Source organism: Antechinus flavipes, chromosome 6, assembly GCF_016432865.1.
Source record: "Antechinus flavipes isolate AdamAnt ecotype Samford, QLD, Australia chromosome 6, AdamAnt_v2, whole genome shotgun sequence".
NCBI lineage: Eukaryota > Metazoa > Chordata > Mammalia > Dasyuromorphia > Dasyuridae > Antechinus > Antechinus flavipes.
In genome coordinates, this window is record NC_067403.1 from 118,446,157 (window position 1) to 119,553,755 (window position 1,107,599).

Here is a 1,107,599-nt window from a genome sequence, read left to right on the forward strand (position 1 = left end):
TTCACTGTGTACCAATTTCCTCCCTCTTTATGTACTCTTAGTTCTTAATCTCCTCCTGGCCTACTTTTTCTCCAATAGTTATCTTATCCAAGGATAAAGAGGAAGTTCCATCCTGGTTTTTCATAGATTTTGTGGATTAAAAGTACTGGATTTCTCCTCTGCAACTTAATGGTCACGAAAACGTTTCTTCTATGGAGACTAGGAATAGGGTACTAAGAATGGGCAGGAACTGAGATGAGAATAGAAAAAGAACTTGGACCAATGCTCTATCTGATAAGAATCTATCAACAACTTTCTTCAGAACACTTGCAACATTCCTGGTTTCCCTTTATGGCGGAAATTAAACTCAATACCATGTATTCACGGGAAAGACAAAAACATAAGAGCTAATACTAAGAGACTTTAATCCTTCAATCACAGTTCAACTAGCAACTTTTGAATTTTTCTGTCTGGGGCAACTGATACAATATGCAACCAGGACAAACAAACAGCATGGAGTCAACTCTGAGGCAGCATCTGTGGTTGGAAGCTCTCTACCCACTGAACAACTATAAGCTGCTGCTATAAAAGCCTCTGCTTTGGGGGAGGGAGAAATGAGAGACAGGCCAAACAGAATAGTCTGACCCAGAAAGGAGTCCTGACTGTCCCACCCTTGTTATAGGGCACCAAGTACCCTTTAGATGTTGGTAGCCTGGGGACAAAGCTCTGATCAGCCCATCCTAGTTACTGCTCTTTCTTCAGCTCTCTGTGCCTTTGACCTCTAAATTAGTTATGATTCCACATTCCCAAATTCATATCTCTATGAAATCCTAACATCTATGAAATCTTTACTATAAAACAAATCTGAGAGTTCTTTCTCAACATAGGTAACTCAAAATTTCATTGTAGAGAGAGTGTCTTTGCTAGAGTTCTTAAAAGTTTTCAGGGACCTCTTGTCACATTTTGAGTGGGATGCAAAAACTTTGTAGAAGGTTGAGAAAATTATGTCACTACTGTTTCTGAAACTTTTGTTCGCTAAATTATAAAATGATGTCTTTTGCCTCCAAAGAACAGTCAGAAAAACGATACGGTTTGCCATCACCTGCAACTGGAATCGAGTCTGGGAGTGATGTAGTTTTCTTCCAATGGAAAAATCTTTCATCATCCAGAGGCCTTGGGGAAGAATTAACATTTCAAATCTAAGGACTCAAATCCCAAATTGTATTTGTAACTTCTAAAGTTGTGAGTTATCCATCTTTAAAATGGGTACACATATTAATATAAGAAAAAAATATGTGAAATAATTTTATTCGTAAAAGTAGATTAAATTCATTTCATAGTGACAGTATCACAGTTACGCTAGTAAAAAGATTTTTTTAAAAAGTTCCCAACCCTAGCTCTTTCAGAAATAAATGTGACTTCTGTAAAACCCACTGACACGTGTTAGAAGAATGCAAACTCCACCTTTCTGTTTAAATAACTTCAGTGTAAATTTGATAGGAAAAAAAAAAAACTCAGATACCATGAGACTGAACCATAAATGATCTGTTAATGATTTGGGATTTTAAACAGTTCCATTTGAAAGCTAGTTTTTATAATATAGTTTGACATGAAAATAATCCTCTCATCAAATTCAAGGAAATACCACAATTTGATGCTTAATCACATTAAATTTAAGATAATTTTTATGTCATGAAGCAAAATTTTGGAAAAATAAAATCACATTTTACTTTTATTCAGCTAACACATCATCATAGGATGTCACTATTCAGCACTTCACATATGTGTTTCTTATTGCTAGAAAGATAGGATGAAAAATGTTAATTAATTACATTAAAAGATTTTGTGAAATACATACATTGAATAAAAATGTCAAAAAATGACAACAGTGTTAACAATGATATTACAATAAAACTGGCATCTTTTGAGGGAAAAACAATATGCCTTCACCTGCCTTTTTAATACATAGGGGCATTCCTATGCCCATATTAGAAACATTTCTACATTTTAGTTTTGGTTTTGATCATTCTTGTGATTGGTCCTACACGTTTTGTGCCCCTATCAAAGAGTGGAAAGCTGAGATTAAGTTGGATCCTTTGCAAGTTAAGCCTATGTAGTCAAATTCAAAAGGATCTAACAAAAGCCTTCCAATTCCAAACTCTATCATTAAAATTATGAATACCACACATTATAAGGATAATAACATGCACATAATAGGTCACCCACAGCCTCATGGGAGTTTTAATACTTCTTAGTACTTCATATAAAGAGCTTGGTCTGATTGCTCTAACCAACTAGTAAAACTTGAGCAAAACAAGGGGTGTCATTCAAAAAGGTAGTATGGCCCATTATAAAAGAAGCCTGTTATAAAGTATTAAAAAGCAATGCAAATGTTAATATTTTCAAAATAAAATGAAAAAAAAAACTGAAGGGATTTCTATGTCTAATACATTTGCCTTACATATTCCTAGATGCTGATGTTCTAAACATACGCTTAGAATTTGCATGTCTTTGTCTTCCTCTATGAAAACATTAATGATGTGAATTCTTTGAAATGTGCTGAAATGTCTTCCAACAAGAACAATGACCCATGTAACATTAAAGTAAACTTTAGTTAATTTTTATGCTCCTCAAATTTTACCAGATATGATGTTATTATTGGGATTCATGGAAGCATAGCTAATTGCATCAGCAAGCTTTGGGATTTCTCACTGCCAGTTTTCTGCACAGCTTACACTTTTGTCACTCAAATTGTGCCGAGATGTTCTAACAATTAATCTTAATGCCTAGGAGTTGGGGGACTTTTAAATGGACCCCTTCTTGAGATCTTCTGTTAAAAGCAGAAAAGTTCCCATGAGCAACGTATAAGTTAGCTTTTCTAGTCCCCTCATGTCCCCCCCCCAAAAAAAGGAATGAATTACATTTCTCTTCTTGTCCTTTAAATGAATAGCATAGTTTGGGTGAAATTATCAGGCAATTGCATGCCTTTTATGCAGATAATGCTATTTGATGAAAGCGGTGTTTTGATCTGTGGAGGATAATACAGACCCAGGGTTGGATTCATTGGTGAGAGTAAAGCTGTCTTCTGTGATAACTTCATCTCAGCATGAGGTCAGACGGGGAAAACTGGGATGGGGGATTAAAAAATGACACAGTCGGAGCAGTATTCAGTTCCCTGCTGAGCTCCTGGCTGCACACTATAGCTTATGTTTCTGATCTGTTATGGTATTGTCTGCTTTTCTCTCCCAGAGCAGAAAGAGATTGCTTAAAACTTTTTCTTTTTTTCAGCTAGAGGGATTAGTTCAGTGCAGCTTTTTTAATTAAAGAAACTGTATCTTTTTCAAGGCAATTTAAGGCTGCACAGGAAGGACCATCAGCATCCATAACTTAGCACTATTAAACTGTAACGAAGTGTAGCTATAAAATTGATATTCAGAAACGAGGAAAAAAATCTCTAGAACTCTGTCATGGGCTTAAAAAAAATCCTTCAGCAACAGCTCATATCCCTAAATGAATAAGAATAAATAAATTATTTTCTATAAGTCCTGAATACTTTTCTATAAGTAGCAGCTTCAAACAGCTTTGCTTTTAGCCTGGCTGAGCTTGCTTAATTAAATCTTCATGATGATAGCAAAGTGCACTTGAAAATAGTATAAGAGGAAATAGGTTTGACAATATAGTCTTTTCTTTACCTAGGTCATTTTTAAGCATTTTCATTTTATTGAAAGTGATAACAAATGAAAATTCCTGTGTAATTCGAAGAATTTGCTTTTAAACAGTACAAAGTGGTAGATTCCAGTCTTTGGTCAAGTCATTCCATATGCCATATGCAGCCATCATCTTTATATTAATATGAGAGAAGAAGTATGGATGCAACTTATTCAAATCAATGACAAATTTGTCGGGACATATACATTGGAGTTGAATTTATGGCTCAATTTAACCCAGGTTAAATGGCTAAAATCCTCAAATGTTTCAAATAAGGCCCATATGGTTATCACTTTACAAAGCATACAGAGACTGTGCTTAGGTTGCAACATACACATCTCCAACTAAATTCCATGCCAGATCAATTAGAAACAGTCCTCCTGAGCAGAGAGGAACAAACAGAGATTGTTTCCCCACTACCAGATGAACTCTTATGTTTGAGAAGTAAAAACACACACACATACACACACACACACACACACACACACACACACACAGAGACTACTTGAGTCTTCAAATTTTTATCAACAAAATTAAAAAAAAAAAACTTGTACAAGAGGAATTCCTTTAATAAAACATTTTAGGCATTTGACATAAGAAGCAATTAGTATCCAAATGTGTTAATTTAAAGCAACTTTCTCCAAATTTTGAATTACTGGTACATTTTCCAGGCTTTATTAGTTTATTTCGTTGACTTTTTGTTTCCTAAACTTTTTTTTAATCTTTTCCCACTAACTTTACATATTTTGTTTCTGGGGTTTTTTAAAATAATATTTATAGGGAAATTAAAGTAAGTTGAAATAGTTAATAATAGTTAATAGAATAAAATCCTAGTCTTGTAGTAATATATTAATTTTTTTCAAACATTTAATAAAAGAGTGTAGGAATAAGTATATGGGAAGAAGGAGAGAGGCAAAATAAAAAAAAGTTTAATAAGTGTATTAATATAAGCCTTAGGATTTTTTCCCCTTGAAGCAACAGGAGTGAGCGTAGTTAAAATCTTAATTCTGTGAAAAAATTTTATCCTATGTCTGGAGAGTTACTATTGTGCCCATGAGATAGAATGTAGACTGTGCCTTGAAAAATTGAAGTTCCTTTATGTGGAGGACTTTTTGGTTAACTCTCTAAAACTATATTGCTGAAAAATTTTTGTCCAGATTCAAGTTTGTAAATCTTTGCCATCAACAGAGTTTAAACCTTTAGCAAACTCCTTACTAAATCTTGTTAATAGAGCAGATGCTACACTTTAAAGGCACTCCATATAAACGACTAATTATGAGTGTCGTCACATGATTTAGGAGAAGATCAATGTGGTGGTCGCTAAAACCAGAAATGCATCTCAATCAAAAGCAGCTAGTATAAACTGTAGAAAAATGTAAAAAGATTCTTTTGTATTCAAAATCCTGTGTGGACTTTAAAGGTGTTTTCTAAAATTCTAGCAAATCAAGTAAGCACTTATCCTGAGCTTGAGTACATAATTTTCACCAAAGGTCAAGCTCACGTGTAGTCGGGATTTATGCAGTGGAACACAAACTAATGTCGTGAAAAGACATGACCCCATTTAAAGGTTGATTTGCAAGATAGGCAATGCATTTGGTGGTTCCAAGATGGATGGATGTAACGTCCAATCTTGCTTTAATTAAAATAATAAGGATATATTTCCCACTACAAACAACCATTTAATTTTATGACTTTGTAAGTGATCAAATTAGAATATTTGCTTTACAATTTTGCAACAATTCAACGGCCAAAGAAAATAATTTGATTTATTTTTGGCATTGGGGGAAAAAACACTAATAATAAACTGAAGCAATGTGTGAGGGCTTTATAGGAAAGATTTCCGTTCCAATATATTCTGGTTGGGCACATGTTTACTATCTATGACTTGCTCCTTGAGGAAGAACTTTTTAACTGCAACATTGATTAGTACCTCGAACTTGGGGACTTCCTCAGCGACCACAGATCTCTAATCTTTTTTTTTTTTTTTTTTTTTTTGGCAAGTTGCCCTATCTCTCAGTGGTTCCCATCAACGTGGGTGTTACACAGAGGTAAGTATTGCTGGCTTGACTGAGTCTTTTCTTTTGGAGGCAGGCGGGAAAGGACTGGGTCCCAAGGCTCTGGCTTTGTCCCAATATTGTCCCGGGGCCACACTTGCCAGCACTCTCTGGAGTTTAACTGCCAGGTTGATCAGAGTCTTCAAGACAAGGCAATAGAAATGGTGAGCTAGCTGCAGTGTCGGACACTTCCCCAGCTACGCCAGAGAGGCACTCCAGCTTACTATAGCAGATGCCACCATGGGAAAGGATGCTTAGGAAGTCGGGATGTTGTCTACTGGACTCCGCTGAGAATCTGCTACCTGGGTGACCCGCAGGAGTGCTCTGACATGCAAACCATGCACAGAAAGTCAGGCGGCGAGGTGACAGACCGTGCAGCCCCAGTGTTTTCTGAGGGGAGCAGGAAGCAAGCTGTTAACTCAGTCCCAGGCCGATCCTGCTCAGGGATTTGGAAGAGGAAAGAAAAAGAAAAGGAAAACGTGACTCTAATTGGAATGGGAACTTTCTCGTTTAGGCTGATGCAGACACTTACACAAGATTTATTATCCATTATAATTTATTACTAGCAGAGTAGATCTGATGGTTGACACAGCAGTAACAGGAACCCCACTCTTTTCCCTTCTCCCTTTATCCTCCCCCCCTTTCCAACACAGATACTTCTTTATCTTATAAGAAGAAAGTACATTTTAGTTTATCTCTCAAAATGAAATTGGAAGTTGGCAAGGATAGGACTTGGAAGGCCCTGAAAAGCTAGGAAGCAACAGGGCCATATTTTCCTTTTTAAAATATTGAACATTATGTAACAAGGTCTCCTAGGAAAATAGGGATGAGAGAGACAGAGACAGTAAAGGAAGGAAAGGAAGAACTGGGGAGGGGATAATAAGGAGGGTCATACAGAGAGAGACAGAGACAGAGAGAGACAGAGACAGAGAGAGAGAGACAGAGAGAGAGACAGAGAGAGAGAGCGAGAGAGAGAGAGCGAGAGAGAGCGAGAGAAAGAGAGAGCAAGAGAAAGAGAGAGAGAGAGAGAGAGAGAGAGAGAGAGAGAGAGAGAGAATAAGAAAGAAATCCCCCCAACTTTGTACATTACAGATTATAAAACCAGTTGTGTAAAGCTGCTAACTCAAAAGTACACATGGGGTATAGTTTGTTGTGAATCACCAGAGGTTGGAGACGCACATAGACATGGCTTACATTTTACCTCCTTCCTGCTTTGGGTTTTATTGTGGTGAAAATTGCTGTATAAGGAGGATTTATCCCCTTTCTTCCATAGCACCACAGAGAGGCAAAAAGCCATGATGGTCACAGATCGAGATGCCTTCTGGCTTTCTGAGGATTAATTTGGAAAGAGGAAACATGTCATACAATTTGGCTGTGCACAACTTAAACTTTTCTCAATGGTCTAAGATGGTAAAGAAAACTTCTTTATAAAGATCATACTTCAAACTTAAACTACTGTGTATGGCAAGGGGGGGGGGTTATATTGGAGTAGCTTGCCAAAATTTACCTTTCTCAGGATGTTCTACAATGAACATACAAATGTTCAACAAAATTGAAATAAAAAGCTAAGGGCAATATTAGTTTGAGGGTTTCCCTTAATTTTTATATGCTCAACATTAATGTTATCTTTTACAAACTGAAAACTTTGAAGATGTAACATGAAGAATTTGGAACTAGATTATCTCTGAAGTTACTTAAATCTATTATTAGTATCTATCCTATGAGTAATTATGGAAAGTAGAGACCACATTGGTTGTAATCAATATTTACTCTATATTCTACATGTGTACTTATTATAGATCTTTATGTGTACATGTTATCATCTTAGAATGTAAGCTGCTTGAGAGCAGAAACTATTTCTCTTTTGTCTTTATATCAGTAGCACCTATTATTTCTGTTCTGTCCATTTGTCATTTCCTCCTTGCTTGCTTAATACTCATATTCCTTCAGAATCTATACCTGCCTTATTTCCTTATCATTTTAAGAACCTTAGGTAGAAATATAATTTTGTTGACAACATATTACTAAGTAAAAGTTATATCCTTCTTCCTCTTATCCTCCCCCCCCCCCCCAAAAAAAAACCCAAAAGGTCATTAAGAGAAAGATCTCATGCTTAAAAGGGGGAAAATATTTTTGGAGTAGATCTTAGAGCTGAAAAAAGACTTTCACCATTTTTGCTTACATTTAGACTGAGCTGCATAAAGTTACACGTTATTAATATCGTTTGAGATCAGATGTCTCAACAAGTTAAGTCAGAGTTGAGTCTGTCAATCGAAAGTTATGTATACTTAAGCTTTTAGCTAGTATTTTTAAAGATCAAGAAAGTGATATCATTTTAGTTAGGATTTAATTGATCTCTTCCCTTAAAAACAAAACCAAAAACAAAACAACTAATCTTTGCATTTCACCGTGCTGGGGATTGTAAGGAAGGGGTAGGGAGAGAGGGGGAAGAGGTAGAGAGTGACAGAAAAGCAGCGAGATTGAGAAGTAAAGCGAGAGAAAAAACAGACAGAAATAGAGAAAGACAAATATAAATGAAACAGTGACAGAAAAATTGATATTATAACTACTATTTTGCCTCCCCACCAAAAAAAATTTCTTTGCTTCTTTGCGTCAGCAACATGACATGAACTCCCCACCACATTCGGTAATTCAAGTTCAACCATTACCAATATTTTAGTCCCTATATCATGTTGTAAATAACTTAGTAAGTTCTGGAGCACAGAGTATTTTGGTTCCTGGATTGATAAAAAGGAGATCTGGGGATTCTGCTAATTTCTCCAGAATTTTCCGTGGGGTCGGAGTGGAAGTGGGGTAATCATTCTCAAGTCCCTAGCCCCTTGCACAGTCTTCAAGACTTTTCCCCTAAGACACTCCTGCTTCCATTTTACCAGCCAAGTTTTCCTTCTCTTCTGAGTCAGACCTAGGTCAATCTTTCATATCACCAAAATGCAGGCAAGCCTGTAAGCAAGAGGTGGGAGAGAGAAAGAGCGATGCCCAGGAAATCCTTGCACTCCCCTAGCAGGCTCCCGACTGACTCCAGAGCAGCCTGGGAACACACGCGCTGGTTCTCTCGGGGAGCGACGCGACTCCCACTGGGCAGAGAGCTTCCCCTGGACCTCCATGCTAAAGAGTCGCTGCGCGCTGTCTTCCCTGGGGCTCACCCCTAAGAGACACTTGGCATTTGTACACGCGGGTACGCACACACACTCACACTCACCCTAGCCTGAAGAGGCGGCCAAGCCCATAGCTACTGAACCGAAAAGGTGACAGATGTTGGAGTCGGGGGAAAGCAGCGAACCGTTCCACATAGCAACAGTGACTCGGTGTTGAAAACTACCAGACTGCGTGAACTTGAGACAGTTTGGACACTTCCTCAAGTGAACAGTCTGCAGAAAAGGGAGAGGAGGGAAGAAAAGGGAAAGAAAAGTGTTTGTCCAATCCCACACCCACCCCACTAAAGGGACTCTAATGTGAGTTGGTCATCAATGTAGCAACAGAGAACAGGAAACAAAATATGCCTCTACCTAACTTTCAGGGTCAGCATTTGGTGGTTTTATTCGAAATCAGATAAACTATAAAATTGGCCTTAAATAGTCTCTTTTGATGAAATGTTCAAGCTTTGGGTTTACAAAACGAAGCAGTGTTGGAGGTGGCAGTGACCACTTGTTCTGTAGACCTGCCGATCTCAAGCTTTTTAAGTATTCACTTATTAGTTCTCAGAAAACACCCCACCACCTCCATCCTCGTACACACACAGATACAATCCACCCCCGACTGGCCAAAAGGTGTATTTCTGCTCATTGAGTTTCGGACAGCAGGCTTTAGCAATCGCTGATCTTTTTTTTTTTTTTTTTTTTCCCTTTCTCTCCCCCGAGCTACTGTAAGGCTGGATCTGCCCAGCAGGGGTGTGAAGCCTTAATTATACCCTTCAGACTTAGAAGCAATTCTCCAGGCAGCGTTTTAAGACTCCTACTTTCTCCGGTGACTCAGCTGACCTAATGTGCTTACCCTAAGAAACATCAAGAAAAGTATTTTTTTCCCCTCAGAAAGAGTAAAGGTTTAATTTTACGGGCGAAGTATTTCCCCTTGCCAAATGCAATTACTACCAGAACCACTACCCCGAACTTCCCTCCCCAGTCCCCAACAAAACATACAAACGCCCCCCACACATTGTTAGTAAGAGAATATCTAATGGAGCTGTAAGTTCATTAGTGTTTGCAATCAGTAGCGTGCAGACACCCTCATCAGGGCAGAAAGCTGCAGAGAGCCATTCATCACTGTGGAGTGTTATTCATGGATGACCCCTAAATCATTGCAATAGTAGTAGATGCACTGATTGGTCACAGCATGGGAGCCTCGGTGCTTTACATTAACCAACACAGACGCGAGGGAGGGAGCTGACGCAAACGTGGTTCAGTCCAGCAAATCTCATTTGACAGAAAAAGGCAGTAAAAAAAGGATTTTTAAAAAATAATAATAATAATAATAGAAGAAGAAGAAATAAAGTACCTGTCATCTTGACAAGTGGTGGAGAGGTTGAGTCAAGGATTATAAATGATCACAGCTCGGTCCGGATCGCCCTGTGATTGGGTTCTCCCTCGGTTTGCCAGGGGGAAGCGCATGGTAGGCTCCTCTCGGCTTCTCTCTCTCTCTCTCTCTCTCTCTCTCTCTCTCTCTCTCTCTCTCTCTCTCTCTCTCTCTCCCTCTCTCATTCTCTCATTTTCTCTCTCTCTCTCTCATTCTCTCTCTCTTCCTCTCCCTCTCTCTCTCTCTCTCTCTCTCTCTCTCTCTCTCTCTCTCTCTCTCTCTCTCTCTCTCTCTCTCACCCGCCCTCCCTCTCCATCACACACATGTGCGCGTGTGTGCGCGTGTGTATCTGGCCCAGCGGCTTGTACCGCTGTGCTGCTTCTCCCTTCGGGGTTTCCCATGTCACACAATTAAGGTCCTCGATGTTTCTCTCAGTCCCACCAGCTTGGTTTCCCTTACCTCTCCCTCTCCCTCCTCCTCTTCCTCTCTCTTCTCCTTCCTCCCTTTTTCAAGGAGAGAAGAGTAAACTCCCTACCCGCCCCATCAGAAGAGGTGGAGGTTAGAGTGGGCTAGGGAGTAGGGGTGGGGAGGAGAGGGAAGAGAGGGGAGAGTGCGGAGGAGAAAAAGAAAGTGAACTCATTGGCTCAGTGTTTCCTTCCCTCCCCTCTCTCCGTCCCTCGCAGGCTTCAAGCAGGGGTGTTGGGAAGGAAAGGAAGTTGTAACACTTGCTGTATTTTTCCCGCCCCCCCCCCATCTTTCTTTCCCAATCTCCTGCATTTCCCTCCATTCCTGTCTCCCCACCGGTTCCTCTCCCCCTTCTCGTCCTCCTCCTTTTCCTCACCCCCTCCCCCTTTTCTCCTTTGAATTTGGCAAAGTGCTGCGTGTGTGATGCTAGTCTTGACGGTGCTGCCGGGATACTGAGAGGAGAGGAAGCGCCCGAGCTGAAAGCTTTGGGTAAGTGCTGTGCTTTGCTCTTTTCTGGGGTCCTAGTGCCCGGTTAGAAAGGCAGTGGGGGAGGGATGCCGTCTCCGAAGCCGCTGCCACCGCTTTTGCTCAGCTACTGCCAAGTAAGACCTTCGAAGAAAGAACCTCCTATCATCTCCCCTTTCCCAGAGTAGGGATGGAGAGAGCAAGTTGTTAAAGCCCCTAGATAAAGAGGGAGGTCTTTCCGTGCCTGTCTCTTCCTAGGCTTTCTTTCCCCAGCTAGATCCTCCACTCACGTCCTTGCGCTCTGCTGTTCCGCTACTATTCGCTACTGTTAGCTCTGTTCTCAGGTGGGAACTTTACCTGCTGACTCTGGCTTGGATATCGTGCTTGGCTTTGAGCTCCTACCTAAGAGGCAACAGACCCGGCGGCTGTAAGGGGAGGATGTCTGTCCCAACAAGCTAGATATTTAATGAGAGTTATTAGTTCTCTCTTTTTCTGATCGTGATCATCACAGATCACCTCAGACAACACACACACACACACACGCACATATACACACATACATTCCTGTCTTTTATTACGGAGCTGCTGTTGATTCATCCTAGTTTAGTAGTATTGCACTGGGCTTCTTGGGTACCTGAAACATAAGGTTGTCCACTATTTCCGGGGAAAGTGCAGAACATGTTTCCTAAACTGCCGAGAAAGCCAAGTTGGAAAAGGGTGGGGGGTATTCGAAGTGGCGATTCATGGTTGAAACTTGATCTGGGACTCCGTGAATCACCACAGCAGCACCAAATAAACTGAGTTGACTATGGCTGTGTGTTTACACATTCCTGTGTCAAAAGGCTGGTGTCTTGTCTATATCATATTTCCCTCCAGTAAATTAAAATGGGTTTTATTAGAAGATTCTTTCCTCCTGATCATTCTTCAACTCCTTAAGTTGTGTAGGTTGAGCACCTATTACTTTCTGCCACACTTACAAGGTAACTGTGTTTGGTGACTTGCAGACTATTTTATTCTCCTGTGGATAGAGGACCAAAAGAAAAAAAAAGGCTTTTTTCTGATATAGCAAACTCATTTGTTTTATAAAGTCATTAGAGGATGTTTTAAAGATAAATAAAAGTACTAAGGCACTTTTATTGTGCAGTGGACTGAGAGTGTAAACTGTTGTCCTAGCTTGACTTGTGACACATCTTTATACAACTCCAGCTCTCTCTGATCTTTGTGGCTCATTGTCTCTTCATAACACTATATTTCTTGACTTCTGACAATGTATTTGTCAAACATTTGTCGACACTGGCAGAATCCACTGGGTGGTCTTTTCTAGACTAAAATATATATTCAGGTACTACTTTTCCCTTCTATCACTAAAAAAGAAGAAGAAGAAGAAAACATGATTAGGATTGGCATCAGTTATTGGTTTTTTAGTCAAATATTGTAACATTGTTAGAGATCTAAATTTAAATATGTTTAGTTTAGTTGTTTTAGTAACTTTGTCTAGAAGCATTGTATCTTTCCTTGCCCACCTGGGGAAATTAAGTATTTATGGTCTGTCTAGTGAACAAGGACTTTGAGTTTTTATAACTCTAATTTAAAAACTAGTTTAAATGGTTTAAATGGTCTTTCAGATATACTAAGACTTGTTCACTCTTCATTAAAATTTTAATTATTTAATCTTCTTGCCCTATATTTCTTAATGTAATCTTTTCTATGAGCTTTCCAAATTTCAAATTAGTGATTTGAGATGCAAAAAAAAAAAAAAATACTTAATTCGTGGTCTTAAAATGAAAATAGTCCAGTAACAATACTTGTCTCACTAAATGTTGTGAAATGTAAGTTTGATAGTTAAAAGTCATTTACAAATTTTACACAGTATCTTTAAATTTAAATAACTGAACATACATTTTATTAATTTATGGCAGAATATTATATCCAAGATTATATTCTTTCTTTTCCTATTGAATATATATTAAAATCTTTGTTTCAATACTATGTAAAATTTAAATATTAGTGTTATCAGTGCAAAATTATAAATGAAATATTTTAAGTATTTTAAGTATCCAAAATAGTTCCTTGGAAGGAAACATACTCCCTGAGAGTATGAAATTTAAATGTTTGTATTATTCAGGTTTTGAAACATAAATTAATTTCTCTACTGATAGCTATGGAACATATTGCAATTGGAGAGCAGTATATACATATATATATATATATATATATATATATATATATATATATATATATATATATATATACTATGTCAGTAATCAATATTTAGAAGACACTGAATATTTTGAGACCCTTTTGGGTACTGCAGATTTATTTTTTAAAAGAAAGCCACCCATAGCAGAATAGTAATTACTCTTAAATTTCTATTAATGCACATGATTGTTTACTTTTTTTTTTTTTGAAGATGTGTTATGTTAAGTACACTAGTAGTCTGAGTAAATTATATAGGTTTTTTTCTGTTTTGATTTTAAGGGTGTGGCAATAGGGTAGCTATTGAAGAAAGTGAACTTTTTTTTCCTGTGTGAAAACTAAAATAAGGTTTTAGGAAAAGCAGCAGAATCTCCCTAAATAGAGTGAGTAGTTTAACATTTCTTTGAAAAGGAAACTCAGATTAGCATTCATAATCCAGTTAGCAAGTTCAAACTAGTCTTTCAGCTAAGCTCTTTGAGCCAGTAGTAATTATCTTCTCTGCACACAGTCAAGCGAATAACATATAAGAGAGGTGAATGTAGTTATAATTAGGAGCTAAATTAAATATCTGAAATATTAGAACATCTTAGAATTGGATGTTAAGAGAATGTTATTATTGCAGTTGACATAAAAGTATAGTTAGAAATGCTGAAGTGTGTTTCTGGCACATTGTATCCCAAATCTTTATCAGCCCTTTACTTATGATAAAAGTTTGAGACCAGCAGCATCATAAAGTGCAAATATGTTAGTTGATTGGCATTTATTCTGGTTCTATCATGCATATATATTTCCTTTTTTCCCCCAAATTATCTTTATCCTTTGAAAAAATTATATGATTTTTAAAAATACAACTTTTTAGCTCAGTATCCCTATGAATCATGGCATAGAATAGTAACAATAAATTGGCTTTCCTCTTTATCTGAGGCAGATGTGGAAGTCAATTGTACATGAAGATATGCAGTGAAACCTATTAGCATGGAAAATCATACTCTGCTTATCATCTTTATGTGCTTTTATTAGATAATTTTAAAAAGCATTAAGTTAATTTTAACTCAGAACTCACTTTAACTTGCTTTAAAGTTGATAACATGATGAATGAGCAGTCTGATAATCTCTCCTGTCTTTGGAAAAACACATGTACCTTCCAGAAATCATTCTTTAAATTCAATGTTCTTAGATGCTTGTTAAATCTGAATATTATCTCTTGGAGAAAAGTTTTTCACAGGAGCATTCAGAATTTTTAAAAATTCTTTTTAAAGGATACTTCAACAACATAATACAGTTGAAAAAAGTTTTTATGAACCATGTCAAAAATTTGAGAAAATGCTCCATAATTACAAGCAAGCAAACAATCAAATACTTTGGAAGTTTGGGAAATGTCTGAGCTTTAAACATTCCTTATTTTTCAAAAATTTGCCTTTAAAAAAGCTTTCTTAGTTCTAAAACTGATTAATTGGTGTGTCTTATAAAACCTGATTTATTCTATACTTTTTTCATACCAAGCATTACCATTATGAAGCTCTCCTTCTAATTGAGATTAATGTTTCTGAGCAAAGAAGTGGTTTGGAGGGCTGCATTCATTTTGAGTGCTGTTGTAATCAATTTTAGATACAGTATTCCACAATGGATCAGTCTGCATCCAAACCTGCCTTATTATGTAGAATTAACTTGTTGGTGATTGATAGTTATACCTCACCATCTTGAGAAGTCATTTGTTTCAAAACAATTGTTATACCATGTTAGAATTTTAGAATGCTGGGTCTTTTACTTAATATATACTTTGTGAGATCCAATTAGAACTTTACACGAGTTGTATAAAATAAGGCTCTTATGTGAAAAGATAATTCATTAATACATTTTAAATGAAAACACATTTATTTCTATATATAAAATGCTTTTTAGGTTATCTCTTTTTAGCTACCAAAGGATTATGTAAATCATGACTATTGTTTTTTAATCTGAGTTATTTTTATATGATTACATTAATACTCAAGTTGAAAATTCTAGAAACTCTTGGAATTGTAGATATAAATCTTGTGCTTTTGTTATAAGTTTACTTATAAGGTGCTGGGTATAATCCTGACAACAACAAAAAAGCAAGTCCACGTGGAGGTAATTCTGCATCCTCTTCTGAAACTGAAAAGATAGTGGATATTATCATTCCTACTGTGATATTTGCATTTGTTTCTTATTTATACATTATCTGACATGGATTTATCAGCTTTTATGTTATTCTGGAAGACTATGTTAAGATTTTCTTGATCTTTTGTTAATATCGCACAGCTTAGTGTGGTATATGCTTGCAGTTCAAATAATTTGAGGTATTAAGAACACAGAAGGCAAGATTAAAACAGGTAAATACTGTCATATAGCCTGAGTTATGTGAGACTTTTATTTTAAAGAGGTAGCTTTCTGGTTTTTTTTTTTTAGTACATGTTAAGTTCCTACTGTGACATTATTCTTTATACTAAAGTCTAAAACCTCAGTTTTTATTTATATTTTAATCTACTTCTCTGTAAGATAGAATATTTACATGAAATATTTTGGTAGGCTTTCTGCTTGAAATAATTAAAATCATTTTAAACAACTAGAATGACCTATTAGATATATTCAAAGATTATACCTAGATAATCTTTGGAATATAAAATATCAACACATTAAAACATGGTCCCAATAATGGGAGCCCACTTTAGTAGTTAAATATTCCTTAATCCTATTACAAAGTTGGTTATTTTAGAATATTTTTTCACATATTAATCTATAAGATTGGTTTAAATGATCCAGGTGATTGGGTAATTTTGAAATTTATATCTTAAATGTAGACAGTATTATTTCACTTAGCTCTTTCAGTACAATGGATTTCCTGTCCAACTCAAAATATATTTAGTTGATCCTAAAATACAATCATATGAGACAATTATTTTAAAAATATTATAGGTAACTAAAAAGTAATCATTTTTGAACTGAAGCTAGAAGACTTTCCTTCTAATATTACAAGAAGACTTTAGAAAAGGCCAAGCTATGTAACACTGACTTTTCAGACAAGTAAGTGATAGGTGGCAGTCTTAACTCTGAATTATATGGCTTTACTGAGATAACTCATTCTTTTAAGGGATTTAATGCAGTTATATTTTCTATGGAAATGTAACTGTAATCCAGCCTGTTACATAATATTATGATCACAAAACTATCTTATTATATACTTTAACATATATATTATACCATACAGTTTATATATTATATATTCTATTCCTTATTATATACCTATGCAAGGTGTTTGATGGGGGCTTTTCCAGAGTCATTACTTTCTGCTGTCTTTATTTTTTCTATATTTCATCTTTTACACTATAAGGAAAATTGTTTATCTTATAATGAACTGCTTTGAGAATTCTAGTTCACAGATTTCATTCTGTTTAGAAATACTCTCATTCGTCTGTTCATATTAAATTATATTAAATACATTGTATTATAAAACTGTTGATACAGAACTAATACCTATATTACAGAACTACCTTAGACATTTTGCTGTTGTTTCGCTTTATTTAGGGGACATGACTTGATTGACCTGTCAATGATCCACATTTATTTAATAACAATGACATAGGTCTAGTGTGTCTCTGGATAAAAATGTTAAATGGTAGAGTTAGATCTTTTACATTGAGTGGAAGTCCTTTGAGCTTATTTTGTATTTCACAAGTAGTTTGTTTTTACTAACAGATGCACTGCAAATTTTTATCATGAATACTTACTGCATAAGCCTGAAGCAAAGTTTGGTTTACTTTTAAATATGACATCAGAAGATGGGCTATTAATTGGTACTATTAATATTGTTTTCCATATTAACCAATAATGTTTAAAATAACCAATTTGCTTCTTTCCTATAGATAGAAAAGTAAATATTCAAAGACGACTTTACCTAAAAATGCTAAGTGCGCACATGACCTTTATGAATATTGGTCTAAAGCTAAGGAATTTGATTTTTTGCAAGGATTTTGTGTGTGTGTGTGTGTGTGTGTGTGTGTGTGTGTGTGTGTCCACATATCAGATTTATTTTCTAGGACCATTTGCTTTGCAATTTTAAAGAGATCATTGATCTGTAAAGATGTAACTTACTTGGTGAAATTTAGTAATTTTACCATTTCTTAAATACCATAATTTCATTTGCTGAAGTTTATTTTACAGTCTCTTTTCATATTGTTTTAACTTGAAATAGTCAAATTTAAAATACTGTTCTTTGGGCAGCATCTTAAGTGTCTCCAATTGAGAGGTTAATCATAATTTGCCATAAAAAGGAATACTTTACCCTTTATTAGAACTTGTTACTATAATTTCAGTGAAGCGAAACTCCCCTAAGTTCTTATAATTGAAATTGTTGACCCAGTGTCAGCATAAAGAGATGTCTCTTGGATAATAGGGGCGTTTCCAAAGGAGAGGTAGTTTCTCAGGAACCACTACAGCAATCTCCATTGTGTTTCAGAATGTTACTCCTATACTGAAATGATATCTAATGAGAACTAAAGTTCCTGGAATATATGCTTAAAGGTAGGTTATGGAGTTACTTGAAAAATTATTAATTTACCTTAATTTCAATCACCAAAATAGAATGTATGCTATTCTTTGTAATAGACTGTTTATAAGATATTTATGAATATTGTACATGTTTAATGTAAATTAGATTACTTTGGTAAAATGACTAGAGTATCTTTTGTAAAACAAACATTCTGATTGGACGTAATCTTTATAATTATGTATTATTAGCTAATAGATAACCTAATTCTTTGAATAATTAAAATTAGCAGCTAAATTTCTTTTCTATATGCTGATTGAAGAAATTAGCGAAGGGATTATTGTTTTAAATAGCTATGGAATAAGTGGAATAAGGTTTTTTTTTATTTTAAACAGTTGTAGAAAGAAAGAAAAAATGTATTTTATTATTTTACTTATGATCTAAAAGTTCTTACAAGTTCAGAAGTAGTCTGTTAGTACTTAAATTCTTGAAGAATATGTTTTAATGTTTTTTTCTTGCTGAGAGTAAAAAAAGCAAATGTCAAAATTTTAAAAGAAATTAGTGTGATATAATGTTTTTCAACATAAACTAGATTAATAAATGTGGAAAATGCTAGAAATCATTAGACTTTACAATTCATTTTCCTTCACCTTTAAATTTGGTTTCAAGATTAGGTAAGAATAAAAAGGTAGGGAATTTTAAAATGCTAAGAATAATTAAATTAGTGATATGGGCAAAAGAATAATTAAACTAGAGATGTGCGTCTCTTGCTTAGCAGTAGATGTCCATATTAAACAAGTTTATGCTCAGTTTTAGCATGAAAAAAATCTGTTCTTTCTTTTACTGTTACAAAATTATGATAATCCTCTTCTAATTTAAAGTACTATACAACCATATAAGGTAGTGTTTATGCTAGATGTTTAGTAGTTGCCATAAAAATAACTGAAAATCAATTATTGTCATATTCAATAATATTATCACATAATACACAAAAAATTTTTAAAATTTGAAAATGGTGAACCTCTTTTGTAAGAGGAAACGTATGTATGTTCTACTTCAAATTGTAGTGAAAACATCAGACTTGCTAAATACTTACTAGTGATGCTCTCAGATATTGCAAGAAGCAAGATTTTCCCCCATATAATACATTCATTATCAGTCATATTGCTCACTTTCTAAATGAAGTATGCTTCTTTCCACTAAGAAAACATGTATGGGGCGGACTTTAATTTAAGTTAACTAAAGTTAACTATTTATTTAGTATGTGAACTTTGAAATCCAAATTATTCAAACTTGATATTCTCTCAGATTCAACTTTTAATATTTAGTTTCAAAATATTCAGATCATATTACGGTGTCAACCAAGAAAAAAAGATGAATGGTTGTAAAGTGACTTCCCAGTTTTCCAGTATAGCCTGCCATGCCAAACATCAACACTGGTTTATATTTTATTATAATTTTATTTTTTTACAAGAAACACTTTGCTGATGGTCACTTATATTGAACGTTCTCTGAAAGAGATATAGCATCCCTAAATGTTGACAAATCACACTAGTAAGTTACTTTTATCTATAAGTAAGATTTTTTTTTTAGTAATTATGAGTTAGTAAAACAAAATAAAAGGGAAACAACTATAAATATAATTTAAGTAAAATGCACAGTAACAGTTCATGTCTTATATGCATCAAGTCATTTAGTAAAGAAAAATATCTAAAGTTATTACAGCTTATTTTCCAATGCAAATGCATTGGTACATAATTGCATTATCATCAAAATTTGAGTTATTTGTTATATCCTGAAAAAATGATTTATAAATAGAATTTACACAGTAGAATTTATTTGAATTTATAGTTCTTCTAATATTATGAAACACCCTTTCACAGTTTTTGCAAGTTTAGTAGTCTTTGGTTAAAGATGTAAATAGATAAATGTTATTTATTTCAAAACATTTAATTGTCACTGGTCTCTCTTATTTCAGCAAGTCAATTAACTAAGTACCTTATGGTTTTTTTATATGGTTAAAAATTATGTTCTGAGTATTTTTAATTGTTAGGTAAAAATGAAGGAAAAGTTGAATATGATTTATACATTTAAAAGAGAAAAAATGAAAATAAAAGAGCAGGTTTTCCAAATGAGAAAAGAATTGTGTAACTTATTGACTATCATATACATAGCACCTTAAAATGTGTATGTAACATCTTCACAGATGAACAAATAGTTAATTCTGTTTCCTAAAGTAAAGGATAGTGTTTTAAAATATTTGGGTAAAATCATTAATCAAGCATGGTGAATGAATTGATTTTTAAAATAAATATAAAATTAAAAAATATGCCCTCCCTTTATTAGTATTTAATTAAGACAATTCCAATCAAGCTGTAGGCATTATACTAGCATTTATTTCCCCTTGTACTCTATGACATCAATTGAAAAGGCAAACCCTTATTAAATATAGAAGTGGCTGAAACTTAATCTCACTCTGCTCTATTATATAAACTTCTGCTTATTCAAATAAAAGTTTGTTGGTTATTTAATGCTGAAGTTTAATAACATGTAAAAAATTATGAATCTGAAAGAAATAGCAGAACAATTTTCCTGCGTTGCTATCAGCTAATTCTTCACACATTACTTGATAAAAATTAATTTACCTACATTATATTGCAAGTGAGAATTTTGGCACAATGAAATGACTATTTCATTTAAATAACCATCAGCAAAAACAATTGTGTGACCTACTTAAATACAGATTACTAGTAAATGACAAATTTAATTTTAACCATGTATATGAGATAGATTTATATTGATGTCATTTGATCTTCTAAAGGTGAATATTTCATTTACAAAGTCTTTAACTTAGAGATGAAAACAAACTTTTTAAAAAGTCCACAGGGTTAAGAAAATCTTGATATTTTAATTAAATGCTGAGGTTCCTTTTGTGAGTTGTTGCTTTTTAAAAATGGTACTGTATTGTTCTTCAGTTACTCCCCAAGTTCAATTTTGATTCTGGATATAACTGTTTAAATTTGGGATAATGAATGATAAACTCACAGCCTGCTTTCTTCCCTTTCTTAGGGTCTTGAAACTATCTTGGTGTAGTTCTAGTTCTTTCATGGTTAGGAAGCACTGGCATAAGTGGCTAATTTAGATGAGAAAGTGTTACATAGTTTTACAATCCTCCTTATTACTTTTAAAGGATATCCCATAGGGAATAGGAAGCCTTGTGGATAAGCTTCTGCTCTTTGATGAAGGATTATTCATTCCTCCCTAAATCTGTGATCCCAGGATCCATTGCACAATAGTTTTGTTTTGTCTTTTTATTAATCAAGTAGCACTAGACGAACACTCCCATGGTTTCATTATTTTTCAAGTTAATAGGTTCATTTTTACAAATCTAATGGTTTTTGAAGAGCTAGACTCTAAATTTACTTTTTAGCTATTAATAGGTTCAGCTTCTAAAATTCAAGGCTTAAAATGTTGATAGTCGATAAGGAAGCCAGAAAACTTCTTCAAACACTTTTACATTTCTGCCAGATGACTAGTGAATTGATTGTTGGAGGAGCACTCAGTCCTTTAAGTGGTTTGCCTACTCAGTAAAAATTTGCAGTGTATGTGTACTGATGAACGTTCTTTGCCATCTTTTCCTACGTTAGTATTATTGAAGGCTTCCTGAGACAGAAACATAACATGACATTAAAAAAAAATGAAGATATCACATGTCCATGGGTGAGTTAATTTTCTTTGAACATGTGTTAAAGATAGCAAGAACATTAAAACACATTAAAATCTATTGATTTTTTTATCAAAGAATACTTTGATACTTATTTTCAAATTTTATTAATGAACAATTGCCTGCAGATTTATAGAGCAGATAAAAGTCCATCATATGGCTATAAAATAGCATTATTTGGATGTTGAAAAAGTATGAGGAATTGCATAAAGGAGCATGTGATCAGCTCTCTAGATTTAGTTAGAGTACAACCAAAGTCTTTGATTTTATTAAGACTAACAAAGTAGGGAGGGAAATTTAGCATTTAAAAAAGTAACAATTTTACTCCTAAATAAATCAATTTTATGACAAAACATGGTCAACAAAACAAAATGAAGCTTTTATTCAAAATAGTTGTGAAAATTATTCAAATTAAATGAAATAATGCTCTTTTCATATTAGCCTGATCATTTAATTGTTAATTGTCCAATATTTGTCAAATCTTTCTCCTGATTAGGAAAGCAAAATTATGTTTTTGGTATTAAATAAATATTGAATCCTCAACAAATATCAAATATTCTAATCATTTTGAAGAAACATTATTAAAATGATTGGAATGGATATCAGTGAAGTTTTCACAAACATAAAAAAAATCCACATAAAGCATTAACTTACTATTATTATACATGTCAAAATAAGTGACCTCACAAAACTGTCACTTGCAAAAAACTTTTATTTTTCAAAGTTACTAGGCTGGATCACTTCATGCATGTTCATATATAGTATTGAGTGCATATGTTACTTAATATGGTCAACGTAAAAATGCAGACTTGAGAAAACTATTACTATTCTTAAATAATAAATTCAAACTATTCTTAGAAAATTTTATAAAGATTAGTATGTTAAGCACTGGAATTTTCATAATTGTTTTACTGTGAAAATTAATTTTGTTCCACTTAGAAGATTTTAGAGTTTTTTTAATAACACATAAATATGATCCTTAAAAGTTATCAAATTAGCTAGAAACTAGCTTAGAACCCACAAATTTTGATGCATTTTACAAGATTCTTAAAGAAAAATAAACCCAGTCTTTTTGGATATGAGTGCAAATATTATTGTCAAAATAGTTAATATGTTACTAGAAAATCTTAGAGAATAAAATACAGATTGAAACACTCCTTATAAAAACTTTCCTATGGATCATACGAGTGGACAAAAATACATATACTAAATTTTTTTTTGAACCTAGTTTATGTGATATTTGTATTTTAATTTGGGTTATGGTAATACAGATTAAGGATTTGGAAGTAGAGTTTTCTTTCCCTTCATCTTTCATCAGCTTTACAATCTCTCCCTTCATTATTCTAAGCCACTATCATATTCTAATCTTTCCCTTCTCCACAGCTGGTTGAGGATTTCCCTTCAATTGTAATTACAAGTTCATGTATTTTGAACAGACTTCCTATATGTCCTATTTAATGAGGTTAAAGAAGAACATGGCTGTATTAGGGAGACAACAATGGGAGGTACTATTAGTTTGTTAAATAATTATTTATCTGTGGCCTTCAGGAAACATTGTTTTAAAGTTTAAAACCACCTGCAAGTGCTCCATGTCTTAGATTTAATTCACAGTAAGAAAGAAAACTGGTTAAAAATCATTTTCCCCACTGGCAAAGTAAAATATGCTTTCTAATAAAATAGTATCAAATATGTTGAATCCAATATATCTGTAAAAAGCTTTCTAAAAATCATGAACAGAAAAGATTTTTTAAAACAGAGACATAAACTGTTATTACTTTATACTAGATGGAGACCATAAGTGATTCACCATTTTTGTGAAAGCCCCACCCTTCTAAAGGAAAAAAAGAAAAAAGAAAAGACACTGAAATAAACATCCTCTTCCTGATTAATTCCTTTTCTTTAGACTGATGGGCAATGGGCAAGCATAGTCATTTAATATCTAGTGATGCCTTGATGATGGTTGGAATATAAGAAACAAATACTTCATCCTGGAGAAAAATCCAATTCAATTATATTACCACTGAAATATAAGTGAGACAAAATTTGAAACTTTATCCAGCTTTAGTGATTTAAAATTTGTACCAATAAAATAGAAATACTTGGATTTTTTTTTAACTTTTCTAGTTTTTCTTCCCTTATTTGGGTTCCTGGTTCACTTCCATTATATTTGATGTTTTATACTATTGTCATATTTGGACTGTGACTTTTAGAAATAGGTTACCATTTTCTCATACGTTAGTAAATATAAGACAAACACTGACCTAATCGTGTATTTGCTATATAGATGCCAAAGGAGAAAGAACAACTAGACTCTTTTGTTTTGTTTCTCTTATGAAAAAGCCTAATATAATTTTGATGAATACTTGTTTGAAAGACTCTCTTTCCAGAACTTAAATGAAGAATTTCTAAAGGAAAGAAGTATAAATCAAGGCTGTAACCGATATTGAAAATCTTTTTGCTCCATTATGTAGATGGGTAGGATTTAGGAGGGAAATGTAGATGGAAAAGACCCATTGGATAGTGGGTATATTGTGCATACATGTCAAATATGAAGGGAAAAAATGTAAGTAGACCAGTGTAATTACATCTGAGAGAGTCTGTTGCCGGTGATTAGTTTGGAAAGCCAGCTTGGAATGAGATCGTATGGAATGGCTTAAACTAGGAAAGGAGTTGTAGAAATAGATGTGAGAGATAATGCAGCAGTTTGAATGACAGGACCTACTGATTTTTAAAACAGACATTCTGGTGTTTCAAGACTGAGTGATTGATAGGAGAGCAGTGTCATTGACAGAAACACAGAAGTATGAGGGAGAAATAATGAGCTTAGTTTTGGATATAGATCAGAGGATTATAGATTCAGAGCTGGAACAGAGCTTAGAAGTTCTCTAGTCCATCCCCCTCATTCTTCAAATGAAGAAACAGCCCAAGAGAGATTCAGTGATTTGTCTGGAATAATACAAGTAGTAAGGGTTGAAAATGGGATTTGAACATAGGTCTTTGTTATTGTAAATCTAGTTTTTTATATACTGTACCACATATTATGCTTAAAATAATGTTAGGATATCTAAATAAAGATCACAATTGAAGCTACGGGTGGCAGCCAAGTGGTGCAATAGATTAGTAGTTAGTAGTAGAGTGCCACGCCTGAAATCAGGAAGACTCATTATTCAAATCTGCCCCAAGACATTTATCTAGCTGTGTGACCTTAGGCAAGTCACTTAACCTGTAAAATCAATTGGAAAAAGAAATGGCAAGCCATTCCAGTATCTTTGCCAAGAAAACTCATAAATAGGATCATGAAAGGTCAGAAATGACTGAGAACAACTGTGCAACAGTCATAAAGGTATAGATCTGAAGTTCCATGGAGAGTGTAAGCTAGAAATATGGATGTAAAAGTCATCTGCTTTTAAGGGAGCTTGGGAAAACATCAAAAGGCCAAGAAGGGAACCCTAAGGAATAATATTAATAGGATATAATGGAGAAAATGCATCAGTAAATAAGACAGAGAAGAAAGTATCAAAAAGCCTGATGAGAAGCATAAAGATTCTTTGTCACAGAAACTAAAGGATGAGAGAATTTCCAAAAGAAATGATCATGGTCACTAGTGTCATATTTCAGCAAGAGGATGAGAAATGAAAAAAAAAAAAAAAAACAGGAGAGGGCTTTAGATTTCGTTCTTAAGAAGGCCAGTATCGACTTGGATGAGAATAGTTTCATTAAATTGGTAGTAGTAGTCAGTTTGGTAGTATGGGTGAATAGGAAATAAAAGTATTCATCATTTAAAAAAAAAAGTATTCATCGTGGAATTTTTTTTTCCAAAAAGTTTGGTTGTGAAGTGAAGAAAAGATAAAAGATCCAATTTGGAATGGGTAGCAAGGTCTGGAGAAAGTTTTCTTAGGTAAGGAAAACTATAATATGTTTGAAAGTAAAGAATAAAATATTAGGAGGGAAAGACAAAAAATGAAGGCGAAAGATGGACTAATTGAGAAGATGAAAATAGAAAAAAAGTAGAAGGGAATGGGCTCAAGAATAAAGGCAAAACAAGTAATCTTGGAAAGGAGAAAGGAATCTTAGAAAAGGAATGAAGAAAGAAAGAGCAAATGATTAAGAGAAATTTTATGCCAAAGAATAAAAAGGTTAAAAGAGCTTCCATCTCAATTATATAAGTGGTAAATTCCTATTCAAAGAGTACGAGATGATGCGATCTGGGATTCATAGTTTCATGGGAGTGGGATTTTTTTGGAGTAGTTACTGTGAGAAACGAAATGAAGAATTTCTGGAAGACACACACAAAAAAGGATTGATGAGCTACATTAAGGGGTCATTCTCCCAAAGTTATCCATAATCTTTTGAAAACTTTCTGCTCCTTTTTTATATGTTAAATTTATTTGAATCTCAACCCTAAATGTGAAAAGAAAGAAAATCTAAATGTTAGCAAATGTTCTACTTCAGAATTCTATCCCTATTTTAAATTGAAAGTATAATTTCCTGTTGTTGGGAAAGATTGAAGGCAAAGGACACAATAGAGAGATAGTATTATGAAAGCATAAAATAAGGAGAGACTGCAGGGAGATAGGGGAAGATAGAAAGGTTTGACATTTTATATTTAGTCCATGGGGTCATGAAAAATTGGACACAACTGAAACAATGAACAACAACAACAGCAAAGATTGGGGAATATAGAATATATCATGTAAGTAAACAGCTATATTTTGTCGTTGCAGTTTCATTAGACTAATTGAATGTGTGTCAAGCTTCTTCTCCAATTAGATTTTTTTTCAGATCACAAATAAGATCACAAATAGTAACATTTTTGGATTTTTGAGATTAGACTTTTTATTTTATAAGTGAAGGGAAATCCCAGTAAGGCAACTTATTTTAACAATGGAGATTGGCACCTACTGTGCAAATTATAACCCTGGAACAATGAAAGGTTAAGAGATTGTCTAGGGTCACACAGACATAGTGTCTACGTCAAAGGTAACACTTGAATTCAGTTCTCTTGACACTGAAACTAGTTCTCTTTCCACTATCCCAGGTTACCTCCTAAATATTGTTGCAGATTTTGAGTGCTGATATATTTTACTTATTCTGAAGGTCAGACTTTTGGCAACCTCAAACCTCAAAAACAAAGTCCCAGACTTAAAAAAGTAAAAAGAACGTCCCTGAGCTCTGGCTTAACTTTCACTAAATCCTTGCTAAACCCATTTGTTAATGACCTGTGCTTGTCTTTAAATCTTCAGTCAGAGTTTTACTGATTTTTAATTAATATCTTTTAGATTAAGACTTTGGGAGAGTGGGGGAGAGGTTAGGGGAATATTATTAGAGGCTAATAATAATAGTATTTGTATAGAAACAGTTTCCTTATAAAGCCTTATGAGGTCAAGAGTCTGTTTGTTGAAAATGGGGAGCCTTCAGGGAAGCTGACTAGATGACTTGTTTGCTGAAGCTGAGAAACTAATAAGGTTAAGTCCTGGGATTTGAAGGTAGAACTTCTAACTCTCTGTTTAGTTGGGAATTTTTGTCCCTCTGCCATAACAATGATTTTACTAGTAGATGCTAAGATAAAAAGAAATGACAGCTGATAGCTTGAGAGAGGAGCAATAGTATAACTCAGGGAATATCTGAGAGTTGAATCTTGAGCTGAACCTTGAAAAAAGTCTCAAATCCCAGAATCTGAATTAATGAAAAGAACTGCAAATTGTATTAAATATTTAGAGTTGGAAAACACTTTAGAAACCATTTTGTCCAACTGTCTAATTTTGAAATAGGTATAATATAGGCCATATTTAATAGTACTTTAAACATCAAGAGGTATCTAACCTCTTCACCAGAATAAATAATTCTTGTTTATATAGCCCAAACTTTCCCATGTTCTGTCCTAAAACTGACAACTGGCTCTTTGGAAAGGGGGAAGGAATGGCTGAATGGAGTGGGCCAATATGGAAAGAAAAAAAAATTTACTTTAAATGACCTAAATGGAAAGATCAGTGTGTCTTCAAAAGACTGAGTAGAAAGTATGAATTAGGGTAATGGCTCTGTAATATGGGGAAGGGCTGTAGGTGGAAAAATGTAAGATCTGGAGATAGAAATAAGACTTAGCAAATGATGGGATATAGGGGAATAAGGGAGGGGGCAAGTCAATGATGTCTCTAAGCTTGCAAACTGGGCTGAATGGGAAGCTAATATCCATCTATTAGAATGAAAATTGTACAAGGGATAGGTTTAGGGGTGATATAATAAATTGTATTTTAGATGTATTGCTCTTGAAGCATCTCCAGGAAATCCAGAGTTGTCCCGTAGTCAAGTATCCATTTAGGAATGAGGTTCAGATAGTTACATAGATTTGTGAGTTGTCTTTATAAGGACAATCACTGAAACTCTTAGGATCTCATGAGATTACCACAGAAAGAAAAGAGGGAAAGAGAAGAGATCTGTAATAGAACTTTACAGAAGGTGTACACAAAGTGAGTGAGAGATAGATAAGGATCACAAAAGAAACTGTCCAATAGATAGGAGATAGAAGCAACATGAAAAAATGTCACAGATGTAAAGAGAGAAGAGGGTACAGGCAGAGGGGAAATCCATATTTATGTTAAAAGTTTCAGAAAGGTCAAATAGAATAAAGACTTTTAAAAGCCAATGAATTTAAAAGACACCACACGCCATCTTGGAAAGTACAGTTTGAGTAGTACAGTAAAATTCCAAGGGAAATTACAAAGAATTGCTGGGTGGAAGATAGGGAAATGGAGACAGTGGATATTTATAATCCTTTCTAGAAGAGATGGAGGATGGCACCTTGAGGGGATAATAGGATTAAAGAAAGGTTTTATAGAGATGTGAGACTAGGCACTTTAGAGATGGAAAACCAGGTAGGAGGGACTAATGATGATGACATTAAATTCATAAAGGCTTTATTGCCTCCTTTATGTGCCATGGTTTTGCTACATTCCTCCTTTTCCCTTTGTTCACAATTCTTCTTTTCCTTCTATACATCAACATTATATTCCCACTTTAAAACCCTATTATCCTGCAGATTATTTGCTACTTCCCTTCCCTGAACTTGTAAGATATATTGCCTGTTTTAGAAACTAATTGGATCATGACTACTGAACCAGAGAGGACCTCAGATGTCATTTAGGCCAACATTATTTTATAGATGAGGAAATTGAGGTTCAGGTTCGGGGATTTCCTGAGGTCACATAGTTGTAAGGGGCAGGGCTTCCAACTCTAAGTTTACCATTCCTCAGGTTTTATTTAATTTTATCTCAATTCCATTTGTTGACTCACTTAGGGTAGGGACCATTTGTTATTTATTTTTTATAAACCTTATAATTTCTTTTCTGATTTGGGAGACACAGTGTTCAGTAAGGATTCATTGATTGATTTGAATTTTCTAAACATACTCATTGATATTACAGTTGGAAGGTAACCTTAATATCCCCCTAATCCAACCTCTATATTTTATAGATGAGGAAACTGAGGCTTGAGTTGTTATAGAGAGCATTATTATTTAGTCAAAGTTCTGAAAGATTCCAATGTAGGCTTATCATCTTAACAAAGTCCTCTTCCATCTACTGAGTTGTGCACCTAAGCAGTTAGAGGATACTTTGGGGAATTCATTGGCTGAATAGTACATTCTATCATTTCTAAATTGGAAGACCTTATTTCACCAGTGAGTTTTGGCATTCAGAGACATCTTCTACTGAAGCTACCACATTGGAGATTTGACTCTCCTGTTTTGGAATATAATTCTCAAGTAGGAGGCTTTTAGGCAATTGATATGGTCGGCTGCCTCTGAATCCCTTAGAGGTTTGGACTTATCAAGTCTTTGGATTCATTTTCTTGGTTCTATTTTCCTGGAGCAAATTGAATGTAAACAGCTTAAAATGCAGTCTGACCATTCCTTTGTAACTTCCTTTTATTACACTGATACAGAAATGTAGTTGCTTCTTAAATGCAGGCACATATAGCATTCAAGTGATGTCCACGATGCCATAACTAACAAAAAGGCCAAATGTGGTGTGTACCATATATAGTCTTTCTAGGAACGGATAACAAAGTGGCAGCATCTTGCTCTTGATTTCTTTCTCACAACAATATTCCACATAAAGGAAAAAGTTGAAGGTTTATTTCCCAGATAATTCTTTCTTCTGGAGTCACCACTGCTGTAGTCCACACTAATGATCAAGATTGAAAGACAAGGATGCTGCAATCTTGTATTATAAACTGAGTAGATCTTCTGTATATTCTTATCCATCAGGGTGCTGAGATGCTAAGCATTTCACTGCCAAATATCACACAGGGCTAGTTCTGGCTCAGGTGGAAGTGCTGAGCACAGTTTCCTTGCAATCCCTGCATTTATCAGGTTTTGTGTTACATTTTCAGGTACTAGGGGATCTCTCTTTGGTGGAAATCTGCTTTTTAAGTCCCTGCTTTTTGGAAACACTAAATGGCTCAGCATTATATATCCTTTTTTCTAATGTTTTTGAGTTGTAGAATCATTGAACCTTAAAGTTGGGAGAGATTTTAGAGGTCTCTAAGTTCAAGCGTTGCCTCTTGCATGAATTTCCTTGGCAATATCCCTTACAGTAGTTGCCGATGGACACTTTCAGCAAAGGGATACTTATTATCTCTTAGTGGCCCATTCTATTTTTTAGGGCAGCCTCTGTTGAGCTGAAAATTGAGCAAATAGCTCTGGACCATAGCTCCTGGTTTTGTCCTTGGGAAACAAGCAGAATAAAGTTAATCTCTTTTTTGAATGACTCATTAAGACTTCTTAGAACAGACTTGTTTTGTTTGTTGCTAAAGAATAGAACAAGGAGCAATCGTTAGAAATTATCAGAAGGAAAATTTAGGCTTGATGTCATAAGAAAAAAAAAAAACATCAAACAACAAATGGTATACAGTATCTTAGAAGGTGGTGAGTTTCTCCCCTCAGTAGAGGTCTTGTAGCAGAAACTGGATATTCAAATACTAGATTATTTTGATGAGATATTTCTTTCAGGGAAGAGTTAGATTTAATGGCCACTTAGGTTTCTTTCGATCTTGAAAATTTGTAATTTTCTGACAAATTTCATTAGATCTTTTAATTGATTCTGTGAAAAGCTGGATTTGTAATTAGAAGATATGCTTGCAAATTTAATCTCTGGCCTTTACTTACTCTAGGTCTCTGAATTTCAGTTTGCTTATCTGAAAAATGGGGATGATAATCTTTGCCTCACACATCCTTTGGTTCTTGTGAATAGAATGCCTTTTAAATTCTAAAGTATCATGTAGATTTTGGCATGAAGTGTGAACACATGATTTTTAAGACAGATATAGTGCAGCTTAGCAAAACTTCCCCTTCCCTCCCCAAAAATTCCCAAATTAGGTACACAGGCAGAACTAAACACAGTGTTCCTATGAGATCTGACTGGAGTAGAATAGGCTGGAACTAGAACCTCCTTTATCCTGGATGTATTTTAAAATTTGAATCAAAATTCATGATTCCTTATTTTATTACATTATGTTTGTTCAGTGTAAGGTTTCATAATGCTTATAAAAATCTATAAAGTTGAAAATGAAAAAAAAAAAAGATCTAAACCACTCTTGTATTCTCAGGAGGTTCCCAAGTAGAAACACTTTATCTGGGTATCTTTCAAGTTCTGCACTGATAGCAAACAACAGATATATTTTCACCATAATAGGTTTGATCACATCAGCAAGTTGCCTTTTTTCTGTTCCTTTAAATAAAAATGAGATTAGAAAACTGCTCAAGTAGTTCAAATGAAGACATCTATGAGGAGAAAGAATTTGTCAATTTTAGATTGCCTCAAATGATAGATTTTATTTATTTAAAAGCTACTTGAATTTATTAAGATGCCAAGTATTATTTCACATACTTTAATGATCATTACGAGAAATGTTAAATTATTTTTGCTTAACATGGCTTATGCATCTTCTCTTTTAATTTTTAAATTTAAATTTTAACATTATTCTTAATTTTTACAATGCTTACTAAATTGTAGTTGCATGGTAATGTTAAGGTACGAAAGGTGTAAATTTATGCGTATCTTCTTTGGGCAAGTTGTTTGCCAATATTTTTTAATGGGAAAGCTGACACTGTTACCTTCGAGCCTATTTCATCAAAGCACATGGGATCTTACGTTTTATATCACATTATATTTCTCTTTACATGGTTTATTGAACTCTGGGAGTTATACACACATGCAATTTTTCCATAAAGTCTTTATGTTGTTTTGTTTTCTGAAGTGATAACTTTAAATTTCAATAACTTAGTCTATAGGTGCAAAAGAAACAGTCTATTTGTGGTGATGAGGAGATACTGACTTCAGTTCTGCTTTTTTTCTTATAATATGATTGTATAGTTGTCCTAAATTTAGCCCATGATTTTGCTTTAAAAGATTGTCTATTGGTATTGTAATTTTTTTTTTACATTGAAGGATTTTTTATTTTTTATTTGGGACTTGTGTTTTTGTTGTTATCAAGGCACCCAATGACAAAAGTCCTTCCACTAATAATATTAGAATTTGCACTAAAATTTACAGTCTTAGTTGCCTGGGACAAGTGATTTGCCCAGAGTCAGAATCCCTGTATATTCTGTGGCAACATTTGAACTCGTCTTCCTTAGTAGACTAGCTCTCAATCTACTATGTTCTGCCTGTAATCTGAGAGATTCTTGAAATATAAAAACAGAACACATTTATGATACATCTCAATTGATTCTATACCAATCCTGAATAGGTTCTATTATAATCCATAAGTTACAAATGAGGAAACTGAGGCTCAGATAAGTTACATGACTTTCTACAGAGTAACAATTTGAGCAAGAATTTGAATTCTGGCCTTTCTGCTTCCAAATTCTATGTCCTAATCATTATGTCATGCTACATGTCAAAATGAAGAAGAGCTCTGAAATTTAAAAACAAAAGCCAAAAGAAATGTAGTCAGTACAGGCCATTATGGTGGCAGAAATGGCAGAGATTTTGTTTTTCTCTACCTTTTGATATTGTTTCTAGAATAAAAGTACACAAGGACTTTAAGAAGAATTCTTATATTGGAAATTACTCTTAATATCATTATGTTTTTAAATTTCCATCTTGATCATTGATAGTCAAAAAGTCATAATTGTTGAAAGTATATGTGCTGAATTCAGAACCTCTGAGCAGAAAAAATATTGCCATGGTCTTTAAGTCAGTAATATTGTTCTTTGAGATGGATTAACTGAGTACACTTTTTGGGGCATGACATTTCAGAAGATCCTGATGCTTAACCATTAGGGTTGAAGACTCAGTCTGAAGATTTACTTAAATCCTAATAGCATAGACAGCAGGATTCTCTGGAAAGTCAAACTAAAAGTTGAGCAAGAAAGAAATTAGTGATATTTTTAATTATTCTGAGGATACAAAATAATATAAGCTCTAACCATTTAAAAGATTAGTAAAGACATTTTATAGATGGTTTTTAGAATGGAATTAAATTTAAACAAAGACATTCAGATGAGATTTTTTTTTTTACCCACAATCCTCATAAGATATTCACAACCAAAAGTTCAAGGAATTTAAGAATTTTTAAAACTGCACCTAGGCCAAACCTCCAGAGATGCTGCTAAATACAGTATTTTTAACCTTTTTGTTTACCAATGATTTAATGAGACAATTCTATTGTAGTAATAACTGCCGGCATATTTTACACTAGCTCTTGCTAACAGCACAAGCCCTCTCCATTGGGGGTTAAGAATATTTAATCCTTTAACGCTGACATATAGAACATGTAGCCATGTCAGCTACAGCTGTTTCCAAACATCAGTAACAAAATTATAGACAGGTTTTGAAGCTTCTGTGGTGGGAATGAATACATCAGAGGATTCAACTTGCTGACAGTGTTTATGTAATTTAATCTTACCATCTGGAAGAAAGTAAACATTTTTTTGAAAATTAAAGTTTAGAAAATAAATCTCATATTTTACAGCTGATATGAATGACAAATTTAAATACTGCTTCATTAAAAGGTAAAATGGGGATTTTGTATCAGCTATTTTTTTTTTCCTATGGAATAATCCATTTATAAATTGATGCCACTTCTTAATCTGCATGGCTTTCATATTCAATTAAAAAAGGGCATTTCCCTCATAAGCCTTTTGTTGCTCTCTACACTTTTTGGCTGAATCTCAGTTATTATTTCCATCAGAAAACTGACGCTCATCAAGGTTATGTGATGAATTAGACATGATATTCAGAAGGAGGATTCAGAATTCAGATTCTGAATTACATCTTGGAAATGATCCTTGATTGGTCAGTTATTACAAATAAAATTCAGGCCTTCATTTGAATGTCATGCTTTGTTTCTTAAACAACACAATCTCTTTCTAACTTAGAGATTTCCTTTATTTAATATACATTTAACTTTTGTGTAAATCACATGGGTCTCCATTGAGTTAGCTTTATGAGAAATGTAAGTAGCCCTTTCATCTTAGAGAGTAACAAACTAGTAGATTTAAAAAAAAAAAAAAACTGACAGGTTGGTCTACAAAGTCTGCCAAGTTCATACTTTATAAATGTGACCTAGACATTTTACTTGAAATAAATACACAGACTGATAGGTTCTTACATTTATGGTTGTGCCCTGTGTTAAATTAAAAGACTATGCTTTATGTTGGGGTAATAAAATTTAATTAGTTGTAAGTCAGGTTTTGGTTTAGTGGTAATTAGTTTAGCGTATAATTATTATGTCTAATAGCAATCTAAAATCTGCAAGCATTTTGATCTTTTTCCAAGTTAAAAAAAAAACCCTCTGTTAGATTTATACTATCAATAGCAATAATGAAATCTTATTAGCCAATTGCATTAAAGAAACCAAGTAAAACTTTAAATGGCAAAGTCAGATTTCATTTATGGTGTGCATGTGCCAAATTGTCCTGGTATGTAAAACATTTTATAGCTAGGTTTTTCTTATTTAATTAGAAAAAAATATATGTATTTTTAAAATATGCTTTTGGTTCCAAATGTGCCCTCTCGCTGTTTTTTTTTTTCCCATCACAGGAGTTAAATTGCAATATTCCTTAATCATACATATGTGATCATTAGGGTTACCTTAGTGAGCTGAGAAAAATCCAAAATTAAAACCATGGAATAATCTTTAATTGATTCACTTGTGGATGGATGACTTGCAATCACCATGCAAAGAAGTTTTGTGTGACTATATGTTAAAAAATTTCAAAAAATAAATTATTTGTAAGCTTACATAATTAAAAAAGTAAAGCAGCCTACATATTTTATGTAGACAATATTTACTAATTCAAATCTAGGCCAATCTAGAAGAAAAAAAAAAAAAAGTGATTTTGACTTCTAGTGCTGTTTTACTTTTGCATTCCATTCTTTCAGATGAAGTTGCTTTCTCTACTTCTTCCTCTTCATGATTTCCTGGCAACTTCTTCCATTAATCTCTTATCAGGCCCCATTTAGGCCATTCTTCTTCAAATAGCATCCACTGCCTTACCTGTCATTCTTTATTTATTTATTTATTGTTGTTGTTGTTGTTGTTTTGGAAGCTGGGTCTTCCTATCTCACTCAGGCTATATGCACAATAGTCCCTCTAGCACGCAGTCCCTGTACCAATCTCAGGAAAACTTTAATGTTCTCCTTACGTGGATCAGTTTTTCCCTCTGCTTCTGGGATATGTCATGTTGATACCAAGCTTAGTCTATGGGCTTTATCCCTTTGGTGGTTAGAACTCCTGAACCTCAAACTCTTCACCAATCTCTGTCCCCTCAGTAGTCAAGACTTCAAATGTGTGCCCCCTCCCACACCTGATTTACCTGCAATTCCTTGTAATACATTGTGAAGTTACCGAAATCTCTGACAAATAATTGTGTTATTAGGTTATCGTATTATTCTCTAAGAGGTAATTGTATTTTCAAAGAGGATTTCTAATATAACAGAGATATTTGGGGAGAGGGTATTCAAGGGAGATAGGAGGAGAATCCTCCAAAGCCTACTTCATAAATTGTCACATTGTATATTAAATTGGCTCTGTATCTCAATCAAAATGCACTCTCATAGTTGAGGAGACTCATTTTTCCATAACAAATTTCACTTGTCTTCTGTAATTTCCTCTTGTTTTTGTAGGTCTAAGCTCTCCAAGTGCTAATTTTAAGTATAGTATGAGAAATATACAGAACCCTTTCAAAGATTAAGGTGTTTTTCGAAGTGCAGGAAAAAGTTTAGGATATTCAAATGTCTCCGTACAGTTTAAGCCATTAAAGCTTAAGTTTAAATTGTACTGAGACTTTTAGGACACTGCGTATATTTGTCCTTAAAATAGCATGACATGCTTTCATGTTTAATGTGCTTATTTTTATTTTTCAGAAAATATAAATAAATATTCATAAGATTTATAGATTAGACATATCCTATAAAATAAAATCCAACAAAATTTGAGTTTGCTTTTAAATAGAAAAAAAAACTTATGTTTCATAAACTGTCCATGAAATCCTAAAATTGTCATATAAAAGTGAAAAATCCATCATTAACATTTACTTAAAAATAGATAGACCTTATCAGTACAAACTAGTTAGTTTGGATCAAAAATAGTAATAAATACTTTTATTAAAGAATATATACATGTGCATATTTGTTATTGTTATTCAGTCAAGTCTGATTCTTCATGACCCCAGTTGGGGTTTTCTTGTCAAAGCTATTAGAATAGTTTGCCATTTCCTTCTTCAGCTCGCTTTATATATGAGGAAGCTGTGGGCAAACACAGATAGAGGCTTGTTCAGGATCACATAGCTAATAAGTGGCCAGATTTCAATTCAGAAAGGTGAGTATTCTTGACTCTAGATGTAGTGCTCTATCCACTGCGCCATCTAGCTACTCACATATGTATATATTTATTTTAGGAGTGGTGTATAATTTATAATCTTAGAGAATCACTTTCCTATGGCCTGTGGCTTGTATTATAGTACTAGTTCCAGTATGTGTCAGGGGTGGGATTAGAATCCAAGTCTTTGTGATTAGGAAGATGGCTCCTAATACTTCTGACAAATAATATAGTTTAATTGAATCATGAATAAAATACTTTACCTGATCTGTTGTTTAGGGAGCTTAAAGATTAATTGTTCTGAATAAATATAATTTAGCTTTTCTTCAATTTACATACAAAACATATTAGAATTATTTTGGTTTACAAATTAATACAAATTATCATTTGTAATTAATAAAGAAGGTCTATTTGGACTTTGCAGAGTACTCTGTATGTTGTGGTCATTTCCATTTGACATAAAGAAAGATGAGAAGTGATTCCACATAAAATATTCATGAATTAGACAAATGAAAAAAATAAGACATCAAAATTGACTTATATAAATGGCAGTTATGCATATTTATTTAAGTGTATGTTATAGAGGTCCATAATTTTGAAACCTAGATATTCACAGTTTTGAAAGGGAACTCTACTCATTGCCACTTTTATATTTTCTCACAAATCATAGTTTACCTTGACATTAAAATTCAGTATTCATTCATTGAGCATTATGTCAGGTACTCTGAGGAAAACAAAGGTGAGTGTCCCTAGTCTACAAGAGAGAAAAAAGGCACTGAGAGATAAAGTGGCTTGTCCACATTCACATAGTTCATTATAAATTCTAATACGCTATCTCAAAATTAAATCAGTATATGGAACCTTAATTTATAGTGAGGAATACTAGAACATGTCTGTGGGGGGAAAACCACATAAAAATAACTAAAAATACAAAGTAGCACATGATTATGTTTAATGGAGGATAAACTCAAAAGATGCTTTCACATTACTTCTCATAAGTTGACTGTGGTTGGTTAGGGTTTCAGAGATCCAGATTCTGGTCCCTGACCTTTAGCTGTCCAGGTTCAGAAATCTTGTTTGATTAATTACTTGCTTGAAGTTGATACATCTCTAACAGGTTCAGAAATCTTGTTTGATTAATTACTTTCTTGAAGTTGATACATTTCTAAGAATCGAAATCAGAAGATTACACACACACACACACACACACACACACACACACACACACACACGTCCCTCTCCTAGAATGCAATTTTTTAAAATTTGTAATGGACATGTGGGGCAGCTAGGTGGCGCGTAGTGGAAGGAGTGCTAGACCTAAAGTAAGAAAGACTCATTTTTAGGAGTTCAAATTGGTTGCAGACACTTATTAGCCATGTGAACCTAGACAAGTCACTTAACCCTATTTGTCTCAGTTTTCTCATATATAAAATGAGCTGGAAATGGAAATGGCAAATACTCCAACAGCCTTACCAAGAAAACTCCAAATGAGGTCATAAAGTCATATATAACTGGAAACAGCTGTATAATAAGATTTTCTAGTGATTGTCATATTCAAGCATTTTCTTACTGGCAACAAGCTTTCTGGGAATCTAAAAGTAATAAAAATATTGCTTAGTAATCTGCAAGTGAGTTCCTCGAAAACTCTGGCTTTCTATTTGCCTTTAATAGGAACCCAAGATTATATACAGTAATAGTAAGCACTCAATAAATATTTGTCAACTAATTGACAGACTCACAAATCAAAAAATGGACAGGCTTGTCTTGCTAGGGTATGTCAGAGGCGGAAATTATCTGATGCATTTGTTTTTTAAGTAGTTACTGGACTAGTGTATTCGAAGAATATTTTAGATATAATATTATTGGATTTCAGTGAGGCATTTGAGAGGGGCAACTTTCCTATGATATCCTTGTGAATAAGCTGTAAAATATGGTATTTGTGATAATTCCCTTAGGTGACTTTAGAATTGATTGAATCAATGGATCCAGAGAATGATGATTAATGAAATGAAGGTCTTTAATACAGTGCCACAGGTCTCTATATCATTCTTTGCTTACTGAATCTGTTCAGGCTCATAGAAAAGTTACTTAGTATGCCCAGGGTCACTTGGCAGCAAAAGTTTTAGGAAGGAAATGAACATAACTAATACTCTTTCCCTTAAGAGTTCATTGGCCTATCATAAAGTATTTCTTTTTGCTTTATGTCACTCAGAACTTACCCATCTCCAGGTTCTGCCACTGTTCTCCTTTTCCAGGGTTTGCTTTTTCTGTTTTGTTTTGTTTTGTTGAGCAATTGGGGTTAAGTGACTTGCCCAGGGCCACCCAGGCAGAAAGTGTTAAGTATCTGAGGACACATTTGAACTCACAGGTCCTTCTGACTTCAGGGCTGGTGCTCTAGCTACTACACCAACTAGCTGCCCCTCATTTTTCAGTTTTTAAAAGATGACCTTGAATATTTTAGCAAACCTGGCTGTCAATTCTTTTTGTATCCTGGGATGTAGTTCATCTTGTTTATGTGATTTGAATTCATTTGGATTCATGAAAAATATAACTATGAGAGAAAGAAGAAATTAACATCAGGAAAGGTCTGCATCATAAAAATTAGGAGAAATCTGGGTTTGAAACTGATAGGTTGAGATCTTGAGCAAGTCACTTTACTGAACTTCTGCTTCAACTGAACAGCTGCAAACTTGGGATAATGCTTCATAAAGCTATTTTGAAAAAGTAAACCACAAATGTGACTTACTATTAAGGGCAGCTAGATATTCTTTGAGTTTTTGGAATTTTGGGTTCCCTATCAATCAACTGTTTAGCACTCTTCCAGTTTTAGAGATCATTCTTCTTGGTGGAAAAAACAGAAGCAAGAAACAAGGAAAATCAAATCTATTTTCGATAGTTTACAAAGGTGAGGATTGATTTGGTTCAGAACTTAGCTAAAAAACACAGTATATATAAAAAGAGTAATATACTTTAAAGTAGAGAGCATTATAATACAATTTATATTCCCAGAGTAATTTATGATAATTTTATTGACTGCTTACAACTAAATTTTTTTTCCTAAAATGATGAACAATCTGATATATTTAAGATCTGACAGAACTAGCTACACAAGGTAGAATCTGTTATTCAAAGTAGAACTCCATGCTCCCACAGTGATATTACTGCAAGAATATTAGCAAATTCTTATTTTTCAATCAATTTATCAAAGCAAACATTTGTTAATGTTTTAAACTAATATTAAGGCACTGCGCTAAGCACTGAGGCACTTTGAAAAAAACTTAATTACAAGTTTCTCTTTTTATTTTTCTTCATGTGATGCAGTTTGTAACCAATGGTTTGTTTTGTTTTATTTTGTTTGTTGCTTTAAGTGAACTTTAAAAAGTATTATATGCTAGTGAATTTATTGATAACGTTGGTAATATAAAAGCTGAGGTAACTTTCTTTATTTCTAAGGATTTAGAGATGATCTAATTCAAACCATTCACTTTATTGATCTATGAGTCCTAGAAACACCTCATAAATAATAATATTAAAGTGAGGCCTAGAAGGATGAAGTAATTTGTCTAAGCCAGGGTTTGAACCCTTGGCTCATGGATTTTTGATGAGGTTTTAGTTATTGTTGGTTTTTGTTTTTGTTTTTTAATGGGCCATGTTGTATCCCAGTGCAGCTTGGATTCAGATTATTTGAATGACACATTAGGGGCAGGGATAGTCCTGGGACTGTATTTGATTTCATTAATAGAGTGAATTTCTGGATGAAGAAGCTCTCTCTAAACAATGCAAGTTAACATTGTCTCTGCATCTTATACTCTTAGAGAACTACTTAGAAAACTGAGAAGTTAGGTGGCATAATGAATAGAATGCCTGACCTCAAAGTAAGGAATACTCATTTTCCTTAGTTAAAATCTTTCCTCAGACACTTACTATCTGTGTAATGCTGAACAATTCATTTTAGCCTGTTTACCTTAGTTTCCTCATCTATAAAATGAGGTGCAGGAAGAAATGAGAAACTATTCCATTATCTTCCCCCCCCAAAAAAAAAAAAACCAAATAGGATCACAAAAAGTCAAACATGACAGTTGAATGATAGCAGTAGCAGCAAGTAACTTGTATATATATATATGTATATATATATATATACATACATACATATATATATATGTATATATGTATATATATAGCTAATATATGTAAGAAGTGAAATTTGAACTTAGATCTTCCTAAATTCAAGTCCAACTACGTGATATTGCTTCTATTTTTTCAATAGTATTTTATTTTTCCAAATACATGTAAAGATAGTTTTCAATATTTATTTTTGTAAGACTCTGTGTTCTTTCTATACTTCTCTCTCTTCCTTTCTTACTTCTCCACACACTGAGACAGCAAACAATTGGATATGGGTTATCAAGTATCAAAGTACAATCTTTTAAAATATATTTCCATATTTGTCACATTGTGAAAGAAAAATAAGACCCAAAGAGAAAAAAATACAAGAAAGAAAAACAAACAAAAATGAAAATCCTGTGCTTCAATCCACACTTAGTCTTCTTTAGTTCTCTGTCAGCATGTGATTGGCAGTTTCCATTCCAAGTCCATTGGAATTGCCTTGAATCACCACATTGTTGAGAAAAGGCAAGTCCATCACAGATTCTGCTTCTCTTAATGGTATATTAACTGATTTTTAAAATCATGCTTCTAAAATTCCTGGAAATATTGAGGTAGTCTCATATGATAAAATAAAAATTCTGAAAATTTGGTTCATTCAGAAACCAAAAAGTAATCTCTAACTTCTATCATCTGCCGCAGTCCTTGTGGCAGTCCTTGTTGTATTTGTTTTACCCATCTCTTTTTTTGGTAATTTCTTTGAGAATAGAATGTGCCCAAGAAGAGCAAATAATAATTCACATTGAAGATGATTAATCCTTGATGACATAGCCAATGTCTTTTTATGAAGTAGATACAGAAATAGCCATACGATTTGGTTCAAATCTTGCCACAACTATTAAATTTGACTGGGAAAATCAATTTATCTTTACATTGAGCTAATAAAACCTCTGCCTTTTTTCTTGGATTTGAATGTCTTACAAATTTGCTGGTTAATGGCTTTGGAAGCTATGAGACTCTGACTGAACCCAGTATAGCTTAAATCACTATCCTGCACTGAAACATTATGGACAGAGTTACTTTGACCACTCAAACAGCCAATCAGATCTCTACACAGGAAATCAGTCCTTTAGTGATGAACAATGGATTTGGTAATAAAATAGCAAATAGCTTATACTTTGGAGAGACATAATCTATTAAGCATTATTTAGAGAACATCTCAGAACTGTTTTATTCTCATGTAGTCTTAACTAGCATCTTCATCGAACATAAACCACAAGGATGCTCATGGAATTTCCTGAATCTTAAAACAATTCTTTTTCTATCAAAGACTTTTAAAAGTACTTAGGATTACTTGAAAATAACAGACACTATTTTCCTGGGATATCTTACTGTTTTGTTTTGTTTTTTTAAACAGTATTCTTCCTTTATAGATTAAAAGTAACTGGGTTAGTTTAAGGCCATACAAACATCCTGTTTTAATTTAGTTTGTTGATAAAAAATATTTTTGATAGGAGCAGCTAGGTGGTACAGAGGATAGAGCACTAGCCCTGAAGTCAGGAGGACCTAAGTTCAAATCTGACCTCAAACACTTAACACTTCTAGCTATGTGACTCTGGGCAAGTCAACTCACCCCAATTGCCATAGATAGATAGATAGATAGATAGATAGATATAAATTAGATATAAGAGTCTAGTTCTTCTATGCCCAAAAGGTTATCAAACTATGCAGACCTTTTGATCCAGCAGTGTCTCTACTGGGCCTGCATCCCAAAGAAATCATAAAAAAGGGAAAAGGACCCACATGTGTAAAAATGTTTGCAGCAGCCCTTCTTGTAGTAGCAAGGAACTGAAAACTAACTGGATACCCATCATTGGAGAATAGCTGAATAAGTTTTGGCACATGTATATTATGAAATATTATTTTATAAGAAATGATCAGCAGGATGATTTCAGAAAGGCCTGGAGAGACTTACATGAATCGATGATAAGTGAAGTGAGTAGAATCAAGAGAACATTATACATAGCAACAACAAGATTATATGATGATCAATTCTGATGGATGTGGCTCTTTTCAACAGCAAGATGATTCATGCTCCAACAGACTGGTGATGGAGAGAACCATCTGCATTCAGAGAGAGGACTGTGGGGACTAAATGTGGATTACAGAATAGTATTTTCATTTTTATTGTTATTTGCTTGCTTTTTGTTTTTCTCATTTTTTTTCCTTTTTGATCTGATTTTTCTTGTACGGCATGATAATTGTGAAAATATGTATAAAAGAACTGCACATGTTTAACATGATTGTATTACTTGCCATCTAAGGGAGGGATAGGGTTAGGGAAGGAGAAAAAATTTGGAACACAAGGTTTTGCAAGGATGAATGCTGAAAATTATATATTTTGAAAATAAAAAGCTTTTTTAAAAAGTCTAGTTCTTTAAGATGATAGTTACAATTACATAGATTTATATATAATTGATTCTGAATAGTTTACTTACCTTCCCTGGTTTTCTGTTTCTTTATGAGTAAAATAAGGGAATTAGACAAGACAATCTCTCAATCATTTCAGTTCTTATATATCTATGTGCCCATGATTCTATTAGTGATCTTGAGAATGTAATAATTTTGATTAAAGTATTTGCATACATCTGTTTTTATAGACTGATTTATTTGGGCTATTCTCAATAATCCAAGTAAAATTATAGACCTTTTGCATTAGCATTAGAGGTGAAATAAGATAGCTAAACTCTAGAGACAAGGTTAAAAAATTTTGCTCTTTACAGTGAGACATAAAGCCTCCTTTAGGTTAGGTTTAGGTATCCACACAGATCATCTCATTATATAGACATCTCATGAGATGGCATGGATAAATATTTCTAGAATCTGGGACCAGGCTGATCACTTCCAAGGAAAACTGCAACTTCTGTTCTGGAATTTCCAAGGCCGGATACTTTCTCCTTGCCTTTCCTATCAACAAATTAGAAGGTTAGAATTCCAATTATCTGTACCCTTTCCCCAATATTGGTGGTAAAGATTCAGAACAGAAATTGCTTCTGGGGCTGGTCTTAAGGAAAAAGGTTATCCTTAGCTTATACTTGAAGTTTAGCTCCTTCCCACCAAATGCCTTTTTACTACCATTTACAAATAATGGTAGCAAGTATATTCTTTTTTCCAATCAAAATAGCAAACAGAAATCAGAGTTCTATAGACTTGAACCTGCCAGAATTGGAATACACATGAAATTGTTAAGTTTTTAGCTGGGGACAAGATGAAATCATCGACCATAAGAGAAAGCCTAATCTTCCCTAGTGAGGTCCATTTAAGGAGGCAGATTGAAGCAGGGACATTTGGGGAGCCACTATATAATGCAGATTTTCTTTACTTATTTCTTCTGAAGAGTCTCAAATCAGAAGCCTAGGGACTATATGCATCCTTTGCTCACTTATACAGTAACACAGTCAGCTTTCTCCCTGCCATCCACAGTCACATTTCCTTCTTCAAGCAGTACCCAAAACACTCCTAAATACAGTGACAAAATAGACAGAGGATGGTTTGACATGCACAATAGGCTTGATGAGTCAAGTCCATCAAATACTGATTCTAGACCTGATAATCTTGGTCAACATTTCTGGAATATTCTTATCGAACTCTATTTTTGACCGAACTAAGTTTTATGTACATATAGAACAGCCTAATAAAATTATTATGCATTAACATTTATTGTCTTTGTAATTTCCTAATAACTTCTTTGGTCTTGTCTTTTGTGTAAATTAAATATATTTATCTGGTAAAATAAATAAAACTGCTTATTTTAGAACTTCAGTAGCATTAGCAGTTTTTGAAGCAAATATAAAAGGCAAGTTCAATAAGCAATGTATATTTGTTTATTGAATTTTTCATTTAAAAATTGATTCAAGGAAATATAAAATATATATTATGAATAGTTTTTAATAGATTTTCCCCTCATTTTTCTTGAACTTTCATCATTTTGCATTTTTGATCTCTTGTTTTAGACCACATTAAATGTACCTCACAACAAATAGTATAAGGATATTGACTCAGAATCTTTTTATTAAAAACAAATATCAATCACCTAAGAACCTGAGAAAACTTCAGATTTTTAAAAGCCCGAGTTCTATAGCTTTGAAAAAAACAAAACAAAAGTTTATTTGAGGACCATTTCCTTAATCTCTACTACCTACTCCCATCTCTTTTAGAATTGATGGGCCTTCATAATGATCTGTTGTTACTGTTGTTTTTATGCAGACATTTTGTTTCATTGTTGGGAACTCATAGTGTGAAAGCTCCCTACACCAGTGAAGATGAGCAATGTCTATAATTTCTTAATTTTGTTGTGCAACCAGTATGTGTCAGAAGCTAGGACATTAGACTGTGTCTGGATAAATAGAATACATGAAAAGTTGAAACAATTTTCTGAATCATTTGTCTATTTGACCTTTTTTAGGCTATATTATGATCCTCATTTTACAGTTGAGGAAATTGAGGTAAGTAGTAGTGGTGAAGTGATTTGTCCAGCTATGTATGTATATGTGTATGGATAGCTTGTCCATATAGCTAAGAGGTATTAAGATTAGATTTGAATTCAGGTTTTCTTGACTTCAAACCCAGGGCTCAATCCACTGTGCCATGAATGCTCATGCCAGGTCTAAATATCCCATGGAACTAAGCTTCCTCCAAAATCTTGCGACCTGAGATTCCACTCTCTGAATACAATATTGTATCTTTTTCTACTTCTTCTGTTCTTACCTCTGCAATAACTCTTTGTTTTCTTTTCACCCCTGTCCAATCTAGTTTTTATCCTTTGGTATCCCAAGGTGATTTTAGTCTCTCCTTTGCTTTTAATATGAATTGTCCCCTTTATTCTTCTCTTCCTTTATTGTTGATCCCCAAACCTAAATAACCTCTACTATCTTCCCCTCTTCCTTATACTCTACTAGGAAAGGAAACCTTGAAACTTTGACAGAGAACACCATAAATTCATGGTCCCACACAATAACTGGGCTTCATTTAATTATTTTAGATTTACTCTCTATCTTATTCATCATATTAGCCATCAGTTTGTGTTCCAACTCTTCTTCACGCCTCATAATTTTCATGGATTCTCCCTGGTTTTCTCTATCTCTTTACTATAACTTTTGACATCACCACTCAACTGAAAACTTCTCTCCAAAGTTGTCAATGAACTCCTAATACTAAACTTGTCCTTTTCTGTTGGAATACACGGGAGCTGTTGGAATACACGGGAGTCACCTGACAGTGGATGCTGGAAATCCAACCTAAATCTACAAAATTGATCTCCTCTTTGTGAGAAGATGATACAAGAAGACTGAGAGGCAGTTGTTGTTCTCTGATCTCTTTGACTGAGATGCCATTGCATTGTCTGACCTCTCTCCTCTTCCCTCTACCTCCAATTTATTTCATTCCCAGTCTGTATCACCTGTGTCAGCAAAGGCTGCTTTGCAACTCCTTCAGATGTTATGATCCACAGCTGTGGAAGCTCTCAGAGAATTGATCTGTCCTTTAACAATTCCCCAGTTTTTGTTTTTTGCTGTTATTTTCCCCCCACAACATGGTCCACACACTGAGGAATGCAAATAGCACTATCAACTCTGGTTGCTTGTAGTAGGTGTTATCTTATAATAATATCATGGAGGCAAACTTTCAAAGAGAGAAGAGGACTGTAGTCAGAATAGGCATTTAAGTCTTTCTTCAGTATCCTGGCTTGTTCCTTTGATGTGCTGGCCCATTTAACTATCCTGACTAAAAAAGTTTTACTGAGGCTCTTCTTCCTTTCCTTCCCTACTGGTTACCGAAGGAACTCTGGAAGGATCCTACTCACAAACAGCTCTCGGATGCTGCTTCTTCTTGTATGTCTCACATTCAGGCGCCACTTCTTAATGCATCTGCTACATTTGATCTGCAGACCACTCTCTTCTATATATTTCCCAGGTTTTAAATACACACTTCTTTCCTGGTTTACTTCTCACCCAACTGATCATTCTTTCTCAGTCTCTTTGGTCCATCATCCATCATGCCCTTTAGTTGTAGGTGTTCCCCAAAATTCAGTCCTATACACTATTTTCTCCTTTTTCTCTTTCTTTCTGACTTTCCCTTCTCTGCCCTTTCCTCTCCCCTCTTCTTTCCTCTTCCTCCCTTTCTCTTTCCTTCTTTCTTCTCCCTTCTTTCTCTTTTCCTTCAATTGCTATGAGTTTAATTATTTTTATGCAGATGACTTTTCATATATATAGTCAGTCTCAGTTTCTCCCCTGAGCTTCAGTCTTGTATCATGGAATAGATATTTCAAATGGATTATCTCAAAGACGTCTTAAACAGGATGTCTAAAATTTTTCCCAAACTCTTCCATCTCCCAAACTTGTATGTTTTGGTTGAAGGTACCCACAATCTCCTGAGTCCACAATTTCACTCCCAGCTCACATATCCAATGAGTTACCTAATCTTTCCTTTTCTAATTACATAGCATTTCTCACATTTGATTCCTCTCCATATACAGTTTCACTTAAGTATAGATCCTTATACTCTTTCACCTAAATTGTTGCAGCAGCCTCTTAATTTGTCTCAAATTTTTCAGTCTATCCTGCACATTCTTGTCAAGGCAATTTTCTTTGTGACTTTACATCCTCTTGATTTTCTTTTTGGATTACTCTTACCTCTCTGATCATTCCTTTTTCCTGTCCTTTGTCAGGTCCTTGACTACCTCCTATCCAATATGCCCACTCTCAGGCTCTTCTTCATTAGGTGGTACCACATCCTGTCCCATAGCTTCAGTAAACCTTTCAATGCATATAACCCCAAGTTATCTTTTTCCAACTCTTCAGTAAGCTTAAACCCACCAGCTCTGGATCTGCTTGTTGGATATCTTCAATGAATGAGCATCCAAAGGTTTGAAAATTAACAAAGACCTATAAAAGGACAACAAAAGAAATGATCAGAGATGTAGATGTAATCTCCAGTAGCAATCTGTCCAGAACTGAAGTTATCAACTTCTTCATAATGTTTTGTTCTTTTTACCTTAGCCTTCTTTATGCTCCATGGCTCAAGTGATTTCTTTCTATATATTTACCTGCTAAGGCAGCTGGGGCCACAGTAGTTAGAGCTCCAGGCCAGTAGTCAGAAAGATCTGAGTTCAAACCAAGTCTTAGATTATTTTTTTAATTTTTTAAATTTATTTAACATTTTTCTTCAATTACATTCAAAACATTTTTTAACACTTGTTTTTAAATTTTTTGAGTTCTAGGTTCTCTCCCTTATCCCCATCACAATTAAGAAACCACATGTATAATTATGCAAAACATTTCCATAAAAGTCAAGTTATGAAAGAAAACATAGATCTCCCACCCTAATGAAAATAAAAACCCTCAAGAAAAAATTAAATTAAAAAAGAGAGACATAGAGAAAGAGATATTGCTTCAACCTATATTCAGACACAATCAGTTCCTTCTCTGGGTATGGTAAGAATTTTTTATCATAAGTCCTTCAGAGTGGTAGTGGATAGTTGTACTATTGAGAATAGCAAAGTCATTTACAGCTGGTCACTCCAGAACATTGTAATTACTTTTTATACAGCACATCTCATTTTGCTTGAGTTCATGGAAGACTTTCCAGGTTTGTTTGTTTGTTTTTTTTTTCTGAGAGCATTCTGCTCATCATTTCCCATAGAATAATAATATTCCATCACAAACACATACCACAGTTTATTGAACCATTCCCCAATTGATGGGCATCCCCTGATTTTCCATTTTTGTGTGTGTGCTGAGAAGAGAGTTTCTATGAATATATTTTTGTACATATAGGTCTTTTTTACTTTTTAAAATCTCTTTGTTATTCATGCCTCATAGTGGTGTTGTTAGGTAAAAGATTATGCATGAATTTATAGCCCTTTGAGCATAGATCATTTGATCATTTATCAATTTGAGGCAAGCAAGCTTTAGATTCTTATTAAACTATATGTTTCTGAGCAAGTCACTTACATTCTCCTTCATTTTCCTCAATTGTAAAGTGGTTATAAAACCATAAAAACATCTACTTCATAAAGTTCTTGCACATAGTAGGTGGTTGCTACATCTTTATTCCCTTCCTTTCTTCCAGTGAAATTGGTTCATTTCTTCAAGGTGAAATTGAAGTGCTAGCACTACCTGAAACATTTTCCCAGTGTTTCCTCCTTTCTAAAAGCTCTCATTACTTTAATTACATCTTCCCTATTCAGTTATCACAATATGGCAATATTCTGATACATATAGTTTAAGTATCTGACCTTTTCCCATTTTTGTTAGGCAGTTTGGCAGTGTAGTACAGAGATATCAAGCTCAAATAGAAATAGCTGCCATAATGACTTAGAAAACCACAAATAAACATTATCTATGCCATTTTGTATTTTGATTTTTAAATAGTTCCCAATTATATATTAATATGTTTTGCTGGTATAAAGTTTTATGGCTTACTTGGGCCCGTTGCCTGATTTTGGTGCCTATGGGTAGTCAGTAGGATATTAGATATTGATCTGAGTTTGAATGTTGACCTTACCAGCTTTGAGGCTCTGAGCCAGCTGCATAATCACTTTGTGTTGTAGTTTCCTCACCTATAAAATGGGTTTAGTAATAGTACAAAGCCTCAAAATGAGATCAAAGGGTCAAGTCCTTTGCAGACCACAAAGTGCTATGTAATTGTTACTATTTTCATCATTATTATTGTTACTGGAAATAATATTAATAGCTGTAAACACATTGAGAACAGTGATTATATATTGTTTCATATTTATATCTTTAGGAGCTATTTTATTGCCTTGTACACAGTGAATCCTTGGGAACTGAATTGAATTGATAACCAAATAATAATCAAGTGACTTTTCCCCTTTTAGTTTGATTGTATCGATTTCTACTGCTTCACCTAAATTATGGAAAGTAAAGATGGAATCTTCCTAGTAAATTTTATAACCATTTCTTCAGAGGGCAATACAGCATCATTACAACATCATGGTATTGAAATACCACGTTCACAAATTAGGACTTTTTATTTGAATACTATCATTTTTATGATGGCATTCCATTTCTAAAATTAGTAGCAGAATTTTTAGGAGACAAAGTTATTTTAAGTTTTATAATTTGAAGTCAAATACTAATATAGATTAAAATAAACAGTAAATGCTTAAATATTTTTATCATTACCTTAATAATAAACATAAACAAGTAAAAGAAAAATCCAAGCAATAAATTTATTTACATTTTAAAAAATAAGAATATGAATTTTAAAGAAAATAACATTTATACAATGTACTCTTAAAAATGTATTTTTGCTTTATACATAAAAAGTTGCAATGCTTTAAAGCTTATATTCTGTAAAGCTATGAATTATTTTATGAATATTGCCATACTTCTTGTATTCATAATGTTTTCATGAAACAATAATAGATCTTTCCCAATTTTTAAAGCTATTCCACAGTCACTGGACATTAAAACAAACTATCACCATCCCTCACATACATACTTGACTGTTCTTTAGAATGATACTCCATTGTCAAGCCCTCAAAACTCAAGCTTAGACAGTTTCCTCCAAGCTCCAATTGATTCATTTTTGACCAGTATCAGTTGATCCTAAAAAGAATTCTTGGCCCCAGATAATTTCTATTTGGTTGTAGCAGCTTATAAAAAACATAGCTGTTGGGTATCACAGTGTTTTAGTGGCAGTATAGTACCCATCCTGTAAAAAACCATTGGATCTTCTAAATTATTAAAGGAAGGACCCTTAAAAAAAAGATACACATAACTTGTCTATAGTTTCTGAATAGTTTAACACTCAGCTACCTGCAAGTAGATATTACTATTTTATTTTAATTCAATTAATATACTTAAAATTTAAAACATTATATTTAATTTCTGCCAACTATTTTCTTCAACAGATAAAAAAATTAGATTTTTGCTGTGTTTTACAATATTGTTGTGCATTTTAAATTCTCCAAATCTAAGAACACAAGATAGTGTTCATAGATTAATATTCACCTTTTTTCTCTCTCATGTGAGATATATTAAGTAAGTCATGTTTTAATTTTTGTTTTCAATTAGTGATTCTTAAAAATTTGGAATAATGTGTTTTTTCTCAATATAGCGTCATCAAGGTGAAAGACTATATTTTAGTATCAGATAACTAAAACTTTTTTTTTTAGAAAATTGTTGATCTCAGAATGTAGATAGATCTTAAGTTTAGTTTGGTTTAATTTCAAACTGCTTTTCAGGACCTCCTTTACTTAGTCCCTTGGTGGTCTTTCAAAAGCCAGGTGTCTGGGATTGTCTCCAGCCTGCTTTAAAAGCACCCCAGGCCTTGGATTAATACATGAGAGCTGCCTTTTATTTAGCAATGCCTATTTACATAATGCCTGTTCATTTTAAACTCACTTGGAATGTATAGCCAAGATGAACCAAACCTTAGTGGGTCAGTAGTGCATGGTCTTATTTTTCATCGAATTAAATTTAAAAATAAACCCCTTTCACAGCTGGATTGAAGTAGATGTGTCTATATACATATGTATACATTCATATGTGTATTTACTTATGCATGTATAATTCTATACATATGCAAGACACATATACACACATAGAAAAAGAATTTTTATTAACAATGCCATTAATATGTGAGGACCATAATGTCTATTAGATATATGTATATTTATATATAAACCTTTGTAGGGATTTAAAGGCTCTTTCCATCTATTGAGCATTTCAGGGTCACAGAACACAGTCTGATAATTTATATCCGCAGTACAACAAAGCCCAGTGCAATGCAAACCTCAAAGTGGTCTCTGCCGGGCAGACAGCGATCAGTTCTCTCCCACTGAATACATTGACTTAATCCTTTGATACTATATTCAAGTTCAAAAAGCAGCATTTTCGAGAAATTTGAAGCCTTCCAATGTGAGAGTTTTGTTTTCTGAGTGCAGTCGAGTGCTTTAGATTTCTATGTCAATAAGTCGGATTTGATGTTATGGGATAAAGACGGTGGGTGGGTAAAAATGCTTTGGGTCTGCCTTGGGTGTTCAGTGATCTTGTTAATATCATCGAAACAAACCCTAGCCTTCCCTTTTTCAAATCTCCCATTTAAATCTTGCCTTTGTATTCCCTTTCCAGAAGATTGGATAGTAGTTACGTTTAGCTTTATGAGCAGAAATCCACTTCACCAAATATGACAAATTGGCATTCTTTATTTCCCAAAGCACTTGGGTGGTGGATTGGCACGGAGATAAGATTATCAATATTCTATAAGGAAAAAAATGCTTTTTTAAAAGATTTTGTTGAAAACATGTTAGAACTAAAAACGAATAAGTAAAATCTGTTTTGGGAATAAACAACTACGACAAAATAGCTGTCTATTCAAAAAAAAGTGTAAAGTTTGAAATAGTATAGTTTTGGAAAGTCAAGTTATTGTTGAATTTGTTTTGTGTTTTGTTTTTTGTTTATGTTTTTTGGGGGGTTAGCCTTTTAAATGCTTCGTTTCCATAGGTTTATTCTAAGTGGCTTAAGTCTGATGATGTTGATTTATCCCCTTATTTTTTAGGGAGGATAAAAACCTTACAGGTGTGTTTTCCCTATTTGCCTTGCTTTGCCTCCCCACGAGTAGAGTTAATGTAATGTTTATCTATCGGTATAGTTTTGCCATATTCTTGAAATCTATTTTTAAATCTTTCCTTAACATGATTACATCTCTCTCCCTTTTCCTATGGATCTTCTAATACAGAATACTGAATAAAACATTTTTGAAATGTCATTGAGTTGGATGGATTTCACAAGTTAGCTTTCCTCTTTTTAAATGAATGGACAGTCCATATCTCAAAATTGTTTTTGAATTTGCAGGCAAAATGCAAATGAGAAATGTCCTACTCTACTTCTTGAAACACACATCAATTATTTTTATTAAGTATAATATGTAAAGTTTAAAAATAATTTGTTTTTTAAATTTTTTGAAAGTGGCTTTTCTTCCTCTTTCACTATTCACTTCAATTTTATTGTTTTACTCTTTTGCCATAATCCGGCTTTAAGCTAAGATTTTGTATATCTGGGAAACCTTTAGTAGAAATAACCTAGTATTTTTACCCAGATATTACTGACATCGATAAATGAGACTTCAGATACTTAGATTTTACTTTATTCTGCAAAAGAAACTCAAATCTCAACAGAATGAAATAACATAATCAGAAATTGCAGTCAGGTTTCCTATGTAAGTAAATTGATCAAGACTACTTATTCCTTCCTCTTTCATTCCCCTTGAACTTTAAACCTGAGGATAAAGAATAATAGAAAACCAAAGTCCTGCCTTGGCTCTCTAGACTAAGACCCTTAAGAGGATCCCGAATTTGAGTGTGATTGGATATGAATGAAAACTTTACCCAAATCTTCTGCTGAGAGATGGGGCCCTCCTGTGGGAGCCTTTAATTGTTTCCCCTCTTTGTAATCGACAGGAGGCTAGAATCCCAGCTTCTTCACAAAACCAGTTTAAGCAGGGAGATCCACACCAAATCTCAAATGTGATCTGAATTTGACCACTATTTTGTAAGGATAATTGATCTAGTTAAGGGAAAGATGGAAAAAGTAGCACAATGCAGCTTTATAAAGAAAATAAACTAGGGCTTAACAAAAAATTAGTATCAAATTCCACTTGTTTCCCTTACCTACCTTAGTTTCTAAGGGTTAGTTTTTCTCTGGCTTGATTGATTCAGAAAAAGTCAAACCAATTATCTTACTGGACATATACTCTACAAAATGCAATACCATTGATGTTGCAATTAGCATTTTTACCATTAATATGTGGCTAATACATGCATAGTACTAGTGGAGTGAACAGTGCCAGTTTTTTCCAAATGAAAATAACTTGAGTTCCACAAATTAAATGACCTGCCTCACATACAAATAATAAAGGGCAGAGCCAGAATATAGTTCACATCCTTCAAATGCAATCGCTTTGCCAGTACCTTTGTAAGCCATGGTCATGTATTTTCAATGTTTTATTTTGTACATTTGTAAAACAATGATGATACTACCAAAAATTTTGGAGGAAAAACTATTTTGTTTAATGCCTATTGCAAGTGTTTCATTCTTATTTGGTACTTGAATGAAACAAGTACTACAATGGAAAAGAAAATGGGCACTAATTTAATTCAATTCAGGTTCATTCAAAAATATTTGTGAAGTGCCTATATATGTTGGGTACTATGCCTGGTCCTAGGATTCCAAAAATAAGAAATGTAAGTATAAATAATGGCTAACTATGAAATTTTTAAAAATAGTTTTATTTATACATTGTGATTAGATGAAATGAGCAGTTACACATAAATTCATGTACTCAAACATGCAGGAAAAACATCCCAGAGCATAGAGAAGCAAGTATGCAACATAAAGAATCAGAGAAACTCTCACTTGGCACTTCTTCAATGGAGCTAGGAGAAATACAAACATGAAATAGACACCCCATACTTTCCTCCCCTTGTCAGTGATAAAAACATAAGCAGATATTCAGTTACAAAGATTACATATACATATATATATATATAAACTGTTATTAAGGGTATACACCAAAAATAAACTACAATTAGCTTCTGACAAAATAAAATAGGCAAGACTTGGAACAAACACCTATTTTCTAACATCTATTTCATGACTATGTTAACTATAACAAACCTAAGAAAGCTGTACTGGAAAGAGCAATGACAATGAAGGATGCTGTTGAAGAATTTTGTATTGCATGACTTGTAACACATTGCCATACTAATTTTGATAAGCAAATGGATGATATGGATTCTTGATGAAATAATAAAGGACTTAGTAATTAGTTGGTACTAGAAAACTGAAGCTAATTTAGTGCTAGAATTTCATCTTTATCATTGTAAGCTATGTACCTTTCAACAATAATTAGGCTAAAATGCCATGTAGTGGAGGATTTTTCAACTTGCTGAAGCTTATCTATGCAGAAGTCCAATGGTTAGGCTAGAGAAAGAATGGAGATGATATCTGAAGATGTAAATTCTAGTCTTTCTTCTTAAATCTATGATTCTGGAAGAGATTTAGGCCTCACTAAACCTCCAATTCCTATGTGTAAAAAATGGAGTGATACTAGTTGTTGACACTATCCCAGTGTTTAGTAAAGAAAGCACTTTATAAAATGCCATGAGTCATTTGAAAATACCATTATCAATACTGTTTCTATTCTTGAGAGTTTCAAGGACTTGTGTAAAATAAAGTAAAGATTTTTTGGCATAATCAGATTTTCATACTGCAATTGTTTCCCTTTGGTCCAATTATATAAGCTTTTTCTTGATGTTATTTAGAGTTTTTTCTTCCATATATTTTTATTTTGAGAGTAAAAAAGAAATAGAAATAATCACAAAAGGAAATGCATTATATTAATGCTAATTTGTATTTTATATAATAAATTATGGTTTTCAGAAAATTTTCATACATATAATTTTATTTCATTTCTAAAATGATCTTGTGATACATGTATATATTCTTATTCCTATTTTATAGATATTTCATTGTACAGCCAGATTTCAAACTCAAGTCTCCTGGTAAAGAGCTTAGCATTCTTTCTACTTTATCTCTCTACCATACAGATGCTCAGAGATCATCTAATTCAAAGCTTTTATTTGAGAGATTAGGGAACTCAGACTCAGAGAAGCTAAGGGACTTGTATAATCTTATTGCACATTTAGGAATAAAAAAAAAAAAGAATCTCAGAAAAATAAAAGAAAATCATCTTGAAGTGAACAAAATGAACTATGTCTACAATACTAGAAATAAAATCAGTCCTAAAAGATAACAAAATTCTGGCCTAACATATTGGTCAATATTGGTCAGGGAAACCGATTTCTTAGAAGCAGGGACTCATTCAGTGATTTTTGTTTTGCTGGCTTCCCAACTCCTTTTTCCACTGTTGAGGGCACTAACATTAATCACCAAGGTTCAAAACCTCAATGCCATTCTTGGCTCTTTGATTATTCTTACCATACTCCCTCCCTGCCCCATGCATTGAATCTACTGCCAAGTTCTGTTATCTCTATCTCCCTATATCATAACATCTCTTTGATATACCCTCTGCTCTCCTTTGCCTCTACCACTGTGCCACTATCCTGGTATAGACCTTCATCATCTGATTTCTGAACTACTGTAAGAGCTTTCTGGTTGGTTTTTCCCCAATCTAATCCATCCTCCACTCAGCTAATGAAAGCGATCCTTTTAAGACTTAGATTTGACCATGTCACTGCCCTTTTTTTTGTAAGATCAAATAAAAAATCTCATTTGGCTTGTAAAGGCTTTTATAACTTAGATCCTTTTGGTCATTCCAGTCTTTACTCTCAAAACTTAATCCCTCGCATGTACTCTATGATCTAACAACACAGTCTTTTTGCTATTCCTTGCACAAGACCTTTATTTCCCAGATCTATGTATTTTCATTGGCTGTTCCCCATTTCTAGAACAAATCTTCGTCCTTGTACTCGCCTGTAGCTTTTTATTTTTAACTTTTCTTTCTTCTTGCCTCTACCTCCTGGTCTCCCCAACTTTAAGTATTAACTATCAGAGGTCCTCAAACTTTTTAAATGGGGGGTCAGTTCACTGTCCCTCAGACTGTTGGAAGGCCGGACTTTGTAAAAACAAACACTTTGTTTTGTGGGCCTTTAAATAAAGAAACTTCATAGCCCTGGATGAGGGGGATAATCATCCTCAGCTGCCACATCTGGTCCGCGGCCATAGTTTGAGGATCCCTGATAGATCCTTAATTAGACACTTCTGCAAGAAGACTTCATCAATTTATCTTAAAGCTAACATCTTCCAGCTGAAACTACCCTCAATTATCTTGTACACATTTTATTTGTATATCATTATTTGCATATTGCCTCCTTTATCTCTTAGACTTCAGCTCCTTGAGGACAGGGACTGTTTTTGCATTTCCTTGTATTCTCTTTACCTAATTTGTTTTAGATGTGAAATAAATATGGTGTTCAATGCAATTAAATATCAAAGTTAAAGGAAATATCTGTCCTTTCTGCTAGCAATAAACTTTCTTTGGAAATACTTTGGAAAGTAGATTATTTAGGTATTTCTTTAAGAAATATCTTGTTTCAGGGGCGGCTAGATGGTGCAGTGGATAGAGCACCAGCCCTGAAGTCAGAAGACCTGAGTTCAAATCTGAACTCAGATACTTAACACTTCCTAGCTGTGTGACCCTGGGCAAGTCACTTAAACCTAATTGCCTCAGTTTAAAAAAAAAAAAAAAAAGGAAGAAAGAAAAGAAATGTCTTGATTCAGTTCAATTCAACAAAAAGGAGTTAACTGTATTGCATATCAATATAAGAGAGAAAATAGTCTTATCTCAAAAAACTTATATCATTATATTGGACTACTTGCCATTTAGGGAAGGGAGTAGGGGAAGGAGAGGAAATTGGAACACACGGTTTTGCAAGGCTTAATGTTGAAGAATTGTCCATGCATATTTTTTGAAAAATAAAAAGCATTAATAAAAAAAGAAAAAACTTATACTTGGAGAGGGGTAAAGAAGGATTTATAATATAGTATGCAAATAAATAAATACAAATTAATTTCAAAAGGAGAGAGTACTAAGAATTTGGGTTGGAAATCTTTCACACTGAGAGTGGCACCTAAACTGATCCTTGATATAAGTCAAGTATTTTAGAAGATGGATTTGGGAAAAAGGGGGGAAATGCATTTTAAGAATGAAGAAAAGACTTGGAAAGATACCAAGACAATGTGAGCTTATTGAATTCACAGAAAAGTAAGCAGGTCAGTTTGAAATAATGTACAGAAATTGAAAGAAGGAAATATATAATAATTTGGAATCAGTAAAATAATAGATAAATGGGAAACATTGTGAAAAACTATATGCAGAATTGACTTATCTCTGGTGAAGATTTGGGAATGATAGTGATGTGATCATATCTGTTTATTAGAGATATTAATTTGACATCTGTAGTGAGGTATAAGGGGGTAAAACTCTAAGCAGGGAAGCCAATTTACTATAAAAGTGACAAAATCTAAACCATGTATCTTCACACTTGAAAAAAAATTACAGCACAATATCCCTTGCCATGAAGAATAAAAACAATGTTGAAGTTGAAACCACTATAGAAAAATCAGGATACTTATGTATGTGCAGTTTCCTTTCAATAAGAACAGGTTTTAAAATAATGCTTTACCATTTCAAGGACTAATTTTGAGGTTATTGCTTAAATATAAGAGGTACTATTTAATCTGTCAGCATTTATTAAGCACTTATATGTAGCAGACAAGTGTTTGAGATACAAATAAAGACAAAAAGACAGTTGCTGCTCTCAAGGAGCTCACAGTTTAAGTTAAAACCAATTGTACAGAAACAAAATAATTACTTGAAATATTGGAGGCAATCAACAGAGGGAAATCACTAGCACTAAGGAAGTTTGGAAAAGGCGTCTGGCAAAAGGTGAGATTTTAACTGAAACTCAAAAGAAGGCAGAGAATAGCAAAAGTAACAGAATTACAAGTATGGGGGACAGCCAATGAAAATGGTCAGAATCAAGGTGTGGAGTCTCATATTCAAGGAGCAAAAAGGAGACCTTTGTCACTGGATTGTAGAAGGGAAAGTGTAATGTGTGACTAAATAAGTTAGAAGGAATTGGCTTGTGAAGGATTTCATATGCCACAGAATTTAGTTTTCCACATACCAGGGTTATAATTACATATGTTGGGAAAATAATAATGAATAGATGAATTTTCTTTTATCTGCAATTATATAACATCCAAAATTTCATAATTCATTAGATGAAATTCTTACCACATTCTTTGAGAATTATTGATCTACATCTCAATAATGAGTAAGAAGGAACCATAGTGTTTGGTAGGTAGAATTGTACTTGGCAATTTGAGTAAAGAAATTGAAAGATAGGTAAGAATCTATTCTCTTTTAAAATATTATGAGCTTGGGTAGACAACAGTGATATCAGAAGAAATAAAGATTTTGGGAGGAATAGTTTGGATGTCTTAAGATATTTAGTACATGATGAGACATGTGGATATAGACATATAGCAAATAACTGGAAGTATAACATGGTTCAGAAGTGACATTAGTTTTGAATATTAGTCTTAAAGTTCATTAACACTCCTTTTCAATATCCTTTGTAGGATATCATCACCTCCATTAAATTTCCCAAGGAACTGTCCTAACCCTTGAAGAATGAAAAGAGGAATATACCTGTGAATATCTAATGATAGCAGCCTCGGGAACATGTTTTATTGTCTTAAAAGCATGTTGAAGTTTACTAGGATATTAAATTGTAAGAGAATTATGAGAAAGTTCTTGGTACATAGTACCAAGATGATTAAATAATTATTCCTATTTTACAGATGAGCAAACTGAGGCTTCTGAAGGTGAAATGTTTTAAAAGTTATACACACACAAAAGTATCATGTCTTCTAGTTCCATGTCAAAGTCTCCTAATATTATACCATGATTCTTCAGTGAAAGGCCAGAAGGATTTATGTATTATGTAGTTGTATTTATTAGTAAGTCAGTCTTAATTTTCTGTAGCTCTTGAATCTCCCACAGAAGGCAGCAAGCTTATTTATATTGATTATTCAGAATGTCATCTTTTTTTAAATATACAAATAATGAAAGTCACTGATTACCCGTTTGACTTTCTACCTACTTAGTGAGGAATATTATAAGAAATGTGTTCAAATTAAAACCATAGAGCCAGATTAAAACATTGGAAAAAATTATTCCCAATGCAAATTGTTAAACAACGTTACTCTTGAAGATTGTACCAGTTCTGTTATTTATAGCTTTATGATTCTACACGGATGTTTCTGGATTAGAAGTCCATTGACAATTTTTTATTAAGTATTCAAAGCATACTTAATACTAGGGCCTGTGAGGAGTTACAAAAGAGGTTTCTGCCTTTGAGGAGTTTACAATTTTATGGGAGGGCAGAATAAAGTCAAATGAAAGCATAAAAGAACTAAAAGTTGATAGGAGGCAATATTGAAGAAATCTTTTTTGATGATGAAATGTTTAGAATCTTACTGTAGAAATAGACACATAAAGTGATGTCGAGTTCCTAAAATGAGAATGTAAATTTTTTTTTCCCCAATAGCAACTTGGGATCATAGAATTTGCAGCATAAAATCATAGATTTAGAATTGGGAGGGACTTTAGAAGCCATTTTAAGCCAATCCTCATTTTTACAGATGAGGAAATTAAGGCCTAAGGAAGTATAAATGACAGAAGCAGGATTTAAATCCAAGTATTCCAGTTTTGTAGTCAGTACTTGTTCATTTGCAGCATATTATATCTCCTTATATTCATTGTCTTGCACAGAAGTTAAGATAGCTTTTTAAGGGATTTATATGTGTTATAGGACAGGTAAGACAATTTCATTTAAGTACTCTAATGTTTACATAAGACCATCCTGGGGAGATTGACCATTCAACTTTTGTGAGATCTGGGGACAATAAGATAGAAACCAGACATGTGAATTAATTAATGTAAGAAGCTCCCAGAGGAGGGAATTCCCTTTACCAATGCAGGTCAATATTTTCTCTGAAACTTCGTAGTCTATATCCTCAGAAGAAAAACTTGAATCAAGACCTTCCTGGTTTCTATCAGTTACCCTAATCCACATTGTCTTTCTCCTGGAGATAGTATTAGATTTTTAATTACCTGATATAATCACTATAGTGCTTTAAACACAGTAAGCATTTGATAAAAAATATTTCCCAATTGAATTGTTGAATTGTTGCATAGCTCTTGGTCAGTTTCTTTCTTTGGTTTTAAATATGTAGAAAATTTATTATATTTAGGGTAGATTGGGGGGAGGGGAGAACTTTAAAAAAAAGAAAACCAAATATGATTGGGATATCCTCCATTTGTTTTAAAAGAATTTAACTTACTCCTTTTCTTTTATCTATCTAATCATCCAAGCTATATAACCTATTCTCTCAGTTCCATTAACTTTAGTGCCATCTTTGGCTTCTGATCAGTTGCTGAACAAAGTGTTAAGTTGATGGCATTGTAGAATAAACAGAGCATTCTTTTCAAACACTTACCACTGTTTGAACAGAAACTGTTTTACATATTCTTTACAGTGATCTGTTATTTAGACTATATTGGAAATCTGATCAAAGGCAATGTGAGTTGAAATGAATCCTTGGGTTTTCTGAATATAAGGTCAGCATTCGAGTGTAGAACTTAGGTGGGGGAGGCAGGAAGGAAAAAAATACTTTCATTCTTACCTAAACAACAAAGGCTTTTTAGCGATTGCTATCTTGTTAGTCTTCTCTGAGTGGTCTCACAAGACGAAGTGCTCGTCAGTTATAATTCCATCATTATTCTTCATAACAGCCCTTAAAGCCGCATGCTGTTCAAAGGAACACAGAGCTCTGCTGAGCCCTGGATGTTTTGGGTCCAACTACTCAGAGCAAGAAGCTGATGTAAAATGATGCCAATTGACTTGAAGGCAATTTTCTTTCCTCTATAAAAATTTGTTTCTCATATTGAACTGATTCACTGAATGAAATTTGACCTCTTGTTATGTGTATATTTCACAAAGCACTCCAGTAATTTAAAATGAAATACTTGGGAGTATGTAGGAAATAGTCCCCCCAAAAAATCCCACTCCAACTCAAAACAAACAAACAAAACCCTTATCCTTTAATACATACAAATCTGTGAAAAAAGTAAAGTGCTACATGATAATAATTTTAAGATAATGAAAAAGGTGGATCTCTAGTCTAAAATGTAGCTTTATACATATACTATTATATATATATATATATATATATTTACTGAAAAAGGAAGTAGAGATTATAACTGTTAAGGAAAAAACTTTTCTTTTTTTTATTTCAGTTTTGGAGAATCAGGTGGATTTTATGACCTTGAATTTCAAGGCTAAAAGCGTTATGTCTCTAATTATGTGTGTTTGTGTGTGTGTGTGTGTGTGTGTGTGTGTGTGTGTGTGTGTATGTAATATACAGATGTGTGTGTATATATATATATATATAATATATATATGCACACACCTACATATATATATATATATACACACACACATATGGTTTAAAACATAAGATGTTAACCTGGGATCTGCAAATTTTTTAACATTTTGATAAATGTATTTCAGCATAAATTCCTTTGTATTCTTATATATAATTTTATATTTATTTATTATTAATTAATTTATATTTTTAAAATATTTTTCTGAGAAAAAACCTAGGCTTTACTAGACTGTCATAAGGGTCCATGAAACAACAAAAAAAGATCAAGAACCCTCGGTATAAGAGGATACAACACATTCATCTTTGTATCTTAGTAGATGTCTTATTTTATACATAAGTAAAATTAGAAGAGTAGCTAGGTGTCAGACTGGATAGAGAACCAGACCTGGAGTCAAGAAGATTCATCTTTCGGGGTTCATATCTGGCCTCAAATACTAGCTGTATGATCTGGGACAAGTCCTCCATTTAACCCTGTTTCCTTCAGTTTCCATGTCTGTCATAGGTAATGGAGAAGGAAATAAATTACTCCAGTATTTTTGCCAAGAAATTCCCAAATGGGGTCACAAAGATTTGGACATGACTAAAAAAGACTCAACAACAAAAAATAAAAACAATATATAATGTAGAGAAATATTCATCCAAATTACCAAGCGCAAATCAGAAGGGAAAGAAAAGAAGAATTTGGATAAAATGCATGACAGGCCTTTTTAAAATTTTCATTTTTTTATGACCTAGTGATAAGGACAGAAATTATGACTTTATTGGCATAGTGAACACTCAATCAAGACTCCTCTCTGCCAATACTGATGGGCATATTCTCTGTGAAATAGTCTTATCTAGAGACTACATTGCTATGGAACACCCAGATGAGGAAACCTTTTAGCAATTCAGGTTACTATCATCTGTGTAAGTTATAGTCTTATGGAGAGTTTCGGACCTACAGAGCTGCTGTCCAGCAACACATAACCAATATGGGTCAGAAGTAGAACCAGTCCCAGGTCTTCTTATTTCCATTGTTTGTTTGGCATCTATTAGAGCTTTTTGCTTTCCTTTCTCTATTTTATAACAAATCATTTTACTTCATTTAAAAAATAATCATTTATACTGTTTATTGATCAAAAAATTGAATCCATATTGGTAAGAAAATGGTTTTGGATTTTCTTACAATAGTAAATTATTTCAAAGAGCTATTTCTCAAATATATCTCATTAAACTTGTTGCGTTGTTAGCACAATAGTGCTAAAGATCATGTCTCTACACACAAAACAAAAATAGATCATAAAACAGTCAATTTGTCTGTTTCAGCTGTCTTCAGTGATCAATATTGATCACTCTAGCTGAATTAATTCTGTTCATCTATTTTGATGATATAGCTAAAGTGAATGAAATGAAGTCTTCTTTGTGCATAGGCTACTTGGTTAAGGAGTTCGACAAAGGCAAAGAAATACCTTGCTTGTCACATCTGTATTGATCTATATTGTCACATATAGTTTTGCTGTGTTGAATAATTTGTTAAATTTACTTTCCCTTGAATTCATAATTTTCACATAGTGGTGAGTGGGAGGAATGAGCTCTAAAGAGATAACAATAGAGACAGCAATGTTTCTTGCCATTACCTTTAATAAATGGAACTGGTAGACATATGTCTTAACTTTTCTATCCAATTTGTTAGAAGCTACATCATTAAATGAAATACATTTTTCCTTTTATTGAGATTAGAGAATACACATTTAAAGCTAAAAGGAAAGAAAACAAAGGTCTGCAAGCTTTATAAAACATAAGCAAATCTCACTAACCTTAGAACTTACAAGTATTAACAAAATTTAAAGAACTATAAGAAAACAGTTTTAAAATCTGTTTGAAGGAAAAGAATGTTTTTAATTGGATAGAGCATTAAGAGTTAGTGGATGATATTTGCAGCCTAAGTCAAATTCACAGTGGTCCTAACCATGACATTGATTATGCTAAACAGTCAACGTGGCTTTCTCCCCCTCACTCCACTCAGTGACCAAATTTATTGCCCTGGTAGAGAACAAGAAATATAAAAAAGTGAAAGCTCCCACCTAGCTTCTGAAGATGATTCTGTCTGAATGGCAAAGGATTTAAATATATGAATGGCGTAATATCAGTCACTTGATTGCTTTCCCCAATTGTGAAATAATGTAAGATAATAACAAAACCACATGGGAAAGTATCCTCATTAGAAACCTGCTTTTTGGAAGGGGAGGGCTCCAAAATGGACTAGTTCATTTTCTGGAGGCGCTACTATGATAGCAGAAGCCATAAAAGGAAAGAATTCTTTGGTTGAACAGAAATTAATTAGGAAAAAATGAGGAAGGAAAGGAAAGCTCTTAAGTCAGTTGTTTAAAAAAAGGTTCTAACAGCTGTAATATGAGAGAACATGCTAACACATTTTTTAATATAATTATATGAAAAAGACATTTTTATATTTCCCTATTCTGGCATAAAAAGAGTTTTTTGTCAAGCAGTAACAATTTATTCCTTATGGAAACTGCAGTATTATTGTCGGATGGCCATTTTAGATCCATAAAACGAAATGGATTAAAGAAAATTAAACAGTATTTTTAAGTGTCTACTGTTTGTGGCATGTTCACAACAACCTCTTTGAAGCAGTCCCAAGAATTGAGCTGACTTTCGAACCTTTATTTTTCATGCTGAAAGGTCATTTTGGAGTTGTTTAAAGAATCTTAGATGTAGAGCTGGAAAAGAACTTAAAGGCCATCTGGTTCAACTTCCTAATTTTACAAATGAAGAAATTGAGGCCTAAAGAGATTAGGTCATTTGCACAACTGCTTAAAAATATTAAGTGGTAGAGCTAAAATTCAAACTAACCTTCAATCCAGCATTCTTCCACTTTACCACGTTGTATATTATCCTAAAGAAAGAGGTGAAAGGGCAAAAGAGAGAGGAAGAAAGAGATGGAGAAGGAGGAAGGAAAGAAAGGGAGAGGGGCACAGAGGGAGTGATAGAGGGGGAGAAATAAAGATAGGAAAAAGGAAGGGAAGAATGGAAAGAGAAAGGGAGGAGGGAGAGAGAAGAGGGGTAGAGGGAGAAGGAGAATGAGGAAAAAGAAAGAAAGAAAAAGAGAGAGAAAAAAGAGAGAGAGAGAAAGAAAGAAAGAAGAAAGAAAGAAGAAAGAAAGAAAGAAAGAAAGAAAGAAAGAAAGAAAAAGAAAGAAAAAAGAAAGAAAAAAGAAAGAAGGAAGGAAAGAAAGAAAGAAAAAAAAAGAAAGAAAGAAAGAAAGAAAGAAAGAAAGAAAAAAGAAAAAAGAAAGAAAGGAAGGAAGGAAGGAAGAAACAAAGAAAAGAAAGAAAAAAGAAAGGAAGGAAGGAAGGAAGAAAGAAAGAAAAAAGAAAGAAAAAAGAAAGAAAGAAAGAAAAAAGAAAGAAAGAAAGAAAGAAAGAAAAAAGAAAAGAAAGAAAGAAAGAAGGAAGGAAGGAAGGAAGGAAGGAAGGAAGAAGAAGGAAGGAAAGAAAGAAAGAAAGGAAGGAAGAAAGAAAAAAGAAAGAAAGAAGGAAGGAAGAAGGAAGAAGAAACAAAGAAAAGAAAGAAAAAAGAAAGGAAGGAAGGAAGGAAGAAAGAAAAAAGAAAGAAAGAAAGGAAAAAGAAAGAAAGAAAGAAAGAAAGAAAAAGAAGAAAGAAGAAAGAAAAAAGAAAGAAAAAAGAAAGAAAGAAAGAAAGAAAGAAGAAAGGAAGGAAGGAAGGAAGGAAGGAAGGAAGGAAGGAAGGAAGGAAGGAAAGAAAGAAAGGAAGGAGGAAGAAAGAAAGAAAGAAAGAAAGAAGGAAGGAAAGAAAGAAAAAGAGAGAGAAAAAAGAGAGAGAAAGAGAGGAAGATATGGGAAAAAGAAGAGAGAAAGACATGGGAAGTGAGGAGAAGAAGGGAGCAGGAAAGGGGGGGAGGAGAAGAGAAGAGGAAAGAAGAAATAGCTATAGAGTCAGAGACAGGAGAGATACTTGGGGAGAGGGGATCAACACATAATGATGTAAAACACCAGAGATATTCCAAATATATTATATCTGTTAATGAGTGAGATGTAGTGCAGAATTGTGTTATAGGCAAACACCAATTGAGGCATCCACCTAGTGGTATGACTGTGAGAAGTCAGATAACCTCTCTCTGGCTCCTTTTATTTAAATGGTGAAAAGACTCTTGCTAGGTTATCTTTAAGAACCCTTCTTGCTCCCTTATCATTCTAGCATTTTTCTTAATGTACATATTAGTAAGTTAGGCACTGAGAGGAAGACTTAATAAGCCTTGATCAAAAGTTCCCATTTCCAGTCCTACCATTTTTATTTAAAAGATTCCATTTCTTCTGCTTAATTGAGAGGACTGAAATCAACAAACGCTCACATCAGCTTCTCAATATCTCTCAATATCCTCTTCAGTTTTCTCTTCTTTTCATTCCAATCTAACTCCTGAAAAAGTACTAATTAAGTGCTTGCTATGTTCTTGATATTGAGGATAGAAACAAAAAATTAGAAAATAATAATAAATGTCTGCCTTCAGGGAGCATCCTGCTGTGAGAAGGCAGACTATAAAAAGATCATGTTAGATTAGATTGGAAGCAGCCCCTAAATACTGCAGCTTTTCCCTCTGATTTACTGATACCTTTAGGAACCTCCAATTTAAGGAAGATGGGGCCAATGAAGTTTTAATTTTTCTCCACATTGTACTCCAGACTCATCTTCCTAAGATTTTGTTAACCATGTCTCTACACAAGATGCCTTCAGTCTCTACATCCCATTTTCAGATCATTATCTGTTGTCTCCCCCTCTAAGAATGGGGGCTTTTTGAGGCAAGAAATATTTTTATTTCCGCTATTGTATTCTTTGTACTTAGTACAGTGTCTGGAATGTAATAAATGGTTACCAAATACTTTTTTAACTTTGATTTTAGATAAAGAAAGATAATAAATGAAATTATTTTTAAAAAGCAAAAGCACTAACAGCTTAAAAATCAATAAAAAGCTTTACATATTGGTCCATGAATTGAACCTTAAAGAAGCTTAGGGATTCTGAGAAGAAAGGAGTGAGAAAGCAGTACATTTCAGTTTTAGGACACTGTCTAAAAGTACCTGAATAGGAAATGGAATGAGAACAGAGAATAGCCCAGTTTGATTCAAATTTAGAGTTCATGAAGGGAATTAATGTACAGTAAACCTAGAATGCCAGCTGGAAGCCACCCTATGAAAGATCTTTATGCCAAGCTGAGGCAGTTTTATTTTATACTTGGAGGCAATAGATAGCCATTGAAGGTTCTTAAGTAGGAAAGTTTCACAATCAAGTTGTAAACTTTAGGAAAATAAAGCTGGGTGAATTCAAGAGGGAAGAAATTTTCCTCTACTCTCAGAGGATTAGGTGTCTTATTCATTGCCAAAGCTTTACTCCCCATCTTTAACTGCAAAACCATCCATTTTTCTCTCGTCTGTACTCTCACATCATCATTATTTTCTCTCTCTTCCAGGAACATTCATTTTTATCCTATCTGTGGATCCTTTTTTTCACATACAAATACTGTCTACTTCATCACAGAATTGTTGTATAAGCCTTAAAACTATATAAATACGAATAGCAATTAGTATTGTTCTTTAAATTGCCTTGTAAAAAAATCAGAAACACAGGAACTCATACAAAGGGAGAGAGGGAGAAGGAGAGAGAAAAACACAGATACAGTAAACTTACAGGTTTAGGTAGGTAGCATAATGAATAGAATACCCATAACAATGTCAGGAAGACCTGAGTTCTAATACTACCTGCCAGATACTTAGTAATGATGTCACCTTGGGCAAATCACTTAAGCTTTCTAACATTCAGTTTCCTCATCTATAAAATGGGGATAATAATAGCACCTAACTTTCAGGGTGGTTTTGAGCATAAAATGAGAGATTTCCACAGTGCTTTGCAAACCTTGAAGTACTATGTAAATCCTAGCTTTTATTTTTTATTAAAAAGAGTGTTGTGTTAATGCTAGTTAATCTTTTTTTTCCTCCAGCACTTAGTATTTAGTAGATACATTTATATCAAGTCAATCAGCTAGCATTTATTAAACACTTATTATGTGGCAGGCATTGTGCTAAGTGCTGAGGGTAGAAGATAGTTCCGCTTTTAAGAAACTCACAGTCTAATGGAAATAACATGAAAACAACTCTGCTCAAAAATAAGTACAGCATAAATCTAGGGGATAGTCTCAGAGAGAAGGTATTAAATTAAGAAAGTCAGGGAAATTTTCCTTGTAGAAGGTCAAATTTTTGCTAAGATTCGAAGGAAACAAAAGGAAGTGAGTAATCAGAGAATACCAATCATAGCCAGTGAAAATTCAGACTTATGAGATGGATTTTGCTGTGGAAGGACCATACATTGCAGAGCATGTGGATAGGTAAGGAGGTAATTATGAGAGAAAAGAAGAAAAATTCAAGGTTATGGACTTCAACTATGGGTGATTTTATATTTGATTCTGAAGGTGATAGGAAGCACCTGGAGTATATTGAATAGAACATACCTTTTTTATGCTGAATAGAGAATTGGGCCAGAAGGGAGAGAGACTTGAGTCAGTGAGACCAACTGAAAAGCTAATGCAGTAATCTAGATTTATGGTGATGAGAGTCAATATCAGAATGGTGATAGTGTCAGAGGAGAGAATATGGGGGATATATGAGAGATGGTCTGAAGGTTAAAAACAAGAAGACAACACCTGATTGGACCAGGGAGTTAGAGATTGAGGGCTTAAGTATGACATACAGGTTTTAAGCCTGGGTGGCCAGGAGGATGATGGTAGCCTATAAAAGGTAGGAAGAAGGGAGAGAGTGAGTTCAGTGCTGGATTTTAAGATGTCTTCAAGACATCCAGTGGGAGCTATCCAAATAGGCATTGGAAATGTGAGTCCTGAGATGAGGAGAGAAATTAAAATTGTAATCATGGGGATCATTAACATAGTGAACATAATTGAATTCATGGAAGTTGATGACATCACCAAGTGAGTTGATATAAAGGGAGAAGAAGAGTGATGTAAGCATTAAAAAGCATTTGCTGTCCCATGCTATCCCATTTTTTTAAAAGCTTTTTTTATTTTAAAAATATATGTAGAAATAGTATTCAACATCCAGCCTTGCAAAACTTTGTGTTCCAATTTTTTTCTCCTCCCTTCCCCCATCCCCTCTCCCAGACAGCAAGCAATCCAATGTATGTTAAACATGTGCAATTCTTCTATACATATTTCTACAAATATGCTGCACAGGAAAAATCATATCAAAAAGGAAAAAAAAATGAGAGAGAACCAAATGCAAGTGAACAATAATAAAAAAGTAAAAATGTTATGTTGTGATCCACCTTCAGTCTCCATATCCTTTCTCTGGGTGCAGATGGTTCTCTTTATCACCAGACCATTGGAACTGTCCTGAATCACCTCTCTATTGAAAAGAGCCACATCCATCAGAATTGATCATTGCATAATCTTACTATTGCTATATATAACGCTCAGTTCACTCAGCATCAATTCATATAAGTTTTTCCAGAATTTTTTGAAATCAGTCTGTTCATCATTTCTTATAGAACAATAATATTCCATAACATTCATATACCATAATTTATTTATCTATTCTCCAATTGATGGGCATCCATTCAGTTTCCAATTCCTTGACACTACAAAAAGGGCTGCTACAAACATTTTCGTGCATGTGGGTTCTTTTCCCTTTTTTATGATCTCTTTGGGATACAGGCCCAGCAGAGACACTGCTGGATCAAAGGGTATGCACAGTTTGATAGCCCTTTGGGCATAGTGCCAATTTGCTCTCCAGAATGGTTGGATCAATTTCCACATATCTCATTTGATACTGGTGTTTTGATGGAGTTAATTTAGGATTTTAAAATTTATATATATATATATATATATATATATATATATATATATATATTATATATATATATATATACATATATATACATATATATATACATATATGTATATATATATATAGTCATCAAATCCTAAACTTAATTTTTTAATAAAAAATTATTTTTCATTCTGTAGTATAAAAATAGAATGAGGATGGGCTTTTGCAATTCCTTATTAAGTAAAGCTTTTGGCATTCTGTATAGATTGAAAGGTAAATAAAAAGCAAGTAATACTTAGTCCATGATAGATTAAATTGAATATTGAATTTCAGCATTGTACACATGTTCATTAGAAGCTGACATACATGACCTTAGTGGTGGTGTTTAACCAAATAGTCCGTATTTGTTATCATGTTCTCTGTAGCAAATGCTCAAATAAATATAATTTCAAACAATATTCCTCAGTCCTTAAAGTTAGTATCTTTTGTTTGGAATATTTTGAGATGTGATTCGACAACAGTTTCAGAAATTTTATGTGAAACATACCCATTATTCCCCTTCACATACTCTTAGGTCCAAATAAATTGTCCTGCTTCTTATTTCTCATGTGTGATACTACATCTCCCTCCTTCAATTCCCATACCCTGAATTCACACCCTCCTTACCTCAACATTGTGAAATCTCTAATTTCTTTCACATCTTAGTTAAAACACCTTCTCCACTTGACACTCCACTTGACAACTTAGTCAAGATCTCCTTAATTGTAGTTATGCTTTTTGGCCCTTTCCCACCTTATTTTGTCTGTGTCTCTGAATGTGTGTCTGTGTGTCTGTGTCCATGCCCACTGGTGTCTCTCTGCGTGTCTCTCTGCATGTCTCTCCTAAGCTCTCGCTGTCTGTGTCCCTCCCTTCCTCTCACTGTTTCTCCTTTCTCTCTTTTGCTTAGGACTGGCCTTGTCTTTGTGCATGTGTTATATTCCCTCATTAGAAAATAGGTTTCTAGTAGCCTGGAAGTTTGTTTTGCCTTTATATCTCTAGGATTCTTAATAGTATTTTTTTGCATATGAGAGATGGATGATTTTATTAGATTGAATTGAATATTCCTATATTCCCAACTGTATCTAGTACAATGATTTTTTTTTGGAGGTAGGGTATTGCCGTAGTTTCACTTATGTTTGACCTATGATTTGATTTCTCACTCCACTGGGGAAAATACCAATATAAATGGACATCTGCCCTACAGCTTATCTTAACAAATAAGCTAGGAGTGCTAAAAGACTTGGTGACTTGTCTATCTCCCATAACCCATATATACCACAGACAGGGCTCAAACCCACATTTTCTGTCCATTGGCTTCCTGTATACTTGCCATGTTTCACATGAATCAGAGATGATTGATTGCCTGAGTGAAATGTTATGACAATAGTCACCATTATCTATGTTTCTCAGCATTTCAGATTGCCTGAAAAATGTTTAACTAGATTTCAACTTCCTTAAGGGTTTTATATTCTCCCCAAAACTCTAGCACTTAATAAGTGCTTAGTAAATATTCATGGAATAATGGTCTGCTACATTTACTGGCAGTTTAGGTCTACTGAAGCAATGGAACACAGAGACATCTGGTTGGGTTCTATCTCCAGTGTTCTAATGATGTAAGTTTCCATGGCTGACTTGTATATAGTGACAATGCCCAATCAAGTAACATCTATCCCTTCAGTTTGAGGGCTACTTTGTGGGGGTTGTATATCTGTCTATAATGATTTAACACGTAATTCTTTCACGTGGAAAGGAGAGCACTAATTCTCACTTCACAATGTGGCTTCTATTTATTCCCAAGTGTGTTTATGCATTACTTTTTGATTAATGGAATGTTTTCTCCTTTCCAAAGATAAGTGTGGGGGGATGCATCCTATCTAAATTGCATCGGGTATGTCTATAAGAGTTGTACAACTGCTTTGTGAGTTAAGTGCAGTTAAGATTAGAGCTTTAGGTAAGAATAAGTAAATAAATAAAAAGGTATTGAATGTCTCCTTCTGTGATGCCAAACAGAGTATTTCCTAGGCTCTTTCTAATCAGAATGGCTCTGGAATTCTGATGCAATATATATTATAAATATTTACTATTTCAGTAATATCTATTATATATAGTATATAATATACCTATTATATAAATAAGTATTTATATATAATATAAATATTATATAAATAAATATTTATATAATAATATAAATATTATATATGTATATACACAATCTATGTATATATGAATTTATAATACATACTTATACATAACACTCTGGGCCTGGAGTTATAAAAACCTGAATTCAAATCCAGCCTCAGGCACATTCGATTGTATGAGTCCCCTGGGCAATACTTAACCCTGCTAGCCTTTGTTTCTTCAACTGTAAAATTTACTGGAGAAGGAAATGGCCAACTACACTAATAGATTTGCCAAGAAAACCCCAAAAGGGGCAGGAAGAGTCAGACAAGACTGAAATGACTAAACAACAGCAAAAGTATACATGGATACATGTACTCACATAGTGACTGACAGTAATGTCTATAAAGATGTTAGCTATTATTAATATTGTTAATTTATGCTTATATGGGGTATGGGTGTATATGTGGGTGTACATGCAAGAAAGGGGGAGAGGAAAGGAGGGAGAACTGGGCCTTATTTAATTAATTCTGTTATTATCCGGTTTCATCTGTTTAGAAAGTTTGGACAATATGTTTTTCTGTCTAAGTACATCTTAGATTATCCCATTCAGGGAAGTTTTCTGTGTTCCCATGAATGTGCTGTATTCAACTCTAAGTATATTATCATTGTTCAGGAATTTAAGGAACTTTAACAGGAGATTATTTTGGAGAGGTATATTTCATTGATAAACAACGTTCAGCAATAAAAATGAATGGGCACAGAATATGTCAGGAGTATAAAAATGTGTGTAGCATTCATTAAAGTGTTTGTTAAATAATGTATTCAGACTGACTAGTGTTTCCCAGACTCTCCATTGCCCATTATATGTTCTAGTAAATTAAAGTTCGGAAACCTTTGTCAGAGTTATAATACTCAAACTGACATCTAATTCCCCCAGACAATAGGTACAAGTCTGCAAGCCTCTCTAATTCTTTCCAGTCTTTACATTTATTGATTCTTTTGTAGACCTGTTTCATTCAATCTATTACAAACAGTCCCAGTTAAAAGTGTGAAGTTTACCACATTTGACCTAAGGCACATTAAAAACAATGGCTTCTTGGCCTACATTCCATGCATCCCAGGGTTGTTGCTTTTTTAATCTGACCAACATTTTTATCTGTAATTACTAAACTAAGTTTGAAGTGGCAGTTTGATTAGAAAGATTGACATATTTATTTGTTGGCTGACCTATACAAACATATAAGGAAAATAATTAGGATAGGCATGGATTAGTTCTATATCATTTGCTAACATATTTCAAAAATATTATTAATTGAACTGGCATCCATAATCTAATTTAAAGTCACTCTTCTTTGATATAAATATAAAATATTTTTGTCAAGGATATAGGAACACGTGTGCAGCCAATCTTACATAAATATTTCTTTTCAAAACACTGTGCTTTTTTGGTGTGTAGTGTTATTGGGACTTTTATTGAAAAGGTTATAAATACTATTTTGGGAATCTCAATGGAGATGTAACTAAGCTTTTCTGGAATTAACATAATACCCCTTTTTATCATACACTATTGCTCTGGATTCTGCCGTTTCTACACATTTTCAGTTGTAAAACATACGGCATAAATAATTGATAGTAAACAAACAAATTCTACTTTTGCCCCAGTGTACTTCACCAGTTTCAAGACTTTGAAGTTCAGTAAATAATTTATGGCCCTTATTAGTGAAGGCAAATCAAACGGTCTCCTTGATCCTAGTTGCTTTTTGCCCTTGTTGTTTCTGAGCAGAATTTCTAAGTGACTCTCCTGATTGGTAACTAAATTGAATGCTGTTGAAAATAATCATAACATTCATTCTGATGTATACTGAAGATTTAACTGGAATAAATTACAAACCTATGGGCATTTGCAGTAAAGGAAGTTGTAAGGTTGCTGAGATTTTTTTTTTTTTTTTTTTTTATAAAATGTACTATGTGTTTTGAGAAAAATAAAGGTGTTTTTCCACTATGTTTTCAAGTTTACCTATACATCTTCTATTCTGTCTCGTTAAGATGAGTATTTTGACCTAAATAGACAATTGTTGGCAGAAATACAAGCATACTAAAAATGTGAATCAATGTATCAAAAGACAGATTATATGATCTGTGGGTTGGTTTTTTTAATATCAATAAAATATTCTTGGATGGTACAATAATCTTTCTAGGGTGAGAAAAAAGTCACCATATATGGATGAGAAGTAAAATTTCAGAATTTACGAAAGATTCATGACTTAAAAACTATTCCCAGTGGTCTATTGAGTTATTCAGAATGACATGCAAATGAACCAAAGGTTCCACTCCATTTAGTAATAAGTTCAAATAAGGACTTTAAAAAATAACTGGTTACTTCGACAACGATATTGTATGAGGACATATTTTGATGGAAGTGGATTTCTTTGACAAAGAGACCTGAGTTTCAATTGATAAATGACGGACAAAAGCAGCTACACCCAAAGAAAGAACACTGGGAAACGAATGTAAACTATCTGCATTTTTGTTTTTCTTCCCGGATTATTTATACCTTCTGAATCCAATTCTCCCTACGCAACAAGAGAACTGTTCGGTTCTGCAAACATATATTGTATCTAGGATATACTGCAACATATCCAACATATAAAGGACTGCTTGCCATCTAGGGGAGGGGGTGGAGGGAGGGAGGGGGAAAAAAATCGGAACAGAAACGAGTGTCAATATAATGTAATTATTAAATAAAAAATTTAAAAAAAAAAATAACTGGTTGTTCAGGATATGCATATACTCAATATTTCTATTTGTTTCTGTAATTTATATTTTATTTTTGAAGTATTCAGAAATAATAGATCTCATCATTGGCAAGTTTTCTTTAGGAAATGGTGATTTACACAATGGGAAGGAGGGGATAAAAATTTATGTTATAAAGTCATATGCTTGGAAAAGAAAATCCTTTTCCTGAATCACCTTGGCTTCATTAATTTACCTTTTTCTAAAAAAAGGAAAAATTTCCCATAGTATTTAGATTTTCAAAAGTTCCTTATATAATAATTCCACTAGAATGAGGAGGGGAAAACAGTGTGATTATTTTTTGCAGCTCTATTCACCAATCCCTTATCCCAGTCAATGTTCTGAAGTAACTCTCTCTAACCTGAAGTAACTAACTAACCCGAAGCTAAGAGCCTCTTTATATATGATCTCCCAAAGGTTGACTCCTCTTTCTGGAGGCACACCTAAGGGAGGTGTGAATTCACAAAGTTACAAAATTTACTTTGTGAATCTCCCATACTTGTGAACTCCAATGAGTACTGGTGTGAACACAAGCATTGTATCAATTAGTTCTACTTAGTACCTTGTTTCAGTTTCTGGCCCAAAACATCTCTTTGTAAAATCAGATCAGTGATACTGAACCATGCTAATTTAGATAATTATTGTCTCTATCAACTCTAATGACTTAACAATTTGTAAAGATTCCAACATCTCCTGCTTTCTTTTGTTTTAGAACATAATGTGGTCATGACCTCCCTGACTTCTCAAGGAGGTAAGAACCCCAAAAAGGTGATCACGCCTTCCCTGACTGCTCAAAAAAACTATACAACTATATGGGGTTAGTTAAAAACAATCCAAAATCAGAATTTACAGTGAATTTTTCTTTTTTTTGACCTTATATTTACCATCCTTTAAGAGAACTAGATATATCTGTGGTCTGAATCTTACACGTACTTCTTTTCTAGGTGATAGGAATCTCAGGAAGAGTATCATTATTTGACATTGGCTTAGTTTGTAAACAGGCAAATCAGTTTTCTTAACTTCTTTTTAAAAAAGAAGGAAGAAGAAGAAGAGGAGGAGGAGGAGGAGGAGGAGGAGGAGAAGGAGGAGGAGGAGATAATGGATGTATGAACCAGACAATTCTCATTTTCTAAGATTTATAGGGTCAGCATTATATAGATTGTTTATTTATTTCTTCCTCGGCACTATGTTTGTAGTTCCAGTATCTACCACCAGTTGAAGGATTATGATGTATAGACTAACCACAGTGTTGGGCTTTCTCTCAACATAGCTATAAAGCATAGTGCTTTTTTATTCAAATTCACCTTATAAGAACTAATTTCCCAGAAACCCCATGTGTTGGGTTTACCCAGACCCAAGACTTCTCCTGAATCACTCTTTGCTTCATGATCTTACCCAGGGAATCACCTGTGAATATCAAAATAGAGCTGATATTTAGTTTTCTGTAGATGTGATTAAAAGACTCTTCCATATGAATTCAATTTAATAATATATAAAGGTTACCAGACAATTTCATTTCACCCCATTGAAGAAATGCAAAATAAAACAAAATAGCCTATAAATATTCATAAGTAACCATGCTTATCTATCTAGAGAGTTCTACTCCCCCTCTCTATTCACCAATTCCTTACCTCTGACCTGGTCACTTATTTATTCCCTCCAGACTCATATCTTCAGTTTGTGGTAGAGATTTCCTCAATAAGGAAATGCATTTCAGTCTGATGGAAAGATAGCCCATCCTATCTAAGTGAGTCTTTCATCCTTCTCTTAAGGTCCTTATTAATATAATCGTCCAAATTTAAAGGAAAATCCAAGTAATGATAATAATAATTGAGAACTTTTAAAAAATAAAATACTTTCATGCTTCAAAGATGTAGGATTTCATCTGTGTAAGTATTCCTGCCATTTATGTTTATGGCAGCATAGTAGACCATTGTCTTAAGTTGGTGTGGTCAAGAACAACTCAATGAATGGTTTGACATTTTTGTGATAAGCCTGCTCCAATTTAGCTTAGTTCATTCTGACAAGAAACCTCTGGCACATTACCAAGCCCAAACTTGAAGTCTTTATATCTAGGTAAAATATGTCAATTTCTACCTCAGTATCTTATGATAAATAAGAATCATCTCTTTACTATGATGAGGAATTTAGAGTAGGACATTTAAAGAGGTTGATTGGAAAAAAATTAGATTTGCATGAGCAATAAACATGAAATTAAGCTGAAAAATCAATTGATACAGAAGTTCTTGTTATAAAAATAATAGAAGTATCCATGAGAAATTATAATAACAATAATTATTATTATTTTTACCACACCATAGCTGTAATAGTGTTGGAAATTTGAGATGAGGAAATATTCCATATATATGTATATGGGCATCAGTTCTGTAATTTCAAGGAGTTGTCTTGGGCTAAGAGAGGGTTAGTGTCTTGTATTGATTTACACAGTTAATTGAAGCCTTGAGCCCATATCTGCCTGACTTCTCTGGCCACTAAACTGTATTGCCTCTCATTTTTGTTCAATCTAAATCTAAAATTCAAAAATCCAAATCTAAAAATCTAAAATCTAAAAATCCAAAATAAAAACTCAGTAAATTGAAATATGACTATTTGCTTTTAAAAAACCATTTCTGCAAATAAAATATTTCCTTAATTTAAACTAACATAATTTATTTTTAAAATCTATTTATATCCATATTTTAAGGACTACACATTGCATACAATAAAGTACAACCTGATTAGGGCTTTTTTTCTCATTATGCAATTAGTCATCAAGTTGACTAAAATGTAATTTTCATGTGAAAGTCAAAGGCTTCAGGGGAGAAGAGGAAAATTTATAAGGGAATTTTCATAGAGCTAGAAAAGAAAGCTGACAATTCATGAAGTGGTAAAAGAGTATAGGGAAATGCCAACAGTTCTTGCATAATTACTGAGAACGGATCAGCTCCATCCAAGACTATCCTTATGTGGTATTAATGGTACTTAAATAGAGCTTTTAAGTAATAAAAGCAATATTATTGAGTCCAATTCATCTTTAAAACTCATTTGACTATGAAGAATCAGATACCAAGAATAAAGGGCTTAGCGTGAATGAAAATATATGCAGTTCACAATATAGTAAAAAGAAAAATAATACAAAACTGAAAAATGTTTTCACTAGACTTTTTTTAGTGCCATGGATTTAACCAGCTGGAATTACTGTTGAAGCACCATCCAAATCAACCTTTTAAAGGAACAGATTTGCCTTTTAATAGGAAATACACATTTCATCATAAAAATGAAGTAAGGTGGCTTTGGCTAAGTTATTCTCCACAGAAGGATGCTCCCTTTTTTGTCCTAGATGCTTAGCATATAGTGAAGAACACAGATTATAGAAAATTTGCTTCAGGCATGGAAGATTAGAGGCATGCAGATGGACAGATAGAGGAAAATTAAAAATGCAAGCTCTCTTTCTAGTGTCCTGAATACCATATAATGATGTCATCTGCTTAACAACAAGGAATCCCTAAGAATAGAATAAGATAAGAGAAAAACAGTTTTAGGAAATTGGAGTTATAGTCTAGGAAAAGTCAACAGCAACTTGAAAAAAAAAAATCATGTATTATACAGTATGTATGTCTCAAACTTTTCCTTATTTGGGTGAGGAAAATGTGTTTTAAATAATACCTTGAATTTAGCTGAAAATAATTTTTTTAAAAAGGAAAGACTAAGATATCTGTGTCTCTGCTTTCTGGAAAAAAGTTATAATAGCACATTGTTATAGCATTGGCAATTCAATTAAGAAGTCTGTTCATCTTGGCATATTTTCAATAAAAGTCAACAATACTATGAGTTGACATTTATGTAGTATTTTTAAGTCCTTCAAAGAAGAATTTTTAAAATACATGATCTCATTTGTGTCTCACAACAACTCTGTGAGGCAGGTAGTATAGGAATTATTATCCTTGTTTACCTGATGGGAAAACTGAAGTTCAGGGCAGTCATATGACTTCACCATGATTAAGCAGCTAATAAGTGTCAAAGGTAGTACATAGATCCTTCCAACCCTGAAGCCAGTGCTCAAACCAGGAGATCACCCTGCCTCTCATTTTTAAAGTTGTAGGAATAATTTAGGCTGTTTGAGCATGTATTGAAATATATATGAATATAAAGCATCCAAAAACTGGAAAAAGGTCCAAATGACACAATGATAAAAGTATATTTTCTCTCTATTAATAATGCTATAATATTTACCATTGCCATAAAAATTTTGTGAGAAATAATGTTTTCATAATTTAATATATTCAACTGATAGAGTACAAACAGTAGGGGTAATTTAAAGAATATGTGTATATATATGTATATATATGTGCATGTATATACATGTACACACACGTGTGTAATATAGAGAAGTATTAGAAAGAGGACTGATTTTTGTGTTAGACTGAGATATGGATTCTGTTTCTGACACTTACTAGTTTTATAACCATGAATAAATCTTATCTCTAAGAACCTCTGGGAAACTCCCTGCAACTTGAAATTTGAAGGTAGTGGTAGATAGATCAACATTGACTGAAGGAATTCCCCTCACTGGGATGAAGTCACCTGAAAGAGCTATGTCTTACTTCTTGTAGTCCCTGACTGTGCAAACCTAGATACTTATTTAACTAGTGGTGTGAAATATGACCTGAGATCCACTTATATCCCACAATTCTCAAATGCTGCTTTAATCAGACTAAAATGTAATTGGGAATTATTGAACAAAATAAATAAAACGCAGATAATTTGTAACTTTCTGAATCACTGTGTTGATCACAGGGATATTTAATAGCCACTTTGAGCTGGAGAACACTGTTTTAGACAATTCTCTAAGATTATAAATTGCATAAGAGATACCAATTCAAATCAGTAGTGGGAGTTTCTTCATTTAGAGAGTTCTGTATTTCAGCGAAATCTTAAATACAGTTCCAGGTCCAATTCCTATCCCTATTCCTAATATAATTATATGATAAAAATGAACATTTATATAGTATTTTTAAAAATAAATTAATATGATTAACCAGAGAGGAATGACTTTTCCCCTTCTTGATTTTACTTGTATACATCTATAATGTAGGTTTGAAAAATTTATCAAATTTTAAAATTTTTTAAAAATACTATTGAATTTTTAAAGAGAGTAACAGGACGTCTGAATTCTCCTTGTAGAGCAATCTTTTACTATCAATTTAAGGGTAACATGCAGAGGTATGCTGGAGTTAATTCTTGTTTATTGTTTAATGTTCATTGGAGCATTCTCCTCTTAGAGATCTGAAAATGTACAAATCAGACTTTAATTTATTGTTTTGTTAATTGACTAGATTTGGGAAAGTGATGAGGATTAAGATTACAGATTAAATTTTAAAGAGAGTCATGTATATTTCCACCTCTTTCTACTCCCAATGCTGGTTGTTAAATATTTACTAGCACACCACAGATATATGACTTTTGGTCAGGTAATCATAGTGTCTGTCACTAGGAAAGTGAAAGAGATGAGGGGAAGGGGAAAGGAGGAGGAGAAGGAAAGAGAGATGTAAAAGAAGAAAGGAAGGGAGGTAGAAGAGTAGGGAAGGGAGTAAAGGGAATTAGAAAGGCAGAAAGGGACAGAAACAGAAGACAGAGACACAGGAAGAGACAGAGAGACATGGAAACAGAGGGTCAAAGATGCAGAGGCAGAGGAACACAGGAGCAAAGGCAGAGAGACAACGGCAAACGGAGAGAAAGGCAGAGGGACACCGTGGTAGAATCAGAGGCAGAGAGATACAGCATTCCTTTAAAAAATGATTTAAAGAAGATGTACGCATATGTGTAAAAAGAAATTTTCCTATGGTGAAATTAGCTGAGTTGGAAACTAAAAAACGAGAAAAAGAAAACACAGACTGCTTAGATGAGTGAAGGAAGTGAGTGAAGGCAGGAAGCAAAGAGGAAGATTCTTTGACAAAAAATCCCTCTCCAGCCTTTGACCTAAAGCTATTTAGGTGCTGAGAGCAAAGTAGTCTTGGGACTGTGATGGGGGAAACAGAGAGTGTATAAGTAATAACTGTGTGTATGCTGACTGAGGAGTTTGGGGAATGCTTCTGTTTGACTTTGGAAGGGAAAAAAGCTCAAGGAAATCCAGCTAAGATCAGACTAAGTCACTGGCTCTCCTTAAATATTTTATTTTATAGTTACCAGGAAAGGACAAGAGGGAGACTAAGGACTAACCTATATCCATTCGAATGTGACAATCTAAAACCTGAGCATCCAGAAGAAGGAATATTGCTTTTAACTTTCTTCTCTCCCTCATCTCTGGCACTGCCCTCCAGCCAATAGTTTTTATAATCTCCTTTTTTGGAAGCTAGAATCTGTCAGTGAATATTATGTAGTCTGGACTAAGAAGCTCTGAAAGTGATAGAGCTATAGTAGAAGAACCAAGTCTGATTAATATATGTAGATATATAGTCATTGTGTCATTAGTATATGAATTGCCATATAACAGATACATTCATGAAGACAACCGAGGGGGAGAAAGTGTTCTAAAGGCTCATAAGCACATACTGCAATTGTGTGTAACATTAATTAGTTAGCATTCACTAAGTTTATATGCTTAAAAATTGAATATTTTAAAACCAACTACAATTAAGCAGTTTGGTAGAAAGCCTATGCCAAAATTGCTGTGCCTATACACCCTAGCATTTTCAAAGCTATGTACCATATTTTACAGATACGAGGGTGGGGGGGGGAATAAAAGATGTATAAACCCTTTCAGAGCAAAAAAAAAAAAATCAGCAATAAAAACATGTTTTAAGGGAAAAAAAAACCTTTATGTTTCTAGTAAATGGTTTGAGATAAGAAACAATTACTGAAATTGTGAACAAAGTAAATTATTATCAAGAATTTTAAGCTAGCAGGGATATTGAAGATGATTTAATCCTCTGCAGAAGCAGAGGAAAGAGACTTTTTCAAGATCACACATAGTAGGCAGCAGATCCCAGTGTTCAATCCTAAATCCTTGATTGTTATATCTACTGCTCTTTTTACCTGAGTGCATGATTCTTAATTTGATTTGATATTCAAATGAGTCAGAAATTTTCAAATTGTTTCATCCCATGACTTTCAGAGCCCCCTTAAAAAAGGTGAATATTTCTCTGAATGAACTTCTAAATATTTTCTCATGAGTGTGTCAACAGAACACAGAATGGAAGGAATGCCTATCCCAAAAATAAGCTCATAGAAATATTGGTTTCTTGTGCCAAATAAGAGAATCTACCTTATAGGCCATCTCTGATACTATCTGTAAATCAAAAGTAATAAATTTACAAAAAACTCTGTAATGCTGACTGGAACAGATGAAAATTTAGTTGAGAAATGTTTAAGAAAATAAATAAAAATACAGTACAACAAAGATCATGTTCATTTATAATTTTCTAAGGCAAAATGTGATTTACAGTAATCCATTTCTGTTTCAGTGGGGCACCAATGCCATAAACACATTGTTTCTACCTCATTGTTTCTTCCATCTATTCTCCCTTAGAATGTAAGTTCCTTGAGGGAAAGGACTGTTTAATGTTCTGTTACTTATCAAAGAGCTCATAAAAAATGCTGAAGAAATTAATCAATGATATTCAGCAATTGCTTCAGTTCTAAAATGTACAATATGCCCAGCTCTTTAATAAAGACTTCTCAAGTGCCCTCAACTGCATATTTTATATTTTCTCTGTGTCCCTGTAATACCTGGGACTTCTCTTCAATCTTTCAATTCTGAAACCTAGAATTCTTATCTTTCTATTTTGTTTTTAGCTTAATCTTTATTTCAGCCCCAAACTATCTCCTTCCCTTCATCTTCTCCTCTCCCTTACTCACTGAGAAGGGAAGAAATACGAAACCCATTTTACAAATGGAATTACACCAAAGAAAAAATTTTTTCACATTAGCCATGTTGCCAAAAAAAGTGGAAAAGCTATGCTTCCTTTTGTACAGAGATTATTAATTACTTCTCTTTCTGAAGGGGAAAGCATCTTATATCATGAGTTTAACATTTGGGTTATAGAGACGTCACCAGTAGTCTGATGAAGTTTGTGGGCAGACCTTTTCTCAGAATCTTGTTTTTAAATGGATAAAATAAAATACAGAAGATTACTTTTTAAAAGCCAATTATATAAAAATACAATTATCAAAATATTTTTTAAAAATAGTTCACATCTTGATCTAAGACCTGGATCTAAAATTTAATATAAGATTCTAGAAAGTCACTGTTGAAAAACTATAACTTGCTTTTGTATTTTGACTAATTTTGTTTAAGTTTTACAACACTTCTTCTTTCCTCATAATAATCTTGGGTGCTAGATTCATCTCCTTAATGACACAATCTGCAAGTCTGCAGCTTTGAAGTTCACCTACTTTTAAAGAAAGTGATTTTTTTTTCTATTATGGTTTAGAAGAGTTGGTTTCAGTAAAGGCGCTTCCAAACATGCAGGTTCTCCTCAGAGTTATTTGAAGTTCTAGCTTTCACAAGCCCTGCTGACATGCCCCTCTCTCAGCATGGACTCCTGTACCTTTGGTTTGGTGAATTTCCCTTGATCTGCCATAGATGTGTTTCCTTGGGGTCCCTCCAGATGCAGTGATGCATTTCTTGAGCTGATTTACACAGAGAACGTTTCCCTCATTTGGCACTCCCTGGGGCCCTTCCGAATAATCATGCTACATCTGGCAACTTAACTGATTTTAACACTACAGCTTTGGTTCATTGTACCCTTGGCACATTGGTTTCCAGTAGGCACTGCCGTGGATGTTTTTATTTATTTATTTACAAATATATCTTCACGCTCTCGACTGCTATCTTTCCCCTGTGGAGGGTTTTCTCCTAAAACTTGGCACATTCTCAGTGGAGATCTATGTGCCTTCCCTATGATGCTTCAAACCTTATTTTAGTAGAACCCTGCAGATACACTCTTATTGTCTTAAAGTAGCTTCAGCTATAATATGAAGTAGATAAACATATGGCTGCTTTCCTGAGAAATAACTGATGCATATTTAAAGGGTAAAATACTGTATACCACATATAGAATGCTTCATTCTTCTCTTTACAGAATCTAAAACAGAGGTGTCAAATACAATGTGGCAGCACTACTTTGGAGTACAGTTGGAACCAGATTAAAATATAATTGAGAAATATTTTTTAAAATAAATGGAAACAAAAAAGAGATAATTATCTATTATTATTAAGACTATATTAACATGTGGTTTTCTAAGTCATTATTCAGCCCATTATTTCTGTTTTGATTTTTGAGGCTACTGGTCCAAAAGACACATAGACAGGCTAATTTAGTAGTGTTAGGGCCATACCTATTTATATAATGGTCTCAGAAAAACTATTTCATTGGATCTATATCTACTCAAAACCACAGAACACAAGTCCTCTCTGTTATATATTACTAACACTAGTCAGAGTGAGGACACAATTCAAAGCAAAGTAATTTAACAAAATAGTAGCAATAGAATTAATTTCCAAAAATTCAAATATCAATCTTCTAATAAGTACATATATAGAATGTGCCTTCATTCATTGTATTATCTTGCTTCAGACCTTTCTAGGAGACAATCAGACTCTTTGCACAGTAAATAGTCAAACTAGAAAATATTTTTAGTTCGCTTTTCAACAAAAAGTGAAGAAACTGTGAAATCCCCTAATGTTTGTCTTCTTGAACCAAGTTGAAAGATCTTTGCTTCCTTGAAACAAACTCATAGGACTAAGTATTGTAGTGGATAGAGTGCTGAGCTTGGAGTGAGGAAGACATGAGTTCAAATTCAGCCTCAAACACTGGCTGTGTGATTCTGGGCAAGTCATTTAATTCCCTTTGCCTTAGTTTCCTCATCTCTAAAATGAGCTAGAAAAGGAAATGGAAGACCACTTCATTATTTTTGCCAAAGAACCCAAAATAAGCCAGATGGAGGTCATGAAGATTTGACACAACTGAAAATGATTAAATAGCAACGTCAAGAAAAACAAGTGAGTAAATAGAGTCCCAAAACATTTGGGACATAGATCTTTGAATATGCTTCCTTTTGATCAACATCTTTGTTTCAAACTTCTGTTCAATTTAGAGTTAGAAAATCCTTTCATCTCCTAATGAATTATTATCAATGTTTATCCCCACCTAAATCATTTGAGGGAAAGCCTTCCAAAAAAAAAAAAAAAAAAAAAACAACCCCAAAAAAGGATTATCTGATTTGAAAGACTTGTACTTTTTGTCTGTCCTACCATAATCTTTTGGAACTGATATGCAAATGAAGGAGGAAGGACAACAATAAAAACCACCCCACTCAAATTGTGGGAAATTTCAGAAATAGTCCATTAATGGATGATAATACATCAATATTTCATTCCATAACTCTGTCTATGTTATGTATGTAATTTTCTAAAGTTTCCCTAACTTTGAGTCACATTGTATAGTTAAGAAGTAAAAGACAGTTTCAGCTTAGGGGTAGAACAGTCATAGTAATCATTGCAGATAGAGTTACCAAAATTAAACAACAACAAAAACTATCCACATCAGGACTTATCAGTCAGAGCACCCCCAGTTTCTGGGATGAAATGCCAGCCAAACTGATCAAATACCAACCAGTTAGCAACTCTGTTTTTAGTGAGGAAAAATTCCATACAATTTGAATCTTTTAATTTTCAATTTATTTTCTCTGTTGTTGCCATATACAATTTTCTTGAGTATATGAAGTAAATATTTCATGTGAGTGCAATCTTGTGCCCCTTTTCATGCCACAACTAATTCTTATGCCCAGAATTCCTTTAATGATAGCCAAGAGGAGCCATTGTCTTTGTTCTACAAAATAGATTCTTTTGATTCTCAAATATCAGTCACGTAAAATCTTGGGTTGAATATTTTCCTAATATTTCTAGATTTCCCTTTCTTATACAAATTTATTTTTTCCCACATATTAAAGTTTTCTCTCAGGCTTTTTTTAGGGGAATAGATCTATTCTGTTTGTCCTAAGGACACAAATAAAGGCTGGGCATTACAAGAAGTTTCAGGGAGAAAAGAATGAAGCTCACGATAAAAGGAGGAACTTTTTAACAACTTAAATCTCTAAAATGACTTAAAATCAGTTTTCCATTACCAGCTGTTTTCTAAGCAGTGGCTTTATGATTATTTCTTAGGCATGCTATAAAAGTAATTTTCATTTCAGGTAAGGGTTCCTTAAAATCTGGATTCAAGTATTGTCTCTGAAGGCTTGTTACTTTTGTGGTTGTGTACAAGTCCCTTAACACTCATGCATTTTAGTTTTCTCATCTTAAAATTAGATGACCTATCAGTCCTTTTCAGAGGATCAAATGAGTTAAGTGCTATATAAATGATAGTTATTATTTATCATTATTATTTTAGCCTTAAATCTCTGATTTTCTTAATAAGTCATTATTAGATATTATTAGCAGTCATTACTGTTGTATCTTACTGAGGAAAAAGGGGGAAAAGTGACCATATGCCACAGAGTGATATGTATAAAGGCAGAAGGAAGGAAAATATTCCTTAAGGAAGAAAAGATAAATATTGCCCCTTTGACAGTTTTGCTGATAGCGATATGGTCTTCCTCTTATGGAAAAAAGATAATCTGTGCATTATGTACATAGAACCTTTTTGTGGTGAATAAAGGGTTTTTCTGTGATTGTATTACCATTCTTTTAGTGGAGAGCAGAAGATGGATATATTTTTTCCTTAGATCCATCACTCAGTCATTTGCTGAGCACTTATGATGGTTCTAGTATTGTGCTAGGAACTGATGATAGCTTCTAAAGATTATTTATTCAAATTGACCTGCTTTTCTTTAGGAATGCACTTTTTTTCAGGCTCCCAGAAAAACTGATATTTAATCTGCACAGTGTAAATGGCTCTGTTTCTTTTGTTGTCTGATAGCTTTAGCTGTCTATCATCCTTCAAGAATATGCTAGATGAATAACTTTGGTCAGTAGATGTGCAGATCTTCTTTCATTCTAGAAAAACAAGAAATGGCCTTGTAATTCCCAGCTCATTTTGCCTCAAATATTTCCAAGAGTTTTAATAGTTCACTAATCTGTACAAGTGAGCACTGAGTCTGTTTTTTTTTATTGCTGATGTGCCTCAATTCTTTAGATGTGCATTTCTAAAAACTGTAAGGCTTAATGAAGTTGAAGTCAAGCAAAGCACATACGGTGCCCTCACACCAGCACTAGTGAAGTACAGAATTATTAAGGAGTATCATCCTCTATCCCTCTGTGCCCTGCTTCTCCGCACAAAGGTCTACTGGTGTCTGAAGTCTGCTATATGGATAAAACTGAATTACATCCATTAGCTAGCCACCGCCATCATAAGAGTTGTCGTTTATAATTTTAATTCATTCAAAATCACAGATGTAGCGGTATCTTATATTATACATTTTTCTAAATTCTCTAAGCTTAAAAATTCTTTCTTGCACATTTTAGTCCACTATTATTTTTATACTCAAATTCATATGCATTTCCCATCATAAAACTAAGAATAAATGAGAAACTTAGAAATTTATTTACTCAGTCCACCTGTCATTCTATTGATGTAATTGCTACACCTTTATCATAGAAGTCCAGCAGGAAGAACTTAAGGATGAGGTATAATAGCCTATATAGTAGGAGCAATAGCTTTCATCAAAATTAAGATAATTTTTCCATAAAAGGAATCAAGAGGCTAATTTAACTCAGGAAACTAAGACTCATATTGTTGACATTGCTTCATGGTGGCCTAAACTGATCTCTCTCATGTTTGACTAATGTACCATGATGACCAGCAGAGAAAATGCACTTGGTGGAATCAATGTTGTATCCTTGCTGCCTATGCTTTACGTGCTATGGCTAAATCAGCTTACTTTTGTTAACTGTTTTGTGCTCCCAGAATAATTCTTTTTATTCCAACTTCAGACTTGAGGGACTAGAAAGATTGGATATCTATTTCTTTATCTGACAGAATTACTAGACATACATCAAAGATGCCATAGGCAGACTATACTGGGATTTCAGCAAAGCATTTGAAAAAGTCTTTCATGATACCTTTGTGGATCAAATGGAGAGATGTGGGTTAGATCAGAAATGTCAAATGTATTGTCCACCCTGAATTGTCAATGTGCAACACTTCTGATTGTTATGACAGAAAAAAATATAATTGTAAAATATTTAATTTAATAAGTAAAAATACAACAAAACCTAGATAATGCTAATATGTGATGGGGGGGTATTGTTTTTTTTTTCCTGAGGCAGTTGGGGTTAAGTGACTTGCCCAGGGTCACACAGCTAGGAAGTCTTAAGTGTCTGAGGCCAAATTTGAACTCAGGTCCTCTATCCACTGTGCCACCTCACTGCCCCTAATATGTAGTTTTCTAAGTTAAATGAAACACACAGGAGTTTTTAATGTTGTTTTTTGAGCTTGTCATCAAATGTTAAAATGTAGCACAGATAGAGGGGTTCAAAATAGGTTTAATGAATAGATCCAAAAGGGAGTTATTATTGGTCATTGGGTTTTTTGGTGACAGATTACTAATGGTGTTTTTAGACACTTTAAAACATTTTTTATTCTTAACTTGGATAAAAGTGAGTTTGTTGCAGATTACACAAATATGAGAGACATAAAATAGCAGTGATGATTTTTAAAGATCTTGACAATCTAGAATATTTAACTGAATTTAATAAGATGAAATGTCACAAGAAGAAATATAAAGTCTTAGAATTTGTCTCTCCCTAATCAACTATTTATGTACAAGATGAGAAAGAAATAATTGGATGACAATGATTATAGTGTTATCTAAGCTTCATATGATTAACTGTGTTACAAGACAGCCAAAAAATAATGAAATTCCAGATTTTGTCAATAAAAACAGTAGATTTTGTTTACCCTTATGGAGGTGCTAATTCATAACTTTCTGCCTTATACTAGGAAGATCATTGATAAACTGGAATGTGTCTAGAAAAGGATAGCCAAAACGGCAAGTGATTTCACTGAATACTCTGCCACATGAAGACTAATTGAAAGAACTGGGGTGTTTAGCTTGGGGGAAAAAGAGACAGTAGGAAAATGATAGAGGTCTCCATTTTTTTCTTGTAAAAGTTTGCCATGTGAAAGAGCAATTAATTAGTGTTATTTGGTTTTAAGACAGAATTTATAAAGAGGAGGGAAGTTGTAGAGGCAGATTTGGTTCAATTCACTATCTTGTGAATTTCTTTTCTTTTTTTTTTAATTTAATTTTTTTTGGTGTGTGAATTTCTTATTGAAAGCTTCAAGAGGAACCTGGATGACCACTTAGAAATGTTATAGAGAAAGTTCCTGGTGAATTATATGTAGGACTGAACTTTATCTTTAAGTCCTCTTCCAATTTTGTGGTCCTTGATTCTATATGTCTGTGTTAGTTTACCTAATTGATAATCTGTAATCACAACTTTGATCAAATTCCCTTACAGCATTATAAATGCTATATATATGTTTTATTAGTGTTTATGAATTCTTAGAGAAAATAATATCAAATTTTTATTCACCAAGAGATAAAACAATTTTAGTCTGTCTTTTCATTTTCACTATATTTATTACATTAATGGATTAAACTCATTAATGGAATGTCAGGCATGCCTTTGTTAGCACTCAGTTCAAAATACTAAGGCACTTTATGCATGGTCCTTTGTGATAATGTATTTATGAAAGGTGAAATAATTTATCTTATGGGAATAAGAACAATTTTTTTTAGAAAATTGAATGCCAATCTCACTTTTTATATTGTCTGTGGAAGCAATATCCATCAGCATATCACATCCCCTGCCAAACATCTAGCCTCTTTTCTACTAAGAAGTTTGAGAGGAAATAAGTTCTCCCCCTCCCCAAAACTAGTCTGTTTACCTATCTATTCTCTCTCATCCCATCCCAGTCACTTCAGAAGTTTTCTTTCTTTTCTCTGGAATCTGTAGGCTTTTGTTTTCCATAGTTTCTTTCCTTCCAGCTTCGTGCATTTTTTAACCACTGGCCTCCTAGCTGTTCCACATGTAAGACACTTTGCCTTTCAACTCCAGACATTTTCGCTAGCTGTCCCCCATGCCTGTAACAATCTCTTTCTCAAATCTCATTTAATTATTTTATTAATTTTTATTATATTTTATTGTCTTTATTTTATTTAATTTTTAACTTTTATTAATCATTAAATCTCATCTTTTACTTCTCCAACCCTTCTTAATTCTACTGTTGTCTCCTTAATTATTTCTATATATATGTGTGTGTGTGCGTGTGCACACATATGTATGTATATAAATATATACACACGGGGGAATTGCCTTATATATACCTACTTACTTGCATGTTGTTTGCCTGTTACATTGTAAGCTCTTCCCTCCTTTCTTTTCTCCCTTCCTCCCTTCCATCCCCTCCTCTCTTTCATTCTCTTTCTTTTTTCTTCTCCCTTTTTTCTTTTCCTCCCTTTTTTCTTCTCCCTTTTTCTTCTCTCTTTCTTTTCTTTCCTTCTCCTCCTCTTCTCCTAGAGAGAAGAATAATGCATATGGCAATTTTTTCCTTTTTTCCTATTTTGTATTTAAGTTTAAAATATTTATGGAAAAAAAAAACCTCTTCTAGAGTAAATACAGGAGACTGATCAGGAAGAAGATGAAAACTGAAATGAAAGAATATCTCATTTTATTCAGTAGATGTGAGAAATGAAAGTTATGTATAAAGGGAGATAAATATTAAATTGCAATAAATAGTAAATAGCTGCAAAAAAAAAAGAAGAGTAGGAGAACTGAAAAATAAGTAAAGAGAAAAAAGAAGTAAAAAGTAAGAGGGAAAGGAGAGATGAAAGGGATTTAGGGCAAAGTAATATAAATTAGGGTCTTTCTTTTTCAAATATGTGATCTATATTATTTGTATTTCTTTTTCATACATTCCCCTTTTAAGCATCTTTTATCTGGTTTAGCTCCTCACATCTACAGCCATACCCCAAAGCTAGGGAAAATAAGGTTAAAACCCAAGATGGAGAATGCAGATGATGCCGGCAGAGTCATTCAGGGAGTAGTTTTATCCCCTGTTTGCCTTACTTCAATTGGTAGCAGCCTGCTTCCTCTGTTATCTATTCTAATGTTGCCCTCCAAGGACACTTTTTTCCTGTTCAGTTGCGCCCCAAGAAGGAAAACTTGGGACTTATGAAGTGTGTGTTCTTGAACCAGCAACTTCATACATGTTTGAAGTAGGTCTAGTGTTGAAGTCAAGCTTTTAAGATCACGCAGAGGTTACCGTTTCTAGTGGAATGTTAACTTCTGCAGGAGATCCTCAACAAGCTAAGATATCTTGAGGCTATCTTTGGTCATACCCCCTTAAAGCCTCCCTTGTATTTTGACTGCTTATTAATGAAGGTCAGTTTTCCCCTGGAAATATTTATTTCCACTATTTAAATAACAACCAAAAAAATCTTCCCAAAAATCCAACCTTATACCAAATGAACATTTTACATATTGTTCATCCACTTAGCTATGGCATTCTCTGATGATGAAATAGAGTGGTCACCTAAGATTCTTAAAATAGCCTATTCATTGCTTGTTTCTCTTCAGGTGGTTGCTTTCTGATCCTTTCATTGGCATCCATTGCGTATTCCAGATGTCTAAGAAAGGACAGGCTCTAGATCTTAATGTGACAAGAGGGCAAAAGTCTATTTTGACTTCCTAAAATTATTGCCTCTGATACAAAAAAATCATTGGCCACAAACACAAGTTCTATGTAGTGACTAAATCTGTTAGAGAGAGGCAATCAATGGCAGGTCAATTTTTCTTTACCTTGGGGGTGATTTTTATTGCTAAAGAACAAAAGCCCAAGGGTATAAAAGCTATTAAGTTTAGTAGATGGAATAGTCATGAACATTAAATTATCATCAAAATCCTGATTCCTTCTTCATGTCTGCTTGGTGTTAAAGCTTCCATAGGGGACTCTGTGGAACACAAAAGAACTCACATGTTGATCTGCTGTTAAAAGCATTTATCTGTAAGGATTGCTGGATGACTGTTTCCTAACTCAAGAAAACCAGATTTCCCCTATAATTGGCAGCTCTATTATAAGTGGATGTTGTGTTAAGCTTCTAAAGAGCTTCTTAGAACTTATTAGGTAATTGAATAAAGAAGAGAGCTTTTAGTCTTCTTAGAGTCACACCATATTTCAGAATATCATATAACCTATGAGTCAGTGCAGTGTTATGTAAAAGGGTGGGGGGAGGCTAAAAAGAGATACTCACATGCCAAAAAGAAATTATATGAATTACAATACTACTCACTAAAATATCGCATGAAACTCTGATCTGGATTTTATATCTCGATTCTCAGCCCCATCATGTCATGCACAATTATACCATTAGGGACTTAGTTGCCAATATTTTTATCTTAAAAATTAAATTATTAGGTCAAATATGTGTAATGATAGTTTTAAATTGCCCCCTCTAATTGGAACCTTTTATATATGCCTATTATTATATAGATGTAGTATAGAACAGTATGTTATGTGACAAGGAATATTTGGAAGTCTTCAGATTTGTGTTAAATGAGAAAAAAAAGTTTAGCTATGTATCATCATATATTTCACTTGCACATATTGCAGATCATCGATGCAGATATATGCTATCTAACATATAGACATAACATATAAGATGCTAGTCTTTTAACAATAAACCTTTTCAGATTTATCAGTCTGGCCCTTGCCTGTCACTTGTTCATTGTTGGATCTGGCCTTAAGAAGTATCATGAATAGTGGGATTTAAAGCATTGATTCTTGGGCTCCAATGTTAATGCCACCTGCTACTTGAAGGACTTTGGTCATTACACAACCTCTCTAAACATTAATTTTCTCTTCTGTAAAATGGAGTGATTAGATCAGATGACCCTTGATATCCCTTTTAGATCTAGATCTATTCTATGATCTTTTCCAACTGAATAGAACTTGCCAGAAAGGGATTTCCTCTAGTATAGTCTTTGATTCTATAGGGCAGTTAGATGGCATAATAGATCAAGCATCAGCCCTGGTCCTGACTAGCTATGTGACTGTAGGCTAGTCACTTAACTCTCTGCCTTAGTTTCCTCATCTGTAAAAAAAAAACTGCCGAAAGAAATGGCAAAACACTCCAATATCTTTGCAAGAAAACCCCAAATGAGATCTCAGAGTTAGATGCAACTGAAATAAATTCCAAGTCACATCCTTATCAAAATGAAGCATTACAGTCAAACTTCAATAATAAAGAAGCTATATGATACAATGAGAAGTATGCTGGAACAAGAGAGCTAAGTTTAAATCCTGTCTCTGACACTAACTCTGACTAATTAAGACAAGTCATTTAAACTCTCTGAACTCAGCCTTCTTATCAGTAAAATGAGGCTAATAATTTTTGTATTGCCTACCACAATGGGGTAACTGTGAGGTTCACATCATATGTGTATAAAGTGTTTAGCAAATCTTAATAACCTACATATATTGGGTGATCTATGTAAGCACATATTTAATGTCCCCACAGTAATTTAAAACATGTTTACATGTCAGAATATCCCAACTATTAACCTTTTCTTTTGTAATTTAATTTTAGTCTTTTAAAGGAAGATCCCTTTTTAGCATCAAGAAATTTAATGAACTGCCCCTACCTACCATGATAGTTGTCATAGGATCAGTATCTGTGAGAAAACATGTGACAAAAGCATTGAATAACTCTAACAATGCTTTTAATTTGTATTATTAATTTTTAATTAATCATAAAATCCTAATCATTTGAGAAGTAGTAATTCCTATAAGTTTAAAATATATTACTTTTAGAGTCTACAGTTTATTTGTTTACTTACTGACTTCCACACAGAGTCATAAGTTCCTTAAAAATACTATCACTGGCATATCCATTGGTCACAAACAACTGTTTCAGACATTTAAGTTAATTTTGTTGGGTTGTGTTTTTTTTTCCTGCTCAACAGGAAGAAGCCTCAATTGGTAAATTTACTGGGCCATGTTATTTTTCTTGTTTTTTAGGAGTTAAATGAAGGAAAATGATAATATAGCAACACAAATAAACATTTTGATAGCACTAAAAAAAAAAAAAAACTCTTCACATTGGAAGCCTTTCATAATTCACTTCTAGTCTGTTTTTCTAGCCCCATTATAGTTTCTTCTTCCTCATCTCCTCTACACTCTGGCCAAACTATCCTGTTTGCTGTTCCTCATACATAGAATTCCATCTCCCATCTTAATGATGTTATATGGGTGATTCTCTTATCATCAGTGCTCTTGATCATATCCTCTGACTTTTGGTACCCCAACCTCTTTTAAAAGCTCATCTTTAGCACCTTTTCTTTTAGTCCCTTTATGATTTCTCTATTCATTAATCTCTCCTCTTCTGAAGTTTTGTTTTTTCTTTTTAAATTTGTGTTTATCTGTGTATTTTCTCCCAGGCAAGTATACCTTATTTGATTGTTTAATTTTGAGTTGATATCCCCAGTACCCAGTCCAATGCCTGGTACCTAACTGGCACTGAATAAACATTTGTTGAATTGAGTTCATCAAAAAAACACATCTGATAAAAAAAAATATACACTTTTCTATGGTCTCTGAAAATAGAAAGAGACACAGCAATGTTAGATATGACATGGCCACTATTTCTCTAGTGACACCATATCTAATATAATTTAGACTAAAAGTAATAAGCTATCATCAAAAAAATAAAACAAAACACAGAGAATATTACATGGAATTTTACATTTGTAGATACTGCATTCCAACTCCCCTTAACCAAAATCACAAATTTAGTAGGTTATTTGGATGTCAGCAAAGTATTTTTAGAAAAATAAGTCAACTCTATCATTTCAGGAATTTAAATCTATAAATAATGTTAATTCCTCACAAGACCCCTCATCTAAGGCCTACTTAAGTAATATGCTAGCAATTGCAATTTGAAACTATTTGGTTTGATAATGTTTATGGATAGTATTTTCCAAAAAGATTCACTGAATGAAAGTGACAGTACTCCCTAGAATTTACACATGAGACCTAGGAGAGTGTGAGAGTGCAAGAGGTTCTAAGAATTAACAGAACATGAAAACACCTTGTTGATTGTCCTAGCTTATCTGCCTTCTTTGAGTAAAAACAAACATATTAATTTTCTATTATGCCATTCCTCAAATAAGAACATACAAAGGAAATTCTAGCTGAAGATAAGGAAGGCAGTTACCAAACAATCATCATTTGTCATGCTTACAAGGGCAGGCTTCAACTGCTAAAAGGAGCACCCAGAATCTTTTGAAGAAATGGATCTGAACTAGAGTGGAAATGAAATTCAAAGACCCAGAGTCGGGTCTGCAGCTGCAGAGTTTTTAATGATGTTTCAAGAACCTTAACAGCAGACAGGAGCAAGCAGTTAGCAGAGCTACTCCTTAGAACAAATGTCATTAACAGACAAGTGTTGGGAAAGACTGACTCAAAATATGTTGAAGGGAAAAAAAATGTGAAACTTTAAAAAAAGAAGCAGTAATAACTAGATTGTACTCAGCCAGATTTTCACTGTCCATATTGCCTCCTTATTCTCATTTTTTAAAAAAGCTATAACAGATTATGTAGAAACACAGCAGTTATTTAGTGCTTACATTTTTTGTTTGTTTTGCTTTTAAAAAACAAAAACAATTTCCAGTTGAAAATCTAGACCTGGGGCAATTGAGTGACATAGTGGATAGAGCACTATATCTGGATTCAGGAAGACTCAAGTTCAAATCTGGCCTCAGACATTTACTGGCTTTGTGACCCTGAGCAAGTCACTTAACCATATTTGCCTCAGTTTCCTCATCTGTAAAGTGAACTGAAGAAGGATGTGTCAAATCACCCCAGTATCTTTGCCAAGAAAACCCTAACTGATGACATAGCTGAAAACAACGAGACAACAAAAATCTAGACTCAGAGATCTGGCAGAAAGTTAAAAGGTCATCTTATCCAATCATCACATTTCATAGATGAGGAAACTTAGTCCTGGAGGGAATTTGCTGTCAAAAATGAGACACTGAACAGGTTTCTATCTCAATTTACAAATCTATTTCTGGGAGTTCATTCAAAATATCAGCAGACGAGGTAATTGGCATGCCTTATCAAGATATAAAGGCTTTGCAGCATAAATCCAAACTGCTTACAATACTCCAGTCCAATCTAATACAGTCCAACTCAACAATATATTTAAAAAAAAACATTTCTATATATGGATATGTAACTATGTGTATATATATTTTGTATGTAATTTTGTTAGAAACTTTATGAAAAGCAATATAGTGAGCTTTAGAGGTCATCTTGAATTTATATATGAAATTATTCCTGCCTTCATGAAACTTGCAATCTAGAAGGAGAATATAATAATAATAACAATAATAATCAGCATTTACAAAGCATTTTTGAGATTTAGAAAGCGTTTTATACATTTTATGCCATTTTGTTCTGACAACTCTGTGGGGAGAGGTAGGTGTTAGTATCTTTATACATATTATATAATAATATTGTTATTATTTCACCCCAAGTTGGGGTGAAAAAATGTACCATGCTTTCTAGAGCCCCCAAGTTGGGATGACAAAATGTACCATGCTTTCTAGAGCCTCCACACCAGGGTGATTAAAATATCCCACTTTCTAGAGCCCCCAAGCTGGGGTAAAAAATGGTTTTTTTTTTATGTTTACTGTTGCTTTCTAGAGCCCCCTTACTGGGGTGATTAAAATATACCATCCTAGTGGAGAAATGATGAAGCAGGACTTCCAAGGATGGTGGAAAAATAGAGTCCATTTATTTCAAGGACTTTCTGCTTTATATAATGTAACAAAAACAACCTTGTGCCCATAGGACCACATAAACAACTTGCTATTGTACATAGTTTGCCACCTGGTATCACTCTTCCACCTGCTATCACTCTGCTTCAATCTCAACACAGGCTGTCACCACCCCCTGACTTCTCAGGAAGACCGAGAGCCCTTAAGGGAGATGGGGAGCTGAACCAGACATTGTTAGCAGGTTCCCTCTGAGCTGAAGGGTCTTATATCTCACGCAGAGTTTCCCCACTGACTGGGACCCTCTACAAATATGATCCCATTTTTCAGATGGGGAAACTGAGTCAAATGAAAATTAAGGAATTTGACCAAGGTTAAATGACTAGTAGATGTTTTAGACAGGATTTGAGGCAGGTATTTCTGACTCCATGCCTAGTATTCTACCTTCTAACCTATATGACACAAGCTGAAGTAATCAAATACCTAGTAGATCTTATAAAAATTTTAGTAGATCTTAGTAGATCTATGCTAACCTACAATAGTACAGATGGCAATTTGTCATCCTCTTTGATTTTTACCAGTGTCTTTTCATAAAATCTCCCTAAGGAATATACCATGTCTACCAACATGATATACATTCTTCTGGGTCTTTTAACATCAGAGGAAGACCATATAATATATGACTGAACCATACATTGATGATCATAATGCTGTCTTTGATAATGCTTCCCTTAGGCAAGTTTTCATGATTACATCACATAATTCATTCCCATCATTCATCTTTTCATCCTTTGGGATAGCTCACAATTTTTATTCCTTAGCAATTATGGTGATCCATGTTTTCTAGCTATGTGCTGCTGAAGGAATACTGGTTTTCAAAAGATAGCATTTTCTTTTACCAGGATGTTTAGGGTAATTGGAAGCATGATACAACTTCCGAAATGTGATACAGTCTCTTTGCTTCCTTCCCTTCATTTATAGGTTCATCTCCTTGTTTTCTTGAAGTATTTATCTGGAAGTATTTGTATCACTCTGTCACCATCATTGAAGAAGGGGAGCTGACTAGGATGGAAGGACATAAGTTAAATACTAGAAGGGAGCTTAGAGATCATCCAATTGAACTCAATTATTTTGTGGATCCAGAAATTAGGGCCTAAAGCAATGAACTGATTTAGCTTAAGGTCCCCCAGTTTGTGTTGTAATGTGTATGCAGTTACAAGGGCTCCTATCCATTGGGTTTTGTTGAAGATCAAATAAGATGATCTTTATAAAGTATTTAGCATAGCATCTGGCATGTAACAAATATTTAAATGCACTAGATGGCCTTGGACTTAAATCAAGAAGACATTTTCCTGAGTTCAAATCCAGAACCAGACACTTACTAGCTGTATGACCCTGGACAAGTCACTTAACCCTGGTTGCCTCAGTTTCCTGATCTGTCAAATGAACTAGCAAAGCACTTCAGTGTCTGCCCCCAAAACCCCAATTGAGGTCACAAAGAGTTGGGTATAGCTGGAAAAACAACTGAATAATGACTAAAAATAAAGACACTTAAGTGTTTGTTTTCTTCCCTGCACCTTCTTCTATACTACAAGAGGCAGAGCTGGAATTTGAATACAAATATTCTTGACTTAATGTCAATAATACTTTTGACTAAAATATTATTTACTTCTGATATAGAGAAGAGTATGAGAAAGTATGTGAGAGATATTGTCCATGGTATTTTTAGGGGAGGAAAACTGAAGATATTTTAGTTTGACTAGACCAAAGAATGAACAGAGGAGATGCACCTAAAAAGATAGATAAAATTGGGTTGTATAGAACCTTGAAAATCGGGTTGAGTTTGAAATTGACTTAGAATGCAACAATGAACAATTAAAAGGTATTTTAGTCAAGAAATGGCACAATGAGACATGCATACAGAAAAGGTCAGGCTAATAGCCATCAAGAGGATGGACTGGGACAACCAACAGTGAAAGCAAGGATGCCCAGAAAAGGAAACGGTTCAACAGTACAGACAAGTGGAACTAGGACAGTAGAGAATGAAAATGAGAGAGCAGGAATGAAATAGAGAAAAAACAAACTGGTAATCCTCAAACATGAGGATTGAGAGAGAGAGAGAGGAAAGAATAAAAGATAAATTCCAAGTTATGAACTGGTAAAATGGGAAAGTAGTTGTACCACAGTCAGATTCTAAAATCGAATTAGCTTTTTCTGTTGAGACAGCTAGTGGAATATGTACTGAGTCTGAAGTCAGGAAGACTGTGTTCAGCTATGTATCAAACACTAACTTGTCACTGAATAATAGCTCTGAATAACAGTTTTCTTTGGGGATAATAATAGCACCTACCTCCCAGAGTTGCTGTGAGGTTCAAATGAAATAATATTAATCAAATGCTTAGTATAATGCCTAGCACATAGTAGGAGCTTTAGAAATGTTATTATATTATTAATTTTTTTTGGTTGCCATATCACATTACTTACTAACATTTAAGCTTTTACTACCCTAATCCCCACATGTTTTTTAGATGATCTCATCAGCTCTATAGATTCAGGAAAATGAAGCAATACCGTTTAACAATTTATCCATCAATAAAATAAGAGAAAAATGCTAGGTGATTTCCAAAGATCCCTTCTACTCTTAAACTCTGTTGATTGTGGGTAGGCTAAACATATTTCTAGCCTTTTTTTAACCTAACACTTGATTATCAGTAGCTCTTTACTTTCAAAATTATTGAGAGTCAAATGATTTAGGTTTGTAGAGTTTTTTTTGTAGAGTTTTTCTAAACATGGGTTAGTTCTTTCCTCTGATCACTCTATTCTTTTTCTCCCAACTCCTCCTGGATTCCTGATCTTTCGTGGCAGCCAAGATACAGGCAGGCATCCAGCTCCCAGACTGACACATACTCACCTTGGGTGGTGTGCTACCACCCGCCGGCTCTTCCTTTCCTTGACAGGTAGAGACATCCTGATGTGAGACACATCCTGATGGAGCTTCACATAGAGGTTGGCTGAATCTCATTTGTACCACCAAATCTCAGCCACCCGGATTCTATTCAAAAACTCTCTGGTGATGAGAAATGATGTGTGTGGGTGTAAATGTGGGTGTGGGTGGGTATTGTTAATATTACTGCAATTTACCCACATATCCTCTAATCACTCTAAAGGGAAGGTGGTACTTTAAATCCATAGCAACATTGCTATGTTTTTGTTGGTAGTCCCATATTGATATGGGATTCATCTTGACAGATGGGGACTCCATTTAGCCAGCCAGATGTCCTGAGCAAGATGACGCTGGCAATATGTAAAACTCTGCAAATGACTCAGTCTCTACTCAGAACAGTGACAGTTTGAATCCTGTTTCTCCATCTTCCAAGTTACTAAAGATAACTGAACTCCTTTGATCAGCTTTAGGACTAAAACATTTTCAAAGACAGAAACAAAATTCAGTCACTTTTAAATTGGCAGAGGCTTTCTAATTTCAATGGCCAGATTTTGAAAGTTGGTGATCTTTTCCATCCATAACATTTTGGGGGGATAGGGGGACAGAAATTAACATGAAAATATATAAGCACATCAAAAATAGAAACCTATTTGTACTTTTTATTTGAGATCAGAATACTCTTGGTTGACTTCAAATTTTGATAATATCAGGTATCTGAATTAGAAATAGATTCGTGAAAACTGGTCTGACTCATGCTCTTTTTTTAAGTTCAATTCAAAAGATGTCAGGTATTTGTTTTCTATTTGTGAACTCACTATAGGGGATACCAAGGTACTTGCCTAGATCAATAAAAGAAGGAAAAAAAATAAATTCTGCTCTCAGAGGGCTTCTACTGGAGGATACAGTATATAAAGACATATATAAATAGAAGATAATTTGAAGAGAAAAAAAGGTTAATAAGTAGAGGGATCAGAAAAGGTGTCAGAGAGAAGATCTTAGCTAAGCCTGGAAAGAAGTGAAGATATTGATGTGAAGAAAGAATGCATCTGCAGCAGGGAAAGAAACAAGTATAGGGAGAAGGCTGTGAGCCAGTTGGGATAGAATATGGATGGTAAATGTAGAGCCATGTTATGAAGTTTTTTAAATACCAAGCTGAGAAGTTTTTATTTTATTCTAGGCAACTAAAGGTTGTCAAACAGATAATATGGCCAGAGTTCTGCTTGAAGAAAAAGAATATATTAGAAAGAATAGAGACTGAGCTAGGAATGATAAGTGCTATTGAATTAGTCCAGGAGATAGATGAGAGTCTGGAATAGGGTGAAGACTGTAAATACTGAGAAAGAGGATAAATGTGAAAGCTATTGTAGAAGAAAAGTTGGTAAAATGCAGCAACTTATTGGAGAGATGGACCTGTGATGTCATTGATTGAGGGAACTCACAGAAGACTTTTCTTTTCTCAAGGCAATTTAAAACCTTCCCTTCAACTTCTCGTCTGGAGAGGGGGGGAGGGTTGCCTCCAGCATTGGTGTCAAACTCAGATAGAAATGGGAACCATTAAACCTTAAGGATCCCTACAGGCACATGTTGACTTAGAAAATCATGTGTTAACATTATTTGTATTGTATTTCTCAATTTTAATCTGGTTTCTGCCACATTTTGAGACTGCTAGGAATTTGTGGCCTAAAATACTTAGGGGATAAATGACTTGGCCAAAGTGACTTAGTCAATATGTATCAGAGGTCTTGAATCCAGCTTTTCTGGGTTCCAGGGTCAACTTTATTTCCATTACATCATGCTACTTTCATTGGCATGGTGAGTAAAGTGTGTATATAACCTGGAATTTCCCTTTTGAAAGAATCCTTTAACTTGGAAATTATAAAATAAGTTTTGAGATGTAAGTGTTGCAAGAACTGAGATTTGGAGGAATTTATAGATTTATTAGTTGGTTGTTTGGGGATTTTTTTTTGCAAGCACACATCTTATTAAAAAGTTTCTCTATCTAACAAGATCAAAAAAAAAAAAAAACTTTTGATTTTGTAACCCTTAAGCCAGATACTAAGATACCAGATATCCTAGGATCTAGAAGGCGTCAGTTTAATTTCATGAATGGATGGTATAAACAAAACCTAATCCTAGAATGGTAAGGGAAGCATATACCTCAACAAGAATGGGTAGAGACTGTTATTTGCTTATGGTAGAAAAGCTTTTGATCAAACTAAAAACCTTTTTAAAAATATTTGAGAATATGGAGATCCATTGCAAAAGGTTAGTGTAGAAGGTTTATGATGATTTTTTGTGGTTTTGAGGATGTATGAAATTTTCTAATGCATGGGGGAATCATGATTTATGTTTCTGGAAGGATAGTCTACACTAATGAAATCATGAATTTTTGGAGGCCTAAAGTTGTTGTGATTGATGGATTTTAGACTTGTAATTGTTTGTTATCTATTCTTTAAAAAAATAGCTTATATTCTATCACTTCCATGAAGTCTTCTCTGATTATCCCATCAGTAAAAGAAAAAAAAAATGTTGCATTTTGTTCCACAACTTCGTTAGGCATTTATAATGCAATGTTATGTATATTGTGTGGTTTGAGTCAAGTCAACTAGCTTCTTGGTGCCTCCAGAAACTCTTAGACTCTTAGGCTGTTGTTAGTAGCAAGATTTTATTGTCCAGGAATTCTCCACACCAAAGAAATCACAGTTCGAGTTCTTTGTTTTTACCATCAAACATTTTTGTACATTTATCCGTGCTAGTATCTTCTCTTTACCTACCCTGACTATGAAAGCAAAAAATGTGTCTATATGTTTCTTGGCATCTACTACATACTGTAGATACTGCTTGTTGAATTCGGGCATTTCAAAGAAAACCCTAATGTTAGTTTATCTTTCAAAGACTTATACTAGTCATAACCACAATTCTTCCTCCCAAATTCTGGTTTGCTTTTATGTCAGTATTTTCATTATTGATTTCTATGTCGAATGGACTACATGGAGCAGGGTCAAAAAGTAAAACAGACCATCATTTATAGATGACTTTCTAAATTGTCAAGGGACAGATCATGTTGCAATATTTCATTTTGTGTACAGGAGTCATGAAATCAAACACCTGAATTTTGGATGTAAAATGTTGAATGAATACTTTCCATTTCCAAGTGAACAGAACAACAAAATTTTTATTGGATTTGCCAAAAACCTCACATAAGAAAGAAAGAGAACTGTGAGATTGGATCAATAAATTCTTTACCTTTCGTTAGCATGGAAAATTCAAAAATCCAAATCTTTAAGATGAAACAGACCCCTTCCCAATTATCTGAATCGACTAAATTTCTGATCTTTATAAATTACTTAATACTAACCTTTATTAATTAGCTAATAATGTGTTTTAATTACTATGTTAAATTTTAAGTGAAAACTAATAAAGGTACAGACAAAGTAGTATTAGTATTTCTGATATAACATTTGAACATTAAGTATATTGTACGATCCTAGGTATAAGTTTAAAAAGATATTCAGAGATGATCTAGTCCAATCCTTTTATTTTAGAGATGAGTAAAATGAGACCTGGTAAAGTCAATTGTCTTGCCTGAGGTGAATGTGTAATAAGTATTAGAATAAATCTGACCAAACTCAAATAATAGTGGCTAAATTACAAATGCTTCCTACTCTGAATCTGTCAGTTCAATAAATTTCAACCTGGAAAACTGTGTACAAATTTTTACTTCTTTAAAATAAAATTTCTAAATATCTAAGTGATGGTTTTAAAAATAATTGCTTCAGTTTACATTGTAAATTAATGCAAATTGACATTTACCAAGTAGGGTTGTCAATCAACCTAATGCTTACTTTCTTAAAAAGCTGTTTTTTTTTTTTTTTAAACAAAAGGGGGGGGGATGTTTCCGCAAAGAAAAGTCTTTGTTTTAAATTTTCAAGATTGACTTTAACACAAACTTTTAACAGTTCTGCATGTTTTGGGGGGGAAGAAGGGGGTTGTTTCCTATTGATCATTTTTTTCACAAATAAGTTCTAACTTTTGAGTCTATTTCAAATAAAAATAAAATAACAATCATGAATAAATTTCATTTAGACCTTAGGGGCATTTTCCACCTTGGTGGCATATAAGAAGTCTGTTTGATGAACAAAAGCAGTGACTGTCTCATAGCTCTGGAGTGTTGAACTGTTCAGGGCCCTGACAGCCGGATCATTTACTGACCCTTCTCTTCATACAATCTCTTCTGGGATCAAACAGTGCATTTTCCAAATGTATAAGGACTGAACTGGAGACAGCCTTATCTTAGATTGACGACGAGATTGATGCTGAGCTGCCCAGAAGGTTTAAGACACGTGATAGCATGAGATCATTTGACAACTAGAAATATTTGCTTATAAATTGAAAGAGTAGGTAATAATAGTTTTTTATGATTACATTACATGATATTTTGTGATTGTACTAGCTAATAACTGGCAGATGGAAGAGTATATATATTCTGCTTGTTTACCAAGATGATAGATGCAAAGATTGAAAAAATTATTTTCCTCTTTTGCAATTTTCATCTGATAGCTGATAATGGACCATTATAATGTAGAACAGTAATGTAGGCCTACATAAGACCTCAAAATATAGAGAAGATGGATTTATTCTTTAAGATAATCAAATGTTATTTTCATGTGCCTCATTATTAGTGAGTGACTTTTGGAGAATCAAGTACATAAACACTAGGAAGTATCTCATCTCTAATTCTAGTGTTTCTAAAGAAGTCTATCTCTCTATCTTTGGCTAGCGTTTTGTTTTACCTTTATACTAATCCAAAATAATAAAGATTTATGTAAGGCATGTTGCTTAGAACTCTCAGTGAAAGGAATGGTTGTTCCAGTTTGTGTCTAAGTGCTTTAGTCCAAATCTAGTTATGCCTGTAAAAAACTATTAACATTTAGAAACAGTTCTTTATTTCATTTGTACTGATTTTATCTGAGTAAGAACAAATGGACAGTGTAGTTTTTGTTCCTTGTTAGCACATAAGTAGTTTTCCATAAGGCTCTTAAACTAAAGGTAGATTAGTTAAGTGCAGTAACATTGTGTAAGGATACTTAGCAGTAGGAAATTTAAAATTCTACCTGAAGAGGTAATCAATCTACTTTGAGGGATCTACTTAGATTTCCCATGAAAATTCTTTCTTTTTTTTTTTTTGGAAATTTCTTATTTTAAATTCAGTCCTATAAGATCTTGAGCAGATTCGTTAATCTTCCCAAATCTCAGTTTCCTCATTTGTAAAATGAAGGGGTTGGACAAGAAGACCCCTTCAGTTCCTTCCAGTCCATATCCTTCATGTCGTGATTCTAAAAATAGCCTTGGCTCTTTATTACACCAGAAGGGCGAAGGAATGATCCAGAAATTCATAGAGCTATCTATGTCTAGTAGCAGACATTGATGGGAGAAAAGGAAAAAAGACTTGAGAGAAGATTTTTATTATTATTCAGTAATTAGTTCTACTTTTTTATTCCTTTATGCAAGAGGGGGCATTAAAGAATAGAGATAGGAGGATTTAGTGGAACTAAAATCATTGAATCAAATTATAGAATTTGAGAGCTACATGGGGCCTTAGAAATCAGAAAGCTGATAGCCCTGTATTTTTAGGCTATGTTAGCTTGCTGTGCTGTAAATGTAGCCTGATAAAGATTTCTGATACTAATTCAGTGTCATTAATTTAATTTAAAAGACAAGTTATTAAAGAGATATTAAAATGTTATTATGTGCAAAATTTTGAAATCAAAGAGCTGGATTCAAACCCTACTTATTTCCTTAAACAAGTCCCAAATGGCTCTCAAAGATTACAATTTACAGATGAGCTGCTGATCTGTGATAGGTGGAAGAAATCTCCATGTTGAAGTTTTCTATATGAATAAAATTAGAGTTGCCTAATCATAATTATTTTTAATTGAACAACGCATTTGGGTAAATACGTAAGTAAAACATTAAAAACAATAGTCTCTATCATTAGGAAGTTTATAGTCACCAAAGTGAATATTATATATTCATAAGTAAGGATTGTATAAAATGATGGGAAGGTTGTTGTTGTTGATGATGTTTGTCCTTCGTTCTTGAAGAGGACTATAACATCAGAGAAGTCATGCTGTGAAGTCAGCAAGTGAATTGGATTTAAGTGAGAGAGGACTGTGCTAAGTCACTAGCTCACTTTCTTCTCTGGAGCTTCGTCTGTAAAATGAGCTCAAGAAGGACATGGCAAACCATTCCACTATCCTTGCAAGAAATTCCCAAATAGGATCACAAAGCGTGGAGCATGACTAAAATGAATGAACATCCACAAAATGAAAAAATGAATTGAAGCAAAGAGAGACTTGGAAAGAAGACCAGTTAAGAAGCTATTAAATTAAACCAAAGAAGAGGAAATTTTGGTTCTTAATTAGGATAGTGATAGTAGGAGAGGAGAGAAGAGTATGGATGCAAGAGAAGTTAAAATATATAGGACTTGGCTACTTGTTACAAATTAGGGATTGGGGAGAAAGAATAGTCAAAAGTAATTCCAGCATGACAGATGGCTCCTTCAACAGAAATAGGGAAGTTGGGAAGAATAGCTCCTTTTACCGTTTTTGTCTCTAACTTTTCTTCATTTCCATTATAACTTGAGTTCACCCTTAAATATGTTGAGCTTAAGGGGTCAGTAGAACATCCAAATGGAGACATTCAGCAGAAAGATAGAGACGTGTCAGAAAAATTTTGGGTTTAAATGCGTTCCAAAGAAATGATAGGTAAACCTAAGGGAATAAATGAGAATACCAAGAGAGAGAAAAGTTAATCAGAAAGTGTTGCCAAAATTTGAGGAAAATGGAAGTTGAAAAAATTAATTATTTCTTAAGGGCTAGAAGTTTATAGCAATTCACATGTTTGTAATTTTATAAAAGAATACTTCAGTACTTAACAGGCATATTAACTGTGTACACACAGTATTGTGTCCCTGGTCTCCTTCCTTTGCATGGATTATGCATCCCATGCTGTTATGGCACATCTACCTTTTTTACATTAACCTTTTTACTTAACTAGACTTGAGCACTACCTTCTACAAGATATTACCAGCTGCTATGCCTTCTTGACATAAAATGCATATGCTCAATTTGTATATATTCTTTCTATATATTTATCTTCCCCAAAAGCAGGATAGGGACTTTCAATTTCTTCTTTTTAGTTCCCATTCCTTCCTTATTTCAGTCCCTGGAACACAGTAGGTGCTTAATAAATGCTGGTAATTGATTAGCATTTGTCTCTGATCTCAGGATCAACATAGACTCTCCAAAAATGCAGGGTCAAAATTCTTTCTAATGTGGAAGACTGTTGATTGTTGCTCAAACTGAAAATTCATCATTCTATAGCCAACCTGGTGATGGGTCTGTCCTACCTTATTCTAGCAGATTCCCAGGTGACAGCCAAGTTGCCACTCAGATTCCTTTTCTATAACTCTAGACTCAACCTTACCCACTCCAATCCCCTTCCCTATTCATGCTGATGCATTAGGAGAAAATATAGAGATAAAATATCCATTTTTCTCATTTGGAACGTTTATATCCACTTATTTGGATAAATCCTATAGACATAGCCCACATGTGCAATATTTTCAACAGCTGAGAATCAAAGACCAGTTTTTATACACATTGTATGCTAATGCCATAGGAGCTTTGAAAATACCTTTTGCATTTTAATCAAGATTCTGGTTTTGACAGTTCTTTAGGAGGGGGGTGATGAAGCATCTTAAAATTTTGCCTTATTCATTTTAATTTGATCATTTCTGTTCTTATCACAGTTAACCCCTCAATCAAATCACTTGGAAGTCCTTGTTGAAGTTCAAGGCTTCTTTTAACCTCCATCAGTGATTCTAAGCAGGAGATTTACCCATGTTAAATTACCAAAATGTAAGTTTGTCCCCAGTGTTGCCCTGGGGAATCTTCTACTGAATTTTGGCCAATTGAATTATGATTTGAGATGGCATGAATATTGATCAAGTTTCCAGATTGGGTCTCCCAAATTTTAGACTGTGGTGTAAACTAACCCACAGGCTGTCATAACCAATTCAGCATGTTTCCCATGTTAATCAGTGAAGCATGGTGGTCTTTTAAAACTTAATGAAATAAAGGAAATTATCTTTACTTATTGCCATCTTGCATCAACAAACTTCTTTTCCTCTTTCTTCCCACTCTCCTTCATTTTCCAATCAATAGCTATATTTGAATCCTGAAAAGAAGGAATAAATTCTTTTGGTTTGGTTTATTTTTGCTTCCATTTAAGCCATGAACAATGCAGAGTAGAGTTGGGGAGAAGAAGGAAGGAGACAAAGATATTCTGTCACAGAATATGTGAGGATTATATTGTGTAAAATAGGCATACTTCTGGCAAATCAGAATGTAGTCATCTCATAGTTTATAGGAGTTGTCCATACAGTTGGAGATTTCTGTGAAACCTTGTTTTCTCCCTGTTCCCTCATCCCCTTCTCTTTCTCTTTTCCCCCATCATAAAATTTTAGAACTGGAAGAAATCACTGTCTAAATTTGGCTATTTCATTACTCATCAGCACTTCAACCAAAGTGGAAATGCTGTGGCAATGTGAATTCCCAAGCAAGCTTCCTTAAATATAAATGTTCGGATTTGCTCCTAGGAAAATGTAAACACTGCATAGTCTACAGTCTGCCCCCAATGAAATTCACTTCGTGTATGGAATTCAGCTAAATAAATTTTACAATTCAGCAAAGATACTCTGAAGCTGTGAATGTTTCTGTAATAATGCTAATATATGATGAGGTGGGTAAGAGCAGGCCTACAGTTATAGAAATAATATAATAATAAATTCTCTCATAAGCATGCACCCTCTTCCATATGTCTTCTAGGACATGTTTAATAGTAGTGTAGTAGTGTTGTTTCTATTGAATGCTAGAAAATATAGCTGGGATAAGGGAAGGGAGAAAGACTAAAAAATTTTAGCATCCTAATTATTTTCCTAGTTTTCTTTAAAAAAGTAAAAATTTATCATTTTTAAAAATTTTAAAACACTCCTCCCTTTATGCAAATTTCTGTTGTCTTTGCTGTGATCTCATTGATTTGTATATTACGCCCATTCAAACAAGTTTTCTAATTCTGATTCTTTCTTGTCTGTGTCTTACTAAATCTCCATATTTTTTTTTTATTATAGCTTCTTATTTACAAGATATATGCATGGGTAATTTTTCAGCATTGACAATTGCAAAACCTTTTGTTCCAATTTTTCCCCTCCTTCACCCCATTTTCTCCCCCAGATGGCAGGTAGACCAATACATAAAAATGTTAAAGTATACGTTACTTTATGTATATGTTAAATACAATATATGTATATATATCCATACAGTTATTTTGCTGTTCAAGAAGAATTGGACTTTGAAATAATGTACAATTAGCCTGTGAAGGAAATCAAAAATGCAGGCAGACAAAAATAGAGAGATTAGAAATGCTATGTAGTGATTTACACTCATTTCCCAGAGTTCTTTCACTGGATGTACTTGGTTTATTCATTACTGCACAATTGGAACTGACTAAATCTCCATATTGATATAATCTTATTCTTATTATTTGACAAGCCAACCTCCTTATCCATGTATGTCTTTGATGTTTTTTCCACTATTTCTTAGACAAAAAAAAATAATAATTAGCAATATGCTTTAAGCAACTTATATCTATCTTGTTTCTCTTTTCATTGTCCATTTATTTTCACATTGTTTTTAAATTTTATTTTATTTTCAGTTCACAGGATAAAGAATTTCTATACCATAGTACAATAAAAAGATTATTGCATATGAAACTGCAAATCTGCTATGTGCAGCTTGCTATTCCCATGTAAATTTCTTTTTTGTTCCTTTTTTTCTCTCCCCTCACCCAGTCCTTGATATGGCTATCCTTAGACACAAATAGGGGTGTGTGTGTGTGTGTGTGTGTGTGTGTGTGTGTGTGCACATAAATTATTCTATACATATATCTATCAGTTTTTTCTCTGGTTGCATAATATCTTTTTTCATATATTCTTTTTAAGAAATTTATGCATTTATAATAGTCAAATTGCCTATTGACTATCTGCAAATTTGATTTTTCTGAAGTCACAAAATTAATATATGTATGACATATTGTATAACTAATATAATGTGATATAGTATACTTACCATTTAATACATAATCTAATAACAAATATAACATAAAATAAGAAATTATATAAATAACATGTTTTAATGTAACAAAATACTATAAAGATAACGTTACATGATAAAAAAGTACTATAGCATAACAACATAATACAATAAAAATATAACAACATATTTTAATAGTATAATTGTAATATATATGAAAATAATATTAAATAACTAATCAGTACAGTAACAAAGTTATTGAAGGAATACACTTTTTAAAAATTGTCTCAGAGTACAGTTGGGAATCTGAAAAAGAAGTTGTCCACAGTTTCTAAAACAACTTTTCAAATATATCTCTGCTTTTTAACTCTTGACATGTATTACTGTCCATCTTTAGCGATGCTCCAAATGCATGTGCTAACATATTGGCCTGATGGACTGCTCCCCCTACAAGAAGATAATACTGTGAACAATAGCTTTTTTAAAAAATACACTTGTTTTCAGTGTGAGTTGCTAAGATGACCTTTTGAAGGGGATGATTAGGAGGCATTGCTGTTTCAGTAAAGTTTCAGTTTTCTAATTGATAATGTTTTGAAGATTTCTGTCTTTAAATTAACAATAACTCCCTGCTTTAGATTATTTTTATTATACTTTAACAGATTTGAAAAAATATTCACTTCTTACTCATCTCAGAAAATTAAATTGTCTTTTTTTGAATTTGAAAATAAGGAACATCATTCTTTTCTTTTTTTCATCAGGAAACTTTGATTCAAATAGGTATGCTAATAATACCCCCTCCCCCAAAAAATGGAGCAAAAAGATGAGCATCATGATAGTTCTTATGTTCAACACTGACACATTAAAAAGTTGTTCTTGGTATTTCTTTCTCTTTTTTAAAACATTTTTTGTTTGTTTGTTTGTTTTTGCTGAGGTAATTGGGATTAAGTGACTTACTCAGGGTCACACAACCAGGATGTATTAAATGTCTGAGGTCAGATTTGAACTCAGGGCCTCCTGACTTCAGGGCTGGTGCTTTATCCACTGTACCAATTAGCTGCCCCAGTAATTTTATTTTATGCACTAGAATGTCCAATTGATCTTTTCTATCTAATTAAAGTGAGCTGTTGAACTTCTACTTCACTGAAGGCAGAGGGAAAAAGATGTTATTGGAGTTTTTGGTTTTTTTCTAAAATACCCTATCAGTAGCATTTAGATATTGAGGGCATATATTGGGATAGGATTACCATAGACAGATCTGTTTTTGTTTATATGTATATATGAGTTATATGTATATATGTATGTGCGTGTACACACACACACATAGATATATAAAATAATAATCAAAATCAGAAATATTGTTTGATTCTCAATGATTTAAAAGTATTTGGAGAGGCCCTTTTTGTGATTGTTTAATTGACAGTATTAAATAACAACATTTTAATCAACTGTCTCTTTAAAAAAGGGGATCAGGAATCCTTCAAAATTCTTTTTAAATTTTCTATCCTTCAATATATTCCATTAAGTATGAAAACAGCAAAATTAGAAAATGTGTTGACTATTCAGTGCAAAATTACTCATGTCATAAGAGGATGGTTATTTTCAGTACTTCTATTAAAGGAACCAAACCTGGGGAAACAGCAGCATTCCAATCCTATCTAGCAAAGTATAGCAGTATAGAGACTGGAGTAGGGAGCTAAGAAGCCTTTAGTCTAATCTTTGGTGAGATCCTTAATAGATTATTTAACCAGTGCTTTGTGGATTTATATAAAAATTATTTAATATTGATATTTGATACTTAGAAATTAACATAGTATTTAGAGCTAAAAGACAAAATGAAAAAAAAAAAAAATAAGGATGAGAAAAGAGAAATAACTTACTTATCACACAGTAAGGAAATAGAAGCCAAAGTGGGTTTAGTAAGAACAATACACAACTAAACTCATTTCCTTTTTTTTAAAAGCTTCATCTGGATTCAATCAAATGATAGTCTTCCATGATATCCTCATGAACAAATATGAAGAAAATACAGACTAGAAATTTAGGTTTATTCACAGCTGGTTGAAAGGGAAAGAGTATTAATTACTAAATTCATATCAATCTAGGGAATATCGTTAGTGGTGTACCACAGGGCTTTGCTTTCAGCTCTATTCTATTCAGCATTTGTATCAAGGATTTGAATGATGAACTAGGATGTATGACTATGAAATTAGTAAGTTAGAGAAATCTGGAAGAGAAACTGACATGTTGAAATCAGGAATCAAAAGGCCCTTTTTAAGTTAGTAAATGAATCAAAACTTAGAAGATGAAATTTAATTGATATAAGTACAATTTATGTAAAAAACATTAACATAGAAATATAACATGGGGGATTAGTTCATGTAAAAAATTATTTCTCCTGACATCATAACTCATTTTTAGGTATCAGTGACATTTGTCTTTCTAACATACTAACGTACTCCTTGCATGCAAAATATCTAAGACAAGAAAGGCTACATTGGTACTTTAGCATGGAATCATCTGACCACATCTCAATTCATTCTGTCATTGACTTAAATACATAGGATCATAAAATCATAGGATATTACATTTAGAATAAATAGGAATCTTAGAGGCTATTTAGTTCTACCTATTCATTTTATAGGTAAGAATAATGAAGCTCAAAGAAGTTAAATTATCAGTCCAGGGTCAGACAGGTGTTATGTCAGAGGTAGGATTTGAACCTAGATCCTCAGACTCCAAATCCACAGCTCTTTCCACTGCCCTTTGCTACTTAAAGAATCTTTCCCTCTCTGATACTGTCATTAGTCTTAAAAGTTATGGGAAACCTAAAACAATTGGGTGACCTTCATTCTTCATGGTTTTTAGCTAGAACAAATGAAGGTTTATGATACGCTGTATTTTTGCATATGAGGAAAAATATAAATTTCTAGAACATTAAACTTTGCTGGGATGAGCCTTAGAGAAATATATAATGAACAGGCAAAAGGTCTATTCTTGGTATATCTTAAAAACTTCAGAAATTGTGATTTTTTTCAGTATAGATAATACAACATTCCTTTGCCCTTACCTTTGTTAGCTGTCTCCTAAACCGTTGTGGAAAAAACAAACAAACTCAAAAAACAAAAACAAAACTCCATCAATATTCTTCTACTCTTTCTGAACTGGTCCTTGGAACTTTTTCTCTAGACTCATGCTCTGAAGCCTTTCAAGTCTGGTAGAAACTACTAGGGCATCTGTTCTCTTGTCATTATATTTAGAAATCCAATGTCACCTTTTACCTAAAGCTACATCTTGAATTAGTATTCCAGTAAAGAAATGCTTTTTATAAAAGCAAGCATTTAAATGACCTAATAATTTTAAGTGAGTAGAGAGTAACATAAAATTATACATTGAAGGTCTTTACCAAAGTTCACTCCATCCATAATTTCAACTCAAAACAGAAACATAACTGGAAATAACTTTCAACTTTTCAAACTTTGCACCTTTCTTGGATGCATAGTAGAAAACTTTTCAAAGAATCCTTGTTAAGTTTTAGCTACGACCCTTGTTCTGTTCAATTAAATTCATCACACCTATTTAATATCTATTACTGTGCTAGATTAGATATGACTCCTGTTTTCTTGAATCTTACATATTTTGCAATTTTTTCCAGTTTGAAAGCTTGGTACAAAGAGCTTAATTTTTGAACTCAATTTTCCAAATGCCATTATTTATAGTAGTTCTTAGCCCATTTTAATAATGCACCTTTTTGAAAGTCTGGTGAAGCCTAAGGGACCTCTCCTCAGAAATAAAATATTATTTTAGTTGCATAAAATACAAAAAGATTTACAAAGGAAAGCACTTATATCGAAATACAATTAGCACAATATTTTTTTTAAGTTCACAGATTCTTGGTTTAGAATCCCTAAGTTATTATATATTCTAACTGTGCCACATTGTTTGCCTTTGGGGAATGAAGGATCTCAAGTATATTTCATTCAAGATCAGCATTTAACTATTTTGATGATTGCTTAACAGCATAGTTAATTTGTATTTCTTCTCCTCCTCTTTCTTTTCTTTTTCTTTCCTTCTTCTTTCTCCTCCTTCCTTCTCCTCCTCCTTCTCCTCCTTCTTCCTTCTCCTTCTCCTTCTCCTTCTCCTCCCTTCTCTTTTCTTCTCCTCCCTTTCTTCCCTCCCCTCTCCTCCTCCTCCTTTCTCTTCCCTTCTCCTTTCTCTTCTCTTCTCCCTCTTCTTTTCTCTTCTTCCTCCTCCTCTTTCTCCCTTCTCTTCCTCCCTCTACTTCCTCCCTTTTCTTCCTCCCTCTTCATCCTCCCTCTTCCTCCTCCTCCTTTTTTTTTTCTTCTTCCTTTTTTTAACTACTCTACTACTGAGTAAGGTAATGAGGCTTATTTTCATTTTCCACATAGACTTTCTTGATTTGATACCAGTGGCATTTTTATTTCAGCATTAACTATTCTCTCTCTTTTTTTTCTTGCAGTAAATTAATATAGTGCAATACTTTGAGAGGTTTGGGGGAAGAGTTTCAGGAAAATCATTCTTCATATAGTAGAGGTTGTTTCTAATAACTTTGTTTATGCTATAAAAATGTTAATAGCTTCTCAAGAATAAAACCCCATAATAATTGCCCATCTATAAGCAGTGTCTTATTGTTTTAGCTGCAATCTATGGTCCCAAGTGGTGAAAGAGTATCATAATACCTTCTATTTATACGTAGTTTATGAACTAATTTGCACAGGGGGCTTTGTATTTATAAAAATGCATTCTTCTTTTGTATATGTTTTAACCATTTCATTATTGATTTGCGGAGAGGGAAAAGATATTTGCAAATTTTAGTTTTATAATGTGACAATCAGGCCTTAGACAATAGGCATACCATTAAATGCACTTTAAGAGTTTTGAAAGATGACTTTGTAACATCAATTCTATGCTATGAGTCTTTAGACATTTTAATAATTTATGTGACCTAATTTCCATTTCTTTTGCAACTATAAAAGTTGTAAAAATCAGTAAAACAGAATTTCCTTAATGTATTGGTTTAATACGGTGTCATTGTATGTGATGCAGAATTTTTTTAGTTTCCAAAATATAAAAGGATAGTGTTAGGAGACTCTAGTTCGTTATCTCAACAGGTGGTAGCTCGTAATTGATAATTATATTTTAGTATGTGCATTCACTTGTGGTTGGTGGTAATATAGCATTTTTATACACAGATCTCAAAGCATGTGTGAATAAATATGCATTATTTTCCCTATTTTAAATAGCCAGAGACTCACTGAGCATCAATTAGTTGTAAGCAGACATAGAAATTTATGGTCCCATTCTCACTTTGCACCACTGAAAAATCTGCCCAGTAACTAGGATGAAGAAGGGGAAATGTATTCCAGATCCTATGATAACTCCTGGCCAGAGAGATATAAAGTTCCACTAAAACAGTCAGTACAACAACACCACTATTTTCACCTTTTATATGATCTTTAAAATCTATCCAGGATTTCTGTGTACCTCATGAAATTAGCTCACGGTGATTTCTTGTATCTCCTCTCTTCTCTGACCTTTCAACCAGGATGGGGCACAGTAGGTATGTTTACTCAGTTGCTTTTTCTTTTAAAAAATTGAGGGGCCGCTAGGTGGCACAGTAGATAGAGCTGAGTTCGAATTCCACTTCAGACATTTAATAACTCTGTGATTCTGGGCAAGTCACTTAAATCTGAATGCCTCAAAAAAATGAGTTGCTAATGACTTTTTATTTTTATAGTAGTCACTTTCCATTAATTCTCCTTTTGCCCTCTTCTCCCTTGTAATGAAGACAATATTTAAGTACATTCAACAGCCATAGTGCCCACTCTGATAATATGTACTATTTTCTTCATCCATAAAATCTCACCTCTATAGAAAGATGACACTGTAATTAGTTTTCTGGGACCAAGATTGTTCAAAATAATTATTTAAAATATGAATACCTTTTAATTTCATTTGTACTTCTATTAGTATGGTCATTGTATGTATGGTTCTCTTTACTTTGTCCCTCATCAGCTCATAAAAACCTTTCCGGGTTTTTCAGAGTTACTCATATTTATTATTTCTTATAATGCAATACTAGTCTATTGCATTCACATACCACAGTCTGTTCACCCAGTCCCCAATTAAAGGACTCTCGCTTTGCTTCCCCCATTTTTTTTTTGCTGCCATAAAAAGTGCTACTATAAATATTTTGTTATGTATAGGACCTTTCTTTCTGTCTTTGGCCTCCTTAAAATATATGGCCAGTAGTTGGATCATTGGGTTAAAGGCTATGAACAGTTTAGTACCTTTTCTCACATAATTCCAAATTGTTTTCTAGAATGTTTGTAAAATTCACAGCTCCATTAAGGATGATTTAGAGTGCCTGCAATCCCATAGTCCCTCCGACACTGATTATTTCCAACTTTTATATATTTTATCCTGTTGGGTGGTATGAAGTGAAACCTCAGAGTTGTTTTAATTTTCATTTCTCTTACTTTATGGAATAATGTTTTATATGTGTGTATGTGTGTATACACACAAATACTCCTCATCTTTTTTTTGAAAACTATTCATATTTTTGACTACTTATTTAAAAGGGAATGACTCTTAGTCTTATGTTTCAAATCTCTGTTTTGAATCTAGATTCTGAATAGTCTTATTTGACACAGATACTCAGCCATCTCTTCCCAAACTTCCCTCACTGTTTCTTATGACTCTCAGATTTACTATTCTAGATGGCCTGATTTTGTGCATGAAAAAGCTCTCTAATTTTATAGTAAAAATGACCTTTTATGATTCCCCTCTATTCCTTTTTTGGTTAAAAATTCCTCTACTAGCTATAGTATTTATATGTACTTTATTCTATTATCATCTAACTTGAGGAACTATTTTTGTTTTGAAATGATAATTTATATGTTTGTACAGGTATGTCATATGTATATATGGGTGAGTATGATTATGGATGTGTTCAAAATCTATTGTGATAATTTCTTTTAAAAATACTTTTCTTTCATCTTTCCAGATGTTTTTCTTGAAGAATGAGTACCATTGGAAAGTACAGAGCAGATTTTGTTCATAACATGATTGATATATTCGATTGCTTCTAGTATTCTTATCTAATCTATTTCACTGCTTCACATTTCATTCTTTTAAACTGATACCAAATTATATATTATAGTTTGAGTTATTCTATGTACCCTTCATAGCTACTTTCTTTAATTGTTTGTCATGATATTCTAGACCTTTTGTTTCTTCAAATGAATTTTATTTTTATGGTCTCTGCTTTTATGAAATAATCTTTGGGCACTTTGCTTTTAATATTATTGTATAGTTGGAAGGCAATGAATGGCTTTGGAGGCAGAATACCTAGTTTAATATCCTAACTCAGATAATAATATTTTTGACCTAGGCAATTCGTTTAAACTCAGTGCCTCAGTTTCCTCATTTCAAAAATTAGATTATTCAATATCTTCCAAGGTCCCTTCAGGTTAGGAAATGAAGGATTTTATGATTTACCATCCAGTGTGGCTTGATAGGTTTATTTTCAGTTATTTATAAAGCTGTTAGTTATTTTGAATAGAATTTGCCTATAAAGTGGTTCTGATTTTGCTAGTCCCAAAGAAAACTTATAGTGATCTATGTAAAAATTTTTTACCTTAGTGTAATTGATGGATTGATTTGGTGATTCTTTAGAATTTTCTTATTTGTATGGATAATTGTGCCTTCATTGTGCTAAGATACCCCTTTAATTTCTCACTTTTACTTTATGGATGCTTCTAGTGTTTCTAGAACCATATCAAATAGTTGGGAAAAGCGAAATTTTTGTTTAGCTGCTGTACCTATTGGGAAGTTTTGCAGTGTTTCGCTGTAGCAGTTAAGACTTGATGGAGTGATATTATTGCGTAGTTGAAAGAAAACTGTCTTGAGAGGCAGGAAAACATGGGTTGAGGTCCTTACTCCAAAACACATTGGTTATGTAACGATGACAGAAAACAGCTTCGCAGTCCCATAACCCGGGTGTCAGACCCCAGCCAGCAAAACTCAGGAGTGCTACTAGAATCAGATGAAAAAGTAAAGCTGAAATGTTTAACAAAAGAAATAAAAATTCAACTTAGAAAATGTTAATTTGTGGTTTTCTAAGTCAATATTGGCAGTTTCTGTTTGAGTTTGACACCACTGCATAGACAGCTTTCTAGGGCTATAAACTGGAGAACAGTTGCTGATTTACATTTTCACTGGAAATTCCCTAACCCAAGAAAATCAGACGTCTGGTTGGATATGTGGGGGTGTTCATGTTTGTGTAACATAGTGAATATTTGAGAGAATGATTTCTAGTCCCTTTGCTAATATTGTATTTTAAATTTTTTGTTTAATAGTTTGTCTCTAATTTTCTTTCTGTATTCTTCCTTAATTAAAGTATCAGGATAATATTTATCTCATAAAAAGAGTAATGTTATAATGTCTTTTTATTTTGTTTATTGAGAACAATTTTATAATAGAAATATATTCGTTCTTTAACACAATAGAAATAACAAATTTTTCTGGACTAGGATTTTTTTTCATAGTTTATTTATATTAGTTCACGCTATGTCTTTTTCTGAGTAAAATATGAGGGATCTTTACCTATTTTATATTGATTCTTTTATGTTTTTACAAAATGATTTAATTCTTTTCAGTTCCTTTTTTTTCTTTCTTTCTTTTTTGCATAATTGTGCATGGGTGTATTACCACCCTTTTGGTTGTGAATTCACTTTTTAAATTTATTTTATTTTTAAAAATCTAATTGGCTAATGATTTTGCTACCCCCTTTTCAACTGAAATCCATTTTTGGTGTTCTCTCCCTTTCTTTTTCTTGTCTTTCTCCTTCATTCCCTATGAGTATAGTCTGGTAGTACTATGCCAAACTTCCTTTTTTCTGCTGAAAGGAGTTCGCTCTGACATTCTGCCTACATCTGCCCTCCCACAAAATCCTAGGTGAATCAGAATTCCCCTTTGCTCATATTCCCTCTCTCAAACTACTTCAAATTAACACTTCAGTTGTCTCTGTGTTTTCTCAGCAAAATCATTCATATTCAATTGTGAAAAATGGATCCCTTCTTTCTCTTCACCCTGATCTTCCCAGAGATCATTTTTTATTAACTCAAATGATTCTTTAATTAGAAGCAGCTGTGGTGTAGGATAAAGAACATTGACTTTGATATCAATACTCTACTACTTACTAGAAGTGTGATCTTCAAAAAATCATTCCCATTTCTCAGGGCTTCATTTCTTCAGGATAAAATTAGGGCAGCTAGGTGGCTTCACCCCATTTGCCTCAGTTTCTTCTTCTGTAAAATATGACATGGCAAATCACTCAAGTGTCTTTGCCAAAAAAAAATGGGGTCACCAAGACTAGATATGACTTTATAACAATGATGTAATAGTGGATCAATGGAGCTTTATCTGAAATGACTGAACAACAAAAAGAGGACCGGACTTTCATGAGAAATGATGGGTGTTGCATTCTCTTAAATAAAGAGAACCATATAGCATTCATCTCATCCTGCTCCAAAAAGTAATAGGCTGCCTTCCTTTGTGATCTTAGGTTAAAAGAACAGCTTGCTGATCTTCTTGGATATTTCATCCTGTTCCTTCACATGACCCCCAATGCAGTATGTGCATCAGGGTGTGATGTAGCAACTTTGTGTTGTAATTTGAAGAACACGAGATCTCCATTAAGACCTAGGCTCAAATCCTGGCGGGGGTGGAGAGAAGTACTGCCAAGGAAAGAGGCTCTAGTTCAAGAATGCTTCTGACTCCAGATCCTAGCAGCCCTCCTAGCCCTTTCAGCTATTTAAGGAGTGGCTCTACTCCTAGAATAGAGAGTGGCTGGGAACTGCCAGCAACTCTTTCTTCTATGTCCTCAAATCTGGGTTTAGAGAACAGCTGCCAGATCTTTAAAAGGGGGAGCATCTCTCTACACCAAAAGAATTCCCACATGTGCACTGGTATAAACCATCCCCGCTTCTTCCACCTCCTTCCTAACAACCAGTTCTTAATGAGTTTGGCAAATAGCTAAATTAATAAAAATGAATATATAGCAGTAAAAAAAAAAAAAACCTTAAGGTTGGAGCTGAAATGGACCTTGGAGATCATTTAAAGTAAACTCCTAATTTTAAAGTAAAGAATCTGAGACCCAGATAAGTGAAATGAATGACTCACCTAATTTGCATGTTTTTACTACTATTTCTTTTTCTTTTTTTTTTTTTTTTGGCAATATAATGGGGAGTTAAGTGACTTATCCAGGGTCATACAACTAATATGCTACTATCCCATCTTTTTAAGATGATCATTTTATATGAATTTTAGAAAAATGTTTTTACTGACTGTGCCTTAGCACAATTATTATTTACAATTATTATCTTGATCCTCATAACAACTCAGGATAGCAGATGCTATTATCATTCTCATTACCAATAAAGAAACTGAGGCTAGCAGAGGTAAAGTAACTTGACCAGGCTCAAAAACCTGGAAAGGTCGAATTTAAACTGGGCTGGCTCTTTCTGACTCCAGGCCCAGGGATCTATTCAGTGAATCATGTAAATCACTAGCCTAACATTTCAGGTAAATGGATATAGTTTTGATGATAGTTGAGTCACAGATATTAATTAAGCACCTACAGTGTGCCAGGCACTATGATAAAAGCTGAAGATATAAATAAAGACAAAAAATTCTAGTTCTTGACGGAGGGCAGGAGATCTCCATGTTAATAATGAACAAGCAAAATACATACAATATAAGATGCAGATAACTGAGAAAGAGGAGACACTAGGATTAAGGGAGACCTGGGATAAGCTTCTTGAAGAAGGTATGACCGGCTGAGACTTGAAGGAAGTGAGGGAAGCTGGGAAGGAATAAGGAGGAAAGAAAGTTAAAATATGTGAGATAAATGGGGAAAATGCCCAAATTCAAGAGATGGAGTGCTTTATAGAAGGAACAGCAAGGAAGCCAGTGTGAATGGAACACAAAATACATGGAAGTGACTAAGATGTTGAAAGACTAGAAAGGCAGAAAGGGAATAGATTATGAAGAACTTTTCATAGCCAATCAGGATTTTTGTGTGTAACCCTGGTGGTAATTGGGATCCAGTAAAACTGATGGATTTAGAGGTATGACATGGTCAGCTCTGCACTTTGGGAAGATTCCTTTGACAGCTGAATGGAAGATGGACTAGAGTGGGAAGATTTCAAGCAGGGAAATTGACCAGTAAACAATGACAGTAATTCAGATGTGAGATAATGAAACTACGAGATAAAATTAGATTAGGAATCCATATTTAATTCTTATATTTAACATCAATTTTTAGATCATTGTAATATTGGCAAATTTTAATACTACCTTTATGGGAAAGAAAAAAGTTCTATTCTGAAAACTGTTGGAAGTTCAAGACATCCAGACAACATTTTTAATTAGCATTAATCTAATTGTGAAATTGAATGTGTAAATCATGCCTGATTTTTTTTATCAGAGAAGAATTTTGAATAAAAGTATAGATCATATTTTAGTGGAGTCACAGTTGTTGTAGTAGCTTGATGCCCCATTCAGAAAATCAGAGAAATCTTCCGGAGAATTTAGTACAGTAGAGTAGTAGTGCCATGTCCTTTCATTTATGAGTATCCTGGCCACAATAGGAAACTTAATTTAAAAGGAAAAAAAATAGCAACAATATCTTGAAAAAAAACTGACAATTATTTTTTTTAACTATTCAGATTGTCAGAGTCTTGCCTTATCCTATATTTGCATACTTATTTCATATTCTTCTTCATATTGTCAATCAATTATCTTACAAGAAAGTGTTTGTAGCCACTGAGGAAATAGAAATGAAAAAATAATATTATCCACAACATCAAGATATATACAAAATAAATGTAAGGTAATTATTGATGACATCATCATCATCATCATCATCATCATCATTTATATAGTATCTATCAGGTGTCCTGAATTGTGCTAAGTGCTTTGCAATTATTATTTTATTTGATCCTTATGGCAACTATGGGAAGGAGGTGCTATTATTAAGTCCATTTTAGAGATGAGAAAACTGAGGCAAATAGGTAAAGTAAAAGGTTTTCTACAAGAGGCAGTATTTGAGATGAGACTTTAAAGAAATTAAAGATTTAAAAAAATGCTACTTTCTCTAGCAACAATTATAAATTCTTTTATTTGTCATGAAAAAATTCTTCACACTACCTTTCCATCTTTATTACACATCAATTGTGTGAAGTTCTTTGTAACTCCATTTGGTTTTTTTTTTTTTTTTGGCAGAGATGCTAGAGTGGTTTGCCATTTTCTTCTCTAGCTCGTTTTACAAATGAGGAAACTAAGGCAAAGTTAAATGACTTGCTCAGGGTCACACAGGTTGTTTGTGTGACACAGGCTGATTTTGAATTCAGGTCTTCCTGACTCCAGGACCAGTGATCTGTCCACTCTGCCTCCTAGTTACCTACCTAGCAATTTATATGGGAAGGAATTAGCAGTTGATTGGGGGTGGAAAAGATGAGGAAGATGATCAATAAGGCTTTATGTAGAAAGTATTGCTTGAGCTGAGTTATGAAAGAAAGGCAGGATTCAAAGAGGAAGAGATGAGGGGAGATCACTATAGACTTGGATTCAGAAATGGATTGTACTAAGTGGTGAATAACAAGGAGTTTAGTTTAAGAACTCCTGTAGAATAAATGATGGTTGAGTGGCTAGCATAATATAGATTGTGGTAGGCCTGGAATCAGACTCATATTTCTGGGTTCAAATCTAGCCTCAGGCACTTGCTAGTTTTGTGACTCTGGGCAAGTCACTTAATTCTGTTACTCAGTGTCCTCATGAGATAGAGAAGGAAATAGCAAAACACTAGTATTTCTGCCCAAAAAGTCCCAAAAGTGATCAAGAAGAGTTGAACATAACTGAAAAATGAACACTAACATATATGATAAAGTTGGAAAGGTAGAGCCAAGTTGTTAAGGGTTTTACATGAGAAATAAAAGAACATATAGTTATTGCTAGCGACAGTAAGAATTATAAAATTCTTATTTTTCTTTTTTTTCTTAAGGGCTTATCTTAGATACTATCTCCTACAGAATCCCTTTCCTGATCGTTCATTTGTTGGTGATCATGACATTCTGAAATGATTCACTTGTTTGTAGATTGTATTCCAGAATAAAATGAAAACTCCTGTGGACAGGAAATGTTTGCCCATTTTGTTTTTCTCTTCATATCTGGCACAGCACCTTTCATATAATAGACATTTCATAAATCCATGTTGATGATTTGCATATTATATAGAATATCAATAACAGCAGTTGGAAAGGCCATAACATTGCATATCCCATGCTGTTTATTCCTTCATGACATCTCTTAGAGAAAAAGAAAAACAATTAAGTCAGGGACTACCAAACTTTTGTGCCCAGATTTGCTGCCCTGTTTTCTGCTTGCAAGGATTCACAAGACTTAAAGCATGACCATCTGCTCCCACAGTCTCTTCTAAAACTGTCTTAATTCCTAAAACTAGTCTCACACCATCCTATGCTCATGAAGTCATCTGTCTGATCATTGCTCTAAGCCATCCCTTACAGTCTCCAGTCCTATCTGGACCCTCTGGCTGTTAGAGGAGTTGATCTGGGATTTTTCTTCTGACCTAGCCTGAAGGGCATCACTCCAACAAAGAAATGGCAGATACAAGTTTTATTCCCCCGATTCCTTTCGACCTCTGGATGCTCAGAGGATAATCATCCAGTCAAAGAATGATACATTTTCTCTCTTTTGAAAGTCTTGCCTTAATTTTAATCAGATCACTGACATGAACTCCTTTCTCAAGTGGGGTCAACATGGTAACAGCTTCTCTTGGGTAATTATCTCTAATTTATCCTGTACATATCTTATTTGTACATAGTGTTTGCATGTCTGAATTCCCTGAGAGTGAGGATTATATTTTTGCCTTTCTTTATTTCCTCAGGAGTAACAGGCACCTAATAAATGCTATTACCATTAAAACTCTTAAGAGACTTTAGTCATAAATTTAGATTTAGACTTAGTTATATAGAGATTGGGTAGTAATAGGCAAGTCATATTACTACCTGAGACCCATTTTCCTTTTGTAAAAAAGGTTGAACTAATTAATTGAAGATTCCTTCTAGATATAAATCTTATTATCTGAGTTAACCCAATTAGTCCCAGTCTGCTCATATGAAACATTAGATAGCAACAGATACAGTAAGCACATTAGAACCAAAACAGAATTTCCTTGAGAAGCCTACATTCAATTGCTTCAAATTCCTAATCCATAAAATGAAAGGATTGCCCCTAAGACCCCTTTTAGGTTTAAGTTTAAGATATCTTAGTCTCTCTTACCATATTGGTAAGGTAAACTCTCCAAGCTTCTCTTCCACCCATCTACAGTAATAAAACATATATTACTGATATTATATAATGCAGCCATTGGTAAAACTTGCCCTTATTATGACTTTAAATAAAATTCTATTGTTTTGGCTTTTAACACAAGCCTTTGCCCACTCTACCATTCTGTTTTACTTCTGTGCCCTTAAAAAAAGGGGAGGGAAAGGAAAAAAAAAACAAACAAACACTTGACCTTGGGATGAAGTTAGTTATCTTCTATATCTATAACAGCACAAGAAAAGAGACTGGAGTAATGATTTCTTAAATTCCCACATAAGGAAACCACCTCATATTCTATTCAAATTCTAGTCTTAATTGCCTAGCACATTGAAAGGTTAAGTGATTTGCGCAGGGAAATATGGACAACTTGTATCAGTTGTGGAACTTGAACTCGCATTTTCTTGGTTTCAAAGCTGACTGGCTCTTTTCCAGTAGGCGACTGGCTTTCCAGGTATATAATACATTCCATTATAAAAGAGCAGGGGCCTTCCTGCTTAGCTTTTCTTTGATAACATTGCTGTCATTAACTGCATTTCATTAAATAAATCTCCATTAGTTTCGGCCAGAAAAACTTCTTGTAACATAGGTTACAACAACAATGTGACTGGGCCCAGAATGAAACTTTTTTTGTGAGCAAAGTTGAACCTTAGAGTTCAGATTTGACCTAGACTGTGAACTCTTTGAATTTAACCTCTGTACGGTTGTTGTCATTTGATTTGTTTAGTTTCTGAGTTTGTTTTTTTTTTTTTAATCACCACTGCATTGTAGGTTGACAGGCACATAGTTGGTGATTGATAAATACTTGTTGACTGACTGACATTGGTACAGAATTGATGTATGGTGGTAAATATTTAACAACTGAGTCTCCATAAAAATAAATCTCCATCCTCTTAAGTTTAACTTGCATTATTAAAATTTTCTTCATCACTTTCTTAACTCTAGATAGTCAACAAAATAATAAACCCCCCAACCATAGAAGAAGAGGACAATGAGTGATTTGAGCAAGGGCAAAGGCAGTTATTGATACACATTCCTTGGTAATATAGACACTCACTCTATGGATTTGACCTTAAATGGACACTAGTGGATACGCATTCTTCCCTATCTGATGTTTTCTTCACCATCAGAGACAAATTCCTTCAACTAGCAGGCACAAAACATAGATACAAAGAGGAATTAGGATTTTCATTATGGAAATTTTCTCCCCTGTAGAAAGTTTTTATAAAATTGGTTTTATGCCTATGTTGAGGGATAAATATATTCCTGATCTAAATGGGAAGTGATCACATAGCACTTTTGCTCTCTTTGAAGGGGCACTGTTTTAAGAGTGAGGGGTTTCAATATTTCTTTACCCCCTCCTCCCATCAATAAGGACCATGCAGTAGCTCTTTTTCTCTACCTAACTCTTCCTTAATGGAAGGATTGAAACATTTTTCTTTTGTTCAAGCTTTTTACCCTTCTGCTTACTTGATCTGAAGATCATGGGCCTTAAGTCGAAACAAGTAAGTCCCAACAGGGCTCCCTGAAGAAGTGTTATTTGACAGTGGATACTTATTCCAAAGGTTTTTTGTTGGGATTTTTCATTTGTTGTCTTTTAAAATGCAAGTGGGTAAAAGGGAAAGAAAGTAGGCACTTATTAATTGAAGAATAAAAGAGAAATAAGTTGACAAAGGGAAGAATTATATTTTCTATTCCATCCTATTTATGTATGTGTTTGTGGGCCAGTGTCTTTAGAATTATCACTGAGAATTATATACTCAATTTATATAAGTAATTTTGGATAGAGTCATATCAACTTAGAAATTTCCCCAGAAATCCATGTGACTGAAACATTAAACATTAACTCTTTTCATTAAACACCACTCTTCTGTCCCTCACCTTTTACAAAAAGTCATGTCTATTATGTTGAGCAAAATTTAGCTAACCCAGCACCCTATTATTTACCTGCTAAAAGATCCTGAGACAGGTTGGCTAGGTAGGAGGATCAAATGAGCCTTTCATTTCCCAGGATGTTCATAACAAGTGGTGGAGAATGGCAATGTCGAACTATTAAAAATTTAAGTATTGGTAGCAGTTCCAATTTTTTAAATTATAGTTTTAACTGATAACTAATGTTCCGAAATACATGAATTAGCTTCCATTATCTCTTCCTATCGTTGTAGATGTCCCTGCATGTTTCTTTTGCTTACTGGCACATTTTACTTTGTATCTTAACATTTATTATATATTCATCTAAAAATCCAAGATAATAACCATCCAAGTGATTGATTCTCTTACCCTTAGCGAGTGGCTATGTGATCAACTACAGAAGTTTTCTAAAAACTCAAAAGCTTCCATATTAGAATGTCTCCATTTATTACTATTCACAAATGTTTCCTTTCTTTATTCCTTGATTTAGAACAAGTTTTTAAAATCTGCTTTTGCCTTTATAATTAATTCACTGTTGTGTTTTTTGTTTTGTTTTGTTTTGTGTTTTACCTGAGAACAGGGACTGAAAAAATAGATGTAGACAATGAGTATAGAATACAAATTTACTTTCCAAAAAAAAAGTTTTATGTTTCCAGGTTTAGCAACCTGTCCTGACAATTAGACTCTGATATATAATAAATGCTGTTTGACTTGAAGGCACAACTCAGTCATGAGTGAATCAAGTAGCAGGTTTCATTTATTAAGCATTTACTACATATCGAGATTGTGTAAGATTCTGGGAATATGAAGATTAAAATGACAGACCTCTGACCTCAAAGAGAGTACATTCTACCATAAAGCCCATCAGGATGATATTGTTTTACCAAGATGACTGTCATTTTTGTTGATCTCTTCCTAAATCTCCATTGACTAAAGAGATATGCCTTTCTTAGATTGTGAATAGTTAACATTTGCATTTTCTGAAAAATAAGATATTTAACTACAGTTTTTTTTTTCCCTAGGAGCAAAGCAAAATATATCAGGATATGTCTTCAGCCATAGTAGATCCAGAATGATTGCCCAAAAGCTATTCTATAACTACATTGACATAGATGCCATAGATGCACACACACACACACACACACACACACACACACATGCACACACACACACACACACACACCCCTCTCTTCTTAAAAAAGCGTTTTACTTGAACTCTATCCCAGCTTGGAGAACTGGCTTTGCTATGATAACAAATTTGAAATCTATTTCTTTAATTGAAGTAGAACACAGGCAGGAGGAGGAGAAGGAGGAGGAGAATGAGGAGGAGGAGGAGGAGGAGGAGGAGGAGGAGGAGGAGGAGGAGGAGGAGGAGGATAGAAGTTGGAAGAATTATGGTTAGCCCATTAATAATTTATAATACTTATACAACAATTAACGGTACTTATGGTACTTTTCTTCCTTCATTCTCTTCTTATTTCCTTTCTTTTTTCCCTTCACTCCTTTTTTCCTTGCCTCTCTTCTTTTCATCCTTTCCCCCCTCTTTTCTTTCTTCTATCTTTCTTTTTTACTTTTTGCGAAGACCTAAGATTTCCATGAGTTTCTGTTGTTCCTAAGTTGGTAAATATAGCTACCAAATAAGTAATATATAATTAATTAATGCCTTGTACTTCCCACTAACCGGAATTTATGTTTCTGGAATTAATACTTCAAGAATAAAATGCTTAAGGAATTCTTACTGATGGGTCTCTGAAAATCTGTATTTGCTCTCATTACTAGTGAATCAGCACAGTTGATCAGAAGTGACAGACTATATGTTTGGTTAAATATACCATCTGCCTATTCCATAATATGGACATTAATTCTCATAAACAATTATTTTAGTGATGTGAAATGCCTGATAATGATCTGTTCTTTCATGCTTTCCTTATCCATATGTAAGAGAACATTCCTTTCATGTGATATTCAAATAGAACTTACAATATTTTTCCACTTCAGGAAATAATTCACTGGAGTCTCACATTAACTGTTTGAAGCAGCCATTCTATGGTACTGTGTCATATGTGACAACATTTTAATGAGATCATTTTGGTACCATTCAGATGGGACTTCACATGGACCTCCCTGTCTTATATCAAGTGATATAATAGGAAAGGCACATAAGTTGAAGCTGGAAAGCCTAGATTTAAACCCTGGCCCTACCAATTAGTGTGTAACCTTGGGCAGTAATAATCATAATCATAGTAAATAGCTTATATTTACATTGTGCTTTAAGGTATATAGAAGACTGAAAATTTCTAATTTTGAGATGCATACTATTATTGTCCATCATTCTACAGATGAAATTGGAGCTCAGAGGTATCAAATAATTTGTCTATGACAACACAGCTAGTATCTAAGTGCTATTTGAATCAATGTCTTCCTAATTCTTTGTCCAATGCTTGAAATACATTGCCATTCAATAATACTCTTACATCATCAGAATCACTGATTTCGGTGGTATCAGGAGCTCTCAATGAGCAAAAGCCCTCTGTTAAATCAGATCTGAAACTTAGGGAGTCTTAATGAGTCTTTGGATACTCTGAGAATTTAATCCCTAAATCTTTGATTACTTAGCCAGTATATGTTGGGGAAAAGAATTGAACCTAACTCTTCTTAACTCTGTTCTATATCCACTATCCCAATCTCTTTCAATATTGGTGTTGGTAATCATTGTCTTAGTGATGAAGATGGTCACCAAGGTGGTAGCAGTAGGAACACAGAAAGATATTTAGCACCTGTAAAATACCTTTCAAGCCCTAACTGATAGGACCAGGCTTTTATTCAAGACTTGCTACCTTTTATATAATAACTATTAGGGAGATAAGATGGCATTAGTTTGGCATATGCTAGATCAGCAAAGTAAAAGTTATTCTAGGGGAGAAGGTACTACCAGGTGAGATGGAAGAAGGAATGAAATAAGAAAGGCCTACTGAAGAAGCTAGAATTGAAAATATGACTTGAAGGAATTCAGGGAAAATTAGGAAAAGAGATAAGAAGGGGGAGCATTCCCATCCTGAGGGAGAGACATAAAAACAAGAGATGGATTGTGCACTGTTCAAAAGACAGACCATTGTAACTATATGCTGCTGTGTATGGAGAGCAGTGATTGTAAGACTAGAAATACAGGAACAGTCTAGTTGATAAAGAGCTTGAATTCCAAACAATATTTTATATTTGATTCTGAAAATTATAAGGAATCATTGGAATTTATTATTTAAGGGAAATGACATGGTCAAACTTAAAATTTAAAAAAAAAAATAATAATTTTGACAAATGAGTAAAAATGTGATGAAGGTCTATGCTAAGGTACTAGATGATGGTAGCCATACATTAGTTGTGGAACCCTGGCAAAATAATATAAATTCTCAATGTGTCAGAAGACTATATTTTCCAGTTAATTTTCCAGTTAAATTTCCAATTTTAGAAACTGGAAAATAAAGTGGCTTAGATAGGAGATGTTCTGAAGGGAGAAAGGATCAGAACTGACAAAGACTTAGATATAAGGGGTGAGAATGAAAAATTAAGGATGATATCAATATTGCCAGGCTGTGTGAGACTAAGATTCTGAGGAGAGGTGATCTTGATAAAAATGGACATTCGAAAAAGGGAAGGAGGTTAGAGTAAATCATGAGTTCTACTCAGAATATGCTGAGTTTAAAATGCCTATAAAATATCCAATTTGAGACATCTAACTAAAAAGCAATTTGTGATATGGGACTATATCTCAGGATACAATCTAGAACTGGTTACATAAACTTAGGAAATCATTTGGATATTGATGATTCTTAAACCATGAATCATCAACTTGGAATTCATTATATGGAGAAGAGGGCCTACAGTTGAGGCATGGAGAATGCTAACAGTGAACATCACATTGATGAGGAATCTGCAAAACAAACAATGGAGGCATCAAGATGGATAGAAGAACCAGGAGAAAGAGATTTCAAAAAAAATAATTAGAGGAAAGGAGACTGAGAAGAGGTAATCAAGTGTCAAACGTTGTAAAGATCTCAAGAAGGATAAAGATTGAGGAAAAAGTCATGAAATTTGCCAATTAGTATATCATTGTTAATTTTGTAGAAAATATTTTCAGTTGAATGATAAGAAATATAAGTACAATATAAAGAGGCAGTGTGCAATACAATCAAGAAGACTCGCATTCAACTTTGTTTCTAGCACCAATTGTTTATATAAGTTTAGGCAAGTAACAACCTGTCTGCATCCTCTTGTCTAGTTGTCTAGATGGGTAGAAGGAAATCTGCTCTGGTAATTGCCTACAACAATGAAAACATAAATCTAGTATCAAAAAAGTATAACCTATGGGCATTTATTGAGTTTTCTGTTCAAGTTACTGCTACAATTCTTAACATTAGATAGTTTGTTTGAAAAACCCTTTAAAGAGTCAAAGCTTTATTCAAATGCAAATATATCTCATTCACTTACTACAAAGATCCCATCCTCTAGTTCAGAAATATGAAAAAGAGGAAAGAGGGAAAAAGGAAAGAAAAGTTTAGTTTGCAGTTTTCAAAAGAAAAAACTATTGGAAACAATCTGAAAATATTCAGATGGATGGGAAGCTTTTAGTTATGATTATATTCTTATGTTAATATTATAACTATTGTGAATTTCCAAAATCCAATGTGAATTATTTCATTGTTACTAAATTATTATAACTGATTAAATTTCAAAACAGAATTTTAACTGTGTCCCACCATAATTTAGTATTCATTATCCTGAAAAATCCCTACAACAAGAGGCAGTATAGTATAAAAGGAGAGAGTATTGAATCCAGAGATAGAGAATATAGGTTTTCAAATCTTGGTTTTACCACTTCCTAGCTGTTTCAAATCATTTAACCTTACTAAGCCTCAGTATGTTTCTCTGCAAAAATGAGAGGCTGGATTTGATGAACTCTAAGATCAGAACTAAATCCATAGTCAAATTTATTTGGATTTTATTTCATGGGTCAATAATTTTCACGAGGAGGAAAATTTTTCATTTAAAATATAATAATTTAGCCTGCTTGTTTTCTCCTTTAAAAGAAACTGCTTCAAGTATTGCATGAAGGGTAAGAGTGGGAAATCAGATCATATAAAAATGGAGATAATGGGATAGAGAAATAATGTCTTTCCTTATATTTCAAATAAAAAAAAACAGGGAGAATTACAGTGTTACGTAAATGTTTGTTGCTTATGTTATAGCAATTGTCATCCAACTGGTATTTTTTTAAATAGAGAAAATAAGCATATCTGAACATAAAGAAAAAGAAAGAATTGAATTTGAAGACTATTTGGCTATTTCAAAGCACAAAAAATAGGTTAACTAGAATAATGCTTGACACTTATGTTTGGGATTTCTAAAATTGAACTCAGTGAAATAGCTCTAGGGAGCAAGCACCATGAAACATTAATTAAAATACTTGGGAAAAAAACTCCTCCCTATAGTACTGTAAGGAGAATAACACAGTGGTATAGTATAAAATAGCAGGAAAATAGTAGTATCCCTTTGTTGAGAAACAGCAGTGAAAGGAGGTGCAGCTTTAGAAAGATGGATATAGCCTCTTGCCCTGAACTCATTATCAGGTAAGGTTCCATTGACCTATGGCCTCAGGGAATTCTTGAGATGAGGGTTCTTTGCACCATACACTCTTGTCCCTGCTACCCAGACTGCAAATTTGGGAAATGTAAATGACTAGATGAGACCAGGCTCTCCATGTCACAGCTGTCACCTGAGACTCCAGAAACAGCTGTGGAGGTAGGAGAAATACATCTGAGAAAGCCCAAACAACTCTCGCCACATTCTCCAAATGTCTTCCCCTGTCTATCAACATAACCTCTGTCTTAACTGGATTACTCCTTAGCCAGTTCCCTTTGATCCCAGTCCCCAGCTCTGCCCCTCACACTCTGGAAACTGCAGTGTCAGGATTACAGATGAAAAGAAAATGTAGTAGCCTGTGTATCATCATACTGTTCAACTTGTATATCAAAATGCCTCAGTATTTCTTCAAGCTGTCTTAGATACACACTGAACAGGTGGATTGATTAATAAAAATCCTTTTGGCATCTCTATGGGATGTTCCTCTGCCATCAGGAGACCAGTGAATGATGGAGGCTTACTTTAGCCCACCATTTGTTGATTAAAACATACATATTTTATTGTATGAAAGTTACAAAGCCCCGATCAGTCAATATATAGTAGTGTGACACACACAGGAATCAGATGTGGCTTGAAATTCACCTGTCCCACTTATACCCTGTAACCATCAACAAGCCATTTATTCCTTCTTTGTGAACCTGTTTCCTCATTGTTAAATGAAGAGTTAGATCAGATGATTTCTTAAATATCTTATAAATTTTAAAACTATGGTCCTATGAACCTTGTTTCTTATTCTCCCCGTCGTGAATTCCAATTCCCAGCCAAACTGGGGAAATTACTATTCCCCATTTCGGATGTCACACCTTTGCCCAGACTTTTCTCCCAGTTCTAAATGCTGCTTCTCCTTGTTTCCATCTTTTGGAATGTCTAGCAATGTAGGAATCGAACACTAACCTACTCTCTGACTCTTTGCTAAGAGATTTGTGTCTGGTTGGGATACCATGGCAACTTCTAATGAGCCACCAATGTAATGGGTCAAAGATGATAGAGCAAAAAGTCAAAAAGAGCTGCCTTCATGGTATATGAAAAGAAAGATTGTGGAAAACCCATTCCCCTTGCTCTTTGGGGACTTTTCTAGCATTTTCTCACTATGTAACACAAGCACACGGAAGGGTTCTAGAGAAATGGGGCAAATCGCCCTTGTTCCTCCCTCACTCCTACCCACTAGTATCAGCAAATAGCAGTTAGAGATAATGCTTGCTTTATTGAACCTAAGTTCTTTGCTTCTTTCTCTTCCATTTGGATTTTAACTCTGAGTATCATCTACTGATGAGCAATCCCATGAAATAGATGTTTTTAATCCTAGTTGAAAGCATGTGAGTTCAAGAGTTTCTGAGTCAGGTACTGTCTACCAGTGTGAAATGATGACTGCAAAAGAAAGAGAAAAATGCTCTGTGACCAGGAGAACAAGTACTGGAAAAACCCAATCTTTGCCTTGGCTGGCCAGGGTATCTGTTCCTTGTGAATGGCTCAGGTCTAAAAGAAAAATGGAATGTCTACTTCAAGAGACTCATAAGGTTGTTTTTAATATGTACAATGGTTTATTAGTTTATGCTTCATGTTTGTGTCAACCTAATGGATATAATACTAGGAGTCAGGAAGAATTGAATTTGAATCCAGCTTCGGATACTTAATATGTGTGTGGCTAGGTTACTCTGAGACTCAATTTTCTCAGCTGTAAAAGTAAAATGGAATTTTAAAAAAACTACCACATAGGATTGTCACAAGAATCAATTAAACACACAATATTGTTATGTTGGTATAATAATATTCATAGAAATATAATAGTAATATGTATAATATGTATAAATAACAAAATAAAAATATTTTCAGTAGCAGAAAAATGAAATTCTATCTTTATTTTACTAATTTATATTAATATATGTAATATTGATAATATATTACATATATTATACACACAGTACCTTTTTTAGAAGGGTCCTTCTTACCCACATGGACATGGTTTTCTAAACTTTGGCCATACCTAAGCTTTCTCTTAGAGGTTTTCCTGGAGTTACTCTGAGTTTGGGGTGAAAAGCCAGAGAGCATGTGTTATTCCAGCAATCTATCCTATTGTATTGTATCTCGAGCTGATTTTATGAATATAATTCTTTTCTTTATTTTAACTTGAAATCATTTTTTTAACTTCTTTTTTCCCCTACCATTGCACTTCATAAGATTTTGAGTTCCACTATGCCCAAAGGGTTATAAAACTGTACATCCACTTTGATCAAGTAGTCTGACTTCTGGGTCTGTATTCCAAAGAGATCATAAAAGAGGGAAAAGAACCCACATGTACAAAAATATTCGTAGCAGCCTTTTTTGTAGTGGCAAAGAACTAGAAATTGAGTGGATTCTTATCAGTTAGGGAATGACTGAATAAGTTATGATATATGAATGTAATGGAATATTATTGTTCTATAAGAAATGATGAGCAGGCTGATTTCAGATAAGTCAGAAAGACTTACATGAACTGATGCTGAGTGAAATGAGCAGAACAAAGAGAGCATTATATTCAGTACCAACAAGATTATGTGATGATCAATTGTAATGGACTTGGCTCTTCTTGACAATGTGGTAATTCCAGGCAATTCCAACAGAGTTGGGATGGAAAAAGCCTGCATCCATAAAGAGAACTATAGACAATGAATGTGAATCAAAGCATAGTATTTTTGCTTTTTTATTTGTTTTCCTTTTCTTGTGTTTTTTTCCCCTTTTTGGTCTGATTTTTCTTGCACAATATGAGAAATATAAAAATGTAAAAAAAAATTGCACATATTTAACCTTTATTAGATTGTTTGCTATCTTGGGAAGAGAAGAGATTAGGAAAAGAGGGAGAAAATTTTGGAAAACAAAATCTTAACAAAAATAAATGTTGAAAACTAGCTTTGTGTGTGTTTGAAAAAATAAAATACTATTGAAGATTTTTAAAAAAAGAAATGAGCAGAATGCCCTCAGAAAAACCTGGAAAGATTGATATAAGCTGATACAAAGTGAAACATACTGTTTACAAAGTAACATCAACATTGTAAGATGATCAACTATGAATGAATAAGTTGAATGACTTAGCTATTCTCAGCAGTATAATGATCCAAGACAACTCTGAAGGATTTAATGATTTAAAAAAATGCTGTCCATCCCCAGAGAAAGAACTTATGGTGTCTAAATACAGATTGAAGCAAACTTTTTTTTTACTTTATTTTTCTTGAGGGTTTTTATTTTTGTTCTGTTTTCTTTTACAGCATGACTGATATAGAAATGTTTTCCATGATACATATGAATAACAAAGTTTTAACAAAGTTTAAAAAGTGTTTTTATAGATAACTGGGGGAGAATATTATATTCAATAAATGCCAAAAAAAGATTTTGGGTTCCAAATTTTTCTCCCTTCTCTCCCTCCCCCCTCTCCAACACAGTAAGCAATCTGATATAGGTTATACATTTGCAATCTTATTAATATTTCCACATTAGTCATGTTGTTAAAAAATCTGACCAAAGGAATAAACCATGAGGGAAAGGGGGAAAAAAAGTGAAAATAATATGCTTCAATCTGCATTCAAACTCCATAGTTCTTTCTCTAGATATGGATAGCAGTTTTGTTTTGTTTTGTTTTAGATTATTGTATTGCTGATAAGAGTTGTCTATTTTAGCTGATCATTATAGAGTGTTTCTGTTAGTGTGTACATTGTTCTCCTGGTTCTGCTCGCTTTACTCAGCATCATTTCATGGAAGTCTGTAATGTCCGGACTAGCTTTCTGGAGGATCTCTGTGTCTGTGTCTGAGACTCTGAGTCTGAGATCAAACTAGATCACACACACACTCACGAGTCTGTTTATTTCAAGTCTTCTCAGCCCTTAAATACCTCAGGACAATTACATCCCTACAGCACACTGAGCATGTGCCAACTGTAGAACCATTACATCACACTAAGTATATATGAACTACAGAACCATTATTTCATCAACACACTGAGTAAACCCTGCTATATCTTTGTTTCAAGTGTACTTTTCTCAGAGTTCCCCAATATCTGTGATCCTCTACAGAAGTCTTTGCAGATTTTTCTGAAATCAGCCTGATCATCATTTCTTATAGAACAGTATTAAATTATATTATATTAAGATGCAATTCTTACAAGAGGATTTGCCACAGTTATCCCAATTTTGGTACTTCTTGCCCAGAAATTGCTTTATACACACACACACACATGTCTTTATATGTGTCATATATGCACACATATATGCATACATGTATGTACACATGTGTGTATTTTTATGTGTGTGTGTTATATATATTTCTATTTATTCATATAGACCTATGTATGTTACCTTTCTCCTCTTATTGCCAAAAAATGCTTATTGGTTTGGATTGAATCTATATATTTGGCTAATGTGTGTCTCCTTTTCAGCAGATAATTTGTGCTCTTAAATGATGATACCACTGAGAAATGCATTTATAAGAGATAGATGGAGAAGGTACTAATCATGTTTTTTATTTGTCTAACGACTCTCTTGTTCTAATGAGCTGGTTTGTGTCCATCTAGACTAGAAATGGAATTCTCAACAGTCCTTAAGATACAATAGAGAATGGCTATTGTTAACAAATGATGAAAGAAACAGAGAACTCGAATGAATGTATTATGGCATAAATGTTTAACCTTCTCATGGCATGATCATCTGTGTGATTTAGCTCCTGCCACACAAAGTAATTTAATCATCTTTATTATGAAAACACATTTGAAATATGAACTAGTTGGAAAACATTTGTTTCCTTTCTGAGAAAGAATGCATTTCTATTCTGGAAACTAGTAAATAGTTTATGGACCTTTTGATTGAAACATACTGCAGTAAATGGAGTAAAGGTTTGCAAAGTCACCAAATCAATTGGATTCAGGAGAGAGACCAGCAAACTATCTTTATGTAAACATACACATGCACTGATATAAAGACTTTTCAGATTGCTAGAGATCCTGTTCATCTGTCCCTTTTGAGAAGGTGAAATACAGAAGCTCTGGCTGACTTCTACTAGAGAGAAGAACGATGTGTCAAGAAAAGGAAACCTCTTTCATGATAACCTGACATCCGAGATTTCACAAACACCCTACCCAACTTAGTGTTGATTCTGGAAATCTTTTCTGCTGTGGCTGGGTGGTTTAACTGTTCCAGGTCCTACTAAAGTCAGAGAAAATCGCTTTCTGCCTCCCTAAGTCCAGAACTATTTTCAAAAGCTTCTCCTGCTTCATAATTTTCTTTTAAATTCGGCACGCTGCTTTACCTAGCTTATTTGCATATTTGCAGAGGGCAGTGCAAAGTGTATTGGATTTTCTTAAGCATGCTTAAGCTTATTTACATAGTCAATTAAATTAGTGTGTACCTAGCATTTCTCCCTGAAATTAAATTTTTGGAATATATATGTTTTGTCTGAAATGCCTGCATTCTGTGCTCAAAAATCCTGGCATGACTCATATTGCATGATACATTCAAGTATCTGTAGATGAGAGAGGAGCTGGGGGATTACTGGTAGCCTGTGAAACCAAAAGCGTACAAAGGCAGCAGCCGATTGACTGTTAAGCTTTTGTTCAGTTAATGAGCAGAGGTGAGTCGTTCTGTGGATATTGATGCTTGATGCCTTTTTGAAATCACTTCTTTAAATAGGAATGGGTCAAAGGCAAACATCAGTTAATTTGTAGTTTGGGTCTATAAAGACTTTCAGGAGGCAGATACAATTGTTTTCAAAAACAATATTCTCTGTGGGAAAGCTGACCATTTCCTATGTTCCTGGGTCTCGTGTATCTCAATGTAGGGACATCCAACTTTGAGTTGTTTTTCAAAAAATCTCAGTTTTCAGTTCTTCGCTTTATTTTTCTGTATTGACTTTTAGAAGATACAGAAAGTAAATCTTATTGAAGTTGTAAATTCCTTCTGATTTCCTATCTCATCTCCAATGTTGTATTTGATATAGTGTCTTCTTAAAAGTCTGGTAGTTAAACCAATATACTGATTCTATTCATTTCACTGTTTAGCAGTTGTATGTTTTTTCCTGGCAATGACCACCTGGGATGTCAGTGAGATGCCTTCAAGCCCTGATAATGGAGCAAGCTGTGGGTGTGCTGTTGGAACCCTAGGGTGCCATTAAAAACCACAGAGTTGGGTCTGTAGGGTTTCTTGCTATGTGGGAAGCAGAAAAAGATTGAAAATGTATTTGAACTGATTAAGAACATCCCTGGAATAAAAATAAAGAGATGGCTTTTCTGAGGGTTGATCATATTTGCAGAATGATCTGTGCCTAGATGGTCAATGTCATATGAGCCCCGAGATTTGGAGTCAAGTCTCAGGCCTGTCACCAACCTGCCACACGAGCCTCAGCAAGTCTCTTCACAACTCTATGCCTCAATGATCTTATTGGTAAAATAGGGATAATATGCCTGCTACTGCCAGTTTCACAGGGCTGTTGATCAAATGGTTTGAAAGGCCTTGTGAACATATATTGTATCTAGGATATACTGCAACATATCCAACATATATAGGACTGCTTGCCATATAGGGGAGGAGGTGGAGGGAGGGAGGGAAAAAATCGGAACAGAAACGAGTGCAAGGGATAATGTTGTAAAAAAATTACCCTGGCATGGATTCTGTCAATATAAAGTAATTATTAAATAAAAATTAAAAAAAAGAACATTTAGAGGTTTTTTTTTCATATGACTGTAAATAGATTTAATTTCTTTGTCTGAAAACTGTCATTTCATATCCTTTGACAATTTATCAATTGAGGAATGACTTGTATTTTCATAAATTTGACTCAATTCTCTATATATTTGACAAATGAGGCCTTTATCAGAAATATTTGTTGCAAATTTTCCCCCCACTTTTCTGCTTTCTTATTATTTTGGTTGTAGTGATTTTGTTTTTGCAAATACTTTTTAATTTTATGTAATCAAAATTATCTATTTTTTATTTTGTAATGCTCTCTTTATTTCCTTGGTCCTAAATTCTTTCCTTATTGATAAAATTGACAAATAAACTATTTCAAATTAAAAAAAAAAAAAAGAAAGGCCTTGTGAAAGTAGATTTCTAGGTTTTAATGATAGCCATCTTGGTTTTGTGATTTAGATCCAGAAAGATATTGCATCCTTGTCCTATACATAAGAAAATTGAAATTTAGAGACTTCAGTTAACTGACTTGCTGACATCATGCAATAAGTAGGCACCTATCATAGGATTTGAATCCATATCTTCCTACCTCCAATTTTGTCCCTCCTAATCAATATCCCAGGCTGCAATTACTATAGGATGCTATCTCAGGATTCTCCTCCCCCAAGTTGCATTGTTCTTTTCCTCTTTAAGGGCATTATTTTTCCCTCAATTTAAACCCAGCTAAAGAAATGTCAGCCATGGTAAAGAGTATTTCCAAGGTATTTATTTACTCTAAGTAGCCTAACAATAAATAGTCCCTTAGAAATTTGATCTACCATAGGTGCCAAATATGTATCCTACAACACTCTGGAGTGTAGTATGAATCACATTAAAATGTAATTGGGAGGGGCAGCTAGATGGCGCAGTGAATTGAGCACCACCCCTGAAGTCAGGAGGACCTGAGTTCAAATCTGCCTTCAGACACTTAATACATCCTAGTTGTATGACCCTGAGCAAGTCACTTAACCCCAATTTCCTCAGCAAAAAAAAAAAAAAAAAAAAAAGTAATTGGGAGATATTTAACACAATAAATAAACAACAACAACAACAAATAAAAGTAACACAATTATAAAAACAGAATACTGCTTTTTTTTTTTTTAACCCTTGGCATCTGACAACTCATTTGAACTCAGTTTCACCAGACTCTATGGCTGATGTTTTATTCACTGCATCATTTAGCTGCCCCAATAATGCTACTTTTAAAAACTAATATTGGCAAATAGGAATCCTTATATACCCATTAGTGGACCCCATTTCTATTTGAGTTTCACATCACTGAGCTTCACCTCATGTGGATGTATGTAGCAACATTCATCTTCCTGAATTCAAATCTAACCTCAGAAACTTTGTAGCTGCGACCCTGGACAAATCACTCAATCCTGTTTGCTTCACTTTCTTCATATGTAAAACAAACTGGAGAAGGAAATGACCAATCATGGTCTCAAGGTCCATGGAGCCAAATGATTAAATTTATATGGAGTCCAGCTTGTCTTAGAACCTGACAAACTCCCAAAAGATATGAACAGACAAATTCTCAGATGAAGAAATTGAAACTATTTCTAGCCATATGAAAAAATGCTCCAAGTCATTATTAATCAGAGAAACGCAAATTAAGACAACTCTAAGATAACACTACACACCTGTCAGATTGGCTAAGATGACAGAAAAAAATAATGATGAATGTTGGAGGGGATGTGGGAAAACTGGGACACTGATGCATTGTTGGTGGAGTTGTGAACAAATCCAACCATTCTGGAGAGCGATTTGAAATTATGCCCAAAAAGTTATCAAACCGTGCATACCCTTTGATCCAGCAGTGTTACTGCTGGGCTTATATCCAATATAGGGGATACTGGGGACCTGGATGTGCCAAAATGTTTGTGGCAGCCCTGTTTGTAATGGCTAGAAACTGGAAAATGAATGAATCCCATCAATTGGAGAATGGCTGGGTAAATTATGGTATATGAATGTTATGGAATATTATTGTTCTGTAAGAAATGACCAGCAGAAGTGAAATGAGCAGAACCAGGAGATCATTATATATCTCAACAATGATACTGTATGAGGATGTATTCTTATGGAAGTGGATTTCTTCAACAAAGAGATCTAACTCAGTTTCAACTGATCAATAATGGACAGAAGCAGCTACACCCAAAGAAAGAACACTGGGAAATGAATGTAAACTGCTTGCATTTTTGTTTTTCCTCCCGGGTTATTTATACCTTCTGAATCCAATTCTCCCTGTGCACCAAGAGAACTATTCGGTTCTGCACATATATATTGTATCTAGGATATACTGCAACCTATTTAACATGTTTAGGACTGCTTGCCATCTGAGGGAGGGGGTGGAGGGAGGGAGGGGAAAAATCGGAACAGAAGTGAATGCAAGGGATAATGTAAAAAATTACCCTGGCATGGGTTCTGTCAATAAAAAGTTATTAAAAAAAAACTAACCAAAAAAAAAAAAAAGAAAAGAAACTAAACCCCACAAATCAATATGAACTACAAATTCTGCAATGTAAATGAAAATATACCTGCAAAATAAATCTTAAAAATGAAAAAAAAAAGAAAAAGAAAAAGAAATGACCAGCAAAATGAATACAGAGAGGCTTGGAGAAACTTATATGAACTGATGTTAAGTGAAATGAGCAGGACCAGGAGATCATATAAACTTCAACAATAATACTGTATGAGGATGTATTCTGATGGAAGTGGATATCTTTGACAAAGCGATCAATGATGGACAGAATCAGCTACACTTAGAGAGGGAACACTGGGAAATGAATGTGGGCTACTTGCATTTTTGTTTATCTTCCCAGGTCATTTTTACCTTCTGAATCCAATTCTTCTTGTGCAACAAGAGAACTGTTTGGTTCTGCAAACATATATTGTATCTAGGCTATACTATAACATATTTAACATGTATAAGACTGCCTGCCATCTAGGGGAAGGGGTGAAGGGGAGGAGGGAAAAATCAGAACAGAAGTGAATGCAAGGGATAATGTTGTAAAAAATTACCCAGGCATTCTGTCAATAAAAAGTTATCATTTAAAAAAAAAGAATCTGACAAACTCCATTTTACTTTTTAAGGTAATAGCTGTTTTATAATAAAGCTAAAACCAGTTTGAGTGTTTTTTTAACTCAAGTTATCAAAACATTTATTTTTTCAAAGAAAAGGAAAGCTAGTGAAAATACCAGCTTTATACCAAATTTTAGCAATACTGGGATTCTTACTCATTGTTTCAGTAGAAATTTTATCAATAAGTATATTTTTAGGAAAAAAAACCCTAAAAGTTTTTCCAGAAAAAATACCTTTGGTTAGTATTTGTATATTTGTACCAATTAATCCTATGTTGCCTGAAAAAAAGCATAAAATTTTCTGCCTTTAATATGGAGTATGTGGATAAACTTGTCTATAGCACTCTTTAGTCTACTGTGAAATACCTTAGGAAACAGTATGGCACCATGGGATGAGATTAAACTTCAGTCCCAAAAATTGAGTTTGAATCCCAGATCTGTGACCTTGGGCAAGTAAGTTACCTAGTTTTTCCAAGACCCATTTTCTTCATTTCTACAATGGATTGTTGTTGTTGAGACACAGTTGACTCTCCATGATGCCATAAGGTTTTCTTAGCAGAGATACTAGAGTGGTTTGCCATTTCCTTATCCAGCTTACTTGCCAGATATGGAAATTGAAGCAAATAGGATTAAGTGACTTGCCCAGGGTCACACAACTAGTTAGCATCTGAGGTCAGCTTTGTCCCTTGACCCCAGACCCAACACTCTATCCATTACTATCTAACTGTCCTCATGTATTAGACTAGGTGACTTCTAAAATGCTTTTAAGCCCTGGATTTATGATTATTGAATTTTTGGCTTATTTCAAAAAATAGCTAAGGACACAGAGAACAGATAATGAAAACTATCTTGATTTAGAAGAAAGACAGGGATTACAAAGATTACAATTATTTATTACAAAGGATTACAAAAATCGTGGTACATTGTCAAATTCAGGCCCTATAGTGGATATTTTCATTTAATTGTTTTTTCTTTATTACTAGAACATTTTTTCAATGCATGGGTGGTGGAATGGTGGAACTAATTTAAAGAGAAAATATCAGTTAAGTGTGTATTTTTTTAAGCCTGCAATGTGTTTCCAGATTCTGGGGGTCTAGGATGCCCTAAATTCAATTTAATTAAGTTCAGCAAGTATGTACATGTCTAGTGTTTGCAAGAGATTGTAATAAACAAGCACAGAGTTAAGAAAATGTTTTGAAATATGAGAAAAAATCACTCACGGCTTTTGAACACAGCCAATACAATAACTGAACTGAATAATTAAGGAAGGACCAAAATCTCATGTTTATTGTGTATATTAACATGAAAAAGATGTTTTTTTAACAACCTAGAATATACTCGTAAGAAATGACAGTATGAAAACAGGACTCAATCTAGAGACAAGGGAATTTCATTCTGTATTAGTCTTATACCACTTACTTGGCTGTGACTTATGTGGCTAAATCATTTTCCTCATCTTTAAAATGGGGAGTGTGGTAGAGATAGCTCCCTTTTTTATGTGTACATACATGGTTTTATTTTCAATACCAATATATTAAACACAAAGACACCAAGAGGGCCATGATGACAAATATATGGAAAGTATTCTTTGACAAGATCAGCTGACCATTCATATGATGGTTTGAACCTGGAATTGTTTCAAAGGATAACTGGAGAACATAAGTCTTAAAGTGGATATCAGTTACAAACATGGTATTTTTAATGACAGTTTTCCTTTCATGATATAAGGGTGAATATTTACAGCTCCTCAAAATTATGTCCACTTGTGTTCATTCCTTCTAGATTCCTAACTCTTCTCATGAACAAAATGATACCTGTTCTCCTATTCCTTATTATCATTATTATTATTTTAGTGAGGCAATTGGAGTTAAGTGATTTGCCCAGGGTTGCACAGCTAGTAAGTGTTAAGTGTCTGACTCCAGATCTTCCTGCCTCCAGGGCTGGTGATCTATTCACTCAACCCTCTAGCTGCCCCTCTCCTTTTCCTAATAAGGGAAAAAAAGTGTGGAATTAATAACAGCCATTTGAAGATAAGAGTATGGCCATTTGCTTAAAGGCAGTTATTCCTGATATAGTTGTAGAGCTGTAAGAAAAGCATCTTATGCAAATCAATCAATCTATAAAGGTTTGTTGTTTATAATAATCAGGTCTCTAAGTGTTCCATATGCACTTTAAGCAATGCCAAAGATCCATGCAAACAAGGAATTTAGCTTGAGTCTCTTCTGTCTTGGATCAGGTAACTTTTTTTTTTTAATCATAGGTCCCCTACTCAGTGTTTTCTCTTCCACCTCATGTCAAGTAGAACCAATATGGCTCCACTATGAATCTTAATAAATCCACGAACCACTGAGGGATTATAATGATAGGAGAGAGGGTGAAAGGGACCTTTTCCCTTAGGAACCAGACTTACAGAAAAGTAACAGAGGGCATGGTGATTACCTATGTATGGGTAGAAAGGTTGGGTGATAAAGAAGCTATCCTAAATTTGCAATGAGTGTATATAGATTTAAATTATATCTTTGCAACTTCCCTCATGATATTGGCAAGCCCCTGAACTGTCCTCAGTTCCCTCATCTGTAACACAAAGAGGTGGGATTTAAACTTGTTGATAGTAAGGTTCTCTTCCTTTTTTAAATTTATTATTTTATGAACTAGAAATTCAAAAAGGAACATCACTATACTTCCTCATTCACCATTAGTTTTTTTTTGTATTTTTTTATCTTAAAAATATAAAGTCATAAAAACCTTTTTAAAATAAGAGGACAATAAGCTATATTTCCATTAAAATTTTTAATGAAAAATTTATTGATATGATACTATGGGCCTTATTGTTTTGTTTCTTTGAAATAATACAAACTAGGAGGAAAAGTCCCTAGCCTTGGTACCTGGGAGTCCCAGAGGATAATGTTATTAATAATGTCACTAGCAGTTAAAATGCATAAATATGGGAACAAGGGGAAAAAAGAGAAAGAAGTATGAAGCAAAGTGATAAAAAAATGAAAATAAAGGGAGTGATAAATTGCCCTGGCTTCTATTCAAGATTTCCTCCCCTTACCTTAATGTATGACAAGAGAATTTTAGATATGGTTGACCTCAAACCAAGTATATGTTATCATAATAATAAAAAAATAGTGGACCAGTGAAAATGACTGGAAATGTAGTAGATTTTAGCTTAATTCAGAATTAGTTCCCAATATCTAATTTAGCCCAGAAATTAATTCCATTTGAAAAGATGCAATTGTAAACTTCAGGTATTTTCCATGAAAACCACATATAGTGTAGCAAATGCATTTTTATCCTTACAATTGGCAAATGAACAAATCCATTCAGGGAAAATGCAGTTATCTTATTGAGCATTATAAAAAGAAAACTGATGATAACATTTCATTTCACATGAAAAGAGAAAGGTCTTCAGGTAGAACATATATAAAGAATTATTCAACCTGATTCAAAATCAAGTGATTTTGAAATTATTTGCTTTCAATCTTCCAGACTGTAAATTATGAAAAAAGCTTAACCAAAACTTATCTTTTTTCCAATGGTAGAGGTAGGCAACCAGTAACAAAGAAAAAAAACAACTTTCTTACTTTAAAAATAAATAAATAAATCCCAAGATGAAAGCACTTTCTTTATATTTTATCCTTTTCTTAGCTTTGAGTAAGTTTTTAAAAATTAATGTATTTGTCACATTATTTTAAAAAATATTAACTTCCATGGATTTATCTTTGGTGTGAAAGGGGGGAGGAAGCTGAGCTTCTTAAACTAGCTTCATAATTTAGAGAATAAAAATGTTGACGTACTTTATTGTAACCTGATCAAAGGCATTATTATTGTACACTCTTTAATTTGGGATCATTCTTCTAATGTTCAGTCCCAATTATTCTGACTTCTGCTGAGAAGGGTTGACATGTGGTATTTTTATTTAACATAGATCTAGGAAGCTGGATAATTTAAATAGGCGGTTAAATATATCCAGTACCTGAAATAAGCTCTCATATATGAAGCTTTGATTTGTAAAATTGGCTGAGTTTCAATCAGTAAGAACATCATTTTAAAATAGCATCTCCATTAACTGCATTATCTAGCAGGTTCTGATTTTTGTCTTAACTGTTAAATTACAAATAAGGTAGTGAATGAACAAATTGTTTCCTACCACTGATATAATAATGAATGTTTTATGGAAAGTTTTCATCTAAATGTTTTGTGTTAACTTGGAACATATTTGATTCAGAGTTTTATGGTATTATTTTAATTAATAATTCGTTCTTATCTTTACGCTCAGTAGAATTGTTGCAAAATGGTCCTAGTTAAAATTAATCTATTAACTATAGATGTTTTATGTTTCATATTTTCTGGACTATGGCGCAAGTGATTAAAATAACTTCCTTTTGTAGATGAATAAAAATATTGAGATGTAAACTCATCTTCTTTAGACTCATTGAAAATATCTAGGGAAAAATTCCAGTGACAGACAAGATGATAGGTATGATATATGCCACAGTCTTTTCCCATATGATTTTGATATCTTCTTTATATTTTAAAAGGTCTTCATTACACATAACAAAATATTATGAGTATAGGTTATGACAACATCTATCAAAACAATTTTTCTTATTCTTACAGATAAATGTTATATGTAGATCATTGTGGGTAACAATGCTGTCCATGGTAAATGGTTCAGTTCCAGGATAATTGATATGGTGAGCATTCCAGGACGTCTGAAGTCTGTGCCATCATCATTTTTTGAACAAGAGTTAATCACCTATTAATTAATAACAATTGAGCTTCTGTTATATGAATCTAGTCATCAGGTTATGTTTTCCTAGGTATTTATTGGATGATGAATTTGTGTGGTTTATGTTGATGTGCTATTGAAGAGAGCTGCTGTATCTTTGTAGTATCTTCATTGATCAATAAGTCAGCTTCCTAAGAATAAAATCTGGCTACTATTTCCAATGGCTTTTCTGGCTTCTGCCAAATCTCAGCTTAAAATTATACTTCTTTGGGAAGCCTTTCTTGATCTCTCTTAATTCCAGCACTTTTCTAGTTTATATCTATCTAGTTCTAGTTTATATTATATACTATACATAGCTTATTGTTGTCTCCCTCATGAAACTGAGCTTCCTGAGAGCAAAAACTGTGTTTTTTTTTAAATAATCTTAGCACTTAGCATAAAACTTGTTATATGATAGGTATCTAATAAATGTTTATTGGCTATTGATGATCTGGTCCTAAATTGCCAAATACAGATGACTTAACCAATTGGTAATTCATTCCTCTTTGTCAATGTATTGTTAGTTGATAGAAGAGGGGAATAAGAACTGATTTGTTCTTCAGAGCAACAAGCTCTTCTAGCACTACATTGAACTGGTTGCTGTTTTAAATGTAAGTTTAGAGGCGTGTGTGTTTCAGCTCCTCATGAGGTATTTCTTGTGTGGCTTCATCTGTCTTTATCCAATGATCAAAGAGCTTTATTCCTCTCATATTGCTTAAGGCATTAATCAGAACTAGTTGACAATTTAGATGGATTCAATGGCCCTATGTGATTATATTAATTGGAAGTGGAGTTGAAAACCTCTATTATATTGAGTTCATATAGATGGCCCCCACTGTGGACCATTTGATTACACCTTTGGATCTTGGCTGTTTCATAGATTCTATCCAGAGGCAAACCATTTTCAGTTAACATCTGACAAATCCATTGGGATGGACTTATGGCCATTCTTAACTTTTGTATAGTGAAATGATCTGTTTATTTCAAAATTATTAATGCAAGTTTTCAACCTGTTTCATATCCTTTGAAAATGGCTCCTCTTTGACAAGAAAGTATTAACCTTTCCATCCCTGCCTTAGGGTGATGGAATCCATTGCTTCATTAATATTGTACAGGCTTTTTGTCAGGATATTTGCCAATAAGTTATGGTCCATTTTACAATTCCAAAAGTTTATGTTAAGACTGATATTATAAGGGTGTTAAGTGCTGTAAGTGCATCCTTCCATTTCAGCTTTGATTTCAGGATACCAGTAAGTCTCTTGACTATTTACCTGTGATAGAAGAGCCTTCTAGACTAATTGAGACTTGGAGAGCCATTTGTTCTTATGCCAAATGGCCTATGACCAGTGTGATTTTTTTTTTTTAGTTCTGATAGATAATATTAATCTCCTTTGAAGTCATTTGCTTTTCTGTCAATGTATTTGTAATACTTCTTCCCCTTCTCATTTTCTGTGTTTATTCTGATTTGATATAAAAGAGAGAGCATTGAACATATAATCCTCAAATATGAACTTGAGTCCTGCCTGGAGCAATTAGGACCGAAATGATCTTTGCCAAGTGACTTAAATTCTTTGCTCCCAAGGTATTTGTATAATATTTGGTAATATTTGTATTATTTCCTTATATGATTGATGGAAAGAAAGTACTTTGTAAAATTATATAAAAGTAAGTTAGAATTATGTTTAAAATAAGAGTAAATATAGTCCAAGGCATTTTCTTATGAGTAAAATGTTTGTATAGATGCTACTCAAAGATCTTTGCTTTCTTTTTGATTCTTTAATGTGTTCTGGATAAACGATTTTGCTGCCTAGTTGTTTTATGGATATCTGAAGTAAGACTGGTGTTTTTAATATTAAATTATTATTATTTTTCTTTTTGTTGTTTTATTAAGCTCAGGTTCACTTCTAATCATCTTTTTTTTCTACACAATGATGAAACTAGAATAGGATTGGCAAAGAAACATGCTAAATTTTTATACTACAATCATTTAGAATTATCTCTGTGTCCATAGTGGCAATGGTATTATAACTATATGGAATTGAAAGCTTGTTAAAACTCCTAAAGAAACCCTTTCTTGCATTCTGAAATCTAGGTTGCAGCAACATCCATATTGAATGTCTAAACAGCTACCTGAAAACCTCCTTTGTTGATTTGGAGTTACTTCAGGAAAGATAACCCACACTGTCAAGACTCTAGGATTAATGGAAAGCAGAGCTATCATTTTGTGTCTTTTGGGACTAGGATTCTATCTTTTTCATCTTTTGGGCAGCTTTTAATAAGTCTTAGTTCAAATTATATAACCAATTGGCAAATACATTAAGGGAAATTAAATTTTATTCTGAAATTAATTCTTTGGATTGTTGCTGGTGGGTTTTCTTCAAGCCTTCTTTCCAAATCTTTTTAATTAATATTGTTTTTAAGGTAGGATAGTTCCTTTTTACAAATTCTTCACTTACTTCTCTCCTTGTTTTGCATTAGATGTCCCTTCATCCCTGGAATGCGGATCCATAGCTTCCTCTAAAGTTTAGCCCTAACACAACCCCCTACATAAGCCTTTTTTGTTAGGTACTAAGAACTAAAACTTTTCAAATTATGTTATATTTAGTCATTTGTAAATACACACACACACACACACACACACACACACATATATATATCAAATAAGTTCTTCAATGACAAAAAACTCTTTCTTGTCTTTGTATTCCTAGCCCTTATCACAGCACCTAGCAGATAGTAGGTGCTTGTTGATCTGAGTGATTGATTATGCTTCATCATAGTCTAGAGATTCTCACAAGCTCTGGCAAGTCTAAGTAAACTAGCAAAGCACTTTGTCTTTGCCATTTCCTTCCTTTGTGACCTTCAGTCCCTCTACTCTCCAGAAGTTTATATATCACTTTTAGGGTTTATAAAGAAACTGCAATGCTTTGGTATACATTATCTTGCAATGACCTTTTGAGGCTAAAAAGTTTAGTAGTTTCATTTGTATCCAATTCTTTGTGACCCCATCTGGGTTTTCTTGACAGAGATGCTGAAATGTTTTGCCATTTCCTTTTCCAGCTCATTTTTGCAGATGAGGAAACTGAGGCAAACAGAATTAAGTGACTTGCCCAGAGTCACACAGCTAGTGTCTGAGGCCAGATTTAAACTCAAGAAGATGAGTCCTCCTGACTCCAAGTTTAAACACTCAGATCTCTATAAAAAGATATCTGGAATTCATGAAGATCGACATTCCCTTCAGTTATGCTGAACACAATTGGTCCATGGTTGTACTTTTCCTGGCTATGCTCACTACATATGCTCACTACAGTTGGTCAACCCCTATGCTTGAAACCTGTCTTACTTTTTTTCTAGCTTGTTGAAGCTTCCAGTGAACCCTCTGGGAAATCCTCTAGCTGCTTCTAATTTTCACTACATGATTTACCCATCTTCTATTTAAATCAAGCAGTTCTCTAAAGGCATCTACTTCAAAATTCCTTGTTACATGCTTTTTGACCAAATAAAACCTAGAAAATCACTAAGGTATCTATTAAAGATCCTTTTCTTTTATAATATCTCAAAAGGAAGCAAATACATGTGGTTGGTAATATTTTTAAGGACTTTAGTTATTTTATTCTGTGAAAATTATTTATATTTAACTTTAAGCAATTACTGGGCACAAGGGATTGGGCCATTTGGCCCTCTCCCTTCTCTACCATGGGACCTAGGTAAATGGTACATGACATATTCAGGCCTGAAAGAACCTTGGTTTTAATGAGAAAGAGACTAAGCTTTTTGACTCATTAACCTCTCACTCTGGTGCTCCAGGGTAAAAATATTTAAAGTTTAGATTTTGGCTCATTTCTAGTACCTATTCAAAAAGGAAAGTAGAAAAGAACTCAATTTGTTAAACAGGTATTTATTTTCTACTTTCAAAAGAAATGCCGAATATTAAAAACTTACAGCTTTTTATTAACACAATAACCAAAAATAAGATCATCATAAGAACTCATATTTTATATTACATCTATTATGTTCCAGATGTTGTGGTTCATGCTTTACAGATATCTCACTTGATCCTCACAACAACCCTGAGAAATTTCAGTTTTGTGTTTTAGTTGAGAAAATTGAGGCAAATCAGTTATGTAATTTACCCAAGATCACATAGCTAAGCATTTGAGACAGTATCTGAGGCAGTTTTTGAAATCAGGCCTTCCTGATTCTGAGCACAGATCTCTATCCCCTGCTCCACCTAGGTTCCAGTAATTTCCTTTAGAATCACTGCCAGGATCTGCTAGGTGGTTGTAACAATTTGAGAATATATTGCATTTTGAAGGATTGCTGATTAGGCATTTTACATTTCACTTTCACTCTCCACTATCTATCCCAGAATTCACATATTCTGATGAACGAGGCCAGAGCTTCGATTTCCTTTTTTTTGTCAGTGGTCATCTTCTCCACTCGAAAAACTCTCTTTACCACCAGAGGTAACCACCAGAGGAATCATTCAATGATTCCCGAAGCCTTTTTGAACCAAAGTCCTATCCAAGCCTGAGTCTACCTTGAAGTTGACTCTTAGTCACCCTCTCAAATGGCAACCCAGGAGGGAACACAAGGGGAATTTTTATATTCTAGCAGCCACATGAGAGCAGTTACCGTCATGTTAAGATAGAGAAGAACCAGCTCGTATGCTACCCTTCCCTGGAAGTCTTGGATCCCTGTGATGTCTCTTGAAGGGTCATAGGAATAAAGAGAACCAGAAAATGTACCTTCCTTTTCCTGACACCATATTCTTCCCTGTTATCTTGTAAAAGAGCAGCAGTGAGGACTTAAGAATCTCACATTGTTTTCCATATCATACCCAAAACATCTCTCCCTTTCCATATGTGTTCAGAAGCAGTCAGGGAGTTCTTCATCTCTGTTGTTCCCAAATGCTGAATCACGCATATGCTCAGCAAAAACCAGGCAGGTAATATCTGCCTATGTTCTGTGCAAACCTCATTATGTAAGTATAGTTGCAAATTTCTTTTCTTATGCTCTTTTTAAGTTAAATAAATATGAGGTGCAAAGCTTTTAAGACTTATAAAATCTCTCCATCAAATGCATACTGCTGTGAAAGAATAAATTGCTTTCATGGAGATTTGGGAGGGAAAAAAGATATAAAACAACTATGGGATTTGTGATTCAGTTGGCTAAGCAGCATGCAAAAATTTACAGATATTAAAAATAAAGAACATAATCAACATTATTATAGACTTTCTATTTATTGAACAATTTGACTTTTAAATAAGATGTATTCCTCCCTTCTCCCCCAGTGAATTTTCTTTGCACCCTTTAAGAAGGAAGTATGCCATATTGAAGATTGAACAGCTGAGACTTTTGTAGTCACAGTTTTATCAGTAATTAGATGTATGTTCTTGGGTAAATCATTTCAAATTTCTAGACTTCAATTTACTCATCTATGAAATACATAGTTATAGTTAGATGATTTTAAAAAAAATGTAACTGTGACTTTCTAAGAAATAGGAGTATCGACTACTCAGAAATCATTTGCATATTTAAATAAAATGTAACTGGGAGAATTTTGGGCCTGGTACTTCAGAAAATTTAAATTTAAAAAGACTGATAAAAATAATTCTTTATTCAGGTGAAATTTTTTTTTAAGTAATCAAGAAAAAAATCCTGTTTTTTTTTCTCTGCTTCTAGGAAATCTTTCACTTTAGCATTTAAATTTAACATTTAACATTTAGGTTACAGAACTCTAAACTAGCCGGAAATAATTTCCTTATTACTTTACCCTCCTCTCCAAAATGAACTATGAGTTACTGCTGTTATTACACCTGGTTTTTACAACTTTCAGAATGATTCTTCCAACATTTAAATCAAAGGGACAACACAGATGTCTCCACTATAGGTAATTGAATATACTTAGCTCAGAATTATTTTCTTTCTAGTATACAGATATCAAAAACAAGAAGTCAGATACTTTGTAATGTTTGTTTTGGTTGTATAAGTAAACTTGAGTAATAAAGAAAATTGTCAGGCTGCCTGCTAATTAAATGGTGTTATTACTGTAAATTTAAAGAAACTATTCCAATTTATTTTAAAACGACTCATTATTCTGTCATGCCAACCTACTTAGTTAAAACAAAGCTCATAGTAGCGATGGAGATTAAAGATAATATAAAGATAAATTGATCTCTCTCTTTACACTGAGATAATGGGTCCCATAAAGCTAGTGAGTTATTTTCTATATACAGCTTCTAGTAGAACCTTTTAAAAAGCAAAGACTTATAATTACAACATTAATTTCCTTTCACTTAAAAATGGCAATATATAGACAGGTAAATATTTGTGTATTATATTGCAAGTTTAATTTATATGTACATTTTACAAATATTTCATCCATAGGACCTTTACTGAATAATAATTGAAACCTGACCTTCATCTTTTAAGAAGGATATTGGGTTCATTCTTAAATTTATTTCTCTTATCAGTAGAAAAAAATAAAATGCATTTAAAAATCATTTTTATATAAAAAAAGTATTTTTCTTAGACTATCCATCTCTAATTCTAATTCTATATGGAAAAATGCTTTTGGAATATTGGATTGAAGTGGACACTAATTCCCTCTACTGAAATATGGTTCCTCATGATAGTGAATTTAAAATTACTTTACCCCTTCTGAATTTAGATCGCATATGGAGTTTGAATTCACTTCATAGAAGAAAATTTTGCTCAAGTCTCAATTTCTATACACTTGTCTGTATGTGTGTGTGCATATATATATATAACACCTATTATAGAATGCATATGTGTATATATACACACATATGCATATACATAAAAATAATAAGAATAACATTAACTTTTCAAACAACCTTCTAGAGGATTATAGGTCCTCTACTTCATCCTGTATTTCACATAGATTTTGGGTTTCTTTATAAAGTTGTTGCAACTCACAATTTATTTTTATTTTTTATTAGATTTTAAAGTGCCTATTTTTATTTATCTTTCAATAGTATTTTATTTTTTAATTACATGTAAAGATAGTTTTCAACATTCATTTTTATAAGATTTTGATTCCCCCTATTTTTTCTCCCCCTTTCCCTTACTTTTCCCCTCCCCAAAGCAGCAATGTGATATAGGTTTAACCATATTTTCATATTAATCATCTCACATAGATTTTGACACTTTTTTTTTTGGTAATCATTGGGTCCACTAAAATAAGAGTCCCTAGGCTATAACTATTATCCTTCCCTTTCTCCCTCCCAGAGGCACTTTCTCCCCCTTTTTTGAGCCTTACAAAGAATTAGCACCAAAAAATTGGGGAAGGGAGGGAGGGAGAATATTAGGAAGGAAGCAGGAATCCCCATTAGAAAATTCTTAAAAAGAGAAGAAGATAAGGCACAAGAATATCAAGCAGCTTGGGAAATGAATTTGAACAGTCATTCTAGTATTTAGCATTGTTAAAGTATGGATGCCTTGAGGATGGGCTAGAATATTGCTTATCCTTTCAGTTCTTTATAAGCAGCAGAAAGCTTTGGTTAACAGTGCAGAAACTCCCTTGCTTAGGTAGATGTTACATTGTAAGTAGTAATCCTTTTGAAGTGCTAATTTTTTTAAAGTTTAAACATATTAAGCTGAAGGAGTTTAGAACTGTGCATAAAGGGGCTTTTTTATCTTGGGGGTTAGTATTTCTTCCTTTCTTTAACTTTTAGGTTTTCTACTCTCATCATGCCATTTTTGTGTGAGCTATGCTTAGGCATTAATAGAGTCAAAGAACTAATGCACCTAGCACTTGAGAAATCATATCCTAGATGAATATACTCGTTTAATTTATTTGACAAAATCAGAGTTGGGCATTTACAAAACCATGAGTTTATACTCTGTATCTTGTATGCATGTGTGAGTGTTAATGTGAAATATAACAAATATAATTTAATGAATTAATAAATAATATATTCTGAATAAATCTATGTGGAATAGATTCACAATAAAAATCAGAAAAAGTAGCTTGGATCTGATGTCCCTTGAATCATCATCCTGACTTTTAAAAAATATTGTGTGTAAGGCGGGGCTCCTCTAAAGCAAGCAATTGGTCTTAAAGATGGCTTTGCATCCTTGGTTGTATAGCCCAGTTTGGAGGATCATTTGACTATATTGCTGGGATTTTCAACCCTACTGATTTCCCTCTTCAATTCTAGATATGCTATTGTCTTTTTCTTTTGTTTCTTCTACCTCTCCCCCACACCTATCACCAGCCCCTTTTTAAAAGTGGTTACCTTTTGAGTTAGTTGGTTTTTTTTTTTTTTTTTAGTGATTTTCTGATACAACACTAGAAACTGAACACATATAAGAAAGAAAAACAGGAGTTAACCAATGCAGAAAAACCAAGAACAATGTCTACATTCCTCCACATTTCTGCCAGCATCCTAGCTCTGGAGTTGGCAGGAACCTTAGAGGACATCTGATCCAACACCCTTATATTATAAACAAGGAAATTAAGGCCAAGGAAAGTTAAGGGATGTTTCCAAGATCATGCAGGCAGCAAGTAAATCAGAGTCAGGATTTAAACCAAATGCCCAATGAGATTTCTATTGTGCCAAGATGAGAAGGGCAATTGCATTTCATTTCAATTTGTCTCCTTACCCAAATAATTTTCTGAAGATAGTTTAGGTTTTGAGACTCCTAGGGACTTAATTCCTTCATAATCTACTCCAAATCAGAGCGTTCACAAATATCTTCAAATGTATAAGAAATCAAGCTATTAGCTGTGTTTAAAGTAGATAGATTCCGATTAGAAGTTCGATTGTTCTGTTAGTTGATAGCATCTGGTCTGAACACTTGAAATTGAGTTGAAGAAGAAATTTAAATTCAGGCAAGTTAAAAAAAAAAAAAAACAGGTGATATATTGTGCATCTTTTCATCTTGGCCTTTCCAGGCAACCTCTCTCTTTATGCTGACAACTCAAGCCCTACACATACTCAGCTTGTGTTTTGCAACCTGCTTTACTGTCAAATGCCCTGATTTTCTGACCCAGGGATCAGAAATTAAACTATTGTAATCCCTTTGAAGGAGAGCCTTCTGGGCTTTGGGAAGGGAGGGGAATACATTTTATCTCATATAGAAATAATCAAGGATCATTTTTCCTACCCATAGGACAAAGAAGGAACCTGGCTAGATAAGGCCAATTGATATTTATTAATTAAAAGCAATTCTGAACATCATCCTGCTTTTTTTTATTTTCGGAGTCTAGAAATTGAGATACTAGGAAATTATGGGTTTAGGATGTAGTATGTTTGTGACCAACTTGGGTTAAAAGCCTTAAAGTCTCAGGTATGTGCAGCCCACCTCAATATTTTCTCCCATATTAATCTCTTTTATTCTCTCCACACCTCATTCCTTTATACTTTATTGCAACGAAAAATATTACAAACCAACAAACACTTAAGCTAACAACAACAAGAATATAATAATAATAGAAGAACTAACTCTTCTATAGTGCTTTAAGATTAGGCAAATACTTTTTTTTTTTTTAGGCAAATACTTTTTAAAAATACTATCTCACTTTATCTTCATCACATCCCAGGGAAATAAGTGATATCATTCCCATTTTACTGATGAAAAAAACTGAGGCTAAGAGAATTTAAACCCAAGGTCACATAGATTTGAATTCAGGTCTTCCTACCTCCAGGTTCTAGTCATCTAGTTGATATTCTATTAGACGCTAAGGATGTAGCACTCCACCCTGAAGGAGTTCGCATTCTATGTACATATATAGTCATATGCAAAAATAAATTCATTATGATTTTTGAGAAATGAACATTTGGTCAGTTTAGGTAAATATTAGCCAGTATCAAGCTATCATTGACAGCTCTGCAATATGACAAAGAGAAGATAAATCACAGGGAAAAATTGACTCCTAATCCCTGAGATTGGAGAGCTGAGTTTGAATATTAGTCGAATTCTAATTACTAAGCAGAGTGAGCAATTTACTCGATCTGCTAGCAATTTCAGGAACAATACACTCTGTCTCTGCTGCATGTATTTTCTCTGTCCCCTGTGCTTGGAATGTTCTCCCTCCTTTATAAAAGCTACTGTCCTCCCTGGCTTCCATTAAGCCTCAACTAAAGTCCCCACCTTCTACAGAAAACTCCCTCTAACTCTTCTTAATTCCAGTGTTTTCCTTCTTTAAATTATCTCTCCTTCTTTATATAGCTTACTTTGAATGTATTTATTTGCACACTATCTCTCCCATTAGATAATCAGTATGCTCATTGACAGCAGGGACTATCTTGTGCCTCTTTTTGTATCTTTAGTGCTTACCAAAATGTATGTCATAGTTTGTAGTAGTTGTTAAGTAATTTCAGTCCAGTCCAACTCTCCATGACCCCATTTGGGGTTTTCTTGGCAGTGATACCAGAGTGATTTGCCATTTCTTGCTCCAGCTAATTTTATAGAGAAGGAAACTGAGGCAAGCAAGGTTAAGTGATTTACCTAGGGAGGTACTTAACAAATGTTCATTGATTAAAATAACCATAGCTAGTGATCCACTTAAATCTACTCCATCTCTCAGGATCAATCAAATTATTCAAATATCTTTCCAGAAATACAAAATTGCCCAATTGTATTTTAATATTGAGTACCATGTTCCAAACTAAATCAATAATTGAAAAATGTTCTGGACAGTACTTGATACTATGGTAAACATAGCTAGAAAAAAATATTGAAAAAATACATCTACAATTAAGATTTTATACCTCTCAAGAAGGTAACAAAAAAGCTGTTTTACAATTTGAACATGAAATTTTTGTAACTGGTCAGAATGTAGAATTATTGAAATAAGGAACAGGAAAGAAGCTCAGAAGTCACCAAGGCCTTCTTAACCAATGAATGAATCCTCTAAGTATGTAATATGATGATATAGTTCTTAATGGTTATCTTATCTTTGCTTAAAACCTTGAATAGTGGTAAAAATTACCACTTTGTGATGTAGTCTAAGCTGTTCTAATTGTTAAGAACTCTATTTAGTCAAGCATTTATTAAGGGCCTACAGAATACTGCCAGATATCATACTAAGACTTAGGCAAAAAAAACAACCAAACAAAAAACTGAGTTTCTGCTTTCGAGGGACTAAGAATCTAATGAAGGAAATAATGTACAAAGAACTATGTGCAAGTGATATATACAGGACAAATTAAAGATAGTCTCAGAGGGAAAGCATTAAGATTAAGGATGTCATTGTTTGAAGGTCAGCTTTAGTATAATTGTTAGATAGCTCCCTCTAGTAGCTCCTTCCTCTTTGGGTACTAGTATAAAAAGCCTTTGTGTTTTTGTTCACTTGTCCAAAAGAATCTTCTATTTTAATCAATATTCTCATTAGGACTTTGTTTATGAGTATCCATAAATTGCAAAATCCTTGTTCCTGCACTGGGAAAAATTTAGCTCTTTGAGGGCACTGTCATTTGTCATATATTTTCATGCATGTGGCTATTTAAGTGAGAATAGTTGTCTAAACTGTTATTATTTTTAATTTACTTCCCCTGTTTTAAATATTCCTTTAAAATAATCATGCTCACATTACCAATCAGTGCTGTTTATTTTCCTGGCTGCCATACCAGGGTCCCTTATAGTCAGAGTAGTTTTGGAAATGACTCTAGGTATTCTTCTAAATCTAAAAGGTAAAATGTGGTTGATGGACACTGTAATTCATAGGTAGGTATATGGTCACCAGTACTCAGTGAGAATATGTGTCTAGGAATGCATTTGATCTATTCTATATACGTTGTGACAGTGTAATATATGACAAGTCCAATGAAGAAAATAGAATAGCCAGTCAGACCTCAAAAGATATTGAGCATCCTTCTGGATCTCTGGAAAAGTCAATTTGCTGTAAAAGGATATTAATAGGAAAAGGAATGTGGTCATGAGATACAATATAGTCATGCTGACATCAGGGACATAAGTGTTTGGAGAACCATTTGTAAATTATCAGAGCAGGGATATTTAATAGAGGGATTAATTCCATCCTTCCTGTGAACTCAATTAGTCAGAAAACAAATCTCAAGTATCCTTTACAAAGAAAAGCTTTGTTGTTCGTATTCATTTGTCCCCACTTATTCTCATAATATTTGAAATTTACTTTCTCTATACTCTCACCTGGCTATTTATTAAAAATAGCATTTAATTATATTTAACTATAGATTTAACTAGGCTGTGTGGATGAGTGAACAAATTACTAGTTTTTTAGTAAGAGGATCTGGATTGTAATCAACCCCAGTTGCTTAGGTTCACAGACTTGGAACAGGAAGGGACCTTAAAGCACATCTAATCCACTTCCCACTTCCCCTTCACCCAGCCTCATTTTAAAGAGGAGAAAACTAAGACCCTTGAAGGTTATGCCATAACTCAAAGTCACACAAGATAATAAGTATCAGGGGCAGAATTTGAATACAGATTCTTTAATTCCAGAGCACTCTTCTTACCACTACAATCCTTGTTTTGTTGTTGTTCAGTCATGTCTGAATCTTCATGAGCCCATTTGGGTTTTTCTTAATAAAGATACTGAAGTGCTTTGCTATTTCCTTCTCTAGCTCATTTTACAGTTAAAGAAATTGAAGCAAACAGAATTAAGCAGCTTGCTTAGGGTCACACAACTAGGAAGTATCAGAATTCATGAAAATTGGTCTTCCTCATGCCCAAAGGGCTCTCAAATTGTGTGTATCCTTTGATCCAGCAGTATCATTATTGGGTCCAAATCCCAAAGAGATTATATAAGAGGGAAAAGGATCCACATGTGCAACAATGTTTTTAGCAGCTCTTTTTGAGGTGATAAGGAATTGGAAACTTCATGATGCCCATCAGTTGGGGAATGAGTGAATAAGTTATAGTATATGAATGTAGTGGGATGTTATTGTTCTGTAAGAAATAATCAGCAGGATGATTTTAGAAAGGTCTGCAGAGAGTTACATGAACTGATGCTAAGTGAAGTTATTAGAACCAAGAGATCATTGTACACTGCAACAAGATTATATGATGATCAATTCTGATGGATATGGCTCTTTTCAACAATGAGATGATTCAGGCTGGTTCCAATGGTCTTTTGATGGGAGAGCCATTTGCACTCTCTGTGACAGAGAGGACTGTGGGGACTGTGGAGGAGCACAACATAGTATTTTCACTTTCTTATTGTTATTTGCTTGGATTTTTTTTCTTTCTCATTTTTTCCTCTTTTTTGATCTGATTTTTCCCATGTAGCATAATTGTGGAAAAACATAGAAGAATTGCACATATTTAACATATATTGTTTAACTTGCTATCTATGGAGGGAGGGAAATGAAGGAAAGGGAAGAAGAAAAATTTGAAATACAAGGTCTTGCAAGGGTGAATGTTGGAAACTATCTTTGCATGTATTTTGAAAATAAAAATGTTATTAAAAAAAAAAAAAAAAGAAAATGTCTTCCTCATGCCAGAGGTCTATCCACTGCACCTAGCTGCTCCCTACTTTGGTGTGCTACTAACATGTTACTTGAGGCAAGTTATTATCCGTGGGCCTCAGTTTCCCCTCTTGTAAATGAAGAAGTTAGGCTTAATGGGCCATTGAAGTCCCCCCCAGCTTTAGATCCGTGATTCTCTATTAATTCTATTTTTGCAAAAGATATATTCATAGGGAAAAAGTAGATTTAGTCTTTATACATGACTAGATAATGTAATGACAGTTTTTAATATAATGCAAACTAAATTTTTTATGTTGGCAACTAATGACCACATACTTTGAATTTCTCAGTGTTTTAAGGAAAGTCTTTTATTTCAACACATTCTTTTACTCGAAAATCCATAGCTATAGTGAAGCCAGATACCAGCCAGGGGATAATTTGCAACTCAAAGACATAGGTATTGTTATGTAAGTAGCCAGAATATAATATTTTGATTGCTTACTTTCTCAGTTCAGGCTTGTTACTTGTAGCTGTAGTGGATTCTGTAGACTTTAGTCACAGCACAAGAATCCAATCTTTGAATTTTACAACAGTATTACAAAAGCTTATTGCAAAGGACTATACAATACCTACCTATTAAACTAATGTAGGGATTTCAGTGGTGCATTTCTTACATAAAGCACCACTCTCTCATTCTCTCATATGCATTCATTACATCTAAATCAGCCTGTAGGGAACTAAGCTTTCTTTGTTTAGAGATGCCTTCACCAACTCTTAAAACTTAAATATGTGAAGATCTCACATTTGGGTTGAAAATTTCATTTCCTGGATTTGTTTTCTTTTTTCTTTTTCCTTGCTTTGAGGACTGGTTGTCCTTATCACATCCAATGCTCATTAGCATGCAAAATTAAACCTGTTCTGGTTTTCCATTCTGGTTTGATTTGCCCCTCCTCAGGCAGCCTATAGGCTCTCTGCTTTCCGTGGGGTTCAATATACAAGGTTTCCCAAAGTTCTTACTTAAACGTTTAGGTATTGAAGCTTTTAAAACTGTAAGCCATCAAAGGTTAAAATTGCACTAAAACTTTGGAGGTTTAGACACCAGACTTAGGGTGGACACTAGAGGCATTAGTCCTATGACAGCTCAGACTTCCTGAGTTCCAAGAGTCCACTGACCTCATACTCCCCAGTAGAAAGATTGACATGTACCATTTCCCCTGGCCCTTAGATTTTTCTATAAATCTCAGCTGTATCCATTCCTTCCCCTCCCTCCCCCACCACCCTATCAAAATAACAGAAAAAAAAAAATCTAGTAGTGTAATTTAGTAGTTAGATATTTTCAGTAGATAACTGGTGTTACTAGTGGATGAGAGTATGGAAGACAGAGGGAAGAAAATTGTCAGACAGGCATGATTTAAAAATATATATAATGTTTGCTTCCAAAGAATGTTAATTTTTAAAATGAGGTTAGTTTTAGGACAAATTTTACCTTTCTGTTTTTTCCTCCTTTTTACCCTTTTATGTGTATCCTGATCTTTAAAAGAATCTTTTAAAAACCCAGAATATTAAGGGGAATTTAAGTTACAGTGGTAACTCGGCACTCATCTGCTTCAAGACTGGAGGCAATCTAGAGACTCTGGCAGTAGCAGAACCCTGGGTGGGAGAGGATGCAAGACCACAGCTTCTACCTCCATATCCAGACCCCTTGCTTCACCCAGGAAGCCTGGACAGTATGAGGTCAGGGGAGAGTATGAAATTCAGGGTTCTTCTCAGAAAGTGAGTTAGGTCAAGAAGGGAGGAGCCCAGCTGGGTTGCTCTGTGCGGGCTTGTTTCTCCATAGCGGAATTGGGTGGGATTGAATGGTTAGGTCTACGGACTGAAGATGTGCTCTTTATGGGAAAAATTAATTCAGTTATTTGTCATTTTCACCATTCGTGGTACCTTCTGGAACTAATTAGTAACAGGTACCAAGGTGCCACTATTTTAATCTAATGACTAATTTGCTTTGTTTTTATTGAATTGATGAGTTGTTCTGTCAGATATTCTCTATTTGTAATAAGTATTGGTTAAGTCTAAATAGTCACTTGATGTATTGGCAAATCAACTCTGGGCAAGTCAGATTGCTTCCAAAATAAATGAATGATTAATTGATTTTACAAAAGAAAGAGACAAATCAAGATGTTGACTTAAATTTACAATAATTTGCAAACTAATACAAATTGATTTTTTACTCATACTAACTCAAAAGCTCTTAAATTGCATAGTACTTTTGTGAACATAATCTCTACCAATTCTGTCCTTTTGCAGATAGAACTGAAGTGCAGAGAACTGGTACCCAAAGAGTAGATGGCAAAAAAAAACCCCATCTTGAAAAAAGTCCTCACTTTGCTTTTCCATTCCCTTCATGCTGTCTTCCTATATCCTTCTTCCCTTTTAAGGCCCATCTTGAACAAACAAACATATTCATTGCTTTCTTGTTATTTTCACTCCCACTCAATCCCCTTGCAATAGTATTTTAGATACTGTAGCTTAATTGACACTGCTCTCTGGAAGGTTACCTATGATTTCTTCATTGCTAACAACCTTGACTTTTTGCCACCTTATCTAATTTGACATCTATAGTTTCTGCCACTAGAGAAGACCTCTGTCTCCTAATTGTGCTCCCCTTCCTAGATTTACTGAATATTGTTCTTTCCTGGTCTCCTCTTACCTCTCTGACTGTTCCATCTCAAGTTTATTTTGCTGGGAAATCATCCATGCGCACATCAAGTATGAACATAGTCCCAGTACATCCTATCACTACAATGATCTACCTATGTGACATTAAACAAATCACTTAAAGATATCAGATGTAACCCACAGACCATTTAAAGTCTACAGTATTCCTAAATGTAGCCCAAATCATATTAAAATAAAATAGGGAAAAATTTATCAACACTTAAAGAGATTTTTATTTAATTTGTTAATATTAATACAAGATTTTCTAATTCAACATGCTCCTGCATAAATCTTTATGATAATTTTGTGGCTCTCACTTCTAATTGAGCTTGACACCATTAATTTAATGCCTGAATTTCTTTCATTAGCAATTAAGAGGACTGCATTAAATAGCTTCAAAGACACCTCCCATATTTAGATTTATAAAACGAGGGATCTGTCCTAAGCCCTCCTTACTAGGGGCTTTCTCCCATGTTACTTTATAAGCTACCATGAGTTTAATTATGATCTCCACAGATAATTTCCAAATTTTAAGTATCTAACTTCTCCTGAGCTTTTGTCCTATATCACTAAATGCCCAAAAGACATCCTTACCTGGATTTCCTATTAGGTATCTCTAAATCATCATGTTTCTCCCTAAATCCATCTCTTCCTAACTTTACTGTTCCTATTTTTCCAGTCACTCAGGATTGTAACATCAGACTTATGATGAACTTCTTTCCTTTCTTCGACTCTGTCATTTTTCCTTCCACTATGTATCTCTCACTCATGCCTTTTTCTCTGATCATGTAGCCAACACTCTCACTGAAAGCCTCATCATCTGGTATCTGAACTGCTGCAATTATCCTCATTGGTCTCCTTGCATTCAACCTCTTACCTCTCCTATCCATCCTCCCACATAGTTGTCCAATTAATATTCGTAAAGCACAAGTCTGGTAATGCTATTCTTTTGCTTATAAAACTTCAAGAGCTTCTGATTGCCTCTTAAATAACATACAAACACTGTTTGGCCTTTCAAGCCATTGACAATCAGAATCCAACTTCTCTCTCCAATTTGATTTCACATATCCCATCAGTCTATCTTCATGCACACTGCATTGCAGCCAAACCAGCCTATTTGATATTCCTCATAAACAGCATCTCACCTCTGGCTTCAGTGTTTTACCATCAAACTTACCTGTGCTTCCTTGAAACTCCAATTTCCCTTAAATATTTCAGCTTAAGTGCTATCTGCTATACTAGACATTTTCTGATTAAGATAATGGTCAACTTGGAAAATGGTAATTTCTATAATGAAATCATTGAAATATGTCAATTAAAGCCCATCATTACTTTACTTTTTTAAAAAAGGATATGCAAGTTATTACTAAAAAGCTACAAGACTGATTTTTAACCAACACTTAAGAATTTATGCATCCAAATAAATACCAAATATTAAATCAGCTACTTGGGGAGAATGCATTTATTTCGATCTACCTTCATAGGATAAAAATTTGCTACCATCATGCATATTCAGAAGAATCAGGGAATATTCCAGAGATAATGAAAGCATTTCCCAAAGAATTCCCAAATTATTTTGAGCAATGATAGCTTTATTAGAATAAATACATGACCTTTCAAGGACTCCTTGAAAGAGGAGAGTGATTAATTTGATGTTAGATTCTTGGCATTTAAAAAAAAAAAAGATTTTATTACTTCCTAGTTAAGCTCCATAGTTAGAGGAATGTATATTAAAGAGTCTTAGATAACCCATACCTAGGGATAGAGCTAAAAGATTCTTTTGAGCATCCAAGCAGTGAACTCTTAAGAATCCCAGCATCACTTCACTATGTGATCTTTTTTTTTTCCAGAGGGAAAACTGCCAATATCATAAACCTACCACCTGTTATCTTGGAATCAATACATCCTTTGTAAACTACTATGCTTCCTGGCAATCAGCACAGATGAAGACAGATCATGAAGAACTGCATTTTTTTCAGGCAATTAATAGGTGTGCCTGATAATCTAATGACTATATGGCATTTTTATCATCTAAATGAAGCAACTAAATGAAACTTAAAAGGTTTAATTAAGGAGTATTATTAAAATGTCATGAGCTATTTACTCTAGGCTGAAAGGGGTGCATATATATTTGCCTTTAGTCCTGTTATCTCTTATTTTCTCTTTATTTCAAAAGACTCAAAAATATAGATTAAAAAATCTGAGATGTAAAAAGCTTTTCTAGAGATAGGTCAATGGATCTAGAGTCAAGAAAATTGGTTAAAGCCTTGTCTCAGCCACTCACTAACCTTGTGATCTCAGGTCAGGCACAATACATTTTTGGGCTTCATTCTTGTTAGCTGTAAAATGAAGGGATGAAGCAACAGGACTTCTCAGTTTCCTTCTAGTTCAAACAATTTGGGGGTATATGAGGAGGGAAAGATAAGCAGGCAAAAACATTTTTCAAATGTGCCAAGCTGGACCTCCTCACCTCACATTTCCTATTGGTTTATCTTCCTGCCACAAGTCTCTCCCCATTGTAATCTGTTTTCTACTTAGTCCTCAAAAGTAGAAGGCAACCATGTTAACCCTCTACTCATATATGTCATTAGTTCTCTATTGTGTCTAATAGCACATATAAAACCCTCTGTTTGGCACCCTAAACACTTTATAACCTTGCTTTTTCTTATGTTCAATCCTTCTTATACTTTTCCCCCACCTAATCTTTGGTCCAATGTCAATGGCTTCTTTGATCTTCTTCAGACATAACTCTCCTTTTACAGAATCTGGACATTTTCAGTGGCTGTCCCCCATTCTTGAAATTCTCTCACTCCTCATCTCAGTCTTACAACTCTCCTGGCTTCTTCCTACTAAGTCCCTACTAAAATCATACTATTTTAAAGAAGGTTTTCCCAATTCCCCTCAATTCTAGTCCCTTCCCTTTGCTGATTATCCCCATTTTATCTTCTAAAAAGCTTGATTCTATGTAATTATTTGCAATGTTGTTTTCCCTTTTAGATTGTGATTTCTTTGAGAGCAGGAAATATTTTTTGCATTATTTCATATTCCAAAGTTTAGCACAGTGCTTGAGTGACTCAGAGGAACTAATGGAGAGTGGGTGAGAATGAGTAACTACTCTAAAACTGCAAGGATCATTGACTGTACATACATAGACATATACATTCATAACAGAGAGGGGGAGGGTGGTTACAGGCGATACTGCTACTTACAAGCCACTGTCACTAATTAGATCTTAATGGCAATTGAGTCTGGATGAAAAGAAAAAATGGGAATAGTTTGGGTAAAGCAGTTCATTTCCAGAGAATTTACATGGGGAGAAAATGAGGGTTCAGCAACCAAAATGGCCTTGTATACTAGTAGAAAAAATCAGTGGTCCAGAAGATACCATTTTGGGATTCTAATCTAGTTATAAATAACTCATTTGCTTTGCCATCTTGAAGAAATCATTTGTTTTCCTCATGTATCCTTTATCCAGAATCTCTTGAGCTTAGATTCTTTTAAATTTTGCAATAATTCATCTTGGCAAATTGTATCTAACAACCCAGATCCCTTTTTGAAAAATTCTTTAATTAATTGCTTCTTTGATGGATTTTTGATCTTGTTAATGCAGATGTTTTCTCCATTGGTACAGATCATATAACTTCCATTTGAATACCGAAGAAAACATTCTTCTTAAAAGCATTTTATACTTTTGAGCATCTACCTTCCTATTTAATGATTTAATTGCTATAAAGAAAATAATATGTATACATAGATGTGTGCTACATATTTATAATATATGACTATATGTATGCACATATATATGTTATATATATGTATGTGTGTATATATATATATAAAATTACAAAGTAAAAGTCCTTGCAGTATAAAGAGTAGATTAAAAAGCAGATCTTAGAAGGATCAAGTCCAGATGCTATCAGACTGCAAGTTACAAAAAGTTGTAGATTTGCTGTGATAGAAGAGTTTTCCTCATCATCTGGCTAAAAATAGAAGTTCATTACACCCAAAAATTATACATCTTGTCAATAATAATAATTATTTGGGAGCAAAGACAAAAGCAACTTCCAAGATCTGTTTTTTTTAACTATACTATATGACTAGAAAGATGTAATCTACTATAGAGAATTGTTTGAATTTTCAAAAAACAGGCTTGCCATTTTAAATCTATATTATACATTGATCATTTGGGGAATTTTTTAAACATGTAGGTCCTCGGTTAAAATTGAAATTAATGTTGATAGAGCCAAGATGGCAGAGTAGAGGCAGGAAGTCACCTGAACTCTCCCAAAGTCCCCTCCAAATGACTTTAAAATAATAAATAGAATTCTGGGGTGGCAGAACCAATAAAAGGTTGGGGCAAAACAATTTTCCAGCCCAAGACAATGTAGGAGAGCAGCAGGAAAGATGTTATACTGAGGTATTCATTGGCCCTGGAGCACAGGTTTTACCTCAGCAGTGTTAGCAGCAAACCTTGCATCAGTGGGAAATGTGTATTTCTAAATGCCTATATCAATAAAAAGTAGAAAAAGCAGATAAATTAATTGGGCAACTAAATACACTAGAAAAATTCTCAATTAATCAGAATCAGAAATCCTGAAAACCAAAGGAGAGATTGGTAAAATTAAAAGTAAGAAAACCTTTTAACAAATAAAGCTGAGAGCTGAATTTTGGGGGTCAGGGAGTCAGAGGGATCAAACACTAAAATATTTAAGCAATTGATAATTTAATATAAAAAGAAGGAAGAAAACCAAATTATTAGATCAAAAATAAAAAGACAAATATACCATTAATGAAGATGAAATTAATTATTATGAGTTATTTTGTTTAATTATATGCCGATAAATCTAACAATCCAAGTGAAATGGGTGGATATTTATTAATTATTCAGATTAACAAGAAGAAATGGAATACTTAAATAACCCAATCTTAGAAAAAAACTGAAAAAATTATCAATGTGCTCCAAAAGGAAAAATCCCCAGGACCAGAGGGCTTCACAAGTGAACTCTTGCAGATGTTTAAAAAAACAATTAATTCCAATACTATGCCTGAACTAAGAAGAGTAAAAGCAGAAAGAATACTATAGATCAATTTCCCTAATGAATATTGATGAAAATTTTAAAATAAAGTAGTAGCAAGAAGATTAAAGCAATATATAACAAAAATCATCCATTATGATTTTTAAAATTTTTATATATATATATGTATATATTAAACCAGGAATGCAAAGCTGGTCCTATATTAGAAAAACTATCAGCATAATTGACCATCTCAATAACAAAAATAACCAAAAAATTATATGAAAATCTCAATAGATACAAAATTTTTTTTGACAAAATACATTCTTCTTAAAGAACTAGAAAGCATAGGAATAAATAAAGCTTTCCTTTGAATGATAAATAGTATCTATCTAAAATTATCAGCAAGCATTATCTGTAACAGGAATAAGCTAGAAGTCCAATAAAATCAGAAGTGAAGCAAGAATGAATGTCTGTTATGATTGCTGTTATTCAATATTGTACTAGAAATGCTAGTTATGGCAATTGTAAATCTCTTTCAGATGTATTGTATGTATTTCCCTTTTGGTGTAGTGTGTGTGTGTGTGTGTGTGTGTGTGTGTGTGTGTGTGTGTGTGTGTGATGTGTTATTCTTAGGAGTTATTAATTACATTTTTCAGGCAAATTAATTGTCAGATAAAGCAAATTTCTACTTTGATTTTCTCTCTTTTTAGTTTTTTAAATTATATGTAAACAATTTTGCTTTTTTAAAAATTTGGAGTTCTAAATTCTCTATAATTAATATTTCTCCAGTTGTTTATAGCTGATTGGTTTTGTATGAAGTGTTTTATAATTGTGTTCCTATGGTTCCTGGCTTTGTCTTGGCAGGTAAGACTACCAAATATTTTATTATATTTTTTATTTTTATTTTTTGAGAGACAATTGGGGTTAAGTGAACACCCTAAAGAGTCAACTAAAAATCTAGTTGAAATAATTAACAACTTCAATAAGTTGTAGGATATAAAATAAACCCATATAATATATATTACTAAGGCTATGGGGAAGAAATTGAAAAAAATGTATTTAAAATAACTATAGGCAATATCAAATATTTGGGAAGCAGCTAGATGGTGCAGTGGTTAGATCATCTACCCTGGAGTTAGGAAGATCCGAATTCAAATCCAGCCTCAGATGCTTAACTCTCATTAGTTGTGTGACGCTGGGCAAATCACTTAACCCCAATTGTCTCTCAAAAAATAAAAATAAAAAATATAATAAAATATTTGGTAGTCTTACCTGCCAAGACAAAGCCAGGAACTATAGGAACACAATTATAAAACACTTCATACAAAACCAATCAGCTATAAACAACTGGAGAAATTTTAATTACAGAGAATTTAGAACTCCAAATTTTTAAAAAAGCAAAATTGTTTACATATAATTTAAAAAATTAAAAAGAGAGAAAATCAAAGTAGAAATTTGCTTTATCTGACAATTAATTTGCCTGAAAAATGTAACTAATAACTCCTAAGAATAACACATCACACACACACACACACACACACACACACACACACTACACCAAAAGGGAAATACATACAATACATCTGGACATTCATAGGGACAGAATCCTAAAGTCAAAACAAGAAACTACAAATTAAAGGAAAAGTATCTCTAGCAAATAAAGAAAGAGCTTTCCTGTTTAGACATAATTTCTGAATATGTTAAATCAGATTTTAGTTTTGAAGTACTGACTGACCTTGCAAAGGTGCATTGAATTTAAATCAAGAAAGAATTTTAGGGTACTGAACTCCTTAACCTTTTTGGGTCACAAAGAGACTCCTGAAGCCTTATGGACCCCCTTTTCAAAATGTTTTAAATGTAAGAAATAATATATACAGAATTACTAAGGAAATTATTTATAATGAAATATAGTAATAAAAAATTAAATTAATTCATGGACTTAAGATGTCATCTTGATGATTCTTGACACCTTAATATCATCTTATTCTTTAATTTTGTAAATAAGTAAACTGAGGCTCAGAGAGTTCAGATAACCTTTCTAAAAGGTAATTCATGACAAAGCTAAGATTCAGAGCCAGACTTTGCATTAATTCAGTGTCCTTTGCTCTATATCAAATAGCTTTTAAAAAATCTTCCTTTCATCCCAATTTTATAAAGCATTTTCAATTTATTCAGTGGAACTTAATGCTAACTAAAAGGGTTAACAATCAGATCTGCACTCAACCACATTCTAGTTCCCTCTTTTCATCGATAAAGACAATGAACTCTGAAGAGAAATATTTCCCAATTGCTTTTTGAAATCACTTGTCCATTTCTTCCCATCTCCCTGTCAATATAGATTTGGGGCCAATTCAATAGATAATTGGTTGATCATCCCAGAGTCATTACAAGCACTCTGGTGTTTGTTTTGTATTGTTTTCAAGTATCACCCAGGAAGGAGGGCGCCAACTCTGTGTCTCTTTCCTTTCTATACAATGAAAGAGGTGGGCTAGAATGACCTCAAATGTTCTTTTCACCTCTACGAATCTATTTCCTTCTCTAAATGGGAAGCGGGATTGGAAAGTATGGCCATTATTAATCAAACTATCCTCAGTTCCTGGCTCTTTTCAGATTAAATCCTTGTACTAAGACAGATGTGTTTTCTATGATCTTACTCCCCTCCTGCCTTCCCCCTAGCCTGCTGCTCCCACTCCACCTATCTATCCTTTTTATTCACAATCCAGAGTTTTAGAACTAAAATGGAGCAATCATAGATACATAAGGCTGAAAGGAACTTTGAAAGGTCATCCGTTTAATGCCCCCTTTTAAAAAAATGTATAAGCTGTCCAAATCAGGTGGAAATTGTTCCAATTGTTAGAAACCAGACTAGGACAAAATTCTTTATTCTTCCCAAGTAACTCATTCCATACTGTCACAATCTTCACTAGTAGGAGATAATTGCTTAGTTCTGATCTCGATTCTTCATACTGAATGCATAAGATGATTCTTCTCATTTGCTGCCCCTTCTCTATGGAGACTACATGGTCAGTCAGTCACAATATCAAAACTCAACTTTCCATGGAGCAAGAACTGTTCTAATTGCTGGAGATAATTTGCTGCAAGCAAAACCATGTTTCTTACCTTCAAGGAACTCATATTCTCATGAGGAAGAAAACATATAAATAACCAAGTATATAAAAAAAATAATGCACAGTATAAATGGAAGGTATTATATTATCCTAGCTTTAATGATACTTCTTATTTCTAAATGTCATTACTCATCACCTCCAAGTTGTCTCTTTTCTGCCCCTATCACCTCATATCTCTCAGCCTCTTCTCACCCTTTAATCATCACTGTGCTTCTCCCTGGGACTCTATCCATGGCCTCAAGGCATTTTTCTTAGGTTGAGACCAACTTCCAAGGACATATCCATAGAACAAATTTTTGGACAAAACCACTTATCTGTTTGAGTCCTCCTTTGATTTTATTCATATTAAAAAAAAAAAAATAACAACACCTTCTTGTCCTGCCTGCTTGCTGGTCTACTGTATGCTTATCAAATCATACGTGGCTAAATTTACATCTATGGTTAGGAAATGAGAAACTTCCTCTGATAAACTGGTAACTGTTCTGTGTTTCATGAATAACTGGAAGTCTCTTGTGATGTAGTATCATGTTTCCTTTAAGCTAGGATACAATCTACTCAACCAGGACTTTGTCACTTATGGCAGAACTCATTGCTCTTTTTTAAATGGTTCAAAGGCTGACCATTCAATAACTTACTAAGCACTGCTTTACTGAGAAAACCTTTCCTGAAATTTAAATTCAGAACAGCTATTGCTTTTTAAGGGTCCTTGCTCAAGATCAGAAGGATTGCTTAAGAAAACTAGGCTTTTTTCACTCCTTCTTTATCAGTGAGTTCCCTTGCCATCCCAAGAATGCAGAGAGGAAGCAATATGGAAAACAATAAATAGGAGGTAATGGGGATAGATGGTTTCACTAATGCTTTATGGAGAAAAAAGGCTGCTGTCTTTCGATATGGTCTCATCAAATCATCATCTAAGTCAAGAAGTAAGAGGGATTTTTTGGTTGTTGTTTTTTTGGCTGAGGCAACTGGGGTTAAATGACTTGCCCAGGGTCACACAGCTAGGCTGTATCTAATGTCCAAGGCCAGATTTGAACTCAAGTCCTTCTGCCTTCAGAGCCGGTGTCCTATCTACTATGCCATCCAGCTGCCTAGAAGGAAGAAGTTTTGACAATAAAAGAGCAGAGTTTTACTTTGTTTTAACTTCTTTGCTATAGTTGACATCCTTCTCTTTGGATTGATACTTTTTGAGTAGGCCCTGTCATTTAAGGTTTAGTAAACAAATTAATTCTAATATTATCCTTTTTTTATTTAAAAAATTCTGTTTCCCCATTCATTTATGACTGTAAGGAGAGATTTTTTTTTACCTTTTGGGGAGCCAAAATTTTTAATTTCATTGGTAAAGATCACTTGTCAGCCTTCTTTACTGTAACTATATCTTCTTACCTCTTCCTCACTGGCAACCCGTATTCCATTTTTGCTTCTCTTAGCTGTGATGGATTAAGTTTTGCTTTATCTTGCTGGATTCCAGACCTTCTCCATACTATGCCTCCCTGTCTGCCTCAGACCATCATCTCCTTTTCCTCACTACTGGTAAGCTGAACACTATACCTGAGTCCCTTGGCTCTAATAGTTGAGCTTTTTCCCTTATCATCTCATGGCCTTCTATACATATATTCACACATATCCACACACATATTTTTCAACTCCCTTTTTTGTATCTGAATATAGCCTTTTGAGGGCAGGTGGTATCTTCATTAATTTTATTTTTATATCTCATCATAAGGCCTAGCATATGCTACATGTTTAATAAATGCTATATCAATCTAATCTATTTTTCTAACCATATCATCAATCTGTTTATATATGTCTACCTACCTCTCTATCTCAAAACAATTACCTCTACCAATGAAGATCAGAAATTATTTGACAAATTAATATTCTTCAAGAATTGCCTTAGAAACTGAGAGGTTAAGTAGTTTGCCCAAGATGACATGGACAATATGTGTCAGAAGCAGGACCTAAAAACCAGAACTTTCATGCTTGAGAAAAGCAGCAGTCTTTCCAATATTCCACTGTACTTCTTATATAGGTGTGCATATAGTTATAAAGGGCAACTAGGTGGTACGCTGGATAGAGTGCTGAGCCTGAAGTCAGGAAGATTCATTTTTCAGTGTTTAAATCCAGCCTCAGATAGTTTATAACTGTGTGACCTTGGGCAAGTTACTTAACCCTGCTTGCTTCAGTTTCCTTAACTATAAAATGATCTGGAAAAGGAAATGACAAACCATTCCAGTATCTCTGCCAGCAAACCCCAAATGGGGTCATGAAAAGTAGAATATGACTGAAAAGAACCAAACTACAATAACAACAATGTGTGTGTGTGTGTGTATGTGTGTGTGTGTGTGTGTGTGTGTGTGGAGAAAGAGAGAGAGAGAGAGAGAGAGAGAGAGAGAGAGAGAGAGAGAGAGTAGGTGCATATGTATATATTACATAGCAAAACAGATATTCCCAACATGAGAAAGTCAATATTGTACTTGTGATGATGGTGCAGCACTTCTGGGGTATTTTATCTCTTGCCTCTATCCCTCATGCTTAGAATGTGTTTTTTCCTCAGCTCTGACATTCACAATCCTTATCTTCCTTCAGGGCTCTGCTCAGGGACCCCCCACCTGGGTGAAGGCTTCCTTTCCATTTGTTAAGATTCTTTTCTTGAGTTTTCTTATTTGCTTATCAACATACATGATACATTTTATACAAGTAGGCTATATGCCCCTTGAGGGCAAGAATGCTTTCTTTTTCTTTCTGCCCCTAATACTTAGAACAAGATCTTGCCCATATCATCAGCGCTTAACATATTTTTATTAAATTCTAGAATTTTAGCCTGAGCATTTTGAAATGTTTTCTTTGCCAGAACAGAAGTGTTGATGCATTCAAGAAAATCATGTTCAAAGTCATTGAGGCTGCATTTTGTTTGCATGGCAGTTGAAACCTTGCATAATCACTTTACGTGACCATTACTCTTGGCTGAATTGACTGGCTGCAGCTCACCTTCAGTGGGTAATCTGAACAGAAATGACCTGCAAAAAAGAGAGTAGGTAGGTAGAGGCTAGCAGATTTGTTAGCTAAAGCAGGGAATAATCTCCTATGTTTGAAATGGTTTTGTTCCTGTATGTGTAGACATGTCTTTGTGTGTGCTTACCCTTTTTAATATATATGCAAAAAAAATTGTACAAAGCAAGAGAGAGACTACATTATTAGCTTTATGGCCCAGTCATTCAACAAACTTTTATTAAGCACTTATTGTGTGCTTAAAAGTATTCTGAAAACCAGGAATACAAAAAGATTAAAAAATATATAGACTGATGAATAATTCAATAGATGGTTAATAAAAATCAAGAAAAAAAAATTAGTTACAAAAGAATGACTGGAAACAACAATCATAACAAGTTCATTTGTGAAGAGGTTTTATTGGGCATCATTGCACCTAGATGCAAACTCAAGATTCATCTGACCTTAGTCAAATCATTTAACATCTGGGGGACTCAATTTCCTTATCTGTAAAAGAAGAGAGTAGATAGACATCTGGAGTTCTTTCCAGCTCTAAAGGTATAATCCCACAACTAACCCCATTTTCTCTTTTTACAAGGTTACACATAAACTAATAAATCAAGGGAATGCTTCAGATAATTAATTTCATCAAGGCATTTGACATTTTTTTCATCATAAATGGTTTGTCATCATTTGACACTGTTTCTATGGAAAAAAGGGAAGAGATGTATGGTACATGAAAGATAAATAAATGTAGACATATAGCTATTTGGTGCCGGTAGATTGAAAAGATCCAAAATATCTCAATGACAAAAAAAATTAATATTTCAGTATCTTCTTGGAAGAAGGTCTCTAATAACACCCCAAGTATTTATACTCATGTGAATGTTTAAGTCAAACCATATATAGAGTACTGTGCTTACTCTTGGGCTGTGCGTTTTAGGACAATATTGCCACATGGAAGAATATGTGTTGCCATGGTTCTCACTCCAGCACTCTTTTAGTTCGGATTTGACATTGGGATGAAATGAGGCACTTATGAGACATTGAAGAAAAGAAGGTTTACTTTATTCCAACATAAGCAAGGATATATAACAAGGATATAGTAGTACTTAGCTCCTCTGGATGCAGCCCCACTGATCTCCATCTGGAAATACCATCTGGTCAATATGTCATCCGGGTAAGTGATTCTCATAGTTTCAGGATACCTTCATAGCTTCAGGCAATTCCTAAGTCAGAAAGACTACATACAGCTGGAACCTTTTATGTCTCCAGTCTAGGAAGGGCTTCAGAAAAAGTTTGTTTGCTTGGGAGGAGGATGTCAGGTAATCTGGGATATTGAATCAAGAAAATGCTGGTTCTATGCCAATGTGCTAAGGAGGTTACTTACTCAGTGTGGCAAAAGAGCTCAAGATTGAGCATACCATTAAAAGGAGTAGTTGAAGGAAATGGGGATTTTTGGTCTAGAAAAGAGAAGCCTTAGATCCAAGAACTATCTTCACATAGACAAAGTCTATAATGTGGTTATAGAAGTAGTTGTAAACTATGAACATTGGACGTTGCAGAGAGGCAGATTTTGACTAAATGTCATGATACACTTCCACATAAATACAGCTACGGGAAGGGAAGTGATTCACCTCCACAGGTAGTGTTCCCTCTTACTGCAGGGTTTTCAGGCAATGCCAGAGTTATCAAATTTTGGATATGTTATAGGTACTGACATCCCTCTAATCCCTGAAATTCTGTGATCCAGTCAGAACACAAAGCAAGCTGAAGATCTAGAGAGAACATTAGCCAGGGACCATTTAGCATGTAGTAAACAACATTATGCATCTCCTACTAGGTGCTAAAGGTATTATTGTATTTTAGCCCAATATAGTCATTTACATTCATATTGTTAACTGAGTCATCCAAAAAGATGAAATTATATTCTGCCCTTTGTTTCAGAAGGCATGGGAATATTTAATAAATCTCTAACAAAAAAGATTCTTTTTAAAGTTGTGATGTTTAAAGAGTCACCTTAGAATCAAAAAATCTTTACTTTTATGGAAAACTTTCTTAAGTGAGATCTCTCATCTTCTAACTATTCCTGATAAGTAGGGTGCTCTGATTTCCATATAGTGGCTAATTCAAGACTGGGAATTGATACTGCCTTACATCTATGAGTGTCTAATTGCTCTGTCAGCTGAGCCATTCAATCCTAGCACTAACTTATAATTTCTCTCTGGCAGCTGGCATTATAACATATTTTAATTATTTCTAGCTTTTAAATGTTTCAAAAATATTTTTATTGTTTTAGCCCATACTCTAGGATAAAGTATAGTGGGACTGTAGCTGAACAAATCATAATGACTGTGAGGTTGAAAAAAAAAGTGTGCTTTCCATTAGAAGGCAGATGTGAAACCATTACAGGAAAATGAGGACAAAAAGACTGCCAGAGCTGCACTTATCCTATTCAAAGTCCAAAAGTGGACTGTGTTTAGCATTGGCAATTTCAAGAAGTGAATACCTACTTTTCTTTTGACAAAGGACTTGTGTAAAATGAAAAGTGTAAAGAAAATATCAGTTCAGGAATCTGAGCTATATATATTTTTTAAATGTATTTTAGTCAAAGTGCCATTAAGAAGTTTTTTATTCTAAAGCTAACCTCAAGCAAATACTTTTTTGTCTAGCAAAGGGTTTTTTTTGTCCTGGTTGATGATTTCAATAAGGATGGCATCATCTTGTACAGGTCTGTAGAAGGTGTTATAGTGAGATCTATTTTTCTCTTAAAATGTGTGACTATCCATCCTCTGACAGTGAAACTATGAGGGGGAAGGACTTAGCAGCCCTATAAGAAGAATCCATCAGAGCTAGGATTTGTTAGGAGTAAGAGAAGGCATCATGCTGTTGGGTTAAGAGAATTAGGCATGGAGTTAGAGACCGTGGATTTGAATCCTGACAATAGGCAAGTTTATAGCAAGGGGAGGATATCCCAGCACACCCAAGCTGTGTTTGTTGCCCAGGCCTATGATCCTGGCTCTACTATTTACCACATGTATGAATAACCTTGGACAAAATCACTCAATATCTCTTGACATCATTTTTCCTCCTGTTTAAGATGAGAGACTTGAATGAAATGATCTCTGGAGTCCATTTCATGTCTAAATCCTATGATATGCTCCCTGAGTGGAAATCTTGAGTGAGAAATAAGTCTGAGGGTGGAGGGAAATAGAAATGGAATCCAAAAAGGTGAAGGGGGATGGAAGGAGCAACAAAAATCAGTCTTCTAAGGATTTCTTATAGTGTGACTATTCAAAATAGTTTTAGGTCACTTTGCACAAAAAGACACTATTATTACATATTGTACACATACTCAAATGAAGCTTAATTAGGAATAATATTTTTTAAATTAAACTTCCTAATGGTTTATCTTCCATGAATTTTAATACATTGTAAGAAAAAACTTATTTTCACAGTTATTAATTGTTCTTATCAAAAAGTTGGGGAAAATGAGGTTGTCTTAATTCTCAATATCATTTTTATTTCCCCTCACTGTTTTGTGCCAAGCCTGAGCACAAGATACCCCTAACACCAAAAACCAGGGAATGATGATACCATTGAGCACCTCACATCTATACATTGATAGTTGAGAAAGTCTCATCACTTCCCACTCCTATTCCTATCAGGGTTGGACAAATGGAAGAAACAATTTGAATTGGGGCAGGAAGAAATTCACTTAGGATTGAAGAAAAGGAAATTGTTAACCACCACAACTGTATTATCATTCTCCCAACCTTCTTTCCCAGGATACAATAGAAAAGGAAGAAAGCAAAAAAAAAAAAAAAAAAAACACTAACAGTAGGAAGCAGACTCCAAAGAATAACTTTAAAATATTTGAGGAGAATTCAAAATACTAGCTTCCTAGTTATACTCCTATTTACTGTATTAGGAGCATGCTCATCTATATCACATCTGCCATTTCATTTTTTAAAAATGTGAACATTTCAGGAAGATAAAATGCAGAATATGTAACTTTTTGTTTCATAACTTGCTGCCACTCTCAAAATATACTATTTTTGAAGTATATTCGTTGCTAGGTATATAAAACTTGAGAATAATAAAGTACTAAGGTTTCAGATGTTTATTGCTAGCAACTCTTATATCAGTTGATCTTTTTTCAATATCCAGTTATATTCAATATCCACATTATTTCTGAATTGGAGGAAAAACACAGGCTTTACAAAATTTTATATAAAAAATCAGGTATTTCCCATTTGATCTATCAAATGAAAGTAAAATTCAAACAAATTGAAACATTTTACCATATGTGATATCAAATTTCCACTTTGGAAAGAGCAGAGTTTTATTGTTTTGTTTTTTCGGAAAAATCACCCTTTATAAAAGTATATGAAGGATATGAACATTTGTAATAAGTTTACAGAAATGAATATGATAAAGTTTCAGTTTGGTTCATTAACCAAAAAGTTACATTTTCTGAAAAATGCAATTCAAATGTATCTGTCATTAATTTAAATTAGTGAAATTTAATATTAACCATTAAAAATGAAATTCTTAAATATTTACAAGAAATATTTGTTGTAATTTCTTATATATTTATATATACATATATGATGTTCTGCAAAATAATGCTTTTATTTTTAGATTTAAATTATTTGCATAGAAGTAATAAAAATTGAATGAAGATTTTCTGCTAAAAGTATGACCAATTTCCCAATGTTTATCTCATACTCTGTATTTTTAAAGAAACTATAAGAAACACATAAATACATACATAAACTATTTAAAACTATTCATCAAGATTTTAAAATAAGATCAAATATAACTTTTTGCCTATGGTTTACATTTCTCTGTTAAACAGAATTCTATTAAGTTTATCTATATTACTAAAAACATTAGAGTAAGAAGAATAAAATAAACTCTTTAAGATGTGTTTAGCAATGATCTTTGAGGTCAGTGTCAGAATAATTTGTTCTCAATTTAAAATAAAATAAGAATATTAAAACAACTTTACCATGAGGTCAGGTCATATTACATAGAAAAGTTTAAAGAAAGCATATAAAACAGGCAGTAATAGATGTGAAAATGTGGTCAGAATAAATTTGACTTTGGTGGTATTACCTTTTGTTGAATATTCAGGACAAGATTAGATAGCAATGTTAACCAAATCCACAGATTTTACAAGGGTGAAAATATCTCATTTCAGAGAAACCTTATGTTAGACAAGTATGTTCTGAGAGGTAGGTTTGTTTTTTTTATTGTTTTCTTTTCCATCTGTTGCAAGGAAATTGGGGCATTTTAAATCTCTCTTTAATATGACAACTCTTGTAAAGCAAAATTATTCATTGCATCTTGGAATGTGAGTTGTTCAAAGGTAGGCAGAATAATAAGCTCTCCTTTTCAGAGGATGGTGTGTTATGATTAGTATTGTTTATTTTTATAGCTAACCTTCACTCCTGACAGTACTCACTCTCTTGGCGAAGCACATTGCAATATTTATTGTTGAAATAGAAATCTCCTGGTGACATGACAAGTATCTCGAAGTACAGTATTGCTTTCTGAATTGTTTACAAAATATCATAGATTCCCAGTTCTGTAAGATGTCCAATGAGTGTAGGATAAAATCGTTCCTGTTGCAAATATGATAAGTGGCTTTGCTTTAATTCCACATTTGCTTCAGTTCCACTGTCAAAGTCATATTCTTCTCTTCCAGCATAAGTTATCATGAGAGTTCTAGTAAGTTATCAACATTATATCCGTAACTTTTACTTCCCATTGCATTTTTAAGTTCTCAGTGGCAAAGGAAAATTTTTACATAGGTCTCTTCTGTTAATGTATCACAGGGGTTACTTTGACATATGTGTGTCACTTAGGAAGAGGGAAAAAAGGGATAACTGTCAGGACTTTTTTCACTTTCTGGAAAAGTGCTTTTGCTCCTTAAGAACTTCATTTCTCGGGAACAGATAGGCACCAGCCCTGAAGTCAGGAGGACCTGAGTTCAAATGTGACCTCAAAACACTTAACACTTTCTAGCTGTGGGATCCTGGGGGAGTCACTTAACCCCAATTGCCTCAACAAAAAAACCAAAAGACAAAAACAAAAACAAAAAAACTTCATTTCTCATTGGGGAAATTGGGAAGATTAGCCTTATATCAATAAGCATTTATATGATCACAAATTGCTTAAATGCCTAATATGTATCAAATCATTCCATAAACATTAAGCACCTACTATGTGCCATGCTCGAGAAGGATATGACAAATCAGTTTTTGCCAGCAAACCCCCAGATGGTATCATGAAGAGTTGGACCTGACTGAAAAATGACTGAACAGCAAAACATGTGCCATGCATTGTACTGAACACTAAGGATACAAAAAGTGGCAAAAGATAGTCCCTGCCCTCAAAGAGCTCCCAATTTAATTATGGAGGCAACATTTAAAGACACATTCAAAGCAAACTATATAAGAGATAAATGGAAAATAATTTAAAAAGGAAAAGCACTGGAATTAAGGGGGGTTAGGGAAGGCTTCCTGCAGAAGGTAGACTTCTAGAAGGGACATAAAGGAAGCCAAGAAGACCAGTAGACTGAGCAGAGGAGAAAGAGCATTTTGAGCATGAAGGATACCCCCCAAAATGCGTGGAACTTAGAGTATCTTGTTCATGGAACAGCTAGATGGTAATCAGAGTATGTGTTGTGGAGTGAAGTTTAAAGGGAAGGAGGAAGCTAAATTACGAAGGGCTTTCAAAGCCAGCTGAGTGTTTTGTTTTTGATACTGGAGGTAATAGGGAGCTAATGGAATACAGAGTGAGTGGGGAAAGGAGATTAGAGGTCCCAACAGTTCTACATTTTAAGAAAATCACTTTGGATGGTGAATAGAAAAGGGACTGAAGTGGGGAGAGACTTGAGACAAGCAGACTCACAGCAGGCTATTGCAGTAGTCCTAGCATGAGGCAATGACAGCCTGTACAAGAGTAATAATATATTTGAGAGACGTTGCAAAGGTGAATTGAGCAGACCGGACACGCTACTTGACACCATAAGTTCAAAGAATAAAACAATTCTTATTTGCTTATAGTCTAAAGTGGATGACACTAATAGCATATATAAGAATAATACAGAGGAAATATAAAGAGATAAGAATCAAGTATGGGAGTACATAGCAGTTGAAGTACAAACAGTTGAAGGTAGAGACTTCACACTGAAGATGATGCTTGAGAGGAATCGTGAAAGAAGCAAAGGATTCTATAAAGAGGTTATAAGAAGGAAGCACATTTGAAGTGTTAGAGGTAGATAGCCAGTAAGGAGATAGAGATGAAAAGTGAAGTGCAATGTGTGAGAACAGAAAGAAGACCAATTTGACCAGATCAAGGAGTATGAGAATTATGTACGGTGTAGTAGGAAAGATATGTTGGGCCCAGGTTTTAAAGGGTTTCCAAAGCTGGACAGAAGTTTGTATTTTATCCTAGAAGAAAAAAGGAAGCCATTGGAGTTTGTTGAGTAGGCAAGTGACATGTCACAATTCTTTCCCCTCTAAAGCCATAATACAATGATATGTTCACTCTCCTATGCTTATTTTGGATTTTGTTTGGTCTCCACTGCCTTTTGTATTTTCCTTTGCAGACCAGAACCATGCATATTGTATGTAATAAATCATCAATAAACTATATCAGTAAGTGGTGAGATTTGCTGGTTTTGAAGGCTTGCCCAAAATAATATTGTATACATATAGCACTCTCTGGAGCCTTCCTGATCTTTTGATGACATTTTTGCAGTAATAGAACTGTCTTGGACAAGGGGAAGGAGAAAAGAAGGAAGTAAAGGGGAATGTGAGACAACTTCAGGCATTCTTTGTTTTTGTGTCCTGGATCCCAGGTAAACATATGGCCCCTTTCTTGAATAATATTTTTAAAATGTTTTCCAACAAGTCAAGCATTTTATCTTAAAATACATAGGATCACAAAGAAAACAATTATATTTAAATATACTTATTCTTTAAAATGTTTTTTAATTGCTTTAATATAGTTTGGAGATTATATATATGTATATATGTATATGTATGTATGTACATATACATATATACATATACATATATACATATATATATATATATATATTTTTTTTTTTTTTTGCTGAGGCAATTGGGGTTAAGTGACTTGCCCAGGGTCATACAGATTAGGAAGTATTAAGTGTCTGAGGTCAGATTTGAACTCAGGTCCTCCTTACTTCAGGGCTGGAACTCTATCCACTGTGCCATCTATCTGCCCCAAATAAAATATTTTTCATAAAAAAAATATTGGAGGGTTGCATAATGCCATGGCCTAATTAAATTCTTTTTTCCAGGAAAAAGTGAAATTATCAAAATATTTTAAATAAATTACATAGTTGTAGAATCATCTCTAAGGCCTCTTACATCTCTAAAATCATATGGTTCTAAGAAAAATTTCCATATAATTATTGTGATCTATTCTCAAAGGTTCATAGATTTCAAGCTGGAAAGAGAAATTACCAAGTACAGTGCCCACATTTTACAGATAAAGAAATTGGAGTGAATTTGCCCATGACCACACAGCTAATAAGTGTCTCATGTGTGATTTGAACAAAAATCTATTTGATTCCAAGTCCAACTTTTTATCCTTTACACCATCATTACTGCCTCTATCGTCACTTAACAGATGTTGATTATCTACCCTATTCAAGTCTTGGGGATGCAAAGAGAAATAATAAACCATTTTTTATCTGAAAAGCCCTTAACAAGAAAGTTGGGAAGAAAGGAAAAGTAGATGAAAAGATTCATAACGTACTATCAAGCCATAGAATGAGCACTAGTTTGGTAAATGGAGGAATAGGATGTGAATTGTAGTTCTTATATCTGTCTCTATATGACCTTGTGCAAGGGTTTTCACATTTGGGCATTCATTTCCTCAACTGAAAAATAAAAGAGTTGAGTAGATAATATTTGAAATCCTCCTCAAATTCAAATTAGTAATCGTATTCTAATAAGTAGTGTAGAAAATAGGTAACTATCAGATTTCAGGGGAAGGGGCAATTGTTATAGTCTTTTGTGGTTTGTATAAGGCCTTACAGAGGAGGTGATATCTAAAAAACAGGAGGATAGTCTAAAGAGGGGAAATACCAATGGGATGACCTAAGAATGCACATGGACGCCATGAATAAAGCACTTGAGCTGTTCTCATTATGTCCCAATAACTCCATGACATATAAAATACTGTGGTAACCACCTTATGACATTCAGCACCACATTTACTTGAATGCTTTGGCCATAGTTTTATACATATTTGTTTTTTTCTGAGAAAATTATTGTAAAGTTCATTCAAATGTGGATATAACAGGTGATGTCTATCTATAGACAAATTCATTGTAGCCATATTATCATGGCTATTGATTATTAATTTGAAACAGTAAATATTTTGAACAACTTGGAAATACATTAAAATAATTGTTTAGTTGGAAATTCCTATTTTGTATAGTCTAAATGACTGATAACATTTTAAGTTATGTTTATTCGTCTCCTTTTTCATTTTAATAGTTCAGTTTTTCTAAAACGCTACTTCACTGATGATGAGAGTAATACCAGATATTCTGTCAATTTTATTGTCAATATTGTTCAGTTGATTAGTCATGTCTGACTTTTTATGACTCCATTTGGAATTTTCTGGGTAAAGATACTGAAATGGTTGGCTATTCCTTTTTACAGTTTATTTATAGCAGAAGAAGCTGAGGTAAACAGGGTTAAATAACTTGCCCAGTTGATAATCACTCACATAATAAGTATCTGAGATGAGATTTGAACTTGGGTTTTCTCAACTCTAGGCCCAGCGCTCTATCCACTGTGCTACCTTACTTTCACATTCAATCAATATTTTGGCATAATTTTTCCCAATCAAACCAATTTCTAAAAACTGACTAGAGGCTTAATTTATTCCATAAAAACATAGCTTCTGTGTCCAGTTGGTGATGGAGCATAATAATCATATAAGATACAATGAACCTATAGAAGATGAGCTTCTCTGTTCAACCAACTCTAAATAGCCATTATTTTATCTATGTGTAGAAGAATCTGAAAACATGAAGCATAAATGAATAATAATAACAATATAGTAACTTTCCAAGATCATATTTCTCTGAATTTCATGGAAATACATGACAATGAGATTAATAACCAATAACAACAACTACTATCAATTGCCCGAACAACTAATAGCAATGATGTCACCATCCAACGTCTGATAATTCCCAAGCTGCATAAAATGGAATGTTTTCAAAGTATAGCGACATAGCAGAAGAGAGCACAATGATGTAGGGAAAAAAAAACATATGACTATCATCTCTTTTAGGATTTCGTCTGCTACAGAAACTATGTTGAGGATGGTTTTAGTAAGTCTATGGAAGACATATACTTATTAAAACTCTTATTAAGCTGTGACATTTATCCACATATGCAGTAATTGATAAAATACTTTGTAATTATGTGATCCCGGGCAAATTACCTCAATCTATTTGTCTCTGTTTCCTCATCTGTCAGATGGAGAAGGACATGGCAAATCACTCCATTATTTTTGCCAAAAACACACCCAATGGAGTCATAAAGAGTCAGACACAACTGGAAAATGACTAACAATAACATTACAAATATTATCCTATTTATTGGATCACAGATTTAAAGCTAGGATGGACATTAGAAACAATTTAGTCTAATCCATTCATTTTGCAGATAAAAAAAATTGTGGTGTACAGATGAGTGACTTAGCCAAAATAACACTAGGTCTGACTCCAAACCCAATTCACTTTCCACTTTGTACCATGTTGCCTTCAGTATACCAATAACCTTATGGGGTTGGTGTTATTATTTCTATTTCACAGACAGGGACACTGAGGGTCAGAGAGATTGAACTTGATCAGGATAATATGGTTAGAAGAGGTCTTTGAATCCAAATATTCATGACAATTCCTGTTATATCCACCTTGCCACTCTGCCTCTTCAGATACATACAATGGAATTCATAATTGATCAACCAAACTGCATGAAGAGGGTGATAGAAGGAAGTGATCACTTCTGAGTATCACCCATTCACTCTACTGAACAGAAAATCTCAAGGTGAGGGGTAGGAGTCACATACAACCCCTCTCCCTTTCTCCCACTGGGAGAATGGAAAATTAGATGGAAAAGTAAAAGACTCCTGTATGTTTCTTCATTTCTTTATGTTATAAAACCGTACACTGCTCTGTGGACATCATGTATATCTTCAATCACTAAATGGGACAGTTGGTAGGACTCCCTGCAGTTTAGAAACACTTAATGCTATAATAACATGCATCTTGTCAGCATTGATCCATGGAACTGTCACTTTTCTGACAAATGTACTTGAAGGCAGCCTCATGTACTGCAAATATAAAAAAAAAGTCTTCTTGCATTCAAATGCTTTCTTGAACCCTCTGCTACATTGAATATGGCATAGAGTCTAAAAAGGATAATACCAACTGTGATATTTTTTATACATGTGAAGAGAAATCAAACTGTTTAATTAGAATTCCAATGTTTCAAATTCCTAAGATGTTATAATTATGTTTTGTCACTTTAAAAATTTAATTCATAGGGGGCAAATTAGAATGTTGATCATTATGCATCAAGGAGGTTTATGTTATTGTCAATATTTCTTTTTTAATTATAGAAAGAGATGGAACAGGGGTAGCACATGAGAAGACCGTAGCTGATTATAAAATTCTATCTAAATCACAAAACCAGAGACCTGAAAGAGTCCCCCAGAGATGTCTTATAGTACAACCTCCTTGCTGTTTCCAGGTATATACTTAAACTGCCTAAAACAGGCATCCAACTTCAAGGGCACTGCCTCGTAATAACACTAATAGAAGACCAGAATTACATTTGATGTTGAGCTCTGAGACGTGTAGATTATCTCAGCCCAATCTTTATGCTCATATGCTATGTGAAGAAGTTAAAGCAGAAATACATTTTGTGTTATGCTTTTTGCCTGAGGTCTGCATTATTTTTTTTCAACAGTAGTTTCACTGCCTTAGTAACATGTAAATATGACAATCAAATGTGCTTATGTGTCATCAAGCAGCAGAAGGGGGTGTGAGGTAGAAAATACTGCTTGCTCTAGTTTGTGTCATTTTGAATAAACCTGGGATTGTTTTGTTATATGAAAAGTCATTTAAAATGAGAGTAAAGATTCTCCCAATAAACTATAAATCACTGTTGTATTTCAACAGCTATTAACTATTATTTTAAGTAGCAGATAAAATGGAGTTCTTCCCATATTAACAGGCTGCTGAAGTATTGGCTAGGGTTTGGATAGTTGAGAAAAGCACAAAGCCATCAGTTATTCCTAATGTGTTAATATGTATGATTTTTATTTTAAAATTCACTTTGGCTATAACAGAAACAGCTTGTCTTTTGTATATATATTTTCCCTCAATATAAAACTAAAAAAATCTGAAACAGTGGTGAAAGCTTTTTTACCAAGTCCTTCTATGCTTTGTCAAAAATCATTTGAGCATTCTGATCTTTGCTGCTAGAACAAGTAAATAGAAGCTTTTGTTATGACAGGTCCGAGTCATTCAGCGTTGTGTCATTTGTGGAGATATTAAAATAGTACAAGTTTCATTATGCCATCTTTAAAAGGTAAATACTAATTAAGATGTGTTGGGTTTTTAATCGTATCATTTTTAAAGTGTCCTAAATTCCCATGGATAGCAGTAATATCTATGAATATAAAAAATGCAAGATTTAACCAAAAGGTAAAGTGTAAAATTAGTTTTAAAAAGTAGTCTTTTAATTTTTCTAGGTCAATGCTTTTATATTTTGATACCTTAGTAGATCTGGGATTTCATTATTATTGGTACTCCCCATCTGTCAAATGCAACAGATAGATCAGTAAGTAGTTATTGTAAGCATGTTTACGTTCCAGATACTGTGCAAACTTGGAAATACAAAGTCAAAAACCAATCGGTTATTGCCCTCAAGAAGCTTACATTCTATTGATTGTAGATTGCGATCCTTCTATCACTTCATCTTCTGTAATACATGTTCAGATTTTCCTATAAACCTTCCCTAGAGAAATTAACCAACACAATGAAGGCCTGCCTTATACTGATAGTAAATGGCAAAGCTTCTTAACTTTTTCCTCTCACAATCCCTTTTCACCCAAGAAATTTTTATGTGACTCTGGATATATAGGCATATAAAATAGATGTACAAATCAAAGAATTATTAACAATAAATCATAATTTCATGTCACCCGCATTCAGTAATTAGACTCCAAAAGGGGTCACAATCCATAATTTAAGAGACTGGGGTATAATACATATGAGCTAGTACAATTTCCTGATCCTAGTTCATTTTGACCTAGAAATTTTGGGCAATGCCTTATTGACAGGAGTTCTCAGACCAAGAGAATTTTAAATCCTTGAAATATTGAAGATTTGTTACTCATCAAAAGTAGCAAGGACAGAGGGAAAACAACAATTAGAATTGCTAGTCAAATGTTCCATATGTTATTCAGTTGTTTCAGTAACGTCTGACTCTTGGTGACCCCTTTGGGTTTTTCTTGGCAAAGGTACCAGAATGGTTTATCATTTCCTTCTCCAGTTCATTTGATAGATGTGGAAACTAAGGCAAATAGGATTAAATGATTTGTCCAGGGCCACACAGCTAGAAAGGATCTGAAGCCAAATTTGAACACAGGAAGAAGAATCTTTCTGACTGCAGACTTGGTACTCTATTCTGCCACCTATTCATATACTTATTTCTGAAATCAGAATAAGAAATGCAGTTTATCTAGAGACCTTCCTCTGTGAGTGTGCTTAGAATTTCATATGCAGTGGATCCTTTGGTGTGATATGTTTAATAAGATACATAAATATGGTGTAAAATATAATTATTACCTCATTTTTTCATTTTAACTGTGGAATATTTTTTCCCTCTGTAAAAAAAGGATTCATTGTATATATATTAGATTATTAGATTTATAAGAATTTTGAAAATCTTTGACCTTTAATAAACACAGATTTTTCAGAGGTAGAAGAATGTAATTAAGAGTGAGAAAAATAATTGAGCATTTAATGGTAATATTTTATTTCAACTTCACAAATGTTTTTTGACCAGTATTCTTTTTAATATTAAAAATGAATGAAATATGAGAATTGGCAGATTTCCAATTTATATCTTACTCCACAATTAGAGGTAGTTTAGCTATAAGTTTACAAGCTTTTCTGAATTACCCCACTGGGGCACATTTATATATGTGTTAATCTCTCATAAACAGTTTGTTGTAATTTTAATATTTTTAATATTTGTATATGGGTCATATCATTACCACTCAGGCAGGCAGTCTTTTTTTTTCTTTTTTAATTATTTTTTTAAAAATATATGTCTATCTATATTGATAGCTATCTCTAAATAGAGATAAGTGTCTGTATATTAGGAAAGAAACAGACAGTGAGATGGAGACAGAGATACATAGAGAGAGACAGAGAGACACATAGACACATACACACAGAGGTCAGTTTTACATCTCAAGTTAATGTTGTTATGGTTTAGCATAACAAAGTAAGTGGGAGAAAGCCCAGTGATCTGTGTTTTTTATGAGGAAGAAATCTGACATTCCATTGAGCGTTTATGATTTTTCGTACTCCAAGCTAAACAGACTAATGTCTGGTAAGAAACTGTCAGGGGGAACATGTCAAATACTAGGAGGATCATGCAATCAGACCAACAATGAGTTGAGAAGTCACTACTTGGGAAGAAAAAAAAGTGACCTTGTACTCTCAGATTGTCTTAACACTGAATGGAACAGATGAGATTTTGAATTATTCACAGCATTGAAAGCTTATAATTGTTAGCAATGGTGGCAGCCATGGAGGAGAGAGACAGGATTTTTTTTTTTTTGTCAAAATGTCTGATTCTCTTAAACATCAAGGGATTCTTTTCATAAAATGTCTTTGGGAATTCAGGTGTATTTCCCCCATAATGGATGCTATGAAGAATCTTTTTCATTCTTGCTATTACCTCTGTTAGGAGTAGGATGGAGTAATCTAGGTCAAGGAGGCATTAGTTAATATTTAGCATGGATTTTCAAAAATGTAATGAAAGGACAAAGAAATACAGTCAAAAGAAGATATGTTATTTCTTCAGATATTTTCTCAGGAGTCAATTACACATACTCATAACAAAGCAGTACACCTGACTTGTGAGGTAGTAACTTACTTTATGTAAATTACTTTATCTTGTTACCAGTTTAAGATTTATAATTTAAATAAGTATGCACTACAGATCTTCAATATACATAAACAATGTCAGGATTTGGAAATCAGGCTATATGTGCACTTTAGGATCTTTTACATTAAAAAAAATCCTTTTTTGTATCATTTATTATTTTTAATTATCCTTTTCTCTTTTTAAAGAGAGATCAACAATTTAAGAGAATCAGACATTTTGACAAAGTAATACTCGTATTTATTATTTTTATTATTATTCAAGGCACACATTTTATTTTGTTTCATTTTGCTGAGGCAATTGAGATTAAGTGACCTGCCTAGGATCACACAGCCAGGAAGTGTTAAGTGTCTGAGATCAGATTTGAACTCAGATCTTCCTGACTTCAGGGCTCGTGCTTTATCCACTATACCAACTAGCTACCCATTAATTATACTTTTCAAAACCTGTTTTTAAGGAATTTGTGAATATCCCCCCCAACTTATCTGTATTAGTACGTATTTTGTTTAGTTGTTTTCAGAATAATTTTACTTGATTTTTTAAAAAGATGTGATACTTTTAAGTATGTAATTTTTCCCCTTTATTTACTAAGTATTTCATGATTCACAGATCAGTATTGATATTCCAAAGATGGAAAGCTACTTCCTTTTATTTTTGGTAGAAACTAAGGGTCACTAAAAGAAGGATGCATTTTCCCATAAGCAATCCAGACTGCTTTTCACCTGATTAATTCTGAGCCTAACTCTAATATCTTTTCATGATATACATAGTAGATGAGCTTTTCAGATGTTCATTCAACTACATGCCAACAATGGACATACTTCATCCAGACTTTCCTGTGGGACTATGTAGGTGACTCTTTTTGAATGATTTTGAAATTTAGGTCATGGAATACTAGTGTCCAAAGAAATACAGGTGAGGATAATCAGAAAGGTGATGTGGGTGTGGTTTGACTGTTGTACAATGGTTAATTTATGTCCATCTCTTTGTGGGGTTTTCTTGCCAGAGATACCAAAGTAGTTTGACATTTCCTTTTCCAACTCATTTGACAGATGAGTCAACTGAGGTAAATAGAGTTAAGTGTTTTGCTCAGGATCACACAATTACTGATTATGTGAAGCTAGGTTTGAACTAACATATTTCTGAGTCCTGGCTCAGCAATCTGTCTTCTAAGCCATCTAGCTACCTCTTACATGCTGTGTGTGTGCACACATATGTATATACACATACATGTAAACATACATGTGTGTGTGCATACACATACATATACCCATGTGTACATAGATACACCTATATGTGTATACCTATGAATACTCTCTAGAAGGTAAGAAAATCTCTTTGTTTAGAACGTTGCACACACACAATTATGTACAATAACTATGTGAGTTTTTCTTAGCCACTTCTTTTTCTTGCAACAAGGGAAGATTCACTGGGGGAGGGGAAATATATCCAGAAATGTCTGCAATATAAAAACAAAAGGCATCAATAAAACTTAAAAAAATTCACAAACGTACTAATGGGGTTTTGAAATTTCCATGAATTATACATAAAGAGCTCTATAATGTGAGCATAGAAAATTTACCTTCAGAGTTAGTTTTAAATGTCAAGTTTTGAAGAAAGACACGTTTATCACTTTGAGACCAGTTAATTCTCCAAGTCTAATTTCCAGCAATTGAGCAAATCTTTTCCCCTTCTACCAACATGCCACTCTTATCTGCCTACCATTATATTGTTTTGCCAGTCCCTGTTTTATCACCTTAGATGCAAGTTAAATGTCTCTACTCCTTTCCTTCGGACACTTCATTCTATCAGTCTGAAGAGTGCCTACACATTCCAGTGGGTCAGGTGTAGAAACAGAGAGTCAGGAAGATCTGAGTTCAAATGGGCCTTCAGGCACATACTAACTGTATATGAGACCTTGGACAAGTATCTTCTCCTCTATCTTCTTCAGTTTCCTCATTGGTACAATAAGTATAATAATAAGACCTATTTCCTATGATTGATGTAAGGGTAACATGTGATAATATTGTTGTTCAGTCATTTTGTTCTTGTCCCCATTTAGAGTTTTCTTGCCAGAGATATTGGAGGGATTTGCTGGGGCAAACAGAGTTAAGTGACTTGTCCAGGGTTACGTTGTTAATTAGTCTCTGAGATCGCTTCTGAACTCAATTTTTCCTGGCTCCAAGCCCAGCACTCTATTATAGGATCCAGGGGTCCTCAAACTACGGCCCAGGGGCCAGATGCAGCAGCTGAGGACGTTATCCCCCTCACCCAGGGCTATGAAGTTTCTTTATTTAAAGGACCACAAAACAAAGTTTTTGTTTTTACTATAGTCCGGCCCTTCAACAGTCTGAGGGACAGTGAACTGGCCCCCTATTTAAAAAGTTTGAGGACCCCTGTTATACCATTTAGCTGCTCCCCACACCAGAGAGACATTATTATTACTATTACATATAAACATTATCATTAAGTCCCACTCCCCCAATTTGATTACTCTACATTCCAGTGATCACAACTCATCCCACCATATCCTTTGGAACACCAGCTTTATTTTTAATAAATTCCCTGTGCATAGTCTGGATTCCTGCAACACTTCTACTAGCTCTTCACTTTAAGTGGAACCTGAGGATACTCTTGTTTGCAAATATTTTTGCTAGAGAACTCTTCCCCCACCCCACTCTTCTTGAGGACAAAAAAAAAGGATTGCAATACTTTCTATTCTCTACTATTATATTCACACAATTTTTCGACAACCATTTGTTTAATACCATTTCTTCTTTAAAGTCTATACAATCTCTACTGTACCCTCTTCCTTGTTTTTAGGTGACCATCCCAATTTCCTTAATATCAATTAAAGACAGGAAGGAGCAATAGATAAAGAGCAAGATTTGGAATCAGGAAGACCTATGTTTAAATCATAAATTTACTATTTCAGTTTTCTCATGTGTAATATGAGAGGATGAGTTACATGGACTCTAAATCCATTCCAGTTTTAAATCTGATCCTAATATTGTTGGTACCTAGTACTGCTCTCTATTCTACTCTTCCCATCATCAATTAATCAGTATTTAACCTCAATATCCATATTGATGACCACTATGACATATGCTTAACCAATTTCAATAATGTCTTGTACCCCACCAGTCATACTGATCTCATAATACCTTAGACTTTGCTGTTGGAGCCTAATATCAAGATTTCACTCACTGACCATAGTTCATCTCTTCCAATTACTCTCTTCTGTTCTGATTTCCTTTACCTCCATACATAATCTTGGCTACTTAAATGATTTCCTCATGAAAGGCAATAGCCCCAGAGCCTATAGAATTCCCAAATATTTCTCTACCAATATTCCTCTGTAACAATGGGAACTATAGTGCCCATAGATAGTGCTGAACTTGGAGTGAGCAAGATCTGAGTTTAAGTTTTTATTAATTGTATGATCCTGAGGAAATCATCTACTAACTCTCAGCCTTAGTTTTCCCATCTGTAAAATGGAGCTAATAATAGCAAATATGTTGCGAGGTTCAGAATGTAACAGATTCTCATTATTCACTATCCATTAATGCCAAAAGCTGAGAATCTCTGCCCTGCTGCTTTAGGCTTCTAATGAAGTACTTATTAGGCATCTTTTGTGTGCCAGACAGTGTTCTAGACACAGAGGATACCAAAGGGAAAAATGAAACTGTTGCTGCCCTCAAGAATTTATGTTCTATTAGGAGAGGTAATATATGTACAGAAAAAAGTATATAAAATAGATACTACATAACTTGGAAGAGGAGACATTAACAGCTGAGGAATCAATAAAAATGTCATCTGGAGGAATCATGTCAAAATTAAATAGAATCAGAGTACATATAGATCCCCACAGGCTCATATTGACTTAGAACACAATATACCAACATTATCTATGTTTTATTGTATTTTTTATTTATTTTATTAAACATTTTCCGTTTCAATTTTATGCTGGTACAGCACCATGTTTGGCACTACTGATTGAGAAGTAATATATGAACTGAAAATCATGGAATAAAATTACAAAACAAATCTGATTTCCCCTAATATAAATTTGTAGTACATCATTTCAGCTGAACCCTCACGGCTCCTAGGTAATAGGTTTCATACATCCTACTCTGATCCCTATCTCCGTCGACATAAGTGATTATTCCACACCCTTATTCCCCTCCTCAACCCCTCAACCATATCCTCATCCTGACTCTCACAATTCAGATGATTGAGTCCATCTTATAGGACAAAAGCGTGCTTTGAGGTTTGCAAAGTGCTCTATAAATATTTCATTTCAAACTACCTGTAACCTTATAGTAGGTGGTTTTTTAATCCCCATTATATAGACAAGAAAATTGTGGTTCAAAATAAAATTTGAAGTAAGATTTGAACTTATATCTGAGTGTACATCCAATACACCATTTTGCTTCTCTCAACTTCCCTCACTTTAAAAATTTCCACAATTGTTATCCATTATTTTGTTCTTCTCTTCTGTCTCAGAGGATAAAATATTGTCCTTCCTCTTTAAGGTTAATTGCTTAAACCTACACCTTTAATCTGAGTTCCTTATGCCTCTTCCTAGGTCATGATATAAAAATCATCCCTTCTATTTACTGCAAGGGATGTGTAGACTTGGATGAGGGAAAATTACTTTTACTAACCTTGTATTGAAATTTAGCATCTTTTGAACCAAATCAGTTCCAATGGAGCAGTAATGAACTGAACCAGCTATGCCCAGCGAAAGAACTCTGGGAGATGATTAAGAACCATTACATTGAATTCCCAATCCCTACATTTTCACCTGCCTGCATTTTGGATTTCCTTCACAGACTAATTGTACAATATTTCAGAGTCCGATTCTTTTTGTACAGCAAAATAATGGTTTGGTCATGTATACTTATTGTGTATCTAATTTATACTTTAATGTATTTCATATCTGCTGGTCATCCTGCCATTTAAGGGAGGGGGAAAGGAAAGGAGGGGAAAAATTGGAACAAAAGGTTTGGCAATTGTCAATGCTGCAAAATTACCCACACATATAACTTGAAATAAAAAGCTATTAAAAATTAAACTAAAAATTAAATTAAATTAAAAAAAAGAAATTTAGCATCTTTTTCTGTTATTTAAAAAAAACATGATTTTGAGTGAAGGTCTTTAGGCTTCGACACTACCTAACATTTTATTTTGCTAACTACACTGTAAAAATATATTTCTTCTTTGATCCTATAAGGGAAAAGTTCAATCGAAATCCAAGTTAATAGGTAAAAGAATAATAATTATAGTGTAAAAAAAAATTAACCAAAGATCAAAATTACTTTTTTTGGTTTGTTTTTGTTTTTGCTGAAGCAATTGGGGTTAAGTGGCTTGCCCAAGGTCACATAGCTAGGAGGCATTAAATATTTAAGGTCATATTTGAATTCAGGTCTTCCTGACTTCAGGGCTGGTACTCTAATTACTACACCACCTAACTGCCCCAAGACTACTTTTGAACTCAGGTCCTCCTGACTTCAGGATTGGTGCTCTATCCACTGAGCCACCTAGCTGCCCCAGCCCAAGACTACTTTTAAAAGCTATCTAGACTAATCCTCTGTCCCAGTGATCAGAGAAGTTCAAGTAAATATTTGATGGGAAACCTCAATGAACATTCACATTTTGTGATTCTATGAGTGTTTAATTCTATAATCTTTGACACTTTCCCCTTTTAGTTGTAGAAGTAAACTTGCTCCAATGTCACAAATAAAAAATAAGTGAAGGAGCTTTCTATTTGTGCTGCCCAAATATTCTCCAAAGAACACCATCAGATGTTTACATTTCCTGTATTCCATTGGCTCTCTTTATCTTATCGTTTTGGAAGATGTCTCCAGCATCTCTCCCTATTCTATACAATTCTCATCCATATCATCTCATTAGTTCAAAACAGGGATCCATCCAAGTTACGAAATCCCAACTGACACCTGACTTTACTTAAACTTTTAACACTGACACACATTCTATCTGTCATCCCTTACTGTGTGCCCAGCCTATTCTCTTTTGTTGCCATATATTTTCTTTTTTTTCTTTTTTACTTGAAAAACACATTTCTTCTATTCTTTTTTTTTTAATTTTATAATAACTTTTTATTGACAGAACCCATGCCAGGGTAATTTTTTTTACATTATCCCTTGCACTCGCTTCTGTTCCGATTTTTCCCCTCCCTCCCTCCCTCCACCCCCTCCTCCAGATGGCAAGCAGTCCTATATATGTTAAATATGTTGCAGTATATCCTAGATACAGTATATGTTTGCAGAACCAAACAGTTCTCTTGTTGCACAGGGAGAATTGGATTCAGAAGGTAAAAATAACCCGGGAAGAAAAACAAAAATGCAAACAGTTTACATTCATTTCCCTGTGTTCTTTCTTTGGGTGTAGCTGCTTCTATCCATCATTGATTAATTGAAACTGAGTTAGATCTCTTTGTCAAAGAAATCCACTTCCATCAGAATACATCCTCATACAGTATCGTTGTTGAAGTGTATAATGATCTCCTGGTTCTGCTCATTTCACTTAGCATCAGTTCATGTAAGTCTCGCCAGTCCTCTCTGTATTCATCCTGTTGGTCATTTCTTACAGAACAATAATATTCCATAACATTCATATACCACAATTTACCCAGCCATTCTCCGATTGCTGGGCATCCATTCATTTTCCAGCTTCTAGCCCCTACAAACAGGGCTGCCACAAACATTTTGGCACATACAGGTCCCTTTCCCTTCTTTAGTATCTCTTTGGGGTATAAGCCCAGTAGTAGCACTGCTGGATCAAAGGGTATGCACAGTTTGATAACTTTCGGGGCATAATTCCAGATTGCTCTCCAGAATGGTTGGATTCGTTCACAACTCCACCAACAATGCATTAGTGTCCCAGTTTTCCCACATCCCCTCCAACATTCATCATTATTTTTTCCTGTCATCTTAGCCAATCTGACAGGTGTGTAGTGGTATCTCAGAGTTGTCTTAATTTGCATTTCTCTGATCAGTAATGATTTGGAACACTCTTTCATATGAGTGGTAATAGTTTCAATTTCATCATCTGAAAATTGCCTGTTCATATCCTTTGACCATTTATCAATTAGAGAATGTGTTGCCATATATTTTCATGATTCATCATTTACCCCAATTCTTCTGAGATCCTTATTGGTTATATTTTACAACATAGTTATACCTAGTGCCAGGTACATCAGAAGTGCTTAATAAATACTTCCTGACTGAGTCACCATGTGCCTTGCCATTGCCCTCTGTATGATATTCATTTTCAATTACTCAGAGACTGAAGTAGTTGAGGTGAGACAAGGACATCACTCTGGCCAAACATGGTTTTATCATAATTGTTTTAATACTTAACAATTTTGATTGTATCATTTCCAGGCACAAAAATTCATAAAATTCAGTACTCTGAAGATAGTCTTTACTGTTCTTTTGGGAGACAGTGGTGTATTGTCCTGTATCCAAGAAGCAGAGACCCTGAGGTAGACGCAGGAACCAAGGATGGTTGGGGCTGGAGGGCTGCCTGCTATTAGTACATGAACAGTGGTCTGGGGCTAGCTGTCTGTTGGAGGAAATCACCTGGCAGTTCAAATTGAGTACCACAGAAAAAGTTTAGCACAGGAAATATATAATAACAAAGTGAAAATCATACAGATATGAGTTCAGGAGATATTGAATAACAAATTGAAGGGAACTAGGAATGGATAAACCTGGGCATTAGGAGAAATGATTCATGTGACAGTGAAAGCACCCATGAATTTTTTTAAAGTTACTGAGAAATAGATGTGAAGAGTCTAAAATATAGAGAAAGAACAGATAACAAAGCAAAAGCAGCAAAATGGGAAAAAAAAAGAGCTAGAAAATAGAAATGCAAATAGATTCAATTGAGTTCAGATCAGCTAGCGTTTAATTGCCTATTATGTGCCTGGCACCATGCTAGGTGCTGAAATTTAAAAAATTAAAACATTTCCAATCCTTCAGGAACCTGCCTTATACTAGCATGAGAAAGAAAAAGACTTAGAGTTATATATTTATACTCAAGTTATATGATATGATACAATAAACATTTATCATTTTTATTTTTAAATTTTGTATATTTGTGTTATAATTATATATGCATGTATGCATATTTTATATGTATTTCATATCATCTATAATTTACATATTTATACAAGGACCTACTATGTGCCAGGTTCTCTACAAGATTTGGGGAATACAAATTTTTAAAAGCCCATCCCTGCCCTCAAGGAGCCATAATGTAGTGGGGGAAAACATACTTACCCAAAAAAGCTGAAAAACAGTGGAGAAATACTAGAGAAACATGATAATAGAGTCAAAACCAATCGAAGTAGCTGGTGGCAAATGAAAAGATGGCTGAATTACTAAGCCCTCTTTAAAAAAGCTCTCCAATCAGAGAGGCAGCGGCAACTGAAAATACTGATGATGTGTTTCTGAAACAAGCTCCATGTGATGAAGTTTCTGGTGATAAGTTTATCCAGGGAAAAGGGAAATAAAGAAATGGTGATGGTACTGGTAGAATCAAAACCAAGCAGAAGTGGTGGCAAATGGAAATTAAGTATGTAAAGGTACACTGAATACAGTGGAATGGAAGTCATGAAGACAGTGCAAATACCACGTCAGCTGTGAGCAATGAGATGCTGACCCTCACTTTTCCATCTATATAACAGAGATCATAGCACCTACCTATCCTAACATTCTGTATGTACTTATATAAATACTGCAATTTCTCTTGCTAGAGAAGTAGCCCTTTGAAAGTCAATGACTCTTTCATCATCTTCCTATTTCCAGTAGCTATTATATAGTAGGTGTTTTAATAAATGCTCATTACTTTATTGATCAAGTGTTATAACAATCAAATGAGATAAGGTAGGCAAAGTACTTTGCAGATCTCAAAGAACCATTAAAATTTAGTTACTTTTAAGATGGGGTCATATTACCAAAATTAAATGCACCTGTAGGGTGTATTTGTATACCTATAGGGTCCTACTTCTCATATCTTTTAAGAGTAAGGTATTCAGTCAAGTCTTCTTTATATTAGTCTTCCCTATAATAATGTTCTTAATATTCATAGTAAATCTTGGAAGTCTCTAAGAAATCTCTATCAAGATGTTTTCCCAATAACATTTTCCCACTTGTCTTTTCATTTTTCAGTCCATATTTTGTTTCAAAAGTCAATTTTACCATATGAATGCCTTCTGTTGTTTCTAGAACAAGCTACAATGCTAAAGAGCAATTTGGCAGTAGTCTTTTTTCTTAGTGAGTAATACATGATGCTATTGGGGTTTAGGGTAAGAATTGGGATGATCAAAAAAGTTAATACTGGTAGATGTAAATCTAAGTATGTAGAAAAACAGAGACAACAATTTTCATGGTATATTATAGTATAATATAAAATATTAAGTATTCTACTTTAAAACACCCAGTGAATATATACATATATACATATATATTTAAATGTTTTTTTATAAAACCAACTTTTAAAAAATTAATGAACAGCAAGCATCTTGGTTGATAGAATTGCAGCTGGAACATTTTACTGAATTCTCCCCACCTCAACTAGTGTTTTGCAGGAGTTGGGATTTGCCTGTCAGTGATATTAGCAAAGAGTATAATATAATGAACAAGTCCTAATGTTGCTGGACTAATGTTCTACTTCTGTCTCTTTCCTTTTAGTAAGAGCTTTAAGTTATTTGTCAAGTGTACAAATATTGTGGAATTATTTGAACTTGGATCTTTGTGGTTTTACAACTATGGTAAATGCAAAGCTCAGCTGAATGCTTCTTCCCCTTTGTCCTTCTCCAACATGTCTAACTCTTGTTTTCCTCACAAAAGTGAAGAGATGACCAGTGGATTTCTAGATTGAAGTAAACTGTATTGAGGAGGCTGGGTTGGAATGGCTGAAGCTAAGGTCTACAACTTCCAAACTATTCTTGGCATCTTAACTCAGATGCAGCTGAATGTTTTATTTTCAGTGCTTCATACACTGTGTGTGGCCAGCATTCCAGTACATCTTTGGTCCACTCCTCCTCTGCATCACTGCAGAATTTCTTGCCTCATTTGTCCCCTTCCTTGATACCCATAGTTTTCACTTTAGCCTCTGACTGTTTGAAATCCTATGCATTTTTTCTCTAATTCAAAATGGTCTCTCTGTGCTCCCCACTCCAATCAAAACTCCCATCACTTGACTCTTAGTATTGCTCAGTATTGCTCTGATCCTCTGCAGAAAACACTTACTCAAATATCTAATATGCAAAATCTTTGCTGCTGATATTTTAGAGAAGATAGACTTCTTGTTTTTCTGCTAAATTATAATCTAGGGCAAGAAATTATCCTACTTATTTTTGTATCTTCCAGGCCTAGCACAGTATTCTGTACCTTTGTAATAAGTACCTTTGTTTTAAACTGAATTAAACTGGAGTAAACTGAGTTGAAATGCTTACTTTTCCAGTTGCATTTTCCCTTTACCAGATGGCTTTTGTTATTGTTTCCAGTCATTTTTAGTCATTCCCAGCCATTTTTAATCCCCTTTGGAAAAGACATTGGAATTGTTTGTAATTTCCTTTTTCAGCTCATTTTATAGGTGAGGAAACTGAGGTAAGTTAAGTAAGAAATTTGCCCAGGTTTATAAAACTAGTGAGTAAATGTCTAAGGTCACATTTTAACTCAGATCTTCCTGACTTCAGGACTAACATTCTATCCACCATACCACTCAACTGCCCTACCAGGGTTAAATGACTTATCTAGGTCATACAGATAATAAATGTCAAAAGTTGGATTTGCACTCATGAAGATGAGTCTCCCTGATTCCAAGCCCAGTGCTCTAATAACTAGATCACCTAGCTGCCTTGATCCTATATGATAGAATTAATAAAATCAGTATTTTAGCTGCTCTTCATTGATAGCCTTCTTCCTGACCTAGCTTTTTAAGCAGATCTCAATATGAATTTTCTTTCTTATTGAAGAATAATTTCTTTGGAAGAATAAAGGCTGGTTTGGCTCAATGAACCTTAAGTTCTTCTAAAAGAATTTAAAATTTTTTGAGAGTTGGTAATATATTCAGTCAACCAATCAAATATTTATTAAGAGCTGGTGACTGTACTAAGTAATGGAAATATAAAAAGCAGCAAAAGATTGTACTTGCCCCACAGATGCTTCCAGTCAAATAGAGACTATAGTGCAAACAAATATATCCAAAACAATTTATATGCTGGCATATAGGAAATAATTTTAAAAGGGAGAGCACTGGAATTTAGCACAGGGCTAAATTAGGTAAGACTTTCTGCAGAAAGTGGGGTTTTTGTTGAGTGGGACTCAAAAGAAGCCAGAATAGTCAATAGATACAATAGATAAGGATGGTATTTGAAGCATGGGGCAGAGCCAGAGAGATGCAACTGCTTGTTCATGTAACAGTTAGGAGGCCCATGTCACAGGAATACTGTGGAGAATGTGTATACTGTGGAGGAAATAAAAGGTATTAAATGAGTGCCAGGTAGGAGTGGGACAAGAGTATGAAGGACTTTAATGCCAAATAGAGGATTTTGTATTTGTTTCTGGAGAAAATAGAAGCCCCAGAGTTCATTGAGTGTGGGGAGGGAGGGTGGAGATGGGGAGACTAGGGAAGCACATTTTAGGAAAATCTCTTTAGTGGCTGAAAGGGGAAGGAACTGAAGTGAAGAGAGACTTGAGGCATTCAGACCCACCAGCAGGCTATTGCAATAAGTATTCTCATCTTTATATCCCTTCACAGTTCCTGATACATATTGTGCACTTTACAAATATTTATTGAATTGAATTGATTGTATGAAAGAGCTCTTGAATCTAGAATTAATCTGATTTCCTGACAGGGAGAAAGACAGCTACAGAGTTGCTGATGCCATAATTCTATCTCAGTGCCTCAGGCCCATCAGAACCTGCTGCTCTCCCTGTTGACATCATGATTACAAGTCTATTTCAGCCCCTTGGCAACTTTTAACTAATTGAAAATTTTTAGATGAATATAAACATAAGATAGTGTATTTTAGCCTCATGCTGAAACTGTAGTAGGACAAAACAGCAGCAGCCCCTCCTTGGCAGGAGGGAGGGAGACGTCAGTACCTGCCAGGGATCAGTCTCGGAACCAGGCTTCCCGGGTCATTCTCTTTTCTCCAGTGTTCAACAGAAATAAGAAGTCTCCTCATGCCCCATCAAGATTCTGTACAGTTACAAGGATGAAGTAATACAATTCTCAAAACTCATTCTTTCCCCTATCACTCCCAATGGTCAGACTAGATGGCATTTATAAGCCTAAAAACCTATATAAATGTCTTCAGTCATTATGTGATTTAACATTATGTCAGACATTTAACAGACTTGGAATCAGGAAGGCTCACCTTTTTGATTTCAAATCTATCTTCAGATACTTACTAGCTATGTGACCCTGGGCAAGTCACTTAACCCTGGTTTCCTTAGTTTCCTCATCTGTAAAAATGAACTAGAGAAGGCAATGACAAAGCCCTAGAGTAATCTTTTCCGAGAAAATCCAAATGGATCATAAAGAGCCAGACAACAACTGGGACAACAACAATATTGTGTCATGGACACAGTATTGGGATTGAACTGAGGAATACCTGATGTCTATTCCCACCTCTTTGCTAGCCTTGTGATCAAGACATTTAACCCTATAGGCATCAGTTCCCTCATATGTCAAATGAGGGGGCTGGAGTGGAGATTTTTAAGCTCTCTTCTGGCTTGAAAAGATGTTCCTAGGATGATATGGTTGTTGGTGCCTTAGCACAAACCAGAGCATCCAAACAGAGAAGGGGAGAGGAGGTTGGTCTGTTCAGTGGTTAATATGACCTTCCAAACTTTCAGTTCTTAATCACTTTTTCATCAGGATTTTGGCTATCATGTAGACATATTCTCAACATGATGAGCTAGTTTTCCTTTAATATGAGTCATCTTATTTTCCTGAAAATAAATATATAAATAGGAAGCTGGTATGTGCCCATTATTGATTATCTTTATCAGCATTTTACCTCTTTTGAATTACTTGTTTTTGAGCTATTTAAATGCTCTAGAATTGTAATATGGCAGGTAAGGAGAGAGGAAAGTTTTGAAAGCAGAAGAGGCTGCCAAAAATTCGATACTTTCATCTCCTTTAATGAATCTATTTTTTCCTATTTACCACAACTTTTGTATATTAATGTTAATATTTATCTACAAAGAATTCTAACCAACCTTAATTTATATTTTAGGGATAATAATGCATGTTATGGTATATTATCCTTACTTCATATGGGACTCAGTTCCCTTTACACTTAGCTTTTTCTTTTCCCTTCATTTTGTTATTGTTATTCCCTGTATTAAGTAATAATACTAGTAGTTGTTATTCAGTCTTTTAAGTCAGGTGAGATTCTTCATGACCTGTTTGTGGTTTTCTTCACAAAGATATTAGAAGGATTTGCCATACCCTTCTCTAACTCATTTGACAGATGAGGAAACTGAGACAAATGAGATTAGCTGCCTTGCCTAGGGTCATACAGCCAGTAAATTTCTGAAGTTGGATTTGAATTCGAGTCTTTCTGACTCCAGAGAGCTTTATCCCTTGCACCACTTAGTTGCATGTGTGTGTGTGCACATGCATGCATACCATTTATTTGAGATTGTCTATTGGACCTGTTATTTCCTTGGCATATCTCTATCAACGCATACTGCTAACTGGTTTTTTTTTTTAATTTAAGGTTTTAGAGACATGTCTCTGTCCGAAAAGAGACTTGGGCCAGGTCTTTATTATTCCAGAATCTTTTTACCACATTGAGGTGCCTTTTTTTCAATTCAAATTAGATGTTTTCAAGTCCAGCCAACTTAAATTCAAAAATATTTTAAAATTTGGTCACCAGCTAATGAATTAGGGGTCAGGGAGCACTTATGGTATGAAGTTATTACTTTCTGTGTAAGAGGAGTTAGGATTCCCAATAAAGAAAGAAGGATCTTATGATTTGCAGTATTGAAACATGTTAAACTCTTTTGACAGAGCAAGTAATAAGGTCAGTTCCATTTTGCAGAAAAATATTCATAAAGTAAATATAAAATTTGATTTTAAAATGAATGTAGTTTTGGACTATGTGCTCCTTACGAAAAGCATCTGTTTTTCCTTTCTTTGTGTTCTCAACATCTTGCACACTCCTTGACACATAATAAGCACTGATAAATCTTCCCTGGGGCAGCCAAGTAGCACAGTGAAGGTCAGGCCTCCAGGCAAGAAGACTCATCTTCCTGAGTTCAAATCTAGCCTCAGACACTTCCTAGCTGTTGTGACCCTGGACAAGTCACTTAATTCTGTTTGCCTCAGTTTCCTCATCTGAAGCCACTTTAATATCTTTGCTACCTCAAAAATACAAAAAGAGCCAAATGTGACTAAAAACAACAATAATAAATGTTCACTGGCTTGATTTTTTTTTAATTATCAAGGATACATGTAAACTAATCAGGCTCATGTTTTCTCAAAAAGAATTCCCAATAAATCATAATGTGTATTTTTCACCTGAACCAAAGTGTATATGAGTTATGCAATTAAAAAATTCATCTGTAGCAATAATTTAAGAAAAGTTATTGTTGTTTTTGTTGATGTTTTAATGTCAAGACCAGATGTTGCCATGCTGCTCTGATACATTATGACTAGTGAAGGAAACAGCAGAACTTCCAGGGTTACTGTTCTTGGAAGAGTTGATGTACATTGGTAATTCTGATTAGACCACAAAATACACAGACCAGAATACAATTCCCATTCTAATAGTACCAATTAATTCCCAAGTTCCTACTTATATGCTTTATTTATATAGTTATCAGGGATTTTAATGTTTCACTTTTTCTATTAGCCAACAAAAATTTCATAGACCAATAATAATACCTGGCATTTATGTAGATGGTTAAGCTTTACCCTGGGCTATAGATAAATTATTTCACCTTTTCCTCACAGCAACACTATAAAGTATTATTATCCCTCTAATAGCTGAGAAAACTGAGGCTCATGTCACACAGCTAGTAAGTGTCATAGTTGAAATTTGATCTGAGATGTTCCTGACCTCAAGTATAGCCCTCTGTCCACTATAACATACTGCCCATAAAATTTTACAACTGAAAGGGACCTTAGAGATTATCTCTAGTCAACCTCCTTCAATTTATAGATGAGCAAATGTCCAGAGAGGTTGAAATTCTCAGTTAAAGGTCATAGATCTATCATTTTGGAGAAAAAAATCTGCATAATTTCTTGTACAATTTTCTTTTACTTTCTGCTGGTTTTGTTATAAGTTTCCCATTGGAACCTCTATATTCTCACTTACTTTGAAGTAGGCATAGAATTCAGGAATAAAATAGTCTTTTAAAAATAATGTTACTTTCACTGTAATAAAGGTTCAATATGCTTAAATAAGCACAAGTAGGGCAAGCTAATTTGAAAAAAGAAAAGCTGAGTTGTTCAGGGTGTTTTGTTAGATAGGGCTCAGGTTGATTGGAATCACAAGGTGTAGTATCATGATCTTCAATAACTACTTATTGATTGAAAAACATTAAAATTATGATAGAAGAGGTAGAAGAGAATTACATAAGAATGTTATGCTTGAGACGAGTGTGACAAGAGAACAGTAAAATGTGATTAAAGAACGCATAGACCATCCTAGCAAAAGAGAAGAAAAATGAAAGTAGGAATCAAGGCATGCAGACGGTTATAGCCATACCTCTATATATTTAATTGGATCCATGATTTCATTAACTTTTGTAGTCTTTTCAACAGTGCAAATTTCAATCCATCAATATCTTTTCATTAAGTCATTTCATTTCTCTGAACCTCAGTTTCTTCAAACAGTCTAGATATGCTCTGATGCACTCTTCTAGCTCCAAATCTATGATCCACTTTGGTTGACCCAGTTTGCTTTTCTTACTGCTTGTTAAAGTTCCTAGCACAGGGCTTAGCAAACGGTAGGCACTTAACTGATATTTATTAACTAACTTATCCACAATGACAATGAGTCATTATAAAAATATAAACAAATATGTGCCATCCCATTTGATATTGTTGTTGTTTTTCAAGGTTGGCTTATTAATACTCTTGACATAATCTGGTTTAAATAGATCTCAGACTAATACAAGTTGTGTGGGGTTTTCCCCTCTTTACTGCTAATGCTTATTAGTTACACCAGACTACTTTCAATCTTCCCTTTTCCTTTTTTATGATGATCTTCAAATGATTATCCAATCTAAACCCATGCCCTTCCATTTGGCCAGGAGATCAAATGACTGCTAAAATAATTTTAAAATTCTTTTTATCTTTCTTGTAGGAACTGATATATCAGTTTTGATGGCTAATAAGGAATAGTGTTTATGTAATATTCTAAGAACTTTAAAAGAACTTTACAAATGTAACATTTTATTTTTACAATAACCCTAGGAAATAGGCATTATTCCCATTTTACAGAGGAAACTGAGGCAAATAGAGATTAAGTAGCTTGCCCAAAGTAAATGGGTACCAAGCTGGTAAATATCTAAGAGCAGATTTGAACTCAAATCTCTTGACTCTATGTCCATCAATAAACATTCATTAAATATCCGATATTTCCAGATACTTTGGTAAGTCCTGGGGATGCCAATTCAAAAATAAATAAATAAAAAATAAAATTACTCCTGGCCCTCAAGAACTTGCAATCTAATAGTCACTTGACAAAATTACCCATGAAGTAATGATAGAGTTTATATCTTTATTTTTCTCCATTTATCATCTTTTCAAAGATGACAAACCATTCAAATAAATCAGACTTAATCTGCTGCATTTGCATGTGTTATATTTTTCTTCTCTTTATCATTTATTCTAATTTTATCTAATTATACACAGACAGCTTATTCTGAAATGACCCACAATGATAACCAATCATTTTCTTAAAGATAGTCAATTTCACTGATTGTGATTTCTGGCACTTCCTATTCAGTGCCTTCTTACTTTTTTTTTTTTTTTTTTTTTTTTTGCTGAGGCATTTGGGTTAAGTGACTTGCCCAGAGTCACGCAGCTAAGAAGTATTAAGTGTCTGAGACCAAATTTGAACTCAGGTCCTCCTGACTTTGGGGCTGGTGCTCTATTCACTGTGCCACCTAGCTGCCCCATTACATTCTTTTTCAAGAAAAAGTTGATTCAGGTTTTTGGATAATTTCCATTTGGTCCCATTAATTCTTGATAGCATGTTTCTCAATATATTTTAAAGAGTTGTGATGATTTCTGTTTTTGTTTCATTTCTAGATGTAATCTGTGGTACCCTAAGCTCTCCACTGTAACAAGGAAAACAATTAAAATCAACTGACACACTGGCTGCATCTGGCAATATATGCAATATATCATACTCATAGCTCCTCACTTTCACCTTCCCATACCATAACTATTCTATCAAAAGGAGAGGGCTGCTTCTTTTTCTCTTCTTTGGATCCAAGATTGGTTCATTTTTCTCACTCAGCATTTTTTTTTGTTTTATTTCTTTTTGTTTATATTTCTAGACTCATATTGCACATGTTCTTTTGGTTCTTGTTATTGTACTCTGCACTCTTTTATTGTGTCTCCATGCTTCTGTGAATTCCTCCCTCATTTCCTACAGAACATATAATTTGGTTAGCCAATCATTTGATTACTAAGAACTTCCAATGAATTATTTTTCTTCATCATTTCCTGTGTTCAGTGTCATAAACTGTCAAGGGACATACTGACTGAGTTTGAAAATAATTTCCAATATGTTTATAGAATATTCTCCCTTTGGAACAGCTATTGACATGTAAGCTGTGATTAAAGGATAGTAGATTTAGAGACCACCAAATAAAACACCTTCATTTTAGAGATGATCCAATGGGAGAATGGATGTAGGTGACTTGCCCAGGATCACACAGTTTGTAAATATCTGAACCAGGATTTGAAGCAGTCTTCCTAGTGATAAGTGAGTTGGAAAAAGCTAGAAGTCTGTGCATAGGGAACTGTGTCTGGAGTCAGGAAGACCTAAGTTTAAATGCCCCTCTACACTAGCTATGTAATTTTGGACATAAGTGATTTGCCTTAATCTACTGGAGAAGAAAATGCCAAACCACTCCAGAATTTTTGTCAAGAAAACTCCATAGGGGGCATGAGGAATCAGATTTTACAGTTTCCTAGACCAACCCTCTCTCAACTCTACTATCTAATCTAATTTCAAAAAATTAATTGCTGATTGTTTTTCTATTCATTTGAATTGTCATAAATATTTTATAAAAACTTTTCCTGGGTCACTTTGTTAAATTCATATATCTTCCAATATTTCCCTGAATTCTTCAGTCATCATTTCTTACACTTGAGAAAGTCTGTTAGATTCAAACTCACAACTTCAAAGTCATTCCATTAGTAGCATTTTTTTCCCCTGAGGCAATTGGGGTTAAGTGACTAGCCCAAGGTCTACTGTGCCACCTCGCTGCCCAGATTTGGTATTATTTTAAAGTGTTCACCAGAGGTTAGATTTTGAAAATAAATTTTAAAAAAAATTGAAAATAAATATTTATCTACATATATGAAATTAGGTAGATAATTAAGGAAATTAACTATAAAAGATAAATGGAAAGAACTTCTTCCAGCAATGTCTTGATAAGGCAAAAAGAAGAAGAATCCTTATAGTCATGTTAATTCCCCACTTTATTTTTATATATAAATACAGATGAAAGAAAAAAACATGTAAGTTTGATTAGAAAAGGATGGGAAGCATCATTCAGTCTTCCAATTGCTCTGCTTTGTTTTCCTAATCTGGACTATGAAAAAAAGAAAACTTTGAAAAATGAAACAGTGCTTTGTGTGTGTGTGTACATACACATACACACATTAGCTAAACCTACTTTTACCTGAAATATTCTTACCAAGAAAGTCTAACATATATAGTTTTTTCTCTTTCCATTAAACCCATGATTTGAATTTTCAAATATTGATTTTGTCTTATTCTGACCTAAGGAAGTTGATCCTATACAGATCCCAAACTTGCAAAGAATGATGAATAAAGATGGAGCAGAGATTGAGAGCTATAAAATATTGCAGAAAAGTATATTCTAGGAATTAGGAAGCAAGGTAGGAAGGCATATTCAGGGATCAAAGTACAAGTGAGAATAGCTGATATCAAGGTAAAGATTAAAAAAATGAAACCACAATGATTGAAACATTGCAGTGGGGGAAAATGGACTGAATAACTGAAGAACAGACTCTTTGGGAGTGAGAAGTGAATCTGAGAAAGAGGAATGGTTGAAAATGGAATCAATTAAACTTGGCAAACTATGGATAAGGCTTAGCTGAGAATGAAAGAAGAAACTATTCTACATCGTAATCAATGCTACATTTTCCCAGCTAGTTATTTCTGATTATTAACACCTATTTCTGTTTAATCATGGGAGAGTGTCTTTGAAGAGTTTAATAATGAGAAGAGTGGTTCTTTGTAAGACCAGGATATAGAAATAGCTCAAAGCTTAAAAACCTGTACTAGCCAGCTCTGGAAAAGTCCCAAAGAGAAACTCTGTCTAATTTGGTGTATGAGTAAGGGAAAGGAAAAATAAAAGTTAGGTTATATTAGCAAGAAATGAAGATGCAAAAGGAATTTTCTTGTAGAATGGAAAAAGAAAGGGAAAAAAGATCTGGAATACTACTTGCTAAATGTGATGGACTTTTCATAATCCTCTTCCTTTTTGACCTTTGCAATTTTAAACAGCTTATCACCCACTCCTCTTCTACCTAAATTTTTATGTCACTGCTTTTTCTAGATTTTTCTCCTGCCCATGTGATATCTTCTCATTCTCTTTGCCAGATCATCATCATCATCTCCAGTCCCTTACTTTTGTCATAACCAATGGATTTGTATTGAACTGTCTTTTCTTTTTATATCTTCCCTTTTGCTGATTTTATTTGATCCCAAGAGTTCATTTTTCATCTCTGTGAATATAATACCTAAATCTATAATTTAACCCTAATCTTTCTCTTGAACTCCAATCCTACCAGTTCACAGCACATTACTTGCACATCTTAATGGCATCTCAAGCTCCAAAATAGATGCCATTATTTTCAACCTATAGCCATACTTCTTCCAAATTTCTCTATTTTCTTTTAATGTATATTATCTTTCCAGGCACTCAAATTTACAAGTAATCTTTGACTTTCTGCTTTTCTTTACCTCCCATATCAAAGTATTTACCAATCCTTGTCAATTCTATTTATGCAATATCTCTCCATTTATTTTAGGGTGCCCAAATAGAATGATGATATGAGTTAAAATCCTGCCTCAGACCACAGCTAACCTCTCCAAGTCTGTTTCTTCATTTATAAAATGAGGAGATTGGATTTTATGACCATTAAGGTTTCTTTCACTCCTAAATCTATGTAACCCAGTGATTTGATAGTTTCTATCTCTGTTTCAAGACATCATTACCTCTCACATAGATTCTTTTATTAGTCTCCTAATTGGTCTCCTTGCTTACATTCCTTCCCTAATCAACTAATCTTCCACTCAGATGCCAAAGCCATCTTTCTTAAAGTCCAGGTCTGACCGTGCCAGTTTTCCACTCAATAATTTGGGTGACTCCCTTTTGCCTCTGGATTAGATGCTGTCATATAAAGCTTTCAGAATACCTTTCCAGCATCAATTTCTATTACTCCCTTTCATGTTCTGTTTTACAGTCAGAGGGATCACTGCTGTCCCCCTCACTGAACATTCCATTTCTTTTCCTTTCTCATTCTATGCTTCTTTTCCTTACTTTCTGATGTGCCCACAATGCATTCTTTCTCATGTCAGTATTTTAAATTCTCAGGTTTCTACAAGACCTATCTCAGATGGCATGTCCTATGAGACATGCCTTTCCTGATCCTTTACTTTTAATGAGCTCTTCTTAAATTATCTTGTGTAATTGAAATAATATTTCAATAGAAGGTAAAAGTCTTGAGGACAGGACTTGTTTTTATTATCTTTTTATCCCAAGCATGTGACATAGTTGCTTATCTTTAGAAGACATTTGAAGCTTTCTCAGTTGAAGAATCATTTAAAGAAAAGTATGGGATATAAGACTAAATAATATGGTGCTTCTTTACTATTTTTCTCATGTCATAAAATAGAACTGACATTTTGCTGTGGAGATGTGAGTTCATAAAAATTAGGATAGAAAATAACTTTCAAGTTATTAAGATATGACTTTAACAGTGTTCAAGTCATATTACGGATGATTTTTTAAATACCAACCTTCTATCTGCCTATGTTGAAATGGCCTTTGATCTTCTATAGCATGCCATTTTCTAGCTTGGCTATGTACTGCAAGAAAAAAGTATTGCTTTTGTGAAAATTAAATATTTCATTGGTTATCTCTTTTGCATTTAAATTTGAGAGTTTGGTTCTTCAAAAGTCCAAAGTATTTTTCAGCAAGATGACAAATCTATCAATGTATACAAGAGAAAAATGTCTCATTTGGATTTTTTTATATGGCAGTAAAGACTGCTGTGATAATATACTTGATTTTTTTTTAATTTTATTTTATTTAATAATAACTTTGTATTGACAGAATCCATGCCAGGGTAATTTTTTACAACATTATCCCTTGCACTCACTTATGTTTCGTTTTTTCCCCTCTCTCCCTCCACCCCCCCCAAGATGGCAAGCAGTCCTATATATGTTAAATATTATACTTGATTTTTAAAAAGCCACAAACTACTTTTCTTTTAATATTCTCTATATATACGCACTTCCATGTTTTCGTGTTTCAGTAAATCCATAATCTCATTGATTTTAGGACATGCTCACTCTCTTTTTTAATTCCCCAAAACAATATAACATCTTCTGGATCTTTTCCAGAAAATTTCAGATGCTTCTCCTTCCCTTTTGTTCTTCCATCCTCTAAATAGATGTGTACTAGGTTTTCCAGATGACTGCATAATTATTTTGGTTTTATATTGTAGCTGAACTTTGAATATGCCTACATTAACAAATAGTGTCCATAATCTAACCTTTCCTCCTTAATCATTAAATTTGATTTTATTTTCCAATTTCAGCAAAAGATGGTAGGTATTGTGATGACATATAGAGAAGAAACTAAAATTAATCCAGGTCATTAAGAGACATATTATTGCTAATTTCAAGAGAAGAGGGAATTAATAATAGCTGTCTTTTGCATAGCGCTTTAAAGTAGAGTGCTTTATATACATCATTTCATTTGATCTTCCCAACAATCTAATGGGGTAGGCACTGTTGTTATCCCCATTTTATAAATAAAAATTTGAAGATCAAAGTCTTAATAATTTCTCAAGAATAACATCTACTAAGTGTTTAAGGAAGGGTTTGAATCCAGGTCTTCTTGATTTCAAAATTATCCTCTCAAAACTAGATCCCAACAAGTAGCATAGAGATTTATTTCTGGAAGCATCTGGTACAAGAGAGCCTTTGTGTAGTATTATCTCTAAAAGTATACACATCTGACTTTGAAGATGATTGCTTTTGAATTGACTGGAGGAATACATTATGAAAAAGAACATGAGTATGTATAGTCAGAAAAGGTGGTAAAATCCAAGTGTATGGAATTAGTGTAAAATTAATGTAGGAGACTTGGGCTTCCAAGAATCAATACTGTTATATGCTGAAATCCAGAATAAAACACCCTTTCCTACCTTCACCCTCAATAATTAATATCCTTTTGAGCTTCAGCACACCAAGAAGAAGAAGCTTCTTTACTTACATTTTTTTATTTTTTATTTGAAATAAATGAAATTTTCTATAACAATTATGGAAATGAAAATTTCCATAAAAGGGTAATTATGCATTAAGCTGCAAATCTATTATATGCAACTTATCCCTTTTAAATATATAATAATGTTATAATGTAGATTTCTTTTTTCCCCTTTTTACAATTCTCCCTCCCCACCCTAGAGATGGCTCTATATGTGTATGTATGTATATGTGTATGTATGTATGTATGTGTGTATGTTTATGTATATATAAAAAGCCATTTTATAAATGCTTCTGTTTAGCAGTTTTTTCCTCTGGATGCAGATAGTGTCTTTCTTTATATGACCTTTATAGTCAAAACAATTTATTTGCTCAAAGTTCTTTTTAAAACAATATTTTTTCTGCTCATTTTGCTCTTCCTTATTTCATCCAAGTCTATCCATACTTTTTTCCTAAAACTCAATGAGATAATCATTTCTTATTAAAGTACATTTCTTAAACAGCTATTTTATCTTGTTTGTCTAGTCATTTTTCACACCTAAGTCACTAACTAATCAGTATTGTATTGAAATATTCTAATCATTTGAATTTTAAAAATTAGTATTCATGCTAAATTTACCATCTGGAAAACCTGCATTCAGTTTCTGTCTCAAATACTTACTAGCTGTGTGACTAAGGGCAAATCACTCAACCCTGTTTGCCTCAATTTCTTCATGGTAAAATAACCTGGAGAAGGCAATGAGAAAACACTCTAGTATTTACCAAGAAAACCCTAGATAGAGTCATAGAGAGTTGGATATGACTGAAACACATCAATAACAGAAATATTGGTGTATACACACACACACACACACACACACACACACACACACACACACACACTAAATGGCAATTCTTTTACACTCTTCAATAGAGTTGATATAGAAATAGTCCTTAGAAAGTTGCTGCCTTATTATTATTATTTTAAGTTTAGTGTCTTGTAGACTATTGTATACATGGATGAAAATAAATGCTTTTTGCAGTTCAATAGAAGGATTAGATTATTGAATCAAAAGTACTAATTTGTTGAATAAAAGTATTAGATTACTCTTTTTAGACTCACTGAAAATATCCTCAGTTCATCTCCTATAGGAGACACAATTAGAAAGATTATATCCCATTCTCACATGATCTTGATTTCTTCTGTTTGGCCTCTGTACTTTGATATATATCATGGAGACTAAGTATTTTATGTATTAAATATTTTGTTCTTAAGTTTTTGTGGATCAGTTATGTTCATGTAAAGGTAAATTCCAATTCAGTATGTGATAAAAAAAAAATACTTTAGTTCCAGCATATTTTATTACTTGAGTTCTTAGTGAACTTAGTCAACTTTTACTACTAGTCCGTGAGGTATTATATGTCTAGTTCACTTATGTTTAAATAAGTTTTGATCTATTTCTTATCTTCCCTGTTAATATTTCCCAATCTTTTTCCTTCTATTTGATAAAAAATGTTAAAGCCACTAAAGGGGATTTTTTTGTCATTTTTCCTGTTATCCATCTATTTGTGTATGCGTCTGTGTGTGTGTGTGTTGCCTAATGTAGGATAATTTTGCCTACATGACTGTCTAGATATGGCTCTCAAGACTCCAAAAGAGACTTATAAATGTCAGGAGGGGGATAATGAGACTGAACTCACTATGCTGCCTACTTTGCTCTCTTCAGCTAAAATTTATAACTATTTAGCACTATATGCCATTTTGTTCATCATGAAAAAATAATTCTTAGGTTTAAGCCACTCTTCAGATAATGATCCTTTTTATTACTATTGTAATAATGTACTAATAATGTACTAATGTAAGGAGAGCTCCAAGCTTTGTATCCAAAAACTTCACTCCCTTGTACCAAACACTAATTCCATAAAAATTATCACACATAATAAGTCATTTATCTGAGTCAATAATAAACATAAATCAAAGAGGTTATATAGATTAAAATCAATCAGGCCATATTTTGAGCAAATAAGCTCTCTTACTAGGAGCAAGATATCCAATTCTCACCCAAGAGGGATGGTAAAATAGAGTTAGGAATATGCTTTGAGACATCAACTGCTTTATATGTTGGTTTCTTCTCAGAGTTTTTCTGTCTTCAGGGATGTTTTCCCAAAGAGAATCTGAAATTGAGTTTCTCCTCTCTTAAAACTGAATATCATAGAAAAAAAAAGACAGGAATCCTTGTTCTCCTACCTCTCTCCAACTGGAGAGAACTCTGGATTTACACATCTATAAATTGTTTCTTTTAATCTTTTATCTCTACTGATGATTTTTGAAGTTTCTTTAAAAAAATTTTTAAAACATCACCCCCACTTTATTTATATTTTGTTGAATTGACAAAACTTGGGGAAGCCTCAACAAGGGAGGAAAAAAATAAATATTTTCTATGAGCTGTGCCTAATTGTAAGTGGGATTTAAGTTCAGATAATAGCTGAAACTTATTCACCAGTTCAAGTGTTACACTTTTTGATAGTATGGACTCAGACATATTTCCAAATTGAGACCTGTTTAAAGACCTAAACTCAAAAAGGCCCATCTCAAAAAAAAAAAAAAAAAAAAAAAAAAAAAAAAAAAAAGGATCATCTCCATTCCTCCTGATCTATATCTGGCCACTGGACCCAGATAGCTTTGGAAGAGAGAGTGAGACTTGTAACTTTGTACAGCTAACCCTCGCTTAAATCCAATTCACTTGCATGCCATGGCATCACTTACCTGATGTCATGGTGCTTTTGGAGAATGAAAGACAAACAACAACTCTGTTAAAAAAGGAAGGACTTTTTCTTCAAAATAAAATTCTTAGATTCAGTTGTTCATAGGAATACCTTAACACCCATGTTAACTCCAGAAACCAGAAACCTGATCCTGGATACATTATGTAGAGAGCTTGAAATTTGGGTGGGAGGAGGGGCAAAGTGGTTAGCTTTATTTCAAAAATGGAAAGTTACCTTCATCTTTCTTAAATTCCAGATCATGAGCTATTTTTCTGACAGGTCATTTCTTTTCTTTCCAATTCTCACTTTGAAGGCAGACTTACTGCTTTTCTCTCTGAGAAGTCAAACTTCCATAATGGAAGAAGTGAGTTTCCAGATATGAGGACCAAAAATCTCCATGTATTAAGCGTCATTGGTTTGACTAATGGTAGATCCTGGCCACAGATCATCCTAAGCACCTCTTCACAGTGTGTCATTTTTCCAGCTCAGTAGATTTTTGATATATCTCACTTTATCATTCATTGAGGTGGAAATTTCATCACTCTTATATGCTTTTTGAGTTTTTCTTAGTGTTTGTTTGTAATAGGTTTTATGGGTGATTAGTTATGTGAATTGTGGCATTTTTGCTGATGGGAACCTACCTTAATTTTTCTCATGAACCCAATTTATCTCATGAAGTGTGCCACGTATGACATTTGGAATTTTTCCATTTAAAAGCAACTTACTGATATTATTTGATATATTATTCTCACCACTGCTTAATGAGAAATTTAATATACAAAATTATTTTTATTAGCTCTGGTATTAAAGAGTTGGCCTTTTTATCAAGCATTTGTTATATCACAGTTCAGTTGTCCTGCTAGGATACATCACTGGTTTTTCTCAAATTCACTGTTTGTTCCAAGGGCTAGTGTCAGATATCAGAGGTTTTACTGAAGCCCCAGCGAACAGTATGATGACATACAAGGAAATGTCTCTAACTTGAGGAGATGCTTAGATTTTTACCTGAAGAGCTTTTGCAAGGTTGAGGATTGGCAATGCCTATTGTTTCCTCACAGATAATGTAATTGAAGAAGATATTCCATTATGTCTTAACCTTCTTTTGATGCCTACTCTACAATTTCTTTATCACTAACCTAGTACTATTGAGTATTTCAGGTTAATTATATACATATTATACTTTAAAAATATTTCTTTTTAATTTTGAATGACACCTTTCATTAATAGGAGAATAACTAGGATCCCTTGTTTCACCATTTTTTTTGTTCATATAAAATTCCAATATATCAAAGACTGCTAGGAAGATAAGGAGGGGAAAAGAAACATCTAAATCTTTTTGTTGTAGGAAAATTTTGTCATAATTGCTAGAAATCATATTCCCAGTCAAAATGAAAATTTGAAACTGTTAATGCAGTCTTGAGAGAATTAGCAAGTGAAAAGAATTAGCAAGTAAAAAGGACTTAGAATCTATTAGATTTTTTTTCTTTTCCTTTTAGATCATAATATGTCTTATGTTAATGCATGTTTTAGAACTAATAGGATTTATAGCTTGGGATGACTGGGACATTTAGAATAGAATAACTTTATAATATAATAGGGGAGGATAGTGTCTGTAGCCCCTAGACCTGAATTTGAATTCTGGCTCTGCTATTTACTATCTGTATGCTCTTGAATAAGTCACTTAGAATCCATGGGACTTAGTTTTCTATCTGTTAAATGAGGGAATTAGATGATAAAATCTCCAAATTTTCTCATTCTGAGAAGTGTGAAAGAGAATTGAAGAGCAAATATTTCTTTGATCAGCATAATATAAAGGAAAGAAACTGACCTTGAATAATGGAAAAACCTTTAAGTCTTTTGAATTGCTTTTTTCTGCCATTGTCCATCATTGCTACCATTAGGGTGTGTTGAGTACCCCCACTCAACACATGGCATTATTATATAAATTGAGAAATTTAAAATCATTTAATCCATTCTTCCCGTTTTACAGATGAGGGGGGAAAAGGAGGTTGCTCTTTGGCTGAGGTCACCCAGATAGTAAGTGACAGAGATAGGTCCTTTGAAATATGTACTTTCTGCTCTTTGGCGTATTCAGCATAGATGAATAATCAGTTTCTACACAGGTATTAAATACCTACTGCATGCTAGGCACTGTGCTAAGTGCTAGGAATGCAAACACAAGGGTATAATGCCCCTTCATTTGGGTCCTTGAATACTGACAAAATTAGGAATGAAGAGTTGCAGTCCTGAAACACTGGGTACACAGAGTCTATTGTTTATTGACTGGAAAAGCTGCTTTATTTTTTCCACCAGCCTTTATGTCAACTACAAAAGGTTCTGAATTTTACAAGACAAAGCATTTATGTAAAATGGATAGAACACTAACTTCTTAGTCAAAAGACTTCAGTTCAAAACCTGCATCTCCTATTTAGAATCTAAGTTCATAAATTCAGAGTTAAAAGGTTTTAAAATTAGTCCTCTCATTTGACACATGAGAAAACTGAAGCACAAGGAGGTTCAATGCTTTGTGAAGGTAGTTATGGTAGAGCAGTTATTTAAGCTGAGCATGGTGATACTTGATTTAACTAGCTGTGTGACTCTGGATAAGTCAACTAATTTTTCTCTCTAAAATAAAGACTGAAAGAGATGGTTACTAAGGTGTTTTCCAAGCTAAACCACTCATGCTATGTTGTTAGTGGGAGGATACCATACCTTCCTACAAGTATAACTCTCTGTTCTTGGTCTGTTAGCCAGACATTTCATGAGGTACTGAAGATGATTACTAAACTGTTCTCACTTTAGGGCAGTCAAGAGACAGTTTAAGGATGTTCATTTTCTTTTGGTATTCAAGAGATTATATAAATACAGTTATGAAGTGGGGGGTTCTTAATCCAACTTCAAAAATGAGATACAAGAAAATTAGATTTTTAAAAGAATGTCTAGCTTCCCGTGATCACTTATTTTATGCTAGCTGCTATGAATAGAACATTGATATGTCAGTTGGAGATTCTGATTTCTCTATAGTAACAATTATTCATAACTTAAGTTCCTGCCCTTACTTCCTCTCACTATTATTATTACAGAAAAAGTCCACTGATATAGAGAATGTTGTCTGCTTTTACTTGTCAAAATGAGTGAGCTCTCAAGTGTATTCTTCCTTGATTCAGGAAACAATATTACTGCATAAAAATGTAATTGAATCATAATATTTAGGACACTGTATCTCTATATCATTATTAACTTTTCTTTTTTTGCTCTCCTAATTTTCAATTCCCTTTTTGGGAAAACATTCTTTGTAAGAGAAAGATAATTCTGAATTATCTCAAAAATTATGCAACTGTTCATTTGCTTGGTATTTCATGGTTGTAAAGGTGCAAGCACTAGAAAGGTTCTCTAGATAAAGTATGAGAGGAGGAGAGCATTATGTACATTACTTGAAATTGGCATCATGTTGCCAAACTGTAATAAGCCTTAGGGGAACTCAATGTTGAAACTACTCAATTGAATGCTGCAATTTCCCATAACAATTTAAAAGGCCTGCAGGCATGCTAAAGTCATAGCTGGATGTTTCAGTTAACACTCTGTAACATGACCCTAAAGCCTCATTTACATCACAGCAATTAAAATATATTCTACATTATGTGTTTATTGCTATATACCTAGAAACCTAGGAAATACTGTTATTTACTTATTTATTTATTGTAAATAATGTTAGAAATATTACTTCCCACCCTTCTTTTCATCCTGGTAATATCAGTTCACATACCAACACATAGGCAGTATTTCCAGTGTGGAGGGAGACAAAAGCTGGGAAAGGAGAGAAGAAAATCAATAGTCGTTAATAATAACTAAAAGTCATTTCTACCTGAGGGCTGCTTGGTGACCTACATGAAATTAGGTTAGTGGTCTCAGTTCATAGATGACAGGTGCCCATTAAGCAAAATAATTATTGTAATCAGTACTAATTGGCCCCCTACTGACAGTTAGAGTAAAGAGACCAGGAATTGCATAAACATTAAAAAAGAATGTCTCTTCCATTGAGGAGGTCTCTTTCCCCACCATGAAAGAAATGTTGTTGCCCAGATGGAAGGAGATGGACCAATACAACTTATCCAAAGACCACATTTTATACACAGCCCTTCATCAAGCACTCCATCCAAATTAAATTTAAAAAAAATTCTCTTGGCATCTAGAACACATCACCAAAATATGAAGCACAAAAGCAGATGCCCAGCTTTTCTTCTTGGCAAGAGGTCTTCAGGAAACCAAGGAAACCAGATTTCTTTGTGAATTCATAAAAGTTGTTCTTGACTAGAATGTTTTATGATGAAGAAAAGTGTTGAAAAGATGGTGCTTCATCAGACACCTGAGTAGAAGCAGCTTTCCTGACCATTTTTTATTCCATCTGGATTTATAACAATCTGTCACAACAGCATGTCTTGCTCTAAGGTTGTAGCCATTCACAAGCTGAAATAGAACTAGAATTCTTCACCAATTTAATCACAGATCTACTTTAGGAAAAATTAATGATATTTTGTCTTTTTGTGAACTATTAAAACTTCTCAGAATATCTGGATAAATGACTGAATTTTTCATATATATGTATGTAATGTATGTAAATATGTGTATATATTATACATATGTGTGTATGTATATGTGTATGTTTTGACATATGTAGTAGTTTTGACTACTACAAAACAATAGTAGTCATTTAATAATGTATAGTGCAGATATGTCAAACTCAAAATCTACCAAGTGTCAGAACCAGATTGAAATGTAATTGGGAAATGTTTCACAAAAAATATAAAAATACATTACAATATAGTTAATGTTGATATGTGGCTTTCTAAGTCAACGTGTGGTCCAAAGGGATCTGATTCTATCTGAGTTTGATACTAATAGAGTAGAGTTTCATCTTAGAACCTATATTCAAATCTCATTCTAAAATATAATAATAGCTAGCATTTATATTGTTCTTTAAGATTTGCATAGTTAGCATTTATAATGTGCTTTAAGGTTTACAAAGTAAGAATCAACTCTCATTTTATATTCACAATAATCATGGGAGATAGGTAGTATTATTCCAGTTTTACAAAGGAAAAAACTGAATTAGACAGATTTTCCGATGATCATATAGATATTAAGTATCTGAACTCGAATTTGAATTCAGGTTTTTCTGACTTCAGTTTTCAATCCTTTATACCACCTAACTATCATTAAACTGATTCTTTGACTCTTTGACCCTAGACAAGCAGTTGAACATCTCAGTGACCCAGGCACTAAGACTATAAAACTGTAAATTAAAATACAGATATAACTATGCCTTGGTGCCTAAAGGTTTTTTCATACTGAGGAAATCATAGAATAAAAGCTTCAGGTACATAGATAAGAATCAGTAGATTTGAGTTTGGATCCCAGCTTTTTGATTTTCTAGTTGTAGAATCTTTAATAGACAATTGGATCTCTGAGATTCCATTTCTTCTTCTTCCAGTTGGGATACAATAATGCTTTCCCTAAACTCTTCACAGCATCATTGATGGGGACTTAATGAGAAAAACCAAGCATTTAGTAAACTGAAGTATTGTATATATGTCAAATTTCAATTCATAGCTAAGATTACCAAGTTTTGAAGCAGCTTTAAATGAGGAAGTATGTATAAAAACCTTACCCAACAAGGGTTAGGGTTAGCCTGAAGATCTCCAAGAATGGAGCCTACCAACCTTTACCCAGTATCACTTTCAGGCAGCTCCAAATATTAGATGACTTATGCTTTTCTAAATCAATATGCAGCCCACGGAAATCCATTTGTCTTTGGAATCTCAACATCAAATAGTTCTTTTTACAGCTTTCTTGCTTGACTCCTAGCTCTGCTATCTGGCGCCATTCAGAACAAATTTGGTACCTCTCCTCTGTGATAACACCTCAGATACCAGAAAACAGAGAAAGTGAAAAACATTTTCTGCTATAGGCTAAACTTTTATGATTCATTCAACTGACCCTCATATGGTAAGATTCAAGAATCTTCACCATCTTGATAGCCTTCAGCATCCATAATTTGCAATTATGCTCTCTTCATTAGAATTGGTATAAGAGATGTTTTTGTTTTTTATTAAAGTTTTTATTTTCAAAACATATGCATGGATAATGTTTTCAACATTGACTTTTGCATAGCCTTGTGTTTCAGATTTTCCTCTCCTCCTCACCCTCTCCCCTAGATGACAAGCAATCAAATATATGTTATACATGTCAAAATATATATTAAGTCCATCATGTGTACACATATTTATACTATTCTCTTGTTGCACAAGAAAAATCAGATCAAAAAGGAAAGAAAATGAGTAAAAAAAAAAAACAAAATTCAAGAGAACAACATCAAAAAGAGTGAGAATGATATGTTATAATTCATATTCAGTTCCCACAGTCTTCTCTCTGGGTGTAGAGGGCTCTCTTCATCACAAGATCATTGGAACTGGCATCAATTATCTCATTATTGGAAAAAGTCATGTTCATCAGAATTGATTGTTGTATAATATTGATGTTGCTGTGTACAATGATCTCCGGGTTCTGCTCATTTCACTTATCATCAGTTCATGTAAATCTCTCTAAGCCTTTTAAAAATCATCCTCCTGATCATTTCTTATAGAACCATAATGTTCTATAACATTCATATACCATAACTCATTCAGCCATTCTCTAACTGATGGACATCCACTCAGTTTCCAGTTTATCACTATAAAAAGAGCTGATACAAACATTTTTTGCACATGTGGATCCCTTTCCCTCCTTTAATATTTTTTTTGGGATACAAGCCCTGTAAAATCATTGTCGTGTCAACGGGTACACACAGTTTGATAACTTATAAGACATATTGTTGAAGAAATGTGTTTGGAAAAAGAGATGTGCTGACCAAAGTGAGGAATCATGGAGGACAGTATAACTGAGGTTCACTAATTTCACAAAATTGTGAAAAAGCTCATGAAAAAGGATTACAACATGTTGGGTAGATCATCTATGAGAATATATAGAATAGCATGCATAAGAAAGACACAGGATGAGATGGCATGGACAAGTTATGATCTCATGATTCTCAATGGAGAGAATGCACGTTAGTAACTAAATCCATTACCAATTAGTCAAACAATCATTCAAAAACATTTTTAAGCTTCTGCTGTGCAGTAAATACTGGAGATAAATGGTATAAATACCACCACAAAATCACCATTATTCCAAAAAACTGGCATTCTGTCATGTAAAGGAGATAATTTTTTTTTTATCCTAGAGGCAATAGTACAATAATACAGAAGTTCATTTAGGATGCTATCATAATCTGAATTATCACTTTGGCCACTGTTTAGAGAATGGACAAGAGGGGAGAGAAAATTGAAGAAGTGACCAATCAGAGGCCATTTTAGCCAGACTTGATAGGGCCTGAACAAAGGTGGTTGCTATATGAATAAAGAAATGAAGTTAAATAAAAGAGAAAAATGGGAAAGAATATCAGATAAAATGTAAAAAGTATCATTTTTCTGTCATGTGTGATGAGGGAAAAACAAGGAGCAGCTCCCTTATTTCAGTCATTCAATAAACATTAATTAATATATTTGTAACTATGTGTTAGGCACTTTGCTAAGGACTAGCGATACAACAAAGGCCAAAAAACATCCAGTTCCTAATCTCAAAGGACATACAAAATTATTGGGGAGAAAGTAAAATATGGACAGAGTGTGGAAAGTTAATCTGAAAGGAGAAAGCATTAGAAGCTGGAGTGGAAGAGACCAAAGAAAGCCTCTTAGAGAAACTAGGATTAGAATGAGTTTCAAAGGAAGCAAGGAAACTTAGGAAGAGGAGGTAAGAGGGCAGAGGATACCAAATTTGTGGGACAGCTAGGGCAGAATCACAGAAAAAAGAGGGAAAATGTTGTGTTTGAGGCAAGCAGGTCACTGTGACTGGATTATAGATTGCACAGAGAAGAAGGAAGAAAAATGGAAAAAGTCTAGAAAAATAGGAAAGATCCAAATTGTACTAAGACAGAAGAGTTTATATTTGATCTTGTGGGTACCTATAGTCTAGAAAAAACAGGTTGGCAACTGAATGAAGGATGGATTGGAATGGGAAAAGACTTGAGACAGGAAGACCAATTACTTATATAGTAGCAATAACAAAAGGGACTGAGGGCCCAAACTGGAGTTGTGGCTTTATCAGTGGGAAAAAAAGGCATAAATAAGAGATATTGCTAAGGTTAAAAGGAGAAGAGTTGGCAGTGAATCATATATGTAGAGTTAGCCAAGAGTCAACAAACATTTATTAAGCGCTTTTTATGAGTCAGGTGCCATGCTAAATCCTGGAAAATATATATGTTCTTTTTAAACCCTGAAATACAGTGCAGTCTTCCCAGCTTTGAAAAACAGTCCAGGGCATAGAGGTGGCTGGCTAGGGGAAAGCTAGAGCAAAACATCCCCCAGTCAGATAATCTAGTTGTGCTCCTGCCAATTGCTGGAGCATCTTTGCCTCTGGTCAAAGAGGAAAATGTAACGAGGTTCATCTCCCTTTGGTGCTTAAGAAGTTATAGGAAAATATCTTCTGGGCCCAGAGGGAAGAAGAGAGCCCTTTAATCTAACTTCAGAGATAACCTGCAAGAAATCCAAGTTTATAAGATCAACATGTTTGATGCATGTCACAACTTCTCTGGTTAGAGTTGCAGTAAGTTGATCATGTGTATTAGAAACTTTGATTCCTAAACAGTTCAATTTAGAAAACAGGCTTATAGGCTCACAGGCCTACTTGAAAATGGACCTTAAACCAGGGTTCTGGCATCTGCTGGATCCTCCCTTATTTCCTGAAGTCACATCCTGCCTTTCTCTAAACCCCAGAGAATCAGAGATGATAGGACTAGAAAGAAATTTTCAAATCATCTCATCTATTCCAAGTAAAAAAAAGCTTAGGCAGCTAGATGGCAGAGTGAATCCAGAGGAAAGTTTGGAATCAGGAAAACTCATCTTCATGAGCTCAAATCCAGCCTCAAGCACTTATTAGCAATGTTATTGGCTATTTGCCTGACCTTAGTTGCCTCAGTTTTCTCATCTAAAAATGAGCTGGAGAAGGAAATGGCAAACCATCCTATTATCCTTGTCTCACAGATATAAGTGATCTTATTTGACCAAGATGAGCTAGTAAGCAGCAGAGAGGGAACTAGAATTTCTTACTCTTTCATATTCTTTTTATTAAATCCAAACCCATGGAGCAACAAGCCAAGTGCCATTTGTCCCAGTTCTTGTTGTTTAGCCCTTTTTCAGTTGTGTCTGACTCTCCATGATCCCATTTGGGATTTTCCTGGCAAAGATATTGAATCAGTTTGCCATTTCCTTCTCCAGCTCATTTTACAGATGAGAAAATAGAGGCAAACAGGTCATGTGACTTACCCAGCATCTCACATTTAATGTCTAAGACCATATTTGATCTCAGGAATATGAGTCTTCCTCACTCTAGGCCTGGCAATCTATCCACTGCACCTCCTGGATGCCCCTTGGCATAATCAGCACTTTTGTAAAATTGTATTGCCAGATTCCCGAAGCAAAGTGCTTATAATCTCTCTGAGGAAAAATGAGGGAAAGAGAAGTGAATAGAGAGACAGAGACAGAGGGAGAGAGACACAGAGAGGAGGGAGAGAGGAGGGAGAAAGGAAGGAAGAGAGGGAGAGAGGAGGAAAGAGAGACATAAATGGGGGCAGAGGAGAGATGAGTGGTAGCAGAAAAGGAAGAGGAAGAGGGAGACAAAGACAAGAAGAGTGTGAAAGAAATAGAAGGGTAACAGTTTATTTCTCTTCTTTCTACTGAATAGGTAGTTAGTTCTTTCCTTTTTTCACAGCTCCCTTCACGTTACTCATTGTCATGGGGCCAAAGGGACCAAGCAAGCCCCTCTGCTCATATAGGTTCTTCAGCAGAAGGCTAGTATTTTTATTCTTTTTTATCTCTTGGCAGTTAAAATCCTTTATATTCTGCCATATCCAACCTATTTTTCCAGGCTCATTTCATATTACTCTCCTCAAATGCACTGTCTCAGCAAAACTGACCTACTTGTTACTCCCCATAGACAAGTCTCCTCCCATCCAGTCCTTTCCATGGGTTGTACATCATTTGCCTAAACGCAGTTTCTCTTGACCTTCATGGTTTAGAATCCTGAGTTTTAGTCAAGACTTAATTCATATCGTCTCTATCAAGAGGTCTTTCCTAATTCTGCTACCTCCCATTTTGTATTTACTTTCTATGTGTTGTTTTTATTGCTTTTTTTCCCCATATATACGTTACTTTACCTAGTAGAATGTAAATTCCTTGAGGGCAGGGATTACTTTGTTTTTGTCTTTAAATTCTTATCACCTAGTACACTTTCTGAGGTATAGGAAACAAGCATTTGGAATAAATGAATAAATAATTGAATAAATGATTCTAGTTCACATTCCTATCAATTGTTGACTATGAGTAATTCCCAACTTTCATTTTTCTTCTCTACAAAATAGAGATGCCAATATTTGCCCTTCAGACCTCACAGGAGAGGGAAATAATTTATAGATCTTTATATCAATGTGAATTATTGTGATTATTATTTGTTAATGGCGATAGTTTGCCATCACCTAAATCTTGCATAGTGCTTTTCCCATTTTAGGCACTTAATAAAGGCTTGTTGGATTTTTTTTATTTGTTCCATAAAAGCATGAATAATCTTAGTCAGAAGCTTAATGCCAGCAGAATATTTGCTCTTTTCTATTTGCAACATTTGCTCTTTCTTTCTCTCTCTCTCTCTCTCTCTCTCTCTCTCTCTCTCTCTCTCTCTCTCTCTCTCTCTCTCTCTCTCTTTCACACACACACACACACCTTTTTGGAAGGCTAAGAATGCATTTTCTAACATTTTTTTCACTGTTTTCTCTCAATATAATCTGTGACGTGTGATTCCAACTTTTTAAAAAATCTTCTAGGGACTGGTTCATTTGAGGAACAGATGAATGAAGAGATGGAAGCTTATTCTAGATTACAGCTTTTAAAACCATCATGGAAACGCATAAATAGATTATTAGGATATTATGAGATCCTGGCAGGCTGATGAATTAATGGGTCTTATTTACACTTTGCCCTAAAGGTCTACAGTCAAGGAACACTCCCTTAGGCTCAGCTGCTTTTGAATTCTCGAGTGCCTTTTCTCATCTATTCTTAGGATAGAGATGATGACCTTCTTTCTGTACTGAACACTTCATTGCCGTTATTCATACTTTTGTAAGCCAAAGACTAGATTATTATATATTTTTTTAAGTAGTGTACTTTTTCTGTTATATCTTCATTTTGATTAATTATCTAGAGTGGGAAGACAGGTGAGTTTCTCATGTTAGAAAAGACTTTATATGGCTCCTTTCTCATTGATGCATATTTAGCTTTCATTTGAATATTTTTGTAACTAATATGTTAATCTCATTATTCTTAAGAAAGGTTTTAGATGTCTTTTTTTTTCTTCTGGAGATAAATCATTTCAAATTAAATATTTGGGATATAGTAAGAATTTCTTCTTCTTCTTCTTCTTCTTCTTCTTCTTCTTCTTCTTCTTCTTCTTCTTCTTCTTCTTCTTCTTCTTCTTCTTCTTCTTCTTCCTCTTTTTTGCTAATTTATTTGTTTTCCAATCTTAAAATTTCCCATTTTCCCTGTAATGCCTATAGCCAATTTAACATGTTGTGTATGTTATCCTAATTTATATATTTGCTATTCTGAGTAAAAGCATTTTAGTGTCATCACCGTATTTTATGATTCCTTTAATTTATTATTGATCTTACTTCAATTTTCTTTTGATGTTTGCAGAATGTGCTATAATTTGCTTTAGCCTTCTCAACTTCTTTCGCTTGACCTTGTTCTGCTTATTTTCTCTCTACCTACACCTTTCCAAGTATGCATTACTTTTTGCTTTTCCAATTCAGCTCCTTATGTCTATACCTTTTTTTTATTTTATAACTTTAATGTTTTCCTATAAGCATTCCAGATATCTTTTTCCTTGTGTTTTTAATAGGAAGCTCAGAATTCACCCATTTCAGTCATAAAGTCATCCCACAATATTAAAAAAACTCATACATTTCACTCTCATACTCTACCATTTCTCATTTGTAAATTTGCATCGTCTGCTCCAAAATTTCTCAGAAATCAGTTACGGCCTCTTGTGTTCAATTGACATTAAAATTCCTCTTCATTAAAGGAAACACTTAGAAATAGTTTTTAGTATAGAAAATATGTATATTCTGTTAATTAAGTTAAATGGCAATAAATCATAAATATTAGCCTATAAAACAAGACATAAATTGCTAGTAGCTAAAGTCATAAGTTTCTGTAACATTGTTTACAAGGAACATTATCTCCACTTAAATTTTTTATCTGATTTATATGTCAGATAAACTACACTAGTTTTCTGTTTTGTGTTTATTATTTTGTGTAAACTTTTTCAACTGATAAAAAAAAAGCAAAGGACAATCTTTTCATGAGAGCATTCAAGTAATTCCCATGTGATTGTAGGACCCATGTTGCAGAAAAGAAAGAGAAATGAAAACAATTAATACATTTAACTAGTGAGCTTTTAAAATTACTTAAAATATAGATTTTGAAAATCCGTTTTTCAGATTTTCAGATTTTAATCATTTTATTGTATTTATTATATAGCTCTTAAATAAATGCAGTCATTGGGAAAAGCTTAAATACAGTCCTTCAATTTAAAGATTGATTATTTTCCAAAATATTATTTTTAAGACATCTGCATGGAACTGTAATTCGAAAAAAAGGATATTAGAAGAGATGAAGTTTCCATGTTATAGTAAGAGTGAACCATAGTCCACTACCCCTAACTACCTTGGTTTATGTAGATTATCAGGTTTATAATAGATTATGTGTAATTTGAGTGTTTGTGGCTACTTAGTTTTTCAGTGCTTCCTTGAAAAGAAAAAAAAAAAGTCTTTTTTTTTTTTTTATAAGGGAAACATGAAACAAATGGTTCTGAAATTTTATGGACAGTTTCATTTGACAAGCCCATAGTCTTCCTGATGTCAAAGAACTGTGTATTTTCTTGTGTCCTCAGCATGGTACCTTGTACACAGAAGCTTAATATTGTAGAGTGAATGACAGACTGTATATAACAATTCATTCCAAAAGCATGCACTAAGAACATACTATGTGCAAAGCTTTGTGCTATCAAGTTTTCAGAGAAAATTCAAACAAAACTACTTAAAAATCCTTCATAAGAAACCTTAGAAAATAATGAATTTCTTTGCTTTTGTCACAAAACATGAACTCAACATTAAACAATATTTGTATTTTGAAAATAAGCAACTAATGTAATATGTTTCAAGTTCTGTGCTGTGTACCTATTTGTGATTGGTAAACTAGTTTATGAGGAAATGGCCAAATTAACCAGACAACTAGATAGTGTCTGATTTCTAAAGCAACATTCCTTCAGTGCTATATGTGAACTATGAACAAAATGCTCCCTATCCTTGCTTATGACAGTGACATCATCATCAAAATACTTCATCAATTTATTTAAACAGCTTGCATTTTCCAACCTTCTCATTCTTAGAGTGGCGCTGCAGTAGATAACCCAGAAAACTGCCTTTTGAAGTCGTATTGAATTCATTGACTTGTCTGAGAAGCATATCGCTACTTGCAAACATTATAGTGTAGATTAAATCTTTGAAGAGTTTGAACTCTGTGTAATAATGAAATTCCTGATGCAAAGGACTTTTTATTATTATGAAGAAGAGCTGCAAATCCTTGAAGACTTTTCTTTAAGATCAAATTGTTTTTGTCTTTGATGGTAGAACAGTGTTTTCGATTTCTCATGGCACTTTGGATAGCTTTCAAGAATAATGAAAACCTCAGGTGTTTGGTGACAAAGACCTTTACAATTTGCACTAACACAGGATTTTCTACCAACACTGGGATCCCTATTTTACTACTCAATTCTTAGAAGCTCAATTTGCATTTCTTTATAAGCCATGTTAAAAAAAAAAAAAAGAATAGAAATTGAAACCTTTAATTATGATAATATAATTTTACATTATCATGTTATAGAAGTAAGTGTTTATTTCATTCTCCAGATTGTAAAACTATGTAGTAGAAAGAAAATCTTTTATATTCATAGATTGAAAGAAAGTAAGCCATAGTATTGAAATGTTGTCTGAGAAAAATTATTTCTATCCCTAGAGTCTCCAATGTTTCCATTAGAAAAGCCAAAAATATAAACGGAGGAGGGACTAATCCTTCATTCTTCTCAAGGTGTCAAATTTTAAAACATAGGAATGCCAATTAAGTGTGTGTGTGATGCACATTATTTTAAAATCTACATTAGCTCAAGAAATAAGACTTTAAAAAAAAAAAAAAACTTCAAATCCCATAACATCTATCACTTTTCAGCCTTGATTTGCATTTGATTAGTCAATTAAATACTCCTTGAGGATCATTTATTAGATTTATGTATCTCTTTTCTTCTGGAAAGCTTAAGACTATCTTAGACTGATGGTTAATTAGTTTGCTTGAAATCAAATATGTTTATAAAACTCTAATGGATAAATAAGTCAGAAGCAACCTTTGTTTGAACCAAACAAATGGGAACAAGTTTGAACAAAAAGAGTGAGAGAATGGATTGATAATAAGCTACTGTGTCTAGGCATTGTCATTTTAATTATCCAATACAAAGGGATTTACTGTTCCCATAACATTTGAAGAAACTGGGTGAAGTTCAAAACGATTTTAATGTGACAGGAGAGCCAAAAACTAAAAAAAAATGGCGGCATCTAGAAAAGCTATTAGAAGGATTTTTAAAAGAAGACAATGTGTTAAAAAAAATAAATTTTTTTTTAAAAGTTTGATACTGTAATGGGTAGGAAGTGACTGGTGTAGTAGGAAGACTATCAGCACAAACTGAAGAGGAATTTAATAACCCAGATTGAGATGTTTGCAAGTACTCATACCTAGTGCAATTCAGTAGCAGAAATAAAAAATCATGTGGAAAAGAATCCATTTTTAAAAAATAATTATTTATTGACAACAATATACGTCGCAGGGTGAAGGGGATCGCTAAGGTGTCCTGGAAGTCAGGAAGACTCTTTTTCTGAGTTAAAATCTAATCTGGACATTTAAGCTGGGTGATCCTTGGCAAGTCACTCTCTCCTGTTTGCCTCAGTTTTCTCATTTGTAAAATGAGTTGAAAAAGGAAATGGCAAATCATTTCATACTTTTGACCAATAAAATCTCTAAAAAGGGTCACAAAAAATCAGACATGACCAAAAACAACTGAACAACTATAGTTTGAGGGAGTGTTTGTCTTGTATAAGGAGGTGTGAAGGTCTATGCAAGAAGTGGGCTCTGGAATTCTGAACTGATTCTTCCAGAATTGTTTTTCTATCACTGGCTGACCATAGCTACATCAGGAAAAAAAAAATGGAATTTGGTAAAGTGAAGAGGAAAAGAACATAGAATACCTATCGGCAACTGGGACGTGAGTGAGAGGAAAAAAGAAATTAGAGACAGGTCCTTGAATGCATGTTTGGAAAAATGGGAAAGAGTACTATAGATATTTGATTGAGAAGAAAATTGAACTATTCTATTTTTAGATGAAGTCAAGACATTTGAATAAAAGTGACAGAGATAAGGACCCAGATTCAGCAAAGAAGACCAGGTGGCAAAGTAGATTGGGAAATAATTTGTTCAGAGGAGATTACTGAATTATGTAAATAGAAAAGAAATCCAGACTCACACAGACATACAAACTATTGAAAAAGAGAAGAAGGTTGAAGATGGAACCTTCAAGGGCACTTGTAGTAAAATAAGCAAAGTGATAAAGAATAAAGGCAGGAAAGTCCTGCAGATCAGCAAGCATGCCCCATACTAACATCAGTAGTTGATTCTGTGGAAATGTATTAGTAAAAAACATTAGGGCAAGAGGCAGTCAGTCGTATAGGAGCTATGCTTTAAAAAAATGCTTCTGAGCTTTTTGAGATTACTGACTTTTCTTTGCCTTTATGTTTATCCCCAGCCCTTAGCACAGTACCTGGCCCATAGTAGTTGCTTAATAAAAACGCTGATGATGTCAGTGACTAGTCTGTAAAATAGTGAGGATTTTAAAGTAGGGGATTATTGCAAAACAGAAGTAACTTTGCACGGGATTTGCATGGATATAAAATTTTAATTGGCCCTAATATGAACCCTATATATCTTAGACTTTTGTAAACTGTTGCACCTTGTACTTATTGCTTTGGATCTCCAAATGCCAGACAAGGAGAAGTATTAAGAGTGTTACCTATTATCTGTCATGGATACATGCCTGTTCCTTGCAATTTCTCTTGGCGTATTCAATAGACTCCCTGCGTAGACTTCAGTGATATGAAGTGTGGACCAGTAATGCAGAATGCATGAGTCTGTAGGAAGTCTGGAGCTCAGAATCACAGAGAGTTGGGATTGCCTCTAAGATGAGCCTGGATTTACAAAGTATGGGGAGAATGAAAATTGGGGACTGGGAGCAGGTTTCCTCAGTCTATGTGCCTGGTGTTGTGATGTAGAATGTGTACAGCTCCTAGTGCCAAACTGTCCTAGCCCACTCCCTCTTTGAGTATTGCCATATTTAAATAGCAAGCTTAAAACTCTCATTTCTGATGCCCAAACCAAACACTATTAAAATAAATGCAGAATTTGTCAGCAACATTAAAAGTACTATCAAATTTTTGAAAAAAAATTATTGAAATATATTTATCACCTTCATTACCAAATATATCACTTCCCCTGTCTTATACAAAAAGTTCTTTCTTGTAAGAAAGAATTCTAAAAACCAAATGCGGTGGTAAAAACCTATATACCTCCCTGCCAAAGAGTTGTAGCCTAACTCTCTTGAGAACAAGGGTTTTAAGCTGCTATGACCTGTACCACTGGAGTGTCTATACTAAGTAAATAGCATTAATGTTATGACTATTTGGGAGTTGGGGTCTACCAGATAGAGGGGTTAACCTGCCACTGTCTTAAATGAAGCAGAACAACATTCCCATACAGATAAATGGTAAGATTGGCCTATGAGTAACCCTGGGTAACATGGGAAGACAGTCTTGAGAGAAAGGAAAGAAGAAAGAGAGGGAGAGAGAAAGAAAGGAATTTTTTTTTTAAAAAAGCAAAATCAGATAAGCAATTTGACTGAACACATAAGCTAAGCCTGACAATATTTGTAGTGTTATGTATCCATAGTTCCTAGCCTCTTCAGAGAAGGGAGAAAAATCCATTAAATCAATTTTTTAAACCAGATTTAATTTGGGAGAGTTGAAACCTTGGAGAGACAACTTAGACTTCTGGGTCATAAGGAGGAACATTGAGGGTATGTGTGGAGGGTACAGACCAGAGCTGGGTAGGTTGAGGAGCAGTTTACTTGGAGTGAGGCCATTTCCTATTTCAACAGATTGTTTTTGTTATATGCTTTATGTATTTATTTCTACTTGCTGAAGAAGTAGATATATTGTTAGCACCCTATAAATTTTGGTTCCCCAGGAAAAAAGATCTAGTGGCCCCACTAGTTATTTCACTGCTGACTAGCACAGTTCAGATCCCCAAAAGGATGTACCTAGAGGATATACACAGAGATGAAATAGAAGTGGAGACAATATTAGAATGTGAGGAAAGAGACAAGGACTTCCTTATTAAACACTTACTATATGCTAGAACCTGTGCTAAATACTTTGCAGATATTTCCTCATTTAGCACAAAAGCCTACACTTTGAACAAGAGTTTGTCTATCTGCTTCTCTTGTTTAGAAAACAAACCTATAAAAAGATTAAGTTTCTTGAGCAATGGGAAGGTGACTTATTTGTGAATGGAGATGATACTAAATAAAACCATAATTAAGAATTATTTCACTTGAGGTAAAAAAAACAATTGGTCAAGAACTGGGAGATCTAGGTCATATGAAAAAAATGTTCTAAATCACAACCAATTAGATAAAAGCATACTAAAACAACTCTGAAAGATCACCCAACACTCACTAGATCAGCTAATATGACAGAAGAGGAAAATGACAAATGTTTCAAGGGATGTGGGAAAATTAGGACAGTAATGCAATATTGGTGGAATTGGGAACTGGTCCAACTATTCTGCTTTCTTTTTTTTCTTTTTTCTTTTCTTTTTCCTTTTTTTTTTTTTTTTTTTTTTTTTGCTGAGGCAATTGGGGTTAAGTGACTTGCCCAGGGTCACACAGCTAGAAAGTGGTAAGTGTCTGAGGCCAGATTTGAACTCATGTCCTCCTGACTTCAGGGCTGGTGCTCTATCCACTGTACCATCTACCTGCCTTTGGTCCAACTATTCTGGAGAAAAATTTGGAGCTCTTCATAAAAGGTCATAGAATGTATGTGCTTTGACCCAACAATGTCATTATTAAGTCTATATTCTAAAGAGATCGAGGAAAATGGAAAAGACTGCGTTAGCCCAAATGTAGGTAGATAGGTAGGTAGATATGACAACTCTTTTTGTGGTGGCAAAGAATTGGACATTGAGGAGATGCCCATAAATTGAGAAACAAGTTGTAGATTATATGATTGTGATGGTGTACTATTATATTATAAGAAATAATAAGGGTGATGTTTTCAGAAAAACCAGGGAAGACTTATATATGGCTTGGTGCAGAGTAAAGTGAGCAGAAAAAGATTATTGTACCTAGTAACAGCAATGGAATAAGAATGATCAACTTTGATGGACTTAGCTACTCTGAGCCACAAAGTGATCCAAAGCAATTCTGAAGGATTTATACTGCTATCTATCTCCAATGAGAAAACTGATGAACTCTGAGTACAAATTGAAATCACTTTTCACTTTTCACTTTTTTTCTTGCAACATGGCTAATATGGAAATGTTTTGCATGATTTCATATATATAATTTACATTGTAATGTTCATCTTCTCAATGGGAAGGAAATGGGCTGGAGGGAAGGAAAAAATTAAGAACTCAAAGCCTACCACAGTTCATCTCTAGAGCTGAAAGAAGTATTCTGAGGTCTGAAAAATCTTTACTATAGGTGACATTTATTTACTTTTCTTAGTGACATTTGATCTTAAGCTAAAATTTCAGATTCACAAAATTGTAAGCATCAGCTATAACAGATTAGACATGCAATTCTCATTCCCATTAGCAGAAACTGTGAATATGCTCCATGTGACACAGATCTTTTTGTACTGAAATGCTCATAAAAATTAAAAACTTTAAGGGATTTGAGCTCCCTAAAGGAAAACAAACCTCCAGAGTAGAAAACAAACTGTTTTTAATTTTTCCCTGCTTTTTTGTGAAGATATAGAGTGATAACAATTTAAACACATAGTTAATTTAAAGGAATTTGTGGTCTTTATTATTTATAAAGTCCCCATTATAGGCCAAGCATTTAAGTGCTGATGGAATGAAGACAAAAATGAAATAAAACAAAAATTAACTGCCCTCAAGAAGCCCACATTTTATCAGAGGATGAATATGGATGCATATTAGTAAATATGAAGTAAATACAGAATACTTTGCGGAAGGAGGAATGAATAGCTAGAAAATCAGATACAGAAAATCTTGTATCTGAGCTGAACTCTAGAAGAAACTAGAAATTCTAGAGAAATTAAGGAGAGTAGGAGGCCTTTCTATGGTTCCTTTTAATATTTTGGAAATGGAAGTGTATCGCTTAGGTTGTTTCTTTGGTGTATTCTCTCTCATCATGTGATTTCTCCATATTCTTTTCTAAAGTACATTTCCTTATGATACATTAGGATAGAGATAAGAATAGGGAACTCCAAAAATGAATTAACTCCCTTTACCAATGAAGGATGACTCTTTTTATCCAAAGCATTGACTTGGACAGGGCTTCTTCTTTGGAGAACTGTGAACTTTAAAAAAAAAAATAATAATACCATGATAATTTTATTTCAGCAGTTAATTTTTTTATCTTATTTATTTTCTTTTACACTTTGAAAATATTGTGAGAAAGGATCCATAAGGTTTCATTAGACTAACAAGGAGGCACAGAATACTTTTTAAATGGTTTAAGACCTCATTGCAAAGAATTGTCCAGAGCCCTGAAAGATTAAACTTGAAGTCATACAGCCAGTATGTATGAGAAGTGAGGCTTGTGCTTAAGCCTCACTGAAAGACAGGCTAGCCTTCTTCCTCTGTATTACAGTTTTCTTTTTTTCTTTTTTTTTCTATTTTTCAGATCCATGCCATCGTTGTAATGCAATGCAGCTTATTTACACCCACCATAGAATTTTCCATTGCCTGTCAAGTCACTTAAAATTGCATTAGTATAAAAGTTAGTGTAAAAAATATGTTGACTATGTATGAACATTGATATTTTTTTCTTCCAGAGGCAAGTGCAGATTGAATGTTGAAGAGAGTTTGTAATAAGTGGGACTGATGAGCCCACAGAAGGAATGAAGTATGGATGTAAAGGAACGCAGACCTTATTGCTCCTTGACAAAGAGCAGACGAGAAAAGGAACAACGACGTTACACAAATTCTTCAGCCGACAATGAGGAGTGCAGGGTGCCTACCCAGAAGTCTTACAGTTCCAGTGAAACCCTGAAAGCTTTTGATCATGATTCCTCTCGGCTGCTCTATGGGAACAGGGTAAAGGATTTGGTTCACAGAGAAGCCGACGAGTATACCAGGCAAGGTAGGTAGCTTCTCCTACATAGTAACAAGGCACACTAGAATGTTAGTCAATTATATGTATTTTTCTGAAATTTCTTTTTGCCCTGGACAAGTATTTTCATCCTTTTTCTGATGAGTTCTTGAAAAAAATATCCACTGATGTGATTTTCTTTTCCTTGAGAGCAACTAGATACATCAGATAAAAAAAAATCAAAAAGTCATCTGTGAGGTATAGATTCACAGATATGCATTCCATAGCCTTCTGAAACCTTTGTTAGTGTGGAGGCAATGGCTATGTCGTTGATCAAAGTGGGTGAAACTCAGACTTTCATATATATATTTTACACTAATGGAACTCTCCCAGTAACTGGTAGAAAATGTCAGTAACTGGTAGAAAAGTGGTTGGAACCTCTTTGTCTCAATACCTGATGAATATATGTATTAAGTTGTTGGTAGCTGAGACCTGACTCCTAAGTAGTCAACAAACAAGAAAGAAAAAAGAAATCCTTCTCTTTTCAATCAATAAGTTTTTGTTAAATACTAATTAGGCACAAAACATTTTGTACTGAACTCTGGAGACACCAGAGATAAACACAAAACCATCTTTCCCCGCAAGTGGCTTGCATTATATCAAAAATAGAAACTATGACTATATATAAGAATATACAAAATGTATGCAAAATAAATAGAATTTGGTGAGAGGAGATCACAAGAAGCTGGAGAGAGAATTAAGAAATGCCTTATATGCCTTAAACATTGAAGAAAAAAAGTGATCCACCAAATGAAAGAAAAGTCCACTCTATGCACCTTTCACCCAGGAAAGTGATGCTAAGAACATATACATTGATAAAGTGGATCAGCACTATGTTCATCCATCACGCACAGAATTCTGTAGCATCAGACAGTGGCATGAAGGAAGTTCTTGTATAAGGTCCTTGTTTGCCTCCCTGAAAGTCATCTTCAAAAATCAGCCATGAAAATTAAGATTTTTTTTAAAATAAATTTGCTCTTCTTATTATAGAACTGTTTTTATTTTTGCCCTGTACTTCCCTCTACTTGTTAGGACTTCCATAACTTTTTTCCATCTTACATAAAATAATCTTCCCTTCACTTTTTCTAAATTTTTACTTTTTTCACTTTTTAATTGAGGCTGTAATGTACATCCTCCAAGATACCAACTGCAAGCTTTGAAGTGTCTATGACTGTTAACATGGGCATCTTCTCCACTTAGATACTCCTCCACACCTTAGTACATACATAGATAATCTTCAGAAACTAATCGGATATGATGGCCCCTGAGATCCTGTCTAGGTCTGAATTGACAAACTTATTAGGACTTTAATGGATAGCTCTCTAACACTTAAAAAGAAAATAGAGCTAATTTTTCCATATCAGTAGTTATTCAAGTTTTTTTTTTTTAATCTAAAACTAAGCATGAGGTAGCCAAAAAAAGAAAAAGAGAAAACATTTGGAAAATTTGTTAGAAGAAAGAATGAAAAAATTAAAGGTGTTACTCTTCTTTTAGTTATCATACATTAGTATTTATAAGCTTATTTTATATATTTGAATATACCTTTTGTTTTATTTATTTATATTAATAAAATATTATTTATTAAGCTCATTTATATATATTTATAAGCATTCATTTAAAATAAGTCAAAATAATTCTATAAGCCTTTTCCCTATTAATATACCATAATTGCTTTTACAAATGTTTCCTTGAAATCTTCTTTTGTCAAAAAATATTTGATATTCTCATGGGAACTGTATGTCTACATAATGGCTTATGAGTTATTAGTGATACTATTTTTTATAAAAAATAAAAATATTTTAAGGTTTTATTTGGCCCTTTTTGTGGGGTATATAGAAAAGAAATGGAGAAAGGTACCCTTGGTAGAAGAGAAAAATCCAATGGGATCTAGCCTTTAATTAAATTGTGCCTTTAAAACAGAACAATTCCTCCCTCTACAACATTGTGCTCTAAGCTTGTCACAATTCAGGTCGGGAGCCCACTGCCAAACACTGGTTATTTCAAAAGAAAGAATTAGGGTGGGTAGGTGGAAATACATAGATTTTGGGCCCAGTATACAATTTCACTTTTCTATAGCAAAAAATAACTGTGTTTATGCCATCTGAGAAGCAGCGACACAGGGAACATTGGGAGAAAGAAGTTCTAAGCATACAGCACATGTGGTGGTAGAATTATAAAATTTGGAAGGCCCAGCTCCACCCCAAGCAAGCATTCAACTTTGGCAGAGAATGGTACTTAGAGGGGTTAAAAATAGAGAACTGAAATGTTTACCTCCTGGGCAGTGTTAATACAACCCAGGCTCTTTATGATGACATAGCGATACCATCTGTAGAAATTCTAGGCCCCAAACCCCTTATGGGACCATGCGGTACTATTATTCATTTTGTGTGAGCCAAAGCTTGGTAGTTCTTAGGGTGTTCTTAGAGAAGGGGAATTAAGCAAGGAAACTAGGGATGGGAGGGGAGGGGAGGAAGCAGCAACAGGCCAGGAAAAGAAAATTGGAAAAGAGCAGAGCTGAAGGAATTAGAGGGAAAAGGAACTAGCATTGCCCAAAAAATATTGATAAATTCAACTGCTTTAATTGGAAAAAAAAACATAATTTCTAGAAAATACAGACAAAACCAAATAACATCCAAAGGGAAAAATAGGCAACCCAAAAGTGGTAATTGCTCTTTGACTTTATGAAGCAAGTGAAAGGGATTTTAGTTAGATTTCTGGGGAATGTGTCACTACATCATAAAAACCAATAAATAGCATGTGTAACACCTTAGCTGTTGATCTAAAAAGACAGACCAAGGACTGAATGAATTCCTTTCTTACTCTTAGAGTAGTCAAATTAATACTTTTTTTTTTAATGGAGCAGTCTGGGAATGCTTATAACTGTATATTCTATTAAGCAATGAAGTCAGTCTCAGAAACTTAGTCTGACACCTTCACAGACACCCATTTCTCCCTGGGCCACATGTTGTTCTGCGCACCTTCTTGCATTCAGTGATGTTGCTTTCTTTCTTTTTTTTTTTCCACTTGCTGATGTTATGACTGGGATAGGAAGTATGTAGAAGGGCAATGGAGAAGTATATGTAAAGGACTCTATATTTGCAACACTCAACAAACTTTGCAAAAAAAAAAAAAACTCAGTCTTTTATTTTATGAGAATATTTTCTAATTTTCTGAGTCAAATCCCCCCCTATTGTGCTATCAGACTGATTATACAATGGGCAACATGTGTTTATTGCCACTGTTACCATATATACTTCAGAATTTCAAGGATCCTTGATTTCATTGCTCCACTGACATATAGTGCAACCTCTCCATGCCTTACTAAGCAGTCATTAGGAATTAGTGAGGCTGAAAAAGTATCATTTGATGGGCCAGCCACCATATACATAATAAAAATCAAATACCAGTATTAGTCAAGGATTTAAAAAAAAATCTATAATGGCTAGTTAGGTCTTCAGCCCTGCTTCCTATCTCCTCCTTCCAATTTAATCTTTGGCTTTGGAAATATGATCAAATCAATGCTACTTATTTTTAAAACTGAGAATAGTATGACATTCAGCCACTTATATTCACAATTCTTGTAATTATCCAAAGCAAAACTCTCCAAATCCTTCCTCTTTTGCTTACTACTTGAGGAACCTTGGACAAACCCTTCATACTCATCATCTGTAATATGAGATAGTTGGACTCACTGTTGTCTATGATTGCCTCTTAGCTCTATATCCTTGAAGTCCCTCTCTGCTCATAGTTCCATGCACATATGTGTGTATATATATGTATATGCATGTGTATGTTTTATGTACATGTATATCTACACACTTGTAGGCTATATACATTTTTATATCCTCAGTCCTTTTTAAAAATGAAAACTTGAGGTTTTTTATTTCATTTTTTTATTTTGTGCATATTTATATAGCCTTGTCTTAAAACTAAAAAGATTCTTTGGTTTTTAATTTGATTTGGCTGAATTCAATAAATAGCTATTATCTATCTATCTGCTGTGTATAGGATACTACTGTTAGCTATTGGAGACTTGTAAAGAGAAAATATATTAGTGTGAATGTGTGTGTATATATAGATATATGTATACATATACATATATATACACATGCACACATACACACATAAACAAACATATAGATAGGCTTTGCCTTTTAAGAGCTAACAATTTAGGTGGGTAGATCAAGTTCACAAGTAAGCTTAGAATATGATAATGGAACAGAAGTAATAAATACTGTGAGATTTCCAAGGAGAATGAGAAGACATTTAGCTGGAGACTTTGAATGATTTTAGAATTTCTCGTGGGTTGGACAGATTTTGCATCCTGGGCACCCCATTTTAGAAAGAGCATTGCTGAACTATACCCAGAAAAGGATAATCAGGATGACAAAGCCTGGAGGCAACTGAATAGGAAGGATAGCTCTCTTCCAGTATCTGCAGAACTTACATATGAAAATGGGATTTCACTTGTCCCATGGGACCATAGAGGGCAAAACTGGGGGCAATGGTGAATGTTTTAGAAAGATAGAAGTCGAATCAATGTAAAGAATAATGTCCTGTCAATTAGCCTCTCCAAATTGGAGTAGAAAGTAGTGAGTTCCCACTCTTTAAAGGCAAGCGAAGTTTGATTAACTATTTGTCAGAATGTATTGTAGAGACAGTTGTAGAGAGAGAAGTTGCAATAGATGCCATTTGAGACCCTTGATTGATTTTGACCCTTCAGTGGGACTGAAGCAACTCATTCTAGGAACTCAATCTAGGGAATTGAATGAGCAAAGTAACAAATATAGGAAAGGGAGGATTAATTTATTTAACAGCAAGCAATTCACTTTAGTTGGAAGTATAGCCAATAGCATTTATATAGCACTATGAAGTTTACAAAACACTTTAAAAATTTTATCTCCATGCAACCAACAACACCCACTAAGATAGGTGCTGTTGTTATCCCCATTTTGCTGATGAAGAAATTAAGGCTGAGAGAGGTTAAATGGCTTGCCCAAGGACACACAAGCTACCACATTTTCCCCTATCATTCTTTCTGTTGGAACATAAAAAAGTAGGTGGAAGGGAGAGAATAGGCACTAATTAACCACCTTAAATGTGCAAGACTGTTCTAATAAGCACTTTACAAATATTATCTCATTTGATAATGATAAATGAAAGAGGAATAACAAATACTTCTATAAATTGAACCTATCACTTTACTAAACAACTACTCTCTAAGCATGAATTATGAAGTAACTTAGGAAATTAGAAATTCTCTGCTGCCTGCTCCCTATATAGCACCCTGCTATTTTTTTATTAAAAAATAAATAAGATGATAAACAACTAGGCACCAATGCCACAGTATCGTGTTACTAACATTCTAACCACTGATGATCTTTTTTCAAGGTGTAGTTGTCCTCTCTTGGTTAAAATGTATCTGTATTCTACTTTTATGTTCTTTAAAAATAATTAGGCACACCTCTCCCCTCTTCCTTACATAGGTGAGTTTTAGAATACAGGATGTCGCATTCATATTTGTTCAATATGTTGGTTAATTTGCTGAACTTTTTCCCCTCTATGCTTTTTTTTTCCTTAAAGAGTAGTTTTTTGGGGGATGGAGAATGTGAGAAATGTATCAGGAAATTTAGGTGATATAAAAACTAAAAATAACAGGAAAAATATTCTGAAATAAAATCATAAGAAACTTTAGAACTTCCTTATCATCATGTTTAAATCCAAAGTATAATCTAGCTGGGGGGAGTTACAAAATATTATAGAATAATTGGAGAAATAATTTATCACAGCTAATGCTCATAGTAGTGACGGGCATGAATGTGGTATTGACAGTATGGTAATATTTAGACTGGCAAGAAACTTGTGTCCTATAGAAAAGACATGCTATTTTCTTTGTATTTGTTATGTCTGTGACCTGCAATTAAATGCAGTAGAGGCTTAAACCTTAAAAACACAGAAATGTAATCGTCATGCTCAGTCCAAATTTATCCAAGAGCACCTACCAGGAATTTCTACTTTGCTGCTGTCTACACTTGCAATATGGATGAATACTGTTAAGTTGGCTGCCAAGAATTGATAGAAGGTGAGGAAGGCTAATTATCACGAGCGAATGGAAGTTTCTTTAGAAATCTGTAGGAAGTCAGCAAGCATTTATTATATGCCTATTAAATATTGGCCACTATGATAAGTGCTGGGGATACAAAAAAAAATGTTTTAATCTTCAAAGAGCTAACAGTCTGATGAGAAAAACATTAAATTGTTATCTCCAAAACAAGATATTCACAGGACAGATTAAACACAATCTCAACAAAAGGGTGCTACTATTTTTTACGAGTGTTACTATTAAGGAAGATTATTAAAAGTTTTTGTAGAAGGTAGGATTTTATCTGAATTTTGAAGGTAAGAAGGAAGGTAAGGAGGAAGATTATTCAAGGCATAAAGGATAGCCAATATAAATGAGTAGAATACATTTGATCACTCCAAGTAGTCTTTTTAAGGAGTCTTAGTTGGCCTGTTGGCCAGTGGGTGGAGGTACCAAATCTTATAGCTGTTCTAGAAAGTATGTTAGCTACTATCATTCCAATCTTTTTTTTTTAGGTGAAAAACTCTCCAACCCAGAAATCTGTTTTTTCTCAAAATGATGCCCGTGCATAGCAAGAACCCAAGAACAATCTTGCTATTGATAAACTAGATGCTTACAAGATAATTCTACATTTTGTAACAGCCCTAAAAATAGATACTGATCTCATATACGATCTCAGATTAGCCTCATTGTTTTAAATGGAAATAGAGCAACCAGAAAATGAACATTTCCCTGGGATTAGGAACCTTTCTTTCCCTCTAACTACTTTATACCATTAGATTTCAAATGGAAATTGAATAATGTGACATTTTATCCTAGTTCACAGTAATGCTTTCCAGAGTTACTACTTAAATTGATTTTTTTAATCTCCTTATAATCAAACTTTAATATTTTTAGACTTTGGACAAATACCTGGTATATTTGGAAGCTGTAAAGCTGAGTTGACAACAGTTATGGGAATGTATTGCTTTTTGGCAGTAACATTTGGGTTCAAATCTGTCCTTCTTCAAATCCATCTGTGTGACTTCCTGGTTAACTCTTTTATTTGATGTTTTAGTCTTTGAGAAGCTACCTGTAAGAAGCAATGCACTATATCTGGAGGGTGTTCTAAATTCCTCTATTCTAGTTCTCTTTGATATTTAAAGAAAATAGTAATCAAATATCGATCTAAATTCTCAGATACTAAGTTGTCTTTGATATTTGAAGAAAACTTGTCCTCATAAAATCTTAGATTCATTTTTAATCTAAGAAACATTTGGGTAAAATCATTTAGATACAGAGAGAGAGAGAGAGAGAAAGAGAGAGAGAGAGAGAGAGAGAGACAGAGACAGAGACAGAGAGACAGAGACAGACAGAGATAGAGACAGAATAAGTTTTTCCTACCTTCCTTCCCCATAATATGGGCATTGCTTGCAGATATTATGAAGGCATCTGAGTCTTTAAATTCAACAAGGCATATTGACCATGGGGTTGAATTTTGAAAATAATCGATGTGGAGAAATATCAGTTTTCTTCATACAAAAAAAAAAAAAAAAAATGAAGTCTGAGAAGAAGAAATGTCTGTTTCCTGGATCCCTTGGAAACACCTCCAGGATTCCAAAGTAATTAACATTATACTGTTAACCAGTCTGGACACTGTGACCCTTATGTTTTCATGAGAGCCTATTTGCTCTGCTAACACTCAGCTTTGAAAAATAGGAATTCATGTTTCAAACTGGATGAAATGGACCATTTATTCCTTTTGCTTCCATCTAGAAAGAGAGTCAATTTGAAATGATGGATAGAGTGTCAGACTTGCCTTGAGAAGACCTGGGTTAGATTCTTGCTTCAGATATTTATTAGCCGTGGTAGCTCTAGGGAAGTAACTTTACCTTTCCAAGCCTTGGTTTGCTAATTTAAAAAATGAGATAATAACAGCATCTATTGTTATGTTATTAAGAGGACCAAATGAGATAATATAGAATAATTTCTAAATATGTAAATTTTTGCAAACCTATATAAATTAGCTACTAGATGTTAAATTTAAAAGTTACTATGAACCTTTAGGAAAACAATGTTCCCTTTTTTTGTAATGACAGAAAAATATATTAAATGATTATTTTACAAGTAATCTGACATAATCAAGAGAAGGTTGGGCCATGAGTTTAGTAAGATCTGTATTCAAGTTGCTTCTTTGACACTGATTAGATAAATCCCTATACTTTTCAGTGCCTCAGGAAACCCTCTAGGATTAGATGTTACATTTAAAGATCTACATTGTGCAAACAAAAAATGCCAAAATGAATGCTCCCATAATGGAAATGATTTTCCCCAAAGCAATGAAATCATAGTCTTGTGTATTCACAAGCATTCACTTTCTTTTCTCTACCAATAAACAGTGTTCTATTTGTCAGTTAAAAAAAGAGATTAAGGCCTTTGATCTTGATTAGACTTCCACAAAGGAAATGAAGGTAAACATGGTTTTTTCTAGTATAGACAGACATAATATGTGGTTTTCTAAGTCAGTATATACTCACAACGATCCTCCTGGCCCCATTTCTATTTAAGTCTTTAACACTATTTAACACTTAAACACTAAATCTATTTAACACTACTGATCTAGAACAAATTTAAGTGATTTCCCCAAGATCATACACTTAGTGACAGCTAGGTAGTGCAATGAATAGAGTATTAGGTCTGAAATCAGGAAGACCTGAGTTCAAATGTGGTCTCAGATACGTTCTATCCTATGTGTGGACCCTAAGTCACTTAACTATTTTTGCCTCTGTTTTCTTATCTGTAAAATGAACTGGAGAAGAAAATGGAGAACCATTCTACTTTCTTTGTCAAAAAAAAAATCCCAAATGGGGTCATAAAGAGTCAGACATACTTGATATGTCTGAACAGCAACAATATACTATCAGGTATTATTACATAAAAGATTTGAATTCATATCTTCCCGGCTCCAGATGCCAGATGTGACTCTTCATCCAGTATAACAGACTGAGTTTTATAGATAGAGAGATTGTGTGTGTAGTGTGTGTGTGTGTGTGTGTGTGTGTGTGTTAGTGCACATGTGCACTTTCTTGTGAGCATCTCTACTACAGCCACATTTTACTCGGGAGCCTCTGAGGTATGGTCCTAGACTCTGAATTTTGATTTTGCAACAAGAAGAAAAGGCTTCATTTGAATTATTAGGAGGATTCTGAAGATCACCTGGCAAGATAGAAAATGAGATCATATGTGATAGATACCATAGCAAATTCATTTTCCCACTTGTACTTAAAGTGCGTTGGTTGGTTGTTGTCTTTGATTCTAGATCAACGAATATGAGCTTCGAGTGCTCTGCCACAAGTTGGACACAAATAGTCCCTATGAACCTTTGGGGTTTTCACGTGTTTCCTTTGGGCTAATTCACTTCTGCTTTGCTCATAGAGCACAGCACCTTCTCTGATGAGGGATCCCATGCTGGGCAGTCCTGTGCCAGTGTCGCCCATGTCATACAATCGATTCTAAAGTTCTTAAGAAACACTTTGAGACTGTCCTTGGACACTTTCTGACCACCTTCTGAGCGCTTGCCCTGTGTGAGTTCTCCATAATAATTATTTTGTCAAGCATACATTTGTCATTCAAACAATGTAACCAGCCCAATGGAAGTCATGCTCTCTGCAGTGGTTGGCAGTTTAGTCCAAGAAAGGACTTCAAGTGTCTGGTATTTCTTATCCTGCCAGGGGATCTTCAGAATCTTCCTAAGACAATTTAAGTAGAAGACTTTCTTGTTGCAAAATCTTTCCAAGTCCTCAGAGGTACCTGAGAAAAATGTGAGTCTAGTACAGATACTCACATAAAAGTGCACATGCCCACACACATACACACAAATAGAAGTTTAAATCCACATTAATCCTTTTCCAATTTTTTCTGTCTCTATACTAACCCAGATTTTTTACTTTGGTTTTATCTCCTTTCAAAACACCCATAATAGTTCTCCTATTCACTTTAGAAAATAATCATGAAACACACATTGGTTTTAAGTCCAGAACTAAGAATGAGGAGACTTGGATTCTAGGCTTAGCTTTCACACATATTAAATGTATGATTTTGGATAAATCTCTTTACCATTAGTTTTCTTATCTATAAAATGGAATCAATAAAGATGCTGCCCATTTCATAGAATTTGTTAAGGTCAAATGAGAGGATAAACATAAAAGCAGTTTTTAAACTGTAAAATACAGTTTTGGAGTCAATTGTAGCTTAGTGTGAAAAGAGAGCTGACCTAGAAATCCACAAAATCTGGTTCCATTTTGCCTCTGACTCAAAATGGTCCAGGGCTAGCCTCTTAATGTTTTGGTGTAATATTGATTCTAAAAAAATTCTAAGTGCAGAAGTGTTGAGTTGCATTGCAGAAGGGAAGTTTGCCTAAAGAGGCCAATTTTTTTTTAGTCTAAATTTTTTATAAAGGATGATGCAATTGTACGGAATAGGAGGACAAGGATGAGAAGGAGGAAGAGGAATTATGGTGGTGGCAGCAGCAGAAGCAATAATAATGATAATAATAATAATAATAATGACATTAACACTTATGTAGTATCTACAATTTACCAATATCATCTCATTTGAACCTTGCAATAGTCCTGGGAGATAGATGCTATTTTGAAGCAAACATATTAATTAACTTGCTAAGATCACACAGGTAGGAAATATCTGAAATAGGATTTGCACTTCTGGATTCCAGTCACAGAACTCTATTGCATTGTCACTGCTGCAGAAATAGTAGTAAGAACCTGGATGCTTAGGAATATCTAATTGCACGTTAGAAGTGTGTATGTATATTATGTGCGTGTTGTTGTTGTTAATGTTGTTGTTGATTTTTTAAATTCTTCTAAAGTAAGATCCTATTCCTCTTGGATTTGAACGTAGTAATTAGCCACATCATCACCTCCAAACCATGATAAAAATCTTCTTTTATAAACAACTTCAAATTGCACAGGTTTAACATATATTGGATTACTTGCCATCTAAGAGAGGGATAGAGGGAAGGGAAGGAGAAAAAAATTGGAACACAAAGTTTTGAAAAGGTGAATGCTGAAAACTATCTTAGCATATATTTTGAAAATAAAAAGTTAAAAAAAAACAATTTCAACTATATAAACTAAACAATAACTACTCATTGAATAAAGAAATTTTTCCTTTAGGCAGCTAAGTGATACAGTGATTAAAACACAGGACTTATAATCAAGAAGAACTGAGTTTAAATCTTGCCTGACCTTTCCTAGATATTTGAATGTGGACAAAATCACTTAACTTATGCCTTGGTTTCCTCACCAGTAAAAATCCATATATAATAGCATATTCTTCAAAGGGTTGCTTTGAGAATTCAGTGAGTTAATATATCTAAATTGCTTCGCGTACCTTAAAGCATTACATAAATGTTAGTTATTGTTATTACTAGAGTAATATTTCAAGTGCACAGAGTTATAGGCAGTTGGATTATACAATGACTCTTTAGAGAATTTTCCAACACATAAATATTTCAAAATAAAAAATGAAATAAAATATATTTTTATAATAGTCATTGTAATTGAGAAAAGATAAAAGAAAAGATATTACTTGATACCAACATTCTATGTATAGTAAAAAACACAATCACCAGCTTTTTAAATTGTAAACAAAAACATTTTCAGCCCTGCTAAGATACAAAGAAATGTATGTTGTTGCCATAAGGAATTTAAATTCCTTAAGGACAAGGACTGTTTCATTGTGGTCTTTCTGTCCCCAATGTCTGGCACATAATAAAGACTTAATTAATACTTTTTGATTTATTGATTTGGCTGTGACCATTCTTTTCAAAGTATAATCTTTATTTTTAAGTATAAAGAATCTCAGTTCACTTTCCTTTTTGTATATAATGTTTAGTTACCAGGGCTTCTATTTATCTGATTTTATTCTTTCCAATATGTTTTCCTCTTTAAACCATTGTCTTTCCAATAATATTGCATATTCCAAGTAGTACTAGAATACTATATTTCTTTATCCTGAAAGCATTATATGAACATTCTAAACATTATCTCAGAAACTCCCTTAAGAAGATTGGCTCTAGGGGCAGCTAGGTGGTGCAATGTGTAGAGCACCAGTCCTGAAGTCAAACGAATCTGAGTTCAAATCTGGCCTCAGATATTTAACACTTCCTATCTATGTGACCCTGGGCAAGTTACTTAACCCCAATTGCCTCAGCAAAAAAAAAAAAAAGAAGAAGAAGAAGAAGAAGAAGAAGAAGAAGAAGAAGAAGAAGAAGAAGAAGAAGCCTTATATAAAAATAACATTAATAAGAATTTTAAGTCATTCATGTTTGCCTTCAGGATTTTTACTTTGTTCTAGTCTGCCTTGGAATTAAAAACATTTTATTTTCATTTTTAATCTATGTAGAGGTAAATATATCCAAAAAGGACCTATTTTAATACTTGCAAACAGGGAAGTTTCTGGAAGCCAGAGTTATTTGATTTTAACTTTAAAGGATGAGATATAGATTAAGTTAAGGTGCTTTTACAGTGAATAAGATGACTATTTCTGAAGAAATACAACCTCTGGTCTAACTAGAGAGTATTTAGTAGTGTTATGAATTGATGCATAGAGATGGCAAAGTTTTTGTTTTTCTATTCTTCCCATACCTGCATGGAGACAGAGAGAAAGAGAGAGAAAGAGAGAGAGAGAGAGAGAGAGAGAGAGAGAGAGAGAGAGAGAGAGAGAGAGAGAGAGAGAGAGAGAGAGAGAGAGAGAGAGAGAGATTTGACATGTTTTAGCATATTTTCTGAATTCCTTATTAGTTTTCTGAAATCTTGTCCTTCTGAGGAGTATTTTTATAAAGAGGGGCAAAAACCTAAAGCATGAATCAGTTTCACTGTGCTAATTACTTTAAGTCCAAAGTTTATTACTTTTAAATATTAGCTACTCAAAGTGATTCATCTGGAGATCAAAATGATTAATCCTTCTCAGTCACTATAAATGTCAGCCACTGGATTAAAGGATTTAGATGGTCATGTTTTCTCAACCTTAAATTTTTCTACTTAAAGACATAAGTTAAATAGCTCTGGTTTATCATTGTTTCATGTTAATGTTTTTCTCTCAGGCCCCCTCTCTATGCTCCCCTGCCCGCCTCACTGATTATTAACTCTCTAGGCAAGTGGTTCTTTCTGGATTGGAAACCAACCTGATATGTAGATTACTTCAACCAGAAGGCAGGAATAGATAGATGTAGCTTAGAGCCCTCCTCCTGACCCAGTGGGAATAATCCTATCTCTCCCCCTACCTTAGCCTTGATGGGTCTAATGTATTGAGCTCTCACATACTTCTAAACTTGAATCGTGGGGCCTTGCCGCCATGCCAATCTGGGATCCATATGGGGAGTCACCAGAGTTCAGTTTCCCATATGATTATTAAATACCTGCTGCTGCTCCATGTCAACTCATAAAAAAATATTTACACCTCTGCCCACTGTCCTTTGACTATCAAGTGCCAACAGATGGGCTAAGCACATTATGTTACCGTGCTTCGAATTGTTCTATGGGGATAATTTATTGAGAAAAAAATAAGACGTAAATTAGTTTTCAGAAAGCTTTTGATAAAAATCAATTGACTTAAAGTGATTTTACTAGATACAAACTGTTGCCTACATCAGCATTTGTACTACTTGCCAATCAGCGGCCTATGCCCTCCATTCCCCAGAGATGCCCAAGAATAACCTCCTTGTTCAAGTCAACAAATACACAACCTATTTCTCTTTCATTTTGTCAAGTTTTTCATTCAAAAGCCACTTGGTCTTCCAAATCAGGGAACTAGACATGAGGCCGGTTCTACAGGGTCATTAATCCCACTCTCACTTTCTCTGATTGCAAACAAACACAGCAATTTGCTTTCTTTGTCTCTCATTACTTTGATGGAAATATTCCTAAATCTCCAGTGCCATTCTCTACCTACAGAGGCATCATATATCACAGAATAAAAGTTCAAGTGATCCTTGCAGTAGAGTAGAATACTGCTCATCAGAAGTGTTTGAGAGGGAAAAAAAAAAATCTAGGTTAAAAATGTGTAATAATGGCTGCCTGAAGCAGGTTTTGGTTTAGTATCTCAAGATCTTAAGGCAAATGTTTCCATGAGTTGGAGTGTTGAGAAGATGAAACCAAATCCAGAGCCAATGTGTTAAATTTTTATAATGAGCGAATACAAAATCTACAAATCAAGTCTCTATTATTTTGCTGACTGTCTAGATTTTTAAAAGTGCAGAAGAAAGTATTAATAATACTAATTAAACTTAAAAGTTGCTTGTTGTTTTGGAAAGGTGATAGTTAAACATTTACAAACATATTCCTACCGTTTCCTCCCTGTCTATCTTGTATGTATATAAGTTTTACATGTTTTCCTTCATTAGAATGTGAATCCTTAGCTCAGTTTCTAGCATATACAAGTCACTTAATCAAAACTGGTAATAGAATTTTACTGTACAGACCTTCCTATCCAATTTATGCTCTTAGAGAATTGGCTTGAATAATGAGAGATTTAGTGACTTGCCCAGGATCACGCAGTCAGAAGGAATCAAATGCAAATGGATAAAATTTTGCAAAGATCTATGCAAATAAAATATTTACCTCTACATCAACAGCACTAATAATTTCATTTAAAATAATGGGAATAAGAAAATCTGTAGTTTTGTGGGAGGGAAGTGTGGGAAAAGATATTAAAACAAAAGTCAAGGTCCAACTTGATTATACTAAAAGATTTGAACTGGAATGGATAGAATAGATAAAAAGCCAGAGTAAAAAGTTTCATGAACATTTATAATGGGGTAATGGCCTAGACTCAATACAAGCATGAGAAAGGAAAACTATAAAATGACATAGGAGAACATTGATTTCATAATGATCAAATAAGTGATTGGAATAAGATGAATACTTTAATAATAATAGTTGCGAATTGGGGAATTATATATTGGAGAAATAACTATGGAGGAGGAGGATGAAGATTTTACATATATACATACATATCCACATGTATTCATGTACTTACATATATGTGTACATATACATGTGTATGCATGTATGTATATATACATGAATCAATTACAATCGGAGAATAGCAACAGAAGAAAAGCAATGTGTTTCAGTTTTTATTTCCCCCCTTCTTATTCAATTTAAATTAATTTTCCTGATTAATTTCTTAGTCTATTCTAGTTTAGAGATTATTACAGCTCAAAGACAGACTCTTTTAAGACATAAAATAACCAATAAATGAAAGAGTAATGTAAGATATGAGGCAAAAGATCAGAGGAGAAAGTGCTTTCCAAAAACTAGAATCTAGTTGCAAAATCTAGAATCTTACAGCATTCCTTCAAAAGGGAATATGTCTAGAAATGTTAGTGTACAGTGTGTTCAAATCAGAAGGAAAAAGGGAAATGGTGCCTCATTGGAAAGAAACTATTAAAATAAAATGAAGAGGCATAGAAACAAAACATGCATGCTTTATCTGAATTAGGCAGAGAGTTTTAGATAGATAAAAAAATGTTTAAATAAAAAATTGTAGTAAATAGTACAATAGATGTATCAGGACCACAAAATCCAACAGAAACTTTTTTTTTTCCTCCATTAAGAACTTCATTTATTTTGAAGATCCTGTCCCAGACACTTCTCCTCGACACCCATCCTCCTATTCCAAACCTTTTGGCTTTACTACTGGGAAATAGTAATGCCAAGTCCAAATGGAAAACCAAACCACTGCAAGGAAGGTCAGGTGCCAAGAGCTCAGTGTGCTCTTAAGTCTCCCTGTGTAAACGCAAGAGTATCTCACTTACATGCCTTTTTCTTTTCAGTCCTCAACAAGAAGCAGCAAGATTTCTTGCCCACTGGCAAGTATCACTCTGCATGAGCTTCTTTGAAAATGTTCACCCTGCAGTGACTGTGTTGTACACTCTGCAGGACAAAGTGGCCAAGTTACAAGTCCCATGTTCTCCGTTCCCTCATTTTATTACCTCTGATTAAAGAGGTAGCTGTCTCCTGTGCCATCTGGGATAAAGCATTTGTTCTAGTATCACCCTAGAATTTTTCAAAATTTGCCTACATTTTATTTTTAATATGAAGTTAAAAAAAAAACACACACATACAGCCTTTCTAGTCTGTAATTTATTCAGTTTTTCTTTCATAGATTTTCAGATTTATGGAAGCAGTAAAAACAAAACAGCTAGTCTAAAAGAGGCTAACTGGTATTACTAATCACGTTGAATTCCATTTCCATTTTTTTTATTCTAACCATGATTGATTATTTATCTACATTTTAAAATAGTAATCACAAACACCATCTTCGCCCCACTCTCCAATTAGTACTTAGTGGTCGAATTGGATAGGAGATGGGAAATGAATGGATTTTATAGTGAAGAACTACTTTCAGGTGCAAATCTGGCCTCAGATTCGTGATAATCACCAGAGGTGTGACCAACTTTTCATTCCCGAGGAACTCTCTAAGATTGTAAATTCTGGACAATGTATTAATCTGCATTGATGAAAGGCATTTTCCACACTGAAACTTCACTTTACTGGTGAAATAACAAATCCAAACAGGGGAGGGGGAAGCCAAGAATGCTAACAAAATCTATTGTATTCCTGAGCGTGAGTCTATCAATGATAGAAGGCATTGTGGAACCAAATTTTAATAATAATAATAATACTAAAGCAACAAAGAAAGAAAACCATTAATGTGAAGAATATAAAGAAAAGAAATAGGTTTTTAAGAATAGTGTAAAGCCCTGCTTCTTAAACTATGGTTTGTGACCCCATATGGGGTCTCTTAATTGAATGTGGGGGTTGCAAAATACTGGTTTATTATCAGGTGTTTGGTTTGTATACCTATTTTATATACCTATATATTCAGAATCATACAAAAATTTCTCAGGCAAAAAAGGGATTGCAAGTGGAAAAAGTGTAAGAAGTCTTGGCATAAATTATTGGATTGAAATTCAGATACAAATGGGGACTACAAAGCCATTTAAAAAGATACCTGCAGGCCACATATTGATTTAGTTTTGAAGTGTAACATTATCAGTATTTTATTGTATTTTTCATGTTAAATATTCCCAATTACACATTTATTTGATTTGGGTTTCACTTGAGGGTGTTCTGGACTGTGTATGGGTAGTGAGCCTTCTGACTGACACCTCTGATGTAAAGGTTGTGATTCTTTGAAATTAGGCAAAGGCTAAAAAAAAAAAAAAAAAAAAAAATAGGAAGTAATACTTTTATCACCTCTCTTGAAGTCATTTTGAAATAATCTCCTTTTCTCTACAATACATTATCCTTCTTTTCTCACCTCCTGTCTTCCCCAAGTGCTCTAGTGTGGCTTCATGGCAAACTCATTGATTCCCACTATAGCACTCCACTGTGGCTTTCTCCTCCAGCAAGAGCCTTCTTCTCTCTTCTTCATCTCCATCCCTTAGATCTGTCAAAAACCACATCTACTTGACCCTATTTTGGAGCTCATCACACACATCTAATGGATGAAGGTCGATTCTATTCATGGTAGGACTCTTCATTTAAAGCTGAGGAGTTGTGTTTTCATTTTTAAAAATTCTTTATTTTAATCAAATACACATAAATGCATATATACATATATGTGCACACGCGGGCATGTGTATTTCCTTTAGCCTTGTCCAGCTTTTTGAGAAGCAGCCCTTCCATGAAAATCAGTTGACATCAGTAACTCTTGAGTTTCCCCATATCATAGGAATTTAAGAAATCTTGGGCACAATATAAGTGAATAGAAATCACGTGTTAGAGATTTAGCTCTAGATTGAAAATGCATTCAGATACCTGGATAACAAATAACAGAGGAGAGTTTGCTGCTGCTTGTTTTCTTTCACATCATAGATTTTACATCAAGATGGCAATGGTGTGAGAAAGTCAATAACATGGAAAATGTTTCAAGTACTTTACAGAGATTGGAGAGGGCATTGTTTTCATTGGATTTTAGCTTCCAATCCAAATCCATCAATTTTGATGTTTATCATAGGGAATGGGCACAGAAAAAAGAAAGACCCCAAATGTAAATATTTTGATTATTTTTTTGTTTTCTGTTTTTGTTTTTGTCCATTTATATAATCAGCTTATCCTCTTAAAAGGGGGGACAGAATTAGCATACATAATGTAAAGGTCTGGAGTTTAAAAAAAATTTTTTTTAAATATTTTGATTATTTTTTTGTTTTCTGTTTTTGTTTTTGTCCATTTATATAATCAGCTTATCCTCTTAAAAGGGGGGACAGAATTAGCATACATAATGTAAAGGTCTGGAGTTTAAAAAAAATTTTTTTTAAATTCTGGTTCTTGTTCTATTTTAAATTCTGCAAGAAAATAATAGTGAAGGTATGCTTCCCACAGCTTCTGTATTAATCAGTTGACATCAGTAACTCTTGGGTTTCCCCGTATCATAGGAATTTAAGAAATCTTGGGCACAATATAAATGAATAGAAATCACATGTTAGAGATTTAGCTCTAGATTGAAAGTGCATTCAGATACCTGGATAACAAATAATAGAGAAGAGTCATAAATATTATGCTTGTTAATTTATTTAGGATATCATAAAATACAGACTGACCACACTGCCCACTTCATCCAGACTCCCTACTTTCTAACACTTCAGCAGTCTGTATTGTTCCATTTTTTTTCTTTTCCCCTTCAATGTTTCTCAGTTTTCTCTTTTTAAAATTTACCACATCTTTTGTACAGCTACTTATTAAAAATGTCTCTCTGATAAACAGTTTGATTTGTAGCTAATTGTAGCAACTGATTTTTTCATTATTTATGAATGTCTTTGTCAAAATACATTTGGAATTATGACAGATAAAGCTTACTCCAGTTGCTGATATGACCACAGCAGTAAAACAATTAAGAACTCTAAAAAAAAAAAAAAAAAAAAAACCGAGGCTACTAACATCTTTTTTAAGTGACCGAGTATTTGCTCGTTCATTTGTATTTGTATGCATTAAATTTATTACCACCACAAAATCAATGTGCTCATTGATTTCAGTACATGCATTTATAAACTACATTTGCTCTCTTCTTAATTTTGCGTGTATATAGTAGATGCGTGAGCTTTCAAATTCGGGCCAATTAAGGAATGTGGAATTTCTATCAACATCAGAAGGAAAATATGACAAATATTAAATTGTTTGACTATTGTTTTGAGTATTTGAGTCATACATAATATTTGGGTCAGTGCAAATGTAAAATTTTACAATTAAAATATTTTTGTTTTGTGATTATATCTCACAAATCATAATTATCATAATAATAATGATGATGGTGATTTTTAACAATCACTGGATGGTTCCCAGATATCAATTTCTGTTACTCCTACAAAAGACCAAAAAAGAGAAAAAAGAACAAAAAATCCTGGTCATTGTCATAGCTACACACAAACATTGTCCTCACTCTCATTTCCCGAATATATCCATAAAATATATGGAAATTTTCAGGAAAGAACACAGGATGGAGAAAGTCATTAATATCAGTAGTAATATTTAAGTATCACATAATTTAAACAATTTTGTTTGAAGTTATTGCATTGTCGTGCATTTTATTGTGTTCAATTTATTAGTGAAGGTCTATAGGGGTTCACTGGCATTTATTTTTCAGGAAATCCGATTTTGACATTAGGCTTTAAGTACATAATATGCCTACTTTATTTTTAGCTAGTACTTCATTTTCAAGAATTGCTTCACATTTATCAATACAAATGTTTCCAGGTATTTATTAAAGGAAACATGTGGGACCTCACAATGTAATTCAAGTTCTGAAAGACAAAATGTTTATTTATTTACTTTTGGTTCTGAATTAAGTCAAGAAGATTTAATAAAGCCTGCCTGAAGTCTTGTTTCCATTAAATGAGCATTTGATCCTTGTCCCTTGCCAGACCAATCACCTCTGGATGCTAGAGATACTGTTATTCAGAACCTTAGCCAGGCCAAAGATAATCCGGACGGATACTTTCTGGGAGTTTTCACATTTAGTTTAAGCAAAGTTCTGTTACTCATATTAAATTTATTTGGGTTGAACAGGCCCTTCCTGGTTTTTGTAGTTTTTGCCACTTTCCTTAGCTTCCTCAAGCTGGGTGCTGATAGACTTAAGCAGCTGACATGAGCTCTCTAAAATGCCATTATATGGGCTGTCCCAAAAGCTGAAGCTTAAAACTTCAGTAAGACTTGGAAGCCCCCGTACAAAGAATACTAGAACACTACAGATAAAGAACCACTTGTCCAGAACATATGCAAAGCTTAAATAAGTACCTTGTGCTGATATGATAGCTGAGAAACCAGAATGCTTGAGAGTGTTTATTTTTAGGGAGGCTTTCTTTCTTTTTAAAAAAAAAAAAAAAAAATCTCACCTTTTGTTATCTTTTTTTCCCCCTAATTAGGACAGAATTTTACCCTAAGGCAGTTAGGAGTTTGTGAACCAGCAACTCGAAGAGGACTGGCATTTTGTGCGGAAATGGGGCTCCCCCACAGAGGTTACTCTATCAGTGCAGGGTCAGATGCTGATACAGAAAATGAAGGAGTGATGTCCCCAGAGCATGCCATGAGACTTTGGGGCAGGGGGGTCAAATCAGGCCGAAGTTCCTGCTTGTCAAGCCGGTCCAACTCAGCCCTCACCCTCACTGATACAGAGCATGAAAACAAGTCGGACAGTGAGAATGGTAAGTTTAGATTTCTGTCTTTTATTTTGTTTTGGTTTGGTTTTTATGATGGCACTCACTGATTCTTTGATTTGGTTTATACTTGGGATTTTTAAAAAAACAGTCAAATTGGAGATAAGACCTCAATATATATATATTTGGGGAGAATCAATACTTACTATCACTCGGCTAAATTATATGAGCCTGATGTTTGCGCTATATTTTTTGGAAAAATAGTTTAACCAGATTTTTTTAAAAAATAAAAAAGGAAAAGATTAACTTTGACTTATCTTAGACCATGTTACCTGTTATCCTCAGTGGAGTAAAGAAGCAAGGGTGATAAAGTTTATCCTCCAGACCAGCTTGCAATCAAAGATGTCTTTGTAAATTTCTCTTGAAGACATCTCAAAGAAGTTGCAGAATCTTAGAATGGATGAGTGAGCACATAGAATAGTTTATTAACAGGACTCTAGTGATTGAAGAACAAATCTGATTGTGCTTTAAACTTACCAGTTGATGAGAGCAATTGAAATCATGGTAAAGAGGGGAGTGTGGCCTTTGATGTGCTTTAGAGACTGGATTACTATGCAATTAAAATTTACCCCCTCCCCCAATAGGCTTTCTGAAATCGAAATAGCAGCTTGGCACATTGTAAAGACAAACGGTTTTTATTCATTGTTAGGACTTTATTCTGTTGCTGGTAGGAAAAGATGTAACAAAGATCAAAATTTATTTTAATATGATTTTTAAGTGCCCTTGATTTCTAATAATCATAGCTTCATTTATTTATGTGGAAAGAATATGGAGAATTGAGCTCTAAGGTACCACATGACAGAAGACACATTTCTCTTATGTATTTAATATAAACCATGAACTTGGGGGCCCAGTGTAATTTTAATGCTTTGTATATATGATGCATTAAAACTCAGAGAGCAAAAAAAAAAAAAAAAAAAGGATAAAAAGAGGATTGTATGAATGCAAACAGGGAAAAGGGCTGTTTTTACTTCTGGCTTTTAGTTTTGATTTTTTTTTTTTTTTTAGCCTGGTAACCTTGTTGGCTCTGGTCTACAATAAAAAGATAATAACTATTGTTAGATTTCAGAATCTGTAGTTTCAACCAATGCTGTTTCCTATATCTTCTTAAAGACAAATTTGCCCCTTTTCTTGCCTTATTATATATGCTATGTGCCTTAAATCAAAATCATCTTCATCGCCATTGTAACATTTTCTTAAAATGTTTCCATGTAAAAGTTAGCCCCTGCCTGGGTTGAAGTTAAAAAAAAATTATTACTGTAGGAAAAGAAAAGAAAGCATAGTTCTTTTGATAAAAGTAATTTGAGAGAGAAAAATAGACCATGTAGTTTTGGTTTTTTTCCCCCTAAAAAGGTCACCAAAGGCAGCTTTGGTAGTTCAGTGCACTAGAACTGAAGTCAGGAAGACATGAGTTCAAAATTGTACTCAAATAATTCCAGGATGTATAACCTGGAAAATCACTTAACCTGTATTTGCTTCATTTTCTCACCTGTAAAACTGAGAAAATTAAAAAACCTATGTCACAGAATAGCTGTGAGAATCATGCAAAATAATATTCCTAAAAGTTATTATTTTAATATCTGGCATATAGTAGGCACTATAGAAACACTTATTCCCTTTCATTTCTTCTTTCTTACTCCACTTATCCGATTAATTCAAGGGATGTATTCATGTGGATTTTCATGCTGAAATCCAAAGACCCTAATTCTAACTACATAAGATAAAATAAACATACTGTCCCTTTCCTTGGAGGGATGCAAACATGCAAAAAAATTACTCTAGTTCCATTCAAATCACTTGCTCCTAAATTATATGACCACATTTTTAAGCATTAAGAATGTCCTGGCAATGATAACTTTTAATTATATTTTTCTTAAGTTATCCCTAGACAATTTTAATACCTCTTTATCCTTAAAAGTAAAAGAAATGGAGAAAGCTATATTGACTACCAATGTCATATAATGCTTTTCAAGATCAAACATAATTAATTTCCCCATTAATTAAACTTAAATATAATCATTTTTGCAGCTTTCCATTGATATAACACAATGTTTTCTTTTTCTTGCTTACTGTGTAATTTTAATTTATCCATACCTGATGTCCCTCTCATGTAAAGGGGAATTAAAAACACCTTTTTCTAGAGTTATCCTAAACTTCATAGGTGTTTTGTTTTATTTTAGTTTTAAAATTAAATATTTTTTCAATTAACAGGCATTTATTTTCTATTTTCTACTACATCCAGTATCCCTGGAAAAGAAAAGGGGAAAAAAAAAAACCTTTTTAACAAATACTTGTAATCAAGACAGACAAATTCCCAGATGGGCCATAATCTAAAAATAGGTCTCACATTCTGTATCACCTCTCTTTTAGTACGTGGGTAGAATTTTTCTTTCATCATTGTTCCTGTGGAATAATGGTTTATCATTCCCTCTGTTCAATGGTCTGGTTTTGAACCAAATGAAATCAGGGACTTTTGGTAGCTTGAACATGTAATCAATCTATTTAGTCATTTAAGTTTATAAAGCTCATAAAAAAAGATGAAGAAAGTTTTTGACATTTTGGTAACTCTTTCCCCAAAATTACTTTATTAAGTAAACCAACTTCTGCTATTTCCTAGGACTGGAGTTATCTATTTAATAAACCTTTTGGAAGGGTCCTCAAACATTGCTTAATCCTCAGACATTATCTAATCTAGCCTTCTCATTTTACAGGTGAAGAAACTGAGACCAAATGAGGGTCAGCATTCAAATGATTACCTCTAACTTCTCAGGGGAGCTAGCTGGTATGATGGATAGAGCACTGAGCTCGAAATCAGAGACTCATCTTCCTGAACTCAAATTCAACCTCAGATACTCAGTAGCAGTGTGATCCTGAGCAAGTCACTTAGTATTGTTTGCCTCTGTTTCCTCATCTGTAAAATGATCTAGAGAAGGAAATGAAGAACCATTCCAGTACCTTTGCCAAGAAAATCCCAAATGTGGCCATGAAATCAGACACAACTAAAGAACAACTCTTCATTTCATATTTAGACAGTGCTTTTCATTTTATACCATTCTATTTCTGAGAGAAATATACTAATAAATCATAGGATTGAGAGTTAAAAGGAATTTGAACAATCAACTGGCTCAACTTCTGGGGTTTTTTAATGGATGCAAAATCAAGCTCAGACAGGTTAACTTCTTAGCCAAAACTACATAGGTAGCAAAGAGCAGAGCAAGATTTGAACCCAGATCTTTTGAATCTCAACATTGCTTTCCAATTACATGATGAAAGAGAGTTATTTCATATACATCCCTACAGGTATAGGTCATAGAGTTTACTTGAGATTAATATCTAGCTCATAAGGTTGTTATAGGAATCAAATGAAACAATAATATCTATAAAGTGCTTAGCACAGCACGTGGCACAGTAAGTCTTTAATACATATATGAGTTCTCTTCTCCATTCAAATTAATTAAGTATAGTCTAATTTTTTTTTGAGAAATAAAAAATAAGCTTTTCTTTGAAATCATCAAAATGCATAAAAATAGAGGAGAAAAGCATGAATTTCTACTGGGAGAATTTGCTTGAGGTTATGGTTTTGACAATGGATCATTAAACAACAATGAAGTCATTTAAAAAATAAATTCACCATATTTATATATTCTAATTTTCTCTGTTTTAAGATACTTTTAATGCAAAATCTCACTGTTCTGAGAAATATCTTTCAAAAATACTTTCCATTTCAGAAGCAATTCTTTCTCCTTTTAATTATTCTCTTCATATAGACTCCAATCTGTAAACATTAAAATGTTAGACATTCCTAACATAAAATTTAATAGGATACTATTCACCATGACTCCTAACATAGGCTCTTCTAGCCCTATTCTTTTGTTTTCTTTTTTCTGGTCATTTATTTCTTCAACTGGATTTTCCATTCTCTTCTACTTCCTCCATATTCTAATTTATGTTCACTCTTATACCAACCTAGAAAGTCTTCTTGGAAATGGGGTGTGTGTGTGTGTGTGTGTGTGTGTGTGTGTGTGTGTGTGTGTGATAGATATACTAGAAGAAAATGGGACAAAGGACTCCCCATAATGATGCAGCAACAAGAATTTGACTCCAAGGCAGTTTCTTCTATGGATTTAAGCATTCGATTTATTTATTTTTTTTTTTTGGCATGTGGAATAACTGAGAATATAGATTTTTCCCCAACATTAGTAAAATTATGCAAGTACACTGTCTGATGTTCTAGTTACAGCTTCAAAGAAGAGTTTAGTCACTAAAAAAGGATTAGATTTCATTTATTTATTGATAGAGAGGCCAACAGTCCAAGTGCAGAAGGCGCTAGAACTGCTGTGAGGCTAATGAAATTTTGATGGCCTCTGTATCCCTTGAGAGTAAAAAAAAAAAATATTCCGACCATGTCACAAGTCTCCATATCAGTGGAGATGCAAAACAAGCGATAACATTTATTCTCTCTTGCCCTATACAATTTCCACCAGTCTTGGAAGAGGGAAGCAAAAATCATTTTTTTTTAAAGTTGACAGCATGCATAATATGAGTTTTATGTAGAATTTAAAATGTAAATCCTACTCTAAATTAAGGGTACTGGAGTAATTCCTTCTTTGACGTGTATTGATTTTTTTGTTCCAAGTCAAGTACCTTGTAGCCAGGGCAAGTACTGGTGATGCAGTGATTTATGTCCTCCAATTAATAGTGGTTCTAGTAAGCTGTTGAAATGTGACAAAATAAATGTGATGAGGCTCCCAAATCAAAGGGAAAATTACCAGCATGCCCTACATATTTCAGGTCTCTTCCCTGTCCCCAAAGTGTTGTTACCAGTTTCCTCATAGAATTCTGATGGCCCTGTTTTGTAAGTAATCTGACCCCTAACCTAAATGTATATCTCCATTCTGGGAAAAAACAAAAACAAAAACAAAAACAAAAACAAAGACCTTTTCTGTTAAGGGAGGGGAAAAAAGGCAAAATGAAAACTCTCCCCAAAAACTGACTTGAAGGAAGATTTCTTTAAATATGTACATATGAATTAGGGTCCCAGAGCATGTGATTTCCTTTATTTATTCTATCAATTAACAGATTCACTTTATTTCAATAAAGAGATGAGCAAATATGGTTCCGGATCTTTACTGCCTCTTCATTTACTTTCCCATTTTCCCTCCTATACTCATAGCCACACCTTCTTTTAATTTACTGCAATTAAGCAGAGGCCTATTGAGAGGTGTTGATAATTAGCCCTATGGCAGGAGACTTCAAAGACTTTAGTCTTCTTGTGGCCCCACTGGCCAAAGAAAATTTCCAAAGTAGCTTTCTCCATTGATAGCCTCTTACTTACGCAGTCAATTAAAAGGCCATTTAATTGATGCTGATCAGTTTACACAGTGGAATAAATCATTTCTGAAGTCTTTATTTCTTACCTGGGGGTCTCAGCAATATACCTGTTTCTGATGCCACTCTAATTGGTGCAGACCAGGTCTTCTGTAGCAAATCATGATGACAGAGGATTTGCAGGCTTGTTATTAGTACAATACCCTTGGTTTTTTTACATGTTAGAAACACTTTTCCAGGAAAAACTGCCGTTAAAAGAATTTAGAGAAAATATATTCATGACCAGAGACAGTTAAGGTCTAACAAACTGAATTACTGTAATTATTGTATTTTAAAATGGGAAAGGTGTCTATTTCCTGAAGGAATTATATAAATTATTTTATTAGGAAAACTTACATCAACCTGTCAGAAGAGGATTGTAACTACCAGTAATACCAATTGCCAAAGTAATTTTATGATTATATGAGACAGATTAATGAGTTTACAAAAAATTGTGGGAATATATGGACCATACTACTTTTCCCCTTTTCAAGAGTGATAATTATAGGTGAGGAAGTTTGAAAACATTGACACTTTTCTCAGATGTCAAGAATTTCCCAGATTCTTGGGAAAAAGCCATGGACATTGGACTTGCTCATTATTATCTAAACATAATATGCTTGTAATACATACTCAAGGCATGCAGTAACTAAGTACCTTAAAAAAAAAAAAAAACAATATTCTTTATGAAGTAGGCAACATTTTACTTTTCCTTCAGGCACTGTCTTGGGTGGTGCTAATTTTTCCAATTTAATTCAATTCACCTAACATTTATTAAGCTTATACTCTGTGCCTTGAGGCAGTTAGAATGCTCAGTAGATACAATGCAGGGTCTGAAATCAGGAAGATCTAAATTCAAAAGACCTCAGAAACTGATCCTAAGCAAGTTATTTTGTTTTTCTTAATCCCCTATGGAAGGGAATGGCAAACCATTCCAGTTTCTTTGCCAAGAAAACCTCATGGACAGTATGGTTTATGAGATCATGACTGAACATCCCTAGGACTAGCCATGGCATTTGTATAAATGATAAAATGAAACGGTTTCTACCCTCAAGAAGTCTACATTCTAAGAGAGAATAGAATAAATCATTTCTTGAGGATGGGAACTAGTTAACTGGGAACTTTAAGATGTTACTCATGAGAGATAGCATGTAAGCCGTACTTTGAAAGGAAATTAGGATTTTAATGATGCAGAAGTAGGGGGGAAAACATTCTACCTATGTTTGAGATTCTATAGCATAAAAAACAGTTATTAATTCTGTTAGAGGTATTTGGAAATGTAATGGCAAAAAGAATATAGTTGTTCTTTTTTTTTGTTTAGAAATGCTATAAGAAATCTGTTTGCAATTATTTAATCAAAAAGCAAATCAAGTACTCCCTTCCAAAAAAAGTCAGTCTCACATATATCTATATACACATATAATTGAATTACTTAAATGCATGAACCTTTCATGTCTGCACTATAGTTTCTAAATATGTTTTCAGAATTATAGGTCACATTTCTATAGCTATTTTAGATTTACATAATGGTTTCTTCATAACAAGCCACTGAATTAGAGATTAGCTCTTTTCTCATCTTATTGTCATGGAATCCTTAATACATGCATAGATAATCCTGATAAAGATTTGGTAGCAATGAGAATGCCAGCACATGGGTCAGTAGCTACATATGTCATCTTGATTGCCTTTAAAAAATAATGATGATGCTTTTCATCTTTCATTATCTTAGAATCTCCTCTTTTATCTATCTTGATAATAGATTCCCAAGTTCCTTCAAAATTATATCATTTCTAGTATGAATTTCTACTATGTGCATTTGAGGGAATTCAATTGTTCTTCCTGCCTTCCTTGTGGACTACTTGAATGACATCTTTAATTCTTTATAAAACATATCAACTATAGATATAATTAGAGTCTAAATTTAATAATTCCACTGTAGGCGGTGATGAAAATGTCTCACTATAGAAATATGTAGCTAAATCTGTTTCATTTTGCATTTACTTGTATTCCTTCCCTTTTTATTGACAAATGTTCTTATAATGATTTTTGCAACCTGGGTGTTATAACAGGCTTTCTTCCTTTTACGATTTCCCATTTTCTTATGAGGAAATTCTGCTTTTAATCTTTCTTTCTACTCCTTTTAAATATGCAAATGCCTTTGTAATTTTAACTACCAGTATTCTAAATTATTATTATTATTAGCATATATCTTGTACCAATATGATAAGGGGACAATGAAATTATCTCAGAACTGCAGAGTGGGAATACAATGGGCTCACTTGGAGACCTCTAAGTTGTTTGACATTTCATGAGTATCAGTGCATCACTGCTGTTCGTGGTTCTCCATATACATTTCTTTTTCCAGTGAAAAATTTTTCTTCCCTGTGGAAAATTTATGGAAGAACAAGGCCAAAAATTACCCAGAATGAGAAGACTTGGATAGTTTGTTATCATCACAATTGAATAGAATACCCATAAAAATTATTTCATAGATCAATTGCAGCAATAAAGGATGTTTTAAATATGAACAAAATCCCCATTACACATGTGAAGAAATTGAGACTTAGAAGTTTAAGTGATTTGCCAAATGTCACATAGATAGTAGGAACAGAACTGATATTTAACCTTAAATTGTTCTCTTTTCATCATGCCATCCTTCCTCAAACATTTAACTGTAACTCATTAAGAACAGTGATCAGAAATGGCTGACATAGATTTTGTCTTGAAGTAACTGAAAAATGATGCCCTGAGTATCAGAGATATGCAAAAGTGCTCCTCAAGCAAACATCACATTAACTCTTATTGAATCTACTCTCTAATTTCTTTGCACTAGTACACAAAAGGTAACAAATAACGTGGTTCATCTCTGAGTAAATTATAAAGATGTTTTTAATTCCAGGGTTAAAATAAGAATAAATCATGCTATGTCCATTTCAAAACTGATGACATTTTGCTTGTGTTTTTTATATCCTTAAAAAAACAATAATTGCAGTAAAATTATTTTAATTGATAAATTAAATTTATTAGCTGAGTTAACAAAGAGCAATAAGTATGTTGAATAGAATTTATTGATAAAATTATCACTAACAGAAAAAGAAAAAATTATGAAAAACAGGATGGGATATTTTGTTGTTCATTTTTAAAATAGTCAAACATTTGGAAGATAATTTATGGTTTAAAAGACTTTGCATTTTCACATTAAAAAAAATTAATCTGATATCAGATTTATTTCACTTAACCACACAATTATATTATGTATCTCACACATAGATGTGTGAAAATGATTTCCATATTTATGGAATTTTTACATCTGGAAATTATATTGAATATTTTCTTAGAAGGTTAGCATTCAGTTTTTCTGGAATTAATGAAGCATGAATAAGTTAAGAGCAAAAAAAAAATGAAATATAGTAAGATTGTTTTAGGCTAACTCAAGTAAAGAGCAATCTGAAGTAAAGGAAAGACTAAATTAAAATTTTTGCTATTTTTTTCAGTGTAGTATTTTTACTTCTAGACCATATAGTAAGTTGAACAAAGTTAGCAAAGTGTTACCTAGTGAAGATTCTTGGGAAAGTTGCTTTAATGATTTAAGATATTCAGAAGTTTAAGGAAAGATGATTTATCCAAGTCATAGCTGAGTGGCTGAGCTAGGACTAGTTTTCTGATTTTATGACCATGTTCTTGCACACTGATATGCAAAATGATGTAAAAGATATCAAAAGTCAATAAGCATTTATTAAGCTTCTAATATATGCCAGGCACCATGCTGAGTGCCAAGGATAATAAAAAGAAAAAGAAAAACAGTCCCTTCTGACAAGAAGCTCACAATCTAATTGGCAAAGGGGAAGAGGAAGATAAATAAGTGACTATAATATACATATATACATACACACATATATGTATATGTAAACACATATATACAGGATAAATTGGAGATATGCGTATGCAAATTTATACATATATGAAATTTAGATATTTTAAAAACAGTTCCTCACAATCTTTTTTACATTAATATTTTCTTCAGTGCTATAGATAAGATTTACAAAGCAGACACATTTTAACCTGTTATTTCCAAATTATTCTAAACTTGAAACTACTAAAATCCAAATTAATGGTATTTTGATATTATTGATGGACTCTATCTTAAAAGACTTTTGTGAACTACATAGATATTGTAAATCAATGTTTTATAATTTAATAAGCCTGGATCAACAAAGATAGTTAACAACTTTGAAATATAAGCCATCAATGACCAATATAAACTGTTCATTTTCCACTTTGTTTTGACTATTGTCAGGCCTAACTCTATATCAGTCTCCTATGAAATAAGAGATTAACTGGAATAAATAAGGTAATACAGTCAGCGTTGTAGAATCATGTCCTAGTTAAAGGTTAATTTTCTGTATTTTTGGTTTTCCACCATGGTTCCTTTCAATATAAAAAACTGTCCAAATTTTTTTTTATTTTACTGAATTTCTCTCTTAAAAAGAAACAATATGTGTGTGAATGCTTATAATAATAATTTATATAACTTACAATAAACACAATTATATAACATGTACATATACCTATTTTTATTTTAAAACATATTTAATTAATTCCTTTATTTTTTTTACAACAATCATTTCATTCTTCCCCAAATCTCCCTTGTGAAAAAGCAAAATAATACTTGAAAATATTCATTGTAATGACTATGGCTTGTGATATATAACAATAGTTCTTCACTTCTCTACTATTAAGTGTAGAGATATATTTCACCATTCTCCTGAATAGCCATTGTATTGTCAGTTGCTCAGAATTTTACTTCCTTTTAATCAACTTTTCCTTTACTTTGTTCTACTCATATTGGTCTCTTAATTATGCTTATTCTCTCCGTATCAGTTTATTCAGATTTCCCCATTGTACTCTGAATTCCATTCCTCTGACTTACTATTTTTGTCATCTCTGTCAGTTTGAATTATTTTCATCTTTCTTCCTTAGCAATTTTGGGCCTTTCCTTCCCCACATTTGTAACTGGCAATTTGTAAATTGTTCATTTCTTGAAACTACCTGTGGGAATGTGTGTTAAAATGATATATTTGTGTCACTATAGTAATTTATTCTAACATTTTATGTTGAACTATATCAAACATTCATCGTGTAATTTTTTAAAATAAATTCTGCCTTTTTATTTAATTCAATTAATTCCCCCAAATATATATTGAAAATATGTAAGACTTTGTACTTTTAGGGATACAAAAATGAGTAAAACACAATTCATACCCTTATATGGAGTTACATCAGAAAGTCTTGTTTCTTTAAAATAGGTATAGGGATGGAAAGGTTTCCCTTAGTCTAATGGGAAGAGTTGTAGATTTAAAGTATTAGTATCTACTTAGTAGGTCTGATATGATAATGATTATTGTAATAATAATAACATTTATATAATGCAAAGTTTTTTGCATATATTAATACATTTGAGATTAATTAGATATTAATTTAGTTTAAACACTTGCTTGTTTCATCCCCAGTATGTAAAGACCAACTTGCTTTATCTACTTAACCAGCATCATGATAAATGAGATTATAGACATTAAAGTATTTCAGTAAATTTAATAAGCTATGTAAGCTCTTTGTAATGATTAACTGAAACCTTGAGATTAACCCTTTCATCTGCCACCATTCGACATAATGAAACTTAAAGACATTTTAAAATAATATTACAAATCCAATTTGCCATTAGTCATTTGTTCAAAAAAATCTCATTTCAAATATCATAAACACATTAATTTTAACAATACTCACCAAAAAAAAAATAGACAAGAATGTCAAAAGAGATAAACCAGAAGTCTAAGAGAAACATTACCCAGTTGTGAAAAGTTAGTGGTACCTGTGATCCCTCTGTGTCCTTTCAGAGAATCTTACACCCAATTTGGAAGGTATTGACTTGTAAAACATTTATTCTGACAGACCTGGTGAATATCAAACTAATCAGTAGGAAACTAGCTTGTCTTTCTGACTGGTTTATATAGGAGTGTTAAAGTTCATAAACAAAGATCTTAAAATTTTTGACATATAGCAGATGGAGACTCCTAGGAGATTTGAAAGTGCTTAGATGAAATGTCAGCTAGAACAGAACACAAGCATGAAACATACTCCTATAATAAGCTGTCTTGTGGACTACCTACTCAGGTGCCTGTGGATAGCAAGAATATATATGGAAATGTTTAAATGACCTAGTAGTGTAAGGAAACCCCCAGATACAGCAAAGGTTGCTAGAATTGTTTGAGAGTTGTTTTCTGTCAAATACTTTAAAATCAATTTAAGACCCTCATTAGTTCCCTTCACAGTGATAAAACATAATAATTCTCCTAATTACAGGTGGTTCAGTGAGTGGATAAAAAGCTGGACCTGGAGATTGGAAGAGCTTAGGAAAAATGCATTATCAAATATTTGTCAATATGTGCCTCTGGGCAAGTCACTTAATCTATCTGCCTCAGTTTACTGCTCAGAATAATAATGGCACCTATCCACTAGGGTTGTTCATATTGGTGAAGCACTGTGTAAACCTAAAAGGACTATATAAATGCTAGCTGTTTCTGTTGTTTTATTATTCCCATTGCCAGTGATTGCTCATATTTAGATAGCACTTTGAAGTTTATATCCTTATGATAAAGGCCAAATCTAGTGATTTAAGTTTATATGCAGTATCAATAACCACAAAGTATAAGCTGCTCAATTTTCAAGTGTTTCTTAATTTCTTTTTTTTTATCCTCTCCCCTTCTTTATTTATTTATTTATTTATTTTTATTTAATAATTACTTTATATTGACACTCGTTTCTGTTCCGATTTTTTTTCCCTCCCTCCCTCCACCCCCTCCCCTAGATGGCAAGCAGTCCTTTATATGTTGGATATGTTGCAGTATATCCTAGATACAATATATGTTTGCAGAACCGAACAGTTCTCTTGTTGCACAGGGAGAATTGGATCCAGAAGGTATAAATAACCCGGGAAGAAAAACAAACATGCAGATAGTTTACATTCGTTTCCCAGTGTTCTTTCTTTGGGTGTAGCTGTTTTTGTCCGTCATTTATCAATTGAAACTCAGGTCTCTTTGTCAAAGAAATCCACTTCTATCAGAATACATCCTCATACAATATCGTTGTAGAAGTGTATAATGATCTCCTGGTTCTGCTCATTTCACTTAGCATCAGTTCATGTAAGTCTCGCCAGTCCTCTCTGTATTCATCCTGCTGGTCATTTCTTACAGAACAATAATATTCCATAACATTCATATACCACAATTTACCCAGCCATTCTCCAATTGATGGGCATCCATTCATTTTCCAGTTTCTAGCCACTACAAACAGGGCTGCTACAAACATTTTGGCACATACAGGTCCCTTTCCCTTCTTTAGTATTTCTTTAGGATATAAGCCCAATAGAAAGGTGTTTCTTAATTTCATTATTGACACAGTGAACTTACGTAATGTCTAGTGAATATATTTAATAAAAGAACTAAAGTTTCAGTAATAAGCCAATAATAGAAATCTGGGCTATTTGAATAGCCTCAACTAAGAAAAGAGATAAGAATTTTGGGGAAGATATGGTAAAATTATAGTTTTAGATGAACTATAACAAATAAGATTCTGATGGAAAACATCATCTGAAAATAAAATTATCACTGAATAATACATAATTAGTGAATATTGATACACTGTGCACTTTATGGCCTCTCCAGTGAACTGATGAAATTGAAGAAGAGACTTAAAAGTTTTTGTGTATATTGGACATACCGGAATTTGTACCCGAGCTATATGTTAGATTAAAAAAAATTCATTTCAATCCAACGATTATTTTTAGCCACGTGCAAGACAACTTGATAGATATAATAACATCTTTAAAAACACAAGTATGAAACAATTTCTGTCCTCAAAGAGGCTACGTTATTTTGCTGATTTGGTAGGATGAATGCAAGGGAAAAAAACAGTTATTTCTGCCACAAAGTCAACAAATTTTTATTTAATTTATATTGTGTTCCCAGAATTTTCCTGCAGATGACTTTATCATACACATTAATAAGTATAAGGTATGATTTTTTGCTATTAATCCTATTAAGAACACAAAGATGTACCCATCGGAAACAATTTTTTGTAATGGAACATAAAGCTATAGGTCAATCAGAAAGCAGGTTAATTTGGACAGGTTTGGTGAAAATGAATGAACTTGAGCTCTATGTTGAAATGACAGTGTGATTTGACAAGATTCAACAGTTTGAGAAAAAGAATAGCGTTTTTTTAAAAAGCAAAATGTGGGAATAAGAACTCCTTTAGTGGAGGACAAATAAGAGACTAAACAGTAAGATTCATTTTGAGGAACATTGCAAGTTAAAATTGAAGAGATAAATTGAGGCCACATTAATGAAATGTAAGACTTTTCTCTATCAATTATCCTGCATTTATCTTATTCATACATTGTCGATTTCACTTTGGCTCCTTGAAAATAGGAATTGTCTTTTGCCTTTCTTTGAATTCCCAGTGCTTAGCAGATTCATGGCATATTGTAGGTACCTTATAAATGCTTACTGACTGAATACCTGAAGCTTAATTCAGTACTTATATACAGGGCAGATTTAAAAGAGAATAACAAACAATATGGGACTGATAGGCTGCAAGTGGATAGAGTGCCAGCCCTGGAGTCAGGAACACACATCTTTCTGACCAAATGTGGCCTCCTGGGCAAATCATCTTACTCTATAAACCCTCAGTTTCTAAATCTATAAAATGAGCTAGAGAAGGAAATGCTAAATTATTCCAGGATTTTTGCCAAGAAAACCCCAAATAGGGTCACAAAGAGTCAGACACAATTAAATGAGATATGGGACAAGTAAGGTTAACGTCCCTAAAATTAGTCAGAAAGAGATATATCATAGCAATATTTTGAATGAAGAATTGAATTGAATAAAGAAGGATTCCTGTGTATGATTTGATATAAAATATAATGGAGATAGAAGAACTTAAGATAATATCAAGCCTTTGAATTCGAGGGACATGGAAACGGATGGTTCCATTGTCCGGAAGAGAAATCAGTTTAGGAAGGAATGATAGAAATAATACTTTAACACAGGAATGTCAAAACTTACTATTTAATTCAAATTATAGCACAAAATAATCTCTTTGCATTATAGCATGTGAATTGATGTACAGTATGTGAAAAATATGCTTAAACACCTTTTACCTTCCATGGAACTTATGGCTGTAAATTCTAATTTTCCGTAACTTTGGAAAGCTGCCATTTATTGAAATGATAGATCAGAACACTTCAGAAATGATTTACTATTTAAAAAGGGGTCTTGATTATGTTCATTTTTTCAATAATAAATCTTTCCCACAAGATAGCACAAAAGATAAATGTAGAAATTATGGAGTATGTCATTGTTTTATTTTAGAACAAGATTAACAGTTCATGGAAGCAGAAAAGGATGCAGGCCCCAAATGTGAAAGCTTCTTTTTTCCCTGATGAATGAGTCATTTATGTTTTAATAATACTACTAATACTTATGGTAATAGCTAAAAATGGATATATTCCTAAATATAAAAGATCAAAATCTGAAAAAAATAAAAAAGAATAGTATCAGATACTTTTCACAGCTATAACTAGAGTAGATGTCTAATCAAATGAGGTTAGAAGCAATCAAAAAGATAAAAGAGATAATATTAATTGTACAAAATTGAAAGGGTTTTGCATGAACAAAATCAGTGCAACAAGAATAAGAAAGGCAGCTGTCAAAGGAGGGAAAAAAATCTTTGTCTCATATACCTTTGGTAAGGTTGTGATAGCTAAGATATAGAGGTAAATTAGAGAAATAACACAATATTATGAGGCCAATAACCATTCTTCAATAGATAATAAGTCAAAAATGCAAATAGTTTTCAAAAAATAATTGTGTTATATTGAAATCATAACAATTCAAACCTAATAAAACATATGCAAATCAAAAAAGCTCTGAAATCATTTCAAGTAAATATGACAAAAGATGGGGTTAGAGGGATCATATTAAAACAAACAAACTAGTACATTGCTGGAAAGGCTATGAATTGGTCCCACCCCAATATAAAGTAATTTGAAGTGTAGCTAGCAAACTAAATAAAATATCCATCTCCTTTGACACAAAAGCCCAATGGCAAGGTATCCATTTGAAGGGCAGAACCAGAAAGAAAAATCTCATATACATCATGTTAGCAGAATTTTTTGGGAGAGGAAAGAACTGGAAACAAAGCAGATTCCTATCAACTGGTTAAATGATTAATTTTTAAACTGGTTTATGGTTCAATTTAAATGGTCAGGCAAATTGTGATACATGAATATAGTGAATATCACTATACCATAAGAAATAATTAATATGATTAATTCAAAGCAGCAGGGAAAGAATATATAAACTGATGAACATTAAACAGAATCAAGAAAAGAATATATAAATGGATTATAAGTGAAAAAATCACAAAAATGAAACTTAACATTGATCAAAAATATGTATAAGAATTGTAAGCCCCAAATATGAAAGGTTAGTGTTAGAGCTAAAATTATAGACTTCATTTAGGTTTAGGGCCTATTTGATCCTGGGGGAAAAAAAAAAGATGAAAAAATGTATTTCCTTCCTTTCTGTTCAGTTTGGAGAACTAATGGTTATCATTGCTGTCAGACTTCATTGCTAGTTTTGTTGAATTACCTTTCTTTTACAAGTACTGCATTACAAGGGATGACTTAAAGAGAAATATGGATAGAACTTGTAAATCTTAAAGTGCTATAGAAATTTTACTTATTAACATATTTTGTCTTAAGAAAAAAATCATACTGGAAGTGATAGCTTCGGTTAATCTATCACTTCCTGTTTACAAAATGTTTGATCCACCATAACCCTACAAGATCAGGAAACCATCTTTCTGTAGCATTTTAGTGTTCACAGCCCCCTTTTTATAAAGCTAGCCAAAATTTATATAATAGTTTAAGGTTTATAAAGTACTTTACAAATATATCCCCTTTGTTCCTCACAACAAAGGGAGGGAGATGATAATATGATATACAATGAGAGTTACTCTTCTAAGACTAAAAGTTGTACAATAGTTATTCCTCAATATTGATAAAGCTGATTTCCTCATGGTAACCTGTGAAATCACAGATCTCCCCTGATAATTATTACTAATCTAATTATTAACAAAGTATCATAATTATAATTAGGATTCTATGTAAAATCAGAAATGGATTGGGGAAAGGAAGTGCTTAAAATAGAGAGATCAATCAGGGTGTTTATGTAATACAATGCAAGTAAGGGATGGTGAAGATTTGAATTCTGGTTATAATAAGTTTTGTTGACTAGAAAGAATGGATACAAGAAGTGCTGAGCTTTTAAAGTCAACAAGACTCTACAAGTGACAGCATGTCAGGATTTGGGGAGCTGGAAGAGTTGAGGATCACTTGGAAGGATACAACACTGGGTGTTAGAAAAGGTAGCGTTGTCCTCAACAAAAACAGAAAAGTTAGGAAAAGGGGTAGATTTAGGGGAGAAGACAATGCGTTTTGGATGTACTGAGTTAGAATTTTGTAGGATGCTCAGTAAGAAATACCTAACAAGAAGTTAGTACAAGACTGAAACTTAGAAGTAGCAATAGTGCTGAATTTGTATATCTAAAAGTCCTCCCAGAATGATAATTAAACCCATGGGAACTGAGAAGATCAGTGAGAGAGAAGGTGTAGAAATAGATAAAGACACAGGTCAGAGCTTTGTACTATTCTTTACTCGTTTAGGAGGAAGGACATGAGTGATGACCCAGCTAGGAATTGAGCAGCAATAGATAGACAAGTAGGAGAAGCAAGTGAGAACAATCTTACTAAAACCCAGAAAAGAGGAGTATTTGAGAGGAAAGGGAGGTCATTGGAAGCAGAAAGGTTAGGAAGTGGATATTTGAACTAAATTTCCCCAAGAATATATACGTTCATGAGTATGTGTATGCTTCTTTGTGAACATTTTCCCAAGAATATATTTGCATGCGTGTATACACATATACATATGTGTGTGCATGTAACTACATATAGTTGTATTTTAGATAAACATACATCTCACTTTTTAAATAAAAATATATCTGTGTATGTTTTGATTGGGTATAATATATATAAAGATAAACACTACTAGGATCAGAGGAACTAGAGTTCAAAAGACTCTTGCAAATTGCTATATCCACAAAAAGGAGTTGTTCATTCATTGTCAGTCTGAATCTTTGTGACTCCGTGGGCCACAGTGCACCAGGCCCTTCTGGCTCCACTGGCTCTCAAAGTCTCAAAGTTTGTAATTTCCATGGCACATAGCTGACTCAGCAAGTATTTCACAAATATATTTCAAATTACCCAGACAATTATTATTTGACAGTATTAGGAAATATTTGCCTTCCAGGATGATACTAGGAAGGGGACAAGAATCTAGGTCATTGTTTTCTTCATGACATGTTGATTAACTGTTTAATTGGAAAGTTCTTCTTGAAAAAGTAAAATACAACAGGTCCCATTTTACCTTTAGTTTTGCCATTAAATTACTGTTATCTCTTTTTCTGTTTTGGTTGATTCATATCTAACTACATCTTTGACTTCATGTAATTTGATTTAGAGTAAAAAGGCTTGGAGGATAGGTTTGGGAGGAAACTACATGAGGCAACCTTTGGAAAAAAAAAGTATCTCTAGGTTTTGTTTTTATAGGAAGGAGGAGGAAAGAGGATAGTTCTGTATACAAAGAAGGATCTAATATGGCCTCAGTAGGTTACATGTTTTAAAGATGAAAGAATTGAAAAGTTGGATTTGGCAGTTTTCTAGTAATGGAACTTATTGAGGAAAAATTATAGTGTTATATAAATCTCCATTTCAATTGTAAACTTCTTATTCTTTACCAGGATATCCAGCATTACTAACTCTAATCCTGATTCATGTTTCCATGGAGTTATCATCTTTGAGTAGACTGCCATAAAAATAATTTGATTATCTCCTGTGATTGGTAATGTTGAGAATTATGAAACTTGACAGAGTTCATGCTTTTGTATTGTAGACCAGCTTTAGTTCATTTGGTTCAATAAAGGGATAATTTTTTATAAGACTCATCTTGCATTTGTCAAATAGCATAAAATATGATTGCAAATCATGTCTATTTTTGAACACATTTTAACTAACATTTTCTTTCAATTTTATTCTTATGTCTTTCTCTCAGGGCTCCTGATTATTTATATTGCCAAATACACTGATTTGTACCAAAATGTTAATCAACTTACTTTTATAAAGAATAGATTTTCTTCAGATCAACTCTGTGCTATTTAAAAAATGAAGTTAATATTTTTATCAGTGACCTGGATAAAGCCTTGGCTGGTATGCTCATTAGAATTGCAGATGGCAACAAACTGCAGAAAATAGATAACACAATGGATGACAAAGTCAGTATCCAAAGGGATTCTAATAAGCTAGAGCTTTGGGCTAAATCTAACATGATGAAATTCAGTAGAATTCAATATAGTCTTGCATTTGATTAATTTTAAAAATAAATAAATTATAAGATGGAATAGTCATAGAAGCTGTTCTGAAGAAGATCCGGGAGTTTTAGTGGACTGCAAGTTCAATATGAGTTAGCAAAGTAATGTAGTAGTCAAAAATAATTTTAGAATAGCATAAAGAGGACCAAAGAGTCTAAGACTTGAGTCCCATTATAATCTTCCCACATTAAGAACTCAGGTGATGATAGTTCACTTATATTCTGTTCTTGTCATGTCTCATCTGCATTATTGTGTTCAGTTCCAAATATCTGCTTGTATAAGGAAGCTTCAGTACTTCAGTGGATACGGGATTTCATCATTGTAGACATCTTTTTCATTGGTGTTGACCACAACTCATTTGCACCTTCACATTTGTATGATTCCTTTCATGTTTACCTTTAGATCTTCAACTGTTGCTACTCAGATCAAGTAAATATATTACAATAAATAAGAGAAATACAAATTATGAAGAGATCAGCTGATAAGGAAATAGTGTCAAAAGGAGAGGTTCAAGGGAGGTTTCATGGAAGAAGTAATATTTGAGTTGTGTCTTGAAGGATAAATAATATACCCACATTTGAAGATGGGATATGAGTGATGATATTCCAGGAATGGGAAGAAATGAACAGTGATGGAAATGGAAATTTTGGATGTGGCCAAGGGGCATCAAGTAATCCAATAAGCATGAATTATTGCTATCCCAAATGGGAATAATGTAGGATAAATCTGAAAAAGTTAATTGGAAAAGGAATAAATTAAAAACATATTTCCTCAAGAAAATATTTGCATGTGGATATATACATATACATATGTGTGTGCATGTATCTACATAAACTTTTATTCTAGATAAATATACACCTCACTTTTCAAAAAAACATATGTGTGTGTTTTATATATATGTTATGTAATATATAAAGACAACATTACTAGGTTCAGAAGAACTAGGGTTCAGATGACTCTTAGAAACTGCTATATCCACAGAAAGGAGGTTCTTTTGTTAGGCATATATGAATCCAAGTAAGCAAGAAAGGGTACATTGTAGAGGGTCTTAATTGCTTGGCTGAATAGTTATTGGCTAGGCAATGGAAAGCAATTAACAGTTTTTAATCAAGGGACCAAATGAGACCATGTTGGTTCATCAGAATAATCAATCTGGCCACTAAGTGGAGGTTTTAGAGGATGCTGAATTTAGAGACCAGGAGACCTGTTGGGAAGCCATCACAGTTATACAGTAAAGAGGCAATAAAGGTCCAAACTAGTGGGGGGACAGTAGGAATGGTAGGGATAAAAGAAAGCAATATTGAAAAGGTAGAATTAATATATGTTAGTCATGTAGGTTACCAAATATTCTCATTGATCTGAATCACTTATTGACACTTAAGCCAATATTTGTGTGTCCTCATAGGAATTCTGAGAGATAAAGTTGCTTTTGAGGGTCAAAGACCTCCAGTGAGAGCTGCCAGTGTCCCTATAGATTAACAAAATAGTAGAGTAAAACCTCAAACTAAACATTCAATGAGGAGGGGGGATAAGTTCTTTCCCATTACACCATTGTGAGATGAGATCAGTACTAGAGTGATGGGAGTAGTCTGCAGATAATAAGAGTTACAGAACAATTTTAAATTCATTAGTTTGATTTTTAGGTTAACCAAGTTTCTCTGGAAAGTTGGTGAAATTACAAGAAAGAGTCACAAAAAGACAAAGGTGGAGGTACAAGGCACAAGAATAGGACTGAATCATCTGAGGTTACTTGAGTTGTTGTATGTCATTCATTCTTGAAGAGTACCATGACATTAGGGAGGTGATGTTATGATGTGCAAGTGAGTTGAATTTAAGGGAGGAATAGGAAGAGAGGTTATGCAAAGTCACTAGTCTCATTTTCTCCTCCAGAGCCATCTGGGTCCAGTGAACAATTAGAGATCAGGAAAACAGGTAATGGCCCTGGCTGCATTAGGAAACCTTGACCTTTTTAAGCTAAGGGGTAGAAGGATACAGCATTTTAGACACAACAAAGGAGAATATTAAATCTATGCTAGCTTGATTATATCAACAAAAATAGAATTAAAATCAATTTTCAATCTCAGGTGTCTTATGTAAGTAGAATATTGAAGTACTAGAGTATTATACTAAAGATTCAAGAAACAAGCTCAATTGTAATTATGATAGAGGAAAAATCTTGTTTCTGATTGCTTTACTCTTCAAGTCCTAATTATAGTGCATCAATACAAATTTTTCTTTAATTATTTATTTTTAAGATAATAGTCCATGTAAACAAAACAAATCAATATATGTTCTGTCCCATGTTTCTTTGAACTTTGTAAAAAGAGTTCTTTGGTCCTATAAAATATTTTTTTGTTTTGTTTTGTTTTGTTTTGTTTTGTTTTGCCATGATTATCCTTCTACAAAAGAATCTAACCCTGCCTAAAGCTCCCCTCTTAACCCCAATTGCCTATTTAAAAAAAATAGGTAATGCTCATAGAATCATAGTCTTCATAACTGAAGAGTTGGAAAGGACCTTAGAGGCCAATGAGCCCAACCCTTCCTTTAGAAACTAAGGCTGAGAATTTAAGTGACTTGGTTTTGCATCATATAGTGCCTGAGACAAGATTTGAATCTACATCTTCTGACTGCATAGCCAATGCCCTAACTATTATACCATCCTACCTCTCAAATAATGAATCGCTCCTAAGAGCTGGAATCTTTATTTTTAAATCCCCAGTGCTGAAGTTTAAACCTACTTACTTTAGGAAAAAAAAAAATAGAGGAAAAAAGTCATAATCATCCTTTCTTATTCTTTAAGTCCAAAAGTGATTGTCTCTCTACCTTCTTTCCTCGAGGCTAATTAGTCCCAATGATCTTTCTTCATAGATCTCAGTTTGAAACGTTTAATCAGCTTCCTCATTCTCCAAGCCTTCTCTTAACTCCTTATGTCTCCTTAGAGTGCTGAGAATTTCAGAATTGTGCACTCATGGTTGCTACTTGCTATGCTTCTATTTATGTATCCCAATATCATTTCTGCCTTTTTTCCTAAATAGCAGCACCATATTTGTGCTAAATTTAATTTTGAATGCTTATAATGTGCTAGGTATTGTGTATATGAATAGAGTGTTAAAAAGCATAGTTCCTTTCCTTAAAAAAAAATTGAATTCTAAAATGCCTTTGCATTTATTTTAAATTTTTGATCAAAGATAGTGAACATAATCAAATTCTAGTGCTGATTATTTCACTTACTTCCTTCTACACTTTTAAATGGATAACTCAGCTAAGTAAATTCCCATGTTGCCAAAGCCCTATCTAAAGTTCCTAGGAGTGTAATTAATCTTCTTCCTATTTGGGTAGAGCAAAAAGATTCGAGCTATTCTCTAAGATACTTCTGCCCAGTATAAAACCTCTAGTCAGTTCTTATCTCTCTATTTCAAAAACATACCTTCAATGTACTGCATTGTTACAGTTCATCAAACAGGACCAATAACACCAGGAGCTTGATGTACAGTGACTGACACTTAATAAGCATTTATTACTGCTATTTGAAAAAATTTTTAAATCCTTGTTGATTGATTAACTGAATTCTCACAGTGATGCAAAAGCATTATTACCCTTAATATAGATGAAAAAACTAAGTTTCTGAAGGACCCAAAAACTTGTCTGTATTCATAAAGTGCCAGAGGTAGAGTTCACACTAGGTCCACAATAGCAGTGATGGGGAGAAAAAAGGAGAGTGACATCAGATTGGTGAATTCAGTGCTAAAAACTTTTGCAGATTTAATTCCCTCTACCAATATGGATAGACACCTATCCTGAGAAGTGTAGTGTTAGAGTTGTCTGAGGTGGTGATTTTTGTTGAGTCATTGACAGGTTAAAATATGAGCCAGAACCAGAGAAACTGGTCTTTAAAGGGTCTTTATGACTGAAGTCAGCTCTCAGTTCACTATATCACATAGACTTTCATCATGCTACTGTCTATCAAATAAGGACGGTTGAACTAGGCAATCTCCTCAAAATTATCTGAATTATTTTACTTTACAAATGGGGGCACTAAGAATGAAAAAGAAGAAACATAAGCAATAAGATATCGAATGTAAGTAGCAGAAAAGTGTTCAAAATCCAGCTCTGGATTTCTTTTATTACTGAGTAACATTTCAAATCTTGCCTCCTCTTTCCCAACTCCACCCCACCTTCTGCCATATTTCTGTAAAGATATCTAGTGTCCAGAAGAAGATCTAGTTCAGTAAAATATTACAGTTGTATCATTTTTTTTAAATCATCCATCTTAGAATGTCTTAATTGATAGCATTGAGAGGTAATTCAAGTAAATTTTGTCAATTCTTATTATGAAAATAAAGTTAGCCTTCATTAGTGTACCTTCAGTATGAAAATTTCTTTGGGGCAATAGAATGGTTGTTGCTCCTCAGTAATCTAAATATATATATTTTGGCTTCATGACATAAATCACTGAAAACTTCTTTCTGTCATTGTTGCCAGTAATTGGTGACATTTTCTCATCACCACGGGACTGTAAAGAATAATAATATATGTATTGTCAACAGCTTCATTAAATTGTATTTTTCTTAAAACACACACACACACACACACACACACACACACACAACCCAGTAGTACATTCTCTTTAATAACACTTTATAATTCTCAAGTATGGCACTGATACTTCTATAGATTTTCAAACTACCTGGTTGACTTTTATCCTCTGATTATTCAACATTTTTGTTATCATTCTTCACATCTATTTCTAATCTAGAGCTCACCCAATAAGCATATTTTTATGAATAAGGATAGTTAGAAAATAAATGATAAGTAGCTGCTCAAGAGACAGTTCTTTTCAATAACTGAATTACAAAAATCAAAGTAGAATGGGAACATGAAGGAGTGGAAAGTGGGTGGAATTTAGAGTCCCAGGGATGGAGGTTGGAAACAACATTTACCTTCCATCTCTGACACTTAAAAATAACACCTATGTAAAGCTGTTATGAGAATCGGATGAAATAATATATATGCAATCTTTAAAGAACTTTATAAATGCATATATTATTATTATTTGCCTAAATGATCTTGCTTAAATAATTTAGTTTCTCCAGGCTTCAATTTCTTCATGTGTAAAATTTAGGCAGTTAGATCAGTGGTATCCAATTCAAATAGATCCCTATCAGGGGCACATTAACCTAGAAGACTACAAATTAACATTATCTGTGTTGTATTAATGTATTTTTATCTATTTTATTAAACATTTCCCAATGGCATTTTAATTTTGTTCAGGCAGCAATACAGTTATATTTGCATAAAGTATCTTCCCCCTGTTAATTATTTTTTATTTATTCTATGAACATAGCCCATTTTGTATCTATTTGCTTGCATGTTGTCTCCTCGATGAGACTGTAAGCTTTTTGAAGGGAAGGAATTGTCTTTTGTTTCTTTTTATATCCCTGGTGCTTAGCAGAGTACCTGCACATAGTGAATGCTTAATAAATACTGATAGATAGGTAACACCTAAGATCCATTTCAACACTAGACACATGATCCTAAAAACTAAAAATTCAATAGGATATATGCTTAAAAATACCAAAAAATGTACATTTAATTTTAATGCTTTTTTTCTCATAGGATTTTATCCATACTGCAAAAATAAGCACGAAAATGATTCTTGAAATTTCTCTTTCGGTGTCAAACTTTGATGACCTGTTTCTCTGTAAAGAAAAAATATCCACAGAGCATAGTTCCCATGATTAGTTATTTCAATAAATAATATTTCTATCCCATCTTTACACATTGTAAAGAACTCCAGTGAGGTCGTCCACCCATCATCTCTTGCATGTTCTTCTTTGACCCAAACAGATGGGTGGGGATCCCTCTTTAATGTTTGGCAGCCTTTCTAGCTTCTGCCAGTCATTCTTTGCCTTTTCAAAAACTGCCTAAAAGGATGGATAGAGAAACTAACAATAATGCTCTTTTTCACTCTTTGGCTTTTATAATCTGTGTCACCTTTGATAAGTTGTTCAATTTTTACCTGAGAACATCCTCATTTGGACTTTGCTGACATTGCTTTCTTCCTCTTCCCTCACAGAATCCTTTGGGTCTCTTAAAGCCATCCCTCCCCACCTGCTCACCACCATGTGCTCTAGACAATTCAGAAGAAATGTATTCTTTCCTGCCTGATTATAAATCATTTTCTGCCCTCCCTTTTGGTAGCTTTGATAACATACTGACCACCAAGGTGACCTTTATTTTCCTTACTCTGGAGTCTACCACATCTTATTGTTGTTCTTATTACTTCTACAGGAACGTTCATCTGCCGTCTTCTTCATCCTACCAATACACAGGATAGATCCACTTATTGTACAGCCTCTTCCATTACCCTAGTTCTTTGTTTCCTTGGGTCAGTTTCACAATTACATTTGTAGCAAACTTAAAGTATTTGTCTTTAATATTAAAGCTACTTATCTGTCCCTTCCCATATCCTTATATTTTGCTCTTTGTGTTGCCATTTAGCAGAAATTTACTAAATGTTTGTCAGATTCAATTTTGTTGAATTGTATGTTTTCTTTGTGGGTGTATAGAATCACTTCTTTTATATTGACTTGCCATGTTTCTGTCTCCCATTCCTGCCTCTCCACTTAAGGAAAATCAATTTCCTTTAAATGAATTAAATAGTATGTTCATTTTTCTAATTTTGCTTCTTCTCATCTTTGAGCAATTGTAAAAATACCTTCCTTCCTTTCCAATGGGCAATTAGATAGCACAGTGAATCGAGTGCCAGCCCTAGAGTCAGGAGGACCTAAATTAAAGTCCCTTAATCTTGTGACTTCAAGTCACTTAATCCTGTTTGCCTCAGTTTCTCATCTGTAAAAGAAGCTAGAGCAGGAAATGACAAACCACTCCAATATCTTTGCCAAGAAAACGTCAAATAAGATCACGGAGAGTTGACAGAACTGGAAGGTCTCAACACAACTTCCTGACACAGACAATCTATTAACATTTATTAAACATCTACTTAGTACCAGGTACTGTGCTAAAATGCAAAAGGAAGCAAAAGACAGTCATTGGCTTTAAGGAGTTTATAATCTTAATGGGGAAGATAACATGCATACAAATGTATACAAAGCAAACTATGTACAGAATAAATAAGGGATAATTAACTGAAGGAAGGGCACTGGAATTTAAAGGATTTGGGGGAAGGCTTGTAGAAATATTAGATGTGGGACATAGAACATTAGCGGAGCTCTTTAAGGATTTCAAAGTACTTTGGATTGTAAAAGGTGGGGTTTAGTTGGGAATTAAAGGAAGACAGGGAGGTTAGTAATGTGAGAAAGAAGGAAGAGCATTGCAGGTATGGAGGACAGCCAGAGAGAAATGGCATGTCTTTCTCATGAAACAGCCAGGAGGCCAGTTTCACTGTACTGAGGAGTACGTGTGGGGACGAAGAGGTAAAAAAAATTGGAAAGCTAGAAAGGGGCTAGATTTTTCAGGGCTTTGAATGCCAAAGTATTCCATTCCTCATGTCCCAAATGTCCTTCATGCCTTCTTGACTTGACTCAAGATGTTTTCCACCTAGAATATTGTCCTCTACCCATCAAAATATTAACCATTCTACAAGATTCCATTCATGAAGTCTTCTCTGATAATCTAATTCAAAAGCAATCTTGCTCTGCTCTGAGCTTTTGAAGCACAAGAGGCTTTCTCTTTCCTGCCTTATCTCTGTTATATAGCCTAATAGCTTCTATGTGTCATATGCTTACATTTCTGTATATTTCATAATAGTTGCTCTTTAAATATATATTTTTTTTAGGTTTGAAAAGCACTGCGTTTGATTTTTACAATAAGCTTGTGAAGTAGCTCCATTTTACCTAGAGGGAAACTGAGGCTCATCAAAGTGAAATGACTTATCCATGGTTACATAAGGGTCAAAAAATGGGGTTCAAACCAAAGTTTCACCTGAAAACATTCATTCAAAAAAAAAAATCAGTCTTTTTAGCATATCTTCTATATCTTTGTATACTCCCCCCAATGCCTAGCATAGAGCTCTGCACATAGTAAACATTCAATAAATATTCTGAATTAATGATTCAATTAATGAAACATCCATATAAGCGGTTATAACTTTCAACTGACAAAAAGTCCTAATTGGGAATGGATGGAAAAACTGATCCCTTTATCACTCAATTGGTGAGCTAATTGAAATAAAGACATTGTAAAGATAATAGGATAGGATATGATGTCAGTTCGCTTTTAATATAGTCTTGTATTCTGGGAAAACTCTTAAGAAATGTGTAGTTGTATAAAAGAAGAAGCATTTCCTGCAAGTGTATACAATTTTAATTAATATTTAAGCAATTTGTATTTCCTCTATTATGACTTCTTCTTTTGAGTCCATTAGGTTTTCCTTCCTGAACAGTTTATGTACTAACATACACTGGTCTTCTGGAACCATGGTTGGTTAATATTTTAGTATTGTCCACCCTGCTAGTTATATAAAAATTATTTTCATATTACATAGAACCATAATATATCATATAGTCATATATGTGTAATAATTTATGTTGATAATTTTGTTTGCAATGCTTATACAGTCCTGTGGAGCACTTTAGAAATCAATATTGTAGACTACTGTAAGACTTTTAAAAAAAGTTGCTAAAAGTACTCCCCTGTGCTCCCATTAATTTGTATATTATCAAGGTCTTTATTAGGAATATAGTTGCTAATATAAGCTTGTAATAAACAGAGGATAATTGAATTTTCAATATTTTACCACTAGGGAATAATTTTCTTATAAGACCTCTGTTCAGTCTTCTGGCTAATTGTCAACAGTTCCTCAGCATTACCATATTCATGTCACCAAACAATGAGGGGGTGGAGGCACCTATTTCATTGTATTTCATTGTAAGATAGATAGATACATAGATACATAGATGAATAGATAGATAGATACATAGTTATCTTAAATCTCTCAATTTCATTCTAGAATATTTTTAATTATTTTTCTCATCATCGGTTGACATTTGTAATGAATCTCTGGATTTACATGACCTGTTTTTCTATCTTGGAGAAATGCCACTAAAATTTTTCTTTGGCTCATGTGTCAGAATTTAATTCTTTTTGCCCCCTCTGACCATAGGTTTGCTAAGTCAAGACACTATGAATTAAACTTATTTCTACCATGATACTCCAATAGACCATTATCTCCTCATGATAAATATTACTTCCATAGTAAAGACAATAGTCTTTCCATTCTTTATCCCCATGTGCAATTCTGTTCTAGGTTTTTCCATAAAATTTCCAAAAGATATCTCCAAAACACTGAAAACTTCTTTTGAAGTCACTGAACATTTGAGTGCTTCCAACAATAGGCAAGTTTTTATTTGTTATCTTTTGCCTTTCCTACATGGCCACTTTCTTTTTTTTTTCTGTTGTATCTCTGATGCAATGACCTCTGATGATGACTTCTTTTAAACTTGACAAGCATTCATTTTCTCTCCCTCTATCTTCCCCAAGTAAAAGAAAAAGAAAAGAAAAACAAAACTTTTTTTTGTTTTTGTATGTAACAATCATATACTCAAACAAAAAAATTCCCACATCGAAATGAATGGTCTTATTCCAAATTTTATATTCCTTAGCTCTTTGTCAGGAAATACTTAGTTTGCTTTATCACTGGCCCTCTGGAATCTTGGTTGGTTACTGCCCTGATTAGAGTTCTCAAGTTTTGCAAGTCTTCCCAGGATCCTTTTGATCTAGGTATCTTCTTAATACTTCTAATTCTGTTTTTATGAGATGTTAATGTTGCATAATTTGAGGCCATATAAAATCTTTATTTTCTACTTCTTCCTTTGGTATCTACCAGCTTATTTCCAAAGTTCATCCTTCATTAAGATATGGAATAGGCAAGAAAAAGATGAGATGTTTTTCTGGGCTCAGATTCAATTCAGCAACTCTCTAAGATTTAGTTACCAACAATTTGCATCATTTCTATAGATAAAGGCATTTTTGACACTTATTAAATGGCAGATATGAACCTTCCCCATCCCACTCCCTAAAAAAGACACTTCATATTATCCACGACAGTCAGTATGGTGTAATGGAAAGCATGCCAGATTGATGATCAGGAAATATTAGGTTGAGTTCCCACCTCTGACCTCTTTTCTCTGAGCTATAGTTGCCCCCATCTGTCAAATGGAAATAATAGCATCTATCTTACAATCATAACTTTTATGTCAATGATTAGTGTACATGAATACAAATCATTCTATATTGATCAAGCTCTATAGTCTCAAATGCCTCCAAATATAAATTAAAAATCAAAATGCAAATAAAACTGAGAAGCTTTCCATTGCTATAATTGTAATTGTAATAATTTTTTTTTTACCATAAAAAAAGACAAGAGATTTAACAAAGTTTAATGAAGGCTTGTCTTGCTTGCACATTTCAGCAGGAGGGTAATAATGAGTTTACCAGTGACGCCGCTGAGGTTAACCCAGGATTTGGCCCTTATCCCAGAATAATTTAGCAAAACCTCCTCGTAAAATTTATATTGCATAGTCTTCTCTGCTTTCTCCCCTGTCTTCATATCAGATACTCCTTTTTCTTTCATGTGTACAAAATAAGAGGTTGGCAAGAAGTCGGTTGAGTCTTTGGGATAAGCACCATGGTTTTTGCTTCTTAGTCTCAGGTTCAGGCTGCTGTTTCCTGTGTTGGAGAATTTCTGTTAGTGTAACTTTCCAGAGTGTAATAGGCTGTCTGGCTAGGGAAAAGACCAGACAGCTGTATGGGGTCAAGATGGGGCCACATTTCACAAGGGAGCAAGCAGGTGGTTTTGACAGCTGGGAGAAGATTGGGCTGGGAACACCCCTCCACACACACCCTGCCCCCTACAAGGGGAAATCACAGGGAAAAAAAAAAACCTATTAAGTCATTTAGTCAATTCCCTTGCCAAAGAGGGATTGATCCCTAGTGTCTTTTCCATCTCCTTATTTGCTCGGTTTGTATCTATCTCAAGGAATAAAGACACTGAAAAAGTTTGGGCAGAAAGACTCAGATCACTGGGAAAGAAAGAACACTTTTTTCCTCCCAAAGTTCAGCTTCATTAAGAAATGGAACAGGCAAGAAAAAGATGGGATATTTTTTTTCTGGATTCAAATTCAATTCAGCACATATTTATTAAATACCTTCTAGGAGGAGAGAGCACTTAGCAAGGATTAAGCAAAATTGGGACACTTCTAAGGGGAGGAGGAGAGCATTCACTTTAAGGAAAACTGAGACAAGAAGTAATAAATAGTCTTGTTCACTTAGGATAGATTTGGGGTGGAGGAGAAACCAAGAGAATTTTTGATTGGAGATCCTTGTCATTTGAAGAGATTACATTGTTATGGATATTGCTTCTGGGGAAATGTCTTAGGTTTTAATACAGGGAATTTGTCAGAGTGGAAACTTGTAGAGTATTTCCTGATATTGGCTGGTTTGAAAGTTTATACTCATTTAGGGATTTGGTCTTGGAGACCTTGACTATTAAACATCTGGTGGGAAATCATATTGGGATGCAAGACAGTAGCTTCCTGAGCATGAGCTGAGTAAAGAAGATCAACGAGGTGAGAGGTTAGGGAAGAATGAAGTTGTGAGTAGGTTTTCATTTTTCCTGGACCTTGTTTCCCATCATTTATAGAAAAGCACTGCTAAATCAGGGGAAATTAAACCAAGCATGAGTGAATTTTCAAGGTCTTAATCATGTAAGACCAGCTTGCTGATTAGTTAAATGGACCATAATTGGGTAGGTTCTTTTTAGTACTTCATCTTTGTTATTAAAAAATATTTTTGGAAAATTGCATCGAAGTATTTTAAAATTACATTCTGGTATTTTAAAATTACACCCAAGCATTTGGTTACAAGACCTAGCATATACAAAATACCCTGAACGGTAAATATCAAGACCACCCTGAATCCCCTATTTTTCATCCCAATCACATCCACATTCTGTCGTCACTTTTCCACTCACACCTGGATACTTGAGCCCACCCGTATTCTGAGACCTATTGGGAAGCCTTTGGGTTGGATATTATTTTAGTTCAGTATGAAGATATGATTATTTTTGGATAGGATGTGAAGCATAATGTGGGACCGGCTAGAGGTGCTGGATTCATTGACTTTGGCGTGACTCACCCAATTGTGTGAAATGTTAGTTTGACTCTGGCCTTTACATCTTTTAGAGACAGCCTGGTGTGAGAGCAGGCCTCAAAACCAGGTGTGTTTGGTGCAAGTCTTGCTTCAGAAACTTCCTGGCTGTGTGATTTTGAGCAATCATATAATCAATCAGTAAACACTTATTAAGAGCCTTCAGTATGCCAGAATGAACAGCTTAGATGGCATAGTGGATAGAGTACCAGGCCTGAAGTCAGGAGGACCTGAGTTCAAATTTGACCTTAAACAAATTAGACTTAGCTATTTGACTCTGAATAAACCGCTTAATCCTGTTTGCCTCAGTTGCCTTATTTGTAAAATGAGCTGGAGAAGAAAACAGCAAACCATTCCATTATCTTTGCCAAGAAAGTCCCAAATGGGGTCATGAAAAATCAGACAAGACTGAATCAACTCAACAATAACAAAATGTACTCAGTCCTAAAAATACGAAAGGAAGGAAAAGACAGTTCTTTTGCCCTAAAGAGGTTCACAAGACATTTAACCTATCACAGTTCTCTAATTACACTGTCCAAGAAGGTATGGACCTGCCTTAGTAGAGTGAATAAACTTCTCTTGGGATCTTCCTTATAGTAATAAAATCATAAAACAAGTTTCTTTCCCTTTTTACTCCTATTAAAATATCAAATTACTAAAAAGTTTCATTTATTAAACATTTATGGGGAAAATGGCAATTTGTACTTTACTATTAATGAAGTAGTCTATATATGTTTTATCTTTTCTTTCTCCAGGCCTTGAACCAGGGATCCCAGTACCTATAACAGGACTGTATTCCTTTTTACCAAAATAATTTTATTCTACCTAAATCAGAACATTTAATATTCTCAGTCTAGACATAAGGTGCCTAATGTTTGGCCTGCAATCAAGAACATAGTGCTAAAGTAATAGTAGAATCACACTTCTTTCTCTAACCTGGAAAGGCCTCAATCAATAACACACACACACACACACACACACACAATCACACATGTACAAATATTGGCAATGTTTTGGCAAAGGAGAACATTTGTAATCCTGCCTTATAACGTTCTATTCAGTGCCCATATAAAAAGTAAATATATTTATATTCAAAGAAGAAGAACACCTAAAAAAGAAACTTTCTTTTCTGAGTCACAATTCTTTTATCTGGAAAATTCTTCACTTAGCATTTAGTTCCAAAGCTCTTGAGGAAAAATTACAGAGTGAATACAAGTTGGTGTCACTGCTGATGTTTGCAATTTCCTCTATCATGAGTCCAAAAAAATGTTAAACAAAGAAAAGGCCATGATTTCATTTGCTTCCTCAAAAATAATTCATTCTCTCATAATTCATTCTCAGTTGGAGAATCCTGAAAATAAAGAAAAAGGAATATATTTAGTGTTCACTCCCATCTACTGCTTTTTAAAAATCACCATTGATATTAACATTTTTGCTTTGCTGCCAGGATTATAAAAGATGAGAAGAAAGTGGATATTCACAATTCTCCTAAAGTACTATTTGTCCTTTTTTAAGCAACTTGAGCTTCTTTCCATGCTCTTACTTTCCCCCTGTCTATCCTATTTCCTGTTCAATCCCTCCTCTAATTACTCTTTCTTTTTGTGACTTTCTACATAACTCCCCTCTTGTTTTCCTCTCTTTTATTCCCCCTTGCCTGCATTCCACATTGCTAGTCCCTCCCTTTCCTTTCTTTGACTTAAAGCTAGTAAGGGTCTCAACTATCTCTTCCATGCCTTATTCAAGAACACCCCACTAGCAATACAATATATTTTTCCAGTTTAGCTATTGAGACCTTTGTCTATGTTGGCCACTGCACAAATGAATTTAAACATAGTACAATTGAAACACTTACTTCCACACCTGTGCTTACCTCCACTCTCAGGCCAACAGCAAGACAACTGGGAAAAAGAAAACTTCTACTCTCAGCCAGAACCAGAAATTCATAGATAGGTTAAACAGTTTGCTCTTTGTAGAGACTTGCTGTGTACACTAAGATAGAACCAAGCAATTTTTCAAAAGCATACTGATTTTTAAAGTGGAATGATTTATCAATCTAAACATTAATTCAAGAGAATGTCAAACTGAAAAGCAGATTTGTTAATATAGGACAGGTGCTGAGGAAAATGAATGAAAATGAAATTTGATTTTCAGAGATAGGAATCCTTCGCCAAAAAGCCTATTACTTTTATTTCTTTTTTTGTATATGTTCATTTAGTTTGTGTACATATGTTCATTATTATAGACTTATATGTCCTAATGGGTTTCATAATTAAGAAATAATACATTCATATATAAAATAAATATGTTATGAATTTGTATGCATATATGTCTCCATATATACACATAGATATATTTATATATTGCTCTTGACTTGTAATATACGTATATAGGCATGGAGGACAACCAGTATAAAGGAAGGAAAAGGTAGATGGAATATTATGTAAGAAAAGAAAGAAAATCAGTTTGACTTGATCAGAGTACAGGAACAAGAGTAACACATAATATAGAAGATATGATTCTTAAAAGAAATTGTGGCCACTGTGTTTAATAAAAAAAAAAAAAATGGGAAAGAACCAAACATTTATTAAGCGCTTACTACATGCCAGGCACTATACTAAGGGCTTTATAAATATTTTCTCATTTAATCCTCATGACAAATTTGGGCATATAGTAATACTTAATAAATGTTTTTTGATTTAGTGATTGAGTGACTATTTCTAGTAAATTCACAAAGAGATCATGTTATTTTTATACAGATGTGTACTATTATATATTCATATATAATATATATATATTATATAATGATAGAAAAAGCAAATGAGATGTTTTTGCCATGTTTTCATGGCAAAAACATGCTCTTTAAAATCATATTTCATATAGTACAATATCATTACAGAAAATCATATAGAAATATGCAATGATTAAAATCACTTTCATTATCATTTCTTATCACATATAATCATAGATTTGGATATACTGTCCAGCTGTCTTACTTGCCAGAAGTATTTGGAAATGCACCCAGGGAACTCAATTAAAGCAGGCATAATTTTTTAAAAATTAGCCTCACATCTATAAAACAGGCCTTCCTGTAAATTAGTCTGGATTAACTTTCCAAAATCAGAAAGATGATATCATTTACAAGTATGGTTTCCTTTCAGAAAAGTAATTTTGAATGAGAAGCACGAAAAGATATATTCATAATAATAGTAATACAGTGTTTATAATGGGCCAGGCACTATCCTAGGCACTTTACAGTTATTTCATTTGATCCTTAAAACAACCTTGGGGAAGTATGTGCTATTATTATCTCATTCTACAAATGAGGAAACAGAGGCAAACAGAAGTGAAATGATTTGGCCAGTCTCACACATTTATAGGTAATATCTGAAATCAAATTTGAACTCAGTTCTTCTTGACTCCAAGTCTGGTGCTTTTTTTCATTTTACCACCTTGCTACTCCAAGGTCAGATCTTCATAAATGGACACAAAATAAAGTAAGGAAAACAAGGAAAACAGCACACACAATGACTACAACTACAGAAACAAAGGAATGCTAGAATGAGACTGAATGGCACAAAATAACAATAACACATCAAGGCAGTCTTCTTCAAATCATTCTATAAACATTAAATTTATAGCTTAGTGAAAAGAGTTTTAGGTTGAAGGTTAGAGGGTATGGGTTCAAATACCAGCATTAGGACCAGCAAGTAAGGGACTCTACTGCATTCATTCAAACAGCTATGACCTGAAATTGTTGGTCTTGGATGAAATAATGTAGATAAAGAACTCTTCAAAATAAAGGAGAATATAGACAAAGCTATGAAACTCAGAGAATACTTACAAGTCCTAACTTGTCATTGGAAAATGTTTAACAAAATAAAAATACAGTACAACAAAGATTGTGTTAATTTATGTTTTTCTAAGTGAATATTCTACTAAATTAGATGATCTCTCTATAATTCCTTCCACTCCTAAGTCTTCTTTCAAATTCCTCATACAAAAGAAGCCCCTGTACATCTCTGTTCTCTTCTTCTGTCAAACTTTTTTGTGGCAGTTACATCTTCAGGAGTATATTTGATAGTCACGAATACTCCACTTTCCACATAAGTACTTGTACCATATGTTTTCCAAAATGAATGATGCATTTTTTTAAACCAAAAGGTGCAATGATACTTTTGTGAAATTGATTGATCACATAATTTATTTTCTCCAATCAATAGCTTGTTGTCAGCCTTTAGTATTCACTTCTTCTGACATTCCAAGTCAATAAATAGTCTTTCCCACCTCCAACATGACAAATTAATTTTACTTCATAAATATTCTTGACAGGATTTTTTTTTAAGGAAAACATTAGCTCTTCTTAAACTGTGAATGGTGACAAATCAGCAGTAAAGAGTTATTAACCCTGTCCCTTTTTCCAGTTCAGAAACTAATCACTGAAAAAAAAAAAATATGAAACAAACAAAAATCACTCAACTTTTCAGAACAGGTTAAAATTTGTCATCAGAGAAAACAGTTTTTAAAAATCATGCTAAGCAGGCCCTAGAAAAAAAACTTTTGAGTTTCCTCCACAATTCAGAAGAGAAGAAAGTTTAAAGATTTGAAGCGCAAACTTTATCTTCCTTTCTCCCTCATGTTTATAGGAATTTGATAATGGAACTTTCACTAATTGAAATAGAACAGAAACAAGGCAAAGCACTTTGGGGATGAAATCTGACTTTGGCATAATATCAGGGCCCAGGCAACTTTGAGAATTGCAGAACAAATGTAGAAATTGTACTGTCCTCAACTACAACTGGAGTTCCCCACATTAATGAAATTAGAGGTTGATATATAGATATAGATATAAATATGTATCTTCACAGATAAAGGTATACATATATACACCATGTACATGTGCATATGTATACATATGTGCATAATACATATTATATACACATACATATATAAATGCAATACATACATCTTTCTTCCCTTGCCCTCTGATGATCTAAAACTTACTTATTGTTGGAGGACCAACTCTAATTCCATTTTATTTTTTGGAGGGGGGTAGTCAATCAGGGTTAACTGACACCCAGGCTCACTCAACCTGAGGCCAGATTTACATTTAATTCCTCCTTGACTCCAGACCAGTATTCTATCCACTGTGCCCCTTGTTCCTTTATAAAGTGTTTCTTCAATACTCTGATCCACACATTAGTGTCTCTCTCTACCAATCATCTCTACCAATGATTTTAATCATGATTATATATTATCTCATGTAATTTGTTATTGTTTTGCAATTTATAGTCTTATCTCTCTAGTCAAATTTTCAATTTTCTGAGGACAGGGTCCATATTTTATAATTCTCCATTTCCCACAATGCTTAATAAAAAATCAAACAAACTGGTCATTTAATAAGTTTAACAATAAATTTTTTAAAATTAAGGTTAGTATATACTATACTAAGCAATAAGTAAGTTAAAAAGTTTAGATACAAGCACTGTTTTCATGGATGTTAAAATCTAAAATAGCTAGATAGACAAAAATTTAATATGAGCTAGGCAATGTGCTTACTGCTGGGAATGTAAACAACACAAAGCAAGATAATACTTGCCCTGATAGCATTTATCTTGTAATGGTGGGGGGAAGGAAGTGGGAATAGCACATAGAACATAAAAGGGAAGGGGAGGTGAAAGGGAGAAAGTTACCTGCAAAAAAAAGTAGTCAGCAAATGTTATGAGGCCTGGCTCCTAGAAAGATAAGGCAAAACCTCACCTCTCAAAGATATGGGCAGGGGTGCGATGCAAGTTTTTATGGCATGAAGATCTTCCCAGAATAGACCCCCATAATGAGGAGATATTTGGAGAGTGACATGGAGACACGGGCCCTAAAAAATATGGCAAAATAATTTAGCAACAGCATGGGTTAAATATGTTTTTGTAAACCTAATCATTATTTAGAACATATTTTTCCTATGAAAACTGTGCTCTAGACCCCAACTAATATCTTACAAAGTTTTGGGATGTGACATTCATAAATTTGATATTGCTAGCATTGTTATTGAGTTTGGTTATTTTTTATTTGGTTTGATTAACTTCTTTAGGGAGGAAAAGACTAATAATAAAAATTAATTTCTAAGTGAAATCTTTTTGAGAACTAATGGTTAGAAATTTGATGCGACTTTATTGCTTTAGTTCTTTAATTCAATTTAATATTGCTTTCTTATCTTGTATGTGTTTGAAATGTCCACTTGAGTTGCTTCCTATAATAAGTTCCTTGAGGTCAGCATTCATTTCATTTTCATATGTGTATCCTCAGTTTCTAGCATAATATTTAACATTTAGGAGATGCTGAATAAATAATGATTGGATGATCTCTGGCCATTTTAATTTTGACAGATCATCTACCTTTATTACATGATCAATGCACAGTTTTGAGTTCCATGAAATTGAACCAGGAGCAGCTTTACTTCAACATTAAGATGTGTAACCAAATGGGGATTAGATGTTGACCAAGTACCTTCCCTTATTTCATCAATTCCTTATCAGTGCTCTTAAATCATGTCCCTTTCACAACTTAAAAATTCTAAAGTAAATGATAATGTAATTCTCCTTTAGTAGAATGAAGTCACAAATGAGTGAACAATAAATATGTTGGTTTTACTTAATCCCAAAGCTATCAACAATGCTCCAAATGACAAAGAGATAAATAAAAAAAATTATTAAAGCTTTTTATTTACAAAACATATGCGTTGGTAATTTTTCCAACATTGACCCTTGAAAAACATTTTGTTCCAAATTTTCCCCTCCTTTTCCCACTCCCTCCCCTAGATAGCAGGTAGTCCAATACATGTTAAATCCAATATATGTATACATATTTATACAGTTATTTTGCTGCACAAGAAAAATCAGATCAAGAAGGAAGAAAAAGAAAAACTGAGAAAGAAAATATAATGCAAGCAAATAACAATAGAGAAAGTAAGAATGCTATGTTGTGGTCCACACTCTGTTCTCATGGTTCTCGTTCTGGGTATAGATGGCTCTCTTCATCACTGAACAAGTGGAACTGGTTTGATTCATCTCATTGTTGAAAAGAGCCATGTTCGTCAGAATTGATCATCATATAGTCTTGTTGTACAATGATCTTGTACAATTCATTTCACTTAGCTCATGTAAGTTCATGTAAGTCTCTCTAGCCTCTGTGAAATCATCCTGATGGTCGTTTCTTACAGAACAGTAATATACCATAACATTCATACACAATAACTTATCCAGACATTCTCCAATGGATGGGTATCCACTCAGTTTCCAGTTTCTGGCCACTACAAAGAGGGCAGCCACAAACGTTTTTGCACATACAGATCCCTTTCCCTTCTTTAATATCTCTTTGGGATATAATCCCAGTAGTAACACTGCTGGATCAAAGGTATGCAGTTTGATAACTTTTTGAGCATAGTTCCAAATTCGATAAATAAAAATTAAAGCAACTCTCAACTTCAATCTCACAATTATCATATTGACAAAGATGGGGAAAAAAGAATGACAGCTGCTGAAGGGGCTGTGGGAAAAAAGCCACATTAACACACTTATTTGGGGTAGTTGTAAATTGGTTTAACCATTCTGGAAAGCAATTTTGAACTATGTGAAATCTCTTTTTTCTACTTAAATAGAAACAGGTTATCTTCCATCTTTTCCTCCCTTATATTAAGATTAGGTACCTACTTTGAGAAAGGGATGAGGAGATAAAAGTAGGAAAGAATTCCTTATCTGTTTCTCCTAATCTGATCCACTCAGCCATCTGCCCTTCCCACCTGCCCCACTATCAAGAATTTCAAGCCACACACAGAGCCTTTTCAGGGAAGCCAAGTCCCTATGACAGCCATTTCTCTAAAATGAGCCAGTTTGGATTTGGTAGGTGAGATAAAGAGGTTAAATAGTAACTCCCAGGTCATGTAATAAATGAGACTTTGAAATTGAACACAAGCAATTTTGAAGCAATTTTTCCTTGTTGGAAAAAAAATTGAATTTAATAACTACAAGAATTAGTCATTTTAGTTCTATGGATGTGGCACAAGCCATGAAATCTGAAATTTAACTGTCTAACAGGGAATATAACAAAGTAGAGTTTCAATTAGCTATGCACCATATTATAAACAAGTCACCAGTATCAATTAAGAGATTTCTGTGCAAACGCAAAGCTGTAGTTTCAAAGCCCTGTTTCAGGAGATGACTGTTTAAAGGTCATTTTACTAAGCGTGAGATAGATCCTTTGAGGGCGCCCATAGCCCATATCCCTCAGCTTGGTTTTATGTTTCATTGACTGTATTAGCATTAAACTCGGTGAGAATGACAGGCTGCAGTAAGTGGATCCCAGGTGGGCCTGGGGATCCGCAATGCCAGCTGTTCCACGGCTCAGATAACTCTGCTTTTTGAGATTTGCAGATCCTTTTGCCTTTGACAGGCCACTGTGAGCCTTTGTCCTGCCCAGTCCTGATGTTTTAAAGGAGAGAAGCTTAATAATTTATTAACTGTTACATTTCCTCTGGGCTTGATCTGTGTGATGCTGTTGAGTCACAAGACATTATAAATATAAAGAAGTTAGCAGGAAGCACATCCTTTAAGGAAACTCTGGTCTTTCTTTGTTGCACAGGGCTCCTCAGAGAGCTCTTGTTGGTTTACCTGGTTGGAAAGCAGGAGAAAAAGCTCTGCTTCCTAAAGTACACCATCAGTTTTGTGTTGACTAACAATATGTTCTGGTCCACATGGTATTTAGCAGCCAAATGACAATAGATCAGCTGAAGTACATTTTTTTAAAATAAAGATTGATGTGAAGGCTATAATCTTATTCCTTCTTTCTATCCTTCTCTATCCCTCCCTCTCCAAGCACACAAAGTACATTGAATTATATTTATCCATATATTTGTTTGTTTGTTTTTAAACTTAAGAAAAAAGCATTCCAGATACTACATAAGATAAATATACAAATTGTCTCCAATGTATATCATGGGCTCATAGAGCTGAAAGAGCTCAGAGGTCATCTCCTCCGATTTACTCATTTTAGGTCCAAAGAAATTAATGGCATTCCCAGGTTTACATAAGTAGAAGGTAATAGGGTTTGAACTTAAGTCCTCTAACTCTAAAATTGTACCTCAGAGCTTCCATCTTAAATTGACATTCCTTCCCAGGATAAAACAACTTAAATAGCTTTTTCTCCATTTTACCCCCACCCTATGTCATTTGACAGACAGATAATATACATAGTACAGTAGACAGAAATCCAAGATTTTCAATTATATAACATGGATTTGCATACCAGTTTTACTACTTACTACCTCCATGATCTTGGGCAAATCACCCTTTCTGTGGCTCACTTTCCTCATAGGCCAAATACAACAGGGCCTTTAAGCTTCATTCTAGCTTTCAATGCAATTTGTCATAAACAGACCTGGCAAATTTGAGTAGAGGAAGAATGATTAGACTAGTTGTGATGTAACACAGAGTTTCCATAATCCCATAGGATTGCCTTCATTCCCAGTGTTCTTTATAATAAACTTCCCACTACAGTTGTATGATGATAAGAATATAGAAAAATCAGGGGAGTGGGATATGATACAAGGGAAAGAACATTAGATTTGACATTAGAAGACTGAATTTGAAATCTTTCTTTTCCATTAACAATTTGGGTGATTTTGAACAAGTCATCTCTCTGAACTCAATTTAGTCATCTGTAAAATGAGGACATTAGATTCAAGGATGTCTAAGATCATTTCTAGTTCCAAATAGTTGATCCTAAAATTTTAGGGCCATTGCAACTCAGTGGGATAAGTCATCTCAGTTCTGATTAACTTATTTTTGTTTTGCTATGATTAATTTAAAATCACTAATGATAGGATTCTGAATAAGAAATTTTTAAAAATATTTTTCATCTATAAAATAAAAATGAAGTTGACATATATATTATAATGTGAGAAATGATTGGTAACATGTATAGTTTAAGCATAAACACCTATATGTGAATTCTTTTTTTAAGCCATATTTTAGAAAAAGACTGGACTTGGATTCACAAAACCTAGATAACTAGCTTTCTGCCTTTCTGTTGGCTCTGTCACTAACTTTTTTACCTGATGTATATCATCTTAACTCCTTAAATTTCTGTCTTTTTTTCTTTAAAATAAGGAAGTTATCACTCATGAAGAGATTGGAAAACACTCATCTGCTAGGAGGGAAGTGAGCGACTATGGATATGTCATATTGAATGCATTGTCAAGCATGGTCACTTCATCCATTAGTTTTGCACAATAATTTATTTGTTATCAGGGAGAATTCAGAGGGAATTTCAAAATTAAAAAAAAAACATTAATAAAGTAAATAAAAATAATAAAATGAGGGTCATGATTTCTCAAGTCCCTTACATCAAAGAATGACCCAGAGAATATAACCAGCCTTTAAAATTGTAATATTACCTACTTATCAGCCTCCTTGTATTTAATTAGTTTTTTCTAATCTGAAGTAACTGATGTAGCAAAATGAATGCTGTTTACAACTCCTAGGTCCTTTTATTTAAAGTAGGAGGCATATGATTTTTTTAGTTCATTTCCTGTGGGATTTTAATGGTTAATGCATGACTAATTCTTCAAGGCTGCTCCAATGCATTATAGCCACCTGCTCTACTGCATAGACTTGAGGTAATTAATAAGAAATATTATCACTCCTCATATTTCAGGGAGAGGGAAAACCTAAATCATTGAATAACTTAACAGAAATGGAAAACTTCAATTTCATTTCACTGGCTGCCAATCCACCACCCAATATGAGATAATTTCTCTAAAAGAGGAAATCACCAGTGGACACACCATTGTACCACTATTCAAGTCAATTGAATAAGCATTTATCTGAATTCCTATTTTGTACTAGGTATACTGCTTGCTGCTAGGGATACAAGAAAAAATGCCTTTTCCCTCTAAAAGCTTTTACTGTACTAAGGACACACACATAATGAAATGACAATATAAATGCAAAGTTATTTGGGGAGAATGGAGAAGATAGCATTAACTACTCAGGGAATCAGAAAAGACTTTTTAGAAGGTAATGTTTGAGTTGAAGCTTATTTCTCTAGGACAGTAGTATCCAGCTCTGAAAGCAACAGGGGCCACTAACTCATACTTATGGATCCTTGCCAATAACATATTGACTTAGTTTTAAAATGCAATATCTGTATTTTATTACATCTTTATTTTGTTAAGCATTTTCCAATTACATTTGAATCTGGTTCATGCTCCATTCAAGAGTGTTGTCGACCACTTGAGGTGTTTGTACCTCTGCTCTTGAGTAATGTTTCTTAATGAACCTGAGGTCTGTAATCTGTTAAACAATATTTTGATAAATATATTTCAGTATAATTGGTTTTTTTTATCCGTTTATAATCTTATGTTATTTATTTTATGCATTTAAAAATATTATTATGAGAAGGAGTACCTAAAAGATAAAAATAGATTAATGACCTCTCTTGGAATGATCTTTTTCATGGAGCAGAAGTGAAGGTGAATTGCATTCTAGGAATAGGATATGGGGAAAGTAGCCATTAGAAAAACAAAAAAAGTAGGCAATAGAATGTTGTATGAGGGGATGTAAAGAGGAGCAAGATGAAATCCCAATCTTCCCAGAAAGATGAGGGAATAACATGTCAGATCTGCCCTTTAAGAGAATAAATATAGCGATTTTGTAGAAGATGGGATGGATCAGAGAATGCCAGAAGACCTATCAAAATGCTTTTATAATAGTTCATGCAAGAGATGCTAAGGCCTGAAATAGAATGGAGGCTTCATAAATGGCAAGAAGAGGGAATTTATGGAGGAGATATTCTAGAAGTTGAATCTACAGAACTTGGCAGCTGTCAGTGCAAAAGGGAGGGATAAGAAAAATTGAGAATGATTTTGAGGGTATGAACCTGGATTACTCTTATTGTATTTAATTATAAATAGCTTGAAATTTGGTTTGGGCACTTTCCAGTCAGACACTAACTCTTTGTTCTTCTCTCAATTTATTCCATTTTAAAAGTGTAGTCATAGAGAGATTACTTCACTGATTATCCTTTCACCCTGTCCTTTCTTGTAGTTGTGAATATTCGTTTCTCAGTAGAATAAGCATTTTGCCTTCAGTTGCCAAAGTGGTGTGCTGTTTTGTTATAGTAAATTATCAGATATGTACCAAGAGATCAGAGATGTCATCAAAGCCAGTTTTTTTCACTGGATTTGACATTCCTTATCATGTTACAGAAAAAAAAAAAAAAAAAGGGTTATAGACTAAAATCATTAACGTTGAAGCACACCTTTTATTTTCTGTATGGCCCAAGGTCTTTGTAAAAATGACTAATCCATCCTGCTGAAAGTCAGAGTAAGGATTTCAGATCCACAGTGTTATCCATTAAAATAAAAAAAAAAGAAAGAAAGAAAACCTCTACTGAATAATGAGTAATTAATCACATTGTACTAATCCTGAGTGTTAGAGTTCACTCTTATTTTACATATGGTTCAGTTTTGAAATTGGATTTGCCTTAATATTAGAATTCATAAAGAATGAAGCAATCACTCAATTTATAGTATCTTGAAGTGTCTCTTCAAAAAAGAAGAGTAAAGATAGAAGCAAGAATAATGGGATGTGTAGTGAGGAAAAAATTCATTGTCTCAAGAAAAAAAATTCAATGAACATTCATTTGCAAAATTTCTTGCCTCTTATTTTTTCCCATTTTTTTGAGAAGAAAAGCAAGAGCACTTTACCCTACATAATTCCCTCCTGTAACTTTCTGTTCCTTTTTTTTTTTTTTAAGTTTTGAAACATGGTCTCCTTGCCAAAACCAGCTTCTTTTAAGTAGCAATTCCTTTGTTCTTGCCAGAGCAGGAAAGGGATTACATTAAAGTAGTAGCTTGCTGATGGTAGGTGGAGAAGCAAAAGGGAAGAGCTTCTCAGCCTTCCTTTGCCCCCATCAAACTGCTGATCCATCCTTATTTCTGACTTTTTTTTTTTTAGCTTCATCAACTTCTAGGGGTGGACCTATCAGAGTTTCCCATAGATCTCCTGTAGGAAAATTCCATCTAGCACCATCCTCTCAGCCTGATCCTTCTCCTTGAAATAGATATATAGATCTCAAATCTGAATTAAGCTTGAAAATAAAAGTAGTTCTATATGTAAATATCCTTATTGCTTAAAATCTACCCAGTCTCGTTTCCTTATTACAACTCTAGAGTAGGGGTTCCTAGCCGTTCCTAGCGAGGGATGTGTTGATAGATTTCAAGGGTTCGTCAAAGTAAATGTAGGAGAAAAATCCAACTCCTTTATTTATCAACAATCTTTAGTTTTATTTTCATGCCTTTTAAAATTCAAAACAATTTAATGAAAGGGGGCATATAATTTTCATCAGATTGCCAAAATAGTCTATGATACAAAAAAAGTTTGAGTCGGTACCATGAAAGAGACAAGAAATTAAGAGGAAGATTATATAAGTAATCCAGTTTATGATATCCATCCTTTAAAATGTTTTTGTTTCTTCTCCAGAAAAGTCCCAGAAAAGTCTAATCTACCTCTAGATATCTCACATTATTATAAAAACTATTAATAAGCAATGTCTTTAGGACTAAATCCTTATCCATCGCTTTGATATGTAGTCTTAATGGTGCTAAAGTCTTGGGAGCCACGTCTTCAATTCTATTAGACAAATATCTCTTAAATTCTAGAGTTTGGAAACATAAAGACAAAAATGAAGCTGTCACTGACCTCAAAAGGCTTATTATTCTTTTGGAGGGATTGAATATGCATTCGAATGGATAAAGAATCCAAGCAGAATCATGATACAGTAGATTTTCCCCTAAAAATTATTAATTTTAAAAGATAACTAATACCTAGATGAATAAAGAAATGTTTTCTTCTAGCAGGTGCCCTTTGAACTGAACCTTGAAGCAAAGGATTCTAAGAGACAAAGGAGAGGAGGGAGTTCATTCTAAGTATGGGAAAAGGCACTAATTTAAGAGATAAAATGCCAAGCTCAGGGAAAGACTTCTTTCTAGCTGAAGTCCATAAAAAGGAGGAAAATTAAATGTCTTGAAAGATCAATCACAAACTTCGGTTTTCTGAAGGATAATGATACTCAAAGTTTAAGAAAAAAGGTAATACATATTATTTTGGACATGTTGAATTTCAGATATAAAAAGGCCAGATTTGGATTCAGGAAAAAGAGTCTGATTCCAGACCTAGCACTTTATCCACTTGGCCAATTGGCTGCCTCCAGAAGAGAAGTTAAGTAGAATACAAACAATGAGGGTGGAGAGGGGGAGAGACAGAGGGAAAGGAAGAGGAAGAAAGAGAGTCAGGAGAGAAAGAAAGGAAAAGTGTGTGTGGGGGAGGGGGGGAGAGAGGTTTGCTTAAAACAGAACTTGGAAGAATTTTCTCACTTAGTGCATTGGAAGTGGGTGTCTTTAAGGAGACTGAGAAATAGTCAGATAGAAAAGAAACCAAGAGCTAGTTATATCACAAAAATCACAAAAGGGAGGAGAAGTGTTCAAGAGAAGAAAACTTGAGTTTCAAAAGTGGCATAAGGGACAAGGAGGATGAGTTCTCTGTAAAGGTCATGAGATTTAGCAGCTAATAGATAGTTGGGGTAAGAAGCCAGACTGTAAGAAGCAAATTGGGAGTTAAAGAAATGGAATCCATAAACTCTGATAACTTTTTTTCTTAGATTTTTGATAATAAAAGGAAGTAGATACATAGCTTTAAATGAAAATTTCTGCTTTTCTTTCTTGCCTTTTTCTTCCTTTCTTCCTTCCTACTCTCTCTGCTCCTTCTTCTTGCTCCTTACCTTCTTTTCCTCTTCTCCCTCCTTTTTTTTTGGAAGTATAAGTTGTCAACACAGTTTTTTAGTAGCCAAGGAGAAAACCAATAAATAAGGAGAGATTGCAGATATAAAATCAAATGATAAAAAGATTAAGATTCTAGAAGGAACAAGAGGACATCAGATTATGAGCACAAGCTCTTCCTAAGGAGAAAAGCCATGTTTTTTTCAGAGACCAGAACAAAGGAAGAGAGACTGGACAGTGATTTTTTAGAGGAGTTGAGGTAGAATAAAGGGGAAATAAAGAGGATCTCACTAAATGGCATCATTTTTTTTAGACAAGTGCATAGGGAGAGGTTGATTCAAAAGAACTGAAGGGAGAAGAGAAAATTTGGAACAACTTCAGAGAGAAAGTATAATAAGAGCGAGTTTTAAAATGCTGTGTAGAATTGAGGGCCTGACAATTCCTTTAATATTATCCCTAGTTTTTTTTTAAATAATTCATTTTTTAAAAAATCAAATTTGGGTAAATCATTTTTCTCAATGGTCATTAATTAATGAAAAGAGTCTTACAATATTATTAATTTCTGACCCATATATTATGTGGAAATGTACATTTCTCTGAATTGTTATGTCTTATTATACTGCAGAATCTAGATCATAGTATCTATCAGAGATTTAAAGTTAAAAAGGACCTCAAAGGCCATCTAGTCCAACCTCCTTATTTTAGGGGGAAGAGAAAGAAATAAACATTTCTTAAAATAATTTTTAAAATAGTATTTTACTTTTCTAAATACATGCAAAGATAGTTTTCAACATTCACCTTTGCAAAACTTTGTGTTCCAAATTTTTCTCCCTCTTTCCCTTTTTTCCCCAAGATAACAAGCAATCCAATATAGGTTAAACATATGCAATTCTTCTAAACATATGGTTATATTCATCATGTCATGCAAGAGAAATCAAATCAAAAGAGGAAAAAAAAACAAGCAAGCAAGCAAACACAAAAAGGTGAAAAAACCATGCATTTCTCTACATTCAGTCTCAATAGTTCTGGATGTGAACAGCACTTGAATCACTTCATTGTCGAAAAGAGACAAATCCAGTACAGTTGATAATCACATAATCTTACTGTTGCTGTGTATAATGTTCTCTTGGTTCTGCTCACTTTCCTTAGCATCAGTTCATGTAAGTCTTTCCAGTCTTTTCTGAAATCAGTCTGCTCATCATTTCTCATAGAACAATAATATTCTATTGCATTGATATACCATAAGTTATTCAGCCATTCCCCAACTGATGGGCATCCAGTCAATTTCCAGTTTTTTGCCACTACAAAAAGGGCTTCTATAAACATTTCTGCACGTGTATTTTTCCCTCTTTTATGATATTTTTAGGATACAAATCCAATTGAGACATTGCTGAAGCAAAGGGTGTGCAGTTTCATATCACTTTGGGCTTAGTTTCAAATTGCTCTCTAGAGTGGTTGGATCATTTCACAACTCCACCAAAAATGCATTGGTGTTTCAGTTTTCCCACATACCCTCCAACAGTTATCATTATTTTTTCTTGTCATCTTAGCCAAAATGACAAGTATGAAGTAGTACCTCAGAATACTGTGTTAATTTGTCTTAATTTGCATTTCTCTAATCAATGGTTATTTAGAGAATTTTTTTCATATGAATAGAAATGGCTTTAATTTCTTCATCTGAAAATTGTTTAAAAAAACATTTCTTAAGTACATAGTAAGTCTTAGCTGCCATGCTAAATACTTTACACATATAATCTCATTTGATCAATTAATATTTTCCAAATGAGGAAAGTGAGACCAATGGAAGTTAATAAATTGCCCAAGGTCGTATAAAAAAACAAGTAAGAGATGAGAGATTTGAAGCTCTGTCATCTTATTTTAGAACTAGAGCTTTTTCCATCTTATTAGGAGATATTTAAGATCATATGTATCAGAGCAAAAGAGACTGCTTATTCATAGCATAAAATGTAGAGCTGAAAGGGACCTATGAGACCATTTAGTATAAACCACCCATTTTATAGGTAGGGGAATAATGCATCTAAGGTCACATTATTAGCCTTGAGACCATGGGTAAGCAGCAGAAGTGGTATATGAATCTTAGTCTTCTCACTCCAATGACAGTGTTTTTTCCCTTGTAATCCAACTCCTTCACTTTAAAAAGGAAGAAATTGAGACCTTCCTATCTACAGGGATAAATGGACTTGTCTAGGGTAAGAAATAAAATAACCCAGATTTTAACACAGGTCATCTGATTCCAAAATATATGCTTCTTCCATTATACTAAACTGCCTTAATTCTACACATGATACTGATGAGGGGAACCCAGAAATTGTCCTCTGACTTTGGGATGAACGCTTGAGAAACTCTCCTGGAAGAGGCCTGCCTCAGGGAATCAAGATAAAGTGGTTTCATTCTGTTATCTTGGGGGAACTAGTTGAGTCCAGGACCACTGCTACTTAGACCCTTATTGAGCTAAAGATTGGTTTAGGCCCACTCCTAATAAATGGTTTCATTCAACTGCAAATCTAGGCCTGGGGCAGTAACCTCATTCAATTTGAAGATCTCAGTCTGATTTCAACTCAAACTGCCCCCAGCCCCCAGTCAAGATAAAACAAGTTTCTACTCCCTCATTTCTTTGCAGAGGCCCAAAGCAGAAACAAACCCTGCCAAGGAAACTCTCTCTCTCTCCTTGGCATAGCTGCCTTCAAGGACCCCCTGCCCACTGAGAAGACACCCTTTTCTCAGCATTAACTCTTCTTTATCTTTCTGCCAGGATTTCTCTACGCCCTTTATTTATCTTTCTGCCAGGACTCCCCTGCTAGATCTTTACTTTTCTATCAGGACCTTGCCACTGAGGAAGTTCTCTAGCAAAGGCTGTCTTCTCAGTGCCAATAAACTTCTTTTTGCCAATCTAACTTTTTGGGTTTGTGAATTCTTTTATGAAGGACCTGCGCCAACCAGAAGGGGTTCCCACAACTCTCTGTCCTGTGCTGAACCTCATCAAAACCTTAATTGATATTTAACATTCTGTGGATGCAAAAATATTTTTAAAATTTAGAATGATCTGCTCTTTGGTGATTATGAACAGTATAATTCCTCCATCATCATAGATTAAAACCCATCCCTGCCTCTTCACCCTTTTGTCTATATTTTCCTGTAAATTCTTCGCAGAAACTCATGCCACTGCAAATAGTTCAGGCTACACAAATGGGTCATAAATATATGCAACTTTAAGCATGCAACAGTTGTAAAATTAACATGAGGATAAATAGGAGATAGAAGAAAATGTAGAAAAGTCACAAATAAGAAAGGAGGCAGTTAGAATCTATTGCTTTGTACTACAGTTACTAAATACTTAAGTCACATATAGAAATTATTTTGTCCAATCATCCCATTTTCATAAACATTTCTATTCTGCCAAGAAGGTGAAACTTTATCTGAAAACTTCATAATAACCACAATGACTATATTAAATTGTTTGGACTTTTACAAGATTTGAAAATGGATTTTGCATTTATCATTTTGAAGATAAAGCATTTTTTCATCATGATTGCTTGCCTTGATAATATTTTAAAATACCATTTAATTTCCTGGGACAGATTTTTTTGAGAATGCTGATTTACCTAAATGTCACCTGTGTATAGAAGATGGCAAGAACACCATGACACTGCATTACATTATTATGGCTTTTGAATAATTATAATCTATTTGTACTATGCATTGACAGCTTTCCAAAAGAATCTCAGAACTTCTCTGGAAACCAAACAATGCTATCTTTATCAATTTCATTGGTTATATTGTTGGAATTCATAAGAATTTGTTATGCTTCTACTATATTCACTATGCTATGCCAGAAATAAAATTATAGATATGGGACCTCCTGTGCCATCAAGAAGCTTATAGTCTAATAGAAGAACACATGTACACAAATACCTATGATACCTGGGAAAATAAGATTAGTTTTTTAAAAAATCTTGTGATGCTATAAAGAATCTGAGAAAAGAAAGACCATTTAAGGAAAATTATCATCCTTTACAATTAGCCCAAAAGCACTCACTGAGTCAGAAAGTAAATAAAATTTTTCATTAAAATAAAATAATAATTAGGACTTACTGCTTTAAGATTTGCAGAGTGATTTTGCAAGTCCTCAGAACAACTCTGGGAAGCAGATACTAATTTTTCCCATTTTACATATAAGATAATTAAGACTGACAGAAGTTCTCATTTGCTTAGGATCCCACAGCTAGTGAATGTCTGAGTTCACCTTTGAATTCAGATTTTCATGACTTCAGATCCAGTTTGCTATCTACCTAGCTGCCTCACTAGACATGAGTTTGTGAGGATAGAAAGGACAGGAAAGAATTAGATTCATATAAGCTGGGAGGAGCCTCAGAGGCTATCTTCTCTAAAACCCTTTTATTTGCAGAAAAAAAAACTCTGGGGGAAGGGGAATTATTTCTTAAATGCTTAAGGTTCCCTATATTATAATTCATTCAGGACATAGGAAAAGTCAAATTAAAAGTCAACATAGTAAATGAAAGGTCTACCTTGGAGTCAGGAAGAAATGGATTCAAATTCTGTTCCTGAAAGAACAATATAGTATTGGTCAAGGGACTTGATATTTTCCTAATCCTGTAAATTACAAATAGGTTGAAAGTCTACATTGCTGGAGATAGTATTTCATAACCAATAGTTGTTTATTGGTTGAAGGTTGTTGGTTCATCCTCCCAAAGTAAATATCACTCTCTGACCTTACTCACTAAATGATGTATTTATTAGAGAAGATTCACCAAGAATAATAACTGTTGCTACACACATTTATAGTACTTTAAAGTTTACAAAAGCACTTTTCTCACAATTTTGTGTGGTTCAGACTGCAAATATCACTTACTCCCCTTTCATGAATGATGAAACTGTAAAATAAAAGTAAAAATATTACAACTAGAGGGAGATAAATAATAATATTAACTAAAAACACTTCAGACTTTTCACAAATGAGAAAAATAGAGGTATAAAGACTGAGGTAGCAAGTTAAAACAGGCAACTGGAAGAATTTGTATTGTTCATATTAAATTCAGGATCAGTGTTTTATGATATTAGGCATTAGTATGAGGTTGTATGTTTATATTTACTTTCTTTACTTCCACGACATTTTCCTGCTTCTGGAGTTTCTAGTGAAGACATATCACCCAAGTATTGACCAGTTTGACCCTATTTAGCTTGTGAAAAATAGTAAGATCACTGTCTAAGGAAGTATGGTTATATGTCTTAATCAACAGCCTATATGTTGGCTCAGAGCTTATGCTATTAGTATTAGAAGTACTGAACTATTCTTTTGTGAGATGGATAATTTAAAAGAATTCAATGCAAAAAAAAAAAAAAAAAAAAAACACTTGCAGAATCCAGTGCCAACAGTAAACTTGAAGCAGTATCAAATTCCAAGATATTGTATTTTTTCATTGTTATAGATTATATGAAGGGGAGAGGCATTTATTTATTTCCTCCCTGAAAATATCATCTTGAAAAACCCAATTGATTTTTAATTATGAGTCTTTATTTTAGGCCCCAGATAGGTTAAATTGACCCAGAATATTCTTAAAGCACGAGTAGTGGATTGCTTGAATTCCCAAAGTGTCAGTCTCAGGTACTTTGCTAATGTGGCCTTGATCAATCTACAATTCCCAGACTGAGAAGAAGTTATAGGAGTATTGGCTTCAGGATGCAGCGCAGGCCAGAAAGATAAATTGTTTGGGTTGTCTTTTTGCAAGTTTGAGGTCACAATTCATTCATCTTGTTACTTTGCTCTATCCCTTTAGTGCCTTCAATTGCAGGATTAAATATTGAATGGTGGCAGATCATTCAATATATAGGCTCTCATAGTTTGGCATTAGAAGGCTTTTCATGCTTAAAATGGAACTGTGTGCACTCAGAATGCCAAAGGTAATCATCCTGATGATCTATTCTGTAAGATTAATCCCACAACAATATTATCAGGCAATTCTTAACACACTGATTTGTCCCTGATATGACACTTCTGAAACAAATGGGTTTACTGAGCATTTTAGGAATAGCATTGAACCTTCTATAATGCCTAAAACTTCTCCCACCCATACACACCAAAATGAACCCATTAAAAGATTTCTCTGTGCACTTGAAAGTTGTCCCAATGGATATTTGTCAATTTCAGAAGACTCCAAATTAGCCGTTTCAATACATATTTTCCTAATGTGTATGTATGTATATTTGTATATTTGTATATGTCATACATACATATATGTGACATATATACATATATATCAAATTTAGGATCAAATGCTGCCCTCAAGGCTAAATATCTATAACATAGTACTGTATGTCTCTGCCTAAGAGGGCTGATTAGACTAGGGACATTTAAACCTCTCAGCCTGAATTGTTCTGCTTAAAAAATTAAAATCTTAAGCATGGTGGGAGTGGTATTTACACACTGAGCCCATTAAAAGGGGAAAGAGATCTTTAAAGGTTAAAAATGCATTATTTAGCCCAGAGACCCAAGTGGCTACAAGAATAAATACATGTACATTTTTGTTAAACTATGTTTTATTTATAAAGCTAGAAAATTAAAGTTTGAAAAGAGTCCAGAGGTCATCCAGTTCCTTTCCTAGCCAGTGTAAGATTATTTTCTCTGGCATTTGCTTGGATAGTCTGAAATGCCCCCAGGTGATGATTCTTCACTCTTTCCTAAAGGGTTATAATCCAAGCCTTCTCTCAAATAAAGTAGTATTGGCTTATTTTTTTAATTTAAAAATTGTCCAATTTTTTTCACCTCTCCCCTTTTCTTTCTTTCTTAAATATAATTGCTTTAATACCATTCATGAATATGTCCTTTTTCTTCATTATTAAATGTGTTACTTAATGGTTACTAGGCTGTATTTTGTTTTGCCAATGAAAACGTTTGGGGACTCCTTCCCCTTTTTTCTCAAACATTACTTTCTCTGTTTCTTTCCCTTGGACTGATTTCTGGCTGCCTTCCAATTTATCTGTATCTTTGTGGGAATTAGATGGCTACAGCTAAACTTAATCATTATGACACATTTCTTAGTCAATTTTTATGATCCAGTTCCCACATGCATTTTTTAAAATAAATCTGTAATTTGGACTTTAAAAAAAGGTATATTGACGATCAAAATCTTTGACATACCCTCTGTGTGAACTTAACACCTCTTGTTCAATTCTTTTTGACTTTTGTTAAGGGCTTATTAAATTCAAGGCATTTGGCTAGATTCTTGTAGACTCAAAGACAAAAAACAATCAGCCTCTGCCCTCAAGGAGTTTACTTTCTCCTGAGGAATAGTATTGGGATCTTTACACAGATAAATAAATACAAGGATATTGTATTATAATAAAAGTACTAGGAGATTGAAAGCTCTGACAAGTAAGGGGATTAGGAGAGATTTATATTAAATCTTAAAGGAAGGAAAGCATTTTAAGAGATGAATAGACCATTTATTTGAGGAAAGTCAGAAGAAAGACTGAATGCTCAATTTAGGGAATAAGAAACACTAGTAGGCCGTTTTGGCCAAAATGCAGAGTGCATTTAGAGAAGAAATATGAAATCAGGTAAATCTGGAAAGAAAAGTTGAAGCCAATTTGTGAAGGGTTTATAATGCCAAACTAGAAAATTGGTATTTTGGCCAAAAGGAAATAGAAAACACTTAACAATTTTAGACCAGGTCTTTAGAAGAAATGAAGAGGGATGATCCTGGAAGGAAGGAGACCATTCAAGAAACTCTTAAAGTAGACCAGGTAGAGGCAATGAAGGCAGAACTGTTGGTTTTGGGGGAGGAAAAAAATGAGGAATGTGAAGGATTTTAAGGAAGGTTAAACGGATGGAACTTTGCAAACCTATTGAATATAGGTTGGGAGGGTCAAAGTTGTCTCTGAGCTTTCAAACACGAAGATGTTGATAACTTCAAGAGAAATGGCAAGTCTGAAGGGGGGAAGATTCAGAGGGAAATAGAGTAAATATGTTTCTAGACGTATAGATTTAAGATATTAATGAGACAGAAAGATAAATTGGTATTTGGCAATTCAGGACAAAACTTCAATGGAAAAATTAGTGCTGGGTGTGAAGATTTGTTGAATTATCTTCAGAGAAATAATACTTGAGTCCGGAGACTAGATTAAGTCATGGAGATAGAAAACATAGAGACAAAACAGGCAAAGGACCCACGGCTGAGACTCAGGAGGCACAAATGCTTAGGAGAGAGATGATAAATGATCAGTGGAATGAAATGAGTCAGAATGTTCAGACAGGATGCTAATTATGAGATAAAAATGTCTTAGAAGCCCAGGAGGCAAATATATCCTAGGAATTAGAACAGAGGATAGTATAAAAAACTTGACCAAAATTTAAAAATATGAGGACTGAGAAAAGATGAAGAGATTTAGCATTTAACAGATTACAGAACTAGAAGACTTAAAGACCATTTAGTTCTGTCTTCATTTGATAGTTGAGGAAACTGATACCTTGGAAAATTAAGTACTTATTTGGAACTATGACTAAAGAGCCATCAAACTGTGCATACCTTTTGATTCAGCAGTGTTTCTACTGGGCTAGTATGCCAAAGAGATCTTAAAGGAAGGAAAGGAACCTACCCACATGCACAAAAAATTTGTGGCAGCCCTTTTTGTAGTGGCAAGAAACTGGAAACTGAATGGATGTCCATCGTTGGAGAATAGCTGAATAAACTGTGGTATATGAATGTTATGGAATATTATTGTTCTGTAAGAAACAACAAGCAGGCTGATTTCAGAGACTTGAAATGGAGAAACTTACATGAACTGATGCAAAGTGAAATGAACAGAACCAGGAGATCATGGTACATGGCAACAATAGGATTATATGATGATCAATTCTGATGGACCTGGATATTTTCAATAATGACATGATTCATGCCAGTTCCAATGATATTGTGATGAAGAGAGCCTCTATACCCAGAGAGAGGACTGTAGAAACTGAGTATGGATCACAACATAGCATTTTCGTTCTTTTTGTCATTTGCTTGCGTTTTGTTTTCTTTCTCATTTTTTCCCATTTGATCTGATTTTTCTTGTGCAGCAAGATAATTGTATAAATATTATACATATATTGGATTTAATTATATTTTAACATGTTTAAAAAAAAGAAAATTAAATGCTTGTCCCAGTTCATACTGATACCAAAAATTCGGTTCAGTTCACTATGCTAAATGTCAAGGATACAAACACAAAATGAAAAATAGTCCTGCCCTCAAAGAGCTTATCATCTACCTAAAGGATCAACATACATATTTATATTATTCTTACACCTATGCTCGTTAATTGTTAATATCATGGTCATTTGTGTATATTCCTTATTTCACTACTAGATTATAAATAACCATAGAAATTAAGTTTTTTGAAAATAGGAACTGTTTTATATATCTCTTTGTGTCTCTAACAGTCAGCACAAGGTTGAGAGAAATAATTATTAATAACCAATGATTTGGGGAGTTCCTTTTTCTGAAACCCTGTTTAAAAGTTCAGTCTCTTGAAAGAAATTGCTGATAATGAGATTGAACTTGTTCAAACCTCACTCAGGTGAGGTAACTTCTGTGTTTTATTCAAATCTGGGTGGAAATAAATTCTTCAAATAGATTGCCCAAGATCAGGGTTAATTTAGAAACAAATGATGTCATCAAAAATCATGTTCAGTCCCTCACTGTAATAGAATTCTGTATCTTTCTGTATCTTTTAGGCAGTCAGAATTGATTGCCATTCCTCTTTTAAAAGGGCATATAAACTGTGAGCCTGCTGCCATAATTGTCTTTGGTCTAAGAGAGAGATGGCCAAATGGCCATTCTTTTAATTAAAATGCTTCCATTATTAATAAAATGGTTAAATTACCCCAAAATTATATCTCATGAACCTTTTTTAAATACCACAAGTTCTTGCACTAAATAAAGAGATACTAAATAAAAATTTATTGATGTATCATATTTATTCTCCTTTTATCTCTAATATTTGTGCGAGTTCATTATTGACAAGAATGGTTTAATAAATGTGGAATAAATGAACAAGTGAATGCCTTAAGCATGAGGTGGTTTGACTAGAGAGGCATCTTTAAGCTTGAGATATATGTTAAAGTTTATATCTTCCAGAAGCAATGGCTAAGTGGTACAAAATTATATTTAGAGCAAATTTTCTCTACCTTTATTGTGTCATGGACCTCTTTGGCAGTCTGATGATAGCTAAGGACCACTTCTAAGAATAATGTTTTTAAATATATAAAATAAAATACATAGGTTACAAAAGATTCTGGGACACACATTCAATTATCAAAATGTTTTAAAAAATTATAGACCCGGGGCAATTAGTTAGTGAAACGGATAGAGAGCACTAGCCCTGAAGTCAGAAGGACCTGAGTTCAAATCTAGCCTCAGACACTTAACATTTCCTAGCTGTATGACCCTGAGCAAATCACTTAACCCCAATTGCCTCAGACAAAAAAAAAAATTAGACTCAAATTAAGAACCCTTAGATTTTAAAGTAAGTCAGGAGGATATAATCCCTATAACTGACTGAATAATTGCCAGATAACAATCCAATTCAACAGGCCTATATTAAGTGCTATTTGAGTCTAACAATATGCAAGATACTAGAATTGATTTTTATACAGAATAGACACACGCTATATTAAGCCAGTCAGCTGTTCTCTGTACTTTGGGAAGTACATTTCCATTTTCAGATACATCGATTAGCAAAGTTGTATGTTATTGAACTCTAATAGTACTTAGAGAAAAGCAGAGGACACAAATGTCCAATTTACACTTTGGTTAGAGTAAAATTCAGAGCTCAATATTCTCTGCATATTATTGAAGATATTATTTTTCATACTTTAAAATTATAAATCTAGTGTCAAAATTATACTCTACTTATAAGAAAATAGGAAGAAAGAAAAGAAGTGAGAGAAGGAAGGATGGAAAAAAAGAAAAAAGAAAGAGAAAAATGTTTTAACATTTGATATGTGACAAGTACTGTGGTAAGTGCTTGGGTTACAAAAAGACAAGACAATTTCTGCTCTCATGGAGCTACTTTCTAATGAGGGACGACAAGACATAAAATGTAGAAAGGGGTGGGAAGGAACCCCATGGGGCAAAGATAGTCACTGTGTAGGAGGGGCAAATCAGAACTCGAGTCAGGGGGGAATTGTGTGAGAAGCATGAGTCTTCTAGGCAAAGATTTACCAGCCCTTTATTCAACTTCAAGGTGGAGACTGAGTAAAGTTATTCCTCATGAGAAGCAAGATCACTCCTGTGTCAGCAAAATGTACTAATTACTTACTTATCCAATGAGCATACATATTGTCTCCTCTTTTATAATATGTATTCTCACAAAGGGCAGGAATTTTATTTTTGTCTCAGTATCCTTAATACCTCTCCCAATGCTTGGCACATAGTCAGTACTTAATAAATGCTTGTTGATTGATGATTTACTCAAAGAATTGTGATGTTGATATCATAAGTGTAATACCTTCTCTGCTTTAATAGATGTAGATAAATTGTGGCCTCCCAGTAAAATTCTTCACCTAATGCTGTAGGTGAGCTTCTTCATAGTTAGCTAGGCTAGTCCTTGGATGACAATCAGACCTCACTTAATCTTTCCATCTTCACAGGATTTGCCAGAGCTCAGGATTTGCTGAGAATCAGACCTTACTTCCAATGTGTTATAAATATAACACCTTACTGGAAGTTCTATACCATGAAATTATTAAATATTTTATGTTTTCTTATCTATAAAATGAGAGTAATAATAGCACCTACCTTCCAGGGTTGTTGTGAAGATCAAATGAGATAATATTTCTAAAACATTTATCACAGTATGTAGCACATAGAATATACTATATGAATGTTAATAATTATTAGCTATTATATACATATATATATATGTATTTAAAATAACTGAATCATTGTCTTTAAAAGAATCCAAGTAACCAAGCTTTTGTTTCAATAGTTAGAGGGTTGAGCTTAAAGTCAAGAAAACTTGGACTCCAATCTTGCTTCAGACACATGTATCCACAGACAAATCATTTAAACTTTGTTTAAATCTCATCTGTAAAATGGGATAATTATTGTAATATTTAACTTTCAGGGCTGTCAAGTTGTACATATACATATAAACAATATATACTGTTTTGCAGATCTAAACATTATACAAAAATCAGGTTTTTTAAAATGAGTACTACCATTACTACCACTACCACCACCATCACCACTACTACTACTAGTATCACCACCACTATCACCACCATTATTCCTAGGAAAACTAGATCATATCAGTATAGACAGAAGGAAACTAAGATATCAAATCTGACGTCCTATTTTGTAATAAAGAAGCTAAGATTCAGAAAGGTTCCCTGATTTATCCATACATCTAATTATCTGAGATAGAATTCAAATCCAACATTTTTTCATTCCAAATTCATCATTCTCTTCTGGCCTGTTGCCTTTTGTAATTATTATTACTATTAGTGATGAGGGACTGATACCCGGATTATAATTCCTTTAAATTTTTCCTTGCAATGAATGTTATTGGACAAGTCTTGAATCATGATGCTTGCTGGAGTTCTGTTTAATTACCAGGAGACCATGCCATTTAGCAGTGTGTTCCATAATTAGTACATTTTATTTCCTAATAGACTTTTGTGAAAAGTAGCTTCTGAGTTTGTTTTGCATTCATGATATTGATATTTCACACACTCAGTCAATGAAAATTTTTACAGTCTTTTTTTTCCTACTACAAACCAAGACAAAATAAGCTTTTCTCTCCAATCTTTTTATTATGTTATGGGCTTTTTGAGCTATACTTTATGCTACTTGTTCAATTTTTGTTGAAAGATGGAAAATGCACCAAAAGCCGCTATGTGGTGAGATTATTGTGAGCCTTCTATTTTCGAATATTATATATGACACAGTCCTGTTGTCAAGGCAGAATTTGTCACATGGTCATTGTCAGTCAAGCCGTTGGCCCACCTGAGTACTCCAAAAATATATCTAGATATGTTCAATTTGCCACTGCAGCTCAAATTCCATTGTTTATAACATTAACTGTGAGAACTCTGGGTTCTATTCTCTGCCCTTTTAGAAAATTAGTATTAGTTATAAAGACTATTGTTACTTGCGTGTGTTGGGAAGAAAAGATTAGACGGCTGCTAAGATATTGAAAATATTTTCTCTTATTTTTTTCTCTCAAAAATCGTTTTGTTATACATTAGAGACCTTCTGTAATGTTTAATGTTTTAATTTGCTGTATGCATTTTCAGCTTCAGTATTTGTCATCTTGTTCCAATTTAATGAAAGCTTATTTGGCTATGGTTTTCACTGGAAGGCAGTACACACGTACAACTTTCAGCGGTAATATATATTTTTCCTTTTCTTAGGATATGAACTGCCTTCCAAATTTTTCTATACTAAATGTTGGCAGAGTTATTTCTTCAACATTTGGCTGAAGGCTTGGAATGTTTGAAGCATTTGAAGTGACTGGGATCAATTACTGTAACCTAAAATGGATAACCTTTAAGACACAAAGCCCATGTTTTTCTTAATTATCTCATTACAGGGTGTTTTTCTGTTTGCATGTAGATAAAACTCTGTGCCTGATAAATAGGTTTCATCGTAATAAGTCCTAATTACTGATGATGTCACAAAACTACTGTATTACATATGACATCAAGGTTATGTATGTAAAACATATGACATTTTTCCGGGATAGGAAAATAAAAGTACTTAGATGGGTAAATATGTGACAATCTAACAACCTAACACAAATGTGTCAAGTAACAAAATCATGCATTTGAATTAACCTTTCAAAAATCACATAGTGCATATGAGTGTTTTAAAATGATGATTTTCCAATTAAGGGATTTGGGAGTGTTCTTTGCATCACTTTGGCTACACATTATTTCATTAACCTCAGCCTTTTCTTTTTACACTCTAAAAATCTTTGCTTCCTTTGATAGATATTTATAAGGCATTCTCAAGTCATTTCTTGTTACTTTTATTTATCAGGTTAGCATAAAACTTGCATTGCACTTTGGAGGTAAAAAGTATTACTAGCTTAGAGATTTGACTTTTGATAAATATAAATGTGAAGCAACACTCAGCTGATGATAAGTAGTGTATGTGACCCATGACGGGCAGCTAGCTGTTGTGACGGAAAGAAATATTACGGCTCAAACATTCCCGCTTCTGCTCCAGCGGACTCAGAATAGATTAGCAGGGTACTCTATCAGCTGGGGCTTTTTTTTCCTCTGATGATGGATTAGAGATAAACTCATATGCAAGTTATTCCAGAGTTCCTCAGAGACCTTAGCTTTTCATGAATGGAAAGGTTATTTGTAAATGTTCAACTTTATTTCATTATTTTTCCCATGGAACAAAATTGCTTTACAAAATTTTTAGATTGTCGTGTTTTCTGTAGGATTTTGAAATAATAACTAGCAGTTGTGTGGATTTTAATACCCTCCTTATTATTTGTTTGTTTAATTTTTTTTTTTTTTTTACAATTCCTTTAGTGAAAAATGTCTTGCTAAAGGATGGATTGGACATGCAGCTGAAATCAATCTCCAAATGAGAACACAGATTTTAGTGAGGCAAGAAATCTCTCTGAGCATTCAATCCTAAACTCTCTTTGATACAAGGCCAACCTTCATGCCATATGTGTGGGTTTTTTTTTTTTATAATAATCAAATAGTGCAAACCTTTAAACATTTTTTACTGAGATCATTTCACATCTGTCTTATCAGAGTAGTTTCCATGTGCTTTTTCCCCACTCCAGGACAGTATTTGAATCAGGATGATTTAACAGCAGATCATTTATTGAGTCACACATTCTTCTTAGGGAGCCATACTTTTATCTAATATGCTTCACTGTGCATTTAACCTATTGAGAAAGGCCATAAATATTAAAGTTTTCCTTAAAAACCAAGTATCATAGTTTTGCTTCTTTTGACATTTTGAGGGATTTCAGTTTTCTAGTCATCTGCTTAACATTTGTTAGTAGTCTTTTTCCCTGAATCCTGTTGCACATTACAGTCACACACACACACACACACACACACACACACACACACACACACTTAACAAATTACAGATGAAAACAAAGAAAAGAGAGGTGGGGAAATTTGATGATAAAGTACATTTTGACTAGCTCTGCTTAGAAACCACCTTATCTGTTTACCAACTTGCCTAGCTCATAACTCTTCTTATCTGTGTTGCACAGAGTTTACAGATATTGATTAACAAAGACAAATGGTCAAGGGTCATAATTGGAGGAGATGTCAGAGTCATTTGATAGGTTAGGACACTGGTTTCTTGTTCACCTATTAACATTCTCAGCATTGAATGAATGACCATTCAGTATCTGGAGATTGCCTTGAACACAATTTACTGACAAGTTGCAACAGGATGCTCAGGAGTTGTTCTCACTACAATCTCCATTTGAATACTGAAGTTCAATGTCTTTTTTCTTTCCTATTATTCTGTTCATCAGCAAAACTCAGAAAAAGAAACCTACCTTTCAGCTCTGTCTGTACTGGGGAGGAGGAAGGAGTACAGAATTATGAAGAATTTATCAATCTCCTTACTTAATATTTGAAGAAACTGGGTCTAAAAATCATAAAAATAGTAAATATCAGAAGCTAGATTTGAATCCAGTGTCCTTTGATTACAAAGGTCTTTGTACCACAAACATGCTCTTAAAAGTCCTTTAATCCAATCCTCTCATTTTATGAAAGAGGATATTTAAATATCCAAAGACATAAAGCCCAAGATCATATAAGGAGGCAATATTCAAATTTAGAAATCAAAACATTTTTATGAATCAAATTTCTATAGATTTTATCTGTACATCTCCCAAATGGGTAATAGGCAATACCTTAAAAACTAACTTAACCAGAAACCCAACATTGGGAAGTGGCCTTGTTCCTTTAAATCAATATTGGGAAAGGCAAAGAAAAATATAATTAATGATGGCACCAAAGTAGCCTGGCAAAAGGAAGGTGTACGTGCTGATCTTGTAGAAAGCCTTTTCCCAGAACTTAAGGCAAGTTAGCATTTTTATACCAAATTCTCATTGGTTTCCTTTGGTTTACAAACTTTGGGATATAATCAATGACTTTTCCAATGCAATAGAGTTAAATTTAGTTTTGCAAAGTCCTACATTTAGGCTGTGATGCTAATATAATTGTCTTTTGTTGTGGTGGTTATGGTGATGGTTTGTATGGTGATGGGTCCAGTATGGACCCAATTCACAACAAGAATAATCATGAACCTCTTAGTCCTTGATCTAAAAAAAAAAAAACCAAAGTAAACTTGACAAAAATAGCCTAAAAGAAATTTCATGTACTTCAACTAGACTTTCTATCTTCTGTTTATTTGATTTTATGAGGAATTTCTGTATCTAGAAGAAAGGAAAGAATCATAGATGACATTAATGTCACTAGCTCTTTACATATGGTATCATTTTATCCTCATAACAATTCTATGATGGAGATACCATTAACTGCATTTTATAAATGAGAAAACTGCTCAGAATAATTAAGCAATTTCCCCCCCTCAGATCATAGATACAAAATCAAGTGGGAAGTTCCTAAATGATAGCCTAGCTGATATTCCCTTATCTTTTTGATAACAAAAGGGATTTTTTTAAGAAACTGAAGTTAATCATTCTGTATTTATTAAGTATCCATGCTAGGTAATGGAGATAAAAATAAAAGAATAAACATATATTCTGATGGAGAAGACAACATATAGAAATATTATAAAGCATGCATACAAAATTGCATGCAAGCATACACAAAATAGTTAAATAAAAAAAAGTATCTGGAAAAACACAGGAAGTTGGGGGTAGGGGATTAATAAAGGCATAGTGTAGAAAATAGTGTCTACACTTTATCTTAAAGATAAAGAAAGATTCTGGAAGTGAGAAGGAATTACATTTAGGCATGGAAATGAGAGATGAAACACAATTTGGGAAGAACATAGAAGGAATTTGGGCTAGATCACAGACTATTCCTGAGGATATAATATTCAGTGACATTGGACTGATAAGTTGTAGTTAAGTTCTGTGGAGCTTTTAGAAGATAACGAGAAAAGACTTGATAGACACATAGGCATAGTGAATTGAACATCAAGTCTAAAGTCAGGAAGATCTGAGTTCAAATTCTAATTCAAGAGACTTGTCTGTGTTCTAAGCAAATAACTTAATCTTTTTTACTTCAATTTCCTTTTTTACTTCATACAATGGTAATAATAATAGGACCTATCTCCCAGGATTATAGTAAGGATCAAATAAAATATTTGTAAAATACTTTGCACAGTACTTGACACATAATAGGTGCTTTATAAAGACTAACTATTATTTTTATCATCATCATTATTGTACAGGGTATCCTAAAAGTCTTCATGTAGTTTAATGCTCTAGTAGATTAAAACTGACCAAGGGCTTTTGGGACAGCCTGTATTATATCTTAGAGTCAGTAGGAAATCACTTGAATTGTTTAAATAGAGTAATGTGGTTGGTTCTAGATTCAAGAGAAATTATTTTGGCCACAGAATATAAAATGAATTAAAATAGTAAAAGATTTGAGGCAAGATCAATTTGGAGGCTGTTAATAATAATCTAGCTGGAAAGTGATGAGGGCTTAAACTAATGTGGTAGCTGTGAGAGAGAAGAAAGGGAGTTAGCTATAAGAGATGTAAAGATAAAAATTTGCATCTAATAGTATCTATTTTTAGGGAATGGAGAAGAAGGGAAAAAAGAGAATTTACATTATAATTGTTTATATATTTAAAAAGAATAAAAAGTTGTACATAAATTGGCAGTTTCATATACAATCATCATATTTCTATTCTATGTTATAGAAATGCTTGTTTTATTTCTTAAGCTCAGAATAAAATAAAACTAAAATTTAAAAAATACAGATTTGACAACAGAATGGACATGTAGTATGTGAGCAAGTGAAGAGTTCAGATCTCAGCAAGTCCTTAGATCTTATACATATGAGACCAGAAAGATAGTAGTAGTATATTATTAAAAAGCAACTAAACAAAAAAAAAGTGTGAGTTTGAAAGAGGTTTCAGAAGAAGGATAATTAGTTAAGTTTAAACTTTTTAACTTAAAAGATGTCTCTCAGCTAGTTTGGAATTCCTGTGGACATTCCTATGAATGATAAAAGAGTGAATTGCAGAAGAGAGACTGGGATGATTCAGTGTGTGTGTGTGTGTGTGTGTGTGTGTGTGTGTGTGTGTATTGAACATCAAGTATAAAGTCAGGAAGATCTGAATTTAAATTCTGCTTCACACACATATCTATCTATCTATCTATCTATATCTATATAGATATCTATGAGCCATCTGCAAAGAAAATAATAATTAAGTTTATGAGAGCTGATGAAGTTTCTGAGAGAGTATAAGGGAAGAAAAGAAGGCCTAAGGACATGATGCAGGGGAATAGAGAATGGTGTCAGGAAAACAAAAAAAGTATCCAGTAGGACAGGATGGTCAACAGCATTAAATGCAGCAAATGGGCAGATAGGATAGCTAAAAAATCATTGGTAACTTTGGAAGGAATGATTTTAGACCAGAAGCCAGATTATAAAAAATTGAAGAATGTGAGAGGATAGAAGGTGGAGGTAGAGAGTATGGGAAACTTTTTCAAGGCATTTGGAAGAGAATAGAATAAAAGATATAACGATAATTTCTGGGCATAGTAAAATGTAATAAAAGTGGGTGTTTTGTTTTGTTTTCTTCTGTTTTAAGGATGAGAGTCGTGCCCATGTTTGAAGGCATCAAGGAAGGAACAGTTATGAACAATTACATAGGGAGAATTTGAAGATGAGATGAAGATGAGAAAAAAGGGAAGAGGGGATGATTGTGGTTGCAGTCTATTGGAGAAGATGGAAGGAGATAGGATCAAATGTAAACAGAGAGATTGTCTGGCCTTTGTAAGAAGAAAAGCTGAGAGGCCAGGGAAAAGGAAGTTGAAGTCAAGAGGCTTTGAAATTAAGGGAATAGAAGAGGGAATTTGCATTCATTGGAAGTAAGGGTCCAAGTCCTTAGCTGACAGAAAAGAAAAAAAAGGAGATGAAGGGAGTGAGATAGGCAATCAATTATAGAAGAATAGAACAATTTTCTTACTGTAGTGATGACCCAGTTGAGGTTGGATAATGCGAATTTGTAATGTTTTCAGTTAGTAAAGTTGTAAGGCTTCCACCAATTTTGTTATATGGCTCTTGTAGAGAGGGGTTTGATGGGAAAAGTCCAAGGTTGAGGTTTGGCAAGAGATGAGCAGTGGTGGGAGCAGGGTTAAGGGATTTAAGAGCAAAGGACAGTGTAGAAATAGATATTGGGTTGAGATTGGAGAGGGAGGAAAATGAAGTAAAAGCAGAAATATAGCCTGAGAAAATCCTGACAAGCAGAAGAATGGAAGTCCTGATGAAGAACAGATAAAGGAGTAAAGTGTAGAATCATGAGAGGTTACAGTCAGATAAAGAATATCATAGTTTATTATTAAGGAAGTGGAACACTTTTGAATAATGGAAAGATTTTGAGGAAGTTGAGTTAATGGGCAGTTAGGAAATTTGAGGGAGTTTTTTTTGTCAATTTTAAATTCTATTAGAATAAAGACGATAGTTAGGCAGGTGAAGGAAATGGTAAGGTGGATGCTGGACTCCTTAGAAAAGAAAAAGATTAACCCAGAGGTCAATATACTACATCAACATAATTTGATTAGGTAGAAAATTGTGATTGAATGGACTTCAAAATAAACAGAAAGATTACCAAAGAGAGAATTTGGAAATGACTAGGGAAAAAATAGAGGATCTGCTTCAGTAAACGTAGACCATTGGAATGTTGTGAAATAATTTGTTGCAATTTTAATAACAATTTACAAGGTTGGTAATGCTTAAAATTTTAAACTCACCTGAGGCATAGTAGTGAGTCTTTATAAGATAGACCTCCTTTGTAGTTTCCTTAACAGAAATGATTTTGAAATAAAACAGGCTAAAATATCTTGTCGTATTTAAATGATGCTTTCAATTCATATCGAAGATGGTATCATCAAAACTCTTCTCTATAAATGTATTAAAAATAACATGATGAAAATTTTTTCCATATCACCATAAGAGAAATCTAATAACAGTCCAAGTGGGCATGTGGTTTTTAAAAATATCTATTTTTGTTCTTCAAATTCCAATGTATTTAAGGATCAGAATTCCAAAAACCAAAAATTACATATTCATGTATATGGGGGGGATATGTTGAACATTTCCTATTCAAATATATGTGCACATACATATATATGGCGATAATTTGATGAAAGAAACTTAAAAATTCGAAAGGTAGCATAGGTAGATTTTGAAAGAATTCTGATTTTGATTTCCTACACGTCACATTCCAAGACTGTGAAACAGTTGCTGCCCTTTATATGTCTGAAGCCAGGCTAGAGATGATTCAGTATTCCTATCCTTCATTCACAGTTTGGCAGACTTGGAGATTCAGTCAAGTGAAATGTACTTTAAGTCCTAAGGTTGATTGGTCAAGAATAAGATTCCTCCTGTAAGACATTTTTTACAAAGGCAAAGCCACTATTCTTTCATAGTTCAAACAGAGCATAAGGAATTATTTTGAAATATAATGATGGTACAGCTGTAACAATAAAAAGGTCCATAATAAATAAAAGATTGTGCATCTGTTTTAGAAGACCTCTGACGGCTATACCTTGCAACTTGCCTCGGGCATGATGCATCGTAGCAAATGTCTTTATATATCTTAACTCTAAGAGCAAATGTACAGTATATTATATAGCTAGGATTATGTTTATTGTTCCAGAATTTTATGCAATTATAGATACAATGTGATCTGAAGCTAATTAGGAGAATGGAATGGGGGCACAATATCTTATTAACAATAGAAGAAAAACAGCTTTGCTGAGTATCAGTTGTCTAAGAGGAGAAAGATCCTTCTTACTCAGTCAAAAATAAAATAATACATGTTCTCTATTAGTAGACATGTATATCCATCCACATTCTTTTACCCCTTCTACTCAACACCACCCTATTATAAAATGGACTTGAGTCAGTGGAGCACTTTTTTCTCTGAGTAACAATCCTTGGTCATTTAGGGACGGGGTGAGGAACAACAAAGCCAAAACTTAATATTTAGCCAAAACTTTACATGTTCTAGTAACCTCATTTAATTGTGTTGTTCAATCAATGTTTAGAACAACTTGAAAATAATCATTTAAGTTGATATTCCTCTACCAGAAAAAAATAAGGGTATTGTCATATCTTTTTTTTCTTTCCAACTCAATGAAGCTTTCTCAGGACTATTGAATGAAAAGCTTCTAAAAATTTTCCAATGTTTACATGGGGAAGAATCTCTGAATGGTAAACATTTAAATCTTCCCTAAAGATGAGAATTACTCTTTTGCAATTAAGAAAAATCATCAGCAAACTATAAGTAATTAATCAGTTTCTAAAAAGAAATTGTATTAACCCTTTTTGCACCCTTTTTGCAAGGGTGAATGTTGAAAATTATCCATGCATATGTTTTGAAAATAAAAAGCTTTAATTAAAAAAAATCGAAAAACAAAGAAATCATATGAATACGAGTGGAATTCTACCTAATCGGAATTCTAGGAAACTGGGAGCTGCTTATACTGTATTTCCATTCTTTCTGACATGCTGTATGTGCAGGCAGTAAAACTATCTGATTAAAAGTGCCTGGCCCTTGCTAATGTGAAGAGTATGTCTCTGAAATTGTAGGTTTAGGAGGCCTCAGTTCTCAGAATATGGGGGGGAGGGGAGGGAGGAGCATAATTTATTAATTAAGCCAAGCTGCCTTAAGTGAATTCAAACCTAGCATTGGGACATAAAGACATATACAAGAGACCAGGCAACAAGTTACAGAGACCTGGAGAAAAGAATTTCCCTGCAGGGTTTGACTTCTAACCTCCTTATCAAATTCAGGGCTCTCTTGTACTGAGAGAATTTTATTTAAAGAACTTACTTAAAACCATAGAATCATAGAAGGGCAAAACTAGAAGAGACCTAAGAGAGCATTTAGTTTAACCATTTCTTTCATTCAAAAGTGGAAACAGGTCCAGAAAAAAGTTAATTGCCCAAACTCATACAAGTGCTAAGTGCAACAGAATACAATGGAAGAATCTCTGTCTCTGGAGTTTAAGGATGTGAATACTAGTCCCATATCTAATACTTATTACCTAGGTAATCTGGAATAAATCACTTACCTTCCCTGGGCCTCAGTATCATAATCTATAAAATGGCAGCTCTTAGTCTATGATCCTATAATCTTTTAAAAAGAATTATTATTTGAACACTCTATTTTAATGAGGTGAGAAGTTTGTTGATTTGTGTTCTGGTTTAGGGATGCAGGCCCATGAAATCCAGGGGTAGCTAAGTGGTATAGTGGTTAGATCCCCATATCTCAAATCAGGTGGACTCATTTTTCTGAGTTCAAATCTGGTCTTAGATTATAAGCGTGCAAGCCTGGATCATTCACTTAACACTGTTTGCCTCAGTTTCCTCATCTGTCAAATGAGCTGAAGAAGGAAATGGCAAAGCACTGCAGTATTTGTGCCAAGGAAACCCCTAATAGGGTCACAGCCTGTGGAACCCAAACCCCAATCCTGGAATCCCAAATGTTCACAAACTCAATATAATTTGCAACCTTCTCCAAGGTTCTCCACAAAATTTTGTTGTTCTGAAGCTTCCTCACAATTTCAAAATTTGTTCTCAACCTTTTTTAATTCTAAAAATTTCCCGCTGTTAATTATCTCCAATTTATTCTGTTTGTACACAGCTGTCTGCTTGATGTCTCCCTAATAAAATCATGGACTCCTTAAAAGCAAAAACTGTCTTTTATTTTTCTTGTTTTTCCACTGTTTAGTGCAATGCAAGTTTATAAACTGACTGACTTTATGAAGGAAGTATACAGGGCTGGGTTTGGAATCAGAATGGCCAATATTTAAATCTAATTTCAGATCCTTACTTAGCTGTGTGATCCTGGGCATATTACTTAGGGAAGGAGGGATCAGCTTTCCTCACAGAGGTTATTGCTTGTCCTTCATTCTCTGAGAGGACCACTGCATCAGGGAGCCATGACATGTAAGTGAATTGGATTTGTTGACTCGACAGCTGATTGATTGATTATGAATCCTGAAAGAATAAGTCAAGGCAAAATTTCAAAACTAGATTATAACGATCCTGTTGACAGAAATAGAGAACTTGAAAAAGGAATTTGGTTAATAGGGAAAGATGAATTCATTACTGGATACATATGGAGAGATAGCAGGACTTCCAATAGTGATGTCAATGTAGTGCAGTAAAAGGAAGGGTGAACCTTGCATCTCAGGAGTCATGTTCAATTTTTGGCTCTACCTTTGTGAACTTGGATAAATCACTAAAAAAAAACTCGTTGGCCTCAGTGTTTCAACTGTAAAATGAGAAAAAGTCTCTAATAGCTCTAGCAACTTTAGAGCTCTGTTCTTACATCTCTTAATGAGATATTCTCCCTTTGTTCTCTTTTACTCTGAGTATTTCTTCTTTCCCCTCTTTCTTTTAACTTTATTTCTCTCAATGAGATAGTATTAATATTAATGAGTTGTTATTTCAACAAAGTCACAAATCTGGGCCTCTCACCAAAAATGTAAACTGTTTTAGAAAATTTTTATGTTTCTTATTCATTTTTAAATGGATGTTTGTATTCTCTATCACTAGAAAGTTAAATTGCTGCTTTTTTTTAACTTGTCTGTGACCCTCAATTTTTTTCCTATCCATGCCCCTAGAAAAAGATTCCTCCTTCCACATACCCAAATATATACATGTTTGTTTCAGTTCTATCCTCTTATTTTCCATATCAGAAAATTGAAGCCCTGCAAATTTAATCATCAGTCAAGACCATACATCTTGCTAGTGGGAGAATTAAGAAGATTTTCTTAATTCTTGAATTCTTGAAGTTTTTGATTCTAATATTTTTTCTGGACCTTAACCAAAGAATGTCAGAAAAAGCCATCTGACATTCAGAACAGCATCTTAAAAACAAAAACAAAAACAACAACAAAAAAGAACGATAGATTGTCTGCATTTTGACCTTTACTAGAAGTTGGGGCATATTCTCCCATATTTCCTCTACTCCTAAATCTTCTTTATATATTTTCTTCATCTATTATAATGTAAATTTATTGAGGGCAAAATTGTTCTTGTTTGTTTGTGTTTTTTAGCATCCCAGGTTTACCACTGTGCCTGGTAAACATTCAATGTTTAATGACTAGTTGGTCTATCTGTCCATTCATTCATCCATCCATCTAGCTAGCTAGTTAGCTATCCATCTATCTTTGCATTTCTAAAATTTCTCAATTTTATAATCAAGAATTTAAAATTAACACCATTGCTTGTGACTAATTTTCCAAATACCAGACACTAATATAGTGTCTTTTACTGAGAGTCTATTGAGTTTGAAATGATGGCTAAGGTAATAAGTAAGTGTAAGATTGTATAAAATTACTTGACCTTTTAAAATACTATTTTTTGGACTAGTAATTTCATTTGTATGTGGATTTCCTAGTAAGGAAACTCCACCCATCCACATATGTGTATATATCTCTATGTGTATATGTATATGTATATATGCTGCTAAATTAGTATTTATAATATTAAAGAAGTGCCTAAGATATTGAGAGGTCAAATAACTTGCTGAGGGTCAACATATGTGACATAGATATTGAACTTTGGCCTTTCTGACACTGACAGCTCCAATATTACATGGAGCTTTGCCAAAAAGGCCAATTTTCAAAGCATATGTTTGCTGTTATCTTTAGTTTGTTTTTTTTTTCTTTAATTCAAGATATATACTACCATTTGTACTATCTAATAAATTATTTATTTAGGCTGTAGCAAATAAATATTTCATGCACAAAATCTGGGGTTCATGTTTCAAAAGGGAAAGGTCCCAAGCTTATATATGTAAACAGGCATTAAAAAATGAAAATGTCTCTCTCTGAATTGTTGGCACACATGTATTTGAGCTGTAGTGATGAATTTTTTTTATTATAGCTTTTTATTTACAAGACATATGCATATGTAATTTTTCAGCATTGATCCTTGCAAAACCTTCTGTTCCAACTTTTTCCCTCTTTCCCCCCACCTCCTCCCCTAGAAGTCAGGTAGACCAATACATGTTAAATATGGTAAAGTACATGTTAAATATAATATATGTGTACATAAGTGATGGATGTTTTAAAGAATACTCTTTATAGTCATAGTTTGACCATAGTATGATGAGAAAAATTTTTCCCAATCACTTGCAAAAAATTCCTCTTATGACTTTATCCTCATACCTTTATACATTTCAAGTGTCTTCCTAGGGAAAAGTCTCTGATATAAAAATGTTTATTGTTGCAAAAATCAACATTTGGTTATTTTGAAATACAGGAATTAGAAGATTCAGACAAGAAATTTTTTGAAAACAACTTAGGAACTTAATTGGGCAGGAAAAAGTTTCTATTTCTAAGTCAGATGTGGCCATTTTCAAGTTGTATTCTGATATCACCCAGATATATTCATTTGGGGTAATTAGTAGGGAATCTCTCAACTACTGCATTGCACAGAAATTGACCCAGCCATGTTATTTTATAATATATATTTTAGGAAAGTTTGAAGTTTAAAAACTTTCAAGTGAAAAAGTTAGAAAGGTCTGAGGTAGAATTAGGTTTCTTAATGATGCCCATATCTATTTTATTATTTTGTACAAAAGGAACCTCCTTCTCCTTTCTCCTTTCCTCCCCTCTTCTATTCATACATATTGCATTATATACCAACATGTGTATGAGTGTGTATACAGGCACATATTATATATATATATATATGTTTTATATGTGTACTCATATATTTTAGATACCATTGTAGAGCCCATTAGACGCTGAGTGGCTTTCAAAAATGGTAATTAGATTGGAAAGAATCATTCTAGTTCACTTCCATTAAATTTAATGTAGAAAATAAACCACTGTCCAATAATGATATAAAGCATTGACGCTGAATTTAAATTTTGTCACTGATTTCATTGAAATTTGATGGAAAAGTCAAAATATGCCTTCAGTATATTTCGGGTGACATTATCACTGGAGATGTAACCAATAATCTATACCTGCCCAGCATGCTTTATTGCCTCTTTATCTCCTTAAGAGATTTGCCTCTTGATCTTGCTTCTTGTTGACTTTGTCAAATAATAAATGAAGAGTATGGTGCTGTGGGCATAACAACAAATTAAACATAAGCTAAGAAGTCCTGGTTCAGGCTGTTCACAACCTTGGACAAAAGCACCAGCTTTTCTTTTCCTTAATTTCCTTATCTGGAAAATGAGGAGAGATCGGTCCCTTAAAACTTTTATATGCCAAAATAATAACAGTAGTTAGCATTTATGTAACATTTTAAGGTTTGTAAAATAATTTACATATGTTATCTCATTTGCTCTTCACAACTCTTATGAGATAGATATTATAACCATCACCATTTTACAGTTGAGGAAATTTGAATTGACAGAGATTCGGTGAAACATCCAGACTCGTAAAACTATTACATATCTAAAGCAATACTCCAACTCTGTTTTTCCTGACTCTTAAGTTCACCCTTCTACCCACCGTTTTAACTTTGTACATCCTAGTTACCTCTTAAGCCTCCTTTAAAAAGTTCACTGTTAGGCCTCTCTTTTTTCCATGTAAGACACATGTGTATATTAAGATTTTTCTCTCAGAATTCTTCACTCTTCTGTCATCTTTTCTCCTTAAAGATACATTTAGTGGTTGGGGTAGAGATATATTGTTGGAATCCTTACTAACTGCTAACTAATTAGAGTTGATCTAATCTTACCAGAAGATTTTGGCCAGAACCTGAAACAAGGTACTAAGTAGAACTAATTAATACAAGGCTTGTGTTCACACCTTTACTCATTGGAGTTCACAAGTATGCTAGCTTCACAAAGTAAACTTTCTAACTTCAAGGGAGTCCACACCTCCCTTAAAGTCATTGGGCCAGAGAGCACTATGGGAGAAAACCCATAATCCCATTCTCTCAGAAGATTCGCATATAAGGAGAGAGAGCTATTCGAGAAAACATTTTTACCACTTGGCTGGCTGGTGGCAGACGAAGAGCTTTCAGAGGATAAAGCTACGAGTGAGAGTTCAGTGGACAACCAGATTCATCTTCATCTCACACCACTGTGGTAGGTGGCTGGGCTCCTGCACGCCCCCCACTGAGACCAAGCTGGTCTGAAAGATTCACCGGAAAGCTAGCCAAGCCCCAAGAGAAGGAAACAAGAGATTCATTCCATCTCTGTGCTGGTTGGAGGCAGAAGAAAGCAGAGGCAGAGGCTAAGGGACAGAACCTTTGGATTTGGAGATATTCGGAGGGCCCTAAGCTAAACCGGCTGTGTTTTGAGAAGAACAAGAACTCCAACATTTGAACTCATAACAATATATAATCTTAAATCCCAAGATCAGATGTACTTGCTCCATATGTCTTTAAAGCAACTCAGTTTTCATCATGGTCTATTGGCTTAAGCATTGCCCAAAGAAAATACAGACTAGATGAAAGGAAAAACTACTGTGAGCTTTATTCCTCGAGTGCATTAGGAAATACAATATTGACTAGCAATTTTTCCTTTTCAGGTTCCAAGGTAATCGTAACAAGGCATCCTTTAAGAATAAAAAGAATGACTTGGTTGTTTCTAAACTTTTCCTCCCAAGGTCCATAGGAACTTCTCTCTCCTGTTGCTTCATAATCCAAATTCTTCCCAGGGTTGTTATAACTCCTCCTCCAATGACCAAAAAATGAAAATTAAATGAATCAAGAAGAGATAAACAATATCTAGAGAACCCTTTGTAATGGTATTGACACCCTAGGGTGACCAAGCACCATCCCACTGAGCTCCAGATTGCCAAGGCTAACCATGGTTCCCAGGGAGATGAATATTCCTTCCTGCTGTCACTGTTTTTCTGCACAGGAGGTAAACACAACCCAAACAGCAGGTAATATTAAGAAGTCAATGTAAATAGTTGAGGTCTCGAAGAGGTCAACAACTCCAGGAAACTCCATTATCAGCCCTGCAGGTGCTAAGTTGAGATCCCATTTCTCCTAGTAAAAGCAACTCAGATTTCTCCCCAATATTGCCTTTGGATATGCCTGTGAATAACAAAGCTCTCTGTCCATAGATAATACTTTGCCAACAGTTCAGTGTGTTTGGCATTAATACTTGGGGTATCAATGAGCCCTATGATTATAACAAATCTCTGAACTTCAAGTCAGTCAGTAGACAGTTATTAAGCTCCTACTATGTGCCAGACACAGTCTTAAAATAAGCCTGGTAAAAAAAAAAGGGGGGGGGTCAAAATATAGTCTCTTCCCTCAAGAAGCTTACAATTTAACAAGAGAGACAATACGTAATGGATAAATAGGAAGTCATTAAGCGGGAAGGCACCAGAATTAAGAAGAATTGGGACAGGCTTTCTGTAGAAGTCAGGAGTTTAATTGGAATTTAAAGGAAGCCAGGAAAGCCAGTAGATGAAGATGAGAAGGGAAGAACAAGTCAGAAGAGATGGGTATTGTTTGACTTTAAAGGAAACCATTTAAGACCTTCTAGTCTCAGTCTCCCCTTCTATATAACAGGTTATTGTGAAGAAACTGAATAGTGTGTAAAGTTGTGATGTTGTATATTTCTGGGCCTCTTCATGGTGAAGCCATAACTAGAGCTTTTAGGACATCAAGGAGAATTACAAGGACCTAAAGTACCTTGGGATGATATTTTGGTGTTTGCAATCTTTTTTTTTTGGATATATACAGGTTTGTGATTTAAAATTCATGTTTAAATTTCAAAGGCCCCAAGCAAGGGAAATGTCCCTATAGGCCATCCCATATTCATGGTGAGGACCTTTGTCTTATTCACTCCCCAAAAAAGAGCAGTTTTTGCTGAACTGATGCTTTCATGTTCTGTATAAAACATTTAAATATAAATTCTTTAAGAATAAGGATGTTTCATTCTTTGAATTTGTATCCTGAGTACCTAGCCAGATCCTAGTGCATTGTAAACACTTAATACATGCTTGTTTACTGCTAATCATGTTTTCATATGTTTTAAGGGCTTACTGCATGCAGAGTTTTGTGTTTGTGAGATTCAGAGTTTAAAAAAGATGTCATCCCTTACCTTATGAAGTTTTCTACCTACTAGGGTATAAAGCACTAACACAAAGAGCTAAATATATTACATGATAAGAACTGCACTAGAGAATTGTAAAACAAAGTGCTTTGTGAGGTCTGTGTGGAAAGTCATTGTCTACTAGAAAGATCAGGAATGGCTTTGTAGAGGAGGTTCTATTTTCAACTTATCCCAAGGGTATTAAGTTGGTGGCAGGGCTGAGACAATGGAGGCAAAAAGGAGAAAGGTGTTCAAACAGGTGCTGGGGGTAATGAGACAAGGAATTGATGAGAGTAGACTGGATGCATTGTCAATCAGCAATGAAAGCCCAGATGAGATTATAAAACATAAATTTGCAAAGTGAGATCAGCTCCATTTCTTGATTTTCTCTAGATATACTCAGCAGTTCTAAAGCAGGAATGGAAAAATCAAATCATGAGACCTCTTCAGGGAGCAGGTCACAGATGACAGGAGATTTTACAATAGGAGCTAGTAAAAAATTTTAAGTCATCAACTATGGGGTCAAGACTGAGTATAGACACAAGTAGAAGCAGAGTGGATAATTAGGTCTGGGCCAATAAAGAGCGAGCCAAGAGACCAAAAGTTACCATAAAGAATGTTTGTATTTATGAGCAAATGAAAGAAATACAAAGATAGGAATCTGGGAATTTAAGAGCTGAAGTTTCAGGTTCTGAATTCTAAGAAATAATCTAATTTGGATCGTAAATTCAGAATGAGAAGGGGCTTTAGTTGTCTTTGAACCTAATTTCCTTGTTTTGGAGAAGAGAAATTATAGTCCAAATGTATTGCTACTTAGCCGCAGAGAGACGGTAAAATCCAATGTGTTTTTCTAACATGGAATAGAACAGAAAGTTGCAGGAATTAAGATGGAGGAATTAAAAGGTCAAATCATTATAGAAATTACTAATATGAGTTTTGGAGTCTCTGAGGATAATAAAAGAGTATGAAATAGAGAGCAAGGCTATGAGCCAGGTACTAGTCTCTCCCTTCTTTAAATTATCCTCCCCTACACTGCTGTCAAATCAATATCCTTAAAGCACGTATCTGACTGTAAAGCACAGATCTGACCATTTCACCATCCTGCTCAAAAAGCTTCCCTGTCACTTCCAGAATAAAACATAAGTGCCTCTTAAATGCCTTGAAATCTTTCACAAATATGGCTCCAACTTGGCTCTTTTACACAATGAATGATTCAGCCCAATTCTAATAAACTTGTGATGGAGAAAGCCATCTGCATCCAGAAAGAGTACTGTTGGGACTGAATATGGATCACAATCTAGTCTTTTTCACTATTTTGTTGTTGTTTGATTGCTTTTTGTTTTCTTTTTCATTTTTCCTTTTGATCTGATTTTTCTTGTGTAACATGTTAAATATGGAAATATGTATAGAAGAATTATACAAGTATAACATATATTGGATTGCTTGCTGTGTGGGTAGGGGCTTGGGGGAAGAGAGAAAGAAAAATTTGGAACACAAGGTTTTTCAGGGGTAAATGTTGAAAACTATCTTTGCACATATTTTGAAAATAAAAACCTATTATTTTAAAATATTGCTCCAACCTTCTTTTGAAAATTGATCATACTCGTTTTTATGTGTGCAAAATCATAGCCATACTAGTAACCTTGATGTTTTCCAGGAACTGCATTCCAAATCCTACCCCTGTGCCTGAGTACAGGCTGACCCCCCATGCCTAGAATTTTCTAGATCCTTTGAAGGAATCAGGTCAGATGCCAATTCTGATACAAGGATATTCCTGATGCCGCCACTTATTAGTGTCCTTCCCTTTGAGAAATAACATTTATTTGCTATTTCCTTACAAGTTCTCTTCTGTCCCTATAGATTTCTTGGGGACAGACTTTCATTTTTTATTTTTACATCCCCATCACCTAGCCCAAAAACTATTGTAGTGTAGACACTTTATAAATGGGAGTTGAATAGGAAAGAGAAAGTTAGGCTAGTCATCAAAAGCAGTGCTTCTTAAATTTTTTCACTTGAAACTCCTTTTCACTGGAGAAATTTTTACATAATCTCAGGTATATAGGTATAGATATATAAAATTGGTATACAAATAAAGCATTCACTGATAATAAATCATAATTTCATGATCTCAACTTTCAGTTATATGACCCCATATATAGGGTCATGACTCACAATGTAAGGAAACTTTGATCCAAAGGTGATAGTAACATGAAAGGAAGAGAATATGAGATAGAACAGGAAGTATGCATTAACTTTCTGAATGGAACACTGATACCCAGAGGTATTCTTTAAAATTAAGTAATCATCTCTCTATTATGTCTAAAAAGAAGTAATCCATTACCCATGCTTTATTTGTGTTTAGCCCCCCACAACAAAAATGACTTTCATTTCCCTCTTCATCCAAACTAGTCTTTCCGTTCCCATTTAACTTCTTCCCATTCGTAAGCTTACTGAAATGTTGTCTACTTCCTCCTCTCTGCAAATCTTTATTTCTCCCTTCGTTCAAAAAATCTTGGCAATTCATCCATTCAATGAAGTGTTCCCACACAAATATCACTTGAAACTCTAGTTCCTTCCATTCAGCCTCTCAGTGATTTCTTGAACTTGAACTTATATACTTTGAGATTGAGCTTAACTCTACTTTCCCAAAACTTCCTACAACTACAGTATACAACTGTACTGTTGTAGTACAACCACAACAAGAGGAACTACAACTTCCTCTTATCAAGCTTTACATTCTTTGAGTTCCTGTTGTACTGACAAACTAGGTTATATGTACATCTTGATGCAATTTTGTATTATATGGCTTTGTTTTATATTATTTCATGATATTTGCCCTATTTTCCTAGAGAAAGTATTAATTTCTTGAGTGAAGAGATCATACCTTATGCTTCTATTTTCTCCACCCATCATCTAGAATAGAATAGTTAGGTGGTAAATTCTTGATTTATTGATGCTTTGTTCTTTAAAAATATATCAAGGTAAATAAAAAGATGAATAGAAAAGATGAATTTAAATATAGCTTCAAAATAGTCTCTTCTTTAAATATGAACAGAAAATATTTTTTCCAACATTGTCATCTTCTAACTCATTGCATTTATTTCAGCAATAGACAAACTTAAATTTTGGTAAAGAGTCCAGCATGATAAATCATACTCAGATTTTCATTCCAAGAACATATTTTTAAGTAGATCCAAACTGCAAATCAGAATATGCAAGATGATAAACAATTGGAATTATACTGTGCATGAATTTTATGCTAAACTTCATTGAGTTTAATATTATCTTACAATCAAAACAAAATAGGCAGACATTTTGAAATCCAAAATTAGGGCAGTCTCAGATGAATAAATCCTTGCTCCAGAACATTAGTATATTTGCTCATTCTTTCAAGCATTCAGTAAACATTTATTAATTACCCGTTGTGTGTGTAGTACCATGATAGATGCTGGAGCAGATTTGAAGCTACATTTTAAATGATCTATGTTTCCTGCCCTCAAGATATTTGTAATCTGTAATGTATAGCACAGCTAGTCTTTTATTTAAAAACTGGTTATGATCAGTTCAACTCAATACCACATATAGCATTTGTTATGTACATGGCACAAATAACTTTCAAATGTTGATTTGAAAACAAGTTGTTTGGAGCTCAGCAGCCATGGAAATTATGTTAAACAGATAATTTTTGAAGAAAGGAATCTTCACTATCAGCCAGTATATTTTTAAATGTTCAAAACTGCTAATAATTGAGACAAATTTAAGGAACTTTAAAGTTCTATCTCACATCCATCAGATCAGTAAAAATGATAAAAGAGAAAAATCATAAATTTTGGAGGGAATGGGGAAAAAAGCAGACATGCCGGTGAAATCTTCATAGAACTTGTGATATGGCCTAATGAGTCTAAAAACAGGTTGGTGCTATGCTCTAAAAAATCATTGAACAATGACCCAACTATGACCCTTTGAGCCATACTCCAAAGAAATCAGAGAAAAAGAATAAGGACCTCTATGTATAAAAAGAAATATTTGTAGAAGTTCTTTTCCAAAGTGGGCAAATTTATATTTAATTAATAAAAATTAATTTGTAAAAATGCAATCCATGTATAAAATTTTAAATAGAAAAAGAGTTCCAAAAAGTCTATTTCCCAAAAATATTTGTGTTCCCAAAAAGTCTATTTCACTCATAATGTACCTGAAGTACAGCAATAATAATATAATATAATACAGTATAATAATAGCAATTTCTTCTCCCATACCTAACCATCATTTAAAAAAATTGTTCATTTAGAGAAATCCCTCTTCTTCTGCCTATTACCTGTGTGACTTAGACAAATTTATCTCGGACTAGACAAATGACCATCTATAAATTACATGGTCCTATGAGAAGAAAGACTGAAGCAGAGAGAAGAGAAGACAGAGACAGAGAAAGACAACAGAGAAATAAGAAAAAAAAGAAGTTGCATGTGGAGCACTGTAGAAGGCTGCTCCAAGGAGTGGATCTCACTATTGAAAACAAGAAACTATCAACCATCTTTGATGTGGAGGTCTCAACTTAGTCATGGTGTAGTGAATTTGGTCTCGCCCTTCCCCATATTCTTAATAATCTCTGCAAATTGAATCAAGTGCCTCTGTTTTCTCATCTAAAAATGAGATTCTGTGGTTTTTAAGGCCTCTTACTAAATGTTTGATTATATGAAGTTTCTGGTACCCCGAATGGTAAGGTGGGTAATTCTTGGCACTAGTCACTTACTAGCTCTTTACAATTGAAAAACAAGAGATGCCTATTCCTGTAACACAATTTAAATTGTCTATAACTAAATCTGTTGTTCCTTAAATATTCCAAACTGAGGAACAAAGGACATTTGTCGTGGTGAGGGAACAGGAAGAAAGAAAGAAAAAAAAAAAACAAAATCTGGTACTCCTACCCACACACCATTTTGCAAATATGGATCATTTGTGAAATGAGTGTTGGTAACCTAAGGACTATATGTTCTATATTTTAAGGTTTGTTGTATTAAGAGTATAACATAATGAGTATATAATAGGTACATGATGTCTGTGAAAAATGAAAATTCGCCATAGTTATTGACTTCCTCTCTAGGAACATCTGTACTGTTAATTTGACCCTCGTGTCAGAGATGCCCATGGCATAAAGGACTGAGGTTATTTTTAGTGTGTGGCACACTGCTTTTGACTTGAGCCCCTATCCAGAAACTTGGGAAATTTCTACTAGACAGCCTGTTATTTTGGTTTTGATCCCATACTTGAAAGTATACTACTTGTAATATAAAACAAAACATTATAGTAATAGAGAAAGAAGTAAAATAAAATAGCTATTTCACATGGTGATATCATCAGTTATCATCAATTCAATACTAATATCTCTGCTGATAATTCTCACATTATTTATCCAACCCTAATCTCTGTCTTAACCTACAGATTCATATAACCAGCTGTCTTTTGGACATCTCAAACTATATTCCCCACAGACATCTTAAAACTCATGTTTAAAACTGAACTCTGTATCTTTCCCCCCAGACCCTTCTCTCTTCTTAATTTCCTTATTATTTTAAGGGGCACTGCCATCTTCTCACTCCCCTAGGCTCTTAACTGAAATTATATCCTTAAATCTTTAATTTCTTTCACCATCTCCCCATCCTCATTTCTAATCTCTTGCCAAATCTTAGAGAATTTGCCTTCATCACATCTTTCTATATGCATCTTCTCTCTCTGATGTTGCCACCACCTTGGTTCAGGCCTCCATTACCCCATGCCTGGACTATTTAGTTGATCTCCCTGCCTCAAGTCTTTCCTCATTCCCATCTACTCTTCACTTAGCTATCAGACTAATTTTCCTAAAGGATGGAGTCTGACCATGTCACTCTTTCATTTCATTTAATAAACTTCAGTGGCTCCTTATTGCCTTGAGAATCAAACATAACATATTCTGTTTGGTTGCTAAATAAATTCATAGCCTGATCCCTTCACACCTATTCTGCCTTCTTATGCTTCATTACACTGGTTTTCTCTCTGTTCTTTTTCAAGACAAAATATTTCCTGACTCGTGGAATTTTCACTGACTTTTGCCTATATCTGGAATTCTTTCCCTCCTCATTTCTGCCTCCTCAGTCCTATTATCTATAAGTAGTCTTTCCTGATTCCTTTTATTTCTAATTTATCATATCCTGTTTTGTATATATATATATATATATATGCAAGGGAAATTCTCTGTTTCAAGAAACTCACAAACTGTATCTTAGTTTATATATTAGTTTGTGAGTTTCTTGAAATAAGAAGTTTCTCTTGCCTTTGTTGAGTTCACAGTGTTCAGCACAAGCCTGTCACTGCCTAATACATGCTTATTGACTTACTGCCTGATTTTTATATTTTCAAACTGAATTAAAGTTCACCATTTGCAGCAAAATCTCACACTGTATTTCCTATGTGAGAGCTTTTTTTATCATGGGGTTCCTCCTTTAGTAGATTGCTATTCCCATTCTTCTCATTTTCTCATCTTTATTTCATCTTCTCATGACCATTAGTGACCATGTTGCTCTCTCTAGTTATCGTTTATATTAACCCAGGAGATGATCCAAAAAAGTCTGCACCTGGCTTACAGTTCTCCCCAAAAGACATATCTAGCATTAGACTAAGTATTCAACCCAGTTGAGTTGTTATATTTGGAAAAGGCATTGTCTTCCTTTCTTGATGTTCTTATGCATTTTCTCTCCCATGATCCAGATTTGAGAAATTTCCTATCAACTGCAGACCTTTTATTCAGTTCAATTTATTTCCATTTAATTCACCAGGTTGGTGACACGGTGGAGCACCTGACCTGGAGTCCAAAAGATATTTCCTTGAATTCAAATCCAGCCTTGGATATTTACTAGTTGTGTGACATTGGGCAAGTCACTTATACCTGTCTGCTGCAGTTTTCTCATCTGTTAAACAAGCTTGAGAAGGAAATGGCAAATCATTCCAGTATTTTTGCCAAGAAAACAAGAATCAAAACTGAAATGACTAAACAGCAATTTTGTTAAGTGCTTACACATTTCAAGGCATTCTTCTCAAGACTGGTGATACAAAGGAAAAATAAACAATCCATGCCTTCAAAGACTTTATATTATACTATTCAAGTAGAATAATATTCTTCCTGGATTCATTTTGGGTATAACCAACCTTTGCCCAAGAGAATACTTGCAGTTGATTCAGGGTACAAAAAGCAATAATTCTTTAGATTTCAAGCACATTGAGAATAAAGGTGATGTACTTTCCTATATTTCAAATTTTCTTTCAGTCCATAGCACAACATTCTACACATAGTAGTTACTGGATAAATAATGATGATGATAATAAGGATGATCATCTCTTCAGGTCTACTATGTTTAATCTGGAAATACTTTTTTTCATTTTTTATTCTACATGTATTTCCAATCTGAATTGGTACTTTTCCTCAATTAAACACATTGTTGGGTTCTAGTGGATGTTACCCATGAGCAGAGGATGCAGATTCAAGGGGAACCACCCAGAATGAGAAATCTATTTTCTTTTTGGTCTAAAGAATATTTCTATATTTGCTATAGCTTGCTGGTGATTAGCTCTTACCTGGCATACTGCCCCAAAGATAAGTAGGGTATTTTATTCATTTAAAATGAATTTTTGAAACCCTGACATAATTAATCAAGTCCCTGGAAAATGCATATATAAAAACATTTATTATTATGTTTATATTATTAGTTATTTAACATTAATTTATGTTATCAATATAGAATATATTGCATGCATGCACACATACACAGAGAATTAACATATGAAAGAAGAGAAAAAGAACCAAAAATTAAAGGGAAATTCCATAAGGAAATGGCAACATGACATTTTTTAGTTTCAAAGACTGTAGGAGTAAGTGGCATTTGAAGATTCACTGTGATCTGTATCAAAGGGTATGCTATATCATGATATGATAGTATACCTGATATGATAGACTGAAAGATTTCCTATTCACTTACCTTTAAGCATGAAAAAAAAAATCTTTCCCTTATAATACGTTAAAATTACCTGACACTGTTCTTTCTCTTCTCATCCACATTAGATGATGTTTACATCCTATTGCAGAGTTGCACGTATCTGATTCCATGAAAATATAAAATAGTGAATACCTGAACTGGAGAGCTTACATTTTCAAAATTATTTATCTTTATTTACTGTGTTTGAGTAATTTTAGTGATATTTCCCTTATCTTTATTGCATGCCTAACCATATTTCAGCAAAGGTTTAAAAGAAGAGAGTTAAAAAAAAAGATGTTAACCTGCCCTGAGCCAGACCAGCTGTGGACATTAATACCTTGTCTTATCTTAAGCCTTGACCCAGTGGTCAAGAGCTTCTATCTTCAGTTTGTCTCCTAAATCTTCATTTACTTACAGCTTGCTGACAACTTGCCAGTTACCAGGCAGGCACCACAGTCTAGTTACACTATAAGAAACTGTTCTTTGAAGACATAAACTCGTGTATGGATCTATAGCAAGTAATTTCTTTATAATAATTCTTCTGTAAACAGTAAATATTTCGATAAAGGATTTTTTTGTATTAAGCTATTTGATGTATTATTTCAACCAAACTTTTATATATATATTCCTGTAATCAAGTCTTAATGTGCTAATATGTAAAATACACTTAAAACTGAGGATGTTAATCAGGTAAGACAGTATAGGTATATTTTTGAGCCCTGTTCTCCCTGACTAATAGAAATAGTGAATCAGTTTGCAATGCAGAGTGCATAATAATGTACTGAGGAAACTGAAATTTAACAATCTACGAATAGTAATCAAGACTTCATTATGTACTATTTAATTGAGGTGAAAACTTTTTTAGCCTAAGTCATGACCATTTTCAGGAATTGCATACTAACAGGACCCCAGAAATAGGTTTGGTGCCCCTAAAAATGGTCCCTGTAAATGATTCCTTTCAGGAGTGATTTGGGTCTCTCCAAGTGCCCAAAAGTCATCAGAGTCCTAACTTCATTGATTAATACTTAAAATAACAGTTGGAGATATTATGTACTACGTTACCACAAGTCCCTTTTCCCAAAGACTCATGAGACTCCCTGTTTATTTCCTGGAAAGTTTTTTTTTTTTTTTTTTTTTTTTTGGCACATTCTCTTGTCAGACAAGAAATACTATGTAACTTAATGTGTTTTCCTTTTTGTTTTTAATTTCTAGGAAACCTCAATCCAGATTCAATGTCCAATTATAGCAATTACTGTATCTTATCTCAAGTATGTCTGGTAATATCTACTCGCCTTGGTCTCTTTTCTGGGTTTCTTTTTTTTATCCTTAATTGTCCTGTTTTACATTAAGCTTAATTTTATAAAATGCCTCAAATCCTTCTGGAAGTAAGTAAGCTATAATCTGGATATCTAGGTAAAGACATACACATATTCAGAGGAACTATTATTATTATGTGTGTAAAAACTGTAAACTTTGCAGAAGAGGAGAGATTTGAAAAGGTTCTGACTATAAACTTTTGACTCATAAGGTTGCAAATGGTAAAAAGCTTTATTTTTAAATTAGCATGTGTTAGTTTTGTAACAATAATTGCAGAAGGTTTCTTAGTAATAATAGCCTTTAGTATGATTTAGCACCCTATGAAATATAAAAATCTGATCGCAGGCTGACTTGAGAGATCAAAGCAACAGATTGTCATAAGAACATGTATCCAATATTATATTAACATGACCAACTCTTTGATTAAATATGATTACTTCCAAATCCTAATAAAAAAAAACCTTTTTTTAGGATTTGATGTGAGGATTTTGAGGACCTAGTTTTTTATACAATCTGTGAAGCAAATGCCCAGATTTTAAATACACACAATATACATATACCTATATATAAAGTATGTACTATACACACACACACACACACACACACACACACACACATTTTCACATAATATGCAGAGAACACAGGAATGAGAACAGTTTCATGGAAAGCAATAAAGATATAGTGAAAAAAATAGATATCCATCTAAAATTTAGTTTTGAATCCTCTATTAATCTGACTGTTATGATATTAAGAGAAAATATAAAACAATTTTCAGCCTTTCAGCTGGATTCATTTGTGCCACTTCACTAATTTTAAACCTTTGTCATTGTCTAAGCTGGTGGGTAAATTTCCTGCCATGAGCACTAATTGGTGACACACTATTAATCAGTGTACCATTGCAAAATATTCCCGTGGCCATTAATTCTATTTTTTCTCTATGAGCTTATAGATTTCAGATCAGGATTTTATAAAGGGAAGAAAGGTCAGCCTTGTGTTCTGACTTTAACTCTCTGTTTTCTGACCACAGAGATTTTCAAGCATGATGGCACATTTGAATGCTTGGTTGTCTCATCATTCTGGCACTGTTGTCTTGGTTGCCAAAATGGAATGCAGAATTTCAAATGTCTGAAATGTCTGAAATGTCTTTTGGCAGGAGAAGAGGCTATTTCATCTTTTATATTCCTAAGAACTCTATTGTGTTGAGAACTGAATTAGTGCCCTACAATTACTTTGCTCTGAAGTTTGGAGGAAATAATATACATTTGTTCACGTCGGAGGCTTTTAACCAGAAGCTAGATTTTAAACTTTTCCTCTTACTAGTACCAATTTTCATGTATTCTTTTACTTGACTTTATATGTGAAGTAGACAAGGATGAAAACAGTAAGAATAAATGTAAAAATATAATGAAAAATGTTAGATAACTGAATAGAAGCCTTAGAATGAAGATACTTCTATTTTCACATGTGAAAACATATATTTGTAATCACACACAAGAGCAATATTTATGAGTGCTATTTCATGATAGGAAACCAAAAGAAGTAAGGTGAATTCCAAGCTCTGTTATCTGTAATTTTTAATGGCCCCAGGCAAGTCACTTCACTTCTCATCTCAAAAATGAGAGAGGCTGGAGTGAATTATTTTAACGGGTCCTTCAATAGTTCAATTCAACAAACGTTTTGCAAGCACACATTATGAATTAGACTGTGTGATAAGCATTGAGGCCACAGTCTGAGAAACACCTGTCCATGAGTCTACTTATACTCTTTTTTTTTTCTTTAAAAGTTCAGCTAAGATGGAACCTAGTAGACAGAGCCTTCCCTGATCCCCCATACTTGTCAGTAGTCTCAAAGGGTCATAAGATATTGAGTTACAGCTGAAAGAGATCTTAAAAAGCATTTAACCCAACTTTGCCATTTTACAGAATGGAAAACTGAGGTCTGGAACAATTGATTTTGAGTCCAGAAGACAAAATTATCCTCAGATGCTAGCTAACTGTGTCACTGTGGGTCTGAGTTTCCTTATATATAAAATGAGGATTATAATAGCACCAATCTCTCAGGATGGTAATGATTAAAAAATGGAATATTTGTAAAGTGCTTTGTAAAGGGTAAGGTACTATATTAGAGATTGTTATTATTTATATATAAATATAAACTAAAATAAAAATGTCATTATAAAAACAAAAAATTAAGATAGTAACACAGCTATTACTAAAGGCTAATGACTCCAATACAGTACATTCCCATTGTGTTATTCCGTTTCCCTTTGCCTCCTCAAATTACTTTTTTATTTTTTCTTTAAACATTATAGCCCTAATTTCCTTAATTTCCAAGTAAACTCACAATAGAGAGAGATTGTTGAAGTTGAAATCCATAACTTCAGTACTTAGAATAGTGTTTTGGCCAAAATAAGCCTTTAATAATTTTCTATTTTATAACTGAATTACAAATATTTAAAATAATATTTCTTTAAATCCTATGACTCTACTTGATTTTCCCCCTTTCTTTGTATCCTTGTTGTTTAGCCCAGTTCCTGGAGCACTAATAGGTGCTAAATACATGATTCTTGACTGATTAATATTAATCATTTGTCATAAAACAGATTAATTTAAGCATCAAAAATAATTATGATAGCTGGCATTTACATAGTACTTTGTTTCCAAAATGCTTTACAAATGTGATCTTATTTGATCCTCACATCAAACCTGGAAACTGAGGCAATCACAGGGTTAATCAACTTGATCAAGGTAAAGCAGAGCTAGAAAGCCATGTCTATTAGAGTAAAAACAAACATAATGAACTAGTCCAGAGGGCAAATTAAAACATAATTTTGTAATATCTGCTAAATGTTTCCTTAAAGTTAAGGGTTCTTAACATTGTATCTGAATTATTAGGTTGTTTTTCCCCCCACTATTTTATAATCAGTATAATTTCTTTCCTTTGTGTATTTTACTTTATGCATTAAAGCATTATTTCAAGAACGGCTTTCTCTCCTGTAGGTTTCAGCAGATTGCCAAAGAGATACGTGACACAGAAAAAGTTAAGAACCCCATTCCTAGAGTGGGGTGTTTAAACAGAATTTAATACAGCCACTTTTCTTTTTTTTCTTTCCTTTTTTTTTTAAACTTCACAAAGGATAATGCTTCTCTACCAAATAATACACAGCCCTTTAAAAGGAGTAGTTTGTCACGCACATCATCCTGGGACACCTTATAATAAACTCAATCCCCCCAACTCCCCAACACGCCATATGTCAAATTAATTAAAAAGAAAGCTTGTAACCTTACTCTTAAAAGTATTAAGCTCCTGTCTCCACCAAAATGCACCTGGGGTCCATGTTTCAGGACCCCAACAGTCAGCTTCTACTGTCTTTGTGGAAGCTGGCGGTCTGTAGAAATAGACAGTATTTTTCTTTAAATCACACCTTAGGAGAAGTAGCTTTCCTCTTGTTGGTGTCCCAGTTAACATTTTCATAATGCCTCTTTTATTTTCAACAGCTGCTTATGTGTTATTCAGCTTAAAGCATGGTTAAGGTTAGTCACATAAAGCCTTTGGAGACAGTAGGGAATATGATATTTCTGACCAGCTGCAAAAATGGTAACCTCTTAGGGAAAAAAATGATCATAATAAAAGAAAAAAGTGGGTACGGAGTGTATTAATCTTTTTTTTCCTCTATGCATTCTCTCGGATTCTCTCTCTTTTTTTTTTATATCTCTATTAGAGCTCCAACCTTTAAAAGTTCTTTAAGTCAGGCTATTTTTCATAATCCAGCTGTCACATGATTGTTTTTATTTCAGTTTAACATTTCTTTTGACTCACTGAATTTTTTTCCCAAGGCATTTGTAAAATTTAACTCGAGTTTAGCAGGGGTTAATAACTCATGATTTAAACCATGATAAAAAATAGTTGAATAAATGCATGAATTCAGGTAATAAATTCTTCTAAGTTTATTGCTTATTTAGAAAAGTAGCTGAGCTAGAAACCATGGCCTTTGTTTTGCTATAAATTGACAACCCAGCACCTGACCACCTATGTAAAGAGGCCAACTGTACATTGTACAGTGTCCTTCCTTGTTCATTAACAAGAAGGAAAAGGATTTGCTAGTCTTTGAGCATCTCAGCAAACAGTGCAGTTCTTAGGTGTGACTGTTTCATTGTTACACATAATCTGCATTGCATCCTGCCTAAATGTTATGTTTGATTCAAAAACTGCCATCAAACACTTTCCTAACATGATACTGTAAGACATTAAATTGTGAAGAGAGGACCTTTTGTCATCATCATCTTACTTTACTTGAATAAACATTATGGATATGGAATAAATTTAGAAAACTATTGTAACATGTTACATATTATATAATATTTTAGTATTTTCTGATCTTAGCACTGTAATGTATGGTTTTTTTTAGTGGGTAGGGGGTATTCCAGCTTGTAATTTTATTGGTTATTAAATCACACAGTCATAGATTTACAGCAGGAAGAAGTTTTATAGATCATCTAGTTCAAAAGCAGCAAACAAATAGTTTAGTGTGACCCAGACCATTCCTAAGAAACCAAATCAAAATGTTCTGTTGTTGTTCAGTCATTTCAGTTGTGTCTGACTCTTTATGGCCCCATTTAGGGTTTTCATGACAAAGATACTGAAGTAGTTTGCCATTTCTTTCTGCAGTTCATTTCATAGATGAGGAAACTAAAATAGCGTTAAGTGGCTTATTCAGGGTCATACAGCTAGCAAGTTTCAGAGGCTGGATTTGAACTTGATTCCAGGCCCAGCACTCTATTAATTTTGCCATCTATCTGTTCTAATTTAAAATATAATTAGGAAATTCTTAATAAAAATTTAACAAATATAACATAGATAATATTAATATGTTTTTAAATTATTATTCATTTCAAATATCCTTATTTATGGATTATTGGCCCATGTTTTTACTTGAGTTTGATATTACGAGATAGTGAAACCTACTCATTTTACAGATAAGGAATCAAAAACCTGGTAATATTAAATGACTTGTACAAGGTCACATAGTAAATATGAGAGTCAGTATTTGAACACAGGTTCCTTGATTCCAAATCCAGGATTCTCTCCATTATAGCTCAGTCCTGGAGGTTGAACAGTTTGAAGTGAAGGTGAAATTTTAGATATTTCTTCATAATTTCTATTTTTTTTCTTTTTTTCTCTCACTTTCTCCTAGAAAACTGAGGAAGAATATAGATATAAAATTGATAGTAGTAAAGAGATTGATGAACTGTAGGGTTAAATATTTTAGTTAGAATAGTTAGAATAACTATTATATTTGAAAACTCCCTTTAACCATTATAGAACACTTAGAATCTTAGAAAACTGTTTAGCACACTGAGAGGTTAATTTTGTTGCCCAAGACTGTTTCTTTAATCACCATTTTCAAATAAATAAATAAATAAATGACCAATTATAAATGTAGTATAAAAATGTGGTATGAGCAAGAATAATTTTTCTCTCACCAAGGCAAAGTGTCCATTATATTGCATGATTTTTTATTTGCTAAGGTCAAGAAATTGAGCATTTACATAAGAATATATTCCAAGAGTATGGTCTTTAGTCAGCTCAGAACTTAAAAATCACAAATAACTTAATATTCAGTAAAAGGTATGAAGAAAATTTTGAGAAAAAGGGGTGGGAAGGAAAATACTTTTTTTTTTTTACTACCATCCATAAGGAAAGTGAAGAAAAGAGCTAGAAAAACAATTCATTGTTTTTTAAGGGATGTTACCAGCATGGGAATATCACATTTAAGTAAAATATGAGAGATCATATAATCACAGGACATGGCCAAAGGCTCTAAGTACTTATTGGTTGGATTTAAGAGTTTCTGGCAACAAACAACCCAACCATACCAGCTCATCTTCAACAATTTATTGCCCATGATTTATTTCATTCTTCTTATTTGACATTCCTCTCTGGTTATATTTTGTAACCAGCTTACCCTCTCTATGCTCCTTCTGTGATCCCTATTTTCAATTTTTCAGAGGCAGCTATATTCTATCTTTCTCTTCTATCTGAGAATATCAATATAATGTTAATATTAAAAAGCTGGGTCTTTACTGTACCATCTGCACTAATTATATACAATAATGGATATTCTGTCAATAGACTGTTCATCCACTTGGTTTTTCTTATGTGGAGGAAAAGGGCAAATTCTTCTGAGTTATTAAAGATCTCTTACAGGAAAGGCTACAAATTTTGGATCCTGATGCAGTTGGCACAGTTATCATCAACAAACAGGAGCAGCAACTATAAGGCTATCTTTTCAAACTAGGATTTTATATTGGATCTCCTCCCTCAGAGTCTTGAATACCATTAACAAACATATGTTTCTCTGTTTTTGTTTTTCTCTCTATTGTTTTTCATCATTATTGATGATTATTATCAGAGAGTCATTAAACAGAATTATTTCTGTTCTGTCTTCTAAGGAATTTTGAATGTTTTGTATATATGAATGGGAGATAGAATCTTCAGAGTGACCAAAAAATTTAAAAAGAGCCTTCATCAGCAAATATCTGGATTATGATACTAGAAAAAATTATCAGGGATTGTATGGGGAGAATGTTGGTCAAGTGCTTTGTAAACCCCAAAGCTCCATATTTGTGAGCTATTTTTGATTGTCTCTGTAGCCTCAAGCATAATGTCTTTAAATATCAATCACTAAGTATTTTTAAGTCTCTCCTACCACCAGGAATTGTACAAGATGATGAGGACACAAGAATGTGTATTTTCATTGAAGAAAGTATATAAAGGACATATATAAAGAAAAGTAGTATACACACACACATACACACACACACACACACACACACACACACACACAAATAACTAAATAAAACATAGTTTGGAAGAAAAGCATTAGCAGAAGGAGGAAGAAAGATCAAGAAAGGCCACATGCAAAAGAGCTTATCTGTATCCATTTTAAAAGGAGAGGAATTCTATGAAATAGAGGTCAGGAGTGAATGCATTCCATCCAGCTACAGAAATAGAAGATGAAATGTCCCGTATGAGGAACAGAAAAAACAAACATTTTGTGCTAGATCTTGAAGAGGAAGAATAATATCCAATGAATCTGGGAGGGGGGAAAGTTGGAACCAGGTTGCATATGGTTTCAAAAATGAAAGACAGAATTTGTAGTTTATCCTAGAGGCAATAGGGAAGTCTCAACTTTACTATATAGTTGATCTATAATTGATTGAGCAATGGGATGACATAATTGTATATGCACTAAGAAAAATTACTTTGGAATCAGTGAATAGAACAAGGTTAGAAAATCAGTTAGAAAGCAAATTGTACTAAATTAGATGAGTGGAGAAGATCTGAATTAAGATAGTAACCATGTGAGTGTAGAGATGTTAAAAACAGCTGTTATAGAAACAAAAAGGAAAAAGATTTGTTAATTGGATAGATATGTGGGGTAGGAAAGACTAAGAATTGAAGAATGGTGATGTCTGACAGAAATAAGATAGTTTTGAAGAGGGGTTATTTACATAAAGATGATATTTACTGATGGAGTTCAGAGGAAGAAAACAAGAGGGCCTTTGCCACAATGAAGGGGCATTATAAATGGGTGATGAGCCAGAAAAGAAGACTGAAATAGAAACGCAGGAGAGCATGGTATTACAAAAACGCAACTACAAATAGGAGACAATACTCAATATAAAAAGTTCAATGTGAAACAGATCAGAAAGGTTGAAAAGATCTAGGAGTGATATAAAACTAATAGATGTGGCAATTAATAAATAGTTGATAACCTTGACCAGAACAATTTAAAATAAGTGATGAGGGTGGAAACCAAGTTGAAATGAACTAAGGAATGAGTCAAAAAAGAAGTGGAGATAATGAGTGCAGGTATCTTTTTAAGGCATTTGGTTGAGAAAGGAAAGAAATATATAGAATGGTAGGTTCAGGAGATGTTAAATTATTTTTAAGATTAGAGGGCCCATGGACATGTTTGAAGACAATAGTGCAGAAAGCAGTAAATAGGAAGAAGATGAAGATTAAAAAGAGAACAGTGATGATTGAAGATGAAAATATACTGGAGAATACAAAGAGGGAAGGGTTGCAGTGGACATCTAGAGGGGTTGGCCTTAGCAAAACTCATACAAATCTTGAAAGGGGTGTGTGTGTATGTTTGTGTGTGTGTGTGTGTGTGTGTGTGTGTGTGTGTGTGTGTGTTATGTGTATGTATGCAAATATTATTATCTCCATTTTATAGATGAGAAAAGTCCAACTCCAGGTATTTAAGTAATTTGCCTTTGCTCATATAGCTAATAAAGATAATAACAAGTTTCCTGACAACAAATACGAAGAAAGACAAAAATAGTCCTTGCTCTCAAGATGTTTAGCTAACATTCTAATGGTGGAGACAACATGTAAATTACTAGGTGCTTAAATAAATAAATGTATATATGTGTATTAGTGTGCACACACATGTATGTGTGTATATTTATATACACATGTATGCATCCATGTGCACATGTATAAGGGTGTATGTGTTTTTCTGCAGATACATACATGCATAAAAAGTAAGATAAGAATAATGCCAAATTTGTAGTCCAGAAGATCTGAGTTCAAATCTGGCCTCACTCATGTGACCCTGGGCAAGTTATGTAATCCCATTTGTCTCAGTTTTCTCATCTGTAAAATGAGCTGGAAGAGAAAATGGCAAACTACTCCAATCCCTTTGCCAAGAAAATCCCAAATAAGATCATAAAGAGTTGAACATGACTGGAAAATGACTGGAAAACAACTGGAAAAAAATTGTTTTCAGGGAAGTCCTTGAAGACAAGAGGTTTAGGGTTGCAGAAATTAGAGCTCCTGTGCCCTGAATAGTTAATTTGGATAAAGTTGACAGAACGGGCATATATTTGAGCTGAGTCATCCCCATAGGTCATAACTTTGCATTTCTAAACCCTCAAGATCTGTTGTAGTGCCTAAAGGAAAACTGGCACCATAAATCCAAAACTTAAATTTCAGGTCATCTACATACTGGTTTAGACATTAAATCAGATTTATCCATTTGGTTCCTTATGAAACCAGTGTGAGTGATGGTTCAACCATGAATAGGAAGAAAAGCTTTTAGAAATTCAGAGTTAGAATCGGTGTTCTTTGGGGTATTAAGGAACCCTTTGCTCTTAAAAAAAAAAAAATTATTTTTGTTTATTTGTTTTTGCTGAGGCAATTGGGGCTAAGTGACTTGCCTAGGGTCATATAGCTAGTTAAGTATCTGAAATAAGATTTGAACTCAGGTTCTCCTGACTTTAGGAGCTCTATCCACTGCACCACCTAGCTGTCCCTGATTGTTTTTTAAATCTCTAAATTTGTTGAGAACTTGGTGTTCATACTAATGCAGCTTTGATGGGCTGCACACTGCATCTCTGAAGGTGTGATCAGGAAACAGAAGACTAAAAAGTATGTTTGATTGGGTTTCAGCTATTCTATCATCCCATCTGGATGGATCATTGTATGGTTTCACCTGTAAATGTGTAGAGATCAACCAGCAAGATTTCAAAGATAAAGCTGCTCTACCATTCTAAAAGTGACTTACCGATGGAACTATGTCAATCTCCAACCCCAAAGTAGTTTAAGGGAATGGCTTCTGATTTGTGTGGAGTTTTATGCTTTTGCCCTTCTTCATTTTATTCTAGGTTATTCTCTATAAATAAATTTTAATTATATTTATTGCTAAAAAATTTTTAAGTAGGCCATTGCTTAGTATTCCACTATCTTCCTTCTTAACATCAGTTCAAAGGGATTAGCTATATAGGAATTCAGTTCCCCAAATACTTATTATAAAATTCAAGGCACTATACAAGATAATGAGAGAAAGCCTCCTCCCCCCAAAAAATAGAGTAATACATTGTGTCTTCCCTAAAGTTTATTATAATCTAAGGGAGGAGAGGAATTGACAAATGCAAAAATAAAAGTGATTTTTTAAAAAGCCACCACAATTCAACTAGACAAAAATATTCTAAGTATCTACTATGCTTAAAGCAGTATAGTAGATGTTTCATGGATGCCAAACAAAAGTTAGTGCCTTGAGAACTGGTACAGTTTTCCCAAGTGCATTGCCTGGCCTAGAGTTGTTGCTAACTCGTTTTAGTCATGTCTGACTCTCCATGACCCCAGCTGAGGTTTTTTGGCAAAGATGCTGGAGTGTTTTGCCATTTACTTCTCCAGCTATTTTACAGATGAGGAAACTGAGGCAAACAGTTTTAAGTAACTTGCCCAAGCTCACAAAATTTCAGGACAGTGTAGGTTATTTTTGGAGAACAATAAGCAATCTAGGTTGGCTAGAACCTTCTTAAACTTTTTTTTTCACTCAAGAATTTTTACATGGCCCAAGGGCATATAGGTATATAAAATAGTTATACATATCAAACATTTAGTGAAATAAAACATAATTTCATGACCCCACATTCAGTTACAAGACCCCATGTTGAGTCATAACCTACAGTTTAAGAAGCTGGATGTTGGAGCATATATTCCAATATAGCTGGGAAGACTAGTTAGTATTGTGGGAGAACCCAGAATACTAGACTGTAATGTTTGGACACAGAGAGCTACCAAAAAAACTGGGTGGACTTCTGACAGTGGTGTATGAATGAATTGTTGGAGTTAGTGTGGGATAGGTAGACTAGTGATGTCTATATGGCCATTCAAGCAAGAAGTCACGAGAACTTGAAATCATTCATTAAACACTATGAGTTTAAAGGAGAATATACTTTGGAGAACCTTAAGAAGACAAACTCTAAAGCTTTTGGCAATTGGATGGATATAAGATGTGAGGGAAAGAAAAGAAAGTAATGATAATTCCATGATATTGTACCAGGTGACTGGGAAAAGAGTCATATCATTAGCATAAATTGGCAAGTTGGAAACAGGAGTTTCTTTGGAAGGAAAGATTGCTGCTCTTATTTTGGGAATTGTTGAAGAAGACATTTAATTCCCAAATGACTGCTGTGGAGTCATAATCATGTCACTAAGATTATACATCAGCATCTGGCTGCAATAATATATTGGTAATGGGAGTAACACAGTACTACAAATACATTTTTATATGTATATGTATATATTTAAAAGCCACCATAAAATATACAATCAGAATTTTAACAACATACCCACATATTCTAGCCACTATATTTGACATCAACAGTTCAGTGGAACATACTCTCATAGTTATCACCCTAAAAAGAAACCTAAAATTGGTCAGTACTCCTTAATACTAATTATGTATAAGACACCATAAGATTTGAAGGCACTATGCTAATGACAGGAACAGGGGTCCACCTTGACAAAACTGCCAAACATTCCAAAATTATCCTCAGTCTACCGTATGCTTGGCTTTCCAAATAAGATAGAGCCTGAGCCATATGCTATCCCCTGGTTGTCTTGACCTTTCTAGATTCATTGGAATTTACCCATATTCTCTTATGCATTTATTTCTTCTCTCCTCTGTGTCCTTTAATTTTCTAAAGCATAGGTCTGGCTATCTTCCTTTGTCTTCTCATCCCCCCACCCAACTCTAAGAGTTCTAGTGATTCCCCATTACCACCAGGATCAAATAGAAGCTCTTCATTTGGCATCAAAAACTTTTATAACTTGGCTCCTTCCTGCCTTTAACTCTACCCCTACTCCCTCTAATCCCTGTACATTGTGGACATATTTGGCCCACTTGGTTCTTCCTCAAACACTTCATTTTTCTCCTCTGTGTTCATCCATTTTTGAAATGCTCTGCTCCTTCTCATCCACCAACTGGATTCTCTGATAGTTTCTCTGTTTTCCTGTAGGGATGAGTTCAAATACTGTGTTTTGGGGTTAGAAAACTTTTCCTGTTTTTTCTTCCCACCCTTCCAGTTTCTCATGCCTTCTCCTTTGAGATTATCTGTGCTGCTTGCTCCTTTCCTGTATTACCTTAGACTGTGTATGTGTAGGTATATATACAAGTTGTTCAGTTGTTTCAGTGATGTCTGACTTTGTGTGACCCATTTGCATTTTGGAGGGGGACAAATAACTAGAGTGGTTTGCTTTTTCCTCTTGACTCACTTTACAGATGAGGAAACTGAGGCATGTATGCATGCATGTACACATACATATATGAACATAATACATTCAGACACATATATGCACAGATATGGATATGTATATATATATATATATATATATATATCCACATTTATTTATTTAAGTGCCTAGTTATTTACATGTTGTCCTCCTCCTCATTAGAATGTAAGCATCTTGAGGGCAAGAGGTATTTTTGCCTTTCTTTGCATTTGTTGTCAGGAAAATTGTTATATTTATTAGCTATGTGATCATGGGCAAATCATTTAAATATCTAGAGTTTGACCTTTTTATCTATAAAATGAGAATAATAATATTTGCATGCGCGCACGCGCACACACACACACACACACACACATACACACACACACACACACACCGCCCATCTCTCAGGATTTTCATGAGAAGAACATTTTGCAAACTTCAAGCACCATAGAAATGTGAGTTGTGATTATTACTGGCAGAGCTTAAACTAAAACTGATTTCTCCTGACTCTGATCCAGGGCTCTTCCTAATATCCCCAAATTGCCAGAAGATCTCTCTGTTCCTGGAAGATTATTTTAATGTGTGTTTCAATATGGTCTTTACTGTTAGACTGAGTTAAGATGAAAATAATTTGAATGATTACAATAATAACGATGATGATTATAAAAACCCCATTTGTGTAGGGTATTTCACTTCAACAAAGTGTTTTCCCATCTGTGGTCTCATTCTATCTTTATAGTTACTCTTTAAAGTAGAGAGAACAGAAACATCCCCATTTGACAGATGAGAAACTGGAGGCATAGGAAGGTTAAATGATTTAAGTGCAGATGAGACTAGAAACAAAGACACAAGTCTCTCAATCCCTGGTGTGGCAAGTGCTCTGTCCAAAACAAAACAAAATAAAGCAAAACAAACAAACAAAAAAAATCCAACCTATTATTTCATGCCTGAGTGAATTTGAAAGATAAGTAGATGTGGTTTAATTTTCTTAATTCCCACTTGGTGACTCAGGATTTGACCAAATAATTCAGAATACTGCTAGGCATCTAGGAATATTGAAATGAAGGCAAGAGTGAAAGAGAATAAAACAGCACAAAAGAATCAATGAAATTTTAAGTTTGCATCTCATAACCATGTGGATCAAATCTTTATGTCGAATACAATCCTAATATAACAGAAAATAACTTGAAATGAGCTATTCACAAAGCATGAACTCAAAGCTCTGTCTAACCATAAGGATTGTGAGATTCTGGATTTACATAGCCTCCAAAAGGACTAAACAAGATTCTCTAAACTATGGCCTGAGGGTCCTTAATGGTCCTAGAAAATTTTCAGGTTCCTACTGTAACTCATCATTCCTGATTACTGTCAGCTGAAGGTCAAAGTAAGCATGCCAGCTATGCACCAAGGCTGTTCCTTCTACAATTGCCTTGGGAAATGAATCCCAGGGAAACCCTAAAGAAGCCGCCACTTTAAGATGACTCTTTAAATGCTTCCTATAAAATACTTCATGTCTCCCTGCTTCATCTTCCTTCTCCCCTGCTTGTAAAGGTTGTTTGTAATGCAAATGTGCAGTTCTGGTGTGAAGCATTTTCAGAAAGAAATTCAAATTCTTACAAACCACAAATGTCCCCTCTTCATCAATGGATAATTGCATTTAAAAAAAAAAACCACCTCCAAAATCAGCAAATTATCATTTTCAGACCTCTTGAAGTTCAGCAGTGAGCTGTAATCTCTTGAAATTGACTTCAAGAAATGAAGGAATCTATTTCTGCAACCAGGCAGGTTAATTCAGTAGTGACATGAAATGTACAACTGCTTTTCTTTGACCTGTTGTCACATTGACATGGCTGCTTCTGTTGTTGGCTTCAAGGAACCCCTCAACAAAGTCCCTCCTGCCTTCAAAATTAATTATGATAAGAAGTTCTTTTCAGTTCAGACTGATCAAGATGCTTCACATGCAGGGCTTGTAAATTATGAAGTGTAAATGAGGGCATCACTGAGCAAGAGAGGTCCCAAGAAACCAATTTAAGAATTCTCTCTGGAGCTAGTGGGGACCTCAAAATAGCCCCTTCTGGAAGCGGAGCTAGAAATTAGAATCAGCTTGTCATTCAACTTCCCTGCAGATTGGAATGAAGCTTCTGGGGAAAGAGTGGTATGTTATTTGTGCCAAATATATAGAATGTGGACAAAACTTGTTCTTTTTTCCCCTCTTTTTATTATTTGCAGGGCATTTTACAGCATTTAAAACAAAATGATAATGAGATTTTAAATTTTTCTTTGTGATATTTAAAATAGGAATTTTTAGTTTTATAGGTATTTAAAAATGTTTTAAAGTGCTTGAAACTTCTAGACTTTTTAATACTTTGATAATCTGTGATCTTATACATTTGTGTTCTCACTCTGATAATGCAAATTGCAACCTGTCCCTGGCTTGTTATCCTGTGGGATTCATTTCCATGCTCTCCTTTAAATACATCAATATTCTGAGATCCTTTCTCTCCATCTCTTGACATTGTGTGGATACCGATGGAATTCACAAAATGAGCATGAATTACATTCATGATGCTATCCTTTATCCTCTTCCCCCTGTAACTCTAGGTTGATAATGTTGCAGCCTTTCTATACCTCTCTACATCCTTTTGAGTTACCTGTAACTTTACTTCTTCAGCGACAAGAACATTCCAGTTGCAAAATATTCTATTTGTAAGGGAATGTCTTTGCTCCAGAGAGAGACTGGGGATCATTAAAAGCAACATAATTTCTTAAAGACAAAATCCTCTTCCTGGTCTATTTTTGGCTTAGTTCATTTTCTAAAGTTTACATAGTTTATTGATCATCTTTATGGGTTCCCATCCAAGAGCTTATCATTGTCTGGATTTTATACACACACACACACACACACACACACACACACACACACACATACACACATACTCTTCAACCATTTGGCTTTTTGTATAGGAAGACCAAAAATTTTTGCGTGATTATGGAATTTAATGAGATTCATGGTGTTCTAGAGCATTCCCAAATGGTATAACCTGAAGGACCTTGAAATTGCCATACTAACAGAACAAAATGGCTAATGGTTTGTTTGTTTTAATTTTATTATTTATTTATTTTTAAGCATTCCTTCTAACTTCAAAAATGTTAAAGCTGAAAGTAATAAAATCTAGTAAATGATTAGAAGATACAGGAAATCTCAAAGTCAAAAATATATAGAATTTAATCCACTTTAGTTAATTTTCTCTTTTAAATATTGATGAAAAAGAAAAATAATTATAATCCAATAATGTAATTTTCAGTAGTTTCCCAATTTAATGTAAATAAAAAATGGCAGGCATTTTTTAATGTGACAAAATCACTTCCATAAATTTTATTATTATTAACTGACCATGGAGTTAATAGAAAAATAAAATGATGTAATATATGTAAAATTTTTGCAAATTACTACATAAATTTCAGCTATTAATTAACTCATTTAATAAATATGTCAGCATACTTTTGCAGTGAGCTTTGGTCATCTTTTCCCATTGATTCTCCCAACCTAAGCAGCTTTCCTTCACCCATTCAGTATTTGTAAATGCTAATTAAGGATTCTTTGCCTTCATTGTGATTTGTTTTTGCCCTTGCTTTCTACTGAAGCCATTCTTTTTTCATAATGTAACTGTATTACTCTTCCCCCATTCAGCATTAGTCTGGAACTAGTTTGTTCAAAAAGTGATCTCAAGATTCCATTGATTATCTTTATTTTTTTGTTTTGTCTTTCCTTTGATTTTTAAATATAGAATCAGCCCCAAATTCTTTTAAATATGTCAAGCACAGGATAGAATAATTTTTAAAAATTTCTTTTGGTGTAGAAATGAATTAAATATTTTTGCCACCTACTTATTTGCTTATAAACATTTTCCTCATAGATTGTCTGATAGTTATATACAACACAAACCAAGACCTATTCCCAAATGTTTGCACAAACCCCACATTTTATAAACCTGTCACAGCTAGGGTCACTCTGGCTGAACTATTCTCTCAGGCTGAGCAGGATTGTCCAGTTTTGAAGTTGACAAAAAGGAGGATTCTTCTAAGTTCTAAACTATTAAAGCTGAAAGTAACAAAACCTAGTAAATGATTAGGAAGACATGGAGTTGGTTTCAGACTGCAGAAGACAACAAAGCCATGATAGAGCACTTTTTTCCCCCCAGTCAAATATATATCAAAATATAAATATTTAAAATGTTAAGTTCTGAAATCTTAATGTTGCTGCACCAACAGAAAGAAATGATACCTGGACAGTGATTTTTTTTTTTCAAAATGATTCTTTTTTTTTCTTTTTACATTTTGAGTTCCAAATTTTTTCCCTCTCTCCCAACCCTTTACTCCTTACAGAGAAGACAAGCACTATGATATCAGATTTACAGATACAATTGTGCAAAACATATTTCCACATTCTATCTAATAATTATTAAAAACTCAAAATAAGAACTTCAGTTCGAGGTAATCTCATTTCTCATCTTTTAAGACTTACGACATTTCACCATTTAAATGTTCTCCTGGGAGTCTTGAAAAGCATGATGAGACATCTCTCAGATGTCTCAAGTTCAGTGAGTAGTTTATAGACTGTAGTCAGTATTTTATCAAACTGGTAGACATTTTTATAAAGCGGCCTAAGAGTTGTTTTATCTTACTATATTCTGTTACTCATGGAAAAAATATAGCAGGATTATCAATGACCCACAACTTAAGTATGTTGGGGGGGGGGAAGTTTTCACTTGTAAAAGTATATGAGTGTTAAAAGAAAATATATGGGCAGAAAAGAAACCATATAGGTAAACAACCTAAGAATATTCATTCCTTCGTGCTTCAAATAGTTGACTGGACCATTATATGCCTGTGTTTTCTTTGGTTTCAGTAAAATCATGGTCTAAAATTAAATAGAAGGAGGTTAGTTAAAATATAAGCAAGAGATAGGAAGCAAGGTCATAAATAGTGATTTAGTTGGAAGCCCCTGTCTGAGTTATGAGAAACAGAAGTATGCATGGCATGTTTCAAAAACTTCTGGAAATTACCTTAACAATAAGTCTTTAAATTGGATTTAAACTTTCATCTTTCTTAGATCTAAACCTTCCTGCTGGGTGTAGAAGAAGCTTATTTTCTTTCTTTGGAATCAGAAACAAAATAGATTAGTAAGTTATTTTCCTTGCTGCTTGGATAGAAGGAGCATCATATTCTCCTATCTTTATCAATGCAATTTGGCTACTTTGCTGCTTTCTGTTCTGGGTCAAATTCAACAATATAGATAAGGTCTATTAAATACTTAATACATGCAAAGCAAGAGAAATCTCTGAAATGGAGGTTTGGAATAAAGAAGACAGAGGTTGAAATCCAGATATTGATCATGTAACTCTGATATTAAACTTCAGTGTCTCTGGCAACTTTCTAAGAGTAGATATCGAAGAGCAGTTGTTGATCTACTTAGGTGGAGGGAATTTCTTCAATATGGGGAGTTCCTTATAGACTATATGTGTTACATGTGGTGTGTAAGACTGGACCAATGATTTCATTGGTATAGCACTATTCCAACGAAGTCAGAGATCTAGTCTAAATTTTTTTCCAAGTCCTTCTGAGAATCACTAACAATACATAGATACTTATGATTAGTTCCAACTCCAAAGGAGCTTGCAAGTCCTTGTTCCCTTCCTCATTTTCAAGTTTCAATTACATTTTCTTTTTAAAAATGAAGATATTTGTTCTGGCAATTCCATCAACCATAAACATTAGCCTTGTCCATGTTGCCATACCAAAAAGAAATAAAACAGTGAATCCAGTGAAAAATTATGCTGAGGGCCTGAAAAGACACTTAAATGGCTTTTTTTCCTAAATTGGGATTCATAGAAAATGAAATATATTTGCTAAAAACAGATTATGAACTTTTTCAATCAGATGATTTGGGAAGGGAGAGGACAAAAAGTAGCTCATAGGAAAAGCTGGAGGGGGAAATGCCAGTTTTTTCCGGACTGATCAGAATTTTTGCTGACCAGTATTATTTTTGAAAACTCTCTGTAAGGCTGCACCATTTTATAATTGTACTTAGCCTAGGGAAGTAGGGCTAAATGAGTGCAAAATTCGCATGTCAAAAGCTAACTCTTCTTCTGGATGATATGGAATAATCTAGAGGGGAAATGGTTTGAAGGTGTATCTCAGAAAAAGGAAGCATTTATATGTGCATCTTGTATTTCCTGGTTTCATAAAATTGCCCATTTTTTAACATTTTAGTGAAAATGAGTTTTACAAGTAAAGAAAAATATGAATCGATTCTTCTAATTTACTATATCAACTTAGCTGAGTTTTTTTAGAGGCTACTCTGAAGCACAGAAACTAAATCATTTTAAGGTTGCATTTTGAACTTGAACCATGGTCCCAGGTGTAATAACTGATGTATTTTTCTCCTCAAAATAGGAAGACAAAAAATATTGTGCAATTGTCCTAAGACAACTTCTAGCAGCATTTATATTACTTATATATCCTAAACTCTGATCTTTTCTGACTTGTATTAACCTTTTCTATAAGGATCACAAATCTTCAGAGGATCTCCTGTATCTTAGTAATTTATTTTCTGTCAAACATATAAAACAGATCTTGGTAAAACATTCCATTAAGGAGAGATGAGGATTGAAGGAAATTTTTCCATTGTGGTATGAAGTACATTTTCTGAATGTCCTGATGAAAGACATATGTGAAAGTCATTGTTTTCACCCATCATGATCATAATGATTGTTGATTAATCTCTGAAATACAGGGCTTTTCAATCTTCTTTTGGAATGTACTAATGCCACCTTTATACTATGAATTCACAGATTCTACCACTGAAATTTTACCAGTTACCTTTTTAAAATATCAGAACTGCTGTAGTTATTAGATTAAGATTTTTTTTTCCTGAAATTTTCCCAGCATCATGTAGTTTTGGAGAAAATGCTATGTTTGATTTTTATTTGTGGTGCAAAGCTTTGTAGATATATAGCAAGAAATATATCCTGTCTCCAGGAAATATATCCAGCCCCCCACCCGGAGTGGTTTTGTAGCCTTTGGCATAGGAGCAGACAAAAGTATGTGATTGAGGACTAAATGGTTGAATAGACTGTCCCATCTCAAATTATGGATCTCTGTGGAATTAACCATTACTCAATGCAGTGATCAAAGTTCAAGCATGAGTTAAAAGTATTTAATTCAATTTTTTATGTAATAAAATGGTGAAAGAGAAAAAAAATATTCTAGTTACCTGGAAACATTTTGCTTCATCAGAGGTTAATGTCAATTTATAAGATATAATTGATTAAGTAGCATACAAGTGAAATATTTTTCCCCTGACTATGGTTGCTCTGGGCCAAGCCCTAGACAAATACAGGTCTATTTCCTTAATGAAACTATGGGAAAGGGCCTGTTTGCCACTAAGGCAGTCCAAAAATGGGAACCCACCTTTGTGGAGAAACCACGGAGTTCCTCTAGAATGTATTTTACTGGTACTAAGCCTGCGGCCACTGTCTGCTGGCATTAAATACCACAGAGGAAAATGTCCAAAGCCTTTCTGGGAAGACCTGCAGAACTTTGCTTCACCTTGAGGAATGCAACCTTTAGGGAAGAATTTGTCCTTATTATCAGAAAGAGCCTTTGAAAAGATGAAGATACAGTAGTAGGATTAAAAGTCCCTCTATAGACAATATAGCCATACACACTCCATGCCTTCTGTTATTCAACTCTGTTGCACAGAATCCCTCTCTTTCTTTAAGATGGAGACAAAGCACCATCTTCACTATGAATTCTACCTAGAGCACTTCAGCTACGGATACCCACCCTCCCAGATGACCTGTTCAACTACTTTGTATTAATTTATATTTTCCTGCTTCTTAATATATATATTCATATAAACACATAAAAATAGGAAGGATATAACAAGTTCTAATTTTAAAGGGGAGGTATGTATACATATAGATTCGTTGTCTTTTTATAAATAGAGTTAATTACATCCTTCCTATTTTTATCCCTAGCCCATACAATAGTTTAGGCACATGGTAGGTATTTAATAAATGCTTATTAATGGCTCTATTCTAAACCAAAATTATTTCCAGATACTTAACATGATATAGATTTGATTTATTCTCAATATTTCAACAAATTTAAAATTCTTCAATAAATTTTAAGGTTATTGACTGAGCACCTGGTAAAACCGATTCTCTTAAAATCTCAATATCTTACATCACAATCACCAAAAGCATTGATGATGAGTCCTAAATTCTTGTAACTCATTAATATTAAAAATAGTCAGAAATGCCACCCCCCACCCCGGCCACCATTTCTACCATCTGTTTCCAAAAAATTAGTTGCCAAACAAAAGGGCAAATATGATTACATGTTTCCAAAATATTTGCTTTTCACTTGCATTTTAAAAATTTTTCTCAATTTCTTTGTTACTGATACATCTGTTTCTAATTTCTAGTTTATTCTCAAAATTTTTCTGTGTCAATGTTTGGATACTTTTAAGGTATTTAGGTTCCATATGTGCTGAGTAATTTAGACTAACTCCATAAGATCCTGCAGATCCATAAAATATCAGCTAAACCACTCTAGGTTTCTTTTTCCATTTGGGACAATATCCAACTTTTCACTTCTACTCCTTAAGCTTTTGTGTTCTTATTCTTTTACACTTGGACTGTCTAAGATGCTGATGGCTGAGACCACATTTGTGGTCTTCTTAGAAACTATTTTTAAAAATCCATCTGGGATCCCATTATGAAGGGAAACACTTAACTAAAGGAGTTTTTGTTTGCTTTGTTATAATGAGGGGGATAGGCAGAGAATATTTTTTTGAGACAGACATTTTTGGGAAATGAAACTTCTTGGCCCTCCTTATTGAAACTTAGTTCATCAAGACAGTAAGTCAAAATGTGTTTTGGGTCATTTGTGTTTTCTGTCAATTCACTTAAAATATTCTCCTTTCATGCAGACTTCATGAAGTATTGAGCTAAACCTTATAGTATATAACACATGTACCCATCTTTATCTCTGGCTATAGAAGGAGACATAGATAAATATCATTTTGTGCTACAAATAAAACTGTACTAGGACAAAGGTTATTGGTGAGTCATGGGTACATAAAACATAAGGGATTTAAAATAATGACATCTACACAAGGATGCAATACTGCTGAATTTTCATATTGAGAGGTTTTGGCTGAAGCAACTCAGATACATACACAGTATGGCCCCAGCAATCTTGCCAAGAAAAGTTAAGTCTTAAATGCTGAGGAACTGATCCAAAAATAGGCCTCAAACATGTTGCATTCATTATACGCAGCTGTGTACATGAAAAGCGAGTTTTTATCCTACCTACCTAAGTCTCATCCAATGCTGTCACCTTTTTTTGCCAACTTGCTGGCCTTTCCATTCTCAAAAAGAAAAATCTGATTGACAGATGTCTACTCAAAATAGTTTACAATATGATAACAGATCCTAGGCTATGGTATTTACTACAGCCTCTATGGAGGGGTACCTTATTTTATTTTATTTTTTGGTTAATTCTTTTTCACATAGCCAGCTTTTATGGGCACTTTTAATTGGTCAAATGTCAGATGGAAATCAAACTGAATTTGAAAGAGATAATAGTGCAATTTATTGGATTTTATATCAATGTATACCTCAAAAGGTAGGATGTGAAGCAAGACTAAATGGATTTCTCCAAGACACAGAATTATAGGATAAAAGACCATTCTTGTATTCATCTACAAAAGAATTCTTTTGTGTTCGAAAGTCATTCCTGAACAAAAAGTTTTCTTTAGTGTTGATATATTTTCTCTCACTGGGAACTAATTATTGTTACAGGAGCCATACCGATAACTGTACCATTCTGTTCTGTGATAGGGAGAGACATCCCTAACTTAACTTTATCACTATGCAAATGTTTGTGACAAATGAAGAGCAAGGTCCCAGCAGGTTGAAAAGAATTTCCAAATGTTAGAAAATCAAGATTGTCTAATACAAACATTATCCTTCATCTGTTTGTGGACGTAGATCCCACAGCAGCACCTTAAAACATCCTTTATTCCTCCATTATTTTTCTTTACTGAATTCTCTTTGGGAAATTTATCACTGTCTGCTCTATGTGCATTCCAATTTCAAGTTTCAGCAGAGAAGAGTAATCTCAGTGTCATATAAGCTCATAGAATCAAGAATTTCTGAGCTAAAAAGGATCTCAGAAATCATCTAGTTCTTCCCCCTCCATTTTATAGGTAAGGAAACTGAAGCCCAAGGAAGCAAAATAATTTTTGAAAGGTCAGGCAAGCCAGTGCTGGACTTCAAATCTTTTGATTTTTCAATGGGATGCTCCTTTTTCCTGTAACAAATAGTATGTTAGCTTGTCTTTTGTCACCATGGAAAAAGACGAATGATTTATTTAAATTTACAATGTATCTATGAAATTATAGCTTTATAATTAACATCATGCTTTCAGTTTTAACTGACAATGTGTCATTTGCTTTTAGATGGGCTTTGTTGCTACGCATATATACTTTTTTTTTTTTTTTTACCATCCATTATAAAGATGTGGCTAAAAACAGCTGAAATCCTGGGACCTTGGGCTCAAAAAGACTTTAAAGTTCATTTAGTGCCATTTCTTCATTCTATAAGAAAGGAAATCTCAGAGAGGGGAAGAGATTTGATCAAAATCAAACAGGTAATAAATAGCAAAGCTGGGGTTCCAGGTCTTCTGAGTCTAAATCTAGTAATCAATCTGCTGCAATATCATTGTTTCTTTTTAAACATTTTACATTATTTGTAGAGTGTATTTAGAATTTTTATTCCATTGCTACAAGGTCACATTTTTAATCATTTATTGGAAATGAAGTGAAATTTGTGATTTTTCCTTATTCTTTGCCATTTCAAAACAACTGTGACTTAGCATGGGAGCTACATGGTTATATGTTGCAGCAGTCTACAGATCTTAGTTGATAGTCTTGATAAATTGGTATTCCTCTCCCCCTCTCTCCCCCGCCAAAAAAGGCATTTATTTGCCTTTCTTTAGGTAATTGAGCCTCTCTGAATTTAACTTTGTTAGTTTTCAGATAGAGATATCTCACCTGTCTCTTACCAGAGCTTTCCTAACTACTGTTGTAATGGATAGAGTATCAGACTTGGAATCAGGAATACATACTAGCTGTATAATCTTGGTAGACTTTTCTTTACCAGAGTTTTCTCATTTGTACCCATAAATACCTCATAGTATTGTATAATTCAAATTCTGTACTATAAATAAAAAATTTGGCATGCCTTAAAGTAAGACAGAGTTCAGTGTAGCAACTACACATAGTAAGTATAATAAATGGTTCCATTCATTTATTCATCTACTTTTATTATTATCATTGTTGGTGATAATCTCCAGTTCATTCTAATTCAACAAAAAATTAAGCTCCACTCCAAATAACATTGTACACTCAAGAGTTTGGGCCAAAAAGACAAAATTGGAACAGCTATACCTCAAGCAACTTCCATTTGACTCCTGGAGGAAAACTAAAATAAAAATTGATAAATACAATGCCATTTGAATAGAAAAAGAACACTGACAAAGAGGGCATCTGGGAAAATCTCAGAAGAAAATGGTACCTTAGTTGAACCTTCTGAGAAGGATTCTAAGAGGAAATGGAGAAAAGGAAGTTCATCACAGACATACAAAATGGAATTCTGAGTTCAGGGTCTGGCTCATCAGAGTGCATAAAGTTGAGCATTAATACAGAACCATTAAAAGTTTTTTTAGCAGATGATATGACATGGTTCAAAGATTATTTTGACAGCTGTCACTCTGTAAGAGGATTGAATGAATAGAGGAGAAACTTAAAAACAAGGACATCTTTGAAAAGTTTATTAAAATAGGCCACGCAAGAGTTGATGAAGACTTAAACTGTAGCCATGGTTTGTGTGAGCAAAAAGACAGGAACAGATGAAAGAAAGGTGGTAGAAATAGTATTTAAGATATGGCATCAATTTGAATATGAGAAGGAAATTAAGAATGATTGAGGTTATGTATGGCTAAAAAGAAGTTAATTCCTTCAATAAAAATGAAGTTTGGAGAGGCAGACTTAGGGACAGATGTGATAGATTACCTTTTTAAATTGTTGAATTTAAGATGATGAGACATTCAAAAGAACATATCTAGCAGGAAGCTGGAGTGATGGGACTGAAGTTAAGGAGAGTAATCTGGCATATAGATTTGGAAGTATCTGCATCTAAGCAATGGAATCACATGAGATCACCAAGGGAAAATGTGTACAAGTTAAAAAAGAAGAGGGTTCAAGATAGAGTTTTAAAGGATATCATCCGGGAGCAAAGGATAGGATAATCAGAAAAGTGAAAGGAAAACCAAGAAAGAAGTCATGGAAGTCAAGGAAGGGAAGAATATCTAGATTGTCTTGTTTAAAGACTGAAAGTATAAGAAGGATGGAGACTGAGAAAGGGATGTCAGATTTAGCAATAAAGAAATCATTGGTTACTTATGAATTTTCACAAACTACTAGAGTCAGAAGCCAAATCACAATAGATTGATCAGTGATCAAGCAGTGAGGTAGAAGTAGCTTCTCTAAATAACTCTTTGTAGGAGTGTGGCAGTAATAGACAGAAAAAAATAGTATGAGTATGTGGCAGGGTTAGGGGAGGGTTCTTAAACCAGAGCTAATATGATCTTCAAGTAGATACTAGGGAAGAAAACAGCAAAAGAGGGTCAATAGTCTATTTAGAAGTAGAGCAAACTGAAGCAATGACTTTCTGTACATCATGGAGGAGGTGGGTCAACAGGCAATTTTAAGAAATCCAAGTTGCCAATAGTCACATTTAAAAGTGATCCAAATGGCAAACAATTAAAAAATGCAAAATTAAAGAAATTAAAATAGCTATGTAATTGCATTGCTACTTACCTCTGAGACTGGCAAAGATGTCCTTAGGCAAAAATGTTTAAAGAAGAATATTGATGCCCTGTTGAAGGAGCTCTGAATTGCTCCAATCATTCTGGAAAGCAATTTTGAACTATACCCAAAATGTCACAAAACTCTGCTTACCATTTGATGTGGTGATACCACTACTAGGCTTCTAACTCCAAAGAGACCAAAGACAAAAGAAAAGGCCCAATGTTTTAATATATATCAGTACTTTTTGTGGTATCAAAGCTAAGAAAATTACAGAGATGTCCATGAGTCAGGAAATGGCATAAAAATATAAGAGGTTGTCATATGATAAATAATCAAAGAGATGGAGTCAGAGAAGTACCATAAGAATTGTATGAATTAATGCAGAACAAAGTGAGAAAAACCAAGAGGGCTATTTCTAAAATGGCCACAGTAAGATAAAGGAAACAACATTAAAATGAACAGAGAACCAATGTACCAACTAATTCTGATTCTGGATAACTGCTAATGAAGCATGTCTCTCTTCTTGTGGTTCTGAAGATGATAGGTAACAGAATAATGAAATGCATATTTTCAGATGTGTCCAGTGCAGCACAAATTTGTTTTGCCTGACTACACTTATTTGTTGCAATGGACGGCTTTTATTTCAGAGGGAAAGGAAAATTGTGAGAGAGTGATTGTAATTTTTAAAAAAGAAGAAAATAAAGAAAAAAGAATCAAAGAACCATTTTTAAAACATGCCAAAGAAGGCAGAAGGAATTTCAAAAAAAAGACACAGCAAACAGCAGAATGAGTACTACCATTTAAAAAATAGGCATATACTTATAGAATTATATATATGTATATACTTATATTTGCATATATAAATGTAAATATATACATGTATGTTTAAAAGCTATCTGTAACACATTTATATTCATATATGCCACATTTATAGACATACAATACTTGTTTCTAGGTTTCTTTGTATCTGGAAATGTTTGTTTATTCAGCACACAAAAAATATTAAGTAGAATGCAGAAAGTGGATCTGCCTTTACAGAACTAATAATTTGGTGATCTACCTGAGAGACAGCAGCAGCTGAACCCACAACTATAGCACAGAGCTTCAGAAACAATCAATAGGACACTGACTCTTAGTAATAAGTGAAACATTTTCCATGGGGATTGCTGGGACAAAAGTTGGTCTTTTTGCTGGTTTGGTGTATCTATATGTGTATTTTTTAAAAATCCACACACATCCCTTGAAAAATGAAATGTTTCTAAGAATTTTCCATGCCAATTTCCTCTTAGCTAGAATTCTATATTAGAATCTCTCTAAATAGAATTAACTAAGAGAATTCTAGTTTTTCTAGAAGTTGATAAAGAAAGACCTCATTCAGCAGAATGGGTAAGACACTTCTTATCAGTCCCTAATGATTTATGGTTGAGGGAGAGTTAAGTCTCCTTGCCAGAAGATAATCAACCTTTCTAATTTACATGATTTCTTGCATCTTTTTTTTTTTTTTAGATGACAGATGATTTGGGATCATAATTTTAGAGCTAAAAAGGACCTCAGAGGCTTTATATTCCAACCTTCTCATTTTATAGATGAGGAGAGTCATAAGAATTTTAAGTGACTTTCTGAAGGTCACAGTGGCAAGGCTGAGATTTGAACTAAAGATCTCATATTTTTTCTTCTCTCATTATTTTTCTTTTGTCACACTAGCATTTCTTCATTTGTAAGTGCTTTTATTCTGGGAAAATCAATTTTTACTGCTATTGCAGAGAAACCTTGAGCTAAAACAGGGAACCCCAACCAGTGAACCAAAGTGTCAAAAGTACATGTTAAGACTGGGGTAGTCATAAGTTGTTTGCTTTTTGGAAATTAGACATTCTGTCTCCACCCAGGGACATGTTGGCATCAACTATGCTGGCCATTGCTTTCTTTCCTCCCTTGCTAGCCAAGGGAAGAAAAAAAAAAAAGACACAGCTGCTAGTAGGCAGGAATGTGATAAAATGGGAAATTGATATGGGGGAAAAAAGGATAAGGAAAAATATTTAAGAATGAATTTAAGAATTTTCAAATATTTCCTTATTAGTCATACACCATAGATACCTCCTCACTGAAAAGTGCTTTTTAGTTACTCTCTCACAAGATTAACAAAAAGCAGAGAAATCATAGCTGGAGTAGATGTAAGAAAGACCTGAAGTTGGTTTATTTCTTTCATAATTGGAGATGAAATCATTTTTCCCCTTAAGGAAATTCTACTTGTTCCTTTAGAAATAAATTTACCAAAAAATGGAATAATGTCAACAGTCTGAATATAGGCACAGGGTTTTTATCTCCTTCATTTGGAAAAGCTTGGTGGTTTCTTTATCTGCCACTTGAAATAATATTAATTAAGTTTTAATGTAGCAATTTTATGAATGTCATATTAAAATTCAATTTAATTTTTCATCATTTTTCATTTTTTAATTCAATTTTATTTTATTTTCAGTTTTACACTTTCTTTTTCCCAAATCATATCAATCTCCCACTTTGAGAAAGCATGAAAAACAAAACTTGTTACAAACTCATACTGATCATATAGCATATAGAAAGAGATATAGGAATATACATATATATGTATATGTGTGTATCTGTGTGTATATAGATAGATAGATATAGATATTCTTCACTACGTCCATCTCCTCTCTTTCTGGTGATGAGTAGCATGCTTTGACTCTAATCCTTTGGAATCATTATTTGTCATTGTGGTGATCAGCGTTCTTTAGCTTTAAAAGTTCTTTTTCTTTAAAACACTGTTATTTTATAAATTGGTCTCCTAGTTCTGTTTCATAATTTGTCTTTCAGTTTTCTCTGATCCTATGCCCTTCCCATTTTTATACCACAATAATATTCTATCACATTCTTATACCATAACTTATTCAGCAATTCCCCACTTGATGGATATTCCCTTATATTTCAGTTCTTTGCTTTCACAAAAAGAATTGCTATAAATAGTTTTGCATAACTGAGGCCTTTTCTTCTTTTTTTTGATCTCTTTAGAATTTACACCCCACAGTGGTATTGCTGGGTAGGTACAGTTTGATAACTTTTTGAATCCAATTCCAAATTGATTTCTAGAATGGCTAAATAAGTTTATGTCAACCAAGAATACATTAATGTGTTTCCTCACCACTGCTCCAAATGTTTGCATTTTTCCTTTAAAAAAATTTTTTTTTTATCAACTTTGTCTAACTTGAGGGAGTGGTAGCTCTTTTAATTTGTATGTCTCTAAATTTTAGAGATACTTCTAATCATTGTTCCAGATTATTAGTAATATCTCTATTAAGATTTCTAGCATTTTTACATAGTACTTAACATTTTATATTTACTCCTCTGAAAAGTATTTCTTCATATCTTTTGATCATTTATCAATTGGGGAATGGTTCTTATTCTTATAAATCTAAATAATTTTATTTTACATTTTAGAAATGAGATCTTTATCAGAGAAACTTTCTGGCAAGGCTTCTCTCCCACCCCCACCCCCAATTTCAAGTCATGAAAATTAAAATTTTCATTGTCAAGAGAACTTTTGCTTTGGCACATACCTTCAGATAAACCATCAAGTCTAACTCTAATCCCCCGAGCAGAGAAGTCTTGTGAAATCATTACTAGCAAATGTTGAGGTCCCTGTAAGGGTAATCATTGAAGGATATCATGGATGGGCACATACCCACTTTTATGCTTGCACACACACACACACACACACACACAAACACACTCAATTTTTGAGTAACCCAAAAGAAATATTGCCATGAGAATGTTGTGAAAGGAATAAGAGCAACAGTGGAACCTATCTCTGATTTGGGTCACAATCTCCAACTCCCTTCTGAGTCTATAAGGAGTTTTTCTTATAAATACTTGAGCAGGCAGACAACATTAACTTACTCCTACTACATGCAAGACATTGTCATGGGAGGAAAAGCAAGATTTAAATCCTGCCTACAAAGAGCTTATCATCTACTTATAGTATCTCACTTGCATAGTATCTATATAATACCAAAACAGCAATACAAATAATCCATTATCCTGGCTCATATTCCTGAAACTCTTAAGTTGGCAAAGTTGCTCTTTCAATTGCCCATCTTCATCCATTATCACTTCATCATTGTACATGCTTGCACAGGCTTCTCTCTAGGGAACAGACTCTACATGCCTAACCATGTTCTCTAGGTCCAGTTCACATTCATTAACCTTACTTTTTAGGACCAAGCCCGAAGAATATGAATCACATGAATCATTCTTAGACATATGTATCATCCGTCTTAAATCTTAAATCATTAGTAATATGGTATCAGGAGAACAAAAATGCCTAAGATAAAGTCAATTCACATTTTTCAAAAAATTAATATTGTCAAGAAAATATTATACCTTATTAAGAAAAAATCTATAACATCTATTCCAAATCTTCTCTTTTTTAGGATAAACAACTCCCATCCCTTTCAATCAATCCCTTTATAAGATGGTCTTTTGTTTTCTTGTTATCCTGATTATCTTCTATCAGTGGTTCTCAAAGTATGGTCTAGAGAATCCTGGGGATCTCTGAAATCCTTTTAGAGGGTCTACAAATTCAAAAATAGTTTTTATTTCCAATATGGTAAATGTCTATAAATATAATCCAGATAAACAAAAACGCTTTGGAGAGATCCTCAATAATTTTTAATAGGATAAAGATACTATTGAAAACAAAACTTTGAGAACCACTGTTCTGTATTCTTCACCTTATCAATATCTTTCTAAAATGAGCTGCCCCAAACTGAACATAAAACACCATATTTGGTGTGACAAAGACAGAATTTACTCCTTAGTGCTGAACATGGTGCCTGTTTAATATAATACAGGATAACAGTACCTCTTTGGATTTACAAGGTACAACTCTTAGAGTTTATTAGCTACTAAAATCACAATTTTTTTTCACTTGAACCTCCTTTCTTCTGCTTAACTTTTCAAACTGTTTTTTAACCAATTGTACAACTTTATGTTAATCCTTACAAAATTACATCTAATTGAATCTTATCTATCATTTAAACTGTAGAGATATTTTTGGATCCCCACTCTGTCATGAAGCCTTTTAAATATTCCTTCATGCTATATGTAAGTTTACTAAGTATTGTAGGGCTTCCCCCAAATAGTTCATAAAACTGTTGAACATCTTTGGTTCAAGGATAGATCCTTGACATAATCCACTAGAGATTTTCCTTCAAGTTGACATGAACCAATTAATAACTGTTATTTAGGTCCAGTCATTCAATCAGTTCCAATCCATATAATTGTACTCTAATAAAACCAATATTTTTCCAGTTTGACCTCAAAGAATAGTATGAGAGATTTTTTTTAATGTTCTGTTGAAATCTAATTATAACAGTACGATGGCATTCCCTTACTTATCATTTGAATTACTCTGCAAAAACAAGGACAACAGTATTTTAATCTTAATTTTAATTTGAACTTAATCCATTCTTAAAGAAGTCATTATGGCCTTCAGTAATCCCTGCTTTCCTTTTTAATTCTCAAAAATCATCTCTTCTAGAAATTCTTCAGGAATAAAAATCAAACTGAAAACCATACAGTTTGCAAATGGCATCCTCTTCCCTTTTCAAATTTTAAGACATTTGTCTTTCTCCAATCTTGTGGCACTGCTCCCATTCTCCATGATCCTTCAGCGATCACCTGTTGATCTGTTAGTTGTCATGGCTATAATTTCTATCAGTAACCTAGGATTGAGTGAACGTTGCATCCAGGTTTGGCTTCTTTAATTCACTGAGAGTAGTGCTGTCTTACTATCTTCTCATCTATTTTCTGTTTCAATCCTCTATTACTTGTTTTTGTCCTATTCTTTCCTTTCCAAAATAAATTCTCCTTGGAAGAAAATGCAAGAGTGGTGGAGTAACACCTTTCTCATTGCTATCCATTAGCCATTTCCCCAAAAGTAGTCCAGTCTTTTTCTTAATCTTCATTTTGCTCTCAATTTTAAAAAATCCTTTTTTATTGTTCTTAGTGTTGATTCCAAGTCTCAGTTCCCTCTGGCCTTTAGAGCTTCTCTCACTGTTCTTGCAAGATCATGCTCCATTTGGCATGATCACACTTCCATAAATCAGTCAACAGTCAGTCAAATATATGGGTGGAACAGAGTATACAAATAAATAAGAAATGATTTTCTGCTCTACTTGTAGCATAGTCAGGAAGATAATACACATACAAATGAAAAGATAATATAAATTGCTTTGAATTATTAAGTGATAATTAAATAATATGGAGAAATCCTATCAGAAAGGGAAAATTGTTTTAAGTAGGGCTCATTAAAGGAAGTTTCACAAAAAAAATGTCCCAAATGTCTCAGAAAACAGCTATAGATCTGATTATCCTCAGAAACCTAATAGATGCCTCTCATATGTTCCACCAGTGCTTCCAGAAGATAAGAAAAATATAAAAGATTTTAACAAAGCCTTGAAAACTGGCTAAGATCTAGCTAGCTAGATTTTAAAAAGGAGGGGGAGGATTGGGAAGACATTTACATGTACAGTGTCATGAGCAGAGAAATAGGACAAAGAAGACTCATAGAGAAGAAAATGAGTAGATCAGTTTTGCTCAAGTGGGGATTTTATGTATGCATTTCACAGGAGGTAAAAGAAAAAGATAAGTTGGAACCAGTGAGAATACTGTGAATACAAGACTAAGAAGGTTAGTCTTTAATCTTGTAGGCAACAGGGAGCCATTGTCAGTTTTTGAGCAAAGGAATAAAATGATCAGAGCAATATTTCTGGACAAGTAATTTGGGGACAGTGTGCAAAATGAATTGGAGAGAAGAGAAAGTAGAAAATTGGAAGATCAGTTAGAAGTCTAATGCTACAGTCCAGACCTGGAGTAATAAGAGCTTGAATTTCCCAGGGAGAATGGAAGAGAGTAGATAGATGTGAAGGAATGTGAAGAAAGAATTGACAGGTTCAGTTACTGATTGATATAGAAGGCAAGTCAGATGACAGGAAAGATTTATTAGTAGTGAGTAATAGAGAAGTTAGGAGTGGAAAGGTGTTACGAAGAGATAGTGTTTTAAACTTGTTTTAACCATGATGAACTTGAAATGATAAAAAATCTTTTGGGAGATATAATGCAGACATGTGATTTCGTGGAATATAGAATTCCCAATGAGGAAACTCCCTCTATTAATATAGGGCAGCACCTGCTTTACATCTTAGAGTTGCCTGAGTACATTTAGAAGTTAAGTGTCTTCCTCAGGAACACATAGCCACTATATGATTAAGGCAAGGATTGAACCCAGAAAGCTCCCATCCATTTTACCATTCAGCCACTGGAGCACATTTTTGTGAAATTATCAGAGAGGTAGATTTGCCAAGCTGGAGCTCTTCAACAGGAGAGTGGGAGACTTGGTAGCTGTAAAAGATAAGGATGTAGAAATGGATATGGTAATTTGATATATTTGATATATCAGGAATGTGTAATCCTGTGCATGTGAATGATCTTAGAGAGACATAGGATTGGAAAAAAAAAAAAGATGAACCATTTGTATATTGAGAGAAAAAAAAACTGATGGAAAGCTCATATGTTCAATAGGCATTTGTATGAAATAATGAGATTTAGAGAAAGTCCTTCAACACATTAGAGGGGACCCTCTCTGGAGAATTTATGGGAGAACATTTACAATAGGCATGGATGAATTACCATGTGCAGTCAGTACTTATTATGGGGAGGGCACTATGGTCAATGCTGGCAATAAAAAAGACACCCCCTTCCCTTTAAGGGTGGATCATCAAAGAATGGGCATCAAAGGATGCCTTTAAGCAGCTCAGATTATAATGAGAGAGACATATTATGCACATATAAGACATGCATTGTAAAACTAAGGTAATTTCTGAGGGAAGACACTAGCATTGAGAGGAGCTATGGAAGAGAAATCAGGGAAGATTTTCAGCTGCAGATTGAATTTGAACAGACTTGAAAGGAACTCAAGAAAGGTAGAATTTAGAGATGAGGAGGGGAGATTACTTGAACTTTGAGAGAATCTATCCAAAGGCACAGATATGTAAGATGAGGTATCTTGTTTGAGGAATAGAAAGCAGTCTAGAGTCCTTAGATCAGAGTGTATAAAAGGGAAGAAAGTATAAAGCAGAGTAGAAAGGTAGGAAGGGGCCAAGTCCTGAAGAGATTTAAGTGCCCAAATCAGGGTTTTATTTTTTAAGTTTGAGATAACAGCCAATTACTGCAGTTTGGGATATTTGTGACATAGATCTGCTCTTTAGGAAGATAATTTTGAAATAATGAAATGATTGAAATGGAGAAAAACTTGAGACAGGGAAATGGCCTTAAAAAGACTTTTGCAAGAGTCCAAATGGGAGATAATGAAGGCTTCAACTAAGGTTATAAGCGTGTAAGTGGAGAGAAGAGCTGTAGGTAAGATGTTATGAAAGTAGAAACAATATTTGAAAATAAAGTACTTGGATAAATAATCAGTGAGACTCAAGGATGACACTGTGGATGACTGGGAGGTTGGTGATTCTCTCAATAGCAATAAGGAAGCTTAGAAGAGGAAATGGTTTGGGGGAAAGATGATGCCTTCTGTTCTTGACATGTTGAATATGAGATACCCATGATTCTTATAATCTCAAGTGTCCCAAAGGTATTTGTTGATGCTAAGGACAGAGACGAGAGAGAGACAGAGCAGAGATCTGAGATTATTTGTTTTAGTAATAAAAACTGGACCCAATGGAGGAAAGAATCCCCATGAATGAAATCACAGATAATGTGTCCAGAACATTTTGAATTATAAGAATTTTCTGACACTAAAGAATGCTAAGCAAATAAATATGATCTTGGAACTTAATATGAGAGAATCTCCTTTTCAGAAGTTAAAAAAACAGTAATTTTTAGATATACCTTATACGCATTTTTATGTATACATACATATTAGATTGCTCTATTAGAAAATAGAAAGATGTTGGCCTTGATCCAAATCAATTTCCTTCTAATTCTATCATTTCATTAATATGTGTTTTGAAAGTAGAGAAAACAGAAATGAGTATTTGTGAATAGATGCTTCTTTACATCTCAGTTAGTCAGCCAAGAACTTTTTTGAAAAGCCACAGATTCAAAGGAGCATACTGGGAAAATTCCCCTAAAAAAAGCCCTTATCTTTGAGATGCCTCCAATCTATGAATTATTTCTAGTAGTGAAAAGATAGTAAATATTTTACTGTCAATCTCTTGGAGATGGTAAGATAAAGTGTTGGTTATATTATTACATGGACACTGAATCAGAATATATGCTTAATATAATCATTCATTTCTCTTTGGGGTCTAGTGATCAGTATGGCCTAATTTGTTAATCAGTAATCCACATTCATTCTTAAAATGGCTACAATCCAAGTCATTCGGTATAAAGGAACTTGGAAATTTTTTGCTGTGGTCATATGTATTTGATACTACATGTGTTTTTTGAGATATGAAAAATAACAATAACAACAACAAAAACCAAAGCCAAATTACTTCATCTTTAATGATAATACCTATTCCTCTGGTATTCTATTGTTCCTACTCACTTAATTTTTAAGTTATGGAAGTGCTCTTAGGTGGCCTAGTGGATGGTGTGCCAAGCCAGGAATCAGGAAAATTAATCATCCTGCATTCAGATTTGACCTCAGCATTTTACTAGCTGTGTGACCCAGACAAGTCATTTAACTCTGTTTGCCTCAGTTTTCTCATCTGTCAAATGAGCCAGAGAAAAACATGGCAAATCATACAATATCTTTGCCAAGAAAACCCCAAATCCTAAGGTCACAAAGCATTAGCTATAACTGAAAAAGATTCAACAACAACACTTTTCTCTTTTTCTGGTTGTGATTTAGAATGAGAGAAAATTGGGAACATGGAAAAAATATTCCTTCAAAGTTTGCTTATTTGTGAAAAAATATTGAGTAAGAATTTCTTATATTTTCGTGAATCAGTTGTCATAAATGCTTATAGCTGGGGCAGCAAAAACAAAACAAAAAAATATTAGATTGTTTATTCAGTGTGACCTCCTTGCTTTCTATTGCAAGGACCAATAGAAACTTTAGTTCTTTCAACAAAAAAGTTGTAAAGAACTTAGCCTAAGTAAATCTTTCTCCTAGATTTTATACCACAACACTATTTTCATTTGTTAACATTAAGTAAACTCATTCTTTTTTCTCTTTCATCAGTGAAAACCCATCAACATAGATATATCTGAAGATAAAAACAAAGTGTAATTGAATTGACTATGTTAGAAATATTCAAATAGTTACCTGATGTTATCGATCTTGACCTAGAATCTTATGCCCAGAAATGTTGGATTAGTAATAATTCTAAAGGCTAAAACTGATTTTTTTCAGAGTATAAAGCTGGATTTCTAATTTTATAACTCACTTATAAAGCATTTGATACGAGTTTAATATATTTGCATTCTCTTGAAAATGTCTTGATGCTCTCCATTTAACCAGCTGTTCTACTTCATTTATGAGTATGATAACAGAAGTATGTCTGTTTCATGGATTCCAACTGCCTCCTGAATTAAAGATTTGACCTCTTCATAGTTACTTCTAATTAGATCACCTCTGATAGCTTTATTTCAACCCTGCCATCAGGGTATCACTTGTTAGCAAGATATCTGTCTAAATCCATGACAGATACAGTTTCCTTGTTAAATATGTTTAATTTCAATGATATATATATATATATATATATACACACATATCCTAAACTGTATTTAATTTTTACATACCTTATGGAATTTCAACACATCTTTTGAATCTACTCTCTAAGCCTCTTGTCTGGAAAAATATGTATACATATTCTGCGAACTAAATTTAACCTTAAAACCCTTTGAATGAGATCCAAGTACAGGAAAGGGAAAAAAAAAAACACAAGGTAAAGTCATCTTATATGTGCCTCTGTGACTAATACACAAAGAGGATTAATTTTACATCCTCATTCATTTTATTGTTTGATTGATATCTTGTGGGGTTTTTTTACATCAGTTATTTTTCCTTGATTACAATTATCATTGAACCCTCCTCTGAAACAGAAATAAACATTTAGACAAAAGCAGCAGATATTGTGACTATACGTACTGGGCTTCCCCACCTGTAGTCCAGCATCTTAACCACAAGAAGAGACATGGTTCCAGGATCAAAATTACTCATTGCAATTCATCAGTTTTTCTTTGTAGTTTTATTATTACTTAACATTATTGTAATCATTGTGTATGTTATCCCTAGTACTTTATTCTTGGCTGTAGCAATCAAAGTTATACATGGGATTTCAAGATGCATTTGTACATCTAGAAATGTTTCTACATTTTAAAAAGGAATTAAAAGGAATTGAAAAGAATTGTATTTCCTTTTTGTAGGGACACAATTATTGCTGAAACCTGATTTAGGTTACTTCAGATTAGTTTAAAACCGTGCTTTTTATACACTAGTTTCCACCACCACCACTACCTTATTTTGTATTACTACAAAGGAAGAACAATCATATATTTATTTGCTTTACTAGTCTTTGAGATATGCCTATGAAAAATTATAAAGTGTCCTTTATTAAAAGACCTTGTTTGTAAGTTTTTATTTCCGTTCTACTGCAAGTGATAATTGGACTTTATTGAAAGAAGGAGTTAGAAATGTAATTTTAAATGTAGTTTTATGAGAGCTCACAAAAGGGACCACATAGCAGTAAGTCATCAGTGCTACTGACAAAATAACAGTTTGCAAAATAGAAGATGAAATCTAAAATTTTATTCACAACATTTAACTAAAGTAATTGTACAATTATAATGTACCAGTACATTGTAAACTCTGTGACAAACATCTTCTTTGATATATGTTCTTAATGGGAAGAGGAAGTGTTTATAGATTAAAAATATAATTTATAATAGTGGCCTTTATGTTAAAAATTTTTTTTGATTCCAAATCGCTTTGTACATGTCAGCTTCTATGTTTCAAATGCCTGTTTCATTTCCTAAATCAGGGAGACTAAGGAAGATTTTTTTTTGAGTTATACTAGTAACATTCCAACCAAGATTGTCAACACTGGAATATGTGAGGAGCATTGTTCTATTTGGAAATGCTCAGATGCTAGCAAGAATTCCCTGATCCAGTTACTTACAAACTAGTTAGAAAACTAACCCTTAATCTGAGAATTTGGTACTATTATTGTCCCAACATTCTAGAGAAATGGAGAAGAAATCTCACCACTTTCCTATATTTTCTGTCTGAACTGAACTGTTGGCCGAACTAGCCAGTTTGATGCTATTTGACATATGAATCAATCCATAACATTAAAAAAGAAAAGAAAAGATGTTATTCCTCCCAGTAAGGGGTGAATTTGTGTTTTCTCATGGAGTTTCATTTATGCTATTAAATGAAATTTGCTGATAAATGAATTCAGATGCATTGTAGCATAGTCAGGTAGAAAGCCAAACTAAAGTTGAGAAGATATAGATTCACATCCAGCCTTTGACACATATTGTCCATGTGACTCAAGGTAGATTGTTTGGTCACTCAATTTTCCAGGCAATTTCTTAAGACAGGAAGTTGGAAATAATACATCAACTGCAATTGGTTCACAGGGAGTTCCTTGTAACAATGGAGAAACAGATCTTATTCCCCATAACTATTTCCACTCCTGTTAAGACCACATTTGTACATATAGATTTTACTCTAACTGAAGGCAGTCCTTCTTTGTCCACAAATTAGCTGTTATGATAGAAGTCCTCTTATTTTTTTTTTGAGAAGTGGTGCAAGTGGTGGGGAATAAAGTCTATCTGTTAAATAAAGAAATTTATATTTTCTTTTAAGCTCCAATATATCTCACAAGCCTTAGATCCTGATATATTTAGCATCCAAGAAACTTTGTTTTTAAAGGAAAGCCAACATAAAATTTGACTTCATTCTGAAATGTTCTGTGAAAGGCAGCATCACGTGAGTATTGATTCAAGGTTAAATATGAAGGATGATAAACATCATAATTTTGTTTTGACCTCACTTTTCCTGGGATGTTTCTTACCCAAATCCTAATATTGCATAAGAGTTCTTTCTTAGAGCACTCAGTTGGCCACTTGACAGAGTATCTTTTTCTTGGTCTCACGTGTACATTTTGCATTGGCTCATGCATTTTTAAAGACCCTGATTGTGGTATATAGTCATTGGGGTTTCATGCATAAAGACCTGCATTCGGCTATAAGTAAGATTCATTTATCAGAATAAGTTTATTAAGTGTAATTCCACAAGGTTCTTTATTCACAATATAAAATACTTGTGGAGTTTATCTTATAGGTAGTGACTACTCATTGGACAGAAACCCAGACAAAGAAGTCAGCATCTCTTGGAAGAGATCTTCCTGAGTTGTTTGTAAAGTTGTTTCCCAGCTAGTTTGACATAAAAGAGAAAATGCTTGATATGGGAGTCAAAAAGGCCTTGTTTCTGATACATGATTTGCAACTTGAGCCAGGTCATATGTATGGTCTGGCCCACAGTTTGTTTTTCTGTGAAATGGGGCTGATATCTGCAGGTACTAGCTCTCAACTGAGCCTCCAAACCTTGTTTTGAGGCTCAAGTGAGATAATATATTTTGGAACTTTAAATCTCATGTAAAACTTTATGAATATTCATTGTTATTATACCAATTATTCCCATGTCTCAAAACAATATGGCAAATTGAGTTTGCAAAGAAAGTAGGACTTTAATCCATGCTGTAGTCTATGTTTCTGAAGAAACTTATTGCTATATAATTGTCCCCTATAGTTGAAATGATGACATAAATGGAATTGTTAAACCAATGAAATCTGGGATGAAAAAAAAATAGCCCATTCTTTTTTTTGCATGTGGCAAAGGGGGACTATCCTTGGCTTTTAAGTGAGATTTACATCCATAAAGATCATTTTTTTCTTCTACAAATTTGCCCCTCTTGCATGACTATAGCTAATCTTTTTTTTAATAAGTCACAGAACATTCTTAGGAAACAATGTATTGATCAAGTTTTATTTTATTTGGGGACTGAATCACTACTATATATAATATATATGCACACATATACGTATATATACATTTATGTGTATATATATTGGTTTCTTTTGTGCTATTCAGTAACAAAAAATTCCTCTTTTTCTTAGTGTTTATAGTTTCATATTGTTTGATTTATAATTTTAATTGGTGTGATCAGTCAGCAATCATTTTGCACCCTCCATTGATTTAAAGTTTTTTTTCATTCAAAATTTTTATAATTTTTATTATATTTGATTTCTGTCTTCAAAAAACTAATGTTTTATATAAGAAAGCACTTAGACCCTTTGACCTTGTGATAGATCAATATCTAGGAAGATGAGTTAGGAGAAAGACAACAAAACCTAGACTTGATGGGCAGTAGGAGTGGAGGAAGACTCATGTCAAGAAGAAGAAGCTTCTTGATGGCTTCTGGTAGTATTAATCTTTCATTTTGATCACGTAGGACAGAAAAGGTCCCACCTATGTGGTATTAAGGGTCCTTCCAAACTGGTGGATTTCTGAAAAACTTGTTTTATGAGACTTGAGTTCATGCTTTTCCAGACCTGCTTGTAGACAAGAGGGGGAGATCATGCATATAAAAGCTAAGGAGTACTGTACTCTTGCTGCATAGCCTTGCTGTGTTAGGGCTAATTAAACTTCCTTTTTGTTGATTGTTCATTGACCTACAAGTGCCTCATTTAGTTCCAATATTGAACATAAAATGCTAGCATCAGACCTATCTCTAAAGGATTATTTTTTTTTTGGTTAGGTCAACACAGATTTGACAACTTGATCGTGTTGTTCCTTCAGAAGACGTTTATGAAATGCTTCTGTGTGCAAGTTAATGTGCTAAAACCTGAGTGAGATATAAAATTGAATCAGACATTGTCTTCATGAGTATAATAGGCATATGTTAACCAGCAAGGGCTAAAACTAGCTCTAATCAGAGATAATTTAAAAATATTCATTGTGAGCATTTACACCTCATAAATCAAGTTGTGACTAAATTTATTATTTTGTTTATCATCTAGATTTAAGAAAGTGTTAATAAATGCACTGACCTTAAAAGGGTGTATTCATACTTTTTTTTGAGAGCTGATTGTTAAACATTTACCAGCTGTAAAATTGTTTAAATTTAACAGGAATGATATAGGCTTAGTCGGGGAATGAAGTGATCACCAAACTGCAGGCACAGAGGCTGTCACAACAGTAATAACTTGCATTTATATAGTGCTTTAAGGTTCTCGAAGTGCTTTACATTTATTTACAGCCACACAGCACTCCTAATTAGGGGGATAAGATCCATATATATAAAACTATACTGCACCATATTACATTTTAAGTGAATTAAGAGAGATTGGGCTCAGAATCTGAAAGAATCTGCCATATATTTGTTGTGTGATTCTAGATAATTAATCTTTTAATGTCCTAGGAAGCAGGAAGAAAAGAAGGAAGGAAGGAAGGAAGGGAGGGAGGAAGGGAGGGAGGAAGGGAGGAAGAAGAAAGGAAGGAAGGAAGAAAGGAGGGAAGGAAGGAAGGAAGGAAGGAAGGAAGGAAGGAAGGAAGGAAGGAAGGAAGGAAGGGAGGGAGGAAGGAAGGAGGGAGGGAGAGAGGAAGAAAGGAAGGAAGAAAGGAAGGGAGGAAGGAAGGAGGAAGGGAGGAAGGGAGGGAGGGAGGAAGGAAGGAAGGAAGGAAGAAGAAAGGAAGGAAGGAAGGAAGAAAGAAGGAAGGAAGGAAGGAAAGAAGGAAGGAAAGAAGGAAGGAAGAAAGGAAGGAAGGAAGGAGGAAGGGAGGAAGGAAGGAAGGGAGGGAGGGAGGGAGGGAAGAAGGGAGGAAGAGAGGGAGGAAGAAAGGAAGGAAGGAAGGAAGAAAGAAGGAGGGAAGAAGGAGGAAGGAAGGAAGGAAAGAAGGAAGGAAAGAAGGAAGGAAAGAAGGAAGGAGGAAGGAAGGAAGGAAAGAAGGAAGGAAGGAGGGAAGGAAGGAGGGAAGGAAGGAGGGAAGGAGGAAGGGAGGGAAGGAGGAAGGAAGGAGGGAAGGAGGAAGAGAGGAAAGGAGGAAGGAAGGAAGGAAAGAAGGAAGGAAAGAAGGAAGGAAGGAGGGAAGGAAGGAGGGAAGGAAGGAGGAAGGAGGAAGGGAGGAAGGAGGAAGGAAGGAGGGAAGGAGGAAGAGCGGAAAGGAGGAAGGAAGGAGGTAAGGAAGGAGGGAAGGAAGGAGGGAAGGAAAGGAAGGAAGAAGGAAGGAAGGAAGGAAGGAAGGAAGGAAGGAAGGAAAGGAAAGGAGGGAGAGAGAATGATTCAGGTAAGGAGGAAAAGTGTCATGTGCTAAGATTATTTTAAGCACCTAACAAAGCACTTTGTTTGATTTTCAACGATTCTTAGAGCTTTTGTGCTATTATTATCCCCATTGTTGAGGGAACCAAGACACACCAACGATAAGTAACCTGCTCATGGTCACCAAACTAGAAAGTATTTGGGGCTCAGTTTAAACTCGGGTCTTCTTGTCTCCAAACCCAGCGTTGTAACTGATCTATGTTAATAGAGGGCATTTGCTCATTAGGAGACCCCATACTGATGAATTTCAGGGTTCCTTCTCAGCAAAGTGCATTGGAAACATTCTCAACAAAAGGCTAAGAGAAAGTCTGTGTTGGCCAAGAAAGGACAAGTTAAAATTCATTAACTACAAAGAGAAGAAAAAAATTCCAAGGGTAGAGTCTAAGTAGAGTCCCAGAAACAACAGAAACCAGACCAGTTTGACTAGAAAGTAGTATTTGTAAAGAAAGGGCTGTGATTTGACACCAGGCTGGAGAAGTGGAAGTTTGTGGACATTTTCGAAGCTCATAGAAGTTAATTTTTATTCAGCAGCCAGTAAGAAGATCTATAAGCAGGAGAATGACATTTTCAGACATATATTTAAACCTGACAGGAGAGGAGAGATGTGCATAAAAACAGATTACTCTAATCATAGTATGAAACATTGATTGGAAGGAGGAAAGCCAAAGGTGGAAAGAAATAAGCCTATCTACTGCCGACTGCCTACTATGTGCCAGGCACTGTACTAAGTGCTTTGCAAATAGTTTCTAACTGGGTCCTCAACAACACCTCTATGAGGTAGGTATTGTTATCCCCATTTTATGTTTGAGGGAACTGAGGCCCACTTACCCAGGGACACATAGTAAGTGCCTGAGGGTGGGTTTGCACTTAGGTTTTCCGGATTCAAGAGGAATCTATCCATTCTATCCACTGTGACACCTCAGTTGCCTCATTAAGCAGAATTGGGAAAACAATATACATAATTACTTTAGCAGAGGCGGGAACCAAACCTGTGATTTCATGGTGTAGTGAGTTCCAGTGCAGATCAGAATCTATTCTGCATCTTGGCTTCTAAGTGAATTGTCATTGAAAGGTTAAGTGATTTGCCCTGGGGCTACATTTCTGGTATAAAGTAGACACAAGCTTCAACCTAAGTCTTCCAGACTCGGAGACCAACTGTCTAGTCCTGGTGCCTCTTCCATAATGCCTGTGGCAAAAGAAATAGGAAGAACAAAAAAGAGAAAGGATAAAAGATGACCTGAGAATAGATAAGAGAAAATATCTCCAGCTCCCTACTTTTCAAGAGTGGACCCTTGTATTTCCTGTTAAATTGTTATGTGGTGGTTAGTTTTTCTTAAATGTTTTCTTCTCTCTTAAAAAAAATTATTAGAAAGAATGATTTTGTGATCAAGGGAATTGGAGGAGTATATTTATAAATGAAGGTAGCATGAAGACAAAAGATGGAAATAAAATTAATTTAAGAAATGAAGCCTAGTTAGAATGGATGTAGGACTAGAGAAGAATGGGATAGATAACCAGAGATTTTGGAAGGGTGGTAGCTGAAGTTAGAGGAACAGAAGATTGAGAAAAAAAAAAGGTCAGAAGCTTGGAGAAATGATCATATTTAAGGTATCAGAAAAAAAACATAAGGAATAAGTAGAGACAGAAAAATCATAATTAAAATGAGCAGAGTGTTATTGAAATCAAGAGAGGAGATGGTAATAAACTGCTGCAGAGACATGGTTAAGGGGAATGACCAGATTCCAAGAAATTTTAGTAAATTATTGGTGAGAAAGAGAATTAAATGTTGGCAACATTTTAAAGAAATTTAATAGTAAAAACATAGAGGAAAAAAGGGCAGGAGTTGTATGGGATAGAAAAAGAGAGAAAGTCTTTCTGCATATAACTGGAAAGACTTCTGACAGATGAAAAGAGACAAGTGGAAAGGGAGAGAGAAAAGACATATGAGAGAAAATGCAGAGACTTCTGAAAGAAGGTCCAGGAGGAGGCAGAAGGGATCAAGGGCATAAGCATGGGGATTAGCCTTAGGGATGAGTAAGGATTCTCCTTTTTTTGTGACCAGAGGTCATTAAAAATCCAATGGCATAGTTTTCAAGATTAGAAATATTATCCCTAATGTCCTGGATAACTTCTAATTATGCAATTATCTCCCATTATGCTCTGCTTATCTTATTCTCCTAAGATTTCAATTGAATGATAACATCTTCATATTCTGTCCTAAATAGATTTGTAGTGTTTCTGCATATTACTTTAAGACTTCCATCTTCTACCTATAATGGAAGTCTGCATTAAAGTGATCAATGAAACAATCTCTTTGAAATATGTTTGGCCAGATGCTTGGAAGTCTTCAGGGGGTCTTACCAAACATATTTCTAGTCCCGTTTTTGCAGAGAAAAAAAAATAATTCCTAAATTAGAATGTGTGCCAAGTAAATGAGTAAAGTAATCCAATGGAGCTTTCTACACCAGGTATTATCTAAATGAAATGCTGCTTAGATAAAACATTATTGCATTATTTCAAGAATGCTTGATTTCAGCAAAGTTAAAATCTCTACCAAGAAAATCACAAAGCACTTTGCAAATCTTAAAGTGCTATATAAATATTTGCTACCACTGCTTTTGTTGTTGTTACAACCCCTCTGTGCTTTACTAGACTGTCTTCGTAAGTTACTGTGGCTGAGAAATAAACTTTCCAGGTAGAAGTTTGGGAATAAGTCTCTCCGAAGACAGTCTAGGGTTGGTGCTCCAATAACAGATATACAGTCCATGACTGGGGCCCTTACTCAGTGTATTTCAAGGTTGGTAATACCTGCCAGAGCTTGTAGTGTGCTGAAATTGCCTTCAGCATCGCCTCCATTTCAAGAACAGCCATCAGGAGTAGGACTTACATGAAAGGAAATGAATCATTAAGGCTGGGTCTAAATCTCCTCTCTAGTTGTTTCAGAATAATGATTCTTCACATTTGGTCTTTAGACAATGATTAGGGATAAAATAAAAACAATTGAAGATAACATTTGTGAAAGTTGTTATTTTAAGAGGGAACCAGAATTATAGAATTGAAAGGAAAAGAAGAGAGCGATTCTTTGCTTAAAGGATTGTGAGTGATACTGGTACTGTCTATGCATATCTATATAATGTCAGATTATAAAGAACTAGCTAACGTTGGGGACTAGGGGAATTGAGAGAAAAGAGCATCAAAGATGAGGTGAACAAAACTGGGAAAAGTCAAGGTTGAGATTATCGTTAAAGAAGATAATGAAATTACTGTTATTGGAGAATCTTTGAAGACTGAATCCTTTTAGAAATGAGAAAAGCATTTAGATTCATAGCCAAGAGCATGTGATCCTCTATCATTTAATTGTCATTTTCTGATCTTATGGAATAAATGAAGACAAGATATGAAACACTTTTTTAAGGTATTGATTTCAAGACTTTCGGTTTGTTTTAATCCAATATTAAAAAAAAAAAAAGATTTTAGTATCCTGACAAACAATACTGCATTTTGTTTTGTTTGTTTGTTTGTTTGTTAAAGTAAAGCCATTGTTATAACCAAACTTCATAGAGGATGAAAAGACACAATATTTACCCTCCTGTGTCTTCCAAATATCCCATGGCACCTAAAACTATGCGCCTTCAAACCACATACACTTTTGGGGGGCTGAGGGGCAACTGTTGAAGTTCAAACTAATTTTGGGGGTGGGAGAAAGGGGAAAAGAGAGGGCTGTGGAGAGGGACTGGCATGGAGCAGGAGCTCCACACTGCTGTGAAGCATCATATGACAAGGGACATAGTATTCCACCCCTGCTTCCCTTACAGAGAAGGCCAGGTCTCCAGGGGGTAAATTCAGGGCCTGGTATTGTGACAAAACCAGGCCACAGCTTTAGGTGTGATGCAAAATGCTATAGCTATTCTCCACAGTTCCAGGAACCACAAGGCCCTATTTGAAACATACAGCCTTCACAGAGGATTACAGCCAACTACATCAGCTGAAGTGACAGCAGGAAAGGGGGGGGGGGAACCCACGAGAACAGTGATACTTTTAAAAAAATAATGAATATGATGCTTTCTATTTATAAAATAATGAAACTGTATTCCTCATTTGGAGGGGGAAAATCAACCATGCAAGCGGGGAAGTCACCATATTTTCTTTGAGCTTTGCAAATAATGAATGCCATTTGCCAGTATGTAAACAGTGTCGAATGAAATTCAGAAAAGAAAGAATGAAAAAAGGACATATTTTCAGCAGTTTAATAGGATAACGACTTGCCATGGGAGTGGGGATGAGGAGCCATTTAGTCAATAAATGCACAAACACAGTCATTCAATTTTTTCTTTAATGAAGTCTAAAGTCAGAAGAGGATGGAGAGTTTGAGAAAGAAGCTTTAGCAATATAAAAGAAAGAATGCATCTGAACTTGGTGGGTGGCAATGCAAATATACCAGTGATTTGGTAGGAAGAAAAAAGGACAAAGACGTCTAAAATTTTAAGTGCTGGTCTGATGAGATCGGCATCTTTCATTTCAAAAATAAAATATAATTAGGAAATAACATCCAGAAATTAGCTAGTCAAAATTTTGTGCAATAGGGGATATGGAATCTTGAGCTATAATTTACAACAGCAAGGTCTCCTTCGCACATGCTTCCCAATTCCAGGAGTGATTTTTGTTGTTTGTTTGTTTGTTTGTTTCTTTTCTCCCCAGAGGACATGCCCAACACTCATTAGTGTTATGGGAAGTCTGCATCCGTAGTGGGGGAAGACTAGACCCTTAGGAAACAGACCTTTATCAAAAGTCCTAGCACAGCCCCAAACTCCCCTAGACTTACCAAAGATAGAGGTAAGCATGATGTGGACAGCTGTGAGACAGTAGCTGTTTCATTTCTTTCCAGAGGTGAGTATACCTAACTTATTGGTTACCATCGGTAGTTGTGCCTTTTTGCATTGATTGCCTCTTCCGTTCCCGAGCTCTGCACCTACCTTTCACAAGCAAAGTGCTCCCTTTGAGCTGGAGGATTTAATTTCACTGGAATGAGGGAAGCCTGTTCCACTACTCTGATTTAGATTAAGTAAACATCTCTGATGTGTGATGCATGAACGGTGGCAGAACAGGAGGGTCGTGATTCATTTGCTGGGTAAAGAATCCCTTTGTAAGAATCAGAAAGTAAGGCTTTTACAGGGGGAAAAATCCATTAAAAAAAAAAATCTACAGCACCATGAAAAAAAAAAGGAAAAATTGTCACTTTATGAAGGTGGTGTTAAAGGGGCTTTGGGTAACTCGTATCGAGATCTTTATCAAGTCATCCCTCTATTTCAAATGCATTTTGCAAAATCAAGTAAAAATCTGTTCTTTTGGATAGATGATTGTTAAAATTCACAGGCCAGAGTGGGTAGGTCAGAATGAAGTGTTGGAGGAAATATGGAAAGCAGGGACCGTGGAAGTGGAGAAGGAGAGAGAAGGAGAAAACTGTTCTTGGGATGGAATTGGAAAGGCGCGGAATAGCTGTCGATTTGTGAAGGGCTGAGTGAGGCTTCTGGCCGGAGGCAGCAGTGAGCCAGTAAGGCTGAGAGCCGCCGGCCGCGGGCCGATCGTCCTAGTGGCGAACGGGTTAAGGACCGCCCGCCTCAGCCCCCTCCTCTGGCTGGGTGTAAACAGAAGAGCCTCAGCCTATCATGTCTGATTGCTGTTATGTGCCTGAGGAGAAAGCCAGACTCTGTAACATGATACATTATAGACTGATTCAACTTGGAAACGCTGGGCTCTGCTCTTCCCATCCAGACGGAAGAATCTCCGCGGAAAGGTGGGTGCCCCGAAAGCAGCCCTTTTGACCTGACTGCTGCGCCAGGATCAAGTGGGATGCTTTCGGTCTTTCTGTCCTCCCCCCACATCGCTCTGCATTCGTTTCTAGGGATTCGGGGGCGCAGTTTCTCCCTGGCTCCCACTCGGGGGCTGGTTTTCGGTGCTTTTCCACGGTGTGTGCGGTTGGAATGGGAGGAGGCTCCGGGGCGATTTGAATCGGTGCAGAGGCAACATTAGCATCTGAAATGAGGTGGCTCTTTAACCCCTGAGGGACCAAATTAAGGATTTAGAAGAGGTAAAAGCTTTAACTTTCTCTCGCTCACGCGTCCTGAAAGCCGGGCTCTGCTGCAGAATGGATGCTTTTGTGTTGTGGCTGATGGGTTTTTTTTTTTTTTTTAAATTAGGTGATTTATTTTGTATTTTTATGAGTAGTAGACATTCCTGACCCACCGGGTCCAGCTCTCTTTTCTCTGCATTCCGTGACTTTTTTTGCATTGCGATTTATTGAATCCATGGTGGGCGGGGGCAGATCCTGAGAAAGAAGTTTTTTTTCCCTTTTTTTTTTCCCACCCTCTTCCCTAATTTACGTTGGAAATGTTTTAAAATGTTCGTCGGACTTAAATTAATCAGCCCTTTGCTTCCATTAGCTAAAATCCATCATACTAATTGCTTAATGGGGGGGGGGGGGGGAATGAAGAAAGAAAGGTACCAAATAATCCTGTTAATTAAAAGAGCAGCTTTTTCTCTTTTTCTCTTCTCCTTTCCCTAAGATACCTAGTGTGATTTTTGTCAGTGGAGGGATTTAAAGAGCAGAGTCTATAAGAGCAATTCAACTTTACAATTGTGTCGTTGATGCAGGTTGGTCACTAAAGGTGGGGGGGGGGCACGGGAGGAGAAAGCAGTTGGGTTTGATTTTTTGCAAGACTTGCTGGATATTTTGTTCAAGTCAATATATAATTTTTTTTAACATTTAGGGAGGTCAAACGAATAAAATGAAACAAAGATTTGTGGGAGCTGTAAGAAAGATAGCCTGTAAGAAGTCACATTTTTTCACTCCCTCTCATATGCTAGTCTTTTTTCTTTCCAAAAGGTCTAATAAATCATATGTACAGAATATATATGGCTGTGTCACAAAGTCATTCTGTATTCTTAAAGCTTAATATAATCAAATTCAGTGCCTTAAGATGGTGTAGTTGAAGATTTGATCCCTTTCCACTGAAGTGGAAATACTTCCAGTAATTGAAAGCAGATTCATGTCTGGAGTTGTACAAGCCAAGGTTTTCATTTTTTAAATAAACCTTTTGTTCTCTAGCATTAAATGTTTCAGTGGGCCATCCAGAGACCTCTGTGTGCTAATTGTTCAAGTAGTCCTTAAGAAAGGTTGAAAAAAAAAATCAGAGAAAGGTATTTGAGAAATTCACCAAACTTATTAAGCCTACCTCAGACATCGTGAAAATATTATTGCAGCCAACATGCATATGCCATGCATTTTCGTTTTTCTGCTCATGCTTTCAAATGGGAGTCTAACAGCTAGTGTAAAAGGCAGTCCAGGTGGGATGCATCAGAAAAAGGAGTTAAAAAGCTTGGAGAATGGTAGGGTTGGGAGGATTTCATCTTATTTTGTACTCTGGTGCACAATTGGGTTACAAATTTCAAATATATCATGAATCGTGTTTTCTTCAGTGAGATGCTAAGGTAAACTAACAAAACTTTCAAAAATAGTTGCCTACTGTTAACTTTCTTCCTCTTTGGTCATAACCGCTAAAGCGTTTTAAAAATTACAGAAGCATTAAGAGGGAAACTTAGAATGTGTGCTAGCAAGCCGTTTAGACAAAGAGTCACTTCATGTCTTATTAGCTGTGAGGGTTCCAGGATGGTTGATATGTTTAAGCATCTTTCTTTAGGCCTTGGGATTTAGAATGAATTTTGTAAAGAAGGAGGGAAAAGTTAGACAAAAGTCCTCATGTTCAACAAGGAACATTGTGATCAAAGAAAATAGAAGGCATTGTGCTTCTGTGATTTATTCCCAGAAGTATCAATGGCTTCCAAATATTTTATTGACTTAGTAATATGTCTCCACATAACATAATTATGCGATTTCTTTTTAATTTAAAACTATTTAGTAGGTGATACAATGCTTTGTTTAACTAACTTACCAGCCTTGGGGAAAAGGAAATAATTTAAATGGTTCCAAAAGTACACATGAAGTAAATAAGTTGTTCCTACAGTTAGGAAAGGTGTGAATGGTGGTTAGTTCAATACAGAACTAACCCATTGAGAACAGTAGTCTTTGTCTATGAAATTATTATGTTCAAAATAATAATTACATTTTGAGATGTGTCCCTAAATTTCGGAAACATTTATTGTAACATGTTTCTAGAGAGTTTTTGGCCTGGTGAATTGCAGAACACGATTATATCTTTGCACAGAGATTTACAGAATGACAAATAATTTAATACAGGCTCCATTTATATCATGTGTACTCCTTCTCTAAACATTTAACTTAGCTTTTTTTTTTTAAGGTTCTAAATTTTGTTAGCTTTTTCTTTCTTAATTTATAGAAAACAGTGTAGAAAGAGGGCACATAATCTTCTCCCATCTGAAATCATACTTTGCATTTAGCTTGGTTCTCATCCCTTTAAGAATGAAGAAAAGTGGCAAAGTAGTCCCTTTCTAAATACAGTGATCTTGATAATTAATGCTATGAGACAGATTAAAATGCTGTATTCCAGGTATTCATTTCCTTAAAAGGGACACGAGAAAAGCGTTGCTAAGCACCTGTCACCACTGCAAGTAACATAAAATGACCCAAATTAAAGAACCTGTTCTAAGCTGTATTATTGCATTTTCTAAAGTGTATTTCAAAAGGTTTAACAAGACTCATACAATTAGTGGGAAGGAAAAAAAAAGATCTATTTTCAGCTCTGATCTGCAATGAAGGGATGGGACTTTAGAACTTCAGTTCTTTATTTTTATAACTTGTTTCACTTCTTAATCCAATATTATCACCAAACAATAGTGAATGAAGATTTCAGTAGACATCCTTTATAAACTATATATTAGTACTAAATATAAAGAAATGGATGCCTCTTAATTTGTTGAATGGATAAAATTGTACCAACTTTTTTCATTCTATAAAACATTTAACATGTTACTCTGAAATTCATGCTTTTACTATGAATTTCATACTGTATGCAAATTAGAAATAGTTATACCTAAAATATAGTAGTATTTTAATTTTTCCAGCTTTGTCCTCCATTTTAATACTTTCACATCAGCTAGAAGTTGATCAGTAGTAGTTGATTACTACATAATCAATAAAATGATATCCATAAAGGTATGTGTATCTATGTTTATATAAAATTTAAATATTTTGTTTGCTTCCATATACATATGGCCCCAAAGAGACAGGTGTGCATGCTCCTTTAATAATTTTTGCATGTGAAAAATTTGTAACAGAAAGTTGATGGCATAATATTTTATGTGTAAAATGATCACATCACCTCTTGCTTGTGAAATATGGAAGATAGACGAAGAGTTATGCTGTGTAATTTATTATTGGTCACCACTGATCTTCTGGGATAGGTTGGAACTTCTAAATAGAGCTAAGGACCAAACTTTGATTTTACAAATGCATAAGCCACTAGTCTAAGAATGCTGATGTGATAGCTCTTTCAGTGACCTGGATAGTAGCTAATAAAACAGCAGTCCCAAATACAATTTGTAGAACATCCCAGTGAGAAGAAAAGGAATGAGGGGTTAGTGGGAAATTGGGGGAGGGGGAGGGAATATGGGGAGGAAAGAAACCAGAAGGATTCTATATGTTTAAATTACAATCAGTAACTTGTGTTTTGCTAGAGCATGCTGACCCAGTAAATTATTCTCCAATCTCTAAACAAAGAAATCGAGTCATTAATTATGTGTAATTTAATAATCATAATGATGATAGTGTGGGGTTTGACCAAACACTTAAATGAATATTTAGATAGCTTTACTTCTCTTTCTTCTAAAATAGACATTTAAAGTAAGAAATTTGCTGTGCCCATATTTATCAAGCAGGATTAGTTGGGATTTCAATTTCCTCTAGCAACAGATCATTTACAAAAATTGAAGTGTCTAAGGACATTTATTTGACCTGATTACTGAAATAATAGGACACTCTATAAACATTCAGTCAGAGTTGTACCTGTAAGTTTTGTAGCTGGAATAGACAGTGTATATTAAATCTTTTATTTGCTTTGTGACTTTTCAAGTTTATGTTTGTTTGCTTTTTTTTTTTTTTTTGCAAATAAAAGAAGACAATTTGATTAATGAGAAAAATTACCTTCCACTTTTTGCCATTTTTTAATGAAAGATACCCTAATGCCTAAGATTCTGGTTATTTACAGAGTGTTATATATAAAAATATTCAGCTTGTTTGCAAAGCATGATTCCAGGTTTTTAGATTTTTGACATGTTTATTGCTATTTAACCTATATTATCCTCATTGCTACCTAAAGACAGTTTGTAATGTAGAGGTTCATAGTGTGGGTTTCTCTAATTAGAGGGTAATGCCCATTTTAGAGAATAAGTCAGTCTTAGGCCCACTAAATTATAAAGTGTTTTTTAAAATGTCGAATTTGTCTCATGAGTTTTATTATTTGCCCTTATTAATAATATGGAACTGATGTAATACACACAGTATTCTTATAGAATTAGAAGACAGATGAGGAACCTACCAAACGTCTAGCAAGATACTTAACAGAAGGAAAAATTGTCAATCTTTCTAATCTGGAAACGCTAGCTAAATTATTTATGTGTATATATATATGTATATATATGTATATTATACACATATATGCACATACTATATATGTATATTTGAAAATAGAATATTAAAACAACTTGATATGTGAAAATTCCAGTAAGATTTCCTTAATGTTAGCTTTCTGACAACACTTTCCTCCTAGTCATAAACTGTTGGGGGTGGAGGGAGGGAGGGATGAGAAACTTGGCTGGAAAGTATAAAATACAGTCTGAAACACTTTATTATTGTCTTTCTTTTAAATAACACAAAATTGCCATATATAACAAAGTTAACATTGTTAACCTTTCATAATTATTTAACCATTATTTTATTTTACCCCCTACTCAAGTGTTGTACATTAGTGCAATAGACACCTGGCTGTGCTCTTAAAAGTTTATTTGTCTTTCAATTCCTGTGATAGTAGGGGGCAGTACATCTCCTTAATTATCTTTGTTCAGGGAAATGCCGAAAGGCCAGGATAGTTAAACAAGGCCATTTGGGTTTGCTAGGTCGAAGTCAGATGCAAGTAAAGTGGTTAAATGCATTATCATCTTATTGAGCACATCATCAGTAAAGTGACCTTGATGGAGGTGGAAAAAGCCATTTGGCCAGTTTATGACAGCCACCTCTCTGTCTGCTTTATCACTGCCATACTTACATATAGCTTTATTCTATTCCCTTTTTTTGTTTTGAAATACTACAGCCTCTGATCATAGATAATCACAGAGAGAATGAAAATTGAAATGAATATTTTCTGATGATGGTTGCTTTTCCCTCTGAAGAGTTTCTCCCATACCTTGATAGATATGAAAATATCCCTTCATTAAATATTAAGGTGACCGGACTGGCTGACCATTCTGTACTTGCTTTTAAGGATCTTTTAATGATGATGATTAGTTTCTTTGCAAGGGAGCTGCTATTCTGCTACTTTTCAAATTGTTTTTAAGCTATTAGGAGGAGAGACTTGCCAACTTCAATTTTAGCAGTGGGAATAATGTTTGTTTTAACAAGTGCATAAGTATGTTTACTTGAAGGTTATTCAAGTCTTAGCAGTTGTATAGCTGCTGTTCTAGGTCCAGCAAATTCCCCAAAGGAGATAAAAACAAAGCCATAAGATTTATAGTACAGATTCCTGAACTCTATGGTCAATATTTTCCTTGTGGTACATTTCATATTATTAACTCCATTAAAATGGAATTGTTCCTTGAATACCTAAACAAATATTGTTGTTCAGTAATAGGAAAGGTTTCACACAACAAAGCAGATCTACTATTTTTAAATTGCTATTTTTCATTTAATTTAATTGCTAAATGTTAGATACTAGTTTTTCTAGGTAGAGGCTATCAAATGCTACTGACTAAAGTCTAGCTGAGACTTTAGCTTTTTCATTGCAATTAATTAAGGATGGTTGTGCCACAAAAATGAATTTCCCCAGTTTAAAAAAAAAAAAACAACAATAATGAACTTGTTGAAATTACTGAGTGTTTTTCTACCCTGAGTCAAGTTGTAAATTCTAATGGTCAGTTTATCATATCATAAAATTATATCACAATAAAATCTTGATTATCTGGAATCCTTGGGAATAAGTTCTCTGTGATAACTGAGTTTTCTTAATGGTTGAGGTTTTATCCCTCCAAAACACTAAAAGTTTTATTTCATTTTAACTGCTTTAATTAGATAATATTTCTACAATTTTTTACATCCCTACTTTCTTAAATAGAATGTGATGGATAGAATTTCACCTTTTAAAATTTTTTTCATAATTAAATCATTCATGGGAAGATTCATTTCAGTTCAATGAACATTTATTAAATACCTACTGTATAAAATATAACATCAATAACATTGAAACATAGTGATGCTCTTAGGGCCAATTGAGCTATGCAGTGATGGTTGACCTTGGACTAAATGGCTCCAGATGGTTGTTCCTTTTGAGTTATTGTTTTGGCTTTTTATAGTTGTTTCACACGCATACTGTTATAATCTTCAATCCTTTAGAAGATCTGTGGTTTCATTAGTATGGGTTCTCCCTCCGCTGACATAAATGGTAACCTCTTCTTGCCTTAGTAGACTATCTTTACAAGCTTTGATGGAAAACGAGATCACTTGTTAGACAAACTTTTGGTTATATGTTTCACCTAATAGACAAGGGGAGAGAGAGAAAGAGAGAAAGAGAGAGAGAGAGAGACAGAGACACACACACAGAGAGAGAAAGAAACACAGAGAGAGACAGAGAGACAAAGAGGCAGTGAGACACAGACAGACAGACACAGAGACACACACATAAAGAGAGAGAGAGAGACAGAAGAGAACTTTGCTTTTCTTTGTATCCTTAGCTTTTAGCACTAGGTTTGGCACATAATATGCTCCTAAAAATGCTTGTTGACTTATAGACCATCTCTAAAATTCTCTGATTTTATTTAATGTGGTAGAACTTGCAGGAACTTTTAATTCACATCTAAACCTTCAAAAACCCAACGTTATGCAACATTACAATAAGGCATCGGAAACGGACTCTAGAGGTACATATTGTTTTATATAAACAATGTTTTCTCATGGTAAGAGGGGCCCTTTCTTGATGTCAGCTTTTACAGTACCCCACTGGCTTTTTTTGACTGTTACTTCTAATCTGCAACAGACTTGGAAACCAGATAAGCAAATGGAGAAAAAAATAAAAAGGAAATAGTTCCAGCATGATTGGCCTGAGGTCGTCTTCTATGAGAGAAATGAAGGAGCTTTAATGTATGGTCTTTTAATGACCTATCTTCTTCTTAGAAGATTTTCCCAATTTCATATCATGCTCCAGGTAAACAAAGTTGCTGAACAGTTGTCCCAAATAGATGGATATTACTGTACTTTCATTTTTTTTTTGAAAAAGGAGTCTTAGTATAATAAGTTATAATGTTAAAAGAATTTAAAAGTCTCTAAAATTACATATTTGTTTATAAATTTATTAGTATTAACAACTTCCTTTCATTTGTATGTGGCTTTGAAATTTTGGAAACACTTTTACATCTTTACCTTATTTAAAAGTTATATTTATCCTTTCAGGAAAGTAGTATAACTAAGTCTTCGAGAGACTTATATTTAATTGTGGGTAAAATAACTTATAAGTGGCAGAGCTTGATGAAAGGAAAGCTCTTCAGTTACTCAAATGATGTTCTTTTTTTTTTTTTTAAACAACATATAGTTGATGTCAAAGTTACCTCTAATCAAGATGTGAATTGTAAATTTATATGCTGTTCACTTTGGATAGTGAATAAAAAGCACAAGAGAATACAGTATACATTGGGTAAAGTTTCATTTCCTCTATTCTTTTCTTATTCTGTTCTTGCATTATTTGAGGTAAGATTATTTGGAAGGATAAAATAGTGAAGGATAGTCACTCAGAAATTCTACTACTTTCAAAATTACAGCCAACATCTAATATTGAAATCCGAATGCTTAGGGCAGGCAAATAATAGATTAATCAATGAGATAATCAGAGATGGAGAGGTAGAAGCAAATACAAAAGAGACAGAGAGAGAATGAATGAATGAATCCTCCCTCATGTCCATAACTGGACTATCATGCATAACTAACAGATTAGTGAACTGGGTCTGTATTGATGCTTCATTTTACAACCTAATACTTTATTTTGATGGTTAATACATTTCTTATTAAGGTCTACAAACAGCATTGTATTTGTTAGGTAAAAAGTGCATGTTCTTTTGTACTCAAGATTTTAACAGCTTTTGATTTGTGGGCCATCCAATAAGGAGATTAAATTGTTACTTTCTATATCATGGGAAGCCATATTAGACTGGTTGTTGTGGTCCATTTTGGCTCTGTCACCCTATGATTACATTAATTTTAGAACATGGACATCAGTAAAGACATAAACCCAGTCACTTGTAATTATTGCTGGCCTTTAGCAACAACAGATACCTCTCTTAATTATCCATATGTTAATTCTATGTTTTTTTTTTAATTGCTGTATTGGCCATAGCAAGCTTTTACTTTTCAACATTTTTTCCTTTAGTCTTTGAGCACAATTCTAGAATGCTTTTCTTCATTGTGAAGTGGTTTGTGGGTAGGTATTTTATATGAATTTAAAGAAAAATAATAGAAGAATAATTTTCCTTCCCCCTAACAAAACAGTGGCAATAACAAAAGTGTACTGCACAGCCAATTAAATAGGATATGTGGCTTATGTGCAGTTGGTTGGATCTCTTCATTAAAAACTTTTTGGATAAATATAAAATAAACAACGGATATATGTTTAGAAGGATTGGGTTTGATTCCTTTGTGATTCTCTTACTCTATTAGTCAGACTGAATAGGTAACAATCTCAATAAACCTCAATTTCCTGGCCTGTAAAATGCTGCTGATAATATTTGCACAACTTGTCTCATTGGATCCTGATAAAAAATGTTTAATAAACTCAAAAGTACTATAAAATGAAAATATTATTATTATGAATCATATTGTATATGTGAAATAGTATTGCAATGTCTTTTTTTTAATGACCAGAATTTGCACAAATATATTTGTTGACATTCCAGTCACCTGGATAGGTTATTATGCTGTGATTACTCAATTTATAAATCTGCTGTGAGCAAACCTCCTCTTAAAGAAATTGTCCTAGTAAGTATGATGGAATAGATAGAAAGCTGGATTTAGAGACAGGAAGTTCTGTGTTCATATCTTTTATCTGATGCTTACTAGGTGTGTAACTCTTACAAGTCATTTAACTTTTCAGTGATCTGGCCACTCTACAAGTTACAGAGACGGTCCTTACCTGGATGAGTAGAGGGAGTTTTCTCATGTGGAAATTCTCTTTATTAATAAAACCCCAGGTCCAGTCCCTGTATCTGTCCCTATGGTGGGCATGGTGGCAGTTGTGTGCAAGTCCCAGGTGAAGCAGCATTCTCTCTGTATCGGAGGCAGCTGAGAAGCAGAGGGAGGCTTCAGAAGAGAGACTAGTCACAGACTCCCAGGGCCTACATCACTCTGTTGCCCTGGCACATAAGAGTTCCACACAGCTTTTGGATTGCTGGATGTAATTGTTCTCTCAGAGAGACCTGGAAGCTACAGCCCTTTTCAACCTGGAAACTCTTCACAGTCTCTTCATGAGCTCAGTATGAAGAGAGTTCCCTGCCCAGATCCTAAAGGAAGGGAAGCCATGACATAGAACACATTTCTGGATTTCCTTTATTATTTCTTTGTTCCTGACAAGGACAGAGGCTTTAAAATTTCATGCTCATCATAGAGGTGTTATTGTGTCCACATTTTAATGATAGCAAGATTTCCCAATTTTTTTTTATATCAGTTCTCTCTCACCCAAGCTAGAAGTCATGGGCCCAATGCCAATACTCATTGGTACAGAGACTTTAATTTGCCTTATTTATTTGTTTGCCTCTCCTTTGATGTGTGTGTGTGTGGGGGTGATCCTGCATTTCATGCACCTCATCTTATTTGTGCCATACTTAGCATGGCCCTCCATTGGTTTTAATTCTGCTGATTGCTGTTCCTTGTGCTTGAAGAGGAACAAAATGACATCACCACGCCAGTGTGTCAGACTATATTCCCCAATAAAAGCTTAGAAGACTTTATCACAAGGTTTTAGCCTGAGAACTCCTGAGCTCAAAGCTATCCACTAGCCTCAGCTACAGCAAGCACTACAGGTGTGTGCCATCTCACCTTGATCAAATCATTTTTGAAGTTCATCTTTTTAATTTGGCTTCAGATCTGGTTTCCAAGCAACCCAAGTCCATCCATTTCATTATCCTATAGTTCTACCTTGTGTGTGAATACAGCCTGATTCCTCGAGCTGGAAAATGGTTGTAAAATAACTTAAAATACTTAGACTTCTGTTGTAGAGTCTGATTTTATTAAAATTGTGGGAAACAATATCTAGTAATGTTGTGCCCCTACCTGACAAGCGAAAGGGCCTTGGATATAGAGCTAGAAACCAACAATGCACTAATGAGGTTCCTGTCTGTACACGAGGAGTCACCAGGTTTGCCTCAGGCTGGTGGGTTTTTGTATTTTTAGTTTTAGTTTTCAAGGACTGTCTGCCTACTAAGTTGTAGAGACAGCTTGTAATCTGAGATGATAGAGAAGGCATTTTTTATTCACAAAATCATAAATTCTGAAGTACAGAGGATAAATCCACCTATTAACACAATGTTTCAAAAGTCCTAGTGCAGTTTCAAGCTTTTAAAGCTTTCTTTTTTTGGATACTTTGTAGTTCATTTGAGTTTTTAAAATGCACTTTAATTTCAGGCTTGTTGCATTTCACAGCAGGGACCAGGGTAGAGTCAATGGTTTATGTACTGATATTCAAGAAATGGATTAAGTCTTTAGCTCACAGATGGTCTACCTGAACAATTGCAGTACAGTGTTAAGAAAGCCTTGATGCATGAGTATGTTATTTGTTCTTCTCTGATATGGTCATTAGACATTGATTAGTCTGGTCGTGACATTTGTACAACCATTTTGTATGTGAGAGACTTCCAAAGTCCACCGTGTGGATGAATAATTAGCAAATTGTACTCAAGGCTAATTATTTTTCATTAAGAACCACTGCTTTCAAATGGCTGAAGGCATTTGTTGTGTAAAACTTGTAAAATTTAATCATATAAAAAAGCAAAACCGTTTTTATATAATAAAGCCATAATGAAACTAAAGATTGTTGTTAAATAGATGACCTTGAAAATAGAAATAGTTAATATATCAGCTAATTATAAGATTAGGAGTTAAGAGAGACTTCAGAAGATTGATCATCTAGCTGGAAGTCTCATTTTATAGATGATTAAGCAAAGGGGAGAAAGGTGAGGGGGACATGACCAAAATTAAACAGGTGAAAATCCAAAATAAGAAACAGCCCTTCTTACTATATCAAATAATCATTTCTCTCCCATAATGGTGCTTCATTGATAATTTCAGTACTTAACATTAATAGACATGGAAACACCTTATAGACCTGTTTCTTCCTAATGAGATGTCTTCCCTTTGCTTCTTTCTTCTCCTCTGAAGTCCAAACACCATTCAAAAGTAAAATTGCCTTTGCCACTACTAAAGAAAAAAAAATGAGAATTCATTTTATTCTTCACATATTCTTTCCCATTCTTATCCTTCCCATATTCTTCACATATCCCCTTACTCTAAAAAAAAAAAAAAAAAAAAAAAAAAAGCTTCTCTTTTCCCCTTCTGTATTTCCTATTTTATTGGTTTGTCTTAATCTTTGATCTTAGCCTGAATTATTCATCTAATCAGAGACATTGCTGTTACAATATTGGATTCAGTCAACAAGCAAGTGAGAGTTTGCTGTAGATAGGCACTATGCTAAGTGCTGGGGATACAAAGAAAGGCCAAAAATAAAATAGTCCCTCCTCTCAGGGAGTGTGCATTCTAATGGAAAAGATATATAAATACTTATAGTTTATATATGTGTATGTGTGTATATAGTGTGATGGAGGGAGAGAGACAAAAAAATAAAGGATTCTCTTTTTTAAAAAAAATAATAGCTTTTTATTTTCAAAATATTTTCAATATTCACCCTTGCAAAACCCTATGTTCTAAATTTTTTCTCCCTCCCTTTCCCTCTTCTTCTCTCCTAGACAGCAAGTAATCCAATCTATGTTAAACATATACAATTCTTAGATAGATATAGATATAGATATTTTCATAATTATCATGCTAAATAAAAAAGTCAGATAAGAAAAAATAGAAAGAAAACAAAGAGCAAGCAAACAACAACAGAAAAATGCTATGTTGTGATCCACATTCAGTCTCCACAGTCCTCTCTCTGGGTGCAGATGGCTTTCTCCATCACAAGACCATTGGCATTAACCTGAATCACCTCATTGTTGGAAAGAGCCACATCCATAAGAATTGATCATTACATAATCTTGTTGTTGCTATGTACAATGGTCTCCTGGTTCTGTTCACTTCACTTAGCATCAGTTCATGTAAGTCTCTCCAGGCCTCCTTAAAATCATCCTGCTGATCATTTCTTATAGAACAATAATATTCCATAACATTAATATACCATAAATTATTCAACCATTCTCCAACTGATAGGTATCCACTCAACTTTCAGTTCCTTGCCACTACAAAAAGGGCTGCCACAAATAGTTTTGCACAGGTCAAAAAGATTCTCAAACAAGAAGGCAGTCTTAGCTGAGAAGACAGAGATAGGCTGAATGCAGGAGCTGCAATTTGAATTGAATCTTGAAGGAAATGGAGGAAATGTATAAGGTAGAGGTAGGGAAGTGATTTCAGTGGCAAGACAACTGATCCAAAGGCATGGAGATGGAGTGCGTATTTAAGGAACAAGTAGTCCAGTGATACTGTATTTTGCCCTCAGGGGGAACAAGATGTAAGTGTGAGAAAGAAGTCAGAAGATGCCAGGTTATGAAGAGTTTTCAATGCCCAAAAGAGTATCATATTTGGTCCTATTAAGAAATATCCACAAATTAATTATGGTATATGGATGTTATGGAATGTTATTGTTCTATAAGAAATGATTAGCAGGAAGATTTCAGAAAGGCCTGTAGAGACTTACATGAACTATGCTAAGTGAAATGAGCAGAACCAGAAGATCACTATACACAGCAACAAGATTATATAATGATCAATTCTGATGGACATGGCTCTCGTCAATGATGAGATGATTCAGGCCAGTTCCAGTGGTCTTGTGATGAAGAAAGCCATCTGTACTCAGAGAGAGGACAATGGGAACTGAATGTGGACCACAATACAATTTTCACTTTTTTTGTTGTTCTTTGCTTGCATTTTTTTTCATGATTTTCACTCTTTTTGTTATTGTTTGCTTGCATTTTATTTTCTTTCTCATTTTTTTTTCTTTTTGAGCTGATTTTCTTAGGCAGCATGATATTTGTAGAAATTTGTATAGAAGAATTGCAAATGTTTAACATTTATTGTATCACTTTGGAAAGAGGTTAGGGAAAGGAAAGGAAAAAAAATGGCCAAATTCAATTTAAACAACTTGACCACTGAAATAATCAATAAACTAAATTAATAATAAAAATAAAGAAATAGACAGCCACAGAAGTTGATTGAGGAAGAGATTGGAATATTCAAACCTAAGCCTTAGGGGAAAAATCACATTAGCAGTCTTTTTTTCTTTTCATTTGCTTATCCATTTCCAAATATCCAAACCAAGTGATTCTTTTATGCCTACATCTTTAAGATGTGGTTGGTTCCTTCCATTTATACTCAGTATGCTGCTTAAATTACCTTAGATAAAATCCTTCTTGTCTTTCTGATTCTAGCTTGTCTTCTAAATCCAACAGGAAGATGACCTCCCTTAAGCATTATTTGAATAATTTGGATTACTTCCCTCCAAGAAAAATAAGTGAATCCTATTTTTTGCTTAGATCAAATACTGCCTAGACTGTTCAGTTGCCCCCACATTTAACTACCTCATCTCTTATAAGCTCAATTTCTATTCTCTTTAAGTTATCTGAATCTCTTTGATAGCTCTCCATATGACTTCCTATTTGGATTACAGAATTGTGTAGTTGGAAAGTATCTTGATTTTTATAGTTGAGAAAACTGAGACCCCATTAGAAAAAGTGATTAGTTCAAAGCTACAAAACGAAACCTCCAGAATTCTTTGTTTCCTTCCTCTTTTTTCATCAACATTTATTAAGCACCTGCTGACTACAAGCCACATTGTTAGGTACTGAAGAAATGCAGATGGTTATGATACAACTACTCCTCTCAAGCACTTCACAATTCAGTGGAATGAAGAGTATATTTGCACAAATAATTGTGATACAAAGAAGTGGGGAATTAGTACAAAGTAAGAGTTCCCAGGAAAGTACAATGAGAAATAGGAAGAGAAGTCTCTTCCACTGAGACAATCAGAGAAAGTTTTTGGAAGATGAGAATAGCTGAGCTGAGTCTGGGAGATGAAAGAATTTCATATTACTTACTACATGTGATGACAGAGAGCCTCGAGAGGGGAAAGTCTCAACTAAGGGGATACAATTGTCTCTTTTCCCTGGACTGTATGGAGTGTATGGAGAATTATATATTTATAAATCAAATTCTCATCCCTATGGAGATTTACCAGACCAAGTCCATTCTCTTTTAATCATTCAGATTTCTATTAAGCTGTTGCTTTCCTATTGAATTCTTATTTCTATTTCTTATTCTCTAAGAGTTTATTGTTTTTGTATGTTATTATATTTTTATTTATTTTTGTTCCTTTTCTTCCTTTAGATCATAAATACAAGAGTCTATACCATCTTCCCCTCCCCCCCAAAAAACCTGTATTACAAACACAGTACATATGAAGTAAATAGTATTAACTAATTGCCCATAATCCAAACTATGAAATCTATATTTTTGTATAATAATAATAATAATACAATGGTGTTTATTGGACAAACACTGTGCTAAATACTTTATAAATATTATTTCATTTATTCACAGGAAATTTGAAGTATGTAAGTGGAGTGGCATTGGTATCTTGGTACACTGGAAAGGAGCTGGGTTCTGGAATAAAAAGGCCTAGGTTCAAATATTCTACCTCATTTTTCTGGAAATGTCAATCTCTAGCAGCTTTAGTTTCTTTTTTTGTTAATGAATGACATATAAAATGACCTTTGATGGTAACTGTGACCTAAACCGAGCTAAAATAAGTACTTTTTTCAATTCATGAAAGGATCATTTGACAATCTACTTAAGAGATTGGGTGAGAGTTAATATACATATTAAAATAGAAATAGCTTATAAATGATATTCAATTCAAGAGCAAGTTTAGATTTCTTTGAATCATAATATGCATATTTAAGGTTCTCAGAGGATTCTAAAAATTAACTGAGCAACAGCCTTCCCCAATGTGTCTTTTTATTTAATTATTGATTAGTTTTGGGGTTTTTTGGTAATTTAAAAGCAAAAAGTAAAAGGCAAGAAAGAAAAAGGAAGAAGAAATAGTAATTGATTATATGAAATTCAAAAACAAGATGCCATATGAAGAGAACTATTGTGTAAAGCCATTTCAAGGGATATGAGACAATGATCCAGTATCAGAGTTGTCTAGATTTTACTGTGTAACAACATGATTCATTGACACAGTGCCTCTGTTGTCAATGAATTCAGCTCTTTTGTGTAATGGAGGATGATTGAATGCTTCTGTCCAGATATGGTCACAACTGTTTTGATCTAAATCTGTCTGAAATATTTCATTCATGCATGCAATAGAATTTTCATATACTCTTCATATTTTGATTAATAAAATATTAAGGAATAAGCAATTTCAAGTATTTGAAGAAATGACTATTTAATAAATATTTATAATTATGAGTGAATCTTTAACCCATTTTAAAGTTTAGTGAGAGGTTTCTCTCATACTTTTAAGAGGAAAAAAGGCAGAAATAGATTCCTTATAAAATAATGAGCTCCTAAAATATGAAATATTTATCACCAGGTTAAAGAATTCCTGATATTAATGTAATTTTCTAGATATTGGTCCCTTTAAAAAGAAAATTTGCATCTTAATTGAAATTAATAGCCTAAACTTCAGTGCAAAATGCATTAGAGTAGTCAAATTATGAACTTATGAAAAACTACGTTTAGGCAGAAACTGGACAGGCATTGGTAGTTTGGGATGAAATTGTTAGAATAATTTAATATTTAAAGTGCCATGAAATTATAGGGTAAGCACTTTTAGGGATTGTAGGGCATAGAAAGAGGTCATCAAAAAAAACATAAATCTGTGTTTTCTGTTAAATTGCATGGGCAAACTTATCACAATTTCAGTATTTGTCTTTTTACAATCCTCATATACACTTAAAGTTATTTTACATTTAAAATTCAAAGTCTTTTTGAAAGAATGCCATAGTTTTTCAGTGACAATCAATTGCTTAGTTGTGAAATATAGGAATCTTTTATTTATACATAATAAGGTATATCATTATCATACTGAATGATTCTTTTGCATCTCATTACTTCATAAGATCCATATTTTAGTCTTTGCAACTCATTTTGGCATATTAATAATAGTTTGCTTTTCCTGTGGTCAGCTGATAGGGATTTGGGGGAAAGAAAAAAAGAAAACGTTTTCACTAACATATCTTTAGCAATAGATAAAAGGCCTCTCTTACCCGTCATTTGTCAACTTAAAACAGTATTCTGCTCCCTACTTTCATCATTAAAGGCATTTTTTTTTCAGAAATGATCTTGAAAGTATCTGTCAAAGCATCACCAAATGAGTGTTTACAACCATTTCCTTATATCAAAATAATACATTTTGAACTTTGGAAAAAGTCATCTAGATAGCTTTTCTCTTTATAAAATAAATGGTGAAGTAATTAGACAGCCAGACTTAGAGTCAGAAAAACTTGAAACTTCAATTTCTGTTTTTGATATATACCATACTGGGAAACTTACTGCTCTCTTCCATCCCAAAACCCTCAAAGACTAATAAGAAATTATAATTATAATAATGGCTAGCATTTATATAATTTTATGGTATGCAAAGCACTTTACCTGTGTTATTTCATTTGATTCTACTCAATCTTGAGAGGTAGATAGTATTATTATGCACACATAAAGAGACTGAGATACAAAATTCTTAAATGAACTGCCCATTAACAAAGCTATTAAGTATTTAAGGAAGGATTTGAACCCAAGATGTTCTGTTCAAATCTAGAACTCTATATACAGATATTGTTTTGCATTAGGGAAGGGAATATTGTTACCAGGGAATTCTCTGTAAAAGAAAAAAATCACAAGATGGATTTTTTTTAAAGTATAGGGAACAAGATGTTCTTTCAAGTTCCTTCTAGCCATAAATCCTATGATCCTGATTGATAAAATATTGCCAAAGTCACTAGAGGATTGTCCAGTTCTTACTGATTTGGGGTATTCACATAAGCAATCACAAATGTACCAATCCTTTTAGATAAAAATGTAATTTGCAGCACCAGTTCTGGATATACTAAATAAATTTTTGATTAATTTAATGGGGAAAGAAAAGAACAAAACAAAAACCTTTTTCAGGCTCAAGTACAGTCATAAACTTGACCGTGATGATGCTTTGTCCCATATGCTTTACCACAGTGAACATTCTTTTTGATTTTACAGAAGAGGAAGTTGAGTCAAACCTAGCCCTCAGTGAGGCAGAAAAACTTGTCCAAGACAGATGAACAGTTAGACTCAAAACCAGGATTCATATTCCACATTACAATTCCTAATTCAAAGTTCTTAACACTTTTCCCGTGATGTTCTCAGATCTTAATAGCCAAATAGTCAGGGAACAAGTAGTTTTGTTCTACACAAAACAAAAAGGAACAAAGAAAACCATTATTTTCAGGAGCATTAGTTGCTTTTTAGTCAGAAGGTTTTATTCAGTTCTGTGAATCACCTAAAGGAAAGGATGAAAGGAATTCCAGGTGAATAGAAGAAAGCTAGGGGCCTTCATTGGCTAATTTTGGAGAAATAAGTGGTTGAAGAAAAGGGTGGCAGGAAAATTTTCTTATGGGATCTTTGATTCTGCTCTAAACCTACTTGAAATTGCTTGAAGGCATCCCATCCTTTCCTCCATCATCTCTTCATCTATTCTTCTCTTGCTCTCTCCTCTCTTCTCTTGAAAGGAGTGAATGGATGAGTGTAAGCGACAGTCTAGAGCCAGGTAAGTGTGGTTAAAGTTGAGGTTATTGACTCTGCTGAATACTTTCTTCCTCACTTTTCCTTCCTCCATACTCCCATCACATATCTATAGACTTTCATCAAGAAAGATGCAGATAAAAAATTGAAAATTACTTGGATGCCTATCAATTGGGGAATAGTATATGAATGAAATGGAATATTATTATTCTATAAGAAATGATGAGCAGGCTGATTTCAGAAAATCCTAGAAAGACTTATATGAACTGATGGTGAACAAAGGGAACTGAATCAGAGGACTCTTATATACAGAACAACAAGATTATTATGATGATCAGCTATGATTGACTTAGCTCTTCTCAGGAATATAGTGATTCAAGATAATTCCAATAGACTTGAAATACTCCAGAGAAAGCACCATGGAGACTAAATGAGAATCGAAGTATTATATTTTCACCTTTTTTGTTTGTTTGCCTTCTTTATAAAGGTTTTTCCCTTTTTTTTTTTTTTGGAAGTTTTCTTTCACAATTTCACTAATATGGAAATATGTTTTAAATGATTATACATATATAACTTTTATCAAATTGCTTGTTGTCTTGAAGAAGGGGATGGTGAGGGAGGTAAAGAGAAAAAAATAGAAACTCCAAATCTTACAGAAATGAATGCTTAAAACTATCTTTACATGTAATTGGAAAAATGAAATACTATTGAGAAAAAAAGCTGTTTGACTCAATCTTTGATTGTTCCTTGGTAGGATAATGCAGAATTCAGCCAGTGTTGCTTCCTCATTTTTAGAATTTAAGGAAACAGGAGAAATCAGAAAATTTTGAGACCAAAGCAGAAGTATAATTTTTAGGGTATACTATTAGGGCTTGATATTGTGAACTCAAACTCATGGAGCAATGTAAAAATCTGAAGCCATGTTTTTAGTGCTCCTTATAAATGTTGTTTCTTTGTTTGCCTAATAGTGGAGAGTTACTTTGTGACCTCCAATAGAGTTGCCTTATAAATTTCAGTAGAATTAGCAAGGGGCTCAAAAATTAGTTTAAATAATTTTTTTCTTTCAAAAGAAATTTTTTGTTAACTTTTTTTTTAACCACAAAAATCAAGATTTCTACTCAAGCAGTCTGAATTCCTTTGCCTTCTGACCAACAATGAACAGATTCCACCTTAAATTTTCAGTTTGCCACTGAAATCACAAAACCAGTCTAATAATAATATTAATTATAATGTTTATTAATATTATTTGTAATATGGTATAACATTGGACCAAGAATCAGTCTTCCAGTATAGTCCCTGCCATTAACTTTGCGGTTGTTGTTGCTCCGTTGTTTTCAAACATATTCAACTCTTTATGACTCCATTTGGGGTTTTCTTGGTAGAGATAGGGTCACATAGATTTTTAACTATTCTGAGACCAGTTTTGAACTTAGGAAGATGAGTCTTCCTGACTCCCAGCCCTCTATTCATTGTATCACTTAGATGCCTCTACCATCAAGTAGCTAGTGCAAAATATACTTAAAATATAAAAATATACTAAAAAAAATCAGTGGACTTAGGGGTCCAGTGTGAATTTCATCTCACCCCTCCATGTGAGATTTTGTTTGTTCATGTTTCAAGTAAGTTGAACTATAGTCATCTAAAATCCATTCTTATTCAAAAATTCTGTGATTCTGTTTTTATTTATCTGCAACAATTTGTAGTTTTGGGAAGGCAGGTTTTTTCCAAGTGTGTGATAAGTTTATTGATTTCCCACTGAATGAATATATGATCATTTTCTCTTTACTTCTTCCTTGTACTTCATGCCTTTATTTTATGACTTAGTTTTTGTTTGCATCTACTTGTTCTTGATGACTCATCTGAATAAGAATGATTTCCCAAAATTCTTTTAGTAACCTTTTAAACATTTACAATATATCATTTAACTTAATCTACAACATCCAAGAGACATAAAAAAGGGAAAAATAAAATTATTCTACTTTTGTTTCTGGAATTTTAAACTTTGTAGCTTAGTTTAAAATTAATAAATAATTTTCATTTTGTTCTCTTGAAATACTCAGAACTTCAGAAATGTGGTCTTCATTAACAAGATCTAAGAGGTTGCTGTCATAATTACCTGTTCATATTCAAATAATTTATGTTTTATCTAGTTTTAAAACTTATTGGCAGTGACTTTGTAGTCGAACTCCAACTTCAGGATTAATTTCATAGAAATGAGAAATTAGAATACTGGCCAGAAAATCAGGGATGATTGAGGTTCTTTATGATCTATTTTTAGGATCTATTAGGATTTTGGCCTGAAGAGATTTCAGAGAGTTCAAACAGATCTGTGAAGATCTCAGTTGGAAGTAAAATGTTCAATAAGCTAATTTTTGTTCTTAAGTATTAATGATCAGTACCTAAACCTTCACAATTAAATATTCACTGTCTAATTGAACTTAGAAACCAGAATAAAGAAACTCATTCAAAAGTAATACTCTTAAAAAGCTGAGATTTCATCTACTTGCCTTTGTTTGGTATAAATCACTACAACCATTTTTTTTTTCTAATAGCATTTGTTTGGATTTTCAAAATACGAAGATATCTTCAGTCTTTTTAAATTCATATTTCGAAGTAGAAAGCTGAACTTACAGCTAAGAAGACATGTATTTGAATTCAGTCTCAAATACATATTGTCTTAATTATTCTGTACAAGTCACTGAACTTCTTAAAATTCTAGAATTCTCTTCATGACATAAGTTGCAGAAAAGGTACTAAGGCTGACTCATTTTGGTAGAGGAAGTTACTCACTGGACATCCACCATACCACATAAAATCAGAGATCCAGCCTCTACATGTCTCTGATGTCACTTTGACATAATGTTGGAATGGAGAGTAAAGAGTGGGGAGAGGGGGAGAAATGCTAAACTTGCAGTCAGGAAAAGAGCACACTTAAAAGCCAGCTTGGCCAAGTTACTTAATGCCTGGATCTTAATTTCTTCTTCTATAAAATGAGTATTATACTTGCAGTGGACACTTAACTTTAAAACAACATAAAAGTGAGGTGTTATTATAATACTTGGGAACTATCCAGTGCAATCCATTATTTTATGAGAAAATATCTATTTAAAGCTGAAAGTTGAACAACCCAGGTCTTCTCTCTTAGTCTAGTGCTTTTGCCACTATTATGATGCCTGATTAATTTAGGAAAATGACATCATTATTAGATTTTAAAACCATGCCGAATATGAGCAATTAAATTAGAAAATATGCATTTATAACTTTATAAAGAAACAAATGGAGAACACATATACCATATTATTATACAAATGCAAAGGAAAAAAATTATTATATTTTCTTTCTCTTGCTGTGTCAGATTTCCCAAGATACTTTGGAGCAGGAGTTCCTACAAATTTGAATTTTTTAATTACAAAATATCCACTTGGGACAGGATCATTTTTTTTTAGCAAAAAGTAATAGAATTAGTTAGAAGGGCCCATGAACACTAACTCTTCCCTTGGGCAGGGTTATCCTCCAAAAGTATGGAAGGTTTTTATATACTATAGTATCAGGTCTGTACAAAGATAGCAATTCACACTAGGTCCCTGAAGTCACTTGTCTTGTTTATCTGTCTAACCTAAGTGAGTTATTTGTTAGATAGTAGAAAATTTTCTGAATGCCCTGCTCTATGTCAGTTCACCAAAAGTGGATTAGAGCGAAGCAGATAAAGATTCACACTATTTTAGATCTGAAAAAGGCCTGAGAGATCTTCTGGGTCTGTTCTTCTCAATTCACAGATGAAGACACTAAGAACCCTTAAAGGTTAAGTCTCAAAGTCACACAGGTAGTTAGTGGCAGAGATGGGACTAGAACCTGGATCCCCTGATTTCAGTCGAGTTCTTCCCAGGATATTACAAAATCTTGTCATGTCAAGAATGTTCTTTTTCAGTTTTCCTTAATATGCTTGTTTTTATTTTAGAATCATTATTCTATTGTAAACATTTTATATTATTGCATATAAAATGACTTTACTAAAAAAAAAAAATGCCCTGGTAATGGATGTTGTCAGACTTCAAAAGTTCATATATAAATCAGATGTTTGGAATTTGAAACAGATCTCCCCAGAACAATTCAGGGTAGTTATGTTCCCAGGATAACATACAATAGCCTATTCAACCCAATTTGTAGCTTCACTATAGGCATGATGCAATCTAAAAACCTCTTAGAATGACACAAGATAGTGGGAAAGTTGTTATTGTGCTTCTTTTGGTGACACAGGGAACTTTCCCTGATTCAGCTCCCATATTGAGATTAAGTATACCCATCTCTGTTTTCTGGAATCTATTGGTGACAAAAAGGGTTGGGAAGGATGAAAAGGAGGGAAATCTCCCACAGCAGCTAGATATAGGGAAGGAAGGTCCTAACTCTTACTGGTTACACTGGAAAGTAAGTTCCTGGTACAGGTCACCGTTAGTGCATAAGGAATTTTAGTTGCTGAGGAACATTAGACTGAGGATGGTTTTATTTTAGTTGAAGAAGGCTATTTGCTTTATTCACTCAGCAAATATTTATTAAATCTTAACTGTAATATGTTAGAGAGTCTCTCAGAGAACTGAGTCTAATGGAAAAGATAATATGGAAACAACAAATAAGTTAATTATCTGTCTGTATATGTGTGTACGTATAAGCATATAAATGTGCATATATATAAATAGATAGATATAAGATAAATTGGAAATAATTAACAGAGAGAGGGAACTAAACTTAAGGGAGATACGGGGAAAGTTTCCTATATGGAAACAACTATATACAAGCATATTTATTTATCTATCTGCATATGTGTGTGCATGTATGATAAGTTGGAAATAATTAACAGAGAGGGAATTTAAGGGGAATAAAGGGAAAATTTCATGTGGTAGTTGGGATTTTAGCTAGAATGTCAAGGAAACCTCTAGATAGAAATAAGAAAGGGAAGCATTCCCAGCAAGAGTGGTAGCCATGAAAACAGTTGGATTTGGAGATACAGTGTGTTGTTCAAGGAATAGTAATAAAATCAGTGATGCTGAATTGAAGAATACTGGGGGGAAAGAAGGTAAGGTGTAAGAAGACTAGAAAGATTTAGGTGGGCAGGTTCTAAAAAGCTGCTGCTGGCTTCCTTCCCAGTGTGTCTCCTGATTTCAGATATTTTCACTAGTTGCTACCCAGATTGGGTAACACTGAAGAATGGAAGCTGTTGCTTTGGTTTAGTACAGTTCTCAGAAGTCTGAAGGAGCTTCTAGGGTAATGAGCCAGTCTAGAGGATATAAGGAGATTAAAAGGCAGTTCCAAGGGATGTGTTTGGATCACTCTCTAGGATTCTGGCCTTCATTTAGCTGTGTGCTGCTGACATTGTCGCCTTTTGATAATACCATCATATTGTGATAAATCAAACTGACTTTTAAGTTGACATTATTGCTCAAATCCAGATTATTTGGTTGGATGTTAAGTTTATTTTTCCGCAGACTAGAACTTTATTTAATAGTTAGATTCTTTAATATTTTAGATTATTTTTAGATAATATTTAGAATCTAATAGATTAGATTCTTAGATTTAGATTTAATATTTAGAGTTAGATTTTTCTTAACTTTTAAGCTAAATTAAATGAATGTGTGTGTGAGAGAAATGTAATGACAATAATTAGATATGCATTGTCTTTTGGGAAATATTATTTCAAAGGAGATAAAAAAATCTGTGAAGTTACATTTAATTATTAAAATATGCATAATGCAAAATGTATAACAGTTTGCCACATTCAACACTTATTGTTGTGATTTCTCTTTACGGCATTTTACATATCTCAGCCTTATGGAAATCAATATATGAAACTCATCTTTCTGTATAATAATGCCAGCCAAGCTATGTCCTACATGGTTAAAATCTGTACATAGCATAACAGTTCTCTTTTTTATTAAAGTTTTTAATTTTTCAAAATATATGCATGGATAATTCTGCAACATTGGCTCTTGCAAAACCTTGTGTACCAGTTTCCCATTTCCCCTTTTCTCACCCCCCTTCCTCTAATGGCAAGTAGTCCAATATATGTTAAACATGGTAGAAATATATGTTAAATCCAATATATGCATACATATTTGTACAATTATCTTGCTAAACAAGAAAAATCAAATCAAACCAGAAAAAAAAAGATGAAGAAAATAAAATGCAAGTAAACAACAACAAAAAGAGTGAAAATGCTAGCAATTCTCTTTTGTTCAGTGCTTTCAGGCTCTTCTTCCAAAACTGTCTTTTCCCATATTTGCAACAGTATAAAAATGGACTGTTTTGAATTTTATTTCCATTCTCTTGTGGAAGTTTTAATAAGCATTGCGAGGACAAAAAAATTGGGCATCTAGGTAGAAGAGAAAAAATAAAATTGGTAAACTAGGAACTGGATAATTGGACTCTGAGCAATAAAATATTGACTATTTGTGGAATGTCACTGTTATTTAGACAGTTGAGAATGCATTTAGATTACCTACAAACTTTTAAAAGAGGTTTTTCACTGAATCTAATTAGAAGATTTAATGTGTTGTTTACTATCATATATAACTTTACCTTTCTCTAAAAAAGTAGTATTTATTATGTCTCCAATGGAAATGAGAACATAATTATTAAGCTATATACATGTAATAATGGTTCACACTTTTATGGAGTTTTAGGTTTACAAAATCTGTTTCACAAATATACTATGAGGTTGAGTACTGCAAATATTGATATTCCCATACAGCGATTCTAAAACTGAACCTTAGAGAGAAGAGGTGAGGCAATTTGCCAAGGTCATAAAGTTAATAAGTGTTAAGACAAAATTTGACCATGCCTTTTTTTCTTTCCTACAAAGCAGTGATTTTGATGATGTCATAGTGAAATATCTCTGAATAAATGCTATAGTTTATTAGCCTACTTGCTTTAGGATCTGAATATATGAATGAATATATGTATATTTGTTACCAGAAAAAATTACAGAAGCCTTTCTAGCTTGGTTGAGTATGCCAGAATCTATGAATAAATTATTATTAATATTTGTATTTAAATTGTTTTATTGATGGCCTTTTGTATTTACATCTCAGCCATTGCAGGGGAAGAAAGGGATCCTGGGCATTAGAGATGATCATTTTTCCCTTGCTGTTAAATTTTACTGTGTAAAAAGATAGGCAGAAACCTCCATTGTAATGTCCATCTCTGACAATATATACAGCAGTTTACCTTAGGGGTTCAACAGTTTTAATCCATGAGGAAGAAAGTATGCTTCGTTATCTCTGATACTTTTGTAATTTTTTCAGTTATTTGAATTTTAGCTTCATTTTATTAACTTTTAATATTTTTGCAGTTATATATGTTGTTTATTTGTTTTTGCTTATTTTTCTCTTCAATTCAGTTCGAGCAAAGAGATTTACTCATGTTTTACTGAATTCCTCAAATTTCTCATTTCTTCCTCAACAATATTATTACCATTATCTTTAGGTAAAAATAGTTTTTTCACCTTTCTCTTAATCACTGAGCAACCTACATGGTTGCTAGTTCTTAGCAATCTCAAAAAATATGGATATTAATATTTTGGCATATATGTGAAATCTTGTTTTGTCTTTGCCTTTCTTGAAGTATAGCTGTAGTGCAATATCACTGAATTAAATGAAAGGAAGATTTTAATCATTTTTAAAAATCATAATTCTAATTTTTTTCTATAATAGTTGTACCAATCTTCACCAGCATTGTAGCCACATGGCTGTCTTTCTCATAGCCCCTGTAGCATTGACTGCTCCCATATTTTTTTATCTTTTGACAATTCTCAGAATGTGAATTCCTAGATTAATCATGATCTGCCACATGTAAACTTGCATTCCTTGACCCCACTACCTTTGAACTTACAGAAATAGAAGATGAACCCTTGGGACAGAGAATTTTGTTATTCTAAAGTTATAAAGTTCTTGTCAGTGTAATCCAGTCACAGATAAATCAGGGAGAAGGTTAAAAACCTTAGCTCATAGTGACTTGGAGATTTCCAATTCTGGACACTGTAAGGTAAAGCAGCATTAAAATGATTATTGTGAAAAAACAGTTTAAGGTAGCCACAATTCAATAAAATGGAATTTCAAAGGGAAACCTCCAAACTCTGTCATTTTTAGTACATCTATATTAAACTCCTAAGAAGACATTTTTCCCCCAAAAAAACAAACAAAACCAAAGAGACAAAAAACAACACTCAAGCCTAGGGAAAGGAGAAGATGAATATACTCAAAACTGTACTATGGATTAAAATATAATAAGCATGCAATATAAATAGTATACTTTAAGTATTTAGAGAAGATAGACCATTTGTATATAGATTTATAATCCAGGTGGCATTTGAGAGTTTTTTGGATGAAGCCAGAAAGAAAAGGGAAAAATGCCTTCTAGACACAGGAAGTCGATGTGAGCAGAATCATGGGGATTGGACAAAACAAGGAGTGTTTTTTTCTAGGCTGAAAAATGGTAGATAATGTGGGGGCAGGGATGTACTTCAGGAGTATATTATAAGAGTGATTTATATTTCAGGTTAGAGATTTTGTAGTGTATTTAGCAATCTGAAAGGAGACATTGGAAGTTTTAGATTGGGGGGGGGGACTGGTGGAGAGGGAATGAGAAGATCTGTACAAATTAATTTGGTAGCCATATATAAGAAAAACAGGATTTGGGAAAGGAAGAAACTGAGAGGTGAAGACAAGATAATAATCAAGGCAAAGATATAATGAATGGTATTCATCTCTGGTGATGCCAGAAAGAAGGGACAAAGTTAAGAAATATTACAGATTTTGATTACTGAATTTATGCAACTAATTGGTTTTATAGCTCAGAGGTGTGGAGGAGAGAGAATTTCAAGGCTTTGAACATGGGTTTCTGTCAGTAACTCAGCAGGTCCTACCTAACTTGGTTGCCTGCCTTTATTTAGAAAAGAAATTTTATTATCCCTATTTTAAAAGCTAGGTAGTTGAGTGCCAGAAAAGTTGTGGTTTGCCCAAGATTACATGGCAAAAGAACAGAAACTTTGTCTCTTATCTCCCTCTTCTTCCAGAGAGTCTTAACTATAGTTGTCTCCCTTCTGGTCTCTTCTCCTAAAACATATTTATTGCAATGTTACGTGCAAAGGATTGTACGAGCCAGAGTGGATTTCTAGAGTGCCTTTAAAAACAGGTAACCCAAGTGGCACTCTTTCAATCTAAAATGAGTGAGAAAGAATGGATAAGTGGTTTGAATTAGGCTTTGTCTGTAATATTCAGCTCCAGAAAAAGAAAAGATCTCTGCTTCCAAGACTTTGGCTATGTAGTACTTCCTTTCACAATGTCCTCAATCTTTTTTCACAGGGCAGTGGTCTTTGTGAGAGTAAAATAATCCAGAGCAAACAGACCTATAGGCCTCTTTCTCTCTAACTTTCTATAATTTAACATTTTTCTTTTGTCTGCCCCTAGCATGAACCTGAGACCAGCATACAAATAGCAAAGACTTTAAAAAGAAAAATATCATCTGTGATGGTACCATTTTGCTAGGCTGTGAGTTTTTTTAATTGTAATCTCTTTCTTGTCAATGATTTCTTGATTTCAGAAATGTGAAATTCTGAACTGAAAATTGTTAATAAACATATCATTATAATAATTACTTTATAAAATGTCCTCCTTTTAAAAAATTAATTTTCTTTTTCCTACCTTTCCTTTGTTTGCCTTTTTAGAAGAAAAAATATTGAATGAAATTATCCAAGGGAAAGTTTTTGCCAAAAATCCATATTTGTGACAGTGACAATATTTTTAGATACTTAAGGGTAGACTAGAATTCCAAAAGGTCAAAGGAAATTTAGGAAAACAGTTATTCTTAAGTTGGAAAACTTAATTGTTACAAATTGTAGCTTCTCATAGCTGCATGCACGTATGTCGTCTTATAGAATTTAACTCATGAAAATGATAGACATTTATGCTTTAGGAAACTTGTGCTTTTTGAGAACTTGTCATTACTAATTAATTGTATAGATATATATTATTTATATATATTACATATATTTATACACATACCCAGAAATATCTATCTATAGATACACACACATATGTGTGTGTGTATGAATATTATTATATGTGTGTGTATATAATTTTTTCCACTGTGGCTACATACAGAGGGCTTTCATACCTTTGGGGCTAGATCATACAATGGCGAGAACACTGAACTTGTCATCAGGAAAACCTAAGTTCAAATCCAGCCTAAGAAGTTTATTGGGTGACTGTAAGCAGATCACTTAACTGATGTCTGCCTCAGTTTTCTCAGTTGTAAAATGTAGATGATAATAGCACCTGCCTCCCAGGATTGTTTTGAGGATTAAATGAGGTAATAATTATAAAGTGCTTTGTACAGTGCCTGGCGCAAAATAGACTCTTATTATATGCTTGCTCACTCTTCCCATCTTCCTTCATATAAGTAGTTCTTGGATTTATCTATCCCTAAACTCAAGAAATTGAAAAGAATGTACAAGTATCCAGATTATGATGATGAGAGGAGTCTGAAACCCTTCTAAATTCTTAGGAGTTCGAATTTTACCTCTTTGATCAGTTCTTTGTAAATGGAAGGAAATAAACTAAGGTGGAGTGCTCAAATGGATCTATGATTTCTCTAACGTGACTATAGCATACAGTGATGTAGATTGCAACGCATCCCTCCCTTCCTGTTTTTTGGGAAGCATGTTATGCACGTGTACATACATAGTTAACTGTTGGACAAAAGGAATTAAGAGATGAATGTTTTTGTTTCAATGGAATAAATGGGTGGAAGGGTATTATTTTAAATAAATCATTTAAATATATCTTTAAGAAGTTCCTGAATGTAATCCTCCATTCCTTTAAAAAAAAATACTATTTCCATTTGAAATGTCCTCCTGACAGTGTTGATACTTGCCTTCTTCCAAAATGACCCACACAGGGTTAAATGAACTTGTATTATGATCCTAGATGAACTCCCCAGAATTTTTATTGGTGTTTCAAATGAATGAATTCAGCTCATGCCATTCCAGTTCATGCCTTTCCTGGCCCTTTTCCTCTTTACCACATTTCCTGTGCTCGAAAAAACAGGTGTGTGTTCTTTTCTTTCTTTAGTCCCCAGCCAGTATAAAACAGATGGACAACGGAGCTATGGATCATGTGTGTGATTTTTAAGGTTAATTGTTTGGGCTTAGTACGAGGATAAGAGCTTGTCAAGAAGTTGAAATTTTTAGCTGGATTGACGTTTTCTTCGACACTAGAGGAATGTGATTTTTTTCAGGATTTTTTTTTTAATATGAAGAACTGACTTTTAAACTGGAAAGGTATATGAGAAAAAAATTACTTGAACAGTCAGTTATAGCTTGCTACTAATGGAAACTTAGGTCTGAAAAAAGTCCTTATGCTTAAACCAAGCCCCTTGATGAGGAAATTAAATGAGACTCAGAGTGGGTACAAAATAGATCTTCAAAAAATATCCTGTTCTTTATTATATTGATTCAGAATAGTTTTTTTTTTATTTTATGGCTCTCCTTGAATACTTCTGTCTTCATTGTTAAAGAGTGAACTTTTAGGGCTGACAGTCATCTATATAACATTCCCAGGCATTGAGAGCATATATGCAAAGAATCACCATTATAAATGTTACAAGAATATATTATTGATATAAGGAACTGCTGCAGAGTTCCATTTGTTACTGTCACATAGTAGGTCATTACTGACACTAGTTTTGACACTTGTTTGAATTTTCATAAAGGTTACTAATGTCCATCTCATAAAGTTTAACCTGTTTCAAAATAGTCAGTGTCTAGAGAACCACATTTCTTTAAATATCACATTTATGGATTTACTTACTTACTTAGTCTCAGAAAGCTATGGTAAAAGGAAAACAGAGAGAGGAAGGAAAGATACAAAGAAAAGAAAAAAGAAAGTATTAATAAAGCTTGTTAAATTATATAGAATCCAGTGTTTCCTTCATCATTATCTTTTTATTGTGTTTACTGAAAGACAGCCTTATCGGTGCAGTGAATGTCTTATACTATAAATCAGACCAGAGATGTTAGTAGTTATTTGTTTCTGTTACTTTTAATTTTTCTCTTGATTTCACGTAAATTGTACTTTGGAAAATTAAATCTACATTGCATTTGATTCATCAAGGCCAAAATACATATGGATTAATTGTCAAATAACTTTTGTGTGTTCTTTCTGTCCTTAATATGCATTCTTGACCTCTTTCTTTCTCTTTGTATGTATTTGATTGACTCTTGTTAGCTGATAATTGTTATAAAGCAGTCATTTTCATTTTTCACTAAGTCTTTGATTCTGCAAGTATGAAAGAGTGACTCATAGGAGTCATGCTATGAATTAAGTAATGCTAAAACAACCTTCGTTTCAAGAAGAACCAGAATGAGTTGTGTGTCAGTAAATTAAAGATCACTTTTTTCACAACAACCCTATGAGAAGGACTATTTTGCATTATACACATTTAACAGATTAAGAAACTAAACTCATTCAGAATCATTTTTACTTAATCATGATTTATACAGTTAGCAAGGGGCAGAGAAAAAACTTGAATCTAGCTCTCCTGATCCATTATTCTTTTCAGTGTATCCCACTAAAGTTATATTCACTGTGACTCCCAATTATTTTCCCACCTCTCTAGCTGTTATCCAAAACTTCCTCATATTTAATGAGGAATCTTCCATAATCAGTTACTGAGAAGTAAAAAAAAAAATGTTAATCTCTACTTGTGATTCATCTTTAAGTCCAAATATATGAATCAGAGATTTAGAACTAATAGGGGCCTTTGGACTTTAGTCCAATTCTCTCATTTTATAAATGGTGAAACTGAGACCCAGAGAGCATCAAGTGATTTGGCAGATAGTACACAGAGCTCAAGTTGAAATCCAGAGCTCTTTCCACAACACTTAGATCCTTAAACTAGGTGATAGTTCTGTACCTTTATCCCTCCATTGGTTCTCCATCAGTGAGATGCACTAAAAATATAGCTCACAAATAGACTGCTTAAATCCACATCTTTAAAATCAGTTGAAATAGGATCATTAGTGTCTCTCTCTTGCCAAAACTGAAGATTAGAATCACACTAGGAATCCCAATGTTCAAAATGAAAACAAGTAAGTTAAAATGAGATACAGCCTTTGGGTATTCGGAGAGATGTGGGCTACAGTGAGAGAAGCAGCATCTTTGAACATTAAGATCAAGCAGATGTCTTGGAGATGTCTACCAAAGAACTACTGTGAGGAATCATCATACCATCCATATGTTATACCTTGGGGATAACACTCCAACTTCCCTGTCTCAGTTACTGGTCTGCTCAGAAAATAGGATGGATATGAGCCCATTTTGGGTCAGATTCTATAGAGGATGTAAGATAATATCTCAGAGTTGTTTACCTTTCTAATTATTAGCAATTTCTCTTAATTTTCAGATGCTGATCGCTTAATTTGTATCTTGCCCTTTAAAAATAACATCTGGTTATAGGGAATGAATGGATCTTAATCTTAAAAATTGGTGGACTTCACTGAAGATAGTGGATGCCATTTTCTTATCAGATTTGTTTATTGTAAAGATTTTCTCATATCTCCTCCTCCTTTTCTTTCTCTCCCTTCTTTTTTCTCTTCTTCCTTCTCCGTTTTCTCTTCCTTTTCTATTTCTTCTCCTTTTTCTCTTCCTCTTTCATTTTATTCTTTATGGCTTCTTCCTGCTTCTCCTCCTTTTCATTTTTTCGCATTTCTTTCTATTCTTCCTCCTCTTCCTCTTTCATACATTGCTTTAAAAGTGAAAAAGAAGCTTATTTTTATAGCCAAAATATGTATATTGTCTCTACTGTCAGTTCTCAGCTTATTTATTGTTGTTTTTGCTTCCCATTCTTTTCACCTAAACCAATCATCCTACCCTCTGTGACAAAAACCCCAAATGACTACTTCTTCAAAGCACTTATACATTTAGGGACAATATTTAATTTACATTATGCAAAATATGAAATAAGGAGAATGAAGAAAAAAGGTTATTGGTAAACCATTAAAATCAATAGAAGCAGTATATAATATAATACTATACATATATATATATATACATAAAATAATGCCAAAGCAACAAGTTGAAAAAATAAAATCCAGTAAATTGTCTGTTTTATCTATATAATATCAAATAACTGGCTTGGTCCATTAAAAAAAAAGCAAATAGATTGCAGTGAGTTTTTATATCATATAGATAATGTTTGCCCAAGAAAAGGTTCTTTTTTTTGTATGAAATTAAATCAATAAAAAAGGAAATGGCTTCAAAATTCCAAAGGAAAATAAAACTAAACTAATAATTCCTTTATGTTAGATACTTAATATGTTAAAATATTAATTCTTTTTCATTTCAAATATAAAAATTATATTACTGTGATAATTAACATTTTGTAATTAAATTAACCTCAGGTTTCTCTTTTAGACAGTGGTTTCTTTACTCAACATAGACATAAACATAGACATACATACACACACACATATTTCTATTTCATGCTGCTTTGTTTAACTTTGCCGTAATTAATTTTACAATTGGGAATAATGACTTTTCTGAGTAAATATAACATCTAAGGTTGACCAGTTGCATAAATGTCTTCAATTGTATTATATACTCTGGCCTTCAAATCAAAGAATAAGATTAATAGCTTTACAAAGGGGTAAATATAACATCTAAGGTTGGCCAGTTGCATAAATGTCTTCAATTGTATTATATACTCTGGCCTTCAAATCAAAGAACAAGATTAATAGCTTTACAAAGAAAAAAGATAATTATTTAGGAATTGTGATCTTGCAAAAGACCTAAGTTTGCATATTGCAAATTAAATACTGTCCCTATCCTAATATTTCTTTGGAGAGGTAGTCATTTGGGGTTTTTGTCACAGAATAGGAGAATTGGGATATTGTGTTCATTGATAAGGGGAAGTATGGTGTCTGACTGAGATGACTTCCTCATTTATTGATTTCACCATTTTATTGCATATCACTGCTTTATTTATTTATTTTTAAGTAGTCAACACCTTGTGTCTTTATCATGATAGGTCTTCAGCTAAGGAAAGAACCGTGCCTATTTGCCACTAGAGGGCAGTCAAAAAATTGTTATATTGATTTATCATAACTTTTTAGTTTACTCCTTTGTAAACCCATTAACTGCTCCATGTCAAGCAATGGCAGATATATATGTATCTGAATGTGCAGTTTTATAATGAAACAATAATTCCTGTATCCATATATAAGACTCCTCTTCACCTGCAAAATATAATCTTCAGTCTCTCTCTTTTTTTTTTTGTCCTTTATACATGATTAGCTATGATACTTTACAACAGAGAAATAGAATTTTTAGCCAGAAAAATTGAATTTTTATCTAGACCATTAGGTCTCATAGGGACCTCTAGGGGCCTGATCTCCAAGAATCTTTTCAGGGAGTCTACAAAATCAAAATTATTTTCAAAGCTTTAATAATGAATTGTTTTAATTTTTAACATGGTAAATGTTAATAGATATAATCCATATAAACAATCCCCTTTGGAATACCCCCAAATTGTTAAGAGTGTAAAAGGGTCCTCAGACCAAAAAGTTTGATCTAGGCAAAGAAAATACATGATTCTTGGATATTCTTAGCGCTTAGTCAAAAATAATGGTATGATCACACAAAAAGTTTTATCACATTCTGAAATGTACCATGTCCGGTATCCAAAGGATTCTGGGGTCTTAGACTTGGTCATAGTTTTAGTATTAAACTATGGCATTTATTTATTTTATTTCTCTATGATTTTTGCAGCATAAAATCAGTTGATTATCTTTAAGTACATTGTCTTTGCTGTTTCAGGACTTTTGAATTCAGATGACATATAATTGTGCTGAAAGCACATTAGAAATATGATTATTATGAGATCGAGCTGAAAATACTACTAATGATCCTTACACTTCTATTACAATTTGTCTTTAATTTTGTACAGAGAAAAGTTTTAAAATTAATTAGCCTCCACCTTTGTCTTATTTTGAGCAGCCATGATATTTTGATTCTATTTTGTTCACACTCTTAAATCAATTCATTAAATCCAAAGGTTATAAATATATTTATCACATATACCAAAGGAAAGGAAAACTGCAGTCTTCTGGCATATGAATGCATAATTACCAAATTTCAGAGTGTTAGTGTCTTGTTAAAAAAGCAAAGCATCAGATATCAAATGTGCAATTTTGAAGAAATGAGGAATGCCATTTGTTTTTATTAAGCTGGGATTTGAATGTTTGAAGAAAGCATTGAGGGAGGCATTTCTCTAGAAGTGGAAGTAATAATCGGCACTTGCAATGTGGAAAATATTATTTTTGGAGTGCTTTCATTCCTTATAAATAAACACAGGAGTCCATGCTTGAAAGAAAATATGTTTACTTTATGTGTCTACTGATAAATTGCTTTTTGGTCTTTTAATTCAATGGAGAATTCTATATATCTGCAAAATTAGAATTGAACATTTTGATCTCTAAAAGAGATAACATTTTTTTGTGATGGAATTACCAATGTATTGATTTAGGATTGTCAATGTGCTTAGAAACTTTTTTTGTACTATTGATATTCTTTACAAAAATAAATATAATTTTCCTTCATCTTCCCCTGATCACCTAAAAAAATGCCAAACTGAAATAAAGGAAAATGATAAAAATGTAGATAGATAGATAATTTTGTGCTAAGAAATTAATCTTTATTTCTTTTTTGAATGACATCAATAGCATCAGAAGATAATACTTGCATTCAAGCTGCAATGGAGGATATTCTAATTTTGAAAAAAACAAAGTCGAAGTTACTATTAATATCATCAAGGGAAGATTCAGATTATCACAGCTTTATTTCCTTTACTTTAATTCTGTCAGGTCTTTCTGGGTAGAATTAACACTAAAGTAAAGAAAAAAGTAGCTTAATTGAACAAATGAAATCTCATTTGGTATCATGTTAGACATTTGACTTGATAACAAGAAGTTTCACTTGCCCAGGTCTCTCAGAGAAGATCTTTTCCCTGCGCAGGATTGCAGATAGCTGCAGGTAGTGTTAATTATTTGCCAAGGTCTCCTGGTAGCACAGCAGGTTGTATTCCATGGTGAGAGTTTTCAAAATCACAGTTAACTTCCTGCTTAAATGTGAAAGAAGTGTTCTTGAAAAAAAAGACTTGTTAGACTCATTGGAACTCATTGAGTCACTACTACAGACAAAATTTTTCTTTATAAAAATGTATTTATTCAAAGTCATATTTAAGTAAAAGTAGAAAATTAACTTTTACAGAACATTTCCGATTAAAGTTACATTTGTGGGTTTATGCTCTTAAAATACCATTATTATATTTAATAAAACAACCAAATAGTATATTTTTATTTTATTTTAGCAATTATTTGCTTAAAATTAAATTTTAGGAAAAGTTTGACAGAGACACCAATCTAATTTTTTAGTCTCAGCTTTTAAAATATGATGAATTTTCTGATCTATCAATTCTCAAAATAAAAAATATCAGGTTGTTCAAATCTCAGCTGCTGTGTTTTAATTAATTATTTCCAGTGCAGGAATGTGAGGCATAGGGATTATTGATCGAAGTAAGAATTCATTTAAAAATATTTGTTGAATTTTATTTTTATATCTTTGATAGGCAAAGTTTTCCTAATTAGAAACTTTTTATGGAAGAAAATTTGTTTTTTCAGGGTAAGTTATGTTTTATATGATTATTTTTGAATGTTATCTATTACATAAGTATTAAATAGAGAAACTTTCATATTGTCATGATATATTCTAACAATATACAAATAAAACTTCTTTCCCATTGTTTAGATTTCTCTGCAATCCTTTTAAACAAATATTATTGGTGTTTTAGTTATATATAACAACTTGCCCTAATTTTTCTGCTAAATACAGTTGATACAAGAATATATTAATCCCTTGACCCATATCTAACAGTGTGTGTTAAATTTTCTTCTATTGTAATTTAATTTATAACATTTTGTTTCTAATAATGAATGCTTACTTCACAATGTCAAAAAAATAAAAAAATTTATATGATGAATCAACCCCTTAAATATATTTTAGTATTGAATGCTAAATTTTCTTATTTCATCTTTTAATTTATAACTTACTTTTATGTCTAATAGAATGTGGAAACTTATAATGGGGAAAGATCAGAATTAAAAATTTTTATTCTTTGAATTATTTTGTAGAGATTTTTTAAGTTCACTGGTAGTATTGTTTGGAAAAAAAATATCAAAATCTCAACAAGGTAGAAAACATTTTGACTATACATATATTAAATAAAATATATACTAATTATATGGATATTGAATAAAATATATAGACATTAAATAAAAATAATGAATCAAATTTGAAATTGCCAATACACTGCAGACCTGAAATATATCTACTATAAAATTAATTTGATAAAAACATTAATTTTAATTAATGATTTCTATTTACACATAACATGAGCATGTAATTTATCATTTAGACATATAGAAATTGAAATATTTACAAAATTGCTATTTTAATTAGATATTTTATTTTAGCATATTGTCCTATAGTTTAGTTAAAATCATGTTCCAGTCAAACTCATGAGTTTTTTCTATGTTATGTTTATGATAAAAGATAGAACATAAGATTTTCCATAAAGTAGTTCTCCACACCTCAAAATCCTTGATACGATAGATCAATTATGCCCCAGTCAGCACAATGTATACTTTATTCATACTGTAACATGGAAAGACTATGATATGGGGTTTTTTCCCTAGGTTTTTACCATCATTGTTATATGCTCTATTGATATGAAAAATTTAATGACTGGTATGTGGGACAATAAGAGTGATTTTTTAAAATATTGTATAGTACATAGGAAAAGATTTCCTTATTTTGTGAGCAAAACTTCAGTGGCGTCACAGAGAATCTTGAGCACAGTGGGAGCTTAATAAATGCTTGCTGAGCGGGCATTTCTCTAAAATATATTGTGCCCTTTTTAGCATTGCCTTTCATCTTATTTGCTTGTGAAAATATCCCAACGCAGTCTGTTATCTTATACATGGCAGGACAGCATTTGCTTCTGACAGGTTTGCATTATTTGAGAAGTAGACATTCACGTCTGTTCCTTTCAGAAACCACAAGTCGAGATTGCCGGGGAATGTGATCTATTTTATGGTCGTCTCCCTTAGGATGCCTTCGTTGTAATAAATCATACTGTACTTAGATGAGGTCACATTAGATTGAAGTGAAAATGTCTAAAGAAGCCTATATACAAATGCTCGTGTTCAATATCTTGGCTAATTTAAGATTTTTAAATAGGTGCCCTAAAAGTCAATAGTTTCACAGATTTATTATACCCTGCTCCTGAAATCATGAGAGAGCCCATCTATATATCAAAGAACTGAACCCATTTATTCAGGTTTTCTCACGGAAACCAAGCATGGTTTTTTAGGCTTCTTTAATATTTCTGAAACACATAGAAAAAAAGGGGAGAGGGGCTTATTTCTATTTCAGGTGTTCCTTTTTTTGGAGAAGACATAACCACAATTCCATATTCAATTTTTTATTTAGCACAACCTGTCAAATGTCTGTTATGATTTACTGAAAGTGCATAATTGTTTATATATTCTTTATGGTGATGACATCTGTGCTTTGGGAAGGAGAAAACCAACAGATATAGGCATGGGTTATAGGTCTTCACCCTCAAAGCAGACTTTCCTTTGAAATGGTAACAGAGTTAATGCCAAAGCCTTCCTCAGATGTCAACAGATATTTTCCCTGCTCTTGATTGTTAGGAGACTGATTCTCAAATTAGTGAGTTGCAGAGACTTCTTGCTTCCCTTTCATATATTTTTTGCCTGAGATATGACTCTGCCATTTCTCTTCTTGTCTTGTTTCCTGCCTCAGATTTTCCTGGAGTTTCTTTTCCATCATAAAACTTGCCTAAATTATCCTAAATAGGTCTTTCTAGCAGTAGGGTGAGTTTTTATTTTTTTAAATATACCAATCATGTCCCCTGTATTAGATTGTAAGCACTTTGAGGGAAGGAATTATGCTTTCTCTTCATATTTTGAATCCTGTTGTATAGACTGCCTTAACATTGGAAAAATACAGCTGATAGAAGAGCAGTGTGGATTAAAGTTTCTTCATTAAATCTTTTCCACTCCTAACCCCTTTTTGCCTGAGAAATTTTTATACAACTCCAGATATATAGGTATATAAAATAGGTATATAAATCAGATATTTATTGATAATAAATCATAACTAAATTTATTTTAATATAATTCTTTGATATGCATATAATTTTACTATTTATTAGAGATGAGAACAAATTTGCATAATGATGGATTTGCCTGTTTATTTTTACATAAAGAATTAAATCTTGATGAAATATTTGAGACCTTTTACTATTGCCAAGTTTTTTGTAGCCTCCACATTCAGTTGCAATACCCCATATGGAGTTATGACCCACAGTTTAAGAAATTTTGGTGTAGTTTAACTATGAACTAGATGCAAGATTGAATCTAAGGAAGAAAATGGCCATTGCCTTTTAGAAAATAAATGGCACTTTCAATCACCATAAGCATCTCTTTGAATTAAAAGACAGAACAAACATTTAAAAAATGTTCTTTTAATAATACATCGCTGGTATTAAATGTTGGAATAACAGTCTCTGAGGAATCAAAGTTACAGATCATATATTGAAAGGCTATGATCGGCATAAATAGACTCCAACATATTACAAATAATATACTGGGCCTGTGAAGCAGGGTAAATATCAAAGAAATATAGGACTGGAAATGGAGGTGGGTAGGTTATGTGTCAAAAGCAGGGGAATATAGAGATCCTTTGGTCTCTTTGAATTGTGTAGAGATCAAGAAGAAAGCTCTCATCTTGTTTAATGAGCTCTTCGCAAAAGATTTCCTAGAATTCATAGACAAGGGTCAAAGTTATGGATGATTTTAAACTGCACAGATAGAGGATTTACCTGCACCAGTGATCTCACAGATCTGTTCCTTATCTGTAGTAAGGAAAAGCAAAGTGGAGCCACAGTAAACAACCAATACCTCCTCTACGAAGTCTTTCCTGACTCTCTCATTTGGAAGAGATCTCTTCTTGATCTAATCTAATTGCATTTAAGTACTTATGGCCTCCATTCCATAGCAAGGATTCTATAGAAGGATTTTAGTGGCAGTATCTGGTGTCAAATCATACACAAGATTAGCATTCAGTATTTATTAAGCAACTGCTAGATTCTAGATGGTGTGCTAAGTCCTGGGGATACAGAAGGAGTCAAAAGACAGCATCTAAGGAGTTTGCAATCTAAGAGGAACCTAATAAATATGTATTAATTTGACTTGAATTACTTATCAAAGTGAGGAATCAAAACTTAGTTACATCTATTTTTCTATTTTTTGATCATTTTATGAAAGTCATAGGGAAAATGTGAAACCTATGACTTTTTATCATATTTTTATAATATCTGTTTTTTGTATCTTGGTTTTTGTAATGTCTGGTTTTTTGGATGATGTATATTCAAAATAAGCAACTCTCAGGATAAGTGCCGTCTTGTTTTTTTTATGATGGAATTTTCCTATTTTAGTAATTTAGTCATTCCTTTTTCATATGCTAAGAAAGACTATCATTTATAGCTCTAACAGCACAGTCCATCTATCCAGTCTCACTTATTTGGTAAGGCAGTCAAGGTAAAGTTATGAGGAGCATGGGATCCTAAAAATTTTGAAGGTACCACCAGAAAGAAAAGGATGGTATGTGCCCTGTTTAACTTCCTGTTTAATGCACCCTATATGAGAAGACAGGAGCCATTGGGAAAGACTCTGATGTTGAAAGAAATTGAAGACAAAAGGAAAAAGGGATGGTAGAGGATGAAATGGCAGTGTCACAGAAACAAGAAACGTGAATGGAATGGACAGCTTTGAGAAACAGTGGAGGATAGAAGGGCATAACATGATAGAAAGGGTCACAAAGAGTCAGACACAACTGAATAGCAGTGTACCCCAAGATGACATAGTAACTGAAAAAATACTGACAAATATTCATTTATGTTCTGTTATCATGGATAACAAAAATTAGTTATCATTCATATGCTTGCCTCTTTTTAAGTGACCAAAGGAAAATGATTATATTTTGATCATCTCTATTTATATTTTATGTGAAATTGACTTCCATATATTGAGGCCATTAAGAAGTGATTGCTCTCAAATGAATGGCCTAAGCTGTGGAATGTAATAAAGTAAATTTGAGATGGAGTGGGACTGAAAGCGGAGTGGTCAAGAAATCTTGAATTCTAATTTAAATTCCTCCATTAATCTGCTCTGTGACTTTGGAGTAGTCACTTTACCTTAAGTTTCTTTCTGTGCAGAATTGAGAAGGAAGCAGCTAAATGATCTCTCATCTCTCATACCAACTTCTGTAGCCCATGATATCTTGATAATTAAAAAGAAAACTGGTGCTCCATGCTAACTTGGGGTTGGCTAGCCTTTATTTATTTAAGCACTTCCCTATTTACTTATTTATTTTTAAAAAGCTATGCAAATCACCCTCTTATTAGGGTCATTGATAATTGGGTGGTTTGCTAATGATCTTGAAAGCTATTTATCTGAGTGGCTATTAAGATTTTAATAATTTATTTAAAGGATAATAAAATAAAAATTAACAAGGTCAGTTACTGTTGTTTAATTAATGATGATAAATTAAAAGATACCTAACTTCCACTAGTTTCATGTTTCAAGTGATGAATTTTTGGTGAATATTTTTCTAGTTTTTTTTTCTTTTTAATTTAAAAGAGAGGCTTAAATAATGCCCATATTTTAACTACTGTATCTTTCATTATTTTCCACATGAGATACACACATAAAGGAACCTATTTTATTAGACACATTGTATGGATAAAAGTAGGAATATTTTTTTGCAAACTGACAGAATTAGAGGATGGCACATAAATCAATCTTACTCATAATGGATGTGCAGATGGCCCTTTGTAAGACTGTCAACATAAGTATTCTCAGAAGCAATGTATGGGGATATAGCAGTCTAGCATTAATGACAAAAACATCATCAAAAATACTCGGCTGATAGTGAACTTGTAAGCAAACATTTTCTAATGGGTTTATCTGTCCTCTAAATAGAAGATATCTCACTGATTAAAAACTGATAATGCTACTAGTCCTTTTCCTCCCATGCTAGCAACATGAAAAGCTCAGTAGCAACATCAATAAATGTTTTAAGTACTTACTTTGTATCAGGCATCATACTAAGAACTGGAGATACATAGAATAGTAATAGCTAGCATTTATGCAGGGTGTCCTAAAAGTCTAGATGTAATTTTCCATCTTTAAAGCTTTGGGACGTGTTGTAGTGCTTTGTGGGTTTCAAAGCACCTTTTCCTATATCATTTCTTTTGATCTTCACTCTTTAACAACATTGGGAGATACTTGGCTTTTATTGCCCCCATTTTACAAATGAAAAGATTAAGATTTGCCCTTCCCTTCATCTCTTCCCCCTCTCCTCCCATTTGAACTCAAATCTTCTAATTTTCCAAACTCTATGCATTGTGCTACACAGTCCCTACCCCCAGGGATGTTTTGTAAATAATTCATAGGTGCGATCTTTCAAACCAACAACACATGAAAACTTTACCCAAACACCATGCTAAAAAGTAAAGAATTCAGACTACTGGATCTTAAATAATTATTTCTTTTTATCAAAATAACTATAAAATAGTAACCATAAATAATGTGCTTCATTTGAGTCTCTCTAACTTTTTTCTTTATCCTCTGGACGGTAAGTACTAAGTGCAAGCAGGTGGATGTCAGAAGTAAAGCAGTGAAAGGGAGGGTGTCTGTTTTGCCCTCACTTGTGTTTTTGGTTCATAAGGCACCATTTTAACAAGTTGTGATTTTTTTCAAAGGATTTTTTACTTCAGTGCTATAAATGCACAGCAGAGTGGGTCTGTGTGGTAAGATTTCAGGAGAGATATGAAGGCTACCTTTCAATCCCTTCTCCCAAAAGGCATCTCTCCCTTGATCTCTTCCTAATGGCTGAAATTTTTCTATAGGAACTTCATTTTATTTTTGAGCTTACCACTTTGGTGCCCCCATTAAAATTTAAACATTAGTTAGAAAGTGAATATAATAAATGACTTTGCAGGCCCTCATACTTCAGTATGAGGTGATCAGATTCTGATTCACTCCTTTCCATCTCTCTTTGTCTCTATCTCTCATCATCTCTATCTGTGTGGTGTCTTTCTCTCTCTACTTCTCTCTCTCTGTGTCTCTTTCTCTGCTTCTCTCACTTTGTCTCCCTGCTCTGTGTGTTTTTGTCTCTCTGTATGCCTCTGTGTCTGTCTTTATCTCTGTCTCTCTCTATCTCTGTCTCTGCCTCTCTCTGTCTCTATCTTTCTCTCTCTCACTTTCACTGTCTCACACTCTCATTGAGATGAAATTTTATGAAAATTCACTTTATGTCATAATACTTTGAAGTTTTACTAGAAGGAATCGAGAAACAAAAGAACATGTAACATTGTTATATTAATAATGTCACTGAAATGTCCATGTATGAATGCAAGCAATGCCTATAAAGAACAGAAAGAAGTCATTGACTGCCCCCTTTTCTTGCGTTGCACTCCTTCATCCCCACTCCTTAGAATCTTTGGTTGCCTTCATGTCTCAGCGCAAGGAGTAACTTCTACAAGAAGCCTTTCCTGATGCTCACCAGCTATTTGCTCCCTTCTCTGCCAACTTGTTTTCAAGTGATAGATCTATCTATCTATCTATCTATATATCTATCTATCTTTATATGGATGTGCCTATATACATACATACATATATGTGCATACACATACATTATTTCTCTCATTACAATGAAAGCTTCTAGAGAGGGAGAGGGAACAAAGTATAATGCCTGGCATATAGTAAGTGCCTAATAATATGCTTGTTGGTTGATTGAGTCAATGTTCAGATAAATTATCAATTGCACGTATAACCTGAAGCTTTCAGATAAGAATATACCCCTGGGGAAGTACTGAAGAATACTGAAGATTTGAGAGTAGAATTAAATGAAATATAAAATGTAAAATATAAAATATTTAGGATTTATCTGCCAAGAGAAAATCAGAAACTTTATGAGCAAAACTACAAAACACTTTCCACACAAATTAAGTCTGATCTAACCAACTGGAAAAATATTAAATGCTCTTGGATTGGGCGATCAAATATAATAAAGATGACAATACAACCTAAACTAATCTATTTATTTAGCGCTATACCAATCAGATTCCCAAAAAGCTATTTTGATGACCTAGAAAAAATAACAATATGAAACAATAAGAAAAATAACAATTTTTCATATGGAAAAACAAAAGGTCAAGAATTTCAAGGGAATTAATGAAAAAAATCAAATGAAGGTGGCCTAGCTGTACCAGATCTAAAATTATATTATAAAGCAGTGGTTACTAAAACCATGTGGTATTGGCTAAGAAATAGACTAGTTGATCAATGGAATAGGTTAGGTTCAAAGGACAAAACAGCCAATAACTTTAATAATCTAGTGTTTGACAGACCCAAAGACCCCAGTTTTGGGGATAAGAATGAATTATTTGAAAAATATTGCTGGGAAAATTGGAAATTAGTATGGCAGAAACTAGGCATCGACCCACACTTAACATAGTACACCAAGATAAGGTCAAAATGGGTTCATGACCTAGGCATAAAGAATGAGATTATAAATAAATTGAAAGAGCATAGGATAGTTAACCTCTCAGACCTGTGGAAGAGGGAAGAATTTATGACCAAAGAAGAACTAGAGATCCTATTGACCACAAAATAGAAAATTTTGGTTATATCAAATTGAAAAGTTTTTGTACAAATAAAACTAATGCAGACAAGGTTAGAAGGGAAACAATAAACTGGGAAACATTTTTACAGTCAAAGATTCTGATAAAGGCCTCATTTCCAAAATATATAAAGAATTGACTCTAATTTTAAGAAATCAAACCATTCTCCAATTGACAAATGGTCAAAGGATATAAACAGACAATTCTCAGCGAAGAAATTAAAACTATTTCTAGCCATATGAAAATATGCTCCAAATCATTGTTAATCAGAGAAATGCAAATTAAGACAACTCTGAGACACTACTACACACGTGTCAGATTGGCTAGAGTGACAGAGAAAAATAATGCAGAATGTTGGAGGGGATCTAGGAAGACAAGGACACTGATACTTGTGAACACAGCCAGCCATTCTGGAGAGTAATTTGGAACTATGCTCAAAAAGTTATCAAACTGTGCATACTCTTTGATCCAGCAGTGTTTCTACTGGGATTATATCCCGAAGAAATCTTAAAGAAGGAAAGGGACCTGTATGTGCAAGAATGTTTGTGGCAGCACTCTTTGTAGTGGCCAGAAACTGGAAACTGAGTGGATTCCCATCAATTGGAGAATGGTTGAGTAAATTGTGGTATATGAACGTTATAGAATATTACTGTTCTGTAAGGAATGACCAGCGGGATGAATACAGAGAGGACTGGTGAGACTTACATGAACTGATGCTAAGTGAAATGAGCAGAACCAGGAGATCATTATATATCTCAACAATGATACTGTTTGAGGATGTATTCTGATGGAAGTGGATCTGTTCGATAAAGAGAGCTAATTCAGTTTCAATTGATCAAAGATGGACAGAAGCAGCTACACCCAAAGAAAGAACACTGGGAAATGAATGTAAACTGTTTGCATTTTTCTTTTTCTTCCCGGATTATTTATACCTTCTGAATCCAATTCTCCCTGAGCAACAAGAGAACTGTTCGGTTCTGCACACATATATTGTATCTAGGATATTCTGTAACCTATTTAACATGTAAAGGACTGCTTGCCATCTAGGAGAGGGGGAGAAGGAGGGAGGGGAAAAGTCGGAACACAAGTGAGTGCAAGGGATAATGTTGTAAAAAATTACCTTGGCGTGGGTTCTGACAATAAAATCTTATTAAAAAAAAAAAGTTGCTGCAGAAGGAAATGGCAAACCATTCCAGTATTTTTGCCTAGAAAATCTCAAAAGGGGCACAAAGAGTCAGACATTACTAAAGTGGCTGAACAAAGGCTGGGCAAAACAAATTATTTTAACCTTATATAATTATCATTTTACATATTTTTGTGGGGAAAGGCAGCCAAGAAAATAAGACCAAAAGAAATTCCATGCTTACACATTGATTTGAGGTTGACAGGGAAGGGAAGGGAAGAACATACCAGAAAGGAACAGGTATAGGAGAGCATATCTTCTAAAAGCCAGTGTCAGAGAAGTGGAACAATCCCCAGTAAGACTCCCAGAAGGAGTCTTATCTCGAGTTCTTCCAGATGTGGAATATATGTAGCTTCTTGTTCAAGGATCAAAAGTTGCTTTTCATTTAGGACTTGTTCAATTTATATTGGAGAACTTTAAAAATGCCATAGTTTAAATTTTTTGTGTGCATAGGTTAACATTCTTAATTGACTTCACAATATGATTTGCAAGTCATTTTTTAGGGAACTTTAAAAAAAACACAAATTGGTAAGTTTCATGAAAAACAGATGAGTAGTTACTAAATTAATATTAAAATGATGCTTAATGGTATTCAATTGATTGTTGCTTCATATGTTGATTTCCTATCAATTAACATCACTAAGAATATGTGTTAGGGCTAAGATCCTTACTACACAGGCTAGATTAATTTTCCTTAAAATGTATAGAAACTTTACTCAAGACTTAATTGGTTCAAAGAATTAATGCTTTCACAGTTGATCTAATGTCCTAAGTGCAAAATAGACTTTAAAAATACAGTAAATCACCTCTCCTTCCTCAGGCCTCCCTTGACCACACCAGCAGGATCTACCCTCATGAGTAGAAAAACTAAATTTGACTGAATCAAAACTGGATCTTTGCTGAAAATGCTTTCATTGATATGGGAAAGGCACCCTCTTTTTAACTGTTAAATGATCTGTAAATGATTTTTTTCCAGTCTTAAAACTTAATCAGCTCAGCCTATTGCAAATTGTATGTTCAAGATTTGAAGAATGTTAGTGGTTTTCCCAAAACATTCCAAGTCAGTGAACAAAACGAAGCTTCAGAATTAATGGATCCCAATTCTCCCCGAAAGAAATCAAGTTTGAGTCATGCATTGAATAAAGGGTTGGGATTTGAAGAGAGGATGGAGAAGTGTATTTCAGTTGAGAGAGTAAATGTAGAGAAGTGAGGATAAATAAATTATGTGTTGAAGATATCGACTACATTTGGCTGGCTAGATGAGAGGATCTGTTAGTGAGAAGCAAGAAACAGATGGTGAAGGGTTTGATACCAAGTACATGAGTTCAGATTCTGTAAGCTTCGTTTTGTTTTGTTTCTTTGAGCAAGTGAGTGGTTTGATTAAAATATTGTTTGGAAGGAGTTGGTCCAGCTGTGGAGTAGGGTAAATTAGAAGAGGAACTCAGAAGAGAAGAGAGAAAAAAAAATGTTGTCTCAGTAGTCCAGACCAATGGTTTCAAACTCAAATAAGAAACAGGGGTCTTAATATTTTTCAATTATATTTTAATGTACTTTAGTTCATAACACTCAGGAGTATTATGGGATGTGTAAGGCCCATGACTGAGTGTTTGGCATTTCTGGTCTAAAACTACCTATAGGTTTCCGTGTGAATGAGGTGGCAGCTATCGAATATTCTTGTGTTACAGTGCTAAATGTGCTGAACTTATATTCATGTCAGTTAACAAGCATTTATTAAGCACTATGTTCTGAGACTGTGCTAAGTGCTACAAACTGAGTTTGAATTCTAGTTCTGCTACTTAGTTACTGTGTGGTATTGGGTCAGTCATTTAAACTCTTTGGTCCATAGTTTTCTCATGTGTTTAATCAAATTTAAAAAAGAAGAGGAGAGGGTTGAACAAGATAGACCTCCAAAACTCTGGACTCATGATCCTATAAATTGGAAATAAAGAGGAACTCAGTTTTTTACATCACTGCCTGATTAATCTTCTTAATCATAAATATGGTTGTCATTCAGCTACACAAAAGTTTTCAGTGGCTACCTATTGCTTTAGCCTGCCTTTCAAGTCCCTCCACAATTAATTTCAGTTATCAATTCAGTTTTCCACCTTATATTCAGCTATTCTTCTTTAAATGCTCTATATTCAACCAAACAAGATTGAAAGGCAGTTCTTCATACACATTCATGCTTTTCTTCATAATATTCTTCCTCCTGCCATTTTCCATCTGATGAGCATCCACTCAACTTCCAATTCCTTGCCACTATACAAAGAACTGCTACAAACATTTTTGTGAATGTGGGTCCTTTTCTCTCTTTTAGATCTCGTTTGGATACAGACCCAGTAGTGACATTCTGGATCAAAGGGTACACATAGTTTTATAATCTTTTGGACATAGTTACAAATGGATTTCCATCATGATTGAATCCACCAATAAAGCATTAGTGTCCCAGTTTTCCCACATTCCCTCCAACATTTGTCATTATCTTTTCCTGTCATGGCCAATCTGATTGATAGGTGTGAGGTAGTACCTCAGTATTGTTTGAAATTGCATTTCTCCAATCAATAGTGATTTAGGGCATTTTTTCATATGACTATAAATGACTTTAATTTCTTCATCTGAAAATTGTCTGTTCATTTCCTTTGACCATTTATCAATTGGCGAATCATTTATAACCAGCTAAAGCCATCTTCATCTTTACTCTTTCAATTTAGAAATCAAATCTGCATTTTTTATTTCTATTTCCCTTTTCTAAAGTAAATAAGCATTTATATATAAGGTTCCATTCTAGGGGATTAGAAGATATCAAGTTCCTATCCTTGAATAGCTTACATCTTAGCAGAACTGAATACATACACAAGTAATTCTAACAACTATGTAACAACATAACTATGTACAACAACATAACAATGCAAGTAATACATATATGTTACATATATAAATTGAGTGGATGCTCATCAGATGGAAAATGGCTAAATAAGTTATGGAAATGAATGTAATGGAAAATTATTGTTTTATAAGAAATGATGAGCAAGCTTTTAGAAAAGCCTATAGTTCATGTAAGCTGTTGCTGAGTGAAGTGAGCAGAACCATTAAAACATTGTACACAGTAACAAGATTGTGTGATCAAATAAGATGAATTTAGCCATGCAGTAATTCAAGACAATTCCAATAGACTTAGAATGGAAAATGCCATCTACATACAGAGAGAGAATTATGAAGACTGAATACAGATCCAAAGCATGTAATTTTCACCATTTTGTTGTTTATGTTTTCTTTCTTTTGTTCTGATTTTTTCACAATATGACAAATATGAAAATATATTTTAAATGATTATACATGTATAACATACATCAGATTATTTGCTGTCTTGGGATGGGGTTAGGGAAGGAGAAAAGGAGAAAACTTCCAAAATTTTGCAGAAATGAATGTTGAAAACTATCTTTTCATGTAATTGGAAAAATGGAAAAATTGGGGGGTAAAAAAGCAACAGCAAAAGCTAAAAGATGCCGTCATTGATAGTGATGAGACAGTTGGAAAGTAGTAGCCTTGGGAGGGAAATGAGTGTTAGTTTTAGTTGTTTCATTATCTGAGTGGAGATATTCTGTTGGCAAGTGAAGATGTAGTTTGTAAGAAAGGAACAGTACAATATAGAGATGGTGACACCATATAAATAAGTGACTTGGTGGATACTAAAAGTAGACACTGGGGTAGTGGTGCAGAATTGATGAAGGAGGACAGAAGGTAACCAGTGAAGCAAAAGGAGCACTGCAACAACCACATGTCATAAAAAAGATATTTCTAAAGGAAGAGTTAGAACTAGGAAATCCCAAATAGAGAGAATTTAATTTAACCATAAAGAGATAATTGATGGATTTAGAGAGATAAGTTCTTGTAAACTGCTGGAGTCAAAAACCATATTTCAAAAGTTTAGAAGAAAGAACAAATGTTGCAGAAGACAACAATACAAAAATTTTCAACTAAATTTTTTAAAAGATCAGATAAAATTATGATTCTCATTTTCATTGTCCTAAATGATTTACAGCTATTGTAAATTAAAACAAGTCAAATTAACATTGGAAAAAAATCTGCTAGTCTTATTCTAATTGTTTTTAATTGATTGAGAATAATATGAGGATGTATATGAAAAATAGAAACATTTGTTTTATAAAGCTGATATGTTTTTGAATTACTAAAATGGATTAGAGGGTGTTTTTATTTTGGTTTATTTTGTATTTTGCCATAGGAAAACATCAGCCTTAAGGGCAAAAGAAGATTTCAAAAGTTGTCAATAGAAGTACTTATTCAAGATTCCTTTTTAGAGGTAGAATTTTAATTTAAGAAAGTAAAACATTACGTGCTATGTTAGTTTGAGTTTAAAAGGCATTTGTTCTGGTTTCTCTCAATGAAAAGAAAAAAGAAAAGAGAGCGCACGAGAGAGAGAGGGAAAAAACTCCATCCTTCCCAGAGAGCTTACTTAACGTTTATTCTTTGATTTGTTTTTCAAATATTTATGCCACCCCCAAAGCTCGGTTTTCACAATTGATTTTTACCAGATGAACATCTCTACTGCTTGATGTGGTTTGGAATACGAATTTCTAAACCAGGATCACGTTGTTTTAAGAACTGTGAAGATACTTCTTTGGTGGTAGGACATTAAGCATTCAAGATTTGTGCATTTTTGTATTTCTTTCTCTTTCTTTTCTTTTCTTTTTCCTTTTCTTTCTTTCTTTTTTTTTGGGCAGTATGCCATGTTGTGTGGTGGCATATATAAAATATTTAGACTTTAATAGAAACAAAAACCAGACTTTATTGAGTTAAGCACGAGTGTGAACTCCATGCTGAAGGAATGATTGATGGTTTTCTCACCACATGTAGCAGACTAACATGATTTTACAAAACCTTTGCTCACACACTTACAAATTATCCAAACTTTTGCTATAGTAAAGATCACGCTATGTCTCTTCAGAACAAAGTTTGTGTGTGTTGGTTTTTATTTTGTATTTTTTAGCAACAATAAAAACTTAACAACTGTGGATGAGAATTTGTTTCTATGTATTTAGTATCAATAATTTCACATGAACCAGCTGGCGTGTCTTTTGTTGTAAAAGTATAAGCCTAGTACAAGGAAAACCAAGGTATTGGCACTGTCTGCAGCAGCAAATTTCAGTTTTCTGAGACTTAAGTTTTCTCATTTCTAAAATGAAGAAATTAGATTAGCTCAATGGCTTTTAACATCTTTTGTTTTATCAGTCTCTTTGTCAGACTGGTGAAGCCTATTCCTTGAAATAGTGTTTCTTAAATGCACAAAAACAAAAAATGAAATTAAAAGTTAGTGAAAATGAAGATGTAATTTATTTTTACATACATGACCATGAATCTCCCAAAACCTGCCCCTGGTATCTGAATTCAGGATTAAGAATCCCTAGATTATATGCTTTTCTAGAGCTTTACTAACTTTGAAATTTAAAAATTCTGAAATTCAGAATTCTAAATGTCAGAACAATCATTAAAGGAAAATCTGTGTATTTTCCTTTGTACTTACAAAGCTTCTTAAAATTCAAAGTATAAATTTATCACACACACACACAAAAAACCTAACCCTTGTAGAAGCACTGAGAGAGCTAAGTGGAATGGATAGAGAACTAGGTAAGATTCATTTCCACATTTGAATTTGTTCAAATTTAAAGAAATTTGAAAATTCTTTTAGATTTAGTCACAGATATTTACTATGTGACCCAGGACAAGTCACTTAATTCTATTTACCTTAGTTTCCTTATCTCTATAATGAGCTGAAGGAGGAAATGGCAAACTACTCCAGTATCTCTGCCAAGAAAATTCCAAATGGGGTCATGAAGAGTCAGGCTCAACTGAAATGGCTGAACAACAATGCTGACACCTTTATGATGCTCATCATTTTAGGATTTCTCAAGTGCCCTTTGTTCTAGTTTGGAAAAACATGGTTCTCCCTCTCCATATTTCTGAAACTCTATAAATTTGGAGGTTGAGATATAGCTTGTTGTATTGAAAAGAGTGTTAGTCATATAAGTGAAAATTAAAAATCCCCTTCTAGTAGCTGTGTGATTAGGCAAATACTATATTTTTTTCAAGCCTTAGTATTCTCATTTATAGAACAGGAATAATGCTTGCATTGCTTAACTCACAGGCCTTAAAAACCTTATGGTACATTCTAGAAATATGAATTGGTTTTTATTATTTTGATGGCCAGGACAAAACCTCCATATTAGTTTGTTATCCAAACAAAACATGTTGTTCCTTAAATTGTCTGAGCACGATGATTGTATTAAAAGTAAACTTCTACTTGGTATTTCCATTAAAACTTCATTTGTTTCATTCCCCACGCTATCTAAGAGGTTAGTAACATTAAATTCACTTATCAGTTTAGTATGAATCTTGCTTCTGATACCCCTAGTTGTTAGTATTCTTTTTAAATTATCTTATATTTGCCTAAATAAATATTCTAAATCAATAAATTATTTAAGCAAATATTCTGATTTCTTCCATGTTCTTCTCCCCTTCTCTTTCACTCAATAACATGTAACCTTATTGAAGAACTATTTCACTTTGATCTCTGCATTTATAGTGCCTGGTTTATAGATGGCAATAATAATACAACAAACCAATAAGCATTTATAAAGCTTCTTCTCTATTTCAGCCATTATATTCGGTACTTTGGATGCAAAGGGAAAAGTGAAAGAGTTCCTCTCCTCAATGAGCTTTCAGTTTAGCCCATGGAGAAAACATGTGAGTAGGTAGCTTTATGAAAAATATAACAAAATATAACAAAAAATGGATACAAGAAAATAGGGGGAGGGATTTGGGAAAAAGAGAGGGAAGAAAGTAATAAGCTAATGCAATCATCTAAGATGTCTTTGCGCTGAGCCTTGAAAGAAACATGGGATTTTAAATGGTAGAGGATAAGGAAAAGTATATTCCAGATATAGGGGATAGGAAGTACACATAGATAGCAAATGGTGTATAATAAAACAGCAAGAAATTGGACTTGTGTAAATTAAGGGAATTAATTATTGTGTACTAAAACCAGGAAAGTGGGCTGGGACTAGTGAAGGACTCTAATAAATGCTTATTAAATAGAATGTTCTTTGAGCAGATGGAAAAATTAGGACATCGGACTGAAAAGGTATGCATGGTGATAAAGTTAGATAAGGTTCTGAATGAAAGACAAATTCTTTTAACACCTTTCACTGGACAGGAGAGTCCCAGTGAAGGGTTTTTACCAGAAGAATGATATCAATTAAGAAAAAGTTTTATGTAGAAGTTAAAAGTGACCCCAATGTGAGGAATGTTTTGGAGGAGGAGTAAGTACAATAGAATATTCCAAACAAACTTGATTTACTTGATAAAGTATAACTAATCAAAAAGCATTGGTCTTCTATTTTTAAATACTCATCTTTTATTTGGGTATTAAAATATCCATTCAAAAATAGGCATTACGTTTATTTTTTCTATCAGCTGGTGAAATTTAACTTTTTTGTTTAGCATCCTTGCTTTGTAAAAATGCGAATGATGACATGTTAGTGACTACAGGGCATAATGTAATGAAAACATACCTTTTCTATATGTGTATAATTGTATTTAATTTATTTTTTTTAGACTTGTGATTTTATCAATATAGGGAGCTCTTAGTGAAAAGCTCCTTTTACTCATGAAGACAAGCACAGCATCTTCTCTGCAACCCATACTTATGGGAATAGTGAGAATTCAAATAACTTGCCAAGAATCAGATAGCTAGTGTATATTAGACCCAGATCTTTCTGACTCTGTGGCATCTTTCTTTTGAATTACTCTACTAAGAGTTTTGAAAATTGAAAGTTGAAAGTATCCCTGGTGAATCCCAAGGCCTTTTCTGGGGATCCATTATTTTTTCATAAGAATACAAAGATATTTTAATTTCTACTGTGGTAAATATCAATAGGTGCAACCCACACAAACAAAATCTTTTTGGAGGGGATGGGTCTCAATAATTATTAAACATAAAGAGAACACAAGATCAAGAAATTTGAGAACAATTGTATTGACACAATGCTGTCTCTATTTAAAAATCAAATAGAGTGTATTTGCATGTGTGTTTAGTATGTATACATATGCATATATTTATATGTAGAAAGTTATATTTTTATAGATTGTGGGTAGGGGCTGTGTGTATATCTGTTTATAATGAAGATACTTATTGGATCAATTGAGGTTATGATAAGTAGTGCCCTAAAACTATTAAGAGTGGACAGCAGACTGAGAAGAGGGCAAGCTTTTTGAAATTAGGCAGTTGAGAATGAGAAGGAAAAGCATTGTAGTAAAAGTGGCTGAAATTGATGGCCTTGAAAGGAAGGGGGTGGCAAGTTTAAAAGAACGTGTAGAGGAAAAATTGGTAGAAAGTGATAAACTAGTGAGGAATACAGTGAGCTTTATAAGGACTAGTAAAGTTCTAGTTCTATATTTCTAGTGGGTCAAAAAATAGGGATAGAGTATCTAGACAAGATTCAGGGAACCTTCCCTGAGAGCTCATAATACTGTAGAGATAACAGTGGAGCACCTGAATGGCCCATAAGTTATCCCTTGCTTTGACTGTACACCTCCTTTTCTAGTCATACACTTTGATAATATCTTTCATCGCACTTTTTTTTGCATAAGTCTTACTGACAGGGTCACAGTCTACTCAGGCCTCCAAATACCTTTTCATTTCCTTTGGGCAATTTGCATTTTTAATTCTTCAAAAACTGTTAATCTACTACCCATAGTTATATAGTATAACCCAAAATACTGATGTGAGAAAAGTTGACTTATGTTTGTTGGGGGTGGGAGGTTTTTATGTCATAAAAACTGACCATATGACCTTGTATACTACTCCGGCTCACTGTTGTCCATGTATTGTCCACATACTGTATCTTTCCAAAATATATATCATAATGGACTAGTTCTATAGATTGTCTATCAAATAATATTTTATTGATGGAGAAGGAAATAGATTCTTCATAGTTGTGTTAAATCTTTTACCACAATAAGTAAACCTGAAGGACCTTGTAAATATTTGTCCTTCTTGCCAAGCTGAGATACATAGCAGTCAAGAGCAGCTAAAATAAATTTGTTTCTAAAGATTTATGGAAGAGAATGGTGAGATGTTGTGAGCACTATCATCTTCTCAGCCAAAGAGGAGCAGTAAGGGAAAAAAAATTTTACGGAATATTTAAGGCTTATCCTATGTCACACAAATAGCAATAGGGCAAACTGAAGAGTAGAGCCCAAATCTCTAGCTTTGGAATCTTCTTTCTTTCCACTGGACTATACAGCCTCATAATGTTGTGGTCTTTCTTTCCTATCCTATGGTTGTCTACTCAGTGTAATGATGATATGGTAAGATATGGTAAGATCATAAGCAGGCCATAACTATAATTACAACGACTATCAATTCATATTTTCCACTACTATTAAAATTCTTGCAAAGTCAGAGAATCAAAGGAGGCTAGAGCTGGAAAAGCTTTAAATTTAAAATCATCCAACATCATTATTTTGGATGATTTCTTATTGGCCTTTGGCTGGTGGGACTCCAGTGAATTTGTTTTCCCATTGGCTGATGTTTTTTTTTTTTTAATGATTAGAAGGAAACTGTTTTGGAAAATGAGATTAAAGTCTAACTGCCAAAAAATGAAAGGGACAGCCTGGCTGGTTTCCTCACCGTTTGAACACAGTGGGAATTGCTTTTAACTGTGGGTTGGATTTTATGTCCATTGAGGCCCCTTCAGACTCACAAATTCTGTGACTTCACAGTCTTTGGTCTTATTTTTCTATTCCCTAAAACTGTATCTAATCATGAATCTGTATGGTTTTCCTAATTTACTTTACTTCTGTAAATTTCTCTCTCTCTCTCTCTCTCTCTCTCTCTCTCTCTCTCTCTCTCTCTCTCTCTCTCTCTCTCTCTTTCTCTCTCTCTCTTTCTCTCTGTCTCTCTCTCTGTGTCTCTCTGTCTCTCTCTCTTTCTCTTCTCTCTCTTTTTCTCTCTTTCTCTCTCTTTCTCTCACATTCTTTCTTCTCCTCCTTTCTCCCTTCTCTTGTCTCTCTCTTCATATCCTCAGAGCAATCCATTAAAAAATTAACTTGCTGTACCAGGCAGTGTCTGGCAAATTTCTACTGATATAGGGATATTTGCAACAGTTGGAATTGCCTATGATTTTAAGATAAGAATCAGTAGGTTCACTGAAAGTAGATTAGCTCTATAAAAAGAAAGAGTAACAAAATAATGAAGCAGAGGTTTATCTGTCTGTCTGTCTCTCCCTTCTTTCCTTCCTTCCATGAAAAGATTTTTTTGGAAGAAAAAATAACTTTTTGGAGATTCTAAAAAAAATAACCAAATTGTTTAAGGAACTATTTTTGTTTGTACATTGGAAAGGGGAACTTGTCCTATAGAAATTGATACCTAAGGTAATTAAAAACATTTAAGGACTGTGGGAGGTAATTGAAATGTTCACAGAAACTGAGACAGTTTTGAAAATATTGAAGGAATGATTCTCAAGATTTCTTAGAATTATAGACCAAATTCTTGGGGAAAATGCATAAACACATATATCCCTTATTACCAAAAAAGAGGGTGACCAGGACAGTATTAATGTCCACTAACTGACTGATAGAAATAGGGAGTATTATCTCACACTGAACATATTGTTTGTTGACCATTAGATTTTGAAGTCCTTGAAAGCAGTAACTATATCTTGCCTCCTTTTGTATTCCAAATGCGTACTACAGTGCCTGGTTCATAGTAGGTGCTTAATAAATGTTTGTTGATTAAATAAAAAAAAAGTATTTGATTTTAGTAGTGCAAAATACTGCTTTGAGGATACCTTCCAACTATGCGTCTCCAAAAGCAGAATCACAAAAGAATTTAACAATAAAAAGAACTTTTTTTTGATGATCCTCTGATTATTAATATCAAGCAAAGCCTACAAAAAGAGACTTGTCAAAGATATTGGTTACTACTATGTATAATGTGGACCCTGCAGTAGATATAGAAAAGAATTTTGCTCTAGATGGAAAAAGTACTACAGATTATCATTTTTGATGATCATATAATGCAAATTATATTAATCCCTGGAATATTGTGACTCTTCATAAGCAAAATCTTTATGCATAGAGGAAAAGCACAGGTACAACATTTATATTTCTTGCATAGTGCATCTAATCACTTTGCTTATTGTAGACTTTATTGCCTTGTGTTCCTATCTTCATTTCCCAATATATTGACATTTTAGAAAATAGTTTAGAATATATGTCAGAAATAAAAAAGCATTTCATAAAATATGTACAGATATGAAATGATTCATTATATAAGATTTTGAATTGCTCCAAATGCTTTTTTTAAGGTATAAGGCTACTCCTATTCTCTGAACAATTTTTTTTCAGATAAAGTAATATATAAAGTGTATTTTCTTCCATTCTACATAAGGGCATCAATACAAAGCTTTAAGTTATATATACTATAAGACCATTGCGCAATAATTTTTTCACGTACATTTTAACCGATGAGATTACTAATAAATATAACTTCCCTCATCTTAGGGAATTTTTATCATATTTATTGATAATAGAGATTCTACTTGATGTAATAATAAGTATTTATATAAGACTTTAATGTTTAGAGAGTACTTTCTATACAGTCTTTTGTTTGACCCTCAAGACAAATTTTTGTGAATCGATACTTGAGATGCCATAATATTTTACACACAAGAATACTGAAGTTGAGAGAAGTTAGAGAAATTGCTCATGGTCATTTAGTGCCAGAAAGAAGATTAAACTCATCTTTTAAACACCAAGCTTAACAATGTAGCCCTTGCACCCCATTGCCTCTATGTTATATAACTCATCATGAGGAAATGCTGTATTCAGACAAAGTATCATAAAGTAAGAAAAGCAAGCAAGGACAGAATTTTCTTCTGCCATTTCAAAAAACTTTATAATATTATGGGTAACATCTGTAAATATATGTTCTTAATTTATACACAAAGCATCGTGTAAATACTGTATAACAAGTGCTTAATAAATGCTTGTGCAATGATCTATGATATCAACATATTATATCAACTCTTACAATTGTTTAGCTCTCTATAATAGTTATATTTTTGGTATTTGCAATATTTGGGGGCAACTGGATGACCCAGGGGATAGAGCTCTAGGACTGCAGTTAGGAAAACCTGAGTTCAAAAACAGTCTCAGACACACTCCAGGCCTGTCACACTCTAGGCAAGTCATTTCATCCTCTTGGTCTCAGTTTCCTTAGAAGAGCTGGAGAAAGAGATGGCAAAGCATAGTGATATCTTTGCTTTGAAAATTCCAAATGGGGTCACAAAGAGTTGGACATGACTGGACCACAAAAAAATTTCAACTAATTCCTGTAATATAGCTTTTGCAGAAATAGGAGAAAAATGTTGTTTTCACTTTTCACTTCTCAAAGAATAGAGCTGTTCATGAAATGTCCATGAAAAATGTAAAAACCATTTTTGTCCTCCTGGTTTTACTTTATTAGGTGAATTATCTTCAGTTAAGTTGATTAGTATGGAGTTGCTTCTCAAGGGAGGGCATTTAAGTAGCTTTAAACTGCTTTGCCATGGATTTTAATGTGGGACACCTACAGAATCCACTTTTGGCATGGAAGAGCATTTCAGTAATCTTGCATTACCCAGTCAGCAGGTGTTTCCATGGACATTGGTGTAAACTAAGAAGGAAAGGCCTTGGATGTAGGAACAGTAATTGAAAATCCTGAAATGAATTCCACCTTGTCATTGCTTCACTGATTCCCAATGTTCCAGGTAGGGCACACCTGCTGAGTGACTAAGAACAGGTACATCGTAGTATTCCATTAATTTCAATGGAATGTCAGTGGACTGCAGGTGCACAGCAGGAATGCTGAGAAGGGTGTGTGATGGGGTGGAGTATGGAGAAAAGGAGAAGTAGCCCTGAATGCACAAGAGACAATAGTATTCTGAAATTAACCCCAATCCCTTGATAAGCTTTTATTTGAGGCAATTCACTGGTAATTCCTAACTTTACTCTATTAAGCACTCTTAGTTCTTTAGTACTTCTTACCTCATGAGAGTGATAGCAGCGTACCTTGAATGAGTGTAGAGCTGTAATATAAAGTTAAAAATTCTTCAAATGGTATTAAAATACCGCAGACTCTGAAAGAGCTTGGTTATGATTGCAGTAATGAGATATATGGTGTGGTGTCAAAAACTGTCTCCTGGTTGACACAACAATCCATAATTTATAGATTGCCTTAAAAATTAAAAGACAAAGTCAATTATAACTAATTATGATGCTACATTTGCTTGAGAAGTTATTATATCCTTTGGGATATAGGAAGTAATGTTCATGTCAGTCAGGAATCTTTAGCTACGGCTTCCTTTTTCTAGCTCAAGAATTCTTCAGTTTCTTTTGGTGAGAATCCTAAACCTCCGAAATCCTGGAACATTACTAATTTTAGAAATTATTGGAATTGACTCTGTTCTACGTTATACATTTGGTCCTCTTCTCAGGTTCCCCTTCATTGCCAAACCCTCATTGAAGTTCCTGGAAATTTTGTCTGGTGACTGCTGAATCAGTTAGAAATGAATTTAAAATTAGGCTTGAGAAAATAATAGTAAACTGAATACCAGTATCAAATTGCTATTATTGCCCCAATTGATCCCTAGCTGACAAGTGAGTTGGGGCTGCAAAGAAACTTAAGATCGTAAATATTATAGATTTTCCAAAATAGGTATTTCATAATGTTCACATTCTTTATAGGCTAAAACTGAAACTTTACAAAGGAAGTTGACATTTTTAGCATGTATAATGGTTTACAACTGAGTATTCCTCCTCAATTGTGACAGCCTGAAATAGTTGGTATTTTGTTGGGGCCTTTTGTCATAAAGACTGAGGGGAGGGAAAAGAGAAGAAGAGGGTGAAGAGGAAAAGAAAATTCATCCTTTTTTTGTCTTAAGGAGATTTACAGTGAGTTTAATGACCCGAATGAGCTAATATTCAGTTGATAGCAGCTTATCGAGCTATTGTTAAGGCATTTTGGATGCCTTGATCCTCAAACAGTTCATTGGTGGGCTATGTAGACTATTTGTTTCGTGTTTGAGCATTGTTTTTATGTGGAATGAGCTTCTTGGCTTATCTAGGAAAAAACACTGTCAGATACATTAAGGAAATACGTACTCAAAGAGGGAAAACCACAATAAACAAGTTGCTTGAGTAATGTTATAAAACGTTATCCTTTTTATACGTTTAGGATTTCATTCTGTTGGAAAGCTTTCAAAGGGTGACCTAGTACATGTGCCAATGACAAAAGCTACTTGTAACAATTCAGGGCATGCTTTCTGCTTTATGAAATGGGATTGTAAAAATCCTCTCAAAAATGACATCTGAAATAGCATTAAAACACAATTTCCCTTTGATAAGGCTTTAAGGCACTCTCATGAAAAGTGACACCACTTTGAGTGAGACTGTGTCAGCATTCTGCAATGTTGTGTTGCTCATAACTGACATTAATCCATTAAGAGTGCGAGGGTCATTTATTTTGCTCATGAAGTCATTAAATACTATTATTGATTTCTGTTCGATTACTTGGGCTTTGCCTTCATTTCTTGATCATTATATACTCTAATGGCTATGTCTTGAATTCATTCACTTAAAACAACAGAGATTATCAAATTAAAAGTAAAGTAGTTTTGACATAAAGTTCAAAGAGAAAATAATTCTGAAAAAGATATGCTGTAATTATTCAGTGACTACCTGAGATTAGTACTTATGTGGAATTGTGAAAGGTGGATTTAAGTGATATTGATTTCTTAAAAATCCATAATCGCCCATCTTCAATGAAATCATTTGCTAAAATGTAGTAAAGAGCAGTCTGTTATTTTCTTTTTTTTTTTTTCAAAGCAAATTATTGTTAAGAGTAAAATGTCTGCCTCTGGAATATTTTTTTCCACTGCTCTCATTTTACATAGTTGGCTTTACAAATATCTGTCGATTTACCTAGATTATGTCCATTATTTTGGGATTTGGAAAAAAAATGTTTTGTGTTCCTTGAATGAAAACAGAGAGCCAAAGTTGACTTGAATACAATAACAACTTTCTGATTTTTTTATTGTAGCAAACAGGAAATTTGAGAAAGAGACTAAATAAAATCTGAGTACAGAAGAGCCAAATGAGTATTCATTGCATTTCTGAAATTCAAATGAATAGGATTGCAGGGTAAGAGGTTTCTTTTTTTGACATGTCTTAAGGTAAATTGATCATTTAAGTAAATGTGTCTAGAAAATGTTTTTCTCTAAAATCCCAAATCAAACCTTCTTAATTGGATCACTGGAAGTATATAGGATATAAAAAATTCTGTTACTCAGCTAAGTGCCATCATTTTAGGCACAAATACATCTTTTCCTTAGCCTATTACATTCTAACTTGTGCTTTCATATACATGATGAGAGGAAACTGCATGAATTATTCTTGTTTATAATTTTCAAATGTTTTGTTAATTTCATCTCTTGGAATCCTGGTGCCAGAAAGTGGTACTTCCCATCCTAGCACATCAGGGCTTCTGGAGAAGGAGGAAGCATTGTTTATTTCTCCTTTGCTCCCAAGTCTTAGGACGCACCTCTCTCAGCCCTCTCCAGGCTACTTTGTTACCTACTACACGGATGCCAAGTAGTACCAAGTTTATTGCAGCATCTTTGGAGATGCAGTTGTGTGCTCAGCAGTTTTCATAGGCCTCTTGCCTGGCTCTTTGAAGGAAACCCGAGCAAAGCTGTGTTATTAATGAATTATGACAAGCCTTTTGCCTATCAGGCAGAGAGGTTCCAGTTATCCCCCTTTAAGACAAAAACTTAATGGAAGATGCTCAGATGGGCAAGCTCTCTGATGATACTCCTTAAGTGCTCATCCTTTTTCTGATGCGAATATTCAAAGAGCCGTGAAGCTGCAAGTGGCAGCATTTAATATTGTCTTTCTCATAATGCCTGAATAATTTTCCAGAGAGTGATCGCTGCAGCTGCCGCGAACATGGTTATTTGTTTATTTTTCACCTTGGTCCTGGTGGAATGCTGACCTAGCTAATCTGCCGCACTGGCAAGGAAAATGGTTTCATATTCATAGCTCTCGTCCGTCTATTCTTTCAAATCAAACACAACATGCGTCTTGCCGGTAGCAGCTTAAATAATACAGAATTAAGGAGGACTCGTGGTGGCAGTCTCTGTTGACAGTGGGGGAAAAAAAGAGAGAGCGAGAGAGAGAGCGTGTTCGGGAAGAATTTGGTGAAAGATGAAGAGATGCTTGTACGTTTTTAATGGATGTTTGGGAGAAAGGAAGAGAAAGCATAGGCTGTCGGGGTGAGTTGCCGAATGCCTGCGAGATCTCCCTCTGCTCGGGCTGCTCATTATGTTAAACAGTGTAGCTTTTAAAATACTGTAGTTTTCCTTTTATGTTCAATGGCCTTCATTTGCCGAAATGCTTCAAGTTCACAGTACTAGAGTCATTTTGAAAACGGAATGTAATTACAAAGGTATCTTATGCTTACCAACAGCTTTTTTGGATCAATTTAATTATCATTACTTGTGGATACTGTAAATTGAATATCCCTTCCCTAATTACATTAAACTCAGGGGTTAGCTGCTTAAACATCCAAATCGGAAAAGTTCTTCCTCTCCTAGAAATAGTAGAATTGTTTAGACTCTTCTTTAGACTGACCTCAGAAGCTAAGTATTTTACCTGATATTGTCAGGTGTGCTTTATCAAGACAGTCTGTAATGAGATCTGTAATGAGGAACTAAGGTATAATGGCCTTTTGGAAAAGTTAATTTATTCAGCATTTTCTTGTTGCATGATGGAATTAAAGTTTGTGTGTATGTCCAGATCCTTTTTAAGGGGACCAGTCACTCTGTTATTAGTTTACCCATGCTCTGCCGTGATTGAAAGTGGTTTAATGTTACTTCCACAGCTTAATGGAAGTCACCATAAAAGTAGTGAATTAGTCCTGCCCTTTTAAACAGAGCTAATTTATTTAGGGAGCGGGAATTTTATTCTGCTGTGCTTTTTTTCCTTTCCTCAAATTATAAACAGGAAACTATACAACCCACATACAGAGTAGTTCATTTTTCTTAGTGAAAAAAAAATGCCCAAACACCTATAAACAGGAACTGGTTTTTCCCTCTTGTTGTAGAAAATCAGACTTTAATTATTTGATGTATCTGTCCTAGGTTAGTATTTGTTGTCTTTTCAGCTCAGATTTTGTGCTTTGTTGTAAGAAGACAGAGGCTGTTCCAGTGAGAATTTTGATTGATTTCTGCTTGTTACAGTCATTGTCAATTTTAGTGTTGTGTATAGGTACTTGCTTATATTTACTTTGTTTTCTTTTTGGATTGTAGCTTGATTAAAATCCCTCCATCTGTTTTCCATCAAAATTTCCCTTTCCATCTTCCTTTTTTGGGTAGATAAGACTGCTTATTTTCCCAAAACAGCTTCTGCTGGGAGTCCTTTATGACCTATCATAAAAACCTGTTGGGTAGGAACAGACTAAAAGTAGGTATGTTAAGGAGATAAAGCATTTCCTAGTGGAACTGAAAGAAAAGACCATTATACACAACAAACTTCTAGAATCACTATCGCATAGTGGCACGTTAAGAGATGTGGATTAAAACATGTTCTTAGTGGGTATTTGTAATTTTCCAATGAGACATATTGAAAAACATGCTGAAAAGATAGGGAAAATAAAAGACTTGTTACATTTGTTCATATAGCATAAGAAAATGAGATTTCCCTAAGCAGCTCCATTTTTAACTAGTATACTATAGATTTTTATCTTATTCTAAAGAACAAAATGGAAATTAATAAGAAGTATTGCTTGAAATTGACATAGTTCTACCCTTTTGCTAACAGTCATAGAATATGTAATATATAAATATGTAAGTAATTATAAAATTGAAAACCCTTCTCTAGGATGTTCTTTTGGAAAGTTGTAATATATATCCAATATCTTTGCTGAGAAAAACTCAAATGGGATCACGAAGAATCAGACAAGACTGAAATGAGTCAACAACAACAACAAAATACACATTTGTGACAGTTTTCATAATCCATTAAAATATTAAGAGATGACTGTGAGAAAACGAAATTTTTTATTCTTGTATAAAAAAGCAGCAGTTTTAAGCCTTTCATTCAAATAGATAAAAATACCAGTATCTATCCATTAAAAGTCAAGCTTTATTTGTCTTGATAAATGCATCTAAAGGCACAGATATGTAGAGTATATAGGAACTTGAATGAGTCCTTCAGATGTACTTCTTTCAGTTAAGAACACTTGAAGAAGTGAATAAAGAAGAGTTTAGTGCTAAAAATTCAGAATGATGCACTGGAGAAATGGAAAGTACTAAGCCATCATTCAAGTAGACTATATTTATGGTACTTTTCATGTTCAGAATCAAAACATTGTTGTTAGTGATTGAGATAAGCGAACACAAAACTATTTCCTTGTGAAAGGACATAGTGAGAGCATAGTTACTTGGATTGACGGTCTCATCCAGCGTGCTTGGGGCAAAATTAAGTTTGAGATACAGTTATTGCCCAATAAACTCTTAGAAAACTGGAAGTGTCTGTATCATTCTGAATCATGGAATGGCATGACTTAGGCATTTAATAAATATTTTAAGGTTATGATAATTGGCAGACTTATTATCAGTTTCATCACAGACATCAAGGACATAATAGCCCCTGAATAGCTACTTTTAATCCCCTAAGCTTATCTCCTTAGGATTTTTTGATATTCTGGGAAAATTTATGCTATTCTGCAGACTCAGCTAATAGTAGCAAATGCTCTTCCGATCTTTCTAGGGATGTTCCACTGAGATGTTATCAAATTAGAAACAGCTTCAATAAAACTTCCCTTCCTTTATATTCTTCAGTAACTTCATGTCCACAGCCAAAATCTTTTAGAAATTATCTTCCAAATGAAAGTCCTCTAGGAATTGGTTCTATTTTGACAAGTTCTATAACCAAACTTTTTCACTCATCCATCATGGGATGACATGGGTCTTCTGTATCTAAATAAAATATTATTAATAAGTTATAATAATTCAATTTATACAAATATGGCATTGTGATAAAAGCATACAGGTTGAATTAAAGGGGCACGATTTGTCCCTGGACTTGTAAAAACTCTTGTTCTTAAAAAAAAAAAAAAAGATAAGATTGAAGACATGCATAGATGTAAATATAGAAAGAAATACTATTTTGAAGGTGTAATGAGTCTCAATATATATCTGTTAGGCAAGGGTACTTGCCAAATAAACAAATCATATTAAGTTGTGTTTGGGATTGGTATGTTCATGGGAATGAAAACCTTACAAATAAAGATGTAACAGGAATGATTGTTGGAGCTGGAGATGCAAAGTTAGCCTCTTGCTAAATAAGTGAGATGAGCTTTATTGTTGAATCTCCTTATCTAGCTAGCTGTAAGAGGAACTAGAAAAGAAATTACACCTCTCTTTTGGGGCCCCAAGTTCCATATATCATCCCTGTTATCAGTCAAGCAATCAATAAACATTTATTAAGTACTTACTGTGTGCCAAGCATTGTGCAAAGTGCTGAAGGTATTGTGCTAAGCAATGTTATAGAAATATGTTGTGGACTATATATATAAATTTGGCATAGTCATTCTATATGTGCTAGCTCTCATTTTTGGGATCTAATCTCATGATTTCATTAGAAAAGAGAGATCTTAAAGAGCAATTTCCCATTAACAACAGAAATCAGCTTTTTTCCCTACTGTAATGGTATCGTTTTGGGGCTTTGAAAATTAAGTGCCTTCCCCAGAGTCACAAAGCCAGGATGTCTCAGAGGAAGATGAACTAAGGTATTTCTGACTACGATCTCTTGGTCTGCTATGTCTTATTTCTTCTACTTGTGATAATAAATATAAATTAAAATGGATGTATGAAAATGAGCATAAGTAAACCAGAATAAAATTCACCTTATGGAATAAACCAGGATGATCACCTCTTAAGATTTTCCTGAAATCACATGATCATAGATCAAGAGCTAGAAGGAAGTTCAGAAGCTATATAATTCAATTCGTCTAAAATGATAACATGACTTGTCCAAGGTCACACAGCGAATTATCAGAGACAACATTTAAACTTGAGTTTCTATGAGAATAAAAAACAGTGCTTTTTGCATTATAATGTTTTGCCTCAAAGACCACTGAAATAAGGAATTAAAAAAATCTTAATGTAGAGTTGAAAAATTTTAGGAAAGAGGATAATGTAATTAAAACTCAGAGTGTAAAATACACCTTCTAGACAGTTTTCAGTGAATTGAGGGAGGCCATAAATGAAGCAGCATTCCAAGAATTAAATGAAAACACATGTCAGGGACAGGGAAAAACCTTTCTTTCTTTCTTGCCTTCTCTACCATTTCCTCTGGTTGAATTTGCCCATTTTAACTCATGATCTCTGCGGATTAAAGGAAATAGATGCCCTATGACTGGAGATGAAGCTCATCAAATTCTGTTGATTGGCTCATTTAGATAAATAATCCTTTCACGAGCTTCTCCTCAAAGAGAGTTTTGTTGTTTTCTTCCATAGAACACTGCATAAATAAAAAAGGGAATGTCAGCATCACCATAAAGAATCTCTTTTTTTAAATAGCATACAGTTATCTTGTTCCATTCTGCCCCTTGTCCTTGAAAAGGAGAAGAGGACCAGAATATGAGATGTTTAATGTGCACCTTCAGCCAAGATGTATGTGGCCTCTGGATTTCCTAATATTGTAGTATTATGTTTATAGGTCAGAATCATAACCCCTTTGTGTGTGAAGTACTTTCAGATGTGTGGGACCCAGGGAGCAAGCCCTCTTTTGAATTGGAAAGATACAATAAAATGAACCAGAAAAAGCTCTTGAAGCCTGATCCAAGAGTTATTAATACACTGAACACTCAGCTGGTGAAAAAATGGGTAAATCCAGTCACACAGGCCATACAAAGAAAGGGTGATCACTATTAGTTGAATCTCAAGAGTGAGTTAAATAACTTTATAACTCTCGTCCCATTGATCTTGGTCAAGTGTCCACCATTCTCGTCCATCAGACTTTTCTCAAGACACAAGTCACCACATGAGAAAGGACTGGGTTTAGAGATCATCTTAGCTGATTTCCATTGTCTTAGTCACAAAACCTCGGAGTTATTTATAATTTTCACTCCTGCTGCTTTAGAGTTGGCATCTGCTCCCTTTTTTCCCTTTCCCTGGTGCCCTTCCTGGCCCTAAAGCTATAGTCTATGCTGAAAATCTTAAGCAAAAAATTGGTCTGATGCCCAGGGAAGAATCATTATCAAATGTCCCTAGTCTTCTCTTGGTGTAGGAGTGGGGTGAAAATCGGGAGGCTACTTTCCTCAAAGCCCTTTCTGCTCACTGGGGCACAATATAAGAGTTTGCCTTAGCTGAGGAAAACCAACTGGAGTGCCACCCAGCTGGTTTCACCACAGATCTAAGGCTGTTCAGCAGCTGCAGTCAATCATTTGTTTCTCCTACTGATCATCAGAAGCACAAGCCACAATCTAAAGGGTGTCTAAATTCACATCATTCAAAAATAGCTTGTGAGTTCTGACAAAAAAGCATTCACCTTCCATAGCAAATACTCAGAGGCTGAGGTTTACAAAGAAACCTTTTGGCATGGGTTAAAGAGCTCACCTTGTCTATTCTTGTCCTTTTGTCTTTTATTCTTATCCTTTATTTGTCTAACTTAGAGTAACAAAAGCAATAGATGGTAAGTTTCTAGAATGCAAAAAAAAAAAAAAAATGGTAGAGTGCTCTATAGAGATGCCTAGACAAAGAAATTCAGAGAAAATGGAAGAGGAAAAAGTGATGAAAGAATAATAATAGCTTCCATTTATATAGTACCCACTATGCACCATGTACCGTGCTAAATATTTTACAAATACTATCTTGATCTTACAGCTGAGAAAACTGAGGCAAATTGAGGCAAAGTGACTTAACCAGAGTCACATGATAAGTGGATTTCTAAGGCTGGATTTGAATTTAGATCTTCCTGACTCAAGACCCAGTATTCTATCTACTGTAAAAGAGAAGAAGAATTCAAGGTTCAGCTCACATGTCACCTTGGTGAAACCTTTCTTATGTTGCTATGCATGTCAATGCTGTCTCCCTTCTTAAATTACTTTATATTTGCTCATCAGTGGAAATGTGGAAGAAAGGAAGAAAGGAAAAAAGGGAAAGAAGGAAAGGAAAGAGAAAGGAAAGAAAAAAGAAAAAGAAGGGAAAGAAGGAAGGAATGAATGAGGAAAGGAAGAAAGGAAGGAGGGAGGGAGAGTTCCTGCCTCCAGGGAGCATGCCTTTAGTTGTCTAGCAGGTGATAAATGAACTATTTCCTGGTCTTGAAGAAAACATGGTATTTAATTTTATTTGTGTGGTAGTGTGGGAAGTATGAGATAGGGAATATTTTAGATTATGTGTGTTTAAATGATTATTAAATGGAGAAGAAGAAACCTGGTTTAATGCACCATTTCTTAGAGCCACCAATCCTAACTATAGATTTGGGAGAGCCATTAGTTTTCTTTTCTTTTTTGCTTCTTTTTTCAAGATCACAGACTCTGAATCCTCTGTTCATCCTAAGGCTATTAAGTATCCCGGATAGTGAGTTAGTCCTGGGACAAGTGGGGGCCCATTTGGTGAGATTTGTTATTGTCTTTTATTTTCAAGGTTGACATGAGAGTCAAACTATTTGACTGTAAATTGTGTTTTCGAGTGCAAGGGTCATTATGAGATCAAGAGTCCTTTCTATTATAAGTACATGCGAAGTCTATAGTGTCTCTTCACGTGGCTGGTGTGCTGTTTTTAAATCTGTTCCCCGGGTTCAGAGATGGCCTGATACAGTCCATAGAGGCCTGAGACTGGATTCAGGAGGTCCCAGCTCTGATCCCCTGTCAGCTGTGTGACCACTGCCGGGTTACTGAACCTCTCTGAAATGGATAATGATACCTTTAATGTTACCTCACAGTGTGGCTTCAAGGATCAAATAAGGCAGAGTATGTAAAGCGCTTTGCAAACCTTCAGAGCCTATAAAAATGTCAGCTATTATTATTCATGGTTGGCTGGAAGCCCAAAAGAACAACTCTGTATCTCAGAGCTGCATGCCAGGCTGGGTCTGTCAGCTACAGTTGTTTCCCAACCATTTACAGCTATGACTCATGGCTGGAGGCTGTGTTTCAGTGAATCCTTGATGTGTTTTCTCTTGCCCTCACCATTGAGATTTGCCCTCAGTTTGGTTTACTCTACCACAGATGCCTGAGTATCCTGCTATAAACATTCTTTGCCTAGCCACAGAATAGTGTTAATGTGATCATAGCCCTTCTAGTAGGAAAGGGAATGATAATATCATGGATTCATAGATCTTGATAGGGAGGCCATCTTGTCCAACTCCTTTATATTTACAAATAAGGAAGCTGAGTTCCATAGACTTATCGAACAATTGCACCTACTTCTAAGAGTTATGAGAATCAATTGAGTAGATAGAATTCTATAGATACATAGGTATAGATAACTGTATGTTCATATATATGGATATCTATACTATAACAGAAGTCTCAAACACGTACAGATAGCTATCATTTTACAGAACTATAAAGTGCTATATAAGTACTATTAGTATTTATTATTAATTATTATTTTATTAAGAATTGCATTGAGTTTCTGTTCCTATGTTATTTTTTCTGAATGCCTATATATATATATCCCCCCCAGGGATTTCAGGATAGAATTTTTTTCCAGAGTAGTTTTATAGCAGGAAGACTATCATATTGAAAGCCTATTCATAGAATTATAGAATCTCAAAGTTAGAAGCAGATCACAGAAGCTATCCCCTAAATAAATATAGTAGCTGACATTTATGTGGCTCTACCCAGAGCATGTATATCCACCACATGATCACTGACAAGTGGTCGTCCAGCATCTGCTTGAGAATTCGGGTGCAGTAGAAACTCACATACTTTTTTCTTCTTGTATTAAAGCTGAAATCTCTCTATCCCTGTCTTTCACTTCTTGACACTGATTCTACTACATTAGAAAGACAGGGACTATTTCTTTTTTTGCCCTTGTTCTCCCAAACTTTGTTTAATGTCTGTCAAGAAGTAATAGGTATTTGAATTCTTATTAAAGAAATGGGGAGAAATACTATGTTTGCAAATGTGGCAGTCAGAGCTAAGAAAAATACCCCAGAAGTGATCACAGTAGGATACTATAAAACTATAAATATAGATATAGCCTATGATCACATTAGGTTTCTGGCTTATTCCAACATATTGATGCTTCATGAGTTTGCAATCCATTAAATCCTCCAGGATTTTTAAAAAATAAATTTTGATATATTTTTCTTTTACATTGCCCATATTTTCTAGTGTATTATTTCCTTCCCCAAGGGAGCCATCACTTATTAAAAAAACAGAGCAAACGTTTTCAGCAGAAAAGAATCTACTTTAAAAATCTTATATTAAATTCAGTGTTGTATATACCCTACCCAACATCACAACCATCTCTGCAAAGAAGTAGGCAAGATGCTTGCTCCACATATCTTTTCTTTGAGTTAAAGAAGAGATATGGCCCTGAGCAGGTCCCATCACCCGTGTGTTTTGTGTTCTTTCCATTCTTGTTTTCTTGGTTCTTCATATTTTTACTTTTCATCAGTTCATTTTTCTTTGGCATTCTCTGTAGCCATCATTTCTCATAGTATACCTTTAGCCAGTCTTGAAGTTTGTAATCTTTTTTGGATCACATTTCTATCTATCTATAAAGTGGAGTTAATATTTTACCTAAGTGTTTTACAAGGTCTGTTGTAAACTGTGATGAATCCCTTCTAGGTTTTTGCCATCAATAAAATTTGAGGAACATACTAATATAGGCCTTCAATGATGTTTTTAAAAATACAATTAAACAAAATATAGCCAAAGCCAAATGTCTAGAGCACTCTGCAGATCACTTCCTTTTGTTAGTTATAGAATCAGAGATTTAAAACTGCTAGTAATTGGAGTTCAGCCTTCCCATTTTATATGGAAACTGAGGTTGAAAAAAAATCAAGAATTTTTCCAACTTTCTACAGCTGGCGAGTGTTGTAAATAGATTTTAAATCCAGGTCTTTAAAGGCCAGTATTCTATGTATTATACTTCTTCTTTGATCCACTTATTGACTTGGCTCCACATTATCACTTGCAGTAGACATATTTCCCCATTTTAGATTCTGGAGAAGATTGAGAACTGCTGTAGTTAATGGAATATGGAGGATGCCACAGTTAGACTTGTGCCTTCAGAAGATAACTTTAATGGCTGAGTGGAGGATGGACTGGGTGAGGAGTGGCTGGTGACAGGGAGACTAACCAGAAGTATCACCAAATATAAGGCGTTACCAGGGTGATTGCAATGTCCGAAAGAAGATGGTATATGCTAAATATGTTGCAAAAACAAACTCTTCAGACCTTGGCAACAAATTGGAAATGGGGAAGGTCAGGTGAGAGAAGGTGAGGAGCTAAGGAAAATGACTAGGTTTGGAATATGGGTAACAAGAAATTGGTGATACTGTCAACAGTCATAAGAAAGTTTGGAAAGAGGGAAGATTTGGAAAAAAAAGATGATGAGTTCATTTTTGGACATGTTGAATTTAAGATGTCTATGAGACTTCCAGTTTAAGATTTCCGGCAGACAAATGGCAAATGTCTAATAAGCATTTGAAGATGTGAGACTGGAGGTCAGCCGAGATATTAGGTTTGGATAAGTACATCTGTGAATTATCAGTGCATATATGATAATTGAATCCATGGAAGCCAAATAAATTGCCTAGTGAAATAGTGTCATGGGAGAATAAAAGAGAGCCCAAGTGAGATATTGTAAAAGAGACTGAGGAGAGCAATCAGCTAAGTAGGGGGAGAAAAAGGAGAACAATGTCATGAAAACCCAGGAAGAAGACGGTATCAAGGAGAAGACGGTTATTGACAATGGCAGAGAATTGCAGAGAGGCCAAGAAAAGGCCATCAGATTTGGCAATTAAGACATTGTTAGTAAGTTTGGAGAGAACAGATGAGATTAGAAGCCAGACTGTAGAGAGAAATGGTTGCCAATATGTTGTGTTGGAATATTAATGCTCCCATTCTTCCATTCATGATGATTTTTTCAGAGATCACTGACTGTGGCTTACCCTCAGATGTTTTTTTTTTTTTTCCTCCTGGTCTGGTCTTTGTAATTCATTTAGTTCCTTTACTATTTCCTTACAAATTACTGGTTTGAATTAACTATTAAACTTTTTTTATTCCATTCTTCTCATTCTGAAGACTATTCTCCTTGGCAGAGAAAGCACAGAAGAAAAACAGAAATCAAGTAATTGAATTTGCTTTCCTTCTCCCTCATCCTCTCCTTTCTCACTCCCCCTCTCCTTTCTCCTTCCCCCTTTCCTTCTCTCTCCCCTCCCTCTCTCCCTTCCATCTTCCCTTTTTTCCATCCCTCCCTCTCCTTCCCCTTCTTTGGAAAAAAATTGTTATCTTCTCTTAATCATCCAATGATATTTTTTTATTATTATAACTTTTTATTTACAAGATATATGCATGGGTAATTTTTCAGCATTGACAATTGAAAAACCTTTTGTTCCAACTTTTCCCCTCCTCCCCCTACCCCCTCCCCTAGATGGCAGGTTGACCAATACATGTTAAATATGTTAAAGTATAAATTAAATACAATATATGTATACATGTCCAAACCGTTATTTTGCTGTGCAAAAAGAATCAGACTTATCCAATGATATTTTTGCATCCACCCCAAGTATAAAGATAATACGTGTTCTTTAATCCTCCTTAGTATCTCCACATAACTGAAAAGCCCTTCTTTGTTATCTTTTGCATTTATTGCAGGTTTTAATTGTTCTTTTTTTTAGTTTTTTCTTTATAAATTTTTAGTTTTACTGATTCTCAATATGTTACCAATTAATCTATAGTCCTTTTGTTAATACCCCAGATATATACAGAACTATATTGTCCATAAAGGAAAAGAAAAATCAGAAATTAATGTGAGAAAATCTGCCATAATAAAAAGGATAGTAACTAGCATTTATATAACTTTAGGTCTGAAAACATTTTACAAATAATATCTCATTTAGTCCTTTCAACAGTTCTTGAATGTAAGTTTCACTATTACTCCAATGTTACAAATGGGGAAACTGAAATCGTAGGTTAAGCAACTTGCTCAGGATCAAAAAGCTAGCAAGTGTCAGCCTGGATCTGAACTTGTCTTCTTAACTTAATCACTGCGCCACTTAGTCTGAGAGATGGAATTTGAACACATGAAACATGAAAATCATTACAAAATGATGTATCAAGAAATTCAAAGTGGACTATTAGAAAATGAGCAGAAAAGCCAAGAATAAGTGTAAGCAGAACAAAATGAGTTTTGCCTCTGAAGGCTATAATGAAGACTTGATTTGGGGGCTTAGTATAGAAGTATTCTTAGGAGGCAGCATTTGACAGAAGGGTTTCAGAATAATCCATTTTACTTCGTTGAAGCAAGCCTTCCTTCTGTTCTGCAACTCTGCTTTTCAGGCTGGGTATTCCATTACTCTTGGTGAACAGATTGCCTTTATGAGCCTAATCGTGGTGTCTGGTATATCTGAGTGACTCCCCTTAACCTAAAAATTTTAGGGTGTGTCTGTATTGGTGAAACTCACATCTCCTAGAGCAGCTTTAGAAGCCAGATTGCCTATTGCAATCAGGAAGAGCTCCAAAGTAGGTCACAGTTCTAAGAGACTGGCATCAGCATCTGAAAATGACAAGCTAGTCTCCATTCGTTTCCACGTTTTAGGTTACCATGAAGAGAGAAAAAAGCAAGTGCATCCGATGAGGACTAGAATTATGATTTCACTGGCACAGGAAACCTCCCCCTCCCCCCCCCCAAGAGGGAATTCTTCTACCAAAGCATATTTGGAACTTTGTGATTTGTAGCCTTAGGGAGCTTCTTGGGGCATCAAGAGGTTATATAATGTGCTCTTCCTGATGCAAAGCTCCAAAGCCAGCTTTTACTCACTCTCACACCAAATTTAGGTGTAGTAAGTGTAAGCTTGACTTGCACCAAACAAGAGACTTATGCAATAGATGTTTAGACTTGTTCTCTGCTTTTATTCCATCTTCATTTTGTCAAAAAGCTAATACTTGCCTTGGTAAGAAAAGATCATGTCTATTTCAGGAAAGTTTATCCACAGAAGAATTCAGAATTTTTTCCCCTCTCACCCATTAATTTTTAGATTCATTTTTGTCTTTTCTGCTTCTGCATCTTTTCCAAAATATAGATTTCATTCTCTTTTTAAGATTCCATGATTCAAGTACTTCATGCTTTATAGATACATTTTGGGCTCATCAATACTATGCACTTGCCAGATATTTTTGAAAAGGTGGAAGTCTATAGAATGAGAAACACTACATTTACTGGACTCAGTTTGTGTATTGATCAGAAACTGTTATTTTCCTCTTTCATATTTGCTCCAAGGGATAGATTGTTCCATGTATAGGGCAGAAGGAAGAATATGTTTACAAATGAAAGTGAAATGAAAATTAAAATGTCAACAATTTTTTTTAAAGACTTAAAAATAATTTTTGAAAGTTTGTCAATCCGAGAGGTGAAAATGATATTTCAAGGTTTTTTTAATTTGCATTTCTCCAATCAGTAATGGTTTAGAGTATTTTTTCATGAGTTTAATCATTTTGATTTCTTTTTTTAAAAATTGTCTGTTCATATCCTTTGACCATTTGTCAATTGGGGAATGACTTGTATTTTTATATATTTTATAAAAGTTATTTATATATTTAAGATATGAGACCTTTACCTAAGGAACTGCCTATACAAAGAATTTTCCCCAATCTTCTCTCCTCTTCTTGGCTACATTTGTTTTATTTGTAGAAAAACATTTTAATTTAATGTAACTGAAAGTATCTATTTTGTACTTTACTCTGTTTTCTAACTCATGTTTATTTACAAATTTGTTGGCCTATTCTTAAATCTGATAAGTAACATGTTTCATGTTCTTCAAGTTTTCCTGCAGTATTTTTTGTATTTAGGTCATGTATGCATTTTGATCTTATCTTGGTAAATAGTGTAAGATATGGGTCTATGCTCATTTTCTGCCATACCTATGCCTTCCAGTTTTCCCAGCGATTTTTAATAATGATTTCTTCTCACAAAATCTTAACTCTTTAAGTTAACTCAACAACCTTGCTAAATATAAGGTTACTGTTTTTTTACTGCTGAAAATTGTATGTCCAAAATGGTTATTATTGGCTAAAATGATAGAAGGGGAAAGTGACAGGTGATGGAGAGGATGTGGGAAAATTGACATTGATTCATTGTTGGTGGAGTTGTGAACTGATCCAATAATTTTGGAGAGTAATCTGAAATTATGCCCAATGAGTTACTAAACTGCCAATGCTTGTTGACCTTGCAATACTAGATCTATTTTCAAAGATTATTAGATGGGAAAAGGAAAAGAACTTAGATGTTCTAAAATATTTGTAATTGCTCTCTTTGTAGAGACAAGGAACTGTCAATTGGGGAATGGCTGAACAAGTTTGTGGCAAATGATTGTGATGAAATATTATTGTGCTATAAGAAAAGATAAACTCAATGATTGTAGAAAAACATGGATGGGCTTGCACAAAATAATGAAGAGCAAAATGAGCATAAACAGGAGAATGTTGTATATAGTAACCATAATATCATTTTAAGAACAACTCTGAGCAACCAAGCTCATGTTATCCATTATAAATACCCATATTAACTACATATAAAGGAGAATGCTATTTGCATCTAGAGAAAGAACTGTTAAATAGAAGTACATATAGAATGATTTTACATATTTTTATCTAATGGTAGTGATGAGGAGAGGAGGGAGGAAAAAAAGAAAAAGGAAAAGGGGGAAGGAAATTTACATAAGTATTTAAAAGAGTAGTAAGTTAGTCATAATAGATTTGCAGTTTCGTGGACAGCCATCTTTTTTTTAAGTTTATACTATGTTAGGGAAATGTTTGCTTTATTTCTATAAAATTAAAAATAAGGTAAATTAGTTATTCTGTGCTGTGATATATTTGAGTAGGTTTCAACCAAAACTGAAGTTTAATTATCTTTTCCCACCAGGTCACTTTCTTAGTCAAAACCAATTGTTTTTTGGTTTGTTTGGGTTTTTTTTCTGTAAATCATAACATGTGCATATGAGTTTTGTGTAATATAATCTTGTCTGGGAAGCTGTTAAATCACAAAGTTAAAAGAGCATATTTTTCCAAGGAAGAGAGGAACACAATAAGACATTTGCTTCCTGCCTGTTCTTATCAGTAAGTGTTCTTTTCATAGGAGAAGCTTTGGCAGCAGAGATTTATAAAGGCTCATTTGGGGGAGGACGATCTTTACAGAACATATAATAAAGTATCTGGGGAATTTCTAGTCTTTAGGCCCCATTCTTCCAAACCATTCCTCTAAATGCCTTCTGCATAGTAATTGTTTTTGCTTTTTTTGTTTCTTGTTTTTTTTAAACTCCCTTTAGCAAAGTATGGCAGATATTGAGAACTGCATCTTGGAAATATGCTTTATGAGGAGTATTTTCCTGAGAGTCACAAACTCATAGAATTCCCATTGATTACTCTTATATGTTTAGGTTGTTGAGTAGTTCTTTCTAAATTTTCAGAGCAGTCATATGGCATGGCACTTCTGTGCAGCCTCAAGCAGATGGATAGCTTCTGTCTATTGATGGATTTGGATGGCCTAGTTGGCATTTGTCTCATTCCTGAAAAGGGACCAAATGCTGGAAATCATTGAGAAAAGGGTCCCTTCACCTTGGTTTCAGAAAGCTATAAGTAAGAATTTTCTTCATGTGGGGACTCAGAGGGGAAAAAACTAAATCCCAAAATTTAGCAAAAGCCAACAAAAGATATATATATATATATATATATATATATATATGTATATGAATATGTGTTTTAAATAAATATAAAGACTAACAAAAGATATGTCTAAATATATATATATAAACATTATGTTCTATATATGTTTATATAGTCCAATTATATGTAATTTATAGTTATTGTAATTTTTGTAATTATTATAATAACCATATAAATATATTGATTTAGAACATATTTTATAACTAATATTTTATATTTATATATTCCTATTATATTATATATTTATAACTATTATATTATTATAAACATATTTATATCTTTTGTTAGCCTTTATTCTTCTCTGCAAGATATTAGCATTATCTCCATTTGACAGTCAATTTGGTTCAATTAAACAAGTATTTAAAAAAAAAAAAAAACTAAATACATTAATAATTAGAGAGATACAACCCCATTGATTCTACACTGATGCTTTCAGATAGTGAAATTTTATCATCATTATCATCACTATCACTAGCATTTGTATAGAGTTTTAAGGTTTGCAAAGGACTTTATGTTTATGATCTCAGTTATTCCTCACAATAATCCTTTGAGGCTAATGGTATTACCATCTGATTTTACAAATAAAGAAACTGAGGCTGGTAAATTGAAATGACTTGCCAAGGATGACACAGCTAGTGAGGGTGTGAAAAGGGCAGATTCTAGCTAAGGTCTTCCTGACATGTTACAGTTCTTTAATAACAATAGATACTTCTACTACTATTAATCGTAGCAGCATTTAAATTTGTATGAATGGTTTGGCTTTCCTTTTACAGCTTATGATCAAATTAGGAGTCAGTTTCTCTCACATAATGGAACAAGCCATGTTAGGATATGGGCTACCAGGTGATGGAGCCAGGCCTGGAATCAGGAAGATTAATTTTCCTTTGTTCAAATATGGCCTCAGCCACTTACTAGCTATATAACCCTGGGCAAGTCACTTAACCCTGTTTGCCTCAGTTTTGTCATCTGTGAAATGAGCTGGAGACAGAAATGACAAACCACTCTAGTATCTTTGCTCAAAAAAATTATCTAAAATGGGGTAATGGAGTGTTGGATATGACTGAAAAAGGCTGTTCAGATATGAGATTTAAGTCCTAAATCTGCCAGTGACCACTTAAAGTCGCTCAAGGTCAGTAAATGAGTTAACAAGAATATCTCTGAAGTTGCTCCAGTTCTAAAAATCTAGGGTCCTATGAAAGATGGAGAGTTGAACAACTGAAAGACATCACGGGGCCCATCTATGCTTGGCTGTTGTCCAAGTTGAATTCAAGTGACAACCTAACATACCAGGGGTTAGACTTTCAATTAGGCTTTCCAGGGTTCTCCCTGTGTTCTTGTATTGGTTTCTACCGTAGGAACATTTTCTCTGCATGGACAAAAACAGTTGATAAACTCAACTCCAGCCGTGAAATAAATTACATGCCAGCTATAATGAGACATCAATGTCTAGTAAATTTCCTTTTGCTTGTAAAAATGTGGCCGTGTTAGGCAAGAGTCAATAATTATTTACTGTTAATTCTCTAATGTTGACTTCTGCTGTACATGTAAATTGGGATGTTACCAAATTGGACTAAATTCATCAGTTATTTAGCAACTTTCCTCTAATTCACATAGATTAAAAAAAATACTAGCAATAAATCTAATAGGCTTCCTTTGTTGCTTCAGAGAATATACATTCCCATCTTGCATTCCTGGATAGATGAATCTTTTTTTCCGACTTTAATGAGAAATACATATGACTGAGGAGGAAAGACACAAAACCCTAGGAAAAAAATTGTCCATAGTTCTGTCCATAATCACACTCAGATTAGAGACTTAGAACTGGAAGAGAGCGATGAAATTCCTCATTTTACAGAAGAAAAACTAATGAATGCTGTTTGTAATTCCCAGACCTCTGTCTTTGTAAGAGATTAATTTGAAGCTTGCTATGCCTTTCAAGAAGAAAATATTAAGGCACCGTATAATACAGTAATAATAATCATGGATTCCTCATTTCTATTTGACTGATATCTCTTCAATTTTGAGGATGATTTTTTGCAACTTTTGATGATTTAAAAGGCAATCCTGGAAACAGCATTTGCAAATAATTATTTCATTGCTTTTTTTTATCTAAGTCTTGTGGAAATATATTACCTAGAAAGTTATCTTCCTGTGGGTGAATCTTTTCAATTTATCTATCTGATAAATTTCTCAGGAGTATTGAATCATTTCCTCTAACAAGATTTCATTGTGCCTTAAAAGTAACCCCCCAAAACTTGCTACAAGAAAAATATAAAGAAATGAAAATGAGATTTTTTTGGAAAATTAGTGCAGAGGCAGAAGCCTCTTATGAATTTTTTTTTGTTGTTCTACATCAAAGCCCATATTTGAACCATATTTTATACAATTTAATTTTGATCATTAACGTGTATTTACCAGATTCAGTTAAGCTGTTCATCAAAATATCTTCTGAATACTTTCTTCTCCATTTAGCTGTTCCACTTGATGATTATTCATTCCTGAATTACTGTAATAGTTTCTTCCTTATGTCCCTAATGCCTCCCACCACTTTCCCATTCTAGCAGTAGTCAGATTTCTCTATTATTTTCATCAGTCATTGCCTCATTCAGAAACCTTCAGTGCCTCCCCCTCTACTACATGAAGACCCTCTTCCTTCTCCTGGCTTTTGATATGATTTGCACCATCATGGCATAACACATCACTGGACTGGAAATTAGAGAATGAACTTTTGCCATTTTACTAGTTCTGTGACTTTGATAAATATAAAGGATAAAAAATAAGTTTTTTAGGACTTAGTTTCCTTCACCTTTAAAATATGCAGACTGAATCGGGATCCTTCTATTGCTAAGATTCTATACAGTATGATTGAAGGGAATGAGCCCTGTCTTTGGTGTCAGAGAACATGAATTCACATAACATCTTTAATTTGTATTACTGATGTGACTTATGCCAAGTTGTTTCTTAGCTTTCTCTTCCTGAGTCTCATTTTCTTAGTCTGTAAAGTGAGGAAATGTGACAAAGGTACCCTTTAGAGCCTTCCAAGCTGTAGACCTAGAATTCTATGATCCCATTAATTTTGTCTTGTCTTTGCTCCCGCTCATCCAGTCTTTCCCTTTCTAAAAGGGGATAAATGACAACTAAAATGACAACTTTTTTTCTTATTGAACCAGTCTTTCCTCTTTGCTTTCATTCATAATGTTCTCCTTGGTTAGATAAAATGCCATTGCCTCTGCCCTCTACTTATCCAGATTCTGCCTACTCTGTAAGGCTCAAAGGATGCTCTTTTGTGAATTTGCCTCTTGTGTTCAAAGTTTTTCTCCATTTCCCATCTTCCCCAATCCAGCAAGCAATCTGATATAGGTTTAACATGCAATTCTTACAAACATATTTCCCTGTCATGCAGCACAAGAAAAATCAGATCAAAAGGGAGAAAAACATGAGAAAGGGGGAAAAAAAACAAGGAAACAAATAACAGAGAAGGTGAAAATACTACATTGTAATCCACTTTCAGTCACCATAGTTCTCTTTCTCTGGATGCAGATGGCACTTTCCATCACAAGTCAATTGGAATTGCCTTGAATCACCTCATTGTTAAAGAGCCAAGTCCATGTGAATCTGATTCTTGATTCTCATCCATCTTTCCGTTCTCTGAGTACTCATGGTCTATGGATGTCACACAGGATTATGAATGCTGCCTTGCCTTATTTGTGTGTGTTCTCTTTGGTAACATTTTCTGTCCTCAGAACTGGAATGTAAACTTTTAGAAGGCAACGACCTTGTGTTATATGCATTTTTAGGATTCCTCACAATATCCACCACATTGACAAGAACATTATAGGTTCTCAGAAAGTATTTGTTGATTAACTGTTCAGTATTTCACAGGGAATAAAAACAGCAGTGAAATTTATCATTGTGACTGACTGGCCAAGTTCTGAGAAGAATCAAGTCATGAAATTAATCACAGGTTTCTAGCTCCAGTCAAGAAAAATTAGACTTGTTCAAGTCTAAGTGCCTCTAAGAAGAGAATCTGCTTCTCTAGGTTTTTTTTTTTTTTTTAAATAAGGACACAGTGTCTTATACATAGTAGGCATTTTTTTTAAAGGGGGAGGGTTGAATTAAACTGATTCAAGTCATCTGCTTTAAATTTCTTTTCTGAAGAATGTTCCAAAGACTTTTTTGTGGTAGTTCAGTCTTTTTTAAATGATCTCCTCATTTCTGATTTCTCTTTGGAATTGGAGGAGAGTGGAACCAAGTTCTTCTTTATTTTAATCTTCATTCTCATTGCCATTTTGAGTTTCATTTTGACAGTGAAAGGACAGTTATAAGCTCATAATTAGCCCCAGAATTTCAGTTGATGCCCCTTGTTGAAAGTCAATGTTAAAAAACAGGATAGAACAGATCAGTTGCTATTTAAGTTCATTCAAACTAGTAAGTCTGTAAAAATTTGGCCTATAATGATTTTACAACTACATTTTTTCTAAAAAATAAAATTAAATCTTTTTTAGAACTGTTGAAAGATTTTTTAGAATCTGAAAGATGGAAAAGGCATTATAATTAATCTTGGGAGAGAAAAATTATATAATTATATGAAATTATATAAATTATCAGTAAATTGTTTTGAACAGGGGATCAGAAAACCAGCTCTTTGATGTTGTCTTTGAAAGAGTTGTAGAACTTGAGGTAAGCTAATTTAATCCCTTTTTAGCCTCATTTTCCTGATCTTTAAAATGAAATTAGACCAAATGATCTCTTACATCCCTTCTAACTCTAAAAGTCTAGGGTTTTTAGGGGTAGGGAATGGATCCCTCTACAATACAAGTTGATATTTTAGTCTTATGAACATTTTCTAGATGAGGGCTTCTTAAATTTTTTTCCTTTCATGATCTTTTCTCACCCAAGAAATTTTTACTTCACCCCAAGTACTTAGGTATATAAAAGAGGCATACAAACCAAATATTTACTGATAATAAATTGTAACTTCACTATCCTCACATTCAGTTATGAGACCCCATAGAAAGTCACAATCCACCGTTTAAGAATCATGACTCTAGATCAATGAAAGATTAAAAAATTTTCTTAGGATAGAAGAACCTTTTATGTGCCAGAAAAGATAATTTTACCCAAGTCTTCTGGTTCTAAGGCCACATTTCTGCCCAATCTCTCTCTTGAATTTAACTTGGAAAATAAATTTGTGAATAACTAGACTATTACAATCCACAATTTTTAGTATTTTCTTGAAAACCTAAATTTTTTCACAAATAATATTATCTCTTGATTTGATAGTTATATTGATTGTGGAAAAAATCAATCTAGTATTTAGGGCTTTTCATTCGGGCACTTCTGTTCTATATTCAACCAATTAATTAATTATGATATTTAACAAGGTACCATGCAGACATTTCCCTGTAGAAGCTTAGTAAAAAATTTGCAATGAATGGTCTCATATTTGAGAAGCTACAGTTTTTATTCTTGACTGAGATTATTATATTATTTACATTATTACATTTTTTGCTATAGTACACACATCACTGAATTGTTTTAGATTTAATCTAATGGATTTGATGATTCGAATATCTATAGGATTTTTTATTATTCTGTTATTGATTAAGCATTTATTAAATTACTATGTTGGGAAGGTGGCAATGTTGTTACATGGACAATATTTAGTCTCTTCCCTTGGGGAGACTTACATATTTATTTAAACGCAACTTTGAACTCATGTCCTCCTGATTCCGTGGCCAGTGCTCTACCCACTACACTTATCTAACTGTCTCCAGGAATAGGTTTTGTTAAAAAGTGTAGACCTTCTGTCTTAGTGATTTTTAAGAGTAAGTAAGTATCTACATCTCATGGTTGGTTCAAAGCTAGTCATGGAAAAGGGAAAGGAGTCAGTGATCTCTGTCAATCTTTCCAGGTTTATAAATTCTAGTCATCATATCTTTTGCTACCATGAAAGACTTGTCTAACAATGAAAGCAATATGAATGTCACTTGCCTTATATGCTTTGTTCTTCTCTGGGATTCACTGATAAGCCCCTTCAAAATTCTAAGAGTAAAACTACAAATTCTGTTCTTATATACTTGAGTGTTCTGGCCCATCAAGTCAGCTTGAAGATTCTAGAGCAAATGGTTTCACAATTCATATTCAAAGATATTGAAAATGATCTGATTCTCTGAATCAAAAGTAAAAAGAACCCCACCATTTATCAGAGCAAAAATGTGGATATACCACTGCCTTAACCATGCCCTTAGATATTTCAAAGGGACTGGGATAAAACTCCTAATATGATTTTTTTTTACTGTAGACTCATGGCTCCATGAAATCAAGGAAGGTGTCTCATCTAAACTTTGTATATACTTCAGCAACAAACACTATTCTTCTTCTTCACGTAGTAAGTACTTAAAATAAATGTATGTTTGGATTAGGAAGTATAGTGGAAGAAAGAAGATCTAGATTAGAATATGGAAAGACAAAGGTACTCAGTTGTACCTATGTCATTTGTTCAGCATTGCTTGGACTCTTCCTTTCTCAGTCTTTACCTATGAAATCAGGAGCAGAACAAGTCTGTGTACTACATCCATTGATCTAAACAAGGCCTTTGATATTGACAGTTACAAGAGCTTGGGCAAGATCATGGTGAAATTTGGTTGCCTGGAGAAGATCATTAGTATTGTGCTCCAGTTTCATAGTGATGTGCTTGCAGTGGTTCTAGATAATGGACAGTGCTCTTGTGCTTTCCCAGTTACCAGTGGTTTGAAGCAGAGCTGGGTACCTGCTTCCACACTTTTTAGCATGATGTTGTAACAGTGATAGTGTTAGATGCCTTTAATGAGCAAAGAAGGAGTCTTAACGAAAACTACTGCATTGAGGGTAAATTATTTAATTTGCAAAGACTACAAACCAAGACTAAAGTGGAGGGAGAGTTAGTGAGTGACTTTTTGTTCACAGATGATTGTGCACTTAATGAAACCTCTAAGGCTGAGATCCAACAGTATGGATCGATTCTCTGCATAATTTTAGCTTAACAATTAATGTCAAGAAAACACAGGTTCTTTACCAGCCAGTGCCACATTATCCATATATAGAATCACAGCAAATGAAGGAATTTTGAATGTTGTGGATAAGCTCAGTTACCTTGGCAATAGATGTACACATAGTTAGTGAGACTGATGCACACATGGCTAATGCTATCTCACTGTTTGAGAGACTCTTTGGGAATTCTGGTGTGGTAAAGAGATATTAGGCTCCCTACCATACTGAAGATCCAAAGAACTGTCGCGTTGACCTCATGCATATGCCTCTGAATTCTGGAGAGTGTACTAGCTTTATGCCAGGAAACTGAGTCACTTCCATTTTAATTATCTTAGGAAGATTCTGAAAATTACCTAGCAGGATAAGATACCAGACACTGAGGTCCTTTTTTCTCCTGAGCTGCCAAACATCCAAACTCTGCTATAGAGAGCACAGTTCTGGTGGGGTGGCCACATTGTTCAAATGCCAACCGTATGTTTGTCTAAAAAATTATTTTACAGAGAATTCATACAAGGCAAGCATGGACTAAATGACTTCTCAGGTGCCTTTCATTCCAGATATTGGAGCCTAAGAATATGAGAAATTTGTAGCTCCTGTTCCTCTGTAGATTCCTTTTTTCTGCAAATAGAATAGTGGTCTAATTCTGAATCAGGAAAAAAGAAGAGGTTATTAAGACAGATTATTATCATTGGGGATATGCATATGTATTTATCTATATCTACATATCTATTTCAGTCTCTAGCTAAATACACATATGTGTGTATCTATCTATATGTACATATATGTTTGTGTGTGTTATCTGAAGTATATTTTTCTAGGCTATGTGAATTTTTGAAAGTATGAAAAAAGGCAAAAAAAATCCTTTCCCTTTTTTAAAAGAATATTTCTTCCTTTTTACACGTGGTAAGATTCAAAGACAAGCCTGTTCCCTGACAGTAACAGTGTCAGGGGATGAACCTGAATAACTGAGAGCATCTGCCGCAAACTAGCATCTGAGAGTAAGGGGAATGCTTTCCGAGTTGTCATATCATTGAAAATCTTGCAGGTTCACAGAAACAATGGATTCTAGCCAAGCCTTCACTCTCTTTTTAGATCTCCTCTTTGAAATTCTAAATCTAATGACAGACCAGTGGTCAAGATTAGAATTAAAACAGATGAATTATGAAGGAATGAAGTTATAGATGCACATCATGGACTCCCATCTAGAGGGAATTTTTAGAGAGCATCTCTTCATAAGATGGCAGGATCAAAGATCTTGAGATATAAGATACCTCAGAGGTCAGGTAGTCCAATCCACCCATTTTACAGATGAGCCATCTGAGTCTCGGTGTAGTTAGCTGATTTGCCCAAATTCACATAGCTAATAAGTGAATGGGTCAGAATTTGAACACATGCCCAAATCCAACACACTTTCCACCATACTGTGTTTCCTCTATTCATACACATTCCCTTTAGAAATGAAGAAAGGTAAAGTTCATCAGTCATGGCCTATGTGAAGATTCTACAAAGGAAACTAAGGGGAAAGGGCTCAAAAGGAAGAAAACTCACATTTTTTTTTCTCTAAAATTTTTTATTTCTTCCCAATTACATGTAAGAAATTTAATATTTATTTTTTAAAATTCTGAGGTCCAAATTCTCTCCCTCCTTGTCTTCTCCCTTCTTTGAGAAAAGTTAAGTGAATTGTTCAAGGTCACCCAGCTAATTGTGTAAGTGGTAATTTCTTATATTCAGGTTTCTTTCATTATATTATGTTTCCTCCTTACATAATACCAGTCACACTGAGGAGTAACAGTTTTGACATTTTATTCCTTTGCATGAACTTGAAATTCATATATTGTGATTTCAAAGTTATATGGTGCAGATATCCATAGTATATTGAAATTTATGACATTCAATAATTCTGTTTAATATTCACTCCCCTTCACTTTCTCTGTGAAGTACTAAATCAAATTTTGGAGTACATCAGAGGATTGAGGAATAACTAGAAGAAACATTTAATCTGGAAGAAGGTAGTCCTTGATTTATGAAGGTAAGGGGGGTGGAGCTAGAAATCCCACCTCCCTGCACCAGCCACAGAAGTCCTTTTGTGCCATCTCTAGAGAAGTTCAAGATTGTTTTCTTATGTTAACTCTTCTTTTTGCCATTCTCCGAGTCTTAAGAGTCCTACTTCACTACTATGGCCTGCTGTCAACATGGGAGAAGAGTGCTTATTCTGATTGCTAAGACTGTGTCAGGGAAGATTTTTCCCAGCATGCTCAATTTGGAATTAAAAGTGAGTTTTCTTTATATCAAATTACTTGCCTTCTCAAAGAGGGAAAAGGACAAAGAGAGAGAGAATTTGGAACTCAAAAAAAGATATTAATTTTTTACTTGTAAATGGGAAGAAATAAGACAATTTTAGAGAAAAAAAGACAATGAGTTTTCTTCCTTGAGCCCTTTCCTCCACCCCATTTCTTTTGTAGAATCTTCACAAAGGCTATGACTCTTAATTCTGTGTACCCCAAATTCTGTCCTGCTTTTCCATCTGTACTGGATTGCTTGATGATCTCATAAGCTCATTTAGATTCGATTACCATCCTTATATTGTTGTTGTTTGTCCTTTTTTCTTGAGGAGGACCATGACATCAGGGAGTATATTGTAAGTGAATTGGATTTAAGTGAGAGAGGGTTGTACAAGGTCACCTGTCTTACTCTCTCCTTCTAACCATCTGGAGCCAGTGGCCAGATATAGATCAGGATGACTAGAGATACTTTGGACCTGGAGTTGGAAAGAACAGAATTACAATATAGCCTCAGATATACTTACTAAGTAGCTTCATGGTCTAGTCACTTAAGCACTGTCTCCCTCATTTGTAAAATGGGAATACGAATATGTACTTCCCAAGTATTATTTGTAAATTGCTGTATAAACTTTAAAGTGCTCTATAAATATATGCTATCGCTGTTGTTACTTTGCGGCTCTGTGCCTTCCTCCTAGGATTTTGCAGTAATCTCCCTACCTCAACTCTTTGCCTAATCAGTCTCTCCTCCACTTAGCTAACAGGTGATCTTTTAAATGCGATCTGACCTGGCATCCTGACCACTGACATTCAACAAACTTTCATGGCTCCCTGTTATGTTCCTAATCAAATGTAAAATCCTGTCTTATAATCTAGCCTCTTCCTACTGTTCTAATGTTCTAATACTTACTTCTCTGTATGATCCAGTGACAGCTGACCTCTTTACTCTTCTTGTAAACTGCTCCATCTCTAAATTTGTGGGTTTTCACTGGTTGTTCTGTAGCTTGAATTTCTCAAAACTGGCTTCTTCCCAATCTCAGCTAAAACCACACTTTCCACAAGAAGCTTTTCTCAGTCCCCCTTAAGGCAAATTTTAGAACCAGGTTCAGATACTTATTGGCTGTGTGATTATGGGCAAGTAACTAATCTTTGTCTGCCTCAGTTTTCTCATTGATAAAATGGGTATTAATAACAGTTCTAGCACACAGGGTTGTTGTGAGCCTTCCATCACATAATACACATAAAATGCTTTTCCAACCTTAAAGCACTACAAATAAAAATGTTAATTATTATTATAATATTCTGACTGGAGAGAAGCAGAGAAATAGCTATAATAGAGAAATAGCTACAATGTAAGAGTACAAGAGGTATGGTATAACTCAGAGGCTAAAGATTACTTTGGGTTTTCTATCATTTCTAAGTAAACATGTCAGTAAACAAGTGTTCAATGCCAGACAAACATACAAAGAAAAATATAAATAATCCCTGCCTTCAGAGAGCCCATAATCTAATCTGGCAAGCAACAGTGTAGCAATGACATATATACTGAATGCATTTTAGATAATCTCTCAGAGCAAGTTCTTGTTGATTTACTACCCAACTGCCTGAGTAAAATTTAGGGATTAATTTTCTAAGATATCAAAGTTGCTTCTAGTTCTGAATAATGAAATTTTATAAATTAATCGATAAGAATCATACCTTTTGGAGTGATTTTTATATGTCTCCCCTTCGTCGTCTTGTGCTTTCATCCATTCTTCTTTAGCTATTTTTTAATAGGAATAACCTTAGGAAAATTTGGGAAGTCATCAGACTCTACTTTGACCCTTTCAACCTGTCCTTTAAAAATACTCATTATCTTGGATTAATATAAAATGCTACATGGTTCTCTCTATACTCTTATCTTGTGTCATTTTCACTACCACCTTGCTGTCTTCTACCTGTCGATTATTCTGTACTAATTTGGGCCTAAGCTGTTAAACTTTAGTGGTATTTCAGTTTTAGTCGGGACTTCATGACAACAGCAAAGTTTTTAAGATTCTCAAAGGAATAAACTTCAGATCCTCTGACAAGTCGTGGGGATCAGGAACTACAGCATAATGCTTCTCAAAGATACAATGTGGGGAGCTTTTCTAGTCTACCTATGCCAAGGCTCGATAGAGCCCCTGGGGCTGTTTCCCATAATTCAGATCTGTTTGGGGGAATTATCATCTTCAAGAAGTTTTTTGGACTAGATGGTACTATTGATGGACTATTTTTTCCTCCAAATGTCTTCTACTTCTGCTTTATGTGATCTAACTATTTGATGGTCTGACTTCAGTGTCTTTTTAAGAGTTAGGTAGCAGAGTGGGTAGAGTGTCACACCTGGAGTCAGGAAGACTCTTCTTTGCAAGTTCAAGTCTAGCCTCAGCCTGCAAGTCACTTAACCCTGTTTGCCTCAAGTTTTCTCACCTGTAAAATAAGCTGTAGAAGGATATAGTAAATCACTCTAGTATCTTTGCCAAGAAAACCCCAAATGGAATCACAGTCAGAAAGGACTGAAAATGACTGAACCACAACAAGTTCCTTGTCTCTTATAGGATATCTTTGAGGGAATAACTGCAATATAATTATAGATCTTACTAAAATTAAAGGCACCATGACTTCTTAACAGCTCAAGGTATCTGAATATTTGAGTCTCCTTTTTCAAGGTAAGCAGAAGAATATGAATATGATCAGTTTTATACAGTAGATATTGAATTGATCATCAACTTTAACAAATATTCTCTTTAAATCTAATCTGTGAGCTCAGAAATATTCAAATAACAGGTTTTACAGACTAATTCAACTAAAAGGTAATTGATATCAAAAGCATCCTCTAGAGTATCCTTTCCATTTCTAGATCTATGATCCTGTGATTTTTCAATATTATTTGACATAATGAATAATAATAAAGCAGTAGTGTTAGAAGACCTTAGGACTATAACTGAGACATTATAATTCTACTGAAAGGTAAATTTATATATTGAATAATTTAAGGATTGATGTAGCTCTCCCTTTTGTTTCTGTTCAGTCATTTTTCAGTTTTGTGAGACTCTCTGTGACCCCATTTAGGGTTTTCTTGGGAAAAAAAAATCAATTTTCTTCTCCAGCTCTTTTATAGATGAGTAACTGAGGCAAACAGGACTTGCCCAGGGTAAAACAGACACTTTTTTAAAGTGTCTGAGACCAGATTTGAACTCAGGAAGGTGTCGTCTTAACTCCAGGCCCAAGCACTATATTCATTGTGTTATCTAGTTGCCCATACGTCTCCCTAAATCTCCATAAAAGAGTCAGCTAAGTTTTGGCAGAAGTCATGAGGACAGCTAATGGACAATATTTCCATTTTTTCCAATCTATAAATTTTACCATGGGTGTTTGTTGGGGGTTCTTCACATTTCCTCTGGCTTTGGTCTCAGAAAAATTAGTCACTTTAGTATTCGGCACTGAGTATAGCTGAGAGTGCTCTGTTCCACACATTTGCTTTTTCAGAAAGTAAACATTGAAGCTTATGCATTAAATTATTCTTGCTAAGTGCACATGCTAGCATGAGAGTCTATTGCTGAATTTTATTGCACAGCAGATGTTGGCATTTCTAAAACAAACACAAACTTTTCTCCCCCAAGTCAGTGCTATTCCTTTTTATGAATCTCTTTTTGGCAAGTCAGTACAGGTTTGTGTCTGCTGGAGAGTTTGTGATTTATTATTTTTATTACCAAAAAAAGATTTAAAAGAAAAATAATTACACTACCAAGAATTTCTTATGTCAGCTCTTTTTATCTCTCCTGGGCCATACTTCTAATTATTTTTTTCCTAATGATAATTGATAACCAGGTGAATTCCCTTGCTGTTATAATTTTACCAAGTTTTTGTTCTTACTTTTTCTGCAAGTAATAACTTTGTAAGTTCAACTCTATGACAAAGTGATCTATTCCTTCTGTGTATAAATAATAAGTTTGCACAGAAGTCTTTTAAAGGCAGCTGTCATTTTTTATTTCCAATTTGCATTGGAGCAGTAGTGACAGTTCATTAGTAGTTGAGGTATCTAAAACTTAGAAAACATATTTCTCAATTCAAGGTTAAATGGGTCATCATTTCTTATGAAAGGAAATATCATGAACTCCATAGACTGTCTCACATTTTTCAAAGTGTTGACACACAGCTCACCATTCTTCTCACTGAGGTGATATGACAATAGAAAGATCTATGCTATCTCATCCTTTTTTTATGTATGAAGAATTGGCTATGCATATTTTTCCTTGGGGAAAGCTTCACACTGACTACAGTGGTTGTCTTCAGTATTAAAGCCTTAGATGAGAAGAATTGTACAGTTATAAATTATCATGCATTGTGTGGGCTTTTGCAACAATACTTTTCTATACTGCTATTTGCATGTAGAGTTTTAATTAAGAGATAACTGTCGCCACAGGTTGGCTGCAGAAGGCTACAATCTCCAACAGAGAGATAAATGCCAGTGCCAAATCTTATAGGCTGCATAGTAAATGGGGGGTCTATAATATAAAATGGATTCGTAATTAAAAGCATAAAAAGTCACTTTCAAACTTTGTGGAAAATATGAAAAAATTCTAAAATTTGTTGATTTCTGTCTTTGTTAAAGACTGTTAGTCTTTTTAAATATGTCTAAAGGGTATTCTGTAGACATAATTGCCCAAGTTTTAACCAAAGTAAGTCACAATTATTCCTAACCAGAGAAGTTGTCTTATAATCCTCTTTCCTTTTGAGTTCAAAAGTTTATTTCCTGATTTCTAGCTCCCTCTTGGAAACTGAGGTCATAGCATCATCTGAAGTTCTAACTCAGATTATCTATCATGAGCTAATAGGTCACAATAAAGAGAAAATATTCAATAAAATTTCTCTATATAAATTTGAAATAACTTTATTTATTGGCTCATTTTTCTATTTTCACTTGCAAAAGGTGCTTCCTATCTACTTTCCCAGGTGTGTGTCTGGCAGATCATGCAGATTCCAACTGGAGGTAACATGTTTTAGTGGTCAGGATGGAAATCCTACCTTAAAGTCTTACTAACTGTATGACCCTGGGCAAATTACTTAACATTTTATGCCTCAGTTTCCTGAAATGAAGGAATTGTACTTAATGACCTCTGAGGTCCCTTCCATATCTAAACCTCTAATCATTCAGATTTAGGCACTATTTTTCAGATCCATCATTTCCCAAAAACCCAAATAAAGTTAGTGAACCAGTGGTAGCAGAGGACAAGAATGAATAATCATTATGAAATAAAATCAATGATCTTTTGTTCTCAAGAGGCAAGTCCCAGGTAATGTGAAATAAAGATTGGAGCTGGCTGCTGAATTGGGCTCAGATGCAGATGTCCATCATGATTTCCTTTGGGGTTTCTGGTGGTGGCTCAGAACTTTCTGAAAATGTCAGCAGTGGGATATATGGAGAAGAGGGGGCAGGGTTCAAAGCCAAGTTTGATCATTTTCTCATCCAGAAAGAATAACTTTTAAAGAGAAAAGCCAATTAAAGAATGGTCTTGACACAGGACAGGAATTCTACTCACTTTCTTTTATGATCTAGGATAAGTGTAAACTCAAATTAGTATAAATGTTTGTTCTCTTCATCAATCATAATATAACTTATTTCCTAGGCTGTGGAATGAGTTTATCATGAAGGATTTATGGTTAAAAGAAGAGAAGATGTTAGACCTTAGGGATTCAGTGGCCCATAACTCCTATTCATTTCTTCTCTTCTAACTATCCCCTTCCTCTGCTCACTTCCTGTGGCTTGAGTGCATCATAGCCACAGGGTAGAAAGGGAGTAACAGAAATTTGTTTATTGATTTTGACAAGTAGGTGATGCAATGGCATGTGAATGTGTCCTCCACTAACATAGGATAGCAAAACATTAAATATACGTCTTAATTGGAAACAGCTAGATGTTTAATTCTTTTTTTCTTTTTTTTTTGGAACACATATATACTCCTTTGTTCTATAATGTGACATATATATTCCTAAAAATCACTTCACTGTGTAACATTATACAATTAAAAACCACAAGGCTTATGGGAAAATGGAGTCAGATATCCAACACTAAAAAAGTTGTCCGTGACATAAGAAAAAACAAAGGAACATAATAAAAATGGTAGCATAGTTTCCCCATTGTTAAATAATTAGGAAATAGATAAATATAATTAAGTAGTGGAAGCATCCTTAGCTTTGGACTGCTGCTAAGCTTGTGTCCCAATCTCATAGATCAGATAGGGAAAGTCCCCTGGTATAGGCAATATGGCTGCAACTGTTGACTGACTGTTTTGTTGACATAAAGAATTTCACAAATGTGAAAGGGTAGTAAAAATACAACCTTATAGGCTGATGTTTGAGGTTGTGTGGGTATGTTTCTTTTGTATGTTTTTATGCTGCTCATTTCAGCTGGGTGCAACTCTCTGCATTCTCCCTGTTTTTCACAGAAGAAATTGAACATAAGCAAATACAAAATTCGTGGTATACTCAAGTTGTTTTCTAACATAACAATCACATTGGAAGAAATAAATTCATATATATATTTTAAAAGCATTATAGCAGAACTGACTATACAAAGAATCACATTGAGAACCAAATCCTTTGGCCTACTTATCTCTAAAACTAATTAAATAAAAATTCACATTCACCACATGCATACTATTTGGAAGTATTGTATTAATCTGGAGAGGCAGTTGTAGAAAAAAAGAAGTTAGAAGACATAGTTCTGACTTCAAAGAATTTCACAAAGGCTAGGTTTGACAAAGATTCTTCATTAAAATAAAGAGAGGACTAAATCACAGCAAAGACTTAGAATAAAAGGTTCATAGATTTAAATCTAGTAGGGAGAGGCCTTAAAAGCCATCTAGTATAACAGCTTTATTTTTAAAAAAAGGAAACTGAGGCTCATAAAATATTTAACACAGAGATAAACTTTGAATCCAGGTCTTCTGTCTTAATTCTTGTAACTGTTTAGTTCCAACATTTTCCAATCCTTGGAAATATTCTACAACATTCCAATGGTTTGTTAACCACTCCTTCAGCTTGTACTTCTTTTGGTAATATTGTCATTTAGTTGCTTGTATAACACATTCTAGAACTTCCTGGTGTTGGAATTTTTCCCATCTCTGTTGGGGATGATTTTCTGTTTAGATCATTGAGATATCAGACCATACTACTTAGGATTATCTTTATTACCCTTCACCTTCCTACTAGGCATAAAATGGGAACTAGTGCTTATTTGTAGATATTGTTATTGGTCTTTTGATCCCTGAGTGACATAGCTGATGTGTTTTTCTGAAATTAGCCTTTGGAATGGAAATACCCCAACTATTTGCACCTTAGCTTCTGTGTCCACTATTATTCTTTGCCGGGTTACAAGTAATTACATTCTTTTGTTTTTACGGCTTGAGACTAAAATGCACCCTTTCCCCTCATTCCTGAGCTCTCTAAATATTCCTATGTCCCCAACCAAATGTGAAGCCATCTGGCATATGTAAGTATGCTTGTATCTATGCAATTTGGATAATAATATAAATTTTCATTCCATTGTATGTTACCTAGAATCTTTTATGTTAATGTTGAATATTGATGTTTTAAAATTTTAAAATATATATATAGTTCAGGATGATAAAAATATACTACAAAGGGCCTCAGGGGTCAGGAAAACTGAGTTCTGGTTCTGACTCAATCAGAGTGTTTGATTTAGAGCCAGCAACTTTTTTGTCTCAATTTCTTCTGTAAAATAAAATAAAGATAAGTCATCTCCAACAATCTTCCCAGCTCTAAAATTTTTACTTCAGTGTTTGGGAATAAATCTCCCTCCTTTTAGGCAATTTGTATGGAAGAAATTATACAGATATTGGAAGCTTCTAATTGAAATTAAGAGAAATTATGAAGTGGACTTGATGGTCATCATACTTAAGTCCAAGAAGAAAATGATATAATACTTAACATTGGAAACATGGAAGAATAATCTTATTTATTAAATGAGCTCATATTCTCAAAGTAAATACCTATTAAAGAAAACAATGATTAATTATAAAATAAGATACTTGGATTTTTGTTTCTATGTGTATGTATATGCACCTGCATGTGTAAGACAGTATGTGAGTGTATTTTAGGTAATAACAGCAAATAGTATAAGTCACTAAAGTATATTTCTAGTATCTCTTCCCAAAATGAAGGTAAGACCAGATGTTTGAAGACAGTGTGAGCTCTGGGAGAAAAATATGGCCAAATTGGAAAAACACCAGGTACTATCTGTGTGCCTCCCCATTTCTGAGAAATCTTCATTTCCTTCAAATCTCAAGCCACTGCCTACAGGAAGTCTTCTTTGATCCCTTCCACAGCTATTTATGCCATCCTTCCTCCCAACCCAAATTACCTTGTATTTATTTTATATTCTTGCCTGTTTACATGATGTCTTCCCTGATATAATGTAACTCCTTAGGGCAGAGACTTTTTTGTATCTCAGCGCCTAGGTCAGTTAATAGCATACACCAATAAACATCTGGGAGTTTTTTGTCAGCTGGTGATGGATAATACCTCCATGATCTGGCCTTAACTAAGATTGGAAAAGTTGATCATCTGTTTGGCTACATACAAGTAATGATTTTTTTTTTTGGTACCACTTCTACTCTTCAAGACCTTCTTTTTAGTTGGAGAGGGATTGCATTCTGTATTAGCAGGAGTACTCGCACTTAACAAAATTACAGATCTTTGAAGTAATAAGAATTCAAATCCCTCAAAAGGATTCTATTATGTTGTGCCAGTAGCTAGCATTTAGTGTTCAAGAGATGCTCGCTTTGTACTTGGGGTATAGTTCCGTACCATATTGGGGCCCCAAATAACTATTAAATGGCTGAATGAATCATTTTCTGCTATATTCATCTTTCCATAGAAAGAATAGTTACTTTCTTGACAATAAATTGCAGACCTTTATTCACAGTCTTGGTAATAATTCCAAGAAAACCACTTAAACCAAGAAATCTAGTATTGGGTTCTTGTAAATTAGGTTGTTAAAACTGATGTTGACACACGGGTTCCTAGCTATGATGTTTTGATCAGTAGTAAATTATAACACAGAAGCTTACCCTCTCCACTTCCATCCTTCTTTTTAAAGCCAATTGAATTTTTTAAAAATCATTCATTTGATATGAAAAATACTGGGAGTATTTTTGTTGTTGTTGTTTATATTTATAGAATTTATTAGAATTGGTCAGTCCAATTCAAAGGCCCCCTTACCAAACTCAGTTCCAAATATACTCTGCTGTAAGAGATGCTGGAAATGTGCTAATTCCCTAAATATTTCTGCTTTTGCATAAACATTTGTGATGATTGCTTGCTTTGCCTCTAACCTTAGCTTTATAGAGTGTCAGATTTTACTCCTCTAGTCTCCTATGAGCTTCAGTATTGAGATTCTATTTCTCAGGATACCAGTATTGAAGCAGGAGGCAGGTAACATATGGGGGTCAGGACAGTAATTGAACCTGAATGAAGCTGGAGCAAGGAATGATGTCAGAGAGCAGGGAGGAAGCTAGGCACTGAAAAAAAATGGTGTTTTTATGAATGGGATTTTCCATACCACCCACACATGAATAGATTCTTCTTATGGCTTTGTTTGTTGTGTGATTGATAACCAGGAGAGTACTTCTCACATATGAATATCTCCCACTTTATCTTCAGGTAGTTTGTTGCCCTTTTAATAAACATGCCTGGCATGTGTCCAATGTGCTTGTGAGCATCCCTACAATAAGAAATCATTCATTTGGAAAGACTTGGAGACTTAAAAAGATAACACTTTTTTCCAGGTCTCTCAGAACCATGCTCCCTTTCTCACTCACATTTGAAACCACCAATCTGCTTTCTCCACTGCTCCCAAGGCATTCTGTTTTCCCAAGTGGGGAGACTATCAAGAAGTCTAGAACTGTCTTGCTTAAAGATCATATCTTTAAATGGCATTAATTCCCAGCTTATATGTGTGTATGTGTGTGTGTGTATGTATGTATCATCAGTTATATGCAGAGAGTTGGTGGGGTTCTAGGAAGTGGAAGAAAGAGCTGAATGATGGGTGAGAGGAATGTCTGTTACCTTTTCATGCTTTCTAACTCAAGAAAGGAAACTAGGAACAAATTTTGGGGACCAACAACCAGACTTGGCCACAGACTGCCAGGAGTTCACATTTAAATACATCTCCCTCATGCACATTTTCTTGGCTTCCCCGCAGTCACATCTATCCATCTCTTAATCAGTATTATGCCTTCTAAAAAATATCTTAACAAGCTTCAACTGCAGAGTTGCAGGAAAAGCCTCCGAATTTCAGTCATTGCATTAGGCATTTTGGAACCCAAAAAATCATGCCCTATGAGCAGATCAACAAGCTTGTTTACAAGAGTTGAAATCTCCTCAGCTTAAATATCTTCATTTGGTAAATGTGGGAAAACAAAGTAAGAAAATAGTTATTAATTGAAACAGGATAGTAGGACAATACTGTATCTAATATTTCCCTTTTATTGGGAAAGTTTTATTAGGAACTTTTAATTTCCTTTTGCCATGGAGACTCACCAGTGTATTGCTATTTCTGTTTTAGTTTTTTATGTGTGTTTTTTTAGAAATCCTTGAGATCGGCAGAATAGCTTCTGCCTTCGACTGAGTTTACAATGCTTTTCAAAGTGTGTTTGATTAATGAACTGTTTACATAATTACCTAGGTCATTAAAATATATTAAAATATAAATCTTGGTATCTTGATATCTTACTTCAATTAGATGTGTTGTTACTCTCCTTAAACTATTGCCTAAACCATTGTGCTATCTATACTATCATAGTTTTAGTTAAATGCTGTCCAGATTTTCATTGAGAATTTTAGTTGAAAAGGGACCAAGGCATTTTAATAAAAATTTCTTTAATCCTGATTAGTTGATAGGAAGTAAATTTTTCATTTTTGATTAACACATTAACTCTTTCTGGGCATTAGGGTACCATTTAGTAAATTACCTCTCGTAGTGCAGTATTCTAAATGTTGCCCAAGAGGCGGGAAAGAGTTAATGCACCAAAACAGTAAGCAATTTACTACCTTCTCTCCAACAGATCAGTCCCATTATGTCAAATGCTTCCCTTTTGGTGGAAAAACAAAAGACACAGAGAGAGGCAGAGACAGAGAGAGAAGGAGAAGGAAGAAAGAAAGGGAAGGAGAAAAATAGGAAAAGGAAGGAAAAAAGAAGGAACAAAAGAAAAGAAAAGAAGGAATAAGGAAAAGTTTTAATTTTCTTTTAAAATAAAACAATGTTACATATACTTTTTATCAGATTTTGTTATTTTGATTTTTGTTGAAGGCTTGGTTTTTTTATATCAGCATTAGCTGCTAAAAGTTACAATCTCTTATGATTTGAGGGATATTAGTGTTGGAAGCTTTTGGGGATGTTGTGGAGGGAGGAGAATCAATGGGCAAATGAAATCTGTATTCCTGCCTAGAAAGCTTAGAAGATTCAATAGCAGCATTCACATTGCTATATATGGGATTTGGGATTGTGTGTATTTATCTTGTATAGGAAATAAATTTTAAAAGGATAAAATAGTGCTGCATATTTCTTATGCAGTACTCAGAAAAGATTTTATTTTTCAAAGTTCCTAAATCTCTTTCTGGATTTTCTATTAAGTACTTCTTGTGTCTTCCACTTTTCCATCACCAGATAGAACTCCATTTCATAGTTGTGGCATTTTGATATGGTCACAGCTGTAGAATAGAGAATAAAATTGTATAATTCAGAGCTGGAAAAGATCTTAGAGATAGTCTTGTACAATTTCCTCATTTTACAAATGGGCAATTTGAGGCCCAGAGAAACACAAATGTTATGCAGCAAAGCCAAGCTTTGAATCTGGGTCTTCTAACTTCTAAAAACATTTATTATGATAAGAGTTTTTCATTCAAAGAATGTCAGTTTTGGTGTAGCATTTTAATATTTTACTAAGAAAGATATATTAAGGACCCACTATGTAATTAGTACTATCCTAATATGTGATGTTATGGTGCTATAGCAATGACATCATTTCATTATTTCCATCTTCTAAGATTCCATCTTTCATAGTTCTGATGATTACAGGCTATATGATCTTGGGCAATTAATTTAGCCACTTTGTGCAAATATGTAAAATGTGCTAAAATTCTGTAAAATGAGTATATTCATTCTCTACCTATACTTAAAACATTTAAGGAAATTAGAAGATTTGGGAAATGTTTGATTGATTAAAAGGCAGTATAGTTTAATGGAAAGCATTGGACTTGGCATCATGGGAGAGTTCAGTAGCTCTGACACTGACCCACTGGTTTTATGATGTGTTAAAATCACTAAATCTAAGTTTTAGTTTATCTCTCTGGAAATAAAGAACCATATTTATATCACCTATCAAACTGAACACTGTAAGCAAAGTATTTTATAAGCCTTTAGAATAGTATCTATGTGCAAGTTGATTTCATAAGAGAGAAGTTGTTTTGGGTTTGGGTTTCAGTTTTGGTTTTTTAACTATTTCTAATTTACTAATGAAGATACTGAAAAGTTTTCAAAAGTGAATTAGAGCATTTTCAGTAAGAGACCCAGAAGAAGATTTTTGCTTTTTCTTAAAATAGCCTAATATAATCAAGTTGGAAAGGGAAAAGAAACAGATGAGAAGCAAAGAGGCTGCATTATACAGTGGGAAAAATATTGGATTTAGAGAAAGAAGCCTTGGGATGAAATGCTAACCTATATGACGTTTGATTGTTACTTCCTTGTCATTCTCTTGTTCCAATTGTGTTCAACTCTTTGTGACCCCATTTGGGGTTTTCTTGGCAAAACTATTGGAGACATTTTCTATTTTCTTCTCCAGCTCATTTGACAGAAGAAAAAACTGAGGCAAATAGGATAAAGTGATTTGTCCAGAGTTACACAGGTAGCATTTGAACTCAGATCCTCCTGACTTTAGATGCATTGCTCTATCTACTGCACAGATTAGTTTCTTCTTCAGATGTAAAATGAGAGTTGAGTTAGATGATCTCCAAGATTCCATGGCAACATAAACTCACCACAATTGCAAGGACAAGGGAGACTTTTGCAGAAGATTGGGTTGTTGGGGGGGAATAAATGGTGGAGGCAGCACTTCTAACTAGACTTTAAATGTAGTGAGGTTTTGTTTAGGCAGAGGAAAATATGAGAAACTGCATAAAGCACTAATAGTAGGCGCCCAGAGTTGGTGCTAATAAATATAATTTGGAGGTTGGAAAATTTGTGGTACAGTAGAGAGGAACCTGACCTGACCACCGAAGAGGAAATAGCAGGAAATAAGTTTATATGAGTGGGCTGGGATCCAGTTATGTCTCTGTCCTTGCAACAGAATTATAAAAACAGCATTCATTCCTACTTGGGATTGAAATATTTTCTTCAATGATGCTATTGAAAGACCATCATACTTGGGATTGAGACGCCTGGATTTGAATGCTACTCCAACTTTAAATTAGGTTCTAAGTCTAATGTGACTGATGGTCACATTTTATTCCATCTCCCAGGATTGTTGTGAGTTTATAAAGTTCCATATGAAGGAGGATTTTTGGTTGTTTTCTTAGACTGCAGAAGAGGGTAAATTAATCACTTTTTTCCCCCCTCTGGGCAACCTGCAGTTCCACTTTTTTTGCCCCACATATTTTGATAAATATGTGGAAATTGATAAATCCTCAGGTGGTGCTAAGAGACTGGTGAATGACATTAGGAAATAAAAATCAATTGCTTTGCTAGATAGTGTCACATTTGAGAAGGAAATGTCCAAGTATTCCTATGTCCTATTGTCCTAAATGAGCAGGGATGGTACCTCTCATTCACTTTAAATGTATTGAGAGTCTAGAAGCCTCCCTAGCCTGAAGCAATTTATTTCACATATGGACTCTAAAACACTCTAAAGATCGTAGATTTAGAGCTAGGACAAAACTTGGAAACCATTGAGTTTAATCCTCTTATTTTGCAGATGAAGAAATTCAAATTAGTTAAAGGGAGGGAAGTTATGTCTTAAGAGACAATTCCAGGTCAGGACTCCAAATCTATCTATATCATGCTGCTTCCTCCAAAGGAGAGGTTTAAAAAAAAAGGAAGGAAGGAAGAAGGAAGGAAGGAAGGAAGGAAGGAAGGAAGGAAGGAAGGAAGGAAGGAAGGAAGGAAGGAAGGAAGAAAGGAAGGAAGGAAGGAAGGAAGGAAGGAAGGAAGAAAGAAGGAAGGAAGAAGGAAGGAAGGAAAGAAGGAAGGAAGGAAGGAAGAAGAAGGAAGGAAGAAAGAAGGAAGGAAGAAAGAAAGAAGGAAGGAAAGAAGGAAGGAAGGAAAGAAGGAAGGAAGGAAGGAAGAAAGAAGGAAGGAAGAAAGAAGGAAGGAAGGAAGAAAGAAGGAAGGAAGGAAGAAAGAGGAAAGGAAGGAGGAAAGGAAAGAAGGAAGGAAGGAAAGAAGGAAGGAAGGAAAGAAGGAAGGAAGGAAGGAAGGAAGGAAGGAAAGAAGGAAGGAAGGAAGGAAGGAAAGAAGGAAGGAAGGAAGGAAGGAAGGAAAGAAGGAAGGAAGGAAGGAGGAAAGGAAGGAAGGAAAGAAGGAAGGAAGGAAGGAAGGAAGGAAGGAAGGAAGGAAGGAAGGAAGGAAGGAGAAAAAGGAAGGAAGGAGGAAAGGAAGGAAGGAGGGAAGGAAGGAAAGAGGAAAGGAAGGAGGGAAAAAAGGAAGGAGGGAAGGAGGAAAGGAAGGAAGAAAGGAAGGAAAGAAAATGAAAAGCTGAGCACTAGATAGTATATTTTTATTTACACAGTGTGCATTTGGACCTCTTGTTATTATAACTCTTCTTCTCTGCTTTCATAAAGCTTTCCCCCAGTAGATTCACTAGTTCAGGTCTTTATGCCATTATGATGAAATTTACATCCTAATAGCCTTGTAATTCACTCTTCTATCAGTGTGGTCTTGTTCTAACAGTAGGGCTGCTTGACTCCTGAATAGCAATGTCACAAGTAATGCCTCTATTGGCCGCCTGAGCCAAATAGCTGCCAATATTTGTGCCATGCTTTTCAGCTTCTGGGAAGGTTCAGTTAGAAATCTTGTGAGGTTTCTCAGCGGCTGACGGCAGCTCACCAGCAGGTCAGAGGACCCGGCCCTGGCTGCCAACATGAGGGGGAGGAGAAGGCGCACAGTCTTTTTTCTGTCTGCCAGAGAGAGAGAGAGAGAAAGAGAGAGAGAGAGAGAGAGAGAACTGTCTGGGCCCTGCTCTGATGTTTTACTTGCTGGGATACTTTAATGCAGAACACTCACACATGCACACATGTACCAGCATACACGCATGCATGCACACGTGTGTCCCACACATCATACAGCTTGGGTATATGCCAGTCCTTAACATGGAATGCCTCCTCGCTGGCTCCTGGCCTATTTTCACCCGCAGAATCAGATGCTTGTGTGAAATTAATCATAGCTTAAATCCTGTATTCTCAAAAATGCTCAAGCATTCTTTCTCCCCGCCCCCACTATAACCCCCAGGTCTAAGCAAATATATTTTAATTCTCACAATGATAAAATTGTATGTTTCACAGGAGAGAAAATTTTACATACTTGGTTGCATCCAGGTTAGCCTTTTTTCCATTCATTTTCCTCTATGCACTACTTTTTTTTTTAAAAAAATCATATTGATATTTTTCTTTTCTATATCACCTTCACTTCCCAATGTCTCCTTCCTTCTGTCTGCCCAATAATTTATCCCTTAGAACACAGAATTAAAAGGGTTGTGGGGGGGGAGTCCAGAAAAAACTAGTCAACATAACATTTGAGACCAGCAATATTCCTTATCCAGTCTATTTACCTATGGAAAAAAAGGCCAAAAGATAACATTGGCCTATTTTTTTCTTTGGAGTCTTGTCCAGTTATTATAAGTATACAACATTCACAGCAGTTTTGTTGATCATGTTCTTTCTATTTACCTTTTTACAAATTTTATGTGTACATATATATTGTATATATGTGTATATAGGCATATATTCACATACACATATGTGTATACATATAAAATTCCTGGTTTTGCTTATTTCTCTGTGCATATGTATCCTGACACATTTCTGTTATTATTTTCCTAGTTGCTTACAGATCAGAAATAATCTATCACTTTTGGGTACCAGTATGTTTAACTACTCCTTAATCAGTGGGCATCTGCTGTATTTGTTTTCTTATGCATCACTGCTTTCACAGAATAAAATGATAGAATGTTTAAAGCTGGAATCATATCTAAAATAATATCTTATTTGAGGAAACTGAGGTCCAGAAAAGTTATCTGGCTTGTACAAGATCACATAAGTAGTTAAATATGGACTAATTATACTAAAGCTCATTGCTTGATTGTCAGGACCAATTCTATTATATTACTGACTTTTTTTTCCTGAAATGAAAGAACTTCTGAGAATGACCTCTGTGGTGTAGGAAGGGGAATTTGGTCTAATCTGAGGCAATTTATAAAGTGACACATTGCCAAATTAGAAATCATTTTTCTTTATTTCCGAGTCTTGATCTCTATCTCAAGTAGAATCGGAAAATGTTAAAAGAAAGAACGTTTCAAGAGTTATATAGTTCAATCCCTTCATTTTACAAATGTAAAAACAAATCTAAAGAGATGGAGTGAATTTCCTGTAATCATACAGATAACAAGTAGAACTGCTGATACCAGATTCAGTACTCTTTCTACTATAGCATGATACCTTTCTGACACTATTAGAATCTTAGAGAACTCTTGCAGGGTTCAAAATTGGTTCAATGTTCTCATCTATTCCTTCCCTTCATCAATATAAATTTCAACCCACTAGTGTATTCAACACATTAGTGTATTGAACAATTCTTGACTGTGTTCTCTTATAAATCCTTCATGAAGGATATAGTCAGTTTATTGGAGCCCTTTCTTTAGGATTAAAAAAAAAAAATTTCATGCGTATCAATGAGCAGTCAAGTTGTTTATTCACTATCCCTTTCATTGAATGACTGGCCCATACTCCTAATCATGTGTTTCTAGAATGATAACCCCATTTCTTGGTCATAGGTAGTACTTAAAATTATGTTTGCAAGCTACTTGTTCCCACCACTGAGCTCTCCATTGACATTTGAACCTTTAGGGTTTGTGTTATTTTAAGATTTGACTGGAGCAACCAATTAAAATCTATTCTCAGGAATTTCTTAACTGATCTTAATGAACAAACTAAATATGAACTAGCCTTTTCTTCCACCATCATGAGCTTGGAAACAAATTCAGGCTTCCACACCTACATACACATATACAGACACACAATTTGTGTGTGTGTGTGTGTGTGTGTGTGTATTTGTATGGATTTTTATGTGCATATGTGTGCATATGCATCTTCCATGTCTTTCTTATACACACACACACACACACACACACACACACACACACACCGTCCAAATTCCTAATGACATTGTTTCAAATCACTCCACCAATTATGCATACTTTCTCCTTCATCTGTTTTCAGTCATGTTTTAAATCAACTCTTCCACCGCAGCCTAAGAGATGTCCACAATGTTCCTAATACATATACTTGGATTAACCTTCTTTCATCATCTTTATATTTTCTCTTCTGTCAACGCTATTTTCTTCTCTTCCACATAAAATTCCATCCTTCCTTCTTTCACTACAATTCAATAATTTATACAATACTTACATTATGAAGTCTTCTCTCACTTATATAACTGTTTCTAGTCAACTGAAGCAATCTAATACCACTTCTTAAGATTTATGTGTATCAATACATAGACAGATAGATCTATAGATCATCTAGTCAGTTAGTCAACAAGCATTTATTAGGAGCTTACTGTGTGCTAGGCATTATACTAAGAAACACTCACAAAAAAAGGGCAAAAACCTTGCCTGCCTCAGACAGCTCACTATCTATTGGGGGAGATATACAAATGATTATCTGTACAATACATGTCCAATATATATTCAATGCAAATGAAAAGTAATATCAGAAAGCACGCTATATGATTATGAATAATCACTAAATTTTCATTTTATACTTTGAAGGGCAAAGTTCTGTTTGTGTTATATATCGATTATCTTATATATTATTAGAACTACACCATTTTCCCACTCAACATTAGCTTCTAATTCTTGACAGCAGCCCACAGGTAGATTAAGTTCCAACGAAACTAAAGAACACCTTGCTCTAATATACCTTGCTCTAATTTTTATACCTGACTACTTTCCCCAGGCTGTTCATTGTTGGCATTCTGTGGAAGGAGGCCAAATCAGACGTATCTAGTAATTAATGCATTCACCTGTATTCTAGAAAATGCAATAATCATTTATCTCACTTTCCTCAAGGATTTATTACATTATTTTCCTTGTAGTTGAAGTTTTCTAAGCATTTGTCAATTTGTTTTCCAATGAGCAGCTATATATCTATTGGTCAGTATTGGAAATCCTAAGGGCTTAAGTAGTAAAAAACTTTAAGCAGTCTAAATGTCAAATCTTAGGCAATACTTCCTGAAGATAACATTTCACATGGAAATATCTTTTATTATATATCTTTTATTTAAGCAAAAGATACAGGCTCAAATGTGATTATTTTAGTGATGAACCATATAAGAAAACTTCTAAGAAGCTAAGTGTATGATCATTGCAAGCTAGAAGTGATACCTCCAGGTCATTTGAAAATAGAACCATAAGGACTAAGATTAATTTTTAATACACTACCTAAATTTCCCTGAAAGTTCTGTTACAAATGTAGTGTATTTTCTTATAGGTATGAAGTCATTGAGTATATGATTGAATATTGTTAAAACCACATCAAAACAGAAAAGGTTAATGAGAGTCATTTAAAATTAACTTATTATGATAAGAGGTTTGTGTTTCTAATATCATTTTTATTAGGGAAAAAGCTCTAAATCATGTTTATAGACTAACTCTATCTTTAAGATAGAGTTGATTTTTTAAGTAAAATTTTGGTCTTTAAAATAAAAGAAGCAATGTCTCTATAGGCCTATACCTATATGTTGTTCTTCAGTACCCAAATAGGAATATCTTACAGAACCTTGGCAATTTTATAGAGGTAGAATTGTGAAGTGTGGCGAAGAATATAGGACACCTTAAAGCATGTCTCTTATAAACCCTTGTGGGTTCTTTGGACAGAAGTTCCTAGACAATAAAAAATTGCAGGACTGAAGATTATTTTTAAATGTAATTTTAAAGTTTAAATAATTTAATGCAAGTTCCGTTATGAATCTCTTAAATCTATTCTTATATCCAGTCTGCTCTGCATCTAAGTATTGAGAATTGTAGGTTCAAGGATAAAAGTAATTCCAAGCAACTCGCTGAATCTCTGCCTGCCTCAGTTTCCTCATGTATAAAATGAGGTAATTATATTACCTGTTTCTTCAAATTGTTGTAAGGACAAAAGACAATAATGTTTGTAAATTTTGGGAGAGGATAGTTAAAGAGAGAGAAGTAATAAGCATTTGCTTTTATAATGCAAACTACATTAAAGGCACTGTGCTAAGTGCCTTTTTTTTTTTTTAAATACAAATATTTTACAGTGATCTTATTGGATCCTAACAGTTATCTGAGATTATTGTTCAGTCATTTTCAGTTGTGTGTGACACTTTGTGACCCCATTTTGGAGTTTTCTTGCAAAAATGGCAAAGAATGGTTTGCTGTTTCATTCTCCAGTTCATTTTACAGAGGAAGAAACTGAGGCAAACAAAGGTTAAGTGAGTTGCCTAGCATTATACAATTATAAGTACCTGAGATCATATTTGAACCCAGGAAAAGAGATCCTGACATCAGAGCTGGCACTCTCTCCACTTTGCCACTTAAGTGCCCTGCCCTTTGAGGTACATGCTTTCGTTCCTCCCCTTTTACAGATGAGGAAATAAGAGGCAGGCTCAGAAATGTCTGAGGTTGAATTAGAATTTCAATATTCCTGACTCCATTCTCTATCCACTGTACATTCTGGCAACTTCAAGGAGTCTTAAAGCACTCTATAAATGCTAGCTAATTATAATGGTAACAGTAACAAGAAAAATCATTTACATTTATATGTAGCTGAATGGATAGAATACAGGATCTAAAGTTAGAAAGATCCAATTTCAAATCCTACTTCATGCACTTGCTAGCTGTGAGTCTGATCATGTCCATCCGTTAACTTCTCCTCTTCTCACTTTCTTTATCTGAAAAATGATAATGATAACAACAAACTAACCTGACAATGTTCTTTTGAAAACCAAAGAAGATAATATTTGCAAAGCATTTTGCTAACCTTAAAATACTCTCTAAATGCTAACTCATATATGCTATTATTTATATACTACTACTTTTAGGTTAGCACTTTGCATACACTTCTCCTCTCAAGTAGATACTGTACTTATTCCCATTTTACAGCTCAGGAAACTGAAACCTAGAAAATTAGAGTGAGTTGTGCATATTCCTAAAGGAAAGAATTGTGGGAATTAGTATTTGAACCTAGGTCTACAGATTGTAAACCCACTGCTCAATTTTAAGTTCAGTTTGTTTTTCTTTTCCTTCTCAAATTATTGCTGAGCCACTTGTAAAATATTATACAATTTGATTTTGTCCTTTATTCCCACCACAAAATGCATTTTGATTTATTTTGAAGATACAATGAAAACATAAAAGTGAATTTTAAAAAGTTAACCAGTAGTTGATGAAAGAATCCAAAGTGCACATTTCAGACTTTTAGAACATTTAGAAAGTAAAATTTTACTTTCTGACATCCAACATTTCCGCAACTTTTATAAAGTTTAGGCTGTAGGGAGAGAGTGATAAAAATATAAGGTACTTTAGAACAACAAAAGAGTATTTGATTGATAGTTCCAGAAACCAGGAAATAGGACACCTGAGCAAAGTAGACAAATATTTTTGTTGCTACCCTAAGTATAGTAGGGTGGGAAAAATCCAAATATTTAATGAAGCAAATTCTCTGACTATAAAATGAGTACATTAATGAGAATTAGAAAATTTTTCTCCCAATATTTCTCCTTTACAAATTAGAGTATGTTTTTCTTCAAATGGTATATCATACAAGTTTCCATTTCATTCCCACATTATCTAGTTTTTTTTTTTTTTTTTCCCCATTCTTTCATTCAGAAAATCTTTGTTAAGTGCCTCCCATGTGCTAGACACTGTGCCCAGTACTGGAAATACAAAGCAAAATTAGTACCTTCTTCGAGTTTGGATTCTATTGAATTACACAGAATGCAAAATATATGCAAAGGAAGGAAAGAAAGGAGGTGATATGGTAAGGTCTTTTGTAAGAGGTTTACACAAGCTGAACCTTGAAGGAAGTTACAAATTCTATTAGTTGCGGATAGGAAAAGCCTGTATTGTGGGCTGGGGTAACAGCTTGTGTCAAGGCACAGAGACAGGAGAACATTGTGTAAGTCAGCCATTTTGGCTAGGGAATAGAATGCATATGGGCAATACTGCACGGTAAGCCTTGGAAAATGGAGCCAGATTGTAGAGGATTTTAAATGCCAAACACAGGAGCTTCTATTTTCTTAAATATTTTATTCATGGGGAACTTCTTCTTAAGCAAGGAAATGGTTAGACTTATACTTTAGGCATATGATTTTGTTTTATTTTTGTTCACTTGTTTCAGTCATGTCCCACTCTTTATGACCATTTGGGGTTTTCTTGGGCAACAGTGCTGAAGTGGCTCCAACTCATTTGATAGATGAGGAAACTGAGGCAAACAGGCTTAAATGACTTTCTCAGAGTCACATCTAGTAAATGTCTGAAGCCAGATTTGAATTCAGGAAGAGGAGGATTGTCTACCCATAAAAGATGCAATATCGATAGAAGAAGCTGGAGGCAGAAAGATCAATTAAGAGGTTATTTAATGTTCGATCCAAAAGAAGGTAAGGGTGGTGATTGTGTGAGTGGGGATAGTAATAAAGATATGGGTTGGGGCTGAGGTAGCTAGTGATTGGATTTGAGGAGTGAAGAAATGGATGCTTTTGAGAACTTGAGGGAATAGTTGTTTTGGATTTTTTGTTTTTTTGTTTTTAATAATTCTGTTTCACAAGAAAAATAAGGAAGTTAAAATGAGAGACTTGGGGATAGATAATAGTTTTTAACATGATGGTTGTGGTGCCTGAGAGACACACAGTTGGAAATGTGCAGCACACAGTTAGTAATAGAAGGCTGGAGCTCAGAAGAAAGACCAGCACAGAAGACCTAGGAATCCTCTGCATAGAGGATAATAATTAGACCTCTCAGGGCTGATGAGCTCACCAAGAGCTCACCAAGATAATGTAGAAAGAGAAGGCCTAAAACATAGTGGCAGCCACACAGAGGGTTGACAATGGATGATGATAACCTAGCAAAGGATTTGAAGAAGAAATAGAGAGTGAGAGAGAAACCTGGAGAAAGAAGTGTCATAAAATCCCTGAAAAGAGATTTGCAGGAAGAAAAAAATGATTAATATTTACTTAAGCTTTGGAAAGACCAAGAAAAATGAGGACTGAAAAAAAAAAAAAGACTTGAATATGACAATAAAGAGATCTTTGGTAACCTTAGAGAGACCAGCCTCAGTTGAGTAATAATCTTGGAAATCCTATAGAGAATGGAGAGAGGGGAGTAGAGGCGAGACATAGAGAGCCATTTTCTAATAACAAGGATGTTGTAAACCTTTACCATATTATAGGCACTTTGTTAAGTCCTGGAAGCTTAGTTGTGAAAGGAAGACAGTAGGATGATAACTTGAGAGTATGACATGGTCAAAGTAAGGGTTGGGGGTTTTGTTGTTGTTATGTTTTGCCTTTTTAAGGTTGAGGAAGATTTAGGCAAGTTCTTTGTAAGAAGAAGAAAAAGACAGGAAGAGATTAGAAATTAAGGGAGGGGGGGAATTCTTAAAGGGTCAGCCTATAGAAAAGATAAGAAAAAATGGCAGAAGGGCTACCTTGTCATCTGAAGCTAAACAGGAAGGAGAAAATTGAAAGGTGGTTTTGAATTATAGAATTAGTCACACAAGAAAATCGCAGCCACTGGAAGGAATCTGAGAGGAGATTATTTCATCCTACTCCTTTTTTTTATGGATGAGTAAATTTAGCTCCAGTCATATTACATTATTGTTTTATCACCACACACACACACACACACACACACACACACACACACACACACACACTAACTATTCAGTTCACTCATGTAATTTACCTCCAAAGAACCTTCAGCTGCTTCTATATAACATCCATGTATGAGTATCAAGAGTCAAATCTCCTCAAGTGAGGAGATTCATAACTTGCTTTGGAGACAGTTCCCAAAAAAAGATTCCCAAAGACCTTTGAGCTATAGCCTATTGCTGGCAATGTATTTGATCCCCCAATATTACCATTTATATAGCTATTTAAGTTCTGGTTTGCTGATTAAAAATTCAGCCTCATTATTTGACACACCTAGTATTAACTGCATTTAAAAGATAACTAACTAAATAACTAAAATTTGGCTCCAAATGACCTCCCTTTTTTTCCACTCCCATTTCCTTTTGCTCATTGATAACTTTCTGATCCCTTCAGTGCCTGATGCCTTTCCTTCTATAATTGGCTTTGTATTTACTATAGGTGTGTAAATATTATATTTATGCTGTATATTTTTTATGAACTTGCCTCACCCATTAGAATGTAATGTCCTTGGGAAAAGAAATTACTTCATTCTTTGTATATGTATACCCAGCTTTCCATAGTGAGTGGTGATTAATAAATACTTTTTGATTGATTTAAAGGAGCTGAATGTAATATTACAGTCTTTTGGATTAACACATAGTTTGAGTACGTGGGGGTTAAGAACTTTTTTTCAGGATTAATTAGTACAACTGGAGATGGGGAGTAGAGGCAAGATATAGAGAGCCATTTTCTAACAACAAGGATGTTGTAAACCTTTACTATATTTTAGGCACTTTGTTAAGTCCTGGAAGCTTAGTTGTGAAAGGAAGACAGTAGGATGGTAACTTGAGAGCATGACGTGGTCAAAGTAAGGGTTAGGGGTTTTATTGTTATGTTTTGCTTTTTTAAGGATGAGGCAGATTTAGGCAAGTTTGTTGTAGAAAGAAGAAAAAGAAGTAAACAGACAGGAAGAGATTAGAAATTAAGGGAGAGGGGAGTTCTTTAAGGGCCAGCCTACAGAAACTTTTTTCTGTCTTCCTAAGGGGAGTTTTTAGTCAATTAGTTAACAAGCATTGAATGCCTCCAATATTCCTGGCACAAGGCTAAACATAGAGATTACAATGAAAGAGAAAACTATCTCATAGTTTTATCTGCAAGAAGCTCTATATATGACCTCCTATCATCTATTCTTATTCTCATATTGTTTTATCCTTGTTTCCTTCTCTTAAAGAAGGCAGAATAAAGTAAAGGGCAGAATACTCTGAGGTAGCATAGTATGATGGAAAGAACTTGGCAGTAGAAGTCAGTCATCTGGTTTGAAACTCAACTCTGTCATTAACTACCTGTCTGACCTTGAGCAAACCTCTTTAACCCTCCATGTTCCTTTGCCTTCTAATCTCTAAACTGAAGAAGCTGGGCTTGATGATCTTTAAGGAAGTTTACAACATTAGCAGTCTTTGATGTCTATGCCAGACTTCAGGAAACTAGCATTTTTTTTTTTTTTTTTAGAGAAGGAAAAAAAAAAAAAAAACAGAAGAAATCCACAAACATACAGAAGTCATCTGAAAATAAGCATAGTATAAACAATATAAATCAGATATTCATCAAAGATGACAGGCAGTGCTTTCACTGCAGACAACCCTTTAGAAGCAAAGCAGAGCTCATTCTGAAGGAATATTTCAGAAAAAAAGACAGATTTCAACTAAATGAGAGTCAGGTGACAATCTGGATTTGGTCCAACAGACCATTGTAGAGAAAAAGTTCGTCTCTTTCCCGTAAGACTCAATTTAGACGTCACCTTGAGCAAGAACCCTTTCCTGATATTCTGAGATGCTAGTGCTTTGCCTCTAAGGTCACCTTCTATCTACTCTATATGTGACTAATAGTTACCTATTTATGTAGATATTGTCTTCTCACTAGAATGTAAGCTCATGGAGGGTAGGAACTGTTTGGACTTTTTTCTTTGTTATCCCCAACATGTAAGAGAGTTCCTATGACATAGCACTTAATAAATGTTTGTTGTTTGATTGATTGACATGTCACAGGCAGAGCTGGGACTAGAAATAAATTGTTAGGTAGGCAGTTGCCTAGGACACACTGAATGTGGGAAAATGATTTGTGTCTAGGAAGGCTGCCATGCTTTTTAATAGTAATATTTCTAAAAGTATATATTTCAGTTCTAGAAGATTTTGTTCCATATGATATGAAGCTATTTATATAACGATTCAAACAGTTACATACTACAATAAAGCTTCAGGTAAATGGAGGATAGTACAGGTAGGGGAGGGCCTTAATGATCAAACTGGGCCTAGAGCACTTACAATTTGAGGTCTGTCTTTGGCCATATAAGACTTATTATGATCTGACTAGAAGCCAAAAAAAGAAAGAAAACAAAAACAAAAATTCAAACCGGAAACAAATGAGAAATGAGTGACTTAACATATAGTCTGAAAGAAAAAAAAAAAAAAACAAGAGACAGGCAATCCAAGGAATTACCAACAATGTGTTACTCATTTACAAGGAGGGAAGATACTATGTCATCACATCCCACAAAACTCTTCTGCTGCTACTGTTGTTCAAGTGAGCCTGTCACTAGAGGGTAAAATGACACTGTAAAATTTTCCATTTTAATACCTTGTTGTCAGTGTATGTTAATGCTGTGGGTGAAGCACTTTCTAAATCTAAGTATGAGGCATTAATCTTACTTGGTTTCCAGACACAGTGCTCCATCTATGGGTGGGATGATGTTCCATTTAGTAATTCTCTTCCCACCCCCCCAATGGTTCCATTTTTGAAAGATTTTACATACTAACATGATGACTCTACTGAATAGAAGCCTAAATAAAGTTGCCTTTCTTTATTCTCTTTATTAGTGGCCTTTTTTATTAGTATTATTTGGAACACCAGCTGAGATAATTTAATCCTTATGTTGGTAGTGAGGTGGGTTTTTCCCCAGGTATAATTGTCTATCTCTGTACTTAAGAACCAAAATGTCTTTCAAAATATATTGCTTAGGAGAACAAGCATTTTTTTTTAAATTCACGTATATGAAAATTTATCATGCAATAGAATTAATTATAAATGTTTCTCAATGCTCAGATTAAGAGATACTATAAATTATCTGTGATTCTTTACATTGCTTCTTTTCAGTACTTCTCTTTGAGGTACATATTTCTGACAGTACTCTGAGTATATAAGGCTGCCAATAAAATAGATACATAGGAAGAGAAGCATATAAACAAATACACACATATATACTTATTATAATATTCAAATACAAATAATAATATAGAATCATGCAATGACTATGAAGTTTTTATCCAAATGTTTGAAAAGAAATTGGTATTCTTCATGTGAGATTACCTCTTAATTCCCTGAATAACTTATATCTTTCAAGATTTAATTCAGTTATCTACTTTGCGAAACCTCTAATTGTTCCAGGCCACAAGATTGCCTTTCCTTTTCTAAATTCCTGGAGAACTTACTCTATTTTGGTATTCACTTATATTGGCATCTATAAAGCTAGACACCAAATAATCAAGCTTGTGGCCCCAGAAGCTTGTGGAGCCAGATATTAAGACAATTATATCTAGAAGAATTGTTGTCTTAGGGAAAGGAGTATTCTTAGTGATGAAATCAAAGATCTTTTGAACTATTAAAATTATTTGAATGTTCAGTCATTAATGTAGCTTTTTCCCAAATAAATTATAATTCCTTGAGAGCCAAGGATATAATATATGCTGTCATAAGCTTGATATGAAGAAAGTACAGTATAGCTATATCCCACGGAAATTCTTAGGAATTGACTATTTGCACTGCACTATGTTGGATGATTGGGTGAGAATAAGCACTTATAGCTCTAGATTTAGAAGGAATCTCTAAGACATTCTAGCTGAGGTATTTTTAACTTATAGTCTATGATATTTTGAAAAAATATTTTGATAACTTTAATTATAATAGTTTTTCCTTACAATCCTTTGTATTTTATTGAACAATGCATAGAACCCTAAAACTGAAATTTGAAAGATGTGCATTCAAATATGGCCACAGACACAGACTAGCTGTATGACCCTAGACAAGTCACTTAACCACTTTTTGCCTCAGTTTCCTCATATGTAAAATGGGGAAAAGAATAGCATCTAATTTCCAAAATTGTCATGTAGATAAAATGAAATAATATTTATTAAGTACTTTGAAAACTTTAAAGTGCTATATAAATGCTATTATTATAAAAAAAAAAGTTATTCTGAGAAGGGGGTCCAAAGGCTTCACATTAAATTACCTGAGTGATCCATGATACCAAAAAAATGGATAAGAGCCCCTCATCTAGTCTAACCCTTTATTTTACAAAGAGGAAATTGGGAGTCAGGGAAATTAAGTAATGTACTTACAATCCCACAGCTATTAAGCACCAGAGTAACATTTGAACCTTAGATCTTCTGACTTCCAATGCTGTTTTTTTCAATTGTGCCACATTATTTTCGAGGATTTAACAATATTGTAGGATTGAATGACAAGACATTAGAGTGTGGTAAGTGCAGAAGAACACTATGATGTTAAGAAATTATTTCTTGCTGAGGGGGTTCAAAGAAAGTTTCATGGAGAAAGTGGCAATTGAAGAATGGAGAGGATATTAAAAGTAGAGATGGGAAAGAGCATATTCCATGTCCTTTCTAAGGAATAGCATGGGCAAAAATGGGAAAATGGAAGATAATTTGGAATTGGGTTTAGGAGTTAGTGAATATAATTTGACCAAGTAGAATATGTAAGACTGGAAAGATCAATTAGAACCATTTGGTAGAAAACTATGCATGGTTAAAGATCTGTGGGGTTTATGGTATAGAGGCAGTGTCACTTTCTGATATGTGGAGTGATATCATCAAACATATTTGTGAATTAGTAAGATTATGTTGGCAGCAATGTGAAAGTAGGATGAGTTATCAGAAGAAGGTAATGAAGGCAGAGACCTGTTAGATGTGGCTTTCAGTGGTCCAAAGAAAAATCCTCTTTAGGATCTGAAGAGTAAAACAGAAAGAATGAGACATTTTGAACACAGCACTTGGTTTGGATTGGACCAGCAGGACAAGCTAGAATGTAACATATATTTTGGGATTAAATATGAATGCTTCCTGTCACTTGTTTTGAGATGCTCTCCATTTTCATGAGCTTATATCACATAGATTCTTAGGAATTATACATTTCTTCTATTACTTAAGTACATGCCTAAAATATTATTCAGAGATTTTTTTTTTTTGGTAATATATGGCCATTAGGAGAAAGTTTAAGATGATTCTGAGATTTTGAACACGGAGAATAAACAGAGAATGCTATTAATAAAATAGGAACATATGACAAATAAGACTCAATGCAGAGGAAAAAGATAATGAGTTCAGTTTTAGACTCATTGAGGTGCCAGTACCTCTAGGTGGAAATGTTCAATAGGCAAGTAGAAATTTAAACTCTAAGCTATATTCAACTTGATTCTACAAACATTTATTATAGATGTAGATTTGAAAATCATCTCTTATATAAGTGATAGTTAAAACCAAAGGCATAAATAACTGAATAGAGAGAGAAGACTAAGATCTGAACTTAGAGAAAAATCTATATTAAAGAAGTAGAAAGAAAAACTAATGAAGGATAAAGAGAAAAAGAAATGAGGAAGGTAGAAGAAAAAAGAAATGAGAAAGATAGAAGGAAAGTTATACAAATGTGGTATGGAAGTCAGAACAGTTGACTCCAAAGAAGAAGACTGTTAAGATTTTTTTTTTTAAGGTAACTGATATTGGAAATTGAGATGCCTTTACCTTTGAGAGGTCAATTTTTGTATAGTGCTAGGATTAGACCCTCCATTACAAGGAACCGAGGAAAAAGTCGGTGATAAGTAAGTGGATGTAGACTTAGTTCAACAAGCATAGCAGGAAAAGGGATGAGAGGAAAAGAAATGGAAATTAGAGTGCACTGAAAAGTTGAAGGAAGCATGTTTTGATTATTTCAAGAAAAGATAATTTGAATATGTTTGTAGGCAAAGAGAAAGGCACTATGAAAAGTTTGAAGATACAAGATACAAAGTAGGGTTTTTTTGTTTGTTTTTTAATGCAGGAGAGATAAGATTAGAGTTTTTAAAAGAGTTATCAGATGGAAGAGTGATAAGACTGCTTGACTCTAGAATACTGAACTAGGAACAAAGAATGGAACTTTCAGTAAGCAGTTTTAGATTCTATTTAAGGCAAAATCGCTTAACATAATTGTCTGTAAGTGGAATGGAGGTAGCAGATTCCTCTACCCTAGAGGTTTTCAAGAGAAGGCAGGATGAACATGTGTCAGGAAAATTCTAGAGAGATTCCTGCTTGGATATGATGTCTAACTATAGAATCTATGGGTTTCCTTCTGATTTCAAGTCTGTGTTTTGTTTGTTTGTTTTTTCCCCCCTAAATATTTGATGCAAGTGACCTCTGCTGAACTGATTTAGTGTACCAGATTTCTCTGCATTGGAAATGTGTATGTTTCACAAAATAAATATCTTCCCAGTTATTTCTTAGTTGGACTTACCTGATTAATTCTTATGAGCAGGCAGGGATTTTGACCCATGGCTACTCGCATCTGCCTATTTGTTCAGTAGGACAATGAATTATGGTAAAGCAGAGGAATAGTGCAGGTGTGTATGTTTGCTTTGCAAACATTTCTGCCTGCTTAGTCCAGAACAAACTGTGAGTTTTTAATTTTAGACTTTCCAGGATCATCCACTGAAGAAAATCAGAATACAATATGGACAAGACATATCAAATTTCTGTTTATAATTACTTTGTTTCATTATACTTTAAAAACTGTTTATTAAATCATTTGGTTGCTGTTATAAATTTAAATAGATCTATATGATTGTTTTTTTTCTATAGAGTTTCTTCATAATAAAATAGTGAGGACTTATATCGATCCCTTGTATATTATTTTGACCCATATTTGAAATTGTTTTTTTTTTTTATTTTTCCTAGGTCCTCCCATGCCATCCTCCTCATCTAGTCCATCAGTTATTGAGCATACACATTCCCCTCCTCCATCACCCAATCTCCATGACAACCAGAGGTGGTTGCTAAGTACTAGTGCCATCCAGCCAGTTCAGGACTCTGACACTGATGATGAGTACATTGCCAGCTCTTTTCTAGTGCAGACCGGTACGGTTTCAGTTTGTGCCCCATGCGATGGTAAGATCACACCTTGTCCATAGTTTGACTAAATTCTTTATTTTCTGTATCCTGCAAGAAAGAAAGCAAATTTTCAACTCTTTAGTTCTTCTTCCTCTAATAATTCATGGGTATTTTATAATTATAGATGTTAAAAGAATAACAGTAGCAATAAGTATTTTTTGCAGCAGCTGTGGGAGATGTTTCTCGGAATCTAGTTGTCCATCACTTCTAAAAAAGCCCTCATTTTACTCCTTTAATCTGAATAGGATCAAAAGAGGAGGCCTCATATCACTCAGAATTTTCTGTAATCCAAACATGATTCTTTATTCTTTGTTCATGAGAATGAGCAAGGTAATTCCCTGTTACCAAGGAAGAAGTGTGGAATCATCATAGATTTAGAGATTGATTGGAACTTGGAAAATATTGAAGCTGATCCTTTTCACTTTAAATGGAGGAAACTAAGAACCAGAGGGTTTAATAAATGCTTGTTGCTTGTTGGTTTGATTTTGATGCCTTCCAGTGAGTCAGGAACTTGATTTTATGCCCATACCTCAGCCTTCTGTACTCCTAGCTTTTAGTCATTGGTGCTGTTATTGAGAGAGAGAGAGACAAAAGTGACAGAAACCCTATGTCTTATTTTTCTATCACCATCATTGGGGATAATGAAACTCACTTTCTATGAAATCAAGGGCAGTTAAAATGACCACCTCTAGTACTGTTTGCTAAACGTCTAGTTTAAAGCCACATAACTGGGGGAAAAAACTGATTCCTTGATAATCATTATGAAAATTTGTAAAGATTTTTTTCAATCATTTTTTATTTGTATTCAGTTTTTCAGTTGTGTCTGAAATTTTATGACCCCATTTAGGGCTTTCTTGGCACAGATATTGGAATGCTTTGCCATTTCTTTTTCCAACTCATTTAGCAGATAGGGAAACTGAGATGTGACTTGCACAGGGTCACATAGCTAATATCTAAAACCAGATTTGAAATCAGAAAGATGAATCTTCCTGACTCTAGACTCAGTACCTTATCTACTATACCACCTAGCTACCCTTCTGTATAGATATTTTTGCTATCAAAAGACTTTCAGCCCCCAATTAGTCATCCAGTGTCTATTCATAGGCTTTATTGGCAGTTGGGCAAGCATTTATTTCCATGACATGATAACTCTCACTAACACTTAGAAAAGGCAATCCAGAAATTACATTTCTTTGATTTCTCATCCTTTGCATCATAGAGACAATCTGCCCACAGGATGGATACAGCAATTTCTTTTTGATTAGTAATAGAGCATGCTATACTGTGAATAAATATAGAGATGAAAAAAATCTGTATAGAGCTTAGTTCTCATATGATGTCAGGTTATGATTTTATTGATTCCTTCTGTTTTCTAGAATGAAGTATTTGTTTTGTTATCTTGTGTTACTTTTAAATAACATTCTGGTAGTCTAATTATAACCTAGAATAAGTTTTCTTCAAACTGTTAAGCATTTTCAAAAATGTTTTAGATTAAAAAGGAGATTTGCTTTTGAAAGTCTCATTTTAAAATACAACCTTTCATTTTAATTCTCTTGAAGTAAAATAGAGAGGGAAAGTTGTTGCCCTTCCAAGGTGAGTTCTATAATATCATAAAAATCCCTTTGGATAAGGTGGAGATTGTTTTGTTTGTTTTCCAAACAATCAGATGGGATTTCAGAACTCTTTTAGCTCTCAGCTTTTAGTGTTTTTTGGATTAGGAATATGTGTTAGGTAAATTCTTATAGAGAATTGGAAGGCAAGTGTTAGTCCCATCAGAGCCTCAGAAATATAAAAGTGGCAGGCACATTATTTGAGCTTCTCTTCCATGGCTCAACACATTTCATAGACTCTTCTGCTCCTGAAATTTACTCTCTGTGTAATTTTCCTTTCCTTTGAATTCTTTTCAAAACTATTTTCTTTGCTTCCTCTTGGGAAGATCTTGTTTTTAAGAGAGAATAAGGAAGAATAGGATACTGGCAGCATGTGATTTGGTTTGACTCTGAGACACTTAGAATGTAAGCTTCTTGGGAGTAGGGATTATTTCAGTCTTGGTACCTGTGTTCTCTGATACTATTATAGTAACTGACACATTGAAAGTGCTTAATATATACTTGACTGGTTAATCCATAGGGACAGCTTGAAATGTACATAACAGAGGTAGAAACTTTTTGCTAGGACTTGATCTATTTTTATGAACCTTTTAATTTTAATCAACCTTTACCAAAAATAATCTTGACAAAATAAATGTCATTTTAATTTTTAAAGATATTTCACTTTGTTTTATTTTATAATTTTATTTTATTTATTTATACTTTTTGTATTTATTTTATTAAGACTATAGTGGCAGTCTTAATTCCAGTCATTTCCCCTTTAATTAAAAGCAGCTCTGTGTTCAAATTCTATTTGAATATTATTTAAAGTAGTTCAAGATGCCAACAGAAACATTTTCCTAGTCACCATCTTGGTATTTCACAAAGAAAAAATTAAATCAAAAACTAATTAGAAGAGCTATATAACTATAAAAAATTTAGGAAAATAAAACAGTAGATACAGAAAATCATGGATTTTAAACAGAAAACTAACAAGATATATAAAGTACCTAGAATTATTCTTTTGAATGGTAACTTCCATGATTTAAATTTGATCTTGGTAGAATAAGTAAAGGGCTATCTAAACACACTTGTAAAGCTACTTATTGCAACAGAATCATTTCTTTTTCTTCTGAATCCAAAGCTGAGTCTTTTTCCATATTTACTATGAGGCCTGTGGTTATTACAGTTATTACTGCTCCCTGTTTTCCTTCCCTGACACAACAACCTGTATCTTTTTTATGAAAATGTAACAACTCAATGACTGAGACTGAATTTTTGCCTTTTTGTCCTCAAATACCCAGGGCTTTGCATGGTTCATAGTAGGCAATTATTAATGAATGCTGAATTGAAATGTTTTAATTTGATTGAGCAATCAGAACTTTTCAGCCCACTGATTTAAAAACATTTCTCATCACTTAACCTTAATACTTTCGCCAGCCTACAAAATGCAGTCTATTAAAATATATTTTGGGTGACATTTAGTTTACACTGAATCTATTTTATGTAATAAATCTGTTTTATGAAAAGAGGGCTTTTGGAAACATGTGCCCACATTTTTTTATGTTATCAGTACAGAGAACTCCTTCTATCACATCTTTCATGGACAGTGAGTAGTTAAATGATTTCCACCAGTTCACAAAGTTAATATGTGTCAAAAGGAAGACTTGAACTGAGGGCAATCCCTGTATCCTTCAGTCTTTCTCTCTTGAAGATATATACATCTTTCAAAAATAATCTGAACTGTTCCAGCAAATTCATAAACTAGCATATGCAGTTTGATGACACTTCCAGTAAAATATCCTAAAGGTGTCTAAGTTCTGATTTTTTAAACGAGTGAGCCATTAAATAGTGAAGCATGTCGCAAGTTACATGAATCACTGTTGTTCTGCTCATCTTTTCTCAGAGATCTGCTAAGTGATGGATGATAAATGGGATATTTTCCTGCAGCCTCAGGGGTGATCTCTACCAAAGACTTTTATAAATCTGTTCAAACAGGAATGTATTTCGAATTGCTTAGATAGAAAGACTAGAGAGAAATATAGAGAAGAAGCACAGGTGTGCTTGGTGAGAGGAAAAATGTTGGTCCCTGTAGTGAAACATAAGTAAGTTAAAAAGGCAAGGGGGGAGGGGGGCGGGAGAGGGACAGTGCTTGACCACTTCATGGATCATAAATTTAACTTTAAATTTCAGTTAATTCCACTTAATTTTTAAAAACTGCTTTTCAAAAATTCAGTTTTAGAAAATAGCATTCCTTCTTCTTTTGCTTGTTTTATCTCTTATCTCTTTGCCTCTTCTTTTTCTCTTGCAAAGTGCTGCCTGGATTAGTATGAGGAGTTATCTGATCTTTTCTCTGCTTTCTTGTTCTCCTCCCCCAACAGACTTAGGGGGAAACACCAAACCCTTAAGAATGGAATTCATGGTGGTATAAAGAGAGGATCATTAACGTGTTCTTATTTTTGCCAGAACTGTGTCTCTGGTTTCCTCATTCCTCACAGACTGACAGCTCTGTTTAGAATTGAGGAAGACCTGCAGACCTTCTAAAAAGAATAGAGCCAAAGATATTGTTATTTATAGAAAAGCAGAGTCCCTGGAGCTGAAGAGCTCTTAGTTGCCTATTTCTTCCATATGGATTGGAGGGAGAGATTCTCAGTAGAGGCACTTAAAATACTGGATTTGGATACTAATCTGGTATTTGCATTTCCCCCCCACTGGAACTATGAGACCTTGGAGAAATCATCAGCCCTAAGAGTGAGCCATACTACATTTGTTAGAATATTCATAAGCATTAATTAATGACATGATATGGAAGTAGCATGTAAATCACAGCATCAGAATTAGAAATAGCTTTATATATTACCCAATTCACTTTTCCCCTCTAGAAAGAAAAAAAAAAAGGAAGGAAAGGAAAGGAGATGGAAGGAGAGATAGAAACAGAGAGGAAGGAAGGAAGAACAAAAGAATCATCCAGTAGGAAATAATCCTATGGTAGATAAAATATTAGATGTAAGGTCAAAAAGACCTGGCTTCAAAGCACATAGAAGATATAAATAAAGTGATATACATTGAGTAACCCCGGACAAATCAATAAATCTCTTTTTATGCCCTAGTTCCTTAGGACTTAGCAAATAGGGTACAAATAGTTTACCTGGTACAGTGGAAAAACACTGCCCCTAATAACAGAGAATCCAGGTGCAAATTCCATGTCTGTTGCTTATTATTTATGTATCTTCAGATAAGTAACTTAAAGAACAAAAAAGCATTTATTAAGCCTACTATGTGCAAGTTCTGTGCTAAGTAAGAACTTTATTGTTTTTATCTTATTTAATCCTCCCAACAACTCAGGGAAGTAGGTAATTATTATTACCCCATTTGACAATTGAGGAAACCTAAACAGGCTGAAGTTAAATGACTTGCTCACATTCACAACTGGTAAAATAGTATGTCTAAGGCCATATTTGAACTCATGTCCTCTTGACTCCAAACCTAGCACTTTACCCATTATGTCACTCTGCTACCTTTAAAACTCCCTGGACTTTTGTTTTCTTATTTGTAAAATAAAGAGGAGTTGTATTAGATGCCTTTTTTCTACCTATAATCATCTCTGATATCATGTGAGGCCATGACATGCAAGTGAATTGGATTTCAGTGAGGTAGGGCTGTGTAGGGTCACCTGTCTCACTTTCCCCTTCAGAGCTATCTGGGCCCAGTAACCAAATACAGGTCAGGACGACTGGAGATGGCCTTGGATGCAATGGAGAATAATGGTCCTCTTTGAGAACAAAGGACAAACAACAACCTCTGTGAGTAAAGCTGTCCTGCATTTGGTCAGCTGGAAGATTCTTTCCCTTGCTCCCTTCCTTTCTCTCCCCTTCCGCTTTCCTTCTTCCTCCTCCCCTTCCCTTCCCTTCCTCCTTCTGTTCACATAGGGTATCATTCCCTTTCCTACAGATGATCTTAAAAGTTAGATATGTCTTTTAAGGTTCAGGCCTTAAACCAAAACCAATCTGATTCTAATTGGCCATCAATAAGCCTTAAAGCCAAGCCCATTTGGTCTTTGTTTGGATCCTGATCCACTCTGATAGAAAGCAAATAGCAGTCATTTCTTCTTAGGCCCAAAACCCTGAGGGTCTCCCCCTGACAGATTTATTTATTTAGATTGGGGGGGGGGACCCCATGAAAGAGGAGATTCTTTGCTTCCATTGCTGCCTACCCTTAATTACTGAATTCAGGCAGCCTTAGTCAAAGTGAGACCTTAAAGACCTTAGCTTAAAAAGACTAAAGTCTCCCATTGTGTCCAGAGCTATCTCCAGTCATCCTGATCTATATCTGGCCAGTGAACCTAGAAGGCTCTGAAGGGGAAAGCGAGGCAGGTGACCTTCCCTCCCTTACTGAAATCCAATTCATTTGCATGTCATGAAATCACCTCCTGATGTCATGGTCTTCCTCCAGACTGAAGGCATACAACAGCAGCTATCATACAGTGCCATGGAGGAGAAGCACTCTTTCTCATTGGCGGGCCTAAAGGGCTGGTCATTTAGTCAGAACGAGCGCTCATTAAGTAGAACCAAGTGCCTGGCACGGTGCTGAGCACTTCACAACTTCACATGCCTTCAGTGGTACATTCTACTTAGGTGACCAGTAGCCAACTTGGCGATTGTTTCATCGTCTGCTTCTTGATCTGCAGTCCCTGCTTTTCTTGAACTGGTGGTTCCCCTTCCCAGGTTTGTTTTTGCTCAACATCTTTGTAATTTCTTAGCAGGTCTGCTTATAGAGTTCCATCAGGTCACTTAGCTCAGTATTTCCAGAACCTTCACTACTCTCTTTAGTAGAATTAACTGTTATCACTTGAAAAGGTCATCTGCAACCTGACTTTTCACTGGCTTTTTGTCTTCAGGTATGGAATGAAAGAGGTAGTTGGGAATGAGCAACATACTCAGTCAGAGACTTGCTAAATAAAGTACATCTCACTGAGGTGATTTGTACCTCCTAATCTCTGATTCCAGGATCTGGAAAGTGAATCAAGGAGGATTTGGACACTAGAAAAAGAAGTAGGTAGACGATCCTAACAAACCCACAAAATCTTCTTACTACCCCTAACCCAGTATAGTTGCCCACTGTGTCCTATATATTTCCTTCAGACTGCATTATTTTATGACTTCTTTTTTTTTTCCATTAAGGCTACCTTTTAAGTTTATTTAGACCTAATTTCTCAATACAGAGGTTGTTGACTTTAATCCCTTTTGGTATTTTCTCATCCTTTTCTATATATTTCTGTAAATTTCAAGATCTGGAGCTAGAAGATGCTCTTATAGCATCTATTACAATTCCCTAATTTAACCTTAAAATGCTTCCTCTGATTCTCTGATTAAATAAAATCAGATTACTCTGATTTACTAGGGATCGATCTAGTATTCAGTCAGGTATTTGGCACAGTAGATAGAGAAGCATGATCAGGAAGACTGATATTCAAATCTAGCTTCACACATTTAGTAGAGATGTGACTCTCAGCAAGTCACTTCAACTTTGCCTCAGTTTCCTCAAATGTAAAAAGGGGATAATAACAACACTACATCCTCGAGTTGAGGTGCAGATCAAACAATATAGCATTTGTAAAGTGATTAGCACAGTGCCAGACATAGTTGGCACTTAATGAGTGCTAGTTACATTCTGGCTAAATGACCAGTCCACCTCCTTTTCTGGTCCTTTATTCCTTTGATTGTGTATTTTCTGATTTGTTTTAATAACCAAATAATTGAAATTAGAATTATAATATTGATTCCACTGCTTTTATATGTTAACCTCTTAAGATTATAATGACCTGGAAAATGTTCCTATTTATTTTATTAATAATTATCAAATTATTTCCTTCTATATTCTTCTGACTATTTGTAGATATTCCTCTACTCATAATCTTAGATATAATACTAGACTTAGAGAGTTAATGTAATTGGTCCAGCTATAAAGATAAAGGAAACAGAAAATATTCAAGTATATAAAACATCAGAAGATAACAGCACTAGCGGGTAAAACACTATAGGTCAGACTCTGGGTAATTTAATTACTTCTCTGTTAAATAAGTATGCCTTAGACCCTATCCTAGAAGTAATTGAAGGATATCATTATAGCATGAGTTTAGCTATACCATCAATCCATTGCCTTATAGCAAAATTCCATGGTAATTAACTTTATCCCAAGAGAATTTTATTTGAACTCTTCCCCCACCCCCATTTACCACCTTCTTCTCTGTAATTTCCCTAAAAACCCAGCAAAAAAAAAAAATCGTTTAGTATTCGTCTCTCTAAGGGGAAGGAATGATATTCTTATGGAGGTGACAAACTATTTCATCACACCAGAAGTTGGTTCCCCAGATTTCTATATATTATATTTGTTCAATTATAGGATGGGAAGAAGAGGAATTCTTACCAATCTTAAAGGACACAAAAATATATGCTGAAAATAATTTTCTGTATAATAAACCTTTGAAACTAAGGATTTTTCAGCTTGTGAAGGGTTAGAGATAGTTATAGTCAAGTATTTTATTCTCCAAAGTGAACAGTGTCCCTGTGATCTTACCCTTGTGAGTAATCCTTCAGTGATGAAGGTCACAACTTTTCCATATCAGTGTGACTTCCAACCTCTTTGCCACAGAGAGACCTTATCCATTGTGCTCGGACATTTAATTGTATAGCTCTGGACAAGTCAATTAACTTCTGTCTGCCCTGATTTCCTTGACTGTAAAGTGAGGGTAACAACAATATCTTCATCACAAAATTGTGAGGATTGAATGAGAAAATATTTCTAGGTGTTTAGCACAGTGCCTGGTACATAACAGATGCATAATAAATATTTGTTCCCTCATTCTTTCCCCCTTTCTTCACATTCTCTTAGCATTGTCTGGATTCCCAAAGAGCATATTGTCTGTCAGGTATGTTTTACTTTTGCTTTTTGGCAATCCATAATTTTTCCCCAATTATTTCTTCGGTGAGAGAGGAACACCAAATAAAGAAGAGAGTAAGATAAATTCAAAACTAACCTGGTGAAATACTTTGCCTACTTTGGGTCATAGATCAAAAGCTGGAAAAGACCTTTAAAGGCATCTCATTCCACCCTTTATAAATATAAAGGATTTGATGGCTTGTGCAAAGAAAAATAAAAGCCAGTCTTTTTGACCTCTAGAAGCTTACATTGTTAGGAGGAAACAATCTGTACACAGAAAAGTAAATACAATGCTATGCAAAAATGAATATCATCTTACCTGTCCTACTCCAAACTCTGAAATCTTTCTCATTCTCCAGAAATCTTTCAATGACCAGCCAGCTCCATTTCTTTCTAAGAATTGGAGAGTTATTTATCAGTAGATGGATTGCTAGGTGGATAGGTGAGTAAAGTGTTGGATCTGAAGTAAAAAAAGACCTGAATTCAATAGCTGTCTGACCCTTGGCAAGGCATTTAACTCTATATTCCTCAGTTCCATCATCTTCAAAAAGACTGGAGAAGGAAATGGTTAACCACGCCAGTCACAAAGTATCAGACTTGATTGAAATGATTGAACAACAAATTTATCAGTGGACAAGAAATCTAAACTTATTTGGAGCGTATTTTATTTAGTTGTTCTCTTACTATTTCCTCGGCTATCTTGGCTTTATTGGGCATCAAAGGTGGGCATTATGACTGGGAATAATAAAGAGGTAGCACTTGAGCTAAACCTTCCAAAATGCTGAGGTGAGGAAGACGGGAAGAGTATTTGAATGGAAAGGGAAAATCTGTTCAAAAACATAGAAGAAATAGAAAATCATGTATGAAGAAAAACAAATGGTTTTATTTGACTGGAATACTGAATATATGAGGAGGTGTAATATGTAATCATCCTGGAAAAATAAGTTAAGAGTCAGATTTCGTAGGGGTATAAATACCCCAGAGGAGTTTGCACTTGAACCTAGAAGCAATAAGAACTTCTTGAACAGAAAACTGACGTAGAGTTCATCTCAGTATACTCTATGTATTATATACTTAGATTTCTATTAAGAATTAGCGAAAGTAAATGCTAGAAGCAAAAAGATTAATTAGGAGGCTGTTTTAATATTCCAGGAAAGAAGTAATGAGATCTTGAATTAGAATGGCTAGGGTGTGGGGAGAAGAGAAAGAAATCAGACATGTTGAGTCTTCTAGGGGGAAGACTTATATTTTCCTCTTTTAGATTGGGAGCTCCCTAAGGGTAAATATAGTATCTTATCTAACCTTTCTACCTCCCCTAGATCTCAGCTCAGTACTCAGAATGTAATAAGCATTTAATAATTATTAAATTTGACATAATGAAGAATTCTGTGACCACATGTTAACTTCCATGGGTTAAGGAGTTTTGTAAGTTAAAAATAATCACACAAATGTGAATTATTATGATATAAATTTCTGTCTAGTTATATCTTCCCCAGCCTATAACTTTATTATTCTTTTTAGCCCAAATGTAGAATTTGAATAAATTATGAATTATTAGATAAGTTGATTAATCTAATATGGGAAGATCTCTGTAGACCTTGATTCTGTAAGCTGTTTTATTAATAAGTTGTTTCTCCTAGCTTTGTGTCACCTGCACCTTTGACATCATATCAGCATTATAGCAATCTCTTCCTGAAAGTCATTGATAAAAATGCTAAATAAGACAAGGCTAGAATTGAGCATAATAGCAGCCTATCAAGTTTGTTCCATTAGGCAACACTTTGCCTGTTGAACTAGGTAAAAATACACTTAAGTTTATTGCCATATCTGTATTTCTCGAGTCTGTGCATAAGAATAACATGAATGATTAGCTGCCCATCTAACAATCCTTATGAAAGGAAATATTAGTCTAGCATGACTTAGTTGTGGTAGACTCATGGGAACTCCTTCTATTTGTGTTCAGTTGTTTAGTTATGTCCAACTCATCTTTACTCCATGGACTAAAATTTCAATATTAGTAGTTCATGGGATTTCCTTGACAAGGATGCTGCAGTGATTTGCCATTTCCTGCTCCAATGAATTGAGGAAGACACAAGTTAAATGATTTGCCTAGGATCACACAGCAGTTTAAACTCAGGTTTTCCCCACTCAAGATCCAGAACTCTATCCAATGAGCAGCCTACATGCTTCATGGGAACTCCTAAGGAATACTTATCTCCTTTCTAAGCATAATCCATTCTAGAATTCTCTTGAAGTACTTCCTAGAATTTATGGATCTTTAGTTTTGGGAATTGGGCTCTGTTTTTCTTTTTCTTTTTTTAATTAGAATGATATTTGATATCTTTCTTAATCTCTATAATATATTATTCTTTCACAGACCAGTCCTCAGAATTATGTAAAATTGTTCTTCAGTCACTGAAAAATTTAGGCTTTAATTTCATCCTAATAATGCTTGTTCTGTTCCTTTCTTTCCAAAATCATTTTCCTTGACTGACAAAATGGAAACAAATATGAATAAGTCTTGCTTTTTTCTGGCTCCTTCACCTCAAACAATAGGCTTTTCTCTTTCTTTCACTACTTCTTCCCCAAATATATTTTAAAATCCCTCAACAGTTACTGTACTTAAACTTTTCTAATAGGATTCTTAAAAGTTCAAGCTGCTTTGGACATATTGTCTTGTTTTGTTATTTATATGTCTTTGCAAAATCTGAGATGATAGGAAAATATCATATATGATCTTAGCTATTTCTCTAGAGAACTTACTCCTTTTCTTCTTTATCAATATCTTTAACAGTTTTATAATTTTATTCAAGCCTCCTATCTTTATTGAATCTCAGCTCATGAGATTTTGAAAGTAAACAAATATATATAAAGCACTAACTATATGCAAAATTCTAGAGATGTAAAGAACAATAACTAAAAAATGAAGTTCTCTTCCGTTATCATTATCTAACAACTGCTGTATCATCTTATCCAGATCTTTGTGACCATTATCTACCACCTCCTAGGTCATTTTCCAAGAGTTCAGTCATTGTCACGGTTTTTGTCACCCCAATTCCTGCTTTTATCCTTGCGAATTTCTATTTACATGCTGATGTTCCCTCAAATATCTTTACCTTTGAACTCATCAACATTCTCAACTCCTATAATCTGTACCTTCACTCTAGTACAGAGATGGCCATAATCTTGACCTCATATTCATTATGACTATTTCAGGATCACTATCCCTGCCTGAAAATTCCTCTACCTGATCTTAATTATCCATCTTTATATCTCTAGCTATATTTCACTCTTCCTAAACTCATTCTCCAGCATCGCTATATCAATCACTTTCTTCCTTTATGTCATCCCAGGTCATCATCCTTGCTCCGACCTCCCATTCCTTTCCTCAAAATCTTTACCCTAAATTTAATCAGGATAATTCATACTATTCTCTTTCCTTGAGATGCTTGTACCTTACCCCTCCATCCTATTATCTTTCATCCATTTTTAGTATCTAATCTTAGATTATCCTGATCATTTGCTGAATATCAATAGAGGAAGTCTACTGACTACTTTTCTTAGGCCTTTTGCATTCAAAACTTTCTTCTCTTAAACAGTTAGCATCTCTCCCCCTTCCCTTTCAGGAAAAGCCTTTGTCTCAAACTTTATTGAAAAAACTGAATCCATCATCAGGAGCTCTCTGGTCTTCATCTTCAGCTCTACACTTCAAATCATCTTGACATAATTACCTATTCTTTTTTCTTTCTCCTACTCTTAAGAAGAAGAAATAGTCATTTTCTACAAAATGATTCTTCTTCTTATCCCCTTGATCTCATTCCCTCCATCCTTTCTGGGCAGTTTTCCTCTGTGATCATCTTCTTTCTTTCCCTAGAATAAATCTCTTCTTATCCATTGGACTTCCTCCTTATCTTTTATCTATGACTAGATTATTATATCTTAAAAAAAATCTTTGCTTGAACCTTAAAACAAATCCCCTTAAAACAAATTTAAAAAACCAAAAAATTTCATCAACCTACAATTCCTTGTAGCCAAACTCCTAGGAAATAGCCATCTATACTATGTACCTCTACTTATGAACACTTTTTCCTTCTGTCCCCCCCCCCCCACTTTTCTTAATGTCCCACAGTCCCACAAATATATACATACGTGTGTGTGTGTGTGTGTGTGTGTGTGTGTGTGTGAAGTTGGCTCTCTATTTTAGCAAACTCTACATCAGAGGTGGGGAATGTCCAACCTGTGCGCCTTATAGGGCCTGAGAAATCATTTGGTCTGGCCCTGCCAGGGCCACTATCACAATGGTACCACAGTTCCAGCCATCACATTTGGGATGAGTTAATTAAATGTTTGACCAAATATAGCAGGCTAATTTTTAAGTTGATAATTTTGTATGGTCTTCAGAGAATGCTATATTCAAATAGCCCTTGGCAGAAAAAAAGTTCTCCACTCCTGTGCTAAATGATCCATAATTTCATCAATAAGACAGACAGATCTCAACCCCATCGCATCCTGTGGTATTTTTGTTTTTTCCCCATAAATCCAGAATCTACACAGTGTGTTTGAAACCTTTTCCTTGTTCTGTTAGTAGTTTGGGGTTGACCTGTCATCTCTTATTTTCATTACTAAGCCACCTTCTCTTGTATAATCTTACATATTCTTAATAATATATTTTATTTCATTTCTTGAAATGCATACTGTCAGACCTACTGCATCATGTTTATTCCTATCATGAATTTTTCCATTGTTTTTTGGATTATTTATTATTTTAATTCTTTAGAGTTCGTGGTATTCTGTGTGATCTACAGTCATAGCAGATGAATATTGTTGTTAGAGCGAAGCTTTTGCAACTTTGAACAATTTCTGATCATAGCAAAAAAACAGTTTCCCAAGGACAATCCAATCCAGTTTCTTCTCTCAACTCAATTTTTGGCCATGATAACTCAGGTTCTACCATATTATCGTTAGTGATTGTTTTAGGATATTTGATAGTCATTAAATGTCATTACAATTCAAAAGAATATTTGATCCTCCCTCCCACTCATTATAATGTATCTTTAAAGAAAACAACCTTATTCTTTTTCCAGATTTTCTTTTTGTAAGAAAAAATGCCAAGTAAGGAGTTAACTCTATTGGCTCAAATTTGAAAGGCATTCTTGCAGTTAGCTATTGCTGCATTATTTTTCCCAACTAAAACAAGCTTGATAACCTGGGCCGGGATCTAAACCTTCAAAGAAAATTGGAGAGTTAGAGCCCATCTGCTTTGTGAATTAAACTTATCGAAGCCTGTGATTTTCTCTAAGCCCTTTCACCTTGGCTGCCAAATTCCCCCAAAGCACAAGGCCCCTCAACTCAATCCTTCCTCTTTGCCAAACCAAGGCTTCTCAGCTTCCCCTCTCCCACCCCACTATCCAGCTGCTGAAAGCTCACACCCAACTTACTGTTCTATACAATATTTAGGATGATATCCCAGTTTTATGTGAAAAATATCCTCCCACCTCATTATGTGCATATGTACTCCTAAGGAGTCCTGAAAGCCTTTTGCCAGGTGAGAGAACTCAAGATCAGCACACTATGCAAAATGTATGCTACATTTATTCCAATTCAGGGCTTTGCTATGTGTTTGTCTCGCTTATGGCCCTTAATGAGACCCTATGGATGCATTTACTATCTGACATGCCTTGGAAGGTCAGTGTCCTTTAGGTACATATCAGCTCATTTTTCTTTTTCTCATGGTTGGGGAGAACAGAGCAGCATTTTAAATGTAACAAAGGCTTTGTGAATACTAGCCAATTTATTTTTGATCCCTTCTTGATCTCTGAGTTGATTAATCCTTTCTTTTGTGTTTTCATTCTTTAGTTGCTATGCCAAAATCCTGTCGGTATTGTTCTTCTAATATACCAAAAATGTACATTTGTTCAGTTTAATTAAGCATTCCAACTTTTGCCAAGAGGTAATTACTGTCCTCTTCCCATGACCATTGCCTTCCTAAAATCAAATTTTGCAAAGTGGTTGGGCAATTATTCGAAGTGTGTTATCCTTGTAGTTTGTTGTATTTTTTTCAAAGACATTTTTTGATATTTGTTTCTCAACAGAAGAGATAAAACTAATTATCCGTCCTCTGATTGTGAGCTTCTCAATTTTCAGAGAACACTCTTTTCCACATCTCCTGTGATTAGTGGCTGCTGCTATCTGTCTAAGAAGGATTTCATCCTATTCAAAATTTCAAGGGGTTTGTAATGACAAATGAGTCCTTTTCCAAGGTGACTGACAACTTGCTATATGATCCATTTTGCCAGAAGTATAACACATAGCATCATAATCAGATTCAGAGATTTATTTTTTTAATATTATGTAGAAAAGAAACTACATGAGCTTTAAAAAAAATAATGTTCTTAAAAAGTATATAATTGATTTTGCAGCAGCAATGCAGTCTACTTTTTTAATGATTATTTTTTAAATTGTCTTGAAATAGCAAATAAATAAACATCAAGAAACTTGTCTCTAGGTAATTCTAATAGAATAGGCAATCTAATTCAAATACATGTCCATTCTTTTACTGTATAGATAATTTATTTGAACTAATTTCTAGGTTTCCAGTAAACAAAGTTTCTAAACAGTAATAGGTAAGACATATTCCCTTCCAAAGAGGAGAATTAGTATAATTTTTTCATTTCAGTCAAAAATTTAAGAGAGATATTATGGTGCACCAAACATAATGGAATTCCATTGTGCTAAAAAAAAAAAAAAAAAATTAGCAGGATTGAGAAAAACCAGAAAAGACTTATATGAATCATTGCAAGCAGAGTGAGCAAAACTAGGAAAACTATTTTATAACAATATTCTAAAAACAAACCTTTAAAAGACCTTAAGATTTGCTTTACAAGGTGAGATGGGAGAAGGTTGAGAAACCAAAATATTGATTCCCACTTTTTTCATACCTCAGACCCTAACTATAATTCAGTAATATCATTACCTTTTTGAAAATGAGAAAACTATACTCTTAAGTTTATTAGACTATTAGGCACACACACACACACACACACACACACACACACACATGCACCTAGGAAATATGGGAGATCAAATGTCATGGCATAATAATCTGAAAATTGTGGTCTATATTCATGTCTACTTAAGGCAAACAGTCCTTTACACTGTGTTGTTTAATATATCATCCTTTTCTCTCCCAAATCATATATTTTGTCAGAGTGTGGCTTATAACCTTGCATAGTCGGTCTTTTATCTGGAAATCATTCATTAAACTATTCCTGTTTCCACATTCAAAAATGCACAAATACCATGTGACTTATAACATTTGTTATAGGATATGTGATATTGAAACTACTTTAATTGGCAGTGGTTCACTAGGACGTTTTTCAGAGAAATAAAAAATGGGGTTAAAAGCATTTAAAAATGCTACTGTTTAAAATAGTTTTAATAATGCATCCAACTCTACAAGTAAGTAGTAGGCTCAGGAAAAGTTTAAATTTCAAGAGTAATAAATATAAATATTAATAATGTGTTATATGTTATAATTTTTAAAACTGTATTTCTTTATTGAAAAGTTTATTGGCCTTCATTCTTCATCTGTAAAGTTTATTGGAGTTCACATCTTGGGCAAATCACTAATCCTCTCTAAACCTCAGTTTCCTCATCAGTAAAATAAAAGAGTTCACTCAGATGACTTCCAAGTTTGCTCCTAGCTCCAGTTCAATGAACTTAAGTTCTACCTCTATAGCTTTTAGCCTGGTAATTTGGGGGGAAATCCCATAGCCTCCCTGAAGCCAATTTCTTCATGTTATTTAATGAAATGAAAATTTGTTAATAAGATTTCACAGGTTTCTTGTGAGAGAAGCACTTTGAAAAGTTCAGCATATCTAGAAACACAAATTATTATTTATCACCCTAATTTCAGTGCTTTGTAACATTTTAAAACATGTCCTAATGCTGTTTCATTCACTTTGGGGAGATGCTAAAACACGTTAAGTCACTAATCCAACATTCTTTAGACTCCCTATTCTGTTTGTTCACAAAAGCACTAGGAATGCATTCAGAAATAACTTCCAAGCTCCTTGTATTTGATACAATAAAAAGGCCTTCTCCACTCATTCTCCTTCTCTGTCTGGATGCACCATTGACATAAGTCTCATTGTCATGAACCCATTAAGAGCAGACTGAAGTGGTAGCCCTGTTTTTAAGGGGATGCAGAAATCTGACTGGAAGGCACAACAGCCTCCCTCCCTCTTCGTAGACCAAGGATTCCTATTGTCAGATGCAGTGGGCATGAAAGCAGCAATTTTACAGCACAAAAGCTCCAATAACATTTACTTCGGTTGGCTGAGATTGAAATGCACACAGGCACTGCTGCTCAGTCTTGGTTGCTTAAGCACCAGCTCCCCTTGGCTTCCTGCCAGTTTGTGCATTTCAAAGAGACAAGTCCTTTAAGGGAGAAGAGGGGTTTTTTTGTAACTTGCTATGGGGTAAACAGACCATTCAGGCATAGTTTATTGGGCTAAAACTCTGCTATGCAAACTATACAAAATTGAATGTACTAAAGTAATTGGTGGAATTATTTCTATCAGTATTTGTAAGCATGAAATATCATTGTGCCAAGACATGCTTTCTGAAGAATCAGTAATGATTTATTATTATTAAAAATAAAAGCCCACCCACTAAGATGATTTGGGGTGTTTTTAAAAATTTTGTTCTTAAAAATATTTTTTCTTTTCCTCCACCCAGAATTTTTAAAAAAGCATCTATTAAGCACCTATTAATAATCTGTTACCTACTACACTGAATGCTTTCTTTTTTACCAATATTATATAATTTGATGCTCATAACAATGAGGGGGTGCTAATAATATTATCCTCATTTTAAAGTGAGGGAACTGAGGCAGAGAAAAGTTAAGTTACATACCTAAGGTCACCTATTTTATTCAGAGGTCACATTTTTTTACTTGTCCCTCTAATAAGGATAATTTCTATTTAAAGGCATATTAAAAAAATAAATTATCTATGTTTTCTACAAAGCAATCTTTTAAATAGTTATATATTCATCCAGGATCAATAAGTAATTCCCTCTATGATTTAAAAATAATAATAATTAGTCATGAGCAGATAGACATTTAAATTTCCTAGCTGCTGTGAACATTGCCTTTGAAGACAAATGCAAAAAGATCTTTGTGCTCCTTTGCCATTTTTGATTGATGGAGAGGTTGTGGGGATTAGCTACAAATTTTGATGACATGTTACAGTAATAATTGCACTTTATGACTATGGAACATTACTTTTTGGTATAAAATAATCTTATATTCATGAATATTATTTCTTCTAAATCATCTTGAAACAAAATTATAACTGCACAAAATTTGAAATTATTAAGTTATTCTTCTGAGTTATTTGCCAATTGTGTTAATATGCGATGAATTCTTTCTTTACATGAATAACTTTTTTATGTCGATGAGCTAATAATATAATGTAGGAAAGAACAATAAACATGTTCATTACATAGGATTATTTTTAACATTTATTTTGCAAATATAACTTTATTTTTGTTTAACCAAAAAAAAATTAAACTTTTCATCTTTGGGATAAGTACCTATAAAGGAATAATGTTGAAATTTTCAGAAATAAGTTTGTATTTCATAGCTTCTGATCCTTAAGTAAGGATTCAACCATAGTTATCATTTTCACATATAATCATTAAGAGTAGAAAAGTAGGCTCTCAGTAATGAAGGTGCTAATAACCATTCATTCCAATCCCTGAACTTTAGCCCCTCTTCTCTTGCCTAACAGACAACTTCAGAAATATTTTCACAATGATGTCTATCTATTCCAGTGAAGTATATTTGAAATAATTTCTCTTAAGTTTCTTATTTGACAGTTCAAATCTCTAGCAGTCACCTGCTCGTTTCGAAAGTACAGCATGAGTTACCATTGGTGCGATTGAATTTATTCTATTTCTTCAGGGCATTATGAAAATGGAAACTTTGTGATAGAACAAGTGGGCTTTTCCCCCCCCCCTTTCTCTTTTCACAATCTGATTTCCTTTGAATGTATTCAGGAAGGACTGTAAGTGGTATCTGAGGCAATCTTGAGTTTCTGGGTTACTTTTCAGTAGTTTGCCCTCTATGGAGAATGGAAAAGGCAAGAAAGGGAATGACCTCGGCCTCTCTGTCAGTGCACGCCTGTAGCGAAAACGCTTCAGAAAACAACTGAAGCACTCCTAATGAATTGTGCTTTTGATTCTTTGAATCTGCACAGCATCTCCATCAGGTTTTTACAGCTGGACTCTAGCTGTAATTGCTACTGGGATGAGATGCACAACATGGGGTTTGGGAGCTAAGTACTTACAGTGTTTTAGTGGCCAGAAATATATGGCATAGTAGGAGCATCAGGCTTCATGGAATTCACACTTGTATATCTTCATGTTTCTCACCAATTTCTGACATGCTGCTGATTTGCCAGCAGGCACTCTCGATGGAGGTGATAAAAATGGCAAGGCTGAAAGATGTGGTTTCTTCAGAGATACTGTACATCAATTGAGTAAGAAGAAGGAGATTGGGAATGCAAATGTGTAAAAAGCTTCTGTAGCTGTTCTTCACTTAAAAAGGTTGTTACTAATCTTATCAGTGCAACAAAGATGGGGGTGATAACACTGTTTTAATCTTATTATAATGTAGCATAAATGGCCCACATTCAAGTATTTCCACTAACATAAATAATAAGTGTGTTTCAGTAGCATCAGCTCCCAAACCCCGTGATGCCTTGATGTACCATTAGACATAAATCAGTTTTTATGTTTTTTTTTCCAAAGAAGCTTTAATGTCAAATGTTTCTCTATTTGAGACTTTATAAATATAAAGAACATGAAATTGGTATTTCTGCCATAGATGGGTATCATATCCAAAGTTATAATGTAAAAAAAAAATTCAATTGGTCTTGGTGACCCACACTCTTATAGTTATTTACAGAGTAATCAGTGGGTCTTGGAACTTAATATAATTCAGCTAGCATCGTAATTCTCTAGGATGTCAGCTATGGCTATTGAATGCGCAGTGAAGTTGGATGATTCCTAATTTAACATTACCTCCGGTACTTCATATTTTGTACCTTTTCTTTGCTTTACATCTTGGTTTGATTTGTTGAAATTATGCCCCACCCCATCTACAACCCACCAGCATCATATTTAGTATCCTGTAAGAACATGGGACAGATGCATGAATCCTGAGAATATTACACCATAGCAGGGTAAGTGATTTAGGTTCTGGAGATGAGAATGCCAGTGCAACATGAAAATCTTCCTAAAAGTAGAAATAGAAGAAGTCTTGAGAGCTGCCATAGAAAGAATTATTTTCTTTCCTACAGGGGAAACAGTATGGTATAGTGTAAGGAGAGCTGGATTTTAAGTGAGAAGATCTGAATTCAGATTCTTTTTCTGCTTTCTACCTGTGTGGCTTTGGACAAATCATCTAACATTTTGAGAACTCCATTTTTCATCTAGAACTCATTCTTCATCACTTCTATGAGATTCAGAGTTCTTTTCCAGTTCTAAATATATCATCCAGTGATCCTAGATATATCCTTGAGTTGAGTTTCATGATCACAAAGTTTTTTACAAAGTAGCATTTATACAATACTTTGAGATTTATGGTGGTCGTTACCTATGATCTCTCATTTGATCCTTACAAACAACCTGATGGTAGTGCTGTTGTCATTTACATTTTACATATGAGGAAATTGAAAATGAGAGAAGTTATTTGCTGAGATCACACAGTTATAATCATTTGAAGCTGGATTCCATCTTATCTTTTCCTGACATCTAAAATCTAATCATGATGTCATCCATCTGGTTTGTCAGTGATAATGACTGATTGAATAAGCTTTTGCTCCATTTCAGATTAAGATTTTTTTGTTGTTCTTCTATACATCTCAAGTATGTCTTCCAGTAGCATGGCTAGATTCAAGACTCGAACTTTCAGCATTTTGCCCAGTACCTGGCACACAGCATTGACTACATGCTTATTGCCTTGACTTGAATCAAGATACATTGTGATATCATGCATGCCTTATCTCAAGTGCAATGTAATAATTTTTCATATTCATATTGATTTTAATGCCCTAGACAGTTTTCTTCATGTCCAATATAGATTTATTCTCGTTGCCCCAACACGTTTTTTCTTACTCCATTTCTGAATTTGCTCTTGAAATTATCACCATCCTTCCAGTCATCCAAGCTTGCCAACTTAAAATCACTTCTTTCTCTTTCACTGTCTATGCCCAAGTCCGGTTGATTCTACCTCCCAATATGTCTTGTATTTTTTTTTTTTTTTTTGCTGTGCCTCCACTCCCACAGCTGCTACTTTAGTCCAGATCTTCATCATCTCTCACCTGACTTACTCAATCTGCTTCATTGGTCTCCCTACCTTGAGTATCTCACCCATCAAATCCATTTTTCAACACAGCAATTAAACTGCTATTTCTAAAGATTGTGTATACCCAAGTAACCCCCCTATTTCAGAAGTTTAATGGCTCCTTACTGTCTCTGAGATAAATTGCAGGCTCCTTTGGTTGGCATTTAAAATTCTTTCCAAACCAACTTCAATCTATGTCTCAGGCTTATTTCATATTACTCACCTTCATTCAGTCTACATTGCAGCCAGCTTGACCTTCTTGGTATGCTTTGAACATAACATTCTATCTCCCCTCTATGTGCCTCTTTACCAGCTGTTCCCTCTACTTGGAAAGCATTTCTTCCCATTTTGGTGCCCCTCCTCCAGAAATTACTTTGTATTTGAATTATATAAAATTACCTTATATATTACATTTTATATTTCAATATGTTGTGTGGGTTTTCTCTTCTTCCCACCAAAAGCATATCATCTCCTTGAGGTCAGGGATTATTTTGCTTACCCTTCTTTATCCCTGGCATCTAGTACAGTGCCTGGCACATAATAGATGCTAAATAACTTCTTGATAAATTAAATTAAATTACATGCCAAAAATGACTAAGCTTTATTTTTTCCAGAATGTAACTTACAGTTATTTCCCCATATGGAAGGCATTTATGCATAAATTTTATATTTGTGAACAGCACAATTGGGAAGAATCCCCACCCACTTTGCCCCATCCCTGCCCATCTCTAGGTCTGTGATCCTATGATCGCTATCCTCTGCTCCATCCCAAAGACAGCTCATTATATTAGGTTCAACAAAGAATCTGTAGGAAAGCAGAATAGCTGCAGAGCTACTTTGTTAACAACGTAACAGAAAATGTCAACCACGGAGGAAAAAACTTTCCTTCCTGGGATTAAATATAGGTTCTCCATTCTCCCTGAAATCCACGATTTTGAATAAGAGGAGCTAACTGGGTTAGATCCCGAACATGGTTTAAGAAATGTAATGTTTCCAAACTTGAGCTGCTCCCTGGGGTCCGATCACACCTTTGCTGCTGCTTCTGTAAAGAGTGATTTCCCAGGAATGCCAGCTGGAGCAGCAGAGTGAAGCAAACGCAATCCCTCTGCCAGGAAGCAGAGATCCTTGAGGGAAGCAAAGACACGGTTTCCCTTGTTCTGTCCTACTGCTTAATGCCCTCAGTAGGTGGTCGTGTCTGCTCTATTCTTGAACAAAGGACTTCCTTAGGAGGAACAGAATTGACAAGTTGATAAACCATCTGTTTGATAAACCACCAGCCCCCTTGGGCCCAGCACCCTGTAGCAGCAGCCCTGATGGGACCCTAGGAGCAAAACAAGATCGCAGGACATGCTAAATGAGGCTGAGTAGAATAAGAGAAAGAAGGAGGTGGGGGAAGAGGAAGAAAGCATGGAGACTAAAAAGATAAGAAAAGGGAAAAGATGGAAAAAGAAATACAGTTGTCCAAAGATAGTTCATTTGATTTAGCTGTTTTTTTTTTTTTTTAAATCATCATATGGTCATTTTTCTATGGCCTCTCAACCCACTTTTAAAGATTAAGCCTGATGGTTAAGGATTAATTTAAATGTCTTCTATGGTCTGTCCACCCACTTTCTCATCTCATTTCTCCAATCAATGCAGTGCAATTCTTACTAACCAGTCTACACTAGTTACTAGAAAAACATGTTAGAGAAGTTAGAGGGAGAACATTCATTCTTAGATTATTCTTCTTAGAATACCAAGGAATTTTAGAGATATCTAGTTCAGGGATTATTTACCTTTTTATTTTATGGAATTCTTTTGTAGTCTGGTGAAACTTTTAGATGTACTGTTCATTATAATGCTTTTACCTGCATAAAATAGATTCATAGGATTATAAAGGAAATCATTGAACATTGAAACAATTATTCATTTTTTTAAAATTCCTAGACCTCTGGTTAAGAATCACTAATCTAGTTAAATTCTTATGTAGGCTTCTATAAATTTGAGACTTAGGTTCTTTACTCATGTAAAATGACATGGCCAGAATCATACAGTTTAAGTGCATTTTGAAGCTGAGATTTAAACCCACGTGACACAACTCTCAGTCTAAATCTCTTTCTATTTGATCTATGTCCCAAAATCCTCTTAAATTCAGCATGTCTAAAAAGAACTAATTATCTTCTCTAATCCTTCTACCATCCCCTCCTTTAACATTCCTTATTTCTATTTTGGTGCTTCTTAATCTTCATAATACAGGTGAAGAATTTTGAAAGTCATCTTCAACTCTTCATCCCACAAACCCTTCCCCACCTATCCAATCAGCTGCCCAATCTTGATTATACCAGCAGATGTTGCATTCGTCCCCATCTCTATTCATATAGAAATCACCCAAGTTCAAGTCGTCTTCTCTGTTTTGTTTACTATAGTCTGCATATTGTTCATCTCTCACTCTTTGTCACAGGTACAGTTTGATCTCTTCTCTCCTCTCTCTGATATTTGTACATCTATACATCTAATATGCACAAGAATGTAATTCTGATCCTATCACTCCTTTCAAGAATTTTCCTATAGCTTCAAAAATAAAATAAAATCCTGAGTTTGGCAATCCCCTTTACAAACTTTCTTTCCAGTTTTGTTTTAAATTACAGTAGAATGTAAGCACCCTGAGGGCAATGTATTTTGTTTTGTTTGTTTGTTTGTTTTATATTTGTAATCCTGGTACCTAACACACCGTGCATTGTGCTTTCTTAATATATGCTTTTTGAATTGAACTAAATTGAAGATTCTGTGATGAAGCTCTTAAAGGAGTTGTCAAATACCAAGGATGGATAGAATTTGTTTCCATCACCCACTGCAATGAATTCTTGCAAAAAAAAAAAAAGGTTTCCCTAACTCTTAGATCAAAGTTTGTTAATGCTAAGCAGGTGTAGGTCTTTTAGTAGTGGTGGAGTGCCCAGTGGCTAAAACTAGTTTTTATTCTTGTTCCTAATTTCCAGCCAGTTACAAAAACACAGCCATTTTTCCTCTTCCTCTCAAAATCCTCCATAACTTTTTTTTATTCTCATTGTATCTACATTCTTGTTCCAAGTACTTACCCCTTCATTTTCTGAGTGCTATGAAGGGCTATCATGTGATCTCCTTTCTCACTAGTCTCTTTTTCTTCCAATTCATCTTGAATATAATTGACAGATTAATCTTAAAATGCTACAGTGATCTGAAAAATCAAAGGATCTGAGATGAAGGGGACCTTAGCTATCTCTGTGATCCAAATGGAAGCACAATGTCATGGAAAGACCACTACTCTTCAAGTCAGAAGATTTGACATTCTAGTAATTTATGTGTTTTGGAGGTAATGACCTCACCTTTTAAAAGAGTCTCAGTGTATTCATCTGTAAAAGGGGAATTTGTATCCCACCAAGTTTGGTCAGATATGAGTTCAGAACAGTAGCTACTCTTGTTCCTACTTTTTCCATTAACTGAGCAATGAAATTGCCTCTAAGATTTTATGATGTACTCTTACCCTAAAAGAAAACTGAATGGCACAGAAAGTGGAGAAGTTGGTCTGGAGGCAGGAAGTCTTGAGTTCTAATATAATATTAGATATTTACTATTTATACGAACTGGGAAAGTTTCATACTCTTGGTCTGTTTCAGATTCTTCATTTGTAAAATTAGGGATACTAATAGTATTCACCTCTCAGAGTTGTTTTGCAGATCAAATGAGATTAAGGTAACCTTAAAGAACTGTTTTAATTGTTAGATGATATTATCATCTTTTTTAGCTAACTCGGACATTTGTTAAATAGCTGAAGTACCTGTCCCTTATCTTTGAAGTCATGGTTTTCATCTGCCTCCCAGGGTTGTTGTGTATATAAAATGAGGTATTTATAAGGCACCTATCATAGTGCCTAGTACATAGTAGGTGCTTGATAAATCTTTGTTATTTTATGTTTTATTCATTTGAAACAAAAATAAATTCAACTCCTGGTTCCTCAAATCCTTCAGAATATCCAGAAATGTGAAATATCTCAATATCTGTCAGTTACTTTTCTCACTGGTATTTCTTGAAATAAAGCTTAGGGCTTATTCAGGATTTCAAGTCATTAAGATACACAGTCTATACTTATTTTTCTCATAGATTAAAAATAGGTTGCTGAAATATTAAAAAAATAAGAGGAAGACCTCTAGAGCGCCAGATAGATCTATGAAGAAAAATAACATATGTTGTAAAACATGACCTCCAAGATCTCTTCCAACTCTACAGCTGTGGTCTTTCTTTAATGAGTAAGAAAGACTGGACAAGAATCACATAAGATTCAGGAGAAAATATATAGAGCTTGTGATTTACATTATTAGTGAGAATAGGTATACAGATGAAATCAAAGCAGTTTTTATGTTCCATATATATATATATATATATATAGAGAGAGAGAGAGAGAGAGAGAGAGAGAGGTGTGTGTACACACACACACACACACACACACACACACACACACACACACGCTTGCCAAGTAAGTATTAGTAAAAATGGATGGATTGGTTAGTTGAACAAATAAAATATATGTGTATATACACCTATGTTTAGATATGTATATTTTAAATATATATATAGATATATACATGTGTATAAATGTATATACACATCTATATAATATACTTTTTATGGATATGCAAAACTCTTTGCAAATAAATGTTAAATGTGTATATATAATACATATACAATATACACATAAAATACTTTATATGTATATATGTAAAGTTTTTGCAAATATTAAAGCACTACGACATGTATATAAGGTGTATATATGTGTGTGTGTGTGTGTGTGTGTATGAGTATGTATACATGTAAAATATATATTTCCAAATATATCTCCAATAAAAATGTATAACATATATATTCGATATAAATACACACACACACACACACACACATATATTCATCCCAACAACCTTATGAAATAAAAGCTTTACTTTTTATTATTCCCATTTTAAAGAGAAGGACCAAAAACTGAAAGATATTTTTTCATGGTCATACATCAGTTAGGGTTCTAAGGCAGAATTGAACCCTAGGTCTTTCTCCCTGCTTCTAAGTCCAGTGCTATCTTTATTGTCTTGGATGCATACCCCATGAAGGTAGGACATCTTCCAGCTAGCCATGTCAGGACTATCTACACATCTGGAATACTTATTAAAGGCTTTATCAAGTGCAATGTGTATGTTCCTTTTTGGGTCAGTAACAGTATTGCTCTCATCTGCTAACAATGACATCATTTCTTTGCCCAAAACCTTTCCACTACTTCCTTTGTTTATAAGATAACAACCTTACTCTTTAGCCTGGTATTCCAGCCTTTCCATGGCCTGATTTGAGTCTGTTATGTGAACTTAACTCCTACTCTTTGCCTCTATGCATATATGGGCCCTCTACTCCAGCTGAGTTAGTTCCACACTTTCCTTCCTCTATGTCTTGGCATTCATCTGTTCTAAGCTTTTTTGATCTTCTTGCCATTTTCACATTTTTAAATGCCTTCTCTCCGAACTTCGATAATTGAAAATGTATCCATTTTCAAGACAAATCTAAAAAAAAAAAAATACTTCCACCAGAAAGCCTTCCTTGATAGCCCCATTGAGAAATGAGTTTTTGCTTTCCTGTGACATTGGTGGTGAGTCTTAGACTCTGTCTTCAATTTCTGACTCTTCTGTTTACTTTAGGTGAGTCAATTCATCTCATGCCTTTATCCTTCAGTTTCCTCACCTGTAAAATGAGAGAGATGGACTAGTGGACTTATAAAGTCTTTTCTAACTCTCCATCTAAGGTACTATGATCAATCTCCCAAGCTGATGCAGTTAATAATCCATATCACTCACAAAGGACTTGTCATCACTGGTATTGTTGCTATTTTGGTAGGACTATGTTGTAAATTTCTAGAGAATGTGGGCCATATCATTCTAGTTCTTATCACTTTGTTTGACATGTATTAAGTGCTTAAGAAGTGCTTGTTGATGAATCAAATCCTATGAAAATTTGCACTTCTATACATGTAGTAGAATTATAAGAAGGATTTGGGGTGTAGGAGGGACATTAAAGATGATCTATTGAATACATGCTCAGTAATTGCTGAATAAAAGAAAGAATGTCTGTGTAAAAAGTGAAGCTAAATGGCTTCATGGAAACTTATCTTTATTCACTCTTATTTAGACAATGGGATAGCTAAGTGATGTATTAGATAGAATGCCAGGCCTGGAGTAGGAAGGATTCAGTTTCCTAAATTCCTCTCTAAATCCAGACACACTAGCTGTGTGACCCTCAATAAGTCATTTCCTTATATAATCAAATAAGCTGCAGAAGGAAATGTCAAATCACTGCACGATCTTTGCCATACATACAACAAATTATATACAAAAATGAAGTCACAAAGACTTGAATATGAGCAAAAAACCAATTGAACAGCCATTTAGAAAATAATTTGTAGTCAGTGCTGTTTTCATTAGAATCGAAATTGGCTACAGGTTTTTTTAGCTCTCAATACTTACTAGATTGTATCACCATGGGCTACACATTTAAATTCTGGCATTTTCTGTTTCTATGTCTATTTGTATGTCTTTGTGTATGTATATGTTGCATATATATATATCATTTGTATATGAATGCATATATTATGTATTATTATCATATATTTAATTTATTTATTATTATATTTATTTTATTATAATTTTGTTATAATGTATTGTATTTATTATATTAGTTATTGTATACACATATATTTAACATGTATATTGTGTATATGTATATATAGAAACATTCATATTTTATATCTATCTATCTATCTGCTCTTAATTTTAGCCTGGAGTAGAGGATTGCATAGCAGAGAACAAAAGAAAACCCATAAGAAAGCAAAGAAAAGATAAACAGCTCTGAACAGAATATGTAATATTTATTATACATGCTTTATTGAAATTACTTTTGAATTTTATATTTTGAAACTTCTCTTACGTTCTGCTGTGCAGATAGTAAGCTTAAAATTTTAAAAGAGTAAAAAAAAATAGCTAGCATTTATATAACTTCCAGATGTGTAGTATAACATGTGTACTATCTTAATTTGATCCTCATAACAATTCTCTGAGATAGTGAACTTCTTCATAGTCTTCATTGTCCTACCCCATGAAAGTAGGATGTCTTCCAGCTAGCCATGTAGGGAGTATCTACACTTCTGGAATCCATATTAAAGGATTTGTCAAGTACAATGTGTAGCACCTACTATCATTCCCATTTTTACAGATGAGGAAAACTAAAGGTAAAAAACAGGTGACTAACTCAGGATCACATGGTTAAGGACTAGAGCTGAATTTGAACTAGGGTCTTTCAAACTTTTTTAGCTTTGTGCCATTCTCTTATTTTTAAATGCTTAAATTTTTAAATGAAAGCATATCCATCTTTAAGACAATTATCAACAAAATAAAGCAAACAAAAATATTCCACCTCTTCAAATGGGATAGCCTTATTAAGAAATGACTATTGCTTGCTATGATACATTGGAAAAGTGCACTGGGTTTAGAATTATAGGACCTGTATTCAAATTCTGCCTCTTTGATGTAGCTAAGATGAGTCATCTTACTCCTTTGGGACTCAGTTTTCCAAGCTAGAAAATGATAGTTGAACCAGCATTCTATTGGGCCATTTAGAGGCCCCAACTTCTATATGCTCTTTACATACAAAGAACTATTGCTGCAGAGCCACAAAATTCTTTTTTCTTCTTTACTGTCAACCTTAGGATTTGATTTTTTCCCTTCATCTTCCCTCTAGCAAACCCCTTTCTCCCCCATACCATAAAGTCTTTTTCCTTCTCATTTAGGAAACACGGGTGCACAGTATGGTTTAGTAATCAAAGCACTTTTTTGGCAGATCTAGAAGGCCTATGTTTGAAGTCCCACTTCCAAAAAGAACATAAGCAAGTCATTTAACCATCTTGTTCCTTAGTTTCCCCACCTGTTAAATTTAAGTGATCATATTTGTATTTTTATAGATAGCTAAATTTGGGAGAAAGGTACTTGCTAGAAATGTAAACTATTATTACTTTTAACATAGGGTGGGGGAAGAAGCAGCTTGCTGTCCTTTTTGCCTTCTTCTCATCTTGTAATATTACTACTCCAAAATGATGTCTTCAGTAACATCTCAATTGATTTTAATGAGAAAAGGAAACAGAGTAAATTAAGAGAAAACTCTATCATTACCAGGTATCTTAGTGATCATTTTCAGCTTCTTCCTTTCCCCACCCCCAAAGTCTCCTTTTTTCATTATCCCAGAATTCCCACTCTATTTACTACCACAAAATAGCTTTCCTCTTCCTCTGAATAATAGATGAATTTACTTCAGTCTTTTTATACCTAGAGACATATGGTCATTTCTTAATGTCTCCGTTTTTCCCTATAGAATCTAAAGAGGAGAGTCAAAGTGAGTAGGGTGGATAACAATCATAGAATCAGAGCTTCACAGATGAGAAGGACTAGAACTTGCAAGGGAACTGAAAAAAATCTGTCAAGCACTGAATTCTTTAAAATGAAAATAAAGATGCTGTTATAAAGCTCGAGTCCCAACTCATCTATGTTCTGCTCTATACTAAATTCATCTTGTATTCTGAGACTTTCAGTACTTTTTGCAACTTCATTTGTAGCTTTTTTCTCTTTGTTCTTTCTTTTGACTGTTTTGGTGGGAAGAAGGGTCAAGCCTTGTCATTTTGTCTCTGGAATATTGAGCCCTTGTTGAAATCACAACACTAAAGCCAACCCTTTTTTAGAACAGATTTTATTTGGGAACAAAAAAAAAAGCACTTTGAAGTCACTGAACATTTATAAAAAAAGGTTTACTTTACTCTAACCCAGTACAGACATGCACCAATGATAAAGTGGCATTTATTTCTCCAAATGGTCCCACCCTCTTCTCCATATCTAAATGCATCTTTCAGAGAATGACAACTCTCAATCTTAGGCATCCATCAGACTTGAGAGGTACAGATTTCCTGGGGGTGAAACTTGTTATGATCCTAAAAGATCAGGAAGCTGTATCAGTGAAATTAGAGACAATCGGGGCTCAAAGATTATTTTGTCTTCTTTTTGATAAAGCTATCCCATATTGTGAATGTGGAAAGATATTTCATCAGGAAGATGTTGGGCTTATCCTAGCCTCCACATATGAATTACTTTGTCTGTCATTTAATCATTCTATAAGTTCATACCTTTAAGAAAATACTAATCCTTTAGTACACGTTCATTATGATCATTATCAATGTCCATACTGTATCATATATTGAATAAAAATGGCATTGTGAAGTGGGACAAAGAAAAAGGAAGACCAACCCTGCCCAGCAACCTTCGAAGGAGCCTCTTGGGTGGTCAGCTTGTACCACCTCCTTTTAGCCAAAAAGCTGGAGGAAGTAATTAATCAAATCAGTCAGTTTTGCTTTTTCTATAAAACCAATGATAAAGCATAGCTGCAAAAGTTGAAATAACTAGCCAAATTTTATTAATGATTTATGGTTTCCCATCAATTCCATCTTTTATTACCACAAATAATCAAGAATTTGTAAGCAAAAAAATTCTTAATTTCTCTTTTTGGAATAGTAATCCAGAAACTTCAGTCTCAAGTCCTGTTTCCCAAAGCTCATGTCCTTTTGTGCCATGTGTTTCCATTATGTTTATAATTCATAACTATGCATATATTTAATTTGATTTACCACATGGCAAGAGTAACATATAAGCTTAAAATATCTCAGGAAAGAATAGTTTTTGCTCTTACTGTTTTTATTAAGCTATAGCAGATAGCCATTATTATTCTCCAGTGCTTTTTCATTCTTTCTAATCTAAAATCACAACATTCATTTTTCAGATTTTCTTTTAAGATATCTAAAATGCTCTTTTTTTGCTTAAAGTGCTAAGAAAATGAATTCCTTGATCGAATTCAAACTGTATTTGGATTAGGAATCTCCAGAATCTTAGCTTGGGAAAAAACAATAACCACTTTTGCCATGCTCTAAGGGGAATGGAGAAGAATGGAAAGGCAGGGGGGAACAGTTGGATTTTCACATCTGTTAAATAATCAGCAGCCTGTAGACTGAATGCTGCTGTTCTTTTCAACTTGAGACCAGCTGTTGAAGTAAACATGAAGGAACTCCCACTCATTATGGCATATTTCAATGGCTTGTTGGGGATTCAGTTACCTAGTTCCACCAGTCTGATCAAAGGAAAGCAATTTACTTTCTTCCACCATTGTTATTGAAAATATTCCTCATTTGTTTCTGAGGGGTTTGGTTTTATTTTGAGGTTTTCTTGCTACTGAAACCAGAAAGGTCAACTCAAGTGCCTTTCCTTGAATTTTCTTATGTCTGTGACTTAAGTGAGCAGTCCTGACTAACAAATACGCAGTACATGTAGAGTGCTAAGGCACACGGATGTCTCTTTTCTTTGGACTTAATGTGTGTTTGCTTTTGTCAGCGATAGTGCTGAATCAAAGATGTTGCAGTGTCCATATGATATTTGGAGTCAGGGAAAGCTGAATTCCATAAAAACAAACACTTTTTCTTCTGTGTTTGTCATATGAATTGGTAGTATTGCCAGAGAATCTACCACTTGTCACAAGTTGTGTATTCCAATCAAAAGCTTTCCTTACAATGAAGACTTCCTCCTCTTGGCTGCCATTGTGCTTGTGATTTAACTGTGGAATAAAGTCTTAACCTGGAAGAGCACAGGATTAACTGAAGGAAGCAGAGTCTGGAGATGAGAAAACAAATGATAGGTGATACTTAAAACTGTAGCCTACCCACAGTTCTTTGGGGGTTGCACGAGACTAGCAACTTGGTGAAGTCGCCTACCTCCATGGGACTGATCGTTACTTTGAGTAATAATGATGGTGGCCTATTTCTCATTCTTTTCATCCAGACGGCTGAGAATTTTGTAGGATTGGCAAACACTGCAGAAACCCCATGTGCTGCAGCTCCATTTGGCAGTATAGGTCGTCAGGATTTGTAATCATCCCTCTGAATAGCTGTCAATCTGGATTTGCAAAGATGTATTCTGTTTGGAATATGTTCCTGTGACTCTACAATTGACAAATTTTGGATCTAAAGAGGTTTTTGCAAGGAGTGGGTGCTAAAATTTGCCTTTGCAGATCTCTTCAAAGCATACTGCACTCTAGCCTAGTTTTTTGGAGATTCTGTCCTTATATAGAGTGTTTATTTTACTCCTTTCAGGATTAAATTTATTGCCGTGCCCACTCACATCTTTTAGGGCTTTGAGAGGCCATATTCTTCTTTACTGTGATGAGTTTGCCTCCCCAAAGATGTGTAAAAGAAATAAAATGTGCATTCTACACATCAAGGTATGCATTGAGAAAGACATGCAAAAGTGAACAAGAGTAGAATTGTTGAAAATAAGAGTCGGAATCCAATCTGTTCCCTTGAAGAATAAATTCAGGTAGTGGAACTCAATTTGGAGTTTCTGTATGGGGTTGTTGAATTTGTTAGGTTTCTATGTTTTTCATGTATTGTAATTTTTGTGAAGATATAAATTGTACATTGGAAATTCAGAATAGACTTGGTGAACACATGACTTTGGTCTTGTGCTGGTATGAAACAATTCTACTTCTTTTTTATTCCTAATCTAGTTTTAAATGTCATTAGTGATAAAGGATTTAATGTCTGGCAGTGACAATTTCATAATTATCTCCTAAATAATGAAACAACTTCCCCCTATTCTCTGTGTCCCACTCTTTTTGAAATTTATCTTATCATTGATGTCTACCAATAATTAACCAATTAAATTAGCCCTTTGTTGACATTTATATGTTCATGGTTTGTTTTATTAATTGATACTTAAGGTCTTGATTTAAAGATTTTAATAATTATGTGGGTGCCTACTAAGCATGGCCAACTGACAAATTGTGTTTTTAAAAGCTTCTTTTTATTTTGTTCCCAAGGCTAGTTGTTTTTGATAAAATAGCCTTTCATGATCTATGTTACAGCTGGAAGGGCAATATTTGTCTAGGATTCCCAAATAGGAGGACACATTGGATAATACTTTCTATTTTGTCCACCCAGAGTATTATATGCATGTACTATTTTAATCAATTCAACAAAATTCATTTCAGTTCATGTTTATTAAGCACTTGACATGTATAGGCACTTAGGAGATAACCAAATGGATGATCTTGTATCAGCTTTCTAGGAATATTTAATGTAACAGAGAGGAATAAGACATTCATACAAATAACTAGTACAAGATAAAATGTTTTAAGTGCTATGAGAATGGGAACCAATGCTACAGAAATTCAGAAGCAGATTAGGAAAAATATATTGGGAGATAATGGCATTTAAGACGGTACTTGAAGGTTATGTAAGATTTGGATGGCAAACACTTAGTAATTGGGACATTAAGAATTGCCATAGCAATCTTCCTCTGACCAGCTGTATGAACTTAGCAAGTCCTCTATAGAAGGTGGATCTCTGGTTAAAAATTAAAAAGGAATCTGTAGGTCATCTCATTTTACAGAGAGGAAATTGAGGTACAGGGAGGGTAAGAGATAGATAGTGGAGTTAACTTTGCTGAATTTCAAAGGCTGGTCCTCTGATTTCAGAACTTATATGATGCTTCCTGTGTTACCTAGAATGAAATATTGAACAGAAGCACTTTGCAAGCTGCAACATTCTCTCCAAATGCCTGCTCTTCTTAGTGGAATTAAAAAAATGACAACTAAACTGTATTTAGAGATCAGGAAAATAAAGACAAGACACAAACAAAGGGAGAACTAAGCCCAGACAATAGGCATTAAATCAGTGCTTGTTGACTGACTCACTGGTCAGAGGAACAGGAAAAAAAGACAAGTTTAGTGACTCAGAAGCCAGTGAAAAAGAGAATATCAAAATAGAGAGGTTAACCAGCACTGTTGTTGTTGTTTTTTCTTCGTTTTTGAAGAGGACCATGATGTTGGGAGGAGATGCCATGATGATGTGCAAGAAAATTGGATTTAAGTGAGGAAGGGCTAGGCAAAGTCTCCCACCTCACGTTGTACCCTTAGTAATGGAAGAGACATTCTCAGAGAAAGGATAATTCTCAGTTCCTAGTCTTGATCTACTTCTGTAAATTCAATCAACACAAACAGGTGTAATTCAGAAAGCTACTTTGGTCCATCTTACAGACTGATTTAAGGTAATTCCAGATGGGTAGGGTCTCCGGCATTTTATACTGAGGTAGGATAGAATATTGTGTTCAGGCCTTGGTATCACAAGTTAGGAAGAACACTGATAATTCTCTACTTTATTGTTGGTTGTTGTTCAGTCATATCTGTGGTCATATTTTAATGACCACATTTGGAGTTTTCTTGGCAAAGATACTGGATTATTTTGCCATTTCCTTTTTCAGCTCATTCTATATCTGAGGCAAAGATTAAGTGACTTGTCCAGACTTACACAACTGACTCCAGGCCTGGCACTCGGCCCATTTTGTAGGACACTCAGAATGGTGAAACATCTCAGGATTACTCCTTATCAGTATCCATTCAAGGAACTTAGAATGTTTATCCTCAAGAAAAAGAGATTAGGGAAGTTGGGATGGCTTTCCTCCAGTATTTGAAGTGCTAGACTTTATGTCTGGCCATAGAGGGTAGAACTAGGGAAGGAGATTTCACTTGTGAAGGAAAAAGTGTCCCCAAATTCAAACTGTCCAAAACTGAAATGGCCTTTCCTTAGAATAAGTTCATTTTCCTTTACCAGAGACTTCAAACAAAAGCTGACTGACCATCTACCTGTCAGATGTACTATACACGGGACCTTTGTTTCAGGATGGGTTGCACTAGATGCCTCTGATGTTCCAATTGTGAACATTCTGTGATTCCAAGGAGATTGTTGAAGCTTATGGCAAATGAAAAGTTATAGTGACTACTATTTATTGCTTAAATGAATTATCAGAGTATATGCTAATAATACATACATATATGTAATATATAATAGATTACATATGTGAAAAAGCACACATTTGTATTCATAGAATTATGAATACTTAGAGGAAGTAAATATATTTTGACCAATTTTTATTAAATAGTGATATAATGAAAATGGCTATATTATTTTCATTTGTTTTATAGTCCTACTCTCTTGAATAATTGCAATATGGAGGTAATGATCCTCAATCTTCAAAAGATATTAAAGAGGAGTATATTCCCTGGCTAGTATTATTGGGCTAGAAACACTTCGATTTTGGACCTTAATGGGCCACTTGAACTAAATGTAGATAATGTTAAGGTTGATATTGTACAATAAATATATTTTTCTCTGTGTGTGTATATATACATATAATCCCACATATAAATTTTATTTCAAAGAAGAACTTCATATTACATTCTATAATTATCTTGCTAAGGGTTTTGGGGTGTTTTTTAAATTTAGTTGTATCAAGGCAAATGTTTGAGCATAAGAATCCTTTAGCCATGTTTTTAGTGTAGTGGCATTCTAAGTGTTTCATAAAGAAATTCTTTGTATTGGAACCATCAAAGACTAATGAGTTTATAGGGGAAAAAATAGAAACAGTTAAAAAAAAGGGACAAGAGAGTGAAGACAACCTAGTGCATTTGTATTTATAGCCCACATTCCAGCTCTGACACAGTGCCACAATTGTGTGTGGCTTTGGAGAATTATATTACTAATATGAATTTTGAAAAAAATCTTTCAAGGATATGAAAATAGGAATGAAGAAAACAGAGAGAAAATAGAAGCTATATATCGGAACTAGCTTTCTATGTGTTGTGGTTTTTTCATGATTTAAAACTTAAAAGGAAAACTCATTTATAGTTCATTGTCAATTATTCTCAAATGCTACAATGTTTTATTTATTAATAAGAGGAAAATATTGGGTTTCATATTTCACATACAGTTATAGCTGGAGTGATTGTTTTTAAGCAGTAATATGCTTCACATTCTTAGTTATTTATGACTACTTATTTTTAGAGTGGTAGAAAATATTTGGTACTCCAGGAAGAAAAGAAACAGATTAAATGTGATAAAATATCACCAACTAAAGTTTACTATTTTTAAAGGTTTTAGCTCAAAATGCAGAGTCTTGAGTTGGATTTTTTTTATCTCACTTCAAGGACTTAAAGCTATTTTTAATGGAGAAGAGGCTTTTCTTTGAAGTACTGCTCTTCTCTTGCTACGACTCTTTCTTTCCATTCGTGGCTTTCCCATCCTACCTTTGCCTGCTGATTCTATTTCTTCAACCCTTCCTGTTTCTAAACTTTTTAGAACAAATTGGGTACTATCGTCTGTGTCTATGAGACTGGAAATTAATGTTTTTTACAATTACCCTTTCCCAAATATTTTTTAATAAAAAAAGTCATCATGAATTTATTTTCACACTGAACATAGAACCATGATTTTCAACTAGTTTGCATGGTTTCCTCAAAAAAACAGATACTTATTTTCTGGAAGAAGCTATGAATATTTCATTAGAAATTATTTCTTTATCATCATCTTCATTAAATTGCACTTAAGAGAACTTATGTCTGATATTTTGCTGTTATGCAAAGACGCTAAAATAAATACAATAATATCTCTTCCAGTTGGAATGGAAAAGAGAAAATTAACTGAAAAATTAGAGAAGATTTTTAAAGAGAAAACATTGCTGGTTAGTGTTCATTTTTACTCTCAGGAGAAAATGGACTCTTTTTGTCTGAGACATTAAGAGAAGAGACAGTTGTTAGACATTAAGTACAACTACTTGACTGCTAGGGGGGATTAAACATTGGAAAAGACTTGATAAAGTAAGGCTTCACAACTTTTTTGCTGAAGAGATTTTAAAGGTTGGGTTGATAAGAATCAAATTATATATAAACAAGCATTATAATTCATTTCTAGTTTTGTGTGACCCAAGGATGAGACTTAGAAGGAACATTGAAAAGGCAGTGGATTTGGAAGAAAAGGTTAGTGTTGAATAATTGTGTCCAACCCTCTATGACCTGTTGACCACAGCATATCAAAACTGTCCATGGCATGTTTTTGGCAAAGATATTGGAGTGAATTGCCATTTCCTTCTTTAGTAGATTAAGGCAAACAGAGATTAAGTGATTACTTAGGGTGACACAGCTCTGACTCCAAGCTCATTTCTCTCTATCCATTGAGCTACCTCACTGCCTCTAAAGAGTACCTAGGTTCCAATTCTGCCATTTAATAATTGTGTCTTTGACAACTCATCTTACCTTTTGGGGTCTCACTTTCCTAATCTGTAAAATAAAATATCTGGACTTGAAAATTTCTATGTGTCTTCCAGCTTAGAGCAACTAAAGCCTTGTGTTACTTTATTACCTACATCCAGTGAAAGCATGCCTATTAAATCTGATGATGATACACAACTGAAAGGGATGTAGAGTTAATTCAGATGACAGAAAAGAATTTCAAAAAGATTTAATACAGGTTAATATAACACACAAAAATCATTTAATGTCTCTCATTATTTAACTATTTAGCTAACTCCTTTGAAATATAGTTTGTTCTTGCAGGATAATAAATCTTGACGTTTGCACTAATTGTTTGGGACAATAAATCTTGACATTTGCAGTAATTGTCTGAGACATTAACATTTATGGAAAAAAAATTTACTTACTATGTGGCAGCTCAAATGCATATATTAGCTGGTAAAGCTCTTGCCAGAAATTTATTTCATGTTTTCTATTGGTGTTCTAACATAAGAATGAAGGGGGAGCCTGGAAAAAGAACAGGAAGTGCCCTTCTCTGTGGCCAGTATCTGGGGTTATAACCCTGGTGAAAATCATACAAGTTGAAGTGGGTTGATGGGGTTCAATGAACTCTACATTGAAGTCACATTCATGCTGAATACCACATAAAGTCAGGTCAAGATGGTGAGTTTATAAAACATTGTATTTCCTTCTCCACTGTACTTATTTTTAAGAGAAATGTATTAGAATTTTTTATTGTATTGTTTTTCCCATTACATCTGTAGGAGATAATTTTTTGTTGTTTTCAGTCATTTTAATTGTGTCCAAATCTTTATAACTTGATTTGGGGTTTTCTAGGCAAAGGTAGTAGAGTGATTTGCCATTTCCTTCTCTAGTTCAATTTACAAAGTAATTTGATAAATACAGTCAAGTACTGGTTTGGGGATCACACAATTAGTATCTGAGGCCAGATTTGAACTCAGGAAGATGAGTCTTCTTGACTGCCAGGCCCAACATTCTATCTACTACAACCCCGAGCTGCCTCTCTAGTAGGCAGCACCTAACTGTGAAGAATAAGTGGAAGCACTAGGTATTTGTGTATTGGATATTATAACTATAACCCCCCCTTCTCTGAGGCAAAATTGTTTAAAATGAAAATTCTTTGATGTTTATTACTATTATTGTGAATAAATCACCATAGTGAATAGCATTTAAAACATGTAAAGAGAGGGATCAAATAACCTGCTACGGTCCTGGGAAATATTTAATGAAATAAATTAAAATACAATGAAATATACATAACCTAACATTTTAAAACCAAGTTATTATGCAGTCCTTGGAAATCCTTATGTATAGATTAATGGCCCCTATTTCTAACTGACTTTGACACTACTACTTTAAATATTGGATTTATATACTTTGAGGATCTTATTTTTTTGGTAAAAAATGCTGGAAGAAGAGTTAATTATTAAATGTTAGTATATAAATATTATATAATGTGAATTTTGACACGGAAATTTTGAAATTCATTTTTAAATAGGACTTCATTTACCCTCTAGTCAACAGACTACACATATGGGCTGGGTTTTTGCTATTCCATTTCTTTCTATAACACTAAATAAACTTCTGCTTCTTAGTAAATCAGTGACTGGCATGCAACTAAATTGCAAGAGCATTCTTAATTGTTTATATCTGTATCCAATTTTATATTGAGATAGCTATGATTGGTTCTTGGTTTTCTTTTCTTTCTTTTTTTTTTTTGGTTGGTTGTTTCTCCACTAGTAATATCTTAATGTTGATCACCTAGGATTCAGATTATCTACTTTGGGGTCAACTTGGAAAAAACTTAGAGTCATTATTATAAAAGCAATGGAGTCTCTGTGTGTTTCTCTGTTTCTCATAAACAAATAGAAAAGATTTTCAGATTATTCAGATTATAAATTTCCATTATTATAGATCAAAAATATTTGACTTTTACTGCAGGTGATAAAAATTAATATGCTTTTTTTCCTTTTTAATGTTTCATCCAGGAAATCAATTACTAATCCCAGAAAAATACTAATCCTAAGTCAAAAACTTTCTCCCTTTTTATTTTTTCATTTGTGGTAAAGGTTCTCAGTTTAAGGTCTGTGAAAAATTTTTTCACTTTTAAAAATATTTTGATAGCTATATTTCAGTAGAACTAGTTTTCTTTCTAGTTTCTGAATTTTATTTTAGGCATTTAAAAACATTATTCTGAAAAGGGTTGCATAGTATGATAGACTGCCAAAGGGTTCTATGACACAAAATACGTTAAAAAAACACTGATTTGGGGTAAACTCTTAGACTCAGTTTCCAGTAAAGTGTTTTCAGAAAAACTAGATATTCCTATTGTTATTTAATGACATATAAGAGAACAATATTTCCTTAAGCTCTTTTTTGCAATATGCAATGCAATAAATATGCAAAGTTGGACATTTCCTAAGATCACAGAATTCTATTGAACTATTTTAAGAGATTTCAGTTATCTGTAAAATTGATTATACAGATGTCAGTGACTTGAAGCAAACAGATAAACAACTCATTAAAATGTAGACTTGGAAAATTTTGCTATGACCCTGAAAAGTAAAGAAATTTGTTTCCCCCTTAGGTAGAAGTATTTAGTTTTTCAGAAGTCATTTGATCTTTACGTTATTTTAAATTGAAAAAAAGCCATCCGATGTTTTCAGCGGTATTTTTCATACTTAATCCAATCAGTTGAGTCATTCAGGATAGTGGAAAAAGTAACTAGCTTAATAACTATTGATTATCTGGTTACATATAGGGATATCCCTAAAATTATCATCATCTTTTATTTATCATTTGCTATTTTCCCTAGTAGAGAAAAATATAATTCTTTGTTTTAACAGGAACATTTTTTTTAAGTTTTAATGAACTAGCTCATTGCATTGTGGTAAGACAATGCAAAGCAAATTAATTATGAACCCTGCTCTAATGGAGCTTAAAAATTCATAAAGCAGTAAATTCTGACTGTATTTTCAAATATATATTCAGATCATGCCTCTATGTGTAGGTGAAGAGCTGCTGTAGAATTCTTTGTACTACATTTATTCCTTACACATCTTGACATTTCTGATCAAGGTTTCATTATATCACTGGTCAGAATAAAAAATTAAATGCGAATTTTGGGGGAATTTTATAGAAGTTGCAGACAACATGTGCAAGTCAGCAGAAGACAAAGAAAAAATTAAAAAACTCAGAAATGCATAAAATATGTATATTGTGTAATATCAACATATTTTATATTTTATCATAATAATTCAGATTTCTTCTTTGGTATGGAGGGAAGGGCAAAAACTTTCGTGTGGATTTTCTAGATTATGGAAGTGCCATTCTCCCTGTGATGGGGGAAATCCCATGATATGGAAGGGATAATCATACACAGTTTTCCATCAAATGAATTAGTGATGGTTTGTCTCCACATTAGTATACTACAATGACCAATACAATAAATAATATAAGCTATATACCAAATCAATTTGATGATATTGATATGAAAATGGTTTTGACCTTATTTCTGTATATATTCTCAACATTTCATAGTAATAGTATTCATCAACACAACCACATTTTTGGTAACATATTTTCCATTTTATGTTTTAAGCCTTTGCTCTATTTCAGACTTTATTTTATATATGATCTATGGAAGCATATTAAATGTTCAGTTATAATTTTATCATAAACCACCTCCCACTTAAGTAGTAATTATTTATAGTAGTTATAATTTTATTTTAAAAGAGTATTAGGATATTCCCAAAGAAAGCATAGTTTTTCAGGTATTTTTAAAAACCTACTTAAGGATCTGAAATGATGTAAAATCAACTTTTCTTACTTAAATTTGAAAAATAATGTATTTCCCCTAACTTAAATGAATAATAGGGTTTTCAGAACATAAAGGCAGACAGCCAAGAAGTATTTCTTTTAATGCTAAAATATGGATTATGAATTTATGATAGTTTTTAAGGGTATATTTCTGTGATCATATCACACAGTTTAAAAGTTGATATTAACTGTTCATTTTTTTTTAACAAGGAATCTACTTAATTAAGATCCCTTATAATAGAAGCTTTCCCTATGTACTACTTTGCAAAGAAATCATGTCCAAAAACTATTTGCTACTCAGTGGTGTGAATATTATTTTTTTTACACTAGCAAATTTTAGTAAGTAAAAAACAAAAACTTTCTATTTACTTGTAAAGAGCACTAAAATAGCTGGATGGAAAGGATGTTTTTCTCTTAAAATAATAACACACAAGTTTTTTAATCTCATTTATATTGGATAAACAGAACAGATCTTTCATTCAAAAATAATTTGTGAGAAGACACAATCATACAGGAAGGACCTTTCTCATCACAGAAGTGAGGATAGTAAAAGAGAATCAAAATTGAAATCAGGAGAAACTTGGTTTTGATGACCACTTTTGACCCATATCAGCCAACATGATGAAGTGACCAAAACCTCCCTGAGCATCAGTTACTTTATCTGTAAAATGGGGGTGGACAATACTAATAGTCTTGAGAGAATCAAAGAATATAATCTTGTAAAGGTCTTTGTGAATCTTAAAAGGCTTTATAACTATCAGTAATTTTATAATAGTCCCTAAACATGAGGGTTGATTGGTCAAAAGTAATGTGATAAAAATAGATATGTAGCCATCATTTCTGATCTCTCTCACAGATTTATTTTTTCTGTCAGTCATCACCTGCAAAAGTAGACTTTTGTCTAGAAACTGCTATTATCTTATGTGTAGGAAATGATATCCATCATTTGAGTTCAGCAGACATTAAGCACCTACTGGGCACGTCATGGTGCTAGGCTTTGGAGATATATAGGTGACATAGGCTACATAATATCTACTTTCAAACTCATATTTTACTTATTTTCTTTAAAAGGCTTCAAGTTCCCCAAAAAAGAGGCTCTACCTTCTTTTTATTATTCTCTCTCTTACTATTTAGCAAATGCCCTTATACATAACACTAGTTTAATGAATATTAGCTGAGTAATTGAATGGACCAACATTAGATAACAAACTTTTTCAGAAAAATATAAACACAGTTCAAATTACACATTTTTCCTAGGTGAAGTAAGAACTGAAACACAATTTCATTCTTTAAAAAAAATGTTTTCATATATGATTAATATGTCAGAGCCAGGACCTTACTATTATTAGTCTATCATAAAAGATGGCCGTGACAGAAGTTATTTAGAATGATTAGAATAACTCTCTGGTTTTTCCATTATCACAGTATATACACATCTGGTAGAAGAGGACAGTGCCAAATATTTTTTCTTCTAAGTTGTTTCTTTTCTTTGGCCTCTCCACTTTTGTGTCTGAATTACATCTGAATTTCATCAATTCTGGTATATTGAAAACCATCCAGAAAGACATGGAATGAAAACAAAATTATTTTGCTTTTGGAGGGGACAGATTTACTAAGCATTAGATCTGTCTTATGGAAGAGAAAAAGAAATTTCATCTTAAAGGATCTCTTAATTTAAGGGGAGACACAGGATAAACAAAAAAGAAAGAAAGAAGAAAAAGAAAAGAAATAGGAGTTATAGGCATACATATATAACTAAGTATAACTGAAGAATGATATAATGAAATTTTTTGAAGATTGCTAAAGAGAATGAAAATTTTGGCTAACATCTCATTTAACAAGAGAATTTTAGGTAATTTTGTAGAATAGAAGGTATTTAATATAATTGGATAGGGGTGGAAGAGACCAAATCAGGTAGTTAGACTTAGATTAAGACTTCTTTGATAGGTTTTTTTTTTGTTTGTTTGTGTGTTTGTTTTTGTGGAATGAATTGTATTATGATGGATATGAAAGTGTTAATATAAGGAAGATAAGAAATTATGTAGGATATTTATTGCCATACTTTCACATCAATGGTAATAACAAAGCAAATTCCAAATAAAGTATCCTAATAATTGTTGAGTCTCTTCACACCAAGCAACCAATACAGATTGCTCAAGGAAAAGTTAATTATGCTTAGCTTCTAAGGTATATGTTCTGAGGCATATGTTACCTCATATATCAATCGAGGAGGTATCTTTAAAAATATTAAACATTTGTAGAAAAAGACTCCTTTTTTAGGCTTACTGTAAGATAGAAGATAATTTCTAAAAGTATCTCTAAGTATCTTCCATAGAACTTGTTTCTACCCTTAGGAATTAATTTCATAATTAAAAAGATGGATTTATTGTTGTTAAGTTGTTTTGATCACATCTGATTCTTCATAACCCCTTTTGGGGTCTTCTTGGCAAAGACGTTGGAGTGATTTGTTTTTTCCTTTGCCAGCTTATTTCACAGATGACAAACTGAGGAAAACAGGGTTAAGTCACTTGTTCAGGGTCACACAGCTAATGAGTATTTGAGGCTGGATTTGGACTCATGAAAGGGAGTCTTCCTGATTCAAGCCCAATGCTCTCTGTGCACTACACCACCTAGATGTCAACCATCTCAAAAAATAGCGATAATTACAATCAAATTGTGGGAATTCACATTAGCACTGAGAAAATAATAGTGGTTCCAAATGGGAAAGGCAAACTGTGTGAAAATGAAAATTAACTATGTGCAAGCATTACATTTAGATTCAACATGTCTGAAGCCCCAAAATTCCCACTAGCAAAATAGTGTCTCCAACTTTCCCATCTTTTTCAATATTACTACTATTGGCAACATCCAGAGCCCCCTGCTTCAAATTCCCTTTACTTCCTCCTTTTTCACTCCCATTCTTACTGCCATGTCCTGAACTAGACTCTCTCATCTTTAACACTTGTAATATCCAAATCTCCTTTCTCTTTCTGGTCTCCTGAAGAGTTGCCAGACTAATCTTCCTAAATACCATTTTCTACATGTTTCTAAAAGGGAGACAATATCATCTCTTAGAGTTGTTTTAAGTCTTAAATGAATTTGTAAAGTACTATGTAAACTTGTCAGTGCTAAAAAATAATTACTACTACTATCACTATTACTACTTTCATTATCACTATTCCCACTACTACTATCACCACCACCACTACTACTACAACTACTACAACTACTACTACTACTACTACTACTACCACTACACCACCCATTACCCACCACCTCCACCACCATCTTTTAATTAGGGTCTATCAGTTTAAGTTACAGGCTTCAGCTTGCCCTGCCTTAGGCAGTCAGCTTTATGTCATCCACTACGTAATACTTTTTTGTAATCAGACTAGTCTTTACCTTACAGTTTCCTACAAGGTATGCTCCATTTTAAGTCCCTGTTTCTTCTCCCTAAAATATTCACTTCCAATCTAAATCCTATATATTAGTCACATGTCAAATTATAATCATTGCCCACTCAAGTTGATCGTCTTTGTAAGTCTCTAGAGCCAGAAAAAAAATTCTTGACCAATTCATCAACCTACAATTGATAAGCTTCTCAGAACTTGGCTAGGAGAGCTCTTAAGTGTTAGACATACAATGCAATATTGTGCTATACATTTTGAGCTTACATTTCCGTAAAATAAGTAATGTACAGTTTGATTCAAGATGGTTAATACATTTATATTCCTGTTTTCAAAAAAGGAATTTTTTTGAGTATGAATTTGGTGAACTGTATGCCAAGCTTTTCTCTTGCCAAAAATTAAAGATGCTAAGTATATGAAACTCTTGTAATATGTATAAAAGAAGCATATATCCACAGAAATATATTTGGTAATTACAAGAAAAGCTAGAAACAGGAAAAATATTTTAGGAGACCACTATAGTAGTCCAACAATAAAGGCATAAGTAAGATGGCAATAGTTCAAATAGAGAACCAAGAGTGAAAGAAAAGATATTCTGAAGATGAGATTGACAATATATGAGAAGGGAACCAAAGATGAACATAAGATTCCAAACTGCAGATAGCAGTGGGAAAGGTTTGGAATATAACAGTTAAATAAGTGTATAAGTATTTATTAAGTTCTTATGATAAGCTCACCACTTTACTAAGTATAAGGAATACAAAAAAAAAGCAAAGCGAATTTCCTTGTTTTCAAGGAGCTAACATTCTAATTAGGAAGATGAGACAGTAATAACTATAAGTACATAGAAGTTATATACAGGGTAGACATAAAATAATCTTAGAGGGAAAGTACTGGAGTAAAGTTGGGAATGATAAAGGCCTTGTTCAGAAAGCAGAAACTAGAGAAGCTAAAGGATGAAGGTGAGAAGTAAGGGCATACTAAGCATGGAAGACTGATAATATGGAAGGCTAGAATTGGGCAATGAAGTTTTTATGAGAAGAAAAGATGAATACCTTAGGAAAGAATTTTAGTTTAGGTTTAAAAAGATGATGAATTCAGTGCGAATTTAGGGTTAGGATAAGATTAATAACAAGTAAGTAAAAATAAGAGTAAGAGTTCTCTTTTTCCAAGAATTGAAATCATATGACTTCATTTGAGTTATATTTTCATGTTTAAGAAAATGTGTTGACTAATTCCACCACCAACCCTCAAGAGAGACAGACTACTTCTTAGTTGCAGAGGTTCTGTTTTGCCTTTCTGTCTTTAAAGTTAACAGTACAGTTAATATAATTTGGTTTACTGTGGAGTGAAGGCATTTTTTTTTAGACAAAATGTCGACACCATATTACTTTAAATTTTTAAAAATAGTTAATGGATGAGGCATCTAGTGCCATATATAGCACATCAGTGGAATCACTTATATTCATGACGATCATAGTATTGTAATATTGGTGAATACCTCCTCACTATTACTTGGAAAATCCTCAGAAATCTGTTTAATGTGGTCTAATTCCTGAAGGCCAGGAAAACAAGAAGTCAAATGGTAGTCCTGAATTTTCAGGTTAAAGAAGAGGCTCAAATTCACTTATAAATTAGGGGATCTTAATTAAAGTAGATGCAGAGAAAGGTATTTTTTAGAAGATTGTCACATCTCTTTTTGACACCATTATGAAAAATGCAGCTAAATGCTACTTTGGAAGTTTGGCTCTTTTTTCTTTTCTCTCTTGGCTTTTGTCTTTTTTCTGGATCTTGTCTATCCTTTTACTCCTACATTTACTCCCTCCTTATATACTTTACTATCTGTATTTATCTGTAAAGTAATGACCTTCAAAGCTTTATTATTTTTTCTTCATTGGCTTTCCTTTCTTCATTTCCTATCTGTCTCTTTCACCAGAATCATTGGCTGAATCTTTGAAAAGGAAGATAAAATTTTTGAAAATCTTGTATTCAATTTGGTTATTTCATGACATTTGTAATTTTCATGTTCAGCAGCTTCTTTGAATCTTCACAGTTATAAATCTTCATGTTTTTGCCTTCGGTTGAAATTAGAAAACATTTTCATTATGCTAGTCTTTTGTGAGCAGGAAGCATAAACCAAGCAAAGCATGGCAATATCAGGGTCTTGAACGAACTTGTCTGTCTTAGCTCAGTGTCAGAGCAAACCACTTACTACTAAGCTGGTTTATTCAGCCTTGATTGCTAATTATGTGCAGTGCATGTTGGAGTTTAAAAAAAATTCCAGAGGTCACTTTTCATCTTTATGTGTAGAGTCATAAGTATGCATATAATTTGGATTTATGAAATTCATTGTTTGAAAGTTAATTAGTATTTCTTTGTTACAGTATCTTCTGTTTTACTAAAGAATCATTTAACTAATTGCTTCCATCTTCTTTCTTACTCTTACTTTCGCTGGGTACTTTCTAATTAAACCTCATATTTAAGGTATGTTATCTGTAATTTCATTGATACTAACAAGTATAAATGACTAAGCATTTTAATCAAATTACAGTTTAAAGAATTCTTTTGTGATATTTTATATTCAGAACATATGTGAGACTTAGGGATTAAGCTTTCCTAATATGCAAATGGAAAAAGAAAAAGCTAACTAATTATGTGAGAGTAAATATTATCCTTAGTTTAGGGAAAATAGGTTACAAAAGTGTTAACTATGAACATATTTTGACAGGCAATATCAATATGGTGCTATATGATAAAGGCAGGAAATGAGATAGTTAAAAGTTAATGGCCTTCTGTTTTATAGAGAGCTGTTAATAATGCTGTCTCAAATATTTGTCAAGTGAATTATTGTGATAATCAAGGATGATCCGATGGGATTGTGCTTCACGGTGCTATTTGGTTTGATAACCCTCTAGGAATCCCTAAAGAACTCTAGGAATAATGTCTTACATGTACATTAACATCTATTGCAAGTCTGTAAAATCATCAGTCGACCACAATATGGACAAGAGGGAGGGGTTGAAATTTGGATTTGTATACCTATCAACGAATTTATGGGTCTTCAGCAGAGAGATTTACAGAGACAGAGGTTGCTCTGTCTAGCCTCCGCCCCCTCCCCCCATAATGGCTCCTTAAAAACAAACTCTGTCCAATTTTTAATGGTTCTACATTTTTAAAATCCACAAAATTTAAAATTATTTTTTTCTGCACATTTGTTCCTGAAGTTTACCATAGGGGGATCTCACTTAACAGAAGGAGAGATGAGAGAGAGAGAGAGAGAGAGAGAGAGAGAGAGAAAGAGAAAGGGGGAGAGAGAGACAGAGACAGACAGACAGAGACAGACAGAAACAGACACACAGAAAGGAAGAGAGACAAAAATAGAGAGAAGGAATGAAGAAAGAGAATATTGTCATGGACTGATGTGTGTGTGTGTGTGTGTGTATAATGGCTTTTACTATATAGCATTTTCACTCTGTAATAAAAGTAAGTATAGTTTCTATTCAAAGTTGAGAGGTCAGGTCACTTATCTTTCCTAACACAGTCCTACAAGAGCAAGAGCTTTTTATTTAGTTTTTCCAGCTGATAACATGGCTGCATCATGATTGGAGAAAAGCATTGTCTTCCTTCCTGTCTTGAGTCCCTGAAATTGTAGTGAACATAGGTTTTGTTGTTGGTAGGTTTTTAAAAAACCTTTTCTTGGCCTGACTGACAGCATAACTACATCCAGGAAAGTTTTGTCTGCACAAATAAATTCAAAACATAGGTAAAATGACTTCTTCATTTTCTTCAAATGAAGATCACTACATGAAGCCTTCAAGGTTATAGCGCATTTGAATATAAGGGGTTAAAGGAATTGTTTCAGACTGGATGTGGATGTGTCAGAATGCTTTAAAAATCGATTCCAGCTAATGGAGAGAACGTTTTTAAAGTGAACTATTGCCATTCCTTCAACAACCACATAAAGTAGGGGAGAAAATTTTTTCAAGTAAACATTGAAAGAAAGGCATAGGTCTTCCCTATAGAATTAATGAGAATTGCAATCATATGCCATGGGGAATATAATTTGAAAGACCTTTTCCATGTGCATTATTATTCCCTACTCCCTAGAACCAGATAAGTGGCCTCCGATTTTAAGTGTACAATTACTTGCACAAGATGAATGTGCAAAGTAATGCTGGAGAAAAATTGTCCTAAATATTCATTTTTTTCTTTATAATGTACACTTAAGCTGGAAAAGACCACAAAATAGTATACTGGATCTCTCTAGCAGCCCAGTTTACAGAAAATATGCTCAATCTTATCTTAGAACTGTGGAGATGTGACCTTAGACAAAGCAACACATTCTAGAAAAAAGTACTTGGCTTTTGTCTTCTATGTTTTTACATATGGCTTTTCAAAAAGCTTTATCTATTAACTAGCTGATAACCACAGGAACAAAAAAAAAGGTTAACTTTATAAATTTTGCTTGTGTTTGTATCCCTATTCTTACACATGTTGTTTGGTCAAGTGAAATATTCTTTTTAATTATAATTCTTGTTAAATGAATTTTTTTGCATTTTACTTGTTTTAATTCACTAAGACTTTCCCTTGACACTAAGAAATCAAGTTTCTATTCATCAAATAAATTAATAATTGGCAACAAGAATAAATGTGTCTATTGAAGAATGGTTTTTAAGTTTTTACTTTATTCTTGCCTGCTATACATGATAACCAACAGATCTTTAGCCAAAACATCAATGTATATAGAATCTACATACTATATTTTAAGTTAATTTTCCTTAGTAGGGAGTATTCATTCATTTATTCAATTAATGTTTATTTATCATGTCCATTATGTGCAAAGAACATGGTGGCACTTTGGAAGAAACAACAGGGAAAATTTAGGTACTTGCTGTTGGAAATATTGCAAGGCAGATGGGTGGAACATATTCTTTGCAAATATTGTAAAGAAATAATTTCCTAAAAGATTTGACTTGAAGCTAATACATTCAAGACATTACAAGTGATAAATTTGAATGTAGCAGGCTCAAGGAGGAGGAGGTGTTTGTTTTATTGATAAATAAATTCTAATAATCTAAGTTTCACTTCAGTTTTGAGAATTATCATGATTCTCAACTGAAGGACATATTTATTGTAAACTCTGAGCAGTCTTTCTGAAACCTGAAAAAGATTTGTGAAAACAGCCTGCAATAAAAATCACACACGCTTCATAAAACACTACTTGATAGATATCACTTGCACCATTAAGAACTAAACGACAAAGGATGTAATTTCAGTTCTGGCATGCAATATTAATCGAAAGCCTTTAAAACATCTTGCTGATGGGAACTATGACAACGTGACATTGAAGAATTATGAGCTAAAGACATCTATCTTAATCAGATTTTCAAAGTAAATGCCATAAAACATAAAGTTGTTTCATCCATCTTTACATATTCACATGTTTGGGAGAGAAGACCATTTTCTAGTTTGTTGCTTCAAATAAAATGAATATAAACCCCACAGTTCATCCTCCAAGTTCAATATGCAGAGAAATGGGAGAATTGCAACAAGCTTACCTTAAACGACCAGGGAGATGCTTGAGTAATGTGTAGGTAATGGATAGGTAATATAGATTTTTTTCCCATGTGTTGTTGTCTTTTTTTTCCCCATAGGGAATTAGTCTAAAAAAAAACTTAAATAAAATAATATGAAGTCCCTTTTAAATGATAATTCTGTGCATGTTTGCCTTCAAATGAAGGCAATTCTGAAATATTCTGAAATAAAAATCAGACCATTTAAAACTTCATTGCATAAATGAATTATCTCATAGACATACATATTAATAACATTGTTTACATTTTTTCAAAATTTTATTGCGTCAAGTTCACTGTTTGAGTCAATGAATAAAAAGCCAAGAGATTGCAAGCGCTTCCAAGATCCAAAGAGACTCAGTGTGAGCCGAGAATCAAATTATTGCTTGAACTTTAGATTTTGTTGTTTTCAAGAAAAATAACTATGACTAGCAAATTGGATAGCACATGTGAACTATGATTCATTATTCAATTTAATTCATTAAACATAACATTCTATGCAAATCGCTGTCCAGAATAATAACTGACATTTTTATGGCAATTTACATTGTTTGCAAAGCACTTTACATAATTTCCTTAATTAGAGTCTGACATTAATGCTGTGAAGTCGGTTCTGCATGTCTTCTTGAAAAGCCCCATTTTACAGATGAGAGAGTTAAGAAGTTGTTTCTTGTTATTGTCAAATTATTACCAAGGAGCAGAGATGAGGTCCAGGACTTTATTCTCTACTCTTCAGCGATGGTCCCCAGCCTGAAGATATTGGGCTAGTAATTTATCTTCTGTTTGTTTCAATTTCCTCAGTTGGAAAGTGGGGCTAATAATAGTAGCTACCTCCCAGGGTGGTTGTGAGGACCAAATGAGGTCATTTTTGTAAAGCACTTGGCACAGTTTCTGGCACATAGTAAAAACTATATAAAAGTTAGCTATTATTGTTGCTGTTATTGTTACTACCACACCACTTGATGAGAGCCAGAGTGATGGGTTTAAGAGATGGTCCTTATAAAGGAAAATTATCCCAAGATATCTTGGGAGGTTTCAGCAATCAAAAAAACAAAACAAAACATTCTTCTGGACAGAGCAGAGCATCCATAGGTAAGGTGATATCCTATGAAAAAAAAAGGAAGGAAGGAAGGAAGAAAAGAAGGAAGGGAAGGAGGGAGGGAAGGAGGGAGGGAGGGAGGAGGAAGGAAGGAAGGAGGGAGATGGAGGAAAAAGAAAAAAGATAAAGGAAAAAAAGGAAGAAAGATAAATGAAGGATGGAAGGAAGAAAAGAAAGATAAAGGAAGGAAGAAAATGAAAAAAAAAGATAAAGAAAAGGAAAGAAAGAAAATGAGCAAGTTGTGTTACTCAATAGTTACGTTCCCCATGGGACAGCTCTACTCACAGAGGCTATTAAATACTTTGTCCTCTATTCTTGAAGAAGACCATGACATCAGGGAGGTAATGTCATGTGCTTCTGGGGGCATCTTCAGTCGATTTTATCTCAATCTGGCCCCAGAAGGCTCTGGAGGGGAAAGTGAGGCAGGTGAGCTTGCCCAGCCCTCCCTCACTTCAGTCCAATTTACTTGCATGTCAAGGTGTCCTCTCCCTGATCTCATGGTTCTCTTCAAAAATGAAGGAAGAACATCACTAATCCCTAGAGGCACCTAAGTGCCTACCACCTAGGTCATAGAGTGAATAGAGCAAAGCCCATGGAGTTATGTAATTTGAGTTCAAGTTCAACTTTAGACACTTAATAGCCATGTGACCCTGAATAAATCATCTATCAAATGGAGGTGATAATAATAGCACCTACCTCCCAGGACTGTGTAGATCATATTAGAACTGTGTGAGAGAATATCTGTAAAAAAAAAAACTTAGTATAATACTTGTCACGTAATAAGTGCTTAATATATGCTTCTTTCCTTCTTTCTTTTCCACAGAACTTAAAATACTAGTTGAGAAATAATAACTATATACAGACTATAAGCCTATCAAAATTTGATAAAGACATAGAAAAGGTGCAAAATGCTTTGAAAAGAGAATATTTTCAGCTTGGGGGATCAGATAAAACTGTGGAAGAAATGTCAATGGCTCTTAAAGGACAGGAAAATTGATTTGTGAGAAATGGGAAATGAATAAAGGACAGGATGAGATAAAGGCTTCAAATAAGGCTTTCAAAGTTGAATGGGTATGTCCCATGCATTTGTATTGAAGACTGAAGGGCGGGCCACATTTAAGTAATAGTAAACACTCTAATTGACTGGTCTATAAGGTAGATGAAGATGAAAGGTATAAAATAGTATTTGAATGGTAGAATCAGAAGGAATAGGGTCATATGTTCAGAGCTGGAAAAGGCCTTGGAGGCCATCTACCTTAACCCCCTCACTTTATAGATGAGAAACCTGAGCTGCACAGAGGTTTATTGACTTGCCCAAAGTAACACAGGTTGTAATTGGCACAGCTGGGATTTGCCTCCAAATCTAGGGCTCTTTCTCCTGAACTATCCATGCTGTCAAATTATTGGGGCCAAACAGTGGGGAATCTTCAGTTCCTAGCTAAGGGACTTGGTCATTATTCACTAGACAATGGTGAGCGTTTAGAGCATTTTGAGTGGAGGAATGATACAACTAGAACTGTATCTAAGAAAAAATTACGTAAGCATGACTGAGTAGAAAGTGCTGAAAGAGGCTACTGTTATGGTATACAGGTGACAAATACTGAAGATTCTGACCTGAACAGGAACCATGAAAATTAAAAGGGTAGCTGCTGGAGCAGCAAGAACAATAAGAACATTAATGATAACAAGCATTCATATAGTGCCACTCTGTGCTAGTCATTGTGCTAAGTGCTGGGGATACATACATAAAAAATGAAACAGCATTGGACCTCATAGAATATACCTCATGATTAAGTTTAAAGTGTATGTAAAGCAAAAGATCAATTATATGTGTGTGTACATATGTGTGTTTAAAGATGGTATAAAGTAGTATCTCAGAGCAAGAGCACTAAGAAATAGTGAAATTAATGTGGGTTTTCTGAGCCTCAAAATGAAAATACTAAATAGATGGAGAGAAGAGATAATGAAAAATTATTTCCAAAATATGAAGCTTGGAAGAAGCTTTGAATAAGTCAAGAAGAGTTTGTTAATCACCTACTATATGCTAGACATATGGTCAGGCACCACAGATACAATGATAAAAATGAAATCATCCCTGATGTCAAGTAGAATATATTCTGTGAAGGGAGAAGTGCTGCTGATCATGGAATAAAAAAGTGATGAGGAAGGGGCTTGTTTGGGAGGAAAGTTGATATGTCTGGTTTTAGATATGTCAAGTTTGATGTGGTAGCAAGACATCAAGCTTGTGATATCTCATAGGAAATAAGAAATACAACATTTTCACTCTGAAGAGATTTTGGGGTCAAATATATTTGAGAATCCCTCATATAGAGGGAAAAATTGCTCCATCACAGCTTGAAGTCAGACATTGATCGCTAAAGCCATGATAGTTTGTGATATCATCAAAAGAAAGAATTTAGAAACAGAAGGAAACCAGAAGTACAGCCTTGAAGAATATAAATATGTCTTGGAAGAAGAAAAGGGGCCAAACAGATAAGAGAGCAAAGAAAGAAATTAGAAGAATGAGATATTAAAAGTTAGGTGAGGAGAGCAAAAAGGCAAATAAGTTGGTGATGCTATATCCTTCTTAGCCTAAATCAAGAAGAATTAAAAGATATTAAAGATTTTCAGAATGAATTATCAAAAAGTGATTTTAAAGGGATTAATTTTAGTGGAGACACTAATTAAAATCAGATTACAAGAAGACAGGAGGTTGAAAGAACGGGTTAGTTGATGGACGTGAAAAGTATGACCTTGTTTCCAGAAGTTCAGTAGTTAGAGAAAGTTAATTTGAGGGTAGGTCCTAATAAGAGAAGGTTTATTTTTTAAAATAAAGGACATTTAGGTATCTTTGCAGTTAGTGAATGAAAGAAACTGTAAAGAAAAAAAAAAAGGAAGACACTAAAAATCTAGAGGGAAGAAAAATATATTCAAAGGAGCAAGCTTTAGAAGAACCAAAAAGTTTCAAGGGCACAGATGGAGGGTTACAAAAAGGGCACAGTAGAAATTTGGTTGAGAATTATACAAAGATGATGTACCACTGTCTACTCGAGGACAATAATCTCTAATCTCATGAATAATTAAAACAGATGCATGGGATGACCTGTTTCTTACCACATTTTATTCATCATTTTCACAATAAGCAAGCTCAACATTCAGTCTGCCTAAAACCAAAAGCATTATTTTAGTTTCTACCCATTCTAATCCCACTGGGAAATCTAGCATGACAGGGGAACTCAGAGACTTACCTGTTTAGTCCCTTCATTATGTACATAAGGAAATGGGGATGTGGAGTGGTGAGATGTTTGTCTAAGGCTGTGTTATCAGAAGGTAGTGTTTGAATATAGGCCCCTAACTCTAGGGCCAGTGCTTTTTTTTCTCCTGTAATAGAAGTTCAAATCCTGTCTCTGCTACTTACTTGAACAAGTTACTTAAACTTTCCTGAGGCTCAGTTTTCTCATTTGCCCAAGGGATAGAGTAGGACTCATGTCTTCTAAGGTGACTTTCAACTCTAAAGCTACGATCCCAAAATCCATCTCTGTTTACACCCGCTTGTTCTAATTTCCAATTTTTGTTGATGGCACTACCTTGTTCTTCTTGCCTTAGGAAAAAGGATCATTTTTGACACTTCTCTTTCTCATCCTAAAAATAGATTCCCAAATCTCATCCAGTTTACTTCCTTAATATGTCTCTTTTATGTCATTCAATATTAATTTCTCTCATTCCATTCCCACTACTACCATGCTAGTTGGGTGCTAACTACTTCTCACAAAGACTATTCTAATAGCCTTTCCTACCATTTTATTCTTCCTCTACCTCCAAAAAAAATCTAACCCACTACCACATTAATTTTCTCATATCAAACCTCTAATTCACCATTCTCCTACTAACGCAACAAATAGTAACCTTAAGTAATTCCACATTCAAATCTGGCATACAAGATTATCCATTATCTCCTCCCAAATTATCTTTGAAAACTCCCCATACCAGCCAATCTTCCCATTCTCTCTCTCTCTCTCTCTCTCTCTCTCTCTCTCTCTCTCTCTCTCTCTGTGTGTGTGTGTGTGTAGACACACACACGCACATTTTTTAAATACCTAAGTATAGATCAATGTAGGTGTCATGTTTTCCCGTGTTTCTTTATTTACACTATTTTTCCTCTTCCTTTTCCCACTGTTTTCTCACTGTTGAAAGCCTAATTAACCAACTCAAATGCTGCTGCTTCCATGCACTCACTTTCCTGATATTTCCAGTTAGGAGGGATTCCTCTCTTTCCTTCCTTATGTACATTAATTACCTCCTTTGTATCTTATTAGGATATATGTTGTTAACTCTCCCTGTGCAGTGGGAGAACTGTTCGGTTCTGCAAATATGTATTGTATCTAGGATATACTGCTACATATTTAACATATATAGGACTGCTTGCCATCTTGGGGGGGGAGGAGGGAGGGAGGGGAAAAAACGAAACATAAGTGATTGCAAGGGATAATGCTGTGTAAAAATTATCCTGGCATGGATTCTGTCAATACAAAGTTATTATTAAATTAAAAAAAAAAAGGATATATGTTGTTAGATTTATATTGTAAGATGAGCATGGTTAAATTTCTTCTTTGAACTGGATTGAAATGGATTGAAAAGCTAATGCATCTCCACCTGTGTTCGACAAGAGCCCCCAGATTTGACTATACCTGAGAGTAAATGATAAACAGAAACTGCAAACAATCTCTTAGAACTAAAGCAGATTCAAGAGCATTGCATAGAATCACAGAGCAGACAATATCCTTGAAAAAGGAGCAGTTGCATAGCTAAGGTTTTTAATGCAAAGAAAACAGCCACCACTATCACATTCTAAAAAGCAAGATACAAAGTTCCACAAGATCACAAAAATTGTTGATCAACTATTGTGTGTATTTCAGATGCTGGCTCAAGCAAGGAATAAGAAGCAGAAAAGGGTTCAACTATGTTATTACCTGAATCAGTATTTTTCTTAAATATACTTGCATAAATCACATTTAAACTGTATATAATTGTTGATTTACAAATATGAATTAATAGTTTCATTTTTAAAATTTGTTTAAAATAGATAGGAAAAAACTAGACCATTTAGAATTCTTGTCATCTCGTCAGAAAGTAGAGTTTCTCATTTGAAAAAAAGTAAAACACTTTGCAGTAATCCCTATTTATTGTCTATACTCATAAGTTTGTGTTTTTTTTAATTTGTGGGAAAAATATAATTATAATAACTGACATTTCTATAGTATTTTATGATCTGCAAAACACTTTCCTGTGAGGTGGATCTAGACTATAGGTATCTTTATTGCCATGTTTAGTAAGCCGTCAGTAAAAATTTATTGAATGCCTATTATGTGCCAGGAATTGTGCTAAGCAAAGGCAATACAAATACAAAAAAGAAAGGCAGCTTCCATCCTCAGGTACTGTATAATCTAATAAAAAAAAGATAACACACAAAAATGGGGTGTGGGATGGTTTTGAAAGGCTAGCAAAAATATGTCTCAGGATGTAGAGGGTAAGGTACAGCTAAGTTGAGAGGTAAGCTAAGAGGTTGTATGATCTGTTCACAATTATGAATAGGAAATGTCTGTGGGAAGAAGTGGGGTTCATATCTTTTCCTATTCCAAATTAATTATTATATAGACTATTCTTTCTCTGTGATTAATTACAATTCAAAATGCCACTAATCTTCATCCTAGGAAAATCAACATTCATTTCTCAGACCAGTGAACGTTTGATAGATCTCAGAGTTACTGGATTTTCAAACAGGACTTTGGAGATTTTGTAATCAAAACCCCTTCATTTACGGATAAAGGGACTGAGGTCCAGAAATTTTAAGTGGTCTTCATTGTCAGAGGCAGAATGAGAATTCAGCTTCTCTGATTGTTTAATTCTCTACCCTTCATTTTACCAAATTGTTTTTCAGTGATCTCAGCAACCTAATTTTGAGGGATTGTCAATGTCCTAAAATGTGGCAAATAATGTGGAAAATCTTCTTCTTCTTCTTCTTCTTCTTCTTCTTCTTCTTCTTCTTCTTCTTCTTCTTCTTCTTCTTCTTTTCCTCCTCCTCCTCCTCCTCCTCCTCTCTCTTTCTCTCTCTCTCTCTTTTTTTTTTTTTACAAATAATAACTGCTATTTTCCTTTTTTATTTAAAAAAAAAACTCCTTATTTTTAAATAAAAGGCTCTTATCACCATCCCTCCAGCTCTTACCTGCCTGTCTTTTCAAATACATTTGCATGTTTTGGTTCATAGCATATCATATTCCATTTAAAGTCAATAAAAAGTAATTAAACTGAAATTAAATGCTCATTAAGTCATGAAAGAGGAGAGAAATAGTAGTTTATGTATGTCCACAGTCTGAGTTCTATTTACCAGTAAAATGGTATTATAAAGTGAAGAGAATGATGGATTTGGAGTCAAGAAAACCTGAGCTCAAATTGTGGCTTAAGACTTACTCTCTGGAAAAATTATTTAACCTCTCTGAGTCTGTTTTCTCTGCCTAAAATAGGGATCATAATCCCAGTATTATTGTAAGATCAAATGAGATGGGAAAACAAAAGTGTTTTGTATATTCTAGCTGGAAGAAACCTTACAGATCATTTCAATCAACCTCCTCATTTTATGGATAAGGAAAATTGTCCTAATAGAGGTTAAATGACTTGTTCCGTGAAATACAGAAACAACAAAAATATACAAAGACAGAGACAAGATTCAAATCCAGGGCCTTTAATTTCAAATAAGAGTAATTGCAATGATAACAACTGGTATTTATATATCACTTTAAGGTTTCCAAAGCACTTTTCAAATCTTGACTTATTTTATCCAATAAAATTAGTACTTTTATACAGTACAATGGTATCATTCTAGTTGCCGTTATTATCTTCATTTTACAGATGAAGAAACGGAGGCAGATAGTAATGAAGTGACTTGCTCAGTAGTCATATAGCTAATAAGAGTTCGGATGTAGTTTATCCCCCTAACTGCAGGTCCAGAGTTCTCTCTACTAGATCATCTTTGCATTGTGCTACATTCCTAAATGAAACATGTTTTTATTTCCCCCTTTTTGCCATCTTAGATGAACACATATCTAAATGAATTTAAGAATGACTTAGGTGAAAAACACCTTCATATCATTTTAATGTTACATCTCTAATTGTACTGCCCTAATATATATATTATAAACACACACACACACACACACACACACACACACACACACACGAATCAACTAAGAACAAGCCACATCTGTCGTCTTCTGGGTGTTGTTATTTTTGAAGCTGGACTCTGGAGAAGAGTTAAAAAAGTGTTCCTGCCTTCCTTCTTTGGAGGGGTGAGGACTATGGGTGTGAGAAAATCAATATACTCTCAATTAAAAAGTATGTATTAAATGTATACTATATGCCAAATAACGGAGAGACAAAAAAAAAAAAAAGCCCCCAAGGAACTCACATTCATTGGAGAAGGAGATAACATGGACAACACAGACAATTCATGGGCAGGAAAAACAAGGAAATACTCAGTAGAGAAGGGCACCAGAATTGATTGGAATTAGGAAGGTCTTTCAGTTAATGCTGTGATTTTAGCAGGGACTTGAAGGGAGACAGAGAAGGGCAGCTAGATTCGCCACAATGAATAACATGTTAGGCCTGGAATCAGGACAGCCCATCTTCCTGAGTTCATATCTGGCCTCAGACACTTACTAGAGGTGTGATCCTGGACAGGTCACTTAATCCTGTTTGCCTCCATTTCCCTTTTTGTAAAATGAGTTTTAGTATCTTTACAAAGTTGGGAGAGAAGGCAGTTCTATTGCATCACAGAGTAGATATTGAGAAAGGGTATAAGAGGACTGGTTAGTTTGGTGGATTTTTTTCTCTTTATTTTTAAATCTTTATTAATAACAGTTGTCTTTTTGAATATTGGGAAATACAAGCACTGTAAAAAACAAAGGATATTGATAAAAATTTGATAATTTTTGCCTGACCCTCACCAGAAAAGACCCAAATACTCTGCTGCCTATCCAATTTTTCCTCCACAATTCCTAATACTGTAGTTAGACGATCATAGAATCATAAAACATCAAAGCTGCAGGAGACCTTAGAGATTGTCTGGGACAATCCCCTCATTTTATAGATAAGAAAGTTGAAGCCTCAATCATAGTCCTTAGGGTACAAAGTCTGCAAGTTATTATTCACCCCTCACTTCTCACTTATTTTGTTGTCTTTTCTTGTGGTCAACACAAAGCCAGCAGGGATGTTGGATTGGGGGGGTGGGTTAGAAAATGACCCTTCTTCCTGTCAGGTTCTTTTGTTTTCAAGAGAACTTTTTTTAAATGATAATGAATTCTCCTAGGGAAAGAAGGCTGTAAAGATTCTTTAAAGACTTATCTTTTATTGTTTCTTTTCATACCTCTACTGATATGTGATCCTAAAGAAACCCAAATTTCTCATTCTTTGTACCCAAGAGAATTCAAAATCAGCCTGTTCCTACTCAATAAAATAAAGCTCTTGACTCCACATTACCTCTACTCATCCTCTCTATATTTCCCCCCTGGCTCTGCAAGTTGTCTTGATTTGTTTGTTTACTGAGAGTATATTCACTTGAAAATAGTTCTTTGATAATAAATAAATCACATAGCATTGTCTTTATGATTTAAAGGGAAATTTTAATTTCTTTCAATTCTGCAAACGTTTTTTAGGGCCCTACTGTGTTCAAAGACTGGTCAGAGCCAAGAAGACCTGGATTCAAATCCACTCTTTAACGTTGAGTGCCTGAATGATCCCAGACAAATTACTTATTCTATTACTATTTTTGGTATGTCCCTAACTTCCTAAAAGCCAAAGTCCCAGAGCAGTAACAGATCTGCTTTAGTTAAGAGAATTTCCTCATTGGGAGCTCCCTATACCATCCTCCTCTTTTCTTGCAAATTAATGCAGTTTATGGTTTGAATATTTATACTTGAGCTGCCTTTGAATTCCATTTCTAAAAGTGCTGGAACAGAATCAGAACCATTTTCACACTTAAGCACCAGCCTTGAATGGGAACTGACCTCCTAAAACAGAGACATCTCCCCTACCTGGCAATAAGTCAGGACTGAGGGCAGTGCAGAACTACTGAGCTATTTTAATGATGTGAAAGAAAATTATAGAAGGATTATCCTTTTCCCATTTTAACTGTATCATTGTGGGTTGGTTCTGTTGCCAGTGTCCCATTCTAGAGGAAGGCTGATATTTATGGGGAGGAAGGGAGGAGGCAAAGAAAACGAAGGAAACACACTGAACATCCTGAAATCATTGCTATGTAATCTGATCTACCATGAACTTGTGGCGTAACCTTGGACACGTTACCTCAACTCACATTTCCTCATTTGTACAAGGAGGAAAATCCTTGCCACATACTTACTTTCCTGAATAGGGAGATGAAGATTAATGAGCTGGTTTCTTATGTTCTTTGCACTTCTCTATATAAAAGAGACATAGCTAGGTGTGATATATGTACCTGCCTGCCTTTTGGGGGTTAACAAAAGGAATCGCTTTCGGTATAATACTAAAACCTGGAATTTTACAGCACTTTCTAGGAGTTCCCAGCATTTTTTTATAATTTATTTTATGTTTACAATATCCTTGAAAAATAAGTAGACGCAATGATGATCCTATTTAGAAAACAGAGAAACCCAGGGATAGAGACTCCCTGAAAATAACACTTAGTTAATGGTAACATTAGAAACGGCGGCTCACTGAGAGGTGACGGACTCAGAATGCAGAACGTGGCAAACATTTTTGGCCATAGCTGGTGTGGGCGTTTGTTTTGCTTGACTATGCATATTTCTTACTGAGGTTTTCTTTCTTTTTTTTCCCTTTTCTCAATGGGGGAGGAGGGTGAGTTGGCTGGGAGGAAGAGAAAATAAATGCTTGTTAATTGAAAAAAATAAAATTTAATTAAAAAAAGAAATAAAAGCCAAGTCCAAGGATCAGGCTGCTCATTATCAAAATTAAAACAAAACACATCTTAGCACTTGCTCGCTGGGAGGCTAAAATCTAACTAAGATTGTACCGCATAGCAGAAGCAAACAGGGAAAAATGAGGCAGACCAGGATTCGTGGAACACAACACAGAGGTGTTTGGTTTATTTCCCATGAGTTCAGAAAGAAAATAAGGTTGGTCTGAGATAAAGGCAATTAATAAGGGGAAAGTTGGAATAAGAAGAAGGAAGGAAGGTTAGAGGATGAAAGAGAGGCTCAACAGAAAAGGCAAGGTGAGAATATATTCAGTGGAGAATGAGTCCAGCAGAGAAGCGGTCCTGGCTTTTGCCTTATGAAAACATAGGCGACAGTGATCAATGCTTCTCCCCAATGACATCGGTACAAGGGCGTCTCACAATCATTTTTTCCTTTTCTGTAGCACTGACTTTCTACCCCGACCTAGGAACCTGCTTCATTAGGCACATTAAATTATTTGATGATTAGATTTTTTAAACTTTTATTAAATTCACTTTCAACAATTCAGCCAGCATTTCTGTTTAATAAAACAAAGAGAACAGAAGAATCATACGTCCACCATTCATATTTTATGTGACATTTGAGGAAAACAACATGAGGGGTAGAATTTCACTGCTGTGGAGATGTTCTGGGTGAGGAGACTCCATTAACTAATACAAGCCACCACCTTCTTTGCAACTGATGGTCTTAAAGAGCCACAACATGACTAATATGCATAAGTGGAACTTGAACCCAGGTCTTCTTGTTTCCTACCCACTACTCCAGAAACTTTTGTGTTTTTTAATAGTCTGCTGGGCATTAAAGTAGGTAGAGTGCTGGCACTTGGAATCATGAAGCTCTGAGCAGACTTTGTCTCAGACGCTTACAAGCTAGGTTATGCTGGACAAGTTGCCGAACCTCTCTGTTCCTTTGTTTTCACATCTATAAAATGAGGGTGTTAGCCTTTGAGCTCTAAATCTATATTTCTATGAAATATAATTTTTTGGAATTAAAAAAAGAAAATTCTACCTAGAATTATAGTGATTTTTCCATTTAAATCTGTTTGAATGAAATAATTTTCTCCTGGGAAATGATGGCTTTCACTGTTCTTTCGTTTTGATCTCCCTTCAACATTTATGAGGAGGTATTTTTTTTTTGCAGGAATGTTCCTGCTCTATCTCAGCAAAACATAGACTCCCTCCCCATATACCTTATGACAGCTCAGCCCACACTTTTGACCCTTTTTAGAGAAAGAAAAGTAATGCGACCCTGGGAATCATCTGGAGTACCCAAGCGTGGCACTACTCACTATTTAGACCAGGGACATTCCCTCAGCTTTGTCTTCCATATCATCTCCTCTCCTCCCTCCCTCTCTCTCCCTTTCCCCCTCCTACTTTCCCCTCCTTTCTCCTTCCCTCCTCCCCTCCTCCTCTCTTCTTCCCTCCCTCTCTCCTCTCTTTCTTCCCAAAAGGAATCATTTTCTTTCCTTTCTGTGCTATTCTAAAGCCCATTTCCATCTTTCATCTCCCACAAGAACATAGCTTAAGGTTGTAAAAAAGGAGGCAAGTAAGAACTGAATTTACATATAGCAGTGTGGAAGCTGACAGTAACAGCTCAATGAGGACAAACAAAAAGCCCAGATTTTGTGCTGGTAACAGACCTCAGACAGAATTCTCCCTCCACCTTCCCTCCCACCCCCATCATGATTGTGAGATCAGGATAGCTCAGGAAAAATAGCACAACCTGACTCACCTTCATGCCCCACATAGTTCGTGCTCTCATCCTCTTGTACAGAAACAAGTTTATTTTGTTGTGGCTCTCGTCATCATTGATGCTCCTAAATGTCTTAATTGTTGGAGCAAAAACTTCCTTCTCATTCAGCTTCCTAATTGTTTGACAGCATAATCGTATTCGGGGGTATCTACTGAAGATAAGATTTTTCAGTTCCCTTTTCTCATAACTTTTGAAGACCAGCTATTTTCTACCCAAGAGGAGGTGATTCTTGGTACAATAAAGAAAACAAAAAACAAAAAACAAATCCCCCCACTTTGGCCTATGTCATCTTTCTCATCTCTTGAGTGAAAAATGCATAAAAACAGATGTTGACCAGAAATGCTGTATCAGAAAAGATTTTTTTTAAAAAATGATCAGTTCCTAAGTCAGATAACAGAATTGGAGCCCATCAGAGGGACATGAACAACAGTCCTTTGCCTTCCCAGGAGCACTTTTTTCTCTGCCTGGGTATTAGGTTGGGAACAGTTACTTTCTTCCCTAATTTTTGTGTGTACTATCTGCCTTATTAAGGATATAGTTTATGTGACTAATAATAAAAATAATAGCTAGTGTTTATATACACTTTAAGGTTTGCACAGTGCTTTACAAATGTCTCATTTTATCTTACTTCACAACCCTGGGAGATAAAAGTGCTCATGATACTTTCTTGGGCCAGCAATCTGCAACGAGACACAAGCTATGATCCTGTGTAAACAGATTACAATAAATAGATTAAAAATGAGAAACAGCAGTGGATTGAAGAGATCATTGGTATAGGGTCTGGACCTTACCTGGATGACCTATTAAGTCTTTAATATCTGATCTCTTGGAAATTGATGTCTTAAACATTTAAATTCCTCTTTCCCTCACCATATACTTGCAAACAACTGTTACACTCATAAAAGTTTTCATAGCCAGTAAGAACAGAAGAATTGAATGCTGCTCTCTGGGTCATGACTGCAGTGAAGAATAGTATCAGAGTGATGAAGGATAGAAATGAAAGTACATTTGATCCAAAGGGGATGATAGAGAGAAAAAGGCAAGACCAATACAATTTGTTTTGTCCCTAATTTAGAGCATACATTTTTACCAAAATATATTCATGTTTATTATTTTAGTAAGATCATGACCTTTAAGTGTTAGAGGTAGGAGGGAAGGAGAGAGAAGGATCAGGGAACAGAGGGAAGAGAGACAAAGAAAGAGACAGAAAGGAGGGGAAAAAGGAAGAGGTCTCAGACACTTAATACTTACTAGCTGTATAACCCTAGGCAAGTCACTTAATTCCAATTGTCTCATCAAAAAAAAAAAAAAAAAAAAAAAGCTTAATTGCAGTTAGTAGGCAAAAACAAGAAAAAAGGCATTTTGACATAGATTTCTCAGATAATAGTATTTTACTGCTGTTTACCCAGTGCCCACAGAATCATATAATTTCAGAGTTGGAAGGAACAAGACTAGTGGTCTTCCTTCTTCTACTTGAAGACTTTTAGAACAGAAGAGCTCACTACCTTGAGTATTGTATATAAGTTCTTCCTTATTTTGAGCATTATCTCTGTCTCTCTGTGTCTTTGTAATTCTCTGTCTTTCTCTGCATGTGTGTGTCTTTTTCTATTTTCTATTTTCTGTCTGTCTGTATCTTTCTCTCTAATTCTTTCTGTGTGTCTTTCTCTCTGATATTCTCTTAGTCTCTCTCTTCCCCTTCTGTCTCTCTGCTTCTGTCTCTGTCTCTGTATCTATCTCTCTCTGTTTGTGGCTCTCTCTTTCTGTCTCTGTGAAAAGAGTTGTGAAATTTGGATTCTGGGAGATCTGAGTTCAAATTCTTGCTCTGTTATTTGACAACCTGTGTGACTTTAAACAAGTCATTTAACCATTCTGAGTCTTCGTTAAGATGTCTCCAAGAATTCCTTTAACCAAAAAGTGAGGAACCAACTATTTCTGGTATAATGCACAGAGCTTTGGAATCAACAGTGAAGAATGAATGAGTGAATATGTGTTTTATACTTATGTGCCAGATATACAATGTGTCAGACATTGTACTAACTGATGGAGACAGAGATAAAGCAAGCAATACAGTCCCTTCCCTAAGGGAACTTTCATTCTAAAGAGGAAAGACAGAAAGGGAAGTTAGAAAAGAAAACAGAAAAGTGAAAATACCATGAATTGCCATGGTGACATTTAGGCAATATCAGACAAAAGCTCATGGGTGAAACCTAGAGTCACAAAAGTAGAGTTCAGGCTTATGGTGGGAAGAATATGAGTAGGGTAGCTGGGATATAGACAAGTCATATCACTTTGTGGCCATAAAGTGACATGGTGACCAATATAAGCCAGATACTTGTCAAGAATCAAGGGACTGAGTCTGAAATCAGTGGGGAGGATGGATAAGGAAGCTGGCCAGGAGACAGCATAATTGGAATGGTGAGATAATTGGGTGATAGCCAGTGTCCCAGGACAACTGGGACAAGTAAGTTCAAATCCCACCTCAAAGACTTCCTAGCTGTGTGACCCTTGCAAATCACTAAACTCTCTGTTCTTTAATTATACCATCTGTACAGTGAATGTTGGACTCAGCTTTTAAGGTTCATTCCAGCTCTTAGGAATCTGTGATCTTAATCTGGAATCTGTAATTGTAAAAGCAGTATCAGTGTTCCCATCAAATTCTCCTTACCTAAAATGTGGATACCAACTGTGATTTTGCTAACTGAAACAGAAACAAAGATTGAATTTCCGAAAGGAATTTCACTAACACTTAACGGAAGTAAAGTAAAAAAATTAAACAAATTTGAGGAATGTAGAATTGTGGCATTTCCAAACAAGAGTTTTATCCTAAAATAACTTTGGCCTATTCATAAATGGCTGGTGTAGCTTTCTCAGCTAACTAGGCCCACTCCTGATTATTTAGCATCTGGGCCTGACATTTTGTACTCATCTGTCTTCCTTTTTGAGAAAAGACTTTGATCAGTCCTGCTTTGGTCTCTATTCCTTACTCCTTTCCATTTCAAATTTGTTGCTCTCCATGGTCCCTACCAGTTCTTCAAGAAAATTTTCTACCCATTCTGTTGGGAAATGCTCCAAGTATTATTAGCATACCACTTCACAAGATTCTACTTACTAATGGTAAGGTGGGGTAGGGATATTATTTTCACAGTTATCATTGTGATATAGTAGCAGTTCATAATCCTCGCTCTCACCTTCCAACATACATACAAATCCCCACCTATGGGACTGGTTAAAGATAGTACAAAGCTTAATAACATGTGATTATGCAAACCAGCAGTATAAACAACATACTTCACAAATTTGTACTGATGCTATAAGAACATTGTTGCATTCCCTTTGCTGATTTAGGTAACTATATCTCAGTGTTTTATCATCCTGTTTAATTTTTTCCCATGAGTTTCTATAAACTCTCAATGAGTATTGACCCAGTATACTTGAGATCTTCCCCTTCTTTTAACATATTATAAATAACAGTGTACTACTCTATCTGCCCTTATATATAATCCCTTCTTCTTACTACATAACCTTTTATAGTTGCACATTGCACTGGTTGATATTTTTATGCCATTTTTCTTGTACAAGTCATTACTGGCAATGTGCTATAGCCTACTTATACCTACCATATGTCTTTCTATTGCGACTGAGAGCCTTTAGAAGTCATGGTGTTATGTGATTTGTAGATATAATATCATTTTTAGAGGCTTTGAGAATCCATTTTCAGGATGTCACAGGGAAGAGAAGATGAAAAGGGAAAATGAGAGATGATATTAGAAGTAAAATGGTATAATGGGAGGGGAGATTGCCAAATTTGTTATTAAAGGACTCGGGTTCAAATTTTGTCTCTGGCTTCTGTAATTTATATGAATTTGGGTAAATCATTTAACCTCTCTTTGCTTCAGTTTTATTATCTATAAAATGAGGTCAAGGACTAAACAAACCCTAAAGTCCCTTCTGGAAAGATTGCCATGGAGATACAAGTAATTCCTGACCCATGTGGTGGCCATGTTTCAGCAAAGATCTCTGGAATATTTTAGTTTAGGTTCCGCATGCTTTTGTTTTCAGGAATCATTCTCTTTGTTTTCTAATCTGTCTGTTAATGGTGGAGGCCCTCCTCATTAACCTTTATAGGGATATGTCTTGCTTTGTGGAATGGTATGAACATAATAGATCTTGTCTGTTCATACTAAAAAGAACACTTAAAACTAGGACATTAAGGAGATTGTTCCTACCTAGGACTTTTAGTCATACCTTTGGTTCAATTGTTATATGGATCCTTAGCTTCAGATGCTGTTCTCACCTGTTTTAAATTTTGCAAACCAGCCTCTGCCAGTACATTCTGATCCTACTGGTGTTTGTGCCCTTTCTATCCATTTTGGATTTCTAAACAAGCACCCCATTTACCAACCCAGACTTTATTTTTATCCTCTTCCCTCCATTTTTCAGGATGGAGCTAAGTGGCTCAGTGAATAAAAATAGGCTTAGAACTCAAGAAGACAAGTTCAAATGTGATCTTAGATACTTACTAGCTTTGTGACCTTGCTCAAATCACTTGACTCTTATTGGCCTTAACCTACTGAGAAAGGAAATGACAAATCATTCCAGCACCTTCCAAGAAAACCCCATGGAAAGTATAGTCCATGAGGTCATGAAGAGTTGGACATAACTGAGTGACCAACAACAGAGATAACAACTGCATTTTGTCTTGAAATCACAGTCTTTGGACTCAACATTCTCTTCTGAATTCACAGAACCCATATATCCTATTTGTATTAATTTATTCATTGTGCATCCAAATGAAAAAGGAATTTATCAGTCAACATGCTCACCATCTTTGCTCTAATAGATAAGATAATGCAATATAAAACAAGGGAAAGCTGCAAAGTAGAGAGAAAGAAGGATGAAAGGAAGGGAGCAAAAGAAGAGACCAGTACTATGGATATAAATATGAGAAACTAGGTATCCTGCTTTAATTGAGCTTATAATCTAATAACGAAGAATGTTCATATAGTGTTGGGAGAAGAGTTTTGCACTGGGGAATTTCAGAGATGATAAGTGAGATGAAAAGGCAATTAATTTTAGAAGCTTAAAGACAAGTATATTTGAGGCTTTTTAACTCATTCTATTAATTTCTCAAAATCGTTCAAGGAACATAGTTTAAGGGAAAGCATTGGCTCCCAAGTCAAAGGACCTGCATTCTGCTTCAGATGCTTACTACCTTTGTGATCTTGGACAAATCACTGGAGTTTTATTTCTTCATTTGTAAATTGAGAGGGTTGGACCAAGTAGCTTAAGATGTCCTTCCAGATCTAGATTTTTCATAGCATAGCCCTGTGAATATATGAAGCTAACCACTGTGTCATCATGGTACAGTGAAAAGAGTAAGTGTTTTAGTGTTTAGAAGAGGTATTCCTGGAAATCTGCCTAGAAGCTATGATCCAACGAAATTACTATGAATTCAAGAAAAGAGATCACAGAATCTGTAATAGTTAAATGTTTTTAATTTAATGACAGTGAAATTTTAAAATAATTTTTTTTTCTGACTGCCCTCTTTTGGTCAACACACTGATATTCCCTCAGGGCCCTAATTAGGAAGCTTACTGTTATTTTAATATATCCTTTTCCTTTTCTCTCTCCTTTCTGAAACCTGTTAAGCTTTCTCTTGGAAGTATCTCCCTTTCTTTCAATTCTTATTTTCTCATCACCTCCAAGATTAATTACTATTAAAAAATCCCTGCTTGTCTTGAACATAGCTTGTTCTGCTTTGTTCTACTATATGTGTGTCTATATATGTATATATATATATATAGACAATATGTTGACCCTGACTAAAAACCTTTCAGAGTTCCCTATTTCCTAAAATACTCTCTAAATTTCTCTTTCTAGTTTTTATAGCCTTTTATCATCTACCCTTTGAATTGCCTCAACCTCCCCTTTATATTGAACTTTATTTCTTTTTATTCGCCAGCATGAAACTTCAACTCTGGACAAGACAAATCTCATCACATGAATGTATCATCATCATTTTAGCTTCCAGATTTACCCTAATATTTCCTTTATTCTTCATACACATCCCCATGGACTTGGAATACCTTCTGCACTTTTTGCTTATCTACATCTTTCTCTTCCTTCAATCACCACCAGTTTAAGTTGAGACTTCTTACACCATTCCTTTCTTCCTGACTCATATATCTCATCTAGAAAATAATGCATCAAAGTTTTATTAAATACTTATGTGCAGGGCAGTTAGGTGGCACAATGGATAAGACAGTGGTCTGAAATCAGGCTTCAAACTCTTCTTCAAACAGGATTCCTGTGTAATCCTGGGAAAGTCAGGATTTAACCCTATTTGCTTCAGTTTCCTTATCTGTAAAATGAGCTGGAAAAGTAAATGGCAAATCACTCCGGTGACTTTGCCAAGAAAATCTCAAATGTAGTCATGTTGTCAAAAACAAGTAAACAACAAAAACAACGAAAATTGTAAGAAATTGTGCTAAGGATTAGAATACAGAAAATAAATAAAGAAAAATAGTTCCCACTCCCATGGAGTTGACTTTCTGCAGGAAGTTATATCATACTTATCTCATTTTGTATTATTAATTTGATATGTTACTTTCTCTCCCTAAGAATGAGGAAAACTTTGTAGACAGGGACCATAGCTTATTTTTGTGTCTCCTTTGTAAAACCTAGTACAAAATAGGACCTTGTGTATGGTAGGTGCTTGATGTGTTTTTTGACTGATTATAAAAGCTGCTTTTTGTTACACTTTCTATTATTTCATGCAGTGGGTGTATTTAGTTCTGCACCATCTGATAAATTACCCTATGATCTACATCAGACAAAAATTTTAAGTAGACTTAAAAAAAAAAAGCTTTTGCTAGCTGTAGCTTGTTAAATGATCCTGTAACCAGCTTGTTGAAATGTGCCTTAAAGCCTTCTATAGCAATTGTAATCATATGCAGTGACACCCACTGGTACTGGGAAAGACAAAGCTGATTAAGCCTACGACACCTGAATGTTAAGTCTTTTCATGAATTTAAAATTATTAGTTTCCTTTATTTTAACCCCATTAGAATTATATGAGCAGTTTTAACCCACTTTTCCCTCAAAGGATTATTATTTCAGTGTAATTGAGATTTCGACATTTATCATTTTGCTTGAGTCCCAAAGCAGTGAACCAAACTGGTTTTCTAAAAATCCTAGAAGAGACCTCAGAGTCAGAGATTATCTAAGAAAATAGATATGTCTTTTTGTCTCTGGCTATTGCCTCTGTCCTTTTGTTCAAGAATAAGAAATTATTTGTTGTTAAATTACTATGATATGGATTATTAGAGACCATTAGTAACATTCAGTAATTACTGGTTGTAATATAATAGAGGAGGAGGGTTTTTTTTTTGCCTTCATTGTTGTACCCTGCAAAGAATCTTAAGAGGTTTGATAGTATGTATTCAAACCATTACATATCACAGATTCATTTCCAGCAAAGAGAGAATTACCTGGTTAGATTGTATTATCTAACTTAATAATCACTGCTGGTGTTCATAATGTGGGTGAAGGATAGTTCCTGTATCTTTTCCTCTTTTTTAATACCTACATTTATATTAATATCATGGCTTAATATATTGCTTTAAAATTATATTGCCTTTGAACTGTAGTTTATCTAAGATTGACATCTTCTATGGGTGGAAGCATAATAAGTTGAGTACCAAACAATAGTCATCTCCCTAACTCCCTAATCAACATTTGGTTTTCTTAAATGCACTTTTGTTCTTACTATCAAAGAGACAGAGGAGGTAAGGAAGAAGAAAATTGGAAAGTCAAATTTTTAAAAGAAGAATATTAAAAATTAACTTTACATGTGATTAAAAACAATATGATTTAAAATATTAAGTGTGATTTTGGAAAAATTTTGTCATGTTTGTAGCACCAGATAATGCCAGTAAAAAATCAGTCTCACGTGTCCCATTAATCTATGACAACATAATGTTTTTTGCATACAACTTATTATGATCACAAAGGTTGATTGGTTGTTAAAACCTAACCATCACATTAATACATATTTTTAAATGGCCAGATTCTTTATGGCCAGGTGTGGTTTAGTAACATCCCGGTTCCACCATTGTCATGGGAGACCATCTCTGGTCACCTATGACTTACTTCAAAATGTAGTGATACTGCATAGTGTGAAATTGGAAAATCTGTTCTGTGTGTGTTCTAATGGATGTAACGGCCATTAAGTATATGAGTCTTCTGACGTTGTAATCAGATGTGATTCAGTCTGTTAAATATCCATGAAGCAACATCTGCTTCCCAGAGTGACCTTCTGGTAAAGAATACTTAGCATCTATTAGTAGATCATAGTGCAGATCTGCCTTATTTGAAATGCACTAAACTAGAGTCATCTACTGCTGTTTAGCAACTAGCTTGTAATAATTTATTGCAGTTAAATAAAGCTTAAAAAAACTCCATTAAATAATTATAGGGATTATATGCATTTCGAAAACCTTTGTGTTCTTTCGAAATTACCCATTTAATTTCAGGGTTGGTTTGTTAAAAAAAGCTGAGATCTAAAGGCACATTAGGGGAGCTGTCAGATGCTGTTTTCTGTAGGTGTTAATAAAACCAGATGAAAAAAAAAAACCTGAAACAAATTAAAACCAAAAGCAATTTTGCCATCTGTTGTATATTAATTAGAACTTTGTGTATCAAGGGTAAACTCGCTCTTAGAGAATGTCACTGAACATCCGCTAATAGAATAATATGCAAATATATTAGACTATGGAATTATATTCAGTTTCTAATTCTAACTCAACTGTTTAGTGGATCCCCCAAGAAATCAGTAGTATATGTATATTTGTATGTGTGTGTGTGCATGCAGAAATATATAATGAATTTTCATCTTTTTTGTTTTTTAGAACAACCTGCCAATAATCAAGGACAGTCCACTCTGCAGCCTCTGCCACCTTCACACAAACAACATTCTGCACAGCATCATCCATCCATCACTTCTCTCAACAGAAACTCTCTGACCAATAGGAGGAATCAGAGTCCGGCCCCGCCGGCTGCTTTGCCCGCCGAGCTGCAAACCACACCCGAGTCCGTCCAGCTGCAGGACAGCTGGGTCCTTGGCAGTAATGTACCACTGGAAAGCAGGTAACTACTATATAGATTTCTTAGTCTTTTGGCAACTAAACCAAAGAATAGCACATCCTAAGATCTTGGAAATTCTTTTGCAGTGAGCAGCAAAACCGCTTACTGCTTTTTACGTCTAGAATTGAAAAATAAACTAATCTAAACTTTTCTTCCAGAGTTCAAATGTATTTCAGTAATCCAAGTTGTGTTTTGTTTCTCCTGCTCTTTAAAAGTTCAAGTAGTAATAATAAAAAGATAGGTCATGTGTATTTGATTATTTTTACCATTGAGGGATGAGGCCCTTTTTGCCCTATGGGAGAGAGTAAAAATCCATATCATTTTTCTCTTCCACAAACTCTAACCAAACACCCAGAAGTTAGAGGGAAATATAAAAGCATATTTCTGGCATTCATATTCTTGCTTCTCTGTTCTTTTATTCATATCCTGCCTATTTTTTTTCCCATTGTTATTCTTTCTGCTAAGTCATTAAATTATAGATTGGTAATTGGTATACTTCAGAAAGAATTTAGAGGTCATCTACTTCTGTGATCCCTTATTTTTAGTCACTGGCCAGTAGCCCTTCCTCCTACTGGTTTAACATTTTGTTTCATAAAGTGCTCTTTCATATTTGGGGTCAGCAGGACTGAGTTTAACTACTGACTTTGTCTATGAATGTTCTGTGACTTGACTCAAGTAGCTCTAAGTCTCTGAACTTCATCTGAGTAGTGATGACAGTAATCACACCTGTATACCCTACATCATAGGCTTGACATGAAAAAAGCATTTAGTAAATCTTGAAGTATTCTATATATGAGTGATGTATTATTATTGTAGGTACCTTCCTTATTAAAAAAATTTTTTAATTGATCTTCCCATAAATTCCCCACTGAATATGGTTTTATGCCCCAGAGCAATACAAAAAAGATTCCAGTTCTATGTAAACATATTCTAATATTTGAGCAGCTCTGGTTACCCATCTTCTAGATAAAACATCCTCAATTCCTTCCGTCATTTCTCTTGTAGCATTGCTTCTTGTTATTTTGAAATTCCGGTTGGTTATTCCCTCAGTAAATTCTAGTTTGTTAGTGACTTTCTTTAAAAAAAAAATGGTGTTCAATAGGTGGTAAATTCCCTGAGAAGATGGGAGGTTCAGCAGAACTTGTTTGTGTAATATAACTCACCATAAGAGACTTGTTATGCTCTGAAAAGAAAGCCAGTCCTTGTTCAGCCCCTATCTCTAACACAGATAGTCTCGGTGACCCTGGACAATTCACATAACTTCTAAGTTTTATCTCTTTCCCAAAAATGTCCAAGGCTGCCAGTGACAGAGTAGGGACTCAACAATAGGGGAAATTTGAGGGAGATTTTCACTGTTTCCTCTATCAGTGATGTCCTAGGACTAACTCTAAAGAAAAAAAAAACCCTAATCTCTAATTTAAAATTTTAAAGATAAACTAATTTACATGGTTTCTTTTTAGTTTAGCAACTAATAGAAGGAGCTTTAGAGTCAAAAGACATGGTTGCAGAACCCAGGTCTGCTTCTCCTTACCTTTGCGTCTCAGAGCAAATCGCTTAGCCCTTTTCAAGCTATTTTCCTTATGTGTAAAACAAAAGGGTTAGACTCTTAGAGCTGTCTTCTGTGATTTTCCCTAAACTGCCAATGGATATCTCCTTTAAAATGTCTTTCATGAAAAAGACTTTGCTAAGAGCCAAAGCTCCACTTTGTCAATCTGTTATCACTGATCCTCTTATAGCAAAGGATTTAGAGTCAAGAGAAATGTAACATATAAAAAAGTTCAAGAGACAGTTGCTGGGTAATTAAATAATTTCATTAATCATGCTAGCAATAATTAATAAAAGAGGTCAGTGACACCCTTGAATGCCACAGACCCCTCATAAAATTCATTCAACCCTTGCATACCCTTGGAAAAATGGTAGAAAAGTTCTTGAGGGTGGCAATCAACTCTGGTCAACAATTAATGAGAAGAGTGAATGTTATAAGAGAAGTAGGCTAGGGGATGTGACTGTTTATGTCATTTACGTTGAAATCACCCCCTAGCCTTGGGTAATCCAAAGAAAGGAACCACCCACCTCCTCTGCCCAAACCTCCCTGAGTGGAACTAGAATGAATCTTACATTTAATTCTTTGTAAGGTTTTCTAGTTAAGTGAGGCACTAACTCCACCAAGATAATATAGTCTAAGCGGGGTAAATTTTTGAGAAAAGTCAGGAATCTCTCCAATTACTTGCTATTTAATAATCATTTCTCCCAGAGATCTTAAGTACCATATATTTCTTTTGTCTCACAACCTCATTTTACAGATGAAGAAATTGAGGTAAATTGAGTTGGCCAAAGGCTTGTGGCTATTAATACAAGAAATGGGATTTAAACTCAAGTCTTCTGAGGATAAATTCAGTGTTTTACTTTAAAGAGACAGGTAGTAGTTCCCCCACCATGTGATGCTATGTGTATTTCCCCAACTTTCTTCATGATTATTTTTCTTCCCCACATCTTAACATTCCATTGGATTGCAGGGAAGAAAAAGTCAGGGAGGACATAGCAACAGCATGCTGGACCCTCTGGGCCATGTTTTCATTTGATAATGTGGGTCCCAAAATGCTGATCCCAGCACAGGCAACCCATGATTAACTTGAACATCCAAATTAGTTCTGTTGAGTGTGCTGCAAGATTGGAAAAATTATCTCATGCTGGACAAATTGCTTGTTGGTGCCAAAGAGACAGAGCACCTGAATTGTTTCTACCCTGAAGATCACCCAACAGAAGACCCTTATATAGTTTCCAAAAGTCAAAATCTAAAGCTTTTCCCCAAAAAGAAGTCATGTCTTATGATCCATGATATCAGTCTCTAGTACTTGAGCTTTCTTTTTCCATTATATTTGGTTTGAAGAGGACAGGTCAAAAGCTAGATTCCACTTCTTCCCAGATAAAGATCATATTCAAGTTGGTTGGTTTGGGAGAAGCTTTTTTTTTTCCTGAAGGTTATTTAGCACAGAGCTAAATTTACCTATGATAATTAATTACTGAACAACTAATCAACACTGATTCACTATTGTCATTTAGAAACATTTTATTAGGAAAAAAGTAATTTTCCAGTTGAGTCATCAAATTGAATATGTATAATTGCATTGTAGTTGACAATAATTGTTTTGACAAATATTTATGAAATAAGTCACGTTAAGTCATCAGAAGCATATTTAATTTTGTGTACTGGGTACAGCACAAGAGAATCAAATACTTAACTAACCGTGCTCTTGGCAAGGAGAATTGTATCTCTAGTAAAAAGATATAGGTTTACTTTAGAGAAGGAAAAAATTTGAATAGTTCTTGTGAGAATTCTAGGACTATATTTTAGTATTTTAATAGTATATGGATATAATTTGTTTCTACGTTACCTTTAATTCTGGATATAATCTCCCTCCTTCCTCCATTTATGCAGTACTCCATCCCCAGAATTCTCTTGCTCTACAGAGAATGAGAGAAAATAATGTCCTCAGCTCTTCTTTAATGCCAACATATAGTCATTAAAATTGAACAATGTTCAGTCATTTGGTTTGAGGTTTTATGTACTTTCCATTAGCATAATGGTAATTGTTTTGTCTATTGTTTTCTTACTTTTGTTTACTTGACTTTGTCCAGTTCCTAGAAGGATGGCAGTGTTTCCCTGAAACCTTTCATATTTATCATTTCTTACACCTGACTAATATTCCATTACATTGATTATCACAATTAGTTTAGTCAATGAACATCTATTTTGTTTCTGGTTTTTTGCTAAGCAAACAAAAAAAGTAGTACTATAAACATTTTAGTGTATATAGTCCTATTCTTTCTGACTTGGATTTACTTGGGATATATGCCTAGCTATGAGATTTGTAGGTTAAAGGCTTTTGGACATTTTTGTCACCTTCTTTGCATTACTCCAAATTGCTTTCCACAATGATTGTGCCAATTCACAATTCTCCTAACAGTGTGTCTGCTTTCTAGAGCCCCTCCAACATGAGGTATTGTCATCAATTGTTATCTTTGCGGATTAGGAAAGTATATGTCAAAACTTAGAGTTGACTTGCATTTCTCTGATATTGGTGATTGGTGATTTGAACAATTTTTCTTATGATTATTTTAGCCTGCAACTCTTATGAGAACATGTTACTACTAATCTATGGGGGATTGTCTTAGATTTAATTTAATTGGTTTCCTACATATCTCGGATGTCAAACATTTCTCAGAAATATTTGATGCAAATGTACACATTAGACATTTTTCCTCAATTAAAATCTAATTATCTTTGCTAGATAGGTTTTGTTTTGTCCAGAAGCCCTTCAATTTCATGGACTCAAAATTCTCGATTTTGTCTTTTTTAGTCCCTTCCAGCCCTTGTTTGGTTAAAAAATTCTCCCCTTTATTACAGTTCTCGTTTGACTTTTTTAATGGTGTGAAGTTTAATAATAATGGTTTATATCCATTTTGAGTGGATTATTGTATATGTTATCTGATGGAAGTTTAAACCTAACTTCTGCAAAACTCTTTTCTGGTTTCCTAGTAGTTCTTGTCAAATAGGAAAATCTTTCACAAATTATTGATATTTTCAAGAGCACTTTACTATTTATTTGTTTATTTTTATTAGCTATGGAAGTCAGAGATGAGATTATTGCAAATTTTACCACATTCAGACCTTGTTAAGAAGTCATTCCTATACAGAATTGCTGAGTGAAGGGTTGCTGGGAGATAGATTTTTGCTGACATGTTTATTCATTTCATAAGAACACCTAGTGACTCTTCAGTATAGTTATATTAATCTTCACTTTATTTTCAAGGATTGAAGCAGGGAAAAAAACATTAACAGATGACAAGATTTCTTTTTTACATATATGAAAAGGAGAACATAATTCCACGTTGGCTGTCATTCTGAAAAGTAAAATGAGCTATTTTGATCTGAAATATATTTTTTTGTTATTTTCTTCTTGCTGTCCAGGTTTCACATCTTTTAATGTTGTTAATCCAAGGTAAACAGTGTTTGAACTTTCAGTCATTCAACCGATAAATATAAACTGCAGTGCGAATATCTCACATTGTAGCCAACACAAGGCTACTGGGGTTTGTTTAATAATCTCACTTGGTTGGAACTCTTGAGGTGAAGAACCAGACTTATTTGGCATTGATTTTTTTTCTTTTTTAGTTAAAGTCCCCTATTGTGTATGATTCTAAGGCTCAGTTTCAGCTACATTAACAATTTTAGCTGGGCTGGCTTTTCTTTCCTGCTATGTGTGGGATTGGTTTCCTTTTTTGTTTTGTTTATTGTTGTTGTTGGGTTTTTTTTATCCAAAATTAGTTTAATCTTGGGTTATTCTTTTAATTTGTGGCTATGCTAAGGTTTTTCCACCCATCCATATCCCCCAACTCCATAACTGTCATTTATAAGATAAATTATCGTTGATAACAATTTTCTGCTTTCCCTTTTTGTCTATCTTCTCTTCTAAGAATAGATTGATTATACTTGACTATAGAGGTGTAATGCAGATTGACTGTGGGTAGTATGTTTAAACCTCAGCATTCTGGTCAGGCCAGTACTGTCTTGAAATGATATTCAAATCCAGATCTTCCTCATACTGCATTTTGTAATCTATGAAACTAAGAGTACTTTGCAGACTCTTTATTTTCAAAAGATTGTAAGAAAAGTCAAAAAGGGGGTTTCTTTTTTTCTCACTCCATATTTCAGCATAGCTTTAGATATGATTTTTTAGAAAGTATTTTTCCACCAGATCCAACTTCTTTCATCAAAAAAAAAAGTTTATTTCTTTACTCTTATGAATTTAATTTTTGATACAATCAATAAAACTGTTCTTTATACAGTCTGAAGTAGTTCAGTTTTATTATTTCCTTTATTTTGTGTTATTGAAACAAGCTTGGGGAAAAACTGGAAATTCCTGTTATGTGAGACACAAAGTTGTTCTATTCATTAACCCCCACCCCACCATCCTAAACCCAATAAGTAAGAATCATTTTTCTTAAAGTCAAACTTTAAAACGGCATTTATTCTTTGCAATCATTTCTTTTTACTGTTATTCCCCCTCCCATACATGATCACAGTTTCTGCACATAATAGCCTTGTAAACATGTTCCTCAAGACTTCTAGTGATCGATAGTTAACGGCCTAGCAAGGTAACCCATTCTGCCAGGAGACAGCTCCAGTTGTTAGGAATTTTATCCTTATACCTATGCAAAAATCTGCTTCTCTGATACTGTCACTGTTGATTTTTCTGGGGAAAAGTAAACCAAGTCTTTTCCATAGGATAATCCTTTAAATATTTGAATTTAGCTGTAATGTCTTCCTCACCCCATTGCCTTAAGAAGCCACTTTTTCAGGCTAAACATATTCAGTTCTTTTAAATATTTTTTGCATGGAATAATCTCCCATCCCTTAAGAATCTTGGTCATCCTTCTCTATGTACATTTCACCTTGTTCATGTCTTGTTTCAGATGTAGTACACCCAAATTGAATATAGTGCTCTAGAGGCCATCTAAATAGGATAATCATACCACAGGACCTCCCTCATTCTAGATATCATGCCTCTTAATATAGTTTATCAGCATGTGAAATAGCTACTGGAGAAATCTAAAAGAGGAGATGAAAATCTTTGAATGGGAATATAACATAATAGGTTTAGAAGATAGAGAATGATCAATCCAGTGCTAAGAAATAAATGCATTATTTTTATCTTTATTCAATCACTCTAATCTTTAGCAGTATGAAGTTAACTATAATTCTGACTTTTGTGATTGTGTGTGTGTGTATTTGTGTGTGCATATGTGCATATATATCTATATTAAATACATACACACATATATTTTCTGAATAAATTAAGTCACACAATAATTAGATATTAAACAGAAATGTGTTTCACCTGCAGTCATTTAATACAAGATTTATTACAGATCGATTCTTTTATAGATACTTCGTAGACATTGCTACCTCGTTAGTTACTTTTACCTTGTAGTTTGGTAAATGCTTTGCTAATTATTAATGGATGAACTGCATATTGAATGATTTCTTTGTTGTTATATTTTTATTTAAATATTTAAATATACTAAACTACTTTCATATGAGATCAATTGTTTATGCTATTATAATTGCCCACTTAACTTTTCCCATTTTTATCCAACACTTTCAGTCTATTCAGAATCAACCTGGCATGTAGGCAGAGTAGGTTATTGCCTACTATTTATGATTTCAGTGAATATCAGAAAGATTCCTCCATGCCTCCAAATCGCTGCCCTAGCTGATGGAACCAGAATTTAAAATAGCTTTCAGTTCCCCCTATTTGGTTTTAAATTTAGCATATGATCATTCAGGGCATTTTTATCCCCCCAAATATGAAAACTATTTAACCAGACAGAAATATTTAGTCCCTTCTAAAACTCTGATTGGAATACTAAAATATATTTTTAAAAATGTTAACCCCAGAGCAGTTAATTTTACCATGTCTTTGTCCTTCCATTATCTCTTCTTACTTCTATTATTAAAAAGAAAGAAGTGAGTCTTTATATCTATAGAATACAAATCCTTTAATTTGCTCTTGAGAAGAAAAAATAATTTATTCAAAATATGATGAATGGCAGCTCTTCATAAGTTTGAAACACTTAATTAATTAAAGGAGTAAATATTTTAGCATTAATCAATAAAGACAACAAGCGATATATGTCTCCCTATCAGGCAACATCCTAGGCCAGATCTATTCGTACAATAGGTTAGATTTTTTTTTTGATTAGTGTTATTTCCAGAGTAACCAGCTTCTTTTTTTAATAGCAATTAAGGCACCAGGAAAACATGTATTAATCATTTATAATAGGCCTTAAAGAATTTTTGTAAGTCTAACCCTCTAAAATTACAATGCCACATACTATAATGATGTTTTGGTTTCACATAACGAACCATCCATGTGCCTTGTTCAATTGTAGAGTGCCTCAGGAAATGAATTCATAATAACTTCAAACAGATTTTCAGTTTTTTCCTTGGGAACATGATCAAATTAGGTCATGGAAGCTCTTTGGCTGATCATAACTAGAGGTTTCTCTTCTATCATTATCCTCTTTCAGCTAAGACCTATTCACCTTGAAGCCTACATCTTCCTCCTCTTCAAGAATTATGCTTGGGATTAAGTGACTTTTTTTGTTCTCATATCTATCTCACGAGACATTTCTTCAGTCTTTTCTCCATTACTTTTATTTTAGGTCTGAAGGTGGTACTTCACTGTACTACTTTGCTAAAACTTTATTACTTCTCTCTATAGACTCCGATGATTTTATTCTTACAACTTTTAATGCTGTCATAACACACGAATCCCAGATTTACCTTTCTCTCTATCCAGTCCAATGGTCTCTTATTCTTTTTCAAAATCCTACCTATTTTTCTGAAATACGAGCCTTAGTTTTTATAGCCAGCTAATACATAAAATGTAATTACCTATCTCCATTATTCTAGAATCTCCTTACCTTTTCTATTCTTTGCCTTTTTAAAAATCTCTTATTTCTAACCTGTTGCAAAGCCTGTTGAGTTTCTTATAAAGATTTCCCCATATTCTTTGTTCTTCATCTCAACAGCTTAACATCTTATCTGTGCAATTAAGCATATGTGGCAGCTTAATAAATACTGTTTGATTATAATCTCCCTCAGATGCCACTGCTGTGTCCTCTATGATTTCTTTTACATCTCACCTTCTTCCATTCTGTTCCTCTCAAAATAGTGCTGCCAGAAATTATTTTGCTCCATTTATTTTCTCTTCTAAATTCCCTTCCTCAGCTTCCTCTTGTCTCTGGCTTTAGGGGGAAAAATACTTAATTGTCTGGATATTTACCAAGCCTATACAATGTGTGCCAGCCAACAGTTCCTCTATAAGAGTTTATATTCCACTGGAGTAGTGTTAAGAGCCAAGACAGCTTTTTCAGCCATTATTTGGTTCTGAGTGTGATCACCATGCCTCTTATAGTTGGCATAGTTTTCTTTGAGGTAGGTGAATAAATGAAGGGAGAGAGATTTCCAGAGGGAAAGCTAAATTTTGTTTTAAGAACAAGAGACATGTAAATCATGTAAAGATTACCCACAAAATACTTCTGTAACTTGAGTTTGTTGTAGACAAGAAGGACAAGGAAGTGGATGATTCTGTGGGCAAAAGGCTGTGAAATAAAGCAGAATCTGAGACCTGGCTATGACCTCAAGGACCATCCATTTCAACCATCTTACTTTCCAAAATTGGGAACAGAGATCCAGAGAAGAAAAGCAATTGCCCAAGATTTCAGAAGTAGTGGCGGAGCTGAAACTAGCCCAGGTTTTCTAATTCATAACCCACTGTTCTTTCTGATACATTGCATTGTTTCTCTGTCATTTCATTCCCTTTGTTCCCTCTGGGCTGGCAGATTCCTTTGTAGCCTTCTCCCATTTACCTTATGGCTTCTTCTTCCAATTCCTAACAATTTGAAATTTTTCTTCTCTTTTGGCAGATTATGCTACCTCCTATTTAAAAATTCTTTGTTTTTATAATAACTTAGATTTTTAGAAACAGATGTGATTGCCATTTACAGAAGAAGGGTATGATATGCATAAATCTAAAGATAAACCCAAACCACTCTCAGAAATTTTTAAATGTCATATTTTTAATTCCATTCTTAATTTAGTAAAAAAAAAATGACATGTACATTTCATTATAGAATGTTATTTGCTGATAATATAAGTTAATAATAATAATAATAACAAGTTAACATAATAACTCATTTAAGTGAATAGCTATAAAAGCTGAAAAGCAGAAGATTGTTCTAAGGCCATGTCAATTCACTAGAGTAACTAAATTGTGGCATAGTCATTCCACTTATTTTAACCATCTTAATCATTGATTTAGATAATTAACTGATTCAATTGATTGTCTATCTACACAGCCAAAAACAATCAGCCACTAAATATATTCAGTTGTAGCTTATAGATATACTCTAAATTGAGTTATTTCTATTAAACCAGCCAGATGTTATTGTTTTGATTATTTCATTAAAAATATTGATTGCTTCTTCTACCTCCTAGATTAGTGACAAATAAATAAAAAACCAATAATCATATTACCAAAAATCTTTTTTTTCTTTCTTAATTATACCCTTAATAACTTAAATTGATGGGAACTGTTATTTCATTAATTAGGCTCATTGTTAATGAAATTGTTATTAGTAATGTTTAATTGAGAATTTATATCCCCAATGTAAAATGAATAGAAGTTAATGAAAAATGTTCACAGGAAACACACAAACAAACATGCTGTACTTTTAAAAAAAAATAAAAGGAAGATATTGTTGTTCCCTCTAGATCAATTAACTCATAATGCTGACTATACTCACCATGAACATTTTTGCATATCCAGTATAATTATAAACAAAGTATACACATATGCATAATTGCTTTTAAAAAAAAGAGAGCTACTAAGACATGTAAATTTCTTTTTTTAATATAAAAATATCACAGTTATTTTACCAAATGTGTGACATTAGATTAAATCACTATTAGCTTTTATTAATTCAGGTAATGCAGCAATAAAAATTTATCTCATTTAGAAGCTTTTGATTTAAATTTTTTTCCTTGCAGGGATCATTTCCTGGTGTGAAAGTTGTCCAAAGAAAATAGCACATCAATTCAGGAGTGTAATAGATTTGAAAGTACAACATGCTATCAGCATGACGATGTATTTTTTTTCAATCATACTAACTCACTGTGTCACAGCTAGAATCAATATATATTGGTTTCTTTGTTTTCATGTTGCAAGTGTTATTATTTACATTTTAATGAATGCTTAGTAATGTTTGCTTAACTTTTTTTTAACCTTTTCATTTAAAAAAAAGCATATTAACTTAATGAATTTGAAAAAAGAATAATAAAGGAAAGAGCAATTAAATAAAACAGACACAGGATGATTCATATAGGGAGGGTTAGTTATATGACAAGTACAATATGTTGATTTCCATAAGTAATGACTCATTCAATGTATAACTTATTAATAAGTACATGATTCTAGGTATGCAAGATGGGACTTTTTATATACAGAATTTTTGTATGTATATACAGTGATTTATGTATGTGGTTTATGAAATAAATCTTAAATTTTTAAAACTCTATCTGTAAAAATGCCATCATCTAGTAACTGACAAAAAAAGATATATCCAAGTACAGAGAACAATTCTGGTCAAGGGGAAAATGTTAGAATTAAATTTTTTTAATGTTTTTAATTAACAGAGTAAATTATTGTTAATTTTTAAAGCCTTTCTTTTAATTAAAATAAATGGGATTTAGAAAATTAAACAGTAGTTTAAAATTTTATTCCATTTTTAGGATTTGCTGTTTCTGAATTTTAAAAGTGATTTTAATTAAGTGTTGTCTAAAAAAAATTCAACTAAGCTTTTTTCTGCTCTTGCACAAGTCCTACTAGCTAATTTGTAAATGGACCAAATTCTGCATATGTGCATTTTTTAACTTCAGAATCTAATTCAAACATCAGATAGATGCATATAATACAATTATTAATCTAGATTGATTGGAAGCAGAAACATGGATCTAAAGAGGACCTAATGCATTTCAGACACTAAGAGAGAGACTAATCCCAAAGTTTTACCATTCCATGATGAGTGTTCTGTCCTGTTATAGAGTTTAGAGAACTGATATTTCTTTTAAAACAAAGATGCTCCAAATAAAAAATTAGCAGCATCCAGATTTTAATTTGCTCCTGTGTAAAATAAGAAGACTGAGCAAGGTGATCTCCAAAGCCTTTTCTATCTCTAGGTGATCATCTAAATCTATGAGGGGAACATCTATCCATGAGAGTAGTCAGAAGAAATGACTGTAGATATGCAAGGTGGGACTATTTAAAAACAGTAAGGAAACTGATTTTTGTACAAGGCTTATGGAATTCGTTTTCTTAAATTTAAGACATAGCCATATTATAATTTGCTAACTTTAATGTCTTCCTCATTTTTCCATAGGTATTTTTCAGTTTAAACAGGGACTAGGTGAGAAAATAGACAAATATTTGAATCCCGATCTACAGTAGTTCTTGTCAGCATTAAGAAATCATAGAATCTTAATGGAGGGAATCCCTATATGAATCTACAGCTAATAATAATTACAACATTTATACAGAACTTTAAGGTTTGCAAAGAAATTTATAAATATTATCCCATTTAGTATTATGACATAAATGTTTTTATCCCCACTTTACAGATAAGGAAAAAGAAGTTGACAAGACTTAAGTGGTACAACCAGGATTAAACAAACTCTAAGAACCAAATACAATCTGATACCTATATATTAGTATCGCTTGTTTTTAAATCACCTTCATTTAAAAATACATGCATTCCCTACCCTGAAATCCATCTTTCATATCAATGAATAAAAAAGAAAAGGGGAAGGAAGAGTAGGAAACAATTAAACCTAACTAACCAACATAGTCACTACAGCTGACAGTCCATTCAGTATTCCTTACCTCGCTAAAGAGGAAAGGAGATAGTGCCCTTTAGTTTCTTTTCAGTTATGTCTGACTCATTGTGACCTTTCAGGGGGCTTTCTTAGCATAAATATAAGAGTAGTTTGCCATTTCTTTCTCTACCTTATTTTACAGATAAAGAAACTGAGCCAATCTGCATTACGTGATTTGCCCAGGTCACACAGTTAGTTTTTGAGGCCGTATTTGAACTCATGATGAGTTTTCCTGACTCTGGGTCCAATGTTTGATCCGCTGCACCACCTAGCTACAAGGGAAGGCTTAAATAAATAATCAAATAAATAAAGTAATCAAAACCAGAAAATAATATATACAGTGACTACTACACCAATGTAAAAGGAAACAACACCTTTCACCAAAGCAACAAATCCCAAGAACTGAATACTGTTATTGATAATGACCAAGCTTAGCCTTATCTCTTTTCTCATTACAGGGGCAGAGTCAGGAAGACCTGAATTCAGTTGTACCTCAGACACTTAATAACTGTGTGACTTTGGGCAAATCACTTAACCTTTCTCTCACTCAATTTTCTCAACTATAAAATGGAGATAATAATAAAATAATAAAAGATACTTATCTTTCAGGATTGTGAGAATGAAATGTAATATTTATAATGCATTTAATGCAGTGCCTAGCATATAGTAGGTTCATAATATATAGAGTTTTTGTTTCTTCTTTTTTTGTGTTAAACGAAATTTGTGTGTGTGTGTGTGTGTGTGTGTGTGTGTGTGTGTGTGTGTGTGTGTGTGAAGAACTACCATCCATGACAGTTGTCAACCTCTGCTTGAAACAACTTTGCTAATATTAGAACCCTCAACAATTGTTCAGTCCAATGATTCTAATTCTCATTTATGGTTCTTAGGGCACTCCCATTCCTCTTTCATGAAAAACAGCAGTTCATTCATAACATAGTAAATAGTGGTAAAATTTAGTAATCTAGGTTTCCCAACACTCTTCATTGACTTTTCCCCAGTCAAGTACCCTTATCCAGACTTTTCTACATCCAACTGTGAAGCCAGCTGTGAAACTGATTTATGTTCTTGAAAAATTTCTGTAGGGAGAAAAATAACACTTCACCTTAACAGCAGTAGTTATGTTCCATGTGTGATGTTTGCTACAATTATTATCCTTTGCTTCTGCATCCTCTGAATAGCTAAGATTTTTGTATTTTTGCAATGATCTTGGATATTAGGGTTTCCCATTGTTAGAGGCCTAAATAGGGTGAGATGTGTGAGTGTGGGTATGAATATCATTGTATATATGTATGTTTGGGGGCAAGAATATTGCCTAATAACTGTAAGCATCTTTAAATGAAAGATTAACAGTTTTATCAGCAGTCATTTGAAAAGAGGAGGAGGGAGGGCAGGAATTCAGGAAATCAAATTGGAGTAATGGAAAGAAAGTGACTAAAATGGCCATATTTTTTGACTCAAAGATTCCCACTACTTAGGTATATACAATTCAAATGTCAGTGACAAAAAAAAAGCCCTCAAAACACCAAAAAAAAATTGTGGTAGCAAAAACCTGAAAGCAAAATAGAGTGGGGAGTCCCCAAATAAATTATGGTACTATATGATATTGGTATACTGTAAGAAATAATGAATATGAAGATTATAGAAGGGCATAAATATACATATGAATTGATGCAAAGTGATATAAATGCAACAAAGAATTTACCCATATGATTACAGTGATAGAAATGGAAAAAATGGAAAATTTAAAATGAATATAATTATAATGACCTGAAGAATCTTACTCTGAAAAAAAAGATATACAGATGTCACTTCCTTCCCCTCTTGATAAAGATTATAGGTGCAGAATTCTGTAAATGTTATTTGACTTAATTTATGAACCGGTTAGTTTTGCTTGACCTATTTTATTTTTATTCTTTGTTAAAAGGGAAGGCTTTCTAAATAGGACAGTGGCATTAAGAGATGGGTATTTGGGAAAAGAGAGGAGTGATATATTGGGTTATAATATGAAGTTCTGCAAAAACCAAACAAAATTAAGGGAAAGGAAATGAGTGCAGGAAAAGAAAATAAAGGCAATTATTTAATGTGTTTTTCATTTTTAAAAAAGTATCAATGGAGGGTTTGAATTTATAAGAAACACTATGGTATTCTTTTGTCCGGGCTTGTGATTTCATCTGTATTTGGAACTCATAGTTTTGAAGAATGACTCAGAAAACTAAGAAGGGAAATTATTTGACTCAGGTTACACAGCTAGGAAATGACAAAAACAGAAACCTGGAGTCATTCTTACTTCCAATCACTAGATCATGCTGCCTTTCAAGGTATGTCTGATAAGTTGTTCAGGTACTTTCAGTGAAGCCCTTTTTATGGACAGAAAAATATTCAAAGTAGTACCATCTTTTTTTTTTTTTTGGATTTGTAAGTAGAGAGAATACAAATCAAGCAAAAATTGCTAGAAAAATGACCAGAATGAGAAAATTTAAGGGTAAAGAAATATTATTTGGCAGGAAAACATATTTGCTTCTTGAATTCTACAGGGTTCCCAATCCCCGGAACAAAAACAACAAAAATATTTTGAATAAAGGAACAGGATTATTGGATGACATTAATATGGAACATGAAATGCCATGAGAAAAAAAAGTATCTTTATAACCCCCATTGAATGTAAAATTAGAAAAAAAAAAGTAGTCCTACAGAAAAGGACTTTTCTTATTCTAGAATATGTTGCTAACTTTAATAATGGATATTCACTAAGACTAAAATGAAAAAGGAAAATCGCAGGAAGATATAATTAGCCAAGTGGTCAGAAAATACTGGGGAAGAAATTGAACAGAAAGGGGGAAAACTTGAGACAAAAGATCTGAAACAAAAGAACTAAAAGATAGGATAAAATTAAAAATAAAAAAAAAACAAGGGAGGGAAGGAATTTCCTTTTTTGACTTTGAGGTTAGAACTTGAGATATACAAAGTCTTTCACTCCAACTTAAATATTAGTAACGATTGATCGTTCAATACCTGATGTGCACATCAGGCAAAAGAGTTAGCCTTTATATAGTACTTTTTAGGTGATGCTCAGTTTTATATACAGTTCTTTATACAACCTAGAAGGGAATACATATATAAAAAGAGAAAGTTAAGACAGTGTTTTAAGTCGAACTAGGCCCAAATCAAAGCCCTTCTTGGAAACAGCCATTAGGTTCTTCTGAGTCCTGTGATTTCATGATAGTCTCATTGAACTGATTGCACACAGATGACAGTGTAATAAGTGGCTGCATAATGCTTTCTACAGTTTTTTATGCAGCTGCTAGTGTGGGTGGGCTTTTTTCTGAAAATTCAGAGCAGCCTCTATAGTCGCAAAGCTTAGGAGTCTTGCCGAGCCCCTGAGGGCCAGCATCTACTGAGGTCTCCTTCCAAATACAGAGGCATTGAAACCCAATACTTACAGTAATTGTAATAGGTCTCTCTGAATATCTGTGATGAGAATCAGGTAGCCAGAAGGCAAGAATACCAGGAAACCAGGGCTTGAAAAAGAACAGGTAATTCACTCTGTGAGACTGCTTTCTTCAATATTATCTTAAATGATTGTCATAAAGTATTTTAACTTAATTGAAATCAACATCAGAAATGCCACTTAATTAGGAACCATGATTTCCCCCAAAATTTAATTCAGTTCCGGACACAATAATAAATATATTTTTAACATATTAATAAATTGAACTAAAATTTATGACTGAAGATTGTATAAAAGATGTGAAATAGAACAGATCATCTGCTTTGGGATAAAATCATTTATCTCAAGGATATATTTAAAAACATGCCCTGTTTCCATCTGGACAGTATTCATCAAAACATATTTTCCTGTTTATCAAACAATACAAGCTGCAGAGTAGCTGGTAACAAGCAACCTAAAATTTGATATTGTGTTTGAATTATCTGTTCCATCAAAATGTAATCTTCATGAAGGTAAGGATTATCTTGTTTATTTGTAATTGTATTCTTAGCACTCTGGACAATACTTGACATACAGTATACACTTGATAATTCTTTCATTTTTTTCTTCCCTTTCTTTTTATTTTCCTTTTCCTCCTTTCTTTTTTCATGCTTTCCTTCCCTTTCTCTTCTTTCTTTCCTCTGTCCTTTCTTCTTTTTTCCCCATCTATCTCAAATGACATTTACCCAAACCTTTCTTCTGTAATCTATCAGATAATTAGGACTATTTTGCCCATAGCAATTGGTTCTAATCCTAATTTGTCCAAAAGGAATTTTTATCCATAAATCTAAGGAGTTCTTTATTAGATCAGAAAATATCATTGCGGAAGAGTCCTTTGATTTCAAATCAATTTTAACTTTAATAAATCCTTTAAAAGTCAGAAAGCAGATTCTCCTATTGATAAATGGTCAAAAGATATGAACAGACAATTTTCAGACACAGAAATTGAAACTATTTCTAGTCATATGAAAAGGTGCTCCAAATCACTATTGATCAGAGAAATGCAAATTAAGACAATTCTGAGAAACCACTACACACCTCTCAGATTGGCTAAAATAACAGGAAAAGATAATGACGAATGTTGGAGGGGATGTGGGAAAACTGGGACACTGATGCATTGTTGGTGGACTTGTGAACAAATCCAACCATTCTGGAGAGCAGTTTGGAACTATGCTCAAAAAATTATCAAACTGTGCAAACCTGTTCTCGAGAGACTTGTGACAGTGCTACTATTGGGCTTATATCCCAAAGAGATACTAAAGAAGGGAAAGGGACCTGTATGTGCCAAAATGTTTGTGGCAGCTCTCTTTGTAGTGGCTAGAAACTGGAAATTGAATGGATGCCCATCAATTGAAGAATGGTTGGGTAAATTGTGGTATATGAATGTTTTTTATTAATATTTTATTTAATAATAACTTTATATTGACAGAATCCATGCCAGGGTAATTTTTTTTACAACATTATCCCTTGCACTCATTTCTGTTCCGATTTTTCCCCTCCCTCCCTCCACCCCCTCCCCTAGATGGCAAGCAGTCCTATATATGTTAGTTATGTTGCAGTATAACCTAGATACAATATATGTTTGCAGAACTGAAGAGTTATCTTGTTGCACAGGGAGAATTGGATTCAGAAGATAAAAATAACCTGGGAAGAAAAACAAAAATGCAGATAGTTTGCATTCGTTTCCCAGTATTCTTTCTTTGGGTGTAGCTGCTTCTGTCCATCATTTATCAATTGAAGTTCAGTTAGGTCTCTTTGTCAAAGAAATCCACTTCCATCAGAATACATCCTCATACAATATCGTTGTCAAAGTGTATAATGATCTCCTGGTTCTGCTCATTTCACTTAGCATCAATTCATGTGAGTCTCTCCAGGCCTCTGTGAAATCATCCTGTTGATCATTTCTTACAGAACAATAATATTCCATAACATGTTATGTTATGGAATTTGTCCAGTAATGAAAAGAGCCATCTACACCTAGAGAGAGGACTATGGGAACTGAGTGTGGACCACAACATAGCATTTTCACTCTTTCTGTTATTGCTTTCTTGCATTTTTGTTTTGCTTCTCAGGTGTTTTTTTTTTCTTTCTAGAGCTGATTTTTCTTGTGCAGCAAGATAACTGTATAGATATGTATACACATATTGGATTTAAAATATAATTTAACATATTTAACATGTATTGGACTACCTGCCATCTAGGGGAAGGAGTGGGGGAAAGGGGAAAATTTGGAACCAAAGGTTTTGCAAGAGTCAGTGTTGAAAAAAATTATCCATGCATATGTTTTGTAAATAAAAAGATATAATAAAAGGCAGTAGGAGGTCTAAGAAGTAGCATGGAATTGTGGACAAAATGCTGGACCTGAAGTCAGGAAAAACTAAGTTCTAATCTCTGCTCATACTAGCCACGTAACTATTGAAAGATCCCATTAAATAAGAGGTCTGCATAAAGTCTCTGTAATAACATGATATAAACCCACAGTATTGACCAGCCTTTACATACGTAATTGGCCATTTGCTGCAACTCATAAAGACTATTATCCATGGAAGGGAGAGTGAAGAATCATAGTTAAGAATGATAGAAAAAGTATTCCCATTCATTGTCTTCATTGATAAAGTGAAGAGTTAGAATCCTGATGGTCTCTGAAGAGTCTTCCTTCTTTAAGTCCGTGATCCTGTAATTCATATTCTGGTGAGATGAAAAGGAATTCAAGCTTCAAAATATCTCCAAATTTCAAAGTCTTATAATCTAAATATGTTATAAAATCAACCAAAAGCATCCATGCTGACTTAATGGTAAATCCACTTTGAAATCAGAGCATCTAAATAAGCCCAACTGATATTTTCCTCAAAAACATCTTACATTCCAGGGAAATTATGATGATATTGCTTAGATGGAACCAGCAGTATGAACATCAGGATCCCCTTGTATATGTTTCATGTGATAACTTTTAATTTAATGTACATTATCTCTTTGGCAAACAATGGGAAGAAAGAGATGAAAATGAAAAGTCTCCAATATATTAATACTCCAGTTAGCAAGGGAGGTAGAGTGAGGGAAGGAGTAAATACTTCTAGAGTCAGGCTAGATCAGTTAGAAAAGCACTTTCTATCCCAACCAGTTCTATCAGACAATGGAAACAATATGTTCATCTTTCTAGGCCTAGTACTTTGTCTACTATTGTTAAATTTCAACAGTACAGTGGTGACAATCGCCAAATATTACCTCATCTTTTTAGAAGCATAATCATTTGTTTTGCCTGTTGCCTCTTAAGGATGTTCTTGGCCCTAAATAAAACTTAGAAGAAAATTAAAATGGTTAAAGCTTACAAATATACAATTATAAAATTAAATGAGATTAAAAGTTTCCTAATTTAGTTGATAAAATTGTTCTTTTTATGACTATTTTTCTCCTTTCTTTTGAGGAAAACCTTTATTAAGGTTGGAAAAAAGTTATTGTGTATTTTCCAGGGAACAATACTTTCTATTTTGGTCTTCCTAAACCTGATCTCTAGAGAAGAATTGTTGCTTAATGAATAGAGCCAGGAATGAATGAATGAATGAATGAATGATGAAGAATTTTTGCATGATACAATTAGAAATATAAGCCAACCCTTCTATTAAGGATCTCTCATTGAAACTGGGGGAAACAACACCTATAAGAAGATCTGGGGTAAAGACCCTATCAATCACACAGGGACTGTGGGGTCTTGACAAGTCACTTAATATCTCAGAACCTCTAAAATGCAGAGAAGCTGTAAGTTAAGTTTTAGGAGGAGAAGAGCCTCACCCACAATTCTCTATACCAGTGTGAATACCCACCAATTCTGAACAAGTAAGCCTACTCAGCTATTCAAGGAAGACTGCAATGAGCCATAATGTCATCTTAGGGAATGCTTTTTCTGTCACTTTTGACACCCTCCCTTGCCTCCATAGATGGTCTTTATGAGTTGCAGCAAATCTGATCAATCCTCTGGTGCTGTCTGTCTCATCTTAGTACAGAGATTTTATGGAGGAGGCCTCTTATTTGATGGGATCTTTCAAGCTCAGACTCCTCCAGATTAGCCTTCAAAGGCACAGATGACCTCCAGGCCATGGCGATGTGGATAAATTTATCCCCTGAGCTCTATGCCTCTGTTTATAATAGCTCACATTAATATGGCCTTTTAAATTTGCAAAGTATTTTCTTCACAGCAGCCCCTTGATATATCAGTTTCTCTATCAGATTATTAGTTTGTGTTTCAAGAACATATGTTTTATTATGGATGTATAAAATGATTGGTTTGGAAGAAAGTTGATAAATGGCTTTGCAGTATTGCATATAAAGAGTTCTCTCTGCCTGGAGTATATGAACAGATTTATTAAAAAAAAATGTGACATGTGTAAGAGGGAAATTACAGAGAAACCACTTGAAATCTCACTGATTGTGATGAGCTTGCAGGGCCCAGTCTTATGCTTGAATGAACCTGAGGGATACCTCTTTATGGAATGGGAGCATGCCTACTCGTACTTTATTGCTGGAATACTGGAAAATGAAGGTTTGTAATTTAGGAAGGATGATCTCTTTCAGAAGAGCCACTCTTACCCATGGTATATAAAAAAGGCTGTGAGATCATCTTGGCCCACTTCACTCTCTCTTGCTTGATAAGATTCCTTAGCCTTTTTCAAAGTACAACTAAATGGGAGAAGGGAGGGAGAACAATTGATGGTGATTTGCAACAGAAGCACATGACAAAGGCAAACATGTGCTTGCAGTTCAAGAAGGTAGCTCATGGATAATGTTCCTGAACTCCAAGATTCAGTGTGAGTAGAGGAGATTTTTAATTTACTAGGCAGCATAATACCAGAATTCGGTCTTTAGAGAAAAGAAATTCATGAACAATATCAGCTCTGGGAATTGTTTTATGTTAACCCCAAATTCAAAAATTTCCAGTTTGTGAGTTAGAGGATTACTCTAGAAAGTAAGAAAGAGAAAGCATAGAAAGGAGATTTACAGATACAAAAGACTCCTGGAGAAAGAAAAGGATAATCTGCATTGCTCCTGTAAATCCTACCTGGAGAGCAAAGTTACTTGGACAGTGAATGTCAGATGGAAAAAGGATTGTTTTATTCAGCAATTCCCCAGAGTAAATTTTAGAAGGAATCTAAACCAAGCAATCTCTCCAGTGACAACCCTATTGAGATTTCCCTGGAGCAAATCCAGTTAGCCAAAAAAAGAAAATGACCACAGCAAGAGACCTAGTATGTGTTAGTCCATAGTCTTTTATTAGACTATAGGCTAAATGCTATATTTGTTTGGCTTTTTTTTTAATCTTCATTTTATACAAGAGGAAAGTGAGGCACAAATTAGTTAAATGACACAGAGCTAGGAAAGGTCAAAGCTAGCAACTAAATGCAAAAATCTTGTCCCTGAATCCTATGTACTTTTTATTGTAGCATGCTGATTTATTATTTTCAAGTAACTCTTGTTATGACAATTGATTTATTTTACATAAATGATGTTGGAGTATTTAAAATATATCAGTTGAAATCTAAATATATAGACAAAGCATTTAAAGACTCAAAAATTTACTTTAAAAAATCTGGTTGCTTGTTTTTGTTGAAAGTAATATATTGCCACTTTTGTGAGAAATGGCTTTAACAGAAATAAAGGGTTTTTCTATCTACAGCTGGAAGGGAATACAGAGGCCACCTAATCCCACTCCCTAATTTTACAGATGAGGTAACTAAGGCCCAGTGAAAGGTCAAGTGACTTGCTGAAAATCACATAGGAAACAAGTGTCAGAAGTGAGATTTTACCTCAGATCCTCATACATAGAAGAAAGAACTTAGCAACCATTACTTTTTGTCACTCTACCATAGATAATAGGATTAAAAAGAGGGATGTAAAGATTTAACTAGTGTAATTAATCCTTGGGGGATGGGAAAGAAATTTCTTGAATAAAGAAAATGAGATCACATGAAGAATGAAACGAGTATAGGTTTATATTTATATATTTTGCATGCATCTTTCATATATCTGAAATCATTTACTTTGAAACGAACCTATGGGGATAGTAGGCCGAGGTTTATACACATTTGAGAGGCAGAGACTGAGATTCAGATAAGTTAAATGAGTTCCCCAAATTCAGTTGTCTATTAAGTTGCAGATTCTGAGGACGTGGGCACTAACTCCTGAACTACAATGTCCTCCTCTTGTGTTTCCAGAAAGGGCGAGATGGTAGGATCCCAAAAATGCAGTGACCAAAATTAAAATTTAAGTTGTGGTCCTGCCTGAAGGAAGGAGGGGGAACAAAAGGCACTATCAGAAAAGAATCAAGGGACTCGGTGACAGGCTGGAAGCAAGAGGACAAAGAGGAGTAATTGAAAATTATACCAAGTCTGTCAGTTGGAGAGGATAATAGAATTACTACAGTGACCAAGAAGGGAGGGAATGGGGACAGGAAAAAAGATGAGGGGGATTCAGTTTTTGTCCTCCTCATTTTGAATTTGTGACATGACCTCGGAAGGAAATATCAGTTAGTCATTTAGAAATACAGCGAGACCAGAGAGAGAGGGGATTGTGCATCAAAAGGGAGGTCTGGAAGCGAGCAGCCAAGCCGCGAGTCTTTTCGTTCGTTGTTGTTTTTAAAAAGCAACTATTAATTGTGCCCGCTACAAAGTAATCCGAGGCGTTTTTGTTTTTGGTCGCCGCATAGCGTTACAAGTTAATGATGCCGCGCGGTTCCAAAGCTGTCGTCTGGCGCGGCTGCTGTTGTACTGGAGGAGCCCCCTCGAGATTCCGGTGCCACAGAGCAACTGTTAGTGTTCACTGACCTTCTGCACCAGCTGGCTTTGGGGCTTTGAAATTGATTTTCCTCATCTCAGTCTCTGATAGTCTCTCTTCAAGTGCGCCTCTCTAGTTCATCACCAGAGTGAGGACGCGGGCACAAATAGCGGAGGAACTGCAGGCAGGCGTCACACAGGGCATCGTTAGAAGCATCAGAACAAAAATCAGCCCGTTCCGGTGTGCTCGGTGTTAAAAGAGGCTGCTACTTTTATTGTGGAATACAATGGGGAATTTTTCTCAAAGGGTGGATTTTTTTAAAAATTCCCAAATATGGTCTAAAAAGTCAAGGGAATGAGGGCCAGAATTCAGGCTGGCAACATCTGGATCCCAGGTCCTAACAATACATTCTGACATGTAGACAGACAGATACTTATTTTTATATAAGTACAGATAAATGCACATGCTGATCAATATACGTGTATGTAATATACATGCTCATGCACATAATATACTGCAGATGTACATAATATATATTTGTTTATAAAATATACATTGTATATATTACATATATGTGTGTGTGTGTGTGTGTGTAGCTCCACATATGGATGTCTACATCATACATATTCCCAAAGCTCCATAACCTTGTATGTACCATAAAGTAGAAGGCAGAGGATCATGGGGGAGGGGAGAGTGTCATTTACAGAGAGTTAATGGGAAAAATAATTTCTCTGTGTAGAAAACTTGTATACGTCTCATGCAGAGAAGATATATTTTAATCATAGTCATCATCTGTCATTGTTCTTTTTTTGCCTATTTCAGGGGGAAAGACTTTTTATTCATGGGAAATGGGCATCCAGCCACTTTGAATCCAAGACTAACAATGGTATCCCCAAATGAAAATTAATATATATTTATAAATTTATTTACAAATTGATCTATTTAAACACTTTGCGGCACGATTGCCTACACCAGAATCCATATGATGGTGTTTTAGATGGATGAACTTGTAGATAAATTCAACATATAAAAACCTTTTAATTTTTATGAACTTCCAAAATCAAAACCATCCTTTCCCACACATCCTAGAGACAGTGTAAAAAGTTCCATTTTCAATTTCTTAGCATTTTTTCCCTTCCTATATTCAGATTTATTTAAAATCTAGCCAGGTTTTATTTGGTTTTTATAGACTTAGACCTAATAAGTTATTTATGTGGACAGGCATTTGGACAGAGAAGGAAAAAAAAAAATCTTGTGCATCTGATTCATAAAATCTGTTACCAAAAGTTGTTATAAATTCTGTTTTTTCCATGAAGGCATGGAGTAATAGATCACCTCTCTAAATTTATATTAAAATAAATTAGAAACAAGGTCAAAGAAACCCATTTAAAAATAGTAGATTATCATGCCTGGCCTTTCAAGAAAATCCTCAAAGCCCCATGATTGGAGCATTTCCTGACCCATTCATAGTAGAAATATTGTTCCTGTGGACAGGGAGTAAATAAATTGTACTGATTTTGGAAACTGAGTCAATGCTCAATTCTACCTAGAATTCCCAACAAGGCCTAGTAAAGCTGAGTAAATTGACTTTTGCTGCTACTGCTAAACTGATTAAATGACTTGCATAATTTAGAATGTTTTATGTCCCCCCTCCCAGCAGATTTATCTTCCTGATTATGCTTCTTTTAGATTAGAAGTAAAAATGAATTTTCAGTCCTTGGGGACACAAAACTGGTTTTGGCCATGCACAACACTACTGGGCTGAACAGAGGATAGTCTATCTATGATGAAAATATTACCTCAGATAATTGACAGAATAGATAATGTGCATGCAGATAATTGAGTTGACTTCCATAAGCCTGTGTTTCTGAAGGTGTTAAATGCCAGGTGTAACTAAAAAGGAATGATATTCATTTCCTTGGAGTGGATGGTGCTGTGTTAACAGACAACAGATGATTGTTCATCTAAGCACAAGGAGGTAGCTAGATGGCTCAGTGGATAGAGCACTGGGCTGGAATTAGGAACTATTGCATTCAAATTTGACGCCAGAGTCTTACTAGGTTATATGACTCTGGGCAGATCACTTAACCTCTGTTTGCTTTCACCCACTGGAGAAGGAAATGGAAAATCGCTCCAGAATTTTTGCCAAGAAAATCCCATAGAAAATATAGTTCGTGGGTTCAAAGAGTCAGACATGACTGAACAACAAGGATTATCAGCAGTTAGGATTATCTGAGGGTAAAATTGAAAGTGAGTTAGTGAGTTCCCTGAGCTAGAAGCATTGAAGCAGAGAGTAGGTGACCATTTAATCAAGATTTTGTGTTAAAAAAAAAAACAAAGCTTCATATGTCAGGTACACAAATAGACTAAATGACTTCGGAGGTCCATTCCCAGTCTAAGGCTGTGTGACTTGTAAATGGTCTTTGAAAGCTTTTTATAAAGAATTACAGGAATACTCTGAACAGAAATAAGTTTTACATTTCCAGGATTAGAACCATTCCATTTTAGAGTTGGAAAGGATTCCAGAAATTATCCAGAAGTATCTGGCTCTTTGAGCCAGAATTCATTCTGCAACCTCTCTGAAAAGTCATCATCCAATAATACTTTTAAAAATTTTTATTTTATTTTCAGTTCATGCAACAAAAGAAGCATTTCCATAACATAGCACAATTAAAAAACAAAAGATGATTACCTATGAAATTACAAATGTACCATGTACGACTTGCTATTTCCTCCAAATATATGACAGTTATTATGTAAATTTCTTTGTTCCCTTTTTTTCTCTCCTCCCCCAATACTAGAGATGCTAACCATTAGACACAAATAGGTATATATGTATGTCTATATACATATATGTATTTGTACATAAGTGTATATATGTGTAAAATTATTCTATACATACTTATATTTCTCAGTTCTTTCTCTAGGTGCAGGTAACAGCTTTCTTCATGTGTCTTTTATTTTTAATTTGTGTATTTTTAGTAGTCAAAATGTCAGCTATTCAAAGTCATTCTTAAAACAATATTGCTATTATTCTGTGCAATGGTCTTCTAGTTCTGTTTACATCACTTTTCATCATTTCATGCCTTTCCATGCACTTCTAAAATCATTGAGCAAATAGTTTCTTATAGTACAATAGTATTCCATCACTATTATTCACCACAACTTGTTCAACTACTTCTGATGAGTGTTACTCTTAAAGACCTTCAGTGATAAGCAACTCACTGCCTTTCACACTTTACCCCTCTATGCTGGGACAGTTCTAATCATTTTTTCCTTATAAGGAACTGAAATGTTTCTCTCTATAACTTCACCCTATTGTTCCTACTTATGATCTGTCTGGCCAAATAAAAACAACTATAATGTCTCTCCCATACAAGAGCCCCCAAGCCGGTAAGAATAGCTGCTTTTGAAACCCTTTTTTCTCTCCTATTGAATATACATCTTCACATCTGTTAATGGATCCTTGTATGGCATAGTCCCAAGTCCTATCCCATCATGACTACCCTTTTTTGACTGCATTCCAGCCTCTTAGTGACCTTCATAAAATGTGATGGCCAGAACTAAAACTAATACTCCTTCCAATGTGGTGTGACTATTACTTCATCCATACATTTGGACACTGCTTCAGTTGATGAAATTTATAATCTTGCTACCTCTTTGGCTACTACATATACAGTTTTAGAGACAGATTTAGTCTACTAAAGTAGACTAAAGTCTACTAATATTTTTCCTATAAGACTACTGTCTAGCTATGTCCTACCCCATCCTGTAATTTGAGTGTTCCTTAATAGTACTTTATATTTATCCTTCTTAACATTCATTATATCATTTTCATCATGTATTTCCAGACTATTGAGAATTTTTTGGTTGGCAGCCATATCATGCATTGTGCTAACTGTCCTTCCAAGCTTTGTGCCATCTGTAGATTTGATAAGCATTTTGTCTGTGCCTTCATCCTAATCACTGATGATAAAAATGTTGTTATACACCTGCATATGGAGTCCTGTAGCACACTTTCTCTAAATTCACATTGATAGATTAAATACCTCTGGTAGTATAGTCCTTTCCAAATCAGCACAGTATGTATTATAATTTAGTTCACATCTCTGCAGTTTATCTTTTTTTTTTTGAAGCGTACTTTAAAAAGTTTTGTTTCTTTTTATTATTTTTAAAAATATAACTAATATAGAAATATGTTTTGCATGACTTTACATACAGAGTTTTTTTTTTAATTTTATTTTATTTAATAATAACTTTGTATTGACAGAATCCATGCCAGGATAATTTTTACACGACATTATCCCTTGCAATCACTTATGTTTCGTTTTTTTCCCTCCCTCCCTCCTCCCCCCCCCCGCAAGATGGCAAGCAGTCCTATATATGTTAAATATGTTGCAGTATATCCTAGATACAATACATATTTGCAGAACCGAACAGTTCTCCCGCTGCACAGGGAGAATTGGATTCAGAAGGTAAAAATAACTCGGGAAGAAAATCAAAAATGCAAATAGTTCACATTCATTTCCCAGTATTCCTTCTTTGGGTGTAGCTGTTTCTGTCCATCATTTCTCCAATGAAACTCAGTTAAGTCTCTTTGTCAGAGAAATCCACTTCCATCAGAATACATCCTCATACAATATCGTTGTCGAAGTGTATAATGATCTCCTGGTTCTTCTGCAGTGTATCTTAAGAGCAGTGGGAGATACTTTGTCCAGTGTCTTGAGTAGGTAATGTTCAAGGATGCTTGATTTCATTTGTGTTACAGATCGCTTCCCATGTATTAGAAAGTTTTCATAAGCTGCTATGCCAAAAAGACAAGTCACTGGGGGCTTAGATAGGCCATTATCAGGCCTATATCACATATCTTGATAGTTCATTAGGACCTTATCATTTCTGCTCTCTATCATAGCCTTTGAGAACCTAATATGAGCTCTAAATCATAACAAAATATTGAAGGAGGAATTTAACGTTGAGCCTAATAGCCAGAAAGAGTAGGGGAAGAAGAGAAAGGAAAGAATAAAGAGGAGAGACAAGTCAATAAAGCATTTATTAAGAACTTAGAGAAGAGCTAATGACAGAGTAGTTAGAGCACTGGCCCTGGAATCAGGAGGACCCCAGTTCAAATCCAGTCTTAGATACTTGAAACTTACTAACAGTATGATCTTGGACAAGTTCCTTAATCCTAAATGTCTCTCTTAAAAAAACACACAGAGAGAGAAAGGAAGGAAGAGAAAAGAAAGAGAAAGAGTTTATTATATTCCAGGCACTATGCTAGGAACTAAGGATACAAAGTAAAGCAGAAATCTTCTAACAGGATAGACAGCCTCAAATTATGCAAGCACTATACATACATGCATCAGATATATATAAATAGATAGAGATATATACTGTGTACATATACATATATAATATGCATATGTATCTATAGACAGATATACCCTCAAATAGTTGTGTGCACATGTTAGATACATACCTGTTTGCACCTATACATATGTATGTGTATATATTACATAGATACCTATAAGTATATATAGATGAATGCACATAGATAGATACACATACAGTGCAAGGGGTAGGCAATCTCAGGGAAGGCAGGGAGTAAAAGGAAGGGCCAGAAAAGGCCTCTTACAGAAGATGATATTTGAAGTAAGTTTTCACAGAAGCTAGAGAAGTAATAGGAAGGAGAAATGAGAAGGAAAAGCATTCCTTCCTTAAAGGCAATCAACCAAAGAAACATCATTCCAAGAGTTGGAACACCATTTTTCAGGAGCAGTGAGAAAACCTGGTTGCTCAATTATAAAGTATATGAATAAAAGTCTAACATGGAAAGGTAGAAAGAAGGTTGGCCATTTGGGAAGGCCTTTAAATGCTACAGAGAGAACTTCATATTCCTGAAGGTAATAAGAAGTCACTAGAATTTATTAATTAGGGGAGAATGATGTAGTCAGATCTGTACTTCAGGAAGTTTACTTTGGCAATGGAATGGAGAGTGGAAGAGTGGGGGAGACATGAATTGGACAGATTGCCTCATAGGCTGTTGTACCTAATTCTCAAGGCGTGACGAGAAGAGGACTGAACCAGGGTGGTAAATTTAGGATGGTAACTCTGAGTGCAGAGAAAGAGATGTATCTAAGAGATGCGTGTTGCTTTGTCTTTAAGAATATTTATTAGCATTCATAATCCTTTTATATACTGTGAACTATATAGATCATGTAAAAAGGGAAAAAAAGAAGGGAGATATGTGGGTATAGATATATCTCTTGAGATATCTATCAATATGCTAGATATACCCAAAAATGTAGCTAGATATCTTCTCACTTTTTGTTTTTTATAGGTAAGTCTGAAGACATATTGCTGTCTATAGATGGATGTATCTGTGTAGACATAGTTATATATAGATATCTTTATCATCTCATATTTATCTATGTATCTATAGATAAAGATATAGATAGCAACCTGTGTCTTACAGTTTCACATCCTTGTATCTTACAATGATATTTTTTCATTTTCACAGGCATTTCCTATTCAAAACAGGAACAGGGACGACGCCACTGTTCAGTACTGCCACACCAGGATACACAATGGCATCTGGCTCCGTTTATTCCCCCCCGACTCGGCCACTACCTAGAAACACCCTATCAAGAAGTGCTTTTAAATTCAAGAAATCTTCAAAATACTGTAGTTGGAAATGCACTGCCCTCTGTGCTGTAGGGGTCTCTGTGCTCCTGGCAATACTACTATCATACTTTATAGGTAAGTCTCCATTTTTATGATTAAAGCTAGGTCTCAATTAGTACAGATAATGAATCTCCTGAAAGTCATATTATTCAAATTCATACAGTGTATTATCCTTGAGCTGGAACCAGTGACCATATTTTATATAAGTTCGAAGAGTGTGATTTTTAATACATGAAGACATTTAGAATGTGGGGAGTCATTATTCACACTAATCGGGGCTTAGCTGTATTGTGACTGTAAATCAGGAGACCCATAATGCTATTTTTAGTGATTTAATGTATATATTTACTTTGCCCAGCAGCATAGCAAGAGATTATAGTTCAGAATGAGGTATAAGAATTGGGCTGATAAGTATGCTGTATAAATCACAAAAGTATTTTCATTAAATTTCAAAAATTTTAGATAAATAGAAGAATTCTCTCTGTGTGTGTCTCTTTGTTTCTCGCTCGCTCTCATTCTCTCTCTTGTTCCTTCTTTCCTAATAAAGCATAACCTTGCTCAGTACGTTTAAAAACATTTCTGCTTTTTGGCATATCACTAATGAAAACGTGTATCTCTGCTACATTTCATGCACACAAAATATTTCATGCCTTTGCTGGAATAAACATCAGACAGGAATCTCCATGGCTGCATAGTCAGTAGGGAACTCTGCCTACTTGTGGTATCACACATCTTTCAGCTAACTCAGCAATCTAAATGTAAAGCTCATCACTCAGGGCCATCACCCAGCACTCAGGAACACTCCCTAGAGGGTTTCAGGCCCATAAAACAATGAATGGATTATAGACTCATTCACATATGTGGATTTTTTCATCTTTGCAGATGGAGTATTGATCATGTTTTTCATTTAATAAGTAATCCAAGTAATGCAGACTACTAGTAGAAAGTTGCACATGGTCGTATGACTTAACCATTTCACAACATGCCAGAGAACACAACAAATTAGGAATTGTTTCTGAAATATAAGAAATTAAAATAGTTTTTATCGTGTTTCTAAGTGATAGAAAGGGCTTACTGCTTTAAAATGCTAACAGTGTTCACAAAGACATAGCATAGATTGACATAGCATGTGTACCACAAAGAAAAAAAAAGCTAGCTATGCAGATTCAAGTTTTTAAAATTTTTTTAATTAATGAAATAAAACAAGCATTTCCATAGCATAGTACAATAAAAAAGATGATTGAACTTGAAACTGCAAATTCACTATATACAACTTGCTATTCCTTTTAAATATACTATAAAATAATCATGCAAATTTCCTTTTTTTCCTCCTCTTTGCCCTTCTTTCTGGCCCTCTCATTTCAGAGACAATTGCCATTAAACACAAATAAGTATAGACAGATGTATAGATAGACACATACATATACACACGTGTGTGAGTGTATGTATGTAAAATTATTAGATACATCTGTTTATCCATCTTTTCCCTAGATGCAAATGGTGGCTTTCTTCATATTTTTTAAATCAATATTGTTATTACTTTATACAGTATTCTCTTTTGCTAATTTTGCTCTTCATTATTTAGTGCAAGCCTCCCAATGTTTTTCTAATATCACTGAGCTCATCATTTCTTATAGCATAATAGTAGTATTCCATCATAATCACACACCACAACTTATTCATCCATTCCCCAATTGATGGGCAAAATAACCCGTATTTCTAAAATGTTTATAACAGTTCTCTTTATGGTGGAAACTGCACAGATACAAGTTTTCAAAATATTATATGATGCTCCAGGAATTCCTGCTCAGCCTAATATCACAATGTGGCTGTATATGGAATAATTTCATCATTCTTTGATGAGTGATTGTTCCTGTGCCTAAATTATTATCCCAGTTTTAAGATAGATGTTTTCAGGAACTGTATTAACTCTTATGGGTCAAAAGGTCAGTCCTTAAACAACAACATATTCCTTAGGAAAGAGGCTAGAGAAAGCTAGAAAAGAAGTGATCAGAACTCAGGAAAAAAGGCAGTTATTAAGACAATCATGCAGTATTGTATCGTGCCATCTACGAGTAGTACAGACTTGCAGAAATGTTGGGATATTTCCCCTGAATAATTGAAATCAGAGCATAAAAATTTAAACTTTTAAAGAAATCTAGATTTTTAGAGCTATAAGGGAATTTAATTCAAACCCTTCCTCTTATAGAAAAAGGAGATGTTGGTCCAAAATAATCAAGATGACATGATTAATGTCATTGATTAGAATCCAGATATCATGATCTCCAGACTAGGGCCTTTCCACTGCATCACATTGCCAAACCCATTACCTCATTCATTGTCTCAAAAGATTTGTACGCTTTGATCCATACATACATGTGAACTTCCAATGAAACCTTACTCCAGTGCTTCATTCTAACTGAAAAAAATTTCCTCCCTCATTTGCCCCTTCCTTCATGCTGTCTAAATGTCCTCTTTAGTTCTGAAATTAGTGCCAGAAGGATCACATGGGAGTGACCCTGGGCTCTCAAAGGCTTTGCCACTGAAGTGCAGTGTCTAATTGGATATATCAAAGTGGGGATTGCTTCTAGTATAGATTTGGCAATGAATTATATTCTGGTTGCCAAAAGTCCAGTGTTGCTAAATTTGCAAAGCCTCTTCACCACAAAATTGGCCACTGATAAAAAAATTTTAAGCCACAGAAACTCGCAATACTTTCTTCTAAAATACAGAGGTGTTCTGGTCTCATTTTAGGAGTGCTTACCACATGGAATCACAGATTTTTTTAAAGTGTAAATTTAAGTGTGTACAAATGTAATGACAAATATCATGTATTATATTTCCCTATTGGAATTTTTTGTCTAGATATATCTCTATAATTTCTGTGACTCATATCTTATTTCCCAAAGCAACCGAATATAACAAAAGTAAACAATGGACTTACAAAATGAAAAAAAAATCCTTTCTTCTTTCCCAAATACTACAGTCCATCTTCTTATTATTCTTTCTTACACAGATAAACCGCACAATAAGAATAAGAAATAAAGCCAATTTTAACTTACCTATAACATAAACTGTCTTTAAAATTTTTTAATTCCTTTCATATATTTTATTTTTAAATTACTTCATCCCTGATTTACTTTTATGATCCTTTCTACAATATACTTGGCACACGTTTTATTTGATCCTCACCATACCTGTGAGAAAGAAGTAATAGACTTATTATTACTCTTTTTCAAGAAACAGGGAAATTGAAGCTTAATAAAGTCTATGACTTGTCCAAGCTTGTATAGCTGGTCACTGGCAGAGGCCAGGTTAAGTAAGACTCAGTGATTCTGATGCCTAGTCTAATACTCGTATTGTTATTCCTGATTACGGATCCTAATTATCAAAGGGGTTTTCAACAATTTTATTAGCTCATTTGTTCTAGAGGAAAGCACACATAAAAGTAAATCTTTTCTATTAGTAGGTGATACCTTTTATATAATAATGGGGATTTTTTTGTTTTTTTTGTTTTTTTACATCTGATGACAGAAAAGCATTCCTCTATTAAACGTAGTCAACTTCAGCAAAACCTTTGTCTTTTGGGGGAACCTCTGTGAAGCAGAAAGGGAAGAAAAGAGTCTGCCTAACCAGCCAGATCAGTCCTGGGGATCAGTAGGATGATATGTCACAAATAGATTACCCTCCAGATATCTGAAGAAAAGCACTGTGGCCATTATGAGGAGAGGGACTCTATTTGAGATTTTTGCCTCTGTCACTTCCTTCTTTACTTCCTCCTTCCTCCATTCTCTCTGAGTGTCCTCTTCATTTATAAAGTTAATACCAGGGGATAAATAAGGCAGCCCAAAGTAATGGGCCATTCTCACCAATAGCTTATCTCCCAGCATTTTCTTCTTCCCTTTCCAACAGGGAAGGGAGCTGGAATGAGCTGATGGCTAGAGCATTAATATATCACTCCTATCAAATGATGCTCCCCCAGGACATTAGAAGCAGCTCCCTTCTCCTTTGGATTTAGCTGTGGAGGATGAGCAAGATGGAACATCATAGCTGATAAGTAATAAATAAAGCAATGTAATGGATGTACCAATTATTTCACAACTTCTATTTTTATGTGTACAAATTCAATTCAGCAATTATGCAAAAGGAAATAAACCAGGAGGCCATACTGTGTGACATAAGGCCGTGAATTTGGAGTCAGAGGACCTCAATTTCCCAGGATAAATGGAAGAGAGAGGAGAGGGAGGCAGACCTAGAAATAATAAGTGAACTAGGAAGGTGAAAATAGGACTACAAAGGTTTGATTGAGGAAGGTTGTCTAAACAGAATTGATAGAATTGGAGAATTGATTGGTGTAAAGGCATGGCAAAAGTCAAAGATCATAGCAAAGTTTTGAGCCAAGAAACTAGGATAATTGTGATACCATCAACACTCAAGGAAATTGGAAAAAATGGAATTTTAAAAAATAAAAACTGATGTTTGAGGGGAGATATATCCATTATAGTAATACCAATAATAACATGATAATAATTAATATTTCTTTTGCAAAGCAATCTACAAATATTATCTCCCTTGATTCCTATCACACTCCTGAGAGGCAGGTACTATTATTATTATCCCCATTTTACAGATGAAGAAGCTACAAGCAGAGGTTAAGGGACTTGCCCAAGGTCACAGAGCTTATCAGAGTCTGGATGTGAACTCAGGGCTTCTTGAACGCAGATCAAAAGTTCTGACACTAAGCTGGCTTATGTCAGTCAAATATATATATATGTGTGTGTGTGTGTGTGTGTGTATATACACACATATATATACATATATATATGTCAGTCAAATATATATATATATATATATATATATATATATATATATTTATATATATGTGGAGAGCCCATAACAAGTTCAAATATGTGGAATTAGGATGAGAAAAGAGACTGGGACTAAAGATGAAGATAGGTAATTATCCAAACTGGATATTTAATCCAAAAAGGATTATAAAAGTAAATGAAGGGAATTATTAGGAAGAGAATAAAAAGAGGAAAGTGGGCTAAGGACAGAGTCTTAATATCACCCACACTTAGGGGAGCAGAATGAAGTAAAACAATCTGAAAATTAAACCAAGAAAGACTGGTTAAAAAGGTAAGAAAAGAATCAAAAGAGCAGTATCTCAGAAGCCAAGAGAAGAGAGAATATCAAAAAGGAAAGCACCAAAAGGAAAAAGAAAAATAAAGTTACAAAACATCAAAGAATTTGAGAAACTTTTAAAAGCAGGTCATTAGTTTTGACACTGAAGAAAGCTCGAGTAATTAGAGAGAAAACCATCCATTTCACTTAGGGCAATAGGATGGCAAACAAGATTGCAAGAAATCTTGCATGGAGGCAGCAAATGTAGACTGGGTTTTCTAAAAGTTTGGTAGTAAATCAATATGGAAGAGAGGGTCGTGGCTGTTTGATCTTTTTTCAGCTGAATCCACTTCTTTATGATCCTACTTGGGATTTTCTTGACAAAAATACTGGAGTGGTTTGCCATTTCCTTCTCCAGATCATTTTACAGATGATGAGTGAGGCTAATAGGGGTAAGTAATTTTCCTAGAGTCATACAGCTAGTGTCTGAGACTAGATTTGAACTCATTAAGATTAGTCTTTCTGACTTCAGACCTAGTGGCTTATCTACTGTGTCACCTAGCTATCCACAAGAAAGAGTTTAAGATCTAAAATCAAAAGTCTTCATCTCTGATCTCAGATTTACTACTTCTGCTATACTGGATGTCCCAGAATTTGTTTTTCCCAATCTGCAAAATGAGAGATTTGAACTGGATTTCCTTGAAATGTCTTTCCTCATTCTAAATCCTAATATAAAGTGAAGGAAAATCGGGGCTGTAGCAGGAGGTGATAGTAGGGTTGAGGATAAATTAATTTGGAAAATTATTAAGTACTATTAACTTTTCAAAGGTACTAGGATATTGTTATGTAAGAAAATAATTTTCTAGTACATTGCAGGGTACCTTGAAACTCAGCATACCTTTCAAAAGTGAGCATGTTGCTAATTCCTAACCCTTCACATAAAGCATGGTGTCAAGTACCATTCATACAGAAAAATATGGGATGTTTTAGAGCATTTCAATCTTTTGAGACCTGAAACGTACCCATTGCCCATCTTATTTCCGTTCACTAAAACTCAAGAAGGAAAAACATTGGTCAAAGGCAATAGTATCTATGAGCCTTGCACAGAGATAGAGAGGAGAGGGCTTCCTGCTCTGTGTGATTGATCTTGCTATTACTGCTCGATGTAATGAAGAGAGCAAGAATCCAGGGCCCAGTTCCTTGCTTCATTTTCTGATGATTTGTGGGAGTAGGTGAAAATGAACCCACAGTTCTTATGATAATAGAAAAATTGGATATTGCTTTACTAACACAAATATTTAGAATGGTAAAATTACAGAATGTTAGCTCTGGAAAAAATCTTTGAGATACTCTAGAACCCTCTCTTCCCAACCCACAACTTTTTTATACAAATAGGGAAACTGAGTCTTAGTTTTAATGACAAGAAAAACTCTTCAATCTAACCCTTAGCATATAAGAATCATTGGGAGCTCCCTGATGGGAGAAGTCCTCGAGTTAGGGTTTTTTTCCCTTTATCTTCCACTGCTAGTCGAGCCTCATGCAGGGCAGGCATTTAATCATTGCTATTTACCAAACTGAATTATAGTAATATTAATTAAACTGGGATCAAAATTAACAAAATCATGGTGGAAGTAATACAAACAGGGTAATTTTATTCCAGATTCATGCCAATCTAACAGCTATCGTGACAAACTAAAAATACTGACAGGCAATAAGAGGTAATTTCATTTTCCCTCTTTGAAATCACAAAATAAGACTTGGAGAAAGGAAGGAGACACACACAAATACAAAAAGAGAGAGAGACTGAGAACCAGAGCTGGAGAGGGAGAGAGACAAGAGACAGTTAACAAGAAAGAGAGAATGAATTTTTTAGAAAATATTGTGGTATTATATTTTCATTGCATAAGAGCTTGCAATTCTATACCATTGAAAGGCTTACAGAGAGCTTTCCTTTCAACAATGACTTTCTTAAAAGGAAGTATTGTAAAGCATTGTAGGATGGGGTAACAGCTTGATCACCCTGGTGTCCAAGTCAGGAGACTTGAACTTAGTAGCTACTTGACCCTCAACAAACTACTCAGTCTCCCTGTGCCTCACTTAACTCCTCCAGAAAATGAGTTAATAATATTTTATCACTTCAAAGAGCGTTGTAAGGAAAGCACTTTGAATATCTCAAAGTACCATATGATTTAAACCGTTATTATAACACCCACTTTGTAGAGCAGGAAACTAAAGTTTAGATGGATTCCATGCATTGTCCATGGTCACAAAGCTGAATGCATACTGAATAATATTCTTATTCCCAGCTCATTCCTGTTTTACTATGCAATCCTTTGGTACCTTACCACTTGTTGGGTATTATTCTGTATTTGTGGTTTAGGGATTAAATTAACTCTTTGCTAATAATGATCAATAACCATGTGGGATTATTGTTGTAACTGACACTTGGCCTTACTGTTATCAACCTCCATCTTTAAGAGCAAAAGATATAAATTCTGGCTTCTCATTTTCTTTAGACAGATGAAATAAACTAGTTCCTGAAATAGGTATTGTTGTGCAGCAGCTAAAAAGGCTGTTTAACAACAGAAGCATTTCTTAGATCTGGCAAAAACATATCCTGTCCAATCCATGCTCATTGCAGTCATGATTCCTTAGCAGTTTATCTGTCCCATTTCTATGTCTATTTGCATTTTATGAACATTTTTCCTCTCTCTGTACCTTGAAATTGATTATAGTATTAGCCATTTATCTGCGGATGAGGGTCAAAAGGAAAACATATGCCAGCCCTTTACTATTCATGAGAAATCAACCATTTAAATATATATGGCAAAATAAAATGTTGTGACATTCTTTTTTTTTCTTCTTTTGACATGTCTTTGTAATAAAAGGACTTTTTTTTATTAGGTTATAGAACCCAGCTAAGCAATGAATTACATGCCATTTTTCACTGCTGTCTCTTCTCTTAACTCTAACAGTTGAATTACATGTACAAAATATATTTGACTGAGACAGTAGTAGAATTTTCATACTAATCTGATCTAAGCTTATTCTAGAAAGGATTGCTTGTTTTATATTATATATGCATGTGTGTATTGCACATATGTAAAACTTGGAAACAAAGAAGACTTTGGTCTAAGTATCAATTTTACTTTATTCTTAGGAGAAACATGAAGTCTAAATGTCACAATGGGTAGCCTGAACCTACCTAGGTGAATTTAGGCTCCAAAGGCACTGCTTTTCTCTTGCAAGGCAAAAATTATAGAGATTAGATACCACTTGAGACATAATAGAATGGTTTGGAATAAGCATTTAGCTAAGGAATCAAGGACTTGGAAGACAGAGACAGGGAACTGGAAAGACAGAGAGAGAAAATGAGAGACAGAGCCAGAAAGAGACATAAACAGGGAGAAATGGAAGCAGGGATATGGAAAGACAAAGAGAGCGAGAGAGAGAGAGAGAGAGAGAGAGAGAGAGAGAGAGAGAGAAAGACAGACACAGACAGACACAGAGACACGGAAACAGAAAGAGACAGAGAGAGACAGAGATACAGAGACAGAAAGAGACACAGAGAAATAGAGACACAGAGACAGAGAAAGACAGACAGTGACTATTTGTTCCACTTAATAACTTTGTAGTAAGTCACTTTCTCTGTCATACCTTATTTTCTTTATCTTTAACATTTGATATTGATTGGACCAGATCATAAAATCATAGGATTAGAACTGGAAGGGAGTTTAATGGTTTCATCTCATATATATATATATACACACATATATATGTTATATATATAATCTAATATATATAATCTAATATAATATATATAATCTAATATAATATATATAATATAATATAATCTATATAATATAATCTATATCTATATATTATATATATATATATTATATAATCTAAAGTAGTAAGGCAGAAAGATGTAATTAGTTCCAAAAGTTGAACTTAAGGCTTTTTTTCCATGGTACCACATTACTTCTCTTTTTTCTCCCATATTAGTCATGTTGTGAAAGAAAGCACAGGTAAAAAAAAAAAGAAAGTTTTTTTTAAAGTATGTATAGATCTGCATTCATCAATTCTTTCTGTGGGAATGGAAAGCATTTTTCATCATGAGGTCTTAAGAACTGTCTTGGATTATTGTGTTGCTGAGAAGAGTTAAGTCATTCACAGTTAATCATCATATAATATTGCTGTTACTGTGAATAATGTTCTCCTGCTTCTGTTGATTTCTCTTTGCATTCATTCATATATGTTTTCTCACATTTTTTCTGAAAACATTGTGCTCATCATTTCTTATAGCACAAATCATATTATACACAATAGCTTGTTTAGTCATTTCCCAATTGATAGACTTCTCTTTAATTTCTGATTCTTTGCCACCAGAAAAGAGCTACTATAAATAATTTTGTACCTATAGGTCCTTTTCCTTTTTGTACTTTATCTCTTTGGGATACAGACCTAGTACACATACTTCTCTTAAGGCATCTGTTAGCATTTACATTCTGTGATTCTGAAATCTTATATCCACCAGTTTGAATGGGGAAAAAAGAGGGTAATGCTAAGCAATTGTCTTCTATTCCTTTTGGTGCTGTTATTGTCTTATTCATTCTTTTCTCAATAGTATTTTATTTTTCTTCATTCTTATAAAGAGATATAATCTGTAAAAGTGAAATCATAAGATTTCACATATCTAGAAACACATGTTGAGATTATGGACAACCTGCACAGACGTTATCTATTAACGATGCAAAAGTACTATAGTCTTTTTTCAGTTATGTCCAACTCTTTGTGGCCCCTTTTTATGATTTTCTTGGCAAAGATGTTGGAATGAATTTCTTTTTCCAGCTCATTTTATATATAAGGAAACTGAGGCAAATAGGATCAAGTGACTTGTCCAGGTTCACATAAATAATAAGTATCAGAGGCCAGATTTGAACTCCAAGCTCATCACTTCACCCTGTAAGTACTGTGTGCAGTTACTCTTTAACTGAAATTGTAATCAATTCAGAATAATCCACAGATTCATATTTTAAGTTTTTTTTTTAATTCAAACTGTTAAAGAGGGGGAAAATGTAGACTTAACCCCTAAACATGGGAATTGTTGCTTTTTGGTAATATTGTTTTGATAAGCGTTTGTTAGAGATTAGAAGTTGTTTTAAATTCAGGATTAAAAAGTCTATTCACTGGTTTGATAGTACCACTGTAGTTGCAAAAATAAGTGACATTGAATTATACAGGGTCTGCATATCTATAGTGTTTACTGCTGGGGTGGTTGGGGCTGGTATATCACTTGAGATAAGGAGTTTAGCAGTAATGCTAAAGTTGATCAGATATATACACAATGTCTGACATCGATATGATGAGCCCTGAGAGTAGAGGACTATCACTCTGCAAAGGATTGGATTGGCTGGCCTAAAAAGGAAATACAGGGTGGGGGAAAGGCTTTAGAGACAGTTGGTATCTGGATAAAACCAGTGAGTGGCTACTGTTCTTCCAGTTTGGGTAAGCTGGGAAGGCCCAGTGGGAAGGAAAGAAGAAAGAAAGGAAAGGAGAGAAAGAAGTAAAAAGAAAGGAGGGGACACACAGAAAGAATATGAATAGAACATATATAGGAGAAAAATGTACCAATCCATCACTGCTCCCCACTAATTCTTTGTATGTATTATATTTTAACCTTGCCTTGATTGAAGATATGCTGAAATAGTTAGTATATAATAACACAAGGATCTTAAACATGCTGCCATTACCCTCTCAGATTTGGGCAGAAACTATCAGAATTGCAGAGCATTCAACGATAATATTTTTTAAACTCCTCCATTTAAAGTCAAGTAAAATCCGAGATGTTTTGGGCATAAACAACTTGTCACATAGCTTGTGAAATACAGTAATGTTTTCTCTGTTTTAGGCTATCATTTGTTCATAATATAAGGAAAAATCTCCTGACTGATGCCAAGTGCAAAGCATAATACAATATTTACCATTTCAATGCTACATGGCATAAATATTTAATTGGCATTGCATATGTCATTTGCTATTACATGAGTAGTACTGAGAGCAGAGTGTTCTGTGAGAAATGATCTGCACAAGAAGAGCTAAAGAAATAGTAATTGGCATTCATAAGGTTAAAAAAGACTTGACAGATTTCAAGACATTTAAGAAATTAATGTATCACAAACATCTTTATTGAATATGGGAAAAGATTCAGAAGTAGAAAAAATCAGTCTCTTGATCTTCAACAAGGTGATCATGACCTTTATGATCCTACAATACATTTCTTCTCACCCATTTTCATCACAAAATAATTTGGAGGTATGTGTGCCCTTCTGTTTATCTCCTTGCTTACCTTGTTACATTAAAAAAAACTTCATTTATTCTTTTTTTATTTTATAAAAAAAAGCTTTTTGCATATTATACATTAGTCAAAAAGTTAAAGGCTTTCAGTATACTACACTTAGCCTCAGAGAATGTGGATTAAGACTAGAAAATTGGGTCATCCATTATCAACAACTTCAGTTATGTAATACTAACTTATCACAAAAGGATGAGATGTTTGATTTTCCAGATTTCTAACAAATGTTGGCATAAGGAAATATGGTTCTTTTACATGAATCTAAAGGTGTCCCAGAAATACATTCTCAATGATCAACAAAGAAGTGATGGGAAAATCAGTGATATTTCTTTTTTGGTTTAAGCTCTTAAAACCTCCATATTTCTGTTTATATTCAGATGGACTTTGGTATTTGCCTCATTTCATCTCAAATTAATAATCATATACTAAATTAAACGCTCCTTGATGTCTGTCCATCTCTCATGATGACCTGTGGGAAGTATGCTTTAAGAATTATATCCACAGAGCCTGATCAAAATTTAAAAAGAAAAAAAAATTTTAATTGAAAATAAGGTTCTATTTTCCACATTCATAAATACTATGATTTGGAGGAAGATGGCTATATAATATCTATTAAATATAACTCTATCATGTTTCTCCAATATCAGAAATAAAATAGAGGAAATATTAATGAATCCAGACATTTTTATTTTATAGTAGTAGTTCTAAATACTAGTTATGTACAGTTGGCTAATAGAATACAGTATGACTGAACTGTCCCCTTCTCAAATATATGGGACTTTTATACACACAGTGGTACATCCCTTTTTTCCCCATTCCCAAAACATTACCTAATTTCTCAATTCTCCTCAAACAATGGACTCTTATTAGAGTCTGAGAGATTTTCAGCCACCGGGCCCACACTACTATCCTTGAATCTGATTCTCCAGGCTACCAGTCTTCTTTCTCTTTTTTAGTACTTGTATTTCTTGAGATAAAATAGTCACCACATCCCTCAAAAATAAAGCTAGATGGCCTTTAAGGTAAATTTCAGCTACCAAAGTTAAGTTCTAAAACTTCAAAAAGTCTTGAACCTGGGCCAGCTCCCTATTCACCACCTCCCTCCCATCCCTTCATTATTTTTCCCACTCCAGGCTCCTGCTATTTCTCCTGTAAGTTAACCCCTTGACTACCATTACATTCCCTCATTTTCTTCTTAAAACTATAACAATGAACAGTGCTTTAAGTCAGAAGTTAAATACTTAGTCTGAGATCTCAAGTTAGCTCTTGGCTATTAATCCATAAGTCTCCATAAGCATAGTTTCTCTTCCTATCCCCTGAAGGGTGCCCTACATAAACTCTGGTTGACTTAAGGAAAAGCTAATTAAGGTCATTCCCCAGCAGAACACTGTAGGTCACAAGTTAGTAGAGTATGCTCCCACTACAGGATGACATCTCAAAAACCAGACTCAACTTAAATGTGCTTTGGCTGCCATCTAGGTTAAATGAAACCTGATTTAGCCAAATGATTATCATAAAGATGTAATTACCCCAGTGAAAAATCTGCGTGTTGTCAATCAAGTGTATCCAGGTTATGTTTACCCCCTTGCTAGCACATTCCCTATTACCCTATTCTCTCCCAAATTTCCTATCATATTTATATGTGAATATCTACATATAATATCCATATATTAAAAATATATTATTTTCCCTAGTCTAATGACAGGCCAAGAAAAAAAATAATATTATAATGGAGCAATAATAATAGTAACACAATCATATCTATAGACTGAAATTTCTCTCTCCAAAGATACTTATGATTTTTAATTTGTCTTCCTCCTTCTTGCCTTCTCTGTAGCTTTTAACTTTGTTAACCACTTCCTGATCCTGAGTACTCTTCTTTCTAGATTTTTATAACAATTTACCCTACAGATTCTCTCCTTACCTGTATAATTTTTTAAGTTACCTTCTCTAGCTTATACTCCCTTATCTCTACCAACTAAGTGTAGCTATACTCTCTATTCTCTTTTACATTCTCCCTTGGTGATCTCATCAGCTCCCTTAGTTTCAATTGCCATCTCTATGTATATGGTACCAAATTTGTCTAGTCTTCAATGGTCTACTAAGCTCTAGTTCTTCACCACTTGCAAGACCCATAGGTATCTGAAATTTGACATGTCCTAAAGAGATCTTTCCCCCTAAGCTTGCTTTCTCCAAACTTTCCTATTTCTGCCCAGAGTACCACTCTTCATTCTTCCATTTGCTTGGGTAGAGTCAAAAGTCCTGAGAGCATTAACAATAGAGAAGATACCGGTTTGCCCAAGGATTCCTAGGGCCACTTACTCTCTGAGATCAACTCATCCATATAAAGATAAGATGACAGGTAGAAGCTTATGATATAGGATGCTTTCTTGGATGGCCCTGACAACAGTGGAACTTTATGGCATCTAAGAGACCCTCTGTCATGAAGGTTAATTTTAGCAAGGTCACCCATTGCTTGATTAATCATCTCCCTGCCCAGATACAGCTTTGTGTGCTAGTTACAGACTTGCAAGTACTTAGAACTTTGATTTCTACTTCTTTGTTAACCTCTGGGATTCTTGTTTGCCTCCAATAGTATAGCACTCATTAGGCATACATATTTGCCCTTGCTCTGGAGTCCTTGACCTGCTTCTGTTATTAGCTCAAGAGTATCATTGAAGCTCATGAGCTACATCTTCTGTTATCATGTTCTCCTTACATGATCAATTCACTTCCTTTTTCTGGTCATATAGATCCTTGAAGACGTGTGGTTTTCTGCACACTATTTACATTCATCACATTTTTTATTGCTCTTTTTTGAGACAGCATTATGCAATGGGAAAAGGGCAGAATTTGAAGCCAGAAGACCTGAACATAATTTCTGACTGTGTCACCTATTACCCATGTGATGATATGACTTCAGCTTTCTGAAGTGATTTCTTTCTGACATAGGTTCCTCATCTGTAAAACAAAGGGAATCAGACCTTTCCAGCTTTAAATCTTTAATGTTATGATTATTACCATACAATCATTCCTAGCCACATAACAATAGGATAATATTGGTGTTAACTGCAAACATGTCAGCCATAAAAAAAGACAAAAGAAGTTTCAAGAGAAAGAACTAAAAAAAAATCATGCATTCCTTAGAGTATTTAATAATCCCAGTTCCCACAAAGTCCCACACTGTGTTCCCCAGATAATCCTATCCTTCTGACATCCTTGGCCAGGGTTCAGCTGGGATCATATGATGTCATCATTCAGGAACCCTCCTGCAAACAATCCATAAAGGAGTCCTTTAGAGTACCTATTTTCTGACTGGCACCAGCCAGGGGGATTTTGCTGGTCACGGGGAGGTAGAAAAGCTCTGTGTGAACCCCAGAGAACTCACAACTCTAGAAATGAACACCTGATCAGGAGTGTTCCCAGGCAACCAGGAAAAGAGCATCAATTTAGAAAATGGATAAAAGAAAAAAGAAGCTTTACAAATTGTACCAAATGAAGTAACTATTTATTGGGAGTCTGTGACATGGTGTGGAAAGAGCACTGAATAGAGACTTAGAAATCTGGATTCTCCTTATTGATTTTAATTAATAAACCATGCCAGTTTGATCATATCCTTCTAGACTTAAGTTTCCTCATCTATAAGGGCTTTGGAATCAATAACCTACAAAATCGATTAAAACTTTGAAATCCTATGAACCTTCTAAGGGTTGAAAAGGGCAAAGGATTAACAGGAAGAGGATCTTTGAAGTAGCATTTTTCAAGATAAAGGAATATGAAGAGGTATGATGTTATAGTACAGAATCCTGAATTTGAATTCATTCCTGGCCCAGCATTTTCTACTTATGTGATCTTGGGAAAGTTAACCTCTGAGACACAGGTGAGAAGACTGAAATATCTGAACTCTGAGATAGCTTTCATTTCTTAATCTGTGATGCCATGATTCTGGGATAGAGGCTATCTATCTTGATAATGTTTAAAGGATAAAACAGAATCACTAATGTGATTTGTATTATGTCTCTTGCTTCCTAAAATGCAGGATTTGGTGTTATTCTGCAATGTGTTTACACTAGGGAGAGATTCATTAGTGACAGCTATTAGGCTTGCCAAAGAAACACCACAGTTCTATCTCATTATTCAACAGCTTGTTGGGCCAGTTAACTTTCCATCTGGTTTTCTCCCTCAATATACCTCTAAGAACTCACTTCCCTTCTTCCATATGCTTAATAAGACAAGAATATTTTTTCTTTTTGAGATATGTAAAGAAAAGTTTGGTTTCTTTCATCAGTTTTAATGATTTGAAAAAATAGATTTTAAGTTTGATAGTTGTGGTGGTCAGACATTTCACTTGTATCCACCATTGTGTGACCTTTTTTGTGGTTTTCTTGGCAAAGATACTAGGAGGTTTGCCATTTCCTTTTCCTACTTATTTTATAATAAGGAAATTGAGGCAAACAAGGTTAAGCGACTTACCCAGAGTTATACACCTAGTAAGAATTTGAGTCCAAACTTGAACTCAGGAATATGTCTTCCTGATTCCAAGAATGCCCCTGGATTTTAAGTATGAACCCTAATCTAAAAAAATGTGCATATCTTTTTTAAACTTGTGTTCAAATCAAAAAGAAATAATAAGTCTCTCCTTAGAGAGAATTGTATAGTGTTTTAAGAGTTGGTCTGAATGCTTAAAAGATCGGCTACATGAGCCTAGGCCTGTGTTATATTATTGTTATATTGTATTACATATATTATATATTATTTTATATATATATATTTATATACATTTATATTTACATAATATATTATTCATATATTAATATGTTATATTATTAACTTATTATAATTATTATATATTATATATAATTATATATCATATATATATAATTATATATTATAATATTATTATTATTATATTATTTTTATATTATAATTATTTTAATTATTAAAAATATAATTATATTATATATATATAAATATATTATATAATTATATTATATTATTATTATATTATTAACAATTTTCTAAGCTAAATTGCAAAGAAGATGTTGATCTACATTGGTTGAAAGGGTCCCCTCTCTTGGGAATTCCTTATATGGATAAAATCCAGTCCTTTTTCTGACTCTATTCCTATTACCTGAAAACTACTACACTAGATGTTGTGATTACCAAAAAAAAAAGGGAATATCCATATTTAAGGAGCTTGCCTATAGTAAGAGAAGGAGAAGAAGGAAAGGAAGAATATAGCGAGATATATTGTGTGTTCTCAAAGAATTATCATCCATGTTACTAAATTTGAACCTACCCTAAAAGAAAAACTAAATTAATTTAATTCCCATTAGATTGAAGAACTGATCCCAGAAATATCAGCAAACTTAAAAATAATATAACTGATGAATACATAAAATCAGCAAAACCCATTTTTTGTTGTTAATCCTAGCTTGATTCCCTTGGCGGTTTTGATTTTTCTGTCTACAACAGTCGTGTCTATAACGTGTAGCTGGAATTGGTATCTAAGTGTGGTGTTCAAAGAAGTATATGCAGAATATCCTCCATGTGTGAAAATAATAAATATGAGGGTTTTTTTCCTGGTTATGATCAGAGAGAAAAACAAATAGGCAAAGCAAACTGAGAAACCCACCGTCTCAGTTCAAAGTTTCATTGCCTTACAGCAATAGCCTTCTAATTGGCCTTCATGTCTCAAGCCTCTCTCTGCTTCTCCACACAGCTGCCAAAGTGATTTTCGTAAATTGCAGGTCTGACCATATCGCTCTCCTACTCAATAAACTCCAATGATGCCTTGTGGTTCCTAGGATCAAATGTAAGCTGTGTTTAGCTTTTAGAGCTCTTCACAACCTGTCTGCAAGGTACCTTGTCCAAAAGGAAAAGAAAGATTTTTAGAGGCAGAGGTAAGGTGGGAGTATACATAGGATACGAATATAGATATTGGAAATGGAGTGAGGTCTGTGAGCACCAGTGAGGAGGCCAGTTTTGCTCAATCATAGAGTGCAGGATAAGAAATAATACATAATAACATCACAGTGCCATCTCATCATTAAATAGCTTGAAGGCTAGCTAACTTTCCATTTGATTTTCTCTCTTTCACTATAGTTTTAAGAACTAGCCTCTACCCCTAACTCTGTCCTGGTCATTACTGTGTTCCAGGATCATCAGAAATCACTTTATCTGTTTGTTCTACCCCTTCTTCAATCCACTGCCTACTCCTCCCCCCCCCCCACCAATACCATCAACACTCAGACCCAAAGAAAAAAGAATAATTCAGAAAGAAAAAGACTTCTTCTGGGCACGAGTGGTTTTTGTGTTGTGTGTCTGTGGATGTGACACAGAGAAAACAGAAAGACAAGAAGTCTGTATTGCAACAATAACAGTAAAGAAGATTTGGTAAGTGATCCTAGTTAGCCCTGTACAAATGCTGTGCCTCTTTATCCTGATGTAAAATTACCTTAGTTGTGGTGTTATACCAGTCCTGCAGTCAGGAGGACCTCAGTTCAAATGTGTCCTCAGACACGTACTAGCTGATAACTCTGGGCAATGGAAAAAATCTTTTCCAAGAAAATCTCCAACTAGGGTCACAAAAATTGAACACAACTGAAATGACTTAACAACAAAGTTTCCTGTCCTTTATGAACAAACATTCTCCAAGGGTCCCAATGAGGAAAGCATGGACAATCAATCTCTTGTATGTTCTAGTCCATCAGGAACCATTTGGCTATTTCTCTCTCCCTGAATCATCACTCTTATCCCAGGTCCAGAGGAAAATAATATTACATACAGATAAAAGAGAAAAATTTGATTGCAGATTTCATATCAAAGAAAAAAAAGCAAATACTGTGTAGAAACATAATCATCAAAATTGTTCATTTAGAATTTTGAAGTTTACATAACACTTTCTTCTCAATAATCCAATATGATATACAAATTCAAATCTTAAAAAAATAATTCTTAGGTCAGTCTTTTTGGCACATTGGGAAATATTTTTAATATGAGATAAAAATACAGTTTTATCAAGGGAAGATGCTCCTATAAAACTGAAGATGATTTTTAAAAATTATTATTTTAAAGATTGTTTTCTATTAGGAACTTGTCTACTTTTATAAACACCAACTACTATAACGTTTCTGTTTTTTTTAATGGTAGCAAGAACATTCATCTACAAGAGTACTTTTGAAAGCTGTGTTGATTTTAAGTAGCTACAGGTGGATCAGCAAGTTATAGACTATTGAAATAACAGTAGGCTAAAAAATGATAGCAAAGAGTAATGAATTAGGAATCTCTAATATATTAGCCAGTATATTGAATCTATATGTGTATGAAGACAGAATGAAGTTAAAAACAAAACATGATTTATGAAAATATGTGTCTTCCTAAGCACATTATTTAGTCTGGTAAGAGTCCAAATTACAAACAGCAATCTTTACATTCACTTGCTTTCATCTTACACTGAAGATCTAATTGCACTCTGAATATTTTTATCAAACTATACCATTGTCCAATATTCAGAATTATTATTCATATTTTCGTTATTGCTACTTTTATTCAGAATCTATCCTCCTCATATTTTGTATGTTCCACAACTTCTTGAGATCAATACATAGAAAGAATTGATTTCATTCTATATAACAAAAGCCCTAGAAGCAAATGTGGGATGATCAGTTGAACTGGCCTGCATAAATTTGTCCCATTTTAAAATAGAATGAAAAAAACATAATAACTAGTGAGTTGTTGATATTTGTGAGGTTTGTGGAATTAATGAGTTTTAGAATTATAAAGGACCAGAGAAACCATCTTATTCAAATTTTTTCCCCTTTTCCCAAAATGAGAATTTCTCCTCTAGAATTTCCCAAATTTAGTGATGTAGTAAGTTCCTGAGAATTCCAGTGATGGAAAACTTGCCATCTCTCTTAACATTATTATATGATTTGACATTGAAAGGAAATGTAGAGATTCAACCAATCATATTACAAATAAAGAAACCGAGCTGCAGAGAGATGAAATGATTTATGCAAAATCACATAAAGCTTCAAAGCCAGGACCTAATCCTAGACATTCTGGTCAACAAATCTAATATTCTTTCTTTTGCAGTAGACTAAAGCAGACCATTTTCATTTTTGAACACTACTGCCAAGAATTTTTTTCCTCATTTTAAGCAAAAATTTGCTTTAAACGGCTCCCTGTTGCTATAACCTTCACTAATTGCTTCTATTCAATTTTATGAAGACAAATACAGCAGCCTGATCTTTTTACTTGAAAATCTTTCCTATATTTGCAAATATTTTCTAATTTTAGTAAATAATTCTAATACACATTTTCTGTAGTTTATGCATGGTACCAACTATGGTTTGTGTTGGAAAGGAAAAAAACATGGCAAATCAAAATATTACACATGAACTAAAGAGATCTGGGCTTGGATTCCAATCTAACAAATCACTTAACTTTTATAAGAAAAGCTTAATATACTGTGGTTGTCATAAGAAAAGCACTTTTGAACCTTTAAGGCACAAGATAAATGTGAGTAAGTATATCATAAATGTAAGTTATATCTACAAGACCACCAATAAATGTTCATTCAGTCTCCATCTTTTCAATCAACAGCAATCTACAAATATTTGTAAAACCCTATGTTCCAGGCATTGTGCTAAATATTGGCAATATCAACAGAGAGAAAAAAAAAAGAATTCCTAAAGATCTCATATTCGAAAATAAGAGATAATAAATACGTTGTGTGTATATACACATTAATATATGTGTGTGTTTGTACCTCATATGTATATGTAAACATATAGAAAATAAATGTAAAGATGATATATCAAAGTTGTTATATGCAAGACATATAGGGAGAGAAGGAATTAGCAGTTGGGAAGAGCATAAAAGGCTTCAAATTGAACTGTTTTTTCAAGAATGAGAAGTACTCTGAGGTAGAGACAATAGAGTACATTTCAAGAATGGGTGTTCGCCAATGTAAATTTAAAAATTGGAATAGTATGAGAAATGGGATATCATTTTTCCTGGATCATATAGTGTGTGGGAAAGAGAATAATTTTTAATGAAGCCAGAATAAAAACTTTAAAAGCTAAACAGAGGAATTTAAATTTTGTGCTAAAGCCAACAGGGAGCCATTTAGATTATTTGAATAGAAAAGTGATGTGCTCACACCTGTGCTTAAAGAAATTCACTGACAGCAGTGTCTAGCATGGATTGGAGTGGAAAGAAACTTGAGTCATGGAGAAAATTAGAAAACTGTTATAGTAATCCAACTGAGAGTTTATGAGGATACGAACTAAGGCGATAAGATATGAGTGAAGAAGAGGGATTGAGAGATGTTGTGGAGATACAAACAGAATAAAAATTTTATAACAGATTAAATAGAGTGATTGAGATTAAAGAGTTGAGGATAATACTGAGACTACAAACCTGTAACAGTGGAAGAATGATGAGATTGTCAATAAAAATAGGGAAATTTGGAAGAGGGAAGAGTTTGGGGAAAAGATAATGAGTTCCTTTTAGAGCTTAATCACCTCGAGAGATAGCGATTCATTACTTCCTAAAATAATTCATTCCAGATTAAGATTTCCCTTAAACTGAACCAAAATCTGCCTCCCTCTGCTTTCGGAATCTTACTGTTAAAAGCTACTGTGTGGGTAAGATGGTAACATAGACCTCATTCTGTTTTCATGAATATCTTTTCACAACTTCTTCTAATGTATGTCAAGGTTCTGCCAAAAAAGAAAAAACGCAGGCCTGTTCCACCAGTTAAACCAGACAGTTCTTTCCTTTCTCATTTACAGCACCAAAGACCAGCAGGAAAGGTAGAAGTGTTGATGGCAGCAGTGGCAACACAGTCAATGGCATGCCCCCAAGGACAAAACAAAAAATGGTCACTTTCTTCTTGTCAGAGTAATATGTATAACCAGCCCACTGAAGCTGCTACTTGGCTATATATAATGTGTTTTAATTTTGCTTTTGGATTTCTATAGTATTCACTACCCTAGCTTTTAAATATCCTTTCTCTTTCCCTGTCACCTTCCATGCAGTCTTGAGTTGTACATATTTTTGTTCATGTGAACTGAACTAAAGAGTAGAGTTGAAGTGATAATGAATCTAAATCTTGAAAGTCTTAAATTCATAATAAGCAATCTGCACAAACCCATCTAATTTTTGAGACATGAGCAGTTTTCAGTGGTGTATGAATATGTTACAGCAAAGCAACAGATACATTTTTTAGTCATCATCTTGAATCACAATGCACCAAGATCCTTGAATTTCTTCTCTGCCTCCTTTGTTTTTCTCTTCCTCATTTTCCCTTCCACTGTTTCCTCCTTCTCCCGTCTTCCTTTATTCTTCCCTTTTTCTCCACCTTCTTTATTACTTCTTCTACCTCTTCCCCTTTCTTGCTTTTGCTATTTACCTATGTGACTTCAAACAAGTGATCTATTTTTCCTAGGCTTTAGTTTTCGCTTCTGCAAAATTAGGGGAGAGTGTAAACTAAACTTCTAAGCCTCTTATATCCCTCAGTCTATTCCTATGATTACTTTATCTATAATTTTATCCATTTTAATTAAACCCCATTGCAATAACCCTAATCCCATGGTGCATACTGGCACCTCTTATAATCCATCTTCTGTGATATTCACTACTACTTGTTTTGCCTATGATACTGTTTGGTTAGCTGATTTTTGTTTTGATCAGAACCCACCAGTGTGAAAACTCCCTCCTCTTATGCACTTCTGCCAGTCATTTGCAACTGATGGCCATAAAAAATTGTCTGGAGCATTGAGAGATTAAGATAGTCATATCACATTGCCACACAGGTAGTATATGGAAAAGGCAGGACCTCCAGACTCCAAAGCCACCTTTCCTTCCTGGGCTAACTCTACTTCTTGGAAAACCTATTACTATTTTTAAAAAGATACAATTCTATGTATAGTTGTCAAATTACTATTGAAGCTAAATAAGAACGAGTCATGAAATAGAGTCCATGCTAATTGTATACAAACAAGGTGGCCCTTTTCTTCTCTTTTAAGTAGAATTAGGAACAGTTATGCAGAGTGGCAAAATGATCCATAGATTCTTCCAATCTTTTAACAGCTTTGGGAATAAAAAACATAGCATATGTGTTAAAAAATTTTTTTTCTCTTGATTAAACTATCTTTTAGGCTAAAAGAGAGTTCAGTCACAAAATTTCCCTGATGGATCTTTAAAAGCATGTTTTTCCAGATTATCTCAACTAATAGGATGGATAGGGGGGTGGGAATATGGAATTAGGATAGTTGATGACAAAATAGTATAAAAAACTTCAGAAAAGGGAGAGTGGAGAATCCTCTAATTCAGAATTGATAGAGCATTATAGACTATTCAGAATCAAAAGGACACTTAACAGACTGAAATATATTAAGTTGCAGGCATATATCAATAGGCAGAGTAAGAGATAGAGTATGAAACCCTCTGCTGTTGGATGACAATATCAGATTTTTGTAGGCTGATCAAGGACTTGGCATTCTATGTGGGTCCACCCTAGGGCTTATGCTATTGAACATTTTTATCATTGACTTGTATAACAGCATGAGAAATACACTCATTAAAGTGGTGGATAACAAATGTCAAATAATACCGACTACTTCAAAATGGGTTTTGACTGACCAGGTTCTACCTGGGGAATTTCTTCTCTTACCTTGAGAAAAAGTCATTCAAAATTACCAGGAATCACTCATCTGAACCAAGGAGGGATTTATAAGAGATTGAAGTATCCGTGGGCAGGATTCAGCTGTTTATGTGTTTATGTATGTGTGTGTATATATATATGTACATGTGTGTATGGATGGATATTGAGAAACAGAGAGAGAGAGACAGAGAGAGACAGAGAGAGAAGGAGAAATGAAATAAGCCATCTTTTTAGCTCTTTGCCATTTGCCATTTCAGCATCTTTTCCCCTTTATTTCATTCAGCCTGAAAGCTTCTCAGGACCATACCTCCAAAATTTACCTCCTTTTAAGCCCATCATGAAGAGCAAATGATACAGTGCATGGCAAGCACTTTGCAAAGCTTATAGTTGTTGACTATCATCAATATTTATTATTATTATTCTTTTTTATCAAAATTATTTCTCAAATAGAAATCTAATAAACTATTTCCTGCTAAGATATTAATAAAGATTTACAAATCATAGCTTATTTGATTCTCTCAACAAATCTGTAAGGTAATTTGATATTATTATTCTCATCATATACTTGAGGAAACTGAGGCAGACAAAATTTAAATAACCCACCCAAGATCACACAGCTAGTAAATATTTGAGGTCAAATTTTGAATTCAGATCTTTTCTGACTCCAGATCCAACACACTAACCACTGCACCACCTAGCTGTCTCTATTAGAGCTTTGTAAATCAATCATTTTAAATGGTCTCTTGAAGCGCTACACAATGAACTAGCACATCTGTTTTAAAGAAAATTCTGGGGAAACATAAGCACAAACTCGAGCAGGGTGTTAATTCTGGAGTGTTTGGATTAGGAATTAAACGACTAGTTCTCTAAGTGATGGAATGGTTAAAGGTTTAAACGTTGACTTTTCCTCCTTCAGAAGTGCTTCCTTCAGAGTTCTGGTCACTCTTCTAAATTTATGACACATTCTTATGGCTGAAACAATTTTAGATTCTGTTTGCTACTGTTCTAAATGCAGATAAACAGTTTGAAAAATGATGTTTTCAAAATTCAGCAAATTAGCTTTTAAATCTACTTTGAGACTCAAATATCAGTTCCAAACAAAGATAGTGAAGAAAAGCAGAAGAGACATGAGTTTAAGACTGAGAGGTATGGATTTAGTTTTGACTCTGGTGCTGATTTTCTGCCTTATCTCTGCCACATCACATTCTCTCTGTGTCTCAGTTTTCCCATTTGTAAAATGGAAATGATACCTGTCAAATCACATTGAATATAATTAAATTTATAAGATTTCAGTTTCTACTGAAAGATAGTTTGATGCTAATCCATCTATATATTTAAATCACAAAGAAATGTATTATGTAATTTTTCTAATTCTATGTCAGAAAAGCAACATTAGTGTATTATATTTGTTTGAATAATACTTTTGGGCCAGATTCATGATCTCAATGAGATGGAGAATTCCTAGTACAGGAAATCTTTCAATCAATGTAAATGTGTAATTTAGCAAATTGACTGAACTAAGGGGTTAAGTGACTTCTCTAGGGTCTCAGAATTTCATATTAGAGGCAAGACATAAAACCATGTATTATTAATAGCCAGTCTCCACTATGCCATCCTCCTCTTAAAATGCACACTTAAGAGTAATTATTGATAATATTTTTAATTGTTATCTTAAAAAACAGAGGAATTAATTTTAAATGATACCACTGGGCATTCTGGAAATCTATTGTCTCTGATTAGGACTAAAGTTATTTATAACAATCCTTTGGACTTCCCTATCTTGGGACATTTATCTTTACAACCTCCTGTGGAAGGAAAAATGATCACACTAATTATGTAGTAGAAGCCCCTTTAGGCATGATGTGGGTAGCTTCTTTTCCAACACCCCAGGTAGTAATGAGTTGATGTCCTAAAGCCTGAGGTTTAACATATTTCGAAAACACTTCTAACTTTGCAGATTCCAAATACAGATGGTCTTCTTTATGTTCATAGTCTTGCTGTTATTTTTCTATCATTTGCAGCCTCTCCATTGGAATGCATATTTCTATCCCATAATTATACATAGATTATACATAGATTTCAAGAACACTAAATATTGTTTCATTATTTCACCATACCTTTTTGCTCAAATACTACAAGCTTGGCAAAGAAAGGGAATCTATTGCTTATTTTCTATTGTATACCACCACAATAAGGTACAATGGTTATCCAGAGACTTAATAAACAACCAGCAGTTTGAGGATTCCTCAAAACTATATGTAGAATTCTTCCCTCAATCTCAGAATTTCCTTACACCTTCCCCCAGATGTTATTAAACTGCATGACATAGTGGAAAGAACAATGGATTTATGTTGAGACAATCTGAGTTCAAATCTTGACTCTGCCACTTACTACTTCTGTGACCCGTGCCACTCTTTCTGGGCCTCAAGTGCACATATAATGAAGTAATTGGTATAGATAGCCTGTAAGGTCCCTTGTGATTAATTGAATACTTCTAAGAGCTCTATTCTTCTAAGGCCTATATTTCAGGGGAAAGTACTCTTGTGTACCTACCACTTAAGTCTGACTTGTGTTTCTGGGTGTTGAAATATTTCCTCTAAGCTGGCATTGGGCTTAGAATCAGGAGGATTCCAAGTTCGAATCTGGCAAAATTTACTACCTGTGTGACCTGGGAAAATCACGTAACCCTAATTATGTCAGTTTTTTCCATCTCTAAAATAGCTGGAAAAAGAAATGGTAAGCCACTGTAGTATCTTTGCTAAGAAAACTCCAAGCAGAGTTCATGAAGAATCGGACATAACTGAAATAGCTCAAAAAACATTTTTTTTCTAATTACCCTGTATATTCTTCATCCACTGTATACCCTGCATCTCTTTGAATTTCCTATCATCACCCACCTTCCGTATGCTTAACTAAACTTTGTTTCATCATTTGCACTACTAAACTGCTTCTGTTCCAGGACCTTCTTAGGAATCCTGTGACCCTGAAAAAAACATTTAGTAAGCCATTCCCCATTTTGTAAATCAGTCAAGAAGGCAGTATAGTTCTAGAAGGTTGATGTTTTGCTCCCTAGCTACTATCCATTCAACCAATATTCTTTCCAAGTTCAAGAAAAGAGATTTCCTCCATAGCCCATGACCTACAGAAAAGGTTCCTTTAACACATTCTTAGCTATTTTTAAACTATAACATAAAAGTATTGTAGTACGAAAACACCATTTGGGAATGAGAAAAAAGAGGCCCAGTAGTGACATGTACAACTTATGTCTCCCTATCCTGGGGTCTACTTGAAGAAAAGCTTCAAGATCTAGAAAATAAACCTCCAGTCTGCCAGTTATCTGATTTAGCTTATGTATCAACTAAAAGTTCATTCTCTCCTAGATTTAAACCCATGTAGAGGAGCTTTCTATGTATTTTCACAAGTTTGCCCGCCAGCCCTGCACTGAAAGATTGTGTTCAACATTCCTTATTTACAGATGTATTTTATTTAGCCAATTTTCCTTCACGCAAATAGCTTTTTTCCCTCTCCTTCCTTGCCAAGTAAAGCCATGTAGTTTTATTATCTCCATGCTTGGTAATTCCTGTAGAATTCTCAACTATTATGAAATTGTCTTCCTCACTCTGATTTTTATCTTTGTTACCTATGTAATAAATATCACAAACATCTTTCACATGCATAACAATCTTTAATAATACTAAATCACTGACAAGAGTTTCACTAAAACCTTAACATAAAGAATTTTAAGCCAAAGAATGGAATAAGGCTGGACCACTTACTGCTCCCTGTTTTCAATGTAGCATTTTATATAGCACAGTTATTACTGGGTATGATTCTCATTAGACAGTATCTTAAGTAGAATGAAAATCCCATTTTATTGAGATTTTCTGTAATAAAAATACATAGTAAAGCTGTTGCCCATCTGGCTTAAAAAAACTAAAGTGAAATAAAATTGTGCTCTAAACACAAACATCATAGAATTATTTTACTTTTTACATTCAACATCTGTGTCTTATCCCCTGGATTACTTTTACACTTCAAAGACTATTAAAACCAATAAAGTGACCAAACCTATCATTCATCATTCAGTAGATTTTTGTGTGGTAAGACTATATAATAATAACAAATGAAAAATATTTACAAAGGGTTTGACAGTTTGCCATTAAAATGCTACACAGCTTAACTCAAAATGATAAACCATGTTTCACTTCTTTATAAAGGAGGTGATATCTAGATAGACAACTTGCAAATTCTAGTGTTCTATGACCTCCTAGATGATCCCTGAATTTAAACTTCAAAATAGAAATCCTAGCAGAAGAGTAAGTCTAGTATATCCTTAGTTCTTCCACCACCAGAATTCAAGGCCTAGCTGGGCATGTCACTATCTTTCCTGGTAGTTTCTCTTCTCTCTACCAGACCACACCAAAAATTGTAAAAATTAGATGGACCAAATGCATCAATTGATGCAAACATATATATATATATATATATATATATATATACACATATATATATATATACATATATATGTGTATATATATATATTACTTTTTTAAAAAGTTCTTCCTTTTTCTTTGTCTTTTAGATTAAAAAATGTAATAATTTATTATATGAAATTGGTCCTTAAAGATTTTATTATATTCCTGTCTTTCTCCTGTAATCTACTCAGTTTTGGTGGATGAGTGCAAATTTGCCCCCTAAACATATATCATACCTCATACCATGTTTTACATCCTGATTCCAGGAATTGAGACTTGTCCAGGAATCTTGTTATCTTCCATACTGTCTTCTCTATGACCCCACTTTCTGCTTTTTGCTCAAGAAACACTATAACTTGCCCTAAGTCTCAGTTCCTATGACTTTTCAAACCAAAAAATTTTCCCTTAATCATCCATCCTCAATGTATGTCATTTCTCCACTGAAGGTATTTGTACTCCAGCACCCATTGCAACATTCATCACAAAAATTAGGACTAACTAAAATCTCATCATTCATTCATTATGTATATTTGTAATTTTTTTTTGCTGGGCAATTGGGGTTAAATGACTTGCCTATGGTCACAAAGCCAGGAAGTGTTAAGTGTCTGAGGCCACATTTGAACTCAGGTCCTCTTGATTTCAGGGCTGGTGCTCAATCCATTGTACCACCTAGCTTCCCCTCATTATGTATATTTGAAAAGATGGAAAGAGTATGATTCATGCTTGTAAATTTACAAAGGCATATCAAATAGCTTCAATAAAAGATCAGATATCTATTTTACATGTTCCCAGAACAATCAGGTAAATGATGAAAAATTCAATTAGTAGGCCAGTTATTTGGTGTCTACATGAGCTTGAAGAATGAGTTGACCTGATTTTTTTATTGAACTAGCTAAATTTGCTAGTTCTTTTGGTGTTTAATAAAGCCTTAAAAGCTCCTACAGCAAAGTTCTTGTGAGTACTTGATTCAGTTCTCCTATTTATTCCAAACTCTGCAGCACTAAAGAGCTAGGCCAAAAGTCTCCATTGGCTGCTCTTGTAAGAAAGAAAGCCAAGTTTTCCAACCTCCTGTGTGAACCTACAGAAAGATTTCTCTGTGGGTTGATGTCATTTGAGCCAACCTACACTCTGTGGGTCAAAAAATTGGACTGTTGGAGGAATCACATGGTGCTTTCTGGAATCAGCCACAAAGAAGTTCTTCAAGTGAAAATGCTGCTGACAGTGGGTGTGACTAGGAGCCAACTGGCACACCCCTTTTAGATGATTAATGTTCCTTAGCACCATAAGAGAGAAGAGTACTTGTTTAAGATGAGACCTGAATTTGAACCTTAATTCTGCTATTAATTATCTTTATGACCTGGGGCAAACCCCTTTGTCTCTCTGAGGCTCAGTTTTGTCATCTGTAAAATGAAAAGATTGGACTAAGATCTGTTCAAGGTTTATATTTTGTGGTCCTGAACTTTTTTGGGGAGAAAGAGGGAATCAGACTTCTAATTTCATTTTTAAAGTAAGGAAACTTCCTCAGCATATTCTTTCTATTTTCTAGTCTTAAAAAACTTCTAAGTCACTGAGAAATTAAATGACCTATACAATGATACAGACAAGATATATATGAGAAAGGATTAGAATCCAAGTCATGCTCTACGGCCCCTCTAGTTGCTAGTTTTTGAGTGAAAGAGAATATTTATAACACAAAAGACACACACATACACACACACACACACACACATATACACGTGCACATGACAAAAAAAGGCCTTTTATAGCAAGTGAAGGGGAAAGAAGAAATGGAGACAACAGAGATAAGTGATAATGTTTTTCCAAAAAGAAAAAAGGAAAAGGGTCATTGAAATTTTTTAAACAATACACAGAAGAGGGAAGAAGGAAATTTAGAACAGAACACAGACCCAAAAAAGCTGATATTTTGGTTTTAGATTTAATATGGACTTTAAAACAAATAATTATCATAGAGATTCACAGTTTTATATGCAATCCTCTTTTTTTAATATGAAAGTGTTTGTGTTGGTTGATTTTAAAGATTGTACCATCCTGAAAGGCTCACTCTCCACTAAGCAAGTTCACCCAAGGCCAAGATTCCTCAATAAGAAAATTTCATCAAGTCAAAAAAATATAAAAGCTGCTGTCCTATCCTCCAGCTGCCTGATCCAACTCCAGAGAGAAAGCCTTGTCCAGGGGTACTTTCTTAGGCTGTTTGGCATCTCTGTGCCTCACAGGATGTCTTCTGATTCATGCAAAAATGGCATTTAAGTGAGGACAAGTTATACGAAGTCATTGACCTCACCAGAGATGAAAAGCAGCCTTCACCTCAGAGATGAGGCCTTCCTTAAACAACATTTCTAGACATCCTCATAATGGAATATTTATCTTTATGTAGCATCCCTTTTTGAGTGACTCCCCAAACCTATACTCATTCTCAAACCCCAGGTGCCAAGAGCAGCTGACTTCAAGATTCTAAGATCCGTCTGAGATTTCTAGGATTCAGAAGTCCCCACTACTCTGCTTCCCACTGATTATCAGCTAACAACTTCAATTACCTTTTAGCAAAGAGGATGGCATAGTGTCATCCCCTAAGATGAGGTAATAAGAGTTGTTAGGACAGAGAACAATTCCCTATAAACTCTGGAGCATACTCTCCCACAAAACACACAAGGTCTATGCAGAGAGTCGGCACCAAGTATAATGATGGTGAGACAGATGTGTGTCACTCGTGAATGACAAATGGGTAACTCACAGCTCCTACCTGAGTGCATCCCTGAAACTTGGGTAGCATTTTTCTCTGCTACAGAGGGATCATTCTTCTTGAAGTTGCTTCCTTCCACAGGTAATCATTTTTCTTTGTTCTGTGTCTCTGGGTATATACTCTGAATCTAATGAATTTACTAGTCCCACATTTCCATTAACATGATCAGTAACCAGGAGACTAGACACCCACAGATTCCCTCTAACACAAAGTACAGAGAAAGGTCTGCTACTTTAAGATGCTTCTAATCTCAAATGCTCTATCAGTTGACTGTTTCATCACTGGAATGTGTCTTTCAAAGTGACTTCACTTTTATTCAAAGTCTCAAATGTATATTTGATTTTTTCAGCCACTCACAAGACATTTCCTGTGTGATGTCATTTGTAACATCCAATAAGCTATTTGGTTTTCACCTCTTCTAAATTGATTCAGATCTTGTTTGCACCTAGTTTACACATGTGATTTTTTAAACTGATTGGTTCAACATACTGGTCTGAGTATCCTTCTTAAATACAAAAAAATAGTTTTCAGAAGAACTTATCCTAATTTTCAGGTGCTTATTTTGTGCCCCATTCTTGCTTTTAAATAACACTCTTTTTTTTTTATTTTAAAAGTAGGATAAGTTTAATTTATGTGTGTGCTATGCTTCAATTATATTTTCTTATAAGAACAATTTTTATTATCAAATGTCTGTACAGAAAAAAAAGCTTGTTTGGGATTCTGTCTTTTGAGTGGAGTATTTTATTATTAATGAGAAGTTGATTACCATGTTTTTTAAATTATTTCACAGGCAAAATGTCATTGTATTTGTGTATTTTTTCTTAACTATATAATAAATTATTGATTTTATTATATCAACAATTTATTATATATTTAAGAAAAGTTAACAGTAGATGATAAATACTTGAAGATTAATGTATAATCCTTTCTTTCTGTTCTATCATTTATATGGAAATGCCCATTTATTTGATGTTTAAGTTCAAAAAACAACAAAAGGGAGGAGTGTATCAGAAAAATGTAAAAGTATATAACAACTAAATAAGATTTTAAGCACCATGTCTTGCTCATCCCTTCATGAAGCCCTGTCATCCAGTTATTATAATCTCTTAACAACAAAGGAACATTGGGGTGGGGGCAGGCTAATTTAAGTAACTTATTCTGTGTCCCACTTTTGCTTTTAAGTAACTGTAACAAAGACTCCCTCAACTATTTATAGAATACTAAAGTATTAACTAATAACATTTGAAGTAGAGCCTTTTTAAGAGGTACTCTTAAGACAAAAAAAAAAAAAGTGTGAATGGCACAAAGAAAAACATCATACTGATGCGGAGATAAGGAATAGGGTAGTGACCAAGCTGCAGTCTCCTCCACTATCTTATAATAGATGGCTACTTATATTATAGTAGGCTTACTGTATATTGACTACTGATAAAAAAGGTGACACATACTTAAAAATAACTTTTCATATAAGGAAAGTTATTCTCCTATCACTTCATTGCAAAAGTTACCCCTCTGTGGTTCAAACTTCACCTTTTTTCCAAATGAATAGTAAGTTGTTCTGTTTTGTATCTCAGGTCCTCCTCCAAATGAAACTTTCTCCAAATTAAAATATTTCTAACTAAAAACACAATCCCCTCCCCTCAGACTCCTAGATCTCACCCTGTAATTTCATCTAAAGCCGCCGCAGTGCCTCTATATAACTCTGTTATGTAGCTGTTCTTGTCAATTCCCTCACACAGAGCTATCCAGTGATTTCTCCGTCAAGTCAAGAGATAATTATTCATGGAATACTAAATATCAATCACTATGTTAAATGGTAGGGATATAAAGAGAATCAAAAAGATATTTGCTGTCTGCAAGGAGTTTACATTCTAATGAAAGGAAAACAGCATGTAAAACACTATGTAACAGTAATGACAATGTTTGAGTACTGTCTTCTGCAAAAGCTTCTCCTGATCCCCCAAAACCTAGTTTGCATTTAACTATCTTAATTTTTATTTTTGCATTTATTCTAAATATATTTAATGTAATGAGTTGGGTAGGCAACCCCTCCTGGAGCCAAAAAGAACTAAGTTTAAATCCCTGCCTCTTAATACATAATGACTCTATGAACACAGGCAAGTCCTTTAATAGTCTAGAAAACTAAATCAAGTCTTCAAGCATTTATCAAGTGCCTACTATGTGCTAAGCACTGTTCTAAGTGCTAAATATACAAAGAAAGAAGAAATCGTTTCTGGCCTCAAGGGTATCATAGTCTAATGAGGGAGATAACAATTAAGTAGTAAATTATGTACAACCAGATTTTACACACACACACACACACACACACACACACACACACACACACAACTAAGCCTATAAACTGCAGGAAAGATGCAAAACCATAGATGTATTTGTGTGTTTGGAAGTTTCTTATACTAATGAAATCATAAGTCTGATCCCTGTATCTATATTTATTCAGTGTATACTTACAAGTGTACATTTTGTCTCCTTTTATAGAACATTAGTTCCTATAAAGCAGGAAATATTTTATTTTTATCTTGTTTCCAGTACTCAGATAGTGTCTAGCATATAGACCTGTTGATTAATTGATATATCCTGTATACCACCTAAACGCAGAGTACCAGTAGCCTAAATGTCACATGCTTGGGATATAATCTCTTTTGCCTTCTCCCTATAACTGCCCTGAAATGTTACCACCTTGAAAAAGCCTTTGACCATTTGTGAAGGGTGACAGTTTCCTCTACTCCCCCTATGTCGTCTGAATACCATATTTTTTTAACCATTCATCACCACTCCAACTTTCCATTAGCTTGCATACAATGTAAATATTTAATCTTAGTTCTTTCTCTATCTGTTCCGTATTTATTTAGTGGTCTCTGAAATCATATATGAGAGTGTGGCAGAAGAAATCTGTGGATTTCAGTTACCCATAATACACACATTACATTTTTGTCCACTTTGTAAGTACAAGGACTATTTTATTTAACTTGTATGTTATCCAATGCTGCACAGAGTAGGTACTTAATGAAGACTTGAACAGAGATGATGACCGAAGTTCCCCTGAATAAATATTATTGAGAGGAAGAAGGAAAGGGAAGAGGAAAAAGAGGAGAAACAGTCCCAATTCACTTTTTCATTATTCTAATTCAATAAACATTGCCAAGCACTCTCTTGATCTCCAGAGATGCAAAGACAAAAAATGAAATGGCTCCTGCTTTCCAAAGGCTTACATTCTCCTGTTAATCTAATAAGTCATTTGAATAACATTCACATTACTTTGCAGGGTGGCCTAGCATAAAAGAATCTATTTAGTCCAAATTCTGGTTCTGTAACTTACTAGATAAGTGACTTTCAACAATCACTTTACTTCCCCAAGACTCTATTCTCTTATCTTTAAAATGAGTATAATAACACTTGTACTACCTACCTATTGGGCTACAGAGAAAAAAGTACTTAGCATGGTTGATACCGTCCTCATTGTGATCCTCTTAAGGGAGTTAATTATTTTATGGTAAATAGATTCACCAGAGAATAGATTGTAAGAAATAGACCCAAGTCAGACTTCATATTGTAGCCATTCAGAAGGGAGAGGGAATACAGAGAAGCCTATTTTTTTTTTTCCTTTGGCCTGAATAATGAAGGGGAAATCAAGCTCAGACTAAGGGAAGCAAATGGTCTATTGTTCTTTGAAATCTTCCCATTGCTAATGACCGATTGGATAGGATAGTTTTATTACTAAAGTGTTACTATATTGTATTGCATAGCTTTCTAAATTTGAATCTACAGATGAACTGTTCTGCAGTGTTTATTAGGCAAGTTAGTCCTGTATTCTAGAACACAAGGATTTAATTTTACTGATGCCTCTTTATTAAACATGTTTTTCAATTGCCTCTGAAACTAAAAGCAAGAATCCTTTCAACAATATGTATTCTTTATCCCCAGCAATGCATCTATTTGGCCTCAACTGGCAATTACAACAAACTGAAAATGACACTTTTGAGAATGGAAAAGTGAATGCTGATACTGTGCCAACAAATACTGTATCGTTACCTTCTGGTGACAATGGTAAGAGATGCATTTCTTTGTTCTGTCTTTTTTAACATTTCTTTGAATGTATTTTACAACCATGTTCATATCTACTTTTGGGGGAGTATACTAGGTCAGAGGGGATAAGTTACTAGCATAGTATTACAGCAACAATAAGAACAAAAAACCCTTTGTAAAGAAATTAAAATACCAGGAAAAAAAACCCAGTGTGGGAATAAATATTTTTTTAAAAATCATTTTTACTGAATAAATAGGAACTTTTCTCTTTAAATAATTGAAGTAACAAAATTATGTGCCCTTAGGTTTGTAAATGGTACCTCTTTTAGTCCCAAAAGTCGGTATGTAAATGTATTTTTAGCCTCAGTTAACGTGAAATAGATCATAATCAATATATCACACTTTACTTATTTTATCATGGGTATATTATGTCTTCCTTAATATCCATAGAGTTAAAATACTGCATTAATTTTCTTAGTGATACCATTAAGGTACAAAGTATATTAAAGGACTGTATTTTAATTGGCCTGTTTTCTAGGTCTCCTTTAAGTTTCTCTGAACCTTTAGGAGTTTTTGGAATTCAGGCTAAGGGAGTTTTTTTACATCAATAGAGTCTGAATGCAAAACTGGGTCTGCTCCATATATCCCAACTGTGTCTTGTTCCAACTACATTTTTCCTAACACTTGGTAAACAGGCTGAGTCTGCCTTTGAGCAGCTCTGTCTCTAAGTTTGTGTCCCTCCTTTTTTCTAGCTCTCCTTTATTTCTCTTATTTAGCTTGCTTGATTTGTCCTTTAGCATCAGTTAATGCCCATTTCTATGTAAGTGGCTTCCTTACGGGGTGAAGAAGAGGCTATTACATTCTTAATGAACATATATACATTTTACACACTAACCACACACACACACACACACACACCTATCTACTTATGACTCATGCTTTTTGACATTTTTCATCCCTCTCCTCATCTTGTTTTATTATAACCATAATACTTTGTGGCATGCCTCCTACTCCTTAGGGGAGTAGAGAGTTTTATGAGACATTGATTTTCATAATCATAACAAATGGACTCTACATGGGGCCTTTTCTATGAAAAGGCCCCATGTTCCTTAAACATTATAAAGTCATAACTGAAAGTTAGCCACATCTGGGTTAGGAGGTGACTGCTGCTCCAAAATGCTTTAAAGGGGTTGAAGAATGGCTTCCCTAATTGAAACTGCAGGTGGGAGATTTTAATTAAGGAAACTATAATTACCTTAAGCAAATGCTTAATTATTCTGCAGTGATAACACATATATAAACATCTAAAGCAACTGCCCATAGGATAAATAATATTTATTCTAGCTCCCTCTCCCAATTCCACTCTTGTAAGGCCAACAAGGCCTCAACATTGACTTCTATGAAAATTATCAAGGTTAACCCCTTGTTGAACACACTGAAATTAAAAAGAGAAGGCAACTGTGAGGACCAAAGCACTTTCTACAATTCCACACAAACTTTTAAAGATGATAAGTCTTTAATACCAGAAAAACAGAATGACTATTTAAAGTTATTTTTGCATCACAGACTCAAAAAATATCTCACAGTCTTATTGTTGGTTATACTCACTAGTTATATTTCCCCTCCCTTATAAACCCATAGAAACTTAAGAGTGAAAATAAGAATTGAAGCAGGTTCAGGGACAATGACGGAGGTTCTCTCCAAATGGAAACTGGTCCAGGAAATCAGCAAGAATTGACTGAAAGATTAGAAATTGAAAGAACGTTCATCAGTCAGAGGAATGCCTGAACAAATTTGGAATGTAAGATTATGATTAAAAAAAAAAAAAACTATTGTGCCACAGAAAGAACAGCAGAAAGGTTTCAGAAAAACTTAGAAAAACTTAACATAAACTCAGGCAAAATGAAGTGAACCAGGAGGACATTATATGCAGTAATAACAATATTGTAAGAATGGTTATCTGTGAATAATTTAACTACTCTGATCAAGACAATGCCAAAAGATCATTACTGAAAAATGCTATCCACTTCCAAAGAGAGAACTTGAATTGTAGACTGAAGCATAGTTTTGTTTTTTACATTATTCTTGGGGGCTTTTTTGGTCTGTGTTTTCTTTTACAAGATTGGTAATATGAAAATATATTTTGCAGAATTTCACATATATAATCGAAATCAAATTGCTTGCTTCCCAAGAAAGGGCTTGGAAGGGAGAGAATTGGCACTTATTTTTTTCTTTAAAAAAAAAAAAGAATTTTTTTTCCCAAATTACATGTAAAACCATTTTTAACATTCGTTTTTTTCAATTTTTTTTAACATTTTTATTTAAAGTTGGAGCTCAAAAAATGTTAAAGTAAACATAAAAAACTGCATGTAATTGGGAAATATTTAATGAAATAAATAAAAACCGTGTTTAAAAAAGAAGACTGTAATTTCAATAAATTCAATTAAATTAAGCTCATCAATAGAATCAGACTAGTAAAGCTCCTGTAGAATCAACTCATATCCTTATAATTTCTCCAGTTTTAGATCTTCTAAGTACAGAAGAACTCTATGAAAGTTCTATATGGAAACGAATCCTTTGACCTGAACTTTTTCTAAGGCTACAATCTAAAGGGATAGGCTTCCCTGAGTCATTGCTGAAAGCGACTTAGCACTTCTACTAGGGTACACATAATTGGGGAGAAGGGAGTAGTTTGCGTAGTGGTTACTCTGTGCCAAGTATTGTGCTAAGTGCTTTTTACAAATATTATCTCATTTGATCCTCACAACCACCTTGGAGGTAGGTGCTATTATTCCTAATTTATAGTTAGGTAACTGAGTCAAATAGTTACATTAGATAACTTGCCTAGAGAATCATAGATACTAAGCATCTGAAAGGAAGATTGTTCTTCAATCTAGTCTACTAAAAAATTTAAATCTTTTTCTTTGGATTGGCAGAAAAGATAGGGACTATGTAGTCCTTGGACAAAAGGGAAGTTCGGACAAGATCAGTTCCTTAGCTCCTTGTAATTCCTCTGCTGGGTTTCCTCCCCCCACTGCACTTTGTGATGAGTATCTGGGCAAAAGGAACCTCTCTTCTTAAGCATGCATTCAGTGCGGATGCCACTAGTTCTTGTGTCACCCTAGGTCTACCAGCGCCCAGCAAAACCTACCGGCAAGTATTATAGAATCATCATTTTGGAGAAATTGTCTTCCTATGAGCTGTTCCGGATTTTTTTAAAATCCCATCCAGTTTTGAAAGATCTCTGGGGAAGGAGCTTCCACAACTTCTTTTAGTAACCTAATCTAGTCATTAACAACCCTCCCTATCAAGAAATTCGTGAAGCCTTGAATTGAGCACAGTAGGAACCTAAGCAGTGCTGAGTGTAATGAGACAATTACTTCCATGTTCCTAAAAGAATACTCCTATTTATGCATCCCAATGTTACATATTCTTGTTTTTTAAATAGAGCTCTAAGGAACACCTCTAAGGAAATCTCTTTTCTCTGAGTTAATACAGAGCCAGGGCTTCTATGTAACACTTGAAGAACACTTGCAAATGTTGACAGGAACTTGTCCTTCTGCTTACCACCAGCAGCACCCCGCTTCCTATGAGAGACCTGGGTCCTGGGTGGGTTCCGAATAGTAAGAATAAACAGTGCTAGTGTCAGAAAACATGGAGGATAATACATGAGTTAAATGGGATAGGAGGAGGAGGTGAAAGGAGGCACCTTGGTATAATGAAAAGAATACTGGCTCTTTCAGAAAGTCTTGAGTTTAAATCCCACCTTTTATCCTGGATGCTTATGTCCAAGCCTCTGTTTCTCAAATAAATGAAGTTGTATCATATAGGATCCCCAATAACTATGATTTTATTTATAATTCTATTTAAAAGGACAAGAATACAGTCAAGCCTTTTCACCAACTATCTTTCCAGAAAAAATAAGTTATCTGGACAGTAGGAAAAAGAGAAAAGGTAACCTACATATGTCTGACTCTGTGCCCAAGCATTTATAATCTCTGTAACTAGAGAACACATTGCTTGTTAACTTAGAATAGTTGTGGATATAAATTAAAACTCTAATCATACTTCTTCAAAACCTAGACATTAGCCTGCTTTGACCTAACTTTCTGAGAACAGAGTACTTTCTGGCTGAAAGATTGTGTGGGTTTCATAGCGAGAATCCCTCCCATTGATGATTTGGAAATATAAGATGTCTGGAGTTCTCCTTTTGGAAGGCATCCTGAATTCAAAGCCTCTTTTGAACAGCAATAATTTTATTTCAGTAGTGACATAAGATACATGCAAAATTTCAAAAAAAAATAGGGAACTATGATAATGAAAGACCATTATTTGAATGTAGGTAAAATGGGGTATATGTTATGAGGAATAAGCTCTTTGAAGACAATGAATGTTTTATTTTTGTCTGTATATAACTGCACTACCACACACTTAGTAGGTGATTTAAAATGCTTTTTGAATTGAATTTAATATATTCATCATCTACTAAATGTGCCATTAAATCAGAAAATATGTACATGGGTACATATATAATGTAGAAAAAAATTTGATTTTTTTTCTTTTTTAAGTAAAGAAATTCAAATTCTATATACATTTTGCATAACTATTCTTAAGCCAATAATTTTCCTTAATGCTAAATGACTTCAAAATGTTTTACATCTATTTACAACAGGCTAAAGATTGAATATAAATTAAAAAGCAGTATGACTAACTGGCTAGTGATAGCATTGAAATTTTTTTCAATATTGTTTATAGTATTTTATGTTAATGCAATGTGTAATAGTTCCTAATTAGATATTCTATTTTTTCTATTAAATTATGTTTGCAAGCAGTGGTTTTTTATTTTACTTAGGTTGCTATATTTATAGAATTTATTAACAGCATTAACTTATACTAATAATTGTTTATTGAAGGTTATGGAGAGTATTCATTCAGAAATCACACAAAGGTCTGAATCCAGGGTTAGATCATGAGATTGCTTCCTGACATTCTAATGAGTAATGCCTCTAAAGGACTTGAAGTTATATTATCATTTATACTTCATATAGTTTTAGTTCAATTTTTTGTGTTTTCAATTTCTTTGGTTGGGATTGGGTTTTTTTAGGGGGGGTTGAATTTTAAGTAGTGTAGGGAAATTAACCCACATGTTAGGAGGGTAGTAAATATTCAATACTGTAAATATGTAATACATTTTTAACTTTTTGTAATTTTAGATGCTTTCAAATGTAAATTAAGTCTCAAACAGGTCTCAAGCCTCCTAATTATCAGCATAGTTTTAAACACTCTGATTAGCCTGAGTTCTACTGGGTTTTGAGTTAAATTTAGCTGAAAACCAATGCCTTCTCTGGTCTACAAATTCCTGTGTACTAAATGATTTTTATAATGCCATTCACATACACACACACACACTTACCTCTTTTAAGCTACCTAAATATGCCAGTTTGCTGATGTGTTGGCGTATAAAATATCACAAAAGAGAAAGAAATAACAATAGCTTTGTATGTGTGTGTCTCTTTCTGTTTTTACACTCTGACAACTATATTTTAAGACATTAAGACTGTTGTGACACATACTTACTAATGAAAGGAAAATCACAGTTTAAAAGGAAACAGAATGCTAGTATTCCCACATTCCTACTCCATGGGACACATTTAGAAAATCTTCAAGGTGATACTCTACTGTGTTTCAAAATGTGCAATGTCTCATCCTTACTTACTGCAAAGAATTTGATTGGCTTGATTCCAAGCCTATGTGCTTTGAGGTCAAACTAATAGAGGATACTCTGTATCCCCATTTTTTTCTTTAACTTTCCACCATCTCTTCTTTCTGAAAGTTGTAGACATCTTGATGGTTGCTTGAGGTTTGAGGGTGGGAAGAGAAGCCTCCAGATTAAGGCACTGAAGGTGGTAGTATGCTCAGTAAGGAATAAAAGAGATCTCTAGGACTGACCCAGCTTTTCCATGTCCTCTGATAATAAAGGCTTTCTGAAATTCAGGATATGATGAGCAATCCCTGTGTCAGAGTTTCTCTGTAAGTCAGTGGAATAGGCAACAGTGGAATAGGATATAGAATTGTTTTCCCAGTTTATCAATCTGTGTCCAGAGCCTGCTGACTTTTAGTCATGTTTACAATCGATACCAAGCATTCAGAATGCTAAGATCAACTACCACACTTGGTTTGGCCAAATTAAAGCACTGTGACTTAAAAGATCAGTAATGCCAAGCTGTTAGTTTTGAGTGGGAAGGGATTTACCAAGACAACCCTCCACAGCAAGACCACAGTCCCCTGAAGTTTGGACCTGACAGCTACAAGCAGGAAGTCTGAACTAATCTAAACTGCTGGACTTAGGGCATTGAAGAAAATGAAAATTTAAAGTGTCTGTATTCCTTCCATTGTAATTATGGATTCTAATGAGAAAATGTTCCTACACCTGTTTTTTTTAAATAGTCATAAGGTAAAAAAACAATCTTAATTCAGAATCAACTGATTCATTACAGTGCATATGATCCGTAGGAGTTTGATTTTGTCTGGTCAGGCTTTATCTATTCTATCTCCAGAATTAATCACAAGAACCATTACAGGTCGATGATCTGAATTAAGGGAGATAAGCATGGTTGTGAATGTTATTAAATAGCAAATAATGTAAAAATAATTTTTCTTTGACTCAAAAGTGAGCATAGATCATATGCCAGAAAATGCTGGGGGAATATTCCCATTGGCCTTTTCCCTTCTTTTCAGGGACCAATATGAATGATTCCCCATTCAACCAAGTTCTATATTCCTCTGCAGTTTGACTTGGGAATATATTACATGACTTGGAGAGGGGAGCAGACTGACTTTCCAAATTTCCTTGTCAGTCACCAACAAAGAAAGTTGCCCCAGTTGATTCAGAAATATATTAAGTAACCCACAAAAGTTAGCTTATATTTGTTTATTTTTCAATCATTTTAAAGGCTATATTAAGTACATAAAGGGGATAATTCACAGATTTAAGACCCTTAAGAGGCCATACTTTAGTTCACCTTTCCTTCTTAACACTTAGCAAAGTATTTTACCTTTAGTAGATTGATAGTTATTATTATTAAATGAAATTTGAAATGAGGAGTAAAAAATGGATTATTAGAGCTGGATAGATAGTTAATCATTTAGCCCAGAGGGCAGAAGCAAGATAGTTGAATAACTGGAAGGAATACAGCCAAATTCCTCACTACACCTTCCTCCATAAAGCTCTAGAAAGGCCACTAGATTAAATTCTGTTTGACAAATCCAAAAAAAAAAAAAAAAAAAAGTGAGTCATTTTTCCTGCCCAGGTCAGCAAAGAGAGATGGAAAGCTCTCAGATACTGGGGACTGCAAGCAGCCAGGAGTGAAAGGGCATGGAGGCTGTGAACAGAGATGGGAAGCACAGGAGACCCTGGGCATGCATCTGGCTGCTCTGTGACTCACTGCCCAGTTCTGGGCATCTCCAGAGTGGACTGTACCCAGAAGTGGCAGAGATGAATGCTTGCAAGTCAAATACTTGCTATGCAGAATAGGGATTCCCCCTATTCCAGAAAAAACATGCAACAGAATAAACAGGACAGGAATCCCAGGCCAAAGGGGACTCTTGTAATTCAGTCATTCTGAACCTGCCATGCTTTCCAGTGGGCTGATATTGGTTTACTCCTGGAATATCCAAGGGGTGTGCCAGTAGATCCAAGTCTGAATCAGGAATGTACAGATCTTAAACCAAGGAGGCAGGAAACAGACTTTGACCTGGATCACATTACTTTGGAATCACTGAAAACTAACAGATCCCCAGGCTGAGCTCCCCTTGAGGTCCTAGAATAATACATAATTGCTCCATTAAAGCATCTTCTTCTGTGGGTCTGAGTTCCACCCAGACATTTTTCCCAGAAGTATGTGGAGGTTAGCTCTAACATAAAGTCCCAAATCAAAAAGTAGGCTGAAAGAATGAGCAAACAAAAAAGAAACCCACCATAAAGACATCAGCGAAACAGAGAACCTCAAGACAAATCCAAAAGACAAGGCTAATTCCAAAACCTCTACAAGCAAAGCCTCAACAACAACAATGTAACTTGTTTACAAATCCAACTAGAATTTCTAGAAAAGATAAAAGTAATAGTTTTCTAAAGCTAAAAAGTGAATTTAAAATACCATATGAGAGTGGCAAAGGAAAAAAATTAGCTATGGAAGACAGATATGGAAAGAATTGCTAGAAGCAAAAGGCACAAAATCTTACCCAAGAAAAATTACTCCTGAAGATTCGAATTAATCAAATAGAAGCTAATCACCAAAAGATTTTTTTAACTCAAAACACTGAAAAAATTGAAGAAAATGTAAGATATCATACATATTGAATACAACTGACCTGAAAACCAGATCAGGGAAAAGTATAAGAAATACTGAACTGACTGAAAATCAGAAGCAAAAAAAAAAAGATATTATATTTGTCTTTATTTTACATTGTGATGTAAGCTCTCAGAGGGCTGGAAGTGTTTCTTTTTTTCTTTTGTTTTTTGTATCTTCAGTAATGGGCATTAAAAACAAACTTGGGTTCTAGGCCCTGGATATACAAAAACTCCTGGCCTCCCCCCTCAGTAGGAACAATGCCTGCCCTCTGGAGCTTACCTTCTACCTGCAGAGAGGTTGAAAGATCATATTGAAAAAATTACATAGATTCAGAGAGCAGAAGTCAGTCATAGTTTATTGCCTGAAAGTTGAAAGTAGGTAGATTGTGCTTTGAGAAATGATGATTACGATAATGTTTGGAAAGAAGGATACACAGAGGAATATAAGTTTTGGTATATGTATTTCCAAAATATATGCTTATGAAAACTTAGGCTTCTTTTTACTATCCTATTACAACCCTTCTTTATTTCTACATATGATTTTTTTCTAAAATATAATTCTGAGAAAATTCTTATATTAGTATTTTTGCTTAGTTGCCTTAGAAGGCTGAATAATCTATTTCCCCTCAATTTACACTTCCCATCTTGATGGCCTATTTAAAATGACTGATTAGTATTAAAGTAATCCTTCCTAAGAAATAACAAGACTTATACTTCCTAAGATAATTGTGTTTATAATGATCAGGAAAGAGGGTAGGTGTGAAAGCAATTTTAATAATGGGCTTGTCTCTGGAAAAGTCAAAGGATTCTGACTTAAAATCTTGAGGTATGTATTTAATCAAGACTGACAAACCAAAACATCCAATGTGAGCATGAATTTTTAGAGTGAACATCCTTGGGTAGCATTTTAGATGTAGTAAGAATTGTATAAACTAAAGGGTGTAGTTAAAAAAAAACTCTTGTAAAAGTGACTTGATTAATAATTCATTGTTTTTTTCTTATCCTCCTGTGGGTATCTTTACACACAGGAAAATTAGGTGGATTTGCGCAAGAAAATAATACCATAGATTCAGGAGAACTTGATATTGGCCGGAGAGCAATTCAAGAGGTTCCTCCAGGGATTTTCTGGAGATCACAGCTTTTTATTGATCAGCCACAGTTTCTTAAATTCAATATCTCCCTCCAGAAGGACGCACTGATTGGAGTATATGGGCGTAAAGGCTTACCACCCTCCCATACCCAGGTAACAGAATCTTACCTATTGTGGTCAGTAAGACGATGCTGCTTTGTATTTTTTTAAGTTATTCACTTTTATGAGTTCAGCCATATGGTAAACTGATCCTTTTTCATTGATCTGTAGCAATAATGGAAACTATGAATAAAAGTCACATTAGCTGCTATTTTCTTTTTTCTTTTTTTTTGCTAAGGCAATTGAGGTTAAGTGACTTGCCTAAGGTCACACAGCTAGGAAGTGTAAAGTGTCTGAGTCGCACTTAGGTCCTCCTGACTTCAGGGCTGTTGCTCTATCCACTGTACCACCTAGCTGCTCCCTGCTATTTTCTTTCACATAAAATTATTGCATTTGCCTTTGGAAGAAAAACATCTCCTGGTCTTCATCTGATTGTTTTCATAAATATAGGTGGAGCAAAATATGAAGGTGAACTAATCCATGGTAGGAATAAATTGCGCATGTGAATAAGTGTTTAAGAAAATAATAATTATAATAGCTTTGTAACTAGCCTTAATATTTACAAAGGACTTCTGTAATTATTTCCTTTCTGAGGTAGAAAATGCACTTATTATTGTCCTTACTTTAAGTCCTCCTGAGGTTGTGAGACAGAAAATTATTTATCTAAGGTCACATGGCTAGTAAAGGTCACAACTAGAATGTGAACCCATCTCCTAACTGAAACACAAGGATCTTTCCCAGCCAAACTAATAAGTGATTCTCTTCATAGATGTTAAATTGACAAATTAGTAACTTATTTCAAATCTTGATTCATCTATTCAATTGGTACATGTTTATACCCTAATTGTGACACTTTCTGTGGTTAATGAATACACTAAAAACTGTAGTATTATAAATTATATCAGAACCAGGTTGTTATATTCTAAAATTTGGTAATTGTCCAAATCATCAATTCATGCCATTACTTAGAGTTGGAAAGTTACTTGCCAAAACAAAACAAAACAAAAAAACATGGGAAAGCTACATGAAGTTGGGCAAATTACTTAATCCCACTGAGTCTCAAACTTCCTCTTCACCAAAATGGGAAGAATAAACTAAATGGCCTCCAAGATCCTTTCTAGCTCTAATTTGAGATCCTAAATTCAGCTATCCTAAGAGATAGTCAGAAAGAGAAGAGAAGAATAAGAGAGAGCAACAAGAAGGGCATGATCAGTGTTTGTTGCTGCAGAAAGATCACAGACCATGAATAATGAAAAAGGGCTACTGGATTTAGCAGTTAGGATGGCATTAGTTAATTACAAAAAAAAAAAAAAAAAAAGTAATACATATTACATCACATTTTTAAAAACTTTTTCTTTTAAAAAGAAATATTAGAAATGATCCTCTGCTGATATTATATAATAAAAATTTACATTTAATTATATGGCTGTGGAAATTGTGAAAATTGTGAAAATCACATCAACAGATACTTAAATCAGTAAGGAAAACACACATGCAAGGACACGATTAAAACATTTCCATATCTATATCTGAAGAACACTCAAACCTTATAAGACAATTTATGGCACCAAATTCGAAATTAATTCTGTTTAAAAACTATCCTGGAATCTCTCTGTGAGACACAATGTAGGAGATACAATGAAAAAACCTTTCAATAAGTCAACTTCCTCAAAGCAAGCTTGAGACAGGTTGTTTGTGTTAGAGATCAGGCTCTGTTTATGGTGAAAGTGAAGTGGGTTTTGTCAAAATGTGAAAATTGTCTTCATAGTCACCATTTCAATAGCTGAATGGATTTTCTACAACTTCCCCAAAATCTGCTGCCAAACTGAGCCTGTCAATGAGCACACAGACCAAAAGGTAAACTGAACATGAGAAGCACAAAGAAATAAGACAAAAATTTAAGTCACTGATGCAATAAGTTTACTCCATCTCATCAGAAAATTGCAATCAAAATGGTTTTTCATCTGAGATCCCTAATCCACACAAATCTCTTCATCTCTAAACTATATTGTACAAAGAATGTAGCCAGTATGGTCTTTGTCAGGGGCTGAGGTCTTTGTATATTGCTGAGTTTGAGATTTCAAGGCGAGGAAAATGGTTCTGCCACAGTTTATTTCAGTTACAGAAGAATAGAGTTGGCAGAAACCAAATAATTCAACCCTTTCCATTTTCAGATAAGAAAATTGAGGCTTAAATTAAGTCGAGCAATTTGTTCAAGATTATATAATGAATTAAGGATAGAACCAGGACTAGAATACCAGTGTCTAGTCTTTTTCCCTGTAATATCTTGTCTCTAGACACACATTAAAATAAAGATCCAAAAAATTCATTCATTCAGTCACAGAATACCAACATTTTAATAGCCTGTCTGTCATTGACGCAAACATTCTCTTTGCTGATTAATGAACATTTATTATGCACCAAGCACTATGCAAGGGTTTGGGAATACAAAAAGGAAAATGCCAGTCTCTACCTTCAAGAGCTTACATTATTTCTTCCCATAAAATGAAGATGTATATATATATATATGTGGGAAGTCCACCAGGGATCTCCTAATATTCCAAAGAGATTTAAAGCTCTTGAAATAACTATCTGTTATCACCTCATTCTAGAAATGTGCTCATTTTTGTTTCCAAACATATATTTTCTGGTTATCTTCTCCACTGCTTCATTGTAAATAAAATGTTAAAGTTTACCTCTGTTTGCTCTTGGTTTCTCCATTACCCTTTGGATTCTTTGAAGATCTGTATTCTATGATTCATAATATCATCAGAAAAGTATTAATACCAAAATGATGGATTTTATGTCCAAGAGTCTTCTGTGATTGTTTTAAGTGATACATAATTTTCTGAAAACAAGCCAACCCAGATTCTTCCTCATTGCTAATTCTAGGCCCAGCTTATTGTCCATCTACAATTCCTCTTCTACATTAAATGGAGTAAAAGTTCTGCTTATCTAACTGTATATTGTGATCAGGCAATGTGCATAATACTTCATCCATTTATTTCTTTTCTATATGATTTCTAAGGTCATTCTCTTAATGGATGTGAATTTTCTTGAGAAAGTCCTATAGTATTAAGAGTCTTAATGCCATCATGAAAATGTGGAAAGTCATCATCCATAGCAAGACTTCTTAACCTTTTTGGTGCCATAAATCTCTTTGGAAGTCTGGGGAAGAGGAATGGGGATGAAGGTGAGGGAGAAAACAAGCATTTTCTAAGAGCCTACTATGTGTCAGGATTTGTACTAAGCTCTTTTTATAAATATTATCTCATTTGATCATCACCATAATTCTGTAAAGTGAGTGTTAATAATAGGGGGTGATATCCTTTTTTTACTTGAGAAAATTGAGGCAATCAAAGATTAAGTGATTTCCCCCTGTATCACAAAGCTAGACCATACTTGAATTTGGTTGTTGCAGACTCTTAAGTTCACTGCTCTATGTATTATGGTGCCACCCAGCTTCCTGTAGTGAAGCTTATGGGCCCCTTCACCAGAATGTTTTGAAATATGTAAAATAATCCTAAAAAGGAAACTAATTATATTGATTTAAATAAATTCATGAATTTAGTCTATAGGGAATCTCTCTTCCATTTGAACCCTGTGCAGGACATCTTTCATAATAGAGACACCTTTTTTGAGCATCTGTTTCCCTGCTGTTTGCCTGCCTTTTTGTTGCTAATTAAGGGGTCACTGAATAAAGTTGTCTCTAGAGTTGTGTCTATCAAGTAATTTCATTTATAAATGTGTGAAAGACATCTCAGGAACTGAAAGCCTTTAAGGAAGCATTTTACTTTGCTGAGTCAAATTTTTAATAGTCAAAAAAAAATAATACAGTAGTCTGTGGTTCTATATACCTTTCAATCAGTCATGTGACCATGGAGATATCATCTGTAACAAATTGTTTGTGAAAGCCATCTGTTTCTTCTCATATTTTTATCAAGGATACTTTGAATAAAAGCGGAGATTTGAGAACAAAAAATACATGATGAAATCTACATTTCACATTCTAAAAGTAAAGATTGTTAAGCTTCACATTACCAAATGCTACACTGAGAGAAGGGAAAGAGTTTAATAACCAGTTCTTGTGGCCTCAGGCAGATATTGTTTGTAAAAGTCCACTGATGAGGGGTAATGAGGTCATGTAATAATTAGAAAGACTGAACCTGGAGTCAGGAAAGCATGAGTTCAAATTTGGCATGAGACAATTTCCAGCTTTGTGATCCTATGAAGTTCACTTAGCTTCTGTCTCCTTCAGTTAGCTCATCTAGAAAATTGGAGGAGGTAGTATATATATATCTCCCAGAGTTATTGTAATGATTCAGAATGATATTATTTGCTTTGGGTTAGTATGTTTGCTTTTTAAGAAAAGTCTAGTGATGAGGAAAGAGAAAAGAATTAAGTCCAAGGGGGCAGGAACAGAAAGAAACAGAAGCCATGTCAAAAGGAACAAAATGTTGAAAATAGCATTCAAGAGCACCTCGGATAGGCAAATAAAGAAATGGGAAAGAACATGAACCTGGGAATTAAGAATCATCCAGATATAAATGAAGCTCTGCCAGGTTATAAGGAAGAGTGAGAATGTGGAGGACATAACTATTTTTATACCTTAAAATCAACACATTCCATTTATTTAAATTACTTTTAATGGAGATTTGTAAAGGTGAGTTAGGGTGTATGTGCGTGCATGTGTGTGTGTGTGTGTGTGTGTGTGTGTGTGTGTGTGTGTGTAGGATTTTTTGAACATTGGACATAATTGGAAATCACATTTTTATGCCCTCCTTTTAGCAATGATAATAAGAGATTAGTTGCAGTTCAGAATTGTTTTCCATGTTTTTCATAAACTGTGTTATATGAAAAGAAAGATGGAATACTCCGGGCAATGTTACCATAAAAAGAAAAAAAATGTATATTATATATAATTTTTGCTTCTCTTTTACCTACTAAATTAATCTTTGAATGATAATACTGGATAGTTTTTCTTAAAACAACTGAATTATTTCTTATTTTGTAACTCTGGCCTGTGCCAGAAAAGCTGCTACATAGATCGTGCAGGAAGATCATTGGGAACTTGGTGGGGCTGGAACTGGGCATAGCACTGACAAATTTATCTAGTGGAGGAACTCTCCACCAAAGGGAATTCAAATGAGATTGAATTTGGGGGGCCAGGCTGCTGATCTGATTCTCTTTCCTACATAAAACTCTTGTTTCCTTTTTGCCATGGTTTTTGATCTTGCATCTCCCTCAGGCATTGTCTCCTTGCTTCTGCTTCTCCAGCTCCTGGGATTACCTGCCTGCTTCTCCATATAGGTTCCCTTGCATCAGTTGCTAACCTCTTCATGGGTTGCTCCTTTTTCCCTCTTTCCAAACCAGAAAAAGGTTAATCGATACTCTTGATCCTTACCAAAGCTCCAGATTTTATTAGAAAGAAGTAATAGACCTAAATGGGAACAAAGACAGTGACAGGAAGATTGGAGTATAGTATAGTATAGTCTAGTATTATCTCAAAAGTTCCAAAAATTACCAGTTCTGTTTCCTAATAATTGCATTTTCTTCAGCCATTCTTTATAAATGTAGTTGAAAACCCATATTTTTAATGTTTATCAAGACCATTTAAGACTTTCACAGTTGAATAATTATAATGTTGTAATTTAGTTTTGCTGCTCTTACTATGCAGAGGCCACTGCTGAGTAGTGGATAGATAGCTGACTGGGAAGCCTGGAAGACATGAAGTCAGCTCCAACTTCTGATACAGATTGTGGCTGTATGACCCTGAGCACATCATTAATTTCTTAGTACTCTAGGCCAATGATGTTAAAGCTCAAAATAGAACAGATTCCTGCAGGCCCCTGTAGTAGAAGTAGTCGTGGTGGTAGTAATAAAAGTAGTAGTACTTGTTATAATAGCAGTCATATTAATAATAGCAACAATAGTAGTAGTGCTATATACAAATTACGTGTTCTTTCCCTCTCATCCGAGAAATCCTTGAAGACAGAATCTGTTTAATTTTTAAATTTCCTTTTGTCACTTAGCCATTCAGTCAGTGCTCTAAATGATTCTGTACACCTATAAATTCAGAGAAAGGTGCTGACCTGCAGTGCTAGAGGGAGTTCCCCCACCTAGGACTTCCCTTAGCCAGTGAAATTGCAAGTCCAACTTCTGTCCCCGTCCTTTCAATGTCATGTTGCCTGACTTAATAAATGCTTGTTCACTGACTGATAAATTAATTGAGATTTGCACAGGACACCAAGAGGCTGAATGATTCATTTGTGGTTACACAGCCAGTCTCTTTCAAAAGGTTAAATCTGAACCCAGATACTTCTGACTCCTAAGACCAGTTTTCTTTATACAATTAACAATAATACTTGACATTTGTATAGTTGTTTAAGAGTTAGAAAGCACTTTCCATGAATGATCTCATCATTCAGTCTTCACTGTGTTCATGTGAAGTGTGGTGCAAAAACCTCACGTTAGAAATAAGGAAACTGAGACATGAGAGCTCAGTGGTCTTGTCCAGGGTCCTCTAACTGTCAGAGCTGGGATCTGAACTGAGATTCTTAGACTCTTTTAAATCCAGTGTTCTTGATACCAGGCTGTGTCACCTCTTTTTTTATAACAAAATTCTTAAAATACTTTCTAGACATAAGAAACCTTAAATTTACCTTAAGTTTTATCAAGTAGCAAAGTCCAATGGGTTTTGTATAGTATAAGGAGCTATTTTTTCCAAGGTTGATATCAGTATTAAAAGTCACCAACACTCAAGCCCATATACTTATTTTATCCCAACTTCATTCTCCAAGTCAGCAAGCATTCATTATGTGGCAGGTCCTAGACTGGATATTCACCAGAGATTTTTTTTTAATGGCCTAAATCACTACTTGGAGACTTTGGATAAATTTCTCTTTGAGAAATCTCTGAAATATGCGAGAAAGTTGACATATACAGATAGAAAGAGACACAAAGAAAAAGAGAGAGAGAAGGAGGGAGGGAGAGAAGAAAGGAAGAAGGAAGAAAAGAAAGAAGGAAGGAATAGAGAAAGGAAGGAAGGATGGAAGGAAGGAAGGAAGGAAGGAAGGAAGGAAGGAAGGAAGGAAGGAAGGAAGGAAGGAAGGAAGGAAGGAAGGAAGAAGGGAGGGAGGGAAGGGGGAAAGGAAGAAGGGAGGAAAGAAGGAAGGGAGGGAGGGAGGGAGGAAGGGGAGAAGGGACAGATGGAGGGAGGGAGGAAGGAAGGGGAGAAGGGAGGAATGGAGGGAGGGAGGAAGGAAAGAAGGGAAGGGAGAGAGGAAGGAAGGAAGGAAGGAAGGAAGGAAGGAAGGAAGGAAGGGTGAAAGGAAGAGGAAGGGGAGGAAGGGAGAAAAGGAGAGAAGGAAGGAGGGAAGGAAAAAGGGAGGGGAAAAAGAATAGAGGGAGGGAGGGAGGGAGGGAGGGAGGAAGGAAGGGAATATGAAAGAAAAAAGAAAGATTCAGGAAACAGAGCCCTGGGCTTGTGGTCATAAAGACCTGAGTTAATTTTCAGGCCCAGGCATTTATTAGGTTTGTGGTCTTGAGCAAGTCATTTAACCTCCCTTCTTTATAAAATGGGTCTCATAATAGCACTGATCTTACAGAATTGTTGAGAATTAAATGACACAATATTAGCAAATGTCTCAGCACAGTGCTCCAGCCCATAGTAGTCACTTAATAAATGCTTATTTCCTTCCTTCCTTCTTTTTGTTAATTCACCTTATACTATAAAGTCATGTCTCAAGGTAAGCATCAAACTAAACTATGGAATCTGAATAACTCTTAGGTATTAGAAACTTATTTTAAAATTAAATTGTTCTTCCTGAGAGTCTATTAGGAAGCCTCTTCAGTGTCTATCTTTTTTACGTATCTTCTCTTTATGTGCACACTTTTAACCACACAATATGGCCTAAATTTACAGGATTTGCAAAGTGAAATCTTTTTGGTTACTAATTTAAATAGAATTCAGAAGTTAAATGTATCCATCCCTGTAAGGTTGTGCCTGTTCTTAATAAAACAGATTAAATTGAATAATAATTGTTCCCAAATACTTATTGGAGGTTGTTGGTGTTATTACCTATGCTACAGTCTTTTCAATTAGTTTAATTTTCCAACTGATTTGCTTTTTATCAGAAGCATATAGATTATTTATTATGTAGTTTAATTTTATTGTTGTACTTGTAATCAAGTTATAGGCATTTGTCACGTGCTTACTTTTTGCCAGACATTATGCTAGAGATAGTGATATAAAGACAAAATGGAATAGTCCCTACCCTCAAGGTGTTTACAATCAACATGTACATTGTAAATAATACAAAATATTGACTAAGTAATATGCTAGAATTTGAATGCTAGAATTGGAAGGAAACAACAACAGCTGGGATGGTCAGGAGGAGGCTTGTGTGGGAGGTAGTGCTTGAATTGAGTATTCAGTGATTTCTAGGAATTCTAAGAGACAGAAAGAAGAAAAGCTATAAATGGGAAGAATTCAAGAATGGTGGGATGAATATCAAAGTCATAAGACTACAGAAGGTCTTGACAGAGCATCTGATGGTATAACTAAAATAAAAATGTTGGACTCTATCACTTCTATAATATGGAAAAAAAAGGATAAATTTGGTTTGTTTTGGAAATGAGGAATGAATAGGGGAAAAATGAGGCTAAAAAGTCAGGAAAATTTTCCTAAAAATTAAAACTATCCAAAAAGTGGTATGAGTTGTCTTGGGAGATAATTAGGTAACCTTCACTGGTAGTCTTCAAAGAAAAGCCAACTGATCCTTCATTAGGTATATTATAATGGATATCTGGGAGGTATTTATGAATTGGGCTAGATAGGTATTGATGTTTCCTCCTACTTTAAAATTGTGATTATTTACATTCCTTAAAAAGATAAACTCTGTAAAGACAAGGATCATTTTTGCTTTTTTTTTTGTATCCCCATAAAGTATGGCACACAATAATAGCTTAATTAATAGTTGTTGATTGACTAATTAGTAAAAAAAAATTCCAGGATTCAATAGGAATATAATAGAGTCTGCTGTCCTTGACGGGAAAAAAATACATATATGTATGGGTATGTGTTTCTATATATACATACACATGTATATCCAGATACTTTAACCATAAAGAAAATTCAGCCATCCTTTATCCATCCAACAACTTTTTGATCATTGGGTGTTCTCTTCTTTTTATAATATAATCGTTCTCTGTGGGAGCAGGCTTCTTAGGGAGGTTTTCTGGAGGCAGCCTTAGTTTCAGTTCAGAGTAATAATCACTTCAAATATAGCCAGCTGATAAAATCCAAACGTTTATTTTCTCCTTCCAAGTCTTGTCTCTTCTTTGGGCCCATTTAGCTTTCTTAGAGGCCTGTCTCCCTCCTTGGTTCCAAGAGCTCTTGCAGCTTATCTTTTGGCTCTTCTAGCTTCTGCCTCTAGCTCAACTCCAACTCAGACTCCTCCACTGACTGACTGACTGACAGAAGCTCTAAGAGCTTCTTATATATGATCTCTTAAAGGTGTGAACCCAAAGGTCGACTCCTCCTCCAAGAGTGGGATCATGGGAGGTGTGAATTCACAAAGTTACAAAGTTTTTTGTATCTCCCATACTTGTGAACTCCAATGTGTGAGCCAATGTGTAAACTCAAGCATTGTTGCTACCAATTCCAGTGAGTTATCACTAGGATTCTAACAAATCATAATCATAATGACAGTAATATAAGTGCTTTAAGCCTTACCAACTGCTTTGCAAATAAAATCTTATTTTATCCTCACAAAAATCCAATGAGATAACTTAATTATTATTCCCATTTTAGAAACGAGGAAGATGAGACAGATGAAATAAAATTGCCCAGGGTCGCACAGTGAATAATTATCCGAGGCCAAGTTTGAACTTGGGTCTTTCTACATATGGAATACCTGATAGGCATAAAACACTGATCTTGGTGCTGACCCAGAAACAGAGATAAATTATGGTCCCTAGCCACAAGAATCTTACTATCAAGAAGTAGGTCAGATATGTACATGAAGGGAGTTGGACTAAATGAACTCTAAGGTCCCTTTATGCTTCAGATCTATGACTTGATCTGACCTCTGTCAACCCCAGCTTTCCTAATGGAAAATGAGAGTTTTAGTACCTGCTTCATAGGCAGGCTTTGAGACTCATATCTGAAGTTATATGTAAGGTACTTTAAATGCTTGAATACATACATACATACATACACATGTGTGTATATATATATACATTATATTAAAACCCCTTACATATGATGAGCATATAAGTACATAGAAGGAATGACAAAGTCTAGAAGATTGCCTAGGAAGCTGCTGTTTAACCATCTGCCCTGTGGGCATACATAGGCTTTTGCCCTTTGGAGTTAGTTATCTGCCTAAAACTTTCTTCCAACACTGTGTTTATTAGGAAAAAGTTTTTTTTTTTTTTTTAAGTAATGTGCTTTAAAAAAAACCACTTATAATGAGCTTCATTCACTTTCTCCTTCCACAGTATGACTTTGTGGAGCTACTGGATGGCAGCAGGTTAATTGCCAGAGAACAGCGCAATCTGCTTGAGTCAGAACGAGCTGGTCGACAAACAAGATCCGTCAGTCTTCACGAAGCTGGTTTTATTCAGTATTTGGATTCTGGAATCTGGCATCTGGCTTTTTATAATGATGGAAAAAATATAGAGCAGGTGTCTTTTAATACCATCGTTATAGGTAAGAATGGTCTTCAAAGAATTTCTGAGAAACCACAACTTAAAGAGAAGGACGTGGAAAAAATGTTTTAACAGATTTTTTTTTTATCATTAATTCTCATCATTTCAAATCATGGATAAGATGTGAGAAATATTTTTATTTATTTTTTTTTAGTAATGAACATGTGAAAAATAAACTGTGATACTTGTCAAGAAACAAGAGAAAGAAAAGGAAGCAGATTATATTAAATGAATACTTTAAATTTTTAAAAGTTTGATTAAAACAGTTTACCCTATTATTTTCTCTGTTCTAATAACCCACTACAAGGAGATATTACTTTTAAAAATTGTTGAACAAGCCAGCCACTTTGGCATGTATCTGCTACTGAGCAGAGCTATAGAGTCTGCTTGGCGTTGTGGTGGGAGATAGCCCATACAAGTTTTCTTTCTCCTTTCTTCAGAGTCTGTGGTCGAATGCCCCCGGAATTGTCATGGAAACGGAGAATGTGTTTCTGGGACATGCCATTGTTTCCCAGGATTTCTGGGCCCCGATTGTTCAAGAGGTATGTTTAGTCAAATTCCTTTCTTGAGTAAATAGAAATCTGCAGGAATACAAGAGTCCAGATCATCACGTCACGGGAGGAAGAGAAACTGCCATGTGGCTTGTTCCAGAGATGTTTCCTTTCTTTCCCAAAGCTGATGAGAAAGATGGCTGTTAATTCTTCTGTCATGTTTTATTTTACAGCAGCCTGTCCAGTGTTGTGTAGCGGAAATGGGCAATACTCCAAAGGACGTTGTCTTTGCTTCAGCGGCTGGAAGGGTACTGAATGTGATGTGCCCACCACCCAGTGTATTGACCCTCAATGTGGAGGTCGTGGGATTTGTATTATGGGCTCTTGTGCTTGCAACTCGGGATACAAAGGGGAAAACTGTGAAGAAGGTAAACAAGTACATATTTACAGATGTCTATTGTTGTCCTCATAAAGAAATCTATTGCACTAAAGACTTCTTAGTTGCAGATTTATCCTTTTGGACCACCCCATCTTTGTGGGATAGAGAAGAAGTTCTCTTTCTATTCCAACCAGCTTTAAGATTTTATGTTTTCTGGAATTTTTGAAGCATAATGTTATAAAAGTAATTTTTGATTACTATTCCTATGTCACATTCAAAGCAACTTTCTAAAACTAGAAGTTAAAAAGGAACATTGGTAGAAAAAGTTCTTTGCTGGCAGTTCCCTATATCAAAGAAATTATAGATCTGTATCCCCCACCCAAAAATTGAGCTAAAAAACCATACAGACCAAATATGAGATCATAAATTTAAAGGAGAAGTTTTTTACCAGCTTAAAAACCAAAAGAAAAGGAAACCAGTCAGGCCAGCATAAACGCTGCACACAGGTCTTGATTTTTTTAGTTTACATCTCAAAAGAAATAACTCCTGTTTTATTCTGCTGTCCTTCTTTACCATGTGGTATTTTGGCATTTTTAGCATCAAGTCTGATTGTGATATTTCACATGTGCAACATCTTATAATTTGTGAGTTCCGGAACTATATATGATGATGACATCATGATGCCATCATGAAGAACACTGTTAAATTTTAAAATATTTTTAAAAGGGAGAAGCATCCTTTTCCTTCTTCAATCAAATTGATTTTATTGATCTGCACATACAAAGTAATGCAATTAAGCCTCTGGAATTAAATTTTCAGACCATTGACCCTACAAGTGTAAAGTTTTATTGAGTCAAATTGCTAAATTAAATCTCGTCATCTAAAGCACATTAAGAAGGCTAGAGAGTATGCAACTCATTTATTTCTCAAACAGGTTGAGGGTCCTACCCAGCTGTCAGAACTTCATCTTAGTGGATTAGGTCACTGGATACGGATTGTTACAGAGAATCCAATACTTATTCCTTTCTGATTAAGCAGAAGAGAGAGCAAGTCTGAAACCCTCAAGTGCATCTCAATATAATTCAAGAAAATTACCAATCCCTGCAAGATTCTCAATTACCTAAATGGCTTTGAGGCTGGTGCCTCTTATCTAGGATGTCACTTGCTTTGCTATACAATTCTTCCATATGCTAACAATGGCTTCTTCAGAATTTGTCAACATATTTTGGTTGCTGGGCAGTTGCCATCAGGACACCCAATAAGTGACTGACTATAAACGGAATTGAGCTCTTGGTCGGAACCAGGCCCCAACCTGTTTTTCTATCTTCTAATTTATTATACATTCTTCCCCATCCAGCACTCACTGATCCAATTATTCTGTACTTTTTTACTGGTCCCTCACATAGAACATATAAATCCATTTCCTCTCTGCTTGCCTTTGCTGTAATCATCCCCACCCCCATGCCTGGAATACATTCTCCCTTCACCCTCACTTCTTAGAATCCCTGGTTTCTTTCAAGAACTAGCTTCATACGTGAATTCTTTCCTGCCCTTTACCTCTCCAAGTACCTCAGAATATTCTAGGAAACTCCCCTATAAAATCAGTGTCTATTTTGTATACTTTTTTTTTTTTTGCTGAGGCAATTAGGGTTAAGTGATTTGCCCAGGGTCACACAGCTAGGAAATGTTAAGTGTTTGGGATCACATTTGAACTCAGGTCCTCCTGACTTCAGGGCTGGTACTCTATCCACTATGTCACTTAGCTTCCCCTTCTTACATAGACAGGTGGATTCTCCTGATAAAAACATAAACTCCTTAAAGGCAGAACTGTATTAATTTTGTCTTTTTACCTTCAGAATCCCTTGGTACATAATAGGAGCTTTAAAAATTCTTGACGATAATGCAATTCCAATAAACTTTGGGTGGAACATGCCATCCATATCCAGAGAGAGAACTATGGAAACTGAAAATGGTTTAATGCATACTATTTTCACATTTTTTCCTCGTGGTTTTTGCCTCCCAACATAGACTCAAGTGGAAATGTCAAAAATGAATGTATATGTATAACCTAAAATAAATAAAATATGTCGGGGAAAATTCATGATGGATGGATACCTGTATACATTCTAGATTTATTTATTTATTTTATTATTTTACAGCTGACTGTTTAGATCCTGGCTGTTCTAATCATGGTGTGTGTATCCATGGCGAATGTCACTGTAACCCAGGATGGGGTGGAAACAATTGTGAGATTCTGAAAACTATGTGTCCGGATCAGTGTTCTGGACATGGAACATACCTTCAAGAAAGTGGTACTTGTACTTGTGATCCAAACTGGACAGGTCCAGATTGCTCCAATGGTAAGGTCAACCAATTTATGTCATCATATCCTGAAATGTTTCCTTATATGATTATTCTAGTGTGTAACACAGAGCCTACACAGTTTAAATATAGTTTTGTTGTTATTTAGTCATTTTTTTCAGTCACACCCAACTCTTCATGACTCTATTTGGGGTTTTCTTGGCAAAAAGACTGAAGTGATTTGTCATTTTCTTCTCCAGCTCTTTATTAAGATGAAGAAACTGAAGCAAACAGAGTTTGCTTGTAAGTGTCTGGCAGATTTGAACTGATGATGAAGATGAGTCTTCCTGACTCTAGGTCCGACTCTTGATATATTAAACCACCTAACTACCCCTGTACATAGTAATTTCTAATTAAATGTTGCTTAGTTCAAATTGAATTGAATTTCTTATTGAAACAAATGAGTGTGACCATTCACCCCTTGCAAAAAAAAAAAAATTAGGAGGCTTTGTTTAACTGGTAAGATTCAGTTATATTCTCTTCCTGACAGGCAAGTCATGATAATGGCAAACTCAAGAGACCTGAATTCAAACAAATAATTTCAGCTGTCAACAGAACTGTAAACATGATATTAAGTAATGACATAAGTGTATAGAAATACCTCCCATTATGCCTCAATCCCCTATACTCCCCCCCAAAAAAAAGAATCTTTAAAAAAATGACAAGTATATATATAGTTGAAATGGCACTTCTTATTTAGTTTATTAAGCCAGAATTTATTTATTTATTGCCTGCTAACTATGAAAAGCTGCATTTAATAACTTATATGACACTAAGACTTTTGGAACAATGTAGTTGAGGTATGTAAAAAATAGTCACTACTCTCAAGGACTTTGCATTTTCCTTATTCAATTTATAATTATATTTCCTTTATTAAATTTCTTATGTGTTACACAAAACAGAAGAATAATACACAAAAATATTATAGGCCAGCCCAAGACACACATGTGGAGAACTCTATCATAACTATGGGAAAAACAACATAAAGAAATGATTGATGTTTTGATTCTTTAAATGCTGCTGGAATCAGATCATTCAAAGACGAAATAAGCAGGGAAGTTTCCTTAGACATCTGTAGTATTGTGACAGGAGGGAAGGGTTTTCCAGATTCTTGGACACACAGAGACAGATGTACATAATGTATATATTGACAGCGACCCAAAGAGAGGGCCGAGTGAGCAGTGTGGTACAGTGGAAAGAATGCTGACTCTGGGTCCAAATTCCTCGGCTGACACCCATTTCTTTTGTGAGCTTTGGCAAATCCCTACCTCTAAGTGCCATGGCTAGAGGGTTGGGCTTGAGTCAGATTCAGTTTTGGCCACTGACTAACAAGTCATTTCACCTCTATCTGTCTTACTTTCCTCACCTATGGAATGGAATAAATAGCACCTCCCTTCCAGGGTTTTGGGGAACATCAACTAACAACATTTGTAAATTATGTAGCACAATACCTAGCACATATGAAGTGTTTTTTAAGTGATTATTTCTCATCTATAAAATAAGAGGATTGTTCTGGATGCTGCTGAAGTCCTTTCCAGGGTATACCTTTATGATACTGTCATTCTCTGAGTGAGAGGGGGACATGGCTAAGACATCATACCCCAAAAACATTACTATATTAACCTGATTCTTTTCACATGAAACAAAATGTACTCCTCATACCCTCTGTTTCCTTTCTCCTTGCCCCTACTCTATTTACCTCACCTTGCTCAAAGTGGGAGTACCTCTCCATGTCACAAAAAGATGGTTTGAAGATCTTTCCCTCATAAATTCTGTTTATAACTGTGGAATCCTCTGGAATGTTTCCTTTTGGTAACTCCCAGCTAGAAAGACTCTGGCCAGATTTCTGTTCACTCACTAAGATCTCAGGGGAAACTCTACTTTCTCCATTTTTGTACTTATTTTCTCCCTCTGAATTTGAATGACAATTTTTTTTTGTGGAATCAGGTTCCTCTGACTTTATTATCCCCATGGAGAATAAGGCCACAGGGCTTCATTTGGTTAATGTGAAGAGACTGGACTAGCATGACATGCAGAAAAATCCAGAATAGGGGTGGGGAAAGAAAACAAAGCTCAGACAACATTTTCAATCAAATGATGAGGTCAGAAAACATTCTGAACCAGTAATTAATGTTGAGAATTACACCACCATCACTATTAGCCCCTACTCGGGGCAGAAACTTGGCAAAATTGATTGAATCAAAAGTTCATTTTTCACCCAATTTAAAGTATTTCACTGGGCTATTTTTTAATACTTCTCACATTCATACACTATGTATTTTAAATACATGCTTTGCTGCTGAAATCAATTATAGGCATTAGTACTTATTGATTACACATTATGGTAGGGGAAAAACTGTTTTGTACAGTTTATTTGTCATACGTTAAAAAGCCTGTGCTTTGTAATTTTTGCTTTGATCTCTCCAAAAGATTCTAAATTATACCTAAATTGTTTCACCATTTCTCTATGAGAATTGCAACAGGTCATAGTTTGCTAGTGCCAGAGTTCCAAGCAGACAGTCATTCAGCTCTCCTCAGTATAGGCTTCCCTAGGAATGACTGTGATCTATTCTTTTAAGGCTGGAGAGAGGCAATAGTTGTTACCATATTAAAATGATGACAGTACAGCACCCCATGTACTATCTTTCCCATGTCCTAGGGAAAATCAGGGGAAAACTTGAAGTCAAGCTATAGCTGACTTTTCCAGGCCATTCCCCATTTTCTCAGTAAAATAATATTATAGCATTCTCCCTTTTCTCCAAGGCAGGAAAGGGAGTATAATATGGCTAATCTTTTTTCCACACGTGGATAGTTCCCTCCTAGGAGGGAAGAAAAAAATAGAAGATGCTGTCTAATTAACCCTCCCATTGATTTAATATTGCAGTTACTATTGCTTCTGTTGTACAAATTGAGGAAAATGAAGCTTAATCATCTTATTGAGCACCTTGGTAGGTTCACAGGGGTCCACTGACTATGTACGTATAGAATAGAGAAAAAGGAGTCCCTGGAGGTTTCAAGGCGTGATTCCACAGCCATCTTTAGGCACCTTGAGGGAATGACTTCAGAGCTGGTGGTGACCATTTGAGTTGGAAGACAAGTCTAGGAGTGAGTACAGAAACTGTGAAAAGCAGACAGTGCAAGTGTTTATGGTTGTACATCAAGCCAAAACTGAAGAATGAGAACTGTGGAAAGGGAGTAGAATGAGGTTTTGGCAGATAGGCAGCAAGCATTAAGTGCATATTGTGTGAAAGGTCCCATAATCAACACTGGACATACAAAGAAAGGGATCCCTCATAAGGTTCACGTTTAAAGGGGAAGGTGACATGCAATTTTCGTGGCAATATAATATATAAGTGCACATTGTGGAGTCAGGAAGACACAGATTCAAATTCCATTTCAGATAATTATTCCACATGCACACAAGATGTACACATACATATATTTACAAAATCCTATTTATATAGGTCAAGAGGACTTGAGTGCAAATGGACTCAGACACTTACTAGCTGTGCAACTCTGAGACTTCACTCTTTTTGCCTCAGTTTCCTCATGTGTAAAATGAACTGGAGAAGGAACTGACAAATCACTGCAGTATTTTTGCCAAGAAAACCCCGAATGAAGTCATTAAGAATGAGACAGGACTGAAATGCTGAACCAGAGCAACATACATATACATACATATAACACACATATGTGTGTATAAAATCTTCCCTCCTAGGAAGAAATGATTCATATATAAAAGACACATTAGTTACTCTGGAGAGAAAAGAAAATGCTACAATATTCTTTTGCTAAGAAATTGAGGAATGGGTCTGAAAAAAAAAGCTAGATACAACTTGACTTCATCTAATTTTTCTCCAAATTCCCCTGGGATTTGGGGAAGGCTAGCATGGGGTGCTGTGTTGTAACTATTTTTTTGTGTATACATATATATGTGTGCATGTCTGAATATATATATATATAGATGTCAATATAATTGGACGCAATATCAGAGGGAAAGCTCTAGCAATTTTGATTCCCCGTATGAATTACTTAAAAGTAGAGATCGTGTTTCTTATTTCTTTATCTCCTTTCTCTCATCTCTCTGATCCCTACTCCTTCTTTTATCCTTCTTCCTTCCTTTTTCCCTCCCCACACATAAACATCAAATCTTAAATGCATTATCATTGCATTTTCGTGGCAATATAATATATAAGTGCACATTGTGGAGTCAGGAAGACACAGATTCAAATCCCATTTCAGATACTTATTCCTTATGTGAACCTGGACAGATAAGTTGCTTTTCTCACCTATAGAGTGAGGGGATTGGATTTTAAAGCCTCTCAAAAACCTTCAGTTCTAAATCTGTAAGGTTGTGATCAAGGCCAGCCTTTTTATTTTATACATGAGGTATCTGAGGTAAAGACAAGGTCATTTTTCCAAGATCATACAAAAGAGCTCAAAGATTCTAATTTCAAGGAACCTACAGTCTGGTCAGAGAAATAAGGCTTAAATGCTTGAAGAGTTAAATAATAACACAAGATAATAATCAATAGAAAAGATATTACAAGGCTGTTGGATCTTGAATTACAACTTGGATGAATCATAGACTCATAGCTTTAGAACTGAGAAACCAGCTAGACTAGAGTCAAATTATTCAACCCTGTTATTTTTTGTTGTTGTTGTTCATTTATTTCAATCACATCTGACTCTTCATGACCCCATTTAAAGTTTTTTTGGCAAAGATACTAGACTAGTTTTCATTGCCTTCTCTTGCTCATTTTATAGATGAGGAAACTAAGGCAAAGGGGATTAAGTTGACTTAAGGGTCACATAGCTAGTAGGTTATTTGAGGTTACTTTTGAAGACCTGACTGCAGGAGAACTCCTGGATGCAGGTTCTCCTGACTGCTCTATCCACTGTGTCACCTACCTGCCTTCTTTTATTTTACATATGAGGAAACTGACTTATGAAAATGAAGTCATTTGCTGACACAAACCTATTGCCAGACCAGAATTTAGATGGATCCCCTAGATACTAATTCAGTGCTCTTTTTTCTAAATTTTATTTTTTATTATGAATGGAATAACCATCAACACATACATGTGAACATTTCAGTAGACAAGGAACAAGAAAGGAGAATTTCAATGAAATATGACCTTCTTTGATGTTCTATTTTTAGAGGATGGTAAATTTTAAGACAGTAGAAATAAAAGTGTACTGCCTATCTATATGCCTTTCTGAACTTCCTTCTCCCTTCTGTATAATTTGTTAATATTTCCTTGACTGCTTTTGTTCACATCACAACACTAACCACCAATTCCCACTCCCTCCTAATAGAAACCTTCCCTTATAACAAATATGTATGTTCTAGAAAAACAAGCCAGCACGTTGATTACGTGTGAAAATGTGTTTTTTTCTTGCACATCATCAGTTCTTTTCACAACTCAGTAGCTAAAATTTATATAGTGCTTTAGGGTTTTCAAGACACTTTCCTCATGAAAATTCTGTGAAGTCATAAGTGAAAGTGATCATTGACAGAGAGGTGCTGACTTACCCTAAACCATACAGTTAGAGTATTAAGGGGCAAAGCTGAGACATGAAACTGGAGTCCCCAAAGCTTCTGCAGCCTCAGACTTTGCAAATACATAAATACAATGATTTCAGAGGAACTGGAGAGATCCCTGTGGCCTGAAGAAGGCTAACAAGGCTCCACAGATGATGAATTCCCTTGAAAAAAGGGATGAGCTTTAGCTAATTGTAGAGGTACCAGATATATCTGTGCAGGTGGATGAGCTAGACCCAAAACAAAAGAAAAAAGCTTAGTAAGATGATTGTAAATAGGCCAGGTTTATCAAGAGCAGTGGAATTTTGGGGGGGTGGAGTCCCTAGTAATATTGTTGAAGGCCTTTAATGGCAGACTAAAGGGGAGTGGCAGAGGGAGGGGGGTAGGTTATTATTATCATCTTTCATAGAGTAGCCACATGGGGCACAGGGTTCTCAGTGGTTCCACGTGCTACTCTAATTTCACCACCTGCTTTTATAAGTGAAGATTGATAATAGCTAAGTTTGCTACATGTAATTAGCCATTTCTGTTGGATGTGGATACATTTCCTCCCTCTAAAATAAAAATATATCTATTCAATTAGTCAATAAAATAGCATTTATTATAAGAGCCTATCAACAAAAAAAGAACTTATCATGCTGGAGTTACTATGCTAAGTCCTGTGAATATGAACATTGTCTCTGCTTTCAAGGCTGGGTACTAACAAGCTACTGACAGGATAATTGATGATTATCCCCAAAGCAAAGGCAACAGCATGAAGGAGGTTGGGAAAGTCTTCCTACAGAAAATGGGATTTAGAGAAGGTGAGGATGTTAGAAAGTAAGGGAAAATTAAACCAATGAGTTTACATGAAATTTGTTTGTGATGTTTTGTGTTCCAGTGGATAGAAAGCTGATCTGGAAGTTAGAAAAAACCTGAGTTCAAGTCTAACCACATACTGGCTGTGTGATCCTAAGCAAGGCAGAGAACTTGCTGGTGTTAGGCAACTCTTGAAGACTCTGTTGCCTGCATTAACCAGCCTGCATTAGCAGAGGAAATCTCTTATCCCAAGAGTTTCTTACACTGATGAAATTGCAGATCTTGACCAAACCCCCCAAGTCCTGACCTGTGTTTCTAACAATATAAGAAAGTCCTTGCTAGGCAACATATATAACTTTTAATATTAGAAAGGTGACTAAAGAACCAAGACTTAAATGGCCTATCCATGGCACCTAAGGGAGCTAAGTGGTGCAGTACTAGGTCTTAAATCAGGAAGACCAAGTTCATTTTTTATCTCAGGTACTTACTAGCTGGACACATCATTTAACTTGTTTGCCTCAGTTTCTTCAACTGTAAAATTAGGATAATATCCTTTGCAGAATTGTTGTGACGATTCAGTGAGCTAATATTTATAAACATGCATAACACAGTTATATAGTTGGCATTATATAAATACTTATTCCTTCCCTTTCCCCTTCCCATGGTAAGACATCTTGTCTCATTCAGAGAAGGAATTCTGGCCTTCCTGACCCCAATGTGGCCCGCATCTATCTTGCTGCCTCTGATATTTATATTACACATTGCTGTTTCTACTTAGAATAAGCCTCTTAGAAAGTTAATCATATTTTTCACAATATAGTATTGGTTTTTATCTTGGAATTTGCTTCTAATTTTCCTTTGCTATTAATCTTTGCATCCTGCTTAAATTATTATCTCTACAAGTTTTCTAAACTGATGTTTTCCCCACCCAAATAATACTGAAGGAGTTAAAATAAATAAACAGTAATAACTCATTTATAGAATACTGGGTAGTTTATACAGCTGACCATGCTATTGCCCTAGGTTGATGCAATGGCATAATTCCCATCTACAGATGAAGAGAGTTTAGTGCCTTGTGCAAGATCATACCCTATAATGACTGAAACTTATGTCCATTGCTCCTAAAGACCCAGGGTCCATCACTCTTTCTACATCTATATCATATTTTTTTAAAAAAGTAGGTCAATTTTTAAGTACATAAATCTTGAAAACTATGGACCTCTCTTTTTGAGAACCAATAATATTTCAGTGTGGACTCACTTCTGGAAAGCAAAGCTCTAAATAATTTTTATAGAAGAAGCTTGTAATAGCCCCTAAATAATAACAACAACAAAAACTAATTTAATCCATACTTGTAAAAGAGAATTGCTATGAGCTGAAAATAGATGCTTAGAATATAAGCCTTAATTAAAAGATTAAATCAGCTGCAAAAAAAGTCTTCCAGTTTCAGATCATTTTTTATAAGTTGAAAAATCATGATTCTAACTCATATGTAATTTTATTTATGATATCAACAATAAGTTCTTTTAATGCCTGCTATATGCTAAGCCCCTATTGGCTCTATCCTAGATAATGGGCATCAAAAAAAAAACTGGCCTGAATCTCAAGGAGTTTGCTATTTACTAATACTCTATGTATTTTAAAAATGAACAGTTTTCTCTATATACAAAATTACTTGCAATATAGTTATTATGAAAAGAAAAATATATTTAAAGCAGAGTGAATGCTTCCTGAGTTCTGCTAGCAATGATTTCCCCTGTTTACATATAGACTGAAATCTTATTCAGAATCAATAATAGTAAAGATTATAAAAGAAAATATATCATGTGTTCATCTTCTGAAGGCATTTGAGATTATTACATACCTCAGATATGAAATCTAGCAATTCAACACAACTAAAGAATTTAACCCTTACAACTAACAAAGAAGAAATTTGGTAATTTGTTCTATGTGTGAGTTAAAACTTAATAACTGTCTAATTGTGAATCCTTTCAATTGCTTCTGAGGAAATCTTACCACCTGCCACACTTGAAGTTAGGAAAATGACCTTCAGAAACCTGGATTTTGTAAATAAGTGGCTCTTTCCCATAAAGAAACATTTGGTTAAGCTACTAAAAGAGGAGGAATGAATTTATTTCCATCAGAGAGTTTAAAGGTTTGAAAGCCACAGAGCTTTCCTCTATCTTCATCAGCAGTTTGTCCATTAATTAGCCCTTCAATTCCACTTCAATTGAATTAACTCTAATTAATAAGTTCATTACAAAGATTGACGCACCTTGCTCAAAGCTAGTGTGCTAAATGCTGATAAACACCTTCACCCTAATGAAAAATTGATTAGATTGAAGAGAAAGGGTGCCTCTGAAATAAACCTTTCTCTCCTGGAGCTGAGTTGATGTTATGTTGCTCTGAAGTTAATCAAACCATCTTGGATCACTTAATCAAAAATTTAATTCAAAGTAGATAGAAAATGTGGCATAGAAGGGGGAAAAACCCACTAGCTCTCTTCCTGTAAACATTCCTGACTGTTTCTTATAGGAAATGTCATAGTTCCTTGATGTGGTGTTTAATGTTCTATAACTCTTCAAGACAAAGAATTATGGTGTCCGAGAAAGAAAACATAACCACCAAATGAAGAAACCAGAAACAAGCTACTCTATATGTAGGCTGTTCCAATTATTTTTTAAAGAAGAAAAATAACAGTTGAACTCTAATTTCTATTTCAGTCAAGAATAACTTCAGCTTTTTATTGTTAAGCACATTCTCTTTTATGAAAAGACCAAAACCGAACAGAATACACAAACAAAAAAGCAGCTATGACTAATTTTATTCTCTAAGGGGGAGGGGGTGCAGAATCCCTTCAGACTTCATTATAGGATTTATTTATTTTTTCCTTCAGAGGCCAACATTGTTTGAATGAAGGTTTCAAAACACTGGACAAACAAAAGTAATCTAAATGAGCACTCAAATTCATAAAATCTTTGGGTGGAGGTGATTTAACTATAGACGGAACATCTTTGGCCTTAATAATCTTAATAATTGTAAGACATGTTCCATAGTTATGTGTTGAGTTGTTTTTTTTTTAAGCACTCTTATTATTTAAGCTAAGTTACAGCTGTCAACAATACAAATTTACTGAAAAAGAAAAAGAATATTTTTTTATTTAGCAAATATGTCATCGTGTCATAATCAAGCTATTATGCTCACTGTGGTATATTGTTTTTAATACTTACAGGGAAAAGGAGGTATCATGGAAATGGTAACTATTTTAAAAATCTGAAGGATGGCTTTATTAGTTGTTAATGTACATAGGATGTCTTTTTTATTCCTGCTACAATTAGATTATGTTAGATACAATTGTCCGGGTACAGTTAGAATTATTCATTAAATTTTAATTGACATAAGGTTACATATTTCCAACTGCTTAGTGTTGCCCTTATGAAATAAGTGAATATAATGAGAAATTATTCATACCTAGCAGAAGTATCTGTACTTAGCTACAGATACTTTAGTAAAGTGTAGTGTGTAAAGTAATGAGTAAACAAGCATAAATAAAAAATTAAAATTCCATATTTATTCATTCTTCAGAGCCATATCAGAAATTACATTTAGCTGGTAAATTCTTATTATTTTATTCCCAACGATGTTGCTTTTTCAATCTCTCAGACTAGATTTTAAGGTATAACACTGCTCATTAATTTTGTCTTTCTCTTTTGCTTCTCCCCCTCCTTTTTCTGTCTCTCTTTCCTCTCTTTTCAATATAGAAATATGCTCGGTGGACTGTGGCTCACATGGGGTTTGCATGGGGGGAACTTGTCGCTGTGAAGAAGGCTGGACTGGCCCAGCATGTAATCAAAGAGCCTGCCACCCCCACTGTGCGGAACATGGAACCTGCAAAGATGGGAAGTGTGAATGCAGCCAGGGATGGAACGGAGAGCACTGTACCATTGGTAGGCCTGCTGTACTTTCATATCTATCTTCAACATAAAACTAAAGAGCTTGGACTGTTGGCTTTCCCAGCCTCTGAAATACAGTGCTTTGAAGCTTATTCCTTCAAAGCATTGCTGCCTGTCATTCTGCATAAAGGAATTAATATTTTAAATAAGGATATCATTATATAATGGCTATTCAGTTCCTTTCAGACCACTGCCACAAATGCAGGGCACAGGAATTCTTCCTTCATTATTTCATTTGTGATGGCCGTGAAAATTGACTCCCATGGAGAAAGAAGATACTCTTCCTATTTATAAATAGTCCTTCATTATAGACATAGTCTCATTTTTATATGCTTCCATCATATCTCTTGGTTACCATAGTCATATTTATTTTTTACTTTAAAAGAGCCATGATTTTATAAGTACACCAGGTATAATCATCCCTTCTATGCCTCAGCAGATGCTTTTGTGAATTTTTTGTGCCCATAAAAATTGTATAGGTGCTACTCAGTGCTCTGGGGCAACCTTTAGACCAAGTCTTCCAGGGTCAGGCCTCTGTTCCAGACCCATTATTCAAAGGGCCAGTTTGTCTTCTGTTGAAGGAGCTTCTAAGACCTCAGGGTGATTTGTTGTGTCACATTAAAGCAGCCAAGTTAAGACCTTCAGGAAAGATTTTCTTCCCTCAAAAAAAAAAAAAAAAAAAAAGATAATTCCAAAGCTGTCATCTTGTTGGCCCTTTATGTTCCTGAGCCTTTGTTTTTATATATCTTACTGCAGTTTACTTTCTTGAAGTAGTATAGCAAGAAATAAAATAAAATGCAAAAATCTAATTGTTATTCAAGAATTTTGTAAAGAAAAACAACATAGGAATGTATTTGTTTTTCAGACATATATTTAGGTACAAGGGCAATGGTAAATTAATAATACAAATTATAGTTTAGGATGTTAATGTAAATTGTTATTTGTTGGGGACCAGAAAATGTCCAGAAGTTATTATCTGTTCCTATATAGTCAACATGCTCATCTTGGTTTTTGCCATATTCGTTTTACTACAATAAAAACATCCAGTGAGTAGGTGAAGAGTGGGGAGGGAATAAACCAACAATAAAGGTAAAAATTACTTTCTAGCCACTCCAGTGAACCTGTGGAATGACCATAATTGCAGGGAATTTGATAAGCCAAAAAATTCATTTATCTTGAGGTCCTTCCCTCTGTGTCACAGTTAATATTTTTAAAGGGCCAGAAAGTACATTTTTAAACACATTATTTTCTGGGGACACAAATTATTGGCTAGAACCATAGATGATTTCTTAGGCAGATGATCAGATATTATTCTCTAATTTTATTCCCTTTAAGAATTTGTACATTCTAGATAATGCCAGGGGGGAAATTGTACTCCTCTATTTACCATAAATTATATTTGTATGTATATTCTTTCATGAATACACATTCAAATATTTACTATAAGATATTATAGGGTATATATTTTACTACATAGTATTATAATCATAAAATTAGAGGAAGATCCTTTCTGATCTTACTTAATTCTTAAATACCTTATGAAATGCCTCATAATTTAGATTTAATCAAAAAATAAAACTACTGACTGTGATTGGATCAAAGATTCAGAAAAATTGTTAAAAATCAAACTAGGTTTCCTTTATTAATAGAGTGATTTTCTTGTATGATCAGAAGCAATGACGTGTCTATTCAATAGGATTGAAAATCAGTCTCAGTAAGGAGAAATAAATTAAGATCTTTCCTGTGATCTCTACAGAATGTATAACCCAGGCAGGTGGGACTTATATTCTCAGTGCCCCCGGCAGTTCTCACAGGCCTGTCAACTGTTGCAAAGCCAGTGATGGTCTGAATTGGTAGAGGAGTTAATATATTTCTATGTCTATGTTTCTGTCTATATCTAAACTTATCTAAATCTGTCTATACATATGTATGTATATATGTCAATAGATTATATAAATGTGTGTATAGAGATATACAAATGTATTATACATATACATGTGTATATGTATCTCTGTATACATAAATTCATCCTACTCAGTGTGTTGGTTAACAAACATTTATTAAATGTTTACTTTGTGCCAGGCACTGTGCTAAATGTAGGGCCTACAAAGAAAAGCAAAAATAATCCCTGCCCTAAGGAGCTTATATCTATCCTCATAACTATATAAGTAAATATACATATATATGTATACACATATATATATATACATATATATAATCTTCTTATAACTATATAAACATATAACATTTAATATATTGTGTAATCTTGTATAATTATATTATATAACATGTATTCTATATTCCAACAATTTTTATTTTATACACATATATAATCATATATGCATATATACATATATGTTAACATATCTATATTAATTGTAGCTATTGTTGAAAATCTAAAAGAAGGGAGGGAAAAGTCTCTTTGTATTGCTTTGTATTTTTTGTATATTACAAGAAATTCTCCCTTATAAAACTTTTGAAGCACATGTCCAGCACATATCAAAACCCTTAATAAATACTTGTTCACTGACCAGCATAATAACTATGTTATTCTTGCCCCCCCCTAAAAAAAGCACCTCCTTAAGCACAAAAAATCCAATGTCTTTTTGTTCTCCAATGTTTAATCTGGCATTTTCTGGAACCTGTAGCTAAGGCGGGGAGGGAAAAACTTCCAGTAACTCTTTGACTATAATCTATATAGATTATAGAATAAATGTATTTGTAGCAATTTGTACATACATACATTTATTTGTATATTTCATAAGACCAAGAAGTTATCAGCAGACAAATTTTACTTGCCAAGAAGCAATAAATAAAGCATTCTGTTATTGGTATCGTGACCTTGACAAAAATACTAAGGATAATAGTTATATGTGAATGAATTGTTTTTGAACCATTTTCCCAAGATTTTAGATCTAAAACAAGCAGGGTTTTTGCGAACTTGATTTTGTAGATCTTTTCTTGAGATATGTATTTTTGTAACACAGTTTATAATAATTATTTCTAAATGTTTAATTTAATTGTGTCAATTTTAAATCCTACGAAGTGCAGATGCTTTAAAGCCAAAATGCCAGCCTTCATTTAAAAAAATAATTATAAAATTCCCAAAAGTATTTCTACCCAAAGAAGTGAAAAGTTGTTTTACTGTGGTTTTTTTTAGAGGTAAGGAGTGTTTGGTTTGCTTTTTTTATACTATTTGAATTCATTAGTCTAACTCTTGGCCTACAGAAATCAAAATTATCTTATCTTTCATCCAAATGTACCATCCTACATGAAGTAAGAAATATCTTAAAAGAGACCTTTTTGAGTCAAATATTAAACAGCATAGGAAGTGTCAACATGAAGTTAGCTATGGAGGCTCTTTTGCTATGCAATTTCTATCAACTCAAATACTTATGTGCCTTTCTGACAGAAACTGCTACTTTGTGGAAGAATGCCCATAAATCAGCAAGATTTTTTTCCTTGCTCCATATTATGTGCCGTCTCATCAAATACAAACAGGGAGGTTAATTGAAAGAGAGATGGAAGAGAAATTAAACAGTTAGAAGCAAACAGAAGTTCTCAGTAGAAAGCAGAGAATTTCCTTCATTAGTCATCTTACTGTCTCATAAACTCTGTGCATGCTTTCATAAAACCATGGGCATATTGATAGTAAAATAGGTTATGAATTTTGAGGGTTCACTTAACACCCTATCTACCTGATGTATCCTGTCCAGATTTTTTGATTAATGGGTACATATTTTCTTCCCACCATGAATCTTTTGTGTCTCAGAACTCATATAGTTGAAGGTGCTTGTCCTGTGTCCTTGTACCTTTCCTAAGTTGAATGTAACTAGCAGTACATGGAAACACTGTTTTTAAGTGAAACAAAAAGAAATTGTAATTTAAAGATATAACAGCTTTTAAAATATTTGTAAATGTTAAAATCTAATGAAAAATTTAAAATATATGTAAGGTACTTTACAAATCTTAAAGCTCTATATAAATACTAATTACCAGTAGTAATATTATTAGTATTTAGAGCATTTCTAAAAACAAATGTCATACTTCACCTGCTTCTTAAAACATGATGAAACCAAGATGCAAGGATAAATGATTTACCCAACATTATACTGATGTCAAGTTTAAGTAGATATGTCTTTAACGTATTACTCAATTTAAACTTAGGCTACTAGACCATATTAGCAAATCCTTTTCTATATATCTATATTTTTATAATCAATTCTATATATCTATATTTTTATAATCTTTTCTTCTTTCCCTAACTGCATGTTGAAACAATTTTTAACATTTGGGGTGTGTTTTTTTAACTTTTGAGTTCCAAATTCTATCACTCCTCCTCTCCCTAACACAGTAAGCAATTTATCATATTATACATGTGCAATCATGTAAAAAATTTCCAAAGTAATCATTTTATTAAAAAAAAATCTTAGAAAGAAGAGGAAAGAAGAGAGGAGGGGAGAGGAAGGAAAAGAAAGAGAAGAGATAGGAGGGGAAGGAAGGAGACAAGGGAGATGGAGACAGAGAAATAGTTATGCTTAAATCTGTATTTAGTAAAATCAGTTCTTTTTACCAAGGAAGATAGTATCTTTCCTCAAGAATCCTTTGTGCATTGTCTTGGATTATTGTATTGTTAAGAATAACTAAATCATTTACAATTCTTCACCATACAATATTGTTGTTGTATACAATATTCTCCAGGGTTCTGCTCACTTACCTTCGCATCAGTTCATAAAGTCTGTGCAGTTTTTTCCTGAAATCATCCTGTCATTTCTTATTGTGCAATAATATACCTTCACAGTGATCAAAGGCACAAAGACTGAACTCATGTGCTTGATTTCATTCTATGTGTTTGTAATATAAGAAAACGTTAATAGTATTCAGAAGGAAAATAACAAAAATGATTAAAGAATTTCAAATGATATTTATAAATGAAGTTAAAAGAATTGCTATTTTTAAAAATACTTCTAAATAATTTCCCCCTTAACAGTTTTAATGGTGGGGGTGAGGATGAGAGGAACAAGAAGAAAAGGAGAATCTGAACATTGCCTTGACCAAATCCAGAGATTCCTCTGAGTTTTTTACCAAAACCAAAAGATTTGGACACATTAGGATACTAAATTGGGTTATTCACTTAAACTTTGCCTTAAAAGAAGAAAAAGCTTTCTACTCAACTGATTTATTCTTAGACTAATTGCAAGTTACAGATATCAACCATAAAGGTCTTTGTCTCCACTTCTAATATTATAATTCTCAAATACTAAGTAATGAAGATTTAAAAGTTCTAAGTCTCTCACTTTGCTGCTTTCTAAGTCTACATTCAATGAACATTCATTAAGCACTTACTATGTGCCAGGCACAGTGCTAAACCTGCCCACAAGGGTCTTATGTTGTAATTAAAGAGACAAGATACAAACAACTATTGACATGCAATTACAGAATAAATTGGAGAATATCTCCTGGAGATAGAGGGAGGTACTATCATTGAGGGGAACCAAAAAAACTCTTTTGTAGAAAGTTCAATTTTAACTGAGACTTGAAGGAAGCCAGGAGGCAAGTGACAGACCATTAAACTCATTGGTCTGGGAGTTAAAAAAAAAAAAAAAAAAAAAAAAAAAAAGAGTTCACTGAAAAAAATCATTCACTTTTTTGCTTACAAACATTTTGGCCAATATATAAATAGATGTATTGATTTGTGCCTTTGTGTAGAAGGCAAAGAAATGACTTTAAATTAATCTCCTGATACTTGATGGATAGAAGAAGGTTCATTAGCAATTCATTTTTATAAGGAATATAAATAGAAGAAGAAGCTGACATTACAACACAAGAAGTTATACATTCAAGAACAAACTAAACCAAAACAAACAAAAATTCTTTATGGTAATGAGATTAAATACTGGTATTGTTCTGCCTCAGTTTCCTTTTATTGTTCTGTCTCAGTTTCCCTTTATATTCTGCCTCAGTTTCCCTAAATTGTCTTCTCAGTTTCCCTGAATTATTCTACCTCAGTTTCCCTGAATTGTTTTGCCTCAATTTCCCTGAATTGTTCTACCTCAGTTTCCCTGAATTGTTTTGCCTCAATCCCCCGGTGGTAATCGCCCTCCACTACCTGATTATTAGGACTGATATAATTTAGAACTGGCTACTCCAAGGTTATAAACTGTAAGTGTTTAATCTCAGATAAAAGAAAGGTCTTCTAGTTCAGACATCCTTGCTCCTAAGTTTTGAGAATTTATGGTCCTACCCCCAACCTGTCAGAACCAGATAGATGTTCTCTTCCTGGAAATTCCCGTGCGCACCAGTGTTTGGACTCCACACCTTGCCTTTGTCTCACCTGATGGCTTGGAGCCATATATAAATCATTGGAATCTCACATCAATGTTGGATTCTTTGAGAAGAAAGTCCAATTCAGCCCTGAAGGTAGAATGGATTCTGCTCTTCCTCCAGACTATCTTGTCTCAGTTTCCCTAGCATTACAGTATAATCTTTCAAAGGAAGCTTTGCAATCACCATTCTAGCAAACTTTGACTATACAACTAACTAGCATTCTTAAAATGTGTTTGTTGTTTTAAAAGAAGTCCCTTTTATCTTTGACCTTAAGACATTCTTCATTATACTGAAATGCTTTTGGTGGGGTTGTAGTCCTAGAATTCTATGTTATGCTACTTGCTACTCTATTTGGGAAATTATTTTGCCATTAATATGCTGTAATTTTTATCTTCATTTTAACTAGCTTTTGTATATGTAGCTTTAATTATATATTATATCAATCTATATCAATTGTTCTAGATGTTCCTTTAGAGTGAACTGGATCATAGATTAAAAGGTAAAAGGGAATAAATCCATTTGGTTAAGCTCTTCTGTTTTACAAAATGTGAGAAGAGAGATTCAGAAGGGGGAGCGATTTCCTTACAATTGCTATACAATGGGAAGTGGCTGAAGCAGAATTTGAATCTATTTCTTCCAACCTCCAAGTCCCAATATTTTACCTATTATGTTATGCTGACTCTCAGTTGTATGCTGAGGAACTGTATTACTCCTTTTCAGTTTTTTGGGCTCCAATAAGAAAGCCATTGCTTTGGATGCCACTTGATAGGTAGTGTGTTATAGGGGAAAGGGCCATCACCAGGGAGAAGAGAAGACTCTACCCATCCATGTGACCATGAACAAGTCAAGACTTCTCTGGATTGTTAAAGTTGCACTTCTAAAATGAGGAAGTTAGAGTCAATGATTCAGGGTCTATTCAAGCTCGAAATTATTGATCCTGTAGTACATGGAACCCTTCTTAGAATGTTTTCAAATGCATAAAATAAAAATACATAGAATACAAAGAAAACAAAAGTTAATGAAACATTTGAAATCTCTCTACAGAATCTACCCCCTACCCAAATAAAACATCTATTCTAGTTTAGTAGCAAACTTTGATTAGAGCTCCAATTTTCCCATTTACTAAATCTTTAACCTTGGGTAACTCATTTAGGTTTTTTTTTCCCTATAAAAGGAATCTGTCAGTTTCCTAATCTGTAAAATGATAGGGGTGGATTTAGTGTCTTTAGTTCATGATGTCTATGATTTTATACCCTATGGAGCTGAAAAAGCTAAGACATAGAGTATTTATAATTTAATCACTATGAGGATATTCTGTCAATGATTTACTAAATAAATTCTAGGGAGCTGCCTAAAGCAATAAAAATTAAGTGACATACCTACTGATAAATGTATTGTTGTATAGTAATGTCCAACTTTTCATGACCCCCTTTGGGTTTTTCTTGGCAGAGATATTGGAAAGGTTTGCTTTTTCCTTCTCCAGATCATTTTACAGACAAGGAAGCTGAGGCAAAAGAGTTAAATGATGTTAACTACCCTAAACACAATAAGTGTTTGAGACCAGATTTGAACTCAGGAAGATGAGTCTCCCTGACTCCAGGCCTACTATTTCCCTCTCACCATCTACTAAGATTGCTACTCTTTGCCTACTAATAGACCAAACAGTAACATACTTGGTGCCATATTGCTCAAAAGGATTAATTTTGTTTCCCAAAAATTGTTTGCTATATAAAGTTTTTAACCTTCTTCATGTATCTTGGACCTGCTGTGCCAGTCTGGTGAGATCTATGAACCTTTTCTTAGAATATCACTATTTATATGTAGTATGTGTGTGTGTGTGTATATACACATATATAAACATTTGAAGAAAATGCTGAATTCCAGTTAGAAGTTTGCAAACAGAAACAGAAATATGTGACTTTTCTTCTATCCACATTCACAGACATCCTTCTCCCCTAAAAAATCTACACATAGAGCTTATAGACCTCATATTAAGAACCAAAGAAAGGTAAAGTAACTTTCTTAGATTCATACCGCTAGTAGGTATCTCAGGCAGGATTTGAACTCAATTCTTCCTAAATATAAATCAGACACTATATACACGAGGAATTGATAGCACATATATGACATAAGCTACAAATACAAAAGTTGACTGAAATTAAATAATAGAAATTATAATAAATGACTGGAAATAGTAATTTCTCTAAATATAGGAATGACTTAATTAGTTACAAAATTGCAGAACTGCAATTCCATCAAAATAATTTAAAGCAGTTGAGAATATATTAAGATTATGGGAAAATGTGAAACATTTTAAAATTCTGTAAGAATAGTATGTATTGATAGCATTGCCTCAGTTTTCCATAATGGAGATTTTCAAACATCCCTGGATATATTGCAAGACTTTACTTACTCTCACCCCCAGAAAGTTATTTTTTATGTTATATTTTCCTTGTCTCCCATTTCATGTTCTTTCTTCTAGGATTCTTCTAGAAAGAGTTAATAGAGTTACAAGAATGTCCAAGAAGTAACTTGTTCTAAGCACGAATCTGGCTTACCAAGAAGAATTTTTTTTAAAATTCTTGTTGATATAAGGAAAGGTGGAATCCTTTGTGGTATTTCTTCTAGTCATGTCTCAAACACTGAGTTGTTTATTGAGCTACATTGATTTTCATGTACTTTCAGGCAATTCAAATGGAAATTTGGCCTAGGGGAAATCCTAATTCCTTTAAGCTACAAAAGACCAGCTATTTGTTTTTATTCTAATTCTTTAGTACATTGGGAAACAAGATCATTAATGATCACAAAGACATGCTTTGTTTGTTCAGACAAAACTTAGACATGCAGTACTCAGCATACCTCTGTTAAACACCAGGGTTGCTCAGGGCTTTAGGATGCCTGAGATTAGAAATTGAAAATGAAATACATACAGCTGGGGAATTATCTGCTAAACAATGAAAAAAGAGATCAAAACTATTGCCAGTGTGGACAGGCTTTGATTTGGTACAAGAGTTTCTTGTCTTGGAGTTTGTTGAAAGCAGTAATATTTTGAAATATTATTTTTAAAAATAAGTGAATTTTGGAGAAGAGAGAGAGCAACCAGGCTAAACGATACTAAGTGTTTTACTTTGAAAAAGAAATTTAGTAAAGGAACCAAAATCAAAACTTTAAGAAATTTGGGGATGCTCAGAAATGTTTTTATTCTCTTTCTATAAATCTTTGTAGCACATTTCAATAGCACTTTTATAAAACTTGCTGAAAGTTGTATAGTATATTATTACACCCATTTTTACAAATAAGGAAACTGAGGTTTCAGTAGTTTAAATACATTGTCATGCTAGTTACTAACTAGTATCAAGTCAGGATTCAAACCTAATCTTCTCCTGTTCCCAAGTAAAATGTTCTTTCTATTATATCAGAGAGGTCAAACAGAAACAGGGATTAGCAAACTGTACATAAGAATCCGTGCAGGCTAGATATTGATTTAGAAAAGCATATTTTTACATTATCCATTTTATATTGTATTGTTGTGTATTTTAATCTGGTTTTAGTATACTCAGGAAGAACCAAATGTTTGACATTTCTGTATTATACTGTAGTGCATGAGTACAACATTAATTTCACTAGACCATAACACCCGTCCCTTCTTCAGCACCTAGGACAGTACATGGCACTAATCAGGCAGTTCAAGAAAGTTTGTTCGCTAACTAGTTACAGACAACTTGCTTCTTAGGGCAGGGCTAAGATTAACATCTTCAAGCTGAACTCAGCTAGAACAGATAACCTCTTGAGATTCCCTCCAACTCTATGAGTAATGATGAATGTTTTGTGCCAAAGAATATAAGGACAGAGGGAATCTCTTCTTTGCTCTGGTCCCCAGAGAGCCCATTGAAAGGACTCCTCTAAAATAAAGGTGAGAATCAAGTTCATACATTTATTATCAGTCATTTTCTGAAAATTCAGGCCATGCTTTAGATTAATGTTAGCTCCTTCTTTTGAATTAACATTTGTATGCTGTAGTAGTTGTAGCCTCCAAATATTAATTTTTTCTCATTTTAAGACTGCTTTATTCGCTGAAATATTTTTATATACTGTACTTCTATCCTCTGTAATCCCTTCAGAATTGGTATTCCTTAATGAGGTCACTTAATCTCTTCCTTTTTTCTAAAAATGCAGACCTAGTTTTTCTGACCTTTCTGAATGATGGGATTCTTTAATATTTAGGTTGTCAGTGCTCTTTCCTCTCTCAATATTTTTTTACATGCTTCATATTACAATTATCACATTTTGCCCAAAATCTAAGCATTTTCTTTAAAAAATAGTGCTTGGATGATAAATACTATTTCTTGTTAAGTAATTTACATATTTGAACATTTATATTATTTGGACAATAACCTTCAGAGAGTTTTCCTCTTTTGTGTTTGGGGCATAATGAGCTTCCTAGACATTACATTTTCACCCTTTTGTCATAATTCTCTTATCCTAATACCGATCATTCATTTTAAATCATTAAATGAAAATGAAGTCTGTAGGACTTACTAGTTTAAGTACTAGCAGCTAAGTGGCCAAACAGTGGGACAGGTAACTGCCTGGTAGATGGGATCATTGTAGCAATGCAGTTGACAGTTCTCACAGTTATAATGAAAAAAAAAATTTTAAATGTCTATTCAATATACTGTACAAATGTGACCTTCATTTAGGACTTGCTTTCACACTTCTAGGACATTTCTTTTTCTCTGCTATGCATATACTACCTACCCAATACTGAAACATCACTGAATTTCTCCTTATTTTCATAAATGTATTCGATGGTGAAATAAAGTCATTTCCAGTTCTCTGCAGAGGGTCATCAAATGTTGCCTAATATGGAATTATAACTTCTTTCTTTTGTTACACATTCCCTTAATACTTTGGTCTGGTAGGATCTAGAAGAAGCAAAAGTCTTCAGAGAAATTGGGATAAAGAATTGTAAGCCAAGAGTAGCTAAATCAGGATAATCTGAATTCAAATGTAGCCTCAGACACTGTATAACTCTGGGCAAATCATTTAATCCTGATTGCCTAAAAAAGACTTGAAAGCTCTGGGATTCACTCTGTTGTGTATCTGATTTGCTACAAGGCTATGGAAAATTCACTATACCTAGAATAGTAGGAGATTTGATTTTAAAGTCAGAGAACCTAAGTTCAGGCCAGTCTGGGATTTCAACAGACTTCTTAACGTCCGAGTCCATCTTCCTCATCTGTAAACTGAGGAAGCTGAGAAGTTGAGGGAAATGAAAAGATAAACTAGACAATCTCCAAAGTCCCATGCAACTGAAGATCCTATGATTCATTTACCCAGTATCACAAACATGGTAATACTCCATCAAACCTAAAGACACTCCAGCCTGTGACTGAACAAATTCCTCTAATTAGTATTTCTGATTAGTAGTCATGCAGATTCTGCCTGAAGACTTCTAGTTGAAGGGAACCACCGCATTCTAAAAAGACCCATTACATGGTGATCATGTGATCATGGTGTTTGGCTCATAGCCATTTTGCATCACCAGAAAAATATCAGTATTGAAAAATAAAGCATTTTGCATCAGAAATCATTGAAATCACTGAATAATTTCCTAAATCTATCTCAGCTTGATCTAGACATCTTATTCAGTTGTAAAGAAACTCAAAGGGCTCCCCCTCCAAACGCATGCAATAATATAAACAATAATCAATTCTTAACTACTTGATTTTTCTGATGTAAAATAATAGGGTAATCAATTTTGAATAACTGAGGATATTAATGAAGAGATTCTGTACTATCTGGATATTGATATAATCAGCACGATGTCACCTTAAAAAGAAGCATCATCTCTAAGAAATTTTCCCTTGTAATTTTGTGCAAGATATCTTGTATTAATGCTGTTACATATTTTTGGTGAGTATATCTCCCCCCATTTTTAAACCTCACTTAGTGATGATAATTGAATGTTAATTCAATAATGTTAAACAAAGTTATAGCTGGAGTTATCAAGGAATTCTGTATGATTTTAATTGGAGATGCTTTGTTGGAGAAAAACTTTTTAATACTGTGTTTTGCTCTACCTCCCAGAGTTCTTATAAGGATCAAATGAATTAGCATATCTATTTGTATGTATAGCTTTTAGCACAGTACTTTGCTCTCATTAGTCACTCTATAAATGCTAATTAGTGTTATTGCCAAATCTTTCTTTCTATATAGTCAGTAAATGGCAACATTTTCAGGTACTGTCCGTACCTCTCAGCCATTTGTGTGACTATAAGGATATGGAAAATATTTTGTTAAAGTCTATTGGTTGCCTTCTCATATTTATCAAGGATACCCTAGATATATACATAGTCCATTGTCATAAAGATGCTGCAGAAATAAGAAAGTAAGAATTTGAGTTCATAATTTCTTGTGTTCAGTCACTTAAAATAGTAACAAGTATTATTTATGGTCTCTTCAGTTATTTTAGAATCTTCCTTTTTTTAAAATCTTGAAGATGAATCTTTGAGTTCTTTTCAAACCATACTTTTCCCCAGATATATTTCTTCTCTCTATGTTATTCAACAACCCTTCCTTTCTAATATAATTTCCTCAAGTTAATTATAAGAATAATTTCAATTCTTATATAGTACAATGGGTACCAAAATTTTGAATCCCGAGTGAAGTGGTTTTATTCTTTCAATTGCTTTAGAAATCCTGACTTGGTTCATATCTATTTGTTACCCTGCTGTAGTTTATATTCACAAATGCTCTTTGAATGTGACTTAGTTGAAATTTCAGGATTAGCTTTCTACAATATCATTTTCACCTGTATTACTTATCATTATTTTTATGAAGTAATATTGTTCATCATTTTCCATCATCCATCTCCGTAATGTTTTGCAAATAGGATTGTACTTCAGACTTCAAACTCTTTAGCTGGCATGTTTCTCTGCTTATCAAGAAAATCAAATGTTTACTGGCTAGGCTCTTTATGAACTATTTGAGCCATTTTGTTTTGATCAAGCAACTTGATATTGGTTAAAATTCTCTTTAAAATAGTGATAATCATAGTCCTTGTCACTCCTTTTGTCCATTTTACATTTTTAAGACTCAACAGCTTGATTTAAACAGCTTTTTAAAGAAATTACAGAAATTGCAATTGCATAAAGGGTCTCCTCATTATCTTTTCTAATAATTTAGTGTTGATTTTGATCTTTCCTCTTTCAATTTGCTAACCTGATTGCCCACTGCTCATTTTGAAATGACTTTCTTCTCACTGATAACTAAGTTGTTTCTTCTTTGAAGATATTGTCAATTAAATCTTAAAATGCTTGCCAAGACCTTCTTTCTGAAGAAAGCATATATAATGTAATGTACTAGTTCAAATTTTCTGAGAAATATTTAAGCCTTTACTCTTTTTCAGAAGCACAATTAGAATTGAGTAGTTCTGAAACTTAGTGCGGCCACTAATTATATCTATTGTCCAATCCATTCATCTGAAACAATGGTCCTGTGCTTAATTTAGTCATCTTCATATCTCTAACTTAAAGAAAAAGTCCTTTAGTTTGTCATTAGCATGCCTTACCAGGATCTTCATTGTGAATTTCAGCCATGACACACTTTTCATCCTTCTGTCCCTAGTCTTACTTTCACTTTTGTACATCTTTATAATATGTTGAGTTTCTTTTGCATTTACGTGGTTCTCTGTAAAAACGTTCTCCCATTTTTCCTCTTTAGAATCATTCATGTTTGTGTCATGAGAATAAGTCTTAAAAATGTCTTTGCGTCAACTTCCTTTTATGCCATGTGGGACTAAATCCATTGGATCTTTATCTTTCTGTTCTGAAACCTATCATCCTAAAGTCCAGAGTGCAAAATCTGATTCCAATTAACTCTTCTTTTCTCTATCAGAATCTCTAAAAGAAAATGGTCACATGTTACCACATTACTACAAGAGCAATTAAATTCTTCTTTCCTATTTAAAATTACCTATAGAATACCCAGCCCCTCAGCACTTTTCCTGTATCTTGAAGAAGGAAAGCTCATAAGAAAACTCATAAAATCTGTCAGCTGATTTACCTGAAGGAAAGAGAGAGTTTCAGTAGATATATTAATGAATCATTAATATACACATACTATTAGGCACAGTGAACAGTGTATTGGACTGAGAATCAGGAAGACCCAAGTTCAAATTTGACTTTAGATACATATTAACTTCAGCCAATTCATTTAACCTCTGTCTGCCTCAGTTTCTTCATCTGTAAAATGAGGCTAATGATAGCATTTAATTCCTAGAGATGTTGAAAGGATCAAATAATATAATAATTGAAAAGTACTTAGCATAGTGCCTAGACATATAGTAAATACTAAATGAATATTATCATACTGCTATGCCATATTAGTGATTTGTTTTTCAAACCCGTCATCTATGTCATCCTTCTACCTAGGTGGAGAATAACACATTCTCCCTCACTATAATTCCCACCCCAACTGATTCTTCCCTACTCCCACAAAACAATCCAATTTCCTAGATTTCTTCCCATTAATACATCGTCTTAATAAATTGAATACTCCCCAACTAGAACTTGATTCTGTTTCTTTTCAATGTTGTGGCTATGTGGCTATAATCACATCATGAGTCCCATCTCATGTATTCTTATGTCAAGATCTCTACTCTATATATGTTTTAAGCATTTGAGTCTGAGTTTTAGTTGCCTTCTTACATATTTTCTCATAAGAATATTAGTTTTCTCCAGTGCAGAACAGAGATTTCATTAGTTCTAGAACTATAGAATCTAGCTTTAAATTCTACCTCTGCTATTTACTATTTGAGCAAACTTGAACCAATTCCTTTATCCCTCTGGGCTTTAGTTTCCTATTCTGTAAAATGATTAAGTTGGACAAGGTTTCCTCTTAGGTCTCTTATATCCAGATCCTATGATTCTATAATTATGTATTCTTCTTCCTGCATGATTATTGTTATTTTGTGGTTCTTGTTTGATATATGCCATTTGGTAAGGATGACTTGATTTCTCTTTGAATAACTTGGTTTGGTAACATAAAAGAATGATACTAATAAAAAGAAATGTAGATTTGAACTTTTTTTCCATTTTAACATCATAAACTAGAATAATTTTCTGTGCTGCTTTACCTCTTCCATTGCCCTAATCTATTTATTGGGCTAAAAAGTGAGGCAAGAGAAAATTCAGCTGAATCTCTCAGAAGTCATTTAAAGTCTCACATCTAGTGGTAGAAAAAAATCTAATCTCCAAGTAAATTTTTATGAAAGGGGCCCCAAGCCCATTATTTTTGAAAATGTTAAATGGATAGATTCGTATTATATTAAATCAAAGGGCATTTCCTTGGGACATCTAACATTGAATTCTGAATGTCGGTAAATGTTACCCAAGGGAGTATATCAAGATTTCACTGCATAAATTTCCACCCAAGTCACTCCCATAAAGCTTGTAATGATGAGTAATATTTTAGTCCTTTCAAAGATGAACAGCATATATGCTGATGCTGTGATAAACAGGTTCTCTTGTGGAGACGTTATTCCTGTGTGTTCTTTCCTTAGGTGGCCTCCTATAGGAAGGCTTCAGTACCAGGGTCACAGCAGGAAAAATACAATGTTTCTTCTCAGCCCCTTCTACAGTGTGCATGCCTGTCTGTGGATGCAGTGGTGATGATGCTTAGAAATGAAAGTAGCTTTTATTCTTTTGTGGTCATTACACATTGGAGTAGCCTGGGAGGAAACGATTATTTTTGTGGTTTTATAATGACTTGTGTGTCACTGGGATGCTTGATCTGCTAAAGGTCATGGTCTACTTCTTCCCTTATGTCCTTCGTGGGCAAGGTCCAGTTAACATCTTTCCAATCAACATTCTCCTTGAATATTTGTTTCCTATTGTGAAAAGGACCGTGGAACTCCAGCTGCTCAGAACCAGAAAGATCAGAGCTAGAAGCCACCTCAGAGAACATCTAATCCAACCCATTCATTTTGTTGATGAGGTAACTAGACCTCAGGGACTTGCCCAAGGTCAAACAGCTGGTACAAAATGAACTTTGTATTCACACCCTATTTTCCTGAATCTAAATCTAGTGCTCTTCTCCACTGTATGTTAAGTCTTCAGAACTGTATTGGGGCCAATTTTCCTAGAGAAAATTATGGATCTATTAACTTGAGTTGAATTTTATCAACTTTAGTACCTTTTCAGTACATGAAATGATGTTTTAGCAATTCTCCCCCCATATTTTCAGCATCCTTTAACTTTATTTCTAATCCTAGACCAATTTCAATCAATAATAAGCTTCTATTTGGGAATGTTATAGTACCTGAATAGTTCCTGAATAGTACCAAATATATCCTATGTAAAGTTTGCATTGTACTATTTGATTAAAATAGTCAGCTGCAGAAAATATTTATAAATGTAACATATTTTGCATTTAATGATGGCATTATAGGTGAAGTTTAAGGGGTGGCCAGAGAATATATTTATTGGAAAATGGTTTTAAGTGCCCTACATCAAAGGCTCTCTTGGACTTTTGGACATGAGATGGTTTTTGGTGTTCGTTGCATTTGGGTTTGTTTTTTTTTTTTTCTCTTTTGCTTCCCCATATTTTTAATAGCCCTTAAACAAGACTTAAAAAATAAATTTACATGAATTCCCTCTATTTTAATAATTTTTGGATTTGTGATTTCACTAGTATAAACACTAATATTCATATGGAATATGAATGACATCCACTCTATGAATAAAATGTAAATAATATGAAGTAATCATAAAATGAAATAATATGTAAATAATATCAGTAAATAAATGAAGGACATTGAATGAAAAGAATTTATTAAACTCTTACTAGGTGAAAAGCAGTCTGTATTAAATTTGGGATAAAAATATTAAAGACAACTAGCCCATGCTCTCTATGAGCTTACATGCCACATAGAGAAATGATACCTAGTAGAAAGTACTTCTCTCAGTCCTCTCCTTTTCAACTTCTTGAGAAAACCATTGACATGTGCTGTCTTCACTTTTCCCACTCAGTTTGATATTCTGAAATGTGGCTTCTTTCCTCATCATTAACTGAAATTGCTCTCTCTCATCACCAATGAACTTGACTGTCAAATTGTCAAATTTTTCTAATTTTCATCTTTCTTGATCTCTCTCCAGACTTGGACATCCTACAACCTCCTCTCTTGTATATTCTCTCTTCTCAGTTTTCAGTCTCTTGGTTCTCTTTCCTGTCTTAGCTTATTCTCAAACTTCTTTGCTGCCTGTTCCTCAAGATAGCCTGGCCTTATTCTTTACTACCACTAGACCATCTTGCTTGGTGACCTTATTGGCTTCCATGGGTTCAATTATATCTAAGCCTATGATTCCCATATCTATGTTTTAAGCTCTGACCACTCTCTTGAGGTCCATTCTCCTGTTACTGAACATCTCTTAGATATCCCATAAGAATCTCAAAATCAATCTGTCCAAATAAGAACTCATTGTAATCCTCCCTACAAAACCTTACCACCTTCAAATTTTCATATTAATGCTGAGAGTAGACCATCTCCTCAGTGACCCAGGCTCATGGCTTCTACCACCATCTTGTACTCTTCACACCTACTCACCTCCCCTAGCCAATCTATTACCAATTCTTATAATTTCCCCTTTTACTAAAGCTCTTATTTAAGTTTCCTTGTCTTAACTGACACATATTGTCAATCTCCTCCAGGTCCTTATGAAGTCAAGGCAAATCAGTAAGTAATTATTAAGTATCCACAGTGGAACAAGGACAGGGTTAAGCATTGGGGATACAAAGAAGGACTCAAGCAAAAACAACAAATTTTTAAAAAAAAAAAAACACTCCCTGCTTTCAACATGTTCACAGTTTCCCATATGGAAAATTGCAGCAGCTTAGTGACTGGTTTTTCTGCCTCTTTTTCCTCTACTCCAGACCATCTTTCACCCAGCTATCAAATTTATCTTCCTAAAACTCAGATCCAACTCTTACATACATCTCCAACTCAAGAAACTCCATTAGCTCCCTGTTACCTTTAGGATCAAATAAAATTTCTTCTCTTTGTTCTTTAAAGCCCTTCATAACCTGACCCCATCTGTATCCTCTGCATGTGACACTGACCCTTTTACTTTTCTTGTAGAATGGTACCCTGAGTGTTTTTATTAGCGTTCCTTCATGCCTGGCTCCTGTGTTCTCCTCATTCCTCCTGTCTTCTTCTACCTCCTTCAAATCTGAGCTGAAGTCTCACCTTCTGCAATGAAATATTTCCCAGTCTTCCTTAATGTTAGTGTCTTCCTCTGAGACTACCCCTATTTACCTTGGATATATCTTGTCTGTAAATAGTTGTTTGCTTGCAAGTTGTCCTCCCCTTAGGCTATGAACTTCTTTAAAGAAGGGGCTGAGTTTTGGGGGTTTTGGGGTTTTTGGCCTTTCTTTGCAAGCACATAGGTGTTTGATAAATATTTTACTGGCTTACTGTCTTCCTGACTCATTTATCAATGACACTTGCCTAAAGTACCACAATTCTGGCTCAGAGGAAGGAATCTGCTGAGGTCAGAAATACTAGATCAAAGCCCTTGTGCTGATCAGTAGTAGTTTCAGGCCCATGAGTGACTATTATACTTCTAGCCTGGGCAAGACAAAGAAACCCAGTATCAAAATAAAACAACAAAAACAAAAAGTGGCCACATGTGCCACATAAGCTCAAGCATTCTGTGCAGAACTTTTGACCATGTTAACAATGAATGATATAGCAACCATTTCTATGAATTGTTACTACCACCAGAGGAAATGAACTGAGGATGTCACAGCAAGCGCTTTGTCCAGCCATTATATACTGTCTCTTTGTTTTGGAACTCTTTAGCGTCTTGCTTCATTTGGTTTTAAACTAGAAAGATATTTTTCTTTTGACATTTCCCAGACTTAATTTAAAGAAAACAGAAAACATAGTCTTCCTAGGTGTATAAAAAGCTCTTCGAAATGAGCCATGCTCTCACAAGCAAGCCTCTATTTACCCTGGACTATTCATGATAGATACAAGGAAATGTTGCCACAAGTGACTGTTTTTAATTGCCCTCTTGAGTTGGGCATGTATGTAAGAGTTGGATCTGAGTTTTAGGAAGATAAATTTGATAGCTGAGTGAAAGATGGTCTGGAGTAGAGAAAAAAAGAGGCAGAAAAACCAGTCACTAAGCTGGATATAATTGTATATAATACAAAATATCATTTGTATTAGACTCTGTGTTTCACAAGCCATGGTTTATTTTGCCAAATATCCTCAAACATTCCAGAATAGATGCAGTTTGAGTAAAGTAACCAGGTATTTTCCATGTTGTTTATTTTACAAAGAGCCAGTAGTCATTTCTGGCATATGTTTAATTACCTGTATATTTATGTGAACATAAATTGAATCATTTGTACAAATTTAGTTCATGAAAAAAATTTGATACAACAAAGTTACAAATGATAGTGTTTCCTGTGGCCATTATCTCTCTTGGTGTTATAACAAATGAGCCGTTTTTAAAATGATGAAAACTCTCTTAATGTGGTCAGTCTAACCATCTTTGATACTTTTGTATCACCTGGTAGTAGAGAAAATGAGATCCCTCCTGTTTTCAAATTCTCTCATAAAATGCACTTCAAAGGTTTCTACAAACAATGTAAAAGAAAGAGTTTATGTGCAGAATTTAGTGAGGTGTCAAATGTTATTGAACATTTCTTTCTAATTTTGTCTTTTATAATAAAGACGAGAAATGAAGTATATAACACAGATGCTGCCTTGAAAGCCACAGTTTTAGCAGAGCTGTTGAATAGAGCCTTCAAGAAAAAATCCCACAAGGCTAGGGACCCAAACCCCTTCATAAATCATTTCTAAACTTGAGATCACCCAATTTTTATGTCAAATTTGGAAAAAAATGTGAGTTGTACCTTCTCAATATGGTGACTCAATTGCAAGAGATCAACCTCAAGAACAGACTAGGAATAGGTCATTATTGCAATATTCATAGAATCACAGAATATAAGACCCCTTCCTTTGTTCAAATGAAGAAACTCAGATGCATAGAGTTAATGAGCCTTAGCAAAGGTCTCAAAGAAAATAAATGATAGTGTTAACACAGGTCTCAAAATTCCAAGTTCTATACTCCATACATATTGATAATGTATTCCTTCCACAGAAATGAAGACCCTTTTCTATTGCCTGTTCTTTCTCTCTGCTTTGTAAGAGTTTAGGCTTCACTAAATCCTGATGGACAGTTTTCCACAGTTCCAATTAATAGTTATATAAATTATCCAAAAATAGCATTCCTTCCAGTTCTTATCAGGTAGATCATATGACTTAAATCCAGTAGGATTTTATATTCATTTTCTCTCTCTGCATGTATGGGGTAGGAGGGGGGTAGACCTAGGTATACAAATAAATATATTCTCTCACATGCTTTGTAGTGGAAGGTAAAAAGGTTTCTGAAAACTTCAGATGTCTTTAAATTTAAGATTATTTTATCTAAAAGTGCCTTCCACTTAAGTATAAGTATGGATTTTTACTATTTTTTGGTTACATACTCAATTTCCTATTTTTATAGTGGTTCAAAATCGCAAGTTCTAGTCTTTTAGTTCAATTTATTTTAGGGATGGAAGAATCGGATGATTTCCAAATTGGAAGAGAACCCAGAGATTATTGAGTGTAACCTATAACTGACCAGTAATCCCTACAACAACTTGCCCCCACTTGAAGAGACTTCACTGAGAGGCATGAACACACCTTTTCTCAAGGCAATCAATTCTACTTTAAGACAAATTGAACTGTTTAGGAAGTTTTTCCTTATACAAAGCCAAAATCTGTTCTATATAATTACCAGAAGAATTGGGAACATTTCAAAAAAAAATCCTACCCAGTCAAATGTGCTTTCCCACAACTATATACAGATGTCTTCAGTGGCAGAATTTTTATCTTTGTTGTTTCTTGGATCTGACAAGCTGAAAATAGCACACTTTCCCCTTAAAAAGAGAATTTCTTTTCCATTCAGTTATTTTTTTCTTAACATAACTTTGGTTCTGGTTTTTGTACAAATTATAACTATATTTTTAAATTTTAACTTTATTTTTCACAGATAAGCACATCTTGAGCTTCTTCCATTTGCCTCTATCCCTGATGGTCTCAATGACACTCTTATTTTTCAAGTAGCTTTTGGGTAGAGATAGAGGAGAGACTGTCTGAAATGAGACTTAATGGGCATGTGCTTTGGATAAATTAAGGAACAATCAAAAGAAGCCTATAAATATGAATACTTTGCCAGCTGCTTTTTCCATTAAACTCTGTTAACTGAATGAAATTAGTAAATAATTGTGTTGGTAGGGACCATACTATATCCAAGCTGTAGTATAATGTCTTCCTTTTACAACAGGGCTTAATTTTTTTTCTATACACCAAATTAGTTTTTAGGGCAATCTACATTGCAAATTGGCCGATTTGCATGAGAACTATGCCTACTTGTTCTGATTTGTCAACACCTCTTTTTTAAAAAGTCTTTAGCATTAAGCATGGGTGGGTAAGACCATCTGCTTAGGGACGTTGCCTGCAGCTCCATCACTTAACACATCAGACAGGTTACAGCTGTTTAATTGTTACCGTGTTGAATGATTATCATTCTATCCAAAATTAATATTTATATATGTATGCATAGAAAGCATGTGGTTAAACATAAGTGATCTAATTGTGAATTAATGTCATTAACCATTCATTAATTAATCCTCATAGGAACAATGAAGTGAGAAATAAGACTTTTCACATACAACCCAACCCTCAGCTATTAAGATAAGTCCCCAACAGTCATTATTGTATATGAGGATAAAGCAGTCTATGGCAATACACTAGCATAAGCTGGTGTGATTGCTTACACAAGCTGCTATAGAACACATGAAGGAACAGTCACTCTTTGATCAGACACTGTGCCCTAACTCCATTATAATGCTTGCCTCTGAATTCTTAAAAAATAATATAGACAGCATTGAGAAGTACAATAATGATGATAATAAATATAACTCACATTTATAAAGTATTTCATGTTGAGGGTGGTCTGTAGATTCTCATAAAAAACCCTAGCAATGGGTATTCCAACTATCAAGGAAGACTGCAACTACTACTTAGCTTAGTTAGCCATCTTTATGACTTTGTTATGGCTGGGGGAGAGGGGAAATAACAAATTTCATGTTCTCTGTTACATCTCCACAGGAAACCAATGAGGTGGGAAGGACAGATATTATTTTTTCTTTTTTTATTATAACTTTTTATATACCAAATATATGCATGGATGATTTTTCAACATTGACCCTTGAAAAAATTTCTGTTTCAACTTTTTCCCTTCTTCCCTCCACCTCCCTCCCTAGATGGCAGGTAGAAGGGCAGATATTATTAACAGTACTCTATAGATAAGGAAACTGAGACTTAGTGAGATAAAATAACTCTTGGGTTCACATAATAAATGTCAGAGAAAGGATTTCCAAAACTAATGTCCTTTTATCCAGATGCCCAGTATAAGTCAGGAATACAACAGAGCCTACTTTATGAATTTCTCTGTAAAAAAAAAAATAGAAGCACTATTAACAGAATCTTCATATGGCCAAAGATAGGTAAGGATATCTCTTATTTTGGGCATACATCAATGTTCACATGTCATAACTTGAAAGAGCTATGATTGCATTGTGATTGAAGGGGCCAGGAGTTCATACCCATTTTTGCATCATAGACCACTTTAGCAGTCTGTAGAATTATCTGGACCTTATGTAGAATACTTAAATGTATAAAATAAAATCCACAGAATTACAAAGGAAACCAATACATACAATATATATATTTCTCAAAATAGAAAAAGTCAGAAGATCATGGACCCTATAATTTATTCACAGATATGTTGAGGGTGGTCTGTAGATTCTCATTAAAAACCCTAGCAATGGGTATTCCAACTATCAAGGAAGACTGCAACTACTACTTAGCTTAGTTAGCCATCTTTATGACTTTGTTATGGCTGGGGGAGAGGGGAAATAAAAAATTATTGACTATCCAGCCTTAAGATAATTGGCTTTTGCAAAGTTTATTGGGCCAATCCTCAGATGAAAGTTATGTTAGTAATCATTCAGTAATCACCAGTTCCTGGAATCATACTTAAAGATTTACTAGCATGATAGTTTTGACCTGTAGGACCTAGAAAAAGGACTATGGTCCATTGCCATAGTGCCAATCTTGCTCTTGTCTGGACTGGGGGTTTCCTCTCCCCTCAGACCTCTCCTTTGCCTTGTGGTGACTAACTGGACTCAGACAAAAATACTTTAAAATGTGCCACTTCTGTTCAGGCTTCTTAAGAACTTACTGCATAGGAGGGCACCAAGGCTCAATGGTTTCTAACATTCAGCATTCAATCTCTCCATAGTTCTTTGAGGTCCCTTAGCCCTGAGAACCACATAATCACAAATGTTTCTCCACTATGACCACTGAGGGTAGTAAACATCTGTACACTGTCACGATGACTTGTTGCTATGTTCAGTTTTCTCTCTCTTTTCTTGTACTCCTTAATCTTACTGAATTTTCCTTCTGTTCTCATACATGCACACCAGACTGTTCTAACACCACAGCAACACAGTCCACTAGCATCAACTAAGTCATGCCTTAGCTGCCTTTCTCACATAGCTGTTTGACTTTTAAGAACCCAGCATCATTGTGTGCCATATGAAAGTCAGTATGAGAAGACATATTGATGCTACTTTTGAAAATACTTTTTTATGCAACTTGCTTAAATAAATCTGGTTAATTAATCAGCCTAAAATATAACCTTAGTTACTGTATTCCATATTAAAGTGCTATTCTGATACCTAATTATGCCATGGAGATGACCTTGTGTTCTTGGAGGTTAGCCTAGCAGACAAAAGCTCTAGCTGAAAAGGTTTTAGGTATGAGCCCAGGGTTGGACAGTATTTCTAGTGTCTGAGAATCAGTGTGTATAAATTTAGAAAGGTTCATCATAACCTTGGCCTGCGGGTGAAGAATTTTTCAACCTTCTCAAATACTAGCTCCTAAATTACAGAGGTTGTGATCCCACCTCCAGCACTTACTAGCTATGTGACTTTGGTAAAATAATTTAATTTCCCTGGCTGGACTGATTGCCCCATCTGTAAAATGAAGGAATTTAAATTAGGACCTTTCCATTTCTTAACTCTTTAATCCTATATAAGCAATATGGTGTAGTATTAGTGATGGATCTGGAATCAGAAGACCTGAATCAAATTCTTGCTTGGCCACTGGATAACTTTGTCTTCTACAAGTAATTTAACTTTTCTTTCAGTTATAAAATGATGGGGTTGGACTAGGGGATGGCCCACCCATGAGATATCTTCCAGTTCTCAGTATAAAATATTAGGATCTGAGTTGGTAGAGGAAATAGCTACCCACATGAAATTAGAAAGCACTGAACATAGTATTCCATATGATATATCCAGGATTAATCCATAGGTCTGATTTTTTTATTATTGTTCTACCAAAATGAAAAACCATATTGGCACAAACTTGGGCATGGATTTTTACCAGATCAAAAACACTTATTACATTTCTAGGCACTTGCTAAGTGCTAGGAATAAAAATCTATGCAACAAAGATCACCCCTGCCCACAATGAACTGTCAATTTATAGACAATTTATACAATGACAGTTTATAAAATAGATCTAAAGGTGTGGAGGCTGAGAAGAGGAACAGAGAATAAAGAAGGGGGAGAAAGAGAGCATGATAGTAAACTTATTTAATCAGGAGAGGAACTGAGAAAGGAATGAAGGAGTAAGCATGATTCTTTGAGGGCAGTTAGTCAAAACGGATGCTCCAGAGGAAACTTACTAATCAGAGCCCAAAAGCCCTCATAGGGGGTGGATCTTTCAGGGTGAAAAGGATGCTAGGAAGAAGACATTCTCCAAAGCAAGAAGGCTGCTGGTACATGGTAGAAAAATTCAGTCAAGAGCAGAGCCAGGAAAGAAGTAAGGATTTTTGTGAGAACAGGAATAATTTTCCTTGCAAAAGAGGAGAGAGACCTGACAACTCGGAGCCATCCTACCAAGTACAAGTACATCATGCTTTTCTCCCCCAGGAAACTTCTCTTTGGAAAATCTCATTATGCAGCAAGATTGAATCTGTCTGGTGCTCCCATCTCATGAGTCCTCTGATTAGAGGCCGGGGCCAAGGACTCCAGGGCCTCTATTTAAAGAAGGAACTGAGCACAATTTTTCTCCCTAATTCCTACCAGTCCCGTGGCTTTTGGACATCTTTGGAAATTTTCCCATTGCCCTCTCCCTAACAAGGGGTATCTTCATCACCCCTGCATTCCTCTCCAATTCCCATCTTCCAGGCTTGTCAGCTTCTCTTTATTTGTATAGTCTTCTATTTAGATTGTAAACTTCCTGGAAGACAGGACTTTTCCTTGTATTCCCAGGTCCTTAGCTTTGTTCCTATAGGGAAGTATTTGATAAATACGTACAGATTGATTGATTGATTGATTGCTCCTGGCAGAGAGAGGGAGGCTCAGAGAATTTCCCCTATGGTCACAGGGAATTCTAAATTAGTAATTGAAAGTCTCAGATCCTCTTATTTGCTATCAAAAAAGGGCCTCTTTCTTTCCTTCTCTTTCTCTATGGCCACATTAGGTCATTAGATCACAGATGTAAAGCTGAAAGGGACCATGTAGAGGTCATGTAGTCCAACCGTCCCTCTATCTTACAAATTAGGGAAACTGAGAACCAAAGAGGGAAAAAGAACTTACTTAAAGTCACACATCCCCTCAGTAACAGAGCTCAGATTTGAATGCAGCCCCTCTGAGTCAAAATCCAAATTCTTCCTACTGTACCATGACTCTCTTCAGTCTAAACTATAGCCTTTACCTTACCATCACAGACTAGGTTGATGATTTGATTTGATAATGATATTAAAGTGTGTGTATTTGTGTATGCATAATCCAATGGATAATAGCAAAAAAAAATTGACATTTATCCCAAGAAAGCTTCTAATTGTCTTAACATAATTACATTTCTTGTCTTCCAATCATTTTCAGTTGTGTCCAACTTTTCATGACACAGTTTGGGATTTTCTTGACAAAGCTATCAATGTGGTTTGCCATTTCTTTCTCCAACTCATTTTATGATGAGGAAAGCTGAAGTAATTAGGTAAAGTGACTTACTCAGAGTCACACAACTCATAAGTGCTGAGGCTGAATTTGAACTCAGGAAGATGAATCTTCCTGACTCTAGATTTGGAATTCTACCCACTGCAGTACATCAGAAAATTGAATATATGCAAATATGAATAGACTACAGAACTTTTCCAAGTTTTAATTTCCTCATCCTTCAAATGGAAATAATGATTCTGGCACTAGCTATATGAAAAGATTTTTATTATTATTACCCTTCAGGGATATATGGGAATTGTTATATACTTCTCTTCCCAAAAATATTTCCCTTCAGTTTTCTGTCAATGAACATTAACTTAAAGCCAACTGTATACACACACATTAGTCACAACAGCTTGTAGATCTAAGATGGCAACTCATAAAGGAAACAGAGAAGCTTAGCCTCTGATTTGTGCATGAGAAGCAACTTTAGTTGAAGATTATAGACAAGGCAAATCTACTTGAAATAACTAAGCTTTGGAAACAACTACTCCTCTACTTCCCTAAGGCAAGTTATACTTTATTTCAGGGTTAAGCAAAAAGATTATTGATTTTCATTCATTATTTTCCAGTTATGTGTAAAGAGGTTGTCAGACTAGGGGGAAGAATTATGGGGCTGGTAAATTGTATGTCTATATATACAGTGTTAGCTTGGCTTATAAACGTGTCTCAGGCATTAATTTTCCTAAATGGACTCTTTCTATTGTATTTGTAGACAAGGAAATTGTCCCTTTGTTCTTGATCAAATCAACAGATATCTGGTCTCCTGTGGATACATTTGTGAGGGCAATAAACCCACTATAGCATTTTCTAAAGCTACGGTCCTTTTTTCAAACATCTGAGATTTCTGAAGGTTTATTTATATTCAGGATAAGAAGGATTTATATCATATTTCAGAATGTCCTAGTGATAAGACTTATTTGGTTAGCTTAATTCCCAGATCAGAGTGTGCTTCAATGGCACATACTTTTCTGTCTAGCAAAATGAAGTCAAAGTTTTTGCTCAGATTTCTACAATAATATATATCCATATATCAAAATATGAAAAACTTAAAAGTATTTTGTTTACTGAAATACTTTGTGCAAATAGGGTGAAATTATTCTACCTGCAGAATATACCACAGAATTAATGTCACATTAATAGCAGTCTCCTTTCTGTTGAATATTCACAGATCTCTCCATTGTGTGAAACTCACTATTAAACTTGTTCACCATAGCCCTATATACATTCCCACTGTGAGATTACCCAATCTCATGTAGTATGTCAATTTCAACAAATAGTTGCACATGTTTCTGCCCTTTTTTCTCCCAAGCAACTGCTACCATTTTAATGTTCAATTGAGCATTTTCAGAGTTGAGAGCATGACTTTGTTCTAGGCAACTGTCCAAGATTAGAAGATGCAAAGTACCAACCTTCTTTCGTAGACGAAGCTTCCTCACCTGAGAGTTCCCTATAACCAATGAAATTAGAGATCAAACCCCTATCTCATACCTTGTCTATCTTTCCATGTGAAATGAGTTGGAGTTTGGGACAGAGTTCGTTATTTCAGATGTTGGTATAATACTTTTCCCTATGGAAAGGGTCTTTGAGTAAGCACAGTCAGTTAAGCTAAATTATGTCAAAATACTTCTACAGTATTTATATATCTCTATAGGTTTAAAAAGAAGTTTATGATATTTTGATAAGCAACTTAACAAGTAAGTCTTCTCACTGAAACAGGTTAAAATGCAATATTTCACATCAGGAACTTTTGTTCTAATTTCATAACCCTTCACATTTATTTTTTTTTTGATTTATATCATGTTTATCTGTATACATGCTTCACCTTCCTCCTATAAGATTAAATATTGTCAGGGCAGAGTTTGTTTTCAACTTTTATCCTCTTTCATCTAGTACAATGCTTTGTATGCAATAAATGTATTTAAGTATCTGAATAAACAAAATTTAATCCAATTAGGAATTTTTTTTTCAGATTTGGTTATCATTTTTATACCACCTTCATTTCTCAATAGATCCTTCCCTATATTTCTGTCTCCCTCCAGGAAATCATCCCTTATAACAAAAGATGAAAAAGAAAAAGAAAAAGGCTATTAATAACCAATATATAGACAGCCGGAAAATATATATAGATGTTTCACACTCATTGTTCCCAACTTCCACAAAGAAGATTCATTGTCTTTCTTTTTTTCAGAGTCTTAGATTGGTTATTACTTAATTACAGCATTCAGTTTCATTTTCTGTCGTTACTGTTCATTCCATTTACAATGCTGTTGTTAATTTATATACATATATAGATACAGTTATAGATATACATACATATACTATGTCTTTTTGATTCTCCTTATTTCATTCTTCATCAATGCATATGTGCCTTTTCATGCTTTTCTATATTCCTATTCTCCCAGTTTCTTACAATATATTAATATTTTATTATATTTATGTACCAAAAATTGTACTGTTCTTCACCAAAAGACTTTTATTAATCTATTTGTTAGATACCTATTATGTGAATATTATTATGGACCATCTGTGAAACAAAAACAAACAAAAAAAACCTCTGCATTTAAGAATTTGTGTTCATTTGTTGAATGAATGAGAGGAAAATATATTTTTTAAAAAACCAACTTGTTTCTACATTGACACTTCATTCTTGTTATCATATGCAAATTAAAGTCCCAAATAGAACAGTTGGAACATTTTATCCTAACCAAAGAAGGAATATTATAGTGAGTGAGAACACATTTAAAGGACCTGAATAAACTAATAAGAATATGAAATTGTTTTACAGTATTTAAAATTATGTCACTGCTATAATCCTTTATGACAGGGTAATCAGTAATAAAACAGTGCAGTGAGCACCAATTAAGGAACATCAAATCAATGGGTATGCTGCTCATGCTGATTTAAACAGGGACTGATTAGAATAAATGGATTTAATATACACTTATTTGCAGACTGTTGCTTTTCTGTCATACCACAGGAACTTGTACATGAATTATCTAAGAACAATACCTACTTATGTCTTTAATGAGATACTAATGGGGATCATTTTTTTAAAAGTTCATATTATATAGCATGATGAAACATACAGTGCTAGATAAAAAATTTCCCCTCCTCCCCTTGAAGGGCTTTGTGGCAAGAGTCATGGTGAGAGGATACTTGATTTTGTTATGAGCTCAGCTGATTGACTTCTGAAGATAGGTATCTCAGACTTTATTGTAGCAATTATCCTGAGAACTATTACTAATGTTGTAGCTTTGGTGTGTGTTTGCTTCTGTTGAGCCTAACATCCAGAAGCCAATTCAGTAGCCTAGTGAAAATATTATGCTGGTTCACATGCTCCACCCAAGCACAATGTTGGCAATGGGGAGAGTGTGTATAGTTCATTACCAGGAACATCAGCAATATCTATTCCCTGCCAAACCATTTGGATTGCTCCCTCATGACCTGACTAGAGTACACAGCACTGACATGTTTTGCATCAGCTTCTTCCTTGGGTTTATGCAAGTGGGTTTTTCCCCTAAGAATGGGGTAGTGGGAAGAGAATTAGTGATTGTCCCAATTACATACAGAACTCCAGAGATCATCCTTCTTTCAGAAATACGTTCACTCTTCTTGCCTTGTTTTAAATCTTTGGCATGCCAACCCAGCAACAACTCCTTGTGCTTTGTTTCTAAATCTACTGAAATGACTTTTCATCTCTTGTTTTCATTTACTCCCCTGCTAAATCTTTTCATTTCCCTAGTTTTATTCTTCAGCTTTATGGTCTTAATCGTTCCTTTTTTTTCAACCTCCCAGAGGTTTAGCTTTACAGAACTTGTTTGTATATCTCTCATTATAAAAATGATCTGACTTTATGAAAACACCCCAGCCGGAAGGCTGGCTTGTATTAACCTGTTTGTATTTCAAGTTAATTTCATTTTCTAGCTCACAGACTACTTACTTCCTCCAAACTCAAGTATTGAATTTAGTCTTTTCCCACATTTTCAGCTTGATTTGTTAATTTGTTAACTATCCCACCAGTACAAAAATAGATGGTACAGTTTGATCTACCTCACAAATATCTAATTCTAGCTGCTTTAGCAAAACCTAAGAGTAAACAAGGGAGAGTTTTATAATGGGCTGTGGTTTGTTGCATTTGTTGCTTTTCCATAAGGTGGTCTCTAGGCAGGAATGTTTAAAATATTTTTCCAAAGCACTAGGAGAGGGTTTGCCTTTTGGGCAAACAGAAGTGTTTGGCAAAGCAGGGAGACGGGGAGAACCAGCAGCACTGAGATGATGAGGGCCTATGGTGATGAAATAAGACAATCAGACACTCTGCTTTACTTAGTGCCTCAAAAAAGACCAACTCTGCCTTAAACTTTATAAGAGAAGAATGAAAATTGGTAGAAAGGCACTATATAGGATCATCCTTAGGGTATTAGAAATTTTTACCTCAGTGCTAAAAGCACAGAAAAGCTAAGTTATGGATTGTTTAGATAATATTAATGTGTAAAGTTTTTTTTTTCCTAAGCAACAGATACTGCATTTATTGCTCTTGGAGTCACAGTCCATCCTCTCTCCCATCCCCAAAATGGGGATCCCCAATGAATCTGAGTAGTTTATGGCCCCCGGGATGATTGCTCCAATTTTTCATGTTGTAACGAGGGTTGTATGCTGAAAACATTCTAAAGTCAAAAAGCTATAACTCAAAATGAACTGTTTCATTTGTTGAGTCTTTGTTGATATTTCAAAACTTATCCAGCAACCCTTCCTCAATGGAAGATACCTAATTCTGTTATCACGACTAAGCCCTCTCAAAAGTTGGTAAACACTTTTTAATATCTAAGAAAGTCTATTTACTTATTTTTTATTATTGCTTTACTAAACACTTGATCTCCTCATCTTGGCCTAGCTAGAATTACAGGAATTTTTCATAGGTCTGATCCCACTACTTATTGAACTATATCATCCAGTTTTGACTTGGGCTAGTTTATCTTTCTCCAGGCAATCTGGTGCTTCCCACATATGCCCTGGGTAGAAGGAAAAAAGGAATGTCAACTCACTGTTGCAAGACTTAGTGCACATACCTGATCTCCAAAGCCCGTTCCAGTCAGAAAATCTGAGTTCATGAGAGACAACATCTAGCCTCCCTGGTAACTGGGATTAGAGGCATGGATCATCTTACCTGGCTTAATTGCTTTGTTTCACAGAAACAAAGAGATCTCTTTCTTCTGACTAGTGTGAAGCAGTTATTCAGACTGAAATAAGGGATTTGATTTCAGGTCTCCTTTGTTGTCACATCTCATTAGACTTAAAACATGAATGCCTTAATTTTCTTAAATCTTTAATGGAAATTAGTAATGGTTTATATCCTTCATTTTTTCCATAGAGAACATTTCTAATGAAAAAAGAATGTCTAATCTTTTCAAGATAAACTGTTTTTCAAATATAACCTATTTCAGACCAGATGCAATAATATGCTTCTGAGCACGTGTTTTAAATACAATGTTGGTATATTTGTTGTCACAGAGGAAAAGACCCTTTTGAAGTATCAGGTAAAAATGTGCTTTTCCTTTTTTCAAGATCATTTTTTTTTGGGTAATTGTGGTGCATTTTTACAAATGTGTTTGCTTCTATTAATTTTTAATATATATTTTATGATTACTGTTCCTTAATGCCTTCCTAAAATACACTTATTCTTTTTTCTTATCATTTTCTCTGGTGCTATATATATTTATTTTTATCGTTGCCTTTATCTTTAAATAATTATGTGTAACTTGTGCAACTCAGTCGCTTTTAACTTTGTCATTATCCTCAACCTGTCTTGGAATAACAGGATCAGAAATTTTTCTCCCCAAAGTTAAAATAAGGCTCTCCTCTCCTTCTTCTTAGTTTTAAGCTACTGGTCAACAGTATCTAAAATGCAAGCGATGATTCTCAGTGTTTTTTTCACACTGCAATTATTTTTTTCCTTGTAAGTCAACTTTTATTTTTTTGCCTAACATGTTTTTCCAGCGTCTGAATTGATTTTAATTTCATTTTGCCGTCTGCTTGAAATAAATTTTATGGTCTGGTTCTTTTGAGAGGACCATGCCATGCCTATCATAATTCTTCCTTCTCTAACCCCCACCCTGACACACCCTCACATAATTTGGCCCATTGTTTTGTTTAATTAAAGATATGCCAAATTCAGGTCCATAGAGTGGCAGCAGATTATTCTTCCCTAAAAAGCACTTCATCAAAGTTAGAATTATTATACAGAATTCATGCTGGTTGAAATGTCTAAAGTTTTCATGATCCCAAAACAAAAACAAAGTATTGGCCTACTCAATATTATGACTATTCACCAACCAAACCAAATAATCCCTGATGAAAATGTCTTAGAATCTTACTAGTTGAATTGAATTAAAAGTTCTCTAAAATTATATTTTAATGGGAAAAATTAACCATTATTGTGCCATGGTATTTGAAAATATCAGAAGAAAGTATAAGGAAAGGAATTTCCTACAAATAATCATTTCTTCAATATGACAAGTAGATCAAATGAAAGAGACTGCAGGTGTGCCTCACTTTTTGAAACTGTTCCTGTGGCATTTTCCTTTTTGGAAATTGAATTCTATTTTCTGCTATCTTTATATTTTCCAAAAAGAAAAAATGAACAAAACAAACACATGTCTCTCTATTAGCTCCATATTTTCTCCAATCAATTTACTGATGAAATATAAACACACACCTAAAAAATGGGGGAAATTGTTTCAGAAGTAAGTCATCCTTTTCAAATTTTTTCCAAACACACTGAACCATAGGTTCTTATCTTAGGACCCAAGCTCTTGTTTAGTTTTTAAATATTTTGAGAAATGTATTTCAAAACAGTAAGTTTCCTTTATAATTCTATGTATTTTATTTTTATGCATTTTAAAAGTATATTCATAGAAGGAATCTTAATGAGATTCCTTAGAAAGAGTCCAAAGTCCATGGGGGCCATGACCACAAAGAAATAATTAAGAATCTTTACCCTATAAACATGTGCCCATCTCATGTGTGTTTATGTTTGTGTGTGTGATAGTGGAACCAGTATTGACATTTAGTCTAAGTGCAGCCATGATTTTCAACCTAATTCATAATCTTTGCCTATCCAAGTACCATAGAGATGGAAAATATCTGATATTGTTCAACAACAAGAAAAGTAGCCAAGGATTTAAAATTAAAAATAATAGCTTAAACACTGTTGAATAACAATATCTGGAGGCACAATGGATAACTTGGAGTCAGTAAGAACTGAGTTCAAATCTTGCCTTAGACACACCTAAGAAGTAGGTGTTACTTAAATGAACAAGTAACTTCATTTTTCTCCTAGCCTCATCTTCCTCATCTATAAAATAGTATGATTTTAATCACTGACTTCCAAAATTCCTTCCAGTTCCAAATCTGTGAGCCCCTTTTTGATAGAACAAAGACATTCAGGGCTTTTCATAAGCCTGTGTTCGATGGCAGCATTGATTAAAGAGATGGGCACTAATGTATTTATGTTTACTGGCAAGGAGAAGCAAAAGCCAACGTAAATTCACAGGAAATTGCTTGGAAGGAAACAGGTGCAGCTTTGAACATCAATAAATGTCTTATTTTTTTCCATTTAATTCCTCTTGATAGCTTTAGGTAGCTTCTTGTGACATGAACTATCAAGAGTAATATTCCCAAAATGAGTTCTGAAGGGCATCAATCCCAACAAAAGGACCACAAGTGATTCCTGGCACAGCACCATCCCAGTTGTAATCTATGCAAAATCCAAGTGTGCTCACAGACTTTTTGTGTATTTTTTCATGTTTCACTTTTTTAAGAGTATTTTTTCTTGAGTCAGCTAACCATTACAGTTTGGTTTTTTGTTTTAGGCATCCCTTTCATAAGTGTGAATTACCGAAATTTTTCCAAGAGCATTTTATTTAGTTTTGATTTGCTCAAAGTCACTGTATGATTAAAAATAAATATATAGGTGGGGGAGGGGAGAGAATCCAAATCATTTAAAGGTAGCAGTGGTTTAACCTGAATCCTTTCCTTTAAAATGCTGAGTATTTCCTGGAGTCATGACTACATTTGCTGAAAAGTGAATATATTGCATTTTTAGAAGATATGAAGTGCATCTCTGTCGTGTGATGTGAGTCTCATGTCAGCTGCAGCTACTCGATTTGCATGTAAATTCTGAAATTTTCCTTGTCCCATGTGACACTTCTGAAATGTCTGTCTGTTCTTTTTTTTCTTTTTAATTTCTCAAGCTCACTATTTGGATAAGATAGTTAAAGGTACTGTATATTTGCTCTTTGTTGACATGTCTACACACACACACACACACATACACACACATATATATATTTTATACATATCTATGTATATAGAAAATATGTATATAATATTGCATTAGGCGTGAAAAAGAGATTGTTTCCATGCATAATTTCATGAATTATAAATCAGGCTCACATGTGAAATGCTTCCCATTGATAGTATGAAGACTTCAGTGTCTGTGTCTCACATTAGTAGTAATGAATATCACTAGTTGCATCATTATGTAAATATATTAGTTTTCACTGGAATCAAAACTGAAGACAACAGATAATTTGCTATTTTCCTGGCCCCTTTAGCTCTTGTCATTGGCAATTCAATTTTAAATACTTCATTTAGAAAATACATGCCTCTTGAATCTTATGCTCTAGAATAAGAAACTATCAAATTGAAATAAAATTTTGATGAATATATGTACATAAATATATCTCTATATAAATATGATTATCAAGGGAAAAATCCATCCAGATATTCTGGATTATTCATTTTTCTAAAAGTTTGAAGATAAAAAGGCAATTTTGTCTTTATGAGTCACATAAAAAACTTGTACTTAGTATCGATATTGGACACATCATGCCAAAAAAATGAATGGCCAGAACAAAACAGCAGATTCTCACGTCTTCAGCTACTGTAGAAATAAATGCTAATTTAAAAATTGAGATTAAAAAACCCTCTTTCCCCTTCTCAGATTATGTACTTTCTATTCCTTCTTTGTGCTTTTCATTAGAATATGGCAATATTCATGGCAATATCCAGGCTTTCATACAATAACACATGTGTGCATGCAATCAGCCACTGCACCTCTGTGTCAGTAGGGCAACTAAATTATTTCATTTTCTTCCAAAACAAAATAACCACCAAAAAAATCCCATCATGTTCAGTAGAAAAATTAACCTTTTATACCTATTATATAATTCATAAATATAGGTGGTAACTGCCTGAAAGAAAAGAAGCAGCAAAATTAATCTCAGCTTGACCTGTTGGTATCCATAAGACTAATTTCATTCCTCCTTGTCACAAGAGACTTGCAGAACCCCCTTTTTTCTGTTACTAATATTATTAAGAGACAAGTGTCTTCTCAAAGATATTTCAAGTTACATAGGATGGGGAGTTCATAAAGTAATTCTCTTAAAGGAGACTTCAGATGTAGAAATCTCTTTAACAGCTTGTCTTAACATCTGAAATTTTATCTTTCTCTTCTAAACAAGGGCAGTATTCTAATTGGCAAAGATAACGGAGTGTTTGATGTAATACCCATTCACTCCCACACATATATAATAATTAGCAACAATAATAATCATAACCTGCTGCATTCAATATTTTTATTTCTATCTGGTATAAAGTTATCAACAACTGTGTTTTCCTAGAGACTTAATCGGTAGCCACTTATTATTAGGACTTTAGTGCCATTTCTGTCCTTGCTTTTGTCAGTGTCTTATCACACTCATAAGGATAAGAATACCAGAATCTGCCTGAGTGTCATCCTCATACACGGCTCATGTTGGCTGCATGCCGGATATCATCAATAGAAATTGGCAAAAAACTGTTTCTTATTATGTAATGTTAGACTGAGACAATTATAGATTTTGGATATATTAAATTATTTTAATTGTTTCCCAAATTTTCCCTCCTTGCCCATAAAAGCAGACAAGATAGGATATAAAGGTAACAGCACAAAAAGCCTTAGGGAGATTGTCACAAAATATCACTTTCTGCTATCTGTCTTGAAGCACGTCACTACCGTGTTTTTGTTCAGTCTATCAATGTTTTATTGTGGTCCTTATGGTATTTCATTTTGTCCGTCCTAAGTAATCAAATACGCATAGCTATTACATTTAGTTGGAAATCCTGTCGGTTCTGTCCCATCCGTATGCAGCCTGAATCCTGATGTTTGTTAGAATAGACGCTAAAGCTGCTTCACTATTTCCTGGGCTTTGCTTATTCTGTGAAAAGGAATGTACTTTGGGCATAAAGTATAGTCATTACAACTGGCCTATACTTTGTGCAGTTATTGAACGCACTGTAATTTCACATGAATATACGGCAACTCTGAGACCAGATAAAATTAACATTCTCTTTTAACATCATTCATATGCTCATGCCCACTTTCATGCTTTTGAAATTGGAAGATCTGTTGAAAGCAACAAGGTACTTCCCAAGAAGGCCTTTCCTAGCAAGTAACACTAATGCTTGCCATACATTCCAAATCTCAAATAGGGATACGGAAATTATGCTGGTTTGGAAATTGTTTCACCCTGTTCAGTCAACCTTGTTGCTTTACTAAGGGAAATTAAATAAACTTAATTTTGTCTGGCCTGCAGGTATTTAGAGGATTGTTGCATATATTTCCATCCCACACAGGTAAGTGGTGTCTCAAGTGTCAGGCCAATCAAAGATGCCACTTGGTTAAGACCTAGATTACATAGGGAACGTTGCTGTTTCTATCCATGTGCAATTACAGTATTTGTGCTGTTTATAAAGGCCTGTTCCCAGTAAGTGTCCCTTATTTGTTCATATGAAGTTGGGGATTCTTTCCATACTTAAATCACTTGTGATGTCGTTCTTTGTCTATTTTGACAGAGGGTTGCCCTGGTCTCTGCAATAGCAATGGAAGATGTACACTGGACCCAAACGGCTGGCATTGTGTTTGCCAGCCCGGGTGGAGAGGCGCGGGATGTGATGTAGCCATGGAGACTCTGTGCACAGATAGCAAGGACAATGAAGGAGGTAAGAGATATTGAGCAAGGGGAAACAATTGTATGACAGAGCAGAGGTTTAAAAAGCTCCAGTGGGCACAGAATTGTGTGCCGTTGGCCTGTCGGATCTTTAAAGATTAAAATGATTGAGGCTGGTAGAATTCTTGGGCTCTTGTTATTTTTTCTTAAACACAGGATCTTTTTGTTTAGAAAAAACCAAAAGTGGTTGCATTTAGCTGTCATTGCTGCTTTCCCCCCACATTTTTTCCTAAGCATCCAGCTTTCCTTTGCCTTCCCCTATTTATCCCTCATCCCTACTATGATATATCCATGCCCACATCTTCCTACCATATTTTCTGTCTTCCTTTTTTAATTATTCCTCAACTATCCATTTTGGTTCTTTTCTACTGCCATCACATACTCACTACAGACCAAAAGGAAATTTAAAAGGAAGCTCCCCTTAAGAGTTTTCTTAAGAAGTGAAAAATGTTGAAGTTAAAGGGAAAATGGCACATGCACGCGCGCGCGCACACACACACACACAGATCCCTTTTTAATCTGTTATAATTATTCCCCTTCTTCTTTACTCTTTAAGCACTAGACAGCCAAATGGGTGCATAGAAGTATGTCTACAGTTGTTAGACTAATTCTGGTTTTTAGAAAATCATATCAAAGAAGCAGGGCATACCTAGAAAACAGAAGAAAAAAAAACAACAAGATTACAATGAATCAGTTACCATTTATTAAGTGCCTACTTTGTCCCAAGCACTAGGCTAGCATGTAAAATGATGTCCCTCTGCAACAAGGCTCCATACTGAGCTTCAGCAAAGATGCCTACCTTGCCAGGTGCTGATAAAAGATGGAAAGCAGTCCAAAGTCCTGAATTCACATATGACTTCAGTCCCTTTTTACCTAAATGACTTTGGCCAAGTCACTTATCATCATCAACCCACTGTATTCTTATTTATAGAATGAGAAGGCTGGGAACTCTTAGAATGCCTTTGAGCTATAAATCTCTGATACTAATTCAGAAATATTCTGGGTTACTCTTAAAAGCAGAAGGAAATAATAGGAATGTTCCTTAAAGGGACACTACCCTTTCTTTAGATTTTTTTCTTGGGGAGGAAAAGACTAGGATAGAAGTGGTGATTATTGTCACTAAAGATGCCTATGGTGTGTAGGACAGAGCCCTGTTTTCACATCCATGAAGAACTATATTCTGATTCAGCCTCTTGGCCATACTGACTGTATGACTGTAAACACATAATTTAATCTCTTTAAGAATATATGTATTTTTTTGCTGAGGTAAGGGTTAAGTGATTTGCCCAGGGTCACACAGCTAGGAAGTGTTAAGTGTTTGAGGTCACATTTGAACTCAGGTCCTTCTGACTTCAGGGCTGGTGCTCTATCCACTGTGCCACCAAGCTGCCCCTAAGGAAAAAGTTTCAAAGAAGAACCATTGGTAAAGGAAACACATTCAAGAATTTCTGATATAGACCTAGTCACTAAACTAACCAAAGTCACCATTAACATAAGATCTCTCATAAAATTGAAGAAGATAATGAATTTTAGCGAGTTGTATATGTTCAGGCTTTGACTAGGAAAACATACAATGGAGATACCATTTAAACATTAACCAAATTACACCTAATCATTTCTTTTCCATTTAAGGTTAAATCAACAATTAAAGGGGACCATCAGTTTTTGATTTAACCAACAAATAATTATCAATATAATCAAACCTATAGAGCTGAGTTTCTTGCCTTTTGCTTCAATTCCCTTCTTGTGCAGGAAAGACAAGTTCCCCTAAATATGTTATTTGCATGTCATCTCTCCCTGAGATGGGAATTCCTGAAGGCAGGGCCTGTGTGTACCTGACACTTAGCACAGTGCCTGACAAATGATAAGTACTTCACTGGGGATTCAAGAGAGGTCAAGATTGGAAATCGGGGTGTCATCTGCATATAGGTGATAATAGAAAAATCTGGGAGAGGATAAGATGGCAGGTGGAAAGAGAAAGCAGAAGAGGTCAGAAAGAAGAGCCTTGAAGAGCACTCACCTTTGAAGAGTCAGAAAGATGTCAAACCCAGATAGTAATATCTTGAAAGCCAAGGAACGTGGAAGAGTTCAAAAAGAGGGAGTAACTAACAGTGTCAGATGCTAGAGCGAGGTCAAAGTGGATGACAACAGGGGGAAAAAGCCTTTGTATTGCACATTCTCAGCGTGTAAAGAGATTGTATGGGTAAATTCTTTTCAATTCCTTGGTATTTAACAGCCTCCCCAAAATATTTTGGACATGATAAATTGGTAAGTGTAAGATGGGAGTTCTATTGTCCCAGAAGAGTTAAAGGCTTATGGTCTATTTCTCCTTAAAAAACACCTTTTTGCTGCAAGGACCAGCTTGGTGGAGAAGGGAAGGAATGAAAGGGAGGGAAGTAACAGATAGATAAAAGAGAACATTATTTACTTCTGTTATTCCATTTACTATAAGTACAATATAAGAAGCTTGCAACATAAGAGTGAATCCTTTTTTTCATTGAATATTTCCACATTAATTTGTTTTTAGTTTGAGGATTTGCTACAAAAAAAAAAAATCAGAGATTTGAAATATAATGCAGGAATCAGAAAGGAGGGAGAAATAAAAACAAAAGAAAGGGAAGAAAAGAGAAAAAGGATGAAACAGATGGAACATATGAAAAAGTAGAATGACAAAATAAAGAAAATATCAGGGGAAGCATGGAGGGGAAACAAGGGAGCAAGGAAACAGATGGATGCGAGAGACAGAATGAGGGGATGATCAATGGGAGATATTATAAAGGTGGAGCAGAGAGAATCCCAGAAGAGAAGAGGGTACATTTTCAAGACAAATAAACAAAATTCCACTCATGTCTAGAAAAGAGGAAAAAAATTTTCTCAGAAAGAGACAAATAAATAAAAGAGAGGACAAAACAATGAATAAGGACTAAAAATAGTTACATGAAAATCAGAAAAGAATAATGAGGTGCCAAAAGAGAATGCAGATTTTACCAAAGCATAAACTGACTGACAACAAGCATTTATTAAGCCCTTACACCGTGCCAGGTACTGTGCTAAAAATGTCAGGAATACAAATACAAGAGAAAAAATCCTGCTCTCAGGAAGCTTATATTCTAAGGGAGGAAGACAGTACATAAAAGAGAATTGAAAATCAGGGAGAGTAAAAGATAGGAAGCAGCTCACACAGAGTCCATCATAATGAAGTCAGAAAGTCAGAAGTACATTTGGAAGAGGAATGAAGCCAGGCCTCGTCGCCAAGATGGAGGCCCCAGAAGGAACTCTCCAAGGCGTTCCAGGGTGAGAAAGAATTCAGTCATGGGACATCTGAATCTGGAGGGATAGAAGTACAGCAAGGAGAACAGAGTATAGGTGACACAGAGATGGTGGATTGGACCGAGCTCTGGAACTGGGAATATCTGAGTTAAAATCCATCAAAGATTCTTAACTAGGGTCATTAGAGTAAGCCCCTTTAACATTTAGTCAAGTCATTTAATCCTTATTTGCCTCAGTTCCTCATCTGTAAAATGGGAATACACTGGAGAAAGAGATGGCAAGCTACTTTGGTATCTTTGTGAAGAAAATCTTATGGACAAAGTTCATGAGATAATCTAGAATGAGACAAAACTCAGCAATAACATAGAATTAATCAGAAGAAGATTAAGTTCTCAGGACCTGAAAATGTACCACTCAGAAGAGCAAAAGGTAGATGGAAATTAGGTAAAAATTATAACCTGGAAACATTGAAAATTTGTTAAAGTATTGACTTTGTATCAGGAACTAACATGATACACAACTTGGGAATTTATATTTTTTAACTTGTAAACCAGTGGTGTTAAACTCAAATATAAATGGAGGTCACTACATACATAAGGATCCTTGCTAGGTCTATATTGACTTAAATTTTAAAATGTACTATTATCAATGTTCTACTGTATTTTACTTATTTTGTTAAATATTTCTCAGTCACATTTTCATATGTTCAGGCCACACTTGGGAATGTTGCAGGTTACAAGTCACATGTTTCACACCTCTGTTTTAGACACTGCCCAAGATTACGTTATTTTGATGTTGTTGTTGTTGTTAACCAAATGCCACTTCAGGATATTTTTATTAACTCATATTTTTTTAATTTAATGAGATATAAAAGAAGAGGCTAATAAGCTGGCCTCATCAAGAATACCTGGATTTAGAGTTAGAAGGGTCCTTAGAGACTACCATGTCCAGCTTTCTCCTTTTATAGTGGGTTTCAGGTTACTAAGCAGGAAATAATAACTCTTTACATAGTGCTTCAGCATTTGCAAAGTTCTTTTACATACATTATCTCCTGTGAGCTGAATTGGAATGATTATCCTTGCCAGTAGAACAAACTAGAACACGAATGGATAATTTTCTATGACTCCTACTTAAAGGTACTAAAATTATATTCACTGGTAAGTTAGAGTCATTGTTAGGCAGCTGATCAATAAGCATTTATTAAGTGCCCCTTATGTGCCAAACACTGTGCTCAGTGCTCCATTGCCTCTGACTTTTCACAGCAGACTATTTATAGTTTTCCTATTTTAATTAAAAACAAGTGTGGCTTTTTGTTTTTAATTTAATGTGAGCTCTTTAGGCCTGCACTAAAACTATGTTAGATAGCCTTCAAATTCCTATACTGATGCTTCAACATGGGTGGTCCTCAAGAGTATCTGTTGTTGCTTTTGTTGTCTAACTCATTGAGACCCCATTTGGGGTTTTCTTGGTAAAGACACTAGAGCAGTTTACTATTTCCTCTCTTGCTCATTTTACAGATCAGGAATCGAGGCAAACAGGGTTAAGTGACTTGCCCACTTTTTTGCCATGGTCAAATATGTGGAAAGTATTAAATTTAAACTCGGGCTTTCTGACTGCAGACCTGACACTTTATCACCTGTCCCAAAAGGATTCAGTGAAATACAAAGTCCTACTTAGTTAGAATGGTACTGATCACCAGTCAGTGATGAAACCAGATGGCAGTTACTGAAGGACCAGCCTGCCTAAGCCCATGGTGGGGAACATCTGGCCCATGGGCTGAATGAGGCCTGCAAAATCATTTGCTAAGGCATGATGACCTGAAAGCTAGGTACCCCAACTTTCCAATACTTAAGTCCTATAAGTTGATAAGTTTGTATCGCCCATGAATGATGTTACAAATATCCAAAAGGCTCTTGGAAGAAAAAGTTTCACCACTCCTGCATTAGATGATAAATTTGGGGGCACACTACCTGAAGTTATAAGGTAATGAACAGTCTATATGCATGGAGAAAACAACCCTACCAGAAAATGCATATATTCATGAAATATTGTAGTGAGTATTCTAGACATACCATCTAAATCTGAGATAATGTTTCTTGTTTAGAGACTATATAATGGATAGAGCATGAGCTTGGAATAAGGAAGACCCAAGTTCAAATCCAGATTAAGAAGCTAACTACCTGTGTTGTCTAATTCTTCAGTTGTAAAATAGGATCACATGGGATCAAATAAGATAATACTTATAAAGTATTTAGCCCAGTTTTGGCACATAGTAGGTACTTAATAAATGCTTATTTCTCTTCCATTTCCCCTCTTTAAAAACTTTGTTACGTCTATATGAAGGAACACAACTTGAGCGTGAGAACTCGTAAGCACTCTGTTAAATGACCATTTCAACCATTAGGGACCCAATTGCCTCCTATGTTGTAGGGAGATAGTTTAGGGAATACCTAGGGCTTTCTTTTTCCCTCACGGACTTTCCCCATATCTAGAGGCAGGATTGTCCTCAAAGAGATTTTCAGAAATTTCAATTTCTAAAGCGTAAGATCTATAAAGTTTCTTTTGCTCAGTTTGATTCCAAGAAAGGTGATAATAGATATATGGGAGTCTCCAGTACTTAAATCTAACTTGAAAAAAATCCACAGAATCACATTAAATAAAACTCCCAAGAATGTTACTACTATTTCTCTCTGCTGCTAACACATCAAGTGGTGATGAAGTCACAGCCTCTAATCTTCTAGTTAGTAACAAGATCAAGTCATTGGTGTTTGACAGATAACAAACTGTCATGATTATCACATAATTGCATTGTATTTTATATCATTCAGGGTTCTGCCAATGGGGATACAATACAGTTGATTGCCTAAAGTCTTAGAAACAATAAGTGGCAAAGCTGAGATTTGAACCCAAATCCTCTAACTGCAAATTCAGTACTTTGTCTGCCACAGAAATATCTAGTAGATCAGTTCCCTGACACATTGAGGACATTGTTGCAATAAAAAGTGGAAGTTTGGTCCATTTTTATACCTGGTCTTCATCAATATGATCAAAACAAAACACAAGTGTCTTTTTGGACTTGATTTGGAATACAAAAAAGTGACAAAGAAGAGTTCCTATTCTTTAAGAAGCTTAAAGTCTAACAGATGACACGGATTTTAAAAAGGTAAAAGAAAATACACTGGTAACTGGAATTGGAACTTCTCATTTATTGAATTAACAAACATGCTTATTCAATATTATTGTAACAAGCATATCATATTAATATTAAATATTAAATGATATTAAATAAATTGACATGCAGAGAGACAATGTTGAGTTATACAGAATGTTCAAATAACTAGAACAATTCCTTAAGCATTCTACTTCATCAAAATTTATCTGTATGGTAGATACAGTATAGCAGTCAGTGATTATATATCAATTAGTAAACATATATGACATGGTGAGTTTAGTAGAAAGGTGTCTGGATTGAAATTTAGGAAACCCAGATTCTAATCATCCTTTCCTCTCTAACTCACTATTTAACCTTGGGAAGAATATATATACCTTCCCTGGACCTCTAGATTTTCCATCTTTAATGCTTTTGAAGCTCTTTTTAAAAATCTATTCAATCATCTCTAATATAAATTTTCTTTGAAAATATTTTCATTATTGTGATCAGTTTCAATCTGTTATATTTCCCAACTACCTCTATCAGATCAAGAGACTTCTTACATGATAACAACTTCCTCCATCTCTACTCGTCCTGTCTATATCAGACTGATATTGCTATCTGTCTTTTCATAGCATCATAATATATGGGAATAACTTTAAAATATAGAATTCATAATCCCAAGCATGCCTTCAAGATATTGTGCTCTGGTAGCAAGTTCTGTTTCCCAGAATCCTCATGAGGAAAGCAAAATCTGTCCCTAGAACTAAGTTAACTGGAACCTAGATGATCTTAAGGTCCTTTCCAGCTCTAACATTCTATAAACCTATGAATTACTAACTTTCCATTTGGTCCACAGCATTACCGAGAAGGAACAACACATAATTGTGTATTTCTTAAAGAAGAAATCTTTAATAATTTAAAGATAATCATGACCAGTATCTGAAGGGAGGGGGAAAGGGACTAAAATGAAGAGATACAAGTGAATCCAAGACATCTTTGCTCTTTACAGCCACTTCTTGCACCTTACGTGCTTCAGACTCTTAAAAACTTATGGATGGAAACTCTGGTGAAGACAGACATAAAGAATACATATACAACCAAACACATAAATAAATAATGTATGAGCTATGTTAAGTGCCTATTGTTGGGGATGGTGAATGAAAGGGAATTCATGCAGGTTGCACCTGGCATAAGTTTTGAATTACAGGCCCCTGAGCAAGAGTTTTCAGAGACTCTCTCTCTCCTTTTACCCTTTCTTCCCTCCATTAGCCCATTTGTCTTCAAAAATGCCCCTATCATATAAACCTCTTTTCATGGTCTCCTAAATACCGTGGGGGCTATCAGGGTATTAGTTATATCTACAGTGTTTTGACAGGGTGCATTATGAAGAAATTCATGACCTCTCCTCCAGTAAGTTAGGGAAAATTTCACAGCAGTGAGAATCCAGGAGTCTCTTAAAAGAATGGCAAGAGCTGGAAGACAGAGGGAATTATAGGTAGAGAATGTTATGTATGAGGAGAGAGTTAAGAGAACTGTAATCAGATAAGGGGAAAATAGAGCACAGTTGCATGAGAAAAAGTGAGAATTATGTGAAATATCACACAACAAGAATCCGTTATGCCCTTACTATGTGCTCCACACTGGGCCAGGAACAAAGATATAAAGGAAACAGTCTCTGCTCCTTAGGAGCTTTACGGTGGAGGAAACTGGGCAGTAGGTATGTAAATGCAAAATACTTGCAAAGTAAAAATAAGACAATTTGAAGAAAGGAGAATTCCTAGGAGGGATCCAAAAGCCCCTCACTTATAGGTACTTCCTAAATCAAGCTTTTAAAAAAAACCTAAGGATTCAGAGAAGCAAAGGTGAGAAAAACAGTACATCCAAATATGAGGGACCATCTGCACAAAGATAGGATATTATTACTAAAGAGTGGTCACATTGTAGGTTGTGTGAAGAGTAGTGATGGGTAGTAAGCCTGGAGTGACATAACCTTTGGAATATCACTTCAATGGTTGTCAGAGATGGATTCAGAAGGGAAGAGACTTGATGAGGAAGGACCAGTTGGAAAACTACTGAAAGAGTTCAGATAAATGATAAGAGAAAACTATGAAGTCTGGAGCAAATAACAATTACAAACATAGGAACAATAAGAATAAGAAATGGAGAGGAGTATAAGAAAATGATATGGGAGGGGGGAAGTCATAATAGTGAAGATTAAATAAGGGGATGGGAAGGAAATACATAAACTTTTAAAACTAGTTGCACTATAATATGATGGAATAAATGCTGAATTTGATTACATGGATTTTACTAGCCTTGAGTTTTTTGCTTGATTCTCAGTTTTCTTTTTTATTAAATGAATATTATGGAAACTGTATGCATACTGAAAGTCATTTTTTTCCCATCCTCTTTTTAAATCTGGAAATGAAATTAACTTGTAAATAGAACTAAAGTATACTTTATCCTTAATCAGTATGTGTACCTTCCAATAGTCACAAGGATCAAATGAGATAACATGTAAAGTACTATATAAACCATGAAGTGCTATTTTTAAAATGTCATCTCTTATTATTCTTGTCAATAAGAATAATAAACAACATTACATGAATGTTCTACTTTTGTTTTAAAAAAATACAAATTCACATTAAAATTCAATGTTTAATTGTTATAACTGTTGTAATTGTCACTAGTATCTTTAGATATGTTTCATAATGGATGCTATTAAGTATAGTTTCTAAGCTAATATAAATATAAGCTAACTTTCAGAGACAAAAATAAAACATCAGTGATTTTGCCAAGCTATGAGCTTCTCCATCAAGACGATTTTACCACACTAGACATTGGCCAAGCACGTCATCAGCTTAGTTGTACTAGACAGTACTAGCTACATAACTACAGACAAAGAATGAAAAATGTTTTCTCAAGTTATAGGGAGCCAGATTCATAACCATCCGTCACTCGCTTGGGCAAGTTGCTGATAAACTCCACAGAAAAATAACAAACAGTGTGTCCCTGCATCTTGGCTGTTGAAAATGAGATTCTTTCTCTGATTGATGTTAGCAGAGAGGCTTGTAAAAATGCATTTCCAGCTGATTAGTTCAGAAGGTGTCAATCTCATGCAGTTTTATGACCTGCAGACTCCACGCCAGATGTACATTTGCTTTTTATAAACTAACAAAGATGAATGACTAAATTTGAGCATTCCTCTTTGGCAACAGTACCATATATTCCCTAAGGGAGTGCATTGTGGGGGGAGGGAGAAGGAGAAGACATTTAACCCCTAAGGCACCAAATGTTGAGTTTTTTAGAAAGTCTTAGAGAGGTGACAAATCAAATTTGGAATTCCTTCCCTCCATGAATTGTTTTCACTCTCCATAGGTGTTGGAAGGCATAGGGGGATAAAAGCTGATAAACATTTCAGACACGCCTTTTCTTTCATTACACTCAAAAGTTTAATATAGTAAATAAACAATCATTTCAGTTCTCATGGGGAAAGAGTTTTTTAAAAATAAATTTTATCTCTCTTGATTTTATATTATTTAAATTTCTTTCAGTTGTTCCTTCCCAGGGGTATCACACATCAAAAAGAATATTTTTAAAGGCAAAAAAAAATCGACAAAATCAATTGACATCAAAAAAAGGATGAAAATATATTCAATGTTTCATACTTATTATTCTCTCAATTCTACAAAGGAATCAGGGGAGGTATCCTTTCATATCCCTTCTTTGGGCTTGTTTTTTTGGTTTTGGGTTTGGGTTTTTTTGGCAATTCATGGTCAGTCATTTTATGATAGTCATTATTTCCATATACATTGTTGTAGTCGTATGTATTTTCTAATTCTGCTTATTACAGTCTATTTCAGCTCATATCAATCCTTCCATGTTTTCTGTATTCATCATATTCAATGTTCTTATACCACAGGAACATTATATTATGTTCATGTTCTCCCCCGCCCCCAGGGGTATGCTTAGTTCTTCTTCAATCAATGGGACATCTCCATTGTTTCCAGTTCTTTACTACCACAAAAGGTGCTGGGGACTTTCTTCTTATCAATGACTTCCTTAGGATATATGTGTAGTAATGGAATCTATGGGTCAAAAATTATGGATATTTTATTTCATTTGAACAAGTCCAAAATAGGGAAAAGAATTCATAAAAGAAGTAAACTATAGGATACATTTTAAAGATTCTTTATGCACTCTCAACACATAAGCATGATTTGTCACAAGAAAGTACATTTTTCCACCTCCACACCTGGTCTTTTAAAGCTAGGAATCATATTGTGTGAGTGAGACAAAAGCTGTCTTTGTCACTTATCAGTATTTCTTTGAATAACTTCCTGTTTTCAGCTCCTCGGAGAGTGGCACAATATAAATACAAAACATTAACCTTATTATTATAGTATCCTCTGATGACATAATGCAACATCATTGCATTATCTCCTAGAGCTTGACAACAAATGCAGTGTTTCTAGGCGTTCAGACTTCTCTCTCTATATAAGCCATTGGGGAAATGATTAAGCAAGGTAGTGAAAATGTCGTAAATCTGCCTTCGGTCTATTTAAAAACTGATCTCAAAATTATTTAAGTTATTTAAAAACTGATCTCAAAGTTCAAAACAAGCTTTTATCTGTTATTATTTCAGACTATACATATGCATGCATGTATGTATGCATACATACACACATATACATTGGTCCTTTCCCAACACATTTGTTATTGTTTCAAAAAGGGATAGGACTAATATAACACACAGTACATACAGAACCCCATTCAGCTTAAATACCAAAGATATTTTCAAGTTAGTTCCCATTGATCAGAACAAGTTGAAACTTAAAATCTGTTAATCAATGATCTGAAAAATCTCAGGCTTATAAAGTCTTCAAATATTAAAACATTTAAAGTTATGTGTTTGAAATTAATAAAGAAAAATAACAAGGAAATGTAAGTTAATGTCTTCATGGAGTCAACATGATCCATGCAACTGAGCAGTTTCTGTCATCCCTTATCTTACTCCACCTATGATATTGACCTACTTAATGAATTCGGATACTTTGTTTCCATTTACACTACTATTTTTCTTTTCCAGCAGTTTTTTTTTTTTGATAGCCTGAAACAAATTAATGGTCAGAGGACTTTTTAGATAAAACAACTTCATCAAAACATATTATGTTAATTAAAATACATTTTATTATATTAACTCAAGATGTATTCTCTTCCCCAGGAAAAAATAAAAATTAAAAAAAAATTCAAGCCCTGTTCAACAGTATTCAATATTGCTAATCCAGATATTATATCTACTCTATTAATAGTCCTTTGTTCATAAGGGAATATTCCCAATTTTTTCATAGTTCAGAATGAAAAAGTGATTATTTTTAAACTTCCCAAATCTATCTTCCTTCCTACAAGAATACCTTCTAGAATAGCAATTTTTTTAATGCATTTACATTTCATAAAAATTTTATAGACTGCTTCCCTCCCCTAATTATTTTATTATTTTAAGAAGTATCAGGTGAGGAAACTATTTCTTCAAATGTAAACTGGCAAACATTCTGCAATTTAGAATTGGAGGGCTGGGCTGAATCAATGAGAGGTTAGCAGGCTTGCCCAAAGTCACACAGTGACGAATCTCAGTGGTGGGATGTGAACTCAAGCCTTGAACATGGTCCATGGCCAGTTCTCCATCCACAATATCACACTGCCACACATTACTTTTCCTCTTCTTTCTCCCTCCCTGTTCCCCAGCTATGTATTTGTCCAAAATGCATTGAAAAAAGGGCTCACTCACTGGTTTAAATTTCTATCTGCAGATGGATTAATTGACTGTATGGACCCTGACTGCTGCTTACAGAGTTCCTGCCAGAATCAACCCTACTGTCGTGGACTCCCCGATCCACAAGATATCATTAGCCAAAGCCTACAGTCACCATCTCAGCAAGCTGCTAAGTCTTTTTATGATCGAATTAGTTTTCTTACAGGGCCGGACAGTACTCATGTTATACCTGGGGAAAGTCCTTTCAATAAAAGGTTAATTAATGTTTTGTCTTTAAGATGCTATTTCTGTTTGTGTGTAACAGTGATTGATGTGCATGGCATGGAAAATGTTTATCGTACCCTTGATGAATGTGCTATTACCCCTCATCCCCAAATTTCCTTTCTTTGTTAATTCTTCACTAAATTAACTATGTCCAGCATCTGTGACTTAGCACACACTCTTTGCCAAGTTCAGTACCTAGGACCTAACAGGACATTCCATTAAGGAGTCAATAAATCTTCATTTAACTAGTTGATTCAGGTTAGCACAGTTGGAAGTGTATCAGAAGAAGCCATGAAAAGAGCCCAAAAGGAAAGAAAGAAATACACCTTTTTTTTTTAAACCGAGCTCACTAAATAATATAAATTATGAATTAATGTAATGGAACTGCTAACTGCATGGTGGTATGATTACATAAGCTGTTTGACTGGTGCTTTACAGAGCAGTAATGACCTGAAAATAAACCCATAAGTGAAAGCAGGTGTCTTGTGTCTCACTGAGCAAAGGAAGATGATTTACACTGGAACTCCTGGGTCTGCAGAAATTTAACAGCATTAGTGCAGTTAGGCACAGCAGTTGATTAAAAGTTGTTGCACAAATGTTCCTTATTGCCCCTTTAAATCTTGTACTCCTTGGTCCCCGCAGATTTCCAGATTGCCTCAGAATTAATTGGAAAGTATACTTTTCTTCATGTAAGTGCCAGACGTATGACTTATAGAAGAAAACCATAGAGTTTATAATTTTTAAGAATTCATCACTAAATTATTGGTCTTGATATCTCTCCAAAGAACAGATTGCAACAAATTAAAACACAGGGTAAACAGGAAGGCACTTAGAGAATGTAAATTACATGGAGTTAAAAGAGGGCATTGGCTTGGGAGTGTTTCAGCTCTGATTTTGTGAATAGCAATTGATTGCATGTGGTAGTGTTTTTCTGTTTTTAAGTTACCTTACCTATAAATCACAGTAATGTCGGCCTGAGAAAACAAATGTTCATTCTAATTCTTTTACTTTTCCCACAGCCTTGCATCTGTCATTAGAGGCCAAGTACTAACTGCGGACGGAACTCCCCTTATTGGAGTTAACGTCTCATTTTTTCATTACCCGGAGTATGGATACACCATTACTCGCCAGGATGGGATGTAAGTTAGTGCTACCCCACATCTATCTTTACATTCTTTGTTTATTTAGGAAAAAAGGGCTTCTAACAATAGGATTGATTTTCAATATGAGGGCTTTAAAGTAGAAATGAGTTTTTGAGAATTTGGACAACTGTGTGAGAAAGCATATTGAAAAGAGTTACTATTAGATACTTTCTGGATATATATTACTTTTTTTTAAACTGCTTAATGCAAGGAAGAAAGAAGCTATAATTTGTGATGGTAGAATTCTGGGTCAGGAAAATTCATTAAGTTTATCTTGGTTTTTCTTAGGTTTGACTTGGTGGCAAATGGTGGTGCATCTCTCACTCTGGTATTTGAACGGTCACCATTCCTCACTCAGTATCACACTGTGTGGATTCCCTGGAATGTCTTTTATGTGATGGATACCCTAGTCATGAAGAAAGAAGAGAATGACATTCCCAGCTGTGATCTGAGTGGATTTGTGAGGCCAAATCCCATCATTGTGTCATCACCTTTATCCACCTTTTTCAGATCTTCTCCTGAAGACAGTCCCATTATTCCTGAGACACAGGCAAGATATAACTTTAAAATAAACTATTTTCTAACAATGTGCCTTTCAAAAAGATTTAAAAGAGTTTGTAAATTTCTAGCAAAGTCAAAAATAGCTTAAGATGTGATATTAAACATTTCGTGTCTTAAAAATTCAACGTATTTGGGTTTGGTTTTTAACATTAAGGTTGTGTAAAATGATGCTCCTAAATATGGCTTTTTGCTCTCTTCATGTAAGCATATACTATTTAATTACCATCCATTTCACAATATAAGAGAGAAAATTGTCTTGACTGAGATTGTCCTTGAAACAAGCTTTTGGGATATATATAAATATTTCTATATACATAAAAATATATACAATACCTGATGTATCTTCTTAAAATAATTAATTACTCATACTCTGTACAGCAAGTAATGATGGTGTTTTTAAGGATAGAACATGTTATTTGTTTTTTTAACCAGGCCTTATGCTACTTGGAAGATGAGTTTATTATTTTTCTTTTCCATATGTTTTTTACTATAAAAATACTTTTAGTTCTTGAGGGCAAGGAATTGAGGACAATAAAAAATTGGCTTTATTCATAAATGATAAGTATTAGGAATTTGTGGTTTCCGGAATAAACCTTTTATAAATATGTGTTTGTTTAAGCCAAGATAACCTCTGTTGGCCATCATCACAGAGAAATGTGGCTAAGGAAACATGGATTAAATTAAGTAATCTATCTAGTCTTCCTAATTCAATAAAACCTTCCCCATTCTAGAATACATATGAAATCCTACTGGCCCTGAAATAAATACAGCCAACAGGAAGGGTCAGAAAAAATCTATTCCACAATAGAGGCGAATTCCTGAAAGTTAGGCCACCAGTTAATTCAGGCAATATGCTCTGTGCAAGAGACAGGAGATAAAATGTCCATACTCAAGAAGCTTCCATTCTAAAGAGGGCAAATTACATGTGCAATGAGCAATCAGCTAATCATTGAGCATTTATTAAACTCCTGCTGTATGTCAAGCACTGTAGTAGGCAGTAAAATGACACATTCTAGGAAGGAAAAGAAAAGCTGAGAAAAGAAAGCTCAGAAGTTTATTTTACCTTGCACAAAGTGGCACTGCCAAAACCATCTCTTTGTCTTGCTTTCCCTATTTCTATTGTTATTACCATTCTTTCAAGCCAGCCTTAATCTTTCTGGTCTTCAGTGTTTTCATGCATAAAATAAGAATCAGGGGAAGGCAGAAAATGATCCTAAAGGTCTCTTCATCTGTAAAGTCTAAAATGCTGGGATGTGTGTATCCTTATTTCACTATCCTTGTCAGAATTGTTTGGCTAGAAACGATTCCGTTTACAAGAGAAGAATACTATTACTGCAAATTAACTTGCTTTTCATACAAGTAGCTCTGGACAGAGACCAGCTCTGACACCCTTGTTGGTGTCACTGTGGAAAGCCTAATTTAGTCTCTGGAATCAAGAGGTTGTGGTTGTTCTGTCATTTCAGTCATGCCTGACTCTTTGTGACCCCATTTGGGGCCTTTTTGGCAGAAATACTGGAGTGATTCATCATTTCCTTTTCCAGCTCATGTTACAAATGAGGAAACAGAGGCAAACAGTTAACGGGCTTGCCTGGGATTATACAGCTTGTAACTGCTGAGGCTGGATTTGACTCCAGACCCAATACTACCCAGGTTCAAATTCACTCCCATGGTTATTGTAGGTTCACTTTCTTCATATTTAAACTTGAAAGGGTTTTACTAAATAATCTTTCAGATTCTAAGTTCTAGATCTAAGAATTATCTCCAGTCCTTCATTTCTATTTAGGTAAAATGAATGGGTTGAAATTGATGATCACTGAGATCTCCCACATCTCAAACTCTAGAATTCTTGAGGTTAAAGGAGGAAAACAACTTATGAATCACTCACAATATGCCAAATACTGTGCTATTTTGTTGTTGTTGTTCAGTCATGTCCAGCTTTTCATAATGCCATTTTGGGTTTTCCTGGCAAAGATACTAGAGTAGTTTGCCATTTCCTTATCCAGTTCATTTTACAAATGAGGAAACTGAAGCCAACAGAGTAAAGTGAGTTGCCAGAGTTAGTATCTGAGGCCAGATCTGAATTCACAGCTTCCTGACTCCAAGCCCAGAGCTAGTGCTTTGCAAACATTATGACATTTTATCCTGGGAAATGGGTGACATTCTACAGTGAAATCAGACTAAAAGTTAAGTGATTTGACAGGATCAGACTAAAAAATATCTCAGACCAAATTTGAACTCAAGACCAAGGCAGTCCTAAATGCCTCTAAAGACATGTAGAGAGCAAATAGAACACACACACATCCCCCAAAAAACCCCACACCTCAAAAGAAAAAATCAGATTCTAAAATACAGTGCAAATCTAAGAATCAATAGAGAAAATGTGAAGACAATCTATCTCACATGAAAAAAAGAAGGGTGAATCATAGATCACAAATTAATTTGTGTTTAAAGTGTTTAAAATTTCTCTCCTAAAGTGGTTTTACCATTTTGACTTCCAGACTTTTTCTTTCAATTTGAGTTTTAAATATAGTGGTTTCTCCAAGATATATTGATCATATTAGGGAAAATACTGAGATCTCAGCATACGTCAAATAGTTCTCAACTTTTTCATTTTAGGACTCATTTACTGAGTCCCCCAAAGAGTTTTTATTTATGTAGATTATGTCTACCAATATTTATAGTATTAGAAATTAAAGATGAAAATTTTCCAAAAATTTATTTAAAATTAATTTGTATTAATAAAATGAAAGAAATGATTAAAATTGATATATTAAATTCTAATAATTATTTAAATATTGTTTAAAAATCTCATGTTAATACATGCAATTTTATGAATAAAAACTTTATCTTTCCCCCCAAAATTGAGAATGGTGACATTATTTTAAATATTTTTACTAATTTCTTTAATACCTGGTTTAAGAAAAGACAGCTGGATTTTTATAAATGCTCCTGCATCAGTCTTTAATGACATTATTTTGGTTAAAGTAGAGAATATGTGGCTTCATACATATATGGAGTTGGAAAAGGGAGAAGTGTTTTATTAAGTAAAAGAGATACTGGTTTTATAATGAAATAATTTTGACCTCATAGACCCTTCAGGATCTGAGATCACACTTTGAGAACTGCTACTCAAAAAGTATAGTCAATCACCATTTTAACTCATCAGATTTCCTGAAGAGTTTAATGTTGTCCAGAGAAGCATTATAGACTTGCACAATTTATTGATTAATGCACAATTAATATGCAACCTCTTAATTAGTCATTAAGCTTGCTAATTTATTCACACATTTTATGGTTGGTTAGGAAAAATCTCAGATGATAGCCAACTTCCTTTGATGCTTAATGGCGGTATGGCCTCCTTGCGACAAGTTCTCTGATCCTCAGTGTTTTTTTTTTCATCCTGATCTACTTCAGAATCATATCTTCACTGATGGAGAATTGAAACCAGAGTTCAATTTGCTGGCCTGCTAGGTTTCCTTTAAGGAAGGTGCTAGAGTAGTAAAGAATTCTGCTGATTACAGGGCTTGGCCATAGACTACAATTCCATGTCCGGAATATGTCTTTTCACATATTCACATGTTCACAAATGACCAAAAAAGTGTGACAAAAGACACGTGGGTATATCTATTGAGCTCAATAGGAGACAGTTATATGATATAGAAGCAAAGAAAGCTAATGCAGTTTTAGATCTACAGAACTACAGAGAACTACAGTATTTAATTTTGATTATTTTTAAAATCATTCTTTCCATTTACAGTGTCCATTATACATAATATTTTTCCAATATTATTTACTTCACTTCATATCAGTTCATTTGTCTTGCCAAGAGTCTCTCTATATTCACTTTTTTACAGCACCCCACTCCCTCCTTTATGCATGTACTGCATTTTGGTTAGCCATTCCCTACCTGACAGGCATCCACTCTTTTCCAGTTCTCAGCAGCTATCAAAGTGATCTTCCTAAAGTACAGGTCTGACCATGTCATGTTCCTATTCAATTTGTTCCTTATGTTCCTTAGTGCCCTGAAGATGAAATAAAATCCTCTGGCTTTGAAAGGCCTTCCTATCCTGCTGAAGTCCTTCCTATACCTGTCTGGTCTTTTTACAGTGTACATCCCTTTATATTCTCTACAATTCAGCAACACTGGCTTTTTTTACTCTTCTTCACACACAACACTCCAACTTCAACTCAGGGCATTTTTACTGACTGTCTCATAATGTTATCCTGTGCTTGTTTTGGCAGCATATATACTTAAAATTAGAATGCTATGGAGAGGATTAGCATGGTCCATGCACAGGATGACATGCAAATTTGTGAAACTCTATAATGTTCTCCCTCCTTATCTCCACTCCCTGGCTTCCTTTCCAGTTTTTCCTCAAATCCGTTCTTACAAGCAGCCTTTCCTGGCTCCAACTCTGCCCCATTCAATGCTAATAGAACCCTCTGTCTATGATTACTTCTCATTTGCACAAATCTTCTATATGTATAGTTGCTTACACAATGTTTCCTCTACTAAGACTATGAACTCACTGAGGGCAGGGACCACATTTTTGCTTTGACAGAAAAGGTGCTGCTTGCAATAACTATTTAGGTATGTAGGGGAATTAAAAAAAAATCATTGGACTTCTCAAGGTCTATGCTAACTCACAGCAGAATCTCTGACTCAAGGGCATTTGGTCCATTTCTTAGTATTATTCCAAATCGCTTTCTACAATAGTTGAACCAGTCCACAGCTCCACCGGCAGTTCAGTAGAGTGTCCATCTATCACAGCCTCTCCAACATTAACTATTTCTTTTTTTATTTTGCTAGTTTGTTGAGTATGAGGTGAAACCTCAGAGCTACACGATTCAATCTTGTTTCTATCAGTCAGATGAATGAACTAAGAGACATAGGTAAAACACAGCAATAAAAGAGGTTGGAAGAATCTATGTTACTAGAATGATAAATCAATGAATAACTTTTACTGATAGGCTTTAGTGATACTTTAGACCATAGATATAACAGAATAAAAATTATTCATATTACTTATCATATAAGTATGACCAGTATTGCACAGTGGGTTTAAAAGCATTGATTCTAGAATCAGAAGACCTGGGTCTACTCTTATTTCCCATACTATTTATATGACTTTTGGGCAAAGCATTCAACCTACTTAACCTCAACTTCCTCAAGTGTAAATGAGGGCATTGGAAAACAGGGCAGCTATTGTCATATCCAATTCTAAATTTGTGATTCTAAGACCTTTCAAAAAATCTCTGCTTCATGTCTGGCATGTGTATTTACTCTCTAATGTCTTGTTTTATTGCATAATTTGGACTATTTTTGTTTTCTAACAAAGCAAATGTATCGATGATAACTGATATTTTAAAATCTGTTTTATTTAAAACTTAGGTACTTCATGAAGATACTACAATTCCAGGTACAGACCTGAAACTCTCCTATTTGAGCTCCAGAGCAGCAGGGTATAAGTCAGTCTTGAAGATCACCATGACTCAGTCAGTTATACCATTTAATTTAATGAAAGTTCATCTGATGGTGGCCGTAGTAGGAAGACTTTTTCAAAAATGGTTCCCAGCTTCACCAAATCTTGCATATACATTCATATGGGACAAGACCGATGCATATAATCAGAAAGTCTATGGTTTGTCTGAAGCTGTCGGTGAGTTTTTATTTTTGTGCTCTCTCCATTTAACTTTTATTTCAAATTTGTAATGATTATAGAACTAATTATAGCCAATGAAAGTTCAGTGGGCATCAAGAAGGGAAATAAAAGGAAATTTTGCAAGGAATATGTCAGTTACCCTGGAGAAATTATCTCCTACCTAGTTCACAGCATTATGTAGAGAAATAAGTGGATCATGTGAGAGAGTGGAGATGCCTCTCTTTTTTTTTTTTTGTACAATACAAAAGATTGTATCCCAAAGGAGCTTGGATGAAATTTCATGTTGGGATCGTGTCCTTTTTTCTCCCCTTATTTATCTGTATTTCTTCCCTCCATTGTACTTTTTTCTCAATTTTTTCCTGCCTTCATGTATCATTTCTATGGGCTTTTTTCCTCCATTTTCTCCTTCCTTTTTTTTCTCCCCTGCATTTCTTTCACTTGGATCAATCACCTAGTCAGAGTGACATTTAATAGTAGTAGATAACTTAGCCAGGTCTAAGTCCCAAATCAGCTCAATCATTTAACCCAAACTGAATGAAGAGTCACTTTACTCAAGCAGCAAATCAATTAAGTAGAAAAGGGGGAAAATCAAGTCAAACCAGTTGATGAGGTGAATTGACTGGATGATACAGTCAGAGTAACTGAACTTGGTACATGTATTGGCATAGCCTCAGGCCCAGAGCATCAGAAACCAAGCTCAGAGTAGGGAATATTTAGGGCATGGGAAATTTGAAATGTCAGTAATATTTAAGATGAAAACATTTCTAGATCCTGAGTTATCTATGTCATGTAACCACATAATTGTGAATTCTTCCCTTCATTTTGTGTGCAGTATAAAGTTCCAGCATATCCTCTTATAAGGGCAGTTTGGTGTCTTGCATGTCAAAGAAATTTAATAATTTTTTGTTAAATAATTTTAATCCTGCAATAATACCTTTATTTTTACTTTCAAGTTTCCTAATTTACTACTGGATCACTTACATTCAATCCCTATATATGAAAACAACAATGATTCAGTGACATTTTTTAGCCCACTAGAATCCTGTTTCCAGTAGGCTTATCATTTAAATAATAATCACTTAACAACATTAGAAATGGAAAAGCAAAAATAATTTAATTATTAATCATGATTGGCAGTTATAATATTTCAGTGAATTCTGAATTATCAATTCACATATCTCGATTTCACTTTGTGTTTTGTGGATACAACCAATGGTGTCAGAATATTGCAGGGAAAATGTATTGGATATTCTCTTAAGGCACTGAAAAATCTTAGGGGACCATAATTTTTTAAATAAAAACATTTACCTTTTCTGAATCGAGACAGTTTTTTTTACAAAATAAATGGCAATATAGTCATCTCAGAATATAATGTAAATAAATTAGTAAAATAATACGAAGGTGCATTTCTACCTGCAGTTGGAAAGATGAAATGTGATTTGTTGTTTTTCTAGTGTCTGTTGGATATGAATATGAATCTTGTTTAGACCTAACTCTGTGGGAAAAGAGAACTGCCATTTTGCAAGGCTATGAATTGGATGCATCCAATATGGGTGGTTGGACACTAGATAAACATCATGTGCTGGATGTCCAAAATGGTAAGTTGCTTTCTATCACTGGCAAAAAAGAAAAAAAAATTAGGGACACCTAGATGGTGCAGTATTGGCCCTGGAGTCTGGAGGACTTGAGTTCAAATCTAGTCTCAGACACCTAACACTTACTAGCTTTGTGACCCTGGGCAAGTGAGTTAACCCAAATTGCCTCACCAAAAAATAAAAGAAAGAAAGAAAATTAAAAAGAAAAGCTGTTTTTTAAAAGATTGCAAATTCCTTTATCATACTGATGAAAAGAGAAAGTAGGTCATGGGGTTTGTTTATTTGGTTTTTTTTTTTAGGGTATTGTTTTTCTTCTTGAATTCTCTCCAAGATTATTTAAAGATTTTTTTTAATTAAAGCTTTTTATTTTCAAAACAGATGCATGGATAATTTTTCAACATTAACCCTTGAAAAACCTTGTGTTCCAATTTTCTCCCCTTTCCCCAATGCCCTCGCCTAGATGCCAAGTAATCCAATATATGTTAAACATAGTAGAAATAAAAGTTAAATCCAATCTATGCATACATATTTATACAATTATCTTACTTCACAAGAAAATCAAGATTATTTAAAGATTTGCAAATCTTAATATGATGGTACTTGTTTCACTCCTTAAGGATCTGCAGTATGTGTTGGTATGGGCACTTTCCATTAGTGTATACATACTGAATCTTATCAAAAGCTTATTAATAAGTAAGTATGATAGAAAACAAATTAATTTCCTGATAGTCAATCCTGTAATGATGGGCCTCTCCACATTTAGCTGGTCTGATAGTTCTTAGTCCGGAGGCTCAAAATCTATCATCAGTAGACACAAACTAAAAACCTTGTGTACCTTGTACCTTGGATCTATATCCTTTTTTTCCCTCAATAGTATTTTATTTTTCCAAATACATGTAAAGATAGTGTTCAGGATTCATTTTTGTTAAACTTTATTTTCTAAATTTTTCTCCCTCCTTTTTACCTTCACCTCAACCCTCCCCAAGACAGCAAGCAATCTTATATAGATTAAATATGTCTTATCTTTTCAAATGTATTTCCATGTTTGTCTTGGCATAGCCTTTTGAAAATTAAAGCCAGGTCACCCTGAGACATCAGCAGCAGCATGTCAAGAGTTCAATTAAATAATCTCTGAATGCCTTTATAATTCTAAATTATATAATTGTAATAGATGGATCTTAAGCCTAAATTTCAAGAAGTGATAGATTAGTGTGATGCTTTTATATAGTTTTATTGACACTCGGGGTTCAGTAAAAGATCAAGCAGAGATGCTTCGCATGAATTCAAACATCAAGTCAAATGTGAGAACTAGACCATAACAAAAAATATTTACAAACTTGACAGAAAAAATTATTTGAAAAGATGAGTCAACTTTAATTCACAAGGTGAATTGATTGTGACTTTAAATTATATCCAAGAGTTGAGCTTGACAAGTAGTGACTTTTCAAAGTGATGTGTGTCTAATTGAATAAACAAAATGATTTGTAGCCATGACAAAGTGGATGAGCTATGGAAATTTGAGGAGCAGAAAAAGGCAAAAATGTAGACAGTGACAGGTGCTTGGGTGAGCACCCTGAAACATGGAAATAAATATTCTAATGCTTATCCTTCCATTCTGTCGTAACAGAGGAGTGTCGAGAAGGGCCAATCTTTCAAAGTAATAGCTGAATAAATCAGATTCAGTGAACAGTGTGCTGACTTGTCAAAATTCTTCTGACAAACATTATAGAAATAAGCTCTTTTTGCAAAATTGGAACTTCATGATTGTTGAAAAGTACATAACGAAAAGAAGAAAGATTTTAGGTGTTGTTGATATGTTTTTTTTGGTACCCTAGGTAAATTGTATTTGTTATTTTCCCAGCCTTAGTGAGATTTTTTTTCTTAAAATTTGAATGTCTGGTTCAGCCTTCTTGATTTAAATAACAGAACATTTAAAAAATAATCCCTTCATCAGTGTAATGCTCTCTTACTAACTTTAAAATTACTCTGGGCAAGAATGAAGGGGGGCAGAGAAAGAATAGTTTCTTCATGTTTATTTTCTTAGGGTTTGATTATATTAACAGCAAATCAGCAAATAAACATAACTGTTGGCTGGAGAGCCACTTTAAAATTTGGTCTAGAAAATAAAACACACATAATTAGAGAACATAAAGCAGTAAGTGGTTTATTCAAATTGCATCACTAAGATTTGGGCATATGCACCCAGTGATAATAACGGACTATCGATAGGGCACACTGTGACGAAGTCATGGATCGTTGGCAGAGGTCAGCAGACTATGGCTCACAGGCCAAATCCAGCCCATTTCTCGTTTTGTGCAGTCTCATAGCGGCAGGCCAAATTTGGCCCTTAGGAAACTGTTTGTTGACCTCTGATTTATAGAACACAAATACAATAAAAGAATAAAAACTTTTTAAAAAAATACAGAATTCTGTATAGGGATTTTTCTAATTATTTCTCATTATTATTTTTTAGAAAACCATAAACAGAACAGTTATTGTACTTTGTCCTCACAGTCATTTTAACTCACCCAAAGACTCACTTTTCTCATCTATAAAATAGGGGGAATGTGTCTTGCAACTTTTCTGAGTTATTTTGAGGAAAACACTTTGAAAATCTAAAGATCAATAACAGAAACTTTACATTCATACCTTAAAACAGAATTCAATTTAAAGAGTAGGCTGGGCTTTCTTAACACTTTTCCCCTATAACATTCATCCTAGGTACATTTTAAATATCTACATATACATATAAAATTTATCATTAAATATAAACTTTTAACCAAAAAAACTAAAATCCTTTAAGGTACAGTGACATTCAGATAAGCATTGATTATTTTTAATAGCCTGAACAGTGTCAGTGTCTAGGATTCAAATTCCATCTTTGCTCTTCACTTCCTGTGTAACCTTGAGCAAGCACTTTAGCATACCTGACTCTCAGTTTCCTCAAATCTAAAGTAAGAGGGCTATACTGGATGGTATAAGAGATCTCTTCTAGCTCTCTAGATCTGTGATTTCATGTATGATTTTTGCTCCAGGTTTTCTATAAAATGGTCAGTGAAGTGGTGCAGTGTATACAGAACATCAGGCTCTATATAAAAGTCAGGAACACCTGACTTCAAATATAGTCTCAGACACTTCCTAGTTATGCCAATTCACTTAACTTCCATTTGCCTCAATTTCCTCATCTGTAAAATGGAAACAACAAAAGCATCTACTTTCCAAGATTATTGTGTAGATTAAATGTGATAATCATTGTAAAATGCTTAGCATAGTACCTATATAACACTATATAAGTGTTATTAGTAGTAATATTATAATCCCACAAGGAAAAAAGAAATAATCTCTTATGTCTGAATCACTTAGTACTACTTATCCTTGGGTAATTATTTAACTAAAAAAAACTTAATCAATAGAATTAAGTCTTTCCAATCAATGAGGTGCATTTCAATTATTAACAGATTATAATTTGTTATAAAATATATTTGTCATTTATTGATTGGGATTTTTAACTACCAAAAAATATTTTTCATCATATTGTTTTAATTTTAATCAACTATTTCCCTATCCAAATCTAAGATGCAGTAGATGGTAGCTAGTGGAAGACAAGTATTATTAAAGTTTATTTTTCAAGAGACTTCTTTTAATAAAAGGAAAAATTAAATGGGTCTGTTCAACAGGTATACTCTACAAAGGAAATGGTGAAAATCAGTTCATTTCTCAACAACCTCCAGTGGTCAGTAGTATCATGGGCAATGGACGGAGACGTAGCATTTCATGTCCAAGCTGCAATGGTCAAGCTGATGGCAACAAGCTCCTGGCTCCAGCTGCTTTGGCTTGTGGGATTGACGGCAGCCTGTATGTAGGAGATTTCAACTATGTGCGGCGGATATTCCCTTCTGGGAATGTAACTAGTGTACTGGAACTGAGGTATGTATGTCTTTCCTTAATTTGGGGATGGTTGGAATGCCACACTGTATAATTAATTCAAATGTAATACTTTTTTGACATTTTAATACAAAAGGGAAACAGCTTTAAGAGAAAAAAAAAGTTGATTCTAAGTTACTAACCTATTTATCCAAACAGATCTTCCAAGTGTTTAATTACTCCCTAGGAATGTAAGGTCCTTTGTGGGGGTCAGAAAAAAGCCCAGACTTAAGTATATTCATTCTGTCAGGCCATTAATGTGGTTTACCAGGACTTTGCTGAATGGTCCCCTAACGGACCAATATAAAAATTCCTCATTGGCTCCATTGAGCAACTAGCACACTGGGGGGATATGGCTGAGTGTTTATAATCACTTTAATTTCCTTCAGAACAACCTTGTGATATAGGTTGATAGATACTGTTACCCTCATTTCACAAGTGATGAAACTGAGAAGTGAACTGTTTAAGGAAGCTGCCTTAGATCATAGAACATGGCAGTGAGATAAGCAGGAACACCATTGTCCATGGCTGCATTTCCGAGCTTTTATTGAATCCACTTAATACAGAGCTATTTGTCCTAACTTTTCTTGGTTAATATTAAGAATGATAACAAAATATTATAACAGTCAAGATCAATGTCTTACTTTAATTAGTCTCCATCCTATGAAATTCACTTCTAGTCTTATTTTTGTAATTAACAATATTCTGTTAAAATATTAAAATCTGTGTTCTACTCATTCTTTAACTTCTTTGTTGACTTTCTCTAACTGAACTTTTTTTTTACCTTTTCTTTATCTGCTCCTCCCAAGAAATAAAGATTTTAGACATAGGTAAGCATATTATTTAAAGGTGATTTTATGTTTTCAGTGCCCATTTTACTTCTTAAACGTTCATTCTAAATTCAGTTTTTTTCAGTAGCTTATTATGGGAGAAGAGATCTAATTTCAGAAAAATGATATAACATTTATAAAAGTAAACATTTTACTTTTGTCTATTCCAGCAATTAAGTGGTAAAAGTGGTGGATGCTTGTTCTTAGCTATAAATTTTAGAAGAGTGATATTTGGGTTATATATGTGAATGAATGGCTTTTGAGTTCAGTTGTTTTTCCATTGTATCCAATTCTTCAAGACCCCATTTGGGGTTTTCTTGGCAAAGATTACTGGAGTAGTTTGACACTTCCTTCTCCAAATCATTTGACAGATGAAGAAACTGAGGCAAACAGGATTAAGTGATTTGCCCAGGGTCGCACAGCTAGTAATTGTCTGAGGCTGGATTTGAACTCAGGAAAACCAAGTTCTCCTGACTACAGGTGGGTGCTCTATCCACTGCACCACCAGCTGCCCTGGGAATGGCTTAGCTGGAAATAAACTTGAGCCCAAACCACAAGTAGAGAGCAGAGTGTAAGTGGGGCTGGGCAAGTATAAGAACTACTTAAGGACTTTCAGGAAAGTTCCTGCTCATCTTTCAATATGTTTTGGATTTTTCCCCCCAAACAAAACCACTAGGGCTGTCAGTTGTTGACATTCCCATACAGCTTTATCTTGAATTATCTCTCTGTTTCCTTACAGTCGATGTGAAGGGGGCAGTGGAGATTTAGGAACTAAATAACACAATGTAGTTTGGAAACATTTCCCTTCTATTGACCAGCTACTGACTCAAAGCTGGCACAAGAAGAGGGGATGGCAGCAGCCCAATATAGCATTATTTTGTTGTGTACAAAGAAAAGGAATTGAGAAGTGCACTTTCCACTCAAACCTGAGATTTATTTCTATTAAAATGTCAATAAACCAATGTGAAACCTCAAATGGCAGCACAATGCATTGTTGGGAAAGAAAGTTTTCAAGAGACTAGGGAATCAGTAATTGTGCTGATAGGTTCCATTTGCTCACTTGTTGTCGGTTGTTGTTTTTTGTGTTGTTTTTTTTGAGGCAAAATTTAATTTTTTCACCCACACTGGCCTCTTGCTGTTCCCAGAACTCTGCATTCTTGTCCTTTCCTGGCTGGCTTTCACCTCCACCTGGCATGCCCTGCGGCCTCATCTGGAATCCCTAGCTTCCTTCAAGGCAGGGATTCTTGTTTTTGTCTTTCATACATGCAGATAAATGAAACAGGGTAGAGAGCTCCAAGACTTGTACTCAAGAAAACCTAAGTTTGAAACCTGATTCAGACATCTAACTAGCTGTTTAATCACTGAACCTCAATTTCCTCTTCTGTAAAATGGTTACAATAACACCCACCTTAAAGGGTTGTTATGAAGAACAAATGAGACAATGAGCATAAAACCCTTTACTTTTTTTACTTAAAGCTAGCTAGTGCTTGAAGTTTTTTGCATTGAGTTGACAACATCAGCAATCAATCAAAGTAATATATTTGTAAAGAAACAGAATGTGAGAAATTGATGTATTGATTTGTCCTGTAAGCTGATGACCCTTTCATTATTTTCTGAAGATGGATGCCTTTTAAATTCCAATTTTCATAAAAAAATAGACAAAATGATTTGAAGATTTATTTTATTTAAACATTTTTAAAGTAACCCTCCATTTGGCCTCAGTGATTTTTTTTGTAAATTAACTATGTGTTCAAATAATTAGTATTATAGAAGCATTGCATAACAAACATGTTTCCGAGCTATTAAGGAAATCATCCCAAATAGAAACCTCAAGAAACAAAAAATAATTTGGGAAGGTTTTGGGTGTTGTTTGTAACACTATTTGATGTGTAGTTAATACTTTCTTAATTCCAAAAATTAATTTGTACTAGAGCTCTCAAGAGCTAATTTTTTCTGAACATTAAGATATGAGGAAGAAGGAATTATTCAAGGGTCAAGGCTATATGGAACTGAAGCAAAAGTTCCCAGCTTTGTAGGCATCCCTGAAAGATCTTCCTACCTCCTCACCTCATTTTACACTTAGCTGAAATAGGTGGTAAAAGAAAGACAGGTGGTAACAATCCTCACTGAAGCTAAGGATTTTGACTAGAAAAAGGTTGGGAGGAGGAACAGGGGGAGAGACAGGAAAACAAGCTGGGGGAAAAATACTTAAAATGGTGACCTTAGTTTGAGTTTTCATGGTACAACTACAAAATGAAAAACACAAGATTGAAAAAGAGCCAAGTAATGTCAAAGACATTCTCAACTGGCTAATCAGATTACACAGGTAGAAATATATCAAGAAGCTGGCAATTCAGCACTGCAGGTTCTCAGAACAGAGGTTAAGGCTAGGGAAACAGATCTAAGAGTCATTGATTCACATAAAAATCAGAGTCCTAGCTAGGATCACATTTGTGGAGTTATAAGGGACCTTAGCATTCAAGAAAGAATGGGGTACATTGGACAGCACTTGAGGACCTAAGTTTCCAGCCCCAGCTTTGCTATTTATTACTTGTGTGACCTGGGGAAAACAATTAAAACAAAGATTAAATACTATGTGCCAGGCTGTTGGGAATACAAAGACACAAATGAAAGAATCTGTCCTTGAGGAGTTTGTAATCTAGGAGAAGAAGACAATATATACACATATACAGCCTATCTCTTTATGCCTCTATAGACAGAGATGACGATAATTAGGGAGGGGAGTGGCTCTCGCAGCTGGGAGCGTCAAGAAAGGCTTTATGTAGAAGGTAGGTCCTATACTTAACAGGCAGAGCACAAGAGAAGACATTACAAGAGATGAGCCTCATGCATGAAGCACATTTAAAAGGCAAGTTTGGCGAGATAATAATATGTGTGAAATCAAAAACTTAAAACTGGAAAGATAGAAGGGTTTCTAGTTATGAGAGGCTCTAAATGCAAACCAGTAGAATTTATATGTAATCCTACAAGTAAGAGGAAATTCCTGCAGCTTATTAAACCATTTAATCTTAGAGCCTCAGTTTCCCTCATCTCTAAAATGAGGAAGTTGGACTAAATCAAAGGTATTAAACTCAAATAGAAACAAATCCTAGCAGCCTGAATATTGATTTAGAAAACCACAAATCATCATTATCCATGTTGAACTGTCATTTTTATTTATTTTTTAAACATTTCCCAATTATATTTGAATCTGGTTTTGGACTACAATTGGGAATTTTCCGGTCCACATGCTGTGGCATGTGGATTTGACACTGGATTAGATTATCATTTCAGTCCTTTTAAGTTGTAAATCTGTGATTCTACATGCTGAAGTTCATACAAATCAATAAGTAACAGAACCAGGATGAAAAGATAGACTCCCTGACCCCATCCCTGTGCCCTTTCCCTTATACCATGGTACCATGAAGTAAGAGGTGATGAAAAGATAGCAGGAACCCTAAATTTTAATCTTTTTCCCAAAAAACTTAACTATGTGATCTTAGGTGTCAATCTCATTCCACCTCAGTTTTCTCACCAGAAAGGTGGAGTCAGATTGGATAAACTCCAAAGGTCTTTTCAACTCTATGAACCTAAAAAGCATGAGGAGAGTAAGATAGAATATCTCTTCAATGGGTATTGAAGAGGAACAAAAGCCAAGAAAGAGGAGGTGGTCAAAGCCTCAAATGTTGCAGAGAAGTCAAAGAATACGAAGCTGAAGGTGGGTAAAAAAAACAATGGTGGTCACCAATGACTCTTGAAAGAAGAGTTCCTACTGAGTGGTGGAAAAGGAATCCAGATGGCAAGTGGATAAAGAATGGCAGGGAGGAAGTAAAGGCAACAGTTATAAATTACTTTTTTTCCAACAGTGAAGATGAGAAAATGAGAGATTAACTTCAGTGGGTAGGAAGTTTGAAAAAGGGCTGATGGTTGGTTGTTTTATTTGCTGTAGTTTTAAACCATAATGTAATTTGGTTTACATTTGTACAAATGTAGACAAATTTATAGACAGAAGGAAAGAATCTGCAGAGAAAAAAGAGATTAAAGATATATAAAGGGAATAATGAAAATCAAAAGGAAACTAGAAGAAAAGGAATCAAGGATACAGGTGAAGTGAGTACCTCTGGAAAGGAGAAAGATCATTTTATTTTCTGAAACAGGAGGATAAGTGTCAACCCAGAGAAATTCTGTGTCAAAATATAAGTTGAGGAATTTCAAACTAAACTTGATCTCAGCAAAGCAACACTATGAGAGAGTAGAGGTGAAATTAAGGTACTAGAATCAAAAAGTTTGGGAAATTCATAAGGAGTTGATAAGAGCTGAATAAAAGAACTGTTGAATAGTACCAAGGACATAGATTAGATAACATAAATTTTGCACTAGAACCAACCAATTTCAAGCCCTACACAAAGTAAGCATCTAATAAATGTCATTTCATTCATTCACTTATTCATTGATGACTTTCTTCAGTACTAGACAACCGAGATACAAGTGAAGGCAGGTGGTAGGCTTTAAACCTAGAATTGGAGATTAGCAGATTTAAAATAACACGGTGAGGCAAAAGAAATCATTTGCTTTGGAATCACAAAATCATAGGTTTATAATTGAAAAGTATCTTAGAGGTTCATGCTTAAACCCTCTTCATTTTACAGATTTGGAAACTAAGGTCCAGAGTGGCTTGCCCAGGGTGACACAGCTAGCGTGTGTCTGAAGCAGAATTCAATCCTGGAGCTTACTGACTCCAAGTCTAAATAACTTCCTCATCTTTACCCCTGCAAACCCCGCACTGTGTCATTGTCTTATAGGAGTTTAACTTCTATATGAGTGACTTTACGGTTTTTGGTCTCAATTACCCATCTATAAGATGAGATGGCTCATCTCTAAATCAGTCCGATGACCCCAAAAGATAAAAGTGATGAGGAGATTTTGGAGGAAGATAATAGAACTTTGAAGTGACAGACCCCGGGGGTCTAAACTGCTTAGGGAAGCCCGAAGACAGAACAGGGATGAGAACCCAAAATTCTACTAATGGAAGAATGGTTACTACAAACAAACATGACCTAAGTAGACTGTGCTACCTAAAATATCTTAAGCCAAAAATGTCCCCCAAGCATTTGTACTGCAGCTTCCTCTCATAGCCACCTGAAATGCCCACACAAATGCCTTGTTGAACTCACTGTGCATCCAAAGGAGCAATGCCATACACATGGCCTTGCTTTAATTGCATCTGAGGCAGAAAGGATGGTAAATTCTGAGCCAGAAGGTATGGAGCCCAAGTCTTTCACATGACAGTTGATGAATCTGTGCCCCCAAGGAAGAGGCCTTGGCCAGCATCGCACCTGAACACTGGAAACCAGGTCCTCAGATTCTTAAGCCAGTACATTTTCCACTAGCTCTTGAAAGAGCATGGGGATGGAGAGACCTATTGGCTGGGGGACTCACTGTGCAAAGACTGCAAGAATGCGCAATGGAACAGGGAGCCCTGGACTTGGAATCAACAAGAACTGATTTCTGTTCTGGCTTCAGATATATGTCACAGCTGTGTATCCTGGGCAAGTTGTTTAATTTCTCTGAACTTCATCTGTAAAATGGGGATAATAACCCCTACTTTCCCGGGTTGTGGTGAGAACTAAAAGATTTAACAAATTTTAAATGCTTTGCAAACTTTAAAGTAATAGATATATCTATAAAGAGGGGAAGAAGAAGAAGAGATGAAGAAGACTCAGTAGATCATGAGGTCTCTGCTAAAATGAGAGTTTCATTGTGCATTCTTCTCACAGGTAGCCTGGGTATAATTAGGAGGACAGAATTATCTCAAAGATAATGGACAGATTACTTAGGAACCATGATGTGTTACCCAGGAAATAATAAATAATTAATTTCATACCTCAAATGCAGGTTATGAGAGAATTAGGAGTGGATAACTAAGGAAAAGAAATGCATAAAGGATTACATGAGATGTGGTCAATTTAACTCTAAATTTGTAAATTTTTACAATTCGTATATATAAACACATGCATGTGTCCATGCACATGCAGGGGAGCCCGTGAACCTGTCACCTTCTATAGTCCACTAGTTGGTACTCATTGGTCCATCCAATAAACTTTATCAGTTTTTACTAATTCACTCATTCAACAAACATTAAGCAGTGAGGAAATAAACAATCCTTGCCCTCAATGAATTTACAACCTATTGGGAAAAGACAGAATAGGTGGGTATGTACGTACATATATCTGACAGAGGGGGGAATATCAGGAAATGAGAAGAGCATAGCTCACTGAGGAAGAGCTTTAAAGATACTGTATATGCAGTGCCTTGTATGCAATGCACATGCCAAGTAGGGTGAACATTTGTTGCAAATATCGAAAAAGAAGATGACATGATGGGAAACTACAAAGACCAATTTAGCTAGAATAAGTATGTGTAAAGAAGAGTAACAGACAGTAAACCTGGAAGGCTAGGCTGGAAACACACTGTGAAGGGCTGTAAAAGAGTCTGTACACAGACATGAGAGGGAGCCACATCAGACAAGAGATGTGGTCTAACCTGTACTCTGGGAATATTGACTTAGCAGGAGGACTAAATGCAAAACACAGATACTTAAAGTAGGGAGACCATTTAAGAAGCTATTGCAATAACCTGTCCAGGGGAGAGGGGGCGAGTGCCTACACTAGGAGGTGAAGTCATTTAAGTGGAAGGAAGGGGATATAGGTGAGAATAATGTGAAGGCAAAATCATTAAGACCTGCAATTACTCAACTAGCAAACAGAAACAGTAAAGTGAAGAAGCAAAGAGGTAGCAATTCAGTAGAGAACTGAGGGTGTTGCATTTTGGAGATATTGCATTTTAGATACTTACAAGATGTGCATGTATTGATCTAGGAATCACTTGCTTAGAGATAATAATAGATCACCAATAAAATAAATTAACTGGAGAAGAAGGCCCAGGACAGAGCTCTGAGAAACATATAGTTGATGTGATTGAACTAAGATGCATGGCTGATCTGGTCAACTGTATCATTGAGATTATGAACAGAAGGAAATAGAACCAATAGGAATGAAGGACTTGTAAAAAAGGAAGATGTAGAGGAAACAAAAACTAAGAGGAGTTAAACAGGAGAGATCAAATGAAAGGTTATATGGAAGAAGAGAATTTCAGTGCTCTACATCATACACTTATGACTAATGTTCAGATCAAGAGTCAATCAATAAATATTTAAGAAGCTACTACATGTGCCAGACACTGTTTTAAAACTTGGGGTTACAAAGAAAGGCAAAAGATGATCCCTCATAATTTACTGGATGAGACAACATGCAAAGAAGGTGTACACAGAATAAATTAAACATAATCAAGAGAGGGAAGAAATTAGCCTTAAGGAGACTGGGAGAGACTTCTTATTGAAGATGAAAATTTATTGGGGACTTGAAGAAAGGTAGGGCAACCAGAAAAGAGAGTAAAGAGGAAGAGGCATGCCTGGCCTGAGGGACAGAGTGACAGTCCCACAGTTGTGAGACTGGATGGCTTTTGGAAGCAATAGTAAGGAATCTGGTATCTGGAGTGAAGGATTTGTGGAGCTGAGCAATATGAAAGAAGAGTGGAAAGGTATGGAAGACCACTTTATGAAGGACTTGGAATGCCAGAAAAGGGTTTTATGTTTGCTCATGGAGGTGATAGGGATCCACAGGGGGTTATTAAATAGGATAGGAATGGGGCAGGGTAAGAAAGGACATGGTCAGATCTTCCTCCAAGAATATCACTTTGATGATTGTAGAATGGAGTGGGGAGACGGTGCAGGGAGACCAACTAGCAAGGTAGTCCAGTATAAGATGGAGGGCCTATACCCTGGTGGTAGCAGTATAAGAGGGGTGAGAGAGTGGGTATAAAAATATTGTGAAAGCTGAATTAACTGGATTTGAGAACAGATTGCATATGGAGAAAACAAGGAATTGGGAACTGAGCAGATCATGGTACTGTCAAACATGGAAAGTTAGAAAGAGGAAGAAGATAGAATCAATGATAATTAATTCAGCTTGGGATATGTTAAGTTTAACATGACTACAGAATGTCCAGTTTGAGATGTCCAGCTGAGTGGCTAAAGATATGAGTCCATAGCAGAGAGTAGGTGATTTGAGAATCATCAGGATAGAAGACCCAAAATAGATCATAGCAATTATCAAGTCTTCCTTAGTGAGGTTTTATATAGATATAGATAATCTTATATCTATATTTTCTGGAGCACCTCCAAGGTAGGGGTCGTGACATGGATGAAAATGCAGCAAAAGAGACTGGGAAGTGTTCAACAAGGAGGAGGAGAAGCAGGAGAGAGCAGTGTCATAAAAACCCAGAGAGAGTAGAGTGTTAAGGAGAAGGAGGGTCCCCGGCAATGTCAAAGGCTTCAGAGTCATCACTACGGATAAAGATTGAGAAAAAGTCATTAGATCTGACAATTCAAATATTATTTATTAACTTTAGTGAAAGGAGTTTCAGTTCAATGAGATCGGAAGGCAGACTGTAGAGAGTTAAGAAGAGAGAGAAAAGTCAAGGCAGAAATTATAAATGGCTTTCTCAAGAATTAACCTCAAAAGGAAAGAGAAATATGGGACAATAGATGGATGGATCAAGGGAGAGGTTTTTGAGAATGGAGGAGACAGAGACATGTTTGCAGGGAAGCAGCCAGAAGACAGGGTGGGATTAAAGGTAAGTGTGATAATAGAAGTGATCGCGGGAGGAAGCCTCAATTTGCTTCTTTGTTAACTTCTCTTTGTCCTTGGTTCACCTGGGCCCTGGAGTAAAATAGGGATGATAGAAGGAATCTACTGGGAAAATATGGGATGGGATCACTTCTGCATTGAAAGAAGTGAAGAGAAGGAATAAAAAATTCAGGAAAGCTACAGTGGGTTAGGGAGTATTACCCTACATGCATTTAAGTGAAGAGAAACGAAGGGGGAGTTAAAGAAGATTGATGAACTGTGAGGTTAAAGTGCTTATAAACTGAAGTTCTAAGTAAGAGAGTAGGAGGTATAGAGAAGACTACTGTGAGACAGGAACTGAATACCTTGATAAAGTTTGTTGGCAAAGAATAAAATGAATGGGAGGGCAAAAATGGATAGACTATGGGGGGGGGCGTAAATTAAAGTAAATATGGATTGGAGTGTGAGGAGAAAGAAAAGAAAGGATTTTGTCGATAGATATGCAGGAATAGGAGATAGGAAACCTGCCACACCAAGTAAAGGGAAAGGCTATTTTAAGATTGAAAGCTGTTTGATAGGGAACAGGTACTCATTGTAGGCTTGAACTCTGAGATGCAGATCTGAGTCTCTAGTGGAGAAGGAAAAAGAAGGCAGAGATTAAGTTTAGAGGGATTGGCAGATCTCTACATCTTTCCCAGAATCTCATCCCAAGATGTCAGGGGATACCCTACACAAGCCAAAAACATTCAAACTCCATAAACAAAGATCCTTCTCCTTCCACCCCTGCCCCTATCCCAGGTAAGTTAAGGATTGAGATTTGTAATAGCTTAGGGATCCCTCCCATCCTTCACAGACCAAAAGGCTGAACCCAGAGATGGTACAGTTTCTGCCCCGAATTAACTTCAGAGTTCCTGTGGAGTCAATAATGTTCAACTCAAACTGCCATTAAAAATACAGTTCAGATTCCCTAATTTACCCCAATTAAGTGATCTGGTTGCTAGAAATTCAGTGATTTTGCTTTTGAAGAAAACATATCTCCAAATGTGCCATGTAGCAGGACCAGCAAATTGCAAAAGATGATCCATCTATTCAGTGATAGAGTAAGATTTCTGTTTCTTACATTGTCCATTTTTTGGAACCATCCTTCCCCCATTTAAAAAATATATTATGGCAAAACAAATTAACAAATCAAACCATTTTCTATATATCTTATCTATATCTATATAAAACTTCACTAAGGAAGGCTTGATTATTGCTATGATCTAAGCAAGTCAGGAATGAGTTAACGTACTACAGGATCTCCACTTGACCTCCATTTCTTTGGTTTTTCCTATTAGCCAAGACCTTAATTTTACCTTAAACCTTTCTAAAATGGCAATCTATCTCAGGCAATCCATCACATGAGAGTGTTGGGCTCTGCAAACAACCATGGGCTTTCATTAGATATCTATTTTGTAAATCTCCTACACCCCACCTGACAGCTGGAGCCTGTTTTCACTCACTGGATCATTTCAAAATGAATCATTTGTTTTCTCTTCAATATGGGCACTATCAGCAATGGTTCAGATCACATACCCCTATCCCTTTGGTGCAACTCTTGTCTTCCAAAAGATCCTTTACTAAGGTGTCCACCCCAGGACCCTTCTTTGAGAGCAGGAGTTCTTAAACGTTTTTGTGCATCATGGATCCTTCTGGAGGTCTATCCTTTTTTGAATAATGTTTTTTTAATAAAATAAAAAATTATCAGATTACAAAGGAAAAAATACATTTAAATAAAATAATCAAAAATTTTTTAAAACAATTTCAAAGACCCCAAGTGAAGAACTATTGCTCTAGATTTTTTGACATTCCAAGAAGACCAGTACAACAAGTAGACTAGGTTCAGTGTCCTCAGTTATAAATGGAGGCTGAGGTCCAGTTTGGCCTCTCTTTCAACTCTAGCTCTATGACAGGTAATTCAGATACAAATTCTGCCTCAGATGTGACCCTGAGTAAGTAATTTCTCATATTCAGTTTCTTCATATATAAAATGAGATGGATGAATGTGATGTTCTCTCCTTGCAGTTTTGAGTGTGTGATCTTGAAATTCTTTCTATGGCTCTTTAGTTTCAAATTTTCACAGCCATCTTGAAACCACCTCCCAAAACTTCATTATTCTTTTATCCCAATGTATAAATGCCATTTTTGTATGCCAGGTGTTTTTAATCTTGGTTTTCATGTGGGGAAGGTTTGAGCTGAAGAACAAGCTTCGTTGTATAAGACTGAGGCTTTGCTTCAGGGAACTTTATCTGAGTCTCTCTAGAGTGCAGAGGAGAGTGTCCAGCATCTGTTCAAATGATGTAACACCAGCACTTTGGTGCATCCTCATCTCATCAATGAGGGTAGTCCCTCACCCTCACTTGCTCCTTCTGCATAATTCTTGTTCATTTTTTCTCCCCTAATTTCACTAACAAGTAGAGGTCCTTATCTTTTTAGGTGTGTGTCATGTTCTACTCATTTGGCTGTCTAGAGAAACTTAAGAGCCTCTTCTCAAAATAATTTTAACTGCATAAAATACATATGATTACAAAGGAAACAATTATATTTAAATAAAAGTATATAATTTCTCCCATCCAAGCATAAAAGACCTCCTCAACTCCATACATAGACTCTCAGGTTAAGAATTGCCAAAAAGAGACCACCCAACGTGGTGAGGGTTGTCTTCTCTTTCTCTTGACATCATTAATATACTAATGAAACAAACAAGCTGACCACCATAGGTGCATAGACCAGAGAATATAGATCCAGAACTGAAGAGACCTCCAAAACCATCTAGTCCAATCCCTTTACTTTAAAGTGAAGGAAACTGGGACCCAAAAAGTTTAAGTGACCCAATGTCACACAGTTAACTTAGTAGTGCAAGGCTTTCTCCACTGATCTATATTTCCTCACTTATCCTTCACTTTTATCATATGACTAGTCTATCTCTTTCTTGTGGTTCATATATTCATATATGTCATCAAAGACATTATTCCATCTCTCCATCTGGCCATATAATACTCTATATATTCGGTCTTCCTAAACAGAAGAGGTATATAAACAATCTAGGCTTTACTTTGAAAGGTATATGTATAAAGTCTTGCAAGATCACTTATGTTTTATGAGGAAAATTTTCAGTCTTTGTATGAAATTTCTGCTTTCAAAGGGTCTAAATGAGATGCCTCTGAATGAATGAAAACATAACTATTTAGTGAATGCCAGTGGATGTAAGGCCCTAGAAAATAAAAAAAGAAAAAACAAGATAGTGTCTGGCCTCATGGATTTCACTTTCTATACAGCAAATATGATGCATACAAGGGAATGGTAGTTCAGAAATAACATTTTGGACTGGAAAAACCATGAGAATGGTGAAAGAAACCCTAGGACAATTGATTACCACATTCTTTCCAGGATGTGATGTAGAGAAATATAAGGCCTTCTCATAATAAAGTAGACAGCACCCTCAGAAGCTCTTATGAAAAAGTGCTGCTCTCCATGTATTAGATGCCCACATGGGTCAATTAGTCTTGCAACTAATGAAAGCCATAAAGGGTCTGTACCATAGAGGGACTATGCCATTAATAGAACTAACTAGTTCTCATTAGGAGTTCTCATGAGGTTCTCATGAGGAAGAGGTCCTTGAAAGGTGTGAATAATTCAGCACTAACCTTACTACCACCATAAAATCAATCAAGTATTTGGGAAGCAATTGCTAAGTGGCAGGCATTGTGAATGAAAAAATCCCTCACAAGAAACTTATATTCTCTTCAGCTCAAAGGATTATCTTATTGATAATGTCAGTAGGATCTTAGCATTAATGATTTGGGGCAAGAATGCCTTGTTCACAGTAGAATGGAGATAAGATTACTTAGCAGAGGTAAAGTCTTTCTCACATATATACATGTTGTCCCTGTTCCCCATCATAACTTTTTAAAAACCAGTCTTAATTGAATTTGAAGGTACCAAACTGCATTAGTAGAAGGTATAATCTCACCTAGGAGGTCTCTGTTAAATGAAATCATGGACCCAGTCCTTTCCTAATTTGAATTATACTTTAAGGTTTACAAAGTACTTTAAAGCATCCTTTCATTTGTTCCTCACAGCAGGCCTGTGAGGTAAGTAAAATACCTATTATTATCTCTTCTTTGCAGATAGGGGAACTGAGTCTCAGGTTAAAGTGACCTGCCCATGATCACAAAGCTAATAAGTATGGGAGGCTGGGCCCTCTAAATAATACCTTTTCTATCATATCACCTCTCTCATGGGCATGTACTCCATACAGAACTATCAAGCATAAGATAGGGTTCTGCCCTTAAAAATCTGAAGTCTACACAAAAGAAGAAATGTAAGTACATTTAAATATAAGTGACAAGCAGATATAGAAAATATTCAAAATCAGTCATAACTCTACAGAGTAAGAAAGATGCACAAGTCCCACAGACTTGAGATGGAAAAAACTAAACAGACTAATTCAATAGTTGCCAAGTCCCCAAAATGTGATTAGGCTGCAATTCTTAAACATATTCTCTGCTTCCTAAAAGGCCAGTTCTGTTCACATCAGATTGTAAAAAAATCTATATTAAACTGTTTTGAAACATCAGAGTAATATATTAAGATAGCTTCTCAGTTAATTATAAAGAAACTGTCATGTTAGCAAGCATAATATCTGGGGGCCATTTGAAATTTTCTGAATAGAAAAACATAACAGCACCAAGCTTAGCACATTGGTCACTTCATCATGTCATGTAACTTAGAAAACTGAATAGTTATAGACCAGAGGCCATCTAGTCCAACTCTCCTTGTCATATTAAGAAACCAAGGCTGAAGGAAGTTAATAAATGGTAGAGAAAAAATTTGAACCCAGGCCTTCTGACTCTTCCAAAACAAGTGTTCTTACCACTCATGACCAAATACTTGTAGTTTCTGTACCTTCCCCTTCTCAGACCTTCAGACCTCCTCCTCCTTCTCTCTTGTACCTTGTACTTTCTTTTTTTTCTCCTTCTCTCTCTCTCTCTCTCTCTCTCTCTCTCTCTCTCTCTTCTCTCTCTCTCTCTCTCTCTCTTTTTCTCTCTCTCTCTCTCTCTTTTTCTCTCTCTCCCTCCCTCCTTCTCTCCTTCCCTCCCCTTCTTTTCTCCCTCCTTCCCTCCCTCTCTCCTATTTTCTCTCTCCCTCCCATCTCTCTGTCTCCTATCTCTCTGCCTCTCTCCAATCTCACTGTCTCTTCCACCTCCTTCCCTCCTTTTCAAATCTCTCCCTCTTCTCTCCACACACATTCTCTTCCAACCCTCTTTCTACTATACTATTCACCACATAAGTCTTCAGAACTGCTGTGCTCTGTTCTCAGCATTATAAACATCTTCAGGAAGGCAGCCAGTTCTCTCTACTTGTTTAGCACATATCGTTATATGCAGCAACCATTTTTTCCCACACCACTATTGAACTGCAGAGCTCTGGTCTCCAAAGTCCTGGTAGAACCTCCCTGTAATTTTGAATTTCTTCCTGCCCTTCCCTCTGCCGGCTGAAGAAGCCCAGAGATAAACTCTGACCTACTGCTTTAGGGCTAAAATAATTATAGACGTTGTTGCTTTTAAGTAGAAACAACATCAGGGGAAATATTACTTTCTCTTTAAAAAATGATGAGAAAACCATTATACCATGATAATAATTACACCAAATCAAATAGCTAGGAAAAAATGAGATAATATGTGTAAAAGCACTTTGCAAGCCTTAAAATGCTAAATAAATGCTAGCTATTATCATACAGCTAATTTTCTATTACATGTTTTAGATGTTAGTATATGGGATAAAATGCCAACCTTCGTGTGACTTTCATATATGCTATTAAACAACAAATTCAATAAAACATGAATTAATATGATGGATACCTACATTTTAATGAGATCTTAAATTACATTAACTCTTTGTACTCTGAAATAAAGTATTTGATATTTATAAAGAGAATCTATCTAAAAAAATACATCCCAACTATGTGTCATAATCTGTTTAAAACTCGTTCATGTGAGTCTTTGCAAGTAGCAGTTCATCCTATGTGTTACATTAGCACTGTTTTATATTTACAAAACGTGAGGAACTACATTATGTGAACAGATGTTTGTATCTCACCGAGATTCTCAGATCGACTTTAGAGTTCAATTTGCAAACATCAGAAATGAAACTGCCTGATACGGCATTCAGACTCTGGGCATTAGGCGGCCAGCTGAGATTGCTTCCTGCTCTTCAATGACCTCATTTCGGCTCTTAACACTATAAATCAGGTCAAAATTTGTAACTGCAGCGGGTTCTGTTTCTGGATTATGATATAACAGCCAAGGAGGGCATGATGCTACATTGTTTCTCCTGTCATAGGAGAGAAGAGGGTAATTCCCCGTGACGAGGCACTGCTGCAGTAGTAGCCTGTTATGCCTTTCTAGAGAGAGTTTACAAAGGTATACAGACGCTGGCAGTACAGCTATAGGGGCATCAGAGTCGTTCTGGGCTCAGCTGCAAAAATTCTTTGTCTTATGTATCATTAAAAAAAGGGAGAAGGGGGTAATTACCAAAAAAAAGGATGCATGTTACTGAACTGTTAAATGGATCATGGAATATTGGGATTTCAAGTTGAAAGGGAGCTTACAGATCATTCAGTCCAAATTTTATGGATAAGGAAATAGATAGCTACAGAAATCAACCGGCTTGCCTATTTAGAGCATTTAATAAAAGTAGCATTAAGCTTGACAAGAGTTTCTAGATTGCTTTGAAACATTCTACTCGCTTTCTAATTTTTGCTAGCTTCTAGCCAGGGTTTTAGAATTTTAAAAAATTGTTCTCTGTTTTCAGAATGAACCACTGATCATATTTAAATATGTGATCCCCTTTTGCAGCAGCAACCCAGCTCACAGATATTACCTTGCAACGGATCCAGTAACAGGAGATTTGTATGTTTCTGACACAAATACGCGCAGAATTTATCGCCCAAAGTCCCTTACTGGTGCAAAAGACCTCACTAAAAATGCTGAAGTGGTTGCTGGAACAGGAGAGCAGTGCCTCCCATTTGATGAAGCAAGATGTGGAGATGGAGGCAAGGCTGTGGAGGCCACCCTCATGAGTCCCAAAGGTAAAGAAAGCATTATGTTGGACAACTTTTTTTAATATAGAAAAGGGAAGGAAATCCAGTTATTGCTTGATTGTCTTAAATGCCGAGTCTGACCTTTTGCCCAAAGCTGTGTTGAGAGAAGGTGGTTTTCAAATCTAGTCCTTTTAAAAGCCATTTAGTATGAAACTGATAGAAGCCTAAGTGGATTTTACAGTAAATATTGAGTTCTTGATCTCTCTGATTTCATGCCATTTTTTTTAGCTATCCAAAGAATAAAGCAAATACTCTGAAATCCCATTAAAGGGAACTTCAAGGGGGTGTCCAAATTCCTCACTGTATTGAAATCATCTTTGTAACGGATGAATTCTGGTATACTTAAAAAATCTCCCCAAAGCAGCCCTATTAGCACTCATCCAGTTATGAACTGTTCGACTTTTTCTTTGTGTATCATGAAGAAAACGCTTGGCATGTGGGATTTCTGGAGGTGACAGGGGCTAACAGCCTGCAGGATAAACTTTCTATCAATCATCCTAGACATGATTTGCTCTTTGCCATTTAATACAGTATTTCATTATAGCAAGTGACTATTGTATGGATAAGGACTAGGGGGAAAAATGTTTGTTGTAGTGAATTATTCATAGTAGCAGATTTTATCCTCCAAAGGTCAATAAAGCACTAGCTTGAACTTGATTCTGTTTTTGTTAGAACGAATATGATACAAAAAAGTTTATTATAGAATTTAACCCATTTCTTCGATTTCTTGGCACACACAAAATTATGACAACACCATTTTATACCTGGAACATATGATAATCCTCAGCTGTAGCAGACATATCTCAGAGTCAAGATATAGGTTCAAATCCCAACTCCTGACAAATAACTTACTAGATATGTGACCCTGGTCAAGTCATTTCCCCAGAGTTCTAGGCAATTTACTAGTTCAGATATTCTTAATCTGAGATCTCTAAACTTGTTTTTCTGCTTTTGTTGTTGTTTTTTTTTTCATTTATGTAAATAGCTACATTTCAGTATAACTGGTTTTCTCTATGATCCTATGCACCTTGTTTTATGTATTTAACAATCTTATTTTGAGAGGAAGATCATAGGCTATGCCAAGATTGGCAAAGGAGCAAGATTGGACCATTGCTCTAAATTAGAAGTTATAGAATATTTGACAAAAATGCATTGGAAGAGGGCATTTCCTCACCAGTTGTTCCTTAACCCTGCTGAAATCACAGATCCAAGCAAAAAAGAGATAAGGCCTGCTAATTTACAGCTGGCTGAAGGTAGCTCACATATTTATGCCTCTCTTTAGTATATTCTGTATTATTTGTGATATAAATAATAATATGGAACTCTTCTAAATATATCTGAATTCTATAAACATACCTGCTACTCATGAGTGATTTGTATAATTCATCATCAGTAAGATACTGAATACTTTTTGATTATTATGTAATCAAAAGTAATTGGTTTGTTTGTGAGGATTTTTTTAATCCCGTAATATTTACTTTTCTTGGACACAGGGATGGCCATTGACAAGAATGGATTAATCTACTTTGTTGATGGAACCATGATCAGAAAAGTAGACCAAAATGGTATAATATCAACTCTCCTGGGTTCTAATGATTTAACTTCAGCCAGGCCTTTAACATGTGATACCAGCATGCACATCAGCCAGGTAATTAAAAAATGAAACTCAAATGGTAATGTTTTGTCTTAAATATTGCTTGCTTTACCAAATAAATAGAATTCAGCAGAATTCAGTTGTATTTGCTGCATGTGGCAGTTTTCAAGACAAACTTCTTCCAAGAGATTATATTTAAATGTCCTTAGGAAATGAGTTTAAAAAAAACTTCCCTCTTTCACAGTCATGTTCATGATAAACTCAGTATAGTGCAGAACTACAATATTAGTAAGAAATGATAGAGCATTTGTAATAAAATTCCAGTAGAGTAGCAGCCTGAAGATATTCTTTAAAATGAACCAAATTGCTTAAGTCTCTTAATCTGTTATAGTGAATGACTTAGGTTCTCAAGTAGTATGGAAAACCCACCAGTATTAGTCCCACTGGACTTTTACTTAGAATTGGGAGCTCTAGTATTGCCCTGATTGAAAACACAATAGAACACTAATGTATTCATAACCTCGAAAGTACTGGGATTTAATGCTTATTAACTGCTATCAGGATGCAAACCAAGAATATATGTGCTCATATCCCACCATTAGCCACTGATTCACTACGTACAGGCTAATTTTCTGTTTGTGTATAGCTCTAATACATCTTTCTATGAGGTGTATTTTTAAGTAAAATGTTATTTCCTCCATCTGTCTTCACATGAGACCTTTACGCTGATTTTACTGTGGCTATTGAAAAAGCAATTTTAAAGGAGTTCATCAAATGGAGGTTAATTTCACTGAATGGTCTAATTTCATTTAATGCCAGTAAATTAACAGCAGTGAAGTAACGGGCTAACCAAACAATTTCCTTTTTTTTTTTTTTTTTTTTTTTTTTTATTAAGGTGCGTCTGGAATGGCCCACCGACTTGGCTATTAACCCTATGGATAACTCCATTTATGTCCTGGATAATAACGTAGTTTTACAGATCACTGAAAACCGTCAGGTCCGCATTGCTGCTGGGCGACCAATGCACTGTCAAGTCCCCGGGGTGGAATATTCTGTAGGAAAACATGCAGTTCAGACAACCTTGGAATCAGCTACAGCCATAGCCGTATCCTATAGTGGGGTCCTGTACATCACAGAAACGGACGAAAAGAAGATTAACCGAATAAGACAGGTCACAACAGATGGAGAAATCTCATTAGTTGCCGGAATACCCTCAGAATGTGACTGTAAAAACGATGCCAACTGTGACTGCTATCAGAGTGGGGACGGCTACGCCAAGGACGCCAAGCTCAACGCTCCTTCCTCCTTGGCCGCGTCTCCAGATGGCACGCTGTACATCGCGGATCTCGGGAACATCCGGATCCGGGCTGTGTCAAAGAACAAACCTTTACTGAATTCCATGAATTTTTATGAAGTGGCCTCTCCAACCGATCAAGAGCTTTACATTTTTGACATCAATGGTACTCACCAGTATACCATGAGCCTCGTCACTGGTGATTACCTGTACAATTTTAGCTACAGTAATGATAATGATATCACTGCAGTGACAGATAGCAATGGCAATACTCTCAGAATCAGGCGAGATCCCAACAGGATGCCAGTAAGGGTGGTGTCCCCTGATAACCAAGTCATATGGTTGACCATAGGAACCAATGGATGTTTGAAAAGCATGACTGCCCAGGGACTGGAGCTAGTTTTATTTACTTACCATGGCAACAGTGGTCTTCTAGCCACCAAGAGTGACGAGACTGGTTGGACTACCTTTTTTGAGTAAGTACAAAAATTAAGAAATCGTTTTTAAAATTTAAAATTTATGAAACAAACATATAGCAATCTTCAAACAAAAAAATGTGGCAAAACCAATCCCCACCCCCCAAAAAAAACAACCCACACAATGGATAAACCTTGCTTTGAGCCTGGACACAACACACATTTGCATTTATGCATTTGATTAAAACATAGCAGTGCTGGCAACCACAGCTTGCAGCTGTCACAAGAAAAGCTGTAAAAAACATCTTCAAAGAATTCTGATCAATCACCTCTATATGTTTTTAATCATGTAAAAATCCTTACAAGCCCTTTATCTTCACTTATTTGTTATCAATGAGCAAATCACTTGTCTATGAGGTTAAGCAACTCTTTAAGACTATAAATTTCAAATCAATTGCCAGGCTGCATATTGGTGAAGGGAGTTTCCTCTCAGTGAATTCCTCATCTGAACAAAGTCATAGTTCCAGACAATACATACATGTATATGACAAAGTGCATGTTGGAGCAAATTGGGAATCAATTAACAAAGCATTTAATAAGTACTTTTCTACTTGTATGTCAAAGCAACTGTAGATACAAAGATAAAAATTAAACAGTCCATGTCCTCAAGGAGATTAGATTCTATCATGTACACTCACACATATACAAAATTACAGGGTAGTTTTGGGTGGCAACAGAAAAGCTCTCATACTAGAAATGAGCTTAAAAGAAAAAACCCTAGGGATTGTAAAACACAGTGGACTTGCTTTTCAATTCAATTCAATAAGCATTTGTTATGCAACCTAGAAAGCAGCTGAGTATAACTGCTCCAGCTAAAAAGTTATGCAGAATACCTGGAGAAAAGAGTAGCCAGTAGCACATCCAGTCTGACTATTTAAACAGTCAATTCCCCTAAAATCAGGAAGAAACCTCAGTGAAATTAACTATGGTCTGTTTTAAGACCCTAGAGCTTTGCAATGAATATGCACATAAAATCAAGTAGACTGATTGCTTATTTGAATAACTTTGCAGGGGTCACACTGGATAATTAAATACACACAAATAGCATATTGGCAGAGATAGAATAGGCTTTGAATTAAATGTAAAGATTCCTAACTCTGACTTCTTATTATATGCTGAGACAAAAATATTTTCCATAGGATCATAGGTCTGAAATTGTAATGAAAGTTGGTGGTAATGTGCTTTAATACAGAAATGCAGCTTTGGGTTGCATATCACCTTTTCTAGAATGTGTAAAGTAGAATCAGCCTTATAACTTGAATTGCGCTTCTCCTTTCAGAGCAAGTTTCGTTTTAATAAAATTAATGTGACCCCGCAGCAAGATTTTCTAAAAGGGATAAATCTTTTTCAGCAGAATGACATTAAAATTCTGTTCTTAACATTCCCTTTATTCATTTTAGGATCGCAATAGGTGGGGAAAAAATTGGAAGTTAATGGAAGGTACTTCCTTTGCACAGGTTTTCAAAGTCATAGCAGGTTCTAATGCCAAAGAGGGGGGGAAAAAAAAGTATAGAAAAATGTGTTCCAATCAGATGAACCTGGGTAGGAGAGCTGCTCTGATTACTAGATATTCAGGGAATGATGGTGGTATGGATGAAATGTTGGTTTTGTTTAAATCAGAACAGAAATACTGAGTTAAATTGGTAATACAACCAAAGAGCCAAATCCTTCTCTCTCGGCAACATCCAGGTGTGTCTTTGTTAATAGGGTAATGTCTTAGAAAATCACGGCTCTTTGATGACAAACGTGTTTTGTTTTTGTGCCTTTGTATCCCCAGTCCTTGATATGGAATTTGGCACATAGCAAGTGAACTTAATAAATGCTTATTGAATCATATTGCTTTGAAACCAGTACTTTGCAATAGATTAAATGAGTTTGTTCTCCAGCTGCAATGAAATTTTAAATATTAGAAGATATCAAAGAAAGGGGGCAGTATTTAGTTAGGTTTTGTTGTTGTTTTAAGAGGTAAAAGAACAATAATAAAATATAATCAGAGTAGGAACTCAGAGAGACATTCGAAGTCATCTGCCCAATTTCGTAAAGATAGTGGAAAAACCCAGCTAGTATTCAAAAACATAGTCTCTTCCTCTAAAGTCAGGGCCTCCTTCTTTGTTCCACCCTGTAAATAACTTTGTAAGTCTAGAGTAAATGATAGTTTGCAAAGCACTAGCCTGGGAGGGACGGAAAAGCCAGTGTTACTATCTCTGTTTCATAGATGAGAAAACTGAGGACCAAAGGTTAAGCCAGTAAATGAAAAACAAAACTAAAACTCAAATTATTTGATCTTCAACTTCACTGTACTTCAGGCATGTCCAAGAATAAGCAAAACAGCAAAGTAATAAAATGAAAATGAGCAAGTAACTCTTACAAATAAACAGATCTAACAGGTTTTTAAAAATTTAATAAAAACTCATCACCATCACTTTTCCTGATGCAAACTTACTGAATTTCAAATTTAAATGTATTTACTAAATTTTATTTCATAATGATTAAATACTATTCCAGAAATCCTAAGTCAAATACCTTATCCAAAAAGTACTCCCACTAAATTCACATCTGTATAGCAGTATATTGGGTACTCTGGTTTAATCTAAAGGTCTGAAGAACTAAGTTAAAACAAGGTGTTCTAAGAAGCAGTGTTTCTAATATTTTGCCTCTAGAAATCAAGAACAGAACCTGGAGCACACGTGCACACAAAATTGTACAAATCTAAACATTTAGATGAGATAAAAACTTATGATGATTAGAAAAGAGAAAAGAAACAAACAGCATATGTAGAGGATTTGATCGGAGATGTTCCAAACTGTCAAGTCAGAGTAACAAATGATCCTTTTTTCTTTTATGTCCATTCATGCTTTTGGACTATAGAACACCCAAGTGTCACTGGTACTTTAAAGGGTCAAGACCTTTAAAAAGACATTCAAAAGTCAGTGCACATAATAAAGAGAGAATGAAGTAAATGTCAGCCCATGACTCCAAAACCAGTATCTGGGCTCTGAGATAACAGCATGTTCATGTCAGTCTATTTTTGATGGAGATTGAAGTTGGAGGAACTCCGAGCACCTGCATCTACCCTGCAGCCCATACATCTACTTATCAGAGACATGACCCCAGGGGGTTCTGGGAGGCATATTAGATCCTCATACACAAATAACAACAGGAAGAACTGCTCCCCAGATACAGGCAGCAGATGGATCCAAATTCCCACCAGATTTAAGGTTTTTGTAGTTTTCTTAGGTTGGCAATTTTTTTTACAATGGGCACCCTACCAGAATATTAGTGCACATCAGTAATATTTCATTTCACATTTGTGCATCCCTGCATGTTTTCTTCCTATCTGCCAAAGCTACTTGGAGACTCAGGAAGGTTGAAGAGGGAATTAGAAGAGGTTTGACAAAAAGACAGGTTTTCTAAGAAAACAAAACTAGGAGTGCATTAGATGTACAATTATCCTTACCCATGGAACGAATGCTTAGCCATTCACATCATTTCATGGTATTTTTCTCTCATGACAACATGCTGTATGTTCTAAAATTCTCTAGGTTGCGGCCCAGTGAGTCCAAAAACCAGATGTAATTGTCTGGGTCAGCCTGGAATATTGAAGCCAGTCTTGGTGAACTGAGGACTTGGGAATGAAGGGTCATAGTTACATCTTTTCTATTCAACTAAATTCAACAAATAAATTAAGTACCTATTCTATCCTGGAAACAGAAATATAACTAACTTAAAGCCTGCTTTCAGTAAGTATATAATCTAATGGAGGAAGCAAAGAACTATGATACAAAGGAGTTATGGAAGAGGGATGATGATTCATGAAATTTTTCATAGAGGAGTCAGCATCAGAGTGCCCCCCTTTAACAGGGAGTTTGCCCAAAAGAGAGTCTCAAGGGTCAGACATCCATTCCAATAAGAAGACAAAGTGTGAACAAATTCAGGGAGGAAAGAAAGAACAAGAAGTGATTAAGAAACCAAGAGTAGACCAGTTTGACTAGAACATAGACTGGCTGAAGGGAAGTGATGTGAGAGAAGGTTATATTTGGTATGAATTTGCACATCCAGCCCAGAAAAGATAAAAGAGTCTCTGTACTCAGGCTAAAATTCAAAAGCCAAATTCTTTTATTTATATATATATATATATATTTACTTATATATTTATATTATATATATGTATATATATATATATGTATATATATATATATTAACTATATGCAACTTCCTAGACTGTCTGTCTGGTGAATAGACACTGAGGAATATAAAGAAAGGTTATTTTCTTTTCCAGGGGGAGAAAAGTAGAGGAAAACTTGTAATTAAGAAATGTTCCTGGTGTTCTACATAACATACACATGACAGTCTCTATTGAAGAAAATTTATCTTAAAACATCTTACCTGCTTTTAATATATATATTTCATTTTGCTATCAGCCAATCACTATCAGGGTAGCTTGATGGCATAGCAGGTAGAGTGCCAAGTTCAAATCCAGCTTCAGATACTTACTAGGCACATGACCCTGGACAAGTCACTTAACCTCAGTTTCCTCATCTACAAAATGGAGATTGGTTATCTACCCAGGATTGCTGTGATGATAAAATAAAATAATCTTTGTAAAATGCTTTGCATATCTTAAAGCACTATAATAAATGTGAGTTATTATTATTATCATCATCTTGGTTATAAAGCTTGGAGCTATTGGTACTAATTTGCATTTATGAAATTCTTTTTTAGTTTACAAAGCAGTTGCCCCCAGGTCAGCCTTGTGAGGAAGATGGTAAAAATATCAATGTTACTATTTTATTAGTGAAGAAACTAAAGGCCGGGAAAGGGGCATGATGTGTCTAGAATTATACGATTAATATTAATGATTAACTAATGAGATTCAGATCCCGGATTTCTGATTATAAAGTGAGCCCTCGTTTCTCTGTATCACAGCTCATGGTTTGAGCTGAATTAACCTGGCAGCCTCTGTATTCCACATGGTCACTAAGGACATAATTTTGGAAGACAAAAGAAACATATATATTACATCTGTCTTCCTAAACACTTGGCCCAAACATTAAAGTAAGTATGATGTGGTTATCTGTATAACCTTGGGCACTGAACTTTCCTCGGTCTCAGTTTCCACATTTGTAAAGTGTGAACAGTTGGCTTTGGAAATTTCTTAGCTTTAACTTGATACTTCTGAAGATGTAAGAAGACTAGAATGTGGGCTACATAAAGACAAGAACTGTGCCTTATTTCATCTTGGCAGCCTCTACAGCATAGTGTATTGCTATAAGCAATACATGCTCCATAAACATCTGTCAAATGCACTAATCTATGCTGCAGATTAGGGAGACAGAACAGTGAAAGCCACGATTGGTAAGAAAATTTACCGAAAGAAAACAGTATCTCCTGTGACCCCAAAGAAACTGCAGATTGCTCTTGGAGATGGTCAAGTTCTTTGAGACAAAAAAACCCAGCAGTGCTGGCCCTGCCCTATAATCCCTGCTGCTGGAGACTGTGAAGTTGGTGAATCACTTAAACTCAGAAATTCAGAGATGTAGCAAAACAAGGCCCATTATGTGCCCACACTAAGTCAGGCACTAATGTGATAAGCTTCTAGGAGTGGGAGGTCACCAGGCTGCCTGAGGAGGGGCAAACCAGTCCAGGTAGAAAATGGAGCCAATTAAAGCTTCCACAGTGAGCAGTTGTGCAATCAGACCCAAGTGCTGAGGGTACAGAGAAAGAGAGAAACAAACAAACAAAAATGTACAAACAAGGAATACATAAGACAAATAGAAAATAATTGAGAGGGAAGGAACTTCAGTTAAGAGGGACTGGGAAAAGATTTGGTTTTTTAGTCAGGACATGAAAGAATCCAAGGAAGTAAAGTGGTGAAGATGAGGAGGGTGAGTATTTGAAGCATGGGAGGCTATGATGACTGGGGGGGGAAAAATTATATATATATTATATATATATATATATATATATATATATATATATATAGTCATGTATATCTATATATCTAGAGATTTATCATCAGATATACACATCTCTACCTTTATGGCCATGATGTATTTATATTTCAGTCAGTATTGTATTAATCTAAATTCTATATTTGACCTCAAGTATTCCTATTTGTTATGAAAATATATATAAGGGAGTATGGGATCATCTATCAAAAGAAAATACATGGTTTCTGACTGGTGGGATTTTCTCTGAAAAGAAAGGGACATAAATGTGAGATTTTTTTTTTTCCTGTCAACAAATCAACAATCAATGACAGTAGAAGAGGGAAATTTGACCCTTCCCTGCCCCAGCTTCTGGTTCAGGCCAGACAAGAGTATGGAAGATTAGTCACCCAGTTATTGAAACTTAACATCTCTGCTGGAGACAACATTTGGAGCTCAAAGGCATTGATTTCAAAAACGGGAGAGGAAGTTTTCTTCTTGGCAGTTATTTCTCTCCATGTAATGGTAATTACTGTGTGCCTCTTGTGATTCATCAGGGAAGTGGCCGATGGCCTCTGAAAGCACCTGAACTGCTGTTGTATGGTCTGGTAAAGGGGCCATCTTAGGTATCAAGTGGTTTGTAATGCAGCTTCGTGAATCACAGGTAGGATTTAGAGTAATATGTTTCATGAGCTGAATAATTACTTATTTACTGATTGAGTAAACAGCCAGCTGGCCTCTGACCCCGGCTCCTACTTCCTTGCTGGGCAGAAGAAGGGATGTCCAGCTGGCTAATGGCATCCCCCTGTGTGCTGATACTGTGATAAGCCTAGTTATTCCCTTCAGTCAGTATTAGGGACTCATTCCATGCTGCTCTCTATACCTTTTACAAACAATTGCCTCACATTATAATTCACAAGCCTAAAGTACTTTCAGAAAGACTGAAAAGATCTCACTTGCCAAAAATATATTATATTTTTAAGTTCATACCTAAAATGAAACCTCAGAGACTATTGCAGGCCCTTAACAGCTGAGTGCACACAAAAGCAAATCCAATGTATTGAATTGGGCAATAGAATAAATTATTTAATAATAAATGGCATTTCACAGTTCCCTGCATGCTTACACACGTAAAATAAAAACCATTGGAATATATCTGGGGCTTCTTTTTTGCCCTGCTTTGAAGAAAAAAAAAAAAAAAACCAAGATCTGAAGGCAAAAAATTCTAGCTGATTTGTCCATGCATTTCCCCCAAGATAATAGCAATTGCTCTATCTTGCGCTTTCCCAGTTTGGGTAGATTTGTGAAGATGGCTGGGCGATTTTTCATGAGGTACATTCAGATTTGCAAAGTAAATGAATGAGTTCCACTCTTTTATCTTTGCATAAGGGTGTATAGGGGTCTTTAGTTTCTTATTTGGGTGCTATATCATCTCTCATTTTATCTGAGCAACAAAGACTGAGCTTCTGGATCACTTCTTTACCATGGATCATGCTGTATATCCATGACAAAATCAAATTCCTCTGATGTCAATTCCGTATTTCTGGTTGCAAAACTTAGTAATCAAAAGACCCTGCCATAAAGAGTTGTTACAATAAACAGTATCTTGACTTAAAACTAAACCAAATTATTACTTACCATTTAAATGGTAAGAAAATTAAATGTTAGAAAAATTCAGTGGAATTTATATCAAATTGGGGATTGGAGATGAGGAAAGTGACTTCATTGCTAATGATTCCAGATCACACTAAGCAGCACCCTAAGATCTGCATAGATATTTTGTTCTCTTTAAGTGAGGATTATTCACTCAGCGCTCTCCTTTTCTGATTATTTGGGAAGGCATAAATTCTAGTATATCTTGACTAATATTTCCTCAGAAATAAGAGAGCAATTTTTCCTTTGATGGGTATCTGACACGCAACTGTAATAATATCAAGCATGGAGACCACACGTGTAAAGTGTTTCTTCAGGAAAATGCATACAAAAACTGTTGAAAGATTATTTTAGAGAAAAAGGAATACTATTAAATTTAAGAGGACTCATTTTCCTTTTTGCTTTCTTTTTATTCAGCAAAATGCATTAGCAAATTAACAATGATTTGCAAGAGATTTATCAGCATGTAGCTATTTTGGAGTCTTGGGAAAATGCTAAGGTTGATTTCCATTGCCACTTTGTTTGATTGTTTAATATTTTTGCTTTAAATTTTTAATTTGTTTTCTATTATAATATGTATTCCCAAGGATATCAGTGAAAAATGCATACACTATTGGATAAAGCTCCTGCTTCAAATTTCAAATATGAATTTGAAGACTCTTAAGGTTATATGTTTATTAAAACATCTATTCATTTAATATTTTTCTTCTTCCCTCCCCCCCAATATAATCATATAGTAATTAATTCTGTCCACTTTTTAGAGAGCAAAAGAAGGGAGAGAGAATAGGAAGATGTCAGCATTCCAAGAAGACCAGAAAAACATCTAAGAAAAAGTTAAAACACAAATAGAGCAAATTCTTTCAGCATGTCAACTCTATCTTGGGAGTATGATTGGCAATTCTAAAGGCTACATTAACTCCTTCTGGTTACTAGCATACCATTTAACCCAATGATCTGATATTTTCAAGACCCACTGAAAAATTAATTTATTTGTATTTTTATTTTTTAATCTAATAATTATACAGTAGGTTTAATACTGATATTTTCTGCAATATACTGGTCTATTTCAGATGTCTCTGAGAGAAGAGGCTAAAGAATATAAATGTTACTAAAAACTAGAGGAGTTTCACTTTTATTAAGGATAAAACAGAAAATTAGCCAGTGGACATGCTCTTGGTGGGTAGGAGAAGGGAGGTGGACACATATTTCCCACACTCCTCAGAAAATACTATGAACACCTTTAAAATTGAACACATAGGAAGGGTTCTGTCCTGCATTCTGTAATGCAGAGGGGTCCAGGATGTGCTAGGGGATGCCTGTTTGCTTTAGAGTCTGAAAAGATTTGATGGGGGCATCTTTTTTCATCTAAGTTGTTTCTCAATCACAGGTAAAGAGGAAGAATTCTCTCTAAAAAAAAAAAAGCCATGGCAATTCTTAATTCTTCCCAATTATGTTTTAGTCCATTTCCAGAGTGACAGAATCTGAAAGACAATATAGCTAAAAGAAGTTGGATGTGAAGTCACTCTATAACATCCAGCCTCCAATTCACACTAATACTGATGTGACCAGGGGAAGTAATTTAAATTCTCTGAGTCTCAGTTTCCTTATCTATAAATGGAGAACCCCACTAGGAGGTGGTGATGAAGGCTATATACATTTTTAGCACTACATAAAGATGTGTTCCTTATATTATGTACACTCAACTATACAGATCTTCTAAGACAAGAACGAGACTCCTCAGACCTATTCCAGTTCTGTCTTTGAAATGACATAATCCTGTGGGCTTTCAAAGCTTCTGAGGAATGACTGTTGAGAAACCATTGTGTATCTCTTTATTTAGAACTCGGTTATCTGGGGCAGCCAGATGGCATAATGGATAGAGCACTGACCCTGAAGTCAGGAGGACCCAAGTTCAAATTCCATTTCAAATACTTTAAAACTTCTTAGCTGTGTGACCAGGGACAAGTCATTTAATCCCAATTCCTTCCAAAAAAAGGAGAAGAAAAAGAACTTGATTATTTGTTATAAGATCATAGAATAAGAGCTGGAAGAACTTTGGAAATCATATAGTTCACCAGCACTATCTCCCATTTCACATTCCTTACAAATAAAGAATCTTAAATGTTAAGAAATGAAGAAATACTCCCTCCAAGGTTACATAGGGAATGAACATCTTCCCTTTCCACACTACATCCAAATGTTACTTCTTAAATTTGATAAGTTAGAAGTTGATAGTTATAAGCTAGAGATTTTCTTGAAGCTAAGTCTTTCTTAGTGAAAGCAATGTATGAATATTAGGAATTGTAAAATCTGGAACTTCTAAGGAAACTATCTAATCAATAACTTTAATATTCAGTAAAGGTCAGAAACAGAGGGAGGAGGGAAGATGAAAGTGAAAGACCAAGCTTGCTAAGGAAAATTCTTCTCCTGCTTAGAAAAATTATATTGGGAACTTTGATATGTGCCGAGTAACAATCCTCAGCTCCACCAGTATGGTAATGGCAAACCAAAGGCCTTTCCTGGAAGTAGGCACAGATATCTCCAATTAAGTCCTACTCTGGTGCTACATTATGGTATAGAGATATCCCTAGGCTCTTTGGGGAGGATATGCCAGCATAGCATGAGCCCTGGCACATCGTACTGAGTTGGAAAAGCTTTGAGAACAGGCTTGGCAACAGACTGTGGATTTCTCATCCAAGGACCAGACTAGCTAACTTTGGAGAAACTCATCACCAGAAGGTTGGCCACTGGGTGATGAATTTTTTGGCCACAATAACTCATGCATCCAAATACTAAGGCATGGAGGGGACCGTGATCTGCATTAGTGGAGGGAAAACCCCATACCAGTGATATCATAGCTCCTTTCAAGTACTGAAAGTCATAAATAAGTTTAAAGTAAAGAGAAGCCAAAGAGATTCAAAACTTTGCAGAGCCACAGAGAAGCCAAAAACAAGCCAAGGACTTAGCGTGCAGAGAATTCAATCTGTTGGGCATAAGGGACAGCCGGAGTTAGATTAAATTGCCATTATTAATAACAACTGAGGCTTAATAAGAAAAAAATCCAGATTTCCATAGCTATTCATATTTCTTTAAATTTTGTTCAACATTGTCTATCACTTTTTGTGTAATTAGATTAGCTCATTGTTATGCCTTGTTAATTTAAGTTTATGTGAAAAAATTAGTAGAAAAATGTTGTGCTTTTCCTCAAAATCTAACATATAAAGCCTGAATGAAACTTTTAAAGTCTTTCTCAAGAACTATAATTAGTTTTTGTTTTTCAGTATATATCTAAAATATTTTTCTTCTTCCTAAGCAATAACATGTTAAGATCTCATTATGACTCTTGGGATCAAAACAACATATTATCATCAACTCTATTAACTGCATATATGAGAAGTCTCTTTGTCCAGACCAAATGAACATAATCCAGGCAATATAATTTACCTGGTAGTACCTTAAACTACATGGATAGTAAATATTCAGCACAAGCCTCCCAAACCAAAAAATGGCAACAAATATCAGAGAGCAAAAAGAGTTGGAATTGGACTCTTGTCATAAAGCTTTCTGACAGCATCCAATTATAACACAGGAGCAAGAAAAAATGATGTATTACTGACTGATGCCTTTTTCAAAAGGCCATTTTTGGTAGCCCTCCACTGACCCATATCATCTATACTTTTATCATTTTGCTGTCTTGCTCCTCCCTTTCACTTGAGATCCTCCTCTTTTTTCCTTTTTTTATTCCTCTCCAGGAGTTCCCAGGTTTGGCTCTGACCAGCAGATAGTAGTTAGGACTAAAGAGGTGTCTAGAACAGTGACTATGAAATCCTCCTCCTTTTACTCCTGACAGAAATATTATTTTGCTGTTAATATATCTGGTTTGGGGAGGGGGAGGGGGTGTCATGTCTGGCTTTGGAAAGCACTTCCCTGAAGGCAAGGAAGTGAGAACTATGATTCATGGCTCATGATTCTAACAAAGAAAAGTGGGTGGAGCCCAGAACTGGAGGGAGGCAGAGTGAAATATTTCTTTTTGGACCCAGTGAGGGGCCATCTTTCCAAGGCCTGCAAATGGTTTAAGAACTAATGCATGCATCCTGATGAAATGAATAATATAGAGTAGGGATTTTTAAATAAAAAAGTAAATGGATTCTATGAGGTTTAGGCACAGTTTCTCTAACTTAAGATTTCAGTCTGTCTATTTAGGCATCACATTCTATATAAATGCTTACCAGTTTTACATAAAATCCTCCTTTCACATTCTTGACTCTTAAGTCCCACAGAAAGAAAGAAAAGCCCCACTCCAGGGGCCAACCCAAGAAGAAATGGATTTTTTTTTTAAGCCCAAAGGTTCCTAGCATAATGAACAAAGCAGTCTCATGTACCCATTTGCAGAGTATTAACATAATCAATGTGTTAGTAAGAGCCTGCAACAATTCCAGCCACTGTTCACTAAATCACAAGTATGCTGTGATTTCTTAAAAATTGGGCCCACTAGTGACTAAACACTTCAGCACATTGCATTATAGATTTGCTGATCTCAGAATTTTGTCCATAAAATATATATTGAAACCAGAAGATCTGGTTAAGAGTAGGAAAATGTCTGAAAATGTGGGTTTCAGACCATAGTTCCCTATAGCCTAAATAACCATAAAAGCTATTTTTTAACTCTTTGGAGGACTCCTTTCCTATCATATAACTTCACATTTTCTAGTAATAAGGGTTCTCTAAAGAGATGTTATATGCCTCCTTACATTTCTGTGTTCCATTTAGCCATTCTGTTGTTTTATTCCCTTCTTTCTCAAATTCAGCATTGCCTCCAACCTCCTCCTTTCCAATTTCATCAGCTACTTGACTTCTTCCACTTTATGGTCTCTAGAATTCTTTCTCCATCTCCTCAAGGATAGTTATTTGATTTTATTTGATATGATTTTATTTGAAATTCTCCTTGACCTCCTATTCAATCTAGTGCCTTTCCTTTCTAATTCCTACCTCTATCTTCCCAAGTCATTATCAATTTATTGACTTATAACAACCCTCTCTTCTGGTTTTCCTTTTTATCTTCATTGTTTCTTTACCATACTCTCAAAGATCCTGTTGATCCTCATTCTGCACTAATGATCATTAACAGAAGACACTTTGTCCTATTTGCTTTAGTATTCATTATTTTCACTGTTATGCCAGACAAGTATAACTTGCAAAAATCTTACTGCAATAGAATTATTCTGTTGAAGGGTTAACTACCAACATTACATGATATTTTTAGAAAAGTACTTTATAAAAGTCATAAAGCACTATTAAAAATAATATCTCACATTTATAGAATATGTAAAGCCTGACAATTTTTTGGCCACAATAACTCGTGCATCCAAATACTAAGGCATGGACAACAACATTCTAAGTTAGGTAGTTGAAATATTATCATTCCCAGTGTACAGGTGAAGAAACAATGTCAGAAAGGTCATATATGGTGACTTTTCTAGAGTGACACCGCTAGTGAATGTTGGACTTGGGACTAAACCCTAAACTACTGTCCATTTCATTTGACCAATCTGAAGTGAGTTATTAATGATGGCAGTTTTAATAATAATATTATCATAAAACATCATGGAATTCAAAGAATAAAAAAGATCAGTTCTCTCTCCTTCACATTTTATAAATGTAAAAATTCATCATACATTTAATAAATACCTAGTTCATGAAAAGCACTATGCTGGAACCAAGGACAGGACTGGGATGAGAATGAAGATTTCATTGTCATAGGGAAATCCTGGATAAGGAAGCTCCCTTTTTCTGCAATTTATGGAAGTAGGAAGATACTGAGGGCTTGAGAAGTTAGAATTGATTGGCTCAGGTCACATAGTCACTGACTATAGGAGGTGGGACTTGGATTCAGCCCTTTATTGCCCTAAGGCCATCTGGGGATACAAAGATGAATAGACATGAGATCAAACAATCAAAGGTAGGAGTGATCTTCTAAGACCTGGGTTAAAATCTTAATTTAACAGATGAGGAACTAAATCTAAGAGACATCTAGTCTCAAAAAAACATGCTGACATGTAATTTGAATCCTGGTCTTTGTGATTCCCAAGTCCAGTACTATCCACCTACTTAAGAAACTGAATAATCTTAACTGAAAAACTTAATAATAAGTAAGTGGACGAATGACCATAATACAAAAGAGAATGGATGCAGAGGACAGATTAAAAGCAATGAGAAACTTAAGGAGAGAGAAATCCCCTCTGGAAAAGTCAGGGGAATGTTCATGGAGGAAGGGATAGGTTGAACCTCGAAAGAAGAAAGATGAAGCAGATGAAGACGGGAATGTGGCTAGAATAGAGGAAAGAAAAATCAGACAGTGGAAATGTCATGGACTAAAACCTAGAGACTGGGCAGTTCGGTATAAGAACAGAGAAACAGAACAAATTCTGTTTCTCTGAAATCTGAAGGGCACAGCAGCTTTGAAAGGACAAGATCAAGAGATTTTTATTTCATATGGTAGGTATCAGGGAGCTAGTGAACAACATTTGTGAGTTATATCACCTGATAAAACTGACTTACTCAAGCATTAGAGTGAGAAAGGAAGAGCAAAGGAGAAGAGGTGTGAATAAAGTGGGTTATGGTGGGAGTGGAAAGGAGGGTCAAGATGCATAGGGCAAAACACGAGGGTGGTGAACATACTCCAGCTGGCTCCTCTCCTTTCCTCTTCTCTCTTGTCATCATTGACCCAGATTCTCTTACCTTAGATGGGGACGTTACTCCCCAAGTTCACCTCGGTTCTCAGCAGCCAGTTGGCACAGTAGATAGAGAGCTGGGTATGGAGTCAAGAAGACCAGAGTTGAACTGTGACAATTCCTGCTTTCAAGGATCTTACATTCTAATGGAAGAGTCAGCAGGTCTATATGAGTGTGTATATATCACAGATAGGTATGAATATATGTATATATACATATACACATATATGAAACAAATGCAAAGTAGTTAACAGAGAAATGAGAAAAGACTTCATGTAAAAGATGGTGGTATTTAAGTTGCATCCTGAAGGAAAAGGATTCTCTGAATCAGGGGTCAAAGGCATAATTCTCTCTATTATATTGATAAAATCAACTAAACTAATATTTGAATAGTATATAGGGGGAGCAAGATATAAGAAGACTGGAAATATAGGAAGGGGAGATCTTATGAAAGGCTTTAAAAGCCTTTTAAAAGATGATGTTATATTTGATCCTGGAGATAATAAGGAGCCACTGAAGTTGATGGAGAGATATTATTAGTGACCAAATTATGTCCCACATACTATATTAAGTGCTGGACATTAAACAGAAGCTAAGCAAGAAGTTTTTGATTTTATTAAGGAAAAATAGTACATATATAAATATGAAATCTATAAAAAGTAATGGTGGGTAAAGAAGGGGGGAGAAAGATTAACAAAGGCTTTCTATAGTAAGCAGCCCTTAGGCTGAGCCCTGATGGGATGTAACACTTTCAGGAGGTGGAAGTAAAGAGGGAATTGTATTGCAGGCCTGGGAATCAGCTGTGCAAAGGCATCAGAACAGTAAACATTCAGAATGTTATGTTCAGGGGAAAGTAGTCTAGTTTGGCTATAAAGGAGAGAGTATGACAAAGAGACCCAGGGAATAGAGAAAGATGTAATCAGCTTGGAGGGACAGGCTGCAGCCAAACAATGAAGGGCTCTACTTGACAAACAGGAAAGTTTGGATTTTATGTTAGAGGCAAGAAACAGGCTACTGAAGCATCTTGGTGGGAAGGTGGAGGGTAGCACCATCAGAACTGAGATTTAGGAATATCAATTTAAGCTACTCTGTGGAGGATGGGCCTGGAAAGGAGAAGAAATAGAAACTGGAAAATAAGGCACTATGCTTCACAGGCTTATCCTCAGGCTGAAAAAATGAATTCAGGAATTTGTTCTTTAAATGAGTTGTGCTTTCCTCATGGTATCTCCCTTTTCATTCAGTAAAAATGATAAGACTAAAATATAGTCCCCAACCAAATGAAGACCAGCCCAGAAACTGTGGAATAAATTGAACAAACTAATTCTAGAATTTGTCTTCAAACACTTTTACCTCACAACCTTTGAGTTTCAAGCCTGGACAGCATCACTCCATCAAGCTGTACATGCTGTGAAAATGAGATTATAAGGTGGGAGACACTGGCTCAGTTTCCTTGAAGCTTTGAAATATGTCACTCTCTCTTTTTCTGTAGCTATCATGAAAGTTTCCCAGTGCTCCAAAGAAGTATTAGACCAGAAATAAGGAAGAAAAGATTTTAAGCCATTCAGTCTTTGTTTTCTAAGGTAGGATCTCCAGTAGGCTACAGACTATCTCTGTTTTGAGGGAGCAGAACTAGAGTCAGAAGCTGCCCTGTCAACAAGATGTAGCAAAATGTACCAGGGCAGCAGTTAAAGTCAACATTTACCCAGCCTATCCAAGCTAAGGTGGCACAGTGGAGAGAATACAGACTTTGTGTCTTGAAACCCCAAATTCACTTTCAAGCTCAAATCCTTAACTAGGCAAGTCCCAATTTACTGTCCTCCTCAGTTAACTCATCTGTAAACAGAAATAAAAAATAGTATTTTTCCCAGGATTGTCATGAGGTATAATAGTTATAAATATAATGAATTATAGTAATTATAAAGATGTTATCTCTAAAATATAGAGCACTTTGCAAATCTTAAAGCACTAAATACATGCTAGCTATTGTTATTGTTACTGTCCGAAGGAAACAGAAATCCTGAGGGAAGAAAAGAGGCAGCTTCTATGGCTCTCTATATTTTCTCTGCCATGTTTGTAATATATAGGTAGCAGTCAGCTAAGTAGCAGATGATCCCATGATTTGAGATTTGGTTGATTGCTCACCTTATTCAGTGTGTCTGAGGATAGTAAAACATTTTACATGGACTACCCAGCACCTGATTTTTGAGGACTTCATAATGACAAAATTGCAGCTGAATCTAAGGAGATGATGTATTTCTCTAGGAGATAATTGTTAAAATGCATAAACCCTTGAGTTTGCTCCCAGAGGAATAAAATGCAAATTCTTTTTAATGTAAGTATTAAAGATGATCATGAAGCCCCACAGAATACAAAATCAGCATAGCAACATAGTGGGTCTGACTTGAATTAGGCTGCGGTTTGTCCTTGCTGGTTGGGTAACAATCAGAAATAAAGAAAAGAGAAATCTGTGCCCCACAGAAATGTTTCTACAATAGTTGTCCCCTCTGCAGCAAAGGAAGGCATGGACTTGTGCTTTTTGGAATCCTGCAGATTTTGTTGGAAGAAGTGACAGATATTTGAACTTCAAGGTTCTATCTCCAAAGCAAAGCCATTACAGACATCCCAAATATTCTCTTTCTCTCAGAGCTATTTTGTATTTATTAGTGGTATGCACATTATATCTCCCTCATCCAACAGAATATATGTCCTCCCAAGAAGTAGGAATTATTTAATTTTTGTATCCTCAACATGTAGTAAGGTGCCTTACACATAAGTAATTTAATACTTGTTTATTGAATTGAATTTAGTTATAACAGCTAATATTTATATATATAAACAGACCAAAAAGCATCAAAGTAGTAAAATTAATTCTTCATGTGATTTTTTTATTCAATCTACTTCAAATAAGATGAAATTATTTTTAGAAAAAGAAAAAAGTCATAAAATAATAAACTCTGCTTTTAAAAAATGATTATCCACATTTAAGAAAGTGATGGTGAAAATGTTAATGAGGCAGATTAAGTTTAAGATTAAGAGTGTCATGTTTACATTTTTTTCCTCAGAGAGCTGATTGTAAAAGGCTTCACAACAGACTGCTAACCTTGTCTCTTCTGAATCAGAATACTCACTACAATAAAAATTAATGTAGCTTTGTTTGAAGACCCACCAAACGGGAATTCACCATTCCGAGTCACAACAAGTGGACAACATTAACTATTAGAACATTTTCCTTTACATTGAGCTACACTCTCTTTGAAAGTTTCATTTGTCCCATCTAGTTCTGCCCTAAAAGAATTTTTCTGGCAAGGTTCTATTGGCTGAAGTCCTTGAACTACTACTGATGCTTGAAACTCAAATACTGGACAAGGCTAAGGTGGTCATTTACCACCATGAGGCAGACTAAGCACTAATCAGGTTATTGAAAGAGAGATAATCTCTTTCTTGTGAAATTTTTCAGTAAGGTAGAGTAATCTTCCCTCTAAACAGGCATCACCTATTTTATGATATCACCATTCACTTCATCCCTTTTTTGTCCATCATCAGCTTCTAATTCTTAATTCTTCTTTCAATATATCTCCAGAATGTGCCCATTCTTCTTTATTCCCATTGCTACTATCCTCTCAGGTTCTTATCACTACGTTATCATAATAGCCATCGAAGCTGCTAATTATGGACAAGGAAGAGAAGGGCACCTTCCCTTCACCTCTAGCCATTGCTTAGGATGAATCTGAAATGTTTGGCTTGGCATTTGACTTACACATGAAAATGCAGCTAATATATGTCAAAGGTGAGAAATAAACACAGTTCTTCCTATTGCCAAGGAACTGCTGCTTAATTCATTTTCCCAAAATACTGATAGGTTGGAATTCTAAATCAAAGAAAGATGATGCTTTACATGGTGTCAGTGAACTTCTTTAAAAAAAAAAAATTTTAGTTTAAGATAGATCGATTGATCAGTACAATTGGTCTCCTTTATTTATTTTATGTATTTAAAAGCATTATTATGAGAAGTATTCCTGTGTTTCACCAAACAAAGAGGGTCATGATACACAGAGAAAATTAACAGCCCCCCATCCTGGTACCCCCACTTTAAGACGTATCCCAAGTGGAATCACACATGGTTTTTCAAAACAGATGAGACTGAGCTGAAGGGCTTTGGCAGAATGAACGCCACCGAGTAAAAATTAAGTACCATATTTCTTAGCAGCTAGTCAGTGATGAGATTCATGGGAGTTGCTGTGAGTAGCTCTAGTATTTTAATGTAATTGCTTTTCCTAGCTTCTCTTTGACTGGTAATTCTAGATTTGTTTCAGTTCCAACTTGTTTCCCACCTGAGATTCTAAGGAAGGGAAGAAAACATCCTTGTCTTTGAGGTAAAAATATCACAAGTGAAAAGAACATTATTATAAACTGTGTATCAACAGCTTATCTTCCAGACATTTCCTTCTTGCATTAAGTATACTAATTGCTCTCTATGCAAATGTGAGCTTAATGGTACTAACAAGCTCAATGAAACAATTTAATTGCTACATTATGATGTATTTTCCATATGTATCAACATGAAAGAAGTGCCTGAATAGTAATGTACAGTGCCTTACTCCGTACTCACACAGGAGAAGTGGGGAGCAAGCTATGTTAAATTAGAGAATAAAAGTCCTGTACAAGGTAGAAAGAGAGCTTAGCCCAAAGCTGCTGCTCTCTGTTATGAGTCAGTCAACAAACATTTGTCAGGTATTAAACTCTAGGAATACAAAGAAAGGCCAAAGGGAGTCCCTGCTTTCAAAGAACTCAAGGTCTAATGAGGGAGGCAACATGTAAACATGTATCTTGGTTAGTACATGTAGGATAAATTGGAGATAATTATCAGAGGGAAGATAGTATTAAGGGAATCAAGAAAGGCTTTTTAAAAAAAAAAGGGAATTTTAGTTGGCAAGAAGGAGGCAGAAATGAGAGAAAGGAATTCCACATGAGGGAAAAGCCAATGAAAATGCTCAGTGGGGAGGTTCTTTTTCAAGAAGACTGTTATCAGGCCCTCGAAGTATGTGGGACATGTAAGATAAAATGTGGCTGAAAAGGAAAGGGAAAGAAAAGATTGTAAAGGGTTCTCAATATTTGATTCTGGAGGTAACAGAGAACCACTAGAGTTTATTGGGTGATGTGGTCAGACCTATACTTTAGTAAGAGTCCCAACAAGCTCAGAACAGGGAAGAAAAAGAATAATGGGGTTTGCCAACCCCATCATGTTCCCATGTGTGGGGGGAGAGAATTGGGCTCTCCAAACCAAATCAGTATATGATTGCCACCAGAAGCCAGGAGTCTTAGAGGAATATACTTGTAGAGAAGATCACGGCATGAAAGATCTGGTTAAGCCTAATTACTTTATAAAAGGGTGAAGAAACGGGTTCTTGAGAGGTAAAGTGACTTAGCCACAGTCACAGGCTCATCAGTAGTGAGGCAGCTAGACCTCCTTTCAGTCCACTGTTCTTCTACCATCGATAATATAAGAGACAGGAAAGCTTACCTTCATTCTGTGCCAAGAAGAGCACATCATTTGGTATTCACCCAGATGCACAGAAGCCAACCTTATACTCATGCAAAACATGCAGCTATTTTTATTTCTGTTTAACAGATTGATTTAAATTTCTTATTGAAATAATAATATTCATAAATCACTTTTTAAGGTTCATAAAGTGCTTTAATGGTACTAATAATAGTACCATTAATAAATGAGAATAAATGAAGAAGAACCATGAAGTTAAGGAATGAAATCTGAACCTAAGGAAGCTAAATGATACACACATACTCCTTTTGATCCATCTAGTATAAAGCTGTAGCCTCCCCAAAAAAGCACATGAATGAGAATATACCTGGGGCAAAAAGAAGAGCAGCCATATGATAGTTTCAACAATTATTTCATTTGGGAACAACCCACTTCAACTCATGTTTCTCCTGCCTTAATTTCCTTAGGAGAGGAGACCAGAAGGAGAATGGGATCCCATTCCACAGTCTACATAATTTCATATAGTTAGTTTTGCATTAATTGATTACTGTGTGCAAGACGAGTGCTAGGAGAGAGAATGATAGCTACAACAGAGTACCTGTACTCAAGGAATGTGTGGAAGGACAAATACATGAGTTAATAATATAAAGAAAAATAAGCTAAGTGCAAAGAATCGGTCCAGGCAACGTATTGTGAAAAACCTCAGAAAGAACGTATTTCTGGTGGCGAGAGTTCTGTCTCAAATACTTACTTTGTGACCATCAGCAGGATGTTTTATTTTTTGAGAACTCAGATATCTCATGAGGGAACTCCATTGAGTCCAACCTCTAAGGTATCACCCATCTCTAAATCTAAAATTCTATGGATTGGGACTTAAGAGGAAGAGAGTTCATTCTGTGCATGAAAGATGAAGCGAAGAAAGGCTCAGACCCAGAAGAGAATGAGAAACAAAATAGTCCACTTTGTAAATAGAGTTAAGGGAGATAAGGCTGAGTAGAGTACAAACTAATCCTCAATTTTAGACTTGATTTCATAGTTTCAGGGCCCATTTTTGACTTGCTTAAATGTGTCATGTAGTTTCAATAGTAAATCCAGCCCCAATCCATTCCTGAAAATCTTTGAAATGACAAGTTAACAACCATATTGTAGCCTGTGGATTAATTCAGACCCAAGTTTAGTCATTCTATGAGTGCCAGGAGTTCAAATTTCAAGCCAACAACAAGTATTTTCACCCCTCCAAGTCCCAGTTTTTTCATCCACTGAGCTGGGATGCTATCTTTAGCACAATATTACTGAAGAGTCAAATGTATTTAAAATTCTTTGAAAAAGATGAAGTAGTATATACATGTCAGATAATCATCATCATCATAATTTAAGGTCAAACGATGATTGATCAGAGGATGAGTAGACTCTACCAATGCAAAGCAACAAATATTCTGAAATATATATTATACACACACACACACACACACACACACACACACACACACACACACACATATATATATATGAGTACCTAGGGGCAGCCTGACATAGTAAACAGAAAGCTAATTTCAAAGTCAGCCAGCTAGCCCTGGGTTCAGGTACATTATGTGGCTGAGTCATGGTGTTGAATATGGTACTGAAATCCAAAAAGTCACAAGAACACCTCGAGGAGGAGTAAATGGAGAATAAATGAAGAAGCCATTTTTATTGCTGAGAAGCAGTGATGGAAAGAAGTCCTTTTGCCCATTTTAAAGAAACTTTTCAAGAGCCATAAATTGTTTCCACTGGAATTAATTTACAGCATCTTTTGTGTACTATACTAAACATGAGAGGTTGATGGCTGTCTGACTGAAGTAAGTGCTGGTCTCCAGTGAGGCGTGGATTTCTCCACAGGAGGAAGAGGGCATCTCTTCACCATCGAGGCTGGGCCACAGGTTTTGCTCTGAAGGGTATTAATAAGGGATCTTACTTTATAGGAGAGTTAAAAAGAGATTTTTAAAATGTACTACAAAGACTCAAACATCAAGTACGGGCAGAAATACAAGGGAAATTAAAGAAGAGTCAGTAGACAAACATCAAATAAAGGCATCCATCCCAACAGGCAAGAGAACACAAGGTGCTGGAGAGCCTGAGGGGCTTTGTCTTTTCCATTGAAAGCCTTTTGGGAAGAGAGGTCAAGGGGAGCAGGAGAGAATGAAGTTGTGTTATGAATTTGATGCTTACAAGGCTAAGACTAAAGGAGGAGGAGGGGAGAAATCAGGAAGCTGAAGGGCTGCTCACATTCCCTGGATGCCATTTCAGTGTTTATCTAAAAAGCCATTAGAGCAGAACCACCATTGTCAACCCCAAGCTGGACAGGTGTGGTTCATCACTAAGATAGACTAACATTTATTTGAACCAGAAAATTGTAGAAAACTAGGGAATCCATAGAGATCCTTTCCATCCTGGACACATTACTTGACCTTTTCATTAGCACTCACAGTCAAACTATTCCAATAGGCATCTGGATATGTGTCTTGTGAAACCATTCTTTTTATTTAATCTTTTTTTGGTGGGGGCAGACAGGGGAGATAAACATGATGAAGTAGCAGAAGCCTACAAATGCTAAAAGGTTTTTGTCTCTACCCTTGTCCCCCTTTAACTACCACATTTCAACAACAAACCAGTCCCTCCCTTTAATTCCTCCTCTAGGTGAAGTCATTATTGACTCACTTGTGACTTTTCTAGTGGTTGTTAATTGGTTTTCCTGCCTTTAGCCTTTCTCTGCTCCAATCTATCATGAATACTTCTACAGCATTTTAAAAAAACAAAACCCTGTGATGTATAGAGAACCCCTGGTGAGGAAACTGCCTCTACCAGAATAGATCAACTAGCATGCAATTTATGATCTTGAAGAGTTGTCCCAGAAGTGGGGAGGAAATAAGGGATAAAGAATAAAAGAGAATTTGAGAATAAAGTTACTTGCCCAGGGTCACACAATACATATGTCAGACGGGGACTCACATAATCCAAATCCTCCTGACTCCAGAATCAGCTCTCTGTCCACTACATATGCTTTTCCCCTAGGTTAATCTTTCTAAACAACTGTCTCTCTAATGACTCCCAACTTTTCAGTTTTCCCCCATTGCCAATTGAAGGAAGGAAAGAAGGAAAGAGGGAGGGATTGAGGGAAAGACAGAGGGATGGAGGAAGTTATTGAGCATCTCTTGTATGCTAGGAACCATGCTAAAAGGTTCACAAATATTGTCTCATTTGATCTTCATAACCACTCTGAGGATAGGTGCTATTATTATCCCTAATGGGATAATTTCCAAGCCCACGTAAGGCATTTCAAGATTTCCATAAGCTGTCCAATCTTCTTATAAACTTCCATATTGTCCCTTCTGTCAATAAGAAGTTTGGCCTGCTTATCACGCCCCACCTTATTCCTATGCTATTTACTATTTCTTACATTATCCTCCCCTGCCTCTCTACCTCCTAAAATTCTTCAAGGCTAAGTTTAAATCTCATCTTATAGAACACAGGAATTACAACAGGTATTAGAAAGAATAATAGCTTTGAACTCAGAAAACCCAGGTTCAATCTGTGTGACCTGTCTGAGCAACTTGTAACCTCTCCTGTACTCAGAGCTATAAAATGAGATAGTTGAACTAGGTAGTACCTAACATCCAATCAACTATCAATCTATGATCCCAGGGATAGCTAGAAGGAACTGCAGGGAACATCTAATTCAGTCCAATCATTGTGAAACTGAAGTTCAGAGAGGTGCACTTTCTCAGAATCGCACAGATTGTAAGCAGCAAGTGCACTCCCTTCTCCAAAATACTTCTCTTATTACCCAATCCTTAATGATTTATTCCACCTAGAAACCCCTATAGTACCTGCTGAGTAGCAACTATCCTCTATTTCTTCAATGTCTTGTATTATTAGCAAAAAAAAAAAACAAAACCAGAACAATTGCTTTGTATATAATGTTTTAAGATTACAAAGTGCATTACATAGATTATTTCATCTTTATTGAGCCTTATAAAAATAACTTTTTTCTTTCTCATAAGTTGTATTGATACCTTTTTTCCTTAAATCTCCCAAATTTCCCAGAGCCCATCCCTTATTACAAAGAAACTGATGCTTCAGAATGCTCTCTCCTCAGCTGGATTATGAGCTGCTTTAAATCAATAATGTGACCAGCATTTGTTCAACACATAGAGGAGCTAGAATAGAAAGACAAGAATGGGACTTTTTCCCCTTATAGAGCTCACATCCTGTTGGCCATATTTTTCACCTCCCATACTACCTTGTACAGATTCAATAGCATCTTAGTGGCTTGGCTGCATTAAGGCCATTCCTCTTCAGGTACAAATTTAGATCTTCGGAGGCCAAAACTGTTGAGCAGAGAAAATCCTCACTTAACCCTCTAGCACATTAGCTCTGCTGCCTACAAAGGTTACTTGTATTTTTCTTTCCAAAAGTACCCAACAGTAATAGGTTGCAGCTTGAATGCTCACCATCCAATGCTGTATCTCACGGCGCTCAGCATCCTGCGATACAAAATGCCTGCCCAGCATGAAATGGAATCTGTGGCAAAGCCATACAAAGAAGAGGGTCAAAGGTTGGAGAAATGCTTTCTCTGTAAGAAAGATGAAGTTTTCCTTTCTGGAAATCCAAACTAGCAGAAGGGTTGGGAAAGGGCAGGTCAGGGACGGTGAGACAGTCGAATCAGCCATGTGTTTGCAGGTGGCATAAAGGGCTAGCTGGAGCTATCATATGGTTCTGCACCTTCAGTGAGGAGCCATGATTGAGCAAAGGAAAAGAGGTCAGGGCACAAAAGTTTTAGTAATGGTCCTGTCACGGATTCATGACGAGCTTAAATCAGACACTTAACATTTCATACCTTAGTTTACCCATCTGTAAAAATAAAGAAAATGCTAAAGTACCTACATGTTGCCCAATCATTCACAGGACTCTCCAAAAAAAATTAGCTCTATAAATACCATAATTAAGTATCACATAAAGGCATTTTAGCATTTAGGGGTTTCTATAAGAAACTTCATGCAATTTAGAACTAGGAAAAGATTCTTACTTAGCATCAAAAGAAAGCAGATTTTTTCCCCCTATTCTTGATACAAAGTAATAGGGAATTCTCAAAATCTCTGGTATAAAGCACTAAAAGTAAAGCATTTTCTCCTACCTTTATTGATGAATTGTTTGGAGATATTATTCTTTCATAGGATTTAGAGCTTATCTTGTCTGTTGCTCCCTCATTTTATAGATAGAAATACTGAAGGAAAAATAGTTCTCTCTCAGGGTCATATGAGTAGAACCAGAACATTGATTAAAAAACAGATTTTCTAACTTCAAATCCAATAATCCTATGATACTATACTTTGTCTTTGGGGAAAAAAATGTCGGACTTGGGATGGATGGGTGAGGAACCTTAAGAAAGATCCTGTTTCAATGGGTCTTATTTCTAATAATTGTTGCAAGGGGTGCCCTTGGGTGCTCTAATTCCTTTCTCATTCTCACATTCCTCAAATAAACCTGAAACATCTTTAACCAAAGTTATTTAAAATAAATGCAATAAATCATAAGATGAAAAACTGTGTGAAATAATTTTTAGCAAAATAATTTAAGCAAGTAGTGTCCCGAGAGCTCAGTCAAAAACTAAAGTCCAACACCAATCTTTGCAATGACCAGAAGTGAATCCCCTCAATCTCCAATAAGTTAAGAGTATAATCACTCATTAAACTAGAAAAAGTCAGATTGTGGACTTAATAATTAGACTATATATTAACTTACATTTTAAGGGATAGTCTAGTTAAGTTCAGAGAGGTCCTTTACTATGGTGCTTTGGCGATGAATTATTTTTTTTCCACAGAAGCTGAAGACCTAAACTCAGAACTGAGCAAAACTCCTTTCTACAATCTACATAGCAAATGGCTATCTAGGCTTTAAGTCCAGTGATGGGGCAACCCACTAGTTCCTAGAACATCTTATTCCATTTTGGGACAGATCAAACTGTTTGTAAATCTGCTTCTTGGCAACCTCCAGTATTGATCCCAAATCTGTCCTCTATAGCCAAGCGGAGTAGAGCCAATCCCATTCCTCCTAAAGATATCTTCCAATATTTGCAAACAGCTATTATATGTCTCTTAACTTGTCATTTCTTCAGGCTAAGCATCCTCACTTTGATGGAATCCAATTTAGAGATAGTGATCTTTAAACTCATCTTCCCAAACCCCTTCATTTTACATTGAGGAAATCATGATATGTGATCTGTCCGAGGTTATATGAGCAATGAGTAGATTTCTTCTGCGTTTCTCCAAGTGGCAAGACCTCAAAGCCTGTCTCACCATCCTAGCTGTCTTCCCCTGGATTCTCTTCTGCTTACTGGAGTCCTTTGTAAAACTTAACACAGTATTCCAGGTGTGGTTTTATCTGGGCAAAGTACTGCAATCTAATTCTGGACATGATACTATTCTGAATGCAGCCCAAATGGCATTAGCAATTTTTGTACTATACTTCAAAGATGACAAAGAAGAAGGAAAGAGTAAAGGAAGGGAGAGAGGGAGGGACAGAAAGAGGGAGAGATGGAGGAAGAGAGGACAAAGGGAGGAAGGGACGGAAAGCAGAAAAAAGTATTCTATTTCTCCATCATCAACATCATTATCTCACCATCCTGAGCAATGGGCCTATTCCTCGTTATCTTATTCCTTCCTTTTTTGGTTTCTTTATTATTTTAGGGCATCACCTTACTATATAGTGAAGAAGGAAAAAGGAGATTTTTTACATGAAAAAAATACTAAGTAGTTTGTGCATCAAAAAGAGAAAAAGAGAAGCTAGATAGGATATTGTTAATTCACAATTCTTTAGGCCAGTTTTAAGGTATGGACATGTTAACAGTGTGGACATGTTATATGGCATGCTGAGTAATTCATTGGATAGAGAGTTGGGCCTGAAATCTTAAAGACCCACATTCAAACTTTCTCTCAGAATCTCATTAGTTGTATGATACTGGGCAAAGTCACTTAAAACTCTCTTTGCTTCAGTTTCCTTATCAATAAAAATAAGAATAGCTACTAGAATTGTTTGGGTGGTTAAGTGATTTGTTTATCAAGCATAGTACTAAACTTAAAGCACTGTATAAATACTAGTTTATCTTATTTCTTCAAAAACAGTGTATGAGATTAAGAAAAAAATTCTTTTTAGACTTACCAATAAGTAACTGGATTATTTAAAGGCTTATTAAATTCACAGCACATTATTTTCTGATATTATCTCTAACATTCCTACATCCTGTCCTCACTCTTCCCTGCCCTCTAACCCTTTTCTAGTCATTTTAGTTTTATGTTCTGTCTCATTTTTTGAATTAATCAAGTCTGTGTGTCATTTGACCATGAGAGAAATGCCATTTTTCTCATCTATTGTTTTTATTTCTTTTTATTTTTCAATTCTTATTTCTTGTTTCTCCCTTTTTTACTGAATCTTTTCTACCTTTTTTTATTTGAAATCTCCCTACCACTACTCAAATCCTTTAGAGTTCTTTCATACTTTAAAAAAAAAAAAGGCAGAAAATGAAAGTGAGGAAAACATGCTTCAATCTACACTGTTAATCCATAAGTTCTCCAGTCTGGAAGTGGGTAGTATGTTTCTTAATGAGTCCTTTAAAATTCTGGTTGGACACTGTGTTGAACAGAATTACTAACTTTTTCAAAGTTAATTATTTTTATTACTGCTACTGTGCAAATAATTATCTTGTTTCTGCTCATTTTACTATTTTAGTATTCCTATTTTCCCACATCCCCTTCAACAGTTGACAATTTCTTTTTTGTCATCTTAAACAATATGATGGAATTATTTTATATTGGAATTATTTTAAGTTGAATTTCTTTATTAGAGATTCAGAATATTTTAGCTTCTTCCTCTAGAAACTGTTTATTCATAACCTTTGACAGATTATGAATTTGAAACTTTTATAAATTGGAATCAATTCCCAATGTTTAAGAAATGAGACCTTTATCAGAGAACTTTGCAGCAAAAATTTTATCCTAATTTTTCTGCATTTCTTCTAACTTTGCTTATACTGATTTGTTTGTGCAAGAAACTTCTTAATATATTTAATCAAAATTATCCATTTTACCTTCTATGTATCTCTCTATTTTTGTTGTGTCATGAACTCTTACCCTATCCCTGTCTCTCACAAGTAATTTCTTTTAGACTATTGTTTTGCTTATGGTATCACCCTTTATGTCTAAATTGTGTATCCATTTTTAGTTTATCCCGGTGTACAATGTGAGATACTAGTCTATGCCTAGTTCCTTCCAGAGTGCTTTATAGTTTTACCAATAGTTTTTGTCAGCTATTGAATTCTTGTTCCAACAGTTAGAACTGTTTTTATTTCATCTTCACTGATTGTGAATATTTGAGGTTATCGAATTCTTAAGCTACCATGCTGATTTGCTTCTGTGTATTATGTACCTAATCTATCCTATTTAACTTTTCTTTCTTCCTTCCTTTCTAACTCCATAAAAATGTTTTGACAGTTACAGCTTTATAGTTTAATTTGCAGTCTGGTCTACTAGACTACCTTCCTTCCTATTGATTCCCTTAATATTCTTGACCTTTTGTTTCTCCAGATGAATTACGTGGAAGGGAGGGGAAGTGTTTCTAGTTCTATCAATTAAGTGTTTAATAATGTTATTGATATGGCACTGATTAAGTAAATGAACTTAGGTATCATTGTCATTTTATTGTATTGGTTTGGCTTTTCTATAAGTAATTAATATTTCTCCAGTTACTTAGAGATATTTTTGTGTGAAGAGTATTTTATAAACATATTCATCTAGGTCCTGTGTGTGTTCTGGCAGGTAGACTCCCACATATTTTATGTTATCTCCAGTTGAATCTCTTTATCCCTTTCTGATAAGTTTTGTGGGTCATCTATAGAAATGCTGGTAATTTATATGCATTTATTTTATATCCAGAAACTTTACTGAAGTTGCTAATTGTTTTGATTAGATTTTTTAAGTTGATTTTCTAAAGTTCTCTATACTATCATAAAATTATTTAAAAATGAGTTCTGTTTGCTCATGGTCTATTTTAATTCCTTTATTGCTATAGCCAGCATTTCCAGTTCAACATAGAATAATAATGTTGATAATGGGCATCCTTTTTTCACTTCAGTTTTATTTTTAAAAGGTTTTTTAGTTTATCCTCATAGCAGATAATGCTTATTCTTTGTTTCAGATAGATATTTCCTATTCTTTTAATATCATTTTCCTGTATTTTTAACAGTAATGAGAGCTGTATTCTTTCAAAAACTTCTTATGTATCTTCTGAAATAATCATGTGATTCTTGTTCTTTTTTTATTGATATGGTCACTTTATGCTCATAGTTTTCCCAATATTGAACCAACCTTCCATTCCAGGTATAAATCCAGCCTAATCACGGACTTTTTTCTAGTATTTTATTTAAAATTAATTAAAATTTTTACATCAGTATTCATTAGAGAAACTGGTTTAAAGTTTTCTTTTTTTCTATTTTTGATTATCCTTGATTTTGATATCAAGAATCATATTTGTGTCATGGAAGAAATTTGGTAGGATACTTTCTTTACCTATTTTTAAAATAGTTTATGTAACATTGGAGTTAATGTATCTTTAAATATTTAGTAGAATTAACTTATAAATTATCTGGTCCTGGGATTTTTTCCCTTGCGTTTATAGATTATTCATTTAAACATTGTTCAGTTTCTTTTTCTAAGATGGGGTTCCACATTCTATTTTCTGTTCCATTAGGCATTTTATATTTTTATAAATATTCATTTAGAGAATATTATTTATTGGCACATAGTTGGACAAAATATCTCCTAAAAATTGCTTTTATTTCATCTTCACTGATTGTGAATTAATGTTCTTCATTTTTTGATAATGGTAATTTGGGTTTCTTTTATTTTTAAATCAAATTTGCTAATGGTTCCGCTTCTCCCCCCCCAAAAAAAACAGATCCTAGTTTTATTTTCATAATCTCTCCTTTCAATTTTCAGGGTTTCTATCTTAAGCGTTTAATTGGGAAGGGGTTAAATTTTGGTTTTCTAATTTTTTTTTTAATTGCATGTCCATTTCTTTGATCTGTTCTCTTTTTAAAATATTTAGATGTAAATTTTCCTCTAAGTACTGCTTTGGCTACATCCCACAAATTTTGTTATGTTGTCTCATTGTCATTGTCTTTAAATTATTAACTATTTCTCTGATTTGTTCTTTATTATTTATTCTCTCCCTCATCACTTCTTCTGGATTGTTATTTAATTACCAGTTAATTTTTATTCTATGCTTTGAAGGCCTTTTGTTGAAGGCATTTATTGCAATGAGATTTGAAAAATACATAGTTAATATTTTTTGCTTTTCTACATTTGTTGGTGGTTTCATACCCTAATATATGATCAGTTTTTTGTGAGGGTGCTGAGAAATATGTAAACTTTTTTCTGTACCATTTAGTTTTTCTTCACAGGTTTATTATGTGTAAATTTTCTTTAAAATCTTTTCAACTAGTTACTATACTTAAAAACTATATGGTACAACAGATTAAGAACCAGCCCTGGAGTCAGAAGGATACAAATTCAAACTCAGCTTCAGACACTTACTAGCAATCCAACCTTAGGCAATTCACTGCTTCCCTAAAATTAGCATCTTCAGCTCCCTAAAATTAAGATTTACTTAGGTCAAAGAGGGATAAATTGAGGTTCCCCCTCATAAAGAATTTTAGCTTTTCAATCATTTAAATGCTATATGCTATTTGGTCCCTATATAGGCAGTACTGAAATTAATTATCTATAGTACTTTTTAGCAAATGTAATTTATTTTTCTTTATTAAATAAATTTATTTTTGTTTTTACTTTGTCTGAGATCATGATTGCTACCCCTTGTCTTTTTTACTTCAATTAAAGCATAAGAAATTTTGCTCCAATTCCTTACTTTACCTTATTCAGGTATGTTGTTTGTTTGTTTGTTTTTTATAATAAATAACAAATGTTGGATTCTTATTTCAAATGCTAGCCTCTTCCATTTTATAAACAGGTCATCCCATTCATATTCAGTTATGATTATTAACTGTGTATTTCTCTCCATCCATTTTCTTATAATTATCCTTCTTATTTTTTCACCATGTCCCTTTCTTCAATCTGTTTTGCTTATGTCCCTTCCCCTTTCTCTTTAACTTTCCTATTGAAAAAATTATTTCTGTACCCAACTATGTGTATTTATTTTTTTTCCTCCTTGAACCATTTGAGAAAAATATGTTGTTCCCCCCTTTCCTGTACTTTTATTTTCTTCATTTACTTCATTTACATACTTCATTTACAAAAGATTTCCCACATTTTTCTTCTCTCCTGTCCCCTCTTCCAGTGTACTTCTTCTCCACTCTTCCATTCTTCCTTTGAGATCATGCAAAAGAAACTCTGATCTTTTCATCAAGAGGGATTCAACATCTTCTTTTATGATTTAAAGTCTTTTTCATTAAATGTTTGGTTTTCCTGCTTCTAGGATCATACTTAGTTTTGCTGGATAGGATTATTCTTGATTGTGATCCAATATCCTTTGCCTTCTGAAATATGATATTCCAAGTCTTCTGCTCCTTTGTTTTGGCTGCTAAATACTGTATGATCTTGATTGTAGCTCTACACTATTTATAATCTTTATTTCTGACTGCTTACTGTCTTTTTGACTGAAAGCTCTATATATTGGTTACAATATTCCTATGAGTTTTATTTTGGGGTTTCTTTCAGGAGGTGATAGATTCTGCCCTCTGATTTTGGACAGTTGTCTTTTATAATTTCTCGTAACATGACATCTACAAACTTTTTTGTTCATAAGTTTCAGGTCATCTGATGAATTTATTTATTTATTTTTCTGCTGAGGCAATTGGAGTTAAGTGATTTGCTCAGGGTCACACAGCTAGGAAGTGCTAAGTGTCTGAGACCAGACTTGAACTCAGATCCTCCTGACTTCAAGGTTGGTGCTCTATCCACTGCTTCACCTAGCTGCCCACAATTGATGATTCTTAAATTATCTCTCTTCAATATATTTTCCAGATCAGCTGTTTTCCATATTTTCTTTTATTTTTTTTCCTAGTCTTTTGACTTTGTTTTATTTTTTCTTGATATCTCATGAAACCATTAACTTCTATTTGGTCAAATCTAATTTTCAAGGAGTTTAAGATTTTTTGTCTTTTTTACAATGCACAGATTTTAATTTTTAAATTAAATTCTTTTAATTATCTTTTCTTATGTTTCTTCCATATCTTTTATTTTCTTTTAAAAATCATTTTTATCTCCTTTAATATTTTGTTGGGTTTGTGTCCCATCTACATCTTTTTTGAAATTCTGTTTATATATGTTTTTGCATCACTGTGTCTTCAGTGTTTGAGACTAGAGGTTTCTTGTCACCATTGTAGCTCTTTATAGTTAGGTTCATTTTTGTTTTCTCATTTTTCAAGCTTGCTTCTTGACTATGGTTCTGCTTACTTCAGGGGATGAAGAGGAATGTCTGACCTGAGTATGTCCTTTTATGTTCCGCTGCTGCTTTCAGTCTGTGGGTCTGCAGTGCTTATGATGTGAGGTGGGCCAGGGAGACATCTGCTCACTCTCCTCCAGGTCTGAGTTCTCTCTACAAGTTAGGTCTGTGGGCTTGTGTACAGTTAAGTGTAAGCATAACACTGCTGGGCTAAGTCACTGTTAGTCCACTGAAAGGCTCTTCAACAGGACAGCTATACTACTGGCTCCCCTTCGGTATTAGTTTCCTGTCCTGGTTATTCCACTATAGCCTTATGTTGGGCCAAAAGTTAGAACTGAGTTGCCACTCTACTCTTGGGCCCAGTTGTTAGGTCTCTCTCTACTCTGGATCTGTGTTCTTTTTCTGCCCTGTAACTCCTATTTCAGGTTCCTTTCAGTTCCCGGATATACCCAATCCCTTCTACTGTATCACTTGCAGCTGGCCAGGTCCTGCCTGCCCCCAAGACATAACTGTCTTCCTAAGCTGCACTGAGCTAGAAAAATGACTCACTCTGACTTCCCCCTCTCCTTCCCCCCACCCCCCAGGCTTTCAAGTTCAGAATTTGTTTGTCAAACATTTTCTAAGTTGTTGGGGAAGACTTGTGCCAGGGAGCTAATGAAAAAAATGTTCCCTCTCTGATTCCCATTTCAAACTTTCTAGAATAATTTCTTCCCTGTTTTCTTTCTCTCTTTTTATAGCATACTTCCATCTATCTTCATAATGTATCCCTTAACAAATACTTCAGAATGTGACAACTTAATTTACTACTATGATCTATTTTACAAGTTAAATTCTACTTTGCCCCCTTTGACTTTTTAATTTTTCCTATTATCACGTTCTAATGTTCTAATTAGAACATTAGAATGAAACAGACTTAGATCAACTCTATATTACAAATCAATTGTCATTAACGCATCAGAAAAATATATGTTCTATTTGCATAAAAAATGTGAAATAAATAATTATGATAAAAACCTTCCATAGAAACATCGAGAAAAGTGATGAATATGGATGATATAGTATATAAAAGAGCACTGCAATATGGAAAAAGAAGACTTACATTCATTTCCCACCTCAAATACTAGTAATGTGACCCTGGGCAAGTCAGGAGTTGGCTTTGGGTTACACAGGCATCTGTTTCTATTCTCCACTTCATTTTGTAGTGTCAAATATGTCTAGTTGTACAGATGTACTTTTAGTCTGTAAGGCAAATACACATGAAACTTTAAAATGCTTTTGCTGTGGCCAAAATTAAATTCTTTGTTCTTTAGCTATAGTTTTATATTTCCCTGTTTTTCCTAGCACAAATCATCTTTTACAAATTTTTCACCGGCACTTTCATAAATTGTGAAACCAAAAGATGCTTTCAAAAAAATTATAATTTCAACTAATGTATATTTAGAGTAGATGTTTAAAAGTCAAGTTCTGTTTCCTTATATTTTAGATATCTTAATTTAAAATTAGTTTAAAAGTGCTTAAGATGGGGGAGCTTTTTTGGGGGTTAAGAATTTGAGAGGGAAAGGAAGGATGATAGTAATTCAAAAAACAATGAAACAAAGAAAGGAAAGAGCATCAAGGATGCATTTTTTTAAATACACGGGAGAGTGCAGAAAAATGTTCAAAGAGTTCATAGGGTAGTAGTAGAACTATTATGTTAAATCATATGTATTTATTCATAATTTTAAAAAAACTAGCTGCACATAATTGAAATTCATGGCATTATACATATATAATCTTTTTCTTTTATTTGTATGAGGAAATGTTCATATTTGCTAATGTTTATAAAGTTCATAATTATGAAAAAAATTTCAAATATGTACCATAATACCATTAAGCATATAAGTGGAAAAAATGATCAAATCATATTTCTTTCATTTTGTTGAATTAAGATATCACCTACCTATATTTATGTTAGTATGGATAGTTCATTATCATTAAAAACATGGAAATTATTTAGTGATGTACTACAAAAAATTATTAAAAATAAGGTGACATAAAATATGACTTATGGAATTAGTTGCATTAGTGAGATGTTTTCTGTGCATATTTGTCCAAATGTATTAACATGTTTCATTTATCTTATATATGTGTCTATGTACATATGTATAGGTGCATATGTATACATATTTTTATTATACTTGAAAGTTATAAGGTTACAATACACTGTCAAAGATAACGTGAGATAAATTTTTTTTCTTAAAGTCTATAATAGTACATTCAGCCTAGTGTGATGTTATAAAAAGAATGAAGAATGCTAAGGAATTTAATACCAGCAAACACGTTCCCTTTGAAACGGCAAATTAGATGTGCAGTAAGATTTTGGTCACACTTCAAAGAATAATGTGCTGAGCTGGAGAGTCATCCTGTTTACTCTTGCTCTCCCGATTGAGGTTTCTATATGTTAAACAGGCTTTTGACTACTTCAAAGTATGTTTGAAGTCCACACTCTGCATATCTCATGCAACAAAGACAAACACTCTTCCAAATTTCTGCTGCTAATATTATTTCTGCTCATTATATTTGTAAAGTAAGTGGAACCTGGACTTTTTCTGTCAAATACTGAGAAGGTGCCACTTTTCCTTTAGCTATGACAGTGAGGGCCGTCTGACAAATGTGACATTTCCAACTGGAGTGGTCACCAACCTTCATGGTGAAATGGACAAGGCTATTACGGTGGACATTGAATCATCCAGCAGGGAAGAGGATGTCAGCATCACTTCAAATTTGTCATCAATTGATTCTTTCTATACCATGGTTCAAGGTAATAACTAATAAAGTAATTTTATGTTTTGATAGAACAAAATATTATAATTCAAAAGAGGTTTTTCTTTTACAAAGAATACAAGCACACTCCAAATAAGGCTGCCCCCCAAAATATCCCTTTCACAATAACACTATAAGTACATTATAGTCAAATTCCCCTAGAAAGTTAAAATATAATTTGGTTAATCATCCATTTGTGACATTTTCCCCAAGGAATGATGATGTTATTGTTTTTACCTAACACTGTTTTTGCTAAACCGATTAATGACATTAAGCAGAGGGGGGAAATCTAAAATCTTGAGGAAGGAAATATATTGAGAAGTACATATATACATCCAAGCCTCTCAATGCTTCTTGTTGATTGTGCTGCCCTTATCATAAAGAATAATCCTACATTCTATCAAATATAGAAATAACAAGGGGCAGGGGAGAGAAGCCCTAAGAATGGAGAAGAACTGAGTATTTAAAATACCAGTTTAGCCTCTTTATACTCAGGCAAAACTTGTATAGCAAGAAACAATAAGGGAAAAAATGTTTTAAGTTATTTTCTAAAAAGGCATTATTAAAGATGTTTTACTTACAAATGTAGATCATTCAAAGGATTATATCATTTTTAATTGCACATTCCAGATGTTTATTCCACATCTGTGGTTCATACATTTCTGCTTCATCGCTTTTTCAGATCAGTTAAGAAACAGCTACCAGATTGGTTATGACGGCTCCCTGAGAATTATCTATGCCAGTGGCCTAGACTCACACTACCAAACGGAGCCACATGTTCTCGCTGGCACAGCCAATCCAACAGTGGCTAAAAGAAATATGACTCTCCCTGGGGAGAACGGCCAGAATTTAGTGGAGTGGAGATTCCGAAAAGAGCAAGCCCAGGGAAAAGTCAATGTCTTTGGTCGAAAGCTTAGGGTAAGTAAACATTCAAGAGAAGTTTCCTAACCCTTAATTACTTTGGACAACTACCGAGCATGGGCCCATGAGCTAAGCCTGTCAAAGTTATGAAACCTGCTTGATATCTCAGATATAATTAAGATTAATTTTTACTGAAAATATTTTATATTTGAAATCCATAAGGGAATGTTATTGAAAGTTTCCCTTCCTAGGGCAGCCTCCACAGTTGAAGACTAATCTTTCTAGGACCTTCAGTTGTATCACAAAGAAATGAATCGATTGTAAATCCAACTTAGACATTCTAATGAGTAATTAGGTTAAAAGGTCAGACACTCCAGTCTTGTTAATTAATGTAAGAACTTTGTTCTTCTCTTCTTCACACCCTGCTCTGGTCAGGATTGATCCCTCACATTAAGGGTGCAGAGGTAAATTGACTTTAATATGGAAGTAGGCCCAGGCCTTATAAAGGTAGTACTGAGAAAGACCCAACTAATAATCCACAAAATGGTTAAGTGAACTTCCATTTTACTTGAAGGTGACTTCCCTCTTCTCATTTGGCTTCTCCTCCACCCCCTCCCAATTCTCCTAAAATAGAAATTAAATCAACTATAGATTGGCATCCTCAGACCCTAACTACTGTTTCTGTATTATTAATGGGACCCCCCTTTTTATTGCTGTTCTGAGAAATACTTTGGTAATTCCTATTTCTGATCTCGGTAGCATAATTGATTTTTTTGAAAATGTTCCGCTACCTGTACCTTTACAATTTTGTAAGGCACTTTCTTTCCCCTCCCTATCCTACAGTAGGCCAAATATATCTAGCAGGCAAACTATGATTTATGACAGCTATTTGGTAAAGACAACATAGATTAAGTACTCAAAACTAGGTTGCCAGGAGACCACCTTAGGACCACAACAGACATCTGAGTTATTAGAATTGAACCTGATTCATTCATGCTATTAGTAAATACACTGTAGTTTATCAAATAAAGGTGAATAACTTTAGACAGTTTTTCCTGACTAGTATTACATCACTTGCCATTTTTGTGCAAAGTCATTACAATCAAGAGAGAAAGACCAGAACATAAAATGTACTTTTTAATGCCTGTTTGGTTTTTTGTTTTTTTTTTTTTTGGCTATCCAAAAGTTTATATTTTTTCTTAAATCCACATTAAGAATTATTTACCTTGGCAGTCCCTCAGGGTACAACAATATCTACCCAACTCTGTCACCAGCTATTTACAAGAAACTAAAAGAAGCAGTGAGACAAAAATGGTGGTAGGGACATCATTTTTTCAAGGTGTTTGCTAATGGCCATCCATCAACAGTTGGCAGAAAAGCACTAGGGTTGGTTCACAGACAAACTACCAACTAAAAATGGCACATCAGAATCTTAAAGTCTCCTTTATCATTCAGGTACCCTTTAAGAAATAAAGTTCTTTGGGCTTCAAGCCTTGGTCAACAAATATTCATTAGCTGCAGGTTTGAACTGCCCCATCTCTCCCTTCCCCCCCCCCCAAAAAAAAAAAAAAAAAAAAAAAACACCTTATAAGTCGCAATGCTAAACTGGTTTAAAAACAAATAAATTAAAAAAAAAAAAAAAACAAAGATGAAAATCTATTGTCTTTATCCTCAGAAAGTTTCTAATTTACAAGGAAGACTTACTTGTGTACAACATGTAAACAAGATTTAGACCAGGTAGAATATGATAGGAACAAAAGAAATATCTGATTAAGTGCTTTAGGAAAATTCTGAAAAAGTAATTCTTTCCTCTTAAGTTGTCAAGGAAAACTCTGAATAATGGTAATGCTCAGGTAATGCCTGAGCGGCTGAACATGATACTATTATAATCCTTGGTGCTTTGAATAGAGTAGGGCAAAAGTGCCAAACATGACAGATGAAGGGGAAGAAAGGGAAAGGAGAGGCTTTCCTCACCTCTCCCCAAGCCCAAATGAGATTAGTCAATCAATAAATATTATTAAGCATCTACTATGGGTCAGTACTGGTTATACAAAAAAAAGAAGCAAAAGACTTCCTCAAGGAGCTTACAAAATAAAAAGTTTAATGAATTAAAAGATTAAGATGTAGTTGATAAATGTTTAAACTAAAATAAAAACACAATATAATATATTATGTTAATTTGAGGATGTCTAAGTCAATATGTAAGTTTTTGTGATCTTGAGTTTGACCCTACTGGAGTAGGAAACAAGGTCAGGCATTAAATCTGTGATTTCATTACACAGGGAAATTCCAGGAGGGTAGTATTCCTTTACTAAGGTTCATAGCCTCTGCAATTTCCAGTCTTGAAAGTCCCTGGAGCCCTAGGAGATAATATGACTTGCCCAGTGTCCAGGACTTGACCTTAGGACTCCATGGTTCCAAGGCCAGCTCTGTAGCCACTCTGCCTCTGGAGAAGACTCAAGTCTTCACCTTCTATTTACAAGTGTATTCTAGTTATTAAGCATCTCCTAAAGGGCATGATGAGTAGGATGCTTACCACTCTAAGCCAACACTGTGAACTGCTGCTTTTCTTTCCTTTGTTGTTCTTCCCTAAGTTCAGATCTCATCTGACCTTATTTTCATTCTTACACCCTGATGGAGACAAGTTTTTCCAGGAATCACTCCAAAAGAGAAATCGCTGACTGTATCTGTGCTACTATATGGCACTCAAATCATCCCTCTGCAAGTCATGCTAGATCATTATCTAAGCTCTGCCCTCTCTGGTGATGGTGGACCCCAATACACTATCCTGTGCCCCCTTTTCTTTACACTTTTCCAAGGGTGCTCATAAGCAATCATGTGTTAAACTATCATCTCTATGTAGATAACTTCTAGATCTATATATCTGGTTTCTCCTGGGCTTCAGTCCCACATCACAACTTTAATGCCAGAGAAACTGAGGCAAGATGGAGATTAGAGAATTTTTAATATTTTAATTATTGGAGAGCTTAATTAATTGACTGGATCAGATTCGCATCTCAAAGTATCCAGTATCAAATGTAAAATTCCAAGGATTTTTATAAGGCTCTAGTGATCGGGGGGGAAAAGGCAAGGGGTGGCGTCTGAACACCGGTGAGCAGGAATTTCCAGGAATGGATCATAAATCCGGTTCTGAGAGGTTGAGGACCATAAATTCTTCATATCTTAGGAGGACTTAGGAGTCAGGAAGAGGGGGTTGCAACCACAGGGATTCAGGCAGAACAATTCAGAAAAACTGAAGAAGAACAATTAGGGAAGCTAAGGTAGAACAATCAAAGGAAACTGTGGCACAACACAACAGCCTAGAGGACATTACTACCCAAAGGTCTTACAGTCATCTCTAACTCACTCTATCCCTCCCTTAGGCTTTTTCATGTGCCTCCTCCCCCCCACCCCACCTCCCACCCCCCTTACCCCCAAGTACCTTTGACTGTTCTTCATATGGAATGGTTTCAAGTTCCTTTAATACCCCAATTACCCTTCTCTGGATACAATCCAGCTTGTCAATGTCTTTTCTAAAATGTTTTGCCTAAAGCCAAACAACTCTTTAGATGTGGCCTTACTAGAGAAGAATACAGTAGATTATAACCTCCCTCATTTCTGTTCATCCTGCTTCTGTTAATATAGTCTAAAGTCCTGCTATCACAGTGTTTTCTTGTATTGTTCTTATAGTATTTAAGAGCCTGCAGGGATTTTTACGGAATAACTATCTTGAGATACTGTACTATCCTGTATAATGTCCACCTGAAATTTTGTGCCAGAAATTAAAAGCTCATACTTTTATAAAATATCATCTATCATCTAAAATATCATCATTAAATTCAACACATAGTTCTAGCTTTTCAAGGTCTTTTTGTATTGTGATTACATAAGCCAGCATGTTAACAGCCTATTAAATTTCATAATCATATCATCTATGCCTTTTTCTGATACTGATAAAAATGCTAAACAGAAAATGGCTTAGGAGAGATTCCCTTAGAACTCTACAAGAACAACTCTCTCTTAGGTTGATATCTATTTAATCACAATTTTTAAAAAATTGATCAATTACTTTTAACCCCACCTGGATATACTTATGTTCCTCCATTTTGCCCATAAAGCCAAAGTAAAAGATGCTGGCAAATACCTAGCAGAAATCAGAGTTCTCTTTGCCTATAGCATGAATTGGTTTTTGATGGAGCCAAGCTAGCAGGGAGTAATGACTGCTTTTGGTTTTTTCCCCCTCAAGTATTCACCAACCATCTTTTTAAATGAAGATTTTTTTCCAATAATGGAATTCAAAGCCTACTTATGCATACTTTGAATAATTCAATTCCTTCCCCTTTGAAAAAATAAAGACAGGATTTTCCTCTTTTCAGTACTCTGAACCCTCTCTCATGTTTGCCATACTCTTTTCAAGATCATCAAAAGCAGATGCTCACCAATTACTTTTGACTAGTGACCCAAAATAGTTGGTGGTCATTTTTTTCCTATCTTTTCATTGGCATTTCTTGTTAACAATTTTATATTGGTTATTTCCAACTTTATAAGTTTTCCTTTTTAGTAAAGAAAGAAATCAACAAAGATTTTTCTGTATCTAATATGTGGCAAGTGCTAAAGCAACATGAGAGTTGAGTAGTTCTATCTTCTCTTGAAAATAGCAATTATTTAATTCTTTGTACATATATCCCCAGCATCTTGTAGAGGCTTCATAAATACCTGTTGATTGACTTATTCTCCATCCTATCAATCCTAACTGCCATCCATCTCTTTCTTTCTCTCTCATTTAATTTTGTTCTCTTTTCTTGATTTGAAGAAAAAGGAAGAAGACTGTATAAAAGCTCCAAAAAGTAGTACCTCAAAGAGAACTAAATGTGAATGGCCATTCTCTCTGCTTGTGTCCAGATGACAAGAGTTTTCCACTTCAGGGAGAAAACAGTGCATAGAGGCATGGATGTTGGTTTCTTTTTAAATAGTGAAACCAGGATGCCTCAGCAAGACTTCTGGGGAAACATACGATTTTAAATGGCTTGTTCACTCACACTGAGAGGAGGTTTCCATCTGACACACTTGATTGCTCCATTTGATTGCTCTCACATAGACAATGCAAAGATCAAAAGGGAGGGTTTCTTATTTTCAAGATAAGATTGGCTATACTGGCTTTGACTACTAATTTCAATCCTGTAAAGGGAATAAGAAAGGAAGTCAAGAAAGGAAGTGCTGACATGGGAATTTGGATTAAGAACTGAACTGAAATGTAATAGGGCAAAGAAAGGGACAAAAAAGGGAGGCAAATGCTGGATACAGCATCATCAACATAAATGAGACTTGACATCATTCCCATCTGTAGCAAACTTTAGTCTCCTTTTTGGTCCAAACTAATATTTCCTTTTTTTTTCCTATCTCTCATTATTTTCTTCCACTAAGACAGATCTGGTTGGCTTTTAAGTTATTAACTTTAAACTGACTAAAGGCACATCCTTGCTTTTTAAAATTAAGATCTAAATTCAATACTATATAACCATGTATTTGCTGTCTCTGTATGACTTACTTAGAATCAAAATTGACTCTAGGAGAATAAATGTCTTGAAGTGAATAGTACAGTATACTTGGAATGATTTGACTGGTGTGCCATGCTTTTTTTACCTACAGAAAAATAAATAAAAAAAGAGAAATTAAGGATGGTACAGAAAGTAAAATATCAAAGGGAGAACCAAAATTAATCCAGAGGAAGAAAAAATTTTAAACTAGACTTTTTCAAAAGTAGTATTTGACATGATTTTTTTTTAATAAAATGAACTGGACAAAAAACAGTCAAAGAACAGTTTTTTCACCCTTTTCTAGGATTGGTAAAGTAGTAATGAGGAAAGAGAAAATTGTTTGGTTTAGGGTTTGTTTTTATTTCTTGTTTTTTAAGGCAAACCATAAGCCAAATAAAAGAAAATAATGCTAGAAAATGAGACAGATTAATCAGAAAACAGTAAAAAGAAAATGGAATCATAGAGATCAGGGAAAGCATAAGATTAAAAACTGAAGTGATTCCTTATTCTGCATATGACAGAATTAAAACCATTCTTTACTGCAAGAAACCCCAGCATTCATCTAATATAGCTATACCTGAATAGGAAATTCCCTGCTATGCAATCCCAACAAATACTTATACAGACTGATTAAATACCCAATGTGTAGGCTGAGTATACCAACATTTCCTGGGAAAGCATTCTTTCTCCCTCCCTCACTACATACTTAGAATATACTCTCTATGCATGTTTTCTATAGGTTAACAAAAGGAAAAAAAAAAAACATTTTCTAAGCTCCTTCTGTGTGCTAGACACTGGAGAACCTGTTACTTTCTAGAAGGCAGCCCATTCCATTTTGGTACGGCTTTAATTTTTAGGAAATGTATCCTTACACCGAGTCAGATTCTAGTTCTGCCTTTGTAGGATTAAAGAGAATATGTCTAATGCCTCTTGCAAGTGGTAGTCTTTTTAGATACTTGAAAACAGTTTTATAAGCTAAGTTTTCAGAAATAAAAACATTTGCATTAAATACACATTTGGAAGAAATTGTTTTTCTTTTGTCTGACGCCAACGAGTAACTAAAAATTAGTATGTTTATTTTTGCCAGAAATGAAATTTAGTATTTTCTTTCAGCCCAAATCAAAGACAATATATAACATTTAATAATCATATTCACTTTACAAAAAGTTTATGCAGGTGTTTAAAAGAAGAACTTTTGAAACTAAATACTCTGATAAGAACAGAAAGCTAATTATTATAAAAGGTGTATGTGAATTATGGCAGGATGCAGACATCTTGAGCATTTGTACAATCTAGATCAGGACTGCCACTGACTCCATAAATGAATCTATGACCCACCTGGACTGATTTCCTGAAGAGACCAGGAATGGTTTCAGCATATCTACCCTTTTGTGATTCCAGCACCTCCTGACCTTGTTATACATGCTTGCTTCCTCACTCCCACTCTCTTAATCACACACACACACACACACACACACACACACACACACACACAGTCATATTTCATAGTTAATCAGAGGGAATAACGTGACACCTGCCCCTATTTTCCTCACTTTGTTATAAGTAACTTCATGCCATCTAAGAGTTGTTTGGATTGTACCAGAAAAGAATATTTTGGAGTCCATTATTTGAGCATATGGAAGCAAGAACACCTAAAAATATTAAGATTCTATTTATGATCTGAATGGATTGCTTGACATTTAAGTTATGTGATTCCTTAAAGCAGTAAAGTTAAGAAGAAGCCTGTCTTAGAAAACAAGCATTTCTAATGTTTTGCCTCCTGCCTGAAGTACCCAGAGAGAGGAATGCAGAGGGGCAGGGCCAGGAAGAAAGACTGATCCATTAATCCTCCATGAAATGGTGCCTGCTGAAAACAGAGGGTAGGGGTCTAAAAGCAGTGGGAATTTATGTCTAAATCCTAGGCTTGTGTTAGGAATGTGAGAAAAGACAAGGGTACCTTCTAATTCTTTCCTTATTACATCAACTTGAAAGAGGATAAAAGAAAACATGTATGTGTTCTGTGTCTGCATCAAGTCCCTGCCATCTGGGTAAAAAGGAAGAATTCAGACAGCCATCCAGATGTTTTGTCTACATGACACCAAATATCCATATGTTTCTAAAAGCCCACATGTTTGGTGTGGCGGGCAGCATGGTCAGCAACACAAACCACATGCCCCTTTTCATCCTCTTGCTTAGGGGGTGTGTGGGCATGGACACAGACAAAACAGGTGGGACAGAAGCCAGTAACAGGTTAGACTAACAGCAAGAATTTTAACTAAGAATCTCAGTTGTATTTTACCAAGTGCTTTCCCTACAAAGTTACTGAGAAGCATCATGTACCCATTTTACTGTGGGATTTGCCCAGTTAAGTAGCAGAGCTGGAATTTGAACCTGGACTCTCTTACTCCCAAAACAGCATGCTTCTTCTCTAAAACAAAGATCAAAATATCAAAATAAAATAAAATGTACTGGATTCGTTCCCTTGGTAGAGAATATTTCTCACATCTATCTCCCCTAAACCACTGTGATACCAAATCTAGGAATCTTCTGAAATCTAACCAGTTGAGTTCTGAGTAAAGGAAGCATGTATAAAGATAAAGTGGGATAAGAAAAAACCAAAGAGAACTGAAAAACAAATTGAAAACTGAGGGAAATGTGAGGGGTGAGGGGGATGATGCAGAGAGAAAAGACAAGAAAATGAAAACAGATGGGAACATTGTAACAATGATCAGCATTATACATGAAAAGTTGTAATGATTCATGGCAAGATAGTGAAAGAAAGAAAGGAGCAAAGTCAAAGAATGCAGTTTTTTGAAGCATTATTTGAGAAGCATAAGAGCCAATACGAAAACCTATCCTGAAGCTACTAAAAGCTTTGTGCAGATATGATTGGAGAACACAAGCCAGCCAACTCAATTTAATGTAGTCTGGAAACCAAATCTATATCATTTATTGCTGTATGTTTTCATATTGTTTCCTTTCTTCTTATTGTAACTTCAAGGAAGTTACAATGCAGCCATTTTCTCATGCTAGGATGGAACCATGTAAAGTCCAAATAATTAACTGACTCAGAATCAAAGCAAATCAAAATCAAAGAATGTTAGAGATGAAAGTTTGAACATCCTCATTAGATAGATGAGGAAGCTGAGGTCCAAATAAATCTGTTGATTAGTGATAGAGGTAAGAGGTAACCCTAGATTTGTTGACTCCCAATACATTATTTTTCCTATGCTACTTCTTATCAATAAATATCTTAGTATCTACTATCTGATATTGTAAGGGTAATACACAGGATACCCTCTCAAACTGAAGAGATGAATTAAATAATAATAAAACATGTAAATAACAGTTCCAGACAACAAAGAAGTTCATTACCAAATAAATAATAATAGTAAGAAATAATTGCTGAAGAAGCTGATAAAAGGTAGAGAAATAAGTCACTTGAGGCTGGAATCAACAGTGAAGTCTTTTCAGAGGGGGTAGGATTTGAGCTATGTCTTTAGATATGGGACTGGAAAGATGAAAATCTAATTCCACCTCCAAGATTCTGTCCCTTCTTTGTGCTGCTCAAGGAAGTTGGTGGGGTTGGTTGGTTTTTTTTTTGTTTTGTTTTGTTTTGTTTTTTTTAATTCTCTCCGAGCACTTTGCCACCACAGCATTAAGTTCCTTCTGGACTTAAACCTTGACCATTTGGGGACAGGATGCAAAGTCAGCATTCTCTTTGAAAAGCTAGTAACTAGGAAAAGCTTCTTAAGGGGTTATTGTAGAGCAGGAATTAATGTTTAAAAAATAATAATAAGCCAAATGAAGAATATGAAAAGCAACTTTAACCTGGATTTATCATCTGGTCATAGGAGGGTTCCCTCCCTATATTTTAGAGAAAACTGATAGCAAGGTCAGCTGAAGCTATTTGAAGATATCAGCAAAAATCAAGCAAAATATTAATATAAAGGAATATAAATCTTAGATAACCGGTATATAAAACTAATATTTCCTCTTTAATTTGGATATTTTAAGCTCTCTCTCGCTCTCTCTCTCTCTCGCTCTCTCTCTCTCGCATTTCATCAAAAGCATATTCCCCATGCAATGTAGGGAAATACTCTCTATGCTGTTCAGTGGCAAGGGCCATAAAATTTTGTATGGGATTCAAAATACACTCCATAATAGCAGAGTTATGTATATAACATATAACGTAAGTATATTGTAACATAACTTTGGGCCAGATTTGTAAGTGGGTTGAAATGCTCAGGCAGAGAAGACTTGGTATTGTAGAGTTCTGAAACAGGTGTCATTTCTCCAAATTTTGTCTAAAATAAAACAAGATCATGACTTTCTAGAATGTGACTCAAAGTAATTCTTCTCTACTTTTTCCAGTAGTGATCAGCAATAATATGGCTTCTATCTTTACTTTACTTATGAACATCTTTACTTATTCTACAGAGGAAAAGTTTAGTTTATCACTACCTTTTATTTACTGTCACTGTGATTAATTTCCATTTATTCAGTAATTACTTGCCCGTGTTTTACAATGCTTGTGAGGCCTTGGGTAATTTAAATGGTTATTTCTATTGCATCTGTGTCCTCTAAATGACATGTGCCTTTAACAAACTCTTCAGCAAATTCATTTTAGTATTTCTCTTAACCTGTTGACTAAACTTTGAGAAATTTAATTGAAAAGGTTTTGAACAAATGCCAGGCTGTCTACATTTAATGAAACTTTTTAAAACAACTGTTAATCTAATGCCTTGTGCTTACACCAAGAAGTTGCTAAATTAATTTACTGACAAAGGAAATTAATCATCATAAATGGTGTTTAAACAATAGTGGGGACTTTGAAGAGTGTTAAGTAACTGTTATTGGAATAACATGATTTATTTTATCATCTTGTTTGTTTTATAAAAGGTTAATGGCAGAAACCTCCTTTCAGTTGACTTTGATCGAACCACAAAGACAGAAAAGATCTATGATGATCACCGTAAATTTCTGCTGAGAATTGCCTATGACACATCAGGACACCCAACCCTCTGGCTACCAAGTAGCAAGCTGATGGCTGTCAATGTTACCTATTCATCTACGGGCCAAATCGCCAGCATTCAAAGAGGAACCACGAGTGAAAAAGTAGATTATGATGGGCAGGGAAGGATTGTGTCTAGGGTTTTTGCAGATGGGAAAACATGGAGTTACACATACTTAGAAAAGGTATGTACAATCTACAAACCAAAGATAAGCTGGGGACAAGGAAGGCAGGGGAAGGAATGGATGATTAACATATATCAGAGAACACCAAGGCCATTGTGGATGCAACTATGCAAAGCTTCCTTTTCATTGTTATTTATTGTTTTATTATTTAATTATTATTTTTACTTATTATTGTTTTTTGCTGTGAACTTAAACATTAACACAAGCATTAATTAATGCACTTTCTCTATGCCAAGAACTAAGTTAAGTACTGGGGATACAAAGGCAAAAACCTGGTCCCTGATCTCAAGAACTTCACATTCTAAAAAGAGAGAAAACATATGTAACATATGAGAGATATATATATATATATATATAGTGTTAATGACAAGTAATTGAGGGTGGGGGTGGAAACAAACAAGAAAGCCCTCTGGAATTTGAGTGGAGTCTTGAAGGAAGTCAGGAAGCAGAGATAAGGAAAAAGATTATGGGGAGAGAGGAGAACAAGGAGGGGGAAAATGATTGAATAGAAACATACCAGATCTCAACACTATACTTTAGAACAGTCATCATCAAAGTTATTTAGTATTGATTTTAAAAGACAATGACCAATAGAATAGCTTTAGATAAGCTTTGTACTTGGCAAATAGTTGACCAGCACTTACGTTTCATTGATATTTAAGGCACAGCAGTGATGAATTTCTATATTAGTAAAATAGCTTCTCTTTATTCTATTAAGTTCTGTTAAGACTTTCCAAAATGCCTGATTGTAGCAAGCCAACAAACAGAAACTCTGCCTACTGATGAAATTTTTACATCAGAAAGATTTATAAATTAGGTCTTAATCAAAGCTAGATATTAATTAGTACAAATAATAAATCCAAAGAAGCAGTATTCAAATATATACAGCATGTTTCCTTTGGGCTTTTTATGGTATCTCACATAATTTTAACTTCAAATAATATAAAACCAAATCCAAACCAAGAAAGAGAATTCATCTACAAGGTAGAGGTTAGGAGGACTTATTGTTCACACTAATAAGGACCTGGGTGCTACTTCACTTATATATAATTCTCTGCCAACTCCTGATCATTTGAGCAAGAGTCTCAGATAACATAGATTAACATGTCAATTTAAGACATTGTTCCTGTCAGAGCTTCAATCAAATTAAACTCTGTATGACTGGTGCAATTTCTGAGACCCAAAGTTTATATGGGAAATGAGAACTTCAAGTTTCAAGCCACCTGAAATTGTCCATGAGAGAATTACCTAGGTCTCTCCTGACAAGAGGTACAAGGTGACATAGACAAAAGAGGGTAACCATATGTCCAGGCCTAGGGCCTTTTATCCATTTCTATTGCAGAATCAAAATGTAGAGTCTTAGGCTTTACCTTTTCATTTCCCTTCTGCCTTAGCTTTCCCCAATCTGGAGCAATCAGAGAGACACTCAGGGAGCTTTCTCAGGAATAGGAACTGTCTGTTCCTCCAATCTGGAGAGCCATCATAACACAGCTTCACTTAACCAATTTTCATGTTGGTCTAATTAAAAATTACTTTCTTAATTAACAAAAAAAGTTACACTTAATTTAGATTATGCTTAATTTTCTAATTCTTTGTTCAGTTTACCAATGTTCTACCCAATGCCTCATGATTGGAGAGGTAAAGCTGCCCAGTGGCAGAGGATGTTGAACTTTGAATCCATAAGACTAAGGTTCACCCGTGACACTTTTTCTTCATGTGTGTCTCCTTTTTTCTGCTCTTCAGTGCCCTTATGTGTTGAATGGGGATGATGAGCTTCTCCCTCCCAAAGTTGTGGAGATCAAAGCTCAAGGTGCTATGTAACCTCAGGTACTCTTATAATTGTTTCAGCATGAACCCTGGAAGTAAAGCTAACAGATAATCTTAAAGACTAGGGTGCTTTTCTGTTCTAGAAGTAAGGAAAGGGTATCTTAGAAAAGTTAAGTGATTTGCTAGTAAATGTTCAAAAGTAAATGTCAAACCCTGGGCTTCCTGACCGTAAGCCCAACACTAAGGTGACTCTGGGTTTGCACCTACCACATTTGCACAGCATAAATTCTGGCAAGGCCTACCAAATGGGTACTGCGCTGAGTAGAGCTCCAAACTGACTGTAAACTTAGTTCCCAAAGATCAGCTTAGCAAAGCTTAGAGAAGTTAGTTACTACATTGGCCATAAAATGCCGAAATTTTTCAGCCAGAACAACTCTCAAAGACATTCTGACAATTAATTATCAAGTATTTACTAAGAACCTAGATGATGTGCCAGGTATTATATAAAGTGCTAAAGATACAACTATAAAGAATGTAACAGCTCTTTTTTGCAAGAGACTTACCTTCTACAAGCAAGGTAGTTAAACATAAGGTAGTTGGGGAGGGACATCAGGAAAGGCTTCATTTAGAAAATGGTTCTTGACTGGCATCCTAAAGAAAGCATATTCATCTGAGTCAGAGGTTAGGAGAGAGAGCACACCAGGTACACATGGGACTAGGAGTATGTAAGCAACAAATAAAAGGCTGCTTGGCTAGATCACAGAGTGTAAGAGGGGAAATAATGTCCAGTAGGAATGGAATTTCTAAAGAAATCACTATCTGCCATGGTGCAAGGGAGTGCTCACACCAAAGGAATTAGCAAAAAAATCATCAGATTATTAAAATATTTACATAGTATTTATGCCAAAATTTTATACTTCATAATATCTTGTGTTTGCAGAATATTTCAGGGATTTAGAAAATTTCAAAAATTGTCATCATTTTTAAGATAAGCCAATTGAACTGGAAACATTAAAAGTTTTTCTCAAGTTTGTGCAGTTGGGATAACAGAACTAAGACTCAAACCCAAACCTCTTGCTCTAAGATTCAACAACACCATAGGCTCCAGGAATTCTTTCTAAAAGCACTTGAGGAAATAGGAGAAGAACAGACAATTTAGTTATCACGACCGCTTCAAAATTAAACCACCACCGCCTCTGCCAGCCTCATCATCATCATCAGGATAGGGATATAATGAATTCCTTTAATAAAGATGGGTATTGGGGCAGCTAGATGGTGCAGTAGATAGAGCACCAGCCCTGAAGTCGGAAGGACCTGATTTCAAATCTGGCCTCAGAAACTTAACACTTCCTAGCTATGTGACCCTGGGCAAGTCACTCAACCCCAATTGTCTCAGGGGAAAAAAGAAAAGAAAGATTGGTATTCTACCTCTAGCTTTAAGTCTTAGAGGTAGTGATAAAGTGGATAAAATTCAAGGCCAGGAATCAGGAAGACTCTGCATTCAAATCTGGCCTCAGATACTCCCTACCTGTGCAGCCCTGGGCAAGTCACTTTCCCGTGTTTGCCTCAGTTTCCTCATCTGTAAAATGAACTGGACAGAGAAATGGCAGACCACTCCAGTATTTCTGCACCAAAAAAAAAACCCTACCAAATGGAGCCACAGAGTTGGACATGACTGAAAACAATTGCACCACCACCCCTTCCCCACACAGTGCATAGGCAGTATGTGACAGCCAGATCTTGAATTCTTGAGCCTTCCTAGGCCAACTCTCTATCCCGTCATGCTGCTTCTTCCCCTGCAACAGATCACTGATAATTTTACAAACTTTTTAACATATGATTAATACCTCCCTTTTTTCTTCAAGTTGAAATGCTATGTACAACTCAGGGCTGAGTCTATGAGGGTTTTCTTGGCAAAACTAAACATTGTTCCAAATACTTTGTCCCACTCTCAAATGCAGCTGGAAAATATGGTTTCAGTATGTCTAAAGTTGAGTAGAGGGGGAAGGGGAGCATCTTGCTAACTAATTATTATGAGTAGGAACTGCATTTCCCATATGCTGTTTCCTGCTTGAAATAATGTCTTTAGAACAGCTTCTCTTCTGCCTGTCTTATGACTTACCCAAATCCATTGACAATCTGCTGTTTGGCCACAAGGGCCTGGAAAAAGAATTGCATAATCATCACAAGGGGGCATATTGTGAATCTTAGGCTACTAATTGCAAAGCCTCTCACAATTAAGCATCCAAGGAAATTGGGCAAGAAAATCATTAAAACCATGTAAGGTCAAGGATAACTCAATTTAAATGAGAATTATTCTCTCAAGTGACATGTTTCATTTTGTTCTTTGTTGTTTTCATTTTGTTGTTTATTTTTCTTTCCCTTGTGCACAGACAGGAGTCTAAAATATATTTTCTCTTTACAGTCAATGGTCCTTCTGCTTCATAGTCAGCGGCAGTACATTTTTGAATATGATTTGCTGGACCGACTTTCTGCTATCACCATGCCTAGTGTTGCTCGTCACACCATGCAGACGATCCGCTCCATCGGCTATTATCGGAATATATATAACCCTCCTGAAAGCAATGCCTCCATCATTATGGACTACAATGAGGAAGGGCTGCTTCTGCAGACGGCTTTCCTGGGTACCAGTCGGAGGGTCTTATTTAAGTACAGGAGGCAAACGAGACTTTCAGAAATTCTGTACGATAGTACAAGAGTCAGTTTTACTTATGATGAGACAGCAGGAGTCCTAAAAACAGTGAACCTCCAGAGTGATGGTTTTATCTGCACCATTAGATACAGGCAAATTGGCCCACTGATTGATAGACAGATTTTCCGCTTTAGTGAAGATGGGATGGTAAACGCACGGTTTGACTACAGCTATGACAACAGCTTCAGAGTGACCAGCATGCAGGGTGTCATCAATGAAACTCCATTGCCTATTGATCTCTACCAATTTGATGATATTTCTGGTAAAGTCGAACAGTTTGGAAAGTTTGGAGTTATTTATTATGACATTAACCAGATCATTTCTACAGCCGTCATGACATATACAAAACACTTTGATGCCCATGGCCGCATCAAGGAAATTCAGTATGAGATTTTCCGGTCACTGATGTACTGGATTACAATCCAATATGATAACATGGGACGAGTTACCAAGAGAGAGATTAAAATTGGACCTTTTGCCAACACTACTAAATATGCCTATGAGTATGATGTCGATGGGCAACTCCAAACAGTTTATCTGAATGAGAAAATTATGTGGCGCTACAATTATGATCTGAATGGCAACCTGCATTTATTGAACCCAAGTAACAGTGCTCGCCTGACCCCTCTTCGCTATGACCTAAGGGACAGGATCACTCGGTTAGGGGATGTTCAGTACCGACTGGATGAAGATGGCTTCCTACGGCAACGAGGCACAGAGATCTTTGAATACAGTTCCAAGGGACTCCTGACTCGAGTTTACAGCAAAGGTAGTGGCTGGACCGTGATATACCGCTATGATGGCCTAGGGAGACGGGTATCAACCAAAACAAGTCTAGGACAACATCTCCAGTTCTTTTATGCTGATCTTACTTACCCCACCAGGATTACCCATGTGTATAACCATTCCAGTTCAGAAATTACTTCTCTTTATTATGATCTTCAAGGGCATCTCTTTGCCATGGAGATTAGCAGCGGGGATGAATTCTACATTGCATCAGACAATACTGGGACACCTTTGGCTGTTTTTAGTAGCAATGGGCTTATGCTGAAACAAATTCAGTACACTGCCTATGGTGAGATCTATTTTGACTCCAATCTGGATTTCCAGTTGGTGATTGGATTTCACGGAGGCCTCTATGACCCACTCACCAAATTAGTGCACTTTGGAGAAAGAGACTATGACATATTAGCAGGACGATGGACAACCCCTGACATAGAAATCTGGAAGAGGATTGGGAAGGATCCTGCTCCTTTTAATTTGTATATGTTTAGGAACAATAATCCTGCAAGTAAGATTCACGATGTTAAAGATTATATCACAGGTAATTATATTTTGTTCTTTTTCAAAGATGAATTAAGTCTAATAATTGCAGATCTAAAATTTTTTGCTGATTTTTTTTTAAGTTATCACCTTCCTTTAACATGTGGACACCCAATATTTCAATGTTATTGTTTTCCACAGTGAGGTAGAAAACACTAGTTGATAACAACTTAATGATAGTATATCAAGCTCAGCAAAGTTTAGGGGGATATTCTATCCTACCCACATACCACTGAAATTTACTGAGTAGGGAAACACCATGCTTCCATTAGCATGGAAATATAACTCATGTACACAATTATGGAGATCTTTGATTCCACTTTTATTCAGTAATATTCACCAGGGTACATATCTTCTACCTGGTCAGCATTAGCAAGGTTAATGTCTGCCTTTGGGTACCCAATATGTTTTAGCTTATTCTCTCATTACACTACACTACACTACACACACACACACACACACACACACACACACACACACACAAGTACAGCATCACCAAGATATCATTGTTCATCCTTAATGCAATACTGCTGCCCAATCTCACTTCCCAATCTCCACTTTGGACTTTCCAGCATTTTAATTAGCAGGGGGGAAAAGTATTATCTTCTTCCTTCTGATGAATCACCATGGCTTTGCTCTATAAACTTTTAGTTTCTTAACTGATGTTAGCATAATCCCTAGACATATAGCTAAGCCTATGTGACCTTGACAGAGGTTGCTGTCTTTACAGGGAATGAGGCCTTTGGGGAATGTCAGGTATATTGCCAAGCAAGCAAAATTTTATATATGTATACTCATATTTCTTTGACTTTGGGTAGGGCAAGGTGGAATGGAGTAGAGAATGTGATCTCCCAGAACTGGAGTTTTACCTTTGGGGTTAGTTGACTTATATACAGCAAAACATTCTTAAATTGCAGGGTAAGATGATGCATGTTAACAATAACATAAAAATAGTCAATAACTATAGCAATCTAGTGTTTGACAAACCCAAAGATCCCAACTTTTGGGATAAGAACTCACTATTTGACAAAAACTGCTGGAAAAACTGGAAATTAGCATGGCAGAAACTAGGCATTGACTCACACGTAACACCATACACAAAGATAAGATCAAAATGGGTTTACGATTTAGGCATAAAGAACAAGATTATAAACAATAATATATAAATTAATATGTTTAAAGAAATATTATAAAGGAGCGTTAACACTTTTATTTGTGGGCTCTTTAGATCTTCCATGACTTAAGGCCCATCTAACCGCTTCCTCTTTATTTTTGAAGATGGGGTATCAAAACATAGCTTTTTTTTTTTAGGCACAACTTCACAAGTTTGATTAAACTCTTAATAAAGATAATCAACATTTGACATACGTACCTCTTCCCTAGCAGACATTCCTTCTTCATCACTAGAAAGACTTAAAGAAAGAAGTTTTCTCTTATAGAAGACTGAACCCTTGGATCTCAAAATGCCCTCACCCTTTCTGATTCCTTGAGTCATGCCCATATATATACAATATATATATATATATATATATATACTTATATGTGTGTGTATATGTGTGTGTGTGTGTTTATTTATATGTACCAGAAACCAATAAATACACCCTTTTAGTGCACAACTTTGTTTTCCTAGAGTAAGAGATTTTGTAGTACAGGCTGTAAAGTTATCTCCCAAATCCATTTCCCATTTCTTAGCTATCTTTTTTAAGATACGGATTCACGATAGGGTCACTCTAGGTGCTGCCTGCCCTTGTCCTATTAGTTCAGGTCCAAAGCCACAACAATCTGAGACACTCACAGGTCATTCAGCAGTTAACAACGGTTTACTTAGCCACAGCACATAAAGGATTCCACCAGGATACGCCAGACTTCTGTGGGCAGATGTGCATCCATCTCCCTGTGGAAATACAGCTGCTTGCAGGATTTTTTTTTAATTGTCTTGGGGCATCTGCCCCATCTAAAGGGCCACTGCCCTGCGGTATTCACAAGCTGTAGAGGTTTAGCTTGAGTGTTAGCCCTGGGCCAGTCAAGTTTCAGGATGGCTTTATCACCTGGCAATGAATGGTCTTATTCAACATGTAGACTAACTGAAGATCTTGCCCCCCACACACACTCTACATCCTCCTCCAGTATTCCTGCCCATTTTTAAAGTCAATTCCTATCGATATGGAATCATAAGATCACAGAATTGGAACTATAATGGGCCTCATTTCATTTTAGTGATGAGGAACTAAAGTCAAGAAAAAGTTCAGTAATTTGTCCAATATCACTTAACTACAAGTAGTTGAGGTGGAATGTGAACCGCAGCAGATCTCACTTTTCACTGTGCCCTTTGTCCACTACAACTCTGAAAATATTTAAAACTTTCCATTTGCTTTTAATATGGATGTGTTCAGGAATGGCAGGGAGAGGGTAAGGGCTGTCCTAAATTTCATGGTCACTTTTTGGGCATGCGTAGAGTGTTGGTGGGGAGAGGAAAAGTGTTTTCTATAACACAAGGCTCTCTTCAATCTTTTTATGTCATCTTGAAGAAAATCACTTTGTTGCCTATGTGACAAGTTTTAAGCTTCACCTCTAATTTAAAAGATAGTTAATATCAATTTTTTTTTAGCCGAATGAATCTGGCCAAAGGAAGTGACTTCTGTCAGCATGGTGATGAGGTGAGAGTTTGTGCCTTGGAGAAGTGAATGGAAAACAAGTGGCTCTCCATCATTTTGACAAGCAGCTTACCAGTGGTTATTTAAGAGGTGTTGACAGGGTCTGACTGTAGGGCTAGAAAGCCCACAGCCCCCTATATTCATCCTCTCCTAGCAACATGAACTGCAGGGAATGCTATAGCAGCATTTTCTACAAAACATCAAAAGAGAGATGGAACAGCATAAAATATATTAGGTGAAATGCAATTTCAAATTTTCTAGCAATGTGCTTAATATCTAAAATAACCTACACCCAACTGTACTCATAAAGCTGCAGCCTGCTGAGTAGTTCAGTAACATTATAACCTCTAGAATAGAATAAAAGCCTTCTTCTGAGCTTAATGGCTTCTTGAGTCACATGGCAACATTTTAAAATACCATTTTAAAGGTTTCCAGGTTCTCTACCCAAAAGTTTGTTTCCACCTGTACCCAGCCAGCCTTTGAAGTGGCAAGTGATGGCAACCACAGCCTCTGTGCCCATGGCTCTGCCAGCTTTTAGCATTTGTCTTTGATTAAGAAACAACCCTTGATGTTAATACTCCCAATTTAGTCTTTTTATTAATAGAAAATGAATTGTGGAACTCTACATATCCTTGGGCAATCATTGTTGTAAGCTAGTAACAGCACAATACCTATTAAAGGCCATAATTTACTAACGACAAAAATAAACTTCATTTGTTTTCGCCTATGTCTTTTTGGTGCTATCATAATACCCATTATAGTTTTGATCATTATTAACACAGGATATTACTTACTTCGCATGCATGACATTTTATTCAGTTGGCCTAAATAAGAGGCCAAAACTCCAGATTTTATGGATATGCATTGTGTTTGGAATAGCACTGTTCTGACATCAGGACCATAGTCTTCACTCTCAAAAACAAACAAAAATAGAGTGTGTTTTGAATTATGTGGCAATAAACAAGAATGTGGGCTCTTCTGCCAGGTAATTTATGTATGGGTGTGACTTTTTACAAGGTAAGGACCCAAATTTTAAAAGCACAAAATAAATTCTAACACCTTTCATTCTGTACATTCTTCTCCTAGATGTTAACAGCTGGCTGGTGACATTTGGCTTCCATCTACACAATGCTATTCCGGGATTCCCTGTTCCCAAGTTTGATTTAACAGAGCCTTCTTATGAACTAGTGAAGAGTCAGCAGTGGGATGATATACCAGTAAGAAACAAAACTAAAGAAATAATACAAATGGGAGAAACAGTTCTGATTTAGCTCTCTTTCTTAGCTTTAGTCACCAATCTTTACTCAATTAGCATTAATTAGTAAAGCATGTTCTACTGCCATTTTTTCCTTCTAAAAGTGAATGTATTATAGTCAGAAAAATGGGGGGAGGGGACTTTTTTAAGAGAGACTTTTGTGTTGTTTAGAGTTAGAGTCATTTCTGATGGTGGAGATCAAAACCTAGAGTCACACATATTATTAATAGCTAACAAAACCTGGCAACCCATTTTTGAGTTCTGAGTTTCCTAATGAAACCCTGAAAGATCAAACTGATAATGGCATTCAGAGCCCGAAGGAAATAAGAGAAATAAAAATAGGCCAGGAAATAAACACAATTATCACTGATGTATACTTTCTACTGGCATCCTACAAACAATATACAAGTACAGTTTAATTTCTCCTCTTTACTATTAACTCTGATTCATGTGACAGTGTAAAATGCAGAATCATTCCAAGACACGCTCATTACTACAATCTAAACTTTGGGTGTTTTTGTTATATCATTGGAAGGGAAAGGACATATATACCCACACACATGGTAACAGTTCTAAAGGATGAAAAAAAAAAAAAACAATGTGAAAATTGCAAGGTCAACGCTATAGTTTCCAAAAATGGTGCCTCTAATTTGGACCATTCAGAGATCAAAAAGAAATGCACCACAAAATACCAGGATTTCTAGCTTAAAGCAAGAATAATTAGAGATCAAGAAATTGGGTTACCCAAAAATGATAAGGAACAGATTTTAGAAATTTAGGGGGTGGGATTTAGTTTTTGAAAAATTAATTTTTCCTCCTGGGCAATTTTCTATCATTTCAGCGAATATAAGGAAAAAGGGGACAATCATAATTAAAGGGCAAAAATATATAAAAGACACTCTGCAGAGGTCCCTTTTTTCTGTTCTTGGTCAGAAATAATAGCTATTTTGGTTTTCCTTTAAGTAACTTTTTTAAAAAAAAGATTCACCTTCTTATTTGTAAAGACTACCAAGTCGTTAAGATAGGTGGGGGGCAATGAGGGGGCAAAAGGCAAAATTTTAGAGCATAAAAAACTTGGACTGGTGGTTTCGTTAATATAGGATAGGAAACTCCCTCTGCCAATGTAGCTTGGTACTCTTTGTTCCCTAACAAGTCATAGGGAATTTCTTAGATCACTGAGAAGACACATAGTCTTTATCACAGGTGAGCTTTTTACTCAAGTCTTTCTGACTCTAAAATGAGCTTTCTAGCTACTATGCCACACTGCCTCTCACTCACTAACATTTCTAAACTTAAAATGGATCTAAGCTGGTCAAATGCTATGTAGACATGCCAAAGTTTTCTAACATATATGAGCCAGGGTGCATTGATGGCATATGGCATATGGCACTGCATTAAACAATCCCTTCTGAAGTAATTGAAGTCTTTTGGGGTTGCCAACTTTTCTTGTAAGCAACCATTAGGATCTGGTAAGCGTTTCCAATTAAGGAAAGAGTTCTAAGGAATCCCTGTTAAAAACATTTGGGCACCTCCTAAAAGAAATGCTTAAGTTCAAGAAGCCATGACTAACATCAGACAAATATCTGCCTTTGTCAAATGGGTTGAACTGTTAAGATACTCCTATTAAAGTCCTCGCTGATGAAGAAGGAAGGGCTTACCTAAAAATTTTTTAGGTCACTCCCTAAGCTTGCTGAAAATAATTGTTCTTAATAAGGTAGCAAATAATAGTTCTCTATATTCAGGCCTTCAAAGACTCCTGTGGTATGGCTCTGCTTATCGCTGTGAAATTCAGCTGAAAGTGTTTACCAGGAAAAGACGAGTCTACCCAAATTAAACTGCAAGCATTCCAGAGCATACAAATGGGACCCAGTGTTCAAATACTTAGCATCCTCTGAGACACTCTCACAAATCCCAGCTTTTGCCAGTCTTTCCCCTGCTTCCCACTGAGAAGGTTGGAAGAATGCAAGAGCTGATTAGCCGAGTTGCACAGATCCTCAAAAAAACAACACAAATGTTTCTAGTAATTATGGAAGAAAACATAAAGCATTAGTATTGGCAAATACTATAAACGTTTAAAAGCTTTGAATGGAGTTACATTTTTAAGTTGGAAACAAACTCAATAAGCATTTAAATGAACTTAAAATCAGATGAGTTTAAGAAAATCCTTCCACCTATAATGTCTTTTCTTTTGGGAAGAACTGAGCTCCCCCGTGCTTTTGTCATAGTGAGGCAGTGTGCCAAAGTGATAGGGGACAGAGGGGTGCCAGTAGAATTAGTTTCTTGATCAGGGCTATGTTCTTTAAAATGTCTCTCTGTTCCTTTTCTTTCCAGCCAATTTTTGGAGTCCAACAACAAGTGGCCAGACAAGCAAAGGCTTTCCTGTCCCTGGGGAAAATGGCAGAAGTGCAGATCAGCAGACGCAAAGCAGGTGGAGAGAAATCGTGGCTATGGTTTGCAACAGTCAAATCTCTGATCGGCAAAGGTGTGATGCTTGCCGTGAGTCAGGGGAAAGTGCTGACCAATGTGCTCAACGTGGCCAATGAGGACTGCATCAAAGTGGCAGCTGTCTTGAATAATGCTTATTACCTGGAAAACTTGCATTTCACCATTGAGGGGAAGGATACTCACTATTTCATTAAAACCACCACTCCCGAGAGTGACCTTGGCACCCTGAGGCTAACAAGTGGGAGAAAGGCCTTGGAAAATGGGATCAATGTCACCGTTTCCCAGTCCACCACAGTGGTGAACGGCAGGACTCGCAGGTTTGCTGATGTTGAGATGCAATATGGCGCGCTGGCTCTTCACGTCCGCTATGGCATGACTCTGGATGAAGAGAAAGCGCGCATCTTGGAACAGGCCCGACAGAGGGCCCTGGCCAACGCCTGGGCCAGAGAGCAGCAAAGGGTGAGGGACGGAGAAGAGGGAGCCAGACTCTGGACAGAGGGAGAAAAAAGGCAGCTTCTCAGTGCTGGGAAAGTACAAGGATACGATGGGTACTATGTACTCTCTGTGGAGCAATACCCAGAGCTGGCCGACAGCGCTAATAACATACAGTTTCTTAGACAAAGCGAAATAGGGAGGAGGTAACACACTGGCCAAGTCTGGGCCACCAAAGAGACAATGCACCAAAGTCTTCCGAAAAGGAGACAGAACTATCTTGCTGCATCACTACTTGAGCCTAAACTACACCTTTGCTCAGAATTTTCTGTAGCACAAATTTTGATTTGGACTCTGTGAAAGAGAAGAGCCTTCCAGGAGAATGATACTGCTTTAAAACAAAAGAAAAGAAAACAAAAAACCCACAAAAACAAAAGAAAACAAAAAAAGTACAAAAACAAAAAAACAAAAAAAACGTTTTTTCTGAATGACCTTAAAGGTGATCCGCTTTAAAGAATATGTTTACATATGCATATCGCTGCACTCAGTTGGACTGAAAGTATTAAAAAGAAAAGGAAGAAAAGAAAGCGGCCTAAAACTTTTACAATAGGCCTCCTGTTTCTTTGAGGCACTGTATTTAACTAAGGTAAAGATTCATACAGTGTTTCCAAATATTACTGAATTGTTGACCTTTGCTTACAAGAAGTAGTCTCTGCATAGGATGTGCTATATATCTCTGTTAATTTTAAAATGTGGGGTAAAGTTACTGTTTATAGACAACCCAACTGCTTTAACTGTGCTGCTTTATAAAAGGACACTGGCACAAGGGGACTTCTGCTACCGTGGGAATTTAATCATGGATTTTACAATGATAACATGGTTTGCCTTGGGGGAAAAAACTGGCAAGTGGAACCCTTGTCACTGATAAGCAAAGGAGACCCTGATTTTTTTGTAAATTATGTGAGACAAGTTGTTTATGGATTTTTATATGAATTACAATTTACTGTACATCAAATATTAGTCTCAGAGGAGTTAATTTATGTAAAGTGTTTAAAAAAGTTTATACTTAAAAAAATAAAATGATAAAAACATGTGAACTGTGTGATTTTTTAAAAAGGATTGCACCTTTTGTTATCTGTTATAGCTATACAGTATAAATTATTATATTGTAGAGATATAACAACTTATGCCTATAATGTCCAAAAGTGTTAATATTTTTGTATTAGGTTGAGAAATTGTACATCTTTCTATCACCAACATGGATAGGATAGTGCAGTCCTTCGTGGGTGGCTATCAGAGTGCAGTTTCCTTCTCCAACTTTCTAATCATCACTCTGGTGTCCCCACCATTATTTCCCAGGGGCACAGAAGCAAACTAAGGCTCGGGGAATGGGCGGAAGCTGTAGACAACTGGGGTTTTCCCGGTCCTCTCCCAAATGTAAAAATAAATGGGGATTTGTTATAATTAACCACTGGGGTTTTCTTGTTATCTTGCATTGGTTCTGTTAATGGAGGCCCGAAGCTACATTTCAAGGTAGGAGAGCATAGTGTCGCCAGGGGCTTGGAGAATGTTAAGACTGACTCACTGTAGTTTTAACCAGATCAGTCACAGTGGGTGACAAATGTGTCACTTTAAGGCACAAGGAAAGATAAAAGAAACCAAGCCTTGTGGAGAGAGTCAGAGAGACAGCTAATCTTGGTTCTTAAACCTCTGGGTCACACAAAGAAACTCACCAAGGGAGATGAGAGCTCCTTAGGTCCACATGACCAAACCTCTGAATGATGTGGCTAGGCGATAGCCTCTGCTCCAAGTCAGGGCCAGAGAAACCAGGGTGCCACAGATCAGACTTGAAGGTAATCCACAGCAGCGTGTGTGTGCTAGCTTTGTCTAAGCAAGCCCAGCCCCTGTCCACAATGGGCTCGAGCCACTATTCAAATCTTGTTCAGAAGCACTAAATTTCAGCCACAAAAATATTTTTCGAAAATATTTTTCAGTTCCTTGGGATAGAGTCCACACTGTTTTTCCTCTATGTATAATGGTGATAAAATATAGCAAGTGAACAATGTCGTAAATATAAAGGTTCAAGTGATGTATTAAAAATAATTTTCTAACTGCTTTGTATGTATCACATACTCTAAATTGCACAGTAGGCGTGTTTATTAAACAGACTGGCTGGGAGAGGTTCGAAATAGCTACTGAATCGGCAGTATCAGTGCTATTACTGTATTTGTGTATTTGGTAGAGCATACCGAAATAATTAATCTTATAATGAATGCTGATATTTTACTAGAATGGAAGCACAGATTAGCATCAATATTTTTTATCCTTGAAAGTCCTTTGGCAAGTATGAAGAACCCCAGATTTAGCAAACTATGAAATTTCAAACCACATAAACATGGCACTGTTTTCCATTTTCTTTTTGAAATGTAAACTGTTAGGTATTTGCAATTCTGTTAGATGGAACCTTCAGCAGCACTGTATTTAGTTAGCATGTTGTAAGTGCTTTTGGTGAAATAGGCTCAGAGTCTAAATTCTCAGAAACGTTTCTGACCTATTAAATATGAAAAGCCTATGCCATGTGGCAGAAGTGAAATCATGGTCTATCGTCTTGACGTGTACTAGTCCTTTACATTGGCACAGATAAATAACAAATTAGAGTATCTCTTGGTGCTTATTTTAGATGAAGTCAAATCAAACCAATTAGTGGTCTTGTTAGTAGGTATAATGAGCCTATTTCTTACTAAAAAGACTTGTGATCTGGACATGCTTTTACAAGAAATAGTGACCTTGGGGAATATGTAAACAAAAACCTTTTTTTTTTAAAGATGGGGAGGGGGGAAACCTGTATAATGAAAAGAATTAGCTTACAAAAAAATAAATTGATATTCAAAGTATTTTAGGCAAAGCCAGTCAAAAATGCTTTCATGATATTTTGAGATGTAAATTTTGTCTGATTTGTATTGTTCCTTTCATTTGCCTTCTTAACTTTATATGTGACCTGAATTTTCCATAACTTGATGACTATAGATTGCATCTAGGCATTCCAATAAAAGCCAACCCAATGTGTGTGTGTTTATATATTTTTTAAATATTGTGTTAGCCATTATAGCTCAGGTATTGCTTTTCTGTTTATAGTTGGGGATGCAAATGAATGCACTTGTATTGCTATTGATTCATCTGCTACACAGTTGGTAATATCTTTTTTTTTTTTTTTTTTTTGTCCATTGGCCAGACTGCTAACTCAGCAAAGTGAGTTTCACCAGGGGAGCTCTCTCGTGGCCTACTTTAGAAATATGTTAAATACACCCCACAAAGCCAAGTACTATAACTGTAAAGAAGGGGGGGAACCCACTACCCATTACCCATTACTACTCAAGACCAGTCCTTTTTTTTCCTGTGATACTGCAATAAGTATACTTAATTAAAACACTTGATTAGAATAATCAGTTTGGGCCTGATAGGCTCTCTGCCTCCTGGAGATGTCTAAATCTACATATAGACAACGGACTGATTAGGACATGCTGATTCCAGCACTTCTGTGGCTGGCAGGCCAGCACTTGGATTTTAGTCTGAGAAGGCAGCCTTCATCACACTCACTTTGTAGTGACAACCTCCACTTGATAACATGTTGATCCAACAAGAATCAGGTCACTCCACTTGGCAAACTGGCCTATTTTTCCCTGCCCCTAGATATACAGCTCACACTCAGAGAGGGAGACAACTGTATTTGCATTAATTGTTTCAAAACAAAATACCAATTTCCAACCCTATACTGAAAACTTGGAGTTTGTAGTTGTTGGGTTTTTATTTTTTGGCTTTGGGGGGAGGGGTAGATTTTGTTTTTTGGTGTATTTTTCCTGTAAAAATGGCATCTGAACAAATGCAAAGGAAAATGCACTGGATAAAAATTAAATCCCAGTCCAAAAAGAATCTTTTTAGGAAATGATTCCATAGCCCCCTGCTGCTCTCCATGAAATAAGCATCTGTATTCAGATCTTCAATTAATAAAATCCTGCATTTTAAGAACAGGTATTAAAATGGTCATAGCTATCTCAATATAAACATCTCAACTCAGAATAAAGATCCAAATATTTTTGAAGGCTGAGGTGGGGGGGGGGGGGGGGGGGGGAATTACCTTTTGGTGAAATACCTGCAAATTGTAAGGTTAGGGAGGGCTTACAGAATAAGTTTTTCCCCCCATTCTGTCCCAAATGAAATGCCTTATTTCTTTCTCTGAATAGCAGAGCAAGCAGGCTGCTTTTGGTCCTTCAAACGAAGGGATGCAAAAGAGGATGTTGGAAAGGCACTACTTCACAACATGGAGGGTCTGCAGCCAGATCTCTTTGTGCGAAAACAGGCTGTTATTCAGGGGTGGACCAGGTCCCTTGCATGGGAAGAAAGCCAGCACCTTCCTCATTGCTAAGGCTGGAGCCAGGGACTCTGGGAAACAGCAGAGAGAAGCCCCAAGCACTGTTAGTCAAAGAAGAAAACATCTTCCTTTGGCACATGATCCTATTCCACTTTCTTTAAGAAGCCTGATCTTCCCTCCTCCATCTCCCATCCCAAGCCATGCCACTGCAGGCGATTAATTAGGTTATGTACCTCACTTCTCTCCCCTAGCCTACCATTCCCACTGGATGGTGGCTGAGCCTTTTTAAAGCTTTCTGGAATCAAAACTATGCCATTTTCACATACAAAAGGAGGCCGTTACAGTCAGGAGGGCTGCGTGTGCTTTGTGTTACTTTTTCAGTAGAGTAGCAGTGATTAATTTGCACTGATCCATCCACACCTTTTAGGATCAATTGGTGTTTGTGACTAGTAGCAAACATTTGTAAGCCAGATGAGTGGGATGGGGAGACTGGATGAAGTCTGCAACCACAAAAGAGACCAGAGCTAATTGGCCAACAGGAAAGCCAGATGGGCCCACGGCCTTCGTACCATTAGCCCCGATTCCTAACAAATTAAGCTCATTGGCCATCTTCTTTCCAAAAGACATTTCTATTTTACCCTAAAAATGAAATGAAGGTAAGGTAATTTATATCACTGGACAATGAGCCCTATTTGCTCTCTCAGTCAAACTCTGATGCGTGTCCAGGTGTACACCCAGTAAGAGAAAATACAAAAACAAACAAAGCCAGCTACAGAAGTTCCAGCTCTACTGGTGCTATCCATGTGACCTTACACGAACATTTCTCTTCCCTAGTTCCATTTTCCTCACCTGTTAAATGAGGGGTTTAGATGAGGTGGCCCTCCAGGTCTAGACAGTTGGTTCTATGACTTTCAGATGCTTAATTTGGGGCTCAGTTTCCTCATCTATAAAATGGATTGATGATTTCTAAGGTCTTTTACCATCCCTGCAGTTGATGTTTAAAAGGCACAACACTTACTGCCGGCCCTGAAGAGTTTGCCATCTAGTTAAACTAGTTCCTCCTTTGTGGTACTTTGGAATCCTTGAGGGAAAAGATGTTCTGGACAGTCGTTGTGGAAGTATGACATGACTTTAATTTTACTAAATAATAAAACCTAAGAGAACAAATGTAATTAAGGCAATTAAACATCCTTCCTAGTCCTGGCCCCTCAAAATACCTCCCTCGGGATGTGGCATGTCTGCCTTTCATCAAAATGCCAGCCCTATTGATGGTTATCCTCAAGAGTTTCCAGAAGTGCTTCAAACTGACTGACCGATGATCTGAATGTATACAAAGGACAAGCAATTCACCAAAGCAGTAAAGCCAAATGGCTTTTAAGCTGCGGTCATCTTCTCAATGCCGCATGAAATACAAGATCAGTTAGTAATGTACAGTTATAATTAGTGCTAAAAGTACTAGCATGTATTCCAACCGTTTTGCCTCAGTGGAGAAAGAAAGGAAGGAAACAAGCATTTATTAAGCATTTACCATGTGCCAGGCAACTCTGCTAAGCACTTTATGAATATTATCTCCTCATCACCTCACAAGAACTCTGGGAAGTAGGTACTATTACCTAAATAGGTTAAAGAGATGCTATTCCTATTTTACAGTTGAAGGAACTGAGGTAGACAGAACCTAAGGCTCTAGCAAGTGTCAGAGGCAGAATTTGAAATCAGATCTGATCTTACATTAAAATCTGATCTTATTAGACTCAAATGGAAACTGTATAAGGATCCCTGCAGCAAAATATTGAGTCAAAATTAACATTATCTATGTCCTATTGTATTATCATTTACTTTAAAAAATATTTTCCAATTTCAGCAAAGACTTCCTGCCTGCCATCTCAGTTCTATAACAAAAATAAAGGGTAACCACGCGGGCTCAACATTCAAGCTGTAAACTTTTCAAGTAGTAAACACAGGCAATAAACTATGCAAGTAACTAGTAAGTAGACTTATATTATAGTGGTAGGAATTGATCCTTGGCCCTTACACTTCAATTTCCCTATTTCCCCACTCTGCTGTACTTCTCAAGCTATATGATCTTACTCAATGGAATAACCAATGATTCCCAGTTCATTTTGTTGTGACTAACTAAAGTAGCAACAGGAAAGAAGTTTGCTGTTGTTCAGTCATTTCAGCCACGTCCAACTCAACTCTTCCTGACCCTATTTGTGGGATTTTTTTAGCAAAAATACTGGAGTGGTCTACCATTACATTCTCCAACGTATTTTACAGATGAGGAAACAGAGGCAAAGAGGGTTAAGTGACTTGCAAAGCTAGTTTCTGAGGCCACATTTGAATTCAGGAAGATAGTCCTTCTGATTCTATCCCTTATGTTCCTAGCTGCCCAAGAAAAATGGTACCGGCAAGCTCTTGGTTTTTTATTCCCTTCCATTATAAGACCTCTACTGAATATCCTTTCCAACTACAGATCGTATTTGCTGTTCACCAACCTCTGAAAGCAGTAGTCTCTTGATATTAGTTAATTACGAACAACTTTTAGGTAAATTGAGTAAACCATTTCATTTACAGACTTGACGTAAAATTCTGCCATCAAGGAATATAAATTTCTGGAGTCCTGTGTATAGAAAAATTACTATAAACTGATTCAAAGTGTAGAGTAAGATCATTATTCAGTTTAGAGTTAATGGGCTCTACAAAGCAAGCTTAATAAATCCTTCTGGGACCTACATTGAGGAAAATTAAAATTAGAAGCATAAATTGTGAGTTCTAAGGGTGAGCACCAATCAAACCTACCTGTGTCCAGGGTGAACTGTGAACGGTATTTTATCGCACCCCAACACAGCTACCATTGGAAACCAAGATCCGATGCATTTCTGTACACATATTTTAAGGAAATATCACTATAATTATTTCCATGCTCATATTATTCATTATTCACTACAAAATTATGGAAAATGCAGTATTTTCAAGTAATCAGTTGGCTCAGTAAAGAAATCACCATATTCTCCAAAGTTTTCACAAATGATATGTTTCAATCTGCACATATGATAGAGTAGGAAAAGCAAAGGACTTGGAATCCAAGAACCTGAGTTCAAACATCACCTCTGATATTTACTACTATGCAACCCTAGGCAAGTCAATGCATTCCAATAAGCTTCACATCTTCAAATCATAGGATTTGAGGGAGGGGGTAGACTGAACCAAGGAGCTAAAATAACAGGTATTTTAATATGCCTGGGACTGAAAGTGGGAGCTCTTATTGGAAGTTTCCATATGGGAGTATTAATACTGTCCTCAGGGTCATAGGATTTACAGCCAGAAAGGACCTTAGAGATCATCTATTCCAACCTCTTCATGTTGCAGATAAGGAAATTCATTTTTACAACTATATCTCCTAAGTGAAGAGCCTGCCCTCTAATTCCACTTGATAATTAATATAGCTCTAGGGCAATTCCAATATACTTTTTCTACATGAGGGTCAGTTGTCTCATCTGTAAAATTAGAGAGTTGGACTAAGGTTATTTCCAAGACCCCTTTCAGTTCTAACATTCTCTGATTTGAATCCTCTCCAGAATTACTGCTTTCCTCCCTGTTAACAAGCTCCATCAACCACAGGCTCCCAGAGGATTCACCCCGGCAGGAGCTGTCTGTGTCCCATGGGTTAGCTTCTGCCACATGCCCCTTGTTAGAAAAACTGGCTATATCCCTGAATGTTCCAACTAAGTGGTTTAAAATAATTATCCCTAGCAGCTTGCTATCCAGAGCAACACTCATGCTGGAGTTATTGACAAGACATGTTGAAAAAATAAAGACATTTAAAAAAAAAAAAAAAAGCTAGCGGTCACCTCAACTGCATCTCTCTCCAAACACAATCACCCTGGGGCTTTCAGAAGAAAGAGTCAAGATTGATAAGGGTTGAAGTTTATGCCCCTGTTTCAAGGGGGTGACAGATAAGCCTGCAGAACTGGGGGGAAATTCCTTTGGAAAATGAATGATAATTCAGAGTTGGAGAAATGGTCAGAGTTGCTCTACTCTCTAGAGGGGCAATGGGTGAAAGGTAGGAAATGAAATGAAGAAAAGGTAAGAAATGAAGGGATAGGGAGGAAGAGAAAAGGAAAAAGGAAAAGGAGGGAGAAGGAAAGAAAGATAGGAAGAAAATAAAGGATGAGACAATAAACGAATATAAATAGGAAAAAAGCAAAAGAGAAGGGACAAGAGGAAGAAAAATATAAAGGAGGAATTAAGAGAGAAAAAGTAAAAAGAGAGAAGAAAAAGGATAGAAGGGAAAGGGGAAGGAAAAGAGGAGGATAGGAAGGACAAGAGTCAGTGGCAGGAGGAGGGAGGGACAAAAGGAGGAAGAAGACAATACAGGAAGAGAAAAATAGGCAAAGGAGAAAGAAGAGAACAAAGGAATAGGAGGAAAAAAGAAGAAAGAGGTAGAGGATGGAAAAGAGGGGTAAAAGAAGGAGGCAAGAACCAGGCAGCAGCCACAATGGGCTTTGCAGAAAATGCTGCTGCATAGATCCCCCTGGCTCAGCTGGAACATCTGGGTCCCAACCCCTCCTCCTCGCCTCGCCCCACCCCCAGGCAATGTCGTGGAGGCTTTTAAAGCCTTCTAGGCGCACTTGGGGAAGGCTGTTACGCCCTCCTTCCAATCTAGCCCTCTCCCATCCCCCTACCAATTCTGGCCTCCCCCTCCCCCCAGATATACACACACCAGGCCACGCCCATGCAATGCAGGCCAGGGACTTAACTTCCTCCACTGTTCCCGAAACCCCCAGTGGAGGCTTGGGGCCTGAAGCTCTCAGGGTTCCCGGGACCCAAGCGCTGTCACAGGCCACTAGCACCGCCTAGCGACAAGGACCTTTGGGAAGCAACGCTGGGCAGCTACGGCTCAGAAGGGAGCATCCCTGGTTCTCCAGCACCTAGAGGCAGGCAGGAGCATCCCTGGTACCCAGGTGCTCCGGGGGGCAAGCAAGCACATCCCTGGTGCTACATGGGGCAGGCGAATGTGGGCATCCCGCATTCCTGGTACCAGCACCACACTGACAACCCCTGGGCACTCGTGAGCTCTCCTCTAGGGCCTATCAGACACCATTTCTTATTATCCCCCAATTTCCTCATTTAGCTCTGCCCCGAGGAGTCTCCCCCATAAAACTGTTACTTCTGCTTCATGCACCACCTCCCTGAGGCCTGGCCCTTGCAAAAATCACTCCCTTCAAGCAGAAACTTTGTCAAACAATGTTCCTCTCGCTTGGCAGATCAAAATAAGGCACTCCCCCCTAGGAATTGCCCACTGGCTCTCCAATAGCCAATTGTTCCAAAGCCCAGGTTTCTGAACTATCACATTGTTTTTCTTTGACTTTTCATGTTAACAGTCCTGTCGCTCTGCACAATTTCCCAGAAGGATGGCCTGGTTAAATTCAACGTGGCATTTTGATTTCAGAGCCAGCCAGGGCAGTCACGGAGAGTGCTAGAGTGACAGCTCCAGAAGCTGAACCCCCTGCTGACTGGCACACCAGAAGTCTCAGGAATGCCCGCCTCCGTGCTGGCCTTTTGGCTGGACGTGACCTCCTCCCTGGAGGCTAGGCCCTTTAGCCTTCTGATCCTCTAATAAATACGACGGCAGCAGAGAACTCTTCCTAGACCCTGCGTTCCGCTGCCAACTCCTTTCCAGGGTAGTCACCCTGAGCTGTTTGCCGGCTAACTTCAAATAGCCATGGCACAGAAAAGGGACCTCAGCTTGGGAGTAGCACCTTTACAGGATCACAGGTCTGCAGCTTGAAGGGACAGCACCTCAGGGGCCAGCTAGTCCAACCCTCTCTTCTTACAAACAAGGAAACAGAGGCCCATGTGGGTTAATAAATCCGTGGCTCAGCTTCTGTGTAGACTCACAGAGCGAGTCAGAAAGAACTCTAGAGGAAAATGCTTTCATTCCACAGAGGAACAAACTGAGGCCCAGAGGTAAATTACTTCCCCTGCATCACAAAGGTACTAAGTGTTAGGAGCCAACACTTTATTAGCAGCCAATGCCACTTAATAAAGTCAGTTCAAAGATTATCAGTGGCAAAGGGAACATGGTATCATAAAAAGACAAGCTGGGTGACCCCAGGCTTCCTCCATACTAACACAAGGGAATTACATGAAATGTTCTCTATGAACTTTTCCAACTCTAAAAATCAATGTTCCTAATAGTCTGTAAACTGTTTGGATCTAAGTTGTTCTTTTTATTTTTAATCCATTAAAATAAGGGATGGCTAAAGTCCTTTCCAACTAAACTATCCTTGATCTAGATTTAAGGGTTTGTACTATTTACTCTAAGAAGCTCATTATATGCCCAAAAAGAACAGATAATTTAAAGCTTTATTTGTAAAATACTTTTATATATACTATGTCTTTTTTATCCTCATAACAACTCTGGAAAGTACTATCATTATTCCCATTTTATAGATTCTCAAAGTGAGGCTCAGAGGCTAAATGATTTACCCTACAACAATCTGTAAAAGTCCTTTCCAACTAAAAGATCCTTTATCTGGGTTTAAGGGTTTGTACTATTTACTCTAAGAAGCTCATTATCTGCCCAATAAGAACAACAATTATAAAGCTTTATTTGTAAAGTACTTTTAAGTGTACTATGTCTTTTTTATCCTCATAATAACCCTGAAAAGTACTATCATTATTCCCATTTTAAAGATTCTCAAAGTGAGGCTCAGAGGTTAAATGATTTGCCCATGATTTCATTACTAAGAACATGGTGGAATGTGACCTTCTCTTTCTGGTTCTGTATATAGGATGCTAACCACTCTCCCATACTCCTACTCAGTTTCAGGCGCCCTGAAGGAGATGATCATCATATGCTCACTGATTTTTTAGAATTAGAAAGACCTTTAACAGTGTCCAATTCAACCTCTTCTTTTTATGGATGAGAAAACTGAAGTCCCAGAGAGGTTGTAGGACTTCTTACCCAAGGTCACAAGAACAACTGAAATTCTAACTAGATTCACCAATTTCCTAATCCAGTGCTTCTTCTCCTGTGCCACTTATATTATTAAAATAAGTTCTCAATAAAAAATATGCCAGGATTCTAGTTTTTCACAGATAACCAAAGGCATACTTTTGTTGCCACAACTGACCCAGTTCATTTGCAGCCTCCGCCAATTAAGCCTACCATACATCCCAACAAAATTTAATCAAAGGACAGAAGTTCTTTCCTTGGGGAGGCAGAGGTACAAAAGTACAAAGAATCATGATCTAAGAGTTAGGAAACCTACTTAGTATTTCCAAATTGGCCACAACTAAGCCAAGCTGATGCATCAGTTGGTACATCAGTTTTTCCTGCCATAAAATGAGAAAGGGTTGGACTCAAGATAGCCTCTGGGAGTTTCCCAGCAGCTCTCCACCTATGCTTCTTTGATCTTAGTAAATATGCTGCAACAGCACATGGTAATGAGACTGCCAAAGGAGAAAGGATAGTGGGAAAAGGAGAACAGAGCCAAGGATGGTATTTTTTAAATCCCACAAAGTTTTACAAGCTAGGGTACACAGAACTCATACCCAATGCTTGAGAGAAAAGGCAGGCTCCAGTGAGAAGTCTGGCAAGGGCAGAAGTCTATGGCCCCCAGAGCACATGTGTGGTCTTCATCCCCTATTTTAAAAGGGAGAGAAAGGTTAATATGAAGCACTGGAGCCCCAGCCCATGGCTCTATCATAAGGACAGCCCGGACCTTTAGCCTTGGTGCTCCAGTCTTCTCCTCCCCTGAAGAGGAGTACTTGGCCAAAGAAGGCCCCAGTATCAAAGCCCAGGAAGTCTCACTTGCTAATCATTATACTCAAGCTTGCTGCAATTAATATGCCCGAAATAATGGCCCACTCCAAGGACCATAAAATCCAGAACAGTAGGGGAGTGAAATGATTATAACACTTTTATCTCATCAATAACAACCACTCTGCATTTGTGCTGTTGACTAATCTTTTCATAGTAGGGGGGAAATACAGAGAGAGGAGGAACCTGGCTGCTTAGGAACAGCTGTTGTTTACTTAAAAAAAAATAATTAGCACAAGGCCTTCTCTTACCTTCTCTCTGCAGCAGCAGTAATGCACCTGCTAGGACATATATCTAGGGCAGAAAAAGTGAGAGACCCACAGGGGAGGCAGACAGGTAAAGAAGGCAGGGAAACTGAGAGAGACCCATCGAGGCAAGAAAGGGAAGGCAAATGGATGGGACAGGGGCAGGGGCAGAGGCAGGAGCAGGGTCTAGTCGTCTTAAATTTGATTAATGGGGACCTTTCTTGAAAGGTCCCACCATGGGACTTTTCCTTTCTTGAAAACTGTCCCAATGATGGCAGCTACTGAAGCTTATGATGCAGGAAATCTGGTGAATCTGAATTCCCTCTGCAGCCGTAGAACATGGGTGTCGGTCCCGAGGAAAACCAGGTGGGATTGACTGCAAGGGTCCTTCAGTACACACCAAGCTGTGTAGCCTTGTCATCTCTACTGAGCTCCAACAAAACAGGATTTCATGCAATAAATAAAATCTGCAACCTGGCCCGATATCCTCTGACTCCTATTAGTTGTGCAACCCAGCTCAGATTCCTTCTTGCTAGAAAGATAATTTCCTCACTATGCATTCTACATAACAACAAAATGGCAGATCCATATCCCATAACCTGTCCCTTGAATAAGCAAATATACCTTCTGCAGTCTGAACAAATACATCGACACAGGTATACTTTACTATAATTGCATGCTATTTTCAAATATACATAGATGATCTTATAATGAATAAAACATTTTTTCCTCCTGATAGTATATATATAAGCTCATGAGACAGGGAACAAACCATCAAAAAACTTTTTTTTTTAATTTTATATCTCAGTGTCTAGAAGACTGCCTAAGCACATGGTAAGTTGTGGAATAAAATGCAATATAATAGAATTAAGGGAGAGCCTGGAAGACGCAGGAACAAGGAAAAAAGACACAGCCAACATTGAAAAGGCAAATGTTATTTATAGGCAACTTCTAGGGATCCCCTTAAGATCTCAAATAAAGGAGATCTTGTTAATGAGGAAGGGGGGAAAAGTTCAAAGGGTGAAGTGGCAGGGCAAGCAGAAGAGGACCAGGAAAAATCTAGGCATATTTATAGGCAGTAAGGAAGAAATCGGAAGAGAAAAAGATTGACCATAGGAGAAAAGTGAAAAGAATAATGGGGGAATAGTACTTCTAGAACTCAAACTGTAAAGCAGCAGTCATCAAAACATCTAGTATTGGTTTAAAAAATAGATACAAATCAGTGGAACAGGCTAATTACATGGAAAAAAGTCCTTAATTGATAAAAATTGCTGGGAAAACAAGAAAGCAATTCGGTAGACATTAGGCTTAACCAACATTTCATATCATATTCCACTATATATTCTAAATAGATATACGAAGTTAATATAAAAGATCATATTATTAAAATATTAGGAAAAAGAGGGAGGACTAAACTGGATATCACTTGGAGTATGTAAAGGGTCAGCATGAGAGAAGGAAGGTAGCATGAAACAGAGGGAAAAAAGAACTGAACTCAAATTACAATTTCATTACAAATCACTTTGAACATGTCACTTTCTCTGGACTGCAGTTTCCTCAACAGTGAAATAATAGGGTGGAATAGATAAAACTTAAAAGTCCTTTCCACCTTAAAGGGCAGCATTAATGAAGGAAAAAAAAAGAGGAACTTGCTAGCAATAGGACAGAAGAAATAAGCATGAGGAAGTTATTAAACTCAGCTCTTTTTCATTACAGTGCTTATGTGAAGGAGCCTCAGCAAACCAAGTCTCCCAGGTGAAGACCTTTCTTTGTAAATAAGGAGAGTCATGTAATGCAGGTAAGAAAATCATTGAGGAAGAAGTCTGAGAACCATTTGTAATGAGGTAAGATAGAGATTAGAGAGTTTTTGATATTTTGAGTTTCTGAGAGGGAGAGATTTTCTGGGGGGCAGATCAAAATCCATTTGTCCCCTCAGGGCTGAATTAAATTTCATCTCAAAGAATTCAGCATGGCATTTGAGATTGCAATGATCTTTATATGGCTCTAGAGATCAGGGGGAACAAAGGCAAGGGGTGGAGTCCAAATGCTGGTGAGCTTGGGAATTTCCAGGAAGGGCCCATCAATCAGGTTCTGACAGGTTGAGGATAGGACCATAAATTCTGATAGATTGGGAGTGAAGGTAGTCACTAAAGACAGAAAGTCTAGAACAAGAGATAGGTAAGTATATCTCTAAGTAACTTATCTGCCTATGGAATGCTAATGGTCAGGGCTCCCAGCCCTAATTATCTCAGTCTTAATGGTCAGGAAGGGAGGTTGCAACCAGGAGGATTGAGGCAGAAAAATTAAAGGAATTGAGGCAGAACAATTTAGGGAAACTGAGGCAGAACAATTAAAAGGAAACTGTGGCATATTACACTGAAGTTTCCAATTTTCTTCTTCAAATAGAGCACTTTAGTCTATACCCCCAAAGAGATCAAAGAAAAAGGAAAAAAGATCCATATGAACAGAAGTATTTATAGCAGCTCTTTTTGTGGCAGCAAGGAAATGGAAACTGAGGGAAGGCCCTTCAATTGAGAAATGACATAATAGGTTAACAAGCTGAGAAAGTACAGTTCTTGTGAATAGGACCTAAAGCCAGGAATAATTGTTTAAATCTAGCTTCAGATACTTGCAAGCTGAGCAAATCACTTAACTTCTCTAAATCTCAAGGATAATAGGACCTACTTCACATGATTGTTGTGAGATTAAATGAATAAACATATTCATTTGTAAACCTAAAAAAGTGCTACATATGTTATTATTTTAAAAAACGAAATCCACTCCATAGCTAAAAATGAATAAATAGTATTGTACTGTAAGAAATAATAAAGATGGTTTCAGAAAAACCTGGAAATACTTATAAGAACTGATGCAAAGTGAATCAAATAAAAATACAAGAACTATGTATACAATAAAAAAACTTAGGTACTCTAATCCACACAATGAGCAATCAAACTTCAAAGGACTTTTAATGAAGCATTATCCACCTCAGGACAGATAAGTGCTAGACTCAAAGCATATTTTCTTTTCTTTCTTTTTTTTTTGGTGGGGGGGGAGGAGGAGGCTGGGATGGGGTGGGGTAAGGTAGGGACTAATTCAGGAATTTGTTTTGAACGATTATACATATTTGTAAAGTGTTTTGGTTTTCTTGCCCTCTCAATGGGTGAGAGAAGGGAAGGGAAGAAAGAATTCAGAACTGAAAATAATTTAAAAAAAAAAAAACAGGATGAGAGAAGGAGGGTTTCTGCTAAAGGTAATGGGAATGGTGCAGTGGATAGAGTATTAGCCCTGAAGTTCACAACTGGTCTGAGACACTTACCACAGTCTAGCTGTCTGACCCTGGGCAAGTCACTTAACCCCAAGTGCCTCAGCAAAACAAATAAAGGTAGTGGGGAACAGTCGCAAGGTGACAGGGGCAACTAAGTTCTTTTCTCTCCACTAACTGCCCCTCCATGTTGCCCCTCTATATAGCCTTCCTCAAACCCCCTCAACTCTGTAGATGGCAGCTGTGAAGAGGCAGAAGGAAAAGCAAATGGAATGGGGGAGGGGAAGTTAGTGAGGGGATCTAGAGAATTCTCGCTCTCAACTTCGATAGAAAGAAGGAAGACCTGAGGGTGGGGTAGGAAGGGTGGAAGAAGAGAAAACAAGCGCATGAATCTGGGGGTAGGAGGAGGTGGGGTTATAGTTATATATTACTCAATGCAGCCAAATGCAACAGGTAGAGTCTTACAAAGAAAACTCTTTTTAAAAGAAGAGCATTTTATGTCAGTTGCAGGAGCAGCTCTAACAACCTGCACTCTCTTGATCAGTTTCAGCGTTAAGATTGAATAAAGACGCAATAGCAAGTCATGGACCGTCCAACAAAAGAGCGCTTACTTTTCCCAAACACCGCAAGAAATTGCAACACGGACACCCGAGCACTTATCTTTTCTGGATGAGGTCCCCACAATCTCCCTCTAGAAACATTCTCTCCGGGTCAGGAGAGACTTAGTAGTAGTTGCTAAGTCAAAAAAGCTTTTGCAAGACTGGTACAATTTATACTCTTCTTCCAATAATTAGCATTCTGAGAACTGGGGGCCAATCAGGTTGCCTGAATTCTGAGTCACACTAGTAAGCTGGGACCAATCAGGTTACTTAGTGAGAGAACGGATGGAACTAGTAAGATGGAACCAATCAGGTTACTTGGTGAGAGAATGGATGGAACTAGTAAGATGGAACCAATCAGGTTACTTGGTGAGAGAACGGATGGAACTAGTAAGATGGAACCAATCAGGTGAGAGAGAAGGCTACTGGGGGCCAATCAGGTTGCCTGGTCTCTGAGACAGGCTGGAAGGCTAAAACCAATCAGATTGCCTGGCAAAGCTGGGGGAGGGGCAGTTTTGGGAGGCAAAGACCAATCTGGTTTCGGGGAGAGGGGCAAAGTGATGTGGTGGTTGTATCTAACACGAAAGTTAGTTCTGGCGAGGCTCTCTTCAGCAATTAGTTGATTCAGAGCAATTCCGCTTGTTCAGTAATGAAGATAGCCATCTACACCTAGAGAGAAGAGTATGGGAACTGAGTGTGGACCACGACATAGCATTCTCTTTCTGTAATTGTTTGCTTGCATTTTTCTTTTCCTCAGGTTTTTTCTTTTCTTTTTCTTTCTAGATCCGATTTTTCTTGTGCAGCAAGATAATTATAAATATGTATACATATATTGGATTTAACACAATTTAACATATTTAACATATATTGGACTATCTGCCCTCTAGGGGAGGGGGGAGAAAGAATGGAAAATTTGGAACAGAAGGTTTTGCAAGAGTCAATGTTGGAAAAATTACCCATACACATGTTTTGTAAATAAAAAGCTGTAATTAAAAAAAAAAAAAAAGGAAAGTTAGTTCTGGGAGGATGAGACTTTGAGGGCTTGGCGGTAGAACACTGGTCTTTCACAAAACCATACATATATCCTAATTGTTAATTCTAGGGTTTTCCTTCTGTTAATTATTTCCTATTTGTTGCGCATATTCCTTTGCATCTATTTGTGTGTTGTCTCCCTCATTAAATTATAAGCTCTTTGAGGACTGTCTTTTTATCGCAATGCTTTTGCACAATAAGGGCACTTAATAAAATGTATTGATTGCTAAGGATTGATGAATTGATTTCTATCTGTAAACAACTGGACTGCTGTATGGCAAACTACTAAAAAAAACCAACATGGTTGGAAAATCAATGAGAGAAGTTTTCAGAGGGACATTCTTCTGTTCGAGCACTGATTTTTTTTTTTTTATTGCTTGTTATGTGCATATTTTGTCTAGAAGTCCTGAACTATTCATTATCTCTTAATATAGGTTTATGGCTCTTTGGGATCCCAAGGAGTACCTGGAGAAATGCAGCGTGGTTCTGAGTGTCTGGAATTGCAAATTTCCCGCCAATTTTCAAGTGAAACCATCATTTATGAAACTGTCATCTCAGGGTTAAATCCGGGGACCTTTTTTCCTGTCTAAGGAATGCTTTGTGAAGCAAACAGGGAGACCATTGAGACACAATAACAAGACCAGAGAGATTTAGTTTAACCCCCTTACAGATGTGGAGAATGAGTACTGGAGAGGTTAAGTGATTTACTGGAAGTCAGCACAGATAGAAAGCCCCAGAGGCATTTTTATTCTGGATTTTCCCCTTTCAGGACAAATGTTTTGTGATGTTTTCAGCCCCGGGACTTTGAATCCTGGTCCCCTAGACCTAGACTAAAGGCATTTCCAGTATATCATACTTCTTTAGCCAAACTATGCATGGAGTAATATGTTTGCTTATTTGAACAACAGCAACAAAGCCTTCCTGTGTTTTTGCATATAAATTCTTACACTCAGTGTTTGCTGTGCCCAATAACACTCACCTCTTTGCCCTGGCCTCATTCATGTAGGGAACTGTGTGCAGCAAGAGGCTTCCAAAAATTGATTTCAAGGTGATCTGCCTTCTTTAATCAGACCCTGAGGCTTGAGAATATGCCAAGCAGTTTGGGAAAGGAAGAGATGAATTTGAAATGTTTAAAGTCCCTTCAGTGATTCTTAGCTTTTATCTCTTATAATAGTGGCCAGCATCTAAAGGAAAAAATGTTTCAAACATTCATTTGCCTGAGTTTGGTCAAAAATACAAGTGAAAATATGGAGGAACAGGTTCTTTGGTTATTGTTGTTCACATGTTATATTATTCCCAATAGGACCTAAATAGACCAAAAATATAGACTTGGCACCAGAGGGGAGGGAAAAACAACAAACCCGATGTGTTATTTCAACACAATGAAATAAATGCTGGTTTCCAGAATAACTCTTGGGAAATTATGAAATGAGGCAGACCTAATCTCTCTGAGAACAAAGCTAAGCACCTTGCAAATGGCAAAAACACTGTATAAATTCAAGCTATTATTATTATTATTATGCAAAAGACAACTCCCAAATGTCTGAGTGAGTACTTTTCTGGGATAGCTAGTAAATTGACCTATACCTTTAAGCCTCTAAGGTTGCAGAGTGAATTCCTAAAACCTAAATAATTCTACATAACAGAAAGGACCAAAATTTCAGAAGAAAATAAATTTCATTTCAATAATAACCTCAGAGAAAAGAAAAGAAAAATAAGCTATTTCCAGTGCAGAAAGGCCTCTTTTAAATTACTGGAGCCACATGGTCACTTGCTGTGATGAATCAATTAATCAGCAAGCATTTATTAAGTGTCTGCTATATGCCAGGCACTGTGACCCTTAGAGACCATACAAAGCAAGAAATACAATAGATCATTCACCACGACACCTTTCCTTTTCTCTCCCAAATCACTCATTTATCCATTTAGATTTAAAAGAACCATCCCCTTTATAGATGAGAAAACAGAAGCCTAGAGAAATTACATAACTAAGATAAAACAAAAAGTAAAGTAAGTAGCAGAGCTGAGATTTGAACCTTAATCCTCCAACAAAGGAAAGCTCATATTCTTTCCCAGTTACCATATTCCATATTCCAACATATTCCATGATATTGATGATTGATGATGATGATAGTGGTGGTGGTGGTGATGGTGGTGGGATGATGATGATGATCTCCTCATCACGGGATGTCTCCTTATCATAGGACCATAGATTTGAAGCTGGAAGCGACCTTCAAGGTCATCCAATCCAGCCCTTTTATTTCACAATTGAGAAAAATGAGTCTCATTATTGTTCCTTTAATTGGTCACAATATAAAATCAAAGGGGCCTTTGCTATGGTTATTGTTTCATGAATAAACTATCCCATATTCTTAATGTTAAAAAAAATCAATAGAAATATTTTATGTTCTTCTTTTGTGGAAAAAAAAGTATCTAAATTGAGTTAATTTTTACTTCTATTAGATCTTCAGTTGATTTTTCCCTCCGTGGATTAGTGGAAATAGATGGGAAAAGGATTTTCCATTTCTGGTTTCAAGAAAGTGAAGAATGGATTACTAAAAACATTACAGTGAGGGGAGACAAATCAGCATTGGACAGCATTCTTAGCAGTGAGCTTTATAAAGATACACAGCACAATGTTGAGTCAAAACGGTGTTCAATACCACAAGAATAATAAACCTACTTTTTGTGTCTCTGGAATTCAATACATCTCAGTCAATTGGTTTCTAATGTTCAGAAGTCTTCCAAAGTCCTGGTTCTCCCTCCTTTCCTTACTTCCTTCCCCTTCATTTCCATTTCCTTAGGGAGAAATTGAGATTAATTAAAAATAGAACTTATAAAAGAGGATAAAGAGAGTACTACCATCAACAGAAATCACTTTGTAGATTCAACCCTATCACCAGAAAACATCCTTAAAGTGCTGTGTGCCATCCTCTAGTACAATTCAGTGCAGCCAGGTTTATATCCAATGGGTCCAGATGATAATCTAGGCTGCAGGCTGTTGGCACTTTTCTGGAAAGCAGGAGAAAAGGAGCTCTTTTGCATACTGTAAGCATATGTGTGCCATCCCAACCACTCTCTGAGCCAGAAAGTATCATCCTCTGCCAAATTTTGCCCCTTCTTTGATGCAACATGCTCCAAACAAACCATTGAGTTTGGCAGACAGCCAATTCTGGTCACTGTGCTCATAGCAAGGGACTAATTCTGTTTCTTCTTCATGATCCTCTTTGATGGTCAGTTTATTATCTGAAAATAAAAAGGAGATCCTAAGGTCCTTTTAAGCATTAATTTTCATTCACTCAACTTTGGAAGCTTTTTTGTATAAAACACTATAATGATTGCTAAAAAAGAATGACCTCATGTAGACTTAGGTTCAGAATACCAGGATCCAATCTAAGAAAAGGTAGCAATCTCCTTTGTATTTTTTATGTTAGGGGAAAAAGCCTTATAGGTACCCAACTAGGGCAGAGTCCCTAGTCTCAATCCTTGTATCAGGGAGAAGGAGAGGCCCTGCCATTGGAATGTGTAGTTCTTGATTCAGTCCTTTCACTCTATATTCTCTAGGATGTAGATGTAACTGCTGAAATCATTAGACATGGACCTGATAGCAGCTGATGATTCTAAGAAGAAAACTGACTTGGCTGGGAAATAGAACATCAGGGTACAAAATATAGCCCAAGACATAAAATGAAATGAGCATATTTACTAAAGGAAGATACTCAAATAAATAACAGGGCAGTCAAGTGAAGTTAGGTGCCCAAGACAGATGAATGGAGTAGGTTTTTATCTGGACCAAACAGGACCAGCCTTTGAGTATAAGGAGCAGGAAAACTCAGATTTGTTATATAAGTCACAGTGTGGGACTGCTACAAACTCACTCTGGCTAGTTTGAGTAGAGGGAGGTTTTGACTGGGAAACAGGCAGCAAGTTAATTTTTTTTTCATTTGAGGAGTTTGGGGCCATTCCTGATGCTCATATTCTAGGATTTTCAAACTTCTTTATTCAACTATTTAGAGATGCTACTGTGTTCCTTATAGAAAGATGCAAAATTTAAGGAGAGCCCTCAAGAAGCATCCATAGTCTAATGATGGAAAGTAGAGAAACAGATATTTATAATATAATGGGACATGATCAGTACATTAAAAAATGAAAAAAATAAGGAGCAGGAGTGTGTGGGACAAATGCATCTATGAGGAGATCCTGTAATATCACAGCCTTTGAGGCTGAGAAAACTTTATCATTAAAAACAATTCTTATTGAGAAAATTGCATGTCCTAGAAGCTTATGTCTGAGTCCCATGTTTGGCAGCACTGTCCAGCACATGGATTGGATAAGTATTTTTCTAGCACATTTGAAAAGGCTGCAGGATTATTACAAGTTGGGAGGATAGAGCAAAAAGATAAAAGAGAATGAGGAAGAATGGAAGCTGCAACTAGAATAGGGCTAGTATATCAGATCTGTGAAATTGTCTCATACAATTCAGTGTACATAGACATAGCCAGTGGATCCAAATGATAATCTAAGCACTTTTCTGGAAACTAGGAGAGAAGGATCTCTGGCTTGCCACGACTTATATACCTAACAAAAATATCTACAGAGCCAAGAGAGACCAGGGCACAACGTATAGCCCTCCCAACATTGTTAATATCACACTAAAAGAAGTCAACAAAATTCTAGTTTCCAGGCCAAGAAACCAAGTGCTCCCAAGAGTCTTTCTGAGGTGAGTTTCCCTATCACTTTTCCATTAATAATTTGATAAAGTTCTCTCCTGTAGTATTGAAGAGAGTACGGAATTAAATAGAAGTCAACTTTCAATACTGTCATTTCTTTTGATGATATTTATATGGTACTGTAAGGTTTGCAAAGCACTTCATATATATACCTCATTTGGTAAATGGGTGCTGAGAATAATGAATATTTGATCCCATTCCGTGTTATTTATTACTTTGTCATTCTGTTTATTCTGCTTTGCTTCAAATTGATGTATCATCTAGGGCACAATATGGAGAGATATATCATAGGCAGCAGAGGGACAGGGACTAGATTTGTGATTTCATTGAGATAGTGAATGGGTGAAGAAATTCCTTCTTCTAATATAGATCAGCACCTTCTCTATCAGTCTTAAACCAGTACCTAAAGCTCTGAGAATGTAAAGAACTTGACCAAAGTCACATAAAGAAAAAATATGACAAATCCAGATATTCTAAAGTTTCTTCCAACTCCAATGATTCTTCTGAGCCAAATTTGATCATCATGGTTATATATTGTTCAGTTTTCGTTTCTTTTGTTCTTTGCCTTTATATTTTTGTAATTATTATATATAATGTTTTCTTGGTTCTGCCTATTTCACTTTGCAGCAGTTCAAAAAATCATTTCATGCTTCTTAGTATTCTTCATATTCAATATTTCTTATGGGGCAAAAATTTTTGTTACATTCCTCCGTAACAATTTGCTTAGCCTTTCCATAATCAATGGGCATCCACTTTTCTATAAGCTTTTATTTAGAACCTACTATTCCATGTACTATGCTAGATTTTAGAGATGAAGAGTGAGACAGTCTGTTTCCTCAAGGATAATATATTCTACTTAATGGGAAAAGAAGATGAAGGAATTAAGAATGGATATCAATCCCTCATGCCATTAAAAACTTTACAAAGCCAGCCAATACATCTGCATTATCAAAATAGTCAAAAAAATAAAATGCTACCCTAATCTTCAGGAGCAAAATAACTTAAACCTAACCAGCTGAGTGAAAAAACTGTACCTGCCCAGGAAAAAATCATCCAGTCAGTCCTATGTTTCTCCATCCCTATCAAGTAAGTGTACTGAATTCATTTTCATTTCCATCCATAAAAGAAAATCATCTCAAAATGGACCCAATCCCTTCCTGGGATTCATAAACAAGGCCTTGAGGCAGTGCCTACTACTAATATTGCTAACATTGCAGGCAAGAAATCCTCTGAACTAATAATGCACATGTGACTTCGAACCATTTAGCAAAATCGCCTCTGAAGTTTTGTAGGAGTGTTGAGCTCCTCCAGAGGAAAAGGAAATCATCTTCAAAGGGGAAAACAGCATCAAGGCCTGATTAAAGGCAGGCTTAACATGACTGCCTGAGCTGCTACTGGGTACCGCTGCATATTACATTCTGATTAAGAGTGTACCAAAGACTGGAAGGGGGGAAAAAGGGTTTCCCCTCTGAATGAGTGGATGAGAAGGTTGATGAAAGTGAAGAATTCCAAATAAGGGCTTCAACTATAAATGTCAAACAACCCCAGCAGCTTCTGTTTAGTCTCCCTTCGAGCCCCTCTCCCTAGGGGCAAATTGCTTAAGAGGAGTTGTAACCGTTTCTGTCCTGCTGGGCAAATTCTCATCATCCATCCCTTACTGAAGAGCCCACTGTCAGTGCTGGACAGGCAGTGTCTTTCAAATATCCTCAGCTCGTCTGCCCCCTGCCAGAGATTTAAATAAGCACCTGGAGATGCTAGGTCTCAGTTCTGGGTCCACATGGCTATTTTGCCAGGATACTCAATGCTATTGGGATGCTCACTTAAAAAAAAAAAAAAAAAAAAAAAAAGTCCAAGGCTGCAACTAAATTCTAAGTATTTGCATAGCATTTTGCATGCATCTGCATTTTGAATTAAAGAAACCCTAACTTCAGGTATATAAAATAAAGAAAACAACTCCTTAATTAATGTGCCCTGCTGCATTTGTTGTCAAAATGAATATTCATGCCACAGATATATCATATTTAATGACTTGCGATCTTGAAAAAAAAAAGAGAGACTATTTTAATGACTCTGCTGATTCTCTGGTCATACCTTTACACTTTTATTTTCAAAGCAACTTTTCCTCCCCCCTTCTCCTGCCTGGCCCCCACCTACAGAGCCTATCCCACAGTCCCTACTTTTCTAAATGTGGGAGACACGAGGATCCAAGAAAATCTCTGTAGAATGTAAGTTCCCTGAGAGCAAAGGATTATTTTGCTTTTGTCTTTGTGGTACTTCTCTGGTACCTAGAATGGTTCCTGGCATAGGGTAGTCATTTCATGAATGTTTGTTGAAAGTGGAATGAATATTAAATAGATTTCCCTTTCTCAGTAAGATAGTGGAGTGATTGTTTAATGTAGAGGTCTCCAACTCCTCTCTCTCCCCGATAAAAAACCAGGAAAGATCATTAGGAATCAACTGACTCCACAATAGAAAAAGGCAGAAACACCAGGCAAAAAAACAGCATTTCATAACATCAGAAAACTTAAATGTTTAGAACTCTGAGTACCTTTAGTCTAGCCCTTTGGTGTAGACTGTGAAAATAATCATTCAAGCTTGAGTTTTAGGGTTGAGTTGTGGAATTCCATCATTCTTATCATCAAAAAAGCTAACTTTTCTATAGTGCCTACTGTGTGCCAGGTACTATGTTTAAAAAAAAACAACTTCAGTTATTCTCTTATTTGACTTTCACAATAAAGCAAAGTAGGTGCTATTGTTATCATCATTTTACAGATGAGGAAACTGAGGCAGACAGGTTACATGATTTGCCCAGGGTCACACAGCTATTCTGTATCTAAGGCTGGATTTGAACTCAGGTCTTCCGATTCCAAGTCTAGCACTCTATACACTGACCCACTTAGCTTCCCAGTTTTCCTATCTCCACAAATAAGAAAACAAAACTTAACAATCTGCTACATAAAATAAAAAATAAAAAATAGACCCAGAATGAAAAAAAACCCATCAAATGCACAATAATTCAAATGTTTCCTCATCAGAATCAACTTTGTCCTGGAATTGCTTCTGCAACTTGTAACTCAGTGGCAGAAGCGAGGCTTTTTCTGTCTCTTCTGTGAATAAGTCCTTTCTTTCTCACTTTATAGCCCAGATGCCACAAATGTTTTCATTTTCTCTCCAGTGTCTCCCACATTGACTCTGTAGCCAAAAAACCAAATTCCCTCAGTTCAAATTCCAGACTAACTGTAGATGCCCTGGCCCTGCACCTCTTCTCTTTTTATACCCGGAAACCTTTGTTGTATCATAGACCTATTTGGAAACTTGATGAAACCCATGGACCCCCTTCCTAAAGAACCTGTATGTGGATCAAGAAGCAACAGAACCAAAAATGGAACACCTGATTATTTCAAGAATGAGAAAGAAATATGGCATGACTGAATACTGTCACCTGCTTTTATTTAACTTATTTGTAGAATATATCACGCAAAATGCCAGGCTGGATGAATCAAAAGCTGGTATTAAGTTTGCTGAGAGAAATATGAAAAATCTCAGATATGCAGAAACTATTCTGCTGGCAAAAGTAAAGAAGATTAAGCATCTTCTTGATGAGGGTGAAAGTAACATAAAAAAAACTAAGATCATGGCATCTTGTCCTATCATTTCCTGGCAAAAGAAGAAGAATGACTGGAAGCAGCATCAGATTTTATATTTTAGGGCTCAAAGATCATTGTAGATGGTGAATACATCCATGAAATTAAAAGACATTTGCTTCTTAGAAGGAAAGCTGTGTCAAATCTGGACAACATACAAAAAAAAAAAAAAAAAAAAAAAGGAGAGACATTACCTTAAAGGTCCCTCTTGTCAAAGCATTGGTTTTTCCAATAGTAATATATGACTGTGACAGTTGGACTATAAGGAAATCTAGATACCACAAATAGGTGACAGCAAGAAGATCAAATCAGTCCATACTTAAAGAAATTAATTGAGACTATTGATTGGAAGGACAAATATTGAAGCTGAAGCTTAACTATTATGGCCACATAATGAGACTCTGATGCTGGGAAAGATTGAATGCAAAAAGAGAAGGGGATAGTACAGAAGGAGATGGATAGATAGTGTCATAGAAGCAATGAACATGAGCTTGGACAGACTTTGGGAGATAGTGGAAGATAGAAGGCCCTGACATGCTATGGATCCATGAGATCAACAAGAAACAGACAAACTGAATGACTGAACGACAACAACAATGGTCACCTTCTCTTAATGATGTTTTTAAATGGAAGCCAAGATGGTGGGACTTGATTGAGCATTCCCAAGTTCCTCTCCAAACAACGTTAAATAACCTCTCAAAAAGAATTCTGGAGCAGCAGAACCCCACAAAAGGATAATTTCCCAGCCACAGACAATTTGGACGGTTGGCATGAAACTCACACTAGGGTCCATTCTAAAATGGAGCACACTCCAGCACAGACTGCAGCAGGTCGTGTCCGACCTGTAGAACTTGTAGGTGACTGAATCAGCAGGGACTTCAATGCTTCCAGAGCTCTCAGCCCACAGATGTCAAGGAGATTGGATAACTGGCCAGAAGGAGATTACAGGGCTCCCTTTGTTGGCATTGGATGCAGCACTCTTTGCATTGCCTATGTTTAGATCCAGGCCAAAGTCCTGAGTGGCAGTCTCAGAGCAAGGAGGAATATTAGCATACCAGAGCTTGCAGCTGCAGGAAAGCACAGTCCAGATTGGAAGAGAATGTTTGTGGTCATTCACAAACCAGAGCACAGGCTTGAAGGACAATGACCGCATCTCTCCTATCACCTTAAAAGAATTGAAAACTTACTTCTGAGAGCAGCAAAAAAAGACCTGAAACTTGAGACAGTGTTCCATCCACCCCAGGAGCAGACCCCCACTTTAACACAGAATTAAAGGTCAAGAAACAGACTGGGAAAATGGGCAAACAATAATAACAAAAAAAAAAAAACCTGACTATAAGAAGTTACTACGATTTAATGATTTCATATTCTGCTATACCAAAACAAAACAAAAAAATCTATCCTCAAACACACAGAAACATAGTTAATATGTAAAGAAGAAGTTCCATAAAAAATTAAATCTTGATTCACCAAAAAAAAAAAAAAAAAAAAACCTACTATGAAGACAGGAAAGATCAAAACACAAATTCAAACGAAAACAACAAAGTCAAAACTCTATATCCAAAGCCTCAAAAAATATATAAATTGTTCTTAGTCCAAAAATAATTACTGAAAGAGTTCAAAAAAAGGCTTTAAAAATCAAATAAGATGGTTAAGGAAGATTGGGAAAATAAATTAGAGTAATGCAAGAAAATCATCAAAAAGTCAATAAGTTATTGTTACTGACAATAAACAACAATTGACAATAAAGGAGGCACACACAAAAATATTGAAGAAAGTAACACCTTAAAAAATAAAATAGAACAAAAGGTAAAAGACTGACAAAAATCCCCTGAAGAAAAAAATTATTTAAAAAGTAGAATTGGTAGGAGCAACTAGGTGTTGTAATGGATAAAGCACCAGCCCTGAAGTTAGGAGGACTCAGACACTTAACACTTCCTAGCAGGGTGACTCTGGGAAGTCACTTAACCCCAATTGCCTCAGAAAAAAAAAAAAAAAGTAGAACTAGTCAAATGGAAAAAGGAGATAAGTTCATTGGACTTAAATTACCCGATACAAAGTAAAATGAGCAGAACCAGTATAACATTGTACACAGTAACAGCAATATCATACAATGATTAACTATTATTTTCAGCAATACAATAAACAAAACAATTCCAAAGTACTTATGATGAAAAAAATACTATTTATCTCCAAAAAAAGAACTTATGGAGTTTGAGTAAAGATCAAAGTATACTTTTTGATTTTGTTTTTCTCAGTACTTTTTTAAGTCTATGTTTTCTTTCACATGACTAATATGAAAATGAAAAATGTATAAGTGCACATATATAACATACATAAATTGCCTTTTTCAATGATGGGAAAGAGGAAGGAGATTTTATTTTAAACCCCAAAATTTAAAAAAAGAAACAAATGCTAAAAATTGTTTCTACATGTAATGGGGGAAATATTAAATAAATATATTTTAATATAATGTTTTAATGCATAAAATACATTACAATTATCAAAGTTATTAAAAAATCTTAAGTTCACAAAACTCCAATTTGAGAATCCCTGTTCTCTCTCTTTCTCTCTCAGTGACTTCATCAGCTCCCATGGGTTTAATTATCTCTATTCAGATGACTAACAAATTCATGCATCTAACACAGAAGTTATCTTCTTTCCCCACTTTCTCCACATCACCACCAACCTTCTCTATTTCTAAAGCATCACCATTCTTCCAGTCTCTGAGGGTCATAGCCTCAGAGTTAATTTTCAACTCTTTACTCTACCTAACCCCTCATATCCAATCAATTGCTGAATCTTCTTGTTTCTACCTTCATGACATCTCTCTCCACTTGAACAGCTCTCATCCTAGTCCATGCCCTCATCATCTCTTGTTTACACTGTTTCAATGGCTTTCCCGGTTCGTCATCTCCCTTCATTCAAATCCATCCTTCACACAGCTGCCACAGTTATTTTCTTTAAGTGTAGATCTGATCCTCATTCAAAAGATTCCAGTGGTTCTCTATTGCCTCTAGGATAAAATATAAATTCCTCTGTTTAGCTTTCCAAGCCTTTGTTACCTCATCCCAGACTGAGTTTCCAGCCTCATTCTTCATTACTCTCCTTCCTACACTCTAGTAGTCCATTCAAACAGGCCTCTTCATTTCTCTCACATGGCATTCTCTCCATGTCATGCCCTTGTACTGGCCAGTCCTCATGACTTAAATTCACTCCCTACTTAATCTGTCCCTCACTTTCTTAAAAATGTAACTCAAGAACTATCTTTTGCAAGAAACCTTTCCTGAAACCCTTCCTATAATTACTTTTTGTTCATTTTTTATTCATTTTGTATATAATTATGTACATAATGTTATTGATTATACAATAAATATTCTATATATAATTATGTCCTTTTCCCCAGTAGAATGTAAGACTGAGAGTAAGGACTGTTTCTTTTTTTGTATTTGTATTCCTAGCACCTAACACAGTGCTTGGAACTGGTAATTAACCATTAGGTCTCCCAATGAATAGAATACTGGAGACTGAATCAGGAAGATTTAAGTTCAAATCTTGCTTCAGATAGCTACAAGCTGTGTGACCCTGGGGAACTCTCTCACCATCTCCATGTCTCAGTTTCCTTATCTGTAAAAGAGGGGTAATAACAGCCCTTTATCATGGGTTTTTGTGAGAATAAAAAATATTTAAAGCACTTTGTCAATTTTAAAGTGTTATATGCATAATAGCAATTAATACATACTTATTGAATGATTGACCTCTGATATATAATATCTGTGTCCTTATCTGTATAATGAGAAGGTTGTATTCTAAGGCCTCAGAGTTTTCTTTGTGTTCTTGTTCTATGATCCTATGATACCCTTACTTAGTAATATTAGTACTTCCAGAACGAGGGCCCTGGCTCTAACTACTTATCTGCCCAAATCTACCACAAAGGGCTCTGCTACCAGATGACCCAAGTCCTATGCTCTGCCTCCTTGTTGCAGACTTTATCCTGATGCTGACCAACTATTTATCTGTTACCTACTACGAGCTTCCATAAGGCTTTAAGTTTGTCCAGACCCCGTCCCATCTCTAATTCCTGGAAGGTTCCCAGATGATTTCCCCCACCCTAATTACTTTTTCTATCTCTGAGTCCAGTCTGGAACATTTCAGCTCTAGCCTATCCCTTTGCATACCAAGACTGAGTATTTATAATTCGGGGGGGGGGGGAACAGGAGGGGCAGAACCATCCTTCCCTGTTCCCTACCTCACAAAGTTGTTGCAAGAACAGTCTTGTGCAATGTGAATCATCATCAAGTGGTACAGTGTTTAAAGGGTTAAAACTCTGAGTTGATGCACTGAGGTAGGTCAATCGAGCACTTAAGGCTAATTACTGATTGGACAATACTCTATTAGCACATGCTTGGAAAATGGCCCTTCCCACTATTCTGTGCTGATTCAATCTTTTGGTGTATACAAAGAATTGTGGGAAGGATTAGGGGGTGGAGTAAAAGAAGCCAGAGTCACTTTGGCTGTGGATGAGGAGAAGGGAGGTCGTGAAGAGCTTGTGTCCATTCCTTTCACTTCTCCCCTAAAGACCAAGAATAAAGACCAAGGACTTTTGCTTATCCTGACTCTGACTGATTCGAAGGCATCTAACTCAGTCTTCATAACAGTGAATAGAGCTAGCCTTGGAGTCAAGAAGATCTGGCTTAAGTCCTACTTCCTGGCTTCCTTATTAGCCGAATGACCTTTGGGATATCACAGCTTCTCGGTGTTTCAGACAGCTTTTAAGAACACAAAATAGATGAACAGTTACTGATGTGCTTTGGAACAGGGAATTTACTCATTGCAAGTTTCTTCTACCAATAGAATTACAGACATGGAATAAAATATCATCATTACTATTATTATTAGCATTATTCATACTGGTCATCTCTCTGATTCCAGAAAGGACTCTGGTGAAGTGTCTAAATACACCTGTTTAGAATTTTGAATAGCCTATGTTAGCAGTTTAGAGACCTATTACAGAAAAGAAGAGAGCTATCCGATAGCTGAGCAATTAACTTGGAGCCTCTAAGCCTTTATGGCCTTCATACACCATACATTGAGGGGATTCAAGGAGAGTAGTCTGTGGAAAGCATCCTTATCTCCTTTATTTACTCCTTCATGTAATTTTCTAGTCTCTTTGCCTTGATCACTGAACTTGGAGGCTTCTACATCTTCCTGTTTATGTAGAATACATAACATCTTTGCCCTCCTTCTGCTGAGCCAAAAACAGTGGGCTTTACATACCTGAAGGAATCTTCAGAGCTGCACGAATTCAAAGGCTCCAATTCTCCATTGTGTTTCTGACACAAATGGTCCTGCCTTCCCATTGAGAACATTCAAAGGGGTGCATCTTTGATTCAGTCAAGATGCTCTCATCTTGAGCACAGCCGCGGGAATGTGTCTATCCTGGGTACAAACACACACTGGGCAAGGATTTGTGTGTCTTTTGTAAAGTACAATGATGCTAAAATGACTTAATTAATAGACTAGTTTAATATAAAGGAGAGTAACTTATCTTTGAGTAACCTTGCTTCATACCCCCACAGGAGATTCAACATTACATATGATTCTGTCTTATATGAATAGCATCCTCTGACTGTGGTAGAGAGAATTCTGCCTCCCAAATGGGAGAGCAAAGGCATGGAAGGACTAGGACACTCCTCTGCAATCAGAAACTTAGTCTCAAAGCAGTGCAGAGAGGAAAACAGAATTCTTAGGATTCTATGATCTCATAGGATTGTACAATAAGATATAAAAAGTATTTTATAGATCATCTAAAATTACCTTCCCCCACCTGTCTCATTTAAAAAACAAGGAAAATGAAGTCCAGAAAGGTGGTTTTATTTTTTAAAAATTAATATTCAATAAAATTGAGAATCAGAGTTGATGCAAACAAAAAGAGCTAAAAGCAGATCTGGTTATTAAGTCAATAATTCAGGCACGCACATATATAAAAAAAACAAGATTGGGAGGAACCAAGACCATGGTGCCCTCAGCTAGCACTTCTTCCCCTGGTGGTCCCCAAGATATAAAGTAAAAAGCTTGCTTGTCTGTACATTTACCTGGAATTCAAATGTTCCTGATTTCTCGTCTATAACAAAGAGACTGGGTCTAGTACCATGAAGATAGTGGTTAGAGGTCAGTCCTAAATAAAGTGATAAAGCAGATAGAAATGCTTCTTTCTTCATCCATTTCTGATATTGAACCATTTGACGGTACCAAGTCCTTTGGTGGTGAAAATTGAGGAAAGAGAAAACAATAAGCCAGGGAAGATGACCTTTAGCTTTCTTCCAACACTAAATCTATGATCCTACAATCAGGAAAAATTGCTTGAAAGAGATGAGGAAGGATTCCATTCCACAAGTGGAACAGATAGCAGGCCATTTCTATTAGAACACAGAATTTGTGAAAGAGAGTAATATAAAGTCAGTTGTAAATGCAGATTGGAGTCAAGACCTTCTATAACTCTAGTCTACTCTCCCTTTATCTCTTAATACCAAAAAAAAAATTTTTAATAAAAGAGAATTGCATGTCAGAGATGTGTCAGCAAGTGTTTAACAACACATGCTTTTAACCTTAATCTGTATAATTAATACTTTCTTAAGTCTAGACAATCAACAAAACAATAAATCAAGCCCTGATTTTGTGGCAATTTCCGATTTTTGAAGTATAAATGTGAGCATTTACACTTCAAAAATCAGAAATTTAGCAATAGGCTCTACAAGACAGAGCTGAGTCTAGCACACTCCTGCTTCATATCTTCTGAGAATGAATAGTCAGTCCTTTAAGACCCCTAAAAGAGAGAAGTTCAGAAAGAAGCATCCTCTGTTTATCCTTTAATGCCTTTCATTCTTTGGTTGGATCTAACTTTTTAGACTGATTACACCTTCCTCCCCCTCCTAAGTTCTGCATCCATTTATCCATCTACTTGCTGTTCCCCCATACTTAACATTCGAACTCCCATTACTATGCCTATGCACAAGCTGCTCCTCATGCCATAAATGACCACTTTCCTCGCCTCTATTTCTTAAAATTCTTCATTTCTGTACAAGGAAAAGTTCATGTGCCAATTCTTACAAAAAAACCTTTTGTGATTGTAAAACCGCCACCACCACCACGGCCCTCTCTCATCATCTATTACTGTCCTTCCAAAATTGTTTTTTATTTACTCTGTATATAACTTGTATATATGTTTCCCCTCCCCCATCATTTATGATAAAAGCTCTTTAAGGGGATGAACCATTTTACTTTTTGTTTTTTTTATCTCCAGTGACCAGCACATAGTAGGTGCCAATAAATGATTACTGAATGAATCAGTAAATGAGTGAGTGAGTGAGTGAATAAATACATGAAGAAATGAAGAAATGAATACAAAACAAAGCAAACTAATCTCAATAGGCCAAGAAAAGGTAGAAGGAGAAACAGAGAGAAAGAAAATACATGGAAGAGATTTTTGTTAGTCAATTTTATAAAGTCCATTAAGTTCATACTTGGATAGGCAGCCCTCACTTTTAGCCACAATATGTTCCTAGCAGTAATATCATAATGAAAATCCCATAGGAAAAATGTTATAATTGGGAGTTGTATTACTGATCAAAGACTTCGTGACAAATAAATCCAAGCTATCCAATATACCAAATTATTTTCCAAGAATCAAGTATAACAAAAATACAGCTTTACTACATAGTATCTTTGGCTGAAAGCTAATATGATGGCTGCATGTAAATATTAAAATTCATCAACAATGATTTTGCTTGCCTTAGAATTTAGAAAGGCTTTGGGAGTAATTATTTGGATCTTTTCACACTTGGTAAGATCAAGAATTTAGAGCTGGAAGAGGCATTTGAGATCATCTAGTAATCAGTTTCATTTTATTGATGAATAAACCAAGGCCCAGAAATGTGACTTGTCTAAGATCATCAGGAGATCATTCAGCCAAAGTCTTGATAGATTTCCGGGAGTTTTTGTAGGGCTATGAGTCATGGAACAATGTGGTTTCAAAAGAATTGAAAATGATGGTTCCTTAGAGGATGATGGAAAAGTGCATGGTGGGTGTGAGCAGTCAGGAACATACCACAAAGAAGCAATTACATAGCAGAATCAGTGTGAAGGAAGTCGTAAGTGAAAAGCATTTATAAAAATCATTTTGAGTTGGTTACAAATTGGAAAAAAGGAAAAACTGATAGCAGAGTGCTTCAGTAGTGTCTTTAGTTTATTGAGAGAATTCAAGGACTATCAGGAAAATCTGGAAAAGTCACAGAATGGACTTGTTGCAATGGCATGCTGGAATGGAATATTGCAAAGGAAGAGATAGGTTGCAATTTGCATTATTGAAAGACTACCCACAATAATGAAATCACAGGTCTGGTCCAGTATTGAATATTTGCCATTTTTTATGAATCTGGAGCTAAAAGAGGACTTCTTCCAGCTCTGAATGTCTTTGATTTCTATTCCAATAACTATTAAGATAAGGACAGAGAGTGGGCCTATGATTTTATAGGCATAGAGAACTCCTAGATAAGGAAATTTCCTCTACCAATGTAGGACAATACCCTCCCTGAAAATTATAGTATTTTAGTAATTTGTCTTAGTAATTATGGTAATCTGAGTAATTTTAGTAATCTTAGTCATTTGCCAGTAATTTGCTCTGAAATGTTAAATGACTTGCCCAGGGTGACACATTTAATGTCAAAGGTGATCTTACTCAGAGATAAACCATATCTTACTGTTCTTCTTCTATTACATCATATTGTCTCTTTTTCTTTTAAATAAATGAGATTTTACTCTTAGTTATATAACCCATTCTTGGTCTCCTAGCCTTCCTAAAATAAGATCAAAGACATTTAAATAACCTCATTACCATCATCCGTTTTTATTTCACAGTAAGTTTTAAGAGGACAACATAACATTAAATTATGAAAATAAAAACGGTATTAATATTAAGTATTTGAGTTCTTGGCATTTAAAGCCTTTTACTATCTAGTTCCAGTCCATCTTTTCAGACTAATTACACATGACTCATCCTCATGTACTCAACATTCTATCCACACTGTCCTTCTTGCTGTTTCTCCAATACATAAACTTAAACCTACCATTTCCATCCTTTAGCTATTTCCCATACTTGTATTCTCTCTTCATTTTAGCTTCCTTGAAGACACAATTTTGGGGTCACCTCTTTCACAGTCGGAAGGAGAGAGACACAAGCCAGGGGATTCTTTATATGAAACATGGTAGAGATGAATTAGATGATCTCTAAGGTCCCTAGTAGATTTTAATCTATGATCCCATGATCTGTCTTTTATCTTTGTATCAGTAATCCATGCAGTTAGGTAGAAATAACTTCACTAAGGAAAAGAAAACTCTTTTGGATAGGAAAAAGGTAATCCCCTCTAGTTCCAATTATCTTCTTTCTTGATTCATTAGAATCAACGAATGAATGAAAAAGCATTTTGTGGTGGTTGTGAGGATCAAATAAAATTATATTCATAAAACATTCAGCACATTATCTAGCATGTAGACGACATATAATAAATGTTTATTACCTTCTCTTCCCCATTTATTAAGTACTTAATATATATCAATTACCATGCTAGGGGATGTAGGTACAAATACAAAAAAAGGACACCTTAGAGCTTATATTCTAATGGAGGGACCGACACAGAGAGGAATAGTGGCTAAGGAGGGGAATTTTGGTCTGAGGAGTAATAGCAATAGTAAATGGAGCTGTAAGGCAGTTGAGTGACTTATTTCTAGAAGCTATGCTAATGTCAATTTAATTGCCTTTCCCAGAGGAAGAGATGGAAGTGTATGCCTGAGATAGTGAAAAGAGGGTCCAGGAAGCATGGTCAGAGATATGTGAGTACTCACCATTAAGGTCTGTTTATTCTTGGAGCAAGAACCATCTTCGCTCCTCCAGGGACTAGATTGTAGCGAGCAGTCTGAAGACTACCGCAAGTAGCAAAGGTGATAGTAAAAAATAGAAATTATCTGAATGAGGTCCTTTGAAAAAATACAAAAATAAGATAGTTTTGCTTCTAGTTGAGGAGACAGAACACTGATGTCACAAATGACCAAAGGGGATATTTATGGAGAGCTGCTTTAGAATTATGGATTTAAAAGCATTGGTATTTGAACCAAAAGGTGGGTTTGCATCCTCTATCTCACTCTTTACTAGTTTTGCTAGTATGGAAAAATTACTTACCTTTTCTAAATTTCCTAGAATCCTAACCTAGAAAATGGAGAGGATACATCCACTATCTACCTCATAAGGCTGGTATAAAGAAAGTGTTGTGTAAACTTTAAAACTCTATAGAATTATGATCTGAAAAGGATGCATTGGTTATTTCTGCATTTGGTTGTGAGGTTATATCTAGGAATTCTTGTGTCTGGGGCAAATTCAATTGGGGTGAAGTAAGGGATTTAACACAGCAGACTGTTAGTCCAGATCAAAGGCAGCTGCTCTAGGGAAAAGTATGGTCAGGAGTGAGGAAAGGAGAATTGCTTCCAGGGAAAGGACATAATCCCCCTGCTTGTATCCCTGACCTCCAAATCCTTTAGGAGGAGGCAGGAAGTGAAGAGAGAAGATTGGGGATGGATTAGATGGTTTCTAAAGGCCCTTCTGGATTTTACTCTATGAACCTATAATTCTTCTTTTACCTTTACATCATAGATCCATATGTTTCTGTTCATTTGTTTCAGTTGTCCAACTTTTTGTGATTCTACTTGGTTTTTCTTGGCAAAGATATTGTCATGGTTTGCCATTTCTTTTTCAACTCATTTGACATATAAGAAAATTGAAACAAAACTTAAGTGACTTGCCTAGGATCACTAGCTAGTGGTCTGTGGCCAAATCTGAACTCGGGTCTTGTGATGCTAGGGCTGGCACTCTATCCACAGCTCCACCTAGCTGCCTTTAAGGAATCCATGAAGTTCACAAGAAATAATCCCCATAGGGAATGGAGAACTCCTTTAGTTTAATCAATATATTAAGAAGAGAAGTTATGTAATATTGATGGACATGGGCATCCCTTTGGAAAGTACAGTTGGTCAGCAGTATTCCTTACCACCCTCTTATCCCTACCCATTTCATCTCTGGAGATTAATCAATGTGTTAAAAACAATTAGCTTTTTTTATTTAGCACAGGGAAAATAAAAAGACTCCTCAGATTCACATGATTTCCTCCTCTGCTTCTTTAAGACGTTTACAGTAAATAAAATATTAAGACTGAGAACACAATTGTACCCAGGCCCTAATGATGAAATTTTCTAACACTTGGGTAGAGGTTTAGTCCTCTGCCTTGATTTTAATCTCTACTTTGCTGGCCTCTTTGTTGTTAATGCAAAATTCAGATCATCAGAAACATCTGGGTAAAAAAAGAGCAAAATAGATTGCAATGTCTATTGAAGTTCAAGGACAGGGAGGGGAAATTGAGAAAAACAGACTTTTTGTTGGAACTTTCCTCAGTTTTTGAAGTGAATCCTTCCTTATGAAAGGAATTTATTACAGTGCCTTCAGGTTGATAAAAGCAATGGTTTCACTGGAAACTGAGTGGATGCCCATCAGATGGAGAATGGGTGAATAAGTTATGATATATGAATATTATGGAATATTATTGCTCTGTAAGAAACAAACAGCGGGATGATTTCATAGAGGCCTGGAGACACTTACATCATGATCTGATGCTAAGTGAAGTGAGTAAAACCAAGAGAACATTGTACATAGCAACAACAAGATTATGTGATGATCAATTCTGATGGATGTGGCTCTTTTCAACAGTGGGATGATTGAGGCCAATTCCAGTGATCTTGTGATGAAGAGAGCCATCTACATCCAGAGAGAGGACTTTGGGGACTGAGTGTGAATCATAATATTGTATTTTCACTCTTTTTGTTGTTGTTTGCTTGCATTTTGTTTTTCTCATTTTTTTTTCCTTTTTATCTATTTTTTCTTGTGTAACAAGATAATTGTATAACTATGTATACATATATTGGATTTAACATTTTAACATGTTTAATATATATTGTTATGCCACAGTTCTCTTTAACTGTCCTGACTCAGTTTCCTTGTACAAGTTTCTCTTATCTCAGTCTCCCTAATTACTCCCCTAAGCTGTAAATCTCCCTCTGGTCCATGAAGGCTGAGGACCAATTACTCTAAGATTATAAATTGTTAGCCCAGGCAAGATAAACAAGAGAGTAGACCTCCTGATTCTTTTCTGTCCTCAAGAATTTACAATACCCCTCTAAAATATTCCAAGATATTTTACTGACATCTTTATCTTTGTGTATTCAGACATCCTGACTCTGGGTTTTTTGGGATTCATGGCCTCTTCCATCCTGACAGTTTTCCCGGGCTTCTCACCCCTTCCTTTGTTTAGAGAAAAGGTATTTAAGAAGTTGGGGTTCTCCCATTCATTGCTGGAGGGTGGCAGCTGGCGGGAGGATGCTGGACGCTGGATTCTTTGAGATGACAGTCTCCTCCAGCCCTGGGACCAACATGGATTCCTTGGTCCCAGTATATCTTTATCTCTGTCTGATTGGATAATTTGAGACGAGAGTCCTGTCCAGTCAATCTTACTCTTCCATTAATAAAATATTAAAAACTCTCTAATCTCTCTCCTGCCTCAGTTTCTCTGGCATTACAATGTATTGGATTACTTGCCATTTAGCTGAAAAGGAAGGGGGGAAATTTGGAACACAAGGTTTTGCAAGGGTCAGTGTTGAAAAATTATCCATTCATATTTATTTTGAAAATAAAAAGCTTTAATAATTTTTTTAAAAGCAGTGGTTTCAGTTAGAGCCTACTGACATTCCTGGAAGGTGGTCTTACTTGACAGTTGCCTTTCTGGTCCCAGTTCAATCCTATTTTTCTTTCTTTATTTTTTTTTTCCCAGAGCAGTTCTTGAGGTCCCTATTCCTTCTCCAAGGCATACCTTGGTCTTCAATTTTCTTTTCTGCTTCCTTCTCTAGAGAAATTTAGAACTCCCTTAATGGAAAAACTCCACCTTCCTGGTATGATCCCACAATAGCTTCCTTTTTTCTTGAGCTGGGAAGAAATACAATTCCCATCACCTTTACTGAGTCATCACCATCATCACCACTACTCCCTTCCAAGGAAACCAGTCCAAGTCTTGCCAAACTATTATTCTTATAACGACCTGCAGCAGTCAGGGGGGTGGGAAGTGAAGGGGTCCAGCTAATAGATGATGTCACAGGAGTATAAATTCCAGCAGAAGGTACAAATGCACCTTAGAACGAAGGGATTCTGAGAAGTTACATTCTAAGTGCATCCTAACTACAATTGCTGAAAGATACAAAAGAAATACCACCTGAGGAATGTTACACAAAGTACCGGTGGTTCTTGGTTAGCTATCAGGATGTGCAAATGCTTTTAAAAATGAGAATTTTTCTGTTTTGTCAGCTGTCTTCTCTGATTAAAAATTAAAGATGTGTGTGTGTGTGTGTGTGTGTGTATGAATGTAGGAGAGAGACAGAGACAGAGAAGGGTGTGTCTGTGTGTCTGTGTGTCAATAGGACAAAGGACTCCTCATAATGATGCAGCAACAAGAATTTGACCCAAAATTAGTTTCTTCTGTAAGTGTAAACATTTGATTGATTTATTTGGCATGTAGAATGTGAATATAGATTTTCTCCTCCTATGTATGGAATACTCCCTTATCCCCACCTAGTAGAGTGATTAATTACAAATTAGTCACAAATCTGAGTCAACACAGAAAAATAGGCATTTCAACTTAAGTGTGACAAAAGTTTTCCCTGAACTTTGCTATTTATTGATTCCATGTACTTGCTTTTCTATCTTAATGATTCATACCCTACTCATGACTACATGATTTATATAGAGGTTCTGAGACATCTATTTCTAGCTTTCACTGTGTGCTACAAGCACTCCTCATGGATCAAGTTCTCTACTATGGTCATCTCTGAGTTAGTCAAATGAGGAGAGTAGAAAGAAATTATTTTCTTTTTTATTAAAGCATTTTAATTTTCAAGAGTATGCATTGATGATTTTTCAACATTAACCCTTGCAAAACCCTGTGTTCCAATTCCCCCCCTTCCCTAGATATCAAGTAATCCAATATATGTTAAACATGGTAAAAATATACGTTAAATCCAATATAGGCATACATATTTATACAATTATCTTGCTGCACAAGAAAAATCAAATCAAAAAGGAAAAAAACAAGAAAAAAAAATAAAATGCAAGCAAACAACAATAAAAGAAGTGAAAAATGCTATGTTGTGATCCACTGTTAGTTCCCACAATCCTCTCTCTCAGTGTAGATGGCTCTCTTCATCACAAGTTCATTGGAACTGGTCTCAATTGTCTCATTGTTGAGAAATGCGAGTCATCAGAATTGATCATCATATAATTTTGTTGTTGCCATGTACAATGAGGTCCTGTTCTGCTCATTTCACTCAGTATCAGTTCCTGTAAGTCTCTCCAGGCCTCTCTGAAATCATCCTGCTGATTGTTTCTTATAGAACAATAATACTCTATAACATTCATATACCATAACTTATTCAGTCGTTTTCCAACTGATGGGCATCCACTCAGTTTCCAGTTGAAAGAAATTATTTAGTTAGACAGTTGGGGAGGGAAGGAGAACCATGGAAAAATTATCTATTAGGTAATAATCTGAAACAGTGGAAATTCACATCCATATGTTCCTATCAATCTATGATTCACTGACATAAGAGAAAAGTTTAGAAAACAATTACAAAGATTGGAACTTGAGAACACTGGATTCTTCTTCTGGGTCTGCCAATAAATGGTTGTGTGTCCATAGGCAAAGAGTACACTATAATTCTCTGGATTTAATTTTTCTCATTTAAAAAGTTGGAAATTTGGACAAGATCAAAGGAGCAAAAGTACCTTAGAGGGCAACCACTCTAACACCTTCATTGTACAGATGTGGAACCGAAGCACAAAGAAATTAAATGAGCTGCTCAAGTTCATATAAGTAGGAAGTGGTCTAAGGCAGATCCCCGACTCTGTGCTGCCTCCACAGATGATTTCAGGTCACTTCCAGCTCAATCACTCTAATATCTATGAGCTCAGTGACTCCAGCAACAAATCTGAGTATTTTCCCTCCTTACCTACCACTGATCTGCTAAGCCATTCAAAGCAAGTCATTTACATCCATGAGCTTTGTAAAGAATGCCACAATGACTGCCTTCCTTAGGCTGTCCTGAGAAATAACTAATAAAACTATAAAAATGATTGTGAACCACTTTCCAGGCACTTATTATGAGTGCTTATTAATAATAATTTAGTACAGATTTTACTGCATTTGTGTAACGGTGAGTACCTGGAGTCTAATTATCTGTCTTATTTTAATATTTATGGAATTAATCAAACTTTTTAATAGAAAACCCCAAAATGAAATTACCAGGGGCATGCTTCAATGAAGACAGATGCAGCATGCTGTGGGAGAAGACAGCTCGACTTTATTAGCAATACACGGGCCCTGCTATGTCACCAGTGGAGTCAGTGGGCCAGTCCGACTCGCAGGAAGCAAAGCCTGTGGCTCCGGGGCTGCTCGTACAGAATCCTAGGGAGCACCCCATCTGTGGGCTTCGGGAAGGAGGCTTGCCCACAGCCAAGTAGCCACCTGCGCTCACAGCAGAGGGTCTGACCTGCTTACCTGGGCTAAACTGTCTGCCCAGGAGGCCTGTCTAACTATGCCTCATGGCCGGTTAGTGGTCCAGGCTGGCCCAATTTCTCAACAACACAATGTCAATAAAAGCAGAACTGAGCCGCAAGTTTGTATAGGCGTAGGTCCAGGTTATTTAGCACATCAGTAAAGCAAGCTCCTTTAAACCCCTTCCCATCCCCCCAGCTGTTCAGCCATCCACCTGGATCACTGTGCCAATGCCCCAGTGCCACCTGGAGCAGCCCCTTTTCGAGCACCCCTCCAGAAAGCCCGGTTTGTGGGCCAGTTAATCGCTGCACTTTTGGAACACCTGCCCTAGGGCTCAGCTGTCTTGATTGGTGAACAAAGTCTGCAGCCCCATTCCTCACAAACTCATTCACCCACTGTATCTACTTGGCCCCAGAACAGACCACGTTCCCATCCCATCCAGCTGTCCACATGGACCATTCTGCCATCTGTTCTGCCCCCTTCACTCCCCTGCGCTTCTTTCTGCCTCTCTCTGGGCATAGTAATCAATCAATACTATCACTGCTTTAGAAACAGGCAGGAAAACCAACTGCTCTATGGAATAACTCACTATCACTGTGACTCCCTAGGTCAAAACATCCTTGCATGGCCACCATTCCCCCCCTTAATGTTGTCTCCCCATCGAAGGAACCCTCTCACTGATTCCATTCTCTCCAAACTCCATTAGAGCAACAGAATTACTCTTACCACTTGGATGAGTTGGGAGTCACCATCTTTAATTCTTCCAGTTCAGTGAAGGACCACCAGGTCCATCTGTCCTTCCAGGTATGACAAATATGCCTTCATAGTCTCAAAAATTGTGATCTGGTCTACTAATGCATCACACCCCAAGGACCCCGAACCATTCCCCCTAAGGACTCCTGGGTCCTTCCATCTGTCCTGCAGATTAACTCTTTCCTGTTTGTCTCCCCCAATTTGATCACAAGCAAGGATTGTCTCATATTTTTAAGTATATCCTTTGCCTCTGACTTAGTAATCAGGTATATAGTAAAGGCTTAATAAATGTTTTTCATCCATTCTCATTCATTAGAATATTAATTCTAATAGAATATTAGAATATAAACTCTTTGAGAGTAAGGACTGTGTCATTTTGATATCTATTTCCAATACTGATTTTTTTTTCATTTATCCAGGTAGGAATTAACTAACTAAAGAGATTCAGATACATATGACTATAATTCCTACACTAAAGAGATGATATAGTATGGACATCATGCAAATTAAGTCATATATATTAAAGCATCAAGTGGATTCTGCAACTACCAGCACCCTGAACAAATTTGCAAATTAGAGGCTTGTCTTGGAGTTCTTCATATGTTATTTTCTGTATTTCCTCCTATGTTCTGGCTCTGTCCTCAAGCAGAAACAAAGGCACCTTGCATGATAAGTTGTTTTTGTCTGTCCAAAATCTTCACTTCATGTCTCACTTCAGCCTTTCTCATCCTCCACAAATAACTCCTTCTTTTCTCTAGTCTGAATAGCCATCACTATAGCTGATCTCAAGTAATAATTAAAAGGGGAAAAAAATCTGATTTTTCTCAATATATAATTTCCTCTAAAATGTGAATGGTTGATAGGTTCAATCCATCAAGAAATACTTGCCTTTTCTATTTAAAAGAGAAGTTAGTTAACTCAGGAAAAGTTCAAAAGTAGCCTAATTTTTTTTAATGATGACTTCAATAAATTTATTAAAGGATTATTCTTCCATCTTTAGATAATTAACATGCTGGATGCTGAATCCAAAAAATAACTCCATGATCTAGATAGGAGTCAGCAAATTTATCTGCCTTGCCACTTTTTTTATATGCAAGAGAGGCAAAGCTGGTTTTTACATTTTTTTCAATAAAGCTTTATTGTATTAAAAATACAAAACCATTCTTAGCTGGTTTGGCATCTTGTGTATCTCTTGATGCTAAAATATTCTGCAATTGGAATCTGTGGAAGGAATTTTGTGAAAACTGAAGAGTCTTTGCTCCTTGACTATTTGAAGCAGAATACTGCTCTTCCTGAACAATTGACTTCCCTCTTCCTGAAAAAATAAGAAGGCAGGATCAGCAATCCCACCACTACTTTTACAGACAAACCAGTGTTCCTCCCAATCTGTCTTTTTTCAACTGTTTTACCTATTTCTCTGCAATCACTTGTGGAATTAGAGGCAGAGAGCTAATTTATCAAAAATCCTGGAGGACTTTGCAAGATCACCTAAAAAAGACAAGTCAGAATTAAAGAAGTTTATCATGTTTTAAATGACTGTACAATTCAGGTTTTTCTTTCTTTCTTTTAAATTAATTTTTAAAGTTATGTTAGTTCTTCCTCTTTCCCATCTTTTACCACTGAATATATATTTTAAAAAGGAAAAACAAAGTCCTTTAAATAAATTTGCATAGTTCAGCAAAACAAATTAACCATTTCCTGAAAAGTTTGTTTCATTGTGCGTCACTCATCCAACATCTCTCTGTCAGAAACTGAGTAACACACTTCATCATCATTCCTCTGAAGTTGTGATTGGTCACTGCATTGATTAGAGTTCTTAAAATTTTCAGAGTTGTTGTTATTGTATAAATTTTTCTTCTAGTTTTCCTCACTTTACTCTGCATCAATTCATATAAGACTTCCCAGGTTTTTCTGAAGTTGTCCCTTTTGCTATTTCTTACAGCTTAATGGCATTGCATTATAGTCATATACTATTTCTTCAGCCCTTCCCCAGTGGAAGGGCATTTTCCCCTTAGCTCTTTTCTACAACAAATAGAGTTGCTATGAACATTATTTTTATACATGGATCTTTTTTCCCCTTCTTTTCTCTAAATGGACATAAGTCTAATAATTGTTTTGCCAATTCTAAATATATTAACAGTTTAGTAACTTTAGAGGTACAAATTAAGATTTTCCAAAAAACCTGCTAATGGTGACCTAAAAGTTGAGCTCACACAAATGTTTTGGACTAAATACTCGCATTGAGCAAAAATTTTGATTTTAATCCCAAAAGGAAATGGAATAACTTGGGCACAAGCTCAGTTTGGGTAGATTCTTGGATACACCATGAATAATAGTAAAAGGAGTACTAAACTGATGCCCAGACTTCTGATATTAAATTCGTAGAATCTAAAGCCAGAAAGCATCTAGTGCAATCAACTAATTTTATAGTTGATTAATTAAGACCAAACAGTTAAAATGATTTCCTTAAGATCATACTGATGATAGAGCTAGAAGGTGAACCCAAGTCTTTAGACTCCAAATTCTGTGTGCTTTCTACTAGTTGTGTGGAAAAAATAGTGGTGATGATGATGATGATGATGATGATGATGACAAAATTACTTGGACTTATTTCATATTCTTATTATGAGAAATATCCTTTTCAAACATTAAAACTCTATAAACTTGTGGCCTTTTGTTATTATTATGTTCAGTTTGACCCACTTAGAGTGACTACAAGAATCCTAAACATTCTGGGTTCTCCCAGAACCTTGAACCCAAGTTAAGCACTACATGTGTCTTACTAACAAGGACATGTTTATTTCCTTTATTATAATGATTCAATACAGCACTAAATTGAATGTTACTTGATTTATTTTTGCCATGCCACTAAATTATTTTGACATCTTTCTACTCTTCCCCTCTGCTGGAATTTAGTTTTAATTAATTTTCAGTAACAAGTCAATTGTGCCTTGTTTATTTTCCTCTTCAAAACGTGTTCATCACTTAGAGCAACATTAGTCATAAGTGACACTTGCAGACTCAATCAATATCCACAGAACCATAGAAATTGGAGCTACATGAGGCCAGTTAGGTCACTTAGTCCATTCCCTGGGCTGAACCAGGGTCATTGACCATACCATGCTCAGGGCCTCCAGCACCAGACCCTATTCTTTGTCTAGCCTCATTGTCATCATTTCATAGAAAGAAAATTTCCTCCATTACTGTTTCATAAGGCCTTTTCTTACTTCAATGGATTACTCAGTGGTCAGTGACCTTTTCCACCCCAACTCTTCTCCCATTCCTTTGGTGTTAAGCTATTACTATGGTGCAGCTGGCAAGAAGGAAGAAAAATGGGAAAGAAAAAAAAAAGAGACAATAAGATGAAGGATGGGAAGACTAGAGAGTGAAAGAAGATTCTATTTTAGAGGTTAGACGTTTCATTTATCCTTAAGGCTGAGTAAAGTCCCTTCTTGTCTCTGAGTAAAAATAATTATAATAGCTACCATTTGCATAAGCTCTTTAAGATATATAAGCAATGTATCTAATTTATCTATCTATCCATCTATCTATATCTCTACATATACATATTATATGTATACATACATATATAATTTCACTTGTTCTTCATAGCTATCCTGTGAGGCAAGGTATTATTATTATGTTCTTTTTACAAATGAAGAAACTGAAGCGATAGAGATTGAGTGATTTGCCCAGAGTCACATAGCTTTTAAATTTGAGGCAATACCCAAACTGAGGTCTTCCTGATTTTAAAGCCAGAGCTGTATCCAATATCACTTCTGATGCCTTCTGATGGCTTTAAAGTATAAATATCCTCATACTCCACATTTGTGAATAATTTCTCCAATGAGGCGGACTGTAATCTATCCCAAACCTGCCCATTCTGTGCAATTCTAATCCATTTTTTTCCATCAATTTGCCATTCAATGTGCTAGAAGCTTTCCTTGAATTCTCTTGACATCCTGGGAATGTCGACAGAGAAAGTGGGTGGTCCATTAGTTATCCTTCTTTCTCACCATGGGACCCACTCATATTGTTTTTAACGTATTCAAACATTTCTTTGATGATATATTCTTTATATAATTCCTCTTTCACATTCCATATTTGTGATGTGTAAACAGGCAGAAACCATATAGGAGAAAAATGAAGGGAAAATATAGTAATAAATACTATAATATTGCTTGAAACCAAAGAAGAAAGGGAGAAGAAGGAAAAGGAAAAGTTTTTACTAATTTATCATAGAAATAGGTAAAGTTAATATAAAAACATAAAGGGAAAGATGATTTGGAGTCAGAAAACTTGGCTACAAGTACATATTCCATACTTTACTTTTGTGTGGCCTTGGGACTTGTCTCTTAATCCCAGGAGCATTGTGAAAGAGAGTGAAGGTAAAGTGCTTTGCAAACTTTAAAGTATTTATTTAAATAAATGGCAGTTGTTATTAACAAGTATTAATAAGTGTTGATATTAACAACCATGGGTGGTTATTAATTGCTGTTGATAATTAGTGTCATTATTAATAATTATTAATGTTGGTAATTAATAATAATTATTGCTGTTACAACAGGCCTCTAATCTGTTAATTTCAGTTCTTGAGCCTTGAGTAAATGTTTATGCAGAAAAGAGATATAGGTATATTTTTATTTTATTTTATTTTTATTTATGGAATAAAACAAGCATTTCTACAACATACTATAATCAAAAAAGATTGCACCTGAAACTGCAAATCTATTATGTACAACTTGCTATTCCTTTTAAATATTGTGTAAATTTCTTTTTTTTTTTCTTTTTTTTATTCCCTCCCCTCAGCCTTTTCCGGGACCGTTAGAAACAAATAGGTATTTATATGTAAAATTATTCAACACATATTTCTGTTTATCACTTCTTTCTCTGGTTGCAGATAGTGTCTTTCTTTAGATGTCCTTTATTTTTAATTTGTGTATTTAATAGTAGTGAAAATGACTTATTCATTCAAAATTGTTCCTAAAACAATATTGCTAATACTGTATACAATGTTCTCTTGGTTTTGCTCACTTTTAAATTTAATTTGCATTATTATCAGTTTTTTAAGTATAGGCAATCAACAAAACAATAAATTAAATCCTGATTGTAGCATTGCCATTTCTATAGTGTAAATGCTCACAGGGAAAATTTAACCATGGGCCCTGAAAGCCCGTTAGAACTGATGGCAGCACATCCCTGCTTAACACTTCAAGTGCTGGGGATTTTTAGTCTTAAGAAGATTTAGTGAGGCCATAAAAGTTACCCTCCAGCATCTAAAGTAATGCCTCATGAAAGAATAATTAGGAATATATTCTGACAACGTTTACCCTCCCCCCCAAAAAAATGGTCAAAGATTTTTCAAAATAACATCATATATTTAATTGCCCCAAATGGGAAGCAACCCAAATGTCCAACAGCAGGTGAATGTTTAAATAAATTGTTGCACATTTGTATATGGAACAGCATAATGACAAGGTTAAAGAATATAAAGAAATCTTGAAAAGCTTTCGTGAACTAGTACATACAAATAAAAACGAACCCCCCAAAAAATGTAGACCACAGTAACTACAATTAATTATATGAAGAAGAGTGAATAAGAATTAATGGGGAGGGGGGTGTTATGATGACTTAAAGGTAAGAGATAAAAATTAATTAATTTAAATGTTAATAGTTTTGTCTTTTTTTATTTGTTTTAACGATTGGATGTACACTCTTTTGCTTGAACCCAAAGTGCAAAACTGGGGACAAACATGCTCAGTGTAAGTAACTGCTTATTACAAATTAAAACTCTCCAAAAAATGGAATGAGTACTTTGGGTAAGCTTGTTGGAGGTCATTAGAGATCCCCAACAATTCTGAGATTCAATGACTTTATGAGATGCAGGTTTCTATAAAACAGCAAAAATGCCAATGACACTAACCACCTTTAAAGAAAACACTTTATAAATTGTAAAGATCTTTTCAAAGAAATTAAGAGGATTGTAATAGACTTGAAATCAGAAACTCCAGATGCGAGTACAACTGAATTTTAGGAATTCACTTAACCTCAAGCCTCTGCTTCTCACCTCTGAAATGGGATAGTAATGCTCATACTGTCTACTTCATAGTGATAAGGTCTAGATTTAGGGAACCAAAATGAGATTAGGGTTTCTGTTGGTCAGGGAGTTAAATGATAAGGTCTAGTGGCAGGTTTGGGGTTCAGGGAATCAAATGGAGAGGTTTGGCTCCCCTGCACCCCCTTGGGATTCGGAGCAAGGGTAGAGAGTTTTGGGGACTCCTTTCTGGTGGCGCAGAGATTCTCTGTAAAGGAATTTATAGACCCGAAAACCTACATTGATAAAAGAGGTTTATTATGGGGATTGGGAAGTAAGTTAGAAATCCTGACAGAGTCTTGTTAGGGAAATAGGTGAGATTAAAGAGAGAACGGCACTGGAAAGAGTATTCCAGTGGGCAGAGGCCCTTGGCATAGCATAGCTGGCATGTTTGGAACTTCTTCACAGAGAGGACTTTAGTTTGGCTCTTTTATAAGCCTTGGCTACAAGCTGGGGGGGGGGTACTCTTGATGGGGCTGGGTACAGCTTGAGTTGAATTGAATAGAAGATTTTGATTAGAATAGGGTTAGAATTCTTTAGCTCAGGACTGAACCAACCCCACCTAGATAAAGCACTTTATCTGATTCCTTGGGGTGGTCTCTCACTGAGGCAGGATTGAAGGAGAGTTTCTCCTTCAAGGATTTTTAGAGTTTCCGGGTCTCCTCTTCCATAGGAGTGAATCAACAAGCATTTTTAAGCATCCACTATGTATTAGGAGTGGGAGATTTGAAGGCTAAAATGAAACCCTTCTCTCAAGAAGCTAATATTTTTAAAATGAGGAAGACAATATATGTTCACATATTGGTATAGAAAAAGGGATGAGAATTAGCATTTATTAAGCATCTACTATTTTAATGCTGGAGAAACTGAGGCAAGATAGAGCTCAGAGAGTTTTTAATATTTTATCTGAGAGGAAGAGATTGTGCTGGGGTCATGTTGCCCCCAGTGCTGATGTCTCAAAGCATCCAGCAGGGAATGTGAGGTTCCCATGAAATATATATACACATGTGGCTCCAAGCTACTGGGGTAGACCCAGGAGGGGCAGAGTCAGAGCGCTGAAAGCAGGAATACCTGACAGGGTGGGGAGAGGCACTGGACATTCTGATAAGTTGGGATCAAGAAGAACATGACAGAATGGGGGGAGGCACCGGACATTCTGATAAGTAGGGAAGGTCTGGGATCATGATGTCTAAGATAGAAGATCTTTCTCCTTACCTGGATCAAACATCCTAATGATTAAGAGGGAGAAGTGGTGTTGCAACCAGGGGGATTGAGGCAGAATAATTCAGGGAAACTGAGGCAGAACAACTAGGGAAACTGAGTCAGGACAATAAAAGGGAACTGTGGCACAACACTATTTGTCAAAGACTGTGTTAAACACTTTTGCCAAGTATTATCTCATATGGTTCTCATAATAATGCTGGAAGAAAAGCGCTGATTTTGTTCTCTTTTTACCCTTGAAGAAACTGAGACAGATTTTAAGTGATTTGCCTAGAATAATACAGTTCATAACTGAGAGCATATTTGAACTCAGGTCTTCCTGATTCCAGGCCCAGGACTCTATTCACTTGCACTGACTTTATGCAGCTACCTCTGACAAATGCCCAAAACAAATACAAATAAAAAATAAAGTGATCTTGGAGGAAAAAGTAACTGCAGGAATTGAGAAAGATTTATGGAGACTTATGGAGCAGTTGATGTTTAAACTATATTATGAAGTGGACCAGGGATTCCAAGAGATATAAATGAGAAGGAAGAGCATTCTAAGAATGGGGGCCATCTATCAGAAAAGTCTACTATGTTTAAAGAACAGCAAGAAATCCAGTATGGCTGGACCTTAGAAAGCATGGAAGGGAATAATGTAAATGTAGAGTAAAAAGGTAATATGGAGACAGGTTACAAAGAACTTAAATGCTAAACAGATTTTATATTTGATCCAGGTGGTAATAGGGAGTCATAGAAAGTTTATTGAGTAGGGGAGTGACATAGACTTTAGGAAACACAGTTTGGCAGCTCTGTAGAGAGAGAGGATAAATTGGAGAAAGAGAGAACTTGAGGCAAGGATATCAAATAGGACACTACTACAACAGTCCAGACAAAAGCTGGTGAGAACCTAGATTAAAGTGGTGGCTATTCCAGTTGTGGAGAAACAGATGCAATAAAATGTGCTGACTATTTGGATATGTGGGATAAGATCAAGAAGTTCTTGTGAATGAGGAGAGCTGCCTAAGGCTCAAAGACCCAGCCAATAAATGTCACAGGAGACTTCAACTCAACTCTTTCTTACATCAAGTCCAGCAGTCAAGACCACACAGCCTTTCTTAGTCTTAGATCACAGCTTTATTGTTTTGGGCCATTCCATCATCACAACTAACACAGCATTAGACAGAAATATTTCCTTTTTAATGTCTATCCTTTTAATTTATTTTTCTCTTTTGAAAACAACTTTATTGATGTTTTTGCTTTCAAAGCAAATGCTGGGTCAGCATTAGTATACTATAGTAAAAAGAACACTGGGTTTGGAGCCAGGAAACTGGGATTCAATTCCTGATTTTGTCATTTCTATGTGTATGATCTTGGGAAATTAATTTCCACTCTCTGAACCTCAGTTTACTCCTTCATAAAACAATGGAGTTGGTTAAGATGAGCTTAAAGACACCTTACAACTTGAAATCTAGCATATTTCACATCCCATCCAGCTGTTATAACATCATCTCCAAGATATATCTTATCAATTCAATTCTTTATCCAGCAAGCTATTCCTGTAACAAAAGAGGAGAAAGAGGAGAAGGAGGAGGAGGAGGAGGAAGAAGAAGAAGTGAAGAGGAGGAAGAGGAAAAAAGAGGGAGGAGGAGGAAGAGCAGGAGAAGGAGGAAGAAAAGGAGGAGGAAGAGGAGGAGGAGAAAGAGGAGAAGGAGGAGGAAAAAAGAGAAAAGAAGACTTAGAGGAGAGAGGGACTCCTTCCCTTTAAGAAACTCTCAATGAATGTTACTTTGACTTGGGGAAAGTCACTTTGATCAGTGTAATTATGTTTATGGTGCATTTTTTCAATGGTTAAGATGTGTTGTACTTCAGAACTTTGGCTAGACAACTTAGGGAAGTCCAGCATTTAAGTCCTTGAAAATCTTTTTGTCATTTCAATGGCAAGCACCAGTGACAGACAAAAGCAGGGGGTCAGGGCAGGCTGGAGTCTGCAGGTTTTTTCATCTCTGACTCCCCCCTCTCCTTACCTTCTCCTTTCTCTCTCTGTCTGTCTGTGTGTATGTCTCTGTCTCTCCTCTCTCTCTCTCTCTCTCTCTCTCTCTGTGTGTCTTCCCTCTGTCTCCCTACACCCCCCCCATCATGTCTGTGTCTCTCTCTCTCTCTCTCTCTCTCTCTCTCTCTCTCTCTCTCTCTCTCTCTCTCTCTCTCTCTCTTTCTCTAAAGCAAGGCTCTCCTTGTTAAGAATCCTTCTCACATCTCCAGATTAGCCAGTCCTCACCTCTCTTTCCCCTGGGAACATTCCCTCATGTTGCCTTCTGTTGACTAATCAGAATGCAAAATCACTGGGCAGAGACCATATTTCCCTTGCTGTTCTCACAGCACCTCTGAAGTGTGAACACTCAATAAAAATTAAACAATAATGATGAGGGTGATGAGGTTGACGGTAGATTTCAATCCACTTTGCAAGCTACAAATCCTAAAATGCAAGTACATGATCATGGTCATCATAATAGTCAGCACTTTAGGTTTTATACTTTACAAGTATTTTCTTCTTTCATCCTCACAATAACCTTGGAAGGTAGATGCTATAAATATCCCCATGTTATGGATAAAGAAACTGAGGCAGAAAAAAGTTAAGAGACTATATATTTAGTAAGTGTCTAAAGCTATCTTAGAATTTAGTTTTCCTGACTCCATGACCAGTGCTCTACACATTTAATCACCTAACTTGCTTTTTATTCTTATTTTAAGACCCAGAGATAATGTGGTATAAAAGCCTTTGAGTCAGAAGACCTGAATTTGACTCCTGGACTTATCCTTTATTAACTGGGCCATACTGAGCAAGTCACTTACCTCTTCTGATCCTGTTTCCTCATCTGTAAAATGAGAGCATTAGACCAAAACAATTCCTCCTGAGTCTAAATCCATGTTCCAACATACCTTTGAGGCGCCGAATGGCTATCTTAGATCTGGATTTGGAGGGTGTAAGCTCAAAACTGGAAAGTCTTTCATACTTTCCTTTGACTTTTAATAAAATGGCGATCAAGTGGACAGTGGATACACTTGCTGATACTAGGAGAGTAGATGGAGAGCTACATAGGGAATCAGAGGATTGTAGATGAAGAGAAGGAAGGACCATGAGGGATCATGTAATTGAACCCCTTCATCTTGAGTGATCTACCCAATATCACCCAGGGAATAAGTATCCAAGTAAAGATTTGAACCTATATCGTCTGATTCCATAGACAGTAATGGGGGCTGAATAAGATCCCCAGTCTTTGGTAGCAGGGAGAGAGAGCATCTCTTGCATCTTCCATCAGGAGAGAGCCAGAATTTTATAGTCCAAGCTAGACCCTGAGAAAGCCGGGAGGAGCATTGATCATCCTAAATCTTTAACTGGACCCTTTGTCCTTAAGCAGGTTCCTTGCAAAATCATGAGGACCCCACTAAACTGTAAATAGTAAACTCTGTATCCAATCAGAAAGTCAAGTTTTGATGTCAACCCCAAAGGTTATATTTCCCCATAGAAGACCTACTCTTACTGTAATTTTTCTGCTAAAAGCCTTTAGGATTTTAGCCCACTAGTCAATGGAGTATCCCTTGCTAAAACTCCTTCTTTAGAAATTTAGCTCACATTATGGTATTGAGGGTTCTCTGGGAACTTGCCACACCTTAATAACTTCTTCTGCCTGGTTAATGATGAGTTCTACTAGGGAACTTAGCTTTTGTCTTTCCCCTTGGTAATTGTAAAACTCCCATATGTATTTAGCCCATTGTTAAGCAGCATAATAAAATCGTTGCCTCTTGATTTGGAGAAGGTTTAAACTTACAAATTTTTTTGAGATATCTCACAACAGCAGCCATAACCCTAATATTCTTTTGGGCTCCAATACTCTCACATCCCAAAATTTCATGGTAAAACCCCAACAATAGCAATTAGCAAGTTTTTATTACAGGGCACTGTGTCTTGTTCATGTTGTTGTTGCGCAGTCATTACAGTCCCATTGGGGTTTTCTCGGCAGAGATCCTGAAATGGTTTGCCATTTCCTTCTCTACTTCATTTGATAGATGAGGAAGCTGAAGGAAATAGGGTTAAGGGACTTGCCCAAGGTCACACAGCTAATAAGTGTCTGGGGTTCAGCACCAAATGATGAGATTTAGGAGAGCAATTGGTATTAAATGTTGGGATTTCGCATCAAATGTTGGGGTTCAGTCACGCAATGAATTCACATTGGCCATTCTCTTTGGCAAAAGATATGTTTTATTTATGAGAGAAGGGTACAGACAAAATAAAGAGATAACAATAAACACCAAGAATGGTAAATAAGAAATAGATTTGGGAGAGCATATAATGAACAGGAAAGTGGTTTTAACAATAAACAAAGGGAAAAACACCTGGAGAAAGGAAATACGACATGAGGTGAGAATATTCAATTGATTGACAGGCTAAATCCATAAGCAGTTTAGCACCCTAAAAAGTTAGCTCTAAGAAGGAGAAGGACACCATGAGGCATGTGAAGGGGCATTTGTAGGGGGTGGTTAATCCAAATGGTGTCAGCAAAAATGGTGTGAGCCACAAACAGATTCATGGCGGAAATTTAATCTCTGGGGTTTGACATGACTTGGCTTTCTGATTAGATACAGTAAAGTGGGGTTATTCAGAATCTCCCTGGAAGGTGTATCTGTAAGACTGAGTAGCTCCCTATTGGTGCACTTCCTTGCTTGCCTCAGGGAGTAATTTTATCTGTACTTGAGGCTTTCTCTGTCAATCCCACCTAATTGTTGTACCACAGTTCTCTTTTATTGTCCTGACTCAGTTTCCCTAATTAATGCTGCCTCAATTGTTCTGCTTCAATTTCCTTAGCTGCAAAACCCACCTCCCCTCTGGTTCATTAACTCAAAAAGGTGGGGGTTGCATACTAACTCAGGGCAATGGAGATATAATTCAGGGAAACAAATGCAGGGAAACTGAGGTAATATAGTGACCCAGGATTTCATCATTTGAGGTAGAATTTGAATTCAGAAATTCTTGACTTCCAGCCCATTGTTCTGACCACTTCACCGCCTAAGTCTTTAGTTCTAAGTTCAAATCCCAACTATGACATCAGTAACAAAGTGACTTGAGCAAAGTCTCTCAGCCCAAGTTTCTTCATCTGTGAGATGGGACTAATAAAAGCTCCCACTTGATAGGATTATTGTGAGGATCAAGTAAGACAAAGTATAAGTTCTAGAATACAGAATAATGAACTCTGAATTCAGACTGAAGCACACTTTTTCACACTTTATTTTTCTTGCTTTCTGTGTATGTGGTTTTTTTCTTTTTATAACATGGTTAAAATATGAATATGCTTTGTATGACTTCACATGTATAATCGACATCATATTGATTACTTTCTCATTGAATGGGAGGGACTGGAAGGAGGGAGAGAATTTGGAACTTAAAATTTTAAAAAATGTTAAAATGTTTGTTTACATATAATTTAGAAAAATAAAGATAAAATGTTAATTTTTTTAAAAATGTTAAAAATTTTACATCATCAAGAAATATTTAATGAAATAAAACATTTTAAAGGACATCATGTATAAAGCATTTTGCAAGCTGGAATGTGCCACATAAATTTCAATTCTAATTATTATTGCACGGCTTCTCTTCTACATATTGTTAGAGTTGAAACATTTAGGGATCATCTAATTTAGAGATCCTTAACTTAGAATCCACAGAACCTCTAGAAGTTTGAGGAGTTCAAGGAGCCTAATCTAGGATGTGGGAAAAATCACATCTTTATTTAAATGTAATGGATTCCCTTTGTAATCTACCGCGTTTTATTTTATGTATTTAAAAACATCTTTGTAAGAAGAGATAGGCTTTATCAGACTGCCAAAATCTGGCAGTCACAAAAAAAGGTTAAGAAGCTTAGATCTAGTTCCAATCTCTGCATTTTACATATGGATAAATTAAAGCTCAGAGAGAGCTTAAGGCCACACAGCTAATAAGTGGCAAAGCAAGGATTAGAACACAGGGCTGACTTCTGAGGCTGGGGCTCTAGATAACTGTATCACAAATGTAGCTAATAATAATAATAATAATAATAATAATACTTGCCTACAAGTTAGAAAATCCATGAATAGTTGTCATCTCGGAATATCAGGATGGAAGATTTAATCATTACTATTTTACTTATATCACAGCATCTTCTCTTGCACATTTATTGGGACATGCTTCTCTCTCCCTATTATGCTGATGCTAATGTACATTCTTTCTCTGCTTCTGTTTTCAAAAAGCATTCTAAGTCTTTGACAGGTAGGAAATTTGCATTTCCATTAGTGAAGCCTTTGTCAATTGTGATTCATAAAAGTGCCAGAAGAAGGAGGTGGGGGGAGGGAAGGGAGAGACATATTGTATTTTAAAAAGACTTTATTGCAAGGTTCAAGAGAAGGCACCAGTGGAGATAAAGGCTGTGGAATAAGGCTGGTGCTGCAGAAACTCTTACAATGAGAAGATACTTATTAATGCAGAGCTGCCATCAGCGGCCAACCACAGGGAACAGCCATCTGAATGTGACTTTACTAGCTTGCAATTTGCGATGTTTAACATTAAAATAATACACTCTTGGAAGGTGATAAGGGGGCATCTGGCGCTGCCAGCCCCAGACAAGAGTTCCTAGCTACTGCTCCATTAGCTCCAACGCTAATCTGCACATTGCAAATCTCTGCTGTTCTTCTGGGCGACTCTGATGGGGCTCAGGGCTTGATTTGTGGATGCGATTTGTCGGACTCTCTGTGGCGGGAGAGTGAAGATGCCTAAGAAAAAGAAAAAGCCAAAGAATTCCCGGCAGCGAAAGGAATCATACAAACAGTGCGGCTTCATTTGTTATCTCATTTGCCCTTCAAACTCTGTCCCTAAACACTTCCACAGTTAAATAATTCAGTTACTACATTAAATACTATAAAAGAGCAGGCAGACGGAAAGTGATTAGGAGCCAGAGGCCAGAGGGAAATGGATATCCGCAAAGGTGATTGGGAATCAGGATTGGGGAGGGGAACGTAAAGCGGGGAGGCTGGGAGAAATAAAATGACAGGTGTGAGGGAAGTAATGTTAGAGTTAGGAAGCTCTGATCCAATCCCGGAGAGGTCATCAGGTCCAGTCTCCTGCTTTTGAGCAGTCAACCATTTATATTACTGGATAAATGAAAGGGGAAGGAGGAGGAGGGAGGAAGGGAGGGAGGAAGGAAGGAAGGAAGGAAGGGAGAGGGAGGGAGGGAGAGAGGGAGGGAGGGAGGAAGAGAGGGAGGGAGAGAGGAAGAGAAGGAAGGAAAGGAGGGAAGGAGGGAGGAAAAGAGGAAGGGAGGGAAGAAGAGAGAAGGGAGGGAGAAAGGGAGGGAAGGAGGGAGGGAGGGAGGAAGAATTCTAAAAGTACTTTGCCAAGCATGCTGGTCAAGGTGAGTATAATCACAGCAGTAGTGGCAGCATACAGGGTAATATGCTCTCTCTGGATAGCTGGATGGGATATGAAACTATCTAGATTTCAAGCTAGAAAGTGTCTTTGAGATGGCACATCCCCATCATTTTATACAGGAGCAAATTGAGGTCCACAAAGGGGAAATTAATTTCCCAAGCTCATACTCATATAAATGGCATAGCTAGGATTTCAGCTGCAGTCCTTTAACTGCAAACCCAAGGCTCTTTGTACAATACCATGCCAGTACTGACCTAGCCATTTTTTTAACTATACCTTTTTATTTACAAGTTATATGCATGGATAATTTTACAACATTGACAATTGCCAAACCTTTTGTTCCAATTTTTCCCCTCTTTCCCCCCACCCCCTCCCCCAGATGGGAGGTTGACTAGTCCATGTTAAGTATGTTAAAGTATAAATTAAATATAAGCATTACGTGTCCTAACAGTTATTTTGCTGTACAAAAAGAATTGGACTCTGAAATAGTGTACAATTAGCCTGTGAAGGAAATCAAAAATGCAGGTGGGTAAAAATACAGGGACTGGGAATTCAATGTAATGGTTCTTAATCATCTCCTAGAGTTCTTTCACTGGGCGTAGCTGGTTCAGTTCATTAATGCTCTATTAGAACTGATTTGGTTCATCTCATTGTTGAAGAGGGCCACATCCATCAGAACTGATCATCACATAGTATTGTTGTCGAAGTGTACAATGATCTCCTGGTCCTGCTCATTTCACTCAGCATCAGTTCATGTAAGTCTGACCAGCTAGCCATTTTTTTTAAGTCTCCAGTATTCCATCAACTTATAATCAAGACATCATTCCTGATCCCCCTTTCTTCATTTAACAATAATTACTGGATTGTGATGATGGACAATCCAGCTAACCTTTCTGAGCCTCAGTTTATCAGTAAAATGGGTATTTTTAGGCACTTAATTTAATGCCTATTTCATGCGATTGTTATGAGAATCCAATAAGATTAATATGTAAGTACCTGTGATAGGATATGTATCAGAATTCTCTCTCACACAATTCCCTTCCGCCTTTTAATTTTTTTCCCCCTTGAACAGTCTACAAAACTGTCCCTGGATTAGCCCCAGGGAGCTAGTCAAGAGAACTTCCATTGATATGATTTCCAACTGGTCTTTGGCTTTAACTGAGATGGCTTCCTGGTCCCCTAAAGGCATAAAAAAGGCCCGATGGAGGCCCAGCCCTTCAGAGGCGATAGATGTCCCTGTAGATCTATCAGCATGCCTTCTCCTGCTGACCAGACTTGTTTCCATTTGTAGTTGGGGACATGGGAGGTAGAGAACTGGTATTGTAAACTAAACAATACAATATCCTTATTGAAAAGCCTTCCTTTGTCTCAGCTAAGTAAATCTCTTTGTTAACTATCCTACAAGTGCCTCGTGTCATTCCATTACCAAATTTAAACTAACAAGGTACCAGTCTCACATATCCTGGATGGCTAAGTGAGTTATTCATAAGTTTGATTCTTTTAAAACTGGTGTTTTAAGAGTTGACCAGAAGGACTCTTGAACCAGTGAGTAGCTTTGAACAATTGAAATTCCTATAAAATTTCCCCAACGGAATTAATTCAACATGCTTTCTTTCTTTGAAAACATACCATGTTCCTTCTACTGAGAATGTCCTCTCCACTCTTCCCTACTGGTAACCTAAACTCTGGCTCCTCAGCTCCAAATGGTCACCTTGGAGCAAAGATTTCCCATTACTTCCTAGATCACTTCATTGCTTGTCAATGTATCCTTACACTATTCACACCCTCAAACCACCTCTTTTCCTATCCCCTTTAAAGTATCATCTTGCTTCATTAGAGTGTAAGCTCCTTGAGGCAGGTACTATCTTGCTTTCTTCTATTTGTATCCTTAGACATCAGCACAATGTCTAACAAAAAGCAAGGGTTTTATAAATATTTTTTCTATCTATTTCATCCATCCATCCTTTCATCAGTATGTCTTAACATATTGGTTTTTCCCTAAATCAGATCTCACTTTGATTTTTTTCATTCTCTATCAATTGCTCCTAATTGTATCCTCTGTAAAGCAGCTTTTTCTTATGACATCTTTTCAAGTACTTGAAGACAGCTGTGATATCTGCTCCATCCCATACCCCTAGTCTTCTCATCATAAACCTTCTCAGTTCCCTTAACTGGTCCTTCTGTGGTGCGAACTTGAGAACCTTCACTACACTGATCACCCTTCTCTGGATATTCTCCACTTTATCAATGTTCCTCCTAAGATGTAGTTTCCCCAAAACACAATTCTCCCAATGTGGTTTTATCAGGCCAGAGGACAAAAGGACTGCATTTCAATATACCTGGATGTTTTATTTTTCTTAAAGCAACCTGAGCTCACATTCACTTTTCTTGCTGCTGTACCCCCATGTGGACTTGTATTGGACTTGCTATTTCCCCCACTCCCCAGATCTTTCTCAGATCAGTAGCTAGTTAGCCAATTGTTTCTCCATCCCATCTTGTCCTTGGGAAGTTTATTTCTGGCTCCAAGTTTAAGACCTAAGTAACATTTAGCCCAATTAGATTTTGTCTTATTACATCAAAGTTCAATGTTCTAGCCTGTCAAGATTTCTTTGAACCTTGACTCTTTAAATCAGCATATTTTAGCTCTCCCAGGTTTGTGTCACCTGCAAATTTGATTAATATTAATAATTAATCTGCCTTTATCCAAGTCATTGATAAAAATGCTAAATAGCACAGGCCAACCACAGATTCCCTAAAGTACTCCACTGGATACCTTTTTCCAAGTTGAAAATGGAGATTCTTGGGAGTATGGCCTTTCAACCAGTTCTAAAATTCACCTAATTGTAGTAGGTGTGTATATACATAATACAATATACAATATATGTATATACACACATATGTGTATTTGTATGTATATGATATGCTTATATACATATGAATGTATCATAATGAATAATAAAGGTATACCTATACAAATGTGCCCTATGTTAAGCCTGTGACATTTCACAAAATGTGTTAATATATCATTCTAGTATCTTTGCCAAGAAAATCCCAAATAGGGTCCCGACTAAAAACAACTCAATGACAAATACACGTGTAAAATACTGCATACAATATCAAACTTTGTTAGTCTGGCTTTTTTCTATCTTTGTTTTTCATTCTTTATGATAAGACATGGCTTTCCGGATGAGGAAGGGAGAAGAAATATATTGGAAAGTGCAATGCTGTAAATGTGTGTTTCAAAGAACTCATTGCCAAGATGAGGTATATTTAGGCAACACTTTCAACACAGCTGACTTAGCTCTCCCTCCTTTGTCCCTTTACTGCAAAATTCTAAGCAGACCCTCCATAACTTAAAGGAAATTCTGCCAATAACACCCTCCAAGTCATCACTGAAAATGAAGAAGAACAGCAGGAGGAGTTGGGGGAAAGGAGAAAATTTGGAATTTAAATTTTTTTAACGGTTAAAAATAAATAATAGTTTAAAAAAGCACCTTAATCTATTAAAAAATGAAAGTGAAGGAAGGAAAAACAAAAGCCTTCAGATGCCAAAGCCCCAGTTAGTTGTCACCAGCTGTTGAAAACCATCTATTAATTGTCTCAGTCAACCAGGATGGCTTAACTTCTGGGTTTTATCTTGAATCCTAAGGGCAGCTACTCTAGCAATCCTAGAAATAAAGCTAAGCAAATAAACAAATTGCACACATTAGCTCCATCTGACTGCTTTTATAAAACACACCTGATTAAAAAACAAATCCCACTGCACTGAATTTTGCCTTTCATTAAAAAGGCACTATGTCAAGGGTTCTGGACTTAGAGTCAGAATGGGGGTCCCATTCCTCCTTGGACATGATTGTTCAATTGTACAGTAGCAATAACTAACATTTATGTAGTGACTACTCAGTTCCAGGCAATGTGCTAAGCACTTTACAATTATTAAAATCATTTGATCTTCAAAAGAACTCTGAGAAGGAAATAGTTTTATAATCATTTTATTTAATGAAACTGAGACAGACTTGCAGCTGAATATGCACTCAGGCCTTCCTGGCTCCAGGCCCAGTGTTGTAGCCAGTACACCACCCAACCTCTCTCAGGATCCAAAACTCTTTCTAGGTCTCAATCTTTAATCTGGTGATTCTCATATCAGTCCCAGCTAAGTATCACTTTTCCTTCAGAATCTTTTAAGTCACATCCACAGACCAAGGCTCAGAATTGGATTCCCACTCTATTGAATGAGGGGGTTAGACTAAAATCCAAGACTTCTTAAACTTTTTCCACTCAAGACTTCTCTGGGCAAATTACTTGGCCAAAAAAAATTTTATGCAACTCCAAATATATAGGTATGTAAACATAAGTATACAAATTAAACTATTTATTGATAATAAATTATAATTTCATGACCTTCACATTCAGACCCATAGTTTAAGAAGCTTCAGACTAGACCACCTCTAGGATTCCTTCTAGTTCTAAACCCTATCTCCTTACTAATCTCTCCATTCTGAAAAAGAGTATATTTTCACTTTTAATAATAGCTGATCACACACCAGGTATTTTAACTCATCTCTCTGAGAAGGAAGAAAAAAGAAAGTGAACATAATTATCTTTGAAACTAAAGTCAAAGAGCTATAACTCTTCTCAGGAAGATTCTTCCTCCAGATTTTCTTCTGTACTAAGATAGAGAAGGGAGAAGGAAATAAGGATTTACATAGAGCTTACAATGTGCCAGGCTCTATATTATCACTTTTTTGTTTCTGAGGCAATTGGGGTTAAGTTACTTGTTTAAAGTCACTCAGCTAGTAAGTGTTAAGTGTCTGAGGTTAAATCTGAACTCAAGTCCCCTTCCTTGACTCTAGGGCCAGTACTCTATCCCTTGCACCATCTAGTTGCCCTGATACTATCACTTTTACAAATATTATCCCATAACAATTCTGCAAGGTAAATGTTATTACTGGCTCCATTTTACAGTTGAGGAAACACAGACAGAACAATAGTCACCATCCCAGCCATCAGCTTACCTAGCTGAGAGACAGTCAAAGCTTGGGAATATCAGGGCTTAGGACCAGGGATGCTAACAGCCTTTTTCTCTCATAAGTTATTACTACAATTCCTAGCAAATATGTAATGGGAGGAGTTGAGTGGTAGGTCAGACCCATGAGGGGCTAAATTTCTAGGTTTATGGCACTGTGATTGTCAACTAAGCCTAAGCAGCTTGAGTAATGGAACACCTTTTTCTCTTCTCTGAAACCTGACACTGAACCTCTTAGCACTCATAGTTTTCAGGATTAATTGACAATGATTAAGTGCCTTGACAACTATTAAAAGCCAGAATAAATAACTCTCCTAATAAGAGAAGGCTGTAACTCAGGCCTTCCAGCTAAGAATTGGTAGTCTTAATTCCAGATTCATCACTATGGTTATTGACTCTTTTTGTCCAGGTGGTCTCCTCGATGCTTCAGTTTCACGGCTCCATAATGTGAATAAGGTGATGACCAAATGGGCAACTTCCTACTTCTTGGGCTGCAGTCTTCTCCACCCTGGCTCCAATCAATTCATTCAATTCACTCTGTGAAAAGCACTAGATTACAAGATCTAAACTAGAAGAGGAAACTATCTTCCCTCACTTTAATGACTGTGCCTAGAAAACTGCAGAATTACAAGGAGGACCAGCTTGGGAGCAGCTAGATGGTACAGTGGATAGCTCACTGAGCCTGGAGGACCTAGTTCAAATCCAACCTCAGACACTTGACACTTACTTGCTGGGTGACCCCCTTGCAAGTCACTCAATTGCCTTGCCAAAAAAAAAAATAGCACCATCAGTTATCAAACAACTTGTTGCAGTTATGACAATAATAACTCCTGTATAGCACTCTGAAGTTTGCAAATGCTTTATAAATGGTATTTTCCTTGATCTTTACCACAACCTTGGGAGGAAGATGTTATTATTATCTCCATTTTACAGATAAGGAAACCAAGGTTTAAAAAAGGCTAAGTGACTTGGTCAGGAATTATTCAGCTAGCCCCAGCATTCTAGCCACTATTTTATAGGTAGCTTATTTGCTTTTTATAACAGCCCTGTAGATGTCATAAGTTTTACTATCCTCACTGTGCAGAAAAGAAAATAGGCTCAAGAGAATCATAGACCTAGACCTGAATTTTAGAGACTATCTTCCCTCATTCTATAGTTCTACTCTTTCATTTTATAGATAAGGAAATTGAGGCCCAGAGAAGTTATTTAACTGACTCGCTCATAGACATTTTGTTACTATTACTGAGTTGTTTTTCAGTTTCAATCAAGTCTGATTCTTCTTGATTCCATTTGGGGTTTCCTTGGCAAAGATACTAGATTAGTTTGCCATTTTTTCCTCCAACTCATTTTATTGATGGGGATACTGAGGCAAAGAGGGTTACATAGTTAGTAAGTGTTTGAGGGTGGATTTGATAGTCTCTGACCTCAAAGGGCTGACATTCAAGTGGGAAAGACAATATCTCAATAATTATTACATGTAATATTAAAAATATATATATATATTTGTATATTGGACTACTTGCTATCTAGGGGAAGGGGTGGTGGAAGAGGGGAAAAAACTGGAACGCAAGGTTTTGCAAGGGTTAATGTTGAAGAATTATCCATGCATATGTTTTGAAAATAAAAAGCTTTAATAAAAAATATATATTCATATATATATTTTATGTACATGCACATGCATATATTATCTATAACTATACCCAAAATACTGAGTTTAGAGTCAGTAAGATCTGAATTCTGATCCCACCTTGGATTTGAAAATTTTGTGGGTGTTTGTATCTGTGTACATATGTATATGTGTTATGGATGCTTTCTCTCTCTATGTGTGTGTGTCTGCATATATGTTATATAAGAATGTGTGAAATAAGTGGAAGGTAATGTCACTAACGTTTAGAGGAAAAAAGAAAGCCCTTTATAGAAGATGAGATTTGAATTAAGTCCTGAAGGAAAGTAAGAAAACTAAACTGAAAAGAATGAAGGTTTTATTAGGCATGGGGGAGGGACAATCATTCAAAGGTTAGGGTTCAGCAGATAGAATATTGTGCCTGAGAAATAGCCAATAGACCAATATAACTAGGTCCTAGAGTGTGAGGAGGGGCATTAAATGAAAAACTCAAAAGCTAGGAAGAAGTCAGGTTGTGAAGGACTTTAAATATCTAACAGAGGAGTGTTTGATTCTAGAGGTACTTAGGAGCCACTGAAGTTCACTGAGTAGGAGGATAGCATAATAAGGTCTGTGTTTTAGGGAAAATCACTTGGCAGATGAGTGAGCACAGCCTAAAGTGAGGAAAGACAAGGCAAGGAGACCACTGAGAAGGCTCCTGAATGTCCAGGCAGACTCTGGTGTTGAGGGACTGTGGTGGATGTGGTGGGGACAGAAGGGCATCATGTGAGAGATGTGGAGGAGTCAGAAATGCCCTGATTAGACAACAAATTGCTCATGAAGTTTAAGAATGAGGAGTCAAGGATGATATTGAGATTAGGAGCCTAGAATAGTCGTACCTTTGACAGGACGAGGCAAATTGGGAAGAGAGAAGGGTTTGAGGGGAAATTAATAGGTTTCCAATATCATTAGTATTCAGGTCTTATAATATTCTGACCACTATAGCATGTTGCATTTTATTGGTGACATAGAAGGTTAAAATCAAAACAGAAGAATCTCCAAGGATTCAGTTACAAAATCAAAGAATTTTTGAGATAGAAAAGACTTTGGAAATCATGAAATCCAATCCTTGTTACTTTGCCTGTTGAGAAATTGAGGTACAAATTAGTTTTGTGACTTGCCCAAGGTCATATAGAAAACTAATTACAGAGACATGACAAGAATCCTTTCCTTCTGGTCCAGGGGTTAGTGCTCTATACCTTCTTCCTTTTAATGAAGGGGGGAAAGGAATAAGCATTTATACAGAGCTTACTATGTGCTTTACAATTTATAATTCATTTGATCTACATAGCAACCCTATGAGGTAGGAGCAATTGTTATCTTTGTTTTACAGATGAGGAAACTGAGCCAAACAGCAGTTAAATGACTTGTCCAACAACACACAGCTAGTAAATATCTCAGGCTGGATTTGAAAGGTCTTCCTGACTATACCCACAATCCATCCACTATACCATCTAGCTGCCTTTCTTTGAATCTCTAATGAGAATTATTTCTATTGGACAACAAAAGAATAACCTTTCACATGCTCAGAAAGAAGAACAAAAAGGATGCCTTCTTATGTCCCGATTCCTTCAGTCTAAGTGGCTACTAATCTTGCATATCACAGTCCTAACTTTCTTACATGTTCTGGTTTGTATCTAATTCAAAGCTTACTGCTAAAGTGGTATATAATATTTTAGTACAAAGAACCCTTGACTAGGGGTGCAGAGATGCTGGTCCTGACTGCATAATCTTTAAAATAAATACATTAAGGAACATCTTGTTTATATTTTCAGAAAAGATTTATATGTGTAGATTTGGCTGAAAGGAGGAGTAAAAAAAAGGGGGACAAGATTGGGTATTAAGCATTGTGGGCATGAGGATATAGGGTGACATAGAAAGTGACAAAATGTTGGGAACAATGAGCAGAGTAAAAATATGACAGAAATACAACAGATAATGACATTTTTGTTCAAGAAACACTTGAGAGAAAATGGTTTAAGCCCTTTCTTAAAAAAAAAAAACAACTCAAAAAAGACCTACTATAACAAAGGTTAAAAATAGTAGCTAAGGAAAATAGCAGGAAAATGGCACTATGCTGTTTCACAAATATAATGATCATATTATCCTTTCTACCACTAGTTCTAATTTGAATATATTTTTTATACTTGGATAAGTGATTGTAGAGCTAGAATGGACAACTGAATGGACTAAATTATTGCTATGTGTTCTAGAGTCTAATATTTAAAGCCTAGAAATTTGAGGAATAAAAGCTTGTTATTCTTCAGTTGTTTCAGTCATGTCTAATTCTTCATCGCTCCATTTGGGATTTTCTTGGCAAAGATATTGGAATGTTGTGCCATTTCCTTCTCCAGCTCATTTTCCAAATGAAGAAATTGAGAAAAACAGGGTTAAGTGATTTGTCCAGGGCCACACACAACCAATAAGCTGGATTTGAACATGGGAAGATGAGTCTTCCTGACTAAGGATCGGGTTCTAACTATTGTGCCATCTAACTGCTCCCAACAACTAAAAGAACTTCTAGCAAAAAAAGTGATGAGACACAACAGAAATGAACTGAATGTTCTCTACTTTTTTTCAGTAATATATATGTGGAACTCTTCAATGAAAGAAGTGCTTCTTTTTATCTTTCCTTCAGTGTTTGAAAATTCTGCCCCTTAGATCCCACCCACTATGCTATTTCTTCTATATGGCCTTAATACTAGATGGAGAAAAAGTCTCTTCCCCTTGGTTTTTCTAATAAGAAAAAGCCCTTTGTTGTTGTTGTTTTATTCCTGTAGAATCAAAAATAATTTTCAGAAATTATGATGTCAAAAATTGTCAAATTCAGCTTTTCATCAGATATATCACTTAGAAATTTAGCAAGAATTTGTGTTAGCCTCAAGAGAAATTTAATCCTATCAGTTTATACATATAATATCCTGTTACAATCCTTACTTCAGCACTGCCTCTTCCTTAACTAATTTGCAGAGCTTTCCCTAGGGAAAGCTATCCCTAGTTCAAGATAAAAGGTGGGTCTAATAAAGTACCTAGCACACAGTAGTTGCTTAATTAATACTCCTTAATTATTGATTAGATCTGTCCTCAAAAGCATCATTTGGAAGTATTTTTCTCTTTTCTAATTGTAATGGTACAACTAGTTCAAAAACAGTTATTTGATGAAATAGTAAGAAAAGTAACAACAAAACATTTGCTCTATGTAGTGGGAACATACACGTTGGAAGAATAACTTGCACCTCTTCTGCTGAGAGACTGTCAGTCTTCTATTGACATAGTTGAGCTGCCTCAAACAGAGGCTGCTTCCCACTGGTCTCCCATAGAAATACTGCCATTTTCAGTGAAAAAGCCTTGACAGTATTTTTCGATGATTTGGGAGTGGGGGGTTTATTTTTGAACCAAGAATTTACATGCCTATTATCCTAGGAGATGATTTTATGAGTTTTGTGACCAAAATATTAATTTTCTGGTACCTACTCTTCTATCTCCCCCTGCAACTATTTCTCCAATCTGCACTGAGCTAGGCTTGCCTTCCGATGACAGATGTTTGGCTGCTCACCATATCCTTTCTTTGGAACTTTTTCAGCTTGGTGGAAGCTGACAGAATTTCCACTCGGGAGGCAAAGTCCTTAAGAACCCAGGATCATTTCCATGGGGAAGAAGCATTGGAGGACAGTTTCACTTGCTATCACAATTACTTATCATGCCAACAGAAAATGGAGGAAGGCAGAATCATAGCTTAGTCATAAAATATTCACATTTTTGGATACTCATTAAAAATCAATGAGCTTTGAATGGACTTACAAATCACAGGTAGATGGAAAAACTCGTTTTCAGAGTGGGGAACGTTGGAGTCAGTGATTCTGAACTTTGGGTGTTTGGATTCTCTATGACTTCCTGCAGTATATGGTATGTAGGTTATGATGTGGCCTCCAGGACAGGTAGCATTCTAAATAATTCTAGGAATAAAGAAATGCTCACCAAGGGTGATTAAGGTGCAGACGTCCCTTAAATAAGGATAAGGATAAGGAACTTTCTGCCCAGGGACAAATTTTTTAAAACTGATTGTTGACTCCTGGTGAAATCAATCAATACAATTGTACGAATTTGAGAGTCTCAGTGTAAATGCTAGAGACTCGAAATATTATAGATCTTAATTTGCTTTATTTCCTAGGATAATAGGCACACAAATACATATGTGTTTATAATGTATACACACATAGTAGTCCAATAGCTTTAATAGCTTAAAACTCCATTGAATTTTGGAATAGTGTGTGTGTGTTTTTTTTTTGTGTGTGTACACAGTTATATAGACAGGTATGTGTGTGTGTATGTGTATAAAATATATATACACATACACAAGTGTACATACAGGTATATGTGTATAGGAATATGTATGTATCATACACATACATGTATTCATATATTTAGAGATAAGATGTGGCCATATATGTATTTGTAATTATACAGATAACTATAAAGATACATATATCTATTGTGTATATACATAAATCATTACATGTGTGCACTTACATGTATACACACATCCATGTACTTGCCCATATATGCACATATACACGTATACTTAAGTCTGGACCTGGCTTTTTCATCAGTGTAGGAAAGCCCTCACCGATTCTCAGGAACTCACAGGTAACTTAAATGTTGAGAGTTGCCTGGGCCAGTGAGATGCTAAGTGACTTGCCAGGGCTCACACAGGTGACATGTGTCAAAGAGAAACCTGAATCCAAGTTTTCTTCCTAGAGTCTAAAGTTGGCTCTCGATACATAATGTACCATTATCTCTCAATACAGTTTTCAAAATCATCCAAATATGATATTTTTCTATGCAATAAATAGTTGTTATACTAAAGTCTTTGATTGAAAGCCTTTGGAGAGGTTCATCTTTCCTGAAACTGGTCCCAGCCCTCCATGCAGGGAGGTTTCCAGCATCAGCAGTACCATTTTGCACCTGAAATCTGCCAAAGGATAGTTTTCTTCTGAAGCATTTTGTGATGTTATGGGATGTGTGTACCACTGAAGGAGAAAAAGCGGGGAGGAGAGGGCAGTATAGATCAGAAAGCTCCTGAGAATTCTCCATTTTCTCCTCACTTAGTAATGTTATCCCTCATGCTCCGTGTTACTTGACTCCAAGATGTAATCTTGGCCTCTATTTCTGAGTGAATCCCAGTTTCCGTTTTAGACACTTTCAGCTCCAAGATGGATGTTGACAGAAAACTGAATGTCTTTGCCCTTCTAACAAGGTAAGGAATTTGATATCTCCCTTCCTCTTTCTGCTCCCCACCCCCACTCCCTCCCCCTCAAAGGTGACAGTAAAAGAAGTTTCCCTGGTTGCTTTTGATCACAGATACCGTTTTCTCAGAGTTATTTTGTCAGATTGCAGTCCAATCCTCACCCCTTCCTTGTATGGAGGCAGGGCTTCTCAGCAGTACCAGCGGTGAACAATATCCCCTTCTTCTGGAGTTTGCAGTCCCCTGCCCACTTATCTCCAGCTGTGAACCAAGAGCATAATCAAAGGAGGTATCTGTTTCATTAACAGACAAAGCTGTGTTACTTTGAGACTGTTCTCACCCCTCCAACCCCCATCCCCATTTTCCCTTGTTGGGCCATTTCTCTGCATTGACACATTCTCTGCTCTCTGACCTTTTCCTGCACATGCCCTGGTTCCTCAGAGTCAGCACATTTTCTTTCTGCTACTGCATGATATCTTCTCATCATAGCACTTTTTTTCCTGGCCATTTGTCCTGGACATTGGTCTAAGTTCAAGAATGATGGGAAAGGGCAGTATGGCTATAGGGTCTAAGAAGACTGATCTGGCCTATTGCAGAATTTAAATTTGGTTTTAAGTCATAAAAAGGCTATAAAAACCTTACACTAAATAAGTAAAACTATCCCATTCAGGGGGCCTAATCCCTAGCCCGTTCTGCTCTGCTTATCACCCTCATTATACTTGTATAATACAGTATGGTTTCTATTGGGCATTTCCTTCCTGTTTTTACACTTATTCTTGCTTCACTGACTTTATTATCGGCAGAATTTTGCCGCATTTTTTTTCCACCCAGCCATAAATACTATTCAATTCAACAAATGCATACAAATGGTTTCCATTAGAATTTTAATCTACTCTCAAAATGAAAGAAAAGCTTAATATAAATCTTTTTAAATTACCAGAACATAAATTCAGACAGGGACATCTCCACCTAGACTAAGCACAAGAGTTCACATTCTGCTGGCCCTGCTCATAAATTAATTGAGGTCTCTTGCAGCTGTAAACGAACAGCGCATCCTGGAAAAGATCATATCTGTCAAGATCACAGATTGGTTTCTCCCAGACTTTGTAAAAGTCACAGCTTACAATATCTTCATTATGCCAATGAGAATGGCTTGTCTCCCCAACTGGAAAGAAATAGGTGTTTTGTTCTGTTGGGCCAAGATTTACAGAAAGCAATTTTCCTCGGTGCAGGAGATATGACAACCCTCCCGAAGGAAAGGGGGGGGGGGAGAAAAAAAGTCATTTCATAACTTCTTTCATTCCATCACCTTTTGGACTGCCATTTGTAGATTCTCTCCATATGTGGACTTGCGGCGATGGTGACATTTACTAGCCAAGGAAGGTTAACCACAGATGAGGTCTAGGTTAGAGATGGCATTTCTCTAGCACATCTCCAACCTCAAATAGGGTGATCTGGTAAGAGCACTCAGTCCTCTCGGTCGTTTTTCAGGACCCACCAAAAGAACAAAATGAAAAACTGAGACCCTCATTTTTTCCTTGATTGGAGATACTTATCACAGGATGGTTGTTTTGCAAATAATTGAAGTTAGTTCACCCTCAGTTTTCATCTTAGTCAAATGAATACATGTACAGGAACCCTTTTTGCCCTTGCCCAAATGCAGTACACATTCATAGGAGGACAAGTGAAAGGCAGAGTTGAGGCTGAGATTATCTTGTGGGTGTTTTGTGTTGGTTTTTTTTTTCCTTTCCCTTTCATTTCTTCAGGTCATAACCTAATGTTACACTAACAGAGTCTCTGCATATTAAATCGCCTTTTAACAATTTGGAAGGGGATGGAGTGGTCCAGGGAGAAAAGGCCCTCATACAAATGTATGAGTGCTGACACTACCCCAAGGAATAGAAAAGGGGAAGGTTAACCCCTAGACCCAAGGTCATCCAACACTGAGAAACGTCACTCTTAACAGCGACTTTTCTGTCCTTGAATCAAGAGCTTGGTTGATGGGTCATGGGGCACTTCAACTGCCAGCATCTCTTTGAATGTCACACAGGCAGCTAAAAGGGAAAGAAGTCTAGGTCGCAGGTGAGGACTTCCCCAATCCATCACAGAGGAGGACTTTCCCCCCTGCAATAGTTGCCAAGGACGCCAATCCTACTACATCTGATGCTTTGTTTCTCTAGAAACATGCTCATTAGAGAGGGGAAAGAAAGGGTCAGGGGAGTCAAAAGTTTAGAAAATGTTTAAATATTTCATTTAAAATTTCCTTAGATGTTGAGAAAGAATTAAAAAACAAAGAGAGCCGTGTTATCCATGGTTCTCTATATTTAACTGAGAGGCAGGATGATATAATGGATTGGTGAGCTAGTCTTAGAGTAAGGAAAATCTAGGTTTAAATCTTGATTTAGACTCAGGCAGGTCACTGAAGCTCCAGATACCCCAGTGGACCCTGTTAAAGACATGGTTGCAAATCTATAAAGAATGGAAGCTCCTTGAGGGAAGAGATGATTTAGGTTTTTTTCCCTTTTATCACTGAAAATATAATAGGTATTTTATATATAAATTTACATATATAATACAAAAGTGAACTTTACACATAAACCCACCATCAGATCATCAAATATCAAAGGAAGGACTCACACCAGCAAAATCATAGGTTTCTCCAAGAATCAATTTAAGGTCTGGAGAAGGTCTAGAAGGGCAACTTACATGAATATAGCATAGTTCATCCACTCATTACTTAAAAAAAAAATTATAGCAAGTAGCATGTGAGAAAGACATTTATGACAAAGTCAAGGGAAAGAGCATATACAACTATCAACTCAGGTTGATAGGACTTAGAACTAAAAAGAAGAAAACAAGTATATTTATTAAGCACCTATTCTATACCAGGCATAGTACTGAGCCTTTTACAAATATTATCTTATTTGTTCCTTACAGGTACTATAAGTATTCCAGTTATACATTTGAGGAAAGAAGGCACAATGGATAGAGCACCAGTCTAAAGGCAGGAAGATCTGAATTCAAATCAGACACTTATTAGCTTCCTTATCTATACAGTGAACTGGAGAAGGAAATGGCAAACCATTCTGGTAGCTTTGAGAAGAAAACCTCATATGGGAGCATGAAGAGTTGGACATGAATGAAATGACTAAACAACAACAAACACTGAGTGAACTAGTGAGATTAAATGATTTGCCCAGAATCACAAGTAACTAAGGTCAGATTTGAATTCGGTCTTTTGGACTCAAGACCTAGTGTTCTAATGACTGAAATACCTAGCTTTCTTGGAGTTCATGAAGTTCAACTCTCGTTTTATATGCTTACTTACTTTGTTCAAGGTACCATGATAAGGGCTTTACAATTATTGTCTCATTTTATCCTTGCAACAACCTTGGGTTGCAGCTGCTATTATTATCTCTCTTTTACTTTTGAAGAAACTAAGGCAATCAGATTACTTGGCTTGTCTAGGGTCACACAATTGAAAGTTTGTGAGACTGGATTTGAACTGAGGTTTTTTGGCTCCAGGGTCAGTATTCTATCCCCTGAACCTTCAAGAGTAGAAGTTGAAGAAAAACAAAAAGAAACCCAAAATGTGATGAAAACAGAGCAATTTTGTTATCGCTTTATTAGATTTAATAGATACTTTAAAAAACAAACTATAAAGTTCAACATTTCTTCTAAAAGTCTCTCTTTGTTATACATTGAACTGTCTTTATTCATTTTTATTAAACTCATAAAAGAAAAGAAAAAACATAATTTGAACTTGCACTATTTCTCCTCAGTCTTTAGAAAAATGTAAACAAGAGACTTAATGAAGGGCTCTTGTGGTCAGGGTTGACATATATAATCAAAAGTCAAGGGGTTTTTTTGCTTTTTACTTCAAATTAGCACTTAAAGAAATTTCCCCATAGGAGACACAGCTCGGCAGAGTATAGAGAGAGCTCTGGGTTCAGAGGCTGGAAGATATAAGTTCAAGTGCTAATACTGACATATTTGTGGTATATAAGTCTCTGGATAAGAGACTTAAATCTCTCAGTGCCCTAGATAATTCTCAAAGAAGAGAAGATGTAGACCTGCAGTGATAGAAAGAGATACTTCTGGAATGAATAAATCACAACTCTGGTTTTAATTAATACAAAAAGGTGAAGAAAGGAAGGAAAAAAGAGAAGGGAAGAAAGGAAGGAAGGAAGGAAGGAAGGAAGGAAGGAAGGAAGGAAGGAAGGAAGGAAGGAAGGAAGGAAGGAAGGAAGGAAGGAAGGAAGAGAGATAAGTATTTATTAAATGTTTGCTTTATATACTGAATACTTCAGAACTTCTCTTTGTCATTATCCATCCTTGTCTGGCTCTGAACAAGTAATGATGCTCCTCTCAGCCAATGCTAACTCTTCTATTGATCCACTTAAGCTCAATTCATTCACTTATCTATTCAATAAGCATTTATGAAAAATGTCTGCTCTGGGCAAGAAATTATGCTAAGTGCTGGGGCCCTCAAGGAGCTCACATTCTAATAAGGGGTTATAACACATGTAGGAAAATGGCAACCAGTGAGGGAAATTTTGGTCTAGGGAATCACAGAGATTGTGAGTGGAGCTATAAGGAAGTAGATTGCTCCATCTTTACTAATAGCAATAACATTGCTATGACTGATTAGATTATTGAATGAATGACAGTTATAATTGCTTGCATTTGTATAGTACTTACAAAGGCTTACAAAGTACATTCCTCACAATGACCTCACAATGAATGAATGATACTTTGTAGCCAAGAACTACTTGAGGCTCCATTTAATTCAAAGAAATAATGGATGAAATTAATAGAGAAAAATGGATGCTGAGATCTTCCACTGCAGGGCTCTCTTCTGCTCCATTGGAGAATGGAAACCTGCCATCGCGCTGCAATGAAATACTAACAACTCACTTGGCCAGCAAGCAATGTCATGGCAGTGCCCAAGAGCGAAAGAGGAGGATAAGGCAGAAGTTAACAGGCAGGATGCCCATTTGAACAATGAATTTTTTTTTCCCTCTTGTCTTGACTAAGCAGGAGTCTAAATTGAAATATCATCCCAGTTCAGCAGAGTGATTGCATTAAAGCAAGTTGGCAAAACATCAGACAGCAGGTATTATGGCTGCTGGTAGGAGCTCCAATTGATTTGCTAATTGGGGAAAAGCACCTCAAGTGTTCAGAAGCACCAAGTTCACTTATCATCACCAGTGGCTAAAGGAACTAATTCTTTGATCCATTTAACTGTGTGTTTTGTTTTGGTTTTGGGGTTTTTTCCCCCCCAGAAAACGTTCCTTTTTTTCCCCTTCTTGGAGGGAATGAGTTTTGCATGCATGACCTCTGCTTGCATTAGAACTTAAAACTAGTCCAGGAAACTAATGCTATTTTATAGCTCACATACACACACAAACACACAGACACACACACACACCCCTTCATAGACATACATACACCTGCAGATTTATAGTCATAATTTGCACTGATGACTCATTTTGCTCCTCACCCCCAAGAGTAGTGGGGAAATTAATGAAATATTTTTGTAGAAATAACTTTTGAGATGGGATCTATCTCTATCCACACTCATTCTTCTTGTATTTTGAGTGTTATTCAATAAAAAAAATGTGTGTAGCATATGTTTAAAATACATTTTGCATATGCATATGAGAAGATAGATATTAGATCTGTAATTTCATTGATAAGGGGAATTCTGGATGAGAAAACTCTATCAATGCCTTTTCTACAACTTATGATTTTAGAGAAGTGCCACAGTAAAAGTATCAAACGTATGCCAGGGGGCATGTATAGTTCACAACCCTCCTGTGTGTAGTCTAAATTAGATTAAAATTTAATGGGGAAATATTTTGCAAAATAAATAAATAACAACTAAAAGTAATATATAAACAAGTTAATATGTAGTCCAAAGATATTCACGTATGGTTTAATGGCTGCTGTTTCTATTTGAGTTTAGCCTAGAGCACATATGCAGGTTGTTTAAGTTCAGTTTAATTATGTCCAATTCCTTGTGATCCCATTTGGGGCTTTCTTGGTGAAAATACTAGAATGGATTACCATTTCCTTCTCTTTCCTTCCTTCTAGCTTACAAATGAGGTAACTGAGGCAAACAAGGTTAAGTGACTTGCCCAGATCACATAAATAGTAAGTGTCTGAGCTTGAATCATGGCAATGAATCCTTCCGACTTCAGGCCTAACATCTATCCACAGAGGTGAGACTTGAATTTAGGTCTTTCTGTCTCTAAGGCAAGCTCTCCAACCACTATACACATTGTCTCTCTATATATGCATGCATAGATAATTATTTATTATTTATAACCCAGATATTATATATGATATAACACATATGAAATCTATGTTTTCTAGGCTCACTGTCCCAACTACCAAGCACCCTGGAAGACTAGGTCTTTAGAGAGTTCTAGGAATAACTTTAAGAGGTTAGTATTGTTTCTAACATTGTTGTTCACAAGCCCTATTTACTGTGCTTCCTATCAATTAGTAGAGCTCTTAGAAACTGTAAAACTTTTAGAAAAGAGAGTAAAAACAGTAGTTACAAAATAATAGGGACCCCAAACAGAGACCTCACGTTCCCCTTGCACACACACACAAAAACTCCTCAGGAAAATGGATTTAAATTTAAATTATGAAGGATGGGGGCAGACAGCCAGAGAAAGTGACTGGAGCTTATTCATGGACCAACTAAGAGGCCAGGTCACTAAATTGGAAGCTATGTGGTGGAGAGAAAGGTGGAAGAAGGATGGAAAAGTAAGCAGGGACTAGGTTATGAAGAGCTTTGAATGCTAAACAGAGGTTTTGTATGATACTGCAGGCAATGGGGAGCCATTGAAGTTTATTGAATAAGGCATTGGGGGGTGGAGGGAGTAACATGATCTTATCAGCACTTTGGTGACTGAATCATTTTGATGGACAAATTGGAGCGGGGAGAAGCTTGAGCCAGGCAGGTGTTAACATTTAACATACTTGAACAATATCTGGGACCAAAGGGTACCTTCTGACTCCTGGCTCTGAAAGTTCTTTTTTCCCAGCTCTATGCAGAGCTCTAAAGACTAGTGTCTTTTAAGAATACATAGCAAGCATTCCTTTCTCTCAAGAGAGGACATGATCCCTGAAGTTGACATTGTTCCTATGACATCAGTTAAAACCATTCTAGTAGTTTCTGCCACCAGTTCCAGTTACCCAAGGGACTTCTGATGGCTCTCACAGAATTGCTCATTACATAGTCAGTCAGTCAGTCAGTCAATAAATATTTGATGAAGCACTTCCATGTGCCAGGAATTGTGCTAAGCATTGAGAACATAAAAAAAGGCAAAAGACTATCCCTGCTCTCAAAGAGTTCTCAGTCTAACGGGGTAGACAACAAGCAAACAAATATGTGCAAACAAGCTAGATACAGGATAAAAAAGAAATCATTAAAAGGGGAAAGGTCCTAGAATTAAGAGGAAGTTAAAAAAAAAAAAAAAACCATCATGTATTGGTCATCCTTCTGAGAAGGCTTCTCCTACCTTGTTAGTTATTATTGTTTTTCAGTCATGTTCAGTCAAGTTTGACTCTTCATGATCATATTTGAAGCTTTCCTGACAAAGATATTAGAGGAGTTCATTATTTCCTTTTCCATCTAATTTGACAGATGAGAAATTTGAGGCAAACAAGGTGAAGTGACTTGCCCAAAGGTCAAACAACTAGTAAATGTCTAAAGCTAGATTTGAACTCAGAAAGAGGAGATGTCCTGACTGAAGGTCTAGCACTCTATTCTCTGCACTCCCTGCCCTTTGATAATAATATTTATATAGCACTTATTATGTGCTATAACCAACTCATCATCAGAGTAATAATGATAACCAACATTTATATGTACTATATGCTATAATTGTAACTTATAATAATTAATATTTATATAATACTATGTGCTATAACTAACTCATCATCATCATCATAACTAACATTTATGTAGCACTTAATATATCCTAGACACTGTGAACTTTACAATTTACCATCTCTTTTGATCCCTATAATAATCTTGGATGGCAGATACTATTATTATCCTCATTTTATAGATGGGGAAATTGAAGCAAACAGAGGTTAAATTATTTAAGTAGGTTAGAAGTGTAGATGTGGCATATCTGAAAATGTCTATGATATAAATAGCAAAAGGTACCAATAACATGTTGATTTTTTAACAAAGAAAGAGATCACCTTTAATTAATAAAATTTATAATAATATAATATATAACATTATAACTAATTAATAAGATTTATAATAAATAAATAAGAAGAAAATTAATAATAATCACAATAACAATGATAACTGTTTATATAATGCTTAATATATAGTGTTATAGCTAACTAATAATAATATTTATATATCACTTACTATGTACTATAATTCATAGTAATAATAATAATGATAACCAACATTTATGTAGCACTTACTACCAGTAAGTAAGTACTACTTACGCTGTGCTAAGCATTTCACAAGTAGCTTAGATCCTCCCCACAATGCTGGTGCAATTGTTATTTCCATTTTATACAAGAGGGAACTGATGCAAACAGAGTAAAATGGCTTACTTGCTAGTAAGTAAGTGTTTGAGGCTGCAGGAGAATGCAGATCTTCTTGTCTCTCAACCCAACAGTCTATTCACCAGTCCACCTAAATGCATAGATGTCTGGCAAGAAATTTTCTCCGTGAGGGGAAGAGTAGTTATGTGATTTGCCCACAGCTACATAGTGGCTCGAGGCAGGATCTGTACCCCATTCATTCTGACTAAATTGAGTGCCGCATTTTTCATGAGAATAATGAATCGTTAAGGTAATACTTTGACTGAAAAGGCATATGCAATGGAAAGAACATGGAACTGGGATTAAGAAGGTAGGTTCCAACTCCAACTCTGCCATTAACAAATTTTGTTTCCTGAAAAGAATCTAGAAAAATCAAAAGACTCTAGAACAGTCTCTAGTCTCTAGAAAAATCTCCTTTTCCTTATCTATAAAATCTTACAATTTGACTAGATGCCTCTAAGATTCCTTCCATTTCTGATACTCTCTAATGCTAATCTCATTTAACCCTTCCCCACTTCTTCACTTTCCCTCCCCTGAGGCTAATGATAGATATTTGAGAAAAGTCTGACCAGGAGTAGGGATTCAGAGGAAAAGCCAGATGGTTTGGCCCTCAGTGTTTGGTTACGGTCCCCTTGAAAATTCCGGAAGAATGACAGATAATCTATGGATCAAGGCCATGACCTTGGTCTCATTAGTGCTATTCTCTAACCAGGAGGGCCGATCAGGCCCTGACAGGTATTGTTCCTACAGATAACTTTGCTGCTTATCTCACCCCCTAGGCCAGACACAGATAATTAAAAAGCTCTAATTCTACAACTAAGATGACCAATCCTGGCCTTAGAAGGGACTATTTTCTTCACACACAGATAAGGAAACAGAACTGATGACCAGGGTCACCCAGGGTGGACATGAACAGAACTAAACTAGGAATTCTTGAGGCTGGGACACATCCAATTGAAGGCCACAGCATGATGGGAGAGGGGAGATATAACAATGCAGTCCTGGGGATAGTGACCTAGGGAAACAACCTAGTTGCTGCTATTATTATAAGGAGAAAGAATGCCCTCCCAGTATGCCCGATTTTCTTCTTGAGAGTTACTACTTTAGGTGTCAGTAAGTGATTAAAAGAATTATTAAAATTCAGAACTCAAATTTTCAGTCTTTTGTTTAGGCCACTAATATAGTGTGGCTGGATATACCCTAGTCTCAGAATAGAGGTGACTATTCAATTTGCCATAATTCACTAGGGAAAATCTATAATGCTTTTATTTATAAAAACCAGTAACACATTCTTACTTCTTTCTTTCTTAGCTACATCAAAATTAGTTTGGTATTTATCAGAGTTTACTCATTTCTTTTTTCTTTTCATGAAGTCTGAGTCCTGAAGTATTACACAAAGGGCAAAGCTGTGGGTAAAAAGGAAATGATCAATCTTAGGAAATAACCATCAAATTTTTAGGCAAAATCATTCTTTCAACAAAGGAAAGGAAATATAGGACTTGTGATAGAGGAACAAAACTGAAGATGGCAAAGCTTATTTCTAAATTGCCTCGCTGCTCCGAACATGGTATCAGAAACCTATTTTTGATTCTACAGAGAAGCAAGATGCCTTCATGGTCAAAGGAGCAACTCATGCCAAGCTGGCTGTTAATGTTTGAACCTTTCTTTGGTTTTCTTCCTGGCTTTTATATTCTCTAACTCTGGCCATTTGGCCATTTTTTAAAAAAAGATGATGTTTTGCTTTCCTTGATGGCTCATGACTTTTTCAAGGTCAATAACCAAGTCTCCTCTACTTTTTTTTTAACTTAAAAAAAAATCCAAAAACAATTTCCCATCATAGTGTCAGGCACAAAATGCTGAATCAATGTTTCTTTAATGGATGAATTTGAACATTAAAAGAGGCACCAGGTATCACCTTTTTTTGTTCCTGGAAGGATGTTCAGAGCTGAAGACAGCAAAGTATTGATGACAATTGGATTGCATTTAATTGCAGAATGCTTTGTGGCTGAGAGAATCTGTTTCTCTGCTATAAGCTTCATAGCTTATGTCTATGACCCACATTAAAAATCTGGAAATCAAACTCATGTAAGATCTTGCATTTGATGTCCACATGTAGATTGAAAAATCAAGTGCCAAGGAAAAAGTCGCCAGTTCCATGGATGGCATTAAAAACCCAACTACTTATTGTTTTCTGTGATTTTTTTTCAAGAAACATATACTATGATGTTCAGTGATTGCCATGCAAAGATGGACATTATTAAAAATAGGCAAGTAGCATGGAAAAATATGGTTCAAATTTAAATAATGAAAAAGGACAATGGCCATTAATCAGAAACTTCAAACCTATATATTATAAATATTTTCTTCCAGAAAGTCAGAAGACACTGGACATTATCATTACTGAAGGATATCATGCAAAAAAAAAAAAATGAAATTGACTGTATGAAACGTGAAAATACTTTGCTACTGCTGTGACTATCCTGTCAAAATCAGGTGTTAGTGGTTATTTAAATAATTACAGAGAACAAAAGCCCAAATCCATAACTACCTAGGTGGCAAGTCAGCAAGCATTTATTAAGCCGTTACCACTGGCTTAAGAGTTGGGGATACAAATATTAAGAAAAAAAGAGAAAAGAAAGAAAGAAATCTTTTGTCATCATTTTTTGAAAGGGATGGCTTTAGAAAAACCTGAGAAGATTCATATGAACTGATGCAACATGAAGTGAACAGAACCAAAACAATTTATATAAAACAGCATTGTAAAAACAAACAACTTTGAAAGACTAGGAATTCGAATCAATACAATGATCAACCAGAATTACAGAGGACAACAAACTAGTCATGTCCAGATAGAGATGTGATGGACTTGGAATGTAGACACACAGACACACACACACACACACACACACACACACACACACACACACCCTCAATTTTTTGACCATAGTCAATATGGAAATTCTGCGTGTTTATAATGGTTTTTGTTTTTTCTTGCTTTCTCAATGGAAGAGGGAAAATGAAAGGATAGAATAAAGACCTCAAAATTTTAAAAAATTGAATAAAAAATTAAAAGAAGTGAGATTGATCAGCCCGCAAAAAACTATTTAATCCATAATGTAATTGAACTAAACTCCTGGTTGGTTGTTGTCTTTCATTCTCATAGAGGACCAAAATGACATACAATGTGTTTGACTGGCTGATCAGACCAATACAAACTTAGAATGCTCTGCCACAAAGTTAGAACATTTGGGGTGGCTTCTTGATTTTCTTCTGAGCTAATTCAATTTTGCTTTGCTCATAAAGCACAGCACCTTTTCTGATGAGGGCATGTTGCAATCAATTCTAAAGTCCTTTTTTTGTTTTGTTTTGTTTTTGTTTTTTGCTGAGAAAATTGGGATTAAGTGACTTGCTAGTGACACAGCTAGCACGTGTTAAGTGTCTGAGATCACATTTGAACTCGGGTCCTCCTGACTTCAGGATTGGTGCTCTAACCCCTGAGCCACCTAGCTGCCGCCTAAAGTTTTTAAGAGAGACCTTGAGAGTGTCCTAGTATGGCTTTTTCTGAGCACCTTATGAGCCCTTGCTCCGTGTGAGTTCTCCATAGAACAATCCTTTTGGCAAGTGTACATTTGCCATTTGAACAATGTGGCCAGCCCATGGAAGTTGTGCTCTCTGCAGTAGAATTAGAATGCTTGGGCAGTTTAATTTGAGGAGTACCTCAGTGTCTGTACCTTCTCCTGCCAGATGACCTTCAGAACTTCATAAGACAATTCAAATGAAAGTGATAGTTTCCTGGCATGGCGCTGCTCTACTGTCTAAGTTTATACAACAAAGAGATCAACAAAGAGATAGACTGGCCTTCAGCTTGGTAGTCAGTCTAATACCACTTTCTCTCAGAGCTTCCCAAACACTGAGCTAGTCCTGGCAATGGTTGCCAGCCTCATTATCAATGTGTGCATCCCTGGAAAGTATATTGTCAAGGTAAATGATATTATCCACAACATTCAAAACTTCTCCATTTGCTGTCATTTTATTCCTAATAATGGTTAACTCCACAAAGGTAAGGATTTGTGTTTTATCTGACCTTTGTACCTCACTTAAAGCTAGCACAGAGTTCTATATACAGTAGCACTTAATAAATGCTTTTGAAAAACACTTCAAAGTTAATAAATGTATGAGGCAGGATTTGAACTCAAGTCTTCTGGATTACAAATCCAGCATTCTATAAATTGTGCCACTAAATTGCTTTTTCTAAACAATGCATTTTCATCACTAGTAATAGAGAAACCATCTATCTCATTTGGACTTTGACAACTCAGATCCTGATGTGTTAAATGAGGAGGTAGAAGAGAATCTTAACAAAATAAAGTTGATGATCTGAGAAACCCAGTGATTGTGACTGTGTTTGATTTTTATCTGCTTTTCATGTGAATGAAATAAAATGTATCAATAAAAAAAAAAAAAGAAAAGTTGAATGTCATTGAGTTCTTATTAGAGACATGACCTTCACTACTACTAACCTGTTTGGTTGTTATTGTTTCTCTTGGGGTTGTTTGTTTGGGGAGGGGGTTGGTTTTGTTTTGTTTTTAAGTATCCTTTATTAACCACCAGGATTTGGAACCATTGGTAAATATGGAGTCCATTATTATGTATCTCTTAGGAAAATAATAAAAAATTGAAATTATTCAGCATGTCCCTTCTATAGCAAGACCAGAATGAAGAAATAAGCCATGAGATTCTGACATTGTAGATTTTTTTGAAAATCTATACCATGCTATCTGCATTACAGTTATATTAACCATTAAAAGACTAAAGAAATTGAAAGACCAGTAGAACCTTCACTTTATCAAGCATCTACAGCACATAATCCATCATTAATGACTTAATTTATGGAAATAAAAAAATTGGAAGGACCAGCTGTAACCTACTAAGCATCCTCCACACCAAGAATTTTGTATGAAAAGCAATGACTCTTGAAAGTTTTAAGGGATTTAAATATATCTATGTATGCAGAGAAGGAAAGATAAAGGATTCCAAAATAATGGAAAATATAATGGGCAATATGATTACTCAAAAAAGACAATCAAAAAGAAATCAATGACTTCTGACTTATCTGTTTATTTCTGAAGATTTAAAAATCTTTATGAGAATGACTTATATATATCTCAAGGATAAAATTGGTAAAAATATGAAAAGAAAACAAACTTTTGCAAGTGCCAATAAACTTATTAAGAACTACTATGTGCAAGAATGTGCTACATGCTGGGAATAAAAATATGAAAAAAAAAGATAGTTTCTGTTCTTAGGGAGCTTAGGATCTAATGAGGGAAAACAATAAACAAAAAAGATGCTGAAAGAAGGAGAAGAGAAGGAGCTGGCACAAGTACCTGAAGAAATGCAGAGGAAGCATGGAGGTAGGAAATGATGAAATGGCTAGCCTGTTTCATCTCACTCTCCCACCTCAATTGTTCTTGAATGGAGGTTCTGGGCGGAGCTCTCAGGGGCAGTTGTGAGCTCCAGGAATGAAGTGATTTTGCAGGATGAAAAGGTTGCTGGGGCATGTTGGAAAAGTTTGAAAAATGCATAGAAAATATATTGAAAAGTACAGAGCATACAAAATCCTACTGGGTCTCTGTAGACTACAAAAGAACATTTGTTTTAATAGAGCAGTGGTTATCAAAGTGTCATCCTGGGCTGGATTCCAGAGACTCAAGTCCTCAAGGTCAATACTATCTTCATAATAATACTAAGATGTTTTGTTTTTAATAAGAAAAATATTGAAAATATAACCACAACTCCCCCCTCCAAAAAAAGCTCTTGGGGGAATCGTCAATCATTTTTAAAAATGTAAATAGTCCACTTGATTAAAAAAAAAATACTATGTACCTCCAAGAGGGAACTGATGAACTCTGAGTGCAAATTGAACATACTTTTTTCATTTTCTTGCTTATTTTTGCAACACAGCTAATATGGAAATATGTTTTGTATGACTTCATATGTATAATTGATATTTTGCTTTTCTCTCCAGTGGGTAGAGGAGAAAATTTGGAATTTGGAATGTCAAAAACAGAATGTTAAAAATATATAAATAAATAATTATGGCGATGGAGGAGGAATGGAGTCTTGAGACTAAAAGTTTTTAGAATCTCTGCATTAAATCCAAATGCTTTCTTAAAGTCTATTTTCCAGGGGGCATCTTTCAAGCATCTATTAAACTTCAACAAAATTCCCTGATAAATGCTACCACAAAGAAAATTGTTTAATAACAATAATAATTGTTTAATAAAACAGAGGTACATGCTTGACAATGATCTTATTCCATCATCAGGATGGATAGGCTGTACAGGAGACAAAGACAAGAAGAATGCCATATAAATGGTTGGATCTTCCAGATGCTTCTGCTCACCCTGTTGTGCCACACTTTCCTTTTATTGTCCTGTCTCAGTTTCCCTAAATTGTTCTGCCTCAGTCCCCCTGGTTGCAACCCCTCTTTTCCCATTCATTAGGACTGAAATAATTAGGGCTGTGGAGATCTGGCCATTCTGGAATTCCAAAAGAGTTATAAACTATAAATGTATAATCTCAGATAAGGGGGAGTTCAAACATTCTGCCTCTTAAATCCTCCTAAATTATCAAGAATTTATGGTCCTCACCCCCTATCCTGTCAGACCCGGATTGATGGTCCGTCCCTGAAAATTCCTGCGTTTATCAGTGTTTGGACTCCACCCCTTTCTCTCCCCGATCCTGGAGCCACATATATAATTCATTGGACTCTCACATTTGATGCTGACGCTGATACTGAATGCTTTAAGACATCAGCCCTGGGACCAAAATGGATCCTTTGGTCCCAGAAAATCTCTCCCTCTCAGAAATCCAAATAAAATATAAAAAATTCTCTAAGCTCTATCTTGCCTCAGTTTCTCCAGCATTACAAGCTAAGTTATGCTGACTGTTTCAAAACCCAGAGCATAACCTGGACTCCTCAATTAGCTACAATTTACAGTCAGTCTATAAACCTGTTAAGTACTTACTAAGTACAGGCACTATACTAAGTATTGGCAATAAAAATATGAAAAAGAAAAGAGTCCTTGTTCCCAGGGAGCTTATAATCTAATAGGGGGATATAATGGACAAAAAGAAGCTAAAAAAATAGGGGAGGGGAAGTGCCTGGCATGAAGGCATAGAGAAATCTAGAGCTGGGTGGGAAATGAAAAAATTGGCTGGCTGAGGGCCCCTCCTTAAACAGAGCTTAACTATGTATAGCCTAACCATGTACAAGAAAATCTAAGTGGGTGAAAAATGTTTATATCCCAGATTATGGCAGGAAGGTGAGTCATAAATCCAATGAGTACATATATTGAGGTTAGAAACTTCAGATAAAGAATATATTGAGCTCAGAATTAAGTAAGGAAAAGAATGGGCTGGATTGATTGTAAATAGGAAATTTTACCTTATATTTAAGGATCCCAAGCTGTTCCCTTGTTACAAAACAATTTTTTAAAAACAAAACTGTTTTCCCAACAACATGAATATGTTTGTAAATGATGGAACAATGCAATATCCAGAGAATTAAACTTCAGGTGACTCAACTATCAGTAGAGAGGTATGGGTTGAACTAAAGTTGGCTACAATATATTTCCCACAATCACCTACCTACAGAAAGCAGTGAAGGATATTGTCAGAGAAATGTATGACCAGAAAAGGAAGCAGTATAAAAATGTCATCTCAACTATGATAGATTTAGTCCTTCTCAGCAATTCAGTGATCCAAGGTAATTCCAAAAAATTATTTATTTACTACTTTTATCCTTTTGAAAGGCAATTGAGGTTAAGTGACTTGCCCAGGGTAACACAGCTAGGAAGTGTTAAGTGTCTAAGAGTGAATTTGAACTTTGCTCCCTCCTGACTCCAGGATAGAGTGCTGCTCTATCCACTAGGCTACCTAGCTGCCTCTTTCTAAAAAACTTTGGATGAAAAATGCCATTCACAGTCAGAGAAAGAGGTATGGAGATTGAATGCAGAAAATATACTATTTTACCTTTTTTTCTTCTCTTTTGCTTTTTTCTTTCTTGTGGTTTTTTTCCTTTTGTTCTGATTTCCCCTCCTCCCCAAGATAACTCATATGGAAACATGTTTAAAATGAACATACATATATAACCTAAAAAAATTAAATAAAAATTTAAAATATAATATCATCATCACCATTTTCGTCATATGACTAATATTTAAATAGTTCTTTAAATAGATATTATTATTCCCATTTTACAAATGAGGAAAATGAAGCAAACAGAAATCATACAACTACTAAGTGTGTGACATAATTTGAACTCAGGCCTTCCTAGCTTTAGGCCCAGCTCTCTATCTAGTCTATATAATCATACAATAATCATTTAGTTGAGGAACTACAGAGGAATAACCAAGAATTGCCATGATATTCATGAAAAATAAAAACATGTTCTTGGGTAGATCCTATGTGAAAGATCTATTGGACTTAAAAATTGTTTTTACGTGTAATTAGAAAAAAAATTAAGACCTATGAGAAATGTGCATAAGGATCACATAAAATGAGAAAGTATGAATGAGTTCTGATCTACCATGTTTTCCCAATAATAAGACACTGTCTTATTATTTTTTTTTGGACAGAAAAACACCAGACGGCTTATTTTCAGGGGAGGGCTTATTTTAATGAACATTGACAGCAATTTTAATAAACTGGTAAATGTGAACAAAAAAAAAGTACCTTTATTCAATAATGATCATGTCATCTTCTTCAACAGCATCGTCATAAGTGTCCATACTCTGAATTCCGTCCTGGATGTCTTGCGCCTCTATTTCCTTCAGAAGAAGTGGATCCAATCTGTCATGTCCAGCAATATAGCTCTCTTTAAATGAACATGTCTTGTCCAGGTAACCTGCTCATAGTGCCTTGGCGACACAGCTGTCAGTAATTTGATCCCATGACTTCTTCACCCAAGTCACAACTTCTTGCAGACAGGGCTTCACAAAGTTTCCACGCTGATTTCTTTCCATTCTATTTTCAATGTAGTCATTGACTTCCATGCGCAAATGGTCCTTGAATGGCTTGTTTATTGCAATATCAAGGGTGTGGAGATAGGCAGTCATTCCTGCAGGAATCATTACTTGATCTATTCTTCTCTCTGCAAGGAAGTTCTTCATTTCTTTAGCGCCATGAGTGCTGGCTGAGTTCTTCTTTTATCCTCCATCATGCCCCCTGAGTTCTCTTTTATCCTTCATTATGCCCCCTCACTCCCACTTACATACCGGGTTTTTATGTTGTCCTGCCTCAGCTCTCCTCCGCGGCACTGCTCTCAATGGCGCCCCAAGCAAATCACTGGGGAAGAACAGGATGCTTTGATCCAGCAGTGCTACTACTGGGCTTATACCCCAAAGAGATACTAAAGAAGGGAAAGGGACCTGTATGTGCCAAAATGTTTGTGGCAGCCCTGTTTGTAGTGGCTAGAAACTGGAAAATGAATGGATGCCCATCAATTGGAGAATGGCTGGGTAAATTATGGTATATGAATGTTATGGAATATTATTGTTCTGTAAGAAATGACCAGCAGGATGAATACAGAGAGGACTGGCGAGACTTACATGAACTGATGCTAAGTGAAATGAGCAGAACCGGGAGATCATTATAAACCTCAACAACGATACTGTTTGAGGATGTATTCTGATGGAAATGGTTCTCTTTGATAAAGAGAGCTAATTCAGTTTCAATAGAGCAAAGATGGACAGAAGCAGCTACACCCAAAGAAAGAACACTGGGAAATGAATATAAACTGCTTGCATTTTGTTTTTCTTCCCGTGTTATTTATACCTTCTGAATTCAATTCTCCCTGTGCAACAAGAGAACTGTTCAGTTCTGCACACATATATTGTATCTAGGATATACTGTAACCTATTCAACATGTAAAGGACTGCTTGCCATCTGAGGAAGGGGGTGGAGGGAGGGAGGGGAAAAATCGGAACAGAAGTGAATGCAAGGGATAATGCTGTAAAAAATTACCCTTGCATGCGTTCTATCAATAAAAAGTTATTTAAAAAAAAAAAAAAAAAAAAAAAGGAAGAACAGGATGACGCGCTCACTGCTGCAGCTCTGATTGGATGCAGCTTGGAGCGTGGTGTGCGTTTCACCCGGAAGTGGGGGGGTGGGAGGGTGGGAGGGGGAGGGATGGTGCATACAGAGGGTATCGTAATGTAGCTGTAGCACAGGGGATTACCTTCACTACAGTAGCAATCTCAACAGGGCTTATTTTCAGGGGAGGGCTTATTTTAGAGGAATCTTACACAGTAAGGGGAGGGCTTATATTGGGGAAACACAATAGGTTAATGTTAAAAAGACACTGTGATGAGATTGTGACTGTATTAGATTTTATGTATGTTTAAGTCATATGCATAAAGACAGATAAGAAGGCTGACTCAGCCACCTTAGAAATGGTCTCTCAATACAAACATGCATTTAAAACCTGACCTAAAGAATATGTGAGTCTTATCAATAGTTTAATGACTTCCTTTAATAAAATTTAAAATAAAGGATTTACATTATGGTAAGCATTCCAAAGTGATTTAAGACTTGTTAAGGTCAAGACATCCTCTCATCACATTGGTTTAAATGGGGACACCAACTCCCAGTGTTCAGCCAAGAGTGCTGTGTTATTGCCAAATGCCTGATTAAAAACCACATTCGATGAGGCTTTAACTGAAACCCAGAAGTTTTAAAGCAGATGTTTAAATCGCAATCGTCCTTCTTTCTTGAAGATATATGTGCCCATTAACCCTTGGATGCTACAGAGAAGATTTCTTTCCCTTTGACAAATTTTTCAAGCTGTTCACAAGAAAATGATTTAGATGGTTGGCTTATGAGTGGGCACTTTCCTGCTTTCAATTGCCACAAGCGCAGCTATATCTTAAAGTATACTCATCATTTTAACCTGGGGATAATTCACAAGTTCTTGACATACTCAGCTAGCACCACCATACATGTAAGCATGGAAACTTATTTTTTCTTCTTGAGATATAGTTCTTTTTAAAAAAAAAAAAAAAAGTTTTTTTTTAAATTTTTATAATATTTTGTTTTCCTTTTTTTCTTATAATCTGATATAGGTTATACATGCACAATCATATTAAACATAATTCCACATTAATCATGTTGTGAAAGAAGAATCATGAGAAAGAGAACACCAAAAAAGTGAAGACAGTATGCTTTGATCTATACTCAGAATCCATAGTTCTTTTTGGGGGGATGTGAATAGCATTTTCCATCATGAATCTTTGGGAATTGTCTTAAATCACTGTATTGCTGAAAAGAGCAAAGTCTATCAAAGTTGATCACAATGTTGTTGTGACTGTGTAAAATACTCTCCCAGTTCTGCTCACTTCACTTAACAAATGTTAAGTCTTAGCATGGAAGTTTATATATAAAGTCATTACTGTGTCAGAAATAGAATTTACTTTCCAAAAGTAGTAAATGGGCCACTGGATCAGGAAATCTAGGGCTAGTTTGGACTCTAACTTTCTATTTGAACTTAGATAAGTTTTTCACCTTTCTAACTTTCACTCACCCATGGGATGAAAGGTTTGGCCTAAATTATCTCTAAAAAAGGAATTCTTAACCTTTTTCACCATGAACCCCTTGTTAGAACAATGTTTTTTAAATGCATAAAAGAAAATTGAATATATCCAACTATCAGTTTATTTTTTAAGTCCATAACCCCCAAGTTAAGATTTTTTTGAATTCTGACATTTAATGAAGCCATCTTGGGCTGCCCTAACAGATACAGATTTAAGACTTATTAAGGTCAAGACATCCTCTCATCACATTGGTTTAAATGGGAGCTAGGCGTGAAGCTAGGAAGGCCTGAGTTCAAATTATGTCACATACTTACAGATCAGTCAATAGTCAATAAACATTTATTAATTGCCTACTTAATGCATTCAGCACTGGACAGCCTCACTCCCATAAATCTATTTCAGCAAGAACCTGAAATTTGTACCATACTCAATGATAATCAAGAAAAACAATGAGAAACCATACTAAATTACCTTTTCTATTCCCCCAAAATCATTCAGAAGCCTCTAGGCAATAGGAAAGGGGGATGCTGGCAAAATCAGAGCCAGCATAGGCAAATAGTTTCATAACTTGTGGTTAAATCAACAGTCCTATAGGCCAGAAATACTTCTAGATTGAACTGAAGAAGCAAAAGTGAAAAGTCCCTCAGCTTTAGGATGGTAAGATATTCCATGAATGGGAACCATGGAAGCTCTGTAGAGCAGAAGTAACCAGAGAGGTATGGTTGTGCTCAAACAGGGACCAGAACCCAGAGCTCTAAAGTCCTTAACATTCCATCCTATAGGGATAGAGAGCTTTGAAGATCTAGCACTCTTAACTTCAAATATTCAAGAATACCTAAGATCTGGAGTTGGAAAGTAGTATAAAGAATCCATGTAACCCTTAGGGGATATCAGGCAGGTCTGACCACTCCATATAAAATTACAATTATGTCTCCACATAGCTTGGCCCTAGCACAAAGTCCCAATTCAGGAGCTAATGCTGAAGAGAAGAGTTAAAAAAAAAAAAATACCACTGTTTTGTTTTTTGTTTTTTTTTTAGTTATCTTAGATGAAGAATCCTCTACAAAAGGAAAACTAACTCCATAAGAACCAAAAGCATTTAAGTAGAAGGGAAAAAATGGATTTTTCACAAAGTCTACATGAAGACCTAAAGAAAATGAAGCAAGAGGTTAAAGCTTTAGAGGAAAGAATTAGGAGAACAGATTGAAAATAAAAAGCAATAATCCTTATCCAAATAACTGATTCCCTAAAAACTAGCATAAAATTAACAGAAATCACTAATGTCATGAGATAATAAAAAAAAAATAGAACAAAATCAAAAGATCAAAAAAAAAAGTAAAAGAAAATGTAAGTTATTTGATGCCAAAACAATTGATCTGGAAAACAGATCAAAGAGAGACTCTCTGAAAAACATGACTTTCAATGAAACCTAGATACTAGATTTCAACAAACCATAAATAAAAACTACCTATATCTACTAGAATTAAAAGACAAAGTGAAAACAGAAAGAATCCACAAATTATCTACTAAAAGAAGCCACAGAAGAAAAAGTCTCAAAAACATGAGCCAAAATTTAGAGATTTTATTCTCTCTCCCTCACTCCCACCAAATACTATTAAAAAGAAGCAGTTCAAATATGAAGAACCACAGCCAGAATCACACAAGTTCTGACAGCTTCTTCCATAAAAGAAAGGAAATTATGGCACACAATATTCTTAAAGATAAAATACAGATTTACAACTAAAAATAATTTACCCTCAAAGCTGAGTATAATTTTACAGGTCCATATGTGAAGTGTTAAGGGATTAGAGGAATTTCAAGCATTTCTGTTGAAAAGACCAAAAGATGGTGGAAACTTTGAAATAAAAACACAAGAGTCTAGAAAAGCCTTAAAAAAAGTAAATTTACTTAAGCAACTGGAAAGAATCATAGAATGACAAAATACTGGTATTCTAATAGTGTGAGAAGAAACAAATTCCCTTTCAGAACCTTAATGTTTTCTAAGTGTGTTAAAGAAGTTTAAAAAGAAAAAAGTAATGAAGGTGGATTACATCTGTTCTGAGAGAGAAAAAAGAACAAGAAAGAACTACACTAGCATAAAACTGAAAAGGAGTTATTTGTTATTTGTCATAATTGAAGAAAGAAGAAAAGAAACAAGCATTTATTAGATGCCTGGTTTTGGACCAAGCACTGTGCAAAATAATTTTTAAATATTTGAGCTTCACAACAACTCAGGGAGGTAAATGCTACTATGATCCCCATTTTAGAGTTAAAGATACTAAAACAGACAAAAACTAAGTGATTTGTCCAGAATTAATTACGTATATGGTCCACATTTGAACTGATGGTCTTCCTAATTTTAGGCCTTTCACTTAAGCACTTGAAGAATATAAAAACATAGAAAAAAAGGTAGTGGAACGGATCATGGATTAATCTCACTTTTACTTGAAATGGAAAAAAAAGAGGACTAAATAAACACAGTTCAGTATAGAGATAGAATACCATTTCTGAAGAGGGGAAAGGAGAGAGGGAGGGAGAAAAATTTGAAACCCAAATCTTGTAAAAATGAATGCTATAAATTGTCTTGACATGTAATTGGAGGAATAATTAAATACAACTAAAATTTTAAAAATTAAAAAGATTAAAAAATTTTAAAAAGAAGATATAGTAAGTATAGGGGAATGTTGCTAATGGGGAGAATGAAAACAAATGAACTTCTAGTCCTAAAGGAAGGATTAAAGGAATTGAGGAGGAAAAAAGTCAATAACTAAAATCATCTGGGGTATCGATAAAGTGGGCAATGACTGAATATTAATAAAGGAGGAGAGGGGCATTGGATTAGATGGCCAAAGAAGTCTCTTCCAAATGTACTTTCCTTTTGATTGGGAATTATACTACAATTTGTGTTGCTTTACTGTATTTTTTTATTGCAAGGATGCTTTAAAATACTTTTTCTCTATTTTTGTTTGGCAGAAAGGGCTGGAATGAAGGGTAAGGAACAATGATGTTCAAAAAAGAGGTATGTTTTTTGTTTTTTTTTTTTTTACTATGCAGAAGAGAGCACAGATAAACAAGACAGTTTTGAAATAACAGTTGTAATTTTTTTAAGTTGCATGAAATGAAGAGTTATAGTCTGTATGTGTGTGCATGTGTGTGTGTGTTTGTGTGTATATACACACACTATAATATCAGACCAATATAATACATGAATCTTGCAGGATGTCAAAGATCTTTATGAAAGTTTTCATAAAAAAAAGGAAAAAAGAAAGAAAACTATAACCTCAAGTGCAGAGAAATGAAGTTTCTATCATTTTCATTCACATATTTTCCCTTTTTAAATATAGTCCTTCTGCCTAAAAATTCAGAAAGACCTTTTCCTTATTGCCGCTTATTAACTATGACAGGCAGCAACACTCCTGGAAAATAGATTCTCACTTCAGCACAATTATCCAGGAATGCCTTACAGGCAAAAGGCTGCTCCACACTCCTTCCTTCTGGGATACTTTCCCCAAAGGCAGCCAGTTCAAAGCAAACCTCTCTTAACTGGAACACTGACATCCATGGGAACTTTCTAATCAGGAAAATCCCCCTTCTCCTGTTGGGGAGGTAACAACAGACATAAAGACGAAAACTCCAATCATGTTGAATTCACGTTCAGCATTTTTTAACAAGTTTGGATAAGGGTAATGGGTAGAGGGTGTACTTTAAAAAATCATCACCACTATTGAACAGCATAGTTGGATCCCTAGAGATCACCAAGAGATGCCGCTTTTGTCAGATATAGGAACAATCTTCCCTGACTAATGATGTCATCCAGAATGGGGAAATAAATTTACTATGAACCTGGACAAAAAAAAAAAAAAAAAAAAAAAAAAGGGTGGATGGGAATTTTAATAGATAGATTATTATATACCTCCATATCTTCTTGGTCCTTCATGTATCTACAAGTATAACAGTTCAGGGGCTCCCTGATAACATGACTTAGAACCTAAAACTGGCAAAAAAAAAAAAAAATGAAATAAATAAATAAAATGGTTAAAATGTTTTTTTTCTTTCTTGAAGGTATTTTTTTTTTACTTTCTTTCCTCTCTATTTCTTTTGATTCTCATATTCTAAGGGGGAAAGGGTATGAGAAGAAAATTAGTAAAATTAAAAGAAGGAAATAAGGAAAGATTATACAATCAAGGAATGACAGAACTAAGAGGGACCTTAGCAAACAGTCTAATTCTTTCATTTTACAGATGAAGAAACTAAATCCAGAGAAATCTGTACTTTGAATTTGAAAACACCCAGATTTAATCCAATTCAACACTCACTATACTGGCTTATAGAGTAGTAGACACATGATAAATGTTTGTTGAATTGGATACTAGATAAGCAAAAGGCTGTTCACATTCTAGGTCAATTTTATGGTGTGATCAATTCTATGGTGTGGCCAATATTTATCAGGTTTCCTTCCTTCTATCTAATTTACTCCAAAACATGGATTAAGTTAATATTTTTTTTTTAAAGGTATAAGGTCAGGACTTGATTGGCCTGCTATTCTGCCCCTGAAGTAGCATCCTGGTAGCCTCTGGGTATGTTGAAAGAGCTCCTTCTAATGTATTGGCATAAAAGGTACAGTGCTTGCCTAAGAGCTTTTTGTATGTATGTTCACATGAAATCCCTCCCACCAACCTCAATTTTTATTGTCACTTTTGAACTTGATCCTGAGGCCCATTTGGCACTGACAATTCACTACCTCAGTAGTCCTGGACCTCTGAATATCCTTGCAGCGCTAGGGCTTGTCAACCCTTGGTTAAATAAATGGAAGAATGAGTAAAATCAGGTGGGAGGAGTTGGGGAAAGGCCCAGCTAAATCATCCAGCTGTTCAGGGTTGGCCTGAATCCTGGGAAAAGGCATCAGAAGCCACCCCATTTCTTGTCCTTCCCCTCTTTCAGATTTCATTTTATTCATCCCTTCTTTATTTAAATGAAGTTTCATGAGTCCTAAAGTTAGAGCTGCAAGGATATTGAGAGTCTAGGAGATATAACCAGGGCTAGCTTACTGGTAAATTGTTTTATCCCTATGAGGGTTAACACTTTTATTAGGACTTCATTTTTATGATGATGGTCATAGATGTTGCCTACTAGCAGATAGGACAACCTGTCCTATAGGATCCAGTATTAGACTTCCAAATTGATTGGACCAGTTCACAGCTCTCCCAGTAGCGCATTAATGTACCTGTTTTCCCATAGCCCCTCCAATAAGTAGACTTGTTTGTATAAACTGATAAAAATGAAGTGAGTAGAGCTAAGAAAACAATTTATATAAGAACAATAATAATAATGTAAAGACAAGTTAGAAAGACTAGGAACTAGTGACCCACATGAAGGAACCTAACCAGAGTTCCATAGGATTCAAAATGAAATTTGCTATCTACCTCAAAGAAAGCTGATGAGCAAAGAATACAGATTGAAGTATCTATGTACATACTTATACACATATATTTTATATGTGTATATATATATATATACACACACACACACATACATCTATTACATATGTTGGAGATGGTTAATGCAGGAATTTGTTTTGTTGACTATACATATTTATAATTTTTAAAAGAGGAAATTAATTCTATTAATTTATATTAATCCATAAGATCAGGGAGGTGAGGATGAGCAGGTAGACCACTGAATCCACTGAACCAACATCCCTTCCTCTCTCCCTCTTCTCTCTCTCTTCCACCTTCCATTGCTGTCTGCCTTCTATTCTGCACTCTTTCAGTCACTTGCCAGTGGTGGGGAAGAAGAAAACACAAAATAGGTAAGAAAGGGTTTTAGATTCAGTTATCTCTAGGAAAGAATTCTTAGTTGCTCTCAGCCAGGCCTGGAAGGCAGAGCAGGAAAGTCAAGTGGCAGAAGCTTCAACCTCTGGGAACTTTCCCAGGACTGAGCAAAAGGAGAAAAAAAGGGAGGGGTCTTCTGGAAGTGACTGCTGCTGATATCCCCAGGTTGCAGACCAATGTGCTGGGCCATCCAGGGTGGCTCAGTTCAGCTTGCCTCTGCTGCCAAATGTATCTCAAACCCAAGACAAAGTCTAAAATCTGGTGTTAGTGTTAAACTTTTTAAAAAGAGGCTTACTCAGCAGGTTAAGGAGTTCAGAATTTTAATCTATCTTGAGATAACCTTGAGCTCGTCACACCCCTCTCTTCATTTCACTTTTTAAAATCAGTTCATATAAGTCTTCCCAGATTTTTTGAAACCCATTCCCTTCATCATTTCTTATATCATATCCATATACTATCACTTGTTCATCCATTACTCAATTGATGGGCACCTCTTCAATTTCTAATCCTTTGCCCCACAATAAAAAGAATGCTTTTGAATATTTGGTCCTTTTCCTCTTTATATGATATCTCTGGGGTACAGACCTAAAAGTAATATTGCTGGGTCAAAGATTATGCAGTTTAGTAGCTTTGAGGCCATAATTCCAAGTTGTTTTCCAGAATGGCTGGTTCAGCTCACAAATCTATTAATGTACTAGAGTATTTGTCATTTTCCCTTTTTTTGGAAGAGGGGCGGGGAGTCAATTTTGTTAATCATGTGTTTGTGAGCCTTTATCTTACAGTTGTTTTAATTAGCAAATGACATAGTGGATAAAGTGGAAATCTGGTTTCAGACATTTACTAGCTGGTGATCCTGGGCAACTATTTACCTTAGTCTTTTCATCAATAAAATGATCTGGAAAAGGGAATAGCAAACTACTCCAGTATCTTCCCCATGAAAACCTCAAATGGGGCCATGAAGAGTCAAATACAATTGAAATGATTAAATAACCACAAACTCACTATTAGTGATTTAGAACATTTTTTAATATGAATATTTCTTACATCTTGGATTTCTTCTTCTGAGAATTGTTAATTCGTATCCTTTGACTATCAGTTAAAAATGACTCTTATTAATAAATAGGCTTCCTTATGGAAACAAGGGGTCTGGACCCCAACACTGAACCAGAACCAAATGGGTACTGATGTCAACATCTGGGTTACAAAATTATTGATCCTTTAGAACTATAATTTACAAAATATGCTCTTTTCCCCAACCATGATCATGGACTATGCAAAAAAATAATTAAGATGAATAATGCAATAAAAAGCAAACATGTTCTGTTTTTTCCTCTTTAGATTACTAATTATTTTGAACAGCCCATTTGAAAGGATTGTCCTATTTGTTTTTCCCCAAACTTTAGCACAGCACCAACTTTGCACAGGCCTCCATGCTAATGCACTTCCCTCACCATCCAGCTCAATGGTTTTCCTCCCTCTCCTCCTCCAAGAAATACATTTCCTGACCATTTGGCATAGCTCTTGCTTTCCTCCTATACTTAACCTATTTACATGTAGTATCATACCAACATAATGAAAGTTCTTTGAGGGCAGAGATTGCTTTTAGTTTTGTCTCTATCTCCCATGTCTTCAACAGTTGTTTGTTTTTGCCATTATTGTATTATTCATGTCCAACCCTTCATGACTCCATTTGGGGCTTTCTTGGCAAAAATACTAGTGGTTTACCATTTCCTTATCCAGATCATTTTACAGATGAAGAAACGGAGGCAAGTAGGATTAAATGACTTTCCCAGGGTCACACAGATAGTAAGTGTTTGAAACCAATTTGAACTCAGGTGGCATGAGTCTTTCTGAATCCAGGCCCAGCATTCTGTTCACCTGCACCACTGACCTGCCTTTCAAAAGAGGAAATCTTCATTTAAATGCTTGTTAGATTGAATTGGTTCCATTTATATTTCCAACACAGACAATTCTGATATACACAATAAAGGCATCTCCCAAAAGCATGGCGCTGTGCAAAAATCTCTCTTTGGAAACCACAGGGCTTAAGGCAAAAATGAGGTTAGAAATACTACATTCAAAAACTTTGTCAGTGACACATCAAAAAAATAAGATAGAAACATAATTCTAAAAATCAGGAGCTCAGTTTTTAATCCATGTAAGCAGCTAAGAAGGAAATACTACAATAAATAGTGGCAGGCATCTGAGGCTTCTAGCAGGCAAAGTATCAGGCAAGTAGGGCAGGTTGCAATTCTGGGCCTCAGAGGTTGGGGATCATGTAGCAGGAGGGAAGTTGGGGTGCTGACCAGCCCCCTCTTCATCCACAGCTCCTGCAACATCAGAAGCTAGACATCTATGGCACATCGCCTTAGCAAAGTCCTATAGTTTCTTGTGGAAGTGGTCATCCAAAGGCTTGCAGCTTGTACATGATTGTGAAGTGCATTTTTCTTCATTCTTGCTGTTTCTGACAGATGAAACTGAGCATAAGTAAACTCAATGGAATTACGCTCAAATCTTTCCCTACTACATCAACTGTGTTGGAACAAATTAGAGTTTTCAAAATAAGCTTATGGCCAAACTGACAGTATTCTCCACCTGCTTCTACTACCAGATGTGGATCCAAACCATGCCCTGGAGACTTAACCCTTTCATTTCCAGAGCGAGGGCTTTGGTCCTTCCGTTCTAATTGGTGAGGGCCTCCCTAAGTCCTCTATTTCAGATGGATCTCCTGGGAGGTTTCAGCAATCAAAGCAGACCACCTACAGGACAGGGTTTGATATCCTATTGATGTGGACTTTGAAATGAGCTTACTCTCTTCTCTTATCAGGAAGAAGCCCTTCTGGCTATTATCAAGTTTAACCAATTCCTACCCTATCTGGTTTGATTAGAGTGATGTGAGGATGGAACTCTTTATCAGCCTCCAAGGTCTGTCCTTGCAACCTAGGAGCATCTTTTGAGATATTGATTAGTATATCTTTAGACAGGTCTGGGACCTGGTCAGCCAGGTGAATTGCACTGTCTCCTCCTTGATCCCTCCCTCTGAGCTACTAAACATCCCTAGTACTTCCCCTGCTATCCTGAAGTTATATTTCCCCTATAAATCTGCCTATACGAGACAGAATCCCTTTTGGGTTAGCTCACCATAGGGTTCTCCCTTGTGGGGTCTTTCCTCTCATCCCCCACCATGCCTTATGCTGTCTTTCTCTTTGTGATAGCTAACTCTTTTGGCATGCTAAACTCTTCTATGGATTCAGCCTGCCAGTTAATAGCTTACTCACACCTCATGGCATATTCTTTTAATGGCTTCTTTCAAACTCCTTTCCTTGATAACCCTATTGCTCTCTCAAAGCTATTTCATATTTGCCACTCCTGATGCTTATTTTACCTCTTCATTTTGTCTGTAACCTCTTCTCCTCAATAAATGTAAAGGAAGGAAGGAAAGAAGGAAGGAGGAAGAAAGGGAGGAAGGGAAGAAGGAAGGGAGGAAGAAAGGAAGGAGGGGGGAAGGAAGGAAGTTAGGAAGGAAGGAAGGAGGAGGGAGGGGGGAAGGAAGGAAGGGAGGAAGGAAGGAGGGAGGGGGGAAGGAAGGAAGTTAGGAAGGAAGGAGGGAAGGAAGGAAGGAAAGAAGGAAGGAAGGAGGGGGGAAGGAAGGAAGTTAGGAAGGAAGGAGGGAGGGGGGAAGGAAGGAGGGAGGGAAGGAGGGAGGGAGGGAAAGAGGAAGGAAGGAGGGAGGGAGGGAAGAAGGGAGGGAAAAAAGGAAGGAAGGAAGGAAGGAAGGAAGGAAGGAAGGAAGGAAGGAAGGAAGGAAGGAGGGAAGGAGGAGGGAAGGAGGGAGGGAGGGAAGGAGGGAAGGAAGGAGGGAAGGAAGGAAGGAGGAAGGAGGAAGAAGGAAGGAGGAGGGAGGGAGGGAAGGAAGGAAGGAAGGAAGAGGGAAGGAAGGAGGGAGGGAAGGAGGAAGGAAAGAGAGAAGGAAGGAAGGAAGGAAGGAAGGAAGGAAGGAAGGAAAGAAGGAAGGAAAGAAGGAAAGAAGGAAGGAAGAGGGAGGGAGGGTGGGAAAGAAGGAAGGAAGGAAGGAAGGATGGAGGGAAGAAAGAAGGAAGGAAGGAAGGAAGGAAGGAAGGAAAGAAGGAAGGAAGGAGGGAGGGAGGGTGGGAAAGAAGGAAGGAAGGAAGGAAGGAGGGAAGGAAGGAAGGAAGAAGGAAGGAAGGAAGGAAGGAAGGAAGGAAGGAAGGAAGGAAAGAAGGAAGGAAGGAGTCTAATTGGTCATTGTTTGACCTGTGATTGACTCAGTTAATGTAAATAGCAATTGTTTCTGTTTTGGCTAGAAATCCTAAGGATCTTCCTCTTCCAGATTAGATTTTTAAAAATTAGATAAAAGAAGAATTCTTTGCCTCAATTCTCACCTGGCCTTAATCACTGAATAGACATTGCCTTAGTCAAACTGACCTGTTAAAGACCTTAGCTTAAAAAAAAAGCCAAGGTCTCCCATAGCATCCAGGGCCATCTCCAATTGTCCTGGTGGACCCCAATGACTCTAGAAGAGAGAATGAGGAGGGCGACCTTGCATAGCCACCCTCACTTAAATCCATTTCACTTGTATGTCATAGCATCATTTCCCTGGCATCATGGTCCCCTTTGAGAATGAAGAACAAACAATTTCAGATAGGCACCAGACATATTTCCTTTACTCCCTGGCCATCAGCAGCTACCTAGCCCCTAGAACCAGAACTCATGTTCTGAAATTTTTTCTAACCCCCTCCCTCCCTGTGAAGACCGAGTTAGCACCCTGAATACATTAGAATAAACTGGAGTCAGGATAAGCAAAAGTCCTTGGTCTTTATTCTTGGTCTTTAAGGTAGAAGTGAATTGGATGGACGCAGGATCTCCACGACCTCCTTTTTCCTTGTCTACCACCAAAGCCACCCTGGCTTGTCTTACTCCACCCCCTAATCCTTCCCACAATTCTCTGTATACATCAAAAGATTGAACCAGCACAGAATAGTGGGAAGGGCCATTTTCTAAGTATATTTCAATAGAGTATTGGCCAATCAGTAATTAGCCTTAAGTGCTTGGTTGACCAACCTCAGTGCATCAACTCAGAGTTTCAGCCCTTTACACCTCCTCTTACCAGTTCTGGAACCACAATCAAATCAATGCTGCCTTGACTCCAGGGAACAGTATGTCAGTCTAATCCTTATGGCACCCCTCATCAATTCCAAAACGTTAATACCCCTAGTTGGCTACCACTCCTCTATAAAAGTTGTTTTTCCTCATGAGAAAGTGAGTTCTCTGAAGAAAGTCAGCCTTGTTTTTATATTTGTTTTTCCAAGACTTAACAAACCCTTTTTCTTGGGGCAAATCAAGATTAAGTAAATTGCCCAAGATCATGCAACTAGGAAATATCAGAGGCTGGATTTGAACACGGTTGTTCCTGACTTTAGGCCCAATATTCTATTCAATGTACTACCAGTTGTCTGCTGGAGAAGTATAAAAACGGGGTGTGAAGAAGAAATAGTCTTTCAGGTTAACTCCTTTTAGGAACTTAGTCTGCTTATTAAGCATCACCAATAGCTAGTTCATTAGGAACTCAGCTCACATCTTTCCCCTTGTTGATCGCTAACTCTATTTTGGAACTTAGCTGGCTGGCAGTGTAATAAAATCTTTACTTCTTGATTTGGGAAGAAAAAATAGACTTTCAAATTCTGTAAAACAAAGGGATCAGATTTATCAAGGTGATCTAGAATGTCCTCTCCAACTTATTAGCTCCAAAAGTCTGCTTCTAAATTTCTAATTATAGTCATTCCATCTTATGTCTTTTAAGTTAACTCCCAAATCTCTCAAAATTTCTTAATAGAGAAAATACTGATTTATTATCACCACTGCCAACAAGAACATGGAAATTTCAGTAAGTTAGGGCATGGCCAGAAGCATCAAAAAGAGACCCAGAAGTGGCTACATTTCTCTAGTGGCAGAAATCAAAATGTTTTGGGAGTACTTATGTTAAGTATTTGTGGTGTTATTAGCAGTATTTTCCCCAAGCCTCATTCTGGCAAAAAAATAAACTTGGGTTGTTGATGGCTACATCCCCATAAAGCAATATCTGATGTAAGAGTCCCATCACAGGTAAAAACTGCATTCACTGTCCAAGAACCCAGCTAGGTACAGCAATGATCATTGCCAGTAGGAGGACTATTAGGTCATAAAGTCTTTCACCTCAGAGACCATGAAAAACAGAAAAAAAACCCCAAACAGCTCTTAGTCCCACACACACCCTTCCAGTTTTGGTGCTGGTATGATAGAAAATGGGGCAAAAGATAATAAGAGTCTTAGAGAATTTTCAGATCATAAACATTCACCTAACTATAGATGCCCTAAATTTCCATAACTGAATAGATGCATAGTAGAGGAAAGAAATCATATCCAATAGTGATATTGTCAATTTAATTAAACCAGAGAATGTGGGGAAAATGCAACTAAATGGAAGGACAGTTTAGAAAACTAAATGTTTTTTGCAAGACAATAAGGGTTAAGTGACTTGCCCAGGATCACACAACTAGTGTCAAATATCTGAGGTCAAATTTGAATTTGGATCCTCCTGATTCCAGGGTTAGTACTCTGTGTTAGTACACTGTGCCACCTAGAGGTTCTCTTTAGAGACAGAACAATTGAACAAGATAACTTAGAAACTACCTCAGTCAGCAAACATTTGAGATCCTTGCTAAAGGAGAGATTCATGAGAGTTTAGAATTTTAAAAGTTTCAAACCTTCATGAAATATAGTAGCATTACTATTAGTAGCATCCTCTCTTAAAATAGTAAGAAGAAAAGAAAAAAAGTTTACAGAAAATAAGGTGTGAGATCCAATAAAACAAGATCATCTGAGCTAGTCCATTTGAAAACTGAAAAGACTCAAAATTTCTATAACAAATTATTCAGTTCATCAATAAGAATGGAGTCAACCATGTTTAGATTCAAAGATCATACTTGTTATTACACTGACAAAGAAGCAGAAATAGCCTTAAAGAGGACAAAAGTGGGAATTGCCACTAGATTGGACTAAGTCTACACAGAGGCTATCCATGTTGAAAGTAGCATTCAAAGATTAATCTCAAGATACCCGGAAGAAGAGAAGAAACTCAAATATTGGGGAAAATCAGACAATATTACTACCAAAAAAGGGTGACTGAGTGAACCATTTATCTACTTTTTAACCTTTAGAAATCTTTAGTAACTGATCTATAACTATATCAAGGGCACCCTTAATGAAAATATGAGAATGGGGCAGGCAGGTTTTTACACAGTCTAGGGGCGACTACAGTTTTTCACAATTGACTGAAAGGTACAGAGAATACAACATCCACTGGTGTTTTGTTGTTGTTGATTAAAAAAAATATTTGATTCAGTAGAGCAAAATTTGACTTCAAAGGTTCTCCTCCAATAAGATATTATGGTTATCTTAAGTTCATATAAGATTTTTCATCAGTTCAACAAAGAAAATTATCTTCAATGATCCTTAATATAAAATGAGGCATAAAGCAGGTCAATTTGCCAAAGGCATTGCCATCATCAGAGAAGGTTGTCCAGTGAAGAGCCCAAATAAAAGAGTCCTTTTAGATGACTAGGTCCTCCCAATAGATGCTGCAGTTTATAGATAACCCTGGAATTATGGCATCAAGCTCTGGATCACTGAAGAGCTTCTTAATGAAATCCATAATCATTCAAAAGTATTCAACCTCATAACTCACAAAAGAAAGGCCTGAAGAATACTTATAATCCATGCAGTGATAAATAACTGGAATAAAAGATCATCAGAGTAGTTATCAATATATACCTATGGATCTCTTTTCATATATATGGGTATATATATACACAGACATTTATAGATATCCATATTGATATCTATTGATAGGGATATATATATATATATAATATAAATCTATCTATAGTTGTAACCTATATATTATGTACTAAGATCTAGATATAGATCAATCTATCTATCTATAGATGATCTAATCTATTAGGACATCAATATATCTAGATCTAAATATATAAAATATATTGGTTCACTATATTTGTAGATATATCTTATTCATATGTATATGATCTACATATTAATAGATCTATACTTGTTTATAAATAGATATAAATAAATATGAGCATTTATATTTCTAGCTAGGATCAATATAGAGGGTAGATAACAAGTTGGGCCTAGATATATATAAATCGATATAAATAAATATGAATATTTATATTTCTATCTAGGATAAATACAGAAGGTAGACAATAAACTGGGCTTAGATTTAAATACAAGAAAGTGGGATGGATTAGTTTGGAAAGCTGCATAATGTAGGCAAGCAAAAGATTCTCTCTGAACCAAAATCTATTTCTTTTAACACCAATATTCTTCCATTGATGCTGAATGGCTGTGAATCATGGAACATCACAATCTCTGAAGAGTTAAAATTCGAAGTCCCCCCAAAGGCAATGGAGAAACATATAAACAAATTGCAAGACAAAGAGATCATAGAAAAGGTAGCATGGCCTAACCAATAGAATAGTCTCAGAGTTGGAAAGATTTGGTTCCAGTCTTACTTCTGAGGTACATTATCTACATGACCCTGGGCAAGCCATAAGCTCTGAGTGCCTCCAAGATAGAAGTTACATATTTCCATATGGAGACCTGGAGTAAGGAGAGACACTGAGTATCAATATATCTTTAGGACAAAGCAAACCTCCTTTTGTTAACTGTTTAATAAGTTCCTTATTTCTACTTAACATGGAAACTTAATGGGATTAAAGTGTCCACCCTAAACCATGGATATTATGAGATACTGAAAATAACCTTTTCCTATTTTAAATAGTGTTCTATTATACACAGCAGTGGAATTGTTAGGTGCCAATTTTTATCTCTTACAAAAGAAAGATAAGTTCCAGGTGTGGTGGATAATTGATAACAGAGGAAATAATTTGAGCATTACAATTAATTAGCAAAATAGGCATAATAAACAGGTCAATGGACTCCTGAGTCAGTCCAAAGACCCTGTATTCAGAGCAAAACAGATTTTTATGTATTTAAAAACAATCAAATAGAACCAGTTAAATAAAAGAAAGCAATTAACAGAATGCAAAATTAGGCAATCTGATTTCTAATTGGAGGAAAGATTAAAAGCTTTCCAAGTTGAGGGGGGGAGACAATAATTTTAGGTTAAATTGGGAGGGGGGTGAGGTCTTTTCTTTCCCAGAATGGAGAGATGCTGATTAATTGCATCCACCTGCATTTATGAAACAAGAGATGGCTTATATCATCTAGTTGATTTGCATGGATGATTTACAGAAAAACAACAAGATGGAGGATAATACATGTGGGAGCACAAGATGGAGTCAGTGTTCATGAGATAGGATTCTAATTAATTCTCTGATTCCCACACCAAACCAACTCCATTTGTAACTAGTCTTGGTTTCATTTTGTCATACGCAGGCAAACTTCCCACTTCAGTGAGATAGTTGAATATATAAAAACAGAAAAAAAGCTTCCCATTATGACTTCCAGTAAAGAGCTCCCATCGTTTTTCAAATGGTCACTAAAGACATCCTAAGTGCATAAATTTAGAGCCAGAAAGGACCTTAAAAGCCATGGTATTCAACTCTATCATTTTACAGATAAGGAAACTGAGACCCAGTAAGAGTAACTTGTTATTTATACAACTACATTTTTAAAAAATAACAAGAGCTTATTATTTTTCAAAATAGATGCAATGATAGTTTTCAACATTCACCCTTGCAAAGCCTTGTGCTCCAAATTTTTCTCCCTTCCTCCCCCCTTTCCCCTCCCCTAGACAGCAAGTAATCCAATATAGGTTAAATATGTGCAATTTTTTAAGACATATTTATCTTGCTTTACAAGAAAATTCAGATCAAAAGGGAAAAAATGAGAAAAAAAAAAGCAAATAACAACAACAAAGATGAAAATATTATGTTGTGATCCACTTTCAGTACCATAGTCCTTTCTCTGGATGCATATGACTTTCTTGATCACAAGTCAATTGGAATTGGCCTGAATCTCCTCATTGTTGAGAAGAGCCACGTCCATCAGAATTGATCATTACATAATCTTGTTGTTGTTGTGTACAATGTTCTCTCGGTTCTACTCACTTCACTTAGCATCAGTTCATGTAAGTCTCTCCAGGTCTGTACACAGCTATAAACAGTAGGATTGGGACTAAACTCCAAGTCTCCTTGATTTCAAAGCCACAATTCTATTCAGACCGCACTACCTCAGGAATGTGTTTGTACTGGGCCAAGTTCTCAGCTTTCATGCAATTATGGACTGCCTAAGAAACCCTACAGATTACTTTGTGAATTTCCATTTCTAAATCAAAGCAAAAGAAATGGTTAAATCCCTGGGTCTCAGTTGCCTAGAAGGAACAGCACATTCCATCTAGACAAGAAAACACCCAGGCAGGCCTTCAAAGAACACATCAGGCAGAGTTCTCTAGGGCTAGGATTTCTCACACTCCCTCCTTCAGAGGTCTATAATCATTGATGGATTAAACCCACAAGAGGAGTAGTAAAAAAGGAGCTTTTCCAGTTAACAAGCATTTATTTCCTTTTCTTTTCAACTCCAACTCATCCCTAAAAAGGAAGAAAAATATAACCTTTTTAACAAATCTATCTAGTCAAACCAAACAAATTCCCATATTGGTTGCTTCTTTAAAAAAAAAAAAAGGGGGGGGGTCTCATTGAGCTTACTGAGTCTATTGCCTCTCTCTGTCAGGAGGTGGATTTTTCATCGTTGGTCCTCCAGTCATCGCTGATAACTACGTGTCTTTCAGCCATCCATTTTTGCAATGTTATTATCTTTGTGTAATTTGTTCTCCTGGTTTCACTCCTTTTACTCTTTGGATGGCTGGAGAAGTGTTTTACAGAGAAAAAGGGAAAAGGAAGCACTGCCCAACTTTCTCCATTTCTTTCCTTCCAATCCTGGTTTATAGGAGTACAATGCATAAGATCAATTTCCCCTCTCCTGAGTCCTCTGTCATCAATTATCCTTTTTCCAGTAGTTCTAGGGAACAGATCTAAGCCCTAATCTTCTTATAGTTGATTAAGTCTCCTTATACCTCACTCCCCTTCAGGATATGTAGGCCTCCTGATTCTGCATTTTCAATGACCATCACCCATGTTGGATATTTTCTCCCTCTTCCACTCTGCCTCCTGGCATTCTTATGTCTCACCTAAGGTCCCAGCTTCTGTAAGAATCCTGTGCAAATGCTCTTTAATGGTAGGTCCTTCCCTCTAAGATCATCTCCAATGAATTCTATCAGTCATATATTCCATGTAGTGTTCGTATGTTGTTTCCTCCATTACTTTTTTTGTATCCCACTTAACGCAGAGCCAGCCACTTAGTGCTTGTTAGGGTACGGTCCCAGAGGGAAGAAGTGTGCCTTTAGTGTCTATGCTCTGGTTGCTGGGCTAGAACACTTTTCTGCCTCAAACTGGAGGAATTCAAGCTGGCTTGGCTTCTGCTAAGCCTGGTGACCTCGAGACCACATATAGTGTCCACTGGAAAAATTAAGTCAGTCTTCCTTGTTTAACCCTACACACTCCAACCTTTGTTCTTGCCCATGTGGGTCATTTGAAAACATGGCCCATAGTGGTCTAGTGCCTCACACATAGTTAAGAGCTTAATAATACTATTATTGAATTGGAGCCTTTTTCTGTTTTCTTTTTTCTGTTTCACTGTGATCTGGTTCCCCCTTTTATTTCACTGGTGTCCCCTCCCCATAGGCAAGTCCAATTTGATGGGTGATCTTCCCCTTCCAAGCGTAGGGCTCTGGGTTCTACCCTAAAGATATGCAAATACCTCATGGAAGACTTATTTATATATTTATTTTAAAACTATCATCTCCAGATTTTCCCAAGAGAAAATCTACAATGTTAGTAGCTTGAATGAATGGCATCTTAGAAGCCTGAATAGCAGTGTCTGTTTCATGCTCCAGGCACCACTAACAAGCATGGCAGGAACTGTAGAATTAAGCATACAATATGATAATATAATGATGAGCATACTTCAGTTAGTAGATTTTAATAAGATTTTAATAATACTGGTAAAACGCCAAATTGCATAATGACTGAAAATATGGAGTACAAAAACCTTGGAGACGAGATAAAAGTTCAGCAAAATATAATGCTTTATTTTATTTTTTTAAAAGACAGAGCAAGTAATGCTCTCTAGGAGGAAAGTCATTTCTAAACAAAGGTACTAAACATAGCTAATAAAAAATTAAATTAGATAAAAGACAAGGTGCACTGACATGCATTCCCAAACCTCGTGCTGATTAGTGAGGCTGTTTGGTTAAGCAATATTTTTGAAGACAAAGGCAATGAGCCAGCTTGATTAAATACGCCCAAGTCACCACTCTAGCTAGAACAGGCTGCCTCCAAGTGGGCTCAGTGTTTTTATTTTAAATTCGATCTCATGTTAGAGAGTAACCCAGGTTATGAACAAAGGTGGTCTTCAAGAGGACAGACAGAACCCAGTCTTGATATGGAGACACGGTTTCTAGCAGACAAGGGGAAGGTGAAAGAACAACAGGTTTGGAGTTATAGCTCAGAATGTCAACTCTAATATTTGTTTTCTGGGTGAACCTCAATCAGTTATTTCCCTTCTTATTACCTCAGTTGCCTCATCTGTTAAATGAAAGGTGCACTAATTTTTATCTGGAAATCCCTTGAAACATGAAATCCTGTGAGTCCTTCACCTTAAACCTATAGTGTTTTTAGGATTGGAAATAGATTATTCCATACAACTGACACTATATGGAACTATAAAGAACAAGCTGAATTAAATGCAGGATCTGATAAGAAAGCATAAAATAATTCACAAAAAAACAGCTGTTTTTGCTTAGATCTCATGACTAAGGTAAATAACTGCCTGGATCATTCAAATAAGCACTCAGTCCATATTTACTGATATGGTGCTTGCCCCTCCGTCAGAATCTGACAGGACAAGCTAGCAATCCAAAATATGTGATCACCACCTTTTAGTGACCTACTCCTAGCGCTATGTTGAAACTACTGTAATTTGAGCCTCTGTTTTTAACAAGGGCACTTCCATGTTCTACTTCATTGAGACCAGATGTTCAACCCAGTGTGTCTGCTCTTTCCCGCTAAGAAGACAACAACAATTATTTATCTGTTCTTTTAGCACAAGTAAGCATACTGTATTTAGTGAAGGACTGAACCAAAATAATAAGATGGTGCGGTCTACCTAAGTAATCCCAACCAGCTCCAATGATTAGGCACCAAGCTAACAGTAAGGCAATCTTAAAATAGAGCCTCAGACCATGGATCTGTTATTTTTACAGATGAGAAAATCGAGGGCAATAAATTAAGTCATTTGCCCAATTTATAGTATGACAGAATTTGAACCCAAGTTCTCCCACTCCAAATCTGATTCCTTTCACTGTGTTGTTTCTTTTAGAGGAGGAAGAAAAGAATCCTTCCTACCCGGCCTTGTCCAAGCTATACATGTTTCTCCATTTCAAATCACAAATCAATAGTTTAAATACATGTAGATTCCATGTGACCAGAGAGACAGTAAGGAAGATTTGAGGCTTTATATTCTTCAGATGTCTACTTTTGCTGTACTGGCTATTAAAAAGTTATGGGTAACTTCAAGATGAAAGGCATTAGCAGCTTCTTAAGAAGAGGATAATCCCAATCTTCTAGAGTTTTAATGAGATGTAACTCACTAAGGCTTTTGACTCGGTCTGCTGTTAATTGAATCAAAGTCAATGACAATCTTGCTGTACTTGGGTGTGAATTTCCTAAACAAAAAAAAAAAAAGAAAGAAAGCATAAAATTTTTATATTGTGAGTAGTTTAAAATAATTTATTTGCTCTAGCTTAACCAACATTTTCTGTAAGGAAAAAACACACCCTATTTTTGCATGAAATTTTATCAGAGCCAATTATGATGCACCATGCTGAGAGAAACATGGACAAAAAAGACAAAAGACAAAAAGACACATGGGGTTCCTTGAATTGTGTGTTTTTTAGCTTTTGGAGTTCATGAATTATCAGGGAGTCAAAGGATTTCTAACACGTAAGCTGCAGGACATTATATTACATTTACTGGCTTCCCCCCAATTTATCGCCTTATTTTCTAATAAATTTTTGTGGTAAATTTAGAAAATGAACTTCTAGCAGCTTGAGAGTTTTAAGTTTTATTTCACCTCGTGCATAGGGGCAGACAAATCAATAAACTTTAATAGAAAGCCATTTAAAAATTATATTTGCAAATATAAAATTAAAACGAGCCCTGAACACTTTAATAAAACAACAACATTAGCAGGTCTTCCCCAGCAATTAAAAAAAAGACAACATTTGGGAACTAAATATATTTCTTTGTATCAACCGGCAAACAAAGGATTATGCAAATATTGCGGAGTTAAAGTCTCAAAAGGCAGAACACTTTGTTTAATTCAAGAGATTCATTAAGCACAGCCCATATCCTTACCACCATTAACATAATGGGCAAAGACCTTAAGCCATTATCTTAAACCCACTGTTGATCAAGCTGCTGACCGTTATAAACCATCCAGACCCACTTTGCAACCTCAAAAAGACTCAACTAAGATTTCCCAAGGAATCCAGGTGACTGATCTAGTTTGCAAGTAAAACATCTTATATTCCTCTTTTGCCTAGCCAAGATGATGATCAAAATCTAAATAGCTTTTGAAGGCTAGAAATAACTGAATAACTTCAAACCTCAATTTAAAATACTGCTGTAGGAATTCCTGGGTGTCTCAACCTAGCAGGCTGCTTTCATCCTAAATTTTCTATGCCACATTTGTTATATTTGCAAAATTTAAGAAGGTCTTATGTTAATATTGTAAAACCCTGTGAATTTTTAAATCCCCCCCTCCTAGAATAATTAGTCAAAGCCTTAGAAAGTTACTGGAATTGAAGTCTGTTAAACAGATTGCCTTCAGATGCTCCTGTCATAGCTTTTAAAAATCTATTCTTTGGATGACATTGTTCGGATTCTTATTACACTGACAGTGTTTCTATCATTTCAAAAGCCCCAACAAAGCAAAGAAAATCAGGTATCCCAGAGAGGAATTAGTGGGCATACTCCAATGTTGATTTAAGTCAAATACACTTCTTCATTAGGAATAGAGATTTTCAAAACTCAAACAAACAAAATAAAAGCCTGACATCAATCAAAAGTTTATCTTTTTTACCTGAATTTAATCCCAGCCAAGTCAAACATGAGTCTTGCAGCTGTGGTTTCATCACTATCGTGGTATTTATCAGACATATAAATAACTTCTTTTATACCTTAAGAGATAATGTGGAAAAGTCCATTAAGAAATGCAGATACAGATAATATATAAGACTACAGAAACAGATGGAGTCCTTGTAGTGTCTGATTAATTACGCTTTAGGTGAGCTTATAGACAATTCCAATTCTCGTTAGGAGAGAAATCCCTATTTTTTATTTTCTGACATAGAAAAGGACAGTTAGTACATAATTTGCCCAATAACCAAATTAGATTCACTTCCCTAATGTGAAATGGAAACTTACAAACATTTAAGGCCTAATTAAAAATCATGGTAGAATTTTAGTTATATAGAATTGAAGATTTCCAGCTGGAAGGGAACTCAGAAATCAGCTTTGGTCCAACTCCCTCATTTTATGGATGAGAAAACTGAGGTCTAACACAAGTAGACACACTCTAAATTCACTCAGGAAGGACCACCGCTGACATGAAGCAATTAAGATAAAGTCTACCTAGGAAATCCCAAAGGGCAGTTACTAGGGTTACACTAAAGTGACTTGCAATAAGTAGTTTAGCCAGAATTTGAATTAAATTGGTTCCAACTCTACGCTGTCAATGGCATGGTCAACAGGTGTCTGGTGGAAATCAGGAAGAGCAAGTTTTAGATCATACCATCAATTTTGTTGTTTGTCCTTTATTTTCAAAAAGAACCAATGACATCTCAGGGTGATATCTTGACTTGTTTGTGAATTGGATTTTAAGTAAGACAGAGTTAAATAAAGTCATCAGCCTTACTCTTTCTTCCAGAGTCACTGAGATCCAATGGTGAGACAGTGAGACAGCTAGTGATGGCTGAGGATGCAGTGGATGACCCTGGCACAAGGACCTGCTTCATCTAGCTTCCTGGCCACTGGAACAAACCATTCCCCTCCATCTGTTTCAGAGGGAAGGCTTCAAATTTTGGGGTAGACATCCCCCAACTCACCAATGGGTTTGAGGCCCATCAGTTACCCTTAACTTAGGTTTACTCAAGAGCTGAGATGATTTACTAGAGTGTGGCCATTGCAAATGCTACAGGATGCCAGGTGGACACCAAAAATGGAAAGCACCTCTGAGAAGGGTTCAGCAGCCCTCACAGCACAGGTGCTAGTCTCCTCCCCATCCGCCTCTGCCTTACCCCATCTCTGTGACCCTAGCAAATCACATAATGTCTTTCTGTCTCAGTTTCCTAATTGTAAAGTGAGGAGACCGGACTCAATGGCCTCTATGGTCTAAATTTATAAACTCTACATTCATGGATCATAATTCAAGATGCTAATTTGGGAAAAGGAGTGGAGAAGACCTGGAAAATTGAGAGTTCTTAACACGAGGTCCATGAACTCCAAGTTAAAAATGTTTTGATAATTAAATTTCAATATCTAGGTTTTTTTGCAATTCTACATATTTTATCTTATGCCTTTAAAAACATTATTCTGTGGACTCTGTAAGCATCATCAGAGAGGTCTATGACCTAAAAAAGTTTAAGAGTCTCTGATGTAGAAATAAATACCAGAATAATTCCAATTCTAATGTTTTTATAGTTTGAGAGGTATGGATGTGTTTATTTCAAACTAGTTCTTTGGGAGCAAAGTCGGAATGTACTTGTTCTCATCTCCTTCTGACAATGTATCAAGTAGGAAAGTTACCCTACCTATGCTAACGTGCTCTCCCTTTTTCCCCTGCTCTTGCCTACCCACACATAAACAAGGCTGTGCTTTTTGTGATTTTTGCTTCTCTTCCATTGTTCTCTTTGGGAAATGCAATACAGGAAAATAAACCCAAGTGAGAACACAAAAAGGGGCTGATAAAAAGTATTTTTATAAGAACCCTTCAACAAGAGGCTTTTGCTTTCAATACCCCCACATTTGATCTGTTCAGAACCGCATGGAGGCACATGATAAACGGGCCCTTTAAGCCACACATCTGGCCAACATGATAAGTGTTTAGGACTCAAGCCGAGAGTTTTATGGAGATAAAGTATACTGTAGTTAGCTCGATATTTGGATCTCATAGTCTGAAGAAGGAGAAACATTCTGAGCGGGACCCTTGCTGCAAGAACACAGATTTATAGCAACTGTAATAAGAGGAAAAATTAAAGGAGGATCATGTAAGTCTTCTGACATTTCTGAACAAAGATATTTTAAAATCTTCAAATATCTACCCTATATTACATACAAATTAAAATTTCATAGAGAAGCTCCCAACTGACCTTGTTTCAGACAGAAGTTCATTTCCCCCCCTAATCTATGCATAATATGTCAGAGTACAGTAAATTGACAGTAATTATATTCAATGCCGGTGTTGTTCTTTGGCAGTTCGGCGGTTTAAGAAGTTGCAAACCTAAATTAAAAACATGCTAAGAATCACAGAGGATACAATTAGTCTTAGAATACCTGGCACCATTCAAACACAAAACATGGGAAATCTCCTGCAAAGTTGATAGTGCAATTAATTTAGATCTAAACAACAGCAATTTAAAATCAAATACATCTGTGATGAGGTACTCAGGAACAGACAGCAATGCAAATGTGACAAATCAACCTGGCACCAGCTCTTACCTGCCTGGATGATGAGTTTAGCACATTCATTACACGGGAATAAGGCGACATACATGGTACAACCCTTCACATCGGCTGAGTTTTTGTTCATAATGGCATTCAATTCAGCATGGCACACTGCATGATGAAAGGGAAAAATAATATTTTAGGTCATGAAGAATACATGGCTATTGAGGAAGTTCTTTTAATTGTATTCTATAAAGATCAATCACCTGAATTTTTAAAAATCAAACAGAGGCATTCCAAGATCACCAAATAAAGGCCAAGTGGTCTGATCAGCTTGGTAATTAGCAACAAAATCATGGCCACAGTGTGGTATTGCCTAGTTTTAAGTAACTACAGCAGATACTATGGCCCAAGACCTTTACCTAAGTGTTTAATAACCCATGGCTTCACAACACCCAAAGTCTATAGAAAAATGGCTCATTTGTGCATTTATAAGCATATGTAAGAACATCAAGAGTAAGAAATTCTGTTTTGTTTTTTTAAAAACAAAAGAACTGGGAAGTAAAGCTAAGCATTTATCTCTTGAGGGAATGGATTCACCTCTCAGCTCACATCCCCAAAACACCGCCAAGATGCCCAAGAATCATAGGAATGGACAACAAACAGTTCAGATGTTTTTTTTTTTTTCCAAAAAGAAAAAGATGAAAGAAGAATAGAATAAAAGACCTAAAAGAAAAGAATAAAAGGGAGAAACATAAGAGGAGAGAGACTGTTCCACACAAAGACTACACTTTTATTTAAAATGAACTTGTGTAACACCTGGGTGGGATACAACTGGTATGATTTTTTAGTTTATATCTTTATTTTTTTTTCCTTTCAGAAAAGTTTCTCTTTTAAGGGCCCGTATCCAAGAAAAATTCAATGAAAAATTAACAATGAAAAAAAAATTTTTTTAAATGACTGAATAGCCCCTGAAGATTGCAAAACTAGGGTGTATCTTACTAATTTTTGACTTTCCCCATTAGATTGTGAGCTCCTCAAAGGCAGGGACTTCCTTTCCTAGCACTTAGTAGACAGTCTGGTACATATTAGACACTTAAATGTTCTTTAATTAATTATATGACGTTTCTGGCAATGTGCTTGACCAGATCTAATTCACCTATCAAAGTCTAACTCAAGTCCAACTTTTCTTTCCCTTCTCTGAAGCCATAGCATTTCTGTCCATAAGATTCACTTGGCAATTATTCACTCCTCTGTTAATCTTTTAAACTTTAACTTAAAGAAAAATTAAAGTTAAAATACATTAAGTTAAAAAAAGTAACCTAATAATTACTGATTTAATTCATATTACCCTAATTTTCTAAATCTATCTCTCCCCATTCACCTACAGAAATATTCTTTATTGAAAAAAAATTAAAAAAAAAAAAGCACTTCAACAAAGCTAATCAAACAATTCCAACAAAATAAAGTATTCCACAACAATAGCTCTCCATCTATGCTAAGAAGGAAGATATATACTCATATCTCTTCTTTGGAGCCAAGTTTGGTCATCACACATGATGAATAAGCTGATTTTAGAAAGGCCCAGAAAGATTTACATGAACTGATGCTGAGCGAAACAAGCAAAACTAAGAGAACATTGTACACAGGAACAGTGAGAATGTGTGATGCTCAAATATGGAAGACTTGATTTTTCTCAGTGGTTCAGTGATCCAAAGCAATCCCAATAGACTTTGGACAGAAAATGCCATCTGCACCCAGAAAAAGAACTATGGAGACCTAATGTATATCAGCATATGCTATTTTGCTTCTTTTTTGTTTCTTTTTAAATTCATGTTTTTTCCCTTTTGCTCTGATTTTTCTTCCCCCAATATGATTCATAAAGCAATGTATATTAAAAAAATACATTTTTTAAAAAGTTACACATTATAGTTCTTTTTATTTGTTGACATTCACATTGTTGTAATCAATGTGTATAATGTTTTCTAAGTTCTGCTTACTTATTCCTTATCAATTCAGGTCTTTTTCTTTATCCTTCATATTTATCATTTCTTAGGACATAGTAATATTCTACTGCCTTAAGATTCCACACTTTCTTTAGCTACTCCTCAAATGATGAGCATCTGATTGATTTACAGGGTTGTTGTTGTTGGTTTTTTTTTTGCCCTACAAAAAGTGCTACCATACATATTTTGATGTAGGTGGGATCCCCTATTTCTGATCTGTTGGAGTATACAACACCCCATTTTATGGTATGTATAACAACTATTTCTTAATGTTTTATTCATCTGTATCCTGTCTCTTTGAATAAAAAGCATTTATTGCTATTCCTTTCTATATTCCTCACCTAGCTTAGCACAGGTTTATAGATAAAGAAAGCAATAAATAAATATTTGTTGCATGAAGAAGTGTACCTCTTCCCCTAAAAAGAAACAAAACTTGCCCTGAGAGGCCCAAGGCTGTGGGCTAAATTTAGGCTATTGCTAAGCCAAATACCTTTTGCTAATTGTTGAAAATGGGCTGACTTATAACACAGAATCCTTTTGCCTTTAAAACTATGTGCAAGAACCAACTTCTACCCGAAGCCTTCTTAATTCTCCCAGAAGTTGAATAAGGATATAGATTTACAATATATGAATATCCTAACTCAGTAGCTTTTTAATGACGATCCCCCACATGAGGAATGCTTTCACTCTTTACCTCCAGGCTTTCTGGACCTCATTCAAGATTTCCACTTTCTGCAGGAGTCCCAGACCATCCCTCCACATTCCCTTACAGAGATTACCTTCCATTTACACAATGGATGTCTCATATAAATACTAGTTATTTGTATATCCTCTCCCCCATTAGATGCTTTTCCCCCCTGAGGCAACTGGGGTTAAGTGACTTGCCCAGGGTCACACAGCTGGAAAGTGTAAAGTGTCTGAAACCAGATTTGAACTCAGGTCCTCCTGACTTCAGGGCTGGTGTGCTATACACTGTACCATCTAGCTGCCCCTCCCCATTAGAGTATAAGCTCCCTGAGGGTAAAGGTCTATGTTTTTGCCTTTTTTTTTGCAGCCCCAAAACTCTACAATAGAGTGCCTGGCACACAATTTCATAAATGCACAGACTGCCTGCCTGCCCGATGTATTGAAAAAAAGCTTACTGCCCAGAAGAGTCTGAAAAAAAGATGTAAAGGTTTTGTTTCCAGTAAGAAAGGAGAGTTCAATCCCTACATGCCCTCCTCCAGAGAAATGCCCAGAGCGCAATCATCTCCCATCCCACAAGGCCAAGAAGTTTTGTGCAGGGACAACACATTGCTTGTAGTTAGAAACAATTAAATGTAATTGTCTCTTTTATGCCCCCCTGGAGGGCAGAGCCCTGTCTGCACAGCTCTTAGGAACTCCCTCGGAGCCTAATGCAATGCTATCAACACAATGGGTGTTAAATATTTATTGAATGAATAAGGAAAGAAGTGCGGTTCCCAATTATTGATGGTGAAAGTATGGAAATACATATTGGCTCCCTCCTAAATCCAAATGTCAAAATAATGTTACCCCAACTAGCAAAATACATTTTAGGTTATGGTATTTCCATTCAGAACATTAAATAGGTTATGGACACAATTATATTCTCTTGTTTTGAATCACCGGAAGAAATTGTCACACTGACTACAACAGTCTTCCCTTAATTCACAGGAGGCAGTTTAGGGCAAAATTTAACATTTCTATGTCTTGACTCATTAATAGAAATTACCATATGAAACAGATCCTCCCAGCTCAAGCAGCATTTTACAAGTCTGTATAGAAAGAAAGGGCGGTTTATTGGCAATAACACAGAGAATTATAAACAAGCTTCCTTTCACTTAGCCACAAAATAACTGGAGTTAAAATGTAAAACCCTCCCTATAGAGAACATGGTCTGCTGGGCAAAGTGAAAACCTTGAAATCGGTGTGATCCTCAGAAATATGTGAAACTACCTTAGTGGGACGGGAAGCCTCCCAGCTGTCTAAGTGAACACCAAATCTGGAAAATGGTGAAAAGGCTATCTTAATAAAGAGATACAGTACATGTTTCATTCCAGAGTTGAGTCCACAGCATGTGGATCCCTCACATCATTCTTAGTCATTTCCTCTGTAATCTCTCGTGGATTCGAAAGATCCCTATAAAGAGAAAACACAACCCTGTTCTTTCCACGACAGGATTGGGGGTGGGGGTGTATAGGCCCGGATGCACCCACTTTGCAGTTGCTTATACTTTTTTTCTTTTGTTTTTCTTTGTTACTATGGGAAAATAAAGGATAAGGGTTCTTTAGTTAGGACTATAACCTTGAAAACAAAAAACATCAATAAAACATTAGTTTTTAAAGAAATGTTAGGTACAGCCTCCCAACCTAAGAGAAATTTCCTTCTTCACAATTCCATCTTTCTAAAGAGTTTACATTCCCCAATAGATAAAAGATCAAAAGCTATGAACTAAGCCCAAAGGGCTATAAAAATCTTGCAGATCCTTCGACCTAACAATACCACTACTAGCCATGAATCACAAAAGAGATTTTTTAAAAAGGAAAAGTACAAAAAGAATTCTAATAGACTTTTCTCAGGACAAAGAATTGGAAATTGAAGAGAAGTCCATCAATTGGAGAATGGCTGAATAAATTGTGGTATATGATTATGATGGAATTGTCTATGGGAAATGATGAACATGATGCTCTCAGAAAAATCTGGAAAAATTTCCATTAGCTCATGCAAAATGAAATACACTGTGTACAAAAGCAATAGCAATGCTATGGGATGATCACCTATGAATGACTTTCCTTTTCTTAGTAATACATATTCAAGACTTCTCTGAAGGACTTTTGATTAAATATATATATATATATATATTCTATCCATACCTAAAGAAAGAACTAATTGCGTCTAAATACAGATTGAATCATACTTTTATCTTTATTTTTCTTGAGGGTTTTTTTTTTTTTTTTTGGAGGGGAGGAAGATGTTTTCTTTCACAACATGACTTTTATGAAAATGTTTCCTAACTTTACTTGTGCCTTGTCACTGGGGAGAAGAGAAGAGGAGGGAAGGAGAGAATCTGGAACTCAAAATTTAAAAACAAATGTAAAAAATTGTTTTACATGTAACTGGGGAAAATAAAATAAAGGGCTCAATCCAAACTCCCTGGGTTACTTCCATTATGCACAAACATTAACAGAATATAAGTTCTCTGAAGGTAGAACTATGTTATTTTTCATTTTTGTACTCCTGGTGTCTTAAACAGAAGAGGTGGTTGACAAATATTAGTTGAATTGAAATGAATTCCTGTAGTTATGCAACTGAGTTCTGTTGTAGCTAAAAGGCCATCTCTGCTGATTAAAGAGCACAAAAGGCCAGGAGTCAGGAAGGGCCAAGTTCAAATCCAGCCTAGGCACTTCATCCAGTTTGCCTCAGTTTCCTCATCAGTAAAATGAGCTGGAGAAAGAAATGGCAAACCACTCCAGTGTCTTTACCGAGAAAATCCCAAATGAAGTCACCAAGAGTTGGTGACTGAAACAACAGATAGCAACAAGCTGATCAGATGAACATGGTAAGTGATAAAACTGCACTGGGCCGAGAAGAGATAGGGGGGCTGTTCTTGATATCCCTAGTGACTAATGCATACTGCCCTACACACAACTGGAGATTAATAAGTACTTTTAGGATAAGAAGGGAAAACTCCCAAAGCTACATGTCCAATCCTCTTTTCTTTCTCGAACCCCATTCCTCTATTGCTGATTGTCCACTGGACAATCCAGCGGCCCACTCAAGCCATCCAGGTGTCCCATTAGCACCAAGGACTCAGCTTGTCTGAAACAGAATTCATGACCTTTCCTCCTAAAACCAGTCTTACCTCAAAAGGAGATCCCATCTCCCCCATCAACCAGGTTGTGACCATGTGTCTTGCTGTTCCTCCCCCATGGTACACTATCTCCCTATGACTCAGGTTGGTTTCCTGGCTTCCTTCAAAACTGATCAGATCTTGTAATGGGGAAAGGATCCACATGTATACAAATGTTTGTAACAGCTCTTTTTATAGTAGCAAAGAATTGGAAAATTAGTGGATGTTCATGAATTGGGCAATGGCTGAACAAGTTATAGTATATGAAAGTAATGGAATATGAGCAGGCTGATTTCAGAAAAGGCTGGAAAGACTTACATGAACTGATGCCGAGTGAAGTGAGCAGAATCGGAAAACATTGGACATAGCAACAAAATTGTGTTTTGATCAACTATGATAACTAAATCTCAGCATGTTAGTGATCCAAGTCACTTCTAATAAAATTTGGATGGAAAATGCCATCTGCATCCAGAGAGAGAACTACAGAGAGACTGAATGCAGATCAAAGCATACTATTTTCACCTTTTTTTTCTCTTATTTTCTTTCTTTCATGTCACACTTAATAGGTATTTAATAAATGTTTCCTGAATTGCAGCACTTAGTAGATATTTAATAACTGTATCCTGAATTGTCACACTTAGTAGATATTTAATAGATGTTTCCTGAATTTCAGCACTTAGTAGATATTTAATAAATGTATCCTGAATTATCACACTTAGTAGATATTTAATAGATGTTTCCTGAATTTCAGCACTTAGTAGATATTTAATAAATGTATCCTGAATTATCACACTTAATAGATATTTAATAAATGTTTTCTGAATTGTGGCACTTAGTAGAAATTTAATAAATGTTGCCTGAATTGCAGCACTTAATGGATATTTAATAAATGTACCCTGAATAGTAGATATTTAATAAATGTTTCCTGAATTGCATCTGTCTCCTCTTGTGACACATTGCCCCACATCCAAATTTTCTTACGTTCACAGCAGAGGTCACATGTGTCCATTCCATCTATCTATACAGCCACTATCCTAGCACAGACCCTAATAATGGCTTCACTACCCTAATGCAAAAGCCTCCCAATTGAGCTCTTTGTTTCCATTCTCTCCTCACCTTCCTAATTAATCCTCTGCTTAGCTGCCAACATAATCTTCCTAAGGCACAGGCCAGTATATGTCAGCATGTCAGAAACAAAATTCATTACCTTTTCCTCCCAAAACCAGCCTTACCCTAAGATGGCTTTATTCCACTGAGAATGATACCATCTTCCCCCAACATCCTGTGAGGATCCATCTTGTTGTTCTTTCCTCAAATCCTCAATGGTTTCTTTATAATAAAATGCCAATCTCTTGGCCCTCAAAGGCTTCCATCCCTCTTTCTGGCTAGTTTTCACTTACACTGGTTATTCCAGCTAAAGTGGATTCCTGCCATTGCCCAGATTCCACATATCATCTCCCAACCCAGAGCATCTGCCCAAATCTTCCACCAAGCCTGGAATGTGCTGCATGTATTCCTCAATTCTGTGTCTCACTCCTTATTTTGATTTACACAGAGCTCAGATATTATCTCATATCTGAGAAGGCTTCCCTGATCTCTGATGGCAATGAGGTTCTCCCTTCAAATTATCCTATAATTCCTTATCTCTCTCCATGTTGTATCTCTACCTACCTCCTATCCTCAGAATCTAAGTTTCTGGTGGGCAGACACAGAAAGTGCTGAATAAATGCTTTGGCTTTTTTTTTTTTTAATCTTATATTCAAATCCATCCATGGCACATTAGTGGATATGCTTGAATTTGCAAAGTCTTGAGTTCAGCTGCAGTCTCAGACTGTGAGACCCTGGTTCTAGTCACTCCACCTTTGGCTCAGTTTCTATGTAAAATGGGGAAAATTATAAAGCACCTACCTTCCAGCTTTACTGTAAGAATTAAATGAATATGCATGTATAAGCCAGATTGCTTGCAACCATGGGGAGGGGAGAAGTAAAGAAGAAAAGGAGGGAGAAAAAAATTTTGGAACCCAAAATCTTATAAAAATGAACTTTGAAAACCATCTTTACATATAGTTGGGGAAATAATATACTATTAAAATAAAATTGAAAAACCCCAATTCTGCTTAAATATTGGCTTTTAAAAAAGTAATTATCATAGTGCTTGGCACATACTAGACATTATTGGAAGTTTATTCTTTCCCCCTGAATCCAGTAACACTTTCTCTTCTCATCCTTCTAAATATCTGTTATCTTTATTCTTGGTGACCAGTCTCCATTTTTACTCTGTCTTGTGTCAAGAATGGGGCAGGTGGGTAGGCAGAGTGCCAAACATAGAGTCAGGAAGATCTGAATTCAAATTTGTTCTCAGACATTGTAAATACAGCTGTGTGATCCTAGGCAAGTCACTTTACCTTGTGTGCCTCAGTTTCCTCATCTGTAAAATGAGCTGAAGAAGGAATTGGCAAACCACTCCAACATCTTTGCCAAGAAAATCCCAAATGTGGTCACGAAGAGTTGGGTACAATTAACATGACTGTTATTGTTACAATAAGAATCAAGAATACCATACTTTCTTAGCTTTCCTCCCACTTCTCCAACCACATTCCTATGTCTCCTGTGTCCCTTCTCCCTTCCTTTTGTGGGGATTTCCCAATGCACAGGCCTAAACTTTAATAGCATTTCTCCCCCCTCTACTCATCAGCTTGAAGAATTGGCCTCCTCAGAGACAGACACTCAAAACTTTCAAATTTTTATCCCTCATCCCAGTCCCGTCTTTATAAATAGCCAGGAGAAAATCCACATCTTGGTGCTACTCCAGTGAAATCTGACAAATATAAATATCACCGCCCCCCCCCCCAACCTAAGAAGTTAAGAACAGACTTATTTTCCTATTTTTCTAGCAACCTTAATTCTCTGTTGGAATTCCCAAGTATCTCTGTGGTAAGTATTGTAAACAAGTCTGATGACAAAAATCAGGCAGATGAAAGTGACTTTCCTAGCGATCTTAAGAAAAATGCAGCCTTTTTGTATCCTCAGGAGGTATGCTGGTCAAGTGTACCAAAGAAGACACAACATCTTTGCAATATTCATGAGCTGCGTTAAATCTGCAAAAATATGACCAATTACTAAAGCATTTTAGCTGCAATTCTTTAGAAATGGCTAAGCGATAATGCCCAAATGAAACTAATAACACTTGATGCTTATTTGATAAGAACAGAGAATAATATAAAACCATTCAATTATTTCCCTAAATTATCTAAAAGAAAAGAAATTAGATGCCAAAAATATCAGATTAATACTTTTAAAAGCTCATGATTGCCAGAAGGAAAATCTTCTTTTCAGGTAATTATAAGACAATTCATATACTTGGGTTTCTTTTCTTGTTACTGACTCTCAGAATTCAGCTCTGCATTAACCCCAGTCCACTGTGAAGAGATTATATAATTAGAAAAATATATTTTTCAAAAGTCCCCTTTGCTTGATTAATCCTTCCTGTCTTGTGTAGGCGGTTCACCTAGAAAGCTGACAAATTAACAGGATATATTCTATCCCTGGTTAGATTTAAAAGATTCTGGGTCTTCATAATTTTGCAGATTTGACTTTTATCTCATTTGATATAAGATGAAGATCTGTTTCTGACAATGGTATTATTAAGATTACTCACAGAGGTGACAAGGTAAGAAAAAAAATGAAGTAAAGACACTGTCAAGTTTAAAAAAAAAAAACCCTAATGCTCCTCCAATAATTTAGCAGTAATGCGACTTCAGTACAGCCGATTGATCTGAAGATAGGACGCAAGGATGACAGGTAATAATGACGCTTAGCAAAATATGGCAGCAGGTAGCCTTTCAGTTTTTACTCCCATTAAAGAGGAGAGGAGTTCTGCAGATTGCCTGAAAGCCTTCATTTTTCAGAGGGCAGGCATTTTTCTTTTAAGAAATGTTTTCCAGCCCAGAGAAGCCATCTTGACCCAAACTAACCTTAGAAATTAGGTTGCTTGGCATGGTGGCGATGCTAGGGCAAGGGGCTTATAGCCAGGTACAGGTGACATGAGACCACTTAGCAACAGCCCACACTAATCTCTGCAAAATAGCAGCAGGGCTCTATTTTCTGTTTCTCTGGGGAACCAATTCCCTGAACCAAGTTGATGACTCTGAAGGTTCTGGGACTTTGAGGGCCACCTATGTTCAAAACGTAGACAGTTCAGTTCATTGACAAGACAGGGTCAAATTGTAACAAGAGAATCTTACTGTGTTAGTCCTTCTGAAGTTTTCTAAGGGTAAAATGTGCCCTCTCCCCAATGCCTCTCTGCTATCCAATTAACAACTGAGATGAGATTGAACACATAGTTCAACGTTGGCTTATTTGTGACTATCATAATTCCTTGTTAATTTTCACCATAAACTCCAGCTATATTCTGGTAACTGAGTTTTATGGCTGACCTGAGTCAGAGAACCTTGAGTGGAATATTCACTATCCAATTAACAACTAAGACAAAACGGGAGACCCAAATCTAATATTGGTGTTGTCTCATGATTTTTTGTTAATTTCTACCATAAACTCTACCTATATTCCAGTAACTGCATTTTATGATTAACTAGAATCCCTATTCTACCAATAATTCTGTGCAGCCTTGATTTCCTCATCCGTAAAAAAGAGGGGTTAGGCTTAGAGATCTCTAAGGTCTCCCAGTTTTAATAAAATGAGATTCAAAGATTTTTGTTTGTTCTTTTAATTTTAATTATCAAATGTTCCCATAAAAAAAGGAAGAACATTCCTTAGTTGTTACCTGTTCTAACCTCCCATTTGACACTCAATGATGGCCCCCCCCCCCACAACACTGCTGACAGGTTGGTCATTCAGTCACAGTTTGAGTACTTCCTGTGATGGAAACTCAATTGTTCTCCTTTCTGTAAAAATCAATTTACAGAATTATTCAGCTGCTTCTTGAGTTAAAATGGATTTTCACTATTCATTTTCCAGTTACTGAAAGACATCCTGTCAGGGCCTTCGTATTTCAATACTGCTCTCTGAAGTACCTACCGTTTGGGTCAACAATTTAACAATTTAATATCCCCTAAATCTAAGTCCCTTCCCCTAAAAAAAGGACAGGAAATGTTTCCTATGGTCATTGCTACATGAAGCAAACATTTTAGGTTAGAATCCTCTATCTGAATGAACATTTTCCAACTTAAAGACCATTCCATTTCAAAAGCCATCTCCTACCCTCACCCCCACTAGCAGTTATCAGAAGCTCTATTATTGGATTCTTCCCTTTCCCATTTACCTCAACTATCATGGTGGAAAAGAGAATCAAATCTCTAAGCCATATTACAGTGCCCCTGGCCTAGGTCAGAGGCTGAAGACTTTGGTGAGGGGCAAGGATGAAATCATAGAAGGGACTCTTCTTCCTGTATTTAAAGATGTTCCAGCCTAAATGCTTCTATTTTAATACAAGAGGAAAAAGATGCAAATTAAGTGAATTTCCCAAAGTCACACAAGTAGTGAACAGAACCTCTGATTCCCAGTACAATTTTAAATCTCAAGTCTGATATTTACTACCTATATAGCCTAGCTTCCTCATGCAGGTAATGGGAAGGAAGGAAAGAAAAGGGCATTTATCGATCATTTACCAAGTGTTAAGTGCTAAAGATATGAATATAAGCAAAAAGAAAGTCAACCTCTGCCCTCAAAGAACTTACATTCTAATGGATAAAGACAAACATAAATAGGAGTGGAAAAGAGCCCTGGAGAGGCATGTGAAGGTATTAAATTCCAGGGCATGGTTTTGAATTCTGGAAACCAGGTACAGGGAAGGGAGTGAAATGAAGATCAGGTAGGTTCCCTCTACATAATGTCAGTTCCAGGAGGAACTCACCAACGGGAGAAGGGAGAGCCTTACAGAAGGGGGAGAAAGGATGTTCCAAGTTAAGAAGACCACAAGAATGGTTAGATATTCCCGGAGGAGGAAGCTCCCGGCACTGAGGGAAGTTCCAGGATGAGACTTCATTAATAATGATTCTAATTATACACAGAGTACCCTACTGTCACCACCATGTTAGTTCCAAAAGAGCTATCAGAAGCAAATGAAGGAAAGGAATAAGAACTGTACCAATCCTCCTCTTCCCCAAACTGTATTAAGTCCCCAAAGCTTCTGCCACAGTGTTTCCAGCTCCAACTAATCCCATTCTTATCCCCATTGTCTTCTCTTCTTCCTACTCAATTCCTTATCCTACAGGGTGATGATGTATAGAAAGAGTGCTGTACCTGGAATTAGAGGCTCTAGGTTGAAATCCCAGCTGTGCTGTTAACTACTTGTGTGACTTTGGAAAAATCAATTAACTGTGTCTTTTAATTAATTAGTTGATTAATTAATTAATTAATTGGTCTGTGTTTTTTTCCTTTTGTATAAAATGAGGCAGCTGGGCTAGAAGATCTCTAAATACACAAAGAAAAATCCCTTCTATAATTTCATCCTGACCCCCACTAAAATGACCTAGACCAGAGGCACCATTACTATGGCTTAGAGGTAGAAAAAGATCTCCATCCCCAAGGCAAAGCAAGGAAGAGAATAAGAATTAGTGGGATAGGTCCAGGGCTTAGGGGAAATGGACTATGTTCCTGGCAATTCAAATGGTTATTCTCAATGCATTTTCCGTTGGTATCATTCTTACAAATGGTGATTTGTTTCTATAGTACTATTGGTCCCACACTGCTATAGCTCACAATTATGCATCAGCTAATGTCTCATACCAGAATTTCCCTCAGCACCTGGGGTCTCCTCACCCTGGAACCTCCAACCACCTCTCTTCAGTTTTCTCACACTGGAATATCCCTCTCCCAGGCCCAATGGTAAATTTCCTGGAGCATCTATTTTGTGGAAAGGCCCAGACTGAGCAACCTTCATTCTCCTCCCAAAACCTGCTGGACAATTCAAACTTAAAAACTATGTCCTGGCTTTAGGCATTTTCATCTCTGTACTCTACTTCAATCCATTTTATATGTTTTCTTCCCCCATCAGAAAAGAAGCTCCAAGAAGGTAGAACCATTCTTTCCTTTGATTTGCATTTGTATCCCCAGCATAGCACAGTGCTGACTCAATAAGAACTTCCTTCTCTCCTTTCTTTCCCTTCTCCCTCTTTCTTTCTTTCTTTCCCTTCTCCCTCTTTCTTTCTTTCCTTCCCCTCTTCTCTCTGTCCCCTCTCCCTTTCTTCCTTCCTAAAACAATTCTAGTAGATAGTGTTATGTCACAGTCTCTTTGAACTGTTCTACCTCAGTTTCCCTGTACTAGTTCCCCCTTATTGTTCTATCTCAGTTTCCTTAACTGTTCTGCCTCATCCCCTTAGTTGTAAAACTTTCCTCTGGTCCATTAAGATTGAGGACCATTTGCTCTAAGGTTATAAATTGTCAAAGACTCAAGATAAGGAGATCAGACTTCCGGGCCCCTAACTCTTTCGAATTTACACTATTCTTCTAAAATATTCCAAGAGATAAGACTATCCCGGATACCTCATTGACATCTTTACTTCTGTTTATTCAGACATCCTGACTCTGGCTTTTAGTAAGAATTTATAGCCTCTCCCCCTTTTCCTCCCCCCCATCCTGACAGAACCCAATGGGTCTGTAAAGAAGTTTCCCACTTCTGTCCCCTTCTTTATTTGTAAAAAGGTATATAAGGATTTGGGATTCTCTCATTCATAGCTGGATACTTTGAGATGAGAGTCCTGTTCAGTCAGTTATGCTCTCCAATTAATAAAATATTAAAAACTCTAATCTCTCTCCTGCCTCAGTTTCTCCGGCATTACGATAGCATAAGGTTAACTCAAATATTATTACAACTACTTGACAGAGAGCTGGACCTTGGAACACCAAGTCTGGCACTGTTTCCACTATAAGATGGAAGACACACACAAAAAATACTATTTGACATGGAAGAGAACATGCGCCAAGAGGAACAGATTAGGGTCTAAGGATATTGGGCTCTGTCACTAACTGCTGTGTGAATAGACATGTGCCAAGAGAATAGGAGCTCTGTGAGAAGGAACCACTTTTTTTTTGGGTCCCCAGCTTTTGGAGCAGGACCTGAAACAGAGGAGGCTAATGAGGTTGACTGTTTGTTGGCCTAGCTACTTATAACCATTAACATCAATTCTCTTGGAAAATATTTACAGAAGAGGGAGCAGTACTTCCTCCTCTTGGTAGAGGTGGGAGACTATGGGCATCTAATATCATATAAGATATGTTCCACCTCTTATTATTTTTTTTAACAACTTTTTGAAAAGGAAGAATTTCATGGAAAAAAGGGAAAGGATATTAGGAAGTATCTGTAGTATATATAAAAACAACAACAACAACAACAAAAGGCATCAGTAAAATTTTAAAAGAAGAAAGAAAATACATTCAGGCATAACTTTTTTTATATTTGGAGGCTACCCCCCTCATCAAAGATGATAAAGAGTTTGCTTAGTGTTTTTTTTTCTCTTTTTCTACAAAGAGTTTCTAGTAAATCCCTCAATTCTTCCCCTCCATCCCTCACTCTACACCAGTGCTCTAGCCACTTTACTACCCAGTTGTTCTCTGACAGTAAAGTTTAGGTAGGATAGTCTTATACTCCTTTTCCAAGTAACTAGCTTAGAATAAACTTGCAGTCATGATGGAAATAGCATTAGTCTTGAGTTAACTGAACTTGGGCTGCCAGATGGTGCCACGGATAGAGCGCTGGACTTGGAACTAGAAGACCCATCTTCAGGAGTTCAAATCCATCCTTAGACATTTACTAGTTGTATGATCTTGCAAATCACTGAACCCTGTTTGCCTCAGTTCCTCATTTGTAAAGTGAGCTGGAAAAGGAAATGCCAAACTACTTCAGAATCTCTGGTAAGAAAATCCCAAATGAGATCATGGACTGAAACAAACAATTTAACAACAAAAAGCTAAGCTAAGTTTGTTTAGGATCAATATAATACTGCCCCATGACCCATGGTGTACAGTAGGGATGTCACTCTCAAATAGAGATGGGGCCCACTAAGCCACATAAAATTATCCCTGTGAGCCAATAACTCAGAAAACCACATATTAAAATCTATTTTTATAATCAATATGTTTTAAAATAAATTATAATAATTTTATAATAAAATGATTTATTTTGTTACATATTTTCATTATATATCTTAATTTGCTTTGGGGAACACTCACTTAGGAGAGTTCCTAGCCATGTCTAACATCTCTGATTTACCATTTACTCTCTATGAATGCTATTTTCTATTATAAAGGAATAGTTTTAATAATTTTTATTTATAATAGAAAATAGCAAAGTTCCCCTTGACTTCAGAAGCACTTAGTTTATAATGGCACCGATTTCTCTGCTTGAAATTCAAGTGAAAAAATCAACAGATCAGGATCAAAAGACATTGACACCATCAGAAAAGCAAGCAGGCAAGCAAAAGAAGTCTAGATCCTCTCAGAAGCCCTTTCCATAGCAATTTTCCTCACGAGGAGGGCTGCAGTCATTTGGAAAATGAATCTTCATCTATTCAAGTAAGTAGCATCTGACAGATTCTGAACCATGTGGTTAGAAAGATGGCAGAAACCCAGCTGACGTTTAGTCTGGTCCAAAGAAGACACCCCTCCAAAGCAAAAGCAGGTCTGAGAATGCAAAGGGATTGCGAACAGCTCACACCATCCAGAGGAGATCTAAGGGGATGTCCTTGATCACCATCCAGTCACTTTAAAACCCTCTCTCCTGGCTCAATGAAGAGAAATCAATATTGTGTCCAACTGCTCCTCAATCTCTCATCAGTCCCGAAACATCCCTCTCTCCACCCAACTCATTCACATCGACCCTAAAGCCAAAGAAATGAAGACTGAAGCTCTACAGCTTCACTCTCTCAGCGTCTCTAAGACCTTCAAGACAGGGGTTCTCAACCTAGGATTTTAAAAAAATATTTCAACAACTACATTCCAGTGTTATTTATTTCCTTTGTAATTCTATAATCTGATTTAATGCATCTAAAAATATTATTCTGATTAAGAATAATAGGCTTCATCAAACTATCGAAAGGGTCTAGAACTCCAAAAAGGTTAAGAACCCTGGCTTTAGAAATAAGCAGTATATCTGTCAACTGACTGTGTATTCTTCTCTTTTTTTTCTTCCAGAGAATAGGTGAAAGGAGAATGAATCTCAATCACCACAGCGTTATTATATACTACATTAAAGTTTACAAAGCATTTTCCCCTAACAACCTTTCTGATGTAAATAGTGATGTAAACATTACTTTCCTATTTTACAGGGAAAGAAATGAAAAGTCAAGTACGTGGACTAGCCCAAAGTCACACAGATGATAACTGCAAAAACAAGAGAAATGAGAAATGGGGAGAAAAGTCTCAGAAATAACAATATAGACTTAAAGGGCCAGTGAGAGTATATAGGTAAACCATATGGACTAAGGTCAACTAAATCCATTAATGAGTAAGAACTAAGTGCCTGTTTTCATTCTTTTTGTTTTTGTTTGCTTCCATTTTATTTTCTTTCTCATTTTTTTCTAGTTTGATTTGATTTTTCTTATGCAGCAAGATAATTGTATAAATATGTATGCATATATTGGATTTAACATATATTTCTACCATGTTTAACATATATTGGACTACTTGCCATTTAGGGGAGGGGGTGGGGAAAAGGGGGGAAAATTGGAACACAAGGTTTTGCAAGGGTTCATGTTGAAGAATTATCCATGCATATGTTTTGAAAAATAAAAAGCTTTAATTAAAGGAAAAAAAAAGAACTAAGTGCCTATAATGTTCCAGGTATGGGGATACAAGGGCAAAAGAAAGTCTTTGCTCTCAAAAAGCACAATAAAAAAGGGATAGCATGGAGCAGATGCATCAGAACTGGGTCCATCAGCTAGCAAAATTCCATCAGATTAAAATGTATCTGGGAAATGTTTAACAAAATAAATTAAAATACAACATAACATAGATAATGTTAATATGTGGTTTTCTAAATCAACATGTGGCCAACAGGGATATGTTTTCTATTTGAGCATGACCCTATTCAGATAGAGACCTGGCCATGTGAGTAAGGAAGTCCTAGATTAAATCCACTATGTTGGGCACTAAATATAATGTCTGGGATAGCTCCCTGGAGGGCCTCAGGATCAGAGTCAGGATCAATCAAAGTCCTTGGTCTTTAGGGGGAGAAGTGAAGAAGGCAGGCAAGCTGCCATGCAGCTTGCCAAAGATGTATCCTGGATTCTGGAGTCCAGTTTCCAGCCCCTCTCCTCATCCTGCAGCCAGGTATATGTTGGAATACACAGGAGCTACTTAACAGTGGCTGCTGGAGATCCAATCCAGAATGGTGAGAGGATGCTACAAGGAGACTGAGAGCCCAATGCGTTGTCTGACCTCTCTCCGCTTCCCTCTGCCTACAATTTATCTCATTCCCAGTCCGCAACACCTGTGTCAGCAAAGGCTGCCTTGCAACTCCTTCAGTTGTTATGATCCGCAGCTGTGGAGGCTCTCGGAGAATTGACCTGTCCCTTAACAGCCCTTACTAGCTGTGTGACCATGGATAAGTCATTAGCTTACTAAGCCTCACTGGCCTATAAAGCCCAGTTAATAATGCCTTCAGTACTTCCTAAGTGGGTTTTCTGGGGGAAAAGGGGAACTTATTAAATGAGACAATGGATGCAAAATGCTTTGCAAACTTTAAAGTGCCTATATAAATATCAGTAACCATGCAAGTACTGCTAGGGCAACTGAATAAATGAAACAGATAAATGTCTGAATAAAATGAGAACTTTTTAGTGACTGACTTCAGGGCTGACTGCCCAGCTGAGTTCTAGTTATCTATTTCCTCCAAATATCTAAACAGTACCCTTTAGAGAGGTAGAAAGAACTAAAAATGTTCCGTATTTGCAATGTCCTCTAAACACAAAGAGGCTTAAAAACAAAATAAAACCAAACAACAACAAAACAGAACAGAAGGTGTTCAGAGAAACACTCAAAAGAACTGTACTAATTGACACAGACTGAAATAAGCAGAACAACAATACATCTAAGAATATCAATAAAAAAGATCACTAAAAGGAAACCAACACAAATGACTGAAAACAAAACAAAAAACAAAAATCTAACCCCAGAGAACAGAAAATGGAATGTATCAGCCTTTGGCAGAGAGGTGAGGTACTATGGGGGCAGAACAATGCCTACCTTCTCAATGGGGTCACCATTCTGAGTTGTTTTCTGTTTAACTAGCTTTATACACACATACACACGTATGGGAAAGTTCCACTCCAGGGGTAACAACAGAAAAGGGGAATAAATATATTTAACAATGATATAAAAACAAAGGAATCAATAAAAGTTATTGGGAGAAAATTATTTCCCCACCCCAAAGCTTCCTGATTTCTATAAAACTACAGGAGACTTGATAAAATAAACTAATATTCCTCCATTCACATTCATTGTTATTTATAAACATCCCCTTAACACTTGAACCTGAAATAAGTTTTGTCAGCAATGGAACTCTCCTATCAGGGTTCATGCAGTGCATTTTTAAAATTGTAGAGTTAAGAGTGATGGGCTACTCTTTGTGTTGACTCTTTAAATATAAATGAAGACTCAAAATCCTTAGGGAGGGGCAACAGGAGGGAGAAATTTAGAAAAAAAAAATTCAGCATGGATCAAACCAACCATGGCAGAATCCATTAAAAATAATTTCCCTAAAGTCTTTATCTTATTTTAATTGATAAGCATTTACTGAGTATATTTTGTCAACGTTACTGACTTTTAATTTTCAAACAAATAAGGCAAGTTTGCTTAAAAAAAAAAAAAGAACAAGTTATGCTCATCTCTTTTTTATTTTGTTGCACTTGGTACCTATGGTAATTGCTGGTGGGCTATAATCAGTGTGCCAAGAGCAGAGTTGATTTATGAATCAACAAATCAATCACCATTTATTAAGAATCTAAGTGCTGGGATATAAAAAGAGATAAAAGATAGTCCCTGTCCTCAAAGAACTTACAATTTATTGGGAAGAGATGACATGCAAACTAATATATACAAAGCACTGAAATTAAGAGAGGCTGGGGAAGGTTTCCTATAGAAGATAATATTTTCGTTGGGACTAATGGAAAACAGTAGCCTAAGCCTTTTCTTTTTTTTATTATCTCACCCAAAGTAGAAGTTACTTCGGGATATGGGTTGTCTCTTACTTTTGTAAGTGGCACAAAACAGATAGCATGCTGGAGTGAGTCAGACCCACGTTCAAATTTGACCTCAAATATTCAATTTTTCAAGTTAAGTCCCTTAATCTCTGTCTATTTCAGTTTCTTCATCTGCAAAATGGGGATTATCATTACACCTACCTCCCAGGGTTATAAGGACAAATGTAAAAAAAATTTTTTTTTAAAATCTGTAAAAGTGCTTAGTACATGTCTGGAATACAGTTGGTGCTCAATATATGCTTGTTTCCTTCCCAGTATCTAGCACATTTTGTTGTTGTTATTCAGTCATTTTAGTTGTTTAATTCTTCGTAAACTCATTTGGGGTCTGTTAGTCAAACACTGGGTGAAATGTATACAGTCACTTGGACAATAAGTCAAAGGGTTGAGATTTGAATCCACTCTGTCCAGTATTCATTAAACTAAATCAAAGCACCTATACAAAGGCAAGTTTTAGCAAAATATTAATGATGATGATAATTATTTTAACTGCATTTATAAAGTGATTCAAAATTTGCTTTACGTAGCTCACCGATTACACCTTATTGATCCCAACAACAACCCTGTGACGTTCTCAAGTTATTATTAACATCCCAATTTTATAGAAGAAGAAAATAAGATCTAGAGAAGGGTAATGGATTTGCCCAAGGTAACAGACCTAATAAGTGCAGAAGCCGCATCTGAATTCTGATTTGGGGTGCAGGCTCTCTTAATTCAAAGTCTAAAAGTTTATCTACTACAACAAGCTGTGGTTTTGTGGCAAATATAAAGAAGAGGTTTGTCATTTCCTTCCCCAGCTCATTTGACAGATGAGGAAACTGAGGCAAATAGGGTCACATAACTAGTGTCTGAGGTCAGATTTGAACTCGGGAAGATGAGTCTTTCTGACTTCAAGCTCAGCACTCTATCCACTGTGTCACCTAGCTGCCCACTTACAACAAGTATCCTCTTACAGTAAAATAAGTCTCATATCCTACATTTGCTGAAAAATTAAAATGAGGAAAAATGGTCAAAAGAGTTCCAATTTTACTGTAGTCACCTAAATTCAAAATTAATGGTGTCTTGAACAAAGTCCTTTAATTGCAGAATTTAAAAATTCATGCTCAATTATCATATTCAATATTTTAAGCTCACTGTGGTATCTATCATTTGGGTAGGAAGGAGCAGTGAGAAATAGTTTATGCCTCTACTAATTGGGAGGTACAGAGCCACCAGAATGGATGAGGATGAAAATAAATGTCTTTCTCTTCCAAGCCTACACACAAGCCTACACCAGCTTTCTGCCCTCAGGATCAAAGCTACACCATGCTGGGCACATAGCCTGCATTCAATAAAACACTTTACTGATTCACTAATTTAAAATGGATTTCCAAAGCCAATGCTGTCTACTTTAGAACAATTTTCCCTCCACAGCAAACACCTTCTGATCACTTCAAAAGGCAAAGTATCAGGCTAGTTACTGGAGATAAAGGTTCAGTTTTCTTGGTAGGTTGGACTGAATAACCTCTTAGGTTCCATCCAGTCCTGCTTCTCATAGTACTAAAAAAAATTCTTTTCTCTCAAAGAACTCATAGCCCAGTATAGGAGATAGAACATGTGTTTAACAAATTAAATGTCAATTATCAACTGGATACAGGCTGGGTGAATGGCATTCTAAGGTAAGGGGGCGAAAGAGAGGCAGAGAAACTGAGAGGGAGAAAGAAAAAGGGGAGAAGAAAGAGGAGGAAAAAGGGAAGAAGGAAGAGAAAAAGAAAAAGAGGAGTAAGGGAGGGAGAGAGATAAGGGAAAGAGAGAACAAAGGGAAGAGAAAGGGAAAAGGGGAGGAAAGGATAAAGAGAGGCAAGGGGGGGTTGAGAGAGAGAGAGAGAAAGAAGAAGAAGGAGGAGGAGGAGGAAGAGGAGAAGGAGGAGGAAGAAAAGGGAAGGAGAGAGAAAGGGAGGGAGGGAGATATCCTGGTTTTCTGGCTTCTAGCTTTGAAAGAAAAGAGTGTCAATTTTCTTCAGATTCCTAATAGGAAAGAAAAACTATCGGAAGAAGATAACAACTCGATCATGTCCCTATCCCTTAGCTACACTTGAAACTTTTCTTGAGTGAAATATGGGACTTTGTCTTGGTTAAACTGAGATATCTTACTCCCAATGGGAGAAACTGAGACAGCTCATTTATATACTTTCTCTGGCTTCTATTTGTTATCACTTTGGATAAATGGATTTGTTTGCTATTTGCTATGTATGTTCTTTGTAGAACTGGCATTGGTGGGAAGGGAATCAAGCCCTGAATGTATAGCTTTGAGCACTTCTTACCAGTTAAAAGGAGAGTGATCAAGAACACAACTTGAACCTAAAAATTATTTCCCTTATAATAATATTACAAGGGGATGGATAGATGTAATCCTAGCCCAGTACCTTTCTCTGAAGATAAAGTCTCCAACCTCTAGCATTAATCTCGATTTCAATTCTGGCAAGAATCAAAATCTCCCTTGGAGAAGAGTGGTCAGAGTAGAGAGATCTCTCCCTGGGAGCCACATCTAAACACTCATGTGGACACACACAACCTATATAGCAAACATTGCACATAGGCAACCTTTACATTAAGAAAGCGCTCTATGAGTAGAGTCTAAAAATAAAATCAACTTCTGTTGTTGGAGAAGTTAAAAAAAAGCTAAACTGTCCTCCCTTGGGGGAGGATAAAAGTTTCTGGTGTAGGAAAATTGGGGCTAGATGACCTATAATTCAAGATGCCTTCCAGCTCTCAGATTCTTACTTCTTATTAATCAAACCACATATAGAGTATTATGATGGGACACGGCCTTTGAGGAAGGATGCTGGCAAAAAAGAAGAATATCTACAGCAGGGTGATCAGAGTGTGGATGCCATGCAAAGATTAGTTAGTAGGATCAAGGTTGTTAAGCCTAAAAAAGAAAAGGCCCATGAAGGATACAATTTCTACCTTCAAGTATCTAAAAAAAGATTAAATTTCTTCTGCTCAGCCCCAAATGGCAAAAGTAGGAGCAAATGGATTTAAGATGCAGACAGGCAGATTTAGATACTTGTAAGGAAAATGTCCTAACAACCACTTTTGTGTCTGGCAGTCTAATGAAGTCTATGGACCAACTCCTTCTCAGAATAAATTCAGAAATGTTCATATTATGAAATATTCTTAAATGCAGAAAATAAAATACATAGGATTGCAAAAGAAACCAAATATATTGAAATATAGTTATCAAAATATATTTTTTTAAATGACCAAATTCTCGGACCCTAGGTTAAGAACTTCTGTATTAAAGCTTTTCAAAAGCAGAGTGGGCTACCTTGCGGGGAACAGTATGTTCCTCATCAACAAAAGTCTCTAAGTTGATGTGGTGGGCTACATTCCTGGGAATGATTGCGGTCTTTTCCAACTCTGAGATTCTGAGCTAGCTGGAATTTGTCTTCTTGAATTGCCATCTTTTCTACAAATACTGCATCTAGAGTATGCAGGAAGCCCTAAACAGGTCAAGAATAAAGCCCTACTCTGAGCTGCTATAATTTCTTGTTTGTACCTCAAGGGGGATTCCCTGTGTGTCCTTAGGAGTCAAGACAGACATCAGTCAGTCTGCACTAGACTGAGAAATTGTTTTGTGCAGCTGGGACCCTGGGAGATAAGGAGACCATTCTATCTAATGATCTAGCAGTTGCCAAGGAAAAAGAATTCGACTTCCTACTCCCCTTCAGAGAGGATTAGTCCTTTTCCCCTCCCCTATGACTTTCTAGTAACTTAAATATCAAGGCTTACCCTGAACTGCTGAGCTTCTTAGGATAGATGGGGAGTTCCCACATGCATGTGACTTTCCGTTTCAGTTTATAATAAATAGGCAGACAATAAACAAATATAAATATATATATAATACATACACACATATTGATGCACACACACATGTACGTACACACATACACAACACACACACTCACACTTTATTTCCCTCTCCACAAAATCATAAGATCCTTTTCCTTTCTAGTGTTTTTCCAATTTACCTATTTCCTCCATGTTTCCAATTCTTTTACCTTAAAGGAGAATATAAGGGAGGAGAATGGGAAAGACAGATATTTTTACATCCCTTTTTTAAAAAATAGCTTTTTATATACAAAACATATGCATGGGTAATTTTTCAACATTGACCCTTGCAAAAACTTCTGTTTCAATTTTTCTCCTCCTTCCCTCCACTCCTTCCCCTAGATGGCAGGTAGTCCCATACATGTTAAATAATGGTAAAGTTTTACATCCCTTTTAGCCACCAAACAGATCTTAGAAAGTCTGAAAAATTCATGAGATGAGATGTGGCTCATTTTCATCAATGTAACCCATGACTTCCACCACCATACACTGTTTACAACTTCCCCTGACATTTTCTGAAATAATTTAACAACTCTTTGGTTGGTTGAAAAATGACATTTGCTCAGATTTGAAAAACCACTAACCCAATGCTAATAATTAATTTATCTAACTTTAAAAAAAAATGGATTCACTGGACCTTGAAGATTATCTATTATTCTACCACCTCATTCTAAAGATAAAGAAACTGAGGCACAGAAAGGTAGAGATATCATTCCTACATATGTTTGTGTGTTGAGTTGTCCACAATGATATAGGTAGTGTTAGAGATTGGGACCCAAGTTTCTTGGCTCCCAAAACAGATCTCTTTTAACTCAAATTTTTCAAATGCTATTAGGAAAAATATATAACAATAGTCCATATATTATATGCTATATTATATATATATTTATATATATTTTATAATTTTTTGGTCTAGACTTATGATTTCATTAGTGTAGGGAGGAGCTCCAAGTGAGAACATTCCCTGCAATAATCTAGATCAGCAACAGTTCTGCTCTTAGGTTGTTGCTATATTTGCAAAATACTCACAGACTTGGAAACAGAAGTGACTAATACCAGCTCGTCCAGTCCTCTCATTTTATAAATAAAGAAAAAGGGACCAAGAGAGGCAAAGTAACCCACCCAGTGTCACTCTTAGCAAGTAAAATGGCAGAGCTGGGATTTCGTAAGACCTACACAGGATCATAGGTGGACCTTAGAGGACTTCCTACTGCATCATAATGTTGTTAAGAGCCTCATGACAACTCCTAGGAGGCAAGGAGTATAAATATTTCCGAGTCTCTTTTACAAATGAACTTAAGAAGTGACTTTCCCAAGGTCATACATTCGTAAAACTGTACAGCTGGGATATGAAAGCTGGGCTAACGCCAAGCCCACTATTCGTATTGTCACTGTGATTTTTTGGGGGGAAAAATAAGGGGGGAAAGTGCAGGTTATAGCATATAATAATATCTAAAATATAGCTAATTAAATATTTACATTCAAATTTATACTAGAAGATTGCAGGGACATCAAAGCAAAGTACAATATAAATAAATCCAGAAATTAATAAGAAATAATTTTGGTTCTTATGCATGGGTTCAAATAATGCCTCAGAATTCCACTTCAAAATTATACACAAATAAATCCTGTAAACTAGAGATCCTCCAGGAAAAAAAAAAAAAAAAACCTCATGATGAAGTTAAACCTCACTAATTCAGCCCGATAATGGGGGGAGGCCAGACTGGATTAGTACAATATCTTATTTACAGACTATTTTAAAGAATTTAAAGAATTGAAGTCTCATTATTTTCAAAGCCTGGATAAGAACCCCAACTGCTAACAAAGTATTTCCAAGCAGAAAGCTCATCAACCTTAATGAATAGATAGAATACATTTATAATTAGCAACATCATTTGCATATCAACAATTAATGTTCTAAAGTACTTAAAACAAAATCACAGAATGTGCCCCCAAAGCCTTATTTAGATTGCTAATTTCTTAGCCAACTCTTTTATCTGGGGCAATGCAGAGATAAACAGATAAACCGGGATACAAATGTGGAGTACTTACTTGAAACTGACACTTTTATGATTATTAACAGTAAAAAAAAAAAAAATTTGAATTTAGACACAGTTTATGATGTCAACTCCTGATTCCATTACTTAGTTAATAGCATGGCACTGACTCGGTCTCTGGGACTCAAGTTTCTTCTTCTGTAATATAAAAGGCTACTCCCTTCTTTAATGACCTCTGAGGTCTTTTCCAGTTTGAATTCTATACTCTAATATATCTCCATGAGATGCAAATGCTAACAAACCCTATTTTTTTGTAATAGAAACAGCTCTGTCAGGTTCTCTGAAGACAGCCCTTGGGCTGGGCATCCTAGGTTTCCCAGGCTGGGAAAAGAGTGTATCCCTGCTCTACTTCTCATTTTATAGTTCCATTCTCCGGCATGGTTCCAATAATTCAACTCTTGTAATCACAGATTAAAATGCACATCCCCCCATTAAAGCAAATTAGCCAAAAATCATTACTTAAATGCTCTTTTCTCGAGACTGTTTACAAACAGTTATGTGTTCAGGCAAACCCACTTCCTTTATAAAGTCAGAGAGGGATGGTTATGAACGGCTGCATCCACAGGCGGCCTTTATTTATCTATAAACAAACTTGATGAACTCGTTCCCCACCTTCAATATTTAGAGGTGATCTGCTAGATTTTCTGTAAAAATTCCTCAAAGGTTTTCCCCGTCAGATACACTAGTTGTTTTGTGCAAAAATCTCTAATTAGGCTGGCTGTCAGCCTGGGCTCTTCCGAGATTACCCTGCAGATGGAGAATGAAGGGAACCAGGCAGCGCATGCAAAGACACAATATGTTAAAACAAGCATTTTGCTTGTACTTTAAGCTCTAATTGAAATTTAAATTCTGCAGTAAAAAAAGACACAGTAAATCATCAAATCTATGGATCAGCCTCACAAAACCAGAGGGCATTCCATTTCAACTGACTGCAAGAACAAATTTGATCTTAATTACTAGGAAGCTCTTACAAGTTCCGAAGGAAGTCACAGCTTAAAGAGGATCAGCCTCCTAACTTCTTGATAAATTAGTTTCTCCAGACTAACCTTTTGGATGCCAAAGAAATATATCACACGCATGGCAGTGAGGAAAATGTCAGTGATCAAAGAGGGGTGAAGTAAATGGCTAAGTAATCACTAAAATGACATGTATGCATGCTTAACAATATGCTAAATATGGGAAATAAAGATTAAAATTTAAATATAAAATTCGAACAACCACTGCCACACACTGGCAGCATTTTTAAAATGTGCTTTCCTTGGAACTTCATACAAAATTTTGAGGTTTCTTAGCCTTTCCCCAGTCCGGCTTTCTTTCTTTTGAGGTCCTTCTATAGAAACGAGGAAACCAGATCTGATTCTTTTCTCCTACCCATTTCACTCAAGATGCCACAGTTCCTTATTTGGAAGATGAGGATTGTCAATTTCATGGTGATAGGATAGAGTGCAACCATCAAAGGGACGGTGACAACCTAGATCGAATCAGACAGAAAGAGAAGGACCAGCTGAAAAGCCCCCGTTTACAATTGACTACTTTCTACACAGCCATCAGAAATGATCTTGATGGCTTAATGAGCTCTGAGAAAGCATCTATTTAAATGTACCCAAGTGTAACAAGAGTCTGGAAGAAGTTCTCTTTTTGCCCCTTTTCTTAAGTGGGTCAGGAACCTACCTGCAAGATCACCTTACCCCCTGGGGAGAGAAAACCCCAAGGAAATGGGAGTGACTTTTCTTTTTAATAGCAACATGTTTTCTTACCTGTGCTTTATTGAATCTTTTTTGTGGTGGTGTGTTTTCACCAAATTTTTGCTATAATAGATTTGCCAGTAGGGAAGAAAATCAGCAGGAGAAAAGAACGCTTTCCTTTTTCACAAGGGAGAAGTCTGCATTTTGGGTTGGGTCCTGCTTTTGCTCAATATAGTTCCATATTGCTGTTGTTTTAAACAGTCTCCCTTTAATGCTGGACATTTGGACCTGCTGCTGATTTTGTGTGTTCTGAAAAGTGTAGATGGGGAAGGAAGGGAGAAGGCAAGGAAGAGAGGGAAAGTAGAAGGAGAGGAGGGAAAGAGAAAGAAAGAAAAGAGAAATGGAGGGAAAGAAGGAAGAGGAAAGTATTTATTAAATGCCTACTGTGTGCCAGGCACTGTGTTAAGCAATTTACAAATATTTTCTCATTTGATTATTTGTCCCAATATCCAAAAATAAGAATCAAAAAGAAAAACAATTGCATGTGTGCATATATTTGTATATGTGTGTGCATAAGTTCATGGATCCCAGTTTAAGAACTGCTAATTTAGTCCAATACACATCTAAACTTGAATCCACTCCAAAACATTCCCTCTCTCAAATACATTCACTGATGAGGAACGTACTACCAAGGTAGAAGGAAGGAAATCACACCATTTTCCAGATTGTAAATGCTTAGTACTTTTCCATGACCTCTAGAATAAAACAAAGGTTCCTCAGCCCATAATTTAAGCTTCCTATCATCTTGTTCCAATTGATTTCTCTAGACTCATTTCATTCTACTTCCCTTCACGAATGCTACATTTTGACCAAAGTGGATTACCAGTGGTTCTCTTGAAGGCAATGTTCCATCTCTTACCTCCACACATTTTGTATAGGCCATTCCTAATATGTGGAATGCATTCCTTCCTCATCACTTCCATGAAAAACTTTTGCCTTATGTATCTCAGGGCAAGGAGCTACCTGATTGATAAAACTCTTCTTGACCCTCCCCACCTTAGTTGTTAGTACATCCTTTTAACAGCCTCCATTTGTTTTATTTGTGTATTTACTTGTACTGATGCTATATAGCCTCTCTGTCCCCTGCCCTCCAACAAAGGAACATAAATTCTCAAAGGCAAAGATGGTTGGCTATGTCACTATATTTGCTATGGATTACCTAACACAAGTAAGTGCTTAATTAATGTCTATGATTTCCCTGCTACCATTTTTATAATGATTATTTTCAAAAGCAATGATAGGACCACTGTGTAGGGATGCCATCTGATGTATTACAAAGAAGCAGGAGAGATACTAAAAATAATAGAAGTCCAAAAGAAAGGTTGGGTCTGGAGGGGAAAGCATTGAGGAAATCTACATGGGAAGCGGTATCATTTCGAAGGTTCTAGGTATCCATTGTCAAGCTATCTCCAAGAAGAATAGATTCCATTAGAATGGAAAATTTTAATAGTAGCAACTAAGAAAAAAGATAGAAACAACTCAACATTTCTGCATAGCATTTTAAGATGTGCAAAGTAGTTTTTTCACAAAAGCCTAAAGCTCAGAAAGATTTAGGGACTGTCTTATGGTCACATGGACAGTAAATGATGACCTTAAGAGACTATGGAGTCTCTAAGCATGTGTCACAATCTTGAATAACTAAAGTTACACTAGAAAGATGTCTCCTCTAAGGAGTATTCAAGGTTGAATTTTATTCTACAATCAAAAGATCTTTGAAAATCAGATAGTAGTAGACCCAGTAGGATCCTGTTCTTTTTTCTGTGGCTGTAGAGATGTGATCTCCAATAGATAACTATTTAGAAGCCAACCCATTCACTTTTCATGTTTTCATCAACATCTTTAATGCTTGCACAGATTATTACAATATAAGTTCTCTAAAAGAGGCAGTTTATAAAGCCAGGTTCCCTTGAATCTGACCTTTCATGTCCCTTCCAGCTTTAGCTCAATGATCCCACAATCTACCTGCTTCCTTGGGGAACTAAAAGTTCTTAGAGATAACAGACATTAGGGGGAAAAACCTAATTTGTAGCACTGCATTCAGCATTATTTAAAGTTTTAACATATCTTTATGTGTATTATGAAGAAATCCTAAGTGTTTTTAAAAAGCCATTTAATACACTCTTACACTTTTATAGCAGCACATCAATAGCTAGAGAAAACTGCAGATTCTAAGTCACTAGATAGAAATTGAATAATTAATAAGTGACAGAAGAGAGCTTTGAAAGCCTAGAAGAGTTACACAGATGTGGAAAAATAACAGTCAATCACTGCCTCAAAACTCAACAACTAGGAAAAAAAAAACCCCAACACCCCACAAAAAACCAACTTTACAAAACACCGAAAAACTGTGGAGTCAGACAGATGCCTCTATTTGTATTTTCTCTTCTACTCTTTCTAGAGAAGACAGCTCATAAGTACTGCTCACAAAGCACGTTGTCAACATGTACAAAGGCAGTGTCTTAATATAGACAAAATCAGCTATTTTCAAGATTGGGAAGGTATCGGCAGTCCAGGAGACTAGAGGACCACTAATGGGATGCAAAGCTTTAGCTTCTGGGTGACTGCTACCAGTCTGCCCCAGGCTCATTGTGATTGAAGAAGGCAGAGGGTCCCACTGGTGGAGTTACTCAGTAACCAATGGGATATGAGCAGGTGGACAGGTGCCCGTGACACACAAAATCTCCTTTCTATTTGGTAACAATTGCTACTTAACTGCCATTGGCATGCCAGAGGCCCAAGAGGGAATTAGGACTGAGGTCTTCCTGCCATTCCAAAGAATCCCAAAGCAGGGTTCATGCACAGGAATGAATAAACTACCTCCAGGCAAGATTCTATCTGCTTGATGAATAAATAATGACTTTGGTATGCACATATTTTGACCCAGAATTTTTAAACAGTGACCTTTTTATTCTAAAATGTACATAGGGGACAAGTCTATATTATATACAGTTTGTGTGTGTAAATACACAGTACTAATCTCTTCCCTTCTTTTTCTCTAACATCAAGAACTTAAAAAAAAACCCTCAAATTAAGACAAAATCTTTACATAATTTTTAATATTTTTTTTGCTTACCATAATTAGAATTAAGTGAAGAAGGCTACTTTATGCCATTATAATTTCTATCTTTTTCACTGCTAGCCAGAGCTGTTAAACTAGTCCATTAGCAAGCAAATTCCTCTAAACAAAAAATTGATATAGTTTAAAAATACTGGCCATATTCTATAGAGATCTTTCCTATGTCTACCCTCAGTGAGTTCCAAGTTGTACGGCAGTGACTGGCAGATTAATTAGGATCAAAATAACTATATTCCTATTATCTAAAAAACCTTACAAAGGGATGACTACACAATGGGAAAAACAGATTTGATACCCTCTGCCATATACTACCCATGTGATCTTGGATAGCTTACTTCTCCTTTGTTTTCTCATCTGTAAAACGAAATAACAAATGTAAAGTGTTTTTGCAAACCTTAAAACATCATATAAAAGCAAGCTCATGCTAGCTATTACTGGCTCTTATTTAAGCCTAAAAGCTTACAATGGCAATAAGACTTTTGGGAAAACCTGTAATATTATTGTTATTGTTTTTATTATATAATGAGTATTAAAATAAAGGAATTATATACATAGCCTTTAAAGGACCTGTTCCAGTTTTAGAATCCTAGGATAGCAATGACCTTTGACGTGGCACAGGTTATACCCGAGTTCCAATTCTGGCTCAGATACTTACTAGCCGTGTGAGCTTGGACAAGCAACAAGGTAAATCTCAGTTTACCATCTATAAAGTGAAGATGAAAATAATGTTTACTTCACATCATTGTTGTTAGGATTAAGCAAGTCAATATACATAAAGTGCTTTGCAGATCTTTAAATGAGATATACACACACACTGCTGTAATTTGTGAGTTTTCTTGACAAAAAGAACAAGCGGTTTGCCATTTTCTTGTCTAGTCCATTTTACAGATAAGGAAACTGAGGCAAACAGGGATTAAGTGACTTGTACAGGATCACACAGCTAAGCAAATGTCTGAGGCCAGATTTGAATTCAGAGCTTCCTAACTCCAGGTCCAGTGCTCCACCTACTATACTACCTAGATATTATATAAATGCTAGCTAGAATCATTATTAATTATTATTATTATTACTACTTCTACTATCCTGCAAATGGGAGAGATAGCCTAGAATTGGAGGTAGATAAGCACTGTGAGATTTCCAAGAAACACAAGTCTTCAAACAAAAGGCCAGTGAGCTTGATGACAATTTCTGGCACAATTCCAGAATGCATTGTTAAAGTGGTAGTTTGTGAGAACTCGGGGAGGGAAGCAGAGATCATTATAAGTCAGCATGGGTTCATTAAGAGCAAGTCAATGCCAGACTAATCACATTTTCGTAGTGGATGGGTTATGAGCCTGGCAGATCAAAGGACCGTTGTACACGCTCTATGATATACCTGGATATCGACAAAGTTTCTCATGCATCCCCCGTGGAAGAGACAGGTAGGTTAGGTAGGTGGATTTGGAGCTGACTGAATGACCAAATGGGAAGAAGAGTGATTAAATGGATCAATGTCACCTGAGAGGGAAGCCTCTAGTGGAGTACTCCCCCTACCCCCCAGATCTATTCTTGGTCTTTTGGCCTTAACATTTTTGTTAATGACTTAGAGAAAGATAGATATGGCATAGTTAGCTAAAGTTAGAAATGAAAGGTAGCTTGGAGAGGTAGCAAACCCACTGAGTGACAGAATTGGGATTCAGAATGATCTTAAAAGGCTACAACTGTGGACCAAATGTAATAAGATGAAATCTAATAGGGATAAATGTTTTTTTAAAAATCCTTGATCTTGGGTTCAAAAAAATCAACTGCATAGTATGGAAGAGATGTGACTAGACAACAGTTCCTGTAAAAAGGACCCCAGAAGGTTAGTGAACTATAGATATGTGATGATGACAACTAAAAAAGCAAAGATAATTTTAGGGCACAACAAAAGTACAGTCATACAGGGCAAGAGTAGTAATTTTCCTTAAGTGTAGAACTGACCATGTGATGTCTCTACTCCATCAATTCTAGGGAACAAGAGAAAAACTTCTTTTTAATTTTTTAAGCATTTCCCTACCTGTTTTTCCAAACTCATTAGATATGACTCTCCCTCTCACACTGTCAACCAGCCAAATGACTTCCCATTTCATATTTATTTTTTCATCTCTGTGCCTTTGCGAGGCCCATCTCTCATGTATAGAATACATTCCTCCCTTAGGTTCACCTCAAAAAGGTCCTATCTTCTTTTAGGATTTGTTGTTATCCAAGATATGTGATGATCAACTGTGATGGCTTTGGCTCTTCTTAAGAATGAAGTGATTCAAGGCAAATCCAGTAGACTTGTGATGGAAAGAGAAAATCCACAGAGAACTATGGAGACTAAATGTGAATCAAAGCATAGTATTTTCACTTTTTGTTGCTGCTGTTTGTTTTTTCTCTCATTTTTTTCCCTTTTGATCCAATTTTTCTTGCACATGATGAATATGGAAATGTTTAAAAGAATTGCACATGTTTAATCTCTATTGAAGTGCTTGCTGTCTAGGGGAGGGAGGAAGTAAGAAGAGAGGGAGAAAAATTTGGCACACAAAGCTCTACAAAGGTGAATGTTGCAAATTATCTTTGTATATATTTAGAAAAATAAAAACTACTGATTTTTTTAAAAAAAGATTGTTGTTATATATAACCTATATTAAATTACTTGCCTTTCTCAATGAAATGAGGTAGGGAGAGAAAAAGAATTTTTAACTTAAAATTTTATGAATTAATGTTAAAAAAATCGTTTTACTTGTAATTGATAGAAAATAAAATACTAAAATAATTCAAAAAGATAAAATCATCAGGATATAAAAAAAGATTGTTGTTGTTTAATTGTTTTTTAGTCATGTCTGACTCTTCATGACCTCCCATTTGGGGTTTTCTTGGCAAAGAGATGTAGTTTGCCATTTCCTTCTCTGGCTCACTTGAGGAAACTGAGGAAAACAAAGTTAAGTGACTTGCCCAGGATCAAAAAGTAGTGTCTGAAGCAAATTTGACTTCATGAAGATTAGTCTCCTGATTCTAAGCTCTATCCATTGTGCCACCTAGCTGCCCTTCCTTTACGATAGGTTTCACATATATATTTGATAATACATTGCCTATCTGGGAAAAGGCTGGAGAGACAGAGGGAGAGAGAAAGAAAGAGAGAGAGAGAGAAAGAGAGAAAATCTGAAACTCAAAATTCAAAAATAAGAAAAGAATGTTAAAAATAAATTTAAATCTAAAAAGATGCAACTCAAGTATCTTCTTCTTAACATCTTTCCAAACTCAATCCTAGGACCATCTCTCCAAAACTATTTTTCATATATTTTATCTTCTATTGTTTTATTATTTTATGTTTTATTTTTTATTTTAAATCTTCCTATTCACTTTATGTTTATGTTGAATATACTCAGACACATACATTCTTTTCTTTCCCATTAGAACATTAAGTTCCTTGAGACTAGAGATTGCTTTAGTTTTATATTCTGTCTTCAGTACTTATATATACACAAAGCTTACACTTAGTAAGTACTTAAATCCTTTTTATGTGATCAATAGACATACTATGCTTGGGCCTAGATGGACCATATCAGCCATTTTAGAAGAACATTGACAAGATGAAAAATATTAAAAGGAAAGTGACTGAGGAGAGTAAGGAAACTCAAAGTCATGTCATCAGAAGGATAGTTTGAAGAAGAAAAGACTATTAAGGATGGGGATAGCTAATTTCATACATCTTCGAGACTGTCAAGTAGAAGGATTAGGTTCTTCTTGGCCCCAGGAGGTGGAATTAGGAGCAACGAATGGAAGGAATCTAAGAAGCAGATACTACTAAGGAAAATGGTGGGTATGGAACTAGTTGTTTTTGTTATTCAGTCTGTCCTGACTGGTTCATTTGGAGTTTTCTTGGCAAAGATACTGGACCGGTCTGCTATTTGCTTCTCCAGGTAATTTGACAGATGAGGAAACTGAGGCAAAGAGTTATAAGTGATTTGATCACACAGCTAGAAAAGGGTGAGGCCACATCTGAACTCAGGTCTTTCTGATCTGGTGCTCTAACCACTGTACCACCCAAAATAGCAGGTGAGTCACTTAACACCTGAATGATCACAGACAAGTCACTTATCTTTTTTGTGAAGCTTTGTAAAAGCAAGGCAGGGGGCTGTATTCGATAGACTCTTAAGGTTTTTTTCTTCACACTCCTTATCTGTGATCTTATAAACTTTCTTGAATAGTTCTGTTACCTACTAAATAAGGTCCAAACTCTAACCTGGCATTCAAGGCCTTCGAGTGTGATGGCTCCTTACTCATCTCATATTGTTTACTTGTTCAATCCTGGAGAAGCCAAGGGGCAAAAGTCATCCTTTGATAGGGTGCAGTTTACCATTATGGAATAGCACAAGATATATGCATACCACATATAATAGCGATTTACTTTCTCCACATTCCTCTGCATCCCTACCTGTTATTTTACCCCTATGGAAGAGCTGGCATCAGCTGATTTTTAAAGCTTCCCATCTGAGAAGAATTCTGACCAAGAGGTTACTTTCTCCCTTTGCTCAGCATTTCCAATGGTACTGAAGTAGAGCAAGGAGTCACAGTGAACTTTCTTTCATCATTTCTGAATGTCTGTGTCATTCTGGTTCTCTTCAGGCAAACTCAGTGTCCTTGGATCTGTCTGTACTGCCCTTCGAATCTGCCAAGGGCCCACTTGTGTACAGCAGAGCCCCAGGTGCAGAGATCCTCCTGTTTCTCCATCTATTGGACCCCTGTGGAACTTGAGGCGTAGGTAGGTCAAGAGAGTCAAATATTTTAATAGGATTTTCCTTCACTAGCTGCTGATGGCTAAAAAGAGAGAGATTTCTGACTGGCTTTGCTATTTAATAACAAACAGATCTGAGGAGAAACACATTTGTCACAAAGATCAGGTAATGTTCCATACCGTAAGGATATTTTGTGTCCAGTTTACTATCAGCCGTTCTCCTCCAGGGAAGCAAGTCATCACTACACCCATTGGGCATCCCATTGTACCCAATTCCAACAATTTTGTTTTCTGCGTTGACGATGCAAGCCCCAACCTAAGTAGGAAAAAAAAGTCCAAATGGTTTCAATTTGAGAACTAGACTTAAAATCAGGGTTCAAATTTTACCTCTGACATTTATTCACTCACCTGTGTGACCTGAGGCAATTACTTAAGCTCTTCAAATCTGTTTCCTCATCAATAAAATGGGGATATGTATTATAGTTACCTCAAAGATTAGTTATAAGTTTCAAATATCATATATATAAAATTGTTTGCAAAATTTCAAGTGCTATATTAATATTTTTATGATTATCATTACTACCTCATAAAGTAATGAGGCTCATAAAGGTGCTGTGAGAAACAAACTTAGTCAGTTGCCAGCCCAATAAGAGCTCTTAAAAACATTAGCCCTGAATTAACAACAGTAATTAATAATTTTTTTTTGGTTGCTGAGGCAATTGGGGTTAACTAAATTGGCCAGGGTTACACAGCCAGAAACTAATAAAAATTTTTAAACAATAACAATAGTTAACATTTATATAGCTCTTATTATGTGTCAGATACAGCATTAAGTATTTTAAATGATCTTAGTTGATCTTCTCAACAACTTAAGAGGTAGATACAGTTATTATCCCCATTTTACAAATGAGGAAACTAAAGCAAAGGTTAAGTGATTTGCCTATGTTACATAGCTAGTTAAATGTCTGAAGTTGGATTTGATCTCAGGTCTTCCTGACTCTAGATGTAGCATTCTATGTATTTCAAAAAGGATCCAGAGATGAGTAAGTCATGATTTCTACTGTTAAGTAAGCAGTTTACAATCCAGTGGGAGGATAGAAAGATATAGCTAATATTGATACAGAAAGGCATAACGGTCTATAGATCAGGCCTCTGACTCAAGAACTGGTAGTCCTGCCTTGGGCATATGCTAGTACATGAGAAACAGAAAGTACTGTGATAATCTACAAGAGAGCACTTGATTTAGCATTATTATTACAAGCAGAAAAATTTAATGAAACCAAAAATACGATTAGGTCCAAAGCCACTGAAATGGAAGGTGCCTTATCTCGTTAGAATGAAATTTTTCTATTCTCTTGTATCGGCATCTATATCCCCAGTCCCTAGCAAAGCTCTTTACACACAGCAAGTGCTTAATAAATATTTCTTGATTGATTAGCCATTTCTCAAACCTGCCCCAACAATCTACCACAATCTTTCAACAAATTCCTGCTGCAATGAGGCAGTTAACTGAAGAACCTAACAATGTACTCAAGCAGCAGACTGTAAGAGAAGAAATAAAACCAGGAACACGGAGATAGCAGATTTATCCTAAATCTTAAAATTAATGGTTAGTCTACTAAGTTTTCCCTTTTCAGCCATTAATGCATTTATGTGCATCTCTGTGAATATGAGTGAATTACAGTCTGCGAAATGGTCTTACCTGGGAATTTGGATCTTTACTCCTCTGAGCAGATAAAAAGGCCACAGCCATGAAGTATTCGGGCCATTCCAAATAGTCATCCCGTTTTTTAGTTGTTTCACTGTGGCTTGAGCTGTAGAGACAACAAAAGCAATGTAAGTCAGAGGAGGAGAAAAAGAAATTGAAAAGCCCAACATTTGAGAAAAGCTAGGTGAAGATTATATATTTCTATGGGAAATGAAATGATTATTATACTGATAGCAATAAAATTAAGAGCTTCCCTCATAGCACAGTGCCTGGCACCATAGTAAGGGTTTAATAAATGCTTATTGACTGACAGTAGCGTGAGCTATAAATGGGCTAAAGTTTATGAAAGAAGACGGAGGCTGTCAGCTCATGGAAGGTCATCGAGGAAATGAGTTGACATCTCACTAGAGCACCCTGAAATCTGTCTGGGCTCAACTACCAGGCTTGGCAGCGAAGTCATGTGGAAACCACACAGTTGAGGTCTGGGGTGGGGGAGGGAAGGGGGGAGAGGACCTTATAAAAGTTTTGCTTGAGGATCCATTTTTTAAAGATATATTCACTGGGTGAAGTTCTGGACCTAGAGAGCAAGACCAAAAAGTTAAATTCCACTAAGTTTTATTAAACTTAGTGATTTGAGGTAAGTCACTTAAAACTGAATCTGTTTCCTCAATTGTAAAATGAGTCTAATGTTGCTGCAACTACTTCATAGTACTATTTTGAAGTTGAAATGAGTTAAATCTACGTAAAGTTCTTTGCAAACATTTAAGTGTTATATAAATCTCAATTACTATTACTATTATTACTGTTTCATGAATCTGTGGTGAAAAAGAAAATTAGCCCAGTATTCAGCCAAGCAAGGACACTTAAAATGGTAGCTTAGAAAAACAGTAACTCCTCCTGAGAAGAGGTCAAGGCACATTTTCCAACATAATGGAAGCTGGGAACTGTTTTCTTTCTGTCTCTGTAGCTATAACATTTAGCATAGTGGCACACAGCAGGCATTTAATATATGCTTGTTTTTTAGACTGATTTTCCATATACTAAAAGAGAAGTGCTTTCCATTAAGTCTCTCTCTCCAGAGATCCTCATATACTGAATGGAATTGGGACTGAAAAGGTAATGGAAAAATTTTTATGAATTCAAATCAGATTCCTAAAGGGTTACTTTTTTCTTTATATGCTTTTACAAGAGACATACCAATATTATATATGAGTTTTCTATTCCAAGGCTTCTCTTGGTATAATGAATAGTATGCTCTGGACTGAAAACATAAGTATTTGTGTTGAAATCTTGTCTTGGTCTTGTACTAGTTTTGTTAGCCTGGGCATATCATTGAGGCTCTATTTCCTCATTTGTATAGTGGGAATGATAGCAGCTACTTTATAGAGCTGTTTGGAGGATCAAATGAGAAAAAACACTTTACAAATGTTAAGCGCTAAAAAAAAAAAAAAAAAAAAAATGCAAGCGATTATTATTAAGGTGTTTTGCAAACCAGATTAGCGATCGTGATTATTGTTGATATTAATATGGGAGTTTGAGGCGGTGGAACTTTAAAATTAGGTTTCGATTCATCAGATCATTCAAGGGTTCATAATCCTTCGACCCCTACTCATTACCAGAGTATTTCAGTGGATATGGGACAGGTAGGGTAGGTAGGCTGAACACATTCCAGTTTGAAAACTGCAAAGACCCCAGCGCTTTTGCCCCGCTGGGAGTCTGAAAGTGAACTTGACAATGACAATAACGCCCCACGTGGCCCCGGACGCCCACCGCAGGGCACCTAGCAGCTGCGCGCCAGGTAGGCGCCGGGACCGCGGGCTTGGTCACATTCCCGCCCCCACTCCCGTGCCAGATGCGCCACTGGGGGTGGGGGGAAGAAGAGGAGCAGGGCAGGAGGGGAAAAGGAAGAGGATTGAGGAGGAGGAAGAGACAGACTAGGAAGAAGAGAAAGGAGGGGGAGGGGAGGTAGGAAGAGGAGGAAGAAGGAAGAAAAGAGGAATGAGGAGAGCATGGAGAGGGGGGAGGAAGGGGAAAAGGAGGAGGAGTCGGAATGAGAAGGAAGGAGGGGGAGATAAGGAGAGGAGGAAGAGGAGAAAGAGTAAGAGAAGAAAGGAGGGGAGCAGAGCGTACCCTGCAAGCTGGTCCCGGCTCATCTCGCCGCTGCTACAGCCACCTTCCCGCCTCAACGCGCTGCCAACAAAAGCGGGAAGAGGAGGAGCCGGAGGCGGGGCCGGTGCTCCTAAAGCTCTCCGGGCCACAGAGGAGGGAGCGGAACCGGGGCAGCCTCGCCACCTCCTGCGGCCCCTGACCCGCCTCCTAGAGCCCTGCTCCTCCGCTTCCCCACCTCCTCCTTCCCATCCTCTCTCCACCTCCTTCTCCAATGCCTAAATGCCGCCTCGAAGAACAAAACTGCGCAAAAGTCTAACACATTGCAAGTTTCTCTCGTGTTCTGCTGGTCTCTAACCTTGCCCTAAGCGCGTGGAGACCCCTTGGGCGAAATTCCATTCTTGTAAATGGGATTTTCACCTCTTGTGCATTTGCACGGGCCCCCCCCCCCCCATTCCACGGGATTCTGCGCGACTGGGAGAAAGCCCGTAGAACGTGCGCATTCCAAGCATTGGGTTCCCTGCCCGCCCACCTCCCATGGACTCTGTCTCTGCTTCTGCCTAATCTCTAGTCCTGCCCTTCCTCATTCCTAACTGCATTCTTTTTCTGAGCGTTGAGATTCTTAAGTGAGATTACAGATTTCTAGAGTGTTGATCTTTTTTTTTTTTTTTTTTTAATTTTATTTTCAGTGCACATTGCTTTTTGAATCATGTTGGGAGAGAAAAATCAGAGCAAAAGTGAAAAACCATGGGAGAGGGGGAAAAAGCGAACCCAGCATGATTGAATATAATCTCTGGAACTATTCTAGTGATTAAGTGCAGAAGTAAGTGGGTGATGGGATATTACTGCTTAAAAATAATGAGCAAGAATCAGAGACGCCATTTAGACCAATTCCCTCTATCTGTCTTGGAAACCCAGTCATCACAGAACAACAGAATGACATCTGATAGCCAGTTGTCCCTAGAACTACAGCACTGTGGAGGCCCAAAGGCCCCAGGGCCATCGTCCCATCATTCCCACCTCAAGCAGTCCGGACCCAGATTCATGAGATGAAGGTCTCATCTTCTGGAGCTGCTTCAGGCTGACAAGGGGTGTAGAGCCGGCCCTGCCCAATGGGGTCCAGACTGAGAGGGGAGACAAGGGACTTGTAGGCAGCCTCTGGCACTGAATGTCAGAATCAGGTATCAAGTGCTTTCAGGTTGACCAAATGGTTGATTTCATGGCTTAGAGTCTGGAAGAAGCAACTCTCACAAGTAGATTAAAAATTCAAGTACTAAATATGAACAAAAGAAAAAGAATAAACAAAAGTGGAATTAATATGGAGGTTACTAGGGACAGTAACCAGAAACCCTACTCAGAGGAAGATGGGGGAGAGGGGAAGATGAATGTCTCTCATTCAGACAGCTTTTCCTAGAATACCAAAGAATGTTTTCCCCAAATTCCTGCTTTTGTTTCCTCAAAGAAGTAGGGGCAATGGGTGAAACACTATAGCCTTAAGTGAGTATGATTTCCTTTAGCAAAAACTGTAGAGCCTTTTTAACAGTCCTTTCAGAATTTACTTGTCTGGGAGCTATATAAGGGAATGCAGAAATCAGGAGTTGGGAGAGTGAAGGTGCCATGGAAAGGAGCAAATAGGGGCAGCTGAATCTGCAAGGCTGTTTCCCTTGGGCTGAAGTGAATCCCCCTTCCTTTATGAAACATAACAGAAACCTCCTAGGTCCATGGATGGCTTCCAGTAATTGCTCTCCTGCGTACTTAATGGGAGAATGTTTGGCTGTCAAAAATTCCCTTTCTTTCCATATAGCCCCATGCAAAATATGAAAACTGTATTTGAAGTCAGTATAGATATTCATTCTCTTTTCTTTCCCCAATTCTAAAGCTCTAAGGCACATATGTTCCAAACCTGATGGGGAGCCAGAATCTCCAACAACTGGCCCAGGATGAGCTTAGGGGCTTCCTCAATTAGAAGGGGTATGGCAGCTAGCTCTAAGGCAGGAGGGTCACCCTAAAGATACCAAATTTCTTGGTAGGCAAGGGATCTAGGATAGGTTCCAGAGACTGAGTGGAGATTCCTAGGACCTGGCCCTGCCTTCCATCAATGTATGGTATAAAAGGTAGGGCTAAGTCAGGGAAGAGATCAGTTTAGCTTTCAAGGTCTTAAAAACTTTGGCCTAATCAGGGTATGATAAGACTTATCTGCTTTTTCTCTCAGTGAGCAAAAGAGAGGTGGGAGGTGGCTCAAATACTTAGGCAAAATGGGCCTTTAGACAAAAGCAGGGACATGATTATAATATAATGTAATCAATCAAAACCGATTTTTCAGAGCCTCAATCTAAGAACACATATATGACCAGATAAAGCATCCTTACTTCTGATAACCAATCACACGGTAACAATTCTACCTCATAGCCAGACTCAGGAATAATCAGGTGGGAAGCAAAAAAAAAAAAAAAAAAAAAACCAGAACTGGGAAACTGAGTCAGACAGATTCCACCATAAGCAGAGGCTAAGGTTGTCCTCCTAGCTCTTACCCAGATAAGACATCCACCCGTAAGACATCCTTCTCTGGAAGACATCCATTTCTCTGGAATGTTGGATTTGCCATCAGGCAATCATAACCAAATTCGAAATTCAAAATACTATTAATTACAGTACCAGAAGATTTCATCTCAAGTTTCACCAATCAGGGGCTTCAGACCTATTATATTTAAAAAATATATTACAAACCATTGTGCATAACCTATGAAATGCTCCTGCAAGACAGTAAAAACTAGTGTAGGGATATCAGGTTAAAATTCTGCTTTGGATATTTCAAGCATATTTATTATCATATTCACTAAACAATGAAATCATTATGCACTTAAACAAAATGTTAGATAATTTGCTGAATGGGTTTTGAAGAGAAACTTCACTTTCAGAGAATTTGCAGTTAATCAGAAATCTAACAAATTTCTCTTAGAAATTCCTTGCATTGCTAAGAGGTAGAACCTTTGACATAGCATCACAAATGATTTTGCCTTAAAACAACCATAGACTTGAAAAATAAAAACAAACATTCAGTTATTAACACCATGCAAATGTAAGCTACCCCTTTAAACAATAAAAGCAATTAATGTTAAAGTAATTTCATTTTAGGGAGGGGGAGTTGCAGAAGTTGAAGGGGCCAGCTCCAGTGAGTGTATTTCTTCTCCCACTTCTAGGAAGCAGCCACATCCAGTGGAGGAAGGATGGGCTGAATCTTCTTCCCAAGCTAACTGATCTTTCCCTTTCCCCCTCCTCCACTAACTTTACCATGTTTCCCAACCCCACTTTTTCTTATAGCTCACTTTTTTAGGGTGTCAAGTCCTCCCCCCTTGGACCTAGCCTGCCAGCCAAGAACATACCCTAATCTCATGGGGTGGACTTTTTGAGAAATCTTCACTTGGTCCTCCTTCGTTTCCTTGAGTAAAAGAAAGCCAGAATAAATGCTGAATTCAAGGCCTTCTACAGAGTGAGGGAGTGGGGCATAACTACTAGAAATGGGCTATTATTCTGTGAAGTTTTGATTTTCATCTCCCATACCCCAAATTTCAAAAGAACTAGTCCTCCAATAATTGACTCCCTAAATCTGGTGTATTGGATTTATCTATTGAAGGGCTCATGCCCTCTATTACCCCAATAAGCCCAGAAAGACAATGTCTTACCAAGGTTTATTATTCCTTCAGTGCCTACTGCCATGCTTTGCACAGAGTAACACTTAATAAATGTCTGCCAAGTTGAATTAAATTGAACATTGGCATAGGCACAATAAAATGACAAAAGAATTCCTTTCCCTCCTGTGCCGGGTGAGTGCACTGTCAGCAATCAATAAGTAATAAATACTGTAATAATCATGAGCCCTGATCTGTGCATCACACGTGTGAGCTACTAATCCAAACAAAAGCTTGTTAACTATATTAATTTAGTCCAACAGAGGAAGAATGATGGGGATGAGCAGTTGCCTGCTATCTCATTTCTCACAACAGCAGACACATCATTCTTTCTCTCCATGGTCCAGCCTATGGATTCAGCAATTAAATTATATACTGCTCTTGATAGATGCTGGGAAAGCAAAAGAAAAAGACTTCTTTAAATATAGATTTTATTTTTTATTCCCTTGATAAAAACTCAGGCTCAAATGAACAGCATAGATATATTTGATTATTTCCCATGTCAACTATGAGCTCTTTTAGACAAATGTCTACTTTTATATGTCATTGCAACCACAATTTTTGTGAAAGATGTTGAATTCTTAGCCTGCTCACTCATTTCCCAAACTTCCATTGTGGTCTTATTAAAGTCTGGGGTCTTCTTAGATTCATTCCTTTTCTCCCAACCACAGTAGACACCCTGATAATATCACCAATTCCCAGAATTATAACTAGGAACTCAGACACCTGGGGTAGTTTCAGTTGAGTGGGGGTAGGGTTCATCCAAGGCAGAAATCCTTAACCATTTTTTGTGTGGTGAACTTAGCCATCTAGTGAAGCTTACATAAGAATGTCTTTTCAGAATAATGTTTTCGAATGCATAAAATACGTAGGATTACAAGAAAATACTAACGATAAGAAAGGCAATTATTAAAAAAAATTTAGTTCATGGACTCCAGCTTGTAAACACTGCACTAAGGTAGGCTAGTGACATGTCACAAAAGTTGAAAAGGTTAAAAAGAAAGGAAGAAGAGAAAAAAGGTAGGAAGTAAAGAAGAAAAAAGAAAAGTTGAGAAGGTTAAGGAGGGCAGGTTGTTTAGAAAGGACAGGTTTGAGAATAAAGATGAAGACTTTGAGCTAAGCGTTCATCCTGTTTGGGAGAATGTAAAAAGACTTCAAAGTCACTAGATGAAAATGAGAAGGGTCTGAATAGGATGGGATTCTATTAAATGGTCATATTTGGCTCCTCAGTGATGGTGAAAGATCTAAAAGTCTGGGAAGCAAGGAGAATGACAGCTTATTTCTCTTCCTGGCCCTGGGTGTCCGGAAAAGCAGCCAAGCTTGGAGAAGGTATCAATTGATTAGAGATTAGAGCTGGAAGAGATTTCAATGGTCATCCCAGATCAAACTTTCATCTCACAGATGAGGGAACTGAGTATATTGAAGTTAAGTGATTTTTCTCAGTCATGGCTTTCTGAGATGGAATTTGAACCCATCCTTTCGGACTCCATAAGACAGCATGCATAGCAGCATATGGTATCTTTAGAAAAATATGTTTCACTGATATCCAAAATATGGAAAGAATAAGAGAAGATAATATTTAATATGGCAGTTTTAGAACTGGAAGGGACTTTACTTTAAAAATGAGGAACCCAAGGCTCAGAAAGCTGAAATTATGTATTCAAGGTCATATAATAGGTGACAGTACTAGGATTCAAATTCAAGTCTCCTGATAAAAATCCACTTCTCCACCACAGAATACAGAGGAAGAGAACATAGTGGAAAGGGATGCAAGAAGGACTAAGGCTAAGTTAAGTTTAGTGCTTAAGGGTTGCCAGGAACAGGAGTCCCAGGCCACTTTGGTGAGGCTGGTTTCCAAGTTAAGCAGTGTTTTGGAAGTAAGTTCATTCTATTGTGAGAGAAGAGTCATGGGAGACCTTACCAGCCAGTAAGGGTTGATAACCCAGGTATCTGGGCAAGAGCAAGCTGGCCTCCTCTCCTTTGACCACCATATACACAAACATATGTTCAGTCATTTTTCAGTCATATCCAACTCTTTATGGTCCCATCTAGAGTTTTCTGGGGAAAGATGCTGAAATGAGTTGCCATTTTCTCTTCCACCTCATTTTACAGATGAGGAAACTGAGATAAGTAGGTTAAGTGACTTGTCCAGGGTCACACAGCTAGCAAATTTCTAAGGCCAGATTTGAACTCAGAAAGATGAATTTTCTGACTCCTGACCTGGCACTGTATCACCTATCTTTCAATAAAATCATTTTTCACTCCCTCAAAAGTATTACCATTCTCTTGTTGCAAACATAGTCATTGCCCTGAGAATCCCCAAATCTCCTTAAGAGCAAACAAAAAGAAATCCCAATATATCCCTTCCCTTTCAAAAGAGCCATCCCCTAAAACAAAGAAGAGAAAAATGAAATAGGCCATCAAAACTAAACATTATTATGAAAAAATCTAATGTCATAAGCAGTGCTTCATACCATAGTCTCTTACCTCTGCAAAGAAGAGAAATACAAGAGCAAACTTGCTTATGTGTGGCAATAAATGAAACCTTTCAGGGAAATACTTTAAGCAAATCTCAAAGGCCAATTGTGTTCAGGCATCAGTGATGAGGCTGCCTGACTAGAATAACAGATGTACATAAGGAGGCTAGAGTCTGGTACAATTAACAAATACTTACTGATTCATGGATTTTGTGGTAGAGTTTGTTTATATGTAAAATGATTTACCTATAGGCTTGGTTGGATATAATGAATGAATTTTGTTTCTAAAAGATCTGATCGCTAAATAATACTGAATGATTCCAATTTATTTGTTTTAACATCCCTAATAAATTGTATCATTTTCATTTGGACTCCTAATTGCACCCTGGCTCCATCTTTCTGAATTTTGATTGTGACATGCAATGTACTAACTACTCCCTCCTCCCCCCACCCCACCCTAGCATTGTGTCATTTGCAAATGATATAAGCATTTCCTTTGGGCATCTAGTTACCGTGTTTCCCTGATAATAAGACCTATCCTGAAAATAAGCCCTCCCCTTACTGTGTAAGATTCCTCTAAAATAAGCCCTCCCCCGAAAATAAGCCCTATTGAGATTGCTGCTATAGTGAAGGTGATCCCCTGTGCTAAACGCTACATTACGGTACCCTCTGTATGCACTGCTCCCCACCCCCCACACGCGGGTAAAATGCACACCACGCTCCGAGCTGCATCCAATCAGAGCTGCAGCAGTGAGCGCATCATCCTGTTCTTCCCCAGTGATTTGCTTGCTGGCGCCATTGAGAGCAGCGCCGTGGAGGAGAGCTGAGGCAGGACAACATAAAAACCCGGTATGTAAGCGGGAGTGAGGGGGCATGATGGAGGATAAAAGGGACATGATGAAGGATAAAAGAAGAACTCAGGGGGTATGATGGAGGATAAAAGAAGAACTTGGCCAGCACTCACCGGCGCTAAAGAAATGAAGAACTTCCTTGCAGAGAGAAGAATAGATCAAGTAATGATTCCTGCAGGAATGACTGCCTATCTCCACACCCTTGATATTGCAATAAACAAGCCATTCAAGGACCATTTGCACATGGAAGTTAATGACTACATTGAAAATAGAATGGAAAGAAATCAGCGTGGAAACTTTGTGAAGCCCTGTCTGCAAGAAGTCGTGACTTGGGTGAAGAAGTCATGGGATCAAATTACTGACAGCTGTGTCGCCAAGGCACTACGAGCAGGTTACCTGGATAAGACATGTTCATTTAAAGAGAGCTATATTGCTGGACATGACAGATTGGATCCACTTCTTCTGAAGGAAATAGAGGCACGAGACATCCAAGATGGAATTCAGGGAATAGATACTTATGACGATGTTGTTGAAGAAGATGACATGATCATTATTGAATAAAGGTACTTTTTTTTGTTCACATTTATCTGTTTATTAAAATTGCGGTCAGTGTTCATTAAAATAAGCCCTCCCCTGAAAATAAGCCCTCTGGTGTTTTTTCTGTCCAAAAAATAATAAGGCAGTGTCTTATTATCGGGGAAACACAGTAATACAGTGGAGAGAAAGAGAGCCAGATCTAAAGTTGGGAAGACCTGAGTTCAAATATGGTCTCAAATACCTACTAGCTATCTGACCCTGGACAAGTCACTTTATTTTGTTTGCCTCAGTTTCCTTATTTGATTCTTAATTGTTGATAAAGGACTAAACAAAATAAGGTGGAAAAGAAAACTTGAAGCTCATCACTAGAAACACAGATCTTGGAGAATTATTTAACCAGCCTAGCTATAACATCAAAAAGCCCATATTTTCCCATTTGTCCATAAAGATGTCATGAGAGGCTGTCAAATACCTTGTGGAAAAGCAAGTGTAGGAGATCTACAGCATTTCCTTGATCCACCAGTCATTGTCAGAAAAGGAAATGAGGAAATTTTGCTATTAATTTTTTACATTTTTTGTTGGGCAAAATGACAGTCTTACAAAGAAAAGATAAATGTCTATGCCATTAGAAAACATCCTCTGATTCTATGATATATGTTTGGTGTCAATTTAACTTTTTAAAAGCACATTATGATAAGAATTATTCTGAAATGAAAGCTATTTTTAATAAAATACTAAATGTTCACAATTTACTATTGATTAGCATAGTATAAACAAGCTGATGAGAAGTAATAATCACATACATGACTAGATTGTAAACTCCTGAGGGAAAGTACACTGTCTTATTTTTTCTCTTTAGTATTATGCATATAACAGGAGTTGAATGAATATTTATTGCTGGGTTGATTCATTAGAAGTAATCACATCTATGCAAAAAACAAAATATGAATTTACAATCCTTAATGGCATATTAATTTAGGGATCTACCCATTCTCTTTAGTTCAAGAGCAAACCATTTTTAAACTTCTATTTTCAAAATCTCTAAATTAATGTTCTGGATCCAAAGTGTTTTCTCTATCCTTGCCAACCTCCTGTTATTATTTTGAAATACAAATCAACCTTGTATTTAGCCCTTAGGTTGTGGTTGAGGTGATACACAAAGATAAGAGGTAATGGATGTATTTCTCAACAAAACTAGAGATTTCATTATTTTATAGTGGCCATCATCCCTGTGAACTGGAACATTTACTTTTTAAGTGCAAAAGAGCTACTATTTATGTTGGCCAAGATGTCTGGCAAACTACCTTCATGGGGATTGGAAAGAGGTCTGGATGGTCTTGGAATCAGAAGAATCCTGGATTAGGACCAATCTCTGCTTCACCAGCTGAGTCTCCTCATTGATAAAATGGGAATACTAACACCTATAGCATCTACCTTACCTCAAAGTCTTTTGTGACAATCTAAACAAGTGGATGGCAAATTAATAAATGAATAGATGGATGGATGTATGGATGGAAAAACATTATTAGATGCTTTTTATGTTCAAAGCACTATACTAAATGCTAGGAATACAAATAGGAAAGTGGAGACAATCCCAAATCTCAAAGAACTCACATTTTAATGATAGAAGACAATTAATACAAAAGGTTTCCATTGCAAATCAGATGAAAAGATCCTTAGAGCACAGCAATAATGTAAATAATACTGCTGCTTCTACTTCTTAGGCAATCAGAGTTAATTGATTGCCCAGGGTTACACAGCTAGTAAGTGTATAAGGCTGCATTTGAACTCAAGTCTTCTCGACTCCAGGGCTAGTGCTCTGTCCATCTACCGCATAGCATCCACTGATAAAATCATATCTATAATGTTGTACCATTTGACACTGCCAAGGGATTTGGTGGAGAGAACTTTCTTTGGGAGGCCCTCATTAACTATGGTCACTGAGGAATTGGGCCTTCCTGCATCCACAGAAGTCCTTTTATTAGTCTTCTCCATAAAGGTGGCTTCCTTGGGATGATGACAACAAAATCTGGGATGGTGGAAGTCATGAGAGCATGGCCATTCCAGGGCTCTTGGGCTCACCTAGAAGTAGAAGTTGGTCAATGTTTGGTTTTAGTAGTGGTGAGAAAGATGGTCACCTCCTTCACAAGGATTGCTTTCTTCAGTGATGATATAAAGATAAGTGGCTGTGCTGAGAGATGTGCTATTCCCAGAGTCCTTCAATTTAAGCTCTTGAGCTCTCTTCATCAGTGTCTGGAGATGATAGCCATGGTGTTGATAATGCTTTCTAAAAATTCATAAGACCATGGAAGGACTATTGAAGGGCATCTAGTTAAATACCTCATTTTGTAGATAAGGCAGTTGGGACCCAGAAAAGTTAAATTACATGCCCAAGGTCACACAGGTTGTAAGTAGCAAAGTCAGGTTTTAAATCCAAGTCTTCTGGATTCAGGTGTAAAACCAACATACTTTTCATTACATCATGTTCCTTCTCATGTAAACTTATATAAAATATTTACATTATCCCCAACTTCTCAGGAAAGTATGCTGCTTAAAGCAAGACCAGCTTATGTATGTATAAACAAAATCTGGTTTATCTTTTGGTCATGTAATTAGGGAATGACACTTTAAAATCCTGGCTCAGTTTTGTATCTCTTTGTTCTTTTCCTCAGCAAATCTATCAAGATATGATCATTAAGACATCAGTGCTTGTAGGACTGAGTTTCAAATATGGAGATTAGGAAAAAAAACAAAAATCTTTGTCAGAAACATTTGTCATCACCTTCAATTCTTCTCCCATGCCAGAAAATAGCCCAATTGGCTTTGTATATTACATGCTAAGTTTTTGCTCTACAGAATTGAACTTGTAGCTTTTTTCATCCATGAGTCTGATTGACTCTCATGGAAATTACACATGTAGGATCAAACCTAAAAGAAAAAAAGTCCTGTAAAATGTAAATCTAAAAAAAAGGGCAATTTTCTTGTGCCATTTTCTATTTCCGTGTAAGTTACTGGGTGCCAATCATTCTTCCTTTTTAAAATTCAGATTTGTCAAGCAGCATGTAAGCTTTCAGTGTCGTACAAGAAAAGATAATGCCTCATGTGGAACAGTCACTCATGTTGGTCCTATGAAAATGTCTACCCAAAGTGAATTTATCAGATTGCTAGTTTTATAGAATATTAACTCTTTCATTAAATTATATGCTATGTACATTGGGGAATCTACAGAAAGATAATCAACAAGGTATTAAAGTTCTAGATAAGCATTCTTTATTGATACAGAATCACTAAATATTTTTCATGGTGTATTTTAACTGATCTAACAATATGACTAAGAAATCACTATAAATGAAAGCAGCTGTTAAATTGCATTTGTGTGCTAGCAGATATCATAACCTGCTTGACATGTTCTGCAGGCCATCAACTAACTGTTGGGCTCCTTGCTGCTGATTTCTGGTATGTGGCATGAAGAATCAAAAGAAGCATTTTGGTGTACAGTGTGTATTCAAGGACAATAACCTGCTCTTATTGTCATTAAGGAGAAAATAAATATTTTTGTGTCTTCCCCAAAGGGGTCCTGACTCTGGATTCACATGGTCATTCTAGGGGTGGATCTGGCCTCTAAAAATTGGAGCACATGCCTTTTTTTCATATTCCTTGAATTAATGTTATGCTGTCCCAAATTATTTCAGGAAAACTTTTTTTTTCAATTAAGAGTCTTTTATTTTCTTCAATTACATGTAAAGGTAATTTTCAACATTCATTTTTTTGAAGATTTTGAGTTCCACATTTTTCTCCCTCCCTTTCTTCTTTAAAATGGCAAGCATTCTGATAGAAGTTATACATGTGTAATCATACAAAACATATTTCCACATTAATCATATTGCAAACATGTTTAGCATATATAGGACTGCTTGCCATCCTGGGGGGGGGGGGGAGAGGAGGAAGGGAGGGGAAAAAACGAAACATAAGTGATTGCAAGGGATAATGTCGTGTAGAAATTATCCTGGCATGGATTCTGTCAATACAAAGTTATTATTAAATAAAATAAAATTTATAAAAAAAAAATCATATTGCAAAAGAAAAAACAGAACCAAAGTAAAAAACTACCTTCCCCCCCAAAGTGAAAATAGTATGTTTTGATCTGCTTCCAGATTCCATCATTTCTTTCTCTAAATGAGGATAGTATTTTTCATCATTAGTTTTTTTTTTATTTTATTTTTAAATAACTTTTTATTGACAGAACCCATGCCAGGGTAATTTTTTTTACAACATTATCCCTTGCACTCACTTCTGTTCTGATTTTTCCCCTTCCTCCCTCCACCCCCTCCCCCAGATGGCAAACAGTCCTATACATGTTAAATAGGTTACAGTATATCCTAGATACAATATATGTGTGCAGAACAGAACAGTTCTCTTGTTGCACAGAAAGAGTTGGATTCAGAAGGTATAAATAACCCGGGAAGAAAAACAAAAATGCAAGCAGTTTATATTCATTTCCCAGTGTTCTCATCATTAGTCTTTTGGAATTACTTTGTATCTAAGCTAAGTCTATCATAATTGATCATTGCACAATGTTGCTGTTACTATGTACAATGTTCTGCTGGTTCTGCTCACTTCTCTTAACATCAGTTCATCTCAGTTTTTCCAGGGTTTTCTGAAACCTGCCTGTTCATTTCTTATAGCATATTACATTTGAATACCACAACTTGTTCAGCCATTCCCTAATCGATAGATATCCCCTCAATTTCCAATACTTTATTCCACAAAAAATTGCTATAAATATTTTTGTATAAATATTTTGAATATGTGTTTATTATGGTCTCTGTAGAATACAGACCTAGTAGTGGTATTGTTGGATCAAAGAATATTAGGTTTGATTGCCCTTTGGTCATAGTCCAGAAAAACATTCTTGATTAAGTTTCAGATTGCTTATGTCTGAGTCTCCTAAAAAGCAATTAACACATCCCCATCTTGAAAAATTACACATGGTACAAAATGGTAGTTATCAAGTACAGGACAGCTATTTATTTCTTTAAACATAAAAGAAAGACTTAAAACCAAAAGACATCAGATGGCATTGACAAATACATAAAATATGAAACAATAACCATAACCAAAACTCACAGGAAATCATAATCAGATAGAGAAAATACATTATGTACTCAAAGGACTTATAGAAGCCCATTTCCTCCACTATACTCTCTCAGGTAAAAACTCAAAGGAAACTTATAAGATTCCTAAACAGATTTCATTTTCACACTGTCCAAGAAGCAACTCTATAGGTTTTGGCCTGCCAGGCATTCATGGCTCATCTTCCTCAAGGTAGTCATCTTTTCCAAGAAATGTGTACTTGCATCAAACATCTCTTAATGGGTAATCAGTCCCTAGACTTTGCAAGCTCACATCAAAGTTTTCAAGCCTAGGAGCAGCCATCTCAGGATTATTGTTGGGTCATCCATACGCTAGAACAAACAAACAAACAAACCAAAAAAAAACCCAAAACCAAAGCAGAATAGGAAGTTAGGAAAGATCAAAGACTGACATGGTAGCGATCCAGTGAAGAACTTGGAGATTTCAGACACAGTTGAAAGAGAAAACAGAGTTATTTCTCCTTCTAAGCCTGCTTAGTGGACAGTTGCTCCAGATTTACTTGCCAAACCTCTTGCCAACACCACTGTTGAAGTGCCCAATGGACCAAAACACCAATAGACTGACCAGGAACATCTGGTTCTCTGTACCCTTTAACAAGGAACCAGAATACATGTATCACGAGACTTGGCTTGAGCACAGGTTCAACTCCTGCATTCCTGGTACCTGGGCAAGAAAAAGGCAATATAATGTATTGAAGAAAGTTCTGGCTTTAGAATAAGAGGATTTGTATTCAGATCTTGGCTCTGCTACTTACCATCTGTTAGACTTTGGGAGGGCAAGTCATACTGAGCTTTTTTCAACTTCCTCAATGGTAAAATGAAGAGTGTGGACTAAATGGCCTCTCATGTTCTTTCTAACTCTATACCTACTATACTGCTCTGTGTATAAGTCCTATTTTTGTCCCAAATCTGGCTTATATAAGTCCCGAGCCTAGTTAACAATCAATATCATCATTTAGGGACTACCTCTCCATCTGTCTCTGTGTATATGTATATACGTGTATGTGTATATGTATATGTGTATAAAAATGAGAGATCTTTGAAAAGAAAATAATAATATGTTGTTATTTTCTTTTCAAAGATCTCTCATTTTTGTTAATATGTTCTTATATTTGGGTACAGCCTATATTTAGACCAATATTTAAGGGATTTTTGATGGAGACCCCTGATTTCATCAGTTAGAGGAACTCTAGAGTAGAACTTACCTCTTCTGTTGGAGATCCCCAAGTTATCCACAATTTATTAATTCAGGGCATTAAGGAGTTAAGTGGTCATGATAAAAATATTAGCATATGTCAGGGAAAGTTCTTGAACTCTGTCATATATGTCCCCAGAAATAGACCCTGAATAAGGCCACTGGAAAGGATTAAGACGCATACTCATCTCTGTTGAAAATACTCCAGCTAGAACAGATAGTAAATAAGAGATGGTAGGGGGCGAAGGTTCTTTGTATTGCTCCCTCAAAGGAAATTGACTGCTGACACTGACAAAGTGAGGATCAAAATCTCTCATAGCCACTACCCCCCAAAAAAGAAACTCCAACCCAAACAATATCAGCTGGAGTAATCTCTAGGCAACTCAGGGAAGAAGAAAAGGAGTGAATATTTAGCTATGAAATATTTGGTGATACTTTGATCCAAGTGATTTTTCCTCCAAAATAAACTTGGATTGAATTAAATAACAGTCACAGGTGGTAGACTTGAAATTCTGAAATCATTCCAGGGAAGGAAAAATGTAAGAGTTTGGTAATTAGAATAGCTACTATTTCCTTTCCCCTACCCTTACCCCCACCAAAAAAAAAAATCAATATCTTCAAAATATGAGATTCATTCTAAGATTTGCTGGAACTAAGCCATTTTACAAGAGAATCATTATGGTAGAAGATCAGAATATGACTCTTTTCATCTGGGAACCGAAGATAACAGTACTTTTCCCCCAATCCTACCCGTTCTTAGAGTCATACAGTTTTAAAGCTAGAAAGATTTTAGTTGAAATCCCTAGGTTTAAAGACAAGTAAATGAGGTTCACAGAAGCAACCAATAGGTTCTTCTTCTAACTCTCCTCCCAGACTTTCTCTACCATGCCACAATGCCTCCTTATGGAATTTCACTCTACCCCTGGATTTTGCACTTCACGCCTGTGGACCCTTCCCTTACTTGTCTAGCTCCTCTTAGAACCTTCATTTTAAGGGGCGTGGGGGGAATGCCCAACTCAGCCATGTTTTCATTCCTCTCTAGGCTCTATTCTTACATTTCAGAGCTTTCTCTATCATGTCCCTAATAATAGTCCCTTTCCTGTACTCCCACTTGCAGGTTCCTTTTATATATTGTCTTTCCCCCATTAGAATGCAAGCTCTGAATGAAAGATCTATCTTAACCTGACTTGAGCCACTCAAACTATCATCAATCTTCCTGCCAACTAAGTCATTACCTGTTTTTTGTTTTCTTCTATTTGAATAGCAGTCCAGATTCCCATTTCTTTCCTGATCAATAGCTTAATTGGGTATAGTGAAAAATAAAATGTGCATTCATTTGTTTCCATAGCAGCCATCTCAGATTCATCTGTTCTCTGATACAGATGATCTTCATTTCAAGAGAACTTGTCTTCTTTTCAGCTACAACTATTTCAGTATAAGTAGACATAGTACTTTATTGAATTTTCAGCATAATTTGTTGTTCCCTCATGTCCAGCTCTTTGTGACTCCATTTGAGGTTTTCTTGGCAAAAATAATGGATAATGGATAATTCCATTTCCTTTTCCAGCTCATTTTATAGATGAGGAAACTGAGGCAAACAGTTTAGCCTTGTCTAAGGTCACACAGCTAGTTAAATGCCTGATGCCAGATTTGAACTCAAGAAGATAATAAATCTTCCTGATTTCAGTCTTAGTACTCTATCCGTTGTGATAACTAGCTGCCTGCATAATTCTTATTTTATAGTATTTTTGCCTTATGCATAGATTTCAGAACTAACATCTTGAAGTAACAGAGTAATTGTTACTGTTATATAATCTGTTATATAATCTCTATGCAGATGATGTATATTACCAAGTGAATTTTTCATTCATTCAATCATTGAATTTGAAATGTTCATCACCAACTGGATATGTCGTGAACATTTCAAGTTCAACGAATCTAAAATGGAACTTATTATCTTTTCCTCTAAAACCCATCCCTCTTTCAATGATCATTGAAAGTTTTTAGATAGGTTCTTAGAGCTTGGAACCAGATTGTTTTCTTCCCTACTTATTTATTCTAGCCTTAAAAAAAAAAAAATGGGACAATTAGCTCTTGTCTCATGTAGTTTGCATTTAGGATCTATTGAAAGATAGCTCTGAAAAACCAGTTTTGGACAAAGCCCGTTGGGATTCAAATAGAGCTGCTTGACATTGCCTTTAAACTCAAATTACTCTGGCTCTCATTGATTGACCTATAATAGATACAAGCCCACTCCTCATTCATTGTTTGGGTTCTCAGAGTAAATGTAAATAGCAATTGTTTCTGGTCTGGCCAGAAACTCTAAGGGTCTTCCCCTCCTAGTTTGATTCTTTTGTGAAGGCAAAGTAGGCCATCTTTTACCTCAATTCTTATCTAGCTTTTAACTACTGAAGTGATATTGCCTCAGACAAATTGTGACTTGGGAAAGACCTAAAAAGGCCCAGGACTCCCATCTGGGGCCATTGTCTGTCATCCTGACCTTTATCTTGCCCCCGGGCCCCAGTGACTGGAGGAGAAAGTAAAACTGATGATTTTGCACAGCTCTGCCTCATTTAAATCCAATTCATTTGGATGTCAAGATATTGCCCTCCTGATGTCACTGGTTCTCTTTTAGAACAAAAGACAAACAATAGCAACAGTAATATATTTGGATTGGATATGATAGGAAGTGACTTGCCTAAGGAACACAGCTAGTTACACCTGAAATGTGGATCTCTTCACTCCTAGTCAAATATTCTTTTCATTAAACCATGTTCTTTATGAACAATATGAAAAAAAACCTTCAACAAATATTTATTGAACAAAGCATACATGTGTTAAGATCATGAAAGACTGCTTGAGGGGCAGCGAGGTGGCGCAGTGGGTAGAGCACCAGCCCTGAAGTCAGGAGGACGTGAGTTCAAATTTGACTTCAGATACTTAACACTTTCTAGCTGTGTGACCCTGGGCAAGTCACTTAACCCCAATTGTCTCAGGAGAAAAAAAAGAAAGAAAGACTGCTTGATAGATTCAGACATTCTATCTTCAGTGATCTTCTGAATAGCAATGTCAGGCAAGGCATATTAGACAGAGAAAAATGCCCACCAAAGATATTGTCCAGGATCGTTAAGTATTTCTGGTGCAAAGGCTACAGTAGGGAAGAAGAGTTTTTTTATTAAATGGATAGGGTCCTCCAGATGGCCTTATAGGATCGTGTGATTACAGATTCAGAACTAGAAGGAATGTCAGATGCTAGTTCATACAGCTAATAAGTGTCGAGTCACTTAGTCCAACAAGCATTTATTCAATGCCTATTTTATGCTGGGCACCATGTTAAGGACTGATGATACAAAGAAAGGTAAAAGACAAATCCTGTTCTCAAGAAGTTTGCAGTATATTGGAAGAGAAAACATGCAGCAACTATGTATAAACCAGATATATGCCAAAAAATTGATGATCAACAGAGGAAAACTTCTTACAGAAGGTGAAATTTTATCCATTATATGTCATTGATTTTGTTGTTGATGATGATGACATTGTACTGATACTAGCACTTAGCATAGTACCTGGCACATAGTAGAAGCTTAATAAATGCTTATTGACTTGACCATCAAACCCCAAAACACTAAAGGGCTTCCTTAATGAGATCCACAACCACTCAAGAGAGACAAATCTAGTAATATACCCAGAAAATGCCAGTTAGATGAAGAATATATTTCTCCCTCATTGTGACATATAATTAGGTGGTCAGTCCCCCAGAACACAGATACCCTGGACAGGTGTGGCAGAGGGACAACAATCTGGCTCCAAGTGTGAATAATAAAGCAGACTGGATCGCACCTTGGAAATTGCATTGCTTTTGGAATGTCTCCAAGCTGCTCTCTCCCATAAAAATTCAGCAATATTCTCTCAAAGAAGCCCAGCTAACAATCATGGAAATACTGTAACGTTAGAAGAACAAAAAATCCAGATTGTTGAAAAGACATTAGAAAGAAGCTTGGTAGGCAACAGCATGGCATCCCTGGTAGCTTGTGCACAGAGCTTGATATTAACATTATCATTGAGAATATGCTTTCTTGTAAAAGGTGGTGGTAAGCTCGTGGTAAGAATAAAGGGTAACAATCTCATACCTATCCTATTGGTTAAGATGACAGAAAAAGATAATGAAAACTGTTGGAGGGGATATGGAAAAACTAGGTCATTAATCCATTACTGGTGGAATTGTGAATTGATCTAGCCTTCTGGCAAAACAATTTGGAACTCTACCCAAAGGGCTATAAAACTTTTGATCCAGCTGTCTCACTCCTGGGTCTGTATCCCAAAGAGATCATAAAAAGAGGGAAAGGACCCATGTGTGCAAAAATATTTGTAGCAGCTCTTTTTGTGGTGTCAAGGAATTGGAAAATAAGGGAATGTCCATCTATTAAGAATGGGTAAATAAGCTGTGGCATATAATTATAATGGAATACTTTTGTTCTATAAGAAATGACGAGCAGATTGATTTCAGAAAAGCATGGAAAGACTTACATGAACTGATATTGAGTGAAATGAGCAGCACCAGGAGAACATTGTACATAGTAACACCAAGATTCTATGATGATCATCTATGATAGACTTAGGCATTTTCAGCAATATATTGCTCCAAGACAATTTCAATAGACTTGGAATGGAAAGTGCCATCCACATCTATTGAGACTGAATGTGGATTGAAGCAATCTATTTTCACATTTTTTTGTTTGCTTTTTCTCTCTCATGATTTTTCTCTTTTGTTCTGATTTTTATTTCCCAACATAACTAGTTTAGAAACATGTTGAAAATAATTGTATACATATAACCTGTATCTGGTTGCTTGTCTTGAGGAGGAGGGAGGCAAGGGAGGGAGGAAGAAGAAAATTGAAAGTCAAAATTTTACAAAAATGAATGTTGAAAACTATCTTTACATGTAATTAGAAAAATAAAATACTATTGAATTAAAAATAAAAATGGAATTGGTGTCAAGAAAAAAGAATAAAGGGTAACAGAATTTAACTATCAGAAAATACTGAAAGATTTAGAAGAGCTCTAACTCATTGAATATGGGAGAAATGACTTTTATGACTAGATTTATAAATGGATGTGGAAAATAATGAGAAGGCCCAAATGTCAGATGAAGGAAATTCTAACACCAATAAAATCATATATCCACTGAAGGATACAGGTTATCTACTTAAATTTTTATTAAATAAGAAAGATTCAGAAGACTTCATTAACTAACTTCATTAGTCTACTTCAGATGGCAGCTGGTGGCTCAGTGGATTGGGCACTGGGCCTGAAATCAGGAAGTCCTACATTCAAATCTGGCCGCAGGCATTTCCTCACAGTGTGACCTTAGAAAAGTAACTTCACTGCTCTTTACCTCAGTTTCCTGAACTGTAAAATGAAGATAATAATAGCACCTACCTTCCAGGATCATTGTGAAGATCAAATGAGATAATATTTATTAAAAGCACTTAGAAAGAAGCTGACACATAATAGGTATTACCTGACACATAACAGATATTACATAAATTCTTACTCCCTTTTCCTTTTATTATCCCCTACAACCTGTGAGATTTTGAATACGTCACTTAGCTTCTCAAGTCTCACTTTTCTAAGGTATAAAATGATGGGGTTGGGCTCGATGTCTTTGTGGACCCATCTAGCTCTACAACTATGGTACTATGATCCCAGACACGATAGTGAATTGAAAGAAAGATAACAGCAAACAGAACTAATGCAGACAAGAGTAGCAATAAACTGGGAAAACATTTTTACATTCAAAGGTTCTGAGAAAGACTTCATTTCTAAAATATATAGAGAACTGACTCAACTTTATAAGAATTCAAGCCATTGTCCAATTGACAAATCAAAGGATATGAACAGACAATTTTCAGATGAAGAAATTGAAACTATTTCTAGTCATATGAAAAGGTGCTCTAAATCACTACTGATGAGAGAAATGCAAATTAAGACAACTCTGAGATACCACTACACATCTCTCAGATTGCTAAAATGACAGGAAAAGATAATGACAAATATTGGAGGGGATGTGGGAAAACTGGGACTCTGAAACATTGTTGGTGGAATTGTGAACAGATCCAACCATTCTTCAGACCATGACCCAGCAGTGTTTCTACTGGGATTATATTCCAGAGAGATCTTAAAGGAGGGAAAGGGACCCACATGTGCAAAAAATGTTTGTGGCAGCCCTTTTGGTAGTGGCAAGAAACTGGAAACTGAATGAATGCCCATCAATTGGAAAATGGCTGAATAAATTATGGTATGTGAATGTTATGGAATATTATTGTTCTATAAGAAATGATCAGCACAATGATTTTAGAGAGACCTGGAGAGACTTAGATGAACTGATGATAAGTGAAATGAGCAGAACCAGATCATTATACACAATTATACACATTATACACAATTCAAGGAATTGGAAAATGAGTGGATATCGATCTATTGGGAATGGCTGAATAAGCAGTGGTATATGATTATAACATAATGCTATTATTGTTCTATAAGAAATGATGAGCAGATTGATTTCCGAAAAGCATGGAAAGACTTACAGGAACTGATATTGAGTCTTTTTCAACAAGTCTATATGATGATCAATTCTGATAGACATGGCTCTCTTCAACAATGAGATGATTCAAATTAATTCCAGTTGTTCAGTGATGAAGAGAGCCATCTACACCCCAAAAGAGAACTGTGGGAGCTGAGTGGGGACCACAACATAGCATTCTTGCTCATTCTGTTGTTGTTTGCTTGCATTTTGTTTTCTTTCTCAGTTTTTTTTTCCTTCTTCATCTGATTTTTCTTGTGCACAAAGATAACTATATAAATATGTATACATATATTGGATGTAACATGTATTGGACTACCTGCCATCTAGGAAAGGGGGTGGAGGGAAGGAGGGGATAATTTGGAACAGGAGGTTTTGCAAGGGTCAATGATGAAAAATTACCCATATATGTATTTTGTAAATTAAAAAAAAAATACAGAAAAAGAAGATACTCTCAAAAAATTCCTCAATTTAATCTGAAGGGGAAAAACCCCCCAAAACATGCAAATTTAAATAATATTAGTTCACAATGATGTTACTAGATCCTTTTGCAGATTGTGTGTGTATGCATGTATGTGTGTTTCATAATGTCCAATTTATATTAATATTCCTTTTCTAGTTTCAGTCCTTGTATGCATGTAACACTGAGATTCAAAGGAACATCACTGTAGTCTAGCATACTTCATGGCTTCAGTGTTTTAATGGCTCTAAGATCTAATAACCGTTCTTCCAGCAATGAACATAGCAGCCCATCCATGCCTTCCTAGCCTAAGTCTTGCTGTGCCTTACTATCAATCTTTCATAGAGTGCTTATTCAGTAAACTGGGTGCCATCTTCTGCATTTTGGGGGTACCACGACAATATTTGAGTTGACCTTCCATTATGTTTTACTCCCTTTAGATGATCCGCTCATCTTCTTTCCCCATCATATCTTTCCTGGGATGATACCCTTTCTCCTACTTTTTGTGTACAAATTACCATTGTTAATATGCATTGGGAAAAAAAGGGGTTTCCCCTCCTCCTCCCCCTCCCCCATGGATGATCTGAATTTTGTCTTTTGAGTTCTGGTTGAGACCAGGTTAGATATTTAGGAAGAGAAACAATACTTTTTTTTAAGTTGTTATCCAAATGTCCTTAGCATAGATATATGTCAGGTAAAGAAAATATCTTTCTGCCTTTCTGCTTTGTAGTATTCAACATATTCCCAAAAGCCTAGGGACCATCCTAAGTCTTTGCTTTGGTTTCTATCATCTTCTTATCATCACAAAAAACATTACAGAAAATAAATAGATGAAAGTATGGAAAACATATCTATTGTGGTCCTGGATTGGAGATGAGGATGATTAAATATGGTTTGTAGTCTGATAACTAAAACCTAGATCTGAATGCTGAAATTTAACATTATATAGACACAATATATGCCCAATATAAATTCCTTATCTCACCTCCCAGTCTTTTTTGTTTCTTCACTCACAGCTCCCAGGGAAACCCAGGGGAATGGATTTCCTGAGAGTGTCCTGCTGCTCTTATGTCACATCACAAATGGTTTATATTGGTGAGGAGTGAGATGGCCAGTTTACATTTGATAGTATAAATTCGTTAGAGAGCAATCCATTTTGTTTCTAACAGCCTGATGTTGTGAAACCAGGTCCTAAAAGAGTGACCTTCCTAGGTCAAGCATTCATATTGCCAAAAGATTTTCTTTCCATAAAAAAGTCACAAATTCTATTAGTGGTTTTGAATGGTGCATTAGGCAAGTTATTATTAGACAGAAGTGACATTTCACATGCTTTAACATTCTTTACTTAAAAGCCAAGAGGCAGTCAAAAGGTGAAGAAATAATTTAGGATTAAAAAAAAAATCAAAGAAATTCCCTGCAAACAGAAAGTCCTCCTTCTCATATTGACACAAGGCTCAAATCAATTCCTTTGATTTCTCTTTGATGCAGATGCAATAATACCAAAATGGAATGGCTTTGGGGAACCTTAATAAGCAGCAGTCAACAGAGCAGAACTTTTTGATATAGCCAGAGCCAGGCCAGAGGATGACTCAAGTAAAGTCCAGATAAAATATGCCATTTATTTATTCCCAGTTCAGTCCACAATGACCAATATAACAACAGCCACCGAGAAGCTTAAAAGATTTTTCATGTGTATGTCTTTGAGGTACACATTTTGCTCAGCAGAAGCTAAACATTTTTAACTGCACAGTAAGAAATAGTCCAGAAATCATCAGAGGTTTACAGTTTTTTAGAAACTTTGATGGTCTTGCTGGTACAACTCCCTATGATATGGTTCAGCTGTAATAGCAATGGAAAGTGTATTGATGAAACATTGGAAAAGAAAAGAAACAACAACAAAACTTATAAGCAAGGATCTTTTAAACAGATTTAAGAACACTAGCTCTTCATCTTGGAAAACCTCTCCAAGATTTTAAACAGTGCTTTGGATAAGCTGCAGAGTGAGAACCTGAAATTATCTGGTATCCTGGAATCAATATTGAGCAATATTTTCTCTTTGAAAGAAATTCGACCTGACAGGACAGAGTAAAGGCAATAAGGAAACTGGGACCCTGGCTAAGATGTTTTCTACAGAAAACCCCTGAAAAGCAGGACAAATTAGGTGATGTCACTCGAGGCAGAAAACCGTGGTGACAGACAGTCAAGCCCTGTGGAGGCTTCAGAATACTTCATTATCACTGTCACAGGTCACTTGGCTTCATGAAATGCATCCATCAATGCCGGGAACAATTCACACGCTGGCCTCCCTTCCGACCTCGACCGCTAGGTGGTGCAGGCATGTCAGGAATGGGCTCCCAGTCATGGGAAAACCAGGGTTCCAGCCAGGGTTAGCCGTGTCTGTTCTGGGTTTGGCTCATCTCACCTGGCTGGGCAGCCACATATAAAGTTGCCAGATGATTGGGGATCTGCTCAGGAGAACACCCAAGTGAAGGTGTCACTGTGGAAAGGACAGCAAACAATGTCACAGATTCCCCTGGAAACATATGCTTTATTCATACTGATAGATTTAGAACTAGAGGAACCTTGGGAGTTATTAAGTATAACCCGTTCAATGAGTCAACCAGCCTTTCTTTCTTTCATTTCTTCCTCCCTTCTTGGACTTGAAAAAAAAAAGGAAGGAAGGAAGGAAGGAAGGAAGGAAGGAAGGAAGGAAGGAAGGAAGGAAGGAAGGAAGGAAGGAAGGAAGGAAGAAAGAAAGAAAGAAAGAAAGAAAGAAAAAAGAAAGAAAGAAAGAAAGAAAGAAAGAAAGAAAGAAAGAAGAAAGAAAGAAGAAAGAAAGAAAGAAGAAGGAAGGAAGGAAGGAAGGAAGGAAGGAAGGAAGGAAGGAAGGAAGGAAGGAAGGAAGGAAAGAAGGAAGGAAGGAAGGAAGGAAGGAAGGAGGGAGGGAAAGAGGAAAGGAGGAAGGGAGGAAGAAGGGAGAAAAAGGGAGGGAGAGAGGGAGGGAAGAAGGGAGGAAGAAGGGAAGAAAGAGGAAAGAAACTGAGGCACAGAGAAATGAAGTGAAATATTAATAATCTTTTCATGAACAATTAGATGTCTTTTTTTTGGTCTCAATTTTGTTAAATATATATTGATACCCTTTATTTTTGTATTTCTTTCATTTTCAACTATATCTTTTCCTCGTCCCCTCACAGAGAGCCATCTCTTATAATAATAAATACAGAGGCAGAGTCCAGGTTGGGGGTAGTGGGGAGGACAGTTCAGCAAAACTAATAATATATGCAATGAATCTAATAATTTACAATATTCCACATCCATAATGCCCTACCTCTGAAAGAAGGAAAGGGAGGTATATATTGGTCTCTAAATGAATTGATAGGTAGAAGGTTTAGACCTAGTTGTGTGACCCTGGGCAAGTCAATTAACCTCTATTTGTTCTCTTGGTTATAAAATAATGGCACTTATCTCTCAGGATTGTTGTGAGGATCAAATGAGATAATATTTGTAAAGTACATAACAGTGACTGGTACATAGTAGATGTTTAATAAATGTTTCTTTTTTCCCTTCCTCCTTTCCCTTCCACTTCCTTCTCTTTTCCTTTCCTTTCCCTTCAGCTTTCCCTTCTCTTCCCTTCCTTTCCCTTTTTTTCCCCCTTTCCTTCCCTTCTGTTCTTCTTTCTCTTCCCTTTTCTTCATCCTTCCCCTCCCTTCCTACCATTTTCTTTCTTTCCATCCAAATTTGATCATTGTAATTGCATAGCATTCAACTCTTTTCCTTTTTAACTCTACTAGGTTGTAGACCAGAAACTTCCATCGAAAAACAAGGGTTTTTTTTGGTTTGGTTTGGTTTAATTTGTTAGTGTTACTTTATATTAGCAAACTGAACTACAAAAGTCCATTCACTACCTTGGAAAACAAATATTGTGCTATCCCCCACCCCCAACTCCCTTAGCAAATTCCTAGGGATGGTTTAAAATTTAATTGATTTTTGTAAAATTTTAGAAAACACATTTTTTAAAAAAGCAGAGCTCTATAGAAAGGTCCAGGCTTTTGATCTAAGCCCATCCATCTGTTTATGCAGATGTTTCTCAAAACTGCTTTTGAAGCAAAAGCCATTGTTTTGAAGAGTTTCTGATTTCTAGTTTTCTATTGACTTGGATAAACGAGTTTCTTTGCAATTCGCTATGTATGTTCATTGTGCAATTGGCTATTTGGTAGAGAAAGAGTCATGGATTGTATATAAAACTTAGGTTCCTCCTTTCTGTTAAGAAATAGCAATCAGAATTTTAACTTGAAACCAAGAATTATATCCTCTTGACTAACAATATTTAAGGGAGCAGATAGAAATAATTCTAGCCCAGTACCTCCTCTCTTTTGAGGAGAGCAGAATGGCCAGCTGCTCTTGAAGTAGCTTGGAGCCCTTGGAGAAAGATCGGGGAGGAGATGCTAGAGATGTTTCTATATTTGCCTTTCTTAGAGCCACAGTAATATTACACGTGCAACTCAAAAGAGCTCATTGATTTTACTTAAGTGTAAGTAATATTGTATAAGTTTCTTTGAAAAGTGTTGAAATAAATAGAGTCTATAGATCCTGCTTTCAGAGAATCTAAAAACTAATGGGAGACAGGGAAAAAAACTATAAATTCATAAGAACACTGGTATTCAAATCCTGTAAGGATTAAAATTATTTAACTTCCAATAAAAGAGACTAAGATAGAGCTCTGAGCTACGTCCCTTCTAATGAACTGGCCTCAGATCTTCTTCACAATCTGAGATCCCCCTTCCAGGGTCCTGTTTTTATAGGACCAGATGTCCAGTCATTCCAAATATAGATTAACTTCTATTGATTGACATGTGATCCATAAGCTAAAATAAGATGTCATCAGGGTCCTAGCTGGGTAAAGTAAAGCAAAATTTCACATAAGATGGACAGGCTTCTTAGGTTGAGCAGGAAGAAATGTTATACGCTATCACAGTCAGTGACTTAAGTAATCATAAGGCAGTCATCTGCTCCTATTGGACAGAAATAGGTCTGGAGTTACAAGAATATTTCGGAAAACTTTTCATGTAATTGTGATGTCTGCCATCTTGGGATTGGTCACCATGACAAGGAAAAACAAGGGTAGAAGGCCTTTAATTAAGCTAATTAACCCTGTAATTAAGCAAGTAAACTTAGAATTCAGCTAAGCAGCTCACATCCCTGGGCCTTTTATACAGAATTTTGGTATGATTCTATCAAATTGATTAATAATAATTAGAATAGAGGAGAGGTCCAAATAAGTTACTTCTCACAATATAGAACCATCCTTTATAAAATAGATAGATACATAAGCAGGGTCAAAGAGGCAGCTACTGAGACAAAGCTCCAGAAGGCCACTCAGTCTGAACCACATATCATCACCATCCATTTCTGCTCCCTGCCACAGTGAGATTTTAGAGAGGACTGGTCACAGGAAAGAAGAGGGTGGTAGAGCAGGAAGCAGAATCGGGATCAGCTCCAGAAGGCACCAGGAGATGGAATGCTTGGGACAGTCAAAGTGTTGTATAGCATGCCCTGTCATGGGGCAGCCCTGAATAAAAGGACTGTATACATTGTTGATGTAAAGATGGGAGAGACTTTGGAGACCATCAGGTTTATCTTTCTTATTTTTTAATCTTTCTTATTTTATAAATGAGAAAACTGAGGTCCCAGAAGCTTATTCATCATATATTCATCAGAGATAGGATTTGCATTTCTGACTACTGAGTCAGGGATCTTTCCACTGTACTATGAGTGTGAAATGTGAAAAGACAGATCAACCAAAAAGATGGTTCTACAACTTTTTGCCAAGGACCTATATCACAAAAGTTTATTTAGTAAAGAGGAAGAAAAATACTGGGGTCAGAAAGATCATAGGAGTCTATTCAAGACTCAAGGAAAGAGTTAATGAGGTCCTGAATTGGAGGAGTCAGTGTGAATAAAAAGGATGATATAGATTTAAATCTAAATCTCTACTCCCAAGCTCAGCCCTCCCACAAAGTACTATTCAGTAATGTTTCAAGCAAATAATATAGTCAAGAAAGAGTGAAAGAGAAGCATCATCTTCCTTCAGTTAGGTGAGTTTCACAACAGTGGATATGGTTGATTAGTTGGTGGCAATTCTGCTTTTTCAATTTCTTATTCTTTAGTACTACTTCTGATTACTGTAATTCATTATTCTCACTCAAGTCTTGCCTTTCATTCCGTCTTGCTGCTTATATTTCTGAAAAATGGATGTAAGAATAAAGATATATAATAAAGGAACTATTTTTTATTTTTGTATGAAAAGACAAGGGTGACTTATTTAAGAGACTCCTTTTATTAAGCATGATGCAGAAGACAAGATGGCCAAGATTTGTGCATCTTCAAAAGAATTTGAATTATCCATTTAAATTCAGACTTGGGCATCAATGAATATAATTACCAAAATACATTAGGATTTTTCTCAGGCAACAGCGGACTTTGTATCGAGTTTGTCAGTTTTAAGTCATCAAATAAAAGGCTATATCTGAAAAAAAAAATGAGTTTAGAGATTACATGAAAACTACTATAGCTTATGTTATGCTTTTAGTATAAAAGCCTAGAACTGAAAAGAATATTAATAAATCTATACATATTTTTCCTTTTGGGGGACCCTAATCAGTTGGCTAACAGAGAGCTGTGTTGTCAGAAAACTGGTTGGTACAATGATTATCCTCCAGCTGGTTTTAACTGTAGAAGGAAAGCAGCAGGGTATTTCATTATTTTAGAGGTACTCAAATGCTGAATCACATGTGATCGAACACTCAAAGAATATATATGTGCACTATCCTACCTCTGCTGTACAGAAACATATAAAACAAGATTATAAAAGCAAAGAAACTGAATGGAAGCAGGAATTATTATGTAATCAATCTCTTCCTTTTCTTTCTCATGATTCCATAACAAGAAGACAAAGAATATTCTGAGTTTTCATTCGCTTTCCCAGAGGTTTTATCTTGCTTGTATGTTCCAGCTTCTGGGAAACTGCTGATGAGACTTAAGGTTAGATGATGGGAGCCTAATTCTCCCCATTGAATGAAAGTCAGGGTCAGCAATGCAATCAGCCAGAGGTTGATTCAGTCAGTTTCAAATCTCTAGCTCCAACCTTTCATGTGCTCATCTTTTCTTTCCAACTGTCTATTGGATACCTCCGCCTAAATGACTTGTTGTCATTACAAACTCAATATGTACAAAACCCAAACTCATTATTTTCTTCCTAAAACCTATCCTTGTATTAACACCTCTATTTCTATTAATGGCACCACTATTCTTCAATCACCCATCTTGAAATTTCAGTCATTCCTGGCTCTTCCTTCTTCTCCAAGCCTTATAATAATTTGCCAAATCCTGTCAAACCTCTGAAATTTCTTTCCCATTTATCCTCTCCTTTCTATGATGTCCCTGATTCTTTTTTCTCTACTCCTTTCACACCATTGTCAAAGAACTCTCTTTAATGGATAGCATAGTGTTTGGCACCTAGTAATAGTGAATACGTATTTCCTTTCTTCATCACCTCTTTTACTGCTCCTTCTCTCATTCCCTTCACTTTTCTTTCCTTCCTTCCTTCCTTCTTTCTTTTCTTTCTTCCTTGCTTCCATCTTTCCTTCCTTCCCTCTCTTCTTTCTTCCTTTTTCTCTTCAAAAGTCTTCAAAGACTTCTTGATTCTCTTTTTCTTCCTTCCTTCCTTTCTTCAAGCCCAACCCAAAGACTATACCTGAGTTAATGATGACCCCCCCAAAAAATAAAATAAAATAAAAATGATGACCTCCCCCTTCCAATCTCCCATGCACTTATGTAATATTAGGCAGTATAGATATCTCTCTCATATCATTTCTTGACAGGATTCTTTTTGTGATCTTTTTGAGGATACATCCATAACATGAAATCACAGTGTTTCACATTAGGGGATCTTGGGAAGGTTGATTTTACTTAGATTTCATACTAGGTTTCTAGCAAAATCCGAAACAGTGCCCCTGGCAGTAGAGGAAGGAAAAGTACTTCCTGGCATGCTTGGGGTTGTCAAGTGTAATGTGTAAATAAATATCTATCTTTGTGTTAAAGCTCACTTTAATAACTCAATCAGTAAAAGACATTCCGAGGGAATAAGTAAGATAAAGAGGCACAGTATATATTATTAACTTAGCTTTAAGAAGGCTTTCAGTAGAACTATGTATTTAAGTCTAATGTGCAATGCTAAGGTCTAGTATTAATGGTGATATACACAAATGAATACACATTTTCCTTAGTACCTCAGGGGGCAGAGATTATAGAGCCGGATGAAATTCAGTTCACTTTTCCTTCTCCTTCTCCAGGCTACCCCTAGAACCTAGGGGAGTATCTGGAAGCCCCCTTTTGGAGCTGGCCCCTCCCTGCCTCCTTTCCCCAGGCTTTCCAGGACATATCCTCCACCTCTTGCCACTGCTCCCTTCTCCTTTCTCCTTCTGGTGGTATAATGACACCTCCATTCCAATCCCTGCTGGAGAGAACCTAGAATTTGTATTAGAATTCTGCCTCTTACTCACCCCTAATCACTGATAGCAATCTGTCCCCTCAGACTCCTATGCCAACCAACTCTGGAGGGTTTGCTTCAGTTTCCTCATCTGTTAAAAAAGCTGGAGAAGGAAATGGCAAACTGATTCGATATCTTTGCCAAGAAAACCCCAAATAGGATAATGACTAAATAATAACAACAGTGGCAAAAGGAAGATCCTGTCAATGAAGGGGGATGATGTGGTTTGGAGAGAGAGACTGGAAAGGTCTTGGTAGAACCAAGAGATTGAGGGTTCTGTACAAGAAACAGATGCACACTACATAGAATTTCCAATCCCTCTATTTTTGTCCACCTGCATTTTTTATTTCCTTCATAGGCTAATTGTACACTATTTCAAAGTACATTATTTCGACTCTTTTTGTACAGCAAAATAACTACTTGGACATGTATACATATATTGTATTTAACTTATACTTTAACATATTTAACATGTATTGGTCAACCTGTCATCTGGGGGAAGGGGTGGGGGGGAAGGAGGGGAAAAGTTGGAACAAAAGGATTTGCAACTGTCAATGCTGAAAAATTACCTATGCATATAACTTGTAAATAAAAAGCTATAATAATTTTTTTAAAAAAGAAAAGAAAAGAAACATAGGTTCAGAGCTGGAAAGAACCTGAGAGGCCATCTAATTTTTTAAGAAACTGAAGCCCAATAGCACTAAATGATTTGTCCAGGGTCACTGAGATATGAACTCCAAACTTCTGACTCTAAATACGAGTCTGTCTTTCCCCTATCTCACAAAGTACCTGCTGCTTTTCCAACACTCAGTTGTTTGGAGGCTTTTTAAAAACTTTTTTTGGAGGCAGTTGAGGTTTAAGTGACTTGCCCAGAGTTTGAGTTCTTCTAACCAGTCAGTATTAGAAAGAGAAAATACTATTCCCTTTTCTCTAACCAAGGTCTCATCTCAACAGCCTAGAGGCCCACCCAAAGACCATGTCCTGGAGGGGTTCCCATTCAAATGATTAGTGACTACTTATCTTTCCAGGAACACTATCTCAGGAAAGTTCCAGCTGTGTATCACTTCACTCCTTTCTCTCTTTTCACTTCATCCATAGCTTCCAGCTGACTACATTGAGTTCCCTTTCCTGAGCCATCCCTTCTCCGCTCCACTTCTGGAACCTTTTCTGCTCACTCCAGGACCCTGAAACAGTTTCTCTTACATAATGTTTTCTGGAAATTAGAAGTTTTATTTCTCTTTTAGGCGATAAAGGTAACTTGGGGGTGCATTGCTTAGCTTGTGCAAAAAATTTAAAAGAATAATCACTGCTATGATTTATATGATGAGAATCAGATTATTAAACTTATAGTAAATTTATTTACAGTCAAAAAAGTCTACAACAAAAGACTAACACAATGCTCACTCTAATAGAAGGAAGTAGCCACAGATTGTCAATTATCATTTTTCTGAGCTTTATTCAGAAGAAAAGAGGCAAACGGAAACCCTGAAATTCAAGAACATATGGAATCCACAAAAGAGGCACCCGACAAACTGTTCATCTCTAGAATATGGAAAATGAAGATGCTGCTGCTGTTGTTAGAACCATATGTTCTAGGTACGAGGACAGGTTTTGTGTTCATGCTGACATTTGTTATGTGGCATTTCTATGGATCTGATGGGAACACATACTTAGCAATAAATTCCAATTAGCAAAGATAATTTTAAAAATGGGCACCAAAAAAAGAAAGGATGAAAAAGGCAAGAGAGACTTTTTTGAAGCCCTCTGCGTCTGATCTTTATAATATTAGGTATAGCTAGCCCCAGGATATCTGAGCATATTTAATAACTCTAGGTATGAACATTCAAGCTTTAAAAGAAATTTATTCAAAAAGCTAAAACCTGTAATTTAGAGGTGCTGCCACTTGGTGGCAGCAGTACCTGCTTGGGTATGGGATCCTAGGCTTTAGAATCAGCAAAGATGTAGCTATTTTAGGATCATAGGAGAGTGAGGAGGGACCTCAGAGGCCATCTAGAGAAGAAAGAAAAGGAAAAAAAGATAAGAAGTATTTATTAAGAACCTGTGCCAGGCAATGTGCTAAGCACTTTAGAAATATTCTGTAATTTGGTCCCCTAACAACCTAGAACTGTAGTTGCTAGGCAACAGTTTTCAACTTTCTGATCTCAGGCCAATTTTAAATTAATAAAAATTCCTGAAAACCCCTTCTTCACCTTCTACCCCTGTAACGTACGCATGCGCACTTTAGTTCATGTGGGTCATATAGATTGATATCTATTATATTATAAATTTAAATGTCTTAATATTATTATGAAAATATTTTTTTCCTCTCAACCCCCATGTAAAAGGGGAACTTCCAAGAATTCCTGAACTATCACTTTAAAAACACTGATGTAATAGATAGAACACTTGAGTTGGAATCAGGAAAATCTTCATTCAAATCCTACTGCATATACTAGCTATATGACTTTGGACTAGTCACTATACAACTTTTTTATTTAATTTCTGTGAGTCTTGGTTTTCTCATTTGTGAAATAAGGGATTTCTGTCTTACTATGGGTGGATGGATGGATGGAGATAGAATGCTGAACTTGAAGTCAAGAAGACCTGAATTTGAAACCTGTCTCAAACCTTTTATGTGTCTTGAAAAGGTTATTTAACTTTTTAAGGCTTGGTTCTCTCATCTGTAAAATGGGAGATAATAATATCCTACCCCACAGGATTGTTGCAAAAATTCAAAAGATATTGTAAGTAAAGTATCTTTGAAATTTTAAAGTATTATGAAAATGCTCGATATTATTATGATTACCAATTGCAACCCCTCTATAATTTATTAGTTGCATTTCCAAAGTTTATATGAAGTGATATAAAATGAAATGAGCAGAACCAGAAGATTTTATATAGTAGCAACAACATAGTGTGATGATCACCTATAAATGACTTGGCTATTCTCAGCAATACAGTAATCGAAGACAATTCCATGGGACTCATGATAAGAAATACTATCCACTTCCAGAAAAAGAACTGATAAGAGTCTGAATGCAGACCAAAATATAACATTTTCATTTTCTATATTTTTCCATACTTCTTTTCTTTTGATTTGTTTTTTTCACACCATGACGATAATGGAAATATGTTTGAACATAATTGCACATTCATAACCTATATTAAATTGTTAACTATCTTAGGAAGAGGGATGGTGAATGAAATAATTTGGAACTCAACTTTTTTCTTAATTTAATATTAAAAATTGTCTTTATTTTGCTATTCTCAGTAGTACCATCATCCATGACTATTCTGAAGGACTTATTTGATAAAAAAAATCTTATCCATACCCAGAGAAGAAACTGATTGTGCCTCAATACTGATAGAAGCATTCTCTCTCTTTCTTAAACTTAATTTTTCTTCAGGATTTTTATTTTCATTAGAGTAGGAGATCTATGTTTTCTTTCACAACTTGACTTTTATGGAAATGTTTTGCATAATTTCACATGTGACTTCTTAATTGTGGGTGGAAATAAGGGAGAGAATTTAGAACTCAAAAATTTTAAACCATATAAAAAATTTTTGTTTTAAATGTAACTGGGGAAAAAATAAAAATAATGCAATAAAAATCATCTTTACATATAAATGGAAAAATTATTTTAAAAATAGATGTACTTCCAAACTTGTTATGGTTAAAATTTCATTATTCTGCAGTCATCCTTGTGATATGCCTCTTTCTACCTAATCTGATCTTTGGATAACAGTCCCATAGATCCATACTGGAAGCCTTTCTGGCTTAGAGGATCTGACACAACTTGTTCTTTGCTTCCATATTCTTCAAGAAGCCAAGGTCCTCTCCGTGTTACAATAAGACAATTTCAGTAGCCATAAAATCCAATGTCAGCAAACCATTCCCAATTCTTCCAAAAGAACACTTATTTGGGAAAGAGGAGATAGCAAGAAATTGGCAAGTACCATTTGTTTTGGAAGCAAAGAATGACCTTTGGGACACTTTCAAAACAAAAATACTACAGTAGCTAATACGATTACTCATCCAGCAAAGATGGTGTTTTGGACATGAACTTGGTGGAATCAGTGTAACACAGGAACATCATGATCTAAGTTGAGTCTGTCCCAGTTTCCCCGTCCAGAGACCAAGGTGATGTAGGGGAAAGTAAGCTAAGAAGGTGCTGGAGAGAAAAGATTGTAGATTATCTTTACTATATTCTTGAAGGAAATATCCATATGTAAAAGTTAATCCATATATTGTAGTAGAACTGGCTCTAGAAACCAGACTGGCACTTGAGCATACTACAGTGTCCTCTTGATCTTTCAAACTCTCTAGGTCAGAAACTCCAATGTTGTTCATTTAAAAGGGAAAAGAACATACTGAATGAGGCCATTTTGCAAGCCATCTGGTCCCAGAAAAGAGAAGACCACTTCATCCTGCTCTCAGACTCTCCCCAATGCCATTATACCTCACTGGGCTCCAGAATGGAGATTAGAGGAGTTACCCAGTAACGTCAAATGGAATTAACTAAAATTTATAGCTTCCCCTATTCCAACAGAACCAGTTCCAGAATGTCCTCCCATACTTTAAGGTTTCTCCAAGGTGCTTCCAATCCATGTCATTGCAGCTCTCCTAGATGCAAACTCCCTAATCTCCTTCACATGGTGAGATGCCATCTGAGACAATCCACATATGTGCCAGACTCCCATTTACACAAATAAGGGCAATAGTAACCAAGCCAATTCACTACTCCTCAAAGAGAGCCATAGCCCTCAAAGGGACACCCCACTCCCCACTGTTGTCATCTAACCCTTCCCCCAATAGACACACACACACACACACACACACGTATGCACATTTCTCCTTATATTTATCATGACCGGCTGCATGACCTACTGCCCTGTGCTTAGTAATTCCTTCTGGGACAATTAGAAATAAGTTAATTTTTCTCTAAGCAAAGCCTGGTCTTTGCTAAGTAAATATTGGTCCTAGCTCTCAGCATGCCCCTAATTTTACCTCTCCTAAAGTCAGGGACAGGTTTGGACTCCAGCCACCAGTCCGGCATCAAACAGGCTGGTCAGATTCCCAGGATTCCAAAGGACTTGGCCCGTTTCCAGGGCCAGCAGATTCCAGCTGTTCCTTCCCAGGTCCTAGAAAATCAGAACTCTAGGTTCAGCCACAGGCCACCTGGCAAATGTCCAGTTGTCCCTTGTGGCAGCCTGACCCTGGACAAGGGTCAGTGTAGCTTAAAGCCCTGTGCCTGGAAGTTCAGGACTATTAAAGCTGTATGGATTCTTATACCTAGCTGGTTCCCAGGATTGCCAAAATCATTTCCGAGACCTGCAATACTCTTGATTTGTTTGCAGTCAGAACAGGCTTCAGCAGTCCCAAACCATTGTAAAGCCACCTACGACAATATTTCCTGTTCTTAATATGCTGTGAAATAAGAGGACATTAGCGAAGGATCAGTTCCTTCTAGACACATGATTTTCCATAAACACAAACTGTCTGCTTCAGTTGCACAGCAGAGCTGGCTCATCACAAATCAAAGCTACAAGTAAGATCCATCTTGCCTCCTCTGCTCTTCCTGTCTGTCCTAAACGTACAGTCACCTTGAATCATTATTCCATTATTCCAGACAATAGAATTCCATTATGTTCTGCCCTGCTGCCTCTGAGTCAGAACGGTGACGGCCAAAACAAATTCTCAGTTCACTCATTGCATGCAATAAACCACAGATGCGAGTGTGGCCCTAACTCGGTGAGCAGAATAAAGATTCTAGGCTTAAGAATCCATCCTCATACCCAGATCGAGAGGAGATCCACTCTAGCTTGCTTCAATATTTGGGTGTTTGAGTCTGAAACAGATAAGTAATGGAGGCTGTCAATGAAGCCAAAATATTCATCTCTCCTCCATCCTGAAAGGAAAGCCTGGGGACTGACTCTCAGAAGAAAAAATCTTGCAGAGAAGGGAAGGGAAGCAGAAAAATATATATCTGTATATATCTATAAATACAGTTGTATCTCCCTATATCCATAGTGTACATGTGGTATGTTATATCACACCCGGGGCTTTTTAAGAGGTGATTTTTCACTTTCATAGAAGTTTAAAACAAGATGCTTTCTGTACCCAATAAGTTACCAGCCTTTGAGAGCTATAAGAGAAATTCTGCATGGACAATCTTTTTGCAGAAAAGGATATGAAAGGACACAGCCAAACAATAATTTTATAAATTGTCTATTCTGTATAGCAGTCAATAAATCTAACCTCTGCCTTACTCCCCACCCCACCTTAACCAATTAGATGTTAGTCAACTTAAGTGTAATCTATCTTACATGAACTATATTCTGCATATTATTCTCAGCTAAAGACCAGATCTAGTCAATGTCACTGGTATAAGAAAAAATAATTAATAAACTCAAGCATTTTATCCCTTTTTTAGCAAGTGAAGTTAAATCATTAATCATTTAATTAAATCATTCATTGGTTCTCTGTTTCCTCTAGTCCCCTGATTTCTTTTCAAGGACACTTGTCATATCAGGCAACACACTGGGAAGAAGCAGATATTTCTGGGAAATGGATATTTCAGAGTTGCAGTCCTAGGAGATCACAACTACTCTTTGAGTTCTATTTGATCATTGTTTGGTTTCTGATTGACTCAGAGTGAATGTAAACAGCAATTGTTTTCATTTTGGCCAGAAAACCTGAGATTCTTCCCCTCCCAGATACACACACACACTCACATGTATGTGAATATACATATTTGGCTAAATAAGAATCTTATTCTCTACCTTATTTCTTAATCACTGAATGGGCATTGCTTTAGTGAAACAGAACTGTTAAAGCCCTTATCCCTCTGCATCCAGGGCCATCTCCAGTCATCCTGTTCTATATCTTGTCATAGGACCCAGGTGGCTCCCAAGAGAAGGTGAGACTGCTGACTTTATATAGTCTTCCCTTGCTTAAATCCAACTCACTAGCATGTCATGACATCATCTACCAGATTTCATGGTCCTCTTTGAGAAAGAAGGACAAACAGCAACTCTTTGAACCTCAGGGCAAAAATTCAAGAGCTTAATGGAGGAGCTAAGCAATCGAATTCAGAGAACAGTTAAGTTCCTAAAATAATAAAAGTAAGAGACAGTGTAGTTTGGAAAGGGCCCCAGCCTTAGAGTCTGAGAAATATGGGTTCAAGTTTTGTCTCTGTGTCCTCCTTGAGCAAGTAAGTCCTTAAACTCTTAGTGTCCCAGACAACTCGGTAAGATTATGTTTTAGGCAAGTTGCCTATTTTCATCAGTGGAGAATACCTTTCTGTTGGGAGTTCTCTAAACAAATGAAATCATAGTTGTGGAACTATAGATATAGTTACACATAATTATGACATATATACTATATACTATATCTTTAGCATATTTATAACCCATTAAACATAATATGAGAGAGAGCACACTAGGCAAAAATGGAAAACATGATTCCTTCCCTCCAGAAGATCGAAATATAGTGAGAGGTATGATATCAGATAGAATGCAATAGCAGCAAAGGAGAAAGGAAGAAAGAAAGGAATAAGCATTTATATATCACCTACAATGTGCCAGGTACAGTAACAAGCACTTTTTTATGGATACTATTTTATTTGATCTTCACCACAACTCTGCAAGATAGATGCTATTATTATGCCCATTTTACAGCTGAGGAAATTGAGACTAGAAGAATTTGAGTGACTTCGTCTCAGAGTCAATACAACTAGTAAGTGTCTAAAGTCATTAGCTCAATAGATAGTATGCTGAATGTGGAATCAGGAAGCCTGAGTTCAAATCCAGCCTCAGATATTTACTAGTTATGTAACCTGGACAAGTCATTTAACTATTGTTTGCCTTAATCCACTGGAGAAGGATGACAAACCATTCCAGTACCCTTTGCCAAGAAAACTCCACGGATCTTATTGGTTTGCCCATGGAGTCACAAAGAGTTGAATGTGACGACAAACTCCCTGACTCCACATCCAGCATTCTGTCCAATGCACCGACGATTACTCTGGAGAACCAGGCAAAGTGCTATGAGAAATTCAGTCCAGATTCTTTCACCTGAAAGAATCAGAGAATGTTTCCCGGAAACAGTGGTATCTGAACTGAGCTCTGAAGTAAGAACTTCCATAGATGGAGATGAGAATAAAGGGAAGTATATTCCAAACACAGGAAATGGGACATCTTGAATAAAAGCTGTGTTACATATCTCATTTCCCAAACACCAGAGTCAATGCCTGATTCAATTATCTCCTCTAAATTACTCTCTTTGATTAAATACAGCAAAAATGCAAACTCCTCTACTGAAATCCACCATTTTTTGGAAAAACTGCTAGGTTGGGTAGCACAGGTCATTTCAGCGAACCTAGGATTTTATTACTTCTTATCATGATATCAAGAGGCCTAGTGCTAGTAAGCCCCTTTCACCCAAGCCAGTGGAATGTTGCAATGAAAACATTGTTATCAAGTTCTCAAGGCCAAAGGACCCAAACGAATTTTCTCCCAGTGTTTGTTGTCCAGCTTTGATGTATGACTCCTGTCAGCCAGCCCCGCCATATGTCTACGTAATCTCACTGGCCTGTTCTCAACCTGTAGGTTGACTTGGTCATCTGGTGCCTCCTGGCCGAGAGAAAGAATATAGTTAAGTTAATAACGTTAACTTGTCCAATCTTTCTCCTTTTATCTACTTTCACCTATTGTGATAGGTCTGTCCTTTGCTGTCTTCTCTGAGGTATCAAAAGCCCAGTTAGAAGGGAGAAGAAGTAACTAAGTGCTCAATGCCCTCTTCAAGAAATCCAATTATCAATGGTCACTGGAGACATTTTCCTTTAAGTGTGCTAGGAAGTGACCTAAATATGTGGTTTTCTTTCTCTCATAGCTAGAGTCTTTATTACAGCCTACATTTTCTTTTTTCTTTTTTTAAATGCATGTTTGTTATAAGGTTTTTTTTTTTTATTTTTGTAAAGCTTCTTATTTTTAAAACATATGCATAGATAACTTTCACTCTTGCAAGACCATGTATTCCAAAATTTTTCTCCCTCCCATCCCCCTATCTCTTCCTTTAGATGGCAAGTAATCCAATATATGTTAAGCATTCTTCTATACATATTTCCACAATTATCATGCTGCATAAGAAAAATCAGATTAAAAAGGGAAAAAAATGAGAAAGAAAACAAAATCCAAAAAACAACAACAACAAAAGTGAAAATACTTTGTTGTGATCCACACTCAGTCTCCACAGTTCTCTCTCCAGATGCAGGATAGCTCTCTCCATCACAAGGAACTTCACTGGAACTGACCTGATCACCTCACTTACAACCTACGTTTTCTTTTTTCTTTTTTTATCATAGCTTTTTTTTTTTAAACAAAATATATGCATGGGTAATTTTTCAACATTGACCCTTGCAAAACCTTCTGTTCCAACTTTTCCCCTCCTTCCATAACTTACATTTTCAAAACTGAGAGTTACTACTGCCTACATTTTCAAAACTCCCCCTCTGTGCTTAGCTGCTAGATCATATATTTTGAATTAGAAGTGACCTTGAATTCTACTTATGTCATTAAAAATGAGGAAACTGAGGTACAGAAAGTTTAAATGAGGTCAAGTATTTGTAGTAGCATTTGAATCCCAAGTCTTCTTGACTGTAGATCTACTGTCCATTCCAACATAATATATTGCCTCTTCTTCAGGGAAGTTTAAAAAATGATGTGTCCAGGTACAGTGGAGAAGAGATACAAATAAGGAGTTAGAGAATGTCCTCTATTTTCACTCCAACCACATTGTTATTATCATGTCCAAATCTTTATGATTCTATTTGGGGTTTTCTTGGCAAAGATACTAGTGTGGTTTGCCATTTCTTTCTCCAGTTCATCTTACAGATGAGGAAACTGAGGCAAACAATGTGCCCTAGATCACCTAGCTAATAAATGTCTGAGACTAAATTTGAACATAGGAAAATGTGTCTTTCTGACTTCAGGCCAGGTGCTCTATCAACTGTGCCACCTGCTACATAATAGATATCTAATAAATGCTTGCTGATTAATTGAATGACTGAAAGTTCAAACGATCCATGATTTCACCAGTGTCAGTGGTCCCTCCCCTCATGCATAGTGTAACCTCTCCAACACCTTGGTAATCAGCTTAATGAAGGTGCTGTGGCCAGAAAATTAATCATAAATTACAATAAAGCTTCCAGTGATGAGTCCCTCTAAATTCATTCTGGCTGGATCTCAGAGGTACCATCTCTAGCCTGACTCACCTTCAAAACTTTTCCTAACCGGATGCAGAATTTCCATTCCATTGATATAATTTATGAATGAATGAAGAGACTTTATTAAACACTTAATTGGTATCCAACACTGTGCTAAGTGCTAGAAATACAAATACAAAAGTGACATAACCTTGCCCTCACAATACTTACACTCTTATTTGGGTGCTAAAACTTAAAAGAAAATGGTATTTAAGGAAGAAAACTGTGATCAGAAAAATCACATATTTAATGTGCCGATCAAGAGGTCAATCCACTAACATCCTTTCCAGGGTCAATGGTAGTGTTGATTTGATTATAGTTCTCTAGGCTAGAGATGGAAAAAGAGAGGAAGGAATATACCTGGGGGCAGATCAGAAAATGGTCAATTGGAACAAACATTGTATGCTAATAAGAAACAGGGTTAAGGGTTGTAAAGCACTTTACATATGTTATTTGATATGATCCTTACAGACCTGGAAAAGATCTTAGTTTAAAAAGGTCAAAGTCTCCCATTGCACCTGGGGCCAGTACCAGTCTTCTCCCATTGAACTCTGATGACTCTAGAAGAGAAAGTGAGACTGCTGATTTTGTACAAATTTGCCTCATTTAAAGCCAATTCACTTGCTAGTCAAGCTATCACCCTGCTGTCATTGGTCCTTCAAGAACAAAGGATGACAATCTTTCCTGTGCAACAAGATAACTGTAAAAATATGTATACATATATTGTATTTAACATATACTTTAACATATTTAACATATATGGGACTACCTGCCATCTGGGGGAAAGGGTGGAAGAAAGGAGGGGAAGAGTTGAAACAGAAGTTTTTGCAAGGGTCAAAAATTACCATGCATATGCTTTGTATATAAAAAGCCATAATAAATAAATAAATAAACAAACAAACAAATAAATAAATGAATAAATAAATAAATAAAAGAACAAAGGATGAACAACAACAATCAACCTAGGAAGTAGGTGGTTTTGTTATCCTTGTTTTACAGATGGGGAAACTGAGACACAGAGCAGTTAAGTAACTTGCCCATCATTACACTGGAGGGGAGATTGCGTGGTCCTAATGAGTGTTTAACTAAGTGAATGGCTTAATTTCTTTCAGGTTCTCCCTTTTAAAACTCTGGACTACTAACAAAATAGGACTTCAGGAAAGGATAGAATACCCAGCTCCTCAAAAACATAACATAGGATAAGTATAATTGCACAGCTTCTAGGGAAGGACACAAGAAGATTCTGTGCTCTTCACAGGGGAGGAGCCTAGGTCCATATTAAATTCCAATCTAGAGATTGCATCTCTAGGGATTTCTGGAACCACTGTTTCCATTTCTTCATTTTTAAGCTTGTGGACTCTTAAAGCTAAAAGGACCTTTCAAGATTATCTTTAAGGGTTCCTAACTAATTTTTTTGGTGTCATGAATTGCTTTGACAATGTAGAGAAGTCTAAGGATCCCTTTCTGGGATGAGATTTTTAAATGAATAAAATAAAACTGTTGTTGTTCAGTTGTATCCAACTCTTTGTGACCTCATTTGGGTAGCAAAGATGTTAGAGCGTTTTGCCATTTCCTTCTCCAGCTCATCTGACAGATGAGGACACTGAGGAAGCAGGCTTAAGTGATTTCTTTAGGGTCACACAGCTACTATGTCTGAAGTCAAATTTGAATTTAGGTCAGCACTCTCTCCCTTGTGTCATCTAGCTGCCTGGTGCTAGCAAAATACCATTTGTGACAAAAACATTGAGGATTTCTCAATGGAAAGAACTTTAATAGGGAACCTCTTCTATTTGGATTCTGTACAGGACCTCTTCTATTTAATCATCCATAAAGGGAAAAAATAGATTTACAACAAAGCAAAAAAAACCCTGAAAACTAGGTATATTAAGTGGAAATGGAAATTACAAAGTGATGAAAAAGGCATGAATAAGATCTCAGAATACAAAGATGTCCAATTGAAAGGAAATAAAAGTAAGGTAGAAAATGGAAAAATATAAAATTCATACTTTAAGAAATTGAGTGTGTCATCCAATCCTCTCTGCTAAAGCTCTGCTTCCAATGGATATATCAAATAATATCTAGAAGTGTCCCTCCTACATTCTCTGGCTCCACATGTGCTGCACTGCTCCTTCTCTTCCTCCTTCCTCCCCACAAGTCTCTGGTTTTGAATCTTTTATGGTAGAGGAGATTCTCTATTCCAGGCTCTTCTACCTTTTGGAGAGGAAAAGCTAGTTTACATTCCTCAAAGCTATGGAATTTGGGAAGGGGATAGAGGCAATAGAGGGAACTTCTCTTGTTACTGTGGCCTTCACCCTGCTGAGAATCACAACAAAGAGACTGCAATGGAGAAATGGCCAGAAGCCTCGAGATTTGTCAGGTGATCTTTGCATATAGGCAACAAACCAATAGCTTACCAATAAAATGTGGAAATTGGAGCCAGGAAGGTCTGACTTCAAACCCTGTCTCAGACGCTTTAATAGCTGTGTGACCCTGGAGAAGTCACTTAAATGCTCTATAACTTAGTTTCTTCATCTGTAAATGGGGGTTAATAATAATACTCACTAGTTGTGAACTGATTCAAATATTCTGTAGAGCAATTTGCAACTATCCCAAAGGCTATAAAATTATACATACTCTTGAATCTAGCAATACCACTACTAACTTTGTATCCCCAAAGAGATGAAAAACAAAAAGAAAAGGACCTGTAGGTACAAAAATATTTATAACAGCTCTTTTCTGAAGGTAAAGGATTGAAAATTGAGGGAATGCCCATCGGTTGAGGAATGGCTGAATAAATTGGGGTATGTAATTATGAGGGGATATTATTATGATATGAGAAATGATTAGCATGATGCTCATGAGCATGACTTTTATGAACTGAAGCAAAGAGAAATGCACTGTGTACAAAGTAACAGCAATATTGTAAGATGATCTGCTGTGAATGACATAATTATTCTCAGCAATACAATAATCCAATACACTTCTGAAGGACTTAAGATGAAAAATGCTTCCACATTGAGAGAAAGAACTGATGATGTCTGAATATACATTGAAGCCTACTTTGTTTTTTACTTTCTTTTTCTGGAATGGTTTTTTTGGGGGAGGGTCTATATTTTCTTTCACAATATGATTATCATGTAAATGTTTTGTATATATTGAATTGCTTGCATTTTCATGGGGGAGGGGAGCGGAAGAGAAGAAGGGAAAGAATCTGAACCAAACTTTTTTTTTTTTTAATGAAAGCTTTTTATTTTTCAAAAGATATGCATAGATAATTCTTTGACATTAACCCTTTCAAAACCTTATGTTCCGACTTTCCCTCCTCCCTTGCTCCACCCCCTCCGTTAGATGGCAAGTAGTTCAATATATGTTAAATATGGTAGAAATATATGTTAAATCCAATACATGCATACATCTTTGTATATTTATCTTGCTGCACACGAAAAATCAAATCAAACTGGAAAAAATGAGAAAAAATAAAATGCAAGCAAACAACAACAAAAAGAGTGAAAATGCTATGTTGTGAATCACACTCAGTTCTCATATCCTCTCTGATAGCTCTCTTTGTCACAAAATCATTGGAACTGGTCTGAATCATCTCATTGTTAAAGAGAGCCATATCCATCAGAATTGATCATCATATAACCTTCTTGTTGTCATGTACAGTGATTTCCTGTGAACCAAACTTTAAAAAAAATTTATAGTATATTATTTTTCCAAATAGTTGCAAAGAGTTTTCAACATTCATCTTTGCAAAATCCTCTGTGGAACTTAACTTTTAAAAAATAAATGCTTAAAAATGTTTTTATATGTCACTGGGGAAAGATAAAATACTATGTAAATTTTAAAAAGAATTTTAAAAATAATAGCACCCATTTCACAGGGATGGGAGAATCAAATAAGTTAACATATGCAAAATACTTTGCAAACCTTAAAACAATATAAATGCTATTATTATTATTCCCCAAATCATAAGAGGCACAAGTCTAGTAATTTCTTTTAATACTTAACTCAAGGGCCAGCTATGTGGCACAGTGGACAGAGCACCTGTCCTGAAGTCAGGAGGATCTGACTTCAAATGGGACCTGAGACACTTAACACTTCCTAGCTGTGTGATCCTGGGCAAGTCACTTAAGCCCAATTGACTCAGCAAAACAAAATAACAAAACAAACAAACCAACAAACCAAAACCTTAACTCACATGCTATGTTCTAGGCTTCTCCTGTTCTTTCTAGTGTTTATTCTATTTCCACCCAACCTGTATATTTATCATATGTCTATTTAAATTCTCTCTCCTCCATTAGAATAAAAGCTCCATGAAGGCAGGACCTGTTTTTGCTTTTTCCTTGTATCCCCACGGCTATAGGGCCTGGCATAAAGTGGGTATTTATAAATGCTTGAAAAAGCACTTGTTTCAGAGTCATAGGATCTGGATTCAAATTTTGCCTCTGAGATTTACCACCACAGCTTCCCCAGTAAAAATGAGTTTGGACTACTTGGTCTCTTGGTCCCTTCTAGTCTTTCAATTATGATCCTACTATCATGAGTAGATTTGGATGGAACAGACAGCATGGTCAGAACAGGGGAATCTGAGTCCCCCTGCCCATCTCAGAAAGCAAAATAGTGCTGGGACCCAGCAGCGCTGAGGAAGTCAGACAGGCAATAAGCATTCACTCAGTGCCTACTATGTATCAAATGAAGACCACACAAAGAAAGACACAAGTTCCTGATCTCAAAGAGCACTGTCTAAAGGAGGAGACACCATGCAGGCAATGGTCATAGCACCAATGCTATGAACAAGCAAGATATATGAAGGATAAGTTCAAGATAATTATAAGAGTAGGACATGATCACTGAAGCATATTAGGAAAGGCTTCTTGTACAAGAGATGATGTTAGCTAAGCCTTGAAGGAAGCAGAGACGAGGAAGGAGGGAACACAAAGTCTGGGGGACAATCAGTGGCAAGAAATTGGAAATTGAATAGATGCCCATCATTTGGGGAATGGCTGAATAAGATATGGCATAAGAATGTAATGGAATATTATTGTTCTATAAGAAATCGTGAACAGCCTGATTTCAGAAAAGATTGGGAAGATTTACATGAACTGATGCTGAGTGAAATGAGCAGAACCAGGAGATCGTTGTATACAATAACAGCAAGATTGTGTGATGATCAACAATGATAGATTTAGCTCTTCTCAGCAGTGTAGTGATCCTAGACAATTCCAATGGATTTAAAATAGAAAATGTCATCTGCACCCAGAGAATGTGGAAACTGAATGTAGATAGAAGCATATTATTCTCATCTTTTCATTTGTTTGTTTCTTTCTCTTGGTTTTCCCCTTTTGTTCAGATTTTTCCTTCCCAACATGATTGATATGGAAATACTATAAAAATGATTGTACATGTATAATCTATATAAGATTGTTTGCTGTCTTGGGGAAGGGAAGGAAAAGAGGGATAAAAAATTTGAAACTCAAAAATCTTACAAAAATGAATGGTGAAAACATTGAAAAAATAAGATACTATTAAATTTTTTAAAAAAGAAAAGAAAATATCCAGAACTGGGGGTGAGGTAGGGGAGGGGATGTGCTAGAGAAGATGACAGTCTCAGGAGAAATAAAGGGGATATATATATATATATATATATATATATATATATATATATATATAATATATATATATATATATGAAAGATTTATGAAGAAAAAAATCAACAGGACATTGTCCCAGATTGAATAGGGTGGGGAGGAAAAGGAGAATAGATTGAATGTGACACTTGGGAAAATGAGCCTGGGTGCCTGGCAGGAGGAACTGCTAGGATTTTATATAGATTCCTTCCTCCCCAAGTTCTGCCAACTGTATACCCTTGGTTGCAGCTTTCCTTCTTCTTTTAGACCAATTGAAAGCTAGTCTGGGTCCTAGTGACAGAAACAAACAATGGTAGAGAATGCATCTTCTTATCGATTCTAACTTTCACTTAAAAGATTAATGGTTTTAGTTAAGTCTTTATTTAAGGCAACTAGGAGGTGAAAGGGATAAAGCACTAGACCTGGAGTCAAAAAGACCTGAGTTCAAAAGTTGCCTCAAATACATACAAGCTGTGTGACCCAAGCAAGTCATTTAATAGTTTGCCTCAGTTTATTCATCTGTAAAATGACCTGGAGAAAAAAATGGTAAATCACTCCAGTATCTTTGCTAAAAAAAAAAAAATTTCAAAAATATTCACAAAGAGTCATACATAATTGAAACAAATGAAGAACAACAAAATAATTCTTTATGTGCCTTAGTCCTTGGAGATAAACTAAGCTATTGAGATGACAAAATGAATAAAAACAAAATATTCATGTATCTTGGAGGCTCTCCCCAGTTCTTAAAGCAGGTCCCCAGATAATGCTGCCATGAGTTCAAGATAATTTTTGGGTCTTCCAATGTGTTTACCTTTAATGGTTAGCCAGAGGATACAATAACTTCAAACAAAAGCATTGAGTATGATGGCTTAGTAAGAAAAAAAGCTGAACAAACAATAGCCAAATCTTTAATAAACCTAGGACATATCATTCCACAAATATGTGCATCATTGGGGGAAGATGGGGAACATGCATGAAGGAGCATGTTCATAAAGACAACTCACACTTCTGATGTTAAAGAATTGCTGATACTTTCTTTTATTTATTTATTTATTTATTAAATAACTTTTTATTGACAGAATCCATGCCAGGGGAATTTTTTACAACATTGTCCCTTGCACTCACTTCTGTTCCGATTTTTTCCCCTCCTTCCCTCCACCCCCTCCCCCAGATGGCAAACAGTCCTATATATGTTAAATAGGTTACAGTATATCCTAGATACAATATATATGTTCAGAACCGAACAGTTCTCTTGTTGCACAGGGAGAATTGGATTCAGAAGGTAGAAATAACCCGGGAAGAAAAACAAAAATGCAGATAGTTTACATTCATTTCCCAGTGTTCTTTCTTTGGGTGTAGTTGCTTCTGTCCATCTTTGATCAATTGAAACTGAGTTAGATCTCTGTCAAAGAAATCCACCTCCATCAGAATACATCCTCATACAGTATCATTGTTGAGGTATATAATGATCTCCTGGTTCTGCTCATTTCACTTAGCATCAGTTTATGTAAGTCTCTCCAAGTCTCTCTGTATTCATCCTACTGGTCATTTCTTACAGAAAAATAATATTCCATAACATTCATATACCATAATTTACCCAACCATTCTCCAATTGATGGGCATCCATTCAATTTCCAGTTTCTAGCCACTACAAACAGGGCTGCCACAAACATTTTGGCACATACAAGTCCCTTTCCCTTCTTTAGTATTTCTTTGGGGTATAAGCCCAGTAGTAGCACTGCTGGATCAAAGGGTAGGCACAGTTTGATAATTTTTTGGGCATAGTTCCAAATTGCTCTCCAGAATGGTTGGATTCGTTCACAACTCCACCAACAATGCATCAGTGTCCCAGTTTTCCCACATCCCCTCCAACATTCATCATTATTTTTTCCTGTCATCTTAGTCAATCTAACAGGTGTGTAGTGATATCTCAGAGTTGTCTTAATTTGCATTTCTCTGATCAATAATGATTTGGAACAGTCTTTCATATGAGTGGAAATAGTTTCAATTTCATCATCTGAAAATTGTTCATATCCTTTGACCATTTGTCAATTGGAGAATGGCTTGATTTCTTATAAATTAGAGTCAATTCTCTATATATTTTGGAAATGAGGCCTGTAGCTGACACTTTCTCATATCATTGCACAGTTTTCATCAGACCAGTTCCCCACTGATCACTTCTGAACAGTCCCATGGGACACTGTTCTCCTGGACAAATAGTCTTTCTATTGAATGATACTCAGCTGAACATGTGGTTGTGAAGTCCCTCTCTGATTCCAGCTTCTGATTCAGCTGAAGTGCTTAATTATTTATTTCTTATAAGAAGAACGTCCTTTATGATGCTTTAAATTATAAGAAAAACAAAACAGAAAAAAAAAATAGCTCTTTTAGATAAGTAGTCACCCTTAACCACAGAACCAGAAAAGGGAGGAAAAGGAAGTGATACTTTTCTTTTTTTTAAATAAATTTTTATTGATTTTTTTTTTTTTTTGCTTTTCACATCAACATAGTTTCCTCCAAGACCTCATCCCTTCACAGAGAATTATTTGATATAATAAATAGTATTTTTAAGGCAAAAAAGGAAAATCCACTATGATCAATTCATCAAAAAAGTCTTTAATATTTGTGTAGTGTTCCACACTTGTAAAACTTCCTACCTCTATAAAAGAGAGGGTTGGAACTATTTTGTCACATTTCTTCTTTCAAAACATACTAGTGGATTTTTAAAAAATAATTTTGCAACTTTTCTTTTTAATTTTTTGATGGGTAGTTCTTTCTACTTACATTGTTGCAATCTTTGTATATATTATATTCTTGGCTCTGCTAACTTCATTCCATGTCACTTTAGGTAGATCTTTCTATACTTTTCTGTATTCATTATAATCATCATTTCTTCTAACACAATAATGTACCATTATATTCATGTGCTACAATTTCTTTAGTCATTTCCCAATCAATTGTTATCCATTTTGTTTCCAATTACTTGCTATCACAAAAAGTGCTGCTATAAACATTTTGTTCTATTTGAGGACTTTCTTTTTATCAATAACTTCCTTGGGTAGGAGCAGAGGAAGATAAGACAAATAATGAACTCTCTTGATCACAGGTTATAGACATTTTAGTCATTTTATTTGATGTAATTGCAAACTGCTTTCCAAAATAGATCAATTTACAACCTTACCAACAATGTTCCATTGTCTCTATCTTCCCACAATATGACATTGACTATTGCCATTCTTTGTCATTTTTGCCAATTTGAAGGATGTATGATAAAACCTCAAGGTTTTTTTGATTTTCATGTCTCATATGCTATTTGAAGCATTCTTTCATATGGTTTTTAATAGTTCGCAATTCTTCTTTTGAAAACTGTTTCTTCACTGAGTGGATGCCCATCAGTTGGAGAATAGTTGAATATGATATGAGTGTTATGGAATATTATTGTTCTGTAAGAAACAATCAGCAGGATGATTTCAGAGAGGCCTGGAGAGACTTACATGAACTGATACTAAGTGAAGTGCATAGAACCAAGAGAACATTGTACATGGCAACAAGATCAATCTGATGGACGTGATTCTTTCCAACAATGAAATGATTCAGACCAGTTCCAATGATCTTGTGATGAAGAGAACCATCTACACTCAGAGAGAGGACTGTGGAACTGAGTGTGGGTCACAACATAACATTCTCACTCTTTTTGTTGTTATTCACTTGCATTTTGTTTTCTTGCCCCCTTTTTTTCCTTTTTCATCTGATTTTTCTTAAGCAGCAAGATAATTGTATAAATATGTTTATGTATATTGGATTGAACGTATATTTTACCATATATAACATATATTGGATTGCTTGCCATCTAGGGAAGAGGGTGGGGAAAAGTAGGGGAAAATTTGAAACACAAGGCTATGCAAGGGTCAATGTTGAAAAATTATCTGTGCATATTTTGAAAAATATGTTTAATAAAAAATAAAATCAAAGGAAAGAATCATTTTTTCTTTTTTTTCTTTTATTATTATTATAGCTTTTTATTTACAAATTATATGCATAGATAATTTTTCAGCATTGACAGTTGCAAATCCTTTTGTTCCAACTTTTCCCCTCCTTCCCCCATCCCTTCCCCCAGATGGCAGGTTGACCAATACATGTTAAATATGTTAAGGTATAAATTAAATACAATATATGTATACATGTCAAACAGTTATTTTGCTGTATAAAAAGAGTTGGACTTTGAAACCGTGTACAATTAGCTTGTGAAGGAAATCAAAAATGCTGGCAGACAAAAATAGAGGCATTGGAAATTCTATGTAGTGGTTCATAGTCATCTCCCAGAGTTGAAAGAACCATTTTTTCAAGCCCTTTGATTATTTATATTTTGGAGAATGATCATTATAAACATGTACATATGACTAATAAATACGTTTTTAAAATCCGGAAATATTCAGTTATGCCTCAGTTTCCTTAATATAAATGGGAATCTTAATAGCATCTACCTCACAGGGTTGTTGTGAGGATCAAATAAAGTGCTTACTACAATGTCTAGCACATAATGTAAATGTAAATCAAATATGTACAATATATAGGCACATATTATATTTGTCAATTCTTTATATATCTTGAATGTTCATCACTTGGGAAATGGCTGAATAATAATATAATGGAATATTGTTATTCTATAAGAAATGATGAGCAAATTGATTTCAGAAAAGCATGGAAAGACTTAAATGAACTGATGCTGAGTGAAGTGAGCAGAACCAGGAGATTGTACATAGCAACAACAAGATTATATAATGATCAACTGTGATGGACTTGGCTCTTCTCAGCAATGCAGTGATTCTAGACAATTCCAATCGACTTGGATTAGAAAATGCCATCTGCAATCAGAGTGAGAACTATGGAGACTGAACAAGGATAGAAGTATAGTATTTTACCTTTTTTGCTTGCTTTTTCGTTCTTATGAATTTACCCTTCTGCTTTGATTTTTCTTTCATAAATATGACAAAAATGGAAATATTTTTAAAATGATTGTACATGTATAACCTATATCAGATTACTAGCTGTCCTGGGGAGGAGGGAAGTAAGAAAGAAAAGAGGAAAATTTGGAACTCAAAATCTTACAAAAATGAATGTTGAAAACTAACTTTACATGTAATTGAAAAAAAAATACTATTGAAAAGAAAAAAAAAGGATATATCTCTTAGGAAGATGGAGTATAAGGAGGCAATACAATGAGTTCCCCTCCACAAACTCCTTCAAAGATATATTTTTTTTAAAGTGCATCAAAATAAATCTTGATGAAGAATTTCAGAAAAAATCATAATGACTCATGTGTGTAGCCTAGCTTCACAAAGGGAGACAAACCTAGTGCAGACACTGGGAGAGAGGTTGGGAGGAGCAGCAGCATGCTGGTCAGGGCACTCCAATGCCAAGTGCAAGAAGTGTGGGGCCCACCAGATCTAGAATGGAGCACTGTGAGGGGCACAGGGGTGAACGAATTGACAGCTTTGCTTTGTGATCCACTCCCCTGCTCCAGGTCACAGATGCAAGACAGATGGAAGAGGCTAGCAGCAGCCTCTGTGTTGCTCAGATCTCAAGCATGGAGCAGGGGTTTCATTTCCAGCATCTAGCCTAGCCTGCAGAGTATATATAACAAGTGTAGAAATCCCAAACCAAAGGGAGCCTATGTTTTTTCACTGAACCAATAAGCTTTCTAGTTGGTTGATAGGGGGTGAGTCTGGCAACATTCTATTCTTGCTCAGACCAAAACCCAGGTCAGGAATCTGCAGACAACTCAGACCAAGAGGTAGCAAACCGATTTTTCCTAAATTAGACTACTTTAGTGTGGGAATTGAGCAAAACACACTCACTCCATTTTGTGATTCAATTCAGAATCTAGCTCAGTTCCTTTCCAATTCAATTATGGTTTAGTACAATCTGTCCTGTGAAAAGACTTTATTAAATTATGGAAATTGTGAGAAAACTTGATTGCATTGTTTGAACCTAGCCCTGGATGACTGGGAAAATGGACCAGCTCTAGAGACATTTAAATAGGAGGTTATGATGACCAGAAACCCAGCCAGATCCAAAGAAATAATGCAAGAAATTTTCTCACCATTATACATCCTAAGCAACTTATTTGTCTTATCTGAAAACTAGCCTCATACTGAGCAATCAGTTTCTGTTTCCGTGTTCTTTTGATTGAATAGAGACACTTGGAGGTGAATAGACTATTCTTTTTCAGATTTCAGGGAATCATACCTGTTCACTACTTAGGGAAGTGAGGGGAAAGAGTATTGGATTGATTGTCAAAGAAACTGAGTTCAGAAACTGCCACTTATTAGTGTACTTCTGTGATTTTGAACATCATATCATCACTATGAGCCTCAGTTTCTTAATTTGTAAAAATAAAGGAGTTGGACAAGATGTCTGTTTTTCTTCACTTTAGAACCATTATAATGATGGATTTCTGAACAATAGCAGTGATCTCTCCACAGTGACTCTGATTCCTTCCTGTTATTTGTTCTTTACAAAAGAACTATGGAGAAAATAGTCATCTTTTCTACCCACAAATTGGAAAATGTAGCTAGAATCTGACATTGGTTGAATTGATAGTCATGACATACTTTTGAATAAGGGCTCTGTTCCCAGTATAAATGGGGTAAAAATCAACTCTATTTTGGGAAGATCAGTTAGATTACTTGACCGAGTCATTTTATCCCTTTCAGCCTCATTTCTTCATCTAAAATGGGAATGATAATAGTCCACATTTCCGAGCATTGCTGAAATTGTTTGTGTGTGTGTGTGTGTGTGTGTGTGTGTGTGTGTGTGTGTGTAGTTTAGGGAGCAACTATATGGTTCAGTGGATAGAAGCCTACTTAGTGTCAGGAAGACTCATATTTCTAAGTTCAAAACCAGCCTCAGACATTTCGTAGCTGTATAACACCGGACTGTGGTGTTCTTTTTCTTCTTTAAAATAATATAATATGATAATATAGATGGTTCTCTCTGGGAGAGAGAGGTTTCTCGGGGAGGTTTTCTGGAGGCAGCCTTAGTTTCAGTTCAGATCAATAATTACCCCAAATGCAGCCAGCTGGTAAAAATACAAATGTTTATTTCTCCTTCCAAGTCTTGTCTCTTTCCTTGGGCCCGGATAGCTAGATTCTTAGACGCCTATCTTTCTGCTCAGTTCCAAGAGCTCCTTCCAAATGTCTCCAAATCCAAAGGTTTTTTCCTTCAGTCTCTGCCTCTGCTTTCTTCAGCCTCCAGCCAGCACAAAGATGGAATGAATCTCTTGTCTCCTTCACTTGGGGCTCGGCTAGCTTTCTGGCGAGTCTTTCAGACCAGCTTGGTCTCAGTGGGGGAAGTGCAGGAGCCCAGCCACCACAGTGGTGTGAGATGAAGATGAATCTGGTTGTGTCTCAGAAAGCCTTCCAAATCTTCAGTTTAACTCTCAACTCGTAGCTTCTTCCTCTGAAAACTGTCTTCTCCATGTAATTTGGCTGAAATCTGTCTGAGAGCCTCTGTCTGTATCTTATATATGAGAGAGAGGAATTGTGGGATCCGAGAGAGAGGGATTATGGGTTTCTCCCACAGTGTTCTCTGGCCCTAAGAGCTTCAAGGGAGATGTGAATTCAGATATCTCATATTAAACCCTGAAATTCCCCAAACGTGTGAACTCCAATGAGTAAAGGTGTAAACACAAGCATTGTATTAATTAGTTCTACTTAGTACCTTGTTTCAGATTCTGGCCCAAAATATCTTCTTGTAAGATCAGATCAATAATCTATCAGCTCTAATGAGTTAGCAGTTTGTAAAGATTCCAACACTGGACAAGTCATTTAACCCTGTTTGCCTCAGTTTCCCCATCTGTAAAATGACCTGGAGAAGGAAATGGCAAAACTCCCAGTTTGATATCCAGATAGATAGCCAAGAAAATGCAAAAGACAGTATAGTTTATAGAGTCACAAAGGGTTAGACATGAATGAAAAATACACACACACACACATATAAATATGCATATACATATATATGCATATACTGTCATTCAGCTGTGTTTTCTTGGCATAGATACTAGAGTGGTTTGCCATTTCCTTTTCCAACTAATTTTACAGATGAGGAAACTGAGATAAACCAGATTAAGTGACTTGCCCTGGGTCACACACTGGTAAATATCTGAGGCTCTCAGGTCTTCCTGACTTCAGGTCTAGCACTGTACCCACTGAGTCAGCTAGCTGCCTCTTATATCTATATGTAGTGCTTTGCAAATCTTATATAAAAGTCAGCATAATATCATGATGATATCATGATGGTATCATGGCAGATTTATATCTGTAAACAAGGATGTATGGGAATCAGTTCTCATCGTTATTAAAATTTTAGTTAAGCATTTACATCTCAGAAGTCAACGATTTATTGATTGTTTTGTTGCTTGTCTAGACTTAAGAATAAGATGGAGAAAATATTAATAATGCAGATTAAACTTAAAAGTGTCTCTTACATTTCCCCTCATGGTGAGCAAGTTGTTAAATATTTATTAGCACATCCCTAGCTGGAAGGGACCAGTTATTTTTTTTTTTGAGGGGGGGGTGGGGAGAAACAGAGTTAAGACTTGTCCAGTATCTGAGGCCAAATTTGAACTCAGGTCCTCCTAACTTTAGGACTGGCATTCTATTCACTGTACCACCTAACTGCTTCTCCCTCTAGATAATTTTAAAGACAAAGAATGGAGATCCAGAGGAGCTAATTGATTTGCCCAATGTTACATTTTCACATAGATACCCATAACCAGAAACTGAATTTTATTTATAATAATGACACTTGGCTTTCATAACCTAAGAGTAAATAGAATCATAGTTCACAAATTTGTTAACAATCCTTATATGAAAGAGATGCTAACCAGAATTTAAGAGTAATACAAACATTACCACTGTTTTATAAGTGAAGTAACTGAGGCCTAGACAGGTAAAATGATTCTGCTCAGATACCTGATAAATGGCAAGGGCAGAGATTCAAACCTGTGACTTCTGATGTCAAGTTCAAAGTCTGTTTCTCCACACTATAATACTCTCCCAGCCACAAAGTGATTTCCAAGCAGATCACAAACTATTTGGCTGAATTATTTCCTTCTACAACCTTTCAATGATTTTTTTTGGCATACAGAAATTATGAAATAGAAATAAGAAGTTTTAATCAATAATAGTGGTTCTCTGCAGTCCTACAGATTGTGCTGTAATATCATCAATTATGTATGTCTCCCAGGGGATGGCATGTTTCAGGGGAGTGGAAATTGAATATCAAGGCTTTGCTACTCATTTTCAGTCTAATCCTTTCCCAGCACTTTCCACTCCTTTCCTTCTCCACTATGCTTAGCAACACAGACCATCGGTGTGAAATGAGTCAGTGGTTTCCCTCCAGTTCCCAGGAAATAGTGTTCCTGTTTTAATAGCTAGGTTGACCTAAAATAACTACCCACTTCCTTAAGGTCTATCCATACTGTACAACTTCACTAGAGGAAGGACTTGCAAATTAAACTTTTCTTCCTTTTTAAAAATTGCTTGTCAGTTTTGCTGCCAGACATATTCATGATCCAGATCCCAAGCTATGTGAAAAGGAGAAACTAGACAATTACCACATTGGTCCCAATATAGGCTGCTCTTGATTGTTGGCTATACCCTTACAATGAGAAGAAAAAGACTAGCCAGGTGTGTCTGTGTGTGTAGGTGTGTGTATATGTAATATAACTCCAATCATAGGCCATTTTCTGTGCATAAAATCATCCAGATTTGATGGGACAGGAGAGGGGGGAAGGGATGGCTATGTTTAGAACAATATGTGAAAAAAATTTCTCCATCCCAAATGCTGCTGGGAATTGTTGCAGAGAATTGTTATAGGAATTGTGCTCCATTATTCTGGTACCATTAATTTAGGTACCTTCATAGATCTGGGTTTAAATGATACCTAAAAATGATCATTTAACCAATGACCAAATGAGATATAATGGTAAAAAAAAAAAAAAAGTGCTTAGCACAGTGTCTAGCACATAGTGGCTCTAGAAATGCATATTCCATTATCTTTCCCTTAGATACTTTGGACTTGACTTTTAACATCTCTAAAATAATGGAGTCGTATTCACTAGATGAGGATCAGATAGTTGGTACAATGGCTTAATACCTCAGGCTTAGAGTCAAGAAGATCTGAATTCAAGCGTGCCTTCAGATATTTCCTAGCTGCCATGACCCTGTTTGTCTCAGTTTCTTCATTTATAAAATAAGCTGGAGAAGGAAATGACAAACCATTCCAGCATCTTTGCCAAGTTGGACCCAATTGAATTAATCATAAATTAATTAGATGATTTCTGAGGAGGTCCATTTCAGTCAAGGATGTGTTGGGTGAATGTTCAAAAATCTGCTTTCTTATGGGGAGAAAATGTACATGGAATACATTTTTTGTCTTGTTTTGTTTTGTTCTTATTCAATATTCAAAAAATTCAAAACAATTTCAATTTTACCTTTTCCAATTACATGTAAAGATAGTTTATTTGGTAAGATTTTGAGTTTCAAATTTTTTTCTTCCTCCATCTCTTACCTTCCCTCTTCCCCGAGACAGCAAGTGATGTGATATAAATCATACAACACACTTTTAAATTTAAACTGCACTTTGGACATTTCCTCCACCACTTAAGTCTAGACAATCAACAAAACAATAAAACAAACCCTGATTTGTAACGTTTGCCGATTTCTGGAGCATAAATTCTCTGATCCTCCTACCTGCAGGGTCGTCTTGCAGACAAATTAGCTTAAATTGAATCTACTTGCAGTGATAACTCTGTCCTGTAGGTGGCAGACTAAGTGTAGCTAACTATAACAACAAAGTAGCCTGAAAGTGACAAGAACCTTTCCCAAAGGCAGATCAAGGTCAGGTCAAAATTATTCAAAGAAAAAGGATGGGAGAGGTACCAAATAAGGTACCAAATTTAAATGAGGACGTGATAGCACGGAGACAAGAAGAGAGAGAAAAAAAGAGAACGAACAGGGAAATTCAATTCTTCCCAATTTACCAGTGAACAACAGACATTGATTGGGTACATCTAAAGGGATCCTAATTTTTGTCTCAACGCAATTTTTAAAAAGTGTCTCATTTCTAAGATTTACATTTTAAAGTATAGCTTAATTAACTTTTCAATATTAGGATTAGTCAGCTTTTAATTAATTTGATGAATATAAATCATATTCTTTATGATTAACAATAAATAGTAGCCTCAAAAAAATCCCATGAATGCTCTCCCTAATGAAATGTATCCCATTGGTTGAACTCTTGAAACTTGATGGAACTCTTGGAACTTCAGAGCTGAAAGTTGCAACCTCTTCATTTCATAGAAGAGGAAAATGAAACTCACAGACCAAGTGACTTCCACAAATATTTATTAAGCGTATATTAATGCTAGACACAGAAACAGTTCTTGTCTTTAAGGAACTCCATAGAATCACAGCCTGGGATTTGGGGCGTGAATTCAAAGGTATTCCCAAAGCAAAGATGGAAAGCAAACATGGGCTTCCTGAGTTTTCATCCCTGTTATAAGGGAGAGATTATTGTAGTTTTGAGCAGTGATGTCAGTCTCCAGTAGAAATAAGGGCTTATTCACACATAAGGATCCCTGACAGTTTGAAGAGATGTAATATTATCTATATTTTATTGTATCTTTATTTGTTAAATGTTTTTATTTTATGTATTTATTTGTTCAATGTTTCCCAATTTTCAGCTAGTTCAGACTACACTCCAAAGTGTGATGGGCTGCATGCAATGCAAACCCCAAGTTTGACATGTCTGAAAAATTTGAAGTAAAGGCTTATCACTTACTATTCAAGTGACTTTGAGCAAACTACATGGTCTCTCTAAGCCTCAGCTTTTTCAACTGTAAAATGGGGCTAGCAGTATTTGCATTATTTCATTTCACAGGATTATTATGGGGCATTAAGTGATGTTTTTCTGTATGACACTTTGAATACTGTAAAAACATTATACAAAATGTGTGCTTTTTCTGTTGTTACAACAAAAAAAAAAAAAAAAAAGGAGGGGAAGAACACAGGATTTTCATAAGCACCCAACCTAAGGAATACAAGAAGCTAAAAGCTGTTCTGATTTTTCTTTCCCCACATGAAAAATATGGAAATATGTTTAAAATAACTGTACATTTACAATCTATATCAGATTATTTGCTGTTTTGGAAAGGGGGGAGGAAAGGAAAGAAAAGAGGGAGAAAAAATTGGAACTCAAAATCTTATAAAAATAAATGTTAAAAACTATCTTTGCATGTAATTGGAAAAATAAATTATTATTGAGGGGGGTAAAGGAAACTAAAAGCTTTGGATACAGGGATAAGATCAGAAAAAAAGAGGTGTCAGACAAGAAGTGGGGATGGGTCTAGAAAAAATAAGGAAAAAAAATTCCTAATATGACTGTCTTTGAGAATAGTCTTGAAAGCTATATTTTATTCCACAAAGTCAATTTTTTTATTTAAAAAAAAAAAAGAAAAATGGACAAACTATAATTCTCTATACTTTAGAGTTAATTGTGACTGCTGAGATATAATCTGCTAGAAAAAATGTGCAAAAATGTGCAAAATCTGGTATTATCGTCAATGCTTTTAGTGCATAAATAGACCATTCTCCAATCCAATGCAAAAAAAAAAAAAATGCTTTTTAAACACTTTTGACATGCCAGACATTATGCTAAATGCTGGAGAGATAATTAATAAATAAAAAAAGGAAGTCCCTGCTCAACAACCTTACAATCTAATGGAGGAAGACATAAAAAGAGACAAGAAAGTATGTGGGGGGTAGACAACATGGAATATGCTGTATGTGGGAATCTTGTTCTGTGGAATTGAAATCAGGAAGGATGGGAGGTGAAAAGTAGAGAGAGCTGAGTTCAGTTTTTACCCTTTATAAAGGAAGGCAAGGGCATCTAGGTGGCACAGTGGATAGATTACCTCTACATTCAGGAGGACCTGAGTTCAGACATGGACTCAGACAGGACACTTACCAGCTATGTGACTCTGAGAAATCATTTAACCCCAAGTGCCTTACCAAAAGGAAAGCATTGGAAGGAGTTTGGTACACTGTCTTCCAAATCTCCAAACAGAGGGGAGAGAAGGTTGAGGTAGGTAAAGTCAATGTAGTCTTGAATTAGCATCATGGTGGTAAGTTAAGAAGAGATGATCTTAACTGTATAAATATGTATACATATATTGTATTTAACATGTATTTTAACATATTTAACATGAATGGGACTACCTGCCATCTAGGGGAGAGGATGGAGGGAAGGAGGGGGAAAGTTGGAACAGAAGTTTTTGCAAGAGTCAATGTTGAAAAATTACCCATGCATATGTTTTGTATAGAAAAGGCTATAATAAAAAAAAAAAGAAGAAGAAATGATGATCTTATTCTAGAAACATCATGTTCTGGTAGAGTTGAAATCAGACACAGCAGCAAATGCAAAATGGAATAACAATTTTATCAAAAGTAGATAAGCGGATAGTTTTCTTTTTTTTCCTCTCAATGGCATTTTATTTTTTCAATTACATATAAAGATAGTTTCCAACATTCCTTTTTGTAAGATTTTGTGTTACAATTTTTTTCTCCCTTACCTTTCTCTCCTCAAGACAGTAAGCAATCTGATATAGGTTACACATGTATAATCATTTTAAATATATTTCCATAGTTTTTATTTTGTGAAAGAAAAATCAGAACAAAGATAAGATAAAGCAAGCAAACAGAAAGGTGAAAATAGAATGCTTCCATCTGCATTCAGACATGGATAGGCATTTTCTAACATTTTCTCAATCATCATTATTTTGTGTGTTCTTTTAAAGTATCAACCATAATATTTTTCGTTCTTTTAGAATTTCCCTTTCTTTGAAATGTCTTGAAAATTAATGCATTCCTTTAAAGTTAAATGTTTGGTCAGCTCCTCCAACTACTCTTTCTGACTTCTTAAGTACTCTTTTTATTTCCTCATGTACTAGATTGGGTCCTGAGGTGGTAGAGGTCAAACTCAAGCACCAAGTCTAAGAAAATATTATCTTTGAAAGGCCAACAGATCTGTTCCAGTTCATGGTGTTATGTGTAGACTTGGTATCAGAAAGAGTTTGGATCCTTATTTAGATACTTTACAGCTATGTGAACTTTGACAGATTACTCATTCTTATTGTGTGTAACATATAAATAATAATAGTATCCCCCTCACAGGGTTTTATGAAGATCAAATGAGATAATATACATAAAATGCTTTGCAAACCTGAAAGAGCTTTATCAGTACCAGCTATTGTTAATTTCTTGTACAAATGCTTTAGTTTGTCATTTGCACTAGTGGAGGAATAGCTGTACTTGAAAGATGTATCCATTAAATTATTAACATAAGAAAGAAAGAAAAAAAGGGAGGGGAAAAAGGGAGGGAAAAGGGAAGAAAGCAGTGAGGGAGGGAAGGAGGGAAGGAGGAAAGGAAAGAAAGAGGTAAGGGAGGGAGGGAAGAAGAAAAGGCAACTAGACGCCGCAGTGCATAAAGTACCTACCCTGAAGTCAAGAGAACCTGAGTCCAAATCTAGCCTCAGATATTTAATACCTACTAAGCTGTGTGACCGTAGACAAGTCACTTAGAAGAAGGAGAAGGAGAAGGAGAAGGAGAAGGAGAAGGAGAAGGAGAAGGAGAAGGAGAAGGAGAAGGAGGAGAAGAAGGAAGGAAGGAAGGAAAGAAGGAAGAAGGAAGGAAGGAAGGAAGGAAGGAAGAAGGAAGGAAAGAAGGAAGGAAAGAAAGAAGGAAGTCATTAAAATCCACCTGCAAAGAACCATGTCTGATAGTATATGCAATAGTCTGTGCCTATGGCTCCATTAAATAGGGTGATGTGCTTCATCATTGTTTCTCATCCTTTGTTTCTGATCAACTTGTAGTTCTACGATTTTCCTCTCTCTTTCTCTGTCTCTCTTGGTCATCATTCTATTCTATTCACTTATATATAGTTTCCTTTAATGTATGGGAAATTTTTTTTTAAAGTTTTTAAGGTTAAGTTTTAAGATGACTTGTAATTTCTCTTATTGATTGATTGATTTAGCCAGCTGCAAATGGAGGACCCAAGAAATAGAGAAAAATTAATTGGCAGGGTACCAAAATTCTGAGTTGATTGAGGAAAAAGAGGGATATTTACAGGGTAGATGAGGGCCATGGTACCTTGACTTAATTTTCCCATATTATAAGTGTGCAAATTTAATTTAGAGTTGCTGTGATGAGTAAGGCAAATTAATCACAAACACACTACTATTGCTAGATTCAATTCATGATACATCTGTTGACTGGGTTCTATGAACCTTCATAAAAACAGGAGAATTAAATTAATTTCAATAATCTTATATTTTTCTAATTACATAAAGATTCATTTTTGTAAGATTCTGAATTCCAAATTTTTTCTCACTTCCTCCCTTACCTCCACCCTTCCCAAGGCAGCAAGCAATCTGATATAAGTCATACTTTTACAATCATTTTGAACAATCATATTTCCATTAGTCATGTTGCAAAAGAAAAGTCAGAACAAAAGGAAAAAACCATGAGGAAAAAGAAAAGCAAACAAACAAACAAACAAAAAGTAAAAATAGCATGCTTTGATCCTTATTCAGTCTCCATTAGTTCTTTCTTTGGATGTGCAAATTGTCTATTGGATTTTATTGCATCACTCTATTGCTGAGAAGAGCTAAGTCTATAATAGTTAATTGTCACACAATGCTGCTGTTTATAGAATGTTCTCCTGGTTCTTCTTACTTTACTCAGTATCAGTTCATGTAGGTCTTCCAGATATTTCTGAAATCAGACCGCTCCTCATTTTCTATAGAACAATAATATTCCATTACTTTCATATATGATAACTTATTCATCCATTCCCCAACTAATGGGTATCCACTCAATTTCCAATTCCTTGCCACCACAAAAAGAGCTACTGCCATCGTTTTTGCTCATGTGATTTCTTTTCCATCTTTTATGATCTCTTTGGGATATGGACCCAGTAGTGACACTGTGGACCAAAGGGTATGCACATTTTGATAGCCATTTGGACATAGTTCCAAATTGCTCTCCAGAATGACTGGATCAGTTCATGATTCCACCAAAAATGTCTTAGTGTCCCAGTTTCATTTTTTGAAACATTTTGCACAGATAATCAAGTCTATTCAGAACCATATTCTCTTTGGACAGAATAGGATTTAAGAAAAAGATGGAAATAAATGGTTACCAACTTCCTTCTGTTCTCTTTAGAGGTCTAAGAGAACACTGATGATCTTTGCAGATCTTCATGCCTGAAGTATGGCAAAAAGAAGGCCATGTTGAGCCCTGGAAAAATCGCTGCTTGAAGTCTGATTGTATATTTTCTAGCTGAGTGATCTTGGACAAGTGACTTGAACTCTCTAAGCCTCAGTTTCTTCATTAGTAAAAGGAGGTCATTTTATTCAGTAATCTCTATAGTCCTTTCCGAAGCTCTCCCCTGGAGCTGTACTCCAGTACAGGTGCTTTGAACTGGCATTCATTCCACAACATTTCCCTGACTACCTACTCTGGGTTCCACTAATAGCTGTTCTGCTTGGAAAGCCAAAGGTGACAAGCCTGCCACCATTTTTCTTCTTCTAATAGGTAAGACGTCCAGGAGTAGCTTTGAAAATGATCTCACGAGGAACAAGGAGCAAGACTGCCTAACCCAAAGAAGTTTTTTCATGGTTAGGATCAGAACACATTAATGCTAATGAAAACAGAAAGCAGACCTCTTCTGACATATTTTATACTGTTTAAAGATAAACATTTGTGCACCGCATGCCGCCAATGGATTTAAACTCCAACGAGGACTTTATAAGCCATCTGCTAGTCTCCTAATGAGGCTAGTAACTACCATTGTTTACAGTCAGGCACCAGGGGTCATGGGTATTTGTTGGAATGCATCATTGCAGAAAGTAAAAGAGCCTTTTCTTCACAAAGGCTAATTACATCTACAATAAAACAACGCATCTCTGAAAAAAAAAAAATCCCTTGAAGTCCACAGAGGAGCTTAAACTTGGCGCAGCAATCACCAGTAGTAGTGCCCAGTCTGTTTTCATTTAGTGAATCTGGATTACAGAAACCAATCATATTTAACGGTTAACAATACGAGCAGCCACCGATGATGCCTTTGTTTCCGATCACTTAATCACAAGATGCTTCTCCCTGCCATCTGGATCTCTAGGATGCTGGATAGGAGACTGTTCACATTCCTGCTCCAACTCTTGGCAAGACTCACAAGTGGGTGGCAGTGGCAGCTTTTTTTAATAAGGTTAACTCTTGCCCTCCATAATGATCAAAACTAAACCAGGGGAGACTGTTGTAGCAGAAGTAGAAAAGAGCCAGAGCCAATGGTCCAGGCTATGGGAAATGGTCCAGACATATAATCAGAGATTTAGAGATATAAGGTACCTTGAAAGCTATCTAGCCCAACCCCTTCTTTCCCTATATGAGAAATCAGAGAGAAATCAGAAGTAATGTGACTATATACCCAGATAGCACCAGTCAGAAGTCCTCGTTGAAAACTAGTGCTCTTTCCATTGCTCCAGGTTGTCTACTATGTATCTATTAAGTGCACAGTTAAAAGGATCGCTAGAAAAATAGCAGCAACGTTGATAGAGACAGTGGAATCCAGTGGAAAGAATACTGATGGTTCAGTCAAAAAAACCTGGTGTTAAGTCAATCCACCCCTGACCAAAGCACTCTGCATTCTCATGTGCTCTTCCTCTGTCAAGCCACTCTCTTCCTGGTCCCCTCTGCTTCTTGTCTTCCCTGGTTTATTTCAAGTATCAGCTAAAATTGATCTGTGTAAGAAGCCATCCCCAGTCTCCTTAATGCAAGAGCCTTGACTCTAATATTCTATACAATTTATCCTGTATATATCATGTACGTACATATTTGTTTGTATGTTGTTTTCCCCGTTAGTATGTGAGCTTTGATGATAAGAATGGTTTTTGCCTTTCTTTATACACCCAGCACTTAGCACAGTGACTGGCACATAATAATAGACACAATAAACGGTTGTTGAATTAATGGCTTAAATCCTCTGAATTGATATTATATGGTGCTTTAAATTTCCCACAGAGGTTCACACCCATTATTTCTTTGAAGCTTTTCAATGACCTGGTGAGGTATAAACCAGACTTGTCATAATCCCCATTTTGAAGATGGGGACACTGAGCTCCTGAGAAGTAAGACAATTAATATAGGGTCCCACAGCTAGTAAGCGTATGACAGGGCTTTTGAGAGGATTACAACAAGGCCCATCATCTTGAAGGGGATAAACTTTCTCTTTTTTGAGTTATGGTTAAGTCTATTCTGAGAATAATGGGTCTATGAACCTCCACATGATTTTTTTAAGGAGTCTGCCTTGATTATCTGGTGGATAATTCTTGGACCATTTCTATCAATAAATTAGTATTTTTAAACTAGTAGTCTAACCTCCTAATCCTTCTAATCCTTCCTCCAACTAATCCAGCATTCAGCATGTATTTATTAAGCATCCATTCTGTGCCTGGTGCTGTATTAAACTCTGGAGATAGAGTAAAAGGCAAAAACAATCCCTGCCATCAATGAGCTTACTTTCTAATGGGGGGGAAATATCATTTGCATAAGTAAGTATATAGCATGTCCCTAAAATCTCAACAGAATTTTAAGCCTTAATACTTTTATATATTTTAATTCTTTTAAAGCTTAAAGTTGCGATAAAATTTTGGGGATTCCCTGTATACAAACAAGTATATACAGAGTAGAAGGAAAATAATGTTAGAGGTGAAAATATTAGTAGTACCCAGGATCAATGGAAGAGATCCCCTGCAGAAGGAAGCCTTTAGACTGCATCTTGAAATAAGCCAGGAACTCTTAAGAGGCAGTTTATATCAGGAGGACATTTCAGGCAAGGATGGACATGCAAATGGGAAAGAGTCAAGAGATGAAGTGTTCTGGTGAGGATAAGCCAGGAAACACATGAAAGAGAAGAATGTGTAAAAAAGTGAGTTGTAAATAAGAGTGTGCTGGTAAATAGTTATAGTTTTCTGGGGGGGAAAAAGGACCCATGACACACTTTTAATTTTACTCTAGAAAATTAACATTTTCTCCATCACTTTCCTAAATCTAAACAATCAACAAAACAATAAATCAAGTCTTGATTTTTAGATTGTCTATGGGACAGAACTTGAAACAAGGTGCTAAGTCAGTGGAATTGATAGACAATGGTTATTTAGCAAGGTGCTAATAGTTGTCTAGTTCAGTACATGTACTTAGTACTTACTATAGTTTTACAAGATTCACACCTTTGATTAGACACCATATAACCTCGAACAAACAAAGCCAGAAGGAGAAGGAGGGAAGACTGGGAAGTGGTGGCAGGCTCTCCTCCTTCGCTTCTCCATTGAAACTAAGCTCTGGAAGGCCTTCAGAAAGCTGCCCAGCCTCAGGAAGGAGATAATAATAGTGATCTGCACTATAAGAAAGTGAATGGGGCTCCAGGAAAGGAGACATGACTTTGAAGGAGACAATAAAGGATTTGGACTTTAACCCCTGGCTACTCCTCTGGTGATTACTGAACTGAATGAAGGCTGCCTCCAGAGATCGCAAGAAAAACTCAACAGAGAATATTACAGTCTATTCCCAAATTGTAAATGCTCGCAATGGAAATTTAGCAGTTCGCTCTTGTGAGCCAGTTTGAGTTGGCTCTAGGACCACTCCCCTCCCTCCACAATTCTGATGGTAAATGTTAAACAGAGATCACATTTGAGTCTAGGTTTAATGTGGAGACATTGGAATCTATCTGAGCAGAAGACTGAGACAGTCACATCCATCTTTTAGGAAGATCACTTTGGCAGTTTTGTAGAGGTTGGATTGATACCTCTGATTAGGAGGCTATAGTTCAGGTGAGAGGAGATGAGAAGTGATTTAAGCTAGTAGCCAATGAATAAAGAGCAGTGGAGGTATATGAGAGATGTTATGGAAAGAGAAATGACAAAATTCTGTACCTGATTGGACATATGGGATGAGTGAGAGAGAGAAGTCAGGGATGAGACCAAGGTTACAAGCTTGATGCCAAGTTTTATCTGGACTCCATTGACCTTCCTTGGCAAAGTCTCCAACACTAGTCTTTGCTGACATGATACACACTCTGACTATCACATATTTGTCCATGACCAAGCAACTAAAAAAAAAAAAAATTAGAGAAAAATAACTATTAAAAAAAAGTCTGTCATTCCTAGTTTTCTCCAATAGAATATATAGCATTTTCGTTTGCAAAAGAGTTTTTATATATTGTTTCATTTGATCCTCAAAACAACCCTGTAAGGTGAGTACTATTATTTTCACCATTTTACAGTTAAGGAAACTGAAGCAAATAGAGGTTATGTAACTTGCCAGGGTCATACAGCTAGAAAGTGAATGAATGTCTGAGACCAGATTTTAATTAATAGGCTCATGGGAATTGGTGCCTAGTGCTCAGTGTTCCATACATACTACCTCAACCTTGGATTATTCCCCTGGGACACCTGGCTGATACCTTATCTTACTGGAACTTTATCTTGCCTGGAAACAGAATTCTAAGCCACTTCCAGGCCATTCTCCCTCCCCTTCCCCCACGTCCTGTTTAGCCTTTTTTTATGTATTGATTTTTCTCATTGAGAGCTGGGATTCTAGCAAGTTGGTACTTATATCCCCAGTATTTAAGCACAGTGTCTAGCATATCAATAATTACTCAATAATGCTTTATACATCTATTTCTGCTTCTCTCTGTATAATATACCTTTCATCATGAAGTCTAATAATTCCACAAATCTTCATTAAGTGTCTACCATATACAGAGCTAAGAATTAATCCCCATAGTAGATAGAGTGATTTTTCCAACCCTGACTCCCAAACCTTTGTTTCTTGTGGCTCCATGGCTGCAAGAAACCAGCTGTCAATGTGTTAATTATTCAAAAAGGGAATTCAATGAGCTGGGTATGATATTTGAATTGTTCACCAGGAGGCGCCTTGCTTGAGGTACTAGCTCTGCTAGTGAGTTTCTCTGGGTTTCTCTGACCAAAAGAAGCCTGGATACACAAGAAATCACCTTCCGGCCTTCTTCCTCCATCCCCAACCAAGTCCATATTTTGGTGGGAGCATCCCTAATGTGGATTAATACTCTCTTCGGTAAAACCCCAAATTAAGCTAGGACATGAAATTAATCTAGAGCTAAAAATATGAAGGATGCATATTAGTTGGCCCAAAGCACAGAGTATGAGTGTTGGAGTCAGGAATTCAAATGTGACCTCAGATGCTTATTAAAAAAATACATAAAATTATTGCTATAAAATATTTATATTTTATATAGTAATATAGTAATGAGTGACTCAGCTGAAATTTACAACAGTATATGCTATGATCCCATTTTCATCATGTTGCTATCTAGTTTTCCCAATAGTTTAATTGACAAATAATTTCTTTACCTAATGTTTTACAATCTTTTATTTAAGGAACACTTTTGGTCCAATTCTGAATTATCTAGCCTATTCTGTTGTTCTGCTTTTCTATTTGTCATCCAGTACTAAATAGTTTTGATAATCTCTTTAGAAAAAAATATAGAAAATTTAGAAAAATTTGGCATTCTCGAAGTTTTTTTTATAATTCCTCTTGATATCTATTCTTGTCTGATCTTCTATATAAATGTGATTCTCACTTTATCTAATTCTGATAGGTAGCACAATGGTATTGCATTAAAGATATAAATTAATTAGGGTATTATTCACATCTTCATATATTGGCTTGCCTGAAACATGTGCATATCTTCTCTCTCCAATTATTTAATCCTTTCTATATTTGCATTAAAATTGCTTCCCATATATTCTAATAAAAGGCTCATATGTGTTCTGGTAGATTAATGTTCAAATATTTTTTGTCATTATTATGATATCAAACTTTGAAATATCAGTTTGTTTGGAAGTGAAGTGGGCTGATGAAGAACTTCTCCCCAAGTTCGGTCCCTTTCAACATGAGAGGTAGAGAGGAATGAATGATATTTAAGGGGACGAGTGAACACACCGTAGTGCAAAGAGAGACGATCGGGACAACAAAGAGCACAATAGCTGAGACAAGACAGATGTGGCAGTTGGTGTCATCTTATCTGACATTTTTGCCTGGATATTCATTCATTAATGCTTCCATTTAAGTTCTATACCAGTGACTCATTGTTGTGTAGAGGTAACCAAGGTTCTAAGCCAGAATAGTATAAAGTCTTTTCAAATAAGAAAAGCTTAGCATATGGCTGCGTATGTTTGTCATTTGAGGAGTAATCAAACACCTGCAGAATAATGAGTTTTTTTAGCCTTATTTGCTCTTAAAGATTATTAACTAAGTCATAAATGGGATGTGATTTTATATACCACCCATCTCCCACCCTCACCTCCCCCCAAAATCATGAATCCATGAAATATAGAATTATTCATTCATTTCATTGTCAATTTTTTTTTCTTCTGCCTTATCTTTGCCAGTTTTGGAGATCAAAAGGTAATGAATCTGTGGGAACTGGTAGAGGAGTCTTTAAGCATCAAAGACCAGGGACTAGAGCTGAAATTGAGAAAATCAGGGTAACTACAAAGTAAAAACTGAGTGTAGTTCAGGGCAATTAGAGATGATTTAAGGACTAATTTTACAAGATAAGCCTGAGAAATCTTCTCCCTTCCATAACATAGCAGCAGTGATGATGCAAATGTGCCATAGCCTAGAAATCTGAGATGCCTAGCCTAGCATCCTTTTCATCCTAGACTGAATAAAAAGACAATAAAGGAATGGGGACTGTGACTTTTTAAACCACTGATAATTAAGATAAGATATTTATATTCTGATGTATATCGGGTAATTGATGCAATGAAGAGAACTGTGTACTTGATATCAAAAGATCTGGGAATCAGTCTTCATTCTGTTGCTAACCATATGATCTTGGGCATATCAATTCACTATCCTGAAACCTTAGTTTCCCCATCTGTGAAATGGGAATAACAATACTTGCATTAATTACATTATAGGGGTATTGAGCGGGGAGGAGGGGGAAGGCATCTAAAATACCTTGCAAATTGTAAATTTTTATGAAAATGCAAACTATTATCATTATGGACTATTTCTAGGATTTGCTTTTTTTCCCCCAACCATAACAAATAAAGCAACTATGAATTACTTTGTAATACAAAGATGTCTTTCCAAAAGGGACTTTTTGAAACTTGGTAGTGTGGGTAAGGTTTTTAGTGTACTTGTTGTGGCCTGGTATGATGACAAAAGGAAAAAACAAGCTGCTTCAGAATCAAGGAAAGATCAGAGGGTACTCCAAACATCACATATATATGTTAAATTTAATTTCAGTTTAATTCAACATTCATTAGCTACTAAATGCATGTCACTGTTCCAGGTACCAAAGATGTAAAATTGAAAAACAACCCAGCCCCAACCCTCAAGGAATGTAACTGAAGGGTGGTTAATAAGAAATAGTTCTTCTACCCTTCTTCACATTTCATACTTCTGCTAATGGTACCAAAGTACATTCAATCACTCAGGCCTCTCTTCCCTTCATCACTCTTCTCATCCAAGAAGATACCAAGCCCCTTCAATTTTACCTCCAAAATATCTTTTCAGTTTAAACATCAAATATTGGAAGGATCTTTGAATTCTTCCAGTCCTAACCCTTATTTTATTTATAAGGTAGAAAGTAAAGAATTGAAATGGCAATAGGAACAAAATAGATTTCCTTCCAATGCTGCAACTGATTGGCTATGTGGGGTGAGGAAGAGTGAGAAGATAAGGATAACCCCAAACCTGGCACTGCTTTTAGCAGAAATAGGAACATTTTGGAAAGTGATGAGTTTTTGGGAGAAGATAATGAGTCTGATTTGGACACATTGGGTTTGAGATGGCTCTGGGACATCCACTTTTAGATGTCCAAAGGAGGCAACTGCTTTAGGGAAAATTGAAATTCAGGGGATAGACTGGGTATGTAGATCTGAGATAGTAATTAAACCCACAGGAGCTGATCAAATTATAAAGAGTAGATAAAGCAAGAGTTTTAAACCTTTTTTTGTATCATAAAAGCCTTTGGCAGTATGGTGAAGCCTAGAGGACCCTTCTTTGAATATTTATAAATGCATAAAATAAAGCACAAAAGAAATTAATTACGTGGAAAAACAGATATCAAAATTTTTGTAAAAGCTTACTAACACTATATTTAGAATCTATGATAAAGAAAAAATAATGATCTAGGATAGAGCCTTAAGGAACACCCACATTTAGGAGTCAGTATATGAATGAGAACCTAGCAAATGAACCTGAGAAGGAGTGGATAGACAGGAGGAGAACCAAAAGAGAAAGAACGTCCTTAAAGAAAGTATGGTCACCAGTGTCAAATGCAGCAGATAAGTTAAGAAAGACAAAAGACTGAAAAAAGACTATCAGATTTGAGAGATTTTTAGCAATTTTGGGATCAGTCCAGGGATGAAGTCAAAAGTTAGATTCAGAGACAGAAAGAAAAATTTGTTAAGCACTTCCTATGTGCCCAAAGAGCTAAGGAGTGAATAAAATGAGAAGTGGAGGCAATGATTATAGACATTTTTCCTAAGAACATTACTGAGAAAGGTAGGAATATATAAGATAATAGTTTGAGGAAGATGGTAAGCTGTATTGAATGAATTTTTTAAGGATAGAGGGGGAAAGAAGCATTTATTAAGTATCTATTTTGACCAGGCACTATGCTAAGTGCTTTATAAATATTACCTAATTTGGGAAAGAATGACATATATTTGAAGATAGTTGTAAAGAAGTCAGTAATCAGAGCTGCAAACTTATAAAGAGTAGGAATCATTTTATTTCTTTTTTGCGGGGGAGGGAGGTCTAAGTATCCTTAGCATCTAGCACAGTACTTGACACATAGTAGATACTTAATTAATGTTGATCAAATTTACATACTGTGATCTCAAATCTGGTGCTTTTCCCATCTCTTGGTTCTATCTCTAGTTTTCCATTTCTATTTCTGCAACCCTAATTCAAGTCCTTACCTTCTTGGTTATTGGGATAGTCTCCTAACAGGCTTCCCCTGATTAAATCCTACCTCAATCCAAACCATCTTGCACATTACTATCCCAACAGACCATACTGACAATGTCAGTACCCTGCTTAAAGACTTGTTCTAGCTCAGATCCTGAATGTGTTAGAGAACTATCCTTATAGCCAGAAGACTTTAAATCTGAACTCTGATCTTTCCTATCTGTATAAGCCTGAGCAGACTATATTTTTGTCCCTCAGCCTCAGAAGGATAGAGGATTGAAGAGAGGGAAAGCTTGTGGGGTAGAAGCAATATATTAAGGTTCTGTTCTATACAAGCTAGGTTAACTTTTTTCCTTAAAAGGTATCACATTGCGACTCCATCGACTTAGAGAACCATCTCAGACTATTGCTGAGATATGTTTCCTGATGATTTCCATTGGTTGAATGGGAATAATATTTAGACTACCTAGGCTAAAAAGTGGCTATGTTTGGTGTGTGCCACACTCCAAAAACATCTTGTATTTCCTACATTTTCTAATGTCGCTTTCCAGTTATTGCAATTCTATCTATTCTTCAAGATAGCATTAGAATGTTATTTCCATCATGAGGTTTTCCTTAATCCCAACCTCAAATGAAGTCAATAACCTCATCATTCTCTCTGAATTTACTCAGTATTTTCTTTGTATTGCTTATAAGTCTGACAGCTTATGTTGCTTGGTACTGGAGGCATTTACATTTCTATATCCTTTATGCTTTTAAGTTACTAGAGGTTAGCGATAGAATCCCTATACCTGAATAAGAGTATCAGTAAAGTCCTTCATTCTCTGGCACTTACCAGATCATATTATTTAATTTACATTCTTGCCTCAACTATTCACTGATCTCTAGATTGCTTTCTCATCTTCCTCAATGATGTCAATTCTTGATTCATCCTAATCCCTACCGATTTTCCTTGAGGACTCTGCTAAAATATGGCCTGCAACTTCATCAATATCCAACATTCCCCATCATTTTCATCTCACAAAGTTATAATTTAGTCTTCACTATTGAGCCACTCTACGATCATGAATTCAGAAATAAAAACATATAATTATAAATTCTTATCTTTCCACTTCTCCCACTGCCCCCTAAAAATTGCTTATTGTGACTTTTATTGAGCAAGTTGATCCCTTTCCAAGCTTCCATTTCACAATTCTCACTTAGACTTTATTCATTCTCCCCCTGGCCCTTCCATGGGCTTTCATCCTATACTTAATCAGTTCAACATGGCCTTGGTCCTCCAGCCTTCAATCTTTTACTCCCTTGTATTTCCAAAGTTTCCTCTTTCCAGTCCACATCTACACCTGTAATACTGTCAGTGATCCTAATTCCAAGTCCCAGAGCACTGGTGCAGGAAGTCATCAAATCATGATGACTTAATCCACTATCAGTTTTTGCTGGGACTTCACTATTCTATTGCATTTCTTTGATTCATCTCTGACTAACTCCCTATCACACTCTCTCCAACAGTTGTTCCATGCTGTAGTAGACCAGGCCTAACTCAGGTTCAGGTTCAAGATTGGAACAAAATGAGACACTCATAGTTTATCTAACAGTTATCAAAAAGGGATACTATTATGCCCTAAGAAATAATGAAGGGGATGAGTTCAGAGAAACTTTAAGAGATTATTTGGATGGAAAAGGATATTCAGCAAAGTTTGATTCATTGGGTGCAACTTCCCCAGTTCAGTTATTGCCCATGTTGTTCAGCTAGTCAGAAGTCTGAGGGAATTGCTGCTAAGTCAGATCTTAGTCTTTTTGTGATTAAGCCATCAGGAAATATATCTCAGCAACAGCCTGAGACGGTTCTCTAAGTCAATGGAGTCTCAATGTGATACCTTTTAAGGAAAAAAAGTTAGCCTAGCTTGTATAGAACAGAACCTTAAAATATTGCTTCTACCCCACAAGCTTTCCCTCTCTTTAATCCTCTATCCTTCTTTCTCTTAGCAGATGACTTCTTTAAGAAGATTGAGCCCATCTGTCATGAGGTCTCTTCTGATGACCTTTCCACCTCAAAATCTCCCTCTGTCCTTCTTTGTTTTGGTATTAGGGGATGAGGTGACCCTAAACCTTGCAAAGTCTAACCTTGCTACATACTTCCCTGATTCCATTCCCTCCTGTCTCCTCAGCTCCATCAATCATTTCCTTTTTTCTCTCTCCCTTCTTCAATCTTTCTAAAGATTCCTGCTCAGCTATTTTCAAGGTCAGATGTTCCGTAATCTAAACCAACAATGGTTATACAAAACTTTCCTTCTTCTTAAGCTATTATTATAATATTATATAATATCATATGTTAAGCTATTATTAAACATAATTAATAAAAAATCTTAATGCACAGATCTGATCGTGTCATTTTCCTGCCCAAAAAATTCATTATTTCATTATAAATGTATAGCTGGGAAGGATCTTAGACAACTAACCCAAACCTCTCATTTTATAAAAAGAAACTGAGGTCTAGGGAAATTAATGAATTATTCATGCTCACTCAGATATTAACAGTCAAAGGTGAAATTTGAACCAATTCCTATTTTTTTCGTCCATACAGCAATATACTATATTGGTAGGGAAATGCATACTTCTTACACTGTTGGTTGTACAGGTTCTACAACTTGATTCCAATATATCTGCCTAGACTACTTTCTTTTTAAATTTTGTTTCATTTTTTTCCATTAGTATAAATTTATTTTGTTTTCCCTTTGCCTCTCCTCCCCCCCCCCCAAAAAAAAAACCTACAAAACTTTTATAACAAATATAAATAATCAAACAAATTTCTTCATTGGCCATGTCCTCCCCCTCCCACCAAAGTCTGTACCCTAAATTCACCACCTCAGTGTCAAGAAATGAGTATCATGCTTTATCATGGGTCTTTTGGAATCATTCTTGATCATTGCATTGATCAGAGTTAAGTTGTCCAAAGTTAAGACTTGTCTTTATGATACTGCTTTTAATGTATAAATTGTTTTCCTGCTTCTGCTCAGCTGACTACATCAGTTCATTTAAGTCTTCTCTGAAGGTTTGTCTAAAATCATCCCTTTTATTGTTTCTTAGAGCAGCATAGTATTCCATGACATTCAGAGTTTTCAGTTCTTTGACCCTTGCACATGTGCATAACTTTACCTACATACCTAGGATATACCCTTTTCATCTCTGCCTCTGGAATAGCCTTTTCTTCCATAAAGGTAGAGGGAAAGAGTCTCTTTCTTCTGCTAAATCCTTTCCTTTTTCTTCATCAAGGTAATATAGTAGAGAGAGCTCTAGATTTGGAATCAGGAAGATCTGAATTCCAATTCTGTCTCAAGACTTTACTAACTCGTTAATTTATATTTACTCTGCCTCAGTTTCCTCATCTGTGAAATGCAAATAAAAATAGCATCTACTTCACAGGTTTGTTGTGAGGATAAACTTGGATAACTATATAAATGCTAGTTCTTGTTCTTCTTTTTCTCCTTATCCTTTTTTTTTCCTTTTACCCTTCTCCTCCTTCTCTTTATAATCCAGCTCATGTATCACCTTTCTCATGAAAACTTTGCTGATCCATTTTTTCACCTCCACTCCCCCTACCATGAAAATAATCTCTCCCTGACCTCAAACTTCCCTTAAATTTTTAGCACTTAACTAACATAGTGAATTGAATCCTAGGCCTGGAGGTATAAGGTCCTGAGTTCAAATAAAGTCTCTGATACTTACTAGTTAGTTATATGACCATGGGTAAATCACTTAACCACTAATCTGCCTCAATTTTCTAAACTGTAAATTAGGGATAATAACAGTACCAACTTTCTTGGGTTGCTATGAGGATCAAATGAGATAATATTTGTAAAGCAATTAGCAGAGTGCCTGGCACATATTAGGCATTGAATAAATGCTTATTCCTTTACCCCATAACCTTTTGTCTAGATCTCTCCTTTGCCATTATCAAAACCAACCTTGCATAATATTTTTTGTGTGTTTGTCATAGCCCCTCTAATAAACTGAGAGGAGAAATTGCATTTTCATCTTTGTTTCTTCAGCTCCTAGTCTTTTTTTTTTTTAACTAAATTGAAGTGAATCACCCATATTAATAACCTTTAAAGTCCCCAGCACTATGTTCTACTCATGATAGGTACTCAGTAAATAGTTGTTTTTGATAAATAAAAGAATCATGAATAAATGAATGAAGCATGAATGAATGCCTGTATCTGTACTGAATGGCATCAGACTAGGAAAGAGCTCAGCATAACTAAATGCCCTCTACATCCAAAAGACCCTGGTTCAAATCCTTCTTCTAATACTTAATGCTTTATTGACTTTTAGTTAACTTTTTTTTAAAATGAGGGATTGGACCAAATAGTCTCTAACATCCCTTCCAGCTCTGAAGCTACATCCCTGGGTTTCTTTGCTTCTGTTGTTACCTATTATCCGTGTGGTCCGAGCACTTATCTCTCTGAGCATCCATTTTTTTTTTTCACCTGTAAAAAGAGAGTGTAGGATTACATGATTGCCAAATTTTCTCCCAGTTCAAAATTATATGAAATTTACAAATTAATGACTGAATGAACAAACAACAATGACTCTGAACCAAGGACAGAGAAATCGGTCTTGATTTGAAAGTCACTCAGTGTCTTCCCAAGCTTTTATATCAGTTTTCTAATCAGCTAGCCACAGGGCAAATCAGGCCAGATATGTGTTTGACTTTCATTATGCCCAAGTACAATGCTGAATTACAGGGCCCTGGAAATGAACTAAAAGTAGCAAAATAAATCAATATGGAGATGGGTGCAACAAACAAGATAAATGATAAAAAGGGGTCAGAGGAGGAGAAAGATCCCTGTCATTAGCTCTTTGTCCACTTTTACCTTTTTTCTTCCAACCCTCCCCTCCACAAATAGCCTTGCCCTTTCCACTTCTACACCTCCATTATCATTCTCCCAATCAAGAAAACTTAAAAGTCTGACACTATCATCAACTTCCCTTCATCCTAATTTCTATTTCCCTACTGCTAAACTAGGCAATTCCTAAATCCTGGAGTTTTTTTCCCTTCCAAATTTTTCTGAGATCCCTCCACTTTTCCTACACCTCCTTCCATTTTTTTTGAAGGGGTTTGGAGCCAGTGCCCCTGCAATCTGGAAATCAGTGTAAATTTTTTTGGCCTTCTATTTGCATCAAAGAAAAGAAATTGTGTATATTTGTGATATAGAAAGATAAAATGTTGATATTACATAATACTATATATGTATTTTATGTACTTCTAAGTTTCTAAACTTTTTTGCCATCTATTGGCCTTAGTATATCATCTGTGACTTCCACAAAATTCCCCCTAAATACCTATTTAATTTTTTATGCTAATTTGTAATGGGGAAAGTAGTGATGTGGAAGGAATAATTGCACTTTCAATGCTAGTATACCTCAATGCAGACTTTTATCTACTCAAGAGAGATAATGACCACAAACACATAACTAACCTTTTCAACTAAATTCTAACATCTAGTCTAGAGATGTCAAACACACAGCCCCCAGCACTCTGGAGTGACTCAGAACCAGAATAAAATTAGTGAGTAATACTTAATAAAATGAATTTTAAAAACCATAGATAACATTACATTATAATACTGTCAATAGTATCCTTATATTTAGATTATTTGTCCTTGCTTCTATTTGAATTTGACAGCATTACTCTAGTCTATACTAACAATAACTGATGTACAAAGCACTTTCTTCCCAGCTGTCCCATGAAGGAGGTAGGGGAAATAATATTATCTCCATTTTGCAGATGAGGAAACAAACCTGGGATATAAACTAATTGACTTTCCCAGACATGCAAAAGGCATTAAAATTGAGGCAAACTGGGAAAGACTTCCTGTAGAAGTAAGATCTTTGTTGAGATCTGAAGGAAGTCATGGAAGCTAAAAGACAGAGGTGAGGAAAGATAGCAAGCCAAGCAGTGGAGAGAGACAGTGAAAATCCCCAGAGCTGAGACATAGAAAGTTTTGTTTGAGGAACAGCCAGGAGTCTGGTGTTACTTGATAGAAGAGGACATTGTGCAAGGAGAGAAGGTGGGGAAAAGGCTCAGAGGGTATTGTCAAGGATGGAGCTATTAATCACTATGTGACAGAATCTCACTGCCCAATCTCTTTGGCATATACGGTGCCTTAAGACCTCCAATATCTTGCAGTGGAACAAGCAAACCACATCACACACACACACACACACACACACACACACACACCCCATAGCAGAATGTAAATCTAGTCAAAATGAGGGCCATCCACATCATCAGATTCCCTGGAGTTGTGCTTCATGTAGATCTCACCCGGCTCTTTTGTTCTTGCTGCCAACACAACCAACTCTATAGCACAAAGACTAATATAGAAAACAACCTGAGCTTCCTCTAGTTTTATACCTTGCCTCCAAACAGCTTCATAAAGAGAGAGGTTATTATTCAATTAAGGCTATGATTAATGGCAGGCTGCTATCTTCCTTTTCCAAAGATCAATTGCCCTGCCTTCCAATTCACTTGCAAATCAAGGTATCACTCTCCCAATGTTATTGGTCCTTTTGCTGAACAAAAAATGGACAACATGCTCCTACTTGAGTATCCCAGCTGAAATACCTCTCTGCCTCTAAAATTGATGCTATTTCCCAATAGATCGCTGATGTCATCTGCTGGGCTATTTTTTCCACTGTGCTGCTTTTTGCTAGTCATCCAATTAATTTCTGCTGCTATGCAAATGCTTTTCGGCAGAGTAGTATTAATAGCTCTTTGGGGAGTCTAGTCTATAGCCTTAAGGCTATTTCAACTCTTTTGTGAATCAGTCCCACAGATATATATAGTCAGTGAGATATTGTTTTAAAAAAAAAATTCTCTTCTACCTCTTCAGCACCAGGTCCTTTGAGTCTCCTAATATTTCAGTAAGGAGAATGTGTATATCCATATATATTCATATCATATCTATCCTCCATAATTTATATATATATATATATATATATATATATATATATATATATATATATATATATATATATATAATCTTAGCACCGGAGCTAGTCAGACTTTTGCTTAGGAAACTCAAAAAGTACATGATAAAATTGGTCATCTTTGTCATATAATCCTGCAAGGCTACTCAAATTCCTATTCTCCCTACTTTTATACAAATGTTACTTATGTAACAACAAAAACATTTATGAACTGATTTTTAAAAAAAAAAAACTGAACAAGGAAACAAGTGTTGCTGAAGTACCTACTATATACCAGGCACTACAATAAATGCTTTAAAAATAGTTCCTTTGATCTTCACAATCACACAGGCTATGATCCTCAATTTGCAGTTGAAAAAACAGAGGCAGATGGAAGTAAAATGATTTGCCTAGCATCAAATGGAAAGTATTAGAAAGAAAATTTTAACTCAGTTCTTCCTAATAGAGAGCTAGCTCTAGAATAAGGAAAACTTACCTTTTCTTAGTTCAAATTTGGTTTGATTCTTACTAGCTTTGTGACCCTGGGCAAGTCACTTAACCTTGCCTACCTCTGTTTTCTCATTGTTTCCTCATCTGTAAAATGAGCTGGAGAAGAAAACAGCAAACCATTTCAGTACCTTTGCCAAGAAAACCCCAAATAGGGTCATGAAGAGTTGAATGAACAACAGAAAAGTTTGCTGAATTGAATAGAACTTTAGATTGCAAATCAGTAAGACTTAGAATGATGGATGGATATGTAGGACTAAATTCATCATGATTGTGTGTGATGCATTTTAAATAATGATAATAATAATATAAATATAACTTAGGTACTGCAGTTTTAAATATGAACCATCTGTGTGTTGAGGAATTTTCAAATAGAATATAATTGATAAAGAAAAATATATAGTGTGTCTACAATAAAAGAAAAGCCGGATGTTTGGAATTTTAAATTTATGGGAATAATTTCCTTTCTAAATGAGAGAAGGGATTAGTAACAGAGTCAAAAGATTCTGAATAATCAATTCAGAATTGCAGCATGGTGTCCAGAATCCCAGTAAATGTATGTTAAATTTAATTTCTACATTTAGAAGAGAGAAGCCCATATGGTGAGAATATCTCTATTTGTAATGTGACAGATTTCTATAAATATTAAAATTCTGCAATCATCAGTAATGTTATTTAGTATAGGCATGCAAGCGAGGTGTGTTGGTACACCTTGAGGGTATATTCCCATTGACCCATTTCCTTTCCTTCAAGTCAAGTTCCAGTAGGAATGTTCCTTCCTTCCCCCATCTTTCTCATAGTATCTTCACTAACTAGCCCATGTTCTCTGGACAACAATGCTCTTTAGTCATTTGCTTTTGAATCTTAAAACAGAAATATTATTCACCAATAATGTTCACAAGTTTAAAAAGTACCATTCATAGAATGAATTAAGTCGTGTCTATGGAAGAGAAGCCGTAACAAATGAATAAACCTTAAAGCTAATGCTCTATATTTAACAATTATATCATCAGGAAAACCTTCACCATTTTTAAAGCTACTTCCATGGGATGGATATTGCAAAATATATTTTAATTTGTGCTTAAATAGAAAAAAAAAAACATGCAATTCTTTTTTTAAAAATTTATTTATTTGTTTGGACAAAGGCAGTGTGGGTATAATGGAAAGGATTCTAATTCCACTTCTGCTACTAATTTGTTTTATCATCACTGAACAAATTATTAGACCTTTCCAGATATCAATTTCCTCCTATCTAAAGTTAGGAGGCTGAATTACACAATAGGCCAGAACTAGAAGGATCATAGCAGACGCTTAACAAATGCTTGTTGATTAATTTGTTGTTTGATCAAATAAAAGGCCTCTTTAGTACAATCCTTTCATTTTATGGAGGAGGAAAGAAAAATATAGAGATTCAAAGTGACTTGCCCACATTTGCATGAATAGGAAAACATATAACTAGGATTACATATTGTATTCCCCAATAGCTTGCAAACGCCATAAAGTCAGGTAGTATTTCATTCTTTTCTTTACATTCTTAACATATAGGTTAATAATGAGATCCTGGATGACTAGATGGGTTTGGCAAAAAAAAAAAAAAGCCCAAAGTACAGACAAGATTACAATACTCCCAGAGAGCCAAGTTATGTTGTCAAATCCTTAAGGTTAAATTTCCACATAAAAATGTCCACAACCTATACCATCTTTGCTGTATCCCTTTTGGATTACCCCATCATGGCTCTGCCTCATGGTGTCTTTCTTCCCCTCCCCTTCCCTGTACCTCATGGTATCATTACCCTTTTTTTTTTTTTAATCATTAGCCTTGTTACAGCTAATTAACTCTTTCAGGATGCTAAATCCCTTTTAGGATTTAGCTTGCCAGTCAATGGTACTATCATGGCATGGCAATATTCCCTTTCTCCTAGTTAATTGTGAGTTCCAGTGGGGAACTTGTCTTTTCCATTGTGAATTGTTAAAACCTCTTATTTCCCAAATATATTTCATATTTACTACTTTTGGTATCTATTTCACTTCTTCATTTTGTCTGTAACCTCTTCTCATAAATAAATGTACTTTTTGTCGAGGAAAAGGCCTTTGTGAATTCTTCACATGTAAATTGTTACCAAACCTCATCATGTGGTGCTTATTGCTCTTCTCAATGACATCATTTGGTGCCAAATCCCAAATCACCATACTCAATAACATAGCTAATATCTTTAGTACTTCAATAAATGTGTTTTTTTTTTGTCAAATTGATTGAAAATCAAGTCTTATGATGACAAATTCTGTGCTTTTTTTGGTTATTCCATAAAACCTAAATAATCCCTGAAGTCCTTTTTAATGATCCTATCTCACTTTCAAGGATCTGGACAGAAATTATGCAAATAGTGAGAAAGTAGTTTATCTTCCTTTGCTTTGTTTCTTCTTGGATTGGAAATATTAGTCTTATTTTTAAAAAAAGAACTTATTTCTATTTTTGTAGCACAATCATTAATCTTTACATGTCTGATATGATTCACTTATAAATTTACCTGGCCTGGACATTTTTTTTCCTTTTAGCAGTTCATTTGTGGTTCGTTTAATTTATTTGGCTGACAAAATGTTTGTGGCAGCCCTGTTTGTAGTGGCTAGAAACTGGAAATTGAATGGATGCCCATCAATTGGAGAATGGCTGGGTAAATTGTGGTATATGAATGTTTGGAATATTATTTTTCTGTAAGAAATGACCAGGAGGATGAAAACAGAGAGGACTGGTGAGACTTACATGAACTGATGCTAAGTGAAATGAGCAGAACCAGGAGATCATTATATACTTCAACAATGATACTATATGAGGATGTATTCTGATGGAAGTGGATTTCTTCGACAAAGAGAAGATCTAACTCAGTTTCAATTGATCAATGATGAACAGAAGCAGCTACATCCAAAGAAAGAACACTGGGAAATGAATGTAAACTGTTTACATTTTTGTTTTTCTTCCCGGGTTATTTCTACCTTCTGAATCCAATTCTCCCTGTGCAACAAGAGAACTGTTCGGTTCTGCATTCATATATTGTATCTAGGATATACTGTGACCTATTTAACATGTATAGGGCTGCTTGCCATCTGGGGGAGAGGGTGGAAAGAGGGAGGGGAAAAATCGGAACAGAAGTGAATGCAAGGGATAATGTTGTAAAAAAATACCCTGGCATGGGTTCTGTCAATGAAAAGTTATTTAAAAAAAAAAAAAAGAAAGAAAGAAAGAAAGAAAGTTTATTTGGCTGAATTCTGGAGAGCAATTTGGAACTATGCTCAAAAAGTTATCAAACTGTGCATACTCTTTGACCCAGCAGTGTTCCTACTGGGCTTATATCCCAAAGAAATCTTAAAGATGGGAAAGGGATCTATATATGCACAAATGTTTGTGGCAGGTCTCTTTGTAGTGACCAGAAACTGGAAACTGAGTGGATGCCCATCAATTGGAGAATGATTGAATAAATTGTGGTATATGAATATTATGGAATATTATTGTTCTATAAGAAATGACCAGCAGGAGGATTTCAGATAGGCCTGTAGTGACTTACATGAACTGATGCTGAGTGAAATGAGCAGGAGCAGGACATCATTATATACTTCAATAACAATACTATATGATGATCAATTCTGATGGACGTGGCTATCTCCAGCAATGATTAAACCAAATCAGTTCCAATAGAGCAGTAATGAATTGAAACCAGCTATACCCAGTGAAAGAACTCTGGGAGATGACTATGAACCATTACATAGAATTCCCAATCCCTCTATTTTTGTCTGCCTGCATTTTTGATTTCCTTTACAGGCTACTAGTACACTATTTCAAACTCCGATTCTTTTTGTACAGCAAAATAACTGTTAGGACATGTATACTTATATTGTATTTAATTTATACTTTAATATATTTAACATGTATTGGTCAACCTGCCATCGGGGGGAAGGAATGGGGGGAAGGAGGGGAAAAATTGGAACAAAAGGTTTGGCAATTGTCAATGCTGTAAAATTACCCATGCATATAACTTGTAAATAAAAAGCTATAATTAAAAAAAGTATTTGGCTGAGATTGGGTTATTTGCTATTCCTGTTTCTTATTTTATTAGTTAGGCTACTTTATATTTCTGCAGAGATTTGCAAAATTTCTCTCAATTCTCAGTTTCCCTAGTATATAATTGTGTATAATAATTTCTGATAACTGCATTTCCTCTCTGTTTTTTACAAATTTACTTATTTGGTTTTTACTTGGAAAATTTTATTTTTCTTCTCTTGTTCTTAATTATATAGCTAATAGCTTATCATTTTTTTCAGTTTAAAAAAACCTGTTAGTTGGAAATATATTTTTCATAATTGTACATCATTAGCCTAAACAAATTGCTTGCCTTCTCAATGAGGGGAGGATGGAAGGAATGAAGGAAGAGAATTTGGAACTCAAAAAAACCCAAAAACTAAGGATTATTTTTGCATCTAATTTTGGGGAAAATAAAATATTAAATTAAAATTTTAAACTGTTAGTTTAATCAATTCTATAGTTTTTTAATTAAAGTTTCTCTATTTCTTTAATTATAAAATTCTCATATCTGATTTTAAAGTTGTTAATTTTTTAGCCTTTTAGTAAAAATTTACATTTATAGAACCTGGATCCCCTCTTTTTCTATGTTGTTAGTATAATGTTTTCATAAATATAAATTTTTCTCTGAGAACTGTTTAATTGTGTCCCATAGATATTTATATGTTGTCTCATTGTTAATATTATCTTTGTCATCATCATTGCTATAATTTATGCATCTTCTTGAGGTTTACAAAGTATTTTACATATGTTATTTTATTTGATCCTCGCAGGAACACTGAGATACTAACACTGTTATTCCTATTTCCTAGTCAAAAAAACTGAGGTTGAAAAGAAGGCAGGTGACTTTCCCAGAATTATCTATCAAGTAAGTGACTAAGGCATCTTTAAACTCATCTTAATTCCAACTCTAGTTGTTCTTTTGTTTTTCAACTCTTTCAATCATATCCAATTCTTTGTGACTCTATTTGGTTTTCCTGGCAAAAATACAAGAATGGTTTGCCATTTTCTTCTTTAGCTCATTTTACAGATGAGGAAACTGAGACAACTAGGATTAAGTGACTTGCCTAGAGTCACACAGTCAGTAAGTGTCTAAGTTTGGAATTTAACTCAGGTCTTCCTAAGTCCAGGACCCATCCTTTATTCACTATGCCATCTAGTTGCCTCCTTAAACATAACTTTATTTTTTTGATGATTTGCTCTTTAACACATTCACTATTAATGATATCTGCTTTATCTCCATTTGATCACATGTTCTTTATTCATTTCTATTTATGATCCAGAAAGAATGTATTTATTATTTTAGCATTTTTAAATGCACTTGTAATTCCTTTTTATATTACCTCATGATCAACTTTTTGAGGATACTATGCAATGCTGATATGTATATTCTGAATATCCATTCAAAAATTTCCATTAGGTCAGATGTCAAATGTAATTTGTTTCAAAAAATTTTATTCAATTCAATATTTCCTTATTTGTTTATTTTTTAGTTGTATTTAATCTCTTCTAAGAGGAGAATTTTAAAATTCTATTAATGACTTTTTTTGATTTGCCAAGATTATCCTTTCAGGAAGGGAGCCACATTCAATGTATTACATAATAACATCCATTTCCAAAAACTGTTAGCATTTAACTCCCTTTCATAGTGTCTCTAATCTATTCATATGAATGTCAATTTTTGATAGATGAGACAGAGTTCAGAGAGATGTTTTCTGTTCTAGAACTCTAGCCTGAAGGATTCTTTGCCTTTTGACTTATTGACTCTTCCTTTTGATTTCATGCTTATTGTCCCTTTGAACCTATGACCCAATGTTCAACCCTCTCTGGATGTGCTTTCTATCCTTGAAATCTTGGCCATTTCTTCTCTCCAGGAAGAATTAATAGCAACCAGTGAATCAATACACAAATATTTAATAAGTGCCTACCATGTGTTAATTACCAGGAATTACAAAAATGGGCAAAAATAACACTTTCAAGGAGTTCACAGTCTAAAGATAAAGGCAACATGCAAACATCATTTTTGTTCAGTTATGTCCAACTTTTCATGACCCTGTGAACCATAGCAGGTCAATATGCCCATGAGATTTTCTTTGCTTTTTTAAAATTGTCTTCTTTTTTTCTGTTTATACATATATATATTAATTTTTATACACATTGATTTGTGAATCATGTTAAGAGAGAAAAATCAGAACGAAAAGGGAAAAACCAGGAGAGAGGAAAAAATAAACAAAAAAGAAGTGAACATAGCTTATGTTGATTTACATTCAATCTCCATGGTTCTCTTTCTGGGTGCAGATGGCATTTTCTATCCAAAGTTTTTTAGGTTCAACTTGGATCACTGAACCACTGAGAAGAATTAAGTCTTTCATAGTTGATCATTGCCCATGGAGTTTTCTTGACAAAGATAATGGAATGGTTTGCTATTTTCTTCTCTAATGTGTTAAGACAGAGGTTGACTTGCACAAAATTATCCCATTAGAGTCTGAGACTACATTTGAACTCAGATCTTCCTGATAAGAGGTCTGATATGCTATATGCTATATTACCTGACTGCCTTGAAAAGACAATTACATACAAATAAAATACATACAGGATATATTAAAATTTAAATAGTCAATAGAAAAAAATGTGGAATTAAGGTGCATCAGGAAAAGACTTCCTCTAGAAAGAAGGGTTTTATTTGGAACTTGAAGAAAGCCAAGAGGAAAACCGGGAGATTGAGATAAACAAAGAAAGCATTTCAGACATGGGGATAACCAATGCAAATGTCTAGATTTAGGAGATGGTGTGTTTTGTTTTAGGAAAGACAAGAAAAGGGTCATAAAGTAGGAAATAGAAAGGTACTCAAGGTTTAATGTCATTCAGGTATAGGATAACTATTTCCTTTAGACAAAAGATGTGTATTAAACATACAAGTGCACATTGACAGAAAACCTAATAAGCAGTGGCAATAACATAATCATTTTTATATTCTCTTAAGAGGTCGATACTTAAAATGTCAAGACATGATGCAGTTTGTGGAACTAGAGAATAAAAATTTTATATTTCATCTCAGTTTTGCCCTCTTTAAACAGTTTCCTCCAGGTCCATGTCTTTCAAGATTTTGAGCTTATCATCCTATTAGTGATCATCTTTTCTTAGAAGTATGTATCATCTGCACCTAAATAAAGAATCAGGCTCTTTAGGCTTCTCAAACTCATAAGGTAGCCCCCATGATTGATTAAATCCATCTCAGGATTACTATTCAATCACCCATACTTAAGAAAGAAATAAAACCAAAGAGAAATGCAAGAGCAGGTTTGTCTAAACCCAAATATATGCCTGTGGTTAACCATTTCTCCCAATGGTCTTTTTCTACTCTTTAAAGGATGGGTTTGTAAAACATCTGCAGACAAGATCTTAAGGTCCACTTAGTGGATTTTCCTGCTCAGCACTTAATAAGAGAATTTCTTCATTGTCCCAAAATACTCAAGTCTTTCAGCATTGAGCTGCTTCCTCAGAAGTGGCAAGGGGCCCAGACTCAGCAGCCCATGAAATATATTCCAATCCAAACCCTACTACACTCCAACAATTTGTAATTTCAGTGTTCTCATTTTGTTGAATTCTTATATCTTCATATAATCTTGGGTTGTGTTGTGTTTGGGTTTGTTTTGATTCATTAACTTCCTTCTGCCTTCTGAATTTTTGCATTCCAATATTGTTACTCTCTTTTTCAGACAATCTAGTGATAAAGTATGTTTTTCTTTTCTTCCAAATGTTTTAGTCTCTTATTAGAATTGGGTGTGCTTTTTTTTTTCCTATAAAGTTCTCATTTCTATCCTTGTATTGTTGATTTAATATTCATGCATACTAGACATTCTTAAAGTTGTTCCATCTTCATTTCAGGTAACCTTGCAAAAAAAAAAAAAAAGATGTAGTGGATAGAGCACCAGCCCTGAAGTCAGGAGGACCTGAGTTCAAATCTGACCTCAGACACTTAACACAGGCTTAGTTGTGTGACCCTGGGCAAGTCACTTAAACCCTATTGCCTCAGGAAAAAAAGAAAGAAAGAAAGAAGGAAATAATAATGATGTCATCATTCTCTCAAGGAATTCTCATTTGATTTTCCTTGTAAAATAAATTTTCATTTAGATAGGTCTTTCTTTGAATATACATTTTTCCTCATAACTCTTTTATCAGTCTATCAATTATTCTACAAATTTTTCTATGGTGTCCTTGCTGCCAATATGTTATAAAGACCCAATACCACTGTACCCTTTCTCAGTCTTTTCTCTCTTCAGTTAGATCAAGATTGGGTGAGTTTTTTGGGCCCTCAAAGGGTAAGAATGCTCAATCAGAGCACTGCTGCAAGGAAATTCCCAGAAGCCACCATAGCTGAGATTCTTTTCCAGCTTTTCCAGGCCTAGACTTCTAGACTCTTTTATCTCTGAGATTAGTTTTCTTTGATCTTTAAAGTGATCTTGTTACTGGGGTTGAGGGATGGAGCAACAGTTCACCAAGACTTTATTGAGGAAAGCCCCCTAGGTGCTCCATTTGTCTTTGAGTCTAGCTATTTAGCCAGTTCTAAATCTATCAGAGATGCTCAGTAACTGAATCCCCCCAAGTTATTCCTCAAATTAAAACTTCTTGTTCTATATCCTATTTTGTTAAAATCAAGTTAGATGACATATAAACTAATTATACTATGGTTTTTAAGAATAAGTTTTTTAATAATAACATATTTTAGTCTTTATTGTCCAGCCTTCTCCATGGCTTCACTAGTAGCCTTTCCTCCCTTGAGGAACTTCCACTCTAAAATCTCTCTTAATTAATCTAATCCTAATCTCCACAATTCTAATCAAGTGCAAATTCTGTAAAGTCAGGTTTTGGCTTTTTGTATACAATCACATCATTCTAGCCTTTCATTTACCCTCTAATTATATTATATAGGCAGCTACATATTTCCCCTACATATTATAGCTTACCCTATTGTAGTTAGCTGTCCTCCAATCATAAGACTGGTCTCTTGGACAGATCTGCCTTGAGAAATGCAAAGTAGCTTCCTATTGCCCATTGTCACACAGAAAAATCCCCAAAGGAAAGAATTATGCTTCATGACCATTGTGTCACACAGTTGTACTGGGTTTTTTAATTTATAAAATGTTTTCCTCATAACTTTTTTATTTTTGTCTTGGGCTTGGCCTAACTCAGTTCAATTACTTAATAATTTAGATTTGATATTGAAGTGAAATGAGATATTCTTAAGCCTGTAAGAGTTAACAAAAGAAGATTTACTTAATCATAAGGGGAAAACATATTCAACAATAAAAAAGGGAAAAGGGCCCACTTGTCAAAAATGTTTGTGACAGCCCTTTTTGTAATGGCAAGGAACTGGAAACTGAGTGGATGCCCATCAGTTGGAGAATGGCTGAATAAGTTATGGTATATCAATGGAATGAGATATTATTGTTCTATAAGAAATGATCAGCAGGATGATTTCTGAAAGACCTAGAGAGACTTACATAAACTGATCATAAATGAAGTGAGTAGAACCAGGAGTACATTGTACACAGCAACAAGAAAATCGTTTAACATGTATTGGATTACTTGTGGACTAGGTAGCAAGGATGGGGGAAAGTGAGGGAAAAAACAATTTGGAACATAAGGTTTTGCAAGAGTGAATGTTAAAAATTGTCTTTGCATATATTTTGAAAATAAAAAGCTATTATTTTAAAAATGTGCATCTAATTGGGAAAAATCACAATATTAAATCAATTTAATAGCTTTTTTCAAGATTCTTTTCAAATCTTTTTCTTAACTTTGTCATTTCAATTTCCATTTAATATATCATATTTTGAAGTATTTTCTTATGGCAAATCTATTTTCCCTTGGTTATTTGATATACTATCTTGTTTAAGTGAACATATGAGGGGGATAGCATTTACCCCACTAAATATGGGATAAAAAAGCTAACTGATGGATACAGCAAGCTTCTACCCTCAAGGAGTTTACATTCTAATAGGAAGAGACAATTTCCCAAGGTGAGCTGGAAATGGGAAAAGGGAGAGTGGGTTGGTGTATAGATGCTCAAGAAGTGATGTCAAGATTTGATTTCAGACAGTAGAACACAAAAGTTCACCTATCAGAGCCCAGCATCCTAGTGAAAAATATAATGTTGCAGCAAAGAGGGAAATAGAGATGACTGGAGTGGAGGAAGCATAAGTAGAGAGCAGTTTCATAAGAGTCATCACCTCTTTTGAAGATAGATTTCTTTCTACGACTTTCTACAACTAAAACATGATGCCTTTTTTTTTTTTTTCACTTTTCACGTGGCAAAATTTTATTAAATTGCTTGGTGTCAGTGGGAACAGGTCACCTTCTACTTCCCAAAACACATTTGGAACTAAGCCTAACCTCTGTAATAAAACTGCATACTTTTTTTTCTTCAGAAAAGACTATTTTTTTTTCTTCAAATAGACATCTATGCAACGCCCAGGACCTCTGCACACATGGGATTCTAGAAAGTTACCTCATATTTGAGGTACTTTCTGAGTCAGCATAGACTCAAATCTTAGCTCATGAGCCCCTATCACTATGTTTCATTCATTAGATCAAACGTAGGATTTGTTAGTTGAAAGCAAAAGACACTTCATGAAGTGGAATAGAAAAATAAGTAACAAGAAATATCATCCCATACACACAGGAATATACGATCCTATATGTTATAGTGTCTCCAATAGTAGAGGGGACACAAAGGGAACACATTTAATTAGGGAACATAAATAGAGGCAAATATATAGGAAAATGTGTAGCAAAAGAACACATATGGTAAGGCATATATGAAGGGAACAGGTATACACATAGCCAGAGACAAAGCTTAACTTGAATGCTACAGAGACATAAATATTTTGTAATGATGTCATCACATTTTTTTTTGCTTTCCTGATTTTTGCTTGCTTTCCATTTGTTTTTATTCTTGTCTTTTTTTTTTTTTTTTGATGAGGCAATTAGAATTAAGTGACTATCTCAAAATCACATAGTTAGTAAGCATTAAGTGTATGAGGTCAAATTTGAACTCAGGTCTTTCTGACTCCGCAGCTGGTGCTTGTGGTGTTCTCTTCTTTTTTATAATCTATGATGGTTCTCTGGGAGCAGGTTTCTTGGGGAGGTTTTCTGGAGGCAGCCTTAGTTTCAGTTCCAAGTAATAATCACCTCAAATGCAGCCAGTTGCTAAAATCCAAACATTTATTTTCTCCTTCCAAGTCTTATCTCTTTTCTTGGGCCTGGTTAGCTTTCTTAGAGGCCTCTTTCCTTCCTTGGTTCCAAGAGCTCTTGCAGCTTGTCTTTTAACTCTTCCAGTTTCTGCCTGTAGCTCAACTCTGACTCGTGGCTTCTCAATCTCCAACTGATGCTCCCCTCTCAATCTTTTCAACTGAACTTTCCTGACTGAGCTCAGCTGTTTTTATTCTCTTTTAGAGGTGTAAACTCAAAAGTTGACTCCTCCTCTGAGAGTGAGATTATGGGAGGTGTGAATTTGGATATCTCATACTGAACCCTGAAATCTCCCAAATGTGTGAACTAATGTGTGAACTCTCAAAGGTGTTAACTTAAGCATTGTTTCTATCAATATCAGTGACTTAACACCTTGTAAGGATTCTCTCTAATGTGTGAACCAATAAGCATTATATCAATTCCATTAAGTTAACACTAGGATTCTAACAGGTGCTCTATTCACTGTGCTATCTAGTTGCCCCCACCTTTCTTTCTGTAACTTGTCATTATGGAACTGCTTTCTCTGCTACCTTCTTCTAGTCTTCAATTATAGTGCTGCCAGAATAACTTTCTTTAAACACTGTTGGTTTTTTTGTTTATTTGTTTTTGTTTTGTTTTTTTACATAACCTATCTCATTAAAGCAATTCCAGTTGCTGCTAAGATAAAATTCTAACTCCTTCTGTGTGGGACAAGACTACTGGCTCAAATAAATCAAAGAGATTTCTCAAGGTAAAAGCAGAAAGAAATTTTATTATGATCTCATAAGAAAAGGATGTCTCCCTCCCAAGAAGCCGTCAGACAAGGAGAGGTGAGGTCCAGTAAGCAGATAAGAATTATATATGGGCCTAACACTCCTTATAGGCTGGATCTTTGCCCTGATTAATCAAGACAAATGAGCTCACATTCTAAGCCATAAATGAGGAAAAACTTCTAACCCAACCATATCTTTAGGATTACTAAACTACTTTACATGGGAATTTCAATCCCAAGGTGGCTCCAATTTAATCTCACAAAGAAAAGGGCTATATGGTCTCACTCCTTGTAAACCATGCGATCTCTGGAGAAAGAAACCTGGCCTTGGGGCACAGGCAACATTTATTCAGTCTTTAGAGCACTGTTTCCATCTTGTGAGACAGCTTTCACATTTCACTCCATTCAATTTCTCCCTCTCTTTCATCAGTTGAAAGCTTCTCACAGCAAAATTTATACATTTCTTCAACTTTCTGATTGACTTCATTTTCCCAGGTTCTGGTTTTCTTGTCTCTTGAGCATCATTAATCGCACTAATCCCATGACTGTACCTTCTATCTTAATGATTTTGGGCAGTTTTCTGAACCACATTGGTAATAAGGTGCATCATATAGGGGAAACATAACTCCACTGAGAGCTATCAGGAGAAACCATAAAGCCTGTCTCCACTAGGCTCCTCCAAACCAAGACCACCAAAAGGTGTTAAAAGGAGAGGTCCAAGTTTGAATCAGAACATGTGCTAATTTTCTGATATCTTTGGTTATCTTTTTGCCAGCAATAGTCAGTATTTTCTCTTGGAAACAGTCTTTTCTCATGAGAATATTAACTATGAAATCACCCAGACAGTTTCTTCCCTTCCTTGTCCTTCATTCTAATCATCTGGGATAATACAGATTGGAAATAGGAGGGCCCCACCAAGTGCTATGAGAATAGTCTTCCACAGACATCACCTTCTTATTGATTGGAGTTTTCTTCTTGGGCTCTGGTAGCAGGGCTACCTATCATCCTAACCAGTTATGTCCCCCATGATTGGAGTAGGTAACCTTTCAAAATAAAGATGCCTACCTCAAAAATCATTTGCAACAGAAATGCTAAAATAAACAGACAAAAAATATGAATCTAGTAAAAAAAATAGATGACTAGGCCAAATATTCACTTACCTGCTTTAGGATATCATGACACCCCCCCTCCGCACCCCCCACCTTTTTTTTTTTTTTTTTTGAATTGTGCTCATAGCTTCTACTGACCATTTGCTCTGATAATAAAAAACTTTCTATAAGAGAAAAAGAAGTAGGGACATGATTATAATAGCATCAAAACAGGTCCTTCAAATCTTGTCCTAAGAGCACATACATGATAGTAATCTTCCACCTTATCCTTCTTATTCAAAAGAACACCAGTGGGAAATTGAGTCAGAAGGCTCCTACCTTAAGTAGAGGCCAAAGTCGTCCTCATCACTCATGCCCAGATACAAACTTTCACTTGTTAACAATTCAGGATCACATTCTTCTGAGTAGCTTGTGGCATATTTTTTTCAGATGGTGGATCACTGGTCTGATGGTCTATCAGACAGTCATACCTGAATTTAAAACTCCAAATAATATCAGCTTTAGATCCAAGAGATTTTATCTCCATTAGCAAATCTCATCAATCAAAGTTTCAGGTGAATTTAGCTCTCCCAAGAATCATATATCCTAAATAGGTATTGACTGTGACCTTACATTGATATCAGTAAGAGATTCATCCTAGAAGGTTCACAGTTTGTTTTTCATATCTAAGTAGATGGTTTTAAGTTCAACATTACATAAATCATTTTGCTTTTAAATTGCTCAATACATAGAAAAAGTCTACATTGATTGCATATTGAATATAATAGGAACATGTTCAAAGGGACAAAGACAAAAATATTATTTTCAGAATCCCTTTAAATAATGGGTCAAACTTTAAGATGATTCAATACAACCAATTAAAACTCATATAGAATATAGAATATCCTAATTTCACATAAAAGAACCTTATTAGAATTAACATTAATGATTTTTTCATTCTAAAAAATGTTAATTCAATTTCTTCCAATTGAGGAGTACCTTTAAACATTTTTGGAATTATAAATAGCAGGTACAACACTAATATTGTTAAAATTCCTGTAAACACAAACATTCCCATCTCCCACTAAACATTACTAATTACCAAGTCAATTTTAGAGATTATAAATTGTCCTTAATAGTCCATTATTGAGGTCATCCACAAGTCCTGTAAGCCTGGTGTTCTTCATCTCCAGGCTGCAGTCTCAGTCATCTGCAAGGTCTAGTAAGGTCCTTTCCACTCTGCTTCTTCCAGGACTTAATAAGTGCCCACTCTCCTGCAAACTGCAAACTCCAAAGGTGTTATCTGGGTCAGCAATCCTTGTTTCTAAGGGCTAAAAAGGGGCAAGGACACTGCCAGTATATAATCCCTTAAAAACTTATCCTTTGTTTCAAAAGAGGGTCTTTCCCTTTCTCTTCCCAAATACAATAAACCGATCTCATATGACGAAAGTCTCAAGTCACTTCTGGGAACTGTTCTAATTCTTTAACAAAGCAATAAGTAAACATTTGGTCTAAGGCAATTTGGTCTCTAACATCAATTTAGTAATCAATTTCTTAAGAATCTGATTCATTCTTTCCACTCTCCAGAATGAGGACAGATGCCCAGGTGTACAGAATTGCCAGTCAATTTTCAATTCTTTCCCATTATTTCTTATAAAATCTTAAAAAAAAAAAAAACCCTCTATTCCTTTATCAGAATCAATAATCTCTACCAATTCATACTTAGGCATTTGTTCCAATGTTATTCCATTAACCCCTCCTAAAGAACCAGAGCTCAGGGGAAAGTTTTGGCCCATCCCTCTATATCTCAGTTTCCCTACTGGTGACATTTCATTAAAATCAAAACTAAATATTTGGAGTCAGGCTCCCTTCCTGTGGAGGGATACCTCCTCACTACCTTCCTATTTATCTTTAAACATGTTACACACCTTCCAGATACAATTTGTTCTGCAATTACACACATCCCCATATGCCAGATTTTCTTGCTTTTACTCCTTTATTAAAGGGAGAAAGCAAGACAAATCTTAAGATTAATATTCTAAATAGCTTTGGATCAAATTTCACAAGATTTATGCCACATATCCAACTGGGCTGACAAATGTTAAAGCACAGCTCATACAATTTTTACAAATTACCCAATATATAATTTAGCAAGCAACATAGAAGCTTAAATATATTTCATCTAAATAGGAGATATAAACATGTGACCTCTTTAGATAAGTTACCAGAAAACCAAAATTTTTAATTTAAAATCAAAGACCTAAATTTCTAAGTAACAATACTTCAATATCAATGCATACATTTCTAAACTTTTACACAAGGATAAACAAGTTCACAATTTTAGCACACACGAATTAATAGTAATTATCCCCTATAATTTCAGGATCAGAATTCCAATGTAAACACATACAACCCCAAAACTTAAGATAGCAGAAGACTGCCCTTTCAAGTCTGACCATAGGACTTTTAGAAATTGACAGACTCTAAGACCCTGGGAGAAAAGGGTCAGAGAAATTTGGACCCAGCTATCTGGTTACAGGTCTGTGGCCCAGTAGCTCTCACTTTCTATGCCAGAAATGTTGGAGAGGGGCCCATGTCAAAGATTTTGGGGTACCATTGCAAACCCCAGAAGAATTCAAGTCAGCCAGGAGCACCTTCCTAGCCAAGATAGCTTCCACAAATCTGAAAAGCTTGGAAAAACCCAGAGAGAGCAGAGAAATCTCCTTGATTTATTTGAGCTGGTCTTTTTCCCACAGAAGCTCTGACTCAAAGGTCTCACAGGACACTTACCTTTTGATGTCCTATGAATGAAAGATGCCTGATTGACTGCCATCCGATCCCTACCACTCGGGTTTTGCCTCAGATTTACTGACTTTGGCTTTGCCCTAAGTCTCTCCATTTGATCTTGGAAGCAGGGAATGTCTCCTAAATTTGAAGGCTGCCTAAAGCAAGGTAGGGCATTAGTTTGAGACCCCACCCACTCATCAGATCATGTGATCGTGGACATTCCTCATAAAGTGTGTGAGACAAGACTACCGGCTCAAATAAATCAAATAAATTAAGGAGATTTCTCAAGGTAAAAGCAAAAAGGAATTTTATTACAATCTCACCAGAAAGGGCATCTCCCTCCCTACAAGCAGTCAGACAAGGAGAGATAAGGCCCCATAAGCAGACAAGAATTATATAGGGGTCTGGGGTAACACTGGATCTTTGCCCTGATTGGCCAGGACAAAATGACCTCACATTCTAAATCATAAATGAGGAAAAACTTTGAGCCCAGCCTTATCTTTAGGATTACAAATTACCTTATATGGGAGTTTCAATACCAAGGTGGCCCCAACTAAGTCTCACAAAGAAAAAGGTTCTGTGATCCCATTCTTTGTAAATCATGTATTCTCTGGAGAAAGAAACCTGGCCCTAGGGCACAGCCAACATTCACTCAATTTTTAGAACGCTGTCTATCTTATGAGACAGCTTTCACAGTTCACTTCATTCACTTCTCTGTTCAGCTTTTAAAATTTTGCACAACGGTGTAATAGTGAACTTGTCTAATCATTCTGGAGAACAATTTGAAACTATGCCCAAAGGGCTATAAAATTGTACATACCCACTGACTCAGCAATATCCCTACTAGTGTTGTTCTAGTACTAACAGAATTCCAAAAAAATTACTGGAAAAAAAATAATTTCTACATACAAAAATATCTATAGTAGCTCTTTTTGTGGTAGCAAAGAATTGGAAATAGAAGGGGTACTTGTCAATTAAGGAATGGCTGTACAAGTTGTGGCATATGATTGTGATACAGTACTATTATGCAATAAGAATAAAAATGGGAATGGATTCAGAAACACTTGGCAAGACATGTATGAACTGCCTGGGAAATCATTGTGCACAGCAACAGCAATGAAATGATCAACTGTGAAAGATGTGGCTATTCTGATCAATACAATGAGCCAAGACAATTCCAAAGGACACATGATGAAAATAAAATGCTATCCACCTCCCGAGAGAGAATCAGTGAATTCTGAGAACAAATTGAAGTATACTTTTCTCACTTTATTTTTTTCTTGCTTTGAAAAAATAACCAATAGGGAAATATGTTTGGCATGATTTCACATGGATTAATTGATATCATACTGCTTGCCTTCTTAATGGGTGGGGCTGGATGGGAAAGATTTATATTTATTAATATTGTTTATTATATATATAAGAAATATATAGAATAAACATAAATTATAATTATTATCAAATTATTATATACTTATATATTTATTATCTCTCCTCTTTTATCTCAAACTCTTTGTAAGGAAGAATTGTTTCATTCTTTTTATTCCAAGTACCTAGCAAGTAGTAGTGCTTTATAATTGATTTGTTAAGCTGCTGGAGAAGCTGCTCTTGTCCCAGAACAGTCTTCAGACTATTTTAGCCCTATTGTGATACAGACCCGAATTCAAGAACAAGAAAACATTTTAGTCATTTAAGTCAATGATTTGAACTGTTGTTTTCTTTTTTCTATTATTTATGTTCTGTCTCTTATCTGACCTATAGTTGTTTTTTATTCCTGCTACATCCCCATAATGACAAATCATTCAAATCATTCCTAAGGGTTCCACTTAGCAAAATAGCAAAGAATCTGGTAAGACTACTCAATTTCCCATTATGCCCCTCATGTTCCACACTGATCACAAGACTAAGTTGAGTGAAAAAGACTGGAAAGGGATAGCAACTTTTGCTCTACCTCTCCCAACAACAAAATCACTGCCTTTCTGATACTAATGGTAAGTACTAAATACTTAACAAATGACTTTTCCAATTAAGCATATTTCTCTTCTCTAGAATTGCAATTAAAAGAATTACTTTTTTCAGTGAAGAAAATTCTATCGACTTGTTATTCTTTTATAAGAGATGCAAATGTCAGATATGTTTGATATTTTCTTTTTTAAATTAAAAAAAAATTTCACTTAATAAGCATTTAATTTCTCTTTTTCCCACTCCTTGTTAAAAAAGAGAGAAAAGAAAGAAAAGGAAAACAAATCCCTTATAACAAATACATATAGTCAAGAAAACAAATTCTCATATTGAATCAATTGGCTTTGTTACTCACACCTCATCATTGTCTTCTAACTTTCTGATTTGTAGAGCTATGAATTATATGACTGCCATTTAAATAGGGGGCCATTTCTTCATTTCTCACTGGGCTGCCCTCTTTTGGACTTCTTTTAATTTTTTCATCATGCTACTATGTGGGACAAAGACCAGCTCAAATAAATCAAGGAGATTTCTCAAGATAAAAGGAGAAAGGAATTTTATTATGACCTTGTGAGAAAGGATGTCTCCCTCCTAATAAGCAGTTAGGCAAGGAGAGGCTGGGCACAGTTAGTAGACAAGGATTATATATGGGTTTGGGGTAATATCCCCATGGCTGGACCTTTGCTCTGATTAGTCTGGATGAATGACCTCACATTCTAAGTCATAAATGAAGAAAAACTGTAGTGTTCTGGTTGGTTTTCTGGAGGTCTCTGGACCAGCTGAGTAATCACCACAAGACTAGCCAGGGATAAAATCCAAATTCTTTATTATCTCCTTCAAAGTCTTGTCTCCTTGCCTGGGGCTTGGCTAGCTTTCCTTGGTTTCTGTGGGGGAGGCAGGAGGTCCACTACAATGGTCTCTGTCTTGTAGTCTGTCTCAGTCTGAAAGCTTGTGCTCCAGCCTCCAGCCACTGTCTTCCCCCCGTTTGTTCCCTTCTGAGTTTGTCTCTGGCTGAGTTTGTCCCAGTTTATATGCAGTGTACTGAGTATAAACCAATCATTATATCATTATTTATTGTAAGATTAAATCAATCATACTGAACTAGAGAACTCACATGCTAAACTAGATAACCATTGTCTTATCAATTCCACTGACTTAACACTTTGTAAAAATCCTTGTTTCAAGTATAGAGTTCTGGCCCATAACCAAAAACTTCTAACCCAACTACATTTTTTTCCAGATATAAGAGGAAGCATTTATTCAATCCTTCAAGAAGCCCAAGCATTCCAGCTGAGCAGACCCAGAGCCTCTCAACTCCCATCTCCCAGCATTGTGCAAGCAGAAATAGTGAATTTGGTTAAATAGTAAAAGACCTAAATCTTTTCATTGGATGGATTGAAAAGGAAGTAACTATTATTGACCAATGGTCAGTAATGTCGTCTACTTCCTATGAGTCACGTAACTTCCTTGAGCTTAGACCTAGGGGCTGACCTTTTCTGCTCCACCACCTCCTAGTATCTGTCTTGGAAACCCAGTCATCACAGAACAACAAATTGTCATCTGGCAGCCAGTTGTCCATAGAATTATAGCACTGTGCAGATTCATGAGATGAAGGTCTCATTTTCTGGAGCTGCTTCAAGCTGACAAAGGGCGTAGAGTTAGTCCTGCCCATTGGGGTTCAGATTGAGAGGAAAAACAAGTGACCTGTAGCTTCCGGTGCTGAGTGTTAGAATCAGGTGCTTTCAGGTTAACCAAGTAGTTGCAATTTCATGGCTTTCAGTCTAGAAGAAACAACTCTCACAAGTAGATTAAAAATGCAAGGACTAAATATGAGCAAAAGAAAAAGAATAAACAAAAGTAGAGCCAATATGGAGGTTACTAGGGACAGTAACCATCACATCTTTAGGATTATTAAATTACCTTATATGGAAGTTTTATTGGCAAGGTGGCCCTAATTTAGTCACACAAGAAAAGGGTTATATGATCCCATTCTTTGTAAACCATGTGAATTTTGGAGAAAGAAACTTAGGCCTAGGGCATAGCTGATCTTCACTCAATTTTTAGAACAGTCTCCATCTTGTGAGAAAGCTTTCATAGTTCACTTCATTCACCACCTTGCTGGGGATTTCTCTCCCCTACTCATTCTTTTCCATTTCTTTTAGTTTGTTGTCTTCCTTCATTAGACTGTAAGCTCTTTGAGGGCAAAGACTGATTTTCTTTTTCATATTTATACGCCCAGTGCTTGGCACATAGTAGGTGATATGAACTCTAAACCAACTGATTCTGTTCCCTTGTCAAGCATTGCTAAAAGTAAGCCCATCATGTTCCTATTATCAGTCATAATCACACCCAAAAAAGGTCAGCTTTCCCAGTCTTATTACAATCGCGTTGTGAACTTTATCAACCATAATTGTGTATGATAAGAGGTCACTTTTCCCCAGACTAATTTTTTTTTTCAGGTACAAAGAGAAAGCATTTATTTAGTCCCTGCAGGAAGAGGCCCAGACATACCTGGAAGCCATCCCAACTCCGGCCATGTACTCCTGGAACCTGGCCAGCTTTCGGCTTGTCCAAGATTTAAAAAGCAAAAGACCCAAACCTTTTCATTGGATAAACTTGAGGGACGTAACCATCCTTGACCAATGGTCACCAATGTTGTCTGCTTCCTGTGGATGACGTCACTTCCTGTAACTTCACTAACTTTCTGCGTCCCAGGGTTCAAGGCTGGGTATAGGGATCATGTGACAGTCTCAATACTGAGAAGTACTTCATCCCATCAGTTCCATCCAGTTCCCCCCCCCCCCCTTTTCTTCTATTTGAAGATTTCTCACCCCAGTCCTGATACATATTTCTTCCACTAGGGCATCTTTCTGACCTAGACCTTCAGGCTGCTCCCTCTTCAGTCCTAACTGTAATCTGCCCTCTACCATTTAAACCTATCCCTGCACATCAGTGGGAGCTTTCAGGAACCACTTTAGCTACTCCTGAACTTGGCTAAATCTCGAACTGGTCTAATGATTAAGTGCATAAGCAAGCGGGTGACAGGGTATTGCTGCTTAAAGCAGTGAGCAGAAATCAGACCACTATCTGCCTTGGAAACCCTCTCATCACAGAACAGATCGGCATCTGGCAGCCATAGAACTCCAGCACTGTGGAGTACCGGGAGCCGCAGTGTGATGGCCGCGTTTAGCACCCAGGGTATTTTAAAATCAGCCGGAGTCAGGATAAGTGAAAGTCCTTGATCTTTATTCTTTGTGGAGGTGAAGGGGAATGGCAATACAAAGTGAGAGCAATCGTGACACGAATCCGGCCAGCAGAGCCTCTGGCTCTCACACCCACCCACCAAATTCTCCATCCGATCTCCTAAACAACACATCAAACACAGCAAACCCTAAACAACATCCTAAACACAAACAAACAACAAACACATTGCACAGAGTGGGCGGGGCCATTCTTTCTCCAAGCATATACTAATAGAGTATTGTCCAATTGGTAATTAGCCTCAAGTGCTCGGACCTCAGTGCATCTGCTCAGCTTCAGCCCATTACACCTCAGGGCCATTGTCACATCATTCTCACCTCAAGCAGTCCGGACCCAGAGTCATTTGGGACAAAGAGAGGAAGGCCTCATCTTCTGGAACTGCTTCAGGCTGACAAGGGGGTACAGCTGGCCCTTCCCAGTGGGGTCCCCAGTGGTGGGGAGACAAGTGACTTGTAGATGGCAGCAGCAGCATTGGGTGCTTAATGTCAGAATCAGATCTCAGGTGATTTCAAGTGGTTGGAGTTTCATGGCTCAGAGTCTGGAAGAAGGAACTCTCAAAAGTATATTAAAAATACAAGGACTTCAGCAGAGAGAGACCAAGATCATCCTTCTAATTTGTTCCCAGATACCAATTTCCCCCAGTAACAACTTCTTCCGAGTAGCTTATGGCATGTTCCTTTCAGATGGTGGATCACTGGCTTGATGATCCATCAGACACCATACCTACAAAGTTCAGCAATAAGAGATAGAAAGAGAAATTCTATTTAAAATAAGTGTAGGGGACAGCTAGGTGATGCAGTGGATAGAGCATCAGGCCTGAAGTCAGGAGGACCTCTTCCCCAGACTTATCTTGCTAGCATTTTTGAGACAGTCTCAACTGTCTCATTACACATCTAGATTCCACCTTTATTTCCTCCTCCTCTTCCCTTGGAGCTATTAAAAGCCTCTCCCCCAAAAAAATCATGTTGCTTAATGAGATATGATTCTGCCTTACCTAGTCATATTTGGTTAAGTCTGTGAATTATTTCAAGTAATAAATGACAAATCTTTGTAACCTGTGATAAATGTCTGACCTAATTGTTTCATGTCCATTGAACCATTATGCTCCCTTTCATGTTTCTACTTCATACTGATGTGTTTGGGGTTTAGTACCAAATGTAGGCACCAATGTTAGGGATCAGTCATGTGAAGAATTCACAATGGCCATTTTCTTTGCCAAAAGACATAAAGAGATACAATACACGCCTGAGGTGGATAAATATGAAATAAATCTGGGAGATCATATAGTTAGCAAGGAAAGGGGTTTAAACAATTAACAATGAAAAAGACAAGTTCCTTAATGGAGAAAAAAAATATTCCATGAGGTGGGAGTATACCATTAACTGACAGGCTAAATCCTAAAAGGGATTTATCACCACAAAGTGTTAGGTAGCTGTAAGAAGGAGAAAATTATTATGAGGCATGGAGTGGTGGAGAAGGTTTAAAAGGAAAAACTCCATAAAGCATGGGGCAGGGGTGAAAAGGGAAGGCCCCACAAGGCAAAATCCCATAGGATTCAGCCAAGAAGTTGTGGGCCATGGACAGCTTTACAGGGGAAATTTAAATTCAGGGGTTTGATATAACTTGGATTTCTGATGGGACACAGTAAGGTGGGGCTACCACAAGCTCCACAGAGGGTGGGACAATAAGGTTGAACTCATCCCCATCCTTGTCCTTCCCTGCTTGCCTCAGGGAGTAATCTTATCAGTATTTCTGTCTTTCTCTATCAACTCATCAATATTTCTACTTTAGTAGATATTAATAAAATAAGTGTTTGATTGACCGACTTGGTCATATCCAAAAATTTGTTTCATTCTGCATCTAGAGGCTATAATCTTTTTCTCAGCAGGTGGGTACTATGTTTTATCAAGAGTCTTCTGGAATCGTGGTCTTTTATGTGGATCTGCGTTCCTAAACCTTTCAAAGTTCTTTGTCTTTACAATGTTGTTGTTTATGATATAATTTTCTCTCCTTGTCGTGTTTACTTTATGTTAGCTCAGACGAGTCTTCCCAAGTTTCCTTGAAACCATTCCTTTCATCATTTCTCAAAGAAAATGTTCTTTTGAAATATAGATTTGATATCATAACATTTAGAGAGAAGTAAAAAATGTCTCAGAGAAACTACACTAAATAGGTATGCTGTGGGTTGTTTATCTTATAGATTCTGATAAGTCCCTTTCCTGAAAACTTTGTAATCTTGTTATCACCAGTGTAGAATATAAATTACATACTCCTGAATACAATGGAGGTAGAAATTGTTTTCCAGAAGATCTGTATTTTTATAATAAGTTATCTATCAGAGCAGTCTCTAAGAGTGCTAATTTCACCCATTCATATGTCAAGAAGAAATATTTTGCTTGAAATAGTGGGAGTGAGAGGGAATGGAAAATTGGACTGGGCTCATTTCTCCTCTTCTGGCTCAAGAGGGCACAATAGCTCACCCTCTTTAGCCACAGACAGATTCCCCTATCCATTTATAACTGTCATGTTTTTGAAGTAAATAGCTGTACTTAGGAGCGTCTTGGGGAATCTCAGTGGCAAAATCAGTATAGTTATACACTCCCTAACTTCAATCTCATCATTATGCCCCCAAATAGGTGTAAGTAGTTAGTTAAAGTCACTTGACCTGCTCTGCCCACAATGAGACATTTTCTCCTTTCTGGGTAAACTGAGGGACATTTTATGACAAATTTTCCCCCCTTCCAAGTTCAGAATATTCTATTTTTGCCAAAATCTAGCTCTTTAAATGATATGGAGTATATCACAAGATATCCTAGCACCCAAGCTATTCATGAATATTATTTATGTTTTTCTTATGTTCTGGGCATGCATTGAAGTTTCTTGGTTACCAACTGACAATGATCAAAGGTTATTTCTTTCACCTGACCTCAGAGTCCTAATTGCAAGACAAGTTAGCTAGCTGTTGGGTAAGCAGAAGAGGATGAAAGATGACTGAAGAGAGTCATCAAACACCACTAATGCACCAATCTACATTTGTGAACTTTTGTACCGCTTTTTTTTCTGAAAGGTTGTAGAATTTCTGGGAATCACACACATATAATATCATTTTTTATTATTTATTTTGCTGGGATAATGGGGTTAAGTGATTTGCTTAGAATCACACAGTCAGGAAGTATTAAGTATCATATTTGAACTCAGGTCCTCCTGACTGCAGGGCTAGTGCTTTATCCACTGCACCACCTAACAGCCCCTTAATATCATTATTGTAGTAATAAAATGATCCCATTTGGACATTGTATAGAATATCTGTGACACCATTAGTAGTCGTAGGAAGACTGAAACCTTTGAGATCAGCTAATCAAATTATCCCCAAGACTACTCAAATTGTGAGCATCACAGAGAGGGGCATTTTGGGTAAGTAATTTCAAATCATGGATCCACATATGAGAATAGTTTGAGTCCTAGATCCTTAGTTTTCAGTTTTGACATCACCCAAGATGACAGACAGTGCACAATTAGAAATATACAAATTTCCCTAGAAAAGGAAAATCAAATTAGAACAAGAAGGGAAATTAAGAAGCCATTTAATTAATTCTAAAATTGGATGGAGATTATATGCTCCATTTTTAATTGAGAAACAGCCTGGTATATAGCTAGAACAGCAGGCTGGAGTTAAGCAAAATCTGCATAAAAATCCTCATCTGACACTAATTGTATGACCCTGGATAAGTCAATTCTCTCCAACTCTCAATTTCCTTATTTATAGATTTAATAATACCTGTAATATTTACTTTAAAGGGATTTTGTAAAGATTAAATAAAATAATGCAATTTTTTTTTTGCAAATCTTAAAAGTGCTACATAAATTTCAGTTATTATTAGTCAGACAATCTCTGTTTTGGAAAACAAAAATATTCAAATGTATAGCATAGGTTCATAGAGCTGAAGGAGACCTTGGACATCATAAAAATCAAACCTTTCATTTACAGAAGAAACTAAGACTCAAAGACAAATGTACTCCTACCTAATATCATTTAGCCAGGTAGCACAGTGCATAGAACAATTGACTTGACATCAGTAAAATATAAGTTTAAATACTGCTCAGATATTAACTGCGTGATCCTGAGCAAGTCACTTGACTTCTTAGTTTTCTCCTCTGTAAAATGAAGCTTTCCATCTAAAGTAAAACTCATTTATATAAAGATTATATTGAGACTAAAATTTCCCACCTCACACTCATATACATACATATGCACATTTTTGTATGTGGGCAAAAGTGAATGCATTTGTGAGTTTAACAGAGAAAATGTGTGTGTGTGTGTGTGTATTGTATATGTGTGTGTATGTGTCTGTAGTAGGGCTAATACTCAAATTAAGACTTTTGTCTCCAAGTCAAGTGTTCTTTCACTCTGCATATTAAATATTACTTGGATTCTGAGAAATCATAATTTTATATATTTAGACCTGGAAGGGTACCTGAGACTTGGCCATCCGATCAAACTTTCTTATTTTGCAGATAAGGAAACAGATTCAGAGATGCTAAATAATAGCTAACATATAGTCTTTACTATGTGACAGACACTGTATTAAGTGCTTTACAATTATCATTTCATTAGATTGTCACAACAATCTTGGGAGGTAAGTATTATTACTATCCCCATTTTGCATATGGAGAAATTAGGCAAAGAGAGGCTTATTATTTTAGCCATGATCATACAGTCAGTGAGTATCTGAGACTGGATTTGAATTCATGTCTTCCTGATTCCAAGCCCTACCACTCTATACTAGCTACCTTGCCTAATGTCACACAGATAGTAGAAGTCAGAAATAGGATTAAAACTAATTTTGCTGTCCCTAATGCAAGTGCTGCTGCCACTCTACCTTGTTGTTTTGGGAAGTTTTACTTCTTGAGCATGATTGGGTGGATTTATGCACCCCAAGTATAGGATATTGTTTTACCAATAGTAATAGATACTAACTTTGATGCATCAATGGATCAGTACTTATCAACCAGCCTAGGTGCTCCTTCCATTGCTCCTAATCACGACCCCTTTATTCTGTCTTGTTTTGATTCTTGCCCTTGTCCTCTTACAAATATTTCATCAAAAAAAAAAAAAACCCTCTACCTTCTTCCAGATGGTTTTAATATTGCATGGATACAATTATAACCCTCAGCTGACCTTCTGAAAGGCATACCTATCCTTGATTTTGTCTTGTGTCGCATCATTGGTAATTGATCAATGGCTTTCTTACATCACATGGAGCCTTTCGGCTCCCTTTGCAATTTTTATTATTTTAAGATCATGATGTTTTCTGAGTTTTGTCTGCATATTCAATAACCATGAGAAGGTCACCATTTCAAATTTGAGCTTTTGCAGCAGGGAGCACCAATGGAGCCACAGAAAGCACTATTCAGTTTCTTAAATGTGTTCAGTTTCTTCTATTGAATTCTGGGCCCAATTCTATTTCTTTTCATATCTGTCCAAAATATACATACTGATCTAACTGCTTGTCATAATTTAAACAATATACGCTTTTTACCCAATAGATTTTCTTTGTATGAACTGCACTAGTGTCTTAATCTCTTTTGAGTTTCAGGTATCATGAATTTCTTTGAAAGTCAGGCCTCAGGCTTAATATAATCAGCACACTGTCTTCCAAAAAATAGGAAAGAACCTTACGATCTAAAGGAAAACTGTCATCTATTTAATGGCTATAGTAAGACTCCCACCACCTATCTCACAGTTATGAGAATCAAATACAATAGCGATATGAAGGACTTTACAAGCTTTAATACAAGCTAGTAAGAATAATAGAAGTATTCGATGAACTTTGTATAAAGTGTTTTTCATGATGTTGTAAGCAAATTTAGGAAGCTAAAATGTTGAGATCATCTTGTCAAATTCCTTCTTTTACAAATGAAGTAACTTGACCAAGAGAATTCATTAAATTGGTCATATCCTTTGATCCAGAAATGTAATTAATTGGCTGGTACCCCAAGGAAGCAAAAGAAAGGCCCCAAATATATCAAAAATACTCATAACACCACTTTTGGGGTAGCAAAAAATTAGAAATGAAAAGAACGTTCAAAATTGGAGACTAGTACATATGAATATAGTGGAATATTATTATGCCATAAGGAATCATGAATATGAGGAATTCATAGAAACATTTGAAGACTTATACAAATTGATTCAGACTGAAGAAAACTGATCCAAGAAACAATGCATGTCATGACTATAAGAATATCAATGAAAACAACACCAAAATGCAAGTGGGATTCAAATTAAATGCAATATTAGTTCTAGGAGGCAAATTAAGAAACATACTTTCCTCCTGTTAGTATAGAAGATAGATGGGATAGGAAGATGGAGACTTAATGCTTAATATCACTTATGCATATAGGCTTGGTCATTGATTTTGCTTGAGTGTTTTCCTTTATTGCAAGGTAGAATTCTGTGGAGTGGGGGGTGAGATATTTCAGGAAATTATTATGTAAAAAAAAAAAAAAAGACATTGATAAAACTTTAAAACACAAATAAAATTCTACTCTGATGTGTCATGTAATCATGAAGGTGACCTTGGGTTTTCTCTCTCTCTCTCTCTCTCTCTCTCTCTCTCTCTCTCTTCCTCTCCCTTTCTCTTTCTCTCTCTTATTTGTGAACCCCAACCTTTCAAAAAAAAATCCCATAGAATTTCTTTGTCTCCAGAGTGTTACAAATTCTGGGTTTTTTAAAGCTTTTTATTTTCAAAATATATGCATGGATATTGATCCTTGCAAAACCTTGTGTTCCAAAATTTCCCTCTCTTCCCCCCCCCCACTCCCATAGATGGCAAATAATCCAATATATATTAAACATGTTAAAATATGTTAAATCTAAAATATGTGTACATATTTATACAATTATCTTGCTGCACAAGAAAAATCAGAGCAAAAAAAAAAGAGAGAGAGAAAACAAAATGCAAGCAAACAACAACAAAAAGAGTGAAAATGTTTTGTTGTGATCCACACTCAGTTCCCACAATTCTCTTTCTGGGTGTAGATGGCTCTCTGCCACAAGATCATTGGAAATAACCTCAATCATCTCATTGTTGGAAAGAATCACGTCCATCAGAATTGATTGTTGTATAATCTTGTTACCCTGTACAATGATCTCCTGGTTCTGCTCATTTCACTTAGCATCAGTCCATATAAGTCTCTCCAGGCCTCTCTGAAATCATCCCGTTAATCTTTTCTTATAGAACAATAATATTACATAATATTCATATACCACAATTTATTCAGCCATTATCTAACTGATGGGCATCAACTCAGTTTCCAGTTTCTTGCCACAACAAAAAGGGCTGCCACAAATATTTTTGCACATGGAGGTCCTTTCAAGTTCTGTTTTCTAAGAGAGAGGGAAAGTGCTACCAGGGAAGCAGAAATCCATTGCTTTCTGCACTGTTAGGTATCACAAACACATGGCAGGTTGCAAATAAGAGAGAAGGGAAGGGAGTTAGAGAAAGAAAGGGAATTTCTATAGTATCTACTATATACTAGACACTGTGCTAAGCCTTTTTAAAAATATTCTTTCATTTGATCCTCATAGCAACCCTGTGATACAGATGCTCTTAATGTATATTAACATAAATAAGCCAGTAGAATACAGGGCCCTTTCTCAATTGGATTTCTATAGCACACCGAGGAGAAAGGTTTTGGAGACTTACATATTCCCAGGGATGCTCTCAAGTAATAAGCAAATTGTTCCTCTAGCTGGTGTGCTGAATTTAATTTTGCTCTCCCTGGGTCTCATAACTGTTAACCACCAGTCCTCATTTTTATTCCAAAGTAATATGTAACCCTGGATTCTCAGAGGCTATATGACAACAGAGTGCAGGCTTTGATAGATTTTATCAGTCTAGAAAGACTTATATATAAACCCAATGAGCAATTGTTTGTTTGTTTGTTCTACAAATACTAGTCTAGAAAAGTTTGGTGATGAGTCTTGAAGATTATCTTCTCAGTTACAGAAACCTTTTAAGAAAGATCTGCTGGAATTAACTCCTGAGAGCCAATTATTAAATTTGCCTTGTGCATTTACACCTCAGACATAGGCAATCTACTAATCAGGACTTGTTTTGTTGATTGTTTAGCTTTAAGCACATGTAATAATTTGAATTAAAGTTACAAGTATTTTTTTCCTCCAAAGAGCCCAATTGTTAAACATTTACTAGCAGTCCCTTGTATTCTTCTATAAACATTGCTTGCTTAGCAGGAGTGCAGGCAAGGTTTAAAGAATGAAGTCATCTATAGATTGGAGGGCTGGTGACTGGAGGCTATCAATAATCATAATCATAATAAAAACAACAATAACTCACATGTATATGGCGCTCTAAGGTTTGCAAAGTGCTTTATATCATGATCTCATTTGAACCTCAACCCCTAAACATTTACCTCTCTAACATCCCCATCCCCTGGATTATAATATGTTTCTATGAAAGGAAGGTCCCTACTTAATGAAAACACAGATCCTTAAAATACTGAAAGGTAGCAGGTTTAGTTTGAATTAATCAGGATTCTATTAATAGATTTTTAAAACTATAAGGGACCTTAGAGAGAACCTAGTCCAACTAATTCCCTTATTTTACAGATGAGGAAATTCAGGAACAGACTGGCCCAAGATTACACAGCTGGTTAATGGTCAAATTCAGGTCTCCTGACACCTAATCTGTGCTTTTTAAAAACCAATTTAAAACAAATTTATCAGTTTGGCAAGTGCAAAAAAATCTTCAGTATCTAGAGAGATGGTGTTCCAAAAGTTCACTTATAAGTAGAATGTAAGCTTTGTAAAGGAAACGAATAAGCGTTCATATAGCTCCCATGTCCCAAGCAGTATACCAAATAAGCACTTTTTACAAATAAGACCTCATTCGATCTTTACAACAACCCTGGGAAGAAAGTGCTATTATTAGCTCCATTTTAAAGTTGAAGAAATTGAGGCAGACATGTTAAGTGACTCAAACAAGGTCATATAGCTAGTCATTATCTGGAGTTGGATTTGAACTCATCCTCCTGACTCTAGGCTTAGTGTTCTATTCACTGTGCCACCAGTTCTCTCTATATTCTTAAAGTGATGAACTGTCTCAGTTTTCCAATGCCTAGCTGGGGGCCATTTAAACGTTTAAATGTTGAACTGATTGGAGCTCAATTCTTTCCCCCAGAGAAATGGTGTTATCAGTGGCGGTAAGGTTGCCAGGCTAGGCCACAAAAATCTATATAAGAACATAGCATAGCTGAAATGCCATAAATCTATGAGAGAAATATTACTGGAGAAGGAAATGGCAAACCACTTTAGTGTCTTTGCCAAGAAAAACTCCAAATGGAGTCAAGAAAAGTCAGACATAACTAAACAGCAGCATATGCTATTATGCACTAGTAATTAAATAAAACAGTAAAATTGAAATATTTTAAAATACTTGAAAAATCAGAAGGTTTAATTAGAAGACTGAGATATAGGTAACCATTTTGGGGGGGATATAGCAGCTGGAATACCCATCTCTCATAGATGGATACCCAGAAAATCTACCACAACTTCAAGGAATTCTGGACATGCAATAATTAAAAACTCACAAGCTTTTACTAATCAGTTTACTTTTGCTAATTACTGATATTTTCTTTCACTAGTTAGCCAGAGGGCCCAATTAATTCAAAGTAAAGGTATTTAATGAAATACTATAAGAAGAAGCACAACAGAATATCTCCCTTAAATAGGTGCCATAAATAGACACTTCCATCATTGAGAAGAGAGAACACACAGAGGGATCGCACATCAGGGCATGAGAGGCAAGGAACTATGTCATTGGGTCATAGGAATAGACACTTCCAGGCTGCCATTGTCTTCAGGTCTTATGTCTGATACCTCTAATTGCCTCTCTTCTGGGTTTCTCCACTTTTCTTTGTGACCATCAATCTCACATTGTCCATAGTGGATGTTGCTTCCTACTGCTAACTTCTGAGCTTATCTATTCAAGACTAACTACCAGCCATCACTGTTCTTGGCTACTTGGGTTCAGTGAAAAGAAAGCTTCTCTCTCATCAGAACAGGCTGACAGTTCTTTCATCATATCTGGAGAAGAAATAAAAACAACAATAAAACTTCATAATGTAGATCAATGTAATGACTGATTTTGAGCGAAAAAACATATCTTTCACCTAATGGTATAGGCATGGAATAAGACATTTGTCTCAGCTGTGGTCAATGTGTCGATTTGCCTTCTAAAACTGTACTTTATTAAAAGGAAGGATTTTAAGAAAAGGAAGAAACAGGGTAAGGAATGATCAGTGTCTGGGTTGAAGGTGGGATGAAGGATTTTTTTTAAAGTGTTTATATGTGAGAAAGACATTGCCGAGGATGGAATTAATTATAAGCCCTGAGAAAGAAGAGGGGTACAGTTAGGGGGAGGTATAAGAATACTGGAGGATTAATCCATTCACAGCTTATTGGAAAGAAAAATAGACCAGTGGTGGAAGAGAGATCAGGTAGTATTGTTTAAAACCCTTACCTCTCCAGGACAGTCCTGGGGAGATGGGTGAGAAAAAAGGGAAGACTGGTGTTAGTTAACCAGTCCCTCATATGCCACTGAGGTAAATGGTGAAGTGGATAAAGTGCTGGATTTGGAGTCTCCAATTCTCTCAGCCTCAGTTTTTTCATCTGTAGCTTTCATCTCACAGGGTTATTGTTTTATACAGGTAAACTCTTTGCAAACCAAAAAAAAATTATTTTTTATTATGATCATTATATAAATCAAGTGTTTCAAATTTGGGTGTTCATTCATACTTGGAAAACGTTTGGATGGGGTTTTTTTAGAATCCATTTGGGCATACCTGTTATATTCTTTTTCATGTGTTTTGCTTTGAAATCAAAAAAATCATCAGAAAAAGTGTTTTGATTTCAAAAATCATTATTCCCAATTGTTAATGAAAAATGGAACAAGTGACATTCTCACAATTTTGGTGACAGCCTTTCTGAAAGAAATATTAGTAACAGATGGTACTTTTTAATAGTAGCCGTGAGAGATGGCCTATTTCCCAAAGAAACCATTGTTCTATATGTTGCTATTTCAGATCTGTTCACATATGAATATTCCTCTAGGTATTACTCAAATAAAAACCAAGTGAAACAGATTAAAAACTATATTTAATGGTCCCAGAAGATACTCTTTCTGGTTCGTTTTCTCTGTTTAAGCAGGGGAAATACTGGTCCATTAGGCAAACATGACCTGGAACTCTAGAGTAACAAAAAATTAAGTAAAATAAAAATATCTTCAGGAAGTGCTAATGAAGAATTAGGTGATGACATAGTGAAACATAATTGTGAAATATGATAGTTTCTGATGTCCTTTGATAGCCTTTTATTCCTTGTGTGGCACAATCAAATCTCAAGCGCATAAAGGCTCAACTAGTGTAAGTGATGCTGAGATTTAAAATAGTGATTAGATGGTTGGTAGAGCTATAAATTGGCTCAACTATTTAGAAAGCAATTTGGAATTATGAGGGGAAAAGGGCTATACTGTTTATGTCCTTTAATTCCACTATTGGGCAAGAAGTCTCTCTATGTATAGCAAGGAAGTCAAAGACAGAATGTACAATACATATCAAAATATTCATAGATGCATAATAATTTTTTTAAATTAAGAATAGATAAGACAAAATTCCTTTTTTTTCTTCTTCTTTTTTTTAGGGCCTACAGATTCATTGATATAAGGAACTCCTGAAGAAGAAAGTACTTCTTCCAATATAGACCAGTCCCTGCTCTGCCATTTATAGTTTTAAAAGGTTGCTTGGGATACTGAGATTTAAGTGATTTGCCCAGAGTCAGAATGTATCAATGATAGGATGTTGTGGAAACAATATTCTAATGATGGTCCCTGTGCAAGTTAAGCTACCTTTTCCTTAAAAGATATTGAAACCATCCTTAAGGTTTGATTAGTTCAGGAGACTTAGTTCCTGAGCCACTGACATCACTTCCTGATTACTAAGGATCTCCAGGTGCTGTCTAATACTTGGCTAGCAATGGACCACAGAGAGGCTGGGGAGCTTAAAAACAATTAGGTTGTCCCTTGTGCATACATATCTATGTTGAATAAGCTTCTACTGTTATGCCTAAATAATTCTTTTGCAAATTGTTGAATGTTGAATGACCTAAGTGTGTCTCATTTTGTTCTAATATGCACACAAAGTACCAAGGGACCAGCTTGAATTAGCCCCAACCTAGAAGATTTGGGATAGTTTTAGAGGACTGGAATAGACTGATTTTATTGAGGTTAGAATGAGCAGTTGAGGGGGATGTGATTCAAGGTTCTGTGATGTTTTTAGTGATATCTACAGAGATGATGGTTGCTTACCAGGAGATACCCCTTTTGTCCCTGAGGAGATGAGAGAATAAACTCTATGTGATCTGTGTGAATATCCTCGATATTATTATGAATTGTACTCCGAAGAAAACTATAGCAAAATTATAGTTCAATTAATATAATTTCTTGTATGAGGAGATGATAGATCTCCAGGCCTACTATTAATAGACCTATGCAAGGGCCTAAGCAGTAGCCTATTTCCCCTATCATCCAGACTATAATTTTGGGATAATCTGAAAAAGGGTGCTGAATGAACAGCTTGGTACTTTTTAGCATTTGGATGGCCTTTGGGAATCAAGTCATGTGGACTTTGTGGATAGACAAAAAGAAAACTGCTTAACTCTCAGGAGCCCAGAGGCCTTTCCGGAACTGGGAATATGGAAAAATATACTCATTATACTCCTGTTGATTTACTGAGAACATGGAGTGCTACGTTAGCTTAAAAAGAGAGCAACTTCCATTTTCACTATTAAAGTATGTCTGTCTGTCTGTCTCACCCCCCCATCCTCCCCTTCCCTCCCCTTAACATTGGCCTGGAAAAGTCCCTGGATTTTTGTTATTATTGTTGCTTTAGGTCTTTTTAAGAGCATATGTGGGAAGTCCTGAGCTGATGTTCCTGTTGTGAATCAAGCTGTCCAGAGTTTCTGAGTCTATCAGTTGGGGCAAACTGGAAACAAGAGTCATTTGCCCCATTGGAAAGAATGACCATTGGCAGGAAGAGGAAACTAAGCCTCAGATTGTCAGCCAGAATCCTGTAGTAGTTGCTTGAGCCATCCTTTGTCAAAGTTCCTGACCTTAACCACCATGTTGGATAAGCCAGAATCTGAGGCCTGAATCACACAACCCAGGAGAAGGTGACAGTCAGATTCCCACCCCAGAACAGGACAGCAGAATCCAGTCCCTCAAGTCCTGTAGCTTAACTTGGCACACTACAGTGGGTAATTCAGAGGCGGAGCAGCCTCATTCAGCTTAGTGAACTCAAAATATCCTCTTGTATGTCCCTGTTGAATATCCTTCTCTTGCTAGAGCTAAGTAAATCTCCTTTTGTTAACTATTGAATGACCCTTAGCAAGTCAATTAACTGTTCCTCAGCTTTAAACACTGTCTCTTAATGTTGTTGTGAGGATTAAATGAGATAATTATTATAAAGCTCTTAACAGAGTGTCTGACTTATAATAAGCACTATATAAATGTTTATTATTATTATTATTATTACTGTTTTGGGATCAAATATAAATTGTCAGAGAACTGCTCAGAAACAGGACTTAACCTTCCTGAAGCTTTGCCTCTTAAATCATGTTTTAAGAATATACTTCACCATCTTTCATTTTTTTAAATAGTACTTTGTTTTCCCCAATATATACAAAGATAGTTTTCAACATTCACCTTTGCAAAACCTTGTGTTCCAAAATTTTCTCCCTCTTTCTCCCTCTCTCCTCTCCCTAACATAGCAAGCAATCCTATATAGGTTAAACATTACATCTTTCAGTGGACAGTTATGGAGGGAGTAAGAAATTGTGTGCAAAAAAGATATGCAAGAAACAAACAAAAAATTACAGATGGGAAAGGGAGGAGATGTGTGGAAAAGACTGAAAAATCTTTGTTGCTGTTCAGTTGCTTTCTGTCATAAAGATACTGGAGTGGTTTGCCATTTCCTCCTCCAGATCATTTTTACAGATGAGAAAACTGAGGCAAACAGGATTAGGTTACTTGAGATACAGAGAAAGAGTTTTAAAAGGAGATAGGCATACAAAAAAAGGAAGAGAAAGTGGGAGAAATTGAAGTAGAAAGAGGAAGAGAAAGAAACTAGATAAACTGAGAGAAGAAATTTAGTCAGATTCGAAATATAAACTAATACTCTAGTCAGAGTAGCCTGTTTATCACCAAGCTTTGAAATGCTAATTAGCTAATTAACCGCTTTTACAATTCTGAAATTGTCCTTTATCCTTTAGCCTTTAAAGGAGCCCAGCTCGGTCGGACAATCACAGCAGTCCACTTAGGGAAAAGTTATTCTCTGAGCTGTAGCTCTAGCTCCAGCAATGGTACCCCCTGTTCCGATAAAATGAAGCCTAAGGCTGGATCTGGTAAGGAAACTAGTGGTTCCCAGACCCGTATCCTGCCGGGAGAGGTTTTTTTCCCAATACTTTTCAAAAGTATGATCTCTGCCCAAAGGGATAACCTTCTGTCTGCATAATGTCCCTTACAAAGCTGATTTCACTATGCCTTCTTTTGCATGAAGTAGCTGGGGCAGAGCACAAAATGGATTAAATCTCCTATAACTAACTGACCTGTAAGTAGGCCTGGACCAAATGATTAATTGCCAACAGTGATCTGATGACTTTAATTTTAAGCCACATGTGGCTCTATGTATCTGTATACACATGTCCATATTAGATTGTGCATGGTCACATACAAAATCATTTCAACATGGGAAACCATATTTCAGCTCCAGATGAATCAGTCCATACCACTGAGAGGCTTTCCTTTGCCAAATTATTACCTTGCCTGCATTATAAAGAAATTTATCAAATCCATCAGCTAATCTTCCAGATTTAGCGAAAGTATTTAAGTCAACAGAAGGCTCAGAATGCAGTTGGCTGATTCTCTGGGCAGTGAGCCCAAGTGAGTCTGAGTACATTTTTCTCCCATATTTATTTTTAAATGGATGTTTTAAAAATTATGATTCTATCATTAATTATGTAGGCACTAGTGAGTCAATAGATATATTTTTTATAAATGAAAGAGCATATGGCTAGGTAGCTCACAGTCATTCTATCAAGGAATGTATTTTTTCATGCTGGTGACAGAGTACCAGAATTGTCAATAAAATGTTCTGGCCTTAATGATAGGTCAGAATCCATCTGTTTCATCTGCTACTTGACAATCTGAATGGTTGAACTGAATTTTTTCCACAATGCAAGGAAAGTCCTAAGTACAATAAAAAATAAAATCTTTCCCTCTAAGCAGTCTTCATAAAGGCATTACATTTTGTATTTAAATGAGACACTATCCTAACACACATTTAAGGCCTTTGATATTTAACATTGTCTTGATTTGGGGAACTGGACTTAATAAATATGAATTTTACAGCCATTAGTAGTTTGCAGTTATAGCACCTCGTGCCTTGCATGCAATAAATATCAGTAAATAGTTTTGACTGATAATTTGATATAAAGAACACAGCAAACTTTTAAAAATGTTATTCTATACTAAAACACCAAAAAAGAGCATTTCCATAAGTGTAGCAGCAGACAACTGAAACAAATGAACAAAAACAAAAAGCAGAATACAATCTCCATTTCATCTTGCTTTCTTTTTTAAATAATATGATAAATTATAAAGCATTATAAAATTATTCTATTTATCTGTATTTCTGCTGACCTTCCTTTTGTTCATATAGCATAGTACCTGACACATAATAAAGCTCACTAAATTTCTATTGCCTATTTTGGGAGTTTTTTTTTTTTTTTTTTTTAATGTAACAATAATTCTCCTTTTGGGAAGCATCTTCCTTCTCCTTTAGTCACCCCTTAATTAAAAAAGAACTTGTAAGACATAAACATAGTCAAAACTAATCTGCACATTAGCCAAGTCCAAAAATGCTCCTTAAATCTTAACATTTTGTCAGGAGATGGGGACCATGCTTTATTATAGATCTTTAGAAACAGGATTGGTCATTGCATTGATCAGAATTTTTAAATCTTTCAAAGTTGTTTTTTTTTTCTTTTACAATGTTGCTATCTTTATATCAATTGTTCTCTTAGTATTTACTCTATCAGTCAATTTATGCAACTCAGTTTTTTCTGAAATCTTCTTTCATTATTTCTTATACTTCAATAATATGTCATTATGTTCTTATACTACAATCTACTCAGCCAATCTCAGTTGTCTAAAAGGCATTCTAAGTCAATCCCTTAGATCCTAGTCTTTCATTTCCCCCCCCCTTTTTCCATTATTCCTCCAGGATGAGGAAGTTTGTTTTGCTGTCTAGATTCCCTCCTTTGTATTATTCTCACTTAACAGCCTTCCTCTCCCTTTCTCTGTTGAGTTTGATGTATTTCTACATCAAACTGCATGTGTTTGTGTATGTGTTCAACTTGACTTTCTCCATTTCAGATAAGTGAAGTTTATCTGATAGCTTGCTCCTCCCACTCTTTCCTCTATGTTTGTTTTTCTTCTTCCAATTATGACACGTAACAAATTTCCACCTCCTTCTTAGTAAATGCTTAATACATACTTCTTGACTTAGTTTCTTCCTCTTTTCTATAATAATTTATTCTTTTTAACCTCCTTTCTATTTGTCCACTTCAAACTGGCTGATTCCCTGTGGTCTACAGATACACTCATGTCTGTTACATCCTTATAAATCTTCATTTGATCCATCTATCCCTTCTAGCTATTAACTTGTATCTCTCTTCCCTTAACTCCTTGAGAAAGCCATCTATAATTGGTACCTCCACTTCGTTTTTTTCTCATTTTCTTCTTAACTCTTAGAAGTCTGACTTTTGACTTCACTTCATCTTTCAGCTGAAACTGCCTTTTCTAATAATCTCCTAACTGCCAAGTATATGGTCTTTTCTCAGTTCTCATCTTTCTTGATCTTTCTGCAACCTTTGATACTGTCCAGAGCTCTTTTCGTCCAGAGCTCTTCTCATTCATGATTTTTTTTTTCTCTAGGTTTTTGTACCATTGAGGCTCTATTCTGAGCCCTCTTCTCCCTCTATACCTTATCACTTATTGATCTCACCAACTCTCATTGATTCAGTTATCATCTCTATGCAAATGTTTCTCAGTCTGCTTAACCAGTCCAACCTTTCTTCTGACCTCCAGCCTTGCAAGACCATTGCCATCTTGAAATGGATATGCTGCTGACATATTAAATTCAACAGTCTAAAATGGAACTTATTATCTTTCTCCCTCACCCCTTTCTCTGTTTATCTTAATTTCTCTACTATTGTCAAAAGCATGACCATCCTTTCAGTTACTTAGGCTAACAATGGAGGTATCATTCTAAACTTTTCACTCTCTACTTACTAAACTATTTCCAAGCCTTGTCTCTTTTACTTTTCTAACATTTCTTGAATACTCTACCAGTTCTCCTCTAACACTTCTACCACTCTGGTACAAGCTCTTACCTGTTAAAGATGTTAGCTTCAAAATGCCAAGGTCTCCTACTGGGCCATCTCCAATTATCTTGATCTACATCTTGCCACTAGACCCAGGTAACTCTGGAGGGAAAGTGATGATGGTGAATTTGCTCAGTTCTCCTTCACTTAAACTTGCATGTCATGACATCATTTCCTTGATGCCATGGATTTCTTCAAGAACAAAGAATGAAACGACAAGTTCTCATCACTTAATACTTGGACTATGGCAATATTCTACTGGTTGGTCTCCCTATGTCAAGTCCCTCCGCACCCCAGTCCATCTTCAATTCAACTGTCAAAAAGATTTTCCTATTGTGCAGGTCTAACCGTGTCACTAATCTTATTCAATAAATTTAAATAACTTCCTATTACCTTTAGGACCAAATTTTAATAATCCTCTGTTTGGCTTTTTAAACTTTTTATAATTTGTCTCCTTGGCTACATTTTGTGTCTTTACTCTCCTGCACATAGTCTACTACCCATTAATACTGCTTTCTTTGCTCTTCTATTCCGCAAACACTCTCTTTTCTGACTTTATTCCTTTTATGTGGATTTTTCCCATGATCTCAATGTTTTTCCTTCTCAGTCCCACTTCCTGTCCTCCTTCCTAGCTTCTCCTATTATTAGCTACTAGTCTTTCTAATGTCTTTCCTCTGTTAAATATTTCCAATAATCCTGTATATATCTTATGTAGTTATTAGCATGTTATCTCTCCTTTTAGAAGCTGAACTCCTTGAGGACAAGGATCTTGTTTTTGCCTTTATTTATGTTCCCAGCTCTAGTATAATGCCTACCACATATTTGTTGTCTTGTCTTGTTGAACAGAACTAATCTAACCAAAGACCTCTGTTTGTTTGTTTTTTAAGTCCATCAGTATTTTTTGACTAAACTTTTTTTTTTTAAATAACTAACACTACTCAAGTTTTGTTCATTTTGATTTTCTTAAATCTCCATAATATTTAACTGACACCAAAAATAGCATTTCTTTGCATTTTTTTGTAGTTTAGTTAATGCAGAACTAAAATTAGGATTTCTTGTACCAGGGGCACATTCAGGTGAAAAAAGAATGGGGGTAAAGCACCCTACAGCAGCAACAGAGGGAGTAGTCACACTTCTGTTGCATTATCCCCCAAAGGAGTTGGTCTTTGCCCTCTAAGAAACTGGGGAAGAAGGCAGGACCCTGAAAGTGATAGCTTTAAGGAAGTGGTACCACATGGATGTGTGGGGGTAACAAAGGACTATTAAGCAAAGTATGAAAAATAGTAGTCGTTGTGAGGAAAAAGTACACCCACCCTGATTAGTGTTGTATTATGGAGAAAGGATTTGTTTGTCTGTACTAGTTAGGGTTCTTGTTATATATGCTATATTAAGTTTAGAATTATTAGGTAAAAGGCTGTTATCATGAAATATTCAGTGAGATAAATCTCTTTACTCATCATCTTGGGTCATTAAACACACCATTACCATATGTCCCATGGACACTCAATAAATATTAATTAAATGAAATTGAATTCTTGTAGACTTAGAATTGCAGAACTCAACAAGGGCAAGGATATCGAGATATCTAATAGTCAAGCCCCCCTGCCATTGGGCTGATCAACTGGCAAATCAGCTAAGGCGTTCATTGTTTAAAGATCAGCAAATGGAAATGGCCCAACTTCACCAGGTCACTTGTTTTAACACTTATTAAGAACTTCTTACACTTTTTCTCAAATTGTGTGATTTCTGCAATGTGAATCAAAGTACTGTGGAGATTGAAAAAAAAAGTTCAATGTAGCTTATAATAACTCTTCAAAATCAGTATTTGAAAATATGTATTAATTATTGCTTAACTGTTTTTTCTTCAAACTACATGTCACTAACTGCTTTAGCTCTTTTCTATGAGATTTCCTTTCAGGCTCTTTAATTATTATTAGAAAGGCATCAAGAGATGTGAGAAGACCAGATTCGAAGAAAGGAGGACAAATTCAAATCCATTCTGCTCATACTGGATGACTAATCATGAACTGATCACTTAATTGTCAGGAGCCTCAAGGGACTTTTTAATACTTTTTAATCAATCAGCAAACACTAATTAAGTGCTTACCATATGCCAGATGCTATGCTTAATATTAAAGACAAGTCTCAATTTATATCTGTGGAGGGAATTTTCATACTAAAACTTTCTCATGTTGATGAAATCAGAGGTCAAGATAAAAAAAAAAAAAATGTGTTGTTGTTTTTCATTGGAGCATTCTAGGTTTTCCGAAAAACTTTTCTTAAGCATTGAGAATAAATTTGGACAAAATTACAACAGTTATAATAGGGACTGAACAAGCTGAGGTGCAGTTTTTTCCTTTGTGAGACTAGGGATTTTTCTTATTTTATTTTTATGCAGTAGATGTGTTCCCACAAATACATAAGGAGACCTTTCTGCAAAATTCCATTCTCCTCCCCACCAAAAAAAAGTTAAGAAAAATATCTAAAAAAGGGATCATCCTGAAAAGATGGGATACTTTCTGCACTTTTGAAGCCTGCTAATCCCTGTTCCTTACCTTTCACAATTTGATACCAGAATTGCCCATTGTATTTGACCCATTTGATGTTGGTGTTGTTTCCTAGTTTCTACCAGTATTGTTTCTTAAAGTCTACTCTTCCTTTAGGCCAATAATATTTATTTTAATTCAGTGTTTCCCACAAACTTAATATTTTCCAAAAGTACAGAAGTATAATTTTCACAAATATTTTCATTCTATAATTTTTGTAAATTATTCAAACAATCCAAATAATTTGGCCAGAAGTCAAATTAAATCAAATGCTGATTCTTCTCTTTGTCCCAATCCATAACTCTTTATATCATTTAAACATATTTTCTGTTAAGTATCTTGTCTCAGCTGCCAACAGGCAAACACAATATCAAATTCAGCTACAGAGAAGGAGCAAGATGGGGTGTTCAGGCCCTTCTGCTTCTAAAACAGAGAAGCCCTATGAACAGAAAGAACACCACAAATACACATTCCTTTGGTTTTACTTTTGTTTATTGATGCTCATGAGGTTAGGTGGTCTTAAGGTAGCCAATTCTAAGAAAAATACAAAGCAATTGCTTTTGCCCTCCTTTCTCTGCCTGCCTCCTCTCTCTCTTCACTCTCCCCTTTCCCCCCAGGATGTGAATTCGTTTATTCAAGGAACATTTCTCCCAGGCCTGTGTAATCATATCAATATATAACATAACCTCTGTGGGTAAAGATAGACAAGTTTTAGGTTCTATCTAAGTCATATTATACTTTCTTTTGGGATGCTAACTCTATTCCCCACTTTCTATCTCTGGGGATCCTGGGCATTTCAGTTGATGAGGGAGTGAGGTATTAATTCTGCTCTTCACTTGATGTTCTTTGCTTTGCCATCTTTGGGCCTTTTAACAGATAATGAACTCTCTTATGAGGTTTGTTGTATTGGTGTTAAGTTGTTTTTCAGATGTGTCCAACTCTTCATGACCCCTTTTGGGGTTTTCTTGGCAAAGATACTGGAGTGGTTTGCATTTCCTTTTCCAGCTCATTTGACAGATGAGGAAACTGAGGCAAATAAGGTTAAATGACTTGACTAGGGGCATACAGCTAAAGTGTCTTGAGGACAGATTTGATCTCAGGAAGAGGAATCTTCCTAACTCCAGAAATGGCACTCTATCCACTGTGCCATTTGGTTGTTTCTTGTGAGGTCTCTATGTATATAGTTGAAGTACACAAAACAAAATTTCTTATCTTCTATAAGATGGGGAGCCTTTTCATAAATGTCAGAAATATTGCCATAAAAGTAAATTTCCTATCTAATGCTGTACAGTTGTCTTCCACATTGAGACTTTCCATATCAAGATTTTAATATATGTGGATTGAAGAAAATAAGAAATTAAATAGTAATTTATTTTTGCAGTTTTTTGAAACCTGCAGATTCCACGCAAAGGTCAGCAGACAACATAGAGCCTATGACCAAATAGTTAAATCCAAATTTCATACTAAATTTTACATAGTATAAAGGGAGTATTAAAAAAAATTATATGTATTTTCCAGATTATGAGGTCACTATGCAATGTGGAAGAGATAACTATATATTGCTTTTGGTTGAAAGTGGGTACATTCCAAACAGAGGTTTGCCCAGACATCAGATAGAGCAAAAATTTCTTAAATTCTAGGGTGTGATGGAATGCTCAGATAAGTGTGTGTGTCTATTTGTATATATGCAGAGGCACACAGTGCGTATAGTAAGTGACACAGTAGATAGAATGCCAAATTTGGAATCGTGAGACTCAATTTTCAGAGTTCAAATCTAGCCTTAGACATTTATTAGCTGTGTGACTCTGGGTAACTCACTTAATCTTGTTTGCCTCAGTTTCCACATCTGTTAAACCAACTGGAAAAGGAAATGGTAGGTATCTTTGCCAAGAAAACCTTAAACTGGGTCAGACATGAACTGAAATGGCTCTACACAGCAACAACAAATGTGCATATAGCATATATGTGCTATGTTTGAAACTATTTGGTACATAAAAGAACCACATAACACAGTTCCTATTTTCAGGGAATTCTCAAAGAAGTTATATAGACAAAATGCATAAATGAAGAGTTTGTTTCAATTCGATTGAATGTGAATTTATTAAATGACTGTTATGTACATGCATATATGTGTGGACACACATACATTATATTTTTATATATGTGTATGTATCTATGTACACACACGTATATATGTATATATATACATGTATATATATATATATATATATATATATATATATATATATATATATACACACATACTTTTGCATGAATGGAGGAAGAAAACATTTATTGAGCCCTTCTTATATGCAAAACACTATGAACTAGGAGTACAAGTAGAAAATAAAATCCTCTGCCTTCAAGGCATTCACATTCTAAGAGAGGTTTCTGCTTCAAGTCAAATATGTGTATGCACATATATATGTATATGTAGCCCAATGAAAGGGCCTTACTCTCCTAGGCTGATAGCCCCAATACAGTTGTTCACATCTTCTGTTCCAGAAAACGGACCTACTCCATCTGCTGCCCCTAAGGGGAACCATGGACATTTCCCTTGCTCAGCTCAACACTCATATAAGTCCAAGACAACCTGTTTTGGGTGAATGCTGGTCCCTACATCCCAAACTTCTGCTGGAAGTCTCCCAGAGTCCTACTCCTTTGTGACCTTTGGATCCATTATCCTCTTGGTTGAGTACCCCAACTAGACCCCAATATCTATGATGAGGCTTTGATTTCTGCCATGGTACTTTCCCTGTTAGAGACTTCGCCTTTCCATCTGTCATGACCTAACCATGAATATGATCCATTTTGGAGGGGACTGTCTTCTCAGATTAGGGCTGCTTGAGAGCAGAGGCTGTTGTTGCTTAACTTATAATAAACACCTATTAAATGCTTTAAATTTCTATATCAATGTAGTGACCAGATTTATGATTTCATTAATCTGGGGAGCTTCCAGCCTGGAGAATTGCATTCTAACAGCTGCTAAATGACTTCCAACATAAGAGGAGAGGTTAAGTGATTTGTCCAGACACATAATCTATAAATGGCAGAGGTTAAGACTCCCAGGCATATGGCCTCTATTATGTAAGTTTTTGTTATTGTTGTTGTTGTTGTTCAGGGATGGCCGACTCCTTGTGACCCCATTTGGGGTTTTCTTGACAGAAATACAGGACTGGTTTGCCATTCCCTTCCCCAGATCATTTGATAAAAGAGAAAACTGAGACAAACAGGGTTAAGTGAATCACACAGCTAGTAAGTGTCTGAGGCCAGATTTGAACTTAGGAAGATGAGTCCTCCTGACTGTAGGTCCAGCATTCTATGCATTGTAGCATGGCTAACTGCTCTTACCTACTAATATAAAAATCCTAAAGTGGGGATTTCTTGAAGAAAAGAGTTCCTTTGTAGTGACAAGTGAATTACACAAATCTGTTATGACTCAAAGCCAATCTTAATCACCTTAATCAGTCATCTCAAGTGTAGTATCTTGCTCTCATTATTTTTGAGAAAAATTGGCTCATAATAAAACAATAATTCTTCTATAGCTAGGCAGAAACATGGCACTATAAATACAGTGCTGGGCTGTATTTAGATCCAGGTAGAACTGGGGTCAAATCCCCACCCACTATGATTATGACTCAAGAAAATCTTTTCTGCTCCTCAGTTTCCTTAAGTGCATAGTGACAGGGTTAGAGAAGATGTTTTCTGAGGATACTTCTAATTCTAAATCTATTAATTTTGCAGCTGGAGGGAACTTTAGGGATCATCCAATTCCATTTCCATATTTTTTTAAATAAGGAAATTGAGAACCAGAAAGGTTGTTTGACTTTTTCATCCATTCAACAAATTAATCTATTATTTGGCATGGAAAATGCCATCCATATCCAGAGAGAACTATGAAGAGTGAATATGGATTGAAGCATAGTATTTTCACTTATTTTATTTGTTTTTTTCCTTCTTATCATTTTTTCCTTTTGGTCTGATTTTTCTTGCACAATATGACAAATATGGAAATATATTTAAAAGGATTGCATATACTTAACCTATATCACAATAATTGCTGTCACGAGGAGAGGGGAGGTAAGGGAGGAAAGGAGGAAAAATGTGGAACACAAAATCTTACAAAAACAAATGTTAAAAACTATCTTTACATGTATTTGGAAAAAATAAAATACTTTTGAGAATCCCCCTCCAACAAATTAACCTATTGAATATTCACTAAATTCCTGCTACATGCTTAGCACTGTGCTAATGTTAATATGTAAAATATGATATGCACACACATCTTTTTATGAACATATATGTGTATAAGTGTATAAGTATATGTGGATACACACACATATGTATTTCCTGACTTCAAAATGATTTTGAAGGAGTTAAGTAGACAAAACACATCCATACTCCTAAAGAGTTCAACTTAATTCAATTTAACAAGTATTTATTTTTTTTAAATGCCTGTTGTATGCTAGGCACTGGAGATAGAAAGATATAAAAAGCATTCCCTGAAACCCTAGATATCTATATTTTACTAGGGAGTCTAACATGTAAATAGATGACTAAATATAGTCATCATAATAATAGCTAATATTTGATTAGCACTTTCATATTTAAAGCATTTCATAAATATTGTGACTTTTTATTCTTAGAACAACTTTGATAGGCAGATACTGTTATTATTCCCATTTTTCAGATAAGGAAACTGAGGTAGACAGAGGTTAAGAGACTTGTTCAGAATCACACAGGTAGTCGGAATTTGAGACTATTTGAACTCAGGTTCAAGTTTCTATCTATTGAGCTAGCTTGATAACTTAAGGAGGGATAGAGGAATTAAAAATTCCAAAGTCCTAAATCTCTTAAAGTATGGTTACCTTCACATCAATTCAAAGGCAAATATAACTCAGGTCAGTAATTGCTCTTTAAAAAGCTTTCTTTGGGTCAATACAGAGTTGAACTTCACATTTCTCCTGAAGGTGTACTTTCAAATTAGTCCTTTCAAACATTATTTACCCATTTGTTGACATATTTCTAGTTCTTCTGGAAGAATATCCTTGTTAGGGTGTCTCAAGTCATTCAACTGACCAAACAGTCCCTGGCAGGTTCTGACCGGTCCCTCACTATTCAAAGCAAGCATTTGAATGTTACTAGCATTGCAGTATCAGAATTATGTGATATGTTGAAGTCATTAAAAAAAAAAAAAAAAAAAAAAAAACAAACCTGATTTTACCTAATCTGAACAACTCTCAGAGCTCTGAAAGGTTGTAGAAAATTTGAAAGTTGCTGCCATATTGGGGACTGGCAAAATGTCCCAATAATCAAAAAATAGAAGAGGGTCAACTATTACAGGTATTGTTCTTTTTTTGCAGGAGCTAGAAACTGAGGCTCAGAGAGATTAAATGAATTATCTATGATTGTAATCATCAGGGTCAGAAGTAGGATTTGAAACCAGGTTTTCCTGAGTCCATTTTACTCAGTCTTCCATGCAACTCATATTAAATAATATACCTGATTTCTTCAAAGGATTGTGTAGTCTCTCATGTTGAACATGTTAAAAAGCTGGAGAAGTATAAGATATTAGTACAGTTAGGTGAATTGGAGTAGAAGAGTAGTTCTTATTGGATCACTGTCAGCATGAGAGAAAATCTCTAATGGAGTCAACTGTTCAGCAATCATGTGTGGCACATATTATGTGCCAGGCTCTGTGCTAAACATTAGAGGTTTAAAAAAGGGCAAAAACAAAGTCCCTACCCTCCAGGATCCTGTATAAAGACACAGGCTCATTTTTGAGGGATAGCAAGCAAACCAAAATAAGCAAATGGAGAAGAAAGCATCAAACTAAAAAGAAAGGAAATGGCTAGGTTGTGAAAGGTTTTTAAAATCTTTTATTTGGTTTTATATTTGGTCCTGATGGTAACAGAGAGTAAATAGAGCTTATTGTGCAGTGCAATAGATCAGATGTTAGTGAAGAGAAGGGAGCATACATGTATGTGTGTGTGTGTGTGTGTGTGTGTGTACTTCCAGACCTCTATTGTGTTTGACATTTTCATCAGTGTCTTATATAAAGGTACAGATGACATACTTATTAAATTTTCAGATAATTCAAAGTTAGAAAGGATAGTAAACATAATAAATGACAGACAATGTAAAGACTGGAATTGACTTAATTCTATTCCAGATTACATTTTACAGGGGTAAATTAAGCAAGCTCTTCAGGTTAAATTAGATGACTTCTGAGGTTTTTTCCAAAAATAAGATTCTATAATTCTTCCTTTAAATATCATTTTGGGTGTCCCCTCCTCCATGACATCATACCTCAAATTTCCCAAGAGTATCTTTTCTAGTTCTTGTCTTTGTCCATAGGCAAGCATAGCTTGTGCCCTGCTAAAGAAGCATTCCTATAGGCCATTGCTCTAAGAGGAAGGAGAAGGAGAAGGGTCAATGGGAATGCACCTCTAGGGTGCACACATTTTGTTATTGTTCACTTGTTTCAGACATGTTCACCTCTTCGGATGTCATTTGTTTGGGGATTTGTTTGTTTTTTGGCAAAGATATTGGAGTGGTTTGCCATTTCCTTCTCCATCTCATTTTATAGATGTCACTAGTTGACTTGCTAGTCACACAGCTAGTGTGAGGTTAGATTTGAACTCATCTTCCTGACTCCACATTGTGATACTTAACTGCTCTTAGTTCTAAGAATGTCTATGTCTTTGGTCAACTACCAGCACATTCTACCTTTATGTCCCCACTGATAAATTGTTACTCATTGTTTTAATGGAATAATTCTTGGTTTTGGAAAATGGAGGTAGTGTAAAAACAAAAGATATCAATAAAAATAAAATATGCTATTATTCAGGCTTTTCATTAATCCATGTTGACTGCACTCTAAATTGTGGATAAATGGGTGACTTTTTTTTTCATCCTTTTTTTTTTAATTAAAGCTTTTTAATTTTCAAAAGATATGCATGGATAATTTTTCAACATTAAACCCTGCAAACCCTTTGTGTTCCAAATTTTCTTCCCTTCTCCTCACCCCCTCCCCTAGGAGGGGATAGGGATTCTCCAATATTTATTAAACATGGTAAAAATACATGTTAAATCCAATATATACATACATATTTATACAATGATCTTGCTGCATAAGAAAAATAAAATCAAAAAGGAAAAAAAGAGAAAGAAAATAAAATGCTAGCAAATAACAACAAAAAGTAAAAATGCTATGTTGTGATCCATACTCATTTCCCATAATTCTCTCTCTGGGTGTAAATCTCTCTCTCTCATCATTACAAGATCATTAAAACTGACCTCAATCATATTACTGTTAAAAAAAGAGCCACGTCTATCAAAATTGATTAATCTTGTTGCTATATATAGAGTTCTCCTGGTTCTGCTCATTTCACTTAGCATCAGTTCATGTAAGTCTCTCCAGGCTTCTCTGAAATCATCCTGCTGATCCTATCTTATAGAATAATAAATTTCCATAATTCATATACCATAACTTATTCAGCCATTCTCCAACTGATGGGCATCCATTCAGTTTCCAGTTTCTTGCTACCACAAAAAGGGCTGCTACAAATGTTTTTGCACATGTGGGTCCTTCTCCCTCTTCCAAGATCTCTTTGGGATATTAAATGGGTGATAAATGAGTGGGAAAGAAAATTAATCATGAGGAAAGCAGGAACCAAAAGAGCTCAAAGAGTCATGGGCATGGACATAAAAACAGAAAGGGAAGAGGAGTAAGTGGGGATGCCACAATAAAAGGCAGAAATGGGGAGGAAAAAACCCAAATGGAAGGGAGATAAAAATGAAACAATTTTATTGGCTAGATATTAGAGCAGAGTTTCAGTCTTTGGAGTTCTCTATAATTAATTGGTAGGTTTAAAAATCAAAATTTCAATGGTTAAGAACACAACTAGAACTGAATAGCAAGCATTGGAAAGACAAATGTAGTGAACACTTATCAAGAAGTAGCCCTAAGATTGCACATTAACATAAACATGATATCTAAGTCCCTGTTTCACTCACTAACCATAAAAAAAGACACAAAGATTTTAGGTATCTTTTTAGCTTCCACGATTGTGCTCAGCTTGGCTCTTTTATCAGCAGTTAGGTAAAGTCTAATCTGTTTGAAGTTGCTTATTATAGAATTGGAATGATTGTTTTTGCCTGAGGTGTTGGTGTAATAATTAACTTGAGGGGAAGTGGTTATGATAATTGAGGTTTCTAGCTTGACCTAGCTTTGGGAATTTTTTTTTTTTAAATCACATGTCTGCCTTCTTAGGGACTGTCTAGACATGGAAATTCTGGAATTGTGGATAGTGTCTATTTCTTCCCAGTAATTAACAACCTTATTTATTCTAACCCTTTCTATTTCAAAGACCATGAAAGTTAATCTCAATGAGATGCAGAAAAATAGGAAGCACCTTTTAAAACTTTCCTCCAATCTCCTTAATGAAATACAAATGGTATTTAAAATATTGAAAACCAGTTTATCCTGTCTCACATATGAAATTATTCACTAACTTAACAATAAAAGGTTATAACAATGTCATTCAGAAATGATTTACTAACTTGCAACTAATACATGTAAGCGCTAGAATATATAACTATATATTTAATAGGGAGGGGGGAAAGACAGAGACAGAGAGAGACATAGAGAGACATCTATATCCTGAAAATTAGATGGTTTACAAAGAGATAAATTAAATCCCAACAAATCTGGTCAAATCTGAAGTAGCATTATAGATATTATTTAATTCTTTTTGATGTTCAGGAACATTTCTTTTTTGTTTGATTAAATTAAATTTCCATTTTATTAGGAACTTAAACACAAACATTTCATTATACAAAAAGAACAAGAAATCATTTAATTATTTAAGAAATTAGGAATTTGTTACATATGGGTTATTTTAAAGAAATATAAATATGTGTGAATACATATATGTATAGAAAAAGACAAAGGTAGAGCAACATGATTACTATTTGATTAAAATTCATGTATAATAATATGTATACATAAAATATATTATTTAATGTATTATATATAATTTATAAAATAGCATCAAATATATATTAATGATATATATTACATTTTACATATTACATTGTAGTATCTATTATATTAGAATTTAACAAGTAGTAATACAATTTCTATATATTTTTCATTTATAATATATAGATCATGTAGCATATAATATAAATATACATTGTCATTTGTACATATGTATTATGATACATAAAAATTATTAGATAGCTTTAAAATTGTTCTTTTTCTAATTCTATTTATATGATTTAACATGACATTAAGAAAATTGTTCTATTTCTGTTTTCTTTCATATCTCCCCTCACAAAGCTTTTTAAAATGTTTTATTAATGTTATTTTTTCTGTGTGTACCTACCCTCATTTACTGATTATCTCCTAATCTCTCTTCTTCCCTTCATGGCAGATCTCAGCTCTCTGTGGCCAGCATAATACAAGTAGAAAGAATTATAAAATTTAGAGACAAAAGACCTGAATTCCTTTTCTACCCCAGCACTTATTACTTTTGTGACCTTTGGCAAATCACTTGGGTCTCAGTTTCTTCATTTGTAAAATGAGAAAGGTTGGAACAGATGTCTCTATTGAGGTCCCTTCCAGCTTTAGATCTATCTGCCTATAAGCCTATAAAACTTTACCTTAGAAATATGAACTCTTATCAGGGTAAATATGTATCTCTACCAAGGCCTTTCCATTCTGAATCTTTAATTACCTGATAGACAATCCATCTGGATGTTCTACCATCCTGCAGTCTCCTGTCCTGAAGCCAGTATTTGTATTTACATTCAGCCAGTCTTTCTTTGTTTCTTGTATTCCTGCATTCTTTTCCATTCCCTGTTACCACCTCATCCAAGCTCTTACCACCTCAGACCTGTACTGTTAAAACTGACTAACAGGTCTCTCTACCATTTTTATTTTACACAGTAGTACTACATTATTAATTTTTCCCAAATACTACTGTATAAATTTATCATTTGAATATATATATTTAAAGCCGTAAACATAAAAACTAGCTTATAGGCAACTTGTCATATCCAGGGTATTATTTTTGATACTGCCTAATGACCTTAAACAAATTACTTAATTTCTCAGGTCCCAGGTTCCATAGTAGTACTAATGGTGTCTTAGATCTCGTTCATCTATAGCTTTGGTCTTAGACTTTAGCACTCTCCCACTTTAATTCCTTTAATTCCCCTCTATGGATTTTTCACCCTAACTTATGATCCCTATCTTCATGGATTTTACATACCAATGAAGGCAGAAGATACAAACATACATAACTACAATACACACTATTGTAAAATGAACCAGTGAGCTCATTCACTTGAAAATACCATTTGCATTTATGCTTGCACCTTTTTTACTTACCTTAATCCCCCTCTTCTTCTTTGCTGTTATAACTTCTGAAAAAGTTATCTGCTATTATAACTTTTATGGTTCAATACAAGTTCCACTACTTGGCAGGCCTTTTTTAATTGCTCCAGCCATCATTGATATTTTGAGCTCAAACTTTATAACTCGATTTTGCTTATTTAGTATGTGTTACATCTTACTGTTATTTTTCTTCTTAATATTACATATTCTGTGTTCTCAACTAGCACAGGGACAGTGATTTTACATCTTTATATTTCTAGCACTTAGCATAGAACTCTGTACATTTGAGTTCAGTTATTCAGTCCTGTCTGTGACCCTTCAGCACCATAACGTGTCAATGCTGTCTGTGGGATATTTCTTGACAAAAATACTGGAGTGGTTTGGCATTATCTTCCAATGGATTAAGGCAAACTGCAGGTAAGTGATTTGCCCAGGGTCACACAGCTTGTAAGTGTCTAAGGCTGAATTTGAACTCAGGTCATCCTGATTCTAGATCCAGTTTTCTATCCACTGAACCACATGCTTCAGTAGGTAATTAAGAAATGCTGCTGATGATATACAGGAGGAACAGGAGATTTCTTATTATTGCTGGTAGATAAAAAAACAGAATAGAAATTAGAGAAACATTTTTTGAGTCAGAAGACAAAGAAAACTAAAAAATTTTCTCAGGGAATAGAATTATAAAAATATAGAGGCAGAAGGCACATTAGAAATCATCTTGTCTAAATTTTTTTTTTAAATTGATGAAGAAACTGAGGAATGAGCTCAGAGGAGAAAAGGTTAATAACAGATGGGCAGAAATTGTAAAAGAAAAAGGAGGGAATGCACAGTAAATACTGATACAGAGGCAATCTTTCTGTAATAGTGCTGTCTGTATTTGTGTCTTCTGCCCTCACAAGTCTGCAAAATCTGTATATCTCTCAAATTCTAACAATCTTGTATAGAATTTTCAGTTCTCTGTGGCCAGCATGATACAAGTGGAAAGAACCATAATATTTAGAGTCAAAAGACACAAATAAAACACTATTGCAGAAAGATTGCCTTCATATCGGTGTATTATTTTTTATATCTCTAGCAATGCTTAGTACAGTCTTATGTACCCATCAGAAATTTAACAAATGTCTGTTGAATGAATAGATATAATCTGACTTCTGTAGATGATGACAGACTTTTTTGCTGATGATAAATGTAATGGTAAATAACTACAGAAAAGTAATTGATCCAATCTGGGCTCTGACATTGACCAGTTGGGGTCCTAATCAAATTTAAATAACTTCATTTGACAGGAACAATGCATCTCCTCCCCCCTCCTTCCTGCCCATGTAGATTGGGCTATTTTTTCCTTTCAAGGATTATATCACTATTGGAGGGATTTGGTTGACCCAGAGGGTTAAGGTTCAACCTCTGCCATCCTGGATAGTTTTCTGGTGCTTCTTTGCCACTTCAGGTCATAATAAGGCCTACTCACAAGGGGATGGAGCCCTTCAGACTTGGCTAGATGCCCTTAAGGCCTCTGGAAACACCATACCTTGCCCTGCTGAGCAGATGAGTATCCATGTGGAAGAAGCCATGTCTCTCCAAGCTAAATATAGGAGAATACTTGTTAAATATCTTTTCTGTGCTATGATTAAGTAAACTTCCATTTGTCATTTTAGTTCTAATATCAAACCTCAACTAATAGGGTTGAGTTAAGCCGGCACTTAATATCTTGTTGTTGTTCAGTTGAATCAGTCATGTCTGACTTTTCACAACTCCATGAATGACACTGTCCTGGAGTTTTTCTGTGCAGAGATAACAGAATGGTTTGCCATTTCTTTCTCCAGTGGAATAAGGCAAACAGAGATTAAGTGACTTGCCCAACATCATCTGAGCCATCTAACTGCCCCAACTCAATACCCGCCTTGCCTCATTTCATTTATCTGTGTAATGAGGAGTATTTTTGACCTTGCTACCTTAAAAGTATGTATACATAAATGGAACTTCATTGTTATCAACAACATGAATTCTGAAAAGATAAGAACCTATATTTTCTGGCCAAAACTTGATTGAAACAAGAACAAAAGGCAGCTTTAAAAAGATTGCTAGAATTTGATCATTAACTGTTCCTGGTTAAATTTCCAAAGTCACCATAATAGATAATCAGACATTCTAAAACAAAAGATAATTATTCATCTTGACCCAAAAGAAGTCAGGACTGGTTGATATTTGCCTTGCCAGGCTATTGGTACACACAATGACATTTGGAAGTTCAACACTGAGACAATTGCTCCCTTTATCCCATCATCTCTGGAATTCCATTCCAGTTTATTAGAGCTTGCCCTGGAGATTCGTTATTCAGTGCTAAGATCCAGGGTCAATAGCTGAGTCTGATCAAATGAATTGGGGGGAGGGGAGGGGGCGCGAGGAGGAGAGAATACTCTAGATAATAGTTTAGCTCAGTAGAACAAGCATTACCTTGGGAGTAATTACCTTTCTTTGACTCTTACTTGGATAGTTATACAATCTTTCCAAAGCATCAAACCAGGGACTATCCCATTGGAGCTTTCTCTAAGCACTATTATAACTGCTTACCTATGGCATACTTAATTGAAGATAGGTCTGGAGACCTGGATTCTATTTTTGTCTTCACCATTCCTCAGCTGTGTAATGCTATATAGAAAAAAGATTAAAAACAAACAAACTGAAATACTTACTATTGGTACTTACAGTACCAAATACTGTGTTAGGCACTGGGAATATAAATTTAAGCAAAAAGAAAGATGGTCCTTATCCTCAATAGCACCTGAAAAGGAGATGAAAGCAGGAAAAGAGAATAGAAGGGAAGTAGAGTCTTCAGCAGACCTTGGAGATGTCTTGATAGTGCTAGGCAAATCACCAGTCATACAGTAGTCTTAGTATTCTGATAGGGAATAGAGAAGTGGCTAGTTGGCACTGTGGGCAGTGTCAGGAAGCCCGAGTCTAAATCTTGCCTGAGACACTTAATTATGTGATCTCAAGTACTTCACTTCATCTCAGCTTTAGTTTCCTCATCTGTCAAATAAGAATAATAATAGCATCCACCTCTCAGGGTTGCTGTGAGAATAAAATGAGATTATACTTATGTTATCAGGACTGTTTCCCACATATCATGCAACTTGTAGGTGGGCAGAAAAGAAATCTTCAGGCTCTTCTCTTTCCACTCTTCTTTCTCTAAGAGAGACTTTATTTCCCGCCAGGATGTAAAAGGCCAAAAGCTTAGCCACTATTTTTCTCAAAGAGAAGGGGTACTGAGTTATAGAATTACATCTGTCTGTTCTTTAAAATATAATCTAAGGGATAGGGTTCAAGCTGGCTTTTAGTGTCTATTTTATTATGTAGGTAGAACCTAGACCCAAGTTTCACATCCAAATCTTGATCCTTCTCCCCACTGAAAGCTAGTTCCACAATGTACACACATAGAAATTATCAAATAAGCCCATATGTAATGTTCTCTGATTCAGTTTTCTTGGGGTCTCTGGGAGCAACCTTCTTTTCAGTTCAGTAATCACCACAAGAACAGCCAGGGATTAAAGTCCAAAGTCCAAATTCTTTATTATCTCTTTCCTGGGGCTGGGCAGCTTTCTGGAGAGCCTTTCAGACTGGCCTTGATTTCAGTGGGGAAATGCAGGAGGAGAGCCTGCCACCAGGAGCTTGACTGAAGGTGGAACTGAAATTCTCTCCTTGGCTCTGAGAGCTTCTAGTGCGCTTTTCAACTCTGTGGCTCTCAGTCCCTGCTTACATGCTCCACACTGAGTATAAATCAATTATTATATCACTAAGAAACCACCATTTGTTGTAAATCAATCATACTGAACCATGCTAAACTAGATAACCATTGTCTCTATCAGTTCCGCTGACTTAGCACCTTGTAAGAATCCTTTCTTTCAAGTTCAGAATTCTGGCCCATAACATCTCCCACTTTCTTTTGTTTTTAGAATATAGGTGGTCACTCTTCCTGACTTCTCAAGGAGGTGAGAACTCCAAAAAAGGAGGTGATCACACCTTCCCTGACTGCTCAAAAGAAGCGTGAAAACACCATAAAAGGAGGTGATCATGCCCTCCCTGACATCTCAGGAAGGGAAATGAAAACACCAAAGGACATGGGGAATCAAATCAGATTAGCAGGTTTCTGAAGAGTCTCACTTGAGACAGGTATACATAAATTATATAGCCCTATAACACAGGTTAGTAGTGATGTAATATATAACATGAATCAACATGAAGAATTATACATGTCCATAAGTCCTAGAAATAGTCCAAAGTCAATCTATTGTCCATTGCTTCATGTGCCAGGAATCCAATGATTCCTGCAAGTTTTGAAATTCTGCAATAGTCTCATCATGTGTTAGAGAATCCAATCATTCATGCAGATTTTGAAGTCTTGCATCAGTCTTATTATATCTCAGAGAATCCAATGATTCCTGATGGTTTTAAAGTTCTGCAACAGTCTTATGAACAATTTTTTAATCTTAGGGAATCCAATGATTCTTGCTGGTTCTGAAGTTCTATAACAGTCTTATGAACAATTTTTTTTAATCTCAGGAAATCCAATGATTCCTGCGGGTTTTGAAGCTCTGTAAATGTCTTATCAACAATTATTCATCTCAGGGAATCCAATGAATGATTCCTGCTGGTTTTGAAGTTCTGTCACAGTCTCGTTATCAGCCATGTTCTTTCAGTGTCAGATGTTTCTTAGGTCTTCTTTGTTTCTAGGTTTTTCTTTTTTTCTTTCTCTCTCTAGGTGCTCGTTGGCACCCATCTGATTCCTTCTCCATCTGTAGAGATATAAGCAAACCCTTTCTCCCAAGCAGTAAACCTATCTGGTCCCTTCTATTTACCACTTTCTAAATCTCTCCTCATCATCTGGCAATTATATTGGAGCTGCTTGCACTGGACACTGCCCTTCCGTCAGGTTAAAAAAGCCTATATTCTCTCCAGTTGTAATCCCTTTCTCCCATCTGAATGCTTTGTGGCTGATAGATCATGTAATCCCTTTCTGCCATCTGATTGCTTTTTGGCTGGTTGATCATGTAATCCCTTTCTTCTGTCAGATTGTTTCTCTGCTGATTGATCATATCAGAGTCCTGAACTTCTAAAGACTCTCTAGGTGTAATCTCTGCTGCCATTATGCCCCACCTATTTTTTGTTTGAGGTCTTTGAGCTGGGCCTTGTATCTCATTTCCCTGAGTTAATAATCTACATTCTGAGGCCCAGTGGAAACCTCAGTTGCATTTTGGACATAGGGTTTTGGGTCTTCTCTCACCCTGTCTTCTCACTCTATCTCTATACCTACATTGGGCTTTCAGATGCCCTATTTTTCCACACTGAAAGGATTGATGAATCTCTCTAGAAGTCCCTTGGCAAGAGGGACCCTGTCTTCCCATGTTCATCATAGTCTGGATATAATAAGCATTTGTGCCCACTGTGGTGTAGCATCTTATGATCTCCTCTAAAGGAGCATCCTTGTATAGTCCCCATATAATTCTTCTGCAAACCTCATTAGCATTTCCTTAGCCAGTTGTCTAATCATTATTCTTGTAGCTTCATTTTCTCCAATGGTTCTTGTGACAACTGTTTGCAACGTCCCACAAGATCAGCAAAGGGTTCATTTGGACCTTGCTCTATTTTTGAGAAGGCTTCACTTTCATCTTTTTCTGAGAGGGAGCCCCATGCTTTTATAGCAGCAGCAGCAATTTGCTTTTATAGCAGCAGCAGCAATATGCTCATATGCTATCATAAGGTAATTAATCTGTGCTAAAGAGTTTGCATACTGACCTTTACCTTCTAGTTGGTCAAGAGTGATTTGTATATTAAATCCAGTTTGCCTATTTTGTTGGGCTTGTATTCTGCATAGTTCACTATACTCCGAAAGCCACAACAGGTTTTGTCCAGGTTCTAAACATGGCCTTGCTATAGATTGCCAATCACTAGGGGTTAAGATTTCATAAGCCAAATTCTCTAGTATCATATTAACATAAGATGATGTAGCCCCATAAAGAGTGCAACCCTTTTTCAAATCTTTGAGTTTTTTCTAGATAAAAGGTATATATCTTCTCCTTTGTTGACCTGATGAATCAAGCTCTTCAATCAGATATATCCTGTCCTTCTTTTTTGCTTTACTAGTGCCTTTTGTAATCTTGTCATAGGCTGCTTTATAGGTGGTGCTGATTGTGTTACTGCCTCTCCCTCTCCTCCTTCTCCTTCCACCCATGAAGGGTTAATTGAGGGAGGTAGGTCAGGGGATGGAGAATGCTCTAATGGCTCCTGCTGTGAAGCACCGCTCTCCTTAATTTCATCAGAATTGTACTTGACTCCATTCTTATCTGATTCTTCATCCTTTTCACCTAGTTTGTCTGTATCCTCTCTCTCCTGCTCTTTCTTTTTTTTCCTTATTCTATAACTTCCTAAAGCCAGATTATTAATTTATATGTATAAAATGCTTCTTTAGAAACTGAGTCAGGTCTATTATCATTGTAGTATTCACATAGTTGCTCTTCTACTAATTTCCACTCATCTGGATCTAATTCTTTTTCCTTTGAGAACCAAGGAGATGTGTACTGTACTGTTTCTAAAAGTTCAATGATCTGCTCCCAAGTTACAATCAAACCTTGGTTTTTCATAAGTCTGACAATGCTTTCTACACATTTTCCTTGAATTGGAAAAGGCTCCTTTCTAAACCTTCATCCTAGTTCAGCTGAAGCACTAGTTTGGTCCTTTATAAAGTTTCCTTCTTGTACTTACCCTAATTTCACAGATGTAGGTTCTTGGTCCCACATTCAGGTGCCAAAATGTAATGTTTTCTGGTTCAGTTTTCTTGGGGTCTCTGGGAGCAGCCTTCTTTTTAGTTCAGTAATCACCACAAGAACAGGCGTTAAAGTCCAAACCAAATTCTTTATTATCTCTTTCCTGGGGCTGAGTAGCTTTCTGGAGAGCCTTTCAGACTGGCCTTGGTCTCAGTGGGGAAATGCAGGAGGAGAGCCTGCCACCAGGAGCTTGACTGAAAGTGGAATTGAAATTCTCTCCTTGGCTCTGAGAACTTCTAGTGCACTTTTCCTCTGTGGCCCGCAGTCCCTGCTTATATGCTCCACACTGAATATAAATCAATCATTATATCATTAGGAAACCATTATTTGTTGTAAGATTAAATCAATCATACTGAACCATGCTAAACTAGATAACCATTGTCTCTATCAGTTCCACTGACTTAGTACCTTGTAAGAATCCTTTGTTTCAAGTTCAGAGTTCTGGCCCATAACACCAATATATTCAATTAGATAGAAAACAAAATTCAGAGGAAATATACACATGAAAATATATATCAGACAATACATAGTGAAGGAGTTCTTCCATTGGAAATAAGGTAACCAAGCTCCATCAGAATAGTCTTAGTATTCACCTAAGAGGAAATTCCCGAAGTCTCTTATATAGCAGATTGGGACATAACAGAGACTGCTTGCATGTCAGCTTCTTTCCATGCTATTTCCCTCCAGCAAACTTAAGGAAGATTTGCTTCTTCTATATTATTTCTGGAAGAGAGAAGCTGGAAGCTGGAAGCACCTGAAAAGAAAAAGAACTGGAGTTCTCCTCTGTCCTGTATTCCCCAAGTGCCCCCTAACACTCCTGCCCATGCCTAAGGCACAGCATTGATCTCACTGAGAGAGTCCCATACTAATAGGCTTTAGGATGGGGGAAGAGGGGATGGAGGGATGGGGGTGTAATATATTTATAAAGTACATATAAATGCTATGGATTATTGTTAGCAAAATAAAAGAGTCAATCTCATTCCCAAATCTTTTCTTCAGGTAAGAGATAGGCAGGGAAGAAAGATTTTCTCAAGTGGATTTAGCATTAATATTGAGTCGAAGAAAGGAAGTTTGTTTTCTACAAATGGAATGAGCTCCCCCTAAATAAGGAAAGTCAGATCCCTCTATAGGGAAGGGACTTATTTTTTTTTTGGACTGAAAAAGATTGTCCTATTCCCTTTGCCATTCCCTTACACATTATCTCTTCCCTTCTTTATCCCAGACACTACTGGGAAAAATCATGGGCCAGAGTGGGATTTGAGCCTCCTTTTTTGGTTGATTTTTTTTTTTTTTTTTACTTAAGGAAGGAATCACTGTGGCCTAGATCTCCCTGAGATTCTCCTGAATGTGTATGTCACGCACACATATATATAACGTACATATATGTAAGGGTATATAGATATGTATATGTGTGTGTGTGTGTGTGTGTATTTGTCTCTTTCTGTGTGTATTTAGTATATATGTGTGCATTTTAATTTAATATTTGGAGGAAATGAATGGGAGGGCATTCTAGGGGAAAAAAGTTTAAGGTGGACAAGTTTGTCTTTGTTATTTTCCCATTTTCTTTTCTGTGTCTCTCTCCCTTTTGTAATTGTTTTGGCTCATCCTCTCTTATGACAGAGGTACTGAGCCACCTTCATCTACTCTATAAACTGAGGTCAAGATAGACAAATAATTTCAGCAAAGACTTCAAGAAGAGAAATACTCCATCTTCAGCTTGGTGGTAAGATCCCAAACCTATTCCTTGGGAATGAATACACTTGTGAGTAACAGATGCTGATCTAGGCAAGGTGGACAGTTAGTTAGAGTGCAAAAAGTATAAGGGTATAACAAAAATCACTTTTAAATTTTATTTTTTTAATGAAGGCATGTATTTTTTGTTTAAGATAGAAGAGATTTATTTATTTATTTTCATAATTATAATTTTTTATTGACAGAACCCATGCCTGGGTAATTTTTTACAACATTATCCCTTGCACTCACTTCTGTTCCCACTTTCCCCCTCCCTCTCTCCCTCTTCTCCCCCAGATAGTAAACAGTCCTATACATGTTAAATATGTCACAGTATATCCTAGATATAATATATGTGTACAGAACCGAACAGTTCTCTTGTTGCACAGGAAGAATTGGATTCAGAAGGTAAAAATAAACTGGGAAGAAAAACAAAAATGCAAACAGTTTACATTCATTTCCCAGTGTTTTTTCTTTGGGTGTAGCTGCCTCTGTCCATCATTAATCAATTGAAACTGTTAGCTCTCTTTGTCGAAGTAATCCTCTTTCTTCAGGATACATCCTCATACAGTATCGTTGTCGAAGTGTATAATGATCTCCTGGTTCTGCTCATTTCACTTAGCATCAGTTCATGTAAGTCTCTCCAAGCCTCTCTGTATTCATCCTGTTGGTCATTTCTTACAGAACAATAATATTCCACAACATTCATATACCACAATTTATCCAACCATTCTCCAATTGATGGACATTGATTCATTTTCCAGTTTCTGGCCACTACAAACAGGGCTGCCACAAACATTTTGGCACATACAGGTCTCTTCCCCTTCTTTAATATCTCTTTGGGATATAAGCCCAGTAGTATCACTGCTGGATCAAAGGGTATGCACACTTTGATAACTTTTTGAGCATAGTTCCAAATCGCTCTCCAGAACGGCTGGATGTATTCACAATTCCACCAACAATGTATCAGTGTCCCTGTTTTCCCACATCCTCTCCAACATTCCACATTACCTTTCCCTATCATTCTAGCCAATCTGACAGGTGTGTAGTGGCATCTCAGAGTTGTCTTATTTTGCTTTTCTCTGACTAATAAGGACTTGAAGCATCTTTTCATATGGCTAGAAATAGTTTCAATTTCTTCATCTAAAAATTATCTATTCATATCCTTTGACCATTTATCAATTGGAGAATGGCTTGATTTCTTATAAATTAGAGTCAATTCTCTATATATTTTTGAAATGAGGCCTTTATCAGAATCTTTGACTGTGAAAATGTTTTCCCAGTTTATTGCTTCCCTTCTAATCTTGTCTCATTAGTTTTGTTTGTACAAAAACTTTTCAATTTGATATAATCAAAATTTTCTATTTTGTAATCAATAATGATCTCTAGTTCTTCTTTGGTCATAAATTCCTCCCTCTTCCACAGGTCTGAGAGGTAAACTATTCTGTGTTCTTCTAATTTATTTATAATCTCATTCTTTATGCTTAGGTCATGAACCCATTTTGACCTTATCTTGGTGTATGGTGTTAAGTGTAAATCAATGCCTAGTTTCTGGAAGGCATGTATTTTTAATGTTACCAAACTTGTTCTTTATAACATGTTCATATAAACCAGGTCACATGTATAACAGTTATGACTCAAAAGCTCCAGTCATAAGCAGCATACTATCCTGGAAACACAAAAATGAAGGAAAATAGACTTTTAAGAATTGTTTTTACCTTTGAATGTTTCCCATAGAAATCAGACAATAAATGGTTTCTATAAATTATACTTTGCATGTGCATTGAAAAAAGTATAATTAATAATAGTATTTATATAGCTTTATATAGTTTATACCAAGTTTTACCTATGTTATTTCATTTGATTCTAACAACTCCATGATTAGGTGGGTTGTATTATGATCTTTATTTTACAGATGAAGAAAGTGAAGCTGAGAGAGATTAAATGTAAATACCCAAAGCAAGATTTAAAATCAAGTTTTCCTTACTTTATATGCAATATATTTGCCAACAAACTATTTCAAGCCTATTTAAGTGATTTAAGTTGTTTATATGGTCCAATAAAGACAAAATATCGAAGTACATTAATTTTGATGATGTACTCAATAGCTTTATTGTCACTTAAGCAAGAAAACTTGCCTAAAATGTTGTCCTTTTACAAATGAACAATCAGGTTGCTGAAAGGTACAGGGTTGTTTGTGTTCTTGTTTTTTTTTAACTTTTGTATGGAAAACTGACAATCAGCTTGTGAAGAAAATTTCTCAGATAAATATTTGAGAAGAGATATCAATTATTCTGAGGACCAGAAAGAGAACGGTCACTCAGCTGAAAGCAAAGCACTGGCTGCCAGGCATTGTGTTCCATCAGCTTATTTACATGTGACTATTTTTAGAGTTTTGAAGTTTATAACTGAAGAATCATAAATCAAATAATTGTGGGATGCAAGAAGATTATATAAGGACTGTTGGGTTCATAGATCAGGACTTTTTAAACTTTCCCACTTGTGACCCCTTTTCACCTAAAAACTTTTTACAGGACCTCAAATATATAGGAATATAAAAGAGACACACAAATCAAACATTTACTGATAATAGATCATAATTTTGCAACCTCCACATTCAGTTATTCAACCCACAGTTTAAGAAGCTTTGTCATAGATGACAAAAGGTAAATTCTTGGAGTTTTGCCTCAAAAAGTTATAAGTATGTCATTGAAATCCGGGAAGTTCTAATTTGAAGTCAGCAGCAGGAGAAACAAGAAGAAAAGCTACAAAGAGGAAGAAGTGGCTAATAATAGGTAATATTTATGTGGCACTATGTGTCAGTCACTTTGTAATTATTATCTCATTTGATCCTCACAATAACCCTGGGAGGTAGATGCTATTATTCTCCCCATTTTACATAGGAGGAAATTAAGGCAAACAGCAGTAAAGTAATTTGTACAGGGCCACACAGCTTAGTATCTGAGGCTAGATTTGAACTGGGATCTTCCTGATTTCAGCCCTGGCATTCTATATGCTGTACCACCTAGTAAACTGAGCTCAGGAAGAATTTCAAGAAGGCAATGAGAAAGATTGTTTGCAGAAGATAGAATATAAAATCTGGCAAGAACTAAAAGGACAAGATTTTGTAGTTGCTTTTCTGGGAGCCTGCTGATTGGAAGAGAAAGATTTCTTTCATCATTAGCTAGAGAAAGGATGAGTTAAGTGAGAGTTCTTCAGCTACTCTGCTATTGGGAGGAGAGTTGAATCCTGCTGAAGTGTGCAGAGCTATTAGAGCTTAATTTGCTTTCCA

At 35.1% G+C, this 1,107,599-nt stretch overlaps 2 protein-coding genes, 1 long non-coding RNA gene and 1 other non-coding gene across 4 annotated transcripts; 2 read left to right on the forward strand and 2 right to left on the reverse strand.

Moving 5' to 3' along the window:
• Positions 1 to 4,235: 4,235 nt before the first annotated feature.
• LOC127540537 (uncharacterized) lies at positions 4,236 to 10,025 on the reverse strand. The gene is made up of 2 exons (XR_007948218.1): positions 8,962 to 10,025; positions 4,236 to 6,177 (listed from the first exon to the last, which is right to left on the reverse strand). It is a non-coding gene; the product is annotated as an uncharacterized LOC127540537 (long non-coding RNA).
• Positions 10,026 to 10,155: 130 nt separating this feature from the next.
• TENM3 (teneurin transmembrane protein 3) lies at positions 10,156 to 818,155 on the forward strand. The gene is made up of 31 exons (XM_051965257.1): positions 10,156 to 10,367; positions 11,147 to 11,225; positions 234,284 to 234,591; positions 255,108 to 255,386; positions 574,979 to 575,216; positions 604,482 to 604,720; positions 638,980 to 639,102; positions 648,460 to 648,674; positions 659,124 to 659,334; positions 659,774 to 659,875; positions 660,058 to 660,252; positions 662,363 to 662,563; positions 672,669 to 672,854; positions 707,633 to 707,659; positions 710,277 to 710,423; positions 722,666 to 722,882; positions 723,912 to 724,031; positions 724,323 to 724,584; positions 729,988 to 730,255; positions 731,713 to 731,856; positions 735,531 to 735,780; positions 736,587 to 736,607; positions 752,194 to 752,426; positions 753,932 to 754,086; positions 754,928 to 755,802; positions 790,730 to 790,905; positions 791,590 to 791,825; positions 802,208 to 802,504; positions 806,697 to 808,308; positions 812,048 to 812,178; positions 814,548 to 818,155. Exons 3-31 carry the CDS (start codon positions 234,357 to 234,359, stop codon positions 815,301 to 815,303), a joined length of 8,151 nt encoding a protein of 2,716 aa, XP_051821217.1. The 5' UTR covers positions 10,156 to 10,367; positions 11,147 to 11,225; positions 234,284 to 234,356; the 3' UTR covers positions 815,304 to 818,155.
• LOC127542200 (U6 spliceosomal RNA) lies at positions 728,822 to 728,928 on the forward strand. The gene has a single exon (XR_007948587.1). It is a non-coding gene; the product is annotated as a U6 spliceosomal RNA (small nuclear RNA).
• Positions 818,156 to 922,123: 103,968 nt separating the features above from the next.
• On the reverse strand, positions 922,124 to 966,460 carry DCTD (dCMP deaminase). Its single transcript, XM_051964827.1, has 6 exons — positions 966,180 to 966,460; positions 964,044 to 964,155; positions 962,522 to 962,657; positions 927,834 to 927,950; positions 925,198 to 925,294; positions 922,124 to 923,779 (listed from the first exon to the last, which is right to left on the reverse strand). Exons 1-6 carry the CDS (start codon positions 966,200 to 966,202, stop codon positions 923,704 to 923,706), a joined length of 561 nt encoding a protein of 186 aa, XP_051820787.1. The 5' UTR covers positions 966,203 to 966,460; the 3' UTR covers positions 922,124 to 923,703.
• Between the last annotated feature and the right edge of the window lie 141,139 nt (positions 966,461 to 1,107,599).

Excerpts from the sequence above, each read along its gene's own strand:
- DCTD (XM_051964827.1), bottom strand. The coding sequence starts at position 966,202 with ATGAGCCGGGACCAGCTTGCAGG. Across the intron at positions 927,951-962,521 it reads GGACACAAAATATCCTTACG|TGTGCCATGCTGAATTGAAT; the intron begins GTATGGAACATT and ends TTCATCATGCAG. Across the intron at positions 923,780-925,197 it reads TTGGCTGGGATTAAATTCAG|GAAATTCACACCCAAGTACA; the intron begins GTAAAAAAGATA and ends TTTTTTGTTTAG.
- TENM3 (XM_051965257.1), top strand. The coding sequence starts at position 234,357 with ATGGATGTAAAGGAACGCAGACCTTATTGCTCCTTGACAAAGAGCAGA. Across the intron at positions 722,883-723,911 it reads GAAAGTCCTTTCAATAAAAG|CCTTGCATCTGTCATTAGAG; the intron begins GTTAATTAATGT and ends CTTTTCCCACAG. Across the intron at positions 755,803-790,729 it reads GGTTGGACTACCTTTTTTGA|CTATGACAGTGAGGGCCGTC; the intron begins GTAAGTACAAAA and ends CTTTTCCTTTAG.